We start from the raw sequence: 1,153,433 nt of genomic DNA, 5'->3' as shown, positions 1-1,153,433 counted from the left end.
CAGAATTAGAGACACTCCCACTGCAGAGAAAAAACCCTAATAATTATAATATGATGAATTTAGGCAGTAGACAACCAGGAATGGGTCAGTGATTCTCCTCTTTTATTGAGTACTGAAATAGAAGGAATCAAATATTTATTGAGCACCTAATGCATGCCAGGCACTCATTTTATCCTCATCATAAAAACCTTTGAGGCAAGCATTATTATCCCTATTTTACAGTTGAAAAAATGAGAACCAAAGAGACAAATGAAGTTTCTTAAAGTCATGTAACCAATAAATAACATAACTGGGGCTTGAATTTATATCTACATGTTCCAAAACGCCTCAGACTACAAGGCATTAAGTAACAAGAAGGAGGTAGACATTTCTGATAGTGATCTAAGCAAAGAGACTATATCTTGTCCATCCCATTTATGAACAGGGATGCTACCCATTCACCTGGAATCCCTTGCAAGATTTCCTAACATTTTTGTGTGTGTGTGCTATGGACCTCCTTAATGTATGGAAAGCCTATTAAAGCCCTTTTAAAATGCATAAAAGACTTAGGATTACAAAGAAGACCTATCAAAATTTACTTATCAAATTTTAAAAAAAAATTATATGACAATATATGTGCTTTTTATTAAGGTTTAAATAGAAGATCTAGCGGTGGTTCTACCTATAATTTCAAAGTACATGCATGATCGAAGGAAATGATAAGTTTCACTTAGAGTTTAATAAAAATAAAGATGCAACTTTTCTTTTGAAAAAAACAAAGGAATTTCATGTAAATTTATTGGAATTTGAAACTTGTGAGAATATTGTGAATTACTTGGGTATGCGTACTATTACTATCATTTCACAAATAAGGGAATTAAAATTTTCCTTATTTTTAAAAAAAATTAAAATTCAAAAAATTGAAGTGATTGGTTCATAGTCTCAGCAAAGGAGTGGCATGTTTGAGGTTAGAGTGCAGTGTCATTCATTGACTTCTTTTTTTTAAAATTTTTATTGGAGTATAGTTGATTTACAGTGTTGTGTTAGTTTCAGGTGTACAACAAAGTGAATCAGTTATACATATACATATAGCCACTCTTTTTTTAGATTCTTTTCCCATATAGGCCATTACAGAGTATTGAGTAGAGTTCCCTGTGCTATACAGTATAGGTCCTTATTAGTTATCTATTTTATATATAGTAGTGTGTATACGTCAATCCCAATCTCCCAATTTATCCCTCCCCCGCTTACCCCCTGGTAACCATAAGTTTGTTTTCTACCTCCATGACTCTACTCCATTTTGTAAATAAGTTCATTTGTAGCTTTTTTTAGATTCCTCATATAAGCGATATCATATGATATCTGTCTTTCTCTGACTTACTTCACTCAGTATGACAGTCTCTAGGTCCATCCATGTTGCTGCAAATGGCATTATTTTGTTCTTTTTTATGACTGAGTAATATTCCATTGTATATATGTACCACATCTTCTTTATCCATTCCTCTGTTGATGGACATTTATGTTGCTTCCTTGTCCTGGCTATTGTAAATAGTGCTGCAGTGAACATTGTGGTGCATGTGTCTTTTCGAGTTATGGTTTTCTCCAGGTGTATGCCTAGGAGTGGGACTGCTGGGTCATATCGTAGTTCTATTTTTAGTTTTTTAAAGGAACCTCCATATTGTTATCCATAGTGGCCATACCAATTTACGTTCCCACTAACAGTGTAGGAGGGTTCCCTTTTCTCCACACCCTCTCCAGCATTTATTGTTTGTAGATTTTTTGATGATGGCCATTCTGACCAGTGTGAGGTGATACCTCATTGTGGTTTTCACTTGCATTTCTCTAATGATTAGTGATGTTGAGCATCTTTTCATGTGCCTCTTGGCCATCTATATGTCTTCTTTGGAGAAATGTCTATTTAGGTCTTCTGCCCATTTTTTGTTTGGGTTGTTTGTTTTTTTGATATTGAGCTGCATGAGCTGCTTGTATATTTTGGAGATTAATCCTTTGTCAGTTGCTTCGCTTGCAAATATTTTCTCCAATTCTGAGGGTTGTCTTTTTGTTTTGTTTATGGTTTCCTTTGCTGCACAAAAGCTTTTAAGTTTCATTAGATCCCATTTGTTTATTTTTGTTTTTATTTTCATTACTCTAGGAGGTGGATCAAAAAAGATCTTTCTGTGATTTATGTAAGGTGTAATTTTTCTTAATAAAACTTTTTTTTAAATCCTTGAATTCAAACCATGGACCCCATCTATGCTACACAAGGGGTCTACATAGTGGTGTGTTGGAGTTGACATGAAGTGGCTTACAAGAGATGACTGTTGAATTTTCAGGCAGTTTGCAAACTGGTTGCTAAATGCAGCCTTTGTTAATAAGTAAATTATATAAATTTAGAATTCAATAAATTATATTAAAAACAAAGTCAATAAACACTAAAAACTCATCACTTCTTAATTATTTCATTGCATTCTATTTTTGTCTATGTTCTTGAGGTTATTTATTTATATCTATTGTATCTGTGTGGTAAAAATACTATATAATAGCATGCTACCATGCCATCTCTTCCCAACTCCACTTTCGGTGACATCAGGTTGGTAACTTGAAATCAGCCATGAAAACCAGGAAGTGCTACAAACCAGGGCTTTTTACCCTGCTGAGACAACTGCTAAATACTTAATAGTACACCACTTTTTCCATTGACTCCAGGTTAAGAACATCTGGTAGGATAAGTAACACACCTGAAGACTCTAAGGCACTCTTTCAAATCAAGAATTCTAGGGTAGACATAACAAAGACTTTTAAAAATACAAGACCAAAAGTATAATCCACAAAAGAAAAGAGAAAATACTGCTATTCATCAAAATTAAGAACTTCTGCTCTTCAAAGATACTTTTAGGAGAATGAAAAAATGAGCCACGGATCTGGAGACAATATTTGAAAATCATATATCTGATAAAGGCCATATCTAAAATATATAAATGAATCTCAAAACTCAATAATAAGAAAACAACCAAATAAATAAAATGAACAAAAGATTTAAACAGACACTTCAGCAAAGGGTACATATGGATGGCCAGTAAGCCCATGAAAAATACTCAGTATCATTAGTCATTAGGGAGATAGAAATCAAAACCACAATGAAATACAATTATGCACATATTAGACTGGCTAAAATTAAAAACATTGACTATATCAAGTGTTGGTAAACACATGGAACAACTGGAATTCTCATACATTGATGGTGGGAATGGTACAACCAGTTTGGAAAGCAGTTTGGCAGCTTCTTACTTAAACTTGCTGCATGACTCAGCCAGTCTAAGTGTCTTCACAAGAGAAATAAAATCATATGTCCACACAAAAACTTGTACATGGATGTTCATAGCAGCGTTATTTGCAATAGTCTCAAACTAGAAACAACCCAAATGTCCATCAACAGATGAACAAATAAACAAGTTGTGGTATCAACACACAATTGAACACTATTCAGAAATAAAAAGGAATAAGCTATTGGTACACATAAAAACTTGGATGAATCTTTTAAAAATTATTTCAAGTGCAAGAAGCCAGTAATAAAAGAGTACATACTGTATGATTTCACTTATAGAAAATTCTAGAAAGTGCAAACTAATCTGTCAAGGCGTAAATCAGATCAGTGGTTGCCTGGGGATGAAGAACTGTGGAGAAGGGCATGAGGGAAGAATTATAGAGCGGCATGAGGAAACTTTTGGGAGTGATGGACATCTTCATTATCTTGATCATGGTGATCATTTCAGGGGTGTATACATATATCAAAACTTACCAAACGTTACACTTTAAACAAGTGCAGTATGTCAATTGTATTCCAAAATAAAATTTACTTTTTAAGAGTAAGACTGATCCTATTGGCAAAAGATTTAAACAGACACTTCAGCAAAGGAGATATATGGATGGCAAATAAAGTCTTTTAAGGGTTATTTTTTTCTTAGTTCGTGTTTTTGAGACCCCTTCACTATGTCAAGCCACTGGAGGCTAATTATTTGAGGAGAGAACTCTTTCAGATTTGTTAAATGGTATTCCTCATAAATGTCTAAAATATTTCCTCCGAAGTAAATCATACTTTTCCCTATATTCCCCACTTATTATGTGAATATATACGGAAGCAGAAAGCAGAGAGAGTTTTCCTTTATAGGTGGAGAAGCTGAGGCAGAGATAGTAAGCAATGTGTCTCAGGTCACTCAGTAAGTCAATGGCAGAAATGGGACTAGACTCCAGATCTCCATCTTCTCATTCAAATGATTAAGGGAAAGCTCTCTGTTGGGAGAAAGAGTCTTCTGTGTGATTCCACAAGGTGATCAGAGTTCATGGCAGGTTACAGAAAGGTAGGCCTGCCTGTTGGAGGAATCGATGTTCTGTTCAATTTTAACACACCCTTGGGAGAGTATAATCAAACAAACTTGGTGCTCTGAAATGTTTAAAGCATGTTTTAAGTTGGGTAACATTTTTGCTTCTTAATCAAAAGGTCTCTTATCCGTAGAGAATGGACTTGAGGACACGGCGGGGGGGGGAGAAGCTGGGACGAAGTGAGAGAGTGGCATGGACATATATACACTACCAAACGTAAAATAGATAGCTAGTGGGAAGCAGCCGCATAGCACAGGGAGATCAGTTTGGTGCTTTGTGACCACCTAGAGGGGTGGGATAGGGAGGGTGGGAGGGAGGGAGACGCAGGAGGGAGGAGATATGGGGATATATGTATATGTATAGCCGATTCACTTTTTTATACAGCAGAAACTAACACACCATTGTAAAGCAATTATACTCCAATAAAGATGTTTTTAAAAAAAAGGTTTCACCAATATGCTATTGCTTGATATTGCTAATCTGTCCATTTAGTACATAGAAGACTGACATTCATCCACAGATCCAGGAACAATATCTGAGCCAACATTTCATTAACTTGTATATTTTTCCCAAACCAATGATTGGTTGTGTCCCCCCCCCCCCACTCCCTGCACCAACCCCGTTCCCTTTAGATGTTGCTGGGGAGATTTTGGCATAGCCTAGAAAAGGGAGGAGGGAAATGGGTAGGAAAAGGAGGAGTTAAAGGGCGAGTTACCAGGGACCACTGCTCTCAAGACGGACAAAAAGGAAGAAACACAAGAGTGGGAAAACCCAAGCGTCTGTAACCCCTCTCTCAGAGTCAGGGTCTCCTTATGTGGGAATCCTGCCAGAAATGTTAAGGTAGGGCTGAGAAGGAAGGCAACGGGGATTGAGGATGTTCTTACACTCTTGTTTAAGGATGACTTACAGAGTACAGGCCACCTGTAATACCCAAACCCCTATTCTTCAATGGGAGACACACACAGTCAGCCACCCATGCATACACAATGGTCAACAGAGACCTCAGCGGCTACCAGGACACGTGTATGCTTTTGAGCAGAAACAAAGGGACAAAGGGAGACATCCAGAAAAACACACATTTTTCAAGCCCTCAAAAAATTAGTTAGGCAGAGAGGAGAATTGTGGGAGAAAGCGTAGGGAAAGCCATAGGTGGTCGGAGAGGCAGGGGTGGAGGTGAGAGACTGGATTAGCAGTGATGTGTGAAAGAGAGAGGGTAAATGAGTTAGTCTGGTTCCATAGAAACTCCACCTAAGGGTGGATTAGAACAGAATGAGACACAAATCTCCCCAAATACTAGTGTTTCAAAGCTAGAATTTTCTATCAAGCCTTTGCATTCCACACACTAAAGTAAATTCTAATCACCTTTTCTACATTCTCCAGTAGATTCACTTCCCAGAACAATTGTGCAAGTGCAAAATGATCATATTGGTATATATAAAATATATATATACTTAAATACTTCAAACTTTTAGGAAATGTATTTCTAAGAAAATAAGCATGCGCATCTCATGATAGAAAGGCAAAAAAAACCAAACGCAAAAACAACTACAGCTATCTGAGAAGCAAAAAAAAAATCCTGTAAAATTGAGAGCATCTTCTAACCATTGGAAAGCAGAAATTAGACAGACAAAGGGAATGAAAAAAAAAAACTACCTTTTTTTTCTTTTCTAATTGTTCTCTGTGTTGGCAAACATTTGAAGGCACACATACAGACGGCTAAGTCAATGCCCAATATAATCTCACTATTGTAAGTCACTGGAGGCAGGGCTAAGCTGAAGTAGTGGAAAATCTGAAATACACAATATTTTTAAAGACATGCATTTTTATTACTTTCAAGTGCAAACAGTTACTCAAACTATGTTAAGACAATTTTGCCTGGTGAAGGACTGGCTTTCTGCAAAGAGTTCAGAATGGATTGTTTAGAACAGTTGCAATTACCTTGAACCCAGCTATGAGAGTTTTTCAATGAAGCAGATTCTACCTTGGCACTCCATCTTTCAGAGAAATAACAATAGCTACTGTTTGTTTTGTACTTCCTATATACCAGGCAAGCACTGTTCTAAGCAATTTACTTGGGTTGTCATATTCATTCCTTATTATTACTGTATAAAGTAGATTCGATGATTAGCCTCATTTTCTTGATGAGGAAACTTAGGAAGATTAAGTACCTTGCTCAAAATCATACAGTCACTTAAGAGTTAGAACCCAGATTTGAACCCAAACAGGCTGACTCCAGGGCCTGTGCTATTAACTAGAGTACTGTGCTGCCTCAGATAAACAACCTTTGGCCTCAGGTAAAAAATCTGATATCAAGGATTTATTTTCAAAACAAAAAAAACTTTCAGAGTATGTTTTGGCACCAGCACACACTGAACGCTCTCTTCTCCATCCTCCGGTCTCTGCAGCTACATATGTGGTTCCAAACAAAGATCAGTGACTTCCAGAGTCATGAGCCTTGGTAACTGCAGGATCCTCTGGCATCGAAGAAAGAGCCAGTTATCTTCAGTAGACTGCATTGCTAAAGCAGGAAAGTAAACTAGCATCTTTCAGAGGAATTTGTAACGAGGGTTGAAATATAAAGGTTTTCTGCTTAACCTTTGGTTAACCAAGAAAGTAAATCATTACAACCTCCCCTCCCTGAACAGTAAAAGTCATCAAGGCTGCTGCAATGAGCCTAACAATTGTTTACATGTATATGAATACAATTAAAAAATTGCACCTCCAATTGTATCTGCTTAGCAAGCTTTCTGTCTTTACCTAGTGCATAGATGAGGTTTAGTCCAGCCTTGCCTTACCACAACCCTCAAAGATCTTTAATTAGTGGACTCAGGATTATGAAGATTTTCATATTTACCTCTGACAAACATACTAGTGATGATCTAATATGATCATTCAGTGTTTTTATTGTGTGAGAAATAACACCACGTGAACCAGGAATGATTATGACTACGGACCAAAAAAATCAGAGGAAGAAAATTGAACGAAAACTAAAGAAATCATCTTTTGATAGGTTGAAAAGTTAAAAAGCTGCTGGGCAGGTTGCCATGGATACCATGTCCTGAATATAATACTGGGTTTTTCCTCACAGTTAAACACTGAAGGCCTAACTCTCTAGCTGCACACCTCCTTTCTGTGCATGCAGCAGTGACTACTTGAAATGGAAATTCTCTATTTTGATGAATGAAAACGCAATGGGAAATTTCCTGTGCAAGAATCCTAACTTGCTGAAAGATATTCGAAGGAGATTAATTCCAAAAGGATTTTTATCCCATTTCTCCATTACTCAAGACTTCTAAATTAAACTCACTGCACAACAACTTTTATAACTCTATAGTAAAGAATCAGAAATCAGGAATTAGTCATAATCACAGCAGACCTACATAACCCTTTTTCTTTTTTATCACCAACACTTGCCACCCAATGGCACACAGTCTTACTGCCCATTTATTGGAGTTTTATGTGGTCTGGACAGAACAAAGAATATGGCAAATTGGGAATCCCCTCCATAGATCACAGAGACACTATCCCAGAAACATATACCACAATAAGTTACCGTGTCAAGAGTGCACTGCTCCCTTCATATTCTTTGGATTTAACAAAATGACTAAGACGTTTCTGTTGAATTACAGGAGAAAAATTATGCACAGAAGAGGGCTTGTAGGAAAAGGCAAAGAAGGAGCAGAAGCAGCCCTATGTATAGCACTTGGACTGTAGGGTAAGATAGACCTACAGTTAGAGTCTAAAAGGCTCAAATCCCAGTTCTGTCACTTTACTAGCTGGATGACCTTGGGTGAATTGCTTAATCTCACTATGACTCCTCTTACTAATTTATAATATATGGACAATAATAATACCTACACTACAGAGTTGCTATGAGGACACAATTAGTCATATATGGAAAACATTTAGAACAGTATTAATTCTTCACTAAAAGATCATTGTTTTTATTATTCCTCCACACCTCAAATCCTTGACTTCACTCCAGCTATGGCAAAAATACAAGCTTATGATAGCACTAACTTCCACTTTTCATGTTCTGGGAGAACACTGGCAAAATCTTCATTGCCTACCTCCTTCTGCATCCACCTTCTAAGTTCCCCCTCCCCACCCCTCAATTTCTCTATTAATTCCCAAATCTCCAGGCTTTCTACCTTCCCACCATCTGATCCTTGATTCTCCTGGCAATACCTTCTATGTAGTTTATGTTCTTCACTGTTCCCCTCTGCTCCCTGAGAAACAGAACCTGCCCTTGGTGTGGCCCTTTGTCTCGTCTGAGTTATATAACTCATGATCTTCCACAGCTTTTGAGAATTTACCTTGTTCTCAAACTCTTGACTCACTCTGTACCTTATTTTTCTTTTGCAAGCCCCCTGACAAATCCCAAATGATCTTCTCTATCTCCGGGGGACATTCCTAACTGTTTTTGCTTATCCATTCTATTGTGCCTCTCAAAGAGCCCTGTGAGTTGCTTCTTTCAGAATCTTTAGATGCTGTTAGCAAGTCTTTTACACACTTGAGACCATAGACGCAAAAATCCTAAATGAAATGAATTGAATTTTAACAAGTATAATCAAGAAAATAAAATAAAAGTGAAGACACAAATAATATAAACCACAAACCAAAAGAGAAAAACTACAAATACAGATGAAATTATAAATAGTATAAGATATAGTACAAAATAATACTATATATTACTTTATATAAGTTATTTTGAAAGCCTAGATGAAAAGGAAATGTAAATAAGATTACCCTAACTGGCCCAGCAGACATAGTAAATGTGCATATACCAACATTTACAGAAGAAATTTAAACAGTAGTCAAACATATATTCCTTAAAAAAATACATGAGGCCCAGGTGGTACTGTGGGAAAACATTCAAGGAAGAAATAATTTTTATCTTACACAAACTCTTCAAGAGCATTCAAAAAATTGGACCCTATACAATTTATTTTCCTCAGTTTATGTACCTGGAAAAAAAGATAGCACAAAGAAAGAGAACTGTAGGCTAATATCACTTATGAATTCAGATGGGAAAGTCCCAAATAAAAATTGATAAATAGAACCCCTAATTAAAAAGAACAGTATCTCAAAAAACTGTAACTAAATGACGTGATAGATGTGTTAACTAACTTTACCGTGGTAATCATTTCACAATATATACACATATCAAATCATTATTGTAACACAAACTTACATAATATTAAATGTCAAATATATCTTGATAAAGTTGGGGGAAAGAAAGATAGTGTGTCATGATAAAGGGTAGATAAATTTTAGAAAATCTAACAATGAAATTTACACATTAACAGATTGCAGAAGAAAAAAATCGCATAAAAACATCAATAGATTTTGGGGGTAAAAATCACTTAGTAATATTTGGCATACATGCATAGTTTTTTAAAAATCATAGAAAATTAATTATATCTTTTTTAACTTCACAAAAAGTATCTACCAGAAACTTACATCAAGCATCATATTTAGCTGTGAATCATTAAAACTCTCCCCATTAAAATAAAAAAAATAAACAAGGCTACTGGTCAGTAGTAGTATTATTCAACATATTACTAGAGTCTTAGCTAATGAATGAGAGTTAAAAAAAAAAGAATGGTATAAAGTTTGGCAACTTTATAGAAGAAAATGATTATGAAATGCTAAAAAAGAGGGAAAATGTCATTATTTTCAGAAATATTATCTACATAGTAATCCCCAATTAATAAACTAATACAGCTAAATGGAGTACAGAAAGAAGGTAGCTATAATATTGACATATAGAAATCAATCTTTAATATATGCCATCAATAACATATTAGAAAGTAATGGAGAGATAGACCAATGGAATAGAATAAAAGTTCAGAAATAGGTATAGTCATATGGAAATTTTGTATATGATAAAGGCAGCATTTTAAATCTTAGGGACAAAGATGGGCTTTTTATTAAGTAGTGTTGGAACAATTGGATAACTATTTGCAAAATAAAATATTGGATCCATACCTCACACCACCGAGAAGAATAAACTCTAGTAGAGGAGAGAGATTCAATGTAAAAAGTGAAATTATACAAGTTGAGTGTGGGAAAGACTAAGATTCTAAATCCAGATTTAATAAAGAAAAATATTGATGAATTCAACTATAAAATTTTTTAACATGCACGCAAAACAGCATAAGAAAAATTAAAGACAAATTGTAAACTGGGAGAAAGGATTTCAGCATATATCATAGTATCTTTACTACATACAGAACTCATAAAGTAAGAACAAAAAAAAATCAAACTCAATTTTAAAAAACAGGCAAAAGACATGAAGAGATAATTTTTAAAGTGATATAAATGACCTTTGAAGATATGAAAAGATGTACAATTTGACACAACATAAAAGAAATGCAATTAAAACTAATCCAAGATATCATTTACAATCTTACAGATTGGCAAAAGTTCAAAGCCTCAATAAAACACTGTTGAAGAGGCTGTGAATAAAAGTCACTCTCATACATTGCTGGATTGAATACAAAATGGTGCAACTTTTATGGCAGGGTGAGGGATTTGGCATTGTTTAACACAACTACATATGTTTTTACCCAGTAATTCAACTTCTAGAAATATACTCTGAAGATATTCCTCCAAAAAAAATGCAAAGAAGCCCACAGTTTTTTCAGTTGGGGCATTATTTATAAATGTAAAATATTGGAAACAACTAGATACCCATATAAAGGAAATTGATTTGATAAAATATGGTACATTCTCACAATAGAGTATTATATCTCAAATATATAATACTGAGATATATTAGGAATATATAAAACAATATGCTTCATATCATTTATATAAATTGAAAAACACACATGTAATAACACACAATATTATGTATTAGTTATAGATATAATATGTTTATATAGAAAATGGACTAGAAAGATATATACCAAATTCTGGTAGTAGTTTCCCCTTGGCAGGTAAAAGAGTGCAATAGAACTGAGGGTGGTCCCTAAAGGAGATTTTAATTTCTATGTAATTTTCTATATATTTAAAAAAGAAAAAGGACTAGAGGTAAATACCACAAAAGGATAATAGTTATTAACCCATAGTGGTGGGAATATAACTAATTGTTCACTTCTCTGTATTCTTTTCATTAATTTTTTTCCTAAGGTACAAAAGGTATTGCAAATTTAAAAAAGGGAAAATGCATTCTTTGGGGAAGAATTACCTTCTCTTACCTTCAAAGACAAAATGTGAGGTAAGTGAAGTAATCTTACTCTTAAACTTTAAGGACATTTTGGAGCTATGTAATTAGGACTTCCTCAAGGAGTCTATAGAGAGGCATAAAAATTTGGAGTGGGAATAAAAAGACCAAGGTTCTAGAGATCTGGATCATGGATTCAACATATCTCTGAGTTTCAGTTTCCTTTCTTTAAAATAAGAAAATCAAACAAGATATTTAAGATCTTTTCTAGTTATAAAAATCTACAATTTTGCCCGTGCAATAGTAATGATCCATAAAAGCAGAATATCACTAGATGTGAATTATATGCCAGTATCTTCATGAAGATGAAGCTCTGGGGAGAAGGAAATAGGAAAGATTAGCATAAGTCATCTAAGAAAGATGTGTCAGTCAAGGTACTTGATTTCCAGAAAGAGAAACTGGCTGTGATGATCTTAGACAAAAAGGGAATTTGTTGGAAGATCATCAGGGATTCAGAGAATCAATGGCTAGCTGGAGGATCAGGCTTAGAAAGTTGTGTGGAACCAAGGAGGCGGGACCCAAAGCCAAGCCACAAAACAGAAGCTCCATGGAGTACTGCAGCAGAGCGTTCTTTCACTCACTCAAGAATCAAAGCCATAAGAGAGACCTTCTGTCTTGTTGAATCTAAGTCATATTTTCTCTTCTTTCATGGGAAGAGGAAGAATCATTTTTTCATTCAACAAATATTTATTGGGTGTGAACTATGTTCTTAGAGACAGAGCAAGAATAACAGAGATACAGTTTTTGCTCTGGAATTTAGAGTTGTTTATAAAGAGATAATTTTTTTGCTTTTCTTGTGTTTGATTTTTTACAATGAGAATATATTTATGTATTACTCTTGTAATAAAAACACAAATTTAGTTAAGGAAAAAGACTCCTGGTAAAACAATGACGTCAAGCTGTCATAAAGGGATGAACATTTTGGGGAATTCTATGTGGCAGGTGCTATGTCTTCAAGGACAGTCTCAGAATATAAATTTCATTGAAAGACAGCTGAGTTTGGGATGCTTAGGAAGAGTGTGAACTCTATGCTGAAGAAAATTATGAAGGTGAAAGATGGTCCTGGAACATACACCCAAAGTTTTTCAATGCCAGATTTTGAAGCGTAGTAGGAATTAACTAGCCTTGAGAGAGTGGGGAGAATGCAGTGTATGTTAAGAAAAGAGAAGCACAGGAGGAAAGGTATGGAGTCATGAGTAAGTAATCTGGTGTGGCAGCACACATGAGAGAAATTGGTAAAAACAAACAAACAAAAAAACCCAAGGCTGAATGAAGAGTAAGTTAGAGTTCTTAGTTGCAAACAACAAAATGCACTCCAGCTATTTAAAGCATAAAGACATTTATTAACAGTTATTAGGTGGCTCATAGTATTATTGGGAGGGCTGAAGAAACAGGCTTAAGGCTAATCTTCCAGGAATAATGCCCAAAACCACACCACAGAACTGGCCTGATGAGAAGGAAATTGCAATCTCTACCACTGCCAAAAACTAAGTGCCAGGAACTCAACTTGACTGCAACTGGTACTGCCGCCAGTACCAATGCCACGTCTGTGTTGCTGCTGCTCCTGAAAGTTGGATGCCTCTACCACCACTTGTGCCAGCAAAGTGAGAGCTCCTCACAGAGCCAGTTTCCTCATGTTACACACTCGCAAATCAATGTCTCACATGAGTGTGCCTGTTTGATCCTAGATTAAATGTCTGCTTCCTAGCTGCAAGGGAGGCTAGAAATTTGAGTTCTGACCTGTATAGCTAAAGAGTGAGCCTAAATACAGTGACATTTTTCTAAACATAGAAAACCTATTCAGAAGATGTTGGATAGGCAGCTAGAAATATCAATGATGACCGTTGCAAATAGGTTGGAGTCAGACTCTGAAAAGCCTTGAATGTCTTTATTAAGAAGTTAGACTTTATCTAGGTAGGGGATAAAGGAAAGTAGGCAAAAGTTTGAAGTAGGGGGACGATTGATGTTTCAGCTGCTCTTAAAGCATTTGTAAAATTTGGTACAACTGGAGGTAGCAAAAACAGTACGTAATTTGCAATGGTACAGATAAAAACAGTATATAAAATTCTGGACCCAGGCAGTGGGAGTACATAGGAAGGGGTGCAATACAAGACATTTCAGGGACAGAATGTGAAGGCATGAAGGAATAAGGGACTCATGAGGTCTGGTTCTCATCTCAGATAACTCCACAAGATTAGCTATCCTGTATTTTGCTTGTTTTTTGTTTTGTTTGGTTCTACTAGAATACAAGGCTTTTTTTTTTCTACAAATAAGATTGTTCCTCATGGGTCGATTTTTTTATTTGTCAAATATTTACACTTTGTACCTAAAGGGATTTTTCAGCTGCAAATTTCAGAGAGCTTTCCAATCATCATTAGCCCTCTGGGTATTCAGCTCATATTCTGGGGAACAAATTATTATTGTCATCCATCCATACGTTCATTCTTTCAACATTTTTTAGTATATTCTATGGACCAGGTATGAGTTTCAAATCTCTGAAGGCAGATTATAATAATTATCATGCTTGATAATTATTGTAAAAGCATAATTATTTTGTAAATATAAAATATTATAAATGACATAAAATCATAGTACAAAATTTTATAGCAAAAATATAAAGAGGTAAATACTGTAGGAAATGTTCAAATTTGATATTTGAGGTTTCAGAGGGTGGAGAAATTATTTTCTTTTTGGGCTTTGGGGGTTTAAAGAAAGGCTTCACGAAATGAGATTTGAATTTGAAGGATAGGTAGGATTTATATGTGTAAAGATGTGGCTTAAAAGGAAGGGAATAACATGAGCAACATGGCATATTTTAAGAAAGAACGAGAGATTAGTTTTGGCGAGCGTTCAAGGTGTAAAGGAATGAAGCTAAAGAGGTAGATTGGGGCCATATTGTAAAGAACTGTGACTACCAGGTTGAGGGGTCTGGATTGCATCCAGTAGGCAATGGGGAGCCACTGAAAAATTTGAGGCCTGGAGTGGCAATTGGAGTCATGCTTTAGAATGATCAATATGACAACTGTGAGGAGAGTAGCCTCAGGATCCAGAGGCAGGGAGATCAGATAACAAACTATTGCAGAGAGATAATAATGGATAGAAGAGAGGAGGAAATAGATCTCAGTACTACTATGGAGTGGAGCTGATTAGACGTGGGCTGCAAGGGAAAAGAGGCCAAAGGCGACAGTGAGTTGTTTAGCCTGGATGAATGAGAAGGGTGCTATTCACTCATTAGACTGATCAGATAACTCCAAAGAGAAAAAATATTTAGTGAGTGTTACATAGACAGAGACAAAAAGTTGAAACAGTTACTTAGATAATTTGAATGGAAAAACACGCCATTGGGGGAAAAGGAAAGTTTTCATACCTAAATTGAAGAATTTCATCATCTAAATCACTTGACGCTCTTCATCATAATGATGTAGACAGAGCTGTGTGAACTCATGACAAATGTATTATTTGCTGATAGGAGAACCCAAGATTCCTCTTTCTTCACCAATTAGTAATGCATTAAATGTTATTGTGATAGAGTATTTAAACTTTCTGAAGGCAGGGACTTTGCCTGCATTGTTCACTGCCATATCACACACATAGAACTGTGACTACCACATAGTGGGCAATTAATAAATATATGTTGAATGAATAACTACTTATGAGCAAACAGAAAATTTTACTCTGATCTCATTTCTAATGCCATCTTATAGTCATATTGCTCTAATGGGTAGGATCTTTGAATCCAATAGAGAAACTGCACAACAACAAACTTAGAGGGTTATAGATTAATAGGAAGGAGAAGAAACAGTTATTTCTGTTCTGCTGTTTGAGCAGTGAAACTTTCAGCAGCCCATTTCTGTTGGATGAAAATGAATACCCACTCTCCCCAAAAAAGAACAGCAGAAACAATATCAGACCTAAACAGGGCTAGTTACATAATTTTCAGGGGCCAGGGCAAAATGAAAATGTGGGTCTCCTTGTTCAAAAAAAGTGTCATTAAAGGTACTAAAATACCACCCTTCTCTGTCTCTGTTTCTGTCTCTGTCTCTCTCTCATCTTGTGATACTGCTTTCTATTGGCCATTGAAAGCCATTCTAAATAGTAAAAACATTAAAGTATTAGCATGAATTTTACCATTCATCTTTATATTGTGAAATGCCTCTTTCAAATGCAAATATAAGAGCACTGAACTCCTATGTGAAATCACTGAAAAGACACAATTCATATTTCATAGCCCATACTTGCCTATGCATTTTGTTCTTACCAGAACTGTGGAAACGCTGCACAAAACTAACTCAACCGTTTTTATTTAATTTATTGTTACACTCATATTCTACTGATACTCTCTACCTTCAGTTTGCTGATGAATATGGAAGGACTAAAAGGAAAAGGAAGAATGGTTTGCTGTATCTTTCCCTTTTTTTATATGCATTGTTTTCAGCTTAAGTGGTTGGATGATTTGGGGAGGTAGCACAAGTAAGAAAGGAGATAAGAAGGGTTCCTTGATAGTTCATGTTTCTTCGGATGCTATTGCTTTTTTTCTGTGTTAGAAGCAAGTTCTTGTTGGAATGGAAAGTGTGGCCTCTCTGGCTGACAGCGCCTCCCTTACTCACTATTAGACATGTTGAACTCCCACGCAGAGTGGGTCCACTGGAATTCTGTGCTCTGGGGCATCATGAATGCTATATACAAATACAGTGGCAAGGAATGGTGATGGACACACATATTGTATGTATCTCCTCTGCTCACACGCATGACTCGTCCCATTCTACTACACTTACAAAACACAAATTCAAAGATAAAATTATTAAGGCTCTCAAGACATTGACAGCAGAGCATTAAATCAAGCGTGGAGTCCTTTTGAGTGTGAAGCCTTATGTGACTCCACAGATCATATGCCCATGAAGCTGACCCTGGACCTTATTCTCTCCATCTCAAATCCTACATTGTTCCCCCAAAGAGAAACACAGAAACAGAAAAAGTATCTGTGCTTACAAAGGATGTAGGTGGTGACATCAGAGTGAGGAGGTAGCAGACTATCCTGATCTGGCCATCTACAATAAAAACCATGAAAGAGAACCTCAAAGTCACTTTGGTAGGAAAAAGAAAAAAAAGAGAAGGGATTAAGATTATCTTTTTCACAGATGCTGTTGGAGCATACGTGACTGTCCTTATTCACATATATACAAGCACCATCATCGGATGTTTGCACCCTCCCATATAGGTCCTTCAAATTCATGCAACCATAGTTGGTCACAATCCCCAACAACTCCCACATGCACACACTTCTAGGAAAAACATACATAGGATGGGCAAAGATCGACAACAAGATGTCAACCATCACAGTTAGAAAAGAAAAGTATAAAGAATACAAAAGGAAGGAAGGAGCAGAGAATGAGGAGGGAGAAAGGGAGGGATGAAGGCAGATGGTAAATGGACAAGAAGGTGAAAGAAGGATGAGGGCTGAATGGTGGGTAAAAGAGAAGATAAGTATAAATAAGAGAGTGGGCTGGGCTAGTTAGACCATGGTGAAAGGAACTACTTGATGGCATTCTCTATTGACAGAAAACAAAGTTGAGAGATTCAAAACTGTGATTTGATTAGAGATAAGGACCAATTTTCTCTAGAGAGTGAGGTCAGCAAGATGGCAGAGGAGGAAGCCCTGGACAATCCTTCCCCCTACAAACAAACTGATTCAGTAACAATTCATGGACCAATTATCTTTGTGAGAAATCAGAAACAAATTGAAAGGCTCCTGCACCTTGGGGGAGCACAAAACCACATTCACCAAAGCTGGTACGAAGATTCATGACACTCTCTCACAAGAACCCCTGCCCCTGCTGCAGCACGATAGAATCAGGAAGAGACTCCCTAGCTCCCACCTTCACCCAGGGGAAGGAAGGGGTTGGTTCACATGTCCTGTGCCCCAAATTTTCTAAGGGAGATTTCCAGAGGACTGGCTTCTGTCTTGCCAGTCTTGGAGCTCTGATGGGTCCAGCACAGTCTAGCCTCCCATGGAAAAATGAAGGTGGCAGCTTGGGCTGGTAGATGCCATGGCTCCTCCTTCCTGCTCTCTCAACACAGAGCAAGCCAACCACTACTACAGCTGCTTGCTTTTTCCTGGGAACTGAGAGTCGGTAGAGGCCTCCAGAATCTCTGGCTAGGCTACATGGTGAGTATCTTATCCTGCATGAGCTCAGTCCATGAAGACAAGGATCTTTCTCCAGAATAGATCCCACGTTAGGTCACAAAACAAGTCTTAGTAAATTTAAGAAGATTGATATCATATTAAGTATTTTTATGACCATAATGGGATAAAACTAAAAATCAATAGCAGAATTGAATTGTAATTGGAAGAATTACAAATATTTGGAAATTAAACAACACACTTTTGAACAATCATTTGACCAAAGAAGAAATAAAAGAGGAAATTTAAAAATACCTTGAGAAAAACAAAAATGAAAACACAACATACCAAAACTCATGGGATATAGCAAAAGCAGTACTAGAGGGAAATTCATAGTGATAAATGCCTACATTACAGGAAGAAACATCTTAATAAACAACCTAATTTTACACCTGAAGGAGCTGGAAAAGAAGAACAAACTAAACCCAAAGTTAGAAGAAGAAAGGAAATAACAAAGATTAGAGCAGAAATAAATAAAATAGGAAATAGAAAAAAATAGAAAAGGTCAACAAAACTAAGAGTTGGGTGTTTTGAAAAGTTAAACAAAATTGAAAAACTCTTAGCTAGGCTAACAAAAAAAGAAAGAAAACCCAAATAAATAAAATCAGAAATGAAAAAAGCATCTTTACCTCACAGATATAGAGAACAAACTAGTGGTTACCATTGGCAAGAGAGATGGGGACAGGGGCAAGATAGGGGTAGGGGATTAAGAGGTACAAACTACTATGGATAAAATAAATGAGATACACAGATATATTGTACAGCACAGGAAATATAGCAATATTCTATAATAACTTTAAATGGAGTATAATCTATAAAAATATCACATCACTATGTTGTCCACCTGAAACTAATATAATATTATATATCAACTATAATTAAAAAAAGGATTTAGATCAAAAGTAATGGGCGGTTGGATAAGACTGGTAGCTGAAGTTTGTCTAAAATTTTGTTTTAGACTAACATGATCTAGATCTTTCTATTTGTCACTGTTCTGCTACTGCTATATTGCCAAATATATGGTAAGCCTTTCAGTAAGTACTTATGGGCAGACTAGCTTCAGAGTTTCTCTACTAAAATTTTATGTGTAAAAATATCCTTTTACATAATGTTATTCCAAGTCATCACTTTTATTCAGCATGTTTCTTTAAAGGGGAAAAATAAAACATTATTTTTACTCTTCTAAAAACAAAGAGGGCCATTACAATTGATGCCACAGAAATAAAAAGGGTTGTGAAACCACCATGAACAATTATACACCAATAAACTGGATAACTTAGAAGAAATGGATAAATACCTAGAAACATACATCCTACCAGACTGAATCATGAAGAAATAGAAAGTCTGAACAAACCTATAACTAGTTTGAGAACTGAATCAGTAATCAAAAACCTCTGAAAAAAGAAAAGCCCAGGACCAGATGGCTTCATGAGTGAATTCTACAAAACAGTTAAACAAGAATTAATGCCAATCTTCCTCAAAATCTTCCAAAAAATTGAAGAGGAGAGAACACTTCTAAACTCATTTTGTGAGGCCAGCATTACCCTCATACTGAAGCCAAAGACACCACAAGAAAAGAAAACTACAAGCCAGCATCCCAGGTGAACATAGATGCAAAAATCCTCAGCAAAATACTTGTAAATTGAATTCAATAGCATATTAAAAGGGTTATAAACCATGACCAAATGGGATTTATCCCTGGTATGTAAGAATGGTTCACCATATGATAATCAATTAATGTGACACATTACATTAACAGAATAAAAGATAAAAATCATGTGATCATATGAATTGAAGCAGAAAAAGCATTTGACAAAATTCAACAGCCGTTCATGATAAAAACTCTCAACTAACTAGGAATAGAAAGAAATTACCTCAACATAATAAAAGTCATATATGACAAACCCATAGTTAACATCATACTCAATGGTAAAAACCTGAATGTGTTGCTTGCCTCCACCATAAAGACCATAAAAGTTAAACACACACAGTAGAAATGTACTGGGTGGGTATTGGGAAAACTTTTTCTCACCTCACAAAAGGGAGATGACATAACATAAAGAGATTGCTACCAGGTAGAGTAAGTATCAACCCATTTTCAGATGATAAGCTAGAAAAAAAGAGAGATTAGATTATCAATGTTTGCCTGCTAGTGCATGTGCAAAGAATATCGGAACCAACCAGGGTCTCAGAGTCCTAATAAAAAATGTTAGTGATTCTTTTTAAAGTTTTATTGAAGTATAACACACATGCAGAAAAGTGAAGAAAACCTAAGTTTTCAGCTCAATGAATTTTCACAAATTGAATGTCCCCAGGTAACCAGCATCCAGGTAAAAATAAAACAACAAAACTAACATCCCAGAAGCCCTCCTCAAGTCTCCTTCTAGTCATTCCCTAGATAAGGCTGGCTACTATCCTGATTCACAACATGTATTAGTTTTGCTTGTGTTTGTACTTCACATAATGGAATCATACTTTATGCACTCTTTTGTGTACTCTTTTGGCATACTATAATGCATTTATCCATCCTGTTGATGAACATTTGAACCCGATATTTACCTTTTATGAATAGTGCTGCTCTTAGGATTCTTGTACATATGTTGATCATATAAGAGTATTTATGTTGGTTTATTACCTAGAAGTGAACTTGCTGGGTTATAGTGTGTACATATACTGAGCTTTAGAAGATACTATGAGAGTTTTCCAGAATTGTTGTCTCAGTTTATGTTCCCACCAGAATGTATTCATACCAATGCTCTTGATATTTGTTGTCTTTCTCGTTTTAGCCATTCTGGGTTTTGTGGTTACATGTCAGTGTGGTTTTAATTTGCATTTCCCTGATGATTACTGACATTGAACATCCTTTGTATACTTATTGACTGTTTAGATATCCTCTTTGGAGAAGTGCCTATTCAAATCTGTTATCCATTTTTTCTATGAGTATACTGTGGTTTTAAATTGCTTTCTGGGTGTTCTTTATATATTCTGATGTGTCCTCTGTTGACTATATGAACTGCAAATAACTCTCTTATTCTGTGGCTTGCCTTTACAATGACAGTTAATTGTTAAACATGAGTAGGGCCTTTTAAAAAGGGCACTCGAAATATCCCTATCCTCAACCAGCCCCTTTAGTAGGCAAGAGAAGGAAATTCTGCCCATTTTACAGATAGGGACAGCAATGGGAAAAGTTAAGACAGTAAAGCTGAGACTGGAAACTCATTACCCTGATCCTCTTGGTGTTCCATTCATACCAGATTCTATTTTAGATTCTTCTCTCTTCAGCTCCTCCGCCACCCCCTCCAACAACCACATGTCTACATACAATTTGACTGCAAATTAACATTTAGTTTCCTCTTGGAGGAAGAACGATCTTGATGTCAACTATAACCAAAAATCCGTTTCTGGCTCTTCACTCCATTCTATATTTCCAGAGAGATTACACAATCGTTAAACCAGTTACCAATTAAACGAATTTATAACAACGTGAAACTGGAATACTAGCAGAAATGTGCTTCACATGTTAAAAGTACAGTAACTCTTATTTCATAACAGAAGATTCCCACTGGAATTTTAAGGTTAGCTGAGGCAAGAGATGAATATACTCAGAAGACTTACTTCTGGGAAAAAATGTGATTTCAGATGCTCTCTCAATATTCATTAAATGTTAGACAAGAGGAAAGGTTTACTTTGTCTCTGGAAAGGCCCTGGAAGCCTGTAGGGGTTCAGTGGGACACATTTACCCACTTCATAATAAAGGATAATTCTTTAAATTTTGACAGAACTTTTGCTCATCGTGAAAAAAAAATGTATACCATCACGGGGAGGTGAAACCAATATCCCGACATCTGTGCCCTTCACCTAGCGCAAGGCTAATAAAAGGCACCGTTGAGTAGCAGGCAAGAGAATCACAATGAAGTGATTTCACAGATCTAAGGAAGGCCCACTCCACCTCATCCAGGTATTTTCTCATCAACTGGCTGAAAATACAATCCAGACTTTATTTCTACTTTAAGGTTTCAATCTCTATTAAAATTAAATTTGCACAGCAACATGAATATACTTCATGCCACTGAACTGTACACCTAAAAAGATTAAAGTGGTAAATTTTATGTATATTTTACCACACTAAAAAACAAGCAAACAAACAAACTAATTAAATTTGGATATGTGGGACCATGGTGTTAGGAACATTCTTTAAAATTCTTTCAGATACTTTCCTGAGAATAGATTTGTATGAGGGAAAATGTGAGAGAGAAAATAACAAATTTATTGGAGGCCTTTAAGATACTGGGGCTTAAGGTGAAGAAAGGAACTGCAGTAGACCTTTTGGTATAAATGTAATTTGTTCTTTCCTCAGTAAGTATCATTATCCTCAAGTACATATTATAATTAAATGTGAGCTAACAAAAACTGTATCCTAATAGAGGTCCTTAGGGAAATTTGCTTTAATGAAAATGGACAAGAATTATTGTTAATTAGTATATCAGTTATTTTATATAAAACACTTTAAAATTGTTCTAGGGTACTTGAATATGGTTACTATTATTTTGCAAAAACGAAGAGAGGAATTTGTAACCAAGGTAATCTTGAGGCTGATCCATCTGGATTGTCTCAATTTCTAAATTAGTATAATCAGAATTTATGAGGTTTTAAATGTCTAGATTATATGAGTACCTCATGTCTGATTAGTTCATAATGCATTCTGTACAACATCCAGTGCAGTGGGCACTTAATAAAAATAATTTATATTGAGGAGGACATGCTTATTAATAGATTTTGCAATAACTGATTTACAATATAATGTATTCATGTATTAAATAATGAATTAAATACCTATGTCAGTCACTGTTGCAGGAACTGAGAATATAAACTACATCATTCTTGAATATGGAAGCTGACAGTCTACCGTGGGAGACATTCATGTAAGTAAAGCTTTGGAATATAAATTGAGAAATGCTATAGTTTTAGCAAAACATTATAAGATCACAAAAGAAAAATACACTATTTTGAGTCCAGGATCAGAAAAGACTTCTCATGGAAGGCAACACTTGAGGTAGTTCTTGAAGGAAAATTAGAAATTGGTTGAACTTTGGTGGGAGTAGGAAATAATTGTGCATGCATAGAGATTAACATTGTTAAAGGCCATGACAGGTCAAGAAACTTTATATAAGGGGAATTGGGGAGGATAAGTTGAATAGGAGGAAGGTCTAGGTAACTTCTCTTAAAGTGACAAGGCCATTTTTTCATAGAAGACACATCATCACGTTTCCATAGCTTGGGTATTTATTTGGATGGCTTTGGAAGGGTGATAAGGTTATGAGAGCTCTAAAGCTCTCTGAAGCTCCACCTACATTAAAGCATATATTTAGGAACTAACAAAGGATTGGTTTGGTTTGGCAGAAGCATTTAGGTGTTGGGGGGTGTGATAGGGAGGGTAAGAAAGGTAACCATCACTTCCTTAGTAGAAATAACAGGAGATGAGGATTCCAATGTAGCAAACCAACATTGAAGGACAATTAATACATTCATAAATAAGGAACAGCCTCTCTTTTTATGACTAAGACCATTCATTTGTGTGATTTTAGAAAGAGAATCTGACTTCATTAAAGTCATTAATTCCTATGATTAGGCAACAGCATGTTTAGAATTTATATCAATATCTGAAGTTAACATGTCTTGTATTTTATAGTGGGGTAAGAGCTTCCATCAACAATCTTATATATTCGTCATTGTAATCAAGGCATAACAACTGGGCTTCCCTGGTGGCGCAGTGGTTAAGAATCCGCCTGCCCACATATATACAATGGAATATTACTCAGCCATAAAAAGAAACAAAATTGAGTTATTTGTAGTGAGGTGGATGGACCTAGAGTCTGTCATACAGAGTGAAGTAGGTCAGAAAGAGAAAAACAAATACCATATGCTAACACATATATATGGAATCTAAAAAAAAAAAATGGTCTGAAGAACCTAGGGGCAGGACAGGAATAAAGACGCAGAAGTAGAGAATGGACTTGAGGACACGGGGAGGGGGAAGGGTAAGCTGGGATGAAGTGAGAGCGTAGCATTGACATATATGCGTTGCCAAATGTAAAATAGATAGCTAGTGGGAAGCAGCCGCATAGCACAGGGAGACCAGCTTGGTGCTTTGTGACCACCTAGAGGGGTGGGATAGAGAGGGTGGGAGGGAGATGCAAGAGGGAAGGGATATGGGGGTATATGTATACGTATAGGTGACTCACTTTGCTCTACAGCAGAAACTAACACAACATTGTAAAGCAATTATACTCCAATAAAGATGTTAAAAAAAAAAAAAAGAATCCTCCTGACATCGCAGGAGACACGGCTTCGAGCCCTGGTCCGGGAAGATCCCACATGCCGCGGAGTACCTAAGCCTGTGCACCACAACTACTGAACCTGCATTCTAGAGCCCGCGAGCCACAACTACTGAAGCCCACACTCCTAGAGCCCATGCTCCGCAACAAGAGAAGCCACCGCAACTAGAGAAAGCCCACGCCCAGCAACGAAGACCCAACGCAGCTAAAAATAAATAAATTGATGTATTTTTTTTAAAAGGCATAACAACTAACTTTAGCTAACAAATAGTTATTTTCATATTACAAGAATAACATCAACTCCAAACCATAAATTTACTAATTGCTCCTCCTTATGCAGCACATAAACTGCTTTCCATGCCTATATTCTGGTTGTTTACATATCAAATATAACTTAGTCTAGGTTCATCTACCAAATCCACATAAATATAAATCCTACAACTAGAGTATTTTCTTCACTTCTCTATCAACTACACGGAACATAAACCAAAGACAAGAATAGCAATTAGTACCTTTGTTATCAGATATCATTTTCTTGCCTTAAATTGTCAATATTAAGGCAGAACACTTTAACCACTTCAATTTTGTTCACTTGAGTGGGGCAGATGTGTAGAGGGAGAGAATACCCAAAAAAAGAGAGATGTTGCAGAATTACTATAGGGTGTGATCTATATCCCTAGCAAGGCACACTATGGGGCAGATCATTGGCATACCTGCCTAATTGGGAATAATAGGCCAATGGTAGACAGGCAAGTATCAAGCAAATAATTTGGGGATAAAAACATAAGAAGACGTTTGGTCAACAGGCAAAAGCAGACACATAAGCAGAGACACATTAACATGGCAGGCAAGGTAGAGAGAGGTCATGAACAGGAAGGATAATTGAATAGGTAAGGGCATAATAGTTAGCTAGAGGTTGTTACAGAAGATGCTTGAGATAAGAGTTAGTTGGACAACAAATGGGGGTTACGAGAACTCAAGAACTATAAAAGATACAGGAGTGAGTAATGGTGGGCAGGCTGCGGAGGGAGCCCAGCAAAGCATGAAGAGAATCAATGATCTCAGTGAAGTTATTGGAGTCAGAGCAATTGAGAGTCCTGGTGAAATCAGGGAGCTTGTAAGAAGATCGTGGTTTGAAATAGAGCTGGGCTGAATGAAGTCCTATTACTGTTGGTGAGTGGTAAATGTAGCGTGAAGGCAAACATTAAACAAAGTTTAGAAGAGCAATGACTCCTCTATCTCTGGCATCTGGCCGGTCACTAAAAATAAATATTGATTGATAGATGGCTTAACATAAATGTTGCTGAGAAAATAGCAAAGGAAGAAGTAGAGAGGAAAAAGTCATCTAAGCGCTAGTTACCCACAAAAGAGAAGGTGATAAAGGGGTGGCAAGGAGAGAAGTGGGTCTAACCTACCGTAGTTATGATTAGTATATGAGTGAACTTTGAGATATATGCAGTTTAAGGAAAAGTCTCTGGGCCTCAAATTTTTCCACTGAAGAAGGTGGTGTGGGAGGGTTGGACTAATGATCAGTAGGGTCCCCATTCAGCTCTGATACCTCACGGTACATGTTCTAAGGTGAAGCTCTGAGTGTGCCACTGGCATACCTCCTCAACTCCACTGAGTTGAAAGAACGTCCATTGACTTGAAAAAGACCTCTTTGGTGAGCCCATAGAGAAATCTGTGTTCACAGGAGAGAACAAGAGTTCCACTTGGTAAGATGAACTGGAGAGGTAAGAGGAAATGGGTTCTAACATTTGGTAGGGATTTGAGGTTGTCCTACATAATGGATTAGAATAAAGAGAGAGATGATAAAGAACAAGAGATTGTTTTGGGGATGTCATGAAAGAATGCTATGGGATTACTAGGTTTAAAGAGAGGACCATAGTAATGAGAGGTTTGAAATAAGAACAATAACATGTGAAGAGGGATGGAGGAGGGATTTTATTGAGTAACACAGTAAAGAGCAAGAGTCAGGCAGACAGAGAGAAAGAAAGAATGAATTCAGGGCCACAGGAGGGATGTTAGTCTGAAACCAAACAAGCGATCTTTCACTCTCAGCCTTCTCTTCTGGCTCCTCTTCAATATGCAAGAACAAACACCTGACTTCTTCATTTCTCCAAGCAATACGGCATAGTGCAAACAAACTTGGTTTGAATACTGCTTTGTACGGGCTGGGTGACTTTGAATAAGTTACTTCAATGCTCTGTACCTCATTTTTCTCAGTTGCAAAATGGTAATAGTACCTACATCCTAGGATTGTTGTAAGGCTTAAATGAGTTAATACCCTTTAAGTACCTATAAGGCTTCTTTCCACTCCTCCAACCTACAGCCAATCAACTCCTCACAACTGCTACCTCAACCCTGATGTTACTCCAGTGTCCAAAGTAGGGACCTAAAGGATAAAAGGCTGGTGGGTCACAAAATCCTGTTAAATGTCATGCGATCAGCCTCTTACAATGGAATGCGCACTACATATGGAATAAGACAGAACTAGGTTCAAATCCAATTTCTGTCACTTAGAAGCTGTTTTAACCTTGGTTAATTACTTCTCTGAGCCTTAGTTTCCACACCCTTGTTGTGAGGGAGAAATGTAATAACAAATATAAAGTGGCAGGTACACAGTAAGCATCAATAAACTTTAATCCGCTTTCTATTTTTTTCAACACCAAATTTCTGGAGTGAGTTCTTAACACTGTGTATTAAAAATCTTTGGATTTTTCTACCCTCAACTTGGCTTTTTAAGGTCAATAAAAACCTCAGTGCCACATCAAAGGATAGTTTTTCTTTATCATATCTACTTCTCTGCTGCTGTTGATACCATGAATCACTAAATACTCCTAAACACATTCTCCAATCTGGGCCTCAGGAATATTAATTAGTCTTCATCTGGTTTGCATCTCCTATCTTTGGCTTCTTCTATAGTATCTGTTTCCATACTTTCACATCAAAGCATTTCCCACTGGCCTTAAGACTCCCATTTGGGATTTTTTATTGCTATACAAATGAGGTCCTGTCTGTTCTTAGACGAACTGTTAGAGATCCCCAAATCAAAGAGACTTACAGATCTTTGTACTACGGGAAGAGGAGAAAAGTTAGTTATTCTAAAAGATGTCAACAAGAGAGATGGAGGTACATCTTCCTTGACTGAACTAATAAATCAGCCAAGCTAAAAGTTCTATCAAGAGAGATTAGCAGTTCCGTGCTGATTGCCCATAGCATTGGCTTCTGCTGAAATTCTGAAACCACCAAGTTGCACAATTCTGAATGTGGTGGGTTTACTGTACCAGGGTCAATACCATCTGTCTCCTGGATTCAATTATCGTCTCTGTGGATGACACACAATTCTACTTGTCTGCACTGAGCTTAATCCATGGGTTCAGTCCTGTATAACTAAGGCAACCATATTTTCTGCACCAAAAATCAGGAGACATATGCATGACCTGACAAAGGATTTTTTTTTCTGATCTGTGAATTATTCATATGAAGACTTGCAAAGATTCAAAAATTCAATCACATTTAGTTGTACTTTTAATGAATTTACTTTACTGAAAAGATTTCTAGCAGATGTCTATCAGTGTCACCGTCAGTGTGAGCATACATTTATCCTTTGTGGCTTCCTTCAGGCTAAACTTTCCTATCGTAAATGGGAAATTTGATCATTTTTTCTTAACATCCTGAATGAGGTAACTTAGGGTAATGTTCAACTCATCTAACCCCTGTACACATTTAATTAGTTTTTAAATTATCACTTCTTTGAGAAAAAAAAGCTTTTTCTTTCTATTCTATTCTCCTTAATTCTGCTGTCACCGTCATCATACAGGCAGGTGGTTCATCAACTGATGTGTGCACCAGGAACAACTGGAGAAACCTATTAAAATGACCAATTCCTGGGCTCCACCTCCACAGGGCTTGATTTGATAGAGCTGGCATAGGGCCCAGAGATTTGCAGCTTTAACAAGCTTCCAGTTGTTTCTGGTGCAGGTGGTCAAAGGACCACACTCCTGTAACACTGTTCTGTGTGAACTATCTACTTTGTTATTAATGTTTAAATTCAACTCTTTTAGCAGAGGTTTGTATTTTTGACCATAAAATGATATTGAGGGGAAAGTTAATGTCTGTGATTCAACTTGAAGATAAAACATGTGCCTTGTATATTTAATCATCATACGGTATGAATCCAGACACCTACTGGGCTCATTATAAAAACACTGTACTCTAATTGTGGGCAAAGTACCTGATGAAGAAAAAAATAGCCCCTTGAGATAGGGTTGAAGAGTCGAGGACTAAACAATCTTGCCTATGGTGCTAAGGAATTTGCATTTTACTCAGTAGATCGATGGGAAGCAATTGATGAGTTGTAAAGAGGAGCAACTTTAGCACACTTAGATTTTAGAAAGTAATTCTCAGGTCATAATTTGAAGAATATATGAAAAGAGTACATAGTTAGGGAGGTTAATTAGGAATCTGTTGCAATAATTATTTTCAGTTGAAGAAAAAGGAGGAAATTGAGTACAACCAGGTTTCTGATATTGGTGATGGAGCTGATGTTAATAATTTTTTTTTTAAATAGCCCCTTGAGGGCTGAAGCTGCATATCAAGAATCACAGCATAATAATGGTAATAGCACAAGTAAAACTTACAAAATGGACCCATGAATGCCTGACTACAGCTTGTTTTCATTTTTAATTTCAATCTTATTTGAGACTTTTTATATTATTAATAAACTGCTTATGTTCAACTAATAGTAACTTTGGGTACCTATGAATGCGCATCTTAGTATGCAAACTTATAGAGAGCCCACAATCTCACTTTAATATTGCACACAGTCTAACTCCATATTCACTTCCTCATCTGTGATGGTGCGGGCATCCATGGCCAGAGGAGAATAGGATCTAATGCCAGAGTAGACCTAGATGTTTGTGAGCAACAGTGATACAGAATATGAAGTAGTCTAAAGTTCCATCTCGGGAGGTTCACTGCCTACACACCAGACGATCCACTACACTATAACAGGACTACACTTTTAGAAACACTGGTCCAGGTCCTCCTGTATTGTCTCCTCTAGTATAGGACCTATACTCTTGGAATCTTCTTCCTGCTCAGTCTCAGTGGCTCCTTCAGCATCTCGCAGGAGTATGCGTGTCCTCTCCTACCATTAACCAATTTTTTTCCATTGCTTACATTTTATCTTGTTTCCTCTGTAATCACTGCTTTCTCAGACATCATTTGTTTAGTCCTGTATAGGCCTCCTTGCAAAAGTAATCCTTTTCTATTACTATACTTGCAAATATTCCAGGATAAAGTAAAAACCTTTTTGATGTTTCTTGGCTGGGGTAAGCTATTTTTCTAACTCATAGGCATGCTGAGGCCCTTTGCCACCTTCTTATCTTGTACAAGATTAACACTTTGTCCAGTGAAGTTATCATTCTGCTCCTGTGTTTGTTGGTTTGGAGAGAAGAACTATAGATACGTTCTTCTCTTTTTTTTGTTTACATTTCTTTCTATAAATGTTAATATACTATACAAAATATTTTCTACATTGCATTTCATTTAATAATCTATCTTGGACATCTTTCCATATCAGTAATATAGATCCTCCTCTTTCTTTTAAACTGCTGCCAGGTATTCCATTTTATGAATGTACAACAACTAATTTAACCAATCCCCTAATGAAGGATGCAAGCTTTTTTCAAGTTTTTGCTTTTACAAACAGTGCTGCAATAAACATTCTAGTACACACATTACATGCACATGTGCCCCTAGAATAGTGAATCACAGGATACGTGCATTTTATATGGATATATGTGACCAATTTACTATCTACCGAGTTTACACTCCATCGATGTTTTAAAGCTAAGTAAAAATTTCTTCCCTTATGAACAATAAAAATCTTCCTGACTTTATGCCATTTCAACATTTTAAATAATTTTTTATTTAAAATTAATATATTCTTCCTTTAAAACATTTTAGAGTAAGCTAAATCCCCTTTGGCCACCATTGTCAAATCTGGTCTAACCAGTCCTGCCCTCAAAGTAACCATCATTTTGAGGTTGCATGTTATGGTATGTATTCCTCTTGACTCTTTCCTGTGTACCGACAATACATAAGTGGAGCTATAGAAGAGATACAATATACTTTGAAGTTTGATAGTTTGATTTTTTGTACATAAATGGTATCATATTAGGCATATCATTTTGCATCTTTTTAAAACTTAACCATAAATGTTTCAGTTCGCGCTACATTGATTGATGATTAATATATTAAAAAGGTATTATTTCTTGCTCAAGTTACATGTCCATTGAGGGTTAGAGGGCTCTGCTCATTGGACTCAGGGACCCAGACTGCTGGAGCAGTCACCATTTTGAACACTGACAGTCCACATGGCAGAAGAAAAAGCTTTTCAGAGTTTCCCACTTGCCACAGAAATAATAACTCGTTGACCAGAACTAGACACAGTCCTAATCGACCACAAAAGAACCACTGAGTGCAGTCCTACTGTGTGCCCAGAAGGAAAGGAGAACTGAATAACAGTGAAGATCACTAATTACTCTAATAATCAGCAGAATTGACGTCATAGGGCATACGCATTTCCCACTTTAATATACACACCCAAATTAAATTCCAAAGTGGCTACACCAATTTGCATTCCCACTGTCAGACTGTGAGCATATGTATCTCCCCATGTTCTTCTCAACACCTGTTATTATCATGGTATTTTTGTTTGTTTGTTTTCCAGTCTAATGAGGAAGAAAATGGTGCCGATATAACGTATTTTTTTCTGATTGCTAGTGGAGTTAAGCATCTTTTCATTTGTATTGGTCATTTGTATTTCCTCTTCTGTAACTTACATGTTCATGTATTTGGCCATTTTTCTATTAAGTTGTTTTAAGTATTCTTACACATTTGTAGAAGTTCTTTATATATTATGGATATGAATCTTTATCTGCTAGGTACATTGCAATTGTCACTAGATTAAATTGTCCATTTGTTTTTTATTATTCTCCATAGGCACAGAAAACAATTACTTTGAATCTCTCACATAAAGTCCTCTGAAATATTTGAAAATAGTCAGGTCACTCCCTAAATTTCTCTTCTTTGGGCTAAATAGCCGCAATTCTCTTAACCTTTCCTCATAGGATTGATATTTCAGTTTCTTTAATCACATTTCCACTTTGTTTACACTTTGTTACTCTAGTAGCCTACTATAAACACGATACACTTCTAAACTATATAACTGGCCTGCTTTGTTTCTTTCTTCTTCTCTTTTTAATTAGCAGCGAATAAGCTTAAAGCTAAATTTGCTTTCCACCAACAGAAAAGACATATGTCTTTATAACTTGCATGTTTGAGCCCCATTCCTAGTCTTACATCCTCACACTTGTTTATCTTTCTTCTTTGCCATCTATTTTTATTTACATTATATTTTATTTCATGTGCCATTATAAGATGTATAATTATATTTCTGGGAAAAGGCAAGGTATAAATAAATGGGTAAGGGGACAGAGAAAGAGAAACTAAGAGAGTTCTGAGAAATTTGTAATATAAAGGCCCATCTCCCAGAACTACTTAATCCTAATTTTACCCCAGTATTTGGTTGACACTTTCCCACAAAAACTTTATGCTATAGACTCTGGTAAATTCTGATCCTCTCCATCCTACTCAGTCTTTTCCTTTTACACATGCACCTAAACATCTGTCCATCCTAAAAGTAACAACCTGTACTTTTCCCTTTTAAGTTTTATCCTGTTGTTGTAGGGACATTTCCCCCAATTGGTCAAAGTCATTTTGAATTGAATTCTGTCTTTGAGAATATTTAGCAGCCCCTGTGTCATTTTGTATCATTTGCAAACTTGATGAGTTTTTCCTCAAACACATATCTCAGGCATAATAAAATTACGTACTTAAAGACAATCGCCATCTTGATAGTTTGATTAGAGCTTCATCATTTTCTGATTGCTGAGGATGTCTATTAGCACAGCTATTTATTCTAGTCTTAGTTTATACTATCAAGTAGTGTTCCTGCTAAACAGAATCACCAGAAATACAATGCCCCTTACAAGACAATGCCCCTAGACCTGCGGAGAACAACTGGGAACCCCTAGAAAGCTCTCAGGTGAATTTCTGTGGCTTTGTCATCTCTCACTCCAGATAGGACCTGGGTCAAATCTCTTAGAAGTTACTGTGCCTTCTTTTCAAAAACTCTTGTTATAGCCCTCACTGTTGCTCCTTGTCTATGCCCATCACCCATACTTTGTGCCACCGTTAGTTGCTCTAGTTCCCTTTATATTGTTAGACCACTATGTCGTATAGTAAAATGTCATCTTTTTCAGTGTTGTTCCAAGAAGAAAAATACCGAGGCAAGGAGACTTTAACTTGCTATAAGCAAAACCACTCTTACAATTAAGGCCTTTCCAACAATGGAACAGACTGTTTCTTGACGTAGATAACTCCTGAACCCCAGAGGTATTCAAGCACAGGTTAGAAAGTTCCCATTTCTCCCCTAAATTATACCATCTGTCATCATTAAAACCAATTAAATTTTAAAATGGAAATATCTATTTCTTTTGCTGAATATACTTGAATGTAGTAAAACATTAAAATAGTACAGAAAAAATGAAAGCCCTCATTATTTCAACACCCAGGGATCCCCAGTGTTAACAGTTTCCTGTTCATTCTTCCAGACATTTAATTTGTCTATATAAACACCTTGGTTTTTACACAAATGAGATCCTATTATATATGATGTTTTGCAAATTTTTTGTCCACTTAAAAGGTTAGATATCTTTCCATGTCAAGAATAAATATTCTCGTACTGTAACATTATATAAATTCTGTTAACTTATAGACTATGTGCCAAACTCAAAATCATGGAGAATCAAAAAATGAGTTACAATGAGATTATCCTATACATGCTGTTTTTTCAACATTTTATAAATTAAAGTGTAGTTGATTTACAATGTTGTGTTAGTTTCAGGTGTATAGCAAAGTGATTCAGTTACACACACACACACACACACACATTGTGTGTGTGTGTATATATATATATATATACATACATACATATATATGTTCTTTTTCAGATTCTTTTCCCTTATAGGTTATTACAAAATATTGAGCATAGTTCCCTGTGCTATACAGTAGGTCCTTGTTGGTTATTTATTTCATATATAGTAGTGTGTATATGTTAATCTCAAACTCCTAATTTATCCCTCTCCCCTTTCCCCTTTGGTAACCATAAGTTTGTTTTCTATGTCTGTGGGTATATTTCTGCTTTGTAAATAAGTTCATTTGTATAATTTTTTTAGATTCCACATATAAGCGATATCATATGATATTTGTCTTTTTCTGCCTGGCTTACTTCACTTAATATGATTATTTTCAAACATTTAGAAAAGTTGAAAGAAATATGCAGCAAATTCCTATATGCTCATCACCTTGATTCTGCACTTGTTAACATCCTGTTTGCTTTACACATATCTGTCAGTCCATTAATCCCTCTTAATTTTTGATATATTTCACATGAGATTGCAGATACCAGTACAAATTACCCCTAAATACCTTTGTATGAATAACTAGAGTCCAATATTTGTTTATGACTTTTTAAAAACTATTTCCAGCTTTATTGAGGTATAATTGACAAATAAAATTGTGAGATATTTAAAGTGTACAATGTGATGATTTCATATTACATGTACATTGTGAAAAGATTCCTCCCATTGAGTTAATTAATACATCCATCACTTCACATATTTACCTTTTTCTTTTTCTTTCTTTCTTTCTTTTTCTTTCTTTCTTTTTATTTTTTATGAGAACATTTAAGTTCTACTCTCTTAACAATTTCAGTGTCATCAACTATAATCACCATGTTATATATTAGATCCTCAGACCTTATTTATCTTATAACTGAAAGTTATACACTTTTACCAACCTCTCCCTATTTCCTCCCCCAGTCCCTGACGACAACTTTTCTCTTCTGTTTCTACGAGTTCAACTTATTTTTTTAATTTAATTTAATTTTTTTATATTTGGAATTTTTAAAAACATCTTTATTGGCATATAATTGCTTTACAATGTGTGTTAGTTTCTGCTTTATAACAAAGTGAATCAGCTATACATATACATATATCCCCATATCTCTTCCCTTTTGCGTCTCCCTCCCTCCCACCCTCCCTATCCCACCCCTCTAGGTGGTCACAAAGCACGAGCTGATCTCCCTGTGCTATGAGGCCGCTTCCCACTAGCTATCTATTTTACATTTGGTAGTATATATAAGTCCATGCCACATGTAAGTGATACCATGCAGTATTTGTCTTTGTCTGGCTAATTTCAGTTAGTACAATGCCCTCCAGGTTCATCCATCTTGTCACAAATGACAGGATTTCCTTCTTTTTTAAGTCTGAATAATATATATATTATTATTATTTTATTATTTTATATATATATATATATTTATACACACACCTCTTAGCTATTGTGAATAATGCTATTAACATAAGAGAACAGATGTCTCTTCAAAATAATTATTTTATTTCCTTTGGATATATACCCAGAAATGGAACTGCTGGATTGTATAGTAATTCTATTTTTAATTTCTTAAGGAAACTCCATACTGTTTTCCATAGTGGTTGTACCAGTTTACATTCCCACCAACTGTGCACAAGGGTTGCCTTATCTCTACATCCTCACCAACATTTGTTAGCTGTTGTCTTTTTTGAGGATAGCCATTGTGACAGGTGTGAGGTGGTATCTCATTGTGGTTTTGGTTTGCATTTCCTTAATGATTAATGATGTTGTGCATCTTTTCATGTGTCTGTGGACCATCTGTTTGTCTTCTGTGGGAAAAATGTCTATTCAGGTCCTCTGCCCATTTAAAATTTTTTTCCTGTTTTATTGAGAAAAATTGGCATACATCACTGTAGAAGTTTAAGGTGAACAGCATGATGATTTGATTTACATATATTGTGGAAAGATTACCACAATAGGCTTTGTTACCATCAATCATCTCATACAGATACAATAAAAAGAAAAGAAAAAAATTATCTCCTTGTGATGAGAACTCTTTAGGATCCACTCTCTTAACTATAGTTAACACTGCTATATATCATATAGCAGTGTTAACTATAGTCATCATGTTGTACATTACATCTCTAGTACATAATTTATCTTATAACTGGAAGTTTGTACCTTTTAACTACCTTCCTCCAATTTCCCCTCCCCCTACCCCATGCCTCTGGTACCACAAATCTGATCTTTTTTTCTATGAGTTTAGTGAGGGGTTTTGTTTGTTTTTTGTTTTTAAATTCCACATGTAAATTAAATCAGACAATATTTGTCTTTCTCTAACTTATTTCACTTAGCATAGTGCCTTCAAGATCTGTCCATATTATCGCAGATGGTAGGATTTCCTCATTTTTATGGATGAATAATATTCCGTTTATATATATATATATATATATATATATATATATATATATATATATATATATATACATACATACATACATACATACATACATACCACGACTTCTTTATCCATTCACTCACTGACGGACATTCAGGTTGTTTCCATGTCTTTTTTCCCATTTTTAAATTTGGCTACTTGGTTTTTCTTGATATTGAGTTGTATGAGTTCCTTTTATTTTTTGGATATTAAACCCTTATCAGATATATGGTTTGCAAATATTTTCTCCCATTCTTTAAGGTTGCCTTTTCATTTTTGTTGACGGTTTCCTTAGCTGAGCATAAGCTTTTATTTTGATGTAGTCCAACTTTTTTTATCTTTGTTTTTGTTGCCTTTGTTTTGGTATCAAATCCAAAAAATCATTCCCAAGACCAATGTCGAGGAGCTTACTCCCTATGTTTTTTTCTAGGATTTTTAGAGTTTCAGGTATTACATTCAAGTCTTTAATACATTTTGAGTTGATTTTTGTATATGGTGTGAGTTAGGGGTCCAGTTTCATTCTTTTGTATGACCCTTTAATTAGATAAAATTCACATACAGTGAAACACACAAATGTTAGGGGTACCATTTAATGAGTTTTTAAAAATGCATACACGCATACAACCCAAGACCCATTGAGATAGACACATCGCTTCCAAAAGTTCTTACTGCATACTGTTTTGTAGTGCACTCTTTTTGCAGTTAAAAGCATGTTGTGATCATCTTTTGTTTCTAATAAATATAGATCTTATTTCTCTTTTTACATTGTAAATGTGAAATACGTCCATGCTGAAAATTCAAATATCTTTTTTTCTCAAGTGGTGAGATCATATAAACAATACTGTTCTGCACCATGGTTTTACTTTTATCCCATTACAACATATCTTGGATATCTTTCCATTCCAGTACATGCTGAGCTACTAAATTCTTTTAACAGATACATAATATTCAATAATATGAATTTAACATAATTTATATAATCATCCCCCATTGATAAATATTTGAATTGTCCAGTTTTTCATATTGGCAAACAAGGTTACAATGAAAAACTTTGGATATTTATCTCCACATTTGTTTTATATATTCTTAGGACAGAGTTCCAGAAATGGGATAAGGGGACTTTTAGGCAGAGTTCACTCCAACACACAGTCTACACACCCAGAAAACAGTGTGTGCTATTTCTGTTATTTGGAAGTGTGTTTTCCAGGTTTCGTCAGCTGGCAAGATAAAACTTATATTCTAAGACAGGGGAGGCCAAATTAGGTATCAAAGGATGGAAAACCAATCTGGGGCTTCTGGGCTAGGAGTCCAAGTATCGCAAAGCTCACGGACAAAGGGAGTTGGAACAATCTTTATAATAATAATAATGATGATTAACACCTGAAAACAATGTATCATCAGCCCCATAAAGGAAAAAATGAGGAAGGAAGATTAATTACCCAGGGAATTCATAAATGCCAGAAATCTAGAGCAGTGGTTTTCAAACTTGAATTCATATCAGAATCACCTGCAGAGTTTGTTAAAAACCAGGTTGTTAGGCCCTACCCGAAGAGTTTCTGATTCATCAGGTCTTTGGTAGGACCTGAGAATTTGAGTTTCTAACAAGTTGTCAGCAGCTGATGCTGCTAGTGCAGGTCGTACTGCAAAACACTTATCTAGAGAAGACTAGAAAGATAATTCTCATATTTTAACCAATATTGGCCAAAATCTTGTTCTAATTTTCACTTAGTCCACATGGACAAATTCATGTAGATAGAGACCTAGTGATAACTATTTCTTTCAACTTTTGTTTGGATGGGTTTTTTTCTAAGTGTTTATGAAACCATGCCAATTTCCCTTTAATCTCTGCTCCCTTAATGTTCCATATCTCTCAACCTCCATTACAGGACTGAGATTAGAATTTAAAATTTAGTGAAAAACATCTTTAGTAACTGAATTATCAGGTGGCAACATCTAAAATGGAGGTACAGATCTTTTTCACATATGCCTACATAAAGCCTATCTAGACAAAATGGCACAGATTTAATATGTGTACTGGAAAGTTGAATTAACTACCTTTCTCTAGATGGAATGTGTATTAATTCTGTTAATTTAAAACACTACATGCTAAAATCAAAATAATGCTGAATCAGAAAAAGAGAACTACAAGTATGAGTGCTTCTTTATGCATACACATAGTATTCCTCAGGGTTATTTAACTTTTGAGACATGAAATTTACTAGTCCTTCAGGAACATGTCACCTCCATATATCACAAAATCTCTTGTAAAAAATATATATGTAAAATAAATATGATTACATTCCTCATTCTGTTATTTATCTTATTTTTACATGATTGATATCTTAAATAAAACTAAACTTCACTTATAAATAAAAAGACTATCCAAAGTACTATGGCAGGGGGAGATAAATTAGGATTTTGAGATTAACATATACACACTACTATATAAAATAGGTAAACAACAAGGACCTACTGTATAGCACGGGGAACTATACTCAATATCTTGTAATAACCTATAATGGAAAAGAATCTGAGAAAGAATATATATGTGTATATATATATGTGTGTGTGTGCACATGTGTGTGTGTGTGTCTGTGTGTATAACTGAATAACTTTGCTGTACACTTGAAACTAACACAACATTGTAAGTTAAATATACTTCAATAACTATCAGATTGTGCAGCTCAAAAGCACATATGTTTCCAATAAACATTTACTGAACACCCACTATTTACTATTCAGTAGGTGCTAGGAGTACAGAGACAAGGGTTCCTGCCCTTAAGTAGTTCACAGTTTAGTGGGGAAAACAGATGTTAATAAATAACTGTAAGGCTATGTGAGAAGGGCTATTATAGAGGCATGAAGAAAATGCTGGGGAATCTAAAGGAATAAACTGCTATTTTTTTCTTAAGAAATTAATAAGGTCTTCATAAAGATTGTGACATTTGAATTGGATCTTGAAGGTGTTGCCTGGTGAAAAAGATAAAAAAAGGCCATTTCAGGCAAAGGGACTTTTACCCAGGCAGATGTTTGGACGTATGAAAGAGCTTAATGTGCTCAGGAAAGAGCAATGAATTTGGTGTGGCTGGGTTCTAGGTGATAGGGTTGGAAGCAAAAAAAAAAAAACCCCAAACCAACCAAACAAACAAAAAACTTGAGCAGGAACAGGAGAGAGTGATACGGACTGAATTGTCCCTCAAAATTCATTTGTTGAAGGCTTAACCTCTAATGTGACTGTTTTTGGAGATACTGCTTTCAGGAAGTCATAAGGGTAAAGTCTTAATCCAATAGGATTGGTGCCCTTATAAGAAGAGGGAAAGAGAACTCACACTCTCTCTCCAGGCACATGCACTGAGGAAAGGCCGTGTGAGGACACAGTGTGAAGGTGGCCATCTGAAAGCCAGGAAGAGAGGCCTCACCAGAATCTGACCATGCTGGCACCCTGATCTCAGATTTCCAGGCTCCAGAACTATGAGAAAATACATTTCTGTCACCCAATCAATAGTATTTTGCTATGGCAGCCTGAGAACACTAAGAGGGCATTACTGAGTTGATTTTGCACAAGAAGTCATGATAAAACCTTAGAGTAAGTTGGGATTTCTGAGTTCATCTCGACCAAGTGCCCACTGAGTGCAAGAATCAATTCTACAGTATCCCTTGGCTTGAAGCTATCCAGTGATAAAGGACTTACTATTCAATGATGCAGCCCATATCATAATGGATAGCTTTGATAGTTTGAAAAGTCTTATATCAATATGTAACCTGTCTTCCTCTAATTGCCACTGTCCTTTATTTTGTTCTCTAGAGCCACCCAGCACAGATTGGTAACTCTAAGATTGCTAGCTCTAAGAAGCAGCAAGGATTCATTTAAGAAAACCTGAGACCCCTTTCAACTCTACATTTATAAATTGACCTAAAGTTGAAGACCTGCGCTTGTACCAAGAACCATATTTGGAAAATGTATACTGACTAGGAATTTCTACCAGAAAATTGTATCTTAAATCATTTACCTGATGTCTGCAACAGGGATCCTGTGATAGCTGATGCTACACCCAAGCTATGTCCCATCTGATCATAACCCACAGGTTGAGGTTCCCTGTGGCTTTATTTCCTCCAGAATTTCAAGAATTCTCAGTGTTTCCACAGCATGCACTAGCATGCGTGTATTCTGTTATTACAACAAAATTATTTCTTTGCACATAGAAGACTGGAAGTTTACCTGGGTTATAAAGCACGACCTAATGGAAATACCTTAGGTTATTGATCAGAACAATGGGGTTTGGTTCTCCCCGTGTACTCACCTAGAAATCATGACTTCGCATGGGGAAGTGTCTAATACTTCTGGGCCTCAGTTTCTTCATCTCTAATACATGAATATTATTTGCCTTTCCATTATGACTATGTGGTAAGAATAAAATGAAAAGTTCTTTAGAAACAGTCTACACAGACTTGTTCTAAGACCTCTGTAGAGACTTATTTTTCTGAGAAGATGTAGTAGACATACTTTTTTAAATTTCTTTCACTAAGAACAACTTTATATATGGAATGAATATACATATATATATTATTTTGTTATATGTTTGGTACTTATATATCAAACACAAGAAAAGAGGAGAAGAAAAGGCAGAGTGACTAGAAACCTCAGGATCTGAAGAATAACATGGTAGTGAGTTCCCTAGGTTTTCTTTTTGCCTCATATATCCCAGACTAGGTGCTGGAGGAGCCAGCAACCCAGAAATGCTAATGGGCTTGGACAAAATAAAGCCTCCAACAAAATCTTGCTTTCTCTAGCCAAAGGACAAGGAAAGAGGCAGCCTAGCAAGACAGAAATCTTTTAGACAATACAGACTCTACTCCAGCTAAACACCACAGGAAAAAATCTGTGGTCATTTACATACCAGCAAAGGCCAAGTAGGAAGCCAAGTCTTCCAGGCTAGCCAGGCTGTAATGAAGTGCCCCAAACACTCTGCTAAGGTGGTGTCACAGAAGGACAAGTAGGGAGCTGGGACTTCATGCCTGCTGGGAAGTAATGAGGTTCTCCTCCTCCCCCTGCCTGCTGACTCCCACTACTGCAATGTTAGTGGAGACCATGTGGGGAGCCTGGACCCCCCACTCCCATCTGGCAGTGACAAAGCACCACTCCCCCTCTTCTCTAAGGCAATGTCAGAAAAGGCCTAGAGAAGAGTAGAACTTTCACTAACCCCAGTGATAAGGAGACCATCATCTGGTGGTGTCAGTGAAGGCTACTTGGGGAGCATTAATGAGGAATACCTGATCCTCCCATTCAGGGAGGTATCACTGTAGGCCAAGCGAAGAGCCAGAACTCCCACACTCTTTTGGCAGTAATAAAGAGCCCCCTCTTTATTACACAGGCCAAGTAGGGAAACTGGACTTCTACTTCCACCTGGAAGTAATTAAGTGGCACTCTCATTTCCTCTGATGGCATGGTCTTAGGGGAGACCAGTTGAAGCAGAAAGCTTAAATAGGAATGAGAGTCTCATAATATCTGAAAGCCAGGTTTCAATAAAAAAATCTTTTGTAATAAGAATCAGGAAGATGTCTAACTGAATGATAAAAAGACAATAAATAAATATCAACACCGAGATAACAGAGATATCCGAATAATCTGACACGGTTTTTAAAATAGCCTTTATAAAAATATTTCAACAGCAATTATGAACACATTTGAAGCAAATGACAAGATAGAAAGCCTCACGAAAGAAAAAGAAGCTTTCAGCAAATAAATAGAACATATAACACAGAACCAAATGTAATTCAGCAAAGTTGTAGGGTACAAGATCAACACATAAGCATTATTTGTACAACTATATACTAGCAATGAACAATCTGAAAAGGAAATTCAGAAAAAATTCCATTTAAAATAGCATCAAAAAGAATAAAACACACAGGAATAAATTTAAGCAAATAGGTACAAGATTTGTACAACTGAAAATTATAAAACACTGCTGAAATAAAGAAGACCTAAATACATGGGAAAAGATTCTGAGTTCATGAATTAGAAGATTTAATAATGTTAAGAGGGCAATACTCCTCAGAGCAATCCACAGATCAAATGAAATAGCTATCAATATCCCAACAGCCTTTTTTCCATAGAAATGGAAAAGTTTATGCTAAAATTCATATGGAATTGCAAGGTACTCAAATAGCCAAACAACCTTGAGAAAGAACAAAGTTGGAGGACTCACACTTCCCAATTTCAAAACTTATTACAAAGCTGCCCTAATCAAAATACTGTGGCATTGACATAAGGATAGACATATAGATCAATAGAATAGAATAGAGAAACCAAAAACAAACCATCAAATTTATGGTCAGTTGACTTTCAACAAGAGTGCCAAGACCATTCAACAGGAAAAGAATATTTTCTTCAATTAATGAGGCTGGAACAACTGGATGGCCACTTGCAAAATAATGAAGTTCCATACATTTCACACTTTATACAAAAATTAACATGGATCAAGGACCTAAACATAAGAGCTAAAACCTTAAAACTCTTAGAAGGAACCATAGGGGTAAGTCTTCATGATCTTGGATTTGGCAATTGTTTCTTAAATATAACACCAAGAGCACAAGCAACAAATAAAGAAAACAAAGAAAAATATTTAAATTAGACTTTATCAAAATTAAAACCACTTGTGGATCAATGGTCACAGTCAAGAAAGTGAAAAAACAACTCATAGAATGGGAGAAAATACTTACAAATCATATATCTGATAAGGATCTAGTATCCAGAATATATAAAGAACTCTTACAATTCAACAACAAAAAACAAACAACCCAATTGAAAATGGGCAAAAGACTTGGATAGACATGTCTCCGAAGAAGACATAGAAATGGTCAATAAGCAAATAAAAAGATGCTCAGCATCATTAGTCATTAGGGAAATGCAAATAAAAACCACAATGAGATACCACTTCACCCCCACTAGGATGTATATAATAATAATAATAATAATAATAATAATAATAATAATAATAATAATAAAACAGAGGATTACAAGTGTTAGTGACAATGTGGAGATATAATCCTCATACATTTCTGGTGGGAATGTAAAAAAGTGAGGCTGCTGTGAAAAAATGTTTGGCAATCCTCAAAAATTTAACATAGAATTACTATTTGACCCAACAATTCCATTCCTGGATATATACCCCAAAGAACTTAAAACAGATGTTCAAAAAAAATTCTTATACACAAGTGTTCATGGTAGCATTATTCACAATAGCCAAAAAGTAGAAACAACACACACGTCCATAAAGTGATTAATGGATAAACAAAATGTGACATATCCCTACAAGGGAATATTATTCAGCTATTAAAAGAAATGAAGTACTTATACATGCTACAACATGGATGAACCTCAAAAACATGCTAGGTGAAAGAAGCCAGACATAAAAGGCTACATATTGTATTATTTCATTTATATGATATATCCAGAACAGGCAAATCAATAGAGACAGAAAGCATATTAGTGGTTGGCTGGGACTTGGTGGAGAGAGGAATGGGAAGTGACTACGTATGGGTATGAGGTTACTCCTTGGGGTAGTGAGAATGTTCTGGAACTAGATAATGGTGATAGTTGTACAACATTGTGAATGTACTAAATATCACTAATGCTAAATTTTCTGTTATAGGTATTTTATCACAATTAAAGAAAAAGACACAAATGGATGTTTTAGAACTAAGAAATTACAGTAAACAAAATAAAATAAAAACCACAATGAATAGACTCAAGAACAGAACGGAGGGGACAAATGAAAAAAGTAGCAAAATTAAAGTTAAAACAATAAAAATTATGCAATTTGAACAACAGAGAGAAAATAGATTTTAAAATTAAACAGAGCCTTAGGGATCTGTGAGACAGTAACAAAAGATCTACCAGTCATGTACCTGGAGTCCTGGAAGGCAAGAAAAAGAGAGCAGTGCTGAAAAAAATAATTGTTGAAAACTTGCCACATTTTACACAAGACATAAAGCTACAAGTTCCAGAAGATTTTCAACCCCCAAAAGAATCCACACCAAAATATCATGGTCAGACTTCTGAAAATTAATGACAAAATTAAACTGGCAAACAGCCAGAGAAAAATGACATCTTGCTTATAGGGGACAAATAATTCAAGTTATGGTAGATATCAATAATTACATTGAATGTAAATGGTCTAATGACAACAATTAAAAGACAAGAATTGGCAAATTGGATTTTAAAACATGACCAAACTATACACTATTTAAAAGAAATTCATGTCAAATATAAAGATACAGGCTGGTAGAAAGTAAAATGAGAGAAGATATATCATACAAAAATTAATAAAAGTAAAGCAGGAGTGGATATATCAGATAGACTTCAGGGCAAAGAAGATTACTTAAGGCAAAAAGCAGCATCATATAATATTTAAAGGGTCAATCCACCAAGAACACATAGCAATTCTTAATGCCTATGCACCAAACAACACAACTGCAAAATATGCAAAGCAAATACTGATTAAAAATGAAAGGAAAAATAGTCAAATTCACATTTATAATTGGAAACTTAAACAGTTTTCTCAACAATTGATAGAACAACTAGACAGAAAATCAGCTAGTTTATAGAAGATCTCAACAATGTCATCAACTGAAAGGATCTTAGAGATACTTATTGAACACTCCACCTGACAACAGTAGAATACATACTCTTTTCAACTGCCCGCAGAACATATATCAAAGTTGACCATATCCTGGGCCATAAAACAAATGTGAAAGAATTGAAATATGCAGTGTTTTCTCTGACACAATGGAATCACGTTATAAATCAATAACAGAAATATAAACAAGAAAATCTCTAAACACCTGGAAGTTAAACAACACACTTCTAAATAATTCATGGGTCAAATAATAAGTCTCAAGTGAAATAGAAAATAGAAAAATAAAATAATATACCAAATTTTGTGAGTTGCAGCTTAAGCAATGATGAGAGGGATATTTATAGCACTAAATGCTTACATTAAGAAAGAGGCAAAGTCTTAAGTCAATAATCTAAACTCCCACCTCAAGAGACTAGAAAAAGAGGAGCAAAATAAGCCCAAAGAAAGCAGAAGCAAAATTATAATAAAAGTAAGAGAAGAAATCAATAAAATCGACAACAAAAATTCAATGAAATTCAAAATTCAAAAAAAAATTCAATGAAATTCAAAGGTGTGATTCTTAGAAAAGATGAATAAAATTGACAAACCTCTAGCAAGGAAGATAAAATAAAAAGAAAGAAGACATCAAAAGGATAATAAGAGAATAGTAGAAACAACTCCACACATATCAATTTGACTATTTAGATAAATTGGACCAATTCATCAAAAAATACAAATTACCACAATTCATTCAAAATTCAATAGATAACTTACACAGCCTTATATCTGTTAAGGAAATTAAATTCTTATTTTAAAATCCTCCCCCTCAAAATTTCCAAGCCCACATGGTTGCACTAGAAAATTCTACCAAACTTTTAAAGATTTTTTGCCAATTCTACACAATATTCCAGAAAATAGAATAAGGGGAAGGAGGGAATTAATTTTTAAAAAACTAGTATTACTTTGATATAACAATGAGACGCCAGTACAAAAGAAGAAAATTACAAACAAAAATCCCTTATAAATATAGATACAAAAAATTAACAAAATATTAGCAATAGAATTCAGCAATACATAAAAGGATTATCCACCATGACCAAATAGAGTTTATTCCAGAGATAAAAGTCTGGTTCAATATTTGAAAATCAAATCAGTGTAATCTACCGTATTAGCCAGGCTAAAAAATCACATGATCATACCAATCGATGCCAAAAAAACATTTGACCAATTCAACATCTATTCATGATTAAAATAACTCTCAGAAAAACAGAAATAGAAGAGAATTTGCTCCACTTAATAAAGTACGTCCATATAAAAAACTGGAGGTAAAATTTTATTTAATGGTAAAAGACTACATACTTTCCCCCTAAGTTAAGAAACAAAGCAAGGATGCCTGCCCTTATCACTCTTATTCAACATAGTACTATACATTCTAGCCAGTACAATAAGGCCAGAAAAGGAAATGAAAGGAATACAGATTGGAAAAGAAATAAAGCTATCCTTATTTGCAGATCACATGGTGATATTTGTAGAAAATAACCAATGAACCTACAAAAAAAAAAACAACCCTCCTAGATGAGTTCAGTGAGGAAGGAAATAGAAAAGGTCCAAATAAATGGAGATTAATACTGTGTTAATGGACTGAAAGAGCATAGTAAAGATGTCAATTTTTCCAAATTAACAAACAGGATTACCAACAAAATCTCAGAAAGTTTTTCTGTAGATATAAGAAAGATTATTCTAAAGTTTATATGGAAAAGCAAGAGGACTAGAAAGCTAAAACAGTTTTGAAAAAGTAGAATAAAGTAGAGGAATAACTCTGATTTTAAGATTTGTATAGGTAATGTAATCAAAACTGTATGGTATTAGTTTAGGGATAGACACATACATCAACCCATATGTAAAGAACTAAGATGTAACACATATATACCAAACTGACTTTTGACAAAGGAGCAAAAGCAATTCAGTAGAGGAAAACTTGTCTTCAACAAATGGTGTTGGAGAAATTGGACATTCATAGGCAAAAAAAACCAAAAAACAAAAAAACATTGACTTAAGTCTCATAAATTATTCAAATATTAACTCAAACGGATTACAGATTAGTGGTGTCCAGGGCTTAAGTGGGGTCAGGAAGCAAAAATGTGGGTGTGATTATAAAAGCACAACATAGTATATCTTTGTGGTGATAGAACTAACTGTATCAATGTCAGTATCCTAGTTGTGATATTGTGCTATAGTTATACAAAATATTACCATTGAGGGAAATGGAGAAAAAAGTATTGGGGATCCCTCTGTATTTTTTTATTGAAGTGTAGTTGATGTATAATGTTATATAAGTTACAGGTGTACAATATAGTGACTCACAATTTTTAAAGTTTATACTCCATTTATAGTTATTGTAAAATATTTGCTATGTTCCCTGTGTTGTACAATATATTCTCATAGTTTATTTTATACCTAAAAGTTTGTACCTCTTAATCCCCTTTCCCTGTTATTGCCCCTTCCCCCTTCTCTCTCCCCACTGGTAACCACTAGTTTGTTCTCTAAATCTGTGAGTCTGCTTCTTTTTTGTTATATTCACTAGTTTGTTGTATTTTTTAGATTCCACATATAAGCAATACCATACAGTATTTGTCTTTCTCTGCCTGACTTATTTCACTTAGCATGATGCATGATGCCCTCCAAGTCCATCCATGTTGCTGCAAATTTCATTCTTTTTTATGATTGAGTAGTATTCCAGTGTGTGTGTGTGTGTGTGTGTGTGTGTGTGTGTGTGTGTGTGTGTGACATCTCTCGATGCATTCATTTGTTGATGGACACTTAGGTTGCTTCCATATCTTGGCAGTTGTAAACAATGCTGCTATAAACATTGGGGTGCATGTAGCTTTTCAAATGGATTAAAGACCTAAATGGAAGACCAGATACCATAAAACTCCTAGAGGAAAACATAGGCAGAACACTCTGATATAAATCGTAGCAATATTTTTTTGGATTCAACTTCTAAAACAAAAGAAATAAAATCAAAAATAAACAATGGAACCTAATTAAACATAAAAGCTTTTGCACAGCAAAGGAAACCATCGACAAATGAAAAGATAACCTACTGAATGGGGGAAAATATTTACAAGTGATATGATTGATAAGGGTTTAATATCCAACATATATAAACAGTACATACAGCTCAACGTCAAAAAAAACAACCCAATTAGGAAATGGGCAGAAGAACTGAATAGACATTTTTCCAAAGAGGAAATGCAGACGGCCAACAGGCACATGAAAAGACATCACTAATCATCAGGGAAATGCAAATCAAAACCACAATGAGATATCACCTCACATCTGTCAGAATGGCTATCATCAAAAAGACCACAGATAACAAATGTTGGCAAGAATGTGGGAAAAGGGAACCCTTATACTCTGTTTGTGGGAATGTAAATTGGTGCAGCCACTGTGTAAAACAGTATGGAGTCTTCTCAAAAAACTAAAAATAGAACTACCATATGACCCAGCAATTCCACTCCTGGGTATATAACCTCTGTAATTTTTATAACTGCATGTGAATCTACAATTATTTCAAAATTAAAAGTTTGATTTTTTTAAAGATAGGCTACATAAAAGGCTGAAAATTATAACAACATAGTTCTTGATATTTTGCAAGTTTTAAGTAGAGCTCTTTTTCTCCTCCAGAGTCCTTCTGACTGTTTGAGAAAACACTAAACAAGAAATATGAAAGATTATTCTAGTGTCACAATCTTAAACTTTCCAATTAAATCACAGAAAGAACCAATAAACCAAGTAATACATATATTTAGAACTTAGCATGTGACATATACTTGAAGGGGTTACAGAAAAGTCTTAAGACACAAGCTCTGCTTTTGAGCAGCTTACTCTCTAGACGTACAAAAGAAATGGTGCAATTAATACAAAATCAAATTTCATCAATTCAAATATGTACTTTTTTCTCATGTTAACTTTTCTGAAATCAGAATGGCATCTTGGGGTAAATGAAATCAGTAAACAAAAGGGAATATATATGTGACAAAGGAGTAGGTTAGGCAAAGAGTTCTCATAAGAGTTCAGAGGATAATCCATTTTAATCTGTAGTAAGGGAAGACTGCATAAAGGAGGTGAGAATAAACAGAGCCTAATGCATAGGTAAGATTACAAGAGACAAATGACAGACAAGTGAGTGGTTTAAATGGAAACCCAAAGAGAATGGAATTAAACATAATGTATAACATAAGAAAGGACTAGTAATTGAGAATATGCAAATCACATTTCAGGTAAGAGGGCACAGGGCAGTTTGACTGGAGTACAGTATTCATTGAAAAGAAACATAGAGGAAATTCTGCTTCTGATAACTGTGGGCTAGGTAATTCCTACTGATGGCTCCCAGTTAGGAAGAATGAAATATTTTAAAATCATCTTAAAAGTATCAAAATACTAACTGGATAGGAATTGCTTTTTCAAAACCTAGGAAAAAGCAATATTCCAGAGAGGTAAGCCTAGTACTAAAAGCTGCTTTTGTCCTGAGGTCTTTTGACAGTCTGAGATAAATAGCTGTGAAATGGAGTAGTGGTTTTTGTAGTGGCACGTGGTGAGGGGAGCAGAAGTCAAAGCCCAATACCTTTTCAAAGTGGAGATTCTGATAAACTCCCTTTGTCAATAAGCTCAGACCCCAACAGGCTACACCCTCAGGGTAAAGGGGAACTGGACTTGCCCTTCCATAGACTTGCAACCCAGTTCATGAGTAGCCCAGAGACTCTCAGGCCATAAATTTAGGTTAACATGGTCCCAAATGGCTAATGCTCCCTGGGGCCTGGCAGAAGGATCAAAAATATTCTCTGATCAGCTCCATGCTTTGTGACCACCTAGAGGGGTGGGATAGGGAGGGTGGGAGGGAGGGAGACACAAGAGGGAGGGGATATGGGGATATATGTATACGTATAGCTGATTCACTTTGTTATACAGCAGAAACTAACACAACATTGTAAAGCAATTATACTCCAATAAAGATGTTAAAAAAAATCTTCTCTGGTGAGGATACCATCATTCTCGACCTTGAATTTTTCTTACTAATAGTTATTAAGATCTAATTGTCAGCCTACAAAGACAACCAGGCCCATACAGAAACAATATATCATGTGGATGAACCAGCAAGAAACAACAGAAACAGGCCCACAGAACTTCAGATTTTGGGCTATCAGATACAGACTAAGAAATATGTATGGTTACTATGCTTAAAGAAATAAGAGACAAGCATGAATATGGTCTGCGTGGAACACAAAACCATAAAAAGTGATACAGCAGATATGAAAAAGCACCAAATATACTTCTAGAACTGAACAATTCAATGTCAAGATTAGAAGCTCTTTGGTGGGTATAACAGCAGATTAGACATAGCTAAAGAGAAATTGATGAACTTAAAATAAGTCAAAACAAAATATCCAGAATCCAGCACACAGAGAAAAATTATAGAATATATAGAAAGAAAAGCAGGTAAGAGACAGAGGACAGAGTGAGAAGATGTGACATTTGTTTAATCAGAACCCAGGAGAGGAGAGAAAAAAAAATGGAGCAGAGGTAATGTTTGAGGAAATAATACTTGCCAATTTCATTAAACTAATGAAAAACCCTAATTCATGAATTTAAAATGTCCTAGAAATATGAACTAAAATAAATAAAAAGAAAGCTGCACCTGGAAACATCAGAGTAAAATTGCAGTAAAACAAAGACACAGAGGGAATCTTGAAAGCAACCTGAATTTTAAAATGGCAGATTACCTTCAAAGGAGCAAATTAGACAACAGCTGATGTCTCAAAGGCAACAAAGGAAATGGGAAGAAAAGGGAATGATAACTTCAATTAGCTTAAAGATAACTACTAACCTAGAAATTAGTATTTTATTACTTAAGTAAAGACTTTTTCAAACAAACAAAAACTAAGGTGTCTTTTAGAAGAGTGAAATAGACTCAAAGGTATTCTAAAGGATATACTCCAGGAAAAAGAAAGAAGGAGTGATGAGCAAAGTGCCTAAATGAATATTGACTATCTGAAACAATAACAATCCTTTGGAGGATTTTAACAGTATAGAATTAAAATGCAGCAACAATAGCATAGAAATCTGGATGTGGAAAAACAGAGTTAAATTCTTCTAAGAAATAATGGAAGATAAGTTTGGACAAGACAATTGAGATCATGATATTAGAAAGATTAAACGCCAAAATAATGAGTTAGGATTTCAATGAAGAGACAATAGGTTCAGGCATTTAATGACACAATGAGAATGGTATATTAAAAAGATGAGCTTGGACTTTTGTTTAAGTAGTTTAGAAGAAAGAAATACAGGAGGCAGAAGGACCAGCACAATAAACAAGGTGTGAAATAGTAAGGTATGGTGGTGGCAGTGGGAAGTAAAAGGTATAGAGAATATGAGACTAATTGGGAAGGAAGAACAGACAGAACTTGGTAACTGACTGGGTGTAGAAGGCTGACAGAGAAAGAAGTTAAAGGTGATCCAGAGGCTTCACAACTATGTAACTGGGAAAAGAGCTTGTTAACAGAAATAATTCAGTCAGAAGAAAAGTCACTTCACATGAAGAATAGCAAAGGTAGTGAACTTATTTCAAGATGTATTGAGTTTAGGTGAAACAAGCAAGTGGAAATACCCAGCCAGGATTTGAAGGTGAAATGAGCTTGGAGAAATATTAGGGCCTGGAGAAAATTTCGGGAGTCATGCACATTTTGGTGGTATTTGAAACAGCGTGGAGACAGTATGTATTCAGAGAAAAGGAGAGTGCCAAAGACTGACCCGAAGCACACACATTTGGGAAGCAAGATTTTGAAGGAGATCAGCGAAGAAGATAGAAAAATAGGAAGTAGCAGGGAGAGAGGTAAGACAAGAGCAATGCAATATACAGTGTCATGGAAACCAAGAGAATAAAATTTCAAAAGGGAGAGGATGATCACCGTTAAAGCGTGACAGGCAACTAGAGGTCAAGGATAATGGAGTCCAAGAGGCTCCTGAAGCATCGTGTGTTCTCTTCATACTATCTCACCAACCTTATCCTTATTGAAGAAAAAGAAATCCAAGGAAAATAGAAAATGAATTAAAGATCATTTGCAGGTTATTTTTATTTACAGTCTAAATGCAATCTTCTCCAAGCTTTTCATGGAGAGCCACTACTATGCTTCTCAACCAAACCAGCAGGGACAGCTGCTGCTGACATCAGAAGATGCAGAAACCTCTGAGAGTTCCCCAGAATCTACCAGGAGAGGCAAAAAAAAAGGGAGGGAGGAAGCATGACACTAGCATTTCGGGCAGTGAGTTAAGGGTATGGGAGCGTTGTAACCCAGCATTAGTCGAGTTGGATTTTGTGATAAACTATAGGGGCTACCTGACCAATAGACAATATTTTTAGAAAAGACGCCTATGTGATTGTTCTCTGTTGTAATTAAAACCTTACATTTGTACAACCCACTTAAAAACATAAATATTGTGTGCAGTAAAGTACATGTCTTAATTTTCATGCAAACTTCATTAGTGTTCCATGGTTAACTTTATTTTATTTTTCTCATTGATCCAGATAAGGCACAGTTTCTGATTATGATTAAATGCTACAATGCTATATTAGGTCCAGGCATCCATTTTCATTATTACTTTTACCCAAATCTCATTCATAAAATGAGTGAATTGACTGTTAACATGTTCATTATATCACCCTCCAAATTCATGTACTCTAGATGCTTTGAACATCTCTAAAGTACAAACGTGACTATGATAAGAACACATCTTTACCCACTATTTGCCCTGCTGGAGAGAGATGGTCAATTATAACTCTCACCTATGTCAATCACAGGCTACCATTCCCGATATCAGACAACTTCTTTCCAACAGGCATCACTCTGTTCTCAGAGTCCTTCAGCTGCTTGGCGACTGCTGCAGATTCTTGTTTATGGCACCATTACTGTCTCTGTTTACTTTCATTCTGTATGATGCCTGCAGCTACAGGAGTTGGAAAGGTGAGATGTTTGAAAGTTGTTTCTGCACACTCAGGTTCAATTATCAGGGAATCTTTCTTTTACCAAAATATTCCATTGAAATTGTCAGAGCCAGAAGGAGCTTTAGGGTAGATTTGTAAGCATAGAGGATGGACAACTAGACTTGATGGGTGATTTATATCAGCTCCAAAGATCAAGCCATTCAATCTTCACGTAAAGGGAGCAAAAGGAAGAAGTTGACGGTCGATATTTGGATGAAGTCAACTTTATATTTCATTCTGGGTGGAGGCCACAAAATGGAGCCTTATTTTTGTATTTGATATAACTATCTCATTTTCCAGATCATCAGACTCACTTATTAACTTAATAAGGTTAACAATAATAGTAGTAGCTAAAATGTATTGAATAAATAAATAAAATAAATAAACTGTTCCTAGTGCTCTACATGTATAGTTCTATGCACTGTTACATTTTGTGAATATCAAATAAGTACAACACAATGTATGATGAAAGACACAAATTGATAACTCCTGTTTTTCAACACAAAATTTAGAGTCTACGAATATAAATTGTAAAAAGAATATAAAATGAAAAGATTCTAAACAGCAAAACACAAGTTAAAAGACAAGATGAACAACTAATGAGGGAAAATATTTGAAATATGCATGGCAGACAAGCAGTTAATATCCTTACTATTAAAATAGTTCCATTAAATAAATAAGAAAATAACACCTTAATAGAGAAATGGAGAAGGATGTGCACAGACAATTTACAAAAGAAGAAATACAAATGCCAAAAAATTTTTAAATATACATCCTCAATATTATTCAAAGAAATGTAATTTAAAATAGCTATGAGATAACCACTTCTCACACATCAGATATGCAAAGAAAAAAATGGATATACTCAATGATGACTGGAAATAGGCATTCTCATATATTTCTGGCAAGGGTATAAGTTGCTATAACCCTTTATGGATGACTATTTGGCAGTATGCACCAAAAGCCCTAAAAAGAAAAAAAAGAATGTCCTCTGACATAGAAATCAATTAGAATAATTTATTATAAGAAAATAATATAAAAATTTGCAAGAATATATGTATAAGGATGTTCATCCCAGTTTTGTACGTAGTAATAAAATACAAACCAAAGTTAAAATAGGGGAGCCATTGAATACAGTATAGTACATACATAAAATAGAATTTTATATAGCCATTAAAAAGATTGTGTCAATTTATATCTATTGGAATAGATGTATATTCTTGGTGAATGAGGTGAAAAACCAAATTTAAAATAGTATGTATAATATGTCTGTAAAATATGCATCCCTCTCTATACTTGTTCGTAGAAAACAGACTAAAAAGGTATATACCTAAATGCCAACAGTGATTATAATTATTTTTTCCATTTTTAAAATTAAATCAACTTGATTGAAGCATAATCTTTTTACTATAAAGTACAGAGATTTTAAGCAAATATTTCAAGGAGTTTTTTAAATTTCTTTTTTAGCCAGCTTTATTGAGGTATAATGAACATACAATAAACTGCACAGTTTTAAAGTGTACAATTTGATAAGTTTTGACATACACATACACCCATGAAACTATCAACACAATCATGATAATGAACACATCTATTACCCCCAAAAGCTTTCTCATGCTTCTTTACAATCAACCCATCCTACCTCTTCTACCATCCCACCTCCATCTAAGCAACTGCCAGCTGGCTGTATGTCATTATGGGTTAGATTTTCTAGAATTTTATATAAATGAAATGTGCTCTTTTTTTGTCTGCCTTCTTTAACTAAGAATAATTATTTGTGATTCATCTATGCTCTTGGGTTATCAGTAGTTCATTCCTTTTTTTTTTCCTGACTAGTATTTCCTTGTGTAGACAAACTACAATTTGTTTATCCATCCATTTCTCTGTTGATGAACATTTGGACTTTCACAGGTTTTACCTATTACAAATAATGCTGCTGTAAACGTTTATGTATAAATCTTTATAGGGACATATCATTTCCTTTCTCTTGGGTAAATATCTAGGAGAGGAATAGCTAGATCCATATGGTAGGTGAAATGCTTACCTTTCAAAGAAGCTTCCAAACAGTTTTTCAGGTAGTTGTGCCATTTTACATTCCCACTAGCAATGTCTGAGATTTCCAGTTGCTCCCATCTTCACAACACTTGATATAGTCAGTGTCTTTATTTTAGCCATTCTAGGGTATGTGTGTAGTGATATCTCATTTTTTTGGTTTTCATTTCCATCTCCCTAATGACTAATGATATTGGGCGTCTTTTTATTGGCTTATTTAACATCCATATATCTTCCTTGGTGAATTATCTGTTTAAATACTTTGCCCATTTTGAGGAACTGGACAGTTTTCCAAAGAAGATATACAAATGGCCAACAGGTACATGAAAAGGTGCTCAACATCACTACTCATCAGGGAAATACAAATCAAAACCACAATGAGATATCACCTCACATTAGTTAGAATGGCTACCGTCAAAAGACAAGAGACAACAAGTGTTGGTGAGGGTGTGGAGAAAAGGGAAGCTTAGTGCATCGATACTGGGAATTCAAATTGATGTGGCCACTGTGGAAAATGGTATAGAGGTTCCTAAAATTTTTAAATATAGAACTATCCTATAATCCAGCAATCCCACTTCTGGGTATATATCCAAAGGAATTGAAAACAAGATCCCGAAAAGATATCTGCACTCCCATGTTTATTGCAGCGTTATTCACAATAGCCAAGATATGGAAACTATGTAAACATCTGTCAGTGGATGAATGAAGGTGTGAAGATAGGAATATTATTCAGCCATGATAAAGAAGGAAATCCTGCCATTTGCGACAACTCGGATGGACCTTGAGGGTATTATTCTAAGAGAACTAAATCAGACAGAGAAAGAAAAATACTGTATGATATCACTTTTATGTGGAATCTAAAAAGGACAAACTCAGAGAAACAGAGAGTACAGGTCCTTTGCCCATTTTTAAATCAGATTGTGGGTTCTTGTTTTGTTTTGTTTATTTTGTTTTGCTATTGAGTTGTATGAGTTCCTTATATATTTTGGACATTAATCCCTTACCAGACATATGGTTTGCAAATATTTTCTCCCATTCTATGCCTTTTCATTTTGTTAATTATTTCTTTTGCTGTGCAGAATCATTTTTAGTTTAATATAGTGTCACTTGTTGATTTTTGCTTTTGTTGACTGTGCTTTTGGTGTCATAGCCAAGACCAAAGTCAAGACGCTTTTTTGCTGTTTTTTTCTAGGAGTCTTATGGTTTCAGTTCTTACAGTTGTTTTAATTTATATCAAGTTAATTTTGTGAGTGATGTAAAATAGGAGTCTAATTGCATTCTTCTGCATGTGAATTTCCAGTTTTTCTAACACCATTTATTGGAGAGAATATCCTTTCCTTATTGAGTATTCTTGGCTCCCTTGTCATATATGAGTTGACTATATATGCATAGGTCTACTTCTGAGTTCTCAATTCTGTTCCATTGGTCTGTGTGTCTCTTTTTATGCCAGTACCACACTGTTTTGGTTACTATAGCTTTGTAATATAGCTTAAAATTAGAAAGTGTGATGCCTCTAGCTTTGTTTTTTCTCAAGATTTCTTTGGCTATTCAGAGTCTTTTGTGGTTCCGTATGAATTTTAGGATTCTTTTCTATCTCTGTGAAAACTGCCATTGGAATTTTGATAGAAATTGCATTGAATCTATAGGTGGCTTTAGGTGGTATAGACTTTTTCACATTAATAACTCTTCTGATCCATGATCATGGAATATCTATCAATTTATTTGTTTCTTCTTCAATTTCTTTCATCAATGTCTTACAGTTTTAGGCTAAATTTATTCCTAAGTATTTTGATGCTACTATAAATGGAATTGTTTTCTTTACTTCTTTTTCAGATAGTTCATTTTTAGTGTATAGAAACACAACTAATTTTTGTACGTTGATTTTGTATCCTGCAACTTTATTGAATTTTTTTTACTAGTTCTAACAGGGTTTGGTGAACTGTTTTTGTATATAGATTTTCTATATACAAGATCATGTCACCAGCAGAAAGAGATAATTTTAGTTCTTTCTTCCTGATTTGGATGTCTTTCATTTCTTTTTCTTGCCTAATTGCTCTGGCTAGGACTTCCAGTGCTATGTTGAACAGGAGTGGTGAGAGAGTATCCTTGTCTTCTTCCTGATCTTAGAGAAAAAGCTTTCAACCTTTCACTGTTGAGTAAGATGTTAGCTATGGGTTTCTCATATATGGCTTTTGTTATATTGGTGTAATTTTCTTCTATTCCTAATCTGTTGAGAGTTTTTAATCATAAAAGGATGTTGAATTTTGTCAATGCTTTTTCTGCATCTATTAAGATGATCATATGATTTTTATCTCTAATTCTATTAATGTGGCGTATCACATTTATTGGTTTGCATAGGTTGAGCCATCTTTTATTCCAGGTATAAATCCCTTTTGATCATGGCATATGATCCTTTTAATGAGCTGTTGAATTAGATCTGTAAGTATTTTGTTAAGACATTTTACATCTATATTCATCAGGGATTCTAGCCTGTGGTTTTCTTTTCCTGTAGCATCCTTATCTGGCTTTGGTGTCAGGGTAATACTGGCCTTGTAAAATGAGTTTGGGAGTGATCTCTCGTCTTTAACATTTTGGTAAGAATTTGAAAAGGATTAGTGTTAATTTTTCTTTAAATGTTTTGCAAAATTCACCCGTGAAGCCCTCTGGTCCTGGGCACTTCTTTTTTTTTTTTTTTTTTTTTTTTTTTTTAAGTGTAAAGGGTTTTTTTAATTATGTGCCTGGGCACTTCTTCATTGAGACATTTTTGATTACTGACTCAAACTCTTTATTCATTATTGGCCTGTTCTGTTTTTCTATTTCTTCATGATTTAGTCTTCATAAGTTATATGTTTTTAGGAGTTTATTCATTTATTCTAGGTTGTTCAATTTGTTGTCATACAATTGTTCATTGCAGTGTCTTATTATCTTTGTATTTCTGTAGCATCAGTTGTAATGTCTCCTATTTCATTTAAAATTAATTATTTGAATCCTCTCTCTTTTTTTCGCAGTAAGTCTAGCTAAAGGTTTGTCAATTTAGTTTACCTTTTAAAAAAAGCCAACCCTTAGTTTTGTTGGTCTTTTCTATTTTTTTTTTATTATCTATTTCATTTCTCTCTGCTCTGATCTTTTTCTCTCCTTTCTTCTGCTAATTTTGGGCTTAGTTTGCTCTCTATTTTATGTTCCTTGAGGTGTAAATTTGGGTGGTTTATTTGAACTCTTTCTTTTTAATGTAGGCATCTATCACTATAAACTTCCCTCTTAACACTACCTTTTTTTTTTTTTTGGTATGTTGTGCTTCCATTTTTGTTTCAAGAATTTTAAATTTCCCTTTTGATTTCATATTTGACCCATTGGTTGTTCAGGAGTGTACTGTTTAATTTCCACATATTTGTGCTTTTTATTAGTTTTCCTCCTGTTATTGATTTCTAGTTTCATATCATTATGGTAGGAAAAGATATTTGGTATGATTTCAATGTTTTAAGTTCTCTAAGACTTATTTTGCAACCTAACATATGATCTATCCTGGAGTATGTTCCATGTACACTTGAGAAGAATGTGTATTTTGTTGCTGTTGGATGGAGTGTTCTGTGTATGTCTGTTAGGTGTACTTGATCTAAAGTATAGTTTGAGTCCATTATTTCCCTATTGATTTTCTGTCTGGATGATCAATCCACTGTTGAAAGTGGGGTATTGAAGTTCCCTATATTGCATTGTTGTCTATTTTTCCCTTCAGATCTGTTAATATTTACTTAATTTATTTAAGTACTCTGAAGTTGGACCTACTCATCTTTTAGATATCTGCAAAGTTTGTAGTGATGTCCACTGATTTATTCCTAATATTCGTAATTTTTGTATTTTCTTTCCTTTTTTTCTTACTAAAGGTTTGTCCATTTTATTCATCTTTATAAAGAACCAGATCTTTGTTTCATTGATTTTCTGTTTTCAATTTCATTTTGATTTATGTTCTTATTTTTAGTATTTTTTTCCTTCTTCTTGCTTTGGGTTCATTTTGTTCTTCTTTCCTAGTTTTTTGAGGCAGGAGTTTATATTATTAATTTGAAACTTTATCTCTTTTGTAATGGAAGCACTTAGTGCTATAAATATTCCTCTGAGCACTGCTTTCAGTGCATCCCACAAATTTTGATATATTGTATTTTAATTTGTATTCAGTTCCATGCATTTTTAAATTCCCTTGAGACTTACTTTTTAACCTGCAGATTATTGAGAGCTGTTCTGTTGAATTTCCAAGTGTTTTGAGGTTTTCTTGTTATCTTTTTAATACTGATTTTTTGTTTGATTATATTATGGCCAAAAAACATACTGAATAATTTCAATTCTTTTAAATTTGTTGAGGTTTGTGTTATGGCCCTGGATAGGGTCTACTTTCATATATTTTTCCAAGGGCACTTGCAAAGAATATGTATACTGCTGTTGTTGGGTTCAGTGTTCTACAAATGTTAACTAGATCCTGTTATTGATGGTGTTGTTGAGCTCTTCAATATACTTGCTGATTTTTTTTTCTATTCTATCAATTCTTCATAAGATGTACTATACTCTTCAACTATAATTGTGGATTTGTCTATTTCTCCTTTCAATTCTATCAGTTTTGGCTTTACATATTCTGAAGCTCTGTTGTTTGGTGCATACTCACTTAGGACTGCTGTGTCTTCTCAATGGATTGACCCTTTCATCATTATGTAATAGTCTTATCTGTTTCTGGTAATTTTCTTTGCTCCAAAGCCTACTTTATTTGATATTAATATACCCACTCCTGCTTTCTATTGATTACATTTTCCACACTGTTTCATCTTTTCCCACCCTGTTACTCTCTCAGTCAACCTATATTTTTACATTTGAAGTGAGTGAGTTGTGTCATTTTTTGTTATCCATCCTGACATCTCTGACTTTTGGTTGGTGTCTTTACACCTTTTACATTTAATGTGATTATTGACATTAGTCTCAAGCATCCCATTTTATTTTTTGTTTTCTATTTGGACTCTATTTTTGATGTCTCCATTTTCTTCTCCCTGCCTTACTGTGAGTTACTTGAACATTTTATAGAATTTATCTATAGTGTTTTTGAGTGCATCTCTTTGTTCTGCTGTTTAAGCATTTGCATTAGGCATTATATTATATATATTTAATTTATCACAGTTTACTGGTGTTAACATTTTACCAGTTCAAGAGGAGCATAGAAACCTAACCTCCCTTACATCTCTTTACCCTCCCTTATTTATAATACAACTGTCAAATATTTTTCTGTGTACATTGAGAACTATACCAGGATTTTAATCTTTCCTTCAGCCATCAAACAAAATTTAGAAATCTCAAGAGGAGGAATAAAACCTATTGTATTTACCCATATTCTCTCTTTCATTGGTTCTTTCTTGCTTCCTGAGGCTTGAAGATTCTTTCTTTTATCATTTCCTTTCTATTTAGAGAATTTCTATTAGCTATTCTTTTATGATAGGTATGATGGTAACAAATTTTTAAAAGTTTTCCTCCATCTGATAATGTTTTGACTAATCTTAATATAGTTACCCCAGTTTTCATATCCTTACATTTGCACAATATCTTTACCTATCCTTTACTTTGTTGCATCTTTAAAATTTGTCTCTGATATGCAACATATATTTGAGAAGTCTTGCTTTTTAATGCAATCTGACATTTTGGGGTTCTTTTCCATTAATATTTAATGTAATTATTGCTGTGTTTGGATTTAAATATCTTGCTATTTGTTTTCTATTTGTCTCATTTGTTTCTTTCCCTTTGTTTCTCTTTGTATTCTCTTGCATTTAATGAATATTTTTAATACGCACTTTAATTTCCACCATTAACTTTTAAGCTTTACCTCTTTAGGTAATTTTTAGTGGTTGTTCTAGATATTAGAATATGCATTCTTAACTTACTATAATTTGCTTAAAATTAATGTTGTATTATTTCATAGTTCATACTCCACAAATATAAGAAACGTACAACAGTATAATTCCGTTTATCTTCATCCTTTGTTGTTTTGTTGTCACATATTTTACTTTAATATATGCAATAACCCTTACAATGACATTATTTTTGTTTAAATAGTAATTTGCCTTTTAAAAAGTTTAATAAAATGTGAAAACTTGTCTCATATTTCCCCACATATTTCATTCATTATCAGTTCTGGTGCTCCTTATTTCTTCCTGTTTATATATTATATATTTCTACTTCGTATCATTTCCTTTCTGCCTGAAAAATTCCTTTTAATACTTCTTATAGTGAAGATCCACTGCAGACTAATTCTCTTTGCTTTCATTTATCCAAAAATGTCTTCTCTTTACCCTCATGTTTGAAGATTATTTTTTGATGGGTGTCAAATTCTGGATTGACAGGTTTTTTGCTTTAATTCATATCATTCCACACACTTTTGGCCTCCATTTTTTTCTGATGTGACATCAGCTCTTATTTATATTGCTTTCCCTCTGTATGTATTTTTCTTTCTCTGCTTTCAAATTTTCACTTTATCTATTTTTTGGCAGGTCAATTATAATGAAACTAGGTGTGGACATCTTTGTATTTTTTTCTTCTTTGAGTTCACTTAGCTTCATGGATCTGTAGGTTGCAGAATATCACCAAATTTGAGGAATTTTCAATCATTCTTTCTTTTTTTTTTTTTTTTAATTTGGCTGTGCCAGGTCTTAGTTGAGACATGGGATCTTCATTGCTGCATGCGAGATCTTCGTTGCAGCATGCAGGATCTTTGTTTCCATGTGCGGGATCTTTTTTAGTTGTGGCATGTGGGATCTTTAGTTGTGGCATGCAGGATCTAATTCCCTGACCAGGTATCGAACCCGAGCCCCCTGCATTGGGAGCGCAGAGTCTTACCCACTGGACCACCAGGGAAGTCCCTCAATCATCACTTCTTAAAATATTTTTTTTCTGCTCCATTCTCTCCCTCTCTCCTCCCATCTGGGATTTCAACAGGTCTCAGCAACTCTGTTCATTTTCTTCCCAATCATTTTTCTCTCCATTATTTAGATTGGGTCATTTCTATGGTATTTCAAGTCCACTGTCCCTTTCTTCTGCCATCATCAATCTGATATGTTCATCTAGCTTATTTTTCATGTAATATTTTTGTGCTTTTTGTTTCTAGAACTTACATTCTGCTATGGTTCCCCATCTTTTTGTCCACTAAAATAGTATTTTCCTTTATGACCTTGAACATTTTAAAAATTATTGATTTAAATCCTTGATTGATCATTCCAATATCTGGATCATTACAGAGTTGTTTTCCATTGACAGCATATTTTTTTCTTGATTTTAGTCATATTTTCCTGATTTTTCACATGTCTAGTGATTTTTTATTGCATGCCAGTTATTGTCAAAGATACACTTTAAGGAGTCTGGATTTTACTTCCATTAAAGAATGATGACTTTTGTTCTGATATTCAGTTTATTTACTAGTAGTTTTCCTTTACCCTGTGGAGGCTTGGTTTTAAGCTTTATTAAGATGTGTCTAGAGTGGCCCTATCTTTAGGGCATGGTCTTTATTCTTAAGACATGGCCCTTCTGGTGCCTAGGTTTTAACAAAGTCTCTCCATTCTGGCTGGAATTGAATCCTAATATCTCCCTGCATTGTGTGACCTCTAAAATCTCCATTCTGCTCACTTCTAACAGCCACAGTCTGCTAGGTCTCATGGCATCTTGCTCTGCACTTGTGCAGTTCAGGCCTAAGCCAAACACCTAAAGGAAACCCTCTCACAAACTCTGGTCTCTGTGCCATTGTTGGAAAATTGTCCCCAGGCAGAGAGGTGGGAGAATGTGAGGCTCACCTCACTTGTCTCCCTTCTCTTAGGGTTCATATTCCTGTACTGTCTATTGTCTAGTTCCTGAAAATAGTGTCCTTAAATATTTTCTCTAGTTTAATTGTTGTTTATGGCAGGAGATCAAGTTCATTGCCAGCTACTCTGTCATGGTTGCAGAGGATATTTGGTTATTATTTATATTTTTCTAAATTTTTAATATTTTAGTGTATATATATATATATATATATATATTGCTTCAGTAATCAGATGAAATAATAAAGACATATTTTAAATTTTAGAACCATAATAAAATAAAATACTAATCCAGGAGAAAATATCACTTTCTGAATCAAATACAATATTAGATCTCTATGTTACACCCTCCATTAGCAAAATGTTATTAGAAATACAAAGATGGACAAGTATAAATGATTTAATTCTTATGCTGGGTTTTTGAGGACATTTCTTTATTGAGTTGGCTGAATATTCAAGCTGGAGAAAAGTATAAAAACATATGAATGGAAGTTTTTGTGTGCAAGTTAGTGCAATGTAGAAGAGCCCTGAGTCTTTGGAAATATTTATGGATGTGTGTAGACTGTGAGCATGTGAAAAAAAAGAAATATGATTTAGTGTAAAAGAAGAAAAGGGGGAATGGGGGAGGCAAGAAGTATGTTGAGGAAGGAAAGCTTTTAAAAATAGGAAAAGAGTGCACATAAGTCTAGATATGTTACTCTGATTATTCATATTATATATTAATTTGCTCACAATATTCTCATTGGTTTGGGGCAGCTGGACACACAATAGGGCTTTAATAAGACTGTGATATTTCACTCATTGTTTCTAAACAAATAAATGCGTACTGGATCATCTGTATTTGTTCCTACAGACCACCCTATTGGGAAGGAAGACCCTCTACTATTGTATTCCAGTTCATAAACATCACTTACCAAATTAGCAAATATAGCACCTTCTGTGTGTTTTTTGTGAATGAGTATTCTTGACTGTATTAACTACCTAGGACAGAAGAGTTAATAACTGATGGTGCAGGGAAGCATTAATTGAGAGTGATTTTGACAGTAGGAATAATAATTAGAGTCTGAGGCCCAGGAGGCCCAGATAAACGATAGATGGAAAGAAAAGCTTGGGCCCAGGTGGGGGAGTAAAAGAGAGTTGGTACAAAATGGAAAAGTCAGTCAGGGACCAATGAATTAGTGTGAAAGTCAGTAGGTTTCTCTCACACTGCTTCTCCTTTTATGTTTTTGAATTCTCTGTTTCTGGCTCCTCCAGCTCTCCTTCCTCCTCCTACTTATTCCCTCTGGCTGTCTCCCAAAATTCAATTCTTGTCCCCCAACCATTCCCCTTTGTACTCACTCCTTTAGGGGAGCTAATCTATTCTTCCAATTTTGGCTACTCCTTGTATACAAATGAATCTAATATGTCTAGCACCAGCACTGACTAACACTAGTTTCTTATTTTCTTTTCTGTATTCTAGTTCCAGTTGCCCAAAAGATATTTTTCCCTTAGGTTTCCTACTGTCCCTTGAAATTTAATATGTCAAATTTTTAATTATTCTCCCTTCTCACTCTCTGGATCCTTTTTAAAACAAGAATTCCTCCTAATCTCACCACTACCATCACCAACACCATTAGTTTTCCAGTGTCTCTTCCCTGAAACTGTGGAATATTTTTGATTTCTCTCAAATCTTTATACTACATCCAATATATTGCTGAGTCTTTCTAATTCTTCCTCTGCAAAACTCCTTGGGTTGCAGCTTAATTTTTCTTTGTAAAATCACATCAAGTAATATCAAGACTTTCATAATATATGTTCAAATGGTTTCCTTGCCCCAGCTTTGCTTTGCTCCAGTGCAACCCCACAGATGCTAAATTCAAACCATGTTACTCCACTTCTCAGAACTCCTTTAGTCTGCTGACTTTATCAATTTAAACTCATCAGCCTACAGTAGGTAGTACCCTACCTCAGCTGTCTCTCTATCCATGCCCCTCTAAAACTCTGTTTTCATTTATCTCCAAAATAGAATCACAGAAAGAACATACTAGAAGGTAACTTTAAGTCAGAAATCCATGCCAGGCATTTAGAAGAAGTTTCTAGAGACCTAGAATTAGGTGTAAAAGTCACCCAAATATCCATATTAGAGGTGGCAGTAGGTAACAGACTGGGAAGTTTCAGTGTGATGAGATTCAAGGGCAAAATCTTGGGTTATGCAAATCTTTTTAAGGATTCAGGAGGAGGAAGACTCAGCAAAAGTGATTTAAAAATCAGTCACAGAAGGTAGAGGTAAATTACTCGATGTGTCTAGTATATACTAGGTACTTTACATCCATTGTTTCTAAACCTCACCAACACCTGGCAAAGCAAATATCATCAACACCTTTTTGAAGACGAAAAACACCTGTAGCTCAAAAAAGTTACTTAGTTGCAGGGCCAGGATTTTAATCCAAAACCGCATTGGTTTTGATCCAGTCTGTGCTCTTTTCATCAAAGCCCATTGCGAAGGAATCAAGAATGAGGAGGACAAAAAATATACTTTTGGATTTGGTGAGAAAGAGGATATTAGTAACCATCCTGAGTTCAGTTTCTATATAGAAATGAAAGGGGAAGTCAAATTGCATGTAGGTTGAAACAGAAAAAGCAACAAGACTCAAGGAATTTGTTAGGGGAGACAGATGAAGCTGTTGCTTGAGTATGTAGTAGGGTTAAAGGAAGGTATTTTATGGTAATGGAGGCCTGTGCATACTTGTCCCCAGAAGAGAAGATGCCAGCTGAAAGAGAGGGTTTGAAAATGCATGCAAGAAAGGGGATAAAGAGGAGGAAGAGATGGGAAGACCAAGCACAGGTACAGAGGAGTCAGCCTTGGCAAGAAGAAAGGAATAATTTTTTCTTAAAGGCAGAATATAGCAAGAGAGAGAGGAGGAAGTTAAACATTTTGAAATAGAAACTATGGGACTTCTCACTAAATCTCCATATACTATTGGTGAAGGGCCAGTCATGGGATACTTAAGGAGAGTGGGAAGGAGCTGAGGAAAACATTCCAAAAGGACCTATAATGTTCCAAGCTCCTTATACATGTTTTCTCTTTAAATCCTCACAACCCTCTTTCTTAAGCATTTTATGTAGGAGGTAATCACGATGCGGTGAACAACAAGGAGTAGAGGACAAGAAGTATATAGACAAATTCCCCACCACCCCCAACCCTTCACCATTTCCTTTCTGGAACACATTTCCTGCTAACAGTTCAGTCTGTTACAGCCACTGTGCATCTTCCCTGTGCCTTAAAAAATATCAGCCATGCTCCCACCACAGGGCCTTTGCACTAGCTATTCTCTGTGCCGCAAAGATCTTTCTCCCAGGAATCCACATTACAGTAATCTCCCTTATCTGCAGGGGATACATTCCAAGAGCCCTAGTGGATGCCTGAAACCAAGGATAGTACTGAACCCTATATACACTATGTTTTTTCCTATACATACACATCTATGATAAAGTTTAATTTATAAATTAGGCACAGTAAGAGATTAACAAAAATAACTAATAGTAAAATAGAACAATTATAACAATATATTGAAATAAAAGTTATGTGAATGTGGTCTCTCTCTCTCTTTCTCTCTCTCTCTCTCTCTCTCTCTCTCTCTCTCTCTCTCTCTCAATACCTTACTGTACAAACTGAATGCCTTTTCCATCTTTACTAAGCACTTACCATGCACTGTGGCTATAACTTTTGCAGTTTGAGGCGTGACAGCCAAAGTTACACGGATTTCCTTTTCCTTCTTCACAAGTTCATGCATAGAGGATTCGTTCCTGCTGTAGATCTTAGCAACCTCAGCATTTGATTTTTTTCTTAAAGGAAGAAAGAAATCACTTTTTCACTTAAAGGAAGCGCTTTACGGCTTCTCTTTGGCCTTTCCGAATTACTAGCGTCACTTCTCTTGTGCTTTGGGGCCATTAGTAAGTAAAGTGAGGGTGACTTGAACACACAAGCACTGCGATACAAGAACAGTCTATCTGATAAACCTCGATGGCTACCAAGTAACTAATGGGCGGAATATGCTGGACAAAGGGATGATTCACATCCCAAGTAGGACAGAGTGGGATGGCTCGAGATTGCATCACACTACTCAGGATAGCGCAGAATTTAAAATTCGTGAATTGTCTATTTCTGGAATTTTCCATTTAATATTTTCGGACCGTGGTTGACTGCAGGCAACTGAAACCATGGAAAACAAAACCTCAGATGGGGTGGGGAGGACTAGTGTATTCACTGTCTCAGATCTTTCAAGTTTGGGCTCAAATGTCACCTTCTTTGTGAGGGCAATTCAGACTACACTGCTTAAAATTGAAACCTGTGACACCCACTCCCACAGTGGACCTATACACTCCCAAGCTGTATCACTTTGGTCTACTTTATCACCGTCTAATAGAGTATACCGTTTACATGTTTTTTACTGTTCATTGCTGTTTATCTGTCCCCCCACGTTAGAATATGAGCTCATGGGCAGGGATTTTGGTCCCTTTTGTTCAGTAATATACCCCACATGCCTGAAACAAACAGTAACTGATAACATGAATATCCATCACTAAATATGTGTTGAGTGAATGAATGAATAAGTGAATAAATAGGAGGTTATAGTAAGTGAGACCAAAATTCAGAGTTTGGGGAAATCATGGAAGAACTGTGAGTGGTAAAGGCGTAGCCTCCCCTCAGGGGGTTGAGGAAGTGATGAGGCGGATCACTGGGATTAAGAAAGCTGGCACCATCACTGTGGTGCCAGGGCGTTTTCAGAGGCACTAGGGAGACACTGTGAGCGTTACCTGAGGAACCTTGTATCCTAAAATTGCCGAACTCACCAAAGGAGACTACAGTAGTCCACCCTTATCTGAGGTTTCACTTTTCCATGGTTTCAGTTACCCGTGGTCATTTGTGGTCCGAAAATATTAAATGAAAAATTCCAGAAATGGGCAATTCATAAGTTTAAAACTGTGTGCCATTCTGAGTAGCAAGCATGATGAAATCTCGTGCCATCCCCCTCCCCCCGGTCCCACCAGGGACACCCATAACCCTCAAACAGCAAAAGTCACGGCCACAGTGCATGGTAAGTGCTTAGTTAAGATGGGAAAGGCATTTCATTTGTACAATAAGATATTTCAAGAGAGATTACATTCACATAACTTTTATTTCAGTATATTGTTATGATTGTTGTATTTTATTATTAGTTATTCTTGTTAATCTCTTACTGTGCCTAATTTACAAATTAAACTTTGTCGCAGGTGTGTTTGTATAGGAAAAAACATAGTATATATAGGGTTCAGTACTATCCTCGGTTTCAGGCATCCACTGGGGGTCTTGGAACATATCCCCCATGGAAAACAGGGGACTACTGTACTCTCTTCCCTACTGTCACCTTTACAAGGCTTTTTCGGCAGCTTTCCCCACCTGCTCTTCCTCAGCACCTAGTAGGGTGCTGGGCACATTTCTGAATGGTGTTTTGAATTAATCATGGTTGAATGTTCCTGGAGAGAAAAACTGACAAGGCTATGGACGGAGGAGAAAAGACAGGATTAAGATAGGAATAACTGACGGAGGCTTGAGGAGGTTTTTTGCTTTGAAATCAGAGAGAAAAAAAAGGGGGGAGAAAGAGCAGGAGGAAGAAGGGAAGGGAGAGAGGCAACAAAGGAAAAAATGGTGGTAGAGAACTCAAAAGATCTATATTAGAAGAGGAGTAGGGTTTAAGGAGTATCTCATAGCCCTGTTTTGAGAATTACTAATGTACAGAGCACATAGGCTTTCTTTTTCTTACACACACATACAAATTACATAGCTACACTCACAGGGTTAAACTACAATTTTCCCAAACTCTACCTTTCACACACAGTTGTTTCAACAAATTGTCTCACGCACGCCCATACCCATAAAAAGACTCAGATCTCAGACACACACATCCTGATACTTACATACTTAGTGACCTCAACGCACATCCAGGTACCTACCAGGCCTTTATACATACAGACACACAGCCGACCCCCTTATATATGCTACTGTGCACATAATCCCATTAAATGCTTCCCCACAAATCAACAGCCATGGATCTGTGCACACAAATACACACATCTACATGGCTTAGCTCCAGAATAACTCATCTCCACTCCCCTCTCCTGTTTACCATCTACAGTGGAAAAGAGCCCTCTTTATGGAGAATCACTATTAAATAGATAGGGACCAGAAAAATCAATTGTTGTACATCATTGTTGTCAGTAATTGTGGTAACCAGATCAACAAAGCACTGTTATAATGGACCATCTGCAGTGACATGGAAATCAGGGTTATAAAGAACCCTTATAATAGGATTTTACCTCTAGCTAAGAAACGAGGTCTACTAACAGATTTAGAGTATAAATAAGGGAAATATCAGCCTATTTAAGAGTGAGGGCCTTCCAGCTGCATAATAATGCTAATTATCCATGATTCTTATCTCTTTGTTAAAGCACTTGTAAGAGTCTCTTGGCTTCTGTTCCAGTTAGCAGTATTACTGGATGTACCTGAAAGTAATACAATTACATTTCTTGCAAAACGTTCTATTACTTAGATTTTTCATTAATTCAGACTGACCTTACCTCCTCCCTTTCTCCCACCCTCCACCTCCAGTCCGCAATTAGGATGAATTAGAGCAGTTTCAGTGTACGTAAAGACTTAAGGGTTTTCTCCTTTTCTGCCTTGTATTAGAAGGAAGTAAGGGAGAGAGCAGAATGTCAACACTGAGGCCCCGGAGGGGAGAAATCTGGGAGGTCTGAGCCGTTGGATCAGAAGGAAGGAAAACAGGAGGGGGATTAGGAGGGAAGGGAGGAGAGTGGGAGAGAGGGGTACAGAGAAGGGGAGTGCAGAGAACGCGACACCAGAGGGGAGAGCAGCAGGGAGAAGGAAGCTCAGAGGGAGAAGGGCTAGGCACCCCGAGGTGGAGGGAAGCAGAGAACTGAAGAGGGGGCAGAGGTGGGGAGGGGGAACGAGAAACCCAATATGAGAGGTAATGGGCAGGGGCTGCAGGAGGAGAGGCCTGGGAAGGAAGCAAAGGAGGGCATTCAAAGCCAGTCTCTGTGCTGAATTCTATGAGCCTCTAGGAATTTTACACACCCGCACACACACTTTACTCGGATTTGTTCCGTGCACTTCAAATATGGATAAGACCAAAGATTAACTGTGCCTCCCTCACCAGTCTGTCCACGATCAACTGCGCACAGAAACACAGCACGCAAACACTGCTGCACCTCGTTTAGAGAGGGTCTGAAATCCCTCAGCTCCTTTGAGCAGACTTGAGACCATCCAGCGCAGAGTTGTTGCCTGGGACCATATACACCCCACTCTCATTTCCCAACATTACGCCCCGTTACTTAGGCACTACCTCGCCGACCGATTTGTTTTCTCTTCATTTCTCTCCCACAAGCCCCCGCGCCCCGCAACCTCCAAATTCTTTCCAACCGCTCGGTCCTCCCCCAAACCCTGGCCTCACAGCAAAAAAAAAAAAAAAAAAAAAAAAAAAACCCGGCTGCTGTATAGGCAGCTTGCGGGTGTGTCAGGGCCCAGCTGTGGGGCTGCTCGCAAATGCGGCAGATCCTTGGGGTCGCTGTAGAGGCACCGAGCAAGGTAGCAGGCTGGAACTGCTCTCTCCGCTCCCGGGCTGAGGCGGGGCAGCTAATGTTTGCAACTTTTCCTGAGGCTCCCAAAGGGTAATCTGGCCCTTTGAGTTCGCAGTCTCCCCTGCGGAAGACCTTGGGGCAGGTTGTCAGGAGCTGGGATGGACAGCATTTTACTTACTTACTCGTTGCCTTACTCAAAAGCGCTCTTCCCGGAGATGAAACAGTGAGTCAGGGTACGGTCCAGAGGTCTCAATCCTCATCTACCTCTGGATAAAATCCTGCCTCACTCTTGACACCATGACCCCCTCCCGCGGAAGAGGTGAAGGAGTAGGGGGCATCTCTTTGTCCTCTCTTTGATCAGTAGTATTAAACTTATAGTCTTATAACCTGGCCATCAGTCCCCAAATCCTCTTCACTATTTACCGGAAAAAGGTCTGGTAGTCCTGATACAACTATGCTCACTGACAACAGTTGGTCATGAAGGAAGTAGGGATGGGGGTATGTGAGCAGTACCTCCCTCTCTGGATGCCAACCCAGACCCTCACTATATTCCTCCTTGGAATCCCTGTAATCCTCCAGACAGCCATAGGGAAAAATAAGGAAGTGAATAGTACTCTAAATAGGGCAATGCAATAACCCCAAGACTTGGTTCCTGGGATGGAGCAAACTTCCACATGCCAAGCACGCTAGACTCTGTAGGTGGCATCCTTCCCTGCCTGACACACCAGAGATGTAGCGATAAACCAAGCTACGTGTAATAGAGGTTTCCAGCTGCCTTGCCCCAATACCTCTATTCTCAGAACTCTTCTCCCCGGGGAGATGCCTCAACCATCTCCCTAAGTTCTCTGTGTGCTAGTAAAGGTGTTCTTAACAGGGCGCTTTCAGAGCCTGGGTGCCCTATCCCACATTCCAGGCAGCTAGACAAGGGAGTCAAAGAATTCAGTACTGCATCTTCAGCTGCAGGTTAAGCAAAACGGGTGGGGAAGAAAGGATTCTTAGAGATGGATGAGGAGATGAAAACTGTGAAACCCCAGAAGCATCTCTGGTGACAGAGACAAATGTGCACATACCTACAGGGTGAGAGAAAAGCCATAAACATGTCTTTTTACAAAGTTATTTATTTCAGGGAGTGTTCCCCTGGAGACTTCCTCGGCGCTCAGAATTTTCACCAGGTGCAGAATGCGGTGCGCTCCATGTCTTGGCAGTATTGGCACCTGAGCAGTACATGAACAAGGTGGAGCCACTCAGGAATAAGAGATGCCTTGAGCTCACCAACTGCCTGGGCCAAAAGCAGATTTAGGGGGTACCGTAAGTGGCAACGTAGACACCTGAACCCGAGAAAGCTGATGTCATTATTGTTTGAAAGAACTCCCAACCAAACCCACTCCTTACTGTCCTAATATCTCAACAGGTCCAGGACTAGGGTGAAGCAAGAAAAATGCCTAAGGTGCAAAACTGAATAAGGCACTCACTCTCAGGGTCATGCAGTTGCTAACCATACACTTGCATGGCCATGAGAATGAGTGTCTCCTTAAATTTTGCTCCTTAGGCATTTTCCGTGCCTTATCCTACTCCAGGCCCTGTACCTCATTCTAAAAAGCAAACTCCATCAGGCCACATCTGGACTGGGAAAACCAGATAAGAAAGTCCATTGCCTCATCTGCATCTGGCACTATGCATTTCATACAAGCAAAGGAGCTTTAACAAAACACTGGGACCACACAACCAAGAATTAGGACAGGGCACATATTTGTAAGGATGCTATTTACCCTCTGCTTAATTTCTTCTCACAGTGGGGAACTTTTAAGCTTCTCAAGCAACTCGTTCCATCTTTGGTCAGCTCTATTAGAAACATCTTCCGTTACTGAGCAGTAATTTGCCTCTCCCCAAGGCTCCTACCTATACCTCCTGGTTCTAACATATAGAAAAGCCTATCCTATCTTCTACAGGACATTTCTTCTGATAGTTGAAGATAAGTAAAACATTCATGCATTCCTACATGTACATAAAGTTACCATTTATTACACATTTACAAAGCCCCAACACTGTGTACTGAGCCGAACTCTCCATGCATCACGAACATGCATCATGCACCATCTCATTTAATCCTCACAATAAGCTTGTATAAGGGATGTGCTTAATATTATTAACCCCATTTTACTAGTGAAGAAACTAAAACTCTCTTAAGGCAAGGACTGTGCCTGTTTATGCCAGCATTGTAGACCCAAGGCTTAGCACAGCACCTGACACGTGGCAGGTGTTAAAGTAAACAGTAACTGATTTGAATGAGTGGGGCCCAGGGCCCAAGTCACACAGCCAGTAAGTGGTGGAGCTGGGATTCAACTTCGAAGTCCAAAGCCTGTTATCCTTTCGTTATTCCCACATTCCTAGTTCCCTCGTCTGACCTTCATAAGGCATTCGAGTCCCTTCATCCTGATGGCTCTCCTCAAACACAGGTCTATATCTATTTGAAGAATGACTGGTGTAACTGACCAGAGAATGCCACCATGCTCCTCTGACACCACCATTCATGAATTTTCAGACTGGTGTACATAGTGTTGATGTAATCGTACTCCAAGTCCTCTCACAGTAGGTTTTCCTGTTACCCACCAACTGCAGTTTCCAGCCAGATGTTCCATTCGATCAGGTCTCAGTGATACTGATGAGCTCACATGTAATGTCCTGAGTTCTAATACAAATTTCACTTTATTACACATACTGTCTCTGGGCATTAGTACACAAACATTTGTGGCCACAATACTGTGACTAGCCCTCTCCCTAATTGCTTTCTCATGTTAATCACCAGGAAAATTCTAAACTTTGATTTTTTTCCCCTTTTCCGGTCATACCTGCTTTCCTCTATTGGAACTAGATTTAGTATCTATGCATTTTTCTCTGTTATTTGACACAATCTGCATAATCAGGCAGCCACCTTCCAATCCTGTTAACTCTTCTTCCAAAGGCCCAACTTTCGAAAAGGAGAACTAGAAAGACAAACAAAAAAAACCTGTGTTCCTAGATTCCCAGGTCGTTCAATTTACTGCCGCAAATTTCACAGTCTTTAAAGATATCTCTCTGATCTTCTGATGGTGTCCTAAGCATCAACAGGAATGGGTAATGATCAGTAGCTTTGGTAAGTCTCTGCAGGTTCTATGGCACATCCTAGATAAGTGCTCCTGGAAGATGGCACACTTTCAGGTTGGCCGTATTTGAGTTACTCCCGACTTCCTCTATACCTTCAATGGGAAATCCTAACGGCCAAGATTTGGCTCCCCTGAAGGTCTGTAGCACATTCTCTTGCTTCTAATAGTGCTCAGGAATCCTTCATGTAATTTACGCTTTTGCAGATGGTCTAGTTCACTCCATTGCGATTAGAGTCACACATCTATTAGTATGCTTTATACATATTTATGTTTATCTTTATTTACAGTTGTACAGTGATTCCTCACCTTCTCTTCCTTTTCTGTGACCCTTTCTCCTACTTTCCTCCATGACTCTGTCTTTGATACCTTTAGCCATGACACCTTTGTCCCACGGATCCTGGGATACTGCTGCTTCTTTAAAAAAATCAAGCTTTATGCTCTGGGTAAAAGGCCTTACACCTATTGGACATGTTATATACCTCACTGGGTCAGGCGTTTTTATTTCTCCTTCTTTTCCTCATCCGCGACACATTCAGTGAAAATTCAACTATGCGCAGGGCATTGTTTTAGGGACAGTGGATACAAATCTCCAGTTGCTAAAATAGAAAGACTGGCAATCTTGCCTTAGCTTTGAGTTCTTTCTATGTTATTAGAATCTAAAACTTCTTTGTTTTCTTTTAATAATACTGCCCCAATTGTTGTGGATGCTCTCCATCTTTCCTGATACTGTGGTGTCCAGAGAGATGCTTTGTACAACTTCTGCCTGCTCTCCAAACGTGTGGTTTTGGTAGCCACATAGCCAGTGCTGAACTGCATCAAGAAGTACACTTCCTTCAAGTTACTAGAGAAGGTCCCTAGGATTTTCTCCTCTATTTTGGGTTGAGATTTTATGTGGCGCCTCATCTTTTACGGGCACTATTGGTAACCCACTTGTTCAACAACCATAATATGCCACATTTTCTGTTGCCCTGGTAATATGAGCTTTTGCTGAGTACTTTGTAGAAAAAAAATATTTTGCGAAATAAGCATTTAAATTACATACGTAAATACCCAAGTAACATGCAATTTTACCCGAAGTTTATAGACACATAACATGCTGCCTTTTTGAGGCAGTTAGCTCACCATCACTGGGGACATTGAATTTGAGATTGTAGGACCACCTTTAAGGGGTACTGTAGTGGAGATTCCTATACTGAGTTGGAGGCTAGTCTAGATAATCTCTAAGGTTCTTCTGACTCTAAGGTTTCATGTTCAAAAAACTAACCCTCATAGGGTATACTCCGTGTTATATGACCCAGAGCTAAGTCCGAGGCCCTGGGGGCCCTCTGCATGTGTTGTGAATGTCTGGCATTTTTTGTCATCCCTGTTGCACACTCTGCATTCTGGGATAGCTTTAAGATAATTTCAGGATTGTGTGATGGAATATACTGTGGATATCTTCATATTCCTCACAATATTTAGTACAGTCATGCACATATTAAGAACAGAATGAATGCTTGTTGCATTTGAACTTTCAGATCCAAAGCTGTCACAGAATACCTGCTTTCTGTCATCCCTGAAATTCATGGCAGCCTGGTGATAACATTTGGCCAGGCTGTATTCACTGGTCTGGGCAATTTACATGAATGTACCCCTCTATGGTGGCATTTTTTAGGGTGGCATGAACCCAGAGTCATCCAGAGGAGGAAGTCATGGAGGAAATCACACCATGTGTTTCTACCCAACCTCTCTTCATATTCCTAAATCTACTTACAGGTAGATAAGTTTCCAATGTACGTTGGAGGTAGCATTCAATAAGGAAAATAAAATTAAAAGGAAATACGTTGGAAGTGGGGAGGAGTAGCCCAATTACTTTACACTGGAGATAACTGGAGATTTTATGAAATTGTTTTTATAAAAGTCTCAAATAATTTTAGTGTTCATGAAGGGAATCACTTCTTCTCCTTCACTACCTATTCCCTTAGGCAAAGAGACCTGGACAATTTTGAATTCGCAGTGTCCTAGGGAAAACCCTGCCTCAAATTTATTATTGATTTTTTAAATTTAGTTGCTAGTATGTTGAGTTCTTCCTAGGTATGATCTGAGGTTACACCATTTGCCAGAAAACGTAGCGATAACAGCAGTTCTTTCAGATGGTATATGGCTTGGTGGGCATGTAGATAGAAAGAGAATGGAACAGTTGAATGGAGAATAGGTGGCACTGGAAAGAATGGCTCAGTAAGTAGATGATGGAAATTGGTGTTGGCATCTTAGAAAGGTCATCCTTTCCCTGCCTGAATTCTGAATCTATTGTGAAATAAGACAAAACAGTGAGCCTTTATCACTGATAAGGGATGTGTTGGAAGATGTAGCTCATAACATTAGTCAAGAGAGTTTCCTGATACCGAATTCCAGAATTAACAGAGATAACAACCTAGGCACAGGCAGTGCTCTATGAGATCAGGCCTCTCCCCACGGGGTATGTTGAGAGTCCTTTCCTTATAAGAGCAAAAGAAGAACAAAAGAGGGTATAGCTCATTCCCAAGAAGAAGGGAGGGGACTATTCAAATCCAGTTTTTGCTCCCAAACTCACTAGCCATGTCATTCCACCTCTCATGGGGAGGCACAGTAAAGGGTGGAGAGAGGTCAAGTGCATTACAGTGGTGGCCAACCCTCCACATGATAGGACACATTACCCTGGAGAAGAAGCATTCCGTAACCCCCTTCACTACAAAGCAGGTTTTTAGAGTGAAAATTAGTGGTTAGAAAAGTGACCCAAAAATATTAGCCATTTTTATTTTCTACATGAGATATACTCTTAGCAAGATCCACAGCGTGCTATTACTTCAACCTACAATTATTGGGTTGGCCAAAAAGTGACTTCGGTTTTTAAGTAAAACATAAAAGACACATTTTTTCATTTTCACCAAGAACTTTATTGAACAACGCATTCACCGTTTTGTTCCACTACTTTCTGCCATTTTTCAGGCAGCTTCATAATTCCATCTTCCCAAAACGTTTTATCTTTTTGAGAAAAGAACTGTTCCAGGTGCCTTTTATAGTCTTCCAGGGAATTGAAATTTTTTTCCATTAAGAGAATTTTGTAAAGACAGAAATCAATGGAAATCCGAAGGTGTAATGTCTGGTGAAAACGGGGGATGAATCAGAACTTCCCAGCCAAGCTGTAACAGTTTTTGCCTGTCATCAAAGAAACATGCGGTCTTGCATTATCCTGATGGAAAATTTTGCGTTTTCTGTTGACTAATTCCGGATGCTTTTCGTCGAGTGCTGCTTTCAGTTGGTCTAATTGGGAGCAGTACTTGCTGGAATTAATCATTTGGCTTTCTGGAAGGAGCTCATAATAGAGGACTCCCTTCCAATCCCACCATATACCCAATATCACCTTCTTTGGATGAAGACCGGCCTTTGGTGTGGTGGTTCATTTCACTTGCTCCACAATCACTTCTGTTCCACATTATTCTACAGTATCCACTTTTCATCGCCCATCACAGTTTGTTTTAAAAACAGAACGTTTTCGTTACGTTTAAGTAGAGAAATGCACGGAAATACGGTCAAGAAGGTTTTTTTCGCTTAACTTATGTGTAATCCAAACATCAAAGCAATTAACATAACCAAGCTGGTCCAAATGATTTTCAAGATTTGATTTGGATATTTTGAGTATGTCGGCTATGCCCCGCGTGGTATAACGTTGATTGTTCTCAATTAATGTCTCGGTTTGATTGTTATCAACTTCAGCTGGTCTACCTGACCGTGGAGCATCGTCCAGTGAGAAATCTCCAGTACAGTACTTCACAAACCACTTTTGACACGTTCAATCAGTCACAGCACCTTTTCCATACACTGCACAAATCTTTTTCTTGTGTTTCAGTTGCGTTTTTACCTGTCTTGAAATAATAAATCATAATATGCCAAACTTGTTGCTTTTTTCTTCCATCTTCAATATTAAAATGGCTACACAAAAATTCACCAATTTTGATACTTTTTTTTTTTAAAAATGCACGCTGATATGGAAGCTATCACAACAATCTAACAAAAATGTTTTGAATGAAGTTAAAGACAACTAAGAGCTACTAGAGCCATCTTATGGAAAACATTGAAAGAACTTTTTGGCCAACCCAATACTTATCTGAATCCAATTAGTTCAGTAATTCAGAGCTATATGCTACAGTGATGAAAAAAGAAAGTCCTGGCCACATTTAAATATTCTCTATGTTATAAAAACCACATTAGCCCAGGGTAATTTTAGCATACACATGATGACTTATTTTGACCATCTTAATAATCCAAGGCCCAGAGTGGAAATAACATGTCAATATGCATAGAAAGTGGCTGCCAGTGATAATGGGTTCCAAATATCTAAGAAACTTGTATAATTAATAGCTGAATTCCTCTAAGACTGATCTTTTACTGACAAGCACATGGGTAGGACAAGTTGTCCGTTGGATTTTATAACAGTCATCTATCCTAGAGGTTGAAAGGAAATTAATATTTTTCATTATTCTAGAGAGCAGCGACACCAAGAAGACAAAACTTAATAACCTTGTCTATCAATCATTATTTATAGATGGACAAATTCAGTATTGGGTTTAGGATTATGAAAGAGGAAGTTTAAAAGCATTGCAAACAACACACCAAAGATTTAATAATATTGCATGAATTATGAGCCCATCTCCATCAGAATTTTTAGGATGAGTTCTGGCTGGAAGCTATTACTTTGAACATGGTTATTTTCAAATTTTAAATGAAAAACATATTTCCTTAATCATCACACACAATTATCATTTGCATTATTCCTCTGCAGGTTTAAAAAACTGCATGCAATGTAAACATAATTTGGCTACAGACAAAACTGATATTGATATCAGGCAGAGATTAGTTTACAGTAGAACACACATATTATGTGCTGTGCCCTGCTTTTGATCCTCTCCACAATGACTAAGCCTCTTCCCTTTTAGATTAGGTCAAACATCCAAATGGAACAAATGAAAAATATGACTAGGAGCTTTCTTTGAATTACTACAGAAGCAACAATAAAGACAAACCATTGATGAGAAAAGTAATGAACAACATTGCTATTAGTTGAAATGGAGTTATACTCTCTCCATTTCTCTTAACACCCATGAGGAAAACCAACAGCATAAAAACAAATACTGTGGCCGAAAAATGTTAGTTTAATGTTGGTAATTAACAGCTGATTTGAACATTTTAAAAGATTAATTACCTTCTAGAGTTTCTAGAACAATCAAATCAAAACTGAATGTAAAGGGCATTTACATGAAAGCAGCTGTTTCTGTCTTTCCATGCAGTTAGATATGTAGTTTTCTGGGTGCTGTGATTTGTTGAATCCAATAAATATATTTCCTCTGCTGATGACTGAAATTCCACTCTTTGGTTTTAAGAACTCCCTCTTTGGCTTTTTACTTCCCATTAGTCTATAAAGGCAACCAATATTTATTGTACACCGACTGTTCCAGACAGTGTACAGGTTGCTGAGGTTACAAAGATAAATAAGAGCCATTCTCCACCCTCAGGTACTAAAAATACTCCTCAGAGGAGTATCATTAAATCCCTAACACCTAAGTGAGAATTAGTTTTATCGATCCCTTCTTGCAAGAGATACTGCTGGATAAAAAGGGAAAAGGAGGATTTTAAAGGGAGTTTGGAATGCACTTCTACTAGCATTAATGCACGCCTTTCTTCTGAGTCATTAATCCCTTGCAATTTCATCAGGAATAAATTCTAAACACATGAAATAAAACAGTAATTATGTAAAATCTCTACTTGCTCCAATAATATAAAATACTATTTCTTTCAACTACAGGAGGGAAACAGGTTCTATGAGTACACTTTACTTATTAGTAAAAATGGAGTTGGGGTACAGTGAAGAAAGCCCTGTTTTAGAGGCAGAAAGACCTAGGTTTCAATCCTAAAGCTGTCATTTACTACTGGTGTGATCGGAACTTAATGGCCCTGAACATCTGTTTCTTCATCTATAAAATGGGAATAATAATAAGCAATTTATGCAAAGCATTAAGCACAGTGCCTGGCTCATAGTAGGTAATTCATAAATATTGTGTCCTTTCCGCCACACTAATCGTATAGAACTGCTGTTCTCTCCGTGTAGTCTGGGGAAATTTGCGGGTCTTCAATACCTTTTCAGGGGGTCTGTGAGAGCAAAGCTATTCTCATAATAACACTAAAATATTACTTGCCTTTTTCACTCTCATCCTGAAGTTTACAGTGGAGTGGGGTACCACAACAGATTCAATGGAGAAGCAGCCAGGAGAATCCAGCTGTCTTCTATTAAGCCAGACATTAAAGAGATTTGCAAAAATGCAAAATAATGTCACTCTTCTCACTTTTCACTATTATATTTTTTAATGTAGTGGTTTTTTACAGCTATATGTTATGTTATTATATTAACATATAGTGGGTTTATTATTGTTCATTTTAAATGAATTAAGAAATAAATATTTTAACCTTTCTCAGTTTTAATTTATAATATGGTAAATATTGATGGATATAATTCACAAAAACAAAGCTCTTTGGGCACTCATGTTTTAGAACTACTGGGCCTAGATCATTGAAATTCATAGCATGCCCCCAAATCTAATTTTAGACCTTGGTTTTCCTATATTTATCTCTATACTTTCCGTAATTAATATATACCAACAGATTTAAGGTTTACTCCATTCTTATTTTGGCCTCCATCAGTCTTCGGTAGAAGTGTAAATATGTCAGGAACCAATGAAGATGTGTGCAAGAAGAGAAAGAAAGGGCCTGGAAATTTCACAAAATGATTAATCATCTCTGACTAATTATTAGCTGTAATGATTAATTTAATAGCTTACAGTGTGTTTTATTAAAGGGGGATTTTTTTTTAAACATCTTTATTAGAGTATAATTGCTTTACAATGGTGTGTTAGTTTCTACTTTATAACAAAGTGAATCAGCTATACATATACATATATCCCCATATCTCCTCTCTCTTGAGTCTCCCTCCCACCCTCCCTATCCCACCCCTCTAGGTGGTCACAAAGCACCGAGCTGATCTCCCTGTGCTATGCGGCTGCTTCTTAAAGGGAGATTTCTTTTTTTTTTTTTAACATCTTTATTGGAGTATAATTGCTTTACAATGGTGTGTTAGTTTCTGCTTTATAACAAAGTGAATCAGTGAGATACAGTGAAATTCACCCTTTTGGTGTACTATTCTATGGATTTTAACAACTGTATACAGCCGTGTAATCACAACCACAATCAAAAAGTTCCCTTTGTAGTCAACCCTGCCCCCTTCCCCAGCAATCACTGGTCTGATTTATGTTCTTTTTTCCTTTTCCATAATGTTATATAAATGGAATCACATAGCATGTAGCCTTTTGAGTCTGGTTTCCTTCATATAGCAACGCAAATATGAGATTTATCCATGTCGTTGCCTGTATCAACAGTTTGTTCCTATTATTAATGAATTGTATTCTATTGTATGGATGGAAGATTCAGTTTGTTTCTCCATTCTCTAGCTGATGGATATTTGGGCTATTCCCAGTTTGGGCGATTATGAATACAGCGGCTATAAACAGTTGCATACAGGTTTTTGTATGGACATATATTTCTCTTTCCCTTAGGTAAATACCTATTAAGAAACATCCAAACCGTTTTCTAAAATGGCTGTAAAAATGACTTTTCCATCAAGCATGTCGTTGATAAAAATTTTAAGATTTCAGTAATAAAGGAGCTTATCTCCTATTGGAGAGCTATGTTTGCAAACAGCAAAGAACAGACATTGGGGAATATAAATGCATTCTGCTTCTCATGTTAAAATTAATTATGAGAAATTAAGTTAAAATTCCCATATATTGCTCTGCTTGTCAGCTTTTGTTCAATACAGATATTTTGTTTACATTTGATTATCCATTAGAAAATATAAGCTTATGCATTTTGAATAGTGCTGTCATAACAGAATTCATAAAACATTTGATGTCTCTTTTTTTGTCTGGCATCCACCATAAAATATAAAACAAAACCTGGGAGAGAACATTCCCTGTCACCTCTGAAAGGGTTGGGGGGAGGGTGAACACAGGAGAGTTATTTCTTATTTAAAATCATGAGCCTAACAATGTGGCCTTATCCATGATTTTCAGTAAAACATTAATGAGCCAGTTAGAATCAATGCTTAGAGAGTGGAGCTGTAGTTTTCTTTGCTCTTAAAACCACACAGAGCCAAAGGAGATTATTTCCAGGATAGGAGATTATTTCCAGGATAGGAGACCTGAGGAAAGCCAAAATTTTTAGAATTCAGTATTTTTATCAGTAGCTAAAATCTGTGCCTTCTTCCATGCTATTGGAGAGATACTCAAAAGTTCATAAGCTGCCTTGAGCTGTAGGTACCGTTTCACATGCTTCTGGATCTCTGGTTTCTGTGTTAAAATATTAGGTTGCAAGAGGTACTACGGGACATAGAGCATTCAGTCCTGTGGCTCTTTTGGTAAATGATGTTTACAAATGTGGCTTCAGAATCACTTAATCCATAAGAGAAATTGTCTTTTGAATAGCCATGCTAAGGTTCTAATCACTTGGTTTTAAGATAACAATCAGTGTTCAAGTGAGTGCATTTAGGTATATTAAATGAAATCTGAGCTCTGATAATATGTGTATACAGGAAATTCCTGCTTTAAAACAGTTTTAAAACAGTTGATTATAAATCTATACTCTTTAGTTGCCTTGGCAGACGTAAACCTATCTTTTCAAAATTTGAAAAGCTCTGACATTAGTCATTCCTAAGGTACTGCTAAGCTTTGAAAGCTCTGAGCCAAGCTTTGAGCCAAGATTCAGATGGCTGTTCTCACTCATTTTGTATGGTGTATCAGTTAAGTTGCCAGAGGAAATGAGGCAGGGAGGCTTGATGACCACTAGGGCTAAAGCCGAATTGCAGAGTATGCCCAGTTGGTTTTGACCCTTCTCACCTTCTTTTCTGATCCCCATTCTCACTTGCAGTTAGCGGCTCCTCACCACTATCTCGGGCCATTGTATTATCCCGTGGCCTCGGTAAGTTCAAAGTAACCCAAGACGCCCTCCTCCAAATTGATTTATACTGACAGAGAAAGACAAATACTGTATGATATCACTTATATGTAGAATCTAAAAAAATAAAACTAACTGGTGAATAAAACAAAAAGAAACAGACTCACAATTATATAGAAACCAGTGATTACCAGTGGGGAGAGGGAAGGGGGGAGGGACAAGCTAGGGGTAGGGGATTAAGAGGTACAAACTGCTATGTATAAAATAAATAAACTACAAGGATATATAGCACAACACAGGGAATATAGCCAACATTTTATAATAACTATAAATGGAATATAACCTTTAAAAATTGTGAATCACTATGTTGTACGCCTAAAACATATAACACTGTACATCAATTATATACCTCAATAAAAAAGTGATTTATACTAAGAATAATCTTCTTTCTGACTCTTCCCTCTCCCTACGATCTTGTTCCCTCAGCTGATTAGCAAAAAGGAAATAATTCTGGTTACTGAATAAAGTAATTCATATTAATTAGAGTATGAACAATTGATAGACTCAAACTTCTTGTGTTAGCTATTTTCCATTGTCCCCGCCACCCCCCGATCCATTTCTACCCTTTTTCATCCTGATCTGTGGCCTGGGAAACTGGACTTTACAGGCTGCATCAACAGGTCATCCTGTCCTTTGGCTTCACATTAGGTGTGGCCGATGGGAAATACTGGCAGATGACTTAAGGGCATCATAGTGAGATCAGGATATTTATTTCCTTAGTTCCTTCTCTGCTGCATCACCATGGGCTGTCTAAGTCAATTGAATAAGAGCCATACCTTCTGTCAGGCTGTCCTCTTACAGCTTTTAATGGATTCTGGCAACTGTGCAGTCCTCTTGCTCCCTTGGGCCTATAGGCTCCCCACTGTTTCTGGTCCTAGGATCTTGCACCATCCTTTGTTGCATTCCCCTAACCCTGACTACACATTTGCTAATAGCCCCTTTAATAAGCTTTCCTCAATTACACCATTTAAGCATGTCATCTCTTTCCTACCACGACACTGACTGGATTCCCAGGTAATTTACCCTCCTTTTCTCCTGCCCTGCCCTTCTTCTCACAAACAGAAATTAGATATCCCAATTCTGAAAGGTTATGAAACCTATAAGATATGGAAAGAAGCCTCTGCTTCTGGACATAGTGATATGTACACTCTTCTGATGATTCAAGGATCATCTCTGACTATCTATAGAGATAATGAAGAAAGAAGCTTATAATGATAGTTCATATATTTTGAGTATTTGCTATGCCCCAAGCAATTTCTATGAATTGCATCAGTTAATCCTCATAATGACCCAAAATTTGTTATCCCCATTTTAGTTTTCAGAAATTTAATTATGATATATCTTGACATGGATTTTCTCATGTTTATCCTAGTTGGGGTTTACTCAGCTTCCTGAACCTATAAGTCTGTCTTTTGCCAAATTTGGGAAGGTTTTGGCCTTATGTTTTCAAATACCCTTTCAGTCCCATTCTCTCCTCTCCTTCTGGGACTCCAATGATACAAATGTTGGATCTTTTGTTATTTGCTGCAGTCCCAGACAGAGGCTGTGTTCCTTCTTTTTTTTTCCAGACTATTTTCTCTCTGTTGTTCTGATCAGGTAATTTCTATTAATCTATCTTCAAGTTAGCTGATTCTATCCTCTGTCATCTTCACTCTACTAACGAGTTCATCCAGTGAGTTTATTACCCCTGAGGGAGAGGGGAGTCTCAGACCCAGGAGATCAAAGAGGTACAGACCTGGTCACTTTCTGTGGTATGGCCCCTCTTGCTGGTGCCATCCATCTGTCCAGCTGCCTCTGGGAAGGAGAAGGAAGTCTCTGACCTGCAGGGACATAAAGGCTTCCCAAGCCAGGCCATTTCATAAGGTGGGGTCCCTCTTCCTGGTGCTTGCCACCCCAGTATTTCTCAGTGGAGGAGCAGAATCTTGGGCCCAATTTCAAGAAGAAGAGCACTTCACCAGACTGCTTATTGTCAGCAAGACTTCCAGTCAGTCAATCCTCACTACCTTCTGGGCTTGCTTGGACTTATCTGTGGAACTTGTGCAATTGGAGGAAGAATGAGCCTACCTAGGCTCTCTTCTGTTTCTAGGGTGGGGGGGGGGTCAGGAAATTCTGGGCCTGGGTCACCTTCTTCTGTTGGGTGGTTCTACACACTGCCACTATGTTGTTCCTCTATTTCTTAAGTCCCAAACCAATTCACCTTCCTCTTACCACTATTCAGACTTACCTTGCATTATTTCCTGGATTTAAAGTTGTATTTAATAGAGAGGAGCAGGAAGAGACAAGTCTATGCTATCTTATCCATACCCTGATCCTCATTCTTATTTTATAGAGGAGCAGACTGTATCAGAAATGTTAAGGTATTTGTCAAAGGTTGTAAGCGAGTGAATGGCTGAGGTGGGACTCAAATCGAGGCAGCGGTTTTCCCAAGTTCATTTTCTCACCTTTGAATTTGGGGAAATTCATCAAATAACCAAGGCATTGAGACAAAAATCTCTCTTTGATTGTACATGGAGCTAGTGATCCCTGTATATAACTGCTTATCCACAGTATGATCTAGGGGGTGGTTTCAGTTCCTTCCAATGGTATGGTTCATAAAGAGAAGAATTTGAAGGCATGGAGCTGAGAAATATTGACTTTGATTTAATCGAACCTTTTCTTCTCTTCCAAAGTGCACTCTATTTGAAAAAGAATAAAGACTGGACCATTTTAAAACTAAAAGACCCCAGTAGCTGAATAATTAATTCTGAATGAACAAGCACACTTGCCTCCTAAAAATTTGGGAAAAGAAAATGTTATTACTTTTCCTTACTTTCTGAACCAGGAGGGCATTTTACTTGAGGGCTGCTGGGTATTGACGAAGACCACTTCTTATTTCTAGGAATATTTATTGGTATTCACTAAAAGCCATCATGAAGGATTATCAGATATTCTACATAATAGTCTGGCTATCTATTCTTATGCCTTTTCACAATTCCTTACATAAGGTACATACCAAGGAAGTAATTCACTTGATCTCAGCCCTATTCACAAAAGTGCAATTCACTTTATATAAGCATAAATTGCCAACAATTCTATAAAGCATGTGATCGAGCTCACACCCACTTTCATCCATGTGCTTATGGGGTGGTTCCCCCTTATTAACTGGTTTTAAGGCTATCAACTCTTCCATCTCCTGCTCACAGTGCTAGTGTTTACTAAAGAAGGGATCAAGGAGAAAAATAGGTCACTGGACTCAATATAGGTTCCAAACCTCAAAGCGATTTCAAGACTAGGCACACAACTTCACAAATAAAGAGGTTCCATGGTTTCCAGAATATGAGTCATTATCACATAATTTAAACCTGATGATAATATTCCTGTACTGGAAACTACAAAAAAAAGTATCCTTATGATCCTTCCACCCTTCTGCTCCCTCTATATGAAGTGGCCTCCCCTGATCAAATATAAAATCTATGCTTGATTTATAATTTCTTCTTTGTTTCCTCTTTGATATTGCTAAAATATGGGGCCAAGAAATTTTATTTTGGCTCTGTGTGATGATGTACAGCATTTTCCAAGTGCACCAACCTATCCACATTATCTTTATCTTCTCCCTCCTTCTACCCTAGTTAACAAAAAGACCTTCATCAGGCAACAAAACAAAACTTCTTTAAGCCCCCATGCATATCAACTCATGCAAATAGATCCCCTCAAAGGTATTTTGTTCTACAAACCCTGGTTTTGTAGCACTCATTGGTTCTACAGACTGTCATCCAAATTAGGTACAAATAGAACACCCAGCTGCATTTAAAATCATGAGAAAACTGGAAACAATCTAAATTGTCCAACCATAGGGGAAAGTTTAAATAGATATGCTATATTATATAGTTGAATAATATGCAGCCTTTGAAAAGAAAATTGTACTAGAAAGGAACCAGGGAGAAATGGCTGATTTCAGAGATGGAGCAGGGTAGGCACAAGAGGAGCCTGGTATACACTGTTATGCCAGAAAGCAAAGAAGTGCTTTAGAAAAGTGATGGGAACGTGTCAAAAGTGCACAGAGGCCACCTTGAATGAGCCACCATTGGCCAAATCTGGAACAAAATTAGGATAAAAAAAAAAAACAAAAAAAAACGAGGACAGTGATTAATTATAAAACATTGAAAAAATAAGAACCCAGGAATTCATACTGGTAACAACTAGATAGATAAGTAAGTAAATTGGAGAGGAAGGAGGTCTCTTGTTTACCTAGAATGCTGAGTGCCAACTGGTAAATGTGAAGGGAGTGATGAGTTAGAAGATGATTCATTTTGCAATCATTATGATAAAGCTCGGTCCAGGCAGGAATCATCAATGGATGCTTAATCTAGGGAAAATTTTTGATGAGGAGAAGGATATTTTCATGTTATGAAAGTGTCTCCCTAAAGATTGCTTATTATTTTCAAGGGAAAATACTAATTATACAGCGGAGAAATCAGATAACACCTTGACTGGATGATCACAAGTAACATCACCAAGGAGAAACAGATGGGCATTGTGTGCCTACTTAATGGTACCCCGAGAAGAACACAGCATCACTTATGTACTATTCTGGCCAGGAATGCATAAACTAAATCTAATTATGAGAACATATCAGAAAATATGAGAAACCTTTTAAGAAAAAAGAGAGGATGAGACTGTATTCTTCAAAACTGTCAATGTAACCAAAGACAAAAATAGCATGACAGTTAACTGCAATACCTGACCCTAGACTGAATCCTTTAGTAGCAGGACATTTTGGGGTCAATTAACATAAATATAATATGGATAGGAGATTAGAAAAAATTATTTTTTCAATGTTATATTTCCTGAAGTTGGAAAGTGTACTATCATGTAAGACAATATACCCATTCTTAAGAAACACATGCTGAATAATATTTAGGAGTAAAGGGCTGTAGTGCAACTTTTCTAAAATAGTGCTGAAATAAAAAATATAGAAAGAGTGGACATGAATGATAGACTAAGTAGAATAAGTTGTTAAAAATAAGTGCATCTCTACTTGGTTAAAGAATAAGAATGGATTAAAACTCTATGTATTATCATGGAAAGATGTTCCCCATATATTTTAAGGGAAGAAAAGCAGGTTGTGGTATATAACTAGTATTCAATTTTGTAAAGAAAAAATATGTATATGTAGGTTCATGTATGCATAGATAAATATATGGAAGGATACACACAAAACAGTTAACAAAGTTTCTCTTTGAAAGATGGAAATGGTGGAGACTTCATTTTTTACTTTCTGTACTGCTTGTATTTTTACAATTAACTTGAATTACTTTCATGAATATTAAAAATATTTTCCACTTAAAAGAATTCACAGGGGTAGACATCTGAATTCCAAGAGAAAGAACAAATCATTCAAAATGAAGTATGACTAGAAATAGATATAAGGAGCTAAAATCAGTTTAAACACACACACACAATATAGACAAGTATAAAATAGATATTCAAGTAATCAGTGATAAAACTGTAAATATCAAGGTGCAGCTGGATCTTTTAGCAAAATAAACCAAGACCAAATCTAAAGTGAGTCATTTTTCTACTCAGAGCAAAACTAAATATTTTGTGAGTGTGTTAAGGACCTCTGTGAAGAAAACCATAAAATTTCACTGAGAAACAGAAAAGACATAAAAGAAGAATTAAATGAATGGAGAGACATGTCATGTTTCTCAATGGGAAGACTTAATAGTGTAAAGATGTGACCACTCTCTTTCCCTTGAAACGCATTCTTCTCTTGGCATTTATTCTATAATCTTCTCCTGTTTTTCTTGCTACCTTAATGCCTGCTCCTTTTTAGTCTTCTTTCCTGGGTTTTCCTTCTCCCAGGAATCTCTGAAGTATTTAGTCCTTAAGCATCTTCTCTTCTCTATTTGCATTCTTCCTCAGTCAACTCATCTTCTCCTGTGATTTCAAATACTATCTATATGTTGATGACTTCAGCGCTGACCTCTCTTCTGACTGCTAGAGTCATATATCCAACTACCTACTTGACACTGTCACACTGATGAATCTTAGGCATATCAAACTTCAAAGGTACAGAACAGAACCTTTGATTTCTAACTTCAGCTTGGGACACTTATCCTCTAGATCTTCGTAAGGCTTCTTCTCATCAATTAGGTCTCAGTTCAAATGTCAACTCCCCAGGCCACCTGATCTAAAATACTCCTCTCCATTTGCTGAAACAGATATTCATATCACAGTACCTTGTTTTAAATGTCTTTATGGCATTCACTACTATCTGAACTTATTTCTGTATATATTTACTTGTTCACTACCCACCTCCTCACTACCACCACTGACTAAAATGTAAGCTCCTCAAGAGCAATGATCTCGTTTGACTTGTTCATTGACTTGTTCATTTATTCCCAGTATGTATAATAGTGCCTGGCACATAGTAGATGCTCAATGAATATTTATAGAATGAATGAAGGAAAAATAATGTATGAATTTTAAATAATTTCAATCAAATCCCAGTAGTATTTGGGGAAAGGGGTTCTTGACAAAGAGATTATTCAGTTGTTTGGGAAAAAATAAGCATAATGGTATAGTAAAGAAATCTTTGAGAAAATAAAGAGTAAAGAAGGGGAATTTTCTATAGTAGGTATTTTTTAGATGTTAAAAATTGAATAATGAATAATTAAAATAGTGTAGTACCACTGAGGAATTGAAGTGGTAGATCAGTAGAATAGAAAGTCCAGACCAGAGCCAAATACATATAAACATTTAATATATGTCAAAGGCAGCATCTTGCATGAACCACTGCCAGTAGTGAATGGTAGACTATTCAATAAATAATGTGGAGATAACTGGCTAAGTCTCCCTTTCTCCCGTGTACTACAACCTCCCTGGAGTGTTACCAGTTTCTTGTATATCCTGCCAGAGATAATCTTTGCACTTTCAAAGATTTTCTATTTATACATTCTTTTCTCCCCTCACAAATGGTAGCATACCACCACATTGCCCTGCTCCTTGTTCTTTTCACTTAAAAATATCTTGGATATCTTTCCATATAACTACATGTTGAGCTGCCAAATTCTTTTTAATAACTGCATAATATTCCATTATATAGCTGTACCATAATTTAAGTAGCTCTCAGTGATGGTTATTTCCAATCATTTGAAGGTACAAACAAGGCTGCAATAATTATTTCACTCAAATATGACTGTATTTATAGGATAAGTACTTAAGAGTGGAATTTCTAAGTCAAACGGTTTGTCTCCTTTTATTTTTATTTTTATTTTTTTTAAGAAATTCACGTTCTTTTATTTATTTATTTATTTATTTATTTATGACTGTGTTGAGTCTTCGTTTCTGTGCGAGGGCTTTCTCTAGTTGCGGCAAGCGGGGACCACTCTTCATCGCGGTGCGCGGGCCTCTCACTATCGCGGCCTCTCTTGTTGCGGAGCACAGGCTCCAGACGCGCAGGCTCAGCAGTTGTGGCTCACGGGCCCAGTTGCTCCACGGCATGTGGGATCCTCCCAGACCAGGGCTCGAACCCGTGTCCCCTGCATTGGCAGGCAGATTCTCAACCACTGCGCCACCAGGGAAGCCCTCCTTTTATTTTTGATAGATTGTTTTCAAACTGTCCTCCATAGAGGAAATGTCAATGTATTTTTTCCAGTTTTGTTGTGATATTATTGACATATTGTGTAAGTTCAAGTTGTACAACATAATGATTTAATGTATTTATATATTGTGAAATGATTACCATAATAAGTTTAGTTAACATCCATCACCTCATATTCTTGTGATGAGGACTTTTAAGATCTACTCTCTTAGCAACTTTCAAATACACAATACAGTATCGTTAACTATAGTCACCATGCTGTGCATTACATCCCCAGCACTTAAAAGTGAAAGTTTGTACCTTTTGACTACCTTCACCCATTTTCCCTCCTGCCCACTCCCTGCCTCTGGTAACCACCAATCTGTCCTCTGTTTCAATTAGTTCAGTTTTTTAGATTCCACATATAAGTGAGATCATATAGTATTTGTCCTTCTCTGTCTGACTTATTTCACTTAGGAGTTACCAATTTAAACTCACATCAGCAATGCATGAAAGTGCCTGATTCCCTTGACTGTTCCCAAACAGAGTACTAGAAGCTTTTTGATCTTTGCCAATCTAATAGGTGAAAAATGTTATCTCGAACTTGTTTCATTTGCATTTCTTTTATAATAAGTGAGTTTGATATGTTTTCATATATTTATAAGCCATCATTTTTATTGCCTTTTATACAAATTATCTAGTTATTATTTTTTGCCTATTTTTTCTAGCATATTGTTGGTCTGTTCCCTTATTGATTTATAGGAATTATTTATATAGCAAGAAAAGTTAGCTCACCATTTGGAAAAAAATTCCTACCCAAAGTAATAAGCCAAAATGAATTCTATATGGATTTAAAATGTGAATAAAAAACAAGAAAGAATAGGATACTGGTGAATATACACATAATCTCGTGATGAGGAGAGACTTTCCAATATGAACTTAAAGGCAGAATTCATAAAGGAAAAGGGTAATGGACTGGACTATATAAAAATTTCAAGTTTTATGTGGAGCAAAATTACAAACAAACTTAATAAGGAAATCACAGCTATATATGTTCATATATTAGAGAGAGAAAAAGAGAGAGAGAGAGAGAAAGCAAACATAGTGAGAGTGGTAAATATAGAAAGTGATCATTATACTACTCTTGCAATTTTTGATAGGTTTAAATTTTTCAAAATAAAATGTTGAGAAACAGTAATATTAAACAAGCAAAATAGAGAAATCCAAACAACCAAACTTTAGAATTAAAAAAATTAAACAATTATTACAGCATAATAGAGATTCTTTTTTTTTTTTTAAGGAACCTTTATTTATTTATTTATTTATTTAATTTATTTATTTGTGGCTGTGTTGGGTCTTTGTTGCTGCGCATGGGCTTTCTCTAGTTGCGGCGAGCGGGGACTACTCTTCGTTGCAGTTCATGGGCTTCTCATTGCTGTGGCTTCTCTTGTTGTGGAGCACAGGCTCCAGGCACACGGGCTTCAGTAGTTGCAGCACGTGAGTTCAGTAGTTGTGGCTCACAGGCTCTAGAGCGAAGGCTCAGCAGTTGTGGCGCATGGGCTTAGTTGCTCTGCAGCATGTGGGATCTTCCTGGACCAGGGCTCGAACCTGTGTCCCCTGCATTGGCAGGAGGATTCTTAACCACTTCACCACCAGGGAAGTCCTGGGATTCTTAAAAAATAAGTATAAAGTTATATGCAATAAACTGGAAAATCTTGATGAAATAAAAATGACAGATAGCAAAATAAAAAGCAATATTTAAAATATATATGACAGCCAAAAGAATCATATTCTTAATATAGAATGTGTTCTTATGAATTAATAAGGAAAAGATATAGGCGAAAGTAATGGACAAAGAACAAGACCAGGCAATTTACAAAATAAGAAATACAAATGACCAATAAACTGTAAAAGAAAATTCAAAAAATTCAACTTTGCCTGTAATCAAAAAATGCAAATTGAATAATGACATACCATTTTCTGTCTATCAGGGTGGCAAAGCTTAGAATAAAATGAAAATACTCAATGTTGAGCAAATGGAGGAAGATGGACACTATCTCAAATGCTGATGGTGGACAGATCAATTGTCACAACTTTTCTGGAGGGCAATTTGGGTGAAACATGTACCAAGAGTCCTCAAAAGTTCATACCATTTTACTTTGCAATCCTTTTGCTAGGAATATTTCTAAGGACGTAATTGGACAAATGTAAAAAGGCTGGTGGATAAGGAGGTCCAACATACCATTATTTTTCATTCAAAAAATTAGAAACTTAAATTATCAATAAGAAACTGGTTAAATATTTATGAAGCCATTAAGACAGTTATATATGTGTATGTTTATTGATATGAAAAGATTCACAGTAAATAAAGTGAAAAAAAGTTATGCATATTATGATCACATTTGTATGGAAAATTTTTGAGAAGATATACACCAAAATGTCAGCAGTAGTTGACTCTGGATGGTGGAATTTTATTTGCTTTACTTTGCCCTTCGCTCATCCATATTTCTTAATTTTTGTAGAATGATAATATACAATGTGCGTAATGAAGTTTATACCATATCAGTACACAAAGCAGTTTTACAATTCAATATGAAAAGGCAACAATACCAGGGAAAAATGGGCAAAAGTCATAAACAGGCAATTTATCCAGTAAACAGTGCAACAGCCAACAATAGGTTAAAAAGTACTAAACACTAGTAATTAAATTAATGCAAACAAAAACAATACACCTTTCTCACCCATCAGATCAGCAAAAATAATCAAGTGGATGTATGAAATAGCACTCCTCTACCAAAGGTGGCTGTTTCCAATGGTACCAGCATTTTGAAGGGCTTTTTGTCAATAAGGATCAAAAACTTGAAAAATGTGCATATCTGTTGATCCAAGAATTCTACTTTTAGATAGTAATCAGACAAGGGTGAAAAGATGTATGCTTAAGAATATTCGGCAAAGTGTTGTTTATAATAGCAATATATTGGAAATAATCTCAATGATAGTTGGTTAAATTATGTAAACCCATATTATAATGGAATGCTATGCAGCCATTAAAATTGTTATTTTTATGTTACTGACAGAGAGAGAGAGAGAGAGAATCACAATATGTTTTAAATAGCAAAAAAATCAATTAAATATATGTTACAACATGGATGAACCTTGAAAACACTATGCTAAGTGAAATAAACCAGAGGCAAAAGGAAATATATTGTATGATTCCCTTTATATGAGGTATCTAAAACAGGCAAGTTCATAGAGACAAAAAGTAGAATAGAGGTTACCCGAAGTTGGGGAGAGAAGGGAATGGTGAGTTACAATTTAGAGGGTACAGAGTTTCTTCTGGGGATGATGAAAAGTACCGGAAATGGATAGTGATGATGGTTGCACAACATTGTGAACGTACTTAATGCCACTAAATTTACACTTAAAAATGGTTAATATGGTAAAATTTTGTTACATATATTTTACCACAATTTTTAAAAGCCAATTGCAAATAACCATGTATAACATGATCCTATTTTGTGCCCACCATATGTGTATATGTTCACTAAAATGTCCAGTTGATTAAGCACCACAATGTAAACAGTATTTTACGTCAGGTGGTGATTTTATGGGTGATTTTATTTTATTTTTCCTGTCTACATTTGCCTATATTTTCTCCTTCATGAGTGCAATACTTGTGTAAAAATATTTTTTTAAAACTCAAAAGTTATAAGAAATATCTGATGGGTGAAAGTACAGAGTCAGAAAGCAGAAATCTTTAGAAGTTTGGGAGAAATAAAAACCAAATATAACTCTTAGTTAACTTACATGTCCCAAACAACAAAGATTACTCTGTACTAGCCTTTGGAAATAGGTTCTCCACTATGTGTTTACAGATTCTTTATTAACTTATATAAATCTTTCAAAGTTAAGTCTTAAGGTTTTATTTCCTTTACTCTAAAATGTTCAAGACAGGAAGTTTTAAGTGTAGATCTTTATTGTTACTTGAGCTTACCTCCATTTAACTTGAAGATTTCTGTTTTGCTTTAAAATAGATATCTCCAAAATGTTTTAAGTGTTTAATAGATAAATATTTATGACCCTTTTGGTTTTTAAAGTAGATGTTGCATTGACTTGAAAATGATACTTATATCAATCCACTGCAAATTAAAGTTTAGTAGAGATGGGAGTAAATAATGTGTCATTCATTCATTCAGTCAGTATTTACTGAACACCTAATACAGCAGTGAACAAAACAGACAATGTCTGCTTTCATGAAAAAATGAAACCTAGCTGAGACTGGAAGAATGAGCAGGAGTAATAACAGTTAGGTAAACAATCGGGAAGAGTGACTCCAGGAAGAATGACTAGTGTCTGCAAATTTCCAGAAGAAAGAAAAAGCTTGAAATAATTCAAGACCTAGGGACTTCCCTGGTGGTCCAGTGGTTAAAGAAATCATCTCGCAACGCAGGGGACGTGGGTTCGATCCCTGGTCAGGGAAGTAAGATCCCACATGCCGCAGGGCAACTAAGCTCGCGTGCCACAACTAGAGAGCCTGACTCCTGCAACTACAGAGCCCACACGCTTTGGAGCTGGTGCACCACAACTAAAGAAAAGCCCACACACCGCAACAAAAGATCCCACATGCCCCAACTAAGACCCGATGCAGCCGATAAATAAATAAATTAAAAAAAAAAAGACCTAGTAGTGAGTGAGGAGGAACATAGCTAGAGTATAGGAAGGGAGTGAGGAGGAAAATGAAGGAAAATGAAGATGGAGAAACTGCAGCCAGAGGCATAATACTACTCTTAAGCTCAATTAGAAGACATTGCAGGGGATGACATAATCAATCGTACCTTTTAAAAAGGTCATTTTCCAAAATTCCTTTGCTATAATTATAGCCACTAATTTTTCTGGGGGTACTTGAAAGTTTTCAAGTCTTTCCCATACACATTATCTTTCCACATCCTGGTGGGTAGATATCATTTTCTTCATTTTACTTAGGAAGAAACCTAAGTTCACAAAATGTAAAGTGAACTCACTAAGATCATGTAGTTAAGGGGCACAATCAGGACTCTAGTTGAGGTCTTCTGACACCAAATCTTATACTCTCTATTGCCCTACTTTGGATACCAATCATACCACTGGTATTCAACTATCCACATTATCTTTTCATTAGCTTTGAAACTAATCTTAAAGGCAGGACAAGACAATTCTTTGGGATCCACTTAACTTTTTTTTTGTTAGGAAAATAAAAGTCCCATGGATCTGGAGAAAAAGTTGAGTGTTCCACTTAGGTGAAATCATGCTAATAGTGGATTATGTGTACAAGATGAACTGCACTCAACATGGCTAATGCTGTTTTCCAGAAGTCTGATTATGGGACATGAAAAATATAATAACACAAAATAGAAAAAGATTAAGGTAGATGCACACCAAATAGGGTACAATAGTTAATGCAAGTAAACATTGCAAAATAGAAAGCACTTACCAGTAACTCAGATGTAACCAATTATTAGAGAATGTTTTCAATAGAAATGGTATTAACAGTAACTATAGCTAAACAAAAAGATACGTTTTCAAAAACCTACACAAAACTATGGAGTATGATTTGGGTACATACAGATAAGTACTACTTACCAGCAAAGCTATATCTATCCATAAGTGCACAATGAATGAACTGAAGCCTAGCCAACCCATTTATTTTGGTTATCTTCATGATTGATGTGGAGAGCCAAATGACTGAGTGAACCAGAGCAATCAGCATCAATCTTGAGGATGACCAAAATGAACAAAGTGGCTGTACCTTACTTACCCAACCAGTCAATGTCAAGTGAACAAGTGCTTGCATAGCACTGGCTATATGACCAGAAATGTTCTAGATTCTGTAGGGGCTATAGAGTTAGAAGACATCGTCTTCTAATGGGGTTTATACTGCTTTGATATAAACTATTAAAGCAGTATAAATTCAAGTATAGAGTACACAATATGGTACCTGCTATGTGGCTTCAGAGATCAGTATGAGCCAGAGTGAGCAAAATTAAGTTGGACATCAAAGAAAAGATAAGATTTGAATTGCTGAAGAGAGAGAAAAACTGTATCACGCATTTGCTGAGTGCCTCTCCTCAAAAATCTATTTCTCCCTTCTTCTTGCAGTATTGCTGAATTCTTGCTTGGGAAACCATTGCATAGACAATTCTCAGCCAAGTGCTTTAGGCAGAGTTGACTCTAGCTCCAGGTGTGCATGATAATTGCATTAAGTCAATCAGGATATTCTATCCTCCTGGCACCAGTGACTGCCTTCGGGATGGGCAGGTAACCCAAGCCTAAACGAATTACTGAATCTTATTCCTCTGGCCCCAGTAATTAATATAAAAGTAGATTCTTAAAGGCTTCTATCAGAGTAAACTTCTGCATATTTTCTGAGAATGCTGGGACACAGATCTCTCTTCTACTGGTTAGTATATTATGAAGATTCAAAGCTTCTAGCCATTTAAAACCAGTGTTGTAGGGAGACCCTGGAGTTGCCAAAGATCTACTATGTGGACCTTGTGGGTTGGTATGGACATCACTGAAAGCAGAGTGGAAGAGATTCAGAGTAAACCTGGATACTTGGTAACATCACTAAACTGCTAGATCGATCCTTGCCTGAAGCCAGAATTATCTCTGGTTTTATTAAGTTATATGAGCTAGTAAGTTCTCTTTATTTGAATGAAATCAGGTTTTGTCCAGCCATTCATGTGAATAGAGCAAAGGATTCATGCTGGTGAATAGTGAGCAATCATATTGGACAATGAAGAGAGCCTATATTGTAGAGAAACTTGAGTGAGTGAGACAGAATTTGGGATGTGATATGATAGGCAATTAAGAATCATGACTTGTTCCTTAAAAAGATAATGATGTGAATGAAGTGGTGGCCTAGGGATATTGATCAGACCAAGGCAAAGATAATGGATTGCAGGGAAAAGAGCAAGAAGATAGCAGGGAAATCCTTTAGGAGGAACTGAGGGCCTGGCCTATGGTGGTGGTGAGGGAAATATAGAGAAAAGGATAGAGGAGTATTTTGGTTAATAACATGAGTTCTGGAGACCGCCTGAGTTAGAATCTGGAATCTACTATTGTTATTTATACCCTACATTACCTTACTTTGGATACCAATCATATCACTTCTATCCAACTAGTCACATTATTTCATTAGCATTTGAAACTTTAATCTTAGGAAGATTACATATCTCTCAGTAAATGAGAGTAAGTCCCCTACATACGAACCTTCAAGTTGCAAACTTTCAAAGATATGAACATGTGTTCGCATGTCCAATCACGTAAGTTAGTTCACGTGTCTGGCGTACATTGTCACGTGCGTGCATCCTCTACAAGTAGTTGTGCTTTTGTGTACTTTACTGTACAGTACTGTATAGAGTACAGTAGGATAGTACCTTTATTTCAAGCCCAGGATGTCCAGAAGCAAGCGTAAAAGCAGCGGTGATGTAACTGGTACTGCTAAGAAGAGCCAAGCGATAACGATGGAAACAAAAGTGAAAATAATTGAAAGAGTGGAGCGAGGTGAAAAGATGGTAGATGTCGCTCGTTCTTATAACATTGAACTCCTTGCTGTGCAACACGAGGAGTTTACTAATGGAGACCTGATGGAATTGGAGGCCCAGAGAAAGGACAAAGAGAGACAAGAGGAAGAAGAAGTAACTGAAGAACAGAAGAGATTCACAACACAGGAAATGGCAAGGGGATTTTCTTTATTTGAGGAGGCACTGTTAGTTTTTGAGGCACAGGACGGTACACGAAGGTTGCAGCAGCCGTTCAGAATGCAATCCAGTGCTACCATGTCATCTATGACGAGAAAAGAAGAGCTACTACCCAGACATCACTGGATCATCTTTTCAAGAGGGTAGATAGAATTGAATCCAGCAAGGAACCAGAACCTGTGCCATCAACGTCAGGCGTGAGTGAAGTTGCAGCTTGCCCTCCATCTCCTATTGCTGACGATCTTTCAGCTCTACCATCTCCCACCTCCTCTCCCTCCTCCAGTCAGTAACTCTTCTTGCCTGTTCACTCGATGTCAGCCCCTGTATGCCAGCTGCTGTACTGCACTACTGTACTTTTCAAGGTACTGTCCTGTAAGATTAAAAATGTTTTCTTTATTTTTTTGTGTTTGCTTTTTATGTATTATTTGTGTGAAAAGTATTATAAACCTATTACAGTACAGTACTATATAGCCGATTGTGTACCTGAGCTAACTTTGTTGGACTTACGAACAAATTGGACTTACAAACGTGCTCTTGGAATGGAACTCGTTCATATGTAGGGGACTTACTGTAGTTAGTATTTCTGCCCCCCCCCCAATTTTCTCATTTGCAAAATGGGAATAAAAATAGTATCTACATCTTGAGGTTGTCATTATGATTAAATGTGGAAATACATGCAAAATACTTAGAAGAGTGTGTAGCACACAGTAATAATATTCAATAAATGTTAACTATTATTCAAACACTTTTCCAAGGCAGAATCTATAGGACTTGGTAACTGACTGAAGGAAACAAACAGAAAAAAAGCAAAGAGATTAGGACATTGTGTTCTAGCTCTAGGTATGCCACACTAGCTGTAGTAAACTTGAGCAACTTAATTTTGGGGGGGACTCTGATTAGTCATGTGTAAAAATATGTATTTGGATTAGATGATCTCTAGGGTGGCTTCGGGTCTAATATTTTATGAGTCTATGAAATCTAAGTTGTAAAAACACATATACATATAGTATTATATATATGATATATGATATATAGTATGTTAATATTATATATCATATTATATATAGCATTAGTATGTTATATTAATATATATTTTATATAGTTATATAGCAAAATTTTATGTAACACTTTGAATGCATTAATTCAATCCTTTCAACAACTGTGTGGGGTAGACCATTTTACAGATAAGAAAACTGAGGCACAGAATATTTAAATGACTTCTTCAAGGATATAAATAGTTGAAGCTAGGACCCAAAGTCAGAGCTTTGGACTCTGAACACCACAATATTTAGTATGGCTTGCTACATTCAATTTTAAATGTCAGGACTAGCATGGGAGCTATAGCATCCCTGAAAAGTGTGGTGTGTCCACGTTAAGTTCAAAGAACTCTTGGCCCTCATAGAATAGGCTCATTTTCTGTCAGTAAATACAGGAGAAGTAGCAGATACAAACAGCATCAAAGGGTTTCTAGATTATTGTAGAATATTCCCATTTCCATGAGGGCAGTTACTGTGGTGCTCAGGAGAAAAAAAAAATCCTGAAAGAAGGTGGACTCGAATAGAAAAAGATCCTTAAATGAGATCCAATCATCAATATGTTGCTACAATGTCCTATATATGGAGAGTATGTCTCCAAGATAGGTTAGCAACAAGTGGTGTTAGTATTGATAGATTAGATCGTAGACTGCATAGATAGCCATGCCTATGATAATAATGAAGGTTATGTAAGAGCATGAAGCCATATTAGCCACATGGCTACCATGTACCAGGCAAACCTCAAGTGTTGGCAGGAGGAAAAGCCAGTAGTCATTGCACATTTAAATATTAAGACTTAAGAAAATTTAGTCTTGGAGGCCAAATTTAGAGCCCTAGACAAGAAACTCAAGGCCAAAATCTCTATGTTAATGTTTTCTAAAAAGCATCAGTTCCATGCAGAGAAATAAAAATGGACACTCCAAATTCTTCCTAACCCAACAGAACTCTTTTAATAGTTGTAGACTATACAGGAAGGCTATGTTCCTCTTGAACAAAATGTCATCAGGAATCTTGTACTAAAAAGGAAAGGACATGAGGCAAGCTAGTAGAAAAGCATAATATTCAAACCAATGTAGATCCCACTAGAGTAAAGGAAACTAAAGAAAGGAGTGGAAAATGGGTCAGGGCTGTGACAGTGGTATAAATAAAATTGAAGACAACTTACAATGCCAACCTCTTAAATACACAATTGACATATATAGGAAGTGGTTTAAAATAAGTAAGAATACAATATAAGTACATATTTTTTATACTTTTTCTAGAAGGCTTGAAAGGAAAATAGCTGAATTGGAATGTAGACCAGCATGTAAGGATATATAACTAGCCTTTAAGCAATTTGAAAAAAGGAGGAAAACCAACCATTTACAATGCCAAGTTACATATAACTACAGGAAGGCCCAGCCTGGGCTGATAGGGAAGTATACTGTTGTGTGTATAAGGGTCAACATACATAGTATAAGCATAGAATATTTAGACAAGGAAAGGGCAATACAAACTATGTGAGTGCAAAGATACCATCTTTAAAATGTAAAATTCATTAACAAAATTAGTAGCCTATGTCTACTTCACAGAAGACTTGACCAGAATAATACAGTTTTGCCACCCAAAATGGAAATAAGTCAATGTTATACTTCTGGAGGTTTTTAATTATTCACAAGCAAATTTATCAAACATGTCATTGAGATGAAATAGATAATTGAGATTTGCATAAAACAAATGACCACTTCTTATAATGAGATTTGTATGACTCTAAATAAAAAAATATGACTTTGAGAGACCAAAAATATCCATAGGAACTACTGCATAAGAGTGATTAAGTTTCGCATACTAGTGTAAACAAAAAAACAGACTTATCAATCACTTGGTTATTCAGTTTCAGCAAAGAGAGTGATGATAAAATGCAGGTGTTGCTACTTTTTAAAACATACCTTTACAAACTAAAATATTTTTAAAATCACTTTAAAAGACCAAAAATCAATGAAAACTACAAAACTTTGTTGAAGGAAATCAAAGAAGACAAAAACAAATGGAAGGACATCCTTTGTTCATGGATCAGAAGAATTAATATTAAAATTTTCACACTATCCAAAGCCATCTATAGATTCAATGCAATCCCTATCAAAATTCCAGTGGATTTTTTTCACATAAATAGAAAAAACAATCTTAAAATTTTTTTTTCGCTGCAAGAAACTCACTTTATTTATTTATTTTTATTTTTATTTTTTAACATCTTTATTGGAGTATAATTGCTTTACAATGGTGTGTTAGTTTCTGCTTTATAACAAAGTGAATCAGCTATACATATACATATATCCCCATATCTCCTCCCTCTTGCATCTCCCTCCCACCCTCCCTATCCCACCCCTCTAGGTGGTCACAAAGCAAAAAGCTGATCTCCCTGTGCTATGTGGCTGCTTCCCACCAGCTATCTATTTTACATTTGGTAGGGGAGGGGGAAGGGGAAGCTGGGACAAAGTGAGAGAGTGGCATGGACATATAAACAATCCTAAAATTTGTATAGAATCACAAAAGACCCTGAACAGCCAAAGCAATCATGAGAAAGAAGAACAAAACCGGAGGTATCACACCTCCTGATTTCAAACTATATTATAGAACTACAGTAATTAAAACAGTATGGTACTGGCATAAAAATAGACATATAGACCAATGGAACAGAATAGAGTCCAGAATTAGTTGCATATAATGACCTGCATACATGGTCAACTAATATTCGATAAGGAGCCAAGAATATCCAATGGGGAAAGGACAGTCTCTTCAACACATGGTGCTGGGAAAACTGGATAAATACATGCAGAAAAATGTGATTTGACTCTTATCTTACACTACTCACAAAAGTTAACTCGAAATGGACCAAAGACTTAAACATAAGGCTTCATACTGTAAAACTCCTAGTAGAAAACATAGGGAAGAAATTCTTCAACATTGGTCTTGGTGATGATTTTTTGGATATGACACCAAAAGCACAAACAACAAAAGCAAAAATTAACAAGTGGGACTACATCAATCTTAAAAGTTTCTGTCCTGCAAACAAAACAATGAACAAAATGAAAAGGTAACTTATGGAATGGGAAAATAATATTTGCAAACCTTGTATCAGATAAGGGGTTAATATCTAAAATTTTTAAAGATCTCATACAACTTGATAACAACAAAATCAGACTTTAAAATGGGCAGAGGAACTAAATAGACATTTTCCAAAAAAAATATACAAATGGCCAATAAGTACATGAAAAAGTGAACATCACTAATCATCAAGGAAACAAATAAAAACCACACCTCACACCTGTAAGAATGACTATCATCAAAAATACAAAGACAACAAGTGTTGGCAAGGATATGGAGAACAAGGAATTGTTATTGACTGTTTGTGGGATTATAAACTGGTGCAGCCAGTATGGAGGTTCCTCAAAAAATTAAAATTAGAATCACCATATGATGCAGCAATCCCACTTCTGGGCATATATCCAAAGGAAATGAAAGCAGATTATCTAAGAGATATCTGTACTCCCATATCTATTGCAGCATTATTCATAATAACCAAGATATGGAAATGGAAACAACCTGTGTCCATCAATGGATAAATGGATAAAAATGTGATACACACACACACACACACACACACACACACACACACACACACACACACAACTGAATTACTATCCAGCCACGAGAACAAAGGCAATCCTGCCATTTGGGACAACATGGATAGATTTTGAGGACATTACACTAAGTGAGATAAGTCAGACAGAGAAAGACAAATATTGTGTGATACCTCTTATATGTGAAAATTTTTTAAAATGAATTTGAAAAAGCAGAGAGTGGAATGGTGGTTACTATGGAGCTGGGAAGTAGGAGAAGGGGAGAGTTTAAGGGTACAAACTTGCAACTAGTAGATAAATAAGTCCTGGAGATGTAATACACAGTACAGTGATTATAGACAGCAAAACTGTATTATAAACATTAAACTGGCTAAGAGACTAGATATTAATTGTTCCCAGTACTTTTTTTAAAAGATTTTTTTTGATGTGGACCATTTTTAAAGCCTTTATTGAATTTGTTATAATATTGCTTCTGTTGTTTATGTTTTGGTTTTTGGCCACGAGGCATGTGGGATCTTAGCTCCCCGACCAGGGATCTAACCCGCACCCCCTGCATTGGAAGGCAAAGTCTTAACCACTGGACCACCAGGGAAGTCCCCTGTTCCCAGTACTTGAGAAGAAATTATAATCATGTGACTTGATAGAGGTGTTATTTAATGGTGCATTGGCAATCATATTGCAATATAAATGTATCAAATCAATATGTTAAACATCTTAAACTTACACAGTGTTATTTGTCAATTACATCTCTATTTTAAAAAGACCAAAAATGTGTGCAGTGGATTAAAAACAATTTAGCAATCAAAAAACTTTAAGATCTCCATAGCTATATGACAAAGTAAAAGAGGCTTAGAGAGGTGGTAGGGGATAGAGGGGAATACACTTTTCAAACATGAAAAAAAATTCCCTACATGAAGAGAACAGGAAATCTTTAAATGTGTGCCTGGTGAAGTAAAAAAAATAATAATAATTTCAAGGATCACCCTACAAGACATTCCTAAATGAATATTAAAATGTTTTTAAGATATCAAAACAGGGAATGAGCTAGAGAATCAGTGGGGCTGCCTTATGATCAGGCCAAAAGTATAATCAAGCATGAAAGAGTGGTAGCAGAGGGACCCAGTGAGGTTTTTTTTTCTTTACTGTGGAATCCATGAAGGAGAATCCTGAATCTAAATGAAATGTGAAGTAATGAAGTCAGAGATATTAGATCATAAGCAGGCAGGCAGAGTTACAGATATGATGTGAAATGATATACATATGAAGGTGCCATTTACTCTAATGTTTAAAGAAACTCAAGGGTGAAATGGTAGAAGAGTAGCTTCAAGTGGTAATATGTGGCCAAGGGAGAATCGGAAGATTTTCAAACTGACCTATATCCACCAGAAAAAAACCCCAGAAAACTTCCTTTGGGGATTTACTTCCACAATTAGCCACCTGATAGAATAAACAGCACAAGGTTGAGTCCTGAAATAAACATAATATGTTGGGGAGGGACTTCCCTGGTGGTCCAGTGGCTAAGACTCCGCACTCCCAATGCAGGGGGCCCGGGTTCGATCCCTGGTCAGGGAACTAGATCCCACATGCCGCAACTAAGAGTTCACATGCCACAACTAAAAATCCCACATGCTGCAACGAAGATCCCAAGTGCCACAACTAAGACCCGGCACAGCCAAATAAATAAATAAATAAAATATTTTTTAAAAACCCCATAATATGTTGGGGAGAGAGAAGAAAACTGGCATCTACGTTTTGGATGCTATGGAGGTCAAACATGTCCCCTTTCTCTTTCTCCACTTCTGTCCTAAACCCAGTGATGCCTCTTTCAGAATGTATTAATTTAATAGAATTGATATTCTCCGATAAACTTCAGAAGACAAATATTCTGAAAAAATTAAAATAAGTTCTACCAAGATGAAAAACCCTGTCAGCTTTTTGGTCTTCACAAAAAAATTTTGTTTTTCTGGCAAGATTTCCATGAAGGGGAAAGATTCCCTCCCCATACAGAAGGGTTTTGAATTGAGCAGGAATCATGGTCCCCAAATAAGAGTGATCTTGCCAAAGCAAAGAGTGCAAACACAGAGTCTGAAATCCCTCATGGATTTGGAAATCCACATCTTTCTGGTAGTTTATTCCAGTATTATTTCATCAGAAAAATAGAGCAGCAAAATATCAGTAAAATTACTTGTTATAATTTTAAGAAGTAAATTTAACACTATTTCCAAAGAAAAGAGCATGCCATTTCCATTTATATTCACATTTCTACTTTTTTTCTTTAATTCACAATTGACCATTAGAGTAATTTTCCATAAAAATACTTCTCATAATTCTGCTTCCTGTTTTAGCTATGGAAAATGCATCATTGTTAGATGGTATCCTTCTTATGAATTTTTAAAAAATCATTTCTCATAGACTTAACCAACTTCTGATTCTTTCATGCCAAACCATACTTTTTTAAATTGAACTTTTACATTGGAATCGTTGTAGGTTCACATGCAGTTGTAAGAAATAATACAGAAATATCCCACATAAATTTAATCAGTTTCCCCCAAATATAGTACCATATCACAACCAGGATTTTGACACCCATACAATCCACCAATCTTGTTCAGACTTCATCAGTTTTATTTTTAGAGTTCCATCACCAAAAAGATCACACATGTTGTCTTTTTATAACCACAGCCACTTCTCTTGTGTGTCCTTAACCCCTGGCAACCACTAATCTGTTCTCCATGTTTTATAATTTTGTCATTTTAAGCATACTACAGGCGTACCTCAGATATATCGTGGATTTAGTTCCACATCACAGCAATAAAGTGAGTGTTGCAATTAAGCGAGTCACACAATTATTTTTTTGGTTTTCCAGGGCATATAAAAGTTACGCTTACACTATACTGTAGTCCATTAAGTGTGCAATAGCATTATGTCTTAAAAAACAATGTAAATACTTAACTAAAAACACTTTATCGCTTAAAAATGCTAAGCATCTGAGCCTTCAGCCAGTCATAATCTTTTTTTTTTAATAGATCTTTATTGGAGTATAATTGCTTCACAGTACTGTGTTAGTTTCTGTTCACAACAAAGCGAAGCAGCCATAGGCATACACGTCCCCATATCCCCTCCCTCTTGAGCCTCTCCCATCCTCCCTGTCCCACCCTTCTAGGTCATTGCAAAGCACTGAGCCCATCTCTCTGTGCTGTGCTGCTGCTTCCCACCAGCCAACTATTTTACATTTGGTAGTGTATATATGTCGATGCTACTCTCATTTCGCCCCAGCTTCGCCCTCCCACCCCATGTCCTCAAGTCCATTTTCTATGTCTATCTCTTTATTCCTGCCCTGCAAGTAGGTTCATCAGTACCATTTTTTTTTTTTAGATCCCATACATATGTGTTAGCATACGGTGTTTGTTTTTCTCTTTCTGACTTACTTCACTCTGTATGACAGACTCTAGGTCCATCCACCTCGCTACAAATAACTCAATTTCGTTTCTTTTTATGGCCGAGTACTATTCCATTGTATATATATGTCACATCTTCTTTATCCATTCATCTGTCGATGGACACTTAGGTTGCTTCCATGTCCTGGCTATTGTAAATAGAGCTGCAATGAACACTGTGGTAACATGACTCTTTTTGAATTATGGTTTTCTCAGGGTATATGCCCAGTAGTGGGATTGCTGGGTCATATGGTAGATCTATTTTTAGTTTTTTAAGGAACCTCCATGCTGTTTTCCATAGTGGTTGTATCATTTTTTGCTGGTGGAGAATCTTGTCTCAATTTTGATGGCTGCTGACTGATCAGGGTTGTGGTTGCTGAAGGTTGGGATGGCCGTGGCAGTTTCTTAAAATAAGACAACAATGAAGTTTGCCGCATCAATTGACTCTTCCTTTCATGTACAATTCCTCTGTAGCATTTTACCCACAATAGAAAAATTTTCAAAATTGGAGTTAATCCTCTCAAACCTTGACATTCCCTTATCAACTAAATTCATGTAGTATTCTAAATACTTTGCGGTCATTTCAATAATCTTCACAGCATATTCACCAGGAGTGATGTCTATGTTCATGAAAAATATTAGTCTGTATATTTCTCTGCACTTTCTTTGTCTCATTTTGATATCAAGGTAACACTTGCCTCATAAAATAAGTTTAAAACTTCTGTTTTCTGAAAAATTTATTGTATACAATTGCTGTTAATTCTTTAAGTGCATAGAATTGTCTAGTGACACCATCTGGGCCTGGAAAATTCTTTTTCAGGAGCTTGTTAATAACAAATTCAATTTCTTTAATTTTTATAGGACTACTTTGGTTAACTGTTTCATCTTGGTTCAGTTTTGGTAGTTTGTGGTCTTCAAGGAATTGATCCATTTATTCTAAGTTGTTAAATTTATGTGCATATAAAGTTCCTCATAATATTCCTTTAGTGTCTTTTAGTAGCTATATGATTTCTTTCAGCCCTGATATTGGTGGTTTATGACTTCTCTCTTTCTATTTTTGTCATTTTTGCATAAGATTTGTCAATTGTATTGATATTCTTGAGGAACCAGCTTTGGATCCATTTATGTTCTGTTTTACTACTTTCAATTTGATTGATTTCTGCTCATACCTTTATTCCTTCCTTCTGCTTGCTTTGGATTTATCTTGCTCTTTTTTCCCTAGTGTCTTGAAACTTGGATTATAGATTTGAGACCTTTCATTTCTATTTGATAGTATTTGGTTTTATAAATTTCCCTCTTGGCATTGCTTTACCTGCATACCACATATTTTGATATGTTAAGTTTTTATTTCATTAAGTTCTATGTATTTAAAATTTTCTTTTAAGGCTTCTACCTTGACCCATGGATTAGATAGAATTGTGTTGTTTAATTTTTAATTTTTGAATATTTTCTTATTGGTTTTCTGTTACTGATTTCTAGTTTGATTATGTTATGTTTGAAGAACATACTCTGTATAATTTCAATTCTTTTCAATTTGTTGAGATTTGTTTTATGATTGAGGATATGGTCTGTTAGGGATTGACTGTGTCCCCCCAAACTTCATATGTTCATGCCCTAACCCCTGATGTGTCTGTATTTGGAGATAAAGCCTCTAAGGAAGTAATTAAGTTTAAAGGGGATCATAAAGGTGGGGTCCTGATATGATAGAATTTGTGTCCTTATAAGAAGAGATACCAGAGAGCTCACTCTCCCTTTCTTTTTCCATGCATAGACAGAGGAAAGACCATGTAAAGGCAGGGAGAAGGTGGCTGTCTGCAAGTAGGAAGAGAGATATCACCATAAATTGAAATTGCCAGAACTTTGATCTTGGATTTCTAGCCTCCAGGACTATTAGAAAATAAAATTTCTATTTTTTAAGCTACCCAGTCTGTAGTATTTTGTCATGACACCACAAAGACTAATGCATGGTCTATCTCGATGAATGTTCCATGGGTGCCTGAAAACATGTGCATTCTGCTGTTGTTGAGTGCGGTGTTCTATAAATGCCAATTAGATCTTATTGGTTGATGGTTTTGTTGAGTTATTCTATATCTTTGCAAATTTTCCATCTATAAGTTCTATCAATAGCTGAGAGTGGGGTGTTGTAGTCCCCAACTATAATTTTGGATTTCTCTATTCTTTCTTTTAGCTTTATTGGGTTTTTTAATGTATTTTTGAAGCTCAGTTATTTGATGCATACACATTTAAGATCACTATAACTTCTCGGTGATTGACTCTTTTATCATTATGTAATATCTCTTTGGCAGTAATTTATCTTTGCTCTGAAGTCGCTTTATCAATATTAATATAGCCACTCCTATTTTTCTTAAATTAATATTAGCATGATATATCATTTTCCATCCTTTAACTTTCAACATACCTCTGTTGATGTATTTTAAATGAATTTCCTGTAGACAGAATATTATTAGCTCATATTTTTTAATCCATTCTGTGAATCTCTTTAAATTAGTATAGTTAAACCATTTATATTTAATGTACTTATTGCTCTATTAGGGTTTGTCTGTGTTTTATTATTAATTTTCTGTTTCTTTCCTTTGTTTTTCCTTTCTTGCCTTCCTGTAGGTTACTTGAACATTTTTCCAGGATTCCTCTTGTTTTATTTATACTGCTTCTGGGTATGCCATTTTGCATAGATTTTTAGGGATTGCTATAGGTATTACAATATCTATACATAGTTTATCACAGCCTGCTAGTATCCATGTTTTACTACCTTGAAAGAAGTATTGACGCTTACTTCCTTTCACTCTCACACATTTAAAATATAATTGTCTCAAGTATTTCCTCTACATACATTGAGCATTACAATAGATGTTGTTAGAATTTTTGCTTCAACCATCACATATGACTTAGAAAACTTATGAGGGGAAGGATAGTCTATTATATACCCATATTTTATCAATTTATTTATTCTTATTTCCTTTCTGAGTTTCCAAGCCTTCGTCTGCTATAATTTCCTTCTGTTTGAAGAGTTTTCCTAATCATTTATTTAGGAAAGGTCTGCTAATAATAAATTCTCTTAATTTCCCTTTGCCTGAGGATGTCTTTATTTCCACTTCATTGATGAAGAATAGATATAGGTTTGGGGGTATATAGATTTTTTTCTTTCATGACTTGAAAAATGTTGTGCCTCCTTCTTCTGGCTTCCATGATTTCAGACGAAAATTCCTCTGCCACTCACATAGGTGTCCCCCTATGAGTAATGGGCCATTTCTCTCTGGTTGCTTTGAAGATGTTTTCCTGCCTTTAGTTTTCATATGTTTAATTATGTTGTATCTTAGCATGGATTCCTTTGGGTTTATCCTATTTGAGATTCACTCCATTCTTAAATTTGTAGGTTTATGTCTTTTGCCAAATTTGGGAAGTTTTACACCACTATTTCTTCAATACTTTTTCAGCCCTTTATTCTTTCTTTTCTCCTTCTGGGACTCATAGACCCTTTGGGATCTGCAAATGTTAATTTTTTTTGTTATTTTCCCACAGATCCCTGTGTTTCTGTTTATTTTTTCTCAGTCTATTTTCTCTCCTTTGTTCAGATTAAGTTCTATTTATCGGTCCTCTAGTTCAGATTATATTTTCTGTCATATCCACTCATTATTCATCTCATCAAGTGAGTTTTTATTTCAGTTATCATATTTTTAGTTCTATCATCTCCATTTGATTATTTTCTATAACTTCTCTTCCTTTGCTGAGATTTTTCTTTTTTAAATTTGTTTTGAGATAACTTGTAACTGCTCATTGAAGCAATTTTATGGTGGCAGCTTTAAAATATCTATCAGGTAGTTCCAACTTCTGATTCATTTTAGTGTTGGCATCATTTTTTTTTCATTCCAGTTGTGATTTTCCTGGCTCTTGGTATGATGGATGATTTTCTGTCATAGTGTGTATATTTTAGATGTCAGGAGACTCTTGATCCTATCTAAATCTTTGAATTTAGCAAGCAGTCACCTTGTTTAGGTTTATCATGTAGATTATGGCTTACTTTTGTGATCTGTAGTTCCAGTGAAAATTGAGATTTCTGAGCTCTTATGATGCTATTTTGGTGTTTCCAACTTCTAGCTCTGCTTGAGCTCCTGCTGGATCCCTGCTGACGCTACCCAGTGTTGTTAGGTATGGAGTGGGTATACCAGACCCACAGGATGGAGAGCATTTCCCCTTACCTATTCTCCCACTGGATGCCTGCTGATGGACTTCCCACTATATTTCTGCTTTTGCCTACAGGGAAGGGAAGTGCTTACCTGGGCCTCCTTCTCTTACTAGTTGGAGGGGCTGGGGCCACCAAGCCTAAGTCACTCTCTGCCATTGGAGGAAGGTCAAGTGATGCCAGCCCTGAGTCATATTCTTCTGGGTGGAGGGCCAGGAGATACCAGGCACAGTGGTGCCTCTAATATGGGCAGAGGGGCATACTTGCTACCTCTTGGTATTGAGTATGGAGGGAATTGTCCTGCCCATGTTCTGCTTTTACCACTGTGGGCAGATTGTATCCACTTCCTCCAGCAGGTGTGGGGAACATGATGAGCTCTCACTCCCTGAATCAATCCACTTTTGCCACTAATTCTAGAGGATCATTCCTACTGATGCCAGCAGGTTTAGGTCTTACCATTAAGTCCCTGCTGGGCTCCCCCCTTTTCAATCCTTTGGCCAGAGGGAGCAAACTTTCTTGAGGGTTATTTTTTCTATACCTATTGGTGTTTCTGGGTTGCTGAACTCTCCAGCACCCAGTCCAGGATACATGGAAGATAAAAAGAAAACCCAGGGAGCTCACTGTAGTGTCCTGCTCCAAGTTCTGGGCTCTCTAGCCAGTCTACCTTTTGCTTTCTACATTTTTGAGCCCCTTTGTTATGGTATCTAATTTTATTTAGAGCCAAGAAACAGGGAAAATTGAGTCTTTGCCATCTTGCTTCAGCCAACAAAATTCTTTTATATTGGCCTTCCAAGTAATTATTAAAACTATTTGATATATTTTATACCTTTCTTGGCTATAGAAATAGCCAGTGATTTTATATCTTAGCATATATTACCCTATGCCAGAGGTTGGCAATTTATGGCCTGCCACAGGCCAAGCTGGGAAACCTATACATTACAAAGTCAGAGTTCAGTAGTTGTGACAGAGACTGTATGTGTCTCACAAAGTCTAAAATATTTACTATATGGCCCCTTGCAGAAAAGATTTGCCAATCCCTACTCCATAATACTATAAGCTCTGTTATTTAACTAATTAATTTGGAAATATGTAATAGGTACTGAGACACTGCCACACATAGGACACTTAATAAGCATTTATTGAGGGAATGAATTATGAATACTGACGAAAGTCCCAGTTCTCAAAAAACTCACAGTTTAAGACCAGATTATTGAGAGAGATAAACATACAAAAAGATAATTGCATTACAAATGGAAATATGCTTATGTAGTGTTATGGGAACCCTCTAGGAGGATATGGCAGAAATTACAGCTCTCCACTAAAGTTTTTCTTCCATTTTTGGCCTCACAACTAGGCCACAATCTAGCACCTAATGTAGTTAGGTATGGCCAAGGGAATATGTTGTCTCAAATAAAATCTGAACACAAGTGACATACCCCATTTCCAGATCTAGATCCTAAAACTACCCATGCTTGCTCCTCCATGCTCTTTCCTCTTTCTGGCTGCCTAGGATGTTGACATTCAGGGCAAAATGAAAGTCACGTGTTGAGGATTGGAGTGCTTTCTCAGCTTAGGTCTTGAATGACTACATAGAGGAGAGCTAGTCCACCAACCTGAAAAATCTCTCACAAATGTTAAAAGACAGAAAATATTTATATAGTGCTAATGTGATAAAATTTGGGGATCTATTTATTACTGAAGCCTGGTGTACCATATCTAATAAAGAATAACTTAACTGTACCTGGGAATGTAAAGTAAGGCTTCACAGAGGAAGTAATATATGAGCTGGGCCTTGGAAAATGAATCAGTTGTTCTTGTGTCAGTGAAAGGAATGGACATTGCAGGCAGAATGAATAGGATGTCCACACGTATACAGGCACAATGTGATATGGGAATGGCAAGATGTGTACAGCTAAAGCATGGAAAAATAAGAGACATTGAGAGAAAGTGATAGGAAAGGAAACTGGAGAGGATATTAGGACTTTTAAGTTAGTATATATACATATATATATAGAGAGAGTTTAACTTTATCCTTTGAGTACTGAGGAGATAGCAAAAGTTTTTTTTTGAGCTGGGAAGTAAAACAATCAGGTTAGTGGCTGAGAAATGTAACTGGAGGCACCAATGGTGATAGATTATATCTTGGTTGCATCAAAGATAAATCTCTTTGTAACTACTCTGTCTTCAAGTTCTGAGATAAGAAATTTGTTACAATTATACACACTACTGAACTGAACAGAAATAAAGCAATTGCAGGAAGCTTTCAAAACAATTTCAATTCTGACCATACCTACATGGTTTCCAGCTTTGTGCATTTGGTATCTGGATTCGTGGCTGGACTCAGATTAAAAATATGGCTGCCTTAGGGATATAATGTACCACATGATAAATATAATTAACGCTGCTATATGTTATATATGAAAATTGTTGAGAGTAAATCCTAAGAATTCTCATCACAAGAAAACATTTTTTTCTATTTCTTTAATTTTGTATCTATATGAAATGATGGATGTTCACTAAACATATTGTGATAATCATTTCAGGATGTATGTAAGTCAGACCATTATGTTGTACAGCTTGAACTTACATAGTGCTGTATATCAATTATATCTCAATAAAAGTGGAAGGAAAAATTAAAATAGCATTTAAATGAGTGTCATAAGTTTCATTTCTGTTAAATATCATCATCATAGCTAGCCACAAATGTCAAAGAAATTATTGTATTATCTGTTTATAGATGGAAACTTTATTTGTAGCATAAATTGGCAGAAATTTTAGACTGTAATAGTACATAGATACTTTTCTATAGTGTAAGGGCATAATAAAAACTTTTATTAAGATTTATGAAACTCAAAAAAGCAGGGAATGTCATAAATTCAAAAATTGTGAAGATTAACTGAAGATAATTTTTCCACTTCAAATTATGGCCTTGTTTGACAAGCTCATGCCAAATTAATTCTTTGCTGCAGAAATTCAGGGCTTTTCAAATTATTATATCACTAAAGAATATTATACCATTAAGATAACTGCAAAATGAAAGCCATTTCCTATTTTCACAGTATCACTGCCAAAATAAGATGGTTCTCCTCTAATCACAAAGACAGGGGGATTACTAAAGAAGTGACAGAGATCATTCACTCACTGCAATACACTACCTTCACAGATGTGAAGAAACATAATGCTAAAGGCTTTGACAACATATCTTTAAGTACACTGGCAAGAGAAGATGCCTTTAAAGGCTATCTCTTAAAAAATTAAACAGTGAATAATGCCAAAAGATTCCAGAGTTATCTCTTGTAATCTGTTCTTCAAGTAGAAAGAAAATAAAGTTGATAAGAATGATTATCATAAAATTTCTCTGTTTTTCATTATTGACATGCTCTCTCTAGTCCTTCTGAATCTACCGTATTACCAGTCAAGACCAGCCCAAAATCAAAATAGTAAAATATATTTTTGTTGCACATAAAATATAGGAAAACATAAAACCACTATCTTTTCTGTCCTTTCAAAATGGTTCCATTTTTTAGCAACAAAGCAGATTATATGCCCAGAATGATCCTCCATAAGAAAACAATAAAAATAATGGGTAAAACACTTTAAAGTATTTTTAGGGCCTTTTAAGGTCTGACAAAAAGCGAGGAATTGTTTGGCTAGGTATTAAAAAAATTACCTAAAAAAAAAGAAAAAAAAATTACCTCACAGTAAATTAAGTGGAACACTGAAGTTTTCATCTTGATAATGCTCACCAAACTATGTGGAATTAAGCATTAATTGTTGCAGATTTAAAGGGTTTAGAAAACAGAAGACAAATCCCAGGGCTTCCTCAAGGTGTGGAATCAACCAAAAGGTCCTTATGGAAATTTTGAATCTCAAAAATTTGAGGTCAGTTTAAGAATAATCTATAAATAAATCTGCTTTCCCAACAGATCAAGAGGAAAATTGCCAAGAGGGTTCAATATGGTGGCATAGGAAGATCCTGAACTCACCTCCTCCTACAGAAACAACAAATCTACAACTACATACGGAATAATTCCTTTGGAAAGGAACCTTATTGGATGAACAGAGGCTTCATGAAAAAGGGTAAAATGACAGCACTGAGATGGATAGGAGAGGCAGAGATACAAGCTTGCCAAGAAAAAAACCCAAAACCCAGTTGCAGCAATCCACAATTGGGAGGGATCACAAAAGTAAAACTCTTTTCCCTGAGGAGCAAGAGATTCAAGCCCCACATCAGGCACCACAACCCTTAGATCCTGCACAGAAGAAACAAGACCCCTAAACACCTGGCTTTGAGAACCAATGGGAATATGCCCAGGAAAACTAGAAAATGGAAAATCCACTCTTAATGGGCTCACATGCAGACACACTCAACCTGAAAACCAGTGCAAAAACATCATAGGTGAAGGGGACCCACTTACCAATTTTGAAGCATTTGTCAAAGAGGCAGGAACCAGTTCAGATGCTCCCCAGGGACTGAGTCACTGGTGGGAACCATTTATGCAATTTCAGGCTACCTTGCTAACACTGGTGCTGATGGGTGCCATTTTGGAACTTTCCATCTAACCTGTTAGCACCAGTGTACATGCCCCACTGAGAGCCCTGCCCATCTCTGCACCTTAACCAGGCCTCAAAGTCAGCCAAGTGATAGCTCCACCGACCAGTGTCCTGTCACAGCTACCACCAGGTCCTGCAGCTAGTCCAGGGGGACAGCCCCACCCACCAGTGTCCCATGGCAGCTTTGGCCCCACCACAAGAGACACCCATTGAGCGCTTGGCTCTGGTGGCCAGGCAGGATTGCTTTTAGGAGCCCCACAGGACATCTCCTAAATAAGGCCACTCTTTCAAGATTGGGGGAAATAGCTGATACACCTAATATATAGAAACAAACACAGAGAATTAGGTAAAATGAGGAGACAGAGGAATATGTTTCAATCGAAAGAACAAGAAAAAATCTCAAAAAATAAAAAACTAAACAAAATGGAGATAAGTAACTTACCTGATAAAGTGTTCAAAGTAAAGGTCATAAAGATCCTCACCAAACTTGGGAGAAGAATGGATGAACACAGTAAGGACTTCAAAAAAAGAGATAGAAAATATAATAAAGTACCCACGAAAAATATACTAGAGGGGTTCAATAGAAGAATGGACGAGGTAGAATTAATCAGTGAGCTGGAAGACAAAACAAAGGAGCTCACCAAGACAGAGCAGCAAAATGAGAAAAGAATGTTTAAAAGTGAAGACATTTTAAGGGACCTTTGGGACAACATTAAGTGGAATAACATTCACATTATATGGGTCCCAGAGGAGAAGAGAGAGAAAGGACCAGAAAAATTATTTGAAGAAATAATGGCTGAAAACGTACCTAATCTTGAGAAGGAAACAGACATCCAGGTCCAGGAAACCCAGAAATTTCCAAATAAGATGAACCCAAAGAGACACACATCAAGACATATAATTAACATGGTAAGAGCTGAGGATAAAGAAAGAATCCTAAAAGCAGGAAGAGAAAAAAAAAACAACTTTTTATGTACAAGGGAAATCCCATAAGGCTGTCAGCAGATTTTTCAGCAGAAACTTTACAGGCCAGAAGGGAGTGGCGTGACATATTCAAAGTGCTGAAAGGAAAACAATTTTTCAACCAAAAATTCTCTACCCAGCAAGGTTATCATACAGAATTGAAAGAGAGACCAAGAGTTTCCCAGATAAGCAAAGATAAGGAGTTCACCAACACTAAACCAGCCCTACAAGAAACATTAAAATAACTTCTTTAGGCAGAAAAGAAATGGCACTAATTAATAACAAGAAAACATATGAAAGCAAAAAATCATAATGGAAAAGGTAAATATATAATAAAGGTAAAGAATCAATCACTTATAAAGCAAGCATGAAGGTTAGCAGACAAAGGCAGTAAAAATAAAAGTACAGAAAGTTAGCTAAGGGATGCATACAATATAAAAATATAAAATGTGTCCTCAAGAGTATAAAATGTGTCATCAAAAGTATAAAATGACAGGGGAAGGGGTAAAACAATAAAGCTTTGGAATGTGTACAAATTTAAGTTTCTACCAACTTAAAACAGGTTACTATTGGGTTGACCAAAAAGTTCCTTCGGATTTTAAGTAAAAATAAAAGACACATTTTCCTTTTCACCAAGAACTTTATTTATTTATTTATTTATTTATTTTTTATACAGCAGGTTCTTATTAGTCATCAATTTTATACACATCAGTGTATACACGTCAATCCCAATAGCCCAATTCATCACACCACCACCACCACCCATCCGCGGCTTTCCCCCTTTGGTGTCCATACGTTTGTTCTCTACATCTGTGTCTCAATTTCTACCCTGCAAACCGGTTCATCTGTACCATTTTTCTAGGTTCCACATATATGCGTTAATATACGATATTTGTTTTTCTCTTTCTGACTTACTTCACTCTGTATGACAGTCTCCAGATCCATCCACGTCTCAACAAATGACCCAATTTTGTTCCTTTTTATGGCTAATATTCCATTGTTTATATGTACCACATCTTCTTTATCCATGCATCTGTCGATGGGCATTTAGGTTGCTTCCATGACCTGGCTATTGTAAATAGTGCTGCAGTGAACATTGAGGTGCATGTGTCTTTTTGAATTATGGTTTTCTCTGGGTATATGCCCAGTAGTGGGATTGCTGGATCATATGGTAATTCTATTTTTAGTTTTTTAAGGAACCTCCATACTGTTCTCCATAGTGGCTGTATCAATTTACATTCCCACCAACAGTGCAAGAGGGTTCCCTTTTCTCCACACCCTCTCCAGCATTTGTTGTTTGTAGATTTTCTGATGATGCCCATTCTAACTGGTGCGAGGTGATACCTCATTGTAGTTTTGATTTGCATTTCTCTAATAATCAGTGATGTTGAGCAGCCTTTCATGTGCTTCTTGGCCATCTGTATGTCTTCTTTGGAGAAATGTCTATTTAGGTCTTCTGCCCATTTGTGGATTGGGTTGTTTGTTTTTTTAATATTGAGCTGCATGAGCTGTTTATATATTTTGGAGATTAATCCTTTGTTTGTTGATTCATTTGCAAATATTTTCTCCCATTCTGAGGGTTGTCTTTTTGTCTTGTTTATGGTTTCCTTTGCTGTGCAAAAGCTTTGAAGTTTCATTAGGTCCCATTTGTTTATTTTTGTTTTTATTTCTGTTACTCTAGGAGGTGGATCAAAAAAGATCTTGCTGTGATTTATGTCAAAGAGTGTTCTTCCTATGTTTTCCTCTAAGAGTTTTATAGTATCCAGTCTTACATTTAGGTCTCTAATCCATTTTGAGTTTATTTTTGTGTATGGTGTTAGGGAGTGTTCTAATTTCATTCTTTTACATGTAGCTGTCCAACACTAAGAACTTTATTGAACAACCTATTCATTGTTTTGTTCCACTACCTTCTGTCATTTTCCAGGCAACTTCATAATTCCATTTTCCCAAAACTTTTTATCTTTTTGAGCAAAGAATTGTTCCAGGTGCCTTTTACTGTCTTCCAGGGAATTGAAATTTTTACATTAAGAGAATTTTGTAAAGACTGAAATAAATGGAAATCCGAAGGTGCAATGTCTTGTGAAAACGGGGAATGAATCAGAACTTCCCAGCCAAGCTGTAACAGATTTTGCCTGGTCATCAAAGAAACATGTGGTCTTGCGTTATCCTGATGGAAGATTATGCGTTTTCTGTTGACTAATTCTGGACGCTTTTCATTGAGTGCTGCTTTCAGTTGGTCTAATTGGGAGCAGTACTTGTTGGAATTAATTGTTTAGTTTTCTGGAAGGAGCTCATAATAGAGGACTCCCTTCCAATCCCACCATATACACATCACCTTCTTTGGATGAAGAGTAGCCTTTGGTATGGTTGGTGGTGGTTCATTTCACTTGCCCCATGATCTCTTCCATTCCACATTATTGTACAGTATCCACTTTTCATACCCTGTCACAATTTGTTTCAAAAACAAAATGTTTTCATTACATTTAAGTAGTGAATCGCATGGGGAAATACGGTCAAGAAGGGTTTTTTTGCTTAACTTATGTGGAACCCAAACATCAAAGTGATTAATATAACCAAGCTGGTGCAAATGATTTTCAACAATTGATTTGGATATTTTGAGTATGTCGGCTATCTCCCACGTGGTATAACGTTGATTGTTCTCAGTGAATGTCTCAATTTGATCGCTATCAACTTCAACTGGTCTACCCAAACCGTGGCGCCTCATCCAGCAAGAAATCTCCAGCACAAACCTTCACAAACCAGTTTTGACACGTTCAATCAGTCACAGCACTTTCTCCATACACTTCATAAATCTCTTTTTTTTTTGCATGTCAGTTGTGTTTTCACCTTTCTTGAAATAATAATGGAATGCCAAAAATGTTGCTCTTTTCTTCCATCTTCAATATTAAAATGGCTACACAAAAGTTCACCAATTTTGATGTCTTTTTTTTTAATGCACGCTGATATGACAGCTGTCACAATACAATGTAACAAAATTGTTTTGAATGAAGTTAAAGACAACTAAGCACTACTAGAGCCATTTATGGAAAAAACTGAATAAACCTTCTGGCCAACCCAATAATACCTAGGATGTCATACGTGAACCTCAGTAACCACAAAAACCTTACAATAAATACAGAAAAGAAGATGAGAATAACACTAAAACACCCCAACAAAATACAAGGGGAGAGAGAGAGAAGAAGAAGAAAGGAACATAGAGGACTACAAAAACAGCCAGCAAATAAATAACTAAATGGCAATAAGTACATACCTACCAATAATCACTTTAAATGCAAATGGACTAAATTTGCCAATCAAAATATATAGAGTAGCTGAATTGATATAAAAGCAAGATCCTTCTATATGCTGCCTACAAAAGACTCATTTCAGAAGAAAGGACACACACAGTCTGAAAGTGAATGAGTGGGAAAAGATATTCCATGTAAATGAAAATGAAAAGAAAGCTGGAGTAGCTATACTCATATCAGATAAAATAGACTCTTTTCTCATTTTGCTGCTCTGTCAAAGACGTCAGCAAAAGACAAAGAATGTCATTATATATTGATAAAGGGGTCAGTCCAGCAAGAAGATATAACATTTATAAATGTATATGCACCCAACAGAGGAGCACCAAGATATATAAAGCAAATATAATAGACTTAAAGTGAGAAATTGAAAGCAATACAATAATAATAGGGGACTTCAACATGCCACTTACGTCAATGGATAGATCATCCACACAGAAAATCAATAAGGAAACAATGAATGTAAATGATACATTTACCAGATTAACTTAATAGATAGATATATATATAGAATATTCCATCTAAAAGCAGCAGAATACACTTTCTTCTCAAGTGCACATGGAACATTCTCCAGGATAGAACACATTTTGGGTCACAAAACAAGTCTTAATAAATTCAATAAGGTTTAATCACTTTAGGCATCTTTTCCAACCAAATGGTATGAAACTAGAAATCAATCACAAAGAAGAAAACAGGAAAAAACACAGAAGCGTGGAGATTAAAAACATGTTACTGAACAACCAATGGGTCATCAAAGAAATCAAAGGAGAAATTTAAAAATACCTACAGACAAATGAAAACAGAAATATGGCATACCAAAATCTATAGGATGCTGCAAAAGTGGTTCTAAGAAGAAAGTTCATAGCAATACAGACCTGCCTCAAGAAATAAGCAAAAATTCAAATAATCTAATTTTGCACATAAAAAACTAGAAAAATGAGAATAAAGGAGGCCCAAAATTAGAAGAAAGAAGGAAATTATAAAGATCAGAAGGGAAATCAATGAAATAGGGACAAAAACAAAAAACAATAGAAAAGATCCATGAAACTGAGAATTGGTTCTTTGAAAAGATAAACAAAATCGGCAAATATTTAGCTAGACTAACAAAGAAAAAAAAGAGAGAGAACTCAAAATCATAGATTAAACAGGAGAAGTTACACCTGATAGCACAGAAAAACAAAGGATTATGATACTACTAGTAGTATTATAATACGACTAGGGTTATAATTGACTACTAAGAACAATTATATGCCAACAAATTGAAGACCTAGAAGAAATGGATAAATTCATAAAAACATATAATCTCACAAAATAGAATCATGAATGAAGAGAAATTCTGAATAGACTGATTAATAGTAGGGAGATTGAAATAATAATTTGAAACTCTCCCAACAAACAAAAGCCCAGGACCAGATGGCTTCACTGGCAAATTCTAGAAAACATTCAAAGAAGATTCAATATCTACCCTTCTCAATCTCTTCCAAAACTCTGAAGAGAGAAACCTTCTAAACACATTTTATGAAGCCAGCCTTACCCTAACACCTAAACCAGACAAGGACACCACAAAAATAGAAAATTACAGACCCCTATCCATGATGAACACAGATGCAAAAATCCTCAGTAAAATATTAGTGAACTGAACCCAACAATAAATTAAAAGGATCATGCACCACGATCAAGTGGGATTTATTCCAGAGACAGAAGGATGGTTCAACATCCACAAATCAATCAACATGCACATCACATTAACAAGATGAAGGATAAAAATTATATGATCATCTCAATAGTTGCAGAAAAATATATTAACAAAATTCAACATCCACATATGACAAATACTCTCAACAAAGTAGGTACAAAAGGAACATACCTCAACATAATAAAGGCCATATATGACAAACTCACAGCTAAAACAGACACAATGGTGAAAATTTGAGAGCTTTTCTCTAAAATCAGGAACAAGACAAGGATGCCCATTCTCGCCATTTCTATTTAACATAGTATTGGAAGTCCTAGCCACAACAATTGGACAAGTAAAAGAAATAAAAGGCACCCAGATTGGAAAGGAAGAAGTGAAACTGTCCCTATTTGTAGATTACATGATACTATATATAGAAAGTCCTAAAGACTCCATCAAAAAAACTTTTAGAACTAATAAATGAAATCAGTAAAGTCACAGGATGCAAAATCAATATAAAGAAATCTGTGGCACTTCTATACACTAACAACAAATAATCAGAAAGAGAAATTAAGAAAACAATCCCATTTACAATTGCATAGAAACAATAAAATAACTAGGAATAAGTTTAACCAAGGAGGTGAAAAACCTATACACTGAAAACTATAAGACACTGATGAAAGAAATTGAAGAAGACACACACACACAAATAAAATAAAAGGAAAGATATCCGATGTTCATGGATTGGAAGAATTAATATTGTTAAAATGTCCATACTACCCAAAGCATCTACAGATTCTATGCAATCCCTATCAAATTCCAATAACATTTCATAGAACTAGTACAAATAATTCTAAAATTTGTATGGAACCACAAAAGATCCCGAATAGCCAGAAAATCTTGAGAAAGAAGAAAAAAGCTGGAAGTATCATGTTCCCTGATTTCAAACTATATTACAAAGCTATAGTCCTCAAAACAGTATGGTACTGGCACAAAAACAGACACAGAGATCAATAGACCCCAGAAATAAAATATTTGCAAATCATATATCTGATAAGGGGTTAATATCTAAAATATATAAAGAACTTGTATGACTCAACAACAACAACAAAACAATCCGATTAAAAATTGGTAGAGGATCTGAACAGACATTTTTCCAAAGGGGACATATAGGTGGCCAATGGGCATGTTAAAAGATGTTCAACATTACTAATTATTAGGGAGATGCAAATCAAGAAACAATAAGATATACCTGTTAGAATGGCTATTATCAAAAAGACAAGAAATAACAAATGTTGGAGAGGATGTAGAGAAAAGGGAACCCTCGTACATTTTTGGTGGGACTGTAAATTGGTGTAGCCACTATGGAAAACAGTATGGAAATTCCTCAAAAAATTAAGAATAGAATTACCATATGATCTAACTATTCCACATCTGGGTATTTAACTGAAGAACACAAAAACACTAATTTGAAAATATATATGCACCCCTATGTTCATTGCAGCATTATTTACAATAGCCAAGATATGGAAACAACCTAAGTATCCATTAATGGATGAATGGATAAAGAAGATGTGGTTATATAAGTGTCCATCATCGGATGAATGGATAAAGAAGATGTGGCACATATATACAATGGAATATTACTCAGCCATGAAAGTAAACGAAATTGAGTTATTTGTAGTGAGGTGGATGGAGTTAGAGTCTGTCATACAGAGTGAAGTAAGTCAGAAAGAGAAAAACAAATACAGTATGCTAACATATATATATGGAATCTAAGGAAAAAGAAAAAAAAAAAGGTCATGAAGAACCTAGTGGCAAGACGGGAATAAAGACACAGACCTATTAGAGAATGGACCTGAGGATATGGGGAGGGGAAAGGGTAAGCTGGGACAAAGTGAGAGAGTGGCATGGACATATATACACTACCAAACGTAAAATAGATAGCTAGTGGGAAGCAACCGCATAGCACAGGGAGATCAGTTCTGTGCTTTGTGACCACCTAGAGGGGTGGGATAGGGAGGGTGGGAGGGAGGGAGATGCAAGAGGGAAGAGATATGGGAACATATGTATATGTATAACTGATTTACTTTGTTATAAAGCAGAAACTAACACACCATTGTAAAGCAATTATACTCCAATAAAGATGTTAAAAAAAAAAGATGTGGTTATATATACAACGGAATACTATTCAGCCATAAAAAATAATGAAATCCTGCTATTTTTGAAAACATGGATGAACCTTGAACGTATTATGCCAAGTGAAATAAGTCAGACAAAGAAAGACAACTACTGTATGATTCCACTCATGTGGAATCTAAAAAACAAAACAAAACAAACGAATGAACAAAATAAAACAGAAACAAACTCAGAGATGCAGAGGACACATTAGTGGTTACCAGGGGGGAATGGGGTTGGGGGTTGGGCAAAATGGGTGATGGGGATTAATTATATGGTAATGGAACACAGGAGATTTTTAAGGCAATGAATTTTTTTTCTGCATGATACTGTAGTAATGGATAAAACGTCATTATACATTTATCAAAAACCCATAGGATGTACAACACAAAAAGTGAAACTTAATGTAAACTATGGACTTCAATAATAGTGTATAAATATTGGCTCATCATTTGTAAATGTAGCATACTAATGCAGGCTGTTAAAAATTGAGGAAATTGTTGGGAAGTAAGGGGCATATGGTAACTCTGTACTTTTGGTAAAACTTAATCTGTAAACCTAAAACTGTTCCAAAAAAGTCTATTAATTATAATTTTTTAAAAAGAATGAAAAAAATCTCTGAACATCAGTTCCAGGATACACTAAGTGGATGGAAAAAGCAAAGTGTTAAAGAGTGTCTATTGTAAGTCATCTTTGTGTAAGCAAAAACAGAAAATAAGAAAAAATGTCTATTCATTTATGCAAAAGGAAACATAGGAAGAAAAAAAGCAGAAATAATGAGATTTATACATATGTTGGGGTGGGGGCAGGGTAGAAAGGATGGGGGGTGCAAATGGGATATAAAGGTTGGGGGTAGTTACATTTCTCTGAGAATACTTTTGTCTATAGTTCTGACTTTTGGAACCATGTTAATATTTCACATACTCAAAAAAGGGATGGGGAAAACATAAAATGGAAACAGAAACAAATGAACCTAACTTTTAACCAAACCAAAGGAGGGGGCAGAATAAACCCAAGTAATGTTTGAATGCAGTATTTTGACTATATATCCTCAGTCTAAAAACAAAACAAAACAAAAAACCCTATAAACAAAGATTGAGCTTGAGTTATAGGTTTGTTTCTCACAGTAGAATTGGTTAGCAATCATAAAACTGCTTTCTGTGCATTCTAGGATTGAGCAAATGAGTAAATATATTATGGATAACGGGAGCCAGATTTCTCACTGTTGGAAAAGGGAGCTACAACTGTGGAAAGGGGGTAAGCTAGAATCAACCCTGTGATATTGGACTAGAATTAGACGTATCAGTGTGAACTCTTGATTTTCACGCATACATATCATAAAATATATGTAAAATTATAACTTTATAATTAATATAACAAATTAGCATTTTATGTATATAAATAAACAGAAATGTATATAGCTTGGCCTATATAGATATAGAGGGCCTAGAAGCAATGACACTCTAGTAACAACAAGCACACATAGTACCCAGGACTCCTTGATGAAATGACTCATTCCAGAGTTGGAGCTGAGAAATTAAAAGATGAGTCTGAGGATCCTGTAGAGTCAGAAAGTAAGGAAGGGCTCAAAGAATGATGAGTACATGCCAAAGGGATAACAGATGTCTGTATGAAAGGGCTTTTACTGGCCAAATCTAGGACTATTTGGGTATCAAAATAAATAATGATGGTTATGAATGATAACCTATTAAATAAAATAAGAATGCATGAATCCATACTACTATAAGTAAACAAACAAACAAATAAAGAACAAAATATCTCATTCTTACATTAGAATGCCAATTAACAAATGTAAAAGTAATGATGGGATTACAGAATAAGAATTTGGCAACCAAATCATCATAATAATAATGGACTTGGGCAAGAATTTTCAATGGATATTAACACAAGTGGCTGTGGCTAATCAAAATTAGTATCAACAGAAGGGCACAGATCAACATAGTTGAGTCTTCATATAATGTTCTGAGAAGAACACAATATTATTTCTGTGGTAATCCTGCCAAATTGTGTGGCCTGCATCTAGTCATGGAAAAACATCAAATAAACAAAATTTGAGAGCAATTTACAAAAATAACTAGCCTAAACTCTTCAAAAGTAACAAAGTCATTAAAGACTAAGAAAGAATGAGGAACTGTTCTAAACTAAAGGAGACTAAAGAGACGTCACAAATAAATGCAATGTGTGATCCTGGACTGGAACCTAGACCAGAAAATGAAAATCTTTTTATATAAATGACATTATTAGCATAATTGGCAAAATTTGAATGAGGTTTGTAGATTAGATAATAGAAATGAACTAGTGTTAGGTTCCTAATTTTGATAATTGCAGTGTGGTTATGTAAGAAAAAAGTTTTTAAGAAAATACATACTGAAATATTTAGGGCTAAACAGTCATCCTGTCTACAATGTACTCCCAAGTGGCTCTGAAAATTATATATACTACACATATCTTAAGAACTTAGTAAAAGAACAGTAAAATAAATTCAGATAAGATAGAAAGAAGGAAATGATAATGAATAAAAGCATAAATTAATGAAATAGATAAAAGCAAACAATAGAGGGAATGAATGAAGTCAAAAGATGATTCTTTGAAAAGACTAATAAAACTAACAAAATTACTTTTAAGATTGATCAAGGAAAAATATGATAGAAAACAGAAATAAACAATATTAAGAATGAAGTGGGGTACCTAATTATAGATACTGCAGACAACAAAACAAATATAAAATATATTATAAACAAAATTATGCCCATAAATTTTAGCAATCTGTATAAACCAAACAAATTACCCCCAAAATTATATAACTTACTAAGATTGAACTGGAAAGAAATAGAAAACCTGAATAGTTTTATAACCCTTAGGTAAAGGAATCATTATTCAAAAATGTGTCTATAAAGAAAATTCCAGCTCCACAAAGTTTACTAGTGAGCAATATCTCACATTCAAAGAACAAGGAATTCAAATCTCACATAAACTATCCCAAGATAGTCTCATTCATGAACCAAGATATAAAAATAATTTTTAAAAATTAGCTAGTTAAATCTAAAAATTATAGAAAAATAGCATATCATCATAAAAATGTATTTGAGGAATATAAATTTGTTTATTTTGATATCAAATAATGTAATCCATGACATTAATAGTTTAAAAAGAAAAACCAAGTGATCATTTCAATAGATGTAGAAAAGACTTGATAAAATCCAACATGCATTCATAAGAAAAATTCTTAGAAAACTAAAAGTAGAAGGAACTTTCTTAACCTGATAAAGGGTATCTGCAAAAATTCTTTAGAAAAGATCATACTAATCTTAAAAATTGAAGACATTTCCTTTAAGATCATTAGCAAGACAAAAATTTCCCATTATTACCATTTCTATTCACCATTGTACTGAAGAACCTAGCCAGAATACATAGACAAAATTTTTAAATAAAATACATAAGGATTGGAAAGAAGGAGACAAAGCTGTCATTATTCACAGATAATATAGTATACCAAGAATATGCAAAGGCAACTATAGGTAAATCATTAGAATAAATAAGATAGTTTAGCAAGGTAGCTGGACATAAAATCAACCTACAAAACTAAACAGCATTTTTTTAATGAGCTCCTGAACCAGCTTCTGTCTTTATTCCATGATTTGTCCTTAAAATAATTACATATACCCTTGTAATAATATTTCTTGCCTTCTTTTGTCTCATGAGTCACTCTTTTGATAAATCTTGTTTAATCCATAGAACTAATCATTCTGATCTGTATTTGTGCAGCTGATCGCACCCAGAGCAAAACAACTACCCTGATCTCAACTTTACACATCCCAAACTGACTTCATAATTCCCAAACCTGCTCCTTTTCTTTCTTTTTAACATATTTATTGCAGTATAATTACTTAACAATGGTGTGTTAGTTTCTGCTGTATCACAAAGTGAATCGGCTATACGTATACATATATCCCCATATCCCCCCCTCTTGCATCTTCCTCCCACCCTCCCTATCCCACCCCTCTAGGTGGTCACAAAGCACCGAGCTGGTCTCCCTGTGCTATGTGGTTGCTTCCCACTATCTATTTTACATTTGGTAGTGTATATATGTCAATGCTACTCTCTCACTTCGTCCCAGCTTACCCTTCCCCCCACCCCCATGTCCTCAAGTCCATTCTCTACGTTTGCGTCTTTATTCCTGTCCTGCCCCTAGGTTCTTCAGAACCTTTTTTTTTTTTTTTAGATTCCATATATATGTGTTAGGATATGGTATTTCTTTTTCTCTTTCTGACTTACTGCACTCTGTATGAAAGATTCTAGGTCGATCCACCTCACTACAAATAACTCAATTTCATTTCTTTTTATGGCCGAGTAATATTCCATTGTATATATGTGCCACATCGTCTTTATCCATTCATCTGTCGATGGACACTTAGGTTGCTTCCATGTCCTGGCTATTGTAAATAGTGCTGCAATGAACATTGTGGTACATGACTCTTTTTGAATTATGGTTTTCTCAGGGTATATGCCCAGAAGTGGGATTGCTGGGTAATATGGTAGTTCTGTTTTTAGTTCTTCAAGGAACTTCCATACTGTTCTCCATAGTGGCTGTATCAATTTACATTCCCACTAACAGTTCAAGAGGGTTCCCTTGTCTCCAAACCCTCTCCAGCATTTATTGTTTGATGATGGCCATTCTGACCGGTGTGAGGTGATACCTCATTGTGGTTTTGACTTGCATCTCTCTAATGATTAGTGATGTTGAGTGTTCTTTCATGTATTTGTTGGCAATCTGTATATCTTCTTTTCAGAAATATCTATTTAGATCTTCTGCCCATTTTTGGATTGGGTTGTTTGTTTTTTTGATATTAAGCTGCATGAGTTGTTTACATATTTTGGAGATTAATCCTTTGCCCATTGACTCATTTGCAAATATTTTCTCCCATTCTGAGGGTTGTCTCTTCATCTGGTTTATGGTTTCCTTTGCTGTGCAAAAGCTTTTAAGTTTCTTTAGGTCCCATTTGTTTATTTTTGTTTTTATTTCCCTTCTCTAGGGGGTGGGTCAAAAAGGATCTTTCTGTGATTTATGTCATAGAGTGTTCTGCCTATGTTTTCCTCTAAGAGTTTGATAGTGTCTGGCCTTACATGTAGGTCTTTAATCCATTTTGAGTTTATTTTTGTGTGTGGTGTTAGGGAGTGTTCTAATTTCATTCATTTACATGTAGCTGTCCAGTTTTCCCAGCACCACTTATTGAAGAGGCTGTCTTTTTTCCATTGTATATTCTTGCCTCCTTTATCAAAGATAAGGTGACCACATGTGCATGGGTTTATCTCTGAGCTTTCTATCCTGTTCCACTGATCTATATTTCTGTTTTTGTGCCAGTACCATACTGTCTTAATTACTGTAGTTTTGTAGTATAATCTGAGGTCAGGGAGCTTGATTCCTCCAGCTCAGCTTTTCTTTCTCAAGATTCTTTGGCTATCCGGGGTCTTTTATGTTTCCAAACAAATTGTGAAATTTTTTGTTCTAGTTCTATGAAAAATGCCAGTGGTAGTTTGATAGGGATTGCATTGAATCTGTAGATTGCTTTGGGTAGTATAGTCATTTTCACAATGTTGACAATTCCAATCCAAGAACATGGTATATCTCTCCATCTGTTTGTATCAGCTTTAATTTCTTTCATCAGTGTCTTATAGTTTTCTGCATACAGGTCTTTTGTCTCCATAGGTAGGTTTATTCCTAGGTATTTTATTCTTTTTGTTGCAATAGTAAATGGGAGTGTTTCCTTAATTTCTTTCACATTTTAGATCATTAGTGTATAGGAATGCAAGAGATTTCTGTGCATTAATTTTGTATCCTGCTACTTTACCAAATTCATTGATTAGCTCTACTGGTTTTCTGGTAGCAGCTTTAGTATTCTCTATGTATAGTGTCATGTCATCTGCAAACAGTGACAGTTTTTCTTCTTCTTTTCCAATTTGGATTCCTTTTATTTCTTTTTCTTCTCTGATTGCTGTGGCTAACACTTCCAAAACTATGTTGAATAACAGTTGTGAGAGTTGGCAACCTTGTCTTGTTCCTGATCTTAGTGGAAATGGTTTCAGTTTTTTGCCATTGAGAACGATGTTGGCTATGGGTTTGTCACATATGGCCTTTATTTGGTTGAGGTACATTCCCTCTATGCCTACCTGCTGGAGGGTTTTTATCATAAATCGGTGTTGAGTTTTGTTTAAAGATTTTCTGCATCTATTGAGATTACCATATGGGTTTTATCCTTCAATTTGTCAGTATGGTGTATCACATTGATTTATTTGTGTATATTGAAGAATCGTTGCATTCCTGGGATAAACCCCACTTGATCATGGTGGATGATCCTTTTAATGTACTGTTGGATTCTGTTTGCTAGTATTTTATTGAGGATTTTTGCATCTATGTTCATCAGTGATATTGTCCTGTAGTTTTCTTTTTTTGTGACATCTTTGTCTGGTTTTGGTACCAAGGTCATGGTGGCCTCGTAGAATGAGTTTGGGAGTGTTCCTCCCTCTGCTATATTTTGGAAGAGTTTGAGAAGGATAGGTGTTAGCTCTTCTTGAAATGTTTGATAGAATTCACCTGTGAAACCATCTGGTCCTGGGCTTTCGTTTGTTGGAAGATTTTTAATCACAGTTTCAATTTCAGTGCTTGTGATTGGTCTGTTTATATTTTCTATTTCTTCCTGGTTCAGTCTTGGAAGGTTGTGCTTTTCTAAGAATTTGTCCACTTCTTCCAGGTTGTCCATTTTATTGGCATATAGTTGCTTGTAGTAATCTCTCATGATGTTTGTATTTCTGCAGTGTCAGTTGTTACTTCTCCTTTTTCACTTCTAATTCTACTGATTTGAGTCTTCTCTCTTTTTTTCTTGATGAGTCTGGCTAATGGTTTATCAATTTTGTTTATCATCTCAAAGAACCAGCTTTTAGTTTTATTGATCTTTGCTATTGTTTCCTTCATTTCTTTTTCATTTATTTCTGATCTGATCTTTATTATTTCTTTCCTTCTGCTAAATTTGGGGGGTTTTTTTTGTTCTTCTTTCTCTAATTGCTTTAGGTGTAAGGTTAGGTTGTTTATTTGAGATGTTTCTTGTTTCTTAAGGTAGGATTGTATTGCTATAAACTTCCCTCTTAGAACTGCTTTTGCTGCATCCCATAGGTTTTGGGTCGTTGTGTTTTAATTGTCACTTGTTTCTAGGTAGTTTTTGATTTTCTCTTTGATTTCTTCAGTGATCTCTTGGTTATTAAGTAGTGTATTTATTAGCCACCATGTGTATGTATTTTTTACATTTTTTTTCTTGTAATTGATATCTAGTCTTATAGCGTTGTGGTCAGAAAAGATACTTGATATGGTTTCAATTTTCTTAAATTTAACAAGGCTTGATTTGTGATCCAAGATATGATCTATCCTGGAGAATGTTCCATGAGCACTTGAGAAGAAAATTTATTCTGTTGTTTTTGCATGGAATGTCCTATAAATATCAATTAAGTCCCTCTTGTTTTTTTTTTTTTTTTATAAATTTATTTTATTTATTTATTTATTTATTTTTGGCTGTGTTGGGTCTTCGTTTCTGTGCGAGGGCTTTCTCCAGTTGCAGCAAGTGGGGGCCACTCTTCATCTTGGTGCGCGGGCCTCTCACTATCGTGGCCTCTCTTGTTGCAGAGCACAGGCTCCAGACGCGCAGGCTCAGCAGTTGTGGCTCACAGGCACAGTCGCTCCGCGGCATGTGGGATCTTCCCAGACCAGGGCTTGAACCTGTGTCCCCTGCATCGGCAGGCAGACTCTCAACCACTGCGCCACCAGGGAAGCCCCCCTCTTGTTTAATGTGTCATGTAAAGCTTGTGTTTCCTTATTATTTTCATTTTGGATGATCTTTCCATTGCTGAAAGTGGGGTGTTAAAGTCCCCTACTATTATTGTGTTACTGTTGATTTCCCCTTTTATGGCTGTGAGCATTTGCCTTATATATTGAGGTGCTCCTATGTTGGGTGCGTAAATATTTACAATTTTTATATCTTCTTCTTGGATTGATCCCTTGATCATTATGTAGTGTCCTCCTTTGTTTCTTGTAATAGTCTTTATTTTAAAGTCTATTCTTTCTGATATGAGAATTGCTACTCCAGCTTTCTTTTGATTTCCATTTGCATGGAATATCTTTTTCCATCCCCTCACTTTCAGTCTGTACGTGTCCTTAGGTCTGAAGTGGGTCTCTTTTAGGCAGCATATATATGGGTCTTATTTTTGTATCCATTCAGCCAGTCTATGTCTTTTGCTTGGAGCATTTAATCCATTCACATTTAAGGTAATTATCGATATGTATGTTCCTATTACCATTTTCTTGTTTTGGGTTTGTTATTGTAGGTCTTTTCCTTGTCTTGTGTTTCCTGCCTGGAGAAGTTCCTTTAACATTTGTTGTAAAGCTGGTCTGGTGGTGCTGAATTCTCTTAGCTTTCGCTCGTCTGTAAAGGTTTTAATTTCTCTGTTGAATCTGAATGAGATCCTTTCTGGGTAGAGTAGTATTGTTTGTAGGTTTTTCCCTTTCATTACTTTAAATATTTCCTGCCACTCCCTTCTGGCTTGCAGAATCTCTGCTGAAAGATCAGCTGTTAACCTTATGGGGATTCCCTTGTATGTTATTTGTTGCTTTTCCCTTGCTGCTTTTTATAGTTTTTCTTTGTATTTAATTTTTGATAGTTTGATTAATATGTATCTTGGTGTGTTTCTCCTTGGATTTATCCTGTATAGGACTCTCTGCACTTCCTGGACTTGACTGACTATTTCCTTTCCCATATTAGGGACGTTTACAACTATAATCTCTTCAAATATTTTCTCAGTCCCTTTCTTTTTCTCTTCTTCTTCTGGGACCCCTATAATTCGAATATTGGTGCATTTAATGTTGTCCCAGAGGTCTCTGAGACCGTCCTCAATTCTTGGCATTTTTTTTTCTTTATTCTGTTCTGTGGTAGTTATTTCCACTATTTTAACTTCCAGGTCACTTATCCTTTCTTCTGCCTCAGTTATTCTGCTATTGATTCCCTGTAGAGAATTTTTAGTTTCATTTACTGTGTTATTCATCATTGTTTGCTCTTTAGTTCTTCTATGTCCTTGTTAAACATTTCTTGTATTTTCTCCATTCTATTTCCAAGATTTTGGATCATCTTTACTATCATTACTCTGAATTCTTTTTCAGGTAGATTGCCTATTTCCTCTTCATTTGTTGGGTCTGATGGGTTTTTACCTTGCTCCTTCATCTGCTGTGTGTTTCTCTGTCTTCTCATTTTGCTTAACTTACTGTGTTTGGGGTCTCCTTTTCACAGGCTGCAGGTTTGTAGTTCCCGTTGTGTTTGGTGTCTGCCCCCAGTGGGTGAGGTTGGTTCAGTGGGTTGTGTAGGATTCCTGGTGGAGGGGACTGGTGCCTGTGTTCTGATGGATGAGGCTGGATCTTGTCTTTCTGGTGGGCAGGACCGCATCCGGTGGTGTGTTTTGGGGTGTCTGTGACCTTATTATGATTTTAGGCAGCCTCTCTGTTAATGGGTGGGGTTGTGTTCCTGTCTTGCTAGTTGTTTGGCATGGGGTGTCCAGCACTGGAGCTTGCTGGTTGTTGAGTGGAGCTGGGTCTTAGTGTTGAGATGGAGATCTCTGGGAGAGCTCTCGCCAATTGATATTACAAGGGGTTGGGAGGTGTCTGGTGGACCAATGTCCTGAACTCGGCTCTCCCACCTCAGAGGCTCCAGCCTGACACCTGGCCAGAGACACAGCTGCTAGTGATGGAGGATCTCCTGCAGAGGTGGGGGGTGTCTGTGGCTCACCATAGGGACAAAGATCATAAACTGCATTTATATAAACTGGAAACAAACAATTGGAAAATGTGTTTTTTAATGCTTTTTTCTAATGTATGCAACAAAAATTTCAAATAGCTGGGGTTAAATTTAATAAAAGATGTAGAAGCGTTTTACAATGAAAACTACAAACATTGCTGAGTATAGTCATAAATGAGTTGAGAGTTATATCACGTTCATGAATTGGAATTCTCAACATTGTTAACATACCAATTATGAATCAAAGATATTAATTCTCTTCAAATTGAACTACAGATATATATGTATATACATATATATATATTTTTGGCCATGACACGAGGCTGGTGGGATCTTTGTTCCCTGACTAGGGATTGAACCCGGGCCCCCAGCAGTGGAAGCATGGAATCCTAACCACTTGACCACCAGGGAATTCCCTACAGATTTATTTTAATCCAAATCAAACTCCAGGAAGAATTTTTGTGGAAATTGATAAGCTAATTTAAAAATCTAAGATGCAAAGGATCTAGTATAACCAAGACAATCTTGAAGAAGAATGAAGTTGGAGGATTCATACTACTTGTTTTGAAGACTTCCCATAAAGCAACAGTATTAAGACAGTGTGGTATTAGAAGATAGACAAATGCATCAATGAAAGAGAAGAGAATTCAGAAATAGATTATCTTGATGACTATCTCACACTATAGGGAAAATGAATTCAAAATGGATCATATTTCTAAATGTAAAATGAATCCAAAAAGCTCTATAAGAACACACAAAGGAATAAGTTCATGACATTTGGATAGGCAAAGATTTCTTAAATAGGATACAAAATGCATTTATAATTAAAAATTACATACTGGACTTTACTGAAATTAAAAGTCCTGTACTGTTCATCAAAATACCATCATTAAAATCATCAAAATAAAATCTTTGTGCATGAAAGGACACCATGAAGAAAGTGAAAAGATAATTCACAGAATTGGAGAAATTAGTGTCATATCATATATCTGACAAGGGACTTATATCCAGAACATATAAACAATCTTACAACACAATCATAAAAGGAAAAGCCAACTAAATATGGGCAAAGGTTTTGAATACACATTTCTCTAAAGAAGATACACAAACGGTCAAGAAGCACATGAAAAGATGCTTAATATCATTAGCCATCAGAGATATACGTATCAAAACCACAGTGAGATGCTATTTCACATCATCTAGGATGGCTATAGTCAAAAAATAGCAGACAATAACAAAGTGTTAGTGAGGATACAGAGAAATTGGAACCCACGTAGATGTTATTGGGGATGGAAAAAAAAGGTGAGCCACTTTAGAAAATGATCTGATAGCTCCTCAAATAGCTAAGCATAGAGTTAAAATATGATCCAGTGATTTCACTCCTAGATATATTCCCGAGAGAAATTAAAACATGTCCATGCAAAATCGTGTACATGAGTGTACATAACAGCATTATTCATAATAGACAAAGAGTGGAAACTCTCCAAATGTCCATTAACAGATGAATGAATAACAAAAAAAATATGGTATATCCAAACAAGGGAATATTATTTCAGCCACAATAAGGAAAGAAGTATTGATGTATGCTACGACATAGATGAGCCTTGAAAACATTATTCTAAATGAAAGAGGCCAGTCACAAAAGACCACATATGGTATAATTCCATTTATATGAAAAATCCAGAACAGCAAATCTACAGAGACAGAAAGCAGATTAGTGGTTGCAAGAGGCTGGGGGTATTGAGGGACAGTGGAGAGTGACTGCTAATAGGTAATAGATTTCTTTATGGAGTGATAAAAATGTTCTAAAATTTATTTTGTTGATGGTTACACAACTCCAAAAGCCATTGAACTGCACACTTTAAATGTGTGATCTGTGAATTATGTCTCATTAAGGCTATTTAAAAGTACATCGTTTATAAAATGAAAAAGCAAGCTAAAGGGTTCCAAAAGATATTTGCAATGCACATATCTGACAAATTACTCATATTAAATATATAAAAAGAAATTTTATTTCTACAAATTAGTAAGTAATTTCTACAAGTTAATGGGAAAAAGAAAACAATAAAAACATGGCAAAAATCTTGAAGAGACACTTTACAAAAGAGGATTAAAGTGACCAATTAGCATATGAAAAGGTGCTCATCATCATTACTCCTCAGTGAAATACAAATTAATGCCACAATGAGATACAACCCCAACTGGTTCTAATTAAAAATATTGACAATATGAATTGCTGGAAAAGATGTGGAAGAACTGGAACTCTCATACACTCCTCCTGGAAATGTAAAACTGTATAGCCACTTTGGAAAACTCTTTGGAAGTATTTACCAATGCTAATCATATGCTTGCTCTGTGGCCTAGCAATTTCACTTCTAGGAATATATCCCAAAGTAATGAATGCTTATACCCACAAAAAGACATGTACAAGATTGATCATAATACCTTTTCTATAATAGCAAAAAACTAAAACCAACCCAAATATTCATTGTCAAAAAACTTGCCAAAAAATTGTGGTATATTTATACAATGCAATCCTATTGAAAAATAATAATAATAATGACACATAAATGGTATCACAACATGAATGACTCTCAAATATATAACTTTAAGCAAAAGAAGCCAGACTCCAAAATATCGCATACTGTATGACTGCATTCATATAAACTTCAAAAACATTCAAAACTAACCATTAATGATAGAAATCAGAATAGTAGTTTCCTCTAAGGGAGTGATGGACAGGGCAGGCTCACACGGGAATATTACAGGGTGCTGAAAAATTTTTATTTTTATAAGGGTGATGGCTATATGGGTGTCAATATAAATTTAAAAAAATTAATAAGATGTACAATAAAGATTAATGCACTTTATGCACTTTACTGTGTGTATGTTATCCTTCAACATAAAACAATAACATCATCAATAACAAAACATAATTCAAGCAAAAGAAGCCATACAGAAAACATACTTATGATTTCATGTGTATAAAGTTCAAAAACAGGGAAAACTAGACAATGTATTCTTTAAGGATACATATTTAAGCATTAAAAACTTTAAAGAAAACAAGGAATGATTAACACAAAAGTCAAGTGTTTAATCTCTTGGGAAATGGGAGGATATATGATGACAGAGAGTCATGTATAGGGCTTTTGGGGTACAGTAATATTCTATTTTTTAGACTGAGTGGTACATGCATGTATGTTGATTTTTACTTTTTCCATCAACTTAACAAACACTTTTCAATATATTTTTTGTGTGTATGCTAATTTTCAAAGTTAAGAAAAATATAAAACTACTACCCTATAAAGGAAAAAATATATTAAAGTATATCACATAGAGTTAGTTCTCTGAGAATTTCACTAATATTCTAAGGCTGGATAATTTACTATATTATCCATTCCTTGCCATCAAAAGAGTGTTTTATAATTGGTATGGAATAAAAATATTATATTCAGTCATACTAGGGAACTAGTGTGAGAAAATTTATCTGAACACTAGGAAAATCTTCCAAAAGGAAATACTCAGAATGTTAAAGTTATGAAACATTTATCCAGCTACAGCAAAATATTTCCATAATTGAATTAAGAGAGTAATCAAATAAATTATGTATAGCATTGGCAAAAGATTATGAACTGATAATACACCAGAAAGGTGAACTAGCCCAGTATTCTTTCAACATATTCTTTCTTTGCAGAATTCACTGAACCATTATTTAAAATAGCAAAAATTGCAAGAAACTTATGCCTAACAGTTAGATAGTAACTAAACAAGTTATAGTGCATCCATACAGTGAAGTACTCTGCAAACTATGAAAATGAATATGTAGATATTATATACCTGTGCTGTCCAATAAAATAGCCACTAACTTTATGTGGCTATCTATTTAACTTAATTAAAATTAAATACAATTTAAAATCCAGTTCCTCAGTTGAACTAGCCACATGTGGTTAGTGGCTACCGTATTGGACAGTGTAGAACAGAACATTTCCATCATTCCAAACAGTTCTACTGGACAGTGGTGTATAGATGTCTGCAGCAGGTTGTTAAACAAGAAGTGTATGTTATGCAATTAGAAGGTGACTAACGTCTAGAAAGCTAATGCAGAGCATTGTGATTATAGTTAACAATACTGTATTATATATCTCAGAGTTACTAAGAGACTAGATCTTAAATGTTCTCACCACAAAAAAATGATAATTATGTGACATGGTGAAGATGCTAGCTGACACTATGGTGGTACTCGTATTGCAAATATATAAATGAATTCAATCAACATGTTGTACACCTTAAACTTACACAATGATACATGTCAATTATATCTCAATTTATTTAAAAAGTATAAGTTATAAGAATAGATTCATGTTTAAATTTGTATTTGTATTTGTGAATATTTGTGGAAGGATATTCTAAAATGTTAACAGTGCTTATTTCTAGGACTAGCTTGTGGAATTGTTGGTAATTTTTCCCTGCTTTGTCCTACTTTTCTCTACTTTCTGAAAGTTCCTATAAGCATGTGTTAGCTTAACCAGAAAAAAATCAATCAATTATTCCATTTTCTGGAAGAAAAATAGACACATTTTTTGTGTTCTTTGATACATTTCTTGAAATATTTCCTAAGGGAAAGATCAGGATCACAAAGCTATTCATTGCAACATTCCTCATAATAAAGGGAAGTTGGGGTGGGGGTAACTCTATAAATCCAATCATAGTAATATATAAGTAAATTTCTGGCTTGCCTCTATGATGAAATATTATGTAGCTGTTAAAAATAAAATAATTTGATACTTTTATTTTTTCAGCTTTATTAAGGTATAATTGGCAAGTCAAAATTGTCCTTATTTAAGATGTACAATGTAATGATTTAATATACATATGCACTGTGAAATGATTACCACAATCACGTTAATGAACACCCCATCACCTCACATAGTTACTTATTTGTGTGTATGGTGCAACCACTTAGGATCTACTCTCTAAGCAAATTTTCAGCATACAATACAGTATTATTAATTGTAGTAACCATGCTGTACATCTGATCCCCCTAATTTACTCATCTTGTAACTGAAAGTTTATATCCTTTGATCAACATCTTCCCATTTCACCACCTCCCTGCCCCTGCCAACTACTGTTCTACCCTCTGGTTCTATGAGTTCAACTTTTTTAGATTCCATATAGAAGTGAGATCATACAGTATTTGTCTTTCTGTGTCTGGCTTATTTCACTTCGCATAATGTCCTCCAGGTTCATAGATGTCGTGGTAAATGGCAGGATTTCCTTCTTTCTCATGGCTAGATAATATTCCATTGAACTTGTATACCACATGTTCTTTATCCATTCCTCCATAGACAGATACTTTGGTCGTTTCCATATCTTCGCTACTGTGAAATAATGCTGCAATGAACACGGGAGTGCAGAAATTTATTTCTCAAGTTCTGAAAGCTGGAAGTCTGAGATCAAGATGCCAACATGGTGAGGTTCTCGTGAAAGCCCTCTTCCGCGTTGCAGACAGTTGACTTCTTGCTGTGTCCTAATATGGCCAAAGAGGACCCAGTGGGTCCCTGGACAGGCAGGAATTCTCCTGGACTTGGGCTAAGTGGGCCTGAAGCCGGTTCACCAGGCTCCTTAAGGGTGTGCTTTTTTTTTTAAGATTTATTGATTGATTGATTGATTGCTATGTTGGGTCTTCGTTTCTGTGCGAGGGCTTTCTCTAGTTGCGGCAAGCGGGGGCCACTCTTCATCGCGGTGCGCGGGCCTCTCACTATTGTGGCCTCTCTTGTTGCGGAGCACAGGCTCCACACGCGCAGGCTCAGTGATCGTGGCTCACGGGCCCAGTTGCTCCGCGGCATGTGGGATCTTCCCAGACCAGGGCTCGAACCCGTGTCCCCTGCATTAGCAGGCAGATTCTCAACCACTGCGCCACCAGGGAAGCCCAAGGGTGTGCATTTAGACTTGAGGTTGGTGGGCCTGTCTCTGGGAGCACTGAGAAGTGTGTCTCCTGGGGGGGGTCCCTAGGCGGGCAGAACTGCTCCTGGATCATGGCTGGGAGGGGCTGGAGCTAGTTTACAGTGCCACTTCAAGATCTGCAGCTGGGCTGAGGCCTGTGTGCCTACCTCTGAAAGCACACATGGGTGTGACTCCAGTGGATCCCTGGGTGGGCAGGACTGCTCCGTGACCATGGCTAAGAGGGGCTGGAGTCAGGTCACTAGCCACTTCAGGGTCCACAACCAGGGCAAAGGTCGGTGGGCTTGTTACCTTAAGCATGGGGAGATGTAGCTCCTGCCAGGTCCCTTGGCAGATGGTACCACTTAGTGGTAGGACCAAGGCTAAATGGGGCTGTATCTGAATCCACAGGGGGAAAGTGCTGTTGCCCAGTCTATAGCCATGACCACAGTGGGTGAGTCTGCCACCCCGGCATGGGCCAGCCTTGTGAAAGTGGACCTCCTCAGACTTGGCCTCCACTGGGATGTCACAGTCTACTACCTGGATTTCAAAGCTCCCACAAAGAAACTTTTGTCTGTGGATGGCTGCCAAATGATTGTTGCTAAGGGGACATAAGAACAGGGAACCACCTATGCTGCCATTTTTCTGATGTCACTCTCTATAGTTTAAATAACATGAGAAAATACAAAGTTAAATGAAAAAATAGAAAGAATTATAGTTATAGTATGCACTTAATTAAGAAAAATATTAAAAAGATTAAAAAAGACTAATTTTTAATTTCTTATTTATATTTATGTTTTTCTCAATGGGAATGTATTTAATGCTTAAGTTATGAACATAGACAAGGAACACTTCCTTATGAAGTCTTCCAACGTGCAAAATAAAGTCCTAATGATAGAGGGCTTCCAAGCAAAGATGGGAAATTGAATGCATATGTTTATTTTTCTTCCTCCTGAAACCCCACTAAAGCAACAGTATGAATTGTGTAAAGGCTTAAACCCACAGAGACAAAAAAAAATATGGAAGAGGAGGTAAAAGCTACAACATTTCAGGTAAGCAGATGGACAAGTGGTAACTGTCAACTGTGAGGAAAGCCCTCTTTCCCGTCTCGGTTCTCAGAACATTGGAAGCCAGGCTCAGGCCTCCCAGGCAAGAGATTTAAAGATTCTTCTTGGAAATCTGACTCTCTAAAAGAAACGTTTTAGAGAAAGAAACGTTGGGGTTTCTCCTCAAAATGACCTGGAATTTACAATCACCTTTTAAAAAAAGTATTGTGAAATATTTTATGTATATAGTTATTAGATATATATAATAGATAAGCAAACAAATGAATGATCACAAACAACACTTGAGTAACCACCATGCAGATGAAGGAAGCTCGCTATCAGCCCCAGAAGACTCCTCAGAGCCCCTTCCAAATCTCTACCTGCTCTTTCCTCACCTAGAAATAACCACTATGTTGATTTCTATAGTAAGCATTTCCTTGATTGTTCTTTCTAGTTTTACTACCTCAGCATGCATCCCTAAACAATATAGTTTAGTTTTGCCTAATTGTTTAGACTCTATATAAATAAAATCACATAGCATACTTTATATATGGCTTCTTACACTCAACATTATGTTTGTGAGGTTCATCTATGTTGTTGCATGTAGCTGTAGTTCATTCATTTTCATTATTGTAGAGCTGTGGTTCTCAAACTCAAGAGTGTCAGAATCATCCAGAAGCCTTCTTAAAACACAAATGTATGGGCCCACACCTCCAGTGTTTCTGATCCAGAAGGTCTAGGATGGGGCTCAAGAATTTGCTTTTCTACTCACTTTCTGGATGATGCTGGTATGCTCGTCCAGGAATCACACTTTGAGAATCACTGCTATATAATATTCTGTTGTATGAATATGCCATGATTTGTTTATTCTACTATTAACTACTACTATTTGTTTAGTCTACTATTAATGGACATTTGAATTGTTTCCAATTTGCCTAGTTAGATAATGCTGCTATAAATAGTCTTGTACGTGTTTCTTCATGCACATATGCACACATATCTACTAGAAATATACCTTTGCTGGATCATAGGATACGGATATTTTTAAATTAGTGGAGAGAGTCAAGTAGTTTTGCAAATAGTGTACCAATATATATTCCCCTTAGCACTGTCTCAGAGTTTTGGTTAACCCACATCCTTGCTAACACTTGGTATTAACCATTTTATTGGATCAATCATGTTATCACATTGTGGTTTTGATTTACTCCCTCATAACTAAGGAGGTTGAACAATTTTTCATACATTTATTGGATGCTCTCTTTTTGGAACAGCATGTTCATGCCTGTTATTTTATAGATTCCTAGGCACTCTGGATATGAGCCCTTTGTCAAATAGATATTTTGCAACTATGTTCCATGGCTTCATTCTTCCCTTTCTGAATGGTTTGCTAAATAGATGCTCTGAATTTTATGTTATCAATTTTTTTCCTTTTAGTACATTATCATGTATAAGAAATATTTCTCTACTTTAACATCATAAAAATATTCTCTTACATTATCTTCTGGAAGTTTTTATTATCTTGCCTTTCATATGTACATTTACACTCTTTGTGAAAATAATTTTTAGGAATGTGAAAAGTAAGAATAAAATTTAATTTTTTATTTCAAAATTGCTATCCAGTTGTTTCTGCATTATTTGTTGAAAGAAAGCCTTTACTTTATCTCTACAAATACCACTTTTGCCCCATTCTCTCTTCCCTCTCATTCTGAAATTGCAGCTATGCATATGTTAGAGCTTCTCCATGCATTCTCTATAGTTCCAGCTTCATTTCTTTATTTTTCACCTTTTGTATATGCTTTATTAGGGCAATTTTCTTCTGACCTATCTTTCAGTTCATCAAATTACTCTTCGGCTAGGTTTTATCTGATGTTAAAACACATCCACCAACTTGAGGATATAGGGAGGGGGAAGGGTAAGCTGTGACAAAGTGAGAGAGTGGCATGGGCATATATACACTACCAAATGTAAAATAGATAGCTAATGGGAAGCAGTCGCATAGCACAGGGAGGTCAGCTCGGTGCTTTGTGACCACCTAGAGGGGTGGGATAGGGAGGGTGGGAGGGAGGGAGACACAAGAGGGAACATATGTATATGTATAACTGGGAACATATATGGGATATGGGAACATATGTATATGTATAACTGATTCACTTTGTTATAAAGCAGAAACTAACACACCATTGTAAAGCAATTATACTCCAATAAAGATGTTAAAGAAAAACACATCCACCAAATTTTTAATTTCAGTTATCATAATTTTCCAATTCTAAAATATCCATTTTGTTGTTCTTCAAATCCCTCATGTCTTTTTTAAAATACTTTTTAGTATCCTGCCAAAAACTTCAATCTAGTCTTATAGCCCCTTGAGCATGGTAAGCATAGTTATTTTAAAATTTGTGTGTGATACTTCATATTTCGGGATTCCCCCATGCATATGTTGCTATTGATTATTTTCTCTGCTGGTTCTTGTTCATATTGTTTTGTCTCCTGGTATGATTTTATTGTATATTAAACATTCAAATTAAAATTTGTTTATAAAAATAATTTGAAATTTAAGATAATGTTATCATCCTCCAGAGAAAATTTACATTAGCTTTTTGCCAAGCACCTGTGGGAAATAACAATATAGAATCACTATACTACAGTTTCAGAGATGAATATGATTTGAAGCTGGATTGAAGCTGCAATCCCTGCAAAAGTTAACCTACTTCAAGGTTACCCTTACTTCTATGGCAGATCCTTCAGGCTCCAATCCAAAAACATATGGGATTACCCAGGCCTCCTGCCTCTTAGCAGATCATGGACTCTTTTGCCTCTCTAGACTCAAGAGTCTTTCAACATTTCTGCTTTGTATCTTTGCCATGTCTTATAGAACTGACAACATCCAAGGGGAAGAGCAGTTCCAAAAGGATAGTTCACATTTCTGGATTCCCATCTTCTTTGATCCAAGTCCAGTGTTTCTTCACTACCTTGTTTATTCTCTGATACACTGAAGATTTCAGGAAAGATTAGTTCTTTTTTTGCGGTTATCCTCAGTGGGAAGGTTAGTCCTATTTACCAAATCTGCAATTACCAGAAGCAGAAGTCCCCAAGCAACATTTTAGTTCCACAATCTTTAAAATGAACAGACAACAAATGATAACCTGATAACTTTTTCTTATGAAAGACAGCAACCAAAACAAATAGAAGAGATTAACTTGTAGTAAACAGACCATGCAGTGTTTAAGATAGGCTATAGATTCAGCTTCGTGTAAATGACATGTTACCTTCCTCTCCCTACCCTACACCCAAAACAGCCAATACAAAATGGTGGGGTAAGGACAAAATAAAATGCAATAAAAACTTCCATTCAAAGAAAGTAAGAATGAGAACTTGTGGTAATCACTGCCCTGTAGCAATCATTGAATCCTTCTAAACATGATTGTGATGATTCTTTCCCTACCTTAGCAGTGAGGTAAGTTCCTCTGGAAGTCCTATGGTGACAATTCTCTTATCTATTTCCTTCATATTCCGCAGGTCTACCTTTTGAAGTATATAGGAAGTGAATCTTAGGAGAATAGTATGCCCTTCTTTGGGGGCTGGAAGGCTTTTACAGTTCACTTCCTGGGAGCACAGAAGGGAGGCTAACATGTCAAATAATCATACGTTATTTTTAGTTCCATTTCTTTCATACCTCTTTATTGAGGTATAGTTTACATAGAGTAAAATTCATTCTTTTTATTGAACATTTATGTATGGTTCTAAATACACATGTAGCTATGTAACCATCACCACAATCTAGCCTTATGTTACCCGTTTGTAGTCAACTCTTCTTCCCAACCCCAGCCCCTGGCAACCACTGATTTGTTCTCTGTATCTATTGTTTTCCTTTTCCAGGATTCATATAAGTGGAATTACACAATATGTAGACTTTCAGTCTAGTTTCTTTAGCTTAGCATAATGTACGCATGCTGCTACTTGTATCAGTAGTTAATTATCTTTTATTGCTGAAGTGTATTCCATTGTATAGATGAAGCAAAGATTTTTGTTTCTTTACTTAGCAACTGAAGGATATTTGGGTTGTTTCCAGTTGGGGGTGATCATGAAAAGAAACTGCTATGAACATTCACATACAAATTTTTGTGTGCTTTCTTAAGTCTTCATTCTTGTGGCTAAATACCTAGGAGTGGGATTGCTGGGTTTTATGGTAAGTGTATACTTAATTTTATAAGAAACTGACAAGCTTGTATCTATAAAACATCCTGCTAGGATTTTGATTGGGATTGCATTGAATCACAGGATTAGGGAGTATGGCATATGAAAAATATTGAGTCTTCCAATCCATGAACATAGCATATTTCTCCACTTCTTTAGGACTGCATTTCATCAGTCTTTTGTAGTTTTCAACATACTGATCCTGCACATAATTTATTAGAGTTATAACTAGTATTTTATGGTATTTTTGGTGCCATTGTTTCACATGCTTTTGACGCCTTGGTTTGTGGATTCTTTTACAATTTGTATGGAAACACAAAAGACCCTGAATAGCCAAAGCAATCTTGAGAAAGAAAAACGGAGCTGGAGGAATCAGGCTCCTGCACTTCAGACTATACTACAAAGCTACAGTAATCAAGACAGTATGGTACTGGTACAAAAACAGACACATAGGGCTTCCCTGGTGGCGCAGTGGTTGAGAATCTGCCTGCCAATGCAGGGGACACGGGTTCGAGCCCTGGTCTGGGAAGATCCCACATGCCGCGGAGCAACTAGGCCCGTGAGCCACAACTACTGAGCCTGCGCGTCTGGAGCTTGTGCTCCGCAACAAGAGAGGCTGCGACAGTGAGAGGCCCGCGCACCGTGGTGAAGAGTGGCCCCCGCTCGCCGCAACTAGAGAAAGCCCTTGCACAGAAACGAAGACCCAACACAGCCAAAAATAAATAAATAAAATAAATAAATTAAAAAAAAAAACAGACACATAGATCAATGGAACAGAATAGAGAGCCCAGAAATAAATCTATACACATATGGTCAACTAATCTATGATAAAGGAGGCAAAAATATACAATGGGGAAAAGACAATCTCTTCAATAAGTGGTGTTGGGAAAACTGGACAGCTACATGTAAAGGAAAGAAATTAGAACATTTTCTCACACCATATACAAAAATAAACTCAAAATGGATTAAAGATCTAAATTTATGACTGGAAACCATAAAATTCCTAGAAGAAAACAGGCAGTACACTCTGACTAAGTCTTAGCAATATATTTTTTGGACCTGTCTCCTCAGGGTAGGGAAACAAAAGCAAAAATAAACAAATGGTACCTAATTAAACTTAAAAGCTTTTGTACAGCAAAGGAAACTACTGACAAAATGAAAAGACAACCTACTGAATGGGAGAATACATATGCAAATGATATGTCTGATAAGGGACTAATATCCAAAATATACAAAGAGCTCTTCTTCAATATCAAAAAAGGAAACAACCCAAGTAAAAAATGGGCAGAAGACCTGAATAGACATTTTTCCAAAGAAAACATACAGATTAGATGGCCAACAGGCACATGAAAAGATGCTGAACATCACTAATCCTTAGAGAAATTCAAATCCACAATGAGATATCACTTCACAGCTGTCAGAATGGCTATCCTCAAAAAGACAATGAATAGTAAATGTTGGTGAGGATGTGGAGAAAATGGAACCCTAATACACTGTTGGTGGGAATGTAACTTGGTACAGTCACCTTGGAGAACATTATGGAGGTTCTTCAAAAAACTACCGTATGATCCAGTAATTCCACTCCTTGGTACATATCTGAAGTAAATGAAAATACTAATCTGAAAAGATAACACACACCCCAGTGTTCATGGCAGAACTAATTACAATAGTCAACATATGGAAGCAACCTAAGTGTTCATCAACAGACAAATGGATAAAGAAGAAGTTGGGTGTGTGTGTGTGTGTGTGTGTGTGTGTGTGTGTGTGTGTATATATATATATATATATATATACACACACACACAATGGAATATTACTCAGGCATAAAAAAGAATGAAGTTTTGCCATTTGCAACAACATGGATGGAGTTGGAGGGTATTATGCTAAGTGAAATAAATCAGGCAGAGAAAGACAAATACTGTATGTTTTCACTTATATGTGGAATCTAAAACAGCCAAACTCATAGAAACAGAGAGTAGGATGATGATTAGTAGGGGCTGGGGTGTGGGAGAAATTGGGAGATGTTGAAGGGTACAAACTTCCAGTTAGAAGATGAATAAGTTCTGGGGATCTAATACACAGCATTGTGAATATAGTTAACGATATTGTATTATAGACTTCAAAGTTGCCAAGAGAGTAGATCTTAAGTGTTATTTACTGCAAAAAAAGAAATGGTAACTATGTGACGTGATGGAGGTGTCAGCTAGCTATGAAAGTAACCATATTGTCATATACAAGTGTATCAAATCAACACATTGTATACCTTAAACTTATACAAGTTATATGTCGATTATATCTCAAAAAAGCTGGGTAACAAGCAAACTAAAAACAACAAAGAAAGCCTATAGGCTTCTAGTCTCATTACTTCTTGTCAGTCTCATGAGGGAGTAAGCACAAACAAAGATCTTCTCTAGACTTAGTTTTTAATCCTTTCTCTGTTTTTTTCTTTCCCTCTGTGCTTTGCCTGACTCTATCTCAATGCAGTGGTGGATACCTGGGGGTCTTCTAAAAATAAATTTGAGTGGGAAGGAAATTCTCTTTGATTTTTGCTGGATCCCATTGTCAGGAAAGAGAATGCTTAAGTGGAGCTTCCTGAAAAATACTTTGGGCCAAAATTTTCTCTCTTGCTTGTATTGTCTTATTGATTACCATTGATTTCTTTTGGAATATTTAAACTGGTTGGTTTGTTTTAACCCTGAAAGTTAGGCAAATTATAGGAATCTTAGAAAATTAGGTTATAAACCATGAGCATAACATGCCTCCTTTTGTCTATCTCTGGACTGCATTGTCTCCCTTGGAAGACAACTCAGTAGCTAAAAGTAGCAAAGCAAAAGACAGACCAATATACTGAATTTTTAAAATCATTTCCTATAACACTGCAGGTTCAGTCAGCAGCATGTGGTCTGACTTCCAAGATATACTAGGTGACTGTTTCACCTTTAATGAAAGTCCACCATCTTTCTGATCTGAAAAATCTGCCCTTGCCACCTGCTGCCTAGCCATTCCTATTTTTTCTGTTCCTTGAGCCTAAGCCCCACCCCCCACAGCCCACAGGGCCTTTTCCAGCCCTGTGGGTCCTGAGCATTGGCCCTGCCCACCACCCAAACCTTGCCCTTGCTTAGGCCCTGCCCTCCATAGACAAGGCCTTTGCCCCCTCTTTTTCTTTTTTTTTTTTCTTTTCTCTCCTCTTCTTTTTTACTATTGTGGTACTGATGTACCTACCGGTTGTTCATTCATCTATATTTTTATTTTTATATTCTTCCTAACATATCTCTTAGTTTTCTAGTCTAATTTTACTTTTTACTTTGTTATTGTTGGGTTTTTTTGTTTTTTTGTTTTTGCCACCCAAGGCAGCTTGCGGAATCTTGGTTCACGAGCCCAGCGTTGGCCAAAACTCCTGCGGTGGGAGCTCTGATTCTGAACCACTGGACTAACAGAGAACTTCAGACCCCAGGGAATGAATATTCATCAGAGTGAGGTCTCATGGAGTTCCTCATCTCAGCACCAAGACCCAGATCCACCCAATAGCCTACAAACCCCAGTGTTAGAAGCCTCAGGCCAAACAACCAGTAAGACAGGAGCACAATCCCACTCATTAAAAAAAAAAGGGATGGCAAAAAAATATGTCACAGATGAAGGAGCAAGGTAAAAACCTACAAGACCAAATAAATGAAGAGGAAATAGGCAATCTACCTGAAAAAGAATTCAGAGTAATGATAGTAAAGATGATCGAGAATCTCGGAAATAGAATGGAGGCATGGATTGAGAAAATACAAGAAATGTTTAACAAAGATCTAGAAGAACTAAAGAACAAATAAACAGAGATGAACAACACAATAACTGAAATGAAAAATACACTAGAAGGAATCAATAACAGAATAACTGAGGCAGAAGAATGAATAAGTGAGCTGGAAGACAAAATGGTGGAAATAACTGCTGAGGAGCAGAGTAAAGAAAAAAGAATGAAAAGTATTGAAGACAATCTCAGAGACCTCTGGAACAACACTAAACACACCAACATTTAAATTATAGGGGTCCCAGAAGAAGAGAAAAAGAAAGGGTCTGATAAAATATTTGAAGAGATTATAGTTGAAAACTTCCCAATTTCCCAAGGAAATAGTCACCCAAGTCCAGGAAGCAAAGAGAGTCCCATACAGGATAAATCTTAGGAAAAACACACCAAGACATATTAATCAAACTAACAAAAATTAAATTCAAAGCAAAAATATTAAAAGCAGCAAGGGAAAAACAAAAAATAACATACAAAGGAATCCTCATAAGGTTATCAGCTGATATTTCAGTGGAAACTCTGCAGGCCAGAAGGGAGCGGCAGGATATACTTAAAGTGATGAAAAAGAAAAACCTACAACCAAGATGACTCAACCCAGCAAGGATCTCATTCAGATTTGATGGAGAAGACAAAAGCTTTTCAGACAAGCAAAACCTAAGAGAATTCAGCACCACCAAACCACCTTTACAACAAGAGCTAAAGAAACTTCTCTAAGAGGGAAACGCAAGAGAAGAAAAAGACCCACAAAGACAAACCCAAAACAATTAAGAAAATGGTAATAGGAACATACATACAATAATAACCTTGAATGTAAACGGATTAAATGCCCCAACCAAAAGACACAGACTGGCTGAATGGATATAAAAACAAGACCCATATATATGCTGTCTACAAGAGACCCATTTCAGACCTAGGGACACATACAGACTGAAAGTGAAGGGATGGAAAAAGATATTCCATGCAAATGGAAATCAAAAGAAAGCTGGAGTACCAATACTCATAACAGATAAAATAGACTTTAAAATAAAGGCTGTTATAAGAGATAAGGAGGGACACTACATAATGATCAAAGGATCAATCCAAGCAAAAGATGTAACAATTATAAATGTTTATGAACCCAACATAAGAGCACCTCAATACATAAGGCAAATGCTAACAACCATGAAAGGAGAAATCAACAGTAACACAATAATTGTACACCTCACTTTCACCAATGGACAGATCATCCAAACAGAAAATAAATAAGGAAACACAAGCTTTAAATGACACAATAGACCAGATAGATCTAATTGATATTTATAGAACATTACACCCAAAAGTGGCAGCACACACTTTCTTCTCAAGTGCACATGGAACATTCTCCAGGATAGATCACATCTTGGGTCACAAATCAAGCTTCGGAAAATTTAAGAAAATTGAAATCGTATCAAGCATCTTTTCTGACCACAATGCTATGAGATTGGAAATCAATAACAGGAAAAAAAACTGTAAAAAACACAGATACATGGAGGCTAAACAGTGCGCTGTTAAATAACCAAGAGATCACTGAAGAATCAAAGAAGAATTAAAAAAATACATAGAAACAAATGACAACGAAAACCTATGGGACGCAGCAAAAGCAGTTCTAAGAGGGAAGTTTATAGCAATACAACCTCACCTCAAGAAACAAGAAAAATCTCGAATAAACAATCTAACCCTACACTTAAAACAACTAGAGAAAGAAGAACAAGGAAAACCCAAAGTCAGTAGAAGGAAAGAATTCATAAAGATCAGAGCAGAAATAAATGAAAGAGAAATGAAGAAAACAATAGCAAAGATCAATAAAACTAAAAGCTGGTTCTTTGAAAAGAGAAACAAAATTGATAAACCCTTAGTCAGACTCATCAAGAAAAAAAGGGAGAGGACACAAATCAATAAAATTAGAAATGAAAAAGGAGAAATCACAACTGACACTGCACAAATACAAAGGATTATAAGAGACTACTATGAACAACTATATGCCAATAAAATGCACATCCATGAAGAAATGGACAAATTCTTGGAAACGTACAACTTTCCAAGACTGAACCAGGAAGAATTAGAAAATATAAACAGATCTATCACAAGTAATGAAATTGAAACCGGAATTAAAAATCTTCCAACAAACAAAAGTCCACGACCAGGTGGCTTCACAGGCGAATTCTATCAAACATTTAGAGAAGAGCCAACACCTATCCTTCTCAAACTCTTCCAAAAAATTGCAGAGGGAGAAACACTCCCAAATTCATTCTACAAAGCCACCATCACCCTGATACCAAAACCAGAAAAAGATATCACAAAAAAAGAAAATGATAAACCAATATCACTGATGAACATAGATGCAAAAATCCTGAACAAAATACTAGCAAACAGAATCCAACAGCACATTAAAAGGATCATACACCATGATCAAGTGGGATTTACCCCAGGGATGCAAGGATTCTTCGATATATGCAAATCAATCAATGAGATAGACCACAATAACAAATTAAGGAATAAAAACCATATGGTCATCTCAATAGATGCAGAAAAAGCTTTTGACAAAATTCAGCAGCCATTTATGATAAAAACTCTCCAGAAAGTGGGCATAGAGGGAACCTACCTCAACATAATAAAGGCCATATATGACAAACCCAGAGCAAGCATCATACTCAATGGTGAAAAACAGAAAGCATTTCCACTAAGATCAGGAACAAGACAAGGATGCCCACTCTCGCCACTCTTATTCAACATAGTTTTGGAAGTTGTAGCCACAGAAATCTGAGAAGAAAAAGAAATAAAAGGAATACAAATTGGAAAAGAAGAAGTAAAACTGTCACTATTTGCAGATGACATGATACTATACGTAGAAAATCCTAAAGATGCCACCAAAAAACTGCTAGAACTAATCAATGAATTTGGTAAGGTTGCAGGATACAAAATTAATGCACAGAAATCTCTGGCATTCCTATACACCAACAACGAAAAATCAGAAAGAGAAATAAAGGACACACTCCCATTTACCATTGCAACAAAAAGAATAAAATACCTAGGAATAAACCTGCCTAAGGAGGCAAAAGGCTTGTACTCAGAAAACTATAAAACACTGATGAAAGAAATCAAAGATGACATAAACAGATGGCGAAATATACCATGTTCTTGGATTGGAAGAATCAGTATTGTGAAAATGACTATACTACCCAAAACAATCTACAGATTCAGTGCAATCCCTATCAAACTACCAATGGAATTCTTCACAGAATTAGAACAAAAATTTTACAATTCGTATGGAAACACAAAAGACACTGAGTCGCCAAAGCAATCTTGAGAAAGAAAAACGGAGTTGGAGGAATCAGGCTCCCCAATTTCAAACTATACCACAAAGCTACAGTAATCAAGACAGTATGGTATTGGCACAAAAACCAAAATATAGATCAATGGTACAGGATAGAATGCCCAGAGGTACGCCCACACACATATGGGCACCTAATTTACGACAAAGGAGGCAAGAACATACAACGGAGAAAAGACAGCCTCTTCAATAAGTGGTGCTGGGAAAACTGGACAGCTACATGTAATTGAATGAAATTAGAACACTCTCTAACACCATACACAAAAATAAACTCCAAATGCGTTAAAGACTTAAATGTAGGGCCAGACACTATAAAACTCTTAGAGGAAAACATAGGAAAAACACTCTTTGACATAAACCACAGGAAGATCTTTTTTGACCCACCTCCTTGAGTAACGGAAATAAAAACAAAAATAAACAAATGGAACCTAATGAAACTTAAAAGCTTTTGCACAGCAAGGGAAACCATAAACAAGACAACCCTCAGAATGGGAGAAAATATTTGCAAATGAATCAGACAAAGGATTAATCTCCAAAATATACAAACAGCTCATGGAGCTCAATATCAAAAAAACAAACAATCCAGTTAAAAACTGGATGGAAGACCTAAATAGACATTTCACCAAGGAAGACATACAGATGGCCAAGAGGCACATGAAAAGGTGCTCAACATCACTAATTATTAGAGAAATGCAAATCAAAACTACAATGAGATACCACCTCAAGCTGGTCAGAATGGCCATTATCAAAAAATCTAGAAACAGTAAATGCTGGAAAGGGTGTGGTGAAAAGGGAACCCACCTGCACTGTTGATGGGAATGTAAATTGATACAACCACTATGGAAAACAGTATGGAGGTTCCTTTAAAAACTAAAAATAGCTACCATATGACCCAGCAATCCCAGTACTGGGCATATACCCTGAGAAAACCATAATTCAAAAAGAGACATGTACCACAATGTTCATTGCAGCACTATTTACAATAGCCAGGACATGGAAGCAACCTAAGTGTCCATCAACAGATGAATAGATAAAGAAGATGTGGCACATATATACAATGGAATATTACTCAGCCATAAAAAGAAACGAAATTGAGTTATTTGTAGTGAGGTGTAGTGAGGTGGATGGACCTAGAGTCTGTCATACAGAGTGAAGTAAGTCAGAAAGAGAAAAACAAATTCCGTATGCTAACGCATATATATATGGAATCTAAAAAAAAAATGGCACTGATGAACCTAGTAGCAGGGCAGGAATAAAGAGGTAGACATAGAAAATGGACTTGAGGACATGGGGTGGGAGGGTGAAGCTGGGATGAAGTGAGAGTAGCATTGACATATATACACTACCGAAAGTAAAATAGTTGGCTGGTGGGAAGCAGCAGCATAGCACAGGGAGATCGGCTCAGTGCTTTGCGATGACCTAGAGGAGTGGGGTAGGGAGGATGGGAGGGAGGCTCAAGAGGGAGGGGATATGGGGACATGTGTATGCATATGGCTGATTTGCTTTATTGTGCCACATCAACTAACAAACACAGTACTGTAAAGCAATTATACTCCAATAAAGATCTATTAAAAATTTTTTTTAAGTTAAGATATAAAGATTAAATATGGCTGCCTCTAGAGAGGAGAAAATGGGGGAAGAGCATAGCTGTTTTTATAACAAGCTTTGTAGAGATATTTATTTTTTAAGCCATGTGCCCAAATGCAACAAGAACAAGAATGAAAACATAACCCTTCCAGCATTCTACAACTTAAGTATACAGACATCCCTCTGCATTCATAGGGGATTGATTCCAGGAGCCCCAAGGATACCAAAATCTGTGGATGCTCAAGTCTTTATATAAAATGATGTAGTATTTGCATATAACTGATGAACATCCTCCCATATACTTCAAATCATCCCTAGATTACTTATAATACCTAATTCAATGTAAATGCTGTGTGAATAGTTGTAAATACAATGTAAATGCTAAGTAAATAGTTGCCAGTGCTTGGCAAATTCAAGTTTTGCTTTTGGGAACTTTCTGGAATTTTCTTTGAATATTTTCAATCTGCAGTTGGTTGAATTCATGGATGCAGAACCTGTGGATATGGAGGGCTAACTGTAGTTCCAGATTAAACAGAAGCATTAGAATTTGGCATTCCATCTTTTTCATGACTATAAATCACAGACTACTATAAAGAGCCTGATAGCCTTTTGGAGTTTTTCATTAGTGTCTTCTATGAGATAGAATCTTTGCAAAGTAAATGAGAAGAATGGATGAAAGCAGGAATAGTGATCTTCAGAAAGGAAATAATAAGCAAGAAGAACAGAAGAAGCATTTCAAGGGCATTCTGAATTTAAAAAAAAACAAACTTCAAACAATGTAGCATTCTATTTTCAGCTGAGAAATAATAGCAACAGAAGGCACATCAGTTTGTTTTCTGTAGCTATCAGATTGAACGACTGTTTCCAAACAAAGGTTCCAGCATAACACCACTATAATCTGAAAAAAGGATTATCATAAAAGTGTGAACCATCTCTGTATGTGTACTCGTTTTGTACAACAGAGCCCTATAGTTCTAGTCAAACATGAAGATAACTACAACCATCATTCATATCGTGTATGACAGCATTAGTCATAAAGTGGCTTAATACTGTATTTGCAACTAAGTAGGACAAAATTTCCTCAATTGCTTTCAGGTGCTTATGTACCTAACCTCCTCCAGAGTTGCACAGTATTTTTTTTAAATAAAATAATGTGGTTAGTTACCTAGTAAGTAAAGGTGTTTAATAAATGTTTGATAAAGATGAAAAGCAGACCTGGAAAAGTAGTGTGGAATGGGCCCCAGATTTAACGTGGCAGTGTTTTTACAAATATATATTTTAAGGTTGGGGTGATAACAGGAATACAGGCATACCTTAGAGATATGGCGAGTTCAGTTCCAGACTACCACAATAAAGCAAATATTGCAGTAAAGCGAGTCACACAATTTTTTTGGTTTTCCAGTGCATGTAAAAGTTATGTTTACACTATACTGTAGTCCATTATTATGTCTTAAAAAACAATGTAAATACCTTAATGAAAAAATACTTTATTGTTAAAAAATGCTAACAGTCATCTGAGCCTTTAGCCAGTCATAATCTTTTTGCTGGTGGAGGGTCTTGTCTTGATGTTGATGGCCGCTGACTGATCAGGGTGGTGTTTGCTGAAGTTTGAGGTGGCCGTGGCAGTTTCTTAAAATAAGACAATAATGAATTTTGCCACATCAATTGACTCTTCCTTTCATGAACGGTGTCTCTTTAGCATGCAATGCTGTTTAATAGCATTTTACCCACAGAACTTTCAAAATTGGAAGTCAGATCCTCTCAAGACCTGCCGCTGCTTTATCAACTAAGTTTATGTCATATTCTAAATCTTTTGCTTTCATTTCAACAATCTTCACAGCATCTTCACGAGTAGATTCAGTCCTAAGAAAACACTTTCTTTGCTCATCCATAAGAAGCAACTCCTCATCCATTTAAGTTTTATAATGACACTGCAGCAATTCACTCACATCTTAAAACACCACTTCTAATTCTAGTTCTCTTGTTATTTCTACCACATCTGCAGTTACTTCCTCCACTGAACCCCTCAAAGTCATCCATGACGATTAGAATCAACTTCCTCCAAACTCATGTGAATGTTGATGTTTTGACCTCTTCCCACAAATCACAAATGTTCTTAATTGTATCTAGAATGGTGAATCCTTCCCAGAAGGCTTTCAATTTACTTTGCCTGGATCCATCAAAGGAATCACTATCGATGGCAGCTATAGCCTTAGGACGTGTATTTCTTAAATAATAAGACTTGAAAGTTGAAATGACTCCTTGATCCGTGGGCTGCAGAATGGGTGTTGTGTTAGCAGGCATGAAAACAGCAGGAATCTCATTGCACATCTCTATCAGAGCTCTTGGGTGACCAGATACATTGTCAATGAGCAGTAATATTTTGAAAGGAATCTTTTTTTCTGAGCAGTAGGTCTCAGCAGTGGGCCTAAAATATTTAGTAAACCACGTTGTAAACATATGTGCTGTCATCTGGGCTTTGTTCTTCCATTTATAGAGCACAGACTGGGTTGATTTAGTAGAATTCTTAAGGGCCCCAGGATTTTCAGAATGGTAAGTGAGCACTGGCTTCAACTTAAAGTCACCAGCTGCACTAGCCCCTAAGAGTCAGCCTGTCCTTTGAAGCTTTCAAGCCAGGCATTGACTTCTCCTCTGTAGCTATGGAAGTCCTAGATGGCATCTTCTTCCAATATTAGACTGTTTTGCCTACATTGAAAATCTGTTGTTTAGTGCAGCCACCTTCACTAATGATCTTAGCTAGATCTGGATAACTTGCTGCAGCTTCTATATCAGCACTTGCTGCTTCACCTTGCACTTTTATGTTATGGAGATGGCTTCTTTCCTTAAACCTCATGAACCAACCTCTGCTAGCTTCAAACTTTTCTTCTGCAGCTTCCTCACCTCTCTCAGCCTTTGTGGAATTGTAGAGAGTTAGGGCCTTGCTCTGGATTGAGCTTTGGCTTAAGGGAATGTTGTGGCTGGCTTGACCTTCTACCCAGACCACTACAACTTTCTCCACATCAGCAAAAAGCCTGTTTTGTGTGTTCACCAAAGTTAGTACTTTTAATTCCCTTCAAGAACTTTCCTTTGCATTCACAACTTAGCTAACTGCTTGGTGCAAGACGCCTACCTTATGGTCTATCTCAGCTTTCGACCTGCCTTCCTCACTAAGCTTAATCATTTCTAGCTTTTGATTTAATGTGAGAAATGTGCAACTCTTCCTTTAATTTGAACACTTAGAGGCCATGTAGGGTTATTAATTGGTCCAATTTCAATATTGTTCTGTCTCAGGGCATAGAAAGGCCCGAGAGGAAGGAGAGGGATGGGGGAACAGCCAGTGAGTAGAGCAATCAGAACACACAGAACATTTATAAATTAGGTTTGTCATCTCGCATGGGCACGGTTCGTGGACCTCAAAACAATTACAATAGTAACATCAAAGATCACTTATCTCAGATCATCATAACAAATATAATAATGATGAAGTTTGAAACATTGTGAGAATTACCAAAATGTGGCACAGAGACAAGAAGTGGGCAAATGCTGCTGGAAAATCGGCACTGATAGACCACTTGATGCAGGGTTGCCACAAACCTTCAATTTGTAAAAAAAACGCAGCATCTGTGAAGCTCAATAAAGTGAAGCGCAATAAAACAAGGTGTATCTATAAAACAGGGGAGTGTATGAGAATGATATAGTCATGCTGAAAATAATGTTAAGTTGAAAATAACATCAAACTGTTCAAACTTCCTGCTTCACTTATTACAGTTAAGTAAAATCATATGAGACTATACTAAGAGATGGAAAAAGAAATGAAATCCTATAGAGTTTAATGTTCAATCGGTTCTATTTTCTGTAAAACTGTTTAAGTTCATAATAACTCCACTAAATTTGTTCACGCCAAACACCTAGGAGTTATCTTTGATTCATCCCTGTCCCTCACACTCTAAATCCAATCCCTCTGCAACTTCTGTAGACTTTACCTCCGAAATATCAATATATCCCAACTTTGTCCGTTTATCTCTACCTCCACTACTATCAACACTGTTTTACCCACCTTTATCTGGAGCAATACAACATTCTCCTAGCTAGTCTGTCAGCTGCCACTTTTGACCACCATCAATCCCAGTGACAGTGGTGTGGTGTCCGTTTTAAAACATAAATCAGATAATGTCACTCTTCAGCTAAAACCTCTCCAATGGCTGCCCAGTTTATCTAGAAAGAATTCCAGACTCCTTACCCTAACCTACAATCCCCTCCCTGATGTGGCCCCTGGCTTCGACCCCACTATGCTCCAGCACCCTGCATTCTTTCTGTTCCTCCAACAGTCCAAGCTCATGCCTGCTTTTATGCCTTGTACTTTCTGTTTCTCTGCCTGGAATGCTTCCTTTGATCTTTGCATGGCTCGGTTCTTCTTGGCATTTGCATATCAGAACAAATGTCCTCTCCTTTGAGAGAGACATTTTCTGATCAACCAACACAGTTATATTCTCTGTCATATCACCCAATTCCATTTTTTAAACAGCACTTTTTACCACCTGGTATTTTCTTATGCATTTATTTATTTGGCTACTCCCTACTAGAATGTAAACTCCACGAGATTAAAGACATTATCTTATTCACTGCCATATTTGCAGTTCCTAAAACACTATCTGGAACATATCTGATTTGTGATAAATATTTCTAAATAAATGAATGAAAAAAGAGGATGAAAACAAATTCGTGTTTAATAATTTAACGAGATGTTCAGTGGTTAAGATTTGTTGCTCCAAGGGCACACGGTAAAGCTTACTCTCTGTGGATGGTTCAAAATAAGGAACGATCTAAATATATAGCAACTGGGATGTATATGTCTGTCCTCTTCCTCCCTGTCTCAGAAACATTAGAAATCACTTGTCCCTAACCTCTCAATTTTCAAAAGAGTAAACAAAGATACATAACAGGGGTCCCCAACCCCCAGGCTGCAGACTGGTACCGGTCCGCAGCCTGTTAGGAACCGGCCCGCACAGCAGGAGGTGAGTGGTGGGCGAGCAAGTGAAGCTTCATGTGCCGCTCCCCGTCGCTCCCCATTGCTCGCGTTATGGCCTGAACCATCCCCCCCGACCCCATCCGTGGAAAAATTGTCTTCCATGAAACCGGTCCCTGGTGCCATAAAGGTTGGGGACCGCTGATATATAGGATTAAATGATCACACAGCTAGTAAGTTGCAGAATTGGGACTGGACCCCGCCTCGCCTGAGTTCTGGTGTGGTGTTCTTTCCACACCTTTCTTATTACTAAAAATAAATATTTTGGTCATTACCAAATACTTGTTCTATTATGGCATAACAAAGCTTAAAAGGTAGGTCTTTCATGAAGAGAACTAATGAACTAAAGAAAGTTTTACTTATGAGTGTATGGTCTGCTATGGGTGAGAACTTAAAATTGTAAAACAAGAATAAATCACACATGTTCAATCCTCATGAAAAACTAACACTTAGCTAAAGTTGAATGATGACATCTAAAAGTTAGAGATGTATTGCAATACAGGTGCTAGAAGTAATTTGTAACATTGCAAAATGTCACAGATGATTAAATTTTAACATATTAGATTTTTAATTCACAGAAGGATTGTATATAGTACATCAATTTCCACTTTAAGTAATAGAAGTTTAAAAAAGGCATAAGCCTATAGTTCTAGTAAGTTGAGTGAGATTTTTTTAAAACTTACGGTCAGAGTAGCAAAAACTTAACCTGGATATCTGAAAATCTTCAAAATTGATTTATAGAGTTAATACTATTTTAAAAGATTTCCAGATCACAGCATGCTTTCACATTTATATGTCAATCATTTTCACTGTACAAAAACCCTAAAACTTACAATTAATGGTTATAATGCCTCCAGATCACATGCATTACAGGACAGGAGACTGTGATCCTTATATTCTCCAGCACAAATTCTTTTGAGTATAAAATGGAGGAGACAAAGGAGTCACAAGCTATCAGAATATGACACGTGTGCATTTGCAAATCAAGCGGAGGTATTAGGTGACTATCACAGAGCTAGGACACTCAGGGAGCGTGAAAGACAGCAGATTATCCCTGCCCTCAAGAAATTTACAATCTTGTTGATGAGAAAAAAATTTACATCAAAACCCGCAATTGTATTGTACACACATATGCACAGAGGGTAAAATCATAGAAAGTAAATAAACTTTAAAGGTATCTCTTCCCTGATAAATATCAGCTTGTACTATTAGGCACTGTGAATAGGGTTTCTCAGCTTACATGTTTCACTTTTTGGAGTGCTCTCAGCTTTGATTCTGTAACACCTCAGAGATTCCAGAGGAGTGCTGAACCATGTGACAAAAGTCTTCAGGTGGACCTTGAAACAATCTTTAAAGAAATCTTTTTAGGTAGGCAGAACTTTTTATTTCGTTTGGTTTTTGTTTTTTTAATCCTGAAAGCACCAAGTTTATTTCCCAAGGGACACCTCTTTTCAGATGCAAATGTGACTATTTCCTAAACACTCTATTCAAATGTTAACATTATTCCTTTCTGAATGCTAATTAACAAAAAGAAGGAATGGTTCATACTTGGTTCTTGATTTTGAATCAATGTGAAATATTGATGTGTCCCTCTTTGGACCAGATTTTTCTTCAAGGTATCTTTTCGTTGATTGTAAAATACATCATATACACAGAAGGCTGTACAGAATTCATATGTGCAGTTTAAATAATAACTACCCACTGAATGCCCACGTAACTATCACTCAGGTTAAGAAATAATATCCCAGGTGTTTTTTAATGCACTGTCACAGAAGGAAGGGAGCAGTTTACGATGAGACAGTCTAAATTTCCTTGTTGTTCCTTAATCAAAAATGAAAAATTTCCCTCATTTCTCTTTTGACATGTTAGTCCCCAATTTGGAAAAGGTCCTGAAGTAAACAAGTACAAACATCTTACTTCCTAACTCCTGAACTCAAATTAAATTCTTTACATAATAGTTCGTGATGCTCCCTGGTGAAGGTATTCAAGGGAAAGAATTAATGAAGAACGAAATATTTTAAACCTATGCTGTTGATGTTTTTATAATTATGACTTACTGTCCTGTATTGTTGCTATTTTTTTAAAAAAGCCTCACGTGAAAAATTTGACAGGGAAGAATGATTAATAAGCCTAAATAAAACGTGGTCTCTAACGTGACTCTCAAGTGCAGTGGCCCTAAATACTGAAGAGTGCACTGAATGACTGATGTTTCCTCTTTTGCAAAAAAAAATAATAATAATAATCCATTGTCTTCTGGGCTTATCACCTTATGTAGTATTTTGCATTTAGGTAAAATCCTTCATTCAACAAGTAGTTACTGAGTTCAATGCAGTACTAAGCACCATGAAGAGGTGAACAAAAGTAGAAAAACATAATCCCTGCCTTCAGGGGAGCTTAAAAACACTGGGGAAGATAAAGCATCCACTAATGAGGCAACTGAAAAAAGTACTTACAATCCATAAAAAACTGTCTGCGAGTAAAGCGCAGACTGAATATAGAAGCTCACGAAACTAAAGCAGTTTGTAAGGGTGTTGTTTTCAACTTAGAACACGTTTTACCCACAGAAATGTTATAAATAAATGCTGATTGGGTTTATAGGTTTGCCAAAAGAAACTCATTTAATTTGGAATATAGGGAAATTTTCTCTGTATATTTGCCAGGAAAATACAGTAGAAAGCAAAAGTGCCGTAATACTATTAGACAAAAATTGGAAAACAAAAACGATTATGAAATAGGTTTATAAAATACATCTCGATATATTCTGAATGCTGAGGCTTGAGAAAGAGCATGTTTAATTAAAGCAGGTAGATGAAGACTTCTGTGGCGATTCGGAAATGGATCCCTATCAAGAGCACTTGCAGTCCGTGACGTATCTCTCTTTCAACTTCAAAATATATATTTTTCGGGCTTCCCTGGTGGCGCAGTGGTTGAGAATCTGCCTGCCAATGCAGGGGACACGGGTTCGAGCCCTGGTCTGGGAGGATCCCACATGCCGTGGAGCAACTGGGCCCGTGAGCCACAACTGCTGAGCCTGCGCGTCTGGAGCCTGTGCTCCGCAACAAGAGAGGCCGCGACAGTGAGAGGCCCGCGCACCGCGATGAAGAGTGGCCCCCGCTTGCCGCAACTAGAGAAAGCCCTCGCACAGAAACGAAGACCCAACACAGCCATAAATAAATAAATAAATAAATAAAATTTAAGAAAAGAGAAAAAAATCTCTTTAAAAATATATTTTTTTCACTTTCATTCACTCGTTCAACAAGTATTTATTGAGGATCTCCACTACATGTCAGGCACTGTTCTAGGCACTGGGAGTACATGGGGAGAGCGCATGGGGACCACACCAGAACACAGGGATCTTACCTTCTAGTGGGGGCTGGGAAGGAAAAACAATGATGTCAAGAAGGGATAAGTGCTTTTCCTTGCTTGGTGTTGACCATTACTCTGTGTTTATGACCAATATTAATTTTATATTTACCACCCTCCATGATTGGGGTTGGAATGCCTCTTTGTTCTAAATGGAACTAAAGGAGGGTGGGGCAAATATAGGGCACAGACATTTCCTGAGGTTTCTGGCAACAACCGCAGGATGGGAAAGGGACGTATGTTGGAAAAGATGACCTCAGCTATGACCAATGAGAGAAAAAAATGGGCATGATTCCTTTGAGGAGGAAGGGTGTTACATCAGGCAGAAATCACCAAGCCTTGCCATCAGTCACGGAGAGCTTGGGCACTGTTAAAAGGAGGTAGTTTGCATTGGCCATTTAAACCTGTCTTGGCCATTTCTTTTCTCCTCTTTTTCTCCCTTCCTCCTTCCTTGTTTCCATTCCTTCCTCCCTCCCTCCCCCCTCCCCCCTCCCTCCCCCCTCCCTCCCTCCTTCCTTCCCTTCCTTCCTTCTCTCCTTCCTTCCTTGAAGCAAACATATATTGGTGATTGCCAAGCACAATCCTAAGCATGAGGGATACAAAGAGGAACACGACACAGTCCTGGCCCTGGTCCTCAAGCAGCTTATAGCCTAAAACAGCGTTCCCAACTCAGGGATTAGTTATATCCAGGGGTAGTACTTTTAACTACTTAGCAACCCATGTAGCACAAGCTTACCAATGAGAATATATGCCAGTCAAGGTTCCAGAGTAGGGTTCTGGAAATCCACTGCTGTGCTAGTAGTTAACCTTGTAGGGGCTGCGTAGTGGAGAGGAAGGAGGTCCTGAGGGAGCGGTTGGAGTAGCCAGGATAGTTGGGTAGGTAACAGCACTTGGAGGGGGTTTGGTTTGTGGCAGTAACTATTTACCAAATGGTATAAAAGTATTAGTCATGTTAACAATGACTGTCATTTAATGATGATATGACTGTATCAATGGGTACCAATTAAATCCTTAGCTTTACCTACAGCCAACACTTAGGAAAAGAAGGCAGTGGTTGTAGTGAGATTATGTGAGTGAGGGAAGCTTTCCTGAGTGAGTCCTGAGCTTAGTCTTGAGAAAGAAGATCGGCATTAATTGGTGACTAGGAAGGGGAGGACATTTAGACGTGAGAAATAGCCCAAGTAACAGTGGAAATGGATAAATCATATATATAGAATGCCATTAAAGAGACCGACTTAACTGGAAGTGTGGGCAGTGAGAATGTATTGTAACAGGATGAAGAGTGCATTTGGAAGAATGGGTTGTGTGTAGCAAGGGAGAGAGGGGGTTGGTTGTAGTGTCAATTGGGAAGAGGGAAACATATGCTAGGGTTACAAGTTTAGTTCCGATGTAGCAGGAAAAAAGGGCGGGGGGGGGGTGCTACTCCGCTCGTCCTCGAGCAGTATGATGAAAGTGACATATGAGGAAAACCATTTTGCTGACTATATAGAGACTGAAGAAGGGTAAGGCCAGTTTAAGTGGCCACTTCAGCAACCCTGGGGAAGAGTTCATTAGGGCATGAACCAGTATGGTGACTACGGAAATGAAAGGAAGGGTTCAATCTGACAGATATTGCAAGACCATGTGAGGAACGGAGAAAGAGGAATCGATGATAAGCATAATATATTACATCTTAAATATGATAGCTGGTTTTCTAAACACCCAAAGGAAAATGTAAGTCTCTAATACTAATTCCTTTAAAATAGCAAATTTAGCCATAGAACGATCCTATCTAATTTACAAAATAAAGATCCTAACTCTTCACGATGAGGCAGTATGAATTGATAATCTTTTGACACTAAGAACGAGGCTGCTGTATGATACCACAAGGAACAGCATTAGCTAATTTTTTTTTTACTGTTCATTTATACTAACACAGAAAATGCATATAGTATGAAGTTGTTGACATTTATGTGATATCTGCTAGATTTAATTGTTCTGATGTTCAGTTTACTTACTAAGTAACTTCCAAATGAAAGTTTTATCTTTTGAAGGTGGAAAGAAATGCTTGATTTTTAACTGAGTTAATTTTCAATTGACTCCTGAGATAACAGGGAAGCTTTAGGAGCCTAATTAAACCTTGTATTTGCTCTAATTACTTTAGCCGCAGACTGCAAGGAAACAAAAGCAGCAAACAGACCTGTTCTGTGCGCAGCGGCCAGGCATTTGACGGTTGTTTTCTCCAGCAGAGATTTTGAGTAGCACAGAAGTAAAGCTGAGACGAAAAGCCATCATCTGCAAGCAGTGGCTGCAGCCACAAATCACAGGGCAGCCCCTTTTCCTGCACAGTGTAGAAAACATCATTTATCGTGCATGATTTTATTTATGTCCTAACACAGAGAAAGCAATCATCATCACTAGCATCATTTTTTAATATCAAGGTAGCACCACATTTTCATCAACATAATTGGATGTTAGCTCACAAAAACTATAGAGTTAATACTTAAAGGACAATTTATATATTGGGCAAGATTAATAGTGTTTTTTATACTGGCTACTGTTTCCTCTCAGGCTTTATTCTCTTGAACAATGTCCATATTTAAAGTAATTTTCAAGCTAAGTAAATCCACACTTCTATTGTTCATTTTGATTTCAGTACAAGTGGAATTTGGAAGACTGATGATCATCTGTATGAGGAAAAAAGCAGATGAGTTTTTATTACTACTGACTACTCAATTCAGTCAAACAACTGCTTTCTTAAAACAGGATTCACAGGAGATTCCTTTTAAAGGCAAACTGCATTAAAGGCATATTTCTTCATTAGATAGAAACTGTTTTAAAGGTACTGTGGCTGTATTTATCCATTGATCTTAGTTTCTAGGTGTAAAATACCAGCTGAAATGCTTGAGTTTCCTCCCTTCAGCTAAAGTGGTAAACAAATTAAAAATATTATAGATTTCATTACTCCTTATCTGCTGTTTTAAAAATCTGTGCTTGAGATTCTTGGTTCAGAGTCCAAACTTTACAGAAATTATGACAACTTGAGCTTTCTGGGGTAACTTGTCCTAAATATAAAAACAAAAAATTAAGAGACAAGAATCTACAACCAAAGGAGAGTAGAACATTAAAAGCAACCATCTGGTGAGTTCAGGCCAAATACAAAGTCTCCCCTTTTTGCCTGAACCATCTAGAGGTCTGTACCACCCCTCTGCTTTATTTTGCCTATGGAAACCTGACCTAAACTAAACAACTATTCTATATCATTAAGTTGTCCAGGAAGATGAAAGTTTAAATATATGTCAGACAAGCTACAGCATCTGGTGCAATTCAGTAATGATCGTCTCCTCCAGAGAGCTTCAGTGTTGGAACAACTTTTAGAACTGATGAGGAGATTTGGTTAACCTATGTAAAGAAAATAACGTTCTTCTAGCCACACATTCTCCCTGTTCACAAATACTAATATTGACCGTATCCTCCCCCATCCTAGAAAACACAGCAAGTGAAATCCCTCTATGAAATATTTCACTCTCTCTAATTCCATTCTGTTGCAGCCAAATAATATACTTTGGATACAAATAATCAACACTGGTAATCTTTCACTGCAGTTGTTTAAAATTATTTTCATGCTTGTTTTTTTTTTGTTTTGTTTAACACATTGATTAGTCCTAGGGGTTCCCCCACTAGAGTAGAAAATAATGTCTTACAAACTATTGTTTAAGAGTGCTACCTAACATTTAAGAAGTATAGATGCTCTCTTATAATTTGTTGATATGAGAACAAACTTAGTTCTCTCTTTAAAACAGCAGGTAAGTTTAGATATGTGAGTTTGTTTAAAAGAAGGTTAGAAGTGATCATAGTAACATTTGTGTGTGTCAGTGTCTCCCTTCTAAACTACACTACAAACCTCCTTGTGCCAAATTTACACATCTTTCAAAACAGAAGAGAATCTAGCTTAAAAGTGATATTTTTCATCAATAGACTAGGAAAAAACTTGCAACAGATATGACAAGGTTTTAATATCTTTATTATGTAAACAAGTCACACATAATAAGACAAAAAAAAAAAAACCCAGAACACTAAGAACCCAAAAGGTAAGGCAAAGGACACAAAAAGACACTTTATAGAAGATAACACTATTGTCCGCAAATATATGTAAAAGTTTTCTGTTTTCTAATCTCACTAGTAAAAAAAAAAAGGAAATTAAAAAAACAGTGGAATACCATTTCACCCATCTTACCGGTGATTTAAAAAAAAATAACAATATACAATTCTGGCAATCAGTGTGGTGACAGGGTAAACTGATAAAATGTTTTTGAAAAATAATGCATCAGATAGAAGTTCATATATTTTAACCCAGTAATTCCACTCCTCGGTTTCTACCCCAGGAGAATAATTCTCAACATTAAAAAAAAAAAATCTATAGGTCCAAGATGTTCATTGCAGCATTATTTATAATATTAAAAAAATGAAAACAACCTAAATACCTCGAACAGAGGGATGACTAAGTACAATAATATACAGCTGCCTAGAATAGTTTGCTGCATTTTAAATAATGTTTAGGTTGATCTATAATAATATGGGCAAATGTTATCATGTATGCTAAGTGAAAAGAACAAGATAAAATATTATATACATTGTAAGCCTACCACTCTATGATAAAATTCTATAAAGACATGAGGATTTTAAAATGTATTATTCTCAGTATTTTCAAAATTTTATTCAACATGCAGTTTGTTTTTCCATACATTTTTAAATGTCATGTTCTTACTCAAAGCACTTTCAAATGCATTGCCTTGTTTTCAAAACATTTCTATCTAAAGCAAAACCCAGTGCTTGGAAAGGCTTATGAAACATTATAACATCTATCATAAAAATCTCAAACGATTTTAATCATTTTCATTTTGGTTATAGGAGTAGGGAATCTTCTACATATGTGACCAAGCAGCTGAAACGTGGGTAGCAGCTCCAGTCAGAGCTCTGTCAGCATCCACACTCCTTCTACCTCTAGCCCCTTTCAGAAATCACGGCTGCTCCTAGCACCTGTGAATATACTGTGTTTATAAACCGGTGGCAGCACAGGGAATGATAATGGTTGTTTCTAATATTTTGGAGACAACCAAAACCAATTTCTTTTCTCCCAAAATGGGAACATCAAAAAGGAGTCATTCATCCAATGTGTTTATTCTGTTACTAACAGAGAACAAATTCTTAAGAGGGCAGGGTTGGGGGTTATTTTTATGATGTATACATTGCTTGGTTTACTGTTAGATTTTATAAATAATACGCTTTGCAGCATCTACCCAAGGGCAAAGGTGAACTGGCATTCCATTCTTTTAGAAATACCACGTCCCACCCTCCCCCTCCAAAATCCCTCTTTGCAATTGTGGTCACCCCTTTAGCATTTTAATGTAACATGGACCCATCTCCACAGTTAGGAAGCTGAAATCCTAGTAGAAGAGAGAGAGACAGAGAGAGAGAGAGAGAGAGAGAGAGAGAGAGGAATTTAGAAACACTTCAGGTTGCACTTACACTCCAGCAGTTTTTCCAGAAACAGAGGAGGCAGTAGTTCTTATTTTTGAGGCGTCAAGTTGTAGACTGAGATTCAGCAAAAATCTTCTTTTCTTGACGCAAGGGATGTGAAATATATTCTAGGATATGTGTTCAGTATGATCCTTTGCTCTAGGTATGAGCTTTTCTTTTTCTAAAGTTTTTCGGTCTCGATCAAGGAAAGGGAAACTTAAAATTATTTTGAAATTCTCTTAAAGGCGCCTTTCAAAGCATCTCCCACGGGAAAATATCACGACAGCTCAACACTGGTGTATTTGAGTAAGAATCGAGTCCGATTTTTTTTTTTCGTCATGGCTGTATACTTTGCAGGCCCCCAAATTTGTGCTTTCATAGTCAGCATTAATCTGATAGCCAAAGACACCATCTTTAGCCAACCTGCGTCTCGTGGGCCACAGACGCGCCCTGATGAAAGATTAGGTTCATTTTTGAACGCATCGCTGTTATTTGTGTGCCTCAGACTCGCGGGCTTTTGTCAGGGCTGGAGCGAGCTCGCGAGTGCCTGCAGCGCAGTGGGCGGCAGGTCTGAGTGCCCTGGTGGTTAACACGTTTCCTGGGGGTGCCCACGCTTTCTCCCGAGACTCTCGGCTCGCCGTGCGCGGCAGCAACTAGTGGACCAAACTGTGACAGAAAGAGAGGATTTATGTGTGGGACGGGAAGAAAAAGAGAGGGCGCCCGGCTCGGTCCCGGGACACCGTGGCTTCGGGATTTGCACGAGTTTATCACTACCATTAACAGCTACTCGCAGAGGGTTGTTTACCGCCGAACGCGCGACAACCAGACAGCGGAGCCCTCTCCGGGACCCAAGCCACTCCTCCTCGCCCCTCAGCTCCCTTCCTGCCCCCCAAACTAATTAATTCGAGGCCGCCTCCCTGCCAGACACTCCCATTGGCTCCCATCCCACCCAATGAAAACCTTGCAACAGTTTCACCTGGCTCCGGCTTCCCAAACAAACAAACAAACCATCCCGGGACCTTGCCTGCTCTTCTCCCCTGCGCCGCCCGAGACAGTTGCGCTCCGCCTCCTCCCGCCACTTCTCGCCCCCTCCAGCCAATCATGCCCTTGCCCCCCGTCGCGGGCCGCTCTCTCTTCCGCCTCTCTCGAACTTCTCCCGCCAACCCCCGCCCACCACGCTCGTGCCTCCGTGGACTCCTCGTGAGCACCTGCGTGGCCAGAGAGCCCCTCCTCCTCCCGTCGGTCCTCCCGAGGCCCAGAGGCCGGAAGATTCTCCAAGAGGGTCTAGGCGGGATAGGAGGTGGCCCCGCCTCTCGGGCCCACCGGCCCCTCCCTCGCACACCTCTGCTGGCGGCCGCTTGCGCCCCTCTACTGCGTCGGTAGCCGGAGCCACAGCGGCCGCCGCGTGAGGCAGCGGTCACGTGTTGTTTTGCCCGCCGCCGCGCGCTTGGAGTGGAGTGGGCGGGGGCGCGGGCCGAGACGGGAGGGGGCTGGGGCGGGCGGGCGGACGGGGGTAGACGGCCTCTTCCCCCAACCCTCCCTTCCCCGAGCCCCCCCCCCCTCCGCCCGCTCACCTTAAAACCATCGTGCATCACCATGGCGAGTTGCTCCTTCGCTCGCGACCAAGCGACAAGGAGACGGCGAGCTGCAGCAGCGGCAAGAGCGGCAGCTGTAGCTGAGGTGGCGACCACCCCACTTCTTTCCTCGGAAACCCCGACCGCACTCATTGGGACCGGGTCGTCTTGTCCGGGAGCCATGTGGCTCTCCACGGCCACTGGCTCCCGGTCAGACTCCGAGTCCGATGAGGAGGACCTCCCCGTCGGGGACGAAGTCTGCAAACGCGGCTACCTGCGGAAGCAGAAGCATGGCCACAGGCGCTACTTCGTGCTCAAACTGGAGACCGCCGACGCCCCAGCTCGGCTGGAATACTACGAAAATGCCAGGAAGTTCCGGCACAGTGTCCGCGCCGCGGCGGCTGCAGCAGCGGCGGCTGCCTCTGGCGCCGCGGTCCCCGCGCTCATCCCACCGCGGCGCGTTATCACCCTGTACCAGTGCTTCTCGGTGAGCCAGCGAGCCGACGCGAGGTACCGACACCTCATCGCTCTTTTCACCCAGGACGAGTACTTCGCGATGGTGGCCGAGAACGAGTCGGAGCAAGAGAGCTGGTACTTGCTGCTCAGCCGCCTCATCCTCGAGAGCAAGCGCCGCCGCTGCGGCACGCCCGGCGCGCAGCCGGATGGAGAGCCAGCCGCACTGGCGGCTGCAGCGGCGGCGGAGCCACCCTTCTACAAAGATGTGTGGCAGGTAATAGTCAAACCCAGGGGGCTGGGGCACAGAAAAGAGCTGAGCGGCGTGTTCCGGCTCTGTCTTACCGACGAGGAGGTTGTGTTTGTGAGGCTAAATACCGAAGTGGCCAGCGTGGTCGTCCAGCTCCTGAGCATCCGGCGCTGCGGGCACTCGGAGCAGTATTTCTTCTTGGAAGTCGGCAGGTCCACCGTCATCGGTCCGGGGGAGCTCTGGATGCAGGTCGATGACTGTGTGGTGGCCCAAAACATGCACGAGCTGTTTTTGGAGAAGATGAGAGCCTTGTGTGCAGACGAATACAGAGCCCGCTGCCGCAGCTACAGCATCAGTATCGGCGCCCACCTGTTAACCCTGCTGTCCACTAGGAGGCACCTGGACATGCTGCCGCTCGAGCCCGGCGGCTGGCTCAGAAGGTCCCGCTTTGAGCAGTTTTGCCACCTCAGGGCCATCGGTGACGGGGAAGACGAGATGCTCCTCGCCAGGCGCTACATAACACCCAGTGAGCCTGTGCCCACCTCCAGGCGAGGAAGACTGCACCTGCCCAGAGCGCGGAGATCCAGGAGAGCGATTTCAGTGCCAGCCAGCTTTTTTCGCCGCGTAGCACCCAGCCCCGTGCGTGGCCCGCACCCTGCAGAAGCCCCCAACGAGGGAGCTTGCCTGTCTTCTGAAGCACCTGGTTCCGGCTCTGGCAACTCTGGGGAAGAAGGCAACCCTCAGGGCAAAGAGGATCAGGAAGGAAACGGAGGCGACTATATGCCCATGAACAACTGGGGCTCCGGAAACAGCCGGGGCTCCGGAGGTGGCCAGGGCTCAAGTGGCCAAGGCTCCAGTAGCCAGAGCTCTGGAGGAAGCCAGTGCTCGGGCAGGGGGCACGGCTCCGGAGGTGGCCAGGGCTCAAGTGGCAGCCAGGGCTCAAGTGGCCAGGGCTCCGGGGGCCAGGGTGCAGGAGGAAACCAGTGCTCAGGAGATGGCCAGGGCACCTCAGGTGGGCATGGCTCAGGCAGTGGCCAGGGAGCTGGAGGTGGGCACGGCTCAGGCCGTGGCCAAGGACCCGGAGATGGCCATGGCTCAGGCAGGGGCAAGAACTCTGGAGGGGGCAAAGGCTCAGGAAGTGGGAAAGGCTCCGAAGGCAATGGTGATCATGGGAAATCTCTGAAGAAAAGATCCTACTTTGGCAGATTAACTCAAAGCAAGCAACAGCAAATGCCACCACCTCCACCACCTCCACCTCCACCCCCGCCAGCTGCAGCAACTGGTGGAAAAGGAAAGTCTGGGGGAAGGTTCCGACTTTATTTTTGTGCTGACAGAGGAGCCACAAAAGAACGCAAAGAAGCCAAAGAAGTTAAAGACACAGAGACCCCAGAAGGTGCAGCTCGGGGTCCCCACAGAGCCAGAGCTTTTGATGAAGATGAGGATGACCCATACGTGCCAATGAGGCCCCCATACGTGCCAATGAGGCCAGGGGGGGCTGCCCCTCTCTCAAGCTCCAGTGATTACATGCCAATGGCTCCTCAAACTGTCTCTGCGTCAAAAAAGCGCCACTCTCGATCACCTTTCGAAGATTCAAGAGGGTACATGATGATGTTTCCCAGAGTGAGCCCACCACCTGCACCAAGTCCTCCAAAAGCACCTGATCCTGACAAAGAGGATGACTCAAAGGACAATGACAGTGACAGTGACTACATGTTTATGGCTCCTGGAGCTGGTGCAATTCCAAAAAACCCCAGAAATCCTCAGGGAGGCTCTTCCTCCAAAAGTTGGAGCTCCTACTTCTCTCTGCCACATGCTTTTCGGAGCTCCCCGTTGGGGCAGAGTGACCACAGTGAGTATGTACCAATGTTACCTGGAAAATTCCTGGGGAAGGGCCTAGACAAAGAAGCCTCATCTAACAGAGGCCCCAAAGATGTAACTTCAAAGCCTTCAGTTGAGGGGTCATTCTCAAAGCCTAGAGATGAGGGATCACCTTCCAAGCGTTCAGGGGATGCGCCCCCCAAGAACAAGACTAAGAGACCTAATCGACTTTCTTTTATTACAAAAGGAAATAAAATCAAGCCAAAACCACAAAAGCCCACACATGAGCGGAAAGAAGCCGACAGCGCTCGTGGCTACATCAACATTGACTTCCCTAAAAGAGGCAGCAATATGCCAGCTCCCTGTATTCAGAGACTGCCAGGTTTGTGGGGCATAATTGCCGACCCCAGACAGTTCGCCTTTTCGAATTACGTGAATGTTGAGTTCGGAGTGCCATTTCCAAATCCAGCAAACGACCTCTCAGATCTTTTAAGAGCTATTCCAGGTGCCAACCCCTTCTCTCTGGACGGTGCTAGGTGGCCACTTCCGCCTCTTCCTCCCAGTGCTACAGGTAACAGTGCTAATGAGGAAGAAGGCGACTATATTGAAGTGATTTTCAACCCAGCAATGACCCCGGCCGTGCCTTTTTCTGACAGTGCCATTCGCTACGATGCTGAAACGGGGCGCATCTACGTGGTCGACCCATTTTCTGAGTGCTGTATGGACATTTCTCTCTCCCCCAGCCGCTGCTCTGAACCACCACCTGTAGGGAGGCTGCTGCTGGAAGAAGAGCTCGAGAGTAGACGCCCACAAAGCCGTTCGCAAAGTTTCTTTGCAGCTGCCAGAGCCGCCGTCTCTGCTTTCCCGACCGACAGCCTCGAGAGAGACCTCTCCGCCTCTTTAGCCGCGGCCGCGGCAGCCGCGCCAACCTTAGCCGTGAGCCGGGCTTTAGCCGCCGCCTCCGCCCTGGTCGCTGCCCCGGGCATCGGCGCAGCCGCCGCGGACCTCGAGGCCGCCGCGGGATCTGACTCCGCCTCCGTCCGCTGGTTCCAACCTGCTGCTAATGCTGCTGGTGCCGAAGCGGTAAGAGGCGCCCAAGACGTTGCGGGTGGCTCGAACCCCAGAGCGCAGAACCCATCGGCAGACCTTGCCGGAGGTAACAACAGAGCCGGCGGGGCTGCCGCTGCAGCCGCCGCTCCCCCTCCATCACCTGGCCGCGGCCGGGCGCCGAGACCCCCGGAGCAAGAAGATTCTGACGACGACGACACGTACGTGAGAATGGACTTTGCCAGACCTGACAACGAGAAGTTCGACTCTCCCCAAAGAGGTTGGTAAGTTTAGAATTCATTTCCCTGAAGTTAATGGTTATTGCTTAATGAATCGATCGATGCACTACTCTGTCTACAGTGTTAGGAAAATGTGAGCTAATATTTCATTCACTGGTGCTTATTTAGAATGGAAAGTAGAATTCAGTTTTAATCATGCAATACCTTGTGATCGTTGCAAAAACTTGTTTTAATCTAATGATAAGCTTCTTTACCTGGAAAGAACCGATTATCATTTAAACATTGGTTCTACTTTTTAGGAGTAGTTCAAACTTAAGGATATGTAGCATGAGGATGCTTTCAGATATCCTTCCCTAACGCTTAGTGATTTACACAAACAGGACGTCGTAAATTGAATCCCATCAACTTATTTTCAAATCAACAAGTAAAAGCTGCTTTTCTACAAATGACCATATTTAATTGCAGGAAATTTAATAAGAGCACCGAATACTGAGCAGTAATAATCAACTGTTAACCTTTGGGGGTTGATGACATTCTCCTTATGAAAGTTACTTTTTTAAAAAGCAGTCATTGTTATGCTGGTTTGCCGTGATTTACCAAGAAAGTTAAATCTCAACTGTTAGCATGAAGGTCTGGAGGGAACAAAAGGTAAATAATCCAGAACAACAGGTGATTGAAAGAAGAGGGTATTTGGCTCTGGAATGTGTTTTTGTGTTGATTTGTTTAGTTTTTACACAGGATAAATTGCCAGAAACCTTGAGCATTCCTTTTCTATGTCACTAATAGTGACAGGCAAGTCACCTCTGCTGTGCCTCATTTTCTTCATGTAACTCCCCCCAAAGAGGGTATGGTGACAACACTATAATGGGTATGAATATTGCTTGAAAGGTTTAAAAAGCATTTAAAACATCTAATTGGTGTGTCTTCTGGGCAATTCAGTAAGCAAGATAATAAGGGCAGGAGGAAGACCTGACCCCAGGGGCAACCTACCCTGGAAGAGTGGAAGTTTTTTTTAAAGGGTTACTTTTCCAAAGGAAGAAATAAGAAAGAATAGGATCTTGGAAATAAGACTTCAAGTAAATCTGCTGTGTACATCGTGCAATGTTGTTATCAGGCTGTCTGGAGACATTCTCAAGAAGTGATTTTGGAAGATGATGTCTCCATAGTCTCAACTGCCTTCCCTCTTTACCAGAATGTGCTTCTTTTCCAGGGAAGAGAAGGGATGGACCCCAGCAGTTTTCATTCCAGTAGTCAGTTTAGTGAAGATTTTTGCTTTGCTTGCTTTGTGGAATGCTTTTGTGATTGGATCTCTGCCCACTGTGCTTGATCAGGCAGAACAAGTTGGGGAGTGATCACAGCAGTCACCTAACAAGCTCCCTATTTAGTGCAGGTGTAGGCCCCCTCCCCTTTCTCCCGCTGCTTTAGAAAACTTGCCATACAAAAACTCACGTTTGCAGCACGGACACATTAAAGAGTGATCATTAAAACGACAAAAGGATGCTTTGGCTTGCCAAAGGATTCAATTCAGATCTCCGTTAAACTGTGAGCTCCCCCCAACACACACACACACACACGTACACGTGCAGGCACACACACACAATCACCACTACTACTAGAACCATGCACTTAAAATATACAGATCTATTTCCAAGAATTTAATTCATAACCAGCTTTTCAAGAACAGATCTGTTTTATTCTGTAAAGTACACCTGGAAATTGGTCTTAAGCTACTGTTTGCACCTAACTGCTGAAGACCCCACTTATGATGTTGATGTGGGTGTTCCATAGCTGTCTATGTCCCTGTGGTACTTTGGAAAGGACAGGTTTTCATAGAGGTTTGTCTATACTTTCCACTACTCTTTGTTTAAGCAAAGATGAAAATTTCTTGTTCCTTAAATAAACCCTGTCTTCGCAAATATTATCTAGATCCTAAAATAATCAACATTATCTTAGCATAAGTTACTGATTTATGAATAACTTCAAATGACTTCGTAACTATTCCTGAGGCTTAATGTTCTCTAAATGTGTTGTTCATTGAGGAAATTCCTAACTTTATTGAGTAACTACAGCAAGGAGGCTGTATCTCACAGGGAGGTAGGTGGTTAGGTTAAAACAAGAGAGTGAATGTGGAAGTACTTTGGACCTTTAAAGCACTTTACAAGTGTAAGATATTTTAATTTTGTCATTGGATTAACAAACATTGACGTTTCAACAATTTCAACAGATGACTTAGTTTCTTGCCAAAATGATTGGTCCTGAGACTGATTAAAGCACGTGATTTGCTGAGATATATAAATGGGAGGATATATAGAAAGAAATCATTGCAGGAAATTACTTTCGCTACCATCTTAATGTAAATTGGTACGGTAGAATGTTGTCCGTGAAGGGTTAAGAACAAGCTGGCTAATTCTGATTCTATAAAGCTATAGAATAATTTTCACCCATTTCTGATCTCTCTTCACCTTCTTATCTAACATTAAAAAAAAGATCATCTTAGAAAATAACAAATATGCTTTGACAAAGGAGCAAAGGCACAGTCTTCATTAGGAGTTAGATATCTCCCGGAGTAATTTTAATTTATGGCAAATGCTTAGAACAGTTCCTGGCACATAGTAAGTGTTATACATGAATTATTATACTACTATTACCATTGTTGTGACTGTTGTTATTATTATCACCTTTAGAAACACAAAGCTAAATTAAAGTTCTGTGTCCCCAAATCCCACTTTTCAGTTAGTCATTACTTTCACTTAAAGTGGTTTACATGCTTGTTCAGAGTTGAGATCTTTATAGTTCGGATCTGTTTATAACTTAAGCGAAATGAAGGGAGCCCGTAAGGCAGTGAGACAACTTTTTTCATATAACACAAAATTAATATATAATCTCATTTACCTACAAGTCACATTGCATATAAGTAAGTACTTCCAAGCCATTTGTTCAAGTCAGTTAGAAAGAAGCACACAGAAATATAACCTGGACTTGACTTTTTTATAAATGAAATAATTTAAGAAGTGTGAAGTCTTCAGATTTTAAACACATGGGTTATAAGTGTTAGCATTTCGGAGGAGAATGCAGTTTCCTATATGGTTTAGTGTGACTCCTGACCCACGAATGCATTTTTGCCTCTTTTACTGCTGTATCTGATATAGAATTCATAGTTTCAAATGACTTAAGGTTAAAAAAATTCACTGATTTTTCCATTCCAGAGATGGGAAGATAAGAGCAGCTCTAAGAGAGGTGAGAGAATTGGCCAGCCAAATTAGTAAAGTTATAACAGCACCTGGTATGAAAAAGCAAAAAAAAAAAAAAAAATCTGTAGTAATTACCTTTTGAAATTTTAGACACTGTTATTAACATGAAGGAGGTATAAGCTTCTTTTCAGTGTAGTACTGCCAGATCCTCTTGCTATAAATTATAGGTGCTTGAGAGCAAAGTTTTTGTTGTATTGGACTTATTTATTATACCTTACTAGAATAAAATCTCCATATAGCAGAGATATGTCAGTCACCATGGATGGGTCACTTATTTTAGGCAACATTCATCCCCACCTAAAAAGAACTGGACAGTCATTTGGAGCAGAGATATTTGACCTATAACAGTTAAAGATTTCATTCAATTAAAGTTAACTAAAGTTATTGGCAATCATTATCGATGTGCATTCATTCCATTTTTAAGAGTGATGCTTCCCAGGTAAAAATTTTGGCCATTCACTAGCAAAAGACCTTTAAACAAGGACTAGGAGTTGAATATCACACATGCATCAAAACTCGAATAAGATCTCTTGCTTTCTTTTCCTCTCCCTAATTACCAAATATGAACCAAAACACTCCAGTCATTGGCAGGGAATTGTTTGGGGAACAAACTCGGGCTTCTTCGAGTGACTCCCCCCCCCCCAAGTCTTCATGTTGGAATAGATGAGGATAACCGGTGTAGGGAGAAATCAGGACTATTGTGTGTAATTTAAAAGGGATCGTTGTTAAATTGTCAGCTTGCTGATGGAGGAAATGCCTTACAGTTGCCTACTGCCTTATAATTTGCAAAGCATATTTACATTCATTATTTTACTGGGGGACAGTAGGTACTGGAACTGAAGCTGGTGTTAAGAATTTTCCCCTGGTCAAAGAGGCAAGTGGCAGAGCAGAAAATCAAACCCATACATCTGATTTCAAGTCCAGGGCTCCACCCAGCACACCACACTGCCCTTTCATCAGATGTTCAATATGTTATTTTCCTGTTTATGAAAGACTGTTATATAGGCAAGGATTGGGAAGATTTAAAGGCTTCTTGAATTTGACAGTATCCAATTTCGTTGTAAGTAATTCATTCGGAGTGTTATCACTGTGAGCCATCCACCAGAGCTTGGGTCATTTTCATTACATTGAACTGTTTGCCATAGCTTTAGACTAAAAGAATTTGACCTGTACTGGAATCGAAGGCTTTCAATCTGGGGGAGGAGTTTGCTCATCTTTGCCTCCCAGACACGAATAGTGTGTGTATCTACTTGGATCCCACGGAAACACTGAAAGGAATGAAAGGGGTGCATTCAGTAAACTTCCAGGAATGGTCCTTTCCTTAACTGAAGTCACCTATGTGTGGCTTTCCGAATAATCCGTTGACATTTGCCAGTTATGGCCAAAAGTCTTTCAATTCCATTTTTTCCATATGTATAAAATCTGATATTTTAATCTGCACCATCATGGTGGGAAAAACAGAATAAAATGAGACAGGTGGAAGCAAAAGCACTGGAGAAAGGGATGCTCTTCATTTGTTTAAAAAGCAAATTTGCTTTTGGCAGTCAGGAAAGTAGACTTGAGAAGCCTTGAAAATCAAATCCTCTCCTTGGGACAAAAAAATCCGTTTTTAATATTAAATTCATTTTGTTTAGCACCTTTTTGAAAATGCTTTAAGACTATGTAAAAATAGCTCAAGTAGCTCAGACATTTTATTGGCAGTATTGGAAAATAGCTTTTGTCAAATGCTTAATTAAAGCCTGCAGTATGTTTTGTCTCAGAGATGCTGCCAGGCTCAAAGATGGTGAGGATCATTTACTGGAAAGCACTGCTTGGTCCTGAGTGAGAAATGAGAGATGAAAAAGGCTACCTTTTATAGTAATGAAATGAATACATTACAGCACACTCAGCTTTTACCACAACTATTAGATTGCTAATTTTAAAGCTATTGATAAAATTGCCCAGATAATGCACTCACCATATGAAATTAAAGTACATTCTCTAGCAATTCTGCATTGGTTATTGGTTGTGCAGCAACAGGTCTTAGATTTCCATCTTCACGAAGACTACCTCTAAATTCACCTTGAAAATGATTCACGTGTGCGCCCACGGTGCCCTTGAAAGTCTGACCAATAAGTGTGGTGTTTAACTCCTGCCTCTTCATAAGTTGTGCCTCTGGTCTGGAAGGCATATATCAACACTGTCCTCGCACGCAAACCTGCCACCTCCTATGAAGGACTCCTTGTCGTGGCTGCAGCTCTGACCATAGTTTCTCCTGCCACCCTGCCCCCAGCTATTTCAGCTGCTTGAATTTAGGGGACCCTATTCTTATTGCCATGGCTAGAAGAGATCTTTTCCTGGAGCCTCATATTGAAACTTCAAACAGATCTCCCCACAGAAGTGATGTTATAAGTGACCATTGGGTGCAGTCAAAATCGTTCCTCTCTCAGTTCAGGACCTGCATAGGTTTAATACAGGCATGTGTGGATGAACCTAGGAACCGATCCGCCATTTATTTATAACATTGTTTCCGTAGGATAATTTATTCTGAGCTTCAACTAAACAATGAGCCTTGGAATATGTCTCTTTTGTAAATCGGAGACTGCCTATATTAGAGTTCTAGTAACTTGCATTCTTTAAGTCTGCAGTAACTAGGCAGCAGAGTGAAGTGGCCCAAGTGTGTGTTGGGAGGTAGGGGCGAAGCTGACCTGCGATGAAAATCCTGTAGCTGATCCCCAGATAGTTTGTATCCAGATAATCAAGACTGGAATGAACATGCATAAGTGGTCCAGGGCCTGCTTGCGAAGGGCAGGTGTGAAACAATTGAGCTGACCTTTGAGGAGATGGAGGTTTACAAGCGTCATCCATTTCCCTTAACAGATTCTTTTGAGTATTCCATCACAAAACCGTTGCCGCCATGAGGAGAAGCATATTTGATCTTCTAATCTGTAAAGGAGACAACAGTCTGCTGTGATTGGTGTTGTAAAGACTAGCAGCAGTTATTGCTAGTTTTCACCCTTGAGGGACAGCACTTCGATTTTTATCAGGCTCCTGAGCGGCATCTTCCCATATATTTACAGGGCACAGAAAGGTGTGATGAGCTATTCTTATTGGGGGAAAAAAAACTGTATATAAGCCAGAAGCAGTGCTAAGCTGAATAATGTAACTGTATTACTATACACTCATCTTTGGGGTAAATGCTTCCATTTCTCCTCATTTACTTTCATTTGTTTGTCTTCAATGCTTTACTTGTTTGCCCCTGCGTGTTTGTGATCACCAGTTGATCACGGGGATGGCTAGCATGTTGACTAATGAACGGTGAGAAATTTTCAGAAGAACGTGAATTTTTTTTTTTTTTAGTTCTAGGAAGATTGGAGTTAGAAAGATAACTGAGGCCACGAGATTGGGGAGAGTGGAAAGAGAATGAGAGGCTAACTGGATATATTGTTATCATTTGGGCTTCTCTGGGCAGGGGAACCATTGCTGTGTTGGACTTCACATTTCCAGGGCTATTGAAGTCATGTGTGTTTTATTAGTATACTGAAGAGTAACGTTTAGGTATATATCATTAGACAAATTGAACCAGAAACATTTACTGCGTTTGTATTTGAGAAGAAAATGATACCTGCCAGATTTGGGGGGCCAAGAGTAGGCAAATGTTTTGACCCATCCAGAGTCCATTGAGGTTTCTCCCTTATGGAGAAAAACTACTTGAAGAGCATACCTCCCATTAAAAGGAGTGGAATTAACTTGTCATTAAAGAGGTCTTTGATTAATCAGAAAGTAAGAATACCTGGTACGGTAATTATTTATAACCTGTCAATCTCAAGTGGAAGTAATCCATCAAAATCAGATCACATTATTAAAAGCATCAACATTTACCTTTCTGGTGGTGGAATGATATCAAAATGAACAGGAAACAGAACTAAGATACGACTGTCAGCCCTTTGATTCATTTTGCAGACTGTTTTTGATGGAGTTTTAATCCCAAATTGCTTTCCTTTGCCACCCAGCAAGCTTCTGGGTTATTTCCTACGTACGCTGTTCTTTGGAATGTGCTCCGGGAATGTAAACTCACTTTAATATTGGCCTAAGTAAAACAGGATTATAAAGGTAAATCTGTGGCTCAAGTTCCCATAATGCATTTCAAAAGCAAATTAAATTATTTTGGGATTATCTTGTTTTGGATAGCATTATTCCTTTCTACCAGCATGGCTAATCAAGAGTTGACAAATATATTTTGTAAAGTAAACTTGAAATCACACCATTATTTGCTAGGTTTTAGTATGTTATCAAGCTTTCAGTCAATGCTGGTGTGTAGGTGTTATAGGAAAGCGGTTGAAATATGAATCAAATTTTTAGTAGAGCCCCTGTCATTTTTTTAAAAAGTAAGAAGAAAGAAAGCTCTAATAGCAACAAATGCCCCTAAGTTCAGGCTTAGTGTAATGTTGATGGGGCAGTTAGATGGAGCTTAATTTGTATGTTTCTAGAAAAAATACCTGTGAAATATAGTATATTATGGAGGGTAGTAAGAAATCTCCTTTAAAGCCCATTCAGTATACTATATATGGATATATTTTTATATTAAAACAAAGTAGAAAACTAACTTAGGTTCAATACCTTTCTAACCTTAAATTTCTGTTAAAATCCTCTAGCTGACAGGAGCTTCAAAATTCCACAATGTCTAGCCTAATTTTGCAGCGGATAACTGAGTTGCTAGTATGTACTGTGGTTAACCTCTGGCTATCACACCTTTCATCCTGTGTAAACTTGATAGATACATAGAATCTAAAATTTCCTAAGCCCACTGCTGACAAAAGTTAACATCTTTACTAATCTAAGGTGTTAATTAAAAAAAAAAACAACTTTTAATGTGGAGGAATGGCCCTATACAATGAATAATGATGAATAGCCATTAAGTAGGTGGGAGGGGAATGGAGAGCTTTGATGCTTCATCCAGATACACGTTGTTACATTTTTAAAACCTCTGATGAAAGAATGAATAGTTAAAACATATACTGCTGGTTTAATGCAAGATCTGTACTTGAAGCCTACTCTGGGGGTGGGGGGCGGGGTGTGTGTGTTCCGTGGATTCTTTCACATTGGCTATAATGAAATAGAATATTTGGTTCTTTGATGTGACCTGATCTTAAAGTAACACTCACATCCCATAATCAGTTTGCTGACCATTTATCCTCACCCCTTCTCCAGTTCAGCACCTTCTTCAATGTACCAGACACCCTTCCTCTGCCCCACTCCCGATTATGCACCCTCTCAATAAGCAGCAGGCCAAGAGAGTAATACCAGACTTCTTCTTGTTAGACAGATGGAGATTTCAGTCATATCTCCTTTACAGGTATGATTTTGCTCTTTTAGACAAAATTTAGTGATTGAATCTGGAGACTAGCACCAAGGCTGTGCTTAAAGCCTTTGACCCGTGCCACATAATTTGATGAAGGCATAATCAAGCATGTAGGAGAAGAAAAAAATTTCTCTTTGCCCAATGCCAGGCTCACTTGCTGGCCCCACTGGGAGAAAGTAGAGCAGTGCACGCACACTGACAAAGCTGCTATCCACCAGAAAAGTCAGAGTGGAGCCTGGGGGCGAAAGGAGTAACTGCCCTTGCGCCTTTGCTGGGCTTGTGCTGGCAGTCTCCTCAGTGTGGCTCCCCAAAACTACTAGTTCGATTTCGTTTTGTTTTGTTTTAGAATAGGGTGCGGGTAAAAGCGCTTCACACTTTTAATTCTGAAAGTAACTTTCATTCTGTCATTTTTTTTTCTAGAGTGATTACATTGCCACAAAAACACATTTTAGAAGAAAAGTGATGCTTATGGAATTTCATCTTTGTCTACTCCAGATCTGCCTAAAAGAAAGAGAAATAACAGGCTTCTGAATAGAAAGCAACCTGAATTTCTAAAAGCCTACAAGTGGATGCTGGCAGTTGAATGCTCCTGCAACAGATCATTCGTACTGCTGCCTTACAGATCCAGTGATTTTGAACTAAGAAATTCCCACTGTATTTTGTTTTTGTTTTCTGGTTTCCCTCCCCAATCTGTCTTTTTGAAAGGAAACAAATACTATAAAAGTGAGCATCTCATAACTCATTTCCTCTTTTAAAAAACATGTTATTTACATATGTGTAAATGTGGCCAATACCAATTTTACTAATGTATAATACTTAGATTTAGTTTTGAAGTTGGAAACCTTTGAAATAAGAGGAGATAAAGAAGAAAGGTATGTTCCTGAGAAGGTAGGTATGATCTGGAATCTTTTTTTTCTGAGTAGTATATACACACAAAACTTTTCTTGGTCAAGGAATTAAACACCAACTGAACTGATATCTTGATGGGACATTTCTAATATTTTAAAGGCAGCACCAAAGGGCAGATTATCTCAGTTTTGCTCGTTAACAAAACTGCAACATTCTGTCCACATTAAATGTTAACTAAACTGATACCGTGATTGAACATTTCCAATGTTATAAAGGCAGAACTGAGGAACAGATGATCTGTTTCTTCTTATACAATACTGTGATGTTCTGCTTGCAAATCAATTGAGCATTTCCAAACCCATTAATTTTAAAAAATTTTAAAACCTACATTTTCCCCCTAAAAGAAGCAAAGTTCTTCAAAACGTTTCCTCACAAAGACCCTCTCTGCCACTCTGGGCCTCCCCCTTTCACCCTCCATTCTTCCCCTCTTTCTGGCTCTTTCCTTGACACATACTTTCCCTCCTATGCCCAGGGCTCCTATAAAGAGATCAGTTTCCCATATTCAAGACATTAGTGTATACATATCAATCAATATTCTGACTAAAACTTAAGCCAAAAGGAACCTCTTATAAGGTCTTGTTTCCCTTTGGACAATGAGACTATGTAAGACGTACCAAATTAAAAAGAAGAAAAAAGAAAAAAGAATCAGAGCAAGCTCCCCCCTCCTGTTTTTGCTTGCCTCTGATGGAAACTGAATTAAGATTTTAGGAACCTGGACCTTTGAGAACATGACACTAACAGGTGGTGATCACAGAGGATAGGTACAAAGGTCTTGAAGCTTGCTTAGAGCTTTGTTATGTGGTGGCACACAAATCACGACTTGTTGTACCATCACTGGCAAACCTCATCATATCACAGATGGGTGTGAGTGTCTGTACAACTGTGTGAGTGCTAACGTGTGCGCACACCTTTGTGTACCTGTGTACATGTGATTGTAGATGTACCTGTTGTGCGTAACTCTGTTTAAAAAAATTGCTTCGCATTTAATGTGCAACTTTGAAATAGTATAATATTTACCAGAAGTTTTTCGCCACTCGGTTTTGATGTCTTTGAACGTGTACTTCTATCTTCAAGCAGGCTTATAGTACATGTGTTGCTACACTAACTTTTCCGAAGAACCGAGTTGACTTCTATGATTTTTCCTTGCCTACCAACCAAAGGGATGGGGGGGGGCTCTTTACTGTTTGTTCCCTTGTGAGTGGTGCTGAGGAGAGGATAAGGCTGCAGTACCAATCACTACTCCGGTTACTGGTCACTGCTAGGGCATCAGTTTCATCAGTTCCTTCAGACTCTTCTCTTTTTCCAACCTAATCAAAGAATTCAGTGTGGCTTTTGTTCATTATGGTAACAATGCAGTCTTTAGGCAGCCTTTTCTCGAGCCTTCTGTCACCATTTTATTTTCAAGTAAGTTAAGTCATAATCGTTCAGAATTGTGGAATGAAAAGATTATTTGGGGGGAAAATGCTGTATTGCTTTATTTGCATATTAGGTTCAGAGGCTGCCAGCAGACAGGGTACAGCACAGATGTGACACTGCTGAATAAATGAATGGGAAACCTCATGCACAACAGTACAAATAGTAACAGGTACAAATAGTCACAGGTACAGCATAACAAATATGCAATCTTTTGACGCTACTTCTTAGTTTACAGACACAACTAATTTATTCAGTATTGTGATGGAAGAATCTTTTTAGAATATGTGTACCAACATATCACTTACCGTCCAGCTACCAGTTTATGCTGCTGTTAAGAAAAACCAACGATGGAACGATTTTTTGTGACGTCTACATTTCATTTGGTATCAGACATAGTCACTTGGTCAGTAAAATCTAAAACTTTACAGTTCCAACAGTTCATTACATTTGCTATTTCTGCTTCACAGATCTGCTTTGAGTTGCTCTGGCTTTGTCTTCCTTTGTAAATACTCTTATATTCTTTTTTCTTTGTAAACATCTCATTTGCAGTTTTGGGAGACAAACGTGCAACTCTGTATAGTGTTTATATATATATCTGACTTGCCTTTCCATAGAGCTACTCGCAATAAATGTGTTCATGAAAGTTAGTTATTTGTGTGGAGACTCATTTTTTCTTAATGGTGTTATCTCTACTACTTCATTATAAATATATTTTTCTGCTCCATGGTAGGATTGACTGCATTTTTCAGAATAAAGCAGTTGGGATAGATAACTGAGGGTTTGGGTTAAAGTTACTATGCCTAGAAACTTGAGGCTTTTTAATAGAGTTAATATCTCCCAAGTCTTGATCCTCCAAAAGTGGAGGTTATACTGCGTGGCATGTGGGACCTTAGTTCCATGACCAGGGTTCGAACCCGTGCCCCCTGCAGTGGAAGCACAGAGTCTTAATCACTGGACCGCCAGGGAAGTCCCTGGTGTAGAACTTAACCTGAGTTTTCATGTCAGTCCTGATAATGTGTGAATCCTAAGTAGAAGGGACTACTCAATAAGGTTTCAGGTAATCAGTTACAGTTTTCTTTTGTCTCCTTCTCTTGCCACTTACTCTTGCCCTTTAAATGACTCCCTTTTTATTTACTTATTTTTAACCCCTGGGAAGATAAATATGAGTACATGGAAAATTCACCAATGAACAGACAGCAAACATTTCTGCATTGATGAATGGATTGAACGTCAAGAATATAGTAGTAAATTATATTGTCAGCCTAATCAGAAGCCAAAGGTTTAAAGGAACACTAGACAAATGATTGCATCCCTGATTCCTTCCTTTACCAAATCACCCTTGCCACAGAGAAGGGCAGTGTAGTAAGACTTTGGGACCCATGCTTGCTCAAGGATCAACGGGGAAAAGGGGGAGGGATCGGTGGAGTCAGATGGGCCACAGAGTAGGAAGCAGTTCCCACATCATGCGCATAAGCCACAAGCTACGTGCATTGTATGTTTGTGGACAGTTGAGTTCATTATACAGCTTGAGTTTACTTGATGCACCTAAGAAGTTGTGTGTAAAAGAATATCACAGTGGGAATGTATAGTTAGACTGCCTTTATCATTAGAAAGTGTCCACAACAGAGATCATCTTAAAATCTGTAATTAAAATGTGTATATGTGTACGTGTATGTGTACACACATACACATATGTATATATAAATACATATACACACGCACTTTACAGATTTAATATATTTATCTATATCTATATATATGGATAGATAGATCTATCTATCTATCTCTCCTCTCTTCAAGGGAGGCAATCTAGATTTGCCAAGGCATAGCCCAAATATATTTCTTTCATTCCAAACAGCCCCTCAAAGACAGATAGGCACATCTGTGCTTTTCAGTCTATATAATCATTGTATACTCATTTGCTGATTCACATCTTAATGGAACTTGAATTCCTGGAACAGTAGGCATAGTCAGTGTGGCTGCTTTGACTATCAGCAGAGCTTGCCAGCTGGAAAGCTCTACACTGAAGAGTATGTGAACAGAACTTCAGCTTCTCCACTCCCCTAATCACATACATAGCAGCCACATGCTCACTACGCAATGTGAAGGGGTACTGTTTCTTTAAAGCATAAAACCTATGCAAAAGACTTGTCAGGTACAACATGCCTAAGTATACACAAGTTAAGCACCTTCAGTGACTGCTTAGAAAAATATTACTAGGTGGTAATTGACCCCAAAGGACATCTTGGAAATGCACCAAAATGCTTTTTTAAATGTTTTGAAAACAAAAATGCTCAAAGGCAGAACCTGGAAAATGTGAGTATGAAAAAAAATATGGTAAACCAGATCAGGGCCCCTAATTTATAAAATGTGCAAAAGAGAAATTACGCAAAATTAATGCACAGAATGAGGCTCAACTGTATTCTGCTTTAGAAAAACCAATACATTTTCCCTCCAAGACAGGCATTTTAATGGATGCTGGTTTTCAGGAAGCTACCTTAAGTCCCAGTTTGCTGCTTACGCGTACCTTGGAGATAAGAAATGCAACTGAGCTGTACAAAATGAGACAACTTCCCTCCTGTCTCTTGTGCATGATAAATGCTAAAGCAATTAGGAACCACTGTTGCATACTACATTGGAATTTGTCAGTAACATCAGTGCTGTGCTATATAAACGGGGGAAACTTATTTAAAGTCCTGAGAATTTCAGAGGAGACCACTGATTTAACTTAAACATTTGGGTCCATAGAACTGAAATAGAAACAATCCCCTCCTTGACCTTTCTTGTTTTTTTTTTTTTTCTTTTTTTTAAGTGAGGTATAATTGACATATAAAACTGTTAGTTTCAGGTGTACAGTGTAATGATTCAATATTTGTATACACTGCAAAATGATCACCACAATAAGTCTGTCACCATCTGTCACCATACAAGGTTACAAAAAATTTTTTTCTTGCCATGAGAACTTTTAAGATTTATTCTCTTAGCAACTTTCAAATATGCACTACGATATTAATGATTATAGTCACCATGCTGTACATTAAATCCCCATGATTTATATATTTTATAACTGGAAATTTGTACCTCTTGACCCCCTTCACTTATTTCACCCATCCCCCCTCCTCCTGACAACCACCTTTTTGTTTTCTGTATCTATGGACTTTGTTTTGTTTGTTCATTTGTTTTTGCAGATTCCACATGTAAGTGAGATCATATGGCATTTGTCTCTCTCTGCCTGACTTACTTCACTTGGCATAATGCCCTCAAGGTCCATCCATGTTGCTGCAAATGGCAAGATTTTATTCTTTTTATGGCTGAGTAGTATTCCATTGTACATATGTACCACATCTTCTTTATCCATTCACCCACTGATGGACACTTAGGTTGTTTTCATACCTTGGCTATTGTAAATAATGCTGCAATGAACATAGGGGTGCATGTGTCTTTTCAAATTAGTGTGTTGTTTTAAAATAAATACTCGGAAGTGGAATTGCTCGGTCATGTGGTAGTTTTATCTTTAATTTTTTGAGGAACCTCTATACTTTTTTCCATAGTGGCTGCACCAATTTACATTTCCACCAACAGTGAACTAAGGTTCTCTCTTCTCCACCCTTACCAGCACTTGTTATTTCCTGTCTTTTTGATGATGGCCATTCTGACAGGTGTGACGTGATATCTCATTTTGGTTTCGATCTGCATTTCCCTGATGATTAGTAATGTTGAGCATCTTTTCATGTACCTATTGACTATCTGTATGTCTTTTTTTGGGAAAATGTCTATTCATATCCTCTGCTCATTTTTTAAATCAGATTGTTTGGGGTTGTTTTTGTTTGTTTGTTTTGTTTTGTTTTTTTGCTATTGAGTTGTATAGTTCTTTATATATTTTGGATATTAATCCCTTATCAGCTATATGCTTTACAAATATTTTCTCCCATTCAGTAGGTTGCCTTTTTTTTTTTTTTTTGCCTTTTCATTTTGCTAATGATTTGACTTTTCAATCTCAGAATATGCATTATAGGGTATTCTACTGCACTGGCAGTAACCTGAAATATCATTTCAATAACAAAAGGAGCAAGGAAATATTGAAATGGGAAGCAGATTCTTAAACATCTACAGAAAAATGTGATGCCCACAGTTCATTCTGTATTTCCACACTTGTAACTCCCAAAAAGTTTTTCAACATTTTTGTACTTTCTGCATCATTTTTAGGGAATTGAATGCATATCGGCCATTTAAAATATATCCATGCTCAGATTTTTGTTATTGTTTTATTTTAACTTTCTCAGAAGCAGTTTAGGAACCATCTTTCTGACCTTGCCTTTTTATTATGTTTTCTTTTCCTCTTTATATTAAGAATATGCTCATTCTAGGAAGACAGGCAGTATTGGTGGTGGTGCTTAGACAGTACTTAGAATTATAGCTAAATATCTCACATTAATTACACAGTAGATATAACGCATATAAGATACAGAAACTGCAAAAAACTTTTTTTGCAAGACTACCAGGTCTTTTGGTGGGAGCACGACAATGACAATAGGTCAACCTTTTAGTTGTCAAGGGTTCCAGTTTGGTTCCTTAACACCTTAGAAAACTACACTTGACTCTTGGTTTGTATAGAGTTGATACTCTGGAATTGGGTTTAGAACTACAAGGGTTTAGAACTACAATTGGGTTTAGACATGGTAGAGACCAGGCCCTACCACCCTTCCAACTACTTCTCTTTTCATCCACTTCTCTCCCTTGGAAAAGTTTATTTTAACCATCTTTCCTAGCTATTAAAGTCCTGATAAGAAGTCTAGCAGGAGAATAGGATGTAATGATTGGAAAGATTTCTTCTTAGTCTAGAGTTCTATGACCCATGATACATGAAAAAAAAATGAGAGTTTGCCATATAGGATTTGAAAGGAGGATTTTCACTTCTTCCCTGTTTTCATACTTCCCACCCCCACTAAGAAATGTGTTCATTACACCAATGGTGCTCACAATATTTCACTTTGTGGATTCAGAGCCTAAAGCCGTTTTTTCTACTTTCCCCACTTACGATAAAGTAAAACCCTGTATTACTAAAGTTAATGAGAAAAATATCTTATCTGAAACTCCAACTGTTAAATCACAGCTGAGACAAAAGACTAGGCTATCCTAATACAAATATTCATATTACAAGAGGTAACAGATGACCCTACAGTTAAAGCCCTATGTGCCATATAGTAAACAAAATCCTCTACAAAGATTTTGACCTACTGTTGTAATGAATATTTGCCCTGTGCTGGCACCAAGTAATTGTAAGTAATGAGATATGAGACTTCCACTTCTGGCCAAGGTAGACCATATTTAATCTCCCACCTGAACAACTGAAAAAAGAACCTCAGAATATGAAACAAGGGGTTTCAAGACACTAGATATCAAGTAATAAAGAATAGTGATCCCTAAGAGATGAGAAACAAACTTGGTAAGACCTACATCTGCCCTGTCTTACTGCCTTGAGAACAATTTCAGGCCATGGAGCAGGGTTGTGGAATCTAAGCCAATTCCTTGAATTAAAGAGATGGACCTCTAAGTCCAAGGAGGTCAATGTGGCTAGAATTCATGGGATAGATAAGACAAAAGACAGAGAAGATTCAAATTATTAAAATCAGGTATAAAAAGGGGGCATTACTACTGACATTACACAGATAAAAATGACTATAAAAGAATACTATGAACAATTGTATGTGAACAAATTAGACACATTAAATGGAATAGACATATTTCTAGAAGGACACAAACCACCGAAACTGACAATAAATAATGGAAAAACTGAATAGATATAACAAGTAAAAAGGTTGAATAATTAATTTTAAAACTTCCCACATATAAAAGCCTAGAACAAGATAACTGGTGAATTCTACCAAATGTTTAAAGAAGAATTAATACCAATCATTCACAAAATTTCCCAGAAAAATTGAAGAGGAGGCAAAACATCTCAACTCATTCCATGAGGCCAAAACCTCATAGATACCAAAATCTTGATACAAAAACATGAGAGAGACACCACAAAAAACTACAGACCAATACTCCTTATGAATATAGACACAAAATCTTTAAAAAAACAAACAAACAATAAAAGCCACTAGCAAATCCAGCTAAGCAACACATAAAAAGCACAGGACCAGACAGCTTCACTGGTGAAATCTACCAAACATTTAAAGAAGAATTAATAAAACCCTGGTTAAACTCTTCCAAAAAATTGAAGAGGAGGGAACACTTCCTAAGTCATTCTATGAGGTCAGTAGTATGCTGATAAGGCACTACAAGAAAACTACAGATTCACATCCCTTATGAATACTGATGTGAAAAATCCTCAACAAAATGCTAGCAAAACAAATTCCAAAGCATCTTAAGAGGATTATACACCATGATCAAGTGGGATTTATACCAGAATGCAAGGTTGGTTCAACATATTAAAATCCATCAATGTGATATACCTAATTAATAGAATGAAGGAAAAACTCACATGATTATCTCAATTGATGCATAAAAATCATTTGACAATATTCAACAACCCTTCACGATAAAAACACTCACCAACTAGGAATAGAAGGGAAGTTCCTCAACCTGACAAAGGGCATCTATGAAAAACCACAGCTAACATCATACTTAATGGTGAAAGACTAAAACTTTTCCCCTTAGATTAGGAACAAGAAAAAGATGTCCATTCTCATCGTCTCTATTTAATATTGTACTGGAGTTTCTAGCCTGATCAATTAATAACAGAAAATGAATAAAAGGCATAAAGGTTGGAAAGGAAGAAGTAAAACTACTTCTATTTGCTGATGACATGACCTTACATATAGAAAATCCTAAGAAATCCACTAAAAACTATTCAAGCTAACAAATGCATTTAGTAAAGTTATAGGATACTAAGATCAATATACAAAAAAATTGTATTTCTATACACAAGCAGTTAACAATTGAAAAAGAGAATTAAGGGGAAATCTCCGTTTACAGTAGTGTAAAAAAGAATAAAATACTTAGGAATAAATTAAATAAAAGAAGTACAACATTTGTTCACTGAAAACTACAAAACATCATTGAAAGAAGTTAAAGAAGACCTATATAAATGATAAGACATCCTGTGTTCATTGGTTGGAATAGTGATTATTAAAATACAAAATTCCCCAGAGTGAGGTACAGCTTCAGTGCAATTTATCAAAATCCCAGTTGGCTATATTTTCCCTTGAAGTAAGCGACAAGCTGATCCTAAAACTTATATGGAATCACAAGGGAGACTGAATAAGCCAAAACAATCCTTAAAAATAAGAACAAAGTTGGAAGACTCACACTTGACAATTTCAAAACTTACTAAAATATTACAGTAATTAAGACTGTGTGGTACCGGCATAAAGACAGACATACAGATCAATGGAATGGAATTGAGAGTCCAGAAATAAACCCACACATTTGTGATCAATTGATTTTTCAAAGGATGCCAAGACAATTCAATGGGGGGGAAAATAGTCTTTTCAACAAATTGTGCTGGAACAACTGAATAGCCACATGCAAAAGAATGAAGTTGGACCTTTACCTCATGCCATGTATAAAAACTAACGCAGAATGAATCAAAGGCTTAAATGTAAGAGCTAAAACTATAAAACTCTTAGAAGAAAACATAGGGGCAAATCTTCATGACCTTGGATTAGATATGATGCCAACAGCAAAAGCAACAAAAGGAAAAATAGATAAATAGGATTTCATCAAAATTAAAATCTTTTGTACTTTAAAGGACACCATCAAGAAAGTAACAAGACGACTCTCAGAATGGAAGAAAATATTTGGAAATATTGATAAGGGACTAGTATTCAGAGTGTACGAAGTACTCTTACAGCTCAACAGTAAAAAGAAAAATAACCCACCTTAAAAATGGGCAAAACATCTGAAGAGACATTTCTCTAAAGAAGACACACAAATGGCCGACAAGCATACAAAAGATGTTCAACATCATTAGGCATTAGGAAAATGCAAATCAAAACAACAGTGAGATACCACTTTACACCCACTGGTGTAAATATTCATGCACCTAATAAGAGATCTTCAAAATAGATGAAGCAAAACCTGACAGACCTGCAAGGAGAAAAGCCTTAGCACATTGTCATGTGCCCATGGCTGCTTCTGCTTGCTCAGAGAGGACAAAAGAAAATATTAGTTTCTCCACAATGAGATACCACCTCACACTTGTCAGAATGGCTATCACCAAAAAGTCTACAAATAACAAATGTTGGTGAGGATGTGGAGAAAAGGGAACCCTTGTACACTGGTGATGGGAATGTAAATTGGTGCAGCCACTATGGAAAACATTATGGAGGTTCCTCAAAAAACTAAAAATAGAATTACCATATGATCCAGCAATTCCACTCCTGGGTATAAATCAGAAGAAAATGAAAATACTAATCTGAAAAGATAATATGCACCTCAATGTTCATAGCAGGACTATTTACAATTGCCAAGATATGGAAGCAACCTAAATGTCCATCAACAGATGGATGGATAAAGAAGATGTTGTGTATATCTATCTATCCATCTATCTATCTATCTACCTATCTATCTATTTATCTAGACAGATATACACAATGGAATATTACTCAGCCATAAAAAAGAATGACATTTGCAACAACATGAATGGACTTGGAGGGCATTATGCTAAGTGAAATAAATCAGAGAAAGACCAATACTATATGTTTTCATTTATATGTAGAATCTAAAAAATAAAACGAATGAATGTAACAAAACAGAAACAGACAGATATATAGAACAAAGTAGTGGTTATCAGTGGGGAGAGGGAAGGGGGGAGAGGCAAGATAGCAGTAGAGGATTAAGAGGTACAAACTACTATGTATAAAATAAATAAGCTACAAGGATATATACTACAATGCAGGGAATATAGCCAAAATTTTATAATAACCATAAATGGAATATAACCTTTAAAATTGTGAATTACTATGTTGTACGCCTGAAACATATAATATTGTAAATCAAGTATACGTCAATTTTTAAAAAAACTGAATACAGGAAAAAAAAGAAAATACCGCTTTCTCAGAGCAGGAGAAGGATGCATTTGTGAAAATGGCTTTAGACTGTTATCTCTTTCCACTCCATGTGGGCAGTTTTCTGTGCTGCTGCTGGACTTGAGGTGGGCAACAGCTGCCACCTGAAAGTACACAGTTAATTTAAGAACATATTTAAGTCTAGTAATCTCAAAGCCTGTCTTCTTACTGTACTGATTATTATAAGCTAAGCAGGGCCCTATTTTAGCCTACATGTTTTCCAACTTGTCTTTAACCTTCCCTTCATTTTTATTCTGATAAGTAACCACATACTGCTTGGCCCAGTTGGTTTGATGTTGGTTCATTTGATTCCCAGCCTAAATTTCTGCTGAAGGGAGCCAAATAAGGAAAGTTATTGCATGTAAAATATGACCAGTGCAGGTTATAGTTAGCAAACTCTAGTTGCTTCTGTGTGTTTATGTATGCTGGTGTTAATGAAACATAATGAACTTTCCTGTTGCAACTAAAGAAAAGTTCCCCTCCCCAGAGTACTTTTTACATTGTTTAAAATAGACAATAGATAGTATCTGCATGGTCTCAGGTTTACATAGCAATCAATACACACTGGTCCTTACTTGGACACTAGTAGCACTGGAGTGTTTGCAGATCAGAGCATTCAAATTCCAGGGGGTCATCTGGATTCAAGATCCCCAAGGAAGGTCATGTGAGGCGGACACCAGGCCAGACTCACAAGGTTTACTTTCACTACAGAGACTTGGACCAGACAGACAAAAGCATCCTGAGGTACCGTGGGGTTTACTGTAAGTCCCCTATGTCCAAGGGCTAATTCTAAAGGGTCTCAGGTGCTGCAATGGTGCTGGGAAAAATCACCCATCATTAACTAGGAACCAAGATTTTCAAAACATGCAACTTATCACTTCTCATGAGGCAGGGAGCCCTGTAGTGCCAGGAATCTCCAATACATAGGATTCTGAAGTTTTTGATACAGGCATCTTCATGACTAGATGGTGATGATTAGATTCTGAGTGAAAAAGAACTTAGCGGTTTGTTCTATGACCTTGGGAAAGTCGCTTAACCATTCTAAGGCTCAGCTTCTGCATCTGTAAAATGCAGTTCGAATAGATCAGCATTGTTGAGGTTCAGATGAAATAATGTTTGAAGAATGACATTTTAATGAGAACTATATAAATGTAAGGTGTTACTCTTGTTTGCTACTGAGGCATCAGTGATAGGGTTCCTTACAGCCCAAGCAAGAGTCAAATTGCTGCATCCGAGAAAGACACAAAAATCTGGCATCTGGTTTACCATTCTGGCTTGCGATAGACTGGCAAACACTTTACTGGCCCCAAGGAAATCAACCAGAAAACGATTTCACTTTAAATGAAAATATCTTCACTTCTTGGCAGGCTCCATGTGGCCCTGGTTGAAATTTACAAGTAGTCTCAGACTGCCTTTGGCTTTAGAGGCTGTCGCATCTTCCATAATCCCCAGTCTAAGTATTCACTCTGGTACCCTTGATGAACACAGGGAAGCAGATCTGAAGTATTTCTGCTGGCTCATCTTTCACAGGGGCTCTTGAAGTTAGAACAACACTTGTTTTAGGTGATTTAAATTGTCTATTTCTTGGCCTAGTAATACTTTGGGGTTTTTAACTAACTGCAGGCGTGTACACCTGACTTGGCAGATTTCTCTGGTGGAAGTAGTACTACTAGGAGTTTTCTTTCTGGAGCTTTCAGGGATCAGTTACCAGTGCTTAGCATCTAGTCTGCCAACTGAGAATCTTCATTCGGAGTAGGATGAAGCAAGCCAAATGACCACCTTGGGGGAAGTCAAGATGCATTCTTTAGAGATCCAGTGAAACAATATTTGAAAAAAGTTAAATCATTTAAGATCATAACAAATATATTTTGCCTCGTTTCACCCTAAGAACCTTGGAACACAGCTTCCAATAAAGCTTGGTAAACTAGGTCTTAGATTAAGTGACGTTAAGTCATTTCTGTTGGCTTATCCCTCAGTATAAAGTGGCAGATGCTAATCATGCATGTCAGTTTTATCAATTCAGCCTCATTGTGCCACCTGCAGAATAAAGCACCTCCAACAGATTTTGGAAACAAGAAGCAGTTGTTCATTCGTCAGGTTATCAACAACATACACTTATATTAGGATAGTCTGAGGAGAGTTTAATTAGAAAGATATAGGGAGTCTGTAGGGAAACCACAAAAGGTAATGCAGGAATCCAGGGCAAGCAGCACAGCAACAGCAGACTTGTCATCATAAACATAGACCTGAAGGGATAAGAGGTTACTAGAATCAGAGGGGGAGATAATGAAGAAGAACAGGTCATCTTGAGAGGAGCAGAGACATTCAATTGAGTACAAGCCAACCTGAGGTGACCCTAGAGGCCCCATAAAAATAAATACCCTAATCTCAGTCTTGTGCATCACTCTGCTATCCTGTTGGGGAATCGCATTGGTTGAACCCAAGCAGAAGCCAGAGGGCACAGGAACCCTCGGGGGCAGAAAGCAGGGTGAAGAATGCAATGTGAATCTGGAAGAGGAAAACAGAAGATATGTGGCGTAAATTGGTATGATATCAGCAATTCGTCATCCTGTGGGGTCAGGTGTTAGGCATGCTGTCTACTCATAAGAAAAGAGAATTACGGTTGCATAAATGTGATTTTAGCCTGCCCATGTGTTAGAGAATGGGTTGGTGAGCCAGCTTCCTCCAGACAGCTACCGCTGGCAAAAAGCTTCATGATCTGTCCTAGTCCCCCCCTAGAATTAGATTTGGTAGTAACAGCATACCTATTCTTAGGAGTATATATTAGAGTGACTACCTATTTTTCTGGTTGAGTTGATTTTGGATTCCTATCTATTATGGTGCCCTACAGCTAATGAGTATCTAATGAACATTTGTTGCTATGGAACTTGGGAGACAGGCCTAGCTCAACTTTTTCCTTCCGTGTCCCAACTTACGAGTGCTTCTACCGTAAAAACCTTCCAAACATCCTGGATATACTCTAGAAACCACTGCTGTAAAATGGAAATGACATATGATTTAAAAATATTATTCAATTTATTTTGGAGCTGCCTGTGGATGAAGGTGTTTTTATAGTCCAGTCCGAGAACAGAGCTTCTCTGCTGAAGAAGCCAATTGAAATCCTGGCCAAACAAAAGTGGCTGCATAGGGGAGTAGGGATATTTGCTTCTGTGTTGAGAGGCACAGGAATTACTACCAGAGCCAACTCTTAATCAGGCTCTTAAGAAAATCTTTGACAGCAAAGCTGTCCCTTATCTTGGATGCAGATATTGGGTAACTGGGCCACCTTTTTTTTTTTTTTTTTTTGGGGGCCACCTCTTAAAATACTTGCTATTGATCTTTATGAGGATGAAAGAATACATGAAGCTAAAACAAGGAATCTCATCAACACTGAGCTCAACAAATATATGCTGACATTTATTTTTTTCCCATGTTGATTTATTTTTATAGGCGATAGTGCCCTCTTGTGATTAACATATGAATAAACTTCTGATGGCTTGGCATGACCAGTGAGATTTCAATTAAACATGCCAATTGAGGCAAAGAACCTCACTGGCACCATAAGAAATAGAAAGTGTTTTTCAAATTTGCCCAGGTGAGAAAAGACATTGTATAATCACAAGGTGTCCAGTAAAAACACTTTTGGAAGTGTTGGAGACGATGAGTGTGATAGCAATGTGGCATATGCACACACACACACACACACACACACACACACACACACACACATACACACACACACATATATCTCATTTGGTTGGTACCTGTAATAACTATTTGTATCTGATTAAGCAGAACAGTTCATTCATTGCCTGCCTACGCGGGAAAACCATTAACTGTATTTGACTGCAAAACTCACTATAGGTAACTACTAGAGCAGTTACATCAGAATAATCTTTGAATATTCAGTGGCAAGGGTGAGTCAACAACATTAAGATCCTGGAATGGACTGGGTTCATGTACTTTAAACAACAAAGCGGGGCTGGGGATAGTTAGGGGATTTAAGAAACACAAAGACCAGCTGCACATGCAACTATTAAAATACAAAATATTAGGAGGTTCTTTCTGAGCCAAGGTTTTCAACCAGCTAAACATGAGAGGGAAAGCTACAAACAGCAAAACCTCTGGAATCAGTGTTTGCAGCTGTAACTCAAGGAGCAACCTTCAGGTGTACAGCATATAGAAAAATGTATGGGATGTAATATGGCATTTTCACTTACAATTACCCATTAGTGTTTTCATGCGCGTAGCTCATGGAAAAATAAAGCTAGAATTTGCATTTGGCTAGCTTTGAAATCAACAGTATTATGAGCAATCAGCACTATGATCTACCATTATTTAGAACCTAAATTTTACCACTATAGACTCTAAGCTTTAGTTTTTACGTGGGTTCATATTAGGGTCTAAAATTCTCAAAATCATTTGGTTGTTTCATATCTTAGCTATAATACACATTTTATTATAGAGGCAAGTCCTCAACGATTTTAGAGAGCTACATGTGTTCATTCTTAATCATTAGGAATATTAACGCACTAATCTGCTTTAAACATTATTAATGAATTCTTCCCAAAATAGAAAGTAGTTCTGCTTCCTTTCTCAGCCATCAACACAATGTTGTTAATAAATTTATTACCTCAAAAATACTTTCCAAGGAGTTGTTTTCTTCATTGGAAAAAGTACATTACTATGTCTCCTATCAGGTATCAGAGTGATCAAAGTCTGCAGAAACTCCTTTTGCTTTAGAACTGCTCTAAATGATTCTCTGAGAAGGCAGACTACCTGTTGATGTGCAGATGTGTAGTCTATCTGTAAATGAGCAGATTTTTACACATAGGCTGAAGAGATACACAACAAACCATCCTTACAACATATGATATCTTTAATTAAATTGATATTGGTGAGTTAAAAAACATTAAGTGAGAAGATGACAGCTAGGGAAATAAGGTATTCTTATGACTATTTATAATAAAATGTTTAAAATAAAAAATGTAAGAAACATCAATTGGCCTTGTAATTGAAGAGAGAAGACTAAGTATTGTCTTCCCAGTTCTTGCACAAGCACAGCCCACAGGAGAATAATTCTTACATAAAAAGCACAGGGAAAAGAATTGTCAATTTTTTAAATATATTTTTGTTTCTCAAAATTATTTGGGAGAACTTTGCCCAGTCAGGGATGAGCAAAAACAAGATGTAAGAAACATCAAAGCTGGGGGCATCTAGTGTTAAGAGTGTCTTGGAGAATATAGCAAAAGAGAAATTACTTCATTAAATATTATAATTTGGTATGTAACATGTACATTTAAAATTCTGATTAAAGTGACTAAAAATGACCTATTTTTTAAAAAAAAGTCAAATAAGAACTTAGGGGATAAAATTCAAGTTATATTCACTCTCAGTAATAACTTGATGCGAGAATATAAATTCTCTCACTTTGATAAACATGGATATAAAATCTTGCTGTTTGTATTCTAGGTTTTCCTAAGTTTTCTGTAAAGAGTGATTCATGTCAGGTCACATCTAAATGACTCAACATTTTGAGCTAAAAGGCTGTTTACACAATATACACATTCTTTACTTACAGAGCAAAATAAGCTTAACACTTTTATATTAAAAAACTGGGATACAGTAGGATTAGTAGCACCATGAAAAATAATTCTTCCCCCAAACTGCAGTCTTTTATTTTACTCAGTGTGATTCTTCTCTTAATTGAATTTTTAACGTGCCATTTTAGTTACTGGGCAAAATATATAATCTTCATCTTATAATCCTTGGAGAAAGTCATTCTGGACCCAAAAAGTAAATTCATTTCCTTATTTTGTTCGTAGAAAAATAATAGAGACCTTGCTCTGGCACATCGCTGAGGTACATTTGCATCTTCATGATTACTAGTCAGCATGTTCTCCTGGTCATATATACTAGCACCATTGGTGGCAGCAGTGGTAAAGTTGGGAAGAGTGAGACATTGCATCCTGGGAAATTTATATATATATATCTATATATCTATATCTATATATAGATATATAGATATATATATATGTATATCACATTTAAAAACACACAAGGAATTCTTCAAAATGTTATGTCCTCTTCATGCACACTTGACATCGACTAATACGTGTCCTCAAGTCCCCTGCTTTCAGCGTTTCTGACTGAGGTTTGCTGGGAAATAAGAAACAAGATTATCAGATTAGCCTTTTCTGGTATTTGGTTCAAATTCATATGTAAACATTCTCGTTGTGTTTCAGTAGCTCTTCTGGTGACTTACTGGTTAACTTTTGAGCAATGCAATCTAACGCAATGACTGCTATAGCCTAAGAGTCATTAGTGGTCATAGGTATTTTTGTGACTCTCCTCCCTGCCGCCATTACCCTTGTCTATTTGTCTCTCCCTCTCTTTCTCTTATACATTTTTTTAATAGTCCTAGAACGAGAGGGATCTGGGCAATTGAGGATGAATAAATGATAATACATAACACATAACAATTACATAAAGATAATACATAAGAAAAATATTAATGATAACAAAAGAAGCAACATATAAAAATAAATTGAAATTGAAAAAAAAATCCAATAGGATAAAGTATCCTGAGGTACATGTATCATATGTGGTCTTACTCATTCAAACACTTGGATGAGAGCCTTGAAAACATCCTGGGAAAGGAGACTACTGGACTGGGGAAGGCAACACAGATTATTGCTTCAATTTCTGGGGTGGCTTCAGTTGCTCACTTGTTATTGAGCAGGTCACATAACCTTTCCTTGCTCTGTTTTGCTTCTGAAGAATTATTACCAAGCCATCTCAAACTACGTATACCTATTATTAGCCAAGTCTGCTTTTCTGACCTGAGTCTGGTATATGAGGAGAACAAGCAAGAATAAACGACATGGTCCTTTAAATTCCTAACATTTGTTGGGTATAAACCATCCATGAACTGCCTCTCTGTTCGCTAGCACCTCTGAAGGAAGCTTAGGACCTAAACTAAAGCCATAAGCACCTTACCTGAACATGTCTGGCACATCTACAGTTGCCAGCCAAAAGCTGTAGGAGTTGGCATAATAGTTGCAGGTCCCCCGCCCATGACACTCAATGAAGGGAGCTGAACGAAACTCTTCCAAGCAGGAACCAGGGGAGGCCAGGGCTTGACCTGAGCCCTCTGCCCCTGCACTTGTGTGCTAGAAAAGACAAGGGAAAATGTGCCACGATACCCATGTGCCATGATACCCTAGTGAATATCCAAAGATATATGCTGAGCTGGGCCAAAAATTCAAAGCCAGTGAAGGAACTAGAGCCAGAGGTAACAGAACAGTATCCACACCAAAGGTATCCAACAAAAGAACCAGGCAGATTATGAAAATATGTTCCAGCAAATGTATGAGAGGGAACACAGTGCTTGGATAGAAGCTATATGAGGTTCAAGCTTCTTACTACATAAATGATAGGGATTCCTCATATTAGAAAGAAATGTAGATATGATGGACAGTCAGCTTTGATGACAAAGACAAGGAAGAGTGTTTCATACCATCATGAAGGAATAACCAATCCAGAGAGAATCCCATCCCTGAGGACAGCGGGGAATCTGGATGGTCTGACTGTGAACTGCAATCACCACGGCCGGAGCTTCACATACTGCACATCTGGTAAGGGAAAGGCAGAAGGAACACAATCTACAGAGTAAGCATATGGGAAATAGCAGTCCCTCTTCTTTGGAAGGCTTCCTGGTATAAAAGCCCATTAAGGTGTCTTCAGTGCTCAGAAAAAGAGGAGAAAAATGCACTTTGAGAATTGCTTTTGCATAAGCCCAGTCTCCCAATATACATAATAAAGTTATAAATGAAAAGTGTAAGCTTTTTAAAAAAGAAACTACAGAACCACTGCTATAGCATTTTCATTTTCTATTCTGCCCTAAATTTGTACCCATACTTGCTATAATCAATGTCATAATTACTGTAAGAGTTTGGCTTAGTGTACTGCACATACTACTTGCTGTCAAAGTGCCCAACTGGAGGGGAGACATTTAGTAATGCTAAAACTGTGGTAAGAACAATGTCTAGTAAACTTAAAAAGACAAGAAACAGACACTTTCTTAATCCCCACCCATTATTTTTGGCCCAAAGGATATTTATTAACCCTTTGGCCATATCTGTAGAAGTACAACATATCCAGAATGCTGGGCAAGTACGCAGGCACTTGGAGATGTGGCTTAAATCTATAAAATCAAGTAAAATACAGCTGAGTCTACCAAATCTTTAGTAAAGAGCATAAGGGTACCTTTTGAAATATGACTAAACCAATTTGGTAAAGTTTATCTACAAAATAGGGAATGCCTTTAGGGGATCTTTTATTCCCAAGGGTTGGGACTGACAAAAAAAATCACACACACAAAAATGAATTCTCAAAGGATTAGGGCAAATATATTGAAAAGGGCACCATGAATTTGCTATTAAGAGAGGATGAACGAGGTTTAACCTTTATATTCAATGTCAAAGAAACTAGAGTTTCCAATGATTCATCCTTTATGGTTACTAGACTCCTAGGTCAATTGGGTCATGATCAGAATGAAAATGGCAATATCTAACATGCCTAGGAGGTTGAGTTAAACTAGGGTTCTAATGTAGCAACACTCTAGGAAATCTCTATTAATGGTACCACCCTCCTCTTAGTTACTCATGCGCCAAGTCTCAGCTACCACTTTCTCCTTCCCATAGCTAATCATGCCAAATCTTATTTATTCTATTAATGTGATACATGTACCCTACTGAGAGTTCCAATCCACTCTTACCAGGACTACAGCGATATTCTCAACCTAACTGGTCTCTCTACCTCTGGACTATCCCCTTTGAAATCCATGTTATACATTGATGTTTCTGTAATCCTCCCTGAAATGTAGCTCAAAAACTCCAGATGTCCCCATTACATACCAAATAAATTCCAAACTAAAACCTAACATTGAAAGTCTTCTACAGTCCGGGTCCAAGCTAACTTTCCAATCTCTTCTCCCTCTGCAACTTTTAGAAACTACATTCTAGACATATCAATCTACAACCCATTCCAATGTTCTCTACCTAGTATGCCTTTCTCCCTTATAAACGCCTGTGTCTCAAGTCCTCTGCATCCTTCAAGGGCTAAGCAGTTCAAAACATATTTCTTCCATATAGTCATCTCAGATGTCTCTAGCTGGAATTAAATATCCCTTTCCCAATGCTTTCACAACACTTTACTGGATCTATTGCAGCACTTAGCCCAAGCCTGATATATGTTAATTTACATATATTTGCCTAGTGACTAGACTGTGAGTTTTTTTTTGTATTTAACACTAGTCTATCATGGGTCCTGGTCAAAAGTACATTCCCGATAAATATGGATCAAACTACATACTGCACTGAGTATTATAAAGGCACCTCTATTCTACCTAACCTGAGATGAATATGATCAGATTATTAGCTTTGGACTCATTTCTAACTAGCTAAACTAACTAGCTAAACTAACTGGAGATTGATAAAAATCAAAGGTATACCAGTGTCTCACCGACTAATGAATGGCTGGATGCTCTGGCCCTTCAGGGGCTCCATGCTCATTGGCATGGGCTCTGGGGTGGAGAGCCAGTAAGAATAGTCATTTCTTGAAGCAAAGTTGCAAACATTATTGATGTTGCAGAACATGAAAGGCATGGTACTGAAGCGACGAAGGCAGCTGCCGGCCGTTCCTGGGAAGAAATGGGGAGAAAAAGAAAAAAATGTCATGATGATTAGTTTCTTCTAACATACTAACAACCTTTCAAAGAGAAACTTTCCCCCATCTCTTAGATGATAAATACACTTTAATTCTTCAGTTATAAGATGCACATTTACTCATATTTTTACATCTCTAAAATCAGGATAGATCTTACAACTTATGTAGACATTTATTGTGGTAGCTTATTATATACTCCCCAACACTGTTTTTAAACTGGTGAGGCATCTTATAAACAATGGTGTCTTACGGAGAATATTGGGTAATTTATTGTAGACGAGTGAAAGGAACACACTGATTCCCTATAATATCATATCAGTATTTCCTCTCCAGGCTGTCCTCTCTTCTTCCAAGACATCCCCAGTATATGTCTTATGTGGGTTCACAATCTCTTTAAGCCTAGGGAAAACTGTAGTGTTGACTAATATGCACAGCAATCATGGACAGGTTTGCAGGTAAATAATACAAAGGAAAAAAGTAAATAAGGGAGAAAGGAAGAACGTAAGGGAAACAAAAAAGGAAAGGAACTAGAGTCTTTAAATTTCTGAGCTGGTAGGGGCAATAGAGGTTATCTCTACCAGCGATTAGGCCATTCTTTTCTCATTTACTCACAAAAGAATGATGAAGAATGATGTACCCCACTCACACATTTTTAAGTTGACATCTCAAATTTTTCATCAGAATTTTAAATTGATACTGTGCCAGCTATTAAGTTATTGGTTACTGTCTCTTGGCTTCAAACCCACCCTTCTATACTTTGTAATACCGGAGCCTGGAATTTTGCAAACCACATTTCAACATTGCCAGCTGTCATCTGTAGTGTTTTGTGAATACTTATATTTAAAAACAAACTTTGACATCACTCTTTTAAATGTATCCAATGTAAGTATTTGAAACCTAACAATAAACCTTTTGAAAAGTGCATAAACTCATCTTTAATAACTGGAAATTATACAGTGCTCCTTTTGCATTTGGAAATTATATTTCCATTCCACTTCTCTCACACAGTTTTATCCTAATGTATTTTTTTTTATTTTTGAAAGTCTTTTACTGATTATCCAATCATAGTTTTCTGAAACAAAAATTTAAAGTAACTTTTAAAAACTTCCTGTGACCCTAAAGCTTTACATGTTAAATATTTTATTTTGAATGGTCATCATCATAATAATTACTAATTCACATTGATCAAAAAGATAGTTTATTATAAATTTTGATAATTACTAAACGTTAAAAGAAAACTTTTATTGGAAATGCATTTCCTAATGAGATGGATTAGAAGTGAATTATAGAGCCTGAGTTGATGGAGACTTTAACAAAGCCATTACTTTGAATTGTTTCTCTGAATTTGCCCCCTAGAGGTTTTCATGTTTCAAGGCAATATGCCATAGTATGAGTCTTTTATAAAGTGGGAGGTGGGTGGTAGTGAAAGGGGATGTGGGAAACAAGATTATCCAAAGCACATACACAGGCAGTTCGACTTTAGGAGAAAGTACATATGAAAATTAAGGATTTGTAAACTAAGTCCTTTAAAATTATACATTGGAAATTCCTCATGTATCCAAAGGGGTATGCTTATCTCAGGCTGAAGGTGACTGATAAAAGACCAATAATTCTTAAAACTGGTAGACTGTCAGGATCACTGGGAATTTTTACATGATAGGTTTGGGATGGGCCCAGGAATCTTTTCAAAAGTTCCCCAGGTTGAAAATCATTGATTTATTGTAATTTATACTTTTTTCAGAAAAAAATGGCTCAGAGAGGTGAATGAGTTCAAAGTCACGTGAGAGCAAATAACAAAACTGACATAACTGAAAAACGAATGGGTTTAGAATTGGTAGGTGTTACAAATGAAACTATCTTCAAAATAGAAACAGACTCACAGACATAGAGAACAGACTTGTGGTTGCCAAGGGGTAGGGGGTTTGGGGAGGGTTGGACTGGGAGTCTGGAGTTAGTAGATGCAAACTATTACGTATAGAATGGATAAGCAACAAGGTCCTACTGTATATAGCACAGGGAACTATATTCGGTATCCTGAGATAAACCATAATGGAAAAGAATATAAAAAAGAATGCATATATATGTGTAACTGAATCACTTTGCTGTACAGCAGAAATTAACACAACATTGTAAATCAACTATACTTCAATAAAAAAAAAAAGAACTGGTAGGTGTTGGAGTCAATTCTTATCTCCATCACTTTCTGAGTGTGTGGTTTTGAATAAGTCACTTAACCGCTTAGCCAGTTTGTTTGTGTGTGTGTGTGTATGGGTGTGTATAGTGGAAAAATACTTGTCCTATATCATTCTTGATCATAGTTGCGAAAATCAAATTGGATAATGAATATGAAAGTACATTTTAATTATAAAGTAATTTAAAAATAAAACTAACATTACTAATCAGGGACAGAGATGGAAATATCCCTGGTCTCAGAAAGAAAAGGAAGATGTGCATAAAAGGAAGGCCCATAATGATGAGAACATGGGCGTTTGGTTGTATTTATGCTGTAGGCTACCCATGATGATGCAGAATTCCAGTTACAGTTTCTAAACATGCAAAGAGACTGTGATCTCATGAACTCTCCATGCCTCTATTAAAACTATAGACTAATGGTTCCTAGTATGCTTTTATTCTCCCAGACAGAACAGTTTTAGTATTCAGTGTGTTTCCTCCACTCTCTTTTTTATACACCATAATCCTTTCACTAATCCAGCAGAGACTATGTATTTACTTAATCAGGTGATTGTTTCCTTAACATCAAACCTATAACTATTCTTTGCTTAGCCATCAAGATATCTCCAGGTTGATCCCTGAGTGAGCTCTAGCATATAGACCCTGCAATCCAGTATCACACTTGGGATCTTGGGCCCTATCATGGCCTTCCTATGTCTGAGGCATAAGCTGTACCTGAGTCAGGGCCAGTTTATAGCCTCTATGTCTGAATACATACCATGATGGGTCTCGTTTGACCAAATACACACATTTTGAAAAGTTATAGTGATATACAGGGTAAGAGATCCCATTTTTTCTTTGCATTACATTTGTGAATTTCATGATGTTCAAAAACTTCTAATGCTTTCTATTCACTTGATAGGTTAGGGATTTGAAGTTTATAAGCTTGATTACGGGTATAAGCTAAACTCTGACAGTAAAGAGAGAATGGACTAAAAGGAGAAAAAGTTTATGGGAGAAAAACTAGAGAAAATTATCTAAAAGATAAGAGTATTTTCACAATGAAGATTTGTCGATTCTAAAATTAGAAAAAGATGCTACATAAAGAAAGCAAAAGAGAGAAGGAAAAGTAGCAGAGGGAAGATGAAAAGGAGAAAAAGAGAAGTAGAAGAGAAAGAAGAAAGTTGTTGGGCAAACTCCTACTTTATTAGGCTCTTTAAAATGACCTGTGACTACTGGCTTCCATGTAGGTAGATGTTCCTGGCAGGTGTGGCCATGTGCCCTGGAACAGAGTGAGCACAGCAGACCCCCGGAGATCTCTGTTGCTGCAGAACTGTTTTCACAGAATGGCCCAGGTAAAGAGACTTCAGAAGGCCTCTTACTATGGAGACCCCAGAAACTGGAGACCTAGACTATCTTCTTAAATGTCTTTACGGAGGCAAAAGGGATAGTGATTTCTAAAATAGGCAGCCCCAGGTCAAACAATGGGGCCTCAAAATGAAAAGTCAGAATTCCAGAAAAAGAAATGTTAGGGATTTGGAAGAGGTCTTGAAAGTCATTCAGTCCAGCCTCATCCCATCAACAAAACTGCCCACCCTAGCATAGAGAAGATGCATGAGAACACATTAAATGAAGTGGATCCTATATGGAAATATGGTGCTTTGTATAGCTTTAAACCACTCTGATAACACTTTATAAAGCTAAGGCGTTTATTCATGAACTAGCAAAATTAAGCAATGACCTTACTTTCTTTGATCTAGAAACCAAGATTCTCTTCAGCACTTATCTTTAACTTGATAAAGACCAGTGTCAGAAAAGAGGAAACTATCTCCCATGAGTTATGAAAACTGCCCACTTAAGCAGCTGCTATACTATAGAGAGCCCAGATAATCTGTTTCCTCAATAACTAAGCTAACAAAAGTACATATGGCCCTTTCCAAATGCCTTGCTTTAGGCCAAGAATTGTACCTCACACTAGCTAATTAATGCTTTTAGTTTAAAGTTAAATATTATTTATTTAAAACTTATAGTGAATATATTCAGCTGCCCTTGACATGATCTTCACTTTGGAAGCCCCAAAAGAATAGAGAGAGAAACTTTGGCCAAGGCTACTCTAGAACCCAATAAGATTTTCAAAACAAAAACAAAATGCATAGTAAGAAATAAGATGCTGATTATCTCACCCAAGTCTTGACCATGAGCTCTTTTATTTCCTTGTACATACAGGAGAGAAAAGCCTTCATAAACCTGGATAGTTCCCTGTGGGCATTGTGGTGCATCTGTTGTCTGGCTGTGACGTGTGATGAGAAATCCATGGGCAACAGGGGAGGTTCCAGGGGGACCTGGGGGACCTTGCAATCCATCTGGCCCGGGGGGACCATCCAAACCACGGATACCTATTTCCAAAGAATCATCAGTACACAAATTAAGTAAGTTCTGATTCACTGTTATGGCTATCGACACAACATTGTGATCTTGTTTGATTAGTTAATATTTATAGAATGTCTACAAAGGCATTGTCAGACATCATGGATTTGGAGATAAATAAAATACAGTCTCTGCCCTCAAAGAGATTTAAATGTATTCTTTTTCTTCTGAAATTGGCTGATGACATTAGGCACTAAATAAATACTGAGTGAATGGAACATTAGACGGGAAAAAGTGATGCTTATTTGGGGGGTTTGTGTTATCTAGTCTCTTGCTGTACTAAAGGAGTGCAAACCCCATGACGAAATTTCAGCCTGCTGTTTTGTTCATCAACGAGAAAGGAAGGGTGTAGCTGCCATCAACCTGCCAGCTTCAGTGCTGATAAACATTTTCCTTTGAATCTGTCTGGGGAATTATTCTCACGCATACCTTTTTGTTTAGAGAATAGGCAGGGTGCTCTAAGGAAACTTTTCAAGATGTCTAATTTCAATCTACCACTGGTTCCCATTCTCCATTTGGCCACTCGACTTGAGCTGATTTAAAAAATTTCTCTATTTACAGGCCTTTGGCCACCGTGTGTATAGATTTTCATTTGGGGGAATTTCACAGCAATGCCCATATATGTGATGAAGATGGCACTAACTTGCTTCTTCCCTAGAAATACAGTTAATGAAACAGGAGGGTGTTGGTTCTAGGAGCAACATAGTTATCACCAATCTGCCTTGTTGCCGCTGCTAGTTTTTACCAATACAAACCTTTATGTTTATATTATTTAGAGTTATATTTATATTACGTAAAGTTGTTAAAACATATTGAGGGACTTCCCTGGTGGCGCAGTGGTTAAGAATCCGCCTGCCAATGCAGGGGACACGGGTTCGAGCCCTGGTCCGGGAAGATCCCACATGCCGTGGAGCAACTAAGCCCGTGCACCACAACTACTGAGCCTGTGCTCTAGAGCCCGCGAGCCACAATGACTGAGCCCGCGTGCCACAACTACTGAGTCCACGTGCCACAACTCCTGAAGCCCACGCGCCTAGAGCCCGGGCTCCGCAACAAGAGAAGCCACCGCAATGAGAAGACCACACACCACAACGAAGAGTAGCCCCCGCTCGCCGCAACTAGAGAAAGCCCACGCGTAGCAACGAAGACCCAACGCAGCCAAAAATAAATAAATTTATTCAAAAAATATTGAAAATTATCAGAACAGTTAAGTACAGTGAGTACCTGGAAAATCCTCATTTTGAGGAAAAGCTGGGTTTTCCAGTGCTCTAAACACATAAATAAAAACCACCTTTCTATGCTTCTCTTATACTGGCACATCTGTGTCATCCCATTTTTCCCAAGCAGTAGACTCCCCACCTAGCTATGCTCTCTCAAGAGGAGGCTCTCACAGCTTCAATCGGAGGCCGTATGTCCAGAGGTCCCCCAGACTTAAAAACTAGTAGCAGCAGCACGTCTCACCTGGCTGGCCTGGTAAACCTGGGTCTCCTTTGTGCCCTCCTGCACCATCAAAGCCAGGGAGTCCATTGCGTCCAGGATCTCCTGGAGGGCCAATTGGACCTACAGGAAAATGAAGTAGGGTTTTCAAATGTGGGTAGAATAAATCCACATCCAGATAGATTTGGGACACTTAGGTCCTCGAGTGTCACTGAATTCATAATCTGGTTTCGTCTTTAATTCAGATAAACGAAGGAACAGCTCAAGCCCAGGACAAAAGAAGCAGACAAGGATTTAGCTTTAATTTTAAACAATTCATTTGCCTCTGTGGAGATTTCCATAATACGGCAGTTGTGTTCTCCTTGCCTTCAGAACAAGATAGAGTGCAAGGCCAACTTTTATTATATATCTCACCATAGGCAAGGCTGTTACTGCCTGGTACACTTTATTTATGAAAAGACTGCTATTAAGCCACCTGATAAAACAGAAAGACTGAAGTTAGTTTCTAGCTTTCTTTTTAATCAAAGTTGGCTGCAAGCATAGAGTTAAGTGGCCAACTAGATAGGATTTAGTTTAAAAATCAGGAGGCCTCACAGTGGGGAACTGATAGCCCACCAAATCAGCCTTCTATCCTTCTTGTGGTTGGGATAGAGAAAGCACCATATCTTAAATGCATATGAATTTCATTACAGAGATTTTAACAACATTAACCTAATCATTCAAGTTAGGATAGCCAGAGGAGTTGAAAGAAATTGGACTGGGCCTAAAAGAAATTAGGGCATGAGAAGTGAACATTTTCAAGAAAAAAAGGAAATGGAACCTGGTGGTCTGGTATTCTACTAGTTGCTGAGACTCCTATTGTCAGAGACAAACTCTAACAAGTGAAAGAAGAATGAGGGAAATGTTTTCAAATACATAAGGCTTAAAAAGATGATCTACAAAGGTACCTGGTAAACCTTGAGGTCCTGGTAGTCCTGGTAGACCTTTTAATCCAGGCTGGCCTGGATCCCCTGGTGGACCAGCATCTCCTTTGATTACAATACTTTGTCCTGAAGGACCAGGTAATCCAGGGGGACCTAAGAGGCAAAGCACGTAAAGTTGAAGGTAGGGAAGAGAAAGGTCGGAAAGAATGGATGCCAAAGTAACCTCAGATCAGAATAAGAATTGGTTTGAGAGAAACAAGTTACATGTATTGGAATTTGCTATGTCCAACAGAAATCTGTTTGGGAAAATTATCATTATCTCACCCAAAAGCCTGAAAAAATAAATAATTTTCTTAGGGTCCATGGACAAATTAGGCATATTGTCTCAATTTTCAAGCCTTGAATCATGACTCGGTTACAAGAAAGTCTAATCCACTGCAAATCTGTGAACACTGGTGTCAAGGTTAGACAATTCTACTTGCTGTCGAGTCCATTCTGATTGTGACATCATTTGCAGTTCTTGGTTGTTGTGCTTGTCAAGGGACCCACTGAACTAACTAGTAAAGGAATTTAGTAGATGCTCTGTTTCACAGTTTACAGGAAACCTCTTTAAGTCTCTCAGCAAAAAGAACTCTTTTCATATTAAAAATATACAAACATACTTATGTGACTTGCTCTTGTGATCTATTCAAGTGAATACGGGAAAGTTAGTATAAAGGTCAATAAAAATCTCATTGAAGCATTCTTGTTGGTCCTGCATCTACCTTAAACTTAAAAGGTCTGCTCCTGATATTACTTTATTGAAATAGAGAGCTTGAGAAGATTAGTTAATAGAGGGAGAGTCCTGCCTATTTCCCCTCAGTTGTTGGGGACTGAGACTCTGAAAGTTTTGGTTGAAAGGCAGAATGCAAACTTTCAAATTCTTCAATGAGTTTAAGTATCAGGTATAACTAGCTCCAGAAATAACTCTTACCTGGGGGGCCAATAAGTCCTGGATCCCCCTCAGGGCCGGTTGAACCAGGTTCTCCACTGGGTCCTTTCATGCCTGCAAAGAAGGTACACACAATTGCACAGCAAAGCAACAGGGCCACAGCCTTTACCCAGCCAAATCAGAAAATGGGTGTCTTCTCCCAAAGGAGTTTAATGTAAAGGGGGAAACTTCCAAACACCCCTTCAAATACCTGGAAATCCTGGAACACCAGGGAGACCAGGATCTCCTTTCATTCCATTGAGACCTGGCCGGCCAGGATTACCCTGAGTAAATAAAATCATTAATTTTAGAAAAAAGTTGGGGGGAGGGAAGTAAGTGAGGGCATAGGTGGTGATTTGTAGCACTGGCTCTAGAGTCAGACTCCCAGGATTCAAAACCCAATTCACCTCTTATTAGCTTGTGTGACCTTGAGTTGATTGTTTAACCTCTTTGATGCATCATTTTCTCACCTCTAACATACAGAAAATAATAGTATCTACTCCATGAAGTTGTTGTGAGGATTACATGAGATCATTCATATTAAGTACTTAGAAAACTGATTGGCATATGATGTATACTTAATAAATTTAGTTATTATTTTATTATCGTTAACAAAGGCACTTCTTTTTTAGTGTAGCCCTGATGTGCTAAGTGTGTGAATTAGAGTCTAAGAAATGATAAAGTCTGAAAGACTAAGCAAAAAAATATAGTGGGCTTATTAATTAATTGGGTTTGAGGACCAGGAAAACTATGGGAAGAAGAAGAGTTGAAAATAACTCTAGAATGGATCTAAAGGGAAAATAAGTGTGGAACGATGAAGCTCTTATTAGCAGTAATGAAAAAGAGGCAAGGCTGGAACACCTTATGCCCAAACGTAAGAAAGAACTTTAAAACGGGGAGGCATGTCAGAAAGTCACAGGATCCAGCTTGAAGGGGCTCCCAAATCTACGACAGGTTGAGCATCAAAATAAGTAATGATAGAATAAAAATTATGAATCATTGAAGAGAATGAGAATTTGTGAGTCCATAATGATAACAAATAGACAGTAAATAGCAGAGAAGGGAGGCTCTTGCTTACAGTAGGGCTGAGTGGTATATGTGGAGGTAGTTGCCACTATCACAGTATTGAACAGTTGAGGCAAAAATCATAAATAGATATTATATCTAGGGAGAAATTTTGATGTGGAATAGAATATATATTTGCAGTATCTTAATGTGTCTTCCTGTAGTTTTGCTTATTAGTTACAAGGGGAAGAATAGTAACCATGCAGTGGAGAAACGAGGTAACAACTTGATGGGAAGATCAAAATTAAGATAACTAGTGAAGGGCAGATGAACATCATGGGTCTCCGTATCTGAGAACACACCACTCATGGAGTACTCCATCTGGGGATGCATAACCTGAATCTAATTATGAAGAAAGAGCAGACAAAAGAAGAAACATTCTTTTTTTTTTTTTTTTTTTTTTTTAATGGGAACGGGCTACATTTCTTCAAAAATGTCAAGGTTATGAAAGAAAGAAATAGGTTTAGAAACTGTTTCAGATTGAGGGAGAATAAAGAGATATAACAGTTAAATGCAATGCATGGTTTGGTCTGGATCCTATTTTGGAGGAGGAAAAATGCTATAAAGGCTATTACTAAGTCAATTGATACAATTAGAACATGTGGGCAGAAATAAAAATGTTACATCGATGCTCAATTTCCTGAAGTTGAGAACTGTACTATGGTGATATAAAAGAATATATTTAATTTTAGGAAATATTACACACTGAAGTACTTAGTGATAAAGGGACATGATAGATACAACTTATTCTCAAATATTTCAGAAAAAAATACATAATTATACACACACACGCATACACACACAACATACATACAGAGAGCAAATGGGGTAAGACATTAACAATTGGTTCATCTGGGTAAATGCGGGTTTTCACCATTCTTGCAATTTTCCTGTAAGTTTAACATTATTTCCAAACAAAAATTAGAAAGGTGCAAATGTAAGAACTTGCATGAAAGAAAATGAATAGAACTCGACAATACCAGATTTATAAAATGTTGGTATCAGACAGTAGTCTTGAATCAGGCATAGTGACATGTGAACTGGAAGGACATGGGAAATGAATGAGGTAGGAAGTGAGTAGAGAATGAATAAAGAGCAGATTAAAATTTTAAGTCTAGATGTCTAGAAGAATAGTGATAACAGGAAAAAATGGTTAGTTGTTGGAAAGCTTTAAGGACAATTTCTTTAGATATTTTTTTTCTGCAATAAAGCAGCCATCAGAGTTAAAAGACTGAGCCCAGACTCTGTTGGCTGCAAAATCTAACAACAATCCTCCTGAATGAAGGAAGGAAGCTTTGAGGATCCATAAAGAAGTATGTGACTTTCTGGGTCGCTCAAACCAAGGTGGAAAACACATGAACACAGACGTGGGGATATGCTATTATTCTCTTTTTACAGGTAAAGACAGAAACGCAAAGTGTCTGTCTGCCTTCCTCATAGACACAAAGTAGAAGTGTACAGAGGAGCTGAAATCTGACCCTAACTCCACCTAATTTCAAAGTCTAAAATATCCCCACACTCACCATGATTACTTCTCTATGGAAGGACTACTCCTCCACATGCAATGCTCTCATATATATATAGCTTAGTCAAGAGCTTTGACCAGTAAATGCTAATTAAAATAATGCAATTTGGAATTCTCATTTGGAATGCAAGCACCCACACCCCTTTCTCATCAAATACTCCCATTTCCTACCTGGAGTCCTGGTGGTCCTTGATCTCCTTTCAAACCAGACAAACCAGGTTGCCCAGGTTGGCCTGGGTTTCCTCTCTCTCCTTTAATGCCCCCAATTCCAGGGAGACCCCGGGGACCTTCTGGACCTGGTAGACCTTGATAATGCACAACAAATAATCACATTTCAGTATAACATAAGAATAGCATAAAAGTCAGGCTTTTAAATTATCCAAATACTATTAGTCATCTAAATACTATTAGTTTGCAGAATAAAATCCAGACTACATTAAATATATAGATCCACGCTGACTCTCTAATGTAAACTGGGCTGGGTTCTTTTTGTTATTAACACTGGTTTGCAGACTCTTTTACTTTGTATTTTATTATATTTTTAATCCAATAAGCTCATATCTAAAGGAAGGACTTTGGACATTATAATAAAGATTGCTTCTGTAACCCCTAACTAAGTGTTTAAGTGAACCAAAAGAGACACCATAGGGCACTCTTCTCAAATTGGAAATGCATCAGAATACCCAGGAGGGCTTGTTAAAATAGATTCCTGGGTCTAACCCCAGAGTTCTGAATTTTGTTAGGCTGGAGAGGGGCCCAAGAATTTGCATTCTAACAAATGCCCTGCAGATAAACTAGTGTCCTGTAGCTAAAGTTGCTGGTTCATGACCACACTTTGTAGCGCAATCAGGGATTCAAACCATTTGTCTTATTGTGATTAAAATAAAATTGCTTTACCTGGAAGTAGTTACTTTTATTCAGCTTGTATTACTATGTAATTAAGATAGTTATTTAAGCAAGCTAATTGTTTAATTTCATTTTAGTGATATGCTTAATACATGGGAATATTTTAGTGTCAGAAAGTTATTGATTCAATATAGTACTTTTGAATTTATTTTAAAAATGTTTTTGCATTATTTACATTTTAAATATTTCTGAAGAAAAATAAAGGATTTGGCATATAACTTCTGAATAAATAAAGTAATTTAAAAGGGGATTTGGTAAGCACTTCCCTTATACTGTGTTTTAAACTTTTCTTTCTAAATAAAGATACTAGGTCCATTAAGCAACCAAGAAGATCTTATAAATGGCCACATTTTTTCTCACTAGGTGGGAAATAGCTGTTACTTGCCTGCAGAGCGCTAAGCCTTAAGAAAATAATTACGAAGCCCCAAATAATGAACAGCAACTAGTGAGCACTTATACCTTCTCTCCTCCAGTAATCTTAGTTTTTCATTGGTTTCAACAAAAAAGGAAAATATGTAGGGATTATTTTTGAAGGAAATAACATAGGCATATGAATTTAGAATACTGAGTTCATGCTTACAATATGCACAAAAGGTCACATTTTTGATCCTATCCTTTCCAATACTCTTATGACCCAGAATCCATGGCTACAGGCTAACAAGGCAGCATGGTATAGGGATTACGAATGCCGGACTCTGGAGCTAGAATGCTGGGTTGGAATCCCAGCTCCATTAATCATTAGCTGTTTGACCTCAGTAAGTTTATTAACCATCTTAGCCTCAATTTCCTCTTCTTTAAAATGGAAATAAGAATAGTACCTACCTTATCAGGTTGTTCCAAGAAATAAATAAGATAATATATGTAAACACAGTGCCTGGCACATAGTAAGAATTATATAAGAAGTTTTAAACAATTATTATTATTACTAGTATTATCTTCATTGTTAGTAAAACTGAAGGTAAGAACATATCTTTAAAATATAAACCTGTTTTTAATCTTTCGGCTATATCTATGTGATTTCATAATATAACAGTGTTCTATCTGTCACATGAGAAAGAGGAAGCAGGTTCACAACAGTACAACAATCATTTTATCTTTAAACAGTTTTAATCATATAGTCACCCTAGCCCAGCAATCAGATAGACACACTCAGAAATTCCCTTCCCAATCATAAAGAAAGGGTTGGGGTACTTTGAACTTAAACAAATTAAAAACAACTTCTGAGTTCAAACCCCTTGATAGGGTTTTCTAAGAAAAATTGTTAGTCTCATCCATATGTGTAATTTGGACAGGAAATCAGGTAGCAAATCAGGTTATTAAGAGAAAAGTAAACTATCTGTGAATCAGCCTAACAATAACTAGGGTAAGATTAAGAGGAAGAAAAAAAGAAACATTTTACACCCCGGCTTCCCCAGTTTGAAAAGTAAACAGAACATTGTTATCATTTGGAAACAAAGTAGGCATATTTTGGGCATTGCTCTGTTTGCAAATAAAAGGAGATTTGGGGAAATTTACATGTTATTAACTCAGACCTCTTGTTCTAGAGTCTCTCAAAGTTAAATTACTGATTTGCTAATGATACAAGATTTATGTTTAACAATACTCAAGAGTTAGCCTCTTCCATTACTGAAAGTAGCCATGAAAACACAGATCTGATCAATCTCAAGCAACAAAAATTCAAGAAAATAAAATCAATATACAGAGGTTACAAATGGGCCAGATGCCTGCCTAAATATCTTAATTCAGTCTTAAAGATAAAAATAAGTGTATTTCCACTTAAAATTCAACATGTTTCTATGTATGAATTACCTATTATAAATAATTGAAACCACAAAGACCTAATGTCATTTCAAACTTGATTATAAACAAGTCACATTACCTTCACCAAAATGTTAAATACCAGAGCAGGTAGTATTTGAGGATAACAGCACTCTTCAATGACTTCTGAATTATAGCAAAAAAAGTGCATTTCTCTTGTCACACATACAAAGCATTTAAAAAAAAAAAAAAAAAAAGAATTGACCAGTGAAGAGTCTAACCTTGAAAACCTGGGAAGATCAGAGTTCACCAAAGCCCAAAGATCGATGTTAGCAGTATCAGACATCACACAGTACAAAATAAGATTATGAGTTAGAAGTGGTTCACATTATAGCACAAGTTAAACAATAATCCTCTTTGCCAGCATTTCTTATACCTACAGTGTAATCAGTATGCAAACAGAACCCTACAGGAGTATAGAGAGCCAAATATTTTAAAACAGAGCTTATTCTAGAAAATAAGCTGCCAATTTTCATTAATGCAAAAAATGCAAAACTCTACTGAAGACATGTTAACACTGCTACAGTGGCTTTCCAAAAGTTAGCACCTTCAAAACATTAAAGTTGGAAAGGTAGTACCACTTCACTGATAGCCTTCTATTCCTCTGGGTAAAACTTTTGGGTAAAAGTTTATCTTGGCCTCTGCCATTCTTTAGTAAAAACATGAGGTGCAAATTTATTGGTGTGTGCAGGCTGCTCCAAGGAGCTACAGTTAAATTTAAAGGCCGTATTAGGCAAATATACAAAGATCATAGGTGACCAAATAGAGAAATTAAAACACGAGTACACAATGGCCATTACCAACTGTACTTCTGTTTGTCTTCTTTGAAAATCATTCCATGAAGCCAGATTGTGATTTTTTAAAATAATCCATCAAGAGGCGTTCTTCTGTGCATTATTACTTGTAATAAGTTACTCAAAGACAAGAAGCCAATATATGTTTGCTCACTATTGAACTCGGATTTTCCAAAGATATGAAGACCATCAGTGAAGGGGCACTTCAAAATATTTTGGCATGCAATATCCCACCCCAAACCACAGAAAATATCACATTTACTTTATATTATTCAATGCACATATTAAAATAGGCTATTAACTATTAAAAGAAGGATCATTAAACAAAAAGATAAAAAGCCTACAAACAGGACAACCCTTGGTTAATGTTAATTGACTATAAACACAATTTCCTTTTCTTACAAGTCCTGCTATGATTTATAAGCACTGAGGTTAGCAGAGAGAATAAATTGTGCTAGAGCACTGAATCCTAGGAATCAGAAGACCTAGGATCTATTCTTGGCTCTACTACTTATATCTATGGGATTCTGGGTAATTCAATCTCTCTGAGCTTGTTTTCTCACCCACATAATGGGAATAGTGTTGTCTGCCCTAACCTCCTTCAGAGTTGTTTTAAAGATCAAATTCATTTTTAAAAACGTTGACCTGGTATCTGCCATGTGCAAGATGCTACAGGGAACGCAAAGATTAGCTAGACCCAAACTCTGCCTTCAAGGAGCTTATAATGAAAGTATGTTACATGATATAAATGGTAGCATGTCATATAAGTATAAAACATTGCTATTACTACCTAGTAATAAAACTTTTAAAGCATTTGACAATTTGAAATTCAGGAGGCCAAAAGTCAGCTTCTGTTTGTTTAAATGGTTTCTAAATCACATACAGCAAACTGACTCAAGACAACCCTTTGAGCAGAGTCTGGCAACACAATTAGCTAGATAAATTAGAATTCCTACCAAAGATAATTCAGAGTTTGAGTAAAGACATTTTATATATGTGTTTGATATAGAAGGAACAAAACAAGAGCTCTTAGAAAAATGTGTCATTGAACTATATGATATTTCAGTTTGAGTAAGTAACAAGGAAAACATCAGATCATATCATAGCAAAACTTCTAAGACTTTAATTTCTAAAAGGTAACATTTTAATGAGTTATATGCCAAGTCAGTTTTGTACATGAGGCTCTCAATCCATTATTTCTCAAATGATCTAACAAAGTTTAACTGAAAAACAAAATAAAACAAAAATCTCAAGTCTTGTATATACGTGGTAATAACTAAAGATAAGCTGATGAATTGATTGGTAAATTTTAAATCCAGTTTCCACTTAAGGTTGTAGTCTTCAACTGTTGCAAAGAAGAGAACACTGCAGATACCAGGTTCCAATAACTATGTAATTTAGAGTACATCTGGTAAATAAGTTGTCAAATCGGTTTTAAAGTAATGTGGCTACTTTCCTTTTTCTTCTTTGAATATATTCTAGTGTCTCAGAAGAAAACAATAATCTAGCTGACAGTAAAGTCTGGAAGTGATCAAGGCAGCAGACTTCTATGTAAGTCAGATAGGGCAGGACTCAAAATTACTTCAAGGAATACCCTAGTCTTCTCTTTATCTTGGCAATAGTTAAATAGCATGTGTTTGTCTTAATCTTTTTGATGACATCCATTTAGGAAAAGCACAAGAAGCAGTTAGTAGGGGTTGATGGAGCTTTTAAGTTAACAGAAAACAAGAAAGTGAAGGCAAGGCCCAGTCTGCTATCTATAAGAGTCTCCTAAAATGGCAGAAGCAGCTTTGCTCCAACACTTATCATATTTATAACTAGAATAAGAGGCCAGATCATAAGCATCAAGCTATATAACTACCTTTGTGGAAAGATGATACGTGTTACTAGTAGAACAGACACTTAACGGAGTACTGGAGAGCCCCAAGTCAGACTCCCAGCTATGCCAGTAACTAATAATATGACCTTGAGCAAGCTTATTAACCTCTTTGGGCCTTAGTTTTCTCATCTGTGACTAAACTTTAGACAGGTTCCTCTGAGCCCTCTTCTCAACTAGGCCTCACCCCTTGGGCCCTGGCCTTGGTCTGTTGAGTCCAGTTTTAGCAAGAATCCTGCTAAGTCAGTTTAGGGAGAGCCTCCCCACCCTTGATATCTGATCAAGTTCCTCATTCCTTATCCTGATGTCTAAGTCCTTGGACTGCCTTTAGCGAGAACTCTAAAAAGCCAGTTTAGCAAGAATCTGCTTACCCTTGATGTCTCCTTTTAGTAATTTTTCATCCACTGACTCCTTCACTCTGCTAGTGGACTATAAATCTCCATTTGACTTTGTTGTACTCAGAGCTGAGCTCAGTCTCTCTCTCCTATTGCAATAGTCTCTCCCCTAATGCAATAGTCTTGAATAAAATCTGTCTTGCTATCATCAAGTGTCTCATGAATACCTCTTTGACAAATGTAAAAATTAGGTCCTTCTAGATCGATAATCTATGGTTATATGAAATAATGGGTTTGTGGGGGAGTAATAAACCAGGGAATCGATTCACACAGAGATAGATGGCTTCCTAAAAAGAATCTTGAAAAATTATGAACTTTAAAATCATAAGAAGAGAAAATTTCCTGCCATTTCCAATAGCCAGAACTCAGGATTATACTTCTTCCCATTTTAGTTCCTCCTTAGAAATTTGAAAAGGGCTATTTATCTTGAAAAATAATAAACACACTCAGATATTTGTGGTTCTTTTTACTCCTGATTAGGTGAACATCTTTTAATATGAATCAGCAGTTTTCTAATGGGCAGCTCTTGGTAACTGTTCTTGGGTGTGTACTTTTTATATGTATAGGATGAAAATAAGATTAAGAGGTTTCTAATCTGTGCTGGTTGCACTGACTTTTTTTTTACTCTGTGCCTATTAGTCCATTTACATAGCAGTAGAATTTAGAACTTTGTGACAAACCAAAATGTGGAGATGGGGTGGTTTGAAAAATTACAAGAGGTATGGCTCATCAAGAATTGCATATTTGCAGGATCTGATAATACATAGTATTGTTTAAAAAGAATGTCTTTTTGAAGAATAGTTCAATTTCATTTACATTAACAGATACGAGGCAAAAATAGGAAATATACTCTAAAGGTAAACGTAAAATAGTATACAATATACTTTTGAGTACTAAAATTTTTCAACTAAAAATGACACAAATATATGAATTTTAAAATGATAAATCAGTTTTCCTAATTAGGTAATTTTTAGTTATTCCAGTAGACAGAAAAACTGGACTCTGCAAGTTCCTGACAACTTTCAGAGATAGATCAACACGTAAGAATTGAATTGGCATATATGCTCTTAAAATATATTCAAACACTTGAAAATATTAGGTACAGGTGTATATACACCTATATACACACATATACATACACTATATATGTGTATATAAATAATATACACATACATATATATATATAAATCTAAGAAAAGTTTCATACTTCATGCAGATACTACTTTGGAGTTAAGGAGCTAACCTGTAGGACCTGGATAGGGATCAAAGTTCACCAAGGCCCAATGTCATCATTAACAAAAAGGAAAAATATCAAAATTGTTAGAAATATCAAGAAACTAAAGCATTACACTAACTTCTTTCAAGTTAAACTTTAATTCAATAAAAGAATACTCTGCAAGCTCATATTCATGCATCTGTATATAAACCAAATTATCACCACTTCACATCAACACTAAAATAAAAACAGCACATGTGACATATTATGAAAGACCAAAAATCATTTTTATAATAATTATTACTATGAGTGCAGACAACAACAATCAATTCTAAAAGCAATTGGGTTTAAAATTCCACTTTAATTTGTAGTTTATGAACAAATCGAGAAGTCACAAATACTCATCAGATGTGTGTTCTTCTTCTGACTACTTTTGTTATTATTTCTTTTAGAAACAGTAATTTTTAAAGAACCTTTTTGACTGATGTCTTTATGTTGACATACTTCAGAGTAATGTTCAGCATTGAGCTCTATTACTGGTAAGAATAAACAGCCACAGTGCTGATTAAAATACAAAAAAGGATAATAGTTTGGTTTATTTGAATTATTGCATGCATAACCAAGCAAGATATTTGTGTCAATTCTTTACATTACATGCAAGAGAATTAACATGGCTGAGGAGATTTTCACTGCTTTTCTTCAGTAGTAAACCAAAGTAAAACTTTAAATAACACTCTCTATAAACAGTCAAATCAGATCAGATAAAATCTAGTTTTGAAAATGATCTTCTGAACAAAGTATGTAATCCATTTAATTCATGTTTTAGGAGCACATCGTATTAAAACTGACTGCAATCACTTCAGAGTTTATGGAAATTTTCACTTCTAAATACATTTTAAAAATGGGTCAGAGACCTTCAAAGGATAAAAAGGTAATTGCTTTTTTTTTTAATCTTACATTTCTCTTATTTTTAAAAAATCAATGAGGGCCAAGTTTTCAATAATTAGAAATATAAAAATTGAATATCAAGTCTCAAGAATGTATTAATAATCTATCTCCAGTGATTGAGCTCAGCGACATTAATTCAGGATGAAAATGAGCGGTTCCAAACTTACTAAAATGAAATGACACAGCACAAACACAAAGTGAAAAGTGAACATTGGATGCAAAACTGAGACTACTAGAGCAGTTAACACAAGACAAATGAGGTATAGACATGAAGCTGGTATGAAGAGATCACTATTCAATTTAATCATGCTGTGATGTTGAAGATAAATTTGATTGCCTAGCTCCTAGAGAAGATAAAATTTCTTTATTGTGCTTGGTGACATTTGCTGATCATGTGACAGAACCATAGCAACACTTTTGGTATGGACCACAAGCATCTATTGGGTGATCACTAAAATGATTTCTGTGATGACATGCTGAGAAGCTCACATTAAAAATGCAGATGACATTTTGCTGCCAGGTTATCAGTATAGCTTTATGTTTAATAAAAAGACTAATAAATCCACTATTTCCTTTTTTCCTCCAAGTTGGCATGTTTTAGTTCAACTTTAAATGATGAAACGCATTACTGAAAAGAATTATTAGATGCCATGGAAATGGATTGAGCTATGAATAAAACAAGCTATTTCTTTTTAAGAAGTTCTTTGGATTATAGATTCTAAAGTCCTAAAGACTGAATAACCTACCAGCAAAATGAAATAAATGGACTAATAAATAGACCATTCCCCTACCACTCATGTACATACCTGGTCTCCCAGGAGGACCTTGGGGCCCAGGGTTGCCTTTAGGGCCTTCCAGAGCTGGACCTGGAGAACCAGGAGGGCCTGGGGGACCCTGCAGACCAGGGAAACCATGAAAGCCTGGTTCACCCTTTGGACCTGGAAGGCCAGGGTTTCCTGGAATGCCAGGTAATCCTCCATCACCCTTTTGACCTATGAAAGTGAAGTCATGTTAGAGAACACATTAAATGATACTGAATATCAGGCTTGCCTGTAAGACTAAAGCTGCTCTCACTTACTAGAACAAGTAATGGAATTTACTGAGGTCATTTCTACCTCCTACCAAATCCCCAGCCCATCCAGAAAACCCATACTGTTACTTCTATGTATAGAAATATAGAAACAATAATAACTTGCATCCTAAAAGATATCCTTTGTATTAGGACATAGAGCAATGATCACATGACCAGTAGTTAGGAGAAAAAAGGAGAAAAAAATAGAAAAGTATAAAATATCTGCAACAACAGGTTAGAGATAGCTGGAGGAAATTCCTAACACAAATGTTCTGAGACTAATTCTTGAGACCATTGGAAGATATGGATCTTCAACGGTTGCTGTGTGTCCGTGAAGACCATTCTATCCAAGATTTAGAAACACAATCTAGATAAACTCTTTTCAACACCTTTTCTACACCACCGACATGCCTGAGAGCAATAAAACAGTCGCACATTAGAGTAATAATTTTTATGTTGGATTCATGAAAAAAATACAGGAATTTCTAAGAGATCTATGTGTGGTTTGAAAAAAGTCTCCATAGAATAGCCAATGGTCATTTCAGAACATAAACATACATATCTGTACACACATTCAGTCATTTAATTGACTACTTGGTGCTTACAATAATAGTAAGAACAAATGAGGGAAGGTAGATGTGTGTGCACACCTACCCATCCAAAATGCAAGATGTAAATTAAGATGGAGTTTTCAATAGACATTTTTATTATGGTACATATTTCTACAGTTTTCTTATATTACCTTGGTTTTGGTTTCCATGGGGAGAAAAAAGTGTTTTTCTTCTGGCTAAAAGGGTTTCTAAAAACTTAGTGAAATCTACCTCTTCATACAATTTTGCTTTCTTTTTTAAATTTTTTTTTATTTTAACATCTTTATTGGAGTATAATTGCTTTATAAGGTTGTGTTAGTTTCTGCTGTATAACAAAGTGAATCAGCTATATGTATACATATATCCCCATATCCTCTCCCTCTTGCGTCTCCCTCCCACCCTCCCTATCCCACCCCTAACATTTATTTATGAGGTTAATGAAGAGATATTTATATGTAAATGTTCTTAATGGTGCATTTTTTATAGTACAACTCTTTATACTAAGTTGCTAATTAAGAAATGCTTTAAGATGTAACTCTAGCTTTGAGTTGTCTGGGGTTGTATGTGGAGATGAATAACTAAGTGTACTGGAGAATATTATATTTTATGGACTGATTTAGCATGCTTCATTAAAGTTTACCAGAAAGTCCTGGAAGTCCAGGGGGTCCTGGGATTCCAAAGCCTGGTTGACCTGTTAGAGAATAAACCAAAAATTCTCAAATAGATAATAATAACTGAAACAAGGACAAATTATTTTTGGATCATTTAGGTTTTTCGTAAGTGCTGCAATGTATATTATATGAAACATGAAGACATTTCCAACATGGAACTACAATTCTAACATGAGAAAACCATATAAACTTATAGTCTATTTGTGATGAGTGTTATCTTTAAAAACTCATGTCATATGAATATATGTGTGTATATATAAATGGAATAGAGATTGCATAGTGAAAGGAGGTCATCCAGAGTAGCTGACTTCTTGATGACAAGAAGTTGTCCAGGTAGCTTCTTGACATGAAAAATTGAACAAGAAAGGATATGGAGTTTTTCATAAGAGGGAGGCAACTTTATCGATAAATGTGAGGCAATATTCTCAGGATGGAGTGGAAGAAGGTAATTAGGAAGGGAAAAGTGTGTGGTAGCTTAGAGGGTAAGAAAGAAGATACAATTTCACTATGGGTAAAAAAGGGCAAAAGTTAAAGTAGACAAGGAAGAAATTAGAAAATTAAGGACAATAAAAAAATATAGCACCTGGTTCACCCTTCTGTCCAGCTGGTCCAGGAATACCATCTTGACCTGGTTTGCCTTTTTCACCTGGAGGCCCTGGTGGCCCAGGACGACCTCCACCACCTGAAGATCAGAGTACAGCAGGTTACACCTATCTTCCCAATTCCCTTTTCCTTCCATATCCCCAATTCTTTCCATTTTGGCTTCAAAGAGTTCTACCCAAAAGACACAAAGTGTCTCTGGGACACTCCTTTAAATCATGAAATCTTGTGGAAAAGAAATACAGGATAATTTGAGAATAAGGAACTGCTTTATCATTCATTCAGTATTCAAAACATTTCACTTTCTCATTTTAATCTACCTTTAGAATATATAAGAAAGCAAGATGTGCGTGTGTGGGGGGATGGAAGTGGGGTGTATTATAGGCCTCATATGGGGCCAAAGGAAGTGATTTGCTTTAGAATTCAGTAAACAAAGAAAACTACACCTTGCCATTCTAAAATAATCAGAGCGTCTATCTACTATTATAGGATACTTGAAATAACTCTCCTTGGAAAAAGTGAGCCCCCAAAATAAGGCCCCATAATAATAATTTTAAGCAACTTTTATTAAGAATTGTTCACTTCGTACCTAACAGGTAGTATTAAGTGAATGATCACCATGTTTCTTGGTCTTGAAAATGTTCACAGCTCCCAGAAATGATTTGACTTTCCAAAAATGAATAAAGCCTTAGTTTAACAGAACAGCAAACCCTTATTTTTCATTCTTACCTACAGGACCAGGTTCTCCTGGAAGGCCAGGGTTCCCAGGAGGACCATTAATACCTTTTGGTCCAGGAAGGCCTGGGGTTCCTAGAGTAAAGAGCTCAATTTAATGATAAAAGAAAAACCGCACTGCTTTGAGAGCTACAATTCAAATTTACAATTTAGAGTGTTAGCATAGAAACAGTGAAGAATAGAAAGAAAACCCAAAAAGATGCTGGTGTTTGCTTGATGATTTAAGAATAATTTTAAGTTTTAAATTGATTTATCCAGAGGTTGACATTATTTTATATTCATAATAAAAACAATTATCACCATATTATACTGGTAGAATTAATTGGTAGGATTCCATTGTATGGATATACCAAATTTTTAAGAATCCATTCATTTCTTCTTGGACATTTGGGTTGTCAGGTTTTAGCTTTCATGAATATCTATTCTATTTATGGAAACCTGGTCTACTTAGCTATTATGAGTAATGCTGCTATGAATATCTCTGTGCTGGTATTTTTGTAGACATAAGTCTTAATTTATCTTGGGTAAATACTTGGATAGGAGTGAAACTGCTGAGTCACAGAATAGGTATATGCTGTGATTTATAAATAAACAAACAACAATATTTGGGAATTCCAGTTGCTCCAGATCCTTGTACAACATATGGTGATACCAATTGTTTTAATAATAGCCATTCTAGTAGAAATGTAGTGCTACCTCATTGTGGTTTTAATTTGCATTTCTTTGATAGCTAACGATATTGATCACTTTTGCACGTGTTTATTGAACGTCCGTGAATCTTCTTTTGTGAAACGTACGTTCCAAGTCTTTGGCATTTAGAAAAATGGATTGCATGTCTTGTTATTATTGAGTTGTAGAAGTTCTTTATACATCCCAGATATCAGTCATTTATGAGATACATGTTTTGCAAGTATCTTCTAGTCTGTAGCTTCCCTATTCATTTTCTTAATGGTGTCTTTCGATGAGCAGAAGAAAAGAAGAACTCAGTTTCTTTAAAATAAAAAAACAGTGTGGAGCAATCGGACACCTGTATGAAAAAAAAATGAACCTTGACCCCTAATCACACCATAAAACTATTCTTCTTCGAGACAGACCATAAACCTAAATATAAAACCTTAAACCTTAAACATTGAAAGTTACAGAAAAAATTAGAATATTTCCATAAACCTGAGTAGGCAAATATTTCTTGAATAGGACACAAAAAGCACTAACCATGAAAGAAGAGTAAGAAAGGACTTTATTAACATCGCATGACAGCATTAAGAGAGTGAAAGGCAAATTTGAGACAGAAAGAATCTATTTGTAATACATATCCAGAATATATAAAGAACTGCTCTGAATCAATAAGAAAAAAGGCAAACAACTCATTAAATAAGAGCAAAAAAACTTGGAGCAGGCACTTCATAAAGATGCCAAATGGCCAATAAGTATATGAAAAGGTGTTTAACATTGTCATTCATTAGGAAAATGTAAATTAAAACTTCATTGAGATACCTCTATATACCCACAAGAATTGCTAAAATTAAAAAGACTGACAATATCAAGTGAGGTGAGGATACAGGCAACTGGACATTTCACAACACAAAGTACTAACCACTATATGATTATGGCAAGCCACCTGGAGCCACCCATGGACATTCATACATTGCAGGTGGGACTGTAATGTATAAAATCACTTTGGAAAACTGGCACCATCTACTAAAGTTAAATGTACACCTACCCTCTGATTCAGTAATTCTACCACTAAGTTTTTGTGTGAGAGAAATGAGTACACGTGCCCCCCAAAAGACGTCTCAAAGAATGTTAATAGCATCTTTTTTCTTAATAGTCCCAAACTGGAAACAACCCAAAAGTCCATCAAGAAGAGAATGGGTAACTGATTATGGTTTATTTCTTCAATGGAATATTATGGAGCAATGATAAAAAAAAAAAACAAAAAACTGCTGACTGGCAACAAGATAAAGGAATCTTACATTCATAATGATGAGTGAAAGAAGCTAGACACAAAGATATATACTGTACATTCCATTTATGTGAATTTCAAAAACAGGTAAAATTGACTGGTGGTGACAGAAGTTATAGTAGTGGTTACCTGGGGAAGGGGGGTGTCACTGTGAAGGGGCATAGGTAAACTTCATGGGGTAAGGGAACTGTTTTATATCTTGATATGTGTGGTGGGTACATGGATATATATATGGGTAAAAACTCATTTATTGTCTTGTACATTTTATTGTATGCTATACTTTAATAAAAAGGTTAAGGAAAAGATAACCAAAGGCCTACTGCATCCATGCCACTGTGCAATCCAAAAAACAAACAAACAAAAAAATAAATACAAGCATAAACAGAGCAGGTACTATAACAACTGAGTTCAGACCACCTACTTGACTACAGTGCTTAAGTCCCTTTCCTTGCATGACTCAGTCCTTACCATTTGAATGAACTGTATGATTGTTCTACCGACAGCTACCCACCGTGTGCCTGAGTACAATATTCTAAGGGAATCAGCAGCAGGCTAGGGCTTGGCAGTGTACATTATCACCTAGAAAAATAGTAAGGCCTCTTAGTTGACTTGTGGCTAGCAGTCAAAGACTCAAAAGTGCTCTCTGCCCACAGGATATTGTCCTGCTGACTTGGTAATGCCCATTTTCATTTTATACAGAAAGAAATTTGGGCAAAAATGTTAAAGAGCTAGTTCGAGATTGCTTTGCTGGTCAGTAGCTGATTGAGAAATAGAACAGAAGTCTGTCAAATAAGAAGTTGCTTTGTGACATGGGTTAGAGTAGATAAGAAAGGAGAGAAGGAAGCATTTAAGAAAAGTAATATTACCAGGGAATCCAGGAAGGCCTGGTTGCCCTTTTGCTCCAGGGGTCCCCGGTAATCCAGGCAAACCAGTATCTCCCGTAGCACCTTTGATACCAGGGTTCCCTGGGTATCCAGGCAGACCAGGTTCACCCTAAAAACATGAATAGAAAGATGAAACTGAAGTCTCTACATGACTTAGATTTTATAACAACATAAAATTATTCATAGAGCTTCTACTGTATGTCAGGCACTCTGCTAAGTGCTTTACATAAATTGCTTCATTTAATCATCACAACAGCCCTTTGGGTTAGGCTTTATCATCTCCACTTATAAATGAGAAAACTGAATCTTGGAGAACTCAAGTGCCTAAGGTCTCTGGTAAGTAGCAGAACTGGGATTTGAACCAAGATCTGTCAGACTCCAGAGCTCATGCTATTCCCATGATATGTAGATGCATTATTCTCATTAATCCTAACTCTATAAGAAAGATATTATTATTATCCCCATTTGATGGTAATGCAGCTTATAAGTGGTGGAATCTGAGTTTGGGTCCAGGCAGTTTGATTTCAGAACCTGGGATCATCATCCCTAGTATACTACAATGAAATTCATTGCTTACAATAAGCATATCAAACAATAATTACAGTAGGTTCTATTGTAAAAGGGAAATTTCATCTTAACATGAAGAAGTCTATCAGTTCTTCAGTGGACATCTCAAATCCCATTTCCTCCATGAAGACTTCCAGGACAGAGAGCCTACCCTAAAACTTTAGGGTAGGTTCTTATTCCACTATGTTTATAATGCTTTCACATATGCATGTCTTGACTCTTCAATTACCCTGAAAACTTCTTTGGGGTCAGAGATAATTCATATATAACCACTTTTGCTCAACGAACATTTGCATTATTTTCTTCTAATAAAGGCTTAGAAGAATTCATACCCACTTTCACAATTAAAACAAGTTTTTCCCAACAACAATGAGAATATATGTCATAACACTAAATCTACCACAGTGTTCACTGCTCTGCTCATGAGGACCATGACCTGTCCAACAAAGTGTTCAACATCACCTGCTGAATACTTTCTTTTTCATTTAGTGTTTATGCTTGCCTAGGTGAGTAAGATCATGTATTTGTGACTCAAGTGTTTCTGCACTACGGTAAAAGTTTTTTATACTAATGACTTTTCTCCTTACTTCCCTTTCTTAAAAAACAATTAACAATCTTGGGTTTGGAATATATGTATTTCCGTCTGAACCATTATAAATCAAATATCTAGCACATTTTTACACACATAATAGGTATACAATTGAATTTTGGATTGAACTGGTTCCAGCTTAGGTACTTACACAGAAAAGCTTTGAATAAACTATCATAATTCTTCTTGTTATTCATGAACCAATGACATATATCAAAATTAAAAAAAAACAAGAAGAAAATTCCATTATTCTGCTAATGGTAAACATGAAATGCAGTAGATAAACTTCTGATTATTTATAATGAAGTTATGTTAAATTCTACAAATAACCCCAAATTGTAATTTTGACCAGTTCTTGTTCCCTGATACAGTTCTTCTTACCACCGTATGGCCCTATTCCTTCAAACCAAGTGAACTGTAAAAAAGAAAGTAAATATTTCACTAGGACTTCTGAAAAGTACTACAATTTGCTAGTTTAAGTTTCACCTAAGCTTTTATTATTCATACACTTGCAGAAAAAATAATGAGCTTCTAAAAAGATAAGCAAGAAGATAATGAAAACGAGTACTCAGAAAATCAACAACCTGGCCAAGAATCCTATAAATCACACTGAGAAGGGAAAATTCTAGTCTATTAATACTCAGCAAAAGCTAGGCATGACTTAAACCACACTTATCCATATACTTAAACCAAAAATATCTATATTTATTCTAATGTCAAGCTTTGATATAGTTCTTTTTTTAATTTAGATATAATTGACATATTATATTAGCTTCAGGTGTACAACATGATTCAATATGTGCATATATTGTGAAACGATCACCATAGTAAGTCTAGTTAGTATGCATCACCATATAGTTATAAAATTTTTGTTCTTGTGAGGAAAAGTTTTAAGCAATTTTCAATATATAATACAATTTATTAACTATAGTCACCATGCAGTATATTACATCCCCATGACTTACTTAATTTATTGCTAGAAGTTTGTACTTTTTAACCCCCTTCACCTATTTCACCCACCCCCACCCTCCCCTGCCTCTGGCAACCACCAGTATATTCTCTGTATCCATGAGCTTGGTTTTTGTTTGTTTTATTGTTTTGATTTTATTTGTTTTTAGATTCCACATATAAATTACATCACATGGTATTTGTTGTTCTCTGTCTGACTTATTTCACTTAGCATAATACCCTCAAGGTCCATCTATGTTATCACAAATGGCAAGGTTTCATTCTTTTTTATACACCACTTCTTTATCCATTCATCTATCAGTGGACATTTAGGTTGCTTAGCCATTGTAAATACTGCTGCAAGAAACATGGGGGTGCATATATCTTTTCCAGTTAGTGTTTTCATTTTCTTTGGATAAATACCCAGAAGGGGAACTGCTGGATCATATGGTAGTTCTATTTTTAATTTTTTGAGGAACCTGGATACTGTTTACAGTCCCAGCAACAGTGTGCAAGAGTTCCTTTTGTCCACATCTTTGCCAACACTTGTTATTTTTTGTTTTTTTGATAATAGCCATTCAAAAAGGTGTGAGGTGATATCTCATGATTTTGATTGGCATTTTCCTGATGATTAGTGATATTGAGAACCTTTTCATGTACCTATCGGCCATAGGTATGTCTTTTTTGGAAAAATGTCTATTCAGATTCTCTGCTCATTTTTTAATCAGATTGATTTTGTTGCTATTGAGTTGTATGAGTTCTTTATATATTTTAGATATTAACCCCTAATCAGATATATGATTTGCAAATATTTTCTCCCATTTAGTAGGCTGCCTTTTCATTTTGTTGGTTTCCTTTCCTGTGCAGAAGTATTTTAGTTTGATGTAGTCCCACTAGTTTATTTTTTTGTTTTTGTTGCCTTTGCTTTGGTGTCCAATTCAAAAACTCATTGCCAAGACCAACGTCAAGGAGTTTACCACTTGTGTTTTCTTTTAGGAGTTTTATGGTCTCAGGTCTTATGCTCAAATTTTTGATCCACTTTGAGTTGATTTTTGTGTATGGTGTAAGACAGTGGTCCAGTTTCAATTTTTTTGCATGTGGCTGTCCAATTTTCCCAACACCATTTATTGAAGAGACTGTCCCTTCCCCATTGTATAGTTTTGGCTTCTATGTTATAAATTAACTGACCATACATGCTTAGGTTTATTTCTGGGATCTCTATTTTGCTCCATTGATCTATGTGTCTGTTTTTGTGTGAATACCATCTTGGTTTTTGTTTTTGTTTTTTTTTTTAACTCTGACAGCGTTCTCTCCCTCTTACTCTCCCAAAGGAAGAGAAGAACAATCATCAGTGGCTAGTGGCAGTTGCAGAAGTAACACCAAGAGCTGACTTCACACTCAGGAGAGAACGCTGCACCTACTTCTCGTGGTTTTGGGTGCTCTACACGTTCAGAAAAACTTCTCTAGTAACAAACTATACAAATGATCCCTGAAAATAGCGTCTTCATACTTTTTTGATTACTATAGCTTTGAAATATAGTTTGAAATCAGGGAGTGTGATGCCTCCAGCTTTGTCCTTTTTTCTATTGCTTCAGCTATTTGAGGTCTTTTATGGTTCCATACAAATTTTAGGATTGTTTGTTCTATTTTCTGAAAAAATGACACTGGAATTTTATAGGGATTGCACTGAATCTACAGATTGCTTTGGTAGAATGGACATTTTAACAATATTAATTCTTCCAATCCGTGAGCATGGAATATCTTTCCTTTTATTTGTGTCTTCTACAATTTCTTTCATCAACGTATTACAGCTTTCAGTGTGCAACTCCCTTGGTTAAATTTATTCCTAGATATTTTCTTCTTTTTGATGCAATTGTGAATGGAATGGTTTTCTTAATTTTTCTTTCTGCTAGTTCGTTATTAGTGTATAGAAACACAACACATTTTTTAATATTGATTTGGTATCCTGCAAATTGACTGAATTTGTTTATTAGTCCTAACAGTTTTTTGGTGTGGTCTTTAGGGTTTTTTAAATATATAATATCATGTCATTTGCAAATAAGTTTTACTTCTTCCCTTCCGATTTGATTGTTTTTTCTTTCTTTTCCTTGTCTAATTGCTTTGGCTAGGACTTCTAATGCTATGTTGAACAAAAGTGACAAGGGTGGGCATCCTTGCTTGTTCTTAATCTTAGAAGAAAAGCTTTCAGCTTTGCACCATTGAGTATGATGCTAGCTGTGGGCTTATCATGTATCGCCTTTATTATGTTGAGGTATGTTCCCTCTATGCCCACTTTGTTGACAGTTCTATCATATGTGGGTATTGAATTTTGTCAAATGCCTTTCTGCATCTATTGTGATGATCATGTGATTTTTACCCTTCAGTTTGCTAATGTGGTGTATCATATTGTTTGATTTGCAGATGTTAAGCCATCCTTGCACCTCTGGAAAATTCCTCTTGATCATGGTGTATGATCCTTTTAATGTATTGGAGTTTGGTTTGCTAATACTTTATTGAGGATTTTTTCATCTGTGTTTATTAGTGATATTGGCTGTAATTTTCTCTTCTTGTGGTATCCTCGTCTGGTTTTGGTATCAGGGTAATGCTCACCTCATAAAATGAATTTGGAAGTGTTCCTTTATCTTCTATTTTTTTGGAAGAATTTGAGAAGGATTGGTATTAATTCTTCTTTAAATGTTTGATAGAACTCACCAATGAAGCTGTCTGGTTCTAGACTTTTATTTTTTGGGAGATTTGATATAACTGAAAATGGAATATATCATCCCTAATGAGTCAAATTTAGCATTGTGAAACTACCTAACAAATAGAGTAACACTGTAAGACTAAAATGATTTTTAACAAGCCTGAAACTAGAACTGCTTTCAAGGTCACTGTGTTGTATATAACAGGCACTCCATGTAGAAATAGGAGTCAAGTTGATACCTTTTTTGCTGTTAAAATCCAAATTGGTTATCTAAGAGTATTTGGATCATAGTCATTCTCTACTATCTCTTAACAACAGAATCTCGCTTCCATTCCATGCTATAACCTAAGACCCAGAATAAAATATCAGGCTGACCTCAATATACAGAATAGAAGACATCAAAGTTGGTGAAAAAGCTAACACTGTTGTTGTGTTCCATTGTAAAATTGAAGAAGCACTGCCAGTAGAAAAAAAAAAACAGGACAGTGAGTTGAAAATATTTGGTGAGAGAGGGTAAAAACCATACCCTGTTTTATGGCAAGAAGAGTATTGCAATAGTAGTCCAATCAGTTGGAAGTTGTGGTTCCCACATAATTATTAATTTTTTTTACAGTTCAATTTATATTTGGATATTAAAGACACCATGAACCAAGCCATATATAGGTTCTTCTTTAGTTAGGAAATATTAACAATAGGGATTTAAAGAGTGGATGCAGAGATACTCTTATTTAACATTTTACTAAATGATATAGGAAAGGGAGTATAAAATAAGATCTTCAAGTTTGCATGCTACTTTCCTCTCCCAGGTAGTGAAATTTTAAGCTAACAGGGACAAATTGATAAATAAAGGCTCAAAGCTGCCTGGGCAGGCCAAAACACGGTACATGGGATTCAATGAGTATGTGTAAGGTGATGAACTTAGAGAAAAGGCGATGAACTTAGAGAAAAATAATATGAACTAAGTTTATAAAATAATGGACCCTATGGTATCCTTTACCACCCAAGGAAGATACTATCCTTAGTAGCTATAAGTCTATTCAGAAAATCTATTCTTTATGATTCAGCCTTGGTAAATTTTGTGTTTTTAGGAATTTGTCCATTTCAAAGTTATCCAATTTGTTGTTGTACACTTGTTCATAGTACCCTCATAATCCTTTTTATTTCTGTAAAATTGGTGGCGATGCACCCTCTTTCATTTCTAATTTTAGCAATTTGAGTCTTCTCTCTTTTTCTCTTAGTCAACCTAGCTAAAGGTTTTTCAATTTTGTTCACTTTTCAAAAGAACCAACTCTTGGTTTTATTGATTTTCTCTATTATTTTTAATCTCTACTGTATTTATTGCTGTCTTAATCTTTATTATTTCCCTCCTTCTGCCAGCTTTGGGTTGAGTTTGTTCTTCTTTTTCTAGTTCCTGAAGGTATGAAGGTAAATTGGTGACTTAGGATCTTTCTTCTTTAATGTAAGCATTTACACTATAAATTTCCCTCTTAGCATTGCTTTTGCTGGATCCTATAAGTTTTGGTACGTTGTGTTTTCTTTTCCACTTGTCTCAAGATATCTTCTAATTTCCCTTGTGTCCTCATCTTTGTCCCACTGGTTGTTAAGAGTATGTTCTTTAATTTCTACATATTTGTGAATTTTCCAGTTTTCCTTTTGCTGTTTACATTCTATTGTAACTGGGAAAGATACTTTGTATGGTTCCAATCTTTTAAAATGTATCAAGACTTATTTTGTGGCCTAACATATGCTCTATTCTGAAGAATGTTTCTTGTGCACTTGAAAAAATAGATACTTTGCTGTTGTGGGTTGGAACATTCTGTATAGGTCTGTTAGGCCCAATTGACTTTGCCCATTTAAAAATTGGTCTATTTGCTTTCTTATTGAATTATAAGAGTTTTTAAAATATATTCTGGATACAAATCTCTTATCTGATATATAATTTGCAAATATTTTCTCCCTTTCTGTGGATAGTCTTTTCGCTTTCTTGATGCTATCATTTGCAGCACAAAATTTTAATGTGGTTCAATTCATTTATTTTTTCTTTGTTTGCTTGTGCTTTTGGTGTCATATCTAAGAAATAATTACCCTAACCCAAGGTCCTGAAGATATATCATGTTTTCTTCTAAGACTTTCTGCTTGTCAATTTCAGCAAAAAAGCTATCTGGGATTATGACAGGGATTGCTCTGAGTCTGTAGTATGATTAGATTTTAAGAAGGATTAATGGAGGTTAGAAATATTATGCCACATTTAAAGAATACAGTCATTAAGTTTAAGAGTTGAAGAAATCTTAGGTACTATCTAGTCCAGCTCTCTCATCTCACAGACAAATATTATGTATAGAGTGCTTTATAATTTACAAAGTGTTTTTTTAAATCTAATTGAAGCCTCACAATAACTCTGTGCAATAGGTATAATTCTTTTTTCTATTTTACTGACAAAGTAGTGAAGATACAAAAGAATTAAGTGACTTACAAGGTCATGTAGACAGACTCAGGACTCAAAGTTCTGCCTATTGATTCCCTGTCCAGGGTTTTCAGTGTACTATATTAATTATGCTTTTTGACTAACAAGGACACTCTCTCATAAAACAAACTACCATCTGACCTTTTACCACTATCCTTACTTCTTAACAGCTCACTAATTATAGAATTTTTTCTTATGCTTGACATTCCCTAATCATACTATCATGCCTTCTGAAACTTTTATTCTACTCTTCCTTTACAATATAGGCAGGCACTCCTCATTTTGTATAACAGTATTGGACTATAAAAATGAAAATGCAAGATGAAAAACCATGTAAAGAGATTTTAAAAATCAATGGGAAAAATATGATCATTCTATGACCTGTAAAAGTTTTTCTCAAAACACTAAAATCCCTCTTCCTGTCAGTTATACATATATAGAGAGCCAAGTTCATATGTTGATCATTTCAACTTCACTAGCTTTCTTGGCTGCACATCTAAAGTCTCTCAAATGGTGGCAGTGTCAACATTCCTTTGGCTGGCTATTTCATCTCTAACTCCATCTACATTAGATTTAAATTTCATTTCCAGTGTTATCACCTTTCTTTTTTTTTTACTGCACTTTCATCATTGTTGGTCAATTTTCTCTTTTGATTATCCATTTTTGTTAAATTTCAGTTTGGTTTATCAATGAGAGACAGAGGCAACACATCTACATGCTTTGCTGTCAATGCATTATGGGAACAATAGATTCACAGTGATGAATCACTGACAGAATTTGAAAGAAGTGAAATGACCGCTCACTGATCAAGATGCACAGTAGATATTTACATAGTGGTTTAGGGATTGAAGAGCTAATATATCATGGTAACTTAAACTTGAACCATATTGTTGTGGACTGATGCTATTTAACTAAACTGTGGTAACAAATTTGTGCATATCAGAACTGTACAAAGCAAGGACTGCTTGTGCTTATCAAAACTGAGAGGTAAAATCATATTTTTTAAATATGTCATCATTTTAAGATAAAATAATACCATCTGAAAGAAACAGTAGGATACTTCAGATACATGATTTCCTGGTTTTATCAGCTCTGCAAATGTCCAAATTTAGTGTAGATTTCCTTATTGAAAAATACTTGTAGGATGCATAGAAAAACTAAGAGTTAGCCTCTTGCTTGAAGAGTTGAATATACTGTGGACACTGGCCAGTTGAAACATGGTTTTCTGCTGCCATCCATTATAGTTTCAGAGATGAATTATTATGGTAATTTTGGTTGCACTATATGAATGTTAAAATTCACTCAGTCTAGAAAAAAATATGTATAAACAAATTTAGAAAATTTTTAAAATGTAATTTCAAATCAATGAGTAAAGAATGGAGCTCATAACAAATGGGTTTGGGTTATTTGGATAATTTATTTGGAAAAAAATATATAGTCCCTCACCTTGCAAAACATACAGAAAAAGTCAGATGGGTTAAAGATGTAAACATAAAGAACAAGATCATGCAAACACTGGAATAGAATATATAGGACTCTTTTTATAATCTTAGATATAGAAGTCTTCATAACAATCAGAAAACTATGCTCCTGATCTTTCCTGCCAAATCTGTTTCTCTCCAAATCTTTCCTATCTCAGTATGTAGCAACTCCATTCTTGCAGTTGCTCAGGATAAAAACTTTAGAGTCATTCTTGACATCTCTCTTTCTCTCATATTCCATACACAAATCTTGCTGACTTGACATGGAAAATATCTTAAGATTCTGACAGTTTCTTATCACTTCCACTGCCACCACTCTGATCCAAGCTATCAACATCTCTAGTTTGTATTATAAATAATAATAAAAATAAAATAATAATAATAAAATAGTGTCATAATTGGTCTCACTCTTTTCATCCTTACTCCTCTATGATTTATATCCAAAATGAGAGCTGTGATTTTTTTTAAAATTAAAGTACAATGATGTTATTCCTTCCAGTTGTCCCTTATTTCACTTAGGAGTATAAGCCTTACTATGATCTAAAAAGCCCTAGATAATCTATCCTCCATTACCAACCTGATCTCATCTCCTACTGACTGTCACCTCAATACTTAGCTTAATTCACACTAGCCTCATTTATATTTCTCAAAATGCCAGGGTCTTTGAATGACTAACCCCCTCATTGCATGAGGCCACTTAAACAATTGTAATCAGAGAAGATTTTCCTTACTACCCTATTTTTAAAAATGTAACATTTTTCAGCAATTCTTATCCCCAAGCCTCACTCTAATTTTGCAATACCTTCTAACAAACTTATTTATTTTGTTTATTTTGTTCACTGACTAGATGTAAACTCCATGCAGGCAGTGAATTTGTTTCACTCATACTCTATCTCCAGCACCTAAAATAGTTCCTGGCACATCATACATACTCAATAGGTATTTTTTGAATGAATGAATGAGTATAACATTCGTTTATGTTAAAATGTTAAACTTCTACTTGATGAAATGTACAGTAAACACTGTAGTAAGACAAACAACTGACTGGGAGAAACTATTTGCAACATATATAATAGACAATGGATGCATCTTCAGTGTTTATAAAGTACTTTTACAAATCAATAAGAAATACATAAGCAAATCCCCTCCTAAAAAATGAGGCAAAGAGTATGAATAGACAATTTGCTGAGGAGATATACATATAAGAAGTCTCACTTGGAATCAGGAAAATTCAAATTTAAACAATGATATGCTACTTTTTACCCATTAGGCTGACAAAATTAGAAAGACTGATAGTACCTAATACTTGTAAAATGAGGAGAAAATAGAAAATTTCTTATACTGATCAAGGGAGTATCAAGCAGTAGAGCTATTTAATTAGGAAAATTTGCCAGTAACTATCAATATTAAAAAGGAATATACAGGCTTCTGCACACCGTCCCAGAGCTGAGGTGTCGGCACAGTTATTTCCCAGGAGGAACTCTGGTCTGAAGGGCAGGTGCGAGGCCTCTGCATGTGGCCCCCTATAAGCAAGGGAAACCAGACTAAGCAACAAGGGAAAAAAAGTTAGACACTCCATGAGAAAAGCAGCAATTAGAGGAAGACCTTCAAGATGGCAGAAGAGTAAGATGTGGAGATCACCTTCCTCCCCACAAATACATCAGAAATACATCTACACGTGGAATAACTCCTACAGAACACCTACTGAACGCTGGCAGAAGAAACTCCCCCACGTACCTGGGTAGGGCAAAAGAAAAAAGGAAAAACAGAGAAAAAAGAATAGGGACGAGACCTGCCCCTTGGGGAGGAAGCTGTGAAGGAGGAAAAGTTCCCACACACTAGGAAGCCCCTTCACTGACGGAGATGGGGGGTGGTGGGGGGAAGCTTTGGAGCCACGGAGGAGAGCGCAGCAACAGGGGTGCGGAGGGCAAAGTGGAGAGATTCCCGCACAGAGGAGCGGTGCCGACCAGCACTCACCAGCCCGAGAGGCTTGGCTGCTCACCCGCCGGGGTGGGCGGGGGCTGGGAGCTGAGGCTCGGGCTTCGGAGGTCGGATCCCAGGGAGAGGACTGGGGTTGGCTGCATGAAGACAGCCTGAAGGGAGCTAGTGAGCCACATCTGGCCAGAAGGGAGTTAGGGAAAAAGTCTGGACCTGCCTAAGAGGCAAGAGACAATTGTTTCGGGGTGCGCGAGGAGAGGGGATTCACAGCACCGCCTAAACGAGCTCCAGAGATGGGCGTGCGACGCGGCTATCAGTGCGGGCCCCAGAGATGGGCATGAGACTCTAGGGCTGCTACTGCAGCCACCAAGAATCCTGTGTGCAAGCACAGGTCACTATCCACACCTCCCCTCCAGGGAACCCGTGCAGCACACCACTGCCAGGGTCTCTGTCTCTGTGATCCAGAGACGACTTCCCCGGGAGAACAAACGGCGTGCCTTGGGCTGGTGCAACGTCATGCTAGCCTCTGCCGCTGCAGGCTCGCCCCGCATTCTGTACCCCTCCCTCCCCCCTTGAGCTGAGTGAGCCAGAGCCCCCGAATCAGCTGCTCCTTTAACCCCGTCCTGTCTGAGTGAAGAACAGACGCCCTCATGTGACCTACATGCAGAGGCGGGGCCAAATCCAAAGGTGAACCCCAGGAGCTGTGCGAACAAAGAAGAGAAAGGGAAATTTCTCTGTGTAGCCTCAGGAGCAGCAGATTAAATCTCCACAATCAACTTGATGCACCCTGCATCTGTGGAATACCTGAATAGACAATGAATCATCCCAAAATTGAGGTGGTGGACTTTGGGAGCAATGATATATATACTTTTTTCCTTTTTCTCTTTTTGTGAGTGTGTATGTGTATGCTTCTTTGCGTGATGTTGTCTGTAGAGCTTTGCTTTTACCATTTGTCCTAGGGTTCTGCCTGTCCGGTTTTTTGTTTTGTTTTGTTTTATTACTTTTTAATTGTTTTTATTTTTAATAATTATTTTTTATTTTAATAACGTTATTTTATTTTATTTTTTCTTTTTTTCTTTCTTTTTTTCTCCTGTTTCTTCTGAGCCGTGTGGCCAACAGGGGCTTGGTGCTCTGGCTGGGTGTCAGGCCTGTGGCTCTGAGGTGGGAGAGCCAAGTTCAGGACATTGGTCCACCAGACACCTCCTGGCTCCACGTAATATCAAACGGCGAAAGCTCTCCCAGAGATCTCCATCTCAACAATAAGACCCAGGTACACTCAACGACCAGCAAGCTACAGTGCTGGACACCCTATGCCAAACAACTAGCAAGACAGGAACACAACCCCACCCATTAGCAGAGAGGCTGCCTAAAATCATAATAAGGTCACAGACACCCCAACACACACCACCAGACGTAGACCTGCCCAAGAGAAAGACAAGATCCAGGCTCATCCACCAGAACACAGGCACTAGTCCCCTCCACCAGGAAGCCTACACAACCCACTGAACCAAACTTAGCCACTGGGGGCAGACACCAAAAACAATGGGAACTACTAACCTTCAGCCTGCGGAAAGAAGACCCCAAACACAGTAAGTTAAGCAAAATGAGAAGACAGAGAAACACACAGCAGATGAAGGAGCAAGGTAAAAACCCACCAGACCTAACAAATGAAGAGGAAATAGGCAGTCTACCTGAAAAAGAATTCAGAGTGATGACAGTAAAGATTATCTAAAATCGTGGAAATAGAATGCAGAAAATACAAGAAACGTTTAACAAGGACCTAGAAGAACTAAAGAGCAAACAAACAATGATGAACAACACAATAAATGAAATTAAAATTTCTCTACAAGGAATCAACAGCAGAATAACTGAGGCAGAAGAACGGATAAGTGACCTGGAAGATAAAATAGTGGAAATAACTACCACAGAAGAGAATAAAGAAACAAGAATGAAAAGAATTATGGACGGTCTTAGAGACCTCTGGGACAACATTAAAGGCACCAACATTCGAATTATAGGGGTCCCAGAAGAAGAAGAGAAAAATAAAAGGTGACTGAGAAAATATTTGAAGAGATTATAGTTGAAGACTTCCCTAACATGGGAAAGGAAATAGTCAGTCAAGTCCAGAAAGTGCAGAGAGTCCCATACAGGATAAATCCAAGGAGAAACATGCCAAGACACATATTAATCAAACTGTCAAATATTAAATACAAAGAAAAAATATTAAAAGCAGTGAGGGAAAAGCAACAAATAACATACAAGGGAATCCCCATAAGGTTAAAAGCTGACCTTTCAGCAGAAACTCTGCAAGCCAGAAGGGAGTGGCAGGACATATTTAAAGTGATGAAAGGGAAAAACCAACAACCAAGATTACTCTACCCAGCCAGGATCTCATGCAGATTTGACAGAGAAATTAAAACCTTTACAGACAAGTAAAAGCTAAGAGAATTCAGCACCACCAAACCAGCTTTACAACAAATTCTAAAGGAACTTCTTTAGGCAGGAAACACAAGAGAAAGAAAAGACCTACAATAGCAAAACTAAAACAACTAAGAAAATGGTAATAGGAACATACATATTGATAATTACCTTAAATGTAAATGGATTAAATGCTCCAACCAAAAGACATAGACTGGCAGAATGGATACAAAAACAAGACCTGTATATATGCTGTCTACAAGAGACCCACTTCAGACCTAGGGACACATACAGACTGAAAGTGAGGGAATGGAAAAAGATATTCCATGCAAATGGAAATCAAAAGAAAGCTGGAGTAGCAATTCTCATATCAGACGAAATAGACTTTAAAATAAAGACTATTACAAGAGACAAAGAAGGACACTACATAATGATCAAGGGATCAATCCAAGAAGAAGATATAAAAATTGTAAATATTTATGCACCCAACATAGGAGCACCTCAATATATAAGGCAAATGCTAACAGCCATAAAAGGGGAAATCGACAGTAACACAGTCATAGAAGCGGACTTTAACACCCCACTTTCACCAATGGACAGACCATCCAACATGAAAATAAATAAGGAAACACAAGCTTTAAATGATACACTAAAGAAGATGGACTTAATTGATATTTATAGGGCATTCCATCCAAAAACAACAGAATACACTTTCTTCTCAAGTGCTCATGGAACATTCTCCAGAATAGGTCATATCTTGGGTCACAAATCAAGCCTTGGTAAATTTAAGAAAATTGAAATCATATCAAGTATCTTTTCCAACCACAACGCTATGAGACTAGATATCAATTACAGTAAAAAATCTGTTAAAAATACAAACACATGGAGGTTAAACAATACACTACTAAATAACCAAGAGATCACTGAAGAAATCAAAGAGGAAATAAAAAAATACCTAGAAACAAATGACAATGAAAACACGATGACCCAAAACCTACGGTATACAGCAAAAGCAGTTCTAAGAGGGAAGTTTATAGCAATACAATCCCACCTCAAGAAACAAGAAAAATCTCAAATAAAAAACCTAATCTTACACCTAAAGCAATTAGAGAAAGAAGAACAAAAAAACCCCAAAGTTAGCGGAAGGAAAGAAATCATAAAGATCAGATCAGAAATAAATGAAAAAGAAATGAAGGAAACACTAGCAAAGATCAATAAAACTAAAAGCTGGTTCTTTGAGAAGATAAGCAAAATTGATAAACCATTAGCCAGACTCATGAAGAAAAAAAGGGAGAAGACTCAAATTAATAGAATTAGAAATGAAAAAGGAGAAGTAACAACTGACACTGCAGAAATACAAAGGATCATGAGAGATTACTACAAGCAACTATTTGCCAATAAAATGGACAACCCGGAAGAAATGGACAAATTCTTAGAAAAGCACAACCTTCCGAGACTGAACCAGGGAGAAATAGAAATTATAAACAGACCAGTCACAAGCACTGAAATTGAGACTGTGATTAAAAATCTCCCAACCAAGAAAAGCTGAGGACCAGATGGCTTCACAGGCGAATTCTATCAAACATTTAGAGAAGAGCTAACAGCTATCCTTCTCAAACTCTTCCAAAATATAGCAGAGGGAGGAACACTCCCAAACTCATTCTATGAGGCCACCATCACCCTGACACCAAAAGCAGACCAAGATGTCACAAAGAAAGAAAACTACAGGCCAATATCACTGATGAACATAGATGCAAAAATCCTCAACAAAATACTAGCAAAGAGAATCCGACAGTACATTAAAAGGATCATACACCATGTTCAAGTGGGGTTTATCCCAGGAAGGCAAGGATATACAATGGAGAAAAAACAGCCTCTTCAATAGTGGTGCTGGGAAAACTGGACAGCTACATGTAAAAGAATGAAATTAGAACACTCCCTAACACCATACACAAAAATAAACTCAAAATGGATTAAAGACCTAAATGTAAGGCCAGACACTACAAAAGTCTTAGAGGAAAACATAGGCAGAACCCCGTATGACATAAATCACAGCAAGATCCTTTTTGACCCACCTCCTTGAGAAATGGAAGTAAAAACAAAAATAAAGAAATGGGACCTAATGAAACTTAAAAGCTTTTGCACAGCAAGGAAAACATAAAGAAGACGAAAAGACAACCCTCAGAATGGGAGAAAATACTTGCAAATGAAGCAACTGACAAAGGATTAATCTCCAAAATTTATAAGCAGCTCATGCAGCTCAATATCAAAAAACAAACAACCCAATCCAAAAATGGGCAGAAGACCTAAATAGACATTTCTCCAAAGAAGATATACAGATTGCCAACAAACACATGAAAGGATGCTCAACATCACTAATCATTAGAGAAATGCAAATCAAAACGACAATGAGGCATCAACTCACAACAGTTAGAATGGCCATCAACAAAAAATCTACAAACAATAAGTGCTGGAGAGGGTGTGGAGAAAAGGGAACACTCTTGCACTGTTGGTGGGAATGTAAATTGATACAGCCACTATGGAGAACAGTATGGAGGTTCCTTAAAAAACTAAAAATAGAACTATCATATGACCCAGCAATCCCACTACTGGGCATATACCCTGAGAAAACCATAATTCAAAAAGAGTCATGTACCAAAATGTTCATTGCAGCTCTATTTACAATAGCCAGGACATGGAAGCAACCTAAGTGTCCATCATTGGATGAATGGATAAAGAAGATGTGGCACATATATACAATGGAATATTACTCAGCCATAAAAAGAAATGAACTGGAGGTATTTGTAGTGAGGTGGATGGACCTAGAGTCTGTCATACAGAGTGAAGTAAGTCAGAAAGAGAAAAACAAATACCGTATGCTAACACATATATATGGAATCTAAGGAAAAAAAAAAAGGTCATGAAGAACCTAGTGGCAAGACGAGAATAAAGACACAGAACGACTAGAGCATAGACTTGAGGATATGGGGAGGGGGAGGGGTGAGATGTGACAGGGTGAGAGAGTGGCATGGACATATATACACTACCAAATGTAAAATAGATAGCTAGTGGGAAGCAGCCGCATAGCACAGGGGGATCAGCTCGGTGCTTTGTGACCACCTAGAGGGGTGGGATACGGAGGATCGGAGGGAGGGAGAGAGATGCAAGAGGGAAGAGATATGGGAACATATGTATATGTATAACTGATTCACTTTGTTATAAAGCAGAAACTAACACACCATTGTAAAGCAATTATACTCCAATAAAGATGTTTAAAAAAAAAATCTACAAACAATAAATGCTGGAGAGGGTGTGGAGAAAAGGGAACTCTCTTGCACTGTTGGTGGGAATGTAAATTGATACAGCCACTAGGTAGAACAGTATGGAGGTTCCTCAAAAAACTAAAAATAGAACTACCATACGACCCAGCAATCCCACTACTGGGCATATACCTTGAGAAAACCATAATTCAAAAAGAGTCATGTACCACAATGTTCATTGCAGCTCTATTTACAATAGCCAGGACATGGAAGCAACCTAAGTGTCCATCGACAGATGAATGGATAAAGAAGATGTGGCACATATATACAATGGAATATTACTCAGCCATAAAAAGAAACGAAATTGAGTTATTTGTAGTGAGGTGGATGGACCTAGAGTCTGTCATACAGAGTGAAGTAAGTCAGAAAGAGAAAACAAGTACCGTATGCTAATGCATATATATGGAATCTAAAAAAAAAAAAAAGGTTCTGAAGAACCTAGGGGCAGGACAGGAATAAAGACGCAGATGTAGAGAATGAACTTGAGGACACGGGGAGGGGGAAGGGTAAGCTGGGACGAAGTGAGAGAGTGGCATGGACTTATATATACTACCAAAGATAAAATAGATAGCTAGTGGGAAGTAGCCGCATAGCATAGGGAGATCAGCTTGGTGCTTTGTGACCACCTAAAGGGGTGGGATAGGGAGGGTGGGAGGGAGATACAAGAGGGAGGAGATATGGGGGTATATGTATATGTATAGCTGATTCACTTTGTTATAAAGCAGAAACTAACACACCATTGTAAAGCAATTATACTCCAATAAAAATCTTAAAAAACAAAAAGGCATATATATGCTGGATTCCAGCAAATCTACTCATAATTTATTCTATGGCAATATTTACCAAATAATATTAAGATATTTATGTAAGATATGGATAAGAATTTCAGTGCAACATATGTTTGTAATCATGAAAATATAGAAACAACTTCAGTACTAATAATAGGTTAAATTATTTATGGTTAACCTAAACAGAAAATACTATATAATTATGAAAAAGAATGAGGTGTATATTTATAGGCTGATAAAGAAAGTATGCTAAGATCTACTAAACTATGACCACTAGGTCCAGAGCAGATATATGGTATTGAATATGATTTCATGCATATAAATAAAAATATAACTTCCATTAGAAGATGCCGCATCATTCCATGCATCAATAACTGAGGGAAAAATGCTTCTAATTATAATTGTAAGGTGTTTCCCATTGTAAGATGCCCCTCAATATCAGAGATTTTGAATTGTACAAAACTGAATCTTAAACTTGATGAAATACCTATCATATATACATACATATATATGCATAAAAAGCCTTTTCTGGACAAATACATGAGGAACTACTAAACGTGGTTACCTTGGGGAAGAACTATGGATTTGGAGGATGTAAATGTGTGGAAAGAAGAGTTCTCATTTTACATCATTTCATACTGGTTGATTTTATTTTTATTGATTTATAACATTATACATAAAAGTTTCATGTGTACAACATTATATTTCTATTTCTGTATACACTATGGTGTGCTGGTTGATTTTTAAAATCAATCTAATTTGTTACTATTAATATAAAAACTTAAAAAGACAAAAATTGAAATGCACTTATCTTTTGACCCAGCAATTTCACTTTTAAGAATCTCTACAGTATAAATAATTGTACATGTGTCCACAGATATGTGTAAGAATGTTCATTATGATATGAATTGCAACAGAAGTAGGATATCATGCAACCGTTAACAATGATGTACACTGACGAAGAAAACTGATTAAGATATACTGAAAGAAGAAATATTAAAAGACATAAGTGATAAGGTAACATACAGAATAGTATATATTCTATGACTCTACATATGCACAAAGTGTAGAAAAACCAAAATTCTGTGTGTATGTGTATATATGTGTGTGTGTATGTATGTATGTATGTGTGTGTGTGTGTGTGTGTATAGAGAGAGAAAGAGAAAGAGAATATGTTGCAAGGGATTCAAATTTACACACCAACTATTAATAGTGGATTCTGTGGGGAAGGGAATGGAATAAAGAAGACATGTTATAAAGGAGATTTTCACTTTTACCCTTGATATGTCTGTATTGTTATTTTTAGTAAAATATGTATTCATGTATTACTGATAAAATTTAAATAGAAAAAATTAAGATTCATTTCAATAAACTTTATACTGTTAATCCACAATTAATATGCAGAAATTTCTCTTGATTACTTCTTAAAATAAGTTGATTAACTGGGCAATCAAAATATAGTCTTTTTGGGGACTTCCCTGGTGGTCCAGTGGTAAAGAATCCACCTTACAATGCAGGGGACAAGGGTTCGATCCCTGGTTGGGGAACTAAGATCCCACATGCCGCAGGGCAACTAAGCCCATATGCCACAACTACAGAGCCTGCGTGCCTCAATGAGAGAGGCTGCCTGCCACAAACTACAGAGCCCACGCACCACAACTAGAGAGAAGCCTGTGCGCCCCAACGAAGAGCCCACGCGCCGCAACAAATAAAAGATCCCACATGCCACAACTAAGACCCGATGCAACCAAAAAAAGAAAGAAAATATTTTAAAAAATATAGTCTTTTTGCATACTATTAAAAAGAAATTATCTTTAAAACGTTATTCAATAAATTCTTATCTCAGTGGGAACTTTCACTAATTTCATGGTAGTTGAGTAACATAATTCCTTTTCTAATACTCTCAGGTTTTGTGTTGTAACTGAATGATTAAACATCATTATAAGACAAACAATTCACTGTGAGAAAATACTCGCAACATATATATTAGACAATGGATACCTCTCTGTTAGTTATAAAATACTTCTGCAAATCAATGGCAATTATTTCCTTTTTACATGGAATTAAGCAGTTATCAAACATTTGTGAGTCCAGGGATTCTTAAACATGTTCTAGATTTGATTGCTTGAGAAATACCACCAAAGTTTTCACATTGACTAGGGACAGAGAGAGATATGTACAACTGTTTTCAGAGAACCACCTCAGATATGCAGTTAAGAATACTACTGCACCTTCATTAATTTTATAAGTTACTTTGCTTATAAGCCTCTTCAAATTAGTTAATAATAATATTAGGACAAAGACCAACAACTCCATCGCTAAAAAGGAAAAAAAAACCCAAAACTAGGCAGAAATACGCTTTTGGGTTACTGAAACATACTCAAAGAGTAAGATAGAGGGAAAATAAAGAAATCAGAAAGATTTCCCCTCCGTTTTTTGGACTGGCTGCAAACCTAAAATATATCTCCTTACAATATAGGAGAAAAGAGAAGGAATGAACTTCTTGCCCAGACTATACCATGTCATTCTATAGTTTGTTTAAGGAAGAATTAGGAACGAGCACAATGTTAAAGAAAAATCCTATCTGCTCAGGCATATACCTGAGTAGGATTACCTTTGGGCCAGGAAGACCTGGAAGACCAATGCCTGAAATACCAGGATCACCTTTTTCTCCTTTCTGTCCAGGTAATCCCGGGGATCCAGGTTGTCCAGGAACTCCAGGAGGTCCAGGAGACCCTTTTGCACCCTGGGGGCCTGTTAGAAACATGTAATATGCAATCTTTTAAAAAATATTGTTTGTGGGATATATATCATGCACATGACCAAGCAAAAAGATTTTTAAAAAGAATTCTGCAAATTCTGATATATATAATAATGAGCTTTACAACCAGGATTATATAAAAGCCTATTTTTCAAGGAAGTTTAAGTGAAAGGGGGTATAGCTGGAGAAAAAAATGTAAGTTTGTGAATTCTTTCTAAAGCTCTGTCTCTTAATTCGCACTTCAAATATTTGGGTAATGAGAGAGCTCTACCCACTGACTGCCTTAGATATTGTCTCAGTTTGACTCTATCACTACCAGTCTCATTTCTAATAACAAAGATAGTGAACCATCTTCCATTAATGGAACTAAACATTTGGGAAATTTTCATCACTCACCTGGAAAACCCATATCACCTATGTTTCCTTTAAGTCCAGGAGGTCCTGTAAGTCCTGGCTTCCCAGGGAGACCAGGGTTACCCTTGGGACCTACAAAAACCAAATTGGTAAAATTAAGACAACTCAGCAATATTAAGGTTGCCTGGTTTCCTGGTGTGGGTTGTAATTAAAATGCAAGCGTGAGATTGAATGGATTAAATCTTAACATATGATTAAGTTCCACAGATCTAACTCAGCATAAAACAGGTAAGAGTTACCTAAGAAATCTCTTTAGGAACATATTACAATATAATCATGGTAACAGAGGTTTCCCAATACAAATTTATTTTAAAAATGCAAAACTTTCACCAAGACACCTTGTTTCTTGCCCTAAAACTATTCCAGTCACCTGAAATCTTATTTGTTGTTTGTGTATAAGTAAGTACCTTACTATATTTACCACAGGTAAATCCAATATAAAGGGACTCTTTAAAAGATTCAGAAGTGGCATTCCCATGTAGAGCCTGATCATGTGAGACCAGAAGAGGAAAGTGGTAACCTGTCATGATACACCCTCAGCACATTAGGCCATGGATAGACAAGAGTTGATGGAGAAGTACTGGACTATCTCCCCCCAGCAGTCATGGCTGTTGTGTTTACACATTCTTCCCAGAGCTTAGATACTTGAGGCTCTGTGGTGTCACCCAGGTATTTTCCAAGGACCACAATGTTGCCTTAAATATTATTTTCTTTTATTTTTCCTTTCACACTGTCTTCCAGCTTGGGGAAGAAAATGCAAAATATGTGAAGGATAGAAAAGGAGATAATTTCTCCTTCCCACTACATCAAGGTAATGCAGTACCGAGTCCAGAACAGAATAACTGACCCAAAGGGCTCTTACAAAGATGGAGATGAGCTACTCTTTATTCCTTAGGGGCCCAACCCAAAGAAAATGGCTTAAGAAGCAGCAAGAAAGAGTTTTATTAGAAATAAGAAAAAAAATCCATGTTGACTGTAAGAGTGATTAATGCTATAACACATTACCAAGGTAGATTGTGAAATTTTTATCCCTAGAAACTTTTAAAAATAGAATTGGCAGCCATCTGTTTCACATGGTTTAATGATTGACTTGTCTGAAGACAGAAAACTGGAAAGGGTGAATTCTTTAGGCTCCTACCAGATAACCTGTCTTATTTACATATGCTGCAATGGATATAAATAAAACACAGCACCTTACTTGGATATACTTCTGATTTTGCATACACACTGATGCCACAAAAAGAAGAAACTGAGCAAAGCAAAATATTCTACAAATCTTCTGTTGACACTTGGGCCAAATGGCAACATTTCTGTTAAGGAGAGGTCCGGTATCTCAGTAGCTACCCAAGCATATTGCCATGACCAGATTCAAAACATCATTACACACGATAAATACATAATTACTTTGTTCCAGGGTTCAGGATCAACCACCCAGTTGCTACAGGTGGTTTATCACACTTACCCGATGGTCCTGGTAATCCAGGTTGTCCACTCAGTCCAGGTTGCCCTGGGTCTCCAGGTGAACCCTGATAACCTTTTGGCCCTGCAACTCCAGGAATACCTTCCAAGGATGAGTATAAGAAAGACAAGTTAGGCTGATATCATTAAATAAATCTGGTGAAGCAAGCTAACCAAACTCTGAAATATGAATGAAATACAGTGATATTCTGATATAGTATGAACCAACAGCACTGGACTCACTAAAATCCCCCACTTCTTTATTTAGCTACCATTAAGAATTGCAGAGCACTCAATAATTAAGTCACTTTCCTCTTTGGGCCTCAGTTTCTTACACTCTAAAATGAAGGAATTGGGGAAGATTATCCCTAAGCTGTCTCTTAGATTCTATAACTATCTTTAATAACCCTATATCACAGGCAAATACAGTTTACTGCCTCTGTTTTGCAGAAGGCATAATGGAAAGAGAAGAGAAGCCTTGCAAGAAGTAAGTCAAGAAAGGTATCTCACTTTCACAAGAATACAAAATTAGGTGGCTTTGCCTCTTTCATGACTGTATACAAAATCACAGTAATGTCTTAACACTCTTTTTTGAGGAGAAATCCCACCAGGTCCTGCTCATAGGGAAGCTTATAACATCTGTGTACACACACACCTGCACACACACTCACACGCGGACTGACAGTAGTAATGGTTACAACACAGAAAGAGTCACAAACTTTACTATGATCTGCAAATAAACATAGATAGTTTTTAAAGTTCCATGTTGTTTGAAAGACTATTCTATATAGACTGGATTGTGTTTTATTTATTGATCTGTGCTTATTCATATTTTCTGGTGCTTTGTTATGAATATATTATCCTTTTATAAAAAGAAAAAAGGACTTCTAAATGTTAAAAACCTGTTACACTTCATACCTTATTTGCTTCTAATAAAATAACTATAACAACACAGTCATTCCCTAGACCTACTTTCAGCGACCTCCCCCAGAGCTGAGCTTGGCTGTTCATAGTCCAATACTTGTTTATTCTTCCAGGGTAGAATAACAATGAACTGTACTTAAAAGTCAAGCTTGATGTGGATATCAAAACACTGCAGGGCAACAAAGTACCACTCATCCTCATCTGGTTTCAAGGCGAAAAAGTTTAAAGGACCAGCAAATTTTCCAAACACTGAAATCTGTTTTCCAAGTAATTCTGGCTATATATCTTTTTTCTCTTGACCACATCCTATATACTATTTTCTGGAAGGCCTGAAAGTGACTGTCTATTTTAAAACCTCATAGTTTGTGACAGATAAACTACAAAGAAAATACTCAAACAAAAGTTGATCAGTGAAATCAGTGAAAATTAATTTTCGTTACCAAAATTTGATGCACCTAACTGCCTTTTGTTGGTGAGTCCTGGATTACAAGTCACTTTCCATGCTATTAAAAATTAAAATTCATATATAGCAGGAAACACATTAACAAATAAATGCATTCACTCACCTGGTAGGCCAGGGTCCCCTTTCTCTCCTTTTGAGCCCAGCAGATCTGGATCCATTGGTCCAGGAAGGCCTGGAAGGCCGGGCTCTCCTTTACTACCTTTCTCTCCTGCAGGGCCAGGAAGTCCTGGCTGACCCTGCAAACCATCATCACCTAAACCCAACATGTGTGGGGAAGACAAAGCAGATCAGATTTATCCATCCAGGATTAATGCATATATAAAGATTATTCATATGTTACATAGTTGGGTAGGCCACTGACCACCCAAAACACTTAGGCACCTTATTTACTGCCTATAAATAACTCGAGCTCACACACACTTTTACACTCAAATAACAGTCTCTCTTCTGGGATTCTTTGACAATTACAAAGACTGTAAAAAGTAAAAATTTAATCCCTATATTCTGTTATTTTGAGCTAAGCACTTACCATGTTTCATAGTATTCAAGCTAAGCATACCACCAAACTTAAAACAGTACCTATTTAAATGCCATGAAAATACAAGAAACAAAATACAAGTAAGCATTGCTCATTTTAAAGCAGTCAAATAAAAATATTCTGTATCGACATAAAGTAAAATATTTAATTTTCTTTCTTTCATGCATCTGCCAGCAAACCCTGAATATTACCTTTGAGACCAGGAACACCACTCCTGCCAGGAATTCCCAAAGGTCCTGTTGGGCCTGGAGGTCCCATCATACCCATTTCACCTTTGGCACCTTTTAAGAATATCGATAAGTATCTTTTACCTTTCCTTGACCTTGGAAAGATAAAAGATAAGTTTAAAGATGTCAACTGGAAAACTATTGAGACTTGGAGGGAAGGCACTAAGTTTCACCCCTTTCCAACTACTGTAACCTTAGTGACCACTACTGCCTATATCATTGTGGTAGTTAGTCTCTAAAGATGGTCCCCAAATGAACCACACTTCCCAGTATACACAGCCTAGAGTAGCCTTCTCCCCTTGAATTTGGGATGACTCTGTGCCTTACCCTTGACTAAGTGACACTGTATGACTCCCAATGCTAGATCATAAGAAGTCTTGCAGCTTCCATCTGTGGCTCTTAGTACACTCACTTTCAGTTTTGGGGATTCTCTCTTTTGGAAGCCAGCTGCCCTGGAAGGAGAGCAGCTACCCTGATACTACCATAATGCGAAGTACCACTATGGATAATGAGATACCATATGAAGAGGCCAATGAACACTCAGGTGTCAGAGAAGTAGATCCTTCAACCCCAACCACTCCAGCTGATGCCATGTGGATCAGAGATAAACAACCCTGGCAAGCCATCCCTTAATTCCTGACCCACAAACCTTGAGCAAAATTAAAAGGTTGATTTAAATCATTAAATTTTGGGGTCATTTGTTACACAGCAATATATAACTGGAGCCCTCAGAGAGAAAAAGTGTAATGCAAATAGCAAAGTGAGTTTCCTACAATCAAAGACATTTAACACTTTTCCTTAAAGGATAGTGTCAATCCAGAAAAGTACAAGAGGGTAATATACCAGAGTCATATTAGTTTTAATTTCCTGAATCCAAAATCAGGGAAGACTAAAAACTTACCTGGAAAGCCAGAGGCACCTGCTTTTCCTGGGAACCCTGGTGATCCTGGGGGTCCCATAGGACCTGGTGCTCCAGGGATCCCTGGACTGCCTCTCTCACCAGGGGGTCCTGGAACATCAAATCCAGGAGGCCCTGGATCCCCCTTCTCTCCTGGTATTCCATGCAAGCCTAGTTAATACAAACCAATATTAAGAAGTATTGAAGCAGTTTTAAGAGATGTAGCTGGTTATTTTTCTAGCAAACAAGTGATAGAATCCTGTATATAACAAACCTAACAGTGAGTTAGAGATACTTTTGGCATCATGCGCAGAAAATAACCAACAATAAAACTTTAGGATTCTCAAGTATATTTCTCTAAGAAGGTGCTTCTGAAATTATTTCTCATGAATGACCAATCTTTTCTTAATTCCTGGTCCATCATGGACTATTTTTTTCATAAAACACAATAAAAATTACTAAAATACTAAAATAAAGAAATCAAAGACATATAAAATACAATCCTACCTTTTGGTTACTATATTCAATAAATAAAATTACACTGTCAAACTGCTATAAAAGTTTCTAAATGCTTACTCTCTATTTCTTCTAATTCCAGTGCAGACTGGTAACAAACAGTTTGTAATTCGACACTGGTCCATTGACCACACTTGGATTTGCATTGCTCTAAGGTATTATGAATTATAAAGATGTATATCTATAATCCATAAAAAGATTAATTACTGAATAAGTAAGTTACATGGGCCCTTTTGACTTTATTTTGGCTTTGTTTTACATCTTGTTTTAATAATACATTATTATTAGTCTTTGTTGTTAACTTCTGTTTCACAGTAATCCAGCCAGGATTTTATAGAAAAAATATGTCATTGCAAAAATATACTCCAGAAAACAAGGTGGTTAAAAAAGAATATGTTTAGTGAAAAGAATTACACTACAAACATGGTGCAAGTTCCCACTCCAATACCTATCAGCTACGTGACTTATTGAGTCACTTAATGTTGTTGGTTCTCATCTGTTAAATGGGGATGTGCCATAACTGACTGAAAGCTGTGGGATGAAACAGGTGACCATTCCAAGCATCCCTTCAACAATAAGACCGAATTTTATTACTGTTGAAGATTCACAGACAATTATTTTTATAAGAGAGCAAGATGCTGGCATTTTAAGACCTGTTTGATGTCATATACCAGCATGCCTTCAAACTGATTAAATTCACTTTGAGGATTAGAGAATTCCATTTAGTGGGTACAGTAGTAATGATTCCAATGCTGCCATTTCAGAGTAAAAAGATTATTAAAAGGGGAGAGATATTTTATATTATTATATTTATGAAATATGATGAGATACCTAATCATGTGCACAATTATAGCCCTATATGAATCACTGTCTATTGTTATATTACAGCCCAAGTAGTTTTTAATAGCTGAGTTTTCAAGATAACTAACTAGTCCTTTGAAATATGCTCCAAGAGAGCGGTTCTACAAAATAATTAAAAGAAACCAAAGGCTTCAATCTGGAGAAATCTTGTTTTCCAAGTTTAAAGCTTTAAGATATGGCTTTTGGAAAAAAAAAAAAAGATGAATAAGGTCTGAGGATTTAATGTATAACATGGTGACTATCATTGATAATACTGTATTGTATAACTGAAACTTGCTAATAGAGTAGAACTTAAGGGTTCTCACACACAGAAAGCGGAAAATATGTGAGGTGATGGATGTGTTAACTTGATTGTGAAAATTCTTTCGCCACGTATACATATATCAAATAATCACATTGTACGTTTGAAATACATTACAATTCTATTTGTCTATTATACCTCAATAGAGCTCAAAGTTTAATAAATCAAAGGAAATATCCTATTTACAGTTTCTCAGAACCATTTTCATGAAATATCTCTTGCATCTTTTACGATGATCCTATTATATTTGAATGATATTTTCTATTTGCTCTAATATAATAAATTCTCAATATTAAAAAAGAAAAAGATAAGGCTTTTGAGAGAGAACTACAGTACCTGGTAGACCTGAAGTTCAAAAGGCAGGAAGTTACAGTTCAGCAGCAAGATGAACCACCCAAGCAGAAGCAAGTTGCAAAAAGATTCATTAGGTTAGGAAACAAAACTAACCATGTAAAGATTAGAACAAAAAGTCTACGAATAGAATTTATTAGACATTGATTCACTACTAACATATATTAGTAATCAGTAAAGAAATTTATTTTAGGCATTTGCTCAGATGCTCGTATAACATATACTATAAATGTGTTTGCCAACAGAGACACAATAAAATATTTACATTCACAAAAAGTAATACTTTTTGATGAAGATCAGCTTTACACTCTTGTTTATCTCTGATCTTTATATTGCTGTGAATGATCACTTTGGAATTTAAGCTCCTAAAGGTTAGTTAGAATTTAAAAATAAACTTGATTTTATACTGTAACAGGTTAAGTACAGATAACTCAATAATTATTTATTAGTGCAGTCTATGATTAAGCAAACTACATGTACTAGGCAAAGATCTCTGCATTATCATTAGTAGTAGTAACAGATATTATGCTGCGTTTTTCACAGCATAGATCTTTTCCATGACTATGTCAGGAATTGGCATCCTGGTAAGATCCAGAATGAAGAAAGTCAATATAAATTCAAAGCTCTGCTGAATCTCCTTACACAATAAAAGGAATTACATGGATATATCTATAGAGGCTAAGTACTTTAGAGGTGTACAATGCTCTAAATTTATTTGCAGCCAAATGGAATGAGTTTATGGGAAAAAAAAGAAAATTCCAAAAACATGCATTATCTGTGAAAACTTTACATACACACACACACACACAGCCCAAGGGTTTTATAGCCAAAAAAAGTTAGAAAACTACAATGTACTCTCCTTCACCTATAAAAATGACACGACTAATTCCTTGTTCCTCTGATTCACATTAGTGGTGATGAGCCTGAGCTGATTCAGCCATGCACGTGTTCCTGAGACTGGGCAAGTGTTACAACACATTTAACTCAGGTTAGGGTATTATCTGTAGACGTGGAATTGAGTATATTTAACTGACCTCTACAAAGATGAACTAAAGCAATTATCTTCTAGTTAGTGGCCAGACCAAATAACAGGAACCAACAACTTCCATTTCTGCCTGGGTTACTAGGGCATGGGATGAAAAGCATTTTGTTTCTTGTCCCTTGGCATTTTTAAAAAATTTTATTTCCCTACTGCCAAATGAGGAATTGATATTCAACACGTCTTTAACTTATAAACATGCATTAAACTGTACAGCCTGCTTTGGAAAAGAGAATGACAAATAGTAAAGCTTAATTAAATAATAGAAAACTGGAGTCAAAAGAAAAGCCTGAAAAGCATATATTTCTGGAGAACTGACAACATAGAATACTTTGCATTAAGTTTTCTATTGCAAAATGAAACACAGCAAGTATATTTAATAAGCTTCTTATTAAAAAAAATTGGTAGTTAGAATTTCAGCCATGCAGTATAAGTCAGGTGTATCAAGATATTAGTAGTAGCCTTGCTGATCATCCTGTTATTGAGATGTACAAACAGAAATTGTGGTATTTTTGAAATGGACTAAGATAATATTCTGCTTTGGTGAGACAAATAAAATTTACTTTAAAAGTGAGTATATGTTGCTATTATCAAATATAAAATGTGGTCATCCTGTGGTAAAAAAAATTGTGATTTGAGAACATTTCTATATTAATAAGAATGCATTCAATACATTTTCATGGCAGTTGCTGTTAACTTCATTTGTTTGTTGAACCATATTAGTTAAGATCTTCAATTCTGTAGCAAAATACATATTTACAGAGGGAAGAGATGAGATTAAATTCAGCATCATTACTTTTCCCCCTGCCCATTCTATATGGACTTTATAAATATACCTATATATCCATCAGTTAAAAAGAAACAACATTAGATGAATGAAGCATCGTAGAGTATTAGCTAAATTTGAAAAGGCATAAAGCACAAATGAATGTATTTTTATTTTGTTCATATTGGTATTAACAGTGGTCTCTTTTTATTCTTGCTAAGCTGTGATTTAAGAATTCAAAATGCTTCCAAAACCTCATGTAATTCTGGTAAATAAAATAAATGACAAAACACAACAGAAATGATAAATTCATTTTAGCCATTTTGCGAAACAGCGGGCCAAGACTATAATGGCCAAACCTAAAAATTAATTGTTTTCTCTCAAGATCCCTCTGCTAGTTGGACAGATGGTTTTCTCATGAATGTTGAAGCACTTACTTTTTAACAAGCTGGTTCAAAGCAACACTGTAAGTTTTCTTATTTCTAAATCAGTAGTGACATGTTAGGGGCCACTAAAAAAAAGGTATAATGTGCCATAAAATAAATGTTTAAATAGGACATAAGCAAAAATAACCTTTACTTTCCAGGCTTTTTATATTGTTAATCAGTGTTTCTAGATTTTTAGCATAATAACTAACAAAATACCTATTGGCATTTAAGGTCAGAAAATATATTCCATTGTTTCAAAGTCAATGTATGTATATCTGAATGGTGTGTTTAAGTCATCCGATGTATTCATGTGAAGTAAGGAATGATTAAATGTTCCATATTTGTTTTAATTTCATATATTATTATAGTGATTTGCAATAACATAATCTTGGCCCAAGTGTGGCCCTTACTATGCCAGCCTAGATTAAGATAAAAATAATTCACATCACCAGATGGCTCAGAATCCACAAACTCGAGTAAGCTCTCACACAAACATAGAGGAATCATATGATTCTCTATTAGGTTACAAGCTGACAAAACTTTTCTGAGTATTCATATTTAAAAAAAACCTTAGCGTGCTTATGAGTTGCAATGTAAATGCTGATTTATGGGCAAAAGAAGAGAAAATTCAAGTAAACTCACTTGTTTTATTTAAAAAATTGAGAATGCCTAAGAAATATTTTTCAAAGAACTTTTTTAACCCTAGTTCTCATGTGCTAAGAAATGTTATGAGGTTCCACAAAGGTCTATTAATGCCATATAGCTACTCAGGTCTGAAATGATTAGCACTAGAAGGTCTGGGATTCCAAGGCTATGACTAGCTCAATGATTATAAGCCACGGCAACACACTGCAATTGTTAAATTGCACTGTTGTTAATAGATCAATTTTAAATTAACAGGGAGGGGAAATATCAGGGATTAAAGTAGCTCTTATGTTGTGATCTGTGCTCTTTCACTTTTACATAATTATATAAGTGGACATGTTAACTCTCAAATCTGTTTTCTGGAAGACTGTTACATAGGTTACACTTTATTGAGGGGCTAATCAACCTCTACATAATTAGTGCTACAAAATGCACATTTACTCCAATCTTACCAGGTTGACCTATTGGTCCAGGAATTCCTGGTGGCCCTGGTGGTCCCTGAACACCTGTTCCTGGCAGCCCAGGAGGTCCCATTGCCCCAGGTTGTCCATTTGGTCCAATGTCACCTTTAAGGAATAAATATAGTTTAGATATTAAAAACAACAATAGCTGAGTCACTAGCCTTTAGCATTGGTTCACAAAGTTATAATTACAATGATTTTGTAGTATGTTTTATCATATGTTTGCTAAATATCAAGTTTCAGAATCAGTTATGTCATATCCAGAAAATTTCTACTTGAATTCTCATTGAAAATGCAGTATATTTGCAGACAAATCTGGGGAGAATTGACTGTCTCTTCCCATCTACACATACGATTTATCAACCAATTAATTCTACCCTTTTTCAAGTTGTTAATAATAGAGTTTTAATTTTCCCCACAAATACATTAGGCACATTTTGTTTTATTAATTTCTAGATATGATATAGATTTTTTGCAAATTATACTTTCTTATTTATTTCAATATTTACAAACACACCATTCTATTTGTCACAATGATATTTTGCACGTTATTTCTGCTACCTGGAACATCCTTCCCTAAAGATTCAGTTCAAATGTCACCTTGTATATGAAGCTTCCCAAGGCACCTTAGATGCGGTCCTGAACAAAAGTAACATATGAGGTAAACTGAATGCTTCCAAAGTCATCATTTTTTTCTTTTTTGTTTAATGATTCCAATGTTCAGTCTTAAGCACATTTTCTTCCTCATATAGTTCTTTCCTGATGAATATTAGCCTTATTAATTTATTATTGGTCACTATGTTGCCTCGAAAATGTTGTACCAATTTCTCCTATAGTTTAGTCACTAAGTTCTGATACCCAGCCACTGGTGTAAGTATATCTGGTGGGTGAACTTTTATTGTGATCTGCTTGCTGTGTCTATTGGTCCAAAACATTAGTGATACATATTCATAAAAGTTCCTGTTGAGATAAACACCATCATGGTGATGCCACCTAGATTTTCTTATAGTAGACAACAATCTCTGAGATCTTCAAGAGCGGAGTCTATGCCCTTGTGTTTCTAACGATTCAAGTAGTAATAGACACAGAATAAGAACATAATGAATGTTTGAGGAATAAAGGAATTACGTGGCAGAAAGCCCCAAATTCTTTTTTTTCTAGCACCTTAGGAACTGTACTGAGGTTTTAATATTTGAGAATGATTCCTATTAGGATATGGGGATCCTATACTTCCTTTCAAAGGTTAGGCAAATGCTTGATAAAGAGCTGATGTTTAAAATGGGCTTCAACCCCTTTCTTCCCAACCTCTGTCTCAAGGATATTTTCATAAACAAAGTATAATGAGTGAGTAATTTCCATATGGAGATTGTTTGCCACATAGCTTATCTTTTGAAATGTTTCTATCTGCAAGTTTTGGGGGTCACAGGTTTAAGCTGGGGGAGGTAACTGATGGGAAACACTATCTGTAACTTTGAGTGTTACAGTTTATAGCCGGCCAGAATTGTGTACTCAAAGACAGGAAGGTATTTTTAAAAGTGCTTATCTGAGAACAATTTGTATTGGGTTAGTTTGGGGCTCTTGCTGGCAGAATATAGCCTGGTTAAATTTGGCTATGCTGTTTTATTGCTTTAATAGGAATCAATCCAACATGTTTCAGAAGCATGGGGTTCTTCAGATTATTTTCTGGGGGCCAAAACGTTGACCAGGAGAGTCTAGTTCCTTGCAAACCAGAAAGGAAAAAAAAAAACAACTGCCAAACCAGTTAGACTAATTCTATTCATATATATATAATTAGGGAAATCAAAATCAAGGGGATAGAAGAAACCAATAAAGAAATGAGCAAAGGACATGAGCAGTTTACAGGAAAAAATATGTATGTCCTTTAAACATAAGAAAAGATGGTCAATTTCCCCCATAATAATGGAAATACAAATTTTAAACTACCCTGAGAGTAAAGGAAAAGGACCTAGTATATCCAAAGAAATTTTTAAAAAAGAACAAAGTTGGAGAACTTACATTACCTGACATCAAGTCTTACTGCAAAGCTACTGTAATATAAACAGTTGGTAGGAACTTAAGGGTAGTAAGATAGATAAGCAGAACTGACAGCACAGAAATACACCCACACATAAACAGCCATTTGATTTTTGACACAGACACCAAAATAATCCAATGAGGAGGGAGCTATTTTAAATAAATGATGCTAAGCAAAAATTATTTGAAATGGATGATAGTCTCCAACATAAAAGCTAAAACTATAAAATTTACAAAATAAAAAAGAATATATTTGCAACTTTGGAACAGGGAAAGTTTTTTTAGATAAAACACAGAAAATAATAATCAAATAAGAAAAAAATTGATAAATGAAAAATCAATAAAATTAAAACTTTTGCTCATCAAAATACACTAGGCAAGCCAGATAGGGATAAAATACTCATAAACATGTATTTGACAAAGAACCAGTATGCAGGATACGTAAAGGTCACTTCCAACTTAACAATAAAAAGAGAAACAACCCATATTTTAAAGTGGGAAAAATATCTGAATATGTAAATAATTCACCAGTACATGTAAAAGAGCTCAACATCATTAGTCATCAGGGAAATGCAAACTAAAACCAAAATACATTACCTACATACCTACTAAAATTCAAAAATGAAAAGACTGATAAAACCAAATGTTGGAGAGAATGTGGAACAACTGAAACTTTCATACCATATTGGTTAGAAAATGATACAACCATTTTGGGAAAAGGTCTAGTAATTTCTTTTTTCTATTATTGAGTTATAGTTGATTTACAATATTATATAAGTTTCAGGTGCACAACATAGTGATTCACAATTTTAAAGGTTATACTCCATTTATAGTTATTATAAAATATTGGCTCTATTCTCCCTGTGCTGTACAATATATCCTTGTAGCTTATTTATTTTATAGTACATAGTAGTTTGTACCTCTTAATCCCCTACTCTATCTTACCCCTGCCCCTTCCCTCTCCTACCCCTGCCCCTTCCCTCTCCCCACCGGTAACCACTAGTTTGTTCTCTATTTCTGTGAGACTGTTTCCTGTTTGTCATATTCACTATTTTGTCTTATTTTTTAGATTCTACATATAAGTTCTATCATACAGTATTTGTCTTTCTCTGTCTGACTTATTTCACTAAGCATAACACCCTCCAAGTCCATTCATGTTGTTGCAAATGGCACAATTTCATTCCTTTTTATGGTTGAGTAATATTCCATTGTATATCTGTGCCACATCTTCTTTATCCATTCATCTGCTGATGGGCATTTAGGTTGCTTTCATGACCTGGCTATTGTAAATAGTGCTGCAATGAACTTTGGGGTGCATGTGTCATTTTGAATTGTGGTTTTCTCTGGATATATGCCCAGGAGTGGGATCACTGGATCATATGGTAGTTCTACTTTTAGTTTTTTGAGAAACTTCCATACTGTTTTCTACAGTGGGCGTACCAATTTACATTCCTACCAACGATGTACAAGGGTTCCCTGAAAAAGGTCTAGTAGTGTCTTATACAACTAACATGCACCTGTCTTATGACCCAACAATTCTACTCTTAGGTATTTACTCAAGCATAATGAAAGCACATATCCATTAAAAAAAAGTTGTAAAAGAATGTTCTTAAGAGTTTCACTCATAATAGCCAAACACTTTGACACAGTCCAGGTGTCCATCAACAGAGAATGGATAAACAAACTTTGGTATACTTATAAAATGAAATGCTCATTAAAAAAAATAAAGGACTATTGATAAACACAACAACATGAATGAATCTCAAAAACAGTAATCTGAGTGAAGGAAGCCTTACAAAGAAAGTACACGCTGTATAATTCCAAAGGATTTCTAGAACAGGTAGAATTAATTTTTGATGAAAAAAATCATTACTGTATGGTTGCCACTGTGGATGTTGGGGTTAGGACTGAGGAAAGGGGCAAAAGGGAAATTTCTGGGATCATATCTTGATAGGGGTTTGGTTAAACAGGAGTATGCATCTGTTAAAATCCAGAAAATGTACCCTTAAGATTTGCACATTTCATTTTTTTTAACATCTTTATTGGAGTATAACTGCTTTACAATGGTGTGTTAGTTTCTGCTTTATAACAAAATGAATCAGTTATACATATACATATATCCCCAAATCTCTTCCCTCTTGCATCTCCCTCCCACCCTCCCTATCCCACCTCTCCAGGTGGTCACAAAGCACCGAGCTGATCTCCCTGTGCTATGTGGCTGCTTCCCACTAGCTATCTATTTTACATTTGGTAGTGTATCAAAAGAAAAAGAACAACCATAGACATGCATGCTGCAGTATTTAGGGAGAAGTGCATTGCAATTGTAATTTACTTTGAAATGCATTAAAAATAAGTCAATGAAAGGAGAAAGGGATGAACAAATACGTGACAAATCATGCATAGTAAAATGTTGATAGAAGAATATCAATGGTGGGTATACAGTAGTCACTGTAAAATTCTTTCTACTTTGCTATATATAAAAAAATTTTAAAAATTAAATGTTGGCAGAGAGATAAAATGTGAATTGTAGAATCTAGGTGGTAGATAGATGGGTTTTCACTGTACAATTCTTGTTAATTTTTCTGAGTTTGAGATTTTTCACAATAAAATATTTAAAAAACTATACTGAGATACCTACTTGTTTCCAACAGTTTGGCAAAAATCCAAGAGTTTATCAACATACTCATTTAGCAAGGCTGTGGGGAAACAAGCACACACATACATTTTTGGGGGGAGTGTAAAAAGGTACAAATGGAGAGGAATCAGTCAATATCTAGAAATGCAGTTGCCCTTCCATTCAGAGAACCCATTTTTATTACTCTATTCTAACATTACACCTGTACACACATGAAATAACATGTATGCAAGATTATTCAGTGTGGCATTATTTCTAATAAGAAAATATTGCCAAAAACACAGTCTAGCAACTAGCAACTGGTAGAATAAACCATGGCATACCCAAGCAATTCAATACTAGGCAACTATTTTTAAAAAATCACAATCTCTATGTACTAACATGGAGGATTCTCTAGAATATAAAGTTAAATGAAATAAGTAAAGTGCAAAAGGTAGTACTCTATCTTTTGAGAAAGGTAGAAAATAAAAATATATATATTCTTCTTTAGCACAGGGAGATCAGCTCGGTGCTTTGTGACCACCTAGAGGGGTGGGATAGGGAGGGTGGGAGGGAGATGCAAGAGGGAGGAGATATGGGGATATATGTATATGTATAGCTGATTCACTTTGTTATAAAACAGAAACTAACACACCATTGTAAAGCAATTATACCCCAATAAAGATGTTAAACTATATATATGTATATATATATTCTTATTGGCTTGTATTTGTATGAAGGAACACCAGAAGGATAAATAAGTAACTAAAAAATGGCTACATGTGGGATGGGGAGGCACATAGTGGATGGATATGGGGTAAAGGGAAGACTTTTACAAAAGTGTTACTTCAATACATATATGATTGTATCATCTATACAATGAAATAAAACACAACATATACCAATGGAGGATTAAAAAAAAAAAAGCCATGATAGAGTGGCAGCATGGGCTTTCTAGTTAATTGGGATTATCACCCATAAACTGTCACAACAGTTTCAATTTCCATAAATTTAAAAGCAAATTGAGAAGTAGCAACAGCCTCCATACCTTTTGGTCCAGGTAGCCCATCCAAGCCAGCTTGTCCTGGAGGACCTTGAGGTCCTGGGAAACCACGATCCCCTTTTGGACCAAGTATTCCTTTGAAACCTGGGAGTCCTGGAGGCCCAGGTGGCCCAGGTAGCCCAAATCCTGGTTCTCCCTTGAGCATACACATGATAAAACACAACAAAAACTCCCATGACTTTCTTGGTGTTTACTGTTTACTATAGAGAATTTAAAGCAGAAAATACAAGGTAATATCCCCGCCCCCCCCCCCCCGCCATGGTAAAGGGAGTAGGATAATTAAATGAAAAGTAATTGGTATGCAGGACAGAACATCTGGAAGGAGAGGAAACTGGGCTTAGTAAAACAAATTGAATTATTTGGTCTGGTTTCAGGACAAGAAAGAAATAACTGAGACAGCATGAGATTAAAGAACCGAAGTGATGAAATGTGATTACAGACTGGGTACTGTATTAGATGATTATTTTAAATTTGACCAAGTATGATAACAGAATTGTGGGTTTTCTATATAATGTGTTTACTTAGAGATGAATACTGAAGTATAGATATTTACAGGTGAAATGACACAATATTGAGATTTGGGTTCAAATACTTCAGCAAAGAAAAAAAGCGTAGATGAAGCAAATATGATAAAATCTTGATAATTTGGAATCTGAGTGATAGATATATGAAAGTTCACTGTATTATTCCTTTTACTTTTGCGTTCATTTGAAAAGGTTAATAATAAAATAAAAACAATCAATAGAGAAGTGATTTCTCACGAGAACTGTGGCCCTGGTCAATTTTTCTTCCCATGGAAAAAAGTTATTGATAGTAATCATAAAAACACAGGAAGTTTAAATTAATTAAGCACAGAGAAAATACAGGAACAGTTAGGATAATTACGTACCATGGCAGTTTGCTGAAGACTGACTAAGGAAAATTTTAGATTAGCTAAAATGTAGTAAGAGGAATAGAAACCAACTCAAACATAGTACCATTATTAGTACTAAGTCGATAGCAATGATTTGCATTATGTATCCGGGATGGAATTGGGACAGAGGGGAAAAGTATGAGAAGTACTTGACATGATATTCAACACCATTTCAACCAAACATCACACAGACATGGACAGAGATTAAATGGAATGACGGTACTACAGAAAAGCACAGGGGAAGCTCATGATTGTATTCTCTCATCTCATCTCATCATATAACCAGTCACTCTAAACAGGTTCAGAAACTTCTTTTTTTTTTGCTTCAAATTTGACCCCTTGGATTATTAAAGAGTGTTTGGAATTAAATATTTTTAAATAAAAATACAATAAGTTAAGTTTTATTTATACAGTGAAGACTTGGGATGATGTCTAAATCAAAATAGAGAAGGCTAAGGAAGGTAGGGGGAATAGAAAAAGAAGAAAAAGTAAATTAAAATGTCTCAGACCTTTAGTCCTGGAAAGCCTGGTGGCCCAGAAGGACCTTCTAGACCAATTCTTCCAGGTGTCCCAGGTGCTCCTGGAGGTCCTGGAATTCCAGGAAAACCTGTAAAATTAGAAGTCATTTTTTAATCTCCAAAGAGAAGACACTGTAAGAAAGATACCCAAACTCCCAAACTCACATTTTCACCCTATTCAATCATGCTTAGTGACTACAGTAAGATGGTAAAACCACAATGACATTCTAGATGACTACTTCAGACTAAGCCTTACAGACACCAGATATTCTCTCTCAATCACCATATGGTCCCCTATTATTGTCATATAGGACTAATGTGTGTGGAAGATATGCTTTTCTAAGGAAAATCAAAGCTATTACCAATGAGATAGAACTAAAATTAAGGAATGAATCCAACACAAAAATGCAGAGAAACTTTTCTTCTGCTTACATCTGGATACAGTATGATAAAAGACCTACTACATAATTCTGGAAGTGAGCTAAAAACAATTGCAGAAAATAAATAAGGAACCACAAGCTTTAAATGACACATTAAACAAGATGGACTTAATTGATATTTAGAGGACATTCCATCCAAAAACAACAGAATACACTTTCCTCTCAAGTGCTTGTGGAACATTCTCCAGGATAGATCATATCTTGGGTCACAAATCAAGCTTCGGTAAATTTAAGAAAATTGAAATCGTACCAAGTATCTTTTCCAACCACAACACTATGAGACTAGATATCAATTACAGGAAAAAATCTGTAAAAAAAACAAACACATGGAGGCTAAACAATACACTACTAAATAACCAAGAGATCACTAAAGAAATCAAAGAGGAAATTAAAAAATACCTAGAAACAAATGACAATGAAAACACGATGACCCAAAACCTATGGGATGCAGCAAAAGTACCTATAAGAGGGAAGTATATAGCAATACAATCCTACCTCAAGAAACAAGAAAAATCTCAAATAAACAACCTAACATTATATCTAAAGCAATTAGAGAAAGAAGAACAAAAAACCCAAAGTTAGCAGAAGATAAGAAATCATAAAGATCAGATCAGAAATAAATGAAAAAGAAATGAAGGACACAATAGAAAAGATCAATAAAACTAAAAGCCAGTTCTTAGAGAAGATAAACAAAATTGACAAACCATTAGCCAGACTCATCAAGAAAAAAAGGGAGAAGACTCAAATCAATAGAATTAGAAATGAAAAAGGAGAATCAACAACTGACTGCAGAAATACAGAGGATCATGAGAGACTACTACAAGCAACTCTATGCCAATAAAATGGACAACCTGGAAGAAATGGACAAATTCTTAGAAAGGCACAACCTTCCGAGACTGAACCAGGAAGAAATAGAAAATATAAACAGACCAGTCACAAGCACTGAAATTGAGACTGTGATTAAAAATCTTCCCACAAAAAAAAGCCCAGGACCAGATGGCTTCACAGGAGAATTCTTTCAAACATTTAGAAAAGAGTTAACACCTATCCTTCTCAAACTCTTTCAAAATATAACAGAGGGAGGAACCCTCCCAAACTCATTCTAAGAGGCCACCATCACCCTGATACTAAAACTAGACCAAGATGTCACAAAGAAAGAAAACTACAGGCCAATATCACTGATGAACATAGATGCAAAAATCCTCAACAAAATACTAGCAAACAGAATCCAACAGCACATTAAAAAGATCATACAACATGATGAAGTGGGGTTTATCCCAGGAATGCAAGGATTCTTCAATATACACAAATCAATCTATGTGATAAACCATATTAACAAATTGAAGGAGAAAAACCATATGATCATCTCAATAGATGCAGAAAAAGCTTTTGACAAAATTCAACACCCATTTACGATAAAAACCCTCCAGAAAGTAGGCATAGAGGGAACTTACTTCAACATAATAAAGCCCATATATGACAAACCCACAGCCGACATCGTTCTCGATGGTGAAAAACTGAAACCATTGCCTCTAAGATCAGGAACAAGGTTGGCCACTCTCACCACTATTATTCAACATAGTTTTGGAAGTTTTAGCCACAGCAATCAGAGAAGAAAAAGAAATAAAAGGAAGCCAAATGGGAAAAGAAGAAGTAAAGCTGTCACTGTTTGCAGATGACATGATACTATACATAGAGAATCCTAAAGATGCTACCAGAAAACTACTAGAGCTAATCAATGAATTTGGTAAAGTAGCAGGATACAAAAGTAATGCACAGAAATCTATGGCATTCCTATACGCAAATGATGAAAAATCTGAAAGAGAAATTAAGGAAATACTCCCATTTACCATTGCAACAAAAAGAATAAAACACCTAGGAATAAACCTACCTAAGGAGACAAAAGACCTGTATGCAGAAAAATATAAGACACTGATGAAAGAAATTAAAGATGATACAAACAGATGGAGAGATATACCATGCCCTTGGATTAGAAGAATCAACACTGTGAAAATGACTATACTACCCAAAGCAATCTACAGATTCAATGCAATCCCTATCAAACTACCAATGGCATTTTTCACAGAACTAGAACAAAAAATTTCACAATTTGTATGGAAACACAAAAGACCCGAATAGCAAAAGCAATCTTGAGAAAGAAAAAATGGAGCTGGAGGAATCAGACTCCCTGATTTCAGACTGTACTACAAAGCTACAGTAATGAATACAGTATGGTACTGGCACAAAAACAGAAATATAGGCCAATGGAACAGGATTGAAAGCCCAGAGGTAAACCCATGCACATATGGTCACCTTATTTTTGATAAAGGAGGCAAGAATATACAATGGAGAAAAGACAGCCTCTTCAATAAGTGGTGCTGGGAAAACTGGACAGCTACATGTAAAAGAATGAAATTAGAACACTCCCTAACACCATACACAAAAATAAACTCAAAATGGATTAAAGACCTAAAGGTCAGGCCAGACACTATAAAACTCTTAGAGGAAAGCATAGGCAGAACCCTCTATGACATAAATCACAGCAAGATCCTTTTTGACCCACCTCCTAGTGAAATGGAAATAAAAACAAAAATAAACAAATGGGACCTAATGAAACTTAAATGCTTTTGCACAGCAAAGGAAACCATAAAGAAGACGAAAAGACAACCCTCAGAATGGGAGAAAATATTTGCAAATGAAGCAACTGACAAAGGATTAATCTCCAAAATTTATAAGACTCTCATGCAGCTCAATATCAAAAAAACAAACAACCCAATCCAAAAATGGGCAGAAGACCTAAATAGACATTTCTCCAAAGAAGATATACAGATTCCCAACAAACACATGAAAGGATGCTCAACATCACTAATCATTAGAGAAATGCAAATCAAAACGACAATGAGGTATCACCTCACATCAGTCAGAATGGCCATCATCAAAAACTCTACAAACAATAAATGTTGGAGAGGGTGTGGAGAAAAGGGAACACTCTTGCACTGTTGGTGGGAAGGTAAATTGACACACCCACTAGGGAGAACAGTATGGAGGTTCCTAAAAAAACTAAAAATAGAACTACCATATGACCCAGCAATCCCACTACTGGGCATATACCCTGAGAAAACCATAATTCAAAAAGAGTCATGTACCGCAATGTTCATTGCAGCACCATTTACAATAGCCAGGACATGGAAGCAACCTAAATGTCCATCGACAGATGAATGGATAAAGATGTGGCACATATATACCATGGAATATTACTCAGCCATAAAAAGAAACAAAATTGAGTTATTTGTAGTGAGCTGCATGGACCTAGAGTCTGTCATACAGAGTGAAGCAAGTCAGAAAGAGAAAAACAAATACTGTATGCTAACACATATATATGGAATCTAAAAAAAAAATGGTTATGAAGAACCTAGGGGCAGGACAGGAATAAAGACACAGACGTAGAGAATGGACTTGAGGACACAGGGAGGGGGAAGGGTAAGCTGGGACGAAGTGAGAGAGTGGCATGGACATATATACACTACCAAATGTAAAACAGATAGCTAGTGGGAAGCAGCCACATAGCACAGGGAGATCAGCTCGGTGCTTTGTGAACCTAGAGGGGTGGAATAGGGAGGGTGGGAGGGAGGGAGATGCAAGAGGGAAGAGATATGGGGATATATGTATATGTATAGCTGATTCACTTTGTTATAAAGCAGAAACTAACACACCATTGTAAAGCAATTATACTCCAATAAAGATATGAAAAAAATTGCAGATATTATACACATATATACACAAAAAATCAAATCTGACTCTTGAAGTCATTTAGTATAAATGAGTAAGGACATGTTTAAGCACTGCTCTCAGACCAGTGCACACTCTTGCCTTTCATGAGAAAAGAAATTCTCTGAAGAATAAAGCATAACTGAAGCAACAGCCCTAAAAATTTCAGTAAATCAAGAGAATATGATTTAGGATAAAACAATACTTGGATATATGTGTGCAATAAATCTGTTTTCTGTTTAATACAATCCATTCATTTAACAAATATCTATTGAGCACTTAATATGTGCCAGGGACTTTTCTGAGCCCTGAAAATACAGTGGTGAACACAAAAGACAATAATTACTGTGATTTTTAAAGCTTGTATGTCATTTTTGCATATCTAGGATTTTGATATTTTCTTGTCTAGAATGTTTTACATAAAGACAATGAAACTATAGTACATACATGCTGTGACTTTTCCCTTACATTCTTTATTGCACATAGAAAAAAGTTGCACGAATATACTTTATCTGTTGTGTGAACTATATCAAAGAATAATATCATACTAACCAGCTAACCTACCTTGCCTGCTACCCAGTCCTACATACCTTTGGGACCAGGTGGTCCAGGAAGCCCGATTCCAGGGATACCTGGTTCTCCTTTGCTACCAGGTATACCTGGCAAGCCTGGCTGGCCTGGGAGTCCAGGTTCACCTACGGAGAAACAGCAGTTTTTTGGAAGTAGCCAAAGAAAGAAACCAACAAGTGTTGAAGACATGGTCAAATAAATTCCTCACATACCTGGAAGACCTACTTCACCATCTCTGCCTGGTTTACCAGGCAAGCCAGGCTTCCCTGGCTGTGTTATGGTCTCACCTGGATCACCTTTAGGACCTAAGAACAAGTGGGAATTAATAGTGAATGGGAAGTGTTCACTTGACTAAAGATCTCCACTAATTAAAACAAAAAAGAAAGTACTTACAATCTTCTAAAAATTCAAACTAACAAAAATCCATGAGAAAAACAATCCTATATATATTTTCAAGGAAGATACTAAACAGATGGATGAAATTTCAAAGAGAAAAGTAAATGACAGTTTTAAGGGTTTCCATGAAGATGGCATCTATAAAAATACTAGGCATCTATAAAAATATTTTCTAAATGTAGGTCAAAAGAAAAATACTTCTTTTTGGTTAACTAGTGGTACTTTAAGGTTTTATGTGTGCAAAGTCCAAGTACAACTACTTCTCATTTATTGAAATAAGAATTTGAAATAGGCTCAGGACAAAGATGGATTTCTTAAACATGACATAAAAAGCACTAACCATGAGAGAAAAGGTTGATATATTTGACTACATTCAAATTGACTTCTGTTCATTAAAGACACCATACAGAGAGTGAAAATGGCAAGCCATAGTGAGTTAAGATTTTGCAAAATAAATAGCTAATAAAGAACTAATACACATAATATACACACACACACACACACACACACACACACATATATTCCTCCCAATCAATAAGAAAAAGAAACAATCCAAAAGAAAAAATGGTCAAAACACTTGAATAGATATTTCACAAACAGAAATTCAAATGGTCAACAAACACATGAAAAGGTGGTAAACATTGATATAATCAGAGAAATATAAAATAAAACTGCCATGAGATATATCACACTCAACAGACTGGCAAAAATGAAAAAGTCTAACAATATAAAATACTTATGAGGATATAGAGCAACAGGAAACCTCTAATACTGCTGGTGGGAGTATAAATTGGTACAATTGCTTTGGACGTAGTTTGGAATTATCTAGTAAAGCTGAAGATGTATTTATTCTATGCCTCAAGAATGCTAATCTTAAATATATACCCTAGCCTAGGGATTGGCAAATTTTTTTCTGTAAAGGACCAGACAGCATATACTTTAGGCTTTGTGGGCCATCTGGTCTCTGTAGCAACAACAACTCTGCAGTAGTAGTGCAAAAGCAAGCATAAACAATAGTGAATGGCTGTGGATGTGTTCAAATAAAATTTTCATTTATGACAACATGTGGAGGGCCAGAGTTGTAGTTTGCTGATCTCTGTCACAGAGCAGTGTATGCACATGTACACCAGAAATATATATAAAAGAATGCACATAGAAGCATTACTCATAATAGGCCTGAACTATAAATAACCCAACTGTCCATTAACAATAGAATGCATAAAGCAATGGTGATACACACACACACACACACACACACACACACAGTGAGATACTGTACAGCAGTGAAAATGAATATGCTATATCCATACACAAAGGTAACACAAAGAATACTTACCCTATGCTTCCATTAATATAATGCTCAAAAGGAAGCATAATTAAAGTACTTCATTTAGGAATACATATCTAGGTGATAAAACTATATATGGAAGGAAATTATGCAAAAGTCAGGACAGTGTTTACCTTTGGAGAAATGGAAGGGGATTATGATCAGGAAAGGACAGAGAGAGGAGGATAGGGGTTTCAAGGATGCTGGCAATGATGTGTTTCTTGACGTGTGTGGTAGCTATGTGTGTGTTTCCATTATAATTATTTGTTAAACTTTGCAATATATATATCATGTACATTATATATATCATGCACTTAAAAACAACAACAGTAACAATAAATACAGTCAAAAAATTTAAAGAGAAGCCCCTCTTAAAACACACACACACACACACACACACACACACACATTTATGTTTCCCTGCTAAGAAGCTCTGAAAAGCCCAAATATAAATGGCGACGGAAACACAACTCTCATAAAAGGAAGCCAAGAATGGCCAAAAGATAATAAATACATTTCTGCTTTTAAGCACCAAACTAAAAACAAAACAACCATAGTAAACTCACCTGGTATTCCTGGCTGGCCTGGATTTCCTGCTGCACCTTGTATGCCTTTTTCACCTGGTGGGCCTGGAGGGCCAAAACCAAGAGGGCCCATAGGCCCCCTATTTCCTGGGAGACCTGGCAAACCTGGGTTCCCAGGGGGACCTCTTTCACCCTTAAAAGCAATTGCACCCTGAAAAGGGAAAAATTTAATACAGAAACATATAGATATAACCGCTATCTGTAGGTTGGTATTACTAAGTACAACTAGAGAAATGATACAGCCATAAATAGTTCTTAAAAACTGCATAAGTGTGTGTTATTATGGGGTGGTATGTGTGATCACTCTACTTATTCATTCTTTTCACAAATATTTTTGAGTTCCTACTATGTGCCAGGTGCTGGTGATAAAGCAAAGAATAAAAATAGGCAAAAATCTCTTCATTCATGAAGCTTACCTTCAAAAATCTCTGCGTTCATGAAGTCAAGAAGTTTACAGCCTAGCCAACATTTAATAAAATAGCACTTTCTACCTAAATATCCCGGGCTGTGTGTTGTGCACAAAATAAGAATCTATTCATTTATCTTCAATCTTTAGGCTCCATGGCACATTTAACACAGCCATCTACTCACACTAATCTCTAAGCTTACTTTATATAAAAACCAAATTAGTCTTCTGTTGTCCGGTCTAAAAAAAACCAGACAAGGCTATGTGGGATAAGAAAAGGGGAACCCCACAGTGACCCATAAGCATCTTAACCTCCTGCCTACCTAGTCATAGCAAATATTACTCAATATAGCAGTGGGTTAAGCAGAAAGAATTAATAAAACCACTGAGAAAAGAACTGTAAAGAAACCCTACGTAGTCAATAACAATGTACCATTAGTATATATAATCACATTCTTTTAAGCATTGATTACATGTTCATCTCAGCACCAGGCCTATCCTAGGAAACATCACTAACAATTTGTCATGACAAAACCAAGAATATCAAACCAACTCACAGGTTCTCCTTTGGGGCCAGGAAGCCCTGGCAACCCATCCTGTCCAGGGGTGCCAGGTAAACCAGGAAGCCCTGGAGCTCCAGGAGAACCCAAATCTCCTTTGTCACCCTTCATTCCTGGAAAAGTGAGGATGTCACCAGGTTCACCTTTAGGTCCGGGAAAGCCTGGAGCGCCTGGAGCTCCTGGTATGCCCTGAGGAGTGGCGGGGGGTGGGGGGGGGGGCGGCAATAAAGAGGGGAAAAAGAAGAGAGAGAAAAAGGAAATCAGTTTCTTTTTTTCTAATACTTTCTCCAGTTTATCCCATCAACCTGCCCAATAACATTTAGTGTACCAAGCTATGAGTCAAGTGAGACATATGAGTCAGCGAGAGTGAAAGAATCAAATATATCATAATAAGAAAACGAAATTTCTTTTATATATATCCACAAGTGAAAATCAAAATGTAAATGGGTTTCTTCTACTTCTTTTGTTATATAATATACTCAAAACTTACTGTTAATCCTTTGGGACCGGTTGCACCAGCGTGTCCTTTTTCACCCTTCTGTCCAGGGAAACCAAGAGATCCTAATACACACACACACACAGAGTGATGTGAGCTTTGAGCTTGAAATCCTGACAAAGCTCATATAAAAATCAGCAAGTCAGGAAGTCAAGTTTTAAAATAAGAATGCCAGACTTCCCCAGTGGCACAGTGGTTAAGAATCTACCTGCCAGTGCAACAATGCAGGGGACACGGGTTCGAGCCCTGGTCCAGGAAGATCCCACATGCCGCGGAGCAACTAAGCCCGTGCACCACAACTGCTGAGCCTGCGCTCTAGAGCCTGCGAGCCACAACTACTGAGCCCGCGAGCCACAACTAATGATCCCACGTGCCACAACTACTGAAGTCCGCACGCCTAGAGCCCAGACTCTGCAACAAGAGAAGCCACCGCAATGAGAAGCCCAGGCACCACGACGAAGAGTAGCCCCCACTCGCCACAACTAGAGGAAGCCCGCGCGCAGCAATGAAGACCCAACACAGCCATAAATAAATAAATAAATTAATTAATTAAATAAATTAAAGAAAGAAAGAAAGAATGCCATTCAATCCCATTTAACAAGTTATATTTTGATTTTTCTATTCTATGCTCTGAAGGTGAGGAGATCATCCTTTCTTTTAGGTAAATCTAATATTTCCTGGTACATACAGCATTGTATCCTTAGGTATTTCCAATTCCAAAGCCTCTCAGAGCTCGCAGCTACCAAGTACTATGCACAGAAATGCTTGGCTCTTATAACCACCCCATTGCCAAGGTGAGAAGGAGATAAGGACAAAGTCTGTGTATCTTTCTTTGTTCTTACTTAGACAATTTTCCCAGATTCCTACCAGTTCTTTCTTTGGTTTGTCACTCCCTAAAATTTGGTTTATGAAAAAGGATTGGTGCTCAAAGCCTAGAGGAAATATTACTAAAGCAGTGCTCTAAATGGGTCCCTGGACCAGCTGCATCAGCATCACCTGGGCACTGGTTAGAAATGCTAATTCTTGGGCCCTCCACCCCAGGTCTACTGAATCAGAAATTTGGGGGGTGGGACCCAGGAATCTGGGTTTTAACAAGCCCTCCAAGTAATTCTGATGCACTCCCAAGTTTGAAAACCACTAGACTGGAAGTACAAGCCTAGATGATTAACTTCTAGGGGCAGCTATAAGACTTGCTGAAAATCTATTTCCAAGCACCAAATGTGTGGTCGGCAGACACACTAGACAGAAAGGTAAGAGATCTGGTATCTATTCTCAGCCCTGACTGACTCAGACATGAAGTGTGATTTCAAGAGAATATAATACTGGGAAACCCCAAGAGGCAGTTGAGTAAAAGAGTTGCGGGTCTGATATATATCAAATATGGTTCTGATTGGAAATGGGGAAGGGGGAGTTATATATAGAAAGAGGAAGACAAATATCATATGATATCACTTATATGTGGAATTTACAAACAGGGTACAAATGAACTTATCTACAAAACAGAAATAGAGTTACAGATGTAGAAAACAAACTTATGGCTACAAGGGGGGTAAGGGAGGAGGGGGATAAATTGGGAGACTGGAATTGACATATACACACTACTACACATAAAATAGATAACTAATAAGGACCTACTGTATAGCACAGAGAACTCTATTCAATACTCTGTAATGGCCTATAATGGGAAAAGAATCTAAAAAAGACTGGATATATGTATATGTATAACTGATTCACTTTGCTGTACACATGAACCTAATATAACATTTAAATCAACTATACTCCAATAAAAAATTTTTTTAAAAAAGAAGAACATTTAAATTTTTTTTTAATTTTTAAAAATTAAAAAAATAAAGAGGAATATTGGCAGTTGATTGCCAAACTCTGGTAGAAGACCGTTTCTTAATGACAACAGGTGATACATCCCAATGACTAGAATCTTGGCCACTGAAAACCATATTCAGGGGCCAGGTATTATGAATATTTTCCCCAGTTTTCTGGAATAAAGAAGTCTGACTCTGTATAAGTTATTTTCCTCACCATATGGAAAATAAGAAAGATATTTTTCCTGGAGTAATACTGTCGAAATTCTTTAATAGAAAATGTTGGTAGCTTCAGCTACTGGAAACAAGAGCATAATTTATTTCATAGCAGATAGTGACATTTCATATTTAATTATTTATGGATATGAGTGACTAGCCATAAAATGAGAAACTGGCATCATTTAAAACTATAATAAGCTCACTAATATCTAGCCAAGAAATATTTTTAAGGTTGCCCTGAGGAAGAATGTTTTACCTGGGGGACCTGGAAGACCTGGCAAACCAGGTTCACCTGGAGGCCCTGAAACACCAGTTCCAATACAGTTGAAGCAGGTGTCACCCTTGTCACCTAGAGAAAACCATAATAAAAAACAAATTTTACTTGAAGGTGTACATATACCTTCTTTAGATAGGTTCTAAAGAAGTTAGCACTAAGGGACAATATTCCTACCTAACAGTGTAGTTAGAGAAGCCTATATCTAGAATCAATTTACTTGATAAATATTTACTGAGCACCTACTATGTGCCAAGCACTGTTCAAGGAGTTTGTAGTACATTGATAAACAAAACAGACAAAATCCATACCTTCACAGTGTTTACATTCTACCAGTGGCTGGGTAAGTGAAATTGGATATGCTTAGGGGTGGGTGGCAGGTTGCAATTTTAAATAGGGCGGTCAGGATAAGACCTCACTGAGAAGATGACACGTGATTAAAAAAACTTAAAGGACATGGCACGTGCATAACGACCGTAGAGCAGTCCAGGTAGAAAGAGTAGCCATGTTTGGCATATAGAAGGAACATCAAGGAGAACAGATTGCGGGGGTACAGTGAGGAAGGGGAACCAGGTCAGACAGTTAACAGGTTATAACAAGTGGCATATCATAAAGTATCACATAGGCCACCACAAAGACTGTGGCTTTTACTGTGAGTGAAATGAGAATCTAGGAGAAGAAATTAAACAGAAAAGCAACATGATATGACTTAAGTTTTAAAAGGATGACTCTGGTTGCTATGTTAATAGTATAATCTAAGTACAAGGATGGAAACAGGGTAACCACATAAGTGGCTACTGCTGAAGTGATCTAGGAGAGATAGTAGCTCATTCCAGAGTGACAGCAATGAACATGGTGAGAATTGGTTAGATTCTGGACATATTTGAAAGTAGAGCCAATAGGGTTTTCTCATGGATCATATATAGAATGCAAAAGAAGAAGGGAATCAAGGATGACTCTGTGACAGATCAAAGCTCGAAATGTAAAAGGCAAAAACGATAAAGCTTTTAGAAGAAAACATAGAGGAATATCATCAGGTCCTTGGGATAAGCAAAGATTTCTAAAACAGAACATAAACAGCACTAACCATAAAAGAGGACATTAATAATATGACTTCTTTTAATTAACAACTTCTGTTCAAGAAAAGACGTGAGTAAAAAAGCAAGTCACAGAATGGGAAAATATATTTGTGATACATATATCCAACAACCCAATTAAAATAGAAAAAGATAGGTACTTTACAAAAAGAATGTACAGACTATAAGAAAAGAGGCTCAGCATCAATAAGTTGTGAGGGAAATGGAAACTAAATCCTCTTTGTAAAATGGTTTGGTGATATCTATGGAATCAAAGATACATCTACCTATGACCCAGCAATTCCATTACCAGGTTTACACAACAGAAATGAATGCTTATGTCCTACAAAATATATATATATATATATGAATATTCATAGCAGCTTTATTCATAATAGCCCCAGACCAAATGTCCATTAACATTAGAATGGATGAATATGAATAGGAATATTCATTCAATGAAATACCAAAGAGCAGTGAAAAAATACTGCTACAAACAAAAACATGGATATACCTCACAAATATAATATTAAGCAAAAGAAACCAGATAAAATATTAAGACATAAAAGAGCCCATACTGTATGATTCCATTTATACAAAGTTCAAAGTTAGACAAACTGTTTGATTGAGGATACAACAGTGGTTACCTTTGGGAGTGCTGACTAGGACGCACAAGAGAGTCTTCTAGAGTCTTGGAAAAGTTCTATATTTTGATTTAGACAGTAGTTACACGGGAGGTAATAGATAGACATACACACAGAGAGATATACATATAGAGACAGAGTATGTATAGGAGGAGACATATCTATATAGAGAAAGACATATCTATACCTATATCTATATCTGATATATATGATATGCCAGGAAGGTAGGAAGAAAAACAGAGCATGTAATATACTGAAAACCAAGTGAAGAAAGTGTTTAAAGAATGGAAAAATCAAGGAAATAATGGACTGAGACTTGATATTTGAATTGGCAATGAACAGGCTGCTGATGACTTTGACAAAAGCAGCATCTGTGGAGTGGTGGGGGGAGGGGAGTGAAGTCCTAAGGAGTATGTTTAAGAGAAAATGAGAGTAGAGTTGTCTAGAGACAGTGAGTAGAAAATTCTTGAAGAGTTTTGCTGCAAATGGAAGCAGAGGAATAGCGTAGTATCTGGCAGGGGAGGTGGGGTTATGATAAAATATTTTTAGATGGGTGAAAAAAGCATATTTGTATACTGCTGGGAATGATCCAGTAAAAGGGGAAAATCGATGATATGGGAGAGACAAGAATTTCTGGAATGAATTTTGGGGGGGGGGGGAACAAGAGGAAACTGAATCTATTGTACAAACAGAAGAATTGCTTTAGATAGGAGCAGTAACAATAATAGGCAGGAAGGCAGAATATAGGCGCAAAGACGCAAATAGGTGGGTAAATATGGTGGTGGCGGCAATCTGTGGAAGTTCTCTTATTATTGCTTCAACTGGTCAGTGGAGGAGGAAGCAAAGTCAGAATCCTAAAATGAGAATGGAAGAGGAGGTGTTAGAAGTTCGAAGAGAGAAGAGAGGGAACAGGCTCAGAAGAGGTGGTAATTTGGAATTACCAGGGCTGTGCTTTTGTTCGAAGTGAGTACAATGGCAGGAGAGGAGGGCAAAGGTGTCAAGAGTTTATGCATGAGATTGATTATGGAATTTAAGCTGGGTTAGGAGAGAAGAAAGGACATCAAAAGGTTGAGGGACAGTCAAAGTTGGTAGGTTTCAGTGAGTGTGAAGTAATGTTGGAGTCAGGTTATTAGAGGTAGTAAGCTAGAAAGATAGGATGTAGTGGTCACAAAACGAGATTCGGGAAGTCAAAATATGGAAGTGTGCACTACTGGTAATGTGTGGTCTTGGGGTATGACCATGGGAGTGAGTGGCTGAGGTAGGGTGGAGGATATAGGGGATTTTGCTGATGATTTCAAAGGATGAAGGAATATGGGAATCAAACCTTTCACTCCTTGTTCTCCTTGGAGTCCTCTATCACCTGGAGATCCTGGAGGGCCAGGAGGGCCTGCTTCACATACCTCATCACCTGAGATAAGATAAAACAAGAACAGCAAGCCAATTGTTGTAAAATATCCAGAAGACAACAATGAGAAAGTCTGATAGGCTAGAAAAAAAAAAAGATCTATTTTCAGTTATTTCTCTGCATTAATACAACTACCTATAAACAAAAGGAAGATATAATATTAGTGAGAATTTGAAGAACAAATCTAAATATCAAAGAATCACCAAAAAATCAAAAGTAGAAGCAGTGGAAGAATATTTAGCTGTCAGAAATACAAAGAATGATGCCAACCTTCAGCTAGATTCACTTATAAAGACAAAACAAAAACAGCAATAGAACTTAACAGGAAAAAACTATAGCTTACTAGGAGGGATGTGAGGGCCAGGGGGGCCAGGAGGCCCTGGAAGGCCAGGAGCCCCAGGCTGTCCATCAAGTCCAGGAGATCCAGGAATGGAAATTCCAGGTGGACCTTCATCACCTTTCTGGCCCCTTTCCCCAGGAAAGCCAGGGGGCCCAGGAGGACCTGTAACTGCAAGTCCTAAAATAAAAACAAATACCCATTAAAAGTGATCAAAATGATCTTATTTTAGACATATTACTTTGGGTCTCAATGAGACATTAAGTAATGATAAGATCTTCCTTTAATGTATAATACCGGTTATGTTCTTAGTTTTTTCTATGAGAATCAACACCTAGGGAAAAGATGGAAAGTTCCAATAATGTAAGTACTACTTTGAGTATAAGAAAGAATAATTTAAAGCAGCTTTATTACTTTTGGAAATGTACTAATAACTAACTCTCTACTCACTCTCCTTTGACACTATGATCTTTTAATCTCAGAAATACCAGGAAGCCATTTACAGGAAGAAAAGAGGCATCTCAAAGTTCTCATGTAAACGTGGCTCTGTTTCTGGACATTCTTCTGTTCCACTATCTGTTCCTGCACCATTAACACACTTTTTCATTACTACAGCTTTATAATGTTTTCAAAACTGGTAAGGAAAATATACCCATCTTTGTTCTTTTTAAAACCATCTCCACTACACTTACAAATTTACTCTTCTAAGTGAATTTCAGAGTCAGCTTGTCAGTTTCATTTTAAAAAAATCATTGTAATTTTGAATGAGATTAATTTGAATTTAAAGATTAAATTTTGGTAGAATCGCCTGTATATAATATTGACTTCTCGCACCAAGTAATAATTAAGTATTATATCTTTCCACTTATTAATTTTATATTATTTAATAGTATTTTACAAAGTTATGAAAGAGATCTTACACATCTTTTGTTTGGTTTATTCTTGGGTAAATTTGATTGCTAATGTCAGTTTTATGACTGTTACTTTTGTTAACTGGATTTTGTCCTCTTATAAGTTTAATTATTTTATTGCTGGTTTAGAGGAAGGTAAGTTATTTAAGTTTGCAACTCATATTTGGCTACCTTGCAAACATTCTAAGTTCTGGTAATTTGTCATTTGATTCTTTTAGGCTCTATGGGTAGATTATCACATGGCCTGTGAATAACCAAAATTTGGTTTGCTTTTTGTTTTTTATCCATACACCTCTTTTTTTTTCCAGACTTAGTATGCTGGCTGGGATCTTCAGTATAAGAACAAACGGTATTGGTGACCATATCTTTACCTTATTTTTGACTTGAATGAGAATGCTCCTGATGTTTCACCAAAAAGTATGACATTTCCTGCACAGTCCTGTACTTCCTGTATGAAGTAGATAGCTTCAAGAGAATATAAGACATCAAGTCTTATATTCTGTCATCAAGTTAAGACAATTCCCTTTTTTTATGTAAATTTATTTATTTTACTTATTTACTTTTGGCTGCTTTGGTTCTTTGTTGCTGTGCGTGGCTTTCTCTAGTTGTGGCGAGTGGGGGCTACTCTTCATTGAGGTGCGTGGGCTTCTCACTGCGGTGGCTTCTCTTGTTGTGGAGCACGGGCTCTAGGCACACAGGCTTCAGTAGTTGTGGCACATGGGCTCAGTAGTTGTGGCTCACGGGCTCTAGAGCGCAGGCTCAGTAGTTGTGGCGCACGGGCTTAGTTGCTCCGCGGCATGTGGGATCTTCCCAGACCAGGGCTCGAACCCGTGTCCCCTGCATTGGCAGGTGGATTCTTAACCACTGCGCCACCAGGGAAGCCCAAGACAGTTCCTTTTTTATTTTTCTGAATTTAACTTATTTTTTTATACAGCAGGTTCTTATTAGTTATCCATTTTATACATATTAGTGTATATATGTCAATCCCAATCTCCCAATTCATCACAGCACCCCACCCCCCCCACCACTTCCCCCATTCGTGTCCATACATTTGTTCTCTACATCTGTGTCTCTATTTCTGCCTTGCAAACTGGTTCATCTGTACCATTTTTCTAGATTCCACATATATGTGTTAATATATGATATCTGTTTTTCTCTTTCTGACTTACTTCACTCTGTATGACAGTCTCTAGATCCATCCACGTCTCTACAAATGACCCAATTCCGTTCCTTTTTATGGCTGAGTAATATTCCATTGTATATATGTACCACATCTTCTTTATCCATGCATCTGTCGATGGGCATTTAGGTTGCTTCCATGACCTGGCTATTGCAAATAGTGCTGCAATGAACATTGGGGTGCATGTGTCTTTTTGAATTATGGTTTTCTCTGGGTATATGCCCAGTAGTGGGATTGCTGGGTCATATGGTCATTCTATTTTTAGTTTTTTAAGGAACCTCCATACTGTTCTCCATAGTGGCTGTATCAATTTACATTCCCACCAACAGTGCAAGAGGGTTCCCTTTTCTCCACACCCTCTGCAGCATTCATTGTTTGTAGATTTTCTGATGATGCCCATTCTAACCGGTGTGAGGTGATACCTCACTGTACTTTTGATTTGCATTTCTCTAATAATTAGAGATGGTGAGCAGCTTTTCATGTGCCTCTTGGCCATCTGTACATCTTCTTTGGAGAAATGTCTATTTAGGTCTTCAAGACAGTTCCCTTTTAATCTTAGGTTTTTTAAAAAAATAAATTTATTTATTTATTTATTTGTTTATGTATGGCTATGTTGGGTCTTCGTTGCTGAGTGTCGGCTTTCTCTAGTTGTGGTGAGCAGGGGCTGCTCTTCGTTGTGGTGTGTGGGCTTCTCATTGTAGCGGCTTCTCTTGTTGCACAGCACAGGCTCTAGGTGCGTGGGCTCAGGACTTGTGGCACGTGGGCTTAGCTGCTCTATGGCATGTGGGATCTTCCTGGACCAGGGCTCGAACCTATGTCCCCTGCATTGGCAGGGGGATTCTTAACCACTGCGCCACCAGGGAAGTCCCTAATCTTAGTTTAATATTTTTTTTTCCTTTTAAAAATGAATAAGTATTGAATTTTACTGTTTTCCTTGCATCTATTGGCCTATTCTCTTTTAATATGTCAATGTGGTCAATTACAGTGATGTTGAACCATCCTTGCAATCTTAGGGTAAAATCTATTTGGTCATAATATCATATTGTTTAATATACTTCTGGATTGATTTGATAATATTTTATTTAAGATTGTTACTTCCACATTCATAAATGATATTGAACTATAGTTATTTCCAGTGTATCTCCTTGGTGGTTTGGTATTGATCTGCTAAACTCAATTTCCTTTTAAAAAAAATGTTCTGAAACAGTTTATAAACTATGAGAAACACCTGCTCAAGAACTTGGTAGATTTCATCCATAAAACTCTATAAAACCACCCACAAAACCAATGCTTTTTCATGGAGACCATTAACGTTTCAAGAACTTCTATGGTAATTGATCTACTCAGGTGTCCCACTTTCTCAGGAAAATTTTATTACTTTATATTTTCTGTTTCATGAGGAATGTATATTTCACCTAGAATTTAAAATATATTGACATAGTTTTATAGTTTTCTTGTAATCTAAAAATTTTAATTGTATTTATGGTAATCTTTTTTCTTTACTGATTTTATTTGTGCCTTCTCTTCCCTTTATCTTGATCATATTTTATTTTTACCTTTCTCAATTTTTTCCGTCTATTTTGTTTGTGCTTGTTTTTTTTTTTTAATTTGTATTGGAGTATAGTTGATTTACAATGTTGTGTTAGTTTCAGAGGTACAGCAAAGTGAATCAGTTATACATATACATATATCCACTCTTTTTTAGATACTTTTCCCATATAGTCCATTACAGAGTACTGAGTAGTGTTACCTGTACTATACTGTAGGTACTTGTTAGTCATCTATTTTGTATATAGTAGTGTGTATATGTCAATCTCAATCTCCCAATTTATCCCTCCCCGCCCTTTGCCCCCTGATAACCATAAGTTTGTTTTCTACATCTGTAACTCTATTTCTGTTTTGTAGATAAGTTCATTGGTAGCCTTTTTTTTAGATTCCACATATAAGCGCTATCATATGATATTTGTCTTCCTCTGTCTGACTTATTTCACTCAGTATGACAATCTCTAGGTCCACGCATGTTGCTGCAAATGGCATGTGCTTGTTTTATTTCTTATTATGTTTCCAACTTAGCTCATTTATTTTCAGTATCTCTAATTTTGTGATAAATTTAGGGTACAATGAGTTTTGATACGAGGTTGTTTATTTAGCATTTAGTAGTTCATCATCTACATTTCTGTATTCTCTTTACCTCTAGAGTTATTTAGAAATATGCACTTTAATATACAAATATTTGGTGCTTTTTGTTGTTAATTTCTGACTTCATTTCACTGTGGTCACAGAGCATGGCCCGCATATAATTTTAAAAGATTTTTTCTGGTCTAATAGAGTCAATTTCTATAAATGCTTCATGTGTGTTTGAAAAGAATGTACATTCTCTGCTGCACACACAGTTTTTCTCTCTCCCCCATAAATACAGCTTAATTGTGTTGCTCAAATCATTTATATCCTTATTTATTTTTCACTTACTTGATATATTGGGGAGTTGCCAAATTATCCCTTGTAGTTTATCAGTTTTCATTTTACATATTCAAAGCTATATTGTTAGATGCATAAGTTTAGTGACCTTTATATCACTGTGGTATAAGTTGTCTATCCATGTGAAATATCTGTTTTTTAATGCATTTTTTCATTGAATTCTATTTCATACTGTATTAGAATTGCTAAACCAGCTTTCCTTTTGGTAGCATTTGCTTAATATCTTCCCATTGCTTTATTTTCAAATTTTCTATGTTGTTTTACTTTAGATATGTCTACTGTGCACAGCATACAGATATTTTTATTCCAATTTTATTTTAGTTTTTGTCTACTAATCAGTGTTTAGTCCTTTCACATTTATTGGAGTTGCTGATTTATTTTTAACTTCTTCTTGTCATTTTATTTATTTTTTTCTATTTATTCAGGTTTATCTGTGTCTGTTTTATCCCAATCCTAATTTGTGTGACATAGATCCAGCTTTTTGGTCATCTTCTTTCCTCAACAAGTAAGTAATGTATATTATTTCTATTCTTTTCTAGTGGTTACTATTAAAATGTTTAACCTATGTACTAAAACTTATATTTTTTGAAAAAACTTAGAGAGTTAATAATATTTATATTCTCTCCCTCTAACAAAACAAAAAACCTTATCATTCACTTCCCCATTCTCTCTGTACATCCATATCCTGTTAGTAATGTGTACAATTATACTTCCATATTGTTACTTAAAATACTTCTGTTATTTTTTATGATCCATACTTGCTTAGACTTAAAATACTTTATCAATATCTTTCCTAACCACTGATTCTTGTATCTTACCCACCCCCACCGCCAACTTCATCCTGAATTCATTGTCTTCTTCTTGGAGTAAAACCTCCAGTAACTATTTCAGAGAAGATCTGGAGGTAGTAAACTTTCTAAGCATCCCATCTTCACGCTAGGATGATAGTTTGATGTAATATAGAATCTCAAATTCATAGTTATTTTTCCTTATTACTTTGAAAATGTGCTCCATTATCTTCCTCTTATTCTCACTGTTTTGTAGGTGATCTGCCTTTGCTCTCAGATGGTTTTTAAGAATTTCTTTTTACCCTTAAATTCTAAAATGTCCCTAAAATGTGTCTAGTTACGTATTTTTGTATTATTATTTTACTTTTGCTTTGTAATTCATAAGCCTTTTCACAGGGAATCATTTTTTAATAGATAGAAGTTCTCAGCCATTAATTTTTCAAATACTGCTTCTTGTCCTATTCTCTCCTTGAACTCATACATGCTGGATTTTGGGACTTCTAGGTTTATCCTTTGTGCGTTTTAAATTTTATTTCATACTATCTAACACTTTAACTTTTTTGCTACATCCTTGGAGAATTCCTTATCTCAATTTTCCAGACACAGTATGTGTTTAGTCCACTACCTTGAAGTTCAAAATCCAAAGTGCATACTTAGAGCAAAATGGGACCCACAATTTATTCTCTTTCTCCTTGGGAGAAACACTGAGTGTCACTCATCTCATCATGTTAATATTTCATTAGCCAAATATTTTTGAAGGAAAAGTAACCATAATTTATTATACATGTATGTGTGACAGATACTGTAGATGTTTTTTCAAATTTTACATAAATCCTTACTAAAACCTCATTTCACAGAACATCCAAATAAACATGCTAAACAAGGGTACTGCTCAGTTTGTGGCCAAATTAGAAATGCTCTACTATACTGTGTATCTTCAACAAAGGAATGATATAAAACTCAGTATTGAGCACCAAGATTTTACTGCACAGCAAAATCACCATGGGGATTTCTAGGTAGACGTTTCTGGAATTTTAAGTGGATAGTGCTATTTACTATATAAAAATACAGTAAATCTTACATAACTAGGCATTATTAGCACAATGTTCCCTTTCATAACAGCATGAAAGGTATAATGATTAATTTTGAGATCATAGTACTGTTTGGTGTAATTTATTAATAACAAAAGGTAGAAATGGTATTTTTTTAGGGTAAAAGGACACTATTCAAGTAACTTTGCTTTTTTTTTTTTTTTTAAAGTACAGGTAAGAAACTTGGTGAGAAAAGCTATAGTAAGAGTTGAGAAGTTTCTGTCAATTAAAAAATACCTCTGCCTTCTACTGCCATGCTCACCCTGGAACTAGTATGATAATACTGTATACTTGGATTAGTAAAGATACTATAAATTCAAGGCTATTAAGTACAGTACAGTCTCTTTTACCTGGAGGTCCAGGAAGGCCAGGTGGACCCTGTATTCCAGGAAATCCTCGCTCTCCTTTTTCTCCAGGCAAGCCAGGTAACCCAATGTTTCCTTTTTCTCCTACAGTTACACCAGTTCCAGGCCTAGGAATTACCTTTATTATGAAAGAAAAAAATAAAGGAATTCAAAGAGGAAGAGACTTGTTCTTCTGAAAATAACCTAGCAGCTACATATGATTACAGTGTATCACGGTCACAAAATGTTCAGATGCAAAATCATCAAGACTACTTACGTAGATTGTGAGTCATATTCTATGTTACTTCTATGCTTCAACAGATTAGAAAATGTTCAATGCCAGTACTAATGTTACCACCCTCCTGAGCCCCAGACTTACAGAGCTAGAATTATGTTTGATGTCTCTTATCTTATAATTCACATTCGATTCATTCCAATCACCTAAGCCTGATAATTCTTTACTAAAAATGTCTCTCCAATGTGTCCCCTTCTTTCTTGTTGCAACAGCTTCTATCCTTACCTTACATTTGTACTAACAGAAGTAACTCTGAGCTTGTCCCATTTAATCCAAATCTACTACTTGGACACACTTCCTCAAAAAGCAATTTTTCTGTGTTACTTATCCTGTTAAAGGATTCAAAATTGTTCACTACTTCTTACTATATCTGATGTCACTTTTAACCCTGGACTCTGTCAAGTTACTTCTCACTCCCAATACCTCTCTCACCTGTTTCATGTCCTGAATGACCTTTTAGGAGAGTGAGGTCTGATTATAACCACTTCATGTATCTTGCACATTCCTGCTTTTGCCTTTGAATATGCCATTCTAAACATCTATAATGCCTTCCCCCAATCTTTCTCTTTGTCAACCCACATTTCTTTCTTCTTCTTAAAAAAAAAAAGAAAACACATCTCTACCAGGAAGGCTTTACTAATCAAAATCAACTAGCTGATCATTCCTTTTCTATCTTCTTAGAACCTTATGCCTAAATAATTTTACATTAAACAATCTAAATATAAAGAAATTAACTTCATAGAGCTATAAAGATAAAGTAAGCTTTACATTTAAGAAACTATCAGTTTGAGACAGAAATCATCACCTACTGGCAAAGTGAGATAATTATCCTGGCCCTTTTGGATATAAGAAATATTCAGACAAATGGACACTGAAATCTGTGGGACCTAGAATTGGGATAGTAGTTCAAAAGGGGAAGTGAGCTGTTGGATTGGATTGCACTCTCAAAATTTCCATTTCTTCTGATGTTCATCAAAATTTTATTTCATTTTTTTAGAGAAATTGCTTCTTAGAGAGGTAAAACTCTGATTTTAAAATGAAAGTGAATAAAAATTGTCTAAGATCTTCTTTAAGTACCTCCTCATTAGATTTGGTAAAGTACCAAGTATCAATATCTGAGACTCACTTATGGACAAAAATAATTAATGTTACTCAAATGTCTGAACATATAGGTTTTATGGCAATTGACCCTTTGCAGCTTCAGTGCAGCCTAAAGTCAAGAGTCTTAGCAAATTTCAATGATAGGAAAACCAATATGTCAACTGCAACAGTGACATTTTATTCTTAATAAGAATGAAAATATATTTGATTAGAATTTCATGGTGAATGCAAACATGACAGAAGATTTGTAAACCCCTCAAGTATTCTTTTACAGAGCAGTTCCCTACATTTCTGATTAAGAGCCCCTAGAAAGCACACACTCAGGGAAGAAAGAGGTGTGAATCAGACAATTACAAATTGAGAAAACCTATTAAGACCAAATCCATCGTTGCCCTGAGCTCTGCAGGGGAAAGGACCAATCCCCTAGTTCCCCAACACTTTCTTTTTTTGAAACTTTGTAAGCAACACTTGCACCACCTGCTGGTTACTTGAGAAATGATTTGGCAATCATGATGCAAAACAACCTAATGCCGTAATTTTGGACCTTTATTATGGAGAAGTAATACACAGGCAGAACAATACAAAGACTTTGAGGTCAACATCACTGAAGTTTTGGATGTAAAGACTTTTAAGCCAGGAAAAGTTGATCTTGGAATTTTGTGTTCTATGAGGAAAAGGTACGGAGTATATAATTAAAACATGAAAATTAAAATGCACTAATAAATTTAATAAATAAAAACTGAAACAAAAAACTTACAAGTCCAGGAGGCCCAGTTGGGCCAATGTCACCCTTTTGGCCCTGTTCAATACAATTGTAAAACAGGTTAGTAAAAATCACATGAAAACATCAATTTCCTCAAACATATAACAGATAACTATGTTTCATAAAGACCCAGAAATCCATAATAAAATATCTCAAAGAGAAATACAAAATGAGGTAATGAAACAGTACTTAGCTAAGCCTAGGAAGACCTGTGATGTTGTCTCAGATTTACAAGCTCTATGATGCTGACTAAATCAATTAACTTCTCTGCCTTATCTATAGACCAGACTTCTAAGGTATGTCTAGCTGTAACATCCTTTGATTTTAAGATTCCTAGTTTCCAGCAAACTATAAATACTCTATAAAGAAGATGCTGATTTACAAACTGGTAGCACTAGAATCAGCTATAATCATTACATTTTTGTTTTTTACATTTAGCCATGTTCCTTTTCAAAAAACTTGTCAACAGCATAAATTTAGTGTCATTTCCATCAGTGACAGATATTTTAGAGCTGATGGACTTAAGTATCATCAGGAACAGTTAATAAATCATAATTACTTTTGTGACTTTGCTCTTAGAATCTAATGAAAGACAAATTCAGACAAAACTGTTTACCCTTAACCAGTAGCTACAACAGCTGAAGAACACAGTATTCAGCTGTTAACTCTACTGGCCAAGACCCAAGAATAGATATCTCTCTCACACCTCTATTCTCATTCTAGACTTGTTCATAGGAACCTTTCATCTATCTATAAACTCCTTTTAGTTTACGAAGATACTCTATCCTATAACTTTACTTACACTAGAAAAACAAAATTCTATTCTCTGAGTATTTATTCTAGCTGTGCCTCTAAAGCCAAGCTAGAACTTGGATCTAGTTTAGAGATAAACCACCATTAAAACGTGTGCCCTCTGGGTACATTCAAGTTTGTAACACCTTTCCCTCCTTGCCTGCAGAACAAAGCTTTTCAGTTTTGGTTTTCATAGAAAGCAATTAAAGATCAGAGAGATTGGAAAACTGGATGTTTTGTGATTTGCTATAAATAGGAGAACTGTGTGCTTCATACATTCTTTCAAAGTCACTTTTAAAATAGGCTGCTAAATAAATGACTTCAGTCAGGTTGCATAGCCAAATGAAAAAAACAACAAAGAATTAGCCACGGACTTCCAGACAATAACTGCGTAGAGAATGGAAATGTTTAGCGGCAACATTCTAAATTCACAGCTATATAAGCCTTTTTAGTATGAGGACCTGACTAAAATAGTGGCTAAATCCTCTTTCTGGAGAACAAAAGTTTTGCCGATACATGCTCAAAGCAAAGGCATCAACTTTTAACAATGGAAATGCTAAAGTTAAACATTTCTCCATGTATTTCTATCACATGGACTGTGATTTAGGATAGTGAATGAAAATTTAGAGGAACTGGTATAAAAGAAAAGAGAGCAACACCAAAAGATGGATAAAGAAGGTATGTTTTGAATACAAAAGCTAGTTATTTAGAATTTTTTCATTTATAACTCAAACTTGGGCAAGAAAAGGATTGTGCTAACTGGAATAAAACCGGTCACTTCAAAGTGTTAAAATTCTTACCTTTTCTCCATCCCTTCCTGGTTCACCAGGGTAACCAGGATCACCAGGCAAACCCTTTAAAACATGGAAGACAGAGTGACATCAGCAAAAATGGTGGAGTAATAAGGACCTCCAAAAATCCTCTCCTCCATGAAAGCAACAAGCACACTTGCAAAAATGGTCAGAGTCAACCTTTTTAGAACTCTAGAAATTAACCAAAGGCTTGCAGCAATCCAGGAAGTGTTTCTTGAAAAAAAAATAAAAGATTGAATCTTGGTGAGAACACAGAGGTTTGTGGCTCTATTCCCATCACACTTCCTCAGCTCCGCAGTAGCCTTGAAAACCAACAGCTCACAATCAAGGTAAAAACCAGCAGCACAGCAGCAACTGGAAGGGAAAGAACCAGGTTGAAGCTTCTTCAAAGCCCCATTCCCAGAGAACTGTCATTTTTGACCTGTCTGGTGGTTCCCAGAAAGATCCCACTTGCATGGCTATCTTTATTTGACCTAATGTAGTTCTCCCAGTGCAAACTTAGAAAAGCGTTTTCCCTGGGGATATCAGTCAAAAACAATCAGAGGCAATTGCTGAATATCATGGCTGCCTAAATCACTGTTCCAAAGGAAGCCAGTAACTGAGGCCCTGAATTGAACCCCACCTTATGCCATTTTATATGTTTAAGCCATTGGTGAATCTAGAGTTTATAAGCTGAGGACTGCCTATTTAGGAAAATCATCTGGAAATCAATTTATCTGACTTTATAACTTCCAGTCTTGTTAAGAATGCTTCCCTTTCCTTCAGAATAGTCTCCAAATTTCATCAAATTTTCTATCTGTCCTTGCAAACCTCTTCTAACATCTATGGTGGATACTCTTGAAACTGAGGCTGCCTGAAATAATGTTCCTGGACTTGCATATTTTATTTTCCTCTTTTTTTGGTAGCAATTAGAATTATATGTCAAAACTTTTACTGAAAAAACTTACGTTCACACAAAAAATAGTATGTGAATGTTTTTAGCAGTTTATTCATGATGGCCAAAACCAGAAACAACCAAAATGTCCTTCAATGGGTAAATGCATAAACAAACCTTGGTACATCCATATAACCACATACTGGTCAGCAATTAAAAGTTAATGAACTACTGATATACAGTACAGTGCGTTATGCTACATGAAAGCATTCTGATTCAAAAAGCTATACACAATGTGACTCCATTTATATGCCACTCTGGAATAGGCAGCATTATAGGGATGGAGAACAGATCAGTTGTTTCCAGGGGTTTTGGGGAAGGGTAGGGAATAGCTACAAAGGATCGTGAGGGAACTTTTGAGGGGACGGAACTATTTTGTATTATGGAGATCGTTACACAACTGTATGTGTGTAGCAAAACACACAGAACTGTACACTAAAAATGGTTCATTTTACTGTATACAAATTATATTTCAATAAATCTGACAAAAATCTGTCTTGAAAAACAGAGAAATTTCAAATTCACATTCAGAAAAGAAAGAAAGCATAATTTCCATTCATTTAAACTACTTCCAGACCCAAGCTTCTTTGCCATCCTGCTTCTTTACCAACATGTACAAATGTTGCCATTTTTTTTTTGAGGGAAGGGATAGACTTTAAATACTCACTGGAATTCCTGGTTGGCCATTCTCTCCATCTTTGCCCGGTTTACCCTATAGGATTCAAGGGAATGTAAGAATATATATTTGTTATTTGGAAATATAAGGTTAAAAAATATAACAAGCTTTTTCCTGCCTGGGACTCTCTTAAGTAGACTTTTTGGACTTCAATGTTATAATAAATAAATGAATATGTCAGTCATGACATTTTGAGGCAATGAAAGCAGGATTTAAGAGGAAAAAAAGAAAATGACATACATGTGCATGTGCACCGGCATGCACACACACACACATAGACAAATTTAAAATTTTTTGCAAAGAGTATTAGTAGCCATAACACTTACTCTTTTGCCAGGCTCTCCTTGCTCACCCTTCTCACCTTTCATACCACCTGGAGGACCCTGTACACACAAAAGTAATTTTACATTGGTTCATGGAGTACTATGTGTCAATATCAATTTACATTAAATGATGCTAAAGAATTTTAGGTTACTTACTGGAGGACCACGTATCCCTGGAGGTCCAGGAGGCCCTCGGTCACCAGGAAGTCCCTATGCAGTAGTAGGGAGAAGGAAAGCAATATAAATACTGTTAGTACTAGAGCTAGCTAGGAACACTTTTAACAAGCTGAACTATAGACTCATGTAATATAACCAAAGATAATAAGATGTTTCAAATTCAAAGTTGATATCTACTAGGCAAAAAATCTAGAGCCATCTTTGCTCATTTCAGTTAAGTTTTAGGACAAGCCAAGTTTTGAGGTAGATAGCAAGAAAACACTTCAAATTAAAGTATTAATGATATTTTTTAGTTTATTTATTTATTTTATTTTTGGTTGCATTGGGTCTTTGTTGCTGCACACAGGCTTTCTCCAGTTGCGGCGAGTGGGGGCTACTCTTCGTTGCGGTGCTAGGGCTTCTCATTGCACTGGCTTCTCTTGTGAAGCACAGGCTCTAGATGCGTGGGCTTCAGTAGTTGTGGCACGTGGACTCAGTAGTTGTGGCTCGCGGGCTCTAGAGCGCAGGTTCAGTAGTTGTGGCACCCTGGCTTAGTTGCTCCGCGGCATGTGGGATCTTCCCGGACCAGGGCTCGAACCCATGTCCCCTGCATTGGCAGGCGGATTCTTAACCACTGCGCCACCAGGAAAGTCCCAAAAGTATTAATGATTTTTTATTCTTATAAAATATTTTATAAAAAGCAAGAGTACCTAAAACTTGGAGATTTGGGAGCTATATAACACACATAATTTGGCAGAGATTTAAATGGCCCAATACACATTGATGGTAGAGTTTCAGTATAATTTATCCTTTATTCTTAACTTTCTTATTAGCATTTAAGTGAAACAATAGTGCACACACTCTATTGAAGGGTGAGCCACTATTCTATAGAAGGTGTGTTTGATCCCCTCATCTACTCTAGTAGAAGCAATGTATCAGAAAATTATTTCTAAAAATGACAAGATTTTATAGAGTAATACCATCTTTCTCCCTGCATATCAGTGAAATGTAAAGAACACAGTCATCTAAAACAATGACAATCTATCTTACCATGACTTGATTTTGTATATAAAGGTATTATTCACAATAGCCAAAAATGGAGAAAAATCCAAGTGCCCATCAACTGTTGAATTAATAAATAAAATGTGGAATATACACACATAGGAATATTATTCAGCCATAAAAAGGAACAAAGTACCAGTACATGCTACAACATGGATGAACTTGAAAACATTATAATAAGTAAAAGAAACCAGACAGAGAAGACCGTATATTGTATGATTCCATTTATACAAAATGTCCAAAATAGGCAACTCTACAGATCCAAAAATTAGATTGGTGGTTGCCCAGGGCTCGAGAGTTTGGGGAGAAATGGGGAGTCACAACTAACTGGTATGGGGTTTTGTTGGAGGGGGCTCATGAGAATATTCTAAAATTAAATTGTCGTGGTGGTTTCACCACCCTGTGAATATACTAAAAAAAAATGTAATTGTGCCCTTTAAATGGGTGAATTGTATGGTATATAAAGTATATCTCAATCAAGCTATTTTAAAATTTTAATTATCTCAAATCCTTGTTATTTTAAAAGGACTTTCACATATAACCTTATTCCAGCTTGTAATGCATTTTAATGGAATGCTACTTTCATAGCAAGATATTCATTGATTTCCTCCCTACTTACTCACCTGATCTCCTTTCTGAAACTCTACATCAATTGGTCTTTTCTGTTCACTGATCTGCCCAGGTGGCCCAGGGGGGCCCTGAAGACCTTGCTCACCCTGTTTGCAAGATAAAATAAGAAAGTGATATTTCATAGTTTAAACAGACAATAATATAACATGTAAGCTAAGACAGTTGCAAGAAGCAAAAACACAAGTTCAAATGACTATGAAAGGAAAAAACTGAGGGCTAAATAAGCAACTTTCATCTTTACTCACCTTTTCACCCTTGGGTCCCTGGAAATTTAAGCCCATATTCCCCTGAAAAGAGAGATTTCAATTTAAAACCTCATTGACAATAACAAAAATAATCCACACCAAATAAAAGATATTAAAAAAAAAAAAAAAAGAAAAGAAAACTACCTTTGGTCCTGGAAGTCCTGGTGGGCCAGGAGGGCCCTAAGAATAAAAGACACAGAAAAGGGAAAAAAGTGTTATATTAATGAGTATATTAAAAAATTATTTGGTTTCATAAAAAGTGAGGACTGAAAAAGCCCTTCAAAATAATATTTCCTGGGTTTTTTTCTCATTGCTTTCTAGTCAGAGACACACATTTAAATTGATTTAAAGAAACTAGATGATTGTGGAGACTTCTCATGACAGGCTACAAGTGGGCGGGGGAAGAAATGCAAGGATGGGTAGAGGCAGAGGAGTAGCACTCGTGCCAAAAATCAATACAAAAATTAATCTCAACAAACATCAAATTTATCATATCAGAATTATAGGTTAAATTTAGGTACCATAAGACAATTAACTGTCTAGTTCTAAAAAGCATGTGTTTACTTTTTTAGTCCAGTTTTATTTTATATAATCTTTGTATATTTGAGAATGTTTGAAGGTTTGAAAAGTTAAATTGGCATTTGTCTGCCCAAGTATATCACTTCTTGATGTCAGCTGACCTATTTATTTACATATTGTACCTTGGTGGCATTTCTAAGACTTTGCTTCATCTGTTGAATCAGGGTTAATTGCAAGGACATTAAGAAGTACACAGTGAATCTGTTATGTGGTCACAAGAGTTAACGAAATTCAAGGTGTAACAATACACCTAGGGTAGGCCAAGGTTGTAATAACAGAGTTAGGAAAAAGTGCCATGGTCCAGAATCTCATGTGTTGCAAGACACCTACAACTAAAACAAACTAAACTCAGAGGTTTTCTAATCCTCTCCCAAAGATTTCTAAAAAAGCCGAAATCACAATATTTTTCTGGTAGATCTTCTAGTATTTATCGAACGTTATTTCCTTCATTCATGAATAGAGGACCAATTGTCACAAGCAAAAATGTACACTCTATAAAGGTATAATGAAAACTGTCACTTAAATATATGGTAGATGAGAGATAGAGTGGCATATGAGAAATTACTTTGAAGTACAATTTTCTTGCCCTTTTAAGAGGGCAACAGCAGAGCTCTAAGTCTAAAACATGACTTGAATGAAATCTAAGTATTTCAGGGGTAAAAGTACTTACAATTTATTACAGTAGAAAATATAAGTGACCATACAGGTAGTAAAGTAAGAGAACTGGTTGCACATTCAGGGTCTTTATAAGTTTTTGCTTCTTTCCTGGGGAATACCAATCCTTATCCCAATGCACAGTGATTCACTACCCTCACCAATCCTACTGTTTTGTTACAGGTCCTTAAGAAATGAGAGCCAATTTTTTTGTGAATACCTGTTTTGTGAATACCTCTTTAACAGCAAACCACAGCTTGAAGAAACATATTTCATCAAGTGACTAAAGAACTGCCTTAGAAGACTTCATAAGATGGCCAGAACTGACAAAATATTTTAATCTTTCCTTTTGTGTACTTCATTTTTTCCATCTATAAAATGGAGCTATTACTTAGCATATATATTGTTCACCATAACACTGTAAAATCTCCCATAAATAAGAAAATTTAAGAAAACTATAGATCATGAACACTGTAAATACATTATACTTTCAAGTAATACAAATAATATTAATATCTGTGAAAGAAATCAAAAGAAAAGGAGAAATGAAATTACAGAAGCAAGCTTACCATCAAACCTGGTGGTCCTAGGGGACCAATTGGCCCTGGTATACCAGTGGGACCAGCTGGGCCCTGTTACAAAGGAAGTAAAGAAAAGGATGAGAAAAAAACTCTCACTGTATTGTATAAAGAACTAAGTGGATGAAATTCTAACTTCAGTTGCCAGAATTCTATTCTACAATTCTATAATTTTGAAGTGTTATAAGCAGAATTTTAAAATGTAGAAGAATAAAAGCATTAAATAACTATAAAGAAATTCAACTAAACAGAATGGAGGCATTAGAAAACTTATGTTTTACAGTGGTACATAACAAATGTGGGACAAACACATAGTAAGGAAGTTTTAAAATATAAAGCAATTATGATGGGCATTTAGTGGGGCTTTTATGCTAGAAATGGGAAGGGAAAGGCTGCTAGATTCAAGGTGGCTTCTCTAATTTTAAAATAAAAATAAATAAGATTAAAGACAAAGAGGGAAGTGAGAATAGCTGGGACAAAAGGTAAGGGAGTGATGTAACTGTTTTGGAACACAATTTGGCATCTTAAAAAGTTGAAATTTTGACTGCCCTGAAATCTAGTAATTTTATATCTAGGTATAAATCCTGGATTATTCTGTAATTTAAAAAAACCTCAAAACAACCCAAATATCCAACAATAGGAGATCAGAGAAACAAATTCTAGTATATTCAAACAAGGACTGTTATACAGAAGTGAAACTGAATGAACTACAGCTTCATACAATAATGTGAATGAATCTTAACATACCAAATAGAAAAAGTTGGAGAAAACTACACATAAATTTTGTATTATTTCAAAAGCTAAATACTCTTGTTTAAAGATATATGCATATATAATAAAACTATTTTTAAGAAGCAATGGAAAACCCAGGATGGTAGTCACATCTTGGGAGAACGCAGAAGGACGTGGCTGCCAAGGAAACCACAGGTTGATTCAAAATTATTTGTAATGTTCTAGTTTTTAAACACTGTGTTGGGTTCATAAGTGTTCATTTGGTTGTTATGCTTCATAACCTACATATATTTTGCATGTATTCTGATATTTTCAAATATAACATAATACAAATTTATAAGAGATAAAAGATTGGGAATACTAAGAACATATGGATGGGTTATATCAAGTATGGAATGAGAAGGTGGCTAATGAAAACAGTTCCTGACATTGTATCTTAGTGATCAAATACTAGAAAGTACTGATTTTTATTTTTGGCAAAGGGATCAATCTTCATGAAAAATAAACCTCAAGAAATTAATTTCCTAATCTATAAATTCCCAAAAGTTATTGTTGTCTCCATGTATGTTATGTGTAGGCTGACATGACTATTTTTCTGAAGATAATACTTGATGTTCACTATGTATAAATTTTATTCTTTTAGCTTTCAAAATATGTTCATGTTATATATAACTGATAATGTTACAAATTATGTCTTCTAATATCTTAAATGGGAAACCCACAATTTTTATTTTTAATCAGACCATTTACTCCTACCACCCTACTGATAACCACAGCATAGGAATAAGAATATAGAAGCTTATTTCTGCTGCGAAACCCCAAAACAAAAATTTCCATGGAAACTGGACTGAGAGTTAAAAGAACAAAGCAGAGCTTCTTAAAATTCTCCCTGGTCCAGAATACTTTTATTTTCACGTACAAGGTACCTGCAATGTCTATCAAACCTCAGGTGATAATTTCTATAACTAAAATAGAGAGTATTAAAGGCTGAGGATAAAAAAGTGATGCTGTGATCTGATTTAATCAGTATAGCAAAGAAGAAAATCACCAGATGCTTACCTGTATTCCAGGAGGACCTGGAAATCCTGGACTACCCTTTGGCCCTGGCAGTGATGACACAATTACACTACCTGGTTCTCCCTGAAAGAAATCATCAATGGAAATTTAAGTAGTAGTTATGATACATGAAAACTGGCAAGAACACAAAAAAGTGATCTGAGAATTCAATCTGTCACAGAAGTGTCCCCAAAGATTAGGGGATCTCAGTAATTAACATGAATAAATTTACCTTTTAAAGGAAAATGAGGAAGTGGCCAGAGTACACTGAAGTACAGTCGATTTATTAAGAACCTGTCATACCTTTAGTTACTCATTCATTAAAAACATTTATTAAATATAAATATTTGCCAAGAATTGTGTTAGGCTTTGGATGCTTTGTAGTGAAGAAGATAAACAAGACTGCTGTTCTTATTGTGCTGATAATATACTGGGGAAATGCAGACCATAATGCATAAACAAATAAGATGACAAAATTTTCTGTTTAGGACTATAAAGGAAAACTACATGGTACATGATAAAGAAACAGTGGAGGGCTTCCCTGGTGAGGCAGTGGTTAAGAATCTGCCTGCCAATGCAGAGGACACGGGTTCGAGCTCTGGTCCAGGAAGATCCCACATGCCGTGGAACAACTAAGCCCGTGTGCCACAACTACTGAGCCTGCACTCTAGAGCCCGTGCCCCACAACTAGTGAGGCCCGTGTGCCCCAATGAAGAGTAGCCCCCGCTCACCACAACTAGAGAAAGCCCACGTGCAGCAACGAAGACCCAACGCAACCAAAAATAAATAAATTAAAAAAAAAAAAGAAACAGTGGAGTACTAAAACAAAATGATAATTATGTGACGTGATGGAGGGGCTAACAATCGTTACAATGGCGATCATATTACAAAATATAAATGTATCAAATTAACATGTTGTACACCTTAAATTTATACAATGTTATATATCAAATATATTTCAACTATAAAAAAGAAATAGTGGAGGAAATTAGTTTGGGTAGTGAAGAAGGGAAATCTATGAAGTTAACATTCATGCTGAGATCTAAAGGATAATAAGGAGTCGGCCAGGTGAAGATGGGGGAAGAGCATTAGGCAGTGTAAGCAGCATGAACAAAGGACCCAGAAAGAGAAGAGCTTGGCACATTCAAATAACTTAATGCAGACAGGTGTGATCAGTGAGCCAAAGGAAAAGTGGTTTAAGATACGGCTGGAATATGGGGCAAAGAGCAGAATATGCAGGTCTTACAGGCAATGGAAAAGAATGTGAACTGTATCTTAGATGCAGTGGAAAGCCCTTGAAGGTTTATAGGGAGGGAGATTAAATTTTTTTCATTTTGTGAGAGTCCTTTATTATGCAGAAACTTCTTATATTCTTAGTGTATCCTGACTGATACTGACTAAACATTATTTAGGATTACGGCTTTTGGACTGTTGTATCTTTTGGTATGAAATGACATTATGCAATAGAAAGGCAATCTATTTGCTGGCAAACATGTCATTCAAATCAAATATTCTGTCTTGCTGTCCCACACCAGAAACAGAGCCAGGTCTGGCATTAGGAACCATGGAGGCGGCAAAAAACCTCTCTTCTGGGATTCAAGGTTTCTCCAAAAGTTCTGTGCTTCATAACAAGGAGGGAGATTAAATTATTGATTTACATTTTTAAAGGATCATTCTTGGCTGCTTTATACAGAATAAATCAGGCTGGGAGGTGAGGGGGTGTGAAAAAAGAAACTAGTTAAGAGGCTACTACCTAGTCCAGATGAGGCATTATGATTAGTGTGGTGGCAGTGGAAATGAATAAAAGTGGATGAATTTATGATATATTTTACAAGCAAAATTAACAGTATTTAGAGATAGCATGGAATGAGGAGCTGTGTGAAGAAGTAGAAAATGCAAATACTAACTCTCAGGTTTTGATACATGCAAAAGTGTACATGATAGTGATACAAATTTTAGAGATGGGGAAAACAGGAGGAACAGGTTCATTTGGGGGTCTGGGTTAACTTTGAGCATGTTAATTTGAATGTCTGGGAGATAAATTTGAGTGGAGATGTCAGGGAGGCTGTTTAATACATGCATCTAACTCAGAAGAAAATTCTGTTTTAGACAAAGAAATGTAGGTGTTCCATAACTAGACAGCAATCAATAACATGAGCATCAATAATATTGCTAGGCATAGAAGAGAAGAAGGGGTCAGGACTATGTCCTGATACCTGCTGGATAGAATAACATGAGCTTGCATAGAAGACTGCAGAATGACCAGAGACGCATAAGAAAAATCAGGAAAAGGTAGCGTCTCAGGAGCCAGAGAGAAAGAATATTTCTAGAGGGAGCAGGTGGTCAACTGTGGTGGTCCAGTGGCTGAGACTCTGCGCTCCCAATGCAGGGGGCCTGGGTTCGACCCCTGGTCAGGGAACTTGATCCCACATGCCGCAATTAAGAGTTCGCATGCCGCAACTAAAAAACAAAGATCCCGCGTGCCACAACTAAGACCCTGTGCAGCCAAATAAATAAATAAATAAATATTTAAAAAATGTAATGAGGAAGGTATCAAAAAAGAAATGTGAGTCTGATATACACATTTGCAAGTGTATCAGCCCATAAAAGGTACTTAAAGCCACGAGAACAAAGGAGACTACTTAAGGAGAGCTCGTAAATGTGCACCTGCACAACTTCTGGAAGCATCCATTTTAAGACAGAAGTCAGAGACATTATCTGATTGAAGATGCAGGTTTTCTAAATATTTTATTCAAAATGTTTATCTTCCCAACATGAGATGCTTACCTTCATACCTGGGATCCCAGGAGGTCCCTATTATTAAAAAGAAAAGGGATTATTTTATATATGTGAGAGGGGAGCAAGCAAAAGAACACAAATTGAATAGACTACTATAAGATCATTCTGAGTACAAGGTATCTTAAGATACTTAGAGATGACATTTATATTAAATACCACAGAATCTTTAGTTTTACAGAGCAGAGAGCTCTGTGTACTACTAACTTCTTTTATAAAAAATCCTCTTCTTGGGCTTCCCTGGTGGCACAGTGGTTAAGAATCCGCCTGCCAATGCAGGGGACATGAGTTCGAGCCCTGGTCTGGGAAGATCCCACATGCCGCAGAGCAACTAAGCCCGTGCACCACAACTACTGAGCCTGGGCTCTAGAGCCCGCAAGCCACAACTACTGAGCCCGTGCACCACAACTACTGAGCCTGGGCTCTAGAGCCCGCGCACCGCAACTAAGAGTAGCCCCCGCTCGCCACAACTAGAGAAAGCCTGCGTGCAGCAACAAAGACCCAACACAGCCATAAATAAACAAACAAACAAATAAATAAATAAATTTATATTTAAAAATCCTCTTCTAGTTTACTATTTCAAAATGTACTACTTTGTTCCACATGAATGCACTGAGCTCACTTTCTACAATTCTGCTTCTTCTCTTAATTCCTGTGTTCATTATAGTCCCAAATTTTATAACTTACTGGAGGACCCTGTAAACCAGGAAAACCGGGACTGCCTGGAAATCCACGTTCTCCCTAGAAGGAGTTAAAAATAAAGAGCGTGAGGAACAAAAAACAAAGCGTAGCTATACCAACAAACAATGACTTATTGAAAAGATTTCTGTGAAAGCTATTTTGAAACATACCAGGTTGCCAAAAATTCATTAGCCTTCACTTTCCAATTACTTCAATATCAACTATCCATATCAATTCAGCCTTCTAAGATACTTTTATCTCTACTCATCAATCCCAATCAGATATAAAGAAAAAAATCTTCTACCTTAGCCATTTTCTTCTGACAAATCCATTTTGAGACAATCATACCACAGATTCCTGGCCATCATCACATTTAATAGTTAATGATCTGCCCCAATTTCCTGCCCGTGTATTATATAGATTTTTATTTTAACTGCCCTATTGCATTTCTCTTTTATCGTAAACTATTTCAAATTATTTTTGTAAAGAGGAAAAGATGATAAGAAAGAACGCCATTAATATCACCAAGAGGACAATAATAGCAATAGTTCTAGCAATTGCAGGTCATTATGTTCTCTAGGCACCCAATTTTTCTCACTCCCTTTTGTAAAGTACTAATATGGACATTTGGTTTAGAAAACAAAAGCTAAAATTGCTGTAGAAGAACCCCAATGCAACCTCCTTTCAAATACCTATGTGCCATAGTAATCTTAGAAACATCCTCGTCAGAGGCTTAAAAGAGTAAAATGATTACAGCTATATGCCTTTGAGTTATTGTCTCCACCACTTTTTACACATGGACAAAGTAGGCCCAGAGAGAAAGGGAGTGGCCTGTACATTGAGCTTAGAAGGCAGAAAACAAAACAACCCATGTATTCTGGCTCCATCTCTAGGGTTCATTCTATTAGTTACGTAGTTAGAAATATAAGAAACCATTTAATCTGAAAGTATACATAATAAATCCATTTTCACAACTTTGTTGCTCACATAATGGGGGGCCTCAAACACAAACTAATCATGAGATCTGCTAAGGTGCTGCTTTAACAAAAAGAAAGAAAAAGATCCCTTTAATCACATAGCATACTATACTCATTGTAGATACATCTGGTCTTCAAAATTAAAACTGGCTAGTGGTCTGTTGCTCAAGGCGTGCTGGCAAAAACCAAACAAATTACCACAATAGGCATACAAATGTAGCCTACTTTAACATGCAATGTGCCATGCAAACTAATTCCACATTGGTTCTATCACTGTAAGGTCACCCCAAGCAGAAATGAAGAACACAACTAAGCCTCACAAACCCAAAATCAAAATCAAAATGATGATAATAATAATAATAATAATGGCATTATTATTATTACTATTATTATTGGCAAGGGTCACAACGACTTGGAGAAATACTGGAGGTAAAAATAATTTTATTGCCTTCAAGTATATACTACAATGATTATCATAAAACGTGGCCTCCCATAATGCAAAATAGTTTGTTCAAGTTATTTTAAATATATGCCCTAATATAAAATATGACACATGTCATTAGTTAGAAAAATCTAGGGTATTTCATAAATAGTTTCACTGAATATTATGTGCAAAATGGAAATGCCAAAAGGATATACAGAAAATAATAATATATTTCATTAACCTATAGGAAAATGAGAAAAGTGAGGGAAGAAGAAGCAGAAACAATAATATGTAAGCTTTTAAAAAGAGCAGATTTTCCTCTTTGTTTTTCTTGCTCTCACTTTATATTAAATTCAAATAGTTGGATTTAGGATTGACTAAAGATAAGAAAAGTGGGTCAGGAAACAATGTCTGTAGTATGTGAAGTTTTATTTTTTCACTTGTTAAATTCATTATTTTCACTGATGGAGAAGAAGTTTCAGGTTTCACACTAATAGTTTATGGTAAAAACTGATGTAATGTATTACATATAGATTTTTAAGATTTTTCTTAAGGAAGTTATTAGGCAAGGTAAAGAAGTTTTAAGAATATGAAAGGTTTGAAAACTTAAATTGTACCTAGCTTTTAAAAAAAGGCAAAGCTAATGAATGACATTCACAAGTACTACTCTTAACAACCGATACAATATTTGAAACATATATATCCTAATTCCTTTTTAACTCTCATCTTACTTTACACTAAAGTCAAAAAAAAAGGATTTGGTAAGTAATCTTCAAACCAATGCAATATCCCAGCTAATTACACAAGCTTCTGAACTACTGATGTTTCAATATATTGAAAATGTTAACTGAGAACATATCCTATGTCTGTCCTAGACATGAAGCTACTATATCTCTTCTTTGACATTCTTCATATTGATTCCTTGAAATTTTTAAGTCTATTATTATCAAGCATATTGCCTAAGATTAAGTCACAGAAATCTCACCTTGGTTCCATTGCATCCGGGGATACCTTGAGGTCCTGGGGCCCCATCATGGCCTGGCATTCCCTTTGAAAAAGGATATAACACATGTATAATATTTCTTAGATTACTTTTTAAGGGATTTTAAAATAAGAAGCCAAATCCTACTTACAGGAAGACCTGGTGTCCCTGGAAATCCAGGAAGTCCAGGAGGACCCTATAAAAGAAATAAATTCCTTGAATCAAATAACAATCAGTAACAATAAAATAATATCTTACCTAAGGGAATTATGAAAATTACATTTAGAATAGCAATGGACAAAATGTGTTTCATTGATTATTACCACTCGTTCTTTTAAACACTATAGAAAAAACTCCTATATGTGTTTAAAAATCTCTTTTATAGAAAACTATAGAAAAAATCTCCTATTTGAGGGAGCATTGCCTTTATTGCATTTAGTAGGAACAGGCAAATTAGTGGATGAAAGGTCTTTTCTAAAGACAAAGCGATTCTCCCAGGTTTGTGATGAATACTGAATTCAGCAGGGTATGGGTATGTGACAAATATATCTGCCCCTGAGAACATCAATGTGATCACCCCCAAAATTCTTTAATCAAATTCCCCTGTCAGGATTGGCAAAAATACAAGTTTGACAAAACTCTCTGTAGGTGAGGTTATGGGGAAAAGGTACTCTCATACAACTGCTAATGGGATTTAAACACCATGGAGAGAAATTTGGAAATACCTAACAAAATTACACATGTATTTATTTACTCTTTGAAGAAATTCATTTCTAAGACTCTATCCCAAAGGCACACAAGAAATTATGAAACAAAATATGAAATTCAAGGTTACTTACTGAAGCATTATTATAGCTAAAGTTCAGAAACGGCCGTATAACCATATTTATAGCTAAAGGTTAGAAACCTGTAGGTTTCTAACCTAAATAGGGACATGACTAAATAAATTATGGTACATCCGCATAATATAAAACTATGCAGCTGTTAAAAAGAATGAGCAAAATCTCTGTACATTGAAATATGTAGTGATCTCCAGGATATAAGGTTAAGCAAAAAAAACAAAGTGTAAGTAGTGTATATAATACACTAACTTTTTATAGCAAGAGTAGCGATACTAAACAATGAAAAGATAAACAGAAAATAATAAAAATGATTACCTCTTGGGGAAGGAGGAAAGAGAAAAGGGAGATGGAAGGAAGGATAGGTAGCATCTCTGACCATACCTTGTCTTATAGAACAATGTAAATGTTTTAAATAATGAAAAATTAGAAAGCGGTAAAAAGGAAATCGTTAAAAATTGAAAGCAAACTGGGACCAATGAACCTAATGTACAGCAAATTGTGGACAGTAACCCATACAGAGAAGAGAATTCCTTCAAGTGTCTTTAAAACATGATATTTTGACGGAAATTAGTCAATTCAAAGGGGAAAAAAAGAACAGCAAAGAAATAATTAGTGGCATTTAAGAATTCTATTATTAGTATTAAAATTGAAATGGTTGTTTTGTTTATTTGCACATTGTTATTTTGAAGCTATTTAGTTTCAACAGTGCTTAGAATGTAGTTAATGGTAGCTATACCTATTAAGAGATATGATTATTAGGAAGAGCTTTAATAGTATACTGATATTCAGTTATTACAAAAAACCATGGATACATGTCTGCTAAAATAAACTAAGGGTTTTGAGTTTCCTCCTTGCTTTTCCAGTGCCCTACCCACACCAGTCACAAGCAAGCACATAAGGCAAGGTACATGTTGTTAAGACGTAGATAGCAAACAGAATGTTTTAAATATTTATATAAAATGTGTACATCTACTAAATTTCTGGAGATCCAGAAGATCAGAATGTTTGTCTTTGTAACACATAAATATGCTATGCCACCACCCATATATTTTATATTCAAATTCAGGGACCTTGTCAATCCATGACAACAGAATTTCAGAGCTAAAAGGGACCTTGGAGATTGTGCTGTTTGACTCTCTAATTTAACAAATGAAGAAACTGAGGCTCAAAAAGTTAAATATGATTTTCCAAAAGCCAGTATTATTTTTAAACTACAGTTTCCTCCCAAATCTAAAACACACTGAAAAGTATATATCAACCTAAAGGCTTTTCAGAAAAATTACACTAAATGTGCCCTTCAATTTTGAGACACATCCTGATTTCCAGAACATTAAAACTTGAAAAAGCATACATCTTAGAACTGAGGAAATATTGTATTCTTCCAAAAATAGTTATTGTTTAACATAACGGTTTAAACTAGTGCTTCCCAAACTTGTTCTCTTCAAGATACACAAATAAAATTATAATATTTGTATGTAGTACCCGGGGAGGGTACACAGCCTGATGTGACTGATCAGCCCTCTGAACACAGAGGACTGAGATGATCGCACTGGTTGGGAAGTTCTGCTTTAAATCACTTGTATGATATATATTTATAATAAATTGAAAAATTGTTGTAATTCAACACTTTCATATTTCTTAACCAAGAGTCTTCTTTCATTAGTTTAAACAGACATCTGGATATATAAAGATAACTATCAAAATACTAGAGAAAGGCTAATTGTAAACATATACAAACTCTTCAATTTAACTTTTTAAAGACTTCATTTTTCTTTCTGCATTTCAATATGAGTCTTTTCTAGATGCCTCATAACACTTCATTTGCTTCTTCTCTATTTTGACCAACAAAGCATTTGATACAGCAAATATCACTTACTCTGATCCCTTTTGGTCCTGGTGGCCCTGGAATTCCATCACTACCCTGAAAAATACAACATATTTAGTTATTTTTCCTTCAAAAATAGCCCTCAAGTAACTAATTTTAGACTGTAAACTGAGACAAATTTTTGTGAACCTTTGTGAAAGTTAGTGAGAAACTTACATACCCAGGGAAGAAGCATTTATTATTGAGACTGAAAGCACTGAGGTAAGTCATATGCTAAAAGAAACGCCTTTATTTACTGAGAAGAAAACTGTTAACATGTAGAAGAAACTTTATACCTGTAAAGTTAATTATGAATCATGCAAGAAAAGAAAGATGAAATAGTAGTATAGATATTTCCCAAATCATTTATGCATAAACAAAATAAGAGCTGAAAATTTGGGCAGTTTCTATATTGTGTCAATCTGCTTGCATCATCTCTAGGCCTAAATATGAGCTGTTCTTGAGTTTGCTGTTTTAAACCTTTGCTATATTTTATAAGACACTTTCTACTGGCAGAGCTAAGAAGGAAAAAGAAAACCACAGACTTTCCTTTCAAGCTTCTGCTATAGACTCCATACAAGAGGGGCTGCCCACATGTTTGTTACCCATTTCTAGTTACAACTGCATGGCTGAGAATTTAAAGTCTTGCCTCACTAAGTTTTACTATGTAGTTTCTTTAAAAAATGGAATAAAGAAAACCTAATTCTGCTCCAATAGGCAGGAATTTCACTGGAACATACAGCTAGTAGGCCACCATCTGAGCCTTTAGATAGTTTTTATTAAACTGGGACATCTTGCTTTATACAAGTGGCTTTCAAACTACTCTACTTACAACCCTAGAATTTCCCCTGGAGGTTCCTTTATGCCTATGTCACCCTCCTTCAATCACTGAAGCTCTGCTTTTATCTGTTTTATTTGGGGCTTCCATGAAAAGTTTTATTTGGAGAAAAGGTTAGCTGATGTATTAGTTCCTTATCTTCCTCTTACAAATTACCACAAACTCAGTGGCCTGAAATAATACAATCTTACAGTTCTGGAAGTCAGAGGTATGACGGGTCTCAGTGGCAGAGCTATGCTACTTTCTGGAGATTCTATGGAGAGAATTCATTTACTTTCTTTTTCCAGCTTCCAGAGCTACCAGCATCCCTCTGCTCGTGGCCCTCTTCTATGTTCAAAGTCAGTGACGGCTGAATGAGTCTTTCTAACATTGCACCACTCTGACACTGACTCTTCTGCCTTCCTCTTCCACATTGAAAGGACCCTTATGATTATACTGGGCCCACCCAGATCATCCAGAATAATTACCCTAGTTTAAAACCAGCTGACTAGCAGCTTTAATTCCACCTGCAATCTTAATTTCGCTTACCTATGTAACCTAACATATTCACAGGTTCTGGGGATTAAGTTATGGACATCTTTAGGGGGTGGGCATTATTCTGCCTACCACACCTGGCTTTAAAACAAGGTTAATAATCTACTCTTTTCACAAAAGATGCATCTCTAAGGAAATTAAAGTAAATCTAATTCTATTTTAAAACTAGAAAATTGTTTGTTCAATGAATCTTTTTGTGTCTTCCCACTAAAGGTAAAAATAAGACAAGGATGTCTTAAAACTATACTGGTCATACTAACCAACATGGCTAAATAAGAGAGAGAAATTAGAGGTATAAAAATTGGAAAGAATGAGGTAAAACATATTATTTGCAAAGAATACGACTGTATGCATGGAAAACCCCAGATAATTAAATGAAGAACTATAATCAATAAGATAATTCAGTAAGGTAACTGTATATAAAATTAATATGAAGAAATCAATAGCTTTCTTATATACCAGCAACTACCAGTTAGAAAACATAATGGAAGAAAATGTGCAATTTACAATAGCAGAAAAAGATAAAATATTTAGCAATGAACTGAGCAAGAAATGTATAAGATTCATAAGAAGAAAAGTTTAAAACACTTCTGAAGTTCAAAAAGGAAGACTGGAACAAATGGAAAGGCATTCCATGTTCCTGGATAATAGGATTCAACATTTAAAAAGTCAATTCTCAACAATTTAGTTACAAATTTGATACAATAAAAATAGAAATAAAACGAACTTTTTTTAAAACTGGACAAGGTGACTCTAATGTTTATATGGAAAAATAAACAAGCAAGAACATTGAGAAAAACTCTGAAGAAAAAAAAAGACCAATGAGGGGACACTAATACTGTCAGATATAAAAATATAGCATAAGATGTCAATAATTAAAACAGTTTCGTTCTGATATTTGAATAACCAGACCATTGGAAGAGTATGAGAAGTTGAGAAACAGGTCCACATATTCATGTGAATTTGGTATATAATGAAAGTGGCATTGCAAATCAGTGGGGAAAATTATATTGGGACACACTTGTGAGGACATCTGGAAAAAAAAGTGGAACTTACATCACAAACCATACCAGGATGAATTAGAAATCAATAAAATATTCACATGAAAAAAGTGAAACTATTAATATACTGGAAGAAAACATGGGAGAATTATTTTATACTCTTACAGTGGGGAAGGCATTTCCTATTCAAAACCCAAATGCCACAAAAGACCTTTGATAAACACACACACACACACACAAAACACAAAACACACACACACACACATAAATATACACATACACATGCACACACCCAGCGAAGACAAATGACAAACTGGTGGGAAATAATTGTAACTCACAACACAGATAAAGGGCAATCTCCCTAAAATATAAATAGCTCATTGAAATATGAAAACACCAACAATCCAGTAGAAAAATGGGCAAATGGTATAAACAGACAGTTCACAGAAATGAAAAGATGCTCAATCTCATTTTTAATAAGAGAAATGCAAACTAAAAGTACATTGAGAGGCCATTTTTCATCTAACAGATTGGCAAGACTCCAAGTTTCATAATAGGATTGGGTGAAGCTATAGGGAAATTGATCTTCTTGTACATTGCTGAACCAAGGATAAATCATACAACTTCTTGGGTGGCAATTTGGCGATATCCACAAAAATATATAAATACATGTATGCTCTGATCCAGCAAAACCACTTCTAGTAATCTTACAGAGATAATCCCTTATTGGGGAAAGAAAATCTATTTAAATTGTACATCTTAGCAGCACTGTTTGTGGTAGCAAAAACTTGAAAACCACTTAAATGATTATCAGTAGGGAAATGGCTTAATGAGTTATGGTATATACACACAATATAATACAATGCAGTTATAAAAAAATGAGGGGGTTCTGTGTTTACTGATATGGGATACCTACAATGTATATCAAGTGAAAAACAAAGGTCAAACAATGTGTTGGATACCATTTTATAAACAAAGGGAGGTAAAAGTGTGTATGTGTGTATATGCATGTATGTGCATGTATATATTTGTATCTGCACGCATATTCATAAAAAATTCTTGGGCATATTCACAAGAAAATAACATAAGTGGATACCCATTAGTAATATGTAGAACTCAGTGGCTAATGGACACAGTGGAAAGGAGATTTTTTTCATTGTATATCCTTTTTAATGTTAATTTATTTTGAATAAAATGAATATATTTTCTATTGAAAATCAATTAAATTTTATTTTTAAGAATAAAGAAATCCTTTGGAAATTTTTATATATACACTCCTATATATATTTGTTTTATACATATTTACTTTCATATATGAGTATACAGATTAAAGAATAATCCTACAAAATTTTTGATTTGGTATGTATGTTAACACATACACATGTGCCCGAATACTCAATCACATAAAAAGTATAAATTCAGCTATGCTGGGGAGCATGAAGTCATACTGGAGATAGAAGCACAAAGTGCTTCTAATTCAAAATCCCCAAAGTTTAGAAAGCAGTCAAACCTCCTCCTTTTATGGATACAGAAATGGAATTACAGCAAAAGACTGGATTGCTTTCTAAATTTAAACTGCATACAACCACACCTTTAAAAATTATCATACTATTGTAGAATAGTCCCAGCTAATGCTAAACTATTTCAAAAAATCTGATGTAGTTAGCTCTTTTTTTTTTAACTTTTTTAAAAATTAATTAAATTAATTAATTAATTAATTAATTTTTGGCTGTTGGGTCTTCGTTTCTGTGCGAGGGCTTTCTCTAGTTGTGGCAAGCGGGGGCCACTCTTCATCGCGGTGTGCAGGCCTCTCACTGTCGCGGCCTCTCTTGTTGTGGAGCACAGGCTCCAGATGGGCAGGCTCAGTAGTTGTGGCTCACGGGCCCAGTTGCTCCGAGGCATGTGGGATCTTCCCAGACCAGGGCTCGAACCCGTGTCCCCTGCATTGGCAGGCAGATTCTCAACCACTGCGTCACCAGGGAAGCCCAACTCTTTTTAATCTGACCTAAATCTTTATTAGACCTGCCACCTCTCAGTGAGCATAGTGTGCAAGAAACTCAGCCCCAAATCCCAGGTAAACTCAGATACAAGAAATGTAACTTTATTTTTCTATGGTTCAACTTAATTTCTATTTCAAAGCACCCATTTCACTAAGATGGCTGAAATTTAACCTCAGTTAATTGGACTTCCCACCTCATTTTCACAAGGCTGTGCCTAAGCTATGGAGGGCTTAAGTAGTTCTAAGATGTTGAGGGGTGGGACAGTCTAGTCCAAGCTGGAATCCATTGAGATGTCCCATGCCAGCAGTCTACATGGACTGCTGCTGAGTTAGTGCTCAATTCTACCCACTTGACTCTTTCAGATCTTTCTGCTATTTCTGGGTGCACAAGAAACATTCTGCTGTTTTGCACCTCATTGGACACAGGAAATTCTGTTGTATGTCCCATCTACTTAAATTTTATGCAGTCATTTAGAGTCTTGCCTTTTCCTCAGTGTAAAGTTCTACTCAGGAAATTTAGCACACATCCCTTCTGCTCTTGAATCTAATAAAACTTCCTTGGTGTACTGCTACCTCCTCAGAGACCATGCTCAAGCCTATTCCCACAATCTATGCTATGGTATAGTTAAGTGTTAAAAAGTATTTGCGCATTTAAATTAATTTTCCCCCTTTACTCAGAGGACTACTTGATGAGTATCCATTTGATTTCCTTAATGCTCTAATGACACGATGTACCACTATTCCATGAAATAAAATTAGGAAAAAAGGGTTTCTAAACCACTATTATTTTCCAGGAAAATGAACAGAACTGGCCCTTTCATATATCAGTTCATCAGTCAAAGAGCCATTAAAAAAAGAACCAGAAGCTTTTCCCAATCTTAAAATTCACTATTATCTCTTCACATCCTATATCTTAACATGCATATAAGATGCTATCCTTACTCGTGGTATAGGAGAAACTGCCCACACAGCAGTCAATGGGGAAAAGTATTCCCAACTGATAGGATAACAGCACCTTTGGATCTATGAGCCTGGGTACGGGAGAGGGAGAGTGTAACGATCTATCGTCTCCTTCTTTCTCTCCCACAGAATAGCCTGTGTGACATCCACCTCACCAAATTCATTGATACACCTGTCTCAGATAGCTGCCACCAGTCTAAATTTGACAAACTGGTAGACATGTCTCTCACCACCCAACCCTGCAGATAACATCTGACTGCTGTGTCACTGAATACAACAAATGGACACTTCTCTAAACAGGGAACTTTTTAGTACCTCAGATATCCCAACCTTATTACACTGATGCATTGCCACAGTTGGACTCTGGCACTACAGAAATAAAGCACCCCCTCAGATGTCAACTTGCTCCTGTCTGAGATGGGATTAACTGAAGCATCTGGGAAAAGGGATATGGGATCTGCCATGGGAGCTATTTTGACCTCAGTAGTAGTGGCTTCTCCTCCATACACGCCCCTACCATACACAAATCTTCCAGTTCCACTCAAGGACTCTGCCCATCAGGAGGGACTTCTGGCTGGTTGACCCTCATGGTAATCGATGACTTTTATACCCCCAGCACCGTGTGCACACCACCCTTTGGGTATTTCTTTTGTAAAAGCCAGGCCTTCAACTTTCCTACCAATGTAACATGTACATATGGGGGCACTGAGAAGAGACTTCCAAATATTCAAAACAGCCCGTTCCACTGAGCATATCACAGAGAAAGTGGTGTGCAACCTGTCCTTGACCTCTACTGAAGTCATTAATGATACCACTTCAGCTTTGGAAGCACAACAGGCCAGCCTCAAGTCCTCGGCCTGAGTAGTGTTGGATAACAGCCTAGTCTTCAACTTCCTGCTGGCCAACCAAGGAATGGTCTTGCTCTTGCCAGAGCCTCATGTTGTACCTACATCACAAAAACTGGCAAGGTAGAGCAGTCTATCACCAGACTTAAGAAAAAAGTCTCCTGGCTCTCTAAATTAGATCAGATGGACTATGGGCCGTCTATTCCTGGCTTGGTAATGTTTGGAGCTTATGGTTACACTCACTCCTCCAGGCAGGCCTGATTGTCCTGCTTGGAATAATTTTGATCATGACCATGATCCACTGTAGCCTCAGATTAATTACCTATTTTTTGACATAACTCCTCAAAGTCCGACCCATTCAGGTCCATGTTGGAGTAACCTATGTTTCTCATTTGGGTCCTGAAAAATCAAGAAATGGAATCGAGGAGTCTGGCTCCTGGCTAAAGACCTATGTGTGATTTTTCAGGCCCAACCATATGGTTAACCTCATAGAGGAAAGCTGCCCATCCCACACCAGAATTAGTGCACAGCCAATGCATGTCAGCCTCTGAAGGGAATTGTAGTAAAGGAGTCAATCCCCCTGGCTGGTCAGGCTCTTATGCATATCTGCACTGAAAGGCCTCTTTATATGGAACCTTGGTGAAGACGTCTTCATTGAGAGAGGGGGAACCTTGAGGACATTTTTTCTGTACTCTGACTCAGTAGTTCTCCACTCCTAGCCCTTTCCCCCTCCCTTGTTTCATCCCGCTGTCAGGTATACTAAAAAAAACAGCAGTTTTTTGCTCCAAGCTCCGTGAGCAGTGAAACAATTCCCCGTATCTGTGCTGACCCATTTCACCCTCACTGGCACTGTTCCATGAGGAATAATGGAACAGTAGGGGAGCCCACGCTTTCTCTGGTTTATGTTTTGCTTATACACACTGTCACAGTAAGAGACTAAAGGCTTGCCTGTTACTTTCATTTTGGCTTGTTGTCTTAATCAGTACTCTGACACCTGGCAGTTAAGTTCTCTCCAGCTCAGCTGAGCTCCTGACAGGACTTAATTTTTGTTAAGGATCCCAATGACCACACACAATTAACAGCTTCCAAAAGCATTTGAATACAGCAGTAATATTCAGCTTTTTTAAAAAAACAACAACAATGAAGTATAGATTCTTGGCCATTCTATTGTTTTATTTAAATATTAGTTTCTGGCTATAATTCAGTAACTTTTTAATTGATTTGACACGTGTTCCACATTAAGATGGCTCAATTCCTTTGGTATTACTGGTTGGTAACTTGGCACATACCTTTTGTCCCCGAGGCCCTGGCGGCCCTTCTGGACCTGGAAATCCGGGCAAACCTGGATGGCCTTCCAAACCTGGAAATCCTCTCTCCCCCTGCAATTGAACAAGAATGAAAGATAAAGTCATTTGTGAATTTTCAAGCACAAACATGGTTGAGATTCAAAAACATCAAATGACTATCTAGAGAAGACTAAATTAATTTAATTATGCTAAGTTCAGAGTGTCCACTAACATGGAGAAACCTGTAAGATATGAGTGGAAAAACACAAACCACTCTGAATTTATATCATATTTGGTAATGTAATCTCTTGCTTTCTCGTAAAAGTAAAAAGCTTATCAGAGATGAAGTGAAGTTTAAACATACTGACATCAAGAATTTAACAGGGAAGATGGCAATAAATCCAGGAAACCAGGAATGAAGGAGTTACATGAAATAAGTATGGTGCAGGGATGAAGAAGGGTAAAAGGAAAACATCAGAGAAGATTTCAGGTTTGCTGTGGAGTACAGAGTTGCAGGATTATTCAGAATGGAAATTCATTTGCTGATTAGTGATGAGTTAGCTAGAAAAAGGCTCTATGACATCAAAATTTTTATATTTTTCTCAGATTGTAAAATCAACAGAAAAAGGAATAAATGTTTGTTGTAGAGAAAAACAAAAAAACCACCAGTAATTGTGACTCCAGTCCCAGTTGTGACCACAGCACTTATCAACACCAGCACAGGAGGGCTGTCTACCTGCTAGTGAGGGTCTACTAGGTCTACATCTTATCAGCATCTATCAGGAAAGGTTGCCTGATGTGCCTATCTATACAACCAGATAGGTGGGTGTTGCAGGGCGACCATGTATACTAATATACCATTAGGTAGACACATTAGGGTTAGTTAACTTGCATACAGTCAATTATATTAAGAGTGTGAACCCTAACATCTCTAGGGGATCCAGTCACAGAAAGCAGATTCACCACTATTAAGTTTAAGAACCCTAAGGGCTCACAGCCCCACGGCATGTGCTTCCAACTGCAGTGTTGCAAGCAGTTCCTCTACTTTCCTAAGGCTTGAAGGTGGAGTCTCTGGCCAGAGGCTGTGGACTTTGTTCTGGGAACCCTCTTCTCTCCAGATCCTATCCACAGTGACAGCCTAGGCAGCACCTGAGAAAAAGAAAGCATCCATATCTACAAGGCAACTGACTAATGGGCCATTAGAAGCACTTACCCTTGGAGGTTAAGGTACAATAGACTTTCATTCATAACCCCAGTATGTGTGTGTATCTGTGTGTGTCTGTGTGTGTGTGGCAACAGGGGGTAAATACTAAGTTTAGCCTAGATAGCTTAGATGATCTTGTATCGAATAACTTCTTATGTTGAAGCATCCTACAATAAATATAAGTACTTTGAAAAGGCTACTTCTGGTCAGTTTTCACTTATTACTTCAAAGCCAATGAAGCAAATGTTAGCCAGTTAAAGGTAGGCCTAAACATTCCTGTAGCTGTGACAATAACTATTATTGACATATTACAGCATTTTCTATTTTCTATAAATATATCTCGTTATTGTTTTTAATTACTCATAGAATTATGATAATTTAGTATCCATCAATCTCAATGCCATTATTTTGAAGGAAATAGAGCAAGAGAAGAAAAATAAAAGATTCAAAAATTTTAGAGCTGGATTGGCTCAAATCATTACATAGCCCATACTGGCAGAGCGGGTAGTAGAAATCTGACCACAAGTGCCAGTCAGAAAGGAAGCTAGAAGGAAAAAAACTATCTAGTTCGAGTAGATTTCCATAAGTGGAAAACACAGCTACGTTTTGGGATCTCCGCTAGTATTTAGAGCTTATCTCTGCCAAAACTTGAGGATAATGCTTGAAGAGAGCTATATTTTCTCAGAAGCAAAACTGCTACCCAGGCTATAGATACGAGAGGAATACACTAGAAACTGAAAGTAGAGAGTGCTAAAAAGCTTAACTGTGTTGGTATTAATAAAAACCATATACCTATTCCAGATACTGGCCCTGAAATCTCACACTATAGTCAAACGATGTTGTAGTCCTATCTAGCTGACAGAGCAATATTATACCACGGAAGATAGAAGGGCAATTACTGGAAAGTAGCAAAAAGAATTGCAATAGCAATCCCCAGCCTTTGAAAGGTAGAAAGTTTCCTGCAGTAGAAAGTACAGAAGGCTTCCATGAGGAGAGGGTGCCAGGAGGGTCCTCCACCTAATTCCTAATACAGATGGTAGGGAAGGCTGACATTTGTTATGTGCCTACCCTTTGCTACTGGTTGTCAGGCAATTATTTAATCCTTACAGCTACCTAGATTTTACTGTAATTTGCTAACACTCACTAACATAGAAAATGATGTAGTACATCTATTTCTGAAGGTCAAACTTTAAAAAAAAACCTGGTTTATGCTGCCTGCCCATATTTGAATAAAAAATCAGTCTTACTTTTCTTTATGGAATAATATTCTTCTCTCCCTGCCTGTCCTTTAAATATTGGTATTACTCTGGATGCCCTTTTTTGACCCTTTCTCACTCTTTCCTGGGAAATCTCAAACATCAACATATTTTTCCCTAAAAACTGGGCTCACAGGCCAACCATCTTAAACATCTCCACTTGAATATCACACAGGCACCTAACATTCAACAGTAATAATAGCAAACATGCATTGAGTGCTTTCTATGTGCCAGAGTTCATTCTAAACTCTTTCCATGTTTTATCTTATTTAATCCTCCCAGTGACAATATTAGGTAAATACTATTATTATCTCCATTTTACAGATGAACAATTAAGGCAAAGAAAAGTTGAATAATTTTTCCAAAAGCAAACTTAATATAAATAACACTGAATTCATTATCTTTCTACCATCTTACCTATTTCAGGAAATAACACAACCCAGCTACCTCAGCCAGAAATTTATAATAATCTTGACTCCACTCTCTCCATTACTCCTTCATCGAATCAATTATGTTATCCTTATCATTGTATTCTTAGTGCCCAACAGGACAAATACTCAGAAAATATTCATCCAATGAATGAACTTCCTTAATGGATTATATAAAATTTATGGCACATGCTTTCCAAAAAAATTCAGAAAAAAATAAGAGGTAGGTTTAGGAGAAATTATACAAAAGATGACTTTTTTGTGATAAAGTTGGCTTATATACCACAAGCTAGTATTAAAAAGAAGGATAACAGACTGACTTACTTAGATGTAGAACCTAGTTTGTGAGTAAGAGGTACACATAAAAATGTTACAGTTTTACAGGAAGGGCACTTTATAATCACAATAAGAAAGTTATACAATCATGGGAATAAAAAATATTTTAAGAATAGTTTCTCATAAAATAAGGCACATGTCACACAGTAACTTCAGCTGACAGGCTGATTTGTGGGCATGAATTACAAACCTTTCTTGAACCTCCTAGTATTGAGGATGTGTTAACAGAATTTACATCAGTGAAACTGGTAGGGGCTTGGTTCACTATAGAATTTGTACTAAAGGGAGGTGTAAAAATTAGAAGAAAAAAGTGACCTACAGCTGGTAAACCTGAGACAAGTGCAACATACTTTATTTCAGGAAAACTGATGAGCTATTGACATGATAAGTCTGGACAAAAAGCACAACCAAGAAAGGTCAGAAATCCCCAAAAATACTTACGTCCTTAAACTCTCTTCTTTCACATACAAAATGAAGGGTTTGAAGAAAAGTATTGTAACCTCTTAATTCTATGCTTTCTAAATGAATTCCATCAAATTCATATTTTCTTTAGTAAATAAAATCTCAGATTTAAATTTTAAAAAAAAGAATAGTTTCTCAAGGCAGATACAAAATTAACAGGAAAAATATTGAATTTCTGATAGGAAAAATAAAAATTAGGACAAACTGTTACAATGACAATTATAATTTAAATTATTTTGGATTGTAATATTGTAAAAATGTAAAAATTATACAAGCATATGGGCAAGGCAATACCCTTAGTGGACAAATGGAAACAGTGATTTAATTAGGTAATGCAATTATAATGGTTTTATAATTATATAAATTATGTGCAATTGTGTCTTCTTTTTATGTAATTTCTATTTTGTTTTTGTAATTATATAGCACAAAGAAATATTTGATGTAATTAGAACAAGAATATGGATCTTTGGCAACTGTCAAAATGGAGATAATCTAGGTCAGAGCATCTCAAATTTTAGCTTGCTTCAGAACCACTTGGACAGCTTGTTAAAACACGATTACCTGGCCCCACCCCTCCAGAGTTAGATTTAGTAGGTCTGCTATGGAGCCTAAGAATCTGCATTTCTAACAAGCTCTCAGTAAATGCTGATGCAACTGGTAGAGGGGCACACTTTGTTTAGATAATATTTGACTGTGACATGAATTTCAGGTTGTCAACTGATTAATTTCTTGTTCTCATCAGGAGCCTGGTGAATTTTGTTTGTTTTTAGCAGTATGCACTTGGACACAGTCTTTTGGCAGAATGTACATACTTTATTATAACCGTGTTAAACTTATTTTTAAAAAGCAGTTTTATTGAAGTAAAATTAACATACCATAAATTTCACTTATTTAAAGTATACAGTTTGAACATTTTTGTCACATATGTGACAATCAAAATAATGAACATATCCATCACTCACAAAAATTTCCTTGTTTTTTCAACAAACGGTGCTAGAACAACTGGACATTCCATGCCAAAAAAAAAAAAAAGATTCTAGACACAGACCTTACACCTTCACAAAAATTAACTCAAAATGGATCAGAAACCTAAACGTAAAACACAAAACCATAAAACTCCTAGAAAATAACATGGGAGAAAACCTAGACGACCTTGGGTATGGTGACGAATTTTTAGATACCACAACAAAAGCACAGTCCACAAACGAAATAATTGATAAGCTGGACTTCATGAAAATCAAAAACTTCTGCTCTGTAAAAGACAATGTCAAGAGCATGAGAAGACAAGTCACAGACTGGGAGAAAATATTTTCAAAAGACACATCTGACAAAGGATTGTTATCCAAAATAGACAAAGAACTCCTAAAACTCAACAATAAGAAAACAAATAACTTGATTTAAGAATGGGCCAAAGAGGACTTCCCTGGTGGCACAGTGGTTAAGAATCCACCTGCCAATGCAGGGGACACGGGTTTGATTCCTGGTCCGGGAAGATCCCACATGCCGTGGAGCAACTTAGCCCGTGTGCCACAACTACTGCGCCTGTACTCTAGAGCCCGCAAGCCACAACTACTGAGCCCACGTGCTGCAACTACTGAAGCCTGCGTGCCTAGAGCCCGTGCTTCACAACAAGAAAAGCCACCGCAATGAGAAGCCTGTGCACTGCAACAAAGAGTAGCCCCCGCTTGCCGCAACTAGAGAAAGCCTGTGTGCAGCAACGAAGACCCAACACAGCCAAAGATAAATAAAATGAAAAAAAAAAAAGGAATGGGCCAAAGACTTTAACAGACACCTCACCGAAAAAGATATACAGATGGCAAATAAGCATATGAACAAATGCTCCACATCATATGTCATCAGGGAAATGCAAATTAAAAAATACCTCTACACACCCATTAAAATGGCAAAAATCCAGGATACTGACAACACCAAATGCTGAAAAGGATGTGGAGCAACAGAAACTCTCATTCACTGCTGGTGGAATGCAAAATGGTATAGCCACTTTGGAAGACACTTTGGCAGTTTCTTACAAAACTAAACATACTCTTAACATATGATCCAGAAATCACATTCCTTGGTATTTATCCAAAGGAGTTGAAAATTTATGTCCACACAAAAACCTGCATGCAGATGTTTATAGCACCTTTATTCATAATTGCCAAACTTGGAAGCAACCAAGATGTCTTTCAGTAGGTGAATAAAGTGTAGTGCATCTAGACAATGGAATATTATTCAGTCTAGAAAGAAACAAGCTATCAAACCATGAAAAGACATGAAGGAAGTTTAAATGCATATTACTAAGTGAAAGAAGCTAATCTGAAAAGTCTGCATACCATGTGATTCTAACTATATGACATTCTGGAAAAGACAAAATTATGCAGACAGTAAAAAGATCAGTGGTTGCCAAGGGGTACAGGTGGAGGAGATGAATAGGTGGAGCACAGAGTTTTCTTAGGGCAGTGAAAATTCTCTGTATGATAATATAATGATGGATACATGTCATTATGCATTTGTCCAAACCCACAGAAGGTATAACACCAAGAGTAAACTCTGAGGTAAACTATAAACTTTGGATGATAATGACATATCAATGTAGGTTCATCAGCTGTAACAAATGTACCACTCTGGTGGGGGATGGTGATAGTTGGGGAGGCTGTGCATGTATGTATGTGTGTGGGCAGGGCACATATGGGAAATCTGTATCTCTTTCAATTTTTCTGTGAACCTAAAACTGCTCTAAAAAAATAAAGTCTTTATAAAATAACAATACTAAAGTAAACATTATAAATATTAAAAAAATTTTCCTTACCCCCATTTATATCTTCCTCATACCTCCACCCATACCCCCAGGCAATAAATGATTTGCTTTCTATCACCATAGATTAATTTGCATTTTCTAGAATTTTACATAAATGGGATTATACAGAATATACCTTTTTTATCTAACTTTTCACTCAGCATAATTATCTTGAGATTTAGAGGTGTGTCAATAGTTTATTCCTTTTTATCACTGAGTAGTACTCCATTGTATAAATATATATTTGACCCTTGAACAACATGGGGGGGTCAGGAACACCAACACCAGTACAGTTAAAAATCTGAGTATAACGTTACAGTCCGCACTCCAAATCTGCAGTTCTGCATCTGTGGATTCAACCAACTGCAGACTGTACAGTACTGTACTAGGTATTTATTGAAAAAATCTCCATACAAGTAGATCCATGCAGTTTAAATCTGTGTTGTTCAAGGATCAGCTGTACTATAATTTGTTGATTCATCCACTTGTTAAAAAGCAGTTGAGTTGATTCCTGTTTCTGGCTATTACATACAGAGCTATCATGACATCATGTACAAGTATGGTATAGACATATGCTTTCATTTCTCATGGGTAAATGCCTAGGAACAGAGAGGGTCATATGACAGGTTTATGTTTACCTTTTTAAGAAACTGCCGAACTATTTTCCACAGTGTTTGCATGATTCTAGATTTGCACCAGCAATCTATGATAGTTCCAGTTGCTCCACACCCTTGTCTATATTTGGTATGGTTATGCTTTAATATTTACACATTCTAATAGGTTTATAGTAGTATCTCATTATGGTTTTATTATGCATTTTCCTAATTAATAATGTTGAGTATCTTTTCAAATGTTTATTTGCCATCTCTATATCTTCTTTTGGGAAGTGTCTTAAAACCTTTTTCCAATTTGTTTCTAATTTAATTTTATTTGGGGATGTTTGTTTTATTATTTCGTTTTAAGATTTCTTTATATATTCTGGTTTCAAGATTCTTATCAGATATGTGATTCATAAACATTTTTCCCTAGACTGTAGGTTGTCTTTTCATTCTCTTAACAATATCTTCAGAAAAGAATAAGTTCTTAATTTTGATGAAATACAATTTATCAGCCTTTTCTTTTATGGATCATGTTTTCTGGTGTCATATCTAAGCAATATCTATTGATACCTAACCCAAGGTCACAAGGATTTTCTCCTGTTTTCTTCTAAAAGATTTGTAGATTTAGGCTTTATAGATTTAGGTTTTATATTTAGGTCTATGATCCATTTTGAGTTAATTTCTGTAAACAGTGCAAGCAATGAGTCAAAGTTCATTTTTGTGCATATGCATATCCAATTCTTCCAGTACTATTTGTTGAAAAGACTATCTTTTCTCCTCTGATTTGCCTTTGCACTTTTGTAAAAAAAATCAATTCATCATGCACCTACGGGTCTAGTTATGGACTCTATTCTGTTCCATTCATCTATATGTCTATCCTTTAACTACTAGCACACTATCATTTATTCTAGTTTTAGACTAAGTCTTGGAATTGTGTAATATAAATACTCCAGCTTCATTCTTTTAAAAAGCTGTATTAGCATTTCTATCTGAATTTTAGAATCAGCTTGTTAATTTCTACAAGAAAAGCAAGAATGTTTATTGAATCTGTAGAAAAATTTGGAGAGAATTGGCATCTTAGTAATAGAGTATTCTAATCCCTGAACATGATATATACCTACATTAATTCAGGTGTTCTTTTATTGCTCTCAACAATATTTTTGTAGTTTTCAGTGCACTGGACTTGCACATTTTTGACTGACTTGCTCCTATGTATTTTAAATTTTTGATGCTCTTGCAAAAGGCATTTTTATAATTCCAATTTCCTAATTTTCATTGTTAAAATATATACATACAACTGATTTTTGTTTATTGATCTTATCTTATTGGTTATGTTTATCCTGGGATCTTTCTGCACTCACAAGTTTTAGGAGTATTTTAGTATTGTTCATCCACAGAAAAAGAGACAGCTTTACTCTTCCTTTCTAGTCTGGATGCTTTTCCTTTTCCTTTTCTTGTGTTACTGCACTGGCGATGTTGAATAGAAACGGTGAGAGCAGACATGCTATGAACTTAGGAGAAAGCAATGTAGTCTTTCTCCACTGAATATAATTTTAGCTACAGGGGTTTGGTAGATGCTCCTTAAGACTGAGGAAATCAGTTCTATTATTTCTAGTTAGCTGAGAGTTTTTATCAGAAACAGGCTGGGACCTGGGACCCTTTGCTGCAGTGCTGCAATGCTTGCACCTGGACACACGTCTCCTCGAGCAACAAAACACAAAGAAACTATATGGGACTAAAAATAACACAGAAACTATATGGGACTAAAAATAACCGCATGCATGTGCAGTTGGGGCAAATTCTGGACCCAAAAAGAAACAAAAGATCAAAAAACCCAACTGCCACTTTTGAAGAGCCTGGAGCAAAAACAGGGTGTCAGGAGCAAAAGCAGGGTACTGAGCATGCCCCCTGCACACAACACCACCAGAGGGGTGGGCAAAACACCTAAGCCACCCCTCTGGCCCGATCCCTGGATGCACCCCTACCCCTTCTGAAGCAGGGGCCCCAGTAAAGCCTTGCCTTAAAAAAAAAAAATCCATGATGGATTTTGGTAAATGCTTTCTTTGCATCTGCTGAGACAGTTACATGGTGGGCTTATTTATGTTTAAAATTTGTATTTAGTCTTTTAATATGGTGAATTATAAGTTTGATTTTCAAATGTTAAACCAACCATGCACTCCTTGCATAAACCCCACTTGGTAAGAACACATTATCCACTTTATATGCCATTGGATCTGATTTACTAAAATTCTGTTCTTCATTTCTGCATCTATATTAATGAGCTATAGCTTAATGATTTTTAAAATTTTATCTTTGTCTGGTTTGGGTATTAGGACATATTTGTTTCATAAAATTAGCTGGACATCAGCCCTAATGCTTCCATTTTCTAAGTTTATGCAAGATTGATATTGTCTCTTACATAAATGTTTCATATAATTCATCAGTGAAAACTTCTGGACTGGAATTTTTATGTGTGTGTGGGAAGAGTTTGATAATTCAATTTCCTTAGTAGATATAGGGCTAGTCATATTTTGCTTCATTTAGTTAGTTAGTTAGTTTTAGGTAATGTGTATTTCTCAAGTTATTTGTCCATCTTTCTTCAGTGTTCTTCATTCTGCTGTTAAAAGCCCACCTGGTAAATTGTTCTTTCTTATATTTTGCTTTTCAAATCTAGATTTCCCTCCTTTTTATTTCACAATTTCCAGTGCTCTGTTGCGATTCTCTATCTGTTCACTCATTATTAGCAGAGTTCCCTTTAAATCAACAAATATATTTATCCTATCTGCTTTAAATCTTTGTCTAAAAATTCTAACATCTGTGTTATTTCAGAGTTAGTTTTCATTGATTGGTCTTTTTCTTGACCATGGGTCGCTTTTACTTGTTACTTCACATGTCTAGTAAGTTTTAATTGCATATTGGACATTGTAGTTAATATGTACACATACTGGATTCTTTTATATTGTCTAAAAAGTACTGAACTTTTATTTTAGGAAATAGCTAACTCAGCTGAACTAACACTTAGAACTCTGTTTTCCTTTCAGTGGACAGCAGTTAAGTCTATGTTCACTTATTGCAGGCTTCCAGCTGTTCCTTCTTGCTGGGTTGCATGAATCCTCCCCTATACATATAAAGTCCAGGGTCCAACCAAGTATTTGGGCTGCATTTACAAGCAGATTTTTGGGCTCTCCATTCTGTGACTCCCTCCATTCCAGCATATCTCCCATCATTTTCCAGCCATTCTGGCATCCTCAATTCTGTCCTTGACTTCTCAAGCCACTGAGACTTTGTTTTTCTGTCTGGGTTCTTGCCATCCTTTGCCCTGCAGACTGAAGAGCCCACCCAGGAGAAAAGGCACATAAGTGCAATCTTGCCCACTGTACTTCCCTTCTTTAAAAGGTAGATTCCTCTCTGCTTTTTTCCTACTTTGGCCACTCTCCTGTACTATTAAATAGTTGTTATATTTTGTCCAGAGTGTTTACTTCTTATCTTAAGGAGAGTTAATCTGATAAAAGTCATTCTGCTAATATCAGAAAGGAATCCCTCTTGGTCTTTTTACTGCTACAGAAAGTAGCTTTACTATAAAACTACTCCCCTCAAGCTAATGTTATTCAAATAAGGTTCTGTATAACACTCTTCAATTATTATTAATAGGTGTTCCGTTAGAAGGAAGGAAAATGTGTTAAATGGTTAAATAGAGCTTGGAAATACAGCACTGCAAAACAAACAAATAGGTTTCTTTACTCCAGGACTTTTAAACACCTTTAGTATGCTAGTGTACCTTCTATATGCCTAAATGGAATATGCTCTTGAGATATTATCCCAAACTTTTTCATATATCATTAGTAATATTCAATAATTCATTCAAAAATATTCACTGAGCCCCAAAGAGTGAAGACTAGGGTACGATCACCTTCCTCCTAGTACAATTCCTTTTTGGCCACAATTCACTATCCCTTTTTAATCTTCTGTTTTCAGTGTCAGTCACTGATTCATAGTGGCTAGGTTTATGCTATTTAATCATCACCAATACTTACTCTGTAATCATCATATCTATATAATAGGGATGCTGCTGTGGGAAAAGTGAGATGAAAACAGAGATAGACCAATCATTAACTTAAATGGATTAGATAAAAATACATGAAACACATGAAATTGTATGGTAACTAGCACAGATTAGTAGCCTGATAAATGTTTGGTTCCTTAAGTGTTTTGCATTCTTTTGCCTATTAAGTCGTTGACTGCAACAAGATTCATCAGAGGTTGGCAGACTACAACTCTCAGGCCAAATTCAGTTAGATCCCTGTTTTGTATAGTCCAAGAGCCAATAATTTTTATACACTATTAAAAGGCTACTTTTAAAAAAGAAGAAAAATATGTGACAGAGGCCTTATGTGTCTCACAAAGGCTAAATTATTTACCATATGGATTTTTACAGAAAGTGTTTGCTGATCTCTGAGATACAGTCTAATCCTTACAGCAATCTAAAATAAGCAATAGAATAAAATTCGTTTTATTTAATTAGATGCTGAGGTACAAGCCCTGTTTTTTAAAAAAAATATTAAAATCACGATTTTATTGGTTTTCCAAGTTTTTGAAGGCTCATCTCATATCTTACCTTTTCTCCTTTTATACCACTACAGTCACACTTTGATCCTGGAGAACACCCATAGCAAGCCTATAAGGAAGAGAAAAAGGGAGGAAAATCATTAAATATGAACCTGAAAACCAGACTCTGACTTAGAGCTCAAATGAATTCAACAGTCCAAACTTGTAAAACAACTACCAGAAAAACATCTGAAAGGATATATACTAAATTGCAAACAATGGTTACCTCTGGGGAATCTTTCATCTCTTATTGTATACATTTCTGTTTGAACTTTTCAAAATGAGCAAATATAATACTTATAATTTTAAAGTGAAAAATGTCTTTTTAAAAATGAAAAAGAAATCCATACAACTGCCCTGTAATATGATTTTCAGCTCTAAGGAACTCATTTTCTCTACTAACATCACTTGTAAGAAATTACCTCTCAATCTATATTAGCAAAGACCTTGGCAACTAGCCAAAGATGCCTGCCACTTAAAGTCCCTTGCTTTTCTGCATTCATGAGCATGAAATAACATACTGGCTTTTACCACCTTTCTTTCCTTGCTTCCACTATTTCATCACTAGTAGCTCAGTCTCTAACAGCTCCAAGCTTTACCACAAAAGTTGTTCCCACAGACTAGGTGTCCTAAATAGCCACTCGTAACAACTTCATTCACTCGTATGAGGAACTGAGGTACTAGAGCCAGAAAAATATACTCCTCCAAAATAAGAACCTGTAGGACAAGAAGACAACAGATGATGTCTGCCATCCAGAACTATCCTTTACTCTGGCGTGAAGCTGAACTGCTTAGATAAACAAATAGTAATTAGTTTAACATATGTAAATAGCTCAGCATTTATGTACAATAAGGGGTTATGCTTCTCATCAAATCAGAGAAATTTTTATGTGATGTAAATACCAAATAATGTTTATCAATGTTCAGCCATGGGAGGCTATGAATTAAAATGTACCTTAGCCTCCTTCCCAACATTCCGTGCTTTCCTTTACTCCAATCACTACCAGAGTACCTCCCTCAATCCTTAACAAACTACTAACCTTGTCCTTCTGGTTAGAAATCCTAACCCACTCAGCTGCAACTAGACGTCACCCTCATGCTGAAACTCCTTTTCCTGATTATAACAGCAAACTACAGTGGCTTGATGTTGGGGGAAATCTCTCACGCACATTGCAAAAGACTGTTCCAATAAAAGATGTGAACTTGACATTTCTAATTGAAACTGTTATATAGGCACTATTTATTATACATAGGTGATTAGGTTATACACTCTGCTTTTAGTACTATATGTCAACTACATTAAGAGTTAAACAGACTTATTTTTATTTTTATTTTTTTAACATCTTTATTGGAGTATAATTGCTTTACAATGGTGTGTTAGTTTCTGCTTTATAACAAAATGAATCAGCTATACATATACATATGTTCCCATATCTCTTCCTTCCTGCATCTCCCTCCCATCCTCCCTATCCCACCCCTCTAGGTGGACACAAAGCACCGAGCTGATCTCCCTGTGCCATGCGGCTGTTTCCCACCAGCTATCTATTTTACATTTGGTAGTGTATATATGTCCATGCCACTCTCATACTTCGTCCTAGCTTACCCTTCACCCTCCCCATGTCCTCAAGTCCATTCTCTACGTCTGCGTCTTTATTCCTGTCCTGCCCCTAGGTTCTTCAGAACCATTTTTTTTTTTTTAGATTCCATATATATGTGTTAGCATACGGTATTTGTTTTTCTCTTTCTAACTTACTTCATTCTGTATGACAGACCCTAGGTCCATCCACCTCACTACAAATAACTCAATTTCGTTTCTTTTTATGGCTGAGAAATATTCCATGGTATATATGTGCCACATCTTTATCCATTCATCTGTCGATGGACACTTAGGTGGCTTCCATGTCCTGGCTATTGTAAATAGAGCTGCAATGAACATTGTGGTACATGACTCTTTTTGAATTATTGTTTTCTCAGGGTATATGCCCAAGAGTGGGATTGCTGAGTTGTATGGAAGTTCTATTTTTAGTTTTCTAAGGAACCTCCATACTGTTCTCCATAGTGGCTGTACCAATTTACATTTCCACCAACAGTGCAAGAGGGTTCCCTTTTCTCCACACCCTCTCCAGCATTTATTGTTTGTAGATTTTTGGATGATGGCCATTATGACCGGTGTGAGGTGATATCTCATTGTAGTTTTGATTTGCATTTCTCTAATGATTACTGATGTTGAGCATCCTTTCATTTGTTTGTTGGCAATCTATATACCTTCTTTGCAGAAATGTCTATTTAGGTCTTCTGCCCATTTTTAATTGGGTTGTTTGTTTTTTTGATATTGAGCTGCATGAGCTGCTCGTATATTTGCAGATTAATCCTTTGACAGTTGCTTCGTTTGCAAATATTTTCTCCCATTCTGAGGGTTGTCTTTTCATCTTGTTTATGGTTTCCTTTGCGGTGTAAAAGCTTTTAAGTTTCATTAGGTCCCATTTCTTTATTTTTGTTTTTATTTCCATTACTCTAGGAGGTGGGTCAAAACGGATCTTGCTGTGATTTATGTCATAGAGTGTTCTGCCTATGTTTTCCTCTAATAGTTTGATAGTGTCTGGCCTTACATTTAGGTCTTTAATCCATTTTGAGTTTATTTTTGTGTATGGTGTTAGGGAGTGTTCTAATTTCATTCTTTTACATGTAGCTGTCCAGTTTTCCCAGCACCACTTATTGAAAAGTCTATCTTCATTTTATTATCTTGCCTCCTTTAAAAAAATAAGGTGACCATATGTGCATGGGTTTATCTCTGGGATTTCTATCCTGTTGAATTGATCTATATTTCTGTTTTTGTGCCAGGACCATACTGTCTTGATTACTGTAGCTTTGTAGTATATAGTCTGAAGTCAGGGAGCCTGATTCCTCCAGGCCTGTTTTTCTTTCTCAAGATTGCTTTGGCTATTCAGGGTCTTTTGTATTTCCATACAAATTGTGAAATTTTTTGCTCTAGTTCTGTGAAAAATGCCATTGGTAGTTTCATAGGCATTGCACTGAATCTGTAGATTGCTTTGGGTAGTACAGACATTTTCACAATGTTGAATCTTCCAATCCAAGAACATGGTATATCTCTCCATCTGTTTGTATCATCTTTAATTTCTTTTAATAGTGTCTTATAGTTTTCTGCATAAAAGTCTTTTGTCTACTTAAATAGGATTATTCCTAGATATTTTATTCTTTTTGTTGCAATGGTAAATGGGAGTGTTTCCTTAGTTTCTCTTTCAGATTTTTCATCATTAGTGTATAGGAATGCAAGAGATTTCTGTGTATTAATTTTGTATTCTGCAACTTTACCAAATTCATTGATTAGCTCTAGTAGTTTTCTGGTAGCATCTTTAGGATTCTCTATGTATAGTATTATGTCATCTGCAAACAGTGACAGTTTTACTTCTTCTTTCCTGTTTGGATTCCTTTTATTTCTTTTTCTGCTCAGATTGCTGTGGTTAAAACTTTCACAACTATGTTGAATAATAGTGGTGAGAGTGGGCAACCATGTCTTTTTCCTGATCTTAGTGGAAATGGTTTCAGTTTTTCACCATTGAGAATGATGTTGGCTGTGGGTTTGTCATATATGGCCTTTATTATGTTCAGGTAAGTTCTCTCTATGCCTACTTTCTGGAGAGTTTTTATCATAAATGGGTGTTGAATTTTGTCAAAAGCTTTTTCTGCATCTATTGAGATGACCATATGGTTTTTCTCCTCCAATTTGTTAATATGGTTTATCACATTGATTGATTGCTGTATATTGAAGAATCCTTGCATTCCTGGGATAAACCCCACTTTATCATGGTGGATGATACTTTTAATGTGCTTCTGGATTCTGTTTGCTAGTATTTTGTTGACGATTTTTGCATCTATGTTCATCAGTGTTATTGGCCTGTAGTTTTCTTTTTCTGTGACAACTCTGTCTGGTGTTGGTATCAGGGTGATGATGGCCTCGTAGAGTGAGTTTGGGAGTGTTCCTCCCTCTGCTATATTTTGAAAGGGTTTGAGAAGCATAGGTGTTAGCTCTTCTCTAAATGTTTGAAAGAATTTGCCTGTGAAGCCATCTGGTCCTGGGTTTTGGTTTGTTGGGAGATTTTTAATCACAGTCCCAATTTCAGTGCTTGTGATTGGTCGGTTTATATTTTCTATTTTTTCCAGGTTCGGTCCCAGAAGGTTGTGCTTTTCTAAGAATTTGTCCATTTCTTTCAGGTTGTCCATTTCATTGGCATATATTGGTTGTAGTAATCTCTCATGATTCTTTGTATTTCTGCAGTGTCAGTTGTTACTTCTCCTTTTTCATTTCTAATTTTATTGATTTGAGTCTTCTCCCTTTTTTCCTTGATGAGTCTGGTTAACGATTTATCAATTTTGTTTATCTTCTCAAAGAACCAGCTTTTAGTTTTATTAATCTTTATTATTGTTTCCTTCATTTCCTTTTCATTTATTTCTGATCTGATCTTTATGATTTCTTTTCTTCTGCTAACTTTGTGTTATTTTTGTTCTTGTGTGTCTAATTGCTTTAGGTGTAAGGTTAGTATGCTTATTTGAGATTTTTCTTGTTTCTTGAGGTAGGACTGTATTGCTATAAACTTCCCTCTTAGAACTGCTTTTGCTGCATCCCACAGGTTTTGGGCCGTCGTGTTTTCATTGTCATTTGTTTCTAGGTATTTTCTGATTTCCTCTTTGATTTCTTCAGTGATCTCTTGGTTATTTGGTAGCGTATTGTTTAGCCTCCACGTGTTTGTATTTTTTATGGTTCTTTTTTCTGTAATTGATATCTAGTCTCACAGTGTTGTGGTCGGAAAAGATACTTGAAACAATTTCAATTTTCTTAAATTTACCGAAGCTTGATTTGTGACCCAAGATATGATCTATCCTGGAGAATGTTCCACGAGCACCTGAGAAGAGTGTATTCTGCTATTTTTGGATGGAATGCCCTATAAATATCAATTAAGTCCATCTTTTTTAATGTATCATTTAAAGCTTGTGCTTCCTCATTTATTTTCATTTTGATTGATCTGGCCATTGCTGAAAGTGGGGTGTTAAAGTCCCTTACTGTTATTGTGTTACTGTGAATTTCCCCTTTTATGGCTGTTAGCATTTGCTTTATGTATTGAGGTGCTCCTATGTTGGGTTCATAAATATTTACAACTGTTATATCTTCTTCTTGGATTGATCCCTTGATCATTATGTAGTGTCCTTCTTTGTCTCTTGTAACAGTCTTTAGTTTCTTTTGTCTCATATGAGAGTTGCTACTCCAGCTTTCTTTTGATTTCCATTTGCATAGTATATCTTTTTCAATTCCCTCACTTTCAGTCTGTATGTGTCCCTAGGTCTGAAGTGGGTCTCTTGTAGACAGCATATATACGGGTCTTGTTTTTGTTTCCATTCAGCCAGTCTATGTCTTTTGGTTGGAGCATTTAAACCACTTACATTTAAGGTAATTATCGATATGTATGTTCCTATTCCCATTTTCTTAAATGTTTTGGGTTTGTTATTGTAGGTGTTTTCCTTCTCTTGTGTTTCCTGCCTAGAGAAGTTCTTTTAGCATTTGCTGTAAAGCTGGTTTGGTGGTGCTGATTTCTCTTAGCTTTTGCTTGTTTGTCAAGGTTTTAATTTCTCTGTCGAATCTGAAGGAGATCCTTGCTGGGTAGAGTAATCTTGGTTGTAGGTTTTTTCCTTTCATCACTTTAAATATGTTCTGCCACTCCCTTCTGGCTTGTACAGTTTCTGCTGAAAGATCAGCTGTTAACCTTATGGGGATTCCCTTGTATGTTATTTGCTGTTTTTCCCTTGCTGCTTTTAGTATGTTTTCTTTGTATTTAATTTTTGATAGTTTGATTAATATGTGTCTTGGCATGTTTCTCCTTGGATTTATCCTGTATGGTACTCTCTGCACTTCCTGGACTTGACTATTTCCTTTCCCATGTTAGGGAAGTTTGCAACTATAATCTCTTCAAATATTTTCTCAGTCCCTTTCTTTTTCTCTTCTTCTTCTGGGACCCCTATAATTCAAATGTTGGTGCATTTAATGTTGTCCCAGAGGTCCCTGAGACTGTCCTCAATTCTTTTCATTCTTTTTTCTTTATTCTGCTCTGCAGTAGTTATTTCCACTATTTATATTCCAGGTCACTTGTCCGTTCTCCTGCCTCAGTTATTCTGCTATTGATTCCTTCTAGAAAATTTTTAATTTCATTTATTGTGTTGTTCATCATTGTTTGTTTGCTCTTTAGTTCTTCTAGGTCCTTGTTAAACGTTTCTTGTATTTTCTCCATTCTATTTCCAAGATTTTGGATCATCTTTACTATCATTTCTTTGAATTCTTTTTCAGGTAGACTGCCTTTTTCCTTTTCATTTATTTGGTCTGGTGGGTTTTTACCTTGCTCCTTCATCTGCTGAGTATTTCTCTGTCTTCTCATTTTGCTTAACTTACTGTGTTTGGGGTCTCCTTTTTGCAGGATGCAGGTTCGTACTTCCCATTGCATTTGGTGTCTGCCCCCAGTTGGTGAGGTTGGTTCAGTGGGTTGTGTAGGTTTCCTGGTGGAGGGGACTGGTGCCTGTGTTCTGGTGGATGAGGCTGGTCTTGTCTTTCTGGTGGTCAGGACCGCAGCCAGTAGTGTGTTTGTGGTGTCTGAGAACTTAGTATAATTTTAGGCAGCCTCTCTGCTAATGGGTGGGGTTGTGTTCCTGTCTTTCTAGTTGTTTTGCATGGGGTGTCCAGCACTGTAGCTTGCTGGTCATTGAGTAGAGCCGGGTCTTAGCATTGAGACGAGGATCTCTGGGAGAGCTATTGCCTATTGATATTATGTGGGGCCTGGAGGTCTCTGGTGGTCTAATGTCCTGGACTCGGCCCTCCCACCTCGGAGGCTCAGGCCTGACACCCGGCCAGAGCACTAAGACCTTCTCAGCCACATGGCTGATAGGAACTCTAAAGCTCAGATGCTCTCCTCAGAAAGTTCAAGATTCAGATTCCAACTATGGCACAGATAGCAGCCTACGGCAAGATCAATCCTCCCTTATGACCAAGACAACTTCTGGCTTCTTCACATCTTTGCTTGGAGATGTAGAAAATTCCTTTCCCATTCTCTCCTGTAGCCCGTTATGATGAGTCTTGGAAAGCAGATGAGTGGTTTATTACTGAGGATATTAAAGCACAGGAACCAACAGCCAGATGAAGAGATTCATAGGGTGAGGTCGAGAACAAAGAAACTTCAGTCCTCTTGGAGTTTGGAGCCCAGCACGGTGGCACATGGAGGCATTCTGCTTCACCAACCTGGAAGCTCTATACAGACTCTTAAGACTTACACATCAAACATGAAGTGAGTACTACTAGAGGCCAGAAAACCTGTTAGGTGCTAAAAATGAATAAGGCAAGACTCATTCCAACATACATAACTAATTCAACAAATACTTATTGATCACCTGTTATGTGCCAGCCATTTGGTTATGTTAGTTGCACGTAGAGATACAAAGACGGTACATCATTGCTCTCTAATGGGAAGGATAATCCCATACACAAAAATTACATCACAGTGTATCAGGAACAGAGGTTAATTTAAGGTATATAATAGTGTTTTGTACAAACATGAATTCTAGATTCCGAAGTAAAACTTATAAATTTTAGAAGATACTGATTCATGAGAATGGTTATACTCATGGAATTAGATTGTGCATATTATCAACACTCAATTACATGCATTAATGGAGGAGTAAAGGACAGCGATAATATAAAATGACTGTAAATCTAAGAACAATTAAAATTTGACTTTGAAGTGTATGTCTGCATTTTATACATAAATATATTTGCATAGTGTTTTGGTTTCGTAAGTAAAAGGTGGTGTAACATTCCATTTTCATCTTTCATTAAGAGTTTTTATGTAAGTACTGTATATTATCTGTATCTTACTTATAATATATATATAGTATTATATGTTATATATATATATAGTACTATGTGTTACCACTTATATGTGGAACCTGAAAAGTAAAAGAAACTAGTGAATATAACAAAAAAAGAAACAGACTCACAGATACAGAAAACAAATTAGTAGCTACCAGTGGAGAGAGAGAAGAGGTGAGGGGCAAGATAGAGATAGGGGATTAAGAGGTACCAGCTACTAAATATAAAATAACTAAGCTACAAGGATATATTGTACAGCAGAGGGAATATAGCCAATATTTTATAACTATAAATGGAGTAAAATCTTTAAAAATTGTGGATCACTAGGTTGTACATCTGAAACTTATATAATACTGTAAATCAACTGTATTACAATTAAAAAAATAAAAAAAGTTTTTAAAGGAGTTCCACCTTTTTAAAATACAAATTAAGTTCCTGAAAATAATGCAAAGCAACAGCCTAATAGGATTGATCAATATGGAGAAGATACTATGTAACCTGTCTTTATAAATGTATTTCTGACTTTTCAGTATCCAACAATATTCTCCAACTCCTAATATAATTTACAAAGAAACAATAAAATTTTACTCATACATGTCATTTTTGAAGTGATTTTACACAAAGTTTTTCTAAAAATTACTAATTTCATCTTTTTGCACTTCTTCATTACTTAACATGTAGTTATACTTTAGAGAGCTCACTATGTAAAACATTTGGTATCTACAGAAAAATTTGTTTGAATTCAACTTGAAAATTTAATTTATATTCTATTTATTCCCCCTAGGTTACGATAATGGCTCCGGTACTAAGTTCAAGAAAAAAAAAAGGTAACTGTAATACACAAACCAACCACTAGATGCCATTTTTCATACAGTTATAACCATGATGCCCACAAGGAAACAGCCCCAAGGTGACATCTGTTTAATGGAACAATTTGTTTTTTACCAACATCTATTAATACTGATTAGTTGCTTAATAAGCACCAAGCACAATATTAGGGCTATAAGATATACAAAAAAATGGGTGCTGCCTTTAAGGAACTTCCAATCTAGCAAAAAACAAACAAACAAACTAGGCCTACCAAACAAATGAAAATAATACTTAAATACAATGGAATAATGATATAGCAGACAATGGTAAGAGAAAGAACTCTAAGCTACAAGAAATACATCCTGATTTTACCTCAGGAATTGATTCATTAGATGACTATGGATAAGTCATTCCTATACCTTAGTGCTCAGTTTTCTCCTTGGTAAAATTGTATAGACAATATGATATCTTCAGGTAGCGTCCAGCTTTTACAGGCTGTGATTCAGTGGGATTTCCCAAGTGAAAACGAGTTTTATAATCAATAATTGTTATCAAACTTAAGAGAGTTCCCTTGAACTTGGGAGTATTCATAATGGCTCTGTAGAGAACATAAATAACTCCACTTCAATTTCTAAAAATGGGCAGAAATATATCTAGAGGAAAAAGTGGTCATGCTAAGCAATAAAATTAAAATACAAATTTTTTGTGAACAAAGAGTCAGGCAAAACAAACATTAAGTACCTCAGTCTAAAGGACTTCTTAAGTACATATGGAAAAAGTACAGTAGGAGATAAGTCCCCCCAAAAAACTTTCAAAAACTGTGGAAAAACTTATTTAATTCTACAAAGTCATTGAACACTGTTGAAGCAAGAAAACTGGTGCAACTATAGTAATGTTGTATACTTCTTAGTGAGGGAGAAAATAATAAAAAGTATGAAAATTTTTTTATTATCATGTAGTAAAACACATCATGAGGATACAATAATTAAAACAGTATGGTATTGCTCAATGAATAGGCAGCTCAATAAACCAAAATACAATGGCCAGAAACAGATCTACATAAACACACACACACACACCTACTATAAATATAAGTTGGCATATGAAATAGATATGAAAAGATTGTATTGTTCAACATATGATACTAGGACAAGTACAGAAAACAATAAATTTAGATCTCAGGCTCCTACAATAAAAAATACTAGATATAGGACTAAAAGTACAAATAAAAGCAAACTTCTGTATGCATTAGGATCACTTACAGAACCTCACAAAAATTCAGATACTACAACCCCCATCCTAAAGATTTTGTTTCAGGAAGCTTGAGGTTGGCTACCAGAATCTGAAATTTTAATAAACATCTCTAGGTGATTCTGATTCACGTGTTCTAAGATATATACTACAAAATAATGGCATAGGGAAATAATACCCCAATATCCCTACTCAAACTAAAAGCAGTTATTTTACTTTGTGGGTAGAAGGAGATGGACAGTGCTTACACATAAATTGTTCCTGCTAGAATGATTATTATTCATTTTTAATATGAAAACTTCATAAGAAAATCTGGTGATATACACATTTTCAGCAGTAAAATGAAACATACATTCTTAAGTGATTCTATCATATCCAACCTGCCACTAAGGGATTATAAGCATGAGATAAATGTATTGAAGATTTTAGGGTAAAAGGGTTGTAAAATAATAAAAATGATAACCAACATTTTAATAGCGCTTTACAATTTACAAATGATATGATATATATCACATTTGGTCGTCTCAGTAATATTGCTGGGATGTATGCAGCTATACTTACCTATGGTATCAGATGCAGAAATGGGGATTTAGAGAGCTTAAATAACTTGATATAGGACCACATAGTAAGCTAACACTTGAACTCAGATTTTTGTCTTTTGCCTCCAAATGCTATGTTCCTTCCACTACTAACTCTGGAAGAAAGTATCCAAAATTTCCAAAAAATTAGTGGTCCAGAATGATGGAATTATAAACATGAGTAACATAATAAAATCATTGGATTTTATGTTATAATTTATTTCTGGGCATTATGAAAACTTCCAACAGCATTTAAAATGATTTACTTTCAGATAAATGAGTTAACCACAACTATGGGTTCACTGAGAAAAGAAAATTGAGAAGTAAAATAAACCTTGATTTTGTAGCAAGATTTTTATAGACTGGCTATTGAAAGCACTGTGGCTTTCCATTCTACCAGGCCTGTACAGACATATCCTGAGTTTCAACATCTTTCTTAGGATTTCAGTAAAGCGGTTCCATAAATGTAAAGAGGTTAGCACAAGTTGAACTTATCTGAGTTATTTGTGGCCTTGGAAGAGTTCTAACATCACAGATAAGAGAAACAAGCAGAAAGACCACAGTACCATGATAATAAGAATAAGAACTTCAGAGTTCTGCTGAGCATAAATATGTCTGGAATGTCTCCTATGAAGCAGTCAAAACCTGTATTCTAAGTGCATTTAAGACTCAGTGCGTCCAATTCCAGGGCCCTACGCCAGTGTAAAAATGCACTAATATACCCTAGGCCTCCCCGTTGGCTGCTGGCAGGAAGGTAAGAAGCAGAAATTGTTTTTTGCCCTTACACTGAGTAGACCAACATTTCCTGTGCATTTCTAACAGAATTACTGGCTGATCACCGCAGCAGCTGGTATTCATGGTAGGAGGAGCTAATATGATCTTTATTTCACAGGCAGCAAAGCAGGAAACCCTGCTACCACTTTCAGTAAAGCAAGTGTTCGCATGAAAACCTCCATGGTATTCTCCAACACAGAGATCAGAAAACCCTAGTTTAGCACAATCACAAAAAGCAGGCATGCTTCAGTTCTGGCTGTTTCACTTATAATCAGCAGGGAAAAAAATCAATGCCTTCTTAATAGTGTTCTTGATTTTGGGACACTGATTACATAAAGTCACATATCAAAGGTGAGAAACAGTATACCACCGTCACCGCAGCCACCCCTCCCAAGTCACAAAAGCTCCAGCTCCATCTGATAGGCTGGTAATTGTCAAGTCAATATTTAGAAAACTTACAACTTCCTCTAACATTAAAGCTGGCAGTACTTTTTCAATATTTGTCACTCAGAGTATTTACAAAGTAGCTTCAATTTATATACTACTCAAAATCTATTGTCACTTTGTGCTCTTGTCATGACAAAAATCTGTCTTTACTTAGCCCTGTCTTAGAGAGATCGGTGGAAGTGTAGGTGAGAGAGATGATTTGACAAACAGATCTGGGAGATGAAGACGGAAAATCCTTTACAGGCAGAAAGAGTCCACACATACCCTACATACATAGAGTCAATCTATGAGCTTTTATTTTAATAAAAATTGCAACAACCTTGCAATTTGCTATTTAATCAAGTTTGTTAACATGATATTGTACCTGATTTCCATCATCAGTCCATTTCTTAGGAACAAATACTACTGTTGGGTGAAAAGCTTTAAGAACCATACATAAACTAGCAAAACAATTTTAGAAATCAAAGTCTACCTGGCTAGTCATCTATAAGTATAATTGAAGGCAAAGCTGAATTTGAAACAAAAAGAATAAATACTACATAACAGAAAATCATAAAAAGAAATTCAAATGGTACATCTGGTAGAGCTACACATATGTGAGTAGACAAAATCAGAACAGAACGTACGCTATCTTGGCTTGTGGCTAGATGTTTGAAAATGGAATGTCTCCTTATTCTTGAGGGAATACCGACCACATTCCTAGTTACTAACCCTCTGTAATATGTAGACAAACCACGAGATGGGTTGTATTCAATTCAATTCCATAAACATTTATTGCATGATTTACTACCTCAGAAAGCAATGATAACTGCTGAGGATGGGGAAAGATGGCACAAAGGTGAATACAGTACACAAAATCTGCCTTCAAACACCTGGCAATTTAGCTGGAGAAACACACAGGCAAATCAATTATTATAATATAATAAAAACAATAGGAAATAAAAATGCTATGATGGAAGTATAAAACAAAGTGCTATGTGAGAAAAGATAAAGGATTAATTCTAATTAGGAAAAAGTCATGACAAAAGAACAAATCAACAGGCATTTTCTATAGCAGATTTTAAGGGAAAATAATGCGGACAACTATTCACAGACCTACTCTGTGCAAAACAGTAGCCACTAGCCACCTATGCCTACTGAACACTTGAAATATGGCTAGTCCAAAGTGAAATGTGCTATAAATGTAAAATATACACCAGCTTTCAAAGAGTATAAATATCTCCCTAATAAATTATATATTACATGATGAAATGATAACATTTTTGGATATAGTGAGTTAAACGACATGTTACGAAGGTTCATTTCATCTGTTTTTTATGCTTTGTTAAGGTCATTTGTAGAAAAATTTAAATTATGGGTCACATGCCTTATACTTCATTTCAATAAAGCTGATCTAGAAAACAAAAATGACAATTGTGATCATTACCAGCAAGATATATTTGGGCTATAAGACAGAGAACCAAGAAAAAAAGAATAATGAAGAGTGGGTAGGAAAAACTATCTTATAATAAGAGGAAATATTAAAAACATGATAATGAATATAAAAAACCTTCTCATCACCTGGGTAATACAAAAATTTCTGTGCAGCTTCCTTTTCCGTTACAATGGTAGTCCTAAATCTGACTGCCTTGTCCCCAATCCAGACCAATTAAATCTAATGTGCACCCAAGGCTGAGAACCACTAAGTTTAAAAAATTGGGAAGACTCATAGTCTTCAAAAGGTGGTTGAAGTCAGATTATTTCCAACCAAAGCATTCTGCTCTTTAAGCCTGAAGAGCACAGTTGAGTTGATTGACATTTGGCAGTAAAAGGAACCTAAGGAAGAAAAACTGTAATGCCAGATTGGGGTTGTTAATAGTAAGGGAAGAGAAGGCTGAGCTCAGGCAACCACAAACCCTGTAAGCTAAAAAGCAGATTTCTGAAAGTTCAAAATTATAACTGTGATTTCATGACCAAAGACTCTAATAGCATAGTGATTATGGGCAATGCTAAAAAGTAAAATTCTATCATACAAGTATGAGAATTCAATGACAAAGAAAATAGAGCCATGTGAATAAACCAGAGGTACAACACAGGGAACACTCTGACTAAATTAGATTTTTAAAATGTGAAAAGATAGAAAAAGGAGAAAAAGAAATGAAGAAAGGCACAAATGAGTAACATAAACCTGTAGGAACAATCACAGGAAAGATAAAAACATAAAAGGGACCAAACTCATGGGGGAAAAAATGCTTAGAAAAACAAAAGTAGCAAACAGAGACGTGGTTAGTGTGCTATTTGGGAAACATTTGGTTTCCTTCATCTCCAACAAGAAAGGTGGTCTTCAAACTGGACAGAAGAGAAGTTGAGACCCTAACTAAAGGGCAGGCAATGTCATTAACTGCTGAATGTATTCACGTTTCCAGGTTCAAATAAATTATGCACTAAGCTAATGCAAGCTTTCTCATAACCACTTTTAGGAAAATCTTTAAATGTATGGAAAGCAGTAAAGATGTTTGGATGACTCAAATTGGAAAATTTTCAGTATTGTTAAAAAGAGAAGAATTAGAGGAACTACAGAAAAGTTAATATGACATAAATACCAGGTGAAATAAGAGAATAGTTTTTTAGATAAGGGAAATGGAATACCATAGTGACTTTAATTTCAGCAAGGTGTTTAACACAATATACTTATAGATAAAATGGCAAAATGTGGCTGGATGAAATTATGATTCAGTCACATGAGTTCCCTAAAGTCCTTTCCATAGACCACAAGGTGGTCCCACAATATCTGACTCCCCTCCTACCTTTCAGACCTTATTTCTCACACTATCCTATTGTCTATCTAACCTTTTTGCCCTGCCTCAAACATGTTGAAGAGTGTTCATGCTTTAGGGTTTTTGCTTTTGCTGTTGCCTTTGACTGGAATGAACCAATCCCAGATATCCACATACCTGGCTCATTCATTCATTTCATTCAGGTTTCAGCTCAAATATTATCCCTACAAAGAGTTCTGCCATGATCATTCTATCTAAAAAAGCAAAACCATCATTCTCTATTTCTTATTTTTCTTCATAGTACTTATGACTCACTATGTGGTTGGGTGTGGGGGTGTGTGTGTGTATACTCTGTCTCCACACTAGAATGTAACCATGAAGACAATGAGTTTATTCTGTTTACTAGTAGATCCCAGTATCTGAAACAGTGCTATTTATCTTCTCCCTCTTCTACTAGCCATTCTAAATCCCTCTCATCATTAGCTTTCCCTCTATGGGTCTTGGTGTGACTTAAATATTCATTCCTGAGGGAATTAATCCATTGGTAATGATCCATCTGTCATGTCAGAGTTGTTCCAGGTGTCCATTCACAGTTTAAATGGGGCAAGGAGACATTAAGTAGATCCCCTGGGTTTCACCTGTATTCTTCCCTGATCCCACATGTGTAAAAGCAGCCCAACCTCCTCCTTATTAGAATCAATAATCCCTGCCAAGATGGAAGCCCCAAGGCTAACTGCAAGAATGGTAGACCATGGTTCATTGAACTAACCTCTGTCTTCTAAGTTTCCCCTCAAGAAGACAGGATCATGGGCACCATGCATGGACAAACTGCTCCCCAAATCTGCATGGGGAAGTGGATGTATGCAGCACAGGGAATGTGGGGGCTATGGAAATGTGCCACTCAAATATACTGCAGGGATCATGGTGGATTTACAGTCCAAGTTGCCATCCCTCTAGACCACCATCATGCTCAGAACAAGGTCATGCTTCACTCAGGCTGCTCCAAGACAATGACTGAGCATAGCAGGAATGCTATTACAGACCCATTCTTGTAGGACAAGGGACTCCACCAACAGGTGACTTTGGCTCAAGGACTCTCCATTGGCCTGGGCAAAACTTTGTTAGAACTGCACCACAGTCCGGCACACTTCCTTCCACTTGTCCTTTCATAGCTGTCAGACCTGCAATACAATCTGAAGGTACACCCTGCCTATTACTGCTTCTCTGCAGTTTATGATACCTCTTTGAACAAGCCAAGTTATTAAAACTGAGTTGCCTACCGAAGGCTCTAACATGCTCAGAAAAAAATGATGACAGGGGCTTCCCTGGTGGCGCAGTGGTTGAGAGTCTGCCTGCCAATGCAGGGGACACGGGTTCGAGCCCTGGTCTGGGAGGATACCATATGCCGTGGAGCAACTAAGCCCGTGAGCCACAGCTACTGAGCCTGCACGTCTGGAGCCCCTGCTCCACAACGGGAGAGGCCGCGACAGTGAGAGGCCCACGCAACGCGATGAAGAGCGGCCCCTGCTCGCCGCAACTGGAGAAAGCCCTTGCGTAGAAACGAAGACCCAACACAGCCAAAAATAAATAAATTAATTAATTTTAAAAAATTCTATGAAAAATGATGACAATTCTATAAAAAAATTGGTAAGACTGTCAGATAAAATCTGTAATGAAATCCATAAAAATTGTTAATCACCACTTCAAAAAGACTTTCATGATTAATAAGAGGAAGTAAATAAGCTTAAGTACATGTGAGTAAATAGTAAAGTGCTACTTATCCATTTAATTCAGTCTAGTTTCTTGAACACACAGTAAATGAGATGGTTAGTTCCCTTCAATTGTTTATATCTACTTCAATACCACATCTGTTATTTATATCATTGAGATAATTACTATTAAAGAGTGTGAAGTCTTCATTTTCATTACAATTCAATTTAAGCAGCCAAACGATTAATGTTATACCTAAAACAAACATGATGTTATCATCTACAAAGCTATCACTAAATATAACATTTACAGTATCATCTCCATGGGTACAGCTGACTGGTCAAAACAGCCATGAATGTATTTTTTATCAAAAGTAAGCCTTCTTCCTTATCCTTTCAAATGGGGGGAAATTAAGTCATACAATGAAGAATTCCATCACTGTAACAGAGACCAGGCAACAGAAATGACAACTTAAGAAACTGATAACCCACCCACACAAAAGTGGGTGGGTTATAGTCCCATTTCAGGGAAGAGTACGCAGTTCAGACGTGCATCAAACCCTTTTCAGAAGAAGATGGTATGAACATTAGAAGCTACCTTTTATTGAGCACTTACTTCATCGGAACTATTGTGTTAAGTGCTTTACATGCATTATATCTCAATCATCACAGCAATTGTGGGTGGCAGTAATAGTGATTTTCATTTTAGAGATGACGAAACTGGTAGCAAAAATGTTTGTAACTTGTCCAAATTCACACAGTAAATGGTAGAGCCAAGAATCCCACCAATATCTGTGATTCCAGAACCAGCATGAAAAATCACTAAACTGGAGAGAGGAGAAGATGGGGGAAGAGTAAGACACGGAGATCACCTTCCTCCCCATAGATACATCAGAAATACATCTACACGTGGAACTGCTCCTATAGAACACCCACTGAACGCTGGCAGAAGACCTCAGACCTCCCAAAAGGCAAGAAACTCCCCACGCACCTGGGTAGGGCAAAAGAAAAAAGAAAAAACAGAGACAAAAGAATAGGGACGGGTCCTGCACCAGTGGGAGGGAGCCGTGAAGAAGGAAAGGTTTCCACACAGTAGGAAGCCCCTTCGCGGGCAGAGACTGTGGGTGGTGGAGGGGGGAAGCTTTGGAGCCACGGAGGAGAGTGCAGCAACAGGGGTGCGGAGGGCAAAGCGGAGAGATTCCCGCACAGAGGAGCGGTGCCGACCAGCACTCACCAGCCCGAGAGGCTTGTCTGCTCACCTGCCGGGGCGGGCGGGGGCTGGGAGCTGAGGCTCGGGCTTCTGTCGGATCCCAGGGAGAGGACTGGGGTTGGCGGCGTGAACACAGCCTGAAGGGGTTAGTGCACCACAGCTAGCCGGGAGGGAGTCTAGGAAAGGCTGGAACTGCCGAAGAGGCAAGAGACTCTTTCTTGCCTCTTTGTTTCCTGGTGTGCGAGGAGAGGGGATTAAGAGCGCTGCTTAAAGGAGCTCCAGAGATGGGCGCGAGCCGCGGCTATCAGCGCGGACCCCAGAGACGGGCATGAGATGCTAAGGCTGCTGCTGCCACCACCAAGAAGCCCGTGTGCAAGCACAGGTCACTCTCCACACTGCTCCTCCCGGGAGCCTATGCAGCCCGCCACTGCCAGGGTCCCGTGATCCAGGGACAACTTCCCCAAGAGAATGCACGGCGCGCCTCAGGCTGCTGCAACATCACACTGGCCTCTGCCACCGCAGGCTCGCCCCACATCCTACCCCTACCTCCCCCCCCGCCTGAGTGAGCCAGAGCCCCGGAATCAGCTGCTCCTTTAACCCCGTCCTACCTGAGCAAAGAACAGATGCCCTCAGGCAACCTACACGCAGAGGCGGGTCCAAATCCAAAGCTGAACCCCGGGAGCTGTGCGAACAAAGAAGAGAAAGGGAAATTTCTCCCAGCAGCCTCAGAAGCAGCGGATTAAAGCTCCACAATCAACTTGATGTACCCTGCATCTGTGGAATACCTGAATAGACAACGAATCATCCCAAATTGAGGAGGCGGACTTTGGGAGCAAGATATATTATTTTTTCCCCTTTTCCTCTTTTTCTGAGTGTGTATGCTTCTGTGTGAGATTTTTTCTGTATAGCTTTGCTTTCACCATTTGTCCTAGGGTTCTGTCCGTCCGTTTTTTTTTTTTTACTTTAAAAAAATTTTTTTCTTAATAATTATTTTTTATTTTTTATTTTAGTAACTTTATTTCATTTTATCTTACTTTATTTTATTTTATTTTATCCTCTATCTTTATTTTTTCTCCCTTTTATTCTGAGCCATGTGGATGAAAGGCTCTTGCTGCTCCAGCCAGGCATCAGGGCTGTGCCTCTGAGGTGGGAGAGCCAACTTCAGGACACTGGTCCACAACAGACCTCCCAGCTCCATGTAATACCAAATGGCGAAAATCTCCCAGAGATCTCCATCTCAACACCAAGACCCAGCTTCACTCAACAACCAGCAAGCTACAGTGCTGGACACCCTATGCCAAAAAACTAGCAAGACAGGAACATAGCTCCATCCATTAGCAGAGAGGCTGCCTAAAATCATAATAAGGACACAGACACCCCAAAACATACCACCAGATGTGGACCTGCCCACCGGAAAGACAAGATCCAGCCTCATCCACCAGAACACAGGCACTAGTCCCCTCCACCAGGAAGCCTACACAACCCACTGAACCAACCTTAGCCACTGGGGACAGACACCAAAAACAACGGAAACTACGAACCTGCAGCCTGCAAAAAGGAGACCCCAAACACAGTAAGATAAGCAAAATGAGAAGACAAAAAAACACACAGCAGATGAAGAAGCAAGGTAAAAACACACCAGACCTAACAAATGAAGAGGAAATATGCAGTCTACCTGAAAAAGAATTCAGAATAATGATAGTAAAGATGACCCAAAATCTTGGAAATAGAATAGACAAAATGCAAGAAACATTTAACAAGGACCTACAAGAACTAAAGAGGAAACAAGCAATGATGAACAACACAATAAATGAAATTAAAAATAATCTAGAAGGATCAATAGCAGAATAACTGAGGCAGAAGAATGGATAAGTGACCCGGAGGATAACATAGTGGAAATAACTACTGCACAGCAGAATAAAGAAAAAGGAATGAAAAGGAACTGAGGACAGTCTCAGAGACCTCTGGGACATTAAATGCACCAACATTAGAATTATAGGGGTCCCAGAAGAAGAAGAGAAAAAGAAAGGGACTGAGAAAATATTTGAAGAGATTATAGTTGAAAATTTCCCTAATATGGGAAAGGAAATAGTTAATCAAGTCCTGGAAGCACAGAGTCCCATACAGGATAAATCCAAGGAGAAACACGCCAAGACACATATTAATCTAACTGAAAGAAATTAAATATAAAGAAAACATATTAAAAGCAGCAAGGGAAAAACAACAAATAACACACAAGGGAATCCCCATAAAGTTAACAGCTGATCTTTCAGCAGAAACTCTGCAAGCCAGAAGGGAGTGCAAGAACATATTTAAAGTGATGAAGGAGAAAAACCTACAACCAAGATTACTCTACCCAGCAAGGATCTCATTCAGATTTGATGGAGAAATTAAAAACTTTACAGACAAGCAAAAGCTGAGAGAGTTCAGCACCACCAAACCAGGTTTACAACAAATGCTAAAGGAACTTCTCTAGGCAAGAAGCACAAGAGAAGGAAAACACCTACAATAACAAACCAAAAACATTTAAGAAAATGGGAATAAAAACATACATATCGATAATTACCTTAAATGTAAATGGATTAAATGCTCCCACCAAAAGACACAGACTGGCTGAATGGATACAAAAACAAGACCCGTATATATGCTGTCTACAAGAGACCCACTTCAGACCTAGGGACACATACAGACTGAAAGTGAGGGGACGGAAAAAGATATTCCATGCAAATGGAAATCAAAAGAAAGCTGGAGTAGCAATTCTCATATCAGACAAAATAGACTTTAAAATAAAGACTATTACAAGAGATAAAGAAGGACACTACATAATGATCAAGGGATCAATCCAAGAAGAAGATATAACAATTGTAAATATTTATGCACCCAACATAGGAGCACCTCAATACATAAGGCAAACACTAACAGCCATAAAAGGGGAAATCGACACTAACACAATCATAGTAGGGGACTTTAACACCCCACTTTCACCAATGGACAGATCATCCAAAATGAAAATAAATAAGGAAACACAAGCTTTAAATGATACATTAAACAAGATGGACTTAATTGATATTTATAGGACATTCCATCCAAAACCAACAGAATACACATTTTTCTCAAGTGCTCATGGAACATTCTCCAGGATAGATCATATCTTGGGTCACATATCAAGCCTTGGTAAATTTAAGAAAATTGAAATCGTATCAAGTATCTTTTCCGACCACAACACTATGAGACTAGATATCAATTACAGGAAAAGATCTGTAAAAAATACAAACACATGGAGGCTACACAATACACTACTTAATAACGAAGTGATCACTGAAGAAATCAAAGGGAAAATCAAAAAATACCTAGAAACAAATGACAATGGAGACACGACGACCCAAAACCTATGGGATGCAGCAAAAGCAATTCTAAGAGGGAAGTTTATAGCAATACAATCCTACCTTAAGAAACAGAAAACATCTCAAATAATCAACCTAACCTTGAACCTAAAGTAAATAGAGAAAGAAGAACAAAAAAACCCCAAAGTTAGCAGAAGGAAAGAAATCATAAAGATCAGATCAGAAATAAATGAAAAAGAAATGAAGGAAACGATAGCAAAGATCAATAAAACTACAAGCTGGTTCTTTGAGAAGATAAACAAAATTGATAAACCATTAGCCAGACTCATCAAGGAAAAAAGGGAAAAGACTCAAATCAATAGAATTAGAAATGAAAAAGGAGAAGTAACAACTGACACTGCAGAAATACAAACCATCATGAGAGATTACTACAAGTAACTCTATGCCAATAAAATAGACAACCTGGAAGAAATGGACAAATTCTTAGAAATGCACAACCTGCCAAGACTGAACCAGGAAGAAATAGAAAATATGAACAGACCAATCACAAGCACTGAAATGGAAACTGTGATTAAAAATCTTCCAACAAACAAAAGCCCAGGACCAGATGGCTTCACAGGTGAATTCTATCAAACATTTAGAGAAGAGCTAACACCTATCCTTCTCAAACTCTTCCAGAAAACTGCAGAGGGAGGAACACTCCCAAATTCATTCCACGAGACGACCATCACCCTGATATCAGAACCAGACAAAGATGTCACAAAGAAAGAAAACTACAGGCCAATATCACTGATGAACATAGATGCAAAAATCCTCAACAAAATACTAGCAAACATAATCCAACAGCACATTAAAAGGATCATACACCATGATTAAGTGGGGTTTATTCCAGGAATGCAAGGATTCTTCAATATATGCAAAGCAATCAACGTGATACACCATATTAACAAATTGAAGGAGAAAAACCATATGATCATCTCAATACATGCAGAGAAAGCTTTCAACAAAATTCAACACCCATTTATGATAAAAGCCCTGCAGAAAGTAGGCACAGAGGGAACTTTCCTCAACATAATAAAGGCCATATATGACAAACCCACAGCCAACATCATTCTCAATGGTGAAAAACTGAAACCATTTCCTCTACGATCAGGAACAAGACAAGGTTCCCCACTCTCACCACTATTATTCAACATAGTCTTGGAAGTTTTAGCCACAGCAATCAGAGAAGAAAAAGAAATAAAAGGAATCCAAATCAGAAAAGAAGAAGTAAAGCTGTCACTGTTTGCAGATGATATGATACTATACATAGAGAATCCTAAAGATGCTACCAGAAAACGACTAGAGCTAATCAATGAATTTGGTAAAGTAGCAGGATACAAAATTAGTGCACAGAAATCTCTTGCATTCTTATACACTAATAATGAAAAATCTCAAAGTGAAATTAAGAAAACACTCCCATTTACCATTGCAACAAAAAAATAAAATATCTAGGAATAAACCTACCTAAGGAGACAAAAGACCTGTATGCAGAAAATTATAGGACACTGATGAAAGAAATTAAAGATGATACAAATAGATGGAGAGATATACCATGTTCTTGGACTGGAAGAATCAACATTGTGAAAATGACTATACTACCCAAAGCAATCTACAGATTCAATGCAATCCCTATCAAACTACCACTGGCATTTTTCACAGAACTAGAACAAAAAATTTCACAATTTGTATGGAAACACAAAAGACCCCGAATAGCCAAAGCAATCTTGAGAAAGAAAAATGGAGCTGGAGGAATCAGGCTTCCTGACTTCAGACTATACTACAAAGTTACAGTCATCAAGACAGTATGGTACTGGCACAAAAACAGAAATATAGATGAATGGAACAGGATAGAAAGCCCAGAGATAAACCCATGCACATATGGTCACCTTATCTTTGATAAAGGAGGCAAGCATATACAGTGGAGAAAAGACAGGCTCTTCAATAAGTGGTGCTGGGAAAACTGGACAGCTACATGTAAAAGTATGAAATTAGAACACTCCCTAACACCATACACAAAAATAAACTCAAAATGGATTAAAGACCTAAATGTAAGGCCAGACACTATCAAACTATTAGAGGAAAACATAGGCAGAACACTCTATGACATAAATCACAGCAAGATCCGTTTTGACCCAGCTCCTAGAGAAATGGAAATAAAAACACAAATAAACAAATGGGACCTAATGAAACTTAAAAGCTTTTGCACAGCAAAGGAAACTGTAAACAAGATGAACAGACAACCCTCAGAATGGGAGAAAATATTTGCAAATGAAGCAACTGACAAAGGATTAATCTCCAAAACTTACAAGCAGCTCATGCAGCTCAGTATCAAAAAAACAAACAACCCAATCCAAAAATGGGCAGAAGACCTAAATAGACATTTCTCCAAAGAAGATATACAGATTGCCAACAAACACATGAAAGAATGCTCAACATCATTAATCATTAGAGAAATGCAATTCAAAACTACAATGAGATATCATCTCACATCGGTCAGAATGGCCATCATGAAAAAATCTAGAAACAATAAATGCTGGAGAGGGTGTGGAGAAAAGGGAACTCTCTTGCACTGTTGGTGGGAATGTAAATTGATACAGCCACTATGGAGAACAGTATGGAGGTTTCTTAAAAAACTAAAAAATAGAACTACCATACGACCCAGCAATCCCACTACTGGGCATATACCCTGAGAAAACCATAATTCAAAAAGAGTCATGTACCAAAATGTTCATTGCAGCTCTATTTACAATAGCCAGGACATGGAAGCAACCTAAGTGTCCATCATCGGATGAATGGATAAAGAAGATGTGGCACATATATACAATGGAATATTACTCAGCCATAAAACGAAATGAAATGGAGTTATTTGTTTTGAGGTGGATGGAGTTAGAGTCTGTCATACAGAGTGAAGTAAGTCAGAAAGAGAAAAACAAATACAGTATGCTAACACATATATATGGAATCTAAGGAGAAAAAACAAAAAAAGGTCATGAAGAACCTAGGGGCAAGGCGGGAATAAAGACACAGACCTACTAGAGAATGGACTTGAGGATATGGGGAGGGGGAAGGGTAAGCTGTGACAAAGTGAGAGAGTGGCATGGACATATATATACTACCAAACGTAAAATAGATCCCTAGTTGGAAGCAACCGCATAGCACAGGGAGATCAGCTCGGTGCTTTGTGACCACCTAGAGGGGTGGGATAGGGAGGGTGGGAGGGAGGGAGATGCAAGAGGGAAGAGATATGGGGACATATGTATATGTATAACTGATTCACTTTGTTATAAAGCAGAAACTAACACACCATTGTAAAGCAATTATACTCCAATAAAAAAAAATCACTAAACCAACATACTGCTATCCTATAACAATGGTAAATAAATTACAGATCAGAAAATCAGAAAATAAAACACCCATGAATAGAAAATTGGGTAGCAAGTAATAAAAATCAGCAAATTTCTCTACCTTCTCCCACTTACATAATAGGAACAAATGACAGTTCTGAATTTCTCACCTGTTAGGAAAAAGTCATAGTTCTGATTGAGGTGTTCATACTTATATCAACTTTTTGAGCATCTCTTAGTTATTGAACATGGAAAGAAAATGAAAGAGATGGAGAATAAAGAAAATATTTGTAAGTGTGTGTGCAGAATTGTACTTTATTCATTACACTGAGTTTAACTAGATAGATGTTAGCAACCTCAAGTACATAGTTTTTAGATAAATCTATCTTGTACACAATTTCCCCAATGGTCAAAATCAATCGGAGATGCAATAATCAGAGACAACTGCATAATTAATTAAATAATTGTTAATTGCTTTAATGGCAAAAAGATTCAAAGAATTATATAGCTTTCACTTTGGCACATAGCACAATACTTTTTTTTTTTTTTTACCGCCATAACGTGTAAAAGTCCAAACTGCAATATGCAACATAATAGCCTTATATACTAGATTTCAACTTTAGGGACTATAGGAGAAGTGAAGGTGTGAATGGGAAGGAGCTCTGGTGATATTACACATATATCCTTTAGCCAGAGAAGCTCCACTTTTATATTCGCTTTACTTTTTTGATACATTTAAAATAAATGTTTGAAACTAAATTTCCTAGTCTATCTATAGGATACCCGACATGTGATGATCTACCATTTACACAACATATATTTCTCTTATCTTTTCCTCATCTTTCCTCTCTGTTCTAATCTGTTTCTTGCTTTTATTTACTTATCTAACTATGCCTGTGTGAATGGCGCCCCCTGGAGTTAAACAGTACAAAACTAGTGCAGTGGTCTTGAATCGTGAGTCCTGCTAAGTTTCAGGAAAGGTTACCTAATGCTAGGTTCACATATTCCTAAGGATTATGCCCCAAATTATACATATTATTAGAGTAGTTTCCCTAATAAATTGAAATGGCCTTCCAAAAATTATAATGGTTCATTTAATCCAGCTGAAAATACTCAAAGTGAATCATAATTCATATTAGGAAAATGAGGGTATTTATTATAACTGAGTTAAAAGCTTGTCTTTCTTTATTAGATCTTTTGCTTAATCTTGGGGGGTGGTCACAAACCTGACTTCAAGACCTACTATAAAGGTACAGTAATTAAGACAGTGTGGTTTCCTAAGGATTAGGAAATAAATCAATTAAACAGAATATAGCATATTAGATTTTCAATAAAGGTGCCAAAGCAATCCAATAGGGAAAATATATTCAAAAAATGGTGCTGGGATAACTGGATATCCCTATGGGGAAAAAATTAGCCTCAATTCCTACCTCATACCAAACACAAAAATTATTTGAAATGGATCATAGAAAAAAACCATAAAAGTTAAAAACCACAAACTTGCTAGAGGAACATATAAGAGAATATCTTTGTGATTTGAGCTTAGGCACAGATTGTTTTAGACAAGACAAAGAAAGGAAAAACCATAAGAGAAAAAAACTGATAAATAAGATTTCATCAAAATTCAAAATGTCTATTCATCAAAAGACATCATAATTAATATAAGAAAGGTAGAGAATGGAAGAAGATATTCACAATACATATATCTGACAAAGAACTGATATCTAGGATATAAAAAGAACTCCTACAACTCAACAATAAAAATACAAACAACCTAATGGAAGTACAGGCACAAGATTTGGACAGACACTTCACAAAAGAAGATATACAAATTGCCGATAAGGACATGAAAAAGTGATCAACATCACTAATTATCAGTGAAATGCAAATTAAAAGCACAATGAAATACCACTATACAATCAGCAGAAGGGCTAAAGATTAAAAAAGACATGACAACAAATTTTGAAGAGGTGTGGAATAACTGGAACTCTCATACATAGTTGATGGTAATGTAAAATGGCATAACCATTTTTGGAAAACTGTGGCAGGTTTTATGTGTCATAGGGAAGCATACACCTTCCCTATGACCCAACAATTCCACTCCTCAGTGTTTACTGAAGAGAAATGAAAACACAGAATCACAAAAAGGCTTGTAATAAAATGTCCATTGCAGCTTTATTCATAATATCCAGAAACCGGTAAGAGATTAAGTGTGTATCATTATGATAATGAATAAACAATCTTTGATAAATTCATACAATGAAATATGACTCAGCCATTAAAGAAATGCAACATGGATTAATTTCAGAAACAGTATACCGAGTGAAAGTCTCACACAAAACAGTACGTATTATATGATGCCATTTATATAAAATACTAAAACAGGCAAAATGATTGTGTGGTGGAAAAAATCAGAACAAAGAACAAAGGATGCCTTTAATGGGGGTAAGGGAAAATTGACTGGGAAGGTGACATAACTTTCTGGGGATGACGTTAATGTTCTATAACACGATAGAGGAATGGGTTACACAGCTGTATGCATTTGCCAAAACTCAGTGAATCCACCCTTGAGATTTATGCATTTCATTCTATATAATTTTAACATCAAAAGGAAAATCTGTAAACAAAAATTGAATATATATTAATAATATATATTGAAGTACTTGGGGGAAAATACTGATTTCTACAATTTATTTGTTTTTATCTAACAGTTTATTAAGCCATGCTTTCTGTACAGTACAATGGTTTTTAGTATATTCATAGAGTTTTGCAACCATCATCATAATTGATTTTAGAACATTTTCATCATCCCAAAAAGAAAACCTATACCTATTAGTCACTCCATATTTCCTTCCAATCCTCTCCCAGCCCTAGTTAACCACTAATCTGTTTCCTCTCTCTAGAGATTTGCCTATTCTGTACATTTCATACAAAGGATCCATTTTTGAATTAAATTTTGTATATGGTGGAGGTAGGAGTCCAACTTTATTCTTTTGCATGCTGACATAACACCATCTGTTGAAAAGTCTATTCTTTCCTCCATCTAATTGCCCTGGCACCCTTGTAAAAAATCAATTGCCTGTAAAAGTGAGGATGTATTTCTGGACTCTCAATTCTATTCCATTGATCTATATGTCTCTCTTTATATTAGTATCACACAGTCTTGATTACTGTAACTTGGTAGTAAGTTTTGAAATTAGGAAGTGTGAGTCCTCCAAATTTGTTCTTTTTGAAGACTGTCTTGGCTATTCTGGCTCTCTTGTATTTCCATAGGAATTTTAGGTCAGCTTCTCAATTTCTGCAAAGAAGCCAGCAGTAATTTTTATGGAGATTGCATTGAATCCTTAGATCAATTTGGGGAGTACTGCCATCTAACAATATTAATTCTTCTGATGTATGATCATGGGATGTCTTTCCACAATTTACTTTTAAAAAATAATATGAATTAATGAATAGATAATGGAATGGATAAATTGACACACAGATAAAACAACTACAGCAAAATTAAATGATAAAATCTAGGCAGTGGCTACATGAGTGATCACTGTAAAACTTTCAACTTTGCTCCAATCCCACAACCAGAGATATAATGTTGACTTCGATCTCAGCATATTGCCTACCGCTAGCTACCCTGGTTCTTGTACTCAACTCACTTGTGAACAATACCTACCACACTCTCAACCATACTGACTACACAGATATCTGGACTTACAAAATGCCTACTGCTGAAACCTACCCTATATCCTGGTTTTGTTCTATACTCTCTGGGTTTCATCCATGTTCACCAAACATCTGGCTACAAAAAAACAAAGGTGATACTTCAAGTTGCCCCATTTTAGGAGCCCCAGTTCTTTCTTCTTTGGTTTGCTACCTCTCAAATAATCAAAGGGAAATAAGGAAACACAAATAACCCAACAAGACTTTGATGACTGCCTAATGGGGAAAAAAGAGAGTATTGGTAGAATGTTCTCCATAAATTTTCAAACTACCAAACCCACAATTACAAAAAGCCCTAGGATATATAATGTCCCAAACAAACTGTAGTAATATGTAACTGAAAGGTCATTGACACAGCTATGTCATGGCTAAAGGTTAATTTTCTCACATTATTTCACTTCCATCACAATCATCAGCATATAGCTTTCTGGTTAGGATCATTATGACTAAAAATAAACAAACAAAAAAATAAATAAATACTATTTATAACTCCACAACAATTAGAGTGTACCTAATAATGAGCAGAGGAAATACAGCCACAAGGAGATATAGCTGTCCAGCAGACAGCTGCCTAAGCTCACTCACAAACTAAGTGATTGCCCTGAACTGCTTTCTGGCCTAAGGATGCATTATTCAATTTGGTACTGCAGTAAAACTACAAACAACTATAAGAAATGTACCTTTAGTTCAGTACCAAAAAAAGGAATGATAGAGCAAAACAATTTTGAAATAAGTGACATCTATTCCAGATCAAATAAATGATCCACACTTGTGTTTAAGGGGGCAGGGGCGATGGGGTGGAAAAGGAGGAGAGTTATGGATTAGGAAATAATGGGAGTAAGTCTGACATACACTAGATAGCAATGGTTCTTAAACTTTCCTATGTTATGAATCATCTGTGAAGCTTGTTAAAAATGCTGATCCCAGGTTCAAACCCTCAGAAATTCATTGTTTGAAGCGGGTTCAGGACTCTATATTCTATTTAGCAAGCATCCCAGGTGACAAAACTGAGTAGTCTTCTGACTACACATTATGAGATACTGAGCTAGAGAAACAGGGCAAATAAGATTTTATTTCTTTTCATTTTCTTATGGCCTCATTATTTGTACTTAGCATCATTTAATCCTAGACTGATCTAAGAATAACATACTTACAGATACAGATATGAGCACCCTGAAATCATCCAATTTAGGGAATTAGAAAAAAAAAACTTCCTCACCCTATGCCCAATAACCTTTTGGATTTTTCTCTAATTATTTTGTTTCCAGTTTTTCTCTCCACCTCCCAACAACCTCTCATCCTTCCTTGGTCCTCTGGTCCTATTCCTCTTGCTACACTCATCCCTCACAGTTGATCTAAAACAGCCTAAGTAACTCTGACTTCTAATGATTACATCTTTCTTTCCACAATTTTATTGGAAGGGAGGGTTAATACTAGATCTCTACGTATATACATGCACTTTTTAAAAAGCCCTCTATTTTTGTTCTTTCAATGTTTCTTTTAAAAACTTATAAGCTGTCACATACATTTGTACAAGACAAAGAAGTTAAAGAGTTTAAGTAACAGTTCTAAACTGTCACCCACTTAATTTTATAAGCACCTGATGAAGTATCCATGTACTTTTCCATTATTTCTAAAGACTATGAGCAATAAAGTTTATTTCTTACTTGGCTTGGAAAATTGGAGCAATCACAATGGATTACATGTGCTAAAACTTACTTTATCCTATCACTGGCTACATTAACCAGATTTAGCTGGGTAATTCTTCAAAGTAATTCTTTTCATCTCCCTTCCCCCTCTCAAATAGCTTGAAAAATTCAAGCCAAATTCTCCCAGTGTCTCCTGACATTGGGTAGCCTTCCATGCTCTAAACCAAAGGGAACCAAAAAATGTATTTGGCTGTGAAGATTTTTATTTCTTTAAGACTTTGAAAAAGGAGGAAAAAAATAAAACCTGGACCTATTCCCAAAGAGCGTAAGTGCCCCTTTGATCATTTGGCAATTCCCATGGGAGCCTGAAATACTGCACCTACTCAGACATCATTTAAAGTTCTGCTGTTGGGGGAAAAAATTCTCAAATGTAAAACATCGTGAGAATTTTAACTACCACATAGTATTTTAGTAATTTCTCAAACTGCCTGTGATAGCTTAATAAATCCTTTATTTTTTAATTCCCAAGAAAAAAACCAGTTCAGGTTTTTTCTTTCCTTTCTAACTATAAAGTGACAGTCTCAGTCTGGAAATAAAAACATAGAAATACCAAAAACTATGAAAAGAAAGAAAAAATTTCCCAAACTCCTAACATCCAAAGTTGGACTATGTTAATGTACTGATGTATCTAATACCATAGTCTGTCAATCTGTCTATCTCTTTCAGTGTGTGTGTGTATCTGTGTGTATATGTGTGTATTTTTTATACATAAACATATACATTTACTATCTATGTACATAATGTATATAATATATTGTGTTATATAGCTTTATATAATATATATTATACATAAATATTCATACACATTGATGCATGTTTTATAAAAAGAACATCACAGCTCAATTGCCTTGCTTGGTAATAAGAAATCAATGGAGGCTTCCCTGGTGGCACAGTGGTTGAGAATCTGCCTGCCAATGCAGGGGACATGGGTTCAAGCCCTGGTCTGGGAAGATCCCACATGCCACGGAGCAATTAGGCCCGTGAGCCACAACTGCTGAGCCTGCGCGTCTGGAGCCTGTGCTCCGCAACGAGAGGCCATGATAGTGAGAGGCCCGTGCACTGTGATGAAGAGTGGCCCCCGCTTGCCTCAACTAGAGAAAGCCCTAGCACAGAAACGAAGACCCAACATAGCAATCAATCAATCAATCAATCTTTAAAAAAAAAAAAGAAATCAATGAGAGGAAAATATTTAACAACCAAAATAGCCAACTGTAGGGGACTAGTTACATACATTATGGTATATTTATTCAAACAAATATTATGCAACTGTGAAAAATCTTGTTTTTGAAAAATAGTTAATGAAATAGGAAAATTCTCATGATATAATGTGAAGTAAATAAATACAGTAAAAACTGTATTACAACACAAAGAAAAATCTAGGTCCAGATAGCTTCATTAGTGAGTCTAATCAAATATTAAAGGAAAAAAAATAATATCAATGCTACAAACACTTTCAGAAAATACAGGAAGAGAAAACACTCATTTAGAAGGCATCAATTATCTTGATACAAAAACTAGACAAAGGAATTACAAGAAAATGTAACTATAGACAACTATTCCTCAAGAACACAGGAGCAAAAAATTTAATAAAATATTACCAAACTGAATAGAGTGATACATAAAAAGAATATTATATCTTGCTCAAATAGGTTTTAGCTCCCAAAATGCAACATTGGCTTAACAATTAAAGATCAATAAATACAATCTTATTCATTCACAGATTAAAGGAGTAAAATTATATGGTCATTGGATAAAATTCAACACCATTCATAATAAAAATTGTCTCCAAACTAAAAATAGAAGGGAACTTCCTCAACCAGATGATGTGCATGTAAAAAAATACATCTAACATTATACTTAATAATAAAATATTGAAGACTTTTCTCTCTATGATTGGGAACAGAGATAAATATCCTCTCTCATCACTTGAAGATGACATAATTACTAAATGTTGAAAATTCCAAGTCATGTGTAAACAATTGTAAAATCTAAGTAAGTGAATTTTGTGATATCACAGTATAAAAAGTAATTATACAAAATGAAACTAATATTAAATTAATTATTATAAAATTAAAAACTGTTAAATAATACGATTTACAATGTTGTTAAAAGTCATCAATTACTAAGAGATAAAGTTAAGGAAAGATGTGCAAGACCTATGCAATGAAAATAATAAAATATTGCTGAGAAAATTAAAAGGTTCTTAAATAAATGGAAATATATGCAAAGTTCATGTACTAGAGTCTAAATATTATCAATTTTCCAAAAATTGATCCATACATTCAATTTTACCCCCATTAAAATCCTAGGAGACATTAAGAAATGGACAAACTGATTATAAAATTTATATGGAAATGAAAAGGATATAAACTGTTCAAAATAATATTGAAAAGAGGAAGAAAGTTGTAAAATATACTCTACATGATTTTAAGACTCACTCACTAGAATGCTACACAAACAAGATGGTATAATGTTAGTGAATGGATAGATCAGTGAAACAAAATGGAGAACCCAAAATTAGAAACACACAAATAAAGTCAAGTGATTTCCAAAAACGGTACCAGAAAACTTCACTAGGAAAAGAAAACTCTCCAATAAATTTTGATGAAGCAACAAGATATCCATATTTTTAAAAAAGAAATGTCAATCTCTATCTTGCATCATTCAAAAAATTACTTTGAGATCAATAATTACCTTAAATATAAAAGATAATATTTTAAAGCTTCTAGGGGAAAAAAGGAAATACCTTTTTGACCTTGGTATAGGAAAAGATTTGTTAGACAAGAAACAGAAGAAATAAATACTAAAAAAAAATTAGATTTCATCAAAATTAAAAACTTCTACTCATCAAAAAACGTTGTTAATAAAATGAATAAACAAGGAACAGACTGGAAAAAGACCTGTGCAAGACATATATAATAAAGGATTAGTATGCATAATATATAAGGAACAGTTAAAACTGAACATTAAATGGCATTTTTAGCTTGGAGATGTAGATAACTAGAAAGACGTTACTCCTAAACTTGAAACAAGAAAAAGCTAAGCAACTTGCAGATTAACAACTTTCCTTGGACTAATCACAGATAAAAGAGATCACAGGGCAAACAACGTGCCCAAACTTCCAGAGAGAAACCAGTTTAGAACATTTGATTATCTGGGGATGACAATATTGAATGCATAGAAGCAGGTAGGAGGATGAAATTAGACATTTTAACTAATTGCCAAAGGTCAAGCATGGACAGACATGAGTGTGAAACTTCTGGGAGCTACACGGAAGACATTCTCTAATAGCCCTTTCCAGAAACCTCACCAGGCTCTCTGGTGGGAATGTAAAATGAAGTAGTCGTTTTAGAAAACAGAATGTTAGTTTTGCAATTAAGTAAACATATAGGGTTTCCATATCACTCAAATATTCTACTTCTAGGTATATGTCAAAGATAAATGAAAACATGCATTTATACAAAAACTTTTGCACAAATATTCATATCATCATTATTTATAATAGCCAAAATGAGGAAACAACCAAAATGTCCATCAACTCATGAATTAATGAACAATATGTGGTGTATCCATATAATGGAATTTGATTCAGTAATGAACAGGAATGAAGTACTGGTTTATCTTACAACATGGCTGAACCTTGTAAAAGTTCAGCTAAGTAAAAGAATACAGTCACAAAAGAGCACATATTGTATGATTTCATTTATATGAAATATCCAGAACAGTCAAATCTATGGAGACAGAAGTAGATTAGTGGTTGCCTAGATCTGAGAGATTAGGGGAAAACAGGGACTTACTGCTAGTAGTATGAGGTTCCTTTATGGGGCAGTGAAAATGTTTCAAAATTAGATTGTGGATATAACTGTACAACAATCTATGAGTACAATAAAAAAAATTGATTTGTACATTTTGAATGAGTGGGTTACAGCTCAATAAATCTTTTTATTTAAAAAAAGAATGACAGGGCTTCCCTAGTGGAGCAGTGGTTGAGAGTCTGCCTGCCAATGCAGGGGACATGGGTTCGAGCCCTGGTCTGGGAAGATCCCACATGCCACGGAGCGGCTAGGCCCGTGAGCCACAACTACTGAGCCTGCGCGTCTGGAGCCTGTGCTCCGCAACGGGAGAGGCCGCGATAGTGAGAGGCCCGCGCACCGCGATGAAGAGTGGTCCCTGCTTGCCGCAACTGGAGAGGGCCCTCGCACAGAAATGAAGACCCAACACAGCAATCAATCAATCAATGAATCAATCAATAAATAAATCTTAAAAAAAAAAGAATAACAGTATTAAAAAATTAAAGTTGTAGCAGCAATATTAATTTTTGACATATTATCCAGAATAAGTGATATTGACAAGATAGAGGAACATTACATAATAATAAAGGGATAAATTATTCAAGAAAACATGACAATATTTATGTGTGTATGCAACGAACAACAGAGCTTCAAAAAACATGTGGCAAAACTTGATAAAACTAAAAAAAAACAAACAAAAGTAAGTAGCAAATCCATGATTGAATTAGTTTTTTGGAATTTTATTTTATTTATATTTTTATAAGCAGGTTCTTATTAGTTATCCATTATATATATATTAGTGGATATATGTCAATCCCAATCTCCCAATTTATCACACCACCACCACCACCCCCAACACTTTCCCCCCTTGGTGTCGATACATTTGTTCTCTGCATCTGTGTCTCAATTTCTGCCCCGCAAACCTGTTCATCTGTACCATTTTTCTAGGTTCCACATATATGCGTTAATATACGATATATGTTTTTCTCTTTCTGACTTACTTCACTCTGTATGACAGTCTCTAGATCCATCCACATCTCTACAAATGACCCAATTTCATTCCTTTTTATGGCTGAGTAATATTCCATTGTATATATATACCACTTCTTCTTTATCCATTGATCTGTCGATGGGCATTTAGGTTGCTTCCATGTCCTGGCTATTGTAAATAGTGCTGCAATGAACACTGGGGTGCATGTGTCTTTTGAATTATGGTTTTCTATGGGTATATGCCCAGTAGTGGGATTGCTGGGTCATGTGGTCATTCTATTTTTAGTTTTTTAAGGAACCTCCATACTGTTCTCCATAGTGGCTGTATCCATTTACATTCCCACCAACAGTGCAACAGGGTACCCTTTTCTCCACACCCTCTCCAGCATTTGTTGTTGGTAGATATTCTGATGATGCCCATTCTAACTGGTGTGAGGTGATACCTCATTGTAGTTTTGATTTGCATTTCTCTAATAATTAGTGATGTTGAGCAGCTTTTCATGTGCTTCTTGGCCATCTGTATGTCTTCTTTGGAAAATGTCTATTTAGGTCTTCTGCCCATTTTTGAATTGGGCTGTTTGCTTTTTTAATATTGAGCTGTATGAGCTGTTTATATATTTTGGAGATTAATCATTTGTCCGTTGATTCATTTGCAAATATTTTCTCCCATTCTGAGGGTTGTCTTTTTGTCTTGTTTGTAGTTTCCTATGCTGTGCAAAAACTTTTAAGTTTCATTAGGTCCCATTTGTTTATTTTTGTTTTTATTTCCATTACTCTAGGAGGTGGATCAAAAAAGATCTTGCTGTGATTTATGTCAAAGAGTGTTCTTCCTATGTTTTCCTCTAGGAGTTTGATAGTGTCCAGTCTTACATTTAGGTCTCTAATCCATTTTGAGTTTATTTTTGTGTATGGTGTTAGGGAGTGTTTTAATTTCATTCTTTTACATGTAGCTGTCCAGTCTCCCAGCACCACTTACTGAAGAGACTGTCTTTTCTCCATTGTATATCCTTGCCTCCTTTGCAACAGATTAGTTGACCATAGGTACGTGGGTTTAACTCTAGGCTTTCTATCTTGTTCCATTGATCTACATTTCTGTTTTTGTGCCAGTTCCATATTGTCTTGATTACTGTAGCTTTGTAGTATAGTCTGAAGTCAGGGAGTCTGAGTCCTCCAGCTCCGTATTTTTCCCTCAAGACTGTTTTGGCTATTTGGGGTCTTTTATGTCTCCATACAAATTTTAAGATTTTTTATTCTAGTCCTGTAAAAAATGCCATTGGTAATTTGATAGGGATTGCACTGAATCTGTAGATTGCTTTGGGTAGTATAGTCATTTTGACAATATTGATTCTTCCAAACCAAGAACATGGCATATCTCTCCATCTGTTTGTATCATCTTTAATTTCTTTCATCAGTGTCTTATACTTTTCTGCATACAGGTCTCTTGTCTCCCTAGGTAGGTTTATTCCTAGATATTTTATTCTTTTTTATGCAATGGTAAATGGGAGCGTTCCCTTAATTTCTCTTACAGATTTTTCATCATTAGTGTATAGGAATGCAAGGCATTTCTGTGCATTAACTTTGTATCCCACAACTTTACCAAATTCATTGATTAGCTCTAGTAGTTTCCTGGTGGCATCTTTAGGATTCTCTATGTATAGTATCATGGCATCTGCAAAAAGTGACAGTTTTACTTCTTCTTTTCCAATTTGTATTCCTTCTATTTCTTTTTCTTCTCTGATTGCCATGGCTAGAACTACCAAAACTATGTTGAATAATAGTGGTGAGAGTGGACATCCTTGTCTCATTCCTGATCTTAGAGGAAATGCTTTCAGTTTTTCACCGTTGAGAATGATGTTTGCTGTGGGTTTGTCGTATATGGCCTTTATTATGTTGAGGTAGGTTCCCTCTATGCCCACTTTCTGGAGAGTTTTTATCATAAATCGGTGTTGAATTTTATCAAAAGCTTTTTCTGCATCTATTGACATGATCATATGGTTTTTATTCTTCAATTTATTAATATGGTGTATCACATTGATTGATTTGCACATATTGAAGAATCCTTGCATCCCTGGGATAAATCCCACTTGATCATGGTATATGATCCTTTTAATGTGCTGTTGGATTCTGTTTGCTAGTATTCTGTGGAGGATTTTTGCATCTATATTCATCAGTGATATTGGTCTGTAGTTTTCTTTTTTTTGTAGAATCTTTGTCTGGTTTTGGTATCAGGGTTCTGGTGGCCTCATAGAATGAGTTTGGGAATGTTCCTTCCTCTGCAATTTTTTGGAAGAGTTTGAGAAGAATGGGTGTTAGCTCTTTTCTAAATGTTTGATAGAATTCACCTGTGAAGACATCTGGTCCTGGACTTTTGTTTCTTGGAAGATTTTTAATCACAGTTTCAATGTCATTACTTTTGATTGGTCTGCTCATATTTTCTATTTCTTCCTGGTTCAGTCATGGAAGGTTATACCTTTCTAAGAATTTGTCCATTTCTTCCAGGTTGCCCATTTTATTGGCACAGAGTTGCTTCTAGTAGTCTCTTAGGATGCTTTGTATTTCTGTGGTGTCTGTGGTAACTTCTCCTTTTTCATTTCTAATTCTATTGATTTGAGTCCTCTGTCTTTTTCTTGATGAGTCTGTGTATGGTTTAATAATTTTGTTTATCTTCTCAAAGAACCAGCTTTTAGTTTTATTGATCTTTGCTACTGTTTTCTTTGTTTCTATTTCATTTATTACTGCTCTGATCTTTATGATTTCTTTCCTTCTACTAACTTTGGGTTTTGTTTGTTCTTCTTTTTCTAGTTCTTTTAGGTGTAAGGTTAGAGATGTTTATTTGAGATGTTTGTTGTTTCCTAAGGTAGGATTGTATTGCTATAGACTTCCCTCTTAGAACTTCTTTTGCTGCATCCCACAGGTTTTGCATTGTCGTGTTTTCATTGTAATTTGGCTCTACATATTTTTTGATTTCCTCTTTGATTTCTTCAGTGATCCCTTGGCTATTTAGTAACGTATTGTTCAGCCTCCATGTGTGTGTCTTTTTTACGTTTTTTTCCCTGTAATTGATTTCTAATCTCATAGTGTTGTGGTCAGAAAAGATGCTTGATATGATTTCAATTTTCTTAAATTTACTGAGGCTTGATTTGTGACCCAAGATGTGATCTATCCTGGAGAATGTTCCGTGCACACTTGAGAAGAAAGTGTAATCTGCTGTTTTTGGATGGAATGCCCTATAAATGTCAATTAAATCTATCTGGTCTATTGTGTCATTTAAAGCTTGTGTTTCCTTATTAACTTTCTGCTTGGATGATCTGTCCATTAGTGTAAGTGAGGTGTTAAAGTCCCCCACTATTATTGTGTTGCTGTCGATTTCCTCTTTTATAGTTGTTAGCAGTTGCCTTATGTACTGAGGTGCTCTTATGTTGGGTGCATATATATTTATAATTGTTATATTTTCTTCTTGGATTGATCCCTTGATCATTATGTAGTGTCCTTCCTTGTCTCTTCCAACATTCTTTATTTTAAAGTCTATTTTACCTGATATGAGTATTGCTACTCCAGCTTTCTTTTGATTTCCATTTGCATGGAGTATCTTTTTCCATCCCTTCACTTTCAGTCTGTATGTGTCCCTAGGTCTGAAGTGGGTCTCTTGTAGACAGCATATATATGGGTCTTGTTTTTGTATCCATTCAGTGAGCCTGTGCCTTTTGGTTGGAGCATTTAATCCATTCACGTTTAAGGTAATTATCGATATGTATGTATGGTAACCCTGTTACCATTTTCTTAATTGTTTTGTGTTTGCTTTTGTAGGTCCTTTTCTTCTCTTGTTTCCCTCTTAGAGAAGTTCCTTTAGCATTTGTTGTAGAGCTAGTTTGGTGGTGCTGAATTCTCTTAGCTTTTGTTTGTCTGTAAAGCTTTTGATTTCTCCATCGACTCTGAATGAGATCCTTGCCGGGTAGAGTAATCTTGGTTGTAGGTTCTTCCCTTTCATGGCTTTAAATATGTCATGCCACTCCCTTCTGGCTTGTAGAGTTTCTGCTGAGAAATCAGCTGTTAACCTTATGGGAGTTCCCTTGTATGTTATTTGTCGTTTTTCCCTTGCTGCTTTCAATAATTTTTCTTTGTCTTTAATTTTTGCCAATTTGATTACTATGTGTCTCAGTGTGTTTCTCCTTGGGTTTATCCTGTATGGGACTTGCTGCACTTCCTGGACTTGGGTGGCTATTTCCTTTCCCATGTTAGGGAAGTTTTCAACTATAATCTCTTCAAATATTTTCTCTGGTCCTTTCTCTCTCTCCTCCTTCTGGGACCACTATAATGCGAATGTTGGTGCATTTAATATTGTCCCAGAGGTCTCTTAGGCTGTCTTCATTTCTTTTCATTCTTTTTTCTTTATTCTGTTCTGCGGCAGTGAATTCCACCATTCTGTCTTCCAGGTCACTTATCCGTTCTTCTGCCTCAGTTATTCTGCTATTGATTCCTTCTAGTGTAGTTTTCATTTCAATTATTGTATTGTTCATCTCTGTTTGTTTTTTAATTCTACTAGGGCTTTGTTAAACATTTCTTGCATCTTCTCGATCTTTGCCTCCATTCTTTTTCTCAGGTCCTGGATCATCTTCACTATCATTATTCTGAATTCTTTCCTATCTCCACTTCACTTAGTTGTTTTTCTGGGGTTTTATCTTGTTCCTTCAGCTGGTACATAGCCCTCTGCCTTTTCATCTTGTCTTTCTGTGAATGTGGTTTTTGTTTCACAGGTTGCAGGATTGTAGTTCTTCTTGCTTTTGCTGTCTGCCCTCTGGTGGATGAGGCTATCTAAGAGGCTTGTGCAAGTTTCCTGATGGGAGGGACTGGTGGTGGGTAGAGCTGGCTGTTGCTCTGGTGGGCAGAGCTCAGTAAAACTTCAATCCACTTGTCTGCTGATGGGTGGGGCTGCGTTCCCTCTCTGTTGGTTGTTTGGCCTGTGGCAACCCAACACTGGAGCCTACCCAGGCTCTTTAGTGGGGCTAATGCAGGACTCTGGGAGGGCTCACGCCAAGCAGTACTTCCCAGAACTTCTGCCGCCAGTGTCCTTGTCCTCAAGGTGAGACACAGCCACCCCCCACCTCTGCAGGAGACCCTCCAACACTAGCAGATAGGTCTGGTTCAGTCTCCTATGTGGTCACTGCTCCTTCCCCTGGGTCCCGATGCAGACACTACTTTGTGTGTGCCCTCCAAGAGTGGAGTCTCTGTTTCCCCCAGTCCTGTTGAAGTCCTGGAATCAAATCCCGCTAGCCTTCAAAGTCTGATTCTCTAGGAATTCCTCCTCCTGTTGCCGGACCCCCAGGTTGGGAAGCCTGACATGGGGCTCAGAACCTTCACTCCAGTGGGTGGACTTCTGTGGTATAAGTGTTCTCCAGTTTGTGAGTCACCCACCCAGCAGTTATGGGGTTTGATCTTATCGTGATTGTGCTACTCCTACCATCTCACTGTGTCTTCTCCTTTGTCTTTGGATGTGGGTTATCTTTTTTGGTGAGTTCCAGTGTCTTCTTGTCGATGACTGTTCCGCAGTTAGTTGTGATTCCGGTGCTCTTGCAAGAGGGAGTGAGAGCACATCCTTCGATTCTGCCATCTTGAACCAATCATCCCCTGATTGAATTTTGAGACTTCATCAGTCCTCTAAGTAACTGATCGAACAAACATGATGAAATCAGTAAGGATTTCTTCATCATGACCTGAACACTATTAAGCAACTTGATACTTATAGAATATTTCATCTAACAACAGCAGGATGCATGTTCTTCTCAAGTGTACATAGTACATTGACCAAGATAGAACATATTCTGGGACATAAAAAATTATAAGTTTAGAATAACAATCATACAGAGTATATTATCATACAATCATACAAAGTATATTATCTGAGCATAATAGAATTAAATAGAAATCAGAAGCAGAAAGATAGTGGGAAAAATACCCAAATGTTTGGAATGAAACAAAACAAGTCTAAGTAACTTATGGGTCAAAGTAGAATTCTTTAAAGAAATGTATTTTGAATAAGTGAAAATGAAAACAACATGTCAAAAATGGGTGGCAGGGCTTCCCTGGTGGCGCAGTGGTTAAGAATCTGCCTGCCAATGCAGGGGACATGGGTCCGAGCCCTGGTCTAGGAAGATCCCACATGCCGCGGAGCAACTAAGCCCATGCGCCACAACTACTAAGCCCATGCGCCACAACTACTGAGCCTGCGCTCTAGAGCCCATGAGCCACAACTACTGAAGCCTGTGCCCCTAGAGCCCGTGCTCCACAACAAGAGAAGCCTGTGCACTGCAACAAAGAGTAGCCCCAGCTCACCGCAACTAAAGAAAGCCCACGCACAGCAACGAAGACGCAACGCAGCCAAAAATAATAAAATAAATAAACTTATTTTTAAAAAATGAGTGGCATATAATTTGCAGCAAGGTGGATGGATCTAGAGAATATTATGCGTAGTGAAACAAGTCAGATGGAGAAAGATAAATACTGTATGATATCAATTACATGTGAAATCTAAAAAAAATACAAATAATGTATATGCAAAACAGAAACAGACTCATAGATATAGAAAACAAACTTGTGGTTACCAAAGGGGAGTGGGGGAAAATAATTAAGAGGTATGAAATTAACAGATACAAACTACTATGTATAAAATAGATAAGCAACAATGATATACTGTAGAGCACTTGGAATTATACCCATTATCTTGTAATAAGCTATAATGGAATACAATCTGCAAAAATACTGAATCACTACACTGTACACCTGAAACTAATATAATATTGTAAATCAACTGTACTTCAATTTAAAAAATGGGTAGCATATAGCTAAAACAGTTCTTAGAGGGAAATTTATAGCATTAAATGCATATATTAGGAAAAAAGGTCTCAAATCAATAATCTAAGTTTATACCTTAAGAAATTAGAAAGGGAAATACAAAATAAAACCAAAGGAAGTAGAAAGAGTAGAGCAGAAATCAATGAAACTGAAAGCAGAAAAATAGAGAAAATCACTGAAAACAAAAGCTGGCTCTTTGAAAACATCAATATAATTGATAAACCTCTAGCCAGGCTGACTAAAGAAAAAATACACCTAAATTATCAATAGCAGAAATGAAAGAGGAGACATCATTAGTAATCCAAGAGCCCTTAAAATGATAATAAAGGAATACTGCGAACAACTCTATGCTCATAAATTTGACAACTTAGATGAAATGAACCAATTCCTAAAGATCTACAAATTACAAAACTCACCTCAAATCAAACAGATAACTTGAATTGTCCCGTAACTATTAAGAAATTGAATTCATTGTTAAAAACCTTCTGAAAAAAATATTTCAGCCCAGATAATTTCATTGGCAAATTCTACAAACATTTGAAGAAGCAATAATGCCAACTGTATATAATCTCTACTGGAAAGTAGAAGAAGATGGAACACTTTTCAATTTATTTTATGAGGCCAGCATTATGCTAACACCAAAACCCTATTTAGACAGTACAAAAAGAACATTACAACCCAGTATCCCTCATCAACATAAATGCAAAAATTCTTCATAAAACATTAGCAGATTGAAGCCAGCAATATACATAAAAAATAATATATTGTGACCAAATGGGATGTTTCTGGGATGCATGAAGTACTTCAATATTTGAAAATCAATGTAATCCTACATATTAGCAATCTAGAGAATAAAAACTTCATTCAGTAAAAGCATTTAAGAAAATAAAATATTTATTCATAATAAAAATCTAATGAGCTAGAAATATAAAAGAAATTTCTATATTAAAAAAAACCCAGGGAATCAACAAAACATCTGGTATAACTAATAATTGAGACTACCAAGGCTGTACTCTAAGAGGATAACTGCAATGATCAGCTTAAATTAATTAATTAACTAATGCAAATCAGTAAATTGAAAAAAGAGATAGAAAATATCAATTGTATTTTATATACTAGCAATGTGCAATTGAAAACTGAAACTAAGAAAGAAATATCATTAACAACAACTCCAACACATAAAATACTTTGGTATAAATCTATAAATTATGAACAGATTTATATATTTTTAAGCATTTTTACCACAAAATGCTCATAAGAGAAATTAAAGACAATGTAAGTAAATGGAGACATATACTATGCTTGCTGGTTGGAAGATGCAACATAGTAAAGATGTCAATTCTACCCAAAATGATAGATACATTTGGTGTAATTCCAATAAAAATCATAGCAGAAATTTTTGTAGATACAGAAAAGCTAGTATTAAAATTTACATGGAATTGAAAGCAACTATACTCCAATAAAAATTAATTTAAAAATTTACATGGAAAAACAAAGTAAGTTGAATAGCCAAAACATTTTTAAGTACAATAAATTAGAAAGAAACCCACTGAAGATTTTAAGACTTTTAATGACAAAGCTACAGTAATCAACACAGAGTGGTATAGATGAAAGGATATACACATAGATTAGTGTAAAAGAATAGTCAGGAAATAAAACCACACAAATATGGTCAAGTGATTTTTAACAAAGGTACAAAAGCAATTCAATGGAAAAAGGGTAGTCCTTTAAACAAATGATATTCAAACAACTGGTAATCCATATACAAAAATATAAACCTTAAATGAAATTTCACATCTTACACAAAAATTAACACAAAATGGAGGAGACATCTAAATGTAAGCTTTAAGACTATAAATATTTTATAAGAAAATATAGGACAAAATCTTCCTTAGGCAAAAATATTCTTCAACAATAAAATCTGTCTAACACACACACACACACACACACACACACACACAAATTCTTAGAGATATGACGAAGAAAGCACATTCCATAGAAGAGAAAAAGGATTAATTGTACTTCATCAAAATTAAAAATTTTTGAACTGTGAAAGACACTGTTAAGTGAATGAAAAGAAAAAGCTCAGACTGGAAGAACTTTTGTAAATCATGTAGTAATCAAAAGACTTGTATCCCAAGAATATAAAGAAATCTGAAAAACTGAACAGTAAGTAAATAAGAGCCAAATTTAAACATGCACAAAGGACTTGAACAGATACTTCACAAAAGAAGTTATACAAATAAGCATATGAAAAGATGTTCAACATCATGAGCCATTAGGGAAAGGAAAACTAAAACCATGATGAAATATCACTACAAAGGAGAACTAATGTACAAATGAGTCAGTTTCTCTACATCCTTGTTCAGCTTTTGGCATTGTCACTATTTTTATTTTAACCATTCTAATAGGTATATAGTGATATCTGATTGTGGTTTTAAATTGCATATCCCTAATGGCTCACAATGTTGAACATAATTACATGTGCTTAACTGTCATCTGTATATCCTTTCCTGTAAGATGTATGTTCATGTCCTTTACCCATTTTCTAATAGGATTCTTTGTTTTTTAATAATGAATTTTGAGAGTTCTTTATATATTTCAAATACTAATCTTTTGTTGTATATGTGTTTTGCAAATATTTTTGCCCAGTCTATAGCTTGTATTTTCATCCTTTTAGTGAAGACTTTCACAGAACGAAAGTTTTTAATTTGGGTGAAGTCCAATTCTTCAGTATTTTCTCTCTTAAATTAGGCATTTGGTATCAAATGTAAGAACTCTTCACCTAGCCCTAGGTATGGAGGATTTTCCCATATTTTTTTTCCTAAAAGTTTAAAGTTTCATTTTTACATTTAAGTCCACAATCCATTTTGATTTAATACTTTGAAAGATGTGAGGTTTGGGTCAAGGTTCACCTTTTTGTCTATGAATGTCCGATTGCTCCAACATCATTTTTTGCAAAAGTTATCCTTCCTCCATCAAATTTCTTTTGCTGCTTTCTCACAGATTAGCTGGGCATATTTATGTAGGTCTATTTCTTGATTCTCTCTTCTGTTTCATTGATCTATGTGTCTATCCCTCTTACATTATCACAGCTACGGTGACTAACTTAGCTATACAGTAGGCCTTAATATCAAGTAGAGTGATTCCTCCCACCTTTACTCTTCTTTTTCAATATTCATAACTGAGTTTTAAGCATCTTACTCTAACCCAGAGCCCGAACACATCAAGTGTACATCTATCTAAGTAAGTTCTCATCCCCAAAGACACTAATTTCAATCATGGGGGTAGAGAGAATGAGAGGATGAAAAAGCTTAATTTTATGTTAATTGTTACAAAGTTGGCATTATTTCTGCAGTATAGAATCTGCCACTCATATATATTAATACATTTAAGGCATTTTGAGAACATGTGAGTGACTCACTGGATGATTGTTTATTTATAAAAACAATCATTTCCACATAAACCTCTCTCTACATTATCTAACCTATGAATGCACTGAATAAACACATCTGAAAAAACATCAGCGCTTTAATTTATAACAGAAAAAGTCCTTCTGGAAGTAAATGCTTATAGAATGCTGAAATACAAATTAAGAAAATAGCATAAATGTATTAAAACGTGAAATATTTTCTTATCTATAAAAGATTTAAGCATCTCAAAATGAAAAGATAGAAGAACCAGATGTCCTCTTACCTCCTGCCCCTTATACTAACTGCAGCTGATTATATCTTTACTTATGGATCTTTTCTCCTCCCTTGCCCTTCCTATCACCCATTTGCCATAAGGCTCATTTATATAAAATGCTGACCTAAAAGAAAATCTATGTGTTGGCATGAAATTTTTTTCTAGAATAATAATTTCAAGTAATTCAATTATGGGTCCTGTTACACCCTGAGGCAGCACCTTTTTTGCTGTCTCCATAATGCTAGATCTGTTTGGACTTACAGAGAAATTCTACAAAACTATGCACAGAGTTCAGTATTATAATTGTTTAGTTCAAAAACAGCCTTAAATATAGCCTCAATATAGCCTGTGCTTGAAATTTAATTTATAAAAACAGGAAAGAAGTACTATGGACTTAAATAGTTGCAATTTGGTTTCTTATAAAGAGTTTTTATTATTTTCTGAGCATTGGCCAATACCAAAATAAATCACAAGGTAAACAAAGCAGTCACAATTTAACGTATTTTAACGTGCTTCACTATAGCTTTAGCCTATTCCCGCCAAAATACTAATTTACAAAACAATTAAAAGTGAGAATCAACTAAAATGTCAAAGAACATTTAGACGATACTATTCTTTGCATCAGTTCTATGTTGCAGATATAAGGTAAGCCCTGTAAATGCTGGTTAATCCCCCATGCAATTGGGGAGCTCCCTCAAGTGAAATATGGTACTTTGATGGCTATGTAGACCCAAGGATTAAGTCCCTATAATCCCTGGATAACAGACAAACTGTTCTGTACACACATTTACTCTTTTTTAAGAGAAACAGAATTGGAGTTAAACAACAGCATATCTATTGCCTTATGATTTCTACTGATGACATGTCACCAACATAAAGTATGTAAATAAAAGCCAACACAGAAAAATACCACAAAGAAGCATCTTAATCACTAAATTCAACTCTTCCAACAAAGGCTTAATTAAGAAAAAAATTTAAATCACCTATAGGCTGTCCCAGTACATTTCCTAGATGCTCACTACTTGAGTTAGCAGCTTGTGAAGTAAAATTGATACTTTTATTTTTGAAATCATTCATTTTCCCTTTGAACTCTACTCAAATTGCTTTATATACATGAAGTATACTTAGCTGATAAAACTGATAGTCTTTTCCCTGATGTTCTCTATTTTCTATTAATAAGAGCCCTGAAATGGATGCACAATTCCAGACTCACTTACTGAACCCCGCCTCTACCCTTGCTTATAAATATATCTTTTTAAAAATTCCTCCTCCTTTTGCTAAGTCTTGATAGGTACTAGAGGTCTATAGTTTAAGATGGTATTACATTAAACGATCCATTTTTAAAATAGTTATATAATGCTTTCTTTATAAAGTGAAAATATTAAGCAAATTTAAATGTCCAGTAGAGGGTACAAGTGAGACGGTAAAAATTGGGCTATATAATTGGAAGAAAGAGAAATATAGCAAAACCAGGTACTATTCGGGAAAGGGTTTATACATACTATTTTATCTAGAGTCAAAGAACCAAATCCTGCAAAATACTCAGTGATTTTGTAACACTTGAGCAAAACTCATCAATCCATATGCTCACAAAAAATGGGTTAGCTTCTACATATCAAAATAAGACAGAACAATAACCAAAATTTAATTATAAGTTATAATGCAATAAAAAGGCCAGACATTTTTAATAGCTATCTACTTCTATAAAAGCATATTTTAATAGTAAATGAGAGTCCCCTCAGTTGTGTTAAATACTTTATTCATCCATTTCATTTATTCAGTGAGCAATACAGCAAGTTAAATCTCTCCCACTCAACAACTTCCATCCTTCTTTTTCACCTTTAATGATGAATGTCACATTATATTTTAAAAAATGAAAACATCCTCAAAGTGGACCAAAGACCTAAATATAGTAGCTAAAAATATAAAACTCTTAGAAGAAAACATAAGAGAAAAGCTTCATGAATTACAATGGATTTAGCAACAATTTCTTGGATAAGACACCAAAAGCACAGATCACAAAAGTAAAAATAGATAAACTAGACTGCATCAAAAGTAAAAACTGTGCATCAAAGGACACAATCAATAGAGTGAAAAGGCAACCTATGGGATGGGAGAAAATGTGTGCAAATCATATCTGATAAGGGGTTGATATCCAGAATATACAAAGAACTTCTACAACTCAACAACAAAAAAACAACAACCAGATTAAAAATGGACAAAGGACTTGAGACATTTCTCCAAGGAAGACAGAAATGGCCAAGAAGCACATGAAAACACGCTCAACATCACTAATCAACACGCAAATGTAAATCAAAACCACAATGCGGGACTTCCCTGGTGGTCCAGTGGTTAAGACTCCACGCTCCCAATGCAGGGGGCTGGGTTCCATCCCTGGTCAGAGAACTAGATCCTGCATGCCACAACTAAGAGCCTGCATGCTGCAATGAAGATCTCGCACACAGCAATGAAGATCCCACAGGTGGCAATGAAGACCCAGTGCAGCCAAATAAATAATAAATAAATAGTTTTTTAAAAACCAGATACACATCACACCAACTAGGGTGACTACTATGAATGTGGAGAAATTGGAGTCCTTATGCACTGTTGGTGGCAATGTAAAATGGTACAGTTGCTATGGAAAAGTGTAGCAGTTCCTCAAGACATTAAAAACAGAATTACCATGTGATCCAGCAATTTCACTTCCAAGTACTCAAAAGAATTAAAAGCAGGGTCTCAAAGAGATACTTTACACCCAAATACTATTATTTTCGGTTGGTCTATTGTTTGCCCAACTGCTATTCCTTGCTCTGAGAGGCAGTGGCTAATACATTTGCCCTTAAATCTATTAAATGCCCCCCAAAGTAGCTGCCTCAACCTTCGGAGAGTTCTGAGTTAGGCAAAATAAGGGCAGGCCTTTTACAGCTAGTCTTCAGGGATCCACTAGGCTGGTCAAAATGAACAACCACAATTCTTTAAGAATGAGGTCACTTCTACTACCTCTGGGACTAAGAACTTGTACTTGGAATATGGACTGTTGTCTTCAAAGCTTCTTCCAATCTGTAGTGAAGGGGATGGGGACAAGGTAAGTTAAAATGCCACAAAGCTCTCTTACTGAGATTCAACTGTTTTTTTCCCTTGATTAAGCATTTACCTGGTTGCTATAAACTTTTGATTGGTTTCCAGAATACCAATAAGGTTGATTCTGAGAGTATCTGCTAGTTTATTTGCGATTTTATGGAAATATGGATTTTTGGGATTCCCTGCTTTGCCGTGTTCATCGGAATCAAGCCTGATTACATCTAAACACATTTTCAAGACAAAAAATTTAACATAGCATTTAATAGTTAAGACACGAAAAACAATTAATGGATGAAGTGCCACACTTTGATGTGGGTAAGAGAGGCCCCATAACTTAGCAGAATCCACTCTAGCAATTCCTCAGCTGCTCCCAGTTCCTAGAGGAAAGAATCTGTGGGGCCACAGATATAAAAACATCAGAAGCCTGTGCTTCCCCCCTCTAGATCATAATTTGTGTACCCAAGATCCCCAAATTCCCTGCCCAAATAGCCCCAAGCCACTTTCATGAACCCACATGGGCCTCTTCTTCAGGTCTACTCTTCACCAGCCTTTCTCAGCCCACTAACCTTTCTCAAGCCCTAAAGAAAATTATTCATGTAACCATTTTCTCCATTCTCCCAAATACAGCACAAGGCTGATAGCATTTTAATTTTTTCATCTAATAGATGCCTTGGGGTTTAATTTAAAGCATTTAATGGTTTAATTATTTAAATAATTTAATGGTTTAATTCTCTCCTGGAACTCATTTTGAAGTGTTGTTCTAGAGGGTGGATCTTGCTATCTATGTGCCCACTATTAAGCCCAAGGGGTGGTCAAAGTAGGCCAGTGACAGGGACCATGGACAGAGCTTGTACACATAGGCTGGAGTGAAACATACATTAGAGTGAGGCCCTTTCTGGTGCAAGACAGAGACAGGTATCTAAAGAGAAGGAGGCCAGCCAAGGTCTAGGAGCCAACTTTCCCAGTGCAATCATGTGCCAGTGTTGAAGTCGGAGGAGTCTGAGAATTCTGAACTCGAACCTGACCTTCCAGTTCATTATAAAGTCATACTTGTCAAAACGTGAGAATAGGACTTCATTTTATTTAACAGTTTGTTAAATTGGGTTACAAATTTTAAAAATGTTATACATATGGCATGTAGATTTGTATTTGTACTCTTGGCTCAGTCTATCCAAATGTTGACACAGGTCTGTATAGATAAACCAAACCAATTTAGTTATCTCTATAACATTGATGAGGTTCAAACTGGGTAATGAACAATAGGTAGACACTACCCAAGTAAGTTACACTTCATTATATTTATACAGTATACATAAATATTGTTAGATGAAGACCTGAAATTGGTCCATTTTCCCAAAAGTAATGTGTGCAATGCAAATTTTAGGGTACCAGCAACTTTCTAAAACAAAGAACTAAGACAACTCTGAATCAATATTACATCCCAGTTAACTGTAACACGGTGGAGATATCCTTCCTAAAGACTAGTTTCTAGGCCTAAATAAGCCTACTTGAAGGTAGTATATTTGCATAAGTTATTTTTTACTATTATTGATCATAGTGACAACTAAAGTCCTTTCTAAGTGAAATGGTCCTGCCAACAGTTCCTAACACAAGGCCAGCCACAGGCAATCATATTTTAGACCACATGACCCAGACTTCCCATGCACATGACTATAGGTAATTATAGACCAGGAAGAAGCAAGGTAACTCAAAGACAACCAATCTATAGGCTGGCCAGTGGACTATGATGTGGCAAGCATGAAAAGATAAATTATACCAATCAGACTCAGCAGATTTACTCTCATGAATTTGAACCAGAAAATAGCAACAGATTAACTTAGGTAGCAATGAGAACAAAGCCAAGAGGCCATGATACAGAATGGCTACAAAGGTATGTTGGTCATGTGCAAGCCAATATGCATGCACCCCAATGTTCACTGCAGCACTATTTACAACAGCCAGGACATGGAAGCAACCTTAAAGTTCATTGACAGAGGAATGGGTAAAGAAAATGTGGTACGTATATGCAGTGGAATATTACTCAGCCATAAAATAGAATGAAATAATGCCATTTACAGCTACAGGGATACACCTAGAGATTGTCATACTAAGTGAAGTAAGTCAGACAGAGAAAGACAAATATCATATGATATAGCTTATATGTGGAATCTAAAAAAAAATGGTACAAATGAACTTATTTACAAAACAGAAGTAGAGTCACAGATGTAGAAAACAAATGTATGATTACCAGGGGGGGAAGTAGTGGGGGTGGGGGAGGGATAAATTGGGAGATCGGGATTGACATATACACATGACTACATATAAAAGATAACTAATAAGGACCTACTGTATAGCACAGGGAACTCTACTAAATACTCTGTAATGACCTATATGGGAAAAGAATCTAAAAAAGAGTGGACATATGTATATGTATAACTGATTCACTTTGCTGTACAGCATAAACTAACACAACACTGTAAATCAACTATAATCCAATAAAAATTTTAAAAACATAAAGTTAAAAAAGAGGAAACAGAAAAGTATAAGAGAAAAAAAGAGAACAAAATAAATATGTTATAGATAATATGGAAACTTGGAGCTCATGAACAAGTTATCCTCTTTTTACTGCCTCACCACTGGAATACACTACAGTTCCATTCTACAATAACCACCCCACCCATATCAAGGGGTAGAGCGGATATCTATTTCTAAGAACCCAAACCATCCCTACTCTTTACTAAAATAGACAGACTGTTTCTCCAATAAAGATTCAAACAAATCATATTGCATTTATTCATTTATTTTAAAGAAATTATAAATATTTTAACACATTTGGGTTTTTATAAAAGGCAGCTGCATAAGATACCATGTTTTATGCAATTCTATTTCATGAAAATTCAGATTTTCAGAGAAAAATGTGGAAATATTATTCCCTATAAATTAGATTTTCCTTTAAATGTCCCTAGGGACTTAAGAGAAATTTTCCAGAAATGTGCTTACTGAGAATAACAAAGAAAGTGAACAGTGAAAAATCACTAATGTCTCAAAAACAATTCCATAGAACAGAAATCCAATAAGAATGGGAGGTTTAAAAATGCAAAATATTCAAAAGGAATTTTTAAAACTGTAAAATATATGGTTGTGATCTAACAAATGAAATACACAAAAGAATCAATGGTTTGAAATATATAATCATTCCCAATATTCCTATTAACATGCCATTCAATCTAAACCACATTTTAAAGTGCGTTTCGACTGTTTAACATGACAGGAAGCATACTTTTCTGCTTTCCAGGGTATCTATTTTAATATAAACTTTACACAGGCTTCTACAGACTCCTTGATCTTTTATGAATGAAGAGGGAAGTACAATGTGACTCATATTTTTAACATAATCAGCCATTTATGCTAGATTTCTTATAGCAAAGGTTGTATACGCCTTCCCTTTTGACATATATTACCATTCACCAAAAATATACAAAATGCTGTTCACAAATGGCTCAAAAAACATTTATTTTAAGTCATAATTAACTTGACAATAGGATCAATTATCTCAAATGTATAGATTCCAAAACCTTGAAAACCATTAAAACCAGAAAAAATCCCCCTAACTTAAAAATTGATGTACAAGGTTGGTATTCCTTACTGTACTGGCCACTAATAACTGTAAATAGGCCTACTCAAATAATGAGTTTATCATGCCATTTACCTGCTGAAAAACCTACAGATGCTCTAATTGGTATGTCATAAATCATATTACAGTATAAATCCCATGAATTCAGGGATCTTATCTCTTCAACAGCTATATATTAACAGTTCCCAGCAAAAAAGTGGGGAAAATAGTAGGGGCTCCATAAATACTTGTTAAATGAATAAATAACTCCTTAGATTTTCCTATTTCAAGATGGAGTTACAACCTTAAGCAAAATGTTCTTATTACTCCATGATGTGATCCCTCTAGTACAGGCCAAGCTTATTTATCTGCTTTCATCTAAATAATAATCACTTACTTCCACCTCCTGAGTTGACCTCTCCATACCCTCAATTTTTTTTGATATTGGGCTCAAAAATTGTCAAATAAGACATTTGTCAAAGATTATACCCTCCCTCCAATAAATCCTTATTCCTTTAGTCAGTAATCCCTCGCTCAGCCTATCATATTTATTTAATATGATAGAGATAAAAATCATTACAGTAAATATTATTACAAAGATTCCTTAGTCTATAACACTATTGTTCTAACTTTAGTACAATTCCTCACCTATTTACAGGGTTGTAATCTTTAAAATCAAAATTAATACTACAAACATAAAATATTATCTATCAATCACAATGGAGTAAGACAAATATACCTGCACTGTGAATGAATCAATGAATAAATAGTGAATGAATATTAATAAATGAGCTTAATCATTCTCAGCAAGCCTACAGAAGTTGAAATCCAGATTAATGTATGCACTCCCATCTGACAACAAAACAAGAAAAACACCATAAGGACTATTCTGGGTAGAAAAATCTAAATAATGGAGTGACATACCATGCTCATGAACTGGAAGACTCAGCAGAGTAAAGATGTCAATTCTCCCATATTTTTCTGTAGGTTTAATTCAGTTGCTATCAAAATTTGAGCAAGGGTTTGTAGACACAGACAAACTAATTAAAAAAATCCATATGGAAAGGCACAGGCCCTAGAATACCTAAAACTATCTTGGGAAAAAAGAATAAGTGAGAGGAATCAGTTATCCCAGTAAGGCTTACTATACAGCTATGGCAACCAAGATACTATGTTACTGGTGGAAGGACACACAGATAAACGGAACAGAATAAAGAACCCAGAAATACATCCACACAAATAAACCCAAGTGATATTTTTCACAAAAGTAAAAAAGCACTTCAGTGGAGAAACTATAGCCTTTCCAACAAATGGTGCTGGGGCAATTAATTAAAAATGGATCATGGACATAACTTTTAAAAGTACAACTATAATTTTTTAACATGTTTATTGGCGTATAATTGCTTAACAATGTTGTGTTACTTTCAGCTGTATAACAAAATGAAACAGCTATACATATACATATATACCCTCAATCTTGTGTCTCCCTCCCACCCTCCCTAACCCACCCCTCTAGGTGGTGACAAAGCACCGAGGTGATCTCCCTGTGCTATGTGGCTGCTTCCCACTAGCTATCTATTTTACATTTGGTAGTATATATAAGTCCATGCCACTCTCTCACTTCATCCCAGCTTACCCTTCCCCGACCCCATGTCCTCAAGTCCATTCTCTACGCCTGCGTCTTTATTCCTGTCCTTCCCCTAGGTTCTTCAGAAACTTTTTTTTTTTTAGATTCCATATATATGTGTTAGCATACGGTATAAATTTTTCTTTTCTGACTTACTTCACCCTATATGACAGTCTCTAGGCCCACCCAATTGACTACAAATAACTCAATTTTGTTTCTTTTTATGGCTGAGTAATATTCCATTCTATATATGTGCCACATCTTTATCCATTCATCTATCAATGAACACTTAGGTTGCTTCCATGTCTTGACTATTGTAAATAGAGCTGCAATGAACATTGTGGTACATGACTCTTTTTGAATTATGATTTTCTCACGGTATATGTCCAGTAGTGGGATTGCTGGGTCGTATGACAGTTCTATTTTTAGTTTTTTAAGGAACCTCCATACTGTTCTCAATAGGGGCTGTATCAATTTACATTCCCACCAACAGTGCAAGAGGGTTCCCTTTTCTCCACACCATCTCCAGCATTTACTGTTTGTAGATTTTTTGATGATGGCCATTCTGACCAGTGTGAGGTGATACCTCATTGTGGTTTTGATTTGCATTTCTCTAATGATTAGTGATTTTAAGCATCCTTCCATGTGTTTGTTGGCAATCTATATATCTTCTTTGGAGAAATGTCTATTTAGGGCTTCTGCCCATTTTTAGAGTGGGTTGTTTGTTTTTTTTTGATATTGAGCTGCATGAGCTGCTTGTAAATTTTGGAGATTCATCCACTGTCAGTTGCTTCATTGGCAAATATTTTCTCCCATTCTGAGGGTTGTCTTTTCATCTTGTTTATGGTTTCCTTTGCTGTGCAAAAGCTTTTAAGTTTCATTAGGTCCCATTTGTTTATTTGTGTTTTTATTTCCATTTCTCTAGGAGCTGGGTCAAAAAGGATCTTGCTGTGATTTATGTCATAGAGTGTTCTGCCTATGTTTTCCTCTAAGAGATTTATAGTGTCTGACCTACATTTGGGTCTTTAATCCATTTTGAGTTTATTTTTGTGTATGGTGTTAGGGAGTGTTCTAATTTCATTCTTTTACATGTAGCTGTCCAGTTCTCACAGCACCACTTATTGAAGAGGCTGTCTTTTCTCCACTGTATATTCTTGCCTCCTTTATCAAAAATAAGGTGAACATATGTGTGTGGGTTTATCTCTGGGTTTTTTATCCTGTTCCATTGATCTATATTTCTGTTTTTGTGCCAGTACCATAGTGGCTTCATTACTGTAGCTTTGCAGTATAGTCTGAAGTCAGGGAACATGATTCCTCGAGTTCCGTTTTTCTCTCTCAAGATTGCTTTGGCTAGTCGGGGTCTTTTGTGTTTCCATACAAATTGTGAAATTTCTTGTTCTAATTCTGTGAAAAATGCCATTAGTAGTTTGATAGGGATTGCATTGAATCTGTAGATTGCTTTGGGTAGTATAGTCATTTTCACAATGTTGATTCTTCCAATCCAGGAACATGGTATATATCTCCCCATCTGTTTGTACCATCTTTAATTTCTTTCATCAGTGTCCTACATTTTTCTCCATACATGTATTTTCTCTCCTTAGATATGTTTATTCCTAGGTATTTTATTCTTTTCGTTGCAATGGTAAATCGGAGTGTTTCCTTAATTTCTCTTTCAGACTTTTCATCATTTGTGTACAGGAATGCAAGAGATTTCTGTGCATTAATTTTGTATCCTGCTACTTTACCAAATTCATTGATTAGCTCTAGTAGTTTTCTGGGAGCATCTTTAGGATTCTCTACGTATAGTATGTCATCTGCAAACAGTGACAGTTTTAATCCTTCTTTTCTGATTTGGATTCCTTTTATTTCTTTTTCTTCTCAGATTGCTGTGGCTAAAACTTCCAAAACTATGTTGAATAAGAGTGGTGAAGAGTGGTGAGAGTGGGCAACCTTGTCTTGTTCCTGATCTTAGTGGAAATGGTTTCAGTTTTTCACTATTGAGAATGATGTTGGCTGTCGGTTTGTCATATAAGGCCTTTATTACATTGAGGTAAGTCCCCTCGATGCCAACTTTCTGGAGAGTTTTTATCATAAATGGGTGTTGAATTTTGTCAAAAGCTTTTTCTGCATGTATTGAGATGATCATATGGTTTTTATCCTTCAATTTGTTAATATGGTGTATCACATTGATTGATTTGCGTATATTGAAGAATCCTTGCTTTCCTGGGATAAACCCCACTTGATCATGGTGTATGTTCCTTTTAATATGCTGCTCTACTCTGTTTGCCAGTATTTTGTTGAGTATTTTTTCATCTATGTTCATCAGTGATATTGGCCTGTAGTTTTCTTTCTTTGTGACATCTTTGTCTGGTTTTGGCATCAGAAAGAAATGAAAAAGAAATGAAGGAAACAATAGCAAAGATCAATAAAACTAAAAGCTGGTTCTCTGAGAAGATAAACAAAATTTATAAACCATTAGCCAGACTCATCAAGAAAAATGGTGATGGTGGCCTCGTAGAATGAGTTTGGGAGTGTTCCACCCTGTGCTATATTTTGGAAGAGTTTGAGAAGGATAGGTGTTAGCTCTTCTCTAAATGTTTGATAGAAGTTGCCTGTGAAGTCATCTGGTCCTGGGCTTTTTGTTTGTTGGAAGACTTTTAATCAAAGTTTCAATTTCAGTGCTTGTGATTGGTCTGCTTATATTTTCTATTCCTTCCTGGTTCAGGTTCGGAAGGTTGTGCTTTTCTAAGTATTTGTCCATATCTTCCAGGATGTCTATTTTATTGGCATATAGTTGCTTGTAGTAATCTCTCATGATCCTTTGTATTTCTGCAGTGTCTGTTGTATTTTCTCCTTTTTCAGCTCTAATTTTATTGATTTGCGTCCTCTCCCTCTTTTTCTTGATGAGTCTGGCTAATGGTTTATCAATTTTGTTTATCTTCTCAGAGAACCAGCTTTTAGTTTTATTGATCTTTGCTATTGTTTCCTTCATTTCTTTTTCATTTCTTTCTGATCTGATCTTTATGATTTCTTTCCTTCTGCTAACTTTGGGAATTTTTTGTTCTTCTTTCTCTAATTGCTTTAGGTGTAAGGTTAGATTGTTTACTTGAGATGTTTCTTGTTTCTTGAAGTAGGATTGTATTGCTATAAACTTCCCTCTTAGAACTGCTTTTGCTGCATCCTGTAGGTTTTGGGTCATCATGTTTTCATTGTCATTTGTTTCTAAGTATTTTTTGATTTCCTCTTTGATTTTTTTCAGTGATCTCTTGGTTATTTAGTAGTGTATTGTTTGGTCTCCTGTGTTTTTATTTTTTACAGTTTATTTCCTGTAACTGACATCTAGTCTCATAGCAATGTGGCCAGAAAAGATACTTGATATGATTTCAATGTTCTTAAGTTTACCAAGGCTTGATTTGTGACCCATGCTATGATCTATCCTGAAGAATGTTCCATAAGCACTTGAAAAGAAAGTGTATTCTGTTGTTTTTGGATGGAATGTCCTATAAAGATCCATTAAGTCCATCTTGTTTAATGTATCATTTAAAAGCTTGTGTTTCCTTATTTATTTTCACTTTGGATGATCTGTCCATTGGTGAAAGTGGGGTGTTAAAGTCTCCTACTATGATTGTGTTACTGTTGATTTCCCCTTTTATCGCTGTTAGCATTTGCCTTATGTATTGAGGTGCTCCTATGTTGGATGCATAAATATTTACAACTGCTATAACTTCTTCTTGGATTGATCCATTTATCAGTATGTAGTGTCCTTCTTTGCCTCTTGTAATAGTCTTTATTTTAAAGTCTATTTTGTCTGATATGAGAGTTGCTACTCCAGCTTTCTTTTGATTTCCATTTGCATGGAATATCATTTTCCATCCCTCACTTTTGGTCTGTATGCATCCCTAGGTCTGAAGTGGGTCTCTTCTAGACAGCATATATATGGGTCTTATTTTTGTATCCATTCAGCTAGTCCATGTGTTTTGGTTGGAGCTTTTAATCCATTTACATTTAAGGTAATTATCAATACTTATGTTCCTATTACCATTTTCTTAATTGTCTTGGGTTTGTTTTTGAAGGTTTTTTCCTTCTCTTGTGTTTCCTGCCTAGAGAAGTTCCTTTAGCATTTGTTGTAAAGCTGGCTTGGTGGTGCAGAATTCTCTTAGCTTTTGCTTGTCTGTAAAGGTTTTAATTTCTCCATTGAATGTGAATGAGATCCTTCCTGAGTAGAGTAATCTTGATTATAGGTCTTTCCCTTTCATCACTTTAAATATGTCCTGCCACTTCCTTCTGGCTTGCAGAGTTTCTGCTGAAACATCAGCTGTTAACCTTATGGGGATTCCCTTGTATGTTATTTGTTGCTTTTCCCTTGCTGCTTTTAATATTTGTTCTTTGTATTTAATTTTTGATAGTTTGATTAATATGTGTTTTGGCATGTTTCTCCTTGGATTTATCCTGCATGGGACTATCTGTGCTTCCTGGACTTTAACTATTTCCTTTCCCATATTAGGGAAGTTTGCAACTATAATCTCTTCCAATATTTTCTCAGACCGTTTATTTTTCTCTTCTTCTTCTGGGACCCCTATAATTCGAATGTTAGTGCATTTAATGTTGTCCCAGAGGTCTCTGAGACTGTCCTCAATTCTTTTCATTCTTCTTTATTCTGCTCTGAGGTAGTTATTTCCACTATTTTATCTTCCAGGTCACTTATCCGTTCTTCTGCTTCAGTTATTCTGCTATTGATCCCTTCTAGAGAATTTTTAATTTCATTTATTGTGTTGTTCATCAGTGTTTGCTCTTTAGTTCTTCTAGGTCCTTGTTAAACGTTTCTTGTATTTTCTCCATTCTATTTCCAAGATTTTGGATCATCTTTGCTATCATTACTCTTAATTCTTTTTCAGGTAGACTGCCTATTTCCTCTTCATTTGTTTGGTCTGGTAGGTTTTTACCTTGCTCCTTCATCTGCTGAGTATTTCTCTGTCTTCTCATTTTGCCTAACTTATTGTGTTTGGGGTCTCCTTTTCACAGGCTGCAGGTTCGTACTTCCCATTGGTTTTGGTTTCTGCCCCCAGTGGGTGAGGTTGGTTCAGTGGGCTGTGTAGGCTTCCTGGTGGAGGGGACTGGTGCCTGTGTTCTGGTGGATGAGGCTGGATCTTGCCTGTCTGGTGGGCAGGACTGCGTCTGGTGGTGTGCTTTGCGGTGTCTGTGAACCTTTTATGATTTTAGGCAGCCTCTCTGCTAATGGGTGTGTTTGTATTCCTATCTTGCTAGTTGTTTGGCATGGGGGAGCTTGCTGGTTGTTGAGTGGAGCTGGGTCTTAGTGTTGAGATGGAGATCTATGGGAGAGCTCTCAACGATTGATATTACGTGGGGCCTGGAGGTGTCTGGTAGTCCAATGTCCTGAACTCGGCTCTCCCACCTCGGAGGCTCTGGCCTGACACCCAGCCAGAGCACCAAGACCCTGTCATCCACACAGCTCAGAAGAAAAGGGAGAAAAAAGAGAGAAAGACAAAACAAAATAAAATAAAATAAAGTTATTAAAATACTAAATTTTAAAAATTATTAAAAATGACTTTAAAAATTTAAAAAGTGAGGAAAAAAAGGAAGAGAGCAACCAAACCAATAAACAAATCCACCAGTGATAACAAGTGCTATAAACGATACTAAGATAAACATAAAAATCAGAAACTAGTCAGTCATATACAGCAAACCCCAAGTCTACAGTTGCTCTCAAAGTCCACTGCCTCAATTTTGGGATGATTCATTGTCTATTCAGGTATTCCACAGGTGTAGGGTACATCAAGTTGATTGTGGAGATTTAATCCGCTGCTCCTGAGGCTGCACAGAGAAATTTCCCTTTCTCTTCTTTGTTCGCACAGCTCCTGGGGTTCAGCTTTGGTTTTGGCCCTACCTCTGCATGAAGGTCGCCCTCCGGCATCTGTTCTTTGCCCAGACAGGAGGAGGCTAAAGGAGCGCCTGATTAGGGGGCTCTGGCTCACTCAGGGCGGGGGAGGGAGGGGTATGGAATGCAGGGCTAGCCTGCGGCAGCAGAGGCCAACATGACGTTGCAACAGCCTGAGGCATGCCGTGTGTTCTCTTGGGGAAGTTGTCCCTGAAACACGGGACCGTGGCAGTGGCGGGCTGCACAGGCTCCCGGGAGGGGAGGTGTGGACAGTGACCTGTGCTTGCACACAGGATTCTTGGTGACTGCAGCAGCAGCCTTAGCGTTTCATGCCCATCTCTGGTGCCCGTGCTGATAGCCGCGGCTCACGCCCATCTCTGAAGCTCATTTAGGCAGTGTTCTGAATCTCCTCTCCTCGCACACCCTGAAACAATGATCTCTTGACTCCTAGGCAGTTCCAAACTTTTTCCCAGACTCCCTCCCGGTTAGTTGTGGCGCACTAGCCCCCTTCAGTCTGTGTTCACGCAGCCAACCCCAATCCTCTCCCTGGGATCTGACATCCGAAGCCTGAGCCTCAGGTCCCAGCCCCTACCCGCCCTGGCGGGTGAGCAGACAAGCATCTCAGGCTGGTGAGTGCTGGTCAGCACAGATCCTCTGTGTGGGAATCTCTCCGCTTTGCCCTCTGCACCCCTGTTGCTGCGCTCTCCTCTGTGGCTCCGAAGCTTCCGCAACCCCTGCCCACCCCCTGTCTCTGCCAGTGAAGGGGCTTCCTAGTGTGTGGAAAGTTTTCCTCCTTCACAGCTCCCTCCCAGAGGTGCAGGTCCCGTCCCTATTCTTTTGTCTCTTGTTTTTTCTTTTTTCTTTTGCCCTATCCAGGTACGTGAGGAGTTTCTTGCCTTTTGGGAAGTCTGAGGTCTTCTGCTAGAGTTCAGTAGGTGTTCTGTAGGTGTTGTTCCACACGTAGATATATTTTTGATATATTTATGGGGAGGAAGGTGATCTCTGCATCTTACTCCTCCGCCATGTTGAAGGTCCTCTCCTATAAAACTTTTAAGAAAAGTTTTAGTATCTAGGGCTAGGTGAAGAGTTCTTAGACTTGACACCAAAAGCACAATCCATAAAAGGAAACATTGATAAATTGGACTTTATCAAATTTTCAATCTTTTGCTCTGCAAAAAACCCTGTTTAGAGGACAAAAAGACAAGCTACAAACTGGGAGAAGATGTTTGCAAACCACACCTCTAACAAAGGACTAGAACTAGAATATATAAAGAATTCACAAAACTCAATAGTAAAAAGAACGAAGTTCGATTAGAAAGTGAGCAAAAGCCATTTCACTGAAGAGGATACAAAGATGGCAAACAAGCCCATCAAAAGATGATCAATATCATTAGCCATTAGGGAACTACCAATTGAAAACGACCTTGAGATATCACTACACACCTGTAAAGAGTAGCTGAAATTAAAAAATAGTGATAACAATATATGTTTGTGAGGGTGAAGAGAAACTGGATCTCTCATTTATTTGGGATGAGAATGCTACCCTGTAAACAGTTAGGCACTATCTTGTAAAAGTAATCATGCAACTACCATACGCCCCAACAATTATACCCCTAGTCATTTATCCCAAAGAAATGAAAATTTATATTTACACAAAAACCTGTACAGTGATATTCAAAGTAGCTTTATTTATAATAGCCCAAAACTGCAATCAGCCCAGGCTTCCTTCAGTATATGAATGATTTAAAAAATCATTATATAGTACATACATAAGATGGAATATTACTCAGAAATAAAAAGGAAATAACTATTGATAATCAGAACTTGGATGTAGCTCCAGGGAATTATGCTGATCAGAAAAGCTAATCACAAAAAGATACATACTATACTCTTCTATTTGTATAACATTTTTTAAGGGACAAAATTTTAGAAATGGAAAAACAGATTACTGGTTGCCATGGGTTATGATAGTGGAGGTGGGAGTGTAAAGTGTATGTGATTATAAAAGGGCAATACAGGTATCTTTGTGATATTGGAGCTGCTCAGTATTTTTTAAAATATTTATTTATTTATTTGGCTGTACCGGGTCTTAGTTGCCACAGGCAGGATCTTTAGTTGTGGCATGTGGGATCTTAAGTTGCAGCATGCAGGACTTAGTTCCCTGACCAGGAATTGAACCTGGGCCCCCTGCACTGGGAGTGCGGAGTCTTACCCACCAGACCACCAGGGAAGTCCCGGAGCTGTTCAGTATTTTAACTGTGGTGGGGGATACATGAATTTATATACCTGATGAAACTGTATAGTATTAAAACACAAATGAACACAGGTAAATGTGGTAAAATATGAATAGACTGGTGGATTGCATTAATATTAATATCTGGTTGTGATATTACATAACACAGATGTTACCATTGGGGGAAACAGGCAAAGAGTACAAGAGATCTCTCAGTACTACTTCTTAGAATTGAATGTGAATCTACAATTATTTCAATAAAAATTTATATGAAAAACGCAGCAATTTGAAAAGCTGTTCACTCTGCTATAGAACCTTCTAAATTACTTAATATTAGCAGTGATCAGAACTTTAATTGCACATTTCAAATTGCATACATAAATTGGGACTCTTAGTGAAATGAAACAACTAATATATCTCACCAAAATGTTCAGTCTACCCACTATTGCCCAATTAATACTTAAAACTGTCTGTGGCTAGAAATAATGTAGGACTTTGACAGAAAAAATGAAGAATGGAAAAGAAATATGTACAAAAAATCTACCTCCTCAATGCTATTATTAGAGGAGCATTCTGAGTAATTCTTTTTGACACAAAGTCAATAATATTAGCAGAGAGCAAATCCAGGCAGCATTAGAATAAGATTTTACAAGAAAAACAAAATCAAACAATATGTGGAAAAGTGTTTTCAAAAATGCAACTCAAAACCTAAATGTAAATGTGATTCAATTCAATTCAAGAAACAGTTTGTGAGTATGGGGTACATGCAAAACTCTTAAGCTAGTGCTAAAGTGGAATACAAATTATAACCTCTAGAAGTACACAATCTAGTGAGAAAGGCAGACACATAAATAACTAATGATGACACATGCAGATGCTGATAAGTCCTATAAGAGAAGTGATCTAGTGTGCCATAGACAAAGCTGAGAACAATTTTGTTGTATGATGCAAACGAGTCCAGAGCCATTTATGCATCATCAAACACATTTAAATATACACTGAACTTGTGGGGCTTCCCTGATGGTGCAGTGGTTAAGAATCCGCCTGTCAATGCAGGGGACACAGGTTCGAGTCCTGGTCCAGGAAGATCCCACATGCTGCAGAGCAACTAAGCCCATGCGCCACAACTACTGAGCCTGTGCTCTAGAGCCCGCGAGCCACAACTACTAAGCCTGCATGCCACAACTACTGAAGGCTGCATGCCCAGAGCCTGTGCTCCGCAATGAGAAGCCACCGCAATGAGAAGCCCGCACACCACAATGAAGAGTAGCCCCCGCTCACTGCAACTAAAGAAAGCCCACGCACAGCAATGAAGACCCAACGCAGCCAAAAATTAATTAATTAATTAATTAATTTTTAAAATAAATAAATAAATATACACTGAAATTCTAACCTTCCTATAATGTGGCTTCATACACATACTTCAAATGAGAACATATCATAATCTTAAATAATTCTGTGTAAATTCTAACACATTGTTAAATTTCTAATTAAAGAATAATTTCATTTCTCTTGGAATATAAAAAACATTTTTAAAAAGTACAATCTATGTTAAGAAGTAACAAAATATTGAGTTAAATTTCTTATGAGTAATTTAAATCATTTAAAATTACTAGGGGGACTTCCCTGGTGGCGCAGTGGTTGGGAATCCGCCTGCCAATGCAGGGGTCATGGGTTTGTGCCCTGGTCCGGGAAGATCCCACATGCCGCGGAGCAGCTAGGCCCGTGAGCCACAACCACTGAGCCTGCGCATCTGGAGCCTGTGCTCCACAACGGGAGAGGCCACGACAGTGAGAGGCCCACGCACCGCGATGAAGAGTGGCCCCCACTCGCCGCAACTGGAGAAAGCCCTTGCACAGAAATGAAGACCCAACACAGCCAAAAATAAATAAATAAATAAATAAATTTATTTAAAAAAAATTACTAGGGGATGTTAGTTCAGTTGTTGTCAACCATGATATATTAGCTGTATAATGAGTGAATTATAAAAAGCTAGTGAATTTTTTAAACACATAAAATGTTCCTGGCTTAGAGTTTATTTGACCTAAACATGCTCTTTGGAATCACCTTGTTCTCTTGTGCAAAGGAACATGCCCATAGGCATAAATTAAGGAGAAAAGACGTTGTGCCCTTCAATCCAGTAGCATCCCAGCAATTATAAAAAGGAAATTATTTTTTATAAATATCAAAGGGTCTTAAATATACGAAAAGATGACTCAACCTTACCCAGAACAAAAATGCAAATTAAAACCATAATGAGATATAATTTTTCACCTATCATATTACGATATAATGTTTGATAGCACAATATGTTGGTGAGGGTTGGGGAAACAAGCACTTTTATATCTACTGCTGGTATAAGTGTAAACTGGCACATCTATGGAGGACGATTTGGCTATATCCATCAAAATGACAAAAGTACATACTATCCAACCCAGCAGTCCCATTTCTAGAAATTTATCCTACAGATAGTACATATCTGAAATGACCTATTACAAGGTTATTCATTGCAGAAGTGCAATAGCAAAAGTCAGGAAACAATCTATATATCCCTCAACAGGAGACTGGTTAAATAAATTATGGCATATTCATAGAATCAAACACTACTGTGTAGCCATAGCTCTTTATGTACTAATATGGAATGATCTAAAGCAAAGTACATAAAAATGTGTAAAAATAAGGAAAAACAATAAAGCATATTTATGTTTGTGAGTGCCCATGCTTTTTATGCATCAAATAGCTCTAGAACTAAAAACAAGAAATGTTAACACAGGTTGCTCTGGGAAGGAGAACTATGTAGCTGGACACAAAGAGTGCCCTTTCATTGTATACTCTTTTATAACTACCAAAATTTGAACCACCTGAATGCAGTACCTAATCAAAAATAAATGTAAGGAGGTAACAAAAGAAAGAAAAAGAAAAACAATCCAGAGTAGCACAGCTCATCTTCAAGAAGAAATTATTACAGCTAATTTCTCCTGTCTAAAAAACACCTTGGGGCAGGGTAAGAACCAAAGGTACCAATTTACTTCAGTTACAAAATCAGTAATCAGGTTGATGTTTGTTTCATGGTATTTTGGTAAGTTTTCCCCAATGATGTTTCCTGATAAGCTATATGAGAGCTTCACCTTTAGCAGATCCTCCAGATCCAAAAGAAAATACATCGTCAGAGAATCAACATTTTGGAATAAATAAGTCAACATTTTGATAAATACAACACTGTGAGGGTCATTACTTTTGAATTAGTGTAAGTGAAATATACAATGTTGTTCGGTTTACCTAATTACCTTTCAGATCAGTTAACCCTCTTTTCTCTCTCTCTCTCTCTCCCTTCCTCTGTGTCACATACACACACACAGAGATTTTTTTATAATTCAATATAGATAATTCTTTCTTTATGTGCCTTATGTACAATTCTAGTATTGCACTCATCATGCTATATTGTAACTTCTTTCTCAACAGAACTGTGAGCTCTTTGCATGTGAAGAGATTATGCACTACTCACCCTGGCATATACATTGCAATGTGAAAGTCTGACAACTGCCTAACTTCCTCCCCAAAACACTCTCTCATGTAATCATTATTTGCTAAATTCTGATAAATTTAAATCAGAAGAAAGTAACATTGATAACGTGTCCTTCCACATTTTTATTGTTTAGAAAACTTCGGGAAAGTCTATTTTAATCTTAGTCTATCTGAACATTTGTGCATAAAACTATTTAGATTTGGCATATAGACCAAAATACATTGAAATGAAAATACTTTCCAAGGTATCCTTTGAAAGCACAAATAAGAAACGTTCTTATACATGGTGTACTGGTTTGAATATTGTCCTCCCAAACTTCATGTTCATCAAGAACCTTAGAATGTAACCTAATTTGGAAGTAGGTTCTTTGCAGATGTAATCAAACTAAAATTATGTCATACTAGATTAAGGTAGGCCCTAATCCAATGACTGATGTCTTTATGAAAAGAGACAAATTTGGACACAGAGACACACAAAGACACACATCATATCACCATGTGATGACAGAGGTAGAGACTGGAATGATGCATCTATAAGCCAAGGAATGCAAGTAATCACCAAAAGCTAGGAAGAGGAAAGGAAGGATCCTATTCTAGAGCCTTCAGAAAAGAATGGCCCTGCTGACACCTTGGTTTCAGGCTTCTAATCTCCAGAATTGCGAGAGACAATAATTTTCTGTTATTTTAAGCCACCCAGTTTGTGGTATTTTGTTAGAGCAGTGCTTGGAACCTAATATACATGGAAAATTAAATGTTCAATGCCAAGTAAAACGAAATAGTTAAATAATGTTACTAGCATTACCTCATTTCTGAAAATATCCTAATATATTCCAGCCCAACTGTAATGAGATAATCAACAGAGGGGTAAAAATTATTTTCCACACCTCCCAATGTGAAGCTCTGTTAGCCAGTTTAGTCTCACAAATCCCAAATAAATCAAGTGTATTCCTAGATCCAGATTTTGTCCCAGCTGTCTGTGAACCAGGAAGGGGCTTTCACCAGACATCAACTCTGCCAGCACTTTGATCTTCAACTTTCCAGCCTCCAGAACAGTGAAAAATAAATTTCTCACCCAGTCTATGGTATTTTGTTAGAGCAACCTGAACAGACTAAGCCAGTAATTCACTATATTAACAGAAAAAGGGAGAACATACTGTATAAGCATCTCTGTAGATACAGAAAAAACATTTAACAAAAATTCAGTAGCCAATTCTGATAAAAACACACCAAACTAGGAAATAATGGTAACTTCCTTAATCCAATAAAGGACATCCCTTAAAACCTAGAGCTAACAGAGTTTCTCAGCAGTGGCACTATTGACATTTTGGCCTGGATGATTCCTTGTTGCACAGAGTAGGTAGGTGGGTGTCCTATGTATTGTAGGATGTTTAGCAGCATCTCCGGCCTCTATCTACTAGATGCCAATTAACAGCCCCCAATCATGACAACCAAGAATGTCTCCAGACGCTGCCAACTGTCCTCTGTGGCAGTTTCCCCACCCATTGAGAATCACTGAACTAACATCACATTTAATGGTAACAGATTGAATGCTTTCCCCCTAATAACAGAAACAAGGCAGGGATGACTGATCTCATCGCTTTGCTCTCACTGCTTCTACTGAATATTGTATTGGAGTTCAGTGCCAAGAGAGCAAGGCAAAGAAAACAATAGATAGGCATAAAGAATGGAAAGGGAAAAGTAAAACTGTCCCTTTTCAAAGACATCATAATTGTACATATAGAACGTTCTTGAGAAGCTGTAAAAAGCTACTACTAGAAGTAATAAAACTGGTACACTGGAATGTATAAGACATTGCTAAGACAAATTAAAGAAGTCCTAAAAACTAAATATATTATAGACATGTATAAGAGGACTCAATATCATTAATGTTAACTGAACTACAGATTAAATGCAATCCCAATCAAAATCCCAGGAGACGTTTCAGAAATTGACAAGCTGTTCCAAAATTTATATGGAAACAAAATAATGTTAAAATACTTAAAACAAACTTGCACTGTCTGATTTCAAGGCTTGCTATAAAGCTACAGTAATCAAGACAGCATAGTATTGGCATATGGATAGACAAGTAGATCTACAAAATAAAGTCCAGAAATAGATTCATACATATATGGTCAATTGACTTGCAACATAAAATGAAAACATAACTCAACAGGGAAAGGACTGTCTTTCCAAAAGAAAAGAAAACAGTGAAAGAACAACTGGATATTCATACTGAAAATTATGTTTGGACACCAGTGAAAATGGTGAAGTAGGATGCTCTAAACACTTGTCCCTCCATAGAAACATCAAAAAATCAAGCAGGAACTATCAGAACCAAATTTTTTAGAACTCTGGAAAACAATCTAAGGTTTACAACAACCAAGCAAACGTTGAATCAAGAAAAACACAACTTTAGATGGTAGAAAATGTCTGTGGTGTTTTTGCTTGCTCTGACCCAACTGCCTCTCCAGCTTAGTGGCAGTCTTCAAAAGGGCAGCCACGTTCACACTGTGGAACACTTGTCCCTGGTTCCAGCGGGAATAGAGCATATTTTTTTCCCAAAGAATTGTTTGTCTGTCTAATCTCTATGGGGGCTACCTAAAAGACTGATGCAGGGCATTTATCTTTGTTTCACCTAACTTAGAAAAGACTCAGGACAGAAGAACCATACGCTTTGTGAGAAAACACTGTAAAGTGAATGAACAACCTACAGCTTCCTGGGGCAAAAGATTACAGGTGAGGAATATGGAGAGAGTGCCAAAAACCTGGGAGGAAAAGCAGGGGAGAAACTTTCTTTGGGAAAATTAGGGCACTGAAAAGTGCCCATGTATACTAGGAAATTTTAAAAACCAGGCCTATGCCCAGAGGAGGACCCATGCTCAAGAAAAACCTGAGTAAACCTTGAATTTTCACTCTAGCTGATCTCCAGGCACAGTGTAAGCAGGAAGTAAAAGCTAAGGCAGAGTTAGTTACGCATGGCCTGGTTAAGTGTTGAAAGAGTGCTGCAACGCACACACACGCACACACACACACACACACACACACACACACACAGATAGAGGAAGAGAGAGAGAGAGAAAGGAGATTTTTCTTCTCCTTCCCCTTTTTTCTTTAATCCTTTTCCCTCTCTCTTTATTGATTCTTGGCATTCAAAGAAATACCTATCAAAACACTATCTAAACACAAGATAAAGGAACACAAATTTCAGTACCACACATAACAAGGGATATGGTCTCTGCAAAAGTAGGTTTTAAAGTCACCAAATGGATAATTGCTGCCCTCAAACTCTGGCAAAGGGCAAGAATCTGATTGCCAGAGTTACCACAATAAAATATACAAACACCTGGTCTCAGTAATATTTGTTTGCATATGTCCCCTCAGGCAAGGAAAACAAAAGCAAAAATAAACAAATGGGACAACATCAAACTAAAAAGCTTTTGTACAGTAAAGGAAACTGTCAACCAATCCAAGAGGCCACTTACTGAATGGGAGAAGATAATTGCAAAAAATATATCCAATAAGGGGTTAATATACAAAATATATAAAGAACTCATACAACTCAATAGCAAAAAAAAATAAACCCAATTAAAAAATGGACAGAGAACATAACATTGTAAATCAACTATACTCGAATAATTTTTTAAATTAAATTTTTAAAAATTAAAAAAAAAAAATGGGCAGAGGATTTGAATAGACATTTTTCCAAAGAAGGCATACAGATTGCCAACAAGCACATGAAAAGATGCTCAACATCACTAATCATCAGGGAAATGCAAATCAAAACCACAATGAGATATCACCTCACAACTGTCAGAATGGCTATTATCAAAAAGACAAGTGTTGGCAAGGATGTGGAGAAACGGAACCCTTGTGCACTGTTGGTGGGAATGTAAATAGGTGCAGCCACTATGGAAAACAGTATGAAAATTCCTCAAAAAATTAAAAATAGAACTACCATATGACCCAGCAATTCCACTCCTGGGTACTTACCCCAAGAAAACAAAAAATTACTTGGAAAAAATATATGGTCCCCTATTTTTATTGCAGCATTATTTACAATAGCCAAGATATGGAAGCAACCTAGGTGCCCACTAACAGAGGAATGGAAAAAGAAGATGAATAGATAAAGAAGAGTATTACTCAGCCATAAAAAAGAATGAAATCTTGCTACTTGCAACAACACGGATGGACCTAGAGGGTGAAATAAGTCCAAGAAAGACAAATACTATATGATTTCACTTATATGTGGAACCTAAAAAACAAAACAAATGAGCAAACATCACTTAACAGAAACAGAGTCATAGATAGAGAGAACAAACAGGTGATTGCCAGAAGGGAGGGGATGGGGGGAAGAAAAAAATAGGTGTGGGAGATTAAGAAATACAAACTTCCACCTGCAAAATAAATGAGTCAAGGTATGAAATGTACAGTGTGAGGAATATAGTCAAAAACTATGTAATATCTTTGTATGGTAACATATTGTAACTAGACTTATCCTGGTGATCATTTCGTTTTGAAATGTATAGAAATACCAAATCACTATGTTGCATAGCAAGAACTAACACAGTGTTGGGACTTTGCTGGTAGTTCAGTAGTTAAGACTCTGTTCTTCCACTGCAGGGAGAGCAGGTTCAATCCCTGGTCAGAAAATTAAGATCCAGCATGCCACACGGGGCAGCCAAAAAAAAAAAAAACACTAAATAACATAAAATAAAAAATGAAAAGAACTAACATAGTGTTGTAGGTCAATTATACTTCAAAAACAAACAAACTCAGAGAAAAACAGATCAGCTTTGTGTTTACCATGGGTTGGGGGGGTGAGAGGAGAAGGAATTGGAGGAAGGCAGTCAAAAGGTACAAACTTCCAATTAGAAGATAAATAAGTACTAGGGATGTAATGTACAACATAATAAATATAATTAACACTGCAGTATGTTATATATGGAAGTTGTTAAAAGAGTAAATCCTAAGAGTTCTCATCACAAGGAAAAAAAAATTTTCTATTTCTTTAATTTTGTATCTATACAAAACGTGATGGTGGAGGTTCACTAAGTTTATTGTGATAATCATTTCATGATATATGTAAGTCAACTCATTATGCTATACACCTTCAACTTATACAGTACAGTATGCCAATTATATTTCAATAAAATTGCAAGGAAAAATTCAAATTCCACTTTCAAGCAAATATTACAAAGAACAGGAAAGTATACCCATTCAAGAAATAAAATTGACAGAAATCATCACTAAGGAAGTATCGACTTTGTCCTTATTAGACAAAGACTTAAAACAACTATCTTAAATATGCTCAATGAGCAAAAGAAAACCATGGACCAAGAAATAAAGGAAACCAGAAAAATAGTATGTGAACAAAAGGAAACTATCACCAAAGATATAGAAAAACTAAAAACGAACCAAACAGAAAATCTAAAGCCAAAAAGGATAATATGTGAAATGAAAACTTTACAAGAAGAGTTCAACATCAGATATCAGAAAGCAGAAGAAAGAATCAATGAAATCGAAGATAATTAAAATTATGCCATTTGAGTGGCAGAAAGAAAAATAGAGAAAAAAAAACAAAGCTTAAGGGACCTGTGGAATACCATCAAGCAGACCAACATAAACATTTTGGAAATACCAGAAGAGAGAGAAAGGCTGAGAAAGAATATTTGAAGAAATATTAGCTGAAAACTTCCCAAGTTTCAGTATACATGAATTAATATATTCAAGAACTTCAATTAACTCCAGGTAGGACAAACTCAAAGAGATCCAAGACATATTATAATCAAACTGTCAAAAGACAAAGACAAAGAGAGAATCTGTAAAGCTGCAAGAGAGAAGCAACTCATCACAAAGAATGGATTTTCAATAAATTAATAACTGATTTTTCATCAGGAACTATGGAGCCCAGAAGGGAGTGGGATGACATATTTAAAGTACTGAAAGTAAAAAAAAAAAACCTGAAAAACTAGAAATCTTGGTTGTGGTTCTGGCTGCCTCTCTGAAGCGTTATCTCTACTGGTCGTCAAAGCAAACTGTGATTTGTGAAATGTAAGAACATCTGAATGAAGGCTTTGGCTCCAATCAAATGCATGTCTCAACCCAGCAGGCAGAGAGATACTGGTATGTAAGTCAGATCATGTCATTTTTCTGCTCAAAACGCTCCAAAAGCTCACCATTACCTTTAGAGAAAAGCCAAAGACTTTAGGAAACTTGCAGAAGCCTCTTAGATAGCCTCATCCACCAGAGGGCAGACAGCAGGAGCAAGAAGAACTACAATCCTGTAGCCTGTGGAAAAAAAACCACATTCACAGAAAGACAGACAAGATGAAAAGGCAGACGGCTATGCACCTGATGAAGGAACAAGATAAAACCCCAGAAAAACAACTAAATGAAGTGTAGACAGGAAACCTTCCAGAAAAAGAATTCAGAATAATGATAGTGAAGATGATCCAGGACATAGGAAAAAGAATGGAGGCAAATATCGAGAAGATGCAAGGAATGTTTAACAAAGACCTAGAAGCATGAAAGAACAAACACACAGAGATGAACAATACAATAACTGAAATGAAAATTACACTAGAAGGAATCAATAGCAGAATAACTGAGGTAGAAGACCGGATAAGTGACCTGGAAGACAGAATGGTGTAATTCACAGCTGCATAACAATATAAAGAAAAAAGAATGAAAATAAATGAAGACAGCCTAAGAGACCTCTGGGACAACATTAAATGCAACGATATTCGCATTATAGGGGTCCCAGAAGGAGAAGAGAGAGAGAAACGACCCGAGAAAATATTTGAAGAGATTATAGTTGAAAACTTCCCTAACATGGGAAAGGTAATAGCCACCCAAGTCCAGGAAGTGCAGCAAGTCCCATACAGGATAAACCCAAGGAGAAACATACCGAGACACATAGTAATCAAACTGGCAAAAATTAAAGACAAAGAAAAATTATTGAAAGCAGCAAGGGAAAAATGACAAATAACATACAAGGGAACTCCCATAAGGTTAACAGCTGATTTCTCAGCAGAAACTCTACAGGCCAGAAAGGAGTGGGATGATATACTGAAAGTGATGAAAGGGAAGAACCTACAACCAAGATTACTCTACCCAGCAAGGATCTCATTCAGATTTGATGGAGAAATCAAAAGCTTTACAGACAAACAAAAGCTAAGAGAATTCAGCACCACCAAACCAGCTCTGCAACAAATGCTAAAGGAACTTCTCTAAGTGGGAAACACAAGAGAAGAAAAGGACCTACAAAAACAAACCCAAAACAATTAAAAAAATGGTCATAAGAACATACATATCGATAATTACCTTAAACGTGAAAGGACTGAATGCTCCAACCAAAAGACACAGGCTTGCTGAATGGATACAAAAACAAGACCCATATATATGCTGTCTACAAGAGACCCACTTCAGACCTAGGGACACATACAGGTTGAAAGTGAGGGGATGGGAAAAGATATTCCATGCAAATGGAAATCAAAGAAAGCTGGAGTAGCAATACTCACATCAGATAAAATAGACTTTAAAATAAAGAATATTACAAGAGACAAGGAAGGACACTACATAATGATCAAGGGATCAATTCAAGAAGAAGATATAACAATTATAAATATATATGCACCCAACATAGGAGCACCTCAGTACATAAGGCAACTGCTAACAGCTATAAAAGAGGAAATCGACAGTAACACAATAATAGTGGGGGACTTTAACATTTCACTTACACCAAAGGACAGATCATCCAAAATGAAAATAAATAAGGAAACAGAAGTTTTAAATGACACAATAGACCAGATAGATTTAATTGATATTTATAGGACATTCCATCCAAAAGCAGCAGATTACACTTTCTTCTCAAGTGCGCACGGAACATTCTCCAAGATAGATCACATCTTGGATCACAAATCAAGCCTCAGTAAATTTAAGAAAATTGAAATCATATCAAGCATCTTTTCTGACCACAACGCTATGAGATGAGAAATGAGTTACAGGGAAAAACACGTAAAAAACACAAACACATGGAGGCTAAACAATACGTTACTAAATAACCAAGAGATCACTGAAGAAACCAAAGAGGAAATCAAAAAATACCTAGAGACAAATGACAGTGAAAACACGACAATCCAAAACCTACGGGATGCAGCAAAACTAGTTCTAAGAGGGAAGTTTATAGCTATACAAGCCTACCTCAAGAAACAAGAAACATCTCAAATAAACAATCTAACCTTACACCTAAAGGAACTAGAGAAAGAAGAACAAACAAAACCCGAAGTTAGCAGAAGGAAAGTAATCATAAAGATCAGAGCAGAAATAAATGAAATAGAAACAAAGAAAACAATAGCAAAGATCAATAAAACTAAAAGCTGGTTCTTTGAGAAGATAAACAAAATTGATAAACCATTAGTCAGACTCATCAAGAAAAAGACAGAGAGGACTCAAATCAATAAAATTAGAAATGAAAAAGGAGAAGTTACCACAGACACCGCAGAAATACAAAGCATCCTGAGAGACTACTACCAGCAACTGTATGCCAATAAAATGGACAACCGGGAAGAAATGGACAAATTCTTAGAAAAGCACAACCTTCTGAGACTGAACCAGGAAGAAACAGAAAATATGAACAGACCAATCACAAGTAATGAAATTGAAACTGTGATTAAAAATCTTCCAACAAACAAAAGTCCAGGACCAGATGGCTTCACAGGTGAATTCTATCAAACATTTAGAGAAGAGCTAACACCTATCCTTCTCAAACTCTTCCAAAATATTGCAGAGGGAGGAACACTCCCCAACTCATTTTACGAGGCCACCATCACCCTGATACCAAAACCAGACAAAGATGTCATAAAGAAAGAAAACTACAGGCCAATATCACTGATGAACATAGATGCAAAAATCCTCAACAAAATACTAGCAAACAGAATCCAACAGCACATTAAAAGGACTATACACCATGATCAAGTGGGGTTTATTCCAGGAATGCAAGGATTCTTCAGTATACGCAAATCAATCAACGTGATACATCATATTAACAAACTGAAGGAGAAAAACCATATGATCATCTCAATAGATGCAGAGAAAGCTTTTGACAAAATTCAACACCCATTGATGATAAAAGCCCTGCAGAAAGTAGGCATACAGGTAACTCTCCTCAACATAATAAAGGCCATATATGACAAACCCACAGCCAACATTGTCCTCAATGGTGAAAAACTGAAACCATTTCCACTAAGATCAGGAACAAGACAAGGTTGCCCACTCTCACCACTATTATTCAACATAGTTTTGGAAGTGTTAGCCACAGCAATCAGAGAAGAAAAAGAAATAAAAGGAATCCAAATTGGAAAAGAAGAAGTAAAGCTGTCACTGTTTGCAGATGACATGATACTATACATAGAGAATCTTAAAACTGCCACCAGAAAACTACTAGAGCTAATCAATGAATTTGATAAAGTAGCAGGATACAAAATTAATGCACAGAAATCTCTTGCATTCCTATACACTAATGATGAAAAATCTGAAAGAGAAATTAAGAAAACACTCCCGTTTACCATTGCAACAAAAAGAATAAAATATCTAGGAATAAACCTACCTAAGGAGACAAAAGACCTGTATGCAGAAAATTATAGGACAATGATGAAAGAAATTAAAGATGATACAAATAGATGGAGAGATATACCATGTTCTTGGATTGGAAGAATCAACATTGTGAAAATGACTCTACTACCAAAAGCAATCTACAGATTCAATGCAATTCCTATCAAACTACCACTGGCATTTTTCACAGAACTAGAACAAAAAATTTCACAATTTGTATGGAGACACAAAAGACCCCGAATAGCAAAAGCAATCTTGAGAACGAAAAATGGAGCTGGAGGAATCAGGCTCCCTGACTTCAGACTATATTACAAAGCTACACTAATCAAGACAGTTTGGTACTGGCCAAAAACAGAAATATAGATCAATGGAACAGGATAGAAAGCCCAGAGATAAACCCACGCACATATGGTCACCTTATCTTTGATAAAGGAGGCAAGCATATACAGTGGAGAAAAGACAGCCTCTTCAATAAGTGGTGCTGGGAAAATTGGACAGGTACATGTAAAAGTATGAAATTAGAACACTCCCTGACACCATACACAAAAATAAACTCAAAATGGATTAAAGACCTAAATGTAAGGCCAGACACCATCAAACTCTTAGAGGAAAACATAGGCAGAACACTCTATGACATAAATCACAGCAAGATCCTTTTTGACCCACCTCCTAGAGAAATGGAAATAAGAACACAAATAAACAAATGGGACCTAATGAAACTTAAAAGCTTTTGCACAGCAAAGGAAACCATAAACAAGACCAAAAGACAACCCTCAGAATGGGAGAAAATATTTGCAAATGAAGCAACTGACAAAGGATTAATCTCCAAGATTTACAAGCAGCTCATGCAGCTCAATAACAAAAAAACAAACAACCCAATCCAAAAATGGGCAGAAGACCTAAATAGACATTTCTCCAAAGAAGATATACAGATGGCCAACAGACACATGAAAGAATGCTCAACATCATTAATCATTAGAGAAATGCAAACCAAAAGTACAATGAGGTATCATCTCACACCAGTCAGAATGGCCATCATCAAAAAATCTACAAATAATAAATGCTGGAGAGGGTGTGGAGAAAAGGGAACCCTCTTGCACTGTTGGTGGGAATGTAAATTGATACAGCCACTATGGAGAACAGTATGGAGCTTCCTTAAAAAACTAAAAATAGAACTACCATACGACCCAGCAATCCCACTACTGGGCATATACCCTGAGAAAACCATAATTCAAAAAGAGTCATGTACCAAAATGTTCATTGCAGCTCTATTTACAATAGCCAGGACATGGAAGCAAACTAAGTGTCCATCATCGGATGAATGGATAAAGATGTGGCACATATATACAATGGAATATTACTCAGCCATAAAAAGAAATGAAATGGAGGTATTTGTAATGAGGTGGATGGATTTAGAGTCTGTCATACAGAGTGAAGTAAGTCAGAAAGAGAAAAAGAAATACAGTACGCTAACACATATATATGGAATCTAAGGGAAAAAAAAAAGGCCATGAAGAACCTAGTGGCAAGATGGGAATAAAGACACAGACCTACTAAAGAATGGACTTGAGGATATGGGGAGGGGGAGGGGTGAGATGTGACAGGATGAGAGAGTGTCATGGACATATATACACTACCGAATGTAAAATAGATAGCTAGTGGGAAGCAGCCGCATAGCACAGGGAGATCAGCACGGTGCTTTGTGACCGCCTGGGGGGGTGCGATGTGGAGGGTGAGAGGGAGGGAGATGCGGGAGGGAGGAGATATGGGAACGTGTGTATATCTGTAGCTGATTCACTTTGTTATAAAGCAGAAACTAATTCACTTTGTTATAAAGCAGAAACTAACACACCATTGTGAAGCAATTATACTTCAATAAAGATGTTTTAAAAAATAAATAAATAAAATAAACTCAAAATGGATTAGAGAACTAAATGTAAGACTGGACACTATAAAACTCTTAGAGGAAAACATGGAAGAACACTCTCTGACATCAATCACAGCAAGATCTTGTATGATCCACCTCCTAGAGTAATGGAAATAAAAACAAAAATAAACAAATGGGACCTAATAAAACTTAAAAGCTTTTGCACAGCAAAGGAAACCATAAACAAGATGAAAAGACAACCCTCAGAATGGTAGAAAACATTTGCAAATGAAACAACTGATAAAGGATTAATTTCCAAAATATACAAGCAGCTCATGCAGGTCAATATCAAAAAACAAACAACCCAATTAAAAAATGGGCAGAAGACCTAAACAGACATTTCTCCAAAGAAGATATACAGATTGCAAACCAATACATGAAAGGATGCTCAACATCACTAATCATTAGAGAAATGCAAATCAAAACTACAATGAGATATCACCTCATACCGGTCAGAATGGGCTTCATCAGAAAATCTACAAACAACAAATGCTGGAGATGGGGGTGGAGAAAAGGGTACCCTCTTGCACTGTTGGTGGGCATGTAAATTGATACAGCCACTAGGGAGAACAGTATGGAGGTTCCTTAAAAAACTAAAAATAGAATTACGATATGACCCAGCAATCCCACTACTGAGCATATACCCAGAGGAAACCATAATTCAAAAAGACACATGCACCCCAAAATTCATTGCAGCACTATTTACAACAGGCAGGTCATGGAAGCGACCTAAATGCCCATCGACAGACGAATGGATAAAGAAGATGTGGTACATATGTACAATGGAATATTACTCAACCATAAAAAGGAACGAAATTGGGTCATTTGTTGAGACGTGGATGGATCTAGAGACTGTCATACAGAGTGAAGTAAGTCAGAAAGAGAAAAATAAATATCGTATATTAACGCATATATGTGGAACCTAGAAAAATGGTAAAGATGAACCGGTTTGCAGGGCAGAAATTGAGACACAGATGCAGAGAACAAATGTATGGACACCAAGGGGGGAAAGTGGTGGAGGGGGGGTGGTGGTCTGATGAATTGCGAGATTGGGATTGACATATATACACTACTATGTATAAAATTGATAACTAATAAGAACCTGCTGTATTAAAAAAAAAAGAAAAAGCAAGAATTCTTTATCTAGCAAAAAACATTCAAAAATGGAGGTAAAATTAAAACATGCTTAGGGGCTTCCCTGATGGCACAGTGTTTAAGAATCCACCTGCCAATGCATGGGACACAGGTTCGATCCCTGTTCCGGGAAGATCCCACCTGCTGCATAGCAACTAATCCCATGCACCAAATACTAGAGCCAACGAGCCACAACTACTGAGCCCATGAGCCACAACTACTGAAGCCTGTGTGCCTACAGCCTGTGCTCGAGAACAAGAGAAGCCACCACAATGAGAAGCCTGTGCACTGCAATGAAGAGTATCCCCCGCTCGCCGCAACTAGAGAAAGCCCGCGTGCAGCAACAAAGACCCAACGCAGCCAAAAATAAATAAAAATAAATTAATTTAAAACAATTAATACATGCTTAGATAAACAAAACCTGAGGGTTTTCATTGCTATTGCATTATAAGAAGTGCTAAAGGGATTTAGGCAGGAAGGAAAGGACACTGGACAGTAACTCAGGGCTTTATGAAGAAATAAAGATCTCTAGTAAAGGTAACTACATGGGTAAATATAAAACCCAGTATGTCCTATATAACTTAACAGACAAATGCATAGAAAGGTAACTAAAAATATATGTTAAAGTACACACAATGTATAAATATATAACATGTGAGAACAATGATTATGGTATCAATTCAAATCAGACTGTTATAAATTTAGGACAGTAATTTTAATCCCCATGGTAACCACCAAGAAAATATGTAAAAGAAATACATAAGGGAATTCCCTGGCAGTCCAGTGGTTAAGACTCCACTCTCTCACTGTCAAGGGTCCCAGTTCAGTCCCTGGTCATGGAACTAAAATCCCACAAGCCATGCAGTGTGGCCAAAAAACAGAAAACAAAAAAACCCCCAAAAAAACAAAAACCATAAAATGAAATAAAAAAAGAATCAAAATGGTACGATACAAAAAATAAATTAGGGACTTCCCTGGTGGTCCAGTGGTAAAGAATCTGCCTTCCAATGCAGGGGACATGGGTTCGTTCCCTGGTTAGGGAACTGAGATCCCACATGCCACAGGGTAACTAAGCCCACATGCCACAACTACTGAGCCTTCACACCTCAACTAGAGAGCCCATATGCCGCAAACTACACAGCCCACATGCTCTGGAGCCCTCGCGCCACAACTAGAGAGAGAAAACCCACACACCACAACTAGAAAGCAGCCTGCGTGCTGCAACGAAGAACCCAGGCACTGCAAAAGATCCTACATGCCACAGCGAAGATCCTGCGTGTGTCAACTAAGACCTGACGCAGACAAAAATAAAAAATAAATAAATAAGGAATTTAAAAAATAAGTTAAACAAAAAAGAAGAGATTAGTGTAGAAAATGAGGGGCAAAAAGGGTGTAAGCACCCTAAAAGGGTGAAAACAAATAGCAAAATGACAGAGGTAAATCCTTTTTATTAATCCATTTACTTTAAATGCAAAAGGATTAAATTCTCCAATCAAAAGGCAAAGACTGGCAGATGGATATGAAAACATGGATCCAATTATATGATCTCTCTAAGAGACTCACTTTAAATCCAAGGAAACAAATAGTTTGAAAGTTAAAGTAAGGAAAAAAATATTCCATGCAAATAATGACCAAAAGAGAACTGGGTGGCTGGCTATAACAATATCAGACAAACTAGACTTTAAGTGAAAACCTGTTACAAGAGACAAAGAAGGACTCTATATTTTGTCAAGGGTAAATTCATCAATAATTTATAACAATTATAAACATACTCACCAAACAGAGCCCCAAACATATGAAGTAAATATTGACAGAACTGAAGAGAGAATTAGACAGTTGTACAATAATAGTTTGAGATTTCAATAACCAACTTACAGTAATAGATAGAATATCCAGATAGAACATTAATAAGAAAATAGAGGTCTTGAACAACACCATAAACTTATACCTAAAAGACATAAATATATAACCCTCTACTCAAGAGCAGAATACACATTCTTCTCAAGTGCATATGGAACATTATCTAAGAGAGAACATATGTTAAACCAAAAAACCAATCTCAATAAATAAAACAGACTGAAATCATACAAGGGATCTTCTCCAACCACAATGGAATAAAGCTAGAAATCAATAAAAGGAGAAAAACTAGAAAAATCACAAATATGTGGATGTTAAACAATTCATTCCTAAAAAACCAATACATCAAAGAAGAAATCACAAAGGAAATTAGAAAACATAGAAGGATAAAAATGAAAACACAACATACCAAAACGTATGAGATGCAGTAAAGGGAGTGGTCACAGGGAAATATATAGCAGTAAATACCTACATTAAAAAGAAGGAAAGATCTCAAATCAATAACTTAACTTTGCACCTTAGAAAAACTAGAAAAAGAAAATCAAACTAAAGGCATAGTTATCAGAAGGAATTAAATTAAAATGATTAGAGTGGAGATAAATGATACAGAGAATAGAAAAATAGAGAAAAATCAATGAAACCAAAAATTGGTTCTTTGAAAAGATCAACAAAATCGACCAACCTTTATCTAGACTGAAAAAGTAGAGATGTAAATAAATGAAATAAATAATGAAAGTTGTGACATTACTACCAACCTTACAGAAATAAAAAGGATTATAAGAGAATATTATGAATACTTATATATCAAAAAAGTAGACAACCTAGATGAAATGGACAAATTAGACACACAAATTACCAAAAGTAACTCAAGAAGAAATAGAGAATCTGAGAAGGCTTATAACAAGTAAAGACATCGAATCAATAATCAAAAACCTCACAACAAAGTAAAGTCCACAATCAGATACCTTCATTGGTGAATTTTACCAAATATTTAAAGAAAAGTTAACACTAATTCTTCTCAAAATCTTCCAAAAAATAAAAAGAGGAGGTAACACAACCTAACTAATTCTATGAAGCCAGTATTATCCTGATACCAAAGCCAGACAAAGACACTAAAGAAAATCATAGACCAATATCGTCTATAAAAATAGATGCAAAATATCTCAACAAAGTGCCAGCAAACCAAATCCAATAGCTGACTAAAAAGGATTATGCACCATGATCAGGTAAAATTTATTCCAGAAACTCAAGAATGGTTAAATATAAGAAAATCAATCAATATAAAATGCCACATTAATAGAACAAGGGGAAAAAAACGCATGATCACCTCAATTGATACAGAAAAAGCATTTGACAAAATTCAGCACACTTTCATGATCAATGCACTCAGAAACTAGGAACAGAAGGGAACTTTCTCAATATGATAAAAAGTATTTATGAAAAACCCACAGCTAACTCAATACTCCATGGTGAAAGACTGAAAGGTTTTCCTCAAAGATCAGGAAAAGGACAAGGATACTTGCTTTCACCACTTCTATTCAACATAGTCTGGAAGTCTTGGCCAAAGTTAATTAGGTAAGGATAAAAAAATAAAAGGCATCCAAATTAGAAAGGAAGAAGTAAAACTATGTCTGTTTCATACATACATACAGAAGTCTTAAAGTATCCACAAATGGGGACTTCCCGGGTGACCCAGTGGCTAAGACTCCGCACTCCCAACGCAGGGGACCCGGGTTCCATCCCTGGTCAGGGAACTAGATCCCACATGCCACAACTAAGAGTTTGCATGCTGCAACTAAAGACCCCACATGCCGCAAGTAAAAAATCCCATGTGCCACAACTAAGACATGACGCAGCCAAGTAAATGAATATTTAAAGTATCCACAAATGATATACCAGAGCTAATAAACAAATTCTGCAAAGTGTTAGGTTACAAGATCAACACACAAAAAATCAATTTTGTTTCTATACAACCACAATGAACAATCTGAAAAGGAAATTAAGAAAACAATTTCATTTACAATATCATCCAAAAGAATAAAATACCTAGAAATAAATTTAACCAATCCCACTACTGGGCATATACCCAGAGAAAACCATAATTCAAAAAGACACATGCATCCCAATATTCATTGCAGCACTATTTACAATAGCTAGGACATGGAAGCAACCTAAATGTCCATCAACAGAGGAGTGGATAAAGAAGATGTGGTACATATATACAATGGAATATTACTCAGCCATTAAAAGGAACAAAATTGGGTCATTTGTAGAGACGTGGATGGACCTAGAGATTGTCATACAGAGTGAAGTAAGTCAGAAAGAGAAAAAAAATATCGTATATTAACGCATATATGTGGAATCTAGAAAAATGGTACAGATGAACTTATTTACAAAGCAGAACTAGAGACACATATGTAGAGAACAAACGTATGGACACCAAGGGGGGAAAGGAGGGGTAGGAAGAATTGGGAGATTGGGATTGACATATATACACTAATATGTATAAAATAGATAACTAATGAGAACTTGCTATATAGCACAGGGAACTCCACTTCGCTGTACAGTAGAAACTGACACAACACTGTAAAACAACTATACCCCAATAAAAAAATTTTTTTAAAAACTTAACCAAGTGAAAAACATGTACATCGAAAACCAGAAAAAATTGATGAAAGAAATTAAAGAAGACATAAAGAAATGGAAAAACATCTTTTGCTCTTGGATTGGAAAACAACAATATTAAGATGGTAATACGACCCAAAGCAACCTATAGATTCAATGAAATACCTATCAGAATTCCAACATCCTTTGAGCAGAAATGGAAAAGCCAATCCTCAAATTCATATGGAATTGCAAGGGGCCCAAAATAGCCTACATAATCTGAAAAAAAAAAAGAGAAAGACAGTTGGAGGACATACACTGCCTGATTTCAAAACTTACTACAAAACTATAGTCATCAAAACTGCGGTACTGGCATAAGGATAAAGAAATAGTCCATGGAATAGAATTAAGTGTCCAGCAATGAACCCATATGGTGAATTGGTTTTTGAGAAGGGTGCCTAGACCATTTAATGGGAAAGGATAGCCTCTTCAACAAATAGTGCTGGGACAACTGGATATCTACACACAAAAGAATAAAGTTGGCCCTCTACCTCATGACATTTACAAAAACTAATTCAAAATGGATCAATGACCTAAATATAAAATCTAAAACCATAAAACTCTTATAAGAAAACAAAGGAGTAAATCCTCACGACCTTGGATTTGGCAATGGAGTCTTACATATGACACCAAAATTATGAGTAACAAAACAAAACAAAAAGATAAATTGGAGTTCATGAAAAACTTTTTAAATGGTGCATAAACTAATATTATTAAGAAAGTAAGAAGACAATTTACAGAATGGGAGAAAATATTTGAAGTCATGTATTTGTCTAGTATTCAGAATATATACAGAACAGAACTCTTACAACCTAACAACAAAAAGACAAACAGCCCAATTAAAAAATAGGCAAAGGCCTTAAATAGACATTTTTCCAAAGATACACAAATGGCAAACAAGCACATGAAAAGATGCTCAACATCATTAGTCAGTAAGAAAATGCAAATCAAAACCACAATAAAGAATTACTTCATTAACAAACTAGAATGGTAATAATAATAATAATAAAACAGAAAATAACAAGTGTTGAAAGGGTGTGGAGAAATTGGAATGCCAATACATTGCTGGTGGGAAAACAATTAGACAGTTCCTCAAAAACTTAAAGATAGAATTACCACATGGCCAGTAATTCTACTCTTAGGTATACACCCCAAAGTATTGAAAACAGGTACTCAAACAAATACATGTATACACATGTTCATAGCAGCATTATTCACAAATGCCAAAACATAAACTGCCCAAATGTCCATCAATGGATGAGTGGATAAACAAAATGTATGATTCTGTTTGTATGAAATATCCATAATAGGTAAATCCAGAGACAGAATACAGATTGGTGGTTTCCAGGGGCTGGAGGGAGGTGGAAATGGGAAGAAACTGCTTATTGGGTACAAGGTTTTATTTTGGAGTAATAAAAATGTTTGGAACTAGATAGAGGTGGTGATTGCACAACATGGTGAATGTACTAAATACCACTGAATTGTTCACTCAGCAATAATTAAAAAGTTCCTATACACTGTTGGTAGGAATGTAAAACAGTAAAATCATTTTGACAAATATTTGTGCAGTTTCTTGTAAAGTTAAATACATTATATACTCCATTCCTTTGTATTTACCTAAGAGAAATGAAAATTTTGTGTACAAGATGACTGTACACCAATGTTCACAGCAAAAGATAGTAGATCAGTGGTTTCCAGGGTACAGGTACAGGGCAAGATTTCACTGGGAAGGGACACAAGTGAACTTTTTGGAGTGATGAAACTATTCACTATCTTGATTGTTGAGGGTATATACATTTGTCAAAACTCACTAAACTGTGCACTTAAAATGAATGCAGTTTACTGTATGTAAACTATACTTCAATAAAGTTGACTTTTAAAAAATAGAAGGGAGGGAGCCTGAATTGGGACTTGGACCTCTTCGTAAGATTTCCACAGGCAACTCCCATGAGGGACGCTTCACTGAGGTCCCTGTTTGCGCCAAGGAATGCGGAGGCAAAACATTGTTGGAATAGCTAAGTTATTCACTTGTTCCCATAAATTTACTAAATGGTATGTTGTATTTCCTAAAATATTTAAAGTATTTATTTAAATTTCCTTTAGGTGAGAAGGAACCCCCCCCAAATTAGTTTAGGAATAACAAATTTACATATATGTAACATACATGCATGCAGACATGCATATCTATACTACAACTATCTAAATATTTAGTTTCAACCAAATATATAATTTAATAATTAAGGACCTTAGGAAGCTTCCTAGGAAATTAAAGTGAGCTAAGTAGTTTTAATAGTTTTTCTCTATGGCTGCAGATAAACCTGCTTTCTTATTTACACGCTAGTTTTAATTTTGCCTTTACAACTACTCCCACGTCCCCATTTTCCTGTCTCTTTTGGACCATTTCATCTCTAGTCAGACAACACTACTTATGAAATTATATCTGTTTTTAATATATCAAATACTGGTATAGGCATACTTAACTGACATAATGTCTAGCCAACACCTCTAGAAATAAACTAAAATAGTGTTTCTAAGTCATTTTTCCACTTCATGGTAAAGACCAGAGATGAAGAAAGCTAATCAAGAAGGAAAGCAAATTACTATGCCTAAGAAAGGCAACTAGATTTCAGTAAATTATATTGAGACAGACTACAGATCCTGCAGGAGAATCACTGTTATCATTTGTTGAACACTTACTATATGCTAGACATTAAGACACTTTAGGTCAATAATATTAGCCAAATTAGTAGGTGGAAGAGTCATGACTTAAACCAAGCGTGATGTCAATGTCCATGCTTTAAACTAAACCATTACACTATACTACCATGGTAACTTTAGAACTAGCCATTGCAGGGGTTTTGCACTGCCACAAAAAAGAGAGGAATCTGTCCTACCTACTGCAAAACACCAAAATGCTAAAGCTATCCACCATTCTAATTCCTGACCCTTTGCTACTCAGGATAAACTCTCTGAGCAGTCTCTCTCTACCCCAGTTCTATAGAATAACTTAACTTCCAAATCCTGCTCTGTCCAATAATTTGCTGTGATAAAGTGCAACATTAAAGCAACAGTGTGGAGAAGATGAATGTACCTCCCACACTACATGCCGACTACCTCTTAAAGAAATGACTAAGAAATGTGCAGAATCCTAAAATAAGATGGGTACAACATGCCTAATGGGATGCCACTCTCACTTTTCCCAGCTGCATTCACTTACACCATCTTCTAGACAGATTCAGAAAGTGTACATCCTCTCATCAATATAAACCCTAAAAGTATATCTCACTACCACAACACCCTATCTTGGCTATGAAGTCAACTCTCAGACACTCACTGAGACTGGCACAATTTTTTCTTCAGGGAAATTAAAAAATGGGGTGGGGATTAGAGCAGCAACATTATATATATATTATATATATAACAGTAATATTATCCAATTATTTTCAACCAATACTGGGAAACAGCATAAACTGGGAAACAGCATAAACAGCCTTAAATCATTATTTAAATGATTTATTAAGGCTTTGGAATAAATTATAGAACTTGTAAGTAATTAAAAACTAAGATACCTTCTTTAAGTGTTTATTAGAGAGTTACTACATATTTTACAAATCCTGAATATTCCTAATTCAACCAGAAAACACTCAACTAAAATGTAAAGTTTAAAAGTCTTCCCTTTGGGGCTTCCCTGGTGGCACAGTGGTTAAGAATCCGCCTGCCAATGCAGGGGACACGGGTTCGATCCCTGGCCGGGTAAGATCCCACATGCCGTGGAGCAACTAAGCCCGTGCACCACAACTACTGAGCCTGCGCTCTAGAGCCCGTGAGCCACAACTACTGAGTTCGCGTGCCACAACTACTACAGGCTGCGCACCTAGAGCCTGTGTTCTGCAACAAGAGAAGCCACCGCAATGAGATGCCCGCGCACCGCAACAAAGAGTAGCCCCCGCTCGCCGCAACTAGAGAAAAGACCGCGTGCAGCAACGAAGACCCAACGCAGCCAAAAATAAATAAAATAAAAATAAATTTATTTAAAAAATAATAAAAAAGTCTTCCTTTTAAGAGGGAATTTCTATTTTATCGCAAATTTTGTGTCAATTTATCTAAATATTTTGGATATATTTATGAGACCTTAAAATAAAATCACAGGTTTCATACATACATTACATATTTTGCTCCAAATATAAGTGAAAAAGTTGAATCCAGCATTCAATATCACTCTTTTCAGTGTTGGTAAAGTAAAAAGTGGGAAGGTGTTTGTAAATAGTGAGGGGAAAAGATGAGAATACATGTTACACTTTACACGAAAGAGTACATACAAATTAACGATAACTCCTCTCCATAGTGTTCAATGACAGAATTACTACTGGCATTAGGTTATTCTGGCAGCCTCTGCAATTTTTTACTTAAAAAAAAAACCCACTGAAGTTCTTTAAAAAAAGACAGGTAAAGGAAAACTCTAAAACTGACCTGAAATGTTTATTAAAATATTAAAATCCTGTTTTAGTTTTTCATTAATTCACCTAGCCTTCTTTTCCTTTAACAGGAATAATGGCACAAAAATGGCTAAACTCTAAAATGTGTTGTTAAATGGTCTAAATCCAAAAAAAGTTGAAATATACAGCCGTCAACTAGTATGCAATATTTTAAAAACATGTTTATTGCAAAAATAATAAACATTTACTATAGATAACTGAGAAAATAGACAAGGAAAAAAAAAATAAGGACCCATAATCTATCATCCTCTGAATCTTTTTTCTCCATTTAATTTTGAATAAACATTTATCATAGAGAAATTCTTTGTCAACATAAAAATTTCATGTTTAGACTGATATTGCATTCTTAAAGACAATGGTATGGAAAGGAGATGAAACTTTATGCCCTAGAGTATTCTAGCCAAAATAAACCAAGTTAATGTTCCTGAGTATAGATTTCCATTAATTGTGATTTATGAAAACCTATGTCTATATACTTTTCTTCCATAATAATTTATGGTTTTATTAACATTTAAACCCAATAAAAATATTTACAGAATTTTTAAGTACCATGAAGAATACAGATGAAAAAGTAGACATGTAAGCAGAAGTAAGAAAAATATTATAACCTGAAATAATTTAATCCCTCTTGCCTATGAATATTTTCAGTTTTTCAAAATAAATTAGGACCTGATTTTAAAACAAAGCCTGAGTAACAAAATGTTTATAATGTCTCATGGAAATCAGAAAGACCTGATTTTGAACTCCCCTTTGTTTTTTAGCATATTGTCAACTTCAAATTATAACGATTTAACCATCTGAAGAAAAAAGATACTTCTCTTTCCCTATCTGGGTATAATGGAGTGCAGAAAAAATGAGAATATGGGTGTGAAAATCTACTAGGATACAGATAAGTTTGTAAGCTCATGTTTTAAATATAATGGTTGTCAATCTGCAAATTCAAATGTGTCATTCAAACTAGTTAGCAAAACAAACCTAAGCCCCTGAGGATGAACCTCTTTTTCCGCCTCTAAAAAAGGTGACCTTTCTCAGTTTAATCTCACTTGTTACTTTACAACATTAGTCTGTGGTTTTTTCCATTATACAGTATACACAAATGAAGGCATGAAGGCTATGATAAGGTCTAATAAGCTTGTGCTATAACAAAAAAAAAGTCTTTACTGCAACTGTGGAGAAAAATGAAATGCCTAAATAAGCTGTAAAAGATAAACAAGCAAATAGAATTGAGAGAAGAGCTAGGGATGCATTTATTCACTATGAACCAAATTACTATAAATTGAGTACATTCACTCCAAGGTAAAAAAATTTTTCTTTAAATTAAAAACCCAGGAACTCAACTGACCATAAGAACTAGAAGAAAAAAGATATTATTTTTCTTCCTCCAAAATATATTTAGTACCTTTAAGGAGTGAGGAAAATGGGAGGGGGGAAATCTAGGGAGATGAATCTTGCCAGATAGTGGAAACTTTCAACATACCCATATCTGAAAAAATTGTGTAGCTTATTTCAAAAATCAAAACATAAAAGGAATTGACTCCTTCATTTTGAAACAAAACAATGAAAATTAACATGACCTTAAAGCTAGGGAAAATTGGCTCATTTATAGCCAGCTAGGAAAACTAATCAGAAGGGATACTAAAGCTTAAATAAATGCTTCACATTTCAGAAGGCTTCCTGAAACTAAATTAAATCATATTAACTCAAAATGGATAGGGCCATTTCCTACAGGGTCATCGTTCAAGCATTTTTCCTACGAAGTTAAGTCAAAATGAAGGAAAGTTAGAAAAAGTGTCTTCCTCATCTCAAAATAAACTGAACTGTATTTTTTTCTAAAATATTTTTATCAGTTACCCAATATTAGTCCTACATATAGTTTAATTCTTTGTTTCATATATTATCGAAGAGAAATAAGACACCTAAATGAAGTAAAATAAGGTAATAGGAAATAAAAACTATAGGAATGACCCTAGTCTTCTGTTCTTTTTTTAAAATTTTTATTGGGGTACAGTTGGTTTACAATGTTGTGTTAGTTTCAGGTGTACAGCAAAGTGAGTCTGTTATACATATACATATATCCACTGATTTTTAGATTCTTTTCCCATATAGGCCATTACAGAGTATTGAGTAGAGTTCCCTGTGCTATACAGTAGGTCCTTATTAGTTATCTATTTTAGTGAATATATAATGTGTGTCAATCCCAATCTTCCAATTTATCCCTCCCCCTTCTTACGCCCCAGTAACCATGTTTATTTTCTACATCTGTAACTCTATTTCTGTTTTGTAGATAAGTTCATTTGTAGCCTTTTTATGATTCCACATATAAGTGATATCATATGTTATTTGTCTTTCTCTGTCTGACTTACTTTACTCAGTATAACAATCTCTCATATGTTATTTGTCTTTCTCTGTCTGACTTACTTTACTCAGTATAACAATCTCTAGGTCCATCCATGTTGCTGCAAATGGCATTATTTCATCCTTTTTTATGGCTGAGTAACATTCCATTGTGTGTGTATATGTCTGTGTGTGTGTGTGTGTGTGTGTGTATATATATGTATACACATATACACACACACACACACACACACACACACACACACACACACCACATCTTCTTTATCCATTCATCTGTGGATGGACACTTAGGTTGCTTCCATACCTTGGCAACTGTAAATAATGCCACTATGAATATTGGGGTGCATGTATCTTTTTGAATTAGTGTTTTTGTTTTTTCCAGATATATACTCAGGAGTGGAATTGTCAAGTCATATAAAGGAAATAAAAGCAAAAATAACCAAATGGGACCTAACTAAACTTAAAAGCTTTTGCACAACAATGCAAAGAAAACCATTGACAAAGCAAAAAGACAACCTATGGAATGGTAGAAAATATTTTCAAATGATATGACCAATAAGGGATCAATATCCAACATATATAAACAGCTCATACAACTCAACATCAAAAATAAAAATAAACAATCCAATTAAAAAATGAGAAGAATTGAACAGACATTTTTCCAAAGAGGAAATGCAGATAGCCAACAGGCACATGAAAAGATGCTCAACACTGCTAATCATCAGGGAAATGTAAATCAAAACCACAATGAGATATCACCTCACATCTGTCAGAATGGTTATCATCAAAAATAAAAAAAAACACAAATAACAAATGTTGGCAAGGATGTAGAAAAAAGGAGGGAGTGTAAATTGGTGCAGCCACTGTGGAAAACAGTATGGAAGTTTCTCAAAAAAATAAAAATAGAACTACTATATGACCCAGCAATTCCATTCCAAGGTAACTCTTTGTTTAAAAAAAGATTATTTATTTATTTATTTATTTAGGCTGTGTCGGGTGTTAGTTGCGGCACATGGGATCTTCATTGAGGCATGCGGGATCTTTCACTGTGGCATGTGGGCTCTTCGTTGTGGCGCGCAGGCTTCTCTCTAGTTGTGGCGTGCGGGTTTTCTCTCTCTAGTTGTGGTACATGGGCTCCAGAGCACATGGGCTCTGTAGTTTGCGGCACATGGGCTCTCTAGTTGAGCTGCGCGAGCTCAGTAGTTGTGGCACACGGGCTTAGTTGCCCTGCGGTATGTGGGATCTTAGTTCCCTGACCAGGGATCGAACCTGCATCCTCTGCATTGTAAGGCAGATTCTTTACCACTGGACCACCATGGGAGTCCCCTCCAAGGTAACTCTTATACTGTAAGTTTAGATAGATAGATAGATGGATGGATAATAAGTAGGTAGACAGATAGACAGGTACAGATATAGGTATACAGATGACAATATCTAGTTTTAGAAGTCTACTCAAAGGAAATAATCTGAAAAGCAAATAATTTTGTTCAGCAATGTTCACAGCAGTGTTATCAAAAGAAATGAAAGCAGGCTATGTTGGAACAGTTGCTACTGGACTTGCCATCTTGCCATAAACAACCAAAAAACTCTATAAAGTATGTGAAACAAATGTTTTCATACATTGGGAAAAGTTAGCAAAGACGGTGGTTTCAACACTTAAAACATTCTCCTAAAGGTCCTAACAATAAAATAAGGGGGGAAATTGAGTGTGCAGACTACAAAGAAAGAAGTAAATCTATCTTATATCTTAATTCACAGAAGATATAATCACATTATGTAGATAATTCTAAGAAATTCATTAAAAAGCTACCAGAAATAATAAATTAATTTAGCAAGATCATAGTATTTAAGTCAATAGGAAAAAAAACACTCATATTTTGATACACTAATAATTGAAAATAGAAGATAAAATACAATACTATTAATACTATTAATACTACATAATACTATTCAAACACAGGAATACTTAGGGATAAATTTAACAAAATATGTATAAGACCTACACAGTGAAAACTACAAAACATTGCTGAGAGAAATTAAAGAACAACTTACTACAAACTGAATCAGTTATACATATACATATGTTCCCATATCTCTTCCCTCTTGCATCTCCCTCCCTCCCACCCTCCCTATCCCACCCCTCTAGGTGGTCACAAAGCACCGAGCTGATCTCCCTGTGCTATGCGGCTGCTTCCCACTAGCTATCTATTTTACATTTGGTAGTGTATATATGTCCATGACACTCTCTCACCCTGTCACATCTCACCCCTCCTCCTCCCCATATCCTCAAGTCCATTCTTTAGTAGGTCTGTGTCTTTATTGCCATCTTGCCACTAGGTTCTTCATGACCTTTTTTTTTTTTTCCTTAGATTCCATATATATGTGTTAGCATACTGTATTTGTTTTTCTCTTTCTGACTTACTTCACTCTGTATGACAGACTCTAACTCCATCCACCTCGCAGAAACTAACACACCATTGTAAAGCAATTATACTTCAATAAAGATGTTAAAAAAAAAAAAGAAAAACACTGAAACTGAAGGAAATGTAAACGCTGAAAAGGAGTAAAAGAATTATTTAGATATGTTTACAGAAAAATAAAAACTTTAAAAAAAAAAATTAAAAAAAAAAAAAAAAAAGAATGGGGGCCAGGGACTTCCCTGGTGGTGTGGTGGTTAAGACTCTGCCTGCCAATGAAGGGGACACAGGTTCGATCCCTGGTCCCAGAAGATCCCACATGCCGCAGAGCAACTAAGCCTGTGTGCCACAACTACTGAACCTACACGCCGCAACTACTGAAGCCCGCGCACCTAGAGCCCACGCTCCATAACAAGCCACCACAATTAGAAGCCCGCGCACCGCAACGAAGAGTAGCCCCCGCTCGCCGCAACTAGAGAAACCCCGGCACACAGCAATGAAGACCCAACAGAGCCAAAAAAAAAAAAAAAAAAAATGGGGGCTGGGGGCAAGTGGAACCTACCACATGATTAAATGGTTGGAGCTTTCAGTTCCATCCACACCTTTGGGGAGGGGAAAGGGGCTAGAGATTGAATTCAATCACCAATGGCCAATGATTTAATCAGCCATACCTATGTAATGAAGCCTTCCTAAAAGCCCAAGAGGACGGGGTTTAGAAAGCTTCTGGGTTGGTAAACCCATGGAGGTGCTGGGAGAGTGACTGAGAGCCTGGAAGATCCGTGCCCCTTCCTACATAACTTGTTCTGTGCAACTCTTCCATCTGGTTGTTCCTGAGTTCTATTCTTTCATAATAAATCGATAATCTAGTAAGTAAAAAAAAAAAAAAAGAACAACTTAATAAACAGAAAGATATACCATGTTCATTTATCAGAATATTGCATACTGTTAAGATATCAATTTTCCCCCAAATGATCTGCAGATTAAACAGAATCCCATTCAAAATTACAGGAGGTTTGGGCTTCCCTGGTGGCGCAGTGGTTGAGAGTCTGCCTGCTAATGCAGGGGACACGGGTTCGAGCCCTGGTCTGGGAAGATCCCACATGCCGTGGAGCAACTAGGCCCGTGAGCCACAACTACTGAGCCTGCGTGTCTGAAGCCTGTGTTCCGCAACGAGAGGCCGCGATAGTGAGAGGCCCGCGCACCGCGATGAAGAGTGGCCCCCGCTTGCCACAACTAGAAAAAGCCCTCGCACAGAAACGAAGACCCAACACAGTCAAAAATAAATAAATACATTTTAAAAAAAAAAACAAGAAATGCTTTCTCAATCTACATTCCCCTCCAGTGATCATCGTAACTCTTATCACATTTCATTTCCTTAAAAAAAAAAAAATTACAGGAGGTTTATCTGTATGAATTGACAAGGTGACTGCAAATTTTATATAGAAATGCAAAGGAGGAGAAGAAGGATGAAAGGAGGAAGAGGAAGAAAGGGAAAGGAGGAGGAAGAGGAGAAGGGAGAGGAGGAGGAGAATGAAAAATTTGAAAAAGAACAAATTTGGAGGATTTGCACCACCTGATTTCAAGCCTTACTATAAAACTACAGTAATGAAGACAGTCTGCTATTACCTTAAGTGTAGGCATATAGATTGAGGAATTTATTAGAGTCCAAAAATAAACCCACGCATATATGGTTAATTAATTTTCAACAAAGGTACCAAAGTAATTAAATGGGGAAGGGATTCTTTTCAAAAAATGGTGCTGGAACTAGTTAAACACATGGGAAAAAACTGAACCAGTACCCTTACCAAACACCATACACAAACAACTAAATGGGTCAAAAGCTGAAACTCCTTTTTTAAAAATACTTTTAGAAGCAAACATGGATGAAAATCTTGGCGACCTTGGAGTAGTCAAAGACCAGTTAAGAAAATAAAAAGGCAAGCCACCAAATGGGAGAACACATCCACAAAACTTGTATATATCAAACAAAGATGTTGTATCCAAATATGTAAGAGCCCTTACCACTCAAACATAAGAAAAAAGAAATGACCTACTGATAGACACCATATGGATAAATCTAAAATGCATTACATTAAGAGAAAAAAGACTCAATACGTTACATGCTGGATGATTCAATCTATATGACATTACGAAAAAAGTAAAATTATAGAATTAGAAAATAGATCACTGATAGCCAGGAACTGTGGGTAAGTGGAGGAGCTAATTACAAAGGGGCAGCATTAGGAAACATTGTGAGGTGATGGAACTGTTCCGAATCTTGTTTATGGCAGTGGTTACAAGATTGTATGCTTTTATCAAAACTCACAGGCAGTATATCAAGGATAGTAAATTTTACTGTATATAAATAAGTAAAAAGAACTATAAGAAAACTACAAGGAGGTAGCAATACTCAGACATCAAAATGGCTAAAACTAAAAAGAGTAACAGTAGCAAACATAGGTTAGGATGAGGAGCAACTAGGACTTTTATACATTGGTGGAATGTACAATGGTAAAACCACTTTAAAAAACAATTTAGCAGTTTCTTGTAAAATTTAAAATAGACTTATGATACAACCCAGCAATTCCATTCCTTGATATTTACCCAAGAAAAATGAAAATGTATGTCCACACAAAGACTTGTTCACAACATTCATAGCAGAGGAAGTGTGGGGAAACTCTGAAGACAATTTTCTCCATCTGACTCAGTACTCAGTACCTTTCTCACTCATAGCACTTCTCCTCTTCCTCTCCTAGGTCTCCAGCTCCCTAAAACTGCAGGAGCTTTTTGTTTGAGGTTCCTTCATCAGTGAGATGACCTGATCCCCAAGTCTGTGCTGATTCCCCAGACCTGCAGTCACTGCATGGAGAAAAGTGTAAATTGGAGGGAAGGGGAGTTGGCACTTTCCCTGATTTAGTCTCTTGCTTATCAATCATAATAAGCAATTAAGGGGTTGTTATTTTCGTTTTGGCTTGCTTGTTTTAACTGGCTACTAAGACACCTAGCAGTTCAGCTGAGTCCCTGACAACATGATCATTTAAATAGGTGCAAATTAGTTCTTGATGAAATTTAACATTTTTTTTTAATGTCAGCAAACAGGAATGGGATAGGAGCTCCTCAATCTGTTACTCTGTAAAACTTAAAGCTAACATTAGAGCGAAATAGTGAATATATTCCCCAAAAGATAGAGTGCAAAAAAAATGGATATTTTCTCTTACCACTTCTATTAAACTCGTACTGGAAGTCCTAGCCAGTCAATAAGGTGGAGAGCAGAAAAAGGCATATGGATTGAAAATGAAAAAAAAAACTCTATTTTCAGATGATATGATTATGTACATGGAAAATACAAACTACTAGAACCTAATGAATAATCTTAGCAATGCTGTTCTATATCTTGATTGACTACACTTACTATTGTATGCATCTGTCAAGACTCACAGAACTGTGCATAAAATAGGTGAATTTTACAATATATAAATCATACCCTGAAAAAGAAAAAATAGTAATATCTTAGGGTAAAAAGATCAATATATAAATGAATGTCTATATCTTAGCAACAAACAACTAAAAATACAATTCTTAAAATTATATCATTTACTATACAAGCATATGCATAGGAAGAAACTGACCAAATGCTGAGCATGACTTCTATGATGAAGGTAATTAAAGAATATCTAAATTAAAGGAGAGATATACTGTGTTAACAGATTGGGAAAATCAATAATTTTAAGATTTCACTTGTTCCTAAATTGATCCATAGAATTATTGCTATCCTTACCAAAACCTCAAATAGTTTTTTAGTAAAAATTTACAAGATGAATCTAAAATTTATATGGAATAAAATAAACATTCAAGACAATAGTCAAGACAATCTTAAAGAACAAATTTGAAGGACTTATACTACAAAATTTAAAGCGTTATTATAATGCCAAAATAATGAAGAATGCATAATATTGGAATAAGGATAGACAAGCAGATCAACAGACCAGACTAGTAAGTTCTGACCTAGACCTATACATTCAACTGATTTTCAATAAAGCCATCAAACCAAATCAATGAAAAGAGGTATTTCTTTTCAATATATGGTACTGGAACGACTGGTTATCTATATAGAAAAAAAATGGTCCTAAATACAACTGAAACTATAAATATTCTGGAAGAAAACATATGATAATATCTTTGCAACCTTGGAGTATAAAAATTTTTATAGAAGACACAAAAGGCACTGAAAGGAAAGGGGCATGGCGGAGCTTGGGTAATGGAAATGTTCTATATCTTGACCTGGATGGTGGTTACCAAAGTGTATACAATTAAAAATATATATATTTGAGCTGTTCACCTAAGATTAGTACATATCACTTTATGTAAATTACACTTCAATAAAATAACTGTTAAAATGCAAAAATTAAAGTGTTCATAAAAGCTTTACCTGTAATAGACAAGCTGTAAATAACCCAAATATTCATCAACACGTGAACAGAAAAACACAGTGTGGTATATCCATACAATGGAATACTACTCAACAAGAAAATAATGAACTACGGATACACACTACAATGTGGATGAATCTCAAATGCTGAAAAAACAGATCCAAAACAAAGAAAGTGTACATATGACTCCATTTATATGACTCTAGAAAACAAAATTAATGTACAGAAAGCAGATCAGTGGTAACCTGGGGATGGGGGATAGGAGTAGGAAGGGAGAGAGGGACTACCAAGAGGCATTAAAATCTCCAGGAGTGATTTATATGTTCATTATTTTTAATGTACTGGTGGCTTCACAAGTGTACACGTAAGTCACAACTCCTCAAATTGTACACTTTAAATATGTGCACTTTATTTTATGTCAATTATACCTCAGAGTTACTTAAAAATTATAGAGACAAGGATTTGAGCTCAATAAAAAAGAAAGTTCCTTCTAACAACCAGAACAATAGAATTTTAGAGTGGAAAGAGACTTTGTGGGTATTGCTGACAACGTAGCATCTACCCTCTCTTTGAGCACTTTTAGTAATGGGTCATTCCTGTTACTAAATAGCTTAATGGCTAGAAACTAATTGATATCAAGAGTTCCTATAACCTAACTCATTGATTCTAGGTCTTGCCTCTTGGCAAATAAATCTACCCTTCCCCAAAATTCAAAATTCATTCAACAATTAGCTATTGAGAATCAACTACATACAAGGAACCAGTCTATACACTGTGACGAATACAAAGCTATGTAAGCCAAGAACTCTGGCTTTATGGGTTTTCCAATTTGGTATCTAAAAATAACTAACTTTAGCTCATAGTCTTTCTTCATCAGGGTCTCCTCTGCTGTGGTATGTATAGTGAGAATGTTTCTGACTTGCAATACCCACAAAGACTGAAGATTGTAGGAAAGATACAAGTACAATCTAGTACATTTTCTATTTGGTATTTTAACTCTATCTACTAGGATGAATAAAATTACAAAATCATATCACCAACCCCTAAGCCAATGTGGTATACTGGAGAGAGGAATGGAATAATATTACTTCTCTGCCTCTGCAACTAACAAGCTGCATCTTTCATCAATCACTTCACTTTCCTGTAAAATGATGGAGCTGGTCTCTGTAGAGTAGTGGTTTTCAAACTTTTTAAGACCCTTTTACTCTCTTAAAAATCACTGAGGACCCCAAAGCTTTTGCTTATGTGGGTTACACCTATCAGTATGTACCATATAAAATAAAACTGAGTAATAATTAAAATAATTATTTCTTTATTCATTTAAAAGCAACAATAATGAACTCAGGGGCCTTCCCTGGTGGTCTAGTGGGTAAGACTCTGCACTCCCAATGCAGGGGGCCCAGGTTCCTTGCTCTCTGGTCGGGGAACTAGATCCCGTATGCGTGCCACAACTAAGAGTCCGCATGCCGCAGTGAAGATCCCGCGTGCCACAACTAAGACCCGGTGCAGCCAAAATAAATAAATAAATAAACAAACAAATATTTTTTAAAATAATGAACTCATTACATGTTAACATATATTATGCATTTTCATGAAAAATAATTATATTTTCCAAAACAAAAAAGAAAGGGAGAAGAGGGATTGTTTTACATCTTTTTTGCAAATCTCTTTAATGTCTGCCTTGATAGAAGACAGCTAGATCTTCATATCTGCTTCTGCATCCATTCTGTTGCAATATGTTGTTTTGGTTGAAATATATGAAGAAAATCTGGCTTCATGAAGTTATATATTTGGAAAACTGAGTATTTTAATACCCTTTTAAAATAACTGTAGATATTCTTTGATACTATGCCAAAATTCTGCAAGTGGTAGACAGAAGAGTCTACCTAAAAGAAGCTAAGTTGCAACATAGAATCTGATACCTTATCTATTTAATTTTTGTACTCAATTACGTTAAAACTGGTTGATCTAACTTGTCTTTCAATGGATCTTTTAGCCATGCATGATTTTGTAACATCATGCATTAGTCATTTGGAAAATATTAGTTCAGTGGGATTTGCAGAACTTCCAAATGTTAACACATTTTATTACATAATATAAAAAAAATCATACACATTAATATAGTTACCAATCTCATTAGAAAAGGCTAAGTTCTGGAAAGCTATCAAGCCCATACTCAAGATTCAAGTTTTCTAAAATTCTAATACTTGAAAAGCTCAAATGTTTTCACTGGCAACAAACACTGCCAGTTGTCTTCCTTGAAATGACAGACTCACTTTGCTCATTTTCAAGAAAATTCCTGCCAAATACTCAAGTCTGAATAACCACAGTTTGTCTCAGTTGTTCTTTCAAGTAAAAATGTGTTCCAGGCAAAAATCAGCTAGTTCAGCCCCCAACTCACACAACTCACAAAGCACAAGAGCTTTTCCTAGAAACGATGTTACTTCAGCATACAGAAGCGTTTTCTGTATAATTCCCATTTTGTCATACAGAAATTTTAAAATATCTGTACTCAAGGGTCAAGATTGAATAAAATCAATGCTACATTGAGGACATTGTTAAGTAAAACTGGCTTTCTGTCCTCCAAGACTATGAAGAATACAGCTACGAGGACAATTTGGTATACTACACTGTCTTACCCATCATCAGTGCAAATGGCAACACAGTGAAAAAGGCAAAACAGTCTTCAAATTATTGTTCAAATAGTCCTCATGTTCCCACTGATAGGATCTCAGGAATCTCAGGGGTCTGCAGACCACACTTTGAGAACCAATGACCTAATGTCCCTCCAACGTTAAAATATCTATAGTTACGTAAATAGCCAACATCTTTCATTTGTACAACTCTATAAAACATTAGTTTCCCTATTAAGAAATACACCTTATGGGCTTCCTTGGTGGCGCAGTGGTTAAGAATCTGCCTGCCAATGCAGGGGACACGAGTTCGAGCCCTGGTCTGGGAAGATCCCACATGCCGTGGAGCAACTAAGCCCATGCGCCACAACTACTGAGCCTGCACTCTAGAGCCCGCAAGCCACAACTACTGAGCCCGCATGCCACAACTACTGAAGCCCACGTGTCTAGAGCCTGTGCTCTGCAACGAGAAGCCACCGCAGTGAGAAGCCCGTGCACCGCAACGGAGAGTAGCCCCCGCTCGCCGCAACTAGAGAAAGCCCGCGCCCAGCAACGAAGACCCAACACAGCCAAAAATAAATAAATAAAATAAATTTATTTTTTAAAAAAAGATATACATCTTACATTTAACAAATACATCAAATTCTTACAAATCTTTTAGTCAACTGATCCTGACAACAAACTCATGAGGTTGTGAAGCAGGAACTATTTATTCCTTCCTAAAAGAACCTTGATTTTATTCAAATTTTCCCATCCTCTAACTTTTCCAGGCAGCAATGTGCTTTGGTGTGTTGCAGGGGGAGGTGGCAGTGTAAGTCACTTGTCTAACTCTACGTTTATGGTCCTATTCCACTTGCCAATGTACTGGTGTAAACATATACATGTAATACAATTCTAACCAATCAGATGTAAGGGTGAAGGTATGGGACTCTTGAGAAAGTTTTCATTGCTGATAAAAAGGGACACAAATGAACAGTTCATACTCTTCTTCTATTGGGCATTGTGGCATCTGTATGTGATCCCTGGAACTGCAGCAGCAATCTTGCAAGTATGAGGGGCACGAATCTGAGACAGTAAGCTGATAGGCAGAGTATGGCAGAGGAGAAAGTGGAAAGAACCTGGGTCACTATTTGGCTGAATTAATTAAGTTTGGAGGTACTCTACCTCCAAACTTCTTGTAATGTGAGCTAAAATTTTTCTCTGTTGTTAAGGCAGTTGAATTAGTGTTTTCTACCACTTGCAACAGAAAACAACCTGATATAAACAGGCACTACTATGCCTTTCACATACAGGAATGTTTTACTACATCAATTAGATTATGAGATTATGGACAGAGAAGGACTTCTCCTCCTTTAGCAAGTCCTGGAGAGCTCAAAATACAGAATACACGAAACAATTTTTCACTAGTGTCCCACTCTTAATACCATCTTCCCCCGCCAAAGTTCCAATATTTCCTTCAGGATTCCATTAATGTCACACACACTATAAGAAATTTTGGAAGCAAATCAGCCAGTTCTCTTAACATATATGAAGAGTGTCATTTGACTGAATTATAAGATGATACAAATGCCAACAGAATTTCTTCCAGTTCTATTTTAGTACTCACTGTCATAAAACCAATTCCATTAACCTGACTAGCACTTGCTCAAAAAAGGTGCTTAAGTCTCTCTACAAGTTAAAAAGTAAAGCAAATGATCTAGTAAAATTTTTTTAAGTTAAAAATTAAATTTAGCAAAAACTTGTTTCTTTTATAACATTTGCCTTTGGTTGTCTTTGGTTAGCAAATAGCAAGGGATTTAAGGTTCCCTTTTCAACAGGGTGGCAGGTACCATCACAGACTACACTTTTGGTAAAAGGCCAGCAGAAGCTTCTAAAGGAACCAAGGGCAGTTGGACCTGTACAGATTATGAAGGTAAATAAACTCAAGCATTGATGCATAAAATGAGAATCTGGTTAAAATGAAAGAAGCTAATGTATCAGAGATCACACTAAAGATGCCTCTCCAAAACACCTCAAGAATTACTGCTATTAAAAACAATCTTTGTAATGAGGATTTAGTTAAGTGGTTGGGTGGTTCATTTATAATGTTCATTAGAGAGAATTTATTTTCAAAAATCAGTTCTGTTCTATGGTTGCTATTGTCAGAAGGGGATGAGATGATGGAATGATTATATTTTAAAAAGAAAATCATTAGAGGATAGAACCAAATCTGCCAACCAACTGGCAATCAATTGAGCATCAATTCTATAGTCACTGTACTAGATAGAAAAAAAATTATTAAGACTGTCTCATAGGTACTCTTTTACACTACTGATAGGAATATAATTGGTAAAACCATTCTGGAAAGTAATTTGGCAAGAGCAGATCCCTATCATTCAGAAGCGTAAAGTTCAGCTATTCAAATGCCACCTGGAAAAGCCATAATGTATAACAGTTTGTGATTTTGTGGAGGAATACATTTGAAATGCACAAGCCACAAGGCTATCATAAAGGCAGTAAAGTCACTTAGCTAGTGAGGAAACACAAGGAAAAGGTAAGGCAGGAGTGTTGCAAAATGGATGGGGGACCTCTCACTCCATATGTACTTCCAAGTTTGTTGCTAAAAACAGGAGATGGGGGCTGGAATAGTATCACCCCAAAGTGGGAAAAACAGATTAGTAATTAATGGGGGGAAAGTTCTGGAGTATCACTTAGGGAGGATGAAAGCAAGGGACAACACTAGGCAAAGACACTGGCATTTAAGTGTATAGCTCATAGGCAGCTATGGGGTAGGGGGTGGGGAGAGAGGGTAAAAGGGGTCTCCATATTCAGACGCATTCCAAAACTCTCCTGGGGGATGGAGAATGTCAGTGAGTTTGGAGTATGTTACACCCTTGCTATAGCTAGGAAGAGGTCAGTGGGGGAGGTATTCATGGAATACAGGCTCCACCTTCTGTATAGGGGAGAAATGTAGGGGGATGCATGGTTTACAAAATTAAAATTTAGGTCCTTGAGGATGAATGGCCCAGGCAATTATAGTAAAGAGCTATTAAAGGATGAACTGGTGGGTGAGCCTATCTCTAAAGATAGGCTAGTGTCTAAAATCAATTCAAGTGACCAGTCACGGAAAGGGTAATGGGAATTATTCAACTTTTCAACATGACTTTATTTTTCTGTACTACCGTGAATGAAATAGGAACTGAGGAAAATTTCATGAGCATGTTCTAGAGCTAAACTGCTCAATCACTTATTAATCGTGTGACCTCTGGTAGTTTTGTAACCACCCTGTTGGCCTCAGATTCCTTGTACATAAAATGGGAATAATATTATCTACCTAAGAGGGTATAACATAGTAACCACTAAAAAAGAAGTTAGCTATCATATTATCTGTTGATATAGCCTTTCTAAATGTCAGGGTCTACTGCCTGTACCAAAGACTTTAAAAATACTGATGACCTTTAACCCAATAATTCCCCATGAAGGAGGCAGTACTAACAAAATAATACAAAATATGGAATAAGAATTGTTTATGGCCGTATTTCTTATAATGACTAAAAACACTTGAAATTTAAAAATATAGTCTATAAAAGTGAACACGTAAATTAATTGTGGTGTGTATAAATATAAATCGTATGCAATCATTTAAAAATAATATTTTTAAACTAAGAATTTTAATAACAGGAAAACACTTAATAAGTGAAAAAACAATAACATATAAAATTGTATATATCGTAATCCCAACTTTTAAAAAATTTTAACCAATCTACTTTTTTAAGAAAATATTAGATACATAAGAAGGAAAATCATCAAAACAATAATACAGGTTATTTCTGTGCTGTTGGTAGAACTGTGGAGAGATATTTACTTTCTTCTTTATAATTTTCTCATTTTTCAAGTTTCCAACATTAAGCATGTATTATTTTTGTCATCAGACAAAATCAACATGTAAGTTTGTTGAATGAACAAATATACAGTTCTTGCCTTCAAAAAGTCTATAATCTAATAGGGAGAAGACATAAAATCCCATGAAACAAAATGCTTGTAAGACCAAATACATTTAGATACTAGGCAAGAGGCTAAATATGACAAATGTTCAAAGAAGGGTAAAATCAGCAACTGATTTAATAGTAAGGGAAAGCTCCACAGAACTATTTATCTATGCTCACTAGCATGGAAGCTCCGTGAAGGCAGGGACCTTGTCTATCTTATTCAGTTTTATCTATAGTGTCTAGCACAGAATGATTTTGTGGATAGTACATATCCATGAGGGGAGAAATAGGACAACATAAATATAATTCTTAAGTACTTACGAGTTGCTGAATAAATATCTGCTGAATGAATGTAAATGTTATGCTGAAATTGAGGAAAGATTTGGATCCACAGGATTCTAAACAAGATGGAGAGCCAAAACACGTATGTAATGTGGGATGAACTGGGAGATTGGAATTGACATATATACAATAATATGTATAAAATAGATAGCTAATAAGAACCTGCTGTATAAAAAAATAAATAAAATAAAATTCAAAAAAATGTATGTAATGCTCAAGGGATTATAGGGAAGTTCGCCTAGGCTAGAATGGAGGGAGTGTATTGTAAAATGTAATGAAAAATAAGGATGAATGAAGGGGAAGATCATGCTAGACCCTGAAAATCAGGCAGAGAATTTGAGAGTTAATGCAATAAGAAATGGCAAGTCAATAACTAGTTTGTAATGACAATAATGGAATCTAATTGAAATCTTATTGAGCACTTACTATGCGCCAAGTACTATTCTAAATGCTTTACATAACTTCTCTCATTTTATCCTCAAAACAATGTGTGACATAGGTACCACTGGCCCCCTTTCGCTAATGAGGAAATTAAAGCTCAGAGGTTACTACCTGTCCGAAGGTCACACATCCTCCACTCAGATTCCAGATCTGACTCCAGAGGGCAATCTCTTAAAGACTCTGTGTAAGACCACAAAATATGCCTGAGGACAGTGAAGGTGGAGGATCATTCCTGCGGGGTGGGGGTGCTGGAGGAGGGAGGGGAGTGATGAATATCAGATACCACTGGTCTTCAAGCCCCACGGCTGCCCTCTCCTCTCACTGCCGGCCGCCATGTTTTCATCTCGCCCTTGTCACCCACCATCTTGTTATCTTGTTGGTTCTCAGCCTCTCTCTGTCTCTCTGTCTCCCCCCACCCTCCCGCCCCGCCCACATCTCTCTTCAGGAACTCTCCCCTGAAACCCAGAGTGCTCCAGGCTATTAGCTGGGGCCAGCTGTTCTTCCTTTCATGCCCAGAGAGAGCCCAGCAAGTTATTTCCCAAGCAGAGCCTCCTCTCAGGGGAATTCTGCTGTCAGCTTTTATAACAGCAACTGTGGTTTTGTTTTCTTCCCACTCCACATAGATGGGGGGAACAAAGCAGGAGTAAGAACCTAGGACTTTAACTGCCGGTCTAAGAGGTGTGTGACCCTGAGCAAGTTCACAGGTCTCTCTGGGCCACCATTTAATTTTGTTGTAATGTGAATGTTTTATTGAAGTGTAACATACAGACAGAAAAGTGCATGGGTTTTCACAAAATGAACACAATATGTGGGACTTCCCGGGTGGTCCAGTGGTTAAGACTCTGCACTCCCAATGTAGGGGGCCCAGGTTCGTTCCCTGGTCAGGGAACTAGACCCCACATGCATGCCGCCAACTGAGTCTGCATGCCACAACTAAAGACCCCACATGCCACACAAAGATGCTGCGTGCTGCAACTAAGTCCCAGTGCGGCCAAATAAATAAATAAATAAATAAAAGATCCCACATGGCACATGGCACGGCCAACATCAACAAAAAATCAAACTTCTAAAACAAAAAAAATGAACACAATATGTAACCAGAATGCAGCTCAAAAAAATAGATTAATTCCAGCATCCCCCAAAGCCCCTCTTGCCTCCCCCTAATCTCTGCTTTCCCTAAAGGTAATCACCACCCTGACTTCTACCACCACAGAGTAGTTTTGCCTGGTTTTGAACTTTCTATCAACAGCATTGTACAATATGTGTTCTACTGTGTCTGGCTTTTTTTTGTTGTTCAACGTTAAGCTTGTGAGATCCTCCATGTTGTTTCTTGTAGTTTGTTCTTTTGAGTTGCTGTATAATACACCATCATATGAACATTAAAAAAAAAATATGCCTGAGGAGAGGTACCAGAAAGCAGCGAGATCCCATAGTATCAAAGAGGTATGTTTATTCTGTGATCTTGGACTGGAATCAGAGATATCAGTGCAAATTCATGGTTTTGTAAGAAATATAGAAGTGGGTATGTGTCTGTGTATATGTACATACATTCCCTAGTTTTATCTTCTGAGAAGGCCTAGAAGCAATGACACCCCAGTAATAATGAGCATGCGAAGCACCCAGATCTTGATCTCTAAATACCATTACTCAACAAAAAGAATCAGAGCTCCTTAGAAAAATGGCTCATTCCAGGGTTGGGGCAGGGAAAGTAGAAAATGAGTCTGGAATACCTTGTGGTACCAGAATGTAAGAGAATGCTCAAAAAATGATGGGGACACACTGAAAGGACACAGGAGCCAATTGGAAGGGGCTTCTATTGACCAAATCTGGGGTAATTTCAGCAAAAAAAAATAGGGAAAATAGCATAATTCATTATAGTTCATAGAATAAAACAAGTATCCGTAAGTCCATACTACTATAAATAAATCATTGAATAAATAAATAAACAGAAACAAACAGCAAAGAAGGTAAAGTTCTTTGTTACATTAGAATTCAACAAATAAATGCAGAAAATGTTGATAACTGAAGAGCACCATTTGGCAAATATCACAGCAGTAATTATTCAGGTCAGAATCCTCAATAGATGCTAAAACAGTGGGCGAAACTATGATGAGAAACAAGAAATGTACATTGTCTCGCAATATTGCCCCATATAGTCTTAGAAAATCTGGTCGCTTTGTAATTACAAAGGGAGAAATGGTGACTTTACAGTGGATAAACCTGGCAGACACAACCTTGACCAACTTATCAATTTTAACTCAAAGTAGAGTCTCATATGTTGCATATACATACAACAAAAGCCAAGTAAAAACACAGGAAAAAAAGGTACACACTCTTATACACTCACAGGACACACATATACAAATACACACACAAGACTAAAGTTATATAGATAGTTGAGTGAACAGAATTGGATATGATGGGTGGGTAAATCGGTAAAACAAAAGAAGTGAATCGAACATCTTAAGCAAGGTATGCTACCACATACACATACTCTGTCTTATCACAATAGACATGCTCCTGAAAAGTTCAGTATATTTAAAATTATTATGGAAACTGACTAATTACAAATATAATAAGGCAAATCTTTCTTCAAAATAATCACCTACCACAAATTACACTTGTTCTATAAATCTAACCTTTTATATATGTAATTATATAAAATCATACAATCTGCAACAAGCAATTGCTTCTAGATTACTTTTAAATTATCTCTCTATAAATAGACATACATATAGAGATCAAACTCTGATCTTTTTATTCTAATCCCAGAGCTGTTTCCATTACAACATGATGCTTCTCCTAACATCAGCAGGAAGAGATGTAATCCCCATTATATTTTCCATTTCACTTCCTGTGTCTCCCCCTTACTCAAAAAAAAGTAGCAGAGATCCAAATACTCTGAACAGCAAATACATTTCTATAGACCACATACAAAGGAGGCAGTACAGGACAGTCATTAAGGGTAAAGAATTTGGAGTCAAATTGCCTGGATTCAAATTTCCAGCTCTACAACTTGCTAACTATGTTATTTTTGGCACATTACTTAACCTCTGTGATCTGTAGCTCCTTGATCGGTAAAGTGGGAATAACAATAGTATATACTTCATAGGTCTGTTGTGAAGATTAAATATGATAATGTACATTTCCATATTAGCACAGTGCCTGGCACACAGTAAACATGCAAAAATGTTAAGTTATGATAACAATGTCAACAAATTCTCCCTATGGAGCAATATACTTCAGATGAAAAACTGTTCCATGGCCACAAACCACACTGCTACCCTTAACAAGTTGTTGCTCTTAGTCACAAGGGAGATAGTACATTTAAAGAAACTTATCCACTCCACTGCGCACACACACGAAGTTACTAATAACTGTATAGTAGTACTAGAATTTTACACACCATATTCATAAATCTAAGTGTATATCCTACTAACAGAGAGTCAGCACAGGTACCTTTACATAAAAATACATATTTCCATCACTAGAACTGACCTTTCCAACTAAATTTGCCTTCTTCCTTTATTGCTAACCTTTTGGAATAAGAGTTACTTTATTCCACCTAACAAACTCTCCACCTAAAAAATTTTCCACATATTTGCGATATCCCAATTTGGCATGACTTCAGAGATAAAGAAATCACTTAACTATGAAAAATTAAAGCAATTTAAGTAGCAATGCTCTTCCTGGTATAAAAGTCCCAATACTAGACTACTTCAGTCAACAAGTAGCCCCACTACTATCCAGTTTACTCTGGAGAAGGTCACCAATATCCCCAGCACCAGTATGGAGAGCAGATACCATTCATATCTTTGAGATGATTAAAACATTAATCTAACTAGGATATTAATGTGTGAAGCAGAAAAAACAAACCCTGGTTTTATTAGAGGCACATTATACTAATGATAGGGAAATGGGGTCTAAAATGTTCTTTAAAAATTATATAGGAGAAAAATAAATAAATAATTATATAGGAGAAGAAAGGAAAAAAAAAACTGCCTGGTGTCTTCTGTAATTTCTTTATGAACACTCAATTGTTAAAGAGTCCAAGAAAACAAGCTTGCTCCCAAATTTTGTCAATCATAAAAAGAAATTTCACTTTTAACATAACATGATTTAATATAAACTGACATAAAGTATAGCTATACATACCTGTATGATTGGTATCTGGTGCACATTTATTAATAGCAAGGTCAAAAGAAAAAAAATGAGAAATATTTAATCAAACATCCACAAAATCTTTGCCCCTGGGCCAAATGCCACAAGCAGTAAACACCAAGATGATGTTTTTAAAAGGAACTATTTTCAACAACACAATTGTAGTTTTATCCAAGGGCCTGCAGCCCTACTGAGTGGCTAAACCTTAGCCCATTAAGAAGCTCTGCATCATAAAAGCAATTTTAAATTATCTATCTACTTTGATGGAGGAATAAATATTAGTTTTCTCATACCTTGAGTACACACTTTCTGGAGGATGGGAGGAGGGCAATGTAACCTGAGGCATGCTGAGTGTATAGAACAGCTAGACAGCTAACTTACAAGTGGACCCACGTAAGCTATATAACACAGCAGTTGCATATAAAGAATTGATAGTCACTCAACCATGTGAAGGCCTAAGCCATGATCTCATATTAAAGTGTTTTTAAAACCACCCATTATGTTCACTCAAATATAACTTTTAAATAATTTGTCACACACTTAATTCTCTATTTAGAGGTTAAGTGAAATTAAGGATGATGGGTTTCAGTCTGGAGAACATTTTCTCTGACAAAGCCATTCATTCCTTTAGATCTGCCTCTCATCCCCAGAAGGATAGTGGGTGGGACTACCTAGATACCCTTCTAAGAGATACATTAGGATTTTAATTCTACATTCCTAAAACTGAGTGGAAGTTTTTGCTCTGTCATTTCACGTGTACTTCCCTCCTCCACTCTCCTTTAAACCAGAACACTCATTCTCCTGTGAAAAAGAGATCGTTCTTTTCCTTTAAATAGGTGATGGGCAAATTCTCAATTTGTTTCAGGTGCCTTAGTAAGCTAAAAAAAGTAAACAACAAAAACCGAGAACTTAAAAAAAAAAAAAAAAAAAGATGCAGAAGAACCGAAGCCTGAAGCCATCCGTCTTTACCTCACTCTTCTTGGTATGTTACCTGAGCATTTGCAACAGGGATGTCAAGAGGGAAGCAGTCTCTACAGAGGCTTTACTGACCAGAGGTGAGGGTAGGTTCACGTTCCTTAAGGAAAAGGCAAAAGGGAAGAACTTCACGGGCGCGCTTAACACTTTGGTGGAAGGTGGATTTTGGAAAGGCCAAAATAGTAAACTATCGACAAAGTTTAAAGAGTGCGTGGATTGGGCACAACTAGTGAAAAGGTTAGCGGGCATGTAGGGAAACACTCGAGGGCGGAGGGTGCGGAGGAAAAGTTTTAAATATCCACCAGAGCTTAGTTATCTATTAACATGCATCCTCCTCCCCAGGCTCTGCTCTTGCCCCCAGAGCAGCTAGCTGCAGGGAAAGCAGCAGCCCTATTTTTAAACACTTAAACCTCTCCCTTGGACTTCAGAAGGCTTGAGTTACTAGCGTTGTAAATAATGTTTCTTCCTAAACAAGTGAATGCACACCTGAATTCCCTAGCCGAGGCCCAGGAGAAAGGAAGGTAAAGGGACAAAAAGTGATTTCAGCGTGAGAGGGAGGTGACGGGATGGGGGTCGGGGGTAGAAGGAAGGACTTACCGCAGCCTCTGCGGGCTGCCCCCAAAGACTCAGGGCCAGTAAGAACAAGCCGGCAGCCAGGCTGACTCCACGCAGTTTCATTCTTCTCCGGCTCCCGCAGCTCCTTCAGCACCCGCACGAAATCCCTGGCTGGCTCTGACCAACTGACATAATCTTGAGGGTTTATAGGGAGAGAGCTAGAGCCGGAGAGAGACAGCGAGGGTGTCCCAATTGTGCCGGTCGTCTTGGGTGAGGAGAAAGTAGGTTTTTAAGAGTGGAAAGGGAAAGAAAAAAAAAAAAAAGCAGCAGCTATTCTTCCCTCCCCGCTCCCCTCCCCAAAGCCGGTCTCTCGGGAGCACTTTTCCCTTCTGTCCAGACTTGCAAACTTTTTCCTCGCGCAAGTCCCACAGATCTACTTTCCTCCCTCTCTTCCCCCGCACCGCCCCCTCCCCACCAGCCCTGGGGAATTTGAGGATCACTCCGCCACAGTTTTAGACCGCACCAGCAACCTGCGAGGGAGTGACGCTCAGTTATTTGGAGGAGGGAAACGTCCAGGCCAGTTGACTGCGCACCCTGACTCCCCCCGGGAAGCTTTTCTATTCGTTCACTTGCACCTTCCGTTGATACTCCTTTTCCCTGCCCAGTCCCACTCTCATTGGTGTGAGCACCAAAGCCAATTACAAATAGACCTGAGCTGGGACTATTTTTTGTAGCGGAGGGATCTAAGAGAACGGTTCCTTTTATTGTTAATGATTAGAAACAAATTTTGGTGCCTGCTCCCAGGGCTGCTGGGATTGTTTGCCTTCCACCTGCTCACAGGAGGGAGTTTCTACATACAACAGAAAACGTGCAAATATTAGAAACATATGAATATATTTATATAATTAAATATATGCTTCCAGCTGAAGAATTAAGAAAATGAACGTACGTATACGTGTGTGAAGATTTTATGCGTATTATATTCATATAAGATTTGGGAGCGTTCACAGTAGATATGAGTAATTATTATGTGGTTGGATGTTATAGTAATACAGTCATATCTTTTTCTTTAGCTACATTGAATGCCATAATTAATATTTACCTCATACTGACTAACATAAAAGGTATTGACTCTCATTGCAGATGTTTCTCGGAGAGATTTAGGGTAGAGAATTAAATAACTTTAGTGCAATTTTCCTTAACACTAACACGAACACTTAATTGGAAATACTTGTATGGAGTTAATGGCAATTGAATTGATGTCTCCCAAATAAAGTAGACTTGAACGTTACTTTGGTAATTCTGACATACAGATTTTTTTAAGCACCATCAGGCCCAGAAAATACTTTATGTGGACTCCTTGGAGGATCTTTCAGGGATTTCTTGACGAATTCTTCAGAACAGTTGTTATCTCACACCCTAGAATTCACCACTTTAGCGTCTTTCAGGGCTTTGGACCTATATCACGGGGGCCCACTTATCCTTAGGTTCTGCTCGGCTAAGGGTAGTTTTACAACCCCAGAAACTACCACCACCTCAAGAGCTTAGTGTGCAATAAATTAGAATGAGTGATATGCATTTGGGAAAGTGTGCATAGGCCCATTTGTCTATGTGGGAGGAGTATGCCTTAATCTGTATATGTGTAACAATTAACAGTGCTTTAAGGAAGTGTATGATGCACAGTTGCTTACATCTTAGTGTGTAGGTCTGTGGGCCTGTGCATGAAGCTGTGGAGATGCGTGGGAATGTTATGTGTAGAGGTGCCTGAAAGTGAGAAAGACGACGGGCTGCCCGAGGTAGGGGGGATGATTGACAGCAGACAGCCCCGCCCCCTTCCCCTCCATTCCTTCCTCCCCTGGTGCATGGAACTATCTTTTGAGTGCGGCAAGTTGTAGCGGGCACCGCTGACCGTGTTTCCCTTTGGGGCACCTCTTTATCTAGAAGCTGAGTTTAGTTTCTTCAGAAATGAGCCACTTCTCCCCCCTACCCCATCCTCTTGAATAAGGAAACAGCCGCCAAGCATCAGCGGAGCCCCGACGAGCCGGGGCCGCGGAGCCGCTTAAGCAGTCTCCCGGGACCCAGCTCCGGAGGAGCCGCAAGCATGCACCCTGGGTGAGCCGTTGCTGCCCCGAGCTCCTCTCCTCTTTCCTATTCTGGGCTATTTTGCCGGACCGGGACTATACTTGTACTTCTGTCATTACAGAGGAAGTGGGGGCAGGCAGCAAAAAGGGGTCGAGGGTCTATGGGCAGACGCAGGACCCCGGAGCCTAGAGAACCCATGTTATTCACCCTCCCTCCCGTTTCAGGTTGTGGCTTCTCCTGGTTACGTTGTGCCTGACCGAGGAACTGGCAGGAGCGGTGAGTCTCTTCTCCCGAACCCTTTCCCTCCTCCTCCTTTGACCTCCTCCCCATCCCACCTCTTGTGTTTGTGTTAGGGGGTTGCAGAGGGTTGCGCCATGAAACGGAGTTCACATCACTCTCATTTCTACTGGGAGTTAATGGGGTTCTTAGAAAGGAATAGCACAGTGTCAGGCTAATGCCTTTGGGACTCAGGCATCTTTCTGTTCCAAAACTTCGTAAGGGGTTGGGAAAATAAAAGTAGAAGACACAAGAGGCACGCATTTCTGAGCGTCTTCCCGGACGACTTAAAGATGACTGACATCTGATGCCTTTCTCTGTATCGATCTCCAAGGCAGAAGAAATGTAATTTTCCCTGGTTTACAAGAACATGAATTGGCACACAAGTTTGAAAGTGGGAGGAGTATACAAGAAGTGGGACTTGGAAGTACCGAGAATGTTGTTAGAAGTTAAACTTGAGTATTTTCTTGTGAGTCCTGTGACAGTACCAGGTGACAACATCTGGATTCTTTAACTGCCTGAACTGCACTGATACTACTAGATGATGTTCAGTTTCTGCCTGATGTTTCCTTTTACTGGTTTTCTCTATCATCAGAAAGTTAAAAGTTAAAGTGGTTAGAATAGGAAAAAAAATATTCTAAAAGTTAACATTTCATAGGCTGTTTAGATATCATCCATCAAATCAGCTAGGGGCTGCAGGCAAAGGAATTTCTGTAGACGTTTGGTCAAGAAAAGTTTAATAGATCCCAGAAAGTAGTAATTCCAATGGAATTACTAGGATAAGCTACCAAAGGTGGTGTGACCTGAATAATCAGAGATGCTGCAGTTTTCCAGACTCACTAGCAACTTATGCCTGCAGAAATAAAGTTAATCATTGAGTTCAAATATGAAGTTAACTATTGAGTACTGTTTCACTGTTCTATTTTTAAAATTCTTAATAATTGGCAAAGTCATGCATGTACTCTATATATGTGTGTCTGTATATATATGTATATATATGACAGCTAAATATATATTCCAAATATTTACTTTGTGAGTTTTGACAATTTTCACTGATTGGCTCTATTTTTAATACTTTAAATATTTTAAAATACTATTTATAGAGCCATACTTAATTCAACCCAGGAAAATTACCTAATACTTTTATGGGAAAAAAATGGATTACTTTGTCCTGGTATATGTCTTTAAGAAAATATCAGAATAAAGTGAAATGACTTCTCTTATGAAAAGAGGATGATGCCAGAAAACCTGACTTTTAGTGTTTTGTGACGCCTTAACTCAGAACATCAGCTTTTATGTAAGTAAATTCTAGATTTTGTAAGCAGAGGTATTGATCTAGTTTTCTGCACACTTCTCTTTCTGATTCCTGCAGTATACAAGTTTAGTTATATGTTACCTTGAGGCTCAATACTACATTTATTGAAAATGCCAGGTTTTGATTAGTTAACAATTTGGGAATCTTGCCACTTATAAAAATGTCATGCTTGGGCAGAATACCCTCCAGTAAAACCTTTATTTCAGACTCTGGCTGATCTTATTCAGTGTACTTTTGGGAAAAGCATTAACAAATCATTCTATGGAGATTTCCCAAACACTGCATCCTATCACTTGATAATTTTAAAAGTTACTAGAGGATGTTGTCTTCATTTCTTAGAAGTATTGAAGCATGTCTCCAAAATCAAGCACTACTTTGGTGTGTGGATTTTAGACTCTGTCCCGTTGTTTTACCATGTCACCTGCTATGTCAGTGTGACTGACCTTGGTAAGACTAAAATAAACCTTGAGATACACTGACAGTACTTTATTTTTTGCCTTCAGTTCATAACTACTTCATTCACCTATTATTTGCTTCTGCATTATATGTTTGACATTGTAAAGCTAATTTTTAATTTTTGGAAAAATGGCAAAGAGAAAGAGGAGAGTAACAGGATAAGTTCTCAGAAGGTGACTTTGCTGAGGGGAAGTTTTTTCCTTTGTACTCTTTGTACTGGATTCTCATTTATATTGGCTGGTTCTCATCTTTTACTCTCAATTCCAGTTCATCATCTGGGTTTGTAATGTCTTTCACCTTTCAGATGATTTTAAACATTTGAATTCTTTGTAACTTTTTGACTTATATTAGTGAAAAATAACTTATAAATAGATTGGCAGGAACTATGTTGTGCTTCACTATGACAAAGTCTCTTCACTGTGAGAGTTAACGTTGTCAATAAAGGAATACTGGTGAGCATTTAAGATAGGGTCATTTAGGTGCTTTTGAGTTCTTTCTTTGTCAGAGTTTATAAAGCAGTACTTTTGAAGGGATGGAAAACTAAATGTTAAAACCCAGGATTAAGTAATGAGTTTTCATTAAATTTCTTTTAAAAGAGTGCTGATATTCATTTATTTGAAATATTTTCACAATTTATCTGAATGAGATAGAGCCTAGAATTTCAGAACATCCATAATGGTTTTTTGGTTATTAAGTGCCTAAGGCACCACACACAAAGATTTATTTAAACATAGTCTCTAACTCTGTAGGAGTTCACTTTCTCAGACAATGGTTGTCATTTTGTTCCTTAAAGGATAGGATACTTGGGACTTCCCTGGTGGTCCAGTGGTTAAGACTTCAAGCTCCCAATGCAGGGGTCCGGGGTTTGATCCCTGGTCAGGGAACTAGATCCCTCATGCCGCAACTAAAAGATCCTGCGTGCTGCAACTAAGACCCGGCACAGACAAATAAATAAATAAAAATATTTTTTAAAATATAGGATACTTAATGATAAATTATTATCAGCATCATGTTAGAGAAGAGACTCTAAAGATCCATATCTCACCAAAGGCCAATATGTTTAGAAGTTAAAATATGTCCCAAATTAGTCAGAGTCCTCATGTTTTCTTCCCATTTTGCCCCAAATCTGCTTTCACAAGAGGATCTAATACAACCAGACATATTTAAAAGTCAAAGCCCAGCGGGAGAGTTATTTGAGTGGGGAAGAGGCAAAGGGGAGAAAACACCTGTCTATTATCAACTCTGCCTAGAGCACAGGTAAAGTGCCTTTAGCCACATTCAAATCAAGATCTGATTGAAATACAAACTTCTTAAAGTTGTAACTTGCTCAGGTTGGTCCTTTCCAATGTGATTTTCAGTCATAATCACAGTCATCAAAGTATGAAGGGAGTGTTAAGGTTTTTCAGAGATGGAGAAAATCCCTTCCTAATCTAAGGATCAAGAGGAGTATTTGCCCTGTTTGGGCTGTCTCTAGGATTTTTCTTTTTTTCTCTTTTAAAACAACTTTATTAAGATATAATTTACATACCATAAATTCACCCATTTATGTATATCATTCAATGATTTTTAGTAAATCTACCAAGTTGTACAACCATCACTATATCCAGTTTTAGAACATTTTCATCACCCCAGTAAGATCCTTCATATCCCTTTAATTAATCCCTATTCCCACCCCCCAAGCCTAGGCAAGCATGAATCTACTTTTCTACCTCTATAGATATGTCTTTTCTGGACATTTCATATAAATAGAACCAATTAATATATAATCTTTTGTGTTTAGCATTTTTCACTTAGCATAATATTTTTGAAATTTGTTCATGTTGTAGCATATCAGTATTTTACTCTTTTTTTTTTTTTTTAGTATTGGTATTGGTATTTAGTATTGGTATTCCATTATGGATATACCCCATTTTCTTTATGCATTCACCAATTAATGGACATTTGGGCTCTTTCCACTTTTGGCTCTTATGAACAATACTGCTATGAACATTAACATACAAATCTTTGTGTGGACATATATTTTATTTCTCCTGAGTAGATGGAATTGCTGGGTTGTATGAAAACTTTATATTTAACCTTTTAAGAAACTGCAAAACTGTTTTCCAAAGTGACTGTACCACCTCACATTCCATCAGCACTGTATGAAAATTCCAGTTTTGCTACATCCTTGCCAACACTTGTAATTGTCTGTCATTTTTATTATAGCCATCCTGGTGGGTGTGAAGTGGTGTCTCATTGTGGTTTTAATTTGCATTTCCCTTAATGACTAATCAATTAAGCATCTTTTCAAGTACTTATTAGCCATTTGGATATCTTCTTTGGAGAAATGTTTATTCAAATATTTTGCCCATTTGAAAATTGGATCGTCTTATTATTATGTTGTAAGAGTTCTTTGTATATTTTAGATACGAGTCTTTTACCATATATACAGTTGGCAAATATTTTCTCCCAGTCTGTGGCTTATGTTTTCATTTTCTTAATATGAATTCTTAAAGTAGTCTTCTGCTTCGCCTGCTGGCAAATATCCTATATCAGCTAGCTATGAATGATTGGAATATATAACATATATATGTGTGTGTGTGCATGGACATCAAATATGTATCTTGGGTGACTGGGAACCATCAAATGACTACATAAATAGGTAGCAATAGATGATAATGTAGTTATATTATTGACAGGTCAAAAGAAACATTTTCAGATAGGAGTGGAGGGGAAAATAGATATTATTTAATGTGTTACTAAAGAATCAGATAGATATATTACTATATCACAAATTTGTTTTATTATATATTTTGATGATTGGTTTCTATTGTAACCCCATGTATTTTATCGACTACATTTAAAAATATTTTTCTGAAAGGGAGTCTGTAGGCTTCACTAGACTGTCAGAGTTATCCATGGTATTGAAAAAGAACCCATCTAGTTATGCAGTTGGTTTTTACAATTTGTCACTGTCTAAGGCATCTTCAGGTGTGAGGGCATTTGTATTGACTACAAGTGCCAACAACCTTTTAGATTATAGGGCATATTATGGAGTCTCCAGTAAATATGCCCCTATATTCTATAAGATCATGGTCAAGCCAAATCACAGGAGCAAAGTGGGCTATTCCCCTAATTACTTCATTAATATAATAATGAAACAAATAGATTGACCTCAGTTATCAATACATATTGGTGTTCGCTTGCCTCAATTTGTGCATAATTCCATAATTTCACCACCATGCTTGGAGTATAGACTTGTCCTATCCTGCGTAGATGACAAGACATATACATCTAGAAAGAAGCTATTAGGAAAGCACCATGCTGTATTAAACTACCAAGTCCTTTTAAGCTGACCAAATGTCCCAGTGAGGCAGATCATAGAGCTCTAACTTGTTTTAAAGTCTAAATATAAATAGAACACCTGATCAGCATGCCCAAGGGAAAACAGTGACAGGAAAATTAGCCAAGAACAATTATCCACTCTTACCATCTGTAATTTATCCCTCTCCTAGGATATTTTTTCTTCTATAAGCAATATTGAAGTCTCCTCCATTATAAAAACAAATAAATTTTTTTAAATTTATTTACTTTTGGCTGTGTTGGGTCTTTGCTTCTGTACAAGGGCTTTCTCTAGTTGTGGCAAGCGGGGGCCACTCTTCATCGCGGTGCGCGGGCCTCTCACTATCGCGGCCTCTCTTGTTGCGGAGCACAGGCTCCAGACGCACAGGCTCAGTAGTTGTGGTTCACGGGCCTAGTTGCTCCGTGGCATGTGGGATCTTCCCAGACCGGGGCATGAACCCGTGTCCCCTGCATTGGCAGGCAGATTCTCAACCGCTGCGCCACCAGGGAAGCCCAAAAACAAATAAAATTTTTAAAAAACCATGGCTTCATTTTCCTCTGTTACTCTAACCCCGTCAATCACATTACCACCAAATTTCTGGTCATTTTCTACGCTTCTTCAACAACCATTTACCCTTAAGCCTATTACAGTCTAGAAGGAGGCTATTCTACCAAAATTGCCCTCTTTCAAGTTACTAGTGGATACCTAACTGCCAAGCCCAATGGTTTCATTGCAGTCCCCATTTTATCTGACTTCTTTACTGTAGTGCTTGGCATTTTCCAGTCATTCTCAAACCACCTTTCCCCCTTTGTCTTCCAAGTCATGATGCCTCGTTGTTTCTCATTACACTTCTCTGATTGTTTTTGTGGGGGGGAGGTGTGCACTGTATGGCTTGCAGGATCTTAGTTCCCCAACCAGGGATTGAACCCAAGCCCTCGGCAGTGAAAGCACAGAGTCCTAACCACTGGACCACCAGGGAATTCCCTCTGATATTTTTATTTCATTCATTCAACATTTATTTATTGAGCAGCCACTGTATTCTAAATAGTATGCCAGGCTCTGGTGACACAGTGGTGAACAAGTCAGGCATGATCTTTGCCATCATGGAGGGTACAATCTTCATCACTCCCTGGTCATAAAATGGTGGTTTTGCTCAGCATTTTTATCCTTTGCCTTCTTCTTGCCTCACCAGTTTTAACTATGCCTCCTATACATTAATGACTATCAAATTTGTATTTCCAGACCAGATGTCTCTTTTTAGCTCCAAATCTTTATTTCCAATTACCTACTAAGTACCTATATCTCAATTTGTTGTTACATACAAAGCACTTAAAATGGTGCCTAAAGCTTAGTATAAGCACTCAACCAATGCCAGGTCTTATGTTGTATTGCCCCAAAACACAGTGTATCTGAACATGAAATTATTTTCTAGTCTTTACCATGATACTCCAACCTGCTATCTTTTTTATCTTTGTTAAATGTCATCACCATCCACCCAGTTTCAAGCGAGAAACTATAGAATCAGGCACCAAACCTCATTATCTCCATCTCCACCGAGTTCTGTTAGTTTTACCAAAAACCTGCAGAATCCAGTTTTCTATTCATATTCTAATGGTTCCAAATCTCATCATCATATATAAATAATCTCCTAACTAGTTTTTCTACCCCCTGACTCCATTCTAATCTCTACACTGCCACCAGAGTTATTTTATTAACAACAAATCCAACTATGTTATCTCCTGATTTAAGTTTTGTTGGTTTCTCGTTTCTTCCAAGACTAAAATACATACTCCTTGGCTTGACACATTTAAGGGCCTTCATTATCTGGCCCCAACTACCATTCCAGCCTCACGTCTGAGTGTTTTTTCCTGCCACCTCTCCTTCTCAAACTCATAGTGTACATTATGCTTCATTCAGACTGAACTTCTCTCCATTCCCAAATTACTTTATGTTCTTTCACATTTTTTGCTTTTCTGTATGCCGTCCCCTCCATCTGGAATGTCTTTCTCCACCATTTACACCTTCTCTTCCTAGTGAACTCCTACTCAATCTTTAATACCCAGATAAAATGTTGTTTCCTCTATGAAACAGTCCCAGTCCTCTTCAGAAAGAATTTATTCTTCCTTCCCCTGTGCTTCCAAAACTCTTTGGGCCCCTTTGGTGGAAACTACCACATAGTTGTGAAATTCCTATGTTTGTATGCAATGTTGCCCTCTTCAAACTTATGATGTCCAGGATACTGCCAAGCATATAGGAAGTGATCAATAGATGACTTTCAAGTGAGTAAACAGATCTACTCCTAATGGCCTGTAACAACTGCCTTTTCCTTGTCTCTCTTGAGAATTACAAATGTTAACTCTAATAACAGTTGCTTTGATGGAAAAATAACAACCTTGTTCAATGGTATAATGTTTAAGAGAAAGGACTCTGGAATCAGACTTATGTTTGAATGTTGCCTCTGCCCTCTGTGTGACGTAAGGCAACTCATTTTACCTTTCTGAGACTCAATTTTCTCATCAGTAAAAAAGGGATAATAATACCTTCCTCCTGAGAGTGTTGGGTGATTAGAAGGGAGAACGTATGTGTAGTTACCATTCACAAGGTAGTTGCTAAATCCCCACTCTATCCCCCTATGGAAAAGTATTCTCCATTTCTTTTAATGCTGAGGGAAATTTTTAAAGTGTCTCCCAATTTTGACAACTGATAAAAAGAGATGCCGGACAATACTCTCATTTTGTAGGTTGTATGTCTAGAAGAATGGTCGTGTTTCTCAATTGCCCCCTTGTCTCTTTTTCCCTCTTCTACCACTTTAATAATGACATATAATTACTAGTGCTTTGAGTTTACAAAGCACTTTCTCAATATTATCTTATTAGCAGCTCAAGACTACCCTGAGAAATATATAGCGCAAATATTCTCAGCTCAGAGAGATTAATTGATTTCTCTAAGATCACAAATCCAGCAAATGGCAGCATTTGGGTTAAAACCCACTCTACTCTGCTGTCTCTCTAATTCAGGCATCTTATCATCTCTTATCTGGACTCCAAAACAGACCTGACTTCCTCTGGTTTCAGTCTTCCCCTGCCCCCCACCCCCTCTCCTGATAGCCATCCTCTGCAAGCAAGGGGCCTATTCTGAAACACAAATATGATCATGCCACTCCAAGTTCCCCATACCCATCATCATCTGGCCCTGTCCGCCCATCCAACCCCATCTCCTGTTACTGTTCTCATTCTGATGTTTAGACCACAGGTTGCTTTTGATGTTGGCTTAGCATGCCAACATCCTCCTGCTTTGCCTTCTGCTTGAAACACCCTTCTTTTCTCATCCTCTTTCTTCCTCCTGTCTCTGCAGATGGACTTAGTATTTTTCCCTTAAGGCCCAGTTTAGTGAATGTTTTTCTGAAATCTCCCCTTCTTTCTAGCCTTCTGTCTCCCCCTCTGTTTTTCCTTCTTTCCTTCCTTCAACAAAGATTTATTTAGTGCCTTCTATGTGTCAAACACTGTGGCCATCCCGGTTGTTTGAAGGACCATGGCAAGTACAAAGCCAGTGTGGCTGGAACACAGGGAGGGGGAAGTAGAGGGAGGGAGGTGGAAGACTGTGTGAGATGAGGCTGGAGGAACAGGAAAGGACCAGATATATCCTGCACTCGTTTTGCTTTGTTTTCTTATATTTATTTTATTTATTTGGTTGCACTGGGTCTTAGTTGCGGCACGTGTGCTCTTTAGTTGTGGCCAGCGGGCTCCTTAGTTGTGGCATGCATGTGGGATCTAGTTCCCTGAGCAGGGATCGAACCCAGGCCCCCTGCATTGGGAGCACAGAGTCTTAACTACTGCACCACCAGGGAAGTCCCTACCCTGCACTCTTATTGGCTCCTGATTCCTTAGAGCGTTTACCTAATGCCTGCGCTAAGGTGTATTTCTCTGGTGGAGTGTAATAGGCGTTATAGTTATTGCTGGCCACCAACTCTGTGTCTAGCACTGGCAAACCCTTATGCCTGGAGGGCTCACTCCTGTGGCACATATCTACCCCTTCCAGATTTATAAAATTTAGGTAAGTCATGAGGTATGTGTCTTTTCTTCAGCTTTTTGGGGGGGTTCCACGTTTTAAGTCTGGAGGTCTATTTCCTGATTTTTTTTTCCCTTTATGGATTATAGTGTGGTTAAAAAATAAAGAGCTCCATATTTGGAGCCAAATGTTTCTCAGTTCAGATACAGACTCCAGCATTAATTATGGCCTTAGGAGAAATCACTAAATGTATTATTAGCTGAAAAATTATTACTATTGTCGTTATTTTGCTCCCATCACTCACTGTGACTGCGTTTGCACTAAAAATGAGTGGTAAACCCATTTTGGGGGCATTTTTAGAGTAAATTGCTTAATTATGTGTTGAATTTGTATTTCAAGCTTCCTAAAGGGAGAAGAAGAGTTAGAATTGTTATATTTGTTCCAGTTTCTCCAAAGCCACTTCTACCTCTGCTGCCCTACCTTTGTGACTTTCTGTAGAGACCAGGGTACCAACTGAAGATGATGTCTGAAGACACCTCTTCAGGCATCTTTGAAGTCCCAGTTCCCTTTAGTCTAACAACAATAGAGCTAGTTTGCCATTATCTCTCAATCTGGTTGCTTTTACTGAGGGGGAGTTGGTGTTCTTCAGTGGAAATCTCCCTGGCCCTAAAGTTCTAACAGTATTTACCTCAGAGAGACCAGGCTTTCCCAGAAATGTCTTGGACTTCTGGCCAAGAGACTGAATTAGTCCTTTGGGAGACACGTTTTCTCTGGGGGAGAGAAGGAAAGTTAAGTGGTATTTCTCCTTTGCTCTGTAAATCTTTGAGTGACCATTTTTCCTTATCCAGAGCAAAGAGAGTTGGCAGAGAAAATCTAAAATGCTTAGAGTCTATAAATTCTGTTTGTGAGTGCAGCAGATCCCTTGAGAATGAAGATCAACTTGAGATTTATAAGATTTATGTGACCTTGCCTTGGCGATAAGATTAAGTTGCAAAAATACTCACCAGCATCTAGATACCCAGAACATGCTCATAGATAATAATGTTGGTGTTGATGCTGATAATGATGAAGAAGAATGATTAGAGCACTTTTCAAAATTTACAGCAGTAGACCCTGTCCCCCCGAACAAAATCTTATATGACCCCCAACATAAAAACCGAAGTGTTTTGCTAATAAGTCAAAGTTTTTAATATTTATTTGTAAAGTTAGTAAGAAGGAGGAGAATGAAAAAAACATAAAATCTGAAACTGAGAGCTATGGCAGTCTTAGTCTCCAGTTCATTCCTGTGTGGAGAAAATTCTGATGTACCCAAATAAGTAGTGGCTTTTTGCTTAATAGTTTGTCTTGTCATCTCTGGATACTCTTCAGTTAAACAGACATAGCAAGAAAATCTATATTTCTAGGTATACATACACTACTCTCTCTGTCCTCTCACTTTCATTCTCTCTCTTTCTCACATACACACACATAAACACACATACACACATATACACACACATTGCCAACTTGACAGCACAGATTAGCGCAATAGGTGGTGGTTTCTGATGTGTGAGTGTTTGGTGTGGAACCCATTTGAATGGTACATGCTGTGTTTTATTACAGTTTTAAAATATAATTTTTAACTGAAATTAAAATCAGATGTTGTGGAACTGTTGAAATACCGCCACCATTTAAAAACACTGGATTATATGATAATCCAGCATCAAACTTCATAGATCGGAATGAAGTGTTCTAGAAAGTGAAAGAAGGAAGAGGTCAGTATGGATTGTAGTTAGAGAAACCTTCACAGAAGTAAAATTTGTGCTGGGCCTTAAAGGACTCCTAGAAAATAAATGATAAATGTGGAGACGGGATATTCTAGATTTTTCCAGGACATCCCCGATTTCAAGTTTTCTTCTCTAGGTCTCTATAAATATACTTGTATTTGTCAGGACAGATGATTTATCTTTTTTTTTATTTTTTTTTATTTTTTTTAAACATCTTTATTGGAGTATAATTGCTTTACAATGGTGTGTTAGTTTCTGCTTTATAACAAAGTGAATCAGCTATACATATACATATGTCCCCATATCTCTTCCCTCTTGCGTCTCCCTCCCTCCCACCCTCCCTATCCCACCCCTCTAGGTGGTCACAAAGCACCCAGCTGATCTCCCTGTGCTATGCGGCTGCTTCCCACTAGCTATCTATTTTACATTTGGTAGTGTATATATGTCCATGCCACTCTCTCACCCTGTCACATCTTACCCCTCCCCCTCCCCATATCCTCAAGTCCATTCTCTAGTAGGTCGATGATTTAACTTTGATAGTTAAATGTAGTCCTATTAAATATCAAAGAGACAAGCTGATCAGAGCATGAGCAAAAACATGGAGGAGGTATAAGGGTGCAGTGTCTTTGAGGAAATTAGAAAAAGGCACACTTTCCTCTAGGCAGTCAGAGCTCCCTGCCACGCCTCCCTCCTTGCTGAGCAGCAAACAGTGTGGATTTCAGCCCCCATGTGCCTCCTCAGTCAAGGTTCCTTTTGCAGTGAACCCCATGAGCAGTCATATACTGCAGCCCTAGCAAGAATGAATATGGTTGAATGGAGGACAGCGAGAAGACCTACCTGGGTAAAGCACCGGAGTAGAAGGAAATGATTATGGACAGCTGAGGCAGGGTTAGGTCATGGAGGTCTTAAAACCCAGGCAGAGAGAAAAATTTGGCTGCAAAGCGCTGTGCTGATCGCTATTTGAGGGAAATACTGACATGATCAGTGGGTCTTTAGCCCACTCTTCTTATGTCAGACAAGTGCCTGTATATATAACTCCCTGTATCCTATATATCCAACGTAAATACACATATACATACCAAGAGTGTGCTGTTTTTATTTTTATTGATTTCTTTTTATTTTTATTGTAAAGACTACTCTCTAGCTTTAACCACAGTCTTTGCCTTTACTTTCTTGCCTTCTATGTATTATCCTAAATCACCACTTTTATTCTTCCCCTCCTCAAGAAGTTGTAACATCACCCAGATGCCTACTCCATTAAAACATTGTAGTTCGCCCCCCCCACCCCCAAATCTCTCCCTACTGGACCACCTGAAGAATTTAAGGCACAGTGGTCAAGTTGGAAGAGATCCGTAGCTTTCTTTGGTTTAATGTCCAGCACCTGTTTTGAGCCCTCAGCCTGCGATCTCCAGTCTTGAAGCCCTGAGACTGGCTTGTGGCTCCCACTTTCCCTAACGGCTGTGATAACCAAAGGTGCTGAGAGAGGTGGCAGCTTCTACGTCCACTGACTCCCAGTTTATACTCTCCCTGTCAGACCATAAGTCAGGGAAGAAAAGAGAGTTCTGACATAAAACATTGTACTTTAGAGCCAAATTGACAGCACTTCCTTTCTCTATTTTGAAGGATCTCCCTATGCATTTCTATGTGTACATTTCTCTGTAAGTTTGGTTATGCCCTCCTCTATACCTGTGAGAGTATGTATTTATTTAACACTTTTTGTTTGTCAGGTTTTTTTTCTTTTTCATGTTGTGTCTTTTACTGTCTTTTTAAAATTTTGAAACAATCTCAAAATTACAGAAAAGCTTCAAGTATGCTACAATAATTTTTTATTTAACCATTTGAGAGTAAGTTGCCAATATGATCCGACATCACTCCCAAATACTTCAGTGTATATTTCCTACAAACAAAGATATTCTGCTATGTAGTCATTTTTTCTCTTAAAAATTATTATGAAATATTTTAGGCAACAGGAATGTTATTTATATAATATGTAAAATAATATAATGAACATATATAATAATGTAATTAAACAAAATATGATGAATATATGACCATCACCCAGCTTAAGAAATAAAATGCAGTTGAAACCACCTGTGTGTCACTCCCAGCCCCACCTCCACCATCCTGAATTTGGTATATATCATTCATTCCTAAGATGGAGTTTCTAAGTGGGTTTCAGGTGGGTCTGTAAGTGCCCTGAAACTGTACGTAAAATTAGATATGCATGTACATTTTTCTGGGGAAAAGGTCCATAGCTTTGATGAGATTTACATGCATAAATGTAAGCTGTGTGTGACGTAGCAGAGTTCACAAAAAAAGAGTCTACAGTTAGCGCATATCCTTTTCCGCCACTCATTTATTGCTTAGCTCTTTGTATTCTGGCTTTCTCCCCAACCAGTTCACTGAGATTGATTTGATTAGGTCACTTCTTAATCACCAAATTCAATTGCTTCTTCTCAGTCCCCATCCTCACTGAACTACCAGTAGCATCTTACTCTTGACTCACCTCTTCTAGACTCTTTCCCTCGCCTTGGTTTCTGCACTCTCTTGACATTCTTCAGTCTCCTCATCTGAAAAGTATAATACCTACCTCATATGGTGGTGAGGGTTAGTTAAAATGTTCATAAAGTGCCTGATTGTTGTATGTGCTCAATAAACTGTAGCTATTACTCGCAGTCAATTCTCATACCACTGTGGTGTGTCTCATCATCCCCCAGCCCCCTATTTAAGGTGTTATGAATGGACAGAGGTCATGCCAGGAAGACAGCCTGCAATTACTGCCTCAGCTTCCTGCGGTGCTGTTCATTAGGCTAATAGTAACCCCTGTACCTATTAATAGTTCTCCTTAGGGCAGGATCAGTGATCCTAAGAGTCTTTAAGAGAAAATAATTTAGGTGAAGTCTAGTTAGCCTTGAATTACATAGCGATATAGTTTTAAATTTCATCCCCCAAAGTTTGTAACGCTGTTCTCAGCCTGGTCACCTTTAAAAACCTCAGATGATAAGAAGTTAGCCCTCCTTTCCTTGTTTGTTCAGCTTTTTGCCCACTCTGCTACTAAACAGACTGACAAATGTAGGTGCCAACTCTATTACGAAGGACACCTGCTGGCTTCAAGCTGGCCTAGGGCCAGTTATCCTGGACAGGCCATTGAAGAGCCATATGACTTTCAGACACTATTTACTTGGAACAGAATGAGAGGAAGGATTTATATCAAGTTACCAGTCCCCTGAGTCTGCCCTGTCCTGAGCTGTCCTCTTTATCCTTCACGTCCTCTATTAGCTGCCAGTAACAGTGACATACTTTTGTTCATATGCATAACAGAACCTTAAAATATCTGAGGGCACAAACCTCTGAGAAGCACCAGAGCCCTCGCTGAGGCCCATCAGCTAAGAGAAAATCAGCCAAGTTATCTTTGCCCTCTGTTAGGTAGAGTGCTTGACCTCATAACTGCCATCCCTTCGGTCAGGATAGGGTAGGTTATGTTGCTATAGCAAACTACTCCCGACATCTCAGTGGCTTAAAATAACAAAGGTCTATTTTTGGTTCACACTGCATGTCCATCATGGGTCATCTGGGGCACATTATGTGGTCCTCAATCTAGGACCCAGATGGAACAGCCACCATCCGGAACACTACTGATTGTTGTAACAGAGGGAAAGAGAGCTCTGCAGGTCTCACACTGGACTACCAATTAAATCTTATTTCTGTATGTGACACATGTCACTTTTTTCATATACCATTGGTCAGCCTTGATCAGAGACCAACTGGAGACCGAGAAGGGCAATCCTACCATGTGCCCTGAAGGTGGAGAGCTGGAAATATTCAGCCACACTGTTACTTAATGTTCTCTGTAGAAAGACATCCCTGGTCTCTCTAGCCCTGTCCCTTTCCCTGGGACATCTTGCTAAGTCACTTCCCTTCAATTTCACTCATTCTTGTTTATCTGCTTCTGTAAAAACCAAGCTACTTCTTATCAGTTTGGTAATTATTGTGCATACCGTAGTAGGCTGTGTTGTTTAATGCAAGGTTTTTTTTCCCCTTGATTTGAATTCCTTCAGCCTCTTTGGTGTTCCTGCAGTTGTATGCTGCTGTGATATACAGAGGTATTAGCTTGAAATAGTTTTGTTTCAATAAAATGCTGTCTTTTGGACTCTTCCTCACCTCCTGCTGTTTACAGTGGTAAGTAACAGAATAGCTATAATTCTGTGATCCTCTGACCATAAAGATGGGATTAAGTGACTTGCCCAAGGGTGTGTAGTTAGTTGGTATTGGAGGAGCCTGAACTAGAACTCAGGTTTTCTGACTCAGAGTCTGTTTTCTTTTTATTACACCAGGCCCTATTATAAAGAAAGTTGTATAACTGGCAGCTCTGTAATTTACTACCAGAGATGACTGGTAACAACAGAACCTAGTCTTTAATCTTGAACAGAAGGAATTTTCCACTTAAATGTCTCCTTTGGAGTATTTTGATGAATTCCATGTCATAAAATCAGATTCCTGGGATTCCGATGCCAATAAGTTTGTGTTCTTTCTTGAAGCAAATAAACAACTGGCCCTGAAAGAATCAATGACATGATCCTGACTATCTGTAAGACTCGAACAAATAAGGACTTTCACTTTATCTCAATCTGGAATAAGGCATTGCACGCATTGTGTTTTAGCAGGTTTGTTTCTCACTAGTATTTAGAATGTGAGACAATGTTCAAGGCTTCAAATTACAAATGGTATCAATAGCTTAGTGAAAGCATTACTGCACAAGCTGTGTCAGCCTGTCTCAATTTGGAGTTAGTTTTTGTGTGAACTGCTGTGGGCTCTCCTCAGGTATAGTTTACTATAAAGCTCTTCAGTGGCACTTCTAGTGTTAACCAAATTCACTATTGATAACTGTTTAAGAAAAGGCCCTACCCAGGAACTTCCCTGGCAGTCCAGTGGTTAAGACTCCACACTGCCAATGAAGGGGGCGCAGGTTTGATCCCTGGTTGGGGAACTAAGATCCCACATGCTGCGCTGCGTGGCCAAAAGATTTTTTTTAAAAAAAGGCCCTAGCCAATGAGAGTATCACTAAAAATCATAGATAATAAAGGAGGCATCTCTAATACAAAAACAAGCCCTAACACACAGGCATAGAATTCTTGTTAAGATATGAACAAATATGACATGGGTGGTCCAGGGTATCTGCAGATAACACGAACCTCTGCCCAGGCTTAATAGAAGAATACACCATTTTATATACATTCAATAATATAAATTGTGGGTTAGGAAGAAGGAACCTTTTTAAAGGATGCCACACAGAACCCATTAGGACGATATTCTGAATTGTTCCAATACTTTGCCTTCTGCTATCAGGTGATCTTGATTACTCTTTGGACACTAAAACCCAGCATTATTGTCATATATAGAAGCACAATGCTAGATATCTGAGAACACTGGCCATTAGTGCAAAGTCAAAGCCAATTTCTCTTATATTATATCTGTGGTGATAGAATATCTTCCATAATGTTTTCTCACAGAGTCCTTTGCCATAGTCATTTAGCTACCAGGTCAATTGTTTTCCTCATGGAAAATTTCACACATGAACAAAGCAGAGAGAACAGTATCATATGACCTCATGTTCCTATCACCCAGCTTCAACAATTATCAATTCATGGCCAATCTGCTATGAGGTCTTTATGAGGATTATCATAATCATTTGCATTTCATGGCTATGAACTATTTTTTAATATCTTTTCACTTTTTTTATGGCGACTGTAAGTATAAATATTAGGCTTTTACGTAAAGAGGATTTATTCACACCACCAGAAAAATCGTTTTCAAAATATTCATATCACTAGAATAGCTCAACTGCAGATGTTATCAACCAATTTCCTAAGAAATTCTTAGAGTCGAGGGAGCCAACATCCTTCTATCAGGATCTATCCATTGTATCAAAGGACTTAAAAGCTAGAAAAGGACCACTGCTTCTCGTATTGTGGTCTATCAACCTTTGAATATCAGCAAATGTATTCTTGGGGATCTATAAGTTCTTAAGGTTAAGAAACATTCTTCCAGTATCAAACTGGTAATAATCCTTCTGAGTGTTCACTCTTGTACTCATGTTGAATTCTTTTATCAGTACTTATCTTTTAAAATGGCAATGCAGTATCAGAAGGCATTTTTATAAAATAAGATTTCACTTTCTTAGTCAGTGTTTCTCAAATAGATCCATGAATCCATTCTATAGTTCCTTAGAGTTCTGAAGGAGGAGAAATCCCACTCTGAGGGAAGAATACAGGAAAAATTGAGAGTTTTATCACACAAGTTACCATTGAAACAAATAGATAGGCCCCAAAGTTTAGTTGTGCCCTCAGTGAACAGAATGTGGACATTCTGGTGGAGAAAAAAGCTTTCTGAAGAATATAAGGTTGAAAAGTTAGTAGTGGAAAATAACATTTTAAAGGTGTATTGGAACTGAATTATTTAAGTTAAAGCATAATACCTTACTATAAGGTTAAGGAGTCTACACTTTTATATTTTCTGTCAGTATGATATTGTTTTATGTGAGGTCAGGGGTATTGTCTTCTTTAAGTGTGGATTCTGTAAACTTGGGAGGCTCAGTAGGAGAATATTTTGGCAGTCATTTTCTACTCTCATGTACAGTGTAGAAGCCTATCTCCGTATCAAGGTAGGATTCTATATTGGGTTTTAAAACTCTGTAAATAAAACAATATTCTCTCTATATTCATCTCCATTAGTAAGCATTGAAATTGACAACAATGAAGGTTTTAGTACTTTTTTGTCATGCAGAACTGAACATTATTTTAATTTTATACCTATATTACATGTAACAATGATCTGCTAGGGTGGGGACTCCTATCTGCTGAAACACAGGTTACTTAGTGGCTTTGGAGAATTCTAAGCAGGCTTTGGGGTGCAAATTTACTAGTGCTTTCATTTTTCACTCCAGAGCTCTGAAAGGCAAGACCATAGCTTAAGCTATTGTATGTAAATTAATGCCTGCTACTACCAATAATACAATAACAATAGCAAAAGAAGATGATAACGCCCATGTGCCAGTCATTGTACTAAGGATTTTATTTACTTTTTTATTTCATCCTCACAACAACCCAAGGATAGTAGGGTGAGAGGATCTTCCTTCCTTGTTTGCTTGAGGTACTGTTGATATCAGGTAGTGTACATTGGTGGAAGGCGCTAGAGCTCATCTGTTTGTATTTCCTATGGGCAGTTTCTCCATCTTGCAGTGGGTTGTGTCGACTGAAAAAAATGCACAACCTAAAAGTTGAGAATTATGGGTTTTTTGGCAAAATTTCTGAGGACTCAAACCCGGGAAGCAGCAGCCTCTCAAAGAGCTCTGAGGAACTGCTCCGAAAGGGTAAGGGAGGAACCAGGATATATAGGAGTTTTGCAACAAAAACCAGGTAGTTGGAACATCAAAAGATTACTGTTATTAATTAAAGAAAACCAGATATCTCAAGTTAATGAATTTAGTGCTTTTCTCTGTATGGGAAGATGCAAGAGTCTGGGCTCATTGAAATCATTCCTTTGATATGCACCTTAGCTCTCTAGGGCCAGTATCCTGTTCTTGCCCATCCTGAGTCCCCTCAGGGTGCACCTTTGGAGGTGGCTACAGTGACTGAGGGCATCCTTTGTTTGCTAATATGGCAGGCAACATTTTTCATTCACAGTTGCTACTGCTGTAACACTCGTTCTCATAGCAGGGTATGAGTACTTCATCAGCATCTAAATTTACATGCAGTTAACAAAATCTCTTTTATGTGTACTATCTCCTTTGATCCTAGCAGGAACACTATGAAATAGGAAAGGAAAATATTTTACAGTAATATACTCATTTAGGATGAAAAAATGGCGCCTCAGATACTTCTTACTTGCTCGAGGTACAAGACTTCTTCACATCACCTTCTGCTCCTGTTATATTCAATCTTGACTCCTCTTGAACTGTTGAAAGTATATTCATCTTTTTTTTTTTTTTTTTTGCTTAAAAGGGAGACAGAAACTAATCCTCATTTACTATATATCTTTCACCTAACATGATGTCAGGCATACAACAGGCACTTGATAAATGCCTGTTGACTTGGATTGTTAGATTTTATACTTAAATAGAAGAAGAGCTATGAGAATAAAATAAATTTTAGATAAGTCTTGCCATTATTATGTGGCTATTCATTAAGCTATATAGTCTTCTAACCTTCCTAGGAACTCCCTGCTACAGAAGGGCCCCAAATGTTTTACCTGCCATTTATCACATACTGTCTAAAATTAGACTATTATAGATCCATTCCCTTGGCCACTGATACTCCTAGACATTATCCTTAATTACATATATCTCTAGAAAGTACAGGTCATTTATAGATTAGTACAAAATATTTTTTTAAAATCTTTGCTGAGTGTTTGGCCAGGGTAGTTTTGAAAGAGGTAAAAGATCATTTTGGAGCATGGATCACTACTAGGGAGAATTTTGAAGGAGTGTATTAACAAATTGTTTATTATCTACTGTAACAACAATAACTAATACTTGTTAAGAATAACTATGTGCCAGGGAATTCCCTGGTGGTCCAGTGGTTAGGACTCCATGCTTCCACTGCTGGGGGCCTGGGTTCGATTCCTGGTCGGGGAACTAAGGTCCCACAAGCTGTGCAGCCAAAGAAAAAAGAAAAAAAAGAATAACTATGTGCCAGACTCTGTGCCTTAATTACTGTTATTACTATTATTATCTCATTATTACAAATGAGATACCTGAGACTCAGAAAAGCAAGTGGCAAAACAGTGATTTAAACCAAGGTCTGACTAAACCCAAATCTCCCATTCTTAACCATTACCCTGTACTACCTAATCAGTGGGAGTAAGGAAAAGAAGGGGAAAAGAATGAAAAGGAATGTATAAATTGTTGCTAGGAAGATGCCCAAGCCAAACATTGACTTTAGTCACAATGGAGACTTCAGATCTGTGGGCTCAAGTCCTATGACAGGTATTTTGGCCTGGATTCCCCCTAGGTAATCACCTCCCTTTCATTCAGCATTACTGGCTACTTTGCCTTTACTTGTGCTTATTTACTTACTCTCTTTGGTCTTCATTGTTGCTGTTTCTCAAGTGGAGCCTGAACAATATAGTCAGATGTTCTTTATATAAATCTTATCTCCAATGTGTAGCTCAAAATGTGTTCCTTATAAATTCTTGTCATGCAAAGCTACTAGGAATAATGAATAATACGTCAGGAGAGTTGCTTTTTGCAACTAGTCAATAGAAAGTTTGATCATTCTTCCGGAGTGAACTTTAAACAACCCATTCTCACAGGCTGCAATGTTGAATAATAATGATGACGGTACCTTTCCACTTGTGTTTAGGCCTCTCATATGTTATCTGAGTTGAGCTACTCAGCAGTTAATATGAGAGAGGTAGCAATTATTATACCCATTTTGTAGATGAAAGGGACTGAAGCTAACTGATTTTAAGTGGTCACCTGGCTGATAAGTAGAAAAGTCATTTACAGAGCCACAAGCTGAATTCAGTGGTCTTCCAACAGTCCCACACTATTTGCTTTTCTGTCCATCCTGTGACTTGATACATCCCATCTTACAAAGAGATCTGCTATTTTATTGCAAGCCTCTTCTGTGACTAAATAAATGGTACAGACATTAAGTCCTAGAGTAGTCAGTTGGGGTGGTTGAGGGGAGAGCCCATTTGGGAAGAGGATAATCAGGAAAGTTTCCCTGTAAATTTGAGTTGCAGGATGATATATCAATTTCCCTTCTTCTCTGATAAATCCCATAGGTGGGAAAAGGATATGTTTCCCTGAATCTAAATTGATGGGGGTAGATATGTGCTGATAGAGATTGGTGAGCATGTGTAGGGGTGGGAGAGTGTTGTTCGTAGACCTTTCAAAAGTATGTTTACGTGAAACGAAGTCGTTGGACGAAGAGAAATCCTACTCACCTGCCAAGGTCCATTCAAATTGCACTACTTCCGTAAAGCATGCTGTGACCATTCTGTCCTCCATTAATCTCCCTTTTCTCTAAAATCCTCTAATAATTATGGTCTAGACTGGAGGTTGCAAACTGGTGAGCCATGGTCCAAATCTGGCTCAAGGATGTGCTTTGTTCTCATCATGCTGTATGCTAGGGGTAGGACTCTGTTGGCTTTCTTGGACAGGAGAGCAGGCCTTTGAGCCCGCAGGCTTGCCACAATCGCCCAGCAAGGCCCTCCAGATGCTCTGGTGCGATGAAATACAACCACACTGGGAAAGCCAGGTTTCAGCAGTTCGTAGCTAAGGATATGTGTGGTTCATTGAGCAAGATGACCCTCTTCTTCCTCAGCACTGATGTAGAATACACTTAGGAATGGTCTCAGCTAATGCGTCTCCCCAGCTGGAGAGAAAAGAGAAAATGGCACCAAGCTTTCTTAGAGATTAGATCACCGCCCTATTATATTTCTTTCTGCCTCAGATCAATTGTCCACTGAAATTGATTAAAGTCTTGTAGTTAACAGGCAGATTGAATATAATCTTTTCCTCCTCAACCTATTAGTTACTGACTACCGAGCACAACTCTGAGAGGTTTGATTAGAGAGTTCCATTAAAAATCGTCATACAGTGCATTTTTCCATGTCTCTATGAATTTCCCTTTGCTGTGTGTGCTGGCCATAGACTTAACCCTCAACCCATGCATTTTGTAACAAATGAGATGGGGAGAGAGTGAAACCTTTAATTAGTGTCTCTTGAGGATATGATGGTTCTGAAGAGCTTTGCATAGATGAGAATCACTAGATATTATCTACATGGTCCCTGAAAACCAGTAGTAATAGATGTTTAACTCCTACATTGCCTTCAGTCTTTGTGAACCTACAGAGTGCCATGAACCTAGGCTGGGAAAACTAGTTCTGAATAGACTGTCTAGAAGCCAGGCAAAGTCAGTACATCCTGTTTGCAGTAAAGCAGTGGGAACTGCCTGAATGCTGCTAGAAGGATGGCAGGGTTAAATTATCTCTTCTCTTTGGGGTCCTGCAGAGCGTGATGAATCAGCTCAGATGGGCTAGACTGACCCTAGCCCCCAGTGTTATGATTAACTTCGTAAGCCAGGCAATCCATTGACTCAATTCCATCATATAGACTATTTCCTTTCTTTTAAAATGTGTGAAGATTAAATCTATCATCTTCTTACGCCTGAACTTTAACATTCGTACTTTCATTTGGAGATTCACATCTTTACACACTAACTTTGTGTGGGATTGTGTTGCCAACTCCCTAACATGATCCCCAAATAAAGTCTTTTTACCTCTTATTACTTTGACTGATGTAGCAATCCTCCTGTGTGCCATTAAGACTACTAAACATTCAGGGTATATAACCTACTCTTCCAAGTTCCACAATAAGGTACTACCAACCTTCAGTTTCCCCAAACAACAGCAAATGGGTCAAATGATATCGACTGCCCAGCAATGACTAACAAGACCTTTCAAAAGAAAGTCACTTCCCTAGCTTTGATTATTTGGCATGCATATACCAAATCAATTTCACGGTACTCCAAGCTGTGCAAACTTTTTGATTGTGCCAGAATTTTGTTGAATTAGCTGAACATGAAATTCAATGTTTTGTTTCCTGGATCAGGGAAATGCCTTTGTTCAGCTAACGGGTGTGTACCCACTGGAATCATTATACACTGGCTGTCAGAATCCCGGAACCTTTCCTATGTCAACCGGGCTCCCTTTTCATTCAGTGGAGTTGGTGCCTAAAGTGGTTGGGTGCCAGAGGGTCACAGGAGAGGCAAAGGCATTTTAGTGTTTTTATCAAATTAGTAGGGTGTCGACTAAAGAAAATTGCACAACCTAAAAGTTGAGAATTATGTTTATTTGGCGGACTTCCTGAGGACTCAAGCTGGGGAGGTAGCCTCTCAGATAGCTGTGAGGAACTACTCCAAAGAGGTAAGGGAGGAGCCAGGATATATAGGGGGTTTTGCAACAAAGACATCAGAAGATTTACCGCTAGTTAAAGAAAACCAGATGTCTCAGGTTAATGAATTTAGCACTTTTCTATGTATGGGAAGATGCAAGAGTCTGGGTTCCTTGAAATCATTCCTTTGATATGCACCTTAGCTCTCTAGGGCCAGTATCCTGTTCTTTCCCATCCTGAGTCCCCTCAGGGTACACCTTGGCGAGGGTAGCTGCAGTGGCTGAGGGCTTGGCTGTGGACAGCCCATTTGTTTCCATTCTGAGTTCCCTCAGGCTCACCATTGGTGCGGGTAGTGACTGATGGCTTGATGGCCGCAGCATCCTTTGTTTGCTGATATGGCGGGCAGCATTTTTAATTCACAGGGGGCAGGGGTGGGGTTGTGTGATCACTCCACAGATCTCCTACAAACCAAAAATGGCCCCTCAGATGGCACATTATGATAATGATGCACCCTTATCCCTCACCTCTGCTTCCTCATCCTTTCTGAATTTATGGAAGTCTTAGATTAAGTAGAATGCTCCTTCACGTAATAAGCTTAAGACATGTTAAGCAGCGAGAAACTACCTCTGTTCTCAAACTTCTTGTGAGAGGGATATAGAAACTCTAGCCAGGGTGCTGTACTGCATCTGATAGTTCTGAGAGAATATAAATCTTTGTTTGTCCTAAGTTGTGCCAGATCGTCTAACTAATATAATTAGAGTGAATAGTAATAAACCAGTATTTACATATAATACTTGTTTGGGGAAAGCTAGATAAACCTACAAATCTACTGACACCATCTCTCACTCCTTTTCCTAGGCAGGCATTTTGGATGGGTCCCAAAACACATTTCCTGCTTTTCTATTAAAGCAAACACTAATGTTATTCCTGTGAGTCTTTTCTTTTTCCCTGATAAGGTTTATCTCATGCTCCTCTTCATTAAGATCTAGGTGTGCTTTTGTGAAAATGTCTATTTTAGCATGTGAAATGCAGCCCCCCCCAGCACAACAGGCACCCCTATGGCCTCCTTTACATGGTCTCCATAAATCTCTCGTCTTCCCTCTGATCCCACCCCTACCCTCAACACTGAGCATCCCCTCCCTCCAAATAGCAGTAGAGGGAAAAAAATGAAACTAAAGAGATGCACTTGAAAGGCCTGCAGATTTTAAAATAAAGCTTAATGTTCTGAAGGATCAACTCTGGCATGCACAGGCACCCTGGATTTACAGGTCTCAGGTACCTAGAGTTTTAAAACAATTGAAGTACATCTCTCTGTTTGTCCTGCTGGTAGATTAGAATATCCTGGATAAATTAAATTCATAGATAACCTAGTACTCTTATCTAACCTGTTTGTTTCAAAGGGGTAGGAGTAGTGGAAATTCACTGGGTACCAATTGGAGGACTTCTGGCCCTACCACTGTGGTCTTAGGCATTTCACTTCAATTCTTCCTGAGTTGCTTCGTTTGCAAAATGATGGTAACAGTATCTGCCCTGTACACCTCACAAGGTTGGAGCCAAGTTCCCACATAATAGTGAAAGTGTACACAAGACCCCACAGAACTTGAAAGTTATATTATTTCAGACACCTCCCTTCCCTATCACAAAGGAGCCAAAACTGCCTACCACTTCCTATCAACTGCAGCTAGAAGAAATTAAAATGTAAACTTATTATAATCATTAACCTTTTCTGTAGTTTTGTTATATTTTTAAGACACTGTCCACTTACCAAGTGAAAGGTACCTTCTCGAAAATACTTTATGATCTTGGTATGTAATTATGATTTACTGGCAAGATTTTTAAGAGAAGATATTTACTAGTGCCTGCCTTAGCCCACCTCTGGGCTTATCTTTCTTATGCATTAATTACCATATTGAAATGCAATTTATTTGCTTTTTAATCTACCTCTACTGTACCCAAATTCTTCAGTTTTGCAGATGTTGATTGTTTTACCCTTTGACAGTTTTTTCTCTTTTTTAGTATGAGTTGATGTCTAGGCAGATAACGGTTATTAAAAGTTTGGGAAATTATTGTCCTAGGTGGCCCTAGTGTAGAGTTTGTTTAGGAGAAAACATTCTCTGTTTAAGCTTAAAAAACACACACACAACTCGTTTGTCATTCATACAAGATGGAAATTGAGTTCTTCGTGCAAATTTCACCAAGAAAATGCAAATATGCGGTAGTAAAGTAACATGAATGGTTGCACTTCTGTTAGGGATGGTGCAAAACAAGTCTTGTTCACCCTAAAATCGTGATAATCAGTCTTTGAAGAGATATTTATTGATCAATTGTATTAATTATGTATGTATGCATAACCTTCACAAAACATACTGATCAATTCCCAAACACCCTTGGACCTGATGCTTGACAGCCACTGAGAAACTCTTTCCTTATTCTAAATTTCTCACCTTCCCCAAGGATCTTTCTCCTGGATGATAGGAGGAAGATCCTGGAGAAGACTTCAGGGGACAAGCCTGGAATGAGCTGCTTGAGATATGCAGAAGGGTTGGTCATGCTCAGCTCAGGGAAAACATTGTTGGGGGCAATCTCATTAGCCATTCAATGGAAAAATGAAGACCATCCTCTACCCTTGACCATACAGTGCCACTATTGACCTTAAGGGTCATAGCTTTCAGCACGAGGTTTGGTATCCAACCCATTTTTTTTTGCCTGATGCCTTGCCATCCTTTCCTACTACTTTTGAGGGGCTTCAGTTAAAGAGAGCAGCATAATGGAGTTTTTACAGAGCTGACTGGGGGCGACAGGGTTTGACATAGTGGTGAAAGCACGGGAGGTAGTGTTCAATAGACCCCAGTTCCATTCCAGCTCTTCCACTTCCTAGTAGTGAGACCTTGCTGAAGTGATTTAACTCCTTCGAGTTTACTCAAGCCTGAATTTTTGCACTGGTAAAATAGGAATAATAATAGTATCCATATATCAGGATTGTTTTGAGGAATAAATGAGATGGTACATTTAAATCACTTAGCATAGTAATCACTTGATTGTTGCTCATAGTTGCTCCCAATGTCATAGTTTCATTATAATTATTAATATAATAAATAATAACTTCCTACCATCGTGGCCATTATAGAAGGTCTCTGGGAAGCTCTGTGGGCCACAGCTTAAGGAGAAGAGTTTACTAGATTCTTCTCCTTACAAACTCGGGCCAAGTTCCTTCTACCTAATGTGATTATGCCTTCTGTGAATATAGACTGCTTAAAAGCTAGGCATTGCAACCACTGGGTTCCCAGCTATGGAGACCAAAGATCCTGAACATTTCAGTTAGGCTGCATCTCTTCTTAATTCCCAAAGTACAGTCCTTAAACGGTCTACAACAGTGGTTTTCAAAACTTTTTGAACAGCAGCTTACCTCTTTTTCACCCACGTGAAATCATACAAAGAGCCATAATATAGACAACGTATGAAGGTAGTATTTTATTAGTTTGAAATTTTTCATAGGTGCATGTATATAATACTTGTATATATGTTCAGTGCAAAAAATGAAACTAGGTGCTAAGGATGACAGTTGTAGTCTTTTGTCATTGTAATCCACATTTGTTTTTGCATTTTGTTTTCCACACAGTTAAAAAAAATAAAGTTCACATAGATGTAGTAATCAAAAATTGTTGCAGAGTTTGTCTTAATAACTAATCTAGCGCTTAAAAGAATATTAATAGAAAAAAATTGCATGGACTTGTATAAGCTACTTAACTTCCCTGAGGCTTGATTTCCCTATTTGTATAATAGTACCTAGCTCAAAAGGTTATGAGGGAACATAAGATATTGTATGTAAAGGTGTTTGAAGAATTTTGCAGACTTTTCAGAGTGCCTAGCACGTAGTAAGCAATCAGTAGATATTAACTGGCACTGTCATGATCACCACCACCAGCAGCATCTGCTTGAATTCCTTAAATCATAGAGCAATAGAATTGTTCAATATATTCCTTAGCTCCTTGCATCTTCCCTGTTTGGTGGGAAACACTTTTTCAAATGTATCTTACAACATTTTAAATGCTTCATTTTAAATGTCCATCTCTGTCAAATACTAACTCTAGGTTTTCTAGTACACAATTTGGAAACCACTGGTCTAGACATCTGATTAGGTTTCTGCAAAGTCCTTGCCTGGCAGATTATGAGCTGTTTGAGAGCAGGGGCTATATTTTATTTATTTATGTATTCCTTATAGTGCCTGGGACAGCAGATGTTCAAAAACTATTTCTTGGATCGTATTCAAGTTCACTTCGCTGGATTTGAAAGAAACTTCCCTTCACCCCCAAACCCCTTGCCACATAAAACTAAATTTTCTTCTTGGTCTTTCTTTCCATTTTCTCCAACATTGCTATACTTTTTTTTATTGTCTCCTGAATTGAGAGTACCAACCTTTATGTAGGTAAGGAGCTCCTCAGCTTCTCAGCGAGAACGTTCAGATTTTGAAGGACTTAATATCCACTAAAGAAGGAAAGGAAGTTACTCCTGTTCAACAGTCACTAAGAGGTCACTGGCCCTCCTTCTCAAACCACAGTTTGGGGCCCTCCCGAGAGTTTGCATTTTAGCATTAATCTCTCGTAGGAGAGGCAAGAAACATGTGATTTTAGGCTCGACAGTTTCTGGTTATAAAAATTACTTTTAGCAGCCATCTAAAAGTCATTAGCAGTCATAGCATAGTCCAAGCCATTTGATTACATATAATTCACTGCCAGAGTTGAGGCTTCTGGTAGTAAAATCACAGATACCATAAAACCCTGATAGTTGTATATTAATACAATCTGTACTTAAAATCCAGCAGGCAAATTTAGATTGCCATTCCTTAAAGAGTTAGGGGACCACTGCCCCCCTTCCTTCCTTTCTTTCTCCCTTCCTTCCTTCCTTCCACAAATATTCTATAAACCATCGTTACCACCACCACCATCAGTCCTTGCCCTGAAAGAGTTAAATGTCTAGCAAGGGAGACAGACACACAAACAGATTTCCATTGCATTTACTGCATAGCATTCTACTTGAAATATGCAAAGAATATTACGAAAGCAAAGAGGAGGGAAGCACCTAAAGAAGTCTCCGTAGGACATCCTAAAGGACAGAAAGGAGTTTTCCAGGGACAGGGGTGAAGATGGAAAGAAAGAGTAAAGCAGAGGTTGCTGCACTGAGCATAAAACCAAGGCAAGAACTAGCATGGTGTGTTTGGAAATCTCCAAGCAGTTCAGTGTTAGAAAAGCACCATGTGCCAGGTAGAAATCAATGAAAAACAAAGCCAGGACAGGCAGGCGCCAGATCAAGAGGGACCTTGAGTAACATAGGAAGCCTGAAATGTTTCATCTAAGTGATAGTGATCTACTAGAAGATTCTAACATAAGGGTGGATACTAGAAGTTTAGTAGAATGATTGGGTGACAGCTTTCCTAAGTTGTACAGTAAGAGGTGATAAGTGCAGGAACTAGGACAACGATTATAGAAGTGGAGTGGAAAAAGCAGATTCACAAGAGATATTTGGGAGATAAAATCGGTAGGACTTTTTGATTTGGTGCACATGGGGTCAGAAAAAGATGAATTACTCAGGAAAACTCCCACCTTAGGTGTCTAGCTTAGTGATGGCAATGATTGATTCAACACGTGAAGAGGGAGAGATTTAGGAGGAATTAGACATGACATCAGTTTTGGATGTTTTGTGTTTGAGATGCCCAATGCCCCTTGGTCCTTACAAGTGGAGATAACCATGAGACAGTTGGAAATACTATTTCTCGGTAGAGGTTTGGGCTTGAGATACATATATATGTATGTATATATATATATATATATATATATATATATATATATATATATATATATATATATATATATAAATGAGAGATATATAGATACAGATATGTATAGATATATATGAATGATGGCTATATTGATGGTAGTTGAAACTATGAGAATAGATGAGCTTAACTCAAGGAAAACATGTAGAATAAAAAGAGCAGAGATCTGAGAATAGAACCCTGGTACAACATCAATATGTAACGAATGCTTCCTGAGTGTCTATGCTAAATATAAGAGGGCCCTGACCTCAAGCACTTTACAACCTACTTAAAGATAATACTGGGACTTCCCTGGTGGTCCAGTGGCTAAGACTCCGCACTCCGAATGCAGGGGGCCCGGGTTTGATCCCTGTCAGGGAACTAAATCCCACATGCCACAACTAAGAGTTTACATGACACAACTAAGAGTTCTCATGCTGCAACTAAGACCCAGCACAGCCAAATAAGTAAAAATAAATAATTTTTTTTTAAAAAAGATAATACTTAATTTCAAACTGTTCCTTAAAGTGCCAGGGTTCTGAGGAGCTACCACTGAGGCTGCTGCATGGAGCAAGGAAGAGGCTGGGCAGCCACTTCACTCATGCCAGAACATGCTTCACTAGCAGCATGCTTAACTAGAGCACCTTCATTTCTACTCTGTGTGTGGGTAAATGATTTGGGTGGGGTTGAGTGGGGACCTTACTGTTAAAAAAGAGAATTTGGCAACCACTTCTCTGAAGGACTGATTTAAATATAATCAAAAACCAAAATAGGTGGGATGAATATAATGGCTCAGACTCTACTTTTGGTGAAAAGGAAGGAATGAGATCAATGTTGAAAAATTGGTAATGATACATGGCCAGCATTCAGTTCTATTTCATTCACTTCAACATCACTAAATCATCATATATTGCTAAGCCTGAGCTAATAGATGGGAAAATGGAATACATATTTGTTAGGAGATGCCTGCCAGATGAGGTATTGGGTACTGAGACAAGGCCAAGTAATGTAGATTCTTAACTAGTATGCTCTTGAGTTTGGATATGATCAAATGAACAATTAGAAGCCATTGTTCTTCAGTGGGCTTCTGCCATTCAACCTTTTCACTCATCATATATGACACATGAGGTGAATTGACAATTATGATTACTCAGTGATGAAATTTCTACAAATGAAAACTTCTGGTAGGTTGTTGGTCATTGTTTCTTCTGAAAACCTGGGAAAAGGATAATCTGCTTATGAGGGTGATAGCTTCTGTCTCTCCTCCATCCCACTCCAGTAATTAAGCAACAAAACTTGTATCAGTTTTATGAGTTATCAGCAAAGGAAATAAATCCCTGGAAGTCAAGCATATAAAGATGATCAGTGTTATATTTCTCTGATAGGAATGGATTAATAAAGTTTCCATATTTAAAAAGTTAAAAATGAAGTAGTTTTTGTAAGTCATTATTTTTCTTTATTAAAATAAGGTATAATTGATCTATTGAAAAATAAAATAATTATGCTTATTTTTTGAATTATTATCCTGAAAGCACCCAGGTTCCCCTCCATTCGTCAAAAACCCGTATTCTAGTCAATTAAGTGGAACTTAATTATTAGAAATGAGCAATGTATTTATTGAAATAAGAAATGCAGTGACTGTTTAAAACAATAGCTCAGGCCACAGGTGAAGAGAGAATTGGTAAACTAGAAGAAAAATCTAGAAGAATTATCTACAATAGAGACAGAAACACAAGGAGCTGGAATATATTTTTGAAAAATAGAGAGAGATGGAGTACAGAATGTGAACACTTAAGTTATATCTAATTAGCTCCCCAGAAGGAGAGAATAGAGGGAATTGAAGAGAGGCCCTATTTGTAGATGTAATCACTGAGAATTTTCCAGAACTGATGAAAGACATGAATCCCCAGATTCAGGAAGCACAACTTATACCAAACAGGATGAGGGAAATAGAGACAGGGATAGAAATAGAAAGATAGGGATGGGGAGAGAGAGAGAGAGAATCCTAGCCTAGGCAAAGGTAGTGAAACTTCAGTACACCATCAACAAAAATATCTTAAAAGCAGAAAGATCACTTACGAAGGAACTACAGTTAAACTGATAGCAGATCACTTACCACTCACAATCGAATGCAAAATTTAACAGTAATGCTAGAAGAAATTCACAAATCTACTATCTTAGAGTAAGATTTCAAAGCACCTCCCTCAATTATTGATACTTAAAGCAGATAAAAATTAACAAAACTGTAGAATATTTGAACAACCTAATTGACAAGTTTGATATAATGAATGTATAGAGAATGCTGTACCCAACAATTAGAGTATACACATTCTTCTCAAGCACACATGGAACATACATGAAAATTGACCATGTCTTGTGCCCTAAAGCAAATTCCAACAGAATTCAAAGAAATCCATATCCACAGAACATGTTTTCTAACCACATTGAAATTAAGTTAGTCAATAACAAAAAGAAAAAATGTTTAATCCTCATGCATTTAGACATTAAAAGCACACATTAAAAAAAGAAATCATAATGTAAACTAAACATTAGAACTGAATGATTATGAAAATTCTACATATCAAAACTATGAGATATAGTGAAAGGTATATAGAGAAGAAAATATATAGTGTTCAATGCTTATAATAAAAAGGAAAGACTGAAAATTAATTGTATAAACATTTACCTTAAAAGATTTTAGAAAGATATAGAATAAATCTAAAAGATTGAAGAAAATTAAAATATGAGCAAAAATTAATGAGATAGAAAACAAACATGCAGTGGAAAGCATCCTTAAAATCAAAAGTTGGGGGCTTCCCTGGTGGCGCAGTGGTTGAGAATCTGCCTGCCAATGCAGGGGACACGGGTTCGAACCCTGGTCTGGGAAGATCCCACATGCCACGGAGCAACTAGGCCCGTGAGCCACAACTACTGAGCCTGCGCGTCTGGAGCCTGTGCGCTGCAACAGGAGAGGCCGCGACAGTGAGAGGCCCACGCGCCGCAGTGAAGAGTGGCCCCCGCTCGCCGCAACTGGAGAAAGCCCTAGCACAGAAACGAAGACCCAACATAGCAATCAATCAATCAATAAATCAATAAATAAATCTTTTAAAAAAAAAATCAAAAGTTGGTTCTTTGAAAAGAATAATAAAACTGAAAAACCTCTGGCAAGAAAAATAAGGTCAGTAATCAAATAATCAATATGAGTGATATTTTAGAAAAGAGGATATAAGTACAGATGTAATAGATATTAAAAATATATACAATGGAATATTACTCAGCCATAAAAAGAAATTGAGTCATTTGTAGTGAGGTGGATGGACCTAGAGTCTGTCATACAGAGTGAGGTAAGTCAGAAAGGGAAAAACAAATACTGTATGTTAACACATATATATGGAATCTAAAAAAAAAAAATGGTTCTGAAGAACCTAGGGGCAGGACAGGCATAAAGACGCAGACGTAGAGAATGGACTTGAGGACATGGGGAGGGGGAAGGATAAGCTGGGACGAAGTGAGAGAGTGGCATGGACATATATACACTACCAAATGTAAACTGGATAGCTAGTGGGGAGCAGCTGCATTGCACAGGGAGATCAGCTCGGTGCTTTGTGACCACCTAGAGGGATGGGATAGGGAGGGTGGGAGGGAGACGCAAGAGGGAGGGGATATGGGGATATATGTGTACGTATAGCTGATTCACTTTGTTTTACAGCAGAAACTAACACACCATTGTAAAGCAATTATACTCCAATAAAGATGTTTAAAAAAAGAAAAAGAAAAAAATCCAAAATCTTTACATGGTTTATAAAATGTTTCATGATCTGCCTTCTTCTACAACCTCAAACGTTCACTGAGCTCTCTCTTAACTTCTTGGAATTCATCCCACTCAAGGAAAGGACTTGGAATATTCTATTTCCTTAGCCTGAAATAGTCCTATTCTCTTTCGACGGGCTAAGTACTATTCCTGATTTAAATATGACCTAAATATGACTGCCTAAATACTACTTCTTTATGGAAGAATTCCTTAACTTTCTGGATTGAGTTCCCAATTTAAGCTCTGATGGCATCCTGACTTTTTCCTTTGTAGCACTGTAATTAAATACTTATTTGTATACTTGTTTGTTTAATGTTTGCCTCCCTACCATAGATGGTAGTTGTCTTGAGGGCAGAGACCTCATCGTCTTATTCTTTACTGTATTCCCAGTATATAACACAAAGTCTGTTATAAATTGATGCATGAATATTTCATTAATAAATGGCTTAAAGCAAAAAATAATATAATGGGAATGTTATGAACAACTTTATGGCAATAAATTTTGATAGTGGACAATTTTCTAGAAGAATAATTATTTAAAAAATGAATTCTGTAGTTAAAGTTTTACCAAAACTTCATAAAACAGATTATCCCAATATTAAACAAATTCTTCCAGAGAATAGAAAAAGTGGGAGTATGCCCACACAAACTCATTTTTTGAAATAAGGATAACTTTTAGAAAAAAAAAGGATAAAATGACAACAAAGGAAAATTACTGGATAGCTTCTTTCATGAATATAGATGTTAAAAGCCTAAACAAAATATTAGAGAAATAAATCCATCAGGATATAAAACAGAAAAATCTATCATGACATGTTGGGTTAATTCCAGGAATGCAACAGGCATACCTTGTTTTATCATGCTCCACTTTATTGCATTTTTTTACAAATTGAAGGTTTGTGGCAACCCTGCTGCAAGCAAGTCTATCGGCACCATTTTTCCAACAACATTTGCTCACTTCATGTCTACTGTGTCACATTGTGGTAATTCTCACAGTATTTCAAACTTTTTTATTATTATCATATTTGTTATGGTAATTTGTGATTGGCAGTCTTTGATGTTACTATTGTAATTGTCTTTTTAGCAATAAAGTATTTTTAAATTAAGGTATGTACAAACACAGGGAATATAGTCAATATTTCATAGCCAAAAATAAATGGAATATAACCTTTAAAAATGGTGAATCACTATGTTGTATACCTGAAACTTATATAATATTGTACATCAATTATACCTCAATAAAAAAATAAGATAAAGGAAAAAAAGTAAGGTATGTACATTGTTTTTTCAGACATAATGCTATTGCACACTTAATAGACTACAGTAAAGTGCAAACATAACTTTTTTTTTTGGCCATGCCATGAGGCATGTGGTATCCTAGTTCCCTGACCAGGATTGAACCCCCATGCCCCCTGCAGTGAAAGTGCAGAGTCCCAACCACTGGACCACCAAGGAAGTCCCCAAACATAACTTTTATATGCCCTGGGAAACCAAAAAATTTGTGTGACTCGCTTTGTTGAGATATTCACTTTCTTGTATTGCTCTGGAACCAAGCCGGCAATATCTCCAAGGTATGCCTGTATAAATGTAATTTACCATATTAATAGATTCAAGAAGAAAAACTTGAATGCTCCTCTCAGTAGAGAGATTTTCACACAATAGTGTATGGATAACTCCCTGACAATTAATTTGATCTCCACAGAGGTTGAAACATCTTTAAAGCAGTAAGCAATAAATTTTATGTCTCATATTTCAGTTTGGTTACTTCCTGTTAACACGCGGATATTGTGAATTTTATTTTATTTAACAATAAAACTTATAATTTCCTGATTACAAAATAATATATCTTCATTGTAGAAAGTAGAAAAATACAAAAAAGCACAAAAAAGAAGAATAAGATTACCCGTAATTCCACAACACCTAACATTATTGTGCATATCCTTCCAATAGTTTTGTGTATGTGTGTGCATTTGTGTAACTTACATGAATGTGATTATACTGTTCATACTACTCTGTTGTAACCTCTTTTTTGCATTTATCAATATCATAAATATTTTTCATATCACATCCCTAACAACTTTATACATTATCATGCAATGGCTGTACTGAATCATATCAAATGGCTATACTGAAATTTATTGAGTTACTCCCCTATTGTTAGGCAGTTTAGGTTGTTTTCAATATAAGTTCTTATAAATAATGCTGTGATTAACACTCTTATAGCTGAGGCTTTATACTTATCTATGATTTTTCTTAAGGTACATAACTACATGTGAAACTAAGTTAAAGGGTATACACCTTTTCTAAAGACTCAAGAAATTACCAGCTTCAGGCACATAACCAGGTACATGTATTAACTTAAGATATAGTGAAGGTAGCATCTCAAATCAGTTTTTGGAGATAGTTGGCTAACAATTTTGAAAAAGTCAGATCTGTGTTGAACACAATGTACCAGAATATATGCCAGGTAAAGTTTTAACATGCCAGTAAAGTTTTAACTGTAAGAGATAAAACCTGCAAAGATCCTAGAAGAAAATGTAGAGAAATGTTCTCATAAGTGTGAAGTAGGGAATAACTACTCTTATAAAAATCTTAAAACATAAGGAAAAATGTTGATACATTGGAGCACATTCTAAACTTTTTGTGTCAAAAATGTATCGCGAAAGAATTGGTAGACAAATGCCACATTGGGGAAAACATTTACAACACATGCATAAGAAAAGCTTAATCCATTACTATTTAAAGAACTGAAGGTTATCTATGGTTTGTGTGTGCATGTGTATGTGTATGAAAATATAAACACATACACATGATTGCTTGGGTCTTTTTCAAGAAAGAGAAGTCAAAGCTTTCTCTTTTAGGCTTCTTCAGGTTGGGTGCTGGAAAACGGATTTTCTGAGACTATATGGAAATTATAAGAAGCTTTTTAGTCTGAGGTTCAGGTGACCTGAGACACAGCAGTTTCACCTCGCTATACTTGGAGCCCAGATAAAAGTCATATTCCTTCCATCATCGCTTTGAGATGCAGCTCTAGTCTTGAGCTAAGGGAAAAAATAAGAGGGCTATGAAAATCTGGGAGTGACTATTAAAATGCTGATAATTAAATTAACCTCTTCCGATGTGAAATGATTAGTGAGACATTACCACCTGTATGTGATTTGTATGACTAAAGTCTTTATACATTGTGGTACAGAAATTCTATAGTTTAAGATCCTCTGGAAGAGAGAGGAAAGAAGGAGAGGAGAGAGAGAGAGCAGAATCAGACTACGAACCTAGGGATTTCTGTTTCCTAGAGGTAATAAGGGCAAAATATTAGCCCAGCAGTAAATGTGGTAGAGAACTCATTTCTTGTAGAATTGTCTTAGACACATTTTGCTAGCAAATACTAATCTTTGCTAACCTGCACCTCACAATAAAGGAGGCTTAGTGTTGGTCTTCAGAAAATAAATACTTTATTGGCAGCCATGTAGTCTGGATAGAATGTCTTATAGAAATCATAAAGCATGCCTTGACTGGTAGTCATGATGACAAAGATAGAATAACTTTCAGGCACTGAAAGGAACACAATAAACTCCCTGAAATCAGCCATCTCCATTTTCTTCCTCAATGTGAAACTGACTTTCGATAACTTACAACTTAGTGTGACCTCCATGTTAGACAAGTAGGAAAACAGAATGGGCTGGGAAGTTTGGAAGTTTCTCCATTATCTGGGTATATATACTTGGATGGACTTTCCCATGGTTCTTTTTCATTATCAAACTTTCAAAATGGTTAATAATGAAAGATGTTAGGGTGACTCATTGGGCTATTCAATGGTTATTAAAATTTGCTGCCTTCCCTGGGTGTCTCATCTTCTTTCCAGCCCTAGCATTTTGTGTGTTGAAAAGAACATTGCCTGAAGGGGAAACACTTGGACAAACAGTACGCTTGGAAAGAATCCAGCTAAAAACTTTGAGGCATGTTCCTGACCCAAATAGGAAGATATCCTATTGTCTTTTTGCCCCAGTTTTGCTTGATTTGTAATATCTAAAGAGTTGCAGTTTTGAATAAATTGCAGTCTAATTTATACCAACCTAGAATGTAAATGTAATTTGGCAGTTTACAAATTAGACAGGTCTAGTATTTATGAAAGATACAAAACAGAGAATCTTAGAGAATATTTAAAACCATCAACCAGGGCAGAATCTAGCATAGTACATTGACCCTAGTAGGCATTTCGTAAACATTTGTTAAATTGAACTGAATCGTTTCGTAAACAATGTTCTGTCTTACTGCTCAGCTAAAAAAAAAAAAAAAAAAAAAAAAAAAAAAATTCAATGGCTTTCTATTAGTGAGAAATCCCAGTGCAAAATCTCTTCCCATTCTGCACCCAGCAGTAGTCACCAGCTTTATTTCATCCTACATACTGTCATTCCTCCTTTACCATGGCCAAATGGATACAAGATCTCCTAAGCCCTTGACTACCCATACTACAAGAGGAATGCTCTCACTTCAACTTAACCAAACACTTCACACCCTTCCATTTACAGTATGGATTCCACATCCTCTACTTATTCTGCCCTGACACTCTAGCTCCAAAGTACTTATTCCCGCGTTTCTCTTTTGGCTTCTCCTCTAGTTTGGCTCTTATCCAGTATGCTTATTGGTTTCTTCAGATTTCAGATTTGTCAGTCTTTTTTCCTCAAGTAGATTTTTAACTCCTTGTAATGTTTCATATCTCTTTGTATACCCTTCCTGTTTTTTTTCTGGATTATTAACCTAAAGAATGGATCCCTTAAGAATCTGGGTAGAACTGTATTTCAATGTAATAGATTTCTTTGTAATCCTATATAGCTTATTTATTTTTTAAATTTTTCATTGAAATAGAACATGCATCCGGAAAAGTACACAAATCATAGTGTACAGCTCAATGAATTTTTACAAGGTGAACATAACTGTATAATTAGCACCCAGAATAGGAAATAAGCATATTACATGCGCTCCAGAAGGGCCCCTCAGGCCCCCTTCCAATCAGAACCTCCAAAGGTAACACTGTCATGACTCTGGCACTCTAGTTTAGTTTTACCTGTTCTAAAACTTTAAATAGTACTAATCACTGTTATGTGTTTTACTTTATGCATTTAAAGCCATTATTTTGTCTCCAAAGCCTTCACCAGACTGCCAAAATGTCCATGGCACCCCAGCCAAATACACGAACACACAATGGTGCAGAACCCCTGGACAACCCCTTTGGCCCTTCCAGCTCTAGGATTTCTAAGAGTCTGATTCTTCACATAAAATGAGGGAAAATGTGCAGAACTAATTGCAAGAGTAAAGTGACTCAGAATCTGATAATGCCTAAAATAGATGGGCAGTGCCGAAGGTTTGCAGAGATTGATTCATCGTTAGTCAGTTCTTGCTGCGAGGGCAGGGTGGGGAGAGTACTTTTTGACTGAGCAAAATGAGCTTTATTTAACTATTTTATCATATATTGCTCATGGCTTTGTCTTTTTCAAAATAATTTTAAGAATAGTTACCTGCTTTGTGGACTAAATTCTCACATCACCTAGCACAGGGTCCTGCATGTAAAAGAAGCTCAATAAATATCTGATTATTCATTTTGTGTTTTGGTTGGCCATCTTGACACAAAATGTCAGCGAATTAATTCTTTCAAAAAGGTACATCTTGTCTGCTTGGCAGTTTTTAAACTAACTTCAATGGAATTTGTTTGCTTGGTGTCCGTTACAGGGAGCTATGTTCACACTGAGGGTGAACAACACTACACAGCCCTCCAAGTATAGGCAGAGGCTGATCTACCCCTAGTTATGTTCTTTTTGCCTAGCATTTTATTGTCCTGAATATCTTCTGTTCATTTAATGCCATTTTTGAGAGCTTACTATACACACAGCACTGCATTCAAAGGCTGTGGCAGATGAAACAGAAATATAATACACTGATCCCAATCATTCTGTAATTTAATACCTAGTTTGAGAAACAAGATATAATAATGAAAGAGAGCTAAAAAAGATGCAAGGCTGACTATATTTAAGCAACAATAGTAAATGGTAAAGACAATAAAAATTATTGACTGCAACTTCCCTTTTGGGACGTTGGAGAAGGTCTCAAAAACAGATTGTCGGGACTTCCCTGGCGGTCCAGCTGTTGGGACTCCATGCTTCCGCTACAGGGGGCGTGGGTTCGATCCCTGGTCAGGGAACTAGGATGCCGCGTGCCACGTGGCACGGCCCAAAAAAAAAAGAAAAAGAAAACAGATTGTCACCATTATGGTTGATTCAGAATTTCTGTATAGGAGAGGCTTAGGGGATGGCAATCTGATTAGAAGGGAGGACGGAGGACTTATCTTGAAGCTACATGTACATTAGCAAGCACATTATTCTTCTGTGGATTATATGTTTATTTGTGTTAGATCTTAAAGAATAGATGGGGTCTGGCTTAGTACTGTGTGTTTCATTGCCTTTGTGGAGGACATGATGTGTAAGACAAGGTTCCTATTCTCAAGAAAGTTGCAACCTATATGGAGAGGCATGATTTACATGCATAGAAATAATAGAAATACAAATACAAATTTAAGTACAAATAGAAATAATTTTAAAATAAGTGTCAGTTTCAGGCAATACGTGATCAAAAGAGAGAGTGCTCAACATTTGCCTTGGTGGTCAGGGAAGGCTTCCTGGATCAGGTGAAACTTGAGTTAGACCTTAAAAGAGACATGGAAATTGGATAGGCAGAAGAAGAAGGAGCCCATGTGAAATGACATTGATTTGCCTTCCCTGACTTCCTGGTCAGTATTGAACTCTCTTCCTGTGACTTACCTTCTGAATGATATTATTTTATAAATCTTAAGTGAATAGTGCCTTGAATTGTTTCTGAATTGTAAGCCTATTTCCCCAACCAGCCTGTTGAATGATTATTTAGCATTGGGAGGTGGTGCTGGATCATACCTTTCTGTCCTGAAATAGTTACCGGAGCTTCTATAGGTATCTCACTGCCAGGAGTTCAGGCACTGGGCCACAGGCTTTAGAGAAGAGAATGCCTTTGTGCTGGAGTGCGCTTAACAAGAGAGAGCACCTCTGCCCCGACACATTTGATGAATTCACTCAATTTGGGAAAACCCAAGCCAGTGCACAGACATTCAGATGAGCAAAGAAAAAGCTCCGTTCACCTTCTTCATTCCAAGATTGTGAATTCATTCTTGTGAGGCCTTGAGAAGGGAGAGCGGAAAGAGGAGGAGGAGGAGTGGAGTTTCTGACCTGAATTCCACAACAGAGGAATGTGTGAACAGCGTGAGGCACAGGTACAGGCTAGTGCTCTCACATACCTGGGGAAAGCAGTTTTTAATCCAACTCCCATTCCTCCATAGACAGTTGACAGTTCGCTCTGGAGAATTAACATTAATATTAATATTTTCTGCTTTTTTCCCCAGAGTTTGGGGAATGAGAGAGGGGTACCGTGAGAAAGGAGGAGAGACAAATACCATTTTGAGACACTTATAAGGATATTCGGAATGACAGCGTGTATGATTTAATGCTGGTTAAAGCTGTCCTGGATCAGCCATGTTTAAATGAGGAATACAAGGAATACAAACTGTGTTTGTTCTGATTCATCATAAAACTGCAAGATGGTTAACTGGGAGAAAAAATGAGGTCAGCCCCTCTTATTATGGAATCCTTTGGAAAAGCTAGTTAAATGTATTTTGGACTGCCTTGGTGAGAAACTCTTGGGACAGAAGTTAAGTTCAGAAAATGTAAAACACATACTGGCACAATCATAGTGCATTTATTCAAACTGCCATGCAAACTGTAAGGGCAAATATCAAATATAATTCAGGGCACCTAAAACGGTGAAGGAAATGTGGAACGTGCTTAATCAGACTGACAGGATAAAGCAAAGTCAAGTCATTTCTGTTTTATCAGATTTAATGCATTCTAGATATTGGGTTAAGGAAAAATCTGAGACACCTACAGTTATAGTGTCCACTCACTGTGATTTTTTCTTTCGATCGTACTTTTCCTTTGAGATTGATGAATACCGTCAGGGGGCTTTTGCTCCTTACCTAAAGAATGATCCTTTTACTGAGGGAGCATATTTCATAGTGCACACAGGATCTGCTGTCATGGAGGATAGTCTCCCTCAACCCCCAGACTGATAAGTTCTTCCCATTTTAAACACTGAATCATAATCTGATGTTCCGGAGGCAGCATGTGGAAGGCCATGCATTAACACATATTTAGCCTTTGATGAGGATCTGTTTATAACCTTTGCAGGAAAGGGTATTCTTGTCCTTATTTTTTGTTTTATTTTTCTGTAATGCATCAAGAGACAAAGGCAAGCAATGGTAAATTGGCTGAGGTTGGGATGGGATGGTGACAGTATTAATATAAAAGCAAGCTTCATGCGATAATCTACATAAATATACCTTACTAAAGAAAAGTGGTGAATGGCAACATAGAACTCCAGAACCTCTATTCATATATGGATCATTTTTAGTGTCAGCTCTTTATTGAGTAATAACACACTTTCGATAAAGTATACAAACATTAACTGTTTAGTTCAATATATAGAACAACCTCCTAGATGAAGATATAGAATATTTCCAGAATTGCACCAGACTCCTTTCTAACTTCTATCACCATAGATTACTTTTGACCGTTCTTGAACTTCATAAAAATGGAATCATACAGTGTGTATTCTTTTATGTCTAGCTTTTTTGTCTCATCAGGTCTATGAGATTCATTCATGTTTTTGCAAGCAGCATGTACTATTAGTGAACAATTCAGTAATTCTACAAGCAGATAATAAATGCCTTTCATATACCAGGCATTGTGCTAGGTGCTAGGAATCCGTAGCCCAGTTATATGTGGTCCCTGCCTTCAAGGAACTCACAGCTTTAGAAGGTAAGATGGACAGGTTAAAAATAATAATATAGCCACAGCCACTTTCTTGTGACTAATGTTTGTAAGGGTTACCTTTCTCATCCTTTTACTTTCAACCTATCTATGTCTTTATAGTTATTTGGTAACATTACATTCATTTATTTAAAGTGTACAATTCAATAATATTTAGTATATTCACAGATATGTGCAATCATCACCACAGTTAATTTTAGAATATTTTCACCATCCCAAAAAGAAACCCTGTACCCATAAGCAGTCACTGCCCCCCCCCCCACCACCATGACTTCATCTGCTCAAATCCTAAGCAACCACTTTTGGACATTTTATATAAATGCAATCATATAGTATGCAGTGTTTTGTAACTGGCTTCTTTTACTTAGCATAATATTTTCAGAGTTCATTAATTTGTAGCATATATCTGTACTTCATTCTTTTTTATGGTTGAATAATATTCCATTGTATGGATATACCACCTTTTGTTTATCCATTCATCAGTTTAAGGACATTTGGATTTTTTTTCCACTTTTTGACTGTTAGGGATAACGTTGCTAGGAACATTCATGTACAAGTTTTTGTGTAGACATGTTTTTATTTCTCTTGAGTATATACCTAGGAGTGGAATTGATGGGTCAAATTATAACTCTATATAAACTTTTTAAAGAACTGACAGACTGTTTTCCAAAGTGGCTGCACCATTTTACATTCCACCCAGCAGTGTTATGAAGGATCCAATGTCTCACATCCTTGTCAGCACTTGTTATTGTCTTTTTGACTATAGGCATCCTAGCAGGTGTGAGATAGCATCTCATTGTGGTTTTGATAGGTAATAATGTTGAGCATCTTTTCATATGCTTATTGGTCATTTGTATATTTTTGTTGGAGAAGTGTCTATTCATTCAGATCATTTGTCCATTTTTAATTGGTTGTCTTTTTATTATTGAGTTGTAAGAGTTCTTTAAATATTCTAGATACAAATTCTTTATCAGATATATGAATGTCTCTCATCATCTTTTCAATTTCTTGATAATGTCCTTTGAGGCACAAAAGTTTTTAATTTTGATAAAGTACACTCTATTTTTTCCCTATGTTGCCCATTCTTTTGGAGTTATTTATAAGAATCCATTGCCCAATCCAAAGATTTATCCCCCTTTCCTTCTAAGAGTTTTGTACTTTTAGCTCTTACAGTTACAACCTTAATCCATTTTGAGTTAATTTTTGTATATGACAAAAAGGTAAGGTAAGGATCCAACTTCATTCTTTTGCAAGTGGATATCCTGTTGTCCTAGCATCATTTGTTGAAAAGACTTCCTTCCCCTTGACTGACCTTGGCACGCTTGTGAAAAATCAGTTGATCAAGATGTGTAGGCTTATTTCTCAATAAAGTCTTGATTCTATTCTATTGATCTATGTGTCTATCCTTACACCAGTATTACACCGTCTTAATTACTGTTGCTTTGTAGTAAGTTTTGAAATCAGGAAATGTGAATCCTCCAACTTTGATCTTATTTTTCAACATTGTTTTGGCTATTCTGGGATTCTTGCTATTTCTTTAGATTTTAGAATTGGCTTGTCAATTTTTACAAAGAAGCCAGCTGGGATTCTGATGGGAATTGCATCGAATCTGTTGACCTATTTTGGGAGTATTGCCACTTAAAATATTATCTTCTGATGAATGAATATGGATGTTTTCCCATTTATTTAGATTTTCTTTAATTTCTTTCAAAAATGTTCTATAAATTTCAGAGCATAAATTTTACACTTCCTTTATTAAATTAATTCTTATGTATTTTATTCTTTTTAATGGAATTGTTTTCTTAATTTTATTTTCAAATTGTTCATTGCCAGCGTATAGAAATACAATTGATTTTTGTATATAGATCTTGTATCCTGCAACTTTGCTGAACTCTTACTAGTTCTAATAGTTCTCTTCTGCTAATTCTAATGTATTATTTAGGATTTTCTATATACAAGATTATGTTACCTGCAAATATAGTTTTTAGTTAGTTTCTTCTTTTACAATTTGGATGACTTTTATTTCTTTTTCTTGCCTAATTGCTCTAGCTAGAATTTTCAGTACAATGTTGAATAAAAGTGGTGAGAACAGACACCTTCATTTTTATTCCTGTTCTTAGAGTGAACGTTTTCAGTCTTTCACCGCTAAGTATGATGTTAGCTGTGGATTTTTTGAAGATGTCCTTTATCAGGTTTAGGAAATAACCTTTTATTACTAGTTTGTTGAATTTTTTATCATAAAAGGGTGTTGGATTTTGTCAAATGTTTTTCCTATGTCTATAGAGATGATCATGTGATATAGTGTACTATGTTAATTTATTTTGTTTAATTTGCTCTTTCTTTTCCAATTCTTTTAAATGTAAAGTTAGATTATTCATATGAGATCTTTCTTCCTTCTTAATATTGGCATTTGTAGCTATAAATTTCTCTTTAAGCAATGCTTGAGCTGCATCTCCTAAGTTTCGGTATGTTTTGTCTTCATTTTTATTTATCTCAGAGTATTTTCTGATTTCCCTTTGATTTCATCTTTGACCCTTTGATTATTTAGCAATGTGTGATTTAATCTCCACATACTTGTGATTTCCCCAAATATTTCCTGTCTATTGATGTCTAATTTCATTCCACTGTGGTTGGAGATATAGTTTGTATTATTTCTATCATTTTCAACTTATTCAAGTTTCTTTTATGGTCTGTCCTGGAAAATGTTTCATGTGCAATGTATATTTTACTGTTGTTTGGTGGAGTGTTCTAAAGATGTCTGTTAGATCTATTTAGTTTATAGCATTGCTCAACATTTGTTGCTCTTCTGCCTACTTATATTCATTATTGAAAGTGAGTAATTGAAGTCTCCAACTATATTGCTGAATTATCTATTTCCATCAGGTTTGCTTCATGTATTTTGGTGCTCTGTTGTTAAGTGTATATACATTTATAATTGTTATATCTTCTTGCTGGGTTGACCTTTTTATCATTATGAAATGTCCCTCTTTGTTTCTAGTAACACTTTTTGTTTTAAAGTACATTTTGTCTGATTTTGTCTTCATTTAAACTGTGACTATTTATGCTAAAATTATGAGTCTATGGTTGAACCAGATGGGTCTTGTTTTTTATCCATTTTGACAGTCTTTACCTTTAAATTGCAGCATTTAGCCCATTTACTTTAAATGTAGTAACTGTTAGGGCTGGGCTTAAGTCTACTTACTTGCTATTTGTTTTCTATTTGCCCCCTTCTGTTCTTTGTTCCTTTGTTCTTCATTTCCTGCATTATTTGAATTAATGTTTTTAAATTTTGTTTTGTTTCATATTCCATTTTATCTCCTCACAATATTGGCTCTTTAGTTATGTCTCTTGGTTATTGTTTTTTTTTAAGGGGGAGGTTGTTTGTAGTGGTTGCACTAAGGATTATGGTTAACCACAATACACATGTTCATGAGTATGTAGGTGGAGAATAATCTGGAATGTTTGGAAACTAAGATGTTCTTTGAACCTGGATCTCAGAGATCAACGTAGGGGTTAACATAACCAATTAATCTGACTAGAGTGATCATAATATTTCCATTTATCAATTACTTATTTATGCCAGGCGCAGTGGTAACTGCTTTATACACATTAAACTAAATCATTTAATCCTCACAACCACCTAATGGAGTAGATATGAGAAAACTGAGACTCAGTCACTTTCCAAAGGTCACATAGCAAGTAAAGAACAGATCCAGGATTAAAACCCTGGCAGAAATAGAGACACAGATGTAGAGAGCAAACATATGGACACCAAGGGGGGAAAGTGGGGGGGGGGGGTGATGGTGGTGTTGGGATTGATATACTAATATGTATAAAATAATTAATAAGAACCTGCTATAAAAATAAATAAATAAAATCCAAAAAAAATTCAAAACAAACAAACAAACCCTGGCAGACATAATGGAGATGAAAGGAAAATTATATATTATTATTACTGGAGTACATTTGAAGATTTCTGAGCAGAGGTGAGATGTGAGCAGACTTGTATTTTAGCAAAATAACTCTGGTTGCTGTATTGGAAATGGATTGGAGGGTACCAAAACTAGGGCTGAGAAACCCGTGACGACACTATTGTTACAGCCTAGGTGAGAAATGATGAGGTCCTAAAATTAGACAGTAATTCTGGAGGTGGAAGGGGGAATTCAAATTCAAGAGAAAAAGAGAAATGTATACATTAGAATCAGTATGACCTGATATTGCATTAGTCATAAGGAGAGAGAGAAAAAGGAGGAAAATCAAGAATGAAAAGTCCCTATCCTACCTCATGCCTATTACTGTGCAAAGCTGAGGAAGAAACAGTAAGTAATCATGTCAATTATTAATAACAATATCATTGTATGTGATCACGTAAATGTGAGACTATACTAATGTTGTTGTCATTAATAACATTATTGTTGTTGCTGTTTTTAATGATACCCTTGTTACCAATAACTTTTTTTTCTAACATCTTTACTGGAGTGTAATTGCATTACAATGGTGTGTTAGTTTCTGCTTTTTAACAAAGTGAATCAGCTATACATATACATATATCTCCATATCGCTTCCCTCTTGCATCTCCCACCCTCCCACCCTCCCTATCCCACCCCTCTAGGTGGTCACAAAGCACCAAGCTAATCTCGCTGTGCTATGCAGCTGCTTCCCACCAGCTATCTATTTTATTTTTAGTAGTGTATATATGTCCATGCCACTCTCTCACTTCGTCCCAGCTTACCCTTACCCCTCCCCATATCCTCAAGTCCATTCTCTAGTAGGTCTGTGTCTTTATTCCCGTCTTGCCCCTAGGTTCTTCATGACCTTTTTTTTTGTTTTTTTAGATTCCATATATATGTGTTAGCATACGGTATTTGTTTTTCTCTTTCTGACTTATTTCACTCTGTATGACAAACTCTAGGTCCATCCACCTCACTACAAATAACTCAATTTCGTTTCTTTTTATGGCTGAGTAATATTCCATTGTATATGTGTGCCACGTCTTCTTTAGCCATTCATCTGTTGATGGACACTTAGGTTGGTTCCATGTCCTGGCTATTGTAAATAGAGCTGCAATGAACATTGTGGTACATGACTATTTGTGAAATATGGTTTTCTTAGGATATATGCCCAGTAGTGGGATTGCTGGGTCACATGGTAGTTCTATTTTTAGTTTTTTAAGGAACCTCCATACTGTTCTCCATAGTGACTGTATCAATTTACATTCCCACCAACAGTGCAAGAGGGTTCCCATTTCTCCAGACCCTCCACAGCATTTATTGTTTGTAGATTTTTTTGATGATGGACATTCTGACCAGTGTGAGGTGATACCTCATTGTAGTTTTGATTTGCATTTCTCTAATGATTAATGATGTTGAGCATTCTTTCATGTGTTTGTTGGCAATCTGTATATCTTCTTTGAGAAACGTCTATTTAGGTCTTCTGCCCATTTTTGGATTGGGTTGTTTTTTTGATATTCAGCTGCATGAGCTGCTTGTAAATTTTGGAGATTAATCCTTTGTCAGTTGCTACATTTGCAAATATTTTCTCCCATTCTGAGGGTTGTCTTTTCATCTTGTTTATGGTTTCCTTTGCTGTGCAAAAGCTTTTAAGTTTCATTAGGTCCCATTTGTTTATTTTTGTTTTTGTTTCCATTACTCTAGAAGGTGGGTCAAAAAGGATCTTGCTGTGATTTATGTCATAGAGTGTTCTGCCTATGTTTTCCTCTAAGAGTTCTATAGTGTCTGGCATTACATTTAGGTCTTTCATCCATTTTGAGTTTATTTTTGTGTATGGTGTTAGGGAGTGTTCTAATTTCACTCTTTTACATGTAGCTGTCCAGTTTTCCCAGCACCACTTATTAAAGAGGCTGTCTTTTCTCCACTGTATATTCTTGCCTACTTTATCAAAGATAAGGTGACCATATGTGCATGGGTTTATCTCTGAGCTTTCTATACGGTTCCATTGATCTACATTTCTGTTTTTGTGCCAGTACCATACTGCCTTAATTACTATAGCTTTGTAGTATAGTCTGAAGTCAGGGAGCCTGATTCCTCCAGCTCTGTTTTTCTTTCTCAAGATTGCTTTGGCTCGTCGGGGTCTTTTGTGTTTCCATACAAATTGTGAAATTTTTTGTTTTAGTTCTGTGAAAAATGCCATTGGTAGTTTGATAGGGATTGCATTGAATCTGTAGATTGCTTTGGGTAGTACAGTCATTTTCACAATGTTGATTCTTTCAATCCAAGTACATGGTATATCTCTCCATCTATTTGTATCATCTTTAATTTCTTTCATCAGTGTCTTATAATTTTCTGCATACAGGTATTTTTTCTCCTTAGAGAGGTTTATTCCTAGATATTTTATTCTTTTTGTTACAGTGGTAAATGGGAGTGTTTTCTCAATTTCACTTTCAGATTTTTCATCATTAGTGTATAGGAATGCAACAGATTTCTGTGCATTAATTTTGTATTCTGCTACTTTACCAAATGCATTGATTAGCTCTAGTCGTTTTCTGGTAGCATCTTTAGGATTCTCTATGTATAGTATCATGTCATCTGCAAACAGTGACAGCTTTACTTCTTCTTTTCTGATTTGTATTCCTTTTATTTCTTTTTCTTCTCTTGATTGCTGTGGCTAAAACTTCCAAAACTATGTTGAATAATAGTGGTGCGAGTGGGGAACCTTGTCTTGTTCCTGATCATAGAGGAAATGGTTTCAGTTTTTCACCATTGAGAATGATGTTGGCTGGGGGTTTGTCATATATGGCCTTTATTATGTTGAGATAAGTTCCCTCTATGCCTACTTTCTACAGGGTTTTTATCATAAATGGGTGTTGAATTTTGTCAAAAGCTTTCTCTGCATGTATTGAGATGATCATATGGTTTTTCTCCTTCAATTTGTTAATATGGTGTATCCTATTGATTGATTTGTGTATATTGAAGATTCCTTGCATTCCTGGGATAAACCCCACTTGATCATGGTGTATGATCCTTTTAATGTGCTGTTGGATTCTTTCTGCCAGTGTTTTGTTGAGGATTTTTGCATCTATGTTCATCAGTGATATTGGCCTGTCATTTTCTTTCTTTGTGACATCTTTGCCTTGTTTTGGAATCAGGGTGATGTTGGCCTCGTAGAATGAGTTTGGGAGTGTTCCTCCCTCTGCTATATTTTGGAAGACTTTGAGAAGGATAGGTGTTAGCTCTTCTCGAAATGTTTGATAGAATTCGCCTGTGAAGCCATCTGGTCCTGGGCTTTTGTTTGTTGGAAGATTTTTAATCACATTTTCAATTTCAGTGCTTGTGATTGGTCTGTTCGTATTTTCTATTTCTTCCTGGTTCAGTCTCGGAAGGTTGTGCATTTCTAAGAATGTGTCCATTTCTTCCAGGTTGTCCATTTTATTGGCATATAGTTGCTTGTAGTAAACTCTCATGATCGTTTGTATTTCTGCAGTGTCAGTTGTTACTTCTCCTTTTTCATTTCTAATTCTATTGATTTGAGTCTTCTCCCTTATTTTCTTGATGAGTCTGGCTAATGGTTTTTCAATTTTGTTTATCTTCTCAAAGAACCAGCTTTTAGTTTTATTGGTCTTTGCTATCGTTTCCTTCATTTCTTTTTCATTTATTTCTGATCTGATCTTTATGATTGCTTTCCTTCTGCTACCTTTGGGGTTTTTTTGTTCTTCTTTCTCTCATTGCTTTAGGTGTAAGGTTAGGTTGTTTATTTGAGATGTTTCTTGTTTCTTAAGGTAAGATTGTATTGCTATAAACTTCCCTCTTAGAACTGCTTTTGTTGCATCCCATAGGTTTTGGGTCGTCGTGTTTTCATTGTCATTTGTTTCTAGGTATTTTTTGATTTCCTCTTTGATTTCTTCAGTGATCTCTTGGTTATTAAGTGTGTATTGTTTGGCCTCCATGTGTTTGTATTTTTTACAGACTTTTTCCTGTAATTGTTATCTAGTCTCATAGCATTGTGTTTGGAAAAGATACTTGATATGATTTCAGTTTTCTTAAATTAACCAAGGCTTGATTTGTGACCCAAGATATAATCTATTCTGGAGAATGTTCTACGAGCACTTGAGAGGAAAGTGTATTCTGTTGTTTTTGGATGGAATGTCCTATAAATATCAATTAAGTCCATCTTGTTTAATGTATCATTTAAAGATTGTGTTTCCTTATTTATTTTCATTTTGGATGATCTGTCCATTGGTGAAAGTGGGGTGTTAAAGTCCCCTAGTATGATTGTGTTATTGTCGATTTCCACTTTTATGGCTATTAGTATTTGCCTTATGTATTGAGGTGCTCCTATGTTGGGTGCATAAATATTTACAATTGTTATATCTTCTTCTTGGATTGATCCCTTGATCATTATGCAGCGTCCTTCTTTGTCTTGTAATAGTCTTTGTTTTAAAGTCTATTTTGTCTGATATGAGAATTGCTACTCCAGCTTTCTTTTGATTTCCATTTGCATGGAATATCTTTTTCCATCCCCTTACATTCAGTCTGTATGTGTCCCTAGGTCTGAGGTGGGTCCCTTGTAGACAGTATATATACGGGTCTTATTTTTGTATCCATTCAGCCAATCTATGTCTTTTGGTTGGAGCATTTAATCCATTTACCTTTAAGGTAATTATCGATATGTATGTTCCTATTACCATTTTCTTAATTGTTTTGGGTTCGTTGTTGTAGGTCTTTTCCTTCTCTTGTGTTTTCTTCCTAGAGAAATTCCTTTAGCATTTGTTGTAAAGCTGGTTTGGTGGTGCTGAATTCTCTTAGCTTTTGCTTGTCTGTAAAGGTTATAATTTCTCCATCAAATCTGAATGAGATCCTTGCTGGGTAGAGTAATCTTGGTTGTAGGTTTTTCCCCTTCATCACTTTAAATATGTCCTGCCACTCCCTTCTGGCTTGCAGAGTTTCTGCTGAAAGATCAGCTGTTAACCTTATGGAGATTCCATTGTGTGTTATTTGTTGCTTTTCCCTTGCTGCTTTTAATATTTGTTCTTTGTACTTAATTATTGATAGTTTGGTTAATATGTGTCTTGGCATTTTTCTCCTTGGATTTATCCTGTATGGGACTCTCTGTGCTTCCTGGACTTGATTAACTATTTCTTTTCCCATATTAGGGAAGTTTTCAACTATAATCTCTTCAAATATTTTCTCAGTCCCTTTCTTTTCCTCTTCTTCTTCTGGGACCCCTATAATTAGAATGTTGGTGCGTTTGATGTTGTCCCAGAGGTCTCTGAGACTGTCCTCAGTTCTTTTCATTTTTTTTTCTTTATTCTGCTCTACAATAGTTATTTCCACTATTTTATCTTCCAGGTCACTTATCCGTTCTTCTGCCTCAGTGATTCTGCTATTGATCCCTTCTAGAGAATTTTTAATTTCATTTATTGTGTTGTTCATCACTGTTTGTTTGCTCTTTAGTTCTTCTAGTTCCTTGTTAAATGTTTCTTGTATTTTCTCCATTCTATTTCCAAGATTTTGGATCATATTTACTATCATTACTCTGAATTCTTTTTCAGGTAGACCGCCTATTTCCTCTTCATTTGTTAGGTCTGGTGCGTTTTTGCCTTGCTCCTTCATCTGCTGTGTGTTTTTCTGTCTTCTCATTTTGCTTAACTTACTGTGTTTGAGGTCTCCTTTTCACAGGCTGCAGCTTCATAGTTCCCATTGTTTTTGGTGTCTGTCTGCAGTGGCTAAGGTTGGTTCAGTGGGTTGTGTAGGCTTCCTGGTGGAGGGGACTAGTGCCTGTGTTCTGGTGAATGAGGCTGCATCTTGTCTTTCTGGTGGGCACGTCCACATCTGGTGGTGTGTTTTGGGGTGTCTGTGGCCTTATTATGATTTTAGGCAGCCTCTCTGTTAATGGGTGGGGCTGTGTTCCTGTCTTGCTAGTTGTTCGGCATGGGGTGTCCAGCACTGGAGCTTGCTGGTCGTTGAGTGGAGCTGGGTCTTGGCGTTGAGGTGGAGATCTCTGGGAGCTTTTCGACGTTTGATATTATGTGGAGCTGGGAGGTCTCTTGTCGACCAGTGTCCTGAACTTGGCTCTCCCACCTCAGAGGCACAGCCCTGACACCTGGCTGGAGTACCAAGAGCCTGTCATCCACATGGCTCAGAATAAAAGAGAGAAAACAAAGAAAGAAAGAAAGAGAAAGAAAAGCAGGAAGGAAGGAAAGAAGAAGAAGATAAAATAAAATAAAGTTATTAAAATAAAAAATAATCATTAAAAAAAATTTTTAAGTAATAAAAAAGAAAGAAAGAAGGAAGAGAGCAACCAAACCAAAAAAACAAATCCACCAATGATAACAAGCACTAAAAACTATACTAAAAAAAAAAAAACAAAAACGGACAGACAGAACCCTAGGACAAATGGTAAAAGCAAAGCCATACAGACAAAATCACACACAGAAGCATACACATACACACTCACAAAAAGAGAGAAAGGAAATATATATATATATATCATTGCTCCCAAAGTCCCTCTTCTCAATTTGGGATGATTCATTGTCTATTCAGGTATTCCACAGATGCAGGGTACATCAAGTTGATGGTCGAGATTTAATCCGCTGCTCCTGAGGCTGCTGGGAGAAATTTCCCTTTCTCTTCTTTGTTCGCACAGCTCCAGGGGTTCAGCTTTGGATTTGGACCTGCCTCTGCGTGTAGGTCACCTGAGGGTGTCTGTTCTTCGCTCAGACAGGATGGGTTTAAAAGAGCAGCTGATTCGGGGGCTCTGGCTCACTTAGGCCGGGGGGAGGGAGGGGTACGGAGTGCGGGGCGAGCGTGCGGTGGCAGAGGCCGGCGTGACATTGCACCAGCCTGAGGCGTGCCGTGCGTTCTCCTGGGGAAGTTGTCCATGAGTCACGGGAGCCTGGCAGTGGCGGGCTGCACAGGCTCCCGGGAGGGGAGGTGTGGATAGTGAGCTGTGCTCGCACACAGGCTTCTTGGTGGTGGCAGCAGCAGTCTTAGTGTCTCATGCCCGTCTCTGTGGTCCACGCTGATAGCCAGGCTCATGCCCGTCTCTGGAGCTCGTTTAGGCGGTGCTCTGAATCCCCTCTCCTCATGCACCCTGAAACAATGGTCTCTTGCCTCTTCGGCAGCTCCAGACCTTTTCCCGGACTCCCTCCCGGCTAGCTGTGGCGCACTAGCCCCCTTCAGGCTGTGTTCACGCAGCCAACCCCAGTCCTCTCCCTGCGATCCGACAGAAGCCCGAGCCTCAGCTCCCAGCCCCCGCCCGCCCCGGCGGGTGAGCAGACAAGCCTGTCGGGCTGGTGAGTGCTGGTCGGCACTGATCCTCTGTGCGGGAATCTCTCCGCTTTGCCCTCCGCACCCCTGTTGCTGTGCTCTCCTCCATGGCTCCGAAGCTTTCCCCCTCCGCCACTCGCAGCCTCCGCCCGCGCAGGGGCTTCCTAGTGTGTGGAAACCTTTCCTCCTTCACAGCTCCCTCCCACTGGTGCAGGTCCTGTCCCTATTCTTTTGTCTCTGTTTTTTCTTTTTTCTTTTGCCCTTCCCAGGTACGTGGGGAGTTTCTTGCCTTTTGGGAGGTCTGAGGTCTTCTGCCAGCGTTCAGTAGGTGTTCTGTAGGAGCAGTTCCACGTGTAGATGTATTTCTAATGTATTTGTGGGGAGGATGGTGATCTCCACGGCTTACTCTTCCGCCATCTTGAAACTCCTCACCAATAACTTTTTAAATGAATATGATAATGGTTAACATTTAGTAAATGCTACCTAAGTGCTCAGAACTGTTGTAATTATTTTCTTTACATACATTACCTCATTTAACCCCCATAACAGCCTATGAGTTAGGTACTATTATTCTCATTTTGCAGTTATGGAAGCTAGAGTACAAGGAGGTTAAGTAACTGTGCAAAGTCACACAAAGTAGTCAGTAATGCAGCCAAGTATAGTCTGAAGGTGTTGCTATCTTTTGTTTGGTCTGTACAACGTTTTTTTTTAATTAATTTGTTTTCAACATGTAAAAAGAAAGACAATTTATGTTTTTTAAAAGATACAGATTTTTCAGCTTCTTTTAAAATATATGCCAAAATCTAGCTACACTTGGCATGTTTTCCCACATGGCAATGTTCAGCTGGACTTAATGAGCCTCTGCTTTAGACAGAGCATAGGCTCTCGTAGACTTCAATGCCTACCCAGCCTGCTTAACTCATTTATGTTATCTGACCGTCCTTGTAGGGATATGAGTCACAATCCTTAAGGCATGAGACATACCTACAGTTCTCAGGGAATTTTAGAGAAAGACAAACATAGATAAAACAATAAGAAATAATACAACTTATAATTTAATAATACACTTACAATTGAAGGCACAGTTTAAAGGTATAGTTATGAACTGGGCATTTTTACAACAGATGGCTTACATTGAAGAGTGGGGGAAAATAGAATCATAGGCAGAGTTGATCTACTTTATGGAAAATAATACTCCAATAATAGTAGTGCTCTCTATGTGCTAGGCATTGTAATAAATGCTTTACATGACTATATCTCTTTGAATCCTGTCAAGAACCTTATGAAGTAGACGAATATTATTCTCTTTTTACAGATGAGGAAACTGGTGCCCCTACCAGTTTGGTGATTTGTTTAAGGACACACAGCTATTCAGTGACTCAAGAACCCTGAGCTCCTGATTTCTGGTTCAGTGTCCTTTACAGAGCAGTGTCAGAAAGAGCTGAAAATCTGGGCAGTTTCCCCATTCTCTAAGGACAGTTTGTAAACTGAGGAGGTAACAGTATTGCAGAGAATTTGCAAGTAGGAGTTGCCTCAGGTGTTCCAGAGTTGCCTCTCAATTTCTTTCAGGGAGCTGTTGAATAAAAGATGAGACAGATCAGTAGTGGTAAAAAGAGATCCCAAAAGTTAATCAATACTACAGATTGTTCTGGATTGAAATTGATGTTATTGCCTGTGGAAAAACTCCTAAGTCCAAAGTGTATCCAATCCCCTGTCTATTATAAAGCTCAGTAAATAACCTGTGGGTCAATGGAGACCTCACTCTTCACCCTGGCCAGTGCATGATCTATGTCTCCAGCCCTGAAGAAATCCAGTTTCTAAAAAGTGATTCAGTTAAACTTTTTTTTTTCTTAAATGGCAAGCCGGCTATTTATGAACTAGTTTACTGAGATAATCCCCTTAAGCTGTTGAGAGCAATTTATATAGGAAAGAATATCAACAACATTCTTGATTCACAGAAGTAAAAAATAGCCTCCTTAAATTTAATCTGTGTTAATTAAATATATTAAGGCCTCCGTTAGCTTGTGTTCTTAAAATAGTAGATTGACAGCATTACCTCGTTAACTGAGTATTGAGCACAAACTCCCCTGCTGAAAAATCTCAATAATGCATAAACCCAGGAGATTCCATGCTGAATTCTTAGTGTGTTGGGTTAGTTAGTGGGTGGATTCTTGGGATCATTATCAAATACTGGTGGCAAAGAGATGTGTAAGACAGACCACCAGGTTCAGCCTTCTAAAGAGCTCTGAAGACCTCTGCTCATTGGCAATAATGAAGTGAGAGGATACCAAGGGAGTCACAGGGCAGAGCAAATAGAAGACTCTTCATTGCCAAATCCTTGGGGGATATTCTTTCTGTACACCCAGCCTTGAGAGCTTTTTAAAAATATTAACTTATTTTAAATGTGATATGGAGACAAATCTAGTATTTTACCTGTATGTGCTATAATACTACTACAGTGTCTCCATCGGCTATGAAGTGCACTACAAGTAATATATTAATAGTAACATATAAAATGTGTGGATTTCTTAATATAAATAAAGCAGACTCAAGGTTATTCCTTGTATCAGTCAGGATCTCAGCAAAAAGCATATGGCACACTCAAAAGACTAATAAAAGAGAATTTAATAAAGTGACCATTCACAAAAGTGTAGGCATCCTCCCTGGGCACAAAACAGAGTAGAAAAAGATGGACAGTCAATCTGGAAGAGCAAGAAGAATATCTGGCACATCCCTTAACAATATGTTAGGCCAACTGCAGTAATAAACAAACCCAAAATGTCAAGGGCTTAACATGATAAAGGTCCAATGCGGGTCCATGGAGGAAATAGGAGCCTCTGTTCCATGCAGTCATTCAGGGACCCAAGTTCCTTACATCAAGTTTGTGTGATGGCCTAAGGCAGAGGTCAGCAAACTTTTCTGTAAAGGGCCAAGTAGTAAATACTTTTAGGCTTGTGGGCCATACAGTCTCTGTCACAACTACAACAACTGTTGTAGCGCAAGAGCAGCTATGGATAATACTTAAATGAACGAGTGTGGCTGTATTCCAATATATATATTTACAAAAAAAATAGGTGGCAGCTGGATTTGACCCCTGGACCATAGTTTGCCAACCCTGGCCTAAGGCATCACAGTCTTTCTTAGAATTCTCTGCATCTGAGGGCAAATAAGAGGAGAGAAAGTATGTGGAGGATTGCATGTGTTGCTTGTTACTTCCAACTTTGCTGTAAACCGTTGTTTCCCAAAGGATGTTCCATATATGTAACACATGCACTGGAGACTTACTTAGAGGAAAACTGGGTCTGAGGCCATATGAATTGGGAAATATGTTTAGTAGATTCTCCCTCTGCATTGAGATTTATAATGGATATTAATATATCAAAGGCTCTGAAAAGTCCTTCAGTATATACATTTTTAAAAAAAACTTTGGTGAATGCTGCTTTATAATAAAGTCACTGATACTAACCTGCTTTCTGAGTGGGAGATGAAGAAAGCAGGGTTACAGGTAATGCTGGGAGTATTATTTGCAATCCCAGATGTGCTCGTGGGAATTCCTCATGCATGAAAACTTTAAAAAATTAATTGTAAAGCCAATACATGAACATAGTTAAAAATAAAAGTAAGATTCCTTCCCTACCACCTATACCAATTACTTGCTTACTTCAATTTCTGTATGTTATGTTTGTATGCCTGTTACTGTGCTCTGCCTCATGCCTCTGGTGTGCTGTCCCTCATGCCACCTTCACGTTCAGCTTTCATTTTGATTCCAAAGAAAGACATCTGTTTGTTTCATCCCTCACTGTAGTGTTGCCAATGCCTACAATACTATTTGACACATAGTGGATACTCACTCAATAAATGCTGCATAAATGAAATCTTGTGCTGCCTGGTAGACTAGATTTCTTCTTAGTATCCACAGCTATCGATTCTATCTATCTCTATCTGTATCTCTCTCTCTCTTTCCATCCAATAGTCTATTCCAGTTCCAAGCACCCTCCAGTTAGGACAGGTCATTTAGGGTATCAAACACAACCCCCCTATTGTTTAGAGCAGTGATTCAGAAACCCAGATGATAATAAAAATCACCCAGGAGGGATTTAGAAGAATATAGATTTCCAGGTTTCCAGAATCAGAATTTCTAAGGATAGGATCAGGGAATCTGAAACTTTGAAAAACTCAATTGTTTTTCAAATACATAAATACATAAATATTTAATTCAAATACATAAACATTTAATTAAAGATTGTTGGGTACCAACAGGGAACAAAACAGACTAAGTTCTTTATTTCATGGAGTTTGTATTCTAGTAGGGGAATCAGCAAGTAAAATAGTTAACAAATATGTAATATGTCAGGTAGCATTAAGTCCTATGGGAAAAGAAAAAATAAAGCAGAGTCGTGGGGCATAGAATGTCAAGAATGCACGTAACGATTTAAGTAGGGTGGTCAATGAAGGGTGCTGTTTTTTCTCTGATTTCCACCACCTCCCCATTCCCACCAATTCATTCTCTGCCCATTTTTCGCTTTGCTCTATACCTGTGATAGCCAGTCTCCAAGATGACCCCGAGTGATTCTCAGCTCCTGCCATTGACACCCTTGTGTGGTCATCTCCCACACTGACTCAGAATCCATCTGTATGACCAAGAGAATATGGCAAAGGTGACAGTGTGTGATTTTCAAGGCTAGGTCTAAAAGACATTGCAGCTTTCACTCTGACCTCTTTTCCCACTCTGTGGGAAGCCAGGTGCCATGTCAGGAGGACACTCAAGTAGCCCTGTGGAAAGGCCCACATGGGGAAGAACTGAGATCTCCTGTCAACAACCAGCATCATCTGGTCAATCCTATAAGTGAACCACCTTGAAAGGGAAGCCCTAAGTAAGCCTACAAATGACTGCAGCCCCAGCTGACACCTTGATGGCAATCTAATGTGAGACACAGGGCCTGAACCACCAAGATAAGCTGCCCCCAAATTCCTGACTCACAGAAACTGTAAGACAAAATAAACGTTTATTACTTGAAAAGACTCTCGTCACTCTGATGCTTCATTAGGTTTAGAAACCCAGGGTTTGAGCGTTCTTCTCAAGCTTTTTTCTTCATAAGCTTTGACATCAGATGAAAATTCACATACACGACACATAGAAAATTTTTAACAGTGGCTACTTCTGAAGGAGACTGGAGTGTATCTGTGGGAGAAGTAGGAGTCTGTATATATATATATGTACATCCCAGAGCATGGCTCCAACCCTACAAATAGGGTACTAAGCTAAGGGAACTAAAAAACTCAGGCAACGTGAACAATCCAGGAAGGGGTGGAAGAATCCAGTTTCTATTATTAACAAGCATATGCGGTAGTGACCAGGTTTCTTTTAGACTCTCATAGCACCCTAGGCATAACTCTAGCTCTGAAAAAATGCTATGATATTTTAAGATTACATGTCTGGACCTGACTAAGCTGAGCTATTTCCAAGGCCTAACTACAGTACCTGGCACATAATAGATGCTCATTAAAGCTTGCTGAAGTGAACTGAATAGCAGAGCCATCAAATTATGAGGACTAGGATACAGAATTAGGGCCAGACTGGCAATGGCAGTGGTGCTGTTATGACTATAGACTAGAAAGTTGAGTTAGGGTTCTTTAAATGCTCCTCCTTTCTCAGCTATTATTTATCTTAATCCTAGGGGTTGGAGCCTGCCTGAAGCTGCAGGTGGTAAGCAAATGGCCCCAAAAGGGAAAGCCACAAAAGCTGGAAACCAGGTAGAGGCCTGACTGGTATATTAAGATACCTGAAGAAAAGACAGTGTTGGAATAGGTAAGGGCACCTACTCTATACCAGAATACAAATAAGGGTGTTAAAAGCAAGAATTTTCTAAGAATCTCAGATACCATGTTAAGTTTCTAAACTCCCACTGATTCTGATGATAAAAATTCTCTTCCCCAGGCAGCTCAGAAAAAAAATCTTTGAGAATAATATTATTTTCTTACATCTTCCAGTCAAATTAGTCCAGATTCTTGCGATCAGCAATTTGTAGCCCTTGAAATGTTAAGGAGACGCATACCAGGCATCACAGATTAGTGGTGTTCCCCAAAGAGGTAGATTGTTACACCTGCTCACCCAGACCAGCGTTTTCACTACAAACCAAATTGGTTGGGGGTGGGGGGGAACTCCCTAATTCCTGAGACAAGCATCATCAAAACGATTGAAAAATCTACCGTCCAAATCACTCATGTCTTAATCCCTAGAGATGCTCTTCCCCTTCAACCTAGCTGAGTGAAGAAGGCACTTCCCGGGAGATGGCAATTAGATTAAAAAGCCTGGAGCCTTCCGCTTGATTACTTAAAATGATACTAAGTCCTTGAGCTAATTTAGATAGGTGGTAATGGTATCCAGGGGACAGACAACTCAGAAAAGACAACTTCATTACACTTTCTTTCCAGTTTACTTACTTAACGCTTTGAAAATACTTTTGTAAATTTTATTAAAGAGGCTGCAAGCTTTTTAAAAATGGATCAGAGAGCTCTCTCCTGATTTCAAATAGCTGAATGAAATTCTGCCAAGGGCTGATAATAACAATCCTCCTGTGTCATGGATGGTCAACCCTTACTTCCACCCTTAGAGCAAGCGTGAAGTTCTAATCAGTATAATGAATGAAGTAGTTATTAACATTTCGAAAAAACACCGGAAATTGCTGCTCTTTTGTGAATTATAGTGGTAGATTCTAGCTCTTTTTCTTTGGTCAGACTGCTCCTCCAGGGACTTGTGATTAAGAAGGCAGGAGGTTATTTACCAAACAGATAAATGAGGGGGCTGTTTACTAAAGAATTCACTCACCACCAGGAACCTTCTCTCTGTGTTGAAAATAGGATTTGATTTATACCCTTTTGACAATTACCTTCGAAGACTAAACTGTCAAGCACACCTGTATTTTAGGGATCATCCTATTAGTGATTTATGAACAGTAAACAAATGTGTAGAATATCCATTCCAGGTATATATACCTCAGATAAGTTTAGCTCCCTCCCCACCACCCCACAAGTCACTTAGCCTGGTTGTCTCAGTTTCCCGGTTGTTCAAGTGGGATAATGATACTTTCCTACCTCAAAAAGGTGTTTTGAGAATTCAGCAGTTGGTGAGCTGCTTCGATGATGAACTGCCTTGTTTCCAGGATTTTTTGCTTCTAGTCTGGCTCGGTTGCTACAGCAGTTAAACATATAATGTTGTAAATATGCCATGTTTGGTTTTCACAGAACCGTACTCTCTTGAAAACAAAATTTGCTTAAAATATTTTCCCACTTCTCTGCCTTTGGTCTGTGTGGGACTTGGGGTTAATTAGCATCCACAAGCTCCTATCTAAGCCTTTTCGAAGGACTAATTAACTAGTGTATACTTTGTCAAATTCTAATGAGAACTGATAAGGAGTCTTTTTACCAGGTTTTATTTTCTCTCAGGGGAGGATATATTATTTTAGCAAACATTTGTTTTTTCCAAGGAGACAATATTTGTTGATTTAACCCATGTTTACTAAGCACCTTTAAGGCCTATGTGGGATACGGAAGAATACAAAAGAAAATTTTTAAAAGGCGCTGATGGATCTGGGAAGGTTAAGCTAGTTATAAAAAATGGTAAACCACAAACATTATGCATATGTCTGAAGGGACTCTCCAGTAAATGAGCAGTGAAGTGGGCATAAGGTAACAGGCTTGACTAATGTAGAGGCCTTGCTTTGGATAGTAATGAACAAGATGATGTGTGTAGGATGGACTTTGGAGGGATATATAAAGGGCTTAATCAGGGAAGGAGAGCTTAATCAAGGAAGAGGGTGGGGAAATGGGGAGAAGGAGGCTATAGGGAAAAGAGTGCTGGGCTGGGATTCAGAAGAGCTGGGTTTAGTCCTGTTGCAAACTTCGTTCTGCAGCTTCTTGCCCTTGGGTTGGTCACTTCCCCTCTCAAAACTTTAGGTCGCCCCTCCACATTGCAGGGGTTGGGACCACATAAGGGACTTGCAACCAGGGCATTCTAGAATTTGAAAGCTTTCTCAGAGAAGTGAGTTTTAAATTTTAAATCCAGTCAGGTTCTCAAGTTCTCAATAGGTCTCATGGCTGAAGAGTGATAGATTACAGGGGTGAGGAATGAACCTTCTGAAGGCCCCTCCATTAAAGCTCAGGGCCAGAATAAGGAAAAACCAGTCATGGAGAAAAATATACATGAGAGAAAATTCTGTATCAACTCCATTAAATTGGGGCTTCCCTAGTGGCACAGTGGTTAAGAATATGCCTGCCAATGCAGGGGACACGGGTTCGAGCCCTGGTCCGGGAAGATCCCACATGCCGCGGAGCAACTAAGCCCATGTGCCACAACTACTGAGCCTGCACTCTAGAGCCCGAGAGCCACAACGACTGAGCCCACGTGCCACAACTACTGAAGCCCCCGTGCCTAGACCCTGTGGTCCACAACAAGAGAAGCCACGGCAATGAGAAGCCCGCTCGCCGCAACTAGAGAAAGCCCGCACGCAGCAATGAAGACCCAATGCAGCCAAAAATAAATAAAAAATAAATAAATTTTTAAAAATTATGCAGATCCATTAAATTTGGGGAGAGGTGGTATCACGTAGTAGAAAGAACATAAGCTTTGGATTTGACTAGACCTGGCCAAGGTTTGAATCCCAATTTATCCACTTGGTTATGATTTCAGGCAAGTTCCATAACCTCTCTGAGCCAAAACTTTCTAACTCTTAAATTGGAATAGTAATACTATATACTTAATAGGCTTGTTTTGAAAACTAAATGAGTTAATCTGAGCAAAGCATGTTTTACCCACCTGGCTTGCCATAAACACTCAATAAAGGGTAGCCATTTATAGCTCCCAATTACTGGAGCCCTGGTTTGGCTTGACTGTTTTGCTAGACAAGTTAGATTACACAAAGGGGCCTCTTTAGCCCCTCCTTAGAAACTGAGCTTTTATCATCTTTAAATTGAGGGCCTCCGTGTCAGCTTACACAACAGCCCCTTCCCCCGACGCTATTAGACTTCCTCCGCTCCCCTCCCAGGAAACAGGTTTGAAGGCATCTCTGCTATTCTCAATTTGTCAGTATCTGGATCTGCCTGGTCCCAGTCAATCTAGATGTAGAGAGTTGGACCATATCCTTGTCCTTCAAATGCCTGTGCGTATATCTGATTTAATTCCTGTCAATATCAAGAGTTTTCACTGGATACTGAGGAAGCCACTTCCCGTAGCCAAGCAGCCCCGACCACCCTTCCTCTCATTCACAGGGGCTTACTGGGGGCCTCTGCTGGGGTAAAGACTTTGGCTCTGTTACTCAGATATGTTAGGCAAAGATCTGTTTGGCGATTAGTTTGATTAGATAGGAGTTCCACACAAAAGGGGGCTTGTGCATTTATTGTAGTTACTGAGATTAAGGGAGCCAGGTACTGCTGTGGAAAGCTGCCTCATTGAAAAGAGAGGCCATTCTTTGATGTTGAGAGGCCCAGCCTTCCTCAATGAGAAAAATGACTATTAGTTTCCTTGATTTTGCAAAGCACTTGAAAAGCGCTTTAACCAGCCAACCCCTTAGCTTGTCTCGTACAATGCTCGTTTGAGGGTGGGGATTTAAGTCTGCGCAGAGGAAGCAAAGCAGAGATTTCATTTTTTACTTGTTTCCCATGATCTCAGCGGCAGCTCAACTGACTCCCCGGCCACCCCTACTCCGGCTTTTGTTCTTTCTCTTTTTTCCATCTTTTACACTTAGTTACACGCTCTTCCTCCTCACCTCCCATGCTGGTCTTTTTTCCAAATAGCGCCTCTGTCATGGTCTACATTGATCTAACCCATACCTCTCCATGGCACTCACCCATTTTATTTATTTTTTGACACGTGCAACCCCTCACCGTACATACGCCTTGCATTCAAGCTCTTCTCTATACGCTTAGTTATTTGTGTGACTGGAAGAAAAGAAATTATATAATCCTAAAGAGTGTAGGTTTGCCTTTGGGAGCTGTACTGTGCTTAATATCAGAATAGGAGTGTTTCTGGGACTTCCCTGGTGGTCCAGTGGTTAAGACCCCACGCTCCCAATGCAGGGGGTGCGGGTTTGATTCCCCCGGATGGGGAACTAAGATCCCACGTGCTGTGCGGCATGGCCCCCCCAAAATTTTTTTAATTAAAAAAAAAAGAATAGGAGTGTTTCTGATCTTGCAACAGTCAGCAAAATAAATTCTGAAGATGTACTATGAGGAAGGCCTAAAAGTGTGACAACCTGAGAAGTGGTTCACTTTCCCTTCTCTCTGCTTTGTGTGTCCACTACTCTGTAGTGAAGCTGGACAGTGTCAGCCCTCAAACTGATTCTAAAGACAAGCTTAAGCTAAGTGCAGTGGCTCCCTTCCTCCCCCATCCTGTTCTTCTTTTCCCTGTCTTTCATCTCATCATATATGGAACATACTTGGCACTGGGCCTGGCAAAATAAATGATAGTTTAACCAACCCCTGGCATTTCTTTTCTCCTTTCCCTGCTTTACTTTTCATCATAACACTAGTCACCATCTGCCATACTATATATTTTAGTTAGTTTCTTTGTTGTGTCCTTTCTACACCCCCTATACCCCCTCCCTCCACATACACAATGTAGGCGCCACAGAGGCAGGAGCTTGGGGGTTCAAGGCTGCACCACTAGCCTGGCACTTGGTAGTTGCTCAGTACATATTTGTTGAATAAAATAAGTAGCTTTTGTCTGTCTGCTCTTCTCTGGGTCGTTGGATTATGTGGACACTCTGCTGAAGATGCCAATGAGCTCACTTCTCCCAAGTGAGGAACTGCACTCGCCATCTCACTCTTGGTATCAACCGTACCTATGGGAAGCTGAGAAATCACCCACCTCAACACCAAGGAGACAACAACCACAGTGATAGCTCAAAGCTCTTAAGTCAGCTGAAAGTGCCTTGCTCTCAAGTGCAGGTTTTTGTTATCTAGATGTCCAGAGCAATGGATAAAATGAGACAGCATTTACCTAGAGAAGATAGATCTTTTCCCAGAAGATGCATGATCGGGGGCAGGTTTGGGGGCTGGCTGAAACAATGGTGCAGAAATCTAAGAAGGCAATCAGCTAAGCAAGGTTAGGAGAGAAGGCAGAGAGAGCTGAATTCTTGCTTCAGATCTGAGTGATTTCAGCTGCTCCTGTCGAAGGAGGGAGTGTTTTTCTTGCATAAAATCTCCAGCCTTGCATCTGGCCTTACTGTCTGTCTTGCTGTGCTTTGGCTCAGAGATGCTGCTCCAAATGGAAAACTTTCCCTTTGAATGGCTTTACTTGAAAACTTCTAATTTGCTAGAGCCAATTAGTTGTTGAAATTTCACAGGAAGTCAGAGTATCTCAAGGTTGAAAGTTTGAGAGGCATTTAGTGCAATGATTCTCAAACTGTACTTCATGAATGTAAGTTAGGTACAGTCTCTTTCTTTGGCAATTAAAACATTGGCTGTTGCCAAGTGTTGGCAAGAATGTGGGAAAATGGTAGATCTCAGACCTTGCTAGTGGGAGTGGAAATTGATGTAGCCTTTTACTGGGTAATTTGGCAACATATGTCAAAAATTTAAATTCACGTACTCTTTGACCCATCAATTCCACTTATTGGAGATATCCCACAAATATACCATATTTCATTAATTCTAAGATGCACACTTATAGATGTGCATTTTATGCATATCTTAATATTTGTGCAATTGGGATGCACCTTTGATTCAATGAAATATGGTACTTCCCCCATTCACAAGAAGTTACCATATAGATTTTTATTGCAGTGTCACTTGTAACAGTAAGATCAAGAAAGCATAAATGTCCATAGATAGAATACTGGTTAACTAACTTACATTCATCCCAAATAATATCCTATGTGGTTACTTTAAAAATTAGGTTGATCTATATGTGATGATTCAAAAAAATTTCTGAGGTATATAATTAAGGGGAAAAGTTAAGATACATAATATCGTGTTTAGAAAAACCTTTGTGGAAAAAAAAACCTGTTTTAATAAGATGCTATATATGTATTCTGACATATATGTACAAATATATTTTTGGTAGGCTATGTAAACAACTGTTATCAAAGATTTCTTTTGGGGTGAGGGTTGGCTAGTGGAAGAGTTTTACTTTTCATTTTGTACCTTTATTACACAGTTTGAATTTTCCTAATATGTTCCTGTATTGCTGTGTTTTCTTAAAAACCAAAAGAGGTTTCTGAGAGATGAATTATGGTTCTTTTTTCCCTTTTTTATACTTCTCTGTATTAAAAACACACAATAGATGTTATTTTAAAATGGAAATCAATAAGACAGCCCCTGTCTCAGTAGAGTTCTTAGTGTGATGAACCAGAGAACAAATGCTTTACGAGGTCCAATGATAGAGATTTGAACAAAGTGCTGGACGGGGAAAACATGGAGGGGAAACTGATTTGGTGTCTCCAGAAGTGTCAGGAAAGTGTCACAGAAGAGGTGACATTTGAGCTGAGGCTTGGTAGAGCAGAGGACATGGGGTGGGAAGCATTCCAAGAAGAATAGACAGCACCTGTAAAGGCACAGTGCTAGTTCTAGGAGTGTTGGGAGGTTCCGTGTGGTCGGAGGCTGTGTCTGTGGGCGAGCGAGTGTGGTGAGTAATGAGAACAGATGAGTGCATACTGTGTGCTGGACACTGGGCTAGGTGCTTTGTGTTTTTCACCTCCAATCCTCAGAAGGGTATTCAGGAATGTATGGCCTTGAGAACATCGATGGTGGTAAAGAGAGCCCAGGGTTTCAACGTGAACCAAATTGGGTTCCAATCCAAGCAATTTAGTCTATCTGATCCTTCCTTAAAGAGTTGTGGTGAGGTTTTCGGGAAGCTGTATATAATGTGCTTGACATATAATCAGAACCTGTACAAGTTAGCTGCTATTAATATTCTCATTCTTATCATTCCTTCCTTCCCAAACCTAACGTAGTGCTGCATATACAGTAGGAACTCAGTGAATCCCTGCTACTGAATGATTTATGAGAGAGCCGGGTAGGCGTATGGGCGTATGATAGGACATGATATGACAGAGCCCTCACCTCCTAGTCTCCTCCAGCCCTTGATACTATACAAGTCAGAATAGTTTGCCTGAGAGAACCTAGTACATACCCTCTCTGGATATGTGAGGAGACAGAACTCCTACATCTAATAAAATAGGAGTTGTATAATTTCCCTGTGAAGCTGATCTCTCCCAAGGATTTTAGACTACATGGATGATTGATAGAATAAAAAGTAAAAATGAAAAACCACCAATGCAAATCAAATTTAAGGCAAAGTCTGTTAGCTTCAATAAACAAGGCAGTGTAGGAGCAACACCAGGACTGAAGCAGGCAGACCCTAAAACATGGCTGCTATGTCATGAGAATTGAAGCTAGAAGTTGAAAGTCCCCACTTTGTCATTTATTAGTGGTGTGACCTTGAACAAGCCACTTGCCTATGGAGAAATAGTCCCTCTCTGCTCTCACCTATAATATATGGGTTGGATTAGAGTTAGTTAGGGTCAGCAAACTGCAGCCAAATGTAGTCCGCCACCAGTTTTTTATAAGTAAAGTTTTGTTGGAACACAGCCATGCCTATTCACGTGGTATTATCTATGGTCGGTTTTGCAGTTACAATGGCACAGTTGAGTAGCTGTGACAGAGACTGTATGGCATACAAAGCTGAACGCGTTTACTATTTGACCCTTTACAAAAAATGTTAGCTGACTGCTTATTGACGTGTAAGGTCTCTTCCACCTCTGACATTCTGCGATGCTGCTAAAGGCTTAATGCATGAGACCATTTGCAATCATTAGGTTCATCTTAAAAACCTTTCATAAAACTTGGAAAATTTCCAGAGGCCCCATCTATAAATTTGTTACTAACGCAACAACTCTTTTTGAAGCATTTGCTGTTTGCTACGGACTCTACTGGTTCTGAGGTGCAATGGGGAGCAAAACCAGACATGATCCTGGCACTCATGGAGCTTACAGTCTACTAGAAGAGATACTTTTTAACAGAACTTCAGCACATCTTTCACTTTGGAAAGCAAAGCCAACTAATTATTTCATAGCTGGTTGATGACTGACCAGGTTTACCTGTGGGTTTATGAACATCTTCATTCATTCATTTATTAGTTTGTTCATTCACTCATTCATTCAGCACATATTTATAGGGTTCTTACTATGTACCAGGTGCTGGGCTGGGCTAGATACTGAAATATGCTAATGAAAAAGATGGACAAATTTCCTGTCCTAGTTGACCTTACATTCTATTAGGGATGATATATGTTAATCAAAAAATCACAAATAAATATATAATTTTCAACTGTAGTAAATGCTCTAAAGAAAAGGAACACGGTCCTAAGACAGCATATAACAAAGGAATATGCTCTAGACTGGAGAGGTCAGAGTATGATTTCTGAGGAAGCATTTCAGCTAAAATTTGAAGGATGAGTAGGATTGATAATCTAGATAGTACTAGTGAGATCTGTTTCTTTTCTTGGTTGATGGAAATGGAGTTTGGGGCATCTAAATCAGTATTCTTCAAACTGCAGGTTGAATGAAACCCATTCTTTTTTTTTTTTTTTTTTTTGATCAATTGTATGGATCCTGACCAGCATTTGTTTCCTAATACAATAGAGTGGAATGGACAAGACAGGAGTAGAAATGAATGAAACTTTCATATTGCATTACTGTAAATAATTGTTTTGTGAAACTATGTAAAATGCATTTCTTACTGTGAGTCAGTCTAGAAAGTGGGAGTCACTGATCCAAAGGATCTGCCTTGACTCTATAAAGTTACAGTTTATCAGATAACAGCTCCATTCTTTAGTTGCCTGCCTTTAAAGGCAGAGGGATGTGTTCTCCAGGTCTGTTTCCTTTCATGTTCGTTTCAGAGAAAGCATGACAATGAGTGAGAGAGCATAAGCCATCATTTACTGAGTTCCTACTTTGGTGCCGGACAGTGCTTTGTGTAAATTATACCATTTAATCCTCACAACTATCCTGCAAGATTGACACAATTCATTATCCCCTTTTCAGTTAATGATGCTTGAGGCTCAGAGAGGTTAAGAGACTAGCCCATGGTCACACAGCCAGTAAATTTTTCTTGCCTAAGTAGTTAGTAACAAGATAAACACAAATAAACTCAATTTGGTACTGTCTGAACATTCAACCAATAAGTTAGAAATTAGTCAAATTTGAAATGCTGGTTGAGAACCTCCTGAGTTTGTATCACCTGTTTGATGATACAAGTTCTGTAGACCTTTCAATTGAGTCCATCTCTCTCTCTCTTCTCCTTTCTAGAAAAAGTGTTTCTTAATTCCTGAGCTGCTTAGATGGAATTTGGACCCACTTAATTCCAACATGGCAAAACTCATTCTTTGCAACTGAAAAGAAAGCATCAGAAAATATGACACTGATGCCACACCATCAGTCCCCTAGCCCTGCAAATCTCCAAAAAAAAAGTCAGTAAAGAAGGGAAATTTGTGAATAATAGACTCCTGTAAGGTCACAATAGGCAATAACAGAGTGATCAATTCTCCAGGCTGGGAGATACAAACAAAAGATGCACGGCAAGTGAAACTACAAAAGAAGGCCTCTGGGAGGAGACTCTGACGCTATCATTAAGAGACTCCAACGGTTCCATTTAATTTTCTCAAACAAAATAGATTAGCAGGTGCCTCCTCATATTCTTACTCCAATAATTTCATTCTTCTTTAACATACAGTGAGAATGGAGGGGGCAGGGAGAAATCCTTCAGTGACTAAATAGAAGGAAATTAATAGCCTTTTAGGTCAGAGAATTATAATTCTAAAGGCAGATTTTCCTTAGCCAGATAATGAGCTGCAGTTAAAGAGAAGATTGGAATAATGTGAAGATAATTTCACAAGTGCCCCTTTTCAGGACCCTCTGTTTTAAAGTGGCAATCTGCAGTGTGATGTGATGAAAAATTACGTTGGAGTGGGTGTCATAAAAACTTGGTTTGGCTACTGTCTCTAATCCAAGTTTGGATAAACTTCGGAAAGTAAGTTCACTTCTGTGAGCCTCAGTTTCCTCATCCTGTAAAATAGCAATGAAAACAAAACACCTGACCTAACTCCCAGTGTTGTTGTGAGGATCAGGTGACAATAATGAGTAAGAAATGTGTTTTATAAACTGAACACTTCTATAACAGTATAAGGTGTGAAGATGATACATCAGGTTCTTAAGACTTCACATTGGAAAGTCCAGAATCCTCAGAAGAGGCTTTGATGCAGCTAATAATGTGGCCCGACCTCATCTCTCTACCCTTCTCATTCATGCCCTTATGAGACTTCTCTGCTCTATTTACATGGTTCCATTTGCTCTCCTGTGAATGAAACGTTATCTTCCTGCCTCTGTTACTTGACTTATATTGTTCTTCCTGCATTTTGCCCATCCCCTTTTATTTAACCTGACTAAACCAGCCAGGAAATGCACCTAGCTTAAGAAGTGCTTCCTCCAAGAAGGCTTTCTACATCTTCACTGCTATTCAAAGCATGGTCCCGGGCTTCCCTGGTGGCGCAGTGGTTGAGAATCTGCCTGCCAATGCAGGGGACACGGGTTCGAGCCCTGGTCTGGGAAGATCCCACATGCCGCGGAACAACTGGGCCCGTGAACCACAATTGCTGAGCCTGCGCGTCTGGAGCCTGTGTTCCGCAACAAGAGAGGCCGCGATAGTGAGAGGCCCGCGCACCGCGATGAAGAGTGGCCCCCACTTGCCGCAACTAGAGAAAACCCTCGCACAGAAATGAAGACCCAACACAGCCATAAATAAAATAAATAAATAAAAATAAAAAAATAAACAGGAGCTGTTGTTTTAAAAAAAAAAAAAGGTCCCCACAATAGCAGGATCAGCATCGCTTAGAAGCCCATTAGAAATGCAGATTTCCAGACACCTCCCAGACCTACTGAACCAGTTTATGATCAGGCCACCCAAGATGGCTGCTCACTTGCTCTCTGTACATCCCCTGCTCAACCAGTCCCTGCTCCACCTACGTACGCCCTACTCACATGACTGACCTTCCCTCTTAATCATAGAGTCTAATCAGTAAATGCCTCTGTGCTTGCCCCTGGCTCCAGCTAGTGATTGTTCTAACCTTTAGATCAGAACATCTCCACCATGTTACCTTATCAAAGGGGGTAGTGCCCCTCTGCTAGTTTCCCTGGTAACCAATGAGCCAGCCTAACGTCAATTGCCCCTATAGCTAGTAACCTTCCCCCTGCCCCCGAGTAGCGAAGACTGCCGCCATGTCCTGCCCACTGTTGGCCGCACACGGTGGGGTGTCGCTGCAGGACCTTGCTTCAGACACGTAAGCTCCCCCATCCATTAAACCATTGATGTCTCTGTCGCTGACTCCGGGCTCTTTCTTCCGTCTTGAAGCTGGGCAAGTACAGGCCTTGTAGGCCTGCGGGGTGCAGCCCAACAATCAGCTTCTGCATTTTAACAAACTCCCCACTGCGCATTACAGTTTGAGAAGTGCTGTCCTACACAGCTCCAGCCCTCATTTACTTCTCCCTTCTCTGAACTTCTAGAGCACTTGGGGTTGTCTGTCTTGTTATTGAATTGCTTCCCAGTTAAACTTCTTTTCAACTTTTAGACTGTAAGCACTTGGGAGGCAGCTATTTATTTAATGATTTTGTATTTAGGAATCATTTTTTAACCTGCTTTCAATTCCACAGAGGTCTCCTCTGTATAAGCCATTGCGGGTACAAAAATGAGTAAGATGTAGTACCTACCCTGAGGAGCTCAAGGTCTAGTAAAGGGAGGGATTCCTTCCTTCCTTCCTTCCTTCTTTCCATCCCTCAACGTTTTCCAAACATTACTCTGTTCCATACACGACACTAGTTGTGGAAATATAAGGATAGGCAAGACAAAGCCTCTGCTTTTGAGTCTGGTGGAAATACATATGACCATAAGCAAGTATCTTTTTAAAAAAATTATTTTATTGAAGTATCGTTGATTTACAATGTTGTGTTAGTTTCAGATGTACAGCAAAGTGATTCAGTTGTACATATATATACATTCTTTTTCATGTTTTTTTCCATGATGGTTTATCACAGGATATTGAATATAGTTCTTTGTGTTATACAGTAGGACCTTGTTGTTTATCCATTCTATATGTAATAGTTGGCATCTGCTAACCCCAACCTCCCATGCCCTGTGTGATGAACCAGTATGTGTATAGAGAGATAGATAGATAGATAGATAGATTCTATATTCTCTGTAATATTCCATTGGTTTATTAGTCTCTCCTTGACCAGTACCCCATGCCTTAATTCCTAGAATTTCACAATAAGTCGGAAGCGTGGTAACCTATGTCTTCCTTTTTCAAGATTACTTTTGTATTCTTGCCATTCTGCATTTCCTATACCTGCACTGTCCAGTACGGTGGTGACTAGCCACGAGTAGCTATTTACTTATTTATTTGGTTGGTTGTTTTTTTGGGGTTTTTTTCTTTTTTTATTGGAGTGTAGTTGATTTACAATATTGTGTTAATTACTGCTGTACAGCAAAGTGATTCCATTATACATATATATGCATTCTTTTTTTATATATTCTTTTCCATTATGGTTTATCATAGGATATTGAATATAGTTCTCTGTGTTATACAGTAGGACCTTGTTGTTTATCCATTCTATATATAATAGTTGGCATCTGCTAACCCCAAATTATCCATATCCCTCCTTCACCTCCCTCCCCTTTGGCACCCACAAGTCTATTCTCTACAGAAGCAAGTATCTTTAATAAATGTTTCTTAATGCTATAACAGTGTTGCCTCAGGAGTGAAGTCGAGTGATTAAGTGATTTCAGAAATGAGGAGGTAGGAAAGGCTACAGAAAGAAGTTAGGGTCAAATTTGGAAGTTGACTTTGAACCCCCAGGTAGAAGAGGTTTCCCACACAGAGTGAATAGCACTCACACACACACACACTACACGGTATGTTTAGGGAATGGCAAGTAGTCAGGTGTGCGTACATCATGTGGGCTACGTGTGCATGCTGGGGAGGAGGAAGGCAGAGGTGGCTGGATGGCTGCAGATAAGGCTCAAAGTTAGGCTCGAAGTCACAATAGCCAGGACATGGAAGCAACCTAAGTGTCCATTGACAGATGAATGGATAAAGAAGATGTGACACATATATACAATGGAATATTACTCAGCCATGAAAAGAAACGAAACTGAGTTATTTGTAGTGAGGTGGATGGACCGAGAGTCTGTCATACAGAGTGAAGTAAGTCAGAAAGAGAAAAACAAATACCGTATGCTAACACATATATATGGAATCTAAAAAAAAAAAAAATGGTTGTGAAGAACCTAGGGGCAGGACAGGAATAAAGACGCAGACGTAGAGAATGGACTTGAGGACATGGGGAGGGGGAAAGGTATGCTGAGAAGAAGTGAGAGAGTGGCATGGACATATATACACTACCAAATGTAAACTAGATAGCTAGTGGGAAGCAGCTACATAGCACAGGGAGATCAGCTCGGTGCTGTGTGACCACCTAGAAGGGTGGGATAGGGAGGGTGGGAGAGAGATGCAGAGGGAGGGGATATGGGGATATAAGTATATGTATAGCTGATTCACTTTGTTATAAAGCAGAAACTAACACACCATTGTAAAGCAATTATACTCCAAAAAAGATGTTAAAAATAAAAAGGTCCTATCCAACATGTATAACACTAAGAAACTTAGGGGGTATTTTTTCCTTTCATTATACAATGGGTAGTTCTTAGTGATTTTCAGATATTATCATCTCATAACAAGTGCTCAATAAAACTTCCTTGAATTGATTGTTGAAGGAGAGAGAAGAGTCTCTTCAAGGGTATAGGCAAACTGTTCTTTAATTTGCTCTGGATTCTGCATTCTTGATTAGGATTGTCAGGAGCCTGCCATGATGGGGGAGGAAAATGTGCCTAACTGAAGAGAGCTCCCTATCAGAATTGTCAAGTCAAAGCACAACTTAAAGGCTCACAACAAATTGATCTGAATAAAATGTGGGTTATTATGTCATTGAAACCCATACAGAATGTCTGATATGGGTGAAGAGCCCTTGAAGGCCCCCTTTTTTCATATTCTTTTCCATTATAGGTTATTACAAGATATTGAATATAGTTCCCTGTGCTATACAATAGGTCCTTGTTGGTTATCTATTTTATATATAGTAGTTTGTATCTGCTAATCCCAAACTCCTAATTTATCCCTCCCCTCTTTCCTTTCCCTTATGGTAACCACAAGTTTGTTTTCTATGGCTCTGAGTCTATTTCTGTTTGGTAAATAAGTTTATTTGTATCATTTTTTTAGATTCCACGTATAAGTGATATCATATGATATTTGTCTTCCTCTGACTTACTTCACTTAGTATGATAATCTCTAGGTCCATCCATGTTGCTGCAAATGGCATTATTTCATTCTTTTTTTACAGCTGAGTACTATTCCATTGTGTGATATATATATATATATATATATATATATATATATACCACATCTTCTTTATCCATTCATCTGTCGATGGACACTTAGGTTGTTGAAGGCCCCCTTTACAGGTAACAGACTTGCAGGTGTCTTGAAAGTGAAGGTGGAAGTACATGAGGTTGGAGTTGGGATAAGCTCACAGCTGTGAAGATAAAGTCTTGTAGTTTGGGGTCTGGACACCCAGTATCTGAGCCTTGCTCTTCTACTTACTAGTTATGGGATATGAGGAAAGTTATGCCTATGTTTGGAGGCTGAAAATAGGCCCCAGCTATTTTTTATTTTTATCACCTGCTTCCCTACTTGGGAAAGATCTTCCTGTATGAAACCACAAGCTCAACTGGGGTGTTAACACTCCTAAGTGCCTGCTAGATTCCTTGCTTTATTGACTCTACTGTGAGAAACATCTGAAGAGGTTCCGATCATCCCAGATGTAGACATGTATGAGAGATTGTAGGATGTCAGTTGATTCATGGAATCATAGACTCAAGGGCTCAAAGGGAATGGGGAAACATTGCTTACCCCACCAAAATCCCGCTACAATATACCTACCAAATACTAATCCCACTTTATGTTTATGCTCCTCCAACAGGCCTGTGTCACATCCAGCTACAGTTCATGCCCCCCTGTGCTAGTATTGAATACAATTATCTTCAGCCACTCTGAGTTTGAGGAGGTTTCTCCTTGTTTTGAGCTACTGTAATATGACATGCATAAGTAGAAGTAAACATGGCAGAGTCTCTAAACCAAGAGACTTGATTGCCCTGTATTCTTCTATACTAGTTAGATCATACCTCAAAATTTAAGGATAGTTCTGGGCCATGAGGTTTAACACATATGTAAGGCAATTGACTTGTGTTCAGAAGAGAGAGGCTTGAGAAGTGAAGGCACAGGTGAAGGAACTGGGGCTGTTGAGACTGGAGTAGAGGGGACTTCTGGGGCAGATTAGCAGTCTTTAAATATTTGAAGGGTCATGCCGTCATGGGGAAAAGAGGGTAACCGTGGTCCATATTGCCACAAGGACTAGAGCTAAGATCAATACGTTGAAGCTACAGGAAATAAATTTCAGCTCAACATGGAGGAAAGCTGTCTAGTAGTCTGAGCTCTCCAAAGGTACAGTAGGCCACCTTGAGAGGGAAGGAATTCCCAGTAACTGAAGTTATTCCAACATAGGCTGAATGTTTTTCAAAAGCAGAAAGGATGTTGTAGAGCAGGGGTCCCCAACCCCTAGGCTGTGGACCACTACTGGTCCACAGCCTGTTTGGAACCAGGCTGCACAGCAGGAGGTGAATGGCGGGTGAGTGAGTGAAGCTTCATCTGCCGCTCCCCATCGCTCCCCATCACTCACGTTACCACCTGAACCATCCCCCCCACCCCCTGTCCGTGGAAAAATTGTCTTCCATGAAACCTGTCCCTGGTGCCAAAAAGGTTGGGGACCACTGTTGTAGAGGACATTTCAGCATTGGATTGGGAGACCAGCCCTTTTGGCCCTGTTGGTGGACCCTGAGATGCTCTCAAGGAAGCCTGATACTCCAAGGAATCATTGGAAAACCACTGGACCTAAGTGGCCTTTACAGTCTAGTTTATTCCCATGTTCAAACATCAGTATATCTATAGATTTTACCCATTTGTTCAAGTTCTACAGTCTTGTAATCGGCTTCGCTTTTTAAATTTTTTCTTAAACTTCTAAGTGGGGAGCTCTATGCTTTCTAGTAGACTGTATTTCTCAGGTCTCCAAAGGGGTCCTTGAGCCAAATGACCTTTGACCACTCCATGCAGGCAGAGGAAAGTTATTAGAATTATGTAATACATATTCTCTCTCTCTCTCTCCCTCTCTCCCTCCCTCTCTTTCTCTCTCTCTCTCCCCCCCTTCCTTCCCCGCCTCCCTTTTTCTTACACACACACACACACACACACACAAAACTAGTTTGATGAAATTGAGATCCAGAGATGCCAAATGACTTTGTCTAAGATCATATGGCTACTTATTTTAGATCCAGAAATGTGACCAGAACAACATACACTTCATTATTAATGGTGTGGTTTTAATTTCTAAAGATAGTAAGCCCTTCTCTAATATCCTCCCACCAACTATGTATTATATTAATTTATTTAGAATTATGTGTTAGTAAGGCAAATCTATGGTTTCAAGATATAAAACAATATCTCATGGTATTTGTGACTTCTTTTATCTCAAATCAGTGAAGTTTCACTGGCCCCTGAAGCTGCTGTGCTCTTAATGCATGAAACTTAAGATGACTATGGGCATGCCTGTTGCTCCCAGGCTCTCTCCTGTGAAAAGATTCTGGGGTGTTCTTTATGCATGCTGTCCAGGTTTTGTGACTTGGAAGTTCCATCCACCTTCCTTTAAAATCACATGCTGTCCCTGGAATGACTTAGTGCACTGGGCCTGGGAGAGAGGGCTTCCTCTCTTAGATAGCTGAGTAGCTCCTTTACTCTATTTACTGCAAGTGTTCATTGCTCTGGGGCTCTGGGATTCTTCAGGATGAAAGCCCTCTATAAATATTTGTTATTGTTAAGATAACCAGTATGGCTTCCTGAGTGAGATAAATTTGTCTTCTGGCTTCTGCTTCTCATAGCTTCCTTCCCTATCCTTTTATTTCTCTCTCCAGATAATTTTTTATGTTAGAGAATCAATCTATTTGTGCAGTTAATTAAACTGAACGCAGTGTGATAGACGTTAGCAACTTTTCAGGTTGTGACTTCTAAGGGATAAAGGCATAGAACCTGGGGGTTCATACCATAAATATATTATTTTAATCAACCAGAGGGGGAAAGATCCTCAAAAGCAGAATTAAAATTGATAGCAGAAAAATAATTAAATATTACATGGAGAGGTTGTGGGGACTGGTTTCCACAAAATTAAAAATGGTAAATCAATGTTTGCAATATCCTGTAGACTATCATGCTGATAGCCCTGGCTTTCCAGGTTCCTATAGGATGACAGTCAGATCATTTACCAGGAATACAAGACCTTCCTGATCTGGCCCCAGACTAGTTTTCCAGACTCATCCGTTTCTTCTCTCTCCCATGAATCATTCTCATCCCTCCTTGCTTATAAAGTCCCCTTCCTTCCTAAATCACAACCCACTGGTCCTTCAGGAGTTCAGGTGACAACTCCATTTTGAAACTGCCCTGACTATGTTTACCCTCAAACATCGATCTTTCTGTTCCCTCTTCTGAAATCCTATACACCTGTCTGCATTCTCATTTGGCACGTCATACTTTAAGGCGGTAAGTTCTAATAATCTCCTCATGTAAGTCATTCTTGTCTCCCAAATATTAGCAGTTTGTAAGCTCCTGAGAGACGGAGCCTAGTACTGCTGCCTTAAATGATGTATCATTGTGTTCCCAACAGCACCACGTGCAGAGGAGACACTAAATGAATCGGTTGAGAACTTCATGTTGAGGAGAGTCGTAGTTGAACAGAATGGAAAAGTGAGACTAACAGTTGGCCTGAATGAAAGGATGTGGGGACCCAAGCAGTTGAACTAAAAGAAAACTGAATAGACCTCTGGAGTTTGGGATTATTTAACAGTTGGGTAAAAGTATTTGATGGTAGCCACCACACAGACCAAAACATCTGGTTGCCTCCAAATATCATTGGCACAGCTGTTGGGGTGCTTAGAAATACTTTGCTCTTGAAGTTAATGGCTCTTGTCCAGCTGTGTCCAGTCTTCCAGCAGCTGCTCTGAATATAGCACTTCTGGATCACATCTGTTGACTCTACACAAGGAAGATATATACATGGGGATTCTTTTATTTCCTTAACTCCAAATATGTTATGCAGGTAGTATTTCCCTGAAACTTGTGCATCCCAAAGGCAAATGATGACAGCCTCTGTCATTTAATTTTCCTGAACATGTGAGCATTTGAAATAAATAATGTACATTTGCTCACTCGTACCTAATAAATTTTTCCAGGTTTGGCTGATTTAATTAGAGATCTGCTAAATAGAGTCTAAAGGCTAAACCATCTGTGTTTAATTTTAAGAAGAAATGATTAAGGAGAGACATGATCATGAATCTCCTGGTACAAGGTAGAGTATTACATGGATAGTGTAGACAGTTGTCCTCCATTACCTGGGAAGACAGGATAATAGGAAAAAAACCTGCAATTGCAACTTGCTTGAGTTAGATAAGAAGACAAAATTAGCAGAGTGGTTTAAAACAAGGACTTTGGTGTTAGACAGATCTGGATTAGAATTCTGGATTTGGTCACTTGCTAGCTGTGTAGTCCTGGGTAATTCATTCTTTGGCCCTCAGTTTTTTCATTTCTCAAATGAGGATAATGATATTGCATACTGCATGTGGTTGGTTTGAGAATCAAATGAAATGATGCAGGACACTTGGGCATTTGCGGGGAGGTAAGGAGGGAGCCAGTAGAGAATGAGAGGTTGATACAAAAAAGGGAGGGAATCACTGATTAACAAGGACTTGGAGATAGTATCTTTTGAATGCTGTGGCTAGAATGCAGTGGATAAAGCTGCTTCCAGAATGGTTTGGGATTCTTTTCTGTCTTGAACCACGTTCAAACTGTATATCTTTAGTATAGATCCAAGCCCTAGCATTCTGAAGTTCTCTTCAAATGATACCCTCTCCCCGTGCCTGGTCTAGAAACGCCACCCTCTGGAAAGGATGTGGACTCCTAACTTTCCATTTCAGCTACTTTATTCTACTCATACTTCAATTTATGCTGTATTGTCAGCTCATCGAATTCAAAAGGAAAGGATTGCTGTAGAAAGACTTCTGCTCTGTTATGTCTGCAGCCTCCCAAGTCGAAAGGAATATTGATTGAGTTCCATGATAACCAATAGAATGAGAAGATGAGACAAATTTTTTAAAGTAATTATCCATTGAGCTTAGGTCTGCTCAGATGTTATAGGTGAAGCAGAATGAATTCTTAGTGTTTTCTTAGCTCCTTTACTTATCAATGTTCATGCTCCCATTCAGCAAATGCCTACGCTGTACCACATGCTGTGCCCAGCACTGGAAATACAGAAATGAAAAATATATTCTCCTGGCTCTTGAGGAACTCATAGTCTAGTAAGGAAGACAGACAAGAAAACTGATAGTTCCAAGGAAGAGTTCTAAGTGCTATGCATAGGGGTATGGTAGAAATCTGGGACGCATGAAATTGTGTGGGAGGTATCAGGCAAGACTTCTTAGGGAACCTTTGTGCTAGTGATACTATACAGGAATATCCTTGAATCTGCTTCAGTCATTTGCAAACTTTGGTACTTTAACAACTATTTGTGACAAATTATTTAGATATAGCCTACTACTGTTTTTAACAGGTCTATGTGTTATGACAGAGGTCTATAAAATACCTTCTTAACTAGGGACCTTCCCAGGTCCTAGCTAATCCTATTCTGGGCCATCATATACTAATGGCCAGAGTTACTCTTCTAAAAGTTCCCAAGATGAGTTGGCGAGTTGGAATTATCCACGAGAAGGGGGAGAGGAAGAAGCAAAGAGAGGAAGAAGGGATGGCATTGCAGGAAGGAAATAACAGTGTATGGAAAAGGAAGGGGAGGAAAGAGGGGAATTTTTAGTGAAAAAGGAGGTTGGTGAATGTAACAAGAGAAGGTGGGAGAAGCAGGCACAGAGGGCCTTGTATGCCATAGTAAGGGAGTTGGACTTCATCCTGTAAGGTAATGAGAAACCACAGAAGCAGCTGCATTTGAGAGTGAGGGTCGCTCCATGTGTTGTCATTGATCTATCTCAGTGGTTGTCAGGGAGGGAAACTGAGGCAAGGGGTGCAAGTGGAATTTTACCAAATTCCAGGTTGGAATGACATTTTAGGGCCAAAACCGGCATGGAGTGAAATAATTTTATCATGTCTTTATTGAGAAGTCACCAACTTCTGGGCTAGGGACTGTGAAATAGCCAGTAGAGGAGGCCTAGCCTATCTGTTGCAGGTTTTTGGATCCTGTATAGTCTAGTTCCCAGGGTGTGTAATGATAAAACTCTACCAGATGTCTTCCAGCTCTAACATTCATTTTTCTATTGTCCCAATCCTGTGTATTTTCAAGCTCTCTGCCCATCATTGTAAGCATTCACTGAATGAATTCTCTAGACTTGTCTGTTTGTAGAGAGGTATGTATGTTCAGAAGATAATATTAAAAGCATGATACAACTGAAAAGGAACAAAGGACAGTCTAGTATGAGGTGGTGTGGACAAAAGTATTTCAACTTCAAAACCCTTCTTTTTTTTCCTCCCTAAAAGGAATTGAAAAGACTTTTCTACACTTTGTTCTTAATATCATGAGGACAATGAGTTAATGTTTGCAGGCATTTTTAGTTTTTTCAGATGAAAGGTGCTACTTCTGCTCTTATTATTTCAATAGATAATTATTGCAGATGAAAAATTCCAGGGGGAGATAGCCTCATCCACCAGAGGGCACACAGCAGAAGCAAGAAGAACTACAATCCTGCAGCCTGTGGAACAAAAACCACATTCACAGAAAGATAGACAAGATGAAAAGGCAGAGGGCTATGAACCATATGAAGGAACAAGATAAAACCCCAGAAAAACAACTAAATGAAGTGGAGATAGGCAACCTTCCAGAAAAAGAATTCAGAATAATGATAGTGAAGATGATCCAGGACCTCGGAAAAAGAATGGAGGCAAAGATCGAGAAGATGCAAGAAATGTTTAACAAAGGCCTAGAAGAATCAAAGAACAAACAAACAGAGATGAACAATACAATAACTGAAATGAAAACTACACTAGAAGGAATCAGTAGCAGAATAACTGAGGCAGAAGAACGGATAAGTGACCTGGAAGACAGAATGGTGGAATTCACAGCTGCATAACAGAATAAAGAAAAAAGAATGAAAAGAAATGAAGACAGCCTAAGAGACCTCTGGGACAACATTAAATGCAACAACATTCACATTATAGGGGTCCCAGAAGGAGAAGAGAGAGAGAAAGGACCAGAGAAAATATTTGAAGAGATTATAGTCGAAAACTTCCCTAACATGGGAAAGGTAATAGCCACCCAAGTCCAGGAAGCGCAGCAAGTCCCATACAGGATAAACCCATGGAGAAACATGCCGAGACACATAGTAATCAAATTGGCAAAAATTAAAGACAAAGAAAAATTACTGAAAGCAGCAAGGGAAAAATGACAAATAACATACAAGGGAACTCCCATAAGGTTAACAGCTGATTTCTCAGCAGAAACTCTACAAGCCAGAAGGGAGTGGCATGATATACTTAAAGTGATGAAAGGGAAGAACCTACGACCAAGATTACTCTACCCAGCAAGGATCTCATTCAGATTCGATGGAGAAATCAAAAGCTTTACAGACAAGCAAAAGCTAAGAGAATTCAGCACCACCAAACCAGCTCTACAACAAATGCTAAAGGAACTTCTCTAAGTGGGAAACACAAGAGAAGAAAAGGACCTACAAAAACAAACCCAAAACAATTAAGAAAATGGTCATAGGAACATACATATCGATAATTACCTTAAACGTGAAAGGATTAAATGCTCCAACCAAAAGACACAGCCTTGCTGAATGGATACAAAAACAAGACCCATCTATATGCTGTCTACAAGAGACCCACTTCAGACCTAGGGACACATACAGACTGAAAGTGAGGGGATGGGGAAAGATATTCCATGCAAATGGAAATCAAAGAAAGCTGGAGTAGCAATACTCACATCAGATAAAATAGACTTTAAAATAAAGAATATTACAAGAGACAAGGAAGGACACTACATAATGATCAAGGGATCAATTCAAGAAGAAGATATAACAATTATAAATATATATGCACCCAACATAGGAGCACCTCAGTACATAAGGCAACTGCTAACAGCTATAAAAGAGGAAATCGACAGTAACACAATAATAGTGGGGGACTTTAACATTTCACTTACACCAAAGGACAGATCATCCAAAATGAAAATAAATAAGGAAACAGAAGCTTTAAATGACACAATAGACCAGATAGATTTAATTGATATTTATAGGACATTCCATCCAAAAGCAGCAGATTACACTTTCTTCTCAAGTGCGCACGGAACATTCTCCAAGATAGATCACATCTTGGATCACAAATCAAGTCTCAGTAAATTTAAGAAAATTGAAATCATATCAAGCATCTTTTCTAACCACAACGCTATGAGATGAGAAATGAGTTACAGGGAAAAAAACGTAAAAAACACAAACACATGTAGGCTAAACAATACGTTACTAAATAACCAAGAGATCACTGAAGAAATCAAAGAGGAAATCAAAAAATACCTAGAGACAAATGACAGTGAAAACACGACAATCCAAAACCTATGGGATGCAGCAAAAGCAGTTCTAAGAGGGAAGTTTATAGCTATACAAGCCTACCTCAAGAAACACAAGAAACATCTCAAATAAACAATCTAACCTTCCACCTAAGGGAACTAGAGAAAGAAGAACAAACAAAACCCAAAGTTAGCAGAAGGAAAGAAATCATAAAGATCAGAGCAGAAATAAATGAAATAGAAACAAAGAAAACAATAGCAAAGATCAATAAAACTAAAAGCTGGTTCTTTGAGAAGATAAACAAAATTGATAAGCCATTAGCCAGACTCATCAAGAAAAAGAGGGAGAGGACTCAAATCAATAAAATTAGAAATGAACAAGGAGAAGTTACCACACACACCGCAGAAATGCAAAGCATCCTGAGAGACTACTACCAGCAACTGTATGCCAATAAAATGGACAACCTGGAAGAAATGGACAAATTCTTAGAAAGGTATAACCTTCCAAGACTGAACCAGGAAGAAATAGAAAATATGAACAGACCAATCACAGTAATGAAATTGAAACTGTGATTAAAAATCTTCCAACAAACAAAAGTCCAGGACCAGATGGCTTCACAGGTGAATTCTATCAAACATTTAGAGAAGAGCTAACACCTATCCTTCTCAAACTCTTCCAAAAAATTGCATAGGAAGGAACACTCCCAAACTCATTCTATGAGGCCAACATCACCCTGATACCAAAACCAGAGAAAGATACTACACAAAAAGAAAATTACAGACCAATATCACTGATGAATATAGATGCAAAAATCCTCAACAAAATACTAGCAAACAGAATCCAACAGCACATTAAAAGGATCACACACCACGATCAAGTGGGATTTATCCCAGGGATGCAAGGATTCTTCAATATACGCAAATCAATCAATGGGATACACCATATTAACAAATTGAAGAATAAAAACCATATGATCATCTCAATAGATGCAAAAAAAGCTTTTGACAAAATTCAACACTCATTTATGATAAAAACTCTCCAGAAAGTGGGCATAGAGGGAACCTACCTCAACATAATAAAGGCCATATACGACAAACCCACAGCAAACATCATTCTCAATGGTGAAAAACTGAAACCATTTCCTCTAAGATCAGGAACAAGACAAGGATGTCCACTCTCACCACTATTATTCAACATAGTTTTGGAAGTCCTAGCCACGGCAATCAGAGAAGAAAAAGAAATAAAAGGAATCCAAATTGGAAAAGAAGAAGTAAAACTGTCACTGTTTGCAGATGACATGATACTATACATAGAGAATCCTAAAGATGCCACCAGAAAACTACTAGAGCTAATCAATGAATTTGGTAAAGTTGCGGGATACAAAATTAATGCACAGAAATCTCTTGCATTCCTATACACTAATGATGAAAAATCTGAAAGAGAAATTAAGGAAACGCTCCCATTTACCATTGCATCAAAAAGAATAAAATACCTAGGAATAAACCTACCTAGGGAGACAAAAGACATGTATACAGAAAACTATAAGACACTGATGAACGAAATTAAAGATGACACCAACAGATAGATATACCATGTTCTTGGATTGGAAGAATCAATATTGTGAAAATGACTATACTACCCAAAGCAATCTACAGATTCAGTGCAATCCCTATCAAATTACCAATGGTATTTTTTTACGGAACTAGAACAAATAATCTTAAAATTTGTATGGAGACACAAAAGACCCCAAATATGCAAAGCAGTCTTGAGGGAAAAAACGGAGCTGAAGGAATCAGACTCCCTGACTTCAGACAATACTACAGAGCTACAGTAATCAAGACAATATGGTACTGGCACAAAAACAGAAACATAGATCAATGGAACAAGATAGAAAGCCCAGAGATAAAGCCATGCACCTATGGTCAACTAATCTATGACAAAGGAGGCAAGGGTATACAATGGAAAAAAGACAGTCTCTTCAATAAGTGGTGCTGGGAAAACTGGACAGCTACATGTAAAAGAATGAAATTAGATCACTCCCTAACACCATACACAAAACTAAACTCAAAATGGATTCGAGACCTAAATGTAAGAGCGGACACTATAAAACTCTTAGAGGAAAACAGGCAGAACACTCTTTGACATAAATCACAGCAAGATCTTTTTTGATCCACCTCCTAGATTAATGGAAATAAAAACAAAAATAAACAAATGGGACCTAATAAAGAAAAAAAAATTCCAGGGAAATGAAGAATGATAGTTATACCCCTGAACTGACTTGTCTGCATTGATGACATGTTGCCAGCTTCTTCACACTTATTTAATCAGACTGTTTTTCTTGGAGAGGTCTTTAGGTAGGTGATGGAAACTTGGATTTATGGTTGTTTTTTTATGAAGAGGGTTAATATTCCTACCCTGTGGTATTTCCTGCCCTTTTTATGATACTTCTGAATGTTTTATCAATAGAAAGTTTAAGTCTGGGTGCTGAGGCACAACTCCATAGATCAAAATCCCATGTTTTAAATCTGATTTAATATAAAGTGAGTTATTTCACTATTCAAACCCACCTGCTTCCTAGGATCCCAGCTACTTGGGTTAGCCCCATAACTTCCTAGGTTGCTTTGTAAGACTTTTCAGTGTGTGTTATGCAAATTTCAACTCTTAAGGATAGATTCTTATATTGCTTGGACACCTCCCCCCTGTATGGTTTAGATACAGACTATGGAGCAAGATTGCCTAGATTTCAATCCTAGTCATGTCATTTAATAGGTATTGACTTTTTAAAAAATTTATTTTATGGAAGTATAGTTGATTTACAGTGTTGTGTTAATTTCTGCTGTACAGCAAAGTGACTCAGTTGTATATATAGAGATACATTCTTTTTCATATCCTTTTCCATGATGGTTTGTCACAGGATATTGAATATAGTTCCCTGTGCTATACAGTAGGACCTTGTTGTCTATGCATCCTATATGTAATAGTTTGCATCTGCTAACCCCAAACCCCACTCCATTCCTCCCCCATAATAGCTATTGAGTTTAAGCTAGTTTTGCAACCTCTCTTTGTCTCTTTGTCTCTGTATATCATGCAGTTTCCACCTATGAAAACTGGGGTTATTAATAGTATCCACCTCAGGGGGTTCTGGTGAGAATTATCAGTAAATGACTTCAACAGGTAAAGCATTTGAACAGTGCCTGTCACAGAGTTAATATTATTATTTGCCTCTGAAACTCTGTATTCACTATTTCCTCTCTCCATAACTTTCTTCCTTAAGCGATATTCATGACTGACTCTACATCATGCAGATGTCCACTCAAATGTCATTCCCTTACAGACGCCTCCGCTGTCCACCTAATCTAAAGTAGGTCCCTCCCTGCTGTGCTCTATCACATCGCACTGTGATTACTTCATTGTCTGTATCCACTCTCTGAAACCATCTGCTTTCTGTATTTACATATTATCTGAGTACTCTCCCTAGAACGTAAACTCCACAAGGCCAGTGTCCTTGTCTGCCCTGTTCACCACTGTATCTGTATAGTAGTGCCTAACACGTGGCAGAGTTCAATTCATATGTGTTGAACGAAGAAACAAATACAGTTATTCTATTTTCTGAACCAAAATCCAGGCAACCTCTTCTGTCAAAGAACCTTTATATGTTTCAAGGTATAAGAAACAATTGGAAGATATACTTTGGATCCTAAAATACTGAAATTTCTTGTACATTTTCAGTGGTTTAGGTGGGATAGAAGAGAGAATGTCATTAGCCCTGGATTGGAAAATCCAAGCATATGATCTCTGCGATGCTGGCGTCTCCTACGGAGGTCATTGCAAAATGGGTACCTGATAATGTTGGTCACAGCCTCCTGCTCCCATGGGTCTCTCTGGATAGATCCTGACATCTCAATTGGTATGACCTTGCCATTTTTATTATATCATCACTAGAGCATTTAGCACATGATTTGCACACAGCAGGTACTCAATAATTATCCACTGTATGAATGAATTTGCTTTTTTTTTTTTTAGCGTCACAACTTTATATGTCAATAAGGTGTGGAAAGAAAAGAGACCACTTGCATAGGAATTTCAAGAGTTAGGGCTTATACTTGGGGGTTTGAGAAGTGGATACACTAACAAAAGCTAAGCTCTTAACAGAGACTGTCTAACCTAGGCCCTGGAGACTTCTCAAAGAGACCATTGTTTGGTGGTTTCAAGGTGGGCTCCCTCTCAAACTTTCAGGTTGCCATAGAGATGGCATGTTTTTCTTCCTAAATGATATTTGCTTGTAATCTCAGAAGTCTGGTCAGCAAATTAGCACAGGTGATTTAAGAGTGGAGAGGGGGTGGCTATGGTAGCTTGGAGGTCTTGCTACCCTATAAAGGTCTAGTTTGTTAAATGAAGTGAGGAAAGAGAATCTAAAGACCATCCTAAAAAAAGGCTATTGTTGGAAAGCCTTTCCTTTCCCCTCTGATGAATGAGGATGTGTTAATATGAGGAAAGAGGGAAGGGTTCCAGGTCACAAGGTTCAAAGGTCAGGGCTGCAACGTGCCTGTAATAGTTGTTGTCACAGAAAATAACATTTGTAGGGGGAAATGTGTGTTCAGAAGTTGTTATAGCCAGTGTCCTACAGTAAAGCACTTATACGGTAGAAGTGAACTAAGCAGCCCGGAATTATTTCATGGTGTTTGTTGGTTTCAGTTTATCTGAGTATGTGCTTCTTGAGGGAAGAGACCATATCTTAACATTCCTTTTGCGTCCTGTATAGCACCTTGCCCTGTCTCATCTGCAAGGTTTCTCTTGTTTTCCCACTCCCTTGTATTAATCTTTCTAAATCACTTCTCTGATAGCTTTGCTTTCTATCCAAACATTTAATGGTGCTTCCCTGCCGATTAAATAAAATCAAACCCCTGAGTCTGACACTAAAACCCTTTCAAGATCTATCTTTCTAGCTTGCTTTCCCACCCCTTCCAAAATATACCCTAATCTCAGACATCCTGCAGTACTTATCTTGCATTTCCTGGTTATTCCCTGTGCTTTGTTGGATCAATCTTTCCCACCACCCCTTCCCCTACCGAATGTTTGCTTATGCTGTTCCTTCCCTCTGGAATGCCTCTCCCTCACCCTATAATCTCTAGCTAATGAAATTCTTCCCATCCTTTAAAGCCCATTTAAATGCCACCTCAGTGGGAAGTGATCTTTTGGTGTTGCGAATTCCTTTAGCCTTTTCTCCTAATCTTCTTTTCATCCTCCTGAGGCTCAACACAAAGCCTCCATACAGGTATTCAAGTATTTGTAGACTCATAAATGAATTGTAGGTTGATTCACATATATCCCAGGGCCATAGAGGCAGAAGTGACCGCCATCTAGCAAGGCTGGCCAGGAGGTATTCTGTATACTGAAGCCTGTTTTCTCATTGTCTTCCACGATACAAAGAGAAGATGACTTGGGGGATTGTTTGGGAAGTGATAATCAGGCAAAGAGAAGGAGGCTTACTTGACTACCACTGAGAAGGAATTTCTCAGAAGACCTGGCTTTTCACTGCCCTGAGCAGTACAACACAAGCCTTAGAGGGAAGGGCCCTGGGACCAAACACTGAGGACTGTGGCCTTGTCTGGTCTTTCTTATTTCTTGCCACCACTACCCTGTGTAGCTCAGCCTGCCTGTCAGAAAACTCATCACCTCTTCAACCAGTGGCCTATCACCCTGATGCCAAGGAAACTATATAATGGGATTCCACAGGGAAGGAATAGATAAGAGGAAAGAAAACCATACATATTCCTTTCATTAAGACATTCTCATAAGGAACCCAAGTTCTAGCAAATCGCATGAAATGATAGACAAAAATTGCCTGCTACCTTGTTTAGAAGCAGTATAACAGAGTGTAATGCCAGTGACAGAGGGCAGCAAGCACATACCCTTTAGGGACCTTAGCATGGTGGCCCAAAGCACCTTCCATAAGTTTGATGCTCATGCTTTATCTTAAAATCCAGACCTGCTTTGTAGTCTCATCCATAATGTAACTGTGTTTGTTTGAATATTTAAAATAATATTTGAGGGAATTTCCTGGTGGTCCAGTGGTTAAGACTCCATACTTCCACTGAAGGGGGTGCGAGTCTGATCCCTGGTCAGGGCACTAAGATCCCACGTGCCTTGTGGCATGGCCAAAAAATGAATAAATAAATAAAATAATGTTTGAAGTTAAAGTTGGTGCTCCAAATACGTGTACCAGGTTTACGCTGTTGTGGCTTTCAGGGACTACCTGGCACACCACTGAACATTCCAGAATATTCTCAACCTGGATTGGATTAGTGAGGATTCAGTGAGATAATACATAGAAAGCATGTAGCCCAGCACCAGATAGATAGTAAATGCTCTCTACATGGGACGTGTTTGTGGTTAATTTCTCTCAGAATACAGTTTTTTGGCCATTAAGAGATTACTGTCTTCCTCAAAGGTTTGTCACGAGGATTCTGTGAAGCATGGGTGCAAAGCACGTTGGCTCCTTGCTTCCTGGCAAAGTAAAAGTCCACTTTTGAGGGAAGCACTTTGCAATTCACACCTTCCAAGGTACAATGTTGGGTTGCGTTCACATTAACACATTTTTAGAATTTGTTTCTATGGGTCAAGTGTGTCCCTCCCTTTCTATCTAGAAGTACGCCCCTCCCTTTCTATCTAGAAGTACGCATGCATGCATGAGGGCACGTGTGCCGTGAGCGCACACACACACACACACACACACACACTTCATGACAGGCTCATGAATACTCCTCCTAATGCCTGCGTTCACCTAAGTCCAAAGCAAGGACTGCAGGCCAGAGTGTTCTGATCAAGATTCCTATGTACCCAATACCTTGCCATGTTGATCAAGGAAGACGAGGTTTTGTAATATGATGGCAATTATCCAGGCAATTTGCAAAGGACGGTGCGCTCTCTGGCAGAAATGATCTCTGATTATAAGCCTCGGGCAGTGAATATATGGGTAGCTTGTTTTACTGTCTTGCTTCTGTGTATGTGTGTTTAATTTCTATTTCTTGCTACCTGAAGAAATACAACCTCAATGGTTTTTCTTTGCACATAGCATCACTATTTATCCCAGTTGGAAATAACTTTATTTTGTTGTTCTTGATTTTTCCCCTTCTTCCTGCCCTTCTACAAGCAAAGTCTCCTTTTCCATCTTGAAACATCTGAGTTTAAGATCAAGGTACAGTCCTGCGAGTGTATCACCATTTGGGATCTGTCACAGGGCAATACAGTCATGAGCTTCAGCAATAGACCACAGGTTTTATTTTTATTTGCTCAGGGTGTGGCTGTGAGACTCTTCCCAGCTACCCTTCCAACACACACACACACACACACACACACACACACACACACACACAGAGTCATCTCCTTTTAAAAATACTGCTTATTTTTTGTCTTTTTTTTCCCCACCACACCACGTAGCTTGCGGGATCTTAGTTCCCGGGCCAGGGATCGAACCCGGTCCCTCGGCAGTGAAAACGCCGAGTCTTAACCACTGGACCGCCAGGGAATTCCCGAATACTGCTTATTTTTATGTTTAAACCCTAAATTTAAAAATTAAATTATACTGGTTAAAAAATACTTTATTTTTAAATTTTAAAAATGCAGATAAATATAAAGAAGAAAAGACCATCCCACCACCTCTCCCCCAAAATAGCCACTGTTAACATTTCTAACAGTGGGTATTATATCTTTCCAGAACACGGATTCATTTAATTTCAACTTAGTAATGAATAGTAATCCGTCAATAGGGCACAGTTCTTTGGGGGATAACAGTAATGTGACTTGAAATGAAGCAAAGTCAGGGTTCTAGGATGTGCACCTGAGAGCTTATTGGGTGCCCTGAGGCTAACCTTGGCTGCAGCAGAATTCCTTGTGGAGGAAATGTAGAATTAAGTGCCAGAACAGAAGCCATTTCAGAGGGATTGACTGTCCGTGCCCAGGCTCTGTAATGTAAGCAAAACTTTCCCTGCTCATTGCTGGCTAAAACCTTGAGTTCTAGCTTTCGAAAAGGTAAGGGTTAGTTTTGACAGTCAACTCTCCGTGCTCTCCAGGCCCTCACTGCTCCCAAACTAGAAACAAAATTAATACTAAGTACCAAGGTCCTTTGAACATCATTTATTTTTCAGAAACCACTCTTTCAAAAAAAATCAATTATAGGTGCTTTTTGGGAGAGTAGGATGTGTGGCAGAAAGACGTGAAGCTCAGTGTTGGGCAGGATTTAGTTGTTATGCATAAAACGATGAATCATTTAAATCTTTCTTGAAGCTGTAGCACTTTTACTACATCGTCACCACCCATCAGCATGGTAGGGCAATATATTTATATATAAAGATTTCTTTAGACACTTGAATTCTGTTTTTCACTCTTTCCACTTACACCTACAGCTCTGGTTCTCAGACTGTGGTGTGCCTCAGAAACACCTGGGACATGGGAGGATTTAAGAAAAGGGTGTTTGCTCCCAAGTTTGTGATTTAGTAGGTTTGGGATGTGGGCCTGAGAATCTGCATTTTTCACAAGTTTCTAGGTAATGCTGTTGCTGCTGATTTGAGGCCCAGATTTTGAGAACCACTGCCCTACTAGAATGTGTAGGAAGGATCCTATCCCAAAATATTTAGGGAGAAGATGAAACTGTAAATTATCCAAAATACTCTTCTTGATTTAGGCGAGTTTTTACAGCAAATTATTTGACTTAGCTACCACCACACTCCACCACTCCATACATGTTACAGATTTTACTTTTCAGATCTCTTAACAGCATTTTTGTTCCGGAGTTCCTTTTTATCTACCCCTGTGCCTTCTAATCAACAGAATTGCTCTGATATTGGTGTTTCTGAAAAAATACAGTCTTCCAATACCTTCAGATGATATCTGGGCCTGTCTCTTTGGGAGAGAGGATTTCTGGCTCTGCCAATTATTAGCTGTAGATCCTTGAGCAAGTTCCCTAATATCTCTGAACTTCAGTATCTACATCTGTAGAAAGGAAAAACCCCAGACAAACAGAAAAACACGTGGCTTGCCCAGGGAGTGTGAACATTAGACAAGATAAAGCATGTATGAAAGGCCTAGCATAGAGGACAATAAATATTAGGCCTCTATCCCCCTTTTATTATCTACATTTATACTGCAAGTGACACTCTACCACTATTTCCAGTGCTGATTACTCTGTTATAGATTATAAATATCTGAGGGAGCCTAGGCAACATCTCATAGATATCTTAGCAAATCCAGTTTTCCCTATAGTTCTAAGGCATTTTTGTGTCAGGGACAAGCGGGAACAAGTTTAATAATAATTGTTAGAATTTATTGGTGCCCGCTACTCTGACTGCTGAGAATGATCTCATCTAATCCTAATAAGAGCCCTATAATGAAGGCATTATTATTATTATCATTATTTTTCAGATGAGGAAATGGAGGCTCAGAGAGGTTAGGTAACTCGCCTGAGGTCACACAGATACTAGTGAATGCAGAGCGAAGATTTAAACCAAGGGCTGTCATTCAATAAAAAAGAAATAGAGAAAAATAAACCAAGGGCTGTCATCTGTCCAAAGTCTGAACCTCTAACCACTACCTCTTCAGCTTAGAATCGTAAGCTGTCCCTGTCTAAAAGGGACCTTAGACATCATAGTCTGGTCCTCCCACTGTAGAGAGGAAAGAACTGAGGCACAGGAAGGGGCGCAAGATACTCCAGCTCACTAATGGCAGAGTTCAAACGTGGGTTGAACCCAACCTCTGCAGTTTTTACGGCAGTGTAGTTTTGCTTTCCTACAAATAAAAGTTTTCACTCCCCAGCTTAAAGCATTGGACAAACAATGGCTCTGCTGAATTAGGAGGGGAAGTTAGATATTCCCATGTTTAACAACCAGTTCTCTATGGGAGGAGGGGAAAGCCCTGTTTCGTAGCATTTGCCAATTTCCACGGTATAAATACTCCCACCAAATCTGATTTCAAGCTATCAAAGTGATGTCACTAAATGCATCGTTGGGAAGAGATGTGTACAATCCAGAGTCTTGAGCTGACGTAAGCTGGCTCTAGCATACCACCACCTCCATCTCTGTAGAGAATGACAAACCAAACCCTAGGTATTGTTTCAAGGTAAGATTCCAAGAGTCAAGAGAAAAAGAAATGAATGTTTCTTATATGCCAGGATTCTAAAATTCAATAGAATTGGTATTCTGGCCAACTCTTCTTTTAGAGTTTAGGCCTGGCTCTATTACTGATATTGAGCCCCTGTCAAGGGCCTCTTGTGACTTATTTATAGAATCTTTATTCCCCCCAAAGGGTACAGGAATATATTGTGTCATGCTCTATCTTTAGAAATGCAAATCCCTTTTCTCAAATGATATCTTTGAGATTGAGGACAAATTAAGGCACTTATAAGTTGTTTGTTTGTTTTTATTTTTGAAAAAAAAAATCTACAACAGCCAAAAACCCTTTCAAAATTTAGAAAATAACCTAAGGAATATATGTTTATTTTAGGAAATTTAGAAAATACAAACAAACAAAAGAAAATAGGTTAAAAACTCATCTGTTATTCCAAGAGCCAGAGATAAACACGGCTAACATTTTAGTGTGCATATTTCTAATATTTTTTCTCTTATATGCAGATAGATTTTTTTTTTTCAGAAGTGGCTCTACTGTAAAAGAAATCCATTTACAGAATGAAAAGATACCACAGATTATTATCCTCCCGGTACAGGTCCTGCCACTCTATTTGTATTCACGGAAATGGTATGTTAGCTATATTTATGTTGATGTTCTACACGCATTTGAAGATAATATTACTAATGGGGATTGTTATCTGTGAGTACAGATGGGGCTCAAAAGACCAGGGTGACAGTCACAGCCCTTTCCAGTCCGTAGACACAAAGACTGTTTTTGAGTTACAATTGCAGCTGTGCTGATAGGGTGGTTGATTGGGACTCTGCCTCCGAGACCTGAGGTCATCCTGGAGCTCAGAAAACAACCCCCTCCTGCATTCCCTTATTGCTGTTGCCAGACTGGCCTGCCTGCTGCTTGTTTCCTGCTGCCTGCAGCTCGGCCCCATTGTTTGAAGTGGGGCTTCAGAGCAGCTTTAATGGGTTTTCTTCTGCCCTCCCTGCTTGGGGTTGCCTCACTGAAGCTCACCATACAACAGTCTGATCTGGTATCCTGGGGCCATCCATCCTTCACACATGTCCAGCCCAGTGGGGCGCTGTTAGAAATGGAATTTGTTCATTCCCTCTACTCAGTCTTGATTCTAGTGAAACAATACCCTAGAAAAATTTACCGGTCGTAATAACAATGCGAGATCATTGACTCTGGGAAATTAATGTTTCTTTCTGAAATAGATGCTCATTATTAAGTTGGGGAATAGGAGCCAATCAGAGTCGCCGAAAGGTAAAGTAAAGTAGCTGACCTTTCTGGAATCTTGGCTTTTGGCTCTTAATCTCAGTTGTGGATTTTCTTGACAGATCCTCTTCTACCATGTTTCCTGAGTTTGATTCCCTACCTGAAGGCCACAGTTGAAAGATGGATAACCACAAAATGTTTGGGGAAACGTAACTCATAATTAGGAGTTGCTTAAAGTTGTGGTAAATTGCATATATAGAAATGGGTGATGTTTGCTGGATTTTTGCTGACATTTTTGTTCTAGTGCATCATTATTGGTGAGGTAGACTGTCGGGCTCCTTCCAGAGAGAAGAAACCTTTTTAGCTGGGAAAACAATGTGACCAAAGAGAACCCAGGCCTCTGGACAGTTTGTGAAAGACGAAGTATTTTTTAGTTTCAGAGGAGTGAAGAGTACTAGCTGTGTGACCTTAGGAAAATCACTTCACCTGTCTGTGCCACAGTTTCCTCCTCAGTAAAAGGCAATAACTAATATATACCTCGTAGGGATGTCACAAGGATTAAATGAGACAGAGCACGTGCAGTGCTTTACACACAGTGCCTGCCACAGAGTAAATGCCCAGCCAATGCTGACTGTTTTCTCCAAGGGGAAGCCAATGTCCTCGTAGCCCTGGTTGTAAGGTAGCAATCCCAAGACAAGGGAGCCAGCCGACCCTCCAGTTAAATGTCGGTGCCATGGAAGGGGGAGAGTGGCTCCCTGTTTCCCCCTATTGTGTTGCTTCGAATCCTCGTGAATCACAACATTTAAACCTGTAGTTCTCACCCTTGGCTGCACATTGGAATTACCTGCAGAGCTTTAAAAAAAACCAAATGTCTGGGCCGCACCGCCAGAAATTCTGATTTCATTCATCTGTGGTGGCACCTGAGCAATGGGATTTTTCAGAGCTCCCCAAGTGGTTCTAATGTGCATCGAGAGTCGAGAACCACTTGATTTTAGGCAGATGCTGCACATCGGTGATAAAGATGATGAAAATCAGCATCATGCCACCGAAGGCAGCAGAGTACCACTACAGCCACTGCTGCCACTGCAGCCTCGATCACAGATTCCTCCCAAATCTCTTGACCCAGGGCAATAATCACCAATCCACAGAATCCGCATTGGCCCGCCTGTATTTACCAGATGTCACCCCCAGCCATACTGTACCCCTCTCCGTTTAATGTGTCCAGTGTGCATAAGGGAGGATAAAAAAGCTCACACCTGGCCTTGTGATCAAGTTGAGTAAACGTATGACAGTAGCCTAAGAGTTAATCTCATTAATGCTGATCTCCTGTGCTTGGGCTGTTAGCTATTGCTCAGCTTTTATTAATTTAGGCTTCAACATGTATCTGCCTTGTCCACAATTCCAGATGGTTCTATAACTCATGCCCTTCTGTCAGTTCCAGAAGATGACGACATGTGTTTTATTTAGATAAACTGTAATTGTGCCGACTTTCAACTCTTTTGGTAATTTTGGCCCATTTGTGGATGAGAAGTGGTAAAATGCACTCTTCATTATTGCACACTAAAAATCATCTGAAAACAGATTTGTTTGGTTAATGAAGTCTCATGGGATGGGAGAGATGAGGAAGGGAACATAGTACTTGAGGTTTTCGTCAAGTATGGACTACAAACGAGTAGGACAACTGTTGTTTGCTTGGAGGACTCAAAGCCAGGCAACAAAAACTTACCTTGAGAGGGCAGCAGTTAGGAACATGTCTCCACCCTATAGGACTGTGATGTGTTCTAGCTTGGCGTAGACACTTAATCCAGGGTGGGACCTATTAGTAATATAGGCACGATCATCCCGCCACCTACCCCCCCATGGTTAGTGTTCATCTGGGTAACGGGCTCAGTGTGCAGTTAATTTCTATGTAAAATGGAAATATAAATCATCACTCAAATACCGGCATTTCTGCCTGGATTCTTTCCTGTAAAAGTCTCATTGCTCTTGATGGAGGAAAATGGATCTGGTTTTTACACAGGGACATGACTTATGAAGCAACTGTCTGAACCCCAAAAAGCCCAGTTGCATATAAATTTACCAATTTGAAATCAGATGATCTCGAATCAGAAACAAGTGATGGTTGATCATATAATATGGTATTAATTTAAAGCATTCTTATGAGAAAGAACATTCACTGGAAATGAATTATTGATAATATGGCTTTTAATGTGTGACTTAAATTGCTGAAGAAAAGTTTAAAGTATCTTTCAGAAATGTTAAAAAAATGCCTTCTGGAAGGGACTTAACTGCTAAACCTCAGCAAAATTTGAGTTTTATCTTAAGGACAAATCTTATATATTCCAAAATCTTCCCCAAAACTCTGATATGCTGCCAAGTAAGATGAAGAAAGCAGAAGGGGAGGATAGTTCGGTTTGTTTTGTTTGTAAAGCTGTTCCTCTTTCTTGTTTATTTGTGGTGGCCAGGAGAGAGGTCCTGGGCTGCTTTGTTCTTTATCTGGGATCACTACTTTACCAAATGAAGGGTTTCGAAATCCTTAGTCTGCTCCCTTGAAGTGAAAAGCAGAGGCAGCTTTTGCCTCTAAGTACACTCTAAATGGAAACTAATGTTTTGGGTGTTTCAAGGGGCTGACTTTAGACACAGAGCTTTATCCTGGAACTTTTAATGCAGATCTGAGGCTTCCAGAAATATTACTTTTTGGAATGGAGTTGATTTTATCCTTGGAGTTTGATTTTTAAATGGATGCAGTATACCAGCTACTGTCGGCAAAGTAGATCTTTACAGATACAACATTCATGAAAAAGAAAACAACAAAAATCAAGCTATCGTATGTTTTTAAACATCTTTATTGGAGTATAATTGCTTTACAATGGCGTGTTAGTTTCTGCTTTATAACAAAGTGAATCAGCTATACATATACATATATCCCCATATCTCCTCCCTCTTGCATCTCCCTCCCACCCTCCCTAATCAGTAAGTCAAGCTATTGTATTTTATCCCTACCATTTGATAATAGACAGTTAAGGTTTCTAATCAATTTCACTATTGTTGTTTGATTGGACCACCTTTGGTTAATGGCTAGATACGTTTAAATGGCAGCAACTTAACTCTCCCCAGTCCTTGCCCTCCCCCCGCCACCCCTGCCATTTTTGGCTTTTTGCCTCTGCAGCCAAAAATAACTGGTAAATTATGTTCATTCTCATCCTAATTTGGAATGGAAGGATAAAACCAAAGTTTTACTGCAATCTTTTTGGTGGCTCAGTCACTTCTGGCATTCAGTCGCTCTAAACTTTTATTAATGCCCTGTTTTCTATTTCAACTAAGAGTTAAAATTCATCAGTGAAATCAAATCTCAAAGCCAGGTTCCCTTCCAATCCCCAAATCCTGTTTATCTCAAACCTATATACTGCTATACTGCTATGGCTAGGAATATTTATTGTTAGATAGTGTTTTTGTTAGTTTTTTTTTCTTGAAAGAGAGGGGTTGGTCTATATGCAGTACCTTTCATTCTGTAATTAGACATCCTATCCAACCAAAAATGAACCTTAAGAACCTCAACCTCAATTTTTCGCTGCCCTAGATTATTATCTATGCCTCCCAGATAATGCTACACTGCTGTCCCCCTGGTTTATATGGTATGAAGGCAGGAGCCATATTTTAGTGGCTTACACATAGCAGATGTTTGTTAAACTGAACTGAGTGTACCTTGTAGTTTATGGGTACACTGACAACCCCCAACCGTTGTACATATATAGTAGGTGCTCAATAAATCTGGGGTAATTAAGTTAATAGTGTGTTTTTGAATTGAGAAAGGATAGGAAATGGAGAATGTCCTTGCTTAGAATATAATTTGTAAATAAGCGTGCGTGTTTATGATGTATCAACTGGGCCCGTCTGTGCTTTGCTTAGAAAACCAGATTACTGCTGAAGTATTCATATTCCTAAAATTTTAAAGTTTAGTGCAATTTAAATCAAAATTTTCAATACCTTTTAAAAATTTATCCATAAATATTTCAGTGTGTATCTCTAAAAGATAAGGAGGCTTTTTTTTTTAACACAACTATAGTACTGTTATCACAACTGCAAAAATTACCAGCCATACATTTTAAAAGTTAGATGTTCTTAACTATCACCCAAAGTTCCCAACTTCTACCTACTGAGTACTTCTTGCTGCTCTCCTAGTCCGCCTTTATTTTGCTTCTTCTACTCTGCTCTTTTGCTTACTCAGAAAAGAGAGCCTCGTGTGGTTTTTGATGGAGTATGACCAGTCCTTCTGAATGACCCATTGTGGCATCTTGGGCTTGGATATTTTTTCAGTTAGACTTCTCGGGGATGGGGAATATGAGATTTATTATGTGTGGATACTAGGCCAGGCACATGACTTATCTCCTTTAATCCTGACAATAACCCTGCCAAAGTAGATTTCATCAACAAATACCTGATAGTTGAGTTTTTTAAGTCCCTTTCGAACATTGGATATGAGTCTATGTAGGTGACCTGGACAAGGCAGAAAGAATAATAAAGGAAGCCAATGACCCTTTATTGATTACTTGCTATGAACCAGGCACTATACTAGAGGCTTTTAAATTCTCAAATAACCCTAGGAAGTAAATATTCTAATCCCCAGTTTACAGATAAAAAAATGAAATTCACAGATATTAAACATTTTGCCTATTTTTCAGACCTTTAGTTCAAAAATCTGAAAATCCTAAAGGCATGAGATATGGGGGTAGTTAGTTGTCTAGAATGAGAAAGGAACTAAATGTTCTATGTCTGCTCTGCATGATTTAAAACATTGCCCCAAAACCCTATAAGATATGTAGCATTCATCCTCAATTTAAAGATTAGGTTCAGCAAAGTTAAGTTACCTACCCAAGGCACACAGGTAATCAAGCAGCATAAAGGGAACTTGGATCCAGGTCAACCCTGAAACTTGTGCTTGTCCCCTTGCCCTGTGCTGCTGTTTCCCTGGTTACTGCTAAATCTGAACCCACAGAGTTGTCTTTGCACCTTACTTATGGCAATTAACGTGTGTTACTCTGTATTCTGATATATGTTTCATAGTCCATTGTATTTTCAACTGAATGTAAACTCCGTGAGGCCAGGGATCTGTCTTTTTGTTTTGTTTTTATTTTTTGGCCACGCCGCGCAGCATGCGGGATCTTAGTTCCCCAACCAGGATGGAACCCGCGGCCCCTGCAGTGGGAGCGCGGCAGGGATCTGTCTTTTTGGTTCACTGATCTTTCACCGAGACCTACTGGGTTGGCCAAAAAGTTCTTTCGGGTTCTTCCAAAAGAACTCTTTGGCCAACCCAACAGAACAATGCCTGATACACAGTTGGTATTAAATAAATAATTGTTGAGTGGATATGTATGATTTTGCTCCCTTGAGATATACACTTCTTGAGGGTAAGTGAATCTTACCAAATTATTATCATGTATGCTAACTCTAGTGTTAATATAAATTGAAAAACCAAGGCCAAGATTTATAGGAGGTGTCAGGGGGTGGAGAGAGGTGGTCTCCAGAAGAGGCTGTGACACTTTGAATGAGGGAAAGAAAAAAAGGGAAAACTGCCAGGGAAAGACAATGAGCTTCCCTCCCTCTGGAGAAACCAGTGAGGGTTAGCAACCTGTAAGTCTTTGCTTGAGAACAAGCTAGAAGGCCTGCTTAGGAGGCTAGGGGGTCGCTGCAAATCACTGTGTGGTCTCTGGAAGCAGAGTGGGTCTCATCTCGGCCTGAGTTCCCATAACCTCACCCATCCAGACCCTCACTCTCATCCCCCGGCAACTTGGCCTGTGGCTGTAAAAGGAGATCAACATTTCCTGCCTGCTTCCAAGATTTGGTGGGTACTTCAGGGGGAGCCGGGGAAGAAACAAACTTCAACCCCATTTGGGGGCCTTAGGGGAGGCAAAGTCAGTTCCTTCAGGTCAGTTCCAACTCAGTAAGCTCAGAAGCTGGGAGCAGAGAAGTTACCACCTCCAGCACAGGGGAGGAACATGGAAGCTGGTAGATGGTAAGGGAATGGTGGGAGGGGGGTGATAGAAAGGATAATACGGCATGGAACTTCACATGGTCCTGACACAGATTCACCTAACATTTGTGTGCACTGTGTAATCTTGTTACTTATGCCTCTTAATGCAACCTTGTGGAATAAACAACTGTTTGTATTTCAGACATCCCCAGGAATACCAGGAAAGGAAGGCGGGCCTAGACCAATCTGACTGTATTCCACATAAGTAACATCAAATTGCACGGATGCAAGACCCAGACGTTACACATTCATCACTTCATTTGTTCTTCCTGCTAATCCTATGAAGCAGAGCAGTCATTCTGATCCCCATTTTCTAGATGGATAACAATGGGGTTCATTGGCTTGCCCAGGGACATACTTGCCCAGTAAATACTGAATGATCTGTTTGTAGGAATATTAATCTGGTTTTGGTATATTGGATATAAAAGAAAAGGGAGAGGCAGAGGGCAAGGTGATATTGCAAAACCGCTGCACATATCTAGGCAAGAGATAAGAAGCCTGCGCTATCACTGAATAAATTGTTCCCAAGTCCAATGGTAACTTCTATCCCTCTTATTATTGAACCTCTCATCAGCTCTCAACAGAGTTGTGTATTCTCTTCCTTCCTGTGTGGAAGTGCTTTCCTATTCCAGTGGCTCAGCTTCCTCTGACCTCTAAATTATGTAGTCCTCTAGGGCTTGGCCCTAGGCCCTCTTTCCATTTCTTTGTATCCTAATCAATCTTAAGCATTTTCATGGCTTTAGTGATCTCATATATGCTGTTGATTTCCAAAGTGATAGCTCTAGTCCAGACCTTAGCTCTGAGTTCCGGACCCACTTTGGCATTCATTCATTCAGCAAGTATTAATCAAGTGCTTGCTATGTGCCAGGCACTCTTCTAGCCACTTTGGTTTCACCATGAAACAAAACAGACAACAGCTTTTACTTCACTTACATTAGGGGAGGAAACAGACAATTCATATAATAATTAAGTTATATAGTATGCCAGAAGGTCAGAGGTGCTACGGTAAAAAGGAAAGGTAGAGCAGGGTAAGGAGGATTGAAAGCTCTGGGAATGAAGTAGCAGTATTTAAATAGGGTGGACAGGAGAGGCTTCACTGAAAAGGTGAGATTTGAGCCAACACTTGAAAAAATGAGAAAATTAGCCTTGTGGATATCTGGAGGAAAAGTGTTCCAAGCAGAAGGAACAGCCAGTGCAAAGGCCCTGCAGTAGGAGTGTGGCAAGGAGGCCAGTGTGGCTAGAATGAAATAAATGGAAGGTAGAGTTTTAGGTCAGCTTAGGGAGTTTAAAAAGGGAGGAGGTAGGTCATATAGAGTCTTGTAAGCCATTGTAAGGATTTTAGCTTTTATTCTGGGTAAAATGGGGAGCCTTTGGAGAATTTGGGGCAGAGGACAGACATTATAGACTTATGTTTTCAAAGGATGACTGGCTATTGTAGGAAGGCAAGAACAGATGGAGGAAGACCAGTTAGGAGATTATTGCAATTGAATTGGCTACTTGATAGCTCTTCTGGGATGTCTCAAAGGAACCTCAAACTCAACAAAAAACATCCCCCTCTACCCTCCCCACAAAACCCAAACCCGGTCCTGCTCCATTGTTCTTTATGTTAGTGAATGGTCCTACCATCCACCTAGTTGCTAGAGGAGAAACCTGCATACCATCCTTGATTCCTTGTGTGTGTGTGTGTTCATATATATACATATGAATCACTTTGCTGTATGCCAGAAACTAACATTGTAAATCAACTATACTTCAATAAAAACAAAACCTGTTCTAGGGACTTCCCTGGAGTCCAGTGGTTAAGACTTCCACTGCACGGGGCGCGGGTTTGATCCCTGGTCGGGGAACTAAAATCCCACATGCTGTGCAGTGCGGCCAAAAAAATAGAAAAAAAAAATTGTTTAACTATACAAAGCTAAATACGAGAATCGTTCCCCTGTAAGCTTCTGGCCATTTTTCTCCTCTCATGGCATTCATAAAGCATAGCTATTTGTGTAAATATACAAGTTTGATCTGCCCTCCTGTCTACTCCCCTCTATTAGTAGATTTTAAGTTACTGGAAAAGAAAGGACTTTATTTTTTAGTGAACTATTTCAGATATTTATCGATCATTCCTATGCATGTCTTTTTATTTTATTTTTTTGGCTGTGTCCGGTCTTAGTTGCGGCACACAGGATCTTCGTTGCAGCATGGAGGATCTTTCGTTGTGGCGCACGGACTCTTCATTGTGGTGCACGGGCTTCTCTCTAGTTGTGGTGTGTGGGTTTTCTCTTCTCTAGTTGTGGCGTGCGGGTTCTCTCTTTCTCTAGTTGTGGTGCTTGGGCTCAGGGTGTGTGGGCTCTGTAGTTGTGGCACACAGGCTCTCTAGTTGAGGCATGCAGGCTCACTAGTTGTGGTGTATGTAGGCTTAGTTGCCCCGCGGCATGTGGGATCTTAGTTCCCCAACCAGGGATCAAACCTGCGTCCCTGCATTGCAGGATGGATTCTTTACCACTGGACCACCAGGGAAGTCCGCTATACTTGTCTTTATACTTTTACTACACTCCTCAAAAACACAGAATATTGTTTTACATATTTATAAACCTTATGTAAATGATACATAATTTTACAGCTGTTTTCATCCAACATTATGTCTTAAGATTCAAATATGTTATAATTCCATTTCTTTCATTTTAACTATTATCTAGTATTCCGTTGTATGCATATAATCATAATTTGTGTATCTTTTTGTCTCTTGTTGGATTTTTTTTTTTTTTGGCCATGCTGTGTGGTATGCAGGATCTTAGTTCCCTGACCAGGGATCGGACCTATGCCCCCTGCAATGGAAGCACGGAGTCCTAACCACTGGACCACCAGGGAATTCCCTCTTGTTGGATATTTAAGTTATTTTTCCATTTTGGGGTAACACAGACAACCATTTTAGGAAAATTTGGTGATATTTAGTAAAATTAAAATGGATGGAGCTAGAGATTGTCATACTGAGTGAAATAAATCAGACAGAGAAAGACAAATATCGTATGATATCGCTTATGTGCGGAATCTAAAAAAAAATGATACAAATGAACTTATTTACAAAACAGACTCACAGACTTAGAGAATGAATTTATGATTACCGGGGGGAAGCGTGGGGGGGAGGGATAGATTGGGAGTTTGGGATTGATGTGTACACATTGCTATATTTAAAATGTATAACCAACAAGCACCCACTGTATAGCACAGGGAACTCTGATCAATATTATGTAACAATCTAAATGGGAAAAGAATTTGAAAAAGAATAGATACATGTATATGTATAATTGAATCACTTTGCTGTACACTGAAACTAGCACAACATTGTTAATCAGCTATACTCCAATATAAAATAAAAAGTTAAAAAAATTTGTATACTTTTCCAAATCATCCCATGTATTGACTCTCAAGAAACGAAAAAGAAAACAAACAAAAAAAATGCACATGCTCTTCAACACACGCAAGTCCATCCCTAGATATATACACTAGATCTACACTATCCAATATGGTAGCCATAAACCATATGTGGCTATTTAAATTTTAATTAATTTAAGTATCAGTTCTTCAGTTGAACTAGCCACCTTTCAGGTGCTTAATAGCCACATGTGGCTAGTGGCTACTAAATTTAACAGTGCAGATATAGAGCATTTCCATCATTGCAGAAAGTTCTATTGAATTCCCCAGTGTTGCCTTGAAGAATGACTTTATTTGCATATGCCCAGTATACCATGAACGTAAAAAGCATTTGATATCTACAGAATGAATGAATGTGAAAATATTGCATTATGAGGCTGTATATGGTAAGTGTTAAATGAGTTCCAGGAATAATAGCTAAACAAGTTTAGAAGGGGTGGGATTTGAGCAGAGTTTCAGGGTCCTGTGCATGAGTTTGGAGGAGAATTGAGCAAGGTGTTTATCCAAGGCAGTCAAGTGCAACATAGCAAAAAAAGGAGTTGGAATCATTATTGTGGAGGAAATCAGATAGCTCAGAAACAGAGAAGCTGTAGCAAGAATAAGATCCAAGGCAAGACTGTGAGTGGGGAAAATGAGTCATGAGGTCAGAAGCCAAAAAGATTAAAAGGAGGCCAAGAGGTAGAGTGCAAGGCAGGTCAGAGAGAGCAGTTCAGGACAGAGGCTGTGAAAAAATGTGAAGATCTCTGAAGCCTGTGTACTCCTGGCTTTGAGATGAAAATCTTGTTATTTCCTGAGCAGATTGCCATCACCCACAAGAAGGGAGGCCTGTCCACTTTTAGTGGAAGCTATGGTTAGGAGAGGGTTATCTGGAAGAATGTGGAAGAAGATTAGGATTTGGGTCCCATTACAAGTAGCTGTGAACATTTGGAGGTTGGAGGATGGGGCCTGGACTAGGCGGCTGAGAACTGCATTCTGAGAGAGTAATTACTCTGGAAAGAGTAAGAGACAGGGAGGGAGCAGGTGTGGTAAAAGAAGAGCAGATCGAAAAGGAAAGGGGGATGAAAAGGGCAAGGGCCAGATGAAGCAGAATACGAGTGGGGGCATTTTACATGTCTTAATATTGATTTCCAATTAATTGTAGGGTTCTTTCTAGAAATTAAAAAAAACAAAACAAAACAAAACACAGGAATGCTGTGTGAGATTCAGAAGCCGTGGGTCTGATTCAGTTAGAAAGTACAGTTCTAGCCCCAGGCTCTCTGAGTTGCTCTGCAGTCCACTCCTAGTTTTCCAGAAAGCTTCTCCCCGGAATCCACTAACTTCCCCAAGTCAGAGGTAGTGATGAAAAAATTCTGGTCCCCAACATTTTCGGCATGGAGGGGACAGGTGTGTGGCCAAAGGGGAAGTTGGCTCTGAGTGGAAAATCAGAGACAGCCATTTGAAAGTGCATGAGTCAAGCAGGGTATCCCATATCGCTGTCTGAAATCTTGTGAAGCTTAGCTTGGCAATAAAAATCCTATCTCTCCTGCCCACCCCTCATCCTTTCACATGCTATAGATAGTCCAAACTCAGTTCAGATTTCTGTCGTTATTATCAAAACTCAATCAGAGTAGTACCTACCTTCAAGGCAAATAAAGATATAATCAATTCTAAGACCAGAGGAAACAAAGCTCTGTTTATTTGCTTGCTTGCAATATTGCAAACTCATTTCTAACCATGGCTTTTGAGGACCAAAGCCAATGGCAGAGGAGCTAGACACAGTGCACCCAAAGGGGAAACAAACCTATCTGACCTCAGGAAAGTAATCATTCAAGTGGAGATTATGCATTACGAGAGCAGCCAACTGTCTACCAACAGTGGGTTTGCAATCACAGAAATCTTTCTCAATGGCTTTCTATACCCTCTAGCAATATTGTCAGAGGTTTGGATTCCTGAACAAGACCAGTCTGAAAGAGCTGTGTGTGTGCATTGCTAATTCTTTACAAAGATTACAGCTCTTTGATTCCCAAGGCTATTTCTTGTTCTGACTCCCCTATTTCTTTCCACCTCATGTAACTTCACTCTTCAGCCTCAAATCCCTGTGCCCAGGCATGAGCCAGTCTACTGAAACATGGGCAACTGTCTTGGCATGCATGGGCAATCAGATGTTTGAAGAAAATTGATGAATAACCATGTGTCCAAGAGATCCATGGGGCTTAGGGAATTAAAAGGCTTATTCTTGTGGTTAAACACTGGGAATGCCGTCTCATTCCCGTGCACTGATTTCTCTATTATCAGCTGGTAAGCCACAAGCAGATCCCTTGTTCATCTGCCAGGATGCAAACTAGCCCTTCTTTCAAGTCCCACTTTTGTTCTCAGGCTTAGGAATGCTGCAGTTATTCCAAAAGGAATCTGGCTGGCACAGTTAATTGGACTTATTAGGTCATAATTACAGTATCAGAGCATCAGCCTGCATTTTTCTGGATGTGATTATTGAGCCTTCCTAATGTATATCTTTGGGTCCTGATGCCACCATTTAGGATCCAATGGTTGAACTGATAGACAACTAGCATATAGACAACTAGGCTGAATGCTTCCCTGAGCCCTAAGTCTATGAATAAACTGTGTCCTTAGGAAGGAGTTTTGGGAAAGCAATTGATAATCATAAATACTAATGTATGTTGAGTACTTGCTATGTGCCTGGCCCTATGCTTGCATTAGCTCATTTATTTTTTTTTTACTTTGTTTTCAAAAAAAATTTATTGAAATATAGTTTATTTAAAATGCTGTGTTAGTTTCAGGTATATAGCAAAGTGATTGATATATATATATTCTTTTTTTTACATTCTCTTCCATTATAGGTTATTACAGAATATTGAGTAAAGTTCCCTGTGCTATACAGTAGGTCCTTGTTCATTGTTATCTACAGTAGTGTGTATATTTTAATCCCAAACTCCTAATTTATCCTTCCTCCTCCCCTTTCCCCTTTGGTAACCGTAAGTGTGTTTTCTTTGTCTGTGAGTCTATTTCTGTTTGCTAATAACTTCATTTCTATCATATTTTTAAATTTCACATATAAGTGATATATTCACAACACACAACAAACGGAGGTACTACTATTAATATCCCCCATTTACAGATGAGCAAACTGAGGCTCAGGGTGGGTAAGGTAACTTACCCAAGATTACACAGCCAGTAAACACAGAATTGGAATTTACTCCCATGTCTGTTTTGATTCAGAACATATGCTCTTAACTAGTACACTACATTGTCTCTTCTTGAAAAGCATCTGTCTGCTCCTTGCTTCGCTAGCGAGAGCTCATCTGATTTTAATTTGTTAGAAACTAAAATGCAGTAGAATAAACAGATGTTTCCTTTCTGATGAAGTGATGGATTTTATTGTCCTATTTGACATGTCACTAATGGGTTGGAGGCAGAGTGTGGAAATTTGTAGGTCACGCATCAAAAGTATTTATTGGGCATCTATCATGTGCCAGCACATGTTGGGTGCTTCAAAGACATGTAAGAAACAGGTATTACCATCAAGAAGTGTCTTACCAGAGAAGTAAGGCTAACCCACAGGAACCCCTCCAAGAACATATACATATGTATGTATAAAAAATAATACGCCAGGACTTCCCTGGTGGTGCAGTGGTTAAGAATCTGCCTGCCAGTGCAGGGGACACGGGTTCAAGCCCTGATCCGGGAAGATCCCACATGCCACGGAGCAACTAAGCCCATGCGCCACAACTACTGAGCCTGTGCTCTAGAGCCCACAAGCCACAACTACTGAGCCTACATGCTGCAACTACTGAAGCCCATGCGCCTAGAGCCCGTGCTCCGCAACAAGAGAAGCCACCACAATGAGAAGCCTGCGCACCGCAGTGAAGAGTAGCCCCCGCTCACCGCAAGTAGAGAAAGCCCGCGCACAGCAGCGAAGACCCAATGCAGCCTAAAATAAAATAATTAATTAATTAATTTAAAAAATAATAATACGCCAGTTCAGGTGACATCTCTAAGTGCTGTGGGAGACAGTGAGGTGTTAATAGAAAGGACACAGGCCTAAGAGCCAAAAGGTGTTGTTTTAGAAACAGTCATGTAACGTTAACTTTTCATATTAATTTTAAAATAAAGTGGGCTTACCTGGGTCGTTCTGGGTTTCTTGATTAGAAGCAGAAGACAAGAAATAATCGGGAAGTCTTCATGGAAGGGCGGGTCACATTCGAATTGGTAGGGAGGAGGGAGGAGACTCCAGGTCCCAGGAAGAATCAGGAAGGGACTGAAAGAGTTATGGCAAAGAGGAAAATGAGCCCGGAGTGTTGATGGGCCAGCAGAGAAGAGACACTTAAATGCTTTACGGGGCACAGCCCACAATTAGACACAGGGAAAATCAGGGACCAATGGACTGATTAATTGATTGATTTTTATTGTGGTGAAATACACATCACATAAAATTTACCATTTTAACCGTTTTTAACCATTTTAAAGTCTACAAGTCAGTGACATGAGTACATTCACAATGTTGTGCAACCATCACTACTATCTTATTCCAGAATTTTTTCACCATTCCAAGTGGGAACCCCATACCCATTAAGCAGTCCCTCCTCATTCCCCCCTCTCCTCAGCCCCTGGCAATGACTAATCTCCTTTTGTATCTATGGATTGGCCTATTCTGAATATTTCATATAAAGGGAATCACACAATATGTGGCCTTTTGTGTCTGGCTTCTTTCACTTAGCATATTTTTAAGGTTCATCCATGTTATAGTATGTATCAGAATTTTTCTCCTTTTTATGCCTGCATAATATTCCATTGTGTATATATGTGTGTGTGTGTATACCACATTTTGTTTATTCATTCATCTGTAGATAGACATTCGGATTGTTTACACCTTTTGGCTATTATGAATATAGCTTTCATGAAGGCTGGTGTATAAATTTTTGTTTGAGCACTGGTTTTCAATTCTTTTGTGTATATAACAAATAGTGGAATTGCTGGGTCGTATGATAAACCTATGTTTAATTTATTGAGGAAATGGCATGCTTTTCATGGAAATCTAGCATAGTGGTTTAAAACAAAGGTTTTGAAGTTTGAGTTGAATCCTAGCTGTGCTATTTACTAGTTATATGGTCTTGAGCAAGTGATATAACCTCTGAGCCTCAGTCTTCTCATCTACTGAATATGGTTGCTTGGGGGATTACATGGCATTATACATACAAAGCACTTAGCACAGTGCCTGGCACATAGTAAGCACTAAATACATGGCAGCTACTAGGAATACCCTATATAAGTCTCATGCTAAATGTGATGTGTAGTCAATACCACAGATAAGTAGAGGCACAGCCCTTTTCTTGACTTTGCCACTTACCCCCGCACCCCCTTGTAGAACTCTGGAAGTGATCTTAATCTCCAGAGAAATGAGGTATGCTGGTTTCTTAACACCTCAATTTTTAACTATTTAAATTGTGTGTACACATGTACAGATATGCACACACACATACATACATACACACTTACATATACACATTAATTTTTCTACTCAGAAAGTTTCTTTAAAATGTCAAAAGCCTGTGTGTTTTTTATATAACAGACACTTTCCAAGAAGAGACAGTGTACTAGTTAAGAGCATGTGTTCTGAATCAAACAGATGTGGGAATAAATTGCAATTCCGTGTTTCCTAGCTGTGCAATCTTGGGCAAGTTACCTCACCCCTCTGAGCCTCAGCTTCCTCATCTGTAAATATGGGGATATTAATAGTACCTACATTTGTTGGTTTGCTATGAATGTTAAATGAGATCATGCAAGCATAGCGCTTGCCACACAGCAAGTTCTCAACCCTCTGTCTGTTGCTGCAGAAATACCCATGACTTTGCCCTTCCCTGCTTTCCCACACCCTCCAAGCCATCGATGTGGCCCATGGGAGTTAAAGAGTCAAGGGACTTTAGCCAGATTCAAAAGAATATCAAATGATCATAAAGATTCTTTCCAAATGAAATGAAATTACACCATAACAAAAGCAGCTCAAGACTCTATAATCTCAAATGTATCTTTTGAGTTTCCTGCTTATGGTTAGTCTCTTGGTTGGAAGCTGTATTTTTCTAAGAGGGATTAACGTTCCACCTACACAAAACAGAATCATATAGTATTTGTGCTGAAAGGGGAAGGGGCGGTGAAAGTAATTAACATCCATTGTACACTGTGCACTCAGTTTGTCTTATTTGATCTGTATAACAACACTGTTGCGAGGTAAGTATCCATATTCCCACGTTGCAGCTGCGGAAACGAGCTCAGAAGCAACTTGCCCAGAACTAGTAAGTGTTATAAACCAAGATTTGAACCCAGATCTCTCTGAAGGCTTCAATTTACTATACCACACTTGCTTTAAAGAATGTCTGAGATCTTGTTTTGCTGTTGGTGAAGCAGAAACCAAGAGAGGTAAAGTGAGTTACCCAAATTCACTTAAGCCAGTTAATGGTAAAGAAGGGGCTATAAACCAGTTCCAAGAATGCCAGCTCATGTTACTTTTTTGACTCTAAATGAATGAATAATATAGTGGCTGATCAGTTTAAAAATGATTAAAAGATTGGAGGGAATCTGAAAATAAGTTTCATCTGTACCTTAATTACTTCCATTTCATGTTTCACAGGCTTTATTGAAAAACTGTTTTGTCCAGTTAGAAATAAACCAGTGACCTGTGTTCCCTGATGCCTGTGTGCCCACTGCATTTGCTACTTGATATTCAAAAGTAGATATGCAAATGTGGGCAGTCCACTGATTTCAGTTCTATTTTATAAACATGTATTAACCTCTGTGGTGGTTAATTTTATGTGTCAACTTGGCTACGCTATGGTGCCCAGATGTTTGCTCAAACACCAGTCTAGATATTGCTATGAAGGTATTTTTTAGACATGATTACATTCAAATCAATAAACTTTGAATAAAGCATACTACCCTCCATAATGTGGGTGGGCCTCGTCCAATCAGTTGAAGGGCTTAAGAGGAAAAGACTGAGATCTCCTAAGGAAGAAGAAATTCTGCCTCCAGACTGCCTTTGGACTTGAGACTGTAACATCAACTCTTCCCTGAGTCTTCACCCTGACAGCCTGCCCTGCGTATTTCAGACTTGCCAGTCCCCATTGTATGAGCCAGTTCCTTTAAATAGGAACAGACATATGTACAGACGTACATACATGCATGCATACATACAGTCAACACACACACATATCCTCATAGTTCTGTTTCTCTGGAGAACCTTAACTAATACAGCCACCTACTAATATACCAGGCCCAGTACTAGGCTCTGGGAATATAGAGAAGAGATCTCTGTAGAAAGAGATTTGTACAATGTGGCAAAATATGACAAAGCACCTTGACAAAGGTAGGACAAGGTAGGAAAATAAAGCCACAAGAAGAGTACACAGGTGTATCTCCTGCTGCCCTTTACACCTGCTAATAATGCTCATGGCACTCAGACTTCATCTGTAAATGGACAATATACTTAATTCTGAAGGAGAAGTCTTGCCACTAGGCAAAAATAGATTCTGCTTCTCTCTTTAGGCTATTGTTTAAATCTATTGATTGAATTTATTAATTCAATAAACATGTATTGAATCTTGGCTTTCTACATGGTGTATAATGACAAAGTGGTGATGATCTAAGAAGCCTCAGTGTTGCCAGAGCTTTTCCCTAATCTTGTCCTAATCTCTGGAGCCCAGGTTAGGGATGGAGAAGTTGCTTGATGTCACTGTGCAGTGAAAACCAGGCACATGGATGCTCCTGGTCAGGGCATTTGTCTCTCTGACAACTTGATTTGAGCCAAATTAGACAGTGCATCTATGGGCTGGGACAGTAAGCTGTCCCCCGGCTCCCACCTCCTGGTTTTCAGGACTGCCTCTTCAGTTTTCAGGCTCTATCAGTGCCTAACTTGCATGTAGCACCCATCAGAAAGGCTGGCCTGGTATTTTAGGGAAGACCTATGTCCTTAAAATGTGCTGAATTCCACTTATTCCCCCAAATGCAAGCTCTTCTCTTATTCCCTGCACTGGAGTCATTTACAGCCTTGGGGGAGAGAAGACTAATTAATGTCCATAAAATACTTGGAGAACCATGCAAGGTAGCATGTGAATATTTTCAAAAGTTTGTCTTCTCCCCAGTATCTGAGCCAGTACCAGGCTTATAGAACTTAAATGAATGTGTCTCACTGGCTAAAGTGTGAGCTCCCCAAAGGCAGTCTTTGTCCCATTCCGCTTTGTATCCATACAATTTTAGACCCGACTTTCTCTGCTCAGATCTTTAATGTGAGTGTTCCTCAGGCCTTTTCCCAAGGACCTCTTCTCTCCACGCACAATGTCATTCCTGCACAATTATATCTTTCAGCCCAAATCTTTCAAAGCTCTAAGAACATATATATCTGACTACTTAGATATGTCTCCCTGGCTTTCACAGTTACTTTAAATTCAGTGTGTCCAAAACAGAACTCATTCTCTACACACATACACACACGCACACACACATATTGGTCTTATTCCATGCTTCCCCATCTCAGCAAATAGCACCACCATCCTCCCTGTTGCTCAAGCGGAAGGAGTCACCTTTGACTCCTCTTTCTCCTTCATCTCCCACATCTAATCATTCACCTTCATCCATCCATTCACCAGTTCAGAAACCTAAATTCCTTTCCTAAAATCCTTTTTTATCAAAAACTTCAAACATATACAAAATAGAATAGTACAGTGAAACTCCTCCCATGTACCAAGTGCTCAGCTTCAAATTGACCAATTCAGACAATCTTGTTTCATCTATCCCCACTTCTCCTCACTCTCAATTATATTGAAACAAATTCCGGAGATCATTTCATTTCATCTGAATTTCATTATGTATCTCTTAAAAATAAGTCATGAAATCATCCAAAATCCCATTATCACACCAAAAACAAAATGAACAATAATTCCATAATATAATCAAATAGCCAGTCAGTGTTCATATTTTCTCATTGTTTTGCTTCCTTACATTTGAGTATCCAAATAAAGCCCCTACATTATGATTAGGTAGTAAGTCTCTTGAGTCACTTTTTCCTGTAACAGTTGCCCACGGTTTTGATTTGTTGGTTGCTGTTTCCTGCATTTGCTCTTGCATTATTGTAAAGCATTGGTAGTTAGATCTAGACACTTGATCAGATTCTTTCTCTCTCTCCCTCCCTCTCTCTCATCTCTACCTCTATCTCTATCTCTGTCTTCCCTTTCTGTCTCTTTCTCCCCCTCCCTTCCTCTCTCTCCAAGACTGTTTCATCATATTTCATCAGGTCGTATTTTATCCTTCCCATCAGGAGCTGTAAAATGTCTGCAATATCTGCTTGTTTCTCTGTGATGTCAGCAGTTGTTGATATGCATTGCCTCAATCCTTTACCTCATAGGGGCTTGCAAATGTTGATTCTGTAATTCCATCTTTTATTTTAGGGGAAACACTCCTTCACTGATTTTTACGGTTACCCTGAGCTATAGTTCATTTAGTAAAGGCAGGATAAATGCTTGGTTCCACCACCACTCCCCCCCATTTTTCTCCTACCAATTTAAAAAATACTTAATTGTCTAGCATCCTCCAAAGGTGACTAGTGAGGGGTTTTTGTTTGGGGGTCTGGAGGAGAGTACCATTATGAACTCATGGAGTTTTAAATATTTTAAGCATTTCATTCATTGCAGTTATCATTATTGATATACAAATCATCACTTACTTGGCCAGTGGAAGTGTATTCAGATTGGCTCTTGAGTCCTTTTGAGTACCCTAATAGTATTTTTAACAGCTTTACTGAAATATAATTGACATACAGTAAACTGCATATATTTAAAGTGTACATTTTAAGTTTAGACATATGTATACAACCATAAAAACATACCCCACAATCAAGATAATGAACACATTCATTGTCCCCAAGCGTTTCCTCATGTCCCTTTGTAATCCCTCCCCTCACACTTTTGCATCACCCCCTGTCCCTGGACAATAACAAATCTGCTTTCTGTCACTATAAATTAATTTTCATTTTCCAGAATTCTATGTAAATGGAAATAAAGAATGTAAATGCTTTCTTACTGGCTTCTTTTACTTAGCATATTTATTTTTATATTCATTTATGGTATTGACCCTATTATAGTCCCTTAGGAGATACGTGATTTGCAAATATTTCCTCTCAGTCTGGAGCTTGTCTTTACATTCTCTTAAGAATATCTTTCAAAAAGTAGAAGTTTTTAATTTGGATGAAGTCCAATTTCTCAATTTTTTCTTCTTTACGTCAGGCTTTTGGTGTTGTATCTAAGAAATCTTTGCCTAACCTAAAATCTTTGTCATAAAGATTTTCTCCTATGTTTCTACTGAAAATTTTAAAGTTTGGGCTTAAATTTAGATCTGCAATCCATTTTAAGTTAATGTTTGTATATGGTGTGAGGTATGGATCAAGGTCCTTTCCTTTCTTCTTTCTTTCTTTCTTCCTTTCTTTCTTTCTTTCTTTTTCTTTCTTTCTTTCTTTCTTCCTTTCTTTCTTTTCTTTTGCATAGGATATCCAATTGTTGCAGTACCATTTGTTAAAGTCTATCCTTTATTTACTGAATTGCCTTTGCCATTTTGTTGAAAATTAATTGGCCATATATGTGTGGGTCTATTGCTGGACTCTCTATTTTGTTTCATTGGTCCCAATAATACACTGTATTGATTGCTATAGCTTCATAATAATACTTTCAAAAGTCAAGTCCTGAGAGTCTTAAAGTTTTGTTTTTCTGTTTCAAACTTGTTTTGGATATGCTAGGTCCTCTGTATTTCTGTATGCATTTTAAAATGGCATTGGATTTATGATGATCAATTGGGTAGAAATCAATTTCTTAACAATGGCTTTCCATTTACTTAGGTCTTCTTTAATTTTCTCTGCAATTAAGTTTTCAGTGTACAGGTTTAGCCAATATTTTGTCAGTTTATTCCTAAATGTCTCATATATTAGATGCTATTATAGTCATATTTTAATTTCAATTTTCAGTTGCTTGCTGTTAACATATAGAGATACAATTGATTTTTGTATATTGAACTTGTGTCATTAAACATTACTAAACTCACTTAGTTCTAGTTGCTTCTTGCATAGATGTCATAGTATTTTTTACATTGTCATCTGTGAATAAAGACAGTTTTACTTCTTCCTTTCAAATCTGGATGCCTTTATCACACTGGCTAGAACCTCCAGCACAATATTGAACAGAAGTGTAAATGTGGACATATTTGCATTGCTCCCAATCTTAGTGGAGAAAGCATTCAGACTTTCACCATTAGGTATAATGTTACCTATAGGCTTGTTCGTAGATGCTCTTTAGCAGATTGAAGAAATTCCCTTCCATTTCTAGTTTGCTTTGGGTTTTTTTGTTTTTTTTTTTTATAATGGGGTTTAGCTGCTTTTCACGGCTGTGTTTATGCCGCTTTACACCCACTTGACTTACTTACAGAGAGATATCAATACATAGGTTTTAAGATTCTTACTAGTCAGATATATTCTTGTGTGGTGAATAGGGGGTGTTGAGTCCAGTTCACTGAGCAAGGAGTAGGTCTTGTCTATTACATATTGGGTTTATGGAACAGTATCTGAGCTAATTTGAAACCCTTGTTTTATGCATCACTCCACCTCACCTTTCCCGTTAAGCAGCCATAGTGTGTTTTCTAAACGTGTGACTCTGTTCTGTTTTTTTTTTTTTTTTTTTAATAATAGTGGTGAGAGTGGACATCCTTGTCTCGTTCCTGATCTTAGAGGAAATGCTTTCAGTTTTTCACCATTGAGAATGATGTTTGCTGTGGGTTTGTCATATATGGCCTTTATTATGTTGAGGTAGGTTCCCTCTATGCCCACTTTCTGGAGAGTTTTTATCATAAATGGGTGTTGAATTTTGTCAAAAGCTTTTTTTGCATCTATTGAGATGATCATATGGTTTTTATTCTTCAATTTGTTAATATGGTGTATCACATTGATTGATTTGTGTATATTGAAGAATCCTTGCATCCCTGGGATAAATCCCACTTGATCGTGGTGTAGGATCCTTTTAATGTGTTGTTCGATTCTGTTTGCTAGTATTTTGCTGAGGATTGTTGCATCTATATTCATCAGTGATATTGGTCTGTAATTTTCTTTTTTTGTAGTGTCTTTGTCTGGTTTTGGTATCAGGGTGATGGTGGCCTCATAGAATGAGTTTGGGTGTGTTCCTTCCTCTGCAATTTTTTGGAAGAGTTTGAGAAGGATGGATGTTAGCTCTTCTCTAAATGTTTGATAGAATTCACCTGTGAAGCCATCTGGTCCTGGACTTTTGTTTGTTGGAAGATTTTTAATCACAGTTTCAATTTCATTACTTGTGATTGGTCTGTTCATATTTTCTGTTTCTTCCTGGTTCAGTCTTGGAAGGTTATACCTTTCTAAGAATTTGTCCATTTCTTCCAGGTTGTCCATTTTATTGGCATAAAGTTGCTTGTAGTAGTCTCTTAGGATGCTTTGTATTCTGCGGTGTCTGTTGTAACTTCTCCTTTTTCATTTCTGATTTTATTGATTTGAGTCCTCTCCCTCTTTTTCTTGATGAGTCTGGCTAATGGCTTATCAATTTTGTTTATCTTCTCAAAGAACCAACTTTTAGTTTTATTGATCTTTGCTATTGTTTTCTTTGTTTCTATTTCATTTATTTCTGCTCTGATCTTTATGATTTCTTTCCTTCTGCTAACTTTGGGTTTTGTTTGTTCTTCTTTCTCTAGTTTCTTTAAGTGTAAGGTTAGATTGTTTACTTGAGATTTTTCTTGTTTCTTTAGGTAGGCTTGTATAGCTATAAACTTCCCTCTTAGAACTGCTTTTGCTGCATCCCATAGGTTTTGGGTTGTCGTGTTTTCATTGTTATTTGTCTCTAGGTATTTTTTTATTTCCTCTTTGATTTCTTCAGTGATCTCTTGGTTATTTAGTAACGTATTGTTTAGCCTCCATGTGTTTGTCTTTTTTACGTTTTTTCCCTGTAATTCATTTCTAATCTCATAGCGTTGTGGTCAGAAAAGATGCTTGATATGATTTCAATTTTCTTAAATTTACTGAGGCTTGATTTGTGACCCAAGATGTGATCTATCCTGGAGAATGTTCCATACGCACTTGAGAAGAACGTGTAATCTGCTGTTTTGGGATGGAATGTCCTATATATATCAATTAAATCTATCTGGTCTATTGTGTCATTTAAAGCTTCTGTTTCCTTATTTATTTTCATTTTGGATGATCTGTCCATTGGTGTAAGTTAGGTGTTAAAGTCCCCCACTATTATTGTGTTACTGTCGATTTCCTCTTTTATAGCTGTTAGCAGTTGCCTTATGTACTGAGGTGCTCCTATGTTGGGTGCATATATATTTATAATTGTTATATCTTCTTCTTGGATTGATCCCTTGATCATTATGTAGTGTCCTTCCTTGTCTCTTGTAACATTCTTTATTTTAAAGTCTATTTTATCTGATATGAGTATAGCTACTCCAGCTTTCTTTTGATTTCCATTTGCATGGAATATCTTTTTCCATCCCCTCACTTTCAGTCTGTATGTGTCCCTAGGTCTGAAGTGGGTCTGTTGTAGACAGCATATATATGGGTCTTGTTTTTGTATCCATTCAGCCAGTCTATGTCTTTTGGTTGGGGCATTTAATCCATTCACGTTTAAGGTAATTATCGATATGTATGTTCCTATGACCATTTTCTTAATTGTTTTGGGTTTGTTTTTGTAGGTCCTTTTCTTCTCTTGTGTTTCCCACTTAGAGAAGTTCCTTTAGCATTTGTTGTAGAGCTGGTTTGGTGGTGCTGAATTCTCTTAGCTTTTGCTTGTCTGCAAAGCTTTTGATTTCTCCATCAAATCTAAATGAGATCCTTGCCGGGTAGAGTAATCTTGGTTGTAGGTTCTTCCCTTTCATCACTTTAAGTATATCATGCCACTCCCTTCTGGCTTGCAGAGTTTCTGCTGAGAAATCAGCTGTTAACCTTATGGGAGTTCCCTTGTATGTTATTTGTCGTTTTTCCCTTGCTGCTTTCAATAATTTTTCTTTGTCTTTAATTTTTGCCACTTTGATTACTATGTGTCTCGGCGTGTTTCTCCTTGGGTTTATTCTGTATGGGACTCTCTGCGCTTCCTGGACTTGGGTGGCTATTTCCTTTCCCATGTTAGGGAAGTTTTCGACTATAATCTCTTCAAATATTTTCTCTGGTCCTTTCTCTCTCTCTTCTCCTTCTGGGACCCCTATAATGCGAATGTTGTTGCGTTTAATGTTGTCCCAGAGGTCTCTTAGGCTGTCTTCATTTCTTTTCATTCTTTTTTCTTTAGTCTGTTCCACAGCAGTGAATTCCACCATTCTGTCTTCCAGGTCACTTATCCGTTCTTCTGCCTCAGTTATTCTGCTACTGATTCCTTCTAGTGTAGTTTTCATTTCAGTTATTGTATTGGTCATCTCTGTTTGTTTGTTCTTTAATTCTTCTAGGTCTTTGTTAATCATTTCTTGCATCTTCTCAATCTTTGCCTCCATTCTTATTCCAAGGTCCTGGATCATCTTCACTATCATTATTCTGAATTCTTTTTCTGGAAGGTTGCCTGTCTCCACTTCATTTAGTTGTTTTTCTGGGGTTTTTTCTTGTTCCTTCATCTGGTACATACCCCTCTGCCTTTTCATCTTCTCTATCTTTCTGTAACTGTGGTTTTTGGTCCACAGGCTGCAGGATTGTAGTTTTTCTTGCTTCTGCTGTCTGCCCTCTGGTGATTGAGGCTATCTAAGAGGCTCGATGGGAGGCTCTGGTGGTGGGTAGAGCTGACTGTTGCTGTGGCAGTCTTGCTTTGGGTTTTTATCAGGAATAGATGTTGAGTTTTGTCAAATTATATTTCTGCATCTATTGAGATAATCATATTTTTCCCTTTTGGTCTACTAATATGATGAATTATATTGATTGACTTTTGAATGTTAAACCAACCTACCATTCCTAGGATAAACTGTACTTAGTCATAATGTACCATTATTTTTATATACTGTTGGATTCAATTTCCTAAATTTTTGTTAAGAATTTTTGTGTCTCTATTCCCAAAAGATATTAGTCTGTAATGGTAATACTTGACTCATAGGATGAGTTAAGAGCTAGTCCCTCATCTTCAATTTTCTGGCAGAGTTTGCGTAGGAATGGTATTATTTATTCCTTAAAGGTTTGGTAGAAATCACCAGGGAGGCTATCTGGCCTAGGAATTTTCTTTGTGGGGAGAGTTTAACTACAAATTCAGTTTTTAACATCAATATAGGACTATTCAGATTATCTATTTCTTCTCAGTGAGCTTTGGTAGGTTGTATATTGCAAAAGACTTACCAAAGGTGTAGCTGAGGCCTTGCTATAGATGGGCTTTCTGAAATAAGTTTTGCATGTCACTTTGCCTGGAAGCAAAAAGTAGATGAGTTTCAAAGCCATGAAACAGAATCAGAGACAGAAATACTGGCCCACTCCTTTGCTCGTGGGCTTTGGCTAAGGCCAAAAAGTTTGAATTGGAGTTTAACTTTGCTTACGACATATCATGCTTTTATTTTATTTTTTTTTGGCATGTTTCTTTTTTTTTTTTTTTGGCATGTTTCTTTTTTAAAGTCTGTTCCCACCAACCAAGTAGACTACTCGACTAGTTTCTATTTTCTGCATATGAGAAGGGATTAGGGCTGTTTCTCCTAATTTTAGAAATGCAGGCATATGTGACAAGTTGGTTTGTCTTGCTCACCCTGCACGCAAAATTAAAAACAACTTCTGAAAGGATTTACAGCTTAAAATTACAGCCATAAAATTAGGTAAAAGTAACATGCAGTTCTTGGCAAATGAAGACAGAGATCCTAGTCTTCTGTTTACTGGGTTTTGTAATTTGGGGAGGGTTTCCGTCTCATTTTCCTTCTAGTCATGTGGGATGGATTTGCTATGAACCGTTCTATTTCCCTGGTTTAGATCCTCCTCCCCATGTCCTCTTTCCTCATTTCTGAGCAAGCAGAACATCTATACTCTCATCTATATCAGTATGCCTTAGAGACTCTATATCATGAGCTAAATATCTAGCTAAAAAATTATAGAAACAACCTGCATTTGTTTCCCATTCTATATCCTTCTAATAGTCGCTACTGCTGGTGAATTCCACATGGACTCACTGTCTGTCTCAACTGAGCATTGGTTAAATTCTCTCTTCCAAGTACAAAAGACAGAAATGGCAGTGTCTTTGATCCTTTGGACTCAATAATAGATGAGACAGTCCGTCAGGATATTTCCAGCAAGTCGAATACTCTGTCCTGGAATCCCAGTCCTTCCTATTCCTGTAGGTTCAACTCTTAGAGAACTTATTGACTCTTCCATCCTAACTTAGGCTACCAACTAGAAACCCTAAGGGATTCTTTTTCAACTTGGAATGATTTCCCTAAAGACATCATATTATAAATAAGCCATAAGGCTCTGGGACAGGCCAGTAAAGCCCATGACACTGTATGCCTAAAGTCTAGTAGCAAGAATAGGTTCACAGAAAGTAGGACATGCAGCCCCACCATGCTTTGCACAGCTGAGGAACCTGAGGATCCACCTGGCCACTCAAAATAATCTTGTATATTTTTATTAGAAACTGTCACCACAATTTCTCTGAAGCAGTCAAAAGGAGAAGCTGTTAGAGTGAGCAATGAATACCATAATGAAACATAAATAGTGCTATTGTTGGAAAAGAGGGAAGGTAAAATTTAAGAAAGCATGTGTGAATGAATGTATTGTATATGAATTATATCTCAATAAAATTGTTACAAAAAAGAGAAAGAAAAGATGTGACTAGGATTTCCAGAGAAATGGATAGGAGATGAAAAGCATTCCATTAAAATGGAATAGCTGATAAATAGAACTCTATGAGTAGAATATTGGAGGTGATAGTTTGTCCTGCAGTGGTGGTTGAGCCTGATTTAAAGGGGCTCTTAAGTGTTATGCTTGGATTTAGAAGTTTACAGATAAGAGAGGGTCATGAAAGGTTTTTGAGAGAAGACAGGACATAATCACATCTAAGTTTTAGAAAAGTATCTCTTTACCTTTTCCAATAATACTTCTCACTTTCTTCTTTTGATCATAGTTGTCATTAGGCTTTAAGCTCCTTGAGTGTAATAAAAGTTTCCTAAATATTTGTCTTTCTTTCATTGTGCCCAACACAGTGACTTAATACATAGCAGGTGTGCATTGAAGGTTGTCCTCAAATCAGTGAAGTAGACTTGGTGTGAGAAAGCCTTGTTCTAGTCTTGTCCCTTTCTGGTCGTGTCCCCTCTATTTAAATATGTCTCAGGTTCATTCACTTCTCCCCATCCAACCGCCATAACCCTTGTTCAGGCCACCATCTTCTCTCCAATAGTCTCTCTTTTTATATGTATATATATATAAATTTACTTATTTATTTATTTATTTTTGGCTACTTTGGGTCTTCATTCTTGGGTCTTCATTGCTGCACGCGGGCTTCCTCTAGTTGTGGCGAGCAGGGGCTACTCTTCGTTGCAGTGCACGGGGTTCTTATTGCAGTGGCTTCTCTTGTTGCAGAGCTCAGGCTCTAGGCACACGGGCTTCAGTAGTTGTGGCACACGAGCTCAGTAGTTGTGGCTCGCGGGCTCTAGAGCGCAGGCTCAGTCGTTGTGGCGCACGGACTTAGTTGCTCCACGGTATGTGGGATCTTCCCAGACCAGGTCTCGAACCCGTGTCCCCTGCATTGGCAGGCGGATTCTCAACCACTGCGCCACCAGGGAAATCCCTCTCCAACAGTCTCTTAATTGATCTCCCACCTCACTATTACCCGCTCCTGTCCACTAGCGATACTGCCACTAGAAAATTTTTTCTAAAATATCAATCTGACCATGTTACTCTCTGCTTAAAATTATTCAGTGACTTCCTGTTGCTCTGACAATTAAATCAAACCTCCTTAACATGGCCCACAAGACTCTGCATGAGCAAGTCTTTGCCTGCCTAGACAGCAAAATCTTCTGTCACTCTCCCCTTTACTTTCCTGTTTCAGTCACTCTGGCTTTCTTTAGCTTCTCCTAGCTGCCACGTTCTTTCTCACCATAGGGCATGTGCACTGATTTTTCCCTCTGTCTGGAAGATTCTCTGCCTCATTCCCATCCCTTGACCTAGCTGATGCTTCCTATTCTTCAGACGTCAGTTTAACTGCACTTTTTGGGGTTTTTTGGCCACGCCGTTCAGCATGGAGAATGTTCCCCAGCCAGGGATCGAACCCGTGCCCCCTGCATTGAAAGCACGGAGTCTTAACCACTGGACCACCAGGGAAGTCCCCCTAACTGCACTTTCTTAAATAAACTTTCTCTGATCCCATCAAGGAGGCCAAGTGTCCCTGTTGTACGTTCTCATATCCTTCCATTGGTCTCCTTTGTATCGTATAGCACAATTATAATTAAAAGATTATTATTTATTCTTCCAACATCTGTCTCCTCTACAAGAACATAGAGCAAAGGAGCAAGTCTATTTTGTCTAACAGGATACTCCCAGGGCATAATCCAGTGCCTGGCACAGAGTAGGCACTCAGTAAATCTTTGTTGAATGAAGAAGTAGTGCTTATATCTTAATGACTTGAACATTGTAACCTTTCAGAGTATCCTGTTTTTCTCCATCACACTTTGCACAATGATTATTCTTCAAATATTTGTGTAAGTACTTATCTGTATCCCATATGAGAATATCAGCTCCATGATGGCAAGTACTATGCTTACTTTTTTTTTAAGAATAGTATTTTTTTTTAATATTTATTTATTTATTTGGTTGCACCGGGTGTTAGTTGTGGCAGGCGGGCTCCTTAGTTGCAGCATGTGAGCTCCTTAGTTGCGGCATGCATGTGGGATCTAGTTCCCTGACCAGGGATCAAACCCGGGCCCCCTGCATTAGGAGTGTGGAGTCCTATCCACTGCGCCACCAGGGAAGTCCCCTATGCTTACTTTTTAATCAAATTATATTTTACTGACAATAAAATGTGCTGATTATAAATGTGTAGTTTCATGAGTTTTGACAAATGTGTACACTCATAAACATCTCTCCAAACAGATATAGAACATATCCATTATCCCAGGAAGTACTCATGCCCCCAGTCAACCTCACTCTCACAACCCTGCAGAGGTAACCACTGATTTCTATCATCATATATACACTTTGCCTATTCTAGAGCTTCGTATAAGTGGATTCATACTGAATATGCACTTGCCTGGCTTCTTTCACTTAACATAGTACCTGTGAGATTCATCCATGCAGTTACATGTATCAATACTTTGTTCATTTTTTTTATTCATGAATAGTATTCCATTGTACAAATATACCACAGTTTGTTTATCTACTCACCTATTGATGGAAGTCTGGGCTCTTCTCACTTTGGGATTATTAGGAATAAAACTGCTATGAACTTTCATGAAAAAGTCATATTCGATTTTTTTTATCATCCTATCCCCAGCACCTAGCACAGTGCCTCGTACACAGCAGGCACACAATACACATTTGTTGAGTAAATGAGTGAATCTAATCCTTCCAATGTTAGTGATAACTGTACCTTTCCTTCCTGCTTTAGAAACCATATTAGAAGGCAAATAAGTAAGAGCGACTCAATTACAGAAAGAAACGTGAATACCCTCTTAATATGTTTAAAAGTAAGTTGCAGAGTTTGTACTTTAAAATGTTATTACTAACAATTACTTTCGACACTCCTCACATCTGAACTTGTCACACAAGTGTGTCATGATGCTACTTGTAGGATTTCCAGATAAAATATAGGAGGCCCAGTTAAATTTGAATTACAGGTAAACAACAAATAGATTTTTAGTATAAGTATGTCCCAAATGTTGCATGGAACATATTTATGCTAATTTGGGACATACTTATAAGAAAATATGCTAATTGGGATATACTTATTGTTTTTCTGAAATTCAAATTTAACTCAGCATCCTGGATTTTTATTTGTTAAAACTGGCTACCCTAACTACATGTGAACTGTGTGACCTCTGGTCCTCAGGCCCCTTCCAGCTTTAAAGCTCAAAGATTCCTCACTTTCTCCCAGTCTCTTTCTCACATATTTTTCTCATATATCCTTCAGAAATGCTGTTCTAAGAACATTATGGACAAGATTTAGTTTTTCTGTTTGTGTGTCTTAAACATTTGCTTGGTGAATTCACTTTAAGGTCTAGCTGGACAGTACACCCCCTCAGGCCCTGGTTCATTCTGACTGGCTAGGGCTTTTCCAAGTGAAATCCAAAATGCTTGTTCCTCTCCCCACCCCCTGAGCCCATCTGTTGCGTTTGTGTATGTGTGTGACCACAGTTGGACAGATGGAGGGAAATGCCTTCCTGAACTACTCATCAATGTCTGGTGTCAGCTTCATCCTTAAAATAAAGTGTGGGTGACAAGTCTCACCTGGTAGGGAGCCAGCTCCTACAGATCCATTTCTTCTCTTCCCAGAGCCTTTCATTCATAAACTCATAGGGAACTGTTCTTAAAAGGCAAATGCACATTAAACATGGGAGAAGACTAAGGTCGGTTTAGTGTGTGTGTGTGTGTGTGTGTGTGTGTGTGTGTGTGTGTGTGTGTGTGTGTGTTTAAATTTCAATGAATAGGTTTTGTTTTGGAATTGCTCAAAGTAAAGCCAGACTCTCTGTGTTATCATCACAAAGTACAGAAACCTAGGATGATGCTACAGGGGGCCAGGCTTAATGGAAGGGCACTAAGATTTTGAGTCAAACTTGGGTTCGAATTTGTGCCACTTCCTAGCTGTATGACCTTGAGTAGGCAAACTAGTAAACCCCTTCAAGCCTCAGTTTTCTCATCTGTGAAATGATGGTGGTAATAGTGCCTACCACACAGTGCAGTTGGGATAGTTCTGTGATATAGCAAAAGTGAAGTACTTAGCCAGGCACATAGCAGATGCTCCATGAGCGGTACCCATTATTATGAATGTGGCCCCAGGACTAGTTCTGATCCAGCCAAAGAGGCCTCTCTCGGTTTTTGGACCCTGAGGCAACAAGCAGGGAATGGAGATTGTAAAAGGGCACCTCAGCATCTTGTATTATTTTTCTTTTTAGAAGTTTACCTGTGCACTGAAAAGAAAGGCCCTGGCTTTGAGTCTTCACTTTGTCACTTAACTGCCAAGTAATACCAACTCTGAGACTCAGGTTTAAATTTTTTTTTAATCTGGAAAATTTATATATAAATTTTCCTTGTTTCAAAAGTAGTTGTGAGAATTATATCTATAGGAAGTTTGTTTAGAAAGTGTACAAACAATGCAAGTTATGGTAAGTGTACAAACAATGCAAGTTATGGTAAAGTCAGTAAACCCATCTTGATAAAAAAGGCAAAAGAATAAAAAGTCACCTCCCAACACTCATCTTTCTTTTCCTGACTTCCCAATTTCAAGCTGATTCCTGGAATTGGTGGCAGTGGGTTCAGTGGAGAAAGAAAAAACAAGGCAGAGAGTGAGGATAGCTGGTTTCTTATCCCAACTCTGATACTTAACTTCCTATGGTGAGGAAGTCACTAACAGCTGAGGCTTCATTTCCTCATCTTTAAAATGCAAATCAGTCATCCAGTGATCACTTAGTAGGTAGGCACGGTACTAGATGCTATAGTTATAAATAATACCAGCTAACATATATTGAGCATACTATATGTGCCAAGCACTTTGCTAGGGGCATTATCTTTAACCTCCCAAAACCCAATGAACTAAAATATTATCCCTATTTTATAGTTGAGGAAATTGAGGCTTAGAGGGTTTAAACTGATTTGCTTTATAGTAAACAAACCAACATCACCTCAGAGGAACTTACTGTCTAGGGGGATAGGTGAAGATATAAAGAAAGCATTGTAATATTGTGTATGTGTGTATGTCGCTACATATACCTGTACCTCTAAAACACCTATGTCAGATTTGTGGTAGAAAATCAAATGAGATTTGGTGTGAAAGGTGATTTGAAGAAATCTGACACTGTTAAAACAGAGCTTTACCATGAGTTATTCACCATTTCAGAGAATCACTGCACTAATAGCAACTCCATCTGTGGTACCTGAGTCAGCAATACCACATTCCAGAATCATCCTGCTTCAGCAGACTGTACCATTCCTGGTGATTCTGCATCAAGCTGCTAGCCTCTGATGACTTCATTACATCTTCATTTTTTTTCTTAATTAATTAACTTATTTATTTTATTTATTTTTGGCTGTGTTGGGTCTTCGTTGCTGCACTTGGGCGTTCTCTAGTTGTTGTGAGCAGGGGCTACTCTTCCTTGCGGTAGGCAGGCTTCTCTTTGCGGTGGCTTCTCTTGTTGTGGAGCACAGGCTCTAGGTGCGCAGGCTTCAGTAGTTGTGGCATGCGGGCTCAGTAGTTGTGGCTCGCGGGCTCTAGAGCACAGGCTCAGTAGTTGTGGCACACTGGCTTAGTTGCTCCGCGGCATATGGGATCTTCCCGGACCAGGGCTCCAACCCGTGTCCCCTGCACTGGCAGGCGGATTCTTAACCGCTGCGCCACCAGCGAAGTCCCTACATCTTCTAATAGAGCCATGTATGAGCATTTACATATTAAAATACATATTGTTTCATTAGAACGACTTTTGTTTTTTCTTTGCAATACAATTATGGCATAATAAGTGCCTTTTTTTTTTTTTGGCCACACTATGGGGCTTGCGGGATCTTAGTTCCCCGGATCGAACCCAGGCCTCCTGCAGTGGAAGCACAGAGTCCTAACCACTGGATATGCACTTCATGCATATACATGGAAGGGAGAAAGCATTCCAGGGTGGGAATGACACCAGTGATGTGGCCTGGTTTAGCAACGGTTGGCGTGTCCCCAGACAAGCCAGGATAGGGCAGAGACTTCCTCTGTTCTTGGTCTTGCCATGTTCCCTGGAAGCCACTCCTTTTATCCCTGCCCTCCCCCCGCCCCCCCCCCCCCCCCGCCCAGTGTAATTGAAGACTCCTGGGGGAACTGCCAGGGCCGGCATTACAGGAAATTGCCTTGTGGCCAGTGGGGCTTCTCTGGTTACTTTCCTCAGTGACAGAAGACAGTGATGGCTTCCTGTCTGTTAGCTGGGTGTCTTTGCCTCCTTGTTATGCCAGGTTCCCAAGAAACCTCAGCTTGTGCTCCTTATATTTTTGTTCAGCTCCTGTTGTTGGGATTTTTCCCCCTGTCTTATCCAGCTCCCTGCCTCCAGCCTCCTTGCTCCACGCTAGAGATCTGGAAACTTTTGGTCCATGATGGACAAATTTTATGGGACACCTAAAGGGCATTGTTTCGAATTAGGCCATAGCTCCAAACAGATACCACTTTGGCAATGCCTGTTGAGTCCTCTCCCTTGAAGGTGATGAATTTATCATCTGGAAACAGACTGGTTTTTTCCTTCTTACTAATTATACGTGTTCATTGAAGACTGCTTGGAAAATACAGAACTATATGGAAAAGCAAATAGAAATTATCCATTATCCCGAGAAATATAGCACTCAACGTTAGACAAAGGGGGCACAGCATTGGTGAGGATTAAATTCAATGCTGCTCTGTCTCCCTGTTCTCTATTCCATTCCAGCCCCCAGCTTTCACCTTCCACAGCACCTCTTGATCTCACCCTTATGAAAACTTGCCTGTCCTGTATACCATAAAGTGGAGGGCAAACCGGAAAGTGTACAAAAGCACTTACCATGTCAAAGGCATATAAGAGAGATAAAATATCTTTCATATCAGGAAGGTGTTTGGAATCTAAAATAGCAATATTTTGTCATAGCTCTGCCATCACTACCTTATTACCGAGGTGTTGTGGTGATAAAGGGTTGTGGGAATGCCTAAAGAGATAAGAGACCATCTGAGAAATTCACAGTGCTCCCTGGGAGTTAGGAAAAGGTTCACAGTACAAAGAGACAAGAATGATTAAGTGTGAGGCTGGCTCATAAATATGCCTTTCTCTTTTGAACAAAACAGCCAACATTAAACAAAAAAGTTGGATGATACTAAATCCATCCCAGAGATAAAGTTCTTATTACAGATAATAGTTAGAATTTATGTGTTGCTTTTTTTCCAAGGTGGGTAGGGTCAGAATGGCAGTTTCCTCATTTTTGAGTCTGCATTGAGACAGAAGACTTAGAAAACACTCAAAGGCATAAGGGTTAAGGTCAAGGCTTTGGAGTTAGACCTGTGTTCACATCCCAGCTCTGTGAGGGCATCAAGCGTTTTTCACATGCCATCTACTGTTTTAGACATTGGGGATGCAGTGTTGGACAGCACAGATAAGGTCCCTACTAACATGGGGCTTACATTCTAATGGGGGGAGACAGAATGTTTAATGTTGAAAAGGTAACAGTGATATGATTGGAAGTAACTGGGGGCCACCTTAGGTTGAGTGGTCAGGAAAGGCCTCTCTGAGAATAGACAATTGAACTGAGACTTGGGTGATAAAAAGAGGCCAGCGATCAGAAACATCTAGGGGAAGAGCATTCCAGGCAGAAGTAACAGCTGGGGCAAAGGCCCTGAGGCAGGAACAGGCTTAAGTTTTTAAAGAATAGAATGAATACCAGTGTGATTGAAGCAGAGTGAGCCGGGTAGAGAGTGAGGAGAACAGGTTGGAGAGGGTCAGCACATGTCAGGTCATGCGGGGGGCCTTGGAGAAATTCAGCTTGTTATAATCATCACCATAAAACAGAGAAGGTGGGAGTTCCCTGGCAGTCCAGTGATTAAGATTCGGCGCTTTCATTGCCCGGGGCCCTGGTTCGTTCCCTGGTTGGGGAACTAGGATCCTGCAGGCCACGCAGCGCGGTCCAAAAAAAAAAAAAAAAAAAAGCAGAGAAGGGAAAAGGAAGTTGGATTGGAGAGTTAAGGGAATAGCGTACAGTATCACCTGAGAAACTTGGATCTGACTAACTGGGCACAGGGGTTTGAATGCTGTGCTGAAAGTGGGACCTGAGGAGAACAATTCTGAGGGCAGAGTACAGGGTGGCTATTTTCATCTATCATTACATTTCTGGCACTTGAATTTCTCTCAAGTTCTCTGCTACAGCTGCTGCTTTCTCAATGAGGGCAAATATATAAGTCCAGCGGGGCTCAGGGATACAGCTAGAGCCTATTTCCAGCCCCATGTAAAGAAATGCTCTTGTATTTTGTGGCTGGAATTTCTACCTATGTGGGGAGATTTAAGTCACAGTTCCCCAACCAGCTACCAAACTGGCTATATAGTGAGGTACAGAGCTGACCTAAAAGGGTGCTAGCTTAAGATGCCTTTTTATTTCATGTGACTCATGACACCGCCAAGTGAGATGATTAAGCCGCTCTGATTTATTTGGTGAGGAGGAGTGTGGCTAAGGGGCATACTCCCTGGGTAGCATTGGCTCTTGCTTCACGTGGTTCACTAACTTTTTTCTTTTTTTCTTGTTTTTAATAGGGAGAGAAGAAGCCCTATGGCAAGCCATGTGGAGGCCAAGACTGCATTGGGGGCTGTAAGTGCTCTCCTGAGAAAGGAGCCCGAGTAAGTTGCTTCCTTCATTGTTGAAAGACAGATAGTCACAGGAGCCGATATCTGAAGTGTGTGTGTTTTCTTTAGAATTAAACTGCTTAGAATTTACTCTTATGACCTCATGGAACAAGCAAAGTGATGAAGACCAGCTGGAAGGAGCTTTGCTGACTAATGATAGGCAGAACTAGATTAGTCAAAGTCTCTGACGGACCGGGAAGAGGTTTCTTTCATTGACTCAATACCAGAGTTTCCTCAAGGTTTCATCTGGGGTATTTCCAAAAGGCAATTAAGTTGTGCAGAACCAGATTATGATATGTTTGTAGATGCATGTAAATTTTCATAGCTCATTTATAGGTAGGCTCTTCCCTACCACTCTGGGGGACAAGTGGTCCAATCGTTATCTACAGACTAGGGATGTGCTTCATCCAAAATCAAGGGTACAGGGTAGCCATAAAGTCCAGAAATATAGGTGACTATACATAAAGAATGATTTATAGATATTATATTAAAGCATAGGACATGTTTCAAAACATTAAGTGATTTATTCAATGTATTGTCCTTTAATAGCCATGCCCAGTTCAAATTGTTGTGCAAATTGCAATGAACACAGTGCCTTGATACACCATTTCTATCAATCCTCGTATATGCATATGTGATGTGTTGCCCCAGATGATTTGTATTTTTGATTTGCACTGAAGAAACCTGCATCTTTAGTATAACTCAGCAAAAGTATTCAAGGGGGATCAATCCATAAAAAAAATAAAATCCAATCTACGTCTTCAAAATTTATGGCCACCCTGTAGAATTGAGATCTTCCGACTTGCAGCATTGTATTTGCACTCTCATCACATTCAAACAAGCCTAAGAGCTTACATTGTCAAAGGAAGGTAGCATAAATAGGTCAACCAAACCCTTAAAAACATAGCCGAACAGGGAACAGAGTGACCGCTCCACCTCCTCTTTCATTATCTTCCATTTGCAGTACAGTGAAATGTCAAACTATGCCAGAATTTGAAGGAAAAGTATAAAAAGCCATCTCTTCATCAAAAGGGACCAGACATATTGTACATTAAAGGCACAGACTTAGGGAATCATAAAATATTAGAAAGGGAAGGTATCTTCGTGAGCTTCTCATCTTATCCACAGATGGTAGAGGAAACAGTCTCTGAGAAGGAAAATGACTTCCCGGGTCACACAGCAAATTGATGACAGATTCAGGCTATTACCTGGGTCTTTTGATTTCTCGCCTGTTTACTTTACCCACTGCTGTCTCCCAGGGAAGTCGTGTTCACTATAGCCACTGAGGCCCACGTTCTTCCTCTGATCTATATCTAGGAAACACTTTGGAAAAAAATAATTCTACAACAAATATATGAATATGTTCTTAAACTACAGCAAGCAACACAGACAATGCAAAAGTCTCCCTTGATGTTCTCTCGGTCCCACTATTGTCTTTCTGGTCTTTTTCTGTGCATGATCAAAGATATGTACGAATATGTATAACAATAGTTTCATTTTCTGTTTTTTTTTCCCAAACTATAATCATAAGTATATATTCTATGCCTTTTTTGGTTTGTTTGTTTGGTCACATAATATGTCCTTAAGATCTTTTCCTCTACCCCGAAGTTTAATCTAGCCATTTCCCTTTTGATGAACACATAGGTTGTTTCCAAATTTTTGCTATTTTAAAAAATGGAAGTGCTACAGTAGAAATCCTTGAACGGTCCTCCTTGTACTCATTTCTAGTATAGATACTAAGGATCCGAATTACCAGATGTAAGGGTAATGGGCATTTTTAATTTTAAAAGCCGATGATCAATTACCCCACAGAGTATCTATTGGAATTTATTTACATCAACATTGTTGTACAAGAGTGCCCATGTTTCTATACCCTTGCCATCACTTGATATTTTTGTTAATATGGGTGAAAATCATCTCAATTCCCAGACTGCATGTAAGTTTAAGCGTCTTTTCACATATTCATTGCAGGTTTGTATTTCCTCCGTGAATTTCCTGGACATATCCTCTCCCCACTTTCCTAAGGGGCGATTCTTATTGACTTACTTTACCCCTGCAAAGATACAGCAAGTAAAAATGGCCCAAGTGGAAGCAGATGAGATTTGAAGTTTGACACAAAAGGGCATTTCCTGGTGGAGCGTGAGGGGCAGGAAGTTGGTTAGACCCTGCAGCCAGGGAACTGAGAAACAACTCTGAACTGTTTGTGGGGCTGGGGAGCCTTTAAAACTAGAAATTCTTATATATTCTGAACAGAGGTCAGTCCTACACCAGGCAAACATGCCTACGATGACCTCATTGTTTCACCCCTGGCTGAGATTTTGATCTTTGAAGATAGAAGGCGGTAGATTTCCTCTGTGAGGAGCTCTCATTTGGATTCCAAACATCTGGAGCCCTAATCTGGCTTCTCCTTTGAAAACAAGAGTGGTTGAAGGGGCGTGGGATGGAGAAAAATAGAATATCACCGCACAGATCTTTTTCGTCAATATTTAAAAGACTCGGTGTCCACACAGTCAAATATGCTCCTAAAACTTTATTTGTGAAGCCTGAAGTTTCTGGGAACGCTTGTCAAGGTCAGTGAACCAGACCAAGCTGTATTTCATGAGTCAAGGGCAGGAATGTCCTATTTCCCAAGTAGATCAGGAGGCCAGTGCACATGGGGCCGATCCTGTGCACACGGATGCTTGAAGCTGCCCACACAGCCAGGCCCTTTTTACTCATCTTCCCTACCCTCCCGCGTTCCCAGGGCCAAGCAGGATTGTTTAAACTGGACCCAGCACTGTTGACCCTGCAGGGCAGCCCCTCAGTACCCCTTTTGTGCAGATGTCAGAAAGATTTGAGACTGTTTTCCTTAGCTGAGAAGAGGGCCCCTTTTGGATTTCAAGCTGTTCCTCTCCAGCTCTGCGAGCTGGGAGGGGAACGGAACGTTGGTTCACCCCTGAGATATGCTGCAGCCCTTTGCAGGGCCTGCCTCCTGCCTTGGGGAGACATCAAGCACATAGCTTGCTGGGCAGTGTGTATTTTTCTTTTGCCAGAGGCCCCTTGAACTGATTAAGACATTTACACAACACCTAGCACTCCTGCTCGACTGTGATCCAACTCTTTTTGGCTTAAGCCATCTCAAACTGATTTCTCGAAGGCATGCCATGCCTGGTAAAAAGCCCTCGCCTAGCGTTGCTGCACTGCTTTGTGTTTTCCAAAGCATCTTTTCCCAGGGTCTGTATCATTATCTGTATGCAACAAATAAACTGATAAGTGATTTGCCCAAGGTCACTAGCCTGTCAGTGGCTAAACCTTATTTAGCCTACTTTAGGAGAATGGCAACTTTAAAAAATGACATGCCTAGTAATGTTAAATAAAGGTGTTTCTCCCCCAACCCCTGGTCATTTAAATTTGGATTTAATGTTTGACTTCAAGCTTTCTTTCTTGGGGGTGAGTGTTATTATCTGGAAAAACCATTCTTTTGAGTTGTTCTCTTCCCTGGTATTTTTTTTCTTTTGCCATTGGATTGATCAAATCGTTGTAGGTTGACATTTCCATCCCTTGCCCTGTTTTCCCTACTGGATTTGAAAGCTGTCTCTGCATTACCCGCGTGTGTTTGTCTGAGTTGGGAGCAGGCGGGACTGTTTGTTTTGTTCTGAGTCTACTATTCCTTAATAGCATTTCAGAGTTTTCCCTGTTTTAAGTGTTCTGGTGTTTACATAAAGCATGGAGAGCTCCTAATTATCCATGCCATCTAAGGGTGCATTATCACAGAGAATCCCAAACCACAGGGGATGTTTGGATTCTCCCCCCCCCCAGGTAAGGGCTGTTGGCCCCTGTTTTATGGCTGTGGAAGCTATGTCCTAGCTAGAGAGTTTATGAGACTAGCCTGAGTTTCACGAGAAACAGCCCAGGTTTCTTGGTTCCTTATCTCCTGCCTGCATCCTGCTGCTTCTCTGTCACAAAGTGTGTTTCCCATGAATTCCAGAGCCCAGATGCATTCACCACCAGCCCCTTCAATTTACTCTCCTCCTGCAAACGGCTGGCATTCCCTGTGTCAGCTGACTGGCGCCATGGCTACCGAGAGTACCCAGAGGTTGTTCCATTTTCTCCTGAATTAGGCAATTCCGGTAAAACATCTTTCCCTTCTCTCTGGGTGCCCTGACCAGCCACTGTCCTTAGCCTCTACAGTTCCAAAGCGGAAAGCTCATAATGCGCATGACCTCCTTGGGTGGCCGGGCCTTGCTCCAGCTGCCTGCGATCAGGCGTCTTGCCCCTCTGCAGGCTGGCCTCACTGCTAACGCTGGGCGCCACTAACCTGCCTGTTGCCAAAAACAATGGACATTTTTCTTTCTTATCTTCTTTGACTTTGCTGCCCGAGACACCCCCTTCTTTCCTGCAACTCTCAGTTCCCTTGGATTTCATCGTGCTCTTCTCTCCTGGTTCTTTCCTATTCTGATTGGGACTCCCCAGCGTTCTGTCCTCATCCTACTTCTCTTCTCACTGTAGGCCTCTCCCAGGGTGGTTTCATATATTCCAGAGATCTCAGCTACCACCCATACAATGATAGATATTCAGTCTCTATCTCTAGTTCAGACCTTTCTCCGTAGCTTCGGATCAGCATTATCAGTTTCTTGCTGGATATCTCTGCTTGGAGTTTCACTGGCACCACAAACATGTATCGCACAGAATTCAACCAGCAACTCCCACCAGACGCGTTCCTTCCTAAGTCCTACCTTGTGTCTTCCCCATCTCAGCCCCACCAAGCACTCCATTGCTCAAGCCAGGAACCCAGGAGTCATTCTTGTCTTCTCTTTCTTTTCTCCACCTCCAATTCATCATCAAATCCCATCTATTTATCTTCTTAAATTGAGCTCAAATCCATCCACTTTTCTCCATACCTATTTTTATCTACTCTTCTCATCCTTCTTCTCATGCTGAACTACAGCAATCTAATGACTTGTCTGATCTCCACTATCTTATGAACTCCTAAAGGGCAGAGATTTGGTCTCCTTAGACCCTGCAGGGGCAGTAGGCAGTACAGATTGTTTCATGAAGGACCAACCAACCAACCAACCAATTTGGTTGGGTATGGTTCCAGCCCCGCTCTCCTGGATTAGCTCTTAGGTTGCTGTGAAGCAGATGAGAGTCTCTTGTCTAGGGAGGAATCCATTCTGCTAAAAGAAGGCAAAAAGGCAGGGCAGTCATTTCCATATCTTTTTTAGATCTTGTTAGCTGTAAGGATCCCAGCTCTTTCCCACACTCTGGTTCCCATAGCTTGCTTTGGGATCTTGCTCTACGTAACTCCTCTGGGTTTTTGACCTTGAAAGCTTCTTTTGCCTGATTGCTTCTTACTCTGTGCCTACCAAGGCAAGGGACTTGGCAAAATGCTGTTGTTTTACTACCAGCAATTCGTGCTTTTTCCAAGGTGAGGACATTCATGAATAATCGTGAGTGAAAGATAATCACAAACTTTCTTTTCGACATTGATTTCACCCTCCTCTCCACCAAACCTTTTGCTTAAAGCCTCTTAACCTTACGCAAAGTTGATGGTCTTGAGTTTCCCTTGTTCCTCTTCCTTGTAGGGGGAGAGGAAAAGTGTTTGCACAGGGAAGTAGCCACTGGGTGACAGCAGGGGAGGGAAGTAAAAAAATCAAAGAGCCCTGTGTATTTTAAATATAGTTGTTTGGGTCAAGGATAATTGATGGTAATGTTAAAAGTTAGTGTCTCTGCCCTGAGTCAAGATGCAATCGTAGCCCAGCAGATGTTTGTGGTTATCTTAATCCTCTCTTTGATCATATTGGGACAGTGTGGGATTTATGGAATATATTATCCGTACTAGTGAGGAAGGCTTCTGTTAAAGAGAAGCCAAGGGGCTGGAGGAGGAGATTAATACACAGCTGTGGAGTCAAGAGCACTGCTTTAGATACCCAGAGACCTCAGTGCCATGCCTGAGCTTTGCCAACTGGATGACATTGGGCTGGTGCTTTCCCCTCTCAGGGTCCCAGTTTACCAATCAAAAGAGTGAGGGGTTTGGGCAGGGTGATCTCAAAGAACCCACCACCCACCAGCTCTGATGATCGAAGTCAGACCCCGTGTTACTGTACCATGACAGTTCCTTGCCCCTAAAGTGTCTTATCGTGCTTTCTAGTGTGGCAGTGAGATACGGAGGGCCATTTTTGACAGTGTTCTACCCTCTGGAGTGGTGTCTTGGCAGCTGCCTCAGACGTAAATCACTTGCTGTGGCTTTTTACTGCCGATGCTGGAAGCGCCTAACAGCTGAAGTTGCACCCCTGCAGGAATGTGCCGTGCTCTCCTCCTTGACCATCTGGCTGGTGTGATTTGAAGAGAGTCACCGGGATGTCGACTCACCACACACACCTCCCAAATACCTTCCCTGCCTGGCCTGCCTGCAGTTCTAGCTTTAGAGACATACTCTTTAGGTTAAGCATGGCCCCATCTTTACATTGCTTGAATAAATTGCATAGGCCTCTCCTCTGGGGAGGAGTCATGTGTACAAATCTTTAGAGACTGTTCAGTTTCCTTGTCCTGCCCTGCTCATCCATATGTCAGAGACATTGGATATCAAGACGTGGGTGAGCATCTTGCCTGCTAACGTGTGACGTAGTCTCTCCTCCCAGAATCTGCCTTCATCTTCCCTCCACAGATGTATACTCCTCTCCTCTCCTCTCCTTGTTCTTCTCTGGTCTCTAACTTCCTTCTTTCTCCTTCCCGGCTTCCCTCCCTCCAGCTCTAGCATTTCTAGCTCTCCGTCCCTCATTCTCATTTTCCTCACCCAGTTACTGCCCTCTGCTTTCAGTTGCCTGGGAGGGCTTCCTGTGTCACCGGTGCCTGTTTTTCGTCCTCTATGAGCAGGTGTGAAATTATAGCAGCAGGAGATCGGAAAGAGTGGCTGAGATGTACTTACAGAAGCATTGCACTTCTCCAGAGATTCTAAATCTCAAAGCCTGGATCAGTGATCTCCAAAATTGGTGGGTTTGTGGGGAGGGGGAGGTTGGCACATGCAGATCAGCCCATTGTAGAATCAGTGTGAAAGAAAATATTACGACTTCTATTTCCATTTAAATTGAAAACATCTAGAAAGAAATGAAGATTTGGATTAAAACAATTTAATTTATGTAAAGTGCTTAAAACAGTGTGTAGTACACCAAGTGCTATCTAAATATTAGCTATTATTAGCACTACTATTAAGCCTTTCAAATATGTAATACACGTATTGTCACTGACACCCTCTGTTGCATATGCTTTGTAAGGTATTCTGAGGGAAGAATGGGAGCCCACAGGTGGAAGGGTTGACCCTGGAGCCCTTACTTTTTTTTTGTCTTCTATATATACCAGAGATACTGCTATCTCCTTGGGCCCAGTTAAGCGGATTTACGGATTATATTATCTAACTACATTAACCCTCACAAAATGGACAACTGGCTTAAGAAGATTCCCGCAAATAAACCATGTATTGAAGATAATACCAATAATGTAAGCACATGAAAATGGCAGCGCTCACACTTCTCTTACTCCTTGAATGAGTTTTTCCATCAGCCTCATTGTGAGGTAAAAAGCACAGCAACCTAATCATACCTGACAAGAAGTCAGCAAAAAAGTGATGCAAGAATAATCAAGAAGACTAAATGAAATATGGATTTATACCCATTCTCAGTAATGAAAGATCTTTCCCTAAGTGTATATGGTGCCTTGAAATACTAGCTAATAATACAATGAAGCCATCACAATGAACAAGACATTTGACATGCTATTTATTTCAGCTTTAGCTCATCCTTTTACATTTTCTATTTATTGTGTGCATTTCATAATATATGTGTAGGTACATATATATGCAGCGTAGGACATGTATGTAATTTATATAATCATTAATGATATAGTGTGTATATATATAAAGCATGCTCTAATTGTTTTTAACTGAAAAGGGTGTGCAATCAGAGACTTGGAGACCGCCGGCCTAGACCATACTTAACATAGATGGGACCTACGAGCAGAGGCAAAAGAACTTGAATAAGAAAAAAATAACTGTCCCCAAATCTCTTGTTCTTTCCCTTTCGAACAGCCATGGCACCAACTTTAGAGCCTCACCTTGACAACTTTATATAAAATAAAGCAATGGGGATCTCAGGAGCTGGGAGAAGTGAGACAGCAAAGAAATTTAAAAATCATAAAATCTCAAGCCTGGGAGGTTGGATCCAAGCCCCAAGTGGCATATCATGGTTTATAAACCATGCGTGTGAATGCTCTTTCCCTCTCTTTAAATGTGAAGACTTTTAGAAGAAAGCATTTCAGAGAGGTTAAGAGACTTTCCCAAGGTCCCTTGCGAGTGGCATAGCTGAGATTTGAACCAAGTATTCTAGCCCCCTGCTCAGTGTTCTTTCCACCATGTCAAATGGCCTCTTAATTTCATGGCCATAATCAGCTGAGCTCATCTTGATTAGATTGTTGTGAATGGAGGAATACTTGTAGTGGAGAAGAAGATGCCAAGAAGATGTAGACCAGATATCAACAAATCAATCATCCTTTCCCTGCCCCAGTGAGAAGTAACCCCTGACCATGTGTATAGCATCTGTTTATATCCTTGTCTGGGTTTTAAAATGTTTTCCTAATATCCCTGTCTTTTAAAAGTCACAAGAACTGAAATCCATGCATAAGGAAAGCCTGGTTTTCATCTGTGATTACAAGTTTTGTGAGGTGTCACATCAGTTTTTACAGCTCTGATACAGATCTGTCCCTTTATGTAGGCCACTCGCTGTATGGAAGTTCTCTGCAATGGAGTTAGAAATGTGTATAGATGAAACTACCAAATATATGTCAAGGAAATAATATGGTGTCTGTTCTGAGAAGACTTGCATTAATGGAAGTCTTCCAAGAATGTTTAACAAAATTAATTGCATGGCATCTCTCTTAAGCTATAGAAGTCGATGGGAAAAAATGTGCATTGCTTTGTTTGCAGAAATTTACCTCACTGTCATCTTTTCAAAAGAGCTTTTATTTTAACACATAAGGCAAATGGCCAATTGTTTAATGACCACCTTTACTTATAGAGGTAGAGGTCCTAGACTATGCTCTGCATTTTGTTTTTCTCATTGTGTTGCATCAGGTTCAAGCCCACTACACAAACATTTAAGGAAACACTCTGGGGGGGTGGGTGCAGGCACTCTGGAGAATGCAGACATATCACAAGCACCAGAGTTAGGGAGACTACACACATACACACACACACAAACACACACACACCGTAGCCAGCAGCAGCCCTTAACTACACAGCACTGCATCATCTGATTGAATGTCTGAGTGCCAGAGCACAAGTCCGCAAAAGGACGTATTGGTATAGACTGGAGTGATTAAACAAACTATTTTTTTTAATATTATGACAAAAATGTTTCTTTAGGAAGATTAATTTGATGGGGGCTGTACAGAGTGGATTAGAGTGAGAGACATGATAGGCGGATAGAATGCTCTCTATTTTTAGAGGTTAAGTGGCATGTCCAAAATCCCCTAGCACAGCAGAATGGAAACTTTGCATTTTCTGCTGCTCAGATCCTATCTTTCTTTAAATGATTCTCTCCAACCTTGAACACACGCAGAGATGCATACACCTTCAAACAGTGATTTGATGATGAGGGCTCATCTTCATTGAAGGTATCACCTTTTTGTTTTTTATTACCTGAACGATGGTACCAGTTCCTTTCCACCACATTCCTCTAACTCCTTGGAAACCAGTATCCCCATTGGTTAGTCTCTACTGATGCCAACTGAGGAAAACTCATCCCAAAACCAAGTGGAATCAGCAGCACTGAAGTGACCTTATTTTGATTACAGAGAGGACAGGAAGGTGCTTCTCTCCATCGCACGTTAAAAGCTCCTACAGTTACTACAATGCCCAGTGAGAAAGGCCACCTCAGTGGGTTCTGAAAGAGCATCTGTTTCCGACTTGATGCATTTTGTTGTGGGAGTTATGAGTGAAAGGTAGGGTTTGAGGAATCATGAAAGAAGGAAGTCGCTGGTTAATATAAGACAGATCTTAAAGCTTGGTCAGCGGAGATATCTACAGAATGCCTTAGAACGGTTCCCTTATCCTGAATTACCAGCTAGGACCTTAGCAGGCTCTGTGGACTTAACTAAGCACTCGGCTTTGCTATGACAGCTTTTACAGTTTTTACAAGGTTAGTTTTACTCCTTAATTTTTGAAAACCCAGAGGAAAAAATGTTCATTCCTTTAGACCCCAGGAAGATTAATGTATATGTTTGGTTATCAGCCATCTCAAAGAAACCATGGTCTCTGGCCCTGTACATGTCTTTTCTAGTTCAAGTAATTGGAACAACTTGGCATTCCACTGCTTTGGTTGGGTTCCCTCTTGGGCTTGACACCAATCAGTGGTTGCTGCCCCCTTCACATGTTGCTGCGGGAATGCCAGTAAAGCTCTGAGCAAAGCAGGGAGCTGTGGAGAAACAGGCTGTGAGGCCCTGAATGGAATGAGGGGTAACCAGGGTTCAGGAGCCAGGTTTCCCCAGAGAGACAAAAAGAAAGCAAACAAAAGGAAGAGACAGGTCTAAACAGGCTCCCCAGACAGGGCCCCCGTGCTGTAAGAACAGAGCCTTAAACTTCACAAAGTTCAGGAAGGGAGGGGAGCCAGGGGTTAAACACAGCCTTTGCAATTCAGTTGAAGAATGATTAACTGAGCACACATAGAAAAGCCCCACGTGTTCATATAGAGCAACATTTGTTATTCTTAAAACCCGTGCAGACACTCCATGAATTTAGAAACGTACCTAAACCTGTACATCCACAGAGATATTAATATTGATCCCCAGAAACCCCAAGGGTACCACCCCTCAGAAACAGACTCAGAGAGGCTCAGCAGCGCAGAAACACCGGGAGTCCCACCACGCCTAACAGTGGGCTGGTTTTTGAGGCATGTGACGGAGCTTAATGCCTGACAAATCCAGTACTGGCACCTGGGGCCAAGGTTCCAATGACTGGCACCAGAGTGGGACACACGAATCTCTCTTTGAGTTTACCTTCCAAATCAAGCCCAAGCCTAGCTCTAGCTAAGAGCAGGATGGAAGCCTGTCTCCTCCGGCCCGTGTGAAATGAGGAGCCGGGCTTGAAGGCCTCCCAGGTCCCTTGGAGGAAGCAGAGCAGGCGCTGTAGCAGAGCCCCTGCCCCCTCGTCTCCCCCAGGCTCATCGACAGCCTAATGACAAGCCGCCCGCAGGCCCCAGTGTCCCAGATTCCTGAGGGGGAGCTCATCGCCCACCTGCCCGCCCGGGAGCTCCTCGCGGGGTCCCCAGAAGCCCCCGCTCCCCGAGGGCCCCGAGCCAGCACCCACTCCCATACCCAGCCCGCCCCAGGCGCCCGGGGGGCCGGGTTTCCGAGAGGGCCGCTCGGCTCGGTTCGCAAGGCTGCCTCCCAGGGGAGGAGGACCGGCCCGGAGGAGACACAGAACTTCCTCTGCAGGCAGAGGGGGAGGCCCGGGGTGGCCCTGAACCACCGACCCGCCGCCCCACCGCGTTCAAGGCCCAAACCGAGGGGCCGCCGGCCCTTAGCGATGGGAGAAGCCAGTCGGGAAGAAGCAAACACGGAAACAAACACAACCTGGGAACTTTGGACCAGCTTCCAAACTGAAAGTCCTCAAATATACCTTGGCCGCCCCCTCGCAAAAAAAGCATTTGCCTCATGAAAAAACCTAGGCACTTAGACTGCAGGATGGCAGAGCCAGAGCACCTCGGGGGATCATGTCGTCCAACCATTTCAGCTTACGTATGGGGGTCCATAGTCAGGAAGAGACTTAAGCTCCAAGGAGTTTTCCTTGATTATGAAGGCCAGGGTGTGTGTGTGTGTGTGTGTGTGTGTGTGTGTGTGTGTGTGTGTGTGTGTGTGTGTGTGTGAGAGAGAGACAGACAGACAGACAGACAGACAGACTATCTGATCTGGAATACTGAACCATGGAACTTGTGAGCAGGAATGCCCTTACCCCAGTGACCAGATATTCTTCCCACTTCCCAGGGATTCACAGGCACTCAGAACAGGGTAGGGGAAATTTCCCATTTTGGTAGTCCAAGAAAGTACAGTGGTTGAGAGCACAGGTTTTGGAGCCAGATAAGCCCATCTTTTAAGATCTGGCTTTATCAATTACTAGATGTGTGGTCTTTACCCAGTGGTTCTCAACCAGGGGCAGTCTTGCCCCCCAGGGAACATTTGGCCAGGTACGGAAACATTTTTGGTTGCCATAATTGGTGGGGTGCTACTGGCATCTAATCAGTAGAGGACGGGGATGCTGGTAAACATCCTACAATGCACAGGACAGTCCCTCACAACATGGAATTATCTGGTCCAACATGTCAATAGTGTCAAGGTTGAGAAATCCTGTGTTAGGCAAATGACTTAACCATTCTAAGCTTTAGTTTCTTCATCTGTGACCCAGAGTAATAGTACCTATCTCACAGGGTTGTTATAACATATAGACTAAAACATATAAAGCCATTAGCATAGTGTCTGGCACAAAGTAAGTGCTCTACTAATTATTAGCTATTAGTTCCCCAAACCCTCCATTAACTCCACCTTCTCTTATAGCTACTGCCCTGTGTCTCTGTTCCTCTTACAGCATAACTCATTGAAATAGTTGTTTATACTCAAAATCTCCACTTTTCACATTCTCTCTCGAACCTACTCTAATCAGGCTTTCTTTGCCACCACTCCTTTCTTATAAATGTCACCCGTGACATCCACTTTGTTAATTGCAACGACCGTGTCTCAGTCTTCATCTTACTTGACCTGCCATCAGCATTTGCAATGGCTTTTCACTCCCTCTTTCTTGAAAAACTTTCTTTGCTTGGCTTCCAGGACACCACTCCTTTGATTCTCCTCCTACCTCAATGTAGAAAGCTTTGCTCCAAGAGGAGAGGGACTTGATCTGATTTATTTTGTTTTGTTGAATGAATAAAGTAATGAATAATATTTATTGTAAGGATTAAATGAGATCATGTATGTAAAGTGATTAGCACACATCAAGCACTTAATAACTGGTCACTGTTACCAGTACTACTACAACTATTACCACTGATGCTATTGCTATTATTATCCTTCTCCCCTACTGGGCTATGAGCCTCGAGCATGGATTAACGTTTAGCTTTATTCAATAGCAGGGTATATATCCAAATCTGGATATATATCCAGAAAACAGTTTGCTATGGACGAGAGTACTTGACGAGGGCACGAGCCTAGAGCAGGACCTTAGAGGAGAAATAGGTTTGGAAGAGCTTGATTGGGGGTGGGGGTGGGTGGCTAGAGTCTCATGGGAATAGGCATCCAGAAGGGAGTCACATCTTAGCCATTTCCACTCCCCTCTTCACAAATGATGAGACCATAAAAGGTAGGGAGTAGCAGTTCTCACCCATTAATCATCTCAGTTCCTCCTCTCCCAGGTATGGGGGAGAAGTGGGACTGCGACCAAATGTTAGCATGAACAGAGCTTATCTGTTGGGTTTGACAGAGTAAGCAACATAAATTCACTTGACGCACAGTACTGATTGAACTTCATTTTCAGTCATCTTGAACTTTGAGCAACTTTGTACACTAATCAGCTCCTATTAGCATCTGTACAAATTTGCAAGTGGCGTTTATATTAGCCTGAGAATTTGGCTCCTTAGGGATAGCCATTAGAAAAAGTACATAACCCAAATTTTATTAGAAAACTTGTGAACGCTCAAAACATCTATTAAGCATTGCTGATCATTGTAATAACATAATTTGTCAGCATTTTAGTGAAAGTGAGGTAATAACCAAATAGGCTATTTGAACCAAGATTCTTTTTTCCATTAAAAATGGAATGTCTAGTTTTTATAATATTCATGCCATTAACTACTGCCAACTGTGGCATTAAGTAATGGCTAGCCTTTCCTTTCTTTCCTTCACCACCTACTCCAAACAAAATGTCCGTAGCTTGGACCCTAAGAAATGCTATTAAATAAAACCCATATGTTTTCAGTCCCTAACCATCTAAAACCCACACTCCTGCTCACTTGCATTATAGCCCATGTGCAGTAACCAACCTGCTTTACAGATGGCTCAGCCTATCTGTAACTTGCCAGATGGGACCTGGCCAAGTGCAGAGAAAAACTGTAACCTGGCTTACATTAGCAACCAAAGACTTTTTTTTTAATCCACAAAACTCTAACCATTGACTTCAAAAGGAATTATGTTAATACAACTTTATTTTCAAATCAGCATGAATTTTCTTTGGGTTTGAACTTGCCATCAACTCAAAGATCTTCTAAAAATTAACTTAGTTTCTAAATTTTCTAAACTTTTTCAACAGTCTTGTTTTTTAAGCCTTCCGGTAGGTGCTGAGTAAATACACAAGTGACATACAAGTGACATAAAGGCCACCATGATTTTCCAACTGGCTGTGCTGTTGGTGACTTCTGGCAGTTCTACTGTTATTTGTCAAAGATCCTCCAATATCCATCTGGGCCCACAGATAGCCAAGACTCCTGAAAGTAGTGTTGATAGAGCCCAAGGGGGGAAGTTGTAATTCATCCTGGAAAGGTGACCCAGCTGCCCGAGTCCCCTGAGCCCTCTATAGATGCCAAATGAGCTCCTAGCCTAGTAATCCCATCTGTGATCTAAATGTGTCCAGAAACCACCCACTCATCTCCTCATGTCGACTAATGTGCTCACAGAGACATATTTTTCCTACTAAGATATAGGCATTGCTTTCAGAGCTGTCGGAGAAAATGATTGTCATCTTTTTCATGGTCGCCGTCATAAAAGTGATAACACATAACAACGAGATAATAATAGTTGTCACCACTTATAAAGTATTTACTATGTGCCAGTCATTGTACTAGGTATTTTATGTATGTTGTCTCAATATTTTAATGAGATATAAATATCATACCAGAAAGCTAACCCTTTGAAAGAGTACAATTCAGTGGTTTTTAGTACATTCACAAGGCTGCCCAAAACCATCACAACTATCTACTTCCATTACATTTCATCACCCTGTCTCATTTAATTTTCACAGTAGCCTTGGGGAGTAAGTATTTATTTTAAACCCCATGTTACAAATGAGAAAACAAAGATTTAGTAAGGTTAAGTGATTTACCAAGTTCCCACAGCGTGTAAGAACTGAGAGTTCTTTCATGTGGAACTGAGAGTCAAAGGCAGATCTCTCTGGGCCCCAAACCCATACATCTCTTTCTATCCCGTTGATGGTCCTTTATTTGTACCATGGTCCATTATCGGTTCCACCAACAGGGACACCAAAGGGAAAAGTCGTAACTTTCTTATTTCTCTCTTCCACTTCTTGCCCTCCTCTCCTTTATCCCTCGTGGGATTAATGGCCTTGGTATCCCTAGCAACTGCCCTCCTCCTGCCCACACCGCCTTCATATACATACAAATATACAGCACACAGTTCCCCTGTCAAAATCTCTTCTCAGCTAGTGACTTGACTTTGCATTGAAGGTCTAAAAGACTTGTAAAACTTTAATTTGTTATACTCTCTTAGGCCTACTTTTGTTTAACAGTAAGCCATCATTTAGCATAGTGATAAGAACAAAACTTTTATTTTTTATTTTTTGGCTGCGTTGGGTCTTCATTGCTGCGCGCGGACTTTCTCTAGTTGTGGCGAGCGGGGGCTACACTTCATTGCACGGGAGCTTCTCATTGTGGTGGCTTCTCTTGTTGCGGAGCACAGGCTCTAGGCGTGCGGACTTTCTCTTGTTGTGGCGAGCGGGGGCTACACTTCATTGCACGGGAGCTTCTCATTGTGGTGGCTTCTCTTGTTGCGGAGCACAGGCTCTAGGCGTGCGGACTTCAGTAGTCGTGGCATGGGGGCTCAGTAGTTGTGGCCCGCGGGCTCTAGAGTGCAGGCTCAGTAGTTGTGGCACACGGGCTTAGTTGCTCCGCGGCATGTGGGATCTTCCCGGACCAGGGCTCCAACCCATGTCGCCTGCATTGGCAGGCGGATTCTTAACCACTGCGCCACCAGGGAAGCCCTGAAGAAAACTTTTGACATCAAGCTTAGATTTTAAGTTCCAGTCTGGTTTCCCCATGCTAAATGTGTTACTCTGGGCAGTTCACCCCTGTGAGCCTCAGTTTCCTCAGCTGTAAAATGCAAATAATAATAATAATACATGCGGGACTTCCCTGGCAGTCCAGTGATTAAGACTCCACACTTCCAATGCAGGGGGCGCGGGTTCGATCCCTGGTCGCGGAACTAAGATCCCACATGACACGTGGAGTGGCCAAAAAATAATAATGGTACACACGCACCACAGGCCTGCTATGAGGGCTAAATGGCATATACATGCTAAATGTATAATGCAATGCCTTGAAACAGAGTACTTGCTCAGTAAATGGCAGTAGTTATTTTGGTGGCTTCAGTGAATGGGTAAAATGCGGAATTATAGAGCACACATTAAGATATATGGCCTAGAATCTCCCTAGACTGCAGGCCCACAGGGCAAACTTTGATTTTTTAAAAAAAGCATTTATTATGCAAGGAAATGAATGATAGTTTGCCAGGTAGTATACCAATCAAGTTAAATAGTTCCTGCAAATTCTTGCCAGGTTAATCAACTAAAAGCATAAAGATCCCTCCTGGCATTAAATCTCTGGTTGCTTTCCTCAACAGCAGTCACAGCATTTCCCTCTTTAAGAAACTACACGGATTCCCTGTTGTCATCAAAAAGCAAAACTTGACTTGGAAGATATTGAGCACAGCCAGGAGTGGCACAGTGTCCAGTTGGGTCTGACCTGCCTGAGGAGATCAAGTAGTCCTGGCAGACCCATGCGGCTGGATAGAGGTCAAAGGCCCAGATATAGCTGAGAGTATAACCCATGGGCTAGTTTAGAGTTAGCAGGTTAAGATGAGAATCTGGAATATAGATTTCAAGCAGGGTTATCAGGGTAGGCTTTAAGTCAATTTCAACATCCAATCCAAACAGGAGAAGGGTGAGCAGTCAGCAAAGATCCAAAGAGCGGGATGCTCTTGGTAAATCAATCCAGGAGCAAATACCAGAGACCCAAACTTGACCCATGATCATAGTTGCCATTATTTATCTACCATATAACAGGCACTTTGCTAAGGGCTTTACTGTGTGCTCATTATCTCATTTAATTCTTACAACTATCTTATAAGGGTAAGTAACATTATCTTCCCCATTTTAAAAGTTAAGGAAACAAAGGATCATAGTGCTGGAAAGTGGTGAAGCTGGGATTAAATCCCAGATCTGTCCGACATACATGCCCTCAACCACTGTATCATATGAATGCCTCCCAAAACACTATAGTACTGCTGGTAACCAGAGGCCACACACTTGGAGACTTAGGCACAAGGATAAAATGATCCTAGCGATAAAGCTGACTTGCTGCTTAGCCAGAGAATTACTGAAGTTGGGGTCATGGTTTTTTCTACTTTGTGGTAGGAGGAGAGTCTGAGGTGGGACTGAGAGTATCAGTATCAGAGACGTTGCCTTGACTGCCTCATATATTCTAATTTTCAGTGGTCACAAATAGAATAATAGCTCCTATCACTCTACCTTTAAATTTCTTATCTGCTTCCCTTGATCTATAAAGAAAATATGACAAGCAGGAGGAGGTGGCTCTTTCTCCCCTAAAGAGCTCTGTAGCCTTCTGGTAAATTAAATGACAACAATTCTTCTAAGAGGTGGACCCATTTTGCAAGGATGGAGTCTGGGTGCTACAGAAATAGGCTCAGGAGGAAAGCGCTGAAGAGTGTGGTAAATGGGTGGCCTCTGCTGGAAACCACCTTGCTCTTTTTGGAGGGTGGAGATATGCTGTGAGTTACCTCTGAATGTTTTCTCCCCTCTAGTGGTCGGTGGAAGGAGGAAAGAACAGTGGTATAAGCGGTGCCCGCTTTTTACTGTAAATGCAATCCTGGAACCAAAGAAGATTACTTCCTTAAAGAATAATGTTATCATTGGAGCTATGTTTCAAACCAAGGACACTATATCAAATAAATTTAAAATATGACCAACAATTTGTCATATTAGCAAAGATACACTTACAGTAGGACTATAATAATTCTAAATAATAAATCAAGGCTTGTGCATTATAATGGACACAGGTACAGTCTACATAATGATTATAAAAGGGATCCCTGCTGTATCATTCTTTTTTCATCTAATTATCAAATGCCACCTAAAATAAACAATACAATATACATTGACTAAACTTTTTATTAGCAATTTTTTCACCTTCTTAGATGTTAACTTTAAAGTGCTTTCCAAAGTAATCTAAGTTCTTTCCACAGAGCCATTTATAAAACAAAGTTCCACAATCACCCAGATACTGTTCAAACAATTTCCAAATGTGTCTACCAAATTAATACTGCCAATTTCCCTTCCCAATTAATCCTCTCTGCTTTTTGGCAATGTGTATCAATAGCCTTAAAAATGTTCACAGCCTTTGACACAGTAATTCTACTCTTACAAATGTAATTGAAGGAAATAAAGCAGTACAGAAAGATTTATGAATGAAGATATTTGTCAGAGCCCTATTTATAACAGTAAAAAGTGGAAAAAGCCTAAATGTCCTACAGTAGGGGAATGGTTAAGTAAAGAAATATGGTATATCCCTTGCAGTGGAATAATGTAGTCGCTGATATGATATTTCTTTGAAGAATCTTTAATGACTTGGAAAAATGCTTATGATATAATGTTAAGTGGGAATTATGGGCAACAAGTATTTATACAGTATGATCTCAAGTTTGTAATGATGATAATTATAATATATATCTAACTCTAAAAAAACAAAATACTGAAAACATACACCACAAAGTTAGCAGTGGTTATCACCAAGAGGTAGAATTGTGGGGGAAATTTTGGACAGGCAGAGGAAGAAGAGCCCACAAAAAAAGACTGAGAAAGTACTCCTAAGTAGGACGCTAATGAGATCTGAAGGAATGAGGAGATAGCTAGGTAGCAGAGCCAGGTAGGTTTTCTTGGGAAGAGGCCTGGATCTATTCTGTGAATGAGAGGGCGGACTCAAGTAGGGTGACCAATCATCCTGGTTTATCCAGGACTAAGGGGTTTCCCAAGATGTGGGAGTTGAAGTGTTAAAACTGGGAAATTTCTGTGCACACTGGGATGCATTAGTCACCCCAGACTCAAGCAAACTGAGGCTGGTAGATGGGTAGTGTCATGACCAAAGTCACACAGGAAGCAGAGCACTGGACTGGGATTTCAAAGGGCTTAATTCTACTCCCTATTTTGCTGCCTCTTAGCAAGATACTTAATTTCAGTCTTAGTTATGGCTATAAACACTTACCTTGTTTGCTCACCAGCTTGTTCTGCAGACTAAATTCAATTATTTGCAAATACAAGGGATTATCAGTAATAATAAACATGTACTAGGCACACACTACATCGCTTTGGGGCACAATTCTAAGATTAGGGGAGTATTAATAATTCCAAATTTATAGAATTTTGAAGTCTTAGTGAGATTATATTTCTAAATAAATTAATACAATGCTTGTCTTCTAGTAAACACTCATTAAACATTAGCTCTGATGATTATATGTGACTGATTATATGTCTCAACTTGAAAAGACAGATATGGGAATCCCCTAAAAGTACTATCCATGAGATAGTACTTCGATTAATACTCCCCTTTTACAGATGAGAAAATTGTGGCTCAGAGAGGTTAACTGCCTCGCCTAAGTGTATACAGTCAGTAAGTGATAGCGCCATTTGTCCCCTGGTCCAGCACTCTTTTTCCACTTTATTAAATTGCCACCCAGTCAAAAGCCTTTTGGCTTTTTTTGAGAACATTGACAACATTTTTTTCTTTTTACTGTAGACAACCTTCTTCTTACGTACATCTTCAGTTTAGTCAAAGCCTACTCTTAGACCAAATAGAGGACACCAGGGAACAATCTATGGGATATTTGTTAGCAAGCCTCAGAGAACTTCAAGATTCTTTAGAAAGGCTATAAACCAATTACAAGGTCTGCAAGACACTTCTCATACAGTAAGGCTGAAAGTCAGTAGTGTTCTGGTAAATGTTTAGCCACTGGCTCTGGGAGAGGGAGTAGAGGGACCCTGATTTGTAGCATGTTCAGACGTCATGTCATAAATATTTCCACCAGGGCTGATTTCAAACTACCGTTGTGATCGGCTTCTGTGAACCAATGCTAGCCAGTACAAGCCAAGGCAGGCCAGTTCCAACGCACCACTAAAAGCAGAATACCAACTTTGAATCGGTTGCTTTCCTGAGCGTGTATAAACTCAGTGAGAATTCAAGTATGGGCATTATTCAAGGAGCTTGGTTTTAGTATGTCAAAAAGGGAGGGGGAAGGGAGTATAAGGTAATGGGTTAGGATACTCCAGCCGGTGAGATAATCTAAGGGAAGGCCCAGGGGAACAGAGGAGCTTCTGGTTACTGCCTGCAAGTCCAGGTCTGGCCATTCATGAAACCTCTCAGTAAAGCCAAAGCTAACACCTGTCATAGGAATGAGAGAAACTTTTTTTTTCCCCTGCTTGTCAAGCTTTTCATTTTCCCACCAACTTTCTCTTTTGAACATTTTCAAACCTTCAGAAAAAGTTACAAGAATAGAACAATGAGAGCCCATATAGCCTTCACCTAGATTTACCAATTCTTAATATTTTCCCACATCTACTTTATTACTCTATTTTTATGAACTACTTGAGAGGTATTGGCAGATATCTTGACTCTTCACCCCTAAATACTTGAGTAAGAGTCTCCTAAGAACAAGGGCACTATCCTGTATAGCTACAATATAGTCATCACACTCAGGAAATACAACTCTGATACCACAGACAGGTATAAAGTCTATATTCACACTTCCCCAATTGTCTCAGTAATGTCCTTATAGCTTTTTTTTTTGATGCAATAAAATATTATGAATTGCATTTAATTGTCAGTATCTTTAGTCTCCTTTAATCTAGAACCGCACACCCCACTTTTTTTTTTCTTTTGTCTTTTATGTCATCATTTTTTTAAGAGTCCAAGCCAGGTGTTTTGCAGAATTTCTCTCAGTTTGATTCCTCTGATTATTTCTCATGAATACATTGAGCTTAAACTTTTTTGTTTTCCATAATGTTATATCCTTCTCAGTGCCTCACAACAGGAAGAACATGTCATTTTTACCATTATTGATAATGGTAAACTCAATCATTTGGTTAGGGTGGTATCCAACATATTTCTCCATTGCACTGATACTGGTAAAGTTTTGAGTTTATCTGAATATCCTGTTCCAGGAGAAGCTTCTTTATACCACAAGTATAAATTACCTTATTACTGAAAGTATAAATTACATGGTTCACTGCAGAACCATGGGTTGAAAAGGCATTTTCCCTAATTAAAAGAAAAAAAAATAGAAGATGAGATTTATTAAAAAAAAAAAAAGCTGGCACTAAGCCTCTTAGCCAAATTCATGAGCTATTCACATGACAAGAGATCTTATCTAAATAAGGGGTTCCTTATCTAAATTGTGACCTGCTGCTGGAAGCGTATGTCCCAGTCTATACATATATGTATCCCTAGAATATAGCCTAGTGCCTAGGCTACCATAGGTGTTCAGGGAAAGTTTATGGAATAAATGTCTCTCCAACTGTACTGTCTCCATGAATGAGAAATTAATCATACTAAGTAAAAAAATGTACTTTATTTTGTCAACTGGCACCAGCTGGAATTGATTTGGCTGCTTAAGCACCACTCTTCTCATGGGAAATGACAGAACTTTCAGTTTTCATCCAGGTATTTGACCTTACTCAGGCACTATTCAAGTCTCTGGTTATTCTAAAAATCTTAGCTTCTCTATATTAAAGTCAGAAACTGCTCTAAATAAATCAAGGATCAGCCCTGTATTTGTTAGGATTAGACTTGGCCGCAAATCACAGAAAACCCCAAATAACAGTGGGTTAAACAATACAGTCATTTATTTCTCTCTGATGTAAAAGTCCCTAGTTCTGGCCAAGATGGAGTAACAGGGACTGGATTTACCCTCCTGCCTGAAACAAGTGAAAAACCAGACAAAATGAAAACAATAGTTTTCAGACATCGGACACCAGGCAAGAAACAACAGTGATCTCTGAGAGACAGGACACAAACAAGGTGAGCCCTATGATTGCCCCAGCTTACTGCCTGGAAAGAGTTTCCAGTCAGTGATACAGGGAGAGGGAATCCAGGCAGGGCCAGGTGGATGAGGATATGGAACCGGGAGTTGGGAAAACCAGGGCAGCTAGAGTTTGCAGGACAAGGTACCGGAGAAGAGAAAGCTGTACAGAAAAAGAACTCTGGAGATTTGCAGAGTCCCCCTTACTCTTCAACTGAATACTGATCAACACATGTATATGAGACTAGGAAAAGGACCACCCAAAAGGAACAGATATCATCACACAGGACTAGAAATAGTGCCTGTTCCTTCCAGCCAGAGTGGAAAATCTCATAATTCAGAGTATCAGAGTTCTCAAAAGGGTCTTGCCTCAGTAGTGGTGCCAAATTAGCCCTAGACTGAAGGCTGCTCTAGACCTGCCTAATGAAGTTTAAAAAAGAGCCTTGAAAGGATCAAACTGTTTCCAAGTAACTTAACTGTGTTCCAGAACAAAGCCTAAGACTATCTATAGAAATACAAAATATCCAGCATCCAACAAGATAAAATTCACATCTGACATCCAATCAAAAACTTCCAGGCATCCAAAAGAAGGAAAATATAACCCATAATAAGGAGAGAAATAAATTAAAACTGACACAGAAATAACACAGATAATGGGACTGGTATACAAAGACTTTTAAACAGTTATTATAACTGTTTTCCATATGTTCAAGAAGCTAGAGGAAGGATTAAGCATGTTAAATAAAGATATGGAAGATGTTAAAAAGACCAAAATAGAACTTCTAGAGATGAAAAATTCAATGTCTAAGATGATGTAAAAGTCCATATAGGTAGTTGAGGGCTTGTATGGCATCTCCATGATCCCTAGGGACCCAGGCTCCTTCTGTCTTGATGCTCTCCCATTCTCAATATATGGTTTCCAATTTATGATCCAAAATGGCTGCTCTAGCTCCAGCCATCATATCTGCATTCCAACCAGCAGGTTTGGAGACTAGGGGAAAATAGTATGCCCCTCCATTTAAAGATAATTAGAAATCACATGACATCACTTTCCCTTGCATCCAGTTGGTCAGAATATAGTTTCAGGGCCATACTCATCTGAAAGTGAGATCAAGAATTGTAGTCTTTATTCTGGGTGGCTATGTGCCCAGTTAAAATGTCAGAGTTTTACTACTTAGTGAAGAATGGGAGAACCAAAATAGGGGGACAACTAGCCACCACTTTTCAAGTTCAGACTCCTATCAGTGCAGGAGAGGTCCTGATCCAGTTTGAATAACATTATGATTCCTGGCTTAAAAAAAATCTGAATAAGACACACCTCAGTGTTTTTCATACTCAAAAATTTAAAATCTGATTAATTTGGTTTGAGGTTGTTTGACTTCCAGCCCCCATACCTCCATATAATTTTGAGTTTATATCAAACTGCCAGAATTGCTCCATTTCCCCGATCCGTGACACCAAACTAAAGGTGGAGTTTAACATTTTGTTTGACTTATGCCTATGTTTATCCTGGCCAAGAAAGCAGGGTCATTCAATGTGTTTATGCCCTAGTCCTGAAACAGCTCACTTTCTTTCTCTCCTAATAAAGTCACTAACACCTGCAGCTGAAACTAACTTTCACAGGGGCATCCATATTGCATGCCCTGGAACCTCAGGGCCTTCTTCTTGATGGAGGAAATTTTAGCACATGATAGATACAATCTGTCATTTGCAAGAGATGGTAGGTGGACATGCAATTGATCTGTTTTTGTCAGGCAAGAAACTATTGCTGAAAAATGGCAGTTCTTTCAAGGTGCCATACAAACCAAGTATATGACTGGCTCACTGAGTCTTCCCACAGAGCATTTTGCACTAGCTCTGTGTGCTGTCTTGAGCAACTCAGACCAAAAAATCTACAAGAAGTCAGGCCTGGGTGCTCTCCAGTTAGTAATGTTTTAATAACCTTCTGCTCAGACATTGCAGTATAATATTTCCACTTTCTCCACAAAAAGCTCTCTCCTCCTGTAATCACACTGCTTCTCTATTATTAGCATCACCACCATCATTATTCTTTACACCAAATAATAGTGATTTTTGAAGTATAACATGCATAGGAGTTTCATATAGCAAACTAACAACCTAAAGAAATGCTTTGGTGGAAGGAGTTGAGATAGAACCTACAGTGCTTATTTGGACTCCAGACTGTGACCTCAGGGGAAGACTCTTTCCTTGTTATGGAACCAAGTTTGGGTCCACTCTCCTGCATGCAGTAAAGCCAATCTACTGACACCAGGTTGTGGTGACAGAAAGTACAGCGTTTATTGCAGGGTGCCAAGCAAGAAGAATGGGCAGCTCATGCTCAAAAGACCCGAATTCCCTGATGCCTTTCAGGAAGGGGTTTTTAAAGGCAGTGTGAGAGAGGGAGCTGCAGGGTGTGTGATCAGCTCATGCATAATTCTCAGATTGGTTGGCATCAAGGTTAAGTTTCGAGCATCACCAATCTTCTGGTTTCAACCAGTCTGGAGTCTATATGCTTGTGGTCAGCAGTTTTCATCTGGTGGGGGTATGCTTCCTGTAAAAACAATGTAGGAATGTGTGTCAGGCCTGTATCTCCATCTTTCAGGGAACTAGGAGTTCAGTGATTCTGCGATGTGGCGGATTTATAGTCTAAATTGTTACCAGTTTCCTGGCCCAACAAGTATTCTTTGTTTATACATCTTCACATTTCCTAATCATTAACTCTTGAGCTAGCCTTTCAAGACTCAGGGGAGGCCTGGGAGACTAAAGCAAAACCCTTTTACTTCAAAGGACAGGGACACAGGGGCTTGTATGTGGTTTCAATACCCCCTTTTGTTTGATACTCCTCAATCTTGAGGGGAACAAGTTCAGAACAAGAAAGAGAATACAATTTTGGACAGAGAGGTTAATCATAAACTCAGCAGAGGAACTCGGCTTTAGGGAAACCCAGTTTCAATCCCCACTCCTATTTCAACCTTCCCCAAATCTTTGAGAGAACGGGACAACCACCACTCTGGCTACTCTTGGGCTCTCCCACTGTGAGCCTGTCCACAGAAGTCATGATGGAGTAGATTCAGTAAACACACTCATTGACCTGCTGTGCCCTATCTAATGTTTCCCATTGGACATCCAGTAGACCCAGAGCATACCATCTAGGCCAATTGGAAAGAGATGGTTTTTGACTTAACAGAATGCTGTTTGTCAGGTGCAGTTTTGTTTTCAGTAAGACCTTGAAGTTTGGATAAAATGAAGGGTATGGATGGAGAGTTAATGTAAAGGGAAGATAACTCATGAGACTGGGTGTGTTTTCACCCAATAAGAAATGGACATTAACAACTTAAGTTGTTTTCCAGGTGAAGGTGAGAAGGAAACCTCTGTTAGGCATGGAGATGTATTTGAAGCTTGATGCTATATGAGCTCCAAAAACTAGAACTTTGTTCCATTTATTCAAACTAACCCCTCACTGACCATGCTATCAAAAGACTGGGGTGAATGCTTCAACTGTCAATGACTATTAACACTAAAAATTGCAAACATTTGCTAGCTGAGCACCTGTCTTTCTGACCCCTCTTTTTTTATTGATTTGGGAAACATAACATTCTTTGAACTGGTTGGCTCCAGATCTGTGAAGTGTTTTGGATCCAAACAGTGAATTGCCACAAACGAGGCAAATCAAAGAGGATTTTATGCGGTCTTTGAGAAAAAAACGTGTCGAGAGTTTCACCCAATAATATACAAAAGGACAATTCAGCTTTAGGTCTTTGTATCTTTCTTTTCAGTGGATTAAACCTAAAGCACAAGAGCTATCTGCCCTCCACCAGTCAGGCAGGGCAATAGAGTAGTATTAGCAAATCAATAAATATAACACTAAACCTATTGAACGTGTTACAATTCTCTCTGCCTCTGTATTTTGGGCTTCTTCATCTTGCTCACATTTCTCAAGTGTGGCCCTTCTTCAGATGTCATCTTATATAACCAGAACATATTTTTTCAAACAGCAAATTAGCATCCAACAATCTTCCTCCCCCAGCACCCTCTATTGCAGAGGCTCTACCTTCCTCCCAAGACCTCTTTTTTCTTGGGAGCCCATGTCTAATACATTCTTGTCACTTTTTATGCCCTTGTCATGGTAGATTTTAAAGGTAGATTTTAAAGTGTTCCTGTTATAAAGCACTGTGTCCTGCCCTTACCTGTAATCAAGGATGTCAGATCCCACAATTGTCAGTTTTAGCTACTGAAGAGAATAAGAATGAGAGACTTTGAGGCTCACTTCCCCCTCGAAACTTCAGAGAGCCACTCTACGGACAAAAAAGGTTGTTCACCTTAAGGTACAGACATCCCAGAGCAAACATTCTCTTTGAACCAACAGGTACATAGCAAGTGTTTACTGAACACCTGTTCTGTGTACAGCATTGAGCTAGGTACCAGAGTAGAAATAAGATGGGCATAGCATGGTCCCCATCTTGGATGATGTTCTATTTTCAGCTTGGGGAAGGGAACTATATTATAAAACCTAAGAGTAGAGTGTCCAGCTTATGAACCATCAAATGTTAGGGCTGGAGAGAACCTTTAGTTATCACCTAGTACAACCATGTTTTCAAACTGTGGATCCTCAAGCCCTAAGATTCAGCAAACTGCCTCAAATGCTGCCTCTCTGCCCTTCTTGCCTCTATCCCTTTCAACCAGTGACACTGTTTTGAACTTCTATAAGATGTTGTTTGTGTAACTAAAGCTCCATAGCTTTTGAAAATTTACGAGCCATAAATCTAGTCCAACCCTCTCGTGTTACAGGTGAGGAAACAGAGCCCCAGAAAGTGAAGGAAATTTGCTTGTGGCTCCATGGCCAGTTAGAAGCTGCAACCCTCAGTTTTCTGATTCCTGTGATCTACTTCTCCATGTCACCTAGCAGCCTAGCAGCAGACATTTCTAAAATATCAACATGGCCTGCCATCTTAAGAAGAGTCACTTGTCTCAGGAGCAGGAGGAAGTTGCTTTGGGGTATCCTGAGCCAAGTGCTTAGCCTGAGTTATTCCACGGTATCAGAGAAAGGAGAGATCAGTGAGAGATATTGTTCAGCCTCCCATTTTGCTTCCCCCAAGTGGGTCCTCATCCTTCACAAAGCAATAAGACTACCTAGCTGGTAGAATTGTGAGGATTAATTGAGATCATGCATGCAAAGAGTCTGGCATATAATAGGTGCTAAATAAATGGTAAATCTTAATCATATAGCTATTTCTTTGGAATATAAAGTGGTATCTTTCAGTGATGTGGCTCCCAATTATTATATAGGCAAAGAAAATGAGGATTTGTGAATCAGAATCCAAGTCCAGGGTGAGCTAAACTGGTTTACCAGATGGATGCCAATTTCATATATTATTTGGTGGAGTCAAGGCACATCCTTCTCTTCCCAGGGAGCCTGGCAGGGTTTGGCAATCCTAGTGTACCCAACTGTGCCAGGACAGAGAGCTAAATAGAGGGTGTGGTACTAGGTTTCTTTAAAGCACAGGTCTGGAAAATACTATGCTTTGCCTCTCATAATTGAGCTGGTATAAATGGAGAAGAAAATTGTCAAAAAGTATGTTTGTTTTTCTTGGATGAATTCAATTCTCAAAAAACAATCACAAATGAAATTTCCTCACTTGCAATTAACATACTCATACATCACTGCATAGAGACCTAAATAGGAAGAACCCTCTGTTTTGGAGACATGGCCTGGGAAGTGTCATTGATGGCATTGCCTGGTTTCATGGAGCATTTGCTTTCTGTTTAGTTTCTGTGACTTTGGCTGGGGAATTTTCCAAGGCAAAGGTTACATTTTGGACTTGAAGATCAAAGCTCCACTCATTTGAACCACCATCCTACTATCAGTCCCACATAGTTGATTTCTTTCTGAAGACATATGTGGTTTCCTTTGGGTTGCTGACTTAGATATTTCAATTCCAGTGTTCCCACTCTGCTATTTCTCCTTGGATTATGGATAAAAGCCCCTCTTCTCCTACTTGCTTTATCTCTTCTGAGCTGTGGTCCTGACTTATTAAAAGTTAAGCAATTTACCCCAGATTTCTTGGCTAGAAAGTAGCAAGAGCCAGGAGTGGAACCTAGGCAATACGACCTTAGAGTTTAGGAGCTTAACCCCTATGCTCTATTGCTCAGGGATTCCAAAATCAAGAGGAAGCACCTCAAGGCTGGTGGAGTCAAGGGTGAGTTTGCAGAGAAAATAACCATGGGCCTTGAGGGATAGATTTTGACAGAACAAAGCACTGAAATAATATGAGTGTGCCATACAGGTAGAAAAGCACAGGGTAAAATGTGGGCCAGGGTAGATCGTTTGGCTAGAATATGGGGTCATTTGAAGGCTGTATTGGAAGATGATTCCTTAAACAGAGTTGGGATTATGTTATGGGGAGCCTGTTTTGACAGGATGAATTTATGCTTAGTTCAGTAAGCAACTGAAGGTTCTTTCCTTCTTCCCCTTTTCCTTCCTTCTTTCCTTGCCTCCCAAGTAATATATGTGCTAACAATTAATATCTAAAAAAAAAAAGAGAATTCTACCTGAAAGCCCCTCAACAGAGATTATTCATGTTAACATCTCTCTCTTTCTATCCCTCTCTTTCTCTCTCTCTCTCTCCATGTATACAGATATATATTTCCAGACTTTTATCCCATGCAAATATATACATATAAATAATTCCATATTTGTAGAAGGAAAAATTCTAAGCTGCCTGCTCCCTGGCTATATGCCCTATATAATCCCCTCCTCTTGAGTGTGGGCATACTGTGAATATGATGTGCTATGGCTCCCTTGATAAGTCACTTTATATGCCAAAGGTGGTGAGCTAGTCACGCCTGTAATTACATTACATTATATAAGAATTTCCAGCTGGCTTTGAAGACTAATCTTCACGTTGTGAGAGAGCCATGTGGCTAGGACCTGAGAGCAGCCTCTAGGGGCTGAGACTGACCCCCAGCAGTCAGCCAGCAACTGACTGGGGAAATCGGGGACCTTAGTCTTAAAACCACAAGGCACTGAATTCTGACAATAAGTAGTGAGCTTGGGTCACAGCCCTGGCTGATGCTGTAATTTCAACCTACTAAGTGTATTGACTACATCTTCTTCTTTTCTGTAGCCAGTTCTTAAAGATAGCAAATGACTGGCCCAGAAGGGTGCCTTTCATATGCAAACCAACCAATCCAGAGCCAGTATCTGAACCACCCCCTCTATTTGGCTCTTACACTCCAGAAGGCAATATTCCTCTGCCCTAATCATCCCAGGGCCAGCACCAGACAACTAGTGACAGCTTCTATAGCCCAGAGCCCACTGAAATTATTCAAACTAGCCAGTCTTAAGCCTGATTATGCTGCCTTGCCTTGCCTTTCCCATAGAAACTACAATAAAGGCCCTTGCCGATGCTTTTCCCTCACTCCTTCTGCCTCCTGGCCAACCCTGGTACTTCCCATGTGGCCCTGTGTGGTGTGCTGTGCCCCTCTTCTTGGGACCTGTAGTAACAAATTATCTTTTCAACGGCAGTCATCCCCTGATCTGTTGGCCTCACCATACGTGACTGATAATAAAACCGATATTTTAAAACAGTGAGAGACCCTTAGCAGCAGTCAAACTATGCTCAGACTCCTGGCTCATGGAAACTGTGACTTAATAAATTTGTGTTGTTTTAAACTGCTCAGTTTGTGGAAATCTGTTATGCAATGATAGAAAACTAACATACACATAAAATTGATATTTAAACATACTATATTCTTCTCTAACCTATGTTTTTTCATTTAATATAGCATATTTATGTTTATGTGTGTATAGATAAATAGATAGAAATAGATATATAGATATAGATACACCATTAAAAGATCTTGAGTAAGGGAATGAACCACTTAGAGCTGAGAATTTAAACAGCAGTAAAATGTGGTACAGTTAAGAAAATCCAGAATTGGAGGAAACCTGGCAGGAGATTACACTGGTTATCTGGATTGGTGGTTCTCAACCTCGGAATCTCCTAGAACAATTTTTAAAGTACTGATACCTGGGACTCACTATGCCCAGAGATTTCGATTTAATGGTCTAGGGTACAACCTGGGTATTCAGTGTTTTAAAACCTCCCCAGGTGATTCTAATACACAGCCAAGGTTGAGAACCATTGGCAGGTAGAGGTAGAGTGTGCAATCTTGAAATAAAATGGTCCTGTGGAAATCGAAAAGGAGGGATGGGGTGAATAAGGCATTACTGAGGAAACCATCAATAACCCAGTAGTAAGAAGACTGAGAATCCTCCTTCTCATCTTGCTTTTGTTGTTGCTTGGTTTGTTTCCAATTAGATTTCCACTCATCTCATTAGTGTTATCAGGAGAATTTTCATGAGAAGATAGAAACTCGAGGCTGCTTATGCATACATGGAGTGGCAGGAATGTTGAGGAGGTCTCAAGGAGCATTCCAGCCAAAGGAAATGTTATGAGCAGTTTCAAAGGAGGGAATTAGTTTTCCAGGTATGAGCCTGAAGTTAGTGGTTGACACAATGAGTGAATTTAGAGCAACAGGGCTGTCACACAGAGGTTTCAGTGCTATAAGAAAATGGGTCGTTCTCATTCCTTGAAAAGAAAGGGAATGAACAGATTTTTTCAAAACGGTAGCTGAGAAAGACGACCTGAGTGCAACATGAAGGAAAGTAGAGAAAACCTAAAACCCAGGAATCTCACAGGCTGTTACAGTAAGCAAAGCATTGGGGAACGGAGCCTATGATAGGGCAGAGCAGTGGAAGGGGAGAGGAGCAGGACAAATCCAGAGATGCATCTGAAGAAAAGGCAAATTTGAAGGACCTATTGGATGTGGGTTGCCAAGCTTTGGGTATGATGGTAAGATGGTAATAAGGGATTTGATCAAAACGTATCTATTTTGGCATTGTGGTTAAAGGAAGGGTAAACTGATTAATTAGATTTCAGATGTTCATGGGTATCCCTGAAGGCAGCTGATACTAAGGGAATCCATCCACCGTAGGCTTTCCCTTGCTCAGAGTGAATGGGTGACGGATCGATTTCACAAGGGAAACGTAGTGGAAATAAAGTGGTTTAAAGTAGTTCGCTTTTTCGCATTCTCTATAAAGGAGAGAACTCCCTTTGGACAGCTGCATACAGTGAGAACCAGCAATCCCAGCTGCCAATAAAGAGAGCACACAATTTTTTTCCCTTTATAGACCCCCAAGGTGGAATTTTCTGAGGCTGTATCTGGTTGTGATTCATATTTCTGGCTGTGGTTCAAGCCTTGGCGTGCGACCTGTAAGCTGGTCACTTGTAGCTGAAGCAGCAGATGGTCGTTCCTCCTTCCCTTAAATGGCTGAGTCTGCCCTGAATCCTTAGGAGTGTAAATAATTTACTCTCTAGTCCACTGAGCCCAGTTAATATTGCTTCTCAAAATACCCCTGCCTGTGCTCTTATATTTACTTATACTTTTCTTGCCAAGGTCTTCTAAATATCCCTTCTAATATTTATTTTATGGGTAGAAATACTGGCCTGACCCAAACTCTGAAGTAAATTGTGAAGGATGGGAGCATCTTTAGTCAGCCCAGTGGGATTTTTAAGTACAACTGTCCCCCTCCCTTAGGGAAGTTTTGTACCAGAAACAACCGTGTGAGATCCTGCTTTCCATCAAGGGTTTATTGGTTAATGAGGCCTGTGGCTGGTGTGGTTTTCCTGTGTTTAGCTTTTGGAACTCTCAGAGACAGTTGCTTGGAATAGAGAGCTGACAGAATTATTGCTCAGCAAGCCTGCCGGCCACAGCCCACATGACTCCACCAACATCGATGAATTTTATGGCTGATTCAGTGAACAGAACAAGTATTTGAAGAGGCACAGCGAAGAGCTGCTGGCATCCTGTTCTGCTGTCTGAAGAAGTCTGCAAGGCTTCTCATTAAGCCATCCTTTTTCTATCTCCTTCTACTCTAGGCTTTGTTGTTCTTCCTCAAGTGCCTGAACCGGGACTCATGGGCAACGATGACTTCAGGATGAGGTCACTGGAGTGGAACCTTGAGACTTAGCCCCCCTAGTTTACTTGTGGCAAAGGGGACCCTTTCAATTAAAACCTGCAGTAACAGAACGTGACCAAATTCCACTTTACCCTAGCATTCTAGCCCTTCAAGCTACTACACTCTTAAAACAATCCATTGCATTTGTATAAACCTCGGATATTTTGTAAAAGTACTCTCATATATTATCACATTTGAGCCTCATATCACCTCTACAAGTTATATCAAATAACTGTCACTATGTAACAAACCATCCGGAAACTCAGTGGCTTCAAAGATTTCTTATTTCTCACCAGGCTGTAGGTTTCTTGGGCATAGGCCAGTCTAAGTTGGGCTTGGTCATGAGTCTGTGGCAAGCCTAGGGGCTACCTGGTCTAGGCTGGGAATGGCTGTGCTTCACGTGTTCCTCATCCTCCTCCTAGAACCATGGGCTAACCTGAGCGTGTTATTTTCATGGTAAGGCAGAGAGAGATGCAAGAGTGAGTAGAAACAGTAATGCCTCTTAAGGCCTGGGCTCGTAATTGGCTCACTGTTATTTCCACATCATCCAATTTGCCAAAGCAAGCTCCATGATCAAACCCAGAGTCAATGGATGGGAGATGGCAGGGGCAAAGAATTGGGGTCAATAATGCAATTTTCCACAGGTAGCTAGGGCAGATATGACTGTTCTTGTTTTACAGATGAGAAACCCGAGACCCAGAGAACTTAAATGATTTGCTCAAGATCACATGGAAAATCTGGGCAGGTCTGGAATGCACACCCAACTCTTATGACTTCTAGCCCTCTCTTCTTTTTGCCACACTAAATTCCACGATCCCATAACATACACAGCTAGGTAAAGGTCCATGGCTCTTTTCTCTTCAGGGATGAATCCTCATGGCCTGGTCCTTTTCTGTTCTCTCTTATGCCCCTAGGGTTTGCCTCCTTCACAGTTGTCACAATCTACTCTTCCATTTGGACCTGTTTGGGGGGGAGGTTGGAAGTTCCTCCTACTGAAACATGCAGACACAAATTCTCCCGTCCCTGAAACAGACATACCTATCTCTCCATTTTTAATAAAAATAGATCTTTAAAAAAACCTAAACATCACATGTTAGTTGAACTAGAGTGGCCTCAAACCCCAATATACTATGGTTCTTTGAAGAATGGGAATATTATAATCATCTGAAATCTGTCAACATGCTTATTGCTGACTCTGAGCTTTACTTAGATGTTAATAGGTCCAGGCTAGTGTTGTCTTAGCCCTTACCTGACTGCCTTTGTAGAGTTTTTAGTTGCCTTCAAATCATGCCTCTGCCCCATCCTGCCCAGTCTGGTCTGGGTAGAATTTTAGTCCAAGCTGCTCAAACCTAGCCTGAAGAGATATGAGCTGGTATCTTTGATATAGCCTGCAAGATTTTTTCAGGTGTGAGTCTCCATGGCAACCTGTGTCTCTGGCTTTTGGTACACTTGCACTGCTAAGTCTGGCTTTTGGCATCCTAAGGGTAGAAGGTACCATCTGCCCTTAAATTCTCCTCCTCAGGGTTTCTGGCCAGCATGCACTGACAGTGTGTTTGCCTTATATGAACCTTCTAGACAGAAGTCTCCATGACCCCAGTCTGTCTCTGAAAACCCCTCCCTTTTCCTTAGCACGGTTCTCTCCTTATCTTTTTTTTTCTGTAATCTAACTTCCAGCAGCTGGTTGCCATGGCTGTCTGGCTATATCATTCAGTGAGGCTCCGTCTAATCTCTTTTGAGTCTAAGGGCTAATGTGCCTCCATAGCAAGGAGGCTGAGTTCTGATCTCTTTCTCCATACTTCCATGGAAGACTGGAAGACAGATTACTTGCAGTGATTTCTGGAGGCAGAAAGTAAGTGAGTAGCCTCTGTAGTGGTAGAACTAAGAGGGAATGCTGGTTGTCCTTGAGCCTTTGGAGAATATAGCTAAATCCAGAGGAAAAGTGAATAAGGACCAGCTTGGTTAAAAAAAAAAAAAAAAGGTGCAGCTGCTGGAAGAAACAAATTTCTGCTACTGATAAAGAACCTCAGTAAACTCAAACAGTGTCCAGTTGTGGTCCCTGATTATCTTGCTGACTCATTGCTAGGGAGATAAGGAAGCAAAGAAGTCTGGTTAGGAGCATTGCCATAGATATTTTGTCTCTCACTTTGGTATGGTCCACCATTGGGATATGAAGAGGAAGCAAGGAGGCAGCTGGCAGGGTGGCACCACATGCTATGATTCCTGACTTGCGTGTCTAATAGTTGACAACATGGTACAATAGTAGTCAGTGTGGGCTCTAGAGCTAGACTGCTTGAGCTTGAATGTCTTTTGATGTGTGACACTTAGCAAGTTTCTTAACTCTGAGTTTTAGTTATCACATCTATAAAATGGGTATGATGCATCCTACCTCATATGGTTGTCGTGAGGATTAAATAAAATATAAAGTTCTTAGCACAATTCTGGGCACATAAGAAGCACTAAATAAATATTAACCATTGTTAATATTAGCTGATGCACATTTTGGGTGGGGGGACTTTCAAGAAGGAAATCAGTACCAGAGTACATTGAGACTACGTGGTATCTATTGGGCATTCCTTTTTTAGTAAACTCTTAAATATAGTAAAAGCTCCCATCACTGACATCTACTTAACTGATGTGGTGGATTGAGTTGATGCTTTCCCTTCCTACTGAAATATACTGACTAATGCTCAGGGCACAAAGAAAGGTCATGGGCAGTAAGTTACCCTTCATTTGACCCTTACACTTCTGCTCCCATGTGTCAAGTTGATGCTTATCAAGAATTAGTTGTTTTCATTATCAGCTGGCACCGTTTATGGAGCATACTGACCTATAGCCACTGAATTAAATGTCATTTCTCTCATATAAGGTCACAAATATATTTAGCTTGATCTGAAAAAAAAAAGAATTAGTTGTTTCGTCACCAAACCCATTTTTGCCAGTTGTACTTGCTAATATAATTAGGTAACATTATAAATTTATGAAATATGAGCATAAAAGGGAGGCTACTGTTTCCATGTAAACTAAGTTTGATTCTTTGGAAGACTTGATAAAGAAAAGTTACTTTTAAAAACTGCTCTATTGTTGAGGCAGGGGGAAACATGAAACTGGAAATCAAATGGGATGCATTTGGGATGTAGCTTATGCAAGAAAGAGTCAGAAATGTCAGCCAAAGGACCCACACTCAGAAAGAGGGTCTTGGTCTTACATCACATCACCAGATTGCTGAATGAATATACATTTGTTTGTTTTAGGTTCAAATAAAATGCTTAAGGACCATATGTATCATTTTATATGATTCTTCACTTTAACCAATCAATTACTTATTATACAAGAGAGTATTATATATACAAGAGAGCTTCTACTATATGGTCAGTGTATTGTGTTAAGTAATTTATATGCTCTGGGCTGGAAAGAAGGCCCAGTAGAGTACATTTACCAGCTTTATGGGTGAGAGCTTGTAATAGGCAGAATAATGCCTCCCCCTCCCAAAGATGTCCACATCCTAATCCCTGGAACACTGTGAACATGCTATGTTATGTGGCAGGGGGGAATGAAGATTGTGGATGGTAGTAATGTTGCTAATCAGTTGACCTTGAGATGGGAAGATTATCCTGGATTACCTGGCATGGCCCAATGTAATCAAAAAGGTCCTTACGAGTGGAAGGAGGGAGGCTGAAGAGAGAGTGTCAGAGTGATGTAAGGTAAGAAGGACTTGACCAATGTTGCTGGCTTTAAAGATAGAAGGAAGGGGCCATGAACAAAGGAATGTGGGCAGCATCTAGAAGCTAGAAAGGCAAAGGAATTGATTATCCTCTAGAGCCTTCAGAAAGGAATGCCATTCTGCCAACACTGATTTTAACCCAGTGAAATGCATTTCAGATTTGTGACCTACAGAAGAGTAAAACAATAAACTTGTGTTGTTAAGCTACCAGGATTATGGTAATTTGTTATAGCAGTAATAAGAAATTCTTGCAGACATTGAGCCAAGTTGATGACAAACAACAAATTCTATCCCCTAACCATCACCACCACTACCACCTCTTGGTCCCACAACTGTGCTTATAGGAAACCTAGGCCCTTCATACTTTCAGGTACCCTAGACACAGAATTTACACTTAATATCTGTGTCTGGCCTTAGAAGCACTATATTTACTAAGTTCCTACCATTTGCCAGGCAGTACACTAAATGCTAAGGCCTCACTGATGAACAGCATAGATAAAGGATCTGTCTTCATGGAGCTCTCAGGCTATTTTCATTATCTCTTCCCATTTCAAAACCTATATTTTACAGGAAGGTGGTTCTCAACATCTTCCTGTTTCTTGACTGAGGAATACCTTGTTTTTTGCTCATTTGTAAAACAGAGAGTTTAGGCCATTACGAACTCCATTCTTCCCCTAATCCTTTTTCTCAGATTGCTTTTGATTTGTGACTCTGGTATCTCCTCTTTCACCCATTCACCCATCCCACAAAGTGACTTTGCAGAATTCTATCATTACAGTCTTCCAACATAAAAATACCAGCAACAAAACAGATATTTCCACCAAAGAAAGAGAAGGATGCCTCCCTCATGCTCCATCTTCCCACATGGCCATGTTTGTTGTAAGCTTTCCACTCCACTCAGGTGTTTTCCTCCATCCAAAATGAAGGACCTCATGAACTCCAAGTCTCTCCCATTTATCAGGTCCAGCTCATGTCTGCCTTCAACAATCCCCTCCCCAGCCATAGCAGCTCACCTTTGCCTCTGTAGTATGCACAGTTCTGAGTCACGCCTTTGTGTCCTTTATTATTTGTCATTTTTTCCTCTATTACATGTGGCATCTGCGTTTTATTACTTTCCTGATTGGAAACCCCTTCAATGGTTCCCCACTGCCCTCAGAATAAAGTCCAAACTCTTCATCATAGCGCTGTGAGTCATCACGATCTGGCAGCTCTGTCTTCCTCTTCATATTCTAGTGCCATTCTCCACCTCCCTCATCTGTCTTAGTCTTTTCAAGCTGCTATAACAAAAATACCATAGGCTGGATGGCTTATAAGCAACAGAATTGTTTTACTCACAGTTCTGGAAGCTGGGAAGTCTAAGATCAAGGCGCTGGCAAATTTGGTGTCTGGCGAGAGCTCACTTCGAAATCCATTGATGACCATGTTTTCACTGTGTCCTCACATGGTGGAAGGGGTGAGGTTGCTCTCTGGGGTGTCTTTTATAAGGGCACTAATCTCATTCATGAGGGCTCCACCCTCATGACCTAATCACCTCCCAAAGGCCCCACCTCCAAATACCATCACATTGAGGGAGTAGGTTTCAACATATTAATTTGGCAGTGACACAAATATTCAGCCTATAGCACTATCTTCAGCAGCCATTCTGATATTTTCAAATATCAGACATTTGTGATATTTTCCATCTTCTCTTCAACCTCTGGGCCTTCAACATGCTGCGTCTTCCTGAAATGCTTATCATCAGCTATTTCTTTTCCCACTCCTGCCCCCACCCTCCTCACTAAAAATCACCCCTGTATTAGGCCTCCCTTGATAGTATCCTCCCTTAGACACATAATCCTTTAGCACCATGCATTTCTTTGTAGCACTTATTAACTTGTAATTACTTGGATTTTTTTTTTCTTCCTCTAGATGTAATCTCCATGTTTGTTGAAAAAAGGAGTGTGGGTGAATGAACTAATGAATGAATGATCTTTTAGTCTCAACTTTTACAGTTGTTTACTATCTGTCTCCTCCAATTAAAATGTAAGCTTAGTGAGGCAGGAACCTCGTCTATCTTATCGACTGCTGCTGTGTCACCACCGGTGCCCAGCTTATAGTATATATTAAAAACAATATTAGTTAAAAAGAATGTTGGCATCTTTGTGGAGTCCAGTCAAAACATACCTTTCTTAAATCTTAGGCCACTTATACATAAAGAAGGAAGCAATGAAGGCAGAGAAAGTTTCCAGTGTTTCGGGATTCTCCCTGAACCTGGAATCCTGAAATTAACTCCATTTCTTTCCTGTCATCTAAATGATATTAGTTAATACTACTTAGAAAGTTTACAATGTTGTTTTCCTCAAGTACTTCTACATAATTTTCCCCCTATGAATTAATTGTATTTTTTGTAAGATGAACAAGCCAGATATAATTGGCCCTATTAGATAGATCAGTGACTCTTAAATATGAAGCAGAATCACCCAGAGTGTTTCTTAAAATTGCTTATTCCTAAAGCCAAGCTCAATTCTGATTCTTTAGATCTAGCATGTAGCCCAGGAATCTGTGTTTTTGAAGCTCCCCCCAGGTCATTCTGAAGCTGATTGTCCAGGAATCATACCTTGAGAATGCCTAATATGGATTTTGAATTGAGTGTTTGAGCAGTGTAATGACCTTTTCGGATAATAATATTAGCTACCATCCGTTGATAGTTACTGTTTGCCAGATACTGGTCTGTTCCAGGAGGCCTTATAGAAAGCTATCATTACCTAATTTAATCTTTTCCACTAGTCTATGAGGAAGGTATTAATTTAATCCCTCATTCTGTAAGTTAGAGAGCTGAGGCTAAGAGAGGTTAAGTAATTTGCCCAGAGTCACACAGATAATAAGTCATAGAGCCACTCAACATATTCTGACTCCAAAGCCCTCTTCTTTCCTTTAATTCCAGGCTACTTGCCTCCCACAAAGCTTTCCTCATTTGCAGACTTCTGGATCCTTGGCAAGCTCAATGTGCACTTACCACCTCTCCAGTCCTAATCAGAATTATGATCTGTTGCCTTTAAAGGTGCTTTATTGCATGTTACCAAGGGAAAAACGTCTGTCTTCCTACAATTCTTTGTTCTGCATTTGTAGAAACAACAGGCCCCAGGGGAAGAGGCCCTTTTTTAGAAGAAAAAAAAATGTTCTTTCTGCCCTCCTCACATACCACATTAATTATCAGCTACAGAAGGAACTGCTGAAACTTCTGGCCCACTTAGCCTTTCTTCTCCTCCAGAGCAGGAAGCAGCACAGCAAGAGAAGCGCTTCATTCTGAAGCTCAAGTGCTCTCCCACATACCATAGCCTGGGACAAAGGTTCAGAGTGCTGGGTATGAGTCCTGTGATAAGACAACCATCAATAGGTGGAATGTTTATGGAAAATAGATTGGGATGTACAAACAAGAACTCTAGTTTGGATTGAAGGTAAATATTGAGTGAAACTCCCTTTATGCTTGGCCTTTCCTGTACACTTGATACTAGGAGGTCATACAGAGACCCTCCATGAACCCAATATGATAAATTCCTCTGCATAAGGCTTTCAACTTGTAGCAGAAGCTGGGGTTGAAAGTGCTTCACTGGGTAGTAGAGGTAGCTAGGTGAGGGATCTCTCTATTGCATCCACCTCTGGCTTCCCCCTTCTCCTGCTTCAAAAGAGTGTCCTGGTGGACAACAATCTGGATACTTAAGTATGATACTAGAAGCAAAAGCCAGGAAGGGTTCTCCAGAGGTTATTAGATCCCTGCCAGGCAGGATTTAAGGTAAAGATGGCAAACAGTAGTTTCATGCCCACTCCATGCATGAGTGGCTGCCTAGGACAATATAGTGAGAAGAATTATGAGACCACATATGAGCTCTGCAGGAAAGAGTGCCAGAATTGATTAGTGATGTCTGCCATGGACATGAAAGTTTGCCAACAAATGATCTACTTTTTTTTTTTCCACTCTTGCTCAGAGCTAGTAGTTCCTTAACATGATTGCACACAAATCACAGGAAGCTTTTTAAAAAATACTGGTACCTGGAGTCCACCCCAGACCAATTAAATTAGATTCTCTGGAGGTGAGATTCAGGCATCCGAGCATCCAGGGTTGAGAGCCACTGCTCTGTACCATCACAGATATACAGAAGACTTAACTCAGTACTTCTCAAATGCACTTCCTCCAACAAGGACCTGCCAGTCTGGCTGCATAAGAATTGTCTACATAGCTTGTAAAATTGGGGATTCCTGGGACCAACTCCTAAAATTTCGAATTTGGAAGTATAGGGATAGGTCCCCAGAATTTGTATTTTTAAAAACCTCACAGGAGGAAGCTGATGTGCAGCCAGGTTTGGAAACCACTGCCCTGAGCTCTTCGTAATGCCTCAGATGAATGACAACTCTAAGCAGAACCTTGTACTCTAGGACGGTGATTTTCAACCCAGACTGCACATCAGCATTTCCTGGGAAAATTCTTAAGAACACCAGTGCCTGGGTCTAACTCCAGATCAATTAAATCATACTCTCTAGGGTATACTCTCTAGAACCTGGATGATTCTAATGTGCAGCTAAAACTCTAAGAATCAATGCTCTAAGAAGTAGGATGCAGGAACCTCATTTGAGAACTTCATCAGGTAGATTTCATTTCTCTTTTGCTATGGATTCCGTCCCTGAGTTAGTCTAGTGCTTTGGCTTGATGTTAGGTGGTAGAACCCCTTCTGTTTCCCTAACCTTGTTTACCCACTAGAATCTATCATTTATTATGGTTATGGTGGTCTTATGGGTCTTCCTGGACTAAGTAAACATTGGCTGCAGTTGCTTACTCATTTTTTTAAACAAATAGCTACTGAGTGTATCTGAGTGTTTATAAAATGTAGATTCCAATATCTTCTACCTCTATAAAGAAAGGTTTTTGAAGATGTTTTTTTAAATTTTTATTTAGGTAATCAAATGAAAACAAGGGCAATTGATGCTTTTAAGAGACAGTCTTTGTAAAGACAAAGTTGTATTTAAAGTGAGAGGCCTTCAAGGCCCCTCACTGTGAATTAGTAGGAGCAAAAAGACAGCTTAACTACCAATCCATGATTAGCTCTTGTAGAGGAGAAAAAAGTTTTCCTTGACCCTCTTAGGGTCCTTTGCTGGGTCTAGGAATTAAACTGACAGAGACAGAGTAGCAGGGGAAAAGCATACAAATTAACTTTTAACTTTTACATGATACGAGAACCTTCATAAGGAACCGGAGACTGGAAGGGACAGTTATACTTGTATATTTTTATGCTAGGTTTGATGAAGAGTGGGAAGTTGTGTAGAAATATGATAGGTTAAGGAGTATGAGGTAAGTGTAGTAAACTGGGGAACACTTAGCAAGGCCTGTTTGTTCAGATTCTTCTTCGCGTCTCTTTGTCTTCGGAGACAAGGATGTTCCTTTCCTCTGGGTATGGGGAAGGCATCTCACATAAGGGTTTTATGACCTGTTTCAGGGGAGAAGGGTGGGGGGAAGGTCAGAGTGACCTTCCTACTTCTGCAGTTTTCTCAAACTCCTTCAGCTTAAAATATTCAATATGCCGAGGTGCCATGTTTGGGGGTAGCATGCCCTGAACCCCATCACCTGGCTGGTCCTTTTTGAAGCAAATGGAAGCAATATTATTCCTTTTTTTAGAAGCTTTGTCTTTATGTTTGTCTGCCTCACATTAGTTGTGTAAGACAGCTAGACAACCACAGACAGAGTCAGCCTTGCAGGGATGACCACACCAAACATGGTGAGATTTGCCGAATACAGTAGGAACACCCGCTTATTCCTCAAAATGCATTTTTTAAAAAACTCCCTTTATTTCCTCATTTAGCCTTGAATTTCCATCACTAGTGATGAATGTATTTCATTTAAACATTCCCTCGTCAGATCCGTGTTTTTAAATATAAACAGAACTAACACATTAAGTCCCCAATACCTCCAATACTCTCAGCAAGGAAGAGCCATGACAATCTTGGTGGAGAAATGACACCATAGAAGAGAGGTTAAAAGAACCTCAAAAAGAGAGCCCAAGGCTTCGAAGACTAACTTCTCTTTTTAATGCAAGTTGGTTTTTCCTTGCACTTCCCATATCAGGATTTACTTGCAGAGGTAACCTGTTTTAAAAACCAATGTGAGGCAAGAGGGAGGAGCCTCCACAATGGCACCTGCCAGCACGGGCTTCATGTGGTAGAAGGAGCTCCCCAGTATGTGCTGCAGCCACCCTCTGCCTCTCCGGGAGACTCTCCAAGACAAGCAGGTAAAGGAACAATCGTTTCCAGGCTGCTTAGGGTGAAGGAGGACACATGGGAGACTGATACACAGACTTCCTACCATTCCTGTTTTCGGCTCCATATTCCACCCTTACCTTCTGAGAGTTATCCTTAAAACTATCCAAAGCAGTAATAGGAGGACGTAGAATTCGCATCTCCTCACAACGAAGGCACCTACCAGGCACTGGTGGGGGACCACGGACACCTAAGTGGACAGGAGGAACCCCCAGAGACTGGCTTGTGGGATCTTGATTCCCAGGCTGGAGGTCAGACCTGAGCTCCTGTGGTGGGAGCTCTGAGTCCAAACCACCGGACTAACAGAGAACCTCAGATTCCAGGGAATATCAATTGGAGTGAGGCCTCCAGGAGGTCCTCATCTCAGCACCAAGACCCAGCTCTATCTAACTGCCTGTAAACTCCAGTGCTGGATGTCTCAGGCCAAACAACCAGTAAGACAGGAATATAACAACACCCATCAAAAAAAAAATGAAATGACAAGAAAATATGTTACAGACGAAGGAGCAAGGTAAAAACCTACAAGACCAAATAAGTGAAGACAAAATAGGCAACCTACCTAAAAAAGAATTCAGAATAATGATAGTAAACATGATACAAAATCTCAGAAGCAGAGTGGAGAAAATACAAGAAACATTTAACAAGGATCTAGAAGAACTAAAGAGAAAACAAACAGTGACGAACAACACAATTTCTGAAATTAAAAATACTCTAGGGCTTCCCTGGTGGCGCAGTGGTTGAGAGTCTGCCTGCTGGTGCAAGGGACACGGGTTCGGGCCCTGGTCTGGGAGGATCCCACATGCCGCGGAGCGACTGGGCCCGTGAGCCACAACTGCTGAGCCTGCGTGTCTGGAGCTTGTGCTACGCAGCAGGGGAGGCCACGACAGTGGGAGGCCCGCGCACCATGATGAAGAGTGGCCCCTGCTCGCCGCAACTAGAGGGGTCCCGCATGCAGAGACGGGGACCCAACACAGCCAAAAATAAAAATAAATAAATAAATAAATAAAATTTTTTAAAAAAGCATACTGCCTATGTTTAAAAAACATACTCTAGAAGGAATCAATAACAGAATAACTGAGGCAGAAGAACGGATAAGTGAGCTAGAAGATAAAATGGTGGAAATAACTGTCAGGAAGCAGAATAAAGAAAAAAGAATGAAAAGAATTGAGGACAGTCTCAGAGACCTCTGGGACAACATTAAACGCACCAACATTCAAATTATAGGGGTCCCAGAAGAAGAAGAGAAAAAGAAAGGGTCTGAGAAAGTATTTGAAGAGATTATAGTCAAAAACTACCATAACATGGGAAAGGAAATAGTCAATCAAGTCCAGGAAGCACAGAGAGTAGCATACAGGATAAACCCAAAGAGAAATGCACTGAGACACATATTAATCAAACTATCAAAAATTAAATACAAAGAAAAAATATTAAAAGCAGCAAGGGAAAAGCAACAAATAACATACAAGGGATTAACAGCAGATTTTTCCATAGAAACTCTGCAAGCCACAAGGGAGTGGCAGGACATATTTAAAGTGATGAAAGGGAAAAATCAACAACCAAGATTACTCTACCCAGCAAAGAACTCATTCAGATTCGATGGAGAAATTAAAACCTTTACAGATAAGCAAAAGTTAAGAGAATTCAGCACCAACAAACCAGCTTTACAACCAATGCTAAAGGAACTTCTCTAGGCAAGAAACACAAGAGGAGGAAAAGACCTACAAAAACAAACCCAAAACAATTAAGAAAATGGTAATCGGAACATACATATCGATAATTACCTTAAATGTAAATGGATTAAATGCTCCCACCAAAAGTCATAGACTGGCTGAATGGATACAAAAACAAGACCTGTATATATGCTGTCTACAAGAGACCCATTTCAGACCTAGGGACACATACAGACTGAAAGTGAGGGGATGGAAAAAGATATTCCATGCAAATGGAAATCAAAAGAAAGCTGGAGTAGCAATTCTCATATCAGACGAAATAGACTTTAACATAAAGACTATTTCAAGAGACAAAGAAGGACACTACATAATGATCAAGGGATCAATCTAAGAAGAAGATATAATAATTGTAAATATTTATGCACACAACATAGGAGCACCTCAATACATAAGGCAAATGCTAACAGCCATAAAAGGGGAAATCGACAATAACACAGTCATACTAGGGGACTTTAACACCCCACTTTCACCAATGGAGAGATCATCCAACATGAAAATAAATAAGGAAACACAAGCTTTAAATGATACATTAAACAAGATGGACTTAATTGATATTTATAGGACATTCCATCCAAAAACAACAGAATACACTTTCTTCTCAAGTGCTCATGGAACATTCTCCAGGATAGATCGTATCTTGGGTCACAAATCAAGCCTTGGTAAATTTAAGAAAATTGAAATCATATCAAGTATCTTTTCCAACCACAATGCCATGAGACTAAATATCAATTACAGGGAAAAATCTGTAAAAAATACAAATTCATGGAGGCTAAACAATACAGTATTTAATAACCAAGAGATCACTGAAGAAATCAAAGAGGAAATCAAAAAATACCTAGAAACAAATGACAATGAAAGCACAATGACCCAAAACCTATGGGATGCAGCAAAAGCAGTTCTGAGAGGAAAGTTTATAGCAATACAATCCTACCTCAAGAAACAAGAAACATCTCAAATAAACAACCTAACTTTACACCTAAAGCAATTAAAGAACAAACAACCAAAAAACCCCAAAGTTAGCAGAAGGAAAGAAATCATAAAGATCAGATCAGAAATAAATGAAAAAGAGATGGAGGAAACGATAGCAAAGTTCAATAAAACTAAAAGCTGGTTCTTTGAGAAGATAAACAAAATTGATAAAGCATTAGCCAGACTCATCAAGAAAAAAGGGAGAACACTCAAATCAACAGGATTAGAAATGAAAAGGAGAAATAAGAACAGACACTGCAGAAATACAAAGGATCATGAGAGATTACTATAAGCAACTATATGCCAATAAAACGGACAACCTGGAAGAAATGGACACATTCTTAGAAAAGCACAACCTTCTGAGACTGAACCAGGAAGAAATAAAAAATATAAACAGACTAATCACAAACACTGAAATTGAAACTGTGATTTAAAATCTTCCAAAAAACAAAAGCCCAGGACCAGATGGCTTCACACGTGAATTCTATCAAACATTTACAGAAGAGCTAACACTTTCCTTCTCGAACTCTTCCAAAATATAGCAGAGGGAGGAACACTCCCAAACTCATTCTATGAGGCCACCATTACCCTGATACCAGAACCACACAAAGATGTCACAAAAAAAGAAAACTACAGGCCAATATCTCTGATGAACAGAGATGCAAAAATCCTCCACAAAATACTAGCAAACAGAATCCAACAGCACATTAAAAGGATCATACACCTGATCAAGTGGGGTTTAACCTAGGAAAGCAAGGATTCTTCAATAAACGCAAATCAGTCAATGTGATATACCATATTAACAAACTGAAGGATAAAAACCGTACGATAATCTACATAGATGCAGAAAAAGCTTTTGCAAAATTCAACATCCATTTATGATAAAAACTCTCCAGAAAGTAGGCATAACGGGAACCTACCTCAACATAATAAAGGCCATATATGACAAACCCACAGACAACATCGTTCTCAATGGTGAAAAACTGAAACCATTTCCTGTAAGATCAGGAACAAGACAAGGTTGCCCACTCTCACCACTACTATTCAACATTGTTTTGGAAGTTTTACCCACAACAATCAGAGAAGAAAAAGAAATAAAGGAATCCAAATCGGAAAAGAAGAAGTAAAGCTGTCACTGTTTGCAGATGACATGCTACTATACATAGAGAATCCTAAAGATGCTACCAGAAAACTACTAGAGCTAATCAATGAATTTGGTAGAGTATCAGGATACAAAATTAATGCACAGAAATCTCTTACATTCCTATACACTAATGATGAAAAATCTGAAAGAGAAATTAAGGAAACACTCCCATTTACCATTGCAACAAAAAGAATAAAATACCTAGGAATAAACCTACCTAAGGAGACAAAACACCTGTATGCAGAAAACTATAAGACACTGATGAAAGAAATAAAGATGATACAAATAGATGGAGAGATATACCATGTTCTTGGATTGGAAGAATCAACATTGGGAAAATGACTATTCTACCCAAAGCAATCTACAGATTCAATGCAATCCCTATCAAACTACCAATGGCATTTTTCACAGAACTAGAACACAAAAATTTCACAACTTATATGGAAACACAAAAGACCCCGAAGAGCCAAAGCAATCTTGAGAAAGAAAAACGGAGCTGGAGGAATCAGGCTCCCTGACTTCAGACTATACTACAAAGCTACAGTCATCGAGACAGTATGGTACTGGCACAAAAACAGAAATATAGATCAATGGAACAGGATAGAAAGCCCAGAGATAAACCCACGCACATATGGTCATCTTATCTTTGATAAAGGAGGCAAGAGTAAACAGTGGAGAAAAGACAGCCTCTTCAATAAGTGGTGCTGGGAGAACTGGACAGCTACATGTAAAAGAATGAAATTAGAACACTCCCTAACACCATACACAAAAATAAACTCAAAATGGATTAAAGAACTAAATGTAAGGCCAGACACAATAAAACTCTTAGATGAAAACATAGGCAGAACAGTCTATGACATAAATCACAGCAAGATCCTTTTTGACCCACCTCCTAGAGAAATGGAAATGAAAACAAAATAAACAAATGGGACCTAATGAAACTTAAAAGCTTTTGCACAGCAAAGGAAACCATAAACAAGAGAAAAAAACAACCCTCAGAATGGGAGAAAATACTTGCAAATGAAGCAAGTGACAAAGGATTAACCTCCAAAATTTACAAACAGCTCATGCAGCTCAATATCAAAAGAACAAACAACCCAATCCAAAAATGGGCAGAAGACCTAAATAGACATTTCACCAAGGAAGACATAGAAATGGCCAAGAGGCACATGAAAAGATGCTCAACATCACTAATCATTAGAGAAATGCAAATCAAAACTACAATGAGGTATCACCTCACACTGGTCAGAATGGCCACCATCAAAAAAATCTACAAACATTAAATGCTGGAAAGGGTGTGGTGAAAAGGGAACCCTCTTGCACTCTTGGTGGGAATGTAAATTGATACAGCCACTATGGAGAACAGTATGGAGGTTCCTTAAAAAACTAAAAATAGAACTACCATATGACCCAGCAATCCCACTACCTGGGCATATACCCTGAGAAAACCATAATTCAAAAAGAGTCATGTACCACAATGTTCACTGCAGCTCTATTTACAATAGCCAGGACATAGAAGCAACCTAAGTGTCCAGCGACAGATGAATGGATAAAGAAGATGTGACACATATATATAATGGAATATTACTCAGCCATAAAAAGAAACGAAATTGAGTTATTTGTAGTGAGGTGGATGGACCTAGAGTCTGTCATACAGAGTGAAGTAAGTCAGAAAGAGAAAAACAAATACCGTATGCTAACACATATATATGGAATCTAAAAAATAAAAAATGGTCCTGAAGAACCTGGGTGCAGGACAGGAATAAAGACGCCGACGTAGAGAATGGACTTGAGGACATGGGGAGGGGGAAGGGTAAACTGGGATGAAGTGAGAGAGTGGCATGGACTTATATATACTACCAAATGTAAAATAGATAGCTAGTGGGAAGCAGCCGCATATCACAGGGGGATCAGCTCGGTGCTTTGTGACCACCTAGAGGGGTGGGATAGGGAGGGTGGGAGGGAGACACAAAAGGGAGGAGATATGGGGATATATGTATATGTATAGCTGATTCACTTTGTTATAAAGCAGAAACCAACACACCATTGTAAAGCAATTATACTCCAATTAAAAAAAAAAAAGAAACGAAATTGAGTTATTTGTAGTGAGGTGGATGGACCTAGAGTCTGTCATACAGAGTGAAGTAAGTCAGAAAGAGAAAAACAAATACCGTGTGCTAACACATATATATATGGAATCTATTTTTAAAATGTTTCAGATGAACCTAGGGGCAGGATAGGAATAAAGACACAGATGTAGAGAATGGACTTGAGGACATGGGGAGGGGGAAGGGTAAGCTGGGACGAAGTGAGAGAGTAGCATTGACATATATACACTACCAAATGTAAAATAGATAGCTAGTGGGAAGCAGCCGCATAGCACAGGGAGATCAGCTCGGTGCTTTGTGACCACCTAGAGGGGTGGGATAGGGAGGGTGGGAGGGAGACGCAAGAGGGAGGGGATATGGGGATATTCGTATGCATATAGCTGATTCACTTTGTTATACAGCAGAAGCTAACACAACACTGTAAAGTAATTACACTCCAATAAAGATGTTTTTAAAAAGCCTAAAATAAATAAATAAATAAACCAATATGAGTCCTTTGAGAAATAGTGTGCTGGGGCCCTGCCATCTCTGTAGCCCCTGCACCTGGTTTGGGATAGTTGATGAATGGCAGCCAGTGAAAATGTATCATTGCAGAACTGCCATGGGAGGTTTGGATCCAGCCTTGGACCCAGCCAAATGAGTCCCAACAGCCAAACTTCTGGAGGACAGCCTAATCATCCTTGTAAACAAGACCATTTCCTTTCCCCCCGCCCATGGAAAACAGGACCCAACAAACCGCTTGCTCATGTAATATCCCCAACCATGTGCTCAGAGAATAGACCATTGTGTTTTCGCCAAGAGCTGGCTATCCAGTGAATAATGTGTTCCTATACATTTTCACTCAGTGTGGAGTATCCTAGGACATGTTTATACTCAAGAAAGGTTAGTATTAACATTGTGTCAGGGGATTAATCCATTTTAATCGCAAATGCCAAGAACAAACTCCCTTCTTTGGCGCCCAGATGTATGACTTTGGTTAAATATTTATAGATCATTTGGAATGTTTACTCTTCATTCTGGAACTAGGTATTTACTTGCATAATTGCATACTCTTCCCCCACCTCCAACCCTATTCAGTGTTCTCCTGATGTTTTCTCTCTATAAGGAGTAGCAGGGAGATGATGGGCACATCTGGCTACTGGAACAGAGCTTCTGATGTTGGTGGGAGCTGACCCCGAGCTAGTAGAGTAACCAGGAAAATACTCTAGGTATATTACCAGGATCATGGAATGAGGAGGGGCCTCAGAATCAGGAAACCTGGATTCTAGCCTCCAATCTGCTATCAGTTAGGTGTGTGACCTTCGCTGGACCTCAGTTTCCTTATCTATAAAATAAAAGAGATGAATTTGAATTTTTAAAATTTCTTCCAGCTCTGAATCCTCATGGAAACGTTCTCTAAGCCATTTGAAAGCCCTACCCACTCCAGGAGTAATACTCAGGCTCTCTGGAGCAGTGCCCTCCAATCGAACTTTCTGCAATGATGGAAATGTGGTGTCCAATAAGGTAGCCTCTAGCCACATTTAGCTATGGAGCATTTCAAATGTAGCTAATGTGGCTGAGGGACTGAATTTTAAATCTTATTTTATTCATTTAAATGTCATAGCTATCTGTGATTAGGAGCTACCATATAGGGCAGCATAATGCTAGACGATTAGCAATGGTATTGCCTCGCTCCTTACAGAAGGCCATTATCTGCGCTAACGATGGTTTCTAATTTGGAGAAGATTAAAGTGGTTGGTAAACACTGCTCAGTTGGAATGCTCTTTCTTTGATGTAGAAGGTGGCATACAATCAAATATCCTTAGATGGGTTGAGGTTTTCAAAATGTACAACTCCTGAGTTCTTATTAATGCCACTAAAAAGTGGCAAGCCATTGAACTAATTTCCTCTTTTTTTCTGTCTGAAATGTTAATACCAAAAAAGAGCTTGTTTACTTAATTTGCAAAGTGTTTCTTTGCCACTTAATAGTTTACTGATCTGTATTTCATAGCATTGACTGCAGAGAGTTATTCATCTGTCTGAATTAAAAATAGTGGCAGCTCTTCATTATACAACTCATTGAGTTGAAAATCAGCTATGGCTGTTCCTGGACTTGCCTTTCTTGCTTCCAAATTTACAATATTTGTCTTGATATAGTAAATAATATATGATTATTAGTTATTACTAAAACTAGTACCAGTAATAACTAAGTAATAATAAGCATTTATTAGTCAAGACTTTCTATCATAGCTCTGATAGTGCAAATAGCATTCATAATAAGTCTTGGGAATATTTGAAAAAATATTAAACCCCAGTCCATGAACTGGTGAGAATGGAGGCTTCTAAAGAATATGATCCACTTGCCCAAGTGGTATTATGTATGTTAGGGTTGGTAAATCCATGGCATGAAAGCTGTCATTTCCCACCCATTCCTTTGTCTTTGGCTTTCTTTCCCACTGAGTTTGGACCTAGCCTCAGAATTCTTCTCAACACACTGTTCTTAGGCAGCCAGTATCAAACAAGGAAGACAATTAACTGACAACATTTAAGATGAAACTTATTTTCCCTTTCTAGTTTTTGCCGTGTGGACATGATCGATTTGTAAGAAACAAAAGCACGGTAAAATACACACAGCTCTAGAGCTGAAAGGATCCCTAAAGAACATGCAATCCAATCCCCTTACTTTATACATGAGAAGACTGAGGCTGAAAGAAGTGAGGCGAGTTAAATAAGGTTACAAAGTCAGTTGGTGGCAAAAACAGGACTAGATCCCAGCCTCCTGACTCAGACAGACTCAGCAAGACACCGCCTCCAGCCTACCACGTGGTAATTGTACTTTGGATGTTTGGTGCAGGATTATCATTGCCCTTGAGTTTACTGGAAATGATGTCTACTTTCCTGGACAAATGAGACTGGATAGGCCTATTAAACTGGGCCCATCTATTGGTTTGTGGTGTGGCCACATCCAAACAGATTATTTGGTATATTTTCCCATGAGTCGGATTTACATGTTTTCCAGACATCTGTGTCCAATGCCACCTGATTGGAAGAAAGAAGTAGCAGCCCATTAATTGAAACGACCAACCCTAGCTTAGCAGGACCCACTGGAATGTTTAGTTCTGATTAACAAATACAATCTTTATTTTTATTATTAGCAAATTCCTGGATGTTTGCCTTTGTTAATGTGTTGCTCTCCACCTAATAATTTGCTCCTCTTACAGCCTGTGTCCTCAAGAGGGGTTGCTCCTATGCCTTAATAAACTGTGTTTATTAAGTTTAATAACATTGATATCATTGTTAGGCAGTTTCTAAGGGTTGAGCCCTCACATTTTAAATAGAGAGGAGTGAAACCTGCTATGCTAATCATGCAGTAGCAGGAACCTGGGAGTCTGGGTTATTCCATCTTTATTATCATTTTTTTTGACGTATAGTTGATTTACAATATTGTGTTAGTTTCAGGTGTACAGCAAAGTGATTCACATATATATATATTCATATATATACTCATATATATGTATACATATATATATTCTTTTCCAGATTCTTTTCCATTACAGGTTATTACAAGATATTGAATATAGTTCCCTGTGCTATACAGTAAATCCTTCTTGTTCAGCTATTTTATATATAGTGCTGTGTATCTGTTAATCCCATACTCCTAATTTATACCTCCCCCCTTCCGCCTTTGGAGTTACCCATTCTTTAGATTGTGTTTACGATCTAAATGATTCTTTAGTTTGGCAATGTTAAATGATTTGCAAAGTGAGAATCACATTTATTATTTATTAAGTAGTATAATGACTATAAATGAACAATCAGGAGAAGGGTATAATTGTGGTTAATGGCATTATCATTTAACTGCCAGGTGCATCTGTTTCTGAACAAACATTCAGTGCCTCTGTTTAGAAGGTGTGTTTATATCCTAGAGTTTCCCCTGCTGTTGAACATTCCCATTAAGCAGCAAGTTTTATTAGAGTAGTTTACCCTCCTTCCTTTTTTTTTTTTTTTAACACTTCGGTTGTGTCTTAAAGATCCCATTCTTGTTTTTCCAATTAGATCCTTATAATCCTTTCAGTAAATTAAATTTCAATGTGTCTGAAGCTTCTCAGCTCTTCCGAAGGCATGAGCAGGAGAGGCCTGATCCCCCAGTTTCCATAGGAAGACACACCCTTCAGCTAGTGACTTGTAATTTCCTTTACAAGATTGGCTTGATTCCTGCCATACCCTGGGTCTACGAAGAAGCAGACCAGACACTCAGGGTTTCTTTTTTTTTTTTCTTATAACATCTTTATTGGAGTATAATTGCTTTACAATGGTGTGATAGTTTCTGCTTTATAACAAAGTGAATCAGCTATACATATACCTATATCCCCATATCTCTTCCCTCTTGCGGCTCCCTCCCACCCTCCCTATCCCACCCCTCTAGGTGGACACAAAGCACCGAGCTGATCTACCTGTGCAATGTGGCTGCTTCCCACTAGCTATCTATTTTACATTTGGTAGTGTATATATGTCCATGCCACTGTCTCACTTCGTCCCAGCTTACCCTTCCCCCTCCCCATGTCCTCAAGTCCATTCTCTGCATCTGTGTCTTTATTCCTGTCCTGCCCTTAAGTTCCTCAGAACCATTTTTTTTAGATGCCATATATATGTGTTAGCACACGGTATTTGTTTTTCTCTTTCTGACTTACTTCACTCTGTATGACAGACTCTACGTCCACCCACCTCACTACAAATAACTCAATCTCGTTTCTTTTTATGGCTGAGTAATATTCCATTGTATATATGTGCTACATCTTCTTTATCCATTCATCTGTTGATGGACACTTAGGTTGCTTCTATGTCGTGGCTATTGTAAACAGAGCTGCAATGAACATTGTGGTACATGACTCTTTTTGAATTATGGTTTTCTCAGGGTATATGCCCAGGTAGTGGGATTGCTGGGTCATATGGTAGTTCTATTTTTAGTTTTTTAAAGAACCTCCATACTGTTTTCCATAGTGGTTGTATCAAATTACATTCCCACCAAGAGTGCAAGAGGGTTCCCTTTTCACCACACCCTTTCCACCATTTATTGTTTCTAGATTCTTTGATAAAGGCCAATCTGACCAGTGTGAGGTGATACCTCATTGTAGTTTTGATTTGCATTTCTCTAATGATTAGTGATGTTGAGCATCTTTTCATGTGCCGCTTGGCCATTTCTATGTCTCCCTTGGTGAAATGTCTATTTAGGTCTTCTGCCCATTTTTGGATTGCGTTGTTTGTTTTTTGATATTGAGTTGCATGAGCTGCTTGTAAATTTTGGAGGTTAATCCTTTGTCACTTGCTTCATTTGCAAATATTTTCTCCCATTCTGAGGGTTGTCTTTTTCTCTTGTTTATGGTTTCCTTTGCTGTGCAAAAGCTTTGAAGTTTCATTAGGTCCCATTTGTTTATTTTTGTTTTTATTTCCATTACTCTAGGAGGTGGGTCAAAAGGATCTTGCTGTGATTTATGTCATAAAGTGTTCTGCCTATGTTTTCCTCTAAGAGTTTTATAGTGTTTGGCCTTACGTTTAGGTCTTTAATCCATTTTGAGTTTATTTTTGTGTATGGTGTTAGGGAGTGTTCTAATTTCATTCTTTTACATGTAGCTGTCCAGTTTTCCCAGCACCACTTATTGAAGAGGCTGTCTTTTCTCCATTGTATATTCTTGCCTCCTTTATCAAAAATAAGGTGACCATATGTACGTGGGTTTATCTCTGGGCTTTCTATCCTGTTCCATTGATCTATATTTCTGTTTTTGTGCCAGTACCATACTGTCTCAATGACTATAGCTTTGTAGTATAGTCTGAAGTCAGGGAGCCTGATTCCTCCAGCTCCGTTTTTCTTTCTCAAGATTACTTTGGCCATTTGGAGTCTTGTGTTTCCACGCAAATTGTGAAATTTTTTGTTCTAGTTCTGTGAAAAATGCCATTGGTAGTTTGATAGGGATTGCATTGAATCTGTAGATTTCTTTGGGTAGTATAGTCATTTTCACAATATTGATTCTTCCAATCCAAGAACATGGTATATCTCTCCATCTGTCTGTATCATCTTTAATTTCTTTCATCAGTGTCTTATAGTTTTCTGCATACAGGTCTTTTGTCTCCTTAGGTAGGTTTATTCCTGGGTATTTTATTCTTTTGGTTGCAATGGTAAATGGGAGTGTTTCCATAATTTCTCTTTCAGGTTTTTCATCATTCGTGTATAGGAAGGCAAGAGATTTCTGTGCATTAATTTTGTATCTGGATACTTTACCAAATTCATTGATTAGCTCTAGTAGTTTTTTGGTAGCATCTTTAGGATTCTCTATGTATAATATCATGTCATCTGCAAACAGTGACAGTTTTACTTCTTCTTTTCCTATTTGGATTCCTTTTATTTCTTTTTCTTCTGTGATTGGTGTGGCTAAAACTTCCAAAACTCTTGAATAATAGTGGTGAGTGTGGGCAACCTTTTCTTGTTCCTGATCTTAGTGGAAATGGTTCCAGTTTTTCACCATTGAAAACAATGTTGCCTGTGGGTTTTTGTTGCAATGGTAAATGGGGACCCTCAGGGTTTCTTGACAGAGAAGAGGATGTGAGTGTCTTCCCTTACAGGGCAAAAGTAAAAAAGGGGAAGTTGTAAAAATTTGTGTTTTTTTCATATTATCTCAGCTCCTCTTTCAGTGAGACCCCATAACTCATCTCTAATGAGCTCTATTCCAACTGTATCACAGACTATGCCCTCTGAGATGTTGGTTCCTAAGATGTTACTGCTCCTGGCACTATTTAGCCTCGAAGAGGACCCTCCCAAAGAGTATATGTAGTTTAAGTGTACACTCTTAATAAAGGAAAGTCTCACTGCCAACATTAGCTCCTTCAACTTCTGCCAGATCATTCTTCTTTCTCATCTTGCTGTCACCACCAGCCTCATTTTCACATGAAATCAGGTACCTTCCAATCAATAATGAAGGAAGGTATCTCATCCCACACTAGGATCCACCCATTCTACCCAGATCATTGACTCCTTCCACACTATTAAGCTCAAGGCCTTGTATCAGAGCTTTTCCTGTGGAATTCACATAGAGAGCAAAACCAGTATAATGGCGAGCTTTCCAATTGCTTATTTATAAATGCCTGACATTTGTCTCTATGAGGGAATTTGAATGAATTTGAATTTGCAGGTCCTCTGTTGTAAAGGTCTAGGGTTAAGGAATCTCTACTTCTACTCCCCTTTACCTCCTTAGAATGTGTGTTACCCTTATCCTCAAACCATCCATCCCTGAGATACTTGCAGAGTCCATATCTTTGCTCATACAGCAAATCATGGTTGGGGAAGAATCCTTTATTAGCTTGGGACCTCTATAAAGCAGACTCTAATATGGCATTAGATATGCGAGAGGCTTATTGAGCTGGGTTCCCATGAGGAAAAATGGGAAGGGAGCCAAAGGAAGTAGGGGCTGTTAGATCATAGTGCGGGGCCAACCCCCGTGAAAGAGAGAGGGAAGGAAAGAGGATTGGACAAGTAGAATCTCAGATTGCAGGACAGTTTTGAGAATGTTTCAGCCAAGCCAATAGGGAGTCCTCAAGCCAAAGTCACCCATGAGAGAGGAGTCCTCTGTCTCACGGAAGGGGCCCACATTAGTATTCTTGCCATGCTCAGCCATTGGCTAGGAACTGCCTGCTGGAAGCATGACCTCAGCTCAGATGCAGCGATGGGTTCAGAGGGTCAGCAGCTACGGCCATCTGTCAATTATGCTCCCCAAAGCAAGAGACCTGTGTGGCACATTTTCAGGGCTGCCACAAAACCTAATAATCACTCGGCTTGGTTCATTGGAAAATCTTCATCTCCAGCTGCTACTCTGACCTAAGCACTGTGAGTAAACATTATTTCACCCGTGTCAGTGGCTCACAGCAGGTTGTTTGAATCAGCTATCTCTTTCTTCAAAATCTGGTCAGTTCCCCTGCACCATCACTAAAACCTATTAATCAATTTTTCTGGTCATATGAGCAAAAATCGAAAGCATCAGCTTCTTCTTCCCTGGGTCCATCTCTGTCTTTTCCAGTGCTCAAGAGATAGCCATCCTCGTTGTCCTTTGTGACCCCAAGCTACTCTGCTTTCTTCTACTTCTCCTCTGTTTCCATAATCTTTCCATAATCTGGTCCCTTCCCTTCTGCTTTCAGACATGTCCTGGTTTCTCCACTCTTGCATAAACCTTCACTCTACCTCAATTTGAAATCCAAATTACTTTCCCATCATTCCACACTTGCTGCCATTGGTTCAGGACAGTGCATTACAGTGTAATACATGTTCCAATGTGAGTGTGTGTCAGAGGTCACCTGCAGGGCTTGTTGAAACACAGATTATTGGACCTCCCCTCCCGGAAGTTCTGATTCAGTCGGTTTGGGGTGGGGATCTGATCATTTGAGCTTCTAACGAGCTCCCAAGTGATGTGGATGCTGCTGGTCCAGGAACCACACTTTGAGAAGCACTGGTATAGCAGTTAAAGAGTGTGGCTTCTGAATCCAATCTGCCTGAGTTCAAATCCTGGCTCTGACTCTTAAGTTGTGTAACATTAGGCAAGTTCTAAGTCGCTCAGTTTCCTCATTTGTAAAATAGAGGTAACAATGCCTACCTCATAAGGTTATTGTGGAGATTACATGATTTAATATATATAGTTCTTAGTACACTGGCACATGCCTGGCACATAATAAATGCTGTAAATTGTTAGGTATTATTGTTCAATTGACCCAAAATGCTAGAGCCAGTAAGAATAATCTAGGCCATCCCTCACCAAATCCAAGTCCAAATTCGCATAATACCTTTATTCTTGCTGTATGTAGTACTCATTATTTTACTAAATGCTTTTCTTTAGGTTGGCTCATGGTTTTACCTGGCTAAATTTATTTTAAAATAAAACTAGAAATGGAAGACCAGTGTTTTCCAAATTTAAGATAGAATATATACAAAACTATTAAAATAAAATAAATTTATCTGTGTACCACCTCAAACCACTGATTGTTTGGATATCTCTCTTTGAAAGAGGATTGATGTCACTCATAAGCCTTCTTTTCAAATAAGGAAACTGCAATCCAAAGGAAAGGAGGTACTCACTTATGATCACAGAAAGTTAATGGTAGAGCTGAGACCAAGTCTCCTAAATCCCTGACAAAGATACTGTCTTTACTACCTCTTGGAAGAAATGCCCCACTACCCCTTCCTCCTGCCTTAGGATGACATTTTAGCAGCTGTCTCTAATACTGAAGACACCTAATTTCTATCAAGGTTTTGTCATTTAACCTGATTTTATAGGTCTGTGACAACATCTGTTGTTATATCATAGGGGTTTTGGCCATGGTTGATTATTGTCCTAAGAGCTTAGAGTTGGAAGAGAAGCCAAACATGCTGGCTGCCAGATAATTAGGAGGAAGTGTGAAAAATGAACATGGGCAAGAAAAACAGTCAGAGGTTTTTAACAGGGTGAGGTTGGCAGACCAGTGACAGGAGAGAACTGAAAAGCAGATTCAGGGTACATACACAATTTGGATCTCAACAAAGTTAGAGGAAAGAAGAAAGAAGAGCAGGGAAGAGGAAAGAGGCTCCGAATGCTGTGTTGTTTGGTAGGCCATATGCAAGCATGGGAGAAGTCTGTTTTGCTGATGAGTCTCTTTATGGAACCATCAGTCCTTTCTCAAGTTCTTTCAACACCCAAGGACATCCTGGCCCTCATTTTGAGAAATGCTGCTTTACATTTTAGTGTGGAGCACTAACACAGACTCTTCTAGATAGCATAGACCCTCACCTTGGTCCAATTCATATAGCAGTCCATCAGAGCAGAACTTTGCACACAGCTCTCTTCAGGAAGTAAGCCCCCTCAATTCTGAGGTGCCCTTCCGTTTTTCTTCTTCCCTGTGAGACTCAGAGTGGCTTGAGCAATTAGCAGAATCAACACTGAGGGTTCTTTGTAAGTGTGCTCTCAAGAGGGATAGAGCCTTCTTAAGCCATCCAACTTTTGGAAAGCTTCCCTGGCAGATCTAAGGAAGGGTTTATACAAAACTTGGTCAGGGTTTGCTTTTTCCATGAGGCACCATTTTCCATTGTTGCTTTTTTTATCACTGGAGTTAAGAAGTTCAGGATTATACAAAAGACCTTGAATAGCCAAAGCAATCTTGAAAAAAGAAAAATGGAGCTGGAGGAATCAGGCTCCCTGACTTCAGACTATACTTCAAAGCTACAGTCATCAAGACAATATGGTACTGGCACAAAAACAGAAATATAGATCAATGGAACAGTATAGAAAGCCCAGAGATAAACCCACGCACATGTGGTCACCTTATTTTCGATAAAGGAGGCAAGAATATACAATGGAGAAAAGACAGCCTCTTCAATAAGTGGTGCTGGGAAAACTGGACAGCTACATGTAAAAGAATGAAATTAGAACACTCCCTAACACCATACACAAAAATAAACTCAAAATGGATTAAAGATCTAAATGTAAGGCCAAACACTATAAAACTCTTAGAGGAAAACATAGGCAGAACATTCTATGATATAAATCACAGCAAGATCCTTTTTGACCCACCTCCTAGAGTAATGGAAATAAAAACAAAAATAAACAAATGGGACCTAATGAAACTTCAAAGCTTTTGCACAGCAAAGGAAGCCATAAACAAGATGAAAAGACAACCCTCAGAATGGGAGAAAATATTTGCAAATGAAGCAACTGACAAAGGATTAATCTCCAAAATATATAAGCAGTTCATGCAGCTCAATATCAAAAAAACAAACAACCCAATCCAAAAATGGGCGGAAGATCTAAACAGACATTTCTCCAAAGAAGACACACAGATTGCCAACAAACACATGAAAAGATGCTCAACATCACTAATCATCAGAGAAATGCAAATCAAAACCACAATGAGGTATCACCTCACACTGGTCAGAATGGCCATCATCAAAAAATCTAGAAACAATAAGTGCTGGAGAGGGTGTGGAGAAAAGGGAACTCTCCTGTACTGTTGGTGATAATGTAAATTGATACAGCCACTATGGAGAACAGTATAGAGGTTCCTTAAAAAACTAAAAATAGAACAACCATATGACCCAGCAATCCCACTACTGGGTGTATACCCAGAGAAAACCATAATTCAAAAAGAGTCAGGTACCCCAATGTTCATTGCAGCTCTATTTCAATAGCCAGGACATGGAAGCAACCTAAATGTCCATCATCGGATGAATGGATAAAGATGATGTGGCACATATATACAATGGAATATTACTCAGCCATAAAAAGGAGTGAAATTGAGTTATTTGTAGTGAGGTGGGTGGACGTAGAGTCTGTCATACAGAGTGAAGTAAGTCAGAAAGAGAAAAACAAATACCGTATGCTAACGCATGTACATGGAATCTAAAAAAAATGGTACTGATGAACCTCGTGGCAGGGCAGGAATAAAGACACAGACGTAGAGAATGGACTTGAGGACACAGTGGGAGGGGAGGGGAAGCTGGGACAAAGTGAGAGAGTAGCATTGACATATATACACTACCAAGAAGGAGGGGATATGGGGATATATGTATACATATAGCTGATTTACTTTGTTGTACAGCAGAAACTATATATAACAATTATACTCCAATAAAAATGGGGGGAAAAAAAACTTATCTCACTGAAAAAAAAAATTCAGGATTTGCGCAGATAAGGTAAAGTAAACAAAATGTTTTACCCCACTGGTGGTTTCTCCAAGCTTAACTTCCCCTCTCCCCGTGCAGTCCTTCCATCCTAGTCCCATGATCCTGGCATATACACACCTCTGACCCCTCTTCTATTCTGCACAGTTCCCCAAGATAAACAAAACTAATAGAGGTAGCTATATGCAGAGTGCCCACGAGTGTTACCACATCTATTGATACAAGATTTAGAGAAGTGTGTGAGCTGTATAAAATGGACATTCTGGCCTCAAATCATTGTGCGTTTAACATGTACAGTTGATTGATTTCACCTTTTTTTCTTCCCAGACAGGAATTAATTATTCCCCTTGCATGTTAGCAAACCAATGTGTCATGTTCTTTGGGACTCGGAGTGTGTTAATTCAAACCAAATTACAAAAGTCCCTTGATGTCAACTATAACTGTCTAAGAGTACTTTTGTTGCAACCCTATTCCAGGCATCTTAGGGAAGAATATTATAGAGTAAAAATCATTCCCTTTAAATTAGGTGTGCCCATAGGATTACAGATATCCCACTGAAATGTTCAGTAAAATCTTGATAGGCCAGAACCTTTGCTATCTGGGATATCTGTGGTACTCCCCTTTTAGAAAGAATCACATATGAGAGGGAAATGACCTGAGAGGTCAGGGATAGAGCCCAGAAAAAAAAAAAAAAAGGAGCCTCCAGGTAGCATCCTGGGACCCCTTCCCATTTAGTCCATGTCCTGCAGCTCCAACAAATACAGACTCAGACAATGGGAAATGATCTACTGGAGAATAACTCAGAAGCCACTGAGCTCTCAAATAGCAAAGAAAGATTTTCTATCATCTCCACGTGACTCTACCTTATGAGACAGGAAGGTTGCCTCTGACAATTTAGAGAGATTTGCATCAATAAGGGTTTTCCCATTAGGCCTCAATGAACCATACAATTCTGTAAATTTGCACAGTCCATACTCCAAGAGTCCCCATTACATAAAAGATTTGCTGTAAACTCTAATAAATGCCATAATAAATTAATGAGTTTTCTAGAAGATAGGGCCCACAGGAACCCACAAATCCTAGGATATAATTCCCAAGGGCTGAGGAAGGGCTTGTGAATCAGACAGGACCTTCTCCAGCTTGGGAAAGAAACGGGGGATCTAGTTCTGCCCCAGCCTGGCCTGGGCTCCACAGGAATATATGCATTCTCTATTTTTACTTGGTTCCTGGGCTTTTATGTGCAAATCATTCAGTGGTCTCAGTACCTATGACAGGATCCAGGATTCTCATTTCAACGAATATTTTGTGGCCATGTGGCTAGGTTCTAGGGAAACAAAGATGAATAAGGCAGAGACCCCCACCCTCAAGCACCTCACTACCCGGTGACAGAAGGAGACCAAGAGATTAACAATCACAATTTACAGAGGTAAATGTTATTATAGAGGTATAAACACAATGCAAAGTGAGCATTTTTTGTTATTTAACAGATAGTAGAAATAGCTATAAGGAAATAGCTATTTCCTTTGCTGATGTGACCACTTTGTTTTTATGGATTAAGATCAGATTTATTTGAACTAGAAAAAAAAAAAAAGAAAAAACATAATTAGTTCATTACTGTACGTTATAGGGATATATGTGGACCAGCATAAAACTTCTTGCAAAAATATTTTCACATGAGAATTCACGTTTGGGCCTTTATTTACTATATAACATAACTTTTGTATATCTAGGTCCCTTCTATAATGTCAGCTACGCGAGGGCAGGGATTTTTGCCTGTTTCGTTCACTGTTGTAGCTGCGGCGCCTAGAACTGAGCCAGTAAATGTGTAGTAAATATTTGTTGAACAGATGAGTAAATTAAATATAGATGATTAAAAATTATGAGAAGTGCCATGAAAGAATATTAACGTGTGTGGCTAGAGATTATAACAAGGGGATCTGCTGTAGATCAGGGCATCTCGATGGGTCTCTCTGAGCCAGAGACATTTGAGCAGAGACATGAAGAGTCAGCCAAGACAAGAGTGTTACCCTTTAGACAACAAACAGCTCCCATTTGGCATACAAAAACTCCCGGAAATTTGCAGATGTCTGGTTTTTAAGTGACTCACATTTGCAGGCTACTCAGTTGACGTGTTAAGAAATGGGTTCGACAAAAGCAAAGTACAAGTGGGCATCTGAACAATGCTACTCTTTCCTCTATGCTGTGTTTTATGAGGAGAGAAAGAATTGAGACTTGTGTAAGAAAGGGTAATGCAATCACAGCACTCTGGTATGTTCTGGCATGACTTTAGGATCTGGGATACTGCTAAGGCTTGTTAACCCTTTGTGTCAGGGAGACAGAATTTTGTTTTTAGAAATTTACTTCTCCCTGGTGACCCTACAAGTGGTAGAATATAATTTTCTTGTGCTTGGATCTATTTTTTTTTTGTATCTATTGAACCATGGGTTCTGAATTGAGAGGAACTAATGTTATACGTTTCCTATGATAAGAATGTAAACACTAGAGAGACTCCTTAAGCTGGACTGAGACCAGCCCAAAACTATGCAGAAAAATTTCAGTCATATCTCAGAATTCCAATGGCCATCATGTTTCCTAAAATAAAGCAAAGAGTAGAGATAAATAATTAATATTAAAAAAAAAAATGGGTTCGAAGTGGCAATTTGTGGGCCGAGGTTCTTGTTGATTATCTCAGTCTCCCAGTTCTACCTAAATCATTGGGTTTAAAGCCAAGGCAACAGAGCTCAGACCCATGTTTCCCTCCTGCTTCAGTCCCCATGTGGGATTCTGGATAGACTTAGCTCCGTGCATTCAGTCTCTTAAAACTCCTCTGTGACCTCTTTGGAGCTAGCACCACCGCTCAGGATGCTCTTCTTCGTTGGCAAGAGACAGGTCTGCCATCTGGAGTCAGAAAAACAGCCTGCCAACCACTGAACAGCTCAGCCTGGGCCCCGGACAATGAGAATCGGGCAATAGCCAATTCCTTGTCTGCAATTTGCTGATTATCACACCCCAGGGTGTGGGATTGTACAGCCAGGACCGCTTTGCTCTGCCTCTCATCAAGGCAGAATGAACACAGATCCTGACAGGTCAAATCTTCCCCCAGACCTCAGAGGTTGCTGTACAAAGGGCCAGGCTTAATCTCTGGCCAAGTGTATAATTCATTTATCTGCACGGTCATGAATTCTGGGCTCTCAGGGCAGGAAGCGTGGGGCATTGTGACTGGTTCTACAGGCCCAGGGAGTCACTTAAGCCCTGATTGTATTGTGGAGGGAGGGATTTCGGAGACAAAGGCCTCTGTCCTCCAGAGATTGAGCAGACTGGAAGGGGAGCCTATGCGCACAAAGAAATGGCGCTGTAGGGAGAGGTTGACAGCCTTGTCATCAATGCCCATGAACTTCACTAGATCATGTAAGTGATGACAAGGGGGCTGGAATTAATTATTTCATAGACTTTAGCCAAGAGGAACTGAGATAGGTAAAGAGTTCATCTCAGGATGTTTGCCCACTGCACATCCCTCACTTTGTAGTGGAGAGAAGTTTTAAACACCGAGGGCTACTTTTTTCACTTGTCCCCTTCTCAGGGAGTTGTTGGGGGTCTTAATTTTCGCCTCCAGCTGTCAGAGCTCCTTTACCACCACCCAAAAGACTTGAAATAGAAGGCAGTGCTGTATAGAGAGCAGATACTTTAAAGCTAATTGGAAATTGTTTGGAAATTTACAGTTTCCTGGCTTGGCCAGCTGGCGCTCTCTCTCTGATCCTCTGGACTTCCTGCTGAAGAGAGATGGGAAGGGGATGCCATTCTGTGTTCCTGGAGTTTCATTTGCACGGTTCCATAGCCTGAGGGAAGTTGACCCGTTGCAATAAATGTAGCCTCAAATTTAGAGGTATTTGGATTTTGAAGTGTTTCCAGCTCCATATCTTTCATGTCACTGCAACCTACATTGAACTGTGCAATGGAGGGCATTTTAATCATGAATTGTATGTGATATATACACTGCAGGCTCTAGAAAGGGAGGAGGCGGAGTGTCATGGAAGGCAGAAAGCACTGCAGAGGAAGGCAAAGACCAGGGCTCTAGTGCCTACTCTGACCTTGTATACTTCACCTCTTTGTGTGATGAAATATCCGGATGCCTCATTTTTTACTTTTCTCCCTATTCATTTTTGGGATGTGATGTGAAGGACATGATGAAATGCCAAGCCCAGATCTCCCTAACCAATCCTGTTAGTATCTACACTGACAATCATTCATCACTCCATTGAAGGGTCTCTGAGTGCAATCATTATCTGGAATGCGATCAGGCATCAGATACATTATCAGTCATTAATACTTTTCCCCTCAAATGCATTTATCAGATTAGTCTCAAGAGAAAATTGGGACCCCTGGGGAAACGGACTGAAAGTATAAAGCTCTCTACGGTGACTGGAGAGGATTTTGTTTGCTTAGTCTTTTTACCCTTTGACACCTGGTTCCTAGATAATCAGCAAGCACTAAAGATTCCCTGCTTCATATGAGTTCACTTATCTGCCAGCCAACAGCCTTATCACTGGTAAAACCATCAGAGGACTCTATATCCCAGTGCATCCCAAGCAGTTTGTTGCTTTTTTCAGCAAATCTGTATTAAGCGCTAATTCTAGCACTGTGCTAGGTCCTGTAGAGGATATGGAAAACATTTCCATAGTCTTCCTTTAATGAGCTTGTTTTCTGGTTATTGGAGATAAGTCAACAAAATCTGCAGTGTATGCCTTTAAGGACCACGTGCTAAGTGACATAATTAGTGCTCCAGATAGAGTTTTGCAGTGATGTAGCAGAAGGATTAGTCAGGATAGGGTTCTTGATGGAGATGAGACTTTTCCTGGGGCCTTGAAAAATGCGTATAATTTTAATATGAAGAGAAGAAGGAAGAGGGCCATTTGTGCAAAGAGAATTACACGAACCAAGGTCCAGAGGTGGGAATGAGCCTATAAATGTATGTGGAGGGGTTATGGAAAAGAAATAAGGGTAGGAAAAAAAGCTTCAGACCAGAGTAAAGAGCAGAAGAATCTTGATTTGATCCTTTACAGCAGTATCTTCAAAACCTTTTTGATCATACGCTCATATCAGAAAAATACATTAGGGGCTTCCCTGGTGGCGCAGTGGTTGAGAATCTGCCTGCCGATGTGGGGGACACGGGTTCGAGCCCTGGTCTGGGAGGATCCCACATGCCACGGAGCAGCTGGGCCCGTGAGCCACAATTGCTGAGCCTGTGCGTCTGGAGCCTGTGCTCCGCAACAAGATAGGCCGCGATAGTGAGAGGCCCGCGCACCGCGATGAGGAGTGGCCCCCACTCGCCGCAACTAGAGAAAGCCCTCGCACAGAAACGAAGACCCAACACAGCCATAAATAAATAAATAAATAAATAAATAAATAAAATACATCAGCATACCCCCAACATACGTATACTTATTTATAAAGTGTATACTTGTACTAATGCACTAGTACATTATAAAGCATAAGCAAAAATTATAAAGGATGATGTAATAAAATTTTAAAAGTTCTAATATTTCCTTCTCATACCCCAAAGAATCATCTTGTGTTCCCCCTGGGGTGTCTGCGCCCCCGCTCTGGATACCACTGCCTTAGAGCATCAGTTAAACATTTTGGGACCACAGGGCCCTTTAAAAATCTGATGAAAGCTACATGTCCTCTTCTCTCCCCGGAAATCCATGCACAGATGCTTAAGTTTTCTGTACAATTTCAAAAAAGGTGGAACAGGTGATGAACCTTCTGAAGCCCATTCTTAGACCCCAGTTTAAGAACCCCTTCCCTGGGTGGAGAAAGGCACTGAAGACTTCTGAGTAGTATAACAGCCTGTAGACTTTAATCTTTTCATTGAATTTGGTCATCATGCATAAGATGAATTGGCTGTGGCCAGGGTGGTGTGGGGAAGGGCAGGTGGTAGAAGCAGGGAGACAAATTCATAGGCTATTTCAAAACCTCACCCTGAAGTACAAATGTAATGACAATGGAAAAGAGAACAGATGCAAATAACATTTCAAAGGAAGTGTGAGCGGGTCTCAGTGATCAATAGCAGATGAAGGGGAGGGAGGGGAATCAATGGCAGCTCTGAGACCTCAAGTTTTGGGTAGTGGAGGAAGGGCAATGATTCTTGGAAACTGTAAACTGGTTCAGATGACAGCCCAGCATCCCAACAGAAATCATCTGAGGACAGTGAGAAATGGGGGGGGGGGGATGAAGCTTGGGAAAACAATCAGACAGGAGTCACAGATTGGGGAGTTGAAAGAATGGGAGTAGAGCAGCTATGAGAACAGACAGAAGAACAATGGTAAACATTTATGTACCAGGCACTGTTCTAAGCACTTTACATACATCGATTCAGTTAATCCTTATGACAACCTCTGTGAGGCAAGTGCTATTACAATCATCATTCCATTTTATAAGTGGGAAACTGAAATAAAGCAGCTTGCCTCAAAGTCACAGAGGTAGGAAGTATCAGTAAGCATTCCAACCCAAGCGGTCTCCAGAATCTCTACCCCTGAGCACTATGCCATGTGGCGTCACCAAAATGTTCATTGCAGCTCTATTCACAATAGCCAGGACATGGAAGCAACCTAAGCGTCCATTGACAGATGAATGGATAAAGAAGATGTGGTACATATATACAATGGAATATTACTCAGCCATAAAAAGAAACGAAATTGAGTTATTTGTAGTGAGGTGGGTGGACCTAGAGACTGTCATACAGAGTGAAGTAAGTCAGAAAGGGAATAACAAATACCGTATGCTAATGCATATATATGGAATCTAAGAAAAAAAAAAAGGTCATGAAGAACCTAGGGGCAAGACGGGAATAAAGACACAGACCTACTAGAGAATGGACTTGAGGACATGGGGAGGGGGAAGGGTAAGCTGTGACAAAGTGAGAGAGTGGCATGGACATATATACACTACCAAACGTAAAATAGATAGCTAGTGGGAAGCAACTGCATAGCACAGGGAGATCAGCTCGGTGCTTTGTGACCACCTAGAGGGGTGGGATAGGGAGAGTGGGAGGGAGACGCAAGAGGGAAGAGATATGGGAACATATGTATATGTATAACTGATTCACTTTGTTATAAAGCAGAAACTAACACACCATTGTGGAGCAATTATGCTCCAATAAAGATGTTAAAAAAAAAAAAGAGTGAGGGGTGGGGAGTGAGTGATGGGAACGTTCACAGGGGAGAGGAGAAGAGGAAAGGATTAGCACGTATGGAGCACCCCCATGGATCAGGCATTGTGCCAGTGCTCTAATAATAATAAAGGCAGTAGCAGGGGCATAGTTAAAACCACCAAGCGCTTTCTGGGGCATGGTGAATATACGTCGTTTTAAAATCACTCAGCACCCAAATGCCATTTCGGGTTGGAAAGAATTCCCCATTGCATGAGTCTTGTTGTTGGGCAGGGCTTCACCCCTTACTGTGGAAGCTGAAGGAGACCAGATACTTTCTTTCTCCGTTCCTGGGTAGCTAGGGGGTGGGCACAGGACCTATGCCGGGCCAGTAGGGCACTTTCCCTGCAACTTTCAATCTGGAGCAACTGAAGCTAAGGTGACAAGACAGAATTCAACTACAGTGGTAGTCCATGGCTGTGGTTATGGTACCTCGACCAGACTGTTCCTGCTACCGAGGTTCCGAAGTCCTCTCCACCCTTCCATCTATTCTGGAAGTCTCTATATCACAGATTGTCAAACTACAAATCTGGCCCATTACCTTTTATTCCAAATAAAGTTTTATTAGCACACAGCCACGCCCATGCATTTATTCAATACGTATTGTCTTTGGCTGTTTGGGGCCTACAGTGGCAGAGCTGAATAGTTGCAACATACATACAGTTGAATAGTTGCAACACCATACATACAGCCCACAAAGCCTAAAATATTTACTACCTGGCCCTTTCCAGAAAGTTTGCCCTCTCCTGCTCTACATCCTTCCAGTACATCCCTTTTTTGCTTAATATATGAAGACTTGATTTCTATTGCTTACAGCCAAGAACTTTAACTGGTACAAATGTATTATCTCATCTAATCCTCACAACAACCCAGACAAGTAGGTGCTATCATTAACCTCAATTTGAAGAGAAGAAAACTAAGACACAAGGAGGTTATCTGCTCAGGATCACACAGATAATAAGTGCTAGGAAGTGACATAGCTGAAATTCCAGCCCAGTTCTATCTGACTCTATCATACATGAAAGAAATGAAGAAAATGGAGATGGAGCAGTTAGCAGTCCCAGACCTGTTTTGAGATAGCAAGTGAAGGAACATTCTTTCCCCGTGTTGTGCAGAAGCACCGAAGTGATCAGCACCATGGAAACAGAGAGGAGAAAGGAATAGAGATAGCAGCAGCTTGGGTTTGACATGTTTATCTCCCTCTTGGCTGCTTCTACGCAGTCTGTTAAAATGTTGGTTTGAGCCTCTGTCAAAAGGTTACACCGACCTCTCAATTCTTACATCCTCTGCCAGCCTTTTGCTTGCTGAGAAATCTAGAATACATTTGAGTTGCAGCCCAGAGGTATACTAGACTGTGGAGTTTGAATTCTCTCTTCAGGTCACTTGGACCTATGCTGGATCCAGGTGACAGGAGCTGAAGTATTGTTTCAAAATACATATTGTTTCCTCTGCTAAAATCTGTGCCTTTTGAGGACAGAGTGTGTTGGGCTGCACCCCACAGGCCTGTAAGCCTTGTAGTTGCCCGGCCTCGAGACCAAAGAAAGAGCCCAGAGGCAGTGACAGGGATGTCAGTGGTTTATTGGGTAGGGGACATTACACGTCCTCAATAAAAGGGCCTGGAATGACACACCCCACTGTGGACGGCAGGCAAGACTTGGCAGTCATCCTCACTCCTGGGGGAGAAGGCAGCTACCATTAATAGGGGGAATTATGTCAGGTTGGCTCATCAGTTACCAGGGAAACCAGCAGCTTGGGCACAGCCTCAGGTTAATGACCATCACAAGGGCAGATGTTTCTCTTTAATAAAATAGCAGGTGGAGCCATTCGAGCCCAAGGATTCGAGCAGTCACTAGCTAGGGCAGGGGGCAAGCACGTTCCTGTGAGTAGGGTGTAGGTGAGGCAGGAACTGGTCGAGCAGGGGATGTACAAGGAGCAAGAGAACAGCCATCTTGAGTGGCCTGACTATATAGGGTGCAAGGCTTGCTCACTAATACCACCTACATATTGAAATATGTAGTCGGTGCCGTCTTTTGAAGTGGCTCATGTGGAGATGACCACAACAGCTAATTTCACAGGCAACCCTCTGTCCTCTCTGTGTGACTAGGGCAGATGGTCACTTTCACCCTGAGCTCAGCGGTCTGGAGCTTTTGCTTTGCTAAATGCAGACGACAGTGGCCAATAAGCCACAGCTTTTCAGGGGTGGGTGGGAGAAGGTTCGGGCATATACAGCTTTTCAGTCTCACCCACTGGGCCTGGAGTTCCTTCCATGGGACTCTTGTGAATCCTTACAATAACACGGTGTTCCCTCTACTCAGTACACCATTTAATTAAGCTAATTAATGACAAGTAAACATCTCACAGCAGCGAGCCTTCTGTTGGAAGAGTCTGAAGGTAGGAAGGAGCAAAATGCAGACTGGTGAAGGAGGCTTCTTGGACCAAGGCTTTTGGAGTGTTATCGGACTGACCTGTTTGTGCATGCACGTGGGGACTGACGGACACACACACACACACACACACCTTTCTGTTAAAAGAATCTTCTTTTAAGCTCGTTGGGAGAATTTGTGAGTGTCATTATTGTCACGTGTACTGATGGAGTGATTTTACGCCCAGCAAACTTCTCTCTCTGATAATTTAAAGAAGAAAACCCTACTTCTGCCAAGTAGGTTGGGAGAAAATTTGTGAGCATCCTGTATTTTGTAGCACGTGATGGTCCCCCAGGAATGCCTTTTTTTTTTAACCGTCTGCTAATGGGCCAAGGGGACTTTCGAAATGGTGTCTAAAGACAGACGTCTTTTTGCTGTGGGTCAAAACCCAGCTCCATGGCTGTCCGAGCTGGCTCTTTTTTGGATGAGTGCCTGGAGCTAACTAGCAAAAGAGTGAACCCAGGGAAGCCATTAGGAACTTTCATTATTATTTCTTGATGATCTGTATGTGGAAAAGGAGTGTTGGTCAGGACAGTTGAACCAGCCTGCAGGTTAGGACAGTCGAACCAGCCTTCAGCACACTCATTCGCAAGGTCTAATCACCATGCTCTGATCATATTCACCTAGTACTGAATCCTTTTTCAAAGCACTTTCCCATTGAAGATTCTCGTTAAACCCTCGCAACAATCCAGTGCAAGTTCCATGATTAGGGGCTACCCTGTAGATCAGTTGGTCGACAGTTATGCCATTCGGCAGGTCAGGTGCTCAGGTATGTGTTTCCAGGTGCCCTGGGCCTGGGACTTGGGGAATTGTGGCATTACTGGGCAGCTCAAAGAGAAGCAGAGCCTAAGCAAACTGAACTCACAGTTGCATGTTTTTATGATCAGTGACCAACGATGCAACGATGACCAACAAGAGACTTTGATTCTCTCAACCCTTTGATTTTGCTGTAAAATTCTTTCAAATTAAATCTTCTTTGACCAAACTCAATGTTGATTCTAAGCACTATAACTCTGAGAATGTTGCTTAAAAGTGAACGCTGAATAACACATTGTGGCAATGGAGCCCTGTTTGGTGTAATCAGAGAAGAGCGTTTGATAGCTCGTTTCTCATTCTCCCACGAAGGAAGCAAAAAACGTTGATGAACACATCTGAAGAGCCCATTCTTCACAGGGCTTCCCGTATGCCCACGCAGACAAGGGGATCATATGTCTTAGTTAAGTCCACAAACAGAAAATACAGATCATAACATTGCCTTTCTTCTGAAGAGAACTAAAAGAGAAAATATGACAGCTGTCATTTCATTAAATGTCACATAAGCTACCCCAACTTTGGGGGAGGACATTCATGTCTTTGATGGATAGGACTAAGTTATTTGAGCAGGAAGGGGGCTCGTGTCTATCCTGCGATGAAGCGGTGATGTAGGTTGATGTTTCTCCAAACACATGCGGTAGCTTTTGTGTTCACACAGGTGCAAGGGTGATGCAACTTGGACGCTGCATTCACTTCAACTACTATGTAAAGCAGAGGCTCCCAGCTTTGGTTGCACATTAGAATCACGTGGGGAGCTTTTTCAACTCCCAGTGGCCAGGCCACACCCTGTCTTAGCTTGGGCTATCATAACAAAATATCATTGTTGTGGCTTCAACAACAGAAATTTGATTACAGTTCTGGAGGCTGGAAGTCCAAGATCGGGGAGCCAGCATGGTTGGGTTTCGGTGAGAGCTCTCACCCTGGTTTGCAGATGGCCACCTTCTCACTGTGTCCTCACATGGTGGAGAGAGAACTCTGGTGTCTTCTCTTCTTCTAAGGGCACCAGGTCTTTCTGATCAGGGCTCCACCCTTATGACCTCGTTTAACTTTAATCACCTCCTTAAGCCTGCTTCTCCAATATAATTATGGGGGGGTGGGTGTGTAGGCTTCATTATGAATTTTAGGAGAACACAATTCAGCCCATTGGATACCCTAAACCAATGAATTAGATCAGACTCTCTGAGAATGAGACCCAGACATCAGTAGTTCTTAAAGCTCTCCAGGTGATTCCAATATGCAGCCAAGCTGAGAACTACTAATTTAGAGCAGCCCACAGATCAACAACATCAACATCACCTGGGAGCTTGTTAGAAAAGCAGCATCTTGGGTCTTACCCCTGACCTCCGGAACCAGAACCTGAATTTTAACAGGATGCCCAGGTAATCCGTATGCACGGTACATTTTGAGAAGCGCTGATTGAGAGCATCTAACACGTTTCTACTCTAGAGAATCTTCCTCCTTCCTTATGCAGTCAAATATTTGCAACAATAGCTATGTGAGCCCTTTACAAACTATAGGTTTATCTCCGATACCAGGTGCTTGGCTGGGCAGTCTTCAGACAATTGCTGGATGGTACAGAGTACGAGGTGGTCTGCTGGGGTCTGATCACTCACTCAGGTGCCATGCGCATTGTTGGGTAACTGCCAACAATGTGAGTGAAGTGACCAGTTTGAGGTTCTCTTCTGAAAACAGGAGTGCAGTCCCCTGTTTCTTCCTGGTGATGTTTCTGCTATTGGATCGGTTTCACAGAATGATCTTCTCTCGAAACCATTTGCAGCCTCTTTTTCAGGCTATGAATTTCACCCAGTTGGCTTGCTTAGCTTATTATCGCCAAAGGTTTTGATTATTAAGAGGGCATACCACTAACCCAGTCTAGATGTTTCCTATATGTACTGCTCATACTTAGCGGTTTCCATGGTTTCCACATAAATCAACCTCTTTGTCTGGTCTTGTTACAACCTCGTCATTAATTGCATGGTGGTATTGTTTTTCTTTGGTGCCAGCTACTCTGGGCAATAAGGTTTTCTTTGTTGTTGTAAAAATACATTTTACTAGTTTCAGTTGAGGAAGATGAAAAAGTTCTAGAGATGGATGGTGGCAATGTTTGCACAGCAACGTGAATGTACTTAATGCCGCAGAACTGTACACAAAATTGGTTGAAATGGTAAATCTTTATGTCATGCATTTTACCACAATTTTAAAAAGTAATGCATTTTACTAAATGCAGTGATGTGTCTTGGTTTGGATCCTGGAACAGAAAAAGGGCATTAGGACAAAAACTGATGAAATCTGAATGAAGAATGGAGTTTTGTTAAGAGTCTCATACCAATGTTAATTTCTTGGTTGTGATAAATGTACAATGGTTATGTAAGATGTGAACGTTAGGGGAAATCAGGTGATGGAGGTGTGGAGTATATGAGAACTCTTTGCTACCCTGGCAACTTCTCTATAAATCTAAGATTATTCCCCAAAACAGGTTACTAAAATATTAAAAATTGTTTCTAGTCTGACGCATCACTTTGGAAAGGATGTAGGAAAGACCAGTAGAGCAATCTGACAGAAGACAACAAGAGCTAGAATCCTTTTCTTCTCCAGAGCTTTCAGGTCAAGCCCCTTAGAAATGATGGCAGCTAAGGATCAACAAAGCACCCCTCACCATGATATGGTCCTCTGCAAATAACTTGGTCAGAGGGCACTTTTCCTTCAGGGCTCCAAGCTGTAAAAAGTTAATTCATTACTTCTATGTATCTCACGGAGGCTCTTAATAGTACTATTTGTGGAATGTCAGTTCAGCATAATAGTTAAGAGTGTGGAAGCCTGAATTTGAATAGGGCTTCTCCCACTTTCCAACTGTATGACTGTGGCTAGTTATTTAACCTCTCTTTGTCTCATTTTCCTTACATACAAAGTGTGGATGATAATGGTACCTCCTTCATAAGACTTTCTGAGCATTAAATGAGAGCATCCTTATGAGGTGCTTAGCACGGGCCTGACATACAGTGAATGCTGGGTGTTATTATTTATGTGCAGATACTATATTGTGTTTTATATGCGTTTATATTACATGTGAACCTCCTATCATGTCTCACTTTTATTTTTCACAGCTTTTAAATTATGCATCATATATACTACAACAAATTTTAAATTACATTTAATATACAGTGTAGTCAAATCATAAGTGTACAGCACAAAGAATTTTTACAAAGTTGACACACGCATGTTAACAATCAGATCAAAATATAAAACATCATCCTCACCCCAGAAGTCCCCCATATGTCCCCTGCCATTTATTACCCACCACAATTACTCATTTGTTTTTGTTTCTATTCAATTTCAGAGATCCTTCCCCCTCCATCTTTCATAATTTAATATAATTTGGGGATAGGCAAAACACTAACATGGTTCAAAAGTCAAAACTCCACATTAAGAAAAACAAATATCGTATATTAACGCATATGTGTGGAATCTAGAAAAATGGTATAGACGATCTTATTTGCAAAGCAGAAATAGAGACACAGATGTAGAGAACAAATGTATGGACACCAAGGGGGGAAATGGGGTGGGGGTGGGATGAATTGGGAGATTGGGATTGACATATATATACTATTGATACTATGTATAAAATAGATAACTAATGAGAACGTACTGTATAGCTCAGGGAACTCTACTCAGTGCTCTGTGGTGACCTAAATGGGAAGGAAAACCAAAAAAGAGGGGATATATGTATACATATAGTTGATTCACTTTGCTGTACAGTAGAAACTAACACAACATTGTAAAGCAACTATACTCCAACAAAAATTAATTTTAAAAAATCTCTACATTAATCTCTTTTTCTCCTTCCCTCTCTTTCCTCCAATATCTAATTTGTAAATGAGAATCACATGGCATTTTTGTCAGAAAATTACATGGGTGGTAATTTCTAAAACATTCTGAAGTACTTCACAGACCCCTCAATTCAGTTCAACCAATATTAAGTGAGCACCTACTATGGCAAAGCACAGTAGTGGAAAGAAAGGTGAAGCAAAGTCCCATGTTTAGATGCTCCAAGTCCGGTTAGGGAAACAGACCCTTAGACATAAAATTCTAGTTGTTCAATGCGCACTCTGAATATACAATAGAGGTGCAAAGTTCTGTATGGAAAATTACCATTCACAATAACAACAAAAAGGAAAATCTGTAACATTTTTTTTGTTAGTAGTTCACCTAACAAAACGTATATCGGACATTTTCCAGATAAAATTTTTGAATTCCATTAATGAAACATAAATGGCCTGAATAAATGGTGGGATATACCATGTTGGCAGATGAGATGACTTATCATTGTAAAGATGTCAATTTTCCCCAAATCTATCAATTCAATGCCATTCCCATCAAAATACCAGCAGGATATTTTAAGTAACTTGAAAAACTTATTCTAAAATGTATATAGAAGAATAAATGTCTATGAATAGCTAAGTCAATTTTGAAAAAGAACAGATGAGAAACTTGTTCTTCTACAGTTTGAGACATCATCATCATAACCTGTAGGACTGTCACAGTAAAAGGCAAATAAACCATAGGAATAGAACATAGAGCACAGAAACAGGTGATAATAAGTACAATGCAATTTCACAGCAAGGGAAGGCTGGATTGTTTGGTATTGGAAGGAATGGGTCACCATGTGGCAAAACTTCCCAATCAGTGTGTCATACTGAAAGCCACAAATGGATTATAGGGGTGTAGAGCTATTGATCCCCTTGACCCTTAGGATGGCCAGGCAGGACCTAAAGTGGCCAGAGCTCCGGTAGCCTCCATCTCTGGCTATGAGCAGCCCCATCCGTTTACCACATTATGCTTGGCACATACTACCATATACTCTCTATGCCATGACATCGAAAAGATTGAGAAGCATTGCTATATGGAGAAAAATGAAGTTGCATCACTACTTCACATCACCTTACCAAGGTGACTTCCAGGTGGATTAGAAGCCTAAATGTGAAAGGTAAAACTATAAATGTACAATTTCTTTATAGTTTGAAATGGTGTAGGACTTCATAAGTAAGACCCCAAAGTCCAAAACATAAGGTCAAAAAAGTCATGAATTATACTACAACAAACCTAAGACTTTCAATTCAATGAAAGGACATCATAGACAAAGTTAACAGACAGATGATAGACTTGAAGATATTTGCAATGTCTAAAACTGACAAGGCATTGATATCTAGAATGTCCGGGAGACTCTGGTAACTTATCAAGAGAAAGGCAGAAAACACAACAGACAAATGGGCAAAGCATATTTACAGTACGGACAGCTCACAGAAGGGAAAACTGTATTGGCTAACAGGCATATGAAGAGATGATCGATCTCTCTAGTATTCAGAGAAATGCAAATTAAAATAACAGAGAACAAGTTGTACTCATCCAATTGACAAAAATTAAAAAGTCAGATAACACCAAGTGTTTGTGAGCATGTGGGGGGGAAAAGGAATTCTCGTGTATTACTGGTGGGAGTGTAGACTGGAATAGCTTTTTGAAGAGCAATATGATGGCACTTTTTGATGGTAACTATGTATATATTCCTACAACCCAGCAACCTCACTCCTGAGTATATATCCTGGCCAACTTCTCCATAGTTCTAAAATGGAACCCTTATGAAGATATTTATCATAGAATCATTTGTTTATCACAGAATCATTTGTGTTAAGGGATTGGCGGCAAACTAGGTTGTCCATCAGTGGGGGAATATACATAGAAAGCAAGCTGAATGCATACTATGCGTACTAACAAGGATTAGGAGAAGTAAAGTAGTTGTGCAAATACCAACATAGATCTTAAAAACATTCTCATGAAAGGAGAAATAGAATGATCTCTATATAGCCCAGTGACATTTGCTTGAATTTAAATACACACATACACACCAACAGTAGGAGACAGATATAGATGTGGATGTAGGTGATGTACACGTAGGTGTAGGTGTAGATCTAGATATAGATGGATATCTTGGACTGACATCAAATACATTCGAGAAATTTCCTGTGAGGGGACAAGAATGAGAGTGGAGATTTGGATGAAGGAAAATTTAAAAATAAAAGGAGGTGCCTTATATGGGCTAATGATTCTGTTTTGCCATGAACTGAGGGGTGTGACTAATCCAGCTCTCTATAGCTGAATTCCAAACCAAAAAAAGTTGTTTCAAGTGTTACGAAAAAGGAGACGTTAACTCCAAGCAGGGAAATACGAGAAGTCTTTTTGGAAGAGGTCAGATTTGAGTTGAGCTTTGAAGGATGGCTAGAACCTTGGTAGAGAGTTCTGGAAGAGAAGGGTATTTTTGGCAAGGACACCACTTGGTTGAAAGCCCAGTGGTGAGAGAGTACAGGGTGGATTTAAGAATCAGCAAGGAGACTGTTATACTTGGAGTCTAGGGCAGGTAAGGGTGTTTAGGGGAAAAATAAGCCTGCAAAAACACGTGGGAACTGAATGAAGGGCCATCAGTGCCCAGTTAAGGAGTACGGGTTTAGTTGCGAAAGTAATGGGGAGTGATTTACAGTTTTGAGCGGAGAAGCAATAGGATCAGACTTAGGAAGATTACTGTCCAGAGTGTTAGATTGTGGCAATGTTTGACTGGACACAGAGAGAACTCCAGAGGCTGTTGTCATTATCCAGGGGAGAGCTAATGAGGGACTGAGATAAGCTTTGGTATTGGTCCCTAAGGGGACCAATAATAGTGCTGTGGACATGGACTTGGGAAATTGACAGGACCTGAGAAATAAATTAGAGCGATGCCTCATCTTTATAGAGGAGGTGGTAGAAGCTGTAGGTGGTGGATGAAATCACCAAGAGACAGGCAAGAGCCTCTGGGCAGAATGGAAGGGACCAGTAAAGAAGATGGTGACATGATAAAAGACTAGAGAGTCCAGAGTATAGAGCAATGAAAGCCAAGGAGAGGGTTTCGGAAGGGAAACGAGTGTTTAGCAATGACAAAAGCTGCAGGGAAGGCCTATGGGATTCGAATTTAGCAGGGATCACTGGTTACTTTCCAGAGAGGACTTTCGAGACAGAAGAGTTGGCCGGCCCAGATGGCCTGGGGGTGGGGAGAGTGGTAGGAGAGGAAGAGTGGCGGCAATGAGTGATGTCTATCAAGAGGTTTGTTCTGGAAGGGTGATGGAGAGATGGAGTGGTCAGAGCAGCAGAGGAAAGATTTTTCTTTATTTTTTTAGCATCAAGCAGATGAGAGCACATCTTGAAGACCAACAGAAAGCAACCAGTCCAGAAGATAGAAGGGGAAGAGAGGGTAGTTACAGGAGTAGGGTCTCAAGGGATAGGAGGGTTCCTCTGAGCCCTGGAGCAGCTTACCTGGTCATGCTCATTGAAAGCTAGCCTTGCTGTACCTTGATTTCCACCTTTCCCCTAATCATGCTCCTTTGTTTTGCCTTTGGGAGAGCGCCCCTCTCCCAGATGACTTACTAGAGCCTTCCCCTGCCCCCCTTTTACACCTCTTCACTTTTTTTTTCCTTCTCCTGGGTTCCAGAGACTGGTTGAAACTAGACTAACAAAGAAACCTCTCTTTGTCAGTCAGCAAGTTGAGAGAAGTGATTAGCTGCTAGGTTCTTAGGCCAAAGGACCTGCAGCACTCAAAGCCTTGAAGGGGAAAGCACTTGAAGGTCTGTTTACCACTCAGCTTTAGGAGACAATTGTTGCTACTCTTGGCTACAGGCTTCACTGGGGACTTTATCTCTGCAGAATTCTCTGTTAACTTTTTCTGAAAGATTGCCAGCACCAGATCTAAAAGCTTTTAAGATCCTCATAAAACCAGAGAATGAAAAAAGTGGTGATGGATGGAGAGGTAAGGGGGGGCCATGGGGCCTCTTGCCCAGATAACCTCCCCAGGCCAGGCCCCTGGACAGGCCAGCCCCATTTTCATATCTTTTGTCCCCCAGGTCCTAGGGTTTGGCTCCTTTTGCTTTCTTTTCCAGCTGCTGCTTCCTCCCTCCCCAATTTTCTACCTGGATTCCTCTCAGAATCCTCTCCTGATTTATCCCTAACTCTGCTTTCTCTGGGAACCAGATTATTGTTTTAAGCTGTTTAAAGTGCTTTCATTTCTCCTATCTCTAAGGGAATAGTTGGGCAGAGTGAAATATAACAAAAATGTAAATGACACTGTGGCAGTGGGGAAGGTACAGAGGACCAAGAACTCGGACAAAACATGTCTTCAGTGAACTGTGAACATGGGAGCTACCTGCTTCCCTACCCACACGTGCCATTGACTCTGCCCTGGGCGTTGGCACCATTATCTTTGCGCCAGCCCAAACCATCTCCCTTTGAATTGGATACTACACCAAGGTCATGTAGATGTGGCGTGACATCGCTGATGGTCTGGTGGATTTCTCCACATTTGGATCACCAGGTTGCTCTCTCTGGCTCCAGATTTGTCTTGACAGCCTTGACTCAAGTACTAAATGCTGTGCATAGTTCCTAGCTATAGCTAATCCAGCCTTCTCCCTTTGAGCCAGGCCCAAATGGTCTAGGAAGTCATCTGTTTATCAGGAATGGCTAGCTCCCCTCCGGCTCACTCTCCAGCCTGGCCCCCAAGATCAGCTATGTCAACAGTGCTTTCTTATCCTCCTGTTGGACCCACCCTTCTCCCTCACCCCCAGTACTTCTGATGTATGTGCCAGCATCCAACCCTGGAAAACCCCGCTACCTGCTTTGCCTGCTCCCGCTCCTGGGCTGCCAAGTACTGTTTGAGGAAGCTTCCCCAACAAAAGTACGTTCTCTAGTGTCGGCAGAGCCCTCCGAGCTGCTTGGCAGCCCTTCACACTTTTCTAACAATTGACTTCCTGCCATGGCCTCCACAGCATTTCCTCCCCGCCCTTTGCCAGTCGTCCTCAACCTCAAACACCCTCACTCTCTACCTGCAACCTCACTTCCTACATTTATTGAGAAAACTGAGGTCAAGTTGAAATGGACTTTCTCCACTTCCCTCTGACTTACCAAAACTCATCCTGGCTCCTTTTCTTTATGCATCCTTCTCCACTCTCTAGTTTGGAGGGATAAAATGTGCTCCTCTATCTTCAAGACAGACCTATCGATGGCCCTTGGGTCCAGAATCCTATCCCTTCTGCCTTCCTCTGCCTTATGGTATATTCATGTGTGTACATAACTAGTCTCTCTGACCTGGACTGAGAGCGCCTCAAGGGCAGGGACTGTGTTACTTTCATCTATGTGCTCCCAACATGTGGCACCATGGCTGGCGCACAGTAGGTGCTCCACAACTGTTTTCTCAATTGATGAGTTATAAAGGGACGATGTAGATTGACTTGAGTTCTCTGTCCTTTGTGCATCTACTTAATTGGTTAATAAGCGTGCCACTGGGCAGCAAGACGGATGAAGGGAAGAGTCAAAAGGATTCAATAAGCTCCAGATCCAGGGCTTTGGGTGGAGTTACGTGACATTTTTGTGGGAATTTTGGAGCCAGAATTGACCTGTCTCTTTATAAAGGGAGTAGCAGAAAGAGCACCAGACTGGGACTAAGAAGGTCTGGCTCTGCTGCTCAGAAGCTGTGTGGCCACGGACAAGTTAATTCACTTCTGGGCTCAATTACTTCTCTAGTACTTTGAGGATGGGGTTATTCTGAACATTCAGTGGAGTCGTGGATGTGCAAACACAATTGAAATCTGAAGCGCCTCTCCAAAGCAAGCTTGTTTCTGATGCCACTAATAGCTCTGGAGCTTCTACTTGTCACCTATACCGCAGCAGCCTCCGCCAGCACAGCCCGTCTTTCCTGTTGTACACAGAGCTTGATTTCATCTCAGCTTCCCATTGTCCACCACGTAAGAGGAAAAGATATCAGAACTGTGGCGCTTCTTGCCCTCTAGACCCCCTTCCCCTCTCCTTTTTGGCCTGTGCACGGCTGTGCAGATGACCGGACTTGTCCATAGTGACTACTGCATACAGCCGGCAGGGGGAGCTGTAAGTCATCCCATCTTCTTGAACTCAAATCCATGGCTGGCTGGGAGGTGTAGGGTAGGCTGAGCCAGAGTACCAGCAAGCCCTACCATTTTAGCAGACTCCTGTGCCTGCGGGCATGTGTATTGGGGTTGGAATGCCTATTTCTTTATCTGCATGGGTGTGGAAATGAATGCTCCTCTGGTTCTAAATGAATGCAGGGGTGTGGGCCTGTAGGAGAACAGCAGGGAGACTATACGAGTAAGTTGTTCCTCTCCCTCCCCTGCCCTCCCCTCCCCTTTCAGAGCTCCCTGAGTTCTTTGGCAATGGGGTCCTAGCAGATTTCTTTGATCCTATCCTCCTTTTTCTCCTTCTGTTTAAGGAGCAGTAACTGGTCACTCCCTGTTACCTTCCACTCCCAAAACTTGAGGGCTTCTCACCAGAGACTTGGGGAAGCCAACGCTGATCCAGAAGCAATCAGCTCACACCAGCTCAGTACTGGACCAAAGGTTGTGCGGTATATCAATGATGGGTAATTTATTATGTCAGAGAAAAATGCCACAAGTATCCCTTTTCTAATGGAGTACGTACACTACAGCAAAAATTGCTGTAAAGTGAATTTCTGGCAACACCTGTTTCACTTTGATTTTTTAATTATAAAACCATGGCTATGTTTTGCTAGAAAAAAGAAAAGAAAAAAAGATTGGCTCCAGGTTGTAATTAAATCATGTGTTTTAAAATAAACCACGTATTTTTATTTTTATTTATTTATTTATTTTTATTGGAGTATAATTGCTTTACAATGGTGTGCTAGTTTCTGCTTTATAACAAAGTGAATCAGCTATACATCTACATATGTACCCATATCTCTTCCCTCTTGCGTCTCCCTCCCTCCCACCCTCCCTATCCCACCCCTCTATTCAGGTGGTCACAAAGCACCGAGCTGATCTCCCTGTGCTACGCGGCTGCTTCCCACTAGCTATCAGTTTTACATTTGGGAGTGTGTATATGTCCATGCCACTCTCTCAGTTTGTCCAAGCTCCCTCCCTTCTCCCTCCCCATGTCCTCAAGTCCATTCTCTAGTAGGTCTGAGTCTTTATTCCCGTCCTGCCCCTAGGTTCTTCATGACCATTTTTTTTTTTTTAGATTCCACATATACTTGTTAGCATACGGTATTTGTTTTTCTCTTTCTAACTTACTTCACTCTGTATGACAGACTCTTGGTCCATCCACCTCACTACAAATAACTCAATTTCGTTTCTTTTTATGGCTGAGTAATATTCCATTGTATATACGTGCCACATCTTCTTTATCCATTCATCTGTCGATGGACACTTAGGTTGCTTCCATGTCCTGGCTATTGTAAATAGAACTGCAATGAACATTGTAAACCACATATTTTTAAACTACAATAATAGGATAAGAGGGTAGGTCCACATCCTTTCTAAACTATAATGACAACCCTGTGCTGGACCGTCAATTTGCTCCTACCTTTCACAGCTTTACATTCTGCTCCTTGTTTCATTCAATTTTTTTGTCTACTGAAATCTCCTCCTCATGAGCCTGTATTTATTTAAGAGCTTACTGCCCTATGAGCCCAGCAAACAGGGGTTCTTGAAAACTGGGAGTTTGGTTAACTAGGGTTTTATTTCCCCCAAAGCAAAGCTTAGTCCATGGAGTGAACCCTCAGCCCCTTTTCACATACATTGTCTCAACTGATGCTCAAAGCAATTCAGGAAATAGGTAGGGCAAGTAATATCCCCATTTTGCTGATGAGAAAACTAAGGCCAAGAGATGAACTGGCTTTCTCAAGATCACAGAGTTAGAAAGAGAGGGCAGGAAATAGAAACTTAATCCTATGATTCTGCTTTAAATAGGTGAATTTTCTGTTTACTAGAAGTCTTTCTTAAGAGACTTGTGCCATCAAATCATACACAAGTTGCCCTTCAAATTCTAAGAAGGAAAACAAAATTATGGTAAGTTAAGTATTTCAAATTTTTCCAACATGTGTATTAGTTTTAGGTTAAATTCATCCTAAGTAGATAGAGCTGCATTTATTTTCTCATGCAGTCTGGAAACTCAGCACACACTTTATAGTACAGTGGGGCTCTTTGTACAGTCTGCATGTATATTTGAAGGGCTATGGGGACTCATTCAACCATTTGCAATGGTTACAGAGGTGTTTGGTTGTTCTGTTTTTATTTTTGTGGCCAACTATTGGTCATATTTCCAGTTTCATTTGATTTGGGGTTCTTGACCATCCCAATTATACTATTATCACAAAAGAAAAGATTTTTCTGGTTTCTGATGTAGTTTTAGGAACATGTTATAGAGAAAAGGGAGACCTGAAAATTCTTCATCAACTTATTTGCCTCTATCTAGCAGACATCTCTGCTTCATCCTATTTTAACAATTATTAGCATTCCCCAAGGGCAAGGGAAAATACGACACGTTTAAAGACAAAATTACCAATTTCTGCTCACCACGATGATCTTCAAATTAGTACACTGTACCTGTATTCCCCCTTCCACCCCTAATTGAATATGCTAGCATTAGGGGCTCGTAGCACATCAGAATTTGTCTACGAGAACCTAGTAAACTGTCCATTGCCCACAGACCAATCAATAAGGCCACTTTAATTGTGGAACAAGAAGGAATATTCCATCTTTTTAAGGTCTAGGACGTGCTATCCCTTGAAGTGCCTTTTATGACTTAATTGATTAATTCTGTTTAAGCGAGTTTCTATTAAATAGTACCTGTTCCAGTGAAAAGATTGGGAAAATTGAGATAAATTGTTCCAGTATCAATGAAAATGAAAATATTTTCTGCCCAGAGTAGCTCTCACTGCCCCTCTTCAAGTGGGTTTGTGTTTCTATTGATACTTTCAGAGCATTATTCATTGCAGAGAGGCAATATAAGCTTGGTAGAAGAAGCCGAGGATTTGGTATCACCAAAATTGGCTTCACCAGTTGCTTACTGTGTGAATTCAAGCAAATTCCTTACCCTGTCTATATTTCAGTTTCCTCATCTGCAAGATGCAGCTAATACCCACCTGTTAGGACTGTTTAGAGGATTAAAGGAGACAGGTTAAATGAGACGGCACTTAGTATGTGTTTGGTGAAAAGAAGGTTATTATTATGTTTTAGAAGAGAAATGTGAATAAACAGGTAGAAGGGAGGGCTGCAAAGCCTTGGCTAGCAAGAGTTAAACGTTAGCACTCTGGGAGGTGTCTTTCCAAAAATTTCAACATGCTGACAACAGCCAATGGGATGGGTGTGTGTGTCTTTGCAAACAAAACATGTAGATGCATGTCTTCATGCCTGGGCTGGCTGCTTCAAACACTGATTATAGCTTAAGAACTAGAAAATAAATGTGTTTTCATTTGGGTGTTGAGGGCAAGACTCTGATACTGCTTCTCAGCTATGGCAGACACTGAGAATTTCGGGGGTTCATTCTTTGGTAGACACCAATCACCTATTTTTTTTTTCTTTTTGGAAGATGGGAAGGGTCACTGGCTGTGCTGGCAAATTGTAGATTATGCTAACATTATCAAGCTGAACCAGGGCTTCCTGGGCCACCAAATGGATCTGTATATCTGTATAATATGAGTCTTTATCTGCCGACTTTAGACCTATTCTTCACCTGCCGGTGTTCTTTCTCCCTTATTTACTTCTGCAGACAGCGCTAGCCCATTAGTGCTGTTACTAGGAGAGTGGATTGTAGGGCTGTACGGACGGCTGTTTCCGCTTGTCTCAGTAGAAGGAGCCCAGAGTTGATGGGGAGGCCCTGATACTCACTCTGCCACTGACCAGCTGTGTGAAATTAGCAAGCCTCATTGGCTAACCACTTTGTAGCTTGGTGCCCTCCACCTACTTCACAGGTGTATTGTGATGCTCCAAAAGAATGGTGAAAGAAATAGTGTTCTGAAGTTTCTTAAGTAATCTGCCCTTGGGGGGGTATCATCGTTAGTTTCCTTCTTACCACATATTTCACGGCTAGGGAGAGATCCCAGCTACTTAGGCCAGAATCTGTTAAGTTCTTACACCCCCTCCGCCCTGGCCTCATAGCTGAGATGGGAACTCCAGCTGAAAAGTAGGGACAAATTGTAGAATTCAAGCCACCTGGTCCCTAGGCTGGAGGTCAGGGATTTCTGCTCCCCTTTTCCCAAAGGCCACAAGGGATTTTTCGGGATGGCAGCAAAGTCTTTTAATCTCATTTTGCCCCTAATGAGACTTGGAAGTGGCCTTCTCAAGGATTCCCACGTGCATATTTAATTCTATATTTTCATTCATTCCACAATTGTGCTTTTTCCACACAATTACGTTTTGAGGGTCTACTGCACACCAGACACTGCATCTCTCAGAGATACCAGGGCAAACGAAGTCAATTGAGCTCCCTGCCCTCTCAGACTTTCCAGTCTAGTGACAGAAACAGGTGCTGAACATCTCCCAAGATGGTCCGAAGGTATCTTAATCCCCACCTCTCCAGAGGTGAACTCCTCATCTTCCTCCCCTAAGCTTCCTCATGTCAGTGAAGAGATCCACTCGGTCGCCCAATCAAGAGACTTGGGAGTCCTCCTTCACACCTCCCTGTCTTACCCACCAATTCCAATCTAGCATCAAGTTCTATCATTTTTAGCCTCTGAAATATCTCTTAAATCCATCTTGTCCCTGTCTTCACTGCCATGAACCTAGTTCAGGTCACCATTATTTCTCTCCCAGAGATCACAACCTCCTCACTGGGTTCCCCGTCTCTGGTCTTGCTGCCCCATCCACCCCCTTCCACTTGTGATGTGTCCAGAGGTGATACTGTATGAACTTGAGTTAGTCCCTTTCCCTTTCTGGGCTTCAGCTTCTCCACCCTGAACTGGATGATTGCCTAAGTCTGGTGCAGCTCTCTTTTCTGTTGTTCCGTGATCAGATGTTTCTTGCTCGTACTCTAGTGCAGCCATCCAGACTTCCAAAGAAGATATTGATACACCTGGCCCTCTGGCTTCTTGGTGTGTGTATTCATTCATTCATTTCTCCATTCAGCAAACATTTACTGAGCACCCACTGTGTATGAGGCACTGTAGTTAGCACAAGTGATTCAGTGGGAAGTAAGACACAGGTCCTGTCTTCAAGGAGTTCAATCTCTTGGTGGGGGGGGGGGGTATGAACACAAATAGGCAATCAAGCCCAATCTGTGGAGGGGGGTAATCATGAAAGTTTCCCTGGAAGAGCTGATATCTTGGTTGGAGCCTGAATGATAAATAGGAGCTAGCCAGGAGAACAAAGGCATGTATAAAGGCCCTGAGGCAGCATGCTGGGAGAGACTAAAGCTAGACTGGAGAATGGCAGACCAATTGGGAGGCTGTGGCAACACTCTAGGGGAGAGACGAGGAAGTCCTAAACTAAGGCCATGGAGGCAGAGAAAAATGGACAGGTTTCAGTTATATTTTCAAGGTGGAATTGACAGTCCTTGCTGGTGAATTGGATGTAGAAGATGAGGGAAAGAGAGAGGTCATGGAGGACCCTTGGGTTTCTGGCTTTATCAGCTTTGTAGATGGACTGCTATTTACAGAGTTAGTTCCATTAACTCAGGAGGAAGGATCTGGTTTGGGGAATGAGGCTGGGGAAGAGATGATGGGTTCGGCTTTAGTCTTGTTGAGTTTGAGTTGGCATATCCAGGTGGAGAGGTCTGGTAAGCCATTGGCTATAAGGATCTGGCACACTGAGAAGAGGAATCTGGTCTGGAGGTTCAGACTGGGGAGTCATTAGCTTGTAAATGAGGTCCCTTTGAGGAGAATGAGCACACCCTGAAGAGCTGAGTGCCCAAGAGATCCAGGACATCAGTGCTAAGAGGGGAAATACTCTCCCAGATGTGGAGTGCCCGTTCATTCCTGGGCACACATCTCTGCCCCAAAGAGAGTTTCACAATGTTGTCTGTGCATTGCCCACTTATACTTAAGAGAAGGAGCATTAAGTACCCAATTATAACTTCTCCATTTTACCATAAACATGCCTTAAAGAAGAGAGGAAACAGATACGTTCATGCTATCTACCAGGTGTGTTACATTCACTGACTCAAATGCTCCCAATAACCCTACACTAGAGCTATTATTTCTTGGAGCCCTTAGAATCTCAGAGTGGTTAAGTCACTTGCCCAAGGTCACATAGCTATTAAATGGCACTAAGATCTGACTCCAGGTCTGTCCTACTCCAGAGCCTGCACCATGATACCACCTAACAGCACTCCACCACCTCCTGCAGTATAGCCAGATCCTTAAGAAAGCCTGTGCACACCGCTTTTCCCTTCTGTGCTTCATAAATATCATTTGCATCCCCTAGCTTAACACTTTGCTCTCCATTAAAATACAGATCCCCTGGGGAGAAGTAAAGCGCTAAGTTGTTGTCAGTCATTTATGCCTCAGTGGGAATGAATTTCAGATTCTTCCTTAAGAACAAATTTTAATTTTATGGGAGAAGGACACTGGAACCTTTAGGGAGCGATAAAAAGGCAGAAATGGGCTTTGTAATGAAAAGTCATTCCCCCCTTAGTTTCATAGTTCTACTTGGTTGGAGGCATGTGCTGTTAAGGTTCTTAGAAGCTATTTCTGCATATGTATACTACTTTATATGCCGGCCCATTTCTGGGTCAGCTACCCCAGTTATCTGGGGCTGGGGCTTGGGTGTGGTCTGATCGAAGGTGAAATTAAACTACACACTGGGGACTTCCCTGGTGGCGCAGTGGTTAAGAATCCACCTGCCAATGCAGGGGACACGGGTTCGAGCCCTGGTCCAGGAAGATCCCACATGCCACGGAGCAACTAAGCCCGTGCGCCACAACTACTGAGCCTGTGCTCTAGAGCCCGCGAGCCACAACTACTGAGCCCGCGTGCAGCAACTACTGAAGCCTGCGCACCTAGAGCCCATGCTGCGCAACAAGAGAAGCCACCGCGGTGAGAAGCCCGCGCATCGCAATGAAGAGTAGCCCCCACTTGCCGCAACTAGAGAAAGCTTGCGCGCAGCAATGAAGACCCAACGCAGCCAAAATAAATAAATAAATAAATAAATAAATATATATATATCTATATATATAAAGCCAATGTTGTCCCAAGCATTATCTAAAAAAAAACCACTACATGCTGACCTCAACCCACTGTGGTCAGCAGGAGGCAGCCAGCCTGGGCCTTAGGCTCAAGTCCCAGCTCACTCTCTTGAGAATTAGACCCTGATGTGCATATTTAAAATACCGAGCAGATGGAGGCAGGAGAGCTTGTTGGAAAGACTTGGAGGAGTCCCTTCTGCCCTGTCTGGGTCTATTTGCCAAAATAAATGACATGTATCAGGGCAGGGCATTGGTCCAAGTGCATTGAAATTCTGCTAGCGGTCCAAACAGTGATGATGTTTCAGATTGGTTCTGTGAAATGATCAGTTAGGAAGAGAGAAATGATGTGTGAGCATCTGGCTACTGCAGCCTACTGATGGGGACAGTCCCAGGGGCGGGTCTGGGGTGAGGGGGGGGGCAGCCTCAAGGACCCCCCAGGACATCTGCCACTGGCAAACAGGGAGAGAGCCACACACTGGCAACGGGTGGTCTAGTTTGAGTCCCACGCTGTTCCTCACTAGCTACGTGACCTAAACAAGTCCTTCCCATTCTCTCTGCCTCCTTTTTCCCCCTGTGTATAAAATAGAGCCTGGATGGAATGGTCCCTAAGGGCCCTTCTTGCTCCAACATTCCGTGACTTCTCTGACACTGGTTTGATTTCCTTTTCTCTGTAGTGGGAGAGAGGGAGAGGCCCACCCATCCACCTGCTTATCTGTAGCCGCTATGTTCTCACACTGCCCTCTGCTGGCCATTGTGAAAAGTGCCACCGATGGCTTCTTCGGAGGAAAACAAGCGAACAAACCCAAAAAAGCACTTCATCATTGATTTAGTATTAAGCGTCAGCAGTACACTGGGCATGGTGACAGAAAGCCTATGCATTGGAGACGAGGGAAAAGATCATACAGCTATACGCACAGAGTAAGCATAGCTAGAGATGGCTGGCAGAACAGCCCAAGAAAGAAATGTCCCTCTCAAATTTTTTCTTTGCCATCTTCGTCTGTTCATGGTGCTCTGTGCCACTGTATGAAAGAAAGGACCTCAGTGGATAGGAAGCCTCCTTGTCTCGTATCCTAGGACTGCAGGCTCCAGAAGGGCCTGGCACCACACTAAAGAGGAAGTTCTGGGCCAGCAGCACCTCAGAGGCCTTAAGACATCCCGCAGGCCCTGCTTCCGTCTGAGAGGTTTCTAGCCGGGACCAGCCCAGAAGTACACCTTCCTCCAAGGGGTACCATTTCAAATGCCCCTTTGGAAAAAGAATTCGAATTCAAAGAATCCATGAGCTCTTTCAGAGACTCACTTTAAGCTCTCTGACTGGAATGGAGGAGTCATGTGTGTGCCTATGGTAAATTCAGCCTGCCCTCCCAGCCAAGAGAAAGGGAGCGGGCCATGGAAGCCTGCCTTTTCTGGATGGAATCAGATTTCCTGTTAAATCCAGCCCGAGAATTGCCTCACTCCTATGTCTCTTTGCTTGTTCTTGCTGAGTGTGCACTCACAAAGGCAAGAGACCAGGGCTGGAGTGTGCCAGCCCATATGCCCACACCAAGCGCTGCTCGGGCTCTAGTGATGTGAGCAAGATGGGAACTGGGCCACGCCACAGTCTGCCCTCTCAGTAGCTGTTCAATGGTTTATCATGCTCTCACCTCCCCTCCCTTGATGCGTGAAAGCTTTGGGCAGGGCTCAGATTTCGGTCAAGCATTCAGTGCCCTGACTGCATCTCCTTTGCTGGTAATAACATGGTCTCGGCAAACCTATCGTGCCTCTCATCCTCCCACCAACCAGTCCTTTCCTCCCCCAACAGCTGGTTCTTCTCTGTCTCCCTTGTTCCAGCCTCAGGCAGGCTGCCCTGGCCTCATGCTCACACACACACACACACACACACACACACACACACACGTGCGCGCGCGCATGCGCGGGTTCTCCCGAACACTTGTTGATGAGTTTCAGCCCTGAAACACTGCCTTCCTCCCATCCCTCCTGTGTCCCTAAACCTCTAAGGGTTCCCTATTTCCTGCCACATCAAGTCTTCAACTTCCCTGCCTTGCTTTCCAGGCCTACTTCAGCTGGGGCCCACTCAGCCTTTCCAGTGTGGCCCGTGACTCCCCTGAGCCGTGGACAGAATGTAAGCATTCCGCAAACCCTCCATGGCCAACCCTGCCTTTGTGTTCCCGCAGCACTTCTGCTCCATTCCGGACTTGAACTGTTTGCAATGGTTTTGTGTACGTTAGTCTTGAAAGCTAGGCCCACATTTTAGACTTCTTTGTTAATCCTCTACCACAACCCAGCACTATTTTTTTAAGTGTTGTTCTTTTACTTTTTAGTTGTGTGTGTGTGTATATACAGTGAACATTTATTTTTATTTATTTATTTTTGGCTGTGTTGGGTCTTCGTTTCTGTGCGAGGGCTTTCTCTAGTTGCGGCAAGCGGGGGCCACTCTTCATCGCGGTGCGCGGGCCTCTCACTATCGCGGCCTCTCTTGTTGCGGAGCACAGGCTCCAGACGCGCAGGCTCAGTAGTTGTGGCTCACGGGCCTAGTTGCTCCGCAGCATGTGGGATCTTCCCAGACCAGGGCTCGAACCCGTGTCCCCTGCATTGGCAGGCAGGTTCTCAACCACTGCGCCACCAGGGAAGCCCCACAGCGAACATTTAGAAGAGTAATAAATAAGAGAATCATTGTAAACAGAAGTCCAACCAACAGGAGGTAAGAGCATAAAAAGTAAAAGTTAACCTCCCACCCCATCATTCCCAGAAATAAGCCTGTTAAGCATTCTGCAGCCTAGCACCCTCTGTAGGTTGTGTGTTAGGGGTCCGGAAAGTTTGATTGGTGGGTGGCACCCGCAGAGAATTGCATCTCCTTGGGAAGAGCATCTTTTACTTCTTTGCAAGAGTCCCAGGTCTTCGTGGGCCTGATTGACAGTGGAAATTTTAGTCCAAAGGCCCCGCATAACTGGCAGCCACTTGCGTCTCCAGTACGTGACTCTAACCACTGCATAAAGCATCTGTCCTCTTCTCAGCCCTTTCAAAAGTAAATCTTGAAGGTGAATATTAAAGGGCATGTTTAATGGACTTTTCTCAGAGTTTTGCACAGGTTTGTAGGAAATTGCGGACAGTCGGTAAAAGGGGCTAAGGGGCAGAGAGGGAAGTGTTTATGAAAATAGGCTTTCTACCTGATACGGTGTTGTGTTCTCTGAGAGTTAATGCACATTACTAATGGTTTTCATTTTTCTGCCAAGAAAATTCAGTCCCTACTGGGATTTGTTCTAAACAGACTAGCCGGCCTCTGTTGCACCCACTGGGGTTAATTCTCTATCTCGGTCAGCTTGAAAATGTCAGCCTGAACTCTCAGACTTAATTGTTACAGACACTTTATCACCAGGGCATTCAAAATCCTCAGGCTGCTCCCTCTTGCTATCATAATTGATACCTAATGGATATTCTCAGGCTTCTTGGATTTTACACATTCAACACTGTACAGATGGCGGGGAGCGCGGGGGCGGGGAGGAGTAAAGGGAAGAAGAGAGACATAGAGAGGGAGCAAATAAATAATGCGTGTGTGTTCGCTGTGAGCGTCTGTTTCTAGCTGTAGTGCTGGGGTTCTGGGAACTGCCGTCAAAGATAAGCTGACAGGTTGGTTGGTCAACCGTGGGTTTCTGGGTTCTCCTCCCTCTGGCCCACTGAGGCAGTGTTCTCCAGGCACAGCCATTTCCGGACTTCACTGCAAGCATGCGGTTGGCCATTTGGACATGGGTTCGAAAACGTCCTGATGCTCTCCAGAGTTCTGCTCTTTCACTCTTTGGACAACCTGACGGATGGCCTAGCATTAACTAGGAAGAGGACAATATTATCCAGCCTGAATAACTAATCTCCTAAGAAGTACAAAGTTGAAGGATCTTGGTGCACATGAATCTTATTAAATGTGCTTATAAAATATGCTCTATCCAAATAAGCTTAGCAGCCCCTAAAATAGCCTGTTCTGATCCGTGTCTGGAACTTTGGCATGCTTCAGAGGTCTCTAAGCCAAAATTATTCAGTGAAGTGACGACAGTGTTCTTTGTGCATGGGAAAATGGGAAGCGGGGATGGTAAGTCCTCTGTTGCCTAATCGTACTCCTTCTGTCCATCTTAGGGGCGACCAGGACCAATTGGAATTCAAGGTCCAGTGGGTCCTCAAGGATTTCCTGGCCCTAGTGGTTTATCAGGGTTGAAAGGAGAAAGGGGCTCCCCAGGACCTCTGGGACCGTATGGACCGAAAGGAGATAAGGTAAGAACACCAAAGCTTGATTTTTCCTTTGACTCATGGGCTGTGAGTGTGAAGGTAAAAGGTTCTAAATCTCAGTTCTGTTTATTTATGGAAAGAATACTAATCCCAAATACCTTGGTGCCAGGCTACATACTTTAATAAGAGACAGGCTGGGTGTTGTGCTGCTACAGCCCATTTTTGGAGAGATCCCCATAGCCAGCAAGTCAGAAAGTGCATGTATAAGCTATTTGCTAGACAAGTGGGCTGACCGTGGTGGGAAGTCATGTGGATTTGAACTGGGCATGGGTCAGAAGGCCAATCAACAGGGCAGCAAAGGAATCCAAGCAAGGGGAACGGGATGCAAGGGGTCAGAATGCTTGGAAACCAGCTGGGCCACAAATATAGGGAAAGAGATGCAAGGAAGATTGGTCATGTCATGGTGACTGGCTGACTGAGGTTAGCAGTTCAGTTTATGTTATCTGCCGATCTTAATCACCTCCTATTCACCCCATTGGTGAGGGAGGGATTCCTACTCTAGGGTCCTGGGGATGGCCAAAGACATGACACCTGACACTGGACAGAAGAGATCAACAACAGGTTTATTAGTCACATACACTCACAGCACGGGGTGGACACACCCCATGCAGGGCCACACAGGGCTTGCGCTGTGGAACAGAATGAGCCAGAAGGGGCTGTGAGAAGCAGACTTTTGTCATGTCAACAGGGTGAGTGCCCCTTGATTCTCGAGGGAGGATATGACTGGCTTGTTTGAATAATTCAGTGGGCCAGCAGAGGACGGAAACCCACTACTCAGGAATAAGCAGGAACTGCACCTGGTCTATTTAATAAGAAAGGTCATTTGCCCAAGAGACCTTATCTTCAGAAGCAGAGTGGAGAAGGGAACTTTTGCTTAGGCCATTTGAGGCCCTCCCAGTTTTCCCAGACGTCACGGCAGCATGTAATATTGAGCCTTGTTTTTAGGTCTTACACCACATTGTCTAAGACAAGAACTGTCCGAGACTTTAGATAGAGGCTAGTGATTGCTTGGAAGTGGAATAGGGAGCAAGGCGATGCAATGTGGGGAGGGAGGTACAAAATACTTCTTAACGACTTAGGTCATGAATCACATGAACAAACCCACTTCATCTAATGGAGATCAGTTATAGCATCTCTTACATTCCTCTCCCTACTCCTTTTTTTAGGGTCCCATGGGAGTTCCTGGCTTTCTTGGCATCAATGGGATTCCGGTGAGTGTGTTCATAGAAGCATTTTTGAAATTTATTTTAATGAAGTGCAGTTGATTTACAATGTTCTGTTAGTTTCTGGTGTACAGCAAAGTGATTCAGTTATACATATATATACATTTTTTTCATATTCTTTTCCATGATGGTTTATCACAGGATACTGAATATAGTTCCCTGTGCTATACAGTAGGACCTTGTTGTTTATCCATTGCATAGAGGCATTTTTAATACAACCTCTAGGTTCTGCCTCATAGCTCAAGCACTTTGGCCTTAACAACACCCTGTCTCAGGCACACATGCTCAGGGTCAAGTGTTGAGATGTGCGTGGTAAGGCTTAAAGGGCAGTGCTCACCCACAGTTTCCTTGGGATTCAGTTACGGGCAGAGCTAAACCATGTGGTTGGGGGATGCAGAGACATGTGCAGGCATAAAAGACCATCAGTATCTTAGACAGAATGAGTTAGGTCTTATGGCTTGAGGGGAGCTTTCATTGGGGATGCGGGACTGGTGTGAAGACAGTGCCACATTAGAGCACATACATCCTCATTATAAGAAAATTAAGAGGGTACATGAAATTAGATAGAAAAATACTTAGTGATACCTTAATACATTTAATTTCAATAATTTCTTCTCTTCAGCCTTATTTCAGAGTGAATTTCCCTTTAGTTGTTTTTTTTTTTTTTTGACTCTTAAATACAATTTTTAAAGGTTGCTTTCTATTTACAGTTATTACAGCACATTGGCTATATTCCCTGTGCTGAACAATACATCCTTGAGCCTGTCTTACACCCAATAGTTTGTACCTCCCACTCCCCCATCCCCTATAGTGCCCCTCCCTTCCCCCACCGGTAGCCACTAGTTTGTTCTCTATATCTGTGAGTCTGCTTCTTTTTTGTCATATTCACTAGTTTGTTGTAGTTTTTAGATTCCACATATAATTGACATCGTACAGTATTTGTCTTTCTCTGTCTGACTTATTTCACTTAGCATAATACCCTCCAAGTCCATCCATGTTGCTTTAAATGGCAAAATTTTGGTCTTTTTTATGGCTGAGTGGTATTCCATTGTGGTATATATATACCACATCTTCTTTATCCATTCATCTGTTGATGGACACTTAGGTTGCTTCCATATCTTGGCAATTGTAAATAATGCTGCTATGAACATTGGGGTGCGTGTAACTTTTTGAATTAGTGTTTTTGTTTTTTTCGGATATATACCCAGGAGTGGAATTGCTGGGTCATATGATAGTTCTATTTTTATTTTTTTGAGAAACCTCCATACCGTTTTCCACAGTGGCTGCACCAATTTACATTCCCACCAACAGTGTAGGAGGGTTCCCTTTTCTCTACATCCTCGTCAACATTTGTTATTTGTGTTCTTTTTGAGGATAGCCATTCTGATAGATGTGAGGTCATACCTCATTGTGGTTTTGATTTGCATCTCCTGATGATTAGTGATGTTGAGCATTTTTTCATGTGCCTGTTGGCCACCTGCATTTCTTCTTTGGAAAAATGTCTATTTAGTTCTTCTACCCATTTTTTAATTGGGTTGTTTGTTTTTTTGATATTGAGTTGTATGAGCTGTTTATATATGTTGGATATTAACCCCGTATCAGTCATATCATTTGCAAATATCTTCTCCCATTCATTAGGTTGTTTTTTTGCTTTGTTGATGGTTTTTACAAAGTGGCTACTCCTAAGGTCACTTGGAGACAGCCTCTTCCATTCATCCTGAGGAACTGGCTTTGCTGGAGATAAGTGGGGAGTCTGGAGCTTGCAGACATCTCCTTTTCCCATTTCATCCAGCCCAATCCCTTAGTTTCTCCATCTTCACCCAATATCCCTACTTATCCTGCCACTGGAGATTGCATGGTAACATTTCTCCAGCCTTTAAGATACAGTATTTGGAACTTACTGCTATCACTTTTTAGTTATATCCTTCAGCACTTCTCTATATATTTAATCTTTAGCCTGGACTGTGTTTGCCTCTAGCAGTGGTTTTCAACCTTAAGAGAAGAACCAACTCTTGTGTAGAAGCTCAGCATATATAGAACAGGAAAAAATGGAGCTCCTCCATTTGAAGGAAGTCCTACAGCATGCCTTTATCTTTCAAACAACCTCTAAGGGGTTCTTTTGAATCATATCAAAGCAGTTTGGTAAACTCTTGACTTAACAGCTTCTTGTGTTACACTACATAATCATCTAGTATCAGCTAAGGGGGTTCGAATTTCTTTGTGCCAATCTATAGGTATTTCTTGAGTACCCGCTATGTGCTAGCACTCTACTATGGGAATACAAAAAAGGCATATGGCTCTGCCCTCAAAGGTATTATCATCTGATTCACTTTATCCCCAGATCTCGTATACATTTGTGGATTTGGAGAATAGAAGGCTCACTTACCTTGTATTTGTTATACGTATCAACAAATCGGCCATCATATTTCTGCCTGTTATTCAACTGCAGAGTCTGCAAAATGCCCAGGAAGGGGCCAGTGGGGAAATAAGTGGATGGGGTTGGCCACCCTTTTATGCCATCCGCTGGCGTTTTCTCATGGCTGTGTTCTATGACCACGTCATCCAGAGTCTCCACTCAGAATGTGTATCTTGTGGGAACCAATGGGTGAGGGAAACTAGCAAACTGGAGGCCACCTCTTCCATTCATCCTGCGGAGCTGGCTTCACCAGAGATGAGTGGAGGATATGAAGCTTGCAACAGTACTATACCGTTCCTCCTGTAGTCTCTTTTTAATGGGGGCTGGAAGGAAATGAATCCTGTGAAGCAGAGGCTGATTCCGGTTCTGAGCTGGAACCCACCCCAGAGTCCAGCTGGACACTTCTGCCTCCAACTTGTGGCCAACAGAGCCAGAGGGCTTCTAGAAATTGACCACTTCTCTTTGAGGGCTTCGTTGCTTGGGAGAATGAGTCGCAGCTGTCCAGATTCCTCCAAATGAGTGCGCTGCTCCCAGTAGAAGTCCCCACTCCCTTGGCCCTTCGCTTGGCCCTTCCCTTGACCTAAGGTTGTACATTTTTTCTTTTGACTTTCAATCGCTTTAGCTTCAGGCTCCAAGCCTCACTTACTCTAAGAAATTATTATCCCCTGTTCCCTCCCTCTCTTCCAGCTATTCATGATGTATTAATGAGCACCTCCTGTTGACAGCTTACGTCTCCTTTCCATCTCTATTCTTCCAGGAGTCTTTGGTGTCTGTCCCACACACTCTAGCTCCTTATTACATATGGTGCATGGTATTTATTGACTGTCTTGTATGATAGCCTTATCTAGCTCCTTGAAAGCACAGAGTCTGTCTTCTGCTCCCCTCAGAGGCCTCAGAGACCCCAGGGCTAAATTCAGCATAGAGTAGGAACTCCAGAAATATTGGGGGGACTAACTCCAACCTCTAGTGCCTGTAGAAGCAGCAGTTCTCAGACTGGCAAGACTCCCTCAGACAGAGGAAAACACAGATACCCTCGGCCCAGCCAGACTAATTATTTTGCCCAACTTTCAGCAGCACTTTATTAAGCCATTTGGCTAAAACCAACAGCTTCCCCAAAACACATCTTACTAAACTGGATCACTGCACAAATCTGGTTTCCCCTCTTAATATTGGCGGACTGCTCACATCTGCGTCACTGGTTTTGGTCCCAGAACTCCATTTTTGCTGTCATGTAGACACTTTCCACATGAATGAGCAAGAGCATCCAAGTCTGTGCACTGAGGGGCACGGCCACCAGTTGAGAGTGAACAAACAAGCAGTCATCAAGATATTCAACATTAAAACAACGTGGACGAGGGGCGGTAGGGCTGTGGCTTTTAACGATATCACAGCTGTGAGTTGGGCTGTTGGCACCCACAAGAAATGTAGGTTGAGCCAATGTTTTCAGTTCAAATAAGTTGGAAGCAGAAGTTTTCAAGTTATCCTTTGCAATTTATGTTTAGCTTTTCCCATGGAGTCAATCTCAAACATTTCCCCGCCGAGAGACTCATAAATGAACACACCAGGTTTATATCTTCAAAGTGACCACATACCACTCACCAAATGGAAACTTTTCCTTTGCACTCTGGGTTCTGAGGAACATTGCTTTTCTGGAATACAGCAGATCCACCTATTCTGTGTGTTCAATCCCCTGTGATTATATAGAACCATGGTTTTCTCCCTCAAAGAGCTGCATTCCCTTGGAGAGCTGGCACACACATATGTAAAGTCATTATCTCTACCCAGAAAGGGCAGAACCAACGTCCCAGGACTAAGGAAGATCCCTAGCACTGAGCCAGCCTGTTGTCTTGTCTTAACGCATCTCTGTTACCCAGTTGAGAGATAATCCCTAGCAAACTTGGCCGGGACATTTTAAAATGGTGATTAGGATCCCAGGAAGAAATAGACACTCCACCTGAAGGGGTCGACTAAATAGAGTTAAGTGAAGGGTTTATTTAAAGGATGCAAGCAGGGTTAAGGGAAACAGCGGTGCAGGGTGAAGCAACCAGCACAAAGCTGTTACCACCCCTAGTCCCAAAGGGGAAAGGAGGAATGGTAATACTGGAACCCTGTAAGACCTGGAACCATGGAATAACAGTTGCCCAGTGGGAGCTAAGATTATAGAGAAATGTGGCCATTGCCAGAAATATAGCCAAGGAGGGAGGGCATGGGAGAAATAAACAATCTGTGCTTGTCCTTCTCATGCTCTCCCATCTCCTGCTTGTGCCTCCCAGTGACCAAATATAACTGGAAGACAGAGGGAAAGGGAGCCTAGACAATACCATCCGTGAAGGTCAGCCTCCCAAGGCACAGATCTAGGGAAGGTAGAGTGTAGATCTTCAGGGCAAACAGGAATAGCCATCTCATTTGGTAATAAAATGTTGATGACTCTAGTAAGCTGTCTCAGTTTCCCCAGTGCAACCAAAACTCCTCACCTGAGTCTGGAGAGGCATAGCTTATAACAGGTTTATTGCAAAGATATGTTTATTGACCACTTCTCTGGACTCTGCATTCCATGAGTCCAGCAGTCTAGACTCATACTCTTGCATTAACAGGTCATCTATCTCCTACAACTATAATAGCAATGAAAATGAAACAGAATTCTATGGAGCATTCTCACAATAAGCATTTGACAAAAGGTTGTTTCCTCTAATAATTTGAAAAGTTGATTTTTGAACACATGGCACGTTTCCCTCAAATCATTAAATATATACACATATATATTATATACATATATATTATACATATATGTATATATATTTTAAAGCCAAATATATATTTTATATATATTTTAAAGCCAAATAAAATATATGTATATACATGTATATATATATGTGTATGTGTGTGTGTGTGTGTGTGTGTGTGTGTGTGTGTGTGTATATTTGGCTTTTAAAAGTGTGTATGGGAGGGTGGGAGTCTACCTTTTATTGACCCATCTAGATTTTTGGTCTTTCAGGTCATCTCTTTGTTCCATACCCAACACACAACCTGCTTTTGATAGATTGAAAAAGATATATTTCCTACAAAGAGGTAGATTCTATGCACCAAGGAAGCACAGAATTATTGAATTCAGACACCAACTGTATGTGAATGATTACTGATTCCCCAGCAAAACAACTGCCTCAGTAATGAGTATGAAGAAGAGAAGATACAGTTCCCTGACTGAAGCAATAGCATGACGTGAGATAATGACAAAATAAGGTTCAAAGTGTGGTTCTTCCTTGACTTGTTTATTTTTGACCAAGCAGCATTCAGGAGAGGTGGTGCTATGGAAACTCCTGCTCTTGACCAAAATCCAGCCTCATTTCCCATGCAGAGCTTCCCATACAGAAAGCCGTGCCAGGCTACCCAGGTTTCAGTCTGTTCTGAGGAATTTCCAAGGCCTGGCATGATTCCCTGTTGGTAGCAGTCCAGCTGCCTGGCAGCTAAGCCCCATCTTAGTACATCTTAGTACATCTTTGTACTGAAGGAAGGTGAAGTTGCAGCAACCCGTGTAGCCCATCTCTTCATGTTTGATCCCTTTGGTTTCAGCTTGGATCCTATTAAAGCATCGATCTTTTGGGGAGGGGTAACACCGAGCTGTCATCAGCCACCTACACCTGAGTATAATGAACAGCGATGGCAACAGAGGTGATGGGGCAAAGGGAGTGGACAAGGAGCCAGAGTTTGACAGCATCCTTGACTTCTCTCACTGTGGAGCTTGTCAGAGTAGCTGAGAGTCCTGTGACTGACTTGATCCCTTCTTTCTCTTTGAACAGGGCCACCCTGGACAGCCAGGGCCCAGAGGCCCACCTGGCCTGGATGGCTGTAATGGAACTCAAGGAGCTGTTGGATTTCCAGGCCCCGATGGCTATCCCGGGCTTCTCGGACCACCCGTATGCTGCCAGATCTTTGTACATTATTTCAAATGGCTTTGCTTGCCTCCCAGTGTGCCCTATCTTCTGCTTCTCTGGAGAGCTCGTTAAGTAGCCGAGGGGCAACCACTGCAGCCCCTTGTCCAATGCAGGAGTGTGTGCTTGCAGCACCACAACATTAAAAGTCTAAAGAAGAACACCAGTTGCAGGGAAGTGGACACATGCTACACTACTTAGGGTTTGGTTTTTTTTAATGATGCTTTTAGAGTTGGCAAGATTGTGAAAAAACTGTAGTAAATTTTAGAGCAAAGTACACACTTGGGCTATTTGACATTTTCCCACATTAGACGATACTGGGAGATGCAGTACTTGGAAGGCTTACATGGGATCATGGGAGCACTAACAGTGACCCAAAGGGCTTGGCAAGCTTGGTCTCTACTAGCGATTCTTAACCAGCGGTGATTTTGCCCCGCCCCTCACCCCCGGGGACATTTGACAGTTATTATTGACACTTTTTGGTCTTCATAACTGGGGGTGTGCTACTGGCACAGGATAGCCCCCCATCACAACATCAAGGAATCATCTGTCCCAAAGTATCAATAGTGAGAAATAGTTGAGAAATCCTGCTCTACACTGACGTAGTTTTCCCTCTTCCCACCCACTCCCCACATCACAACCCTCAGTTCTGGGATTGTTAAGACGTTTATTGGATCTTGGTGTCGTCACTTTTATTTCATTCCATTCATCCAGATAGAGCTCAAATATTTAGATCTAAAAGGTCTCTAAAAGATACCATGCCCTTGCAAGGCTGCTTTTATGAGTGGCTGGAAAGAGAAAAATAACACATTTCAAGCCCATTCTCAACCTCATTTGAAATAATCTAAGAGAATAAGGGTACTGATGTGATACATTTAGCTAGAAGTTGCACTATCTGTTAGATTCCATAGCTACGTGAATTAATTGGCGTTTTACTGGAAGAGCATTGCCTTCAGTGACCAAGTTGTGGGTGTGAGTGCATACGTGAGAAGGTGAGATGGACAAAGCACAAGCGCCAGATTGGCATAAGGACCTTCAGAACTAAGGACCAAACCAATATACAGCAGGGAGTGGGGGAGAAAGATGTATTACCAACATAATATGAGCTGTCTGAGTCACAAAGGCCATGGCAACAGGGGAGGAAAACAAATCACATCTGTGTTAAGACAATGGAGATCCAGCAAAGTAAGGAATCACTGCCCCCAAGAGGGAGAAAAGAAATCTTGAGGTAATAAACAGCCCCTGACAGCCAAAGGACCAGGGTAAAACCTAATCCTGTCCCTAAACCTCCCCTTAAGCCTAAATAGGAACTTGGGTGTGTATTTTACTAAGCTGAACCTTACTAACCCTGCTGAATACTGAATGGATATCCTTTGAATCTTCTTTGATGAAAGTAGTGGCCATGAGAATAAGGGGGAATAGGAAGTGTTAGGAAAGAAACTGGTTTGTGCTTCTGGAACCACATTGTACTTTTATTATACCTATGGACCTTGAACTCAGGAATCCATCATTCAATCAACGCTTCAGTCCCCAAAGCTTAGCCCTACCCCCAACACTAATCCCAACTTCCCCTTAGGTATAGGGATATTGATTTTCCCCAGGAGGCCAACATCTAGCAGATATTAGGCGGCATCTGCCACTGAGACATTAAAAAGTCTGGCTGACTGGATGGGTTGGGCATACTTTGAACTGTTTTCCATGTTAACAGTGAGACACACCAGCCTCTTAGACAGGTGTAGAAACTGAAGCTGTATGGTTGAAGCACAGGATGGAGATGGTTTTGTAGTTATATCTTAGACCAGGCGTCTGCAAACTGGCCCATGGGACCCTTGTCCCATGGCTTGTTTTTCCATTTTTAAAAGATTGTGAAGGGCTTCCCAGGTGGCGCAGTGGTTGAGAATCTGCCTGCCAGTGCAGGGGACATGGGTTCGAGCCCTGGTCTGGGAAGATCCCACATGCCGCGGAGCAACTAGGCCCGTGAGCCACAATTGCTGAGCCTGCGCGTCTGGAGCCTGTGCTCCGCAACAGGAGAGGCCGCGATAGTGAGAGGCCCGCGCACCGCGATGAAGAGTGGCCCCCACTTGCCGCAACTAGAGAAAGCCCTCACACAGAAACGAAGACCCAACACAGCCATAAATAAATAAATAAATAAATAAATAAAATTAAAAATAAATAAATAAATAAATAAAAAATAAAAGATTGTGAAGAAAAACAGAAGAATATGAAACAGAGCACAGATATGGCCCACAAAGCCTATATTATTTACCATCTGGCTCTTTACAGAAAAAGTCCACTAACCTCTGTCCTAGACCTAGTCCCTGTCAGTGACGTGTACCTGTGAGATATGGAGCAGGTGAGCTATATAGGCTTATAAACGGCATGTGTATTATATGTGGATGTTCAGATTGGTACTCTGAATAGATTCAAAGTCTACTTTCTAATCCCTTTACAGACTTCTGACTTGGAGGCTGGGGGAGCAGGCATGCAGCTCTGAGACACAGCACAGTTCAGGGGATGTACTTTGCCCCCTTGGCATGGCCAACTCTGCCATAGAATAAGCCACATGGTTTCAGGCTCTTGCATTTCCATCCTCCATCTGATCAGATCATACTATTAACAATACTGTGTGTGTGTGTGTTTGTGTGTGTGTGTATGTGCGTGCATTTCTTCACAAAATTTTCTTATTTTACTCAGGGGCTTCCTGGTCAGAAAGGCTCTAAAGGTGAACCTATCCTTGCCCAAGGTAGTTTCAAAGGAATGAAGGTAAGAGCCTCTAAGGCAGACAGCTGAGTAGGCTATAAGCTGAGTTCCCCAGGATGGAGCCCCACATCCAATGAAAACATTTCCAGAACTAGCATCTGCGTCTCTATTTAAGGCGCAGACCAAGCTGGATTTAAAAAGAATCCAGAGCTTTTTGTGGTGGAAACATTGACAGTAATGTTTGCACCCATACTGTCAAAAAGATTTGCTTTGTAAGATCTAGGCCAAAAATAGGAGACAGATCAGCAAACAAACAATTTGCATGGGTGTCATTTTCCTTGACAAGCCGAGACATTTCCTGGAGGCAGATACCTTTTGTCTACTACAGAATCTTTGATGTCTGCATACCTTGGTTTGAAGCCATGTATGTCTCTGCCCATCTTAACATGGCCACCAGCCCAGGATCATGGCTCCGCCCTTTTCTGTACCTGCATACCAGCCATCACCCTCGCTGGGCCCCTGGCTATCTACAAAAGTTGCCCATCAACTCTGCAGCTGGCTGGAAACTTTCATCTCTTCCTGGAATTGACAAGAACCTTTTGTATTCTTGTGGCTGTATTCTTGGTGTATGCTGCCTGGTATCCTGTGGGCCTTCAGTAAACTCTGGTGCCAAATGACTGACCCTAATCCCTTGCAGAGTGGGAAGGGAGCCCATCATTTCCCTAGGAGCGGACAGGAATCTATGTGTGCAACATCTGAGGGGAAGATGCACCCAAGCTCACTCAGCTGAAGATGGCACCTTTCTGTCTTCCACCCATGCACAGAGCCAGAAATATTGGAAATCACTTTGGAAGGCAGTGATGGGTGTGGGTAGCTGAGAACTGAAGAAGGTACAGGGTTTGGGTTCTTGGCTATAGAAGCCATAGCTGAAGATGGAATGTTAGACTTGGAAAGGACCTCATGATTGTCAGATTCATGTTGCTCATTTTACAGATAGAAAAACTGAGGTAGCCTGAGGCTATGTGACTTGCTCACAGGCACAAGCCAGCTTCCCAAAGAGCTAAAACCCAGGCAGCGCTCTTCCCAGGTTGCAGAGAGCTGATTTTTCACTGTAAGCCAAGCGGGGTAAGACTAGCAGGTGTCAAAATGTGACCATTGTTGTAACAAACATTGATTAAATGGTTTTGCCAAAAACCAAAGAGACCCTGGACCCAGCGGAACACAGCAATTTCCACAAGATGGTTATATTACAGATTCATACGGTGACTTAAGATGCTGCAAAGTAATTAAAACGTAATCAGAGACTATATGCTTTATTGATTCTCCCTTGAAATGTCTGATTTGCATTGTATACATATGGGCACAGATTCTCTGGGAATGAAGGCACACCGGAAGGTAGCTTTGCTTTCCTCCAAAAAGAGCAGGAAAATCACCAGCCCCCAGAAGCAGTTTCTAATTGATAAGTTCCTAGCAAAGGTGAAAATTAATTAATCCAAGTAAAATATGAATTCCTGTTCAACCAAGGCTATAATATTTCTCTTCTAGAGTCTAGATTTTTCTTAGGAAAAAAAAAAAGTAGATGGTTGAATCTGTCCAATTCATGCATTATTTAAAACACAAGACCTTGACAGAGGAGGCCCAAGCTTCAGTGATGCGTTTTTATGCCTATTGCATCTTAGGTCAGTTATCTGTGAAATACCACAAGCTTAATGTATTCATCTCTTCAATGTCCTGCCTTTGTCTGTTTCTCAGGGGGAGCCTGGGCTGCCCGGACTGGTTGGAATCACTGTAAGTTGTTACCTATGTGTTGAGCTCCCAATGTTTGTCTAGTCAACAGTACCAATGACCCCTTTTCATTCCTCTCTACGGTGTTCGAAGGTCTTTGTAGACCTTCTCAAGGACAATCCAGAGAGGTAAAGTAGAATAGATCACTCTACTGACATTTTCCAAATGATAAAGTACTGAGAGGATGGACTGTCTACCTCCAGTGACATGGCAGGCTGGCTTTCAGACCTCTCGGCCAGGGACCTGCATCCTCCCTGGGATGTATTAGGAAAGAATTTTGCCTGTCATTTGGCAAGCATTTATTAAGTGTTTTCTGTGTGTTCAGAGTACTGTGGGTAAAATAAAAGAAGCAAAACACTCTTCTTTAAAAGGTATTCCATGTAGAAAAAATTTTTAGGGACTCAATAAGAGTGAGTCCATGAAAGGCCATGAGTTGTATTAATAAGAGCTTTGTTTTTCCTTGACTTTCCACATTGTCATCATTTTCCTTTGAAGTGGCTTCAGCAAGGCCCCTTCTCTCCTCCTCTTTTCCTGTATCACGGTTCCTTCCTTTCTTCTTCCATTCCAGAACAGATACTGAGCAGAACAGATACTGAGCAAAGGGCTAGGAGTGATCCCTGAGACAATTCAGACACGGTCTCTGCACACACACACCTCCCACCCCAAGATGTGAAAAACTAGTCGGAATGTGGCGTAAGGACTCCACCGACAGCATCAAGAAAGAGATGCTGTCCACCTAAGGCTACATCATGAGAAACTTTATATCTAAGAGAACGTAGCCTCTGAAAAGTGTGGGTGACATTTAGGCTGGCTGGCAATGGGAGGAAGCTTTCTAAACAGAGAGACTAGTGTGAGCAAGCACACATGTAAACAGAGATGAGTGAGGACCAAGGGCGTAGAGGTCTCCTAGAGTGAAACAGCATTGGCTTAGATGGTGTGTTAACTAAATCTGTAGAATAACATCCAGTGTATTTGCTGCATAACTTCTCTTAGAGATGCCTTTCCCTGCCCCCAGAAGCACAGTGTTTGTCTGCATATACAGACATGATAAATAAACCACTTAGATTTGGGGAGGGGGGTGGTTCCTGGCTGGATAAGAGATTTGTGATCAGTAAGGAGACCACAGGATATTAGTTATTGTCAGAGCAATGTTCTACTCTCATATACTCCTGGGGAACCTTTGAACCCCTACTTTCTCTTCCTCCTGTCTAAGTCTCAACTTCACTTAGCCTCTCCATCCCTTACCTAAGCACATATCACCTTATTGCTGCTCCCCAACTTTAACAGGGCCATGCATTTTCCCATACCATCTTTCTCTTCAGATTTCGTTCTCTTGCTTTTAATATTGGCATTATTCATTTCAAAGTATCTTCTAGTTTCCCTTCGGATTTTTTCTTTGACCCATGGAGATTTGTGGTGTTTAATTTCCCCAAATTTGTGACTTTCCAGATATCTTTATATTATTGATTTCTAGTTTGATTTTATTGCAGTTAGAGAGCATATTCTGGATGATTTCAATGCTTTTAAATTTGTTAAGTTTTATTTTATGTCCCAACCTATGGAACTATCTTGGTGAATGTTCCATATGTACTTGAAGAGACTATGTATTCAGCTGCTTGGGGCAGGTATAGTGATCTAAAGAATATCCATTAGGTCAAGGTAGTTGATAATGTGGTTTGGATCTTCTTTGTCCTCACTGATATTTTTGTTTAGTTTTTCTATTAATTACTGAGGGAGGGATGTTAAAATCTCCATCTAGAATCGTGAATTTATCTATTTCTCCTTACAGTTCCATTAGTCTTTGCTTCATGTATTTTGAAGCTCTGCTAATAGGTGCATACACATCTAAGATATATATATATATATATATATGTCTTCTTGATGAATTGAACTATTTTACTGTTACAAAATGCCCCCTCTTTATCTCTAGTAATATTCTTTGTCTCAAAGTTTACTTTATCTGATATTAATATAACTTTTTTCTTTTTTAAGTTTTTGGTTTTTTCATCACTTTAATATGAAAATTTTCAAATAGAGAGCAAAGTTGAAGAAAGTTTTCAGTGAACACCTGTACCATGAATACTTTATTCTACTTGCTTTACCACACTTCCATCCATCAGGCCATCTTATTTTTGATGCATTTCAAAGTTAATTGCAGACAATAGTACTCTTACCCCTAAATACTACAGCATGCCTACCATTAGCTACACTTCAAATTTTGTTTACAATTTTTCTTTTTATGTAAAATTTACATATAATGAAATACACAAATCTTAAATGTGCATTTGCTGCTTTTTGACAAATGCACACTTCTGTGTAACTCAAACTCTCTTAAGGTGCAGACCATTCCCATCACCTCAGAAAGTTCCCTCCTGCTCCTTCCCGCTGCACATCACAGACAATCACTGTTCTGATTTTTTTCTATCATAGATAAGTGTTCTCTATTCTAGAACTTCATACAAAGAGAATAATACAATATGTAGCCTTCGGGGTCTGGCTTCCTTCACTTAGAACAGTACTTTTGAGGTTCATCCTCATTGTTTCATATATCAATAATTTGTTACTTTTTATTGTTGAGTATTATTCTACATATAGATGTATCAGTTTTTTTAAATCAATCCTAGTATCAGTGGACACCTGAGATATTTCCAATTCTTTTTAATTTTATTGAAGTATAGTTGATTTACAATGTTGTGTTAATTTCTGCTGTATAGAAAAGTGACTCAGATATATATATATATATATATATATATATATATATATATATATATATATATATATATATACACATATATATATATATAAATTCTTTTTCCTATTCTTTTCCATTATGGTTTGTCATAGGATATTGAATATAGTTCCCTGTGCTATACAGTACGACCTTGTTGTTTATCCATCCTGTGTATGTTTGCATCTGCTAATCCCAAACTCCCAATCCTTCCCTCCCCCACTCCCCTCCCCCTTGACAACCACAAGTCTGTTCTCTATGTCTGTGAGTCTGTTTCTGTTTCGTAGATAAGTTCATTTGTGTCGTATTTTAGATTCCACATATAAGTGATATCATATGGTATTTGTCTTTCTCTTTCTGACTTACTTCACTTAGTATGATGATCTCTAGGTCCATCCATGTTGCTGCAAATAGCATTATTTCATTCTTTTTATGGCTGAGTAGTATTCCATGGTATAAATATACCACATCTTCTTTATCCATTCAGCTGACATTTTCAATTTTTAACTATTATTATTTTTTTCTTTTTTTTCACATATTTATAGGAATATAATTGCTTTACATTGTTGTGTTAGTTTCTGCTCTATAACAAAGTGAATCAGCTATACGTATACTTATATCCCCATATCCCCTCCCTCTTGTGCCTCCCTCCCACCCTCCCAATCCCACCCCTCTAGGTGGTCACAAAGCACCGAGCTGATCTCCATGTGCTATGCAGCTGCTTCCCACTAGCTATCTATTTTACATTTGGTAGTGTATATATGTCCATGCCACTCTCTCACTTCATCCCAGCTTACCCTTACCCCTCCCCATGTCCTCAAGTCCATTCTCTACATCTGTGTCTTTATTCCTGTCCTGCCCCTAGGTTCTTCAGAACCAATTTTTTTTTAGATTGCATATATATGTGTTAGCATACAGTATTTGTTTTTCTCTTTCTGACTTACTTCACTCTGTATGACAAACTCTAGGTCCATCCACCTCACTACAAATAACTCAATTTCGTTTCTTCTTATGGTTGAGTAATATTCCATGCTGTATATGTGCCACATCTTCTTTATCCATTCATCTGTCGATGGACACTTAGGTTGCTTCCATGTCCTGGCTATTGTAAATAGAGCTGCAATGAACATTGTGGTGCATGACTCTTTTTGAATTATGGTTTTCTCAGGGTATATGCCCAGTAGTGGGATTGCTGGCTCGTATGGTAGTTCTATTTTTAGGTTTTTAAGGAACCTCCATACTGTTCTCCATAGTGGCTGTATCAATTTACATTCCAACCAACAAGAGGGTTCCCTTTTCTCCACACCCTCTCTAGTATTTATTCTTTGTAGATATTTTGATGATGGCCATTCTGACCGGTGTGAGGTAATACCTCATTGTAGTTTTGATTTGCATTTCTCTAAAGATTAGTGATGTTGAGCATCCTTTCATGTGTTTGTTGGCAATCTGTATTCCTTCTTTGGAGAAATGTCTATTTAGGTCTTCTGCCCATTTTTGGATTGAGTTGTTTGTTTTTTGGTATTGAGCTGTATGAGCTGCATTAGCTGCTTGTATATTTTGGAGATTAATCCTTTGTCAGTTGCTTCATTTGCAAATATTTTCTCCCATTCTGAGGGTTGTCTTTTCATCTTGTTTATGGTTTCCTTTGCTGTGCAAAAGCTTTGAAGTTTCATTAGGTCCCATTTGTTTATTTTTGTTTTTATTTCCATTTCTCTAGGAGGTGGGTCAAAAAGGATCTTGCTGTGATTTATGTCATAGAGTGTTCTGCCTATGTTTTCCTCTAAGAGTTTTATAGTGTCTGGCCTTACATTTAGGTCTTTAATCCATTTTGAGTTTATTTTTGTGTGTGGTGTTAGGGAGTGTTCTAATTTCATAGTTTTACATGTAGCTGTCCAGTTTTCCCAGCACCACTTATTGAAGAGGCTGTCTTTTCTCCATTGTATATTCTTGCCTCCTTTATCAAAAATAAGGTGACCACATGTGCGTGGGTTTATCTCTGGGCTTTCTATCCTGTTCCATTGGTCTGTATTTCTGTTTTTGTGCCAGTACCATATTGTCTTGATTACTGTAACTTTGTAGTATAGTCTGAAGTCAGGGAGCCTGATTCCTCCAGCTCCATTTTTCTTTCTCAAGATTGCTTTGGCTCTTCGGGGTCTTTTGTGTTTCCATACAAATTGTGAAATGTTTTGTTCTAGTTCTGTGAAAAATGCCATTGGTAGTTTGATAGGGATTGCATTGAATCTGTAGATTGCTTTGGATAGTATAGTCATTTTCACAATGTTGATTCTTCCAATCCAAGAACGTGGTATATCTCTCCATCTGTTTGTATCGTCTTTAATTTCTTTCATCAGTGTCTTATAGTTCTCTGCATGCAGGTTTTTGTCTCCTTACGTAGGTTTATTGCTAGGTATTTTATTCTTTTTGTTGCAATGGTAAATGGGAGTGTTTCCTTAATTTCTCTTTCAGATTTTTCATCATTAGTGTATAGGAATGCAAGAGATTTCTTTGCATTAATTTTGTATCCTGCTACTTTACCAAATTCATTGATTAGCTCTAGTAGTTTTCTGGTAGATTTAGGATTCCCTATGTATAATATCATATCATCTGCAAACAGTGACAGTTTTACATTTTCTTTTCTGATTTGTATTCCTTTTATTTCTTTTTCTTCTCTGATTGGTGTGGCTAAAACTTCCAAAACTATGTTGAGTAATAGTGGTGAGAGTGGGCAACATTGTCTTTTTCCTGATCTTAGTGGAAATGGTTTCAGTTTTTCACCATTGAGAATGATGTTGGCTGTGATTTTGTCATATATGGCCTTTATTATGTTGAGGTAAGTTACCTCTATGCCTACTTTCTGGAGAGTTTTTATAATAAACGGGTGTTGAATTTTGTTGAAAGCTTTTTCTGCATCTATTTAGATGATCATATGGTTTTTATTCTTCAGTTTGTTAATATGGTGTATCACGTTGATTTATTTGCGTATATTGAAGAACCCTTGCGTTCCTGGGATAAACCCCACTTGATCATGGTGTATGATCCTTTTAGTGTGCTGCTGGATTCTGTTTGCTAGTATTTTGTTGAGGAGTTTTGCATCTATGTTCAGCAGTGACATTGGCCTGTAGTTTTCTTTTTTTGTAACATCTTTGTCTGGTTTTGGTATCAGGGTGATGGTGGCCTCATAGAATGATTTTGGGAGTGTTCCTCCCTCTGGTATATTTTGGAAGAGTTTAAGAAGGATAGGTGTTAGCTCTTCTCTAAATGTTTGATAGAATTTGCCTATGAAGCCATCGGTCCTGGGCTTTTGTTTGTTGGAAGATTTTTAATCACAGTTTCAATTTCAGTGCTTGTGATTGGTCTATTTATATTTTCTATTTCTTCCTGGTTCAGTCTCGGAAGGTTGTGCTTTTCTAAGAATTTGTATTTCTTCCAGGTTGTCCATTTTATTGGCGTACAGTTGCTTGTAGTAATCTCTCATGATCCTTTGTATTTCTGCAGTGTCAGTTTTTACTTCTCCTTTTTCATTTCTAATTCTATTGATTTGAGTCCTCTCCCTTTTTTTTCTTGATGAGTCTGGCTAATGGTTTATCAATTTTGTTTATCTTCTCAAAGAACCAGCTTTTAGTTTTATTGATCTTAGCTATTGTTTCCTTCATCTCTTTTTCATTTATTTCTGATCTGATCTTTATGATTTCTTTCCTTCTGCTAACTTTGAGAGTTTTTTTGTTCTTCTTTCTCTAATTGCTTTAGCTGTAAGGTTAGGTTGTTTATTTGAGATTTTTCTTGTTTCTTGAGGTAGGATTGTATTGCTATAAACTTTCCTCTCAGAACTGCTTTTGCTGCATCCCATAGGTTTGGGGCCATCGTTTTTTCTCAGTTTTTAACTATCATGAGTAAAGTTGCTATGAACATTCTTGTGCAATTCTTGTGGATATATTTTTCTTGAGAAACTGCCATACTTTTTTGACCTTGATAAAAACGTGCCTCTCTAGGGCCCACAAGGAGCACCCGGATCTCCAGGAGCTGTGGGACCCATAGGACCACCAGGATTGCAAGTAAGACCCACCTAAATCTACCACGTGTTCACAGCATTCACATGAATGCTTTCCCTACCAGGCCGTGGATTAAATGTAAGCCTATGTAAATGTAGGCCCTCCTAGCAGAGAAAGGCAACTTCCATTCTTGGAGGTTAAAGTGATGCATGCTCTTGTAAGGAGCTATTTGTTATCTTCTTTTATCAGAGTCTCTCTGACCATCCACTCTGTGCCTCCAAAACCTCCTAGTCTAGCTCAACCTAAAGTGTAGCCCAAGGAAGGCTAATACCTGGCACATCTATTGTGACCTTCCACTCCCCTTACCCACGACAGACATTGCTAATTAATCACACCATTATCACCCACCCTGAGCACAGAGGCACCTTCAAAATCTTTCTCAACACTTCACCTTGGGGAGCTCTTCCCACCTACCTATTTCCCATCACTGGCTATAGGAAGAGCATAGCCAGCCATCTGTGTGGTTCTGGGAAATCCACATCCCCAGATTGTTCTCTCTCCAATGTGTGAAATCCCACCACCATTGATTACTTCGGTTTACTTTCACCAAAAGTCATCATTTAAAAAGTGCTGGCCTAATGGGAAGAATGACACATGAAGTCTTCACTACCTTAGCATGAATGTGGTTATCAGGTCAATTGGGGAAATTTCAAAGGAGATTTAAAAAAAAGGAACCCAGGGAGAAGGAGCTAGAATCTGCTACACCAAAGCCAGACCACACCAAGGGGGTGGGGGACTTATCTTCAATGACTCTCAACATGCCCAGATTCTTCGGGGCTGAAACTAAAAAGCGCTCTTTCCTTTCATTTTAAATCTAGGGTCCTCCAGGCCCCCCTGGTTTCCCTGGTCCTGATGTAAGTATACTTTGTCTTGGGGCATTTGACCTCCTACCACTAAGTGCTCTAGTTTCCCCAGAGATATTCTGGTCTGGTTAAACATACTTTCTGGTAAAAAAGACTGCATTCCAATTTAAGTTCCTGGAGGTTGTTTAGTAATTGATTTTGTTTTTCCTCCCTACACCCCTGTGCCCCAGGGGAATATGGGGTTAGGTTTCCAAGGAGAGAAAGGAGTCAAGGTAAATAAATTTTGGAACATACGCTCTGCAGTCCATATGCTCCTAGAAATGTCTCTAGCTACACACGTGTGCCTGCTTGTGTTAGGGCTGCATGTGCACACATAGGCTACTGTGGTCTTTTTCCTTCAAAATACTGTAATCTTCCTGCTTCCTACCTGTGAAATGTACATGTCTTACAAACATACGCTCTTGAGATATATTTTCTCTTCCTTCCACCTGGGTATTTCCCTGCTGATTTGTATTATATTGTGTCACCTTCTCTTTCCTTTTCTCTGCTTCTCTTCTCTCCATCCTTCCTCCTCCTCCTCCTCCTCCTCTCTCTATTTCCTCTATCTCTCCTTCTTAACCCTCTCTCATCATTCCCTTTTATTTCCCTTCCCTCATTCTCCTATTTCCCTCTATACAAACTGTATAGTGATTTAGGCGCCTCAAGGGAGACTGGGAGCTTGCCCTCCCCATCCTTGGCGGCTGCCTCTTGTAGATTGCACTGTCTTCAAGGAGCAAATCCAGTCTTCAGTGTTCCAACAGGGACTTCACTGCCTCTGCTTGTGCTCTTGGCAATGATTGGACCAATTAGAGTCTGATCACTGTTGCCAAAATGTAGCCATTTACCTTGCTCAAATCCTTTTTTGCTTTCTTCTAAATACCCTTTCATGCATGACCATGGCAACCGTGAACCTGCCATTTACTTTCATCCATTTTGCTTTCTCCCTCTGCAGTGCTGGTACAAAATGCATCTGGGCAGGCTTATAATTCTTTTCACCCCTTGAGACTGGTAGCTTTTTTTCCTCATTGATGCAAGGGTGAGGGTGAAGAGGCTAAAGTCATGGACAGTTGATTTGTGAATTACATCCTGCGGACAAACCTCCCCTCCATGGAGAAATATCTGTGTGGTGTCTGCTTTGCTTAATGTTTCCTTTGATCTTACAGGGGGATGTTGGCCTGCCTGGCCCTGCAGGACCCCCACCATCTACTGGGGAACTGGAATTCATGGGATTTCCCAAAGGGAAGAAAGGATCCAAGGTAGTGAACATTTGAGAACAAGAAGTTAATAAGCCTTTTCCTATTAATACTAGAGTTCAACTCTAATAACCAGAGTATACTGGAAGGATAGAGGGTTCTGGGTAATATGGATATGAGCTTGCCTGGGTTTCTGAATATTCATTCAAGTGCTATTTTCTGTGTTTGTTTTGCAGATTCAGTTATCAAAATGCTGAATAACTTAAAACAAACATTGAATAGTTGGGTTGTTTCCCTCCTAACTACCAACCCTGTCAATACTTATGTTGTCTCCAAAGCACTGTGACAGAACAATAGGGTATAATGGTTGCTTTCAAGTTATCTGTTTAAAGAAATTATTTGCCCTCAGAACATGACCCTGCAAATAGGGTATACTGTCACCAAGTGGCAGTAGATGCCCTAATTTGCCTGATCTGAACTACCAAGGCTGAAGCTGTAGACCTGTTTAACCGAGATATTTTATAATCTGTATTTTGATATGAGTGTACACGTGATTGTATTTGAATGACTGTTTGCTGTTAAGATGTGCAGATATCTTTCAATAACCTGACTTCCCTTCCTTCCTGGGGATTCCTTCAGTTTTGTGATCCTGCACCTGTGGTCAAGGGACCCAGGCAGGGGAAAGTGTTTAGTCCCATTTCTTTAATTCTGTCTTTGTGGAAGCAACAGCTCCAGGCCTTCTCCAGGTTTACAGGAAGTAATTATTGAGTTGGGAACAGTTTGGGAGCATATGAAAAATTGCCTGCCTCCCTAATCATTCCCAAACCTTAGGGAGCCCTTTCATGGCACTTATAGATAAATTAGCATATCAAGGAAAGAGATTAGAGTATTATGTGGCCCTTTGCAAACTGTAATTGTTACTCTTTTCCCAAAACCATTGATGTCTTTGCAGCCAGTAATTTGCTAAAGGAAATCGCACTGAACAGCTTCTTCCGCTAGAAAGAAAGCAGATGATCATCTTTTCTATCTCCCAATTAGCCTGAGCATTTGAGACTCTGTTTTGGATAGTTTTCTTTGCCTGTCATGGACTTTGGTCCTTTCCACACTACTAAGGGCTCCGTAAATTAAGACATCCTGGTGTAGTTACTAGTTGTGGAGACTAGGCAATCTGCACCAGCCTCTGGTGTCCCAATTGTGATACCCTATGGTTTCCCACTGCCCAGCCCAAGTAACTCAAGGGAACCATCGCCTTTATGTTCACTGCTTCCTGCTGCTACTCACTAAGCTTTGGTCGATTTTCCAGGGTGAACCAGGGCTTCAGGGCTTCCCAGGAATAAGTGGTCCTCCAGGTCTCCCGGTAAGTCTCCCTATTTGGTCAACGTGTATTCAAGGATCTGATTAGACAAAAGCTATACCAATAGAAAGCTAACAGGAAGACCTCCTTCCTATGGTTATTGTAGAGAATTTCACCATCTTCATTGTTAGAAGGCATTTAAGGAAATGTCTTGTTTCTCAAACCCATGGGGACATCAGGTTCTTTATGAGACTATATAGCTTAGAGGTTATTATCTCAAGCTCTAGAGTTAAAACAGACCTAGGCTTGACTTCTGATTTCAGCAGTTTCTAGCTATGTAACCTTGGACAAGTTTCTTAACTTTTCTGAGCCTCAGTTTCCTAACCTACCAAAAAAGGGATAATAATGGGGTGGTTATGAGAATTAAATGAGATAATATGCATGAAAAGGGCTTAATAAATGCCTGGCACGTATCAATTGTTGAGTAAATGGTAGTTAGTGTTAGTGATCCTATTTTCAGTTTCCTATATGCCCTTGTATCTTAGATTCTTTCACCCAACAAATACATTTTGAGGGCCCCTATTTGCCAGGCCTTCTGCTGGACTCTAAGGCTGCAACAGCAACTAACAGTCAGATAAGTAAAAGTCCTTGAGGAAAGTACATTCCAATTGGGGGGGGATGAGGGAGGGGAGAGAATCAACAAGTAAACAAATGAAGGAGAACAAGTTCATATATTGGTAAGTGATACATAGAAGATAAAAAAGGGTAAAAGTGATGGAGTGTGGATGGGGAACGGGATGGGCACCTTTGGACAGAGTGGTCAAGAAGGGCCTCTCTGGCCGCGATAGTGAGAGGCCCGCGCACCGCGATGAAGAGTGGCCCCCCCTTGCCGCAACTAGAGAAAGCCCTAGCACAGAAACGAAGACCCAACATAGTAATCAATCAATCAATCAATCAATCAATCAATCTTTAAAAAAAAAAAGAAGGGCCTCTCTGAGGGAGCGCTTATTATGAGGGAGCGAGTCATGTGAAAGGTCGGGAAGAGTGTTTCTGGCCAAGGGAACCACAAGTGTCAGCACCCTGAGGTTGGAACAAGCTCAGTGCTTTAGAGGAATAGCAAGAAGGCGAGCGGGTGGAGAAGAGTGAGCGAGGCCAAGAACCAGGCAGAGAGGCGGGAGCCAGATCATGGAGACCTTTGTAGGTCAAATGTGGCTTTTATGTCAAATGTAATGGGAAGCCATTGGAAGGCCCTGACTTGTATTTTTAAGATCTCTCTGGTGGTAGTGGGAGTTGGGGGTCTGGGTCATGGAGGATGGGGGGAGGGGAAGGCAGCAAACAGAGGCTGCTGCAACAATCCTGGTGAGAAATGGTGGTGGCTTGGACTAGGCTGATGGCAGTGGAAATGGAGAGAAGTGCATGGATTCAAAATGTAAAAAGTTTAAAATTTTTGTTACAGAACATTTCAAACATATACAAAGTAGGGAGAATGGCATAATGGTCCCCCTGTGTACCCATCACCTAGCTTCAACAATTAGCAACTCACGGCCAATCTGAAGCCAACAACAGATGTAGCATTTCATTACAAATACCTCAGTATTTTTAAGAGATAAGGACTTTTTAAAAACATAATGATGATTTCATCACCACTAATTATCAGAAATCACAATATCTGTTAAGTCAGAATTCAGGTTTATGATTGTCTCATAAATATATTTTTTTATAATTACCTGGTTTTGAATCAGAATCCAAATGATGCTTACACATTACATTTGGTTGATATATCTCTTAAACTACAAGATATGTTTTGAAGGAGCTGATGAGATTTCCATGGATTGGGTGTAGGGGTCAGGAGGGAAATGGATGAATCAAAGATGACTAGGCCTGCCCCCGGCTTGCTGGCAAAGGGGGGAGAGATGAGTCCGGTGCTTCCCTGCAGTTCTTTGAAACACTTTGGGTCTTTCCAGGTCGCCGGAAAACACAGCCAGTAGAGCCAGTGGCACAGATTGCTTCCACAATGATCCCTACTACTCCATAGAGATACAGGGGCAACAGAGAACCATCTATTCAATGGCCTTGATTTTAATCAGCTCAGTATCTAATGAATCATAAAGGGAAAGAATCTTGATGTTGGAGACAGGACACCTGGACTTCAGCCTCAGCCCCAGCTCTGGGCCTTCAAGTATCTGAACCTCTCTGTATATATGTCACGTGGCAATGGTCATATCTACTGTTCTGAGGCCCAGCTCACAATGTTCATCAGGTTTCTTTACAAAGTATAAATCTGTGCTGTCCAATATGATAGCCACTAGCCACATAACAGCTACCAATCCCTTGAAATGTGGCTAGTCTGAAATGAGATGTGCTGTAAGTGTAAAACACACACCAGATTTCCAAACCTAGGTATGAGGAAAATAATCTAAATTATCTCATTAACAATTTTTACGTCAGTGTTGAAATGACAATATTTATGATGTGTTTGGTTAAATAAAATGTTGTTAAATTAATCTCACCTATTTGTTTTACTTTTTTAATGAAGCTACTAGAAAACTTAAAATAACATAGTAGTTCACATTATCTTTCGATTGGACAGCACAGATATAGAGTACTTTGCAAGTGGGTTGGGCAATAACGTCTGCACCTTTCTTTGTGAGCATTTCACATAGATTCTAGTCACCTCATATCATCCCTATGATGTAAGCAAGGTGGGCTGGGTTTATATCCCTGACTGATGAGGAAACCACGGCCTGAACGGGTAAAGAGGCTTGTGCAGAGTCAGCCAGCAAGTTATTAGCAGAGTTGAGACTGAAATTCAGTTTTCTTGAATACTAGCCAACTCCAGACTTTTTCCTCATACCATACTGCCCCCTACTGTTCAGTTCATTCTTGTCATGGTGGTCGTGGATTGCGTGACCTCTGGTGCTTTGCAGTTCACTGGCTCACGCTCCCTCCCTCCTTACCATTCCCTTCCCTGTTCTACCTCAGAGGATTTCCCCTTCTGCAATTTCACCCGTTCCCTTTTGCCTTGTAAAAAGAAAGACACACTGACTGACAGCCATGCACAGTGATAAATTGCAATACCGTTTCAAGCTCAGCATTTCCAGTGTTTCACAGTGTGGCCTGACAAATAGAAACCCCCGTTGATTGTAAAGACATCCAAGGTGGAAAACAAGCTTCCTTTATATGGTACAGCATATTTTCAGAGAGTGGGAATCAAGAAACCAGAGTTCTCAGGCCACTTTGGTGTGGATTCCACATGCAACCCTGGCCAAATCCTATAACTCCTTTGCTGCTAATATCTCTATCTGCTTAATGGGAACATTTATAGGTAACTTCTGTGGCTTCTGCCAGAATCATTGTAAGAAGAAAGGTGGTGACACTTCTCAAATCCAAGGCCCTCATGTCGGCTTTCAATTATCCACACTCACTGAGAAACAAGGCAGCGCTGAGGGTGGAAATCTCTAGGGAATCTGAAATGTTCCCTTCAACCATTTGTTTCCTTTCCATCCTAGCCCAGATCTTTGCAGGAGCTGCTGACAAGTGGCCAACCCGAGCGATTTAGACCTCCCTTTCTTTCCCTTGCCCCTTCTGCAGTGACCCAGCATCCTTGCTTTTCTGGCTCAGCCCCAGCCTCACACATTTCATGCCATTGTCCCAGCAGCACACTCACGTGTAGGCCACAGATGCTCCCGTGGAGATTGTCAGAGAGAGTCATATACCTCTGTGCCCTCCAAGGCACCAGCACACGCGGGGTAAGGCAACATGGCAGATGATGGGAGAGAGAAGGGAAGAAAGCGGTGAATCCTGAGGTACCTATTGAGTGGATCTGAGGCAACTACTGGACAGGCGGGAGTTCTTCTCCTGAGCACCAGGCTTTCCAGTAACTTCAGGTAGGTCCTTTGGAGGAGGAGCCCCATCTTGACAGACTTAAGCTAAGCTCTCCCCTCCTCTCCCCGTCCAACCCGATGCCCTGAGGGGCAGTAGCAGCAGTGTGACAGGGTCAGAGCTGACAAGGAGACTGACTTTCCTGACCTCGCAAGTTTCACATCTCAAGTCACCCTCGCGGTGCCAAGCTGAACCGATGGCTGCAGTTTAGCCTCCAAAATGTGACCCCCAAATATGATCATTCCCCGCCCCTCCGCCATGGCCTCAGTCCCCCTTTTCAGGCTTCAGCCTCCCTCCTGCCTTCCCGCCCTCCTTGTGCAGGTGGGCCTCGCCCCTGTCCACCGCCCTCGCTGGGGCCGGGCGAGGAGCTCAGGCAGAGAGGGTGACCGTGCTGGCAGCCTGCCTCTCGGGCCAGCAGGCCTCTGAGGACCCAGAGCCAAAGTGCCTTTCACTCCGCAGCGGGGCCTGACAGCCCCTGGTTCCAGCCTACTGTTTGCAGCTTGCCTTTTTCTCACACCCCCCTGGTCACCCTGCTGTCCACCCCGACTCCCAGTCACGTGACTGAAGTTGAGTTTTTGCAGAGCCACTAATATCCATGAACCCAAAATGCCAGGAGCCCAGGGCCCTAGAGAGCCGGCCTGTAAACAGCTAAGCTAGTGCTCTAATGAGGGGTCCCTGACCGTGCCTGAGAAGGGGTAAGGGAGCAGTGGGTGCTGGTCAGCTCGTGGTGGCGACCGGCTGGGCCGGGGCCGGGGCCCAAGACATCTTGCTAGAGCAGCTTGTTCAGTAGGGCCTCGTACAGGGCGCCCCTGTGCTGGGAGACAAGCTGAGCCTACAGCCCAATATCTTGCAATTTGTATGTTTTATTGACTCTAACCCCGACACACAAATTGCTTTTTAACAATTTTTTTTTCCCCTTTTAAACTTTGTATATGTTTTTTTGCTCACCTTGTAGCTCAAGCTCTCAGACCCTCTCTCTGAGAAAGCAGGAGTCCAGAGGCTCTTTCTGCTTTCTGGAGAAGAAGGACAAGGACCCCTTGTCTTTACAACTGTGGAAAAGATAGGTGGAGGCTGTGAGATGGTTCCTGGACATTCTTTTTTTTTTTTTTTTTTCATTTTTTTTTTTTTTATTATTTTTTTAATAAATTTATTTCTTTTCTTTTATTTATTTTTGGCTGAGTTGTGCCTTTGTTACTGCACGCGGGCTTTCTCTAGTTGCAGCAAGCGGGGGCTACTCTTTGTTGTGGTGCACGGGCTTCACATTGCAGTGGCTTTTCTTGTTGCGGAGCATGGGCTCTACGCGTGCAAGCTTCAGTAGTCGTGGCTCGTGGGCTCTAAAGTGCATCCTCAGTAGTTGTGGCGCACGGGCTTAGTTGCTCTGCAGCATGTGGGATCTTCTCCAACCAGGGCTCGAACCCATGTCCCCTGCATTGGCAGGCGGATTCTTAACCACTGCTCCACCAGGGAAGCCCTAGAGGCTCATTTTTCCCATTTTTTAAAAAATTTATTTTATTTATTTATTTTTGGCTGCATTGGGTCTTCATTGCTGCGCGCGGGCTTTCTCTAGTTGTGGAGACTGGTGGCTACTCTTGTTGCAGAGCACGGGCTCTAGGCGCACAGGCTCAGTAGTTGTGGCTCGTGGACTCTACAGCGCAGGCTCAGTAGTTGTGGTGCAGGGGCTTAGTTGCTCTGCGGCGTGTGGGATCTTCCCGGACCAGGGCTCAAACCCGTGCTGGACATTGTTTTTCTTGCGCTTTTGAACAGTTTTTTCCCTGGGTCACTGTTCCATTTAATTCAACAAGTATGTATTGGACCACCTTGTATGCATTCAGACTACGGTAACATGCCTTGGAGGAGGCAGAAGTGAATGTGATACAGACCTTCTGCTCCCAGACTTTCATCCGGAACCCGGCTTAGTGCTTGAAGAGTTTGGGGCAGCGTGGGCTGCCGTAGCTTCTGTGCACAGGCCCGGGAAGGCTCCGTGAAATGTTTGACTTCAGCTGCCAATAGATACATGCCACCAGGGGGCAGCATGCCTTGGTTTCCAATTTGAGCTGCAGAACTAAGTTTGCATTCAGTTTGACACACGGGCCTTTCAAATAGAAATCCTATTCAGCATGAGGTCTGAGCAATTTGACTCCTAACTGTAGATGTAGAAAAGAGGGAAGGCAAGTAGGAACCAAAGACTGCTTTGAGTTGGACCCTTCACAGACATACACTCCCCTCCTCAACAACAACAACAATAAAAACAACTCACGTTTTAAAAACAAAAGAAAGTAAAAACTTGGGCCTAGAAAACTAAGGGCTATTCGGCCAACTGTACCCACGGGAATGCTCTGAGTATGGAAGAGGAAGAAAAACACTACAAATGGGATTGGAGCAGTGCTTTTACAATCAGCTGAGCCAGGTCACATCAAGAGGACAACAGGAGATGTGCCATAACACTTAGTGTCTTTCACAGGCTTACATTTGAGAAAACTTCACTGCCTCCTTTACTCTCATAATAGACCTAAATGCTATTTGCCAAAATTCGTGCTCCAGGAAGTCCCATTTTAAACAGTAACAACAAAGTGACCTCGATTACGTTTGCCATGAAAGACTTTATCCACTCTGGTAATGAATTCTTCTGTATCTCGGGGGCCCAGAATATGCTTGCCCTGGACCCAGAGGGGAGGAAGCTCTCTCATTCACTCTGCTTTTTGGATTTCTGCTTGTTCCTAGAGAATCCCCAAGTCATGTCTGTGGCTGCAAGCCCTCACCTCCTGTGAGCAGGGCAAGAGGGGTTGGCGACCATCCTGCAGTCCCTTTGAGAGTGTTCCTAAAGCCCGCACGGTTCTAGATCACGCCTAGATAGAAGCACTCCTTCCCACTGAAGAGGATGTTGCAGTCATCATGTCTCCAAAGGGCAAAAGCTCTTCTCTCTAGCATCGATCCCCAAGGATTAACACAATTCTCCATTTGTGGGTCATCTTTGACCCAGGCTCCTAGATGGTGGGAAGCAGGCTGTTCTCTTGGAAAGGGCCCTGGAACGGAAGCTGAAGCCCTGACTGTCTCGTTGACTCTCTAACCCATGCAAGATGCTTGGCCCTTCTGAGTGTTAGTTTCCCCATCTGTAAAATCAATGAGGTTAGATCTGTCATCATTTCTATGCTGTTAGTTCGTGTTTCCATAAATACTTGTAATAGTTTTTGGGGGAGAAGACATTACTTCTAGAACCAAAAAGAAGCCTTGAATGAATGGTTCAAATTATCTTCAAGTCCTATGTGTTTCTCAGGCGGTGACGAGACGTTCAGCATGGCGAGCTGCCCCCGGGGGACAGTGGAGCTGATTGGAAATTACCACCTTGCTTTGGATGGAGCCAGGAGACCTGTGAGGAAATGAATGTTATAATCTGTGGTCTCTTTTTTTCCTTTAGGGATTTGGAATTGCTGGAGAAAAAGGAGAAAAGGGAATCCCTGGTTTGCCGGGACCTAGGGTACGAACCTGGAATTTTGCTTGCCTGGATCTGTCAAGTCACCCGGTCCCTTTTCTTTCCTGTTTGCATCTCTGTTATGTAACTTGATGGCCTCCTAAGCTTCTCTTGTTTCTCTTTCTCAACCCTCGGGCAGGTCCCTAAGACCTCTTGCTCTCCCTTCTGCCACATTCCCTTGACTTAGTGGCTCCTTTGAATAAGGAATGATGAACAGTAAGTCCCCTACGTACGAACCTTCAAGTTGTGAACCTTTCAAAGATGCAAACGTATTATAAACCTATTACAGTACAGTACTATATAGCCAATTGTGTTAGTTGGGTATCTAGGCTAACTTTGTTGGACTTCCGAACAAACTGGACTTAACAAACGCACTCTTGGAATGGAACTCGTTCGCATGTAGGAGACTTACTGTACCCCCTACACCAGGTGGCTCCTCAGCCCGTTTACTCTCCTTGTCCTCAACTATAATTATCTTCTGGGCTAAAGAATGACATGTCTTACTTTCATTCCATTCTATCCTGAGGGAAGGTGGGGTAGGGGCAGTTTGCAGGAATGGAAGGAAGAGGACCAAGTGCAATTTTTATAGGACAGAAACAAACCTGGGAAGTTCTAGAACATAGTGAGTAATGTTTGGAGTCAACAGTTTCCAATAATAATCTCACTTCAAGTGGAGAAATAACTGTTAGCCTCTCTGATTCCTAGCTTCAGGCACTTAGGTCTTATGTTGTTAGTAATTGGCCAACCTTAGCCTTAAAGAAGCAACATTTCAGAGTATTAATTGTCTTTTTAGCTTGGTCATGAAGTTTGTCAAGAGTCTTTTGAGTATTCAGCAATGTTCATCCATTACCCTGCCATTTCTTTCTCCACTTTCCTCTACTCCCTTGTCTTGAAAACACAAAATCACCAACAAAAAATGCATTGGGGGAGAGAGACAAGAGGCCCTCCCACAATCTATTTAAAAATCTCATGACTTGGAACTAATGCAGACTAAGTATAATACCACCCAGCCCTTCTACCCAATTCCACCTAGTACTTAAAATGTTTCCATTTATTTAGCTCTTTAAAAATTCCCTGTGTGCCTATTCAGCCTGATGGATTAGTGCTTAGAAAGAAGTCATTAAGGCAAGTCTAGGAACATTCTCTTACCTGGTTTTAGGAGCTACTAAATCCTGATCTCAGTTGGAGAGCTTTGTTATGTAAGTCTAGTTGCTTTGTCTAGTATGGGCTATTAATCTTTCTAAGGTACCTCTATTCTCTTTACAGGGTCCCGTGGGTTTAGAAGGAGTCCAAGGCCCTCCAGGGAGTCAGGTATTTTGGTTAATATCATTAAAGCCTCAGTGTATAAAATCCAAATCAGAAGGCCCTCTTGCTTTACTTAACATGACCATCAATCCAAAGGGAAACACTGCTTACAATTCAAATTGTCCGCCTCTCTTTGTTTGATAGAATCTCAGCCACTCACTTCTTTTGTTTTTACCCAAGAAGATGAGTGTCCAGTGTTCAGTGCTGTGATGCAGTCGTACTCCTTTAACATGTTATCAGGGCCTAGCAAGGCCAGCCTGCTTGTATTCATCTCTAGCCTTGTGGCCCTTGTACCTCCTAACGTGCAAGTTGGCTACCTAAGCGCCATATTGCCTTCTGGAACATTTTACGGCTTCCAGAGTCAGGTATGATCCGTATATATCCTGGAATGCCGGCCAAAATCCCTGTGCCATTTGCCCTGGCCTAATCCAAAAACCACCCCCTCTTATGTTCTTAGACATTCAATTCAGTTGTAACTATGTTTCTGTCACAGGGCAAGAAGGGGTCTTCAGGTTTCCCCGGACTTAATGGATTCCCAGGAATTAAGGTAATGTTGTTGGGAAGTGAAAATCCAGGATTGAGGAGATGGAAGGGTGAAGAATTAGTATAAATGCTATTTAGTCCATTTGGGCTGCTATAACAAAATATCACAGACTGGGTGGCTTATAAAAAAGAGAAATATATTTCTCATAGTTCTGGAGGCTGGAAGTCTGAGATCAGGGGGCCAGTATGGTTAATTTCTGGTGAAGATCCTCCTCCGGCTTGCAAACTGCCTACTTCTTGCTGTGTCCTCACATGGTGGAAGGGGCAGGCTAGCTCTCTTGGGCCTCTTTTATAAGGGTACTAACAATGGTGGGAGCTCTGCCCTCATGACCTAATCACCTCCCAAAGGCCTCACCTCCTAATATCGTCATCACCTTGGGCATTAGGTTTTCAACATGAATTTTCGGGGGACACAAACATTCAGATCATAGCAAATGCCTATGTGATGAAATGGAGTATTTTTTAGTATTCTGACATTTTAGATGTCACCCTTTTCACACGAAATGCGTACAAGCAAATCCATCCCTACAAGGAGAAATATTTTATTACTGACATTGTTCAGAATTGCCAACTTTTGGGTTTTGTTATCGTTTTTAAATTCTCTCAAGCAACGCATCCCCTTATTGCCTGCACCTGGGGCAGGCAGCTCCTACCCCCCAAACCCTGGATATGCCACTCTATCTGATTCTGGTACCTGAGTCTCCCTTTTGAGAGAATTAGGACTCTTTTGACTTCCTCTGCCTGACATCACCCACTAACTAACAAGGGCCGTGACAGTAGCAGAGTCCCAAGCCTGCTGAAAGTGGGAAAAAAAAAGTTAAAACTCTGTTCCCTCCTTAGAACCTCTTGGGTATAGCCATATTGTCTATTCCTGCGATATGTTTCCCAGGCCCAGAAGCAGATTGTCCCGGAGTCAGGTTGCAAAATAAAATTGGGATCCCTTGTCCTTGACAGGTTCTCAATTGAGTGTCAGGCCTCTGGGCTGCCTTGTGTCACCTTCATCTTAAATTTATTGGACTTTGAAATTAACCTATGGATTATTTGGCCCTGGAAATCAGGGGTTACAGAAGGAGGAACCTTCCATTGTCCCAGGGAATGGTTTTGAGGGAACATAAATCTTCCGTGATGAGGTCACAGAAATATTTGTGTTTAATGTATTTAACCTTTGCAGGGTGAAAAGGGTGACATTGGCCTGCCAGGCCCAGATGTTTTCATCGATACAGATGGTGCTGTGATCTCAGGTGCAACTTTTCATTGATTGGAGTGGGAAAAAAAAAAAGATAGGAAGTTGAATTCTATATCCCCTGTAATTGTTAAGAGGATACTTTGTCAGCCACTGGATTGCTGCGAAACCCGATCCCCACAAGGGCCACTCATGGATCCAAAACTTGGGAAATGAATCTAACTCCAATGTCTTAGGCAAAGAAGCCAAGCCCCATACTCCATGTTTGTGTTGGGTCCACCAAGACTAGGATTTGCGTTGGCCTGGGTCTGGATTTGCTAAAAATGGTTCTCCTAGTGATGCTTAGGGAAGGATTCATACCCTCCCAGCTAGGCTAACTTCAGCCTGATACTCTGGGACACACAGGGTCTCATGTACGTGATCCCATGCTTGCTTGAGCTTGACAATTTCACGGGAAGTGGAAAAGTATCTTTGGTTAGGGGAGCAAGTATCTTTTGGTTAGGACAGCCCTCGATAGTATGACACTTTGGAAGTTAGTCTTCACCTCTCCTCGTTCTAGTTACGGTGTGTGCCCAACTCTTCCCTTCGCCTTCTCTAGAGATCTAGATGTCAGTGTCTCCAGCTACTTCTCGCTTGACCAAAGGCTTCTACTATAGTGCCTCTTCCATCTGGGTCTCCCAACTTCTTTCTCCTCACATCCTCTCAGGCCTGTGCCCTGTCTGGTAAACTCATTAAAGCTGAGGTGTTAATGGTTGACAGTGGCTTCCTGTGTTCCATGCTCAAGAAACCTGTGTATAACATGAAGAGTAGACTTCAACACCTTAACCCAAATGACAGAGATTTGAGGCATGACACAAGATTACTAGTAGTAGAAGAACCTTCCTAGTACTTATCAGATCTTACCATGGAAGGTAAGCCCTGGCCAGACCAGTACTGAACAGTAGGAGAGCCTTAGCTCAAACAGGCCCATTATCACATGAGGGCATTAGCATCTGGGAGACCTATGAAGGGCAAGAAAGGTGCTTCTAACCTGAGGACATCTCCTTGCAACTCTTTTGAGGCATTTTGTGGCATTTGTGGGCCTCCCTTCGGTTTGCTTACCGCTTTTTTTGTTGTTGTTGCAATGCCAGGTTATCCTGGAGACCCCGGTATGCCAGGCCTCCCAGGCCTTAAAGGAGATGAAGGCATCCAGGGCCTGCCTGGCCCTCCTGGTGCTCCTGGATTACCAGCTTTACCAGGTAAAACAAACTAACCCACCCCATGCACAGATCTCCACTCTGGTACTCAGCGTCCCCTTCTGTACTCTGGTGTGGGTACATACCCAGCCAAAGTCAAAAGAAAGGTAGACTATAGTCAGTAGGCTCCCTGCTGCAAGCCCAAGGCCAATGTATATGAGAATAGGGCCTGGGCAAGCAGCTTTCCTTTGGCCTCAATAATGTACCGTCGCTAGACAGGCAATCCCAGACCATCAATGAGGGGGCCTGCGTTGGCCTGCCAGAGCCCTGTCACTCTTCTGTTTATGTGCCATCCCAGCTGATGCTTGCCCGAAGGAGCTAACAAAAGCCCAGACGAAAGTTTGTACCCAGACCTTCACTCTGTGCTTAACCCAGGCACTAAATGGCCCCAGGATCCTGTGGATGACATCCTTGACGCAATCATTGGAGGAACACGCCCATATGCCACTCTATAGTAGTAAACAGAGAAAGGGCATGCCAGAGTCTGGGAGGCAGTGATGTCCCAAATATAAAGCCTCAGACATTACTTTTAAAGACAGCAGTTTCTAAATTCCTTGGAGATGGGCCTCTGTAAGGGTACCTATGCTTTTAAAACGGCCCCTTGGAGGAGGTAGAGCTGATCTCAGCACCAAGGTGGAAAAAATCTAGAAATGGGAGGCTGGAGACCCAGGTTTCCCTCTCAGGTGTGCCACTTAGAAGTTCTGCACCCCTGACCATGTTTCTGTACGTCTTTGGGCCTCCATTTCCCAAGAGGTTAGGCTAGCTGATTCCTAGGGACCCTTCTAACTCAGCTGCAGGAGAAGGGCAAATGCTTTCCCAAATTCTTCCTTGGAGCTAGTGTCTAACATCGGCACTGATTGGAATCCCCTGAAGAGGAGGGTGATATGGTGAGCGTTTTTGTGTGGGCTTATCCTTCCAGGTGGCCCCGGTGCTCTAGGGCTCCAGGGAGTTCCAGGCCTGAGGGGGGACCAAGGAAACCCCGGCCGCACCACAATTGGGGCAGCTGGCCTCCCTGGCAGAGATGGTTTGCCAGGCCTACCAGGCCCACCCGGTAAGTTGTTTTGTTTCTCTCTTTGGTCTTGAGATTCAGGTGTGATCCAGATTGCAGAACAGTCCTGATTTTTGAGGGAGGGCGTATCTCACAGGTTAGGGACCACAGCAATCAGAATGTTCATCAAGGAATAGGCAAGTGAGGGCCATCTCGGTGATCAGACACTACCTAATGCCTTCTGACTTCGTAGTCATTCCATTTCCCCCTGCACTGTTCTCAGCCCCAAGGCCTGTGGTCTTGCAGCTCCTGAAGGAGCAGCATTGGCTCTTTCAAGCTTTCCCTGGTCCTCAGGGCTCCAGCAGGGCGGGCTGAGAGTCCAAGAAATGGGAAACCAAGCCTGGATCCTCAAAGTGGCTGCTAAAAGCCTCCACAGGGCTTATTCTCCTTAGGTCATCTACCTGAGTATGAGATTCTAGATTCTAAGAAAAAGGCTAGAAATATGCCCCGCATGTTTCTTTGTAACCTGCAACCCCTGACCACTGCAGCTTGTACCCATCTCCTCTTTTGTCCTAAGAGGACTTCCTGGGATAGACACGGGGACTGCTGAGTTGCTGAAGCTGCCTTGGTTATTCCCATATCCCCAGTGTCTAGTCCAGTGCCTGGAACATAGTAGACATCCTATAAGTAGTAGTAGTAGAAAGAATTGAGCCAACAGAGTTTGGACTTGCTACAGATTTTGGGTCCTTGTCTTGGATTTTTTGGGGGTAGGGTGCCTCTGCTCTGGTGGTTGAGGCTCAAGGACCCTTGGTGACTGAGCTGCTATGCTGAGTCACATGAGCCCAGGCTCCTGTAAGTTGCCAATCTTTTATGTTTCTTTTTCCTAAAGGTCCAGCATTTGAGACGGGAACTCTACAGAGCACAGAGCCAGGGTTGCCTGGTCTCCGAGGAGAACGAGGTCCAAAAGGAAACCCAGGCCTCAAAGGAATCAAAGGTGATTTTGCCCCCTTAGGTTTCTTTGTTCCCCAAACTCCCTGGAGAAGGCCCTCTGGGAAGGAGCAAACTAACAGCCTTGGGAACCTGAACAGGACCAATCCTGGATCTTGACTGGGGATGTGATTATACGACTGTTGGAAGTGCTATATTTGGAGCTCTAAGACTGATGCTGGCGATTGAGGTCTCACAGGACAAAGTGGCCCCCAGGCTACTACTCTTCCTGCCCCTTCCACCTGCAGAAGCTACTCTGCACATTCTGCAGCCCCTCTCAGTTTGCAAGGCCAAGGCAGGAAGTCACTTATGATTATCTTCAGCCTGAAGGAGAGGTCAAGACCTGGAACTCTGAAAAAGCCAACTGGCTCCAGGAAAACAACTCCGGTCCCCACAGATTGACTGAAGGACTGATTGATTGCCCCAGCCTTCGGCTGCCTTGCACTTTCCATCTTCCTGTTGCCTTTGGGTCATTCCTCCATTTCATACTCTGAGGGGCAGATGCTAAAGTGCAAATAAATCACTTCATTATAGTTCCAGCCCAGGGCAGGGTGGAGGAAGAGGTGAAAGTACTGGCTGAAGAGAGGTTTGGGTATACCTGGGGGTTTCAGGTACCTGGGATCTCTCCTATTCTCTCAAGGAATTTACAGCTCTCCTCAACCTCAGACAGAGAGGTTTTAACTCACTCCTCTCCTTTCTCATTGCCCTATCATAAAATGGCACTACCTAAGTATAGGAGCTAGTTCAGAAATTTTTGAAAGCCCCATCTCTACTTTTTAGATCCAGGGAAGATGGTTGAGAGCAAAGGATATTAAATTTCAAGTCTTGACCTAGGATGTCAACTTTGGCCCTTCCCTGACTCACTACAGAGCTGGTGTGCTTCTTGATACCATTCTCATACTTAAAAACAGGGCCAACTCTAATGCCTCCCCTCCTATATTCCCATGGAACCAGAAGGTTTTTTTTTTTTTTTCCTCTCTCTAAGTCTGGAATAGTGATAGTGATTCTCAAGTGACTCACTGGACATGAGAATCACCTAGGGGAAATTACTACAAATTAGATTCTTGGATCTGGCCGCCTGAGAGTCTGATTGATTGGACCTGGGGTGAGGCCCAGCAAGCTGCCTTATAAACAAGCATCCCAGGTGACTCATGCAGGAGGTTCATGGATCACACTCGAGAAGTGATTATTTGGAGAACAGGCTGTTCTTTCAGAGTTTCAGGGATTATCGATTTTCTAAAGGTAGGAAGAGGCCCTTCAGGATCTTAGGGAAACTCAGAGTCACCTATGTTGATCCAAAGTCTCATTTCCTAGACCATAAGCATGGAAGGTATAAATGGCTGGGCTATAGTGCTAGTGACTCCTTGCTATCTCTTCAAAGATGCTTTGCTGAAATCTCTGTCATCAATTTATTTGGCATTTGTCTCTGTGTACAAAAGACAGGGGAAAGACATTTTGGTGAATAGGATGTTCGAGTGGCTTGGATTCCAGACTCTCAGTTGGTTAGTATAGGTCAGTGGTTCTCAACTCTGGCTGCACATTAGACTCGCTGATGGCTGGGCTCCACCCCAGAAGATTGAAATCCAAATCACTAGCACAGATGTACTTTGATGGAAAGTGAACCTAGTTCATTCGAGTCTGTTCTCTGCAGGCCTTCTGATTCCCTCCATGGAGTTGTTCAGGTCACAAATTACCACCGGCAGGTCTTCCTTCTTCTTGGAAAGATGGCCCACTTAGATTCATGTTGTCTTTTTTTTTCCTCCAGGGGACTCAGGTTTTTGTGCTTGTGACGGTGGTGTCCCAAACATTGGACCACCTGGGGAGCCAGGCCTGCCTGGGCCACCAGGTCTCCTGGGCCTTCCGGGCCTGAAAGGAACGAGAGGAGATCCAGGCTCTGGGGGTGCACAGGGCCCATCAGGGGATCCAGTAAGTCTTACCAAACTTTGGCCCTGAGGGAGCAAATGGGAGCTTTCAAGTGCCCCTCACTCCTCACCAATCACTTTCCTAAAACACATAAAAGAAAGATGGAGATAAAGCAGACCTTCAAGGTTTTGATCCGTAATACGAAGAAGTCTATCTAGGTATCTTGAAAGTCCCTTTCTGCTTTAACCTACCTATGTTCCCTCCCTTCTTCCCTCCCTTCCTTCCACAAAATTATTTACATTTGCCTAGAACTGTGCCAGGCCCTGAAGACAAGGTTCCCATCCTCAAAGATTTCAAAATTTAGAAAGGGTAAGAAAATAAATGGGCAATTATAATCCAAGATGACGACATAATCCAGTGTCCAGAACTGCGCCAAAATGTACCCAAGGACCTGTTTTAGGTCAGACCTATGTGAGGTGCCAGAATCCTATGAAGTCTGCATCTCCTCATCATTCCCTTCTGTCTTTTTGTCAGGGTGTATTTGGGCCTCGAGGTCTGACAGGCCCCAGAGGAAAGAAAGGGGAAGCGACTCTCAGTACGGGATCAGGGTTGCCAGGAGATCAGGGTGATCCTGGTCCCCAGGGGCTCCCTGGTGAGACAGGAGCCCCAGGCAAGGACGGAGTACCAGGTTTACCAGGCCTGCCAGGCTTTCAGGTAAGTGGACTGTTCCTGGGTAAATAGTGCTGTAAATCCTCACACCTGACTTGGCAGGTGGGCGGGTGGGGAGTATCTGATGGCTACTTCCTGCCTCTGCCACTGACACTTTTGGCTCTGTGCTTTTCCTTTCTGTAAAATAGGAATCGTTTTCTCAGAATGGGTCATTGGCTCACTTGATAAATGCTAGTGACAACTGACCACATCACTTAAAATGTTTCAGCTTCTCAGGAGCTTTCCCTTGCAAGTAATCCAGCTGCTTTCTATGACCGCCCCCCCCTACCAGAGTTGTCCTTCCCCCTCACCCCCACCAATCTAAAACCTTTTGCATTATCAGATCACTCAGGGTTGACGAGCTTCATTCCCATTAACTTGACTCAGAAGAATTGATTGAAAAACTAGAGTGACAGAGAATTTTAACCAAGAACTAAAACCCTGCTCATACTGGTTAGGTGTTTCTTTCCTATGGTCAGAGGGCTCTCCAGATAAGTCTCTTAAGTCATGCTTTCATCCTTTCCTATGTGTTGTCTAGGGTGATGGTGGACAGGGCTTCCCAGGTGAAAAGGGGTTACCAGGACTTCCTGGTGAAAAAGGCCGCACTGGTCCAATTGGCCCCCCAGGAATTGGGCTACCAGGATCTTCTGGACCTCGTGGGCTTCCTGGAGATAAAGGAGTAGATGGATTCCCAGGGCAACCAGGCCCCCCCGGGATTCCAGGTGAGTCAGGGAATCAGATGGCTTTGGGCTTGGAAAACTGACTCCTTGAGGGTAGATATGACCCAGATGCGTGAAATGTGTCATAAGACGGCTAACTGGAATCACTACTTTGAAGCCTCTTGAGGGTTTTCATGTGGAAAAAGGATCACACTGTGGTACAGTTACACAGAACAATATAGATTTCAGCCCTACTAAGTGAAAAACTTCCTAACAGAGCAGTCTGAAAGTATAACAGAATGGCCTTGGGAGGTTATGAGCTCATAATCCCTGGAAGATTTCAAGCAGAAGCTGGATGACCATTTATTACAAGTGCCATGGAAGTAATGAGTGGAAATTGGACAAGGAAGGTATCCTCTAAGTTGTATGGTAATATCATCAGTAGGGAAGAACCTTTCCTTAATTCATGAGATCTCAGATTGAGAAGAGACCCTAGTTCTATCTAGTCCGATCTCCATTTCATACCTTAAATCCCTCCCATTTATATAGCTTCTCTTTCTACTTGAATTTTAGTAATTATAATGAGTGACAGCCCTGCTTATAGATTAAGGTACTATGCTATTAACTTGCCTTCTTGCATACAGCTAAAACAGTTCTTCATCCTAACTTCTATGTTTCCACAACTTCTGTGTTCCCATTAGTGGTACCACACTTCTTGTAGTCGTCTGAAGTTTGAAAACTTGAAATTCATCTCATATTCTTCATTTGCAATGCCTCTTATATTCTTCCCTTCTTCTTCTTGGTATTAAGCTCATTATCTCATGCCTAGCTAACACCTATATGCTTGTTGGAATAGATGGATGGATGGATGGATGGATAGAAGAATGACAACTTCCTAAGTAGTTTTTCATTTCCTATCTCTAGACTTTCCCCACTCAATTCCACTATGAAGACTGCTGCCAATTTAATAATCTGTAAAGTGCTGGTTCCATCATGTTACTCCCCTAGTCCAAAGCCACAAATGTTCTCTACTAAATAGAGGATAATGTTCAAACTCCTCAGCCTACAATTCAGAAGTCTCCAAACATGGACACAACCAACCTTTCTAACCTGATTTTATCTCATAATTCTTCATGATTAAAACAAAACAAAACACTAAGACAACAGTATCTTTCACTGTCCCCATAAACAATATATTCATTTCCAACTCCAACATGTTGCCCATGTTGCCTTTTTCTTGGATACTCTTCCTCCTTTCTCTATGTACTCACATCCCCATCCAACTTTCAGGGTTCGATATAGGCCCTAATTCTTCCACTAAGCTTTCTTATGACCCCTATAGTATGTCTTTGCCAGTTAGATTATATATTTCCTTCCATTAATGCTTTTACTTTTTCCAACTGCATTGTAAGCCTCTGGATACTAAGGAAGGTGAGTAATCCTTTTTAGTGTTTCTCAACCTGCCTAGTATAGTGCAGTGTTCCACAGGAGACTAATATACATTTACAGAGGAAAGGGCCTTTTCCATAACCAAGGAGCTTTTTCTTAGACCTATTTCTCCTCTTTCCACCTCATCACCTTGAAGAATTACAAAAAAAGAAGACAGATACCAGGTCTTGTAAAAATTTCTTTCTTTTAAAATCTACTTTTGTGAATTGGTATAATAAGGATTACAGTACAAGTTAAAAATGGATGATTCAAGATTCTTAAACCCAAGTCAGTATTTCAGTCCAAGTCAGTATCCCTATTAAGGCTGTGAGGAATTTTGTCAAACAAAACCATTCGGCCTTTTGGAAGTCCTGGTGTCAGCTATAGCTTTGCTTCCAGCTCTGTTCCCAGAGACATTATTCATGGTCATTCCACCGCCCCTCCGCCAATTGGGTCTTCATTCTAGTTCAACCCATTTTGCAGGCAACTAGGTTTTAAACTGACTTATATTAACATGGTGCCTATAAACTTAGACACGCTCAAATCTGGATATTATCAACATTCCAACTGCTTGGAAACAGAAGGAAGCCCACAGGAACATTTCTGTCCCAAACTTCACTATCCCTGGACCCAGAAAGTTCTCAGGAAACTAGTGATCTAGAAAAGCTATAGCCTGGGAGATGCCTTATGCAGAAAATGTTCTTGTTGCAATACCAAGACTTTCCAAAAAATTACTTCAATTAAGAGCATTAGCTTTCTTTTTCTCTCTACAGCCACCAAATATAACTCCTCAAACCTAGCTTTCTTTCCACACAATTGTAAAAACACTTAACCTGTGGGCCCTAAACATTTGCATTATGGCCATTACTGTTGCCATGAAAGATGAGGATGCTATTCCTAAATGTACTCACTCCAACTGGTGGTGGCTCAGGCTAGGACAACTACATTGCCAGGAAAGGGAATGAAGTCATCAGAAGCCTTTCAACCTAACAGTGTGAATTATTACAAATCCTGGGCAAGGAGACAACTGGCCGTTTCCAAAGAGGCTCTGATCCAGATGCTCATAGTAATCAATCACCCTGGTTATCACTGCAGCGGCTACTGTGTCCTTGATCCTGTGTGGATGCCAGCTTTCTTGACTCAGTCCAGACAGGGAATTTGATCGGTGGGCTACAGACAAGACTTCCCTTGGGCCTCAAGGAACTTCTGTCCCGGTTTAATTTTCTTCTTTACTTGTTTGGTCTAGGTGACTGCTGCTGCAGGGAGAAGGTTGGGCAAGGAGACTTAGACACAGAGGGAGGTGAGAGGTAGTTAGGTCTAGAGGTTCTCAAACACCAATGATGGCAAACCGCCCCCCCTTCCTTTTTGTTCACTTAATCTCAGACACTCACAATGGCCTGAGCACCACACTGGAGGCCCGGGCTGGGGAGGGGTGATCCTAAGGCTGGGGTGCAAAGACTCACACTGACACCGCTGCGAAGTCTCCTTAGCACACCTCTCCTGGGAGGGAGGACAGAGGAAGTGGGCATGCAGTCTCTGCGAGGGGCTGGTCTCCTTCACTGTGCATGTTGATGGCTTGGCTGATCTCTTCCTTGAGCATCTTCATTTATGAACTTAACTGAGGCCATGACTTGCCTTGGGAGGTACCTGGAAGGAGCCACACATGTCTGATATTTATTCATTGGAACCAGAATCAACTGAGATGTTAGAATCTTGATAACCAGAGGTGCTTTTTTATTCTGAAGATGAATTTTGTCATTAATGGGGAAAATTCTGAATAACTAGGTCATTTGTTGCACTTATAAAAGAGAACATGGGTAGAGTTGGTTTCTGCTATGTTGGGGAGAAGGCTCGGAATTCAGGGATGTAAAGTAAAAGACAGGAATGTAAAGTAAAAGAGTCAGATAGCAGTATGACTTGAAGTCCTTACCTTCTCACCATTTTGACCCTCTGCTTGCAATACACAAATGTGGTGTGTTGTACAGGACTGGTCTGAGGCAAAGGGAAGTATGTCCTTGATTTCCTCTGGGTTCTACTCATCTTCCCTTTTCTAAGTATTTTTCCTGCCCTGGAACCTTTCCAGATGCCTGTCCTTGGCCCCATCTTCTAAAGATTTTGTTTTGCCCTGGCTATCACAGGTGAAAAGAATCTATGAAACAGATATGATAAATTGAAGATGGATGGCTTCATGTTTGGACCTGGCCCAGAGATATTTGTATTTTATCCAGTTTGTTTTTTAAGACATAAAGCAATGGAACTACAATGTTTGACACATTAGAGTCAATCAGCTACTGAAATAGTTGGGGCAGGAGAGTTTTCTGCAGGGTCCCTCTCATGATACCATCTAGCGAGGCAGTTCTTCAGCCTAGTCCAAAGCCGAGCACAGGACAGGCAGCCCTCTCCTCATGAAGCATCTCATCCATCATGAGATGCTTGCTCATAAAGCGTATTTCCGCAGTAGGGAAATAGCCCTCCAAAATAGCTCCATCATTTCAACATCTGGCAGGATGGAGATGGGTATGACTACCTATGGAGGAAGATCAGGCTTGTGGCCATCTGAATCATAGGTTGTATACATATCTTTAAGAGATGCAATTTGTGATTTATTTTACGTACAGGCAAAAGCTATAGCAGTTTATTAGAACTGTGGACTCTGGCTTAAAGTAGATCTCAGGGGATTGGTTTAACGAATAGGCAAGACTGATTTTAATTAGCAATTGTTTATAAATGGCATTTGAAGGAGCCAACTAACAATTTGTTCACTGGTATTTTATTAAACCTCCCCTCTGTGATCTTATAGACTCTTTATTTGCACTATGAGTGAGCAAGGAAGAATTGGCCAGGGAAGGGCTCCGCAGGTCAATTTCAATGTCTTGAATACTGAAATTGACTACCCCTTCTCCCTGAGTAGCAGAGTTGACAGTTTCAAATGAGGAGCTGAGGGAAGGATCACTGTCTGCCATGGCCAAGAGAGTGGCCTTCAGTGTTTACCTGGTACAGACATATGGGTCCATCTGACCAAGGACAATCAATAGTTTTCAGTAGATCTCAAATAACATGTGTCAAAAGAACCCAGTGGTTTGGGAAAAGCCTCATTCCAAGAAAAGAGCAGTCATCTGAACTTGAGGGGTGTTCGCTTCAAGCACTCCAATCTAGTGATGTGGGCATAATAATAACTAACACCAAGCACACATCCTAGGGAGGGGATCCCTCTGAAGGCAGGGTGAATAGGCAACTGCCGTTTGCTGCTATTCCTACACAACAGGAAACTTTGTTAGAATGAGATGTCCTGACTTGGACACTAGGGGCATTCTTATCTGTGAGAAATTGCACTAGGAGTAACTCCCAAGAGCTTCTGATGCTACGATTTTTCTGCATGGGCTCCCAGCTTCTGGGTGGGAAGAATAACTTAGCTGTTCCATTCGATGGAATGGGAGTAAAGGAGCATGCTAGGGGGAAATCGTCCCTGACTCAGGGGGTTCACCACCTGCTTACATGTTACCATTTACAGGTATCACCTTGCCTTGTATTATTCCTGGGCCATACGGTCCATCAGGATTCCCAGGAGCTCCCGGATTCCCAGGTATGGAATGAGGCCAGAAAAAGCCAACTAAGCACACTTGTAAGGGCCATGCACCAAAGGAAGCTGAGGATAGCCCTGTAGCATTTGGGGATCCACATTCCTCCTGAGAGGGCGGCCTTGAGGATTGAGGAAATAGAATGGCTGCTAGAGAGGGCTGTGTGGGGAGGTGAGAATAAGAGAGGCTCTCCAAGAGCCTAGAATTTTTTTTTTTCGGCCGCACCGCGCAGCTCATGGGATCTTAGTTCCCTAACCAGGGATCGAACCCGCGCCCTCGGCAGTGAAAGCACGGAGTCCTAACCACTGCACCACCAGGGAATTCCCGAGACTAGGATTCTTGACTGGACGTCACAAATCACAGCTAGCCACACCGACTTTCCTTTCCCGTTACCACTCACATTTGGGTTTTCAGGCCCTAACGGGGCCCGTGGCCTCCCTGGAACTCCAGGCCAGCCTGGATTGCGTGGAAATAAAGGAGAGCCCGGAAGTCCAGGATTGGTTCACCTCCCTGAATTGCCAGGTAAGAAAAGGAGCTTCTCCTCACCTGCTTCTCCTTTTGTGTGAGTGTGTGTAGCCATCCACCCACTGTAGGAAGTTAGGTTTGTGCTCTGGTGTAAGTGGGATGGTTTTGATTTCATACTCAGGCAAGAGAGCTTAGAGCTATAGAATGCCAGCATCTCAGAGCAATAAGGGCCATTTGTGATGAGCTGGGCCAACCCCTTCACTTTCAGAGGAGGAAACTGAGCCTCATATGGAAGGTGACTCACCTGAGATCACAAGGTCACTAGTGACAGAGCTAGGACTCTGCCACGTGGTCTGACTGCAAGTTCTATGGCAGTTTCCTGCATCAACTCCTTAAAGGAGTGCCTTGGCCCCTTGGCAGAGTTACTGATCAGAAGCTTTGGGGGCGGGCCCCGCAATCTGGCTTTTCCCAAGCACCCCTGCCCCAGGGGATTCTGACGCATGCTCCGTTTGAGAACCACCCCTGCTATACAGCATGAGGCTCATCTTAGGCCACGTTCCCTCGGGCTTATCAGCGCTGCAGAGCTGTCTGCCACCCAGAAAGAGGGAGGCGTGACTTGGCAGGAGTCAGACGACTCCAGAAGAGACCAGGCCTTTGACAGGAGGTCCCGGGCGTAACCTGTGCTCTCTGGCCACTGTAGGCTCCCCAGGAGCGGGTTGCTGAGCTCTGCCCGCTGAGCTCGAGCCTCCTGCAGGGCACATGGGGCAGTCCCTGCCACTGGGCAAGTCTTCCCAGGACCAGAGACTCCTGACCTTTAAGGGAAGCGACACACATTACTAATACGTTAGCTTTTGTAGTAGGGAAAAAACCTGTGTCAGAGTCCTCTCCCCAAACCTGTCACTTCTAAACCTCCATGGCCTTTTATTTTTGCCTCTTTACATTTAGGATTTCCTGGACCTCGTGGAGAGAAGGGCTTGCCTGGGTTTCCTGGGCTCCCTGGAAAAGATGGCTTGCCTGGGAAAGTTGGCAGTCCCGGCTTACCAGGTCCCAAGGGAGCCCCTGGTGACATCATTGGTGCTGAAAACGGTGCTCCTGGGGAGCAAGGCCTGCAGGGACTGCCAGGGGGCAGAGGATTTCCTGGAGACTCTGGCCTTACAGGACCCAAGGGTGACTCTCTTTGCCCCACTTATTTGACAGTCTACAGAAAGCCTTTCAGTAACTGCTATACTTGCATGCATACCTGCCTGACTCTGGGGTGATGGATTAATTAGGGACTTGAAATGAAAAGTCATTTTGTTCTGTCCTTCCCTTTGTGGAACTTTTTCTTAAATCACCTGCGTCCATTCTCCCGTCTTAGTAATTCCAGAAGTATCTATAATCCATAGTCAGATTTCTTGCAGAGCCTGTGATTAGCAACAAGGCTGGAGCTGATAAGACAGTGGCACGTGGGGTGCATCCTGGGCAGGCTCTTCGGCTGGAAGTTGGTTAGGTAATCGGTCCCTGCTATCAGTCCAGGCTGTAATTGTCTGGCCCTTCCTTTCCTTAGGTTTGCTTGGGAAGTCGGGCCTGCTCGGCCCCAAAGGTGAGCGGGGCAGCCCTGGAATACCAGGCCGCGCAGGACAGCTAGGCCCCCGGGGGTCTGGTGGTCTATTCGGCATCAAGGGCAAACCCGGCCTCCCAGGAGCACCAGGCTTTCCAGGCACTTCAGGTAGGTCCTTTGGAGGAGGAGCCCCATCTTGACAGACTTAAGCTAAGCCCTCCCCTCCTCTCCCCCCAACTCCCAACCCGGTGCCCTGAGGGGCAGTAGCAGCAGTGTGACAGGGTCAGAGTTGACAAGGAGACTGACTTTCCTGACCTCTCAAGTTTCACATCTCAAGTCACCCTCGCGGTGCCAAGCTGAACCGATGGCTGCAGTGTAGCCTCCAAAATGTGACCCCCAAATATGATCATTCCCCGCCCCTCCGCCATGGCCTCAGTCCCCCTTTTCAGGCTTCAGCCTCCCTCCTGCCTTCCCGCCCTCCTTGTGCAGGTGGGCCTCGCCCCTGTCCACCGCCCTCGCTGGGGCCGGGCGAGGAGCTCAGGCAGAGAGGGTGACCGTGCTGGCAGCCTGCCTCTCGGGCCAGCAGGCCTCTGAGGACCCAGGGCCAAAGTGCCTTTCACTCCGCAGCGGGGCCTGACAGCCCCCGGTTCCAGCCTACTGTTTGCAGCTTGCCTTTTTCTCACACCCCCCTGGTCACCCTGCTGTCCGCCCCGACTCCCAGCCACGTGACTGAAGTTGAGTTTTTACGCAGCCATTAATATCTTTTTTATCCCCTTTGTCCTTCTGTGTTTCTGGGATCTTCACATAGGCTGTCCAGGTGAGAAAACAGCACACAAGCTCACAGACTAACACTCCCACTAGCTTGGCCTCTTGGGGAATTATCTTACTATACACTATAACCTGGCTAGGCCAGGGGTCCCTGAACTCATGCTGTGGGGTTGGCCCCCATTGAATTTCCTTCCCTTGTTGTGGAATCCCCTTCACAGCCTCCCATTAGAATCCTGGGGCTCGCGGCTACTTGATGCTTTTCAATCCGTAGAAGGCCAAGTCAGCCATTCATTTAGGTCCTTGGGGGCCCAAATACCTCTGTCGTCACTGATTTAATCCTTTGGTTTTTTAATTTCCTTGCTTTGTACCTGAACATTCCACTTTGGCAGCAGCTCAGGAGGTTAATCCCATTGAGCAACTTAAAGCCTGGTGAAAGAAGTTTCAGAATACCTAGGATACCAGATGGGCCTTGGGGATTTCTACAGTACTTGGCACTAGGGGGTCTTTCAACCCTAATGCCAAGGAACTGGCTGACTTAACTGCTTGCATGAGGGATTAAAAGGGCAGCCCTGTATCCATGGTTCCCTGGGAGGCTGAAACAATGGCTTGGCTTTAACCTCTACTTCACCGATTGGCTCAGGAAACAGCCATTGTGGAGTGATTCAAACTGGAAGTACCAAGAAACTAGAGTCCAGTTGCCACCCTGGCTTCCCAGAGCTCCATTCAGAGGCTAAAGTGTGAACCACATTCATAAAGGGGGAAGTTATCATCAGAAGGGGTTTGCTCCCCCCCTCCCCGCCCCCGCCAGCTACAGTGCCATGTTGAAAGCAGTCGCCATTGGCGGGGCGCCCTGGGCGGTAGGTGCTAATGCTTCAGCCAACTAAGAACTCTGCCTGTTAGCAGCCTGCCTAAGCCATTGTTAAAGGGCAGTTTACAAACGCCAACAAGCCAACCAACCAGAAGCCATGGGAATGGGCAGCGGCCCAGATCAGGACAGAGTCTCACTTGACAGCTGTCCTGTGTTCTCTCCTGTACTGATTCAGGACATCCTGGAAAGAAAGGTCCGAGAGGCGATATAGGTCCCCCTGCATCAGCTGGAAAGAGAGGCCTGCCTGGGCTGAAAGGCCTTCCGGGATCTCCAGGGCTAATGGGCTTCCTGGGGAACTCCGGCTTGCCAGGGGCCACTGGACTGCCAGGCCTGCCAGGTCCGAAGGGTAAGTGAAGGTATCAGGAAGGCACCAGTGGGGGCCAAAAAGGAGCTGCCATGCTGCCCAGCTCGCCCCCTCCCTCCTGTCTGCCTGGGAAAGGGGAATGGGGAGGGAGGTGGGCAGGGCTTTTTCGGCAAGATAGTTGGACAAGGCTGGTGCTAAAGGAGGAACCCCACCCAAGGTGAGTCGCCTTCCCTGCCTGCTGGGTGGATCACTGGGCTGAATAGCATGGGCAGGGAGCCCAAGACAGGAACAGCCACACCAAGGTTACTCATTTGCACAACTTCTACCATAGAGCCTGATAGCTCTCAATTCCTGTGACTGTCCTGCTAGACACCAGAGGTTGGGCAGAGGGGGAAAGTGACTGGTCCAAGGTCACACAACTGGTTAGCAACAGCACCAGGCTAGAGCTCATCTCCCTGCCTCCTGGCCATAGGCTTTTTTTTTTTTTCCTCCTGTGCCAAACATGAGCTCTAACTTGGCAAATCATGAGAGGTACCCACCTCTTCTTTCCTTTCTGGTGCTTAGTACAATGTCCCTGTTCAGGGAAGCAGCATAACATGTACTGACTAAGAGCTTGGGCTTTGGGGTTAGAGAAACTTGAGTTTGAATCCCTTCTCTGCAACTTCCTAGCTGTGTGACTTTGGGTGAGTTAATTAACGTCTCTGAGCTTCCACTTTCTTATATGTCAAACAGGGATAATAATAGAAGTTCTTGTTTCTCAACAGGTGAGAAGGGGTCTGTTGGACTGATAGGTTTTCCAGGGATTCCAGGTCTCCCTGGTATTCCTGGTGCAAGTGGATTAAAGGGAATTCCTGGGTCGGCGGGAAGAGTCGGACCATCTGGACAGGCTGGTAGCCCTGGTGTAAAAGGTGAGCTGGGGAATCGAATTCTGGAATTGCCACCCATGCTTCCCATGGTACATTTTGTTTATCAACTTTGTCGTTCCTGTGGCTTATACCAACCCTGTGTTAGATAATAAGATTTGAGGTTTCTGAATGAAGTCCTTTTAAACCAAAAGACCTAATCACTCTGAGTTACTACTGCGTGTTAGAGGCCTGGACACACATTCCCGATGCTCAACGGAGAAGGGTTTTGAGTAGGGTCTAAAGTTGCAGGTGGACCTTGAGCTTGTCGAAGGAGGGAGAGGGCGTGCACATTAATGCAAAGTTGGGGAAACGGGGGCGGGGAAGAAGGTGGAAGAGCCCAGAAAGGGGGCCTGGGGTGGTGCGGGAAGAGCTGATATGAGCGGTCAGCCCGTGCCTGACCTCGTGTCTAAGCTCCGGCTCACACGGGTCTCATGATCTCCATCCCTGTAGGAGACAGAGGCGACCCGGGGCCAGTCGGAGTACCCAGCCCCAGACTTCCAGTGCTGAACCTCCACTTCACAGGAGACAAAGGCTCTCAGGGCTCAGCTGGATCCATCGGATTTCCTGGGCCCAGAGGTGCTGGGGCAGGGAATGGGCAGGAGAAATGCCCGAGACAGTTTTTAGGACCAAGTCCAACTTCTTTCCTGAGAAAAGGCCCCACACAACAAGAACCCCCAGAGCAGCAGTATGGGTGGCAGCTGGGCATCTACGGAGGCTGCCTTCCCTGGGCCTGAGGGGGGCCCGGGCTGTGAGCCTGCCAATTTTCATTGCCACTCTGGAGCTCCGTTTTTGAACCACGGGCGGCTGTACCCCTGGAAGGGCCTGGCAGACAGTGGGGATGGGCACTGAGTGGCTTTGCCAGTGGGGCACCTCCCTCTATCCCCACTCCTCCCCCTAAGCTAACCGTGCCCAAGCTTGCGCTTCGGCCGCCTGTGACCCAGGGCACCTGCACCCTGGGGAGCAGATTTCCTCTTGCCTAGAGTCTTTCCCCAAGACTTTTGCTTCTTTCCCAGGTGACAAAGGAGAGGCTGGCCGCCCCGGGCCACCAGGCTTGCCTGGAGCTCCTGGCTTCCCCAGCCTCATCAAGGGACTTAGTGGGAGACCAGGCACCCCTGGCTCCACAGGACTGCGGGGCTTACCCGGCCTGAAGGGGTCCCCTGGAATCACAGGTTTCCCAGGAATACCAGGGGAAAGTGTAAGTCTGCCCACATCCTTATCTCCCCACCAGGGAACGGCCTCCGTAGCAGGGGGGTGTGTTCCTATTGCCCACCTTTCTGATGCCAGCCCACTTCCCAGCCCCGTCGCCCAGCTCCCTCCCCCAGCTCACCCCAGACAAGGCCCCTCCTTGAGTCTGCCAGGTCTTCTCACCCTTTCCCAAACATCCCCTCTTCCTTCCTGGGCCTTTTATCTTCCCCCACGTGGCAGAGCGTCCGCCTAGAAATCGCTGACTACCTGCCTGTCCTTCAGGCCCCAGCCCAGGCACCCGCCCCTCCAGGCGTCCCTGAGCTCCCACCCCGCTGGCACCCTACACTCCTCACTGCTTACACTTATCCTAGTTGGTTCTGTGTGGGTCTGATTTCCTCAACGAGACTGTTAGGACTTGAGAACAAGATCCGCCTTGCATGCTTTTTTGTCTGCATCCCGCCGCCAGCATCCCACGTTGAGTTTGGGACAGCAGAAGAATTCGGTACAGACTATTTGATGTTTTGATTTCAGAAGGGTCTTTGCCAGTTGTTGCCTCTTGTGGAGACAACAAAGAATCAAAACCAGTTTCTCTGGGTTCTTAAAAGTTTGGGTGGTAGAGTAGGCTTAGCAATGAGAAGACGTAGGCTTGAATCTCAGCTCCATCACTCATTAGCTCTGTGATTTTGTGCGTATCGCTTAACTTGCCGGAGCCTCGCTTTTCTTATCTGTTAAAAATGGGAATCATTTTCAAACCTTCTTCAGACCATAGTGAGGGTTAAGTGAGCTGATGTGTATAAAGCAGTTACGTTGTATTTGGCACATGGTAGGCTCTGAATAAATAGTAGCAATAATAGTAGTAGTATTGAAGGGACTAATAAACTGGATCATAGGACACCTGTGTTCCCTGCAGACAAAGTCCCTGTCCTTTAAAAGCGTCAATCCAGCTTGTGGAGAGAAAACACCACACACACACACACACACACAAACACACACACACACACAAACACACACACACACACACACACACACACACACACACACACACACACCTGAAGCAATTGCAAAAGAAACAATTCTCAACCTGCTACTTACACACTAGGAAGGATGGAATCAAAGTGGGACAGCATTCTGGGAGGGGTCCCAGCATGAGCAGAGGCTCAGAATGAGTAGCTATGGCAATATGCAGAAAAGGCCAGGTGAATGCAGGGGGTGTCCTGGGTCGTGGTCCAGCGACCAGAGTGACCCAAGTTGGACTCCTACCCAAGGCACTATGTAGCGTATGTCCTTACTGGGTACATCTCAAATGAATCAAAACCATACCAGACGCCAGGGGAAGAATTGTACCAATGGCAGCTGACACGCCCATTTCCCAGACTCAGATAGTGTGTTGGACATTAGCCAGTGAAGGCAGTTTTTCTTGTGAAAATCATGGAAATATTAGCCCAAATTCAGACTCCAGTACCTGTATGCATACAGCCCACTACCTGGTGGCAGAAAGACTCTGTTCCTTGTGGAACCCGCGGCAGAGAGCTAGCCCCACGTTAGTGAGGCCACGCTTGTTCTCGTGCATGATGGCTCCAGAGCTTTGGCATGGGCGGTGATAGCCAACTGTATGCAGAGCAGATCAAATGCCTGGCCTGACTGTTAGGTTGTGTATTTTCTAAGAGACTTGCTAGAACATCCACACCTTGATTCCCCAAGATACCAATTTTGATAGGCATTGGGAAGTTATGAGTGACAAGACCAGGATTAATCTGCAGATCGAATCCCTCCCCTATAACCCATAAATATGCATTTCCGCCCCCTTGCTCGTCACTTTCCCCTCTGCAGGATGCCCCCCACCTGTCTGCCCCTGCCACAGACTGCTCGATGGACATCTCTCCAGCAGTGGCTCAGGGAAGGGAGGGGGAAGAGAGGGTGGGAGGCCCTGAGCGCTGGGCAGAACTACTGACTCCCGTCTTGCTTTGAAGGGTTCACAGGGTCTCAATGGAGCTCCCGGGCTCCCAGGAGCATCTGGTCTCCCAGGTTTAAAAGGTAAGGAGCATTTTCCCCTTTAATGCATTTTTCCAGAGCAAGGTGGATTTCTAACAGGCCCAGGGCTCTCCTTGGGGGAGACACTGTGTTTCAAGGAAAAGGAATCGATTTACATTTCCCCTTCGGCTGAACCCCCTTTGCAGTCTTTGTTCCTCAAAGATATGCGACAAACAGTGGTTTGACCCAGCTGCCTTCCAGACTCAGCAGCAGAGGAGAACCTCAGCTCTAGACAGTCTCCCCTTCTGGTGATGTTTTAGGGCTCCTCCTCTCATCTCTGCCCATACGGAGCCTAGTGATGTGTTTCCCAATGGAGATATGCTGCATGTAGCAACGTTTCATGCCAATAGTCTGGTAGCATCCCAGCCCTTCATTGGGGCATAAAAGCGTAACCTTTTACCCGGTGGGTAACTGTGTCAAGGAGCCTCTCTGGCTATGATTTTTTTCCCTCAAAAGATCTATGTGCTGCAAATTGAGCTGTAGCTTCTCCTGACCACTTGAACAATGTCTTGATATCCCCAGGAGATCAAGGCCAGACACTTGGAATTTCTGGTAGCCCAGGACCGAAGGGACAACCTGGGGAGCCTGGTTTCAAAGGTAAGGCTACTGTACTTTTGTCTCCCATGTCTCACAGACTCCTCAAAACTGAGGATCGGAAGGAATTTTGGAGGCCAACCCCAAGTTCTGCAACTTCTGTACAGTGCAGAAAAATTCCTACCTGACATATATCCACTCAGAGGCCGTCAACAGTTTTCCCAAGCAAACCAGCCTACTCTTCCTTCAAGACTCACAGACTTACGGGATAAGTCTAAGACCTTTAAGATAATGGTGTCCACCCCCTTAGTTTTTAGTTAAACTAAATACTTCGTGAACATTTCCACCCATCACTCCTACTGCTGGGAACACTCAGAACAAGTTTACTTACTTTTCAATTGGGAAGCATCTTTCAAATATGAAGACAGCTGTCACAATCCCTTTCAGAGTATCTTTGTTGGATCCAGCTCCCATGGCAACTCAAAATGGCTTCACCTTCCTGCTCCCCCTCTCCCGTGGAGGAACACACTGCCTGAACTGTGGCCTGATCACTCAGCATTTTTCTTGATTTTGTAGGTGTGAAAGGAAAAGATGGACCAGTTGGTGATGTGGGTTTCCCAGGAAACAAAGGTGAAGATGGGAAAGTTGGTATTTCTGGAGATGTTGGCCTTCCTGCCTCCCTAGGTACCATGACACATGACAACTTTACTCTGAAAAAGTTCAGATCAGCTTCAATTCACAACCCCTTCTGAACTTCTGCCTTGTTTTCACTTTTAGGACTCCCCGGGGTTGCAGGCATGAGAGGAAATCCAGGGCTTCCAGGTTCTTCAGGCCACCCAGGGGCAGCTGGGCCCCTGGGACCCCCTGGCCTAATAGGAACCAAAGGTATGAGAGTTGGGAGTGGGCAGGGGGATAAAGGGTCCTTTCCTCAAAAAAAGGATGGCAGCTACTTTTTCTTAGGAGAACCTAGCTGGGATTAAGCCGTATTCAGGGGAGTCATTGACTGGGTTTCATGAGGGATAACAGGAAAGGAGGAAGAAGAAGAAGAAAGGAGTGCAAACATGAATGGGAAGAGGAGAACATGGGATCCATGGAGAGCAGAGTTGGGAAGGAAGGTCGTTGCCTTGGCATATGTAGCCTTTTCCTGACTTAGAGATTGGGCAGCAAGTCTCTGGGAGCTGGCAACTCAAGGTCTTGGCATTGCCACTCTGATTTCTTCTTGAAGATACCTCATTATCTACCACCCTGCTCTTAAGCTATATTGGTCTCTAATAAGAGGCAGGAAGACTTAGGGTGGAGGGTGGAGACCAGGTGTGGTCCAGTCTCCCTTAGGGCATTAAATAATGCCTCAGGAGAGACCATGACCTTTGAAATGAGGACTTTGCAGTGCCCCTGGGGGCAGGACCTTTTGCTGACCCTTCATGATTCAGAGTTGCTGGAGCCATTTCTGATATTCTCTCCCCTCAGGTTTCCCTGGACTTCCTGGTTTACATGGACTGAATGGGCTGCCAGGAACCAAGGGAACCCATGGAACTCCAGGTAAGCAAGACCCTCAAAGGCAAAGAGGAGAGCACTCGCTCTTCCGGAAGCCTGACAGAGGCTGGCCTTGAGTTCTTGGCTGCGGTGTATCCCATATCCTTAGACTCCTAGGTCTCCTTGCCAGCCCCCAATTTGGGATGCCTTGATGTGGGGAGGAAGGAGGATGGGGTTCGTCCTTCTACCCGAACGAGCTCTCCTTCCTGTCCTTTCAATCCTCAGCCTCCGGTGTCTGTCAAGCAGGCCCCCTGCAAGTGAGCTAGGCACAAAGGTCTCACCCCCACTGACTTCTGTCCCCGCATCTCTCTGCATCTCCTCCTAGGACCTAGTATAACCGGTGTGCCTGGGCCAGCTGGCCTGCCTGGTCCCAAAGGAGAAAAAGGTTCTCTAGGAATTGGCATCGGAGCTCCAGGAAAGCCAGGCGTGAGAGGACCAAAAGGTAGCCGAGGTAAGTGAGCCCAAGTCAGGCTTGGCTGGGCAGCCAGGGCTGGGTTTCCTCAGGGCCACGCGGCTCACAGGGATGAGCGGTGCGTACCTCTGCATCTCTGGGAATCTCAGAACCCAGTGGAACTGACTACCAACAAAAAGAGGGTAGGCTACACTTAGGGCTTTCCTGGGAAGGGGTGTCAGAGAGCAGTTCAGTGAGTGCCCCCCAGCCTCCAGGTTCCCTCCCACTCTCCCTTATTAACCTCAGGGCCTCCCTTTCTCACTTTGCCACAGCCTGGGTTTAATGGTCCTGAGGGACTGTGCTTGTCCACATAGCGAGAGGTTTACCAGAAGTTCCTTGGTGTCCAGTGCGGTTGGCTGTCCCAGGGCCCTGGGATGACAGTGTGGCTGCTGGAAGAAGCCCAAGTCTAAGAGGATAAATGTCTCCCTAGGACAGGCACACAGCAAGCACTTGATTAGGATTTACTAGGTTTACTAGAAATCCAGTTTCGTCTTAATCTCGGCCCCTGACTCATCACATAGTCTGAAGTCCCCTTCTGAGCCCCCATTTCCCCACTTCTCAAATAGTGTGAATGAATTCTGATTTGTTAACTCTCCTTAGAAATGTTCTGGAGACGCATATACCTCCCACTCAACGTAGAACAAGAAATGAATTTAGTGTAGCATCACAGCTAAGAGTATGGGCTCTGAAGTCAGAGTGCTGGATTCAAATTCCAGCTCTTCCTCTCACTAGCTACATGACCTTGAACAAGGAAGTTACTTGCCCCTCCACCCCAAAGGAACGTGGGTTTCCTTTTCCATAAAAGGTGAATAAGAGAATCTACCCCATAGGTTTGGTGAGGAATCAATGAGGAGTGAGGTAATGTATATGGAATCACTTAGCACAGTGCATGGCACATAGTAGTTGGTCAAGAAACACTGGCCATTCTACCATCACATGTTACCTGGGGAAATCATGTTTTCAAAATGTTCTGTTCCTTATAGTTCTGGGGCCTGATGTCCCACCACATTATTTTATGTGTTTATGTGCATGTGTGTGTAGGTTTTCTAGGAACTATATTCATGCATTAATTCATTTCCAGTTGCATTTTATATTGGGGCATCTGCTATCTCTGTGTTTACTCTTTCCTTTGTCTGGACCAGCCTGTACTTTTCTGAAAGCCAGCAGCTTCTTCAGAGTGAGGCCTCCAACAGGGTCTGAGCCTGTAGGGAGGTTGTGTGGCTTCTTTGGCAGGAGATAGAGAAGAAGGGTCCTGGGTGGAAGCACAGGCATGATGCCTTTTCTGTTTTTAAACCTTGACTATGAATTCCTGGTCATTAAATTATTCATTGCCTTTGGCTATCTGAGGTAATAAAATCACAATTACAAGTGCAGTAAACAGCACATGTCAAGGTGGATATATTTCAGGCACATAATGGCGACAGGGAAGAAAAGGAAGTTGCAGAGGAGTACATTTGGTATGACTCCAACCAATGTTTTTTAGGGATACAAATATGCATGGTCAAACTGTGATGAAAAGGGAATGATGAACACAAACTTCAGGAGTGGTTGCCTCTGGGAGGGAGGGAAGGTGGTGGAATCTGTGAAGGGCATGCAAAGAAATTCAAAGGTATCGCTATCTTCTTTTCCTTAAATTGGGTGGTTGGAACACAGATGTTCATTGTATCTGGATGATTTTTTTACATACAATTTATAAATATTCTTCTGTTCTTCTCAATATCTAATTAAAACAATTTGTTTTAAAAGAATATAGGAAATTCCAACAGGAACAGGATCTCTGATTTGATTATAGAAATCAGTGTACAATGAAGATGTACCCCCAAGAAAATTTCCTAGGACCAATCCCCGTCCCTACAATACCTTCACCTAAATAACATTAAATTGGGCCAAACATTTTCGTATTTGCACTAAATATTGAGAGGCTGCATTAGTATATTGGAGGGTTTTTTTTTAGGTCTCTGACAATGGAATGAGTTGGGAAAACATGCCATTTTGCATTTTCATGTGACCATTTACAGTGTCTCATTCTTTCTACCCACCACCAGTCCCTCCCATAAGGAAACTTGCACAAGCCTCTTAGATAGCCTCATCCACCAGAGGGCAGACAGCAGAAGCAAAAAGAACTACAATCCTGCAGCCTGTGGAACAAAAACCACATTCACAGAAAGATAGACAAGATGAAAAGGCAGAGGGCTATGTACCAGATTAAGGAACAAGATCAAACCCCAGAAAAACAACTAAACGAAGTAGAGATAGGCAACCTTCCAGAAAAAGAATTCAGAATAATGATACTGAAGATGATCCAGGACCTTGGAAAAAGAATGGAGGCAAAGATCGAGAAGATGCAAGAAATGTTTAACAAAGACTTAGAAGAATTAAAGAACAAACAAACAGAGATGAACAATACAATAACTGAAATGAAAACTACACTAGAAGGAATCAATAGCAGAATAACTGAGGCAGAAGAACGGATAAGTGACCTGGAAGACAGAATGGTGGAATTCACTGCTGTGGAACAGAATAAAGAAAAAAGAATGAAAAGAAATGAAGACAGCCTAAGAGACCTCTGGGGCAACATTAAACGCAACAACATTCGCATTATAGGGGTCCCAGAAGGAGAAGAGAGAGAGAAAGGACCAGAGAAAATATTTGAAGAGATTATAATCGAAAACTTCCCTAACATCGGAAAGGAAATAGCCACCCAAGTTCAGGAAGCGCAGCGAGTCCCATACAGGAGAAACCCAAGGAGAAACACGCCAAGACACATAGTAATCAAACTGGCAGAAATTGAAGACAAAGAAAAATTATTGAAAGCAGCAAGGGAAAATGACAAATAACATACAAGGGAACTCCCATAAGGTTAACAGCTGATTTCTCAGCAGAAACTCTACAAGCCAGAAGGGAGTGGCATGATATACTTAAAGTAATGAAAGGGAAGAACCTACAACCAAGATTACTCTAGCCAGCAAGGATCTCATTCAGATTTGATGGAGAAATCAAAAGCTTTACACACAAGCAAAAGCTAAGAGAATTCAGCACCACAAAACCAGCTCTACAACAAATGCTAAAGGAATTTCTCTAAGTGGGAAACACAAGAGAAGAAAAGGACCTACAAAAACAAACCCAAAACAATTAAGAAAATGGTCATAGGAACACACATATTGATAATTACCTTAAACGTGAATGGATTCAAAGCTCCAACCAAAAGACACAGGCTTGCTGAATGGATACACAAACAAGACCCATATATATGCTGTCTACAAGAGACCCACTTCAGACCTAGGGACACATACAGACTGAAAGTGAGGGGATGGAAAAAGATATTCCATGCAAATGGAAATCAAAAGAAAGCTGGAGTAGCAATACTCATATCAGATAAAATAGACTTTAAAATAAAGAATGTTACAAGAGACAAGGAAGGACACTACATAATGATCAAGGGATCAATCCAAGAAGAAGATATAACAATTATAAATATATATGCACCCAACATAGGAGCACCTCAATACATAAGGCAACTGCTAACAGCTATAAAACAGGAAATCGACAGTAACACAGTAATAGTGGGGGACTTTAACACCTCATTTACACCAGTGGACAGATCATCCAAAATGAAAATAAATAAGGAAACAGAAGCTTTAAATGACACAATAGACCAGATAGATTTAATTGATATTTATAGGACATTCCATCCAAAAACAGCAGATTACACTTTCTTCTCAAGTGCACACGGAACCTTTTCCAAGATAGATCACATCTTGGGTCACAAATCAAGCCTCAGTAAATTTAAGAAAATTGAAATCATATCAAGCATCTTTTCTGACCACAACGTTATGAGATTAGAAATGAATTACAGGGAAAAAAAGTAAAAAACACAAACACATGGAGGCTAAACAATACGTTACTAAATAACCAAGAGATCACTGAAGAAATCAAAGAGGAAATCAAAAAATACCTAGAGACAAATGACAATGAAAACACGACGATCCAAATCCTATGGGATGCAGCAGAAGCAGTTCTAAGAGGGAAGTTTATAGCTATATAAACCTACCTCAAGAAACAAGAAAAATCTCAAATAAACAATCTAACTTTACGCCTAAAGGAACTAGAGAAAGAAGAACAAACAAACCGAAAGTTAGCAGAAAGAAAGAAATTATAAAGATCAGAGCACAAATAAATGAAATAGAAACAAAGAAAACAATAGCAAAGATCAATAAAATGAAAAGCTGGTTCTTTGAGAAGATAAACAAAATTGATAAACCATTAGCCAGACTCATCAAGAAAAAGAGGGAGAGGACTCAAATCAATAAAATTAGAAATGAAAAAGGAGAAGTTACAACAGACACCACAGAAATACAAAGCATCCTGAGAGACTACTACCAGCAACTCTATGCCAATAAAATGGACAACCGGGAAGAAATGGACAAATTCTTAGAAAAGCACAACCTTCTGAGACTGAACCAGGAAGAAGCAGAAAATAGGAACAGACCAATCACAAGTAATGAAATTGAAACTGTGATTAAAAATCTTCCAACAAACAAAAGTCCAGGACCAGATGGCTTCACAGGTGAATTCTATCAAACATTTGGAGAAGAGCTAACACCCATCCTTCTCAAACTCTTCCAAAAAATTGCAGAGGAAGGAACACTCCCAAACTCATTCTATGAGGCCACCATCACCCTGATACCAAAACGAGAGAAAGATACTACACAAAAAGAAAATTACAGACCAATATCACTGATGAATATAGATGCAAAAATCTTCAACAAAATACTGCAAACAGAATCCAACAACACGTTAAAAGGATCATACACCATGATCAAGTAGGATTTATCCCAGGGATGCAAGGATTCTTCAGTATACGCAAATCAATGTGATACACCATATTAACAAATTGAAGGAGAAAAACCATATGATCATCTCAATAGATGCAGAAAAAGCTTTTGACAAAATTCAACACCCATTTATGATAAAAACTCTTCAGAAAGTGGGCATAGAGGGAACCTACCTCAACATAATAAAGGCCATATATGACAGACCCACAGCTAACATCATTCTCAATGGTGAAAAACTGAAGGCATTTCCTCTAAGATCAGGAACAAGACAAGGATGTCCACTCTCACCACTATTATTCAACATAGTTTTGGAAGTCCTAGCCAGGGCAATCAGAGAAGAAAAAGAAATAAAAGGAATACAAATTGGAAAAGAAGAAGTAAAACTGTCACTCTTTGCAGATGACATGATACTATACATAGAGAATCTTAAAGATGCCACCAGAAAACTATTAGAGCTAATCAATGAATTTGGTAAAGTTGCGGGATACAAAATTAATGCACGGAAATCTCTTGCGTTCCTATACACTAATGATGGAAAAATCTGAAAGAGAAATTAAGGAAACACTCCCATTTACCATTGCAACAAAAACAATAAAATACCTAGGAATAAACCTACCTAGGGAGACAAAGACCTGTATGCAGAGAACTGTAAGACACTGATGAAAGAAATTAAAGATGATACAAATAGATGGAGAGATATACCATGTTCTTGGATTGGAGGAATCATTTTGTGAAAATGACTATACTACCCAAAGCAATCTACAGATTCAATGCAATCCCTATCAAATTACCAATGGCATTTTTTACAGAACTAGAACAACAAATCTTAAAATTTGTATGGAGACACAAAAGACCCCAAATATGCAAAGCAGTCTTGAGGGAAAAAAATGGAGCTGGAGGAATCAGACTCCCTGACTTCAGTCTATACTACAAAGCTACAGTAATCAAGACAATATGGTACTGGCACAAAAACAGAAACATAGATCAATGGAACAAGATAGAAAGCCCAGAGATAAACCCACGCACCTATGGTCAACTAATCCTTGACAAAGGAGGCAAGGATATACAATGGAGAAAAGACAGTCTCTTCAATAAGTGGTGCTGGGAAAACTGGACAGCTACATGTAAAAGAATGAAATTAGAACACTCCCTAACACCATACACAAAAATAAACTCAAAATGGATTAGGGACCTAAATGTAAGACCGGACACTATAAAACTCTTAGAGGAAAACATAGGAAGAACACTCTTTGACATAAATCACAGCAAGATCTTTTTTGATCCACCTCCTAGAGTAATGGAAATAAAAACAAAAATAAACAAATGGGACCTAATGAAACTTCAAAGCTTTTGCACAGCAAAGGAAACCATAAACAAGACGAAAAGACAACCCTCAGAATGGGAGAAAATATTTGCAAACGAATCAACGGACAAAGGATTAATCTCCAAAATATATAAACAGCTCATACAGCTCAATATTAAAAAAACAAACAACCCAATCCAAAAATGGGCAGATGACCTAAATTGACATTTCTCCAAAGAAGACATACAGATGGCCAAGAAGCACATGAAAGGCTGCTCAACATCAATAATTATTAGAGAAATGCAAATCAAAACTACAATGAGGTACCACCTCACACCAGTTAGAATGGGCATTATCAGAAAATCTACCATCAACAAATGCTGGAGAGGGTGTGGAGAAAAGGGAACCCTCTTGCACTGTTGGTGGGAATGTAAATTGATACAGCCACTGTGGAGAACAGTATGGAGGTTCCTTAAAAAACTAAAATTAGAATTACCATATGATCCAGCAATCCTACTACTGGGCATATACCCAGAGAAAACCATAATTCAAAAAGACACATGCACCCCAATGTTCATTGCAGCACTGTTTACATTAGCCAGGTCATGGAAGCAACCTAAATGCCCATCAACAGACGAATGGATAAAGAAGATGTGGTACATATGTACACTGGAATATTACTCAGCCATAAAAAGGAACGAAATTGAGTCATTTGTAGAGACGTGGATGGATCTAGAGACTGTCATACAGAGTGAAGTAAGTCAGAAAGAGAAAAACAAATATCGTATATTAACGCATATATGTGGCACCTAGAAAAATGGTACAGATAAACCAGTTTGCAGAGCAGAAATAGAGACACAGATGTAGAGAACAAACGTATGGACACCAAGGGGGGAAATTGGCGGGGAGTGGGGGTGGTGGTGTGATGAGTTGGGCAATTGGGATTGACATGTATACACTGATGTGTATTAAATGGATGACTAATAAGAATCTGCTGTTTAAAAAAATAAATACAATTAAATTTAAAAATTTTTTTTTAAAATGTCTCAATCTTAAATACTTGAGCTTTTTTTTTTTTTTACTACTTGAGGTCAGTAGTACCTTTATTTCAGGTTTAATGATATATTGGTGTAATTATAAAATCAAGAAACAGGTGAAAAGAGAAGGAGGCTCCAAATATTGCCATGGAAACAGACATTTTTACAGTCCATGCGCTGTCCACACTTACTCTACTATATGTGGTGTCTTGTTTATTGGTTTTGCATAATTTCAGCACATATATATGTATAGATATATGAAGTTATGTTTTCAGGACAAAAATACAATGTGTCTCTCTTCCGATTTTTATCTTTGTGAAAAAGAAAAATACTTCAAAGATTCATCAAGACATAACTGACAATGCTAAAAGTAGCACCGAGTGGTTTTGCAACTAGTTTTGCTCTTTGTTTTTCCTTTGTTTCTTTTCCAGACTTCTAATAAGTGGAAACTTTTCTTTAAATTTATTTTTTCCTCCTTTATATTTCCTCAGTATTCAATTAATCAATGAGCTGTTAAAGACACCCAAATTAACCAATCTGCCATCTTTCTTTACAAATTATCGTGGATTTACTATTTCTTAGCAAAATATGAGAAATTCAACATGAATATTTTCAGCTTTTCTTGTCAGAAAAATAAAATTCAACATCCTATTTTGGGATTTTCTTGTCACAAACAAGAATCTCAACCACCAAAACAGTTTGTCAACCAATTCGAATCTATTCCTCTTCATTTGACTATCTTTTAGAATATACCAAAGTAATAAATACATTTCTTCCATGTTACAAGAATAAAATAGATTTCTACATTTGTATACGAGGCTTTGATGTGTTTTCCCAGCAAGATTACCATCTATGTTTTCAATGTATGCATATTGTATAAATCTACTGTAATCGGTTGAAATTTTTGGTTTTGAACATATTATAATAGAAATCATTCCACAAACAGAAAACATGTAAAGCAGTATTAAACTTTGAGCAAACGAGTATTACGTATGTACTCCAGTAAATGGCTAGTCTCTTTGGCCAAACAGGGAGAAGGGATTCAGGCAATTGAGCAAGCATTCAGCTAATATCATGAATTACCTATAAAACTGTTTTTCAGCTTGCCTGGAAGACCCAGTAGTTAGCTGTAGAAGACACCGGGGGTCATAGCGCCCTTGCCGCCTCCATTCTGCTCGAGCGGGCAAGTGGGTGTCTGTTCTGACTGGCTGGGGCCTGTGCCCCACCTTGATCTGTGACCTCCTCGGAGTAGCAGCAGACAGGACTGGCTAACTTGATGAAATGTTGTGCAACAGGGACAGTAGGTTTAAAATCACTGTAGGAAACTTCAATTCCAGGTGCTGCAGTCATACCTTCTTTTCTTCCTGATTTAGGGGAAATCTGTCTAAAGTATTTCCATTACCAGCGAGGTTGGGGAGCTAGAACTTTCCGAAGCTCTATCCGTCCCAATTCAATGCAGCGCCTGCTGCGAGCAAGGAGTCTCTGAGCCGCTGTCAGCTGCGCTGGGCCGATGGCTGCCAACGGAGGAGAAAGGGAGAAGAGCCCTCTGCTGGCCTCGGCTGGTCTGGCTCCTACCTTAAGGGCTTCCATTTTCTTGTGTGAACTTCCATTTTCTCTGAGAGAGCCTGGCCCTCTCTTAGGCACACAAAGCCCCTGCAGCCCCTTTTATTTATTCTTTGCAGGTTTCCCAGGTCTCCAGGGCCCCGCTGGTCTCCCTGGTGCCCCAGGCCTCTCCTTGCCCTCAGTCATAGCAGGACAGCCTGGCGACGCTGGGCGACCAGGCCTAGATGGAGAACGAGGTAAAGCCAGGAAGCCCAAAGAGGGCTGGCCATCACCTTTTGTCTGGAGTTTGGGGAGGGCCTGTCTACAGTCCAGCCCCATCCCCACTGCTGGATGTGCATGGGCCTGTGAGGCCTCACCTCCCTCCTCCCGCAGGGACGCAGGGGGTTGGAATGGGCTGCATTTTGCTAAAAGGGTTTGGGAAGGTCTGGGCACTGGGGCCCCACAGAAGGCAAGGAATAGCCTTTGGCTTCCTACCAGTCCCGAGGCTTTCAGCAATGGCCGCTTCCTCTTCCCTCTGCCCTCATCCCTCTTCCAATCTTATCTCTAGGCCGCCCAGGCCCCCCGGGGCCCCCAGGCCCCCCTGGGCCATCCTCGGATCAAGGCGACCCGGGAGACCCTGGCTTCCCTGGAGTTCCTGGCCCTCAAGGGCCCAAGGGAGACCAAGGAATTCCAGGTTTCTCTGGCCTCCCTGGAGAGCTAGGACTGAAAGGTATGACTGCGTGGCTGGCTACTGGGTCCTTTCCCACTCCACTGTCAGAGGTGGCCCCTTCCTGCAGCCCTGTGAAGAGAGACCAGCTGATGATGCTTTTCCTGCCCTCGCCTCTGCTTAGTCTCAACCCCACCACCACCAGCACCACCATGCCAGGCCCTGACTTGCTTTCCTTTGGACTTTGCCAGGCATGAGAGGTGAGCCTGGCTTCATGGGGACTCCAGGCAAAGTTGGGCCACCTGGAGACCCAGGACTTCCCGGGATGAAGGGGAAGGCAGGGCCAAGAGGTGAGTTGAGAGCATGTGCCGGGCTGATCCTGAGCTCAAGGGAGGGGTTGGGGGGTATCATTCCTTCAGGAGTCACTGCTAAGCACGCCAAGAAAGGCTGGATGGCTGAAGCAGCTGGATCAAGCTCCTCCAGGGAGGGAGTTTCTCCACCTTGGAGATACCTCTGCCTGCATCAGCTCCCAGGACTCAAGGTCATTGCCGCTTTGCCGCCATGGATCTTGCCACTGACCTCCCCTCTCTGCATTGTTTCTGCATTTGCGGTCACTGCGTTTGCACTCAGATCACCACTCACCCATTTGCTGAATCCAGAAATGAAGAACCATCCTTTCTGTCCTTTATCACCACTCCCCTCACACACACAGCCAATCCATTAGCAAGCCCTGAGGGCTGTGTCTCCTATAAACGTGCCTTGCATCTGCCCCCCTCTCATCACCTCCACCTCTACCACTGAGGTCCCAGCCACCAACATTTCTCACGTGGATCACTGCGGTGACTGCTAACTGGTCTCCCTGCTTCCATTATTCACCTCCCCCAACAATCATTTCTCTAGACAGTGGTCAGAGAGGTCTTGTAAAAACAGAAATCATCCATGGGCGTCCCATGGCATAAGAATTAACTATGGCCATGAAGCCCTCTGTGATGCCTCCCTCTCCATCCTCATTACCAGCCCTTCCCCTTTGCTGTTCACTGTGCGTTTGTCACACTAGCCTCTTTCAGTTATCCAAAAACACCACACCTTGGCTGGCCGCAGGGCCTTTGCACGTGCTAGTTCTACTTCTGGAATGCTCTCCCCCACCCCCCAGCTTGTTCTAATGCTTTAATGGTCTCCGCTTAAGTGTCACTGCTTGTAAGAGGCCACTTATAACTCTCTCTAAAGCAGGTTCTCCACCCCATAGCCCTCTCCGCTCCCTCCCACTGTCCGTGCACTGTCCATTTCCTTTGTAGCACTTCTTACAATTTGCAGTAAGATTAATGGTTTTTGTCAGGTTATGTATTTTTCATCTTTATCACCAGACCATCGTCTCATAAAGGTCTTACTTACTGCTCTATCCCCTGATCTACCAGGCTCTGGCACATAGTAGGCACTTGAGAAATACTCTTTCAATGAATTAATAAGCAAATTGGCTTGTTTGGCTTCTATTAGTAAGCCAGCTGGCTGGGTTTGGGGTCTTGGCTGTGATGCCAACTGAACCTCCGGGAGCCCACCCTGGCCACCTCCTCTGCCTCCGCTTGACATTTCCATTTCTCCCATGTGCCCACAGGCTTATCCGGCCCCCGAGGCGCTCCTGGACAAACACCAATTGCAGAAGACATCCAGGCTCCTCCTGGACCCATGGGTCTAACAGGCATCGATGGCATCCCTGGCCTCATGGGGGACCCTGGGATCCAAGGCCCTGGAGGCCTACAAGGTGAGGAGGGCGCCAGAGAAAGGGGACTTCACGGGGAGCTGAGGCGGCTTTGGCTGGCAGGCTGAAGCAACTGGCTGGGAACCCCGGCTCCGAGGGGGCGCCTTCATCGAGCGTTTCCTCGGCTCCCTCACAAAGCTTCCAAGCTTCTCGCCAGGAGGGAGGGGACCAGCAGGGCCAGCAGTTGTACTTGGCTTCAGAGAACGAAGCACACGGAACGAAGTGCTCTGCGTGGGCAGAGCACAGCAGCTAATCCAGACAGCTCGTCCCTCGCTAACGTGCTGCTGCGGGAAGGAGGGAGCGTGGTGGGGGGACAGAGAGCAACGGAGAAAGCCCAGGGCTGGGGGACGGAAAACCCGGCTTCCAATCCCAGTTTTGCCCCAGCCGGAGTAAGCTAGCAGTCTCTCTCTGGACCTCGGTGAACTCATTTCTGACATGGGACCCCAGCAGTTGCCCTGCGTCCTCCCCAGCATTGCTGGGAAGATGAGAGGAAGGGAGGGGGACATGGGTGTGAAGGAGCTCAGAAGGGCTAAGTTCAGAGTGAGGTCCCAGGGCTGAGCTGCCCGGACGTGAACTAAGGACCAGCCCAGGAGGCTCAGCCCTGAGCTCAGCGTGCACTCCAGGGTCATGGCCAGTTCGCCCTCTCCTGGTGAGTCCTGGGCATGACACACGAGTCCCCTTTCTCCAGGGGAGGCTCCTCCAGACCCTGCACATTGAGTACCCCGCTGTGGGCCTTCTCTCCTGGCAGGCTTCAAAGGTTTACCTGGCATCCCCGGCAAAGATGGCCCCAATGGACTCCCTGGCCCACCTGGGGCTCTTGGTGACCCTGGTCTCCCTGGACTGCAAGGCCCTCCAGGATTTGAAGGTCTGGCAATGTCGGCACTAGGGGGCAGAGGGCTTCTGTAAGGGTTTGAGGCTTGAGGGTGAGTCAGCATCTCAAATCGTGGCATTAGGAAACCGGGCAGTAAAGCTTGACACTACTAGCAGGCTGGGAAACTGGGCTCGAATCCGTTCACTCCATTCTGAGCCCGTGAAGGATTAGAGCCCTGCATTCCAGAAGGCAAAGGACTGTTCCACATAGTTCTCTGGGTTCTCTTCCAGCTCGTAAGAGCTATAACCCTATACTATAGCGTGGCCCCCTGCCCTGCACACCCCCTCTTCTACCCAGGGATTCTGACGTGGATGGAAGGGGGCTGGTTCAAGGGAGAAGAGAATCTGAGATAAGATATGGCTGCTCTGCTACTTACCTTCCATTTTATATCAGAGATGGCAAATCAGTTGTCCTGAGCAGAGAACAGTCCTGAAGCTCGCTGGGAGAGTGCCGCGATTGTTAGCCACGTCTGCCACGGGCCGGAGAGGAGGGTGTGATTTTGCCTCGCTAACCCCAGCTCTGCTTTTTCACTGCCTCTGATTCAGCAGGTCCTTGGTTATCTCTGCTCTCTCCATCTCAGGAGCTCCAGGGAAGCCGGGCCCCTTCGGGAGGGCTGGAGTGCCTGGGCAGAGCGTGAGAGTGGGCTACACCTTGGTGAAGCACAGCCAGTCGGAACAGGTGCCCCTGTGCCCCGTCGGGATGAGCCAGCTGTGGGTGGGTTATAGCCTGCTGTTCGTGGAGGGGCAGGAGAAAGCCCACAACCAGGACCTGGGTAGGTACCGGCTTGCACATCCAGCCCTGGCCCTCTGTCCCCACAAGGCCCAAGAGCCACACTCCTCGCTCCTCCCAACCCTTGGTGGGCCCATGTTGGGTAGTGGGTTACAAGCACCAGCTCTGGAGTCAGGCAGATCTGGGTTCAAACCCCAGCTCTGCCGCTCACTCTGGACGCGTTATTCAACCTGTCTAAGCTTCCGCCTCCTTCTCAGTGGAACAAGCCTAATTCTAGTACTTGTCCCACAGGGCGGACTAAGGATTACAGGAATCACCCATGTAAAATGCTTAGAACAAAGTTTGACATCCATTGGATGTCAACGTTTGACATCCAACGTATCAAGCATCCATTAAACGTTAGCAATTAGTAGTAGTAATAATAATATGACCTGCCGGCAACAATGATTACCCAAGAATTGAATTGTCTTCAGGTGTGTGTTTCAGCGAACCGCAGGCTCACTCTATTAAATGCTGATTTTACAAAGCAGACTAATTAGGGAGTCATCATTCAGTTTCTAAAAAGATTCTTTTCATTATCAAACTTCCCTGGTGCATAGAAAATAGACTTCAGTGTGTGTACAGTGGTTCAGGATAGGAAGGAAAGGCGTCCCTGCTCTGCTACAAGCAGTTGGGTAAGAACCCAAACCACCATCTAGTCCAGTCGTAGTGGCTCCAGGGACAATCCCAGCCCTGCCCCTCAGCCAGACCTTACCTGCCCCTGCCCACCTTCTCTCCTTGCAGGGTTTGCTGGCTCCTGCCTGCCCCGCTTCAGCACCATGCCCTTCATCTACTGCAACATCAACGAAGTGTGCCACTATGCCCGGCGCAACGATAAATCCTACTGGCTCTCCACCACCGCGCCCATCCCCATGATGCCCGTCGGCCAGACGCAGATTCCCCAGTACATCAGCCGCTGCTCTGTGTGTGAGGCGCCCTCACAAGCCATTGCTGTGCACAGCCAGGACATCACCATCCCGCAGTGCCCCCTGGGCTGGCGCAGCCTCTGGATTGGGTACTCCTTCCTCATGGTAAGGTCCCGCACCGCCCTCTCCACCAGTATGAAGGCCGAGGGCAGGGAGCGCTGGGAGGGAAATTCTGAAATCCAGTGCCGAGGGAGCCCTGTGACTCGAGGGCTGGGACGTTAGGCCAAATACGAGGCCTACTTGTCCTCGGCAGGTAACAAACACTAAATGGCACCCTAAAGGGTACGGTACAGATTGCAGTAAAAGTTCCAATGAAGGGGACTTCAGAGCCAGAGCTATTAATAGGTCTGCTGGGGGGAAGGGCCCATGGTCTAACGACCTTGTGGACTATTCCGCGCTCTCTCCCTTCTCTGGAGCACACCGCCAAGGGCCTGGGGCAGACGGAGGGCTCTGAGAAGAACTGCATCCTGAACCCTGTTGGCAGTTTCCTTAATTCAGCCTTTCTCAGATCTGTCAGTGGAAATGCTCGGGGGGCACCTACCACACCTTGGACTCGGCAGGACAGCAGCAGTTTGGGAAATACTGGCTGGGATGCAGCCGCAGCCCAGGAGCCGTGGGTTAGGAGGGCGCTAGGGAGCTCGGAGGGGGCGCTCCCGGCTCTGAGGCTGAGACAAGGGAGGATGAGCGCCCCCGGTCCTGAAACATAGTTGTTGGTCCGCTGGCCAGACAGGGGGGCTGAGCCAAGGGACCAGAGCTGAGAGCCGGAGCGGCGGAGCCCATCACCTCCCCAGGTGACCAGCTCACAGCCGCCCCCATCTGTTTCAGCACACGGCCGCCGGCGCTGAGGGCGGGGGCCAGTCCCTGGTCTCCCCTGGCTCCTGCCTAGAGGATTTCCGAGCCACTCCTTTCATCGAGTGCAGTGGTGCCCGGGGCACCTGCCACTACTTTGCCAACAAGTACAGCTTCTGGCTGACGACGGTGGAAGAGAGGCAGCAGTTTGGGGAGGAGCCCGTATCTGAGACGCTGAAAGCCGGGCAGCTCCACACCCGGGTCAGCCGCTGCCAGGTGTGTATGAAAAGCGTGTAGGGTGGCACCTGCCACTCTGCCCCTTGCCCTCCCCTGCCCCACACAACGGTCACCTCACAAACCTGAACGGTCTGAAGAAGGAAGGCCAAGCCCTTCTGCCCATCTGTCAAGTTGTCCATTGGAGTCTCGCTTGGGCTGGACCGCTGGACGCTGATCACCTCCACCCTCAGGCCCCACGGTGAGCCCACCCTGCTGGGAGCTGCTGTCCCATTTCGGTGCTACAGTTTGGTTTGGATGTTTGTGTGACTCTTCGTGGCTACCTCAGAAAGACCTGCTGGGCCACCACTTTCTTAGAATGCTAGCTTTCCTCACTCTCTTGATCAGAAGGCTCTTCGTGATAGCTAAGGAGTCATTTCATTATGTCCAGAGGTCACCGCACATCACTTGGCTTAAACCAGAACCCAGTGTTTCCACGTGAAAAAAATTTCTCTGGCTCAACATTATGGATGGCTCAAGCCTGCACAGGGCAAGCTCTCAACTCTTCCCGGAGACCCACTGTGTCTAGGCAGGCAGCAGAGCTGGAATGAGGTGCCAGCCAGTGTCCCGGGGTGCGCTCTGACTGCTTCGAGAGTGAGCACGACTGGGCCCCAGATTGCTTAGGGACGCTGGAAGACCAGCAGCCGAGAGGTGCTCATTAACGTCACATGGTCGTAGACAAATCACTTCCTCCTTGCCGGCTCCCTCCCCAGCCACAGGCAGCAGACTTGGCCTGGTTCAGAGTAGAGCAGAGGATGCACCCAATGTGGTCAGACCCATAAAGGGAAATGAGAACCGCAGCCCTTTCTCCCGGGCCGGGGGGGAGAGGGGAGGATGGGTAAGGAGGTGTGAATTTTGCTTTTGACTCCAGGAACAAAAAGGAAAATCCCTTGTCCCAATTTCTCAGAAGCCCCTGTTTATTCCAAATGCCATTCAGATGTGTGCAGTGTGGCAAGTCGACACTGCAGTGTTGGTTCCTTTGCATTTTGAGGCTGTGAGAGACTTTCCACTAAAATGTCCATCCAATTGCTGTTTCACAGGTAGCCTGTTAAACCATTTTGATATGTTTTTAAAGCCTCATAAAAATCTAGCACAGTCCTCTCTTTAGCAGTTAGCAGACCCAAAGCAAGCCTGAGTAGACTGTAAAGTATATTCTGTTTAGGGGGATTTGTTTTAACCATTTCCTTTAATTATCAGTTTCCCAGAACACTTAGCTATGTTGACATGAGGCAATTCCTTCCAGGTGATTCTGTTTCCTTAAATATTATGTAAACTGTGCCAACACAGACAAAGCATAATCAGTATAACCTGAACTATTGTTACCTTCACCTCCTCAGTAATAAGCATGGTGTCAGCTTTGTACATTGCAAATAAAAGGAATCCAATATGAACATTTGACTCTTTTGACATTCTTTCTTTGATGAAAACTTTTCTAAAGTCCATCTCACTGAAATTCATAAGCCCCCCTCAGAGCCATGGGGGTTCCTGTCACTGCAAGTCGAGCTTTATAACAAAACACTGAGACACGGAAAAATACAATTAAAGTCAAGGGTTGATTGATAATGTCTTCCAACAGGCAACAAATCCACAACATGTTTCAAGATCAGCCTACAACTGTTTTTAGCCCCATCACATGCTAGAGTTCAAGAAAGGAATTTCCATATTTCTGGGGCCTCAGGATCATTTACAGATAAATCAAAAGGAGAGAAATTTAAAAGTCATTAAAATCAAATCTAAGATATATGTGCATATATTTGTATATGCATAAAATATATCCTCTGGAAGGATAAACAAGAAATTAATAACATTGGGAGCATTCAGGAAAGAGAACTGACCTGTGGGAGGGAGAGACATTTCACTGAATACCATTTTGCACCTTTCGAATTCTGAACCGCTGGAATATATTACCTACTGGAAAAGAAAAAAATGGAATCTAAGGAAACAAGTGCTCAAATATTCCTAAATATACCACACAAAAAAACCCACCTTGGTTTGGTGCTAGCTTTCAAACCGCAGTTGCTGGCCTTCCTGGGGGCTTGCTTGAGCATGGAGGTGAAATGCATAGGTTAAGAAGACAAGGAGAGGAAAAGGGGAAGATACCACTGGGACATGAGGTGCATCCACACAGGAGACTGGTTAGCAAAGCCAATTTGACGAATATGTGCTTTCAAATTTAGTATGTTGCTTGCTAGTCCTGAAACGGTTTGGAATTGTATTTGATGCACAGATTAATGTCACCACATGAATAATTCTTTCCAGTTATGACTGTCAAGCAAAATGGAGTCAAATTCAAACACAATTTTTAATTTCCCAAACAAAAATCAACAATTTAAGTCAGTGATTAGCAAACTACAGCCTGTGAGCTAAATCCAGCCCTCTGCCTGTTTTTGTAAATAAAGTTTTATTGGATTACGGCCAGGCTCATGTGCATGCACATTGTCTATGGCTGTCTTGGGGTTTCACCAGCAGAGATGAGTAGCTGTGACAGACACTATGTGGTCTTCAGAGCCTAAAACATTTCCTATCAATCATCTGACCCTTGACAGAAAAAGTTTGCAGACCCCTGATTTAAGTGATAATGATTTAAGGACAGGGTGACCATCTGACAAAAGTATCAGTAAAGATGGGGACAGTGACCCATCAAATAGTTAAGGTTCTCTCAAACAGGAAGGAGATCAATGTAATGAGATGTAATGTCTTTGACACACTCTTTGAGATCAATTATAATTATTTAAATACATATTCAAATAATTTAACAAGAATTTTTTTTCCCTGATACAATGATTATCACTTTATTATTAGAGCAAGAGAACAGATTGCTTCTTAGTATTTAGCCCAGAGAGGTCAAACCTGAAAGGGTGAAGAAGCACAGGGTAATCATCTCTCATCTGCTGGTGCTGGAAGCAAGGTGGGAGTTGCTGCCTATCTTCCAGACATCCACCTCCTCATTTCAGTAGCTGAAGATTCGCTGTGGCCATGTAAGAAGCTGGGAAGTGCAAGAGACGACTCCTAATCTTTCTGCTCCTAGATTCCATGATTGTTTTAGTTCTTTCTGGGGAAGGGGTATATTGTTCACTTGTTTGTTTTTTTCTGAGAAAAGGTGATTGGCTCAGTCATGATCGCTATCAAGTTTGTATGCTGTTGGCATATCAGGCACTTGCTGACTAGAAAAGTTTTATGTGATGAGTTCATGTTCTTCTGGTGCCAGATGGAAGACAGATGTCCAAGGTGAGTTCCCACTATTCTATATGCTCAGAATCTCGAAATCTTCCTCCAGGTCAAACTCCTCTAGTTGTTCAGTAGAGTCGATGAATTCTATCACAATACAGAAAAGAGGAAGAAAAAAGCTTGACACTTTGGCTCAAGCGGTCAATAAGTTACTCAGTAGTTAAGACCATGCATTTTAAATTGCTTTGCTACAGAAAAGCTTGTGTAGAGGAGACTTATAGGCGGGACCACTGCTGAGTATTAGCAATTCTCTATAAAGAATCAAAACAGGTTTAAGGGCCAAGATGTAGGAGTAGAAAGACCCTGAGCTCATCTCCTCTCATGAGCACACCAAAATCACAACTATCTGCAGAACAACCATTGATGAAAAAGGCTGGAACCTACCAGAAAAGATCTTCTACAACTAAAGTCATAAAGAAGGATCCACAACATGACGGGTAGGAGGGGCAGACTCGCGATATAATCAAATCCCATACCCCCCGGGTGGGCGACCCACAAACTGGAGAATAATTATATCACAGAAGTTCTCCCACAGGAGTGAGAGTTCTGAGCCCCACATCAGGCTCCCCAGCCTGAGGGTCTGGCACTGGGGGTAGGAGCCCCCAGAGCATTTGGCTTTGAAGGCCAGTGAGGCTTTACTGCAGGAACCCCACAGGACTGGGGGAAATACAGACTACACCCTTAAAGGGCGCACACAAAAATCTCATGTGCACTGGGACCCAGGACAAAAGCAGTGATTTGATAAGAGCCTAGGCCAGACCTACCTGTTGGGCTTGGAGACTCTCCTGGAGAGGCAGGGGGGGTGGCTGAAGCTCACCCGGGGGACATACACACTGGTGGCAGACATACTGGGGAACATTCAACTACATGAACACTCCTGGTGGCTGACATGTTGGATCATTAGTGCCAAGACCTGGCCCCACCCGACAGCCTATAGGCTCCAGTGCTGGGACACCTCAGGCCAAACAACCAATGGGGCAGAGACACAGCCCCACCCATCAGCAGACAGGCTGCCTAAAGAAGTCCTGAGCCCATGGCCTCTAGACAAGCCCCTAGACATGGCCCTGCCCATCTGAGGCCCAAGACCCAGCTCCACCCACCAGTGGGCAGGCCCTGGCCCCTCCTACAAGGAAGCCTGAACAAGACTCTAAAGCAGCCTCACCCACCAGGGGGCAGACACCAGAAGCAAGAAAACTACAATCCCACAACACAGGCCAGACCCTATCCTGGGACCAGCTGGCCCCTGATCCTGCCAACTAGCAGGCCACTGCAACCTTAGGGACACCCCAGACCCCATACCCAACTGTATCAGAAACCAGCCCCTCCTTACCAGTGATCTGAAATGAGCTCTGGGATCCCTGGGCCCAGGAGCCACACTCCAGGAAACAGCTCTGCCTGCCAGTAATCCAGCACTAACCCCTGCCAGTAGTTGGGCAACAGCCCCAGAGGCTTCGGGACCCTGACTCTGGCCACCAGTGAGCCAGCACTAGCCCCGGGGCCCCCATGGATTCCACAACCAGCCACCTCGTGACCAGGCCCCACTAAACAGCAACCAGCAGCATCTGCACAAGGCAGGGCCTGGCAACCAACCAGACTAGAAGCCAACTAAGCCTAGCAGACCACCCACATAGTCAGCCTGCCACAACAGAAGGAACCACACAGCCCTCTTAGGGGGAACACCTAGAGCATATAGCTTGGGTGACAAGAGAGGAGCACACTGCTGGAACGCATAGGATGCCTCCTACAGAGGGCCACTTCTCCAAGGTTGAGAAACGTAACTAACCTACCACAGACATAAAAATACGGATAGCAACTTAGACAAAATGAGGCAGCAGAGGAATATGTTCCAGACAAAGGAACAAGATAAAACCCCAGAAAAAGAACTAAGTGAAGTGGAGATAGGCAATCTACCCAAGAAAGAGTTCAGAGTAATGGTCGTAAGGATGATAAAAGAACTCGGGAGGAGAATGGATGCACAGAATGAGAAGCTAGTTTTTAACAAAGAGAAAATATAAAGAACAACCAAACAGAGATGGAGAATACAATAACTAAAATGAAAAATACACTAGAAGGAATCAATAGTAGACCAAATGATACAGAAGAATGCACCAGTGTGCAGGAAGACAAAGTAATGGAAACCACTGCAGCTGAACAGAAAAAAGAGAAAAAGTATGAAAAGAAATGAGGACAGTTTAAGAGATCTCTGGGACAACATCAAGTGCACTAATATTCACATTATAGGGGTCCCAGAAGGAGGAGAGAGAGAGAAAGGGCCTGAGAAAATATTTGAAGAGATAATAGCTAAAAACTTCCTTAACCTGGGAAAGGAAACAGGCACCCAAGTCCAGGAAGCACAGAGAGTCCCATACAGGATGAACGCAAAGAGGAACACACCAAGACACATTGTAATCAAAATTACAAAAATTAAAAATAAAGAGAAAATACTAAAAGCAGCAAGAGAAAAGCAACAAATAATATACAAGGGAACTCCCATAAGGCTATCAGCTGATTTTTCAGCAGAAACTCTGCAGGCCAGAAGGGAGTGGCACAGTATATTTAAAGTGATGAAAAGGAAAAACCTACAACCAAGAATACTCTACCCAGCAAGGCTTTCCTTAAGATTTGATGGAGAAATCAAAAGCTTTACAGACAAGCAAAAGCTAAAAGAATTCAGCACCACCAAACCAGCTTTACAATAAATGTTAAAGGAACTTCTCTGGGTGAAAAAGAAAAGGCCACAACCAGAAACAAGAAAATTACAAAATGAAAAAGCTCACCAGTAAAGGCAAATAAAGGCAGTATATCATACACAGACAAAACTAGTAGGGAGGTTAAAAGACAAAACGTGTAAAGTCTCCTGTATCCACAATAAGCAGTTAAAGGATACAGAAAACAATCAGATGTAAAATATGATATCAAAAACTGTAATCGTGAGGGGAGGAGAGTACAAATACAGGGTATTTAAAATGCACTTGAAATTAAGAGATCAGCAACTTAAACAATCACATTTATATATAGACTGTTATACAAAAACCTCATAGTAACTGCAAACCAAAAACCTATAACAGATATACACACAAAAAAGAAAAAGGAATCCAAACATAACACTAAAGGTAGTTATCAAATCACAAGAGAAGAGAACAAAAGAAGAAAAGGGAAAAAAAGACCTACAAAAACAAATCCAAAACAATTAACAAAATGGCAATAAGAACATACATATCTACAATTACCTTAAGTGTAAATGGATTAAATGCTCCAACCAAAAGACATAGACTGGCTGAATGGATACAAAAACAAGACCTGTATATATGCTACCTACAAGAGACTCACTTCAGATCTAGAGACACATACAGACTGAAGGTAAGGGGATAGAAAAAGGTATTCCACGCAAATGGAAATCAAAAGAAAGCCGGAGTAGCAATACTCATATCAGACAAAATAGACTTTAAAATAAAGACTGTTACAGGAGACAAAGAAGGACACCACATAATGATCAAGGGATCAATCCAAGAAGAGGATATAACAATTGTAAATATATATGCACCCAACATAGGAGCACCTCAATATACAAGGTAAATATTAACAGACATAAAAGGAGAAATTGACAGTAGCACAATAATAGTAGGGGACTTTAACACCCCACTCACATCAATGGATGGATCATCCAGACAGAATATCAATAAGGAAACACAGGTCTTAAATAACATATTAGACCAAATGAACTTGATACTTGTAGAGCATTCCATCCAAAAGTGGCAGAATACACATTATTTTCAAGTGCACATGGAACATTCTCCAGGATAGATTACATGCCAGGCCATAAAACAAGCCTTGGTAAATTTAAGAAAATTGAAATTATATCAAGCATCTTTTCCAACCACAACACTATGAGATTAGGAATCAACTACAAAAAAAAAAAAAACTGCAAAAAACACAAACATGTGGAGGCTAAACAATATGCTACTAAACAACCAATGGATCACTGAAGAAATCAAAGATGAAATTAAAAAATACCTAGAGACAAATGAAAATGAAAACATGATGATCCAAAACCTATGGGACGCAGCAAAAGCAGTTCTAAGAGGGAAGTTTATAGCGATAGAAGCTTACCTCAGGAAACAAGAAAAATCTCAAACAACCTAACCTGACACCTAAAACAGGTTAGAGAAAGAAGAACAAACAAAACCCCAAGTTAGTAGAAGGAAAGAAATCATTAAGATCAGAGCAGAAATGAAATAGAGACTAAAAAAACAATAGAAATGATCAATGAAACTAAGAGCTGGTTCTTTGAAAAACAAAATTGATAAAACTTTAGCCAAACTCATCAAGAAAAAAAGGGAGAGGGCCCAAATCAATAAAAATCAGAAGTGAAAAAAGAGAAGCTAAAACCAACACCACAGAAATACGAAGGATCATAAGAAACTACTATGAGCAACTATACGGCAATAAAATGAACAGCCTAGAAGAAATGGAAAAATTCTTAGAAAGGTACTATCTCCCAAGACTGAACCAGGAAGAAATAGAAACTATGAATAGACCAATTACCAGTACTGAAATTGAATCAGTAATTTAAAAACTCCCGACAAACAAAAAACCAGGACCAGACGGCATCACAGATGAATTCTACCAAACATTTAGACAAGCGTTAACAGCTATCCTTCTCAAACTATTCCAAAAAAGTGCAGAGGAAGGAACACTTCCAAACTCATTCCATGAGGCCACTATCACCCCGATACCAAAACAGAACAAAGATATCTCAAAAAATAAGAAAATTACAGGTCAATATCACTGATGAACATAGATGCAAAAATCCTCAACAAAATACTAGCCAACTGAGTCCAACAATATATTATAAGGATCATACACCATGATCAAGTGGGATTTATTCCAGGGATGCAAGGATTTTTCAAAATCTGCAAATCAATGTGATACACCACATTAACAAATTGAAGAATAAAAACCATACGATCATCTCAATAGATACAGAAAAAGCTTTTGATTAAAGTCAACATCAACTTATGATAAAAACTCTTCAGAAAGTGGGCATAGAAGAAACATACCTTAACATAATAAAGCCCATATACGACAAACCCACAGCTAAACATCTTACTCAATGGTAAGAAGTTGAAAGCATTCCCTCTAATATCAGGAACAAGACAAGGATGTCCACTCTCGCCACTTTTACTCAACATAGTTTTGGAAATCCAAGCCACAGCAATCAGAGAAGAAAAAGAAATAAAAGGAATCCAAATTGGAAAGAAAGAAGTAAAATGGTCACTGCTTGCAGGTGACACGATACTATACATAGAAAATCCTAAAGATGCCACCAGAAAACTACTAAAGCTCATCAATGAATATGGTAAGGTTGCAGGGTACAAGATTAATATACAGAAATCTGTTGCATTTCTATACACTAACAGTGAACTATCAGAAAGAGAAATTAAGGAAACAATCCCACTTACTATCACATCAAAAAGAATAAAATACCTAGGAATCAACCTACCTAAGGAGGCAAAAGATCTGTACTCCAAAAACTATAAGACACTGATGAAAGAAACTGAAGATGACACAAACAGATGGAAAGATATACCATGTTCTTGGATTGGAAGAATTAATATTGTTTAAAAGACCATACTACCCAAGGCAATCTACAGATTCAATGCAATCCCTATCAAATTACCAACGGCATTTTTCACAAAACTAGAACAAACATTTTTACAATTTGTATGGCAACAGAAAAGACTACAAATAGCCAAACCAATTTTGAGAAAGAAAAACAAATCTGGAGGAATCAGGCTCCCTGACTTCAGACTATACTACAAAGCTACAGTCATCAAAACAGCATGGTACTGGCACAAAAACAGATGCATAGATCAATGGAACAGGATAGAAAGCCCAGAAATAAACCCATGCACTTATGATCAATTAATCTACGACAGAGAAGGCAAGAATATACAATGGAGAAAAGACAGTCTCTTCAATAAGTGGTGTTGGGAAAATTGGACAGCTACATGTAAAAGAATGAAATTAGAAATTCTCTAACACCATATCCAAAAATAAACTCAAAATGGATTAAAGACCTAAATGTAAGACCAGATACTATAAAACTCCCAGTGGAAAACACTGGCAGAACACTCTTTGACATAAATTGCAGCAATGTTTTTTTGGATCCGTCTCCTAGAGTAATGGAAACAAAAGCAAAAATAAACAAATGAGCCCTAATTAAACTTGAAAACATTTGCACAGCAAAGGAAATCATAAAAAAAAATGAAAAGACAGCCTACGGACTGGGAGAAAAATATTTGCAAATGATGTGACTGACAAGGGATTAATTTTCAAATACACAAACAGCTCATACAGCTCAATAGCAAAAAAAAACAAACAATCCAATCAAAAAATAGGCAGAAGACCTAAATAGACATTTCTCCAAAGAAGACATACAAATGGCCAACAGGCCCATGAAAAGATGCTCAACATCACTAATTATTGGAGAAATACAAATCAAAACTACAATGATGTATCACCTCACACCAGTTAGAATGGGCATCATCAAAAAGTCTACGAATAATAAATGCTGGAGAGGGTGTGGAGAAAAGGGAACCCTCTTACACTGTTGGTGGGAATGTAAATGGGTACAGCCACTGTGGAGAACAGTATGGAGGCTCCTTAAAAAACTAAAAATAGAGTTACCATATGATCCAGCAATTCCACTCCTGGGCATATATCCCAAAAAGATGAAAACTCTAATTTGAAAAGATACATGTACCCCAATGTTCACGGCAGCACTATTTACAATAGCCAAGACATGGAAGCAACCTAAATGCCCATCTACAGGTGAATGGGTAAAGAAGATGTGAGATACACACACACACACACACACACACACACACACACACACACACACAATGGAATATTACTCAGCCATAAAAAATAATGAAATAGTGCCATTTGCAGCAACATGGATGGACCTAGAGATTATCACACTAAGTGAGGTAAGTCAGAGAAAGATAAATACCATATGATATCACTTATACGTGGAATCTAAAAAAATTATACAAATGAACTTATTTACAAAACAGAAACAGACTCACAGACATAGAAAACAAATTTATGGTTACCAAAAGGAAAGGGGGGGGAGGGATAAATCAGGAGTTTGGGGTTAACAGATACATACTACTATATATAGAATAGATAAACAAGGACCTACTGTATAGCACAGGGAACTATATTTAATATCTTATAATAACCTATAATGGAAAAGAAACTGAAAAAGTGTATATATAACTGAATCTCTTACTGTACACCTGAAACTAACACAACATTGTAAATCAACTATACTTCAATTAAAAAAAAAAAGAATCAAACTAACTGGACTTGTTACACAGTCCTATTCAAAGTGATGAAGTTGAGGCTCTGTAAGACCTTCGAGGTACCTTTTGAATTACCCATGGCCTCTGATTTGTCTTCTGAACCAGACCATGAAAAAAAGAAATTCTAGTCATTTTGATTTTGTATGGAACTTTTGCACGGAGCTTATTTTTTTTTACTATCATTCTTTGAAATTGGTAAATATCAGTTCATCAGAAGAAGCACCATTCCTTGATCAGTGCAGCTGAGTAGAAATTTTTTCATTTCCACGGAAAACATGACCCACAATTGCTTCTGTCTCACAAAACAACTGCTATCCATGGGTCTGCTGGCCAGAGAGCTTCTGAACAACAGCTTACCTGCCCCTGTGGTTGTCACTTCTGGCTTGGCTGGAGGAACAAAGGGAGGCCAGTGTGATGGATGTTTCTGAACTAATTCAAACATCCTTAAATTTTCCTTTAGAATTTCCTGAGGAGACACAGAAACAGTTGTAAACACTGCAGAGTCACTACATTTCTGCCCAGTTGGCAGTATATGACTCCAAACCCTAAGAGAGTGGCCTGGTTGTTGAAAGGTGAAAGCAAAGGCTTAGCAAATACACCCATCCTCTACTTGACCCGTCTGAAGACCCAGCTCTCTTCAATTCTAGATACTGTTGACCAGGAAGGAAGGACACTGGAGGGAGGATCTGACGGAAGGCCGGTACTCACTGCCCATGCTCCATCATGAGGTCTTACGCCAGTTGCATGGGACCAACTCAATTTAGGGGTGAGATGTTCCTGAAGTGTTGGCTCCAAAGAAATGTTGGTTAATCAAGTTAAATCTGCCCCCAAAGAATATTGGTACATTTTGGCATGGTTTCAGTTTCAATCCAAGACATATGATATATGTCCTAATTTAAATAGCATAGTCTTATCAGAAAATTTTCTTTCTAACATTAAACGTGATATACAGTTTTGCGGCATTCTGAAATGTAAGTAATGCCTTTAGAAAATAATTCTCCATTATGTCTCAGCCAATTATTAACCGGGGTTTCAGATTCATCTGGGGACTTTAGTGTTAATTATTTGTTCACCTGTGAAGAAAAATCTTCCCTCCTTACACTTACAAGAGGCTCTGGGATCCCATCTCTCCAACCCCTCTGTTTTGCAGATAAGAGAACACGATGTCTCTTGCCACCCCATCCAGGGCTCTTTAAACTACTCCCTATGATCTCCCCTCATTCTTTCAATAAGCGTTGATCAATATCTTCCACATAATTGGCATGCGTTAGAAGCAAAGGATGAGGGAGGCAGATACAAAAGTTGTGAGCCAGCAAAATGATAAACACCCTTTGACATAAAATGCCAAAAAGAAAGAATAACTTGCTTTCGTATTTACACAGATTTCTGCAAACTGTTTGCTTTAAGTGGCAGTGTGCCTATATTTTATATAAATAAGACAGTTAATAGAAAGGCAAGCCCCTTAAACCATAATGGAACACATTAAACTGTAAATGGACACGAAACAAATAGAAAAGTAGTTTGGCTTCTTCAACCATCTCAGAGTAAGGAAGAATTTAGGCTGAGCTATATGAAATTGGCATTTTTAAGTTAAAATGGTAGAATATTAGTTGAATATTTCATTGACTCACGGGCTCAATGAGATGGAACATTCAGTAGTTAAAAATATCGCTCACCTGACACACTAAGCATATTGCAAACCAAAGTTTTTCTTTAGTTTCCCCAAAGTTATGTACAATTCCCCACATCCTAGTTTCTTTCTCTTGCGATAAAGTCGTATCAGGCTGGATTTATGTTACTATGAAAAACCGTCTTGAAAAGGAATTATATTGAATAACACTTGTTTTTTAAGACTAAGAAAAACATACATCTTTACCTTCTGAACAAGGCTACACCAGCTATCAAAGTCTTTTTCTTCTTTGCAGAAAAATCCCTTGGGGGAAAGCAAAAGAAGACAACTTAGAACTGGTCAGGGGCACCCAGGCAGGCCCTTTGTATTGCAAGATGGAGCCGTTGGCCCAGAGTTGTGATGTAGGATGTGGGTCACTTCCTTTGGATGTGTCCTCCCAGCAACAAGGAGGAAGACTGTCTGAGCTTATCTCTCTCCTAGATCAGTGCCTCACCTGGACACACACATCTGCTCATTCATCTTCATATTTTCTCTCTCTCTCTGCCTCTTTCTTTTATTCTGTCCCTTTCCCTTTTACCCTGTCCCTTTCCCTTTTACCCTGTCCCTTTCCCTTTTACCTTGTCCCTTTCCCTCCCTGATCCTCTCCCTTCACACTGTGAGATATAGTAACTTGAAAACCAATCTCCAAAGCACAGGGTTAATTCCATTACATTCAGTGCACAAATATACCTACCTATAAAAAGCAATCCATTAAAACCAGCAAACAAAAGCCAAATAGTACTTTTAGCTAGAGGCATCACTTAACAAGGTGGCTTTGACCTTAAGGAAATTATCTTTTAGAATAAAGAGGTGGTGATGGGATGAATTGGGAGATTGGGATTGACATATATACACTAATATGTATAAAATGGATAACTAATGAGAAGCCACTGTATAAAAAATCAAATAAAATAAAATTTAAAAATTAAAAAAAAAAAAGTCAGGGACTTCCCTGGCGGTAAAAAAAAGAAAAAAAAAAAGAATAAAGAGAGCCAACAGCCTCCTTCCCCATCCTCAGAACCATCCTACAGCACTAAAAGAATGGTCCAAAACAAGAGGAGGACTCCGTCAGCTCTCCGTCACTGGCCCTCCGACAATCGGGTTAAACTGGTAGAGAGGATGCAGACAGGCCTCAGAACCACTGGCTACTTCCCAGGCAGCTGTCCCTTCCATGTGTGAACGGCAGTCATATTTCCAGCGGGGGAAAGCCTGCAGCTTCCTGGATTGTGTGCCCAGAGGAATGGACATTGTCCACCCCGGAGGTCTTGCCTCCTTATCCCTCCTTCCCTATGTCTCACCTTATTCCCGGTGCCTGGATGGCAATATTTAGAGGGCAAGAAGGAAAAGGGGGAAAGATGGTAACACTGATCATGACTAACATTTCTAGAATGCTTACAACATGCCAGGCACTGTGCTATGTGCCTTACACACAGTGTACTCATACAGCCATGCAAGGAAGGAACTACCGCTTTGCCCACTGGAGGGATGAGAAGGCCGAAGCTCAGAAAAGTTAAGGGACTCCCCCTAAGTCCATGGCTGGTAAGCGGCTTCGATCGTAACTCGGCTTCAGGGCCCATTCCTTCCCCACTACACCACACGACACTACCTCTCGTGGGGGTGGGGAGCGAACATTCTTTTGCCGCCCTACCTAGCAACCTGGATAACTTCCAGGGAGCCAAACTGTGATAGGGCAGCGTTGTGTCTCTTGGTCCACCCAACCTTCAGATACCCACCAATGCTACGGAAGGATCCAAGTTCAGGATGTTCATTCGCTGTGGAGGTTGCAGACAATGGAAAGTCTGGTCGTCAACTGTTCCGTTCTCCTCAGTGTCAACAAAGGTCTGGGTTGTGTGAGGGTCCAGGAAAATGAGCTCATCGCCTGTTTTGAATGAGACATGCTTAACCTTCGAAGAACCACCGGCCCTGGCCGCACTGCTGTCCTTGGGATGAGGCGCTCTGGTTGTCCTAACCCCTCCCTTGGTGACAATGAGAATGAGATGACAGAAAGCCAGAAGGAGGGTGCACATGCTTGAAGGAAGCCACCCGCACCCAAAGCCAATCATTCAATGCGAAGACTTGCCCTAGCATTTGTATCTCCTCAAAGTCCAAGTCCAAAAGCGGAAAGGCACAGGTTTGGGGAGAGGGGGGAGTGAGCGACCACAGATGACATGGCGGGCTCGGTGAGCAGCAGTAGCCCAGAGGTGGTAGGTGGAATCACCAGGCCATGAGTCCAGGTGCCATCAGGGAGCTTCCTGACCCTTCCAACACTGGAAAGCCTCTTGCTCTAGACCACTGGTTCTTAGACCTATGGTCAAAGAGCACATCTGGGAAGGAAAAAGGCCTTGGCCTCCAAAAGAAATGGGAATGCTGACTCTGCCACGGATGAGATACCAGGGAGCTGACTTCTGGTCTTGATTCGCTAGCAAGTTAGTCATTGTTAGCAAGTCAGTAATTCCTGTCAGAAAGCACTGCCTTGGTCACAGGAGTATCAGTACAGATACGCCTTGCTGGGAAAACTCACTTTGAGATTGGTCGACCATTACAAATTGGAGAAAAACACTACTTCATTAAACTGAAAAAGTCTAGCCCAATAATGATCTGGGGGGAGTTTGGGATAATAAAATCTCTACTTTTATCTAACGTTCAAAGGGTTGAGAGTCTCTCTAATGCTCATCAGCAGCATACTGAGTAGGCTGACGTACCTAAGGGGTCACCCCAACCTCGCTGTCCAGGCCTGAGCACCATCTGGGCCTCTGTGTTCTAGACTGGGTTAAACAAGCAGAGAGAGAGATCTGCCTGAGGCAGGAGGATGGGGTGGGAAAGGACACCCCGAAGACGCTCTCTGGAATGGCATCCAGGATTCTTTTGGGTACATCTAAGTGCTTCTGTTGGCCAAGAGTGTTTCTGATGTCTGATGCCAAGTTTAACTTATCTCTGTCGCAGACCTAGGACAAACCACTTCACTCTGTCCTAATTTTCTTGCTTTTAAACTGGGGTCACTGGGTCTGTTCCAGTTACCTCACAGGGTATTATCAGAATGATAAGACCTCACCTCTGTGAACTGCTTACAACACAGTACAAACGCAAGGTAGTCATAGATGTACCTTGCTGAGACTCAAAAGGATTTTCCTACAAATACATGTGTAAGAGCATATGGAAATCAATGCCCCCATATGGCTTGCTTTAGGAAAGTCAAGGTACATATTCCCCCAGACCACAGGCGGGTGAGACCAGTGATATCAAAAAAGCGTCAAGGCTCAATAAAGAGCAACAACCAGGTCGTTTAGAGGAAAGTCTACCTAAGACCATAGAAAGGGAAGGGGAGAAGGAAGCTGTGCACGAGAAAATGCGACTCCAAAGCAGGATCAGAACCGAGTGTCCTGCCAGTTTTGAGTTAAGGTGCTGGGAATAATAACAGTGCCCTCTCTGACTCTGGCCCTTTCCCATGGGTGTGTGTGTGTGTGTGTGTGTGTGTGTGTGTGTGTGTGTGTGTGTGTGTGTGTGTGTGTGTGTAGTGGAGCTTTGTGGGCTGCCCTATTTCTGAGAGTGCTTAAAAGAGATACAGTAAGAGATCAAAAAAGTCCTAGAAATGATATGGGGACCAAATCAAGGTCTCTAATGAGGCCCAAGAAGAAGTGGCAGGCAGGTCCACCATCTGCAGACACTGGGCTCATGCGACAGATCTCCAGGTGGCACCCTCCACCAAAGCGCAGGGGACAAACATTCTAAACGGAAAAAAATCTCCCAGCCAGTCTCTCACCCTGGCCATAGTCTTGTGCACCAGGAGCTTCTCCCAGCTTCCCACTGGGCAAGAGGGCACTCGGGAAGCAATGTGGTGTGGTGGGCAGGGACGGCCAAATTGGGATCGAATCTTGGCTTTGCTACTTTTGAGCTCAGTAACCTTGAGGAAACAACCCCTCTAAGTCTTCCGCTAGGCATAAATGGAAATAATGATCTCTACCTCACAGGGGTGTTGTGCTAACTCTATCAATCAATCAATCTATCTAAAGCTATACATCTCTATATAACTATCAATATTAATCTATGTCTCTCTATACATGTATATATGTTTTAATATATAATTATATATTATATAATATAAATATAAATTATATATTTATATATAATATAGGAAACAATATATTATAATGACAAGTAATATAAATATATATATTTTTATACATGGAGAGAGAGAGAGAAAGAGGGGGAGAGAGATTCAGAGAGAACCCTCTGCAGAGTCCCTTGTTCAGAAAATGGCAGTTCTCATCTGTTCTCTCCCTTCAGACATTCTGCCAATCCAGACTCTCCCCACCTGAGCCTAATACAGTAAGGGGGTAAGTCAGAAAATGGGGGTTGAGGGGAGTTTGGAGCCTCAAGTGAAGGTTAAACAAAGGATTTTTGGAAATTAACGGGCAAATGGGCACTATGTAAACCTCTGTCTTGGGAACTGAGGACTGCCCACATCTCTTTCAAAAGTAGTCCAACTCCACCAATGTCTCCCTGACCCAGTGGCCCCAGGAAACAGGAGGGCTATGCCAGCTTGGCAAACTCTCTCTGGGTAACTTGGGATAAAGGAGGCCAGGGTGCCCAGGATCCACTGAGATCCCTCCAAAATTATTTTCCAATGTTTCCACCTTTTCCTCAAGCACGGACAATAGGAAATAGATTTTTGCTACATTTTCTTTGACAGGAACCCAAAAGCTTAGAAACAGAGAACATCTAAATTTATAACACTCTAAATACTGGGGTTTGTACTTAGAAAAAGAAACGCCTCCACTTTCCAAATGTTCCATCAAGCTGTAGTTCTTAGGATCGACCAGTAGATGGCAGCATTCGAGAGAGCCCCAGCAGCTGTGGAGAAACCCTACCCTAAAGAGAGAAAGAGCGAGCAGAGGAAAGAGGCGCTGGGGTCAGGCTGGCTCTTTTTGCTGAGCGCTTTCCTGTGAGGTGACAACATGGTGAGCTGGGGGTCAGCCCTATCTTCCATAAAGGGAACTTGAGACTGAAAGAGCTGACACTCTTTTCCTGCTCCCACACACAGTGGGAGACTGGCCACATACAGGGCTGGGTCTGTTTCCACCCGCCCCACCTCCATGAATCTCCGAGGAGGAGATGAGTGGGAAGGTGACCAAGCCCATCTCACTCAGCCCTCTGCACATCCCTCAGGCCATTCCCCACGCCTGCTCTGGCTCTCCCTTGCTCTCTAAGCTCATAGCTTCCTCGAAGCCCACTCCTGCGAGAGGTGTCCCGTATCCCACTTCCCTCACCGCATCACTCCCTTACTCTGCGGCGCTAAGCAGGTGCCTAGGCCCTTGGTACTCAAAGTGTGGCACCAGCAGCACCAGCACTACCCAGTTAGAAATGCAGGCTCTCAGGCCCCACCCCAGACCCACTGAACCCACATTATAATGGGCTCTCAAGGTGATTCATGTGCACATTAAAGTTTGAGAAGCACCGGGCTAGCTCCCCTCGTGTGCCAAGGGCCTTAAATGTCTCTGGTCACAGCTAGTGAGTAAGGTGGCCGGGTTTCCAGAGGCATCTACTGAGGCAGGTAATGCCGGGCTGCTCATCAGGATCCACATTAGGAGGTTAGTCGTTTTAAGGCTTAGCCTCCAGTCTCAGGAAAGGGATACCTCTGTCTTCACCTCCTCTTATTCCCACCAGAGTCAGGGCTCTGAACAATAAGCTAGCAGCCCAGGCTGCATGAGCCCGGGAAGCCAGAGGACGGCTCCTAGCCCGAACGCCCGAGCCCCAGTAAGAGGGGTATCGGCGAGGCCAGGGGAGCGAAACCTTGCCACCCTGGGCGCCACAGGAAAGAGAGACAGGTGCTGAAGCAACGCTATGACCTTGGGGCCGTCCAGTGGGAAAGCAGCCATGGAACCATCTTATCAAGAGGCAGTGAAGCAGAGGCACTGAAGGGGGGGGGATCTGCTCTCTGTCAGGCACAGGTAAACGTTACTCTCCAGGCCAGAGACAAGATGAGCTGCCCAGAGGCCACAGCATCTCCAGGCTAGGTGAGGGCCCCCTAAAACTGGAATTGCCTGGTCTCCCGTGCAGGCCTTCTGCCCACCCTCCCCTAGCCCATGATGACTTACTTGTGATTCCTCTTTTCTTACCTAAGAATCCTATGAAATAATAGGCGTTATTTGGTTTTCCTCCTAATGCCCCTAAAGACTGTGGCATCTTAAAACACTCCTGGAGGGAAAGAGAACGCAAGATTCTCAGCTCATCTGTGGACTGCTGCTCACGGATCTCCGTGCTCACATGGCGGTGGGATGGGCGGGCAGCAAGCGGCTTGGGGAAAGGTGCGACTTACTTTGAAGGCGTCGACATAGACGGGATTGATTTGGTTTATGCCCAGGCGGAGGGGCACAATGAGCAGCAAGGGTTTCCAGGCTGGAGAGCAGGCAGAGGGGCCCTTACTCTGGGTCGAAGCATTCAGAGACTCAGGGGGGCTCTCAGCAGCTGTTTCGGCACTCAAGGGGAGGGTGCGGCACATTTTTTCTAGAAACAGAAGACAAGAGAGCTGGGTAAATAAGGGGCATCCAGCCCTAGGAGATGTGCCAAGGGCAAAACTAAAGGAGACCTCACATGACAGCCACTGCCTGGAAGGCCCTCCCCCGTGCCAGCGGGGCCCGGCTGCCTCACCTCCTGCGGGAAGCCCAGGCCCCTCCTCCAGCCCTTACTTCTCCTCCTTCTGGCAACTGAACGCTCACTTACCTCTTGTCAGATATTATGGGCTCACTGGGAGAATCTCATTTCGCAACTAGCCTGCAAGGGCCTTGGAAACAGGGACCGTATCTGTGGGTCCCTCTAACCCCGTGGCGGGGAGCACAGGGGGGACCGCCACAGAAGACCTGTCAGTGGTTTAACTGATTACCCGCACTCGGGGAGACCTGCAGGGAAAGGGTCTGGTACCTCACTGAGGGGCAGCACAGATCCTCTAATTGTTTTCTCCCTTTCAGAAAGCTAAGAGGGAAGAGAAGAAGGGACACAGGGAATGAGTAACCGGAGCCCTGTGCCCCCGTCCTGCTAGATGGGCAGGCCAGAGAGCCGGGGGGCGGGGGAATGCGGGTGTGTGTACATCTTCTTTCTCTTTTTCTCCCTCGCTTTCTGTCTTTCTCTCCCACCGCGCCCCACACACACATTCTGAATGGTGAGGAAGAACCTCATCACCCAGCCACCCGAGAAGGTAAACTGGCCCGGGACTCACTGATATCTTCAATAACCACGGTGTTATCCATTGAAACATAAACAGCCAAGGAATTCCATTCATCAAATAAAGCAAGTTTTCTGCAAAGCAACATATAATGAAGTCACAATTGGGGAAGGTGGACATCTCGGCAGGAAGCAGTACAACCTATGTACGCCCAGCGTTCCTGACGGTACCGAACACTGAGCCACAGAGAAGTTGGGATTCAGGTCAGGTCTGGCTCCCTTGACTGAGCTCTCTGGAATGTTCTATGTCCAGGGACCTTGAGAATGCCAGAGGCACTGTTTCCGCACCTCAAAAAGAAGGCCTGCTTTACAAAATGGAAAAGGCTGCCTTGCAAAAGGATGTTACTCCTACTGGGCGAAAGAGAGAGGTTACCAGTGCATCTTCTCCCAAGAGATTTTGTTTCCTTTTCTTAAATAAGAGACATTCTGACTTACTCCTTTTTCCAAAAAAAGAAAACTGTTATTAATATACACACATATATATATATATTTGTTTAGGAGCATACATAATACAAACAGTAAGTTCTAGGGAAATCCAGGGAGGGGGGGAGAGAGAGAGAGAGGTGATCTCTTCTGTCCCTTCCCACATGCGGTAAGGATGCCGTCCCAGGAGACTTGGGCCGCAGATGGCTTCAGTGCCGGGCCTTGCTGGTCAACAGCTGAAGACAGAGCATGCTGAAGTGCGTGACTTCAGAGGAGATTAGAAAGAGAACCCCTTTAAAAGAGAGATTATCTGATGTCTGAGTAAAGTACCTTGTCTATTTCTCCCTTATTTCCTTCTCCTCTTGCCAGTTTGAAGAAGACATGTTTACCCCGGCTACTCTGGAATTCTGCAGTAAAGCCCAGTCTCAATGGCCGACAAAACAAAACAAAACAAAACAAAAGACACATTCTCTCCCAAACCAAAGTAACTCCCAAGAAGAGGTTAATTACCATTATATTTTAATTTCATTTAATGTAGTATCTTTCCCCCAAAATAATAATGACGACATCATCATCATCTACCGTTGTTAAAAACAATCACGATGACTCAGAACCCACTTAAATTCTTTTTTTTTTTTTTTTTTAAATTCTTTAAAAATGTATGTTTCCATTTGCTTGTTGTTGGGAAGCTCAAAATTTAGAAGAAAGAAGCAAATTCTGAAGGATGTCATTTATAAACCAACCATATCAAGCTAGGTTTTGGGCTCAGCACAGCCATTCTAATCTTCTACACTTTCTGCCCTGGGTTCCTACAGTGGTTCCCGAAATACCACCAGGTCCTCACTCAGCAGATCAACACTGCCCCAAAAACCACTCTGGACCAAGGTAAGAAAGTGGTCTCAGAGAGGCTGCCCTGTTAGCAAAGAGTAATGCAAAGATACAGGTTTCACTTGGGTCCCCAGGAAGTCCAGACTACTTCCCTCAAAAGCACATTTACAAAGCATTCCAGTTCATTGAACGGTGGCTAATAATTGAAACAGTGCCCCATCTGTATTTTGCATGGAGCAGGTCCCATCATCACACGCCAGAGAGCCCAGGAATTGAAGTAGCTACCAAAGGAGGCTAGACAGTTTCAATTTTCTGATGCCTAAATCCAGCCCCAGATTCTACCTGCCATTTTCATTCATTCATTCATCAAGTATTTACTGAGCACTTACATGTGCCAGGCAGTTTCATGTGCTAATATTACAGGAGTGAACGAGGCAAATACAATCTCTGCCCTCATGGAGTTCCCATTTGGTGATAGGTTGTCAGAAAGGAGAGTGACAATAGGTGAGACAGCCTGCAGGTGTAGGTGCTGACGCCACTCACCCCACTCATTTCCAAAGCACTGGTCCTGGCCTCTCCACGTCGCCTCTTGCTGTGGGAGGTGAATTCTGAGACTTAACAGGACAATTGCGAAAGTACCATGCTGGGGTACCTTGAGTCTCCTAAGAGATGACAAACTGATTCTAAGGCTCCCCTGGGGTTTGTCTCCTCCAATAGGTGGTGAGGTCCTTGAAGCAAGAACTACACCTAGTTTATTTCTGTGCACTCAGTACTTAGGGCAACAGAGGCACCCAGTAAATGTTGAATGAATCAGTGAAGAATTTTTTTTTATATACCATACAGGGTGGGAGTCTGTGTCTTGCCTAGGCTGGCTCAGGCTTCCCCGCTTAGTGCAAACCCTTTGGCTTCAAAGTGACCCTCAGGCTGATGGCTGAGCACGTGAGCACCAATCTACAAGTGGGATACGGAATGAGTCCTGAGGGGCCTCCCCATAGACTGGTACCAATGACTATAACTGTGATTTACCAAGACAGTTGCCCACACACATTACACATTTCAAAGAACTATCTGAGCAAAATGGTACAGATGTTTGGTGGCTTAGTGGGATGGCAGGAACAGCTGGGTTGATGGGATGTTGAGTTGGTGGAGGGAGGCATAGGAGATGGTAGAATAAGGCGCATGCCAGACTCTTTTACTTACTTTAACACCTGTGCAACTGTATTTGGTCCAAACCATTCGCCAATTGATTTCCCTTCTCCTACACCCATCTGTGCTGTTTTTATGTGGAAAAATAATAAACAGGTTAGCAAACCACAAACTCCTAATTTTTTGCATAAATAAGTAGATGGGACGACTTAGTAGAGCCACATACAAAGCAGAGGACGAGAAAAGCAAGTACGGGCAATGTAAGCTGAATTTCACATACACTTTTCCTTTCCTCTTAATTGAACTACAGAACAGAGAGACAGCCTTTAAACTACTCATGTGACCTTACCCATTTGATGGATAGAGTAGCAACAGTCTTTTCTATCTAGGAAGCACTGTAGGATTCGTTGGTATTCTTTGGGTTGTTCTTTCTGTTTCTCCCAGTTCCAGTCTTTTTAGGAAAAAGAAAAAATGAGTTAAAATCATTTTTATAACCGTTTGTTATCTCTGCACTCTTACTGTGACTACGAGCTTAGAAGGAAAACAAAGGAGTTACATGTAGAAGGTGGGAGCGATCAGGTCAGAACATTCCTAAGTATCTTTAATGTTGATGACCAAGACACCTGGAAACTGATTTCTTTCAAAGGCTCAGTGGGTATAAAGTAAAAGCAAAACAAGAAGTTGACCAAGGAATTGACTTAGCCCATGAGCTTGAGTTGGATAAATATTACATGAAGACAGTGTCACAAGGCCTTTCTGGTCAGCTACTCAGTGAACAGGAGGTCACCACAAAACCTGGCAGTATATCCGTGTCTCACCCAGACGCTGTTATGTCTCATGTCCACACAGACAGCAACGGCTTTGGTCCGTATACTTTGGCAGCATTGCCAACAGAGTCTCATGGGGGGAAGTGCTCTTCTGACACACACCTATTCCCAGGGGAATATACACAATTTGCAACTAAGGAAGCTTTTTTTAAAAATGCATGCTGCCATTTTTACACAACCTTTTAAAAAGGCCACAGTGAGTTTTGGAAAAACAAACACCTTTGTTATCAGGTGTTCCAGGTTTCCTTATGACCAAAACTAAAATAATTACATCTGCGGGGATCCCGTCTGTGCCTCAGGCACAGCCCCCCCAAATCCTACAGGGCCTGCTTATCGCTTACTGAGGACAACTGCAAAAACTCTCGTCGTCACTGCTGTGGACAGGACACACTATTCCCCTTCCCTCAGCTCTAGGAACTCTGCCTAATGGGACAGATTTCTGAGATTTAGTTTGCTTCCAAGACAGAAATTTCTCTCCTGAGGTTTTAGAGAGCATTTGAATTCACAACTGAAATCTACTTGAAGCCAAAGGCCACTATCTCCAGAGTCTTTAGTTCTCTTTGCTTCTAGTATTTCTGAAACCAAAGTTTTAAACTTCGTATCCAGCAGTCTTCAAAGGGTGAACAGCACCCAACTGTTTTTCATCAGCTACCAAACTGTCCAAGTCTGGGGGAAATCCTGATTAGCCGGCTGCTAAGTACCACTAAATATTTACTGATGACGGTGATAAGTGAACATCCCACCTCAATTGTAAAATAACCGAATAGGAAACACTCCAAAATACTTCTTTATAAAATTACATCTTCTCATTCGTCTTAGCTACAAGATCTATTTCCACACTCTTCCTGCTACTTGCTTTTATATTAAGACAATTGAGATTGCTGACTGTGGGGTTTTCTCCCCCCAGTTTGCTTTCCACAAAATTCACTTCCAGAAGAATCATCTTGAAGTGTTTCATAAATGAGAAAGTTACACAGGAAGAACGATCTGCTCCAAGAAGTATGTGTACAGTAGAGAAATCACTGGACAAGGAGTCAGAAGACCTGCATTCTATTCCCAAATCGATGCCTTCTTGCTGTTTGACCCAGGGCAAGTCACCTTACTTCCTGAGCCTCAGTTTCCTCATCTGTAAAACAGAAATTATGATACTACCCAGGGAACACAGGCACAGAACATGCTAAACCCTGAAAAGAAGGCACGAAGCCCTAAACCCTCCCCAGCCCCTTCCCCAGTCTTCTCTGGGAACCGCAGGAGGATGTGTGAGGTTGCGTAGTCCCGGACAGGGAGCGACGTTTCTGTACCTCTGAATCTCAAGGAGGAACAGCCGATGAGTTCGGCAGCCCAATCTCATCCAAGGTGTTCTTTCACTCCCTCATCCCCAAGGCAAACCAGACTTTCACCCAAGTGCCTGAACTGGCATCTACCCAAGGTCAGCCTACAGATGCCGACAGGGAAGCACACGCATGTCTTAAGAAAGCAAGACTCGAGAGTTCCAACAGTGATTACTGGAAGGTTCTTAATGAAGCAGCCTCCTAAGGAAGCTAATTTAAGGATTTCTTCATCATCGAATGGACATCATCAGTGAACCCAAACCAAAATAGCTCCCTCATTAGGCACTTCCTTTAGGTCACTGACATCCTTCACTAGGCAGATATTTTAAATGAGGTCAAAAAACAGACTTACCACCACACCCTTCTTCCTGCTCCCTTTGTTATCTGACCTGTTTAAGGACTCACGCGAACAATAGTGAAGATGGAAACTCTAAATGATACACCTGCCTCAACGTTCATCTGTCCCAGGAAAATAAGTCTCCGGCTTGGTGAGTCACAAGGAAATGCCGGCTGTTTCCTTCTCACGAGAGGTTTTGCCAACTTGTCAGCCCCACTACTTGGACTGGCGGAGAGCACTTCAGGACCTGCAGCTCTGTCCCCTCGGCACCAGTGCTAAACTACCAGCGGCGAGTGCGACTGCAGAGGTCTCCGAGGCAGTTTCCAGAACAAATTTAACTCACCCCTGCCCAAGTGTCTGCAGATAAGGGCTTGAGCCAGCATCATCTGTCCACAGCGTAGCATACATCCCCAGCCGGCGTCTGACGAAGGGCCCGTTCCCCCTGTTGGCAAAATGGATGGGAATGAATATGAGTTCCTTGAACTGCCCTTTCCCGAAACATCAGCATATTTGGGAATCATACAAGACAGACAGGCACACATACTCGGAATAGAGAGGCAAGAGATATAGCCAGACATCAAACAGGGTTTGTTACAGGGTGGAACTTGCAACGATAATGCTGAGTTAACCAAAACAGGTTCTATGGCCAAAGGAAAACAAACAAATGAACAAAACCTGCCCCTTATGTTTTCTGCCTAGAGACATCCAGGTATGCGTGCAGTTTTGGTACATGACCACCATGTATGACTACCAACACTTAGTCCATGCCGTGTCGTCATCTGCTTGACCGAACCTGAATTTTCACAACTCACTTCTCGGGGAGGGCAATCTTACCTTAGTTAAGGAGTAAATGCTACCAAACTTGATTATCAAAATGGTCAAGGAAATATGGAAGGCTCTTGACTGTTCTAAATATACATTATGAAGGTCTGAACAGTAAGAAGGAGAATGTAAAATAGAGGAAAGAGTCCTAGATTAGGCATCAGAAGACCAGTCTCTAGTTACCTAATCCAAGTCTCATCTGTAGACTGGGGATAATAGCACATGCCTTGCCTACTGTTAGTGGATATTGTAAGAATTAAAAGAGAGAGTATAAAAGTGTTCTACAACCCACTCAGGATGATGTAAATCTTTGGTGTTATGAGTATGGTCATAATTAAAAATACCACTAATAAATTAGAAATGTACTACCTTTTTAAAAGGCACAAAGCCAGTTAATAAGACAACGGGTTCCATTTTAAGAACACTTGATGTAACAAAAATCCCATAAACGTGGCCAGGGTGAGCTCAATATCCTTTTTCAAGGTACCAGTGAAATGAGATAACTTGGATGGCGGAGGAGACATTCTGCTTTCACTGCTTCATTTCCCAACATGGAAGTGGAAAAGTATGCTATAAGCATGGTCTCACAAGACTAACTGTAAAGGGGGTCATCAACCACGTAAGACAAGTGGGCCAAGGTGGCCGCTCCTTTCCTTTTGTTGTGGGGACTGAAGGAGAGTTGCTACAGCAAGATGGGGAAGGTTGAGCCAATTTGTGAGCTGGAAGGGGAGTCCTTTGGCTCTTGCTAATGGTGGGATTATGGGCCAGATTAGTATGGAAAAGATGCAAGGAAGCCCACATAAAAAAAAGATCATCTCTTCCAAAACACTGTCAGAATTGAACTGCAAATGTTTTCAAATCTTGCAAAGATCTCTTCACCCAGAAAAATAGTTTAACAGTTTAGAATCACTGGGTACTAAAGATTGTTCTTTTGTGTATTTTGCTCAGGTACTTCCTGTGGAGAGCAAAAAAAAAAAAAAAAAAAAAAAAACTGTCTGTGTGAACTTCACTCTTGGCACTTATCAGAAAGGTTGATTTCACTCCAGTTACTAGGTCCAGTCCTGGACCAAAATCAGTCAGACAGGTTTCCTCTTAGGAGAATAGCTTCCACCATTTGAGTTTGGTGATCCTTTCCTACAGTACCACAAGACTAGGAAGAGGTCACCCTACTTGCAAACATTTCACAAATTTTCTCTGGAGGGATCCTATTCACTTAGCTCATTGAACTGTCCTTTTTTCTAGACAGCGGCTGGTACTTTTAACTGACTACAATTAGTTCCAAGCAAGTCCATTATAATTCATCTCCCAGTGGCAAGATGTTTTCATCTCACAGGGAAAAAAAAAAGCAAAGGAATTATTTTCTTTCCTTCAAGGTACAGCCATCTTTAATAATCAAATAGCTCCACAAAGCAGTGGATTATAATTTAATAGATACTGTCCAAATTAAAAGTTTGACTTTTTCCTTGCTCTTAGAATTAAAACAAGTAACACTTCTAAGTGCTTGAACACCTGGAGGTGGGTGGGCTCAAAAATATACTGGCATTACACATTAACACCATGGAACCATACATGATGAGGCATGTCGGCAATGAAATTTCTGGATGAAGCATAAGACTTAACTACTCCCCCAAATTAAATTCTTCGCCATAGTGAGCTGTTAGTTCTGAGGTTTCCATGATGTCACTGATAACCTCAGGAAAGCTATCTACAAAGAAGAAAGCACAGTATAATAAATGATATACCTACCAATTGGTGAAAATTTCCTTCTGTATGTAAACCATAGACGAGCACTTATATCAGACAACAGCTTAGATTTTTCTGTAATTAAATGTGAAATTAAAATTAAATCATTGTATCCCATCTGAAGATATCTGCCTTTGATTTCTGAGCCAGCAGCAAACTCAATTTCAAATAACCAGTCAATTCCATTGTTATGAGGCTAAGGGAAATTCATAGGAAACCCAATCTCATTTTAGCCAAATAATTTCAGCATTTCCTCCCACCTATGTTTTGACCAGAGCTACTGGCTAGTACAATGATGCTGAGTGGTTCCTGCCTCCTTCTCACTGAGAGCCAAAGCCCCAACAGGTACTTAACACTGGGGTCACATGGCCAAAAGACAAGGACTTGGAAAAGCGAGGATCCTGGATAACCTGCTAACAAGGCAATCAGCCCCTGCCTGAATGATGATGGTTGGTTGGATCTCTTATCAGCATCCACTGTCTGTTATCTAAAAATAGGGATGGGTCGTGTGTGTGTGTGTGTGTGTATGTGGGGGGGTACACACAAATGTTTAACTAAGAAGGAGATGTCCCTGCTAAGCAAATTAAGTGTATAAGAAATTTATCAATACTACCTACTGCAACTGGCATTTGTAATCTAAATGGATGTATAACATCACAAATGCTTTTGTATATTTTTTTCCAAAGCATGCTTTCTTGTATTTTATGGCATAAATTTACTTCGATGGCCACAAATCTGGTATCCACGTGTCATCTGTACTTAGATGTGGTTCTGTCTTTCTTAGTCTTCTCTCTCCCCCTTCTCAACAACACATCTATATTTGTATTCTATAGAGAACTTATAGCCATTGCACTTTAAAAGAAGAAAAGGAAGTTCAATTTTAGCCAATAGTCTCTGTTTTTTCTCCCGCCTTTCCTTTGAACAAATCAGAAAGTTGAGCTGTCTGGATTTTCCTTCCCCTTCATGTTGCCGGTGCCTAGCACATTATGGGAAGCAGACGTAAAATGGTTAAGAGTAAGACTTCTGGAGCCATATTCTGCCTGGGTTTGAACCCTGACTCTACTACTTACCAACTGTGTGGGCTTGTCACTTAACCTCTCTAAGCTTCAGTTTCCTCATCTGTAAAATGGGGAGAATGATCGTACCTACTTCATAGACTTATGAGTATTCAACAAGATAATACTACATGGAAAGTAGTAGCTTACATGGTACAGTATGCACTAAGCCTGAGGTAAATGTTAGCTGTTATTATATTCCCTCCTATCAAATGCTCACGCCACTCACTCCTTCCTCTGATATTCTCTACGTCTTCCAGCTTGCCTATATGCTAGAAAGTCTGGGGAAAAGTTGTATAGGCATTTTAACAATAATTTCACCTTGAAAGGCCTTTTCCAGCCTAACGTTTGAAAATGGGCATATCTGAGGACATGGAAGCAACCTAAGTGTCCATCGACAGATGAAATGGATAAAGAAGATGTGGCACATATATACAACGGAATATTACTCAGCCATAAAAAGAAACGAAATTGAGTTATCTGTAGCAAGGTGGATGGACCTAGAGACTGTCATACAGAGTGAAGTAACTCAGAAGGAGAAAAACAAATACCATATGCTAACACATATATATGGAATCTAAAAAAAAAAATGGTTCTGAAGAACCTAGGGGCAGGACAGGAATAAAGACGCAGACGTAGAGAATGGACATGAGGACACTGGGAGGGGGAAGGGTAAGCTGGGACGAAGTGAGAGAGTGGCATGGACATATATACACTACCAAATGTAAAATAGATAGCTAGTGGGAAGCAGCCGCATGGCACAGGGAGATCAGCTCGGTGCTTTGTGACCACCTAGAGGGGTGGGATAGGGAGGGTGGGAGGGAGACGCAAGAGGGAAGAGATATGGGGATGTATGTATACGTATAGCTGATTCACTTTGTTATAAAGCAGAAACTAACACACCATTGTAAAGCAATTATACTCCAATAAAGATGTTAAAAAAAAGAAAATGGGCATATTTGGCAACTTGGGGATCCCTGTTGTCATGGAATGCTGAACTAGAAGAGATCATCTCCAGTCCCCCTCCAGTTAATTACTGGTGAAAGGAGTTAAGATCTGGAAAGAGAAAGTGAATTATCCAAGGTAGAAGAGCCTGAATACAAAAGGTCTCCTAATCGCTAGCGCTAGGTGCTCTCTACTATTCAGGATTCTCCAATCAAAAGGATGAAGCCAGACTCAGATGGAGTTAAGAGATGTTAACTTCCTCTCCCGCCTTTTTTTTTTTTAAATTTTTTAATTTTTTGGCCATGCCGCGTGGCACGTGGGATCCTAGTCCCCCAGTCAGGGATCGAACCCACGCCCCCTGCATTGGCAGCGCAGAGTCTTAACCACTGCGCCACCAGGGGAGTCCCCCCTCCTGCGTTTTGGTCAGCTTCTTCCTGTCCCTCCCTCCATGCTAGGGCCTCCAAAGAGGATCTCTCCTCAGACACAAAAATCAGAGCTGCCTCTCTCCAAGTTCAGGCTTTATCTATGTGCTGGGTTGCTAGCAGTTTCAGGTGAAAAGGTCTTTCCCAATCTATAAGAGCGTAAGGGTAAGGAAGAAAAATCCAAGCCTCCTTTCCATCTAGCTGCAGTGGGTAAAAGTTCTGTACAAAATCAGAATAAACTGAGACAGTGCTGCAGTCAGCAAAAGCTCTAAAACTGTAAGGCTTCTCAGTGTCTGATATTGTTTCTGACAGCCATGGGCTGTTTAGAAGTCCCCTGGGTGGCAGTGTTTTTCATCTAGATAGAAAAGGACATGAGAGGAATGAGAAGTTTGTAGCCCAGTCATCAAAGACTAGATACCGGTTAGTGATACCAGGAGCAGGTCCATGTTTTTTGAAACCCGAGGCTTATAGAATCTGGGGGTTCTCCTTTAAGGAAAAGAACAAAAATGTATGACTTTTTCAAATCGTACAAATACCAATGACCATGTGAACACACTGCTAGGGGCCCCTCAGGGCCTTAGAAGGGACCTTGCATGCAAGCAAGGGGCCCGAGGCTTAAACTCCTCTGGTTGTCAGGTAAATCCGCCTAGGAGTAGCATTAACCCTTATCAACCCAAGGAGGAAAACAGGATAGGACCTTAACCTTGGGCACCCACCTCATCTGGGTTCTCACAGACCAATGCTACCAAACCTTACCGGTTTTAAGAAGATGCTGTTTCCCCAAGATCCATACCAGCTCATCTGTATCTGGAAATTCTTCTAGGTAGTCAGCGAAAATAGTAATCTGGTTTTCATACTTGGATAAAACTAAAAGAAAAAGAAAGAAACTTAGGCAAAATTTAATACAGAGGGCTTGCTTCTGTGGTTTACTGATTATTACCTTTGTCCTGAAGGTAAAAGGTCGCTGGCTAGAATTGAATGGAAGCAAATCCTTTTGCTTGAGGAACAAAGACACTCACAAGGCCTGAAAATCCTTTAGTAGAGGGATTTCCTCTTGACCACCTATTTTGACCTTTCCTTTCTCATGGTCCCATTTGGCACCATCTCTGAATAATTTTTTGGTCACAGCTATGTCAAACCTTTTTTTTTTTTCCAATGGGGCTTTCTTTGTAAATAGTCACTTTCCAGCTTCTCCTAGTGTGACTGTAGCAGGTGGCGCAATCATACCTGCATACCTAACCCCTGTCCACATCACAGGGAATATTATGAGGTTTCTAGCGGCCAGTGGCTTAGAAGGGGGTTATGATAAGCCTGAAAGACTATACAACTGTGAAAACGTAATATTTTAGCTGGAAGACCAGATGTTTTAACAGTACTTTCATTTACCATTTTATTCACTTATAACTTCTGCAAAGAAGAATCTTGAAGCTGCCGATAAATATAACTTGTTCTTGGGATTCACAAGTGACTCTCTCTCAAGAGAAAGCAACCGAACAAAATACAATTAAATCTCATAAGTTCACAGGCCACAGTCTTAGAACTTATGGCCATGTAATGCGAGATATGTTAATATCCACTTTTGTACCACCTGCGGAGAAAGGTTCTGCTAAAAGAGTCGAGACTGATTTATGAAGGGGTCTTATTGCAAAAGTTCCCTTTAAGTAATTTTCTGAGAGAAAGAATATTGTAGGTATTGTAGGTAAATAAGTTTCCAAGCCAGCCCACAAAAATCTATCTTAACCTGTAATCAGAAAAATCAAATTGCTAGTATATTTCGTAGTTTATGGTGTTATTTCACTGACAAATCATATTTCAAGTTCAAAGCTGAGACAACCCAACACACACCTTCTCTTCTCAGCTCTTGGAGGTTCCCAGCCCCTATGGGGAGGGGAGCTCAGACAGAGTAGGGGCCATTTTGTGCAGATACAAGTAGCTGCAGGGACTCTCCCAGACCAGTCCCTAAGAGCGCCAGGGGAATAGTTTCCTATAAAAAATGGCATTGTGGGATGTGTTTAAGCTCACTTGAAAGGACAAATTGCTTTCTTTTGGCTTTGTTTTCTAAGGCATGCTGTTTTCATAGAAATAAATGTTCTTAAGTATAAATGAGTCTTATCTGATCATGAAAACAGGTTACGTGGTTGAAGGCTGATGTTATACTTTGTATAATTTGTATAAATTGAAGTTATAATTTGTTTGAAGTTAAAATTTTAGAAACACAGCTACCCAGGGATACTGCCTTTCTTGAAACACATTACAGAAGTCCAGTCTTTCAGGGATTTAGGTAGCCTTTCTCCTCAAGATGTTTTAATCATTAGGGTTACAGCCTTGGCAGTATTTCAAACCTAAAGAAGTTAGAAATGAGACAGCCATTTCATTCCCCAGTGAAAACTCATCACTGCCAAATCTGCCAGGGAGCTTGTGCCGTCTTAGCCTTTCTGCCACTGGCCTCAGCCCCTGGCCCATGCCCAGGAAACAGCAGGCTAAAAATGATCATCCAGGTCAGGCCATCCCCAGGAGGTGGTGGACTGAGGTGGCATAAATCACACTGTGTACCTCCCCACCCTACTCTCCACCCCTCACAGGCAAGAGAAATCAGCTTAAAACGAACATCCAGTGTAGCATAGAAAAGAGAAAAAAGAAGTCAGGAAATAAGTAGCTTGAGAGGAGTGTGGGAAAGGGGCAACCTCTCTGGCATTCCCCTGGTAGGGTTGAGGAAGGGTGGCATTGGATGAATGTACAGCATGTATGCATATAAACCTTGGGTCTTTTTTTAGTACTGGCTGAAAAACAAAAACATTTTTCTATCGCCAACCCTGTTTCAGTGAGTCATTGCCCAGCTATCTGGTCAAATTAGTACAGCCCCTTAAAGCCTGTGAGAACTGCACTGCTTCATCTGAGATGGCTCTGACCAAAATGGTAGCCAAAGAATTTTCCTCTTGCTCTTCCACACCACCCCCAAGGCCAGCAAAAAGGGCATTGCAGTCTCTATTCTTCCTGATTCTCCTCTTAGAAAACAGACTCCCAGAATGCAGTGTGTCAGGCCATAGCCAGCCTGAGTTGAAAGCTACATGGATGAAACAAATGAAAGCCAGAACAGAAGATGAGATTAACGGAAGCAAAGAGCAGTAACACGGGGAGAGTATATAAATGGGAGTCTGGGGAGGAGAGGGGAATTGGTCTTCCACAAGAAGACCTCCAAAAGATGAAGAAGCCAGCTGGGATGTGGTTGAGGTGCAGAAGTGAAATGGCATTTCCAAACAAATCACTTCTCACTAATGGCAATCCTTTTGAAAAAAATTTTCAAAAACTACTTTTGTCTTGCCTTAAAATTAACAAACAAGACATCAGCCCCATATGAGTTCCTTGCCCTTTCAGCCTGTTTAAAGACATAGAACTGTACAGGCAGAGCTACAAATACTGCAGCTTGGTGGACCAAGAATTAGCTTCTACAAGGTCCGATGGACAACAGGCTTCACTCTGTTCCATTCTACTTTAATAATTATTGCACCAAAGTCTCTGCTGGGTTAGCTTAGTAGTCAACTAATAATTGATAAAAAGGTTTCCATAAACTCCTGGAACCAAAAAGTCTCCCAGTCTTGGCCAAGTGGCTCTGTGTACATGTTGGGGCATGCCTTCAACAGTCAGCCAGGCAGTTGATTAACTCTGCCTTAGTTTTCCCTTTCTGCTTGTACAGAGCTCGAGGTTAGCCAGAGTGAGAGCTGAGGGCCTTCTCAGGTCTTTCCTGAGCATGCACACAGCCTTAGGAATGCACATAACCCTGAACATGCATGTGGTCCTCTAGATTCCCAGGAATATGCCTGAACTTTTCAAAGCCCCAATGGATATATTATTCCTCAGCTTTACCTTTTAAACCTTTTGGTTATCTACTCCTCAAACAGCTGTGAAGTTAATTGCCTCTAATAATTTTCCAAAAAAGCCCCGGCAGGGAAGGCTTTCTGTACCTCCAAGTCAGGACAAATAAATACAAGTCTTCTAAGTGGGGTCTGCCGGGGAATCGTCAGACAGATCAAATAATGACAATTCTCTAGAAATGAGGCTTTACAGGAGCTCCAACCGTGTTCTGCGTCCTCCAGGGGCTACCAGGTTGCTGGCTTTCCCTATGGTTGCAGGCTGTGGATTCTCAAGGCTACTGCAGAGCTGGAGAGCAAAGGATGGGCATAGCGCAAGTGAAAACGCCACAAAGCTTACTATTCTTACAAAAATGCAGCCTTTTTTCATGAATAAATACTCCCCAGATTGGTGCAAGCCTTTGGTTAATTTCCAGAGTGCTGCAAAAGTTGATTCTGATCATTTTTGCCATTTCTTGTCATTTCTATTATGGGTAGAATTTTCAGAAGTCCTCACTGTTCCATTTTTGCTGATAACTTACTTTAATAATTTGCTTTCCAGTGATTGGCTATATTTCTAAGGATTATTTTGTAAAACTGCAAGTAAATGAAGAAAAAAATTATTTTAAACAACAGAAATTCTGATAGGGTTTAACAAACCTTGTACATCAAGGCTCCCAGATTCTGTGGGGTTTGTGCCCCATAAACAATACAATCACTCTAAAATGAAATCAAAAGGTCACAGAATCTCAGGGCCAGAAAAAGCCTGAGACACCACAGCGTATCTTCCTTGTAGATCACCCTATTCTAAAAGCACTCCAGGATACTGCTGCTTCCAAAACTGCCTTCTCAGCAATACATTTTTTGAATTTTTAAAAAATTGAGGTATAGTTAACGTACAATATTATTTAAGTTTCAGGAGTACAACACAGTGATTCACAATTTTTAAAGGTTATATTCCATTTATAGTTATTATAAAATGTTGGCTATGTTCCCTGTTTTGTATTATATGTACTTGTAGCTTATATTTTATACATAGTAGTGTGTGCCTCTTAATCCCCGACCCTTATCTTGCCCTTCCCTACTAGTAGCCACTAGCTTGTTCTCTATATCTGTCAGTCTGTTTCCTTTTTGTTATATTCACTAGTTTAATACATACACATTTAACATACTGTCAGGTCACAGCTTCAAAAGCATAAGAAAATGTTCACATCAGACAGGTATGGTAAGGGCTGAATATACATTAATATACTCATTCCATAAATTTTTACAGAGTACCTACTATGTGCTAAGCACAGAGGATAAGACATCACTGAGATGTAGCCTCCATCCTCCAAAAGCTTTTAATCTAGTAGAGAGGATAGGTCTGGAAACAACTAACAACAATAACTCCTATAAGAAAGGAAAGTGAGAGAGAAGAGATCAAGATGGTGGAGTAAGAAGACATGGAGCCCACCTCCCCCCACGAAAGCATCAAAAATACATCTACATGTGGAACAATTCTCACTAAAACTAACTGGAGGGACTTCCCTGGCGGCGCAGTGGTTAAGAATCCACTTGCCAATGCAGGGGACACGGGTTCGAGCCCTGGTCCGGGAAGATCCCACATGCCACGGAGCAACTAAGCCTGTGCACCACAACTACTGAGCCTGCGCTCTAGAGCCCGCGAGCCACAACTACTGAAGCCCGTGTGCCACAACTACTGAAGCCTGTGCGCCAAGAGCCCATGCTCTGCAACGAGAAGCCACCGCAATGAGAAGTCCATGCACTGCAAGGAAGAGTAGCCCCTGCTCATGGCAACCAGAGAAAGCCTGCATGCAGCAACGAAGACCCGACGCAGCCAAAAATTAAAAATAAATTAATTAATTAAAATAAAAAAGAAAAGAGTCCGTCTGCCAATGCAGAGGACACGGGTTCGAGCCCTGGTCCGGGAAGATCCCACATGCTGAGAAGCAACTAAGCCCCTGCACCACGACTACTAAGCCTGCACTCTAGAGCCCGTGCGCCACAACTACTGAAGCCCGCGCCCCTAGAGCCCATGCTCCGCAAGAGAAGCCACCACAACGAGAAGCCCATGCAACACAACAAAGAGTAGCCCCCTCTCGCCACAACTAGAGATAGCCCCCACGCAGAAACAAAGACCCAACGCAGCCAAAAATAAATAAATAAATTAATTAATTTTTTAAAAAACTGGAAACTGGCAGAAGCACTCCTGTACAACGAAGATTGTAAGAACGATCCACACATAATCCAGTAGGAAGGGAGGAAAAGTGATCAGGTTGAGACCTGTGCCCCTGGGAGGGGAATCAGAGGAAAAGGGAGGTCGCATGGGTAGACACCCACCCTGGGGAGTGATCAGGTTGAGCCACAGACTGGGTGTCCCAGAGCTGGGGTTCTTTGTGGAGGAGACAAGCCCCCTCGGCTGGTTGGAGGACAGCTAGACAAACAAGACTGGACTCCACTTGTGAGGAGTGCATGCACGTTGGCTGTCCCCGAGGCAGGGCAGAGAGAGATCTGCTCTGAGGTGGCTGGGTTTCCCATGACCAGCTAGCCATGCACCTCAGCCCAAAGAACCGAGCAATGCTTCCATCCCACTCATTCCATGCCACAGCATGCCAGTTGGATCTGGGGTAGCCACGACCAGAGAAAAGACTTGACCATGGGATGCAGAGATGACTGAGTCGTGGGGTGGAGCCTGGGTGGGGCAGCAGTGGCCATTGTTGACACTTACTCAAGCAGCGTCCCAGCAGCCGCCCAGATCTCTGATGGCAGCCACCCTACCACTGCTCACTCCCCCACCCCAATACACACAGAGTGACCACAAGGGCCCCGCCTGCCCTGCAGAGCAGTTCCACAACAGGGTGGGAGCAGCTGAGGCTGGGGACAGTGATCAGCTGTGAGAGACAAAGGGGAACTGCCCCGTGACTGCCTTGCCGTGCCTGCCAGCCCAAGCTCAGTGAATACTCTAGCCCCGCTCAACCTATGCCATAGCACTGAACTGGATCTGCGGTGCCCATGACAGAGGAGAAGACTCGACTATGGGACACAGAGGTGACCCAGTCCCAGAGTGGAGCTACTCTTAGCTCTTACTCAAGCAGTGCCTCAGAAGCCCCCCAGATCTCTGACAGTGGCTGCTGCACCACAGCTAACCTCCCAATATACATGGAGAGTCCACACAGGCACCGTCTTTCCTGTAGGGCAGTTCCACAACAGGGCAGGGGTGGCAGAGGCTGTGAGGAACAAAGGGCATCTGCACCTGAGGCTATGTCTGTGTGGAGCCACAGACACCTATACAGGCAGTGCATTAGACCTCTGTCAGCACCCGGGCCCCGCTTGCTTCAGCACTCCCCTCCTCTGGGGCAAAGGTCCTGGTGTGGGGAGAGGGAAAAACACACACTTAAAGGGAACAGAGTTAGCTCAGGCCCCACCCCTGAGAGGGTGGTGACAGCCACTGAGCAGAGAGGAAGCCCCACCTCACACCCACCTCCAGCTCTAGCCCTTACATCTCCAGCCACACCAGCTACGAAGGTGATAGCTGCCAGCACACCCTGAGGAAAGATGTGACTTGCATTCACATCAAATCCAGCTCTCCCACCAATGGCATCTGGCACACACAGTCTGTATAGAGATGGTCCCACAGAAAAATACACCTTCAGGACTGCAATAGATAACTGTTTCACCTAAATCACAGAGGCAAGAAAGTTAAGCAAAATGAAAAGGCAGAATAACTACTCTTAATTGAAAGAGCAAGAGAAAGCCCCTGAAAAATAAATAATGAAACAGAAATAAACGATTTACCACATAAAGAATTCAAAACATTGGTAATAAAAATGTTAACTGAATTAGGGAAAAGAATTGATCTAAACAGTGACCATTTCAACAAGGAACTAGAAAATATAAAAAAACCCCAATCAGAAATGAATAATTTAACAGCTGAAATAAAAAACACACTAGAAGGAATGAATAGCAGACAAAGTAATACAGAGGAACACATAAGTGATCTAGAAGACAGAATAATGGAAACCACACAATCAGAACAGCAGAAAGAAAAACAAATTTTTAAAAATTAAAGCAATTGAAGAGATCTCTGGGACAACATTAAGCATCCAAACATTTGCATTATATGGGTTCCAGAAGGAGAAGAGAGACAAAAGGGGATCAAAAATGTACTTGAAGAAATTATGCCTGAAAACTCCCCAAACCTGAAGAAGGAAACAGATATCCAGGTACAGGAATCACAGAGGGTCCCAAACAAGATGAACCCAAATAGACCCACACCAAGACATATCATAATTAAAATGGCAAAAGTTATAGATAAAGAGAGAATTCTAAAGGCAGCAAGAGGAAAACAAAGAGTCATATGCAAGGGAACCCCCATAAGGCTATCAGCTGATTTCTTTGCAGAAACCTTGCAGGCCAGAAGGGAGTGACATAATATATTCAAAGTGCTGAAAGGGAAAAACCTGCAACCTAGGATACTCTACCCAGCAAGATTATCATTTAGAAGGAGACATAAAGAACTTCTCAGATATGCAAAAACTAAAAGAGTTCATCAATACTAAACCTACCGTAAAAGAAATCTGAAGGGTCTTCTCTAAATGGAAGAGAAGTAAGAATCTATAGGAAAGGGAAAATCCCACTAGGAAAGGCAAATATGTAGTAAGGATTGAGGATCAAACACTTAAATATGCCAGTATGTAGATTAAAAAACAAAAAATTGTAAAAGCAACTATAACTACAATAAACAGTAAAGGGATAAGATTGAAGATGTAAAATATGACATCAAAAAACACAAAACGTAGGGCAGGGAAGTAAAAAATGTAGATCTTTTAGAATGTGTTTGAACTTAAATGACTACTACTTTAAAACAAGTAGATATAATTATAGGTCAGCATATATGAACCTCATGGTAACTACAAATCAAAAACCTACAATAAATACACAAAAACTAAAAAGAAAGGAACACACGCATACTGCTAACGAAAATCCTCAAACCACAAGGGAAGAAGCAAAAAGAAGAAGAAATGAAAAGAGAATAACTACAAAAACAAGTGGAAAACAAGTAATAAAATAGCAACAAGTACATACTTATCAATAATTACTTTAAATGTCAATGGACTACATGCTCTGATCAAAAGACATAGGGTGGCTGATTAGATAAAAAGCAAGACCCTTCAGTATGCTGCCTACAAAAGACTCACCTCAGGGATAAAGACACATAGAATAAAAGTGAGGGGATGGAAAAAGATGTTTCATGCAACCAGAAACATGTGAAGAAAGCGGGGGTAGCAATACTCATATCAGACAAAATAGACTTTAAAACAAAAGCTATAACAAAAGACAAAGAAGCATATTATATAATAATAAAGGGATCAATACAAGAAGAGGATATTACATTTGTTAACATATATGTACCCAATACAGGAGCACCTAAATATATAAAGCAAATACTAACAGACATAAAAGGAGATATTGACAATAATAAATAATAGTAGGGGACTTTACCACCTCACATCAATGGACAGATCATCCAGGCAGAAAATCAATAAGGCAACAGTGGTCTTAAATGACAAAATAGTCCAGTTGGACTTAATAGATATCTACAGGACATTACAATGAAAAACAGCAATACACATTCTTTTCAAGTGCACATAGAATGTTCTCCAGGATAGATCACATGCTAGGCCTCAAAACAAGTCTCAACAAACTTAAGAGGATAGAAATTATATCAAGCATTTTTTCTGACCACAACAGTATGAAACTAGAAATCAATGGCAGGAAGAAAAATGGGGAGATCACAAACACATGGAAACTAAATGACATGCTACTAAAAACCCAACAGGTCAATGAAGAAATCAAAGAGGAAAACAGAAAATACCTTGAGACAAATGAAAATGGAAAAACAACATTCCAAAATCTATGGGATGTAGCAGAAGCAGTTCAAAGAAGGAAGTTTATAGCAATACAGGCCTTCCTCAAGAAACAAGAAAAATCTCAAATAAACAACCTATCATGCCACCTAAAGGAATTAGAAAAAGAACAAACAATACAGCAGAAACTAACACACCATTGTAAAGCAATTATACTCCAATAAAGATGTTAAAAAAAAAGAACAAAGCCCAAGTCAGCAGAATGAAGGAAATAATAAAGACCAGAGAGGAAATAAATAAAATAGAGATAAAAAACAATAGAAAAGATCTATGAAACCAAGAACTGTTTTTTTGAAAATATAAACAAAATTGATCAACCTTCAGCCAGGCTCACCAAGAAGAGAGAGGACCCAAATAAATATGAAAGGAAAGAGGAGAAATGACATCCATACCACAGAGATACAAAAAATCATAAGAGAATACTATGAATAGTTATATGCCAACAAATTGACAACCTAGAATAAATGGACCAATTTCAAAAAACATACAACCTGCTAACACTGAATCAAGAAGAAACAGACAATTTGAATCCACTGATCACTAGTAGTGAAATTGAATTTGTAATTTAAAAAAAAAAACACTACCAGCAAACAAAACTCCAGGACTGGATGGCTTCATGGGGAAATTCTACCAAACATATAAAGAAGAACTGATACCTCTCCTTCTCAACCTATTCCAAAAAGTTAAGAGGATGGAATACTCCCAAATTCTTTCTACAATGCCACCATTACCCCAATACCAAAACCACAAAAAGACGCTACAAAAAAAGAAAATTACATCTTTGATGAATGTACATGCAAAAATCCTCAATAAACTATTAGCAAACTGAATCCAACAATATATAAAAAGGATCATATACCATAATCAAGTTGGATTTATTCAAGTTGGATTTATTCCAGGGACACAAAGATAGTTCAAATTTGCAAATCAATCAATGTGATACACCATATTAACAAAAGGAAGAACAAAAATCACATGATTATCTCAATAGATGCAGAAAAAGCATTTGACAAAGTTCAACATCCACTCATGATAAAAACTCATCAAATTAGGTATAGCAGGAACATATCTCAATGCAATAAAGGCCATTTATGACAAACCCACAGCTAACATCATATTCAACAGTAAAAAGCTAAAAGCCTTTTCTCTAAATTCAGGAACAAGACACAAATGCCCATTCTCTCCACTATTTAACATAGTATTGGAAGTCCTAGCCACAGCAATCAGACAAGAAAAAGAAACAAAAGTATCCAAATTGGATGGGAAGAAGTAAAACTGTCACTATTTGCAGATGACATGCTACTTTATACAGAAAACCCTAAAGTCTCCACCCAAAACTATTAGAACTAATAAATGAATTTGGCAAAGTTGCAGGATACAAGATTAATACGTAGAAATCTGTTGCTTTTCTGTACACTAATAATGAACTATCAGAAAGAGAAAGTTAAAAAAAAAACTCCCTTTAAAATTGCATTAAAAAGAATAAAATATCTACAAATAAACTTAACCAAGGAGGTGAAAGACCTATACTCTGAAAGAAACTGAAGATGATACAAAGAAATGGAAAGATACACTGTGCTCTTAGATTGGAAGAATTAATATTTGTTAAAATGGCCATCCTACCCAAAGCAATCTATAGGTTTAATGCAATTCCTATCAAAATACCCATGACATTTTTTTTCACAGAACTGGAACAAATAAAATTCATATGGAACCACAAAAGACCATGACTTGCCAAAGCAATCTTGAGAAAAATGAACAAATCTGGAGGTATCATACTCCCTGACTTCATAATTATACTACAAAGCTACGGCAATCAAAACAGTATGGTACTGGCACAAAAACAAACATATAGATAAACAGAATAGAATAGAGAGTTCAGAAATAAACCCACTCACCTATGGTCAATTAATCTACAACAAAGAAGGCAAGAATATACAATGGAGAAAATACAGTCTCTTCGATAAGTGGTGCTGGGAAAACTGGATGGCTACATGTAAAACAATGAGATTAGAACATTTCCTCACATCATATACAAAAATAAACTCAAAATGGGTTAAAGATCTAAATGTAAGACCTGAAACCATAAAACTCCTAGAAGAGCTCATAGGTAGAACGCTCTTTGACATAAATTTTAGCAATATTTTTATGGGTCTGTCTCCTGAGGCAAAAGAAATAAAAGCAAAACTAAACAAATGGAACCTAATTAAACTTAAACGCTTTTGTACAGCAAAGTAAATCATCCACAAAATGAAAAGATAAACTACGAATGGGAGAAAGTATTTGCCAATGATATGACCAACAAGGGGCTAATATCCAAAATATACAAAGAGCTCATATAACTCAATATCAAAAAAACAAACAACCCAATTAAAAAATGAGCAGAAGACCTGAATTGACATTTTTCCAAAGAAGACATACAGATGACTAACAGGCACATGAAAAGATGCTCAACATCACTAGTTATCAGAGAAATGCAAATCAAAGCAACAAGGAGATATGACCTCACACCTGAAAGGCTATCATCAGAAAGCCTACAAATAATAAATGTTGGAGAGGATTTGAAGAAAAGGGAACACTTGTATACTGTTGGTGGGAACGTAAATTGATGCAGCCTCTATGGAGAACAGTATGGAGGTTCCTCAATAAATTAAAAATAGAACTACCATATGATCCAGCAATTCTACTCCTGGGTATACACCTGGAAAAAACGAAAACACTAATTCAAAAAGATACATACACCCCAATGTTCATAGCAACACTGTTTACAATAGCCAAGATATGGAAGCAACCCAAGTGCCCATCAACAGATGAATGGATAAAGAAGATGTGGTATATATATATACAATGGAATATTACTCAGTCATAAAAAAGAACGAAATCCTGCCATTTGCAGCAACATGGATGGACCTAGAGAATATTACACTTAGTGAAATAAATTAGACAAATACAAATACTGTATGATATCACTTATATGTGAAATATAAAAAATAATACAAGCAAATATATATGTAAAACAGAAACAGACTTACAGATATAGAAAACAAATTAATGGTTACCAAAGGGGAGAGGGAAGGGGGGAAGGGCAAATTAGGGGTATGGGATTAAGAGATAAAAACTACTATGTATAAGATAGATAAGCAACAAGGATATACTGTATAACACAGGGAATTATAGCTATTGTCTTGTAATAACTTCTAACAGAGTATAATCTGTAAAAATACTGAATCACAATGCTGCACACCTGAAACGAATATTGTAAATCGACTATACTTCAATTTAAAAAAAAGAAAGGAAGGTGATGTGGAAGGCAACAAATGATTAATCTGGGAATGAATGGATCTTCAACAACCTTGAAAAGGTGGCATCAGAGCTGAACCTTAATGGAAATAAGATATAAGTGGGATGGGGGAAGGGAGGAAACTCCTGTATGGGGGAACACCAAAAGGATTTGGCAAGCAACTGCATGTGGGATGGGTCTGGGAAGAGTAAGAAAGAGAGAGAGTCAAAAATAAGTTGCAGTTTTCAAGTGTGGGTGATGAAATGGTAGCAGAAAAACATAGTCGGGGATAGAGGGATAATAATCTTGATCCAGCCAGAACCTGTTGGAGTCATGGATTTGGTTGACAAAGGAATGAGAGGTTAAAAAAAAAAAAAGCAAAGAGGAAAATCAACCTGCATAGGGATCATGTAGACGGGCATGGTAGATGGCAGGTTGATTAGCAGAGCCTAGGAAAACAGGAGGAATCCAGAAAAACAAAACTCAGCCTAAAATGTACCTTCATCCCCTTCCTCCTGGGTCCACTTAGTGTCCTGGTCTTCCCAGCCTCTGCTCATCTGTGAATAGGCCCTGCCCCCATCTTCATTTCTCTTCCTTCCAGTGCCCTGCTTTTCGGACAACCAAGAATTTTGAAAATAAAGAGCTGGATAACAATTCTTAGCACTGGTCTAGACCTATGCTATCCAGTACAGTAGCCACTAGCCACGTGCAGCTATCTACAATTAAATTAATTCAAATTAAATACAACCAAAAATTCAGTTAGTTGCCTTAACCACATTTCAAGCACTCAATAGCCACATGCAGCTAGTGGCTACCATATTGGACAGCACAGCTGTAGAATAGTTCCATCATCACAGTTCTATTGCACAGTCCTATTCTAATGGCATTTCTATGATTCTGTAGGAGGTGGAGGTGGGGTGGGTTGTTAGAAGGGGTACTCCAAGTGCTTGGAAGAGAAGATGGGTTCACTTGTCTCTTTCTTAAGAGAGCCTGTATGTGAATTTCTAAGTAATTGAGGCGGCAATTATTTATTAAGTTCTGTACGTGGTTCTGTGAGGAATACAGAGGAAACATCCTTATAAACATTCACTAAATGTTAAATGAACAAGCTAAGGCATCATAAAATCATAATCTAGTTAAGAATATGAGCCTTAGGTAAATGAAAGAGCTAAAAATATAAGGTAATGTATATAGGCAAGTGTTGATAATAACTAAGTGCTGTCAAAATTCAGAAAAGGGGGAAGTCAGTCAGCATTGGAGTCATCAGGGAAGATTTCAGGGACGATGTAGGATTTGGACTGGTCCCTAAATTATCGCTTGGATATGGATGAGCAGAGATAAGAGGGGAGAATATTCCAGATGAGAGGAACACCTCATGTGTGTCAGAGACAGGGATAGGTTCCAGAGAATACTGGATTGTGGAGGCTGGAAAGCCAGGCAGTATAGTCCAAAGTCTCAGTAAAGCCATTAACACTTTTCAGAGCACTTTCACATGATCCTGTGACAGCCCCTTGGGATAGCCAGGGCAAGGATCATTACTTTCATTTTAGAGTTGAGGAACTGAGTCTCAGGTGATATGACTTGCCCAGGGTTATATAGTTAATGAACAGTATAACCAGGATTCAAACTGAGTTAATCTTACTCTCCATTCAGTATTCTTCCCACTATACCTTGCTGTTAGGATAAAAGCTAGATTTGAAGCACTGGAGAGAGGGAGACCAATGAGAAAGTTGTAATAATCCAGGCATGAAGTGTTGAAGGCCTGACCTAAGGTGGTAAGAAACCAGATGCTCTGGTTATATAATATCCCATAAAGCAGACTGGCAATTCAGTACCCACTGTTTATAGGGGAGAGTAAGAGTAGACAGTCTGAGGTTAGAACACTATAGTTATTTTTAACTGGAAGTGATCTAAACTACCCCCAAAGGAATAAATATTAACAATATAATTCATATACTGTGTCCGGACTTTTCCAGACAGCTGTAGGCAATGTTTTGGACATGGTTCCTAAGCAAATATCACTTTATATGTCTATGCATTTTTATGAGCCATTTCTGACTTGATAGTGTTTCTTTCCTCTGTCAATTTCAATTTTCATTTCTGAAAACTAATTGGTCATATGATTTCTTACCTCATCTACATTTCAAGTGAGAAAGGACTAGTGCAAAAAGGTCAAGGAGCTACAGGCCTTGGAGTTTTTCCACCCTATTTAGTAAAACTAATTATTAGCTTAGCAATTAATTACCTAATAATGATTTACTAAGAAAACACTAAAATACACCATTGCCAGATTAATCTTAAAGGATTTCTCTGCCCATGTCACTAAGCTGCTCAGAAATTTCCACCAGCTTCCCAGATCGCTCCAACTGACAGGAATCAAATACAAATTCATCAGCCTGGCATTTAAGGCCCTCTCCAATATGGCCACATTCTACATTTCTAATTGTTCCTCACTGCTCATTACTCCCTCATGAGATCTACTCTTTTCAGCCAATATAAACCACATGATACACAGGAGGTTCTTTGCTCATTCATGTCCTACTTGTGCATAAGTCCTACCACAAATACTACCTTCTCTATGAACCCTTCTTCCTCAATTTTCCCACCAAGAAATACTTGCTCCTTCTTCTAAGCCTCTATAGTCCTTTATTTATATCTCCTTTATGGCACTGGGCACTTTTTACTTTAGATTTTTGTTATTTGCAGGCATGTCATCTCTCTGCTATTGGAATGAATTCCCATCTCAGCCCACGTAGTGTTCATCTCTGTATCTCCTACAGTTCTGATCATAGTGCCCTGCAGTAAGTTGTCCCCTAAGGGCCATCAAATGTTTATTGAATGAATGGGCATACTGACTAAAGTCCAAAAGCTGGTTTATATGTCCATGCACACATTAATTTAACAATCCTTTACTGAGTGCCTATCATATGACCGGCACTGTGCTAGGCCCTGGGGCTAGCAACATATTTTAAGCAATTTCAAGTCTAATGGGAAGATAAGGAGAAGGAGAGTTCATTTTGATATAGTATGGTCAGTGTCTGCACAGGGGGCTAGGGCAGAACAGCAGAGGGTTGTCTAAGCCAGCCTAGGGTACAGAGAAGACTTTGGGAAGAAAGATGATGGCAGGACTTAGCCTTAACGGATAAAAGTTAGGCAATTTGGGCAGGGGAAGGACGTTCCAGGCCGAGGAGAAACGTGTACCAAAACACTGAGGGCTGAGAGACTGTGGAATAGTGATGCCACATGGAGACTGTCAAAGATTGAAGTTGATGAGGCAGGCAGGGCTGAGAATTGCTGGTCTTGGAAGCCTTGGTAAAAATTCTGGACTTAACCCAGGCTTCGTGGAGCCCCTGAAGGGTTTCAAATACATCCAAGAGGAAGTCTAGGTATTCCACTATTTGCAGAAACCAAGCTGTGCAACAAGTAATTGCCTGTAATGTAATTGGGTTTTTTTTACATTCATTATCAAATTAAATTCTGTTAAGAAACAAAACAAAACAAAACAGAAAGCCTCAAAAACCTGAAGTAACCATCTTTGTCAAGGAAGGGTTTAAGGTGGGTCTCTGTGTTACAGCACACTCAGTGGTACAGCACAACTGGAGAAACCCTGAATCCTTTCCAGAAACAGTACTCTTCATTTGCAGCACTTTTCCAGTTTTCTCCTCTGTTTACAACCACCTCACCCACTTCCCAGACCACAGGAATTTTCCACACACCCTTTCAACATCACACTTCATTAGTAAATGTTGCTAGCAGACATATGATGTTTAAAAATTCTTTACCTCCAATGTAATGTAAAATTATACTGCCAGAGTTAAATTGTTGGATTACATAAAATTATATGTGTATCTTCACTTCCAAAACAAAAGATGTACTCCCAAGTTAATCCTAAGGCAGATTTCTGTAAAGTGAACTTGATTTTTCAATGTTATTTTATGATCATTTGAGCCACATTACCCAAGAAAAGACAATTTGACCCCATCCAGAAAAGATACAGCTTGTATTAAAATGGTTCCTCAGCCCTGATGTGCACTCTATGTATCAGACACAAGGAAAATAAATATCTATCTACCCACAAGCATGAAAGACCCAACCCTCCAACCACAACAAAAATACTCTCTAATATCTGACAGGCAGAAAATCTTGACCTGCTGAACAAAACACAGATCCATTTTTAATCCCTAAAAGTGGCTCTTCACAAAGTGGGTTTTCTCATTCTCTGCCATCAGTTCTTTCATTAATACTAAGTTAAATTATTCTAAGTTAAATTAATTCAGTAAAAATGTCATTTTATTGCACCTATCCTAGCAATTCCACTCTTTAGTTTTATATCCAAGAAAAATGAGCACTCATGTCCACCAAAAGATATGGTAAAAAATGTTCATAGCAGTTTTATTCATAATAACCAAAACCTAAAAACACAAATGTCTATCGACACGGATGTTATGGACTGAATATTTGTGTCCTCCCAAAATTCATATGTTGAAGTCCTAATCCCCAATGTGATGGTATTTGGGGTCTTCAGGAGGTAATTAGGTCATGTGGGTGGAGCCCTTATGAATGGGATCAGTGGCCTTATAAAAAGAGATACCAAAGAGATGATCTCTCTCCAGCATGTAAGGACACAGCAAGAAGGTGGCCGTCTGCAATCCAGAAAGAGGGACCTCACCAGACACCTAATCTGCTGGTTCCATGTTCTTGGGCTTCCCAGCCTCCAGAACTGTGAGAAATAAATGTTTGCTGTTTAATCCCCCCGGTCTATGGAATTTTGTTACAGCAGCCTGAATTGACTAAGACAAGGGGAATGGATAAATAAATTGTGGTGAATAACACATGGGAATGGTACACAGCAACAAAAAAGAACTAACTAATACTATACGCAAAACATGGATGGATCTCACATACCTTATGTTAAACAAAAGAAACCAGACACAAAACAGTACATACAATACAATTCTATTTATATAAAGTTTGAAATCAGGAAAAGCTAACCTATGATGATAGCAGTCAAAGTAGTTGTTACTCTTGGGAGAAGGTACTGACTAAGAGGAGGCAAGAGAGAACCTTCTGGGGGATCAGAAATGTTCTGTCCTGATATGGGTGGAGGACGCACATACATAAAATTTCATTGAGCTGTACACTTAAGATTTGTGTACTTTATTGTCTGTAAGAAATACCTCAGTTCAAGAAAAAAGAAAAAGATAAGTCCCTATAGTGGATTTATTTCTGGTACAGATTGGCAATACAAATGAAAGTTATGCTAACAACAAAATATTATTTTGTTATCAGGAGCAGAGATATAGTTATGAATTTATCCCTGTACACACACACACACACACACACACACACACACACACACACACATATCAAATATAAGTGCAAGTAGTTTAGGGCTTCAGATATTATTTAGATATAAGGCTAATTTATTGGATTTTTCCATTTATAGCATTCCAAAATGTTATCTATTTTTACAGGATCATTTTGATTTGAAAGTCACTTCATCAGAGAAATATATTGAATTTGTTCCCCAAAGCTTAATGAAAGAAAACATAGTATACTAAAGAGAACACTGGCCTATGAATTAGAAGAGCTGGGTTTTATTTCTGCTCTTTTACTAGCCAAGTTACCTTGGGCCAGTCTTCAAGCAAAGATTCCCTTTCCTTATCTATAAAATGGAGATAATACTTTCCTCCCTACAAAGCTATAGTGAGGATCAAATAAGAAAATGGTTGTGAAAGTGCTTTGTAAAATTTAAAGAAGTGTTAATATCCTCAAAGCTGTGTTTAATTAGAATTTGTGCCTGGGTGTGGCCAATAGAAAATGTACTTAAATTTCAAAGCTTGTATTTCAGTTTCACATATCTTACACTTCACCAGAGTCAGGATTAGCACATACACTCAAATTCTAAGATATCTGAAAAGTGGAAATAATTCCATTATAATAAATACTGAAAATAGATATGTTCAGGGAAGTAGAGTTAATAACTGCCTTCCTTGTTTTTCCTAATTATGACTTCTAGATGTAGCTCTAGTGATGTAATATGCATTATATTCAGTTCACACTTCTAGAACTTTGAACTGTATCTGCAACACCCACGCCATAGTCCCCCTCTCCATTATGAACTTCTCAATATCTGCCCCTGAAGGCTGCTCCCATTTCTACCCTCTGCCATCCATTGTGACCACTATAAAAAGTTTTTTAAATATTCTTCACTCTGAAATCTTTGTCAGAGCCCCGAATACTCCTAGTCAGAGAGCCCCAGATGGAAGCTCTTTTGTGTCACCTTTGGAAGTTTGTTTCTCTGATGAGAGGAAGTGATATAGGCCAGAGTAGCCTCAAAATGCTTCCTGTCACCAACTGTTCTTTCCACTGGACCCAGCAGGAAACTCCTGATTGGAGAGCCATGCAGTGTGAGAGGAGCTTGACAGAAGGAAAAATTAGGGTGATTTGGCTTCAAGGACTCCAGTGGTTCCTGTTCCTGGAGATTTTGTTCTTAGTTCCACAGCTAAGCTCCCCAAACTAGAACAAGCCTGCAGATAAACAAACAAAACAGACTAGAGAAGGTAAATCCCGAGTCTCACAAGATCCGTGAGGAACAATCCCTTCAGGCATTAAGTCCTAGTTTAGAAGTCTCTGTCGAGCCTAGTGAGCTAGAGAACGGGGATGAATTTTACAAAAGTAGATCAAGAGCAGCCAGAAGGGTCAACTGACAAGGAACGAGACAGAAAACCATGAAAATCTAATATGGATTCACACACACACACACACACACACACACATACTAAATGGCCTATGACCATTTAGTGCAAGGGCAAACATTAAATCACATTTCAATAGGCCTTAGAATACCACTACATTATAACACAATACAACAACTGACAGTCATAATAATGATCCTTAACCAAAAAAGATTAAATTATGTCCATAAACACAGTATAAGAAGTCAGAGGAGTAGACTGTTTCATTGGGGTTTTTTGTTTGTTGTAGGAGAATTCCACTGAGGGTGGTTAAAATGTTTTAAAAAAAAAAACTCATGGTGCTTAAATTAGAGAAATCACGAGCCATTTGAAAAACCTAGTGATTAAAAATGTCTTGAGGCTTCCCCAGTGGCGCAGTGGTTAAGAATCCACCTACCAATGCAGGGGGCATGGGTTCAAGCCCTGGTCCGGGAAGATCCCACATGCTGCAGAGCAACTAAGACCATGCGCCACAACTACTGAGCCTGCACTCTAGAGCCCATGAGCCACAACTACTGAGACCACGTGCCACAACTACTGAAGCCCGTGTGCCTAGAGCCTGTGCTCCGCAACAAGAGAAGCCACCGCAATGAGAAGTCCGCGCACCGCAACAAAGAGGAACCCCCGCTCGCCGCAACTAGGGAAAGCCCGTGCACAGCAACGAAGACCCAATGCAGCCAAAAATAAAATAAAAATAAATAAATTTTTTAAAAATCTTAAAAAATAAATAAATAAAAATGTCTTTTTCCCAGAAAGAGCCACGTAGCAGAGGTTTTCTGAAAAAGGAGATGAGCATGGGATAGCTTAGTCAGAGAAGGCTTCATGGAGGAGGCAGGGCTCAGGGTTGGGTTTACTTTGAAGTCTCTTTCCATTCAAAGTCTGGTTCTGCCTTTACTGATTTCCACCCTTAAGCACACCTGCCAGGGCCTCAGGCTGAATGTCACTAAAGGAGACTAGTCTTAAGGGAAATTTAATGATAATGAATAAAGAGAAAGATGGGATGCAGACCCTGACCCCATTCTATTGTATCATAAAGGAGCTGGCTAAGGCTTCAATGCCTGAATAAGCAGAGTCTCCGGTATGGGCAGCAATTGTGCCAAGCAGCAGAGAATCTGTAGGAATGATGAATGGTACCCCATCCATAGTTCTTTACTCTGAAATTACTGGAAAAGCAAGGTTTAGCAAAGAATTTTTACTTCACAGTCAACTTTTATTTAGTATATAGAAGTATACCAATGGGAAACTACAAAACATTACTGAAGAAATTAAAGATGACACAAAGAAATGGAAAGACAGGGCTTCCCTGGTGGCGCAGTGGTTGAGAATCTGCCTGCCAATGCAGGGGACACGGGTTCGTGCCCTGGTCTGGGAAGATCCCACATGCCGTGGAGCAACTAAGCCCGTGAGCCACAATTACTGAGCCTGCGCGTCTGGAGCCTGTGCTCCGCAACGAGAGGCCGTGATAGTGGGAGGCCCGCGCACCGCGATGAAGAGTGGCCCCGACTTGCCGCAGCTAGAGAAAGCCCTCGCACAGAAACCAAGACCCAACACAGCCATAAATAAAAATAAATAAATAAATAAAATTAAAAAAAAAAAAGAAATGGAAAGACATCTGTGTTCATGGGTTGAAAGACTTAATATTGTTAAGATGTCCATACAACTGAAAGCGATCTACAGATTCAATGCAATTCCTCAAAACCCAGTGGCAGTTTTTTGCAGAAATAGGTAAATTCATCCCAAAATTCACAAGGAATCTCAAGTGACCCCAAATAGCCAAAACAATTTTGAAAGAGAAGAACAAAGTTGGAAGACGCATACTTCCTAATTTCAGAACATGTTTCAAAGCTATGGTAATCGAAACAGTGATACTAGCATAAAGACAGACAATAAAACCAAAGGAGTCGAATTGAAATCAGGGTCTCAAAAAGATATTTGAACATCCATGTTCATAGCAGCATGATTTTCAGTAGCCAAAAGGTAGAAGTAAATAATCTGAATGTCCATCGATGGGTGACTGAATAAACAAAATGTAGTATACACATACAATGAAATATTATTCAGCCTTAAAAAGGAAGGGAATCCTGTCACATGCTACAACATGGATGAATCTTGAGAAAATTATGTTAGGTTAAATGTCAATCACAGGACAAATACTGTATCATTCCATTTATATGAGATATCTAACTAAACTAGTCAAACTCATAGAAACAGAAAGTAGAATGGTGGTTACCAGGAACTAGGGAAAAGGTAAATTGTTGTTTAATGGGTACAGAGTTTCAGATTTGCAAGATGAAAAAGTTCTAGAGATCTATTTTACAATAATGTGAATATACTTAACACTAGTGGACTGTTCACTTAAAATTAGTTAAGATGGGTTTCTTTTTGTTGTTGTTATGTGCTTTATACCACAGTAAAAAAAAAAAAATCCTAAAAAAAGAAGTATACCAATGCAGGTAGGGATGAGAGTGATTTTACCTATTCTTAACTAGTTTTTTACTGGGAGAAAGGCTATAGCTAATACAGCATCCATGTTTTCTTTAAGTAACTACTTATATAATTTCTGGTTCTAAGAAAAGACAGAATAGATACATTTCTTTATTCTTCCCAATAAGTACAGCTAAAAACACTGGACATTATAATATATATAATAATAAGTAACATATTAATATAATATAATAATATTAATATAGCACATGTATGTGTGTGCATATATATATGTATATATATATGAACTTTGAAAGGTAGAGAGAAGACAGTTTGGCTAGGGATCTCAAGACACAGGCAATGACCTGGCAATGAGTTCCCTGTGTTTTGTTTCTAAGTAATATACCTCCTGGACCTGGTGATGGAGAAGCCAGCAACCCAGAAATGCCAAAGGATGCAGAGAAAAATGTCCTCCCAAAAGCTCTAGCCAAAGGAATAGGAAAGCGGCAGGCTGCCAAGATAGAAAACTTTAAGACAATAACTGCCATACACTATCCAAGCACCAGAGAAAAACCTGTGGCCTCATCCCACACCCATCAGCAAAGACCAAGTGGAGAGCCTAGACTTCTACCTTCATCTGGCTGTAAAGAGTCACACATACCCTTCCCCCACTCCTTGAGGTGATTTCAAAAAAGGCTTAAGTGGGGATCTGGGACATTCATCCCTTCCAGGCAGTAATGAAGCCCCTAGAACATGATGGCAGAGGAGGCCATGAGCAATAGCAAGATGTCCTTCTCTCTCTAAGCCAGGGTGGTGTCAGCAGAGGTCTAGTGGGGAGCCTGAAATTTCACCCTTGCCCAGTAATAATGAGGGACCCCTACTCCTACCTCAGTATCAATGGATTGTGAGTGGGAAACCCTGACTCCCACCCTTCCCTGACAGTAATGAAGCCATGCCCCCATTCTTGCACCTGAGCAGTCTCAGAGCTGACTCACTAAAAAGAAAACATTGATTTAAGATCCAGGGTCTCATAATACCCCAAACGCCCAGGATACAATAGAAAATCACTCATCATACAAAGAACCAGGAACATCTTAAGTTGAGTAAGAAAAGACAATCAACAGAAACCAACATTGAGATAACACACATACTGGAATTATCCAAGAAAGATTTTAAAGCAGCCATTATAAAAATGCTTCAACAAGAGGGAAGGAGAGGACTGGAATGTGCACCAGCATTCTGGCTCTTAGGAGGGCTGCCCAAGGGACTGGTATCTGTCTCACCAGAATTCGGGTGCTGATAGAGAGCTAGCTCACTTTGGATGCCTGGTGGTCACTGAGAACAAAAGAGAGTGGAGCAGCTTGCTCCTGTAGAACCAGAGAACATGCATTGGCACAGAGAGGCACCAGTAGGAGCAAGGATTTACAATCTCCTGAAAGAGAAACTGGCAAGCTGCTCTAATTGAGAAATTGTATGCATAGGACCAGAGAAGTCACATCCCCCTAAAAAAAGGTTTCAGAAACCCCAGAATCTCTAGCCATGCTGACTGGTGAAGGTCTTTCACTGTACCAAGCCAGTCCATGAAAAATGGGAGAAATGGCTATGTTCTCAAATACGTGGACCCCAACACAAAGTTACATGACACACAAAGTAACAGGCAAACATGACCAAAAAAAAAAAAAAAAAAAGAACAAAATAAATCTCCAGAAACTGATACTAAAGAAACAGAGATATATAAAGTATCTGACAAAGAATTCAAAATAGCCATCATGGATGATCTACAAGCTCAATAAAATGGTGTATGTACAAAATGAGAATATCAACAAAGGGACAGAAAATATTTTTAAGAGCACCAAACAGAAAATTATAGCTGAAGAATATAATAACTAAAAAATTCACTGGAAGGGTTCAACAGCAGACTAGAGTAAGCAGAATAACCAGTAACTCAAAGACAGGTCATTTAAAATTATCCAGTCAGTGGAACAAAAAGAAAAAAGAATGAAAAAGAGTGAAGAAAGTCTAAAAGACTTATGGGATACTATCAAATTGACTGATAAATGCATTTTGGGAGTCCCAGAAGGAGAAGATAAAGGGATAGGCAATTTATTTGAAGAAATAATGGCTGAAAACTTTCCAAATCTGAGGAAGAAAATGGACATGTACATTCAGAAACCCAATGGACTCCAATGAGAACCCAAAGAAACTGAAATTAAGACATGTTATAATAAAACTGTCAAAATTGAAAGACAAAGGGAATTTTGAAAGCAGCAAGAGAAAAGCAACTCCTCACAACAAGGGAACTACTATAAGACTATCAGTGTATTTCTCAGCAGAAACCTTGCAGGCCAGAAGGGATTGGGATAATACCTTCAAAATACTGAAAGAAAAAAAATGCCAGCCAAGAACACTATATCCAAGAAAATTATTCTTCAAAAATGAAGGAGAAATAGACATTCCCAGATAAGCAAAAGCTGAGGCAGTTCATTACTACTAGATCTGTCCTACGAAAAATTCCAAAGAGAATCTTTCTAACTGAAACGAAAAGAAACATGAAAGCATACAAAAGTATAAAGCTAATAAAAGTAAATATATAGGCAAATACAGAACACTGAGTACTGTAACAGTGGTGTGTAAATCATTTTAATTCTGGTATGAGGTTAAAAGACAAAAGTATAAAAATGACTATAACTAAAATATGCTAATAGATACACAATATAATAAGATGTAATTTGTGACACTGATAACATAAGGTGTGGTGGGGGGAAAAGTAAAAATGTAGAATATTTGTATGTAATTGAAGTTGTTGTTATCAGTTTAAATAAATGATTATAACTGTAATATGTTTTACATGAGCCCCATGGTAACTGCAAAGAAAATACCTATAGAATATACACAAAAGAAAATGAGAAAGGAATCAAAGCATGTCACTAAAAAAATGAATGAAAGAAGGGAAGGGAGCAAGGGAGTTAAAGAGGAACAAAAAAGGTACAAGACAGACAGAAAATAATACAGTGGCAATGGTAGGTTCTTCCCTATCAGTAATTACTTTAAATGAAAACGAACTAAATTCCCCAATCAGAAGACGTAGTGTGGCTGATGGACAAAGAAACAAAATCCAACTATATGCTGTCCACAAGAGACTCACTTTATTTATTTATTTTTTGGTATTCTTTTTTTTAAACTCTTTTTAAATTAATTTTTATTGGAGTAGAGCTACTTTACAATGTTGTATTAGTTTCTGCTATACAGCAAAGTGAATCAGCTATACGTATACATATATCCCCTCTTTTTTGGATTTCCTTCCCATTTAGGTCACCACAGAGCACTGAGGAGAGTTCCCTGTGCTACACAGTAGGTTCTAATTAGTTATCTATTTTATACATAGTAGTGTACATATGTCAAGCCCAATCTCCCAATTCATCCCACCCCTGCCTTTCCACCTTGATATCCATACATTTGTTCTCTAAGTCTGTGTCACTATTTCTGCTTTGCAAATAAGTCCATCTGTATCATTTTTCTAGATTCCACATATAAGAGATATTATAAATTTTTTTTCTCTTTCTGGCTTACTTCACTGTATGACAGACTCTAGGTCTATCCACATCTCTGCAAATGGCACAATTTCATTCCTTTTTATGGATGAGTAATATTGCATTGTATATATATACCACATCTTCTTTATGCATTCCTCTGTTGATGGACATTTAGGTTGCTTCCATGTCCTGGCTGTTGTAAACAGTGCTGCAATGAACATTGGGGTGCATGTGTCTTTTTGAATTATGGTTCAGGTATATGCCCAGGAGTGGGATTGCTGGATCATATGATGGTTCTATTTTTAGTTTATTTAAGGAATCGCCATACTATTCTCCATAGTGGCTGTATCAATTTACATTCCAAAAACAGTGTGAGAAGGTTACCTTTTCTCCACACCCTCTCCAGCATTTATTGTTTGTAGATTTTTTTGATGATGGCCATTCTGACTGGTGTGAGGTGATACCTCACTGTAGTTTTGATTTGCATTTCTCTAATAATTAGTGACGTTGAGCATCTTTTCATGTGTCTATTGACCATTAGTAAGTCTTCTTTGGAGAAATGTCTATTTAGGCCTTCTGCCCATTTTTTGATTGGGTTTTTTATTTTTTTGATATTGAGCTGCATGAGCTGTTTGTATATTCTGGAGATTAATCCCTTGTTAGTTGCTTCATTTGCAAATATTTTCTCCCATTCTGAGGGTTGTCTTTTTATCTCGTTTATGGTTTCCTTTGCTATGCAAAAGCTTTTAAGTTTAATGAGGCCCCATTCGTTGATTTTTGTTTTTATTTTCATTACTCTAGGAGGTGGGTCAAAAAAGATCTTGCTGTGATTTATGTCATAGAGTGTTTTGCCTGTGTTTTCCTCTAAGAGTTTTATAGTGTCCAGCCTTACATTTAGGTCTTTAATCCATTTTGAGTTTATTTTTGTGTATGGTGTTAGGGAGTGTTCTAATTTCATTCTTTTGCATGTAGCTGTCCAGTTTTCCCAGCACCACTTATTGAAGAGACTGTCCTTTCTCTATTTTATATTCTTGCCTCCTTTGTCATAGATTAGGTGACCATAGATGCGTGGGTTTATCTCTGGGCTTTCTATCCTGTTCCACTGATATATATTCCTGTTTTTGTGCCAGGACAATACTGTCTTGATTACTGTAGCTTTGTAGCATAGTCTGAAGTCAGGGAAAGTGATTCCTCCAGCTCCGTTTTTCTTTCTCAAGGTTGCTTTGGCTATTCAGGGTCTTTTGTGTTTCCGTGCAAATTGTAAAATTTTTTGGTCTAATTCTGTGAAAAGTGCCATTGGTAATTTGATAGGGATTGCACTGAATCTGTAGATTGCTTTGGGTAGTACAGTCATTTTCACAATATTGATTCTTCCAATCCAAGAACATGGTATATCTCTCCATCTGTTTGTGTCATCTTTGATTTCTTTCATCAGTATCACTGATGAACATACATACAAAAATCCTTAACAAAATACTAGCAAACAGAATCCAACAACACATAAAAAGGATCATACACCATGATCAAGTGGGGTTTAACCTAGGGAGGCAAGGATTCTTCAATATATGCAAACCAATCAATGTGATACACCATATTAACAAATTGAAGAATAAAAACCATATGATTATCTCAATAGATGCAGAAAAAGCTTCTGACAAAATTCAACACCCATTTATGATTAAAAAATACTCTCCAGAAAGTGGGCATAGAGGGAACCTACCTCAACATGATAAAGGCCATATACAACAAACCCACAGCAAACATCATTCTCGATGGTGAAAAACTGAAAGCATTTCCTCTAGAATCTGGAAAAATACAAGGATGTCCACTCTCGCCACTATTATTCAACATAGTTTTGGAAGTCCTAGCCACGGCAATCAGAGAAGAAAAATAAATAAAAGGAATCCAAAGTAGAAAAGAAGAAGCAAATCTGTCACTGTTTGCAGATGACCTGATACTATATATAGAAAATCCTAAAGATGCCACCAGAAAACTACTAGAGCTAATCAATGAAATTGGTAAAGTTGCAGAATACAAAATTAATACACAGAAATCTCTTGCATTTCTATACACTAACAGTGAAATATCAGAAAGAGAAATTAAGGAAACAATCCCACTTACCATTGCAACAAAAAGAATAAAATACCTAGGAATAAACCTGCCTAAGGAGGCAAAAGACCTGTACTCAGAAAACTACAGGAGACTCACTTTAGATTTAAGGACACACATAAGCTGAATTTGAAAGGATGGAAAAAGACATTCCATGCAAAATGTAACCAAAAGAGCACAGGCGTGGTATACTTATATCACATAAAATCGATTTTAAGTTTAAAAAAACTGCCAAGAAATACAAAGAAAGACATTATATAATGATAAAAAGTCAATTCACCAGTAAGTTATAACAACTACAAATATAAAGCATGCAACAGAGGACACAAACATATGAAGCAAACACCGACAAAACTGAAGGGAGATATAGACAGCAACAAAATAGTAGTAGGGGATTTCAACATGTCACTCTCAATAATGGACAGAACACTCAGACATGAGATCAGTAAGAAAACAAAAGACTTGAGCAACACTATATGAGCCTAACAGACATATATAGAACATTCCACCCAATAACAGCAAAATACACATTCTTCTCAAGTGCACACAGAACATTTTCTAGGACAGATCACATGTTAGGTAACAAAATAATTCTTAACAAATTTTAAAAGGTTGGGATCATACCAACTATATTTTCCAACCACAATGGAAAGGAACTGGAAAATAATGGCAGGAGGAAAACTGGAAAAATCACAAATATGTGGAAATTTAAAAACACACTCTTGAACAACCAGTGAGTCACAGAAGAAATCAAAAGGGAAATTGGAAAATACCTTGAGACAAATGAAAATGAAAGCACATCATACTAAAACTTATGGAATGCAGCAATAGCAGTACTAAGAGGGAAGTTTATAGTGAAAATTGCCTACATTAAAAGAGAAGAAATTTTTCAAATGAACAATCTAATATTACATCTCAATAAACTAGAAAAAAAACATATTAAGTCCAAAGTTAGGGGAAGGAAGTAATTAAGAGCAGAAATAAACAAAATAGAAAATAGAAAGAAATCGATGATACTAAGTGTTGGGTTTTTTTAAAGATCATCAAAATTTACAGACCTTTAACTACAGTAGTTTAAAAAAAATACTCAGATAAATAAAATCAAAAATGAAAGAGGAAAAAATTTTTAAATGAAAGAGGAGATATTATAATGAATGCCATAGAAATTAAAAGGATTATATGTGACTACTATGAACAGTTATACATCAACAAATTGGATAACCTAGAAGAAATGGATAAATTCCTAGAAATATATAGCTAATCAAGACAATCATGAAGAAACAGAAAATCTGAACAGAACTATAAGTAGCAAGGAGATTGACTCAGTAATCAAAAACATTCCAACAAATAAAAAGCCCAGGACCAGATGGATTCACTGGTGAATTCTATAAAACATTTAAAGAAAAATTAACTTCTTTTAAAGAATTAACTTTAAATTCATGTCTAAGTTAATTCTTAATTTAAAGAATTAACTTCATTCCTTTTTAAAAAGTTTCAGAAGCCAATCTTTCTCAAACTCTTCCAAAAAACTGAAAAAGAGGGAGCCCTTCCCAGTTCACTTTGTGAGGCCAGCACTATCCTGATGCAAAAACCAGAAGAAAGACACTACAAGAAAAGAAAACAATAGGCCAATATCCCTGATGAATACAGATACAAAAATTTTCAACAAAATGCTAGCAAACCAAATTCAACAGCACATTAAAAAAATTATACACCATAACCAAGTAGAATTTATCTCCAGGATGCAAGGATAACTCAACATATGCAAATCAATCAATGTGATACACCACATTAACAGAATGAAGGGAGAAAAAAAAATCACATGATCATCTCAATAGATGCAGAAAAAGCATTTGACAAAATTCAACACTTTTTCAGGTTAAAAAGTTGAGTATTCTAAACTCAACAAACTAGGAATAAAAGGAAATTACCTCTACATGATAAAAGCCATATATAAAAAGTCCACAGTTAACATCATACCCCGTCATGAAAAATTGAAAGATTTCCTCGTTCAGGAACAAGACAAAGATGCCCACTCTCACCACTTCTATTCAACATAGTACTGGAAGTTCTAGCCAGAGCCATTAGGCAATAAAAGGAAACAAAAGGCACTCAAATTAGAAAGGAGGAAGTAAAATTAGTTCTGTTTATATATGACATGACCTTATATGTAGAAAACTCTAAAGACGCCACAAAAATTGTTAGAACTAATAAATTAATTCAGCATATGCTCTAACTATTAAGTCTTTACAGGATACAAAATCAATATACAAAAATCAGTTATATTTCTATACGCTAACAATGAACCATCTGAAAAGGAAATTTAGAAACCAATTTCATTTAAAACAGCATCGAAAAGAATAAAATACTTAGGAATAAACTTAACCAAAGAGGCGAAACTCTTGTACACTGAAAATGACAAAACATTGCTGGAAGGAATTTAAAGGTACAAATACATGGAAAGATATCCCATGTTAATTGATTGTAAGACAATATTGTTCAAATGTCCACACTATCCAAATCAATCTACATATTCAATATGATCCCTATCAAAATCCCAATGGCATTTTTTATAGAAATAGAAAAAATCCTAAAACTCATGTAGAACCACAAAGATCCCCAAATAGCCAAAACAATCTTGAGAAAGAAGAACAAAGCTAGATACCTCATACTTCCTAATTTCAAAACATATTACAAAGTTACAGTAATCAAAACAAAATGGCACTGGCATAAAGACAGACATATGGACCAATGGAACAGAGCACAGTGCCCAGAAATAAACCCACACATATATGGTCAAATGATCTTTAACAAGGGTGCCAAGAGTACACAATGGGAAAAGCATAGTCACTTCAACAAATGGTGTGGGGCAAACTGAATATTCACATGCAAAAGAATGAAACTAGACCCTTATCTTACACCACACACAAAAATCAACTCAAAATTAAAGGCTTCAACAGAAGACCTAAAACTATAAAACACCTAGAAGAAAACCTAGGGAAAAAACTTCAAGATATTGGTCTTGGCAATGACTTCTTGGATATGACGCTAAAAGCACAGGGTACCGAAACAAAAACAGACAGGTGGGACTACATCAAACTAAAAATCTTCTGAAAAAGAAAATCTTCTGCATAGCAAGGGAAACAATCAACAGAATGAAAAGGCAACCTACAGTATAGGAGGTTATATATATATGTAAACCATACCTCTGATAAGGGGTTTATATCCAAAATATATAAGGAGCTCCTACAACTCAATAGCAAATAATAATAATAGCAACTTTATTTTAAAATGGGCAAAGGACTTGAATAGACATCTCTCCAAAGAAGACATCCAAATGGCCAACAGATATATGAAAAAAGTGCTCACAATCACTAATCATCGGGGAAATGCAAATTAAAACCACAATTAGACATCATCTCACTCCTGCTAGGATGGCTATTTAAAAAAAAATAACAAGTGTTGGCAAAGATGTAGAGAAACGGAACCTTTCTACACTGTTGGTAGGAATGTAAAATGATGCCACTGTTATGGAAAAATAGTATAGACGCTCCTCAAAAAATTAAAAAATAGAACTACTATATAATCCAGCAATACCATTTCTGGGTATTTATCCAAAAGAATTGAAAACAGGCTTTGGAAGAGATATTTGCACTCCCATGTTCATTGCAGCATTATTCACAAAAGCCAAGAGGAAGAAATAACCTAAATGTCCATCAATGAATGAATAAAGAAAATGTGGTATATATATGGTATATAAATACAATAGAATATTAGTCTGCCATATAAAAAGGAAATTCTGCAATACGCTACAACACAGATGGAACTTGAGGACCTTGTGCTAAGTGAAATAAGCCATCACAGAAGATCAAATACTGCATCGTTCCACTTAAATGAGGTATCTAAAGTAGTCAAACTCATAGAAACTGAAAGAATGGTGGTTGCCAGGGACTAGGGGGGGGGAGAAATGGGGAGTTGCTATTCAATGGTTATAGAGTTTCAGTCACGCAAGATGAAAACAACATTGTGGGGAGGACTTCCCTGGTGGCGCAGTGGCTAAGAATCCGCCTGCCAATGCAGGGGATAAGGGCTCGAGCCCTGGTCTGGGAAGATCCCACATGCCACGGAGTAACTAAGCCCATGCGCCACAACTGCTGAGCCTGCGCTCTAGAGCCTGCAAGCTACAATTACTGAGCCCATGTTCCACAACTACTAAAGCCACATACCTAGAGCCTGTGCTCTACAACAAAGAGAAGCCACCGCAATGAGAAGCCCACGCACCACAATGAAGAGTAGCCCCTGCTCATCGCAACTAGAGAAAGCCCACATGCAGCAATGAAGACCCAACGCAGGCAAAGATAAATAAATAAATAAAAATAAATTTTTCAAAAATAAATTAAAAGTAAAATAAATTTTAAAAAAAAATTGTGCCTATAGTTAACAATATTGTGTAATGTACACTTAAAATTTTAAGAGGGTAGGGCTTCCCTGGTGGCGCAGTGGTTGAGAATCTGCCTGCCAATGCAGGGGACACGGGTTTGAGCCCTGGTCTGGGAAGATCCCACATGCCGCGGAGCAACTGGGCCCGTGAGCCACAACTACTGAGCCTGCGCATCTGGAGCTTGTGCTCTGCAACAAGAGAGGCCGCGACAGTGAGAGGCCCGCACACCGCGATGAAGAGTGGCCCTGGCTCGCCGCAACTAGAGAAAGCCCTCGCACAGAAACAAAGACCCAACACAGCCAAAAATTAATTAATTAATTAATTAATTAATTAAAAAAAAAGAAAAGTAGGTAAACATTTATATTAAAAAAATTTTTTAAGAGGGTAGATTTCATATTATGTGTTTTTTACCACGATAAAAAAATATGTGATATGCAGCTAAACCGCTGCTGAGTGGGAAATTTATAGCACTAAATGCTTACCTCAGAAAAGAGGAAAAGTCTCAAATTTAAAAATATAATTTCCCACCTTAAAAAAAAAAACTAGAAAAATAAGAGTAAAATAAACCCAAAGCAAGGAGAAGGAAGGAAATAATCAATTTAAGAGCAAAAATCAATGAGATTGAAAACTGAAAATTAATAGAGAAAAATCAATGACGTAAAGAGCTGATTCTTTGAAAAGATCAATAAAATAGACAAACCTCTAGCGAGAATGACAAATAAAAAAAGAGAGAAAACACAAATTATTAATATCAGAACGAGACAGGGGATATCACTAGAGACTCTGCAAACACCAAAAGGATAAAGGAAATACTACAAACAAATTTTTCAATTTTGAAAACTGGACCAATTCCTTGAAAAACACAAACAGACACCCAATACAAAATAGATAATTTTAGTAGTCCTATAGCTATTAAGGAAATTGAATCTGTACTTTTAAAACACCAGGGCTTCCCTGGTGGTGCAGTGGTTAAGAATCTGCCTGCCAATGAAGGGGACACAGGTTCGAGCCCTGGTCCAGGAAGATCCCACATGCCATGGAGCAACTGGGCCCATGCACCACAACTACTGGGCCTGCACTCTAGAGCCTGCGAGCCACAACTACTGAAGCCGGCGTGCCTGGAGCCCGTGCTCCCCAACAAGAGAGGCCACCACAATGAGAAGCCCGTGCACCACAACGAGGAGTGGCCCCCGCTCACCGCAACTAAAGAAAGCCTGCACAGCAAGGAAGACCCAACACAGCCAAAAATAAATAAATAAATAAATAAAAATAAAATTCCCTTAAAAAAAAAAAAACTCCAAAAAAAATCTCCAGGCCCAGTTGGTTACACTAGAGAATTCTACCAACCACTTAAAGGAAAATTAATACACAATTAATTTTGTGTAGAGACTGTTACACAATCTCTTCCAGAAAATACAAGAGGAGGAAATACTTCCCAATTCTTATTATAAGGCTAATATTTCATTGATATGAAAATCAAGGACAGTACCAAAAAATTAAATAACAAGCCAATATCATTCATGAATAGAGACACAAAAATCCTTAACAAAATATTAGCAAATAGAATTCAGCAATATGTAAACAAATTTATACACTATGACCAAGTGGATTTATTTCAGGGATGCAAGGTGGGGTCAATATTTGAAAATCAATCAGTGTAATAAAAAAAAGCACATGGTCATATTAGTGGATACTGAAAAAGCTGACAAAATTCAACATTTATTGACGACAAAAAGCCTCAGAAAACTAGGAATTAGGGGGGAATTGCCTCAATTTTAAAAAGAATATCTACCCCCAAAAAACTACAGTTAACATAACACTTAATGCTGAAAGATTGACTACTTTCCCCCTAGGATTGGAAACAAAGCAAAGGTTCAGCTCTCACCACAGCTATTACACATAGTACTGGAATTCTGAGCCAGAACAATAAGGGAAGACAGAGAAATAAGAGGCATAAAAAGTGGAAAGAAAGAAATACCACTGTCCCTATTTGCAGATGACAAGATGGTCTACAAAGAAAATCCAAAGAAACCAACAACAGAAAAAACCTCCTAGAACTTGATCAGTAAATTCAGCAACATTGCCGGGTACAAATTATACAAAAATCAATTGTATTACTATGTGCTTGCAATGAACACATGGAAACCAAAATTTAAAATACAATACCATTAACAGTCACACAAAAAATGAAATAATTATAATTTTAACAAAACATATACAGGACTTGTATGTTGAAAACTACACAATGCTGAAAACGACACAATGCTAGCAAAAGAAATAAAAGAAGATGTGAATAAATGGAGAGATATGCCCTGTTCATGAATTGAAAGACTCACCATAGTAAAGATTTCAGTTCTCCCCAAATTGATATACAGCTCTTATACAATTCCTATCAACATCCTAGCAACCTTTTTTTAGATATAGGAAAGCTTATTCTGAAAAGTATAGGGAAAGACAAACAAACAATACTGAAAAATAATAAAGGAAGAAGTATCACTCTACCCAATTTTAAAATTTATTATAGAGCTATGGTAATCAAGACTGTGTGAGATGGCAAAGGGACACACAGATCAATGAATCAGAACAGAGAACCCCAAAATAGGCCTATACAAGTACAGCATACTCATTTTCTACTATAGTACAAAAGCAATTCAATAGAGCTGAAGCAACTGAACATCCATAGTTTAAAAAAGTTAACCTCAACCTAAACCTCACACTAAATACAAAAATTAACTCAAAATGGATCATGGACTTGAAGGTAAAATATAACTAAAAAAACTTTAGAAGAAAATCTAGGAGAAAATCTTTGAGACCCAGGGCTTAGTGAAGAGTCCTTAGACAGAGCCACAGAAGCACAATCGATAAAAGAAAAAAATTGATGAACTGGACATCATCAAATTTAAAAGCGTTTGCTCTATGAAAAAATCCTATTAATAAGATGAAAGGACAAGCCATAGACTGGTAGAAAAATATTTGCAAACTACATATGTGACAAAGAACTTATATCTAGAATATATAAAGAACTCTCAAAATTCAACAGGTAAAAAACAAAAAAACCCAAACAATGCAATTATAAAATGGGCAAAGGATTTGCAATAACGTAGATGGAATTTGAGGTATTATGCTAAGTGAACTAAGTCAGATGGAAAAAGACAAATACTGTATGATTTCACTTATATGTGAAATGTATAAACAAACAAAATAAATGAACAAATGAAACCAAATATAAACAAACACATAGATACAGAGAACACAGTAGTGGTTACAAGAAGGGAAGGGGCGGAGGGAGGGCAAAATGGGCAAAGGGGGTCAACTGCATGGTGATAGATAGAAACTAGATTTTTGGTGGTGAGCACACTGTAGTGTACACAGAAATAAAATATTGTACACATGAAACATATAATGTTATTAACCACTGTTACCTCATAATTTTTTTTTTTTATTTTAAAGAAAATAGGCAAAGGACATGAAGAGACATTTCACTGAAGAAGATATAGGGATGGAAAATAAACACATGGAAAAATACTGACCATCATTAGCCATTAGAGAAATGCAAATAAAACCACAATAAGATATCACTATGCACCTATCAGAATGGCTAAAATAAGAAACAATTACAACGACAATGCTGGTAAGGATGCAGAGAAACTGGATCTCTCATACATTGCTGGTGGGAGTGTAAAATGCTATATAGCCACTCTGGAGAAGTTTCTTTAAAAACTAAACATACACTTACCATATGACCCAGCAATTACTCTCCTGGGCATGTATCTCAGACAAATGAGAGTTATGTCTACACTAAATCCTATACTCAAATGTTTATAACAGTTTTATTTGCAACAGACCCAAACTGCAAATAACCAAAATGTCTCTCATTAGGTAAATGGTTAAACAAACTGTGGTATATCCATAGCATGAAACACTCCTCAGCAATAAAAAAGAACAGACTATTGATACACGTATCAACCTGGATGGATCTCGAGGTCATTAAACAAAGTGGAAAAAATTCGAAAAAATCACATTCTCCATTATTTCATTTATATAAAATTCTCAAAATGACAAAATTATAGAGGAGGAAAACAAATTAGTATTTGGCAGGGGTTGTGGATAGCTGTGACTATGAAGGGGTAGCTTTCTAGTGAAGGAATATTTCTGTATCTTGATTGCAGTTACGGTTGCACAAATCTACGCAAGTGAGAAAACAGCATAGAACCGTACACACACGTCCTACCAATGTCAATTTCCTGTTTCTTACCTTGTGTTATAATTACATAAAATGTAATGATTGGGGTAAACTGGATGAAGAGTATATGGTACTGTTTTTGCAACTTCTTGTGAGTCCCTTATTCTTTATAGTAAAAAGTTTAAAAGTAAACCACTTATAAAGCAAATAACTCAGAAAACAAGAGTGTGTGGAAGCTAAAACCCAGGGAGCAAGTAAATAAAAATGTTTTATTATAATAGCCCATAACAATATGCCAGCTTTATGAAGAGAGAGATTTAAATGCAGAAGATTTGCATAGGTCAGTGACACACAATACCAAGGACATTTTTATCTGTAGGATTAAAACATGTGCTTAAAAAATATTCGAGCCACAGATTAAAATGTCTCATCTTAAACCAGGCAACTGGTTATTGTGAATTGCTTGCAATTGACCACATAAACAACTTACATCTGCAAACAGTGAAAAAAATCAATCGCAAAGGGTCTTCAAGGCCAGTTCAAACTTTACCTAGCAAGTGGTGGGAATGGAGAAGTTTCATTCTGGATAAGCCAGAACCTATTCCTGTGACTGTCATACAGTTAACTGTCGTATACCTCTGTAGGGTTTCCTCAAGTTGGTTTCACTATAGAATATATTGGTTTCCAGCTGTGCTATGGAAAGAACATTTACATTAAATAAAATGTTTAGTGATAATTAGAAAGGAGCAAGTAGGGGGAAACTGCCTCTCTCTGCACTGTCCACAATGATTACCACTAGCTACATGAAGCTATTTAAATTAAAAATAATTAAAATTAAATTTAAAATTTAGTCCCTAGACACATTTCAAGTGCTCAGTGTGACTAGTGGCTACCCTACCAGAACAGCATAGATACAGAACTTTTCCATCATCACAAAAAGTTCTACCGGACAGTGTGGCTCTAGAGCATGAAAATCATGTCATTTCCCAAGAATCATAGGTAGTGTTACAGCCCAAAGAGCTCTGACAGGAATTAGTATTGCATTACCTGAGGTTTGCATTTACACATAATTTCATCTTCAGCAATATTTAGCAGTATATTGCAGTGGTTAAGCGCTAGGGCTTTGGGGTAGAATAGCACTGGATTTTAATTTTAGCTCCAACTTTGGCCAAATTGTGTGACCTCAGGCATGCTACTTCTCTTCTCTGCGCCTGTATTCTCATTTTTTAAAAGGTGGGGACTGGAGGATAATGGTACCTCCCTCATAGGGCTGTTGTGAAGGATTAAATGAGATAAGCCCAATACCTGACACATGTGATCAGTAAACGTTAGTTATTCTAAAGGCCAGAAGGTGAACTTGGCTTATTCTAGGACCTAGACTCTGTATGACCAGTAGTAAAGGGAATATGCAATTGTATGCACAACAACGGAGTCAGTCCCTAACAGGGCCCCCCTTTGACTCTTCTTGATAAACAGTAACTACATTGTTCCTCCATACTTGAGGACAGTGACAAAAGGGAAGACACCTTTGAAAGCTTTCAAAAAGTCAAAGAATACCTTACCCTTGGCCTTAAGGGACTCAGAATTGAAAGTTAACCACCCTGTCATATCAAATAAAATAAAAGCACAACACACCGTCTATAAAGGAAGATTACCCAAACAAGTCACTCAGTAGGAGAGGCACTTGGAGTTGTTTTTCCAGCTGTTTCTGACAATCAAATCCAATTTCTTGATGTATTATTACGGTGAAATGTTACTATACCCAATTCTTTGTGAATACCACACAGCAGGCCTGCTGTACCTCTGTAATCAACTGGATAAATATTTATTGAACACCTGCTAAATACAGGACACTTTTACACACCAGCCATCGGCAAACTACATCTGGCAGGCCAAATTAGATCCACTATGTGTTTTTCTTATGGTAAGGAAGGTAGGAATGATTTTTACATTTTTTAACTGTTGGAAGAACTGCCTTCAACCACTATTACCAAACACCGAATGGCCCTGGAAATTAGCTTTTGCTCCAGACTTGATAATGTTTCTTAATTAATTCAACTTAAAATTACAAGGCAAAACAGCACTTATATGTGAAACTTACACTGTAGGAAAGTCATTTCAACAGCTAACATTGTTTGAATCATAAGTAATGTCAACATGCTTTATATGCACCCCATGCTGTCACAGGTCAAAACAACAAAATCACAGTGAGATACCACTTTGCACTCACTAGAATGGCTATAATAAAAAAAGACATTAACAAGTGTTGGTAAAGATGTGGAGAAATTCTAACACTCATACATTGCTGGTGGGAAGGGAAATAGTGCAGCCACTTTGGTAAAGTCTGGCAGTTCCTCACAAAGTTAAACATAGAGCTACCATATGGCCCAGCAATTCCACTCCTAGATACGTGCTAAGAGAAATGAAAACACATGTCTGCACAGAAACGTGTACATGAATGTTTATAATGGCATTATTCATAATAACCGAAAGGCAGAAACCAATGAACTCATGAACAGATAAGTGAAATATGGTATAGCCATACAATGGAATATTACTCAGCCATTAAAATGAATGAAGTATTGATATAAACTAAAATTTGGATAAATTTCAAAAACCTTATGCTAAGTGAAAGAAGCCAGACACAAAAGATTACATACTGTATGATTCTATTTATATGAAATCCCCCAAAATGAAAATCCATAGAGACAAAAAATAAATTAGTGGTTGCCTAGGCCTGGGAGTGGAAATGGGGAGAGAGTGAAAACAGGCATGAGGTTTCTTTCTGGGGTAATGGAAATGTTTCAAATAAGAGTGTGGTGATGGTAACACAATTCTAAAATACTAATAACATTAAATTGTACAATTTTTAAAAGTGTACAACACCAAAAGCATGATCCATAAAAGAAAAAAAATACAATAAATTAGATCTTGTCAAAATTCTAAACTTTTGCACTTCAAAAGACATCACTAAGAAAATGAAAAAACGAGCAACAGAGTGGGAGAAAATATCCACATATCATATCTACAGGGACTTGTATCCAGAATATATAAATAATTCTTACAACTCAATAATAAAAAGACAATAAAGACAATAACAATTTAAAAATGGAAAAGATGTATGAATGGCTAGTAAGTAAATGAAAAGGTGCTCATCATTAGTCACTAAGGACGTACAAATTATAACCACAATAAGATATAATTTCACATCCATTCAGAATGGCTATATCAAAAAGACAATAACAAATGTTGGCAAGGAAGTGGAGAAACAGAAACCCTCATACATTACTAGTGGCAATGCAAAACAGTGCTGCCACTTTGGAAAATAGTTTTATAGTTTCTTATAAAGTTAAAGATTAAATTTGCCATATCATGCAGTCATTCCACCCTTAGGTTCCTACCAAAGAGAAATGAAAACACCTGTCCACACAAAGACTCGCACGCTAATGTCCTTAGCAGCATTATTCATAATAGCCAAAAACTGGAAACAACCTACATGTCTAGTGAGTAGACAGACAAAATGGGTTATAGCCACATAATGGAATACTATTTGGCAATAAAAATTAATGAAGTACTGGTACATGTTACAATATGGATGAACCTCAAAAAATATTATTCTAAGTGAAAGAAGCCAGGCACAAAAGACCACTTCTTATTTGATTTAATTTAGATGAAATGCCCAGAATAGGTAAATTTATAGAGACAAAGTAGATCAGTGGTTACCTGGGGCTGAGAGTGGGAACGAGGATTAACTGTAAATAAATGAGCATGAGGGATCTTTGGGGGGAAATGAAAATGTTCTGAAACTGATTATGATTATGGTTGCACCATTCAGTAAAGTTACTAAAAATATTTAACTATACTTAAAATGGGTGAATTTTATGATATGAAAAATATATCCCAATAAAGCTGTTAAAAATAGGAAAGGAAAAAAAAAATAGGAAAGGAACAGTAGGGGAAACTGGGTGAGGGGTACACAGGAATTCTGCATTACCTTTGCAACTTTTCCATAAATCTAAAGCTATTCTGAAATTTAAAATGTATTTAAATAAAAAATAACAAGAATATGTTTGTGGATTCATACCTATCTGTGTGAAAAGACATTTACAAAGATGAAATGGGTAAAATCTCATTACAGATCAGTACTAACAGATGAACATTTGAAATGATTTTGATGATGGGGAACACTGACTATTAGCCCCAAATAAACAAAATGTTAACCCCCCCAAAAGAATTCCATTATTCTCATTAGTAGTCTCATATTACAAAAAAAAAGTGCTCAATTATTATTACTATACCTTGAATTTCATCAATAAATATTTGTTGAAATTTGTTTTCTCCCTTGTCATATAAGTACCTACAAATTATCCTCGATTTTGCCTTTTGGCCCCCAAAGCCTAAAATATTTACTATGTGGCTCTTTACAGAAAGGTTGCCAAGCCCTGTTCTACACCATAACAGGGTAAATATAAACACAGTCAGTCTCTTTCTTGAGTGTATTCTTATCGTTACCTGGTTTTGGTATGATGCCAGTCTGGATATGCCCTATAAAGGATAAGCCTTGCATCTCTTCTGCTATGGCACTATTTAGGAATCCCATAAATAGAAACACTATTAGCTTAATAGTTCTGGCAAGACTTCGATGTCACCGTTATTATCGTGATATTAAAGAGCCAACACCATACCACAGTGTCAAGATGACCCTCATCAAGTTGTGATGTCACCACGCCACGGACTTCCCGAGATCTCTTAGATATCAAGTGGGTCCTATGGCATCACACTCTGCCTTTGGCATCACCCTGGCACATCACCTTACTACGGTGTCATATGCTATCACTGTTGTGGCAGAATTCTGCCCTAATGCCACTCCGCCGAAACGTCAGAATAATTAACCCCTAGTTCTTTCCATTCCTTTGGCGGCGGTAGCAGCGAGGGGGAGGATGGCCACAGGCACTGGTTCGAGCGCAGGAGGTAGTACTCAGCTGCTACCGTTTTCCCTTCCGCTTACCACTGCAGGTCAGGGCCCCCGTGGGACAGGACTTTCTGGCTCCCATAACTGTCTTGCCATGACCCCGCACCCACTTCGCGTCACCGACTCAATGCCCCAACAGCGACCACCCACCCCGGTTCTACACGAAGCCGCTCCCCGTACCTGACTCCATTCTCCAGCTGTCATCCTGGGCCAATTCCACCGGCCACTTGACTACGGCGGCCGCAAGGGATCCCGGGACTCGTAGTTCCGCGCTGCTAATGGCAGAGACTGAGACAGCGGCAAAGGCGCCTCCCCGCCCGGAACTGCGCTCAAACTGCAACTCCCAGAGGCGCCCTGCGATGGGAAAAGAAGCAAAGGAACGAGCGAGGTTGGTGACTGGGGGAGCTCTAACGCCTCTTTTGATTGGCAGTCGGAGCTGGCGACGTGAGGCGGTCCCTGGTCAGGCTTCACCGAGATCCTGGGAAAGCGAAATGGAGGGGTGTGTGTCTAACCTAATGGTCTGCAACCTGGCCTACAGCGGGAAGCTGGAGGAGTTGAAGGAGACGATCCTGGCCGATAAATCCCTGGCCACTAGGACTGACCAGGTAAAGCAACGCTTGGGGCCTCTCCGCTGGCGGCGGCGGCGGCAGCGGCGGAGACCAACGTGGCTGCCCGGCCCAGCCCAACCCATGGGGAGGCCGGTTCCGAGAGGGCCAGATCCCCGCCCCCGCCGCCCCATCCTTACCCCAGGGTCACCTCAGGACTCGGGACTGGGCGGCCGGAGCTAGCCCCACAAACCGCCAATGTTGTTTTTTGGCCCAGTACTTAGTCGCTGTATCTTGGATATTTCTAGAACGTTTGCGCGTTTCTCAGAAATGCCCAGTCTTTGAGACATCCGTGAGAAGGAAAGTTTTTGGTTTTTGGAAATGGGTTTGTTTGCTTTTATTAGTGATTTTATTCTATGGAACACGTGTAACTGAACGCCTCAGCTGGGAGCTGAGGATACAGTCGAATGGAAGGAGCAGACGTTAATAAAATAATCCCAAATCATATGTCCGATTATAAATTGTGGTAAATACTCGGGAGAGAAGTTGACGTGGGGCTTTCAGGACATATCATGGAAGGACCTGATTTAATCTCGCTTAGAAAAGCCGAATGTTGTCGTAACTGAAGAGGCTTTGCAAAGGAGGGAAGGTTGGCTGTATCTTGAAGGATGAGTGGGATTTCCCTGGGGGATGAAGGGGTATTCTAGGCAAAGGCAGAACAAAAGTGAGTGGACCTTGGGAAGTGTTTCTTTCTGCCCTCCTGCTCAAAAGACCCTCATGCTTTCACCCTGAGTTTCTAGAAGGATTCACGGTGCCCTCAGTAAGCCAACATACATTTATAGATTGCCTCCTATTTGACAGGCACCATGCTAAGCACTAGCAAGACAGTGTCACATAATTACAAATCTCCATTTTGTGTGTTTGGGAAGAGAATTAGAAGTTCGGAGACTTTTTTTCTGGAACTTTCCTTTATTGCTCAACCTGAAAATGCCTTTGTCTAGTTTACCTTCATTTTGGTCTGGTGATATTTAATACTTTAGATTTAATTTACCAATATTAAATTAAGATTTAATAATACTTCTAACCATTCTTCATCAAGTCAATGGCATAAAAAAGGGAGAAACTATTCAAGATCAAAAGACTTAAGAAACATAACAAACATTTGCAACTTATGGAGCTTGTATGGATCCTGATTGAAACAAGCCAACTGCAAAAAGACATTTGGGGGACAGTTGGGGAAACCTGGGTATTTGATGTTATAAAGGAGTTAGTGTTCATTTTAATCAGTGTAATAGCTATGTAGTGAAGTATTTTTTAGATCCTCAAATATTTAGGTATGAAAGGTCATAATATTTAAGATTTGTTTTTAAAAATCTCATCAAGGAGAAAAACAGATGAGGCAAATATGGCAAAATAGTTATAAGATGTAGGTGATAGGCATATGGATTATATTATGTTCCCTGTATTTTTATATGAGTTTGAAATTTTTGTAATAAAGTTTAAAATACCATTTTCTTTTACATAGGGCTAAGAAATATAGCAGTCACTGCAAAAAAAAAAAGAGAGAGAGAGAGAGATTCCTTTTGAGAAACATGACTAACTCCTAGCTTATTATTTTTTTAAAGTAATGTTGCTTTCTAATTCTGTGTGTGGTATGTTTTTTAAATGGTTATAGTCTCAACTAGTTTCATGAACATTTCTTTCCCACAAGATACATTTGTTCTTTCTAGAGCATCTAGAAAATTCAGAGCTGACGGGTTTGTGTCCCAACTTCACGATTTACTAGCTGTGCGACCTTGACAAGTTGCTTACCCTGAGGAGTCTGTAAAATGGGGATAATATCCACTGTATAGGATCATGGGGACTACAGGAGATGATGCACGTAAAACTCTTAGCACAGTGCCTGACATAAAAGTACGTAAATAATGGAAATAGCCAAAGCTGTATTTCTGCCGAAGCACTGAAATCAGTTTTTTGCTCTATTGCTTTCATGGCTCTAGTCTGCCCAGAATTACCTACGTTCATCAATGTATTCTCCTCATGTTACTAAAACCTTGGTCTCTCTTATGTAAGTAATATGGTTTAAGGTTACCTACCTGAGGATCCAGCGCTCTCCATTTCTTGTTCCCAAACCGTAGGTTTGCTGGCTCCAATATTAATTTTTTTTTCTGCTTTCTTGCCTTAGTTCTTCTATTTCTCTTCAAGAATGTTGGTCTTATTGCTTCTCTGCTTCCCGTGTAGGACAGCAGAACTGCCTTGCATTGGGCCTGCTCAGCCGGACATACAGAAATTGTTGAATTCTTGCTGCAACTTGGAGTGCCAGTGAATGATAAAGATGATGTGAGTACTAGGCAGAGTTGATAAAGTCCCAGTTATCTTTAGACTCCAGACTGGTGTTTACGAAAGCCCGAGTATTAAGCTCACAAACAAATTTTAACCTTTATGACTAGGAAGTTACAGCATGGCCCCAGTGACCAAATACAGGACTGGTGGTTGCATTATTTCAGAATGTTCATTTTGCCACTCATAGCCTGTAATTTAAGGTAAACATGCAGATCAAGTCTTATTATGATGACCCCTAAGAGACTACAAATCCTTTTTATTATGTTGGAAATTGTTTTTTGTGAATATTGCCTGAATAATAAGGGCCTAGATATCTTTTTTTGTTATATAAAGATTTGGTGTAATGGTACTGGTTATATTAGGATAAGACTTGTGAAGAATAAGGATGGAAATGTTTTTGTAGGCAGATTCCTTTTCGAGGATGCTCAATGAAATAATATTGATAACGGCAAAAAAGTAAAAACAGTTTAATGGAGGAACAGTTGAATACAGCATATATATCCACCTAATAAAATAATATGCGACCAGGGAATTCCCTGGTGATCCAGTGGTTGGGACTCCGTGCTTTTGCTGCCGAGGGCACAGGTTCAATCCCTGGTCAGGGAACTAAGATCCCGCAAGCCGCCTGGCATGGCCAAAAATAATAATAATAATGATAATAATATGCAACGAATAAAGTTATGATTCCAAAGAATGACATAGAAAAATTCTCACAAAGTAATGATAAGTGGGCATTGTGGAAAACGCCCCTCACAGAACTTGATATCCTATTGGGGTATCCTTGATCCCAATCTTAAAACACATTAGAATTAGACTTATGTATTATTTCCATGTGGTGGGATTATGGGTGCTTTTCTTTTCTTTTATATATCTGGTTTCCAAATATCCTGCAGTGCTTAATGAGAGAAAGAGAAAGAATATTATTTTTTTAAACCATTTACACACAGCTCTGTAAACCCTGCCTAAATGTTAGCATTGATCCCTGTGCCTTTTCTCCCTGGTTTTTGTTCTGCCCACCTCTTTTACAGGCAGGTTGGTCTCCTCTTCATATTGCTGCTTCTGCTGGCCGGGATGAGATTGTAAAAGCTCTTCTGGGAAAAGGTGCTCAAGTGAATGCTGTCAATCAAAATGGCTGTACTCCCCTACATTATGCAGCTTCCAAAAACAGGCATGAGGTAGGATTCCATTCCTAAGCTACTTCTTTTGAGTTCTAAACCTGTACGCAAACACAAATAGATCTCTGCATTGTTTTCTTCTCCATCTTCCCAGATTGCTGTCATGTTACTGGAAGGCGGGGCTAATCCAGACGCTAAGGACCATTATGAGGCTACAGCAATGCACCGGGCAGCAGCCAAGGGTAACTTGAAGATGATTCATATTCTTCTGTACTACAAAGCTTCCACAAACATCCAAGACACTGAGGGTAACACTCCTCTGTAAGTGACAAGTAGCAGTCATTTGTATTCTACCTGACATCAGCCCTCTTGCACTAATTCTTAACACATCATTTCTTTTTTTAGTCTGCTTATAAATGTAATACATGTTTATGGCGAAAAAAAATTGAAAGTACACAGAAGTAGAAAGATAAAAATTCAAAATGCCTATCATTTTGCCACCCAGAAATAACCACTGATAACATTTTAACGTATTTCCTCCCTGTCTTTTATATGCAAATGTGCATACTTTACATACGCTTTTTTTTTTTTTGTAAAATTGGGACGATACTGTGTATGTAGTTTTATATCTTGTTCTTTTCACCTCATAGTATATTGTGAGCATTTTCCAATGTTAATAAATATTTCTAAAACGTTTTTGAATGGCTATCCACAACTCCATTTTATGGATATGGCATAATTTAATAATTCCTCTATTACTGTATATTTAAGCTTTTTTGAGTTTTCCACTATTATAAATAATGCTACATTGACCAACTTTATACAAAAATCATTGGCCATACTGCTGATTATTATCTTAGTATAGAAGTTAGAAGTAGAATTGCTCGTCAACAGATACACATAGTTTAAGACAATTGCTGAATATTCCCAGATTGCTTCCAGAGGAGTTGTATCATTGTACCCTCCCAATAGCAGCGTGAGAGTGCCTATTACCCCCCCACCAACACCAAAAATATCCTTTTCTTATAGGAAAAATGGTATTTCAGAGTTGTAATTTACATTTTTTATTATCAATGAAGCTAAACATTTTTTAATGCCTATGACTAATTATATTCCTTCTCTAAATTATAACTTTTTGTGTCCCTTTCTCTATTTCCTTTTGGAGCATTAATTTATTGTTACTGATTTTTTTATGTACCCTTGACTTGACATAGTACAAATATTAACCTTCTGCCATGTTAGTTGAAAATATTTTTCCCAGTTTGTCTTTTCATTTTGTTTATGATTTTTTTTGAAATAACCGAAGATTTCAACTCTATACAGTCAAACCTATTAATCTTCCCTCATAGCTAGAAAGTGCTTCCTCACCCTGAAATTAGTTAACTATTCACCTGTATTTTATTGTAGTTTTTTTTAAAACATTGCATTGGTTTGGTTTGGTTATTATTTTTCATTTAACTCAAATCCATCTGGAATTGATTTATGCTTGACCTGAAGCCGTCCTCTACCTTGATATTTTTTCTACAGTACTTAGCCACTATTCTTCCTTATCGAATGGTGACTTTTTTGAACCAGAAATTCTGTGAGTCTTCTTTTTAGTCCAAAGTAGGATTCAATTTTTTTTAAAGTATTGTTTTCTTAACTCTTAGTTTTACAATTTTTTTCTGTAGTTCTGAGCGACTCTGTCTAGAAAAACATGCATATTCTAGCCCTTTTCTCCAAATAAGAAAGGCAAGGTGGCCTGGAGGAAATTTAGGAGTCAGGCAGTATCGGGTCCTGAGCAGAGCCTATGATTAAGGAATAGCTACATGCTGTTTACCCAATCCAAACTCAGCCACTTGAACAACTATATTAAATACTTGTATTAAGTAACTCAGAGAAGTTACTTAACATTCCTGAGTCTAATTTCCTTATCTGTAATATGAGGATAATAATTCCTTCCTCACTAGATTGTTGTGAAGCTTAAATAAAATAACATGTTAGTGTCTAATACCCTACCTGGTAAACCGTTAAGTGCCTGACAAGGTTTCCCCCTCACTTACTGCTCAGCCATGTCATCATAGGCAAAGACTAACCTCTGTCACAATTTCAACTGTAAACTGGTGATAATAATACCTTGCTAACTTACAAGGTGTCTGTAACAAGCAGATGATATAAAATTTTTTAAACTGCTTTTCCAAAATTTAAACCACACAAATTGCTGTTAGCAGGTTGTGTATGGAGGTTTTTCGAAGTTCTAGCCTGGAATTATTGCATGTGTTTGGTGTAAACCACTAATCTTCATAAAATAAGGACGTTATTCCTTAGGCTGGCATTTAGATCACTTCTGTTGTAGTAGGACCAGAATTGTGATTTATGATCTGGTATTATAAGACTATTCCAATGAATTTTAACTTATAAACAGTCTTCCCCATGAAAATCGATTTTCCTTTCCAGATTAAGTAACTTTCCAATATTACACTACCTAGTAATATGCAGTTTAGACTACCTGTCAGGAAATCCTAACCATTACATAGAATTGCAAATGATTAATCCGTCTTTGTGGTCCTTGATTTCAGACACTTAGCCTGTGATGAGGAGAGAGTGGAAGAAGCAAAACTGCTGGTGTCCCAAGGAGCAAGTATTTACATTGAGAATAAAGAAGAAAAGACACCCCTGCAAGTGGCCAAAGGTGGTCTGGGTTTAATACTCAAGAGAATGGTGGAAAGTTAAGCAGCTTGGATTTATTCTTACTTTGTATGTTTTGTGGTTGTCCCCTAATGTCCTGGAAACTAATGTACTTGTGCACAAGACGTCATCTATGAATGATGAAGTTTTTTCATCTTCCAAGTCTTATAAACATGTTGACTATTGTTCCTGCTGAGGTATTTTTTCTTAGCTTACAACTTGCTTTCCAGGCATTGAATAACAATAATAATAATTGAGATTGTTCTACTGTTGTATATTATTCTGTATTGAATCTTGGTTAACTTTGAATAAGTGATTCTGTGGCTGTTGTGAGTCTTCAGCACCCTGCCATGCACCCTCTATCCCCCTCTGAGGCAGAACAACCCCAATAGCACCAGGCCAATTGTTTTGCCAAATGTTTCTAGGTGGATTCTAGAATGTTCTTCCATACAGTTGAAACACATCGTAACTCGTTTTTCAAGCCCACTCAGAGGCCTATGCCAAATATTTCTGTTTTTTCCAACAGTATGGTTTAATTTGTTTTTGTTATAGAAGGAATACTTATATATTGTGAGGACGAAATTTTCAGTTCAGAGGGCATGCTATCCAAGTTTGGCATTCGTAAACACTAAAATAATGAAAAATAATAGCCTGTGTACCAATGTATGTTTTTAATGGGCTATTTCCCTCCAAAATAAAGTGTATTGTTTATAAAAAGGAAGTTTTAAAGTACCTATATTAAGTCATCCTGTATTGAAAAGAATGTCAAGCTTGTTACCATGACGTGTAACAAAAATGTATTTTGATTTGTATTTCAGAAACTAAAAAAATAAAATGTTGAGAGAATCTCCCAATTCTTTTTGCAAATCAGACACCCACTTAAGCCTTTAAATCCTTTATAAAGACAATTTCTTAGTTTTTGGTAGCTCTGAAGTCAATAAAATTAGTGAAGCTTGAACTACAGCTAAAATCTTTAAAAATAGTAATCTTCTGAATTGCTAATTAAATGTGGAGCAAAAGAAAATAAGTGTAAACTTGATCTCAATTTAGGGAAGCATTTTAAATGATTACTAGTCATAAAATCTAATGAACTCCAAGTGACTCTTCAAATTATTTTTTAATTTGAACTTTATGCTGCAAATATTGCTTGAAGTAAGTAATCCAGGTGAGTCCACAAACTTCAGTTAATTTGGGGTCAGAGACTTAATGACCAGTATCTAAAGTGAGTTTTGTAAACGCAAACTGTGTTGTTGATATTCAGACCCTTTTACGTGAGTATTTTGAGTGCTGAGCTTTACAATTATTAATCAGGGAAGCATATTCTTTTCTAGTTCTTCTTACTGAAAGTTCATCAAACCTGAGTTACAGGCCAGTGTAAAAGCTGCAAATATTAACTTCTCAGCATACAATATTGCGGGGAAAGTTCACTTGGTACTCTAAAGGACATGGGAGATCTCAAATGCATAGTTTCTTGGTTGTCGGTCAAGAATTACTATGTTTTAGTCCTTTTTTTAAAATCATAGATCACTATTATTTGGAGGCCCTCCACAGTGCCGTACAAATTCCAGCCTTCTCCCCTTCAGTCAGCACACTACTGTTGATAATGACGTGCAAGAACTTGTCATAGTTCGTAAAGCTGTATATTACATTAAGACAAGAGCTAGCTCTGATTCTGCTCACCATTGTATCATCAGCCACAGTACCTGGTCCATAGTACCCATTCAGTAAATGTCCAGTGGGTGACTGAATAAACAGATGAATTTGGGGAGAATAAGGACCGAGAGCCCCAAAGCTGTTGCACTGACTTTAGCATATCCTAGTTGCTAAATGCAGAAATAAAGAGGTGAGAGAAGTTCCTGGAAGTCTTTTTGGGTGGTGAGAAGTGAATGGTTAAGAAGCCAAGGCTGGTTTGGGATTTGGTTGGGACTACCCACTTAACTTTTAACTACCTGTAGCAAAATAAATCAGGTAGTACCTTATCTGAGTGAGAATTAAGCTGAAACAATTTGGTCGAAGCTTAAGCTATCAGACTATTTGGGTAATGACCTATTCCATTACTTATCTTCTGATCCACTGATGAATAAGCAGAAAAAAAAAAACTTTCTTTTGTTCCCTTATTGGAAATCTCTTTAACATAGGAGTCCATTTTCCTGCCCAAGTAAAATTTAGTGAACACAATTTTGTTACGATTCTGTATTTTATACAGTTTCAGGATTCATCACAAACATAAATATATGGTATATTATGGATGTACTAATAGAAGATTAAGGAGACTGGGATAAAAGTTGCACTGACCCAGAATGGCCTTATAAGTAGGTGGAGTAGATAGATGGTAACCCGCATGGGTTGATTTGAGAGGGGCTGAGAAAGCTTCTTTCTCCAGGAATATCTCCCCTCTGGATTGTTCCAGTGCTTGAAATTCCACCATTTTTAGTATCTTTGGATTAAAGAATTATCTGTCTTCAAGAGTCCCCTCTTAGGGACTTCCCTGGTGGTGCAGTGGTTAAGAATCCGCCTGCCAATGCAGGGGACACGGGTTCGTTCCCTGGTCCGGGAAGATCCCACATGCCGTGGAGCAACTAAGCATGTGCACCACAACTACTGAGCCTGAGCTCTAGAGCCCGTGAGCCACAACTACTGAGCCCACATGCCACAACTGCTGAAGGCCACGTGCCTAGAGCCCGGGCTCTGCAACAAGAGAAGCCACTGCTTTGAGAAGTCTGCGCACCACAGCAAAGAGGAGCCCCCGCTCACTGCAACTAGAGAAAGCCCGCGCACAGCAACGAAGACCCAATGCAGCCAAAAATTAAAAAAAATTTTTTTAAAGAGTCCCCTCTTAAAAGATAAATTTTCCTAAGAGAGCTAGTTTATTATCAACCTGAATGACATCACTGGATGATGAAAGATAATGTTCACTGGACAAGAACAGGCCACAGAACAGCTACCTTTTGAAAGGGTGGCAAGGGTAGAGAGAGGTTGAGCAATGAATCCTGCCTGAGGGACGCAGATCCAAATGGGTCACTGAGCCAGTAGGCGCATGACAATCCTGGGTGTTTGGAAAATAATGCCAGAAGGCCAAGAAGGGCACTGAAAGGAGAGACCCAAAGATACCACTTTAGATTAACCTCACCTACTTCCCAACCTTGCCCAGCTAGGGTTTTTGCATTGGCAACATGTACCCTATATCCTTAAATCTGGACCATACCCTCCATTCCTGGCAAATTCATTATGTTGATTTCAACTCAGCTTCCAGACTATCAAGATCATTTTGAGTATCCACGCATCCCAGGATGCATGATTTATTAAGTGTACCTTCTGTGTTTTTATCTAATTCACTAGTTCTTATTCTTGGATTCAGGGAGTCTGTAATTTATCTAAAACTGTACTTGACATTTTGTGTGTATAAGCATTTTTCTAAGGAGAGGGGTCCAGAGTTTTCAGTGTATTCTCAAAGTGATCCATGGCCTCAAAAAAGGTTAAAAACTGCTGATCCAACTATTTATTGGCATTTTGATCAGAACAGTGCTAATAAGAGCAGAGCTCTATAAGACCACTGAGGGTGCCTGCCTTCCTGTTCAGCACCAATTCAGCAGAAATTTGGGGGTGGTGTTGACTACTATATATTATTAGTCTCTTGCGATTTACCTCTATCATAAGAGTAGAAGGAAGGTGAATTCCAGCTACTTTGGCATTCTGGTAATTGAAATTTTTAAGCTCTAAATGTCAGATCATTCTTAAGACCTTCATCATTTTGCTTCCTGAACCCATCAGACACCGTATGTCATAATATTATATTTGGTCTGAATGGAATTACAGATGCTTCAAAAATCCCTGCGATTGGCTGAAAATTAACACATCAAGGAAAATGCATAAGTAAAAACTTGCTACCTCTTCTCTCCGTGACTCTGGACAAGCGTAATATTAATTTCAATTTCAATCTACCCTAAAACCTTCTAAGACTCTACCTCAATTAGTGTATAGGTATGATCTGTATACAAAAGGTTTCACAGTTTCCTCTACATGAAAATCTGAATGTGATAAGTTACAGATTCATTACTTTATTTTAAAAGACGTCACTTAGGGGCTTCCCTGGTGGCACAGTGGTTAAGAATCCGCCTGCCAATGCAAGGGACACGGGTTCGAGCCCTGGCCCAGGAAGATCCCACATGCCGCGGAGCAACTAAGCCCATGCGCCACAACTACTGAGCCTGAGCTCTAGAGCCCGCAAGCCACAACTACTGAGCCCACGTGCCACAACTACTGAAGCCTGCGCGCCTAGAGCCCGTGCTCTGCAACAAGAGAAGCCACCATAATGAGAAGCCCGCACACCACAACGAAGAGTAACCCCGGCTTACCGCAGCTAGAGAAAGCCCGCGCATAGCAACAGAGACCCAACACAGCCAAAAATAAAAAATAAAATAAATAAAAATTTTTTTAAAAAAGACTTCACTTAGAAGGAAGTCAGACACAAAAAAGTACATACTGTATGGTCCTATTTATATGAAGGTCAAGAAAAGGCAAAGCTAATCTCTAAGGATGGAAAACAAATCAGTGGTTGCCTGGGTCCAGGTTGATGGTGGGATTGCACAAAGGGACACAGGAAACACTTTGGGATGATGGAAATGCTCCATTTAGATTATCACGGTGGTTTCATGGGTGTATACGTCTGTCAAAACTCATCAGATTTTACACTTGAAATAGGTGCAGTTTATTGTACATAATGTATATATCAATAAAATTATTTATAAAAGATTTACCTTAGGATCATTAAAATAAGATTTTTATTGAGTATTACTTATTGAACCTTAAAATAAGATTTAAAATCTGATTGATTACACAGATGAAAAAGTCTACAGGTAAATTTCTTCAAAGTGAGATGTGGGTGAAATATGATCAATAGAAAAGCTTTATAACAGGTGAAGAAGAGGTGATATCAATGCATTTTAGTTAATATTAAGCATGTATACAAGAATGATATCTCTTTATTAATGTGAAATATCCCAACAGTAAAATAGATTAATTAGTTCAGATTATCTAAAATAGATCTTAAGTGTTCATTTAGAACAGTTTCCTAGTCTGGCCCTTCCAAAGTAGATAGCATCAGACAGTGTGACAACATAATAGCTCATTCAAAGCTAAATTGTACATCACCTGTAATATCAATATTTTGTGTTCATTGAAGGAAAAGTGTATTTGGAATTGTTTGCCTGTACGTTATTTTGCATTTAAAAATTGGGGTATTTTAAAATTTTGCTGTGCTCAGATATTGGATAGCCGGTGGTTCTTTGGGAAATCTAATATGATAAATGAAGCATTAATTTTAAGACCTAGTTTTAAATGCTATGTACCAATTAATATGTACCCTTTATTTCCCTCTGGAATTTTAAGGAATTTTTTTCCAATCTATGAGATAATGCTGGTGAATTCTTTTCTTAGCGGTCAATGTGAAAATGAATAGGGAAGCTCTGTCAACAACAAATCCTAGAAATAATATTGAATCCAGTTAATGCCACCTTGTCATGTGTGCATGTGGAATCTCAAAGAGTAGCTAGAAATAGAGAAGTAAGATTGTCTGAAATAAGACACAGGTGTTGCAAAACACCTTCAACTGAGTTCAAAATCACCTGTCATTTCATTAGTTGTGTTTACATGTTAGTCAAATTGTAAGTACTCTATACTGGTAATGCAGGAACCCTTGCATTTATTTAGTAGTTATCTTGACCTGTCTGTTTTGGATTGATGGTAGGAGCACCTTGTTAGAAGAGGGTTGGTCAGAATGGAGGGAGGTGGTGGGTTAGTTAGGTCAACTGAATTCCAAACGCCGGTAATGGGTTCCTTAGTGATGAAGACTGTACTCAGGCCACCGGCCTATGTCTTAATCACCCCCTTTCCCTCGTCACAGGAGGGCTCAACTACAATCGAGGGCTCCGGTTCCTGCTGTGGCTCCAGCTTGATCTCAAGCTCAGGCGCCCGGGCAAGCTCAGGCCCTGAGGCCGGCTCCAGCAAGGCAGGCTCAGGCTTGGGGATAGGCTTGTGATCTGGCCACAGGGCGGTATTAGGCTCAGCCTCATGGATGGAAGGTGGCAGAGTTGCTTCTGTTTGGATGATATCTTCATCTGGTATTGTCTCACACTCTGTACTTTGGTTTATCTTTGTCATTAGTCTGCAGGAAGAAGGCCCAGGGAAGAACAAGTTAGGGTTTGACATCTCACATGGAGCTATAGGCTCTGTAGCCTCAGTGACCATAGGTCCCAATCTGTTCGGGACCTCTGTGATTTCTGATAGTCTGACTCACTGTCAGACCACGGGTCTCCATTTGGGGTGCAGAAAGGTGAGGTCTCAACAATATAATGAAAGTTCAAGAAAGACAAACTAGTGTTTAAGAGGTGAGAAAACTGTTGTGAGGTTGAAAGGGTCTGAAGTTCTAATAAGGTCTTTGGCCAAATCCATGGCTCTGGTGCGTGTCTAGCACCCACTCCATCTAGCACAATGCTTGGCACTTGATTGTGGAAGCACAGAAATGGATAAGAAATAACATTTGATAAGAAATAACAAAGTGGTCAAGAGCCTGGGCCCTCAGCACTTTTGCTTCCATGGGCCCCTTGTTCCATAAAATAAATATTAAAAATTATATTTTATCACTATTGGTAGAAGGACAAGTATACTAATATATTAAAACATTTTCTTAACCCTAAAAGGATTGTCGTGGCAGTTAAATGAGTTGATACACATAAAATGCTTAGAACAGAGTCTGGCCCACAGCGCTCAGTACACGATAGCCATCACCATTCTTTTATAAAAGCAGTGAGTAAGCAGAAAGATACCTCTATATCTTATGCTAAAAGGAGTGCTTAGGAAGAGCTGACTGAAAGAGATAGGCCTGAGAAATGTCTATTCAAGTAAAGACAACAAAGTAAGGTCTTACTCGAGTTCTGTGGTGGGTTTAGAATTTCTCTTCCTTTCCTTCCGCTTCGCCTTTGCCTTGTTCCTTGCGAAGCACACCACAGAGAAGATAATGGCAGCACCTACTAGGGTACCCACCAAGGCCCCGACGATGATTCCAACTTCTGGATCTGGAGGACACAAGCAGCTGGTTAGGAAAGTGGAGCATAGTGTCTGCCTCATCCACGTGCATTCGTGACCAGCGGGGAATATCCGGGGCATTCATATAGTGGGAAGGTGCCTTGTATGGGCTGAGAGCGTGGAAACCCCTAGAACTTTTTCAGCTGGACTCATAGCGGGAGAAGAAAGGTGACTGGCTTGACTATGTAGTCTTCCCATTCACATTTACACACATAAAGAAAAAAAAATATGCCAGCTTGGGGGAGGTGGGGTTGCTTTAGAAATGCGGTTTTGGACTTCCCTGGCGGTCCAGTGGTTAGGACTCTGCGCTTCCACCGCCGGGGGTGCGGGTTCGATCCCTGGTCGGGGAACTAAGATCCTGTGGCACGGCCCCGCCCCCCCCAAAAAAATGCGGTTTGGAGAAATAAGTCTTCACCGTACATTTGCTTGGGCAGTGAGAGACACGATGGAGCTGCAATCCGGTCACCAGAGAAATGACGTCTGTTACAGGCAGGGACATTTCACCAGGCTTTCCCAAAGCATGGGTGAAGTAGTTCCCTAAAAACCTTCTCTTCCACAGATTCCATGCTCACCAAAGAGCCTCATGCATTCTGGCCACTGGGAAGGGATATGCCCATTTCCATAAACAGGCATCTGGTTTATTAGATCAGTCTACGGAGAAACTTAATGAGCATGAGATGATCTAGCTGAGCGCCAGACCTTCAAGCACTGAGGTATTGTCCACAAGAGACCATGTCTGGGTTCCAGGTGGGCCCATCCCCATCGGCCTCCCTTCAAGCAAGGATGGATATCTTACACTTTGAGATGAAAGCCTAGTTGAGTTGCCTGATCATTCTTTTAACTTTCTATGATTAAAGGAATACATGTGCATCATTTAGAAAGTCAAACAGTTCTACTAGGCTTCTAACAAAAAAAAAAATCAGCAGTTCCTTTCTCCACTCCTTCCCATCTCTAAGTCCCATTCACAAGAGGAATTTGCCCCCATGTTTCTATTACACTTGTTCTAATATGTTCTGCCTTTTCCAATTTTTGTCATTTTCTATTGGCTTCCTACTCTGGAGGTTGAGGATTTAACTCTCTTACACCACTCCCCTCACATCCCGCCATATTCTCCTAATATAACATAAGGTACTGTTAAATCAATGTTTGCAGTATTGTGACTACGTAAATATCGTTCACAGCTGCAGAACATAGTATGATTCTTTCTTGTACAACATTTTAAAAATTTCCCCAAGGTTAATAATTGCCTCATTTGGGGATTTATGGGTTTTTTAATGTATTATTACTAATCCCCAAAATTTCCAGCAAAAGTCCTTTCAGTAGTTTCAAACACATCGGCTAATCTATCAGTTTCTTTTTTTTTTTTTTTTTTTTGACTGTGTTGTGTCCTTGTTTCTGTGCGAGGGCCCTCTCCAGTTGCGGCAAGCGGGGGCCACTCTTCATCGCGGTGTGCGGGCCTCTCACTATCGCGGCCTCTCTTGTTGTGGAGCACAGGCTCCAGACGCGCAGGCTCAGTAGTTGTGGCTCACGGGCCTAGTTGCTCTGCGGCATGTGGGATCTTCCCAGACCAGGGCTCGAACCCGTGTCCCCTGCATTGGCAGGCAGATCCTCAACCCCTGCGCCACCAGGGAAGCCCTATCGGTTTCTTATGTTGTTGTTTCTTCCCTTGGAGACATCCCTTCTGGAGTCCCCCACCTTCCTCCCCGAGCATGGACTGGTTGCCCTCCTAAGTCTGCTGCTCTGCTGTCATCCTTCAACCTCCTTTTACCCTCATCCTAATTTTAAAGATAAAGAAACAGGCTTTGCAAGCTCCATCTCAAATAGCACTTCACTGGTAAAGCTGGCCCTGGTTCTATAAGCATAATTAGTTGTTTCTTCTTTGGCATCCTATAGACCCTGTGCAGACCTCTGTTATAACATTTAACAAATTTTAGTGTTTGTGCCTCTAGCTAATCTGTGAGCTCCTTGAGCGTAAGACATATATCTTATTAATGTCTGAATCTCCATCGCCTAGGACATTCCCTGGCATACAATAGATAGTCAATGAAGGTTTGAGGAAGGGAGGGATGGAGAGAAGGAGGGAGGCAGGAAGTCAAGAAGGCAGGAAGGCAGGAAGGAAGCCAAATGCTAGACATCATTGAAAAGAGGATTCAAAAGGAAGCAAGGCTCAAGTACAAATCTGAGGAGTCTCTATATCTGCAATATGACTGTACCTCTAGAAAGGCAAAAAGAGATTGGGGAAGATCTGGAGGAAGACAGCAGAAATGATCAAGGGAGCAGGGACAGAATGGGACCACAAAAAAGGACACACAAAAAGATGACGTTTCCAGCCATAAAAAGAAACAAAATTGAATTATTTGTAGTGAGGTGGATGGACCTAGAGTCTGTCATACAGAGTGAAGTAATTCAGAAAGAGAAAAACAAATATAGTATGCTAACACATATATATGGAATCTAAAAAAGCCAAAAATGGTTCTGAAGAACCTAGGGGCAGGACAGGATTAAAGATGCAGACGTAGAGAATGGACTTGAGGACACTGGGAGGGGGAAGGGTAAGCTGGGACAAAGTGAGAGAGTGGCATGGACATATATACACTACCAAATGTAAAATAGATAGCTAGTGGGAAGCAGCCGCATAGCACAGGGAGATCAGCTCTGTGCTTTGTGACCACCTAGAGGGCTGGGATAGGGAGGGTGGGAGGGAGGGAGATGCAAGAGGGAAGAGATATGGGGACATATGTATATGTATAGCTGATTCACTTTGTTATAAAGCAGAAACTAACACACCATTGTAAAGCAATTATACTCCAATAAAGATGTTAAAAAAAATGGCTGAAAGTGATACGAAAATGAAGGAGCAAACTGGAGTTGGAAAATGTCTGATTCCGGACAAATAAAAGGAAGAAAGCTCAGCTTCATAGGAAAATAATATTCCAATGGAACTGGGCCCCCTGGATATGGTATATATTAAAATCACAGATTGAAAGGAAGTTTGAAAAAATGAATAAATGACAGGATCTGAAATGTAATGAAGTGATCCTTGAGAGGTGTAGCAAGATATCCCTTGTGAGAACTTGCCCCCTGATTGGCCCAATTTGACAATCTCAGGCCCTCAAGTCTATGCTTAGTAACTAGGCACCTTTGAACTGGAAGGTTGAGGTTTAGAGGCATCGTGACTCTGCCAGTTACAAACTGAATGACCCTGAGCAAGTCACTTACCTCCCTGAGCTTTAGTTTCCTTTTCAGTAAAGTGAAGCTTAACAATATATTCTGCCTCCTAGACGGGGTGATTGTAGGACAGAGTGGGATAATGCTCACAGCACCCGGCCAAGCGTCCGGCACATATTTTGTGCTCCGCAATATTAGCTACTCTGAATGTAGGTGCAAGTGTCGTTATTACTATTATTATTAGAGGCAGATTTTAGCAAATTAGTCAATAACTGGAAAGTTTGTGAGCTCCATGTTTGACACAGATTGCTATAGCTTCACCTGGATCTACCAACAGCATCACAAAGAAAATTCAGCTTCATACTATGAATGAGGCTGTTGTTTTACTTTCCGGAGGTTTTGTGAGGGTTAAGCAAATTAATTTTTATAAACAATTTGAAGCAGCACGTGGCATATATTAAGTATTATGTAAGCGTTAGATATTAGGATGGTCATCCACCATGTCAACCTATAAATAAAGCACCAAAATCTCCAGTCAGGAAGGACTAACCGGGGATTCTAATTAATTTACTTGATTGGCAGGCCCAGGATACTTGACTTAAGGAGAAACTGTTAAGTTATATGATCAACTCACGTGAGGAAGTTAGGTCAATTTCACAGGAACTATTGCCAAGGTTGTTGATAGCGGTGCACTGGTAATAACCTTGTACAAAATTGGTCAGATTTCCAATAAACAAAATCCCGGTGGCTGGGTCTGTCAAAACCAGGAAATAGCATTTTGAAATCTCTTATGTGGGTAGAGATCATGGGAATGTAGCAGACCATTCAATGCCCACCCACTTCCTCACATTGGCCTCCCTTTCTTGAGATGTCCAGGGTCCAACTAGACCCCTGGAGACTCCCATCTGGGACCATGCCTATTTTCTCCACACTCACCGCCTGTGAGCCAAAAATGGTCTTGACTTCTAGAAGTTGGGGAGAAGACCAGAGGACAACCATCTTGATGGAAGATTGACATTCTTTGTACATTCTCCCCCAAGAAAAATAGAAGACTGTGCTCTAAGGACAAGCAGCCAGTCACACACACATGCTGTCAACCAAGCCCACACACCAGGCCTTGCCAGGGGCAGCAGAGGGCTATACTCACTGAAGCTTTCTTTCACTGGGACGATGTCTCTTCCTTCAAGTTTATACCAATAGTACACCGGGGAAGGTGTTCCAAGCACAGAGAGGCAAGTAAGAGATATAGGATGGCCAGGTTCTGGTATTCCTTGGATGCTGCAAAAGGGCTTGGAAGGTTTGACTGTAAGGCAATGACAAAGAGTAAAAACTCCTGCATGATGAATGGCAGTCTGTACCAATTTTAGTCACTTCCTCACTTTCATTCACTTCCTCACTTTCATTTTGTAGAGTATGTATACTTACTTTTTTTTAATCTTTAAAAACTTATTTTGACAGTTTTCTAGTTGTACCACCAGGTGGGAGTAGAGCACTTCAGGTACAAAGACCTTCCGTCACTGGACCATTAATATTCTAATAGCATCCATTCTATCTGCCTGCTCCCCAGATTCATAACCATGAATTTCCGCATTGTGCCTTAAAATATGCCTTTATTAAAAAACAACTAGGAACATAGTTTATACTTTGAAAGCACAGTCTTAAAGGAAAACAGAACCCTTAAATACTTGGAGATAACTGGTTACTTATTCTTTTTAAAACATTGTTTTATTAATGCCATATTTTTCCTTTGTGAGTCATTTTTTGGCATTTATTCTTCTGGGGGTGACACAAAATGGAGGGTTTGAATTTGCCCATGTCCCTCATCGGGAGGGGAAACCCATTGGGGGGGAGGGGTGTGCTACAGGGCACTGAAATCTTGATTCATCCTTCACGCCACAAGCATTTACTTGAGTGCCTTCTGTGTGCCCAGCACCGGACTAGGCACCAGAAATTCAAAAGTGACTCTGACACAGTTCTGAAGTAGGGTGGGGGAGTGGTAAGAGATTAGGCTAGAGAGCAGTGAGGCCATAGATTAGGGGGCTCTGTGTTTCATGTATTTTATACCTAGAGCAGCAGGACCACAGAAGGAATTTAAGCAGAGGAGGGACGATGATCATTTTAACGTTTTAGATGAATTGCTCTGACTCCAGGGGTTCCTGAGCCAAGGGACAGGAGGAGACAGATTCAAGCCATATTAAGAAGTCGAGAGGGCTTGAGGACCAGCTGGATCTGTGGCATGAGGAAGAGGGTGGGCTCAGTGATGGCTCCCAGGTTCCTGATTTGACAGCTGGGTACACGATCTTGCCATCCCCTGAGATAAATACAGGGTTAGGGTGAGGGTTAGGGTTAGGGTAAGGAGCAGGTGTTCGGGGAAGTAGTGAGGAGGAGGAAGGGGCGATGATGAGGTCAGTTGGGATATACTGAGTTTCAGCTGCGTATGGGGAACTCCTGTGGGAAGCTGAGAATCTGATTCTCCTCACTTATCTTAATGCTCACAGCTTATTCTATCCTCAGTCTGACTTATAGATAAGGATCTGAATCGATACTTTCCAATTCACCTTCCTTAATTTGGATATAAAACACTCCAAAGGCATAGATTCTCTGCCTTAGGCTAGTTAGACCCTAAATGCTCCAGCCTGCCCAGCTCTCTGGCTCTTACTTGGGAAGCAGCAGTAAAGAGCACAGCTCTGGATCCACACCGAACCCTGCTCCACAACTTTACCCTAGACGTATTTAGGCAAGTAACCTAGCATGGCCAAACCTCAGTTGATTCATCTGTAAAATGTGAACAGGAGATTACCTGGCCTCCAGCTTATCCAAATATATTGTATTTACATAAATAAAATAATGTATATAGTATCGTACACATGGAATTGCTGTTGGCCACAGGCAGGAATGAACTCCTGCTGCCACATTTCCGACCTTGCCACTGACAACCTTGCAATCTCAGACTCTAACCCACTGTACATGTGAGCAGGAAAACAGATGGATATAGCTAGAGTTCTTTGAAAATTTCACAATCACTTCTTGTCTTTTAATTGAAGTATGCTCGATTTGTGATATTCTGTTACAGTTTCAGATGTACAGCAGAGCGATTTAGTATTTTTGCAGATTATGCTCCATTATAGGTTATGATAATGGGTATAATTCCCTGTGCTATACAGTATATCCTTGTTGCTTATCTACTATATATATAGTAGTTTGTATCTGTTAATCCCACACCCCTAATCTGTCCCTCCCCCTTCCTCTTCCCTCTGATAGCCACTAGTTTGTTTTCTATGTCTGTGAGTCTGTTCTGCATATACATTCGTTTGTATTATTTTTTAGATTCCACGTATAAATGATATACAGTATTTGTCTTTCTCTGTTGGACTTATTTCACTAAGCATAATATTCTCTAGGTCCATCCATTCTGCTGCAACCAGCAGTATTCCATTCTTTTTTATGGCTCAGTAATATTCCATTGTGTATATGTACCATACCTTCTTAAGCCAATTGTCTGTTGTGCCATCCCTTCTTTTAAACAGGTGTCTTTTAATTAAAAGAAGTATTTTTCCGTTTAGCTCTTTATTCTTTCTTTTTTTAAATAACTTTATTTATTTATTTATTTTTGGCTGCATTGGGTTTTCATTGCTGCGCGCAGGCTTTCTCTAGTTGCGGCGAGCGGGGGCTACTCTGCGTTGCGGTGCGTGGGCTTCTCATTGTGGTGGCTTCTCTTGTTGCGGAGCATGGGCTCTAGGCACACGGGCTTCAGTAGTTGTGGTTCACGGGCTCTAGAGCGCAGGCTCAGTAGTTGTGGCACATGGGCTTAGTTGCTCCGCAGCATGTGGGATCTTCCTGGACCAGGGAACGAACCCGTGTCCCCTGCATTGGCAGGCAGATTCTTAACCACTGTGCCACCAGGGAAGTCCCTCTTTATTCTTTCTTACTGTGGATTTCCTCAGATGGAGATAACTCCTTGGATTTGCCTACCCTAAATAAACTAGGCTATTTAACCAGAAATCCAGTGCACCTATCACTAGATTTAGATATTGCCTTTTTTAAAAACGTGGTGATTTTATTCCACCGTAAGTGGAATAGAATAATCTGAACCGAAAATTAAACGGGGGTGCTTCATCACGGAGCCAGACCCCAGGACTTGAACTAATTATGGACAAAAACCTGGAATGACTTGCATTCATTTCTTGAGCCCAGAATCAAACCCAGATAGGCATTTTTTTTTATTTTGCTGAACACATTTTTCTTTTATTTTTTATTAACCAAACACTTAGTGAATCACTTTGAACCACATCCCAAACCCATATATTTTCTAAGACTACTGATTCAGTATTGAATTGACATTTCATCCAGTTAAAGTCCCTGACAGAACTTGGATGTTTTACTGGCAAAGCCACTGATCTACCATTTAGCTTTATTGCTTTCAACAGAATTGGGATGGGAAGAAGAGGCTCACCTCAGAAAATAAATGAAAATGTTTCAGTGTGTTCTCAAACCTTCTCTAAATTCATCATTTTCTTTTTATGTGCCAAATTGCAGAAGGAAGATGATGCTTGTTCCAAATGCATACAAAATAATTATTCAAACTTCTGCTGGGTGTTTTTCAGAGATTCATTTCCCAAGGCTATCATACCTAATGGAAGTCTCTCAAATGAATGGTTGTCCAAACCACCTGGGCCTTTGCGCATTGCTGTTTCCTTCACCTAAATCGTGCCCTGCCACCTCAGCTCCTCTTCTGCCTGACACGCTCTTGCACATCCTTCAACATTCAATGCAGAAGTCACTTTCTGCAGGAAGCCTTCTCCAGTTCCCCCTGCATGGCTTTATGCCCTTTCCCCTGTGATCTCCCAGCTCTCCTCTCCTCCCTCCACTGTAAACTTATGTTATATATCTGCCTCGCCCACTAGACTTTGAAGTTTAGGAGGGCCGGGAGCTGAACTTTTACATCTTTCCATCTCCATTGCCTACCATAGTAACTGAACATGTGTTCAGGGTTTGCCGAATGAATTTATGCATGAATGAGTGAATGCATATGGGATCTATGTCTACCACTGGGTTATGAAAAGTCTCCAAAAGACGCATTGCTAGGAAGAGCAATATTTAAGGAAATATCAATACCTCTCTCCTCAGTTGGTCTCCCTTACACACCTGCCCCTACCATGCCCCACCCCTCAGTCAGGGCAAGCAGAGCAGGCACTCATGTGCAATAGAATTTGAGAACTGCAAACAGCCTCTGCAATTTTTAGAGGAAATTATCAGTCTCAAAATTTCCAGAAAGCATAAATTTGTGGAATGCCTTTGTTCTTAGCCTAATTAATAAAAACAGGATTTTGAGAGTTCCCAAACAAAGAAATCCACAGAGCCTTCTGTCTCTTATCTTGCCTGGGTACTGGATGCTTAAGGAAAAGTCATGACACAGTCATTGCAAGAACAACTGACCCGAAGACTCATGGGAAAAAACAACTTAGAGAGGAAATGACCCTCAACTTCTTATGGAAGTTGATTGGGGACTCTCTGAACTTTAAATTTAAGAATATTAACCACCCTAACTTTACCTCAGGGCTATTTCCAAGCTCAGAGAAAAAGAGGCTTGGCTTCTTTAGGTTGCTTCTGGTCAGAAGGACAACCCAGAGCCAGGGAGTAACAGAAAACCATTAGGGGACTAATCCCTCAAATTCTATGAACACTGAATCTCCAGCATATCATTTGATTCTCATAACAATAATATGACAGGGCAGGAATTTCAACCCCATCTCAAAATGGCCAGAGAAAGGTGGACTGACTTGTCGGAGGCCACTGAGTAGCAGAGTAAGAGCTAGAACCTAGGTCTTCTGACTCCCAGCCTGATGTGCTAGCATCTATTCCACACTGGAATATCAACTCTCCCAGGAAAGGGCTTGTGTATACTTCTCTTGTCATCCCCTGTACCCCAAAGCCTAGCACAGGGTGCAGCAAAATAAAAACATGATGGAGTTATCCCGTTCCTAGAAATCAGCTCTCGATTACCTTTTCTTCTTTTCCAGGTGGGTAGATGCAGTAGCAAACCTCACAGTAAATGGCTGGTTCTTTTTAGGCATCACCTGGGCAGCAAGCTCAGACGGTTCTGGGCAGTCCTCTTGGGGTGTGCACCTTGTTACCAATTGCGGCTTTTCAAAGCTACTCAATTATCGAGTCACTGGTTTGATCTAGTTCCTCCTTTCCCGTGATGGATATACACAGCTCAAGAGCAGCAACGGCTAGATAAGCTCCATTTGGGGTTACTTAGAAGTGGGAGAGCCCTTAGCTCAACTGGTTAGTTGGTGAAGGTTGACAGCCCTTTCATCCCTCCCTTCAGTACATCTGAAGGCCTGCAGACAGGACCTGCTAGGCGTACAGACAGGAGCAAAACTCCCAGTGTCCTCTCAGACAGAGATGGGAAGGATCCCTAAGAATCACCAAAATTGTGAACTTCCCCAAGAGCAGAAACCACACCTCCATCCTGGCTCCTGGCACAAAGCAGGCACTCAATAAATGCTGCATAAATGAACCACTCCAAATTCATTTAAGAGCAGATATGACTTGCCCCATGTCACATACTGAATATCTGTGCATAAATAAATTAATTCTCAACTCTTTCTTTTTTCCAAATAGCATTAATATTTTAGAAAGGGACCCATCTGCCTTTATTCCACAGAATGATTTAATGGTGGGAATTGCGGCTGGCTTTGGAGAGGTAACAAATTGACAGTTGTTTCCCCCAGGTAGGACTGGCCCTAATTGGAGGTTCCCTCTGAAAGAGTTGCTAGTGATCATATAGTGGGACTGTGCATTTTCCCATCTGTTCTCATCGCATCCTTCAGAGATAGGGGTCCAGGAAGTGGTCATCTATTGCTATCTGTCATGTTGGCAGCCCTTTTGGTTTGACAATTGTTTCAACATGTTTTATGAGTGATTTCTCAGTGTTACTCTATGGGTTGGGTTTGCGGTGTGTCTTTATTTTCCCGATAATAAAAGGAGCAGGGAGGATATTTACCCTGGGACTTAATTGGTACCAATAACTCACTGCCCTAGCTCATTCAGTGTCCTAAGTTGCTCCAAGAAGAGAAAAAGCAGAAAAAATTGTCCATACCTAACACACTGACGTTGAGGGTGCCTTGATTTTTGCCGAAAAAGTCAGGGGGGTTGTTAACATCACAGACGTAGATGCCACTATCTGCTGGTTGCATATGCGAAATAGTGATGGATGCGTTACCTGGAGCATTGGACCCTACAATGCGATCTTTAAATTGCCCGATGGCTGTAGCTCGTCCACCTTCAGAATAGTAAATCTAGGACAGAAAATGACAGAAATGAGAACGGGACAGTGTCCGGGGCTAGGATAAGCTACGTGGAAGTTCCCCCTATCCAATGTTACCTACTTTGACACTGAATGAAAAATGAAGCAGTATCCCCCTCCCCCCGCCCCCGGTAAGGAACAGGTCCCTGTGGCAAAAGTTTCTCAGCTCAGTGGGACACTTTAGCTTTCTCACAGCATTGCACAGCCGCGACCTCATTTGTGCTCAAAGCAGCTCTGTGATGTCATCAGGGCAGGGAGATATGCAGATCTTATAGACAGTAGGCAGCTGGAGCTGACAGGATTCAACTCCTAAGCTTAGGCTAACAGATCAAGATGCTCACCTGATGAGTCTACCTGGAGGAAACTCATTATATAGGACACAAACGTCTGATGGGAAAACCAAAACCATCGTCTTTCCTACTTGATAAACATTTTTGATTTCAGTTTACTTTACCCAGTGGGATTATCTAGAATATCTGATTTCCCTAAAAGAATATTCATGCTCCTTACATGCATATTCCTTTGGGTAAGCAAAACTGAGTTCATCCTGTTTGTTAGAAGAATAACGTTTCAGAGCAGAGAGGCTCCTGAGAAACCATCTGGCCCCTTCGCTTCATAGTGGTGGTGCGAGGATGAAGCAAAGCAACTTAGCCAAGGGCCTAGGAAGTGCTTGGTCAATGGTAGCTACTACCTTTCTCCCCACATGGCAGGAAGCAGAACTGGAATTATTACTGCTTTTAGACAAATAAGGGCACTCAAACACAGAGACTAAACGACTCACCCAAAGCCATAAAGATTTATTTATTATTATTATTATTTACTAGATTTAAGAAAGATCTTGATTATAGTCCCATCTCTGTTAAAGAATATGGATATTCAGATCATAATGGCAACTGTGGAAGCAGCATGGTGTGATGGAAAGAGGCCTGGTCTAGGAGTAAGAAGACCTGGGTTTTATTTATTTATTTTTAACATCTTTATTGGAGTATAATTGCTTTACAATGGTGTGTTAGTTTCTGCTGTATCACAAAATGAAGCAGCTATACGTATACATATATCCCCATATCTCCTCCCTCTTGCATCTCCCTCCCACCCTCCCTATCCCACCCCTCTAGGTGGACACAAAGCACCGAGCTGATCTCCCTGTGCCACGCGGCTGCTTCCCACTAGCTATCTATTTTACATTTGGTAGTGTATATACGTCCATGCCACTCTGTCACTTCGTCCCAGCTTAACCATCCCCCTCCCCGTGTCCTCAAGTCCATTCTCTACATCTGCGTCTTTATGTCTTTATCCCTGTCCTGCCCCTAGATTCTTTAGAATGATTTTTTTTTAGATTCCATATATATATATATGTGTTAGCATACAGTATTTGTATTTCTCTTTCTGACTTACTTCACTCTGTATGACAGACTCTAGGTCCATCCACCTCACTACAAATAACTCAATTTCGTTCCTTTTTATGGCTAATATTCCGTTGTATATATGTGCCACATCTTCTTTATCCATTCTTCTGTTGATGGACACTTAGGTTGCCTCCATAAGACCTGGGTTTTAGCCATGCTGGACCTCTGACTGTGACATGGGGGAAGTAGCCTCTCCTCATGTCTACATGGCAACCTACTCTGCAATAAGAAACAAAGTTATTTAATCTCTCCAACCTTTAGTTTCCACATCTGAATGAGGAACCAGAGTAGTGTTCTCTAAAGTATGATATGTACTCCCTAAGCATAGGCCCACAAGTTGATTTTAGGTGGCAAGAAATTGGAAACTTTAAAAATGTAATGTGTATTAGAGACATAGCTATCACATCAAATCTGTGACTTCATGGATATTATTGCTTACAGTGAAACTAAGGCAGACATTTTTAAGACTTTTAAAAACCAAGTCAGGGAGTGCCCTGGTGGTCCAGTGGTTAGGACTCAACACTTTCACTACCAGACCCGGGTTCAATCTCTGGTCAGGGAACTAAGATCCCACAAGCTGCGTGGTGCAGCCAAAAAAAAAAAAAACACCAAGTCAATAGAGAAAACAACATTAAATAATTACTAGTGTTGGTAATACACAAATATGACACAAATCATGAAGATGAGACATGAATGACTAAACTTTGGGAATCACTGGACTAGGTGATCCCTGAGGTCCCTTCATAATACACAAAGTCTATGTACACACTTTGCTAGTTTCATATAAATGTGTATAATTCCAGGGACTGTTTTTTATTATTCAATAAACTGGGATTGCCCTAGTCCAATGGCAATTAATATTTCATAAAATCTACTAGAAGAGACTTATGGTTCATTTAATTCACTCTCCTCACTTTATAGAAGAGACTGAAGCCCAAAGAGGTTAAAAAAAAAGACACACAAAGTTAACAGTTGGGCCGGGTCAAGAACGCAGTTCTTCTAATTCCTTGTCCAGTGCTTTTTACATTAACAGGCTAATGAGAGGGAAGGCAATCAGCAAACCAAAAGATATTGTCTAGATAAATTCAAATGTATTCTCCTTCAGGTAGAAAGCCAATATACTTTTAAACTAAAGCAGAAAGGGAGATTCTGATGGAAAATTCAAAGAAAAGAGCATATTTAAGGAGAAAACAACTTGTCTCTCTCCTCCGGTTCTCTAACATCAACTAGCTTTCTTTTCTGCCCTAAAGGAACCATTTATAATTCAATTCATCCATTCACACCTACTGAAATCACAAACTTTTGCCCCAGAGGGGTCTTGTTTGACTTACAAACTGGAAAGCCAGTGTAACCTAAGGTATTCAAGTAGGCCGGGAGGAAGTTCAACTTGTCAGAGGTCTATTACCTTCATGTGAGTTGACATCCAAGATATCCGGCTTTCCATTTCACTAGCCAGCACTGGCCTTATTTACTTTCTAATGAACAATTTGCAGTCCTGTGGACTCTTACCTGGAATGCAGCCTATGGTCTATCAAGGAAGCCCTTTACATCTTAGACATCTGGCCACTTCCCCTGCTCCTAGGAGGACTGAGGGTAGGTCGGCCTGTTTTATGTTGAAGCCTGATGACATCACAGGGAGATACATCAGTCCTGCCTACGGCCCACAGTAAGTCCCAGAGGATCTAGTTGAAAGGACTTTATTTCTGCAGAAAGCAGGGGGCCAGGAGAATGTGTTTTAGGTCAGGACCAGGACATGGAAAGAAGCCACATTGTAAAAGTCTCACGGCTGGGCAGGAATCAATGAGCAAATAAGTCATGAGGCCCTGGACTTGTAACTTCCCAACAAAAAGGACCTTCACCAACCCTTCTATCCTTGCTCCTCGCACTGTAGCCTAATATATCCTGCCCTCTCACAAATAATACTGGAGGTGTCTGGGATAGAAATGGAGGTAAGGAGGTGTAACATGGAGACCTAAAAGGGAAAGGCCTTGGCCTCAGGGTGCTGTGTGAGAAGGAAAGTCCCCAGGGCCAGTCAGCGGCCAGACACACAGACGGAGGGGCTTTCTGTTAGGGGAAGTCCACACTGTCACACTGTCCTTGTAAAGAGAAAAAAAATGAAATGCTTTCCTGAAACCACTTATCTAATCACACAGGAAGGACTGAAACTTGGTTCCATTTTCCACAAAAGAATAACCCTTTTAGAAATCAAAGCTGAACGATGGCCAAATCCAGGCCCATGATCCTGTGAGTATTGTACACTTTTCAAAGAAAGTATATTGTCAATTTAGAGATCAAAGCAACTGAGGTCCAGGAACAGCCATGGATGTTCATTCAACAGGCCACATCCTTTGGGGGTGGTGATTTGGGGGCTGGCAAGTCAGCTTTAAGAAAACCCATCCAAGTGTTTCCTTAAGCGGTGCTTGTTCATTCTTTTGCCCACTTGCCCTTTGTGGCTGTGTTCATGACAGACTGCCCCACTTTCCCCCCAGGGTCCCCTCTGCCTGCCCCTTGGTGATGTTAGAGGCTGACATGTGGAGACATAATAGCACATTAGTTATAAGAGCCCCTTAGAGATAATTTAGCTCATGGTTGCTAAGGTTGAAGAGCCTTCAGAAACCAGCTGGGTATTGGGACATATGGGAAATGGCTGGGAGGGGCTGGTGGGTAGTGGTAAGATCATGGAGGATAGTGGGAACTGTGGTGAACTGGAGAGCCAAGACAAACAAGGCTTTCAAACTGTGGAAACGAACAAAATACTGGGCTGGCCAACCAACATGCATCCAAATCAGGCCCAGAGGCTGCCAGTTTGCAACCTCTGATTTCATCCTCTTCTATTACAGAAAAGGACACTGAGGCCCCAGTAAAGGAAGTGATCTTCCCAAGGTCACACAATTTGTAGTCAGACCTAGAATCCAGACCTCCCAATTCCCGCTGAATACCTTAACCCGGCACTCATAGCCCTGCCTTGGATGAGGAAGATTATTCCCAGGCAACCTTCCCCTCTTGGGGCCATCCCATCCGCTACTCCAACCCAACCCTTCTCCTGCCAGTTGCTGCTATTCATTGGCATGATGCTTCCCATGCCGAGTGGGTTCACCGCATGAGGCCTTCGACGGCTGCCAGCTGCAATGACAGCCTTTCTCTTCCTACTGTGCCAAGTTCCTATTCACAGGAGGCCACGCAGCTGGGAGCCAGATTTGTCCAAAAAGATTTCTTTCCCCTCAGCTTTGTGACACTGCTCTCTAACTAGAAGCTGGAGTATAAACAAGAAGGGTTGAAAGAATTCAGCCTGCTTTCTGTTTGAGTCTGAGTTGGAGTTAATAAATGCCTTTAGCCTCCAGAGCTGCTTTGTGGGTACATTCTGGAAATGAGAAGGGCATGGAAGTCCACAGCAAACCACCCATTCTTTCCCTTCCAGCTTCTTGCTTTCCTGCACTGTTCATAAAGGCGCTAGCCATGGGAGGTGAGGAGTGTAGAGTGGCAATGGTCTCAAGCCCAGAATTTTCTCTAGACTGCATAGGGGGGGCTGGGATTGCACGTGGAAGGAATATAACACCAAAAGGAAGGCTTCCCTGCCTCCAAACCACTCCCTTCCCAGCCTGCCATTTGCCAGAGACACCCACCAACCAAACTGCTTCTTTGAAGCCTGGAAGGTTTCTGCTTAAATTATTTTCTTTGGGAGAGAACAAAGTGAACGATCACCAGTCCTTAACACCTTAGCATTACATTAATTTATCAGATTTAACAAGAATAGACACCTGAGGGAATGGGACACAGAATAGATAAACTTTGATGGGAAGGGGTGGTGGGAAGAGAAGAACTTGGAGTGTTTCTCAGTTGGAGGCACACTGGCATTTGGGGCAGACAATTCTTTCCTGTGTGGGTCTCTCCTACATATTGCAAGACATTAAGCGTCTCTAGCCACCACCCAGTAAATGCCGGTAGTGACTCCCATTTATAACACTTAAACCAATACTCCTCTCATTTTCAAACGCCCCTGAGGAGGTGAAGCACCCTCACCCCACCAACATCTGAAAAGCATTTGATATAATGCTATCTGCAGAGGCCAAGTTGGAAGAATCTGAGCAGCCATGGAATATAAAGATACTAGGTTCTAGAAAGAAGTTGTCCACATTATACGTGTGTTAGAAAGATGAAGATGGCAAAGGGTTTCTTCCACTGTGGCTATTCTAGAAGAGTAAGTGTTGTTTGAGAGACTCATGCTAAGTAGGGTCAATGCCTGTTCTGTTCATGGGCAGGTGAAGTCTCTGTACTTTTACCAGTGACTAGCTGGATGGAAGAGGAAGCCATTCATGTGATCACAGGGGAACCAAAACTTCTATGCTAGCCTGCCTGTTCTGGGGCCTAGAGGCTTCAGCTGTGACTCCCTGCTGAGGGACTGACTATCTGAATCTGTCCATGTCTTCTGAGAGGAGGGCTTCTCTAAGAGAAAGACCATGCTAATGAATACCCTGGCTCCTGGCCAGAAGACGTATGGCATACTTCCGTAGCCCCCATTCACAAAGGAACCCCATGGAGGGGATAGTCAGTAAGAGATGATATTCTCCCCTGGGTACTGAGAAATACTAGGTCTTGGAGTCAACTGCTCCTTTAACACAATGATCTTGGGGGAGAAAAAGAAGATGAACTTATGGCAAGAGTTGACCACTGCCCTGCTCAAGGCAGCCACAGGTCCCAAAGCCTTTTGGAGGAAGCTGAAAGGAATTCCAGACATGGGCATGAGAAGGCAAACTCAAGACTGTCCCAGCTTTGCCAGGGGCTTGTGCTGATCTGAATTGTTACCAAACTCAGACCCTCCCATCCCACTCCTAAAAGCCGGTGCCATTGCCCTAGAGACCCCAAACAATGAAGGGGTCCAGTACAGGTGTTCTTGCCTGACAGGTCCAACTACATCTTTCCCAAGCATCTCTTGCATACACCATTTTTAGACACTGACTGACTGCCTTTTCCTTCATACCCTCACTATCGAGGCATGGGCTGTGCTGTGTTTGATTAGAAGTGGGTGGATCTGAGAACTGAATGCTGCATGGTATACTGCCCATGTAGAAGAATATTACTATTCTACCATATTTTGAAGAGAGGCATAGAGTGATTCAGATACTTGTCTAAGGTAACCAGTACTGAGCAAAATTGTTGAACTTTGACTAGAGGGTGGCATTGATAGTCTCCTCTTGAACGATGTTTCCTGCTAAACAAATGTTCAGGACCTTTGGTAAAGACAAAAGACCGAAAGACCAGTGATGGCTGAAGAGACCCTGGCCCTCCTTCTTCTCCACCTCTGCCCTTGGGCCTCCTCTATCCCGCTCAACTCGCCTCTTCCTCTGTCTTTCTATAATCAGAACCCTTGCTTTCCTTCAAGGCCCAACTCCACTATATCCAAACCACACTGATTTATCTCTTCTCTGAACTCCTTGTTTTGGATCATACATCCTTTTGAAAATCTGATGAAAGCTACAGACTTTTTCCCTCAAGGGATATGTGTTGGCATACATGCTTGCACACTCACATGCATGAGTGCATGCACATGCGTACACGTGCGTACACGTGCACACACACACACACATACTTTTGAGTATACAATTTTAGTCCCTGGACTAATTTAAAGAAGGCATTATCCTTAAGGCCAGATGAAAAAAAACTGGGAATAGGCAGCTTGCAAGTAGAATCATCCTCCTCCTTTTACTTTCACCCACCCTCCTCCAGCAACCTCTTCCCCAGACCCTAGCCTCCCCTCCTGTCCCTTATCCTCTAGCCTCCAGATGCCTTTTATTACCCAAGGTTCATTATTACTTTGCCCTTATCCACCCACCTGGAGAGTCTCATTCCATCAGGACTCAGTCTGGCACAATGAGCTAGCTCACTTGACAGGCAGAGCCCAGATATTAAGTTTTGACAGAGATTTGCAGATCAACTAGGACATATATTTGAACTGGGGTTTTCTGGAAATAATAGGGAGAGATTTGGGGGAGGGGAGAAGCCCTTTCAGAACTACTGCTCATTTCACCTGTGAGAAAGACCCTTCCTGTCTACTCTAGAATACATGATATACTTGATGTTGACCTACACAGAATTGAGATAACAGGCTGTAACTGAATATGAGGAGAGGACGAAAGCCAAGTCACTTAGATGATGATCTTCCCTAAACAGCTATCTTCAAACCCCTTGTATCTGAGGTTCTGCTCCTGTTGCCACTGGCTTACCATTCCTTCTTCTCACACTGACCCCAACAGTTTATGTGTCAGAACTACCAAAGGAGAGGAGTTTAAGGGGAAGAAGTCCTTACAGAAACTGGCTGTGACTCCTTATGGAAGAATGTCCACTGGATGGAAAGATTGTCCAGTGAGGCCACAGTGGTGGTGTAGGTGCAGATGAGAGTGACATCAGATCCAACAGTCACATTCACAAAATTGTCTGGGATGGTCACTTGCACTCCACTAACTGGACCTGAAAAGATAATCATCAAAAAACGATGGTACACACTCACATTCTGATGACATTTTTTTCATTACAAAGCACTTTCAATGACATCTTATTTGAGGAATCCAAGGCAAGGAGAATGCAGAATGAACCACATAGGAAAGTCGAGCAAGCAACTGGCATGGGGTAGGGGAGTTTCTAATAAATTACAATGTGAAGATGTTCAACTCCTATGTGATGGTGAGGTAATAACACTGAACTGGGAATTTCTTCTGTGTAAGGATGGCCTGACAAAGAGGTTCTTAAAGTGTTGTCCAAGGACCCAAAAAGTCCATGAGTATGGAGAAAAACCAATTCAGTTTGCCCAGGGCTGATGAGGTTCTGTAGATATGGCACTTTCAGTTTTAAAACCAGGTGAGTCTCGGGCAAGCTATACTGGTTTTGCCAGGACTTTCAGTGCTTAAACCAGGAAAGTCTCAGTAAAACTAGGACGAGTTGGTCATCCTAGCCCTGAGACCATTTTGGGGAGGCTACAAGATCAAAATGGTGTTCAGAATAATACTAAGTTGTTATTTTTTTCACTCTCATCTTCTCATGAGTGTACAACGGAGTGTTCCAGCAGTTACATGACAAGTAATGATATCCCTCTAGTGGCTAATGGAATGCATGCTTGTGTATTTTTGTGTTTAAATTTCTTTTAGTTTTACTTTCTAATACAATAAATATAGATAGAAATAACCTACATAGCAAAAAGTCTTTTGGGCCCTCAACAATATTTAATTGAAAATTTTATTGGGATAATAGTAGATTCACACGCAATTCTAAGAAATAAGATGGAGATCCCATGTACACTTTACTCAGCACCCCCATGGTAACTTATTTTGTAAAACTACTGTATAATATCACAACCAGGACACTGATATTGATACAGTCCACTTATTTTATTCATTTCAGGTTTCTCCAGTTTTACTTGTACTCCTGTGTGTGTATGCATTTAATTCTACACAATTTTATCACATGTGTAGGTTTGTGTATCCACAACCACAGTCAAGATACTGAACAGTCCACCACCACAAAAATCCCTCATATTTCCCTTCCATAATCGCACTCACCTCCCTCCTGTACCCCATCCCTGATCCTAAGCATTGGCGACCACTAATCTGTCTTCCATTTCTAAAATTTTGTCATTTCATAAATGTTACATAAATGGAAGCATGGTAACCTTTTTGCTGGTTAGCTTTTTTTCACTCAGCATAATTACCTAGAAATTCATCCAAGTTGTTGTGTGTATCAGTAGTTCATTGCCTTTTATTGCTTAGTAACATTCAATGGTATGTATGTACCACGATTTGTTTAACCATTTACCCATTTAGGGGCATCTGGGTTGTTTCTAGTTTTTAGCAATTGAATAAAACTCCAACAAACATTCATGTACAGATTTTTGTATGAGGATAAATTCCCATGTCTCTGGGATAAATTCCCAAGAGTGCAATTGCTGGGTTAGATGGTAGTTACATGTTTAGTTTTATTAAAAGTAAGCAAAAAACAGCCACACTGTTTTCCAAAGTGTATGAGTGGTTCAGCCTCTCCACATCCTCGTCAGCATTTGGTGTTGTCACTATTTTCTAACTTAGCCATTCTAATAGGTGCATAGTAATATATTATTGTGGTTTTAATTTTCATTTCCCTAATGCAAATTAATGATGCTAAATACCTTTTCCTGTGATTATTTGCCATTTGTATATCTTCCTCAGCAAAATGTCTTTCATGTCTTTTGCCCGTTTTCTGATTGCTTAATTTTCTACTTTTGAATTTTGAGAGTTCTCTATACAACTTAAATGCCAGTCTTTTGTTGGGTAGAGCGAACTTTATTTCTTCCTTTCCTATCTGTATGTCTTTAATTAATTTTTATTGCCTTATTACAGCAGCTATAACTTCCAGTATTTTATTGAATAAGAGAGTTGAGAAAGTAGACATCCTTGCCTTGTTCCCAGTCTTAGGGGAAAAGCATTCAGTATTTCACCATTAAATACAATGTTAGCTGTAGGATATTTGTAGATGTTCTTTATCAAGTTAAGGGAATTCCTCTGCCATGGGTTGAATTGGGGCCCCCAAAAGGATACGAACAAGTGCTAATCCCTGGTGCCTGTGAATGTGATCTTATTTGGAAACAGGGTCTTTGCAATGTAATTAATGATGACATAGATCACCCTGGATTTAAGGTGGGGCCTAAACCCAATGACTGCTGTCATTATAAGAGCAAGGACAGTGATATTTGGCACACAGATACATAGAAGGAAAGGCCATGTGAAGATGGAGTCAGAAATTGGAGTGATGCATATACAAGCCAAGGAACGCCAAGAATTGCTAGCAGCCAGCTAGGAGAAAGGCATGGCATGGATTCTCCAGAATCAATTCTGTCAACACTTTGACTTTGGAATTTTGGCCTCCAGAACTGTGAGAGAATAAATTTGTCTGTTTTAAGCCAGCCAGTTTATGGCAATTTGTTGCAGCAGCTTTTGGAAACTAACACATCGTCTATTCCTAACATGCTAAGAGGTTTTGGGTTTTTTGTTTTGTATTTTTTCTTTCATGAATGGATGTTGGATTTTGTCAGGTACTTTTTCTGTATCAATTGATATGCTCTTTTTTTTTAAGTTAGTCTGTTGAAATGAGAGATTACACTGAATGATTTTTGAATATTGAACCAGCCTTGCATACCTTAAATAAATCCCACTTGGGTAGAATTCCTTTTAAACATCGTGGGATTCAATTTGCTAGTGTTTTCTTGAGGGATTTTGAGTTTAAGTTCATGAGAGATATTGGTCTGTAGTTTTCTTTTTTGTACTGTCTTTGTCTGGTTTTGGTATCAGGTTAATATGAGCCTCAAAAATGAGTTTGAAATGTTCCCTCCTCTTCTATTTTTTGGAAAAGATTGTGTAAAATTGTTGTTAATTATTTTTTAAACATTTGGTAGAATTATCCAGTGAAAGTCTAGGCCTGGCGATTTCTTTTTCAGGAGGTTTTTAAATTACGAATTCAATCTCTTTAATGATTATAGGGATATTCAGCTTATACATTTTATATTGGGTGAGTTTTAGTAGTTTGTTGTTTTTGAGGAATTGATCCATTTCTTCTAAGAAGTCATCAAATATATGAATGTAAAGTTGTTCATAGTATTTCCTTCTTATATATATATATTTTTTCCTTCTTATATTTTTAATGACTGCAAGATATATAGTGATATCCCATATTTCACTTCTGATATTGATGATTTGTGTCTTTTATCTTTTTATTTTTACCAGTCTTGCTAGAGGTTTATCAATTTTTTTCAAAGAACCAGATTTTTATTTCATTTAATTTTCTCTATAGTTTTCCTATTTAAATTCCATTGATTTCAACTCTTGATTACTTCCTTCCTTCTGCTTGTTTGGGTTTATTTTGTTCTTCTTTTTCTAGTTCCTTGATGTAGGAACTTCAGTTATTGACTTGAGACTTTTCTTCATTTCAAATGTAAGCATTTAGTGTTATAAATTTCTCTCTCTGCACTGCTTTAGCTGCATGTTACATTTGTCTATATGTTATATTTTCATTTTCATTCAGTTCTATATATATTTTTAAAATTTCCTTTAAGACTTTCTCTTTGATCCACAGATTATTTAGAAGTGTGTTGTGTAATTTTCAAGTATTTAGAGACTTTCCTGTTGTCTTTCTGTTCTTGGTTTCTAGTTTGATTCCATTGTGCTCAGAGAACAGACTGTATAATTTAAAATTTTTTAAAGTTGTTGAGGTCTCTTATATGGCCATGCCTATGGTCTATTTTGGTAAGTGTTCTGTGGGTGCTTGGAGGAAAAAAAAGTGCATTCTGCTGTTTTGGGGTAGAGTGTTCTATACAAAGAGATGCACTTTTAAAACACTATGAATACTCACCAAGATAGACCAGATTCTGGGCCATAAAACAAACCTTAACAAATTTAAAAGAAGTCACACAGTGTCTGCTCTCAGGCCACAATGAAAATAAAGTAGAAATCAATAACAAAAAAAGTACTGAAAAGTCCCAAAACACATGAAGATTAAACAACACACTTCAAAATAACACATGGGTCAAAGAAGAAAGCTCAGGAGAAATTTAAAAATATTTTTAACTAGATGAAAATGAAAATACAACTTACCAAAATTTGTGGTATGCAGCCAAAGCAGTGCTTAGAGGGAAATTTACAACACTGAATGTGAAAGCTCTAAAATCAATCATCTAAGCTTGTTCCTTAGGAAACTAGAAAAAGAAGAGTAATAAACAATAAGGTCCTACTGTATAGCACAGAGAACTATATTCAGTATCCTGTGATAAATCATAGTGGAAAAGAATATATATATGTAAACTGAATCACTTTGCTATACAGCAGAAATTAATACAATATTGTAAATCAACTATACTTCCATAAAAATTTTTTTTAATTTTTTAAAGAAAAGAAATAATGAAAATTAGAGGAGAAATCAATGAAATTGAAAACAGGAAATCAATAGAGAAAACCAATGAAACCAAAACTGGTTATTCGAAAAGATAAAGAAAATTGTTAGGGCTCTAGCCAGGCTAACTAAGAAAAAAATACATAGGACACAAATTATTAATAAAAGAGGGACCACATTGCAGGTACCATGGACATTAAAAGGATAATAAAGGAATACTAGGAACAAATCTATGCCCACAAATTTGATAACCTAGATGAAATGGACCAATTCCTTGAAAGACACAATCTGCCAAAACTCACACAAAAAGTAGACAATCCGAACAGGCCTATATCTATTCTATAGCTATTAAATAAATTGAATCAATAATTAATAACTTTCCAAAACAGAAAGCACCAGGCTCAGATGGGTTCACTGGTGAATTCTACCAAATATTTAAGGAAGAAACTGTACAAATTGTCTACAATCTCTTTCAGAAAACAGAACAAAGGGAATGCTTCCTAACTCATCCTAAGATGCCAACATCACCCTAATACTGAAACCAGAAAAAGACATTACAAGAAAACTATAGGACAACATCTCTCATGAACATAGATGCAAAAATCCTCAACAAAATATTAGCAAATCAAATCCAACAATGAATAAAAGGAATTCTACACCAAGAACAAGTGTGATTTACCCCAAGTATGTAAGACTGGTTCAACACTTGAAAATTGATTAATGTAACTCATCACAGCAATAGGCTAAAGAAAAAAAATCACATGATCATATCAATTTATTCAGAGAAAGCATTTGACAAAATCCAACATGCATTCATGATAAAAATTCTCAATAAACTGGGAACAGAGAACTTCTTCAACTTGATGAAGAACATTTACAAAAACCCTACAGCTAACATCATACTTAATGGTGAAAAACTAGAAGCTTTCCTACTAAGGTCAGGAACAAGGCAAGGATATTCCCTTTCATCACTCCTTTTCAACCTCATACTGGAAGTCCTAGCTAATGCAATAAGACACAAAAAGGGAATAAAAGGTATACAGATTGTGAAGGAAACAAGAGATGACATGACTGCCTATGTCGAAAATCCAAAAGAATCAACAAAAATCTCCTGGAACTAATAAATGATTATAGCAAATTTTCGGGATACAAGGTTAATGTACAAAACTTTATCGCTTTCCTATCTATAAACCAGCAATGAAGAAGTGGAATTTGACATTAAAAACACAATGGGATAAATCAGGAGCTTGGGAAGAACATACGCACACTACTATATATAAGATAGATAACCAACAAGGACCTACTGTATAGCACAGGGGACTCTACTCAATATTCTGGGATAAACTATATGGGAAAAGAATCTAAAAAAGAATGAATATATGTATATGTATAACTGAATCACTTTGCTGTACACCTGAAACTAACACAACTTTGTAAATCAACTATACTATAATAAAATTAAAATTAAAAAAACACAATACAATTTACATTAGCACCCCCAGAAATGAAATACTTCAGTGTAAGTCTAACAAAGTATGTACAAGATCTGTATGAGGAAAACTAAAAAATTCTGATGAAAGAAATCAGACAAGAATTAATAAATGGAGAGATATTCCATGTTTAAGGAAGACTCAATATTTCTGAGATGTCAGTTCTTCCCAACTTAATCTACAGACTCAATGTAATCCCAGTCAAAATCCCAGCAAGTTATTATGTGGATAGCAACAAAGTTATTCCAAAGTTTATATGGCGAGGCAAAAGACCCAGAATAACCAAGACAAATACTGAAGGAGAAGAACAAAGTTGGAGGACTGACACTAACCAACTTAAAGACTTCCTATAAAGCTATAGTAATCAAGACTGTGTAATACTGGTGAAAGAATAGACGAATAGATCAATGGAACAGAATAGAGAGATCAGAAGTAGACCCACATAAGTATAGTCAACTGATCTTTGACAAAGGAGCAAAGGCAATACAATGGAGGAAAGAAAATCTTCTCAACAAATGGTGCTGGAACAACTGGATTTCTATGTGCCAAAAAAAAAAAAAAAAAAAAGAATCTAGACATAGAACTTACACATTTCATAAAAATTATCTCAAAATGGATCACAGATCTAAATGTAAAAAGCAAAGCTATCAAACTCCTACAACATAACATAAGAAAAAATCTAGATGACCTTGGGTTTGATGATGACACCAAAAGCATGATCCATGAAAGAAAAAATTGATAAGCTGAATTTCATTAAAATTAAAACTGCTCTGTGAAAGACACTGTCAAGAGAATGAAAAGACAAGCCACAGACTAGGAGAAACTATTTACAGAAGACATAGATAATAAAGGACCATTATCCAAAATATACAAAGAACTCTTGAAATTCAATAATAAGAAAGCAAACAACCAGATTAAAAAATGGCAAAGACCTTAAAGAGACATCTCACCAAAGGTGCTATATAGATGGCAAATGAGCATATGAAAAGATGCTCCACATTTTATGTCATCAAGGAAATGCAAATTAAAACAACACTACTGGGCGACTTCCCTGGTGGTCCAGTGGTTAAGACTCCGTGCTTCTAATGGAGGGGGCACAAGTTCGATCCCTGGTTGGGGAACTAAGATTCCACATGCCGCACGGTGCAGCCAAAATTTTTTTAATTTTTTTAAAAAATTCACAACACTGGCACACTGAATGCTGATGAGGATGTGGAGAACCAGCAACATTTGTTGCTGGTGGGAATGTAAAATGGTACAGGCATTTTGAGACAGTTTGGTGGGTTCTTACAAAATTAAACATACTCTTACCATACTATCCAGCAATTGTGTTCCTTGATATTTAACCAGAGAAGTTGAAGACTTATGTCTACCCAAAAATCTGCACACAGGTTTATAGCAGCTTTATTTATAACTGCCCAAACTTGGAAGCAACCAAGATGTCCTTCAGTAGGTGAATGGATTAATAAACTGTGGTACATCCAGACACTGACAATATTATTCAGTGCTAAAAAGAAATGAGCTATCAAGCCATGAAAAGACATGGAGGAACCTTAAATGCATATTCCTAAGTGAAAGAAGCCAATCTGAAAAGGCTACACACTGTATGATTCCAACTATATGACATTGTGGAAAAGGCAAAACTATGCAGACAGTAAAAAGATGAGTGGTTGACAGGGGTTGGTGTAGAAGAAGACATCAATAAGTGGAGCACAGAGGATTTTTAGGGCAGTGAAAATACTCTGTAAAATAATATAATGGTAGATACATGTGATTATACATTTGTCAAAACCTACAGACATTTTGTCTATTATGTTAGAAAACTCCTACTTAAATCTTTTATTTTAGCGGACAGTCACTTTTATTTTGTTTCATGTTTTGCACACAGGTCTTGGCCTACTTTTGCATGTTTCTAATGCCAGTTTAATTTTTGTGGTGTTGTTTTGGTCTGTTTGGTTATCTGGGGTCACCAGGGCTTCTATTTATCCCTGATCCTGTTGCCTGAGCACGTGGAAGCATTTCCCTAGGTCAGGTTTCTGGGTATCTCTCAGTGGGAGATAGGTATGTCAGGACACTCCTATTGGAACCCCCAGCTGCCCTGGTGTCTCTCTGTGGGGGAGGAGAGACAAAGAGCCTTCTAGAACCAGATACTTTCTGTGGTTTCATCCCTCTTTTCTGTTCCACCCTCCCTCCTCAGTATCGCTAGGTGAAAGTAGGGAGTCTCAGGCCCAGTGAAGAAGGAGATTGCTTCTTTTGTCTCCTATTGTTGGTGGGTCTCCTGATGATTGCCCCTTGCCAGTGGTGCTGAGCTCATCTGATGTTAGAGGGACTCCCATTCAGTCTGGGGGAAGAATCAGTCTCCCTGTGGGCTGCTATGTTAGGATCAGGAAATGCCAGGACTGGGGCCCCTTCCTCCTTTGGGTAAAGAGGCATAAGATACCCTGCCACTCTGTAGTTCCCAGGATCCAAGCCAGTTTGCTTTTTTCTTACTATCTTTCAAAGTTCTCCCTTGGCTGTCTCTTGCATTATTTCCTGGGAGGGATTATACTTGTGCTTAGCAGGGAGAAGCAAGGAGACACAAACCTATGTCATTTTGTCCAAACCAGAAATCTCCCTCAAGATTTAAGATTGTAAAAGGGGCCTGAGAGAACTATTGGCCTTAGAAAAGGATCTGCTGCCCATATGATTTGGAGGAATACCAAAGAGCTCCCTACCCCAAAATCCAGCCTACCACTGTACTTGAAATCCTTAGTACTACGTAAACATTTTCCCAAGGGATGTTATAGGGGACAATACTTTGGGTAACACTATAGAGGCATTGGCTCATCGTAATAACTGGTTATTCTCCATTGCGAAGTCAGAGTATAGAAGCTTTCCAGGATGGAACATAAGACTGTCAGGCAGGTATTAGAAAAGGTCAAGTTTAAGAGTTGCTCTCTATGCTGCAGGGGGGCTAGAGTGAGAACGCTAGCTGCCTTACAGGTTGGGACAGGATGAGGGTACAAAGATGGTGGGAAGGTCAGAGGAAATAGTACAGAAAGACAAATTCCTGGCCCCCTTCCCAAAGACGACTTTGATTTTATTTTTTCTTAATGACAGTGGTCAGGCAAAAGGAACTCAGGGAATTAACAAACATTTTGAAAATTTTAAAGAAAAAGCAAACCATTGTACTGATTACCCCTGGTTTCCTGGATTCAATAGCCATGTTCTTTGTCACAGCCAGACCATCTGGTCCAGCTGTTTCTCTGTCAGAGTTGGCTGTTTACATGGCAACCAATGTCTTGATGAATTGAGAGAAGTGTTTTAGGGTAGACACCAATGCAGCACCTTCTAACTCCATGCAGTTTTCCCTTTCCCAATGTTCTCCTCCCTATGTGTTCCTGGTTCCCATAATGCCTACCCCAAAACCAAAATTGGCCTGCAGAAATCAGCTACTTTTTTTGATGGAAAGTTCACTGGAGAAAGCTAAGTGACTCTTTCCTGCCCTCAGGAGCCCATCTCATTTCTCCTGGAAGTTAGCCACATCTATCTCTGGCTATGCCCAAATAGTGACTTCCAGATGTCTTTAAAGCATCCAAAATTAAAGGGATAGAATGGGGATTTGGTGGCCGTTAAAGTTCCCATAAACTTTCCCCTAAAAAAGGGATTTTGAAGATATTATTTGGCCATCATTTTTGTCCTCTAGTTTATGTCCCAGTATCTATTATGGGATTGGCTAATGGTAATAATTTATGATAGGTAAGGCAAAAAAAGAACAAAAACAAAAAACAAACCAAAAGAACCTTTAAGGGCTGCCCTCGACAAAAGTGTCTGAAGGCAGAGTAAACACAATTCTTGCACAAGGTAAGCCATGGAAGAAGCCTTGATGCCTATCAGCTAATACCTGTTGAGCACCTATTTTCTGCCACAAACAGTGCTAACACTGGGGAAATACTAATGAACAAGACAGACACAATCTCTGCCTGCCATGTCAACGCATGAGGAACCATTTATAGTACAGACCAGAATGGAGGCAAATGAAAATCAAGGATTTGGGATTTTCAACATATTTTTAATAGAAGACATATAAATATGTAAATTGAGATCTGTAAAAGCTCAACAATATCATCTCAGAATAAGTATGGTAACCTCCAAATCTACTGTGAGACAATATATTTTTAAGAATACGACACATTGTTCTGTAAATAGGTAACAATTGGCAAGGCAATATTTCCAGGCCATTTTTATTGCCCTGATTCCCAATACTCAGCACCATAATCAATCCTTAAATTCTGAAGAAAAGACAGTTTTCAGAAACTGTCCATCTCTAATATAATGACAATACACTTCAGAGCTGAGTTATATATTTCCAGATGAACTTTAAAAAAATGTCACATCATTCAATTAGTGCACACTACTTAAACCTCTGAGACCGCTGTCTAGCCCAGCACTGTCCAATAGAACTTTCTGTGATGATGTTCTACAGCTGTGCTGTCCAATTCAGCAGCCGTTACCCACATGGAGTTATGGAGCACCTGAAATGTGGCTCGTGTGACTGAAGAACAGAATTTCTTATTTTATTTAATTTGAATTCATTTGTATTTAAATAGCCACATGTGGATAGTGAACAGTACAAATTTAGTCTTAAACTGAAAGTGATTCTGTGTGTGTCAGGAAAAAAAGTGTTCCCTTCCTTTGGATTCATTTAGTCTAAATTGAGAAATTATTTAAAAATTGAAAAAGTCAGAAAAAATCTCCACATTGACAAGACTGTGAATAAACAGCAAAATAAAGATTAGTACCTGATTTAAACAAAACTCAGAATTGCAATTTCACTCACTGACCTGACTGAATTAAAAAAAAACACGCCCCCCAAAAAAACATATACGTGGTTGAAATATGTGTGACTGCTTTTAAATATCAGTGCATACTATTAAAGGAAAATAATCCAAGTTGTATACACTTGAGTTAATCAACACTCTAGAAAGATTTTAAATGCCTCATGTTTTGGTAATGATTGTTCATTCATCTATTTAATACCTACAATGTGGAAGGCGCTTTGCTTGTAGGGGGATTATTATTCTCCTAATATACCAAATAGCCATATTTGACCTGATGCATTTGAAGTGATTTAATTTCCAGCAACTTCATGTAAAATTGCTTCCTTTTTGAGTTAGGGAATAATATAACCAAATGATCACTAACTTTATGGATCTGACTGCAAAACCAAAGTTCAAATATATTACTGCATTAAAATGCATAGCACGTACCACCCGAGAATGGAAACAACATTAACATATCTTTCCAACAGGTGACTAATATATATTACAAGCATCTAAAATGATATGCTTGAACTTTCGCAGAAGACATTTTTGATTAACATTATTTTCCTGAAGTGGAATTTAACCTAACTTCCTTAGAAGTCAGCCGAAAAGTTTTCATTAAAATAAAATCTGTCATGCTTAGCTGTACAAAAAATTCATTTTATATATGTAAGTGAAAATCATTTCTGGATGTTTGGGGTTTGAGGAGGTAATCCACTCTTTTATTTTTCCACCTTTATTCAAATATGATTTACATATAACATCGTGTAAGTTTAAGCTGTACAAAGTGTTGATTTGATATATATTTCAAAATGATTACTACCATAGCGTTAACTAACACTTCCTTCACATCACATAATTATGTTTTCTTTTTTGTGGTGACAATATTTAAGATCTACCCTCTTAAAAACTTTCAATCATATAATACAGTATTGTCAATTATAGTCACCATGCTGTACATTAGATCCCCAGAACTTATTCATCTTCTAACCAGAAGTTTCTACCCTTCGACCAACATCTCCCTATTACTGCACACCCATCACCCCTGGTAACCACTGCTATACTCTCTGTTTCTATGAATTCAGGTTTTTGTTTTTTTGTTTTTGTTTTTAGATTCTACATATGAGTGAGATCATACAGTGTTTGTCTTTCTCTGACTTATTTCACTTTGCATAATGCCCTTAAGGTCCATCCATGTCACAAATGGCAAGATTTCGGAAGGTAGTTAATTCTTTCAGTAAACCTTTCCTGTGTGCCCACTATGTGCCAAGCACCATGCTTGACACCAAAAATGTGGCATTCTTCCTGACCAGGAAACAAGTCCAGGTAGGACATCAAATTACACATGGATGGAAACATTACCAGTTACCTCACAGCCATTTCTGGATCAACTGATGGACACTACTAATGCCAGGCATAGATTACTGAACTCTTTCTTTCTCTGACTTCCATACTTATGTAAGCAAACAACAATATATTGTACCATATTTCCATTCTATCTCCTAGACTGACACTACCACATTTTGCTTTGGGCCAGCTAAATTGTATATGTACACTATACACCAACAAAAACAGTTATACAGTAATTTTAAAACAAAGGCTCTGAAGTATTTATTGGTCACTCTGATTGGGCTTTGTTCCAAAAGTCATAATCAAGTAAGATCCTGACATCATCTAAGTAAGTTTTAAACAATAAAAAAAATGTATACAAGGTATAAACCCAATTTTGTAATGTAATATATACACTTGCAAAGGAAAACAATAAGAAATTCACCCAAATCTCTGGTAAGATTTCTGGTGACTTTTATTTTCTTATTTATACATTTCCGTATTTCCAACCTCTCTACAAAGACCATACATTACATTTATAATCAGTAAAAATTATATATATATATATATATATATATATATATATATATATATATATATATGTTTGTTATAGTGAAAAACCACTCTTGCAACTGTCCTGAAACTGGCATCTAGTATAGGCCAGAGAAAGGCGTCACATAGGGAAGTAGGTGTTAACTACAGGTGTGATTTTTAGAGGGCTAGTGCAGAAGGCCCAGGGGCGACCCAATTAGCTAATGACTGGAAGCTCTTTAAAAGGGACAAAGACTTTCACTGTCTAAAGTTAAGGTTTAAAATGAATATCCCTGGGGGAAAGGGAAAATAGTAACATATGTTCCCACCAGGATGGAAATTGAGAAAGGCGGCTTTTTCCAGCTCTAAGTCCTGGTTAGATCACTGGATAAATGCAGTATTGCCTTCTGGTGACTCCACAGAACATGTTTGTTTAAACAGTAACGAACAGTTAGAGAACTATTACTAAATACCATATAGTTTTGAAAAGTAACACTTTTTTCTGATTATAAAAATAGTGTAATATTCTTTGTAGAAACCGTGGAAAATATGAAAAAGGCAGAGAATAAGATAAAAAAAATCTCTAATCCCAACAGCCGGAGGCAATCACCATGAGCAGTTTGGTATATAACCTTCTAGTAATTTATTCTAGGCATATCCTGTGGGTATATCCTGCTTTTTCACTCAATATTTTATCCTGAGCATTTTCTTATGTCATTAAATATGCTTAGTAAACCTCATTCTAATAACTGCCTAATATTACTGATGGCTTAAAAATATCATTTCTTGGATAAACAATCTTGTTTTATCTACCATGGACCTAATTTATCATAAGAACAGATTCAAAATGTATCCGGTATTTGAAAAAACTAGCCAAGGGGTTTTTCTGAATTAGTGCTCTCTCCTGGGTCTACCAACATTAGGATTTTGACTCTAAAAATAATTTTGTTCTGCTCAAACCCCTAAAAACACCCATACTGTGCACAATGATAAATCACTCACATATTTTCCTAAATACAGTCTTATGCTTGGAAAAGGACAACTCTTAAGAAATGTTAGATAGTAAAGCATGGTAGGCACTCCCAGCCAGGTTTAGCAAGTCAATCAAAATGAGTTTGAAGGAAATGCTCAAGTAAAACAGAGAAAAATGTATCCTTGGCACAACTTCAGCTTCTGAGTAAATTCATCTGTTCAACTTTCAAACGAAAAAAAGGAAGATACTGTGATTTTTCTGTGAAAAAAATCCTAATTCAGAAACTACATAAAACAATTCTATTTACAGGCTGGGCCCCCAAAATATCGGCATGGCACATATTTGCTAAGCAAGATTTCCAAAAATTATTTTACTCAGCATACTAATCATAGTTCCTTTTAAGCACAGGAGGGGAATAGTCTATGTAAAAATTTGCAATTTCAGTTTAAAAAGAAACTCCATTCCCAATGATCTTTGGTCGGTTGGAGATCCTTTCCTTACCTGCAAGGCAGTTTAGGATCAGAAAGACCTTCCAATATGTGAACACCATCGTGCCAAGGTTCGCTGAGCACAGCCAGGGTCCAGTAGCTCGCCTGGGCTAGGCTGAGTCTCAAACTGGCTTCTTCAGTCACACCGAGGTTTGCCAGGCTTATCTGCTGGCATCACCAAGCAAACAAGCCTCTTCGGGCTTACTTATTGGGTACAAACCTTTCTCAGAGCAGATGTGTCTTTCTTTGAAACACTTTTCATGGGGCGTGTTTCCTTGGCATATTTGCTACTGTGTTAATAATAAACCCACGTATTTAAATTCTTCAATCTTACACAGATTCTCTAAGTTTTATTGCTTAAAATCAATCTTATTGAAAAGTTATACTTGGGGGGAAAAGAGAGCTCCTTTTGGAAGAGAGCCTATATAAATAAAAGTTGACAAGGCTAATTAATTTCAAATACTTCTATAAAAGTCTCAGGGCATTGATTCACTAACCTTTTACAAATTAAGTTAGCAAATTGGCCTCTAAGATTTTCTCAGGAGACAGGGTTCACAGAAAGGGCACAGCGGACATGAAGCAAGAAAGCATTCATTTCTATGTGAACAAACTCTGGACATGTCACACTTTTGTGAAGCCCTAGCAGTAGGATGAATTGCATGCTTTTGTCTTCCAAGTTAGAAACCCGATAGCATTTATTCATCCACCTAATTTTGCAAAATCAGGTGAATGAATAAATGCTTTAAGACTTCCACTGGATGAGTCTGAATTTTTGCAGAATTAAGATACTGAATAGGTGCTACAGAGTTAACTTGGAAAGGGGGCTCACTAGAAAGGAATGGCAGGCTGCAGAGATGAGAGGCCTTCAACTGAACATGAACTTCTAACAAAGCTGCTCTCATGCTTACGTTACCCTGAGATACATAAGGGCCTCCTCTGGCTCTTCACCCGCAATCTCTAAATGCTGGTGTTTCTGTCTCTACAATAGTTCTCAGATCTGTCCCTTCTCCAGTCTGCTGCTTCCATCCTGGTCCAGGCACGCAGCTCCTCACCTCTAGCCTACTGTAGCAGCTTCCTAAATGGCCTCCCTGACTCCTTCCCCCTTCACTCTGTGTACCAGCCACGTGCCAATGTTACAATCTTGACCACGCATCTTCAATGACACCATTATGGACTCTTTTCATCAAGTCCAAAGTCCTTATTCTGGATTCCCAGCCTTCCAGGATCTGGTCCTCACCTCATCTGAACTTAAGTCATGTTAAATCATCCACCTGAAAAATGCTGTCAAAGGTTATTGCCTCAAAGTGTTCAGTCACATGAAGTATGTGCAAGTTGCAGTGAGGTGTTTTATGAACTTTAATTCACAGGAAATATTTGACACCATCTCATCTCAGCCAAGCCAATTTCCCACTGTTCCTCAGAAAGCCATTTTGCTCTCATCAGGTATGATACCCTCTCGAAGCCTTCTCTGTCCATGTTCATGTCTGATGCCAAACTTTGGCTTCAGGTGAATTCCATCACTACTTAGAACTTTCTCCTCCCTCCTTTTGCTATCTAAGCATATTCTTAGCGCAGATCAGTCATGCTGTCCTATGTGAAAAATTTGAAGAGCCCACAAGCCACCCCGCTCTGGGCTCCCTCTTGGATAAATCTGTATTGTACTTAGATCCAATACCCTACAGTTGGCACCTGATTACTCTTCAGTAGTCTCCTGTTTATTAATGGGGTTTCCCCTAAATCCACTGGCTGTGAGCCCCTCCAGGGCAGGGACCAGGTCTTATACAGGTAGTTCCCAACTTAAGAAAGGGTATGTCCCAAAATGTATTGGTAAGCCCATTGTTTGGACCCAAGAGTACACATTTCTGCTAAAGCAATGCTATAAATGAAGTCTCATTCCAAACCTACGCAGAGCATAGTCTAGCACTGGCTTGAATCCTGGGTGCTGGGCAATGTAGGGTAGGGGAGGAGAAGGAGTAGCAGGTGGCAGAGAAAGAATATTCCTTTCCTTTTCCCAAGACACAGGTTAAGCACAAGGCAACGTTTTTTTCCCAAATAACTATTACATGTCTTTGTCACCCACCTTCCCTTCTGCCCCCCACCCTCATGGTCCACTGGCCCCTTGTGTACCTAGGCTTCCCTAAGGGAGGCTTTTACTCCCCCAGAATCCTGTGCGGCAAAATTACTGTTTTCTTTCCAATCCTATTCCTCCAAGAAACACACTGCTTCCTCTGTATAAGCAGGTATCAGCTCCATGCTAGGAGGGGGAAAAAAATCAATTGCCATGAACATTCCCCAACCTGTTTACACTATTGAAAATAGAGTGCTTGTCTTCCCCCAGATAAATCTCTGAACAGGAGTATCAGGCAATGAATAAAGAGAAATGGTCTGAGGGAGGAGATTTTGCAGAGGAGGACAACTTGCAGGGCAGCCTTCTGGAGGTCCACACCAGCTCTTCTCAGCTTGGGTTCTGCCTTTACCTCTGAGCCACCAAGCCTCCAAGAGACCCATAGTTTTCATAATGGCTCCTCTGGAAGTAATACTGGCTTTTCCAGTGGTGGGGAGCTGGAATGGGGAAAGAAATTTCTCTGAGTCTGGTGTTTATCAGCTAAGGACTTCCTGTGTTTCCTTCCGTGCGCCGTAGGTGACTATAGTAGGGTGATTATATAATTAATTCTAAAACTAGGACAGTTTTGAGAGTGAAAGTGGTGCTATTAGCAATTACATGAGACAGATAGTGTAAACCATGACAGTCCCAGGCAAACCTGAACGTCTGGCCTCCTGCCCACAGGAGAGTGCTAAGCACAAAGCAGGTGCTAAGTAAGAGCCTGCTAATTAATTCAGTATGTCCAAGGTGATTGGCCCTGAGATGGGGAGTGGAGGGTATAGCTTAAGGCTATTGCCAAGATCCATCTGCACCAGAATCTCTCATACAAACACAAAACACTCTAGAAAATTTAAGTAAAATGCTTACACTGTTGCTATGTGGGAACTAACTTGGACAGGTAGAGCTCTGTTAAAATAAGAGATAATCTAAAGTTTCCACTTCGGACTGAATTTTGATGTCATTGACTATTGCTCAGAAGAAGCGAGTCATTCACTGGCACGTGAAATATTATCAAATATCTTGCACAGTTTTACAGAGCTTTATAATTTTTAAACTGCTTTTCCATTTTATCTTCACAACTGATAATAAAATAGATAGGGCAGGTATCATCTACATTCTCTATACAAGAAAACAGAGGCTCAGAAACGTTGTGTCTTTCCCAAGGCCACAGAGCACGCATTAGATGCTGTCCCTCCCGTCACACTGCACAGTGTAACTATATCGTAACAAACATGCCACTGCCTTCAGGATTCTTCTCTGGGAACTTTCAGAAATCTGCAGTATCTGACTTATCCCTCATTTTTTTTATACTTAAAAATTACAAAAGTAATACATTTTGACTGTAAAGGGATTTCAAAGAACAAAGAAGCATACAGAGGATAAAAAGAAAGTCTCCATTCTCTCACCCACATGTGTAATCTCATGCCATGTTCACAAGCAATGGGAGTTTTGCATTTTTCTCAGCCTTTCTATGAATTTACACACATGCACATGAGGTGGGGTTTTTTCTTTTTTTTTAAGGTAATCATAACATATGTATTGTTCTATTAAGTTGGTTTTTTTCCCCCCGGAAAGCTCTTTTGTTATCTCTTTATGTCACCATGTACAACTACATCTATGGATCTACCTTATCCGTTTTAAGGCTATATGGTATTTCACAGTATGAATGTACAATACCACAACTTACTTTACCATTCTCCTCTTGGTGAATTCTTAGGTCATTTCCAGTATTTCACTATTATAAACAATGGTGAACTGAACATACTTTTGCTTATATTTCTGCCCACTTATGTGATTATTTCTGTAGATTAGGTACCTAGAAATGGAATTGCTGGATGATCAAGGGGTATGAACATTTTAATTTCGGGCAGATTATGAAACATTGCTCACCAGAAATTCTTTACAAATCTACACCTCCATTAAGAGTGTATGAGAGTGCCCGTTTCTCCACAGCCTTGTCAACAATGAAATTTATCAGTCTTTTAATTTTATTAGTATCATGGATGAAAACTGGTATTGCATTGTTGTTTTAATCTGTATTTCTCTAACGAGGTTAAGCCTCTTTTCATAGATTTACTGGCCTAATTTGTGTTCCTTTTCCTGTAAACTGCCTGTTTTATGACCTTATACCATTTTCCCACTGAGTTATCTTTTCATATTGTAGAAGTACTCTTTACAGTTATGAATCTTAATCTGAGTTTGGTATATACATTATAAATATTTTCTTCCAGTCCATCACTTTTTAAAAAATTTTGTCTTTTACTATAAAGAAGTTTGCATTTTGTCGTAGTTAAATCTAGCAATTTTTTTCTTTGCAGCTCCTGAGTTGCATGTCTTCTTTAAGAAATCTTTCTCCAATCCAAGACTATAGAAATATTATTATATAATGTTAATATTAATATATAATATTATATTTTCTTCTGGTGTTTCTATAATTTTGTCCCATCTTTCAGTTATGGCAATTCTCTCCTTCCACTTTCTCAGGCCAAAAGCCTTTGCGTTATCCTTGACCCCTCTGCTTCCCTCATGTACCACAACTAATTCATCAGCAAATTCTTCTGGGTTCGTGTTCAAAATATACCCAGGCTCTGACCACTTTCCCCACCTTTCACTGTTACCATCTGAGTCTGAGTCACCAACATCAATTGCCTGGCTCACTGCAATAGGCCCCTAACTGGTCTCCTTGCTTCGCCTTTGTCCCCCTTGTCTATTCTCACAGCAACTGGAGTGATTCTTTTCTATGTAAGTCAGATTACGTCTCACTTTTGCTCAAGATCCTCCAATAGTTCCCAATTTCTCTTGCAGTAAAAGCCAAAGTCTTTAAAATAACTTAGAAGACCCTAAGGTGATCTGCATCACCCATTCCACCACCTCTCCAACCTTATCTCCTACCATTCTTCCCTCTCTCACTCTGCTCCAGCCACCTGCTCTTCTTGTTCACCTTCCACACCAGCCAGGCGTGCTCCCACTTTTTAGGGCATTTTCACTGGCAGTTGCCTCTGTCTGGGACACTCTAACCCCAGATGTCAACAGGGCAAACTCCCTCATCTTCAAGTCTTTGCTCAAACGTCAGTTTTCAACGTCTCCCTTATTCACACAATTTAAAACTGCAGCTCTCCCCACTCCAGCCCTCCCAGTCACCACTAGCTTTTCCTTTTTTCATAGCACTCATTAACGTCCAACATACTATACAGCTTACTTATTGTTTACTTTTTCACCCAACTAGAAAGTAAGTTTCAAGAGGGCAGGAATTTCTGCCTGTTTTTCCAAGGGCCTAGAATGGTGCCTTACACATACCAGGTACTCAATAATTTTTTGTTAAATGAACAAATTTGTGAATCTGGATTTAATCCATTTGGAATTTATTTTTGTGTATTGTGTGAGATAGGGCGAAATATTCTTTTAACGCCCTAATGTCCTAAATTAGAGCAAATCCTTACCCTTTAAGGGAATTTTCTCTTTGAAAATAACTAGATCATTTGAGGCTAATTCTAATAGTTAAGGTCGGTGATCAAGTTCAGTAATGCTGTTTTGTGGTCAAGAAATGAGGCATAATTATAAGGTAATGAGCCTGCTGTCTTTGTGTGGCTTGGGAGCTGGCTCAGAAGTCAATCTCAGGTTTCCAAAAGACAGACCAAGGCCATTCTTATGGCACCATTATGAGAGAGAGACAGACAGAGACAGAGAGATCTGGGAGTAAAGCTTTTCATATATATATGTTTTTTAAATTTTATTTTACTTATTTTTTATACAGCAGGTTCTTATTAGTTATCTATTTTATACATATTAGTGTATACATGTCAATCCCAATCTCCCAATTCATTACACCACCACCAACCCCCACCCTGCTATCCCCCCTTGGTGCCCATATGTCTGTTCTCTACATCTGTGTCTCTATTTCTGCACTGCAAACCGGTTCAACTGTACCATTTTTCTAGATTCCACATACACGCATTAATATACGATATTTGTTTTTCTCTTTCTGACTTACTTCACTCTGTATGACAGTCTCTAGGTCCACCTATGTCTCTACAAATGACCCAATTTCATTCCTTTTCATGGCTGAGTAATATTCCATTGTATATATGTACCACATCTTCTTTATCCATTCATCTATCGATGGGCATTTAGGTTGCTTCCATGACCTGGCTATTGTAAATAGTGCTGCAATGAACATTGGGGTGCATGTGTCTTTTTGAATTACGGTTTTCTCTGGGTATATGCCCAGTGAGATTGCTGGGTCATATGGTAATTATATTTTTAGTTTTTTTTTTTTTTTCTATTTTTAGTTTTTTAAGGAACCTCCATACTGTTCTCCATAGTGGCTGTATCAATTTACATTCCCACCAACAGTGTAAGTGGGTTCCCTTTTCTCCACACCTCCTCCAGCATTTGTTGTTTGTAGATTTTCTGATGATGCCCATTCTAACCGGTGTGAGATGATACCTCATTTGTAGTTTTGATTTGCATTCTCTAATAATTAGTGATGTTGAGCAGCTTTTCATGCGCTTCATGGCCATCTGTATGTCTTCTTTGGAGAAATGTCTATTTAGGTCTTCTGCCCATTTTTTGATTGGGTTGTTTGTATTTTTAATATTGAGCTGCATGAGCTGCTTGCAAATTTTGGAGATTAATCCTTTGTCCGTTGATTCGTTTGCAAATATTTTCTCCAATTCTGAGGGTTGCCTTTTCATCTTGTTTATGGTTTCCGTTGCTGTGCAAAAGCTTTTAAGTTTCATTAGGTCCCATTTGTTTATTTGTGTTTTTATTTCCCTTACTCTAGGAGGTGGGTCAAAAAGGATCTTGCTGTGATTTATGTTATAGAGTGTTCTGCCTATGTTTTCCTCTAAGAGTTTTATAGCCTTACATTTAGGTCTTTAATCCATTTTGAGTTTATTTTTGTGCAGGGTGTTAGGGACTGTTCTAATTTCATTCTTTTACATGAAGCTGTCCAGTTTTCCCAGCACCACTTAATGAAGAGGCTGTCTTTTCTGCATTGTATATTCTTGCCTACTTTGTCAAAGATAAGGTGACCATATGTGCATGGGTTTATCTTTGGGCTTTCTATCCTGTTCCAGTGATCTATATTTCTGTTTTTGTGCCAGTACCATACTGTCTTGATTACTGTAGCTTTGTAGTATAGTCTGAAGTCAGGGAGTCTGATTCCTCCAGCTTCGTTCTTTTCCCTCAAGATTTCTTTGGCTATTCGGGGTCTTTTGTGTCTCCATACAAATTTTAAGATTTTTTGTTCTAGTTCTGTAAAAAATGCCACTGGTAATTTGATAGGGATTGCATTGAATCTGTAGATTGCTTTGGGTAGTAGAGTCATTTTCACAGTATTGATTCTTCCAATCCAAGAACATGGTATATCTCTCCATCTGTTTGTGTCATTTTTGATTTCTTTCATCAGTGTCTTATAGTTTTCTGAGTACAGGTCTTTTACCTCCTTAGGTAGGTTTATTCCTAGGTATTTTGTTCTTTTTGTTGCAATGGTGAATGGGATTGTTTCCTTAATTTCTCTTTCTGATCTTTCTTGTTAGTGTATAGGAATGCAAGAGATTTCTGTGCATTAATTTTGTATCCTGCAACTTTACCAAATTCATTGATTAGCTCTAGTAGTTTTCTGGTGGCATCTTTAGGATTTTCCATGTATAGTATCATGTCATCTGCAAACAGTGGCAGTTTTACTTCTTCTTACCAGTTTGTATTCATTTTACTTCTTTTTCTTCTCTGATTGCCATGGTTAGGACTTCCAAAACTATGTTGAATAATAGTGGTGAGAGTGGACATCCTTGTCTCATTCCTGATCTTAGAGGAATTGCTTTCAGTTCTTCACCGTTGAGAATGATGTTTGCTCTGGGTTTGTCATACATGGCCTTTATTATGTTGAGGGAGGTTCCCTTTATACCCACTTTCTGGAGAGTTTTTATCATAAATGGGTGTTGAATTTTGTCAAAACCTTTTTCTGCATCTATTGAGATGATCATATGGTTTTAATTCTTCAATTTGTTAATATGGTGTATCACATTGATTTGCATGTATTGAAGAATACTTGCCTCCCTGGGACATATATATTTTTTGATAGTTGAAGTAGTCAACGTGGGAAAATCAGAATTTATTGGACTTCCTTATACACCATTTATGGTTTTGTATGATTTTTAAAATTTTGAATTATATTTAGAAGGGCACCATCTATTCAGTGCTTTGAGTCTAAAGATTTTAATTCATTCCTGTTGGAATGGTTCTGAAGAAGTTGTTTCAAAAATTCCTTGTGCAGTCACAGCACCATTGAAGCTTCACTGCTTTTTCCAACTGCCTGCCAGGCATCTCTGCTTAGGTACCCCACTTGCACATCAAACTTTACCTCACACATATCATCCTCTGTTTCCAAACCTGTGCCACTTCCCAGCCACTGTTGCTGGTGCTCCCATTATAACTCTTCATTGGGGTATTCATTGACTTCTACTTTTATTCACCCTGCCAATCCACCAGTCCCAAATCCTATTGAGAACGTCTTTATAATCTATCTTCTTTCCATCTCTTGCCTTACTCCAGTTCAGTCACTGTTATCTCTCATTTAGATGGTTGCAGTAGCCTCCTAGCCCATCTCTTGGCCTCAAATCTTCCTCTCAAATCCATCTTTTAAAACCCTGCCAGATAAGTTTTCCTAAAGTCCAATGTAATCATGTCATTCTTATAATCAAAAATCTTCCATGACTCCCCATCACCTTTTCGCCAAGACATAAACATTTTCATCTGGCATCCAATAGGTACCCAACCTTTCCTGTCTATTTTCTGCTATTTGTAACACCAAAGGATGTCAGAGCTGGCCGAAGTCTTACAAGTAGTCTCCAAACAAAACAAAATACTCTCTGTTCCCTGAACATATGCCTCACTTTTCCACCCCTGTGCCCTTACAAAGCTATTCCCTCCTTCTAGATCACTCACCCCACCAAGTCTCATTGTCAAATATCTACTCATCCTATAAGCCTCATCACAAATGCTAACTCCTCCATAGATTGTCTCCTGATTCCCATATGATGTGATGTCATCTTTACAGCACTAGTGAATACCATTTGCTCAGCACTTAGAGGTTAATGCAGCTACTCATGTACTGGTCCTCTTCATGCTTCTAAGAATGCAAGCTCTGAAGGAGGATAAGGACTGTGTTTAGGTGATTTCTCTTTCTCTCTCTCTCTCTCTCTCACACACACACACACACACACACACACACACACACTGAGATTGTTATGGGCCAGGCATTATGCTAAGTTCTTTATATGTCTTATATCACAATCTTCTTCAAAGCTTTATGATATATAGGTGGTATTATTATGCCCATTTTATAGCGGAAGAAACAGAAGCACAGGGAAATCAAGCAATTTGCACAAATCTCACATATAGCAACAGATAGACTCAGGACTCATATTCTCGTCCCTCTCAACTGGCTTCAAATATTCCTGTTACATAGCCTGCATCCTATTTCACATGCACAGTTAGATGGTCTTCTGCTCTCTTCAGTGGGCAGTACCCATTGGCTCCTGTTCCCCCTCCCCGTCCTTTACTGCGCACATCTACTGAGCAGCCATATTTATCTTGCTTTACGAGTTCCCTGCTGTGAAACAGCTGCCAGTCATCCCCCTCACAAGTAAAGCTGCTGTTGGTCAAAACCTCAGTCCCTGGTAACCACCTTATTGCTGAAAATGAGGCTCAGAGAGAATTTTTCCAAAGATCACATAAATGCCAGAGACAGGACTTCAGCCCAAGTCAGCTGGCTCTGGGACACGTGCTCTTAACTCATGGTAGACTGTGACTTAAAGGAACCGGCCTAGTAATGTTTGGTGAATTCACTTTTTCAAGTTCATGGTATAGCAAAGTGACTATTTGAACGGTAGCATTCATTTGGATGTGCATGATCTCGTATACTTGTTGATAAACAAATCTAGAATAACATCAACAACAACAAACTCCCTTATTCCAAGTTAACACTGAGTTGCCTTAAAAACAATAAAAAGAAGTGGCACGTGATTCTACAATTCTCCACACCAGGAGGCTGGGAGTCCCAAACTAGGGATTCCGGAAAGGGAAACTCTCAAGTAAATTCTGTGATGGTGTTATTCAGTGAAAGAGCCCTCCTTCTCCCTCCCATACCTGTGTGTAAGGACAGGAATTTCCCTTGGCACTCAACCCCGTGTGAACCCGCAACCCCTAAATATGCTCTCTGAACACCTTGCTGAGAATGCCCCCAGACGCCTCCAGAGAACGGCCAGCAGCAGCTTTCAGTAAAGCTGTGAAGCAAGGGCACGTCAGGAATATATTTAGGTAGGACTATGGAGGTTCCTGTCATATCGAATTTGGGAAATCTTTGTTTCCTGTCCTGGAGGGAAGAATCACGCAGAAAGTTCTCCTTTGGTAAGTCGTGTTTTAACAAGAAGTATGAATCAGCTTGTGCTGAGTAGCCTGGGATTGCTTACCTAGCGATAGTAGGGAGGCTGGAAAGAGTTAGTACCAGGAACCCTATGTTAACCGATAGTGTGACTCAACCTGCTGTGTACATTAATGTGTTTGGGGAAGCCTACTCCTAGGCAGTTTGTGTTGACGCACTGTATAAACACATGTCATAGGCTCTGCTTTGGAAAAAAATGCATGTATGTGCAGGCGCAAGCACACGCACATGAGCGCACATACAGGCACACACCTATCCAACCCAAAGAGGTTTCAGACCGTCCCATTCCTTCCAGTTGGGAGAGGTCAAGTTTGACTTGAATCCAGAAAAATCACATTCTAATTGTACAATTGCAGGGCCCTGGTTTGGTTGGTTGGTTGGTTGGTTTTTTTAGCCAGTCTTATTCAACACTTCCTAAAATTGCCATACCTGAGTGAAAGTAACCCTAAAACTCAGAGGTCCTTTTGGAGCCAAGAAATTGAGGAGTTTCACAGCTGCGGGAGGTGATTAATGGTACTGTGACATAGTAATGAGTTGCCAAATGCTGAAGGCTTACTAGCTGATAGGCCCTGGGTTAAGCATTTAATACGCATTGTGTCTCACGCTAATCCTATGAAGGAAGTATTAGTTATGCTCCTCGGTTTACAAATGAGGGAAATGAAGTTCAGAGAGATAAAATGAGCTTTCATTGGTCACTCACTTTGTAAGTGGCAGAGCGAGGCCTTGAGCCCAAGTGTGACAGCTCCATAACCCATGCCCTTGCCAATTATGTGATGTGACCTCCCAGCTGTGAACAAGGGACAGTAAAACACATAGGTAACACAGCTCCTGCTTGCATGGCTCACACTCTTGCTGGGAAGACAAGACAAATACACACCAAACAGGGAGTGATGCTGAAAAGTACGAGATTATGAAAGCCCACATTATGCAACACAGAAAACAAATAAACACAAGTACAGAAAGCAGAATGTGGGCCACTGCAAGGGATGGCGGTAAGCCCCCAAATCTTCCTTGCAGAATGAGCTCCATGGGATCCACCTGGCAGGAGAGAGGGATTCTGGGAGGATTTGAGTAAGATTTTTGCAGGTAAAGATCTATAATGAACAATGAAAAGAGAGAGGTAGTATTTCAGAGGGCAAGAAGGACAATAAAGCAAGGAGGTCAGGTTGCTTTATGGAAGGGCTGGAAAAAAGATCATTGGGAATATCTAAAAAAGAGTTGTTAAGATGGGGGTCAGGCATGAAGGAGCTTACAAAGAAGATAGATGACAAAAGCAGGAAAAATGGCAAAGGTGTCAAATTCTGTCAGATTTGGTTTAAAGTAGGGAAACAAATGAAAGGCCTGTTTCTGTGTTTGCTTGTCTGCTTGTTTTTTGTCCTGCGCGGTGTTTTGTTTTTGCTGTTTAGAGTGTGCTCGTTTGCTAGTTTTAATGAGGCAGCATAGCAAAGCAACAAAGAGCACAGTCTCCAGAGTCAGGCAGCTTGGCTTTAAGCCCGGGCTCTGCCACTTACCAGCTGAGGGACTGTGGGTAAGTTATTTCAATTCTTTGTGCCTCATTTTCCTCACCCATAAAATGAGATAAAAGAAGACCTATCTCGTGAGGTTGTTATTGCTACAAGAATCATACAAGTTATTATCTGCAAAGTGCTTAGAACAGTGCCTACATTTAGTAAGCACTATAGATGTGCTTTTTGTATAAATACAAATGTAATTTCTTATCAACATTGAAATATGTGGGACATTTCTAAAATCACTGTGTAAAGATCCTTCTCCTAAAACAACTGGTAGATGAGGCCATCCAGGCAGATTGCAGCATGGCACCAACTGAGGACAGCTGAGGAGTGGCTGATGCCTTCACACGGGGCTGTAACCCTCTAGGGCTCCCAGTCCCCGTCACCCCCAACTGCTTACACCTGGCCCACCTCATGTGCTCCTGTGACTCCCGGTTTAAAGTGAAAGGGACATCCTGATTCCTAATAAGCCCCTATATTTACAAAGAGAGCTCATAAAGGAAGCAATTTGGGCCAGGATCCCAGGCCTGGCTGAGCTCACAGGATGCTCTCACCCTTAGAGTCTAAGGGAAGTATCTGTCCTCCTCCCCAGCTGGGGTCCCTCCTTGGCCCCAGGTGTTGGGCCACTGGGAGGCACCAGCACCCCCATCCCCAAAGCCTCCTCCACTGACTCAGGTCTTCTTGCCCAGTTCAGCGTTTCTGATGGGAAGAAGGACTTAGGGCTCCCATAATCCTTTGCAGCAGCAACTGTGCGGGAAGCACAAAGCTGAGACCAGCAAAGCAGGAATGGGTACGCTTCCCCTGAGTGACCAGGCCTTGACAAGTTATGTCCTCCTCCTATGCTCATTTAGGGGATTAAACTGTGCCTCAAGGTCCCAAAGCTCCACGACTCAGGAAGAATTTACACAGCAGCTAGCCCCAAACCACTCTGCGAGGTCAACCAAGTTTTCCTTCAGAGCCACCATCCACTGTAGCATTCCCAGGCAGTCGGCTTCCTAGTGGTCCCCAGTTCTTCGCGTGCTGGAGCTGCTCAGGGCCACTCAGTAGAGACCCTGGCCTGAGCCACGCCCAGTGGTTTCCTGACAGTCTCGAAGCCAGTGTGTCTCTCGCTCAGAGGAGATGTTCTTTCTTTCCGCCCTCCAGGAGCACGATCGAGTGATCGAGTCCTGCTTGGGCGGGGTGGGTGTGCAGGCCTGCCGGCTCCTAGGTGCCACCACCTTTGCTTGTGAGGAATGATTAATGGTGGGAATGTCAGGGCATGCAGGAGAGGGAAAGCTGTGGGAGGAGATAATTGGGGAAAGAGACCTTGGGGCTTCAGTCAAACCCCGCCGCTGCCACTGCCTTTGAATAAGCGGCACGGCTATTACACCTGCATGCAGCTTCGCGAAGAGGGCCACAGGAGGCCCACTTCTGGGGTTAGAAGTCACGTTGCCCATCACGCAGGAAGAGTTAAGACACGGACATGATGTGACACCTCTAGACCATCGAGTCCAAATCCTTCATTCCGTGGAGCTCCAACCTCGCCCTGGGTCTCACAGCACCTTGTAGAGGTCGAGCAGGGAGTAGGATACAGGTCTCCTGGCTTTTTGGTATGACTTCCTGGGAGAGGAAAAGGTGTAGAAGTGGGAAACTCGAGACTTGTTCTAAACACCCACGTATCTGATGAATAACAACTCGGAAGCCCTTTCCAACTGGGCGGAGGTGCGCAGCCTGGTCCCAGCCCCAAACCAGCAGGAAATGACTCTGGCCAATCTCCACTACTTCATGACCCTCCCAAGGCAAACAGTGCCTGGTCTCAGGTGGGACCAGCATCTGAGAGCCTTGCGGTAAAGACTCTGGGTAGAGAGGGCACTAAGAGAAGCATGTGTCTGTGGGGAAAGCTGTTTTGACCCATGCATATCTCCCAGGCACTACCACCACACAACCCAGCAAGTCTGAAATTCCTTACCCTATTTCTCAGCCAAGGCTTTGTGCTCAGTGGGTGGTCGAGGAGGGTGATGATAACATGGTGTAGCCCTCCGTTGCCCCTCTGACCTCCCACCACTCTCCCCCTTGCTCACTCCTCTGTAGCCACTCTGGCCTCCTTGCTATGCCTCGAACATGCCAATCATACTCCCACTCCAGGGCCTTTGCACTTACTGTTCTCCTCCAGCTATCTGTATGGTTTGCTCCCACCCTTCCCACAAATCTTTGCTCAAATGTCTCCTTCCCAGAGATCCTTTCCCCAGCTACCCTGTCTAAAAGTGCACCTGTCACCCTCTAAGGCCTTACTGGCTTTTATTTTCTCCTCATGGCATTTATCACCATCTTATATTATATTACATATTTTGTTTAGTGTCTTCCCACACTGAAATATCAGATATGTGAAGATAGGGACTTCGTCTGGCATGTTCATTCCTGAATCTCCATCACCTAGAACAGTCCCCGGCACATAATGGGTGCTCAATAAATATCTGCTGGATAAATGGATGAGTGGCTAGAAAGGGGACTTCATATTTTTCTTGGTGTGTGGTTACATATAGCAAGTGACATTGTAAGCACATATTCATTCCATTTATTCATTTACCAAACAAATATTCATTGCATGCCCTTATGTCCCAGGCACTGTATATTCAGACTAGTGGAGAAGAAAGATGTGTAGACAAGGAATGACAATACAGTGCAGTAAGTACTACCCAGTGTTTTTGGAAGCACAGAGAAGGAGCTGGTGAAGCCTTGCTTCTTAAAGGGAGATGGCTCTTGAAGAGTAGGAGATGTTAAGAGAAGAAAATTGAGGTGAGGATGTGGAGAAGGGCATTTCAACAACATGTGCATGAACATAGAGGCCCATGTGGAGAACAACTTCAGTGTGTTGGGCCACAGAGTGGCAGGGAAGGAGAGATGTAGGGAGAATCAAGGCAGGGCATGAAGCAGAGGTGCTAGCTATAGGGTCTTGCCTGCTGTACTAAGTACAGAGTTAAGCCTTTAAGTCTCAACCATGGAGAGAGCCAGCCTACAGATGTATATAGTTTGAGTTACAAACTTATTCTTTTAAATGTAGTAGCCAATATTTTAAAAATTAAAGTATTTCACATAAAAATCCAGTATTTTAGCTTTTCTTGGACTATCAGAATATCACACCCAACTAGCCCACATGGCTATGACTGTCAGCATCTGAGCAGTTGTCCTCATTAAACAGGGCTTTTGCTCTCCAATTTGTCAGTCTCCACTCAGCCTGCTTCACTGATTATGTTATGGCTGATCCCCCAACCCCTAGTATGGCCAGCAAGTGGCAAGGCTTGGGGTTTGAGTCTTTGTCCTCAAAACCCGCACTCTTACCCAGTACCCGATTAATGCCTGGCATTAAAAAGGCCCTCCATAATACTTTATTTGAAGAATGAACAAATTCATACCACTGTCTCCTACTAGAAAGTCTTTCCCACTGTCTCTGCCTAGGCAAATCCTGCCCCATCTCTCAGCCCAGCTCAGATACAGCCTCCTCCAGGAAGCCTTCCCTGATTTCATGCTCCTCACCCAAGAGATGTGACCTGTCCTGTGGCTATGGGGTGGAGGATATGAAGGCAACAAACCTGGGGTACAAGGGTGTATTGTGGGGAGCACTGGGATGGTTTGAGCTGTGCTGTAGGGGGAAGGAAAAATCTGAGGTTTGAACTTAAGAATCTGTGTACCTGAGTGGAGAGTGCATAAACGGTGGAAGCTGAGAGACAATTGTGAAAGAAGTAAAACAGATCCCAGTTTTTTCCTTTCTTGGAATGTTGTCTCCTTTCTTTTTATTTCTCTTCTTGTTTTCTTTCTTTTCTAGCCGTCTGTCCCCTGTACCTTAACTGGCATTAGAGAGTTAACAGAGGACCCACAGGCTTACAAAAGACAGCTTTCCAAAGAACTGTTCTGAGAGCAGCCAAAATGAGATTGCACCAACAATGCCCAGAGAGTCGCCATAAACCAGAACAATCTCCAACCATTCCAACTTCAAGTTGTGCGGCACTAACAGTTAAAGAAAATTGCAACCTGAGACAAGACCACAGTCCTATAACCCTCTCTTCTGCTCGTCCTGTAAAAACCCCAATCCTACTTCGGCTCAGGGAGTTACCTGATGCTGAGGTGCTCCTGGATGCATATCAACTGAATAAGTCTGTAACCTCTATTTGAGTCACTTTAACTATTTTTGACAGTCTGGTGCTATGACTCGGATTGGGTCTGGATAACCCTTGGGCCTACTGAGATTCAGCTGCGGACAGAGCAAGCTGGGGAACCTCTTCCTCCCTTCTTGGAGGCCCCTGGTGGGTCGAATGGTAAGTCCTGTTCCAACTCACGTTCTTTTTGGTTGCACTCAAGTTTCAGGCTTTGACTCTCTGAAAGGGTTAACCCATTGTCTGACGGAAGTCACTGCCTCTATTTCCTTTTTGCCTTTTGAGGTTTTCTGGCCTTTCAGGTTCTCTGGGAGCAGAGAATGGGATGATGATCCTAAGTTTCAGGTGTATGTTGATCTCTTTTATTATGGGCTGAATGGAGTGACTTTGAGGAAGACAATTTTGTTTTGTTTTTAATTTTTATTTTATATTGGAGTATAGTTGATTTACAATGCTGTGTTAGTTTCAGGTGTACACCAAAGTGGTTCAGTTATACATATACATATATCTATTCTTTTTCAGATTCTTTTCCCATATAGGTTATTACAGAATATTGAGTAGAATTCCCTGTGCTCTACAGTAGGTCCTTGTTGGTTATTTATTTTATATATAGTAGTGTGTATATGTCAATCCCAATCTCCCAATTTATCCCTCCCCCCACCACCTTTCCCCTTTGGTAACCATAAGTTTTCTAAGTCTGTGAGTTTCTGTTTTGTAAATAAGTTCATTTGTATTATTTTTTAGATTCCACATATAAGTGATATCATATATTTGTCTTTGTCTGACTTACTTCACTTAGTATGATAATCTCTAGGCCCATCCATGTTGCTGCAAATGACATTATTTCATTCTTTTTTATGGCTGAGTAATATTCCATTGTATATATGTACCACATCTTCTTTACCCATTCCTCTGTCCATGGACATTTAGGTTGTTTCCATGTCTTGGCTATTGTAAATAGTGCTACAATAAACATCGGGTTGCATGTATCTTTTCAAAGTATGGTTTTCTCTGGATATATGCCCAAGAGTGGGATTGTTGGATCATATGGTAGTTCTATTTTTAGGGTGTTTGTTTTTTTATTATTGGGCTATAGTTGATTTACAGTGTTGTGTTAGTTTCAGGTGTACACCAAAGTGGTTCAGTTATGCATATACATATATCCACTCTTTTTTAGATTCTTTTCCCATGTAGGCCATTACAGAGTGTTGAGTAGAGTTCCCTGTGCTATACAGTAGGTCCTTATTAGTTACCTATTTTATATATAGTAGTGTGTATGTGTCAATCCCAATCTTCCAATTTATCCCTCCCCCCTTTACCCCCCGGTAACCATAAGTTTATTTTCTACACCTGTAACTCTATTTCTGTTTTGTAGATAAGTTCATTTGTATCCTTTTTTAAGATTCCACATATAAGCAATATCATATGATATTTGTCTTTGTCTGACTTACTTCACTCAGTCTGACGATCTCTAGGTCCATCCATGTTGCTGCAAATTGTATTATTTTGTCCTTTTTTATGGCTGAGTAATATTCCATTGTATATATGTACCATGTCTTCTTTATTCATTCCTCTTTTGATGGACATTTAGGTTGCTTCCATGTCCTGGCTATCGTAAACAGTGCTGTAATGAACATTGGGGTGCATGTATATTTTCAATTTATGGTTTTCTCTGGATATATGCCCAGGAGTGGGATTGCTGGATCATATTGTAGCTCTGTTTTTAGTTTTTTAAGGAACCTCCACACTGTTCTCCATAGTGGCTGTACCAGTTTTCATTCCCACCAACAGTGTAAGAGGGTTCCCTTTTCTCCACACCCTTTCCAGCATTTGCTGTTTGTAGATTTTTTGATGATGGCCATTCGGACCAGTGAGGTGATACCTCATTGTAGTTTTGATTTGCACTTCTCTAATAATTAGTGATGTTGAGCATCTTTTCATGTGCTTTTCGGCCATCTGTATGTAGAGGAAGACAATTTTGAACTGCAGTGGTCCATTTGGGACTCTTGGGACCCATTGAGACTTGAGCCTTAGAATAAAAGGAATAAAAGGAAATAAGATGGCAGCTTTCTTTAACTGGTGAGGAGAAGCTGAGAAAAGAAACAGTACAGAAAGATTCCAATCTATTGAGTCCTCTCTTAAAACAACCTCAGCCTTCTCTCTTCCCAAAGACCTTCTCCTTTCTAACTCTGTGCCTGCCCCTTATAAACCAATTCCCTCCTGGCCTTCCTCCTCTCTTGCTCTCTGTCCTCTGCTCTGCCCTCTTTCTCCTCCTCTTTCCCTTTCTTAGCTTCCTCTCACTTTTAGATCCCTACCTTCAGAACTCTCCAGATATGCACAAGGCATAGAGATAGGAGAAGGTCTTTTCAAGGCAATCCCTGAAGGCTTTCCCTCTTCCATTGACTGAGGAATAATTCAAACCTGTCAACAAAGGCGCAATGAATTTGTCTCTAACTTTAGGGACCAATTAGAAACCACTTTTAAAGAATATTCAGGGTTGGGCATTAGTGCTAACTGCTTTACAATGTTGTGTTAGTTTCTGCTTTATAACAAAGTGAATCAGCTATACATATACATATATCCCCATATCTCCTCCCTCTTGCGTCTCCCTCCCTCCCACCCTCCCTATCCCACCCCTCTAGTTGGTCAAAAAGCACCAAGCTGATCTCCCTGTGCTATGTGGCTGCTTCCCACTACCTATCTATTTTACATTTGGTAGTGTATATATGTCCATGCTACTCTCTCACATTCTTTGTTAATGGCCTTAAGCCTGAAATATCAGATATTCAGAAGCACAAAATAGCCTTGCAGACTACACCCATTCATGAGTTACACTTTGTGTCCAGCACTTTTTTGTTCAGCATTTTGAGGAGAGCATAATAAACACAGAGAAAACCACACACTGCAAATTTATGTCATTATGACTTTAACAGCTTGAAGGAAATAAACGGCCCTCCACAAATACAACACAGATAGACATGCATACTTGTAGATATTGCAGAGAAAATGACACTGGGCCTGCGAATGTTCCACTTCAGCCAGGAAACAAGACACTCAACTAGGGTTGCCAGATTTAGCAAAATAAGATACAGGAAATTTTGAATTTCAGATAAACAACGAGTAATATCTTAGCGTGAGTATGTCTCATGAAATATCTGGGGCACACATACACTAAAAAGTAATTTGTTTGTTACCTGACATTCACATTTAATTAGACTTCCTGTATTTTACCTGGCAACCCTATACAGGTTGCTCAATCAGAAACAAAGTGATTCCTCCCCTCCAAGAAAGGCATCCTAGAGTATCCCCAATTGCCTTTGGATCAACAAGGAGAAATAACTCTGTTTATTCACAAATGGTCATTCAATCTCATTTTTAGTAGGCACTGGAGCCACACTCTCTACCATTAATTCCTTCTAGTTTCCCACCACCCTCCCTTGGGATAATAAAAAATCTCCGTGATGGGATTTACCAATGAATACACTCTCTCCCTCTTGCTTAGCCCTTTGTCTATCTCTTTGGGACCCTTAACTTCTCAACGTACCTTTCTCTTCTGTCCTTCCACCCTCTCTAACCAATTCAGATGGGACCTTTTGGTTCAGTGGGGAACTACTATTAGGTGTACACCCGAAGGGCTTTTTCTTGATCTCTTAGACTCTGATAACCCAGTATGCCATCTTAAGTTGGCTGTCCTCAACTACCTGAGTAGTACCTGAGGACTACTCCTGAGTCCTCCATTCACTTTCCCCCTAAAATTACCTCAGTTTTCTGATTTAATTTCTTCATTACCCAATATCCTCGGGGCCCCCTCATCTACAGATATGGGAAAAATAAAGGATATAGAACGCTTACAAGTCAATATTGACCTCACAATGCCTCTGCCTAAATTGGCCAATATCTCCTAAAACCCAAAGCACTAGAAGGAGTATGACCCATTGTGACAGATTTCATAGTTAAAGGCTTAATCATTCCTTGTACTAGTGTCTGCAACACTCCTATCCATCCAGTAAAAACATCCTACTGGACATAGGTACCTCTTTGTACAAGATGTAAGGCTACAAACCATACAGTATCCCACATTTCCCTATGGTTCCCAACCCAACACTGTCCTGGTTTCTATACCTCCAAATTCAACATACTTCATAGCAGTAGATGTCTCTTCAGCCTTCTTTAGTGTTCCCTTACATCCTGATTTCCAATACCTTTTCACTTTAACATGCAAAAATTATTACACCTTGACTGTGATGCCAGAAGGCCTCACTGAAGCCCCTTCTTACTTATCTCAGGTTCTCAATCATAATCTCCAAGAATTACAATTTCTCTGTTCCTCTAACTTGATCCAATATACAGGTGAGCTGCTCTTATATTCACCTGATATAACCTCTTCTCAAGAGGCCTCTTTATCTCTTAGAAACTTTGGCTATAAAAGGACATACAGTTTGTAAGGATAACTTACAATTTTGTTACACTCAGATTCACTACCTAAGCCATGGTATATCCTAGGGAGGCAAATCTCTCAGAGCAGACAGAAGTACAGCCATTCAAAATCGCCCTCACCTTATTACTAAAAGGCAAGTTAGCAGATTTAGAGCCTTTAGAGAATATTGCAGTTAGTGGATTCCCAACTTTTCTGAATCACCTGCCACTATCTATGACATGACTAAAAATGGCATCCCTGAACCTCTGCCTTCAGAGGGCACTACAGAGTTAGCTTTTGACCAACTCAAGGCTACTATCCACAACCCTACCATTCTGGGTCACCCCCAAATTTTACGAAGTCTGTTTTTCTCTTTAAACATAAAAGGGATGGTCAAGTTCTTTGAGACTGTCCCTTGGTCTCTCCAGTCTCTCTGGAATGAAGCTTGATGAAAAATTTGCAGGTTGTGACCTATCATAGTAAACAAACTTGAAAACTGCTCTGGGACAACTTTTTTTTTGGCCATGCAGCACATGGGATCTTAGTTCACCAACCAGGGATCAAATCCCTTAATTCACCAACCAGGGGTCAACCAGGGATCAGTGGAAGCACAGAGTCTTAACCACTGGACCGTCAGGGAAGTCCCTGGAAAAACTCTTAAGGTGGGACATAGACAGAAACCATAGCCTTAGGGATGCTTTGAACATTTACAGATGAACTTTGTACAACCTCCTACATCACAAGAATTTGAATATGTACTTACTATTGTCTGCCTTCACTCTGGATAGCTAGAAGTTTTTCCTGGTCCTTGATTACTACAGATTAGAATGTTAATTGTGACCCCCAGGGCAACCACTAAGAAAATAACTTGAAGATGTATATTAAAAGAAGTGACTAGGGAATTAAAATGGTATGCTACAAAATATCAATTGAACACAAAAGAATTCAGTAATGAAGGAACTGAGGAACAAAAAAATGAGGCATATAGAAAACAAATAGCAAAATGGCAGAAGGAAGTTCTTCCTTATCAGTAATTACATTAATGTAAATGGATTAAACTCTCAATTAAAAGTCAGAGAATGACAGAATGGAAAGAAAAAAAAACATGATTCAGGTATATGCTGTCTATAAGAGACCCATTTATAAGCCAAACCACAAATAGGCTGAAAATAAAAGGATGGAAAAATGTATTCCATGCAAACAATAACCAAAAGGGAGCTGGAGTGACTATACTAATATCAAGCAAAACAGACTTTAAGGCAAAGATTGTTACAAGAGACAAAGAAGGACAATACCTAATTATAAAAGGGTCAAACACTCAAGAATATATAGCAATTATAAATATAAGTTCCCCCCAAAATTGAGCTCCAATATATATGAAGCAAAAATTGACAGAGTTGAAGTGAGAAATACAGTTCTACAATAATAGTAGGAGATTTCAATGTTCCACTATCAATAATGGATAGAATAAATAGAGAGAAGATTATCAAGGAAATAGAAGACCTGAGTAATACTATAAACCCACTAGACCTAACAGACATCTAGAGAATACTCCACCCAACAACAGCAGAATAAACATTCTTCTCAAATGCACATGGAACATTCTCCAGAAGAGACAATATGTTAGGCCACAAAACAAGTTTCAGTAAATTTTAAAAGACTGAAATCATACAAAGTATGCTGTCTTGCCACAATGGAATGAAATTAGTAGTCAATAGAATGAAATTTGGTAAATTCACAAATAAGTGGAAACTAAACAGCACATTCCTAAATAGCCAATGAGTCAAAGAAGAAATCACATTGTAAATTAAAAAATATTTTGAGATGAGTGAAAATGAAAACACAACATACCAAAACATGTGGGATGCAGCAAAAGTAGTGCTCAGAGGGAAGCCTATAGCAGTAAAATACCTACATTAAAAAAGAAGAAAGATCTCAAACAATATCCTAATGTCCACCTTAAGTAACTAGAAAAACAAGAGGAAACTAACCCCAAAACAAGCAGAAGAAAAGGAATAACAAAGATTAGGGCATAAATAAATGAATTGCAGATCAGAAAATAATAGAGAAAATCAATTAATCATTCTTTGAAAAGAACAGCAAAATTGACAAACCTTCATCTAGACTGACGAAGAAAAAAAGAAGTCTCATATTACTAAGATCAGGAATCAAACTGAGGACATTACTACTGACCTTAGAGAAATTTAAAAAAAAAAAAGGATTATAAAGAATACTACAAACAAATGTATGCCAACAAATCAGATAATCTGTTTCTAGGAACAGACAAATTCCTAGAAACACACAAACTATCAAAAGTGACTCAAGAAGAAACTAGAAAATCTGAATAACAGGTAAAGTGAGTCAGTGTTTGAACTGAGTTTTCTTAGAAGCTGTATCTGTCTCTTTGGCATCCACTAATTACAGGGCCAAACTAATGGCCAAATTTGTTTATATCTCCTCTGTGATATAAACAGAGCCCATACTTTGAGCCACTTCCTTATCTAACTCTCACATACCAAGCCAATATTTCCCCTGAACTAAGTCAACCCAGGACAGATAACAGACAACTAGGGACAGCCCCCCTATGCCCCAAGCCCCACTAGAATTATTCAAACTAGCCAGTCCTAAGCTACTTACCCTGCTCTGCCTTGCCTTGCCTTTCCTGGAAACCCCAGTAAAGGCTCTGGACTAGGCTTTCCACTCACTCCTTTCTGCCTACTGACTGACACTGGTGCTTCCCCATGTGGCCTTGCATGGTACGGCATACTCCCTCCTCCTGGAAAATATAAGTAATAAAAATCTTCTTTCAGTAGCATTAGCTTCTCCATGTTTACATTCAGTCACCTCTACAAATTAAAATACCACAGGTATAATCATTGACATAGTTAGCAGTAGAATAAATAAATAAATAAAAGAAGCAAACAAAAAAAAACTTCCAATAAAAAAGTCTAAGACCAGATGATCTCACTGGTGAATTCTATGAAACAATAAAAGAATTAAAACCAGTACTTCTCAAATTCTTCCAAAAAGTAGAAAAGGCGGGAACACATCCCAACTAATTCTATAAGGCCAACATTGCCAAAGCCAGTCAAAGACATTGGAAGAAAAGAAAACTATGGACCAATATCCCTTATGAATCTAGATACAAAATACTAGAAAAACAAATACATCAGCATATTAAAGGATTATATGACATGATTAAGTGGGTTTATCCCTAGAATGCAAGATTGGTTCAACATATGAAAGTCAATTAATATAATATACCACATTAATAGACTAAAGGGGGAAAAACACAATTATCTCAATAAACACAGTAAAAGCATTTAACAAAAATCCAACACACTTTCATGATTAAAAAGAACTCAAAATACTAGGAATAGAAGGGAACTTCCTAAAGATGATAAAGGGTATCTAGGAAACACACACAGATAACCTCATACATAATGGTGAAAAAAGGAATGCTTTCTCCTAAGATCAGGAACAGGGCAAGGATGTCTGCTCTTGACACTTCTACTTAACATTGTATGGGAGGTTCTAGTCAGGGAAATTAGGCAAGAAAAAGAAATACATGGCATCCATATAGTAAAGGAAGAATTAAAAGTACCGATGATTACTGATGACTTGGTCTTATATATAGAAAACCCTAAAGTACCCACAAATAAAATATTATAGCTAACAAATAAGTTCAGCAAAGTTGCAGGATACAAGATCAATATACAAAAAAATCAGTGTTATTTCTATACACTAGCAGTGAAAAATCAAAAAAAAGTTAACAATTCAATTTATAATAGCATCAAAAAGAATGAAATACTTAAGAAGAATCTTAACCAAGGAAGTGTAAGACCTGTACACTCTAAACTACAAAATTTGTAGAAAAAAAATTTTAAAGACCTAAATAAATGGAAAGGCATCTTGTGTTGATGGATTGGAAGACTTAATACTATTAAGATGGCAGTACTTGTCAAAATTAATCCACAGACTCAAAGCAGTCCCTATCAAAATTCCAACTGCCTTCTTTGGAGAAACTGACAAGCTGGTCCTAAAATTTATATGGAAATGCAAGGGACCCAGAATAGCAAAAACAATTTTCAAAAAGGAGAGTAAAGCTGGGATCTAACACTTCCCAATTTCAAAACGTACTACAAACCTACAGTAATCAAAATAGTGGGGGTATTATAAGAACAGACATGTAGATCAATGGAATAGAACTGACAGTCCAGAAATAAATTTACAGTCAATCGCTTTTTGGCAAGGGTGCCAAGGCCATTCAATGGAGAAAGAATAGTTTTTTCAAAAAATGGTGCTGGAACAAATGGATATCCACATGCAAAATTAATAATAATAATAATTTGGAACCCTACCTCACACAATACGTAAAAATTTGCTCAAAGTGAATCAAAGAACCAAATGTAATAACTAATACTATAAAACTCTTAGAAGATAGGTAATAAATATTTGTACCTTGGACTAGGCAGTTGTTTCCTTTTTTTTTAATTTTTAAAATTTTTATTTTATTTATTTATTTTTGGCTGTGTTGGGTCTTCGTTGCTGCACGTGGGCTTTCTTTAGCTGTGGCAAACAGGGGCTATTCTTTGTTGTGGAGCACAGGCTCTAGGCACGCGGGCTTCAGTAGTTGTGGCTCACGGGCTCTAGAGCGCAGGCTCAGTAGTTGTGGCTCACGGGCTTAGTTGCTCCGCGGCATGTGGGATCTTCCCAGACCAGGGGTCGAACCTGTGCCCCCTGCATTGGCAGGCAGATTCTTATCCACTGCGCCACCAGGGAAGCCCTAAGCAGTTGTTTCTTAAACATAATACTGAAAGGACAAGCAACCGATGAAAAAATAAATTGGATTTCATCAAAATTAAAACTTTTGTATGTCAAAGGAGACTACCAAGAAAATGAAAAGACAACCCATGGGATTACAGAAGATATTTGCAAATGATATAGCTGATAGTGGTCTAGTATATAGAATATATTAGAATGCTTACAACTTTATAAACTCTATAAAAGGACAAAGAACCCAGTTTAAAAATGGGCAAAGGATTTGAATAGACATTTCTCCAAAGAAAATATACAAATGGCACAAACATATGAAAAGATCATTAGTTATTTGGAAAATGCAAATCAAAACCACAATGAGCTACACTCACTGGGGTGGCTATAATTACAGAAATGAAAAATAACAATGTGTCAGTGAGGATATGGAGAAATTGGAACCGTCATACATTGCTGCTGTGAATATAAGATGGTGCTGTCTCTGTGGAAAAAAGTTTGGCAGTTCTTCAAAAAGTTAGACATAGAGTTACTATATGACCCAGCAATGCTATACCTAAGTATATACTTAAGAGAAGTGAAAACCTACATTCAAACAAAAACCTGTGCACAAATGTTCACAGCAGCGTTATTCAAAAACTGGATAGAATCCAATTGTCCATCAACTGATGAATGGATACACAAACATGATATATTCATACAATGGAATATTATCCAGCCATCAAAAAAGGAGTGAAGTTTCTCAGCCTTAGCACCATCTTCTGAGAAATCTCTGTGCCATGAGAGTGAAGTGGAGGAAGAAGAGAATGTGCAGGCTAAAGCACAAAAGAAGAAAGATGAGGCAGAGGTCCAAGTAAACTTGTACACCCATGGAAGCCACAGGAGCAGAAACAAGAGAAGCCATAGCCAGGGACGCTGGTACAAATTGTTGGACTGCATGCCTACTGTCTAGAACTTATCTCAATGGATCTAGAACATGCATGGCCATTCTGACTGCCTCGACTACCTTTGAGAGACCCACCTTGCTCATATCAAAACGGTCCCTTTTGGTCCTTTGCCCTGGACCTGTAACATTATGGGCTAGTTCTGTTCTCAGTTGTGGCTGAATGTAACAGGTGTAGAATAAATCATCTCTTTTGTTGAGCTAGCTGAAGAAAAAGTAAAAGGAATGAAGTGCTGATACATGCTACAACATAGGTGACCCCTGAAAACATTATGCTAAGTGAAACAAGCCAGACACTAAAGGCCATATATTGTCCAGTTTCATTTATATGAAATGTTCAGAGTAGGCAAGTCCATAGAGACAGGAAACGAATTAGTGACTGCCAGGGGGAGAATGGAGAACAACTGTTTAAAGGGTACAGGATTTATCTTTGGGGTAACAAAAATGCTCTGGAATTAAATAGTGGTGATAGTTGCATAACATTGTGAATATACGAAAAATCACTAAACTGTACACTTAAAAGTGGTTAAAATAGCGAAATTTATCTCAAAAAACTTAATTTTTACTTTTCTTAAAATTTTTAAAATTTATTTATTTTATTTTATTTACTTTACTTTTGGCTGCGTTGGGTCTTTGTTGCTGCGCGAGGGCTTTTCTCTAGTTGCGGTGAGCGGTTGCTTCTCTTGTTGTGGAGCACGGGCTCTAGGCGCGTGGGCTTCAGTAGTTGTGGCACGCAGGCTAAGTAGTTGTGGCACGCAGGCTAAGTAGTTGTGGCTCGTGGGCTCTAGAGTGCAGGCTCAGTAGTTGTGGCGCACGGGCTTAGTTGCTCTGCAGCATGTGGGATCTTCCCGGACCAGGGCTCGAACCCGTGTCCCCTGCATTGGCAGGCAGATTCTTAACCGCTGTGCCACCAGGGAAGCCCCAAAACTTAATTTTTAAAAAGAGGGAAAAACTGGAGCATTTACAAGAGTCCTTATTGCTAGACGGTCTGTGTAGATATGACAAAATAAGTTTTCTTTTTAATGGTTTGGGGGAAAGTTAAGAGAAACCTTTTCAATTATATACACAAGACTTCAAACAAGAGACAGAAAATCTTCCCTTAGTGTTCCTATTGACCAAATGTGGTATGTTGTCTTACCCCTTCTTTTTTCCATTATCAAGGTCTGGTAGAATGGAGACCACCTATTGGCTACTGACCCCTCCACTTGTCTTCTTTCAGGATTCCAGCAGCCTTCTGCTCTGGCAAAGCCTTTGTTCATTGTTGCCAGGGCCAAGGAGCATCTCCTCCAACTGGGAAACAGCGGTCACACCAGATCCTCAGAAGTGTGTAGGTCCATGGTCTGAAGTTGAAGTGGCCTAGCTGACACCCATGCTGATCTCCCTTCTCCGGTCCTCAAGGTTCCTCATAGCCCATCTAGCACTTGGGCTGCCACCATTCTTCTTGCCCCACCAAGCTCACTGCCCAAAGGTGCCACATCCTTGGTGGCCTGGCCAGGGTGGGCTGGGAGACCATCAGCTGCAGGTGTGGTCAGGACCCAGGGAAGCCAATACAACCTTCAGGTCACAGTGGGTGGGGTCACCACTGCCTCAGGGCCAGGACCGGACTGGTTGCAGTGTCAAGGATTCCAGGTCACTGAAGTACCGAAGCCACTGGCCACCACCCCCCTTCCAGCTCACAGACCAGCCCTGGCCAGGAGGTCTCCAGGGCTGGAGCTCCAATCTCACCTTGCTTTCTGCTGGAACTGACTACTTGAGCTAATGGGGTTTCAAAATTAAAACTTCCTAAACTTTCTGAATACTTATATCTACCTTGGCCTAAGGTAGTCTCGTTGGCCCTAAGGCGCTCTTTCCTTTTGGCAGACATTGTCACTTTATGACTATATCACAGACAGATTAGTGGAGACTGGGCATTACACCCTGATTTTCCACTCCACTTTGCTGCAAGCAGATACAACTCAGTACTGCAAAAGACTAATGCAATCGACTCAGGCTTATTACCAAGAGGTTCAAACTGCCTTTCTGGGCCAGAACCCCTGCTTGCATATGGATATTTTTACCCCTGATTTTGTACCCTCGTATTTATAAGGGTATAAATAGTGTGACCATAGATCACAGCTGGCCCCACTCAGGTCAGGGACTTACCTCCCCGCGGGGCAAGTTTTGTCACGGTGTAAAGACTAATAGCACTGCTTTTATAACCTGGCTGGGACAATAAACTATAAGGTCACCAAACCTTCTTGCACTAATACTGATGGGTTCGAGGAGAAACACTCACAAACACACCCATGCAGCCCCTGGGGACAACATAACCGCCGACACACCACCAGCAAAAGGGAGACAATATGGCTGCCAGAGCCAACTGCACGTGCACACAGAGGCACGGGGGGAGGGGGCCGTGGGGGGGGACGAGGGGAGGGACCAGGAGCAAAGTATGCAAACAGGGCCTGCAGGGCTTTTCCTGACCTGATACTGGGGGTGAGGGACTCAAGAGTTTTGCACCTGAGTTTGCCCGTACTTTAGTTGGAGTTGCTACAGACAAATTCCAAAGTTACCAAAATGGGCCTCTGATGCATGGGGACATAATTCCAGCTGCCTAGGAAGCGTATTTGGGGAGTAGCAATTGGATGGAAATGGCTGTGGGTCAGACAGCTGCATTTGAGCAGCAAGGGTGGGCTGGGAGCTGCTTCCGGGGCCCAAGGAGAACAGGGAGCTGCTGTAGGCAGTCAGGAGGGTGTTGTGGATGAGGGTACAAAACAGGTATTTGGAGCTGTGAATGAAAAACGGTGCCTGCCATATTAGCAAATAAAGGATGCCCTCAACCACTATAGCCCGCCCCAGCAGTGAGCCCTGGGTGGACTCAGGATGGGAAAGAACAGGATACTGGCCCTAGAGAGCTAAGGTGCCTATCAGAGGAATGATTTCAATGAGCCCAGACTCTTGCATCTTCCCACACGTGAAAATGGTAAGATGAACATATCTGCAAAGCAGAAATAGAGACATAGGTGTAGAGAAAAAATGTGTGGACACCAGGGGGGAAAGCGGGGTGGGGGGATGAATTGGGAGATAGGTGTTGACATATATATGCCGCTGGGTATGAAATAGATAACTAGTGAGGGCCTGCAGTATAGCACGGCAAACTCTACTCGGTGCTCTGTGGTGACCTGGATAGGAGGAAAATCCAAAAGGGAGCGGATATGTGTATACATATGGCTGGTTCACTTTCATGTGCAGCAGGAGGTAGCACAACACTGTAAAGCAACTATATCCCAATAAAAAATACAAAACAATTTAAAAAGCGCTAAATTCATTAACTTGAGATGTCTGGGTTTTCTTTTTCTTTTAACATCTTTATTGGAGTATAATTGCTTTACTAACAGTAATCTTTTGATGTCCCCGACTACCTGGCCTTTGTTGCAAAACTCCTCTATATCCTGGCTCCTCCCCTCGCCCTGTCTAAAATAAATAAATAAATAGCCACCTGTGGCTAGTGGCTAATGTATTGGGCTGTACAAGTCAAGAGAGCAGCCATGAAAGAGTGTGACTAAAGTGGAGGCAGGTCACTATGGAGAACAGTATGGAGGTTCCTTAAAAAACTAAAAATAGAACTGCCATACGACTCAGCCATCCCACTACTGGGCATATATACCCTGAGAAAACCATAATTCAAAAAGAGTCATGTACCACAATGTTCATTGCAGCTCTATTTACAAGAGCCAGGACATGGAAACAAACTAAGTGTCCATCGACAGATGAATGGATAAAGAAGATGTGGTACATATATACAATGGAATATTACTCAGCCATAAAAAAGAATGAAATAATGTCATTTGCAGCAACGTGGATGGACCTAGAGATTATCTTACTGAGTGAAGTAAGTCAGACAGAGAAAGACAAATATCATATGATATCACTTATATGTGGAACCTAAAAAAATGATACAAATGAACTTCTTTACAAAACAGAAACAGACTCACAGATTTAGAAAACAAACTTAGGGTTACCAAAGTGGAATGGTGGGGGGAGAAGCATAAATTAGGAGTTTGGGATTGACATATACACACTACTATGTATAAAATAGATAATCAACAAGAACCTACGTATAGCACAGGGAACTCTACTCAATACTCTGTAATAACTTACATGGGAAAAGAATCTGAAAAAGAATGGATATATGTATATGTATAACTGAACCACTTTGCTGTACACCTGAAACTAACACAACATTGTAAATCAACTATACTCCAACATAAAATTAAATTAAATTAAAAAAACAAAAAAACAAAATTGTCTTCCTCAAAATCACTCCATTCAGCCCATAATAAAAGAGATCAACATACACTTGAAACTAACACAACACTGTAAATCCACTATACTCTAATATAAAATAAAAATTAAAAAATAAATAAAATGGAGGCAGGTCAAAGTCATTAGGTTTTAAGAAGTCAAGAACTGCTAGGCCAAAATTTTGGATGAATAAAACAGGTGAACAGTGAAGCCCCTCAGGACAATGACATGATATTGGCAAGGAAGGCTGTGTATTAAAAGCTAAAATGCCTGATTTACTTTGAGGGCATGAACAGTGTCTAGACAACAAAAATGAGGTTGTGGTAGATGATTAGACTAGCATGTGACTTAATGTTGTGTTTCCAGCAGGGCAGAGAAACAATGGCCCGGAAGCTGCCTCAAAAAAGCAGGAGGCTGCAAGTCACTCCTGCGGTCCTTATAAATGAGTGTCCTTGGCAAAGTGCCAGAGTCAGCTAGGGCAAGGGGGAGTGAGTAGCATTTGGTGATGGTGACTAGGAAGAGCATGTAGGAGAGCTTGTTTATCATGCAGCAAAGGATCTGAGGGACACAGTACAAATATTTGCGAGGGAAAGAAATCATGGGAAGAAGGGCTGAGGAGAAGAAGCACAAAATAGTACAGGCGTACCTTGGAGATATTGTGGCTCAGTTCCAGACCACCGCAATAAAGTGAATACTGCAATAGATGGAGTGACACAATTTTTTTGTTTGTTTGTTTCAGAAAAAAAGCCAAGCCCAAATGTCCTCTCTGTCACATGGCCCCACAGCATGTCCCTGGAGGTTTTGTGTCTGAGGCTGGTCCACCCCCCTCCCCTATCACTTCCTGGCCACCCACAGCATATGCTCAGTAAATATTAGCAAAGTGAGTTTACTTGATGTATCTTTTGGATGTCTCAGAATAAAGGAATCTTACACATTGAAAAAAAAGTTATGTTTACACTATACTGTAGTCTATTGAGTGTGCAGTAGTGTCATGTCTAAAAAAACAGTGTACATACCTTAATTTAAAAATATTTTATTGCTGAAAAATACTAACCATCATCTGAGCCTTCAACAAATTGTAACCTTTTTGCTGGTGGAGGGGCTTGCTTTGATATTGATGGCTGCTGACTGATCACGGTGGTGTTTGCTAAAGGTCGCGGTGGCTGCGTCTTAAAATAAAACAGCAATGAAGTTTGCCACATCAATTGATTCTTCGTTTCACAAACAATTTCTGTATAGCATGCAGTGCTGTTTGATAGCATTTTACCCACAATAGAACTTCTATGAAAAATGGTGTCAATCTTCTCAAACCCTGACACTGCTTTACCAGCTGTTTATGCGTCAATACTATTCTAAATCCTTTGTTGTCATTTCAACAATCTTTACAGCATCTTCCCCAGGTGTAGATTCCATCTTAATAAATCAATTTCTTTGATCATCCATAAGAAGCAACTCCTCATCCATTCAAGTTTCATCATGAGATTGCAGCAATTCAGTCACATCTTCAGGCTCCATTCCTAATTCTAGTTCTTTTGCTATTTCTACCACATCTGCAGTGACCTCCTCCACTGAAGTCTTGAACCCCTCAAAGTCATCCGTGAGGGTTGGAGTCAACTTCTTCCAAACTCCTGTTAGTGTTGATTTTGACCTCTTCCCATGAATCACAAATGTTCTTAACAACATCTAGAATGGTGAATCCTCTCCAGAAGGTTTTCAATTGACTTTGCCCAGATCCATCAGAGGAATCACAATCCATGGCAGCTATAGCCTCATGAAATGTATTTCTTAAATAATAAAACTTGAAAGTCAAAATTACTCCTAGATCCATAGGCTACAGAATGAATGTTGTGTTAGCAATCAGAAAAACAACATTAATCTCATTGCACATCTCCATCAGAGCTCTTGGGTGACCAAGTGCATTGTCAATAGCAGTAATATTTTGAACGGAATATTTTTTTTCTGAGCAGTAGGTCCCATCAGTAAGGTTAAACTATTCAGTAAAACATGTTGTAAACAGATATGCTGTCATCCAGGCTTTGTTGTTCCATTTTTAGAGCACAGGCAGAGTAGATTTAGCATAATTGTTAAGGGCTCTAGGATTTTTGAAATCCTAAAATGAGCATTGGCTTCAACTTAAAGTCACCAGCTACACTAGCCCCTAACAAGAGTCAGCCTGTTCTTTGAAGCTTTGAAGCTTTGAAGCCAGGTATTTTCTCCTCTCTAGCTATGAAAGTCCTAGATGGCATCTTCTCCCAATAGAAGGCTGTTTCATCTACATTGAAAATCTGTTGTTTAGTGTAGCCACCTTTATTAATTGTCTTAGCTAGATTCTCTGGATAACTTGCTGCAGCTTCTACATCAGGACTTGCTGCTTCACCTTGCACTTTTATGTTATGGAGATAGCTTCTTTCCTTAAGCCTCGTAAACCAACCTCTGCTAGCTTCAGACTTTTCTTCTGTAGCTTCCTCACCTCTCTCAGCCTTCATGGAATAGAAGAGAGTTAGGACCTTGCTCTGGATTAGACTTTGGCTTAAGGAATTTTGACATGCCTTCCTCACTAAGCTTAATTGTTTCTAGCTTTTGATTTAAAACGAAAGACATGTGACTCTTCCTTTCACTTGAACACTTAGAGAACATTTTAGCATTATTAATTGGCCTAATTTCAATATTGTTGTGTCTCAGTGAATAGGGAGGCTCAAGGAGAGGAAGAGAGATGGGGAAACGGCTGGTCCGTGGAGCAGTCGGAACACACACAACGTTTATTGGTTAACTCTATCGTCTCACATGGGTGCAGTTCTGTTCTCAACACAGGGTCTCCACAAAGTTTCAATCTGTAAAAAACACAATATCTGAGAAGCACAATAAAATGAGGTATGACTATATGAGAATGTGAGATATGATCGCAGCAAGGCTGCTCTCTCAAACTGCTGAGGTGGTGGCGGAGCCACTGATATGCCCAGACAGGCTTCCGTGTTGTCTGTCAGTGCTCTAGAACCTTCCCCTCTCCTGTTCTTTTCCTGGGAAAAGGCTCTGTTGTCCTAATTATGAACTCTATACTATTTAGCTTTTGAAGTTGTTTGTGCAGGAAAGTGATTTTCTGTAAACCTGCAATGCCTATTAAACTTTGTATAAAAGTGAACATTTTGTGTAATAAATGTTTTTTATTGTGGTAAATTACACATAACATAAAATGTATCATTTTATCTATTTGAAAGTGTACAGACCGGTGGCAGCAAAGTACAATCGTAACGAATGAATGGTTTTAAACAAAAAAACGCTGTTGGGGTGCATTTGTGGTGGTGGCCAATGATGAACTCTGGTGGCCTTCACTGTTCTCAAGGTTCCAAATGCAACGAAAGTATAGTGACAAGGTACTTCAGACCAAGTGCTGGATGAGGTATGCATGATCTTGAAGCAGCTGGTGGCTCTGGTCTGTAGGCTCTGAGGTAGGTGCATATACATTTAGTTCACTCAAAAGGAAGGCATAAGTGAATGTTCAGCCCAGTCCTCTCCTGCCTCTGAAGGCCCAGTAACACATTATTCTGAGCCACAGAAGTTAATGAAGCCTCTACTAGCCTTGTCTCCGGACCTGTAAAATGCAGTAATCGCCCCAGAGTTGTCACAAGGATTAAATATATGCAGACTACATTAGCGTAGTGCCTGACACATGGTTTGCTCTCAATAACTGGTTCCTATTATCATTATTATATTATGGTCCTGATCAAACTCTGCCTTCTAGTAGAGCTATTAGAACAGTGGACATATCCCCTCTGTTCAACTGAGATCTTGTTAAGGGAAAGGACTGTGCCTACTCATCTTTTTATACCCCATAAACCCAGCACATAGTAAGTAGTGCATACACATGTGTTGAATGAAAATATTCCCCCTTTATGTCTACCTCCTTCTTCCTCCAACCCTAGCCAGAGTCCACATGAAGTGCACAGGTTTTGGGGTGAGATAGGTTTGAATTTTGGCTCTGCCACTTACCTGTGTGACCTTTGGCAAATTACTTAACCACTCTGCATCTCATATAGAACATGAAGAAAATAAATATCTACTTCATAGAATTCAATGAGAATATATAGTAAAGCACAATGCCTGTCACAGCTGAGTGCCTGAACAGTAATTCCTACTACTACTACTACTACTGTTATCTGTTTCTTTCAGAAAAGGGGGCATGCCTCCCCCCTCCCTCCGTTCTGATGGGCATTAAGTGAGAGAGAGGCTTGGTGAACGAGTGTGTGATACATTCACACTAGGGAATGGAACTTTTTTTTTTTTGGCCGTGCCACGTGGCTTGCGGGATCTTAGTTCCTTCCCTGGCCAGGGATTGAACCCAGGGCCACCGCAGTGAAAGCACCGAGTCCTAATCACTGGACCACCAGGGAAGTCCCAGAATGGAACTTTTTCAAGGAAGATTTCCTGGATTGGAAAAGCAAGAAAGAGATAAGTGAGCAAGAGAAACAATCAACCATAAACAAAACTGAGAAGTGGGTGACATTTTGTCTGTGGTGACTCCCTTCCACGCCAAGGTCATTACCTCTCTTTCCAATTTAGGCTTTTACTGATATGCCCAGACAGGCTTCCGTGTTGTCTGTCAGCGCTCTAGAACCTTCCCCTCTCCTGTTCTTACCACCTAGCTCACATGTTCTGTATGTTCTAGACTCTTGGAAACCAATCAGGAACTAACTTACTAACCTGAGGTGAGATGTTAACAGGCTGGCAATAGTTTCTTGTTTCCTCCCTGCACAGCACTTTTGAGCACCTTAACTCATGAGAGAGACTGGCTTATAAAAATTACAGGTCTGGGTGGTGGGGAAGGGGCAGAAGGGGGAAGGTCTTTGGACAGAGAAAACTTTCCCATGCTGCACAGGCAACTGCCTACTTAGCCCTTGGGCGGAGTGAGTCTTGAACAGAAGAAAAGGAAAACAAAGTGGAATAGGCAGGTGCTTCCCAATAAACTCCTTTGATGCCCTCAAAGTGCTAACAACCACAATAAACACCTCAAAGTTGCAGCCACCTCCTTTTGTATTCACACTCATTATCACTCTCATTGACACTACCTTTGTGATCCTTTTTCTTTTGAGGCTTCCCCAACCCCTGCTTGCCTCAGATCCAGAGTCTGTTGCCACCTGCATTTGCCACCAGCTGGTAGAACAGACTCCAGCTTTCCACCATCCTTGGGCCTCCATTCCCATTACAGGCCTGCCTCTCTGCAATCATCTACCACCAGTGGACATCTCTGAACACCTATCACATGTAAGGTCCTATCTTTCCTCCTGGCTACTACTGAGATTGTGTAAAGTGTGGAGCTTTATGCACAAATGTGCCACTAGTTAGCTCACAGAAAGAGATATATTGAAGCTACTTTCCCAAGAATGGAGAGAGCTTTCAATTGATTTACCCACCTGGTTCCTTTTTTTTTTAAAAAAAAAGTGTACCAACACTAGGGTGATCAACTCTTCTGGCTTTCCCAGGACTGAGGGGTTTCCTGGGATGTTCAGGAATCAAGAGTCCTGAATAAACTGGGATGGTTAGTTAAGTTACCCTCAAACATTTATTGACTGCCCACTGTTTATCTAGCATGACTTTAGGTACTGATGGGTTGCCTTCCAGGCCAGCCTTAAATGAATGGCAGGGAAAGTGATGCTCTAAGGCAAAAATGTGCTGGTAAAGTTTTAACAACCAGCTCTCCTGGGGAGGAGGAGGAGGGGGATCCTTAATTTGTAGCATTTGCCCATTTTTGTGTTGTAAACACTCCCATTATGGCCATTTTCAAGCTACCGAAGAGATGCAGAGTAAAACACCATTATTTAACATTTCCACTACACAAATACAACAGATGTGAATTACCTCAAGAGCACAGATGATAGTAAAATGTGATAAAAATAAGTAGGAAGTCATGAGTCTAGAATATTTATTACCTTTAATAAAATTTATGTAATTACAAGTTTATATCATGTGATTTTTTAATAATGGCTTTAACAACTGATTGCAAAATTCCTGAAAATGTAACCATCAACTTTCACCAGTCAGTATGAGCCAGTTCCGGCACATCACTGAAAGAACCCTGGGAAATCACCCCTTTTCATCATGCACATGTTTCCGTCCCACTGGTATGCCACAAAAGACTGAAGACCAACCATTTGCAATTTATTCCTTTGATCTGAGCTCTGCCTTTAGTATACTAAGATGAGCAAGACCAGGAATAAGGACACAAGTTCTAATCTCAGTCTTATCATGAATTGGCTGTGTGACCTTGACCTCTTTGGATCCCAGGCTCCTTATCTGCAGAATAAGGGGCTTAGCCAACTGGTGTTCTTAAATGACTCTTTCAGACATGTTTGTGTGTGTTTGTGTGTGTATGTGTTTACAGCTCTGTTGAGGTACAATTCACATACAAAAAGCTAGATATATTTTCAGAGTACAACTTGATGAGCTTTGACTGAAATAATCACCACAAACAAGATAATGAGCATATCCATCACATCCAAATGTTTTCTTGTGCACCTTTATAATGTATCCCTTCCTTTCCTCAACTGCCACTAGGCAACCACTAATCTGCTGTCACTAAAGAATACTTTGAATTTTCTAGAATTTTATAAAAATGGAATCATACAATATATATTATGCTCTTATCTTTATTTCCTTTTTTCTGCTTACTTTGGATTAAATTTGATCTCCTTTTTCTAGTTTTTTATTATGTAACCTGAAGTCATTGATTTAAGACCTTTCTTTTCTGAAATAGCTGTTTAGTGCTATAAATTTCCTTCTAAGCACTGCATTAGCTATATCCCGCAAATCTGTATGTCTCATGTTTTCATTTTCATTCTGTTTAAAATACTTTCGAATTTCCCTTGAGACTTACTCTTGAGCCATGGATTATTTAGAAGTGTGTAATTCTTTCCAAACATTTGGAGGACTTTCCATGTATTTTTCTTTTACTGATTTTTAATTTAACTCCGTTGTGGTCAGAGAACACACTTTGTATGACTTGCATCCTTTAACTTAATACTGAGACTTGTTACATGATCCAGATATGGTCTATCATGGTAAATATTCAATGTGTACTTGTAAAGAATGTTTTCTGTTGTTGTTGGGTCGAGTGTTGTATAGATGTCAATTAGGTCAAATATATTATTTGTGTTATTCAAATTTTCCATATTCCTATTTTCTGTCTTTTTGGTCTATCCATTATTGAGAAAGATATTGAAGTCTCTGACTAAAATTATGGATTTGTCTATTTCTCAAGTCAGTTTTTTCTTCATGTATTTTGAATGTTACTAAAATGCACATATCTTTAGGATTGTTATGTCCTCATGACGAATTAGCCACATTATTATGAAATGGCCCGCTTTACCTCTGTTAATATTCTTTCCTTTGCAGTGTACGTTCTCTGATAATAATATAGTCACTCTAGCTTTTTAAAAAATAATGTTAACATAGTGTATCTTTCCCCATCTTTTATGTTTCACCTATTTGTTTTTATATTTAAAATGGATTATCTATAAGCAGCATATGGTTGAGTCTTTAAAAAATATTTTTTTCCATTCTACCAATCTCAGCCTTTTAATTGGGTTGCTGTGAGACCATTGACTTTAATATGACTACTGATACAGTTCTATTCAAAACTACCATCTTGCTATTTTTTGTCCCAACCTTGCCTGTTATCCAATGTCCGGAAACTGCTGTTTCCCATATTTTGCCCATTTTTTTGAGTCGTTCATGTGAGAGGGTAAATCCACTCACTGTTACTTCATTATTGCTGGAAGTAGAAGTCCTCTATGTTTTGCTTTTCATACTGACTTGTTATTTATATTTGGACATTTGTTATTATATATACAGACATTAGTCTTGTCTTTATACACATGACAAATGTGTTCCTCCAGTTTATCAATATTCTTTTGATTTTATTTATGGTGATTTTTTTTCATAAAGAAATTTTTAATTTTGATGTCAGATCTTTCTCTTCCTTTGGGTTTTTATGTCATGTTTATAAATGACTGCCCTGTATTTTCTTCTAAATTGTCATGTTTTAAAAGAAGAAAAATAACTCCTCAGTATGAATAAGTTTTATTTTTAACATCAAGTTTATTAATTATAAAAGTAATACATGCACATGGTAAAAATCAAGTAAAACAGAGGGCTATAGATGAAAATGAAAAGTTCCTTTCCTGTTCTCCCAATGCCCCTGCTTGCCAACTTCCTCTTGCCAGAGGTAACTTCTGTTAGCAATTTCTTGTCTACATCCTTCCTTACATACTCTGGACACATACATACACATGCATATTTATCCTTTTGTACACAAACAGGACACACACACACACACACACACACACACGGTTCTGCAATTTTTCATTTAACATTATACCTTTGAGTTCTTAACGTGACTGAATTTTATCAGATGTTCACCAGACTGACAGAGGGACCAGGGCAGTCAGAGAACATAGTAAGGAAAGTGCACAGAAAAAGGCATATTCACCTCTGTAAAGCCAACACTTAGCACAAAACCTGGCACATAATAAATCCTCAATAAATAAGTGTTAAATAACTAAAGGGAAAGAAGAACTTGAGAAAACTGGAAACAAATTGCTACCTTGACCATTCTTCTCAGGCCAGACCGGGTCTCTAACTGAGAGTTACCACCTCCTAGGGCAGCAGGGAACAATACCTGATGATAGATGAGGACATGGAGAGCTGGACCTCTCGCTTGCAATAACTTTCCACTGTGTGTCTCTTCCCCCACTAGATTCGCCACCTCCAGCACACACATTTAGTTCAAATGCACAGTTCACACTGACTACACAGTCTGGGGGCTCAAAGACTACACAGCTCAACTATATTATAGGTACACACTCATACATACAGCTACCATTAATCAGTACCTACTGTGGGATAGGCACCATGCTGGGAACAGCAGCCCTGCAAGGTTAATGTCAATTTACCCCCATTTTATAGATTAGAAAACTGAGGCTCCAAGAATCCAAGTGACTTATTCAGGGTCACACAGCTAGTAAGTAGCTTCCAGAGACAGCTCTACACCTTAATCAGGTCAGCCTACTTTTCTGTCGGTCCCACAGGCTCTGTGCTATTTTCCTTGCCTGGCGCTCCCTTTCTCCACTTGTCTCATCTAGTGTTTTGTGGAAGCCAGGCAGAGATAGAAACATGGGGTTGTGCAGGATCCATGCTAGGCTATGGAATACGCTGTGAGGGATGAGTAGTGAGTCAGTCATAAGAGTCCATGAACAAGAACAAACACATGGGGGAGGTATTAAAAGTTCAGAAAGGGAGTGGAGCCTGGGAACTGGAGAGCACCCTCAGGAGCCTAGGATATGAATATTGTGGCAGCTCAAGAAACTCTAATGCAAATATTTCTCTCTCCCTAGGTGCTTCTGGTGAGCTGCTCACAAACATAGCCCTTTTGCCTGCAGTCTTATAGCCACTGGCCAGTTTATCTCCCCGCATCTTAATCCTATTCATTCTCAAGGCCCACATTAAGTCTCACCTCAATGAAGCCTTTATCTATTAACCCAACTCATTCCTCTCACTTTCTTTTGTGAATTACAGTTTTACTTAAAATCAGCACCATAATATATAACATGTGTTTGTCCACCCTCTTGTTCTTTGATCATTTCAGGTATCTTGTCTCTTTAAGTGGACTCCGTCACATGTCTTTTTTTCTATTGTTTCCCTGCCCTGTCTGAGTATTGGGAAACCTGGCTGGATGCTAGTCCCAACTCTCCCACTGAGCTGTGTGACTTGGAGCTCGTCACAACCTCTCTGAGCCTCATCTTCCGACCTTGGAAGGTTTTTGTAAAAACACAGTAAACATTGTAACACAATATAAGAATGTAAGGTATTATTGCTGAAGACATTTCAACTAAGGTGCTTCCACCTTTTACATCCTATTTAGTGGATGGTTCTATGTAAGAAATAGCAATCACTGCTGCTTGTTTCACACTAGCGTCCTCAGCAAAGGTTAACAGGTTTAGAACAAGAATACTGCACAACTGTTAGAGATGGTGCCAGACAGAGGAGGTCTATATGCAGCTGATTCAGGGGCTCTCCTTGGAAACTACCAGGTGATTCCAGGCTTGCTCATTTTTAAAGCTTCTATTTTTCTGAATGTTTCTTCATGTAAATGATCCGTGTCAATGCTATGAAAAATGAAAAGAATCTTGTGTCAAGTCAAGCCAACAGACGCCTTCAGTACCTTTCTTTCCTGTTCTTAAGGATAAGATTCCTATTCACACTTGCACCACAACACCACTCAGTTACTTCATCCACTCCAGTATCTACCTTCTCCCTCAGCCTTAACTCCCTTCCTCGGATCCCAAAAGAGAAAATGCTTAACTTCCTCTTGAACTCTCACTCCTATCCCTCCCTGCATTTGTCCAAGGCCCTGCTCCATGAGTCCATCAGTTCCCGATCCTGTATCTATAACCTCTCCCTCTCTATGGGCTCCTTTCCCTCAGCTTACAAATCTGCCTATCCTAAAAAACAAGACAAAAAAGAAAACGAAGAATCCCTCCCCAGACTACAACCCCACATTTCTTCTCCTTCTCACAAAAGTCTTGAAAAAGTAGTCTCCACTCCTTCTCCACTTCCTTATCTTCCATCTTCTCAAGTCACTGCAATCTGGTTTCCAGCCCCATCGCATCACTAAACAGCCCCTGACAAGGTCACCTATGGCCTCCTAATTGGTAAATCCAAAGGACACTTTTCAGTATTCATCATTTTGGAAATCTCTGCTGCATTTGACACTGTTGAGCAATTCCTCCTTGAAACTCACTTTTTCCATAGCTTCCAGGACACCTTTCTCTCTTGGTTTTCTCCATGGGTTTTCCTTTCCATACCCACCTCTTAAAAGTTGGTACTGCCCAGGGCTAATTCCCAAGAGATGTTCCTCAGAGGTTCTTCTCTTCTCATTCTCCCTAGAGGATCTCATCCATTGCCATGGCTTCAGCTATCACCTCCAGGGAACACTCCTATATCCAACTGTTACCTACTAGAAAACTTCCCACAATGTCCTGCAGGCACTTCAAACTCCACATGTGTATCCCTGATTAAAACCTATTGACTACAAAATTAGGTATAAACTCTTTCAAGTGTGTAGTGAGGTACAGTTTTTAGTTTTTAATAGATAGAAGCTAATCTTTATCTAGCAAAGTGAAATGAGTAGCCCTGCTAGTTATGCAATTGTAGGGTAAGTAGACATTTAATGCCATGGAAGTGTAAAAAGAACTTTAGAATTTTTTGAATGACTTAGCAAAAGCTGTCTTACCTCCTGACATGTATAACTCACTGCTGGAGAAGAGGCAGGCCAATATGCTTAGGAAGCCTGGAGGTCTTCCGGGAGTTAAGAGACCACCTACTCTCAACCCCTTCTTTCCAAATTTAGAATTAGGAACATGTGTCAGGGTGATCTAGGGGGCTTTATCCAAGGCCCAGTGCCTGGGAAAGGCACCAAGGCACCAAAAATAAAATATCTTGAAGAAAGAAGAAGGCTTAAGTGGGGCTCCTGACTCAACTCAGGGGCCTACATCTTTGTGGGCAAGGACTGGCTTCACACATACATACCTGTGGCTGATTCAAAGAGCTCTTCTAGACCCAGACACTCTGACACATATGGTACTTTAGAGAACAATGACTGCACATTTGGGTGTGGACTAAAATATATGCAACCTCGGAGTCCCAGTGTAACGGCACTGCAGGGCTGGGAGGGATCCACACCAGCCAGGGCATCACCATCCAGTCACCAAGCTTCTGTGGGACTGGGTAGGATCACCAGTTCTCAAGATGAGCCCCATGTGGCAGTAAGAAACAGCAGTAGCAGTGGACTGATTCTCCAACCAGCTTTGGAAGCAAAACTGGCTCCATCCTTGGAACCAGTTTTGGGAAGGTGAGGAAAGGCCCCCAAATGTACTACTGCTCAGATATGTGAAAGAAAAGAGTGACAACTGAATTCGAACCCGGAATTCTGCAAACAGATCTTACTAATCACACATGGCATACAAGGCCTTGCCTACCCCCTCAGTCTCATTCCTTGACACATTCTGCTTTGCACTTTATGCTCTAACAATAGCGAACTTCCTAGAGGTTTCCCACCTCTATCCCCCTCAAGTACCACAAAACATGCTGCTTATTGTCTGTCTACCTTTGCTCATGCTATCTCCTGAGCATGGACTACCCTTCTCCATCCTTACCCCTATATGTCCCTGGCTATAGTCCCGAGACTCAACTCAGGTGGCCCTTCCTCCAGGAAATCTTTCCCTGAGCCTCCTGGGCGGGGTGAGTTGTCTCCTGCCATGGTTCCCTTAAGATTTCATGATTACCCTACTGCATTCATCAGTTTATGTGCCTGTCTCTACCACTAGGTCCACTGGTCCCTAAAGAGTACAAATCATGTCTCTCATCTTACTCATTCTTGTCTCCCAGCACCTGGCACATTTGCCTAGCACATAGCAGATATTCAGCAAGTGCTTGTAAAACGAGTGAAGGTGAGCACTGTCCCTCTGAGGCCACAACCTCTTTTTTTCCCTCAATCTTCTGAAGGTCTAGATACCTAGTCTTTACTGAACATATCATCAACTGTCTCCTTGCCTTGCCCCCGGATGCTCTAAATTAGTAACTGATTTCCTATATGCATTTACTAAACGCAAAGCACTGAACTAGAAAGTTTATGGGGAAAATACAATGAGGAATAAGATTCAGACCTCACACTGAAGCAGCTCTTAGAAAACAACCTTGTTCCTTCAGCCTTTCCAATTTTCAGACAAGACTCCCCTTTTAGGAGGCTCTCCTGGATTTATCCCCTCTCTTGCCCACCACCACATTAAACGATCAACAGTTTCCTCTCACTTTACTTGGGCAAGTATATATTTCTATTGATTTCAGTGTTAGCTGTCTTATATACACTCTGATGTTCAAAATTTATTTGAGGTCAGTGAATGGTGTCTACTCTGTGTGTGCGTGTGTGTGTGTCCTTTATTTTGTATTTTGAGCTACTATTGCACACTGCTATCAACTTGTAGATTGACAAATTACAAGGGTTTGAAGGCTGGCCTGAAAACACAATGGAAGCACATTGGTTAAAAGACAAAGGGGGAGAGAAACAGGAAACGGTGCAACAATTTACAATAAAAAATAAATAATGGCATCACAAAATAATTTCTCTGTGATGTCGTTTAGGACCTTTGCTGAAGCTTACACACCATAGGGTGCTACCACATTAAATTACTCTATATTTAAAGAAACATTACGATTGATTGTTGAGTTTATTTCAACCTACTGAAAATGCAGACTCCAGTCACCCTTTTCTGAGAAAGACACCAGGGAGGTCCCTAAACCCCTGAGGCTTATTATGTTGTGAATAATTCCCTCTTCCTGGGCAGTAATCACCACAGTCTCGAGTCTAACAGACTTCACTTTGCTAGTAGAGAACCAGCTTCTGTTTCAGCCAGACTTGTAATCAGGCCTTTATGCTGTTTTCATTTACGCTTCAATCCATCAAATTGGCTTTGGAATGTGGAATTTTTGCACTCAGCCTTTATTTTCCATTATGTGTTCCAGTTCTGAATGCCAGAAATAAATGGCCATTTGGCCACTGGTTAGCTGCCAACAGAGCATAGCTATATCCTAATTAAGAATTACTTTGTGTGTTATGCCAGCCTGCTGAGCTGGCAGATGGACATTGACCCGAAAGGGTGAAGACCTCCACTTTCTGTAACTGTAATTCTGTAACAGCTTCATCCCCCTGAGTCTTGAAGACTCTCAAAATGTACACATCAAGCCCTCTGGCAGGTATTAGAAGAAGAAAGGGAAAGGGTCTAACATTTATGGAGTACCTCCTGTGTGCCAGGGGCTGCACATTCATAATTAACGTCTCACTTCATGCAATCCCCATGCTAACACCAGGTAGTCAGGTACTACTCACGTTAGCCCCATTTTATAGACAAGGATACTCAAGTTCAGGGAGGTTAAGTAAGCATGGTCATATAGCTAGTAGATGCTAGACCTAGTATTTAAGCCAGACCTAGCAGAATGTGGATCTGATGCTCTTTTTCCTACACCCTGTTGCTTTTCTTAGCAATGGGATCCAGCACTACCTGTTCTCTACCTCTCTCCTTGTCCCTGTGTCCAAGGAAGAGGCCTATTGGTAATTTCACTTACTTTGATATTTTGCCTAGGCGTGGCCGGCCCTCAGTTTTTCTTCTCTTTTCTCACTGCAGTGACTATGATCAAACCCAACGTGCCTGTCCTGACCCCCTCTCTCCCACTTCCCCCACCACAGTAACTTACTAGAACGTTTGTAGTTTACATATTGGATGAATCAGCGCATCACACAGCATTTGAACTCCGAAATCCTTAAGGTCATTTCCACTCAAGTCTAGCAACGTTAGGTCCTCATTTCTGCTGAGGACAGAGGCGAGGGCTCCACAGCACGCATCTGTGAGGTGACACTCTGCTAGCCTATGGGGGATTGGCGATTCAAGAAAGAAATCCGTTTTACCAAGTTCCACAGTGACCCTGCATTTCATATACAGCCTGGAACAAGAGCCCAGGGTACAAAGAGTCTCTGTGCACTTACCACAAGGTCTGTAGCTTGCAGGAGGGGTGTTTCAGCCCTTCACACAGCACCTGCATGCCCTCGTCCCCTAAGGCATTGTCACTGAGGTCAAGAACTCGTAGGTGTTCATTGGTGTACAGTGCATTGCACAAATCCTGACAACACTCTCCAGTCAGGTGACACGTCCACAGTCTGCCAGGAAGTAAGGTAGATAAGGTTGGCATCATTTCATCTGCATTGGGTCACTTTAGGTATTGGGATTACCCATTAGAAAAACACATTAGAAAATCAGAGTGTCGGGCTTCCCTGGTGGTGCAGTGGTTAAGAATCCGCCAGCCAATGCAGGGGACACGGGTTCGAGCCCTGGTCCAGGAGGATCCCACATGCCGCGGAGCAACTAGGCCCGTGCGCCGCAACTACTGAGCCTGCGCTCTAGAGCCCGCGTGCCACTACCACTGAGCCCACGTGCCACAACTGCTGAAGCCCGCACGCCTAGAGCCCGTGCTCCGCAACAAGAGAAGCCACCGCAATGAGAAGCCCGTGCACCACATCAGAGAGCAGCCCCCGCTCGCCACAACTGGAGAAAGCCCGCGCAGCAACGAAGTCACAAAGCAGCCAAAAATAAATAAATAAATAAGTAAATAAATTTATTTTAAAAAGAAAAGAAAATCAGAGTGTCGTGTAAAAAAAAATCCCTTGGGCCAGGGCCAAACAGAGATTATGGAGAGGGGAAGATTTATTCCCCCTAAATTATCTGGGTCTTCATTTATTGTTTCCTCAGAGATGATATCACCAGGCCAGAAAAAAATCATTTAATTTTGGGAGTTGCTGAAACATCAAGGAACTCTGCCTGCGGCTTTTGTCCACGATACTTACGCCAGATCCTTTAACTGACAGTCAGGCTGTTTTAATCCTTCACACAGCAATTTCAGTCCCAAATCTTCAATTTTGTTATTAATTAGAAGCAGCCTTGTCAGGCTCCGGGTAGAGCTCAGGACTTGGGCGAGGGACTCACAACAAGCTGCAGAGAGGGAACATTCGGAAAGCCTGGAGGGATGGGGACACCAAGGTGGCTGTTAACCATGGCAGCAGGGAGTCCCACTGAACCTCAAATGCCAGTGCCCACGAGCAGGACGAGGACAAGCAGACACTTACACAAGATTCTCGATTATACCATCCGCATGCCGCAGACCTTCACAGAGACGCTGTACTCCTGTGTCCCCCAGGGCATTGGCAAACACAAACAGCTCTTTTAAAGTCTGACTCACTTGCAAGAAAGAAGAGAGCTCCACACAGCTAGCATCTGTTAGGTAACATGTGCTCAAGCTGCCCAGAGACAAAGAAGAAAAATCAGCCACTGCTGTCCTTTAGCTTCCTGGGAATGTTCTCCCAGCCTCCCCATTTAGCTAAGTCCTAGCCGTCCTTCAAGTTCCAGCTCCTGGCCCACCACTTACACAGAGCCTCCTCCTGAGGTCTCCACCCACAGTGACCTCCTCCCTTTCCCTGGGCTCATCTGGCATTTCTAAATGATTCTACAGTGTTCGGCACTTGATTACACGTTGAACTGTGTTGCTCTCTAACTGTTTCATATCTGTGTGTCCTTAAGGGCAGCCCTGTCACTTGTAGTCCTTCTGATAACTCCATTCACGTCTAGCCCAGTGTTGGGTACATCATAGTAGTATTCTTTACAGAGTTAACATTTAATTAGCATCACTCCTGTAAACACACAGGATGGCAGTATACTGGAAAGAGCATGGGGTATGGAGATAGATTTTGGAGTCACATCCTGACTATACCACTTTTTAATGGTGTGACCTTGGACAAGTCACTTTCCCCCCCAGTCCTCAAAGTTTCCTCATCTGTACAATGGGGTAAGAAAACCCACCCTATATAGTTATTTCAAGGAGTGAATTACGTGAAATAACTTCTGGCAAGCACCAAGCATAGATCCTGGCACACAGCAGGCATTTAACAAGTTCAATGGTTATAAGATGATGCCAGATGATAGTTCTAAAAAACTTACTCTAGTTTCTCTACTTTACAGTTGGAATGTCTGAGACCCTCACAAAGATACTTCACCCCTGTGTCCCCCAGGGGATTTTCACTCAGGTCCAGCTCAGTGAGGTTTGGATTGCAAATGAGAACAGAGGCAAGGTATCTGCAAATAGTCTCTGAGCTTCCAGGGAGAAAGCTAGCACACAACCTGGAGAGAAAGAAAGATGAACAGACACAGAATTGGCCACTTTATCATCCTACTCCCTACCCGCAAAACATCATGAGCAAAGAAAATACAGGCTCACCCATACGAGACCCCCCAACCCTGAATATGTCACAACCCCCTTTTACCCATGAAGAGGGACTTGTACGTTACTCCCACAACACTGTGTCCCCCAATGAGAACTCAAAACATGTTGACTGCCCCCAAAAAGAAAAGAATTGGGAGAAAATATCAACACAACCTAATCTCATTTTAATTCCCTGCATGGATTTTAGCACTCTATCTCATATCTTCTTTCGAATCACAGGGGAAAATGCTATAATCATCCTTAATAAAGTTTACAGTCAAAAGATCTTTCCTTTCCTTTTCTTTTATCTGTAAGTTCATTACTAATTAATTTGCCGTCCTTAGAGAGACCCAGCTCATCACCATCATCCATATAACATTTCTTCTCTGGCACAAAGAGTGGTTTTTTTACTGACCTTCCCGTCTTCTCAATCTTTGTTTCTCCATATTAGGTAGTCCAATTCCTTGAACTATTTCCCATCAACTTTCTCTTCCATCACTTTCAAGAATTTCTATGATATACATTACAACCTCTGAGTCTTCAATTTTCTCTTGAGTTACCAGGCTCCAAACTCAGTCTTGAAGAGGGCTCATAAGGACACCACGTATCTATATTTCCCCAACTTGGAAATTTTAAATAGAGGTATTTTGCCAAAAAAATGAGTTTCAAAGTGGATTTAGAAAGCTTTAATGCTAAAGAGCTTTTACTTTAGAAAACCCCACATATATATTGTGATGGTTAATTTTATGTGTCAAGTAGTTGGCTAGGTCATGGTACCAAGATATTTGGTCAAACATTATTCTAGATGTTTCTGTGAAGGTACTTTTTAGATGAAATTAACATTTAAATCAGTACACTTTGAGTAAAGTAAACTACCCTCCATAATGTGGGTGAGCCTCATCCAATCAGTTGAAAGTTTAACAGAGAAAGACCGACCTCCCAGGAAGAAGATGGAACTCTGCCAGCGGACTACCTTTTGACTTGAACTGCAACACTGGCTCTTCCTTGTGTCTCCAGTCTGCTGGCCTACCCTGCAGATACTGAACTTGACAGCTGCCATAATCCGCGTGAGCCAATTCCTTAAAATAAATCTCTCTATATATTTATACACATCCTTTTGGTTCTGCTTCCCTGGAGAAACCTGACTAATACATATATGGTAAATTTTTTATTATGGTCACTACATGGACTTTGAAGTCAGACACATCTGGGTTTCTACTTGTGCCTTTGCCATGTTATTTAGCCTTCTGAACTTGGGTTTCTGTTTCCTCATCTGCTAAAATGGGGATAGTAATCTGAATCTCTCAGAGCTGTTGTGCGCATTAAAGGAAATCATGTATACAAAGCACTCAGCAGAATGCTTAGCACAAAGTAATTGCTCAGTAAGTGTGGGTTTTCGTTATTGCCACTTTTATTCTTCCTCTCCATGACTCCTTGAAATGTGTTTTGATCTTAGAACATCCATCTTGAGCTGCATATTTTTAAATTTTTTCTTGCAGTATGGAAACTAATAGTGACAACTTACTTGAGCTTCTGTACTTTGCAATTTGGATCTTTTAAGCCTTCACAGAGCAATTTCAAAGCTGAAGCTTCCAGTTTTGTTTCACTAAATTCCAGCTCAGTGAGCCACTGATTGGTGCTGAGAACAGCTGCTAGCGCACCACAAGAAGCAGGAGAGATAAGGCATCGGTACAACCTTCAGAGAACAGAAGAATGACCTCATTACCTTATTCATGCTCTCCCCCAAAACAAAAGAAATTGACAAAAAAACTACATGAACACAGACAACAAATTCTCCTGCTCTCAGTTACCTCAACGTCTGTAAGATACAGTTTGGCTGTTTTAATCCTTCACACAGAAGCTTCATTCCGGAATCTTCCAGGGTATTTTTCACAAATTCCAAATCTGTCAGATATTGGTTGGTTTCAAATACTAAGGCGAGGTCTCTGCCATAAGAAGCTGTGAGGTGGCAGAAAATCAGTCTGTGTGGAGAAGAAGGCATTTCAGAGAAGAAAATAGAACTCTCTTTAAAGGTACCTGTTTGTCCCTTACCGATGTAATGAATTATTTAAATTCATTCAATAATTAATCTATCAGATGCTTACCACTGTGCTAGATGCTGAAAACACAGAAATAATTAAGATCCAGACCCTGCCCTCAAGGAATGCCCAGTTAATGGGGAAAAAATTAGAAAATCATGGATTATAATACAGTGTGAAAAGTAGTGCAAGTGGTATGCACAAGGTATCATGGGGACACAGAAAGGTGGCACAATTCAGCCTAGCTTGAGGTGGGGTTTGGAGGAGCAAGAAATATTTGGAAGAAGAACCACTACTTGAGTGTTGTTCTGAAAGGGTAATAAAAATTGAACCGGACTTAGATGGATGAGGAGAATGGGAGCGGGGAGAGCAGGAGGCGCTGAGGGACAATCCACTTGTGGAGCAGCCTGAGTGAAAGCCAGGAGGCAAGAGATGGCATGCTTCATTTGAGAAACTGCCAATTATTTGCTATGGCCTACTTTAAAACACTGGAAGATATATATCAAACTGCTAACAATGGTTATCTTCCAGGTTGAAGGGAAGGGTTGGATTACAGGGAGACATTTACTTTCTAGATATTTAGAAATTGTTTACAGTGATCAGAAGTTATCAGGAAAAAAAATATCTTAAAAATCTGAAAAACATAATACATGTTTATTATAAATAATTTTTACAGTAGAGAAAAATATAAAGAATAAAGTTTTTTTGAGAAAGTTCTGTATTCCTACCACCCAAAGATAACCACTGTTAAAATTTTGGTATATAATTTTCCAGATTTTTAATGCATGCATACATATAGCATTATATGTTCTCTGTAACAAATGAAATCACAGAAAGATTTATTTTAAAAGACGAAAACCTTTTCCCAACTTCCCCTCCAACTCCACCTCCCAGAGGTCCCCAGCGTTGAGAGTCTGATGTGTATGCTCCCACTCCTTTCTCCAAGATCATAGAAACATATGCAAACACACACACAGGATTTGTACATTTTACAAAAATGGGACCATAGAAAACATTACTACTTTACATGCTCTTTGTCATTCAGTCCTCATCTTAGGCCCATAGGTAAAAACTGAAATTTAATTATAGCACAAGGTCATGCAGTAAGTGGCAAAGTAGTACTCAACCTGAGGGCTGTCTGGTTTATCCTCTACGCCTGGAAAAACCATTAGAAGTTTAAAGAGACATGGTCAGATCCCTCTGATGCCAGGGTAAGGCAGGAAACAAACCTGGGGTCAGAGGGCTGCAGTGGTCCAGGGAATAAATTGCCCAGGGGGAGGGGGGAAGGGCTGGAGGTAGAGAAATTCAAGACACGTTTTGGGGGGGGATATGGCCAGGATTTATTACCACTTAGGGTGATGGGGATGAGGCTGTACTCTGGCTCCACCTTCTTCCTCCACAAGGTAGCGGAGGCCACTGAGGGACGGGGGCTGTTTCCTGTTCTAGAATATTCCACCTCTAGGAAGGGCGGGCCCACCGAGTGGGACAAACCATTATGGTGGTGGGGGGGGTGTTTGAGACTTTTTGTACTTGATTACAAGCGCTTCACGTTCTTGGTTCTGAATCTTTTCTGACCACTCCTGTTTCTTCCCGCCTGCAAAGACTTTCAACAGCATAGGGAGTTCCCTTATGTCGGGGGCGGGGGGCGGGAATCTTCCTCACGCACCCCACCCACCCCCGCTGTTTCTGGAGGTTGGAACAGTCCAACGGTAAAAGCGGGGAGTGGTAACGCGAGGCTTTCTTTCCTCGGAGCCCTCGGGGAGAAAGAGAGAGCGGTTACCCTCTCTTTAAGCGTGGTAGGCCCGTGTTTTCGGCCTGCACCCGCGCTGGCCAGAAGGTGAGGCTTGGCAGGAGGTGTCCTGGGGCAGCGCAAGCCAGTCGGGGGGAGAGCTCTTTACGAGGGGGGGAGGGGGGAAGCAAGCGGAGATGAGGAGACGGAGGGGGAGGGGACAACTGGTTGATTCATCCCCGCAGGGCCAGCCAAGCCCCAAAGGCCCTCAGCCATCATGGCCTTGAAACCCGAGGACCCCAGTAATGGGTTCCAGCATGACATGGTGGTGGCCTTCATCAACGAGAGGATGAGCAGGCACGAGAAAGGCTCTGCGTTCTATCTCAAGAATATACACTTGTCCTGGGCGGAGGTGGAGGACAAGCTCCGGGCCACACTGGAGGATCGTCAGGTGCCCAGCGAGGCCAAAGAGGTCTGTGTCTGGGGCAGCCTGGCCCTGGGCGTGCGCTTTGCCCACAGGCAGAGCCAGTTTTACACGCACAAGGTGCAGTGGCTGCAAGACTTAACCGAACTGCACAGGTCGGCCGCGGAGGCCTTGGTCTCAGACCTGAAGTTGCTCAAGGCACAGCAGGAGGTGGAGCGCAAGGAGGCGGCCTTCCTGCTGCAGCTAGCCCATGCCAGGCTGGCGGAGGTGCAGAGAGAGCGGGACCTCCTGAAGTGGAAGCTGGCGCAGGCAGTAAGATTACTCTGACTTGGTCCCTGGCCCGTCCCGGGACCCGCCCCCAGTCCCGTTCGCCGCTCCCCCGCCCCCCCCACACTCCCCCCCCCCGCCCCCAGTCCCGTTCGCTGCTCCGCCACCTCCGCCACCACCACCCCCCCCCCCCCGCCCCCAGAACAGGTGTCAGATCTGCTCACTTCTTTCCAGGAGCTGGTTGCAAAGGGACCAGGCCTGGCCACTGCCAGTGGGACCGGGGCAGAAGGAGCAGGTGAGGAGGAAGAGGAGGCAGGGGCCACTGCTCCTACTGCAGCCGCTTCTGGAGCCACAGGAGGTGGAGGAAGACAGAAGGGTGTGGAAGGGTCAGAAGCTGCCGAGGGAGCAGAGGAGCTGCGCGGAGACCTTATGCAGCTTCCCGGAGTTGGGAACCAGAAAATTTACACCTCTGGTGGGCAGAGGGAGGGAGATCTCAGGTCCGTGGGCCCACCCATGCTTTATTTATATGGGATAGCAAAGTCCGGGTCCACAGCCTCACAGGAACCCCCTCCTGTCCAGCTCCCTGCCTCATTCCCATCCTCACACTCACGCCCCTTATTCCCCTTCCCAGACGCACCCACACCATCCCCACCAGCAGCGCCGTTCACAGCAGGAGCTCCATCTCAGAGGTCTCCCCGCTGGGGGCCCTCTGATTCTAGCCTGCGGTCTGATGTGGGGGGCCAGGGAATGGGCCCTCAAGAACCACAAAGAGACGGGAGGGACTCTGATTCCCACCAGCAGGGGACACCTCCAGTACTTCGAAGGCCAACGGGCTGCCCTTGGTGTAAAGTGAATTTTTCAAGGCAGAAAACTTGCTTCCACTGTGGGAGGGGAATCTGGCTATAAAACCTTTGAATTCAGAAATGTGAAACAGAATAGAAATGTACCCTGATGGGAAATCCGTTTTCAGTGGGAGGGGGAGGGGCGGGGGAGGGCTTGGGAGGGGGGAATGAAAGGGTGGGTGGGTGGGTGAATGGGGCAAGGGAGCTGTGAGAGAGGAGGGGAAATGGGGTGGAAGGTAGGGTATGGGGTGGTGGCTGGGGAAGTTGTAGATTGGGGGCTTAGGGGGAGAGAGACCTAGAGAGACAGACGTGTTTTAATGACCCTCTTTGTGTTCCAGAGCACTAGTACTCGACACCCCAGAACTACTGCCGCTTCTGTGTGTGTCTCCCCCCAACTCTAGCATCTGGTGGACCTGGGCAGACAGTATATAACACCCCCGTCTCTGCTTCCCCCCCACCCCTGAAACTAGACTGTAGATGACTGGATCAGGAGTGGACATTTGACCCATCCTGAGCCAAACAGATCCTCACACTAGAGAATCTGAACAGAGAGGCAGATTTCATAGCCAGGATGGTGTCGGGCAATGAAGCAGTGGGTCATTGGGAGTCGGGGGCAAGGTCGGAGTCATGGACACCGAGGCCACAGCTGAGGCCTGGCCTTGGATGTGGGGGAACAGAACCGCGTGCTTTACAAAGGCCCAGTGCCCTTTAGAGAATCACAGTCTGAGGCCCCAGGGAGCAGAGAGACAGAGAAGCAGAGAGGAGTTGATCCCGTGACCCCAGACGTGCAGAGTGGCAGCCCGACCACTTTTCACTTCCTGCAGTTGTGCTCAGTGAAAATCCACTTTACACAGATCCTTTTTTCTTTAAGCTAACTTGAGAGGGTCCTTGGTCTGGGCAACCAGATTATTGCCAAGCCAGAAATTTACACCAGAAGAGCAGTTGCAAACCACAAACCATCAAAGAAAATGTCGGAACTGGCAGGGGCGGTGCATCAGGGAGTGATGGGTAGTGAGTGGGGATTCCTGCATCCCAAGTCTCCAGCAATGAACTGGTCAGGAAGCTCATTCATGTTCTGAGCGAGTTATATCATGAGAAACAAAACAGGCCTGGGGTTAACCCCGGGCTTACAACAGGGCCACCCCTAGAGGAATCCTTCAGGGCTGCATACAGAGGACGCCAGCACGAGCTGCAGACGAGGACTGCTATGGTCGTTCAGCCCCATGACAGGAGAAGCCTCCCCAGCCCCCAGTGGGGAAGCAGGAGTCGGGGTATGGGGTGGGGAGGGGTACGGGGCAGTGGGATGGAGGGCTTTTATGTCTTTATATACTTTGGTGTTGTGTAAAGTAAAATAAATGCTCACAAAAATACAAAAAATAAAAGGAAGTGAATTTACTGGCTCGGGTGAGTTTGGAAAGGCTACCTCTTCCTCTGGGGCAGAAGGGAAGGAAAGCAGACACCGATCTGTGTGGCGAGGAGGTGGGAAACCAAGCAGGCTCCTGTCTGTGTGTGTACGATGTGGACAGACAAGCAGACAAGACACCTGAGAGTGAGCGAGGATGTAAGGTCCAGGTGGGGGGTGGGCGCTTCAGAGCAGTGGCACTTGGGGGAATAATTGCGGAGGAGGATGGGGGTGGGGAACGGAGGGAGAGAAAAGGAAACCAAGGGGAAAGACAATGGGAGTCTGGAAGGAAAAGGCAGGGGAGTGGGGTAGGGCCAGGACGGGCATCAGACACAAACTCTTGGGTTTTACAGCCTGACACCCACTTGCTACAGCAAAAACAGCACATACAAAAGGAGAAGAGGCAGGAGGGGTTGGCAGGGATCGCTGCCTGACTCCCTTACCCCTTCTAGGCTTGTAGCGTTATCTTTTCATCAGCTGGGAGTGTAATTTCTAGCAACCCAGTCTTTACCTGCAAATACCTAAGAGTTTAAAGCAAAGTTCAACTTACTTCAGGTCTTTGACTTTACAGTATGGGTTACGCAGTGCTTGGCAGAGCAAGTGTAGTGGAGAGACTGGCAAATTATGCAGCTGGAAGGGCCTAAAAGAGATGAGAAAGCAAAAATAAAATGATTAAAAACAAAATTTTAAGTAAAAGGCTTATTTTGGCTTCTGTTGCCATCTTAGTACTAATTTACAAAAACCTTAGGAGGTATTACCCCATTTTGCAGATACGGAAATTAAGGCACAAAAAGGTAATTTGCCCAAGGTCACATAGGAACAGAATGAAGGTCAGTACTCAGGTCTGTCTGACTCCAAAGCCAAAGCCATGGTATTGTATGCCAGGCACCGAGGTAAACACTTTACACACAGAATTTATCTTATCTGGTCCTTAATCCAATGACAGGTATTGTAATCACCATTTTGCAGATGCTCAGAGAGGTCAAGTGACTTGCCCAAGCTATCTGTACACTGTAACTGATTCTTGGTTGTCAGTACTAATAGAAGAATTAACGACAATAATTGAGAACTAGGAAAGTTCAATACAGTTGACCTTTGAACAATATGGGGGTTAGGGGTACCAACACCCCCACAGTTGAAAATCCACGTAAAACTTCACAGTGAGCCCTCTCTATCCCTCCATATCGGAGGTTCTGCATCCGAGGATTCAACCAACCTCAATCCTATAGTACTGTAGTACACATTTATTGAAAAAAATCCCCATGTAAGTGGACCTGTGCGGTTCAAATCTTTGTTGTTCAAGGATCAACTGCAGTAAACTCTCACTTAGTCAACACGCTTGGGAAAAGTGGGTGTTTTTGTGGGTTTTTTTTTGGGGGGGGGGTTAAACTTTGAAAAGAATTTAAGCCTTCTGATGAAAGCAATGGGGTTGAAGGATGGGGACTCCATCTAAGGCTGATTTTCTGGAAACCCAAAATGAACTAGAAGCCCCTTTGTGTTTCCATCAGTGCTTAAAATCTCTCAATGTATATTGTCCATTATTTTACTTTATAATATACAGTTGGATTGAAGCTGTCATGAATTCATGAAGACACTGTAGCCAAAGTGCTTCGTAATTCCAAGTCCACGTAACTTCTCATACCCCTTCCCCTCTGGTCCCAAAGTCTTGCTGCACCTCACTTTCCACAAACACACCTATGCCATGCTCAATTCCACCTGTATGCTACTGCCCACTGAGGAACTAACAATTACCAGAGAAAAGACTCGGGTTAACTCACTTCCCAAGTTGAGCATTCTGCCCACTCCTGTCTCCTTCTCAAGGTCCCCTACCCCTCCCCTGGCCCCACAACTAAATGAGAGGCACTGTCCATATTAACCTGAGTACTGAGAACAGACTTATGACCAGTGGCATTTTCCAGACAATGCAGGTATAAGTCTTCTTGGCTGCTTTAGTAAGTCAGTAGAGCTGTATTTTGTAGTATACAGAGTACATACTGTGTAAGTGGTTTACCTAAGCCTCTTTGAACTCCAGCTCTCAACTCTCCATGTAGGTGTGAGTCTAGCAGAAAGAACCCAGGCTTTATAGCAATATACACAGGAGTGCAGCTCTGTCCCTTACCAACCTGGAGCTCTTTGAGGCCTCACTGATGAAGTATATGTAGAGAAGAGTGAGGACCAATTGAACATTAAGTTTACAACCTTTTCCAGAATAGTCATCAACACCAAAATAGCAGAGTCTTCAATGATAATCTTAATGATTTATACGCTCATAACTTTTTATAATTATCAAGCACCTTCACAGAGAGACAGTGAAGACTAATAGACACACACACTCACATACACACACTTACAGTGGCTAGCACAGTGCCTGGCACATAGTTAAGTTCTCACAAATGTCAGCTTTCCCTCAGTGTCTACCTTGGCCAGTGTTCAATATGTGATAGATACTCAATAAATCCTTATTGTGTTGATTGACATACAATATGGAAAGCAGAGATAATTCAATTTATTTATTGACAATGCTAGAAATGATTATGTGCCTGAATACTTGAAATAAACAAGAAGGCCCATCATTTCTGTAGGCCAAAACACTGGTGAAAAGACATTAGTATACTCACTGATTAAGTGTCAAGGTTGGTGGCATGAATGCTGAAGCTCGATCTTCCTCCTCAAATCCAAGTAGGTGCTGACACTTCAGAGACACTGACAGGTGACTATGACTGCTTTTTACACAGAATGACATAGCCAGAATGTCCATTTTTGTATAGGTAGGTTGAAGCAGTATAATTGACCCTAAATCATCAATTATCCTTTTTGCATATTCTTCTTCCTGAATCTCATACAAACAGTGAAACAAGTCCATTGGCTCAATCTGTAACCTAGAAGATTTATCCTTTATTTCTTTCTCAGTCCACTTCAATAACTCCTCTCGAAGTCCTGGAGAGACTTTTCTCCCAAAGGTAGTTTCCACAGACTTTCCCTTTCCTTTATGTAAGAGGCCAAATAAGAACTGTATTGTTAATGATGAAAACCCTTTTCCATATTGTTGGAATATTTCTTGCCACGTTTTCCCCACTTGATCAAAAAACATCCAGCTGCTGTCATTCTTCAGGGCATAGAACACAGCAGTCAGGAACTCTTGGAAACTGAAGTGAAGGAAAGTATAGACACTGACACCTCCTTCAACTTTTTTCAAAAAGTGATTGAGAAAAGTGCAGTTGGTATCATACACTCCTATCCCATGTCTTCTGAGGTCACTGATTTCAAACAGGACCTGCTGGTTCTGCAGTCCCTCTGCAGCCAAAGAGCAAAGGCCCCACAGGCAACTCTGTCCCTTCCACACCGAGATGCCTGTAAGGGTTTTGAGGCACTTGGAAAAGTAGAACAGATACACATCAGTCATGGTTTGAAGTGATCTCATAAGAGTCCTGTCACCATCTCCCTGTGACTGCAGGACACTGCAGATCATCCAGGAGATGATGGGAAGAGAAGACATAATGTCAAGGCCTTCATTTTCTCGCAGACCATAAAAAACTCTCATTGCAGCATTAGCACCTGAAAACTGACTCAAGAAATATGCTCTCTTTTCAGCATCTGTAAACCACAGGATCTCTGCCTGGGTAGCTTGTTTTAACAGAGAGTGAAGCTTCTTCATGGCTGTAGGCCGGGCAGTTATCAGGAGGGAGGATTCAGGAAACAGTTTTTTCCTCACGAAACTACATAAGAGGGTCTCTACTGGCTTCCTCTCCAGGGGATTGGCACTAAGATCCTCTTCCTGGTCACCTACAGGGTACTGAAGCTCAGGAAATCCATCAAGAATGAACAGAAGCTTCTCTGGATATACAAGAATAACGTCCAGGATTGGTCCGTCTATATCTTGAAAAGTGTTAGTGATCAGGTCAGCAGCACTAAGGTTAGCAAAACGGCTTATTTCTCTGCAGTTTACATAGATGAGATAGTCAAATCTGCCTGGAGTAACCATTCCTGCTGCCCAGTCAAACATGAACTTATGCACCACAGCTGTTTTCCCAATCCCAGCACATCCCTGAAGCACCACAGTTTGGGATAAGCTGGAGCCCTCTTCATCAGGATCAAATATATGTTCCATCTCAATAAAATTATTTTGTTGAGGAATTCCGCATGGTGGCTTTTCTGATATACAGTGTTCTTTTACAACAAGCAGTCGTGACTCTATATGCTTGCCATGGTGATAACATTTGTCAATTCCTTTTTTTAGGTATTTTTCTTTTAGATGTTTTCTAAATACTTTCCTGTAATCTAATGGGGTGACACCAAGAGTCAGTAATCACAGAATCCTAGACAACAATACAAACAACAACTATAACTAATACTACCATCACCACCATCTCTACTCAGATGTTTCAAAGGCTCCTCAAACTTCACGCATCTGAGCTCTTGATTTCTATTCCACTGCCCGCCCCCCCAAAAAAACCCTCCTCAGGGCTCAGAAAAATGTTAGGATTCATTACTTCTTTTTTTTCCCTTGAATCCTCCACATCCATTTAGCAAGGCCTATCATTTATATCTCCAAAATAAGCCTCCAATCCATTTATTTGCCACTACAACCTCAAATACCACCCAAGTACAAGGCACTATCAATCAACTCTTTCCTGGACTGCTGAAACAGCCTCTGTGGCTCCTCTCCACACAAGCAGCCAACGTGATCTTCTAAAACTATCAATTACATCACGTCACTGCCATGGCCCAAAACTTTTCAAGAGCTTTTCATTGCACTTGATATAAAATCCAAAATCCTTACCTCATCCTACAAGGTCTGCTACGATCTGGGCCCTATCTACCTTCACTCCCCAGCCTTTTATATCACTCTCCTTCTCAGTCCCTATACTAAAGCCACACCGGCTTACTTTTAGTTCCTCACAAATGCCATGTTCTTTCCCACTTCCAGGCCTTTCCACCAGCTATTCTCTCTGCCTGGAACACACTTCTTCCTGCTCTTCCCATGGAGATCCCCTTCTCATCCTTCAGACCTTAAACATTACTTCCTAGAAGAAGACTTCCCTGACCACCCAGTTTAAAGCAGATCCTCTCTACTATACCCTCTCCCAGGACCCTGTTTTCCCTTTATAGCACTTAGCACAATTTACAATTGTCTTGTTTATTTTTTTCATTATCTGTCTTTCCCACTAACCTACATGAAAACAGGGACCTTGTCTGTCTTTTTCATCATAGTACCCTAAGTACCTAGCTGGTACCTGGAACATGGTAGACACTCAATATTTATTGAAAATGGCTACAAATGCTTGCTTTTGAATTAAAAACAAGCCATTTATTATGCCTATTCTGTGTCAGATACTGTACTAGGCCCTTTACATACATTTTTTTTAAATTTAATCATCATAATAATCCCATGAAGTAGGTATTATCCAGATTTTATAGTTGAGGAAACTGAAAACTTATAACCAGGGTTATACATTCATAGGTGTGCAATCTGTGCTTAGGCCTCGTGCTCAGAGGATCTATACTTGGTGTAATGCTCTGCTGTTCCTATCTTGAAATTCTTAATAATTTTTGAACAAGGAATCCTGTCTTTTCATTTTGCACCATACCCCATAAATATGTAGTCAGTCCTGCTTATAGCATTGGGTAACTTGTCCAAGGTTCGACAGCTAGTAAATGGCAGAGACTTCAATTAAAACTCAGGTTTGTCTGAAGCCATGGCCTATATGCTTAAATACTATACTATGTAGTTTTTCACTTTCTGCAACTAGAAAAAATAATCCAAGGAGTCAGTTATCAAGTTCAAACTTCTGTTAAGTGAATATCTAAGCTAGTATTTTCCAAATAAGTTTCTCGTGTAACATTTTTGCAAGATATTAATAGGAGAGCTGTGAAAAAGGTGTCCAGTGGTCAAATAAGGTAAGGGGAATGCACCTTCTATCCCATTTTAGAGTTTCTCAATACATATTAGCATATGAAAGGCTCTGAGCGAATCAACAGTTAAAAAAAAAAACGGACTGCTTAACTTTGTTTAATCCAGTATTTTCTGGACTTAAATGACTACAGAACCCTTTTTTAAAAGCAAAATTATTAACTCCTGGAGAATAGTATTCTGTAGAATGCAGGTTGGGGAATGCTGATCTAGATAAGTGTTTGCAAACTTTTTCTGTAAAGTTCCATAAACAGATTAGGCTTTTAGGTCTCTGCTGCAATTACAGGCATACCTTGGAGATATTGCGGGTTTAGTTCCAGACCACTGCAATAAAGCGAATATTGCAATAAAGCAAGTCACACAAACTTTTTGGTTTCCTAGTGCATATAAAAGTTACACTTACACTAACTGTACTGTAGTCTATTAGGTGTGCAAGAGCATTATATCTAAAAAACAATGTACATACCTTAATTAAAAAGTACTTTATCGCAAAAAAAAATGCTAATCATCATCTGGCAACACAGGGTTGCCACAAATCTTCAATTTGTAAAGAATCACAATATCTGTGAAGTACAATAAAATGAAGCGCAATAAAACAAGGTATACCTTTACTCAACTCTGCCATATTAGCGTGAAAGCAGCCCTAGACAATATGTAAATGAATGGGCATGGATGGTTCCAGTAAAAGTTTATTTACAAAAACAGGCAGCTGGCTGGATTTGGCCCACTAGCTGTAATTTGTTGACCTCAATCTAGATCATTCCAGAAGCAGACTGATCTATTCTATCCATAAAGTCCTGTACATCTGGTGCTTGACTACCATCATCAGAGGTCCTCCTAGTATTTGAATATCTATTCTAAATGATATAAAAGTCCTATTTGTTATGACAGTTTGGGACTTCATGAATATTACCAAAAAAACCATTGATTGTTGCTCAGTGAATATGGGGGAAGAAATGGGAGAGGAGTGGGGATGAGTGGGGTTCATGGGAGACACTATTCCCAAAACAGAAAAAGAGTAAATCAGAAAAGACATCTACCTGTAAGCTCCTTCCATGAAAATGAAGCCAGAGAACTTGAAGCAGCTGTGGGAGGAAGAGCTGGGGTTAAGAGTATCGCAAATACACCTTTGTACCAAAACATGAAATACACAGAAATTTAGTCACACTGTTACAGCCATTCATGCTGTTCCCCAAACAGAAATAAAACAAAGAAAGAAAGCCACCTCACATCTATTCTAACTTACCAAAAAGGTATTTCATAGCTAATGTCCAACATGAAGTAAACCTAAGAAATTCCCACACAAATATATTTAGGGTGTAAACATTTATATTTATATGATAAATAAGGAAAATTTTAGGCATGAACTTAAAGGGGCATTCATTATTTGAAGTGACTGTTTCTGGTATTTTGTTTTCCTTTGAACGTTAGCTTATTGCTTCTGTTGGAGCTTCTGTTGAGCCTAACTTGTTAATGAGAAAGAATAAGACATTGTTGATGTTAATTCGACAGAAATATACAATGACCTACATTCAAATGCACACACACACACACACACACATCCCTTCACGTTCCTATAGGTTTTTAGTACTTGCACACCTTTATAGGCAAGAGTGAGACATAGTTGGGAGCTGTGACTAGCTGTATGGGAGGAAGCAGAGTATGGAGAGGCAGATATTAGAATGTCACAGAAATGGGCAGCAAGTGAGTGGTCTGTTGAAGATAACCAGTTTCTATTCCCCATAACTAAACATTCCTTGGAGTTCAGGAATCAGCCACATGGGGAAGGACTCCAGAAATCTTCACTCTTTACTCTTTTGTGCTGTCTCCTGTGAAAATCTGTGGTTACAGTAAAGGAAGAGACTTAAGAGTCTTTTATGATTATAGATGCTTTGGGGACTATGGAAAACATTATAGACACCAGATGCCTCTTCACAAAAATTGTGGAGAGATTATTAATGGGTAAATTCTGTATCCATGTAATACCTTAATATACATATACCTATACACATACAACACAATTTTAAAGATTCAGAAAAATCCCACAGTCCATGAGGAGAAGTAGGGGAAAGAGAATGAACAAGACTACCTAGATTATACCCTTTTACCTCATTCAGTTACTCACCTTTCTGTTCAGACAATAAGCTCCAGGTGCAAGCAGGTTCCATATCTTTTCGTTTCTTTTGACTGTTCATCCTGGCAAATCAAGAAGACTGTAACCCAAAACAGAAATGATGACTGTAAGGCCTGGTGGAAGCCCAGAGTAAAAAAGTAACTCAAGAAAGACTACTCAAAGCATCACAGAGCTGGGGAAGAGAGAAGGCCCAGTAACCAAGTAGAGAGCTAGCTGGGACTAGGAGATCACAGGAAGATAGACCAAAATCAACAGTCTTCAGCTTGAAGAGAAAAAAAAAAAAAAAAAAACTAAAGAGAGGATAGAATGTCCACAGACTTTTGAAGAGTACAAATAAGGGAAATGTCAAATTGAGCTCTAAAATGCATTATTAAGGGAAGGATAGGATTTAGGCAGTATACCTCTAATGTTTGTGGTCAAGATAAGAAAGAATGACTGTGTCCTTCTACAACACAAGTCAATTTGGTACCACTGGTAAAGGGAGAATTCTAAGACCACAGATTAGAATACTGTGGTATAAGAGAAACAGTCTAGAGAGTCAGGAGATCCAAGCCCTAGTTCCATTTCTATAACTATCTACCTATGGACCTTGAGTAAGATTCTTCTACTTTCTGAATCTGTTTTATTATTTTCAAAATGGTGGAGAGAATGTTAGCCCAGGTTTCTTTCCAGGTTGAACATTGTAAGATCAGTGGTCCTAAGTCCCAGTTGCACATTAGAATTACCTTCACACCACCTTCCAGAATTTGTTTTCTTTGTTGCAATATTACTTATCAATTTCTAACACACTTGATTATTTTCTTATGAGTTAGGTTTATTATTCACTTTCAGTATTTCCCCCTTAAATTGAATTATTGGCCCCAATTCTCAGCCCTTGCCATGAACTTGGCAGGTCCACACCAAAGAAGTGGAACTTATTTTCCCACCTCTTATCTTCGAGCTCAACTTTGAAACTTGCTCTGGGTAATGGAGTGTACACAGATGTGACTCAAGTAGGGGCCTGATATGTGCTTGCACAGTTGTACATGCTCCCTCTTGTGATTCTGCCACTGGCATGAGATGAGCCATGAGAGAAACAAGCCCCAGGTAGTCCACTCGTCCAAGGATGAGAAATACATGCAGTAGAGCCACCCCAGTTTACTCATAGTCCTGCAGCAAAAAAAATAGACTCACCCCAGCCCGAATCAGAGTTGCCCAACAGAACCCTGCCTAATCAGCTGAGTCCCAGCTGGCCTCCAGATCGGTGAGAATAAGTGCTTAATAAATTCTTAACTTTTCATGCCACTGAGATTTTGTGGTTGTTGTTATGTATTGTTGTGGCAATAGCTAACTAATACATCTTGCTAGAGAGTAAATGCCTAGAAAGTGTTTGACATAGAGAAGACATTCATTAAATGTTCATTGAATAAATTGAATAAATGAATAAAATCTTAAAAATAATACAGTGCCTAGTCTGCATTCCTGATCAATTAAATCAGAATCTTTGATGATGAGGTTTGGCATTGACTTTTTTTTAAGTTCCCAAGGTGATTCGAATACACAGCCAGGGAAAAGAGCCACTGTTCTAAGAATTAGTTATTTTTGATAGAGTGTATTGGTGAAACACACAGGCTTTGGAATCAAACAGATGTGTTCAGGCCCTGACTCTACCACTTACTATGTGACAACCATGGAATTAACATCTCTAAGCCTCAGATTCCTCAGCTATTAAATAGGGATAACAACAGTTTATAACAACAGTTGATCACAACCTTTCTTAAAAGGTTATTATGAGGATTAAATGAAGTATGCATATGAAGTATTCAGTACACTACATGGTACACAGTAAGGGCTCAATAATCCTAAACCATAGCTAATGTTGGCATTGCTGTATCATTTGATAGAGAGTAAAAATGTCTGAACTCAGATAGACCTTACTTAAATTCCATTTCCACTGCTTTCTAGCAAGATGACTTCGAGTAAAGTTACTTAAACTCCTGAGACTACAGTAACCCATCTGTAAAATATGGTGATAATAATAACTACTTCATTATTTTGTTGTGAGGATTAAATAAGATGACACACATAAAACTCTTAGCAGAGGACCAAGTGCAATATAAATAATGTTAGAGAAAAATAAGTTGGCATTTATTATAACTGACAGAAAGAAGTTACATTCTATTAAAATCTCCACATAACAACTTCTTATGAGACAGAGTGTTCCCAGCACAGTGTTATATTCCCACATCCTGGGTTCTTTTCCCAGTCACTAGGAACAGCATGTCCTCTAAAAAGTAGAAAAAAATTCTCTAGTTACAAATTACTCCAGTAAGCACTCCTGCCCTCAGGTAATGGAGCTGGAGGGGTACATGGCCACTCACTCTCTTCCTAGGCAATCTCTACGATGTCGTCCATGATTTCAATCATTCCTTACAACTCCTAATTGTTTACCTAAGTCTAGCCCTCTTCTCTCAGATCCAGATTTATTCATCTAAAGTCTTACTCAGCATCTCCACTTAGATGCTGACACCTCTCTTTTTCTTACCTCTGTTGGTAACTACTGTTTGGTTTGTCCAGCATTCTTTCATTGATCTTGGTTTTGATAAGATATCCCATATCTCTTAATGGAATAATCAGATTCTCTGTGCCTGAATTTTAAAACCTGAGTGGGGACTATAGAGACTGAGGTTCTGATACCCAAATGCCCCAAGCTTCCTTAGTTCCTGACCTCCCTGAAACCTTGTTTTTGAGCACTCCATGTAGTTTCAAGTAACTCCAGTATCCTTCCAAAAATCTCTATTTTTGCTCAAGTTAAGTTATTCAGAATCAATTTCTATTGCCTGCAACTAAAGAACTCTGACATAGAAATTATACCAGAAACACTAACAACAAACTATCAGAAAGAGAAATTAAGAAAACAATCCCATTCACAGTTGCATCAAAAAGAATAAAATACCTGGGAATAAGTCTACCTAAGGAGATAAAAGACGTGTACTCAGAAAACTATAAGACACTGATGAAACTGAAGATGACACAAAGAGATGGAAAGATATACTGCACTCATGGATTGGAAAAATTAATATTGTTAAAATGACCATCTTACCCAAGGCAATCTACAGATTCACTGCAATCCCTATCAAAATACCAATGGCATTTTTCACAGAACAAATATTCTAAAATTTGTGTGGCAATACAAAAGATCCCAATTACCTAAAATAATCTTGAGAAAGAAAACCAAAACATAAAGTATCATGCTACCTGATCTCAAACTATACTACAAAGCTACAGTAATCAAAATAGTATGGTACGGGCACAAAAACAGACACAGATCAATGGAATACAATAGACAGCCCAGAAATGAACCCACATTTATATGGGCAATTAATCTACAACAAAGGAGGCAAAAATAAACAATGGGGAAAACACAGCCTCTTCAATAAATGGTGTTGGGAAAACTGGACAACTACATTCAAAAGAATCCAACTGGACTACTTTCTCACACCATATACAAAAATAAACTCAAAATAGATTGAAGACTTAAATGTAAGACCTGAAACCATAAAACTTCTAGAAGAAAACATAGGCAGTACACTCTTTGATATCAGTCTTAGCAATATTTTTTTGGATATGTCTCCTCAGGCAAAAGAAACAAGAGCAAGAATCAACAAATGGGACTACATCAGACTAAAAAGCTTTTACACAGTGAAGGAAACTATCAACAAAATGAAAAGGCCACCTGCTGAATGGGAGACAATATTTGCAAATGATATATCCTATAGGGGGTTAATGTCAAACATATACAAAGAACTCATAAAACTCAACATCAAAAAAACAAACAACCCAATTAAAAAATGGGCAGAGGAACTGAATAGCCTTTTTTCCAAAGAAGACATACTGATGGCCAACAAGAATATGAAAAGATGCTCAATAGCACTAATCATCAAGGAAATGCAAATGAAAACCACAATGAGATATCACCTCACACCTGTCAGAATGGCTATTATCAAAAAGACAGTAACAAGTGTTCGCAAGGATATGGAGAAAAGGGAACCCTTGTGCACTGTTGGTGAGAATGTAAATTGGTGCAGCCACTATGGAAAACAGTATGGAGATTCCTCAAAAAATTAAAAACAGAACTACCATAAAATCCAGCAATTCCACTTATGGGTATTTATCTGAAGAAAATGAAAACACTAATTAGAAAATACATAAACAACCCTATGTTCATCACAGCACTAGTTTTTTTTTAATTTTTATTGGAGTACAGTTGATTAACAATGTTGTGTTAGTTTCAGGGGTACAGCAAAGTGAATCAGTTATACATATACATATATCCACTCTTTTTTATTTTTTTATTTTTTCCAGTTTTTTATTTTTTAAAAATTTTTTAACATCTTTACTGGAGTATAATTGCTTTACAATGGTGTGTTAGCTTCTGCTTTATAACAAAGTGAATCAGCTATACATATACATATATCCCCATATCTCCTCCCTCTTGCATCTCCCTCCCACCTTCCTTATCCCACTCCTCTAGGTATCCACTCTTTTTAGACTCTTTTTCCATATAGGCCATTACAGAGTATTGAGTAGAGTTCCCTGTGCTATATAGTAGGTCCGTATTAGTTATCTATTTTATATATAGTAGTGTGTATATGTCAATCCCAATCTTCCAATTTATCCCTCCCCCACACCTTACCCCTGGTAATCATAAGTTTGTTTTCTACATCTGTAACTCTATTTCTGTTTTGTAGATAAGTTCATTTGTACCCTTTTTTTAGATTCCACATATAAGTGATATCATATGATATTTGTCTTTCTCTGTCTGACTTACTTCACTCAGTATGACAATCCCTAGGTCCATCCATGTTGCTGCAAATGGCATTATTTTGTTCTTTTTTATGGCTGAGTAATATTCCATTGTATATATGTACCATGCCTTCTTTATCCATTCCTCTGTTGATGGACATTTAGGTTGCTTTCATGTCCTGGCTATTGTAAACAGTGCTGTAATGAACACTGGGGTGCATGTATCTTTTCAATTTATGGTTTTCTCCAGATATATGCCCAGGAGTGGAATTGCTGGATTTTATGGTAGCTCTATTTTTAGTTTTTTAAGGAACCTCCATACTGTTCTCCATAGTGGCTGTACCAGTTTACATTCCCACCAACAGTGTAGGATGGTTCCCTTTTCTCCACACCCTCTCCAGCATTTATTGTTTGTAGATTTTTTTGATGATGGCCATTCTGACCGGTGTGAGGTGATACCTCATTGTAGTTTTGATTTGCATTTCTCTAATAATTAGTGATGTTGAGTATCTTTCCATGTGCTTTTTAGCCATCTGTATATCTTCTTTGGAGAAATGTCTACTTAGATAGTCCACCCATTTTCTGATTGGGTTGTTTTTCTGATATTGCATTGCAGCATTATTTATAATACCAAGATATGGAAGAAACCTAAGTTCCCATTGATAGATGAATATATATATATATATATATATATATATATATATAATGGAACATTACTCAGCCATGAAATCTTGCCATTTGCAACAACATGGATGGACCTAGAGTGTATTATATTAAGCAAAATAAGTCAGACAGATAAAGACAAATACCACATAATCTCACTTATATGTGTAATCTAAAAAACAAAATGAATTAACAAGCATAATTAAACAGAAACAGAGTCATAGATACAGAGAACAAACAGGTGGTAGCCAGATTGGAGGAAACTGGGGGAGGAGAGAAATAAGTGAGGGAGATCAAGAGGTACAAACTTTCAGTTACAAAGTAAATGAGTCACAGTGTAGGGAATATACTCAATAATTATGTAATATCTTTGTATGGTAACAGATGACAACTAGACTTACGGTGACATTTTGAAATGTATAGAAATATTGAATCACTATGTTGTGTACCAGAAACTAACATAGTGTTGTAGGTTAATTATACTTCCAAAACAAGCAAAGAAACAAACTCCTAGAAAAAGAAATCAGATTTGTGACCACCAGAGGTGGGGAGGGGGGAATTAGGTGAAGGCAGTCAAAAGGTACAAACTTCCAGTTATAAGATAAATTAAGTACTATGGATGTAATATACAGCATGATGAAGATAATTAACACTGCTGTATAAAAGTTGTTAAGAGAGTAAATCCTAAGAGTTCTCATCACCAGGAAAAAATATTTTTTCTATTTCTTTAATGTTGTACCTATATGAGACGACGTAATCATTTCATGATGTATGTAAGTCATATCACTATGCTGTACATCTTAAACTTACACAGTGCTGTATGTCAATTATATCTCAAAAAAACTAGAAAAAAAAATTGAAAAGAAAAAGAAATTATACCAGAGAGTGAGTTACAGTCAACAGACCTTTAGGGAACTATGGGGGTATTTTACAACTGGTTATTAGACCCAGTTAGAGTAAAAGGCTGTGAGATGGCCCAAATTCCACGATGGGAAAGTAGTATCCATTGTACTAGGAGTTCCACTAGAATATATGGAATCGTTATGCAAAGTACCAAAAGGTGCCCTCTTCAAGAAGACAAATCAAAGTAAGTAATTCAGTCTCCTCCAAGCAGTTGAATTACAAAATGGTAAAATGGTGCTTCTTCCTCTGCGCTAGGGGAGCACCAAGTTAGGGAACACAGGTTAGAGAGCAGGGTATGGGCTAATTTCAGTCCCCCTTCACACCCTTGGCTGTGTGCCTTTTCAGTCAACAAACTGTACAACTTTTCATGGTGACTCGACATGGTATGCATGCTGCCAAAAACAGGAGAAAGAAATGCTACAAATCTCACCTCCAGGCCTAAAATGAGACTCTGGTTTTTTTTTATTGAGATATAATTCACATATCATAAAATTCACCCTTTTAAAGTGTACAATTCATTGCTTTGTAGTACATTCACAAAGTTTTGCAACCATCACCACTATCCAATTCCAGAACATTTTCATCACCCCAAAACGAAATGCTGTACTCATTAAGCAGACACTCCCCATTCTCCCCCCACCCCAGCCCCTGGCAACCACAATTCTGCTTTATGTCTCTAAGGATTTGCCTATTCTGGACATTTCATATAAATGGAATCATACAATACGTGCCCTTTTGTGTCTGGCTTCTTTTCTTAGCATAATGTTTTCAAGGTTCATCCATGTTGTATCATGTATCAGTTCTTCATTCCTTTTTATAACTGAATAAGAATCTATTTCACATCCACTGGAATGGCTGTAATTTAAAAAATGAAAAATGGCAAGCATGTGGAAAAATTAGCACACTCATACATTGCCAGTGGGAATATAAAATGATGCAGCCACTATGGAAAAGTTCAGCAGCTCCACAATAAGTTAAACACAGGATTACCATGTGACCCAGCAATTTTACTTCTAGGTATATACCCCAAACAATTGAAAACAGGTATTTAAACAAAAATTTGTACAAAAATAGTCACAGCATCACTATACTAAATAGCAAAAAAGGTGGAAACAACCCCAATGTCCATCAACTGATGAACTGAATAAACAAAATGTGGTATATATTTACAGTGGAATACTATCCAGCCATAAAAAGGAACACGGTACTGAGGCATGCTATAACATGGATGAGCCTTGAAAACATTATGCTACATGAAGGAAGTCAGACACGAAACTCCATTTATATGAAATGTACATAATAGACAAATTCGTAGAGAAAGAAAGTAGATTAGTGGTTGCCAGGGGTTCGGGAAAAAGGGGAAGTGGTAGTGACTGCTAATGGTTATGGGATTCTGTTTGAGGTGTTGGAAACATTCTGGAATTAGATAGTGGTGATGGTTACACAGCATTGTGAATATACTGAAAATAACTAAATTGTATACTTTAAAAGGGTGGGTTTTATGGTATGTGAATAAAATCAATCAGATCAATTTAATAAAAGCTATAAACTAAACTTGTGGTAATCATTTTGCAATATATACATGTATCAAGTCATTATGTTGTACACCTAAAACCAAAACAGTGTTATATGTCAATTATAACTCAATTAAAAAATAGAAAAAAATCAATTGTAAAAGTAGGAAAAAAATCAATGAAAAATGCAATTACAGAAGAAAATGAGAAAGTGGAAACAACCCAAATGTCCATCAATGGATGAATGGATAAACAAAATGTGGTCTAGACATACAACACATTACTCAGCCTTTAAACAGAAGAAGATTCTGAAACATGCTACATGTATTAAATTTGAAAACATTATGCAAAGTGAAATAAGCCAGGCACAAAATAAAAAATATTATATGATTCTATTTATATGAAGTACATAGAATAGTCAAATTCATAGAGTCAGAAAGTATAACGGCGGTTACCAGGGTCTGGGGGGAGAGGGTAATGGGGAGTTATTGTTTAATGGGTATAAAGTTTCAGTTTGGGAAGATGAAAAATTTTGGAGGTGGCTAGTGGTGATGCTTGGGTAACAATGTAATGTACTTAATGCCACTGAATTGTACACATAAAAGTGACTAAAGTGAGCTCTACTCACCACCAGTCCCTCCCATCAGGAAACTTGCACAAGCCTCTTAGATAGCCACATCCACCAGAGGGTAGCCAGCAGAAACAAGAAGAACTACAATCCTGCAGCCTGTGGAACAAAAACCACATTCACAGAAAGACAGACAAGATGAAAAGGCAGAGGGCTATGTACCAGATGAAGGAACAAGATGAAACCCCAGAAAAACAACTAAATGGAGATAAGCAACCTTCCAGAAAATGAATTCAGAATAATGATAGTGAAGATAATCCAGGACCTCGGGAAAAGAATGGAGGCAAAGATCGAGAAGATGCAAGAAATGTTTAACAAAGACCTAGAAGAATTAAAGAACAAACAAACAGAGATGAACAATACAATAACTGCAATGAAAACTAAACTAGAAGGAATCAATAGCAGAATAACTGAGGCAGAAGAACAGATAAGTGAGCTGGAAGACAGAATGGTGGAATTCACTGCTGCAGAACAGAATAAAGAAAAAAGAATGAAAAGAAATGAAGACAGCCTAAGAGACCTCTGGGACAACATTAAACACACCAAAATTCGCATTATAGGGGTCCCAGAAGGAGAAGAGAGAGAGAAAGGACCAGAGAAAATATTTGAAGAGATTCGAGTCAAAAACTTCACTAACAGGGGAAAGGAAATAGCCACCCAAGTCCAGGAAGCGCAGAGAGTCCCATACAGAATAAACCCAAGGAGAAACACGCCGAGACACATAGTAATCAAACTGGCAAAAATTAAACGCAGAGAAAAATTATTGAAAGCAGCAAGGGAAAAATGGCAAATAACATACAGGTGAACTCCCATAAGGTTAACAGCTGATTTCTCAGCAGAAACTCTACAAGCCAGAAGGGAGTGGCATGATATACCTAAAGTGACGAAAGGGAAGAACCTACAACCAAGATTACTCTACCCAGCAAGGATCTCATTCAGATTCGATGGAGAAATCAAAAGCTTTACAGACAAGCAAAAGCTATGAGAATGCAGCACCACCAAACCACCCCTACAACAAATGCTAAAGGAACTTTTCTAAGTGGGAAACACAAGAGAATAAAAAGACCTACAAAAACAAACCCAAAACAATTAAGAAAATGGTCATAGGAGCATACATATCGATAATTACCTTAAACGTGAATGGATTAAATGCTCCAATCAAAAGACACAGGCTTGCTGAATGGATACACAAACAAGACCCATATATATGCTGTCAACAAGAGACCCACTTCAGACCTAGGGACACATACACACTGAAAGTGAGGGGATGGAAAAAGATATTCCATGCAAATGGAAATCAAAAGAAAGCTGGAGTAGCTATACTCATATCAGATAAAATAGACTTTAAAATAAAGACTGTTACAAGAGACAAGGAAGGACACTACATAATGATCAAGGGATCAATCCAAGAAGAAGATACAACAATCATAAATATATATGCACCCAACATAGGAACACCTCAATACATAAGGCAACTGCTAACAGCTCTAAAAGAGGAAATCGATAGTAACACAATAATAGTGGGGGACTTTAACACCTCACTTACACCAATGGACAGATCATCCAAAATGAAAATAAATAAGGAAACAGAAGCTTTAAATGACACAATAGACCAGATAGATTTAATTGATATTTATAGGACATTCCATCCGAAAACAGCAGATTACACTTTCTTCTCAAGTGCGCATGGAACATTCTCCAGGATAGATCACATCATGGGTCACAAATCAAGCCTCAGTAAAGTTAAGAAAATTGAAATCATATCAAGCATCTTTTCTGACCACAACGCTATGAGATAAGAAATCAATTACAGGGGAAAAAACGTAAAAAACACAAACACATGGAGGCTAAACAATACGTTACTAAATAACCAAGAGATCGCTGAAGAAATCAAAGAGGAAATCAAAAAATGACAGTGAAAACACGATGATCCAAAACCTATGGGATGCAGCAAAAGCAGTTCTCAGGGGGAAGTTTATAGCTATACAAGCCTACCTCAAGAAACAAGAAAAATCTCAAATAAACAATCTAAACATACACCTAAAGGAACTAGAGAAAGAAGAACAAACAAAACCCAAAGTTAGCAGAAGGAAAGAAATCATAAAGATCAGAGCAGAAATAAATGAAATAGAAACAAAGAAAACAATAGCAAAGATCAATAAAACGAAAAGCTGGTTCTTTGAGAAGATAAACAAAATTGATAAACCATTAGCCAGACTCATCAAGAAAAAGAGGGAGAGGACTCAGATCAATAAAATTAGAAATGAAAAAGGAGAAGTTACAACAGACACCGCAGAAATACAAAGCATCCTAAGAGACTACTACAAGCAACTCTATGTCAATAAATTGGACAACCTGGAAGAAATGGACAAATTCTTAGAAAGGTATAACCTTCCAAGACTGAACCAGGAAGAAATAGAAAATATGAACAGACCAATCACAAGTAATGAAATTGAAACTGTAATTAAAAATCTTCCAACAAACAAAAGTCCAGGACCAGATGGCTTCACAGGTGAATTCTATCAAACATTTAGAGAAGAGCTAACACTCATCCTTCTCAAACTCTTCCAAAAAACTGTGGAAGAAAGAACACGCCCAAACTCAATCTACGAGGCCACCATCACCCTGATACCAAAACCAGACAAAGATACTACAAAAAAAGAAAATTACAGACCAATATCACTGATGAATATAGATGCAAAAATCCTCAACAAAATACTAGCAAACAGAATCCAACAACATATTAAAAGGATCATACACCATGATCAAGTGGAATTTTTCCCAGGAATGCAAGGATTCTTCAATATATGCAAATCAATCAATGTGATACAGCATATTACAAATTGAAGAATAAAAACCATATGATCATCTCAATAGATGCAGAAAAAGCTTTTGACAAAATTCATCACCCATTTATGATAAAAACTCTCCAGAAAGTGGGCATAGAGGGAACCTACCTCAACATAATAAAGGCCATATATGACAAACCCACAGCAAACATCATTCTCAATGGTGAAAAACTGAACGCATTTCCTCTAAGATCAGGTACAAGACAAGGATGTCCACTCTCACCACTATTATTCAACATAGTTTTGGAAGTCCTAGCCAGGGCAATCAGAGAAGAAAAAGAAATAAAAGGAATACAAATTGGAAAAGAAGAAGTAAAACTGTCACTGTTTGCAGATGACATGATACTATACATAGAGAATCCTAAAAATGCCACCAGAAAACTAGTAGAGCTGATCAATGAATTTGGTAAAGTTGCAGGATACAAAATTAATGCACAGAAATCTCTTGCATTCCTATACACTAATGATGAAAAATCTGAAAGAGAAATTAAGGAAACACTCCCATTTACCATTGCAACAAAAAGAATAAAATACCTAGGAATAAACCTACCTAGGGAGACAAAAGACCTGTATGCAGAAAACTATAAGACACTGATGAAAGAAATTAAAGATGATACAAACAGATGGAGAGATATACCATGTTCTTGGATTGGAAGAATCAGTATTGTGAAAATGACTATATTACCCAAAGCAATCTACAGATTCAATGCAATCCCTATCAAATTACCAATGGCATTTTTTACAGAACTAGAACAAAAAATCTTAAAATTTGTATGGAGACACAAAAGACCCCGAATAGCCAAAGCAGTCTTGAGGGAAAAAGACGGAGCTGGAGTAATCAGACTCCCTGACTTCAGACTATACTATAAAGCTACAGTAATCAAGACAATATGGTACTGGCACAAAAACAGAAACATAGATCAATGGAAGAATACAGAAAGCCCAGAGATAAACCCACACACCTATGGTCAACTAATCTATGACAAAGGAGGCAAGGATATACAGTGGAGAAAAGACAGTCTCTTCTATAAGTGGTGCTGGGGAAACTGGACAGCTACATGTAAAAGAATGAAATTAGAACACTCCCTAACACCAAACTCAAAAATAAACTCAAAATGGATTAGAGACCTAAATGTAAGACCGGACACTATAAAACTCTTAGAGGAAAACATAGGAAGAACACTCTTTGACATAAATCACAGCAAGATCCTTTTTGATCCACCTCCTAGAGTAATGGAAATAAAAACAAAAATAAACAAATGGGACCTAATGAAACTTCTAAGCTTTTGCACAGCAAAGGAAACCATAAACAAGACCAAAAGACAACCCTCAGAATGGGAGAAAATATTTGCAAACGAATCAACGGACAAAGGATTAATCTCCAAAATGTATAAACAGCTCATGCAGCTCAATATTAAAGAAACAAACAACCCAATTCAAAAATGGGCAGAAGACCTAAATAGACATTTCTCCAAAGAAGACATACAGATGGTCAAGAAGCCCATGAAAAGCTGCTCAACATCACTAATTATTAGAGAAATGCAAATCAAAACTACAATGAGGTACCACCTCACACTAGCTAGAATGGGCAGCATCAGAAAATCTACAAACAACGAATGCTGGAGAGGGTGTGGAGAAAAGGGAACCCTCTTGCACTGTTGGTGGGAATGTAAATTGATACAGCCACTATGGAGAACAGTATGGAGGTTCCTTAAAAAACTAAAAATAGAATTACCATATGATCCAGCAATCCCACTACTGGGCATATACCCAGAGAAAACCATAATTCAAAAAGACACATGCACTCCAATGTTCATTGCAGCACTATTTACAGTAGCCAGATCATGGAAGCAACCTAAATGCCCATCGACAGACGAATGGATAAAGTAGATGTGGTACATATATACAATGGAATATTACTCAGCCATAAAAAGGAACGAAATTGAGTCATTTGTTGAGACATGGATGGATCTAGAGACTGTCATACAGAGTGAAGTAAGTCAGAAAGAGAAAAACAAATATCATATATTAACACATATATGTGGAACCTAGAAAAATGGTACAGATGAACCGGTTTTCAGGGCAGAAATTGAGACACAGATGTAGAGAACAAACGTATGGACACCAAGGGGGGAAAGTGGTGGGGGGGTGGGGATGGTGGTGTGATGAATTGGGCGATTGGGATTGACATGTATACACTGATGTGTATAAAATTGATGACTAATAAGAACCTGTTGTATAAAAAAATAAATTAAATTAAATTAAAAATTTTTTTAAAAGTGACTAAAGTGATAAATTTTATGTTATATATATTTTACTGCAATAAAAAAGAAAATGGGCAAAATATTCGAACAGACCTTTCACAAAGGAAGATATACAAATGGCCAATAGCACATGAAAAGATGCTCAACATCATTAGTCACTAGGGAAATGTAAATAAAAACTGCAATGAGGTACCAGTTCACACTCACCAGAATGGTTAATATTAAAAAAACTGACACTACCAAATGCTACTAAGGATGTTGGTAGGAGAGTAAAATGGTACAAAGATATGGCAGTTTCACATAAAACAAAACATACCCCCTATGTTCAGCCATAAAAAACCATGAAATCTTGCCATTTGTGACAACATGCATGGACCTTGAGGGCATTATGCTAAGTGAAGTAAGTCAGACGTAGAAAGACAAATACCACATGATCTCGTTTACATACAGAATCTTAAAAAAAATCCCTCAAAGACACAGAGAACAGGTTGGTGGTTGCCAGAGGCAGGGAGGGAGGGGGTGGGGAGTGGGCAAAGTGGGTGAGGGGAGTCAAAAAGTACAAACTTCTAGTTATAAAATAGCTAAGTCATGGGAATCACGAGAATGTAATGTACCGCATGGTGACTATAGTTAGTAATACTGTATTACATATTTAAAAGTTACTAAGAGACTAAATCTTTAAAGTTCTCATCACAAGAAAAAAAAATTCTGTAACTATGTACGGTGATGGATGTTAACTAGACTTATTGTGGTGATCATTTAACAATATATACAAATATCAAATAGTTACTTTGTACACCTGAAACTAATATAACATTGTATGTCAATTATACCTCAATTTAAAAAATCAATAATTATCAAAATAGAAAGCAAACAATAATTAAACAGTCGAGTAAATCAATAAAAGGAAATGATAGTTCTCTGAAAAGAACAATAGAATGAACAAATTTTTAGCAAGTATGATTTCAAAAATAAAGCCATCATAAGTTAACATAAAAAATGAAAGGGAACCAAACTACAGAAACAAGAGATTAAAAAATTATCCAAAAAGTAGTATGTATAATTTTTATAGCAATAATTTTAAAAACCTAGGTGAAATGGATAATTTCCAAGAAAATAAACAACCAAAATTGGCCTAAGAAATAGAAAACTTAAATAGACCAATTAATCATAGAAGAATGTGAAATGATAATACTCTACCTCAAAAGTCACCAGCCCCAAAAAGTTCTGTGGGAGAGTTTGACCACACCATCTAGGAACAGATTAATCAAACTTTATACAAAAATTTCCAAAGCAAAGTAAAGAAGGGAAATGACACCATACAACTATAGGCTAGAATAATCTTGATACCAAAACTGACAAGTAAAGGGAAAGAAATTATAGGCCCATCTCACTTATGAACGTAGATATAAAAATGCATAACCTTAATACCATAATCAAGCACAGGAAAACTATAGGCCATTATTTTTCAAGGGGATGCTGATGGCATTTTTGGCGGAACAATTCTTCATTTAGTATCCCTGATCCCTATCTACTAAATGCCAGCAGGACTTCCCACCACACACACACACCAATAAACTGTGACAACCAAAAGCACCTCCAGGCATTTCCAAATGTCCCCTAGAGGGATGGTTCAGCCCCAGGCTGAGAATCAGTACTATAGGCAATCTCACTTATGAACACAGATAAAAACTGCTAAATAAAAGATTAGTCCCTCAAATCTCAGAGTACATTAAAAAAGAAAAAAAACCACATCATCCCCTGACCTGATAGGTTAATATTAGGAATGCAGGGAAGTTTAACACTTACAGACCTGTCAATGTGGAACAGGACACCAACTCCTTACTTGGAAAATTGGCAATTACAGGGAAAGAGTTAAGCGTTTATCCTGTCTTTCGTATAGGAACTGTATTTTAGGCTTACCAAGTAGCCCTAGTAGAGGAGAGATAGTTCTTCTTACAGAGGTATGCTAGCTAATAAATTCAGAAAGAATAATAGAATTAGAAACTTATTATTTTGAAATCCTTAACGAAATAATTGACTCAGATAATAGTTATCAAATGGATGGTAAAGCCACTAGGTGAAAGGATGATGGAGAACTTTACAATGACAGGATCAGACTAACACCACTTCAATCCATTTTTAGTATCATTAAGAGTGAGACAGGCAAACATTATGTAAAAGAAAGTACATAGTATCAACCACTGAACAGTCTCAACAAATAATAAGAACCTGAATCTAATCAAGCATTTAGATCCGCCTTCCAGTCTACAGGAAATACAAACAATACAGAAACAGATAAAACAGCACCTCACGGAAGTAATCAGCCAAATCCAGAATGTGGGAGAGTCTATAGAACAAATGGCAGGTTTCTTCAACAAACCAATGCCATGAAAATAAAAGGGAGGAGGTGTTGTCCTGTCTTAGCTTTTTAAAAACTTAAAAGAAATCTAAGAGATATAACCTAATACAATGAGTTGTTGGTTGGGTCCTGACTGGAAGAAACCCCAATGGTAAAAACATTTTTTAGGACTTCCCTGGTGGTGCAGTGGTTAGGAATCTGCCTGCCAATGCAGGGGACACAGGTTTGAGCCCTGGTCCGGGAAGATCCCACATGCCATGGAGCAACTAAGCCCAGGCGCCACAACTACTGAGCCCGCGTGCCACAACTACTGAAGCCCGCGTGCCTAGAGCCCATGCTCCGCAACAAGAGAAGCCACTGCAACAAGAGAAGCCCGCGCAGTGCAACAAAGAGTAGCCTCGGCTCTTCCCAACTAGAGAAAGCCCGCGCGGCAACGAAGACCCAACGCAGTCAACAATAAAATAAATTTATTTTTTTTTAAAGTCTAAAAAATAAAACCATTTTTTAGACAATTGGAAAAATCGGAAGATATGCTGGGTATTAGTATTATAATGGCATTATGATTATATGAGATGTCATTTTTGCTACAATTTTTTTGGTGAGGCATACTGAAATATTTAGGAGTGAAATCATATGATGCTCATGATTAGCCTAAAACATCCCAGAACAAAAGAGGGGAGGGGAATAGCTGAAACAAGTATGGCAAAATGTTGATGGCTATTAAAGCTCAGTTATGGGTGCATGGGGGTTTACTGTACTCTCTACTGTCATTTATGTTTGCAAATTATCATAATAGAAAGTTTTTAAAAAGCTATCAATGCAATCCAATGCATTAACAAGTTAAAGGGGAAAAATCTATATGTCCAACTTACAGGTGAAAAAGCAACTGATAAAATTTCATAGCCATTCTTGTTTTTAAAAAGCCTCAAAAGAGTAGGAATTAAAGAAAACTTACTTAATAAAGGGCAACTGCCAGAACCCACACTAAGAAGCATACTTGATGAAATTTTCGAAGCATTCCCATTAAAGGGAGGGATAAGTTAAGGATGTCTGATATCGTTGTTACTCTTCAGTCTTATAGTGGAAGTCCTAGGCAATGCATTCAGATAAGAAAAATACACGTGGTATACAGATTGAAACCAGAGAGAAAACTATCAATATTTGCACATAATCTGTTTGCCAACCTAGAAAATCCAACAGACTCAATGAACAAACTATTAGAAAGAAGGAGAATTCAGTAAAGTTGTTGGACACAATTTCAAACAAAAAACAAGTTATCTTATATACCCCTGATTACAAAATGAAAGAAAAAAATCCTATTAATAGTAGCAACAAAAGCTATAAAGTATCTAGAAATAGCCCAAACAAGATATGTTCAATACATTTATGGAGAAAATGACACGTTATTAAAGGACTTACAAATCTGAATAAATGGAGAGTCATACCACATATATTCATATAAAGGAAGAGTCATTAATGTAAAGGTGCCAATTCTCCCCCGTTAAATCCGGAAACTCAATGCGAGGCCAACAAAAATGCCAATAAGATTCTATTTGGGTATGATAATTTGATCCTAAAATCTATATTAAAAAGTAAATATGCAAGAATAACACAAAATTGAAGAAAAAAGATGACTTTCCATGTCAGATATCAAACATTATAAAACTATAGAAATTTAAAGTGTGGTATGAATGCAAGTATAAATAAATGGATCAGTAGAACCAAATAAAGAATTCTGAAACAAACCTAAATATGCATAAGAATCTAGTATTGATTAAAGGTAGCATTTGGAGTGAGTAGAGAAAGGAAAGAGGGAGGCATGTAGAAGGATATACATTGCAGCACATTTTATATTAGCAAAAAACTCGGAAATAATCATGACAATGGGGAAATGGCTACATGAATTATAGCATATCTGTTCTGTAGAATACTCCGAAACAGTGAAAAAGAACAAGTTAGATTTACATGTACTAACATGAAAAGTTCTCAGACATTATGTTGGGTGAAAAGCAGCAAGTAGCAGAACAATACACATAAGCATGATAAAATTTATATATATAAATATATATATATATATTTAACATCTTTACTGGAGTATAAATAATTTACATTTTTAAATAATACTATATATATATTGTGTGTGTGTGTGTGAGAGAGAGAGAGAGAGAGAGAAAGAGAGAAAGAGAGAAAAGGTCTGGAAGAAGCTAAGTCCAACAGTGAGTAGGGAGGGGAAGAATCAGGGAGAAAATCAATGACGACTAAAGGAGGTTTTAGCCTTCCCTGTAACATTCTAATCCTCTGAAAGAAAAATGTATTCGTGTGTCAATTGTGTAATTAAGTCAATAAATAAGAAATTTAAAAGCTGCATAATGATATGAATAAATCATACATGGTATAAGGACTTATTTATTCATATAAATGCATGGAAAGGCGATTGTAAGGATACTCACCAAACTGTTGACAATTAGTTTATTCTTTGTTTTGCTTTTTTTGGGGGGTGGGGGTGGAAGTAACAACTATAGAGGGAGCAGAAAAGGCAAGTCTCAAGATTTACTATCTCTACACCTGTGTACTGTTTCAATCTTTTACCATGAAAATATACTTATATATTATTGAGTAATTAAAAAATAAAGACATGGAAAAAGTCAAAGACACACTGTTAAGTGGAAAAAGCTAGTTGCTATATTATATATATAATTCTATATATAGAATAATGTATACATCTACTGTATTATACATGTGTACATATGTATTCTAATGCATAGAAAGAAAAATACAAATTGGACTTTCACAATTTATATACTTGTGTTGTTTGATTATTTTGTTCTAATGAGCATATAGTTGTGCATTACTTAAGAAATACTACGGTAATCATTTTGCAATATATAAACATATCAAATCATTATGTTGTACATCTTAAACTGTACAATGTTATATATCAATTATATCTGAATAAAACTGAGGTGGGAGGAAGAAACATAGAAATACAGATAAATCTAGGACTTCCCTGCTGGTGCAGTGGTTAAGAATCTGCCTGCCAATGCAGGGGACATGGGTTCAAGCCCTGGTCCGGGAAGATCCCACATGCCGTGGAGCAACTAAGCCTGTTCGCCACAACTACTGAGCCTGCGTGCCACAACTACTGAAGCCCACATGCCTAGAGCCCGTGCTCTGCAACAAGAGAAGCCACCGCAATGAGAAGCCCGTGCACCGCAACAGAGTAGCCCCCGCTCGCCGCAACTAGAGAAAGCCTGTGTGCAGCAAATAAAACCCAACGCAGCCAAAAATAAATAAATAAATTTATTTTTTAAAAAAAGAAACAAATACAGATAAATCATGTCATTCACCTAATCAAAACCCTTTAGTAGGAGTATTCCCAATGCTCCTAGGATAAAGCCCAAAATAATTAAGGGGCCCCGCCATCCAGTCTCAGCTCCCAATACTCTCTCCCTTGCTTAATGTGCTCTAGCCACAGCAGACACCTTTCAGTACTTCAAGTCCCTTGCACATGTTCTAGCTTCAGGTCTCTGCACATGATGTTTGTTTCCTCTATGTGGAACACTTCCTCCATTCATCCCTCCTCTGTCTCCTTCTACCCCAGCTGATCCTTCAGTTCTCATCACTTCTTTAGGAGAGTCTTCCCTGACATTCCAGACAGAGTCAGGTCCTCCTGTTATAGGTACTTATAGAATGCTTATTTTTCCTTCATAGCTCTTATCTCAATTTGCAGCTTTCTACTTATAGGTGGGATTATTAATGCCTGTTATCACTCCTACTAGACTGTAAGCTCCATGAGAGCAGGACTCTTGTCTGTCTTGTTATAACCTGACATTTAGTAAGAGCTCAGTAAATATCTGTGAAATAAATGACTGCTCCCTGTTAATCAGGGTGGACCTTATCGGCACTAGCTCCATTTTCCTCTCCATTCCAACCCATGTCATCAGATAAGCAACCTCAATGGCTATGGATGACTCATCCAACACTCTAGCTTCATTGTCCCTTGACCTCCTCTACTTCTGCAACCTCTGACTACATGCCACTTCACATGCCATTTCTAGCTATTAGTGCCCTAGACCACCCGATAAACATGGAGCTGCTCCACTTCAGAATTTCTGAACTCCACTAACCCAATCTCTGGCTACAACCTCTTACCCTTATTACTTCTTGGTTCTCAGAATACCCACTCCTCATTCTCATCAAGATCTCCCATCCTTTGACTTCTCCCATTCTTCAGCTCATTACCACCTCATTGCTTAACTCTTGTTAGCAGTCTCACTGCTCTAATCCATTTTAATCTGCCATTTACTGAGCTACTATGAGTTACTATGGGCCACTCTATATGCATTACTTCTGGAACTTCTCACAACACCTATATGAGGTAGAGACCACCATTATCCCCTTTTACAGATAAGGAAGAGGATTCTTAAAGAGGTGAAGTAACTTGTGCAAGGTCACACAAAAAGTGATGGAGCAGGGTGCAGTTGGGATCTGAAAGAGATCTGTCTGACACCAAGGTCTGTGCTCCCAACCAGCAGGTTACTTTGTAGCTCAGAGGGAATGATAACTCTGACTGCAACACAGAAAATGAACGAGAGGGAAGCAGGCCAAGTGTGAAGGCTTGGCGACCAAGGCAGCAATCCAGGTGAGAGCTGATGGTGGACTAAGCCTTATCTCTCGGAACATCACAAAAGATTCAAACTAAAAGCCCACTTACTTCAGGCGTGTGACTTTACAGGATGGATCTGGTGGGCTTTGGCTGAGGATGGCACAACTAGGTGTGCCTAGAAGAGACCAAAAAGAAAACCAGCAGTTTAATACATTCTTTCAGGATACAATTTCTACTTTAACTTATCTACTTACTTACTTATTTATATTTATACTTAAGGTATGATGACATTCATTAAATGCTTCCGTTTGCTGGGAATTTATTATAGTCTTATTTACACTTCCAACCACGCTGTGAGCTACTCTCCCATTTTACAAATGAGGAAAGTGAGGCGCAGAAAGATGAGGGAAATTGCTTCACATCCCACAGTTAGTTAATGATAAAGACAGAATCAGAACCCCAATCCGCTGCTCTCCTAGTCACTTACCCAGCCAAGGGCCAACCTTAGAGCCGCACTCCCCACACTACACCCGGGTGCGGGGATCCGAGGACGCGCTGCGCTCCGACCTGAGGACCTGAGCAAGAGCAGGGAGCTGACCAGCACGTCTGAGGCCGGTGCCCAGATCTGGGCTGACCAGCCGGCCGGCTCACGGGACCCAGTTGCAAGGCCTGGCTCCCCAGCTGGATGGGGAAGGCCATGGGCCCCGGAGCGGCCGTACCCTGGGGAGCGACCCCGTTTCATACACCCACTCTGAGGGCGCCACCTCCCAAAGGCACGGTGACACGGCCTGGAAGCCACCAAGCCCAGGACGGGCCCGCAGAGAAAGGAGGCAACAGCTCGGTCACCTGTTCCGTTCCCCCGTCGCAGAATCACAAGACCCAGTGGCGAATACCTAAGTCACCTATTTGGATTTTCTGCCCGACTTCAGCCACAGTCTGGGGTCTACGGATGGCCGTCCTTGGGCCCAGGAACCACCATGTGCTTTTGTTTAGGTTTTTGTTTTTGTTTTTTCTTTTTGAGGAGATGATCGATACTTTTCCTTAGAATTTCAAACGGGTCACGTCCACCCTCCATCCCCCCTTCAAAAAAATTAAAAAGTTAAGAATGCTGACTCGGAGCTGTCAGCCGGAGATGCTCTGATATCTTTACCTCAATCCCGCAAGCTCGCGGTGTCAGTCCCCACCCCCGGCGTCCCTCAGCATTCCTTCCTGTTCTCTCCTCCCCCCTCCACGCACGCCTACACGCACGCACCCCACACGCACGGCCCCCCACACGCACGCACCCCCCCCCCACGGACGCGCCGCACGCACGCGCTAAGGTTCTCCACACACACCCCCATAAATTGCTGCAACCAGGCGCGTCCTCCCGCGCCTCTCCGCGCAGACGCGTGTTCCCCAAGTCCTGCGCCTCGACCCCCGCTCCACACGCGCATCCTCTAGAGCCTCTCCCATCGCCTCTTTCCAGGGCGGGCTTTCCTCGGGGGCTGGCGGCCCGGCCCTCCCCGCCCCCCAGCTTCGCGGGCCCCGAGGTCCCTCCCCGGCGCGCTGAGCTCACCCCGCACGAGCCTGCTGCAGGCCAGTCCAACTGGGCCGCCGCTTCCCTCCTCGCATCCCAGGAGACACCGGGCGGGGTGTGGCACCTCCCACGCTCGGCCACCGGGGCCTTCGGACTACGGGGAAGCCAGCCGCTCAGCCGGAGGGAACTCCCTCGACTTCCTGTCCCTCCCAACGGAGTGGGCGCTGGGGGGTAGGGTGGTGCGGCGGGAGGCGTTTCTCGTCCTCGCTGAGAAAAGCGCTCACCTGGTTCCCAAAGCCAGTTTGCCCTTCCTCTCCTTCCAGCCAGAGGGAAGGGAGAGCCAAGGTCTTGGGGCGGAGAAGGGGAAATGACTCAGAGAGGAGGCGTCTCAGAGGGAGGGGCCGGCCTGGAAAGGGGCGGAGGGGGGGCATTGGGGAGCGGGAGGGAAAGGGGAGGAAAAAAGAGGATGGGAAAACCGCGGTGGGAGAGGTTTCGAGGGTGTCTAGCGCAGTCCTGGGAATCCTGCCTGGTCAACCCCGAATCCAGGAGCCACTAGGCTGGATCTTTTCCTAGGTGCTGGGCCGTGACTCCTTTACCCCCGCGCCAAAGGCAGCCAGAGCCAAGACCCTTGCTAGCAACTACCGGGCACCACGGAATCTTCTGGTCTGGGCGAGGGCACAGGAATTAACTCTTCGTGTCCTTTGGAGTCAATACTAGTAGTCTTTACCTCATAGTGTTACTGGGAGAATTAAATTAGTTACTACATCTCGAGTGCTGAGAATAGTGTCAGGGACACTGTAAGCAATCAATCAGTGATAGCTCCTATTATTACAAAGGTGTTCATTTGTTGGTGGTCTGTCTCACCTCTAGATTGTGAGTCTCATGAGGGCAGAGACTACGTATTTTCTTTATCACCGAACTACAGCACCTGACACAAAGCAGCTATCAATAAATTATTTGTTGAGTTAATGAATAAATGGGTGATTGAATGATAACTTGGACTAGTGGCTATGCCAAGTAAGGGGTGCATTTGTGGAAGTTTGAGGAAGAAGGGCTATGATTGGGAAAGGTGGCACATAGGACTCCTGTTGATTGCTGTATCAAGTGACCTGCTCTGCCCTTGGAAAATGGAATGTCTTTGGCAGTTTCCTACATGGACGACTGTCAGACAGCTGACCTGAAATTTGAAACTGAGCTGTGGCTAGCTAGATCAGTATTTGCATCTTGTACAGTTAGTAAGTAAAGAAAGAAGGGGGAGAGGGCTGAAGTGGAAAACTCAAAAATAATGGTGGCAAATGTTAAGTGGGGGAGATTGGTGGGGGGAGCTCTGAATGAATCGAAGTGTGTATGGAGGAGTAGAGTGACCCCAAAAGGAAATCTGATAGCGGTCCTAAAGTGACAGTAATGTTATCCACCTTTCTGTTCTAGTCATAGGGTTCCTGATGATCTGCCCTCATGTCCCAACATTCTTGGGGTAGGTATGCAGATTAGGCTTCTACCACTACATTCACTAAACTTGCATTTATGGAAATTAATACTGTTAGAGCTAGAAGGGACCTTAGAAATTACTCATACATTTCAATTCAGAGTTGAAAAACTAAGAGCCAGAAATGGATAGCAAAGGACTTGGGCTTTGGGATTCTCTGGCCTTGGTACTGAATCTTTCAGGGCCTGAATTTGTTGTGTGTCCCATTATTCCTTTAATTCCTGCCCCACCCTGTCCCAAACCCCAAAGAGACTGCATGAAAGGACATAAATAGAAGGTCAGCAGGAAGGAGGGAGAAAGGAAGTTCCTCAACAGACTCTGACTTTACTTCCTTTTTTCCCCCTCCAGGGAACGTACCTGGGCCTTCAGCTAACTGCTATAGAACAACAGCTCCACCACGGTACCCTGGAAACTGCATTATCCACATAAACCCCGCAGGCAAAGGCTTGAACCACAGCTAATCTGAGTCTTGGCAAAATGCCTGTGATCCTCCCAGAGAACAAGAAGATAGGAGGCTTGCAAGAAGTTGCTTCAGGGCCATCTCCCACTCACCTCTGTATCTCTCCTCTCCCGTGGGAAACTGTCAAGAGACAGTTTTTCATCGCCTCCCACCTGCTGAGATCTGATGAGATAAGAGTCTTCCTGACTCATCCCACTCAGAAGAGAGCTACAGACTATAAAGTCATTTAGTTGCAGTCTAGAATTGGCTTCAGAGCAACTGGATATCTCATAACTACCATTGCAGTCCTCTGGCCCCTTTTGTTTCAGTGTAATTCTTTTTGGTGCTTGGGATACCAACCACTAGGAGCAGGAAACTCTGACTACTTTTCCTTTCACTAATAAAATAAAAAACTGACTCTGAACGTGATTCATTGTATCTTTACCTGCTAAATCAGTTAGGCCTTGGACTCCCCTTGCCTTGTGTACTTGCTGCTTGCTGTGAATTTCACATTTCTGGTATATCACAGCACCCTCCCTTATCACTGAGGGAGTTGAGCTGAACAAAAAGATATGTACATCATAATGGCCTTTTCCTGCCACTGTACATCGGGAGAATCAGCCCAAATTCCATGTTTCTGGGACTTCCAATCTGGCGGGAGGAGTAGCAGATCCTCTTTGTCGTCTATGCACAAGTAGAGTGGGCATTTACATTCTGTTATTTGAAAGACTCCTGTTTACGTCCCCACCAACAGTGCAAGAGTGTTCCCTCTTCTCCACACCCTCTCCAGCATTTATTCTTTGTAGAATTTTTGATGATGGCCATTCTGACCAGTGTGAGATGATATCTCATTGTAGTTTTGATTTGCATTTCTCTAATGATTAATGATGTTGAGCATTCTTTCATGTGTTTGTTGGCAATCTGTATATCTTCTTTGGAGAAATGTCTATTTAGGTCTTCTGCCCATTTTTAGATTGGGTTGTTTGTTTTTTTGATATTGAGCTGCATGAGCTGCTTGTAAATTTTGGAGATTAATCCTTTGTCAATTGCTTCATTTGCAAATATTTTCTCCCATTCTGAGGGTTGTCTTTTCATCCTGTTTATGGTTTCCTTTGCTGTGCAAAAGCTTTTAAGTTTCATTAGGTCCCATGTGTTTATTTTTGTTTTTATTTCCATTTCTCTAGGAGGTGGGTCAAAAAGGATCTTGCTGTGATTTATGTCATAGAGTGTTCTGCCTATGTTTTCCTCTAAGAGTTTGATAGTGTCTGGCCTTACATTTAGGTCTCAAATCCATTTTGAGTTTATTTTTGTGTATGGTGTTAGGGAGTGTTCTAATTTCATAGTTTTACATGTAGCTGTCCAGTTTTCCCAGCACCACTTATTGAAGAGGCTGTCTTTTCTCCACTGTATATTCTTGCCTCCTTTATCAAAGATAAGGTGACCATATGTGCGTGGGTTTATCTCTGGGCTTTCTATCCTGTTCCATTGATCTATATTTCTGTTTCTGTGCCAGTACCATACTGTCTTGATTACTGTAGCTTTGTAGTATAGTCTGAAGTCAGGGAGCCTGATTCCTCCAGCTCCATTTTTTGTTCTCAAGATTGCTTTGGCTATTCGGGGTCTTTTGTGTTTCCATACAAATTGTGGAATTTTTTCTAGTTCTGTGAAAAATGCATGGAGGTTCCTTAAAAAACTAAAAATAGAACTACCATATGACCCAGCAATCCCACTACTGGGCATATACCCTGAGAAAACCAGAATTCAAAAAGAGTCATGTACCAAAATGTTCATTGCAGCTCTATTTACAATAGCCAGGACATGCAAGCAACCTAAGTGTCCATTGACAGATGAGTGGATAAAGAAGATGTGGCACATATATACAATGGAATATTACTCAGCCATAAAAAGAAACGAAATTGAGTTTTTTGTAGTGAGGTGGATGGACCTAGAGTCTGTCATACAGAGTGAAGTAAGTCAGAAAGAGAAAAAGAAATACTGTATGCTAACACATATATATGGAATCTAAGAAAAAAGGTCATGAAGAACCTAGGGGCAAGACGGGAATAAAGACACAGACCTACTAGAGAATGGACTTGGGGATATGGGGAGGGGGAAGGGTAAGCTGTGACAAAGTGAGAGAGTGACATGGACATATATACACTACCAAATGTAAAATAGATAGCTAGTGGGAAGCAGCCACATAGCACAAGGAGATCAGCTCGGTGCTTTGTGACCACCTAGAGGGGTGGGATAGGGAGGGTGGGAGGGAGGGAGATGCAAGAGGGAAGAGATATGGGAACATATGTATATGTATAACTGATTCACTTTGTTGTAAAGCAGAAACTAACACACCATTGTAAAGCAATTATACTCCAATAAAGATGTTAAAAAAAAAAAAGAAAGAAAGACTGCTCTTGGCCCAAAATATGTTCCCAACAGGCTTGCCAGAGCATTGTTGGCTGACCCTTTCCAAACCTGAAAATCTGAAGCTTGCCCCACCCCAGTCACCCCTAGGTTAGACAACAAAAGCATTGCCTCTGGAAGGTCCTTGTTAACATTTTCTTGTTTTCTGAGAAGGAAGGAAGAGGTAGAGTGAGGAGTTGGTAGAGATGTGAATTTTTTTTTTTTTTTGGCTGTGTTGGGTCTTCGTTGCTGCGCATGGGCTTCTCATTGCGGTGGCTTCTCTTCTTGTGGAGCACAGGCTCTAGAGTGCAGACTCGGTAGTTGTGGCGCACGGGCTTAGTTGCTCCGTGGCATGTGGGATCTTCCCAGACCAGTGATCGAACCCGTGTCCCCTGCATTGGCAGGCAGATTCTTAACCACTGCACCACCATGGAAGTCCGAGATGTGAGTTTTGCCCATGCCCTTCCATTTACACATTACTGGTGGCTAATATATTAATTCTTCTAAATGCTCCCTTTGAAAGAGATTGGCCATAAAGAACAATAGCCTGTTAACCAAGAGGGAGTTGTGGGAATGCTGGACCAGAGATACATGCCTGAGAGGAATTATATGAGTGGTGGTGTGGAGTTCACCTAAGACAAACCTCACAATATATGAGGTGGCCCATTTGTCATTCTGCTTATCAGGTTCTTATTCTATTCAACCAGCACTTACCAAGTATCTCCTATGTACAAGTCAGGTAAGAACTTCCACTCTCACCCCTGCGTCTCCAATAAAGGCTTCGTTTTTCAGCTACCACTAGTAACTCTAATTCAGAGATTGAAAATTATTGGGGAAGAATTATTGAGTTGCATACCCCACCAGATTATAAAGTCAGGAATACTTTTTAATATGCCCCCGCAGATATGAGTAGAGTCCTTGGAACATAAATAAACGCCTCATGAATGACCAGGCCAGACCTATCACAACTTTAATTTGTGCATTATGCCCAACAGTTATAGGAAGACCACCTTGGTCCTAACCCTAACTCCTAGAAATTCGCAGTGAGGGAGAGTCATTCTCATTAGCTCTCATGCTATATACATTTCCAGTATCCATGTAACAACCTATTTGGCCTCCATTACTCCTAATCTTTGTAACAGACCACCTCACCCCTACCTACAGGCTCAGCTTCACTGAGACTCTAGGACCAACCCTATTTCTAGGAAGGGGAATATAAAGAACTCCATGTCTGCTCTGGCCTGGCACATTAAGATGGAGCCAGCCTTTCCAAACATCACATCCCCAAAAATGTATAAACTCTTAGCTGTGGGTAATAGCCCCATATTCAGCTTCTGCATGGGCTGCTGTTCTCCAGATGGGCCACTAACCCCTGAAATTCCAAATTTTTGTCTTTTATATTTTAACCCTCTTGCCTTTGGGCTATAGTTCCTAGTCGCTTTGCTAGCTGCCACCCTCGACTGGCCTGCTTCGCTTCACATTGCATTCCCCCTTTAGTAACTCTCATTAAAGTATGTCCAAGCCCAGCTCTGGGGGGGGGGGGGGGGGCGGGGCGGGGATCTCCTAACTCTCCCAGGCTCCTTCTACAGGTCAGATGTTTAACAGCAAGTCAGCTTACATCTGGCCCTATCCTGACTTTAACCACTAGGTTCCAGCACTGGGATTTTCTTTGTTCTTCCTTAATTCCCACCTTCTGGCCCAATCACTGAAACTGAATGTGCCGTGTTTCCTTGGGCCTTATACCTTCATTTCTTTAGTCTTCCTGACTGTATCTTGCTCCTGAAACCAAAGTCTTCATGATTGGATCTCGATTTCCAGATGCTCCGGATCCTCCCTGCCCAAATCTCTACCCACTACATAATTAATTTCCCCTAAGTCATTTAGACAATTCCAGTAACTCATGACCTTTTTCCTTTTAATCTTCCCCCAATTCAAACTCCAGTGAGAGACAATCAAGAACTCATGAATACATATATATTTATTTAATTCATAATATAGCATTTTGAACGGGCTGGGATATTTTAGAGGGATGAGGCTGTGTAATCCGCAGATGCTCAGATTTCTGTCACTAGGAGAGACACTATTGGTCCAGAGCTCCCAGTACAAACAAGCCTGGGATAAAATATTTGATAAAAAATAGTCCAACAATAGTCTAATAAATATTCTAGCCGAGAACAACAACATAGCATATGTCTGAAGCTGGCAGACCAGACTGTAAAAGGCAGTTTCACCAGACCTAATGGCGGTCAACCTGGCCAACCTGTAATACACAGCCAAGTACAGCCCAATGGCTCTGAGGCTGCAGTTGGCTTCAGGAATTAAAATAAGTGTGGGAGTAGTTCTCATCTGTCAGCCTCACATTCTCCATTCTGTAGAAGAAAGGGTATCAAACATTTGCACTTATCAAAAAGTCCATCTGTGGCTTGCTCCAACCAGGTAGTCATATATAAATATGTAAACCACGGAAGCTTAGAAAATTCACCTAGCGTATTTTAGCCGAAAAGAACATAGAAGTGATTTTGCTGCAATTTGAAATTCACTGCATCCAAAGTTTACACAATGGAATTGCATGATAAAAACACATACAGATGCAGTTACTCTTACTTACAAGTAGCCAGAACTCCAATGTGGCATTAAAATTTCTTTCATATTCTCAAAACATGTTTAACTTTATTGTTGATTATTTTTGTGCTTTCTTCAATAAGATGATATAAAAAGTGAAAATAAGCATAAATTGCAGACAGAAAGAATAATGTGCTAGCAGAAAGGATTGTAGGAGAACAGACTGAGGAGAGCAACAATGAAAACTTATGGAATCTCCTTCCTTGAAGATGTTAAATACAGGTCCTCTTCCCTTTGTCCAACTGGGTTTAGCTAGAGGTAGTCAATGACTTCTCTTAAGGTACCTGGCATTGCCAGTATTCTATGAAAGTCTTAAGTTTACTGAAGTATCTGGGACTCACCACACCCCCACTGAATACTTTGCCACCATGTTTTTTCTTGGAAAGCACTTTTTATTATTTGGCTCAGAAACTTCACTGCTCACCCCAAACCCAGTTTATTTTCCTACTTTATTCAGTAGGCTTAGCTCTGAGTGATTTTGGGCTATGACCAAAACTTAAATCCACATTCAAAGTTTGAAAAGACTGAAAAGTTATTGAAAAGAGTGGTGCCACATGCTCCAGACAATTCCCCAAGTCAACTTCCAAAAGAGCTTTTGAGGAAGACAATACTCATTTATATGTATGAGTCCTGGGACATTTGCAAAATAATATCAATACAGCCCAAATGGAGAAGTAGCCAAGCATTTCTGCCCAGAAAACAACAAACACCAATATGGATATCAGAGTACAACAGGGGAACTTTGATTATTCATTTGTTCATTCATACATTCATGCAATTAACATTAGCCAGGCAACTACTCTGTTCCACACCCTATGTCAGGTGTTGAAAATACAACAAAACCAAAAGACACAGCCTTTGCCCTCAAGGTATTCACAGTCTAGTGGGGAAGACGATTCTTATATGTTAAACCTTTGTGTGCATCAGAATTACCTGGGGGAGCTTGTTAAAAATGTAAAATTCCACTTATGTGCCCAGATGTTTTAATTAAGAAGATCGAGGGTGAGGTCTAGGAATCAACTGTTTTAACAAACACCGAAAATGATTCTAACAGGTGGTCTGATTATTGCTGAGAGGGGGGAGTGCTCAGGGTGCCATGGGAGCTCCGGAGAGGAGAACATAACCCAGCCTAGGGGATCAGGAGTTAATCTAGTCGAGCGGGGCAGAGGTGGGGAAAGGAAGTCCAGGCTAGAGTCAAAAGTAGGGTGGAGAATCTGAAGCTTTGTCTCAGGGCACTAAAATCTAAAAGGCACAAAAAATGAATGGCATGGGAGTCCCAAGGCCAAGGTAAAGAAAATCGGACTGGGGTGAAGGTGGAGTGTTCCTAACTTACAGCATTTTCACACTATTCCCTTAATTTAAGAACAATTCCTACTGTTTACTCTGGGCATCAAAATTGTTACTAATGTCTCTATTCCAGGCCCAGAGAACAACTTGTGTAAATCGTTAAGCTTGGCTAGAGTAATCAGTGTGATGGGGAAGGTGGCAAAAGATGAAGCTGGGAAAGCAAATAGGGACTTGAAAAGCCAAAGTGGGTAAGTAACTGGGACTTTCTACTGAATGCTATGGGAGCCAGTGAAAGATTTTATGAAGGGGTTAAAATCATCTGTTTTGTTTAAGAATTTGGAGATAGGCCCTAGAGGAGAGACTTAGAGTAACTTAGAAATGAAAGACATCCATTTTAAAGCACTGCTACACTGTACTGGGCCTGGGGCTGAGCGGAGGAGATTAATATTTGTTGCATACTTAACTAAATGCCATGCTTAATAGTTAAGTATGCCACACTAATGCCATACTTAACTAAATGCCCGGTGTGTGCTAAGCAGTTTCCATGTGCTATCTTTTTTTCATCTTTGCAACAGCCTTGTGAGGTAGGTATTATTGTACAGAAGAGGAAACAGCGGCTCAGAGAAGTGAAGTACTTGCCCTGGGTCACACAGCTAGTAAATGGCAGAGGAAATAGATGATTTTAGTCTGAAGGCTATGATGAGCTTTCCATCACAGCAAGTTATTTCCCAGCACTGCTGAATCTTACCGAGCTTGCTCATTTCCTGATTAGCAGTAAGTACGTAGGGTTTTTAAAACCAAAAAAGCTGACTTTGCCACTAGATAGGTAAGTGTGAGCCTGCCATCTGTATCTGCATCAGTCTTGCTTTCCATGTTAGGTGTACAAACAATATGAAACTGTTCCTTAGGGGATTTATATAGATACTTTGTCTCTCCTACAGAATAATAAGCCATTTGACAGCAGGGGCTGTGGATTATCAATAGGTCAGCTGCAGCGTGGTACCCGGCATCTAATAGTTGGTTGAATGAATTCATGAATGAACGTCCATCAAGGCTGTGGAAAGGAAGAGGGGGAGTTTTGGCATTGTTTCAAGGCTCCGATCTGGGGACTTGTTACAACTAACACGTTGTGCAACAACAATATTTTCACGACTCCCAAGAAGTAGACTCCTTAAAGCCAACTCAGCTCCTGAAAGGAGAAAGCTCTGGTGCTGACACTCCCAATCCCAGCAGCGGAACTGACAGAAGCACAGACCACAAAGCTTGATTCCCTTCCATGACAGTGATAAGGACTGGGTTGAAGCTTACATCCGCATTTGCCGTGAAGGGTTGGCTAAGCAAATGAATAGTGTAAACAAGATTTCGGGAAGAATGATTATTTAACCTGTTTAAGAAAACAAACTATTCTCAGGCATTCTTAAGCACTTCAGAAGTGTTTTATCTGAAAATACAAGTACATTTATATGCAAATAGTTGTTGCATCTACAACACTCCATTCTTACTGAGTAAGTAAATAAAGAAGGTTCCTAAAGAACCTCCATTATGCAACTCTTTTTTTTAAGCCTAATTCTAGTAACTGTATGTACTTGAGAGTAAGAAAACTGTATTTCTTTGAAATATTCTGTGACAGAATTTTTAAGAATTCGGACAAACCTCCTCCATTAGGTAGCATCTACCTGGATCAATTTTCTATCCAGCAATAGCATCTCTTGTGCAATCTTGTCTCCCTATCTCTCCTAATCCAACCTAGAGCTCTTCCCACCATCTATGTCATTATTGCATGTGCATGTGTGTGTGTGACAGGAGGGAGGAAGGGAGGGATGAATGGAGGGAGGGGAGAAATGTTGACTGATTTTGATGTTCCCTTTAGGGGACAAAAATGGATGGTATCATTTATTTTCCCTTCCAGTATATTTCTCACGCAAATGACTAAATTAAAAAGTTTATTATGTATATATAATTATAAAATGAATATATAATATATATTATTTATTCATTTTATATATATATTATATATACACAGACATGTTTTCTTTATAATAAATCCTTGATTGTAGGTTTTCTCATAAAAAGCTATATAGAATATGGGGTCATTTGACACTTCAAAATTCTCCTTGGCCTAATTGGCCAGTACTAGCAAGGCTGACACACCCTTGCTTTCCGGCTGGCTAGCCCCTTGTCCAGAGCATCTTTCTACATGATTTACCTAGAATGACCCTAATTCCTTCCCATATCATTTATACTCCTAAACCACGGGGAATTTTTAATTCTCCAATGACAAGAGAAGCATTCTTCAAATTTCTTCTCCAATGGCTTGAACCCAGACTACTCAGATAATTTGTTCTGAGAAACTCAATACATTAATTCAAATACAAGCTTTAATGCACAAAAATTAAATCTATAATATCTAGTTATTTTGGATGCTTCAAATGAACTTTATTTTTGTATCTTGTATATTGGACACTAACTTTAGGTTTAGGAGGGGAAGAACTGCTGAACTGGAGAGCCAGTGAATTACACGCTCTCTTGAAACTTAATGGCAAGCTTTCATCCCAGAAACGTAAGGGGATTCTTGAGGCCTGCAGTTGCATTCCTGCCGCTCGGGGTAATCAATAAAATCTGGGGCAGGCAAGCCAGACAGGATCATCAGGGATTTGTTCCAGATTGTGAATGTTGGACAAACTGGAAGAATGAAGGTCACATCAAAAGTATGAAGATGGAGAGAGTTAGCTGGGTCATAGAAAGACAGCATGTTGTTGTCATAATCCAGAAGGACACCCAGACGCTTCAACTGTGGTGGCACATCCACCAGCATTTCCTTGTTGTTATGTCTGACTACGAAGTTACTATTGCATCGAGAGAAGACCCATGAGGAGGCGTTCTTGCCAATCCATTCATTCTTGGGAGCTGATTTGTAGGCAATGCCAATTGCATACCTGTGAGACAGTAGAAAGGAGAGAGAAATAAACATTAATGATCTGAGTTATGCTAGACACCGTACAGGATATCTAAGAAATAGAATACATGTTTCTTCCTTAAATAGTTTACATTTAGACCCATAATACTGACAGCACTAGAGCTTTAAAAAAAAGTTAGCAATTAGAGTGCTGTAATTTTCAACTCCTAGCTCAGTATATTTTCCCTAATTTTATTTTTTAAAAACTGGCAAATTTTTCTAGCAGTGGTTTCCATCACACGCCTTTTAACCTTGACTTACTGGTATTACGTTTGTGCTATAGAACTGAATCTCCCAGGAACCTAACAACAGGGGAGAGAGGAGAAAAGAAAGGTGGGATCCACTTACCATGTTGAGGAACCCATGACCACCTCCCAGTAGTGGCAGCCACTGTCAATGAATATATTTCCTGCTGCCCCATAGCATCCTGTGCCACTAAACCTCTCTGGGGTATGGCTCTTCTTCAGAGAGCTTTCATCCTTCTCCATCTGCAGTCCATCATTGGAGATCTTCAACTTCTTGTGAGTCATTTTGGGATCCAGTTTAAAGGGTTGGCCTGAAAAAAGTAGAACAAAGAAAATGCATGAGGAAGTATTTAAGAATTCTATCTTTGTCCTCCAGGACCCTCACTATCAGAGGAGCCTCAACATCATGATCGTTCTTGAGTCAGTAAAAGTTGACTGGTGTTTGGATTATATTAAGGAAGCAGGCCAGAAGCCACTGTTTTCAATAAAATAAAAATAAACTGTCCTCCCTTCACAGGCTATCAAGTTAAAAGGGGGCTCTCAGGGTCTCATGTTCTCAAATAAGTTTTGTACTTTGCTTTATTTCAGTGGGTGGTTTGGGCTTTGAGCAGATTTCAGGGGAAGGAGTATTTGAGGTGAGACAAAGTGAGGGAATAGACAAGATAACTGCTGCTTGGTGGCAGAACAAAAAAACCTGAGAATAACTCAACTACAGGACAAATTGTTTGCCCTCTAACTACTGGGATGTAAATAACATATAATTAGGTAACTTTGTTAGAGTGACTTTCGCATCATCAATAATTAGAAAAAATATTTGTTGTGCAGGGTCATTCACAACAAATTATTCCTTACAGTCATAGACAAAACCAGTTAGTTACTAGAAGCCAACAGCTGAGTATGGCAAGAGCTGTATAACACAAAACGCGTCTGGCAGACACCGTTGGCGAACGTAACACTCACCCCCTACTTTTTCTCTCTTACCCGCTTTTACTATAGAGATCAGAAAAGCTAAATACTCAAGCTCCTAGCCTCCCTCGCTGCTAGGGTTGACTAAGAAGATTGAAGCAGAAGTCAGAGAGGGTGGAGGAAACTTCTAGGAAAGTGTCTGCTTTCTTGATGAAAGGGACAGCCATCACGTGTACCAACACTTTCCCCCTTCTATTTTGAAAGGAAATATGACGTCTAGAGGTTGCAGTGGCCATGTTGTGACCATGTGGCAATAAGCCAACACACAAAAGGAGAAGGAGCCTGGGTCTCTTACGACATCACAGAACTGTTGCACCATCCCTGAACCGCCTAACCTTCGAGCTTCTTGCTACGCGAAAGAGAGAAAAAAACACTATTTGTTTAAGCTGCTAAAAAATACTATTTGTTAAGCTAAATTAGTTGGATTTTTCTGTCACTTTCAGTCAAAAGCATTCCTAGCAGGTATGGCTTCTCAGCAGGAGGATTTTACCAGATTATCACAAACAGTACTCTTTTACTCAATTGTCCCCAAAGCATGGAGGCAGAGTGCAGAGAAAAACTCTTCACTAACATCCTCCCAGGCCACCAGCTGTTTTATGTGTATCTCTGTGTCCACATACCTCCCAAGGACACAAACAAACCCCCTGCCCAAAGCACAGACTCCAACAGTACAGCCCCTCTACCCAGTGCCACTGCCCCCTTACACTGCTGTGGGTGCCAGTGTCAGGCTAAGCGTACTTGCTGGCACGGAGGGCAAAACTGCTCTCTCCCTTTTGGAATCACCACAACGTACTGTTTGTTTTGAGTCGGGTAGGCTCACTGTTCCGGCTGCCTGCTTGGTTTATGGCTTTAACGATGAAGATGTAGCGTGTCCCACTCTGAAGTCCATGGACTGTGTAATGGTTCTGTTTGATGTTGGGCACAATCATCCAGCTATCCACGGAATTATACAGGCCTGTAACGTGGGGAAAGCAAGGATGTTAAGGTAATAGAGGTAGGATGATGAGAAGCACACTGAAAATTCATCAAAAGCTCCCCCAAAAGTGAATTTCATTTTGTTTTCTTTTGAGCCGTGGAAGACATAGTGAGATGAACCTCCTCTGCTTCTTTTCTCCCACGGAGCTAAGCTTATGCCAGGCTCCTTGCTTCTGGTAACTGAACGTAACCACTAGTGAAAGTTAGGTTACTCCAATTTGCTGCCAAATAATACAGGAAAACTTCTATACAAAGTCACAGAATCATCTCTTTTATGGAGTCTCTAGGTCTTTACCCCAAAGGTCCAGTCCTCTGAGATCTGAGTCTGACCTCGAATGGGTGGAGCAGAGCACAGTAACATGGAACCTCAGAGCCAAAAGGACAACTAGGCACTATATTTCCCTCATTTTACAGATAGGAAACTAAGATAGAGAGAAGAAAAGTGACTTGCCCAAGGCCACAGATAGCTGGCAATGGTGCTGAGAGGAGAACTCTGGTCTCTTTAATCCTAGTCCAGGGTTCTCTCCACTACATCACAATTCACGGAGCAAACAGTAATGTTCCTTAGTCTCTGCAAGGTATCGAAGCTTTCAGGGCTTATGATTCAACTCTCCCACACCATCCTCACCCTTACTTCCAATCTTGGTGGGCTCCAAGGTGTCATAGGGAAGCCAAGGAGATGACATGACAGTCAAAGCAGAATATCATCTCCTCACTTGACACTGCCCAGTTTTACCCCTTCCTGGTTCTGATTCCAATACTCATTTGAGGTTGGGTGGTCCAGGAACACATTGTTGTCTGGAATCTCCTTCCCTCCCAAGTAGGGAAAGGGATCAGAGATCTAGGTTTCTGCTTTTGAAACTCTTTAGACCATAAACATTGACTTAAACAGAGAAAATGTACATAATTAAAAACATGTATTTGGCTAACTTTTAGTAAAAGAGGGATCGACATTCTAGTCTGTGAATTTAGACTTATCTCTTCTGTTATCTGCTTTTCAGTCAGGTTACCACTTTTTAACCATAATTCTACCAGAAGATAGAAAAGAAAGGGCAGGGAAAATGAGTGGTGAATTTAGTCATTTCTATGCAGCTCTAGCAAAGGATTTAGTGAGGTTAAAAATTGGAAATAATAATAAGTGATTTGAAAGAGATATGATCAGAAGGGTTTTATAATTAATTTGGGGAGCGGTAGAAGAAGTCTAAATAAAAACTAGAAAAAGAAGCATAATGGGGTGCAAACAGATATGCTATAGAAAGAAGAATAATTGGTGGCGATGTTCAGTGATTTTCATGAAAAGACACAAGGATAAGGGCCAGGAAAAATGTTTGAGGGCTTGGTAGCCTATGTATCAATGCACAGTATGAATCATAAACTGCATATTAAATTTTAATACTAAGAGGGAAATATATGATCTTCCAGATATACTGCTAACAATACAAAACCAAAACAAACTTCACAATGAAGTACTATGCAGCTATAAAAAAGGTGGAAGATCTCTATGAACTGATAATGGAGTGATTTCCAAGACATACTGTTAATTTAAAAAAGAAAATTGCAAAAGAGTTTATGTAGTATGCTACCTTTTTTTTTGCGAGAAAGAAAGGCAAATAAGAAAACATACATATATTTGCTTAGATTTACAAAACAATAATAACAACAAGAAGGAAAAACCAGAAAACAATGAAGCTGGTTGCCTACAGGGGATGGAGGTGGGGGAAGAAAATGAAAAGGATACAGGAGAGAATGCCACTTCTCTGAGTACACCTTTTTTTTGTATAGTTTTCCCTTTTGGAAACATTGTTGTTTTAAAAATTAAAAAAAATGTAAATGCTGTCAATATGAATGGGAAGAGTGGGGTCTAAAACTGAAGGCAAACCGAAACAAATGAAGCCACCTGCATTTCAAATGTAAACAATCACAGCAAAGGGCAAGAGGAGAACTGTAAACAAATCCTCACTATTGTTTGTGTTTGCAGTGGGATGGGCAACGCCATTCTGAAACTATTTCAGATATGTCATTGAGCAAATGAGTACCCATGTTGATGTTGTTGGGAACCAGGCTTCTCATTGTGGAAGTAGGAACATACAAATATGAAATGGGGGAAGGTAAGAAAGAACCTGCGGGATGGACTGGAATTGGAAATATTGGTATAAACTCATGATTTCTAAAATATGTATGTGTATGTGCATACATATTGCACATATGTTAAGTATGTGTGTACGTATATTATGTGTGAATATGTATATGTACATGGGTGTATGTGTGTACTTCTAGTACCCAGGTTTTGGTCTGTAATAACATTCTCCTACTAAAAGGGACCAGGGTTCCTCGGAAAAATGGCTGACTTCAGGGCTGGGGCAGGATATGGTCAAAATGAGCGTACAACCTTTTGTTATGCTGAAAAGTAAGGAAGCACTGGAGAAAATGATGGAAGACTATAAGGACCCAGGAGTCAGCTTAAAAGGCTCCCACTGGCTAAATTTGGGCAATCTGAGCACCAAAATAAATAAGGGCAGTAAAGAATTATAAACCATTGAAAAAAGAGAATTCATAAGTCCATACTGAGAAGTAAAAAAAATAAATAAACAAATGAAGGATGAGACTTTTGCTTACAGTACAATGCAGAGTGGCAACTTGTAAACATGGAAGGGGATGCTCAGTTGGAAAATCATTATTTTGCCATCATCAGAGTAAAGATTGGATCAGGTGAGAATTATTGATTGATGCTAAAACAGGGATGGGGGTGGGATGGGTTTGATGAGGAAGCAGGATATTTTCATGGTCTTAAAGTATCATGGCACAGATTGCTTATTAGTTGCAAAAGGAAAAATAGTAACTATGCAAAGAAGAAATCAGGCAACACCTTTGATCAAGTGATCAAAATTAGCATCACCAATGAAGGGCAAGTACACATCGTGTGTCTCCAGATGTGATGTCCTAAGGAGAACACGTCTCTTATGTAGCCTTCCAGCCGTAAATGTGTAATCTGAATGTAATCGTGAGGAAACATCAGACAAACTCAAAATAAGGAACAGCATAATAAACAAATCAAAGGGTACTTTAAAAAGTATCAATGCCATTAAAGACAAAGAAAGGCTGAGAAAATGTTCCAGATTAAAGGATGCTAGAAATATGACAATTAAGTCCAATACCTGATCCTAGACTATATAGGACAACATTGGGTCCTTAATATGTCATAAAGTATATTATTGGGTCAACCATCAAGATTAGAATATGAATGGTGGATTAGTTAAAAGTACTGCATCAACGTCATACCTCTTAAAGTTTATAACCGCACTGTGGATACATAAGAGAATTTCTTTATTCTTAGGAAACACACACTGAAGGATTTAGGGGTGAAAGGCCATGATGTATGCCAATTACTCTCGAATGGTTCAGAAAAAATGGACAGAAACAGAGAATGTTAGCAAATGATAAAGGAAATGGGATAAAATATTAACAATAGGTGAATCTGGGTAAAGAGTATATGGGCATTCTTTGTGCTGGCCTTGCAACTTTTCTGTAATTTTGAAATCATTTCTAAAATTTAAAAAGGTAAATATATGATCCTCTGGGTATCACTGAGACTTAATGAGATGGGATTTATCATTGAATTATGGTAATGGAAGTATAAACCTTGTTCAAAATGGAAAGACCACAATATGGAAATCCATGAACCTGAGTGTAAATGTGTGTGGAGAGCATTTGCATGAGAATGAAAATGAGGGGAAATAGAAGTTACATCTCTGTGGCAGTATGTTACAGACTGCCTGGCCAGGGAGAGGTTATAGCCAGTGCTTTCATAATGCAAAACGCAAAGCTGAAACAGAGGAAAGATATACAGTAATGGGGAAGACCATTATCCAAACATCTGTTGGAATTCTCATTCAGCTAACAGCATCATCTGAAACATTATTGGCTTGTGACAATTTCAAATCTCACATAAAGTGGGGAGAAAGTTTGAAATAAAGGGGGAAAGTTGAAAAAATAAGGAGAAATACTTCTCCAGACAAAATTCTAACCAGCAAGGAAGAAATTTCTGGTTAAAGAAAATGTGGAGTTTGACTATTTTAAGATTCTTCATGTAAGTGGTATCATGTAGTATTTGTCCTTCTGTGTCTGGTTTATTTCACTTAGCATAATGCCCTCCAGGTTCATCCATGTTACTGCATGTGGCAGGATTTCCTTCTTTTTAAAGGCTTAATAATATTCCATTTTATGTATATACCACATTTTCTTTATCCATTCACCTGTTGCTGGACAACTTTTTGTATGTCAATTATACCTCAATAAAGTGGTTTTAAAAAAGAGAAAATATAGGAAAACCTCAAGGGAAAGTAGCTCTCACAACCAGGGTTCAGTCAACAGTGGCAGGCCAGACCGGCATGTAGGACTGGAATCTTCATGAATATTTTTTCCTAGTAAAATAGTTTCAACTTATCTGCCCATTGCTATCCAAAATTTTGCTTCAGGGCCCTGCCTTTGTTCCTGTCCTATTCTACTTTTCTATCAATGGTCGAAGGAGGAAGACATAGAAGGCACGCTGGAAGGGAAAGTAAATATATTGAGAGGCAGAAACTACATACAAAAGAATTTTGGTAGGCTGGAATGAGGAATCAGAACTAATCAGATAAAATGTCATAGGAATAAATTCAAGATGTTGTATTTCAGTTTAGATATTCAATTGTATAGGAATAGGATTTGTAATGCCTGGGGATTTCAGCTGACTATATGCTCAGTCAACACAATAGTCAACATGGCTGCTGGAAAAAAGGTACAGGACAAGGGGGCATCAGCTAACACACAAGAGCAATAATACAGCTATCCTCAGCGGACTAGGACTAATTGGTAGCTGGTTTAATTCAAGGAGCATTAAACTTGAAGTCTGACAGGCTTGGGTTCAAATAATGACTCCATCAGTTTGTAGCTCTGTGACCTTGGACAACTCATTTAACTTGAGTCTCAGTTTCTACATCTATAAAATAGAATTAATATCATCTATTTCATAAGGCTAAGGAAGAAGTCATGAGGACCAAATGACATAACATATATGGGAGTGTTTGTAAATGGAAAAGCATAATACGTATCCAAATTGTTATTATTATTCACTAGGAGGAAGTCTTAGGCCTTTTATAAGGAAGCACTGACAATTATTTATAGCTGCACGACAACTGAATGGGCTATTTTGCTAGAATTCAGCTACCCATCACTGGAAATGTTTGAGCAGAGACAGGACAAACACCTGCAGGGTTTCTGGTAGAAGGGAAGATTTGACAAGATGACGTCTGAGGTCCCTTCCAATTGTAAGATGCTATGGTCCTCTCACTATTAAGAATTATCCTCTAAGCTTTTCTTTACAAAGGACTATGTACCCTTGAAAACAGAGGTGACAGCCTTTTGATCTTTGTCACTTCTTGGACTTATTCTCAACTCCCAGGAGACCACTGCTCTCCCCATATCAGGAAAGAGAAGCACAATTACTGGCTTTAAGACTTTCCCGAGCAGGAGAGACAACTGCAAACAAGTATGTTGGGGAGGCCTTAGCGTTTTGCGACTTCACAACCTGAAGAAACACCCAGGAAAGCAGCTACCAGGGCCAAGCGGCTTAGGATGGAGCTGCACGAGGCAAGTGTTTTTTAGAGTTTGAGCCCAAATGTCCTCTCACCTCCCCATCCCACCATGTGGCCCTAAATTGTCACAAGACGGGAAAAGGAAGCCTATCGGGATGGTTTCGTTGGAAAAACTCCTCTCATGCGGGTCTGTGAAGTCAGACACAGAAGCACAAACACAAGGTAAAAAGAAAATACTAATTTGCAGCTATGCAACCTTAGGGTGCAAATCAGTTCCAATCTTGAATCCACTTTGAATTCTGCTTTCATTTCCATTTTCCCCAGCACATTGAGGGGAACTTGCAGCTCTAGTTAAGATCCTACTGCCTTGTCCTGCTCCAATTCATCAGAAGGTGAAACCATAACATGTAGGCTAAATGACTTTGCTTTGCGAACGTCTTTCATTTGATGGCCCACTGATGGGCCATTTTATATTTGGTGTAATTCTTGGAGGAAAGGGAGAAGGGGTAGAGGGAAGAGTGACAGAGGCAGGAGGCTGTCACTTCACTTATTCACTGATACAAATAGGTGTGGTAAAGGAAGTGGTAGTCTTTGAATGTAATGTATTTTACCATGATAATGAAGTGGAAGAAGAGTCAAGGAGAGAGATGTTCACACACATAGGATCGGCAATGATGGTGGCTTAGCTACTCAGGAATGAATTCTGAGCTGTGTTCTGATTTGGGAGAGTGGAGTGACATGGATTAACTGAGGAAAAGCTAAGGATTACATAACAAATGGGAGTGGCCCCAGTGACTGTCCAGCAAGCAAATACACAACTTGCTTGTCACCCATCAGTAAGGTCTTTGCAATGCCCTGGGGGAGCTTGCACTGTCTACTACGAAACACTAGACTAAACAACCTAACATGTCTTACAAACACTTGCCTCGTGGCGCCCCGGCCAATCTTGAGCAGCTTACTGCTTCCTTACATTTCCTTATCTCTGGCCACAGGCCCCAACTACACCATGACTTACTGATGAAGTTAGCCTGGCCAGTGAATATGGTGTACTGAAGCTCATAGGAGCTGATGCTGAACTCATCATCCGAGATCCAGTGGACTGTAATGGTGTCATGGGAAGCAGTACAGAGTTCCTCTCGGATAGATGGTGGGTTTGGGGCTGTAAGGAAAGGTGGAAAAGAAGGTAAGGAAAGCATACTCTCTGTTCTGGAATTTTACAATCGTTATTCTTGCTGCCCAACCCAACATCTCGTGGAAAGGAGGTTTTCTTAATAAGAAGCTTTAGATTGCATGTACCATACAACCTGAATCCAAGGTGCTGAGACCTCAAGTTCCCCCAAACCACTTTTGCTTCAATGGTAAAGGTATTTTAGGCAAAGATCTAAGCCTAAGTTGCTGAGATGATTGATTGCCCATCGTCTACTCTGCCTGCACTAACACATATGTAGATATTAGAGCAAAGTGGTCACATGTTTCCTTATTACATGACCTTCGACCTATTTCTTTTTTTCAAAATAAGTTGTATTATATATTTTTGGCAGTATTAATAGGGGTTAATTGTGCAAATTAATATGAGTTCCCTCATCTGTAAAATGGGGATGATAATTACCTCACAGATTCGTTGTAAGAATCATGATATAAAATTAATACATAGTGTCTGGTATAAAGTAGAGGTTCAACAAATGACAGCTATTTTAACATAGTGACAAAGATAACTGCAAACACAAAGTTATTGTGTGTGTATATTTTTCTCATGGAATGATCATTCAACAATCCTGAAGGTAGTCAGTGTTTTTAACAGACTGGTTGTCTCCCTCCTCTTCTAAAATTCTCTGCAACTCAGATATTTTTCTTCCTAATCTGCTAATTCCTAAATTTCCTTAAAATCATTTGGGTGGTACCTATACCCATGTGAGACATTCTCTAATATTCTTTAATCACCACCCGAGTTCTACCCCTTATAACAAGTGACGTTATATTACTGACAGGCTCATAAGGAGAAAACCATCAGCAACTTCTTGTTTTTTACCTTTAAGTAAGGACTGTATGCATACCCATTCTGTCCCCGGAGTCATTGACAACTCATTTCTCTTTTCTGTTACATGAACTAAAATATATTCTATCTAAAGAGATACATGTATCATCTTAAAGATTATAAAAGCATTTTCATGATCAATATTGCCCTTTACAGATTATTTTAAAGTAAAAGCACACCAAAAGAAAAGGACTAGAATGGAAAGGAAAGCACAGTATTTTCACACCTGTTAAATAATCCAGCCCCTCCAGCAGTTTCTTTTCTCTGGAAAAATCTAAAGCAAAGTTTTCAAAGGCATCATTAAAATTGATGTCTGGAATCAGAACTTGAGAAGATGCAGTTGCCATAGCGACCCTGGAAGAGAGAAAAGTACATCAATATACATCAAAATAGGTTTGCAACCTTTATCCAATGTTTGATTTCTGGTTAAACAAGGTGAAAATAAATGACTGCTAGGGCTTGATTCATTTAGTGAAAAATATCATATCTGTGCTTTTCCAATGGAAACCACTTAAATTTTAATCATCAGGAACCAATTAAGGGTTATACCATATTTATTCACATATGTTCACCCCTCAAACACACTCCCCCATCCTGTCTTAATTAGGAGAAGTAAATACAGGATTCTTTCCCCTCTGCATCATTTTCCATCTGGCAGGCAGCATCAAAACTAGACCTCTGAAGGCTTGGTAAGAGCAGTTTGAGAGAATTTTTTCTCCCCCTCTATTTTTTTAATGCTAATCAACAAGCCAGCATGCTGGGGCTTGGTTAAAACCTTCCCCTAAATCCTGTACTTTGTTTGACCTTTTATAACATTTCCATTTAACTAATTCTAAGAGTCTCAAGAGCAGGATCCATCTTCCATGGTCCCTAACACAGTGTTGGACACATAATGAATAAACAATTGTTGAATGAATAACTGAATGACTAACAACAACACAAACACTAACCTTATTGAGCATTTAGTATATGTAAGACACCATGCATGTACTCTACATAAAGTTACTCCTTACTATCGCCCTGCGTAGCAAAGGTTATTTCCATTTTGTAAATGAGACATAGAAAGGTTAAGGAACTTGCTCAAGGTCACACAAAGATCAGAAAAAAATATATAACTGAACCTATGTTCATAGGATTCTAAACTTTATACCCTTAACCATGTAGACAGTTCCTTTTAAAAAAAAAATAAGGTATATTTTTACATACTTCAGCAATTCTAAACCATTGTTCCACATCAGATTTATCTCTGAGCTTTGATCAAAATATACATGTTTAGGTCCTGTGCCAGACCTGAATCAGAGCCAATGAAGATCCTTGAGCATGCAAATAACAGGATGGAAAGAAACATTAACTTGGCAACAATATGCATGTTAAAGTGGAGAGAAGAGGCATTGAATGCAGGAAGACCAGAGAGGAAACTTGTATGGTGAACTAGTTGTAAGGGGATGAGGAGTTAAACAAATACATATCCTTATGCATGGATACCCTGTTACACATCTACCTACAATAGCTTTTGGCTGTTTCTGGAAATTGAGAGGTTTCAGGAATAAAATTCAGGTCAGGATAAACAAATGAAAGACTAATACAATGAGAGCCACTGAAGCTTTTGAGGCAGAGGAGTGATGTGCTCAAATTTATGTTTCAAGAACAATACTCCAGGGCTTCCCTGGTAGCGCAGTGGTTGAGAATCCGCCTGCCAATGCAGGGGACACGGGTTCGAGCCCTGGTCCAGGAAGATCCCACACGCCTCAGAGCAACTAAGCCCGTGAGCCACAACTACTGAGCCCGTGTGCCACGACTACGGAAGCCCACGCACCTAGAGCCCATGCTCCACAACAAAAGAAGCCACCGCAATGAGAAGCCCGCGCGCCACAACTAAGAGTAGACCCCGCTCTCTGCAACTATAGAAAGCCTGCGCGCAGCAATGAAGACCCAACGCAGCCAAAAAAAAATAATAAATTAAAAATATTTTAAAAAATAAATTAAAAAAAATAAGAACAATACTCCAGCTGCAGTGGATGGACTGGAAGGGGTCAAAACTAGAGGCAGATCAGATTTTAAGGTGTCTGGGAATGAGCAGAAAGTAAAGTGGTGACAGGAGAAGCGTAGACAAATAAAACAGAAAGTTAATTCATAACACATGAAAATAGCCAACAAATATATTAAAAAGCCCAGCTACATGTAAAATCAAAGAAATGTAAATTAAAATGAGATAGCATTTATGATTATAAATAAAGACATCATAGGAGCTTTTTATGTCTATATTAAATAATGCCTACATGTTTTTATTAGGACTGAAAACGATTCAAATTTTGGAGGCCAAATTTAGCATTACATATCAAAATAGCTTAAAATGTAAATATTCTTTGACATCACAGTTCTACTTCATAAAATTTTTTTGATCTGTGATTTTGATTTTAATTCTTAAGCCTTATGATCACATAATGTACAAAATTTGTGCTGATGGTATATCTCCTCTATTTTAATCCTTCTAATGAGTTGGCAAAAGCACCATTACCAATCACACATATACAGTAGTTCTGCAGTTGTATGTGTTTTTGGATAGCTGTTTAAAAGACAATCCCGAACCATACCTTGGTCTGACTTAGTGAAGAATTCACAAGCAAAATTTGCTACTGTATCTTGTCATGCTGAATTTTAAAAACATCCGACCTTATAGATTATCTATATAAATGTGAGAAGTATTAAATACTCTTTATTTGGCATTATACCTAAACCAGACTAAAATGCCTGTCATTAAGTAAAAGGCAACATTTTAGATACAGAGAATTTTGATTAAATTGGCATAGTTAAGACCAAAAAGAGAAAGCGGACATTGCCAGCTTATCGTTAGTCCTGGCCTTAACAGGCTAATGAACACAGCCTGAAGCACAGGTGAGTCTTACTCTGTTCAATGAGACAGTGAAGGGATCTTCTCAGTAGTTAAATATATTAATACCACCAGTTATATAAATCTAAATGTAAACACAGTCTCCTATAGGTTTTGAGATGGCATTCACCACCTCGGTGCAAAGTTGAACATTATTTAATCAAGTCCAATCATATCTTTTTTTAAATAAATTTATTTATTTATTTTTGCGTTGGGTCTTCGTTGCTGCATGAGGGCTTTCTCTCTAGTTGCGGTGAGCGGGGGCTACTCTTCATTGCAGTGCGCGGGCTTCTCATTGTGGTGGCTTCCCTTGTTGCGGAGCACAGGCTCTAGGCACGTGGGCTTCAGTAGTTGTGGCTCACGGGCTCTACAGCGCAGGCTCAGTAGTTGTGGTGCACGGGCTTAGTTGCTCCGCGGCATGTGGGATCTTCCCAGACCAGGGCTCGAACCCATGTCCCCTGCATTGGCAGGTGGATTCTTAACCACTGTGCCACCAGGGAAGTCCCCCAATCATATCTATAGAAGGGGAAAATAGTGATGGCACTTGCTGAACTGGAATTACTATCAAAATTCATAAAGCTGATCATACTCATTTATCCACAAGCCAATCTTATTTAAGTCATGACTATCCAACAGAAATATCCTATCAGCCATTCATGATCTGAATTCTGGTGTATGAGATCAATTTAAATATGGTACACATAAAAAAGTCATGAGCTATTTCTGTTTTGTAGTAAATAAGGCAGTGGCCAAATATTACTCACTAGTAGCTTTTTTTGAGATAAGCTATCAAGTCTGTCCTTTCTGCCTTTTTCATACCAGCAAATATCATTTTTGTTCCAGGGATGTCCTTCCTGGGATTCTCCAAATACGCCATTCAATATCTCCTCTCCCCAGGTGATGCCTTTTGTTCTTGTTGACTTCTGTGTAAGAGAATCCAGGGACCTGACCTGTTTTTCACCCAAGTAGACGATGGAAATTTGGCCCAGTCTTGTGCTTGGCTCTCCATTCCACGGTATGGCACTGGGAACATTTCAGAACAAAATCTTCTTGCCCTTCTCAACATCAGCTATTTTAAAATATGTTTTTTCATCACACGCTACACAGAGGTTCCCACTTGCAAACCAGACGTCCCGTTCTCTAAGTACTTCATAAATTTTTTACTAAAGAAGTAACTAAGACATATGCAAAGATACAACTATAAGAGCACTCAACACACTGTATGTAACCTAGTTGTCTAACAATGGGGACTGAGCTAAGTAATGTGTCATACATCAAAAGATGAAACACTATAAGGTCACTGAAAATCAGGTTATAAAAAAATATCCAATGCCAGGGGAAAGTTCGTGATGTGTTATGTTTCAAACATAGGGTAAAATGCAGTACATACGACATGACCTTATGTTTGTGAGGTATATATATATATATATATATACACACACACTCCCAAATGTTAACAGTGGCTGGAAGGTTAAGGATGAGATAAAAATGACATTGACATATATGTAAGTGTTTGTGTCTGTGTGTGTGTCTGTGTTTCTGTATTTAAGCAAAACACAACATTAGCTATCTCTCAAGGTTCTGATCTCTATTAGGGATAATATGTAATAAGTGCCATTTGTAAGGGGGAAGGAATAACTCTCCCAGTTAAAATTTCATTTTAACTGAAGTCTTGGTTCTTAATACATTACAATGAATAATTGTGGGGAAGAATTTCAGACCCTATGAGAGACCAGTGAGAAAGATATTTAGGTTGCATAGATGATTCTCAAGCCATACCACATAGTTAGCCATCTATTCTTCCTACCACATAGGCTATACATGAGCCCATGAAAAGAAGATTTAGATATAGAGAGTTGGGAATCATCGACAGCTAAATGGTAACCGAAGCCCTAGGTGCTACAAGTCTGCAACAGGGAGAATGTGTACTGAGAAAAGAGAATAGCTTAAGACAGAATCACAAAGAACGACAGCATAAAGGAATAGGTCAAGGAATAGTTGCTCACAAAGGCAAATGAAACCAGACAGGTAGGAAGAAAACCAGGAGTGTTCTCAAGCTAAGGGCAGAGAAATTTCAAGTAACAATGGTCAGTAGGGACAAATGCTACTGAGAGACCAAGTAAGATGAAACAGTAAGATAAAACAAAGGAATGTCTATTATAATTTAGCAACAAGGTATTCATTTGGTGACCTTGGAAAGAATACTTTCAATAGTGTGGTAGTGGCACAAGACATTTCAGAGACTTGAGAGTGAGTGGACATGATTACATACAGTGGTTTAAATACATGTTTTATCTCTGCTCTCATGAAATCCCACTGAAATGACAAAGAAAAAAAACCATAAACCCACAAAGAGGATGGAAAAAGAGATGCAAGTAAGATATTGTCAACAAATGTCTGGAAACTAGAAAGGGATGGATGAGTGGTAACCAACAACAGAGCAGAGAAAGCTGAATTGGGAAGCCAAAAACATGAAGCTGATTTATTGCCACAGACAGTTGAAAGCTTGCATGAGGAACAGCAAGACCACTAGACCCACCCAACCACAGACCACCCCTCTCTCATCCTGACGCCATACTAAAAGCAGTCTTAAAACCCTTTCCCTGCTTGGCTCCTAGAATAATGGCAGCCAGACTTGTACCCTTCATCCCCCTCCAGAAGCAGGAGATTGGTGGATTCCTTCCACGGGCAACTGACCCAAGAGAAAACACCTACAGACGGGTCCACTCAATAAAAATCTGGCATTCCGGACTTCCCTGGTGGTGCAGTGGTTGAGAATCCGCCTGCCAATGCAGGGGACACGGGTTCCATCTCTGGTCCGGGAAGATCCCACATGCCGCGGAGCAACTAAGCCCGTGTGCCACAACTACTGAGCCTGCGCTCTAGAGCCTGTGAGACACAACTACTGAGCCTGTGTGCCACAGTTACTGAAGCCGGCACGCCTAGAGCCCGTGCTCTGCAACAAGAGAAGCCACCGCAATGAGAAGCACGGGCACCGCAAGGAAGAGTAGCCCCCGCTCGCCTCAACTAGAGAAAGCCCACGCACAGCAACAAAGATCCAATGCAGCCAAAAATAAAAATAAATAAATTAAAAATCTAGCATTCCGCCTTATAATCCTATACCAAAGTTCACCAAGCAACAAACTGTTCCCACCCCCTCAGATCTTCCAGTCACCTTTTAATCTTAAATTCAAACAGGCAGTGAAAAGCTCCCCAAACATTTAGGGAAAGACAGAAACTAACAGAGAAAAGGAACGTGGAGGAAACCAACACAATGCAGTTTAGAAGAAAACTTTTTTAGTGATCATTAATATCATCAGGAAGATAAATAGTTTGTATTCATAAAGCAAGGACAGAGTGCTAAAAAAGAAGCAAAGATCAAGAAAGAGCTCTTATAAATAAAAATATAAATACTTAAATTAAAATTGTAATAGAAGGATTGGATGAAAAATTAAGGAAACATCTTAGATCAAGAAGATAAAGTCATGGAAAGTAGGAGATAAAAGATGTCTTAAAATTAGAGGGAAAATCAAGGGTGTCCAAAATCTGGCTAATTAGAGTCCCAGAAAGAGAGAAGAGAGAAGGGGAGGAAGTCCTTAGCAAATAATAAAAGACTGTTTCCCAGAACTAAAAGTCAGTAGTCTTTAAGATTGGAAAGACTCACTTAGTGCCCAAGAAAAATGAATAATAAAAGACCCACACCAAGGCACATCTTGGTGAAATTTCAGAAAAAAGTAGATTAAAGATAAGACCTTCAAAGCTTCAGATTTTAAAATATAGGTCACATTCAAAAGATCAGGAATCAAAATAGCAGTGGAAGTTAGGAGACAATAGAGCCATGCCTTCAAAATTATAAGGAAAATTTATTTCCAACCTCTCAAATTAGAAAATAAATTTAAAATATTATTTAAACAAAAAATTCTCAAAATTTTATTTACCTTGTACTCTTTCTTAGGAAGCTGTGGGAAAATTTGTTCCAGCAAAAATTAAGGGAATAAAATGGTACATGAAGGGGAAATCAGGTGGAACCCGATGGAGCCCCTAATCAAGAACACAGAGCTGTGAATCCAAGGAGACTAAGTTGGTTGGAGTTCACAGGGCAGAGTACTAGAGAGGAGAAAGCTGCACAGAGAGAATTCTGGGACCTTCAGAGGGTTTGCCTCTAGTATTCAATAAAATACTGATCGACACATGCATATAAGGAAACTGCCCAATGCTAGAGAAAGAGTCACCCAAAAAGATTAGAGGGAACAAACCCTAATGCTCACACAGGGCCAGGAATAGTGTATGTTCCCACCAGCCAGACCAGAAAATCTCATGATTCATGGGGGACTTGGTAGCGTACTCAGAAGGGTCTTGCCTCAGTAGTGGGGAAAAATTTCCCCTGGACTAAACACTGCTTTGATCACACCTAACAAATCTTAAAAGCAAGACCTGAAAGGAACAAGCTGTTTTCAAGTAACTTAACCGTGTCCCAGAACAAAGTTTAGGAATACTTATAGGAATACAAAAATATATAGTGCCCAATAAGATAAAATTCACAATGTCTGGCATCCAATAAAAAATAACCAGACATGCAAAGAAGCAAGAAAATAAAGCCCATAATAAGGAGAAAAAAGCGACTAGTTGAAACTGACCCAGATATTAGAATTAGACATTAAAGCAATTATTATAACTGTATTCCATATGTTCAAAAAGCTAGAGAACCCTGCTACCTTCCTGCTCATGCTCAGCAAATGACTTTGCCTCCTATTTTACAAAGAGAGGGGTAGATATGAAATGATAAGTTCCTCAATTTCTCATACCAAACTGCTGGGCATACTGACATCCACATCCATTACTTCTGTCTTCCTTCTGGTTAAATGGAAGAGATGTCCCTTCATTTGTGCTTTGGCCACATACTTTCTTTTTTCCACAGCTTCAGTTTTGCCCCATCTCTAGCTGACCTGCATCCACTTTTTTTTTTTTTAATTTATTTATTTTTGGCTGTGTTGGGTCTCCGTTGCTGCGTGCGGGCTTTCTCTAGTTGTGGCGTGCAGGGACTACTCTTCGTTGCAGTGCGCGGGCTTCTCATTGCAGTGGCTTCTCTTGCTGTGGAGCACTGGCTCTAGGCACATGGGCTTCAGTAGCTGTGGCACAAAAGCTCAGTAGTTGTGGCACACGGGCTTAGTTGCTCCACAGCATGTGGGATCTTCCCGGGACTAGGGATCGAACCCTTGTCCCCTGCATTGGCAGGCAGATTCTTAATCACTGCACCATCAGGGAAGTCCGACCTACATCCACTTTTAAACTCACTCGCATCTCTCCTATCTAAAAAAATAATACCCACAACTTTCCTCTACCTCATAGTCATTCTAGCTACTGCCATATCTCTCTCCTTCTCTTCACAGCAAACTTCTTGAAAGAATTTTCATTTCTTCACCTCTAATTTACTCTTCTTAAACATTTGAAAGTTATTTATATTAACGTAATACTTGTACCTAATTAAATAGTCAAATGTTGCTAATAGTTGTACTGCAAGAAGTAGCAGTCTCCTCTCATCCCCAATTTCTGCTCTCCAATAATAATAGTATTGAGCATTTACTTTGTGTTGGGCATTATTCTAAGCCTTTATAAGTACTAACTCATTTAACCCTCACAAAAACTTTATGAGATAGACACTATTATCATTCCCATTTTGCAAATGAGAGAATGAGAATGAAGCTCAGAGAGGTTATATGACTTCCCTAAGAGCAGCCAACTAGTTTAGGGTCAGAGGCAGGATTCAAATCTAGGGAGTCTAGTGCTATAGTCTAGACTTAAGAAGCACATGCACCTATCTATGTGGCCAGAAGTTTCTCTGCTCCTACACCATCACCAACATAGAAAGCTCCAGCCCTGAGTGGGCAGCAGAGAGCCATGGCATCACTAGGGCACATGGTTGGCTGTGCATTAGAACTGGTAGGCTACAGAGACAGAGAGAAGGGTGCCAGAAATCCACAGGGCAATCTACCACACTGAGGCTTAGTAACTAGCCAGCTGGCAAAATCTTCAGGTGGCAGCTGCTACATATTGATGCATGCCTGAACAGAATTAAGTGACGTTAAGCTGGCCCCTTTTCATAAGAGGAGGCATGCTGAAAGAACATAAGGAACTCACCTCTCAGCAATATTTTTTGCAGACTGGAGAAACCGTGCCTGGTCATTTTCTTTCAGGATATGCTCAGCTTGGTTGATGAGGACTGTTGAGCGTTCAAGACACTGGCGGCAATTAGCAACCTGCTGTGCCAACTTTCTCAGTTTCATAACCTTAAAGAATTAGCAAAAGAAAAATAAGATAACATACCTAGTGGTTAATTAAAAATGATAAAACAACATGAAGGAGATCTGCTGCAGTGATTCTAAAAATAAGACCTATTAACATCCCATGGTCCCTGGACTAAGCACTCACCTTGTCACCCTACCCACCATGTCTGTTTTGTCAACCCCTCCTACCACCTACGGCCCGCTTACTTACCCTGCAACACAGTCATATGCTCCAGGTTACCTACCTCCTCTTTTTATTGATCACGTTAATTATTTTTATTATAAAAGCAATGCGTGGTCATTACAGAAAATTTAGAAAATAAAAAGTATAAAAAGAAACCCTACCACCCAGAGATCACCATTGTTGACACTTTTTTGTCACATACATGTTTAATAAAAAGCACCTCCTTTTTCTTTATGAGTATCTACATTTCTATGTATATATTCCTCTAAGCATCTTTAAGCATACCTATGTGTTCACAGATCTGTGTTCTCGGACACTTCAGTTCCTGTGTTAGTTGGAACCACCCAGCATGGCACAAAGTAATGGTTATCACTCCAGGCTCTCATAATTCCTCACACTGTACACACAGCATGAGCTCATAATCACTACACTGACCAGCAGAGCAGCAAGCGTAAAACCATAGAGCTGCAGAGAGGCTCACACCTGAGCTTCTTGACCGCGAGTCTTCAGTTCCCATGCTAAACGCCTGCAAGTCCTCTCTCTCTCCTTCATCTTTTATGTCTAATCAGTCGGTGATTCCCATCAGTTCCTTGCTAGCAATGCCTGCTATGCTCTCCCCTTCCGTTTGTGCTACCACTTCCCTGGTTAGGCCGTCATCAACTCATGCCAAGAATCATTCCATAAGCCTCATAACATGCTTGCCTGACTTCAGTATCATCCCATTCTGATCTACCCTGCACACTTCTGCCGTATCTATCCGTCTTCTCCCTTCCTAAGAAACTAGAATGATTTCCTAATGCCTTTCAGATTAAGCCCAAAGTCCTTACAATGGCAGTCATGATCCTTCTGTAATTCTGGCCCACATTTCTACCATTACTTTTTTTTTCTTTTTGTATTGACTTATACCATACACACAGCAAAGCACCCAAATCTGAAGTGTACAACTCCATGATTTTTTGCACATACACACACCCATGTAACTACCAACCAGGTCATGATATAGAACGTTTCCAACACCCCAGAACTGCCATCATTTTGACTGAATTCATAGCACTAGGCCAAATATTGCTTCTTATTTGCCCATCTCCCTAAAACCTCATTTCTTCTTGCTTTCATGATCCAAGTTCAAACTGGAACCATCGGGATGAAGCTTGGACATTTGTAAAGTCAACTCGGCCTTGGCCTCACTGAACTGCTGTGCTTTACCTTTGTCTCTTTGATTTTGACAGCAATCATTTGCTTCCTCTGCTGGATGATCTCTACCAATTCGTCACATTCTTCCATAAGTTTTGCCTCATGCATAGCAGTATTCACCTGCCAAGAAAGTCCAGAGTGTTACACAGTGATTTCTGCCTTTGTCCCCTGCTGGCTCTCAAAGGTTCGGACTGATAGCTAAACATGCATAACTTCTTCCATACCTCCCTCATAAGATCCACTCCTAGAAGAAGGGTAGAGATGATGATATTAATGATGCAAGGGCATTGAAGCACCACAGATAGGAAGCTCTCCGGCCTCTGGTAGATCATGATGGTTAATGGAGGCTGGGCAGAAGGACAGATGAGATGGGGGCATATTATTCCCACTGTGAAATTCCCTTTACTCCAACACCCTGTCCTCTTACTGTTCTTTTGGAAAGAGGGTAAGGAGATTTAAGTACATCAGGGAAAGAGGATCCCTCTCCACAGGCACAAGAATATTAAGATAACATTACAACAACATGTTTGTATCATCCTAACAAAAGTGTTTTCAGTTTTCCTTGTTCCCTTCTAAAATATAGAAAATGTTTCCATTTTAAAATATATGAATGCATAGCTATATCTTCACATTAAATATATGATTGTGTAGATATATTTTCACATAGTTGTCATCATGTCTTAGTAGATATTTCTCACTTTGGGCTGTCCAGTATCTGAATACCTTTCCTACTTGGGGATACTGGCTATATCAAAATATCTTTACTGCCAAGTCAGGGTAGGGGGTGAAAAAAAAGCCACCATTCTTCATTGTCTTCCCATGTACTGACTTCTCCTTCTGTCCATCTCTATTACTGTTGACATTAGATGATATGAAGTCCCCAGCTGGGCTAAAATGAGAGCAGAGGATCTTTGGGCTGCCTAAGTGTAAAAGGAAAGGAAGGGGAAAGGAACTTACATCTTTTAAGCATTTAATGTGTCAATTATTTTATATCGATAGATAAATTATTTCATATAATTATCAGAACCACTTTATAATATAGGAGCTATTCTTATTTCCATTTCACAGATGTGAAAACTGAGGCTAAGAGAATTTCAGCAACTTGCTCAAGATTGCACAGCTGGGACGTGGTGAGACCAGTATTCAAACCAAGACGTGTCAAGGGAAACCCCTGGGCTGGCGAGGTGGGCGGACAAGGTTCAGTTCCGTTTCAGCAGCAGTCACACAGGGAAGCACAATCATTCCAAGAGTCTATTCAAGGATCCCTCGAGTAGAGCTCTAAAAAGCCGAGGAACAGACAATGGGTTACTTGAGAGCATCAAAACTCAAGTGGCCAGATGTGCTTCATCAGCAAGGTAGGGCTGCATTTCCAATTGCTAGCCCTCTTCAAAGGGCTCCTTTACGTACTCCCAAGCCCAGCAAAATACCTGTCGCTGGACCCTGCTGCCTCCTCTCTCACCCTCTAAGGTCCCTGCTGGCCAATTTTCTGTTTCTTACCAAACTGAAATAAAATATGCTTGCCGAATTTCAACCTTGTTTTGTTTTATTTCCACTTTCCAGGGGGCAAATGCCACAATGAGAGCTTCCATTTGTCCTGAAGGTACAGTCCCACTCAGGCCATTCTAGTTTTTTTTCTCAGATTCCTCTCTCTCTCCCTAAGTTGGATCTACCTTTCCAAGGAAGATAATATCACCCTCTCAAAGAACTTCCACTCATGTGAGAATAAGAGATTCATCTAGTGCTCCCTGGATCTGTGCTTAGACTATTTGGAGACTTAGTTCCCATTTATAGTTTCCTTTTGAGGCTGCTGATGGTATAGTACACAGTGGTATGGTGCCTTATTTCTTATAATTCAGCCCTTGGACTAACCTTGACATAACACTCACTATATGCCAGGCACTGCCCTAATCAGTTTATATACTAGCTCTCTCAATCATCAAAACAACCCTATGAAGGAGGTACCATTAGCCCCATTTTACAGATGAGGAAACCTGAGCACAGAGAGACTAAGCGACTTGCTCAAGGCCACACGCCTAGTAAGTGGCAGAGATGGGATTTGAACCCAGGGAGTCCAACTTTAAGAGTCCACACCTTTAACCATCACACTGAACTGCCTCTCCAGTCTAGTGTAACAGAATCCTGTCTTCAGTTCCTGACAATCATTACCTCTTCTGCACCATCCATCTTTATTTTGTCATCCCATTCTGTTTAGTCTTTTCAGACTACCTGTTGTTCACCTAGAAGGCCATGCACATCCATGTCTTGTGCCTTTGCTCAAGACTCTCCTTTCACTTGGAAAGTCACTTCATTATTTGTTTGTTGAACAAAGTTCTACTTATCTTTCCAAGCCCAGCTCAAAGATTGTCACTTCTGAAACTTTTTCTCACCTGCTTGGATACAATTGGTTCCCTATTTCTATTCCCATAGCACTTTACATATAATTGTATTATACCTTTTACTACGTTACAGGAATTTATTAGTTTGTCCTCCCTGATCAAACATGAGTTCCGGAGGCCAGGGGCTGTGTCGTATTTGACGATATCTCCAGCATAGTGACTGGCATGTGGTCGGTGTTCAGTAAATATTTGTTGCATTGAATTGAATGGGGGGCAGTATCTCACTGCTTGCCAGACATGTCCACTTGGTTACTCAAGTTACCCTAAACTCAGTACGTCTAAAAACAAACTCATCACCTTCCCTCTAAATCCAGCTTCCACCTCTGATTTCCTCTTTTTGGTTATTGCTACTATCATTATTGCACTTGCTCAGGTTCAGTTACCTACTTCTCCCTCATCCCCCACATAAATTCACAGCAGTCCTCCCAGAGTCCTACCCTCCTTTTCTTTTCAATCTCACTGAAGTTCTTCTGGTAATACAATGAGGCTCTGGGCCAAGGAAACAACAAATTGAAGCCCTTATCATCTTTTTGGACTATTATTGTAAAAGCCTCATTAATTCATCCCCCTACCTCTAGAATCTTTCCTTTGTAACCGCCCCCCATAATCCACCCTACACCCTGAAACCAGGGAAAATCATCACCATCTTCATCATCAACCATGTATTAATCATCTCTTGTGTACGATGCATTATGCTCAGGCCCTACCCTCAATAAATGTGCAGTCCAAAGGGTGATAGGGGCTTCGGCTTATTGGTTCCTTGGCCAATTTTATAGGGGAAAGCCTCACACATATAAAGCAAACAAGTCAAGTTAGCATAAGTGAAATATCAATGAGTGGTGAAGGCTATAATCTACAGAAATTGAAGGGAAAGATCACTCTCAGTGGGGAAGTGGAGAAAAGATGCTTGAATAAAGTGGGACTTGAATTGAGCCTTGGAGATGGATAGGACTCAGATTTAAAAGGCGAGAAGGAGGGAAATTTGGAGCCAAGCTAATGAGATTGAACCTCACTTTTTAGACAATATGGTATCTTTGAAAAGTTGGGAGTGGGGGAGAGGGTAAGATGGTGGGAGAATGACCATAATTAAATTTTTTAAGAAGGTGAACTGGGATGAATGTGATTGGGGGTAATAGTAAGCATGGGGACAATTTAGGAGGCTATTGTGATGTGAACAGGGCCTAGCCAAGGAGGGTAACAGGAACTGAAAGGAAAGGTCAAGTATGAGACGCACCCCCTTGCTTGAAAATCTTCAATTAGACAGCAAGCTCCTTGAGCAAAGGTTTTATGACACTTTGTTTCTCCCACTGTAACAGACACAATGCCTTAAACATAACAAACACTTAAGAAACATTTACTGATGGATTTAGCAAAGTGAAAAATCAAAAAAGGAATGGCAAACATTAGAAAATATACTATAGTAAACGCATTTTGTAGAGAAAATGTAGGTTGAAGCGAGGGAGCTTGGGTGGGGTTTGGACAGTTGCATCAGGCAAGATAAAACAGCCAGATGCAACTAGTAGAGCAGAAAGTTGGCTGAAGAGGCAAAATCTCAAACTAAAGGTAAAGCAGTGACATTAAAATCTTTCCATGTCAAGAAGCAGCCCAAAAGAGCAGCGTCCTTAAGTGTTTTCTGAACAGGAAATACTCCAGGGAAAATCTGTCTTCATGATGTGAATAAAACATCTCAAATTGCTTGGAAGGCACTTAAAAGCCCTGGTATTTTCCTTGTTTGCAGTTTTCTTTGAAAATACAGTGAGGTATTTCACTTGCTTATTAACCCTCAGTTGAAAACAACTGGGGTTATCTTTTTTTTTTTAAACATCTTTATTGGAGTATAATTGCTTTACAATGGTGTGTTAGTTTCTGCTTTATAACAAAGTGAATCAGGGGTTATCTTGATAAGCATTCTTGGTCAGTTGATCTGTTGGTTGGTTCATTGGTTAGTTGGTTGGTGGTTTGTGGAAGACTCAAGATTTTTCTTTGAAGTTTGTTCTTTGGTTTAGATTAGTGGGTTTGACTAAATGGCTTTATGTCTGTGGAAAAATCTATCCTCCCTGAAAATACCATTAGAATAATCTTGGCAACCTACTTGTGTAAAGGAAGGGCAGTTTCTGATGTTTAAGACTGAGTCTCAGCACCAGTCTTCCAAGGCCTAAGCACTAGGGAACATGGGCCTTCCTGTTAAGCCTCCAGATCTTTTCTGCTCTGTGCTCTCTTCTTTCCTCCCAAAGGCAGCAAGAATTTGACTCGCATGTTTCTTTCCAACTGCCCACCCTACTCTATTTCCTGTAGTTCTTTCCTACCTCCCAGCCCAAAGATTAAACCCAGAGTCAGACCTAGTCTTCCCCAATTTCCATCCTTCCCTGACACAAAGACACACATTCCCTATTTGAAGGATTTTCTTGCTGGTCACTACAAGGAAATCAATACATAGGGGTTCACAAAAGCCACAAGTTGCCAAGGTTTAAGAGACTGCAAAAAGTTATTTTGGTCATTGTTCCTGTTCCCTATTGAAATGTAAATGGACTAACCTTTTACCCTTCCCTTCTTTTAGAGAGTTTATTTCGTAGTTTCTTGGGAGATCTCCCACACACTCATTCTATAGGTCTTTTATCTCTGGGTTTTAAGTTCATCAGCCTTCCCTCCAGCCCACCCCCAGGGGAAACTTCACCACTCATACCCTCCCCTCAGCTCAGTCACGTCCATCAGTCCTGCAGAGCACCGCACTGGAGTTCAGGAGGAACTCAGATTTCATGTTCAGGTGGAACAATATGTATGAAATAGTGGATGAGCCCTCTACCCAGACTCAAGTGCAATTTATTTACATGGTAATAGAACTCCTCCTTGGCATCTCCATCTTAGTGTACTCCGCTCTAAAAGATCAATGCCAGCTTAGTTTATTTCCTGGACTTCCCTGGTGGCGCAGTGGTTAAGAATCCACCTGCCAATGCAGGGGACACGGGTTCGATCCCTGGTCCGGGAAGATCCCACATGCCACGGAGCAACTAAGCCTGTGTGCCACAACTACTGAGCCTGAGCTCTAGAGCTGACGAGCCACAACTACTGAAGCCCGTGTGCCTAGAGCCCGTGCTTCGCAGCAAGAGAAGCCACGGCAACGAGAAGCCCACGCACCACAACAAAGAGTAGCCCCTGCTCGCCGCAACAAGAGAAAGCCCGCGCGAAGCAACAAAGACCCAGCGCAACCAAAAATATAATAAATAAATAAATGATTATTTCCTGAAACCTTCTGCCCAAATAGATCTTCCCCTTCCACCTAGGAGATTTTGAAATGCCAGCATTAAAGATCATTTGGAAATGTTTTTATTTCAGCAAAGACTTATTGAGTGCCTACACCACATACAAGGGTTCCTGAGTGGGACCAAAATGATGAAAAAGACTCAGCTTCTGCCTTCAAGGCACTTATAGTCTAGTGCAAAAGATGAGTGTGAATTCAGCTAATTACAATTTAATGAATAGCAGAACAAGCAATAGAATACAAACAAAGCTCTAGGAGAGCATAGAGAAGGGAAAATAATTTGGCCTGTGGAAAAGGACAGTCAGGGGATTAGGGAAGGTTTCATGTAACTGAGCTGGTCTTGAAGGATGAACAAGACTTGGGCAGGCAGAAATGAGGTTTATGGGGAGAGAATTCCAGGCAGAGAGAATACTATAAATAGCATGAGCAAAAACACAGGCAGGAAAGCAAAGAACATGTTTGGGTAAAGCAGATCAGCCTGACAGATGCAAGGGAGGGAAATAAGGCTAGAAACGGAGACTGCAGATATATTACGGAAAGCTGCACTGTCATTTGGAGTCTTTGAACGTACCTGGATAAAATGTCTGGATCTTAATGCCATAGTAACACCTTAACCATCTTAGTTGAGAACAAGGTGGAGAGAAAAAGCAGGCATAGTATTCAAAGAAGTGGAAGGGCACAACAAATTTCTCACTTCCCATTCTTGCCCAGGAGCACCCAGGTGACCACTGCCCCACCTTCTCAGACTCCAAACTGTCAGAGAAAAGAGGCTGAGGGCTTCATTCAACATGCAGCCACTTTCTGTGCAAAGGAGATGAGAAGGAAAAGTGAGAGGTAAATTGAACATCTAACGAATTATCAAGGAATTGTTACGAACAACTCTGTCACCTTGCTGAGCTGCAAAGAATTCATTATTCTCATAACGATGCAGTCAAGAAAACACAATGTTCTCTCTGTTTCTATGAGTTCAGGTTTTTTTTTTAGATTCCTTGATTATACTTAACAAGACTGTATTGTATACTTGAAAGTTGCTATGAGAGTGGATCTTAAATATTCTCACCACACACACACACACACACACACACACACACACAGGTAACTATGTAAGGTGAGGAATGTATTAATTAACCTTATTGTGGTAATCTTGTGATATATTAGCATATCAAATCATCGCATTGTACACCTTAAACTTACACAATGTTTTCTGTCAATTATATGTCAATGTTATATATTATATGTCAATTATATGTGATATATGTCAATTAAAACACAATGTTATATGTCAACAAAGCTGGGGGGGAAAAAGAAACCACGATGTTTATGATACAGATGTTGCACCTACTGTGGCAGCATCTAAGCTAAGGTGTTAATCCAGATCACACTTTAAAGGACACCATCACACACACCACCACCTCCGCGGCCCTTCGAATAAGGAAGGTTCAAACGTATAAAAGGAAGAGGAAGACGAGACTACCTTCTTTTTTGTTTTCCAAAGCAAAACACTGCAACATTTCAAAGATGATTCTGCCAGCTTTACATAAAAATAACTAAATGAAGTAGGGCTGTTTTTATGAATTTTATCTGTTTCATTGGATTTGGAGGGAGGGGGTCACTTAACAGACTGGGGGACATGTAAAACTATTAATAGGATTTTGAGTCCCCTGTACTGGAGTAACTGCAGCTTAGGAGACGAAAAAATTAAAAATTCCTGAGGCATAGCTAAGCAACCTACTGCCTCAGTGCTTAAGTTTAATTTTTTGGCAGAGGAGTGGATGAGGGGTTGCAGGGTAGAGGTAGGTGGGGGACGGCAGTGCATCACTCCCATCTAGGGTGTGGATCACACACACTAGAAAAGTAGTGTGGCCGAGGAGGTGGCAGTGAGGCCATCTCTTGAAGTGTAAGAACCCTAGCGTATTGGGCCCAGGGATCCATGCTGTGGGAGGCCTCGAGACAGACATGGACGTCGACTGACAGACACGTTTCCCATCAGCTTGTGGGTGCTTACGATGTACTAGGTGCTGTTCTAATTGCTTCATATATCTTAACTCATTTACTTCTCCCATTTACCCTATGAAGTCGGCGCTGTTGTTATCATTGCCATTTTACAAAAGAAACTGAGAAACGTAGAGCTTATGTAATTTGCCCAAGGTCATACATATAACTAGTAAATGGCAGAGCCAGCATTTGCCCTCCGGCAGCCTGGCTCTTGTCCGTGATTTAACCAGCGTGTGTGCGCGTGCACGCGTGAGTGAGAGAGAGAGAGAGAGAGAAACAGAGACAGAGAAAACGTGTTCATAAACACACTTCTTTTCCTCTCAGAGTTGCCTCTCAAGATAATCACATTCCTTAGAGTTAACTATTACAAACATTTTGTGTAATTCCTTCCTGATTTTGAAAATAATATATAGTATAAAAATGCATATAATGTAACATTTAGAATATATAATGCACACACATGGGTATCAACACATACACGTATTCCAGAGTTATTTTACCCTGAGTTTAACTAACAAAAATTTTGGCAACAGAGAGGACAATTTGCTCCATACACATGCCTTAGGAATGGCCCTGTGCCATGTGGCAATTCTTTGTTGGTTTTAGAGTCCCTTCTCCTCAGGGATCAGACCCCCAAGCCTTGGTAGCCTTAGGGTTAGTTACTTTCTCCCCCATATTCTCTTTCCACACAAGGTTGCTGTTTAGAACATGCAAGAAGTAGGAGAGGCATAATCTAGGTTTGCACCTGGGATTCTATATATATAGCTATAAGTCCTACGTGAAATGAGGCAGAAACCTCCTTTCTATCTCTTCAGAACCACCGAACTGTTAGATCTTAAAAAGACTGAAGAAATCATCAATTCTTAGCCCCTCACTTTACAGATAGAAATATGAGGCCTAGAGAGGAGAAGGGCTTACCCAACATCATATTACTGATCAATGACAGGGCAAGGCTGGAGCAAGGTCCTTTGACTCCCCATCCAGTGTTCTTCCTACTCTACTGCTTGTTTTGTGAAGCACAGCACTTGCTTATAATAACCCCCTCTGAAGATATAAAACTCTCTAGATCTCACCCTTGTGTATTTACCCTAGAAATATGAACATGTATGTCTAAACACACAAAAAACTTGCATGAATGTTTATAACAGCTTTATTTGTATTAGCCAAAAACAACTGAAATGCTCTTCAGTGGAGGCATGAAAAAACAAATTGTGGAACATCAACAATAAAATGTTTTAAATCTATTTATACACACAAATGTATCTCAGAGGCATTATGATGAGTGGCATAAGCAAATCATAATATGTTACATAATGTATGATTCCATTTATATAACATTCTACAAATTACGTCGTGATGAAGAACAGATCAGTGGTTGCCAGGGGGCAGATGTGACGACAAAGACTTTGCACCCCAGAGGTTTTTGGGGGTGATGAAACTGTATTGTTCTGATGATAGTGGTGATTACACGAATCTATACATGGGATAAAATTCATGGAAATACACATACTCCCCCGCCCCCCAAAGTTTGAGTACATGTAAAAACTGGTGAAATTTGAATGAGGTCTGTAGTTGGCTTAGTAGAATATTGTACCAATGACAATTTCCTAATTGCGATAGTTACGTGGTTATGAAAGATGTTAACACTGGGGAAGAGGAGATGAATGGTATGTTGGAACTCTATTATTTTAGCAAATTCTTTTCTTTAATTTTTTTAAATTATTTTTTTTTATTTTTAAATTGCTAGATTTTAATGATCTTTTACAGTTCCCTTTTTGATACAAGAACTTACTTTTTTAACATTTTTTATTGGAGTATAATTGCTTTACAATGTTGTGTTAGTTTCTACTGTATAACAAAGTGAATCAGCTATATGTATACATATATCCCCATATCCCCTCCCTCTTGCATCTCCCTCCCATCCTCCCTATCCCACCCCTCTAGGTGGTCACAAAGCACTGAGGTGATCTCCCTGTGCTATGCGGCTGCTTCCCACTAGCTATCTATTTTACATTTGGTAGTGTATATATGTCCATGCCACTCTCTCACTTTGTCACAGCTTACCCTTCCCCCTCCCCATATCCTCAAGTTCATTCTCTAGTAGGTCTGTGTCTTTATTCCCGTCTTACCCCTAGGTTCTTCATGACGGTTTTTTTTTTCTTAGATTCCATATATATGTGTTAGCATACGGTATTTGTTTTTCTCTTTCTGACTTACTTCATTCTGTATGACAGACTCTAGGTCCATCCACCTCACTACAAATAACTCAATTTTGTTTCTTTTTATGGCTGAGTAATATTCCATTGTATATATGTGCCACAACTTCTTTATCCATTCCTCTGTCGATGGACACTTAGGTTTATTTTAGCAACTTCTATATGAGCTTAAACTTATTTCAAAATTTAAAAGAAAAAGAAAGAAAGAAAACTCTAGATGTCCCACAATGATTTAGGCAGGTCTGGTGAACCAACATTTATGTATTTTTCTGAAGTTATAACTAATATGTCTTCAGGCCTTTGCCCAAATGGCATCTCATCTCATACTCCACTTTGCACCCTGATTTATATTTATCCATAACACTTATAACCTCTAATAAAAATATATTTGTTTATTGTGTGTCTCCCCCAACTAGAATGTAAGCTTCTTAAAGTTAAGGACTTTGTTTTGTTCACTACACCTAGAATAATGCCTGGCACACTGTGGGTACTCAACAAATATCTGTTGAATTAATGAATGAATGTGAGTATGTTGGCCCTGAAATAAAGGACAAATGCAAAATTGTATACTAGATTACATTTCTTCATTACATGAGACAAATTTCCCTCACATTTTCTTTTTACACAATTACTCAAAATGGTAATTTTGTTCTGTCATTTGCATATTGTTTGCTGCATTATGGAAGATTTGGAAAGATATCGGAATAACAACCTGGGTGCTAGGAGATCACATATTCTGAAATGGTTCTTCACCCAATGTTAAAAGAAAGAAAAAGTTACCTCCTCTGGATAATCAGCTGTGCTTTACTCACCCTTATGATGCATAAAAGATTATACTTACAACAGTCAGCCACCAGAGGGTACTGTTTATTCAGTTATCCTTTCTCAATACCTATTGTGTACCAAGCCATGTGCTGGGTATAAAAAAGTGGATAGGACACAGTACCCGCTCTCAGAGTTTGCAGTCTGGTGGGGAGACAGATCAGTACATAGAAGTGCTATGACAGAAGTATGCACAGGGTGTTCCAGGTACACGGGGTAAGGAGAGAGAGAGAAGTATAGAGCATGTGTGATGGCTCCTTGGAGGAGGTGATGCCTGAGCTGAGTCTTAAAAGACAAGTAGTAGTCAGCCAGGAGAAAAGGGGAGGAGTGGAAGTTCTGTGAGGGCAGGGGCCATGCTCACACTGTGTTCCGAATGCCTGGCCCAAGGCAGAAATATGCTTAAATATCTGTGGAATGAATGAACAAATTATAAAGTGCAGGTAGTAAAAAGCACATGCTAGAGGTAGGTAGGGTCCAGATCATGATGGGTCTTATAAATCTTTATCTTAATGGTGATGGAGAACCACTGAAGGGTTTGTGGTAGGGGAGTGACATGTGGGCTTTGCATTTTAAAAAGATCATTCCCACAACAATGTGGAAAATGGATTAGAGGGGGGACAGCATGAGTCAGAGAGACCAGTTAGGAATTGTGGTTTCCAAAATGAATATGGCGTGGTCATGGCCACTGCCTTTAAGAAGCTTATAGTCCAATGAAGGACACAAAACAGAATCAGGTAATTCTAATACAGCAAAGCAGGCAGTGTAACAGAGGCGATGCACTGGCCACTCTGCCCAAGGTCATGCAGCTAGTGGGTGGCGGCGGAGCCAGTACCAGAAACCAGGTTTCCTGATTCCGAGTCTAGGGCTTTTCCCCAAGTCCTCCTTTTGACTGCCTTTCACAACCACAGAACTATGTAAGAGAAAGAGAGCAGGGCGAGCCAATGAAAGATGATGCCTTCTTTAGCCTCAGACTAGACTGTGGGGAGCATTTAGCCCTTCTTTGTACTCAAGTCTGACATAAGCATCCCTCCCCAAGACCTCTGTTTCTGGGAGATGGCTTTGGTATCCTGATACTTCCTATATACATACAGAACAAGGAATCTACTGCGAGAGCCAAGGAAATTCACACTCTGACAGCTAAGGTCAGGAAAGCCATAATTCTGAGAAATAAGTCATTCTTTATGAGACAGGGGATTTCAGATGACAAAAGGAAAAAAAAAACTGGTTCCATGTTCAGAAAAGGAAGATGGTCACTAGAAAGAGCAAGGGCCCAAGTGGAAGAGTGGAAAGAGCTGAAGAAGAGCCTGTATTGCTTTCTAAGCTGTGGAGGGTGGAGGAGTTGGGGAGTAGGGAAAGGAGACAGAGAAGCACCAGGAAAGAGCCTCAGGACACGGACCCGAAAAATTCTGTGCGAGAGCATCAGTGAAAAAGGAGACCCCAGAAAAAAGTCCAGTTCCATGAGTAGGTAACAAAGATGCCTTGAGAACATATTTCCAGGGGTCCCGGCTGCCTCATGAGCCAGGACAGAGACCAGAGCTAAGGAGTTTCTATGTGGGAAAGCGCAAGGAGATAAAGGGGTCCTGAGGAGAGCTCTTGGTCAGGCTATCTTGGTGGGGATGGGGTTGGGGATGGAGAGAGACAGAGAGACTGAGAGAGCGCGTGCGCGCGCACACACGCGCACACACACACACACACTCACACACACCCATGCGGGCACTTGCTGGGAAGGATCCCTGGGTGTCCTGGGGTAGGGGTTTATCTTTACTGAACCAAAAGCCAAACTGAAAATTCTTAAAAGAATGGGCTTTGAAGTCAGACCTGAAGTTAGCCTCAAGCTAGCCTCCTAGCTCTGCTACTTACCGACGACCTGTCTGGTCTTGGGCAAGCAGCCTAAGTTTCCTCTTCTGTAAATTAGGATGATACTAGTATCTAGCCTCATAGGGTTTTGTACATGCTTATTAGATTAAACAACAGAAATAAAGCACCTAATACATTTTCTGATATATAATAGGTAGCCAGATAGTTGGGTTTTTTTTACTACTACTGCTCTGATGATAATGATGACTGTGACTACTATTGCTAAAACCACTATATCTTCTGGGGGTTTCTGCCAAACAAACAAGCAAGCACTGTTTTATCACCTGGTTTATTTTTATTCAGTTTCTGCATCTGTTTTGCTTTCTGGAACATACTGGGTCACGATTTGCTTTTCTTTGAGATTACCATGTCCCCTTTTCTTATTCTTCTTCCCACACCTAAGCATCTAGATCTCATGCCCAAATGTAGTTACCGCCACACTGCTGGACAGGGTTCACCCTGCATCTGAAGATAAAATGGTCTCTCTTCCTACCAGGAGCCAGACCATCACCTTCCCCCTCCATTCAGACCATAAGGCTGATGCCAGAAAGGAGATCAAGTGCTGATTTCTGACAAAACACTGATTACATTTCACATCTTTGGCTGGGAAGGAATTTGGCTGGCTCAAGCTTGTTATTCTCTGTTTTTCTGCTCTGGGCTCCCTCATAATTAACACAATTCCCAGGCTCAGAGCCCAAAAGATATTAGGGTGGGTCTCGAAGAAATAGGTGTGTAAGCAAGAAAGCTAACACATTCCCTCACTTACAAAAATATAATACCGTAATTACATTCTGTTTCAGTTTCCTCTGCGGTGCTCCCTAAGGGAGAGGACCCCATCTGTCCTGTACTCTGAGCTCCAAGCATAGTAGAGCACTATACCTTGGAGGCTCATTAAAATACTTGTTAATGCATTGATGAATATGCACCTTCCCACATACAATCCCTGCTCTACGGAGCAGGGATTCACCAGTTAGCCTGCCTGTGGTATTGATGAGGAAAGATGAGAGGCAGTTGTCAAAAATATGAACAGAAAGTAGGGTATTATGCAAGTATTACTGGAATCAGCGATGGCCCTAGGTTACATCTAGGGACTCTATCCTGATGGGCATTGCCTTATGGTGAAAAGCCCCTGAGGCTCACATATGTGTGAGTGTTTGCATATGTGTTTGTGTGTGTATAATTCCTGTTATTCATAATCTCTCTCCACCTTCACTAGGACAAAGCAGGTAGGTCTGTGTCCCCCAACCTCACACTTGCTCAGACAAAAGGCTACCTTTTGGGAGCTTCTTTTCCCTTATAAGTCTGCCCTTGATGTTGCCCTTAACCTGATTCACCTATACATAAATAGTGACGGTATGAGGGGGCACAGAATGTGATTTACTTTGGGTCTTTACTTTCTGCCTAGGGCTCAGGGCTCAGTTTCTCACTTTGGGAAGTCCAGTAGCTCCTAGAGAAAATGCAAAGAAAAGGAGAAGCAAGAAGAACTTGCTGGGAAATTCCAAAGAGCTGATCATCTTAATACAATGTTATTATAACCAAGGAAATCATTAGTTACAGTTGTGTAGTTAATATAGCTGTGTAGTTGTTATGGTTTAGACTAGAGAGTGCTTTCAGGTGTATCTGATCTCTACATTTGATCTTCATAACAACCTTACAAGATTGCTAGGGCAGGCATTACTGTCTGCATTTTATAGATGAGGAAACTGAGATCCAGAGAGGTAAAGTGAGTTATCAAAGTCATATAAACTACGAAGTGATGGAGTTACAACCCAAATTAGGTTTTCTAATTTCAAAGCCACGGCTCCTTCAGATTCCCCATGTTTCATTCTAACCATCAAAGAAATCCTGCTCTTTGATCACTCTCTTTGTAGCTATAACTAGAGAGAAAAAGCACCCTTCTTTTTTTTCTTTTTGAGGGTTTTCATGTGCTAAGTTGCCATTTCTTCTCAGCACTTTTTTCTCCCGGGAGGCAACAAAGTAGACTGGGAAAAGCTCTGGATTTAAAGTCAAGCAGGTCTGAGTCTGAATTCTAGCTTTAACACTTATAAGCTGAGTGACCTCAGACAAGTTACTTAACATCTCTGAGCCCATCTTTACAGCAAGTAAAATAGAAGCACTGTCACCTATCTCACAGATTGTTCTAAAAACCAAATGAGAAAATAGAGATAACAGCCTTAGCACAGAACCCGGAACATAGTAGGAGTTAAATAAATATTGATTCCCTTTCCCACTCCTCCCACACCCCTACTTGCTACTCTAGACTGGAAATATGCAGTACTTCTTTCCCAGAAAGCTGAAATTCAGTCTTAGATTTATGTCTATACTTATTTATATTACTGTAAAAATAGGATGACTGGCATTTCAACTCTTGATGGCTTATCATTTACAACTGATATTTCTGTAATCTTTTGTTGGTTAATTGAGATAGTTTTGGAATTTAAAACATGTAGGTGTGTATGTGTGCACGTATGAATGTGTTTCCACATCATTTAAAGGCTTCAATTATTACTCGGAAGTTATTTCCATTCTCTCATTCTTCTTAATCTCATCTAGAACCTAAAGGGCTGGGTTGGCCTTATTTGAATAATGAGCTAACTTATTCAGTTACTTTGTTATGAATATACTGTAGAAATTCAGGTCTAAGATCCCTTAGAGTTCAAATCTCACATCTCCAGCACCAGATTCCAACTGCATTTTCTAAGGAAGGATGCATCCACAAGCAGCCAATTCTTGTGGTCTGTCTTTAGATAGTAATGTGGTTTAGTTCTTGCACCTGGATCTTTCCCTGTTGTCACGTTCACCTCACTGAGGAGCTTCAAACAATGTGACCAAAAAAAAAGGAAGATAAAGTGGGCATGGGAGAAAACTGGGCTAGTCCCGAGAGTGGGGATATAGAACTTGGATAGAAATGGATTCAGCAGACAGAAAATAAGCTAGGCTGTGACTCTGACTGGAGAGAGGGGAGGGAAAATTAAAATGTTTTCCTTATTCATTTTAGCATTGTTTTACTGGTTGCAGTGAACATACACCACTATTACCATTTTAAATATTTTATTATGAAATTTTCTAAGCATATTTAAAACTAGACTTGCTCTAGATAAAAGCCTCATGTACCCATCCCCCAGCTTCAAAAGCCATCAACATTTTGTTATACTTGTTTGATTTATTTCCCTTTTTTGCTGGAGTATTTTAAAGCATATCTACGATATTATATTATTCTACCCTTTAAATACTTCAGTTTGCATCTCAAAAATAAAAGGATATTTTATTGCACAATCACAATGACTAAAATAATGCCTTAATATCATTCAGCTAGTGCTTGTTCCATATTTAAATTTTCCCAATTATGTAAAAAACTGCTTTTACAGTTGATTTCTTTGAATCAGATACTTTACGAAGAGGAATTTAATACTGATTTTTCAAAGGACATGTATATTTCTAATGAATAATTAAATACTGCTGTTTCATGGTGAAAAAAAAATGGAAGACCCCATCAGTACCATGCACTCTTTCCACTTTAATTACTGACCCTTAAAATTCTGTTTTCAGAAATGTATGTCTTTTTTGAAAATGCAGATCTCTGTACAGCAGTTTTCATTCATTAAGAAAGCATTGTGAATTTCAGTGCCCCAGAAAACAAGTTTTGAAAGATACTGGAGAGAAGAAAAAGCCATCACTGGGCAGAACAAAGAGAGTGAGAAAGCTGGGGGATGCAGGGGTGGCAGGAATTGTGAAGAAAACTACTTAAGGACCAACATGGGGATATTTCATTGCTTACTCACAACTGCTTTTGAGTTCTCTGACCTCGTTCTGTATGGAAACAACCCAAACCCCAAAGACTCAACTGTCTTCCTTGCAACAGGAGTTAGTAGGCCTACTGGATGACATGTCAGTTTTGGCAACCCTAACCCTAATCCGGTGGGAGCTCCTGCTCTTAACTACTGCTTGGCATCCAGTGATTTTTCTCTTATAAAGAAGACCGAGGGCTTCCCTGGTGGCGCAGTGGTTGAGAATCTGCCTGCCAATGCAGGGGACACGGGTTCGAGCCCTGGTCTGGGAAGATCCCACATGCCACGGAGCAACTAAGCCCATGCGCCACAACTACTGAGCCTGCGCGTCTGGAGCCTGTGCTCCGCAACAAGAGAGGCCGCGAGAGTGAGAGGCCCGCACACCGCGATGAAGAGTGGCCCCCGCTTGCCGCAACTAGAGAAAGCCCTCGCACCGAAATGAAGACCCAACACAACCAAAAATAAATAATAAATAAATAAAGAAAGAAAGAAAGAAAGAAGACCGAAAAGGCTAGGTGGAGTTGACTGAATTCAGTAGCATTCTGTAACAGTATTGTAGATGAAAACACAGGAAAGCCCCATCTGCTCCCTTGTACATTTCTGGTGGGAGTGTAAATTGCCTTGGTGAACAGAGAATGTTGACAATATGTATTAATAACTTTAAAGATGTGCCTTTTCTTTAAACTGTCAGAAAAAAAACTGTCAGTTGCACTTCTAGGAAACAAATATTCTTAAAAATAGGAGAAATGACAAGGGGAAAAGATACAGTACACTGTGAAGCAGACAGATGAAATAAGTAGGTTTCAGACTAAAAAATAATCAAGGACATAGAGAATATGGGAAAAAAAATATCAGTAAAACAATGTGGGCTACCCTGGTGGCACAGTGGTTAAGAATCCGCCCGCCAATGCAGGGGACACGGGTTTGAGCCGTGGTCTGGGAAGATCCCACATGCCACGGAGCAACTAAGCCTGTGCACCACAACTACTGAGCCTGCACTCTAGAGCCCACAAGCCACAACGACTGAGCCCACGTGCTGCAACCGCTGAAGTCCGCGTGCCTAGAGCCCATGCTCCGCAACAAGAGAAGCCACAGCAATGAGAAGCCCGCATACCGCAATGAAGAGTAGCCCCTGCTAGCTGCAACTAGAGAAAGCCTGCGCGCAGCAACGAAGACCCAACACAGCCAATAATAAATATAATTAATTAATTAATTAATTTTAAAAAATAGTTACATGTAGAACTTTGTACCCTACAGAAAATATACATTCTTCTCTTCTATTCATGGAACATTGACAATTCATCATGTACTTCACCACAAAGAACAATATAATATAGATACATTTTAAAAAGATTTTATAGTCTACCTTCTCTGATTATAATCCTGTAAAATAGGAAGAAAATAAAAAGAATACGAACTGCTGAATCCTTAAATACTTGGAAATTAAGAAACATATGCCTAAACAATTTTGGAATCAAAGAGGAAATTAAAACTGAAATTCTTAATTTTATAGAAAAGAATGAAAAGGCACACAGTAACAAAATCTACAGGATACGCTTAAAGCTCTACTCAGGAAAATGCATAAAGATGAAAAATAAATGAATTAATTTTTCAAGTTAACAAAGTGGTAAAGGACAATAAAATAAACTAAAAGGACACAGAAGGAAGGATTTCATTTTTAAAAAGTTAAAATTAATGAAATAAAAATGAAACTATCATACAAAATATAACTAAAATCAAAAGTGGGTTCTTTGAACCTGCTGTATAAAAAAGTAAACAAACAAACCAAAAAAACAACTAATACTAAACTTTCTTTGGGTTATTTGTATGGAAATATGTTAATATAAATGTTTCAGACATTACATGAAATTTCTAAAAATCTTATATGTTCTGGTATAATGTTATAAGTCATAATTCTAGTTATTACTTTAAAATGTATATCTCAGAAATAACTAAATTTCCTTGTCAATTGCATTATTATGAACTTTCATCAAATCTTTAACCGTGGTCATTTTTAAGTCTTTTGTCATTTACAGACAGTTCTGGGTGTACTCTGATGCCTTTGCAAAAATGTTCCTATAAAAGGGTTTCATCTTCAAGGAATTCATGGAAAAGACTCTGACAAGTACAGGTTTCTGGTACTGACTATACTGCAGAACTAAATAAATAAGCATTTTCAGAACTCTAATGGAAAACTGATGAACTCATAAAAGTGCTAACAAAAGATCAAGATGAAAAAAAAAATTAATTACATGGGACTGAGTGAACTGATGAGGATGATTATAATTTTTGTGACTTTCTGTTTGAATAAAAAAAAATCCCACAAGGACTCAGAGGCAAAAAATATACAAATCAATTTTCACTGCAAAGTAAAGGAGCTGTTACAGTGGAGGATTACTGGACTGAATGTCAATATTATGACATAGTATGAGTGTGTTTCGTGTTTGGTAATTGCAATCATTGTTGCTTTTGTTGTGGTCATCCATTTACAATGCTCGGTGTCAGTTTATTTATCTCTTGTAAAAATAAAATACAGTGTGTGTGTGTGAAAAAAAATGAGAAAAAAAAATAAATTACAAAAAAAAAAAAGACACATGCACCCCAATGTTCATTGCAGCACTATTTACAATAGCCAGGTCATGGAAGCAACCTAAATGCCCATCGACAGACGAATGGATAAAGAAGATGTGGTACATATATACAATGGAATATTACTCAGCCATAAAAAGGAATGAAATTGGGTCATTTGTAGAGACGTGGATGGACCTAGAGTCTGTCTTACAGAGTGAAGTAAGTCAAAAAGAGAAAAACAAATATCGTATATTAATACATATATGTGGAATCTAGAAAAATGGTACCAATGAACCTGTTTGCAAGGCAGAAATAGAGACACAGATGTAGAGAACAAACATATGGTCACCAAGGGGGGAAAGCGGGGGGAGGGGGTGACAGTGGTGGGATGAATCGGGAGTTTGGGATTGACATATATACACTAATATATATAAAATAGATAACTAATAAGAACCTGCTGTATAAAAAATAAATAAAATGAATTTTTTTTAAAAAGTGGGTTCTTTGAAAATCCTGATTAAGGATAAAGAGAGAAAGCAAAGCCAAACAAAAAAAAAAAAAAACACAGTGGAAAAGGAGATACACTCATTGATACAGACAATAGTATGCTGGTAAACATTTAACAATCGGCTCTCAAAAAAAACCCTCTATTTGTAGTGCTTGCTGATTTACATGGTGTAAAAACTCCCACCATGGTGGATTTTAAGCTACCAATGTGTAGTCACTTAACACAGAAATGTGCACAACTGGCTAGCCAACTGCAGCATACCACTAGATGGACATAAAAGTAATTACAAGGGAATATTACATGCAACCTACAGCATACAGTTGAAAAATCTATTAAATACTACCTAATTTTACCCAAGAAGAAGTAACAAAACCTAGAGAGACTGATAACTTTAGGCCAGACTGGAATTAAAGATGTGTAATTTTTTTTTTAAAAGACTCCAGGTTCAGATGGTTTCAGAACTGGGTTCCACAAACTCTTTAGAAAACAGATAATTCCCATGCTGCTTAAACTATGAAGACCACAGAGAAAGATAAAAAGATCCCAACTGCATTCAGTGAATCTAGTATAACCACAATATCAGAAATCTAAAAAAGGTATCGGAAATAATAAGACAATAGATTGATTTCACTTCTGAATATATACGGAAAAATTCTACAAAAAATAGAAAATGAAATCCAGAAGGGTAACAAAAGAATAAAACACTATAATCAAACAGGGTTTATTCCAGAAATAAAAGAATGATTCAACATTAGAAATATATATCAACATACAGGATTATACTGATACATTCTTAAAGGTTTTTAAACAAAATTCAGCAGGCAATCCAAATAAAAACTATACATAAAGGACAACTTTTAAATATGATAAAGAAAGCAAATAACAAACATGATATTCAATGGTGAAAATGCTAAGGTCCATCCCAGAACATGAACAAGGCAAAGCTGTTTGATATCACCACTATTATTCAACAGTGTTTTTAATGTTTTAGCTGAGGCAAAAGAAAATAAGAAAATTAAATAATTGATATAAATATTGGTGAAAAAAGAGATTTAAGTACTTCAAATAAACCTAAGAGACTCTAGCTTTTTAAAAAATTCTAAAAATATTAATTTGGTAAGATTATTACATATAAGAAAAGACATAAAATCAAGAGTTTCCTCCACATGCTATTTTAAACGGAAATAGAAAAGCAATCCACTCACAACATGGAAAAGACCATAAGATACCTAAGGATCAATTTAACAAGAAAGGTGTACCTATTCGAAGAATACAATAAAATACTAAAGAGAAGTTCCCAAAAATAAAACCTAAAAAACTGCAGGGATATACCATGATTCTGTTTGGGACGATTTAACACCATTTCTTCCCAATGTAATATGATAACCACAATCCAAATTAAGTATATTCAGTAACTAGATAAAATTATTCTAAATTCATATGGAGAACAAAATATCCAAGAATAGCAAGAAAATTATGACAAAGAAATACAAGATATTACCAAATATTAAAAGTTACCATACAGGGGCTTCCCTGGTGGTGCAGTGGTTGAGAATCTGCCTGCCAATGCAGGGGACACGGGTTCGAGCCCTGGTCTGGGAAGATCCCACATGCCACGGAGCAACTGGGCCCGTGAGCCACAATTACTGAGCCTGCGCGTCTGGAGCCTGTGCTCCGCAACAAGAGAGGCTGCGATGGTGAGAGGCCCGCGCACCGCGATGAAGAGTGGTCCCCACTTGCCGCAACTAGAGAAAGCCCTCGCACAGAAACGAAGACTCAACACAGTCATAAATAAATAAATAAATAAATAAAAGAATGTGAATTTCTTTAAAAAAAAAAAAAGAGTTACCATACAGATGACATGATACTCTACATAGAGAATCCTAAAGATGCTACCAAAAAAATACTAGAGTTAATCAATGAATTTGGTAAAGTAGCAGGATACAAAACTAATGCACAGAAATCTCTTGCATTCCTATACACTAATGGTGAAAAATCTGAAAGAGAAATTAAGGAAACACTCCCATTTTACGATTGCAACAAAAAGAATAAAATACCTAGGAATAAACCTACCTAAGGAGGTAAAAGACCTGTACTCAGAAAACTATAAGACACTGATGTAAGAAATCAAAGATGATACAAACAGATGGAGAGATATGCCATGTTCTTGGATTGGAAGAATCAACATTGTGAAAATGACTATACTACCCAAAGCAATCTACTGATTCAATGCAATCCCTATCAAACTACCAATGGCATTTTTCACAGAACTAGAACAAAAAATTCACAATTTGTATGGAAACACAAAAGACCCTGAGTAGCCAAAGCGATCTTGAGAAAGTAAAACAGAGCTGGAGGAATCATGCTCCCTGACTTCAGAGTATACTACAAAGCTACAGTAATCAAGACAGTATGGTACTGGCACAAAAAACAGAAATATAGATCAATGGAACAGGATAGAAAGCCCAGAGATAAACCCACGCACATATGGTCACCTTATTTTTGATAAAGGAGGCAAGAATATACAATGGAGAAAAGACAGGCTCTTCAATAAGTGGTGCTGGGAAAACTGGACAGCTACATGTAAAAGAATGAAATTAGAACACTCCCTAACACCATACACAAAAAGAAACTCAAAATGGATTAAAGACCTAAATGTAAGGCCAGACACTATAAAAGTCTTAGAGGAAAGCATAGGCAGAACACTATGACATAAATCACAGCAAGATCCTTTTTGACCCACCTCCTAGGGAAATGGAAATAAAAACAAAAATAAATAAATGGGACCTATTGAAACTTAGAAGCTTTTGCACAGCAAAGGAAACCATAAACAAGACAAAAAGACAACCCTCAGAATGGGAGAAAATATCTGCAAATGAAGCAATTGACAAAGTACTAATCTCCAAAATTTACAAGCAGCTCATGCAGCTCAGTATCAAAAAAACAAACAACCCAATCCAAAAATGGGCAGAAAACCTAAATAGACATTTCTCCAAAGAAGATATACAGACAGCCAACAAACACATGAAAGAATGCTCAACATCACTAATCATTAGAGAAATGCAAATCAAAGCTACAATGAGGTATCACCTCACACCAGTCAGAATGGCCATCATCCAAAAATCTACAAACAATAAATGCTGGAGAGGGTGTGGAGAAAAGGGAACCCTCTTGCACTGTTGGTGGGAATGTAAATTGATACAGCCACTATGGAGAACAGTATGGAGGTTCCTTAAAAAACTAAAAATAGAACTACCATATGACCCAGCAATCCCACTATTGGGCATATACCCTGAGAAAACCATAATTCAAAAAGAGTCATGTGGGCTTCCCTGGTGGTGCAGTGGTTGAGAATCTGCCTGCCAATGCAGGGGACACGGGTTCGAGCCCTGGTCTGGGAAGATCCCACATGCCGCGGAGCAACTGGGCCCGTGAGCCACAATTACTGAGCCTGCGCGTCTGGAGCCTGTGTTCCGCAACAAGAGAGGCCGCGATAGTGAGAGGCCCATGCACCGCGATGAAGAGTGGCCCCTGCTTGCCACAACTAGAGAAAGCCCTCACACAGAAACGAAGACCCAACACAGCCATAAAAGAAAAATAATAATAAAAAAAAAGAGTCACGTACCACGGTGTTCATTGCAGCTCTGTTTACAATAGCCAGGGCATGGAAGCAACCTAAGTGCCCATTGACAGATGAATGGATAAAGAAGATGTGACACATATATACAATGGAATATTACTCAGCCATAAAAAGAAACAAAACTGAGTTATTTGTAGTGAGGTGGATGGACCTAGAGACTGTCAGACAGAGTGAAGTAAGTCAGAAAGAGAAAAACAAATACTGTATGCTAACACATATATATATGGACTCTAAAAAAAAATGATTCTGAAGAACCTAGGGGCAGGACAGGAATAAAGATGCAGACATAGAGAAAGTACTTGAGGACACGGGGAGGGGGAAGGGTAAGCTGGGACGAAGTGAGAGAGTGTCATGGACATATATACACTACCAAATGCAAAATAGATAGCTAGCGGGAAGCAGCTGCATAGCACAGGGAGATCAGCTTGGTGCTTTGTGTCCACCTAGAGGGGTGGGATAGGGAGGGTGGGAGGGAGATGCAATAGGGAGGAGATATGGGGATATATGTATATGTATAGCTGATTCACTTTGTTATACAGCAGAAACTAACACACCATTGTAAAGCAATTATACTCCAATAAAGGTATTTTTAAAAAAGTTACCATGAAGGCACTATGATCAAAATAGTAAGGTATCGGCATAAGAATAGAAAATTAAATCATTAGAACAGAGTAGAGTCTAGAATAGGTACAAGTACATATGGAAACCCAATATATGGCAATGGGAAAAGGACTATTGTGTGAATAAATGGTCTTGGCATAGGAGCTATTTATCTGGAAGAAAACAAAACTACATATCCTAAGATAAATTTCAAAACTTTATATCATAAAATAAATTCCAGGTATATTAAAGGCTTAAAATACAAAAAAGAAAACCACTGAAAATATGAAAACAATGTTTAAGGAGGGGAGACCTTCCTCCACAAGCCAGAAAAACTAAAAGACATACAGGAAAATACAGATAAATGACAAACCAGAAAAATCACAACACGTGACAGATAAAAGGTTAACATCACTAATATAATAATACAATATTGGATATCTCCAATATTAGTGATGTTAACCTTTTATCTATTGTATATATATATATATATACACACACACACACACATATCTCCTTCCTTCTTCTCACCTAAGCAACATTTTGATTCTTGTGGGTTTAAGTGCGACCTATATGCTGATCACACAAGCACAGATTGATTCCCCTTTAAATTCGTGGTGTCCAGCTTCAAGCAGGCTCTCAATGCTTCCTACTAATCTTATATTAGTATGATTCCCTTAACAGCTCTCTCCACCTCTCCACAGTAGCTTATTCAAATCTCCACAGTCCTCAAAGCTCCAAAGCCACCACCTCCCTTCTCACTCATAATATTCAATAAAATCATAGCAAATGATTTTACTTCCTTCTTCACAAAGAAAACAGTACTCATTCCAGAGAATTCCCTCAAATTCTCAAAACAAACCAATAAACAAACATGCCTGCATCCTCAACCATCCTGCCCTCTTCTAGCATTATAAAAAAGTGGTATCTCTCTTCCTCTAGAAAGTTCATCCCTCTACCTGTGCTCTGCATCTCATCCTCTCCTGCCCTCTTGGGGTCCTCACTTAATCAATCTTCCCTTCTCTCTGCTTCATTCAACCTCTCTCTGTCAACTGGTTCCTGGATCCCATAGACATTTAAAGATATTTAAGTCTCTCCTATAGTTTCAAAAAAAATCATCCATTTACTTCTTCTGGAAATGCTCTCTTCCCTTGGCTTCCATGGCACTAACTCTCCTAGTTTTCCTTCTGATCACTCTAACTCCTTTGCCTGAACCTTAAATGCCAGTATTCCAAGAATTCTATCACCCTCAGTCTTTCGTGATCTTATCCATTTTTAAGGCCTCAATACCACCTATATGCCAGTGCCTTGCTTATCTTTTTTTAAAAAGAGCTTTATTTGGGACTCTCCTGGTGGTCCAGTGGTTAAGACTCTGTGCTTCCAATGTAGGGGGCGCAGGTTCAATCCCTAGTCAGGGAACTAAGATCCCACATGCTGCATGGCGTGGCCAAAAAAAAAAAAAAAAAGAGCTTTATTGAGATACAATTTATATACCATAAAATGCATCTATTTTAAGTGGAGAATTCAATGATTTTTTTTCATATATATTTTTTCAGATTATTTTCCATTATAGGTTATTACAAGATATTGAATATTGTTCCCTGTGTTATGTAGCAAATCCTTGTTGCTTATCTATTTTATACATAGTAGTGTATATCTGTTAATCCCATACTCCTAATTTATCCCTCTCCCCACTTTTCCCCTTTGGTAACCATAAGTCTGTTTTCTAAGTCTGTGAGTCTGTTTCTGTTTTGTATATTCATTTGTATTGTTTTTTAGATTCCACATGTAAGTGACATCATATAATATTTGTCTTTCTCTGTCTGACTTACTTCACTTAGTTTGATAACCTCTAGGTCCAACCATGTTGGTGCAAATGGCATTATTTCATTCTTTTTTATGGCTGAGTAATATTCCATTGTATATATGTACCACATCTTCTTTATCCATTCATCTGTTGGTGGACACTTAGGTTGCTTCCATGTCTTGGCTATTGTAAATAGTGCTGCTAGAGAATTCAATGAGTTTTTATTAATTTACAGAACTGTGCAGCCATTACCACAATCCAATTTTAGAATAATTCTGTCACCCCTAAAAGATCCCTATTTGCCTCACTTATCTTTCTCTCCATCCTAAATCTCCCTCCTGAAATTTAGACCCATATATCGAACTGTTAACTGGACACTTTAATTTGTATAACCACAGGAACCATAAAATCAGTGTTTCCAAAACTGAACTCATCTCCTTCCCCCACACTTTTCCATTAAATCTGATTCTTCTCTAATACTCCCTAAATGAATGAATGGCACCACCAGCCCCTCAGAAATCCTGGGCATTGTTCTTAACTTCTCTTTCTCATCCTCCACATCCAATTAATCATTAAATCCCATATAGTTTACCTCCTAAAAATAATTTGAACCTATCCCTTTCTATCCTTTATTATTACTTCACTAGTTCTCTTCCTTAATCTATCCATCCATCCAACAAATAGGCATTGAGTGCCTAATACATATGTACCAGGCACTATGCTACAATAGTCATCTAACTGGTCCCTCTGTCTCTGGTCTGTATCTTCCCAATACAAAATGTGTTCTTAATCCAGCAGTTAGGCAGCATAATCTTTTTAAAATACACACTCCTCCCAGGCTTAAAACGGCTTCATTCTAATTTTCAACTGGCTTCCCTCTGACCTTGGGATGAATTACAAACTTCTTAACATGGCTCTTAAGGTCTTTTGTGATCAGGTCCTTCCTTGACTCTCTCTAAGTCTCAGGTCTCATTACTCCCCTTGGATAAGTCACCTAGTTATCTGAGTTTCCTTATCTTTTGGGGATAACAATAATGCTTATCTCAGAGGTAGCTAAGACTATTAAATGAGATAATATGTGTAAAGCACTTAGCACAATACCTGGCACATTTTAAGTATCAACAAATGTTAGCTATTGATGAGAGTGATGATAATGTCAGCCTTCTTTGGTCTCCCTCTCCCCTGGACTCCTATAGCCCTCATCACACAATTGAGGACCCAATTATTTTATTTTGTATTGTTTACCATTGCTTCATACTGTTAGTTCTTGTTTCCCCAACTAGACTATAATGTCCTTGAAGAGAAGGATAGTGACTTACATACCTGCTCTAGTCCCCTGTAGTACTTAGCACAATGCTAAGCACTGAGTGGAGTTTAATAAATACCTTTTGATAAAGGTTCACATAGGAAAAGTGACAGAAGTTTTACTGACTCTCTATAAGGGCAGTTATTTTTTTAAAAAGAAGACCATAATAGTAAACACTAATATCCTGGGAACACCATTTGCTTTTACCGCCTGGGCTAATGATGTGTCACTGTGTTACCAGCTGTACAGTAGGTTAGCATTAAGCATGGTGCTTGGCAGTACTCACTGTAGGTCAGTGGGGTTTTTTTCAGATGGTTTGCTGCCAATATCCTGTTTTTGACAGAAATGGAATGTGAAAGCATGAAGATGTTTAATTCTACTCCCTGGCCTGCAGACAATATGCAATTTGCCTACTCACCTGTGAGATCAGGTTCTTCTTAAATAAAATATTCTATCTGTGCTACCAATATAATATAAATTCCACTTCATTCGAAAGCCAGTGGAATCCTCCTAAAATAGTTTGGATTTCTTGGCTGATGACTCGGTGGCAATCAGAAGCCCAGAATAGCCCCAGGAGGCTAGAAGATTCAGAGCTCTTCAGATCCTAGAACACGTCACAGATTCGGCAAGAATTTCGTTGTTCTGTTCACTATATACTAAACTGGCATCTTATGATTGGTTTCCCCCTTCCTTTTCACATACTTTCTCACAGTGTACCATTGTGATTCCTTCCTGCCTGGTCCTCTCGCCCTCTTCTCTAATCCTCCTCCTGTCCTGTGCTTGCCCCTCCACCTGACATGTTTCAAAGAAGACGTCTTTGTGCACTCGTAAGCCTGCCATTGTGTGCCAATGCGTGACTACCTGTATGTAGATTGGGAGTGGAGGAGCTAAAGGCAGAAGTGTGTGATTCTATGCGACATGGACTCCCATTGGTACAATGCAATCTTTTGGCTAAAGTTTTGTTGGTTTAGAAATTATTCCAAAGCCAATGATTGCCTTGTGCTTTTGATGTTACTAGAAGAAGCTGGAACAGGCCTGGGATGTGGAGGAGAAGAGGGCTGAAAAACTGCTCTGAACACAAAAGACAATGTTTCCAATCAGAGGAAACAAAAGACAACCTCCTCTAGTTGTTTCCCAGTTTCTTCCCCTATATGGGGAAAATTCCGAGGGTTTGGAAAGAACCCTTTGAGGGGAAAAAAAAAACAGATGTCAAAGCAGTCCTCACGACCCAGTTTAATGTTTAATTAATTAAACACTAATTCTCTTACTAGACATGTCCTTCTTTCCACATATATCCTCTTTACAATATACCCCCTACACACACACACACACACACACACACACACACACGAGATGAACACTCAGTCAGCCATGTATGAAATAGAGAGATGCACAGCATGTGCAAGGGCGCTAAGATGCATGCTCTATAGGAAGCTTATCACCACAAAGAAGGACATGCCCAAACACTGCTCCAGATACACACCATGTCCTTCCCACATGGACACACATTCACATAACACACCAAGACTGGTTATACAGACAGACGTCTGTCCTTACCCAGATCATAGGCACAGTAATCAGCAACTTGGAAGGCACTGCACATAGAGCCACTAAGTGATCTGGTTAGCTTTGCCTTTCACTTTTAATACAGCATAGTGATTAAGAGCATGAATTCTAGAGTCTAACTGGATACAAACCCTCGTTCTGCCACTTACTCCCTGTGTGACTTTGTACAAATTAGTTACCTGCCCTGTGCCTCAGGTTCCCCGTCTGCAAAAGGAGAATAATAATAATACTTATCTCATAGGGTTATTGTAAAGATTAAATGAATGAATGCATATAAAGCTCTTAAGAGTAATAAGAGTTCCTAGAACTGCCTGAGACGGGGTAAACTTAGATTCGAGATATGATGTAGGTGAGAGGAGAGGTAGTGGGAATGGGCTGAGATGTGGAATTCTCTTTCTGTCCTGAGGTGGTAAATAGCTGAGTCCGTGGGTGTACATGCACTTCTCAATAATCATTCCATCAAAGGACATGGGCCCACTGTTAATAGTAACAATGTATCTGGACCACTACCTAATACCATACACAAAAATTAACTCAAAATGGATTAAATACTTGAACATAAGACCTAAAACCATAAAGCTCCTAGAAGAAAACATAGGCAGTAAGAACACTGTGGAGAAAACCCCTGTGTACTTTTGGTGGGACTGTAAATTGGTGCAGTTGCTATGGAAAACAGTATGGAGGTTCCTCAAGAAATTAAAAATAGAACTACCATATATGATCCAGCAACTCCACTTCCAAGTATTTACCCCAAGAAAATGAAAACACTAATTGAAAAATATGCACCCCCGTGTCCATTGTAGCATAATTTACAATAGCTAAGACATGGAAACAGTCTAAGTGTTCATCAGTGGATGAACGGATAAAGAAATTGTGATATACCTATATAATGGAATATTATTCAGTCATAAAAAAGAATGAAATCTTGCCATTTGTGACAATATGGATGGCCCTCGAGGGCATTATACTAACTGAAATAAGTCAGGCAGAGAAAGACAGATACTGTGTGATCTCTCTTATATGTGGAATCTAAAAAAATTTTTTTTAATTAAAAAAATAAGCTCATAGATACAAAACAAATTGGTGGTTGCCAGAGGCGAGGGATGGTGGGGGGCGGGGGTGGAAGAAATGGGTGAACTGTTTCTATTTTTTTTTAGTTTAAATAAATTGAATTTTTAAAAATAGTAACAATATATGCACTTTTTCTGAGGAGATCCATATGTTTGCAGTCACTGTGGTATTATATTTGTTAGTTATAGTCAAAGTATGATAAGATTAAGGACACTTTTTGAGAGTAAATCTTTACTGTCAAACTCTTTTGTAATGATTAAGAAAATCTGTGTTGCGTGGAGACGACAGTCATGCCCTAGGACGACCCAGCAAGACAGTCTCAGGAAGGAAGTGCGGGTCCCACAGTAAACTGACTGTATCACCTGGGTCAGTATCGATACCTGGAGCTGCCCACTCTGTTTTCAACCCCTGACTTGGGTCTCATGGCACAAAAATAATCTGAGCAAGTAAGTGTCTTAACAGTAGGCACTACTGCTTCCTTCTGCCAACTCTAGCAGCCGTTCTCCCTCTGCTTCCTAACCCCACGAAGGGCTGTTAGGACAGACAGCCACTCTGGGCTATCAAATATAGGTACAAAAGAGGCTTACCATGGAGTCAGGAATGCCAAGGCCCCAAATAGATCATCTATTCTTCTGGAGCTGTTTAATGAAGGGAGGAAAAGCAGTGGACATCCTAAGCTGTCTCCTTTCTATCTGAACACAAATGAATCCGTGGCAAGTAAACAAATAGTGCAGCGGAAAGAACATGGACTTCAGAGTCAGAGAGGTGCAAGACCGAGCCCGAGCTTACTCTATGTGTGACCTTGAATAAGTCATCTAATTTCTCTCACTCTCAGGTTCCTCATTTGTAAAATGGGGATATCACCAACGTTATCACAGGGTTGTCATAAACACTGAGATTAGAAACAAGAATGCCTCTAGCACAAAGACCAGCACATATGATTCAGATATGATTCTCTCCCACTCCCAACCTCTGCTTACCATATCATACAGCTGGACTCTTCTAGACAGGCAGAGACAGAAAGGGCATTTCAAGGGCTGTGTGCATGTCTGTTATAGTGGTAGTCGTTTCCATTTTAGGGTTTTTTTTGGTCTTTGTTTTGTTTTATTTGTTTAGTATTTTGGATGGGTTGATGGCAAGAGAGATTGGAGGTAGGGGTGGAACTGGAAACATTTAAAGGTACAGGGTAGGCTTGATAGGGCTTTAACTTGAATTATTAGAATTCCACCAACTTTCCAAGAGCACACTGGAAATGGGGAACTTGGGTGGATTGTGCAAAGAGTGGAGTAAGCAGAAGGGTCATTAGGCAACATTAGGCAAGTGTTCTGGTCATTTAACATAGAATTTGAACACTGAGAAACGGGAACTGGAGGAAGAAGGCAGCAGATGGGGAATGGAGCTATAAAATGAGCTTCACTGCACTGAACATAAAAAGGGCAAAAACAGAACAAGAGTGCATGCCTATATGAACTGTTCTGACTATGAAAACATGGCCACACTGGAAAGTTTATATGCCCTATAGATATGGGGGAGGAGGGGAGGGAAAACAATGTTAATCCTAACTCATGTTATCCTTACAACCCTGTCATGTGCTCATACCCTCCAAATGTTTCAAACGCAACCTTTAATGTCCTCGAAAATTTTATTTCACTGGAATATATCAAGAATTGTCACAAAGTATTTTTGAAAAAGAATCAAACACATTAGGTGTCTGGAAAATTATAAAGCATTTTCTTTTCTAGTATAAAAATAGGCTATGCCCACACTTCAGATTGCACAGTTGATTTAGGTTTTTCATCTATATTAGATATTAATTGCCATATACTTAATAAGATTGAATGTAATACTCTGAATTAGTCATTTCAGTAGTATAAATGAATACACTGACTAGGTCACTATGTACTTATTTCCCATTGTTCATGAAAACCATTTTCTCCACCTATAATTCCACATTGGTTTCAAAATAGCTATTTCATTTTCACGAGGCACTCATAGCCCAAATCATCCTCAGGAGCTTAATATTAAGTCTGCTGCTCTTGCTCTTCCATGTCCCACAAAAATACAGAACATTCTGGCTAATAAACATTTTAAAATCCCAAGTAAATATTGAATCGCTATGTTGTGCATCTGGAACTAACAGAGTTGTATGTCAATTACATTTCAATAAAAAAAAAAAATCCCCCAAACTCTCTGTTTTTAAAACCACTAGAGGTGAAAGTATCTGTCCCTCCCCAAAACTTTTCTTTTGCCTTTGCTTAGGGGCAGTAATCAAGAGGAATTTGGTGGGCTTCCCTGGTGGCGCAGTGGTTGAGAATCTGCCTGCCAGTGCAGGGGACACGGGTTCGAGCCCTGGTCTGGGAAGATCCCACATGCCGTGGAGCGACTAGGCCCGTGAGCCACAATTACTGAGCCTGCACGTCTGGAGCCTGTGCTCCACAACAAGAGAAGCCGCGATAGTGAGAGGCCCATGCACCGCGATGAAGAGTGGCCCCCCGCTTGCCGCAACTAGAGAAAGCCCTCACACAGAAACGAAGACCCAACACAGCCATAAATAAATAAATAAATAAAATTTAAAAAAAAAGTCTCCCTCCCAGGTTCGTTTAAAAAAAAAAAAAAGAGGAATTTGGGCAGGATAATAGGCAAGTTTACTTAAATATCAACTTAAAGAATCCCTTAGATATTCTTGCAGAAGGGCAGTGAACTTTTCCATACTAAATAAAATTTGTTTAATTCAGTAACTGAAAACTGGCAGCTTATTGAGCATAATAACCCTTTTTAGTGTACCACCTTTGCACAGTTGTTGGTGGGTGATTAAATAGGGCCATATGGCTGAGATTTCCAACATTTTTAGTGCTGCAATTTCATTACCACTCCCCCTTCCCAAGGGAAGTTCTGGTTCATGTGCTAAATTTAAGATTGATTGTGAACATTGGGGATTGACTGTTTTCCCCACCCTCAGAAATAATGATGATCCTCTAGAAGTCCTGAGGTCAGGGCTAGGAATCTCTGGCAAAGGTGAGGTGCCCAGAAATACTGCTAGTACTACTAGTACAATTAATACTAACAACTGCTCCTATTGTCACTGCTGCTGCTGCTGCTACTACCATTTATTGAGCCTTGACTATCTGCCAATTACAGTAGCAAGTGTTTTACATGTACTACCTTTCCCTTCAAAATATGATTAGTCTAAGTGTCATAGATCATGAAACTGAGGCTCAGAGAAGTTATGTGTGTGTCCAAGGTTACACAGCTAGTATGCCCAACTCCAAAGCTACCACATCACATTGCATCCCAGAACCTACACACTTTCTAGGAGGAGTGAGTTGTAGAAACTGAGGCTAGGAGCTGGGCAGGAGGGCCCAGGATTGGAAAGATGGCTGGAAGCCAAGTCAGGATGGGAAATGAAGCATGTGCGGTCAGAGTCAGTGGATCTAGTGACTCCTACTGTTAGCTACCCAGTAACAAAATAAACGACTAGAATATTGTACGAGTGTTTGTGAGTCTGATTGTTTTGCACTTCAAAAGGATAATAACTTCCACTCTATTTCTCTCTTCACTTTCATGATCAAACTTCTCACAGCGTGCATTTCCTTACAACTTACTTTCTCTTTGACCTCTCTGACTCTATCTTCTATCCTCACTTTTCCACTGAACCTTCTCCCTCAAAGGTCATTAATATCTTCCTGTATAATGGTGCTGCTCCAATGGACTCTATTAAAAGTTCCACACCTTGAAGGCCTCTCTTCCTTTGCTATTTTCAGCCTCTGTTTTGTCAGTTTTCTTCCTCCCTTCTGCTCCATCTGTTTCTCTTTTGCTTTCTTCCAGAATTCACACCCATATATCATTCCCCTTACTGACTACAAGCCATCCTCATGATGGGTCAGGAACCACTGGTGATAAACAAGGGACATCCAAGTGATGTGTACCTTGGCCTTGCAAAAGGAAGTATAATGCTGTGGTTAGGGGCATAGGCTCTGGAGCTAAAGTGCCTGGATTCAAATCCCCACTCTGTTACCTACTAGCAGCATGACCTTGGCAAATCACTTCAATCTCTCTGTATCTCAATGTCTTTATCTGTAAAGCAAGAATAATAACAGTGTTTACTTCATAGAGTTGTTGTGAGGATTAAATGAGTTAACACATATAAAGTGCTTACCTGCAATATATGAAATCTTCATTAAGTGTCACTTATTATTATAGTTTTTACAGAGGTAATTTCTAAAATGTTGACTATTCCCACAAATGAAAAATTTGCTCCGGATATTTAATTTGTTAAACACACACCATTCCTCAATAATCTCATAAAAAGCTCCACAGTCTTCCCATTTATTTATGGAAAGTTAGTTTGTTGTTGTATTCTGAGTGACAAACAATTGGATTTCTGTTCCCTAGGCTTTCTTCTCATTGTACATTGTACATTCTCCATGGCTTTCAGTGCCACTTAGATGACTCCCAAGTGTTTATCCCTTTCCCAGACCTCTCTCCTGACCTCCAGATCCAGCCAGCTGTCCACTAGGCATTTCCTACTTGACTCTCTGACTGACAGCACAACAAACCTCACATGTCTAAAAAGGACTCTGGGAGACTGGTTCAAGATGGCGGAGTAGAAGGACGTGTTCTCAATCCCTCTTGTGAGAGCACCGGAATCACAACTAACTGCTGAACAATCATTGACAGGAAGACACTGGAACTCACCAGAAAAGATACACCACATCCAAAGACAAAGGAGAAGCCACAATGAGATGGTAGGAGGGGCGCAATCACAATGAAATCAAATCCCATAACCACTGGGTGGGTGACTCACAAACTGGAGAACACTTATACCATGGAAGTCCACCCACTGGAGTGAAGGTTCTGAGCCCCATGTCACGTCAGGCTTCCCAACCTGGGAGTCTGGCAACAGGAGGGGGAATTCCCAGAGAATCAGACTTTGAAGGCTAGCGGGATTTGACTGCAGGACTTTGACAGGACTGGGGGAAACAGAGACTCCACTCTTGGAGGGCACACACAAAGTACTGTGCACATCAGGACCCAGGGGGAAGGAGCAGTGACCCCATAGGAGACTGAACCAGACCTACCTGCTAGTGTTGGGAGGTCTCCTGCAGAGGTGGGGAGTGGCTGTGGCTCACCGAGAGGACAAGGACACTGGCAGCAGAACTTCTGGGAAGTACTCCTTGGCGTGAGCCCTCCCAGAGTCTGCCATTATCCCCACCAAAGAGCCTGTAGCCTCCAGTGCTGGGTCACCTCAGGGCAAACAACCAAGAGGGAGGGAACTCAGCCCCACCCACCAGCGGACAAGTGACAAGCATATTAAAGTTTTACTGAGCTCTGCCCACGAGAGCAACACCCAGCTCTACCCACCACCGGTTCCTCCCATCAGGAAGCTTGCACAAGCCTCTTAGACAGCCTCATCCACCAGAGGGCAGATAGCAGAAGCAAGAAGAACTACAAACCTGCAGCCAGTGGAACGAAAACCACATTCACAGAAAGATAGACAAGATGAAAAGGCAGAGGATTCTGTACCAGATGAAGGAACAAGATAAAACCCCAGAAAAACAACTAAATGAAGTGGAGATAGGCAACCTTCCAGAAAAAGAATTCAGAATAATGACAGTGAAGATGATCCAGGACTTCAGAAAAAGAATGGAGGCAAAGATCAAGAAGATGCAAGAAATGTTTAACAAAGACCTAGAAGAACTAAAGAACAAACAAACAGAGATGAATACAATAACTGAAATGAAAAATACACTAGAAGGAATCAATAGCAGAATGACTGAGACAGAAGAATGGATAAATGACCTGGAAGACAGAACGGTGGAATTCACTGCCATGGAACAGAATAAAGCAAAAAGAATGAAAAGAAATGAAGACAGCCTAAGAGACCTCTGGGACAACATTAAACGCAACAGCATTCGCATTATAGGGGTCCCAGAAGGAGATGAGAGAGAGAAAGGACCAGAGAAAATATGTGAAGAGATTCGAGTCAAAAACTTCACTAACAGGGGAAAGGAAATAGCCACCCAAGTCCAGGAAGCGCAGAGAGTCCCAGGCAGGATAAACCCAAGGAGAAACACGCCGAGACACATAGTAATCAAATTGACAAAAATTAAAGACAAAGAAAAATTATGAAAAGCAAGAAGGGGAAAACGACAAATAACATACAAGGGAACTCCCATAAGGTTAACAGCTGATTTCTCAGCAGGAACTCTACAAGTCAGAAGGGAGTGGCACAATATGTTTAAAGTGATGAAAGGGAAGAACCTACAACCAAGATTACTCTACCCGGCAAGGATCTCATTCAGATTCGACAGAGTAATCAAAAGCCTTACAGACAAGCAAAAGCTAAGAGAATTCAGCACCACCAAACCACCCCTACAACAAATGCTAAAGGAACTTCTCTAAGTGGGAAACACAAGAGAAGAAAAGGACCTACAAAAACAAACCCAAAACAATTAAGAAAATGGTAATAGGAACATACATATCGATAATTACCTTAAATGTGAATGGATTAAATGCTCCAATCAAAAGACACAGGCTCGCTGAATGGGTACAAAAAAAAGACTCACATATATGCTGTCTACAAAAGACCCAATTCAGACCTAAGGACACACAAAGACTGAAAGTGAGGGGATGGGAAAAGGTATTCCGTGCAAATGGAAATCAAAAGAAAGCTGGAGTAGCAATACTCGTATCAGATAAAATAGAATTTAAAATAAATAATGTTACAAGAGACAAGGAAGGACACTACATAATGATCAAGGGATCAATCCAAGAAGAGGATAATAACAATTATAAATATACACGCACCCAACATAAGAGCTCCTTAATACATAAGGCAACTGCTAACATCTATAAAAGAGGAAATCGACAGTAACACAATAATAGTGGGGGACTTTAACAGCTCACTTACACCAATGGACAGATCATCCAGACAGAAAATTAATAAGAAAACACAAGCTTTAAGTGACACAATAGACCAGATAGATTTAATTGATATTTATAGGACATTCCATCTGAAAACAGCACATTACATTTTCTTCTCAAGTGCACACGGAACATTCTCCAGGATAGATCACATCGTGGGTCACAAATCAAGCCTCGGGGAATTTAAGAAAATTGAAATCATATCAAGCATCTTTTCCGACCACAACACTATGAGATTAGAAATCAATTACAGGGAAAAAAACGTAAAAAACACAGAACACAGGGAGGCTAAACAATACATTACTGAATAATCAACAGATCACTGAAGAAATCAAAGAGGAAATCAAAAACTGCCTGGACACAAATGACAATGAAAACACGACAATCCAAAACCTATGGGATGCAGCAAAAGCAGTTCTAAGAGAGAAGTTTATAGCAATACAATCCTACCTCAAAAAACAAGAAAAATCTCAAATACGCAATCTAACCTCACACCTAAACGAACTAGAGAAAGAAGAACAAACAAAACCCAAAGTTAGTAGAAGGAAAGAAATCATAAAGATCAGAGCAGAAATAAATGAAATAGAAACAAAGAAAACAATAGCAAAGATCAATAAAACTAAAAGCTGGTTCTTTGAGAAGATAAACAAAACTGACAAACCTTTAGCCAGACTCATCAAGAAAAAGAGGGAGAGGACTCAAATCAATAAAATTGGAAATGAAAAAGGAGAAGTTACAACAGACACCACAGGAATACAGAGCATCATAAGAGACTATTACAAGCAACTCTATGTCAATAAAATGGACAACCTGGAAGAAATGGACAAATTCTTAGAAAGGTATAACCTTTCAAGACTGAACCAGGAAGAAACAGAAAATATGAACAGACCGATCACAAGTAATGAAATTGAAACTGTGATTAAAAATCTTCCAACAAACAAAAGTCCAGGACCAGATGGCTTCACAGGTGAATTCTATCAAAAATTTAGAGAAGAGCTAACACCCATCCTTCTCAAACTCTTCCAAACATTTGCAGAGGAAGGAACACTCCCAAACTCATTCTATGAGGCCACCATCACCCTGATACCAAAACCAGACAAAGATACTACAAAAAAAGAAAATTACACACCAATATCACTGATGAATATAGATGCAAAAATCCTCAACAAAATACTAGCAAACAGAGTCCAACAACACATTAAAAGGATCATACACCATGATCAAGTGGGATTTATCCCAGGGATGCAAGGATTCTTCAATATACACAAATCAATCAATGTGATACACCATATTAACAAACTGAAGAACAAAAACCATATGATCATCTCAATAGATGCAGAAAAAGCTTTTGACAAAATTCAACACCCATTTATGATAAAAACTCTCCAGAAAGTGGGCATAGAGGGAACCTACCTCAACATAATAAAGGCCATATATCACAAACCCACAGCAAACATCATTCTCAATGGTGAAAAACTGAATGCATTTCCTCTAAGATCAGGAACGAGACAAGGATGTCCACTCTCACCACTATTATTCAACATAGTTTTGGAAGTCCTAGCCACAGCAATCAGAGAAGAAAAAGAAATAAAAGGAATACAAATTGGAAAAGAAGAAGTAAAACTGTCACTGTTTGCAGATGACATGATACTATACATAGAGAATCCTAAAGATGCCACCAGAAAACTACTAGAGCTAATCAATGAATTTGGTAAAGTTGCAGGATACAAAATTAATGCACAGAAATCTCTTGCATTCCTATACACTAATGATGAAAAATCTGAAAGAGAAATTATGGAAACACTCCTATTTACTATTGCAACAAAAAGAATAAAATACCTAGGAATAAACCTACCTAGGGAGACAAAAGACCTGTATGCAGAAAACTATAAGACACTGATGAAAGAAATTAAAGATGATACCAACAGATGGAGAGATATACCATGTTCTTGGATTGGAAGAATCAAGATTGTGAAAATGACTATACTACCCAAAGCAATCTACAGATTCAATGCAATCCCTATCAAATTACCAGTGACATTTTTTACGGAAGTAGAACAAATCATCTTAAAATTTGTATGGAGACACAAAAGACCCCGAATAGCCAAAGCAGTCTTGAGGGGAAAAAACGGAGCTGGAGGAATCAGACTCCCTGACTTCAGTCTATACTACAAAGCTACAGTAATCAAGACAATATGGTACTGGCACAAAAACAGAAACATAGATCAATGGAACAAGATAGAAAGCCCAGAGATAAACCCACGCACCTATGGTCAACTAATCTATGACAAAGGAGGCAAGGATATACAATGGAGAAAAGACAGGCCCTTCAATAAGTGGTGCTGGGAAAACTGGACAGCTACCTGTAAAAGAATGAAATTAGAAAACTCCCTAATACCATACACAAAAATAAAGTCAAAATGGATTAAAGACCCAAAAATAAGACCGGACACCATAAAACTCTTAGAGGAAAACTTAGGAAGAACACTCTTGACATAAATCACAGCAAGATCTTTTTTGACCCACCGCCTAGAGTAATGGAAATAAAAACAAAAATAAACAAAAGGGACCTAATGAAACTTAAAAGCTTTTGCACAGCAAAGGAAGTTATAAACAAGATGAAAAGACAACCCTCAGAATGCAAAATATTATTTGCAAACAAATCAACGGACAAAGGATTAATCTCCAACATATATAAACAGCACATGCAACTCAATATCAAAAAAACAACCCAATCCAAAAATGGGCAGAAGACCTAAACAGACATTTCTCCAAAGAAGATATACAGATTGCCAACAAACACATGAAAGGATGCTCAACATCATTAATCATTAGAGAAATGCAAATCAAAACTACAGTGAGGTATCACCTCACACCAGTTAGAATGGCCATCATCAGAAAATCTACAAACAACAAACGCTGGAGAGGGTGTGGAGAAAAGAGAACCCCCTTGCACTGTTGGTGGGAATGTAAATTGATACAGCCACTATGGAGAACAGTATGGAGGTTCCTTAAGAAACTAAAAACAGAACTACCATATGACCCAGCAATCCCAGTCCTGGGCATATACCCAGAGAAAACCATAATTCAAAAAGACACATGCACCCCAATGTTCATTGCAGCACTATTTACAATAGCCAGGACATGGAAGCAACCTAAATGCCCATCAACAGACGAATGGATAAAGAAGATGTGGTACGTATATACAATGGAATATTACTCAGCCATAAAAAGGAATGAAATTCGGTTGTTTGTAGAGACGTGGATGGACTTGGAGACTGTCATACAGAGTGAAGTAAGTCAGAAAGAGAAAAACAAATATCGTACATTAATGCATATATGTGGAATCTAGAAAAATGGTACAGATGAACTGGTTTGCAAGGCAGAAATAGAGACACAGATGTAGAGAACAAATGTATGGACACCAAGGGGGGAGGGAAGCAGTGGGGTGGGGTGGGGATGAATTGGGAGATTGGGATTGACATATATACACTAATATGTATAAAATAGATAACTAATAAGAACCTGCTGTATTAAAAAATAAAATAAAATTCAAAAAAATGTTTTTAATTTAAAAAATAAAAAGAACTCCATCTATTTCCTAACCTAGTTAAAGGAAACACGTCCACTCAGTTACCCAAGACAGAAACCTATAGATCACCCTACTATTCTCTCATCTCTCTACCCACTGCATCTAACTGATCACCAAGTCATACTGATTCTACCTACTACAAATGTGTTTTGAATTTATCCCCTGCTCCCTAGCCCTACTGCCATTGCCTTAGGTTGGGCTTTCATCTCTCCATGGATCAGTAAAAACCACCTAACTGGTCTCTTTACCTTCAGTTTTGACCCTTGACCCTTGCTCCATCCTGCATACTACAGCCAGAGCAATACTGAAATGAAGACCTTATCCAGTTATTCACCTACTTTAAATCCTTCCATGGGTCCCTAGAGTCTTCAGGATAAAGTCCAAACACCTATGCATGGCATACAAGGCCCTTCACTATCCAGGCCCTAGCTACTTCTCCACACTCACCTCTTGCAATGATCTCACATCTCACATTCTGGCTGAACCAAACTTCTGGTGATTTTCTGAACACCTCTATGGTGTTTACCCTTCTATGTTCTCACATGGTGTTCCCTTTGCTCTCTTTTCTCATTTTTTGGCAAAATTCTACTCTTATTTCAAGACAATTTGATTTTTATTTACATCTTGTAGTCCTTCCTAAGTCCCTCAGGCAGACTTAGGTGTTTCTTTCTCTATGCTAGCTTGTCATCTTGCACTTACCTTCATTACAATAATCATGACTTCACATTATATTTGACATTTTACCTGTTAAGCAAGTTCCTTGAGGTCAGGGGCCATTTGCTATTTATCTCTATATACCCAGTGTATACCTAGTGCATAGTGTACCACTTTGCCCATACAATTTGCTCATTTTCACCTCCATTAATATCACTGCTCTCTGTCTCAGCAGAGGGAGAAATTTATTTTTCCTCCTGCAACATTTGGCTAAAATGCATTTTATCCATTAAATTTTCCCTAATTACACTTACTTCAGTCTAATCACTCCTTCATTTTATCATGTCCTCCGTGCTTGCAGAAGAGTCCTCCAACAAACGTATTTGCGCTTTAATGATTTAGATTCTATTATTGCTTCTAGCTCGACCACTCTAAAACATTTCAGGATCATCTGCTGAAATCATCCATAGTGGTGTGTTGTTTTAACTAATTTCTATTAAGACACCTATTTTTATGCTTGGAGAAGTAGTCAGACATTGAATCTTGCTCTTCCCAAACCAAATACCATTTCAATGAGCAGCATGAGCAGAAAGGGGAGAAATCCAAGCCACCTACGGTTTGAGCTCTAAGACTTCTGAAAGCTATTGGAGCAAAAACCTGGTGGCAAGATGAAAAGCTGAAATTCCCCAAACTAAGGGAAGCCTTTCCCTCTCTTCCAGCTCGTCTCCTTTCTTTTTTCTTTCTCTTAATGCTAAAGAGCCATGCCACCCAGCCCCTTAAAAGGCTTGAGAAGAGCCAGAAAGAAATCAGTCTGCCCATGGAGCTTCTGGGATGGGCCAACCCATTGTCCTGCAGCAGTTCTGGAGGGGAGGAAAACAGATGGCACACAAAATAGCCAGGAAAGTGCTTTAATATGCTCCATGCCCTGAAAGTTAACAATAAGACTAAAAAAGTAAACACAGAAGGGCTATACTACATTCATCTGTGCTCCCTGTACTGCACGCTGTTTTATAAATACTCCTCTTTCTCACTAGATAACTGGGTTGTCCCTAGCTAGACTAATAAAAGTTTCTGGAGGTCATCAACAACATACGTTTCTTTTGTAGCCCCCAAATGACCTACCACACTGAGTACATCGCGTTTGCTCAAGAAATGTTGTTGCCTGACTGATTACTAATTATTTAACCATTTTTCTTCCCCTCAATATTTTCCGGAATGCTTATTTATTCACAAAACCATGCAGACTTGGAAGCCAAGAGGAACTATTCATCTGTTGGTATACATTTTCCCTTGGCTATGCATTAAACAGAAATTTCCTTTGGAAATGTAAACAAAGGATGCCTGATGAGACGGGACAAAGAACTATATATAGAGATCAAGTGGCCAGAGTAGCAAGGTCAGAGCATGCCCTTCCTTAACCAGATTAAAGGAGTCTTGGGCCTGCCTCTCCCTCCTTCCCATGTTCTCCAGCCCCGACAGAAAATATTTTCCAGCTGCCTATCCACTGAATTCTGAAAGCTGGGCAGTGACTCTAACAGGCTGCGTTACCAAAGAATTCAGCTAACAAATCTGTGGTGATCCTAATCTCTGTTTCTGTAATAATAGGAAGACTGCAGCTTTGTTTACTTTCTGAGGAGAATAGAGAACAGGGAGAAAGAACCAGGAGAGGGAGGCAGTATTTATGGCTCTTTTATGAAAAGTCAATCTGTGACAAAAACATTTGCAGACAATCAGGAAGGGGAACAGGTTTGGCAGGAAAATAGCCTATTCTAGTTTTCTCAGAAGTGCCTTAGCTGGTATCCTCCACCCCCGCCCGATGTGAAATGCCTGGTTTACACTGTGAATATAGTCATTCCCGATAGACAAATCTGGATTAGATAAAATGAAAAAAATTCAAACCACCCCTCAATGTCTGGCTTGCATGAAAGTATCCTACTATTTATTTCATTTTATAAAGTATTTATAAGCATTTATGAAGTCTCAAATCTCTTCTTTAACTGCATTTCTAATCCCGGGGCTTGTCTTGAAGCCTTCTGGACACACAGGCTCTGTGCTGAACGAACATAATAAGTACCCTGGATTCACCCTATTATTATGGGGAAGTTAGGGCACATCCCTAACCTTTCAGAAGGGATGATGTCATAGAGCACAGCCATGGCCTTCCATAAACCATCCTGTAGGGCCCCTGTCGAAGACAGAATCCTAAACTGAATAAGACCATGGAGTTAACTCCCAAAATACACTCTCGCCCTTGACATGTAATGCAGTATCTCAAGATTCTTTCCCAATTCTCAGTTAACATTTTAATTCCATTGTCTGTATTTCTTGCACATGTGTATCCACATCAGGGTGGATTTGTATAACATGTAAGCCCCCAGAGGATAAATACTGTGTCTATGCTGTTTTCTTTGTACCTGGTACAGTGCTACGCATAAGTAAGTATTAATAAAAGGTGACCTTTTGTGTACCAGAGCAGACGATTGGCCGAGGATTAGTAAGCATCCCTGAGGGAGTCTCTTAAACCCCTCCTTTGCTGGTTGCCATGGGGCTACTTTTCCCACCTACTTTGCTTACATATGGGCACCACTAGTGTCATCTCCTGTAGGCTCAAGCAGGAATACTAACTTCAGAAAGGCACTGTGAAAACATCACCTATAACCTAGAGGACCAGGATGAGTCCTCCTCCACTAACACAATGATGCACTGTTTTATGAGACTAGCTCCTTGCCACTTGAAAAGAGTAGGGCCCTGAATCATAAAGGTTTGATTGGTGCGATGGGCTGGGAAAGGCTGGAACAGGGCTATGTTTGGGTGAGGCTGGCCAGAGTGATAAGCTCCCTGGAGGGGGGCGGTGCAGGGGGGGTGGGATGATAAGATGTTAGAGAGGTGCTAAAGTGAATAAGCAATGAAAATAAACTGCTTACTTTGCTAATTTGACTACAACTTGCTCTCTACTTAAATAACTTTTTGATGAGAATGAGGAAGTGATGATTACAATTTCTAACCACATTTTATTCACTGTGAGATGTTACCCCACCCTCAATCATGTAAATTCTAAACCAAGGGATTTCTTATCTTGTCTCCTGCTCACAATACTTCCTTGTCTCTTCACCAGTGTGGGTTTCTTATACTGTAATCCAACAGCATAATCAGAAGCTTTGATAGAGTAGAACATAAAGGGATTCTGATTAGCTGAAAACCACTCTAAAATGCCTTTTGTTTTGCTTCTCCCCTCTTGGAAAGGATGAGACTGAAGAGAAAAAGAAAAGAATAAAGAAAGCAACCATTCATAGAATCACGACTTGAGAAATCTGGAAGTGACACTGAAGGTCATGTATTCAGTTCAATCCCTCATTTTATAGGTAAGGACACTGAAGTTGAGAGGCTAGATGACTTACTCAAGTTCATACTACCAGTTAATGACAGAGTCAAGTTCAGAAACCAATTTTCCAACTTACATTCCAGCATTCTTTCTTTCCATTCCTTATGCTTCTTCCTAAATTCCCCACCCCATTCCATAATCTCACACCTGAGTTTAACTGGTATCCTGTGTGCTCTACCGATAGCACCAGTCTCTTCCACAAATGGAGTGCCCAGCAGGGATTAAATTGCTATGGTATGCCCATCATACAACAACAATCTACTTTAAGAAACCCAATACTTTAAGGTATCCAAACAATCAGGAGTGGTTACTTATATAAGAAGATTCTTTGCCTTATAAGAAAACTCTCCACATTCTCTTAAATAGGACTCCCCAGGGGGGATTAAGAGATGAGATCTTAATAAAATTATTTTATTGCTTAAAATAAAATAAACTTGAACCATTACGTTTTCTGTCATACAAGATTAGAACCAGACTATCAGGTTATAAACAGAAACATTTTTATCCAACCACTGCCCATGAGGAGTCCTGTAGAATATTTTACTCGACCCTGTTTACACTTTAAGCCCTACCTACCATCACCTCTTCAACAAAATCAACACAAAACCAAATGCTATGGCTGAAGTTTCACACTCTTGCAAAAAAGAGAGAAATAACATCTTTGTTTTATTATGTCCACTTATGAAGAGGTCGACTCCTCTTGTAGGCTCTGTTCTGAGATCTGATGTAGATAACCTCATATTGTACAACACTTGATAATTCACAGATAACTCTAACACAGATATCATTTGTTGATGACAAGAATAAGTGGAAAGGCGATGAGTGAGGACCAGGTAAGGTGCATGGGGAAGAAGGGAGGAGAGGTTAGGAAGAGGAGAAGCAGTTCTGATAATATTCTTATAGAAACAATATTGCATTGAACAAACCTCACTCTACCCTGAGGACCTGGGGTTCCCAACTTCCCTTACTCCCTAGCAATCTTTTTAAGTAGCTAGGATGTTCAGTCTGATGCAGAAAGAAACACACTTCATGTTGGATTCTCACACCACCTGCTATTGGAAAAGGAGAAGGGATTGCCCCTGGGACTGACGTCTCCCCAACCCACCACCACCACTTATTATCATTTTTTAAACAATAGCTATCTGCCACTTTTCTTGGAACAAGCATCTTAAAGGAATGAGACTTCTTAAAATTATCATTCAGCCCTTCACTCCAAATGGCCGAGCTACACTCTGACAAAACAAGTCCCCCCAAAAGGATCGCCTGATCCATGTTCTTCGAAAGAATGACAGATGTTTCTGTTACATACCTCAACCTGCTGGCAGATCTGTATTAGCTTGGCCATTTGATTTTCTAGTTCACTGTTGCGCTTAACCAGGTTGGTGAGGTTCATCTCCAGAGTTTGCTTCCATCGCAGAGTATGAAACCAGAGGGAAACAGGGAAGAGGGGAAAAAAGAAGAAATGTTCAATGAGTTTGAGACCCAGTATCACGTGGAAATCAGTCAGTCAGTCAACAAATATTTCAAAGATTCATTGCACATGAGCCAAGCACTGTTCTAGGTGCCGATTAATAATGCTGTACCTTTGCTCCAGACTGTCATTATTGGGGAAAAGATGACATTCATGACTTTGTGAATGTAGGAATTTAATGACATTAAAGCAACTTTATGTTTTCTATAATATTTTTTAACTTTTAAAAGTATTTCATAGTCAATATCTCATTTTGCCCTCATAGTAATCCGGTGACATAGGGAGAACAGATTTTATTCTCTCTTTTTGATAGATGAGTTGACTAAGAAAACTATAATTTATTGAACAATTACTACTTGTCAGACACTATGCTAGGCAATTTCATACATATCATTTCATAATCATGACAGCCTATGAAGTAGGAGATGTCAGCATTTTACAGATGAGAGAACTGAGCTGCAGAGTGGGCTTCAAGTGTTTTGCACAGTCATATAATTAGTATGTAGCAAAGCTAGGACTGGAATCCAGGTCTCTAGTCTTCAGATACAGCTTTGCCCCAGTATTCCATGATTTTTTTGTCTTTGTTGATAACACTTTATATTTATCAGTAGGTTCCTTCAGAAAAAAAGATGGTATTTTCAGTGTGGAATTCATCAAAATCTAGCGTTGTATCTCACAGCTTCCCTCCTTTGGCACTAAGCAATAGCCTACAGAAATGCCAGACTTCAAAATGCAAAGCCTAGCTGTATGTATCAAGACAGGACATCCATTGTTTACTGTTGTTTACTGGGACATAGATCCTTTTAGGGAAACATTAGCAGCGCTTTGCAAATCTGTTTATTATAACATAGTTAAAACAGTACTAAGACCTCCTCGCATATTTTCAGTTGAGTAAGCTACTCTCTTACATTCCTCATGTGAAAAAAATAGAATGTTATTCACTCTAGATTGGTAATGGGCTTTTTTTATTCCTCCTCATTTCCAAGTCTTCAGCTCTGGCGGCTGCTTCTTCCAGGACCTGCCCCAATATCCACTCCTCTCTCACTCACCATCCCAACATCCCCACAAAGTCTGTTCCAAATGGAATACCCCAACTTCCTGGCCCTTATTCTGCTAGCACAGCATTCCTTCCCTTGGTCGTGTTCATTGCTTCATGGCTGTCTCCATGGTTCCTACGGTTTATAGTTGTTCAAAGTGCATGTTTTGGGCGGGGCGGGCTGGGGGGAGGGGGCAAGGGAAAGTGGGAAGAAGGGGAGAGGACTCGTGTTGGCCCCTTTCTTCTCCGCTAGGTAGCTGTGGCTCCTTAGTACCCTTGGCACTGTCCCATGAATCCATCCCAGAGGAGTATTCCCACAGATATATGTATTTCTAGGACAGGCAGTCTGATCTCACTTGTTCTCAATCTGGATTATGAGAATCAGCTTAATCTCTGCTTCTTGCCAGATCTCGCTTGGTTTCTTTGGCTTTATGCCCACGGGAGTGATTTTTTCACCACTTATTCTATTTTTCTTAGCTTGGATACTGTGTCTCTCCTGGCCTTCTTTAACTCCACCACCATCCTGGCCTTCTTTAACTCCACCACCATCTCAATCTGTGGTCTTCTCCTTAGCAAGGAAAAAGGGAGAGAAAAAGGAAAAACGAAGGGCCGCAATTGTTGATTTGGACATGAGTTCTAAGCTAACTAGATGTCAGGGGAAAAAAAAGAAATGGCAGTTCGGAGATTTAATACAAAAGGTATTTCATTTGTACTTAATACAAAAGGTATTGAGCACCTACTCTATTCAAGGTGCTTTGACTTCAGAGATAAAGAGGAGGTGAAATTATGCTGGGTCTTGAAGGATAAGCAGGACTTTAATAGACAGAGATGGAGGTGGGCAGGGCGTTCCAGGCACAGGGAGTAGCATGAGCAAAAGTAAAAGGGAATCGGGGCTTCCCTGGTGGCGCAGTGGTTGAGAATCTGCCTGCCAATGCAGGGGACACGGGTTCGAGCCCTGGTCTGGGAAGATCCCACATGCCGCGGAGCAACTAGTCCCATGAGCCACAGCTACTGAGCCTGCGCGTCTGGAGCCTGTGCTCCGCAACAAGATAGGCCGCGATAGTGAGAGGCCCACGCACCGCGACGAAGAGTGGCCCCCGCTTGCCACAACTAGAGAAAGCCCTCGCACAGAAACGAAGACCCAACACAGCCAAAATTAAATAAATAAATAAATAAATTCAAATAGCTAACCGTAAAAATAAAAAAAAAAGGAAAAGGAAATAAAGTGTAGGACATGTCCAGGGAACAGAGTTGAGTTTGGCTAGAACAGAGGGTACAAGAAAATAGAGGGGCACAGGCTGGAAATGGAGACAGAGGCCCTGTTATGAAGGTCTTAAATGTCTGGGTGAAGAGTCTCTACCTATTTTTGAAAGCAGTAGGGGTTTACCAAAGGCTTTTGAGCAAGATAATGACATAATCAGGGCTGCATTTATGAGATCAACCTATGTGGAGCAGACTAAAACAGGAGAGCCTGGGGGCAGGGGCACTGGTTAGGAGGAGACTGCAATATGCAAAGCAGTTGGTAATGCAGATCTGGGCCAAGCTAAGAGGATAATCGAGAGAAACATGTTTCAAGAAAGGATTTGTCACTCTCAGATATGCAGAGAGTGCAAGAAATACGAGGCCTGAGAAAAGGCAGCTGGATTTGGTAATTAGAGGTCACTGGTGACCTTTGAAAAAGGAGTTTCAGTAGAGTTTTGGAAGCAAATGCCAAATTGTACAGGGTTAGTGAGTATGTCAATAGTGACGATGTGGAGGCTACAAGTCTGGACTCCTCTTCAAAAATTTGAACGTAAGGTGAATATGATGGAGCTATAGTTTGATGAAAAGGTCCAGCTCAAGTTAGAGAGTGGGCATGCGTAACGGGCCCAATCAGTTTGTGATTTCCTCCCACAGAGTGGTCCAGATTCCTAGATCAATGGAAATTCCACGTCTCACAAATGAGTTTATGGACATATTAGGTATATATAATGTAGATTGAGGAACTCAGAGCAGATACAGTGTAAGAAATCTGTGTTTCAACTGTAATGTGTTTTCTTTCAAACATGGGATTCCAAGGGGAGAATGTTTTCTAACAAGTGTATGCAACCTGTTGCAACACTTGTCATGAAACTGATATCTTATAAATAATTCATAATGCAGAGCAGGACTAAGATCCCTGCTGTGTGTTCCTCATTTGTGGCCCACAACTGAGACTCACAGCTTCTGTAAAGCCACTGAAAACAAAAATTAGGGCTGAACACATAATTTGGGGTCTGGTTAGACTATGGACCTTGGGTCTCCATCACAACATTATGGCAAATGGTTATTTTGCTCTGGCCCCCTAGCAATTTGCAGAATGCCAGCACATTTTAACAATCCAGAACTAGAACTGACAAGATGACTCTAATTTCATCCTTACTTCATTAATATGAAAAGGCTTTGAAAAATAAATCTTTGGCTAATGAAAACACCATCTGTTGATGGCTTTTTGCCACTGTTTTCTTACATTACGAGACATAATTTGAGGGAAACACCGAACATTTACTTACTCACTTCCTATTCATTTACCAGGAATTAAAGCCTCCTCTCAAGCTGGAATTGATTCTCAATAATCAACATATGCAAAGGGAAGCAGAGAATTGAAGCAATTATGCAGTTGATTTCCTCACCCTTCCTTATCATGCTTAGCCCTGACGAATCATTTCGAACTAGAAATCCTGGTCCACTCTAGGTATGAATGATTTCATTGATTTGGCCAAGTAATTATTATGTCTATACGCAGACTAAGTAAACAAAAAGGATGTGTGTGTGTGTGTGTGTGTGTGTGTGTGCAAAATTTTATGTAAAACTAAACACGTCTCTTTGTTGTGTTGTGGTGGTGGTGGTTTGGTTGTGAAGAACCGGTTTGCTGGGCTCTTTTCTCAAGCAGTCTGCTTAGTGACTGGGCCAGGCTCCTTCTGCCCAAGCCTAGTTAGTGCAGCTTTCTCAGAATACTTGAACTGTGACAGCGAGACAGCCCAAGTGGCAGGGGAGATTGGAATGGAGATATCTGCTGGGAGGAAACCGGACAGGAGGTTGGCAGGGAGAGCAGGATGAAGCTCCCATTTCCTGCTGCAGGAGGTTACCTCTGGGCCCTTCTGTGCTTCCCTGTGTGAAGGTTAGAGAAGCCATTTCAGCTATGAAACCGTGAGACCCTCCACACCCCCAGGTGACTACATTGTTAGAGCTCTCACAAAACTCTACATGTGTCTAAACAGCACAAAGTGAGGGGAAGATTTGGCTGATTTGCATAATTGAGATTTTAAAAGGCCCAAGTTAGCTAAATTGGCAGTCTACACTGATTCCATTTTTATCCAAGTCCCACTTCATTTGTGTCATATAGACTTGGCCTGTTTGTGTTCTGTTATACCCTTCCGAAAGAGGAAAATGTTTTGCTATTTCTGAGAAAGCTAGGCACAGGCTATTCTTCCAGACAGCTTCCCATAAAAAGAAATGGCTTCACTAACACTCTCAAATAATTGCTGGGTTTTTTTTTTTCACTTCTTCAGACACAGGTTATTTCAGATAACTTTCTCATTGGCTCCCTGAAGAAACCCAGCTACATGTCCAAACACCAGCTCTTCACTGAAGCCAGAGAGCCCCCTCATGGCACACACTTGACTGTGATCTTCATATGTCATGCTCCGGGAAGGCACATGTCTTCACACATGTATGAGCACACTTACATACACCTACCTGACACAGCGAGTCTTGAAGCCTAAAAAGGGGCAGGGCCTTTCTGTTTGTTCTATTGAAACATGTTTTATTGCCATTGAATGCCTATATTCTCTCTTACTTTCTACAAGGTACAAGGCGAACATTATCTAAAACTAGACAAGATCCCAACTGTTTTGATGTGGCAATTGAACCTTGAAGGTTTCGAAGAGAAGTGAAGGGAAGAAGGGCCAACCCACCCCAAACCCGAGCCTTCCCAACTGACAGAAGACAATTTCATCTTTAAAAATACTCGGAGCCAGTGACCCCGTTACTATTCTTTGACAAGCTCTTTTTTGACATCTTGTCTATTCACGGATGTTCCCAGCTCTTCCAAAAGCCAGTAGCCAAAATCTTAGCACACTTTTGGGGTCACATTCTGCCTTCTTTTTTTAACTGCTTGTCTTAAAATACTTACTTTGCTTTTGCTTCAGTCTGTCACTTTATGTATCAATTACATATGGCCTTTCAACAGCAGAACACACCATCTGGTCCACAAACTGAAGCCCACACCCTTATGCCTGAGTTTATTCTTTCCCCAAACATTTATTCGCTGTTGTATAGACACGGGCTATGTCCCAGAATGAGATGCAGGTGACATACTGGAGGCATGAGGTCTACTCTACCTGAGGTTTGCTGGGGAATCACCAGACTGGTCTTCAAGCCAGGTGAAACAGGTGGCCAGCCCTCCTCTTCTCAGAAGGTTCTGAAATCATCCAGCAAAGACACACCCTCTCCCAGTCCCCTTATCAGAAATGTTACACAATCCCTTATTCTTTTCTTTTCCCTCTGTTCAGGTGCATAGCATGGTTAAATCTCTAGCTTAAATGTATAAATTATTATTTGGACCTTCGAGAAGAAAACCTATACTAAAAACCTAAATCCAGTGTTCATTTTGATAATATTGAGCTGAAACCACTCTACTTTCCTGGAGGCCTCCATATTGTATTCCACTTGCACGATTCCTCTTCGGTTCCTGCCTCTCATACACATCCTCTCCTTTCTCCTTCACTTGCCCTTCCTCTCTGTCTACCTTCTAGACCAGGAGTGTGCTGCAAGGCTCACTCCTCAGCCTTCATTCAGCTCCCTACTTCCTGACTCTACCTCCACGCTAAAGACCCTCAAACCTATGTCTCTGGCCCTGATCTTTCGGCCACCACAAAGGCCTGAATTTCAACCCCTTCTGGAACACTTGCCCTTTCAGTTCTGAGAGTGCCCCATGCTCTATCTCCACCAGATATTTGAACAAACTATTTTCTCTGAACTAGAACACTCCCCGTCCCTGACCCCATCCCTGTTCCCCAACTAGGGGTCCAAAACGCCGCCCAAAGTCTCTTCTGATGTCCCTCCTATGGGCTCTCACACACACACACACACACACACACACACACACCCGCCCCGTGCCTCCACTGCCACAGGACTCACCACACTGTTTTGTAACTGTGTCCTCACTCGTCTGCCTCTGCACACCACGCTGACACCTCCACCAGGGTTGGGATGTGCTGTCTTTATCACTGGAACCGCAACCCCTTTTCTAGCGCTTGGCACCTTCAGACTCAAGTCTGAAGTCATCGCCCAAAACTGCTAGTCCCTTCCTAATTTCTCTATTTCTGTGCCCAATACCACCATTCTTCAAGACACCTCCTCCTCAAAAATCATTTTTTTAATTCTTTCTCTCCATCATCTATAACCACTACAGTCGTTCTCCAAGTCCTGTCAATTCTTTCTTCACAGTCTCTCTCCAGTTGGCCCTCTTCTCCGATGAATTCATTTATGATTCCCTGCTTTTGAGCTCAATGACTTCCTTTCACTGACCCTTCCTGTGTGCTTCAGAGAACCCTGTGCAAACCTCTGCCATGGCACTTACCATACTGAATTCGAAGATGTCCTTATCTATCTCCCTTACTGAGCTCAAAGCTCCGCAGGGCAGGCACTGTGCCTTAGTTCCTGTGTCCCCAGCTCCTACTACAATGACTTGAACAATTTAAGTGTTTAATAAACAAAGTGCATGTTCATTAATTGTTTTTTAAATGAATGAATGAGCCCCTGGCCTAAATCCCTGGCGCTACAGTTTAAGTTCTCGTCTGGTCCATCTTCAGGGGAGATAAAGAACAAGACGGTACCTCTTTATATCAACCCTTCATGAACTTGAGTGTCATTATCACATTTTCCCCTTTAAACCTCACTTCTTTGGGTTCAATAATTCTTGTTTCTTTCATCTTTCTTTACCTATATTATATTTCTGTAACATGTTCTTTTGCCCAATAATAACAGACAGAATTTTCATCCACCCAAGAACAATCTCTGAGTCAATGTTTTGTAAGCTGTTCTCAGACTGATGATTGTTAGCTCTTTCAGATGTTGATGAGGAGGAGACTTGGGACAAAAGAAATAAAAGAAAAACAGAAAGATAAGAACACAGGTAGGTGGAGTATCCACTAGCTAAACTTGCTCTCAAACCTAAGAAACAATAGAAAACATCTTCCAACAGAGTCCTGTTAATACTATGTGACAGTAGAGCCCGAGAATCAATACAATTATTGGAGGGGGGAAAGTGGGGTTCAAATGAGTCTTAGCACACAGTTCGAGTAGAAATGGAATAAAATGCATTTGTTACCCTCTCACACACATACAAAACATGTACAGATTTATACATATTACAAGTAATGGGGAGCAAGTCTTGGACAATTAAGAGAGCACAGAGACGGGCTTCCCTGGTGGCGCAGTGGTTGGGAGTCTGCCTGCCAGTGCAGGGGACACGGGTTCCGGCCCTGGTCTGGGAGGATCCCACGTGCCGCGGAGCGACTGGGCCCGTGAGCCACAACTGCTGAGCCTGCGCGTCTGGAGCCTGTGCTCCGCAGCGAGAGAGGCTGCGATAGTGAGACCCGCGCACCGCCATGAAGAGTGGCCCCCGCTCGCCGCGGCTGGGGAGGGCCCTCGCGCAGAGGCGAAGGCCCAACACAGCCAAGGATAAATAAATAAATAAATTTTTTAAAAAAAGAGAGAGCACAGAGAAGCCAGATCTACAAGCAAGAATGATTTTACGATTGTTGAGCTGAAGGCTGGTTTTGCTGAAAAACCCCATGACAGATATTACGCCCACCCCATGCACACATGTCCACCACCATACCTTAGAGAGTCCAAATCTAGACACAAATGCTTCGCTCTTATAATATTTAGCTACTGTGATTCAGTACCTAAGTGAGTGAAAGTGAGAAACAACTTTTTCTGTTCCCTCAGCTATGGTAACTCACCCTTGGCCTCCACTGAAGATTTGTCTCATCATGAGGCTCATTTATTAGGGAGATCCCTAGTCTCAGGATAGGTTCTACTGAAGCCCTAACTCTCCCTAGGGTGACCACAGAAAACTTGCCCTACACTCATGGCCCCCTCATACCCAAGTTATCCACAGATAACCCCACAGAAGATCAACACAGGCACTCTCTCCTCCTCACACACAGTGACACACATTTATAGATACACGCAGACACACACAGATTAAATTCTCAGCCACTCACCCATGCAGAAATACACACACTTGTATATAGTGGCACATACAGATGTATGCAAATATGCCCTCTCTCAACCCAGTCTCTCATAAAGATATTTCTCCTTCCTTCTCTTATACTCATATTCATACTGGTTCAGAAACAGTCAAATGTCCATTGGTAGATAAATTGAGAGGGTATCTGTTTTGGCAGACAGGAGTGGGTGAGTAGACAAACGACTGGGAGGAGGTGGTGGCTGAGTGAGAATGGGTGGGTAGAGGATAGAGTGACTGAGTAGGAAGAAGGAGAAGTAACCAACTATGATAAGATTCTAGGATATCATATTTTCTAACCTTTTGACTCTCGTTATGGTTTTCCTTTGAATAGTCTCCAAGTCTCATATCTCCCTTCTCTTTGGCAATCTTTAGCTCTCTCTGTCTCAGTCTCTCTTTGTGTGTGTGGTGTGTGTATTTTACTTTCCCACAACAAAAAGCTTACTCTAATACCAGGTAATATTTTATAACAACAAGACCCCTGATAGGTAAATGTAACTACATTTAAGAATTATTTGTAGGGACTTCCCTGGTGGTCCAGGGGTTAAGAATCCGCCTGCCAATGCAGGGGGCATGGGTTCGATCCCTGGTTGGGGAACTAAGATCCCACATGTCGCGAGGCAACTAAGCCCGAGCCACAACTACTGAGCCCCTGTGCTCTAGAGCCTGCGTGCCACAACTAGAGAAGCCCACACGCCACAATGAAGAGCCCACGTGCCGCAAGGAAGAGCCTGCACACAGCAATGAAAGATCCCGCATGCCACAATGAAGATCCCACGTGCCGCAACTAAGATCCAATGCAGCCAAATAAATAAAGAAAGAAATAAAGAAATATTTTTAAAAAAGAAACAGACATTTCCAATATCTTAAAAAAAAAGAATTATTTGTAGTAATGAATTTGTGGAAATGTAATGAGATAAAGAAAATGTACTTGTTTATTCCTTTCAGGAAATTCCTCTATTCCCCCTGGTTTTCATCAGCTATATTTTTGGCAGGCTGTGGGCATGGAAATGTGAAGCCATCACTCTCAAAGAGAATTACAATAATCGCATCTGATTTATACAGATGTCACCATGGGGTTAGGCAGTTGGAAAATCCAGCAATCAAAATGGATAGGCACCTAAAATTAAGGACATGTCGTACTTTTGCTAACACTGTGGTTTTTAACATTATCAGTAGTTCACAGGAGATTTTTCTCCCCAGACTTCTAAGGTATTCATAATGGTAAGACAGCTTTATATCTTATGAGTATGGAAACAAGCTATAGATGCTGGTATACTTACTGCAAATCCATTACAAAGATTTAATTCACTTGGATTTCTTGAGCATATACTATGTGTGCTAGACACTAAGGAAGACATTGGAGAAATAAAAGACATTGTGCCTGGTCCCCAAAGAATTTATGGTATAGCTGGGGTATGTTGGAGCGGCCTTGTGGGATTTTAATTGAGCACTAAAGAATAGGTAGGATTCCTAAGCAGGCCAAGAGAACAGTATGAGTGAAAGTTAAGAGTCAGGAAAGAGTAGTATGTTTAGCAGACAGTTAGGTTAGACTGGACAGGTGAAGGTCACATGTTTGAGAGTGGCAGGAAGAAAAGACAGGTGGGCAAGCATGAGAACCAAGTTGTACAGAACTTGGAATATTGAGTTGAGATCTGTCACCAATAGAGAGTCACCCAAATTTGACCTCTTTTATAAAGCCACATTTATTAATACAATAATATCAGTCTTTTCTAAGGGGAGGAACTCATGTGACAATGAAAACTCGAAAATGTGAAGCATTAGAAACGCGACACAGATCATGAACTAAGATATATATTGGGAGTAGTAAATGAAAAGAGAAGTAATAGAGAAAATAGTTACTCTGATAGGCCTTACAATTGTAATAGCTGTCATGAACACAATTATTCTTTCAAATTGAAGAACCACTGGTAGCCTTCTGAAGGATATTTAGGTAGACTGGACAATTAACTAAGGATAATAAACTATACTAAGTATCCCAAACCCTCTAGCCCATTTTGAGTACACGTTAAGATGACAGGCTGGCTTCTGGTTATTCTGACCTTTCATCTATAATGTAATGATCTGTTTATTCTTTATTGAACAAATAAATATTAGAGACCACTAATCCTAATCAGGGATTAGTACAAAAGTGTAGTTATAAACACCAACAATGAACCTCCAGAACAAAAAAGTACAAACAAACACTGTATCAGTCACTGGCCAGAAAGTCAAACCTCTTTCCCTTCTCCTGTAGGACTCCCGTGCTCGTCTCAGGGCCAGGGTGGTATGCTCAAGGCCGTCTCCCCCACAGCTTCTGACAGCTGGCTTTCTCCTTTCTCCTTGGGGAAGAATCAAGCAGCTTAAGGGGATAATCCTAAATGCTTTTCTAAATTAAAATTAACTCAAAGAAGTGAGGATATGTGACACTAAAAGTCAGACTTCCTCTCTGCTTAATGTGGAGAACTAATATCCTTTTATACTTGGCACCAAACCAAAGTGATTCCTACCCCACTCCATCCCCCTCTCACACAAGCAGCACCTCCCTCTCCCCCCTCAAAGCCCAAGATGTTCCAGACAACATAACAAACCACACGGTTGGGAATGATTCATATGTTTCCACTCTCCGTCCAAAAATGAGCAAAGAAGTTTCCACTTAATTTATAATCTGAATTTTCTGCACATTTCCTAAAAACTTAAAGGGGAACGATTCAAAACTTGGCCTCTCTTTCTCCAAAAATTACTGATTAGTTACAGAGTAAAGGATCTTTTGGTAAAATACTTTTGTGTTCCATCTATCCCTGGAGACAAGGACTATAGCTGCACGATGCCAAATATCTAATCAATCATCCAATGTTTTCATGTTTTCGGATGTTTTCAAAAAGCTGGTGCTCTGTAGATACAGGCTTATTCTATCCAGTCTTTTGTTATCTCAACAGTACATATGGATACAGATTTTTCTGTTTGGAATATTTCTCAAGGCCAATGCCTTATTATAGTTCCAACACCTGCAAATATTTGGCAAGAGATTGTTCTACCTCTCCATGTCCCCCACTCTTCCTGCACCCCGCCCCCACCTCTTGCCATTAAAAAGCTGTAAGTTTATACTATGTCTTTTCCTTGATGCTGTTAACCATTTATCTGTGACCCATGAAATGTGCAGTTGCTGGAGCATAAAAGTAAGTTTCAAATCACATTTCACAGGGAAAATTTAGGTCCAAAACAAAGTGGCAGCAGGCTGCAATAGAAAGGGTACTTAATTCAACTCAGCTCTAGAAGCTGAGTTCCAGTTCCAGTTCTGGGACTTTGACCAAATTGCTTAACCTCTCAAAGCCTCCATTTATACCACTTTAAAGCGTAGGGCTTCAACTAGACCAAGTCCAAGGCCTACCATCTTAGGAGTCTAAGAACTGCAGCCACTAGATGACATGATACTATACATAGAGAATCCTAAAGACTCTACCAGAAAACTACTAGAGCTAATCAATGAATTTGGTAAAGTAGCAGGATACAAAATTAATGCACAGAAATCTCTTGCATTCCTATACACTAATGATGAAAAATCTGAAAGAGAAATTAAGGAAACACTCCCATTTACCACTGCAACAAAAAGAATAAAATACCTAGGAATAAACCTACCTAAGGAGACAAAAGACCTGTATGCAGAAAACTGTAAGACACTGATGAAAGAAATTAAAGATGATACAAACAGGTGGAGAGATATACCATGTTCTTGGATTGGAAGAATCAACGTTGTGAAAATGACTATACTATCCAAAGCAATCTACAGATTCAATGCAATCCCTATCAAACTACCAATGGCATTTTTCACAGAACTAGAACAAAAAATTTCACAATTTGTATGGAAACACAAAAGACCCTGAGTAGCCAAAGCAATCTTGAGAAAGAAAAATGGAGCTGGCGGAATCAGGCTCCCGGACTTCAGACTACACTACAAAGCTACAGTAATCAAGACAATATGGTACTGGCACAAAAACAGAAATATAGATCAATGGAACAGGATAGAATGCCCAGAGATAAACCCACGCACATATGGTCACCTTATTTTTGATAAAGGAGGCAAGAATATACAATGGAGAAAAGACAGGCTCTTCAATAAGTGGTGCTGGGAAAACTGGACAGCTACATGTAAAAGAATGAAATTAGAACACTCCCTAACACCATACACAAAAAGAAACTCAAAATGGATTAAAGACCTAAATGTAAGGCCAGACACTATAAAACTCTTGGAGGAAAACATAGGCAGAGCACTCCATGACATAAATCACAGCAAGATCCTTTTTGACCCACCTCCTAGAGAAATGGAAATAAAAACAAAAATAAACAAATGGGACCTAATGAAACTTCAAAGCTTTTGCACAGCAAAGGAAACCATAAACAAGACAAAAAGACAGCCCTCAGAATGGGAGAAAATATTTGCAAACGAATCAACGGACAAAGGATTACTCTCCAAAATATAAAAGCAGCTCATGCAGCTCAATATCAAAAAAACAAACCACCCAATCCAAAAATGGGCAGAGACCTAAACAGACATTTCTCCAAAGAAGATATACAGATTGTCAACAAACACATGAAAGGATGCTCAACATCACTAATCATTAGAGAAATGCAAATCAAAGCTACAATGAGGTATCACCTCACACCAGTCAGAATGGCCATCATCAAAAAAGGTTGTGGAGAAAAGGGAACGCTCTTGCACTGTTGGTGGGAATGTAAATTGACACAGCTACTATGGAGAACAGTATGGAGGTTCCTTAAAAAGCTAAAAATAGAACTACCAAATGACCCAGCAATCCCACTACTGGGCATATACCCTGAGAAAACCGTAATTCAAAAAGAGTCATGTACCACAATGTTCATTGCAGCTCTATTTACAATAGCCAGGACATGGAAGCAACCTAAGTGTCCATCGACAGATGAATGGATCAAGATGTGGCACATATATACAATGGAATATTACTCAGACATAAAAAGAAACGAAACTGAGTTATTTGTAGTGAGGTGGATGGACCCAGAGTCTGTCATACAGAGTGAAGTAAGTCAGAAAGAGAAAAACAAATACCGTATGCTAAAACATATATATGGAATCTAAAAAAAAATGGTTCTGAAGAACCTAGGGGCAGGACAGGAATCAAGACGCAGATGTAGAGAATGGACTTGAGGACATGGGGAGGGGGAAGGGTAAGCTGGGACGAAGTGAGAGAGTGGCATGTACATATATACACTACCAAACGAAAAACAGATAGCTAGTGGGAAGCAGCTGCATAGCACAGGGAGAACAGCTTGGTGCTTTGTGTCCACCTAGAGGGGTGGGATAGGGAGGGTGGGAGGGAGACGCAAGAGGGAGGAGATATGGGGATACATGTATATGTATAGCTGATTCACTCTGTTATAAAGCAGAAACTAACACACCATTGTACAGCAATTATACTCCAATAAAGATGTTAAAAAAATAAATAAATAAAAATAAAAAATGGGGGGAAAAAAAAGAATTGCAGCCACTGAGATTGTTGCTCTCTGCATCTTGATATGAATGAGAATATCACCCTTAGTGAAATCAACAAACGTTAAAATTTGTACAAATTTATAAATATTAAATGTAAATAAAAAATCAAAAAGAGCACAAACCATTGTCAATGTGACTCTCAATATTGTTTTCAATAAATTACAGAAGGGAAAATGTATCCTATTCTGAGTATTACTACCCTCACCAACATCATAATTTTTACATATGTTACAATGACTTTTCCGTAGCATGGCAAGAGGAAGATCTCCACTCCCTTATTGCCTTCCTTCCATCCCATCTGGGTCTTCCTTCCAGCTTGGCTTATATATCTAGGCCTGATTCTGGAGTGGTAATCTTATTATTCAGTTAAAAATTTTATTTTTCTGGAATTTCTGTTAAGTAGCTTCTTAAGAGAAATCAAGCCACACAGCAGACAGGCAATGGGAATAAAACAATTTTGCTGGATCTGACATTTGTTAACATCAACGTGAGGTAGTAGTGCTTTAAAAAAATAGGCACTTAGACTTGCATATAAATACTCTGCTGGCACAACAACTTCAGAAAACTCTGGCCACTGAACAGGAACTTACCATGCAGAGACTGCAAACAAGCACTTCAAAACGAACACTGGCACAAAATATGATACTGGATTAAATATTTATTGCCTTCAGTTTAAATTTTTAGTTCAGGTATTTGATTATCCCTCCTAACTTTGTGGTACACTGAAGTCCCTTTTTTGTCTGTTTGTTTTGTTTTGCTCTGTTTTTTAAGGCAGGTTTAGAATTAGCCCCCTCTTAAGGGTTTGGTGGCAATTTGTAGTGGCCAGTACCAAAGCTTTGTTTATTCAGTGTACTGAGTGTGCAAACACATACACTACTGTCCTCCACAAAAACCTCTCACCTACATAGATACACTCAGACACCTCCACCCACACATACCGGAGACACACCCAACCTTCCCATAGCTATACGCATATATATGCAAATCAGCACATATGCTAATTGTAATACACCTACATGGGTACTCACATACTTAAAAGAAGAGGTAGAAAGATCATGGCAAAGATATACAGGGTACAATATATCACTGTCAGAGGAGAGAGGGTGCTGTTTCCCTGGACGTACTATTAGTATGAGCCATAGGCTAATTCCCCCAGAACTGGCCAGAGGTGAACGAATGCAAGCAGGTTTGTGCAACACATGAAACAGGTTCCAGTGAGAGCCTGCAGGCTAGGAGGCTATTTGTCACGAGAAGAATTTGGAGTTAATTCACTTGTCATATAGAAAAAGTGACCTGTTTTACTAGGGAACTTGCTAAGTGTATAACTGTGTATAAAGAGACAAAGTCGTGTAAGGGGTATCTCCCAGATCCCTTACCTTGAGCTTCTCAAACCGATCATTCAGGGACGCGACCTGATGGTCTCGGTGACGCCCCACCAGTTTGCATAAGGCACAGATCAATTGGTCATCAGATACACAATACATGTTCACTTTCTCATTCTCATGGTCCAGGCAGGTGATCCCTCGAAGATGTGTGTCCGGCACTGGTTCCACCAGGCGGTGGCTGGTGAAAGGTTTCTTATTGGGGTGCGTGGCCCGCAGGCAACGGTCACAGTAGGAGACCTCGCAGGTGATGCATGTTTTCACTGCATCCCTTGGCGGGTCCTGCTCACAAAACTGGCAAGCAATTCGCTCACTAGACATGGCGCTGCTGGGCCTATAAGTCCTCTCCCGGCGGCTCTCACTTGGGGAATTGGGTCCACTGACGGAAGCCTTCTGGAAGCGGTCAATAATGTTCTGCAGAGTCACATTCCTCTTGAGGCCGTCCAGGCCCCGGTGGTTCAGTGAGATAACATACCTGCACGTAGGACACTGAAAAGCAGTAATGGGTTCAACGGATTCACCAGAGCTGCAGCTTGAGACCAAGATGCGATGGGCACAGCTGAAGCAGAGGCTGTGAGCACAAGGGAGCAGAAGGGGGTCTTCAAACAACTCTAGGCAGATTGGACAGGTCAATTCAGACTCCAGTGTTTCCATCTTTAGTGAAAATAATCCTGCTGAGGCATTAAGAACCGCAGAGGCTGGGCTTTCACCTGCAAGGAACACGAAGCAAGAGTCATTAAGCATTTCCAAAGGAAACGTGGATGTAGCATAATGACACACTAACCAATGGAGGTTTTAATAGGCTGGATTCCCCAGGGATGCTGGAGCAATAGGAAAGTGAGTTGGGAATTAATCAAAAAGCCATTCGCCCCCTTTAAACCTTGTTTTTGACAAATGCCTGGGTTTATTTTCCTGCGCTAATAAATAGAAGCTAGAGGCCATCTCTGAATCCCGGTTTACTGACTCACATTCCTGTTCCAACTCACCACACTGGTGCGGATCAGTCTCTCACACACCCTCTCCACTGACATCTCTTGTCCTGGACTATGATGCACCTGAGGCCCTGCCAAATTCTCAGTCTCCATTCTCCAATATTGTTCTCTATTTTACTTCCAGTTAAAATACAGAGGCTGCTCCTATTTCACATCTAGTGGAAGGAAAACAAGGCCATATTTGAAACTAACTCTCTAGTTCTTGAAATGATCCCATTCTCAGAGCCTGCATAAAAAGAGAAGAGAGAGCTTTAGAAAAATGTAGTTCTCGGCACAGGATAATAAATTCTTCAGATGTGTGAACTTGAATTACTTCCTGTTACCACACATGGAAATTTCTGTTCCATCCTATTTCTAGTAAACTGAGTTACTAGAGACAAATTGGAAAAATATTAAAATATAAAAATTATAAAATATATTTTGCCGGTTTAAAGTGTTAATCTTATTTATAGGAAAGAGAAAGGCATCTTTTGCTTTTGAATAACTTTTGTTCATCATCTCACTATCACCGGAGACTCTCATCAGGGCTTGAAAGTTTGATTCTGCCACTGGTATTTGTTCAGGTTTTGTCATCTGTCAGAGATATCTGCATAGCCCTCTCACAGGAAACTTAAATACTGAGTACAATTATACATTGTGCATAAGTACAATAGATGTATCCCTAAAAGCTGTTTCTAAATCAAACCTTTTAAGTGCACTGAACTAACTAGCTATTTAATGGAAATCTATAGGAAATTGGACTGTAAAAGTGAAGAATCTTTTGGTAAAACGGTCACTCTCAGTTGGTTTGATAAGTTTAGATGTTTGTATAACCACTTTTTTAAAAAGTGAGATGTGTGGTATTCTTATTTTACAATTTACAAGAGCTTGGAAGTTGTTGGCTAGTATTTTGTAGCTTATAACATCTATCAGCCTTCACCTATAGAGATGAAAAAGTAAAACAATTAAAATGTACATATATCATAGAATCTGAGAATTGGAAGAGACTTTAGAGATGATAGATTCCAACTTCCACTCAAGGCAGGAATATTGCCTTTGGTAGTTCCATTGGTCAAATTCAACATGTCCATAAATGAACTTGCTATTCTTCCCTGCCCCCCAAAACAAAACACCTGCTCCTCTTCCAATTTTCCCTATCTGTTAAATATCACCATCCAAGCCTAGAGACCTAGGAGTTCTCTCACTGAACATGTTTATCACTTCAACCACTTGGTGGCTTCCAGAACATTCTGTTTTATTTCATTTACACATCTGTGTCTCCAGCTAACCCTCCTTGCTCCTTAAAAGCATCAACTATTTCATATTTTTATTCATAGTACAGTGCCTCACACTCATAGAGTATTTAAAAATTGTTAAATGAAGGATCCCTTCAAGTAGAGGAAGTTAAAGAAGGGACCTAGCATTTATTGAGCACCTCCTGTATTCTGAGTGCCATGTTAAGAACTTTACACACAATATTTCATTAAATTCTATCGGGAAGGCTGTACGGAAGGTACTAATACTATACGCATATTATGGTTGGGAAACTGGGGCTCAGTGTTATTAAGTAAATGAACCAGGAACATACACACCCAGAGCACTGGGGCAGTCTAATGCCAAGGCCTGTGCTCTTTCCCACACACCTTTATTTCAATCATCTCACCTCCTTCACTTGACAAATATCTTGACTATTTACAAGAGGGTTTCTAGACACCGTGTTTCCACTTCTATTTGTGTCTCTCTGTGTCCCTCTGAGTTTCTCTGAACCTGCCTCTCACTCCTAGTCCCTTTCAGAATCATAGCTCTTTCTTCTAGGCCCATCTCCACCTTACTCTGCATTTCTATTACTGTCTCTTCCAGAACTGCAGGTCTGCATTCCTCAGTGTCTGTGTTGGAAGCTACCTGGGAGAATCGAGTAAGGCCTCCTGCCAAAATTATAGTTGGTCAAGATGCATTGCTGATAGACCTGCCTCTGTGTTGTAACCTTTACAAAAACAATTAGAGTACCACAACTCTTCTGAATCTTAGGAGCATGCCATATTAATTCTTCTGTACAGAGGAAAAGCTCTGCGAATTTTCCTGCAGTCCTAAAAGTTGTTCCTGACTAAGTGAGACACTTGAACCTCACTATGAAACTAAGCTTAGGAAAGCCTGCTATGGGTCAGGATTGCCTTGGATAAGGTCAAAATAGGATTTTTAACCAGGGATTCCTGAACCTTCTAGAAATGTTTAAAGGATGCTGTATGTATATCATACATACACTTTCACGGGGAGAGGGTTGTCCATAGCATTCAAAATGTTCTCAAAAGAGTCCTTGACAGAAAAAAAGCCAAACATCAGTGCTCCTAAATAGCTACCTTAACTGATTTCGGCTGTGTAGAGAATAATATAAGATGGTTAACAGTCTGTTCCTTACGGTAAGTAACTTTTTCTATTATACTGTTTCTATTCTGTTTTATTTTACAATTTCGGGGAACTGAGTAGTTTTGCAACTTCTCCAAACATCTGTTCATCTCATCTCTCATTTATGAGGCCACCTTGTTCTGGTCACTCCTAATATTTCAGCATCCTTTCAACCTATCTCCCATTTTCCCTACTTCCCTGATTACCTAAGCACATTTCCCCTTAAAATTTATTGTGCTTTTGCCATGCGCCAGGCACAACAACCCTCTAAAAGGCAGGTACTATTTTACAACAACAAAAAAGGTAATGTGTCCAGGGTCACACTTGTTTGCAAGTAGCAAAGTTAAGATTCAAAACCAGATAAAACTGAGAGTCCAAAAATAAACTCATATATTTATGGTCAACTGACTTTTGATAAGGGTTCCAAAACCATTCAACAGGGGAATAATAATCTTTTTGACAAGTGGTTCTGGGATAACCGGATGCCCACATGCAAAAGGATGAAGTTACAGCCCTACCTCACACTATACATAAAAATATACTCAAAATGGATCCACAATCTAAATGTAAGCACAGAAACTATAAAACTCTTAGAAGGAAACATAAGTGTAAATCTTCATGAACTTAGGTTAAGCAAGGGTTTCTTAGATGACACCAAATGCACAAGTAACTGAAGAAAAAAATAAATTGGACTTCATCAAAATTTAAAACTTCTGTACTATAAATGACACCATCAAAAAAGTGAAAAGACAACTCACAGAATAGGAAAAATATTTGCAGATCATACATGTGATACAGGCCAAGTATCTAGAAATAAACAGAACTCTTACAGCTCAACAATAAAAAGGCAAAAAATATATATTTTAAATGGCAAAGGATCTGAATAGACATTTCTCCAAAGAAGATATGCAAATGATCAGTAAGCATATGAAAATGTACTCAACATCATTAGCCATTAGGGAAATACAAATCAAAACCACATTGAGATACCACTTTACACTCACTAGGATACCTATAATATTACTTCACACACACTAGGATGGCCATAATTTAAAAACATAGCAAATGTCAGCCAGGATATAGAGAAATTGGGACCCTCACACATTGCTGGTGGGAATGTAAAATGATGCAGCTGCTTTGGGAAATAGTTTGGCAGTTCCTCAAAATGTTAAATGTAGAGTTACCATATGATCCAGAAGAACTGAAGATATGCTCATTCAAAAACTTGTACACAAAGGTTCATAGCAGCATTATTCACAATAACCAAATGGTGGAAACATTCCAATTGTCCCTCAACTTATGAACAGATAAACAAATGTGGTATGTCCATACAACAGAATATAATTTAGCAAGAAAAAGGAATGAGGTACTGATACATGCTACGACATGGATAATCTTTGAAAACATTATGCTAAGTGAAAGAAGCTAGTCACAAAAGGTCACAGATTATATGATTCTGTTTATAGGAAATGCCCAGAATAGGCAAACCCATAAGAACAGAAAGTAGATTAGTGTTTGTCAAGGGCCTGGGTCGGGGGGGCATGGGGGTAGAGGGAATGGAGAGTGGCTGCTAATGGTATGGGTTTTCTCTTGGCAATGATGAAAATGTTTAGGAATTAGCAGTGATGATTGCACAGCTTTGTGAACATACTAAAAACCACAGAATTGTACACTTTAAAATGGTGAATATTATGGTATATGGATTTTACCTTAATTTTTAAAACACATTCAAACCCACAATCCAGAGTGTGAACAAACAGCTAACCACTATTCCACACTGCCAACTGTGTAACTATGTACTATTTCTAAACTCTACTGAATTGCTTACTCCTTTCAATTGTTTTTCTAGGTTAGTGATTCCCTGTCTAGGTTTTGCAATACCTGCGATATCTCTAATGATCAATGGGTGCCAGAAAATTATCAGCTCCCAATTTTTTATTCATTTAAAAATGATAAGACTCCTAAAAAATATTTGACTCCTAGATCACAAAATACCTTTAGGAAGTACAGGAGGAAGTGGTATGACAAAAAATAAAACAATGGCAGTGCTGCAACTTCAAAAAGTTTGTGAATCACTGATCTATGCAGAATTAGAGAATATACTAAGGATAAAGACAGGATGTAAACCTGATAGAGTGTCATCGAATGACAGGTAATCATGAAGCTTTTGCCAGAAAACACAATGGTTTGTCATAAAAATGCACTGATGAAATGCCTAGGTGGGCAGACCAAATGCCATGTTAAGAAACAAATGCCCACATCCACATCCACTGATTTGTTCCCTTCCATATCATTAAGTTACTGCTGTGTAGTCAAATAAGGATGCTTATGTATTTGCCCTTGTTCTAGTATAAAATTGTTTCTGTATGGCTTATCGTCACCCTGCACCCCCCTTCAGGCTGAGGCTCTTGAAAAAAAAGTTGATGAGAATAAACCTTAAGAAGGTATCATAAGGTTGTGTGAGTAGATAGAAATACAAAGGAGGCGTTTTCAATGCAGGCGATTAGAATAAAAATAATACATTCTGCACTTACAAAATGAAAGATTGATTTCAGCGTTGCCCTTCAAATCCAACATTCGGTTAACTCTGATCAGAGAGAGAAGCCATGATCTGCACTTGGCAGAATGCTATTATTTCAAGTGTTATTTGAACATAATTAAATGCCCACTTATTTCAACAGCTTATATTCCATCTAGTTTTCATCTTCCAGATCCGCGGAGCATGGGTCTGGGCTCTCATTACCTCCCTGAGGAGCCACAGTCTCCCTTTCTTCACAGAAAAACCATGAGTGTAAAACCCAACCTGACCCCTGGGCTGTACAATGAGGATTGAGCTGGCTTGTAGGATTTACATTCTTCAGGATATTAACAGTAATGTCCCATGAGCTCTTTCTAAAAACACCAGAAACTGTCTCTCTGCCTTGGAGGATGAGCAAATGAGTCCTGGCTTAGTCTGATGTTCCCTTAACTGTAAAATGTCATTCAAGTTGGACTAGAATCACCAGACAATCTCTTTAACATGTGTTCCAGCTCTGACATCCTATTATTACAGAGCTCTTGCTATCTGTTACCACATAGGAAAGACACCTTGGATTACTGAAAACCAGCTCCTCAAGACACAAGTCTTATTCATTAGTGTGACTAGAAAGGCTGACAAGCCATGGGCGTCATCATGAAACGAACTGGAAATAAACAAAATGCATTACTTACCCTTGGCTAAGCCAAGGTGCCCAAGGACAGTGGCTGGTTTTGCCTGTTGTACTTCAAAGAAGATATAATGGGTGTTCCAGGGGACAACTAAAGGCGAGGAGAGTCCCATGAGAGTACAAACTAATGACAACACCTTTTGGAAGAAAAGGAAGACAACCAAATCCTAGAATACTATTAGTAGGAAAAGACCCCTTTAATTTCAGAAATGATCATTCGGGAACATAAAAGGCAACCAATGCATAGAATTCTCACCCTAAAAAGATAGACTGAAAATAGAAACCCAGAAAAAAGAGGCTAGGTGGTCAGTAAGCATAATTAATAATAACAGTCACCTTACATTTGTGTACCTATTTTACACTTTTCAAATGGTTCCAAAGCCACTATCTCATTTGATCCTCACAACAGAGCCTGGTTGTAGTCTTGGCTCTAAACTGAATTAGCTGAGTGATCCCAGGTAAGACATTTAAACTGTTTGGGCCACAGCCTCCTCGTCTGTCAAATGAAAAATACCTGCCCTACCCATCTCACAGGCTCTTGTGAGGATCAGATGAGAATAAAATAAAATTATTAACTTGCTTTACAAATACAGATATTCTCAACACACATTCACAGATGACAGACACAGAGCAACTTATTAAGGAAATAGCACATGTTTGGAAATTCACCCCAAATGCATGGTTGACATAATGGAGGACAATTACACTCCCCCACAAGTTTTCTGGAGGACCATGGGTCTGCTTGTGGTATTTATTACGCTCATATGTCTCCCCTGTTAGACTGGAGTCCCCCCCCAAAGGGAAGAACTGTCTCTCTTCTTTTTTCTTAAGCTTTTATCACGCACAGGGTGAACTCAGGACTGGAGGTTGATTACCGACTGACAGCACCAGAGCCAGTTCTTGTCTAATAGGTTATTAAAGCCTACTTAATATTTTATAGTACATGGATTTAATGATTTTTTTAATGACTTGAGACCTATACTTTTTTTAAAGATGGTTTTGATGTGGACCATTTTTAAAGTCTTTACTGAATTTGTTGCAATGTTGCTTCTGTTCCATGTCTTGGTCTTTTGGCCCCAAGGCATGTGGGATCCCAGCTCCCCAACCAGGGATCCAACCCATACCCCCTGCATTGGAAAGCGAAGTCTCAACCAGGGAAGTTCCTTAATGATCTTTTTTTTTTTTTTTTTTACAATAATTAGCTCCTAAATCCAGCCATTGACTATTTTATACAATATAGTCATCATAAACATTAAAAGGAATATCACAATAGCAGAACTAAAAGTCCTAGATCTGCTACAAACACAGTAGATTAATCTAAGTAACCAAGAAACAGATTTGCCAAGGTAACACATGATAATTGTCACAAATCGTTAAGTATAATTCATAACACCTTTATCTTAATGCCAATTACACTAGCAGTTTCCAGATTGGAGAACAAATGAAGAAAAAACTTAATTTACCTACTGCTACCAGCACAGCTTTCCATCTATTCTAGGACTGCTTTTCCCAATCTCTGTTACCCAATAAAATATTTGTAAATTTTTTAATGTTCAGTGCCCGCCCCCCAGATGGGCAGTCATCTCTACTACAGAATAAAATTGGCAATATATGTATGTAGGGCATGCTGTTGAGTGTTAGGCTGAGAGGACCCCAAGTTCAGGTCAGAAACAAGGGGCAGAGAACAGAAGCCTATTTGAAATCAAGCTTCTACTCCCCTGGGAACCACATGGATCTTAGCAACACTGAACAAAGGGCTATAGACAAAGCGATGGAGGATTCTGGACCGTAAACCATTTTTCTATCTCTGGGCTGTATACATTCAGACATGTCACTGTCCTGCATTAGCACTGTCTACCATGCCCATACATTATTCCCCTAACTGGGCAAATTGTAAATACCGGGATTTTCTGTTTCAGGAGGATTTTAGGTTATATAATGGAATTTGTTATCAGATCTTCTGGTCTCTGTAAGAGGAAGATCCAGAGACTGGGAATGCTGTTCATCAACTAGAGGAGTCCGACCTGCAGGAAAGAGTCTGAGACAAAGCCCAAGGTCAGGCAGTCAGAGCTCTGCAGGGAGAAAAGAACCCAAGTAGGACAAGTCTTCCTAAGGATACCTTGCTAACCCACTTAGGCAGAACCAACACCCTTATTATGTATTCAGTTGAACCCAACACAGAGAAGGGAGTAGGGATGTTGGCACATTACTCAAAATCCCTCCACCACCCATACTTTAACCATCTAGTAGTCTTAGCAGCTTACAGGATTTCTAAGGGCAATGCAGGAGCTGGGAGATTGTCAAAAAAGAATATGTCTGTCTGTGATCATGGAGAAGGGGAAGATGGAAAAAGAGAAACTGTAGAAAGAGCCACAAACCTCCAGTACCCACAGAAGACTCTTAGCAGAGTTTTAATTCATGAAAATGGAGACAGAAACATATATTGATCCTTGGAAGAGAGGGGAAATAAAAAGAGGGCTAGCTAGCAGCCCGTACAGAGGGATCATTGGAGTTGGAACATCTTGTCTCAACACCACTCATCTGGTCTTCTCACATGTTAGCATGATCCAACACACTGGTTGAGAAACACTTTTCTAGTCTATTTTTCACACTGCTCAGTGATGAACACAATGTTTGTTGAGAGACCTGAAATACAGACATTAGCACAACACCACCTTGGTACCCAAATTTCATTCATCAAAAAGTGAACAATTGTGAACTCTCCTGAACTGTCGTATATGCAGTAACAACATGTTACATGTCATATCTTGGTGATGCAATGCTCTAAGTCAAGGCACTCAGCCTAAGTAAGGAGGTGCTTCGCAAACACAGTACCACATGTTCCCCTTTTGCACAGAAGAGAAGACCAAAAACTTAATGCTAACTGGAAATGGAACACCCCCTGGCCTCCACTAGCAGCAGAGGCCCATGGCCTAACAGCTAGGGACTTACCAAGACCCATAGAGACTGAATGACACACACACACAAGGCCAAGCAGGTACCTCTGAGAACAGCCATTTGAGACACATTCTGTGCCTCCGCCCTGTCTTCACCTCCTTTTTAGGGCTGTCTGTCCCTGTTGGGAAAGAGAGAACCTGAGTACTAAGGGACAGAGTCAAGGGAGGACATTCTCTCCTCCTCACCAAGTAGCAAAGCCATACTCCTTCTGCAGTTTCCTTCTCAATTGTCATGGTGTCAGCAGATTTCATGGGAGGAGGGATGAGGGAATGGACAGGCTCACTACCCACAGCAATTTTTGGACGCTATTATGAGACTCCACTGGCACTGCTTTAGGATATACAAGTTTGAGCAAGTTGCCCGGCACTTAGAGGAGGGATTAACTAAACCAATTTCACCTAAATCAATTTGCACTGTTCAGATGATATGTTCATGAAGCAAGCAAGTCATTCTGATTTGCGGCAGTACTTCCCGGGGGGGTGGCCTTGCAAGGTACAACATGCTAGATGAGGAGTCTAGTAGTCATGAAAGTAAATGGGAGGGAAACAATCGCTCCTTCATGTCCCTAGCCTCTACCCCTGCCCCGCACAGCCCCTCCCTGTCCTAATCCCGGAGCTGCGAGTAAGGAGGTAGGCCTTAAACAAGCAGGAGGCCAAGATACAAGGCCAAGGCTGGGGCCTTAGACCAGTCAACAGAGGATTCTGCACGCTGTAGGTGCTTTTAATACATATTGTTGACTCACCACTGCTAGATGCTAATCATGCTCAGATAGCCATGCCTAAAATTATTTATGCCACTTTTCAGTAGAAATTAACTACCTGCCCCCATATGGGCTAAAAATTAGTGAGGTTATGTTTTCAAATGAGTCTGACTCAGATTGTTAGATTGGAGTACATTAGATATGATTCAAGCCTTAGCGTAAAATAATCACCAATTACTCTGTATGCCTACTTTTATGTATGTTTTCATTCAGTTGCATGTACACTAGAGGAAAAAAAAAGAAACAGACTTAGGACCAAAGTAGAGTGATAGATTTGGCTCCCAAGGGGATTAATAATGGCAAGTTAGGGTTCCCAGTAAACTAGGGTTGCTACTTACACCCAATCTATTACCCCAATAAAAGGTAAATGAAGAACTTTCTTCGAAAAGTATAGTGCTGAGAGTTTATAGAACCCTTTCATCTTCAAAGGGCCAAGCCAAGACTCACAATAGCCAGTACACAATATGATGCCTTTCATACAAGTGAAAGGTCATAGGAATGTCCTAAGGCCACAAAGCCAATGCAACATCAGATTTGGGATGAACTCTCTGATCTTCTTGGCTCCTAGACTTGTATTTCAAGCACATAAATCAAGTTGTGAGGAACAATCAGGAGAAATCTAATTTACATTATATATCTGCATTAAGTTAATTGACTGGGCAGGAATATAGAAAAATAGCAAAGACTCTTTCCCCCCAGGGCAGTGATCAGTGGAGAGAAGTGAAAAGGGGCATGTGAGGGTTAGGGGTAACCAGCCCGGGTAGAGTAGGGAGGGAGTCTCCCTGTTCAGCAGTTCCCTTCTTTTGGAACATTGCCAGAGAACTGATTAGAGTACTGGGAGGGAACAGAATGGGGTTAAAGGCAGCCCTCTTGGCCCTATTTGAGAATCAGAAGAATCAACTCACACACAGTACTTGTCTATTTACATAGCCTCTAATATATTCCTTTGTAAGGGCTCCTCTTCACAAACAACCATCACCATCCACCCTCCCCACACTCAGAAACCCTCAACAAGGCAAACTGGCTCACAAGCCAGAGGCTGCATGGCTGGGAGGCTGGGAGTGCACAGATTGATGGGGAGGAGTCCAGGGGACGGGTGGTTGGTGGGAGATTCGGGTGGGCAGGTAGATGTGTGACGACCACGTAGGAAGAAGGCGAGTGAGCGTGAAGGCGGGTAGGGGAGTGTGGAAGAGAGAAAGTGAAGAACCCAACGACCTCAGGATCCCAATTTCCTGCTCCGAGAAGAAACACCTCCAAGAAATGCGCTGCATACGAAATGCTAAGTAACCTAAGCCTTATCACCGAAAATGTTTCTGTAAATCTACTCCGCCGTTATTTACTTAATTCTTACGAGCCAGGAATGGAAAAACCCCACCTCTCCCGGGTTCAGTCGCAGCCTGTCCTGAGGACCTATAAGTTTTCCCTCTCCCCCACTGAGCTGCTTTCACAGCTAGGCCAGAAATAAGGAACCACCCAGACGGAGACTCGAGGATCGCTCCCCCGGCAGCAAAGGGATTAAGTTTCACCGGGCCTTCCTGCGGGCAGGCTGTCCGCAGCAACTGGCTGCCGCAGCAAACACCGCCGGGCGGCCGAGGGGCGCCGCCCGGGCCGAGGAGGCTGCCGGCCGCGGGAGCGTGGGAAGGCGGCGGTGCCCTTTCCCAGACCAGCACCCAGGCTCCAGGAGAGCCGCTCGAGGGGCCGCACCCGGCCCGACCAGGCTGCGCGGGAGGCCTCGGACCCGCCCCCGCCCCGCATCGCGGAGTGCAAACTCCGTCCCGGGAGGGCAGCGACGGGTGCCCGGGCCCCAGCGGCGCAACGGGAAGCCAGGGCCGGGCCGGGGCGCCCTCCGTCGCCGCCGCCACCTCGAGCCTCGCGGGCCCCGTCATCACGCCCCGCCGAGCCCCGGAGCAGCCTTCTGCCCGCGCCGGGCCCCGGCCGCACCTGAGACGCGGCCCGAGCCGGGGCCGAGCCCTGCGCCGGCGGTGGCGCTCGGCCCCCGGGGCCGCGGCGAGGGGACGCGTTTTACCCAGAGCATTCCCGGCTGCCGGCCATGTCCTCGGCGCGCCCGAGGGCGCCGGGTGCTCGCCTGCCTCCTGCGCGAACTGGCTCGGGCTCCGGCGCGAGCTCTCCGGCCGCCGCCGCCGCCGCCGCCGCTGCCGCCGTTGCCGTCGCCGCTCTAGGCCGCCGCCCGCCTTCGCCGCCGCCGCCGCGCAGCAGCCGGGATCCGCCCGCCCGCGCGCCCCGCCGGGGACAGCACGGCGGCCGCCAAGCTACCGCGGCTGGGTCTCCCGAGCCAAACTTAAGAGTTTTCGCTCCTCAGTCCAGGGGCAGCACCATGACACCGCGGCAGCACCACACTGTCATTTCCGCCGCCGCAGAAGGAGGGGAAAAAAAGGCAATCCTGACGAAAAGGGGGATGGGGTGGGGGCGAACCGGGCTGGGACTGCCGCCCCGAGGGAGCTCTGGGAAGGGCCCGGCAGCACGGGTGCTCGGCCACCTTCCCCGGCTCACCTTCCGCCGCCCCCGCCGCTCCCAGCTCCCCCTGCCCCTCCTCTGGAGGCGCGTTTACATGTTTTCTCCCCTGGCAGGAGTGACCGGAGAAACCTGAGCGAGCAAAGGCAGCGGGTGGGTGGGGTTCGGGCTACTACTGTACCTACCAGCTGATTCCAGCAGCCTTTTCTCCAGCGCCCTGTCATCTTGAAGGAAGACACACGGAGAGGGGCCCGAACGGGTGTGTGTGTGTGTGTGTGTGTGTAAGAGAGAGAGAGCGAGAGCAGAATGTGTGTGAAATGCAGAAGGAAGGCTCTGGCCAAACTCTTCTCCCAGCCGCCAAGCCCCTGGTCCCACAAACCCCCAGGTTAGAACAACGAAAAGGCGGTTGCAACCGGCAGTGAGAAAAAGAGTGCCTAGGTCCACCGCACAGGTCCTCGGACGAAGCTGCTCTATGCAAAGTTAACTACAGAGTAAAACAAAAATAGTGGAGGAGACAGAAAAGGGCAGACAATTGAAGGAAACCCAACCCCTCTTTCTTTTTACAAAGGGAGAATGGCTGTGTTTTATTGGCCTTGGGCAGAAGTTGTGGGGATGGATTAAAGCCACCAAAATTTAAAAACAAAACCAAAAAAAAAAATGGGAGAGAGAGAATACGGCTTCATTTACACATTCAGATCCTTGATGGACAAGAGGGTCGTTAATAAGAGGACAATGGGACAGATGCCAGCCATACAGGTATTCAATGTCCCTAATAAGCTAATTGGTCCATCTGGAACCCAGAAGTGCTCATTGGTCTGGAGTCAGCCCTTGGGCTGACCTGTCATTGGCTCAGAGACCACCGCCCCACTCACGAGGAGGGTGGGAGAGGGAAGGAGGCCCCAGAGGAGATTCTGGAAGGGGAGAAAAAGGGGAGATGAAAGGGAAAGAAGTGAGAAAATGGGAGGAAACAATCCCCTCTCACATAGGCCTCCCATTACCTTCTTCCATGGGAATGATTCCAGAAAAATTAAGGTAATTCTGGGTGTATCCCATCAGAGAACCAATAGTAATTAGCCAACACCCCTGTAAAACAATGTGCTAGGACTTCCCTAGTGGTGCAGTGGTTAAGAATCTGCCTGCCAATGCAGGAGACACGGGGTTCGAGCCCTGGTCCGGGAAGATCCCACATGCCGCGGAGCAACTAAGTCTGTGCGCCACAACTACTGAGCCTGCGCTCTAGAGCCCATGAGCCCGTGCTTGGCAACAAGAGAAGCCACGGCAATGAGAAGCCTGTGCACCACAATGAAGACCCAAGACAGCCAAAAATAAATAAATTTATTTTAAAACAAGACAATGTGCTAGAGAGTACTGAGGTGGAAAGGAAGGCAAAAATCACAACCAAGCTATCCTGATGAAAGTCTGGCCCTAAGAGAAGTAAAAGAGTCACACCAGAAGCACAGGCAAAAATAAAACAAAAATAGACAAGTGGGACTACATCGAACTTAAAAATTTCTGTGCAACAGGAGAATCAACAGTGAAAAGGCAAGAATGGAGAGAAAATATTTGCAAACCATGTACCTGATAAGGGGTTAATATGTAAAGAACCCCTACAACCCAATAACAAAATAAATAACACGATTAAAAAATGGGCAAAGGACTTGAATAGACATTTCTCCAAAGAAGATATACAAATGGCTAACAAGCATATGAAAAGATGCTCAACATCACTATTCATCAGGGAAATGCAAACTAAAACCACAATAAGATATCATCTCACACCTGTTAGTCTGACCAGTATTAAAAAAAAACAACAAAAAAAGCCCCAGAAAATAGTAAGTGCTGATGAGGATGTGGAGAAATTGGAACACTGTACACAGTTGGTGGGAATGTAAAATGGTGCAACTGCTATGGAAAACAATAAGGAGGTTCCTCAAAAAATTAAAAATAGAACTACCGTATGATTCAGCAATCCCACTTCTGGAAATATATATGAAAGAATTCAAAGCAGACTCTCAAAGAGATATTTGCACCCCCATGTTCATTGCAGCATTATTCACAATAGCAAGAGTTGAAAGCAACCTAAATATCCGTGGAGAGATGAATGGATAAAGAAAATGTGGCATATACATTCAGTGTATATGCACTGAATATGGCATATACATTCTGCCTTAGAAAAGAGGGAAATCCTGTCATATGCTATGACATGGATGAACCTTGAGGATAATATGCTAAGTGAAATAAGCCAGTCACAGAAGGACAAATATTGTATGATGCCACTTATAGGAGGTACCAAAAGTAGTCAAACTCATAGAAACAGAAAGCAGAATGGTGCACGCTAGGGGCTGGGGGAGGGGGAGGGAAGGAGTTGTTTTGTGGATGTAGAGTTTCAGTCATGCAGGACTGGGGTGAGGGGTTCTGGGGAATCTGTTGCACGACAATGTGCATGTGGGTGACAATATTGTATTGTACACTTAGAAATTGTTAGGAAGGTGAATTTTATGTTATATGCTTTTTGCCACAATAAAAAAATTAATTTTTAAAAAATTGAGTCAGAAATAAAATGATCCTAGCATAACAGAAGTGTATGTATAAGAATTATATATATGCATTATATATATTTATATATTGCAGATATTAAGTGAAAAGAGCAAGCTGTGTATGGTTTGCTACTACTATGTAAAAAAGGGGGGAAGGTATATGTCTGTCCACGTGTGCTTGTATGCGCACAGACTCTTCAGTAAAGATACCTAAGAAACTGATTACCTGGTTCCCTGGGAGTCAAGCATAAGAGAAGTATTTAACATTGTATTTGCCCTTTTGTATTGTTTGAATTTTTTTATAATGTTTGTGTATTACCTTTTCAAAAACAATTTTGCAAGAAAGAGGAGCACAGAGACAGAAAATAGAATAGAGGTTACCAGAGACTGAGGGGAGGGGAGAATGGGGGCATACTGTTTAATGGTTACAGAGTTTCTATTTCAGATGATGGAAAAAGTTCTGGAACTGAATAGTGGTGATGGTTAAACAACATTTTGAATGTACTTTGAATTGTACACTCAAAATTGGTTAAAATGGTAAATTTTACGTTATGTACATTTTACCACAATAAAACAAATTTAAAAAAGAACAAGGAGGTATACAGAACAGGTAGAGCTTATTGTATTTGTGTAAGAAAATAGATGTATGTATATGCCAGTAAATGCATAGAAAGTAACCTGGAAGCACAGTGTAAAATAGTGTGAGCCTAAAATTGTGGTGGATGTTGAGGGGATCGTTCAGGTTTCTTTTTCAAGGTGGTTTTTTTAAAAAGTATTTATTTATTTATTTGGCTGTGCTGGGTCTTAGTTGCTGCACGTGGGATCTTTAGTTGCAGCATGCGAACTCTTAGTTGCCACATATGGGATCTAGTTCCCTGACCAGGGATTGAACCCGGGCCCCTGCATTGGGAGCACGGAGTCTTAGCCACTGGACCACCAGGGAATTCCCCAGGTTTGATTCTATGTATTTTATAACTGTTTGAATATTCTACAATGAGAATTTCTTTTGTAGTTAATTTTTTTTTTAAGATATGTCTCCAAAAAACCCAAAGTTGAGTCAGAAGTCAATTGACCCCTGAGAATTCTTTAACCTCACTTGATATGATCCCTACAGAGAGCTGGAGAATTTTCTAAAATGTGAAGAAATGACCACTTTCATCACAGACACACCGGAAGCAAGCTAGCTGGCTCTTGGCAGAACGGTCACTTAAAGGAGACTTGCTTTTAATGGCTTTTATTGTCCTTTAGAAACCACCCTTTCCTTTACTTTTTAGCAGTCTCCCCTCCGCCTGAGATTCCAGTGCTTTCAAGCTATTCCCTGGCTTACCAGAGCTCTATACCGAGGGCCCCAAACCCCATCTTCCCTCCCCGAGCAGCAACCCATATTCTGGACCTTTCCTTTTCCTTCCTCAAAACTTAACACTGCTTCTGGGTTCCTTTCACAAAGGACCTTACTGATTAAGGATTTCAATCAACTAATTTGAACTAAATGTTAATAACTTCATTTGTCTCTGTAAATAATGTTTTAATTTTAACAGAGGGCTTCAATATATTAACTCAAAGCAATGACTAATAGCGTGGGTGGATGGGGATGGGGGTAGGGAGATTTTACTAATCACATCACATAAGCAGCTGCTTTGAAAATATCCCCACTTTCAGTGGTTTTATGCAAATTATCGCTGTAAATGTATTAAAGTAAATGTTTTGTATCTGGCAGGAGATGCAAAATCGGCTGGGAGTATGGGATGAAGTTATTTGTCTATAATTATTTAATGGTTACCTTTGTATATTACATGTGTTGATCCTATTAGCAAAGTAAATCAGGCCCATGGCAAAAAAAAAGACGTTTGACAGATTCAGCTTGAGGTGTTTAATTCAATTAATCTGAGGCAGACTCAGGACACCAGAGTCCTAGAGTATGAAAGGGACAGCTCATGGGCTCTTTTTTTCTAACTACAAATAAGGGGGCGGGGTAGGCAGGGGAACGCTCCAGATACTTTCTACAGAGAGAAGCACAGAACCCAGTCTGTTTCAGAAGGAAAAAATCACAGAAGGGAGATTTTGTTGCACAAGAGCATTGTTGCTTCTGCAGAAGGGAACCTTCATGCTGCTCTCAAAAGAAGCAGCTGGTTGTCTGAAATCCAGAGGTTGACTGAAGGCTTTTCTAACCAGGGGGCTCTTAACAGGATGGTGAAAAGAAAAGTACTTTGGCACGGGCTCATCAATAAGACATTGTTCTAAAACCAGTTGTGAACAGGCCATGTTCAAAATAAATACATTCCCAGTATGGAGAAATGGCATGCTCCTGGTATTTCTTATTCACCTTTGATCTATATTTTGGTATTGCTTTTATTAGTTTTGTAATTTATCTGAATTATTGTGTTTGTTACAATGAACACATCTGTTTGAAATCTATAGTACATTGGTAAATATTTTCCTAGAGCTTTTTTTTTTAAGTTTTCTTTTTTTAAAATTTATTTTATTTATTTATTTTTGGCTGCGTTGGGTCTTTGTTGCTGCGCGCAGGCTTTCTCTACTTGCGGTGAGCGGCGACTACTCTTCGTTGGGGTGCACGGGCTTCTCATTGTGGTGGCTTCTCTTGTTGCGGAGCACGGGCTCTAGGCGCGCGGGCTTCAGTAGGTGTGGCACGTGGGCTCAGTAGTTGTGGCTCACAGGCTTCCTAGAGCTTTAATCTTCAGGCCCAAGCCTAAACCCTCCGGCTCACCGTGACTTCCTAACCCGCGCGCCGGGTCACTTAGGGTCTAGTTTCTGTGACTTCACATCCTCCAGGTTTTTCTCCCATCTCACTGCCTGTTCCTCGGGATCTGTTGCTTCCTCCTCCTGCTCTTCAACCTCTGAAGGTTGGTGTGAGCCAAGCCTTGGTCCTTGGCTGTCTTCTCCACCTACAGCTACACTTCCTAGGTGACCTCTTCTAGCCCTGTGATTTAAGTATAATCCCCACTTTAGCTCTTCAGCTCAGACCTCTCCCCTGAGTCCAGACTTGCATCTCCACCTGACTATTTCACATCTCCACCTGGATGCCTCACGGACAGCACTAACTTAATGTGACCAAAAGAGACCTCTTGGTTTCTACTCCTCCCCATCTCAGTAAATGGCACCACCCAATTGCTTAAACCAGATACTGGGATGTCATCCTTGATGCTCTCCTCTCCACAACACCCAATGTTCAATCCATCAAGTTTTAATTTGAGTCTCCCTTCTTCTACTTTTGCCCTCTTGCAATCAGTACTGCAATCAGTACTGCAAAGTGATCTTTTAAAAATGGAAATCTGACCATTTTACTTTCTCTTCTCATGGCCATTAGAGTAAAAATGCAAATTTCTTGACATGGTCTATAAGACTTGGCGTTAGCTGGCCCCTGTCTACCTCTCCCACTCCATCCTGTTCCACTCTCACCCTTGCTCACTACAATCCAAACACACTAGACTTCCGACACCCCTTGAACCACAAGCTCTTGGCCATCCCCAAGACTTTGCAAGTTCTCTCCCTCTGCTGGAGTGCTCTTCCTTCCACTCTTCACTTAGCTGTTCTAGTTCCTTCTTTCAGGTTATGCGTCACGTACTCGGAGAAGCCTTCCCTGACTACCCCATCTAAAGTTACCCCTTCACATTACTCTCTAATATAACACCCTTCAGGGCACTTATCACTAGCTAAAATTATCATACGTGTTTATTATATGTTCCCCGCCATGCACACACGCATGCACGCATATATATTCCACGAGAACGAGGACCTTGTCTGTCTCCATCACTAGTGTATCTCCAACACCTAGAACAGGACCTAGCTCATAGTAGGTGCTAATATTTGCTGGGTGGATGGCAAGAATCAGGAAAGAGTGCAGTCCAGAGATAACTTTAATCACACCGATACAGATTTACCCCAACCTTCAATCTGCAATGAGAATATCACATGGAAAGGATCTTTTGGCAGAAATTTATAGCAGATTCACTCAGGGAGGCCAGACACATTTCTCAGTGCCTCAACTGCCTAAAAGCCAGCAATTTTCAAACTGACCCAAGAAACACTAGTGTCCTTCAGGGTACTAACTGGTGTTCTGAGAAAAATGAATTTGATCAAGTAAGTTTAGGAAATGTTGCACACTGAATCTCTCTCTCAGAGACCCACAGCACACATTAGCACATTAAGGCTTTAAGAAGTCCTGCCAGAAATAAAACCTATTTTAGCTTTGCTTAGCATTTCCCAAATATATTTGACCGTGGAACTTTCATGTTCTACTCACTTATTAATATCTCACAGGATACTAGCATCTTTCAAAATACAGTTTTGGAAATACTGTCACAGATATAGACAAGTATAGATATGTATAGACAAACATATAGATATGTATGTCTATAAGTATATATAATGGATATTAATCAGAGTTAACTTAAGATCCATGACAATAAATTCCAAGTCAAAAATATCAGTGAAATGAAGTTGAATGGGATCAAGTTTAAAATAAAGCAGTGGTTGGAGATAGTGCTTACTGTTAGTATCGACTGGCCTGTGATATGTTAAGAGTGCTGCTCTAAATAAGTTCAAATCTTCTGGCCCAGATGAATTACTCCCTAGGCAATGAGAACCTGCAAGTACAATTGATGAACCACGGTTAGTGATCCTTGGGAAATCGTACAGAAGGGAGAAGTACCAGTATCAGATCCTCAAAGACTGGAGATGAATGGCTTTCAAAAGGGGAAAGAAGGTGGGTTCTGCAAACTACAGACCAGTGTGGACTTAATGTGGATCTGAGGCAAGATTCATTACCATTCATTCCTCTTACCCATTTCAGTACTTCTTTCTGTTCCTTGAACTCTCCAAGCTCATACCTGCCTAGGGCCTTTGCATTTGCTATTCCTTCTGCCTAGAGCAGGGGTGGGCAAACTTCTTCTCCAACGAGCCAAACAGTAAATATTTTTGGCTTTTGGGCCATATGGTCTCTGTCGTAACTACTCAGCTCTGAGCAAAAGCAGCCACAGACAATATGTAAAGAATCAAACTTTATTTACAAAAACAGGCTATGGACCGGATTTGGCCCAAGGGCCATAGTTGGTCTACCTGGAGTGTACTTTGCCAGGATTGTTACATAGCTAATTCCTTTTTGTTCAGAATTCAACTCAAACATCCTTGTCTTAGAGTAAGACAATCCAATCTAAGGTAACTATGCATTTACTTGCTTTCAAATCTAGTTTAATTATTTCCATTGCACTAATGCATATTTTCTTATTTATTGGCTTGTCCCCATGCCCCCATACACAACAGAATAACTAGCATTTATTGAGCTCTTATTATGCACCTGACACTGTTCATAGCATTTTACGTGTATTAGCTCTTTTAACCTTAATAATAGCCTCCCGACAATAATCCTTAGTCTCCCCATTTTACAGACGAAGAAACTAGGGCTGTGAGATTAAGTAATTTATCCATAGTCATATAGTTTAGCAGGTGGTGATTCCAGGATTTAGACCCAGGCTCATAGAATTATGCTATTGTGATATTGTGATTTATAATAAGAAATATATATTTGGCTTTTGTTCCTGTTCCTGGCACAGAGCTCCTAAAACTCTTGGAATTTCCTAAGTGATGAGAGCGGAAAATGTGTTTTTGTTATGTTAATGAGGTGAATTTTGGACCACACCCAAGGTAGGATGCTGGTTGCCAGGGGACCTCCAGGGAGAGGAGGGGCTGGAGGTTGAGTCAATAGCCAATGGCCAATGATTTAATCAGTGATGCCTGTGTAATAAGGCCTCCATAAAAATCCAAAAGGACAGGGGTCGGAGAGCTTCCAGGTTGATGAACACATGTTGATGCTGGGAGACTGGGCACTCGGAGAGGGCTTGGAAACTCGGTGTCCCTTCCCATATACCTTGCCCTATGCATCTCTTCCATCTGGCTGTTCCTAAAATTATATCTTTTAATAATAAACTGGTAATGTAGTAAGTAAAATGTTTCTCTGAGTTCTGTGAGCCGCACTAGCAAATTAACTGAACTCAAGGAGGGGGTCATTGGAACCTCAAATCTATAGCCAGTGGGTCAGAAGCACAGGCAACAATCTGATCTTGTGATTGGCATTTAAAGGTGTGGGGGGTCGTATAGGACTGAGCCCTTAACCTGTGTGTTCTAACATTTATGTCCAGGTGGATAGTGTCAGAATTGAGTTGAACTGTAGGACACCCGGCTGGTGTGGGAAAATCGCTTGGTGGTATGGGGACAACCCCTGACACTCATCGGAATTGGAGTCAGAATCATAGCTATAGTGTATCTCAGTTACAAGCTCCACAAGAGAAGGGAATTCTTCTGTCTGGTTTACTAATGATGAGCCTAGAACAGAGCCTAGTGCAATGCCTGGCATAAGTTAAATGCTCAATAAATATATGTCCATTTAATAAAAATTCTAGAACGTTCAGATTATTAAAGGGAGACGTTTTCACAAAGAATAAGTCAAATTAACCTGATTTCCTTCTTTGAGGAGGCGAATTGTTAGGAAGAATAAGCAAATGGAATCTTGGATTTCTTTGGATTTTAGCAAAGCATTAAATAAGTTCTTTCCTGGAATCCCTATTTTACTAGACCTTTCAGTGTCATTTAACACTGCTGCTCATTTCTTTCTTTTTTGTGGTTTCCATGACACCACACTTTCCTTGTTCCCTTCACACCTCTATGACTATTCTTGCTTATTCTTTCACGTGATCCTCCTCCTCCATCAACCCGTAGGTGTTGACCAGGATTCCATCCTTGGTCCTTGGTTCCTCCCACTTTCCAAATTCTCCCAGATGGTCCCATCCATCCTCATTGTTCTCATTTTTACCTTTGCTCTGATGACACCTAAATGTATACCTCCAGGCCAGAACTTTACTCCAAGTCTGAAAAATCCTGCAGGTACCTCAACTTGAACATGTCCAAAACCAAACTCAGTATTTCCTCCCCAAATCTATTTTTTTTCTTATATTCCCTATCTCAACTGATGGCCTCACCCAGTCACTCCCACACCAGAAACCTGAAAGTCAGTTTTGCCTCCTCACTTCCTCTCACTCCCCCCATAGCTAAACCCTGACCCAATCTCTTTTTTTTTAATATTTACATATTTATTTATTTAGGCTGGGCTGGGTCTCAGTTGCAGCATGCGGGATCTTCCTTGCGGCATGTGGGCTCTTTAGTCGTGGCATGCGGCTCTTAGTTGCAGCATGTGGACTTCTTAATTGTGGCATGTGGACTCTTAATTGTGGCATGCATGCGGGATCTAGTTCCCTGACCAGGGATCAAACCCAGGCCCCCTGCATTGGGAGTGCAAAATCTTAACCACTGGACCACCAGGGAAGTCCCCCCAAACCAATCTTGATAATTTTCCTTCTCAAATATTTCTCACCTCATCACACACCTAGTAACTGTAACCAACTCTTAGTTGATCTCCCTGCCTCCAGTTTTGACCCTGTCCAACTCTTCGCACAGCCACCAGAATTAGCTTTTTAAATTGCAGATATGATCATGTAACACATCATTACCTGCAAGATGGAATCCAAGTTATGTCAGGGCCATGCAAATCTCAAACTTGCCAGCTTCATCTCCCACGCTACTGCCTCACTCACAGCTAATGTCTCAACAATACCAAACTCCTTGCAACCTTGCAATTCTCCAAACACTTCTGTCACGTTGCTCATGCTGCAGCCTCTGCTTTGATGCCCATCCTCTCTGCTTCTCACTCCCCCCTTGCCTGGCAGACTTCTTCTCATCCTCTCAGACTCAGCCCAGGCATCATTTCCTCAAAGAAGGCTTCTTTAACATGTCCCATCCTGGGCTGGGTTAGATTTTCCTCTTCTGTGCTTCCAAAGCATCCTGCTTCTATCCCAGCACTTGTCCAGCCATATTTTTCTTGTCTGTTCACATGCCCATATCCCTCATCAGACTATGAGTTTCCTGAGGGCAAGGACTATGCTTTATTCAAAATTGTATCCATCACACCATGTACACTGCCTGGCACATAGTAAGAATTCAATGAATATTTGATAAATCAACTATTTTATGGCCATAACATACTGTTGGCTCATTAGGTTGACTTATAACACCCTTAATTCTTTTCACACAAATAATTGTTACATAGTGTGTTAAGTGCAATGATAAAGGTAAAACAAAAGAACAGAAAAGGAACACCCAATTCAGCCTGAGATGAGGGGAGGTAGAGGAAATGATATGTCAAACCTAAGCTGCAGTGATAGAAATAGAGTATGTGGAACCAGGGAGGAGATAGTGTGGGTCTATTTGCATGGTCAAACTATGCCTGAACAACATTTCAATCAGTGGGCTCAGTTGGATTATTCAATAAATGGCAGTGGTTTGGAAAAAAATAAAGCCAAAGTTCAGGAATGGTTGAAGGAACAGGGAAGGTTTAACCAGGATAAGAGAAGACTGTAAGGGACTTGATTATTTTCTTCAAATATTTGAAGGGCTGTGTTATGGGTTGAATCGTGCCCCGCCCCCTCCACAAAAGGTATGTTGAAGTCCTAACCTCTGGAACGTCAGAATGTGACCTTACTTTTGAATGAAGTCTTTGCAGATGCAGTTCATTCAGATGAGGCATATTGACATAGGGTCGGCCCTTAACCCAATATGACTGGCATCCTTCTGAGAAGGAAATTCGGTCACAGACACAGCGGAAAGAAGGCCAGGTGAAGCAGGAGGCACAGATTGGAACTGTGCTGTCACAACCCAAAGAGCAGGAGCCCTCAGAAGCTGGACGGGGCAAGAAAGGATTCTCCCCAGAGCCTTCAAATGAAACATAGCCCTGTCAACACCTTGATTTCAGACGCCTAGTCTCTAGAACTGAGACAATAAATTTCTGTTTTAAGCCACCTGGTTTGTGGCACTTTGTTACGGCAGCCACAGAAAAGTAATACAGGCTGTAATGGAGCAGAGGGAGCAGATTTGTTCTATGTAAGACCCAATGGATGGAAGATACAGGGAGACAGCAATCTTCCTTATATTGAGTGGAAGCCTCATAGTCACACTATCGAAAAATAAAATGAGCTGCTGTGAGAGCTGGTAAGCTTCTCATCACTGGAGGTCAAGGCTGGAGATTTGTGTGATAGAAATGATAATGATAATGATGATGATAATAAGAATAAGAATAATACAACTTCCATTCTTACCCTGATTTGAACAAGGCAACTTCAAAAAACTGTTTTTGATGTAATTGGAGATATTTGAATGCTGATTGGATATTTGATCACATTAAGATTTTTGGGTTCAATTTTTAGGTGAAAATAATGGCATAATGGTTTTAATGAGAGAGAGAGGGAGATAAGGGTGGGGTGGGGATTGGTCTTTCAGAGATACACACTGAAAGTGTAAACACTTCACTGTGGATAGATAAAACACATTTTATCTATCCATTCATTAGTAGATGGACGGTTGAGTTGTTTCCACTTTTTGCCTTTAATAAATTATGGTGCTATGAACATTCGTGTACAAATGATATAGGTGTCTAGGATTTGCTTTAAAATAATCCAGAGGAAGGAGACATGGGTTGGTGTACAGGTGAAATATGATTGGTCATGTGGTGATAATTGTTGAAACTGGGTGATGGATACATGGAGATTCACCTATACTGTCCTCTTTACAGTGTGTGTATTTGAAATTTTCCAAGATCAATTTTTTTTTTAAAGCCACCGACTACCATGTTCTGAGCACTTAAGATGTCCGGGAACCATGCTAAGTGTTTTTAAAGCATTATTTCATTTAATTTAATCATGGCACATAAAGACAAATAAACAGCGACATTTCTGTATAGGAAGGCACAGTAGTGTAAAGATGTTCTCTTCGAATGTGCCTGCATAATCAAGATGAAGAGAAAGTTCAATTGGTTTGGATTGCTTGAATGTTCAAAAGAATATATCTGTGTCAATTTGTATTCTTAAAAAAAAAATCTCCACAACAGCCCAATGAGGCATTATCATATCAATTTTATAAGTGAGGAAACTGAGTATCAGAAAAGTGAACAGAATGAGAGAATTAGCAAATATATCAAAATACATGACAATATATAAATCTGGGACTTCCCTGGTGGCGCAGTGGTTAAGACTGCGCTCCCAACGCAGGGGGCCTGGGTTCGATCCCCGGTCAGGGAACTAGATCCCACATGCATGCCGCAACTAAGAGTTCACATGCTGCAACTATAGGAGCTGGTGAGCCACAACTAAGGATCCCGCGAGTTGCAACTAAGACCAGCACAACCAAATAAATAAATAAAATATTTTTAAAAACAATGTTGAAAAAAATATATGTCATATTTTATTTCAAGGAATTATCAATGCATATACAATGAAATAAGATACAAGCCTGTGACTACAAAACAATTTGATTGGTTTTCATTGGTGCTTTATGTAACTCAAACTCATTATACTAGCATTAATTTTTTCAGTGTGTGCTGAGTCCCTGTCCTCAAGGAGTCCACAGTCCAGTAGGGGAAAGATAAGTGAACAGACAATTACAATAAAGTGTGATAAAGCACTGAGATACGATAAATACAAGCTGCTACAGAGCATATAGGATGGGATCCTACTAAGCAGTGGAAGTGGGAGGAGGGTAGCCAGGGAAAGATGAGTCTTGAAAGCAGAGTAGAGGGACTTCCCTGGCGGTCCAGTGGTTAAGACTTCGCCTTCCAATGCAGGGGGTGCGGGTTCGATCCCGGGTCAGGGAGCTAAGATCCCACATGCCTCGCGGCCAAAAAACCAAAACATAAAACAGAAGCAATAGTGTAATGAATTCAATAAAGACTTTAAAAAACAAACACTATGTCATCTTTCGAAAGCAGAGTAGATGTTGTTCAGGGGAAGAAGGGCATTTCAGAAAGATGGCACAGTGGCACAGAGGCCAAAGGGAACATGGTAACTTCAATAAATTAATAATATTGTAGGCACATAGGACTTCCCTGGTGACTCAGTGGTTAAGAATTTGCCTGCCAATGCAGGGGACACAGGTTCGAGCCCTGGTCCGGGAAGATCCCACGTGCTGCGGAGCAACTAAGCGCATGTGCCACAGCTACTGAGCCTGCGCTCTAGAGTCCGTGAGCCACAACTACTGAGCCCACGTGCCACAACTACTGAAGCCCGCGCACCTAGAGCCCATGCTCTGCAACAAGAGAAGCCACCGAAATGAGAAGCCTGCGCACCGCAACAAAGAGTAGCCCCCACTCACCGCAACTAGAGAAAGCCCGCGTGTAGCAACAAAGACCCAACACAGCCTAAACTGAATAAATAAATAAATTTATTTTAAAAAAATATTGTAGGCACATAGGTTGAGTATGGAGTAGAACGAAGAGAAAAAGCTGGTGAGATAGTCTGAAGACAGTTCACGAAGGACTCTATTTGACATTCCAAGGAGTATGGACATATCCAGAAGCTATGAGCAATCTTTGAATGGCTTTAAATAGAAGAATGCCGTGATGAAATTTGCATTTTAGAAAAATTACTCAGGTAGCTGAAGTAATTCAAAGGGGTTGAGACAGAAGCAGAAGAGCTGTTGGGAAACCATTGCAATACGTTAAGCAAGAGATAACAAGGAGAGCACACAAATGAAAGAGATTTAGAACTTTGTGACAAAATAAGTGAAGGAGAAAAAAGAGTCAGGTTTCTGATTGGGTACTTGGAGACGGTGGTGTTACTATCTGGGACAGGGAATGCAGAAGGAGAAGCAGACTTTGGGTAGAAATGGTGATGGAGAATGTGGGGGAAGAATAATGAGATCAGTTTGGGACATGCTGAGTGTGAGGAGCCTAGGGAATAACTAGGTGGAATTGTTGAGTAGACAAATGGATATGTGGATGAGGAGCTCAGAAAAGAGATAAGGACTGAATACACAGATGTGGAAATCATGAGTGTGCACACTGGAATTATGAGAACAGATAAGTTCACCTAGGAAGAGACTGCAAAATAAGGTGAGAGATGGGCTGAGGACAGAGTTTGGGGGATCATCACTATTTAAGGAGTGGCAGAGGAAGAGACCCCTGGAAGGAAGGAAGAAGAGCAGCCAAAGAGGTAGGAAAAGCAGGACAGTGTAGTATCAAGGAGCTAAGTGAATTAGTTTTTTACTGCTACTGTACTGTATTCCTATTGTATTGTATTTCTATTTCTATTGCGTTGGTTATCAAAGTGCCACAAACTTAGTGGCTTAGAACAATACAAATTTATCTTCTTATGCTTCTGGAGGTCAGAAATCTAAAATCGGTCTCACTGAGCTAAAGTCAAGGTGTCAATAGGACTGGTTCTTTCTGGAGGCTCTAGCGAATAATCCATTTGCTTGCCTCTGCCAGCTGCTAGAGATTGCCTGCATTCCTTTGCCTCATGGCCCCTTCCTTCATCTTCAAAGCCAGCAGCGTAATCTTGTCACATATCCTTCACTGTCTCTGCCTCTGATGTCATATCACCTTCTCTAACTGCTCTCCTTCCTCCCTCTTATAAAGACTCATCAGTGGATGCTAAAACTGGTGGATGAAAGTTTGAGTAAAAAGATATTTATATAGTCTCAAAGTGTTTCCTTACTAGATATCTATCAGTACAAGAGGGAAAAAATAATAACTTTACAGCAGAGAAACCCAACAAACAGAATCTGAACCAAGTGGTCAAAGTTAATATGGCCACTAATGGGACAAATCAACATCATGTGCCTACTGAGGACACAGGCCTTCTGTGATGCTCTTTCTAAAAGCACATAATCTGAACCTAATCATGAGGAAAATTCAGATACACTCAAACTGGAGGACATTCTACAAAATAGCTGGCCTATACTCTTCAAAACCGTCAATGTCACGAAACACAAGGACCGTAGAATTATTCCAGATTAAAGGAGGCACGAAAGCTGAGTGCTACTCACGAACCAAGATTTTCTTCTGCTACAGAGGACACTATTGGGACAATGCATTCAGCGATATCTGAATTAGGAATTAGGTCTGTAGTTTTATTAATACTTTATCAAGGTTAATTCCTGATTTTGATCATTGTGCTTGAGTTATGTAAGACAATATCCTTATTATTAGGAAAAACACTCTGAAATATATAAGGGTAGATGGCATCATGTCTGCAAATTACTCTCAAATGGTCCAGAACATAAGTGTGTGTGTGTGGCGATGGGGGGGGAGATGAAGAAGAAGGAGGAGAAGGAGAAGAAGGAGAAGGAGGAGGAGAAGGAGAAGAAGAAGTGGGAGAGAGAGGAGGAGAAGAAGGACGAGAAGGAGGAGGAGGAGGAGGAGGAAGCACATGTGGTAAAATGTTAACATTTGGGGCATCTGAGTGAAGGGCAAAATGGGATTTTTTAAAACTCTTCTTGCAAGTTTTCTGTGTCTGAAGTTATGTTCAAATAAAAAGCTAAAGGGCTTCCCTGGTGGCACAGTGGTTGAGAATCTGCCTGCCAATGCAGGGGACATGGGTTCGAGCCCTGGTCTGGGAGGATCCCACATGCCACGGAGCAACTAGGCCCATGAGCCACACCTACTGAGCCTGTGCGTCTGGAGCTTGTGCTCCGCAACAAGAGAGGCCGCGACAGTGAGAGGCCCGCGCACCGCGATGAAGAGTGGCCCCCGCTCGCCACAACTGAAGAAAGCCCTCGCAGAGAAACGAAGACCCAACACAGCCAAAAATAATAAATAAATAAATAAATTTTTAAATAAATAAATAAAAAGCTAAAATTTCACAAAAAGAAGTGACTCTGAGATGAAGAAGTGGAGACAGCAACTTCTTATCAACTAGTTTTACTTTACTTTCGACTTCTTTTATCAAGTTTGCCTGTGGAGGCAAGTCCAGAGGGAGGACAGTGGTGGTAGTGGTTGCAGCTGCTGTTGTTGTACAGATGGGACAGATTCGTGCCAGTTTATAGCCTCAGGGGAAACATCAAGTGGAAATAGGGTAAAGGTACAGGAGAGAGGGGATATCACTGGCATGGGGCACATTGGTGCAGTTCCGCATCGTTGGAGCATTAGCCTTAGACAGGAGAGTAGATAGATTTGCACTTAAGAAGGAAGAAAACAGGGCTTCCCTGGTGGCACAGTGGTTAAGATCCGCCCGCCAATGCGGGGGACACGGGTTCAAGCCCTGGTCCGGGAAGTTCTCACATGCCACGGAGCAGCGAAGCCCGTGCGCCACAACTACTGAGCCTGCGCTCTAGAGCCCGCGAGCCACAACTACGGAAGCCCGCGTGCCACAACTACTGAAGCCCGTGCGCGTAGAGCCCGAGCTCCTCAACAAGAGAAGCCTGTGCACCACAATGAAGAGTAGCCCCCACTCGCCGCAACTAGAGAAAGCACGCACGCAGCAAGGAAGACCCAACGCAGCCAAAAATAAATAAATTAATTTTAAAAAAAAGAGAAAGAAAACATGGTACTGTGCATACGTAGGTAAGTTTGTAAGTTTGTACATAAGGAGTTGATGAGAGAGATTTCCTTCCTGATGGACCTATTTTCTTTGTGAGTAGGAGGCAAAGTCATCTACGCAGTGCAAGGAGAGAAGTACATAGTATAGGGTCAAAATAGCTATTCTGAGGAATGGGAGAGGAAGCATTCAATCCTGTTGACCACTCCTTCCAGTTTGAAATACACTTCTCTCTTGCCTTTCTTGACACCGTTCTCCCGTGATTTTCCCCCTAACTGCTTAGCCACTACTCATTCTGCTTAACTATCTGCTCCTCCTTTAGCTAATTTTTAAATATTGGTATTCTTCAGTGATCTGTCTTATACTCTCTTCTGTTTTTACTCTATGTTCTCTCATTGGGTGATCTTAGCCATTCCCGTAGATTTAAATACCGTATTTTATTTTGATGACACCCAAATTTAAATCTTTCAATCAGAGTTCTCCTCTGAGTTCCGGTTGGCCACTTGACACCTATATAAAGATATCTCACAAATATAGCACACTTTATGCATTCAAAACTGAAGTCTGGAGTCCCCTAATCATCTCCTTACGTTCAGTAGTGAGCACTACCATCAATCCTATTGCCTAAGCCAGAAATCGATGTGTCATCTTTGATTCTTCCTTTTCCCTTATCCTGCCCTCACTCCTCAGCAAGCTGTATCTTCAAAACATATCTTAAAGCTAGTCACACTTCTCCATCTTCATTGTCGTCACTCTAACGGGACTACTTTCCACTCAAGTCTGGATTGCAATAGGACCTAATTTCTCCACTTGCATTCTTGACCCCTCTAATCCATTCTCCCACAGCAGCAGAAGTAACCCTTTTAAAATGAAAGATCATGTCACTACACAGCTTAGAACCCTTTAGTTCACCTAGGGAAAAATACAAATTCTTTATCAACTGCTGGACTTTGTATAATCAAATCTCTGTCTGTTTCCCCGGAATCAACTCCCTTGTTTTAGCCCCCCGTGTCTTCTTTAAAAAGTGCTTGAAACACCTAAGCTCTCTTTCGAGACTGGGTTTTTGCACTTGCTTTTCCCTCTGCCTAGTATACTCTTACCACCATTCCTTTATATCCTTTATGTCTGAACTCAAATGCCATTTCCTTAGATATGCTTTCCCTGGCCAATCCTTCTAAATAAATTAGGTCCCTTATATCATTCTCCTTCTTAGCCTCTTGTTTGTTTCCTTTGTAGAACTTACTATAATTTATAATTATTCTATTTATTTACCTTTTTTGGTCTGTCTCCTCTTTGGGCGGAGTTCAGTGGGGATGGCTCATCTCTGCTCCACATGGTATTGGATGGGGCAGCTTGACTAGGTCTGGAGGATCCAGTATGGCCCCACTCACAAGAATGGAGTCTTCATGCTCGCTGTCAGCTGGGGCACTTTAATTCTCCTTGTGGCCTGTTTCTACATCAGGAGAGGTTGGATTTCTCTATGTAGCAGCCACTTTCTAAGAGGGTAAAAACAGAAGCTGCAAAACCTCTTAAGGTCTAGCATTGATAATTTTACAAATCATTCCTGTCCCATTCTATTAGTCAAAGCAAGTCACAGGAGCAGCCCAGATTCAAGAAGAAGAGGGGAAACTCCACTTCTTGATAGGAGGAGTAGCAAAGTCACATTACAAAAAGGGCATGCTGCATGAGAGGGATTATTACGGTCATACAATCTACCACACTCAAATATCCAAATGGCTAGCTCCTTCACCTCTTAAAGATTTTTGATCAAGTGACACTTTCTGAGTGAGGCCTTTGCTGACCACTCTATATTAAATTGCAATCCTACCTGCTCATTCACTAAATAGTGTTTTAACACCATAGTACTTATCACCATCCAACATATATATTGTATGTATTTATTATGTCTCCTCCTTTTAGAATACAAGATCCATGAAGGCAGGAATTTTTGTCCATTTTGTTCATTGCTATATTCCCAGAACCTACAGACTGGCTGGCATATAGTAGGCACTCAATAATTATTTAATGAATATGAGTTCAAAAATAGTGAAACCAAAAAACAAAAACAAAAACAAAACGTAGTGAAACCACATTTTTTCAAAATACTTAGAAATCTACTATAAGACTATTAAAGAATTTATAACTCATTAGTTTTCCCTCCTTTTCATTTCCCTGATTTCTTGGTAAACCTTGAATAAGTTGTTATCTGCAGGTCTTATCTGCCCACCAGCAAATGAACATATATAATAAAACAGTGAACTTTATTAGAGAAAAGCATGGATTATCTCAGTAAGGGAGTTTTGGGGGAATCCTATGAGATGAGATGTGAGATCCTATGAGGTGAGATACAAGGCCATTCTCAGTTCATTATTTTGTACCTTGTGCCCAATTTACACCCACTGGGGACAGCTAGTTAAAGTTCCAGGGGGATTTTTTTGGTCTGGAAAATTGGTGAAGATGAAAATCTCATTGTCCAGTTGCAAAAATAAAAAATAAAAATAAAAAATCCAAGAGCATCAAGAGGACAGAGAAAGTGTTTTTCAGGGAGGAGGTGATTTAAAGGTAGCGTTATATATCCTTTCCAGTTATCCCTAGATTGAGATCAGAAATTGGTCCAGTGCCCTATCCTTATCAGGACAAAGAAAATACAGGAACGAATCCAAATGTCTGACTAAATATATATCCCCTCTCCCCACAAAGGAAAGTGTTGGTGGTGCTAGCACCATAGAAAAACCATCAAGGAACACAAATTGAAAGAAGACGGATTGGGGGTGAAAGTAGGGTTGTAGGGAAGACAAGTCTTATATAATAAATTTTTTTAAATTTATTTATGGCTGTGTTGGGTCTTCGTTTCTGTGCAAGGGCTTTCTCTAGTTGCGGCAAGCGGGGGCCACTCCTCATCACGGTGCGTGGGCCTCTCACTATTGCGGCCTCTCCTGTTGCGGAGCACAGGCTCCAGATGCGCAGGCTCAGTAATTGTGGCTCACGGGCCTAGTTGCTCTGCGGCATGTGGGATCTTCCCAGACCAGGGCTCGAACCCGTGTCCCCTGCATTGGCAGGCAGATTCTCAACCACTGCGCCACCAGGGAAGCCCTATAATAAATTTTTAATTGAAGAAGCCTTCAATATTGCCAGGATATACACAGATAAAATAGCCTGTCTCCCCCTATATCTGCCCATATCCAACAAACTTTTTTTTAAATAAATTTATTTATTTATTTATTTTTTGGCTGCATTGGGTCTTTGTTGCTGTGTGAGGGCTTTCTCTCTAGTTGTGGTGAGCGGGGGCTACTCTTAGTTGTAGTGCACGGGCTTCTCATTGCGGTGGCTTCTCTTGTTGTGGAGCACGGTCTCTAGGTGCATGGGCTTCAGTAGTTGTGGCATGAGGGCTCAGTAGTTGTGGCACACGGGCTTAGTTGCTCCGTGGCATGTGGGATCTTCCAGGACCAGGGATCAAACCTGTGTCCCCTGCATTGGCAGGCGGATTCTTAACCACTGCGCCACCAGGGAAGCCCCCAACAAACTTTTTATTCAGTGTGATTTTTTTAAACAGTTTTATTGAGACATGTCACACACCACACAATTCACCCATTTAAAGGTTTTAGTATATTCATAGAGTTGTGCAACCATCACTACAATCAGTGTGGAACATTTTCACTACCCCAAAAAGAAATCTCATACCAAATAGCAATCATTGCCCCCCACCTCCCTGGATCCTGGCAACTATTAATCTGCTTTCTGTCTCTGTGGATTTACCTACAGTGGACATTTCATATAAGTGGTCCTTTTTGACTGGTGCCTCTCAGCATAATGTTTTCAAAGTTCATCCATATTATAGCATGTATCAGTACTTCATTTCTTTTCATGGCCAAATAATATTTTATTGTATGGATATACCACATTTTATCTATCCATTCATTAGTAGATGGACGGTTGAGTTGTTTCCACTTTTTGCCTCTAATAAATTACGGTGCTATGAACATTCGTGTGCAAGTGTGTGTGTGGGCATATGTTTTCATTTCTCTTGGATATGTACCTAGGAGAAGAATTGCTGGGTCATTTGGCAACCCTTTGCTTAACATTTCAAGGTACTGCCAGACTATTTCCAAAGCAGCCATGCCAAGTTATATTCCCATCAGCAATGTATAAGTGTTCCTGTTTCTCTATATCCTCACCAATGCTTGTTATTAGAATCTGACTTTTTGGTTATAGCCATCCTACTGTTTGTGAAGTAGCATCTCACTGTGGTTTTGGTTTGCATTTCCCTGATTGCTAAAGACACTGGGTATCTTTTCATGTGCTTATTGACCATGGGTATTTCTTCTTTGGAGAAATGTCTATTCAGATCCTTTGCCCATTTTTACTTAGGTTGTTTGTCTTTTTTTGTTGAATTGTAAGAATTCTTCATATATTCTAGATACAAGTTCCTTATCAGATATATGGTTTACAAAATGTTTCTCCCATTCTGTGGATTGTCTTTCTACTTTCTTGGTGGTGTCCTTTGAAGCACAAAATTTTAAATTTTTGATGATATCCAATTATCTATTTTTTCTTTGGCTTTTGGTGCCATACCTAAGAAACCATTGCCTATCCCAAGGTCTTAAAGATTTATGTTTATGTTTTCTTCTAAGAGTTTTGTAGTTTTAGCTCTTATCTTTAGTTATTTAATCCATTTTGAATTAATTTTTGTATATGCTGTGTGGTAGGTGTCCAGCTTTACTCTTTTGCGTGTGGATATCCATTTAAAGCTGTCCCAGTACCATTTGCTTTAAAGGCTATTCTTTCCCCCATTGAATTGTGTTGGTACCCTTGTCAAAAATAATTTGGCTGTAAATGTGAGGGTTTACTTCTGGACTCCCAATTCTATTCCATTGATCTATATGTCTATTCTTATGGCAGTACAACACTGTCTTGTTTACTGCAGCTTTGTAGTATGTTTTGAAATCAGGAAGTGTGAGCCTTCCAACTTGGTTCTTCTCTTTCAAGATTGTTTTGGCTATTCTATTACATTTTCATATGAACTCTTGGATCAACCTGTCAATTTCTAAAAAAAAAAAAAAAGCCAGCTGGGATTTTGATAGGAATTGCACTGAAACAGTTGATCAATTTGGGAGGTACTGTCCTCTTAACAATATTAATAAGTCTTCCAATCCATGATCATGGGATATATTTTTCCATTCCTTTAAGTCTTCTTCAATTTCTTTCAACAGTATTTTGTAGTTTTCAGAGTATAAATTTGGCACTCTTGTTTTGCATTTTTTCCTAAGTATTTTATTCTTCTTGGTGCTATTTTAAATGGAATTGCTTTCGTAATTTCATTTTGGATTTTTTATTGCTAGTTCATAGACGTGAAATTAATTTTTGTATATTGATTTTATCTCCTGCAACTTTGCTGAATTATTACCTCTAGTAGTTCTCTTTTTTGTGGACCCCTTAGGATTTTCTCTTGCAACCTTCAAGTAAAGATATTTTACTTATTCCTTTTCAATATGAATGTCTTTTATTTCATTTTCTTGCCTAATTATCTTAGCTTAAAACCTCCAGCACAATATTGAATAAAAGTCTATTGTTCCTGATCTTAGGGGGAAAGCTTTCAGTCTTTCATCATTGAGTATGTTAGCTGTGGGGTTTTCATAGGTGTCCTTTATCAGAGTGAGGAAGTCCTGTTCTATTCCTACTATGTTGAGCATTTTTATCATGATAAGGGTATTGAATTTTTTCAAATGTTTTTTCTGCATCTATTGAATTTTGATCATGTGATTTTTATCCTTTATTCTATTGATTTATTCAGCATGATTTTTTATAAATTTATTTATTTTATTTTTAAATTTATTTTTGGCTGCGTTGGGTCTTCGTTGCTGTGCGTGGCGGAGTCGCGGCGAGCAGGGGCTACTCTTCGTTGTGGTGTGTGGGCTTCTCATTGTGGTGGCTTCTCTTGTTGCAGAGCACGGGCTCCAGGCACACGAGCTTCAGTAGTTGTGGCAGGTGGGCTCAGTAGTTGTGGCTCGCGGGCTCTAGAGCGCAGGCTCAGTAGTTGTGGCGCACGGGCTTAGTTGCTCCGTGGCATGTGGGATCTTCCCAGAGCAGGGCTAGAACCCGTGTCCCCTGCATTGGCAGGTGGATGCTTAACCACTGCGCCACCAGGGAAGCCCCTATTCAGCATGATTTTAAAGAATATGTTATATTGTAAGAACTACTGGAGGAGTCTTCTAGCCATACAGTATGAAAGTTCCTTTAACTTAACCAACAGTATGCTTCATAGGACGTTGATAAATCCTTAAAGACATCCTTGGGAGCAGGCTAAGTGGGTAGCCACTACGAAGAGTGGTTGGGAGATATGCCAAGGTACTCCTCCACGAACATCCTGTGATAAAAACAAAATTTTAATCCCATGACTTGAAAAATCTCTTTTTATATTTTACGGAAGTTACAAAGAGGGGATGCTAAAAAGTTAGTAAACTCCATTGCTGTATGCAGAGTAAGCTAAATTGGCCAGAAATGCATGTCAGGTACTCCTGTTTCTCCCAGAGAGTAAAGATAAATATGGCTGGGTGGAGTCTGAGTGATCCTCGACGTTAAGGCCGAAAGGCGATCACACTTGAGAAGCTTGCCTGAGGGAGAGAGAGCTCAGATATGATGTAGTCAGTGGGATAATTTCCTGAGAAGAGGAAACTCAAAGAGAGGTTTGGACCTCCTGGTCTGACTGAAGATAAGGGAAAGAGATAATAGAGTACCTTGATTAAGGGCAACATCATTGACATAGACGCCTTGGTTTGAACCCCAGCTCTACCACTTACTAGTTGATGCCCTTACCTCTCTGATCTTCAGTTTTCTCATCTATGTAAGGGGCGCAGAGTTGTTAAGAGTAAATGAAATTGTGTTTTAAAGCCTCTAGCAAATTTTCCGGCACATAATATTTATAGAAATTGGCATTCCCTTTCCTCCTCTACTAAGGAAAGAATGTTACTGAATGGAGAGGATAACCTCAGGTCACAGGGTGAAGGATTCAGGAGTAAGACGGTGATTTTATCGAACTTTCCAGATGAAAGGTGATGAACCCTGGAGAGGTAAGTTTGGGGTCATGAGAGCGCAATTTAAATCCTTTGTACAAGAATGAAATTAAGAAAAAGTATTTGGTATCAGAGTACTTTCAGATGCATGTAAACAAGCTGGCTTACAGGATAAAATAATGTATTATCTCACATAATAGGACATCCAGATGTAGTGTGTGCTACAAGGTTAGTTGATTCGGCAGCTGGATAATTTTGTGAAGGACACAGTTTCTTTGGTCCTTCTTCCCACCTTCTAAAGAGTCCAATTCATCCTAGGGATTTTTTTCTCTTGTGGCTGTAAGAAGGCTGCCTGTAGCAATCATTGTACACATACTTATTCACTTCCAGTGGGAAGGAGAGAGACAACCGCTCCTTCAAACATAAATTAAAAATCCTTCATTTCTGTCTTATTGGTGTCCCCACTGGTCATTGTCCACCTATGACCTTATTAATAACTAATCTCACGGGATTGTAAACCTCTGATTGGCTTAAGCCTGGATTCCTAAACCAATCACCAGCAAGAAAGAGGGAATTACCATAACTGATTCACACTTCTGATAGTAGATAAGACTTCTGGGCCCCAGAAGGAACATGATCATGGCAATCAGCAATGGAAATGTAGTGTGAGGAGCAGACTTTAGTGATTTTGAGCCACTAAGGCTTTTGGGGTTGTTTGTTACTGCAGCATAACCTAACCTATGTGATGTAACAATAGAAAATGTAAGTAAAGTGTTGTAAACTATATTGAGAGGATTGAGAGAAGAGAAGTGCCAGTGGGGGTGTAAGTGAGCTAAATTCTCATCTATGAAAGCAGGGAGTCAGTAGATGACATTTAAAATTAAAATAAACAGTATAAGCAGTCATGTTATTTAGAAATATGGAGGAAACTACCAGGAAAGAAACCAAAACAACCTGCTAAAATAATTGAAAGTTATTACCCAGGGAATAGGCCTGGGGTAGGAAGAGGTGGGGCAGGAGGATTTTTGCTTTCATTATAGACTCTTCTGGATTTTTTAATATTTTAAAATAATGTGCTTGTATTCTTTTAATAATTTTTAAAAGTTTTCCAATTATTTGACTTTATTTTATGCAAAGTCAAAAAAAAATGATCATTTCAGGCCCTGGGAACATGGTCATAAAATCCAACTGACGCTTCCTGAAAGGGAAGTTGTGCTTTTCATGACTCATATCTCACGTACCTAATCTATTCCTGAAGAACACTTCACTTTTGACCACCTGATGATCAAACTGGTAATCTGACAACCAGCTTCAACATTAAGACAAGAACAAGAGACTATTTTTGTTCACACCATTTAATAACATTTCAGAGAGAAAGATACAGCAAAAGGGTTTCTGCCCAGCAAATAAAGTAATTTAGATTTGTTATGAAATGGGCTATTTGCTGACCTCCTCTTCACAAAATTCATCTTTTACCTGGCTCCCAGATTGGCCATAGCCATATTGTCTGCCCTCTCTAAAGCCTATATCCCCAACTATGTGGATAATACGGTCATCTAGGTGGGTCTCATTTAGGAATCGCATGGCATTTTTGGCATCAGCTCTGTTATAGTATTCTACAAAACAGAAACCACATGCCGCTTTCTTTATTTTATCCAGGCCCATAAAAACATTCTTGACATCACCACATCTACTAAAGAGCTCAAATATTTGCTCTTCGGTTGCATGAAAGGAAAGATTCCCCACATACAGTGTGGAGCTTTCCATCAGTAATTTTTCACACTCATCGTCGTTGCTACTAAGCAGCTGCTCCTGGTCCTCGCTCTGCTCCAGGGAGGAGTCGCTGCACAGAATTCTCAGGCCCTTGGACATAGTGCCCAGTGGGCGCTGTGAGGGCAGCAGTGGCCGATCCAGCTCAGCAGCAGTATCACCACCAAAGAAACCCTAAATCAAATTTAACAAAAGTAAAGTTACAAGGAGGGAAACTGAAATACAAACCTGTGGATATTTAAGAGGTTTGTGCCAGATGCATAGACATCTCAGCTCTTGACCATGAGGATCACATCAAGGCAAACCAAAAATAGCAAGTTCCAAGCCCCAGGAACATGGTCATAAAACCCCATTTTGCAAGGCTTCCTGAAAGGGAAGTTATGCTACCTTTGGTTGACTCAGATCTTACATACCTCATCTATTACCGAAGAACACATTTAATAACAGTACGCTCTCGGAAAATACAGCATAAGACAGTAAAATGGATCAAATTTTCATGGAGAATGAGCACTAGTATCATCCTGATCAAGGACTAGGCATCAGATAAAACACATACATAATCAGGGTCAAAGCACAAATACACTTGTGGCATACTCTCTTATGATTTAAAATAATAAATTTGTGATTCGAGTCTATGATATGGAAATCAATATATTGTGTTGTTAGGTTAGGCAGAATCCCTATGTACTATCAAGTACACAAGAAGCTCTATAAAAATAAAAACTCTCTGGCATCATAAATCTCACCTAAATTAAGATTAGATTTTATTAGCAATAATTCCACTCATCATCTTAGACTTCAGGCTTTTATTTAATTATTTGAATATTCCAAGTCTACTTAAAAACCCTTCCCAGATAATTTTAATGAATGCCCTTTTCCCCCTTTACTAAATTTTCCTACTGTAGTCGGAGGCATTAAAAATGATTCAACTGGTTTTAGCTACACTTTTCAAAAATATGCATTAGTTCTCCCCCCTCCCCCACTCCTATTTTGCAATGGTTCCCAAATTTTAGTGTGAAAGAAATACCTGCAGAGCTAGACTGAAATGCAGCTTCTTGAAGCCCACACTTAAGAGAATCTGACTCGGCAGATCTAGAGCAAGATCTGGGAACTGACATTTAACATTTAACCTGCACCCTTCGGTGATCCAGATGCAAGTAGTCCGAGGACCACACTTCTGAGAAACTCTTCTGAGGAAATGCATTCTCTTAACAAACCTATAATGAGCAATCTTTATTTGCCAGGCACTATGCTAAGTGCTATGAATGCAAAAATGAAAAAGATACAGTGAAAGTATGATTTTCAGAAATTATTGTATCCACAGCACCTAGCATGAACAATGACTTGCACATACAATAGACATGCAATAAATATGTGTTGAATGATAGAACACATGAATTCAGAATTGACTGATGAAGCCAGACAAGTAAACAAGAAAACATGATATGGCGTGATCAGTACTATTTTAGCGAAATACCTGGGGAAAGGGAGAAGGAAACTAACATTTATTGGGCATCTACTTTGCTATGGATATATCGTGCACTTTCCATTACATCACACAGGAGGAGAAACAGTTACCCAGTTTGGAGGCACCAGAGAAGGTGTCCAGAGGAAGGGCTGCGTGCACCGATTCTCAAATGACAAGGAGGGTGTGTGTGTGTGTGTGTGTGTGTGTGTGTGTGTGTGTGTGTGTGTGTGTGTGTGTGTGTGTGTTTGGGGGGAGGGTGTAGAAATTTAGGGAAAGAGCCAGATAGAGAAAACATGTGCAAGGGTAGAACACAAAGAAAAATAAAAGCATAGAAACCTGAAATGGGAGCCTAAATAAAACCAGGTGCTGCACAATTCAAAGCAATGAAAATGGGGGGCCCTGCCTACTTAGATGTCATTTGAAGAGCAGTAGGAAGCCCACTGCCCAAAAATCATCTTCCGGACAGCCTGTCAATGGTGCCTGAAAGTCTGCTGCTAGAAACTCATTACTTTGAGTCATTGACAAATTGCCCGGTTAAAAAACAAATATCCCTCCCAGACTTCATTTCCTTTTTTTTTTTTTTTTTTTTTTTCTTTTTTGACCTGGTTACTAGATTGGCAGATCAGAGAATGTGATAGCTATAGTGGATTTCATTTCATCCAGGCATTAGACAAAGTTTCCCATAATTTCATTGCAGATGAGATGGCAGAATATAGGCTGGGTGCTCCAGCTGTTTGTTGAAATGAGTCTGTAACTGACTGAACAAACGAATGATTTGGTGTCAGACTAGAAGGGAAGTTCTAGGAGTGAGCCAAAAAGCTCTATTCTTGGCTGTATCTTGTTCAGCTCATTTATAATTTTGGCTTCCTACAAATACGAGCTTTTAAAATGGTCAGAGCAGTCCAAAGTTGGAATGGGCTGCCTTGGGGAGCAATGACCACCAGGCACCGAGGAGTTCGAGCCAACCTTGGAGAACCCCTTGCCCGGCAGTTAGGCAATGTAGACACCCCTTTTAACCAGTGTAGTGTTATGAATCAAGTATAAATTTTGAAGTCAAAAGACCTCAGTTCAAATCTCAGCTTTACCACTTATTAGCAATGTGACCCGAGGCAAAGTACTTAACCACACTGATTTCAATTTCCTCATCTGTAAACCGGAGATAAAAACACGTACCTTGAAGCAAATGCTGTGACAATGTCATAGGTGAAAACACCTCGCACAGTGCTTAACACACTGTAGGTGTTCAATAAACAGCAGGTACTAGACAAATTATTCCAATTCTGTGATTCAGTGACCCAGAATAAGACATATAAGTACATATCAAATCTGCTGATGACACAGAGCTAGGAGGGACTTTGAACAGATCTGGGCAGTCTTGGATGATTGAACCCAAACTGACAAGGTGATGGATAATACTTAGGGATAAATGTGAAGTATTACTTTTAGATTCAACACAGGGCAAAAGGACAGAGTGAGGGAGATCTGGAAAGAGCACAGGCTTAAGAGTCCTGTTTTATAATTTTATAATCCCATAGTTCATTCATTTATTCGCTCATTTCTTCATTTATTCAATAAACATTCATGGAGCACTGTGCTAGATTCTAGGGAAATAAGAAATGAGATGCAGCCCCTACCCTGAAGGAGCTCACAACCTGGGGAGACTGGCAACTTACAAGATAAATTCCAACACAATGTGATTATTCTACTTATAGGAGCACATACTAGGCCCAGAGGCAGCACAGAGAAGGGACAGAAAACTACAGAGGAGGAATATGAGGGGGGACAACTTTCTAGGGGGACATGATCCCTGAGTCTTTTAAAAAATGATCACTTTGTATTTATTTTTTGAATAGCCGATTCAGATTTGTGGTACAAAATATAAAATGTACAAAAAGATGGGCAAAGCACGTCTGCCTTCCGACACTGTGCCCCAGCCACCCCGTTCTCTGCAGAGGCAAATCACTGTCACTGGTTTCTTGTGTATCTATCCAGACACACACCAAGTCCAATTCTGAAAGGTGAATAAGGGTTTGGCTGGAAAACAAGGGGTCATTCTAAGCAGAAAGAACAGTGTGTACAAAAGCATGGAGGCATGGTGGGGTGTTCAGTTTTGATACCATTTGGGCAAGAAGATAAGTAAAGGATTATAGAAGATAAGACTAGAAGGGTAGCCAGGGCCAGGTTGTGAAAGACCTTGTAAGGCATGTGGAACAGTTTGGACTCTACCAGTAAGCAGTGGAGAGCCATGTTAGGGCTTGAAGCAGAGGAGTGATGTGATCTGATATGCGTTACAGAAAACTCATTCTAGTACCAATATGGAGAAAAGATTAAAGGGGAGTAGGCCAAGAGTCAGGGAGACCATTTGGGAAGCTATTTTAGTAGTTAAAAAAGAAAAGAGATGATAGGGACTCTAGACTAATACAATGTAGTAATATAAAGAAAAGACATACCAGATAGACACTTAGAAGGTAGACTTAACAGGTCTTGGTAACTAGTTGAATGAAGAGTCTAGGATGACTCCCAACATGCAGGCCTGGACTACTGTGGATAAAGTTCTGAGTCACCAAAATGGTAGTTATGGGGTAGGTAGAGCAGGAGGAACAGATGTGAAAAGGAAGATGAATTTGTGACACACAGTTTGGTGTTGAGGTACCTGTGGGACATATGTCCCACATGTTTAGTTGCAATTGAGGATTCAGGCTTGAAGCTTACAAGAGAGGTCTGGGGCCATAGATATAGATTAGGGAGTCAACAGCACAGTCGATAAAACCATGGGGATGGATGAGATGATCTAAGGGAAAGGTGTAGAATGAGAAACATTCTGGGAAACACCAGCACTTAACGGGTGGCCGAAGAAGAGTGCACAAAGAAGCATATAAAGGAGCAACTAGAGAGGAATGAGGAGAATCAGGAGAGGAGCAGCATGACCAAAGCCAAGGAGTAGGCACTTTCCAGAGAGGCATGAGGACAGAAGTGGAGCGAGAATGAGATGTTAAATGCAGCAGAAAGACGTCCAGTAAAACAAAGGTCCACCAAAACAAAGACTTAAAATTGTTCGTTGGATTTGGCAATCAGGATGTCATTGGTTTCCTTAACAAGAGCAGTTAACAGTGGTGTTCTGGGGTCAGAAAAGCCAGACTGGGGGGTGGAGGGAGGCGGGGCTGGCTTTTGAATGGGAGGTGAGGAAATGGAGACAGTAAGTGTAGACTACTCTTTTGAAAAGCTTCTATGATAGTGGGAGGAAAGAAATAAGGTGAGGACCAGTTAGGGACAGAGTCGAAGGAGAGTTCTGCTTGTTTGTTTCTCTTTGTTTAAAATTGAAGTATAGTTGATTTACAGTGTTGTGTTACCGTCTGGTATACAGCAAAGTGATTCTGTGATACTGTGCTATACAGTAGGACCTTGCTGTTTATCTATTTTATATATAGTAGTTTGTCTCTGTTAATCCCAAACTCTTAGTTTATCCCTCCCCCACCTCCCTTTCCCCTTTGGTAACCATAAGTTTGTTTTCTACGTCTGTGAGTCTATTTCTGCTTTGTAAATAAGTTCATTTGTATCATTTTTTTAGATTCCACATATAAGTGATATCATATGATGTTTGTCTTTCTCTGTCTGACTTACTTCACTGGGTATGATAATCTCTAGGTCCATGTTTGTTTCTTTTTTGAATAGGAGAAAGCTGAGCATATCTAAATGCTGATGGGAAGCAGCCAGTAAAAAGACAAAGAGTGGCTGAAGATACAGATGAGAGAGGGGATAACTGATGAAGAAAGGTCCTCAAGAAGGTGGGAGAGAATGGGCTCCAAAGCCTAAGTAGTTCCTGCAAGACAAGAAGGAAGGAGGTTAGGACGTGTAGGGATGCGGCTCTGTGGCAGGGTGGGGTGAGGGCAGGAAATTGAAAGGATGAAACTTGTAGATGGGTCATTTACAAGGACATTAAAGTCACTCAGGATAAGGGCCAGAGTTGGGGAGACTATAAGTGAGGTACCGAGGTGCTCAGTAAGTGAGAGACCTGGAGGGCTGTAGATAACAGTAAGAAGGATTGGAAGAGGGTAACTATATCATCTCCTGGCTCCACGGGGTAAGAGAGAACAGAGAACCTCTGCCACTGAACCTTTGGAGAAGTTGCTTAGTAGATGTTAAGTATCCGACCCAAAGGAGGTGCTCAATAAATGTGAAGAAGTGACTTTTTTTAAGCCCACACAATAGTAAAATCGCATTAGAAGATCACAAGAAGGAACAGTCCTAATGTACTCAGCTCTGGTCAAACCAAACATGGAGCAGTACATCCATTCCTGGGCACCTTATTTTAAAGTGAACACTTACAAACTGGAGTGGATTGATTAGGAATTGGGCACGTTTAGTCTAGCAAAGAGATAGTTAACCTTTAAAGGAGGATATGACCGGCATCATGATACATTTGAAGGGTTATTTCTGCTCCATATGGTAAAAGTAAGATTAATGGAGAGAAGTTACAAGGAGAAGATTGCAAATCTTTTTCTGCACAGTTCTTCATTTATCCAATGATGAAATGTGAACTTACCTAGTATATTAAAGTGGAGGCTGGATGAATACATACCTGAAAAGGGAGTTAGAAAGGCTACTATTAGAGAAGATGGAAAAGCAATGGAGTCGTTACAGGCCACAGATCATCAAGTTGATTTGTAGACACTGTGAGAGACTATTTCCTACTTTATAAAGTAGAGCTTGGCTAGAATAGAAGGCTCTCTCTGACTCTTGCTAGTGGGGAAGAATGAGTCAGAGCATCTAAAAATAGAAGAAAAACTTGAAGAATGGCTCAAAATGATCACAATCAAAATCCTAAGGGGAGGGAGGAGAGAAGGTGGCAAGATAAAGCAAATAAACTTCCAGGAAACAAATTTTACTGGCCTTCTGGAATTAGCAGGAGGACTCTGCGAAGAACCTTTTCAATGGCTGCCTTAAATTAATGCTTGGTATTATTTCAACTATGCGGAAGAAATAAAGATTTGGACTCTTTAAAAAGCCAGGCTGTTTCCTGCTCCAGATGAAGGCAGTAGCTCTGAGAAAGGAAATTAGAAAGAGCTGGGACAGCAGTGTTACATGCCTCACCTTTATAAGACTGTTCCTAGGAAGACAGAGAAAGCTGAGAGCAGCTGTTGAAGCCTGGACCTCATGGCCAGAGATCTGGCTGGTGCCAAGAGAAAGTAATGCTTGATTGAGGCTGCTTAGGCCTCAGAGTGGTAGAAGATGCTCTTGTGTCTTTTAACACTTGTATTTTAAAAAGCAGTTGAACATAAGCTGAAAGAGACAGGCAGACCCAAAGCAGAGACAATGGCCTAGGACAGCCCACAGGAGGAAAGAGTGTAATAAGCGACTGTTCAGTATAGAAGCTGACCCCGATTAAATTAGTAACAAGGAATTAATGATGCTTAATGGGTTTTTTTTTGTTTGTTTATCATTTGCACTGTACGGCCTTGCAATTCAAAGTGTTGACTGTGGAGCAACAGGAGCATCGGGTGATTTGAATGCACAGTACAGGTTGAGAAGCACTGCTATACCTGGCTTCTTAGCTGAACTTTTGCCTAGCAAAACTCTCTCTCCCTTCTTCCTTCCTTTTCTCCCTCCCTCCACCTCTCTTGATTTCTCTGATTCTTGTTTACATTGTAAGCTAACAAACAACTCTAATTATGGCTGAGAGCCCTAAAAGTAGTGCTCACGATATGCCCAGATAAGGAAAAGAAAAGAGTAGCCAGGTAACATACCGTAAAGCATGAGTTTGGGGAGTGGGAAACCACAGACTTGGTTTCCCATTGCACTGTGTGAATAACCTTCATCAAGCTTATAAACCTTTCTGAGCTTCAGTTCCCTCATCTGTAAAATAAAGGTCATTATAGTATTTGCCCCATAGGGCTCTTGTGAGGGTGAAATGAAGAGAAAGTATGTAAACTGTCTAGCATAGGGCCTGACACAGAGTAGGTGCTCAGTATATAGTACTCATTATTATTGAAAGCGATCAGTTTCAAAGTGAAGTTAGAAATAACAAAGAACTAGTGTAGCCTTCCAAAGTCCCCTTGAGAGCCTCCATGAAAGCCCCATTTTCCTCATCCAATTCAACCTCCTTGATTCCAGCGCCAGCCAGCAGTCAAGCTAAAGCATTTCTTATTCCCTTGGACTATCTTCTTGTTTTTGCTGAATTAGTAAGATTTTCTACTTTTTCATCGCAAATGGCCCACTGTTCTAGTACATTAAAGCTAAAAAATATCTTTTGTGGGCTGGCCTGGAAATGTAACTACCATTTATTAACAATTTTTTTCTCCTATGGAAAAATGCACATCACCTTCCAAACAATTGACTTCAGAGTGAACTTTGAGATCTCAGCCTATGTACAAGTTGGAGGCTGCCTGTATGTCAACATATGGAGTGGTGACAAAGGGCTAGATAAACCGAGTCCAGAATTCCAGAGGTGGCTGAACGGTAAATGAGAATGCTCCAAGGAGTGGAAAGTAGGGTAAATAGATCAATCTGAGTGCACAGTATCAAGGTTTAGAAAGCTAATACAGGAAGGGAGATACACCTCAGGAAGGATATTAAAAAACAGCAGCAAGAACAACACGAACCATTTTTCTACTATATTAGGTCAGGGGCCCCTAATCAGTAGCTTGGGATCTACAAACAATATAGAGGCCTTACAAGCTATCTCTGAGAGATGGTTACCCTCCCCCTACCTTGCTCTCTGTAATTTGCCTGGATTCTCAGTTCAGAGAAGAAGACAGAAAACAGCATCCCCAACCTCCATCCTTCTCAACCCACACCCTGACAACCACCCCCCAGGTTTACTTGGCTTCCTTCTGCCCTTACCTCCTTCTTTCAAGAGGAGATCCAAGCTTCAGGAAAGTACAACACAGTTTTTCCTTACAAAGAGGGAGAAGACTACTGTTTTGGGTAAAATGAGATGACTGGTGAAAACAGGATTCCCAGGATGGAGAGAGGTGGAAAGCTAATAACAGAGGACCATGGAAAAAACAAAGGACTTTTGTGCCTTCTCACTGAAGTCTTTAGCAAGAAAATTGATTATATCCAGGGGAAGTCTGGGTTAATAGGGCAGCAAGCTAGCAAAGTCTGATACCCACCATTTACGAATGCCCGTTACGATATCCATGAAGCTCTGCGAGAACACTAAGAGTTTTGCACTAGTTAGGGAAACTGGGGGAAAACTGATCGTCAGCTGCTAGTGGGGAAGGAAGAGCTGGCTCTTGTGGGGAGACTGGGTTGGACTGAGGACCATACTTGTGGCCTACATAGACTCTACCAGACAGTGAAAGTGCCCAAGAAAGAGGGGGAAAGCTTTTGATTCACTTCTACCAGCTGTTTTCAGGGCCTGTACTGATCAGAAAACCAGAGACTGTCCTTTACTACACAAAAATATCTTCCGAGGCAACCAGAGTTCTGATCCATTTCTTCTACCATCAGCTCCTTTATTTTCTATACACTTTTGGAGATTACAACATGAACACACCACACGACTGGTGATGGTGGTAGTGGTGGCTGGGCCAGTGCTTCTTATAAGGGAAATCTCAAATATAAGCACGCTTGGAGACACTATATATGAAATAATGTAGCAGGACAAACTGCAGAGTCATACAACCCAGAAGATCAGAGATAGATGATTCCATCTCAGTCCAGTAGAACCTAAAAATAATAAAACCACCACCACCAACACTATCCACTGCCACCTTTTCCTGTGCACTTATTATGTACCAGGTACTATCTTAAGTACTTTACATGCATTATCTCATTTATGCCTCAGTGCAAACACAGGTTGTCTTTCAAGTTTGTTTGAAAGGGTCAGGTAAAATAATATATAACATTTATTGAGCTCTCACTATGTGCTAGGCACTAGGTATTGTATATCTACTATCTCAACTCGGCACTAGAAAACGGGCTCAGCCTTCCCAGTTCATCCTTCAAGGATCAATTCAGGCATCACCTCTTGGTCAATCAACAAATATTTATGGAGCATCTACCACGTCCAAGTACTGTGCTAAGAAAATCTGTGGCTAGGAACCCAACCCTGGCTGTCTATAAGAATCACCTGGGGACCTTTTAAAATTATAGATCCCTGGTCCCCACCCCAGACCTACTGAATCTGAATCCTTGTAATTGGGATCTGTTGTGGGTGATATTATGTTCCTCCTCAAAATCCATATGTTGAAATCCTAATCCCCCCTATACCTCAGAATGTGACTATATTTGGAGATGGGATCTTTAAAGAGGTAATTAAGTTAAAACAAGGTCATTATGGTGAGCCCTAATTCAATATGACTGGTATCCTTATAAAAGGAGGATGTTTGGATATAGACATGTACAGAAGGATGACCACGTGAAGACCAGGGGAGAAGATAACCATCTACAAGGCAAAGAGAGAGGCCTCGGAAGAAAACAACCCTGTCAACACCTTGATTTCAGACTTCTAGTTTCTAGAACTGTGAGAAAATAAATTTCTGTCGTTCTCTTCCACTTGCCAGCTGTGTAACCTTGGAAAATTAATTCCATCTCTCCGAGAGCTGTAAAACAAGGCTACCTCATAGGCTTGCTAGGAGGAATAAATGGAAAATGGTTGTAAAGCCCTTAGCACCGTGCCTTGCATGTAGTAAAGGCTCATTCGTGTTAGCTGTTGTTATTAATATTATAAGCTGGTTGGTCTAGAACAGGAACTCTTAAAAAATCAGGGGATAAATGAACTTCAAGGGAAAAATATTACATCTGTATTTTCACCAACCTCTAACTGAAACTTAGATTTCTTTCCATTATAAATGCAGAGAACAGATCACAGTAGTATTAGCAGTACCTGTGACTTTGTCATCAGTAGAAATCACAGTTTTATGTCACATTACTGTTATTACAGATGTCTTTAAATATTTTTATACTCATCATTACTTTGAAGTTACGGTAGTTATCAGAGCTGCATCCATATCTTGCTACTTACATTAATAACAAGCACTTATATAACTATATGACAATTTTCCATTTTTAGTATTTTGATAAGCACATTTCAGTATAATTTACTTCCTTTGTAATCCTATGTATTGTATTCTGTGTATCTAAAAACATTGTTCTGAGAAGACATCCATGGTCTTTATTATATTGTCAAAGGGATCCTTGGCACAAAAAAGGTTAAGAAGCCCTGATCTACAATGGAACAAGATAGAAAGCCCAGAGATAAACCCACACACCTATGGTCAACTAACCTATGACAAAGGAGGCAAAGATATACAATGGAGAAAAGACAGTCTCTTCAATAAGCGGTGCTGGGAAAACTGTACAGCTACATGTGAAAGAATGAAATTAGAACACTCCCTAACACCATACACAAAAATAAACTCAAAATGGATTAGAGACCTAAATGTAAGACCGGACACTATAAAACTCTTAGAGGAAAACATAGGAAGAGCACTCTTTGACATAAATCACAGCAAGATCTTTTTTGACCCACCTCCTAGAGTAATGGAAATAAAAACAAAAATAAACAAATGGGACCTAATGAAACTTCAAAGCTTTTGCACAGCAAAGGAAACCATAAACAAGACCAAAAGACAACCCTCAGAATGGGAGAAAATATTTGCAAACGAATCAACGGACAAAGGATTAATCTCCAAAATGTATAAAGAGCTCATGCAGCTCAATATTAAAGAAACAAACAACCCAATCCAAAAATGGGCAGAAGACCTAAATAGACATTTCTCCAAAGAAGACATACAGGTGGCCAAGAAGCCCATGAAAAGCTGCTCAACATCACTAATTATTAGAGAAATGCAAATCAAAACTACAATGAGGTATCATCTCACACCAGTTAGAATGGGCATCATCAGAAAATCTACAAACAGCAAATGCTGGAGAGGGTGTGGAGAAAAGGGAACCCTCTTGCACTGTTGGTGGGAATGTAAATTGATACAGCCACTATGGAGAACAGTATGGAGGTTCCTTAAAAAACTAAAAATAGAATTACCATATAATCCAGCAATCCCACTACTGGGCATATACTTAGAGTAAACCATAATTCAAAAAGACACATGCACCCCCATGTTCATTGCAGCACTATTTACAATAGCCAAGTCATGGAAGCAACCTAAATGCCCATCAACAGACGAATGGATAAAGAAGTTGTCGTACATATATACAGTGGAATATTACTCAGCCATAAAAAGGAACGAAATTGAGTCATTTGTTGAGATGTGGATGGACCTAGAGACTGTCATACAGAGTGAAGTAAGTCAGAAAGAGAAAAACAATATCGTATATTAACGCATGTGTGTGGAACCTAGAAAAATGGTACAGATGAACTGGCTTGCAGGGCAGAGGTTGAGACACAGATGTAGAGAACAAACATATGGACACCAAGGGGGGAAAACCACGGTGGGGTGGGGATGGTGGTGTGCTGAATTGGGCGATTGGGATTGACATGTATACACTGATGTGTATAAAATTGATGACTAATAAGAACCTGCAGTATAAAAAACAAACAAACAAAAAAAACCAACTAATACTAAACATTCTTTGGGTTATTTGTATGGAAATATGTTAATATAAATGTTTCAGACATTACATGAAATTTCTAAAAATCTTATATGTCCTGGTATAATGTTATAAGTCATAATTCTAGTTATTACTTTAAAATGTATATCTCAGAAATAACTAAATTTCCTTGTCAATTGCATTATTATGAACTTTCGTCAAATCTTTAACCATGGTCATTTTTAAGTCTTTTGTCATTTACAGACAGTTCTGGGTGTACTCTGATGCCTTTGCAAAAATGTTCCTATAAAAGGGTTTCATCTTCAAGGAATTCATGGAAAAGACTCTGACAAGTACAGGTTTCTGGTAACTGACTATACTGCTGAACTGAATAAATAAGCATTTTCAGAACTCTAATGGAAAACTGATGAATTCATAAAAGTGCTAACAAAAGATCAAGATGAAAAAAAATTAATTACATGGGACTGAGTGAACTGATGAGGATGATTATAATTTTTGTGACTTTCTGTTTGAATTAAAAAAAAGAAATCCCACAAGGACTCAGAGGCAAAAAATATACAAATCAATTTTCACTGCAAAGTAAAGGAGCTGTTACAGTGGAGGATTACTGGACTGAATGTCAATACTATGACATAGTATGAGTGTGTTTCATGTTTGGTAATTGCAATCACTGTTGCTTTTGTTGTGGTCATCCATTTACAATGCTTGGTGTCAGTTTATTTATCTCTTGTAAAAATAAAATACAGTGTGTGTGTAAAAAATAAAGAACTTAAAAAAAAGAGTTGTGTAAATGATGCTGGCAGGTAGAAAATAATAAAGCTGATATGAACATGCAAAAAAAAAGAGAATATATTATGTAGCCATTTAAAATTATAATTATGAACTGTATAAAACTATATAGAAATGTTTATATTAAGTGAAAAACTGTGTACCAAATTAGATATTTGTTCTAACCATAATTATGCAAAAAATGTGTATAAATGCATAGAGACAAATAGGAAAAAAATCAACACAATTTTCTAGAAAGTGAAATAATTGCTAATTTATTTCCTCTTATTTTATGTATATTATACTTACATATTATATACATATATTGTATATTATGTTTATATTTATTCTTTGTGCTTCCAAAGAAATTTTAAATGAAAAGAAAGAAAAAACATTACATTAAAAAATAGTAAGTCCAAAAACAAAAAAAAAGAAATCTTTACAGAAACATATTTTGAATGTGTACTGCTTATCGTTTCATAATGTTTTTTTTAAAAAAAACTGATTCTTTCAGAGATTGCATGCATGATACTGAGATTATTTGTTTTTTTGTCTGTATAATTGGTTCTTCCCAATGTAAATTGATTTAATCCTTCACAGGACAATTCTTAAATGGTTTAACTATAGGTCCAGATCAACTAAATAAAGATATAACCTTATCTTTTAATCATAAAAAAAAAACAAAATAGAAGCCCTGATCTAGAAGGTTTTAAACCCTTACCAACTATAGCAGTCTACAAATCTGTGAAGAATTGTGAAAAGTTTCAGGAAAGATAATCTGCTTTCTCCCATTAAGAAAGTTTAACAAAATTAAATATTGATGGTAGGGAAATGGACTTATCTAAAAACTACTGTATGCCTTGACTTGAACTTAATTAGACTGTAAGTGCTTAGACGGCAGCTTCCTATTCTCTAGATATGCTATATAACCTCTCAGTGCCTTGGTTTCTTCATCTTTTAAGTGGAGATGATGATAGTATCTCACAAGGTTGTTGTGATAATTAAATTGGATAATGCCATGTAAAGCACTTGGCACATGGTAGTAATAAAAAATTCAGCTATTATAATATTTTTTAAATATTTATTTATTTATTTATTTATTTTTGGCTGCACTGGGTCTTCATTGCTGTGCACGGGCTTTCTCTAGTTTCGTTGCAGTGCGCGGGCCTCTTATTGCGGTGACTTCTCCTGTTGTGGAGCACCGGCTCTAGGTGCGCGGACTTCAGTAGTTGTGGCACATGGGCTCATTAGCTCTGGCTCGTGGGCTCAAGAGCGCAGGCTCAGTAGCTATGGCGCATGGGCCCAGTTGCTCTACGGCATGTGGGATCTTCCTGGACCAGGGATCAAACCCATGTCCCCTGCACTGGCAGGCGGATTCTTAACCACTGTGCCACCAGGGAAGTCCATCAGCTATTATAATATTAATTATTATACCAGATTTATCAATTTCCTTCCTGGCTCTCCACAGTACAAATAAAAGTCTCTAAATATATTGGTCAGGGCAGAAGACCTGTACAGACATTTTTCCAAAGAGGAAATGCAAATGGCCAACAGGTACATGAAAAGATGTTAAACATCGCTAATCATCAGGGCAATGCAAATCAAAACTATGATGAGAGATCACCTCACACCTGTCAGAATGGGTATCATCAAAAAGAACACAGGGCTTCCCTGGTGGCGCAGTGGTTGAGAATCTGCCTGCCAATGCAGGGGACACGGGTTCGAGCCCTGGTCTGGGAAGATCCCACATGCCACGGAGCAACTGGGCCCGTGAGCCACAATTACTGAGCCTGCGCGTCTGGAGCCTGTGAGCCTGTGCTCCGCAACAAGAGAGGCCGCGATGGTGAGAGGCCCGCGCACCGCGATGAGGAGTGGTCCCCACTTGCCGCAACTAGAGAAAGCCCTCGCACAGAAACGAAGACTCAACACAGTCATAAATAAATTAATTAATTAATTAAAAAGAACGTGAATTTCTAAAAAAAAAAAAAAAAAAAGAACACAAATAACCAATGTTGACGAGGATGTGGAGAAAAGGAAACCCTTGTACACTGTTCGTGGGAATGTAAATTGGTGCAGTCGCTGTGGAGAACAGTATGGAGGTTTCTCCAAAAACTAAAAATAGATACCGTATGATTCAGCAATTTCACTCCTGGGTATACATCTGAAAAAAACAAAAACACTACTTCGAAAAGATACATGCACCCCAATGTTCATAGCAGCATTATTTACAATTGCCAAGATATGGAAGCAAACTAAATCTCCATCAACAGATGAATGGATAAAGAAGATGTGGTATATATACATATATACACACATATGTATGTGTGTATATATGTGTGTACACACACACACACACACACACAATGGAATACTACTCAGCCATTAAAAAGAATGAAATTTTGCTATTTGCAGCAACATGGTTGGACTTGGAGGGCATTACGCTAAGTGAAATAAGTCAGACAGAGAAAGACAAATACTGTTTGATATCACTTATTTGTGGAATCTAAAAAATACGACAAACTAGTGAATATAACAGAAAAGAAGCAGACTCACAGATATAGAGAACAAACTAGTGGTTACCAGTGAGGGGAAGGGGCAATATAGGGGTGGGGGGGTGTGAGGTACAAACTACTAGGTGTAAGATAGGCTCAAGGATGTATTGTACAACACAGGGAATATAGCCAATATTTTGTAATAGCTGTAAATGGAAAGTAACTTTTTAAATTGTATAAAATTTTTGAAAAATTAAAAAAAGAAGATTGTGGTCATATATATATATATATTTGTTAATAAATCATTGATTGCACTTTTTCGCAGTATAAAATCTTCTTAAAACAGATGTTATACTTTGTAAATATATAATAAACCATCACTAAAAAGTCACCTAATGGTTAAAGGCATAAGCTTTGAAGTCAGAAAGGGGTAGGTTCAAATTCAAATGCCACTACTTACTACTTATGTGACATGAGAGCTTCTTTAACTTTCCCAAGCCCAGCTCATCACTGGAATCATAGTACCTACTTCATAGGATTGTTGTGGGGATTAAATGAGATGATATATGTAAAGTGCCCAGCACATAGCATGACCTCAATAAGTAATATCTATTCCTTTTCTTAATAATTGCTAAATGTGTGGCAAACTTGTGAAGCCGGAGGATTTCCTTAATGCTTCACACAAGGTCCCCTGAGACCTGGTCCTGAAATCCCTTTCTAGCCTTGACTCTCATTGTTCCATCTCTCACATCTTACTCTCCAGTAACACTGACTTTCTTTGTAATCCACACGCAGCCCCCAACATACACCCTGCTCTCACCTCCAAACCTCTGTTCTCTCCTCTTTCCATGTAGATTGCCCTTCCCTCCTTCCAGAACTGACCCCTCCTTCACACTCCCACAGCAGTGCTCCCCACACACACACCAGGCCTCCATCATCACTTCCCGTTTGTGCTGTTTTTGTCTGTTTACATATCTGTTTTGCCAACTAGACCATGAGTTCTTTGGGGGCTTGGGCTGTGTCTTATTTACTTCTGAATCCCCACTAACCCCATACTTGGCACAGGGCAAGTGGAGAGTACGTGACTGTTGATGACTCCATCTGAGAAGGAGGTGTCCCTTTTCTCCCCTTTCTACTCCACCCAGAAAGCCACCAGCTCTGTCTGCAAGTGGGGGCCCCTTCTGCTTGCTGGGTTTATGTAAGAACGTTTTGCTACTTGGAGTCTCTCCATCCAACACAATATACGTGAGCAAAGCAAGGCTTCACAGAGAGGAGTCAAGGAGGCCCTGCCCAGTCAGCCTTCCCGGGGAGGTATGCTATATGTCAATACAAGCTGGACCTGTATGCAAACACACAACAGCTTTCTGAATTCTATATCTGAACTATCTAGATTTTCCTCTTTCTAAGTTATATTTGCTCTTGATCAGCCTGGATATAGTATGCAAAGCTGTACTGAATTATTAACAATACTGCTTGTGAGCAAAGACTACAACAAGAGAAACGTCAAGGGGACAAAATCTGGAGTTTAATGGTGCCAAATGCCAAGAAGAAAATACTTCCACCAGGGCCTCGTCCCAAGGTTATGCACAAAGATAAGAGGACTCAGGCAAGTGTAGAAGCAAAAGGCCCCAGCAGGTCTCAAAACACAACTTAAATAAACATTTATGGAGCTAATATATTTTGTTATAATGTTTAACATAAAATAATTATAAACAAGATGGAAAATCACAAACACTGTAATTAAAAAACAATTCAGTAGGCTATAAGTCTACACAATGCATATGAAATTTCATATTCTACTACCTCCTCTGGCTTTTACCCAAGAACATTAAAAAAAAAAAAAAGACAGCGAAGAAGAAAAGGGGAAATTAACGCATCTAAAGGATTGGGTTTTGAGAGAACAATCTTCAGTAGTCTGTGAGAACACAGGGAGCATACTCTCAGCTTCGCTGGACTGGTCAGTGACCTCCCAATGCCTCTTTCATGTCTTATCTTGGGATCCTGTCAGGAAGCAGGGGTACAGCTTGATTTTGGTTTTCTGGGCCCTACAGCAGAGAGAATATGGCCCTCCTTCCATTTCCGGAAATTGCTGGGCCCCATATAAGACCCAAGAGCCTTGGAAACAGGAGTTTGTTGGCTGCCCTTTGCTCCTAATCATGGGGGTGATCCTTGTGGCATACAGAGGGAATGTCAAATCTATGAAAGCCCAGTCTACAGGGACTCAGGCAAGTGGGGCGCCACTAGAAAGAGGGTGGCTCTGCCCTGACTGGTGTCGGTCTGGCCATGAAGCCCTCTTAGTGTACAGGAACCGCCTCCTCTTTCCTCCGGCTCTCAGGACCAGTGCAGTGTGAATTCCACTAGCAGGCAAGTGCAATTCCACTAGTGCAATTCAGTGTCTCTGCAAGACCTGACTCAGGCAGGAAATGTTCGAAGTCTTGAACACAAGATGGCAGTATATACTGCTCTATTGCAAGGGCCATGGGCTTGTGAAAGAAAGGGGGTGGGGAGTGCTGACTGAAACTGAAATCCATTTGAGTTTTGAGTGAAAACTGAACATCATGAATATTTTAAATATTTTTCAGGAGGCAATAATTATTGAATCCTATGCATTCAAAGTATTCCAAGTCTCCAAGTTCTGAGACACCCCAGAACCCTACCACTTACCCACCCAGCGCATCCCTACATCTCACAAAGCTGGGGTTTGACCCAGGGCATCAGCCAGCCATGCTCCCCACAAATCTGCCCTTTCACCTCAGCTCAACTCCAGAGGCACCTTCTCCTCAGGGTCAAGAACCCTTCAGGCCAAAGTTTCATGAGACGCCCCCTCCCCCACCCCAGTGCCCATGAACATCCAATCACCGCACCTCTTTTTTTTTTATTTTTAGTTATTCAGTTACATTGTTATAATAAAGCTGCACCAGTTTTTAAAATATTGCAATACATCCATGACGGTTGGTGAATAGCTGCTGCCTGGAGCCGCCTACCTCCTCCCCTCCCCCCGCCCCCCACCAACCTCTGCAAAGCCCCCAGCTACCATGGCCATCCTTGCTTCTACCCCTGCCCTCCACCTTCCCTCTTAAGAGACCTCCTTGCAACTGAAGCATTAATTGACTGTTAGCTGCCACAGGGGCCACCAGGACATTGCTGGAGCATTATGGCCTGTTCATGTCCTAATTGGTGATATTTTGAAAAGAGGAAGTTCAAGGGAAAACTGCCCATGGTCAGCTAGCCAAAGGTGGAGGTGGGATCTACCCAAGACAGGCTAACCACTATGCTATTCTTCCTCTACTTTCTAGAATTTTTTTATCTTTTCTCTGTAGTCTTATATAACTTAATTTTAGTAAAAGTTCTCTGAGTAACTGAAAAGAAAGTATATTCTCTCTGTTATCAAAATTTAGAGTTTGATATAGGGCTATTAGATTGATGTTTTTCAATTACATTATTCAAACATTATTAAAATTAACTTTAAAAATATGGCTATACGAAAATTAAAATTTATATATGTGATTCTCATATTTCTATTGGACACAATTGTCCTATACTCTTTCTTTTTAATTTATTTTTTTATATAGCAGGTTCTTATTAATTATCCATTTTATACATATTAGTGTATATATGTCAATCCCAATCTACCAATTCATCCCCCCCCCACCAACACCTCCCTGCTACTTTCCCCCCCTTGGTGTCCATACGTTTGTCCTCTGCATCTGTGTCTCTATTTCGGCCCTGCAAACCGGTTCATCTGTACCATTTTTCTAGGTTCCACATATATGCATTAATATATGATATTTGCTTTTCTCTCTCTGACTTATTTCACTCTGTATGACAGTCTCTAGATCCATCCACATCTCTACAAATGACGCAATTGTGTTTCTTTTTATGGCTGAGTAATATTCCATTGTATATATGCACCACATCTTCTTTATCCATTCATCTGTTGATGGGCATTTACGTTGCTTCCATGTCCTGGCTATTGTAAATAGTGCTGCAATGAACATTGTGGTACATGACTCTTTTTGAATTATGGTTTTCTCAGGGTATATGCCCAGTAGTGGGACTGCTGGCTCATATAGTAGTTCTATTTTTAGTTTTTTAAGGAACCTCCATACCCTTCTCCATAGTGGCTGTATCAATTTACATTCCCACCTTGAAAGGGTAAGGACAGAGATCACCTAAGGTGGCAGGTGGGGATCGGAAAAGAGAGGGGAGAGAAGTTTGGAAAATCGGGGAAACTAAGGGAAGAGGGGAGGATGGGACAAAACTAGGGAGAAAGAGGGGGTGCAGAGGTGAGGGAAGCGAGGGGGAAATAAAATGAGGGAAAGGAAGGGGAAGAAAGAAACCAAGGCGAGAAAAAGAGGAATGGGGGAGGAAAGGGGTAAATGAGGAAATAAAGAAAAGGAATCCAGAAAAGGAATAAAAAAGGGGGCGAGAAAGAAAGGAAAGAGCAGAAAGGAGTAAATAAAGAGGAAAAAAGGAAAAGAAAAATGAGAGAAAGAATGGGAGAAGAGGGGCCAAGAGAAGGCAGGCTGGGGGGTGGGGGATTGAGACGCAGAGGGCACGGGGGCGGCGGGAAGCCCGCTCAGGGGCTGGCACTCCCCGAAGTCAGCTCAGAGACCACCTCCGCTGGGGCGCTGAGGAGACAGGAGAGAGTAAGTGGGGGAAAAGGGGAAGATGAGTGAAGGGAGAAGAAAGGGAGAGAAACCAAGGAGCAGTTGAGTGTGCTTCTGTGAGTTTTGTTCCAGGCCCGTCTTGGGTCCTCATGGGGCGCGCCCGGCGCCCTCAGACTCTCCTCAGGGGCCACCGCTCTCTCTGCATACCGCCACCCCGCTTCTCGAAGGCGGCGTCTCTCCTGTAGGGGCACCCGTCCGCGGTGGGACCAGGCACATTGGCCCGCCCGCCGAGCTCGAGACCGGGGTGGCGCGGCTGCCCCGAGCGGCGGCTCTCGGGGATTTCTGGCCGAAGATGCGCCAGAAGCGGCGAGAGAGCCCGAGCTTAGGCGCCGCGGAGCGCGCGGAGGGAGGGAGGGCTGGGCCGAGCTCCCGGCGGCTCAGGCGAGGGTGCGGGCAGCCGTGCGGGCGCGGGGGGCGGGGCGGGGCTGGGGGCGGGGCAGGACCGCGCCGGCTCCCGGGAGCACGCGGGGGGAAGCGGCGGCCTCGCGTGGGCCGGCGGCCCCCCGGGGTTCATTTGCATTCTGTCACGGCGCCGCGGCGACTCCTGGCGCGCGGCTCGCTTGCTCGCTCACTCGCGCTCGGCTCCTGCTATCGCTCCGCCGGCGCAGCCCTGAGGAGCCCGATATCTGGCGAGTCCGCGAGCCGGGGAGGGAGGGAGGGAGCCCGGGAGGGAGGGAGCGAGGGCGCGCCCCGTCTCTCCCTCTGCCCCGCCGCCCGCCCTTCCTGCTACCACAGGTCCGCCCCGGGCCCCCGCTTACACTTGGGAAACTTGGGACGGCTCTGGGGCCTCGTGTGGTACCTCAGGGGGGCGGCCCCGGCCCGGAGAGGAGGTGGGGGGGGGGAGAGGAGGAGGAAGAGGAGGAAGTGAGCCCGAAGGATCCGCTCAGAGCTGTTTGTCCAGCTGTTTCTATTCGCACCCCGAGCGGCGCAGCCAGAAGGGGGCCGAGCCGAGGGTGGCCGGCTCTCGGCGCTCATTTCCAACTCTTCTCCTCACAGCTTGTCTGTCCCAGACACCCTGGAGTCTCCTCAGGCCGGCCCGGCGGGCGCGCACCTGCCGGCCGCCCCTGGCCTCGCGGGCCAGGCGGCCCCCGAGGCGGAGAATATGGCCCAGCCCAAGCCCGACTGCCGCTCACCTGTCGGCCTCGACTGCTGCAACTGCTGCCTGGACCTGGCCCACCGGAGCAGGCTCCAGCGCGACAGCAGCGGGGACAACAACAACCCGGGCAGGCCCACCGTGAGCAACTTTCGGCAGCTGCAGGAGAAGCTGATCTTCGAGAACCTCAACACCGACAAGCTCAACAGCATAATGCGGCAGGATTCGCTAGAGCCCGTGCTGCGGGACCCCTGCTACCTGATCAACGAGGGCATCTGCAACCGAAACATCGACCAGACCATGCTCTCCATCCTGCTCTTCTTCCACAGGTGGGTGGCAGGGCACGCGGGTGGGCACACGGACCCGGCTCGCATCCGCCTCGGCTGGACCCGTCCCTCTGACAGAAAGGGGCAACCGGGAAGGCCAAGAGGGGCACTGAAGGGGGGGGTCGGGCTCCCGGGCTGCCACGACCGGACCCTGAGGCTACCTGGATTCCTGTACGGCTGAGGGGAAGCCTGGCAGGTGGGAGCCCTGTTTTGAAAGGTGCCTGCAGAGTCCTTCCTAGGGAGATGCTGGAGCCCAGAAGGTGGACAGAGTCCTAGATGGTTCAGGTGTAGCTGGAGGCACTTTCTCCCCAAATGCCCACTTTTCTACAGCCACTTTGGAGAATCTGCCACGGGATGCTCTTGGGATCTGAGTCCCACCCTTATCAAAAAGCCCATTTCCAACTATGCAAACTCAGATGGAAACTGCAAGGGCTTTTAAATTACTGAGTGGCCCTGACTGAGGATGAGGGCAAGCAAAATGTCGAGACAAATTAAGCTGCTGCTGGTGTGGAGGAGAGGCGGGGGTGGGGGGGGGGATAGGAAAAATTAGAGACCTGTGAGAATTTCTTGAAACTCCGGATGGGGCGGGACCCTGCACCTCCTCCATGGATCACAGCCTTCAATTTCCAATGAAGGCTAAAAGCAGCCCCAAAGAGCATCCTAAGGACAGGAGGGTGGATGATCCATGTCATAGCAGGCGTGTGTTGGAGTGCGGGTGAGACTTTCTAGAAATCTTGCTGAAGGGCAAGGAAGAGAGAGGGAAGGAGAGAAACACAATGGGAAGACCAAAGGTGGCTACAGTCCTCCAGTCTGAGACACTCTGGTAAGAGCCAGTCTTGCGGGGACAACTGAGGCAATTTTGAGGCAGGGGAGGCAACTTCAGGAAACCCAGTGGTGGGTTTGGTGTTCTTAGAGCCATAGGAACAGGGCACTGGTGTGTGTGTGTGTGTGCACGCGCGTGCGTGCGCGTCCGTGCCTGCGAGCGGGCGGATTTTCTTCTTTCTCAACATCACAGGTTATGTAAGAGAAAGAGAAACCCCGCTGTGGGAGACCTGGGTTGTAGTACAAGTTATGGCTCTACTTCCCTGTGTGAACCTGAGCAAGTCGCCTGACCTCTCTGGTCTCTAAGGTTCCTTCTAGCTCTGAGATGCCAGGTTGTGGGCAGGTAATGTGCTCAGACAAGGTAATAAGAAATTTTGAGCTGCCACAGAATATTTGAATAATTGAATGGCTTTTCAGTGAGGCACAAATAAGAAATTTTAAAAGCCATCAAGCTAGGCAAGAACTGCCCTCACTTAGTGCTCAGCCCAGGTTTGCCTCCTCAGCCCCAGAAGTTCCAGGAGGGGACAAGCGACTTAATTAGCATTATTATAACAGGTTGTATTTTCAGCCATTTTCCACGCCATCAAAGCCCTTTCTCATCTATTATTTTACTTTACGCATCAATTTATCTCATTGTCTCCAAGAAACCACGCGCGTGTATGGGAAAGGTTTCGAGGGCATCTTCATTTCTGGTGAAAGATTACTACAAGCGTATTCAGACCATAGCAGCTGCAACCCTGCCGAGCGAAAGCCCTAATAGGCTCCTAACAATCTGCTGGGATCTGGGCTCGTAGGCAGCGGGGGAGGGGTGGCAAGGCACCTGGAAAGCGCGCCTGTAGCACTTGCACTCTTTCAGCTGGGAGAGAAACTGCTCCGAAGTGGCTTGATGACACATAAGAGGGGACGCTTCCGCGGCTCTGGTTCCTAGGTTGGAGGCCTGGGCGGGTCAGACCTAAGCGAATGAGGGGTGAGACTGAAAGCCTGAAATCACAGTGTTCGCTTGTGCCACACCTTGGGAGGCTTTCTGGTGGTCTGGGTTTCTTGAGTGGCAAGACCTCCTTGTTACCTACTCCACTGACACTTGCTTGTTGACGTTTGGTTCTTGGCAAAGCCTGGAAATGCTACCAGGTTGGGTGGGGGACTGAGAGCATTGGTGGAGGGAGCAACTCAAGCCCTCAGGCGTCCATGAGGCTGGGGAGTGACAGGGTCCTGTGGTAACGGCCTTAACGCTTCTAGCGGGACAATAGCAGGACAAAGCATTCTCTCATTTGCCTTGACAACTGGGACCTTAGAGATTGGAGATTCTCAATTTGGTTGAGGTTTTGCCTAGAATGACATGCTCATTAGCAAAGTAGGAGACCATTATTACCGGTCACGGGGTTTCTCCAAAATCTGAGCTGGACAGTCTTCTCCCGAGTGAAAATTTCCTCTTCTTACTTCATTTATTCCCTGGTTTTCTATCTTCATACCACAGCCATCATTCTTCCTTCTGTTCCATTTAATGATTTGATATTTCAGATTCCTGCCTGGGTGTCTTTTTCTTCTAATTTGTCTACCTTCAAGGCTGTCTCTTCTGGAGAAGCGACTCTTCCTGCCCCTCCTCCTACAGCCCACTCCCCTGCTGCAAGGGCTCCTATATTCTTGGGAGAAAGGGTGGGGCATATTCTTGATTTCTCTCTGGTTTGTCTGCTTTGACCTGTCGCTGGCTCCCAGCTTAGCTCTTGGTTTCCTTGGAACACAAGAGTGTAAGCAATTTGAGGGTAGGGCATATTTTCCACTTACTTGGCTTTCCCTTGGCTTCTAGTTATACACCCAGTACTCAGTAAAGGGTTTTTTTTGGCTAGATGACTGCTTAATTGTTGGTGTGGTCCTCTGTAAAGATTTTACAACTTTAGTCTTGGAAAATTCTTATTAAGGTTTAAATGTGATTTTTTTTTTTTTCGGTATGAACCACATGCAGTAACTCTAATAGCCTGGTAGAAGTTCTGATGAACAGTGCTGTGTATATACATGTGAATCAGTGGTAATGGGCATGTAGCTCGTTGGTATGTAAATGGTGCCTCTAAACTACTGGGGTGGGGGGGAGATGATGTGTTTTGCACACCATCCCTTCAATCTTGTGTTAGGTAACTAATAACTATAATAGATTAATAGCTAACATCTATTGAGTGTTTACAGCATGTACTAAGCACTATAGCTGCATAACGTCATTTAATATTTACACCAACCCAATGAAATGGGTACTGTTATCACCATTCTTCATTTTTTAATGAAGGAAACTGAGGCTCGGGAAAATTAAATAACTTGCCCGATGCCTTACCATGAAGAGCAGAGCCAAGACTCCACCTAAGGTCAGTAAGACACTAAAGAATTGTCTATGAAGAAAGAATTGTTAAGCAGAGGTAAATATTAGCCCAGAAACTAACCAAATGGTTAAAATGTCCTTATTAGGTCGGGTGACAAACCATCCCAGGACTTTCAGCCAACACAGGAGTTTCAATGGTCAAACTGGGACAGTCCCAGGGAAACTGGCATGGTTGGTCACCCTGTTATTAGGGGACTATATCGTATCATTTGAAAATGCTTCTAAAACTGGAAAACTTAAGAGGCAGATGTAATATGCTGGGCAAAGAGCTAAAATTTCCAATTGAAATACAGCCTATTAAAAAACTTGTAAAGTTGAAATTTGAGGGGCCTTAATTCTCCGATCAGTAAGGTGTAGCAAGCTGGAATGGGAGCTTTTGCCATACTCTGTTGTTGTCATTGTTGTTGTAACCTCAAATTTATTTCTGAGATTTTATCCAAAACTACTTAATCAGCTCTATTCTGCCTTCAGCCCCCAAGCACACCAGCCAATGTGATCTGAGCTGCTCTGAATCTGAGTTCCCTTCCAGCTCGGACAGCCCCAGGAGTCTACCTTTAAGCTTCTGAGCTGGCAACAACTGGTCCCCACACTTAGATGCTCAGAAAATAATAATAGCAAAGATTTCTAATTGTTTTATGTGTACTAATTCATTTAACCTTCGCTATTGGTGTAATATACAACAGTAAAGGGAAAGATGTAGATTCAGAGATCAGGCTTCCGACAAAAAATTGCATAAAAATTATGTGTGCTTCTCTGCGTCTTCAAACTAATGATTTCATAAATGTATATTCCTGGACCTGATTTCTGAGGACGTAGCCACTTACATGGTGTGATCTGGGGGACAAAACTCTCCTACCTGCCTGCTGTAGTGCCTAAATTCATAGTCTAAGATCAGTTTTCTGTCCTTGTACCATCTAAAACTCCTATCCCATAGCGCAGTGGTATTTGGACCACACCATAAGAAATCCTGAATTAGAGATTGCAACCCTTTGTCAACTAATTTGCCATTTGATTTTGAGGATGGCGTACTTTGCTGTAGAGAGGTTTTGGGTTTCCGTGTGGTTAAGTCTGTCATTCTTTGCCTTCGTGATTTTTGCTTTTGGTATCAAGCTCTGAAAGTCCTTCCCTAGCTGGAGTTAATTTAAAATAACTATTTCCTGAGTGCCTAGTGGTCTGACAAAGAATAGGCACTCTTGGATTAAGGCACATTCTCCGTTAAAAACACAAATGCATTTGCAAACTTAACATTCATGGTTTGTATACCTCATGAGAACCTCAATATGTAAGAAACTGCCTTTTTGCTGAGGCACAGATGTGAATTCCATGTGCTAAGAGGCTTTGGGTAGTGACCGACCCTACTGCTCTACCAGCAGCTACTATATATATTACGTATGTGTGTGTTTTATATATGTATATAAAGTATATATATATATTAGTATGTACATATATACCAGTAAAATATATGTAACATAAAATTTGTCATTTTAACCATTTTTAAGTGTACAATTCAGTAGCATTAGGTATATTCACAGTGGTGCAGTCATCACCATTATCCATTTCCAGAACTTTGTCATCATCCCAAACAGAAACTCTGTACCTATTAAATAACTCCCTATTCTCCCCTCCCCCACCCAGTCCCTGGTAACCTCTATTCTACTTTCTGTCTCTACGAATTTGCCTATTCTAGATATTTCGTATAAGTGGAATCATACAATATGTGCCCTTTTGTGTCTGGCTTCGTTCACTTAGCGTAATGTTTTCAAGGTCCATCCATGTATCAGTACTTCATTGCTTTTTATGACTGAATCATATTCCATTGTATGGATACACCACATTTTGTTTAATCCATTCATCTGTCCGCGGACACTTGGGTTCTTTCTACCTGTTGGTTCTGGTGAAGAACGCTGCTTTGGACATTGGTGTACACGTATCTTTCTGAGTCCCTTCTTTCAATTCTTTTGGGTCTCTACCTAGGAGTGGAGTTGCCCAGCACCTACTTTTCAACTCAGGTTTTTGGTCCTCTACTCTTAGTCAATCCATTCAAGTGTAGTAATGCCCATGAAATGAGTGAATGTCTACTTCTTTGGGGAGAACACCCCCTCCCTGAGTCAACGGCTAGTGCTAGCGATCACAGTAAAAAGAAAGCTAAGAAGTTTAACAAAACAACAGAAATAGTAGAAGTCATATGAGGGAAATGATGTGATTTCAGGATGCTCATGAATTAGGAACTGGCAAAAGTTTGAGCGTGTCTCTCTAATGAATGGCCAGGGTCTACCGGGGTTTACTACTGAGGATTTCCTTTTTAAAAGAGTAACATGTAATAGCTTCGCTTGTCATTAACCACTTTGTGTGGATAGGTTTATCAGAATTTTCCCTGGGGCGACAGCTCACTGGGAGTAGGGTTCTATGGGAATGGAACATGGGAAAGCCAAGTTTGGAGAAGAGAAGCAGAGAGACGGGCCGGAGTCCTTGAAAGGCCTGCTGCAGTGTGGGGCTCTGGGCAGCACGGAGCTCGCGAGGTCTGGATGGAATGCTCGTGCTCTTCAAGAAATGTGGCAAGAACAGAACACAAATTTCACCTCCTCCGCCTCTGGTTTGTCAGGAATGGACCCATGTGAGCCCACATCTCAGAAAGTAACTCTTTCCAGGGTGACCTTATTTCCCCTCCCAGCCTGAAGAGAAGGTTAACAATCCTGCTTATATTTGCACTTCCAGATAAACTAACAAGCTCCCAATTCCAGGTAGAGTTTTGGCTCCTTTCCATAACAGGTCCTGAAGGCCAGGAAGTCTGGGGAAAAGGAGATGGATTGTCTGGCCACAGCTGCAGGGGTCTCCAGGTCCCCTGAGTGATGGAGCCCAGCAGAGCATTGCCCGCACCTTGTGGGCTGGTTGAGAGGAATAAGGTCGGCCATCTCTGCACCTGGTGGTGGCCATTGCATGGTGTTTGCTCATCACGATTCTGCTCCTACCTGAACTTTCTCCTCTTATGTAAGGCATCCCTCAAGATAACTACAAAGCCATAATCTGCCATGGCTGGCTGGGCTTACATAACAAATTGGTTGGTGTCATGCAATAGTCTCTCTACCCCTGGAGAAGCCAACGTGCTGAGTGGGCCCGAAGCTTGGACCCATTTGCTGGGGCATCTGTGTGCTCAGTGCACTCAAGGGAGAGCATTCCTTGACCACAGGGGTCAAAAAAGATGAAATTTCCCTTTTAGATGAAGAAGGCAATAATGGCCCAGGACATGTGCTGTCCCAATGCTTGCAGTAATGGGACAAGGGTTAGGGCTTCGCTGTGGGGCCGCAGCTTTGGCAGAGCACGACCCTGTGGGCTAATGGGATCTCTGTGAAGGCCTGAAGGATAGATCCCAGCCTCAAAGCAGGTTTGTTGAGGAGTCAGGGCAGGGAAATGGCTTATGGAAGCTACCATGTACCATACCGAAATCCAGCTTAGCGAAGGAGTCAGAGCAGTGATAAGACAGGGTCTTGGAGAATACAAAACAAGCTTTTTCAAATGCTAATCCAGGCAGGAGGGAATCTTCTCTACAGGCAAGTCTAATCCACTTGTACCTTCTAGCTGGAAATCCCTGCCCCAAAGTAGCTACTGCTCTTTTGGAAAGAGTTTAAGAGGTGTGAGATCCCAGCCAGCATGAAGACTGACTGGGAAGCTTCCCAATGTGCAGACACTAGCCCAGGGGGAAACAAGAACTAGAAGCATGCTTGGTCAGTGATGCCCCAGGCACGCTATCAGCCTTCCTCCCCTGGGAGCCACTTTCCTCAAATAGACCCAGCCTGAAATCAGGCCCCTGCCTGTGGACAAAGCCCCACAGGGACCTTCCCCATCCTTCCTCGAAGGAAGAATTTACTCACGAAACAGCCTTGGGTATTCAACCTACTTCCTCTTGTCTTCTCTTCAGGGGAGATGGAGAGCAGCTGCTCACAGCTTAGGGTCTGGCCAGGATTCCCGCTCTGAGCTTTCTAGGCCAGTGATTGGCTACAGCTATCCCTGAGGAAGAAGGGGGTGAGAAGTGAGAGGAAGGGAAGTGGTTCCAGCGGCTCCTTCCTGGCTTACACCACACACACACACACACACACACACACACACACACACACACACACACACCTCCCTTTTAGTCTCACTCCCAGACTAGGCTGGGCCTGGGCCAGCCTGAGGTCCCTGACTCATAGCTCGCGTAGTGCCTTATGTAACAGAGCCAGGTTCCTGAGGCATCAAGCTTCTGCTTGCTCAGTGGCAGGCTTCCCTGGGGCCAGGCATTCAGAAGCCTGATGGGGGTCTAAGTAGAGCTCACTACACTTCCAAAAGGACAGCCCGCTCTCCCTAGTGTCAGGCCAGCATCTGCTCAGAGCCAAGTGCCAGGCTGTGAAGGCGATTCCCTCCTGAGCCCCCATACTCAGCAGCAGACGTAACCAGGCAGGAGAGCTGCTGTGGGCTTAGTGTGGTTTGGGGTGTTTTTGGGGGGCGGGTGGCATCTCCTGCTATCACCTGATGGTACGGTGCTAAAGAGTCAGCCTGTTGCATCTGGAGGGGTGCCAAAACAGGTGTCAGAATTTCTTCTTCCTTTTGTATCTGCTTGTTGGTTCAGGTACTGTTCTGGAGACTTTAGGGAGAAGGGTTTAGCGGAAGCTGGAGGAACTTTTTAAAGGAAGGCCTAAGCCAATTCCCAATCCATTCTCCACAAAGTCTAAAAGTCCCCAGGCTGGTCTGAATTCACAGTGATACTTAGCTCTCTTCCTAGCCTGTTCAGAAAATTGCATTACCGGTTTGGTGCAACTGAGCCCCCAGTGAACTGGGGCTTGCTGAATTCTATGACGTATTTCTCTAATAAGCTTACTCGAATATCTACATTGCACAATAGCCCTATCAATCTAATAGTGCATTGGCTCAAAGGTTGTGACTAAACCAATAAGTCCTCTTCTTCTCTTTCCTCATCTTTGCCCAGCCTGTCACACTGTGTTGCCGGGGGGTAAATGGCTCACAGGTTGAGGGTAGCTGGGGACACTGCTGTCCTGTCTGAGAAAAAGAGGAAGAAACAGGGAGATAAAGTCAAAAAGGTGGCATTGGGAACTACCAGCAGGTATGATTTGTATCTAAATCTCAGACTCATGAATCCTCAGACAAGCCAAGACCACCATCTCAGGGCTCAGGAGAGCTAGGGACCCCAAGTTCCCTGAATCCGGTGAACACTGGGGGCAGGGGCTGAGGTGGAGGTGCAGAATTTCCCTTCCTTGAGGCCCCTCCCAGGCCTCCAGCCCTTCACTTCTCCCTGTCTCCTCACCCTTTCAGTTCATAGTCAGTTGCAGTAAAAAAAAGAAACAAAGAAAAAAGAATAAGAAAAACCCTGCCCAGTTTTAAGGCAATATACTCTGCCTTTCCCAGGTGCACAGGAAAATGAACGAACTCAGGCCCTGCACTGAGTGACCAGGCACTTCAGTTAATCAATCCATCATTTATCGACCAGGGGCCTGCTATTTATCTAGTGCCTACTGCAGATTTATTGAATGTCTACCCCGCTAAGCACTGTAGAGGACACAGAAGGGAGGCAGCAGAGGCACGGGCTGGGCTGCGGGGAGCTGAGAGTGATAGAGCTGCATCCCAAGGCCGGCGGGGAACAAAGCAGTTCCACCGGAGCCACCGCAGGCCACACTGGGGCTTCTGCTCCTTGAGGGAAAGGCCTCAAGCTTGCTGTTCCCTGGATCCGCAAGTCCGGAGCTTAGGCGATGCCAAAGCAGACTAGGAAAGGAGAGTCTCTTTATGGCTGTGGCTTCCAGCAGGGCCTTAAAGAATGGATTGGTTCTGGCCCGGTGGGAAGAGCTGTAGGGCTCCCTAGTTGGGAGCGGGAAGGGAAACCTTGCCAGTCCAGCGGGGCTCATGGGTCAGAACGAGCTGGCTGGGGTGGGGACAGCGAGGAACACTTTCCATTCTTCCTGGGCTGAAACCCAGAGTCACCCAGCTTCAGGAAGGAGAGGCCTGCTCTGGCCCTCCTCTCATGGCCCCTCTCTGACTCGGGGCAAGCTGGCCCCTAGTAGCCTCCCCTCAGAGACCTAGCTAGGCTTGGATAGGTGGAGGCCTTCAGGGCCCGGGAGCAGGAAGGCACCTCTCGTGGATGCTCGTGGAAAGCTCATCAGAACCAGGAGCGTTGAGCTTGGGAGTGCAGTTGAGGGTGGGCACCAGAGGAGCCTGGGAGTATGGCTTCGCATCTGTGCACCTCTGGCCTCAGTCTCCACCAGGCCCCTTCTAAGGGGGGGGCGGTGACAGAACCAGGGGCGTGCCAAGGTGCTGCCCTGATAATATATATACCTTTTGCCCAAATCTCTCTGGAAAAAAGTCGGTGGAGGCCCCACAGGGTGTCATTTTAGCCTCGCTTATACTTTGGTCAAACCCTTCTTTCCCAGGTGCCCTATAAATGAAGGTCCTGGGGTTGGGCTGAGGAAGGAGGGAAGCCTCAAGCTGACGGGAAAGGAGAGGGAGCTGGAGCAGCAAAAAGGAACCAGCCTCAGAGCATCTGGGGAAGGAGGATGCTGCTATGGTCAGCACCTTACTTTCTGGGGCCTTCTCCCCGAGCTAGTGTCCTGGGCGTCCACGCCCACACCCTTTCCCATCCGTGCTCTGGAGAATTCACATTTAAGTTCATGAACAGATTCAGTCAACAACAAATATTGCAACAACAAATTCTTGCATGCCTTGCATGTAACAGGCTCACTGTTAGGCACTGGGAATAGAGTGGGAAACTCACAAAAGGCATGGTCACAGCCATTATGGGATAGTCAGTAGAGTGGGGGAGAGGAACATTAACCAGAATAGCCACACCAATGAAAGTATAATTACAAATATGTGCCAAGGGGGAAAAGGAATAAGCTTCTCTCAGAGGGTGTAACAAAGGATCAGACAAGGCTTCCTGAGGAAGTGATATTGAGCTAAAGAAATGAATCTCTATTGCTGAAATTCTAATCATCAGACCCAAGCCAAAGGAGACATGTTTAGACAGAGACTTTCTCAGGAACCCCTGAAGTCATAACATTAGGTAGCTGCTCACACTCTTGGAGATATTTCTAGGCCATGAGTGGCCAGCAGGTCCAAAAGAGGAGGACTGACAGCATTCTGACAAGAGGAAGAGATGAGTTTGAAGCCCACGGGGCAGCTAGTACTTAACGTCATCCTTCGCTAAAAATAGTCCATGACAGTATGGAAATGCGTAAAGGCTGGCCCTGGGGACCAGTGATAAAGTGGGTATAGCATATGGGGAGGAAAATTTGTTTTTGTAAATTATTTACTATAAAGAAAAAGAATGGGGAGGGTCGTCTGGGTTTTCTTTTCCCTTTGTGGGCCTCCTTCTGAGTTATGAATGCTTCTCATTGTACAGAGGCAGTGGGGCACAGAGCTTCAGGCTGCACTCCTTTCTGGGGCCTGGGGTGTAAATTTTCTGGGCTGCAAATGTCAGATAATTTGTCCAGGCTGAAAAACAGCCTGAATGCAGAAGGGAAGAGAGGCTTGTTTAGCCAACGGGCTAAAGCCTGGGACTTCAGGGAGCTGTGTAGCCAGGCTAAAGGAGCTACGATGATTGATCAGAGAGGAACGTTAAGGGTGGGCCTGAGGGTTGTGGAGAGAGAGAAGAGAGGTTGATCTTCAAATATAAGAAAAGTTACAACTCAGAGATGGTGACTAGCTGTTTCCAAACCACACTAGGAACAGAACAAGAGGAAATAGGCCTCTACTGTAGCATGAAGAATTGCGATTAGATATCAGAAAGAACTTCCTGCCTACCAGCATTCAGAGAAGCTAGACAAAATTACCAAGGGATGTTTTATTACAAATATGGGGAAGGTGGTAACAATAGCAATAAAGAACTAGATACAAGTGTGAGAGGGCTGGTTATAAGGACCATGGACAGAAGGGGATAAACAGGTGGGGAAAGCAAAGGAGTCAGAAGTAGGTGCTTATAAGGAAAAGGAAAGTGCCTGTGTGAGAGATGAAAGTGTTTTTAGGAAGATACTTTCATAATAGAAATGTGTATGAGATTTCCATTGGAGAACAGTCATGAAAGCTAGCATATACCCTCCTAGGACTGGAATCATGTGGGAGAATAGACTAAGGAGCTGTTAGGTGCCCTCCGCATCCTTCAGCCTTATCTCCTGGCCAAATTAGCTTCAATGGGACACCCATCCTCCACAGTCTAACAATTTTGGGGAGCATCTCAGTGTGGGGGGCATTGGGATAAGACTGCCCACCCCAGGTGCATGGGGAAGAGGAAGATTTCTCCTTCCACACACAAATGAAAATCAGACACAGGGGAGAAAGTGGCAGCCAACAAACCAGGCAGGATCCCCGCGGCAGGAAATTTACAATCATCTAGTGGTGGAGACAGATATCAAATAATAATTACACAAATAACCATATCACTACAATTGATCATAATGAAGAAAAGGTGCAGGAAGCCGTGAGAACACAGGCTAAGGGGGCTTCCCCCAGGATTAGAAAATCCGCAAAAAGAAAAGTCACCTTATTAAAACCTTGGGCACTGCTTGTGTCCCTCTGTGAGGGATTCTTGCCCCAAGTCAGTAGCAAGGAAAGTTAAAATGAACCCAGTCACTGCTAATACCCTAAGATGTGGATTTTGAAGTTCCTCTGGCTCACTGGGGCCCTCAGATAGGAGCAAACCCCCGAGGAAATTTTCTCATTGCCAAGATCAAGCAGCCATGATTTAGGCAGAGTGATTCTCTAAGGGCCGTAATAGCCTATCAGCTGAAAATTGTCATCAGAAAGGCTTTGAAGAGCTCACCACCTGCCAGACGAACAGGATGAAGGTCAGTGAAGAGAAAAAAGAACGAATGTGCTGAAAATTACACTCGAAACTGGCCCCCCAAAATGACCATGTCTCCAAAATGCTGTATCTTCAGTCTCCTATTCAAACGTGGGAGCCTTTGCTGGTATATTCTAGTATTGGCTGCAAGGTGTGCCCAGGGCTGTAGAGACCGGGGGAGCAAGGATTGTAGAGAGGCAGGACCCCTGCTCTGCTTTCCCCGGTTCCTCTCCCGGGGGGGGCGCGGTGGGAGGTGCTGGCCCTTGTGGGGAGCTGGGTTGGGCTTCTTCACCCTTGAAAGTTCCTGGAGGAGGAGTAGAGAAGGACATTAGCCACTGTGTGCCCCTGAAGAGTCTGATAAGACTACCATTGACAGACTCTGTGACTTTGGCAAGTGACTTCTCTGGACCTGAGTTTCCTCCTGTAGAAAATGGTGGAAGTGTGGTTGGGAAGGTTAAATGAGAGGACCTTCCGAGGAAGCACTCAGTAAAGGGAAGCCTTCGTTATCATTAGGCAAGTCATATGTGGAACCAGAAGGAAACCTCTTCAGACTTCCCTCATCTCCCTCTCTCACCAGTCCCCTCACGGACCCCTCCCCTTGCTCCGTCAATCACACACCCTGTCCTGCCCAAAGTTAGCTAACACCCGCAACCCAGTCTGGCAAGCGTTCTCCCTGTCAAGGCTTGCTCTGTGAACCTTCTTCATTCACACTCAGGTGTAAATGACTGAGAAGGCTTCTGGTCTTCCGCCTGTTGGGGGGACGAGCTGCTGGGAGCTTCAAAATTTTTAACAGATCGAAACCTACAGAAGCACCAGGGCACCGTACTGGCATTGCTGGCAAATAGAGAAGGATTTCAGAGGGCAGCGGAGCTGGGGACTGCCTCTTCAAGACCTTGAGCTTCCCCCTCCCGAGGGTTGGTGGCCACCACATGCATCTTAGCCAGAGACACAAAAGCTCAGAACTGGTAGGGCTTCCGTAGCCATTGGGTCTGACACCCACCCCTTACAGATGAGGAAACTGAGGCCCAGAGATGGGTGGGTACCTGCCACAAAGCAAACAGCCTATTAGTGACCAGCTGAAAAAAGAAACCATGTCTCCTGATTCTCTGATCCAATGGCCTCATGACTTCTTGTCTCTAGACGGCTGTGGACATCCCATCCCGGTAGGTACACAACACCTCCATGCCAGGAGACCAGCTTTGGGTCTACCTGATGCCAAAAACGGTGTTTTTTAATTTGATTTCATTTAACGGGATTGACCAGTGGTTTGGGTGTTACGGAGTCCCAGCCCTGGAATCTTGCTTCTGCTCAGGCTGGGGCTGCATGCCACAGCCACAGTCATGCAAGGGGGACAGAAAGGCCTGCTGTTCGGGTTGGAAAAGAAATCAGTTGCTGAAACATTGGTCTTTTTGAAAGTTCCAACCACAGGGGCTGGCTGGCAGAGCCGCCGTCTGGGCTCCCCCGGAGGATCCGGCCCTCCCCTTCAGTCTGGGAGTTAGTTTAGGAAGCTGGCCCGGCCTCGGCAGAAGATCTGGAGGGCAGCGCTCACCCCAGGAGCTCCAGCCTTCCCTCAGAGCCTGGGAGCCCCCGAAGGCACTCGGTGCCGGGAACTTCCTCCCGCCTCCACAGCTGAGCCAGCCCAGGCTGGCCCCAAGGCTCCTGAGCACTTTTTCTTCTGAGCCTGGGAAAGAGTTTCCAGTTGCTCCCGCCTAGCCCAGCAGCTACAGAGGGAGAGCTAGAGAGCGAAAGGGAGGCACAGAGAGAGAGAGAGAGGGAGACAGGAGCCAACCCCAGCCAGGCAATCAAGGTTTCCCTGGGCAACAGTGAGATGAAGGGGGAAAGGCTGGAGGAGCCCCAGCTCATGGAAGACCCCCAGCTTGTAGAGGACCCTGAACTCGTGGAGGAGGCACAGTTCCTGGAGGAGCTACAGCTCGAAGTGGTGGAAAGTGGGTCAGATTTGGATCCAGAAGATCTGGGTTCGAATCCCGATTTTGCCACCAATCTGATGCTTGAGCTTGAGTAAGTAACTCCCTGCCCGTCTGTGGGCTGCTTTCCCTACTTAAAAAATCGGGGAGGGGGGAGACAAGGTGGTCTCTAGGGTCTCTTCCAATTCAGATATTCTGGAAGACTACACCTCTAAAATCTTGATGTGTGTAGATGGGATGCATGGACAGTTGAATATGTCATTGAACCCCTGAATGTTAGAATGGTGGGAGTGACAAAGGGGGTTCATATGAGCGAAAAAAGGAAGGAGAAGATGGTAAATGTGTAGAGTCGTGACTCCAAGAGAGGGTCTAGGCTGAATAGAACATTAGGGTCCATTTTCAAAACTCAAGGATGATGGGCTTGGAATGAGTTAGTAACGAGAACCAGGGCATTTGGGGGTGTGGTCAGTGTGTAGTTGCCAATGAGCCCTCCACCCAATGTCTCCCAGTGGCGCCTTCACCCCCACAGCTCAGGTCCTCAATCCGGAATGCGTTTCTTGAGTTGTTCATGTGTGTCTTTGCGGAAATTCTCATTCGAATTAGGGGGATTTTCAGGTCTTGGATGTTCACATCCAGACCTAAAAGACTGCCTAAGAAGAAAGACTAGAATTTGACGGCTGCTATGTATCGCTACTCTCCCCCCAACTAATGCACAGATGAGCTACCAGAAACCAATCTGCTTGGTGAATGTTGGTGTTTGGCACATTTCGCTGCATTCAGATTCCTTCATAGTGGGTCATCTCTCCCTGGGCTATATGGTGAGGGTCCAGATCCACAGTAGGTGCCATTTCACTAACCAGAGAGCTCTCAAGAGGCTTGAGAGCTCGGGGCTCCCTACATGGTAGATCATCTCCAGTGTCCTTTGCCAACCGTGTACCCACCAGCCTCTCCACTGCTGGGGAGACTGTGGTGGGGAGGGTGAGTAGAAGAGGAACCGCCCCCACCTGTCCTGACACCTGCCCACTGCCCTAGCGCCCTCACCCTCAACACCACACACTCTGCTTCCTCGCCGCTAGCGCTCCTTCTTCTTGGCTCAGTTTGTTCAACAATCATTTCTTGCCCCTCAGTTTAATGAGTCATAGATTCCTATGGTTGCGAGGGATCTTAGAATTCCCACAGGGAATGGTGCTGTACTATATAGAGCCCTATGGTCCTCCCTAGTGCCTTAGGGACTGCTGAAAGGAAAGAAGAAGGGAGAAAGGGAGGAGAGAGTTGGGGGCAGGGGAGGAGAGGCCAGGGAGAAGGTGAATTTGAGGGAGGAAAGGAGAAGAGGAGAGAGTTTAGAGGAGGACAGAAAGAAAGACGGGAGGTTGATTGTGCCACCGCCCTCACCAAATAGACAAGGTCACAAAGAAGAATCTGCAGGTGTCTTTTTAAGTTGGAGGGGTTGGGGTCCTCATCTGGCTTAATTTTCCTCACCAGAGGATTTTCAAGCTGGGCTGCCCTGAACTACAAGGCATTTCCTGGTGGGCGGTGGAAGTTAGGGGGCTCTGGGAGCCTGGGGAGCCGAGTGGGCGGAGCTCCCTGCCTCAGCCCCGCCTCCCTCAGAGCAGTTCTGCTCCTCTGAAGACTTTGTATCCAGGGACCCTGAGAGCATCCAGGTTAGATTGGGGGAGATGGGGATGGGGAATGACTATCTGTTTAACAACAACAACAAAAAAGGCCATAAGCCACCAAAGGGCCTTAACTCTCCAGCCCAAACAAGAATGTCTTGTAAAGCATCCCCAGGGGGTGGACACACTGCTTCAGCTTGAAGGCATCTACCCACAAGCCGGTTCCCTTGTTGGTCAGCCCTGATTGTTACACAGTCCTTGTGTTTAGCCAACACTGGCACAATCCTTCTGGCCTGCAGAATGCTTTAGCCCCACTGCTCATGTTCTTGCTGCAGGCCTCCTTTGTCTCCTGACCACCCGGGGAGCAGGCTCAGAGTGGGGTCGCTGGCTTCCCAGGGAAGACGGCGTTCCCAGCTAAGGGCACCACGTGCTCCGAGCTTCCCAGCCGGAGGTTGCCGGGGCCCATGTGAGCACTGGGCTGGACAGGCAGGCGACTGATGTGGGCTTAGGGCACTCCAGCCAAAGCAGCCCCTGGGGCCAAGGCTAAGGAAGTCCACTCCACAGAGGGCACTGTCCGAGTTAAGTGAGGTCTAGTGAGGAATTCTCAGCAGGGGAAATAGCTCGAGGGAAGGAGCACTTGACCGAGAATAAGGGCCCTGTGTTCTGCTGCAAACTCCAGCCTTGGCTGGGGCTGGCACCTGAAAGGAGGAAAATAATAAGAGCCAGGGCTCTAGCCCTGAGAGGAAGGCGTGCGGGAGGTATCCCGGCCGTTCGGCCCTCTAAAGCCCTGCTGGCTTTACATCGCAGGAGGAAATAAAGCCGTGCTTGTTGGCGGTGGGGACCATCTGTGTGCACTATACAGAGAGCGCTGTTCCCCCAAGTGCGGTAAACACACGCTGGTGGTGTGCAAGATGATTTTAGGTGGTACGTGGACTAACTTTGTTCTTCTATTTTTATAGCTATTTATTTATTTAACATGTATGAGGGGGGAGTGTGTACACTGTACGATTTCAAAAATATTTCTGAGGTGGAGGCATTTTTAAAAAGTTAATCTGCTTTAAGTTATTTTAGAGAAAGTAGTAAATAAATGACAATACTGGTGGTCCTCAAATATGGCCGAGATCTTGAGAGTGGTAGGCAAATTACTGGATTTGGGGCCATCCTACCGCACTGTGTTAGCAGAGCAGGCAATAGGAGCCATGCAATATGATTTGACATTGTCTTGTCCATGTACACCTAGCTTGAAGGCCCCCTCTGACAGCCCGATTCCAAGTGTAAGAACACCCTGCTATTTTTATACCTCTGGTGTCCTGCTCTGCCCCGTGACACTCAACACTGCAGATCAGCAGCAGGCCTTTCCCTGGCTCCAGGGCATGGTCTCTACCATGCTCGGACACACACGGGGACACAGCACTGAGAAGTTGTACTCACCAGCTTCCACTGACTTCTCAGCATTGTTCATGGACATATTCAGCTCCAGCCTAAGGAGTATATCCAGGAAGCAACTCAAAGAGGTTCCAATCTTTCTCTGAATGCACAAAGCCACAGTAGAAGGACAGGAAATATGTCACCGCGGCAATTTCGCATGAACCGGTGCCGATTTCCGGACAGGTTCAGGCAAGATTCGGTGGGAAATTTGTATAAAATCAAACTGTACAAGAGGGTTCCCACTTCTGCCAGGAATTTGTGATGGGCTCTGTGTAAATAAGCTTGGGCCACTTCCTCCTTCCATTGCCCTGAGATAGGGAACATGATTATTAGTCCTGCTTCCTCCCAGGGCTCACCTTGCGGATTGCGAGGTGAGCCCAGGAAGGAAGTGGAAAGGTGATAAAGGTTTTGGGTCAGGTCTCCTGCTTTCCACCTAGATTGTACCTCAGGAGGCTTGAATGTCTTTCCTGTGTTGTCCCTGGAACTGTCTTTAGCCAAAGGCTCAAGGAGAGACAGCTGATCTTCCAACACCTCTAAGAAAGGAAATACCACAATGTCCTTTGGTCATACACTCCAGTGTTTAACAACCTCTGCTCTCTGAGACTGTTCCTCCTAAATTCTGTCCTCCCTGCTTTCGGATATACCCCCTTAATAGGATTAAATGGTAGTTATTATGTCCTTTTTCAGCTCTCTTTCCCAAATTAGCAAAATCTATTAAAAAATACTTCGAACCAGCTTGTATTTCTCCATCCCTTAGACAGTCTCCAAATTCTCCACCAGAAACTTCATTCTGTCCTCCGTAACAGCTGAGAGTATAGCAGGCACGTCTCTGCCCTTAGCCAATCGCCCCAATCTCTCCTTTGACCAGTGACACACATTTGCAAGAATGCAGGTTAGGAAAGGAGCAAAATTAACTGGACCTCGGAGGACCCAATCACCTGCCCTAACCCCCAGAGCTGGCTATCCCACGGGAGACTGGAACAGTGTAGGGTTTCATTAGTGGCCAGTGGCCATAAAATAGAGAAGGAAGATGACCTTAGAGTTCCTACATGCTTCTTTCTTATTTAGAGCATCCAGGATCATGCTTTTTCCTTAATGATACTAAATTGTGTGCTTATAATTCATTGCAACCTCTGTCTTTTGCTGCCCTAGCCACATAGCCCCATTCTCGTATCTGGGTAGAGTCATATTTTGATTATTCTTATATTCATTATCCACATCAGGGATTATCCATAGAAGTCACTGAATCCCAGGTTGCCAGCACACACACCCCCTTGAGCTGCTCTCTGGGTGTTCAGGCATGCAGGGTCACTTTGACACCAGTCCAAGTCAAGCATAAATAAAGAAGATTCTTGCAAAAATAAATTATCAGCTCACACACAGATTCCAAATACAATCATAGTTGAATTTTACGTGGCTGAGGTAACATTGGACCTGTGGCACAGATAATCGAAAATAAAAGTTACACAAAAAAATCATGTGTAGCTAGCTTTCGAACTGCACTGTGGGTCTAGTTTTTTTGTTTTTTTTCCAGTAGTTCTGCCTTCCTAATTATTTGGACCCATATGAAAGTGAACTTGCATCCCTGGAGTATACAGAAACTAGGAGGAGAACCTGGGTGTAGGGAGAAGCTAAGCTGAGACCAAGCGTTGCCACAGACATTTCACAAAGTGGAAAAGCCACCAGAAATACTTGGGAGTTGGCTTTCAGAAATCTTCTCTGTGTGTCTTTGGAATGTGTCATATAGTTGTTTAAGCCATGGATTTGTCCAGGAAGGTCTAAGGGGCCTGCCTACCAGTACCTAGTTTGACTTGGGGAGACACAGGGCCAGGGAGTTGACAGGAAATCATCGTTCCCTTCTCCCTCTTCTCCATAGCCTGATGGCTGTTGCACTGTGCCTAGTCTGGTCACCTGACCCGTGCAAGTCTGAAGGAGGTGGTGCAGTTCATCTGAGCAAAATCACGTCTGAGACAGGAAGGGGCATGGCAGCCTCTTCAGCCAAGGATTTATGTATCTGTCACAGGAGGGAAGTGTGAGCTGAGAAATGACTCCCAGAAGTGCTAGAATTGGAAGAGGCAGCACTGCTACCTTTCACAGTCAGTAGTGTATTCATGCGGAATCCGGGCTACCTCAGGAGGCCAGCATCCTGGCCCTTCCTCCCTTCCTCGAGTCCATCCTCCCTCCTCGCCCCCTTCCTCCCTCCCTCGCTCCTCTCTGGCTCCGCACACACTTAAGAAAACAGAGCAGAGCTGGCCAGGTGCATCCCGCCAGGGGCCAAGCTGTAGGTGAAGGAAGGAGGCTTGTTGCTGCTTTTTGCCTGGCAGTTAGAGGCCAAGGGGACGGACCCCAGACCCTTGAGCCAGTCACAGCAGCTTGCAGTGGATGCCATGTTGCCATGACGGGCATTGTGGCAACCTGGGTGGATGGGGTTCCTCAGGTCCCTGCAGCCCACAGAGGCCAGGGGGCTCTATCTAGATTTAATTCTTTGCAGTCTTTGTGAATTGATTTTTGCATTTTTGCCTGCCGGGCGCATTTTGGCTATGGGCCCTCTGCTGAGCCTGGGACTGCATCTTTGCTCCACGTCCCTTCCCCTGCAGTGTGGCTACCAGGATTGCTCCCTTGGCAATGTCATTAGGCTTCCGTGGTGTCTCTGGGGAATATAAGCTGGGCAGCAGGGCTCCAGCTTTCGGGCTCTAGTTGTCCAGATGACTTCTAGCCTCTCCAATGCCAAGGGACCCCAGCTGCAAAGTCCAACCCAGTGTCTTTGGGAGCACCCACTCCACTCAGGTCTGTTCCCAGCACCAACGGAAACAGACTCCTGGCCTCCAGGTGCAGCTCTTTGTGTGTTCCTTTCCTATTCTTTGTCTCCAGGGCAGGGGCTTGGCCAAGGGAGCAGATTCCCCGCCATGACAAAGAACTAGTGACTCAAATATCATATATTAATGCATATATGTGGAATCTGAAAAAATTGGTATAGACGATCTTATTTACAAAGCAGAAATAGAGACACAGATGTAGAGAGAACAAACGTACGGCTACCAAGGGGGAAGGGGGTGGGTGGGATGAATTGGGAGATTGGGATTGACATATATACACTATTCATACTATGTATAAGATAGATAATTAATGAGAACATGCACAGGGAACTCTACTCAATGCTCTGTGGTGACCTAAATGGGAAGGAAATCCAAAAAAGAGGGGATATATGTATACGTATAGCTGATTCACTTTGCTGTACAGTAGAAACTAACACAACATTGTAAAGCAACTATACTCGAATAAAAATTTAAAAAAATAAAGAACTAAATAAGCAAAAAAAAAGAAAGAAAGAAAGAAAGAAAAAAAACTAGTGACTGTAGTCATGCTCCTCTTCTCAGGAAGCAAGGGGTGGGCCATGCCAGGCCTTGAAGCCCAGTAGGGAGGGTGGTGAATGACACTCCTGGCTCCAGATCTCATCCCTCCTCACCAGCACATGGTCCCTACGTTACGTGGGAGGCGATGAGTCTGAATTCTGGGGAAATGCCTCTGTCTGGAGAGGAGATTTCCTCTCTCTTGTTGTAAACCTAATTGCCAAATCTGAAACATTCTCAGCCTGGATAGAGGAAGCAGGCACATTCTACAGAAAATGGCAAACTGGGTAGAAGTTGGTTCTGGCCCTCTCTTTTCTCCCCCGTTCTCCTTTCTAGCACAGGTTCCCTCAAACTACCCCCAGCTGCTTAGGGCTCTCAGCTACAGGGTGATAGATAGCTCGTGTTCCGGAACTTTCCTGATCACCCTGCTTCTTAACCATGCCCTTGGGGGAGGCTTACCATATTAGCTACTGCTAATATGGTACAGTGAATCCAGCCAAGGTGTAAACAGCTGGTAGTAACTGAATGTGCTTCCCCTGCCCAAGTCACAATTCTGTTTAGACCTAGACCTTTGACGGAAGTGAAGTGAGAACTGCAGGCTCAGCTGGGGGCTAGCAGAGCTGACCTTTTTGGGCAAGGTTCCTCTGACCTTTAGCCCCTTAAATCATACCAAGCGGGCAGCTACCCTCTCCATCTATGTGCAAAGCCATCCCAGGGGATGCGGTTGACTTTAGCAGAGGCGACTGGGAGAGTCCTGGCTGTGCCCTGCCCCCATCCCCATAGAAGCCCGTACACAGGGGTAAGGCTCCAGCTGAGCCTAAATTCGGCCTTGGCCTCTGCCCTCCCCCCACCAGCCAGGCAGGTACTTTTGGATGATGCTGGGAAGAAACTGGAAATCCTCGCTCGTGTGTGTGTGTGTGTGTGTGTGTGTGTGTGTGTGTGTGTGTGTGTGTGTGTACCTAACTCAGTTGACTTTTTAAATATCTGAGAAAGCAAGAGTGAGGCAATTACTTGTAATAGCAAAACCATTCTCGTTTGAAGGGAGGAGCTCTAACCACTTACAGAGCAAGGTTACGGTCCTTCCAAGGGGTCTGTTGCAAAGCTATTTTTGGCTCATTTGCTCTTCTTTCCTCCTTGAGTTCTGTTCCTCCCCAAGCCCCTCAGGAGCCCCCCTCTCTACCTCCTTCCTGGTGTCTGTGCTCACACAGGCTTATGCAGGGGAAGTAACCTCTAGCCAAGTGATTCTCTCATCCAACACATTTTCCGAGATGGTCCCACTGCTCCTTTCCAGAAAAGCAGGGACAAAGACTGTCTGGGCCCGTGTAACGACCTCTTCCCCTCCGCCCAAGCACACCGGAATTCCAAATGCTCTCGTTTCCTTCGAGCGCAAATGGCTTTTGCCGCTGATCCTCTGCTCTGGGTTACCCATTTCCTGCTCAGCCCTGGCACAGCAAACGTGTCTCTGTAGCAGCTACCTCAGGGTAATTTGAGAAGGAGCTCTAGGCCACCACATGTGCAAAAGGAATCAGGGGAAGACACATGTGGAATAAGAATCTCCACAGAGAGAAAGATGCTGGGCTTTTGCAAACGGCCTGAATAATATAGAAATACCAGCACCGGATGTTTCTCGGATGCCAGCATCATTTAGTCTAAGGTGATTTTTTTTATTATTATTATATCCTCCCAGTTACAGCGACTCAAACAAAATCCCTGACACTGTTCCATCTGCCTTAGGGAGTCAGCAACAACCCATGTCCTGGCTGTGTGAAAGTCTTGGACGCACATACCCCTATCTGGCCTGGAACCCTCAGCCTGTACCTGCAGTATCTGATCGGTTTCTGCCTAGTCAGTCAGCTGTGCCCTGTCGCTGAGCCTGTTTGGGTGGGGAGGGTGGGAAAATGGAGCAAGTGCTCCAGAAGGGAGCCTACTGTTTCCCTGCCCCCCAACTCCCCAGCTCTCTCTCCTTGTTCTCTGTCTCAGGCTTCTGGACTCCAATCCTGACCAGGCCCAACACCCCCTGCCCGGAATGCTGGGTCCACAGTTGTGCTTGCCCGCATGTCCACCACTCCTCCTCTGCTCAGCCCCCCGGGCTGGTGGCAGATTTCTGTCTGCCTGGCCACTGAGCCCATCTAAAGATGTCTGGTCACTTCCTTCTGGCCTTCTCCTCCTCCCCTGCCAGGGATGCTCATGGATGGAAGGAGCTACTTCAGCAGACTCGCCTTGGGGAGCACGCCCTTCCCCCTCAAAGCAAAATAAGAAAGCAGGAGGCCTGCTCACGTTCATTTGGTCCCATCCTTTGTTTTACCATTTCTAGACCCATGTTTTTCCATAGGCCTTCCAGCACTGATTCATAAAACTGCAGCCCCATTCTAGGGTAACCCTAGAATGCCGGCCTGGGACCCTAGACAAAGCTGCTAAGTAAACAAAAGGTGTTGCCCCCAACTCTGTCTGCCTTTCTATAGCATTCTCTCACCCCCCCTTCTCTATGTCCTGTACCCCCATCACTCCAGTGCCCAGGCTGTGGCTGCCCCCTGGATGTCTGGAGCACTGGGTGCCAGGCCGGAGCTCCTGCTCTGCACTGCCCGTCTTCCAGTGTGCTCCTTTTAGAGCCCTGGGGAGCCACCAGAGTGATCTCGAGGGCAAGCGGAGAGCCCAGCCAGTGGGACTCCATGGGCCTCATCTTAACTTCAACTAGAGTAGCTCTGCTTTCATCTGTTTTATAAATTGGGTTTTCCATGTGAGACTCTGTTTGAAAGAAAGGATTCGCTTTTTTAAGAAAAAAAAATCACTACCCTAGGCCTTACTCTCTCTATATCCAGATCAACCTACTCCTTCATTGTCCTCTTTCCTCTGGTTCTGAACTCTACGAGGGGACAATGGAGGGTAACGCTAATCAAAGAACCACCCCTACTGATGTGTTAGTTGGCTACAGGCTGGCTGGCAACACCAGTGCCTTCACCCAGTGAAGATGGTGAGGAGAGCAGGCAAGTTGACACTCTGCTCCCCCTTGCATCACGTGGCTGCCTCCCCACCCATCATTAATAATAATCCATCGCATTTGCATAGCACTTGACAATTTCCAAAGCACTTTCACAGACTTTATCTTATTTGATCCTCTGGAAAGCCTGTGAAGGCCGCCAGGGCAGGGACTGTTATTTACATTTTACAGACTCAGGAGGCTCTCAAGACCATTTAATCATCCGTCTCTCTGAAGAGCTTGCTAAAGGGAACTAGTCAGGATGAGCTGAAAGGCTGGTTAAAAGGAACGAGAGTTGGAAAAAGGGTTAAAAAGAAATGATGGGGGAGGGAGATGAGGCTGAAGGGAACAGCAGAGCCCACAGTGCCACCACATCCCCCAGCCTGGTTTGTGAAACTTTTCAGAAATAGAATGGAGCTTTGGGAGGGGCCGACCCAAGGAGATATCCCCTTCTCCATGATGGTGACTGCTTGAGCCGACCACTGCCCCTAACTTGTCTCATCCCCATTTTACAAACCTGACCTGGTCACACAGCTCTCTTGGGGCTCAGGAAGTAGAATGTCAAGTCCTAGAACCGGAAAGGCCCACAGAGATCATCTAGTCCCACCCCTCACGTTATAGGACAGGAAACAGAAGCCCAGAGACAGAAAAAGTCTTGTCCAAGGTCACACAGAGGAGCAGAGGCAGAGCTGGGTTGATACCAAGATCTCCTGACTTGCAGTCCAGAGTGCTTTCCGCTATAACCCACTGCTGCTGCTGTGTGTGTGTGTGTGTGTGTGTGTGTGTGTGTGTGTGTGTGTGTGTGTCGGGGAGTGTGTGTAGAGGTGTGAAGGAGGGTCGTGTGCAGTGCCCGAATGCCTGTCTGGTGAACCACCGTGGCCTGGACTTTGTACCCATGTGCAGTGGCTAGGGGTTAAAGCCATTTGTAGGGCCTGGCGTATGATAGGATGTGAGAAAGACGGAGTTCAGGGTTTCTCTCCCAAGGGGATTCACCCATATAAACTGCTCCAGGTAATTAAGATCCCAGAAGAATTGGCAGCTGCTTGCTGAACAAATTAGACTCTGCCTTTATGGGCATGTTCTGTGCTGGAGATCAGAGGGCCCTCCCTGATGTTTGGTTCATTAGTCATTGTTCCCTGTCAGAGCAAGCACTCAGAAAATTGGATGTCTGGCAACAGCCTGTATTCAGAAATTAAATAGCAGAAGCAGCAATGGCAAGAGCGAGTGTCTGGGACAGTGCTCCATGCACAGTAGGTGCTTGGAAAATGCTTGTTAGCTAACTAATGAACTAAGTAAAGAAAGCCTTTAGTCCTCTGTGCTATTCAGAATGAAACAGTGTCAATAACAGATCTGATTGCTTTTCAGCCTAGCCACATTTCAACTTTTTAATGGGCAGGCTGGTGGGACTTGGATAGAAACTAACTGGACCGTAGACTTCCTATGCAGATGGCACTGCATAGATCACAGTACCCACCACTTGGATCCTAGATCTAATAGACTAACTGCACACTCTCAGCTTGCCCATGACTTCCTTTTGGTCGAGTCCAAAAGCCTTTTGCCAGTTCTAGTCTTCTTTGGCCAGAACAGAGGCAGCCTGGTGGGGGACAATGAGATTCCAGAGCATGTATGGGAAGGGGGATGGGGACAGGCTCCAAGAGGACATCCAGGGCTGGTGGGCTTTAAAATCAACTTTTCCTTCTTTGCCATCTTGCCGCAGGCCAATCCTGCCAGGTGAATTTGGACAGACACTTTAGTATTGTTCTTAAATGTCAGGGAAAGATTTTTATTTTTGTTTTGTTTTGTTTTGTTTTGTTTCTTATACTAAATGTTCTTGGTTCAAAATACCCAGGATTCCTTGCAAAGGTCAGCTAGCATAGCAGGACTAAGAGAGTCTTAGATGCTTTTGGCAGCTGCTAAAGGTTACCGCTGGTGTCTTGTCTATAGGCCAAGGGAGTGAACTCTGTGAGGGATTTCAAATGTCCTTGATGGACTTTTCCACCATGCTAAGAACCATGCTAGGAAAAATACTTCTCCAGTTCACCTAGCTATCCAGCCACTCCTTCAAATCCCACCCACCAAGGAAGAAAGCACTAGAATTTATTGAGCATAGACTTTTTTGGCCTTTGTTGGGAAGGAAGATGTGTATGAGTGTGTGTATGTGTGTAGCTGTGTACATATGTGAGGACTTGGTTGTGTGGAGGGAGTTTGGGTAGTAATGTGGAATGTACATAAAAATATGTTCAAATCGTATGCAAAAAAAGGTATGGAAAATGTATGGTAAATATATTCATGTGTAGATGGGGAGGGATACTTGTGTTCGTGAAGGGACAGCTGGAAAGATGGCATCTGGGAGGGTTGGTGCTCTTGTGTGTGTGACATATGTGTGTAACTCCATCTGAGCCTATTCCTGTATTTGGGACTTGAGAGTCAGGGTGAGGAAGGTATATGTAAAAGAGGCATGTGTGCCTCTCTGTGCGTGTATGTGTGTGTGTGGTGAGGGTTTGTGCGGGTGTATATGTCTGGACTATCCTCAAGTCCTAGGCTTGCCTGGGAGAACCATCTTGGCCCCTATTCCCTTTTCTCCACTCACAGACCTCTTTAAGCTCTCTGCCTCTGCATTCCCCCCCTTTCTCTGTTTCATGATTTCTATCATCCCTCCCCACTGCCCCCCCTCTCCCAGGCCACCTGCAGTCTCTATCAACAAAGTGGGGGTGACTCCACCATTGAGAAGGGCAGTGCTGAATGATCGGGAAACAATCTCCGAGCCAATAAAATGTCTGCCTAAAGATTGTTCTTGGATCAATGGGAATCCTGTGGGTCACCCTTGGACAGATTAACATCATTAAGAAATGTAATATAGATATTCAATCCGAGAATTTTGGTGACTTAATTAAAGCCTTGTTTTTAGTTCTATTGAGAAGGAAAATCATTTATTATCTTAAGTCTGACCCTGTGCCTTCAAGAGAACTCTTATTCTGTGAAAATAAGGGCTGAGATAGGCAATTCACACATACTTGTAAAATCTAAGCAGATTATCTCACCAGTGGCTATAACTGTAATAAACTGAAGTGACCTTGGTTTAAACAAACAGATGTTTGGGGCTGACAATTGAAGTGCAAATATGACCTTAATTAATGACTGGGTTAATAGTAAGTAGCTCACTCGTTAGAGATATTAGCTAAATTCTCAATCTCAGCTATAACATAGGTCTCCAGGCTACCTCTGTATTCTTACTGTTAGAAATGAAAGATTTCTAGCTACTCAGTTTGAGAGGCCACTTATGAAACAGGAGAGAAGGAAAACCGAGAGACAGTTCTGATTGGAATGAGTGTTTTAGGAAAAGTATTCCTAAATACTCAAGGTTCCCATCCATAAATGTGTATCCACCATCAAAGCCAGTCCTCTTTTATCTTCCCCTAGGTAAACCCATAAACAAGGTATACGTTAATAACCATTAATGAACAAACATGATCTCTAGTTTCAAATAATTTCCTATCAATCACTCGCTCTGGGTCCACTGTCGTCCCACAGCTAGACGCAGGGAGACTGTCACTTGTGGAAACGAGCCTAGAAAGAAGCCTAACACCCTGTTGCCAAAGAGACGGATGAAACAGAATGGAGGATGATGGAAAACGGAATCTCCAGCTCCTCGGCTTAATGGCCGCTTGGTGTGAGGCACCCCACCCTTGTCCCAACTGCTTATTTGTTGTTTCATCAAGATGGGACAGGGAGGGGGTAGTTAAGTCAACTGACATGCTGGCTTTGGGTGACCCTCCCTTCAAGAATAGCTCTTTCTTTGCGGCAACGGATACATCCAGCTGCAGATTTCCGTCATCACTGGATGCGCTTGCCGATGAATTCAGAAATTATGCTGGCCTCCCCAGTTGTTGTTACTGAGTTGAACAAGCACTATTGAGACCATCCTCTCGGCCACACCACTGTCCTGAGTGCTACAGGGAGAGGGAGGAGGGGAGAAAAAGCCACCAAAGGCCCGCTTCCCACCCGTCAGGAGCTTTGGGTCAAGCTGGGGAGATAGACTACACACAGAGAAATCACTCCAGAACAATTATAGAGATAGTCCACAGATGTAAAATAACACATACCAAAATGTCTTATAAGATGATGGTGTCTATGAAATGATGGGTGGAATTAAGTGGTAAATGCAACTGTCTGGAACCTCAGTGCAGAACTTCATGAGTGGGATCAAGAAGGACCTTGTTCTAACTGTCACTTGAATACCACAGCCCTCAGCAAGAACAAGGGGGAATGGAAGTGGTTAAAGTAGGTTCTAAAGCATGTGTTTAAGTACTGAAAGTTTTGGGCATGATTGTCTTCCATGCTGAGCTCTTTATGTTAATGGAGCTTCTTGCAGATATCCAGGTCGCTGTGTCTCAGAAAACAGCACGTGCTGTTTCCACACTGGCCATAGTGAAGGGTTAGCAGCTTCTAGTAGCGGATGGTTGGCTATGTCATAGGGGGTGGGGTCGACTCAGCTTCAGCTCCAGCACATGGCTTGAAGACAGACCCAGTCGATATAATTTCGGCCTGAGCATGCCAGGCTCAGCCTTGTGGGCCTTGCCATCTGCTTACAATCTGGCCCCAGAGCTTGCTCAAAGTTAAGAAAGCTATCTAGGGCTTATTACCTTCTTGAAGCTGATAGGCACTCCTACCTACCCACTTCTTCTTCCTGTTCACAGCTGGAGGATTATACCTGGGCTGTGAAGGAGCAAGGTGGGCTCTGAATCCCAAACAGGTGGCAAAAGCCACATACCTAGGCTTGCCCCCATACTGCCCTCCCCAACCGGTGGAGAAACTATGGCTCAGTTTCTTCCCCCTCCAGAGCTTGAGCCCTGATAGGAAGAATACTCTAGAAAAGGTGAAGGCAAGAAAGAGCAGGGGTCCCCAACCCAACTCCGACTTGACATGGAGCCCCAGGTGTGATGGCCACCTGGCCCCATAACATCAACAGGCGTATCCCTTGACAGGTGAAAGGGATCTAAAGTGCTCACAGACCCACACCAGCCTCATGGCCACATTCAGCTCACCGGGCTACCCTGCCCACGTCAACTCAGAGCTTCTGGACCCCAGAATTCTTGCTTGGGCCTTGGGTTGGCATATCGTCTTCCAGCCATGGCCAGGACCCAGAACTCTTTGGGCTAGTGCCCTGACTTCTAGTGCCAGCTCTTCTGCTAACCAGCAGAAGTCTCCACCTCACTCTGGGCCTCAGTTTCCCCATACGTAAGATGAAATGGTTGGACGACATGATCCCCCGAGGTGCTCTGGCTCTGCCATCCTGCAGTCTAAGTGCCTAGGTTTTTTCATGAGGCAAATGCTTTTTTTGCGAGGGGGCGGCCAAGGTATATTTGAGGACTTTCAGTTTGGAAGCTGGTCCAAAGTTCCCAGGTTGTGTTTGTTTCCGTGTTTGCTTCTTCCCGACTGGCTTCTCCCATCGCTAAGGGCCGGCGGCCCCTCGGTTTGGGCCTTGAACGCGGTGGGGCGGCGGGTCGGTGGTTCAGGGCCACCCCGGGCCTCCCCCTCTGCCTGCAGAGGAAGTTCTGTGTCTCCTCCGGGCCGGTCCTCTTCCCCTGGGAGGCAGCCTTGCGACCGAGCCGAGCGGCCCCCTCGGAAACCCGGCCCCCCGGGCGCCTGGGGCGGGCTGGGTATGGGAGTGGGTGCTGGCTCGGGGCCCTCGGGGAGCGGGGGCTTCTGGGGACCCCGCGAGGAGCTCCCGGGCGGGCAGGCGGGTGATGAGCTCCCCCTCAGGAATCTGGGACACTGGGGCCTGCGGGCGGCTTGTCATTAGGCTGTCGATGAGCCTGGGGGAGACGAGGGGGCAGGGGCTCTGCTACAGCGCCTGCTCTGCTTCCTCCAAGGGACCTGGGAGGCCTTCAAGCCCGGCTCCTCATTTCACACGGGCCGGAGGAGACAGGCTTCCACAAAGCCACAGGACCAGGGGTTTGAGGGAGGGCGTGTTGTTCTGTGTGATCACGTGACCCCGGGACTCCTATTTCCCAGTGCTTTTTGGGGAAACATTAGTGGCCTGGAAGGATGCTAGGTGGGAGAACAGTGATGGTGTGCCACACAGAAGGCAGTGCCAGCCACAACGAACAAGCAGAGCCTCTCAGACAAACTCTCTCTCTCTCTCTCTCTCTCTCTCTCTCTCTCTCTCTCTCGCTCTCGCTCTCTCTCTCGCTCTCTCACACATACACACACACACACACACACGCCTAGGCCTCACTGCACACCCCTGTGCCTCTGTGGCACTGGCTTTCTATGACGACAAGCTGGCAGCCCAGCCCACATCACCTGTTGGTACAACTTCACTTTGCCCAGGTGTGGGGGAGGGATGAGGTTCCTTGGAAGGGGAGGGGCATCTTCTAAAGCTTAAAAAAATGAAAGAAAGAAAGAAAACAAAGCAAGGCTGAAGTCCTCCCACAGGCAGGCTTGTGCTCCGGGTGTGCTTTCACAGGCCAGAAACTACAGAACTGGGAGTACTGCCAAGTGCTTTATCAAAGGAAACAGCCCGCCCAACAGCTGGAGATGGGCTCCTGCCAGCTGTGTGTGCCTCTTGGTTGCTCCTTCTGCTTTTCTCTCCCCTTCTCCTATCTCCATCCATCCATCTCCTGCAGCCTTGCACTTTGCATTGGGAGAGCCCGCAGGCAGACTTCCTTGGACCACAGAGAGTACCCTTGACGCTGAGTAACTGAGCAGATCGCAGCCCCAGCTGGAGTGGGGAGGGGGGTGGCTGTCACTGCAAGGGGATGTGCCATCCAGGGGCAGGTCTCCTGGCATCGGGCGAGGGGAGGCTGGGTGGCGGGTGCTTCTGATGCAGCTGGAGCCTTGGGGAGATACAGTCGAGTAGTCCCTCGGAGCTTCCTTCTCACCCATGCTGGGAGGCGGGTGCCTGGCTGGGCTGTGTGTGTTGGCGGCAACAGGGTGTTTTCCAGCAACCTCAGCAACTTTCCCATCCATATTCATTAATTAGTTAATTACTTAGACTCATTTCTCTAAGCCTTGGGCTTCCCAGGAAGGGAGGAGACGATGGGCTGGTGGGGGAGAGCTCTGAAGAAGAGTGTTCTCCCCTTGCTGGAGGTGGGAGGCCCACCGGCAGAAGCTAAGGAACGAGAGGGTGAGGGTATCCTCCTGTGGCTTCACCACTTCTCCCAGCCCTCACGCATTTCAGGCTCCCTGTGTGTCAGCTAAAGTGGCCCAGCACAGCCCTGAAAGGCTGCTCCGAGCTACGTTTGTAGAAGCAACCCAGTGGAGAATGGTGCCAGCTGGGCTGTGAGGGCCTAGCTCTGTGAGTGGAGCTAAAGGCAGCAGCCCTGTCTCTGGGGAGACCCAGGGGCTTCGTTCTGTTCCCTGACTGTGCACAGCCCGCACCGTTAGCCCCAGTTAACCCCTGGGGGTGGCTCAAGGCCAATCTAACATCTCCTCTGCCAGCCTGCCACATCTCAAGGGCAGGGTGCCTGTTGGGTTTGTCTCTATCCCCCCAGTGCCTGCCACGTGCTGGGGGCTTAAGTAATGTCTGGTGACCTGGCCTCTGAGGAAACCACTTTAAAGCTTGGGTCTTACCAAGAGGGAGGCAGCAACTTGGTCTGTGTGTATTCCCCAAGGTTGCTCCTTAGCAGTTTTACTGAGTGAGTACTGGTGTGAGGGCAAGCACCATGATGGGGGGGCTTGGGGGTTCCCAAGAGGTGTGAGGTTGCAAACTTAGATAATCTTAGCTTCTGGCATCTGGTGGGCGTTCTGCTGCCCATCTTCCCTCTTTCACACCATGGCCCACCATCTCCTCCACCATTGTGGTTCTTCTCCAAGGCCCAGCTCTCCAATCTTCCCTTTTACACCTCTCTTCCTTCCTTCCCTGAGGCTTTTTGTATAAATGGGCACATTCATATGCTTAGTCACAAGGGCCCTGTAGTTTAATGAGCACAGGCTTTGCAGTCAGCCAGACCTCTTTTGAATCCCTATTCAGCCACTCTACCTGGTGAGACTTTGAGTAAGTTATTTCGTCTCTCTGGACCTCAGATTCCCCTTCTGTAAACTGGGGAGGGTTAATTGAGATAAAATACATACTGTATATGAAGTGCTTTGAACTATGTTTGGTGCAAAATAGGCACTCAATGAATGTTAACTGCTGGTGTTCATTACTGCTACCGTGTGTGTGTGTGTGTGTGTGTGTGTGTGAGTGTGTGTGTGTGTGTGTGTGTGTGTGTGTATTGAAGGCATCCATCATGCACAGCTGAGCTGATAAGACTGACTATGTGCTAAACCACAGACAAACTGGAGGCCCTGACCAAGACACTCAGAAGGCACTCTGGCAGTTCCATTTGTCCAGCCCTGGCAGCCACAATCTTGGGTGGAACAAGGTATGGAGGTCAAGAGCCTGAGGCAGAGTTCAACCGCTTATCCCTGATTCCATCCCTCCCAAGTACGGCTTTTCTTCAGGCCATAGGCCAGACTAGACTCCCGGGCGTGGATAGGGCCAAATGTCTTCTGGGAAACTCTACCTTTCCTACAACTTCTCTGGACTCTGGCTTCTCAGCTTCCCTCATGTGGGGTCTCCTATGTCTCATCTGTCCACCCACCCTATGCTCTAATACACATGTCCTTGCCGCATGTTCCCCAGCGTGTTGTCAACCCTGAGTGTAATTTAAAAAACCAGGCTAAGACTCGAAATGACCATTTCTATCATGGCCTGTTGATAACCATCTCCCTGAAGATGACGTGTGTGTGTGTGTGTGTGTGCGCGCGCACGTGTGTGTGTGTTTCTGTGTGTGTGTGTGTGTGTGTCAAGAACCTGCAGCCTTAGGGTACCAGTTCTTCTGCGTGTTTAAACTTTGTGACATCAAGATTTCTCATTCCTAGTATTTTCTGACTGCTCAACCTTCCCTCAGCAGTGGCCTCTGAGAGCTGGGCAGTCGGAAGGATGCTGATGTGGGCATGTACACAATTTGCAATGTAGGTCTTCACGAATGGAGGTTTGTGGGGCTTGCCCCCTCCGGTACCCTCACAGGGGCACTTCCGATGGTTGGCACCAGCACCACGTCAGCTGCAGGGAGCAAATGGTGTGAGGAAAGAGATTCCAGGTCTTCTTTGGCTACGGCTGTCTCCTTATTTCCTCTCCTTTCCCAGTTTGGGAGCATTTGTTGCTGTCTGAAGGGCCGGGCAGTGCCAAGACCACAATAAACAGCTTGTCCAGTACACACAAGCTCTTTGGACCCTGAAATGTCAGCTGGCCAACTGGCTCACAGCTAGACCCTGCTGCGTGCCGTTTGCATCCGGCCCCGGCAGTGCCACTCAGCACTTGTAGAACCCTGTATCGTAGCAACAGCCCTGGGAGTGGGGACCCACGGTGACCTAGCCCTAGCCCTGGGATGCCAAGCTTAGGGGCCACACTTAGGGCCCCTGGGGAAAAAATGACTGCATTAGGGCTGCAGCTCTGCAGATCCCAGACCAGCAGAGTGACCCGCCCTCCCCCTCCCCCACCTGGGCCTGGCCCCGCGGGCAGCAGACAGCCAGACTCCCCATGCCCCATATGGTTGAACTGCTGACTGGTGTCGGACAGAAATATCTCACGCAGTGAAAGCTAGTGGGGTGCAGGGCACGTGCCTCCAGACGGTGCAGACAGAGCACAAAGGGCAAGAGAAGAGAGGGAGAGGCAGTGGGATCTGGTGGCAAGAGTGCCAGGCCAGGATCCAGGAAACCTGGGCTCTGCTCCCAGCCCCTGCCACCAACTCCCTTGGCATCCTTGAGCAAGATCACCCAGAGGGCAAGGTTGGGGGAACAGGCACAGGACCAAGACCTTGCCTAGGAGAAGATGAGCTGCAAAGTCGAGTTCATGCACTTGGGAGGTGGGGGTGGGTATTTAACCAGGAACACTGTCCCCTGAAGAAATACCTAGTTGCCTTGAAATGCCTTGGATACCTCTTGACCAGCAAGGGAACCAAACTCAGGGGCCCGGGGGACATATCAGAAAAGAGAGCACCGCTCCTTCCAAAATGTCCTGTCCTTTGCCTTGCTTGCGAGGTCAACAGGCAAGGACCGAGGATGGAGCGCACAGCTGTCCCTTAGCCGTGGAAGGCCCTGTGATTGTCCTCACCTCTGCCTCTTGCGGCTACCCAGGACAACTTCTCTGGTGTGTGAGGTTTGTCCCTGGTCCTAGGAGTCTGTGTAGAAGTGGCATCTCCCAGCTCACCACCCTAGGCGCCCATGCCTCAGTATCCCCGATGTGCAGAGACCCACACTGTGGTACACGCTTACTCTCAGGACCCGCCTTCACAGCTTACCCCTGAGCTTCCTCTGCCTGGTAGCAACAAATCTGCTCCTTCCTCTGACCCTACATGCTCATTAGGAACTCGTGAGTTACAGCAGTCTTCAACTGCACAAAACACAGTTGATAGAAGCTACCAGTGTCTGATACAGAGCAGGCGCTCAGTAAATACCTGTGCAATGAATCCAGGTTGGAATAAATTCACAGTACTTTCATATAAAGGACAGCATTTAATAGAAGAAATGTCAGGCTCAGGCTCTGTGGTCTGGTTTCAGGACCAGTTTCGGGGCAGGAGGAAGAAGCCTGTTTGTGACCATGCAAATAACAGCATGAGGGTAGCCACTCTCTGTGTGCGTGGAGGGAAGGTAGTGTACACCCACTGGGGCTGGGGGAAGGATGTCTGGGAAAAGGGCCAACATCCACTCCAGTCTGAGGGCCTCAGACACTTCCCAGTGCAGGAAGGCCCCATGGTGTTGTCTAATTGGCTTTCTAGTTATTCTGTTCCTTAGTGAAGGCCCAGTGTGGCAAAGCTGGGGTAGGGCCGAGCTTCCAGAGTCACTGCTGGAGCTCCAGACAGCTTCTGATTATTCCCAACCAGGTGCCAGTTACCAAGGAGGGCCTAGGATCTGATTAGCATTGCCCGAGGGTTAGCCAGGAGGGCCTTGGCCGGGGTCTTCACAAGTCACTCATACCCTGATGTGCACCCACCCCTCCCCATTCGGTTCAGGGGCTCTGGGAGCTATGGTCTGGCCTTTGCAGCTTCGCTTGCCAGATTCCTGTGTTGTCTATGCCTTCACAGCAGGGTGGGTGAGAAAGAGCGGCCCAGAAGGAAAAAACAAACAGGAAAGGTCTCCGGGTCTGTTGACGTTATAAGTGCTATTGATTTTACAAGATTTTTCCATTGGGAGGACAGTGAACTGACCTCATTTTGCAGCCGGCTCGGGCTTTGACGCCACCATCTAGGCCATGAACTGAGAATCCGAGAGGCTATTGCTTTATCTCAACACATACTTGGTAGTCACCACTCTCGTCAAGGCCAGGCTGGGGTCTCCCAGGGTGGGAGGTGGAAGGATATGGGCAGTTCCAGGCCTCTGCTCCTACTACCTTTCCCGAATGATGCTCTATGACCCTGGGCCCAAGCACTCTCAGATCTTGCAGGACCTGGAGGGCAGAGGAGGGGGGATTTCCAAACAAGAGGGACTCTTGGCAAAGAGTGCAGACAGGAAGAGGGTGGTTGAAAGAGCACTGAACTAAGAGTTGGTGACTTGGACTTGGCTCCCAGCTGGGCTACTAATTAGCTCTCTGATTTCGAGCAGATGACTTCCCCTCTCCTGGTCTCAGTTTCCTCATCTGTGCAGTGATAGGTGAAACTAATGATCCCCGAGGTCCCTTCCAGCTCTAAAATCCAGCAGGTTTGTGAAAAATGCAGAAGTTAAGAAGGAGGATAAGAATATAAAGAAGAAGCAAGAATGAAACATCCCAGTACAGTACAGAACGGGAAAAATGGGATAAAAAGAGAGGTGCACCACATCGTGGTATAGTGGGAAGAGGCCCCAAGTGGAGACTCAGAGACCTAGATCCGGTTCCCAGTTCTAGCACTGAAGAGCTGCATGACTTTAGGCAGCTCACTTCCCCTTTTTGTGCCTCATTCAAGTGGGAGGAATGAGTTAGCTCCCGCCCCCGTAGACTACTTTCTCGTTGGGAAACCTAGATACACACATGGGAAACAATTAGGGAATAGAATCAGTGCTCGGCGGTGTGACATGGGCAATAGGTGCATTTGGAGAAAGAGAGGGGAATGGCGGCTGGTGGGCTAAGCCTTACCTGAAGGGTAAGGGAGCAGAGTAAAGGAGCAGAAGCCCCAGAATCAGGTAGACCTGGATGGAGTTTTGGCTTTGCCCCTGCCTGGCTGTGTGACCCTGGGCAAGTCATTTGCTGTATTCAAATTTGTTTCCTCGCCTATAAAAGGAGGGGTTGGAACTAGTTGATCCTCAAGGTTCCTTCCATCTCTCTGAATATGTGGGAAAGCAAAACACAACAAAAAGAGGTCAGACAATGCCAAGTAGGCCAAAGGGGAGAATTGCCCGTTTAAGGAGGAAGCCAGCCAGTGTGGATCAGACATATTTGCCAGGAGAGAAGAAGGATGGTGTTCCCAGAGCAATAGTGAGCTGGGGGGAAAGGAGGGCAAGGAGAATTGGGAGGAAGAGGCAGGGCGAGGTCGTCTCAAAGGAGTGATTGGAAGGGACATGGATGCATGTTCAGTGGGAGGGGCTTGGTCGGAGGGCGTGCCGGTTAAGGAGCCACCGCCTGGCACAGAGGTCTTGAGTGGGTCCTGGACCAGATGTTAAGGGTGGTCACTGCTGCAGTGGACTCACCACAGGGTAAGCTCCGAGTGGAGTGTGGGGAATGGAAACACTTTCAAATTGGCAGGGCTTCTTCCACAGAGGACAGAGGGTTCAGGGGCGCGTCACTAAGTATTTGACACCCTTGGATTTTATACATCACTGATCCCTGCCCAGGACCAGAGATAGAGTCTGGACAAGTGGGGAAACTGAGGGCCTGAGAGGGAATTCAACCAGCTTGCGGTCACAGAACAATGTCACGGCAGGGCCAGGAGCAAAAGTTGGTCTCTCTCCTGATTCAGAGCCCAGTACTCTTGTGTGACCCTTGCCCCATTCATTGGATGCTCTTAAACAAATCCCTGATTGGAATTGTTAGCCTCTTAGGGGAAAAAATGGAGTGAAGAAAAACCAATTCCAGGTGACTGAGGCTCTCATTATGAGACCAGCTTTCCCAGGTGGCCTCTCCAGAGACTCCCACCTCCTCTCCACCTGCCTGCCAACATGGGGCCCCAGCAGCAGGCGGAGGGAGGGAGACAGGTGGCAGGGGCCAACAAAATAAGGCCATGCGTTGCCGCCCTGTCACCAGTTCCCTGCCAAGGCCTAGCAAGGTCACCTTTTGCTTCTGATTTCCTCCTTTGGGGAGAGGAGGGTTGAAACGAAGCCCTGAGGGATAAAAGTAAGGGCTTTGCCCCCGCCATTTAGAAGAAACCCTCTCTAGTATTTGCTAGACCAAGAGGCATTCCAGCCAAGGGGACTGCTGTCAACCTAGTATAGGAGCAGAGCTATTAGATCCGTGCTGAACTGTGGTAGGCATCGTTCTCCAGCCCCTAGGAAAAGCCCAGGAGCCCCTAATTCTGCAGAGGGAAACCCAGGTTTCCTCGGGTGAGAAGATTCCTGGGTGCGGCCTTCAGAGAGAGCTGATTGCTTATGCTGGGAAATTCAGAGGGTGCCCCAAACTGCTCTCAGCCTCTTGTCCCTGGGGGAAAGGTGGGGTCACCAGAGAAACTCAGTGGCGCTAGGCCAGGGAGGCCCGAAATCACATTCTAGCATGCAGGTCCTGGAGATGAAAGAGCCCAGCCCATTCTCTGGGTTGAGAGGTGAAGGGGAAGATGGGTGGGAAGAGCAGGCGGGCAGGGCCTGGCGGATCTAGAGGTGGAGCAGTTGCCTATCTGGCGCGATGTCAGGAGCCCCAAAGCAGACTCCACCCCCAGGTCTCCCCCAGCACACGCAACCAAATAATGATGTGTTTCTGGAGCGCATGCTGGGTGTTCCGCGTTGTGCTCAGCCTCTGTAGCAAATCATCAAGTTCAGTCATTACCCCTGCCCCAGAGTCCTTCCTCTTCAAAGCTTTGATGGGGATGGGCTGAGGTCAGAGCTGGGAGAGCAGGGTCACTCGGCACACACGGATGGCCCTGGGCCCTGAGTGGCGAGAGAGGGAGAGAGTGTGGCAAGAGGCCCTTGGATGGTGAAGGAAGGCCTGAGGGCGACAGGATGGGTGGTGAGGGGGTGGGGGAGGGGCGGGAGATGTTCTCAAAGCTGGGCAGAGTTACACAGGAGACCAGATTTGGCTAAGGCCCAAGCCCTTGAGGAGAAACAGAGGAAGAGGGCAGGCCAAAGGCACACTGGCATTTTTGTAAAAAGGGCTGTACCGAGTAACCTGAATGAGTCCTTGAAACACATCAAGGGGGAGGCATAATCTCTGATATTTGTCCCGGGCCTTGCAGTTAGTGGTCTCCTCTCTCTCTCTCTCTCTCTCTCCCCCCCACCCCCCCCCCACACATCTCCTTTAATTTTCAAAACACCCCTGTCAAGGTGGGTAGGGCAAGGGTAATTACTCCCATTTGACAGATGAAGAAACTGAGACTCAGTGAGATTACATGACTTACCCAAGGTCACACAGACAGCTTTAACGGCAGAGATGGGACCAGAACTTTGATCTCCCAAATCCCAGGGCAGCAAAAGACAGAATTGGTCTAACGAGCATCCAGAGTATGTAGGTAACCACCTCCACAGCGTTATATCAGGAATTCTGGGAAAGACCCCTGCCCCGTAAATCTCTCTCTCTCCACTCACTGATACCTGAAATTTCACTCTTAAAGATTCATTCTCCTGGATTGAAACTGGGGCTCCTGTTGAAATGTGAAAGGGTGCTAGAGGAAAGAGTGGGGACACCGGAGAATATCTCAGCGCCTTAGAATATTGTCTGGGAGTATTCCTAGGAGAGTGCCCTGGCCACGGAGTGGGGTGGGGGAGGGGAGGGCAGGGGGGCAGGCCAGGAGGGGAGGGGAGGGGAGGGAGGCAGCCTTTTGCGTAAGAAGGTGAGGAGTTGCGTCAGAGTCTGAATGCGGGCGATGCTGAGAAGGGGGGGGCAAGTCTGCTTCCAGAGGTCTAATGGGTGACTGCACCGGAGTCTCGGAGGGAGGTTGGGGGAGGACTTCACGTCTCAGTGGGGGAGGGCGAGGGAACAGCCAAGGCATCAGCTGGACAGGGAAGCAGGTTGGCGTAAGAAGCTGGAATTGTGGACGGCTGAGTGGGGGAGGGGAGCTATTCAGGGAGCTGGCCTGGAGCCAGGGGCCAGTCCCAAGAGGGTGAGCAGAGGCTTGAGAGCTCTGGGCCCCATTCCAGCTCCTGACCTTGAGTCACCATGCAACTCGGCACTTTTCCTACCTCAGCCCAGACACCCATCAAGTCTCTCTTATCTCAGCTTCCCGTTTTACAGAAAACTGTGTAAAAGTTACTCTCCTGACTCCTCCTGACCGACCCTTCCCTTCCTACATTCCTTACCAGCCCCCCACCCCATCCAGCATCCTGCAAGCTTCCTGGGCCTCCCGGAAGCTCTTGCCTACTGCCTTCGGCCCCAGAGCCTGCCCCTCTGCAGTGCAGGCTGCCCTTGTACCTTCTGGTCCTGAGGGCAAGGGCCTGAAGGCCTCACCCAGCCTTTGGCCTGGGCCTCTCCACTCAGAGGCACAGCTATAAAGAGCTGCATCTGAGGACATCAAGGCTGCGACTGTTGGAACTGGCAGCAACCTTAGAAGTCACTTTTGCCATTCCTTCCTTCCTTCCTTCATTCAATTATTCCATTCGTTGAGCACTTACTATGTGCCATACACTGTCATAGGCCCTTGGTATATGGCTTCATGGAGCTCCCAGTCTAAATGGGGGTATCATTCATCAAATAAGCACCCAAATAACTATAAATTCGCAGCCTTGATCCTCTCATTTTACATTTAGGGGAAACTGGGACTCAGAGTGGTTATGAGAGTTTTCCACGGTTGTGCCGGTAGCCAGAGGCAAAACCAGGCCAGACTCCTGTCTCCTGACTACTATCCCAGTGCCCTGTCTACCATGCTCTGGAAACAATACAGCATGAGTGTACGGGTGGAGCGTTTATCCCTCCATGCAGACCCAGACTTGACCTAGAGTCAGAGTAGCACATGGCCTACTTGGCAAGATTTGAAGGTCACTGACGAGCAGTCTCCCCCCCACCACTGTTGCCCCCACCCAGCTTGTTCTCTGCCCACCTCCACACCCCCCGCCCATGCCTAAAATTGTACCACTGACTGAAATCTAAGGGTTAGAGCCCCATGATCTGGGGGAAACCTGTTAAGCTACTACCTACCACTTACACAAACACATCTCCCCGATTTGTCCTTTAGGATGGGCTGGGTACTTATGATTTGGGGGAGGGAGACTAAGAGTCCCTCTTAAAGGGGGCATTGCTAGGGAAGACAGGCCGCTGCAAACAGTAGCGAGGGGCCCCATGGAACCCTAGGCAGCAGGAGGGCACAGGTCACCTGCGGGGACAGGCAGGAGGAAGGTACCCGAAAAGGAAGCAGGAAGGTTCTGAAGACACACTCCTACTTCACAGTTTAGCCTGGGGGCCAGCCCTGCACCAACATTGCGATCGGTGACATTTTTTTTCAAAATACGTGTTTACATTTGGTCTTTCCTTATACTGGATTATACTGAGTCTTTTGTCCCTACCCCAGCCTGGTGTCGAGTAGTTTGTACTTACTTGCAATTAGGAGGGGCCTTCCCTGTGTCTGGTCAAGCAGTTGCCCTTAAACAGTCTGCCAGGCCTGAAATGAAATGCAGATCCGTCCCATCCTGGCATGCTAGGGGGGCCCCCCTCCTGGGAATCCTTTAGTCAGTGGAAAGAACCAGCCCCCACCTGGGGGGCTTCCCCACCCTAACCCTGATAAAGGCCTGTTAATCATTCCCCTGCAAACTGTGATGAAGGGGGTTCAGCACGAATGGACATTCATGCCAAGAATGCAGCCCTGCCTAGAAATCTCAAGACAAAGCTGAATGCCCAGCTAGAGACAGCCTGGAGCTTTAGAATCACACCCCAGAGGTTCACATCTCTCCTCTGCCACTACGAGCTAGGTAACTCTAGGCAAGTCACTTAACCTGTCTGAGCCTCAGTTTCCTCATCCACAAAATGGGCCTAATGATAATACGATACCCAATTCCTACTATCAGTTATCCATAACTCTTGACAACGTTCAAAAGGCTAATGGATATACTCTTAGCACAGTGCCTGCTAAGTAATCAGTACATGGGAGCTACTGAAGTTATTATTTGGACCAGATGTGGCTTTGAGATCTCTCAGTGATAGGTCAAGACTTAACAGCGGTGCATCCCTGCCCTCTTGTTGAATTAAGGTTTTCATATGTCAGGTTTGCTTAAAGCAAGGCCTACCTGCAGGGCATTCCCTGAGCTGGTGATTCATGGGTGGGATGCATTCCACCCACCTATTTTAAGCTGTTCTACATTTTCTTCCCCTTGACATGGATGTGTTTACACAGAGGAGGACAGTCCCAGTCAAAACAAGATGAAAATACACTGCTGGCTGGGAGCCCCAGGCTAACTGGTTTCAGGTCCTCTCTCAGCTGTCAGCACCTCACAACAGAGCCACGGGGGTGGGGGAACCTGCCCAGCCCTACTCCCCTGCCTCCCTCCATCGGCCCAGCTCTGCCTGGTATCAGGCAGTTGGCCATCACCTGGTCAAGCTAGAGTGGGGTTCTGGGGCTGAGGTTTTGCCAGTTTTACAAGGGCAAGAAGGAGGGGTGCTGAGGGGCAAGGGCTGCCCTGGCCAGCTCTGGTGTGAGTATTGTGTCTGCCGCCAGGGTCGCCTGCTACACAGGCAGAGAAGGCAATTGCCAACAGAGAGTGGTGGAAAATGGCCAAAGAAATCTCCCCCCAGCAACCTGACCTCCTGCCTGGCATTTCCCCCACTGGACTCATTCCTCTGGGTCAACAGGAGGCTCTTGGTAAAAAGAAATTACCCTGGGGAAGGAGAACCCATCAACCCCTTATCAGTCACAGAGCCTTCCTGGGGGTCAATTTCTCACCTATGCCAACTTATCAGTGAGTCAGTAGGACTTGAGGAGGAGATTTCCAGGGAGGATGCTTTGATGAGCATGCAAGCAAGATCCCCCGGACGGGAAAGCACTGAAGATAGAAACCCCCAGAAGGGCTTGGACATATATATATATCACTGCTCCTCACGGCCTCTTCAGAACAGTTCGCTTGTGTTTACCAAGAAGAGCAGGAGAAAACAATCTCCTTTGTCATAAACTCTGCTACTCAAAGCTGCCCACTCAGGCAGTTTGGTTTCTTTACAGTGAGTCCAGGAATATTTGGGCACATTTGCCTGTCCCCTGAAAGCCTAAGGCCACCAGTTAGCCAGGACCCATTGTATGGCCCACCCCAGGCAAGTACCCCCCTAGTCTATACTTAGTCAGCCTGGGTCACTTCTCCCAGAAGCCCCCCAACTATTCGGACCACAGTGAGCAGGTCATCATGTTCCTTCCCTGAGAAAAACTAAATAGTTCCCCTTCTCAGAAAGGCCTTTCATTTTAATAGGGATCCTCAAGACTTCAAACCCAAGGATGACATTAATGGTGAGAATTTCCTTTATGTTGCCGGTCATCAGGGTATTTTTAGTCAGGATGGGTTTTTTATCTGCAACCCCCCCCCCCCACCGCATCGTTCCAGTTATATGGCTGTCACTTGCTCAGAATCAGGCTTGCTAGCCTGAAATCCCTCTTTGATGTTACTGCCAGCTGAGACTTGGCTGCCCTCCTCCTGGGCTTCATCACCCTCTACTGCTCCCTGTGGGTGCCCTGTTCCCAACTGACCCAGCCCCTCCAGCTAAAGATGGAAACTGACCAAAGTCCCAGCATTAGTGCAGAACCAGCAGCACACACACGGGTGAATTACCCCTTTTATCGAAGAGGTCGGGCCTTGGTTCCAGGTCATTAGTGGCCACTTACTCAATTAAATTGTGTTTGGGTTGGGTTTTCCAAGTATGTTTGATTTTCACCAGTCTTTCGTGTTTTTAACTGCAGAGTTGCTCTCGTACAATGATTGTCCCCAAATTAACATGTTAACAGGAGGCAAATTCATAAATTTGCCTATAGTTCTTCCCTGTGGAGGCCATTAGCCAAGTTCTAATACTTATCTAAACCTTCTCTTTACTTATTAAGCACATGTTTATGGCATTGAGACTGTGTGCCAGGCACTAGTCCAGACCCTGGGGGTACCGTGATGAATAAGATAAGCCCCTGCCCTCGAAGAGCTTGTATTCTAGTCTAGAAAGCCAGTCACTGCTCACTTGAGACCATTTGCACTGTCCGCTTCCAGTGGTCATGATCTTATCTCGCTGTGCCTTCGGTCCTGCTTGAAAGACTAGGGGTCCTGCTGATTACTGACTGTGCCATTGGAGAAGCTCTCAAGGCCAAAACTTTATGCAAGTTACAAGTCCTCTGTGAGGGAAGGATTGCTAAGACCCTCAAGACGCGAAATTTTTTTTTTAATAACATCACTTTTTTTAATTGAAGTTAAGGACAAAAGCTGGTCACATTCAGAGATTAACAGGCCTCATCCAGATGGTTAAAACCATCTTCTCTTTCTTGGTTAACCATCTCCTAATTTCAAGTGATTTCCACAAGTTCTCTGGAACCATCTGAAATTGTCCTTTGAGGAGATCCACCACACCACCGCGTGGCAAAGCTTGAGCAAACGCACCGCCAGACACACCTCACTGGATATCATCATCATCAAAGAGATTTTCAGAATCATTAAAAAAGTCTGCATGAACTGCCTTTTCATTGGCTTCCAAGTCCATCAGGAGCCCTGTGCTGCCTCCTGCCTCGTCCAGATCCATGTAGGGCCCGGCACCCTCAGGAAACATCTCGTCCACCACCTGCTTCACCTCCGCCTGCCAAGACACTAAATTTTGAATGTTGATTCCATCTGAACATCAGTCCCTCAAACTATGCCCCTCCCCATAGGCAATATCCATAACTTGTGAAATCATGGAAACAACAAACTGGAACTGGACAGGAAGTTAGAAATGCTGGACTTTGAAACAGCATTGATAGGACTGCTCATTTGGTGAGCCATTTTGCCAACAGCATTTGAGGACCAGGGCCCTTACTCATCATGGCACATATCGCATTCACGTGGCCCTTTTTACTACCTGAAGAACTCAGCTGTGCCGCCTACAGGATATCCACCATGTCTGGAAGCATAGGCACATATATATATTGTTGTCAAGGACACCATCAGTCTGCAGAAACAATGCAGTATTATCTCCATTTCCAGACTTTGGGGAGTCCATAAACATATACACCTTGTGTGTTGTTTATGTGGGGCAGGGGGGCATCATTCCCATTTCATGAACGAGGAGCTAGCAGCATAGGGGATTTAGAAGCCTTCTAAGCAGTTCTGGGGGTCTGGTGGTAAGGTAGAAAAGGAACTCTGGCCTTCTGACGTATTTTCTTCCCACTTGACCTAGTTCATTTAGAATGGGTGCTAGAGCTGCGTTTCTCAGGGAGCACCTACCCTGGCATACACACTAGGAGAGTCGCTCTCAATTCTTCTTGTCATTACTTTCTGTCTGAGGACTCAGCTCCATGGGCCAAGCCCATTATTGCAGCAGCCTATTGTTAGAGAGAAATCACCTGGTGACAAGACAGATGCCTCTGGATTGTCTCCCAACTGTGTTCAGGCCCCACTGCCCCCAGATGTCCAAGGAGTGTCTGTGAAACTCCCTTTTCTCAACTGCTGAGCTAGTAACTGTCTATACTTGGCCTTTCCTCAGTTTCCATGTTTACTTTAGCTCTTCTGCAACTCTGTCAACAAACGCCACAGTATTATTAGTTTTAGCAAATAGCAGGATGTCAGAACTGTTGACCAGGATTTGTTACTTTGCTGTTAGAGCTCTATCCTAGGACACAGGGGCCAGTGTTCCTCTTATTTTTTAAGGTGTATGAGCTTTGCCTTTCCCAGGCAGGCCCACCGAGCTCTGCCCCGTCTATAGGCCTTCAAGGCTGCTCACTGCCAAGGCTCCACCCACCAAGACCTGGGCCCTTCTGTCTTTGCTTGGTGGTACAAAGACATCTGTAAGTAGATTTTTCAAAAACTCAATGCAAATACTTTGAACTTTCCGTTTTTGTGCCTTAACCCTTACAGTCTTGCAGTGGCCTTTAAAGGAAGTCTGTACTTGCTAAGGCAGCTTCGGGGCTTAACATTCATGTGGAGAAGAGCGAGGGGGGGATTTTAGGCTGGCACTAAGAATTTCCAGGCTTTTGACCCAAAGTATCTTTCTCTTCCAATCCCCCCCCCCAACACTGCCTGTCTCAAGGAACAAGAAAAGAGGTTAAAAGGGTCACTCTGTTGCTGACAGGCAACCAGGAAGTCCAGGCCTTGGGGGAAACATAGCCTTTGTTTATTTAAGCCCCAAACCTAGCAGGCAGTGTAAATTAAACATAAAAATAAAATAAAATACCGAAACACAGGCCGGATGCGTACCACAGAGAGCAGTGAATTCCCTTGGGAGAGGGGAGTCAGTGAGCCGCAGGGGCGCCCTCCTTGCCCAGGAGGCACTAGCAAGCCATGGGATGGGATGCGGACAGTAGGGGCAGGGGAGCGCAAGGCTTGGCTCAGGGTCGGGATGGGCACGTTTGCAGAGATCCTGGCAAGTCTTTGTAGTCAGCCCCAGCAAGCTCCTGAGGGGGGGATGAGTCACAGCCCTCCAGCCAGCCTCGGAATGGATCCACGTTTGACCAGGCAGGGACAGCCACAGGGCTGGAAGAGAGCTGGCTTTTGCTGAAGGGGGGGTAGGGCAGGTTAATTGACCAGACTGTGCTGTTGGAGAAAAATCAGCCCCTCCCCGTTCTCTCCCTCTCTCTGGGTTCTTCTCCCTTCCCGCCCTGTGATGCCTGCCCCCCACGCCTCCAACCTCCCAGGCCAAGAGTTCCCACGGACAGCTGTGAAGTGTCTTAGAAGCAATCTGTTCTGAGGAACAGAGAAGCCAAATCTGCCGAAGGTTGATTTATAAATCAGAGCAAGTTTGGGTTATCTTTCTAATAGCAGCTCTCATTCACGTTCTGATCAAGTTTTCAGGAGTGAGAGGGAAAGAGGTAGCCAAACGTGACAGGGAAGGAGATGACTGAACAGATGTTAGGCTCAGAATATGCTGAACCCCATCATCGTGTGTCATACAGAGTGGGTCGTGGTGACCGTGGCACTTTGGGGACTTTTTGGGTAGATCCTCTCTTGGCTCTCACCTGTAGGCCAGTGGTTCCCAAAAGCAGTTCCATGGACTGGGGCCAGAAGAGCTGCATCCACATCTCCTGAAAGCACCCTTCTCAAGCTTCAGACATATCCCACTAGATTTTCTAGGGCTGGAGCCCAGGACGTCCGTACTCTCCTCACCTGGACCCATTTCTTTCCCTCCGCAGCCCACCAGCAAGGTGTCCCTGCTATGTGTTTAGTCATCTTCTGATGCTGATCCGCCACTGACTACTGTGTGGAAAGTAATACAGAAATTTAGTTCATCCCTATTTAAGTATTTGTAGCTGATCGTGGCAGAATGTGGTACTTTCCCAGGGCTTTTGCATTGGAAGAAAAAACTTTCCTAATTCCTCAAAGTGTAAAGAATTCCATTATAACTCAAAGGTATGACTCCGAGGGTGACGTTTGTAGGCACTGCAGTAGTCCGGTCAGGCAAACAGCTTGGACTGAGAGGAATTTTTCTCAGTGCCATTCAAATCACACTTCTCAGGTCGTCAGTCACATGTGACATCTATGCCAGGCCTGGCTCTCTTTAGAACTGTCCTCGTGAGGAGCCTATGGGAATCATTTCCTAGGCATTCACATGATCGATTGTACACAAATGGTGCTTGTTTTTATTTCTCTTTCATTTGAATGTGTGATTGACATCTTTGAAAACTGTGGACCTGGCAGCACCAGCACTTCCTGTGCCCGGTGTACAGTGTGAAGCGTCTCAATCTGGTTCCCCCTATGCCCACCTGACTTCCACTCCAAGCTTCCCCCCAAGAGCCTGTCACCTATGACCCCTGCACAGCACGCAGCCAGCTCTGGATGTCAGAGAGAGCAGAGGCCACGGCTTGTGACACTCTGGCTGGGTCGCCAGTGTCCTGCCTTGCCACTTTGCCATGTCCTATTGCTTTACTACCCCTTTGGGGGGTCACGAAGCTGGCATCAGGAGAGAGAGAGAGAGACAGAGATGGAATGATGCCCTCTGCGTGCCTAGCTCTGTGAATTAGACTTTGTCAAAGGCTGAACGGGTGTTTGCATAAACGTGTGTGTGTGTGTGTGTGTGCGCGCTTGTGTGCCGCTCTTTCTTCCTGATAAGGTGTGTGTATTCCTTGTCAGCAATTCTCAAACCAGGCAGGAGGCCTTCCTTAACCCCTCCCCGCATGCCTTTGAGCTGCCTGGCTCTGTCCCCATGGCTGGGGCTGGGTGGGGGGCCCCCAGGGAGGAGCTTGCCTTGTTTCTCTCCTTTCTTTCTCTTCTCGGACTAGTGTGTCCCCTGCCCCTTCCTGCCACCGCCCCCCACCTCAGCTGGGCTGCCTTCTTTCCATCCAGGAAACCCAAGGGAGGGGGGAGGCGGCTGGAGAGCCAGAGGCCCTTTGCAATTACAGAGCCTCTCCTCACAAGTCACAGAGTCCCACAACAGCGGATCAAGGAGCTACCTCAAGTGAGCCCACGGTGAATAGCTCCACTGTGAGTTAAACAAGGGCCTCGGGCGTACAATGTGAGAGCCTTGGGAGGCTCATAATGCTTACCCATCCTGGCCCAGGAGCCCCCCGCGCCTGAAGAGGCCGGCGCTATTACCGTCGTTTTGTTCCCCAGGGAACCTGGACCACTTCAGAGGTCACCCATTCTATAGCGGGGCCCACAGGGGAGTCAGGTGCTGCACCTCAGAGCCCCTGGCCTCTTCACAGGCCCCTTGTCTGCTGGCTCAGCGTCCCCAACAAGATCCTCCTGCTTCTCGTCTTCCAAGCATTGCCAATAGTCCCAAGTCCTTCACATACCACTCAGAGTAACCCCGGCAACTGCCAGAAAAAAAAAGGCTTGGAATTTCGGCTCTTGGGACTGCTCCATAAAGCAAAAGGACTGGGGAGAGGCCCTGCCAGTGTCTCCCTGGCCCGGAGAAGCTGGTGTAGGGCTGGTGCAGACAAACACACACGGAGAGTGGCCATGTTCTTGCTGCTTCCTTTCCCAGCCCCTGAGAAGGCTGTCGAGGGCCAGGATTCCCAGAAGGTGGGCCGTGATGAGGGAGTTTATTTGCCCACGTGAAGATGCTCGCTGGTCTGGGAAGGCCCTGTAGAACAAGGATAGGACCACGAGGAGCTAGCCGAAAGAGGAGGGCCAAGGAGGTTGACAGATAGAGGGGACCCCCTCCCCGTGCTAAACGTAGACCCCCTTCTCAGAAGGAAGGGACTGGCAACTCAGAGACCCTTAAGGACCTGTGCTTTGTTCCCTTGGTTTACAAAGGAAGGGAGTCAGAGTGAGGGACCCTGACACTGTTGGCCACCATGTCAGAGGAGCCTTGGGTCCCACAGAAATTCCACGTTTTGTGGCTGCTATGTTAATCCCCATCTAGATGGGCACGGACCAAACGACAGGGTGGGGAGAAAAAAGGCGGGCCCGATTCTGAGGACTGAAATGATGCCAGGAGTGATGGCGGTGGTGTGGCCCTCCCAAAGCCCAGGCTACCCTCCTGAACACCCCCAAGCCCTAGGCTTTTTCCTGAAGTAAACATTTCACTGAGATCTAACCACTAGATAGACTTCAGAGTTCACCACAGGCCCAGGATATTCTGGAAAGAAGCACAATTGTTAACCTGCACTACCAGTTTGTTTGTTTGTTTGTTTTTAATTTCCCTGAAATGTGCCTTGTACTTTGAATAGGCAGTCAATCAACTTTGAATTGAGTTGAATTGAATTGAGTTGAATGATAATGGCAACTAGTGTGGGATGGAGGACGGGATTCCATTTACCGAGGTTAATTTGACATTCTCTTTTTTCAGGAATATCTATTTCATACTTGTAGATGGGTAATGGGGACGGTGGAAAATGAGAAGAGAGCTTAGAAAAATGATGAAGGTAAATTGTCCCAGCTGCAAGGCAAAAGGAGAAGGGAGACAAGCATAAATATTGACACAAGGTTCATGAAATTTAAGATCCACTGAGCTAAATTGCATTCCTGGATAACGTTGCCAGTACTTCCGGTCTTGCTGAGATGCCAGGAGAGACTGCCTAGCCCCCATAGTTAGCCACCAAAGTTGGGGTAACAAAGGTGATTTGACAAGAGCCCTTTTTGACTTCTTTGAACGAGGGTGAGTGGAGTGGAGTGCCTTGTCCAAATGGGGTTTGGTTCTGCCTGTCAGCCCTAGTGTCACTGGGAGACTGTTTGTGAAGCTCACATTGGATCCTGTCTGGGAGGGAGCTGAAAGGCACAGTTCATTGCTCCTGCCATCATTCCGTGCCAGGGTTTGGCCCAAATCAGTTGCTAGAGCCACTTTTCCAAGACAGTGCCCCTCTCCACCACGAATCCTCTTGGGCTCCCTGCCGCCCACCACTGCCTTCTGCATCCTCCTCCCTGTTTTCCTGCCCCCCAAAGTCGACGTTCTGGGCCCTGGCCCTGCAGGGCAGTTCACGTGACCCACAGAGGACAAGGCACTTTGTCTGTCTCCGTCTTTCCTTCTTGCTTCCCTCCTTCTGGACTTTGGGGATTTTCCATGAGGCCAAAGTAAAGATGTAAGTGGCAGCATCCTTCCTGTCTATAGTCTCCCACACTGGAGAGGAACCGAGGGAAAGAGAGAAGAGTGAAGCCAGCACAAATTAAATGATGGCATTTCAGCCTCCTTATTCCCCCAGCCTCTTCAGAAAAAGGGACAAGTAAGTAATTAGAAGTAGACAGAGCTTCAGGCAGAAGGGGGCCGCCGTGGAGGGGTAGATGGGGAGGGTTGTTTTGCAGCCGCCTTGTCAACTGTGCTAACACTCCGGTGCTCAGTAGCCTTTTTGATTTCCTTGTCCAGCTCCTAACGCGGCGTTTGCTTGGTGGCTTGTCCCGCACCTCTCGTATCGTGTCTTTTCCCGCTTCTCCTGCCACAAGGCCCTGTGTTTCGCCGGCAACATTGCCGAGCCTTGGGGGTGGAACATTCCCTGTAGAAAATAAGGAAGACTTGCCTATAAAGAGTTTCCTTTGGGCTGCGTGGTACACAATGCTTCGAGTGTGACAAAAAGGGAAGTGAGATGTTCCCCCTCCTCGCCGCCCCCTACCTACCGCACCCACCCTGAGTCTGCCTCCCACCCCTCGGCAGCGTGCTGAGATCCTGCCCACAGGTTCTGAGGCCCAGACTGCCCAGTCTCCGCCTTCCTGCGCCGTGGGAACCCGAAATAGGAAGGGCTCTTGTCCTAGAGAGTCTGGCTTTTGAAGTGGAACAGAACGGTGACGATGTTGAGACACTTCTTCCACTTCAAAGGGAACAAGTTGGCTTCCAGGGCCACCTGAAACGGCGGGAGCTGACCCCATCCTCCTTATGCCACCCTCCACCTAGAAGGTCACCCTGAGAGAGGGAGGGTCAGCTGTGTCTGTTTAACCACAGAATCCCATAGCTGTAGGCCTAGAACCGAGAGCCGGCAAAGGACCTGGCTCATCAGCTGGGCGCTGTGACCGCGGTGGCTCTGGGTCCAGCCTACCACGTAACTCACAGGATGGAAGAAAGGAAATTTGGAAACACACATGTTGGAGTTGCTATGCTGTTGAATCCTTAGGCCACTGATTCCTGCCTGGGGCCCACCTCCAGAGACACAGGACGCTGAGAGCCTCATGGATCAGCACTTTACTCAGAAAAGTTAGATCAGATCACAGATACCCTATACAGCACAAGCTTCCACTCACTGCAACACTTGGCTCAGCTATTCTGGGCAGAGGAATTTTCCGGTGTGCCGAGGGTTACACAGAAAGCCTTTTGGGTTCCTCCAACTTCTCCCTCTCCCCCTCCTATCTGCCCCTGTCTCCCCTACCCCTGCTGTTTGAAAATCTTTCTACAGGGACGTTTAGGTTGGTGGTCTTCCTTTAGCAAAGCCTGCGATCCAGGGATCCAGCCATTATTTGCGAATTGAGAATCATAAGGCCTCAGGGTGAGCTCTTCTCACTATTGGTTGGTGAACTAGAGGTGCAGAGGGGACGAGAGATTGGCTGAGTGTGGGCTGAACCTGGGACATTCTTTCAAAGTTGTTTTTCTGAAAGGAAATCCCTGATATGAGCTTGTTTTCTTGTTGGTTTCATTCTCCTAAAAGCTGAGCACAGCAGGAATATGGGGGAGAAAGAGTTAATTAAGGGTGCCAGTTATGAACTGGAGATTGACTGGGCTGTGATTATTATTACGAGACTCCATACCTAATTTGGGGCGCTGTGTAGTCCATTCTGGGAGCCACCTGGTTGGATTAATAGTTCCTATTTCCTAGGCAGAGAGGGCTTTCTTTGAGGACTGCGTGGCTGCCTTTTGAAATAATGCAGGTGAGCAAAGCCGTGTTATAAAGCTCATTTGGACACTTTGGATATTCTTCCGGTCCCCCATGCTGCTGGAGTCCTAGGAGTACTTCCCCTGCCCCTCACCTTTTCTTCCTCTGCACCACTTTCCTGGCACCTCCAACCCATCCCCCAACTGCCTTGACTCACTCATTCAACAAACCTACTCCCTGCCCCCACTAGTAAGTGTAGTAAGAACAAACTTGATCTCTACGTCAGGAAGACCTGAGCTGGAGTCCCAGCTCTATGATTTATTAGCTGTGCCACCACCTTGGGCAAGGTAGCCTCTCAGACCCTCGGTTTCTTCATCTGTTAAATGATGGTGACAGCGCCTACACCACAGGGTTTGTGACTCAGCCAACACAGCGTCTGGCCCATAGCCGTTGCTCAGTTAATGGTAGCTGTTATTGTCGGCGGGTCTCAAAGCTTATTTCTAAATTTATTTATTTATTTATTTTTGGCTGTGTTGGGTCTTCGTTTCTGTGCGAGGGCTTTCTCTAGTTGCGGCAAGCGGGGGCCACTCTTCATCGCGGTGCGCGGGCCTCTCACTATCGCGGCCTCTCTTGTTGCGGAGCACAGGCTTTAGACGCGCAGGCTCAGTAGTTGTGGCTCATGGGCCTCGTTGCTCCGCGGCATGTGGGATCTTCCCAGACCAGAGCTCGAACCCGTGTCCCCTGCATTGGCAGGCAGATTCTCAACCACTGCGCCACCAGGGAAGCCCCGAGCTTATTTCTAATTGAAGTGTAATTAATGTACAATTCAAACACAGCCTTGCTAGAAAACTTCACCTGTTTTTTTTTTTTCCCCTCCCCAAACTACCTGGATTTCTATGCCTCTGTCTCCATATAAGGGAGTCCCTATTGAAGGAGCTGGTTTTTCTTCTGTCCTATGCCCTGTTTTCCTGGTAGTGTTTTTTCCCTGCCGACCCGGCTTATTTATCTCTTTTTTTCTTTTCATCATCTCCCTTGGAATCTTGGGGTAGGTAGCAATAGTGAGTTGAGGAAAGATTTACAAGCCAATGAAAGGTCAACTCAGACTCTTCCTGGACCAAGAAAGCTCTATGTGACACAGAGGGCAGATTAATATATCGGGAATTCCAGTATCAGTTAAGCTCCAGATTTAAGAAGGTTTGTTTTTTATTTTTGCTCAGATAATGTTCTTGATGACCTATAAATGTGATCTGCACTTTGTTCTGTCTACTACACGCAGCTTAGCGTGAACACCTTGTTCAGGGAGTTTGTGACCTGAAGGTAACATGATATCCTGAGATTGGGATTGTCTCCCAGCTAAACCGGGGTGAAGGAAATCACCATCCTGGGCTAGTACAGTAGGTTTGCTTGGGTAGATCTCTTTGTCGGTCCTTTGCAAATAGAATGGCCCTTGTGCACGTATTACCACTGGTGGGATCCAATGGGAGCTCCACATCATAGTGAAAAATGTTGGCTGTTCAGTGGCATGACTGCACGGGCAGCCTGAAGAAAATTAAGGCCTTCAGACTGGGCTTAACCGGGGCCTTGGCCAGGGCGTCTGTGCCAGGTACCTGGTTAGGTGAAATATCCTGAAGCAAATAATAATTACCTTCTTTGCTGATAAGAGGCCGCAGTACTTTTCCAATAGTTTGATTGCACTAGGGTATTTCTTTGGACCATAGCCTGAATCACAGACTGATTCATGGGTACTGGCCCTAACTCCATCCAAACTATTGTATGTGTGGTGAAACTCAATGTTCTCCTTATGGCCCTGAGTTGGTGTAAATAATACCCCCAGTTGCATCACCTGTCCCTTGTTTGGTCTAGGTTGCTCCATCTGGCTGCAATTCTGCTTCTGACCACCAGGTGGCCTCACTTAGGAAAGAGCATGATAAAAGGACCTCAAGCCTCTGATGGCTTTTTTTTTTGTTTTAAGCTTGACGTTTAAAAGAATGAAAATATATTTTGATGGAAACATGTGTAACTCTTAGTAGGCAACAATCACCTCATTTTCCCTGTGACTTGGAATCTGTTTGTTTGTGAAGTACCCTGTAACCCCGTGTGTTGCTGGATCCATCACAGGGTGGGTGTTCTCCTGGGATGGTTTGTATTTAGCCTTGGTTTGTAGTTTTGCTGTCATTTGCTGTTCATAGGAAAGTAACAAAATCTTGTTTTTAAAAATAGGAAGATGAGATCCTGGATGATGTTGAATAGGGTGTTGAGACCAAAGAGAAAAGGGCTGGCATCTTGTGGTCACTGCAGTGCCCACTCCCCTACCATCTCCTCCCCACCTCCTCTGTCACCCATCTGGCCCCCAGCTGACCCCTTGTACATGTTCCCCCACTCATCTGAGTTCCTGGACACTTACGCTCTCCTCCATACATGCACACTGGCATGTACAGATTAGCTAGTCCGTGCATGCCACAGATCTGTGCATGTGTCAGTACATGGACAGGTACATCCGTAGAAGGAGGTGAGTGGATAGATGCTGGGGATGGGGGCAAGCCAGTGGGCAAGCTGGCTGGGTGAGGGGACATGCAACTGACAAAGTCTGTGTGCAGGAGAGAAGCTGAGAAGGCAGGCGCCAGGAAGGAGTGAGGGTCCTGATGGTGAGGGCGGGTGTCCAGGGAGGGCGGCCTGTGATGGTGCTGCAAAGACACGGGAGGTATGCTGGCTGACATCCGAAGAAGAGCTTTTAAAACCAGCGCCGCCCTCTACTGAACGCTTTCTACCTCCTGTAATGGCATTTGTACTTCTCATTTCTCTAAGAAATCAGCTCCATTTGGTTTTTACCAATCTCCAGAGCCCTCTTTGGAGATGCCAGTTGGCACAGGAAAGTGCTGAACTGTTTACAGTCCCAGACTAAGGTTCAGGGAGGGGATGTGGTTTAACTGAGCCACAAAGCCTGGTACAGGACTCATTTGCATGCCGCTGACGCCATGTGACGCAGCCGGCTCCTCCTATATAAAGAAGAAGGAGCCGAAATATCTCCGAGTCTGGGTTGGACTGGCGGCCGTGGAGTTTGTGACACACCAGGTGACACCCCTCGAGTCACTTCCCTTCAACTCTGGAACGCCCGCCCGGCTTTGGGTTCGCTCGGCAGCCTTCGCTCCCCTCCTAGCCCCAGGGCCCGACGCGCAGAGCCCAGCCCCGTCCAGCGCGCCAGCAGCCGGCGGCCGCCCAGCCCGCCCAGCCCAGCCCGCAGCCCGGCCAGAGCTCCCCGGCAGCCCGAGCCATGAATACCGAAATGTATCAGACCCCCATGGAGGTGGCGGTCTACCAGCTGCACAATTTCAACATCTCCTTCTTCTCTTCCCTGCTTGGAGGGGATGTGGTTTCCGTTAAGCTGGATAACAGGTAACCCCTGGCCACAGCTCCTGAGCCCGGGCGCCGGCGGGGGCTGGGCTGAGAGCGGGATCTCCGAGCGAGCCGTGCGCCGCCGGTCCCCGTTCCCCGCGGTGCAGCATCCTGGGAAGGGGCGGGGGTAGGGGACGCAGGGAAGTAGGGGGGGTCACCTCCGCGCTGGGATCCGCCGTCGGAGCGTCCCTGCGGCCGCTGCGCCGTAAGAACGAGCTGCTGCAGCCGGGGGCGGAGGCAGAGGGGCAGTGGGCCTGGGCTGGGCTGGGCTGGGCAGGGGGTCTGGCCGCGCGCCGTGCGCCGCTGGGGAGCAGGCCGGAAGCTGCCGAGCCAAGGAGGAATTCCTAGCTAGCTTCGGAGCTCGGTAGGTTTGCCCGGGACCTTCTGGGCCGGCGCCGGAATGGGCTGGCGGCCGGGGACTCCCTGGGCCACGCGCCCCCATTGTTTGCATGTCGCCGAGCAGGCCTCGCTGGCCCGTGCGCCCCCGGACCCGCGCGCTGCTCCACGCGGAGCTCTGGGCGGCGGCGGCGCGGAGCCGGTCTGGGTGGGGAGGTGCAGCTTCGTGCAGGGGCCAGAGACGGACCTAGGGACAAAGTGCCCGGAACTTCGGGCCAGCGAGGCGATAGAGGAAGAGCTGGGGCAGATGGAGGGCTCTGTGGCCACTGCTGCCAGGTACTCAGACTGGAACCAAGTGGGTAACGCGGTCGCTTTCCTTTTTGTCTTGGCAGTGCCTCCGGAGCCAGCGTGGTGGCCATAGACAACAAGATCGAGCAGGCCATGGTGAGTGGCATCACTGCGTCATTCCCATCCCCAGACCTGGCTACTGCTTATGTAACTCAGGGTGGCAGTGAGCGGGTGGGTGCAAAAGCCAAGAGCCTGAGGAAGCTGACAGCCTGCCTCCTATCCCCTTGGAGGCCTTAAGTAGAGTCCCATCAGAGTGGCACCTTTTAGGGCATTTCCAGTCCACCCTTGCTGGACCCTCTCCTTTCCTCCTCCTCCTCCCATCCCAGGGCTTTGCAGCAGCCTCTGGCTCCCTCCTGGGCCCGTGGCAGGGCAGGGAGCTCAGACCCTTGGATTTGTCTGCATCCCACAGTTGGCAGGGGCCAGAGCTCATTGGATGCCACCGCACTGCAGTGCCTCTGCAGAGCCTGGGCTGGGGTCAGGAGTTGGGAGGAAACAGGAAGCAAAGCACCCCACCCCTTCTCCCTCCTTCACCAGGTAGAGGTCGTACTCCACCAAGCAGCCAAAATGGCTGCAGGAGATTGGGGCCTCCAGCAGTTTTAGCAGACACTTTATTGTGCCCCGGAGCCTAATGACACAGCTCCCCGCCCCCAGTGCAGTCATCTGAATTCAGAGAGGATGAAGCCATCCGGGTACCTTCCCCCAGGGCCAGTGTCCTTTCGGGCCAGGCTGCAGGACAGCTGCAGCTCAGTATGCTGGGTCCTGTGGAGAGGAGGAGACTCCAAAAGAGCCCATTATATTCTCCTGGTGGAGATGGGTAAAGGAGACCAACAGTACGGGGTGCATTGCAGGTGTTCCTTGGGATCTGGGCCAGCCGCGGGACCTTATGTGGAAATGGGGATATAGCATACCACCGCCAACCAGCAGAAGTCTCACCCAAAAGTCTCGCAGGAGGCCAGCTTTGAAAGTCATCAGAAACTTACAGGGGGGAATTCCTATGTAGTTCAAAGCTGGGCTCCCAACTCAGGCGTGGCCCCGATCACGCAGCTCTCCTGAGCGAGGGTTTAGGTGCTTCGGAGAAAGGGGCAGGAGGACCAGGGCTGCGGGGCCAGCATGCTGAGGGGCTGCTGAGGGAAGGCTGGAGGTTGGCAGCATGAGGGACAGCACAGGCGCCCCAACGGCCAGGAGAAGGTGCCGCAGAGGGGCTGCCGCGGCTAAGGATAGCTTTGTCGCGATCTCCTCCGGGACAGGATCTGGTGAAGAATCATCTGATGTATGCTGTGAGAGAGGAGGTGGAGATCCTGAAGGAGCAGATCCGGGAGCTGGTGGAGAAGAACTCCCAGCTGGAGCGTGAGAACACTCTCTTGAAGACCTTGGCGAGCCCAGAGCAGCTGGAGAAGTTCCAGTCCCGTCTGAGCCCCGAGGAGCCAGCTCCCGAAACCCCAGAAGCACCTGAGGCCCCCGGTGGTTCTGCGGTGTAAGTGGCTCTGTCCTCAGGGTGGGCAGAGCCACTAAACTTGTTCTACCTAGTTCTTTCCAGTTTGTTTTTGGCTCCCCAAGCGTCATCTCACGTGGAGAACTTTACACCTAGCATAGCTGGTGCCAAGAGATGTCCCAAGGACATGGCCACCTGGGTCCACTCCAGTGACAGACCCCTGACAAAGAGCAGGTCTCTGGAGGCTGAGTTGCATGGGGCCTCGTCACCCCAAGCCAGCGAGCCTCTGATGCCACCGCGCCCTGGGGGCTCCCAGGGCCTGGGCAACTTAGCTGCAACTGGCAGAGGAGAAAGGTAGTTTGAGACAGGCCGCCAGTTTGCTCCAGAAAGTCTTAGGGGTCTGTTTTTTCATTTCCATGGACATCTTCAACAGCTTCACCTGACAACGACTGTCCTGTGCAGAAGCCACTTGTGGTTTAAGCAGAGGCAGCCTCTCTCTCCTCCCCTGCCTCGCCAAGGCAGGGCCACAGTTGGGAGAGATTGAGCCAAGTCAGCCTTCTGTTGGTTAATATGGTGTAATGCATGGCTTTGTGCACAGCCCAGTGTGGGATTACGGCTTTGGGATGACCGCTTACAAAGTTCTGTTTGGTTAGTGTTGGCATAGTTTTTCTATATAGCCATACATGCGTATATATACCCGTAGGGCTAGATCTGTATCTTAGTGTAGCGATGTATACATATACACATACACCTACGTGTTGAAGGGCCTAACCAGCTTTGGGAGTACTGACTGGTCCCTTATCTCTTAAGGCTAATTCTTTGACTGTGTTCATTTACCAGGTTGATCCAGTTTGTCCTTTAGGTTAAGTAAAACTAAAGAGTAAAGGCAGGGAGGGGAGGCCACCCTCTGAATGCCTTGCTGCTGCAACCTTTGCCCCATCTGTCCCCTGAAGACGTGTGAGGTCCTCTTTTGAATGCCAAACCCACCATTCACTGGTGCTGACTACATAGAATGGGGTTGAGAGAAGATCAGCTGGAACTTCACATTGTCATTCAAAAACATGTTTGTGTTTTTTTTGTTTTTTTTTTTTTTTGTGGAAAACTTGCAAGTGAACAGAATGGTTAGCTTGCCGGTGTCCTCTTGTGGACAAGGGATAGACAAGGGAATGGCTTTGACCCGACGGTGCCTGGGTGATGTGCTCAGGGAGCTTGTCTCTAGAGAGTTCTGTGGCAGTGAACACTTTCCACTTTCTGACACCTTATCCTGATGTTATGTCTCCAGGATTTGGACTTTGATTTTTCAAATGTAGCTTGAAATTTCAATAAACATTGCTCTTTTTTTTTTCTAAAAATAAACCTGGTGTCTTACTGAGTTTAAAATGGAGTGGGCGGTAGGGGCCCCACAGGTGGTCAGGGGCACTGGTTTTCTGACTCGCTGTCCTTTCTCGGGCACCCCCTGAGTGGCAGGCCTGTGCTACAGCCATGATCTTGTGTAACTGTCACAACACCCCCATTGTACGGGTCAGGAGGCTGAGGCTCAGCCCGTTTAAGTGACTTGCACAAAGTCACACAGCTATTATGGCGAGTTGGGACCCAATCTTCCATCCATCCCTCTCTCCTGCTCCTGCTTTCATGTAACAGCTTCGGAGTGAGTGGCGAGGTGACTACTAACACACAACTTCAGCTCGAGGGGGTGATTCGGGAGGAAGGGTACCCCAAGAAGGTCCAAAAGAAAAGGACAGGGGGTCCATGTGAGGGAGCAAGAAGAGAGGAACTGAATAAACATGAGTGGGCCCCTTCCCTCTTTTGAAACATCATCCGGATTACTTGGTGCGTTCCCTTTGATACCAATCCACAGGAGACCCCTGACATGGGCAAAGGAGCTAAGAGGGCCTTAGTGAGAAAAGGACACAATGTACGCGGTGGCCCAAACCCCATCCCTCTCCCCCAAGGAAAGATGCTCTCAAGCCCTGCTGCCCCACTTGTCACTGCTGAAAGTTCACTTACAAAACCCCCAGCCTCGTGGGCACGGCCAAGTCCAAGGATCCCGACTCCACTTCCCTCCTCTGCCTCTCTTTGAAGGTCATCCTCACCCATCACCCTTTCCCCGGCCCCGTGTCTCTGGCATCTGGAGTCCTGCCATTTCTGATTCTGGGCATTCATTGTCTCCTCCACCACGCCCTAACCTGGAGCCACTATGGGCCCTGAGCTGTGTTCTAAGCCCCCTGGCTTCCCAAGGGAGGCTATCACCCCAAATGTGAGCGACTCCGTTCAATCTCAGCTTCCTATAACATATGCACCTCCCCCTTTGTCACTTGAAATTTAAAAGAACTCCTTGATTTTCCTGAGCCATAAACCTCAAGGACCAAGAGGTCTTGGCTCCCTTTCTTGCACCCGTCGCTGCCTAAATACTTTCCAAACGTCAGGCTTCCTTCACCGTAGAGGTCATACGTGTTGGCCTGTTCATTCCAAATCACTAAACCTCTTCTTAGAACGTTACAAACCCCTGCTTGCTGGCCTCTCAAATCCCGACTTCCCTCCCTGCTCCTCACCTCTCTATTCATGATGCCAAGTTCATTGTCTGCACCTGCCCATTTGATTGATTTTGGGGCTGTGCAGGTTTTGCAGTTGCTGGAATGGACACAGACTGAATCAGGCAGCTACTCCCCTAGCTTTCCCCACCCCTTGCCCCAACCGGGCCCTCCCCAGTTCCCACTTACTCCCATCCCCTCCCCCTCTCAAGAAGAACTGAGAGACTTCTCGACTCTTGGGCTCATCTGCAGACTTCCCACGCCCTGATTTCCAGCCAAACAAGAACCAACAGATGAAAAAAGGAATCTCAGAAGATGCCCCAGCAAGCATACAGCCCTCTCTGGTCATCTAGCCCTTCCCTACGAGAAAGGGGAAAAAAACATACCCACAGTCACACAGTGGGAAAGAGAGAACAACTTTGCTTCCTAGGCAACCGTGACTAAACAGAGACAAACACTGCAACTTCTAAGGCCACAGCGGTTGCTAGAGTAGATAAGAGGAACTTTGTGGCTGTTTGTCAGTCACATAGAGGAGCAAGAAAACCAAGCAGGGGTGAGGAAAGGCAAAAGAACACTGCTCCTGGAAAGACCTTCACAGGCTTTGGGGTTCTGGGCTCAGCCGGTCCAGCTGGACCCAGAACAAGGAAAAGAACCAGAAGAGCAGCAGCCGTAATGGTCCCCTGCCTGGACATGCCCCCTCTCCCAGGACTCTCCTATCTATCATCTCATCTAATCCTCACGCAGCCGGCCCTTAGAAAAAGAGGCACTTAAGATTCACCTCCATTTCACAGATAAGAAAACTGAGAGCCAGAGAGCTCCGTGCTACTCCCACGGCTCCCACTGATCGCGTGGGGCAGTGGTTCCCACAGCCTTGTCAACAAGGGCGCCTTTTAAATGACAAAACTCTTCTCAGATCTCCCCCAACCTGAGAGTGGTTGAACTCTTAGTATAGTCATACCTCACTTTATTGTGCTTCGCGGCTACTGCATTTTGTTTTTTTCTTTCTTACGAATTAAAGGTTTCTGGCCACTGTGCGTCAAACAAATCTATCAGTGCCATTTTTCGAACAGCATTTGCTTACTTTCTGTCCCCGTGTCACATTTTGGTAATTCTCGCCATATTTTAAACTTTTTCACTATTGTTATATTTGTTATGGTGATCTGTGATCGGTGATCTTTTTGATGTTACTATGACTCACTGAAGGCTCAGTTGATGGTTAGCATTTTTCAGCAATAAAGTATTTTTTAATTAAGGTATGCACATTGTTTTTTAAGCCATAATGCTATCGCACACTTAATAGACTACAGTATAGTGTAAACATAACTTTGATATGCACTGGGAAACTAAAAACTTCATGTGACTCGCTTAATTACGATATTTGCTTTATGGCCATGGTCTGGAACTGAACCCGCAGTATCTCCAAGGTATGCCTGTATTCTCTGAGAAAGAGAGAGAACACGTAATGGCAAGCAGTGACTGTGAATTCAGTGGGGCTTTTAAAGGAACTTAACTGTATTCGCCACAAAAGCATAGAGGTGGATTTGAAAAGTAGAACAGAAATGTGGGTGGTAGATTATTTACAGACAAAGACCTCAGGGGTGCAAGGTGCAGGGCTCCCAGGCTGGAAACCACCACAGAAGAGGGTGTTTCTGGTTGGGCTCCAAGAAGGAACCCAGGGAGTGAGCAGATGAGGAATCGGGGCCACTGGGACATGGCGTGTAGGGAGAAGGATTCTAGAAAGACCATAGGAAATAACGTGCACAACCCAATGTCTCTTAGGGTATTTTGAAGTGTCCTAACATAATCCTACTTATCCTGGAAAAATCTTGACGTCAAATCTCACCTCCTCTCCTCCTAGTTGGTTAGAAATTAATGGACAAAATTATTGCTTTGTAGACAGCCTAGTTCCTCAGGTTGTCTCATGCAGAGCTGCTCACTGGAACCCAAATACTTAACAATTAACCACCTCTACTAGATCAGGCAAAGTTTGACAGAGAACTCCACCAGTTAGCTATTCCAAGCAGAAGTGGTTTCCAGGGAAGAGCTCGCTGGAAGGGGCCATCATAACAATGATTAAGTAATAATAGCTGACACTTACATGGCACTTACTTTGTGTCAGACAATGTTCTAGGCCCTTTTACTCCTATTGCCTATTTTAATCTTCTCCGCAAACCTATGAGGATGTACCATGAAGATCTCCATTTTACAGATGAGAGAACGAGAAGACGAAGGCACAGAGAGGTGAAGCAACTTGCCCGAAGTCCTATAGCAAGTGAATGGCCAGGCCATGATGGAGGGGAGGGGAGATGGATACATTGAGAAACAGGCTGGAAAATCTCAACAGTTTTCATAATTCCCCCTAAGTCACCAGAGGTGTTCTGGGGGTGGGGCGGGGGGAAGTAGAAAGGAGACCACCCCCAACTAGCAGAGGGACTAACATAAGATTAAAAATGACCAATGAAGCTGGCTGGATGGAGTGAATAGGAAAGGAGGAAAGAGGAAGAATGGGAGGCCAACTTGGCTGGCTCCCAGCCAGTTGAATCGAGCTGGGACCTAACGGGTCTGAGGGAGCCATGGTAAGCTTCTGAGCAGGGAAGTGATGTGATGCCAAAGATATTTGCAGAAGATGGGTTCTGGCAGCTGGGGAGGCTGGAGCAGAGAAAGGCTAGCCGAAGGCAAGCCAGCTGTTGCGGTAATCCAGGTGTGAGGTGATGAAGGCCAGCCTGGGGCAGGGAGGGGGTCATGGAAAGGAGACAAAGGGACAAAGCCAAAAGGCACTGAAGGGCAGTGTTTCTCCAAGTGTGGTCTGCAGTCCACTCACCTCAGGTTTGTTGGGAAGTTGGTTTAAAATGCAGATTCCAGGCCCTACCCCCAGACTAAAGAGGGGAGCGGGCGGGGCTTGGGATTGATAACTCTAACAAGCTCCCCTGGTCATGCTGGAGGATGTGAAAGTTTGAGGAACCACCACTAAGTGAAAAACTTATCAGCATGACCTGGTAACAAAGTGAGTTGGGATGAGAAAGCAAAGTAGCCACAGGTCAAGGATGACTTGAAAGTTTTGTTTTCTCTTCTTTTTAACTGTGGTAAAACATATAGAGCATAAAACATACCATTGCAACCATTTTTTTTTAAATGAAAGCTTCTTTATTTATTTATTTATTTATTTATTTATTTATTTATTTTTGGCTGTGTTGGGTCTTCGTTTCTGTGCGAGGGCTTTCTCTTGTTGCGGCAAGCGGGGGCCACTCTTCATCGCCGTGCGCGGGCCTCTCACTGTCGCGGCCCCTCTTGTTGCAACCATTTTTAAGTGTGCAGTCCAGTGGCGTTAAGTACATTCACATTGTTGTGCAACCATCGTCACCATCCATCTCCAGAACTTTCTCCTCCTCCCAAACTGAAACTCTGGACCCATTAAACACCAACTCCCCTTTTCCCCCTCCCCGCAGCCTCAGGTGACCTGAAAGTTTGGAGTCCGGAGGATTGGGAGACAATGGAAGCACCGAAGAGGCAGGGGTGTAGGAAAAGGCTGCAGATTTGCCAAGGGAAGATGAATTCCAATTTTGATCTCTGGCTGAGCTAAGCATATTTCCATATGGAAATATCCCAGAACCAGCCATGGAAAGAAATGTGAAGTCCGAGGCTGGAGCACCAGATGCGGGCATGTCTGCGTGTCACAGGGGCTGGAGTGATGCGAGTGGACGTGCGCCCCAGGAAGTGGGTGCAGAGGAGGCCAAGCAGAAAGCCCAGAGCCACGCTTCAGGGGCCGCCCACAGTGAGGAGGGAGGGCCGGCTGGGAGGTGTCAGAGAAAGACAAGAAAAGCCCCAAGGGAACACTGAGGTTTTCTGATCTCCTCCCCATCTTTATCTTTTGGTCTATTCTTTTTGACATTTCCTCTCCAGAGTCCTTAGCACAAACCCCACCGGCTTATTAAATTAAACTAATCCTTAAAGGTCATTTTGGGGTAGCATGAGGCAGCTGAGATAGTCTAGGAAGAGGAGTCAGGAGTCCTGGGCTGTTGTCCTGGTCTTTGGCTAACAAGCTATAGGACCTTGGGCAAGTCATTGGTGTCCTCGCCAGCCGTGAGCTTCCCAATCTGCAAAACAAAGCAGTTACCCAGGATCAGTTCTCAGCCACGTGCCTAGGAAGTACCCGGGCCAGGCAGAGCCCTCTAGGCATGAGATTTGTACAGCTACCTCCTGGCTCTAGGCCTCAGTTTTCCTTCCAGCCCCCAGATTCTATTCATCCTCATATCGAGTTCTTATCAAGTTGCTGAAGAAAAAGCCACTTTTAAAGACAGATACATGGCTCAGCACCCCGACACGCCACGTGATTTTGTAGAGGAAGGAATCACCTACAGCCTTATTTCCCAGCCTTTCTCATTGCATGAATCACTTCTGGTTGCCTCTGTTGTGACAACACACTTCCGAGCTCTGGGTCACCAAACTCACATGGGAGGGAGGTGGGCGGGTGGCACGGAGGTCATCTTGGGTAAGCAGAGGGAATCGGTTCGCCTAGGAAACACTTGTGACTGATGCAGATAAAGAGAGAGGGCCGGAAAGGAATGAAAAAGAGATGACTTCGGAGGGAGTGGGCAGGATAGGACAGGAGCTAGAAGAGGAGGAATGTGGGCCCCGGGGGCAGCCCCAGCCCCTTAGACCTTCCTCAGCATGGCTCCTCTGCCGTGAACTTCCTGCTGCCACTGCCTAAGAACAAACAGGACAAATTCTCCACCAAAGATTGACTCTGTGGGTCCCGAACTGTCCCAAACATCTCTTCTTTGCCGTCCTTTGCCATCCAGAACCCAGACATCTCAAGGGCAAAGCTAGCCTAACCATCGTGCAGAAGCATCTCGAGGGACAGGCAATGTCCCAGCGAGTTAAGTCACACCTGAGATCAGAGGACAGAGTAATACGCCATCAGTGCTGGGTGGGGCCCTTGAGATCAATTGTCCCAACCTCCTCATTTCCCAGAGGAGGACGTGGACGCCCGGACAGAGAAACAGGCTTGTCCCAGCCACTCACGCAGTAGGCAGCAGGGCCAGGACGAGCCCACGAGTTACAGATGACCCTCTTGCTCTAGGCCTCAGGGTCCCCATCAGTAAAGGGAAGAACTGGGCCAGAGCGATGGTTATTAACTTTGGCTGCACATTGGAATCACCTGGCAAGAGTTTAATGGAATGCTGGTGTCTTGAACTCCGTCCCCAGAAATGTTGATAAAATCGATATGGGATTGTAACCTGGGCACCGGCATTGGTCAGCTCCCCAGGTGATTCCTGGATGATCTGTGAGGATGGTTTCAATCTTGACATCCATTCGTGCCACACACATCGGCACCTGTTGGGTGCCTGGCCCTCTGCTAGGCACGGGCCAGGGCAAACCCGGGCCCTGTGATTCTGGTGCTGGTTTCCTGTCTCCATGTGTAGAGGGCAGATGAGTCAGGCTGCTCATATTAGCAGGCCTGTTCACAGGCAGCTCTACTCTTTCTCCAGGCAGCTTTATGATTAATAAAGGAGATATTCTTATCTCCTGTCTGACTCATACGTATGTCTCTCTTGATCAATTCTGATTTCAGGCAGAAGAAAAAAGATGCTATTTATCAGCCTCCTCAAACTCTAAAACATTCTGCTGGGGATGACGAGCAGTATACAAATAACCATATGGCCCCTTGTCAGCCTCCTTTCCAGGCTTCTCCTCCTCTAAATGTTGGAGCGCCTCTGGGCTCGGCTCTACCCTACTTTCTCGCTCTGGTTGGTTCCATCTATTCCCAAGGTCCTAAGTAGCATCCCCCCATTAATGACTCCCAGATTTATATTGCCAGTCCTAAGCATTCCCCTGAACTCCAGGCTCAAATATTCAACTGTCTCCTTGACAGCCCCATATGTATGTTTCACAAGTACATCAATATCTACCTGATCAAAATCAAAGTCTTGACTCCCAACTCCCCCAGTGTATCTGACCTCAGTGTTAGGCACCACCGTCTACACAGCTGCTCAAACCGGACGCTTGATTCCTCCCTCCCCCTCAACTCCCACATCTAATCCATCGCCCAGCGTGAGCCACTCCACCTCCAAAAACACACCCCGAATCCCTCTACCTCTTTCCAGCCCCATCACGGCTCCCTGGTCTAAGCCACCCTCATCTCTCACATGGAGGCAAAAGCCCCACACATTGGTCTCCCTGCTTGCACACTGGCCCTTGTCCACTTCCACACAGCAGCCAGAGTGACTTTCTTAATGCAAAACTAGATCCTAGTATTCCTTTACTTTAAGCTTATCAGAGGCTTATCATTGCGCTTACAATAAAGTCCAAACTCCTTCGCATGGCCTACAAGTGCCTATGTGATCTGGCCTCTGCTGACCTCTCCAGCCTTTACGTGTGTCACTCCCCCGTTCTTACCAAGCTCCAACCCCCCTGAGTGTCTTTCATTCCTGAGACACACCTCAGAGCCTTTGTGCACGTGGTTCCCTCAGTCCAGATGCTCCCAGCAGCTCTGCCACCGACTCTCTGCATGGCTGTTTGTCCCTGTCCCTCGGCTGCCTCCCTTCCTCTGACAGGTCTCACCCCTAACCCTATCTACAGAAGTTTCCCCCCTTATTGTTTCTTTCCTGGCACTTATCCCAAATGGGAATGACTAGTTCACGTATTTTTGTTTGTTGTTTCTCCCTCACTGCACAGGAAGCTCCCTGAGGGCAGGACCCACACCTGTTTTGCTCACCACTACATCCTCGGAGCTGAATCCAGGACCTGACACATGCTGATCAGCAAAAAAAAAAAAAAAAAAAAAAAAAATTTATGGGAGTTTCAGATGTTGTAGCAGGTGATGGTAGGTTAGGGAGGAAATTTTGGATGGGGACACGGAGGGAGCTTTCCCAGTCTTTCAAATCACACACGTAAATTGGTCTGTTGATTATGTCAGTTATGAAAGCAACAAACTGTTTATTCTTTCAACAATTTTCAATTGAGCCTGTCCTATGTGTCAGACACTGGCCTAGGCACTGAGGATACTGTGACAAATCTGAAAGTGTGATGTGGGTTCTCTTGGGGCTTACTGTGAAGGGAAACTGCATACAGCCTAGTGGTATTCCCATACCTCTTGCCTAGGGAAATCCCCTCTGTTATCCCTTAAGACAGTCTAAATGCTCACTTTTCTCCACATTTTAACCTATAAAACTTCACCCCATTACCTGGAGCCACTTGTCAAGCTCCAGTCTCATTTTAGGGAGAGTGTATAGTATTAGTTAGGATTAGCTCTGGTTACAATAACAGAAAAAAAAATAATAGTTGCTTTAAAAGGATAGATGTTCATTTGTCTCTCCCATAAGAAAAGTCTGCAGATAGGCAGTCCAGGGTTGATAGGGTGACTCTATAAAGTCACCAGAGACCCAAATTTCTTCCAAGTTTCTGCTCCATCAGACTTATAGCATGTTGCCTCATTGTCCACAATGGCTGCTCAAGCTCCAGCCATTGTATCCACAATCTAGACAACAAAAAGGAGGAAGGGGAAGAAAAAATCACTGCTCCCTTTTGAGGGAGCTTGCCAGAAACACTGTACAACACTTCTGCTTACATCTCATTGGCCAGCTCTTAGTCTGGCCAGTCCTCCTAAGGGAGGCTTTCTTTAATTGCATACATGGCCACCCCCAAAGAAATTTAAGTTTCTGTTTTGTGAGGTTTTTTTTTAAGCTGCATCTGTTATCTATTGCCACGATAACACTGCATAGTAAACAATCATCGGAATCAGTAACATAAAACAATAAATATTTATTTAGCTCATGAGTCTGTAGGGTTCAGCCTATTTGGACTGGGCTCAGTTCCTTTCAACCAAGCTCACTCATGTGCCCTGATCTTTTCCTAGAACCAGCTTTTGGTTTTGTTGACTTTTTTCTACTTTTCTATACTTTCTATTTTATTTATTTCCATGTTTGCCTTTATAATTTTCTTTTTCTCTGCTTACTTTGAGTTTAACTTGCTGTTTTTCTAGTTCTTAAGATGAAAGATTAGGGTATTGATTTGAGATCTTTACTTAAATATAGATAGATGTTTACAGCTATACATTTTCTACTTAGCACCACTTAAGCTGTATACTATAAGTTTGGTACATAGTGGATTCTTTTTACTTATCTCAAAGTTTTACTTGTGATTTATTTTTTTGATCCAGTGTTTAACTTGGTGTTGTGTAATTTGCACATATTTTTGCATTTTTGTGGGGTTTTTTTAATTGAAGTATAGTTGAGTAACAATATTATATTAGTTTCAGGTGTAAAACAAAGTGATTCAATATTTTTATAGATTATACTCCATTTAAAGTTATTATAAAATAATGGCTATAGTTCCCTATGCTGTGCAATATATCCTTGTTGCTTATCTATTTTATACGTAGTAGCTTGTGTCTCTTAATCTCCTACCCCTGTCTTGCCCCGTCTCCCTTCCCTCTTCCAACTGGTAATAAGGAAGAGAAGAATACATGTTGGAGTAAACAACCAGAAGTTTCTTCTCTGGGTGTTTGGATATACTGAAAGATGAGAAAGAGAGAGAAGAAGAAAAGAGGAAGAAGGCATAAAAAAGTGCATCATAAAAGGGTCTGTGGCCATTGACTTCCACCTAAGGGGATGTGCCAGAGCTGGCTGGCAGGTGTGGTCTATGCCCTGGGAACACAGCGAGTCCAGCCTCACCCCACCAGCCATCACTGTCTCCCACCCTCCAACGTCACACTCAAGACACGAAATTCCCTGGCGGTCCAGTGGTTAGGGCTCCGTGCTTTCACTGCAGGGATCACAGGTTCGATCCCTGGTCAGGGAACTAAGATTCCACATGCCGCACAGCCCAGCCAAAAAGAAAGAAAGAAAGAAAGGCAGACAGACAGGCTGCGTGGAGAAGATGCTCATTTGAGGGGATTATTGTCTATGGGAATGTAGCTTTTTGCAGAGCTAAAAGATTTTTGTGGGTGAAAATTACCCAATCACACCTAGTTCCCCAAACATAGGAATACAGGATCTGTTTCAACAGCCTTCAAACTTGCTGAAGAGCAGTTGCTAACCTTATGGAGAGTGACATAGACAATTCAGTGTCCCCCTAAAGAGAGACTGCTCCCTCAATTCCCTTCTCCTTCTAACTCCAAAGGCCTCCATGTCATATCGGCAGTGGCTGCCTTGCAGAGGGTCAAAGAATGGGTTTATTTTGCTTTTAGCAAAAAGCAAGGGACTCTTTAGAACTTTGGTCATTGGGGCTCCCAACTGAATTCTTCTGCAAGAGTTTCCTTTGAAGGTCCACAGTTTAATGATTTTCGATTTCCCCCATCAAGCCTGTGAAATGGGACACCAGGGCATGATTGGAGAATGCTGAGGAAACTAGGACTTAAAGAAAATATTTTTCCCGCCTCTGGGCAGAGCCCATTCTGGTGCCAGGCTGAGCTGTGGAAGTTTGTCACCTGATCCTGCGCATCCAGCGAGCAAGAATTCCTCAGGCAAAACATAAGTCCTGCCCCTCCCACGAATGCTGAACATTCTGGTTTTTGCCCTTAGGAAGAAACCGGTAAATAACTGCATTCTCTTCTCCCGGTTGCACACCCCCTTCCTTGCAAAACCAAAGAATTGGGTCACATTATCTAACTCTATGTGGTTTAGAAGGGCTCAACATCAAGCTTCAAATTGTTGTCAGACACACATGTCGGAGCACAGCCTGCATTCTCCTGGGCGACACGAAGGGAAGCTGCTGAGTTCCAAATTTCAGCAAGTTGTTTTTCCATACACTTCTGATCATCTTAACCCATGAGACCTATTTCCGTTCCTCTACTAGCGAGGCATTAGGCTCTCTTAGGAGTACGTAAAACTAGCCCAAACAGGCACACCGTTAGGGTATGGGAAAGGGAATGTTCCCAGAAATCCCTGCCATCAAATTACCAAAGCTACCCCCGCCCTTTGTAGATTCAGTCATTCAGTCACCCATTTGTTCGTTCAATAAATATTAATAGAGAACATACTGTGTGCCAGGCTCTCTGACAGATGAGCTTCCTGATCTCCTGGAGCCTACATTCTAGTGGAGGGAGACAGACAATCAAGAAACAAACAAGAGCAACATCAGGTAGTGAGGAAGCTGAGGCTGTGAGAGAGGAGGGGACTTGCCCAAGATCACACAGTCCATGTCTTCTGACTCCTGGTCCCTTATTTTTTCATTGAGTGTTGAGGACCTACCATGTGCCAGGCATAATGCTAGGCACTGAGGATATAAGACAAATAAGACAGGCAAGGTTCCTGTCCTTACAGAGCCTATAGTATAGTCAGGGAAACCAACCATAAATAAACACACAGAAAATCATAGAGACTTACTGTTTCTAGTCCAGTATGTAAGGAGCTTAGAAGTCACCACTCCATCCAACAACAAGTAAAAAGCTTAGATTCATAAGACAAGTCAGGTCACTGGGTAAACTGCTGCCCCCCAAACTGGAGAGACAGACAAGGAGATACAGACTCACAACTTAGAGCAGAAACCTCCATGGGACCCAGTACTGGGGTCGGAAAACCTGAAGTGTAATTGATGAATTGCCGGTGGCTCAGTGTGGACAAGCCTGAGATTTTAAAACTCCAGGGGACCCAGTCATAGGGAAGCCATCATACTTTCGTGAACTTTATCTCCAGGAGCTCAACCAGGTCCTTAGAGTGAATGTTGGAAAAAAAGAAAAAACCAAACTCCCTGTGCTTCAGGCAGGGGGGGGAGGCAAAAAGTAATCATTTTGAAATACACCAGAGCATTCTGTTCTTCGTAAAAAGATCTGCCTTCCGGAGAAGCCAATTAACCAGTGCCTAACCTTCTGGGGTGCCTAAATGACCTTGGGGGAAGGAAGTACTCAACTCCAGCCGACTCTAACCAAAGTTGGGGAAAAAACTGAGACACACTGCTGATGTTCATAGTTGAGGGGCACAGCATCATGAAGGACTGAGACCTAATCATAGGACTGTGGAATGCTTCCCCTGCCCCATGCCTTACCACCACGTCACTAAAGGACTACTTACCCTGCTTCCTTTTACCCGGTGCATCATGTACCCCTTTCAACAAAAAAACCCAAAGCATATTAAAAGGCAAAAAACACAGTTTGAAGACACTGAACAAGCATCAGAGACCAGACTCAGATATGGCAGGAATGTTGGAATTATCAGACCAGGAATTTTTAAAAAGTATGAATAACATGCTAAGGGCTTTAATGGATAAAGTAGACAACATACAAGAAAAGTATGAATAACATGCTAAGGGCTTTAATGGATAAAGTAGACAACATACAAGAAAAGACGGATGATGCAGGCAGAGGGATGGAAAGTCTAAGAAAGAATCAAAAAGAAACACTAGAGATCAAACACACTAACAGAAACGAAGCATGCCTTTGATGCACTCATTAGTAGACTGGACACAGCTGAGGAAGGAATCTCTGAACTTGAGGATATGACAAAAGAAACTTCTAAAACTGAAAAGCAAAGAGAAAAAAGAGTGAAAAAAACAACAGAATATCCAAGAACTGTGGAGCAACTACAAAAGGTGTGACGTACATGAAGTGGTAATACCAGAAGGAAAACAAAGAGAGAAAAAAGAAATGTTTGAAGCAATAATTGTCAGACACCAAACTACAGATCCAGGAAGCTCAGAGAACACCAAGTGGACAAATGCTGACGAAACTACACAAGGACAAATCATATTCGAACTGCCGAAAATCATATACAAAGAAAAAAATCTTGAAGAAAGCCAGAGGAAAAAAACACCTTCCCCATAGAGGAGCAAAGATAAGGATTACATCTGACTTCTCCCCAGATACCATGCATGCAAGAAGAGAATGGAGTGAAATATTTAAAGTATTGTGAGAAAAAAGGCACCGACATAGAATTCTGTACCCTGTAAAATTATCCTTCAAAAGTAAAGGAGAAATACTATCTCAGACAAATGAAAATTGAGGTAATTTGTTGCCAGTAGACCTATTTTGCAAGAAACGTTAAAGGAAGTTATTCAGTGACAAGGAAAATAATACAGGTCAGAAACTCAGATCTACATGACAAAAGGAAGAGCATCAGAGAATGAAGAAATTAAGGTAAAATCAATATTTTTTTCTTATTCTTAATTGATCTTACAATAACAATTTTTTTTTCAAAATAATAATAGCAATAATGTATTTGATTATGTGTGTTTATGTATAAGTGAAATGATTGATAGTAATAATACAAGGGACGGGAGGGAGGTTTAGGATGTTTTGCTATTATAAGGTATTGGGTTGGCCAAAAAGCCCTTTTGGGTTTTTCCCTAAGATGTTATGGAAAAACCCAAACAAACTTTTTAGCCAACCCGGTACCTGCACTGCCCATGGGATGGTACGGCATTATTTGAAAGTTGACTTAGATTAGTTGTAAATGTATATTGCAAACTCTAGGGCAACTCAAGATGGAAGAAGGACAAAGTCAGAGGACTGACGCTATCTGACTTTAAGACCTACTATTGATATAATGCTAAAGTAATCAAGGCAGTATGGTATTGGTGAAAGAATACACAAAGAGATCAGTGGAACAGAAAAGAGAGCCCTACAAATAGACCCAAATAAATATACTCAACTGATCTTTGACAAAGGAGCAGAGGCAACACAGCAGAGCAAAGGTATTCTCTTCAACAAATGGTACTCAAACAACTGGACATCCACATACAAAAGAAAATGAGTCTAGACAAAGATCTTGATTACTGTAGCTTCATAGTAAGTCTTCAAGTCAGATAGTGTCAGTCCTCTGACTTTACATGTAAATGTAAAACGTAAAACTATGACTATATTGAGTTCTAGAAGCTAACACAGGAGAAAATCTAGATGACCTTGGGTTTAGCAATGACTTTTTAGATACAATACCAAAGGCACAATCGGTGAAAGAACTAATTGATACGCTGGACTTCATTAAAACTAAAACTTCTGCTCTGTGAAAGACACTGCCAAGAGAACGAGAAGACAAGCCACAGACTGGGAGAAAATATTTGCAAAAGACACATCTGATAAAGGATCATTATCCAAAATAGGCAAAGAACTCTTTAAAACTTAATGATAAGAAAATGAGTCCACTCTCGCCACTCTTATTCAACATAGTTTTGGAAGTCCTAGCCACGGCAGCCAGAGAAGAAAAAGGAATACAAATTGGAAAGGAAGAAGTAAAACTGTCACTGTTTGCAGATGACATGATACTATACATAGAAAATCCTAAAAATACCACCAGAAAACTACTAGAACTAATCAATGAATTTGGTAAGGTTGCAGGATACAAAATTAATGCACAGAAATCTCTGGCATTCCTATACACTAACAACCAAAAATCAGAAAGAGAAATTAAGGAAACAATCCCATTTACCATCACCACAAAAAGAATAAAATACCTAGGAATAAACCTACCTAAGGGAGTGAAAGACTTGTACTCAGAAAATTATAAAACACTGATGAAAGAAATCAAAGATGACATAAACAGATGGAGAAATATACCATGTTCTTGGATTGGAAGAATCAATATTGTGAAAATGACTATACTACCCAAAGCAATCTACAGATTCAATGCAATCCTTACCAAACTACCAATGGCATTCTTCACAGAATTAGAACAAAAGATTTTACAATTTGTATAGAAACACAAAAGACCTGAATAGCCAAAGCAATCTTGAGAAAGAAAAACGGAGCTGGAGGAATCAGGCTCCCCAACTTCAGACTATACTACAAAGTTACAGTCATCAAGACAATATGGTACTGGCACAAAAACAGAAATATAGATCAATGGTACAGGATAGAGAGCCCAGAGATAAACCCATGCACATATAGTCACCTAATTTATGACAAAGGAGGCAAGAACATACAATGGAGAAAAGACAGCCTCTTCAATAAGTGGCGCTGGGAAAACTGGACAGCTACATGTAAAAGAATGAAATTAGAACACTCCCTAACACCATACACAAAAATAAACTCCAAATGGATTAAAGACCTAAATGTAAGACTGGACACTATCAAACTCTTAGAGGAAAATGTAGGAAAAACACTCTTTGACATAAACCACAGCAAGATCTTTTGTGACCCACCTCCTAGAGTAATGAAAATAAAAATAAACAAATGGGACCTAATGAAACTTAAAAGCTTTTGCACAGCAAAGGAAACCATAAACAAGACGAAAAGACAACCCTCAGAATGGAAGAAAATATCTGCAAATGAAGCAACGGACAAAGGATTAATCTCCAAAATATACAAACAGCTCATGGAGCTCAATATAAAAAAAAAACCCAATTAAAAAATGGGCAGAAGACCTAAATAGACATTTCACCAAAGAAGACATATAGATGGCCAAGAGGCACATGAAAAGCTGCTCAACATCACTAATTATTAGAGAAATGCAAATCAAAACTACAGTGAGGTACCACCTCACACCGGTCAGAATGGCCATCATCAAAAAATCTACAAACAATAAGTGCTGGAGAGGGTGTGGAGAAAAGGGAACCCTCTTGCACTGTTGGTGGGAATGTAAATTGATACAGCCACTATGGAGAACAGTATGGAGGTTCCTTAAAAAACTAAAAATAGAACTACCATATGACCCAGCAATCCCACTACTGGGCATATACCCTGAGAAAACCGTAATTCAAAAAGAGTCATGTACCCCAATGTTCATTGCAGCTCTATTTACAATAGCCAGGACATGGAAGCAACCTAATTGTCCATCGACAGATGAATGGATAAAGAATATGTGATGCATATATACAATGGAATATTACTCAGCCATAAAAAGAGACGAAAATGAGTTATTTGTAGTGAGGTGGATGGACCTAGAGTCTGTCACACAGAGTGAAGTAAGTCAGAAAGAGAAAAACAAATACCGTATGCTAACACATATATATGGAATCTAAAAAAAAATGGTTCTGGAGAACCTAGGGGCAGGACAGGAATACAGGCATAGACGTAGAGAATGGACTTGAGGACACGGGTAGGGGGAAGGGTAAGCTGGGACGAAGTGAGAGAGTGGCAAGGACATATATACACTACCAAATGTAAAACCGGTAGCTAGTGGGAAGCAGCCACATAGCACAGGGAGATCAGCTCGGTGCTTTGTGACCACCTAGAGGGGTGGGATAGGGAGGGAGACACAAGAGGGAGGAGATATGGGGATATATGTATATGTATAACTGATTCACTTTGTTATAAAGCAGAAACTAACACACCATTGTAAAGCAGTTATACTCCAATAAAGATGTTAAAAAAAAAAAGATGTGGTACATATATACTGAATATTACTCAGCCATAAAAAGGAACAAAATTGGGTCATTTGTGGATGTGGATGGACCTAGAGGCTGTCATACAGAGTGAAGTAAGCCAGAAAGAGAAAAACAAATATCATATATTAACGCATATATGTAGAATCTACAAAAATGGTACAGATGAACCTATTTGTAGGGCAGGAATAGAGACATAGACATGTGGACATGTAGAGAATGAACATGTGGACACAGGGTGGGGAGAGGAGGGTGGAGCGAATTGGGAGATTAGGTTTGACATACATACACTACCATGTGTAAAATAGCTAGCTAGTGGGAACCTGCTGTATAGCACAGGGAGATCAGCTCAGTGCTCTGTGACGACCTAGATGGGTGGGATGGGGGAGCGGGGGGGGGGGGAGGGAGGTCCAAGAGGGAGGGGATATAGGTATACATATAGCTGATTCACCTCATTGTACAGCAGAAACTAACACAACATTGTAAAGCAATTTTACTCCAATAAATAAAAAAAGAAGAAGAAAATGAACAACCCTATTTAAAAATGGACAAAAGACCGGGAATTCCCTGGCAGTCCAGTGGTTAGGACTCTGCACTTTCACTGCCGAGGGCCCAGGCTCGATCCCTAGTCGGGGAACTAGGATCCCACAAGGTGCGAGGTGCAGCCAAAAAATTTTTTAAAATAAAAAAATAAAAATGGACAAAAGACCTGAAGCGACATCTCACCTGAACAGACACCATACAGATGGGAAGTAAGCATATGAAAAGATGTTCAACATCATATACCATCCGGAAAATGCAAATCAAAACAGCAACGAGATACCACTACACACCTATTAGAATGGCCAAAATCCAAAACACTGACAACATCAAGTGCTGGAGAGGATGTGGAGAAAACAGGAACTCTCATTCCTTGCTGGTAGGAATGCAAAGTGGGACAGCCACTTTGAAAGACAGTTTGGCAGTTTCTTACAAAACTAAACACACACAATCATGCTCCTTGGTATTTACCTAAATGAGTTGAAAACTTATGTCCACACAAAAATCTGCACATGGATGTTTATAGCAGCTTTATTCATAATTCTCAAAACTGGGAAGCAACCAAGATGTCCTTAAGTAGGTGAATGGATAGATAAACTGAGGTACATCCAGACAATGGGATATTATTCAGCGCTAAAAATAAACGAGCTATCAAGCCATGAAAAGACATGGAAGAATCTTAAATGCTTATTACTAAGTGAAAGAATCCAATCTGAAAAAGCTACATACTGTGTGATTTCAATTATATGATATTCTGGAAAAGGCGAAACTAGGGAGACAGGAAAAAGGTCAGTGGTTGCTAGGGATTGAGGGGAGGGAGGGACAAATTCTTGGGGTATAGAGGATTTTTAGGGCAGTGAAACTATTCTATGATGGTGGATACATCTGTCAGAACCCATAAGATGTGCAACACGAACATGGACTTTAAATGATAATGACGTGTCAACGTAGGTTTATCAATTGTAACAAATGTACCCCTCTGATGGGGGATGTCCATAGTGGGGGAGACCGTGCATATGGGGGGACAGGGGGTATATGGGAACTCTCCGTACTCTCCCATCGGTTGTGCTGTGAGTCTAAAGCTGCTCTAAAAAATAGTCTATTAATTAAAAAAAAAAAACAAACCAGAATGTTGGCGTGGCAGTTCCCTTAGCAGATGCAGCAGCTGAGGCCCAGAGAGCAGAAGGTACTTGCCTAAAGTCACACAGCAAGCTTGTAACGGAGCCTGGGCCAAAACCAAATGTTTTGCTTCTCTGTCCAATCCATATCACGCCATGTGGCAAGGGTCAGCACATTGTTTTTTTTTTTAGTTAGACAATGATTTGCATGAGCACCTCTGAAATAGCTTACCAGCTCCATTGTCTGCGAAGGGACAGAATGTCTTAGCCCTTAGTTCTTCACCCTTGGAGAGCAAACCCTCTGCTTCGCAAAAGATCAGCGCCACACCCAGGCCTCACTTCTGCTGAACCTTCAGGGTTAGGGGTGGCCCCGGAGGCGAGAGCCAAGAAAGGAGCCTGGGGCCTTTCTCTCTGTCCTGTTCTCAGCCCTCCAGCTTCTGACCAAAGTCCAGAGCAGGAAAGAACAATTGGCAAACCCATTCATTAGGTCCTATTTATTCATAGTAAAGTCTCATAATTTGTTTTAAGGGAGACTTTTCACCTTGATTAATATCCGAGGCTCTCAAGCGTACATGAAGCTGCGTTTGAGTCTGTACAAATGCACCTGAAGTGTGCGCTGTCTGCAGCTTCCAGCGGGCGACTAGTGCCTCTGTCAACACCGTCCTCTGCGGATGCTTGTGACCCCGGCGCAGGGTCTTATTTGAACTAACACATGACTACACCCACACTCTCCAAGTTTGCAAAGAGCCCCAAGTCACGCGTGGATAATTTGATCTTTGCTGCTTCCTTCGCGCTGAAAATGATTTCATGAGAAGTAACTCTTCAGAGAGAGGTCTGCCTTTTCCTGCTCAACCCTAACCCCAATCTGCGGGCTCTCTGTGCCACCTTAGGCCCTCACCCATCCCTACCCAACTCCACTGGTGAAGTCCTTCCTCTTCTGGGTTTTCAGTATTGTGTGCCTACTAACTCTGGAGCTAAAATGAGCTCCCTTGTTTCTTCCTTATAATAACGACTCTCCTCCAACCCTTTACCCTCCCCTCCCCCAGCTGCCATCCCACCTCACTCCTTCCCTTCACAGTGAGAGGTTCTTGAAGAAGAGCCCCCCTCACACTTCCTCTCACTCTGCAGTCCTTGTAGTTTGGCTTCACCTAACCACACCCCCCCATTCCCATCTGCTCAAAGATCAGAAGTGACCGCCAGACCCAATGGACCCTTTGCAGCTCCTGTCTTGGGGGCCCTCCTGCAGCCCTGGGCACTGCTGGGCATGTCCCCCTTGCAACTCCCTGCCCCTGGGCCTCCATGGCCCTCTTCTCTCCTGGTCCTCCTGC

The 1,153,433-nt window shown here is 40.0% G+C and overlaps 10 protein-coding genes, 2 long non-coding RNA genes and 1 pseudogene across 47 annotated transcripts; 7 read left to right on the top strand and 6 right to left on the bottom strand.

Moving 5' to 3' along the window:
• Positions 1-167,417: 167,417 nt before the first annotated feature.
• On the top strand, positions 167,418-176,485 carry IRS4 (insulin receptor substrate 4; the record flags this gene model as incomplete). Of its 2 annotated transcripts, XM_082377021.1 has the most annotated exons (2): positions 167,418-171,247; position 171,954. In XM_082377021.1, coding segments are annotated over 2 exons (3,831 nt in total). The 2 variants fall into 2 exon arrangements, with proteins under 2 accessions (XP_082233147.1, XP_082233146.1); XM_082377020.1 differs by having other exon boundaries at positions 167,418-176,485.
• Positions 176,486-196,539: 20,054 nt separating this feature from the next.
• On the bottom strand, positions 196,540-432,805 carry COL4A5 (collagen type IV alpha 5 chain). Of its 3 annotated transcripts, none has more exons than XM_082376978.1 (51): positions 432,457-432,803; positions 323,551-323,610; positions 311,857-311,946; positions 304,403-304,447; positions 301,836-301,880; positions 301,688-301,750; positions 299,308-299,361; positions 298,612-298,638; positions 295,828-295,908; positions 294,028-294,090; positions 292,370-292,405; positions 292,226-292,267; positions 291,974-292,066; positions 290,289-290,342; positions 290,136-290,192; positions 289,801-289,845; positions 288,188-288,241; positions 286,590-286,631; positions 284,443-284,575; positions 277,651-277,824; positions 277,227-277,310; positions 274,165-274,257; positions 271,864-271,934; positions 271,371-271,562; positions 270,390-270,558; positions 268,313-268,405; positions 268,121-268,225; positions 263,314-263,411; positions 261,877-262,027; positions 256,172-256,285; positions 250,816-250,983; positions 249,879-249,968; positions 249,253-249,402; positions 247,767-247,865; positions 246,287-246,376; positions 245,744-245,883; positions 225,895-226,021; positions 223,060-223,140; positions 222,314-222,412; positions 221,700-221,750; positions 220,204-220,389; positions 211,616-211,749; positions 209,066-209,138; positions 208,858-208,929; positions 207,909-208,037; positions 206,986-207,084; positions 205,281-205,493; positions 200,722-200,899; positions 198,716-198,860; positions 198,196-198,368; positions 196,540-197,355 (listed from the first exon to the last, which is right to left on the bottom strand). In XM_082376978.1, the coding sequence occupies exons 1-51, from the start codon at positions 432,535-432,537 to the stop codon at positions 197,274-197,276; spliced, it is 5,088 nt and encodes a 1,695-aa protein (XP_082233104.1). In that variant the 5' UTR covers positions 432,538-432,803; the 3' UTR covers positions 196,540-197,273. The 3 variants fall into 3 exon arrangements, with proteins under 3 accessions (XP_082233104.1, XP_082233105.1, XP_082233106.1); XM_082376979.1 differs by having other exon boundaries at positions 198,716-198,830; positions 432,457-432,801; XM_082376980.1 differs by lacking the exon at positions 249,879-249,968 and having other exon boundaries at positions 432,457-432,805.
• On the top strand, positions 415,795-422,572 carry LOC309620826. The gene is made up of 2 exons (XR_014239674.1): positions 415,795-415,920; positions 416,309-422,572. It is a non-coding gene; the product is annotated as an uncharacterized lncRNA (long non-coding RNA).
• A 417-nt stretch (positions 432,806-433,222) lies between the features above and the next one.
• Positions 433,223-724,587, top strand: COL4A6 (collagen type IV alpha 6 chain). 2 transcript variants are annotated; one of them, XM_082376976.1, is made up of 47 exons: positions 433,223-433,359; positions 434,356-434,526; positions 434,721-434,772; positions 562,282-562,365; positions 653,709-653,843; positions 655,025-655,069; positions 661,295-661,411; positions 664,121-664,189; positions 665,879-665,914; positions 672,629-672,691; positions 673,507-673,542; positions 673,722-673,763; positions 674,694-674,786; positions 676,027-676,080; positions 683,315-683,374; positions 684,635-684,679; positions 685,167-685,220; positions 686,388-686,457; positions 687,530-687,637; positions 688,554-688,685; positions 689,512-689,616; positions 691,375-691,535; positions 692,007-692,186; positions 692,719-692,902; positions 695,514-695,567; positions 697,779-697,850; positions 698,260-698,367; positions 699,256-699,477; positions 699,857-700,018; positions 701,662-701,832; positions 702,555-702,698; positions 703,146-703,271; positions 703,709-703,890; positions 705,851-705,914; positions 706,434-706,508; positions 707,022-707,129; positions 707,223-707,330; positions 707,913-707,984; positions 708,304-708,429; positions 717,287-717,403; positions 717,715-717,876; positions 718,065-718,163; positions 719,426-719,572; positions 720,318-720,434; positions 721,021-721,212; positions 721,953-722,239; positions 722,960-724,587. In XM_082376976.1, the coding sequence occupies exons 2-47, from the start codon at positions 434,516-434,518 to the stop codon at positions 723,218-723,220; spliced, it is 5,112 nt and encodes a 1,703-aa protein (XP_082233102.1). In that variant the 5' UTR covers positions 433,223-433,359; positions 434,356-434,515; the 3' UTR covers positions 723,221-724,587. The 2 variants fall into 2 exon arrangements, with proteins under 2 accessions (XP_082233102.1, XP_082233103.1); XM_082376977.1 differs by lacking the exons at positions 433,223-433,359; positions 695,514-695,567 and having other exon boundaries at positions 434,239-434,526.
• A 148-nt stretch (positions 724,588-724,735) lies between these two features.
• On the bottom strand, positions 724,736-794,329 carry ATG4A (autophagy related 4A cysteine peptidase). Of its 4 annotated transcripts, none has more exons than XM_082377367.1 (13): positions 794,198-794,329; positions 753,317-753,427; positions 750,142-750,213; positions 747,917-748,015; positions 745,428-745,529; positions 745,133-745,205; positions 742,677-742,756; positions 741,780-741,967; positions 741,580-741,658; positions 737,197-737,342; positions 735,671-735,727; positions 734,152-734,260; positions 724,736-726,511 (listed from the first exon to the last, which is right to left on the bottom strand). In XM_082377367.1, exons 1-13 carry the CDS (start codon positions 794,205-794,207, stop codon positions 726,441-726,443), a joined length of 1,197 nt encoding a protein of 398 aa, XP_082233493.1. In that variant the 5' UTR covers positions 794,208-794,329; the 3' UTR covers positions 724,736-726,440. The 4 variants fall into 4 exon arrangements, with proteins under 4 accessions (XP_082233493.1, XP_082233496.1, XP_082233494.1 ...); XM_082377370.1 differs by lacking the exon at positions 794,198-794,329 and adding an exon at positions 756,951-758,070; XM_082377368.1 differs by lacking the exon at positions 735,671-735,727.
• Positions 794,330-794,424: 95 nt separating this feature from the next.
• PSMD10 (proteasome 26S subunit, non-ATPase 10) lies at positions 794,425-801,533 on the top strand. 2 transcript variants are annotated; one of them, XM_082377475.1, is made up of 5 exons: positions 794,425-794,622; positions 796,804-796,902; positions 797,934-798,080; positions 798,175-798,262; positions 800,579-801,533. In XM_082377475.1, the coding sequence occupies exons 1-5, from the start codon at positions 794,509-794,511 to the stop codon at positions 800,584-800,586; spliced, it is 456 nt and encodes a 151-aa protein (XP_082233601.1). In that variant the 5' UTR covers positions 794,425-794,508; the 3' UTR covers positions 800,587-801,533. The 2 variants fall into 2 exon arrangements, with proteins under 2 accessions (XP_082233601.1, XP_082233600.1); XM_082377474.1 differs by having other exon boundaries at positions 798,175-798,341.
• Positions 801,534-801,639: 106 nt separating this feature from the next.
• Positions 801,640-844,634, bottom strand: VSIG1 (V-set and immunoglobulin domain containing 1). Its single transcript, XM_082377403.1, has 7 exons — positions 840,188-844,634; positions 825,961-826,121; positions 818,044-818,242; positions 812,086-812,241; positions 811,573-811,692; positions 807,613-807,760; positions 801,640-806,850 (listed from the first exon to the last, which is right to left on the bottom strand). Exons 1-7 carry the CDS (start codon positions 840,234-840,236, stop codon positions 806,556-806,558), a joined length of 1,128 nt encoding a protein of 375 aa, XP_082233529.1. The 5' UTR covers positions 840,237-844,634; the 3' UTR covers positions 801,640-806,555.
• Positions 844,635-878,853: 34,219 nt separating this feature from the next.
• Positions 878,854-924,881, bottom strand: LOC309620510 (NACHT, LRR and PYD domains-containing protein 12-like). Of its 12 annotated transcripts, none has more exons than XM_082377072.1 (14): positions 924,759-924,881; positions 923,067-923,133; positions 902,376-902,463; positions 901,291-901,335; positions 896,958-898,617; positions 894,890-894,979; positions 889,448-889,618; positions 889,162-889,332; positions 887,375-887,554; positions 886,507-886,677; positions 886,228-886,398; positions 885,373-885,543; positions 885,084-885,254; positions 878,854-880,939 (listed from the first exon to the last, which is right to left on the bottom strand). In XM_082377072.1, the coding sequence occupies exons 3-14, from the start codon at positions 902,443-902,445 to the stop codon at positions 880,858-880,860; spliced, it is 3,153 nt and encodes a 1,050-aa protein (XP_082233198.1). In that variant the 5' UTR covers positions 902,446-902,463; positions 923,067-923,133; positions 924,759-924,881; the 3' UTR covers positions 878,854-880,857. The 12 variants fall into 12 exon arrangements, with proteins under 12 accessions (XP_082233198.1, XP_082233193.1, XP_082233197.1 ...); XM_082377067.1 differs by having other exon boundaries at positions 902,376-902,446; XM_082377071.1 differs by lacking the exon at positions 924,759-924,881 and adding an exon at positions 924,514-924,748.
• Positions 891,601-893,049, top strand: TEX13B (testis expressed 13B). Its single transcript, XM_082377402.1, has 2 exons — positions 891,601-892,140; positions 892,330-893,049. The coding sequence occupies exons 1-2, from the start codon at positions 891,682-891,684 to the stop codon at positions 892,999-893,001; spliced, it is 1,131 nt and encodes a 376-aa protein (XP_082233528.1). The 5' UTR covers positions 891,601-891,681; the 3' UTR covers positions 893,002-893,049.
• Positions 924,882-924,916: 35 nt separating the features above from the next.
• Positions 924,917-930,309, top strand: LOC309620802. The gene is made up of 3 exons (XR_014239645.1): positions 924,917-925,709; positions 925,903-925,948; positions 926,309-930,309. It is a non-coding gene; the product is annotated as an uncharacterized lncRNA (long non-coding RNA).
• Positions 930,310-930,758: 449 nt separating this feature from the next.
• On the bottom strand, positions 930,759-1,039,193 carry MID2 (midline 2). 11 transcript variants are annotated; one of them, XM_082377151.1, is made up of 12 exons: positions 1,028,984-1,029,437; positions 1,017,646-1,017,877; positions 1,016,654-1,017,369; positions 1,001,277-1,001,372; positions 956,238-956,360; positions 956,026-956,133; positions 954,490-954,638; positions 945,688-945,815; positions 944,352-944,585; positions 937,672-937,833; positions 936,016-936,223; positions 930,759-935,647 (listed from the first exon to the last, which is right to left on the bottom strand). In XM_082377151.1, the coding sequence occupies exons 3-12, from the start codon at positions 1,017,311-1,017,313 to the stop codon at positions 935,245-935,247; spliced, it is 2,271 nt and encodes a 756-aa protein (XP_082233277.1). In that variant the 5' UTR covers positions 1,017,314-1,017,369; positions 1,017,646-1,017,877; positions 1,028,984-1,029,437; the 3' UTR covers positions 930,759-935,244. The 11 variants fall into 11 exon arrangements, with proteins under 11 accessions (XP_082233277.1, XP_082233278.1, XP_082233279.1 ...); XM_082377152.1 differs by having other exon boundaries at positions 1,017,646-1,017,806; XM_082377153.1 differs by lacking the exons at positions 1,017,646-1,017,877; positions 1,028,984-1,029,437 and adding an exon at positions 1,029,615-1,039,193.
• Positions 948,317-953,652, bottom strand: LOC309620957 (cytochrome c pseudogene; annotated as a pseudogene). The gene is made up of 2 exons: positions 953,625-953,652; positions 948,317-949,420 (listed from the first exon to the last, which is right to left on the bottom strand). The product of its transcript is annotated as a cytochrome c pseudogene (transcript).
• A 36,097-nt stretch (positions 1,039,194-1,075,290) lies between the features above and the next one.
• TSC22D3 (TSC22 domain family member 3) lies at positions 1,075,291-1,134,016 on the top strand. Of its 6 annotated transcripts, none has more exons than XM_082377505.1 (4): positions 1,075,291-1,075,418; positions 1,076,028-1,076,453; positions 1,131,277-1,131,328; positions 1,132,480-1,134,016. In XM_082377505.1, the coding sequence occupies exons 1-4, from the start codon at positions 1,075,324-1,075,326 to the stop codon at positions 1,132,708-1,132,710; spliced, it is 804 nt and encodes a 267-aa protein (XP_082233631.1). In that variant the 5' UTR covers positions 1,075,291-1,075,323; the 3' UTR covers positions 1,132,711-1,134,016. The 6 variants fall into 6 exon arrangements, with proteins under 6 accessions (XP_082233631.1, XP_082233633.1, XP_082233632.1 ...); XM_082377507.1 differs by lacking the exon at positions 1,075,291-1,075,418 and adding an exon at positions 1,075,485-1,075,660; XM_082377506.1 differs by lacking the exon at positions 1,075,291-1,075,418 and adding an exon at positions 1,075,485-1,075,766.
• Positions 1,134,017-1,153,433: the final 19,417 nt, after the last annotated feature.

This window comes from Balaenoptera borealis, assembly GCF_965194805.1.
Source record: "Balaenoptera borealis genome assembly, chromosome: X".
In the NCBI taxonomy this organism is placed as follows: Eukaryota; Metazoa; Chordata; class Mammalia; order Artiodactyla; family Balaenopteridae; genus Balaenoptera; species Balaenoptera borealis.
The sequence above is the reverse complement of the archived record's forward strand: the minus strand, read 5'-3'. Positions and strand labels throughout refer to the sequence as shown.

What these genes read in the sequence shown, in the direction of transcription:
- VSIG1 (XM_082377403.1), bottom strand. Translation starts at nt 840,236, where the DNA reads ATGGTGTTCACATATTGGAAGGTCTTTCTGATCCTAAACTGCCTTGCA. An exon ending in GATCCTAAACTGCCTTGCAG is followed by an intron (nt 826,122 to 840,187) that starts GTAAGGAAAGGA and finishes TTATCTTTTCAG; the next exon opens with GTCCAGTTAGTGGAGTGCAA. An exon ending in AGGAGTCACAGCCAGTTTCT is followed by an intron (nt 818,243 to 825,960) that starts GTAAGGACTTCT and finishes TTTCTGTCCTAG; the next exon opens with ATTTACTATTCTGAAGGTGG.
- LOC309620510 (XM_082377066.1), bottom strand. Translation starts at nt 924,410, where the DNA reads ATGGGAGAGGCTCTAGAGGATGCGCGTGTGGAGCGGGGGTCGAGGCGC. An exon ending in TGTATCTTACAGACGTTGAG is followed by an intron (nt 889,333 to 889,447) that starts GTAACTGAGAGC and finishes TGTTCTCTGAAG; the next exon opens with GTTGTACCGATGCCTTATCT. An exon ending in TGCAAGCTACAGACCTTGTG is followed by an intron (nt 885,255 to 885,372) that starts GTAAGTGCACAG and finishes AATCCCCCATAG; the next exon opens with GCTAGCAGAGTGTCACCTCA.
- TEX13B (XM_082377402.1), top strand. Translation starts at nt 891,682, where the DNA reads ATGGCCTTGAAACCCGAGGACCCCAGTAATGGGTTCCAGCATGACATG. An exon ending in AGTGGAAGCTGGCGCAGGCA is followed by an intron (nt 892,141 to 892,329) that starts GTAAGATTACTC and finishes ACTTCTTTCCAG; the next exon opens with GAGCTGGTTGCAAAGGGACC.
- PSMD10 (XM_082377474.1), top strand. Translation starts at nt 794,509, where the DNA reads ATGGAGGGGTGTGTGTCTAACCTAATGGTCTGCAACCTGGCCTACAGC. An exon ending in TGGCCACTAGGACTGACCAG is followed by an intron (nt 794,623 to 796,803) that starts GTAAAGCAACGC and finishes CTTCCCGTGTAG; the next exon opens with GACAGCAGAACTGCCTTGCA. An exon ending in CAGTGAATGATAAAGATGAT is followed by an intron (nt 796,903 to 797,933) that starts GTGAGTACTAGG and finishes CCTCTTTTACAG; the next exon opens with GCAGGTTGGTCTCCTCTTCA.
- TSC22D3 (XM_082377505.1), top strand. Translation starts at nt 1,075,324, where the DNA reads ATGCGCCAGAAGCGGCGAGAGAGCCCGAGCTTAGGCGCCGCGGAGCGC. An exon ending in TCCCGGCGGCTCAGGCGAGG is followed by an intron (nt 1,075,419 to 1,076,027) that starts GTGCGGGCAGCC and finishes TTCTCCTCACAG; the next exon opens with CTTGTCTGTCCCAGACACCC. An exon ending in ACAAGATCGAGCAGGCCATG is followed by an intron (nt 1,131,329 to 1,132,479) that starts GTGAGTGGCATC and finishes CCTCCGGGACAG; the next exon opens with GATCTGGTGAAGAATCATCT.
- MID2 (XM_082377147.1), bottom strand. An exon ending in GCAAAAAATATTGCTGAGAG is followed by an intron (nt 945,816 to 954,489) that starts GTGAGTTCCTTA and finishes TCTCTCTTCCAG; the next exon opens with GGTCGCTATGGCAACTGCAT. An exon ending in GTCATGGGTTCCTCAACATG is followed by an intron (nt 935,648 to 936,015) that starts GTAAGTGGATCC and finishes ACTGTCTCACAG; the next exon opens with GTATGCAATTGGCATTGCCT.
- COL4A6 (XM_082376976.1), top strand. An exon ending in TGGATTACCAGCTTTACCAG is followed by an intron (nt 687,638 to 688,553) that starts GTAAAACAAACT and finishes TTATCCTTCCAG; the next exon opens with GTGGCCCCGGTGCTCTAGGG. An exon ending in GGGAACCCATGGAACTCCAG is followed by an intron (nt 707,985 to 708,303) that starts GTAAGCAAGACC and finishes ATCTCCTCCTAG; the next exon opens with GACCTAGTATAACCGGTGTG.
- ATG4A (XM_082377367.1), bottom strand. An exon ending in CTACTCTATCCATCAAATGG is followed by an intron (nt 745,206 to 745,427) that starts GTAAGGTCACAT and finishes ACATAAAAACAG; the next exon opens with CACAGATGGGTGTAGGAGAA. An exon ending in ACAGTTGCACAGGTGTTAAA is followed by an intron (nt 742,757 to 745,132) that starts GTAAGTAAAAGA and finishes GTTGCTTTGCAG; the next exon opens with AAAACTTGCTTTATTTGATG.
- COL4A5 (XM_082376978.1), bottom strand. Translation starts at nt 432,537, where the DNA reads ATGAAACTGCGTGGAGTCAGCCTGGCTGCCGGCTTGTTCTTACTGGCC. An exon ending in AAGGAGAGCCTGGCAAAAGA is followed by an intron (nt 289,846 to 290,135) that starts GTAAGTGTTATG and finishes TGAATCCTATAG; the next exon opens with GGTAAACCGGGCAAAGATGG. An exon ending in GATGTGCCAGACATGTTCAG is followed by an intron (nt 197,356 to 198,195) that starts GTAAGGTGCTTA and finishes CTTATTTCCCAG; the next exon opens with CAAACCTCAGTCAGAAACGC.